This window comes from Lissotriton helveticus, chromosome 12 (assembly GCF_964261635.1).
Source record: "Lissotriton helveticus chromosome 12, aLisHel1.1, whole genome shotgun sequence".
In the NCBI taxonomy this organism is placed as follows: domain Eukaryota; kingdom Metazoa; phylum Chordata; class Amphibia; order Caudata; family Salamandridae; genus Lissotriton; species Lissotriton helveticus.
The window spans coordinates 251,637,241-252,788,643 of NC_136073.1; the positions used below are offsets into that span (position 1 = coordinate 251,637,241).

Genomic DNA, 1,151,403 nt, shown 5'->3' on the forward strand with positions numbered 1-1,151,403 from the left:
GAAGCGACCAGCCCATTCAGGAGCAAGGAGTTTACGGTCCTCCGCCGTCTTCTTCACCATCTCATCCAAAGGTGAACCAAAAAGCTTAACCCCAGAAAAAGGGATCTTCATCAGGAGACTTTTCTGCGCAGCATCCGCCTTCCCGGAGCGAAGCCACAACTGACGTCTCGCAGCGACAGAAGACCCAGCCGCAGAAGCCGCCGCCCCCAATGAATCAAAGGAGACATCAGAAAGAAGGCGAACCTGCTGCTCCATCATATCCAGAGTAGAAGAGACATCTTCCCCCTGGTCCAACAATTCCGACAGAGATTGAAAATCCCTAAGCAAGGATTGGATCGTGGAAGATGAATAGGCCGCTGCCCGTATGGAAAAGTTAGCAGCCGCAAAAGTGCGTTTCACCCCACCATCCTGTGGTAAATAAAATATTACCCTGGCAGAATTTCTAGGCATTAACAAAGTATCATGCATCAAATGAGAGACAGGATCCGTGGTGTCCAAGTTAAATGGGCTTTATTCCAATAACTCGAGTCAAAGGGAGAATATGTTCCATCGCCACTGAGGTTCAGGAAGAGTCTTCTAACAATTTAATAACAATGAACAGAATATATACATTTTACTCCTTGTACATAGGGCGGAGCGCTCCAGGCAGAGCAAGAAAGAAAGAGATAAGAGCATGTGGGCGTACATGAGGGTGTGTACTTCGATGAGTCATAGGTAGGTGATAGGTAGGTGTCATAGGTGGGTGGATACTTAGAGGAGGAGTTTGGATAGCTAGCTGGAACTATGCCCTAATTGTGCAACTTTGAGCATGACGTGCAATTGACGTGTAACTGGGAGGAAGCTGACTTTCAACCTAGTAGAGAGATCTCTTGTGTCAAGGCGACCAGCACATCTAGTACAACTGATATCTAGAGTCAGGGGATGTATTATCTGATTATTCGTTCATTGCATGAGCTTTCTATGGATGCAAGCACTGTAATCCACTTAAACAGAGACAGAATGGCTGGGCCCTATCTATGCAGATGGGTTCTGTGTACCTTCTTCACCAGACTGTAATGTGATTCTGTAAAGCAACAGATAACTGTTATTCATAATACTGTCTTGGCAGGCCTTACTGGGCTTCTTGCGGCTTTCAGTGTGTCAGGAGTCATGAAATGCAAATACATGGGCCTTATGCTACCTTAACGTTTGGGAGACTTTGATGACTGGCATTTCTAATGCAGGACATGAATGCAGAGGCCTAGTGATTCAGGCCACTACAAGGAAATATGCATGGATGACATGCACACACATGTAACATAGGGTATACGTAGGGGGCATCTTGGTCAGGCAAAATTTCATTTTCCTCATTCCCTCCTTGTCCCCTACGTAACCCTTTAGGATACATCTATATTCATGAGACCGTATAGTTCATCATACAGAATCATTTGTTCATCTTTAACTCTTTGTTTACGTGGATGGGGAATACAGGCAGTAGCACACAGGCCGCAAATGGCCGGGCCACACTGAAGACAGAGACAGCAACCAAATACCATAAGTAGGGCCATTCCTAGGAAGGACATGACCTTCCATCCCCAAGCTGATATTATACCCCAGAACCAACTGGACCAAGTCCATGTGCCTGGGTCTTGATGTATGGCATGAGCAATTTTGTGGAGCCTTGTTATTGCTTCGTACACAGATGGTGCATTATCTGGGATGAAAATGCAACAACTAGATCGGATGACTCTACAAGCTCCGCCCCTATCCGCCAAGATGACGTCTAGAACGAGGCGGTTTTGAAGAACGACAAGTCTAATAGCAGACTGTTCCTGGGTCAAGTTCGCCAGGGCAGATGCAGTTATATTCACTACTGCTTCCAGGGTTCTTGTTAATTTGCGTATCAGCTTACTATTTTGGACGGGGCCAACGAAGAAAAAGAAACCTTTGTTGAAGTCTGTATATTGCTCCCAAGCTGTTTCAGTCTGATCGATCCCTGCGGAATCTGTCTCTCTCTTTTGTCTAACATGTTCTAGTCGTGAATCTCTATGATAATTGGATGGGGCTAGAAAAACGGGTGGCAATAAGAATGCTATATAACAAGTCCCACCCCAGTCTAAGGGCAGATGTACATAGGCTGTCTGACCACAAATGAAATAGGTATGGCGTGATGTTTTGAAAGAAGAAAGTCCTTTATCATTAAACTCCACTACAGTGTTACACTCGCTGTGTCCCATAAGTACTGAGCCTTTCTTACTAACACATAAATCACCTTTTGCCGGTAGAACTGAAATAAACGGTGGACCTGTATTTTGCTTGGGCTGAACGTTTAACATTATAAAATTAACAGATGCATTTCCCTGTTCGTACTCTTCATTCTCTAAATCGGTTCCCTTTCTTTGGGGGAATCCGTCTTTGTCTGGAAAGCATGCTTCATTCATTACTTTATTCAGGTTTCCATATATCCAGCCACCTGGATAAGCTATGTACCTTCTATCTATTGAGGTCATTAAAGCAAACCATGCTCCACATGAACCATTGTGTGAGAAAGGTAGAGGATAGAATGGCAAAACTCCCTCCGTTTTCTGATAAGGGGGCAGTTGGCCACATACCCAGCAGTCAGTTGCATTGCTGGTCTGGTGAGAATGGTGTAACATACGAATGAAAGTATTGTTACGTAGTGCTAGTCGATATGACAATTCATGAGGTGGCAGTTCACTAAATGTATGCTCTGCGGTGCTATTACTGGAAGAATGTATATGTGAGGAAACGGGAAAGAAAACATGTAGCAATAAACTGATACCAATTATAACAATGCACAGAATAAAAAGAATGATCAAGGTAACTATACATCTACTGCGTAATATCTTGCAGTATTTTTCCTTCTTATCTCTCTTCTTGCTATTCTCATATGTGATCTTATACATGTCAGAAATCAAGTCTAACCGATTCACCACCGGGTGGGCTTAAACAATTAAACTACGTCTGACTTACTAGATCGCAACTTAAACCTATACTCCTGCTGTGGAGTCTTTTCTAGCAAAGGTCAGTGTTCTTTATAAAAGTTCCAAAGTTCCAAATAGTCCAAAGTATCTTTTGTAGTGATGAAGGTGAGTTCGGCCTTTACGTCCTTCCACCAACTTCGGCGTCTTCCAACGTGGCTCAAGGGGACTTGAACGATCAAAATTCCGGATGCATACAAAATTCTCGGGGACAATGGCGTGTTCCTTGACCTGGGTGTTGTCGGGGAAGGCAGCAGCAACCTGTGAACAATAAGAGAGTAGTGCAGAAATCAAGGAAGCCAGGTAATCTGTCAGCATGTTACTGTCAACATCAGTTATTTACTTAAGCATAGGTGTACCCCACATATTTGGCGGTCTACCGAAAACTACTTCATAAGGAGATAGGCCTGTTCTGGAATGAGCTACCATTCGCATGTAAAAGAGGGCAACCGGCAAGGCAACCCAATCCACGCCTTTTTCTGTACAGATCTCAGCAACTTTTGTCTTAATTGTCTGATTATGCTTCTGGGTGTCTTACACAATGGAACTTCTATCCTAACAGAAGTGACACTTGTTTCATTAATTCAGAGGAGAATGGCTGACCGTTATCTGAATAGATCACACGAGGTAATCCATACCTAGGGAAGTACTCACGCACTAACTGTCTGGCTGTTGTCACAGCAGTATAATCTGGAACTGGATATGCTTCTGTCCATCTAGATAGTGCACACATAACTACTAAGACATATTTGTAACCTCTACATCTGTCCATTTGGATATAATCCATCTGGAGAACTTCAAAAGGGTGGTCAGGAGGATGAAATCCGCCTTGATCCACCGGAATGCCTTTACCTGGATTGAACTGACAACAGATCATACATGTTCGCATATTCTGTAAGCTGTCTAACATTGCTTTTTCTCCTAAGTGTGCTGGACTATGAGCTGTGTTTATGATTATTTGTACCATAGAATCTGAAAGAGACCATGTACTTTTTCCCTTAGTCATCCAACCTTGGTCAGTCTGGACCCCTCCTTGTTCAGTCCATTTCTTTATCTCATCTGCAGTGGCATGTGTCTGTATGTCGAGTACATCTTGTGTAGGGTCCCTGACTGTCATACTTTATGTCAGTAATGGTACCTCTGTCCTTGTCGTGTCTGTTGGTGTCTGGGCTGTCAGTTTAGCTGTTCGGTCTGCCAGGTCATTACCCTGGGAAATGATGTCTGTAACTTTGGTGTGAGCTTTGCACTTCAGGATAGAAATGGCTGTAGGTAAATGTATGGCTTCTAACAGGGCTTGGATAAGCTGGCCGTGCTGAATCTTGGCACCATGAGAGGTCAAAAAAAACCTCTCTCTTGCCACAGGACCCCAAAATCATGAACTACGCCATAGGCATATTGTGAGTCAGTATAAATGTTCACTTTCAAGTGCTTAGCTCTTATGCAGGCTTGCGTCAGAGCGATGAGCTCTGCTGCTCGTGCTGACAGTGTGTCTATTTTTTCTTGCAGGATTCAGAATGTTACAACGTCTGATCTCTATGTGTGGCTGAAATAATGTCAGATCATATCCTGTCAGTCTCGCTACAGTCAAATGTAAAAATAAATAAAAATATGGCGCGTGATATAATGCTCTTATTAACATGCTCAGCAGGAGAGGAATCCTCAGAAACAACAGCCCCATGAGAGGACATACTGGCCATCAAGGAATCCACCTTGACCGAGGAAGGAAACTTCACTGAAAAATCCTGCAGAGGATACCGCTTATTTAGAAAATGAGGAAAAGACCCCTTGTTCACATCTTTCCATTCCATTTCCAAAACCTTCAACACTGAAGAATGAATGGGCAAAGACTCAGGCTCAGGACGTTGATACTGAGAGAACAAATCATCATCAAGAGGGGCCGCAGAATCAGGAAACACAACATTTCTGCGAATGTGTCCAAGGACCAACTTAAGATGGGCCCCTTGCACAAAGCGCCCCTTCACGTCAACATCCTCTTCAGCCCCTGAATCAACAGCAGGATCCTCATCACACCGGGCCCTTTTCACACAAGGAACCGGCCCCTGACCCAGCAATGCAGCAGCTCCAGCAGAATCAATCATCTTCTGCAACAACTCCATAGAAGGAATTGACACCCCAGAAGTAGAAGACTCTGATAAGGAACCAGGATCAGGGATGTCAGAAGTACAACGCTCCATGCTCACTCAAATGAGTAACAAACACAGGCAAAGGAGAAGCCACACGGCAGTTTAAAAAGGACCCGAGGTCGCCAGGCAACCAATGAAACCACCGAACACACGCCCCCAAAGAGCATATGAGAGCCGCCAGACTCGCGCTCACACCGTAAAAAACGGCCCGAAAACCGACTCTCGTGGAAGCCTCCACCACCACAGAGGGAAACACCCGAATGGCGCCTACCACAACTCACGAGCCCCCATACGCTGTACCAGGTAAGCGGGAGGGAAAGGCGTCGGTCTCAAGAAAAAGCGTCCGGAAACAAAGGAGCAAACCCATAACGGCCCGCACAGCAGGTCCCCAGGCACCCCCACACAGAGTGAGGTCCAAAGCGACCGAAGCTCAATGAATCAAACGCCTCCCAGGTCTGCTAGAGCAGGACACGGAACGCGGAAGCAAACAAAATGGGGGGGAAAAAAATTAATACAAATGAACACATCGAGGGATAATAAAAACAGTAACAAAAACACAACTACTTCCCCCAATACGAAATGCCATAAAAAAGGCCAAAAGGGGCTGCTCAAGCAAGACCCCGGCCCCACTCACCTGATCACCAGGGAGACAGCAGTAGTGCAGAAAAAAAGAACAGGTCGTGTGGTGTTTCTGTATCCCTTTATGGGATAGGCTGGAGCCACTGGGGGCCATCTTGGAGGAGGGAGAGGCAGACTACAGCGATTTCTTTATGCTTGGAGTTTCTGTAGGAGCCGGAGGCTCTTGGGTAATTACTGTGGCGAGGAAGACGGACGAGGAGGTAATGCAAGATCAAGCGCAGTTACGTAATCCAGTCTGGGTTTTCTTTGCCTTCAGAGGTTTATCGTCTTACTCGTCCAATTATTGTAATAAAAATAAAGAATAGATACAAAATACTACAAGTCCCAGAATGCAAAGAAAAATCTGGGCTATATGTGATACATATGCGTTGACCTGGTCAGTTTGAGGGGATTCAGGTAAAATAGGTTTGGCCGCTTTAATGGCAGGTGTCTTCCCGCTGTTCTCCCACAAAGACATCTTTAGAAATACGAGTCAATAAGTCATAAGCTTCCATAGATAGCAGAGTCTTCAACCTAATAATTACGGGAAAGCTCAGATAGGGTGGCTAACTCGCTCTACGTCATCATGGTCACTGTCTTTCGTTGTGGCTGTTTATTTGAGTGCCTAATGCGTTTTGGGTATGGTAGTCTGGGCTTTAAGTGGGGTGTTAAAAAAACTGTGGGTGCTCTGAAAGGGGCGTGACAAACCTCTTAAAGAGGTGTGGCCAGTCCAATGAGGGGCATGGACTAAATCATGAGAACTAGCATTGTGTGCCGCCTCAATATAATGGTGCAGTTGTTGATGCACAGTTTGGCTAGCCCTAAAGGGTACGGGTTCAGACTGTATTGTTTACAGCTAGGTAACATAGGAACTTTTTTCATCTTGGCATCGACTACAACCAATTAAAGTAACAACAAATCAAATAGGCTATAATATGTTACTGACAATAATAAACAATGCACACAACAGGAATGCAGAGTTTAACAATATTTACTCAGTTTGACAGGTAGGTTGCATTGTCGTATCGGCAGAGCCCTTGTCCCTGGCTGCTGCCTGGACCGCGCCCTGGTTCCGATAATTCAGAAATCTCACCACCACTCACTTTGCCATTGGAATCAAGCTACTCTGGCTGATGAGGGGTGTTACCTTACCCGGAAACCGATCCCAGGATGCTTGTTTCCGGTTCAAGGAAGACCTGGCTTGGCAGTTCGGGCTGGACTGTTCTCATGAGCAACAGAGTCAAGACTGATTTGCATGTGGCTGGGTCAGAACTGGGGTGGCGAAGTGTGCTAAAGAATGATGATAGATTCACCCCAGATCTGTGAGTGGGGGTGCGTGTCTTAAATGTTTCTGTGCTCTGTCCATCATCTCCTTGTGTTTGCATATGGTGATGGGCTCCCATTTGAGACTTCCCGATCCTCAACTTGGCGCACTGTATAGACACTGACATTTGTTCCGGTTCATTTGTAAGCTAGACAGGTCGCCAAATCTATTTAGAGCCTTCACTACTTTCTTCAAGTCATTTTGTTGATCCTTCTAAATCTGCAACATGCTGTCGGTGTAAATGAATATGTGATGCACTTTATATGACATCATTATCTCTCTGTATTGATCCCCGACTCTGACTGCAGGTTAGAGGTTGAATAGCAATGGTGCATAGGAGAGCAGAGAGGTGACATGCCTGCTTGGTCCATAATATAAGAATCTGATATTACTCATGCCATGCAGACCCTGACTCATGACTCTGTAAAAAGGCTGTCAGCACTTTCCGTGAATACTGAAGTGGATAGGCTGTCTCAATTGACTTTCTACACAATGACAACAATTAGACGCATCTTTCTACATCTTAGATTTCCTCAAAAAGAAGCAGTAACAACTTCGCTTGTCCGCTCCAAACTAAATTATGCTAATGGATTATGACACAGCATTCCACCCTCAACTATCAGGAGGCTACAAAGAATCTAAAACTTAGCAACATAACTTCTTCTACATATAAATATATCAACCCACATCTCTGCAGTTCTGAAGTCTCTGCACTGGTTCCAGATTGTAAGAAGATCCTCTTTCAAACAACTGTGTATCACACGCAGAGATATAAATTAGCAAGAACCAAAATTAATTCAAGCTAAAATTACAAATTACTCCAATCCCAGTAATTTACGGTCCAGATTGGCATTACATTTAATAATTACTGCTTACAAGAAGAAAACTATTGGAGGCACTATTTTCGCTATTCAAGCTGCAAAATTATGGAATTCTCTACCTGCAAAGATCAGCGCGACTAACAATCACTTAGAGTTTATAAGGATGGTTAAAGGCCTAGTTATCCCCAATGTGATCCATTAAAGAATCTACATGAGTCCAATTTGTGCATACAGATTAATACTTTCCAGGACTCTCTAGGAGCAAGTAAAAGCTATATCAGTAGAATCCTTTCACAAACAGCAGATGCTAATCATCATCATCATCATCTTTATTTCGGCAGCATCTGCCATAAAAGGTAGAAATAACATTGAATCTAAAACATAAATGTTAAAATATAAAAAAGATTAAAACATATGAAATCGGTGCACAGATATAAGGGCCAGCCATTAAACATACTAAAAATATCAATGTCATGATTTATAATTTTAGCAGTTTGTCATAAATCCCCAACTAGAAGATGTCTCCTCTTATGCCAAACTATCCCCAAATATTTAGCTAAAGCAAAAACTATATGCCCAGATAAATCAGTCTTAAGGACCCTGTAAGCATGCAGACAGTGAGAGAACCCCAGGTTTTTACATACTGGGACAATCCATTTCCTCCGCGCCTGTACATAAGCATTACAAAAAAACAGTATGTGCAAATCTGTTTCCTGTTCAAATTTACACCCTGGGCAGTGGGACGGGGAAGATTCGGCCCATTTACTGGTATAAGCCCGTAATGGTAAGCTGCCGTACCTCCATTGGAGATACTGTTTCCTGATGGATGTTGGGGATATATCATCTAAAACGGTCTCGAACCTATAATTGTCCTTAAATGTTAAAAATGATGACGTTAAGGCGCCTAGGCCTGTTCCTTGTTAATGAGTAGCAAGTTTGTTTTCTTGGTACTAGGTGAGGAGATGCCTCCGTGTTACCCGGGAACATGATGATAGTGGGTCAGACTATAGGGTGGGTAGCCCTAAATTCCCTAGTTCTTTCTTTATATAATTTAACCAGGGAATTGTTCCCAGCATTTAGGAGAGTGAGAATTTCCTGGAGTTCTAGCCTGTAATTAGCTAGCTCTGGCACAGACCAAATCCTACGCCAAAATATTAAGGGTCGTAGGCCCATATCTTCATCAAGGGGTCTCAAACCCAAGTCGAGTCTCATAGGCAAAAGGGGAGTGCTAGGGGGAAGTGATAGAAGCTGTCTGAAAAATTTATTCTCATTTGCTACTAGATCACGATTGGACATGTAGCCCCAGAGTTCGCTTCCATACATAACCGCTCCCCTAGCCTGTGCTCTGTAGATCTCTAGTGGGGAACCAACCGGCTCGGAAGAAGATTTGTTTCTAGAGACCAGTTTAATAATTCCACCTGCTATTTGGGCCAACTTTAATTGTGATTTCTCCCGTTGGTGTGTCCACGACATTTTTTCATTTAGGGTAATTCCTAAGTACTCGAAGGTTCGAACCCTCTCTAGCCTGTTAACTCCAATGTACGGATTGGGGCGAGTTCTAGATGGAGGGTTGAAGACCATGTATTTTGTCTTCAATGCATTGATTTCGAGGCCATGATCTTTACAAAATGCCTCGAAGCCATTGAGGACTCGCTGAATCCCCATTGGAGACTTGGAGAGCAGCAGGGTGTCATCTGCGAACATAATCGCCGGCACCCTGCTACCTCCAAGTTTGAGGGCGTCACTATTCTCAACCCCGTTCAGGTGGGCAATTACCCCGTTGACGTAGAGGCAAAACAGGGTCTGTGCGAGCACACAACCCTGCCTAACCCCCCTGCCAACTGGGATTTTTTTGGACAATGTTCACTCCCTGCCACATCTGACCTGGGCGGAGTTATCAGTATGTAATCTGACAATCATATTTAAGAGATGTTGCGGCACCCCCAAACCAGAGAGCACGGACCAGAGTTTCCTACGAGGTACCAAATCAAAAGCTGCTCGTAGGTCAACAAATACAGTATAGAGGCTGCCACCCTCCAACTGTACCGTTTTCCAAAATATGATGGCAAGACGAAAGACGTGATCTATAGTGGACACCTTGTTCCTAAAGCCCGCTTGATATGGGCTCAGGACTGAGTGATCTAGCATCCATTCTGATAGGCGGTCCAAGATCAGCCAGGCAAAGATCTTTTGGGGGACGTCTATTAGACTGATAGGCCTGTAGTTGGCTGGGAGCAGGGGTGACCCCTTCTTGAATATGGGAACAATCTCTGCCCCCAGCCAAGTAGTAGGCACCGGCATCCCCTCTAAGATTGCATTGAATAGGACCTGTAGGTGAGGTTCTGTGAATTCTGAACCTGTGCATTCCATTTTGTGTATGGCAGTCATTTTGTGGTTGCCCTCACATAGGCCGATGATTGTGGGTGAACTAGTCTTTTAAGGACATGTACACCTTAGCTCGAGTTCATGCTGACTCCTGTTTGACCTAAGTGAACTGACCCTGTTGCCTGAAGCTGACCTTGTTAAACCAGTTCCTGCCCTTTAGCTGATCAAGATTGAGGATCAAAGCACAGGACATTGTAGAGTTTGGTATGCACACACACACCCCTTATCCTGCTTCTTATCTGTTTTCTGTTCCTTCTTTTATGGTCTGTTTATGATATGGGTTGTGGTCCTTTTATTATTTATTTATTTATTTGTGGGTTTATACCGCGCTGGACTCGACTCCCACAGGAGTATCTCCGCGCCTTTTGACAGCTACAGCATAGGAGAGGGGACAAACCGCCGAATGGCGTAGGGATTGTTAATTCTAAAATAGGAAAGTTTTAAGGAGTTTTCTAAACGGGAGGTGGTCTCTGCATTGTCTAAGAGATTTAGGGAGACTATTCCATAAGGTAGGGCCTGCCACAGATAAGGCTCTTGCACCATGTCTGGCTTTCTTGGCCCTAGGTACGCAAAGCAAGCTTTGCTCGCTTGACCTAAGAGAGCGAGTAGGGACATAGGGGATGAACTTGTTAGCCAGATATACTGGCCCTAGTCCATTAATGCTCTTGTGGATGATGCAACATATTTTAAATTTGGCTCTCTGTTTGACTGATAGCCAGTGTAGTTTTACCAGCAAGGGTTTGGATGGAGTTCGTGGAGGGGCGTTCAGTACCAGGCGGGCGGCGGTGTTTTGGACCACCTGAAGTCTAGCCGTCACCCCTTCATTTACAGACAATAGTAAGCCGTTGCAATAATCTAGTCGGCTTAGGACCAATGCCTGTACTAGTGTCCTTCTGGTGGAATCTGGAAGCAATGGGAACACTTTCCGTAGCAGGCCAATGATGTGAAAGCAGGAACCCACCACCTGACTGCCGTGTTGTTTCAGGGAGAGTTCTTGGTCCAGTCGTATTCCCAGGTTTTTCACTACCTGTTTGGGCTCAGGAACTGGGCCAAGATCTAAAGGCCACCAGTTGGGAGTCCACAGAAGTTTGGCCTCACCGAATAGCATGACTTCCGTCTTTCCAACATTGCATTGCAAATAGTTGGACGACATCCAGTATGCCACCGCTTTCATACCCTGGGAGAAGGAGTTCCTGACCTCAGTGGTGAGAGATTTAAAAGGAAAGAGGAGTTGGGTATCATCCGCGTATGATACCGGGATGAAACCATATGTTCTCATGATGTTAGCCAGGGGTGCCACATAGATGTTAAAGAGGGTTGGGCTCAGACAGGAGCCCTGTGGCACCCCTTTAGAGATCTCCACCTCCTTTGACCGATATCCTCCCATAGTCACACACTGGGTGCGATTGGACAAGAAACTCCTTAACCATGCTAATGCCTTGTGTTCCAGGCCGATGTTAATAAGCCGGGTAGTCAAGATGTCATGTGACACGGTATCAAACGCCGCGGACAGATCTAGTAGCACCAGGATCACAGAGAAACCTCTATCCTGGTACATATGTAGATCGTCCGCGACTGAGAGCAGAGCGGTCTCAGTGCTGTGTCTTGGCCTGAAACCTGACTGAGAATGGTCCAACCCTCCTGCTGATTCGATATAATTGGACAGATGTTGGTTAACAAACTTCTCAGTGAGTTTGCTTAAAAAAGGGAGCAGGGAGATGGGCCTAAGGTTGGACAGTTCAGTCCAGGGGATGGCTGCATTTTTCCTCAAAGGCCTGACCAGTGCCCTTTTCCACCTTAAAGGAACCTCTCCTGTACCAAGAGAGAGGTTTACTACTTTCTGGATCCCAGGACCCAGATCGGCAGCGAGTATTGGCATGATACGTGCAGGGATGATGTCTGTTGGACATCCACTCTTAATCTGATAGATGGATGATATCACCTCCTCAACGGAGATAGGAGGGAATGTTGTAAGAGAGTGAGTGGAATGAGGTTGTTCTTCCATACTTTTAGGGCGAGCGATGGTTTCCTCATGCGATTGATTGGCCCTGATAATTTTATCATATATACCATCTATCTTTTCCAAGAAAAATTGGGAGATGTCATCACATAATTTCTGCGACGCCACTTCTGCAGTTTCACAAGCTGTGGGTTTGGTGAATGATTGCAGGATTTGGTATAGTGTTTTCGGGTTGTTCCCAGCCGCACATAATTGTGATGCAATGTGCTCTTTACGTGCGGCGCGAATGGCTTTGTGATAGGCCGACAGGGAGTCCTTATAATTTTTCTTGTTTTCGGCCGAGCGAGATGCTCGCCATCTCTTTTCTAGTTTTCTAGTGATTTGCTTGAGGGATCTTAAGTGCTCCGAAAACCAGATTTCTTGTTTGTAGGCTGGGCGTGGTTTATAAGTTTTTAGAGGAATTGTATCATTAATGGAGTCAGCAACTGCACCTTCGAGTCTGGTCAGGGCAGTTTCTACATCCTCCATGGGGCCAGATATAGGTTCCTTGTAGCTTTTTTAAAAAACCTCTGTGGTCAATTTGTGCCACGGTCTCCTTTTTATAGGAAGGGCGATAGGCCCTGTATGGGGTAAGTTGGTATTGGGGATGTAGAATTCCATGACAAAATGATCCGTCCATTCCACCTGGTATGGGGGCATACACTTGATAGCGGGGGAGTTAGAAAAAATTAAATTGAGAGTGTGCCCTGCCTTGTGTGTGGGGCCACTGTTGATTTGTTTTAGGCCCAATGAGTCGAGATCCGTGAGTAAAGTCTGTGCCTCATAGCAGTCCTTTTGCTCACTGTGGACATTAAAATCTCCCAAGAGTAGGAAATCATTGTTATCAAGCACATAAGGTGCTAAAGCCTCCAAGAGTGAGACAGAGAAGTTGGTACACAGGCCGGGTGGGCGATAAACCAAGGCTCCTCTCCGGCTCTCTTTGGGCATGGAGTCGATTTTAAATATGAATAGTTCTAATTCGGGGGTACATATCTGATCAATCACAGTGACATTGATTTCCTGTTTATGTACTACTGCTATCCCCCCACCTATCTTAATAGGCCGATCTAGTCGGATTATTTTATAACCTACTGGAATGCCCAGAGTTATCACTGGAACTGAGTGGGGCTTTAACCAAGTTTCTGTGAGGTAACATAGGTCCGGTTTTTCTGATGAGATAAGATCCCATACTTCAGAGGCATGTTTTGGCAAAGACCTGATATTGCAGAGCAGATTTTTACTCCCTGGGGGTCTGCAAACGATCGTCCTCTTATTAGGGGCTGGGTGGCATTCTCCTAATGCCCTATCAGGTGGTTTAAGAGCCGAGCCCTTATTTTCTGATAATACGTGGAATTGTGCTTTACAATAGCAGCAAGCAAACGGGCCCTCAAAGCTAGTTCCAACCCTATTACCGCAGGTCATTTGGGAATGAATTTGGATGTATCTTAGTACCTGCGAGGAGTAAAATCTCCGTATAGTAGTGGGGGTCCCGGAGGTGTCAGTAGATCCCGCCATATCCCTCGCCCCTCGCCACGTCCTGTCGCGGACGGGCGCAGACGGGCAGGTCTTTGGCTTGTCTTAGGCGCCGTCTAGGGCGCCCCGCTGCGCGCAACCGCTGCGCGCTAGTTCCGACGAGGGGCTAAATAGCCCTCAGAAGTGGACAGCTAGAGCGCTAACCGCTCGACTTCCTGTGGGCGTCTGGCTTGTCTAAAGAAGAATGTTGGGTTTGTTCAATGATTGATTATGGGCCGGACAACTGTAAAATGGGTTTGTCGTTTGGCAGACCTTGCATGTCCATGTTAGGCATTTTTTGCATGCTTGCAAAAGCAAGGACTGCCCCTTACTTTTATGCTGAGTTTTGTAACCCTGAGCATATATATGGCCTCTGTTCTCTGTACTCCTCAGACTACCTCATTCAGTTGCTACGGCTTCTGTGTGACGTGGCCTCACGTATTAAATTTAATAAAGATGTCTTTTCATATTTTCAGCTTCCGTGCCAAGTTCTTTTTTTCTATTAGTAAGTATTCCCTGAGATTGAAGACTACATTTCTTCATAGGTATGGAGCCCAAATCGTGGGTTCGTTTTTAAATAAGTCACCAGGGAGTTTATCCAACCCTGGAGCTTTTTCTGAGGCAAGTCTGACGATGGCTGCCCCTACTTCTGCCAAGGTAAATGTATCTGTTTCCAAGAATGGCGTGGGGGTCAAATCTACCATCAAGTCTTCTTGGTCCTCAGAAAGATCTACATTAGCCTGGGTATACAAGGGTCTAAAATGACCCTCCCATACACTGGGTGCGATATTGGCCTCAACTGCAGGAATGGGATCGGCCGAGCCATTTTTGACGATCTGCCAGAATTTCCTGGCATCTCGAAACTTGAGAGCAGCCGTCATATCTATCCAGTTCGCGTTATCCCATTCAGTCTTGGCATTAGAAATAAGATGTTTATACTCCTTCCTCTTGGTTCTAACCAGAGAGGTGTTGTCCTGTTGCTTCATAGCCGCTAGTAGGTCGGCTTTAGCCTTTCTACAACCGGCATTGTACCATGGGGCACGCGTCCCCCTGCCTTTGCCTTTCCTTGGCTGCTGCTCAGGGTTCAGCACATCAGCTAAGGTACTACACAACTCCAAATGAAGGTCACCAAGTTCTCTATGGGTCTCCTCCGACGGAATTTGGTGGATGAGGTTATCAACTTTTTGCAGGACTAGGGCAGTCTTTGCATACAGCCTCTGGATATCCTTGGGGTTTCCTACAATTTTAAGCCAATGGACTCTCCGCCGGTTAGTGGATAAGATAATTTTCGAGTCCGTAGAATCATCACCGCCCTGCATATGGAAGGTGACACCCGGAACCGAAAATTTTAAAATCAGCGCATTGTGATCGCTGTCAACAACAAAAACAGTGCTAGTTCCTCAATAGTACTAGAAACATTTGCTATGCCCACCGGTCTTGAGTAAACATTGATCAGTGCCAATTTTACTGCATTAGGCCATTCCAGAAGTACGATTTGAATATCTGGAGAATTGGTTGCTAGGGCCCTCGCCTTGCAACCTAGATGGGAGGCCACCCAAATGAATAGTCCGCCAGACGGGCGTCCCTTCCCCTTCCAATTCGCCCAGATTGAAAATGTATCAAACCCTGCGCGCCGATGGTCCTCTCTAGCCCATGTCTCCTCAAAGAGGCAAACGTCCTGTAGATCTATAAATGCCCCCCTATCTGGGGAATCAAGTTTGTTAACGAGACCCACCAAATTCCAGGATACAATGGAGATGGAGCCCCTATCGTGCAGATCTACATTGGAACAGTTGATTAGCCCGTTTACTGCTGGATCCACCAAATCCTGCATAAGCTGCAGATGATTCCGGTTACACAGGATAGGGCTCCTCTTGTCGGTATGGTAGGAGGATTTCTTACTTGCCCTGGGTGCTATAAGTTCACAGTACCCCTTTACTCCCTCCCTTAGGGCTTCAAGGTCCGTCCTCACACCCTCCGTTAGGCTAGTAAAATTTGGCTGTCAGTCAACCATCTCTAGGCCACTAAATCTGTTGGCAGTCGAGAGGCCACCCCAATTGTCCCTATATGCTTGTTCTCTAAAGCCCTGTACCCCCCAGGTCCCCCAATTTCCATTCCTTACGCGACGCCCTACAGTGTGCCAGTCACTGCCATTATTCCAGTCATGTATCAGTCCACTCCTAGAGGGGTAAAAGAAGGAGAGACGTCGTGTTGCGATCCCCTCATATCTGTCCTGTGTATTCCAGGTACATATGTAGTCATCTGTATGAGGGTCCGCAAAATTAACCAATATACAGTCGCCCTGGACTGTTTTCTTTTCGTGACCCACCCATGTTACCCTGCGTACTGTCAAGATCTTACTAGTTAGGTTAGGTGGTAGAGGCCGATTTATGTTGAGCCAATGTTGGACTTTATTTTTTAGGGACCAATTGGCTTCCTCATCAGCCTCACCCAATTCAGGGACCCCCGTCATGACCACCACATAGGGACTTGCCTCAGGGGGCAGATTCACCGGTCATCTCCTATGTGGTCCTCCATCATTATTGAGGGATAGCACAGGTTTTAGTTTTAAGTGCAGTTAACTTCACAGAGGACAAGTCAGACTTAGGTTTTGGGTTAGTCGCTATTGCTGGTGGTTTTTTAATGAGATAACAGCGGGTTTATCTGGATTTGTGTTTGAATTAGTTCCCCCTACTTTGTGAATCCCCCGTGGATTTGTTTTTTTTGGGGCAGCGCGCAAGTCAGCTATCTGTTTTTCGATACAGGCTAATCTTGTCTCAATAGGGATGAGGTAAAGTTTAAAAAGTTCAGCAATCCTAGGTAGGAGTGAAATGTTTACCTCATCATCTCTAACAATGATCCTGTCTAAAGAGTCCGGGGCCTCTGCATTCACACTGGAGGATACCTCATTTGTGAGTGCATTACTAGGAGGATCAGGAGCTGTAGACAAGTGTAGAACAGGAGCCCCAGGAGCCTTTCTCGATTGTTGTTTACCCCTCTCCCTTTCGTTTTTTGACTTGGGTTTTTTGGGGATGGCTCCCTCCCTCCTGCCCTTCAGCTGGGTGGTGCTCAGGACAATGGGTGAGGGTGAGATGTTAACAACTAGGTCCGTTTTTTTCTTCTAAGTCTACACTTGATTGTAGATCAGATGACAGGTGGGATACAGATAGGTCTACCGTACCAGGTAGACTCTGTCTGTGGACATGTATGTCCGCGTAGTTGTTACAAGAGTTTCTAGGGGGACCAGAGCCTTTAATTGTTCGGGGGTTTTGGCTGTAGCAAAGTGACCCATAGAAGATCTTTTTGCAAGGGCAAGGTCTTGGGATACCCTGCGTTCCATCGATATAATTTCTTGGTCAATGAAAGAATTAGCCATTATAAGAAAGTTATCGAGTGTGCCTGTTTGTGGTAAACACCCCGCTGCCGTTTTACTTCTAGACCCTCTCGTGCACATAATTATCAAAGATAAATAACTAACAGTAGTCTATACAAGATATGCCTAGTTGGTAATCGAAAAAATATGATTATAATATTAAACGTGCACCTACATGTGGGTCCAGTCCCAAAATCAAAGGTTAGAGGGGTGGCCCGGCCCGGCCTTACACGGACTCTAACGGGCTACAACGGGCCCGCCCTTGGCCCGGGCTTAGCCCCGCGCTTAGTCCCGCGCGCGTCCCGCATGCGCGTTGTGGTTGCTCCTAATAAGGGAGGAGACACAGGAGGGGCCGGGAAGAGGACCAGCTGCGGCCGATCAGCGCCGCTGAGCAGGCTGGTCCTCGCAGTCTCGCCTCTGTCCGTGTGTGGGGCAGATGAATCCGGGCAAGTCCTCTGAGTCCCAGCAAGTAGCAGCAGCAAAGTTCGTGGACCAGCGAGCGGCTCCCGCGAAGCGGGGGCCGCGAGAAGTGGCGAAGTGGCCTGACGAGGCAGAACAAGGCAAAGCAAACACAGGGGCCGGAACAGCAACAACCCTCCGACGTGACACAAGGAGGCTAATATCAGAGACAACCACGCCTCCATACAAACGTACCACTCATGCATCTGTCTCAAATAAATGCATAATGGAGTGATTAGTGCAAATCTTGGGGATTTTCCACTCATCTAAATCTTTCCAGATGAACCCAAAGGTCCACCTATCCAGACATATCCCATAACTCAATACCTCCATAACAAAACAAGTACAAAGTCAAACAATCTCAATAATTTTCAACAGCTATGTGAAATACAGACAGACTGCATCAACACTATCAACAGCCAAACAGAACAACCAAAGATGTAATAACATATTATCTGCCCAATGGTAATTAACTTTAATTCTTTCTGATTGAAGCCAATATCCTGTCCCACCACATACCTTGAAGATGGTGCATGAAAATATACCTTATCTATAGGTAACAACTATTTTCTCTCCATTTCTATTTGAAGGATTCACTTCTTACACACCCCTTTCTGCCTGCCTTAATGCCTCTGATTGTACTCTACTCTGTCCCATGCCTGTCTGCCTTACTGTCTAACCATCCCTCCAGTATTTAACTTTTTCCAGCCTTTCAACTCATCCCAGTCTCATAAATCACATCTTGTCTTTCTCTGTAACATCTTCCTGCAACCTTACAATACATAACCTCCTCTACCCTATTTATTTATCCAATGTTTTGCACTTGCATGAACTAATTCTAATAATCACATCTAACCCCTATTAACTTAAAGCACCACTAGAAACTGGAGGAAATGCTTCAAACAGTTCCCTTAGAGCACAAGGCTTACCCAATCCATATCCATACTACTATTATAAAGAGAGAGCCCAAACCTTTGAGGCGGGTAAGCTCAAGAAGTACAGCACCAATCACAACACCCAATACAGCATTGGAAAGGACAGTTGCAGCAGATGGACATAGTCTATACAAGTGGCCACCATATACATTCCAAAGGTCAAAGAACCTTAGGGGTAAAGTAGTCCCTTGTTGGCGTAGGCATTGTGCTGCCAGCGATGGGCGCGGCAAACAAACTTTCACAGGACTCCCTTGTGGGCGTGGGCGTTGTGAGAGGGGCGTGGACAAACAGCAAACACAAATAGGTGCGGCATTCACGGGGCGCGGGATGCGCCATTCCCCGTCTATACTGGTAAAAGCGAAAACGGCATTGTAAACAAAAACCTTCATATTACTCCGTTGTGGGCCTGGCTGTTGTCAGAGGTGCGTGGCAAAACCTGAATGGGCGCCGCATTCACGGGGCGCGCCTCGTGGACGTTGTCAGAGGGGCGTGGCCAAACACCAATGGGCAAGGCTTCATGGGCCGCGGCATTGCTACGGTGCTCACGCGGGGGCTCAAGCCACTCAGCCTAACAGCGGAGATCACAAAGCTTTGCATACTGCTCTGGTGCTCAGGCGGGGGCTCAAGCCACTCACACTAACAGCGGGGAGCACAAGCTTCGCTTATTGCACGCCAGGCCTCGCAAGCACGCTGCCGCGGCATTGCTACGGTGCTCAAGCGGGGTCTCAAGCCACTCAGCCTAACAGCGGGGATCACATAGCTTTGCATACTGCTCCGGTGCTCAGGCGGGGGCTCAAACCACTCACACTAACAGCGGGGAGCACAAGCTTTGCTTATTGCACGCGCAGGCCTCGCAAGCACGCTGTCATGCACTGCAGTCTCAGCGTACACAGATTTACAACAGGCAGCCTTCGCATTTACCACTGCCAAGATTTCTACGGTCTGGCAATGTCGAAAACCAATTTATTCTCCGTCCCGATTCAACCGAAACTACAAATGTGGTATACCATGAGATCTTACAATACATTTTGCTTGACTATTACAACCCTTTGCACACATTCTATTTCAGCCCCGGACAACGTCGGGACGGGCTGCTAGTAACTAATACTATACTACAATAACTAGTAACCACTGGTCTACCTGTCCACCTTTGGTGTCTGGAGCAGCGAGGTACACACCGTAAAGTGCTTCAATGTCTTGTCAGGGGTAGTAGGCACCATATAAATGCAATTACAAGACAATTAAAATCAATGTCCAGTCAGAGGTATATCTTATGAAAACAGTAGGTGTTTATTTACAGTAGTGAACGGGATGTAGTTAAAACTAACACTACAAAGACATTTCAAAGGTCCTAGCACATTATGGGGCTCAGATGTAAACTCACATGTTGTTCTAGGCTAGGCACTGTGTTCTGCGTCTTTCAGCCATGTTATCCTAAGAGGGAGGGCCTCATAGACTCTGGATCCCCTTGGGGATATTCACTTTACTCTAAGATTAATTTTGCATTCTCCAAAGTGGGGGTGTTACAATGCATCTCTAATCATCGCAACGATCTACCGGCTTTTAAACTACTTTTCAACAAGCCAGGATTCAAGAAGGAGAAATTAGTGTGGTCACACACAAAGCCCAACTAATCCACAAGTAAAAAGTGTGCTGGCCATCTAAAACCAGTTAATGGCTGTCAATGAGGAAATTGTCAGAAGCATTACCAACCACACCGAGAGTAATATGTGGTTAGCAGTAGGCCACCGGAAATGGGGATGGGACAACAGAGAATACGGAGACACTGGATAGCGCCATTCACACATGACGTTCAGCTAGGCGCTGCCTCCAGCAGGAGGAGCCTTCATATCTAAAGATAAGAAGACACCTTTCATGTCTCATTACATCTTGCTCCAGTGGCTCCTTCTTTCTGTTGCATATGATATACCTCCAAAATATCCCTGCATTCCCTACTCTAAACTTGATGAAACTCTGAGCCTTCCTCGGTCTGAAACACAATTGTTATCCATGAAATAAATGTCAGTATTGAGACTAAGCATTTCTTTTAAAACAGGCTATATGCAACCTGTTTGAAAGGGGAAGTTTTATAGAACCGGGATAGGAGGCTATGAATCGAAGTGGTGAGATCACAGGTAAGTGACCAGGACAGTAATGCATTTGTAAATAATTTGTGAGGTAGCACACCTCAAGGTGTCTTGAAGAGCTGGCCTCTATTTAGCTGTGCAATAAGCTACAACCATTTTTCAGTAACAATATGAGTAGCATCAGAGACCCCCATCTGTGCCCAGCAGAATTATACATTAAGAGGGAAGCTGGACTAGAGTTTATGGAGAATTGTATCATGTTGATAGAAGATAATAGCAACATTATAAAAGCATTGTGTTTCACCAAATGCAAGTGAGTTCTTTACCCTTTTATTCCTTCTAAATGAATGTTTGAGATACTTACTGCCTACATCTGCAGATTTCTATAATGTCTCATTCAGAACAGGCTCGATTCCAGACTCATTAAAACAAGCCTGGATCACTTATCCCATAAAAAAGCCATTACTCTGTCCATGTTCGCGTATCAGCTAACAGATCTATTTCTAATATCCTCTTTCCGCATACTGTTCCGGAGAACATGGTCAACCTTCAGCTGCAAGATCCCAGTCCATCTTGGGGCACTGCCAATTAGTTGTCAGACCCTGTAGAGGATTTCAAAAACACCTTGCTGGATGCCCTAATCTTTTATTATGACTTTCTGCGCGAGTCTACATCGGCTTTGCTGATGCAGTCTGCAGTTGGTTAGATTTTTTTCTCCAAAATAGAGCAACAAGAATGAAACTGAGATCCTATTCATCAGATCAGTTCCCGGTGCTCTACGGGCTAACAGATGGGTCCTGTCTGTTCCCTTTTTGGCAGCAGTTGCCCTATCCTAAATCGCTTGCATAATAGGTCGCAGGTGCTACCACTGTACACAGGATCCTAGTGGCTACTAATGCTCATGGCCTGTCCATTTGTCATAAATAAACAGCTCATCTAAGATAACTAAAGTCAAATAGAAAGCACCACACATTTCCCCCTATTTTTAACCTCACACCTTCACACCTCAACACCAATCTACTCCTTAAGTCCCCACACCCGCACTTCACCAAACGGCGAACAAGAAGATCTCCGCCAAAGAGCCCCCATTGAGGGTTCCCGTCGGGCATTGCAGCGCCATCCCAATGAGGAGCGTCACACCCACTGTGTAGCCTACAGAATAGTCGTTGACCCACATAGACACTCATTCTTCTTTAGGAACTGCAAACCCCACATGCATTTTTACTAATGCTCATGGCCTTTCCATTTGTCATAAATAAACAGCTCATCATTCTGTCCTTTTTTGAAGCGTTGACTACCAACTCCTTGCGTTTTGCAGTGGTAACAGGAGAGGGGGGTCTCATCCTCTGAGTTTCTTGAGACTAAGGCAACCAGAATTCTTTAACTTTGCTGATCTCAAATGAACCACAGGGTTCCCTGGTACTTTATACTGTTCTCTTCTGAGTAGATCGTGTCACATCAGACCTAGTGCCTCCATTTTGTCTTCTAAGTACTTTAATCAGTGGTATTCTGTGTGTGCCTGATAGCCAACAATCATTTTTCCATGCCAAATGCAAATAGTTCCAAGAAACACTGTCCACACCAGACCACCTGGATGTGGATCATTCTGATCAAGCATATTCACACCTAACTGCAGTGGTAAATAAGAGAGTACTAAGACATTGAGCTTGTAGGAGCAAACCCTCTTCTGAAATGCCTTCTCTCCATTATTGAACCCAAGGGAGATTTCCATATGTATGTATTTCCAGGAGAGGAGACACAGGGGTGTCATCTTCCCTTTCCTATTCATGTGCTGGTCTCTTCAGAGTATGCTGACGGTGTAGAAGGAGCTCACCGGGCTATGGAGGAATAGCAGCTGAAAATGAGAGGACTCCTGCCCAGTGCCTGAATCTGAAGGGTACTAAAGGGGAGGTATAATCTGCTCCACAATGTTGTGTACCCTGAATATCAACCCCAGAATATCAACGGGACACAATATTATGGACAAAATCTAGAACCAAATATCAACGGGTAAGTGTAGATTCCGTGGCTGAGTCGGGAGGTGGACGTGCTCTGGAGTGCAAACTATGGTCTATTAATGGAGTGGCTGTAGAGTAGGGTACCTTGCTGGGCATGCCTTCCTCTCTCTATGGTGGGGAGGATGGCCATTGCAAAAATGGTTATTTTACCCACGTTCCTTTATTTATTTATCAACCTCCCCCTCCCGCTCACACGCAACTTCCGGGGACAACTGCGGTCGAGCCTGATATCTTTGGTATGGGCTAGACGGCAGCCTAGGATCACATGGAAGATTCTTACTCTCCCCTTCGAAGAGGGAGGACTAGGGGAGCCGGATATGGACCTGTATCATAACTGTGCCCAGGTGCGATTTCATACAATTGACTATATCCCACACAGTTCATGGCACACACTGCGCCTGAGCATGATCATGATCATGCAGCTCCTCATCCTCTGCACATGGTTTTGTACAGGGCACAACACTGGCCGCGGGCACTCATAGACACGATAGGCAGCATAGTCTGGGCGTGGAATGAGCAGAGATGGCGAGAGCGCCTGCACATCCTCCACGCCCCTTTAGTCCCATTACTAAGACACCCTGCCCTGCCCTTCTCCCGAGATGCAGGGTCATGTGAGAGATTAAGGCGGCTTCACCTCACTACTATGGGGCGGTGTTCCCAGATGGCTTGTTTATTGAGACACAGCAGGCACTGGGAGAGGTAGGATGAAATATACTTGAGAGATTCACTTGCTATCAGCTATGTGCAGCCCTGCGAGCCAACTTTGCCTCTTACCCAGGGGCGCCCCCACGCTGCAGGCTCTTGAGATCCTTGTAGGAAATCCCTCCCCGGGCAAGCTGATAACCAGGCTATACTCTGTAATGCAGCGCATGGCCCCTGTGCGCAAGGCGCCTGCGCGTCTGGGGTGGAAGGAAATATTCAAGGAACCCATTTCGGAGGAGTGGTGGAAGTACTGCTGAGCGCAGACAAGAGTGTTGTCACCCAACTACAGGCTGTGCCAGTGGCGTAACGAAACTTGAGGGGGCCCCCCTGCAAACTACATGGAGCCCCCACCCCCCATTCTCCGTGCCAGTCTAGAGCTCTCAGGCCAGCGACCCGCCATACTGCAGGGGATGCGGGCTATTGTTATGCCACTGTCACCAATACAGCCGTTATAAGTAACACAGAATGGTGGAGTTAATGGTTGGGCTTAGTCTGCCAGCAGGCTATCATAGGTGGTGGTCCATTCATTACAGGGTCCCTGCCATCAGTAGGCCGGGGAAGTTTGCCCAATTTTAGGTGGGTTTCCTGATGCAGACTCCTGTCATGATATACAACATTGGGCCCATTCATCGTTCAGTTTTGACAAAAGTGCATCCACTGCTCCTTCTCGTTTCCGTTTTAAAACATTAGACAATGCGACAATGCAGTATTTCAAAACCAGATGTAACCACAAAGAGCACATTTTGATAATACATTTTTATTAGTAGACAATAGCAATCTTAAGAGGCATTGCATAGCTTCATACACACTTTGACCCCAATTCTATCACAGTCTCTCTCTCTCTGTCAGTCAGTCTCTGTCCTTCAGTCAGCCAGTCTCTCTCTCTATCTCTCTCTCTCTCTGTCAGTCAGTCAGTCCATCTCTCTCTGTCATTCAGTCTCTCTGTAGTCAGTCTCTCTCTGTCAGTCAGTCTGTTAGTGAGTCTCTCTCTCTCTGTCAGTCTCTCTCTGTCAGTCGCTCTCTCAGTCAGTCTCTCTCTCTCAGTTTTTCAGTCTCTCTCTCGGTCAGTCAGTCCCTCTCAGTCAGTCAGTCTCTCTCTCTAAGTCAGTCTCTCTCTTTCTGTCAGTCAGTCTCTCCCTTTCTGTCAGTCAGTCTCTCAGACAGTGTCTCTCTCTGTCAGTTTCTCTCAGTCAGTCAGTCTCTCTCTCTCAGTCAGCCAGTCTCTCTTTCGCTCTCTCTGTCAGTCAGTCTCTCTCTCTGTTAGTAAGTCTCTCTCTGTCAGTCAGTCTCTGTCAGTCTCTCTCTCTCTCTCTTATTCTCTCTCTCTCAGTCAGTCTTTCTCTTCAGAGTCTCAGTCTCTCTCTCAGTCAGTCTCTCTCTGTCAGTCTCTCCCTCTGTTGATAAGTCTCTCTCTCTCTCTGTCAGTGTCTCAGTCTCTCTCTCTCTCAGTCAGTGTCTCTCTCAGTCAGTCTCTGTCAGTCAGTCTCTCTCTCTCTGGCAGTCTCTCTCTTAGTCTGCCAGTCTCTCTCTTAGTCAATCAGTCTCTCTCTCTCTGTCAGTCTCTCTGTCAGTCCCTCTGTCAGTCTCTCTGTCAGTCTCTCTCTCAGTCTCTCTCACTGTCAGTCCCTCTCTCTGTCAGTCTCTCTCTCTGTTTCTCTCTCAGTCAGTCAGTCTTCCAGACAGTCTCTCTCTCTCTCTCTCCCTCTGTCAGTCTCTCTCAGTCAGTCATTGTCTCTCTCTCGCAGTCAGCCAGTCTCTCTGAGTCAGTCTCTCTCTCTCAGTCAGTGACTCTCTCTGTCAGTCTCTCTCTCTGTGAGTCAGTCTCTCTCTCTGTCGGGCAGTCTCTCTGTCGGGCAGTCTCTCTCTCTGTCAGTCTCTCTCTCTCTAAGTCAGTCTCTCTCTCTGTCGGGCAGTCTCCCTCTCAGTCAGTCTCTCTCTCTCTCTGTCAGTCTCTCTCTCCCAGTCAGTCAGACTTTCTCAGTCAGTCATTCTCTCTCTACCTCAGTCAGTCAGTTTCTCTCCCTCTGTCAGTCAGTCTCTGTCAGCCAGTCAGCCTCTCTCAGTCAGTCTCTCGCTCTCTGTCAGTCTCTCTCTCAGTCAGTCTCTCTGAGCCAGCCAGTCTCTCTCGCAGTCAATTAGTCTCTCTCAGTCAGTTAGTCTCTGCCTCTCTCCCTCTCAGTCTCTCTCTCAGTCAGTCAGTCTCTCTCTCTCTCTCTCAGTCAGTCAGTATCTCACTACCTCAGTCAGTCAGTCAGACTCTGTCAGTCAGTCAGTCTCTGTCAGTCAGTCAGTCTCTCTCTCTGTCAGTCAGTCTCACTCTATCAGTCTCTCTCTGTCAGTCAGTCAGTCTCTCTCTCAGTCAGCCAGTCTCTCTCTCTCTCTCAGTCAGTCTCTCAGCCAGTCAGTCAGTCTCTCTCTCTCAGTCAGTCAGTATCTCACTACCTCAGTCAGTCAGTCAGACTCTGTCACTCTCTCTCCACTCTCTCAACTCTGTCCACTCTATCTCCACTGTCTCACTCTCTCTCCACACTCTCTCCGCTGTCTCTCCACTCTCTTTCTCTCCACTCTCTCTCTCCTCTTTCTCTCCACTCTCTCTCCACCCTCTCTCTACTCTCTCCTCTCTCTCCACCCTCTCTCTCTCTCCACTCTCTCTCCACACTCTCTCTACACTCTCTCCACTCTCTCTCTCTCTCTACTCTCTCTCCACTCTCTTTCCACTCTCTCCACTCTCTCTCTCTCTCTCTCCACAGTCTCCCTCCACTCTCTCTCTACTCTCTCTCCACTCTCTCTCCACTCTCTCCAATCTCTCTCTTCTCTCTAGCTCTCTCTACTCTCTCTCCCCTCACTGTCTCTCTCTGCTCTCTCTCTCTCTCTCCACTCTCTCTCCATCGTCTTGTGGAAAAGTAAATTTTGCCATGTTATATGTGCCTACGTGTTCCCCATCCTATGTTATATGTGCATGATCGATATGCATGTATCCCCCTATGATCGATTAAAGACGCAATTATAGTTGTGTCCAACGCTAGTATGCCAGTCTCCAGTTCTCGTGAAAGCAACAAGTATTAGGCCCATGTTACCACGATTTACAGTGTACACGTTAATTCATTGAATTGTCCCCGTTTCTAGGCCTCAAAAGGGCCCGGACACCAGATTCAAGCTCCAGTCTCCTGAACTCACTCCGAGGAGCGATACAGCCCCCACCTGCATCCCTGACCCTTCACTTACTTCCACGCAGCGCGGTGCCCGGCCCGGCCTGGCTCTGCCTGCCTGTCTGCCAAGAGTATGTTATGCTTCTAGTTATCAGTCCAGCCTCTCGTCTTTGCATTCCTAAGCTACTGAACTGCATCAACAGTTCCAGCCATGGTCTAGTCTTTCTGTCTCCATGTAAGAGAAATACTGTATTAATATTCGTAGAATATTCCTAGCTCATGCAATACATGTAGAATAATGCATGCACCAGTCTTAGAGTCAAGTAGCCTCTGCCCTGATAACTTTTAGTTTCTATCAACATGTACTCCAAACACCAGATACCAGATATGCCATAGGTACATGTCGTCCTGACACCGTAGACTTTAGTCTCCTCTTCTAGTGCAGAAGTCATAGCCCCCAGTTCTCCCTGGTAACACGTCATTGCCCGTTTGCGCGCACCACTAGGTTAAAGGTCCCAGCTGCTCTCAGGCAGCCCCCTCCATGTTTCCGCCCACTCATGACATTTCTGTGACGTTTCATACCACATGTCTATGTATACGCCCTGTACACGCCTTCTTGTTACACCCATTTTTGTTCTTATCTTTCGCGACTGCTACGAGTTACGCCTACTGCTACGCCTATTGTATGCAATGTAATGTAATGTATTATACTATATATATGCTGCACTGTCGATGAGGCATTGCAGCTGCCATCCATTCTATTTCCGTGCAGGCTATCCCGTTCCTGTCCCTTCCCTTATGCCTGATTAAAGCCTGTTAGACTCAGATACCTCGAATCCTGTCTCTTATTTATTGAGCTATCTGTTTTATTCAATGTATTCAAAAATAGTACCGGTAATTAATTATTTATTTACCACATAATGGCGCCCGAATAGGGACTTGCCCTTTCCCCACGCGCCGGCGAAGCCACGCAGGCCCCCTGACCCTCTGCAGCCGTGACGGAACCATACCGTGCACGTGCAGATATTTCTGCTTCAAGTATCCCTCAGGCCCACGGAGGAGACGGAGACTGCGGTCCAGCATCCAGACGAGGCGGTGAGGAATGCGGCGAGTCCCGACCAGAGCCCAAGCCGAGAGTACAAGGTCCGAGGTATCCGGAGGTCCACCTGTAACTGAAGTCCGAAGTTTGTAGTCCGACGTCGTAGCAGTCCAGTCCAGTCCGAGGCTTTCCGTTCTTGCTGCCCGGTGAGTACCGTTGCTGGGGTAGTATCTAGACAGGGTCAATTAATTTGTCTCTGGTCCGATGGGTTTGGGTACACAGATCCAGTCCGAAGTATTCACCTAGGTGGATACGGGTCCGACGTGTCTCTTTATGGGACCGGTATGTTCTGTACTGTTTTAGCAGTGCATCCAGTAATTCTAGTAAGTCTGTTCTCGAGAAATTCATGTGTTCTGTTTTAAAATGTACCAGGTAATATTCTGTTCGAACTGTTATTAATGTTATTAATGTATTTTAATGTCGTGGTATGAGTGATTTGTTTTGCTATTCATTACTGTGTTTATCGTGTATTGTATTGTGTTTGGATTCAAGTCTAGAATGCCTCTGTTTTCCAAGTTACGTCAGATAGGAACCCGGAAAGGGTTACTCGAAGAATCAGTTCCTGTCCCGCCTAGGGACAGTCCAGGACATTTTATGTATCATAAGCATGGCTTAAGTGCCATATTGTATTTAGATTTATGGGTCGACTATACCAAGGATCTAGAAGAGAAATATAGATGGCCTGTATCAGGTACATGGGATGCCGAGTGCATCATGCGAGTAGAAGAGGCATTATGGAAAAAGAAAGCCCGACAGTCCCAGAAAGATGCCATCGAGTTATGGCGCAAAGAATCTCATAGAAGAACCGAAAAAGAAATCAGAAAAGCAGAATTAAGTAGGGAATCCTCAGAGAGAGCCCAAGAAAGGGAACTTCTAGAAGAAGGTGAACGAGTTAGAGCAGAACAGTCAGACAGACAGAGAAATGCTCTTATAAGGGGCATGTATCCTCTTCTTGCCGAGGGCTTGCCGAAGGCAACCCCGGAAGCATCCAGTAATTTTCCGCCACCATTAGTCCCGACTAAGCTACGTCATAAACCGACCGCAGCTGAAATTTTTCTTTCGTCCTACTTGGACGATACAGTCCCAGAATATGCAAATCATATTCCGCCTGTTCAACCTCAGCACCCTGTTAATAATATAATCCCTGTTCCTCCAGCCACTGGTCCCGGGGACCAAGTTAATGTACCCCCGGCCCAGCCTACAGTAAATGCACCCGTTTTACCAGTCACGTTATCAGCACCCGCACGTCCGGTATTACCTGACGACTCTAGCCCAGGAGGGGCGGCGGGAGGCGCTCCTACCACCCCGCCTCAAACGAAACGAATGACGCTGAGAGAAGCAGCGTTACAACGTACACCGAAAGTCTCTACTTACGCAGCCCTCAAGAAATACCTTACTGATTGCGTATATGATTCAGTACCAGGTGAAGATTACATGATACTGTATTCAGTACGTTTACGACGAGTTACCACCTTTTTGGTTACTCTGCCAGACATGAAGGACCATCTAGATAGAATATATCGTTTTATCCGTACAGGGGAGGATCCAGAAAGTATTCACGAAGCTATGGCACACAGAAAAGTCGAGACTCAACATCTGATTTTACAGTTTTTGATTAACTGTTTAATAAGAGAACAAGACTATCCTGAGAAAGATAAAGATAAGATGAAAGTCCTGACAAAGTGGAGTGATAATATAGCCGAGGGAAAACACAAGACACAGAATTGTATAGACGCTATGTACAGGAAAATCCGTAAGGAAATTCTAGACATACACGAAAAAGAGAAAGCAAGGAAAATAGCCGAGAAAGAGAATGACTCTTCAAGTGAAGAGGTAGACAGCGAGAATCCCGACAGAATAGCATATGTAGGTAGAACTAGACTTTCCGACAGACATTCACGTCCAGATTACAAGAAAAGTTTTCCTCCTCCAGTGCCAGAACAATGTTCTCTTGAGCAAGTATTCCAAGCTACCGATAAAATTCTGAAATCACGAATAGGTTATAGTGAACTTAATACCATGCATGAACAAGAACTAGCCCGATCAGCAGTCCGATGGACTAGTGATTCTACCACGTTTCCAGATGAAATCGTGGCACAAATGTTCCTGAAACTGCCCCCAGCCGAGCAGCGTCTGGTGGGTATGTATATGATTCAGCACCTCATCACATTGTATGAGGTTCAGCATTCTGATCCAGGTCCTTTACATGATGTATTGAACGAGTTACTCCAGTACAGATGGAAAGGTCTAGGTACCGACTTAATTAATGTCATTTTAGAACAGCGCCACAAATACAGTACGTTCCTGACTCCGCATTTTGTTCCCGTTCCACCCCCAGTAAGGAAGTCATTCTACATAGATAGACAGAATCCGTTACGAGAAGTACATCCAGTTAGGACAACGGGGGGTGCTCTAGAACGAGTATTTGTTTACACCCCCATCACGAAAATAGAACTCTTGGAAATGAAAAAGTTAATTCCCTGTCATGACAAAGATCCAGCAGGGTTCCACCGTGAACTAAAAGACATGCTCCGTATGGGAGAATACACGTATCCTGATATCATTAAAATGTTAAAGGTCTTGTTGCCTGCGGGCATATATGAAAAACTTAAAGAAAAAGAATGGGAGGTGGGAGAGAATAAGATAGATTGGTCCGCATTAGAAGCCGAAGATAACACATGAGTACCAGGTACCGGTCTTGGGGATAAAGCTAAGGCTTTGCCCGAACTGTTAATACAAGTCTTGCCAAGATTACTAGCCACGAAAAAGGAAGACTGGGATGCCATCTCAGCCTGTAAACAGAAACAAGATGAAGATACTAGTGACTTTTATTCTAGATTTGAGAAATGTTTTATTATTAATAGTGGTCTGAAAACAAGTAGTGAATCGTACCCCCATCTTTTTGTTACCAAACTAGTCGAGAATTCAAGTCCACAAGTTAAAAATCGAGTATTGAAAGTCGAAAGTTCTTGGCAAGCTAATACTCCGTCACAGATGCTCCAGTATCACCAGAACAGAATCAGGGAAGAGCAGGAACATGAAAGAAGACGTATGAAAGACACGAAAATGAAAGTATTAGTTGCACAATCTGTTCCACAAGACAGTCAAAAGAGGGGTCCGAATCGAGCCAGTCATCCTACAGCTCCCGTTAAAGGGACATGCAATTACTGTAAACAGCCAGGTCATTTTATAAACGAATGTGCAGTTCTGAAACACAACATAGCTACTGGTAAGACTAAAGAGAGACCGCGTCCGCCTAGACAAGAACAAGTTTTACAGACTTCCCAGCCACCGCAGAACGCACAACAGTCAGTTACCGCACCGCAGCCTATAGCTGCAACACAGCATGTTACACAGCAAATGTACCAGTATGCACAGACAGAGTATCCAGATTATCAGCCATATTCATGAAACAGCCTAGAGAGGGAGGTTGGCTTGCCTCTCATCGAGATTCCTGTAGATCAAGAGGGTCCCTATGTACATAGTCAAGTATTAGGGAAAGACAGAAAGTTTCTGATTGATACAGGGGCAAGTAGGACTACCATCAGTCATGACGAGGTTCCAGGGGCTCCGCTCTCAGGCTCAAGAAATGTTTCCCTTGGATTTTCAGGAAAGCCTATTGTTAATGAAATATCGAAACCAGTTACTCTAGAAGTTGGTCCACTGTCCCGAACTACTGATTTGTTACTCACGAAGTCTTGTCCAGAAAATTTATTAGGCATTAAGACATTGAAAGAATTAGGTGCCATAATTTGTTGCTCCCCAGAGGGAGTAAGACTGTTCCTGCGAGATTTTAAAGGTCATTATGTATTACGTGATTTTGATCCAAGATTATTGAATGTACCACAGCATTTATGGGCGCAAGGTCCAACTGATGTAGGTTGTATGCATATTACACCCTATCGTGTCACTCTGAAGCAAGGTGTTGTATTACCACGAATCAGACAGTACAAATTGCCACCTGAGGCTGTAGCAGCCTTATCCAAAATTATTGACGAGCTTATTGTTCAAGGAGTGGTTTTAGAAACTGACTCCAATGTATGTAATTCTCCTATCATTCCGATTCTGAAACGTACTGATCCTAATGCACCTCCAGTTTATCGATTAGTGATCGACCTTCGAGAACTTAATAAGTGTATCATACCCCAGTACCCAGTAGTCCCTGATATTTCATCACTCTTGACAGCCATTGATTCTGAAGCCACATTCTTTACAGTTATCGATCTCAAGAACGCATTCTTTAGTGTCCCTATTCATCCAGACAGCCAGTTCCTTTTCGGTTTCTGTTTAAATGGAAGAAGCTATAAATTCACACGAGCACCTCAAGGTTTCACAGAAAGTCCTAGCATTTACAGTCAAGCACTTAAAAGACAACTAGACAATATTCACATGCCAACTGACACTGCCCTACTCCAGTATGTCGATGATCTGTTAATTACAGCCCGTTCTGAACGTGACTGCGAACGTGCGTCACTGACAGTCTTGTATTTCCTGGCCGAGATGGGGCACAAGGTGTCCCCTTCCAAATTGCAATTCTGTGTCCAGCAAGTGGTCTACTTGGGACACTTACTGTCCAAGAGGGGTAGGCAGTTGACACCAGACCGTATCCAGTTAATAGCGCATCTTCCACAGCCCAAGACTCAGAAGGAGGTACGAGCTTTTATCGGCCTCACTTCTTACTGTAGACAATGGATTCCTCAGTATGCATTTCTAGCCAAACCACTGATACAGTTAACGACACAGGAGGCAGCCGTATCGACTGTCCTCCCTTGGACCCAGGAACATACACTTGTTTTTAATGAGTTAAAGAAAGCTTTATGCCAAGCACCTGTTCTAGCAACACCGAACTACAGTAAGCCTTTTACACTTTTTGTTACTGAACGTGATGGTACTGCATTATCTGTTCTCACACAAGATCAAGCAGGACAATACAAGCCCTGTGCTTATTTTTCTAGCACATTAGATCCAGTGGCCCAGGCTCTGCCTGCGTGCCTCAAGTCAGTTGCAGCCACAGCTCTAGCTATCAGACAAAGTGATTCCATAGTGTTAGGACACTCCCTGACAGTACAAGTTCCACACTCCGTGGAAGTTCTTTTAAACCGAACTCAGACTCAGCACTTGACAATTGCACGTTTAACAGGTTATGAACTGACACTGTTTCAGCCACACATAGAAATCAGACGCTGCAACGTTTTAAATCCCGCTACACTGTTACCGTCAGTTACTTCAAATCCTGCCACACATGACTGTGTGGAAATTGTTAACACCATGACAAAGCCAAGACAAGACTTGACAGATATTGCATTACCAGATCCCGACCTGACACTTTATGTGGATGGTTCATGTATGAGAACAAGTACAGGAGAACTAGTAGCCGCGTATGCAGTGACTACTGACACCAAAGTTATAGAAACACATCGTATAGACACCCTGTCCGCCCAAGCAGCAGAGCTTGTCGCTCTGACCCAAGCCTGCATACGTGCCAAGAACCTGAAAGTTAACATATACACAGATTCACGTTATGCATTCGGAGTCGTACACGACTTTGGAGTGCTCTGGCAAGAGAGAGGTTTCATGACTTCTCATGGAACCAAGATTCAGCATGGTCTCCTCATTCAAGCTCTGTTAAATACAATACATTTACCGACAGCTATCGCCATCATGAAGTGCAAAGCACATACGAAAGTCACTGACATCATTTCCCAGGGTAACGACCTGGCAGATCGTACAGCCAAGCTTACAGCTCAGACTCCAGACATTCCAGTTAACAAGACACCGACACACATTCCAGAACAGACTACTTGTATGACAGTTAAGGACCCTACACAAGATGTAATAGATATACAGTCACATGCCACTCCAGATGAAATCAAGAAATGGTCCGAACAAGGAGGGGTCCAGACAGATCAAGGATGGTTGACGAAGGGAAAAGCCACATGGTTTCTCCCCGACTCTATGGTTCAAGTCATTATTAATACCGCACATAGTCCAGCACATTTAGGAGAAAAAGCTATGTTAGACAGTATCCAGAACATTTGGTTCAACAAACATTTACGAGCAGCCGCCAAACAGAAAGTACGTACCTGTATGATATGTTGTCAGTTCAATCCAGGTAAAAGTGTCCCGGTGGAACAAGGTGGATTCCAACCTCCTGACCACCCTTTTGAAGTCCTCCAGATGGATTATATTCAGATGGAGCGATGTCGAGGTTTCAAGTATGTCCTCGTAGTTGTATGTGCTTTGTCCAGATGGACAGAAGCATATCCGGTTCCAGATTACACTGCCGCGACCACTGCCAGGCAGTTGGTTCGTGAGTTTTTCCCCCGCTATGGTTTACCAATTGTCGTGTATTCAGACAACGGCCAGCCATTCTCATCTGAACTCATGAAACAAGTTTCCCTTCTGTTAGGGTACCAGTGGAAGTTCCATTGTGTACGCCATCCTGAAGCAGCCGGTCTCGTAGAGAGACATAATCAGACATTGAAAATCCGCATTGCCAAAGTATGTACAGAAAAAGGCGTAGATTGGTTGGTAGCACTGCCAGTTGCCCTTTTTTATATGAGAATGGTTGCACACTCTAGATCAGGTCTGTCCCCGTACGAGGTCGTATTCGGCCGACCTCCAAACATGTGGGGTACACCTATGCCCCGAAAGATTACAGACGTTTCCAGTAATATGTTGACAGATTACCTAGCTTCCTTGATGTCTGCCCTACACTCTTGTCGTTCACAGGTTGCCGCTGCATTTCCAGACAACACTGAGGTGAAACCGCATGAAGTCGTTCCGGGAGAATTCGTCCTGGTGCGCAATTTCGATCGTTCAAGTCCGTTGGAGCCCCGTTGGAAGGAGCCCCAGCTGGTGTTATTAACAACAAGGACCGCCGTCAAGCTCGAAGGACGCAAAGGCTGGGTGCATACCAGCCACATCAAGAAATTCCATGGATTGCGGCCAAAGACATTTATCAAAGACTGCCCCGTTCTTAAGGACTGTCCAGACACAGACTCTAAACTTCCCCTGTTAGAGAAAACTCCGCAGCAGGAGTATAAAGCAAAACTCCGGTCTAGTAAAATAAGTCAGACAGTTTAATTGTTTAAGTCCCTCTCGGGTGAAGCGGTTAGACAGGTTCCTGACATGTATGAGATAGACCCACATAGTGAGAGAGTTAGTCAAAACTCTAAAAGATGTATTATCGTTCTATTCTTTTTATTGTTTTTGAGTCTTATGGTTACCTGCATAAGTTATGCTTTTCATTTATGTTTTCCTATTTCACATGTACATATGTTTCCTAATGTTACAGTAGAGCACACATTTAGTGACCTGCCTCCTCACGAGTTATCCTATCGTCTTGCTATGCGTAATAACACATTTATCAGAATGTTACACTATTCACACCAGACCAGTAATGCCACTAATTGTTGGGTGTGTGGTCGACTTCCCCCTTTTCAGACACCGAAGGGAGTTCTGCCACTCTTTCCTTATCCGTTTTCACACAATGGTTCGTGTGGAGCATGGTCCACATTAACGTCATCCCTAACCGATATGTCCCTTCTGAATCGAACATGTTTCCCAGACAAGCAAGGTCTTTCCCATAGAACAGGGTTAGATCTAGAAAATGAAGTGTATGATTTAGGTAATTATTCCTCGAATTTCATGGTTCTGAATGTTCAGTCCGATACTACTCCAGATTTGTCCGCTATTTCAGTACTACCAGTTAAAGGCGAATTATGTGTCAGAAAGAATGGTTCCGCACATGTAGGACATAGTGATTGTACTACTATTGTCGAGTATAGTGACAGTGGGAAATCTATTTTCAAAGCCTCACGTCATTCTTATTTTGTTTGTGGTCAGACCGCATATGTTCGTCTGCCCCTCGATTGGGATGGAACTTGTTACATTGCCTTCCTACTGCCACCAGTTTTTCTAGCCCCATCCGATTATCACAGAAACACACATCTAGTACACGTTAGACATAGAAGGGAGACTGAGTCCCCAATTGTCGATCAAACTGAAACTACTCTAGAACAATATCAAGACTTCAATAAAGGTTTCTTTTTCTTCATAGGCCCTGTCCAGAATAGTAAGTTAATACGTAGGCTAACCAGAACCCTTGAAGCAGTAGTGAATGAGACTACTTCCGCTCTAGGTAATTTAACCGAAGAGCAATCTGCCATTAGATTTGTCGTGCTCCAAAATCGTCTCGTCCTTGACGTCATACTGGCCGATAGGGGAGGAGCATGTAGAGTCATCGGATCTAGTTGCTGCATTTTCATTCCTAATAACGCACCGTCTGTATATTCAGCTATAACCAGACTTCATAAAATTGCCCATCAGTTACACCAAGATCCAGGCACCTGGACATGGTCCGGTTGGCTCTGGAGTATCATATCTGCATGGGGATGGAAAGTATTGTCATTCCTAGGTATAGCAGTAATGATCATATTCAGTTGCTGCCTCTGTTTACAATGTGGCCCTGCGATTTGCGGCTTGTGCGCTACATCCTGTATTCCTAGTCCTAAGTCCCGTTCCAAGACAATTCGAGACGAGCAAATGATGCTATATGAACAGATAGATGGTATCATGAATATTGATGTTTCCTGATGGAAACGTAGGGCACAAGGAGGGAATGTGGAAAAGTAAATTTTGCCATGTTATATGTGCCTACGTGTTCCCCATCCTATGTTATATGTGCATGATCGATATGCATGTATCCCCCTATGATCGATTAAAGACGCAATTATAGTTGTGTCCAACGCTAGTATGCCAGTTTCCAGTTCTCGTGAAAGCAACAAGTATTAGGCCCATGTTACCACGATTTACAGTGTACACGTTAATTCATTGAATTGTCCCCGTTTCTAGGCCTCAAAAGGGCCCGGACACCAGATTCAAGCTCCAGTCTCCTGAACTCACTCCGAGGAGCGATACAGCCCCCACCTGCATCCCTGACCCTTCACTTACTTCCACGCAGCGCGGTGCCCGGCCCGGCCTGGCTCTGCCTGCCTGTCTGCCAAGAGTATGTTATGCTTCTAGTTATCAGTCCAGCCTCTCGTCTTTGCATTCCTAAGCTACTGAACTGCATCAACAGTTCCAGCCATGGTCTAGTCTTTCTGTCTCCATGTAAGAGAAATACTGTATTAATATTCGTAGAATATTCCTAGCTCATGCAATACATGTAGAATAATGCATGCACCAGTCTTAGAGTCAAGTAGCCTCTGCCCTGATAACTTTTAGTTTCTATCAACATGTACTCCAAACACCAGATACCAGATATGCCATAGGTACATGTCGTCCTGACACCGTAGACTTTAGTCTCCTCTTCTAGTGCAGAAGTCATAGCCCCCAGTTCTCCCTGGTAACACGTCATTGCCCGTTTGCGCGCACCACTAGGTTAAAGGTCCCAGCTGCTCTCAGGCAGCCCCCTCCATGTTTCCGCCCACTCATGACATTTCTGTGACGTTTCATACCACATGTCTATGTATACGCCCTGTACACGCCTTCTTGTTACACCCATTTTTAGGTCTCGCCTGTCGATGCGCATGCGCATCGAGCTTGCGAGCCTATTGCGGCTTATACAAGCTTTAACTAAGAAGCAAGGAATCGTGGCGATTCCTTGCAGTGCCCGTGACTTTTAAGCTCAATGCGCATGTGCATTGAGCTTAAAAGCGCGTGCACAGCCGCCCGCATTCCTCCGACACCTTTGAAGTGAAGCTTAGCTTCACTTCAAAGGCCCGGCTTCTTCACACCCACATGCCGCTCTCGCTCTCCCCGCTCCGCCCCCTCCCCTGCCCGCCGTGTGTTCAGCCGTCCAGCCAACCCGCAGTGCACACCGGCAGAAAGTCTGAGTTAATTGTGTGTGCCGCCTCCCTCACCCTCCCAGCTGCGGATACTTTGTTGCAGCTTTTTCCTTTCCCCACTTCCCCTGAACCCAACCCCCCCCCCAATGGTTACAGAGTACATAGTTCTTTTTTTCAGTCTCCGTTGCCTCAAACTTTTTTTTATCGGAGGAGTCCGACAGGCTCAAGTACCCCTTTTACGTACAACCTGTTACCCCCCTCCCCCCAAACACACTTTTGAAGCTCGGGGTACTGCCATCTCCCGATCTGCTGAACCCCAATGCCCTGCAGAGCCACATTTACCCTCTCGCAGCATGCCTACCTGGCCCAGAGAAGCTGCCCCCCAACTCTACTATTCCAGAAAGAAACATGTTAGCTGCAAGAATCATGTTTTTTTCTTGCGAGTCTCTGTATCTGTACCCTGCCTTCCGCGTCACGCTGCCTACGGGACCAGTCTCCTACAAGCTTCCTTTCGCGTGTTAGCATTAACTAGGGCGCTCCTACCTTGCACGCTCCTTAGTGAATATTCGCACCTGCGAGCTCCCCTTCTCCTGCACTCTATATGCAAACACGTTGCTATTGCAAGCTTCCTTTTGCTGGCACTCGCTGGTTGAAAGCTTTCCTGTTGCAAGCGTCATATTGCTTACACTCTGGTTGGCTGTTGCAAGTTTCACTTTGCTTGCCATCGCTGATTAAAAGCCTGGCTGCTGCAAGCTTGCATGCACCCTCTGGTCGAAAGCTTATGTGGGGCAGGTTTGCTTGCACTCTCCGATTGAAAGCATGTCTGGTGCAAGCACTCTTGTTGAAAGCTTAGCTACTGGAAACTTCATTACTCCTGCGCTCTACCACTCACGTCCCTAATCTCGCTGCACAGTGGTGCCAGACTACTGCAAGCTTCCATCCACACGCAGGCTCTCCTGCACACCACTGTCCACCCCAACCCCTTGGTCGCAACACCCGATACTCCACTCGGGAGGATGGTGCTTTAAACGGACTCGGGGCGGCGACGAGCGCCTGCTCTGCCAGAGCCCTAGGACGCAGGCTGGCTGATGCTGAAGGTGGTGGGGGAAGAGCGGCGGGGAGGTGCCCCAGCCCCCACTAGTTTGAATGTGCACTGATATCGCCCTGGTTACTGCAGGCATCCAGAGAAGGGGGGTGTCACTCACAGCTCAGATTGCATCTGAGCTCGGAGGGCTGGCAGCCAGCCAGGGCCAGTGTATTTAAGAAAGACAGCCCAGGCTCTGCAGCCAGCAGTCTCTGCAGGAACTTTTCCAGGGGGAAGAGCGCCTCCGAGCACCTCGCTCCGCACTAGACACGTCCTGCTCTTATTTTCACAACAGCGATTTTTGCAAAGACGAGTGAATTTTTTTTCAACGACAAATTTTCATTTTCGACTTATTTTTATTGGCCATTAACTCTGTGGTTTGCGCACTCTGTCAATTTCTTATATTCTCCCATTAGGCAAAGTAACATGTGCTGTGGGCTTACTTTTTTTTATCACTTGTGTTTTTTGTTTCTCTCTCTCTCTCTCTCTCTCTCTCCTTCCCTTCCCTTCCCTTCCCTTCATTTACTCTCTCTCTCTCTCTCTCTCTCTCTCTCTCTCCTTCCCTTCCCTTCCCTTCCCTTCCCTTCCCTTCATTTACTCTATCTCCCCTTATTTCTCTCTCTCTTTTACTCCCCTTCATTCACTCTCTATCACCTTTATTCTTTTTCCTCTTGCTCTCTTTTCTCTCACTCATTCCCACACTTGACAGGACCAACAGTGGGCGCTTCTTACATACAGGTACAACAGAGCGCGCATCTCACACAGACAGGAACAGGGGCCACATCTCACACAGACAGGAACAGAGGATGCTTCTCACACAGACAGGAGCAACAGAGGGAGCATCTCACAGACAGGAACAACAGGGGGCGCATCTCACACAGGCAGGAACAGGGGGCACACACGCAACGCCACTCTCACACGCCACTCATCCACGCAACGCCACTCATCCACGCAACGCCACTCATCCACGCAACGCCACTCATCCATTTGCAAAACGAAAAAAGTTAAACTCTTCTATTGCGAGACCTATTGCATTTTCAATGCTTGTTGTTCTTATCTTTCGCGACTGCTACGAGTTACGCCTACTGCTACGCCTATTGTATGCAATGTAATGTAATGTATTATACTATATATATGCTGCACTGTCGATGAGGCATTGCAGCTGCCATCCATTCTATTTCCGTGCAGGCTATCCCGTTCCTGTCCCTTCCCTTATGCCTGATTAAAGCCTGTTAGACTCAGATACCTCGAATCCTGTCTCTTATTTATTGAGCTATCTGTTTTATTCAATGTATTCAAAAATAGTACAGGTAATTAATTATTTATTTACCACAGTCTCTTTCTCTACTGTCTCTCTCTCCACTCTCTCTCTATCCACTCTCTCTCTCTACTCTCTCTACACTCTCTCTGTCAGTCTCTCTCTCTCTCTCTCTCTTAGTCTCTCTCTCTCTCTCTCTCTCAGTCAGTCTCTTTGAGTCAGCCCATCTCTCTCGCAGTCAATTGGTCTCTCTCAGTCAGTCAGTCTCTGCCTCTCTCTCTCAGTTAGTCAGTCTCTCTCTCAGTCAGTCAGTATCTCACTACCTCAGTCAGTCTCTCTCTCTGTCAGTCATTCTCACTCTCTCTCAATCAGTCTCTCTCTGTCTGTCAGTCAGTCAGTCTCTCTCTCAGTCAGTCTCTCGCTCTCAGTCAGTCAGTATCTCACTACCTCACTCAGTCAGTCACACTCTCTCTCCACTCTCTCTCTCCACTCTCTCTCTTCACTCTCTCTCCATTCTCTCTCTTCACTCTCTCTCCACTCTCTCTCCACTCTCTCTCCACTCTCTCCCCACTGTCTCCCTCCACTCTCTCTCTCTACTCTCTCCCCACTCTCTCTCCCCTCTCTCTCTCCACTCTCTCTTTTCTCTATATCTCTCTCTACACTCATTGTCTCTCTCCACTCTCTCTCCACTCTCTCTCCACTGTCTCTCTCTCTCTCCACTCTCTCTCTCTCTCTATCTCTCTACTCTCTCTCCACTCTCTCTGTCAGTCTCTCTCTCCCTCTCTCTTAGTCTCTCTCTCTCTCAGTCAGTCTCTCTCTCTGTCGGTCATTCTCGCTCTCTCTGTGTCCCAGTCTCTCTCTCTCAGGCAGTCTCTCTCTCTGTCAGTCTCTCTCTCTTTCAGTCTCGGTCAGTCAGTCAGTCTCCCAGTCAGTCATTCTCTCTCTCTCGCAGTCAGCCAGTCTCTCTTAGTCAGTCTCTCTCTCTCTCTCTCTGTCAGTGACTCTCTCTGTCAGTCGCTCTCTCTGTCAGTCAGTCTCTCTCTCTCTCTGTCAGTCAGTCTCTCTCTCTGTCAGTCAGTCTCTCTCTCTGTCAGTCAGTCTCTCTCTGTCAGTCAGTCTCTCTCTCTCTCTCTGCCGGTCAGTCTCTCTTTCTCTGCCAGTCTCTCAGTCTACCTCTCTCTGTCAGTCTCTCTGTCAGTCAGTCACTCTCTCTCTTAGTCTCTCTCTATGTCAGTCAGTCTCTCTCCCCCAGTCAGTCAGTCTCTCTAAGTCAGTCATTCTCTCTCTACCACAGTCAGGCAGTCTCTCTCCCTCTCTCTGTCAGTCAGTCTCTGTCAGTCAGTCAGTCTCTCTCAGTCAGTCAGTCAGTCTCCCTCTCTGTCAGTCTCTCTCTCAGTCAGTCTCTCTCAGTCAGTCAGTCTCTCTCGCAGTCAGTCTCTCTTTCTCAGTCAGTCAGTCTCTGCCTCTCTCTGTCAGTCTCTCTCTCTGTCAGTCAGTCAGTCTCTCTCTCAGTCAGTCAGTCAATCTCTCTCTCTCAGTCAATATCTCTCTACCTCAGTCAGTCAGTCAGTCTCTGTCAGTCAGTCTCTCTCTCTCTGTCAGTCAGTCAGTCTCACTATCTCTCAGTCAGCCAGTCTGTCTCTCTCTTTCAGTCAGTCTCTCAGCCAGTCAGTCTCTCAGTCAGTCAGTATTCAGTCTCTGAGTCAGCCAGGCAGTCTCTCTACTCTCTTTCCTCTCTCTCTCTCTCTCTCTCTCTCTATCTCTCCACTCTCTCTCGTTCTCTCTATTCTCTCTCCACTCTCTCTCTCTCTCTACTCTGTCCACTCTATCTCCACTGTCTCACTCTCTTGCCACTGTATCTCTCTCCACTCTCTCGCCACTCTTGCCACTCTCTATCCACTCTCTCTCTCCACTCTCTCTCTCTCCACTCTCTCTCTCTCTCTCTCTCTCTCTCTCTCTCTCTCGTCTCTCTCTCCACTCTCTCTCTCCACTCTCTCTCCACTCTCTCCACTCTCTCCCCTCTCTCTCTCTCTCTCCACTCTCTCTCTCTCCACTCGACTCTCTCTCTCTCTTTACTCTCTCTGCACCCTCTCTCTACTCTTTCTCCACTCTCTCTCTCTCCACTAATTCTCCGCTCTCTCTCCACTGTCTCCCTACACACTCTCTCTCTCTCCACTGTCATTCTCTCCACTCTCTCTCTCAACTCTCTCTCTACTCTCTTCTCTCTCTCTCTCCTCTCCCTCCACTCTCTCTCTCCACTCTCTATCTCTCCACTCTCTCTCCACTCTCTCTCCCTCCACTCTCTCTCCACTCTCTCTCTCTACTCTCTCTCCACTCGCTCTCCACTGTCTCTCTCCACTCTCTCTCCTCTCTCTCTCCCTCCACTCACTCTCTCCACTCTCTCTCTCTACTCTCTCTCCACTCTCTCTCCACACTCTCTCTCCACTCTCTCTCTCCACTCTCTCTCCACTGTCTCCCTCCACTCTCTCTCCACCCTCTCTCCACTGTCTCTCTCTCCACTCTCTCTCCACTCTCTCCCTCCACTCTCTCTCTCTACTCTCTCTCCACTCTCTCTCCACTGTCTCTCTCCACTCTCTCTCCTCTCTCCTCTCTCCCTCCACTCTCTCTCTCTCTCCACTCTCTCTCTCTACTCTCTCTCCACTCTCTCTCCACACTCTCTCTCCACTCTTTCTCCACTGTCTCCCTCCACTCTCTCTCTCTACTGTCTCTCTCCACTCTCTCTCAACCGTCTCTCTCTCCACTGTCTCTCTCTCCACTCTCTCTCTCCACTCTCTCCACTCTCTCCACTCCCTCTCCACTGTCTCTCTCTCCACTCTCTCTCTCCACTCTCTCCACTCTCTCTCTACTCTCTCTCCACTGTCTCCCCCACTCTCTCTCTCTCTACACTCTCTCCACTCCCTCTCCACTCTCTCTCTCCAATCTCTCTCACTCTCTCCACTGTCTCTCTCCACTGTCTCTCCACTGTCTCTCACCACTCTCTCTCCACTTTCTCTCTCCACTCTCTCTCCACTCTCTCTCTCCACTCTCCTCTCTCTTCACTCTCTCTCGCTCTCTCCCCCACTCTCTCTGCACTCTCTATCTCTCCCCACTGTCTCTCTCCACTCTCTCTCCACTCTCTATCTCTCCACTCTCTCTCTCCACTCTATCTCTGCACCCTCTCTCTACTCTCTCTCCACTCTCTCTCTCTCCACTAATTCTCTGCTCTCTCTCCACTGTCTCCCTACACTCTCTCTCTCTCTTCACTCTCTCCACTGTCTCTCTCTCCACTCTCTCTCTCAACTCTCTCTCTACTCTCTCTACTCTCTCTTCTCTCTCTCTCCACTCTCTCTCTCCACTCTCTATCTCTCCACTCTCTATCTCTCCACTCTCTCTCCACTCTCTCTCCCTCCACTCTCTCTACTCTCTCTCTCCACTCTCTCTCTATACTCTCTCTCCACTCTCTCTCCACTGTCTCTCTCCACTCTCTCTCCTCTCTCCCTCCACTCTCTCTCTACTCTCTCTCTCTCTACTCTCTCTCCACTCTCTCTCCACTGTCTCTCTCCACTCTCTCTCCTCTCTCCTCTCTCCTCTCTCCCTCCACTCTCTCTCTCCACTCTCTCTCTACTCTCTCTCCACTCTCTCTCCACACTCTCTCTCCACTGTCTCCCTCCACTCTCTCTCTCTCTACTCTCTCTCACCCTCTCTCCACTGTCTCTCCCTCCACTCTCTCTCTCTCCACTCTCTCTCTCTCTACTCTCTCTCCACACTCTCTCTCCACTCTCTCTCCACTGTCTCCCTCCACTCTCTCTCTACTCTCTCTCCACCCTCTCTCCACTGTCTCTCTCTCCACTCTCTCTCTCCTCTCTCTCTCTCCTCTCTCTCTCTCTACTCTCTCTCTACTCCCTCTCTCCCCACTCCCTCTCTACTCTCTCTCCACTCTCTCTCTCTCTCTCTCCACTGTCTCTCTCCACTCTCTCTCTCTCCACTCTCTCTCTCTACTCTCTCTCCACTCTCTCGCTCTCCTCTCTCCCTCCACGTGCTCTCTCCACTCTCTCTCCACTGTCTCCCTCCACTCTCTCTCTACCGTCTCTCTCTCCACTCTCTCCACTCTCTCTCCACTCTCCACTCTCTCTCTCCACTCTCTCTCTCTCACTCTCTCCACTGTCTCTCTCCACTCTCTCTCCACTGTCTCTCGCCACTCTCCACTCTTTCTCTCCATTCTCTCTCTCTCTCTTCACTCTCTCTCTCTCCACTGTCTCTCTCCACTCTCTCTCTCTCCCCACTGTCTCTCTCCACTCTCTCTCTCCACTTTCTCTCTCTCCACTCTCCCTCTCTACTCTCTCTCCACCCTCTCTCTACTCACTCTCCACTCTCTCTCTCCACTAATTCTCCGCTCTCTCTCCACTGTCTCCCTACACTCTCTCTCTCTACTCTCTCTCCACTCTCTCTCCACTGTCTCTCACCACTCTCTCCACTCTCTCTCTCCACTCTCTCTCCACTCTCTCTCCACTCTCCCTCTCCACTCTCTCTCTCTCTTCACTCTCTCTCGCTCTCTCCACTGTCTCTCTCCACTCTCTCTGCACTCTCTCTCTCCCCCACTGTCTCCCTACACTCTCTCTCTCCACTCTCTATCTCTCCACTCTCTCTCTCCACTCTCTCTCTCTTTACTCTCTCTGCACCCTCTCTCTACTCTCTCTCTCTCTCTCTCCACTAATTCTCCGCTCTCTCTCCACTGTCTCCCTACACTCTCTCTCTCTCTCCACTCTCTCCACTGTCTCTCTCTCCACTGTCTCTTTCAACTCTCTCTCTGCTCTCTCTTCTCTCTCTCTCCACTCTCTCTCTCCACTCTCTATCTCTCCACTCTCTATCTCTCCACTCTCTCTCCCTCCACTCTCTCTACTCTCTCTCTCCACTCTCTCTCTATACTCTCTCTCCACTCTCTCTCCACTGTCTCTCTCCACTCTATCTCCTCTCTCCCTCCACTCTCTCTCTCTCCACTCTCTCTCTCTCTACTCTCTCTCCACTCTCTCTCCACTGTCTCTCTCCACTCTCTCTCCTCTCTCCCTCCACTCTCTCTCTCTCCACTCTCTCTCTCTACTCTCTCTCCATTCTCTCTCCACACTCTCTCTCCACTCTCTCTCCACTGTCTCCCTCCACTCTCTCTCTCTCCACCCTCTCTCCACTGTCTCTCCCTCCACTCTCTCTCTCTCCACTCTCTCTCTCTCTACTCTCTCTCCACTCTCTCTCTCCACACTCTCTCTCCACTGTCTCCCTCCACTCTCTCTCTACTCTCTCTCCACTCTCTCTCCACTCTCCCTCTCCACTCTCTCTCTCTTCACTCTCTCTCGCTCTCTCCACTGTCTCTCTCCACTCTCTCTGCACTCTCTCTCTCTCCCCCACTGTCTCTCTCCACTCTCTCTCTCCACTCTCTATCTCTCCACTCTCTCTCTCCTCTCTCTCTCTCTTACTCTCTCTGCACCTCTCTCTACTCTCTCTCCACTCTCTCTCTCTCCACTAATTCTCCGCTCTCTCTCCACTGTCTCCCTACACACTCTCTCTCTCTCTCCACTCTCTCCACTGTCTCTCTCTCCACTGTCTCTTTCAACTCTCTCTCTGCTCTCTCTTCTCTCTCTCTCCACTCTCTCTCTCCACTCTCTATCTATCCACTCTCTATCTCTCCACTCTCTCTCCCTCCACTCTCTCTCCACTCTCTCTCCACTCTCTCTCCACTGTCTCTCTCCACTCTCTCTCCTCTCTCCCTCCACTCTCTCTCTCTCCACTCTCTCTCTCTACTCTCTCTCCACTGTCTCTCTCCACTCTCTCTCCTCTCTCCTCTCTCCCTCCACTCTCTCTCTCTCTCTCCACTCTCTCTCTCTACTCTCTCTCCTTTCTCTCTCCACACTCTCTCTCCACTCTCTCTCCACTGTCTCCCTCCACTCTCTCTCTCTCCACCCTCTCTCCACTGTCTCTCCCTCCACTCTCTCTCTCTCTCTCCACTCTCTCTCTCTCTACTCTCTCTCCACTCTCTCTCCACACTCTGTCTCCACTCTCTCTCCACTGTCTCCCTCCACTCTCTCTCTACTCTCTCTCCACTCTCTCTCCACTGTCTCCCTCCACTCTCTCTCTCTCCACCCTCTCTCCACTGTCTCTCCCTCCACTCTCTCTCCACTCTCTCTCCACTCTCTCTCTCTACTCTCTCTCCACTCTCTCCACACTCTCTCTCCACTCTCTCTCCACTCTCTCTCTCTACTCTCTCTCCACTCTCTCGCCACACTCTCTCTCCACTCTCTCTCCACTGTCTCCCTCCACCTCCTCTCTCTACTCTCTCTCCACTCTCTCTCCACTGTCTCCCTCCACTCTCTCTCTCTCCACCCTCTCTCCACTGTCTCTCCCTCCACTCTCTCTACTCTCTCTCCACTCTCTCTCCACTGTCTCTCTCCTCTCTCCCTCCACTCTCTCCACTCTCTCTCTCTACTCTCTCTCCACTCTCTCTCCTCTCTCTCTCTACTCTCTCTCCACTCTCTCTCTCTACTCTCTCTCTCTCTACTCCCTCTCTCCCCACTCCCTCTCTACTCTCTCTCCACCCTCTCTCCACTGTCTCTCTCCACTCTCTCTCCACTCTCTCTCCACTCTCTCTCTCTCCTCTCTCTCTCCACGCGCTCTCTCCACTCTCTCTCCACTGTCTCCCTCCACTCTCTCTCCACTCTCCACTGTCTCCCTCCACTCTCTCTCTACACTCTCTCCACTCCCTCTCCACTCTCTCTCTCCACTCTCTCTCTCACTCTCTCCACTGTCTCTCTCCACTCTCGCTCCACTGTCTCTCGCCACTCTCTCTCCACTCTCTCTCTCCATTCTCTCTCTCTCTCTTCACTCTCTCTCTCTCCACTGTCTCTCTCTCCCCACTGTCTCTCTCCACTCTCTCTCTCCACTCTCTCTCTCCACTCTCCCTCTCTACTCTCTCTCCACCCTCTCTCTACTCACTCTCCACTCTCTCTCTCTCCACTAATTCTTCGCTCTCTCTCCACTGTCTCCCTACACACTCTCTCTCTCTACTCTCTCTCCACTCTCTCTCCACTGTCTCTCTCTCTCCACTCTCTCTCTCCACTCTCTCTCTCTACTCTCTTCTCTCTCCACTCTCTCTCTCTCCACTCTCTCTCCACTCTCTCTCTCCACTGTCTCTCCACTGTCTCCCTCCACTCTCTCTCTACTCTCTCTGCACTCTCTCTCTCTCTCCACTCTCTCTCCACTCACTCTCTTTCTCCTCTCTCTCTCTACTCTCTCCCTCCACTCTCTCTCTCTCTCCACTGTCTCCATCCACTCTCTCTCTACTCTCTCCACTGTCTCTCCACTCTCGCTCTCCACTGTTTCTCTCCACTCTCTCTCTCTCCACTCTCTCTCTCCACTTTCTCTCTCTCTACTCTCTCTCCAATCTCTCCACTCTCTCTCTCCACTGTCTCCCACTCTCTCTCACAAAGCAGTGTGCGTTCTAACAAGAGTGCTTACCTGAGGGCACCATTTTGCTGCCTCGTCCCTTCTCATATGAGCATTGCCCTGGAGAATGCTGTCCCTAGGGCCCTCACCCCCATCCTTGTCCTTGTCCCTTCTCTGAGGATCAGAGCCCTGTGGGGAATGCTGTCTCTGGGGTCCCCACCCCCATCCTTTTTCCGGGTCTGGCGCGCTCTGTCTGAAGAGAAACAATGTAACTTGTTACATTGTTTCTCTTCAGTCCTGGGTCAGCAAGGAGCTCAGGGCAGGCTGCAGACTGCAGCTGCCTGAGAGAAATCCACTCACAGCTCTCTACCGATGAGCTGAGGGGCCCCCCCTTCAAGTACTGAAGACTGGGGCCCCCCCCCCCGCACCGGGGGGGGGGGGGGGGGGGGGGACTGCAGGGGTGTTTGTTACGCCCCTCGGCAGTACTTAATACATTTTAAATTTCTTCATAGATTATACCAAATCTTGGAGTGGCTGTGTAAGATGGTGCTCAGCAAACTACAGGCTGTGCTTAATACATTTTAAATTTCTTCATAGATTATTCCGAATCCTGGAGTGGCTGTGTAAATTGGGGCTCAGCCAACTACAGGCTGTGCTTAATACATTTTAAATTTCTTCATAGATTATACCGAATCCTGAAGTGGCTGTGTAAAATGGGGCTCAGGGAGGACACGCGGTGTGCCCGCTGCTCGATCCCATGACCGACTTTGCTCTAGTTGGCAGGGGATTGCCCAGGGTAAGAGAGTTCTAGGACTCCATTGTGAATGCCATTGATGAGATGATTGATCTTCATTTAAAGGGCTCCCCCTTGACTGTACTGCTGGGATACGTTAAGGATGTCACCTCTGAATCGCGGACACTGGTCGCCTTACAGCTCCTATTAGGCGAGCGGCGGGTGGCAATGAACTGGGGCCGTCGTCTAGTCCCTCAAATTGAGGATTGGCTTAAGAAAGCTGTTTACTGTTAAAGTCAACTAGTGGAGTATTGGAATCTGATGCCTGCCCGATCCTGACCCAAGGATATTTGGGGACCCTTTCAGACCTATATGCGGGTACGTGAGTCTGCTATGAATGATGCCTCCCTGAAAGCGTGAGGTGTGAGAGGAGTTAGGGCCCTTTCTGGTGAAGGGCGATGCATATCAGTCCATCGTGAAGCAGAAACTGTCAGTGCCACAGAGTAATTTGGAGATTTGTTGTTCACTGATGCCTGTATAAATCAGACTTATTTGACCCTGTATGAAGCAGCCTTCCTTCCCTTCTTTCACCTTTTCTCTCTTCTGTCCTTTTGGTTTTACTCTTCTTTAGTTTGAGATTTGTTATAATCAGGATCTGTACATTACAGGCTGGGTCAAAAATGTACAAGTTGGTGGTGTTATTTGCTCATGTCTCCACTTGTGCTGAACAGAAGATGTGTGTAGAGTAACAGACATCATTGCTTTGGCTTTGTATGATCCATTTGAAATTTAATAAAAATATATATTTTTTAAAGTGTAGATTCCACGTACATATACTTATGCAGTACATATATCTTCGAGGTATGTAGATGTGAAGCTAGGAATAGTAAATCTATACTACCCTATATCCGTATACCTTTTCGATATTTTGCCCCTCAATATTCTGACCTCGATATTCTTGTATCATGATATTCTGTGGGTCGATATTCAGTAGTACATCCTCAATGACTAGATTTTGACCCTGAATCTTCAAAACCTATTGGACGTGAAATTAATCTCTATCATGATGTAATCTAATGAGACATGGTTCCATAATCATTCTTACATCTGGGATGGAGCGCTATCCTCCGATACTGCACCAAATACGAGGAACCTACTTTGGATTTGCAATAGCGATAATCAGAAGACTGTTTTTCCTCTGGGCAAATATAATATTGCCTGGTCATGGTAATTTCTGTATTCTTACCAATAGCACTTTCAATCTCCAACTGGGGATATCGAGCACCAAAATTCTAATGACGACTGGCACAGGGAAGAGCGGTGAGGCAGGGTGGGGGAAATTGACAGAAAACGGGATAAGTAAAATTAAATAAATGAAACCACTTACCTTGCGCTCGCCGCATCGCCGACGGTGTGTTCAAGGTTGAGTGTAACCTAAAGGGAGATGCTTTTTTTTGTTTTCCATTAGGTTCTCAATTTTTAAATATTGAGCTCCAAAAATGTCATGACAAGAATATTGACTACCAAAACATTCTGAGGCTAAGTATATATAGGTAAGTATAGGTTTACTATATTTAACTCAACACATATCTTCCTTTAAATATATATCGAGGCACGTCGTTGTGGAATTAAGTATAATAAATCTGTACTTACCAACTTATATGTACCGTCACTCTATTTTGTAGTTCAATATCTTTGTACTCATGTTCCGGCATATAATCATTTATCGTATGTTTAACTAAATATCTGTATTTGCTCCAGGCCTAAACTCTCCCTTTCCGTCATAGATGTATGTATAGATGCTGGACAAAGGTTACCCCTAGCTCATAGAATGTGCCTGAAATTATAGAGTGACACACTTAGTTGTGGCGGAGGAGGAGCGTTGCCCCACTGCCTGGCACAGAGCAATCAAACTAAAAATAAAACGATCAACTTCCCTCACGTCTGGTAGGCAATGTAGGCAAGCTGTCTTAGCCTGCATGAATTCGCAGTGCTGGGTCATCTATGAAACAAAAATCCTTTTTTTCTCGACCTAAGGGTAGAGGAACTCTTAAGAGAAGTGTCTGTATTTATTTCTTGGATGAGCCAGGTCACCTGATTCGTATAGGCTGTCCAAGCATAGCTGCTAAGAGGCCTAACTTATGCGGCACAAGATCAACAAATCCCGCTTTTGTAGCCTGCATCAGGTTGCATTATGGGACATTTATTTTTGTTTCAATATTTACAATCCTAACATGTTAAATGCATTGGGCTATAAAGGGAGCACCAGCAGACAAAACGCATGGCCACTTGTTGGCTCTGCAAAGTGGAGGGTGCAAAACACCACCTATTATGTGAGATACAATCCCCCTTACTTTATACTATTAAGGATATTCCTAGTCACTGAGGACTTCTGTAACCATTTAGAGGCCTCGGGAGTCATGCCTCTATATGGTTACAGGACTTTTCAAAGTAGAGAAGAGGTACTTTATCCCATACATATTGGGACCACATTCACCCTCAACCACTCCCTCACATGTAACAATTTTACCTGCTGCTGTCCTGTGAACATACAGTGGGGTTAAACCTTCTGGCTGTTCCACTAAAGTTGGTTCCTAATATTTTGCACACTGACCTGAAATTTGTGGTGTTCTCCCTTCACACCAAGCACCACATAGAATTAAGCAGGTGGCACACCGGAATCAGGTCAATAATGAGCCTCCCCCTTAATAAGCATGGAGAAAGCCTGGGTTAAGTAAACTAACTCTCTCTCTCTCTCTTTCACTATCTTTCTCCCTCTCCCCGCCTCCCTTCTCTGACTCTAAGTGCCAACTGCTTCACACAGCTTCCAGTCATCACCAGCCTCGACTTCCAGAAGGACATCACAGGATCTCTGCTTCCAGTCATCACCAGCCTCGACTTCCAGAAGGACATCACAGGATCTCTGCTTCCAGTCATCACCAGCCTCGACTTCCAGAAGGACATCACAGGATCTCTGCTTCCAGTCATCACCAGCCTCGACTTCCAGAAGGACATCACAGGATCTCTGCTTCCAGTCATCACCAGCCTCAACTTCCATAAGGACATCACAGGATCTCTGCTTCCAGTCATCACCAGCCTCAACTTCCATAAGGACATCACAGGATCTCTGCTTCCAGTCATCACCAGCCTCAACTTCCATAAGGACATCACAGGATCTCTGCTTCCAGTCATCACCAGCCTCAACTTCCATAAGGACATCACAGGATCTCTGCTTCCAGTCATCACCGGTCTCAACTTTCCATGATGACATCACAGGATCTCTGCCTCTAGTCATCATCAGCCTCAACTTTCCATGATGTCATCACAGGATCTCTGCTTCCAGTCAGCACCAGCCTCAACTTTCCATGATGGCATCACAGGATCTCTGCTTCCAGTCATCACCAGCCTCAACATTCCATGATGACATCACAGGATCTCTGCTTCTAGTCAGCACCGGTCCCAACGTTCCACAATGACCTCACAGGCTCTCTGCAGTGCTGGCTATAAAGAGTTAAAGCACACATCACAGTCACACAAAAGACCCCAGTCCACATGTACACACCGACACGTAGCAATCAGGAAGCTGCCCTGTAAATACTCCCAGAAGAAAAGGCACTGGCCAGTGTGTCTCAGGCTCCCCTCTGCTAAGCACCTCCCAGGCCCAGCCCGTACCCTTCAGTGCACTGCACTAGTTAGTATGCTCTGTTACTCAATTCTGCTGATTAGATCCCATGGAGAAGGAAGCACATTAATTAGGTTCGCAGGCCGTTCCATGCCAGGAGGGAAAAGGCGAAATCACTAGAATTAATTTTTCATTCCCCGTGCATGGGCCTTCAGCTTAAGTGTTTAGTCAGCCAGCTATGATGCAGCACTTTAGTTATGCTATTTTCCAGAGATTTGCATAGTGCTGTATTGCTGTATGAGGATGCAATCCTGGTCGCAAAAATTGCACCACAGACTGAAAATGGTTTTCTGATTAAAATAGCTTTTCTGGCTCGTCTTAATTTGCCGAATTAAAAACAGTTCTCTGTGGAAGTCAAACTTTGATGAAAGCGTGGGAGGAACGGAAGTGCAGAAACAGCCCCCGGCCCATGCACACACAATCTTTTTTTAAACCCTGCACAACCTTCCCTTCTGCCTGGGGGAGTGGATATATTAATACATTTCAGATTTGAGAGGGAGACGACTCGTGATTTGCACAGGGGTTATGTATTTTTTGCATCTCCCTGGGTTATAATTGAATGACGTTCCCTAATAATAAATGCAGTGTTGGGTAGGGAAAAAACCACACTCTTGTCATATTTTTTGAGCTTGCAGTAAATAAAATCGTTTTTGTTGCTAACAGCAGTCCAGAACTGCCCGCTTAAGGGACTCGCTCTTCTGTGACCCACGTTCCACCGAGTCACTGGAGAAAGGAAGGCAGCTCACAGGGTTCGGGGTCACAGAGAGCGAAGGCTGTGGGAACCAAGCGCCTTCCCAAAATAAGCCCCGTCCCACGCGAGTTGGGAGATTGTAGGGTGGGGCTTGAAACACTACACTGGGTCTATTTGTGAGTGTAATTTATATTTGTACGTTTTAATACCTTCATTTAAGAGTGTAAAACCACTTTCCAATTCAGAAAAGCTGGTTTCGCGACTGTGAATTGATTTACACGGGTTTCTGTACGCGAGAAGAGAGCCTTGCTTTCCGTAGCAGGAATACTCTTTCAGACCTGCAAATGACTGGAGATTTACCCCAACTATGATGGGCAGAAGTACATTACTTTTTCCGGATGTGACGGGACCACCCCGCACAACTGATGGGGGTTTAGGTCACTGGGTTTCTCCTCTTACAAAAATATTTTCCCTGTTGAGAATGAAAAAAAAAGTTAACACGTGCATTTGCAGAAGTGCTGCTGATTTCCTCATATGAAAACAGACGGATGTTTATTTTTGAAAATGGAATTTAAAAATCTGTTTTCCAGGATTTCGCTTGGAAGGTTGCGACTTGCAATGATTTCCAGGCCTAACCTCCAGTGTATTGTATCACGTTGGTATTTACAGCTTTCCTACCCAAGTGAGGCTTAGGGGGTCATTAGGATGGCGGGCGGACTTTGCCCGCCCGCCATCCTCGTGGTAATAGGGACCGGCCGCCATAAGGGCGGGGGTCCCGTGGGGGGTATTAGGATGTGCCCGCCACATGCGAAGGGTGAAGGGCACATCCTGTATTTATAGCATTGTGGCGGGCGGTGCTCTCTGCACCGCCCGCCACAATGCTAAAAATGCATTTCAGCATTTGCATTTAAATGCAAATAATATGGCTGGCGGTGTCTGATAGACACCGCCACCATATTATTCCTTTTCTGCCCCGGCCGCAAGGCGACCGGGGCGGAAAAGTAGCGGACGGTCTTTCCGTCCGCCGAGGTCCCCCCGCCATACTAATATGGCGGGGGAAAACTAGTGTGGATGTCGGGTGGATTGCCTCCGCCAGGCCGGCGGTGGCTACCGCTAGCCTGGCGGAGGCAATCCGCCGACATCGTAATGGGCCCTTTAGTGTTGTCGAGTCAGGCGGTACTCATGGCAGATTTTTTTTTTAAGTCCTGGATTGAGTAACTATACACTTTTGCAAAGTCAGATATTTCCAGGTGCAGAGTTACTCATTTGTTTAAAGACCTGTAAAAAATAACAAGCATTGGTAACGCCAATTGGTCTTGCCTATGTGAGAGCTATTGAATTTGCCAGCGTCTTTTAGCTATGTTCAGCATGGCTAAAAGATAGTGGCATGTGTAGAGAAGAATGGAGTAGAGTGGAGAAGCGTGGCAAGAAGTGAAGTGGAGTTGCGTAGAGTAGCATAGAATGCAGTAGAATGCCTCAGAGTAGAGTGTAATGGTGTAGAGTGGAGTGGCATAGAGTTGAGTGTTGTGAAGTGTTATAGAGTAAACTGCATAGAGTGGAGTGTCGTAGACTAGAGTGTCATAGAGTACTGTGAGATATTGTGGGGTAGAGTGGCGTGAAGTTGAGTGGTGTGGAGTGGAGTGGAGTAGAGTAGTGTGGAGCTGCATATAGTGGAATGGCATAGAGTAGGGTACATAAAGCGGCATAGACTAGAATGGCATACAGTAGAGGGCGTGGAATGACATATAGTGGAGTAGAGTGGTATGGAGTGGCATAAAGTGGAGTGGTGTAGAGTGGAGTGGAGTGGCTTATAGTGCTGTAGAGTGGCATTGTGTGGAGTAGAGTGGCATGAAGTGGCACAGACTGGAGTGACATAAACTAGGATGGCATAGATTGAGGTGGAGTGGCATAGAGTAGAGGGGCATAGGCTGGAGTGGAGTGGCATAGAGTGGTGTAGCGTAAATAGAGTGGAGTGACATATAGTGAGTAGAGTGGCGTAGAGGGGCATAGAGTGGTGTGGAGTGGCATCGAGTAGAGTGGAATGGTGTAGGGTAGAGTGGTGTAGAGGTAAGTGGTGTAGGGTGGCATACAGCGGTGTGGCATACACAAGAGTGGCGTAGAGTAGAATGCAGTAAAGTAAAATGGTGTAGATTAGCGTGGCATAGAGTGAGTGGGATTATGTAAAGTGGCACAGAGGGGGGTGGAGTGACTTAGTGTAGAGTGGAATAGCGTAGAGTAGAGTGTAGTGGCGTAGAGTGCTGTAGAATGGCACTGTGTGGAGTGGACTGGCATAGAGTGAAGTGGTGTGAGTGGCATGGCATTAACTGGCATAAAGTAGATTAGTGTAGATTACAGTGGCATAAAGTGGAGTGGCATATGGTGAGTGGAGTGGTGTAGAGTACAGCAGCATACAGTAGAATGGCATAGAGTGGAGTGGGGTGGCGTAGAGTAGAGTGGCATTGGGTGGAGTAAGATAGCCTTGTGTGGAGTGGCATAGAGTGGAGTGGCGTAGACTAGGATGGCATAGATTGAGGTGGAGTGGCGTAGAGTGGCATAGAGTGGAGGGACATAGGCTGGGCTGGAGTTGCATAGAGTGGCATGGCATATTGTAGAGGCATAGAGTGCAGTGGCATATAGTGAGTGGAGTGGTGTAGAGTGGCATAGAGTAGGGTGAAGTGGCGTAGAGTGGAATGGCTTGGGGAGAGTGTTGTAATGGGGAGTGGTGTAGAATGACATACAGTGGTGAGGCGTACACTAGAGTGATGTATAGTAGAGTGGCCTACGATGTTCAATCTTTATATGCGCCCCCTTGCTGTATTGTATGCCGATGACACGCAACTTATTATCACCCTCATTCAGAATGAGGGAGCCTCTGCAGCTCGGCTGAGTTCTTGTCTGGCCGATTCAACTGAGTGGATAGACTACAGTTGCCTAAAGCTAAAAGCCGGAAAATATGAGGTTCTTTTAGTAGGGAAACAAACATCTATCTGGTCCTCTGCTTGGTGGCCAGTTGTACTCAGACCAGTGCTGACTCCCAAGCCGAAAGTGAAGAATCTCGGTGTCTGGTTTGATGCTGATCTATTATTTGAAAGTCAGATCTCCTGCTTGGTGGGAAAGTGTTTTGGAGTTTTGAAAATTCTGATTAAAATTCTGGGCTTTCTCCCTGAGGCGACCAGGAAATCAGTAGTCCAAGCACTGTTTATGTCCTTGGCTGGACTACTGTAATGGATTATACCTAGGAACGTCACAGGGTAGATTGGCAAAACTCCAGAAAGTACAGAATGCAGCAGCACTGTTGCTGCTTAGTATCCTGAGGCCGGTACCCATTGGGTCAGCCCTTGTTACGCTACACTGGCTTCCTGTGAGGAAGACAGTGTCTTTTAAATGGATGTGTATTTGAATGGTAAGGGACCTCGATACTTACGTCTCCTGATAAAGTCTTACCAACCTAGTAGAAGCTTGAGATCTGCTGGGACCTCGCTTAATGTTATGCTTAGGGTGAAAAAAGCCTGTATGGGTGGATGTTCCTTGGCTTGCTGGCCTCTAAATTGTGGAATTACATGCCTTTAGATATGAGACGGGAAGAGTCTGAATCAGTTTTTCGTAAGAAACTTAAGACACAGTTCTTTGCACAACCATAAGGCTGGGCCGGCCTTTTACTTAAGGGTCAGTATTGTTTATAGCATGATTAGCGTGGGTACAATCTAATGGAGTAACCGGGCACGTTAAAAATTATTTTATTATTATTAAAGTAGCATAAAGTAGAGTTGTGCAGATTAGAGTAGCATAGAGTGGAGTAGCATGGATTGGCACAGAGTAGCATGGCATGAAGTAGAGTGGTAGGGAGTGGAGCAGCATATAGTGGAATGGCATAGAGTAGAGTACAATAGAGTGGCGTAGGATACAGTGGCATAAAGTTGAGGGCGTGGAGTAGTGTAGAGTGGTATGGAGTGGCATACAGTGGAGTGGAGTGGCGATGAGTGGAATGGCGTAGAGTAGAGTGGAGTGGAGTGGCATTGAATGAATGGTGTGGAGTGGTGTAGAGTAGAGGGGCATAGGCTGGGGAGGAGTGGCGTAGAGTGGCATGGTATACAGTAGAGCGGAGTGGCATAAATTAGAGTGGCATAAAGTGGAGTAGAGTCAGTGGAGTGGGGTAAAGTGGCATAGAGTGGCATAGGGTAGAGTGGAATGGTGTAGGCTAGAGTGATGTAGCATACTGTAGAGTGACGTACCGTAGAATGGCAAAGAGTAGAGTGGAGCGGCATAGAGTGGACTGGCATAAAGCAGAATTGCATAGAGTGGGGAAGAGAGTGGCATGGAGTACAGTGGAGCGGCATATATGCTTAGGTGACCGTCCTGACCTCATCAGAACCGGTCGCTCCACCTCGCTCCTGAGCCGCCTGGTGTTCGTGGCTGCCTGGTGTCCACATTGCTCCCTCCTGGGCTGCCGGTATTGCTGTGCTCACTGCTGCGCCTGACATTGATATTAAGCTGCCTTGATTTGCCTATTTCGTAATCTAATATTGTAATATTGTGCTCATTGCCGCGCCTGCCAATTGCTTTTAACTTGTTTCGATCTGCCCATTTGATTTAATAATTATGCTCCGCATTGCCTGGTATCGCCGCTTTTGCCAGATAGTGCCCCCCGACCCCGTCCTGCACTGTTATCGTGCCATTTGTTGTGCCTGCTGACCCACGGCCCCTCCCCCGCAGCCCTCCGGCATCCCCAGACCTCGCAACCCCGCTCCCACCTCCCAGCTGCTCCTCCCTCCCTCCACCCCCTCCACGATCCATTTATGACGGACACTCTTGCGCGCAGCGTTCACGCGCAGCGGACGCGCCCTATGTGCGCCAAAGGTAAGCCCGTCTACGCCCGTCCGCGCCTGGACCGCGCCCTGCGCCAGACCCCCTGGACCCTGCAAAATCTACTCCTCCCGCATAACGTACGACGCCGCAACCCTCTCAGCACTTAACCCCGGCCGACTCCCAAATTGCTACCAAGCCGCCCCAGGACTCACCCATGGACCCTTCACCTGCCACTCCTGCAAGTTCGACTGCGTCAGGACTAAGCATGGGCGGATTTTGCGGATCCACGATTCACGAATTTGCGGATTCACGGATCGTGGATCCGCAAAATCCGCGGATTTTGCGGATCGGCGGATTTGGGGGCGGGGCTTCCTCGAGTGTGTGGGCGGGGCCAAACGGACGGGGCTTCCATGCGAGCGCACATGCCTCTTGTGTATACAAAAGGTCAGAGACCGATCAGAGCAGCAGATTAAGAGACAGAAGCCCCTGGTCACAGGAACAGCACGGGGATTGCGCTCGTGAAAGTCAAAGATGCAAATGCCTCTGGCCAGCATCACAGCGGATTTTCAATGGTATATTTGGGAAGAAGGCACATCTGCCCAGCCTCCCAACGCTCACGATTTTTTTTGGGCTGATGAATGAGTCACTGCATTTGCGCTTCAACTAGTTCCAGCGACCAAGTGTGTGTTACTATGCAATCGCGCCGAAGTGCGCAGGGGTCCCTTGAGTGAAATGTCCATCATAGTGGGTAAATGGCGGGAAGACGGTGCACACCTCGAGTGTGTGGGCGGGGCCAAACGGACGGGGCTTCCATGCGAGCGCACATGCCTCTTGTGTGTATAAAAGGTCAGAGACCAGCATCACAGCGGATTTTCGATGGTATATTTGGGAACAAGGCACACCTGCCCAGCCTCCACAACGCTCACGATTATTTTTTGGCTGATGAATGAGTCATTGAATTTAAGCTGCAACTAGGGCACATGCGTTATTGATATCTGCAAGTGTTTCCTGTTCAGGTTTATTTTTTGTGCCAGGACCGTCGTGCCAGAATGAACCCTGCCCTTCAGACACCATGTAAATAATTTACGATGGCGCCGGCAAGCTGCCAGCGCCATCCTGCAAAAGTTACTTAATTAGCTTCAACAGGAAGCTCCAACTGATAAAATAAAGCAGGCGCTCGAGCCCCTGCTTTATCTTATCTGTTAGAGCTTCCTGTCGAAGCTAATTAAGTAACCATTTGAGGATGGCGCTGGCAGCTTGCCGGCGCCATCGTAAATTATGCAGGCTTGAACTTTTGACCGCAAAATCCGCTCCGATCGCGGATTGCGGATTCTCGGTAAATCCGCGAGAGTTCGCGGATCGCGGATTTACCGAAAATCCGCAAAATCCGCGATCGGAGCGGATTTTGCGCTCATGCTTAGTCAGGACCCGCACCAAATCCTCAAACTCCAAACAGAGCTCCGCACTAACCACCTGAAGTGCATCCTGCTCAACACCCGCTCGGTCCACAGACACACCACTGAACTTCGGAACCTACTCGACACCACTTCGCCGGACGTCGCCTTTCTTACAGAAACCTGGATGAACGCCTCATCAGCACCCGACATCGCCATAGCCATCCCGGTCGGCTACAAGATCATCAGAAAGGACCGCATCAACCAAACAGGAGGAGGCATCGCCATCGTCCATAAGAACACCATCCGCATCACAACCAGCTCCGACGATAAATGTAGGTGTACTTGTAAAGCGCACTGCGACTCCATGGAGTATCCTGGCGCTGAAGACCGCTGGGAAACCCGTCCTGGTCTTCCCTGTGAGATGGTCCCTCCCTCGCAGCCACCGAACACCTCCACTTCCAGATCCACACCGACCCCAAGACCACACTCAGAGGCACTCTCATCTACAGGCCACCAGGACCCCGCACACAATTCAGCGAAGACATCACTGAATTCATCAGCCCACACGCCTTCCCCTCCGAGGACTACATTCTACTGGGAGACCTCAACTTCCACCTGGAAAAGAACAACGACAGCAACACCACCACCCTTCTGGACAACCTCGCCAATCTCGGACTCAAACAACTTGTTGACACCCCCACCCACTATGCCGGACACACGCTTGACCCAATCTTCACCTCCAGCAAACACATCTCCTTCAATCACACCACAGCTCTCCATTGGACGGACCACAGCTGCGTTCACTTCAACTACAAAAAGACTACGACCAACAACCACCCACAACCAATTCCCCGCAGAAACTGGAACAAAATTACCACCGACCAGCTCTTCACATCGCTTCACCAAAATCCTCCTGCCAAATCATCGGACCCAAACCAAGCAGCCACCAACCTCACACAATGGATCACCCACAGCGCGGACGAATTAGCACCCTTGAAAAACCACCAAATGAAGCAAGGCAGCAAAAAAGTCCCCTGGTTCAAGGATGACCTTAAGAAATCCAAGAAGATCTGTCGCACCCTCGAAAAGGCCTGGCGTAAAAACCCTACCACTGACAACCTGGCCACCTTCAAGAACGCCACCCGCAAACACCACCAACTGATCCGATCCACCAAGAAATCAGCATTCAAGGACCGACTCGACAACAACGCCCACAACAGCAAGGAACTATTCAACATCGTCAAAGAGTTTACCAACCCCACCGCCGGCACCAACGACATCACTCCCTCCCAAGACCTCTGCGACTCTCTAGCCTCGTTCTTCCACAACAAAATCGCTGACATACATAACAGCTTTGGAGACCAGTCCACCCCACCCACCTCCGAACTAAAACCCCCCTCCAACAACCTTTACGCCTGGAACCCAATCACCACTGAAGACACCATCCGCCTGATGAACACCATCCACTCAGGATCGCCAACCGACCCATGTCCCCACCACATTTTCAACAAAGCAGACTCCATTATCGCACCCCATCTCTGAGAAGTCATCAACTGCTCCCTCAACTCCGCTACCTTCCCGGAAAGTTGGAAACATGCCGAACTCAGCGCCCTCCTGAAGAAACCCACAGCAGACCCCACTGAACTTAAGAACTACCGCCCCATTTCGCTCCTCCCATTCCCTGCCAAAGTCATTGAGAAAGCCGTCAACAGTCAGCTCGCCGCCTTCCTCGAATCCAACAAATCCCTCGACCCTTCACAGTCTGGCTTTCGAGCCAAACACAGCACCGAGACCGCCCTCATCGCAGCAACAGACGACATTCGAACCCTACTGGACAACGGAGAAACAACTGCCCTCATCCTACTTGACCTCTCCACAGCCTTCGACACAGTCTGTCATAGCACCCTTATACAACGCCTCAGCAACATCGGAATACAAGGAAAAGCACTGGACTGGATCATCTCGTTCCTCGCCGGAAGAACCCAGAGAGTCCGCCTCCCCCTTTTAGATCAGAGACCACCGAAGTCATCTGCGGCGTACCACAAGTATCATCTCTCAGCGCCACCCTCTTCAACGTATACATGAGTCCCCTCGCATCCATCGCGCGCCAACACAACCTCAACATCATCTCCTACGCAGATGACACCCAGCTGATCCTCTCCCTCACCAAAGACCCAAACACCGCCAAAACCAACCTACACGAAGGGATGAAAGAAGTTGCCGAGTGGATGAAGAACAGCCGTTTAAAACTGAACTCGGACAAAACAGAAGTCCTCATTTTAGGATCATCCCCCTCCGCCTGGGATGACTCATGGTGGCCACCGGCCCTGGGAACCGCACCCATACCAACGGATCACGCAGGTAACCTGGGCTTCATCCTGGACTCCTCCCTCTAGATGACCAGACAAGTCAACGCCGTATCATCATCATGCTTCAACATCCTACGTATGCTCAAAAAAATCTTCCGTTGGATCCCCACCGAAACAAGAAAGACGGTCACCCATGCACTGGTCACAAGCCGACTGGACTACGGAAACACCCTTTACGCCGGAACCACAGCCAAACTACAGAAAAAACTTCTACGCATCCAAAACGCCTCAGCCAGACTCATCCTAGACGTCCCCCGCCAAGCTCACATTTCCGGTCACCTGAAAGACCTCCACTGGCTCCCCGTCAACAAGAGAATAACGTTCCGTCTCCTCACCCACGCACACAAAGCCCTCTACAACCTAGGACCTGAATACCTCAACACACGCTTGTCCTTCCACACCCCCACCCACCAACTTCGATCGTCCAATCAAGCCCTCGCCGCAGTTCCACGCATCCAAAGATCCATCATGGGGGGGAAGATCCTTCTCCTACTTAGCGGCCAAGACCTGGAATTCCTTCCTCCCCCCCCCAGCTCCGCCTTACACAGAACCACCTCTCCTTCAGAAAACAACTAAAAACTTGGATATTCGATAAGTAAAGTACCCCCCCTCCCTCAAGTGCCTTGAGACCCTCTGGGTGAGTAGTGCGCTATACAAATTTTAAACTTGAACTTTTTTAAACTAGAGTATGGGACAGTGGAATGGTGAAAAATAGAGTGACATAGAGTATAGGGCATGGAGTGGCATAAATTGGAGGGACATAGCCTGGAATGCCGTAGACTGGCGTAGAGTGCTGTAGAGTAGCATTGTGTGGTGTAGAGTGACATGGACTAGTGCAGAGTAGAATGGAGTGGCATAGAGTGGCATAGATTAGAGTGGCATAGAATAGCATAGGCTAGAGTGGAGTTGCGTAGAATGGAGTGGTGTACAGTAGAGTTGAGTGGCATAGAGTAGAACAGTTTAAAGTATAGGGATGTAGGTTAGAGTGGCGTGGAGTTGAGTGGCGTAGAGTAGAGTAGTGTGGCATAGAGTGGTGTGGCCTAGAGTGCTGTAGAGTGGCATTGTGTGGAGTGGATTGGCACAGAGGGCCGTAGAGTGGAGTGTCTTAAAATAGAATGGCTTAGAGTGGAGTGGCTTAGAGTGGAGTGGCATAGAGTGAAGTGGTATAGAGTGGAGTGGCATAGAGTGGAATAGAGTGGCATAGAGTAGAGTGGCATAGAGTGAGTGGAATGATGGAGAGTACAGAGTCGTACATTAGAGTGGCATAGAGTGGCACAGAGTGGGGTGGAGTGGCATAGAGTGGAGTGGCTTAGAGTAGAGTGGTGTTGAGTAGAGTAAAGTGGAGTGGCGCATCATAGAGTAGAGAGGCCTATAGTGGAGAGGCGTAGCGTTGAGTGGGGTGGTGTAAAGTTGAGTGGACTGGCATGGAGTGGTGTAGAGTGGAGTGGTGTTAAGTAAAGTGGAGTGGCATAGAGTAGAATAGCGTGAAGTGGTGAAAGCAACATAAAGAAGAAGCTGTATGTTGGTGTTAAAAGCAGGAAAGCATATTTCATGTCCAGGAAGAATACCGACATACTTATGAAAAAATTAATGGGGCGTTGCAAAAAGACAAGGAATACCAAGATGAGATTGAACAGTTGTACGTTATTCGTGCTCCAGGTAGGAGCTAACAAAAAAGTGATGGGAAGCCTACGGGAGCTAAGCAATCTAAATATTGCAAATAAGAGCGACAACTAAAACAACCAATGGTATGCTGTGGGTGGGTTGTAAACCCACTGAATAGTAAACAATACATGTGGGTGATCCAAAAGCCTGGCTCTGGCTCAGGTCAACGTCTTGTTGGAACCTCAGGCCCATTATGAGCCAAGTTTTCATGTGCCTTGTTCCTGTTTTCCTCCTTCTACCTAGGGTGTAGTGTTACAGCCAGAGCTGCAGACTGTGGATCTGGGGACTCAGGTTTGAGTCTCGGCATCAGATCAACATCCTTTGATTCTCTACAAGTCATTAAATCTCCCCATGCCACAATGCATGTGATCTTGTGTAATGCAACTGGTGCTCATGTAAAGCGCTGCATTACTGTTGGGTCGCGTTCATGCTAAAACCTGGATCAATCACAGCTTCCCAGCTTAAATTATGTGCTCTTAGACAAATATTTTATCTCACCAAAACTCTTTTTTCTTTATTAGCGCTTGTGAAAGCACTTTGAATTATTTGAGTTCAGAATACCAGTTGTACAAAATTATCACATTTAGGGGCCGATTATGATTGCGGTTTCTCCGCATCCTCCGGCCTGGCGGAAGTGTCCGCCGGGCCCGGAGGATGCGGAAAAACCGCTGAAGAGCCTTCAAAGACCCCCCGCCAGATTAGGATGGCTGGGGGTCAGGAAGACCATCCGCAGTTTTTCTGCCGCGGTCGCCTTCCGACCGCGCCAGAAAAGCTCTAACATGGCTGGCGGCACCCGCCGCAATGTTAAAAATACAGGATGTGACCGCCAGGGTGGCGGTGACATCCTAATTTGCACGGAGGGACTGCCGCTGCCCCTGCGGATGGTCCCTCCTACTCTGGGATGGCGGACGGACGCAGGTCCGTCCGCCATCCTAATCGGCCCCTTAATTAGTACTTCTCAGTGCAGTGCTATAATGTGGCCTATTAATGTCAAAGCTCCCACATGTTAAAGAATGCACTTTTTAAAATTTTGAAATGACTTTTCTGATTTTTTATATGATGTTTCCTGTATGATTTACATAACAAATAATTTCAGGGCTCGGCTTGTGCACGGGCTTAAACCGACTAGAAACAGGGCTCAGTTCTCCCTGTAACGTTGTTGGCTCGCCCACCTCTAGTAAAAAATACGTTATGTTATTTATTTCGTAGAGTGTGACAAGTACACCAAAGGGTGTTCTGGCACTAAAACAAAAGATTCCCAGTAAATACATGGCTACAGGCAGAGCCTAGAGTCACTAAGAGGTGTTGTCACAACAGAGAGACTACTTCCCAAAAAATACATAATGCAAATTACTAAATGCTGAAGAACCAAGATTTTAGAGTTTTCCTGAATTGAAATAGAGAGGGGATTTTCAGTAGATGAACAAGATGCTCATTCCACAGTTTTGTTGAGCAGCGGCTGAGCTTTGCTTCCTGTACGACATAGTGACTCGCAGTAGAACCAGCAGGAGTGTGTCAGAGGAGCACAGCATACCTCTTGAATTTATTCGCCAGATAGACTAGCCCTGGTCCTATTCCATGAAGCGCTTTGTATAAGAGGCAGAGTGATTTAAACTTCACTCACTTTTAAACTGGAAGCCAGTGCAGATGTTTTAGGGTCTCTGAAGAGGATGGCAATCAAGGAAGGTCCAATATCATATTGGATACCACAGTCTGAATGCCTTAGCAGTTTTTTAAGCAGTCCATTATCTGCCTGATGGACCTACTTGGGAAAGAAGAGAACGATCCTCTTCAAGACCGTAAATCAAAAAATGACAAGTTGAAACTCTGTGATAGACCTGAGCCTTCAATGAGAGGTTGGGTTCAAGGTAGATCCCTAGAGTTTTTACTACAGGAGCAGGGTGTAATAGAACCTGGGTATGCCAATGTTGTAGTAAAAAAACACTGTTTTTTCAGAGTTAAATTTTAGGACATTCAGTTGCAGCCAGCTGGAGACCGCTGACACACATCTGTGAAAAGGACCGAAAGGATCATTGCTAGCCCTATCTGCAGTGATAATAAGCTGAGTTTTATCAGAGTAATTCATACATCGTATTCCAAATGGTTTAATAAGTTTCCGAAAAGGGCAGATCTACAAAGTAAACAGAGTAAGGCTAAGCGCAGAGCCCTGTCGCACTCCTTGATTCTGGGGGCTTAAAGTCACAGAGGAAAGGAGGTGAATAGTCCTACTCCTCAGGTAGGATCTACACCTATCAAGGGCAACGTCTTTAATCCTGGCTTCCTATGACCTGTTCAGCAGAATGCTGTTGGAGACAGTAACAAGTGCTGCTGACAGATCTAAGAGAACCAGCGCAGATTGTTTAGCCTGATTAACAGCATTCGGCGGTCATCCGAGACAGCCAGCACAGCTGTTTCAGTGCTGTGTAGCGGATGAAAACAATGCCTTGTAGCACATGTTCATGCTACAGGGTGGAGCTAACACAAGAAAGGAAGGGAAGCTCCTATGGGAGCTAAGCAATCGAAATATAGCAAATGTAAGTGACAGCAAAAACAACCAATGGCATGCATGTTGGCAGGTTTTAACACGTTGCGTGCGCGCGTCGGCCAACGGCCGTCGTGAGCACTACCTCGGTAGTGCTGCACACATCCGTTGGCCAAGCCGGCCCGTCCACTCAATAGAACTCCTGCACCGCAGCGGAATTTGCGCTGTGGTTAAGGAGTTAAGCCCACTGAATAGTAAACAATATATCTTGCAGCACAGTGCATGCACTGTGTAGGCGAGACCTAAAATGACAGTTCCCACACTGTGCAGGGAGCTGTGCAAAAATTCCCTTTTTAGGTAAAGTCTGCTTTCTGTATGCAAAATAACTCTTGAAGACATACTAAAACCTTACAGGGGCTTACAGTGCACCCATTACTTACTTATTAAATAGTTTTCCTTGTTCCAGCTTGTCCAGCTTATGTTTGTCCTTTCCCTAGTGCGTAGCCTCTATGCCATTTCTCTGACTGTCTGGCTTCTATCCTTTCACTTCTCACTTTTAGGGAACACTTTTTTCTATTTGCTCAAGCCCAACATGAGAGTGCATGTGTTTTCCTGCTCTCTCCCCCATGTGCTTCTATCTCCCCTGTGCTCTCACTTGTGTGGCAAGCTATATCGCATGTGCTTCTCCCTTCACCAAACTCCCTCCATCCTCTATACTGCGTTGTTTCTTTCTTGCCCTCTGCTCATGTGTTGCTCTCCTTTATGTGCTGCTTTTCTCTTCCCCCAACCATTTATTTAAACAAAATCCCTCTTTGGTATTTTGTTTGTGGAAATAAACAAAAAGTAACTTTGCCATACAAGTCTGTCATGTTTGATGGAGTTGTACGGCAAAGTTAACAATGCACTGATAAGAACCAGCTTGACAGACGTTCCTGTACCTGCATTAAATGTCCGTGAACCCGACAGATATTTATGGGGAGCCGGGACCTCCCCAGGGCGTTAGAGTAAAATACTACGTTGCCCTGGTGGGGGACAGCGTGACTGCTCGGAAATATATCTGGCCCTAAAATTCTGTATCTCAAAGATCCATTGTATACAGACAGCAATTATTATTTTCTGGTGCCTTTTTCACTGCGGCAAGATTTTCTAAAATATTTAGACAGGACTCCAAATGCAAACTAGACAATTGGATTTGCCACTGCTTGTTCTTCTTGCCATTGAAGCTTCTCTAAGTCACACAGTGTAGAAGTACCAGGTGAAAACCTAATTACAGCATCAAAGATGGCGCTGCGTAAGATCTCTGACGCAACAGACATTGTAATAACCGAGGCTCGAGCCGCAGCCACTTTATTAGAGCTGGCAAGGGGCAAAGTCCACCAAAGGTAAACATTCCTTATGGGCAAAGCTGTTCAGCGGGTGTGTGTCCTTGAAGCACCGGCTGTAATTACTGCAAGGTACAGGAATACCCACAATGCATCCGGGCCATAGAGTGTGCGAAGTGTGCGTGCATTAAGCATAGCTAATGATATGTAGGTTTTCACTGTTTCTCCTTGCATTTTCCCTAGTTTTTGAGTGCCTTTTCCTTGCTTTCCCTACGTTTTCATTGCTGTCTCCTTGTTAGGTCGAGCATTCGAGACCTATTGTAATTTATCTTGTGGCTTAAAACCATCCCCTTGCTCTTGATTTGTTTGTTTCAGTGCCCTTTAAAAATCCTTGCTTGTTTTTCCCTCATTGCCACTCCCGCTTGCCGCCCGTTTTCCTGTCTCCCGTCTAGCCCATCCTCCCAGGGCCCTTCCTTCCAGGACCTACATAGTGGAGGCTACATACAGCACGGTCCCATTGAGCAGGTCCCAGGCCCAGCTCTCCATGAGCAGCTGCATCGCTCTTGCTCCCATGCTTCTTCCCCGTTTTTTTAGTGCTTTCTCCTACTTTTTGTCCGTTTTCTGAGTGCTTTTTTCTTACTTTCCCCCATTCTTTCTGCTTTCTCTTTGCTTTTTCCCCAGTTTTTGTGTGCCTTCTCCTTGCTTTTCCCTAGTTTTCACTGTTTCTTCTTGCTTTTTCCCCAGTTTTTGAGTGCCTTCTCCGTGCTTTGCCTACGTTTTCATTGCTGTCTCCTTGTTTTTCCCTCATTGCCACTCCCGCCTGCCGCCCGTTTTCCGGTATCCCATCTAGCCCTGCCTCCCAGGGCCCCTCCTTCCAGGACCTACTTAGTGGAGGCTACAGCAAGGTCCCATTGAGCAGGTCCCTGGCCTGGCTCTCCATGAGCTGCTGCATCGCTCTTGCTCCCTTTCTTCTTCCCCGTTTTCTGAGTGCTTTCTCCTTCTTTTTCCCCCTGTTTTCTGAGTGCTTTTTTCTTGCTTTTACACCATTCTTTCTGCTTTCTCCTTGCTTTTCACCCCATTTTTGAGTGCGCCTTCTCCTTGATTTTCCCTTGTTTTCACTGTTTTCTCCTTGTTTTTCCCTCATTGCCGCTCTTGCCTGCTGCCTGTTTCCCCGCCACCCATCTAGCCCCGCCCATCGATTCCCAGGACCAGCGCTCCCTATGCTGCTGCATAGCTCTTGCTCCTGTTTCATCCATGCTTCATCCCTGTTTTCTGTGTGCTTTCTTCTTGCGTTTCCTTTATTTTTCACTCCTCTCTCCTTCCTTTAACTCGTTCTTTGAATGCTTTCCCCTTACTTTCCCCTCCTTTTTCACTGATTTCTTATTCCTTTTTCCATGTTTTCTTTGATCTTTCTCCTTGCTTTTCCCTCGTTGTCATGCTTTTCCCCCTGTTTTTGAGTGCCTTTTCCTTGCTTTCCCAGCGTTTTCACTGTTTTCTCCTTGCTTGTTCCCCAGTTTTTGAGAGCCTTCTCCTTGCTTTCCCAGCGTTTTCACTGATTGCACAGATCACCTCGAAGCAGTTAGCAACTCCAGTGCCATGAGACCCTCACGGATGATTTGCAGCGCTTTATAAATCCTTGATTGATTGATTGATAACATATTTTATTGAGTTTATGACATATCAACACAATCAATACAAACACCAACCCCAAGTCATGAGAGCCACAGTTAAATCATTGAGCAGTACAGAAAAAATTGCGAGTCATTTACGGTAACAAAGATGACAGCCGTCACTGACACCACAGCATGAATACACATTACAACAGAGAATAACCACAGTCTCAATTAACTGACATGTAGTTTTCAGCCCACATCCCCCATATACTGTTGAATTTCTGTGGGACACCTTGCGCTTGTTATGCCATATTTTCAAGTGCGGTACAAAAGGGGGTGGTGATGGACGGAGCATCTGAACCAATCAAACACTCACACCCAGTCAAAAGATCTGGGTTTGATCCATCACCGTTCTTTAGCCCACTCTGCCACCCCAGTTCAGACATGGCTATATGCAAATCAGTCTGACCCTGTGCCTCATGGGAACAGTCCAGCCCGAACTGCCAAGCCATGCCTTCCCTGGACTGGAAACAAGCTTCCGAGGACCGATTTCTGCCAATTACAGCCGTCTTCAGCCCGGCTTGCTTGAATCCAGTGGCAAAGTGAGCAAGGGACTCACGTCTGAGCATACCCTGCCACACTTATGGCGGCCAAAAGCGGTACAAAAGGGGGTGGTGATGGACGGAGCATCTGAACCAATCAAACACTCACACCCAGTCAAAAGATCTGGGTTTGATCCATCACCGTTCTTTAGCCCACTCTACCACCCCAGTTCAGACATGGCTATATGCAAAGCAGTCTGACCCTGTGCCTCATGGGAACAGTCCAGCCCAAACTGCCAAGCCATGCCTTCCCTATACCGGAAACAAGCTTCCGAGGACCGGTTTCTGGCATTACAGCCGTCTTTTGCCCTGCTTGCTTGAATCCAGTGGCAAAGTGAGCAAGGGACTCACGTCTGAGCATACCCTGCCACACTTGTGGCGGCCAAAAGCGGTACAAAAGGGGCTGGTAATGGACGGAGCATCAGAGCCAATCAAACACTCACACCCAGTCAAAAGATCTGGGTTTAATCCATCACCGTTCTTTAGCCCACTCTGCCACCCCAGTTCTGACAGGCTATATGCAAATCAGTCTGACCCTGTGCCTCATGGGAACAGTCCAGCCCGAACTGAAAAGCCATGCCTTCCCTGGACCGGAAACAAGCTTCCGAGGACCGGTTTCTGGCATTCCAGCCGTCTTCAGCCCGGCTTGCTTGAATCCAGTGGCAAAGTGAGCAAGGGACTCACGTCTGAGCATACCCTGCCACACTTATGGCGGCCAAAAGCGGTAGAAGAGGTGTGGCGCCGCGGCCAGGGCGACTGACGCTGGAATCTGGGGACCATGGTTCGATCCCCGGCTCCGGCGGCAGGTTAGCCCAGCACCATGTGACTCTGGGCAATAGCTTGCTTAATCTTCCCGACGGCCCCCAGCGCCTCGAGACCCTTACGGGTGATTGTGCGCTTTACAAATGTGGACTTTACTTTACTTTACAAAAGGGGGTGGTGATGGACGGAGCATCTGAACCAATCGGTGGTATGGCACAGGGGTAGTGTTGCAGCACATAAATGAAGTGGGGGAGAGCCACCATCTTAAACAGGGTCCCACGACTCACGATCGACAGTGGCACCTTGGCCCACTCAGTCATGTCTCTCCGCGTCCGGGCTACCTCCTATAAAACCTGTGTATGAAATAAACCATCACTGGAATGTGTTCTGCCTTTGTAATTATACCCTTGTTAGAAGAGTTTGGTGGACCCAGTCTCTTTACACACAGCCTAAACTGCTAGGCATAGTCTCTTTCCATACATTACAAATGCAGATTTTTTATCTGTAGCCCACACAGGCCCGGCCCAGCCTTGCCCTTTCCCAGCCTCATACTTTACCGCCTACATTACTGGGCCAGTCCTCATTCTCCATGGCCTACATCTCCAGGCCGGCCTCACCCTTTAGGGCCTACACTGCCAGGCTCGGGCGCTTATTCAGCTTCTTAGAAAGGGGGACTTGTTTCACCATCTGCATTGCCATGCTAAATCTTTCTCATTGGCCTACCCTGCTAGGCTTGGTCTCTTTCTTTGAGGCCTACAAGGACAGGCATGGGCGCCTTATAGGCATCTTAGAACCACCTCACCTACAGTGCCAGGCCTCGACTCACTCTTTGGGCCTTCGCTTCCAGGCCCAGTCTCTCCCCAGAGGGCCTAGGCTGCCAAGGATGTGGACCGTCGGCTAGACTGCCGACTTAGGTGCTGGAGACCAGAGTTCGAGCCTCGGGGTTGCACCCACATCCTGTGATTCTGGGCAAATCTCTTAATTTCCCCGTGCCTGAATTTGTAACGTAACCGGTGCTCATGTAAAGCGCTCCAATACCTTCGGGTCGATTTAGCGCTATATAAAATCTGCAGAAAAAAAAAAAGCTCACTCACTCTCTTTACACTTAGCCGGTGCCACTGTCGGCCACTTCACCCGCAGTGCACAACGTGTGGCTTTATCTCTGCAACGGCAGGGGCTTTCTTTGTGTCACAACATACAACTGTTTTCCATGCCTTCAAAGCTAGACCGGCTCGCAGCCTGTGGGCAGTAGTACGTTTCTTGGGCTCTAGTGCAAGAGGAATTGGGGCCTCATCCTAGGGCCTGATAGGTAAAAAACAGATTACTTTGAGTGAAATAAAACCCTGACACGCCTGGGACTTGGTGCCACTGCACCTTCTGCACTATCGATAACTACGCCATTGTTTGTGGGAAAGCGCTTCGAGGCCCGAGCAGGGTTGTCTACACTCTCTCCAAGGACACGTTTCCCGCAATCTTCTCCAGCCTGTCTCTTTTGCTGCTCTGGTGTTGGGCCGCTGGCTGTGTGTACCCTCTCTCCCGTCTCGCTCCCTTCCCACTGTCTCTATTTACCTCTGAAAGAGCACACTTCCCTGGAGAGCCGCTTCTTTCCCACAGGCGGAAGTGGCTGTCCCACGCTCTCCGTTTCCTGTTTCCACCCCAGAACTCACAGTGACTAGACTGGGGGAGTGTGGAGCGGCGCAGGGGCTTGAAAGAGGAGTCGGGCGAGATGGACCAGAGACGCAATCAAGTAAAGAGCAAAAGCCCGCTTTATTAGGAGAGGTTTCAGTTTAACTTTATGTAAAATACAATAACAACAACTCCACCTCACTAATACAATGAGTCCACCTAACCCTCCACCCTTAAACCTCCCCTTAACGTATACAAAATATCCCCCATGATCCCGGCATTCACCCTGTTCCCCCTTCCATTCCATCCATGGTCCTTTCACTCCTGACCACAGCTTCACTCTGCTGTCCTCCGTCGGCCAAGGACCTCGGGTCAAGGCCCTCCCCTATCCAGCCTAGAGTGTGAGCCCTCTGCTTGACTCTGTTCCCAAAAAGGGAGTGCTATACGGAGTAACCAAGCGGAGAAAGCAGCAAGGAGGGAATCCCCCTTTTGGAACTGAAACCCTCACACACCCAGCAAGCTAGGTGTCATGCTTCATCATATGCCCTCACACCCACATGCACCAACTGGCAGGAACAAAAGATCTCCGACGAAGAGCCCCTTTATGGGTGCCCGTCAGACATTGCAGCGCCTGGCTGACGAGGAGCAAAACCCATATGATAAAGCATGACACCTAGCTTGCTGGGTATGTGAGGGTTTCAGCTCCGAAAGGGGGATTCCCCCCTTGCTGCTTTCTCCGCTTCGTTACTCCGTATAGCACTCCCTTCTGGGGAACAGTGTATTTCTTTTTGTTGCTATAGCTCATGGGCGTATGCACTGGACCCCTTAAAAATTGCCCTTCAAGTTCCCTTCATTGTTGACACCCTCCGATTGACTGCCACCTGCCCTAAGCCACAAACCAAAGCCAATCTTAAGCTGGACCCCAATAAAGCGAGCCTAAATAAAATTGCCGTATTGGCCATAACTGGAATGAAGGGAGGGGAACAAATTACACCTACCCTCCCTGCCTCAGAACTACAGCCTGGCTAACTGCTGCGGGAATGCCCTAGAAGTGCCCCAACTGTCCCTAAAGCTCCCCTCACCGCTCCCCCACTGCTCCAAACCCATCAGTCCCCGCCTAGTTACTATGGCCTGTTCCAACCGCCCGAATAACTCCATGGGTGAACCTCCTTTTTTTTTTTTTCTTTTTTTTAAGCGCAAACAGCTGCCCCAGCAACGGAGCGTCCCAGCGCTGACCTAACCAGTACCTGAGGGGAGAGGGGGATGGCCACAGAGAACTAGATGAGGGAAAAGAGATGAGTTTTTAGTGATTTCCGAAAGGCAGTCAAGTTGGTTAAAGTGCGGATATGTAGGGGTAATGAGTTCCAGAGTCTAGCCCCCAAGACTTTGAAGGAACGCCCACCCATTCTACAGAGCTTGAATCGTGGGATCGACACGAGGTGTTGTCCCAGTGAGCGTAAGTTACGCTGAGGGGTGTAGGGTACAAGGAGCGGGCGTAGGAGTTCAGGGCAGTCAGAATTCAGAATTTTAAATGCGGTGGTAAGAGTTTTAAAGTGAATTCGAGATTCAATTGGCAGCCAATGCAGGTTACGGATGGTAGCTCTGGCAGAGCACCTTCGTGGGAGGCCAACCACCGCTCTGGCGGCCGAGTTCTGAATGCGTTGCAGCCGCGCTAATTCTGCTTTATTTGCCCCCAGGAATAGCACATTGGCATAGTCCAGCCGGGCAAGTATCATGGCTTGGATAATGAGTTGGCGGGTACTGGGGTCGAAGAACCCGAGTATCGGGTTAAGACTCCTCATTAGACCCACACACGTTGCTGCCAATTTCTTTGTGTGGGACTGATAGTTGAGAGAAGAGTCAAGCCAGACACCTAGGTTCTTCACGACCTCTTTTGGCACAGGGGTAGGGCCAAGCGAGGAGGGCCACCAGTGATCGCTCCAGTAGCTGGGATTCTTGCCAAGGAAAAGCACCTCCGTTTTCCCGGCGTTCAGCTGCAGGCAGTTGCGTGTCATCCACTGTGCAACTGCCGCTAGCCCATTCCTGAATTTGGTGGCCGAGGTAGAAGGGCCTTCAGTGAGTGAGATGACCAGCTGTGTGTCGTCGGCGTACGACACAAGCGTAAGGTCCCACTCTCTAGCCACTGCAGCAAGAGGCTGGACGTACAGATTAAAAAGAGATGGGCTAAGCGCCGATCCCTGAGGGACTCCTTGGTCGATGGGATGGGGTTGGGAGATGTGGGGAGGGGCTGAAACTTGAAAGGATCTGTCCTTAAGAAAGGACCGGAACCAGTCAAGGGCGAGTTCGTTAATCCCTATGGCCTCAAGTCGATTCAGCAAGATGTTGTGTGAGACCGTGTCAAAGGCCGCGCTGAGAACCAGCAGGATCAGCGCGGCACTTTGACCAGCGTCCAGGATGCCTCGAAGGTGTTCCGTGGTGGTCAGCAGGGCTGACTCAGTGCTGTGTCCTGGCCTGAAGCCATTTTGAGAGGGGTCCAGGACGTGATTTAGCAACATGTGGTGGGATAGCACTTTGTTAACGTGGGCTTCGGCCAATTTGGACGTCCAGGGGAGCAGCGAGATGGGTCTGTAATTTTCTGGTTTAGTGGGATCTAGTGTGGGTTTTTTAATAATGGGGGAAACCCAAGCTGATTTCCAGCAGGTGGGGACCACAGCTGTGGAAAAGGAGAGATTGAGTAGGTTAGAAAGCGAGGGAAGGAAAAAGTCCAGTGCATCCAAGAATTTAGCTGGTCTCATGGGGTCAATGGGGGAACCAGACTTAACCTGCCTGCAAAGTTTAGCAAGGTCGTCGAGGGGTATGTCAGGTATTTTTGACAGTTTCGACGTGTACGTCACAGATTTGGAAGTGTTAATGGGCACAGGCTCATCTTGGGGGAAGGACGTATACATTTTCCTCACTTTCTCAGTGAAAAAGGTGGCAAGGTCTTCACACTGTTTCGAGGAGGTAATACAGGAGACCGGGTTGGAGGCCTTTTGTAGGTTTTGAACTAATTTAAAGATCGTTTTGGTGGTGTTGGTGCTTAGTTTAATTTCCTTTGCATAAAAGGAGGCACGGGTGGTACGTATTGCCCTGTGATATGTGCGGAGTTTAGACAAGTAAAGGGCTTTATCACTGTCTAGGTAGTTTTTTCTCCATTTGCGCTCAGCTTTCTTGCAATCCTTCCGTAAGGTTTTGAGCGTTTCATTGTACCACTGATTGTTGGGGGAGCTGCGAGTTTTAGTCCACTTGGCCGGGATTAAGGCATCAAGCCCTGTAACAATCCAGTCCTGAAAAGCAGCGTAAGCTGTATTAATGTCTCTGTTGTCGTCAGGGGGATGGAAATCTCCTAGCTTTTTAATGAGGTCTACAGAAGAAAGTTTGTGCCATGGTCGTTTGTGGCAGGGATTAGCTGCAACTTTGGTGGGCAGTTTTTTTGCCATAATGATAAGTTTGACGAGAAAATGGTTGGTCCAACCCATAGGTTCAGGGGACTCAGCACTAGCTTCCAAAATGTTGGAAAAAATGGGATCTAGTATGTGCCCAGCAGTGTGAGTGGGGGAGTGGACCAGGGAGTTTAGTTGCAGGGCCGTAAGGTCGGCCAACAGATTTTTAATGGTCGTTTCAGTCACGGAGTCAAAGTGGAGATTAAGATCTCCCAATATGGTGAAGTTGGGGGAGGAGACTGCCAACGTGTGGGATGTATCAAGAAGTTCGTCAATGAATCTGGCAGATGGGCCAGGTGGTCGGTAGATGTACAGACCAGAGAGGGAGAATTGGGGGCAAATGGAGATCTTAAATCGAGCACATTCGCAGCCCCATATGTCTTCCTTCGTGAAGGAGCAGTTATATATAGTTCGGTATATAACGGCTATACCCCCGCCCCTAGAGTCTCTGTTAACCAGTTTAATGGAAAACCCGTTAGGCAATGTGAGGTTTAAAATGCTAGTCTGGTCGTCATGAAGCCAGGTTTCGCATATAAACAGGATGTCAGGGTTTTCGTCGAGTATAAGGGTGTGGACCTCCGCATGGTGCTTCACGAGAGACCTGACATTTAATTGAAGAACCCGGAGGGGGGAAAGTTGAGATGTCGTCACTAGGTCGTTAGCTAGGCTAGGTTTAGGTGTCGTAAATTTACAGGGCTCACAGTGAAGTGCTGTTTGTCCGATACAACCTCCAAGCCTGTCGCATCTGATGCTGGTATTTAGTGCGAAAAGATGGTCTCTGTCATAACAGACTCTAGGCTGGGGATTTTGTGCAGGGGGTCTGGCGAGAGGCGATGTCTTGGCGATGACGGGCGCAGATGGGCTTGCCTTAGGCGCTCCGGCTGCGCTCGTCCGCTGCGCTTCCTCCAGATGCACATTTATGGTAGAGTAAGGGGGTGTGGCCTGAACGGGGGCGTGGTCAACGCGCACGCCTGCTCTGATGGCGGCCGCTTTAGGGGAGTGAAGAAAGCGCGACAGCTTGTCAATCTGCTGTGCACTACAGGTGAGAGTTTCCGAGGAGATGCCAGCCGTGTTTAAAAACACAGTACGTGACACCACACAAGAGAAAATGCAATATAAAAAATCGTGCCCAAATAGTTAAAAGTACCGCCAGCCCCGGCTTCCGCCTCAGGACTGGGTTAAGTTAAGTTTTTAGAACACCACCCCCATCGGGTGATATGGAACAGAGACACAATTAAGTATTGAGTAAAAGGTAGCTTTATTAGGACAGGTTGTAGTTGAACTTTACATAAAATACAAAAACAACAACTCCTTCTCACTAATACCATGAGTCAACTTACCCCCCCACCCTTCAGGAAGCACCTCAAGACCTGGCTATTCGAGCAGTAACAGCACCCCCCTCCCTTCAGCGCCTTGAGACCCTCACGGGTGAGTAGCGCGCTCTATAAATGCATTGATTGATTGACTGATTGATTGATTAATCCGCCCCCTCCCCATCGTATCCAAAAAGTCCCCCATGACCCCGGGATTCACCTTGTTTGCCCTTCCATTCCATTCCATTCACTGTCCTTTCACACCTGACCCCAGCTTTACTCTCCTGTCCTCCTCTTGCCATGGACCTCCCATCTAGGCCCCAAGCCGTCTGTCCTAGAGTGTGAGCCCTCCGCTTGACTGCCACCCAGGAAAAACCCTGAGCAGGTGTTATTTCCTGTTCCCCCTTTAGTTAGGTCAAACAACTCACCATAAGCCAGAGGGTTATCGCTCCAACAGCTGTGTGTTCAACTCTTAACATAGAGTCTGTACAGGCTGTTGCTAAACAGCCATTCTAGATGTGGCGCGCTCTGATAACTTCTGCGACTAAGCTTAGCACCATCTCCTTACTGCTCTCAGATCGCCAGTAAGTACAATTTGTTTCCCACAAAGAACAGATATACCCATTTTGATGAAGCAGTGCAGTCTTCTCACCGTGATCTAATACGTCTATTCCGCTACTCCTACAAAAGCGATGCATTTCTTTGGTATTTTTACGCTGTGCCTTTTCAACTGCATTATATTTAACAGCTCCACGCCAAACTCTTCTCACTACTATCGCAGTCCAAAAACCAAACGTGCCAGCGATGACCTTCCAATCACATCTAAATCGTTCTTCGCAGCTTTCATAAGGCCTAAACCTGACGGTTGCACCAAATCATTATAACTAAAATGGCTAATCAAGACGTCTGGGCAAGGTCCCACTCTCACTAGGTCAGATAACCAGGGCAACAACTGTGTCTACCTCATGCCCCCTTATCCCCACCATCCAATCTGAAGTCAGCGCTTTGAAATCCCAAATTTCTTCCAAAAGGACCACTTTCTGCCTGCTTCACTGTCCACTTAACAGATGAATGCCCCACGATCCAGATGGAGAGGTGCGGTGTACTGGGGCCCGCCTCACAACCTGTAACCAGGACAGCATCATATTAATGCAAGTTAGTAAAACATTTCCATCGGCCTAATGTAACGTAAGCAGCAATTCGACGACCAACATCCTAGTTGCCTGATCTGTTTGAGAGAAAAACACAATTTATTAGCCTCAGACGCCCCACCTATTCTAAGTGAGTGTGTGCCAAAACATTCGTCTTTTTCCCTTGCTGTGTCAGAATTTTCCTCTGAACTCCCAATACCTGTCTTGCCTTCAGAGGTGAGCCATCCTGATGACAAAATAGTCTTCCCATGAATCTTCTCTTGCCAATATTTAACCATCCTAAGCCGCCACTGGGCACAAATCACTGCCTATGGCAATCATCACAAGTTGACACCCTTACCTTTCTGGTCCGTCTTAGATGTACGCAATGGCACCAGCAAAATATTGCCCTGCTTTTTAACCTCTTTGGTATTCATTACAGTTTGGTTAGCAACCCCTAGCATCTCCGAAATCCTAAAAACCCTAAAAAACAACAATGTGGCCAATCTGAGTAACAAAAACTCAAATTCAATACAACACAGAGGTATGAAATAGGTTGCCTTCTCTTCTGCTGCTTCTGCTGTTCTTTAGACCAGCCTTGTAACATTCTCCTACCCATTTCAGTAGCACTGGGCTCGTATCCCCAAAAGAACTTGCCATAAAATGCAATGCCTGACAACTTACCGGCTATGGTATTTGCTGGCTTTCCTCTTTCTATCTTAAGCTGAATAAAACGTGTAACATCTTCTCTTCTCTCTTCCTCACTCTTCTCATCTGTACCACTCCTTATCGCACCACAATCTAGAAATTCTACCCAAGCTTGCCAGTTTACTGCCCTTGTGTTCTGGGCAATGGAATTCTCTACCAGACTAAACATTCGTAGCCTCCCAGCCCCCAAATGTTTGCTTTTTTCTGTCCCTCATTTCCAGGTTTTACCAAAGGGGACAGAACATGTAGGGTCTTCCCGCCTCTAAATGAGGTGGGCAGACCAAGAGTTTGGAAGACAAGGGTACTCTGTCACATTTGTGATTGAGTACCCTGTCCACAAAACTCTAAATCTGGCCCGACACCACTGCAGAGCAGTCTGTGATTGGCACACCGGGGACAGCTAACCTCCTGGCCCTACAGCAATGGACAAGGGGGAAGTAGCAGTTACACTTTGGAGTGGCAAAAAGTCTTAGGTGAGCTGTGGCCATCCTACCAAGAGGCAGTCACATCATATTCCTGCAAAATGTGTGAAAACATCCACTCTATATTTGGCTGCTACACTGGGTCAATAGAAATTCCATATAACACTGACACTGAACCAACTCTGAAAGGGAGGAAAAACAAAGTTAAACGTTTCAATAAAAAATAAAATATGAGGAAGTGGAGGAAGGGCTAGGGTTCAAGGATGGTATTGTTTCAAACATGCACTGCGACAGGGTCTCCCAGGGACCCATACCAATCACCTTTCTGCCACCTCATGGGTCATGAAATGCAATATAAAGGGGTGAGGAGATGTGGCCTAACGGATAGAGTGGTGGACCTCGAAGCTGGGGGTCCGGGTTCGAAGCAGTGGACCTCGAAGCTGGGGAACCGGGTTCGAGTCTCGGCAGGGACTCTCAACATCCTGTGATTCAGGGCAAATCACTTAATCTCCCCACGCATAACAAAATGAATGTGTCCATCTGTAACACAACCAGTGCTCATGTAAAGCGCTCTGATAGCTTCAGGTCAAGTCCACATCCTGTGATTCTGGGCAAATCACTTAATCTCCCCGTGCCTACCAAAAAATGAATGTAGCTCTGCTGTGCTGTGTGGGATTTAAGCCTGCCCTTTTGTATATTTTGTATATTTTGAAGGATAACTTTCGTGTCTTAAGTCAGAGCCCATAAGGTGTCTCTTTTGCTTTGTATTGTAGAGCCACATTTATATACCGCTACTACCCCTATGCGGGGCACTGAAGTGCTTGCCTCCTTTGGCAGGAAGCTAAGCTGTGCAAGGTGAGGGGTTGGAATGGGGAAGTGTTGTGAGTGATGACCACCGAGGTATGGTTATCGTATTATGGGACGCAGCGCTTAGCAGTGTGTGGATGAAGAGGTGTGAGAGATAGGCACGCAGTTTATGGTTATCAGTAAGGTGGCAGCTTACAGCAGCTCAGCACTTCCCTTTATGGTATTTCATATGATCGCAGTCCACTTAGCTGGTTACTGCACTGGGTTGTACAATCAGAGATGTTTTGTTTAAATGTTTATGGTCCTGAGCAATGTGAGGGATAATTCTGCTGAGGTCTGATCCTGTAAGGTTTATTGTTACTAAAGTATAGGTCTGCTCCGTGCACTTGTAAAATAACTTAAGACATAATTCAGCTGTCTGAAGCCTGATCCCCTAAAACCTGTTTAGGGTGAGGACAGGCATGTCGCCTGAGCCTGTTAGAACTGTTTATCTCGCACAATAGTCGTCCCGAGGGCAGGACTTGTAAACTAACTCTGTGTAGGATCTGTGTACTGCGAGTGATGACATCATTATACAGTCTTGTAATGTGTCATTTGGTCACTTGATAAATCTAATCTCTCAATATCCTTGCCTGTACTAACATTTCATCCTATTTTGGCTCCAGCTCTGTCTTTTCTCCAACTTAATGATGTGCCTACTTCCTGTATCTGGCCCACGCCTTTTAGAATCCTGTGTTTGTATGGCTTAGGCAACATGGTCTGTAACTACCCTCCACAATACACCTCATCTTTTGGCCGCTTAAACTCCAAACACAAGCGACGAGATTCAGGGTTTACTATATGAGTGAGTACTGCGCACAATGGCTTTCCAAGGAGCAGTGCTTAATTTGAGCCAGTGACTGTTGGTGGAGCCCACCGATACTCATTTTTGGGGATTTTTCCTCATCAGATATTGACTACAGGCAAGAGAGAGAAAAACACACAAATGGGAAATAAGGAGGAAGAGAAAGACGGAAAAAACGTCACCAAGGGAGAAAGAAGGGACCGGCAAGAGTCAGATAAAGGGGCAGCGGTGTCTGTGGAATAAAGATCCCGAGGTGAATTCAACACTACACAACCTTGGTATTCGACATGCGGATTTTTAAAAGCACCACCGGAGTAGAGCTTTGGGCGCCAGCACAAATTAAGCACTGCCATGAAGTTCGCAAAGCACCACCTTTAGAGTGTCCTAGCTCTCCCTGTTCCCTACTGATCTGCAAATTCCCGCCATTGATGGCAGTAGTGGTATTTGAACGCACGCCACCATAAGGCTGCTGGGTGCAGAGCTCTGTGCCCATCTTAGTATCTCGTGGCATCAGTCTTAGATCATTTTGCTCTTCAATAAATTCTATGTCTTGCATTGTCAAAACCCTCCCTTTTACTCCTAGTCCTTGGCGCCTTTTATTCACTGAAAAGCGCCCTGCCATGAATGTATATCTTACCCAGTTACCAAATTTTAATTTCTTGTGTTTGGTGCACTGAAATATTGCTTTTAAGCATTTGTTTGTTTCAAATAATTATACTACATTTTCTGGACCGACAAAAAACATTTAATCTTACTTGAACGCTGATTACGATTTTTGCTTTTTCAAAGATAATTCTATGTCAAATTTGTCAGTGAGGGTGTTTGAGACCCTTCAAAGAACCAAAAGGATTGTGTGATGTTCAGAAAGAAGAGGTGAGAGGCAGCCAGACTGCACCCGTTTGGGAGGGGAAGTAACCTAAGTTTAGGCTGAAGAGAAGAGATGAAGGAGCTGTCCAGACTGTAACTGGTGAACAGGGTGTACAGGGTGTGAACCTGTGCCCTACTGGTTACAAAGACACACATTCAAACACACCTCTGCAAAAGGTTCACTAACCTATTGAGATACTGTTGAACATGAATCTTGACATATAGTGCATCGTTTATTTCCATGCTGGTATGTCACGGTTGACAGCCAATGCGGTCAGGGCTATATAAGTGACGTCACCACTGTCACACGATCATCTGTCATCTGTCATTTGTTCATGCAGTTTGTTTCTTCTCTGGCTCCCCGTGGGCCTTTACTCCTAATAAACATATTGTATTATTATCTTGTATTGGCCATCCTTATATCCCCACAACAGATACATTACTTGGCTCCAAATCACTTACTTGGATGTCACACACGAATCTCTACAGCATGAACCTACAGCATGTGCAGCCTCTGAGTAAGACACAGATCTCTACAGCAGGCACATTATCCTCTGGAAAGTTATTTTTACTTATGTTACGTCCTGTCACTGTAAGAGCAAAAAATTGCATCACCTTCCTGAGCGGTCATTAGGGTGAAAGGTCAAGTGATGTCACTTCCTGTCAAGTTTCGAAAGGGGGTGCAGATGACGTCACATGAGGCACAAGATGTCACTTCTGATACCCGGGATTCGATTAGGTGAATCGACGTCCATGTTCTGCAGTCTCCGAGATAAGTCCCAGCTCGTATTACCATTGAAGGGAGGGGGGTCGGGATGGCCTAGACACTTCTAGGAGCTGAGAACCTTCAGTCGTGCTTTAGCTCATGCGGCCATGTCTTCTGAAAAGCACCACTCTTGTGGAAGAGCTACAAAACACTTGCGTTAATGCAAATATTCCTTCCTGTTAGTGGTGGTTTATAATCTACCATCAGTCTGGAGGAGTCTAATTATACTCAGCAAGAGGTCAGGCATATTTTCATTTCATTTTCAAAAAACAATGTAAGTTGTTCTTCAGCACTAGAGCTCATTAGGGGCCAGCGCCTCGCCTCCAAGAGCTGCTCTTAAACACCATTAGTAGGCTGGGCTGAAGATAGTGGCTGGGCCTTTTAAAGGTGTTTGTGGTCAGTTTCCTGAGAAAAGAGCTCATAGACACTCTTGTACTTTACTGATAGAGGCGGTCGGTTGCACAATTAGCTGAGTTGCATTTGGCATTAGTGCCCCATCTCTCTCTTCTGTGGGGAACTGCACACCATCTTGTAGAATGTGGCACAGCAACTAAGATTCACCTCAGTGTGACTGCTAGAATTGTTTGTATTAGGTCTCGCCTGTCGATGCGCATGCGCATCGAGCAAGCGAGACTATAGGGGCTCATCCAGACTTTATCTAACTTGCAAGGAATCGTGGCGATTCCTTGCAGTGCCCGTGACTTTTAAGCTCAATGCGCATGTGCATTGAGCTTAAAAGCGCGTGCACATGCACCCAGCCGCCTACTCTCTCTCTCAGCCTTCCCACAACTCCGCCCCCTCACTACTTGATTGCACGGCCGCTAGGCCGTGCCTCCCCTACTCTCCTCCCCCCTCCTCCTCTCCTCCCATGCCTGCCTGCCTCAACTCTCCGCCTCCCGCCCCCTCCCCCTGCACGGCCGCTAGGCCGTGCCTCCCCTACTCTCCTCCCCCCTCCTCCTCTCCTCCCATGCCTGCCTGCCTCAACTCTCCGCCTCCCGCCCCCTCCCCCTGCACGGCCGCTAGGCCGTGCCTCCCCTACTCTCCTCCCCCCTCCTCCTCTCCTCCCATGCCTGCCTGCCTCAACTCTCCGCCTCCCGCCCCCTCCCCCTAGTTGAGCCTTGTGACGCTTACTCACATCGGAGTCGAATGTCCAGTAAAAACGAAGGAAAGACTGATTGAGGAAGCGATGAAGAAATACTGGGTGAAAAAATCAGGCCCCCCGAGCTTTGTCCTTTTATAATGACAGGTCTAATATGTGCTGAAATTGGAAAAAAAGCCATAAGATGTGATTTGTGTTCGATCAGCAGTATAACTAATCAAAGTTAAATCGCACGGAGGCACACTTGCTAACGAGAAAAATTCATTAACAAATACGTATGAGTAAGCATTGCATAGCAAATAAACAATTACTCAGGCATAATCAAGAGCAGGCGTTTTCCCCCAAAGAACTGAAACACCAGAAATCGATATCTTGCCGTTCAGGGACTTCGAGAGATAAATTGTGGTGGTTCCAATATGGCCGCTCGGCTGTAGCAATCGGAGACTTGAGTAGCACAGTCCACTCTCTATGTTTACTAGAGGCGCCAATTTCAGTTTTTTTTAAAACCGTACTGGAACCTCTGCAGCTGTTATATTAAGGGAGCAGAAAACGTCTATTCAGGTAACATGGGGAGAGGTGTGCAGCCGATGGGTTGGGTTGAGTTGACACCAGGGAATGCAGGCACAGGAGTCGCCTCGATCGTACTGCAAACATACACGAATTTAGGGATTCTTAGTCATCCAGTGGTATAAAGCTGTCATTTGCCAATAACAGTTTTGTCAGTGGCAACTTCGTTTTTGCAATCGCTTGGACATAGAAAACCGGCCCCATGTCACAACGGTTTCCGGTAGTTCTACGGTGACCAGATGTTCGCAACTAAATCATCGGCAATGTTAATCGTTTTGGCTTGAGTTGTACATGAAAATACAAACTTGCTCTATTGCCTCTGACTGTTCGTGTCTCTATTCTGGGCTGCTACTGTCGCGTGATTTAGGGAGACCTGCCAGACCAACTTGCATTCATTCCTACCGATCCCTCTTAGGTCTTTGCTAGAGACCTGGTATTTGAGAGATGCCGAGTGCGTCAGTAGTATGTGAATGCTACTCAGTGTGGGATTGTTGTCTGCTAGTATGTGATGAGCGTAAGAATCGTTTCAGTGTGAGAGCTAGTCAGTAAGGCGGCTCACCCACGCAACGCACGCAACGCAACGCACGCAACGCCACTCACCCACGCAACGCCACTCACCCACGCAACGCCACTCACCCACGCAACGCCACTCACCCACGCAACGCCACTCACCCACGCAACGCCACTCACCCACGCAACGCCACTCACCCACCGCCACTCACTCAATGCCACTCACCCACGCAACGCCACTCATCCACGCAACGCCACTCATCCACGCAACGCCACTCATCCACGCAACGCCACTCATCCACGCAACGCCACACACCCACGCAACGCCACTCACCCACGCAACGCCACTCACCCACGCAACGCCACTCACCCACGCAACGCCAAGTAACCAAAAACATTTCCATGACAAAAAGGAGTCTCTGGCCCTTAATCCACCCACCATATGCAAGCGTTTTCATCAGCATAGCATATAGCATATCTACTAGTGATTTTTAGTTAAAGCTTTTACAAATGTTTATTGCTTTTTTGATTTGTAATTCTTTAGCATTGGCTACAAAAAATAAAAATGCAAAAGATTTACAACAAAAAACCCATAAACAATTCTAAATGCACTAACTCTAACGCTGCGAGACCTATTGCATTTCCAATGCTTGTTCATTTGGTTGGAAATGTGCCCTTTCTCAGGGTCACCCTGATTTGTTTTGCATTTTTGCTGAACCCTATTTTTTATCTGGCCATAAAACTCGTTGCACTTTACTCCTAACCAGTGGTAAAGCGCTTGTGCGCCTCCTTTCAACATGGCAAACTTGGTATACTCTTGATTGGTATATTTACATAACCTATAAGTCCCTTGTATATGGTTCCAAGGTGTACCCAGGACCTGTAAGTTAAATGTCACAAGTGGACTGCAGCACCCATTGTGCCAACCACTAGATTGACTATGTAGACATGACTGCATGCCTGCCACCAGTGCCTCACTGTGCAAGGTTTTAAACAGCCAATTCGACCTGTCTAAATAAACCCTACAGACAGGCCTAAATCTTCTTTTTAAATATTAATAAGTCACTCTTAAGGCCTTATTGCCCTTGAGGCAGGATGCATGGTATTTAAAAGTATACTATGTAAAAGTTTAATGTTCCACATGTCCTTACAGTGAAAAAGCCTAAACGCTATTTTTATTGTGGCAAGCCCTGCTACTTCCAAAGAAATAATTATTTACAACAAGGGGTGGTGATGGACAGAGTCTCTGAATTAAGCAGAGTACTCTCACCCAGTCAAGAGATCAGGGCTAGATCCAACACCGTTTTTTAGCTCATTGCACCATCCCAGTTTCAGAACCTGGCTGTATGCAAATTAGTCTGTCCCTGGCCCAGTGCATCGTGGGAACAGGGCAGACCAGACTACAAAAGCCAATTCTTACACTGGGAAGGAAACAAGCTTCCGGGGACCGGTTTCTGCCATTTCAGGCGTCTTCGGCCCGGCTTCCTTGAATCCTGATGGTGCAATGAGCAAGGGACTCACATCTGAGTATACCCTTCCACGCTTAGGGTGGACAAAATTATTTACAACAAGGGGTGGTGATGGACAGAGTCTCTGAATTAAGCAGAGTACTCTCACCCAGTCAAGAGATCAGGGCTAAATCCAACACCGTTTTTTAGCTCATTGCACCATCCCAGTTTCAGAACCTGGCTGTATGCAAATTAGTCTGTCCCTGGCCCAGTGCATCGTGGGAACAGGGCAGACCAGGCTACAAAAGCCAATTCTTACACTGGGAAGGAAACAAGCTTCCGGGGACCGGTTTCTGCCATTTCAGGCGTCTTCGGCCCGGCTTGCTTGAATCCTGATGGTGCAATGAGCAAGGGACTCACATCTGAGTATACCCTTCCACGCTTAGGGTGGACAAAATTATTTACAACAAGGGGTGGTGATGGACAGAGTCTCTGAATTAAGCAGAGTACTCTCACCCAGTCAAGAGATCAGGGCTAGATCCAACACCGTTTTTTAGCTCATTGCACCATCCCAGTTTCAGAACCTGGCTGTATGCAAATTAGTCTGTCCCTGGCCCAGTGCATCGTGGGAACAGGGCAGACCAGACTACAAAAGTCAATTCTTACACTGGGAAGGAAACAAGCTTCCGGGGACCGGTTTCTGCCATTTCAGGCGTCTTCGGCCCGGCTTGCTTGAATCCTGATGGTGCAATGAGCAAGGGACTCACATCTGAGTATACCCTTCCACGCTTAGGGTGGACAAAATTATTTACAACAAGGGGTGGTGATGGACAGAGTCTCTGAATTAAGCAGAGTACTCTCACCCAGTCAAGAGATCAGGGCTAGATCCAACACCGTTTTTTAGCTCATTGCACCATCCCAGTTTCAGAACCTGGCTGTATGCAAATTAGTCTGTCCCTGGCCCAGTGCATCGTGGGAACAGGGCAGACCAGACTACAAAAGCCAATTCTTACACTGGGAAGGAAACAAGCTTCCGGGGACCGGTTTCTGCCATTTCAGGCGTCTTCGGCCCGGCTTGCTTGAATCCTGATGGTGCAATGAGCAAGGGACTCACATCTGAGTATACCCTTCCACGCTTAGGGTGGACAAAATTATTTACAACAAGGGGTGGTGATGGACAGAGTCTCTGAATTAAGCAGAGTACTCTCACCCAGTCAAGAGATCAGGGCTAGATCCAACACCGTTTTTTAGCTCATTGCACCATCCCAGTTTCAGAACCTGGCTGTATGCAAATTAGTCTGTCCCTGGCCCAGTGCATCGTGGGAACAGTGCAGACCAGACTACAAAAGCCAATTCTTACACTGGGAAGGAAACAAGCTTCCGGGGACCGGTTTCTGCCATTTCAGGCGTCTTCGGCCCGGCTTGCTTGAATCCTGATGGTGCAATGAGCAAGGGACTCACATCTGAGTATACCCTTCCACGCTTAGGGTGGACAAAATTATTTACAACAAGGGGTGGTGATGGACAGAGTCTCTGAATTAAGCAGAGTACTCTCACCCAGTCAAGAGATCAGGGCTAGATCCAACACCGTTTTTTAGCTCATTGCACCATCCCAGTTTCAGAACCTGGCTGTATGCAAATTAGTCTGTCCCTGGCCCAGTGCATCGTGGGAACAGGGCAGACCAGACTACAAAAGCCAATTCTTACACAGGGAAGGAAACAAGCTTCCGGGGACCGGTTTCTGCCATTTCAGGCGTCTTCGGCCCGGCTTGCTTGAATCCTGATGGTGCAATGAGCAAGGGACTCACATCTGAGTATACCCTTCCACGCTTAGGGTGGACAAAATTATTTACAACAAGGGGTGGTGATGGACAGAGTCTCTGAATTAAGCAGAGTACTCTCACCCAGTCAAGAGATCAGGGCTAGATCCAACACCGTTTTTTAGCTCATTGCACCATCCCAGTTTCAGAACCTGGCTGTATGCAAATTAGTCTGTCCCTGGCCCAGTGCATCGTGGGAACAGGGCAGACCAGACTACAAAAGCCAATTCTTACACTGGGAAGGAAACAAGCTTCCGGGGACCGGTTTCTGCCATTTCAGGCGTCTTCGGCCCGGCTTGCTTGAATCCTGATGGTGCAATGAGCAAGGGACTCACATCTGAGTATACCCTTCCACGCTTAGGGTGGACAACATTATTTACAACAAGGGGTGGTGATGCACAGAGTCTCTGAATTAAGCAGAGTACTCTCACCCAGTCAAGAGATCAGGGCTAGATCCAACACCGTTTTTTAGCTCATTGCACCATCCCAGTTTCAGAACCTGGCTGTATGCAAATTAGTCTGTCCCTGGCCCAGTGCATCGTGGGAACAGGGCAGACCAGACTACAAAAGCCAATTCTTACACTGGGAAGGAAACAAGCTTCCGGGGACCGGTTTCTGCCATTTCAGGCGTCTTCGGCCCGGCTTGCTTGAATCCTGATGGTGCAATGAGCAAGGGACTCACATCTGAGTATACCCTTCCACGCTTAGGGTGGACAAAATTATTTACAACAAGGGGTGGTGATGGACAGAGTCTCTGAATTAAGCAGAGTACTCTCACCCAGTCAAGAGATCAGGGCTGGATCCAACACCGTTTTTTAGCTCATTGCACCATCCCAGTTTCAGAACCTGGCTGTATGCAAATTAGTCTGTCCCTGGCCCAGTGCATCGTGGGAACAGGGCAGACCAGACTACAAAAGCCAATTCTTACACTGGGAAGGAAACAAGCTTCCGGGGACCGGTTTCTGCCATTTCAGGCGTCTTCGGCCCGGCTTGCTTGAATCCTGATGGTGCAATGAGCAAGGGACTCACATCTGAGTATACCCTTCCACGCTTAGGGTGGACAAAATTATTTACAACAAGGGGTGGTGATGGACAGAGTCTCTGAATTAAGCAGAGTACTCTCACCCAGTAAAGAGATCAGGGCTGGATCCAACACCGTTTTTTAGCTCACTGCACCATCCCAGTTTCAGAACCTGGCTGTATGCAAATTAGTCTGTCCCTGGCCAAGTGCATCGTGGGAACGGGGCAGACCAGACTACAAAAGCCAATTCTTACACTGGGAAGGAAACAAGCTTCCGGGGACCGGTTTCTGCCATTTCAGGCGTCTTCGGCCCGGCTTGCTTGAATCCTGATGGTGCAATGAGCAAGGGACTCACATCTGAGTATACCCTTCCACGCTTAGGGTGGACAAAATTATTTACAACAAGGGGTGGTGATGGACAGAGTCTCTGAATTAAGCAGAGTACTCTCACCCAGTCAAGAGATCAGGGCTAGATCCAACACCGTTTTTTAGCTCATTGCACCATCCCAGTTTCCGAACCTGGCTGTATGCAAATTAGTCTGTCCCTGGCCCAGTGCATCATGGGAACAGGGCAGACCAGACTACAAAAGCCAATTCTTACACTGGGAAGGAAACAAGCTTCCGGGGACCGGTTTCTGCCATTTCAGGCGTCTTCGGCCCGGCTTGCTTGAATCCTGATGGTGCAATGAGCAAGGGACTCACATCTGAGTATACCCTTCCACGCTTAGGGTGGACAAAATTATTTACAACAAGGGGTGGTGATGGACAGAGTCTCTGAATTAAGCAGAGTACTCTCACCCAGTCAAGAGATCAGGGCTAGATCCAACAACGTTTTTTAGCTCATTGCACCATCCCAGTTTCAGAACCTGGCTGTATGCAAATTAGTCTGTCCCTGGCCCAGTGCATCGTGGGAACAGGGCAGACCAGACTACAAAAGCCAATTCTTACACTGGGAAGGAAACAAGCTTCCGGGGACCGGTTTCTGCCATTTCAGGCGTCTTCGGCCCGGCTTGCTTGAATCCTGATGGTGCAATGAGCAAGGGACCATCAGGATTCAAGCAAGCCGGGCCGAAGACGGCTGTAATGCCAGAAACCGGTCCCCGGAAGCTTGTTTCCTTCCCAGTGTAAGAATTGGCTTTTGTAGTTTGGTTTGCCCTGTTCCCATCATGCACTGGGACAGGAACAGACTAATTTGCATACAGCCAGGTTCTGAAACTGGGATGGTGCAGTGAGCTAAAAAACGGTGTTGGATCTAGCCCTGATCTCTTGACTGGGTGAGAGTATTCTGCTTAATTCAGAGACTCTGTCCCTCACCACCCCTTGTTGTAAATATTTTTGTCCACCCTAAGCGTGGAAGGGTATACTCAGACATGAGTCCCTTGCTCATTGCACCATCAGGATTCAAGCAAGCCGGGCCGAAGACGGCTGTAATGCCAGAAACCGGTCCCCGGAAGCTTGTTTCCTTCCCAGTGTAAGAATTGGCTTTTGTAGTTTGGTTTGCCCTGTTCCCATCATGCACTGGGACAGGAACAGACTAATTTACATACAGCCAGGTTCTGAAACTGGGATGGTGCAGTGAGCTAAAAAACGGTGTTGGATCTAGCCCTGATCTCTTGACTGGGTGAGAGTATTCTGCTTAATTCAGAGACTCTGTCCCTCACCACCCCTTTTTATTTTTTTTTAATTTTTTTTTAAAGACCAATGGTCTCAAACTTTATTTAATTTCACAGAGAAGTCAATAGTTATTCATACAGTGTCATAACAGCGGATTATTGCCACAAACAGTACCCAGCAGATAGCACATGTCGACACAGCAATTACACGAGTGAAAATAAACAGTTGCTGGTAGGGGTGCATTAGTACATAAGTGATTGTGTCAGGAAGTGACTCATGGTGCAGTGCCCGCAGTTCGCAGCACTGCAAAAAGGGACCAGCGTGTTCAAAAAGAAAAGTCAACAGTTATTGTGTGAAATGGAGTCCCCTGGGCCAAGTAGCTGAGGATAGAGGCAACAGGATACCCTCCGACGTCGCATGGATCGCTGGGTGTCCGCTTCCTGGTCCTGGGCGCATCGAAGCAGCCGCACGTGAGATGTAGACGAGGAAGTGTGGCTGGGTATGATCAAGGGCACAGTATGCTGTCCCTCACCACCCCTTGTTGTAAATATTTTTGTCCATCCTAAGCGTGGAAGGGTATACTCAGACATGAGTCCCTTGCTCATTGCACCATCAGGATTCAAGCAAGCCGGGCCGAAGACGGCTGTAATGCCAGAAACCGGTCCCCGGAAGCTTGTTTCCTTCCCAGTGTAAGAATTGGCTTTTGTAGTTTGGTTTGCCCTGTTCCCATCATGCACTGGGACAGGAACAGACTAATTTGCATACAGCCAGGTTCTGAAACTGGGATGGTGCAGTGAGCTAAAAAACGGTGTTGGATCTAGCCCTGATCTCTTGACTGGGTGAGAGTATTCTGCTTAATTCAGAGACTCTGTCCCTCACCACCCCTTGTTGTAAATATTTTTGTCCACCCTAAGCGTGGAAGGGTATACTCAGACATGAGTCCCTTGCTCATTGCACCATCAGGATTCAAGCAAGCCGGGCCGAAGACGGCTGTAATGCCAGAAACCGGTCCCCGGAAGCTTGTTTCCTTCCCAGTGTAAGAATTGGCTTTTGTAGTTTGGTTTGCCCTGTTCCCATCATGCACTGGGACAGGAACAGACTAATTTGCATACAGCCAGGTTCTGAAACAGGGATGGTGCAGTGAGCTAAAAAACGGTGTTGGATCTAGCCCTGATCTCTTGACTGGGTGAGAGTATTCTGCTTAATTCAGAGACTCTGTCCCTCACCACCCCTTGTTGTAAATATTTTTGTCCACCCTAAGCGTGGAAGGGTATACTCAGACATGAGTCCCTTGCTCATTGCACCATCAGGATTCAAGCAAGCCGGGCCGAAGACGGCTGTAATGCCAGAAACCGGTCCCCGGAAGCTTGTTTCCTTCCCAGTGTAAGAATTGGCTTTTGTAGTTTGGTTTGCCCTGTTCCCATCATGCACTGGGACAGGAACAGACTAATTTGCATACAGCCAGGTTCTGAAACTGGGATGGTGCAGTGAGCTAAAAAACGGTGTTGGATCTAGCCCTGATCTCTTGACTCGGTGAGAGTATTCTGCTTAATTCAGAGACTCTGTCCCTCACCACCCCTTGTTGTAAATATTTTTGTCCACCCTAAGCGTGGAAGGGTATACTCAGACATGAGTCCCTTGCTCATTACACCATCAGGATTCAAGCAAGCCGGGCCGAAGACGGCTGTAATGCCAGAAACCGGTCCCCGGAAGCTTGTTTCCTTCCCAGTGTAAGAATTGGCTTTTGTAGTTTGGTTTGCCCTGTTCCCATCATGCACTGGGACAGGAACAGACTAATTTGCATACAGCCAGGTTCTGAAACTGGGATGGTGCAGTGAGCTAAAAAACGGTGTTGGATCTAGCCCTGATCTCTTGACTGGGTGAGAGTATTCTGCTTAATTCAGAGACTCTGTCCCTCCCCCACCCCTTGTTGTAAATATTTTTGTCCACCCTAAGCGTGGAAGGGTATACTCAGACATGAGTCCCTTGCTCATTGCACCATCAGGATTCAAGCAAGCCGGGCCGAAGACGGCTGTAATGCCAGAAACTGGTCCCCGGAAGCTTGTTTCCTTCCCAGTGTGAGAATTGGCTTTTGTAGTTTGGTTTGCCCTGTTCCCATCATGCACTGGGACAGGAACAGACTAATTTGCATACAGCCAGGTTCTGAAACTGGGATGGTGCAGTGAGCTAAAAAACGGTGTTGGATCTAGCCCTGATCTCTTGACTGGGTGAGAGTATTCTGCTTAATTCAGAGACTCTGTCCCTCACCACCCCTTGTTGTAAACATTTTTGTCCACCCTAAGCGTGGAAGGGTATACTCAGACATGAGTCCCTTGCTCATTGCACCATCAGGATTCAAGCAAGCCGGGCCGAAGACGGCTGTAATGCAAGAAACCGGTCCCCGGAAGCTTGTTTCCTTCCCAGTGTAAGAATTGGCTTTTGTGGTTTGGTTTGCCCTGTTCCCATCATGCACTGGGACAGGAACAGCCTAATTTGCATACAGCCAGGTTCTGAAACTGGGATGGTGCAGTGAGCTAAAAAACGGTGTTGGATCTAGCCCTGATCTCTTGACTGGGTGAGAGTATTCTGCTTAATTCAGAGACTCTGTCCCTCACCACCCCTTGTTGTAAATATTTTTGTCCACCCTAAGCGTGGAAGGGTATACTCAGACATGAGTCCCTTGCTCATTGCACCATCAGGATTCAAGCAAGCCGGGCCGAAGACGGCTGTAATGCCAGAAACCGGTCCCCGGAAGCTTGTTTCCTTCCCAGTGTAAGAATTGGCTTTTGTAGTTTGGTTTGCCCTGTTCCCATCATGCACTGGGACAGGAATAGACTAATTTGCATACAGCCAGGTTCTGAAACTGGGATGGTGCAGTGAGCTAAAAAACGGTGTTGGATCTAGCCCTGATCTCTTGACTGGGTGAGAGTATTCTGCTTAATTCAGAGACTCTGTCCCTCACCACCCCTTGTTGTAAATATTTTTGTCCACCCTAAGCGTGGAAGTGTATACTCAGACATGAGTCCCTTGCTCATTGCACCATCAGGATTCAAGCAAGCCGGGCCGAAGACGGCTGTAATGCCAGAAACCGGTCCCTGGAAGCTTGTTTCCTTCCCAGTGTAAGAATTGGCTTTTGTAGTTTGGTTTGCCCTGTTCCCATCATGCACTGGGACAGGAACAGACTAATTTGCATACAGCCAGGTTCTGAAACTGGGATGGTGCAGTGAGCTAAAAAACGGTGTTGGATCTAGCCCTGATCTCTTGACTGGGTGAGAGTATTCTGCTTAATTCAGAGACTCTGTCCCTCACCACCCCTTGTTGTAAATATTTTTGTCCACCCTAAGCGTGGAAGGGTATACTCAGACATGAGTCCCTTGCTCATTGCACCATCAGGATTCAAGCAAGCCGGGCCGAAGACGGCTGTAATGCCAGAAACCGGTCCCCGGAAGCTTGTTTCCTTCCCAGTGTAAGAATTGGCTTTTGTAGTTTGGTTTGCCCTGTTCCCATCATGCACTGGGACAGGAACAGACTAATTTGCATACAGCCAGGTTCTGAAACTGGGATGGTGCAGTGAGCTAAAAAACGGTGTTGGATCTAGCCCTGATCTCTTGACTGGGTGAGAGTATTCTGCTTAATTCAGAGACTCTGTCCCTCACCACCCCTTGTTGTAAATATTTTTGTCCACCCTAAGCGTGGAAGGGTATACTCAGACATGAGTCCCTTGCTCATTGCACCATCAGGATTCAAGCAAGCCGGGCCGAAGACGGCTGTAATGCCAGAAACCGGTCCCCGGAAGCTTGTTTCCTTCCCAGTGTAAGAATTGGCTTTTGTAGTTTGGTTTGCCCTGTTCCCATCATGCACTGGGACAGGAACAGACTAATTTGCATACAGCCAGGTTCTGAAACTGGGATGGTGCAGTGAGCTAAAAAACGGTGTTGGATCTAGCCCTGATCTCTAGACTGGGTGAGAGTATTCTGCTTAATTCAGAGACTCTGTCCCTCACCACCCCTTGTTGTAAATATTTTTGTCCACCCTAAGCGTGGAAGGGTATACTCAGACATGAGTCCCTTGCTCATTGCACCATCGGGATTCAAGCAAGCCGGGCCGAAGACGGCTGTAATGCCAGAAACCGGTCCCCGGAAGCTTGTTTCCTTCCCAGTGTAAGAATTGGCTTTTGTAGTTTGGTTTGCCCTGTTCCCATCATGCACTGGGACAGGAACAGACTAATATGCATACAGCCAGGTTCTGAAACTGGGATGGTGCAGTGAGCTAAAAAACGGTGTTGGATCTAGCCCTGATCTCTTGACTGGGTGAGAGTATTCTGCTTAATTCAGAGACTCTGTCCCTCACCACCCCTTGTTGTAAATATTTTTGTCCACCCTAAGCGTGGAAGGGTATACTCAGACATGAGTCCCTTGCTCATTGCACCATCAGGATTCAAGCAAGCCGGGCCGAAGACGGCTGTAATGCCAGAAACCGGTCCCCGGAAGCTTGTTTCCTTCCCAGTGTAAGAATTGGCTTTTGTAGTTTGGTTTGCCCTGTTCCCATCATGCACTGGGACAGGAACAGACTAATTTGCATACAGCCAGGTTCTGAAACTGGGATGGTGCAGTGAGCTAAAAAACGGTGTTGGATCTAGCCCTGATCTCTTGACTGGGTGAGAGTATTCTGCTTAATTCAGAGACTCTGTCCCTCACCACCCCTTGTTGTAAATATTTTTGTCCACCCTAAGCGTGGAAGGGTATACTCAGACATGAGTCCCTTGCTCATTGCACCATCAGGATTCAAGCAAGCCGGGCCGAAGACGGCTGTAATGCCAGAAACCGGTCCCCGGAAGCTTGTTTCCTTCCCAGTGTAAGAATTGGCTTTTGTAGTTTGGTTTGCCCTGTTCCCATCATGCACTGGGACAGGAACAAACTAATTTGCATACAGCCAGGTTCTGAAACTGGGATGGTGCAGTGAGCTAAAAAACGGTGTTGGATCTAACCCTGATCTCTTGACTGGGTGAGAGTATTCTGCTTAATTCAGAGACTCTGTCCCTCACCACCCCTTGTTGTAAATATTTTTGTCCACCCTAAGCGTGGAAGGGTATACTCAGACATGAGTCCCTTGCTCATTGCACCATCAGGATTCAAGCAAGCCGGGCCGAAGACGGCTGTAATGCCAGAAACCGGTCCCCGGAAGCTTGTTTCCTTCCCAGTGTAAGAATTGGCTTTAGTAGTTTGGTTTGCCCTGTTCCCATCATGCACTGGGACAGGAACAGACTAATTTGCATACAGCCAGGTTCTGAAACTGGGATGGTGCAGTGAGCTAAAAAACGGTGTTGGATCTAGCCCTGATCTCTTGACTGGGTGAGAGTATTCTGCTTAATTCAGAGACTCTGTCCCTCACCACCCCTTGTTGTAAATATTTTTGTCCACCCTAAGCGTGGAAGGGTATACTCAGACATGAGTCCCTTGCTCATTGCACCATCAGGATTCAAGCAAGCCGGCCCGAAGACGGCTGTAATGCCAGAAACCGGTCCCCGGAAGCTTGTTTCCTTCCCAGTGTAAGAATTGGCTTTTGTAGTTTGGTTTGCCCTGTTCCCATCATGCACTGGGACAGGAACAGACTAATTTGCATACAGCCAGGTTCTGAAACTGGGATGGTGCAGTGAGCTAAAAAACGGTGTTGGATCTAGCCCTGATCTCTTGACTGGGTGAGAGTATTCTGCTTAATTCAGAGACTCTGTACCTCACCACCCCTTGTTGTAAATATTTTTGTCCACCCTAAGCGTGGAAGGGTATACTCAGACATGAGTCCCTTGCTCATTGCACCATCAGGATTCAAGCAAGCCGGGCCGAAGACGGCTGTAATGCCAGAAACCGGTCCCTGGAAGCTTGTTTCCTTCCCAGTGTAAGAATTGGCTTTTGTAGTTTGGTTTGCCCTGTTCCCATCATGCACTGGGACAGGAACAGACTAATTTGCATACAGCCAGGTTCTGAAACTGGGATGGTGCAGTGAGCTAAAAAACGGTGTTGGATCTAGCCCTGATCTCTTGACTGGGTGAGAGTATTCTGCTTAATTCAGAGACTCTGTCCTTCACCACCCCTTGTTGTAAATATTTTTGTCCACCCTAAGCGTGGAAGGGTATACTCAGACATGAGTCCCTTGCTCATTGCACCATCAGGATTCAAGCAAGCCGGGCCGAAGACGGCTGTAATGCCAGAAACCGGTCCCCGGAAGCTTGTTTCCTTCCCAGTGTAAGAATTGGCTTTTGTAGTTTGGTTTGCCCTGTTCCCATCATGCACTGGGACAGGAACAGACTAATTTGCATACAGCCAGGTTCTGAAACTGGGATGGTGCAGTGAGCTAAAAAACGGTGTTGGATCTAGCCCTGATCTCTAGACTGGGTGAGAGTATTCTGCTTAATTCAGAGACTCTGTCCCTCACCACCCCTTGTTGTAAATATTTTTGTCCACCCTAAGCGTGGAAGGGTATACTCAGACATGAGTCCCTTGCTCATTGCACCATCGGGATTCAAGCAAGCCGGGCCGAAGACGGCTGTAATGCCAGAAACCGGTCCCCGGAAGCTTGTTTCCTTCCCAGTGTAAGAATTGGCTTTTGTAGTTTGGTTTGCCCTGTTCCCATCATGCACTGGGACAGGAACAGACTAATTTGCATACAGCCAGGTTCTGAAACTGGGATGGTGCAGTGAGCTAAAAAACGGTGTTGGATCTAGCCCTGATCTCTTGACTGGGTGAGAGTATTCTGCTTAATTCAGAGACTCTGTCCCTCACCACCCCTTGTTGTAAATATTTTTGTCCACCCTAAGCGTGGAAGGGTATACTCAGACATGAGTCCCTTGCTCATTGCACCATCAGGATTCAAGCAAGCCGGGCCGAAGACGGCTGTAATGCCAGAAACCGGTCCCCGGAAGCTTGTTTCCTTCCCAGTGTAAGAATTGGCTTTTGTAGTTTGGTTTGCCCTGTTCCCATCATGCACTGGGACAGGAACAGACTAATTTGCATACAGCCAGGTTCTGAAACTGGGATGGTGCAGTGAGCTAAAAAACGGTGTTGGATCTAGCCCTGATCTCTTGACTGGGTGAGAGTATTCTGCTTAATTCAGAGACTCTGTCCCTCACCACCCCTTGTTGTAAATATTTTTGTCCACCCTAAGCGTGGAAGGGTATACTCAGACATGAGTCCCTTGCTCATTGCACCATCAGGATTCAAGCAAGCCGGGCCGAAGACGGCTGTAATGCCAGAAACCGGTCCCCGGAAGCTTGTTTCCTTCCCAGTGTAAGAATTGGCTTTTGTAGTTTGGTTTGCCCTGTTCCCATCATGCACTGGGACAGGAACAAACTAATTTGCATACAGCCAGGTTCTGAAACTGGGATGGTGCAGTGAGCTAAAAAACGGTGTTGGATCTAACCCTGATCTCTTGACTGGGTGAGAGTATTCTGCTTAATTCAGAGACTCTGTCCCTCACCACCCCTTGTTGTAAATATTTTTGTCCACCCTAAGCGTGGAAGGGTATACTCAGACATGAGTCCCTTGCTCATTGCACCATCAGGATTCAAGCAAGCCGGGCCGAAGACGGCTGTAATGCCAGAAACCGGTCCCCGGAAGCTTGTTTCCTTCCCAGTGTAAGAATTGGCTTTAGTAGTTTGGTTTGCCCTGTTCCCATCATGCACTGGGACAGGAACAGCCTAATTTGCATACAGCCAGGTTCTGAAACTGGGATGGTGCAGTGAGCTAAAAAACGGTGTTGGATCTAGCCCTGATCTCTTGACTGGGTGAGAGTATTCTGCTTAATTCAGAGACTCTGTCCCTCACCACCCCTTGTTGTAAATATTTTTGTCCACCCTAAGCGTGGAAGGGTATACTCAGACATGAGTCCCTTGCTCATTGCACCATCAGGATTCAAGCAAGCCGGTCCGAAGACGGCTGTAATGCCAGAAACCGGTCCCCGGAAGCTTGTTTCCTTCCCAGTGTAAGAATTGGCTTTTGTAGTTTGGTTTGCCCTGTTCCCATCATGCACTGGGACAGGAATAGACTAATTTGCATACAGCCAGGTTCTGAAACTGGGATGGTGCAGTGAGCTAAAAAACGGTGTTGGATCTAGCCCTGATCTCTTGACTGGGTGAGAGTATTCTGCTTAATTCAGAGACTCTGTCCCTCACCACCCCTTGTTGTAAATATTTTTGTCCACCCTAAGCGTGGAAGTGTATACTCAGACATGAGTCCCTTGCTCATTGCACCATCAGGATTCAAGCAAGCCGGGCCGAAGACGGCTGTAATGCCAGAAACCGGTCCCTGGAAGCTTGTTTCCTTCCCAGTGTAAGAATTGGCTTTTGTAGTTTGGTTTGCCCTGTTCCCATCATGCACTGGGACAGGAACAGACTAATTTGCATACAGCCAGGTTCTGAAACTGGGATGGTGCAGTGAGCTAAAAAACGGTGTTGGATCTAGCCCTGATCTCTTGACTGGGTGAGAGTATTCTGCTTAATTCAGAGACTCTGTCCCTCACCACCCCTTGTTGTAAATATTTTTGTCCACCCTAAGCGTGGAAGGGTATACTCAGACATGAGTCCCTTGCTCATTGCACCATCAGGATTCAAGCAAGCCGGGCCGAAGACGGCTGTAATGCCAGAAACCGGTCCCCGGAAGCTTGTTTCCTTCCCAGTGTAAGAATTGGCTTTTGTAGTTTGGTTTGCCCTGTTCCCATCATGCACTGGGACAGGAACAGACTAATTTGCATACAGCCAGGTTCTGAAACTGGGATGGTGCAGTGAGCTAAAAAACGGTGTTGGATCTAGCCCTGATCTCTTGACTGGGTGAGAGTATTCTGCTTAATTCAGAGACTCTGTCCCTCACCACCCCTTGTTGTAAATATTTTTGTCCACCCTAAGCGTGGAAGGGTATACTCAGACATGAGTCCCTTGCTCATTGCACCATCAGGATTCAAGCAAGCCGGGCCGAAGACGGCTGTAATGCCAGAAACCGGTCCCCGGAAGCTTGTTTCCTTCCCAGTGTAAGAATTGGCTTTTGTAGTTTGGTTTGCCCTGTTCCCATCATGCACTGGGACAGGAACAGACTAATTTGCATACAGCCAGGTTCTGAAACTGGGATGGTGCAGTGAGCTAAAAAACGGTGTTGGATCTAGCCCTGATCTCTAGACTGGGTGAGAGTATTCTGCTTAATTCAGAGACTCTGTCCCTCACCACCCCTTGTTGTAAATATTTTTGTCCACCCTAAGCGTGGAAGGGTATACTCAGACATGAGTCCCTTGCTCATTGCACCATCAGGATTCAAGCAAGCCGGGCCGAAGACGGCTGTAATGCCAGAAACCGGTCCCCGGAAGCTTGTTTCCTTCCCAGTGTAAGAATTGGCTTTTGTAGTTTGGTTTGCCCTGTTCCCATCATGCACTGGGACAGGAACAGACTAATTTGCATACAGCCAGGTTCTGAAACTGGGATGGTGCAGTGAGCTAAAAAACGGTGTTGGATCTAGCCCTGATCTCTAGACTGGGTGAGAGTATTCTGCTTAATTCAGAGACTCTGTCCCTCACCACCCCTTGTTGTAAATATTTTTGTCCACCCTAAGCGTGGAAGGGTATACTCAGACATGAGTCCCTTGCTCATTGCACCATCGGGATTCAAGCAAGCCGGGCCGAAGACGGCTGTAATGCCAGAAACCGGTCCCCGGAAGCTTGTTTCCTTCCCAGTGTAAGAATTGGCTTTTGTAGTTTGGTTTGCCCTGTTCCCATCATGCACTGGGACAGGAACAGACTAATTTGCATACAGCCAGGTTCTGAAACTGGGATGGTGCAGTGAGCTAAAAAACGGTGTTGGATCTAGCCCTGATCTCTTGACTGGGTGAGAGTATTCTGCTTAATTCAGAGACTCTGTCCCTCACCACCCCTTGTTGTAAATATTTTTGTCCACCCTAAGCGTGGAAGGGTATACTCAGACATGAGTCCCTTGCTCATTGCACCATCAGGATTCAAGCAAGCCGGGCCGAAGACGGCTGTAATGCCAGAAACCGGTCCCCGGAAGCTTGTTTCCTTCCCAGTGTAAGAATTGGCTTTTGTAGTTTGGTTTGCCCTGTTCCCATCATGCACTGGGACAGGAACAGACTAATTTGCATACAGCCAGGTTCTGAAACTGGGATGGTGCAGTGAGCTAAAAAACGGTGTTGGATCTAGCCCTGATCTCTTGACTGGGTGAGAGTATTCTGCTTAATTCAGAGACTCTGTCCCTCACCACCCCTTGTTGTAAATATTTTTGTCCACCCTAAGCGTGGAAGGGTATACTCAGACATGAGTCCCTTGCTCATTGCACCATCAGGATTCAAGCAGGCCGGGCCGAAGACGGCTGTAATGCCAGAAACCGGTCCCCGGAAGCTTGTTTCCTTCCCAGTGTAAGAATTGGCTTTTGTAGTTTGGTTTGCCCTGTTCCCATCATGCACTGGGACAGGAACAAACTAATTTGCATACAGCCAGGTTCTGAAACTGGGATGGTGCAGTGAGCTAAAAAACGGTGTTGGATCTAACCCTGATCTCTTGACTGGGTGAGAGTATTCTGCTTAATTCAGAGACTCTGTCCCTCACCACCCCTTGTTGTAAATATTTTTGTCCACCCTAAGCGTGGAAGGGTATACTCAGACATGAGTCCCTTGCTCATTGCACCATCAGGATTCAAGCAAGCCGGGCCGAAGACGGCTGTAATGCCAGAAACCGGTCCCCGGAAGCTTGTTTCCTTCCCAGTGTAAGAATTGGCTTTAGTAGTTTGGTTGGCCCTGTTCCCATCATGCACTGGGACAGGAACAGACTAATTTGCATACAGCCAGGTTCTGAAACTGGGATGGTGCAGTGAGCTAAAAAACGGTGTTGGATCTAGCCCTGATCTCTTGACTGGGTGAGAGTATTCTGCTTAATTCAGAGACTCTGTCCCTCACCACCCCTTGTTGTAAATATTTTTGTCCACCCTAAGCGTGGAAGGGTATACTCAGACATGAGTCCCTTGCTCATTGCACCATCAGGATTCAAGCAAGCCGGGCCGAAGACGGCTGTAATGCCAGAAACCGGTCCCCGGAAGCTTGTTTCCTTCCCAGTGTAAGAATTGGCTTTTGTAGTTTGGTTTGCCCTGCTCCCATCATGCACTGGGACAGGAACAGACTAATTTGCATACAGCCAGGTTCTGAAACTGGGATGGTGCAGTGAGCTAAAAAACGGTGTTGGATCTAGCCCTGATCTCTTGACTGGGTGAGAGTATTCTGCTTAATTCAGAGACTCTGTCCCTCACCACCCCTTGTTGTAAATACTTCCAAAGAAAAGCACTGGATTATATTATTACACCTTATAATGATGACTTCAGTTTGGTACCAGCTGGAAGAATATTTTAAGGGCTCATTTTAATAGTGAAACAAATCCAATTTCATGGTAAAATTGAGTTTTGTCTAACTACTAAATACATGGTACTTTATAAAAGCTACCCGTTATCTGCCTAAAGCCTTTAAGGCCTTTCTGAGACTGTTGCCTGTGACCTGGCTGCTGAGGGGTGGCTCACCGAAAGGTGTGCACTCCTGTAAGGACAGGGACAAAGGGCCTTGGATGTGGGGAGGTGTTGTCCTCTCCTTGATAGGATGGCCTGAAGGCTGTGCCAAGGCCATTGGTGAACTTCAAAAAGGCCTACTTGTCACAAGCAGACATAGTTAACACCCACATCTGCTCCCTTCTTTTGTCCATGCAACTCACTAAATGTATGTTTGTTGATAAAATATAAAACAGAAGAACCCCATATTTATATAGTTTCTTATATATGACTGTATGTGTGTGTGAGAGAGAGCTGTCAGGGGAGAATTCAAGGGGGTAACAAAGGACCCCAGCCCCTACTGATTTGTGTGCGGGCCCCTTCAGCATATTTTGCAGAGTGCTCCCTCATGTCTTTTTACGCCACTGGGAGAATTCAAGAACCCTCACTGTCCTGAAGGCGATATGCTTCATCATTGGATTCCCTCCTCACACCTGGACTGCAAGGTCCTAGGTGTGGGCTACAACTCCCTTGCAGGAGGTGCTCAGGTGTTTTAAAGATGAGCGATGTTATAGGGTGCGTGAGGGGCAGAGTGCAAAAGGAGTGTTGGATAAAGCTATCTCCTGAGGGACTAATCCATTTTATTCAGTGGTTCACTAAGATAGGATTAAAAAGGAGAGGCTCCGGGGTTTTAATCAAATAGATCTCTGTAGATGGTCAACATGTTTCTGCCCATGATTGACCCCAGTGGGGATCAGCGGCATTCATCGGGACCTGGTAAATTAGCCACTCTGCTCAAAGCTGTGATAGTAAATTAAAAGTATATTGGCCACAAATATATCAGAACGGGCAGACTGGCGATAGCCCATGTATTGCAGGGTCCACCGTCTTTCTAATATGGGGGAATAGTGTCCACTCTAAAACCATTGGGTACATCTTTACTGCCAAACTCTTTAGTCTGTGCAGCAACTAACAAACGTCCCAGCAAGATTACCTTCTTTTGGCCCCACAGCTAGACTGGCACCCATCAATGTGGGCCTCTTATTGACATTGTCAGATCCTGCCGGAGTGTCAAGACTTGTTTGATAAGTCTGCTAGAGTTTTACATATAAGTAGAGATACAGAATGCCAGAACATTTTGTGTGTATCTACTGTCTGGATGAGTAGAACTCAGCTTTTGTTATACCAGACTTTTGTCTCTGAGTTTGTTGGGGGTACAAGGACTGCCTAAAACTGTATTTTAGTGTTAGATTTTGGTGGTGCTAGGATAACATAGTACTCTCTCCACACACACACAGCCATCAGAGCCGCATTATTGTGAATTAAATTGCTTTCTTGAAAATGCCCAAAGTGAGTAGGGTTAGCCCCAGGAAATTTTAACCCATTGGTTAGGGTGGCCTCATGGGACAGTCGCACCCACTAGCTGGTGCCAGGCATAAATGGCACCTCCAAGCAGAACACTCCTGGACTTGTGGAAGATCAGAAGAGGACTGGACCTGATGTCTGAGACCTGAGATAAGCCCCACAGGACTGAACCTGCACTCCCTATTGTACCCAGAACAACTAAGTGGACTCTAAGGGTCATAAGGCTTACCTCTTAAAGCTACTGGGAAACAACAAGCTACAAGATGCCTTTTCTTGCAATTGCCCAACTGACCAGTAGCAATAGGACCTGGACTGGACCCTCCTGTTGGCCTCTGCCTACCACTCTGTATGTCTCAGTGCCTCCTCTGAAGAAGTATACTCCTGACGTGGACTGGGACTTAAAGAACTGAAGTCAGAAGGTACAACCCTTGATAAGGATGAATCTGGTTAGTGCATTGTTTTGCATTTTAACTTTATTCCTGTTTTAGTACTGTATAAATACTTTATGCATTGCCTCTAACTTAAGCCGGTCTGCTCTGCACCATAGCTGCCAGAGGGTTGAACTTAGGTTTTATTAGTGCCTTTAGTGGTTGAACCTGGCATGGACTGTGGTTGGTACCTGAGATGGGCACCTAAACCCCTCATCTAATAAAGCAATTTTATACACACTCTCTTCCCAAACGTGGGTATGTTACGTAGCACAAATCTAACTGTGGAGCAGTGTAGTGCTGTCTGTAGGTGAGAGCCCATGGATAAGATTCATGATGGCTTACAAGAGATGGGGAAAATGTGTAACTACATTTCTGGGTAGTAGTGCTCTTTGGGGAGGGAGGGGATTCCATTTTAGAATTTGCTCTCCTTCCACTCAATCTTGTGTTCCAATCGTATTCTTAAAAGAGGTCCGGATAGGCACATTTTGAATATGGGAAGCGTTCAAAACGCAAGAGACAAACTATGTATGTGGAATACTAAAAGAACATTTAGAAAATATAACTGATAAACCTGGATTAAAAATGGAGTAAATTGGAGGAAATTACACATGGATTCTAGAAGTAGGATGAATCATCTAAAGCAGTGCGACTGGGAGTGGAGAATATGTATGTTCCCCACTTACTTGTTCAAACTTTGATGCCAAAGAGGGCAAGGCATACGCCCAGTTCACGCATGCAACTTATCGATGAATGTTTAAACGCAGGATTAAAGTAAAAAATGAACGGTGTGCACACCACCTCTTTGATGACTCCTTCCACTCAATGGCATCCTTCCCCTTAAGTGGCATTAGCTCCCTCTCCCTAACCTGGCATGCATTTTTCCTGCCACAGATCTTTTTTCTCTGACTAGCATCTCTATGTTTCCTGTGTTAAGTCTTCACTCCACACTCCATGTGCCCATCATGGACCGGTACTGTCACAAATGGGGCAATAACAGGTTTCCAAGCAGATAGACCCAGGTCTCTTTGAAGCTTAAGATCCTTTGTACCTCTTAAAATAACCACCAAGCTCTGGAGCAAACGGGGAGAGAAGGATGGTAAGTAAGTAAAACTGAAGCGTCGGTTTGGATTAAGCCCCTTTCGCCACCTATAAACAAAAAGGTATATGCATTTGCAGGAAGCAGGTTTTTTATGTAGTAGTGCCAATGTAAGGGCACACCATGCAAAAAGTACAGACAGCCCTTATTTGTATGTTAGGGTTTAAATTAATAATCTAAAGTGCTCTCTCTGTGGTAGTGTGGTCGAACACCTTAGGCTTATCAGAGGGTAGTGCTAAGGATTTGTTGTACACACAGTCAATAAACGTGACACACACTCAGAAGAAAATCCGAGACCAATTTAGAAAAGTAAAACAGATTTTTATATATTTTTAGACACCAAGATCAATCGAATCAGGTAAGTACCTTAGGAGTTATAGATTTTTGTAGAAAAAGAAAATACAGTCAAATAACGGTTTTGAGGTATGAGCCTCGAATGCGGTAATGTTATCCTATGGGAGAAACATACAGTGCACAGATATACTTGCAAACGTTTTTGAAGGATACCTTCTAGGACTTAAGGTGCTTAGGAGTCAAGGTCCACGAAACTACCAGAAATTTGGTTTTACCTACCCTGATGAATTTGGGTGCAGAGGTGCTGGTCACATTGGTAGCCTCGAGTGCTACGTGTTAAAGACTATGGAAGAAGGACCTGTAAAAGAAATGCTACAAGTAGGCCCAGAGGGGGCTCGGCTCTTGAGGGTCTCTGTAGCACAAGGGCACAGTTGGTTTATGTGAACCCGGGCTGGGGGGTTCTGGTACAGAGGTGTTTTGTTCGGCGGGTCACTGTAATTAGAGGTTCTCACCTGACTTTGGTGACCTGGAGAGGGAGAGAAAACAGGGCAGCAGGGCCACTCTTGACAAAATAATTTACAACAAGGGGTGGTGATGGACAGAGTCTCTGAATTAAGCAGAGTACTCTCACCCAGTCAAGAGATCAGGGCTAGATCCAACACCGTTTTTTAGCTCATTGCACCATCCCAGTTTCAGAACCTGGCTGTATGCAAATTAGTCTGTCCCTGGCCCAGTGCATCATGGGAACAGGGCAGACCAGACTACAAAAGCCAATTCTTACACTGGGAAGGAAACAAGCTTCCGGGGACCGGTTTCTGCCATTTCAGGCGTCTTCGGCCCGGCTTGCTTGAATCCTGATGGTGCAATGAGCAAGGGACTCACATCTGAGTATACCCTTCCACGCTTAGGGTGGACAAAATAATTTACAACAAGGGGTGGTGATGACTCTTGACAAAGGCATCATGGATCCTTAAGTCACTCAATGGCAGGTCGGTGGTGTCCGGACTGGACACACAACAAGCCTTGGTCGATGGAAGGCTTCCAGTAGCCATGGTATTGGTGCTGAGAGGCTCCAGGAAGGGTCAGCATCTTGAGTCTTGGTGAAAAATATGGGACTGGCCTTCTGGACTCGCAACAACCTCTTCCTGGCAAGTTTCTCCCTCTGTGAGCCTGTTGGCCAGAAAGACGAGGTACCGGGTCGATGCAGTCGTGCCTGTAGATGCAGGGGGTGGCTCCGCCACCCCAATGGAGATGCTGCTTGGTTGTTGAAGGGGGGAACAGTCCTCCAAAGGTTTGGGGAGGCTGCTCAGCTTCTGGACGAGTCAGTCTTTGTGATTATCACGGTGCAAGAAGCCAGGCAGGGTTTGGCAGCAATCTCAGTGCAGAACTTCTGTTATCACAACTTCCGCTCTTCTTTGTCCTTCCTTTTGTTCTTAGAAGACAACTCTGATTTGCTGGTGTCAGGGGGACCCCTTAATATTGAATTTAGAGGCATTTAGGGGAGTGTAGGGTAGTAGCCAATAGGCCACTTACCCTGGGGTGACTACGTCCCCTATATGACTACTTCCTGTGGAGAGTGTGCATATTCCTACCCAGAATTTCTAGTTTCACCAAATCCAAAATGGTGGAATCCTTTTTCAGGTCCACTTCAGGTGGCCCACCGTAGGGGTGTCCCTAGCCTGAAAGTGAAACACCCCTACTGACTATCTTATTTTCCCATATGCTCTGATGCCAAAGGGGCCTCAGGGCAGGCATTCCCCAGGACTGGGGGAAGCCAGGATTGCGTTTCAAAGGCACTAGAGGCTTTGTAAGCCTCTGTCCTTGATTTGCTAAATCACTAGCCATCCTGCTGGAGGAGGTGTAAACACCATCCTCCGGAGCAGGCATTGTTTCTGGCCTCTGAGAGCATGGGCTCTCACCTACAGGGGGTCAGAAACGTTTCTGTGGTGGCAGGCAGGATGATAGCAGTCAGCCAGCACACTAGAGGACTAGTTGGTTTTCAGGGGGCACCTCTCAGGTACCCTCTGGGTGCATGTCACAATAAATCTGAGACTGGCATCAGTATAGATTTATTGAGATGAGGTGCTTGATACCAAACACCATTATTTTCAGTGCAGCCATTATGCTGGGTAACTCGTAATGACTAGTGCCCAGTACATACCTTTAACATGGCTGCCTGATCACTTGCAATTCTCTAGCAATGACACGAGGTGTCCCAGGAGCATATCTGCTTATGCAGATATGCTCGCACATGTATTATAATGCACCCTAACTTAGGGCTCTTAAGGCCTTCTGTAGGGGTGACTTACATATAATACATGCAGTGTGTGAGCATTGCACACAGGGAGTGTGCAGTGTTGTGTTCTCGGAAGGGCTTGTGCCCTTTCATGCATCCTGCAGTGGCAGTCTGCATGCAGTATCGTGAGGGTCCCTTTGGGTGGCATAATACATGCTGCAGTCCATAGGGACCCTCTTTAATAGCCATGCCCTTGGTACCATAGGTACCATTTAGCAGGGACTTACAAGGGTGCTAAAGTCCTTGTCAATTGAGTTACAAATGAGCATGTGTTTTGTTGTAGGGAACGAACACTGGCACTGGAGCCTGGCTAGCCGGCTTCAGTGCACTGTCAAGAGTCGAAAACCAGGCTCTATTAGTTCAAATGAGGCAACAATTGGGGGGGGGGGCATCTGCAAAGAAGTCCAGCTTGCTTCAGCATTCAAGTTCTGTACAGTTTTGAAATTGACAAGTTGTCGACTCAAATACACATATTCAGCAATGTGCACTCACCACCCAATGGTTAATGGGAAGCCAACAGGCTACATTTGAAGACTCCAGAGTTGCAATAGAAGCTGAAAGAGGGAGATCATACGGTCTGTATCAATAGCAGGAGTACAATGAGTGTTACCTAAGGAAGCTACCCACAGGAAAACTAGAAAACAATAAAGATGCAAACAAGAGGGGAGTCGATTACGATCTGGAATGAGGATTGAAGAACCCAACAATACGCACAGTTGCCAGGCGGAGACTGATTGAGAATGACGTTGTTAACTATTGGTCTGCTGGTTGAGAATAAAGTCATTAAATGGGACCACTGCCTACCTAAAAAAAAAATTCTCAACATCCAAAAGCTGGAATAGTTCTCTTGGAGACCCCTTCCCATTTATGAATGGTTTACCATTACATTTGTATTGTTGGTAAAATATTAATGTTTTGCGGCTGGTATTTGTTTCAAAACAATAACACATCGCATTCCAAATTGATATTTGGAAGGGGCGCCCTACACACACCCCTTCCAAATATCAATTCAGTGTTTGGCCACAAACCCAAATTGCGATTCAGTAATGTGTTATTAAATCGAAATTTTGGTTTCATACAGAACAAAAAGACTTTGTGGTTGCAGATGTCCAGATTCTGTGAATCAGACCTTTTGCGACTGCAAAAAGGCATCATACAACTGTCCAAGAGTGTTTTGTAAGCAGCCACTTGTGAGCTTAGGGCTGTTCAGAGCACTTGCATCTACAGAGCGGATCAGAGTAAGTTCCTGCTTACCATTAGAATCCAATCGGGTGCAAGACAAATTTCTTATTCAGGGTTTTTCTTTCAGAGATTCAAGGCTGTTTTGTTAGTCAGATGAGGGGCTGAGGAGTTCTGTGTTTGTGAGTTTCCTTAATGATAGAAAGTCTGACTCAGGCTGCAGGCATTTGTCAAGGGTGTTTCAGAGTTTGTAGCTTGGCTAGCAGAGAACGACTGACATGCATTTGTTCTTTGAGGGGCATTTGTGAGTCTAGGGTGAAATATGGCTGATCACATGCTCCTGCTAGGAATGTTATGGATACCAGCTTTCCTGCTATGCAGAACCTTTCATGTAGGTGGTGTCTTCGAACGATGCACGATATTTGTAACTTCATCCTGAATTTCACTGGCAGCCAGCAGAGGGTTTTCAGGGCTAAGTTCACGTGTTCGTGTTTCCAAAGGTGTGTATGCCTCTTGGTGACCGAGCTTTGGATTTTTGTAGACTTTGTGTAAACTTTAATAGCAGGTCTGGTGTACACAGCAAATTACAAAAACAGGAGTCTTCTCAGCCCAATCCAAAAGGTAGTCTGCATGGGGAAGAATTTTCCAGACCACAGAAAGTGACATGTTAATATCCTTGACATTGATTTGAGAATTAAATGAAAGAATTCTATCGAAAATAATTCACAGGTTTTGGTTTTCTTTGATGTCGCTGGTACCAGGAGGGCTCAGGTGGGAATCTCATGATTAAGATCTTAGACATGGCTCCAGTCAGGCACAAGCTGCTTTATCTCATCTAGTTCTGCACATGATCTAGGCATAGTTGTCCATCCCATTTTCAAAGGTAACAGTGCTGTCTATACTTGAGATCCATAACTGAAGGAATAAGAACCATCATCAGGCTGGTTATCATGCCACACTGATTTGCTGCGCAGCCTTTAATTAATTTTAATACACAAGCATTGAAAATTGAGAAGGAAATATGCTAGTAATCGAAGCGATGTTAGCGTTTTAAAAATGTTAATGTTTAAAATGGCTCTATCTAAGCACTATTCTCAACAGGGGGATATAGCGCTTTAAAAAAAAAATTATTGCCTGAAAGTGATGTGGATGAACTGTAATAAGATGCTTTCATTTGTTTTACTGCAATGTTAATGGATGTACTGTCATAAGATATTTTTAATTTGTTCACTGTGATTTCCTAATGCTTTTATGGTCGCGTGACCGAATAAAGCCGTTGAACTTGGATGCCACACGCATTACGATGAAGTGGACTTCCTATGTGTAGAATAACAAGTTTCTCACTTCTGCACAAATGCTGAAATGGCAGAGACTTGCACTGTTGTTCCCAACTGTTGCAATACACATGCCTACTGTATAAGTGATAAAACCTAGTAAGGGAACCATTCACCTGCTGCAGATGTTCACTACCCAGTGATGCTGTTCTGTTTTTGGTTGGTTATGTGTGATTTAAAAAATTACCAGTTCTCCCCAAACAAAAAGGAAACTTTGGCTAATGAACAGTAAAATGCATTTGCCCCCTTGGCAGCTACTTCACTAATAAATCTAACCTAGCCTAAAACCGGAGACAATGTGCTTGGATTCCAAGGAGTCACAAAGACGATTCAAAAGGACCTCCTTAGGAAGATAAAAGATAAAAAATGGAAAATATTTTGATTGATCAGAACCTCTAATATTGCTTAAAAATGAAGTCATCATATATCATTGTCCATCCGAATGCATCAGGATTACCACTAGGTTACACATCATTTATTTACCTGCCTACCCTAAAAAGGAAAATACCCGATTTTTTTTAAAGGCATACAGCCTAGTGCATGCCTTTTACACTTCCAAAGTGGCCCCATCACAGAATTTCTAAAGATGCGATTCAGGTAGAGAGGGTCGTGGACTTTGTATCGACTAGAAGCGTAGATGTTCCTTGGCGGTACTTGAGTATCACTTTATATATATAAGAAGAAGAAGGTGCGGTCTTTGACGGCCTAGACGGTTCTAGGATGGACAAACGCCTCTTGGGGACAGCTGTGTCGGTGGCCAAGAGGGACATAGCACTGCACTGGTCACGGGCCAGGGCGCCTACTGTAGAGGGGTGGAGGAGGGGAGTGGACTGGTGCGGGATCCAGGAAGAGGCCCTATTTCAAGCCTGTGGTTGCCCGGAATTATTTCACAGAGTGTGGGGTAAATGGTTTAATATGATGCCACCATGATTTTCAGTTTTTTCTGAATTCTACGTCATACTGCAACTGCTATACAAAATGCTGTGTTGGATTGTAACGGACTGACTCTACCTATATCATTCATCATCTTTGACCTGTTACCTGTGCTACTTAATGAACTGCAACCAATGAATTTTCTTTGTCTATGCAAAACCAATAAAGTTGATTATCAAAAAAAAAAAGAAGAAGAAGGTAAATGCCCAGCTACTGATTTTGGCAGAACCGATCCAATCATAACAAGAAGGGCATGTCTAAAATGAAGTAAGGAAATACAACCTTGTGTTTCATTGATTCTGAGGAGGCCAACATTAATTATGCCAAAACGTGTCGACCTTCATAGTTTGGAGGAGTCTATGTGGTTAAAATAGACTATGGATTGATAAACTCTTGAATACAAGGAGTAAGTTAATGAACAACAGGGAATTCTTGGTCTCCCTCCCTGCTCCATTGGCCAACCTCCTGGTGGATTATGAACTAAATATCAAAAAACACCCATAACCTTTAAAACAAGTATTGAGGGACAAGGATAAAAGATTGTTGTGTAATAACTTGTCTGTAATAATTTTTGTACTGTTTTTGTATAGTGTGTCGGTGTGTGTGAGTATATATATATATATATATATATATATATATATATATATATATATATATATATATATTTAAATATATATATATATATATATATTTATATATATATATATCTATACTACTATTATAAAGAGAGAACACAAACCTTTGAGCCAGGTAAACTCGAAAAGTACACCACCAATCAAAACACCCAAGACATCTTTGAAAACCTCAGGGCAAGCAGAAGGACATAGGCTATTAAAACTAAAAAATATACGTTGTTTAAAAAATGTTGAAATAAAAATAAAGTAGTCCCTTGCAAGTAGCGCCAGCCGCGACGTCTGCTTGATGACATCATTTGCGTTTGCGCTCCCTGGCAACACTTCCGGAAATGGTGCCGAGGATCGCGACCTGCTGGGAGGACTGCCGCGGCCCTGCTTGCTGCTGGGCGAAGTGGCGGCCTGTGCGGGCGGGGCGCCTGGATAATGGCGGCCTGTGCGGGCAGAGCGCCTGGAGAGTGGCGGCCTGTGCGGGCGGGGCGCCTGGAGAGTGGCGGCCTGTGCGGGCGGGGCGCCTGGAGCGGGACCGGCGGCTGAGGTAAGGATCAGGCTCTCCGGGACACGGGCGGGAGGGGGCCGGGGGCGGGAGTGCACGCAAGGCTCAAATGCTGCCCCCAGCCCCTTTCTGCCCCAGGCAACGCTGGGGCGGGCTGCTAGTATATATATATATATATATGTGACTAGTATTTAGAAAATACAGCATGTACCTTTTTAGGTTAGGCAGTTACATAAAGGATTTTAACCTGGTGGCACTCATGATGCGTTCAGATGGACAATGATAAATGATAATTTCATTGATAAGGAATTTATTATCTTTAATCCTTATTGAAGCCCAGGATCTATGGGTTTATTTGGGCAGACTCCTTTTCTGCTGGAGGAGGATAGTCTGCTGCTAGGACATTGCAAGATCACTCCATCGCTGACTATATGAAACGTAGTGCCATGAAAACAGCAGTGAATCAACACATCCAAGGAGACTAAGGGAGTACAGAGAGGACCCACTAATGGTCTGCTGAGCATGTTAGCACATGGCTGGAGACTGCCATTTCAGCCAAGGAGAGTAATCACAAGGAAGCCTGGGACAAATCCAAAAACATCAAAATGGGGCCTTCTGAGTAGGATAGCCAATGACTGGAGCATCACAAAACTGCTTCTTCCTAAGCCAGTATATGAAAATATATATATATATATATATATATATATATATATATATATATATATATATATATATATATATATATATATATATATATATATGCATATATATACATATATATATACATACATACATATTATACATACAGTTTTATTTGCAAAGCATAGTTTCGGGCCTACAATAGTCCATAATGATGCAAATGTTTATGGATTCAAACTTTCACTCCTCTGCAAAACAGAGGCCAGTTGTCATCAAAAGCTATTTGAATGTTTCAACAACCAGCTGTTCAGAGGGTTTAGCTAGTTGTTATACTTTAAAAGTTACCTATTCCGAAAAGGGGAGACTAGCTTGGTGCTACAATGCCCCAACATACTGACTTTCTGATGGATACTTAGAACTGCAGATTCCTCACCTTGTGAATACTCCCCAGGCATCAGACTAGATCTGGAAAACTCATGAACAGTACTCCTACACACCGATAGGTGGCGTAGAGCTACTCCATTTGTACATCCTTTTGCTCTGGAATTGGCACAGAGCCGCATATAGGTGCTGCCCATACTCACTGATTTCGGGGCTTGATGTACAAACATTTTGTGTTGCAAGTCTCTAATTGCAATTCTTTGCGACTCGCAATTAGAGACTCGCAAAATTAAATGTACTAATGTGTCTCTGACACATTAGCAAATCCTAATGGGGTTGAAATTGACCTGCCTCATCAATATTCATTAGGCAGGTCGCAATTTGCAACCAACACAGGGATGGTGGCCTGCTGGGGGAAGCAGGCCACCTCCAACCCTTTATGCAGAAAAAAATTTCCCACCTTTTCTACATAAAGGGTTGAAGTCGAAAGGGTTATAGCGCTAACAAAAACGTTTGTTTTGAACTGTGGCACAATAGGAGGACTTAATGTTTATAAATCAGGGAATGTAAATACCATATGTTGACAAAGATAATCGAAGGATAGAGCAAAGGGCATGTGATTTAACTGTGGGGTAATGCAGTGATTAGGTACAAAGGTGATGAATGGTTTTAATGTACTTGTGACCCTTCGTTGAGGAATATCCATTGATTATTGCTTTGTCATTTTTCTAGTGACCCCTGACGAAGGGCAATTTCAGCCCGAAATGCATTGGTTTTCAATTTGAATAAACGCTGCTTTTTATGAATAGCGCTTCAGTCTTGTTCCTCATTGAAGTCCGGATGGGCACTTGGTGAACCAAAGAAACTTGGGAAAATGGCGCGCAGTTCCACGTGTGGACAGGAACTGCAGTTTGAGTTGAAGAATAGAGAAAAAGCAAAAGGATAAAAATTGTTAATTACTAAAAAAATGAATAAGGAGTAAAATACGCCGAATGGCAGAAATGGCTGTTCACTGGTTTGGCGAGAATGGTCTCCCCGTATATTGTGTCTTTGTCTTAAATCGTGTCATTTGGGCATGACAAGGGGCCAAGTTGCACGCACATTGGAGTACAGTGGATGAAATTGGTGAAAAAAGAGGACGACGGTGTGCATCCCACACTACTGAGAGAAGAGCCATATCTTCAGCCCCTTCCTAAAGGAGAGGAGATCCAGGGCATTCCTGAGAAGGAAGGGAAGATCGTTCCATGCCCTGGAAGCACGATTGATGAAGCTCCTGCCTTCCCAGTTGACTCTTTTAGATGGGGGGACTTGAACATATTTAGCTCCTGTGGAGTGTAACATTCTTCGCGGGACATACCATTGGAATTTACGCCTAAGGAAGTCGGGTCCTGTTCCATTAATAGCGTTACAAACGGCGCAAAGTGCCATAAAGCGAACCCTTTGTTTCATTGGGAGCCAATGAAGTTGCCTCAGTTTCTTTTTTACAGAGACGCATTTTAGAGTTCCTGACAACAATCTGGCTGCTGTGTTTTGGGCTAGTTGGAGCCGATTGATGTGCTGCTTTTGAGCATTAAGATATAGGCTGTTGCAATAGTCCACGCGTGACATTATGAGGGCCATTATCACTGTCTTGAGGCTGTTATCAGACAGGAAGAATTACATTTTTCTTATAATTCTTAGGGCCAAAAAGCAGGCCGAGATAATCATGCTTATTTGGTCACCCATAGTGAGCTTATTGTCCAGCAGTACCCCAAGGTTTTTTGCTTTCCTAGTGGGTAGGGGGTAGACACCAAGATCTTCTGGTCACCAGTCGGGTGTCCACACACGTGGATTGTTACCAAACTTTATGACCTCGGTCTTGCTGGAATTTAATTTTAGGCAGTTGGAGGACATCCAGTTTGAGATGGCCCCCATACAATCATGCAAACGTGCCCCGGTATCCTTTTCCATCCCTTAGGTCAATGACAACACTATTTGAGTGTTGTCAGCATAGGAGGTAAGTTGGAAGCCAAATAATCTAATGACTCCTGCCAGGGGTGCCACATAGATATTAAAAAGTGTCGGGCTTAGTGACGAGCCCGGTGGCACCCCACATGGAAGGGTAAAGGGTTTAGACCTGTTGCCATCCAGGTCCACAGTTTGTGATCTGTCAGATAAAGATGAGTCCAAGAGTCTCCATGCTCGTCCTTCTACACCTATATCAGATAATCGGTCCATTAACACTTCATGATGGACTGTGTCGAAGGCCGCCGACAGGTCCAGCAGGATCAGCACAGCATTGCCTCCCTTGTTTAAGGCCTCTCTAATTTCCTCCGTGGATTTAAGTAAAGCAGACTCCGTGCTGTGATTCGCTCTGAACCCATATTGGGATGGGTCAAGAGAGTTGTTGGGCTGAAGAAACACACTAAGTTGGGTGTTCATGGCCTTTTCCAATATTTTGGCAGGGAATGGGAGCCATGAGATAGGCCTATAGTTGTTAGGATCTTTTGGATCCAGGGTCTTTTATTTCAACAAACGAAGGACAGGGGCCTTTTTCCAAATTTTGGGGAATATGCCTGATGTGAATATAGCATTCAGCAGTGGTGTGAGTGCTGTTCCAATGACTTCTGGACTTTGCTTAATAATCACCACTGGGCAGGGCTCCAGAGCGGATAGAATTCATCATTTTAATAGTTTCCGGTGTCCCTAGGAGTTTAAATTGTTGGAAGGCAGGAACTGTCCAATGCATCCGTAAATGGGCGGGCATGTCCCTTTTTGTGTGAACAAATTAAAAATGATTTCAACTTTTTAACACCTTGGCTGCTAGAGGTTTTCCCCTCCTGTGCTGCATGCCCAGATTTACCATTGTTCATGACAAGGTCAGCTCGTCATAAGCACACGACCAGTGTACTGCATGACGAGCTGAGCTCTTCATGAGCATGGAAGGGGTTAAAGTCGGCTAATTTCTCGCAAAGCTCAGGATTGCTCTGACTTTTTGGGACGTTCGGGGTGGCAAGTTTTTTGATAGTTTTAAAAAGTTCCTTTTAATTCAATATAGATGCAGCGAAGAGGGTTTTTTAGAAAAACTCAGTGAGAATAAGGCGCTCTACCTGGTGTGTACGTCTGGGTATATTGGAAGCTAAGTGGTAGTGAGGTGCGTAAAGAGCGAGCGGAGAAGCCCGTAACCACTCAAATATGAAAATCAAAAGAATTTCACAAGACTAAATAACAGCATTGCTCTCGCACACAAAACACATAGAGTTTGCAAAAGGTGAGCAGTTAAATTGAAAGCACCACAACAGTATCACAAAAAGGAACAGATGCAGATTCTTGAGTGTGTGTTTCAAGAAGAGTTGTTTAATCGGTCCACAATCAGCCACAATCAGCCGACACGTGTTTCGTCATGTGAATAGGGTTCACAACGACTCTTCAGGGCTGGTGACAGAAGATACAATGTGTGTATAGATTATGTTGATAATTACAGCACATTTCCAATTCAGATTGGTGACTGTGTGTGTCTCTTCATACCCCCATGCTGTGCCAGTTACCTCCAAGAGTCTAGAATGTGAGGGGGTATTATATGTGACTATGGTGATTTATTCACAAAAAAACATTAAAATTATATTTGCACCTACACGACAAAATCTTAATTTTATATCATATTTCTATTAAATCATGTATTAACACATAAAAGGTTTGGTAAGTGCTGTATTAACAACCAGCAGTACAAAACAGGTTTATCTAGTCGAGAAAGTCTCAGAGTGAATGTGTCACAATCATCGCTGCGTGATTTGCATGCAAGACATGTCGGTGCATGCAGGGAAAAAAGGAGGGTAATTACCCAAAGTAGAGTTTAAGTATTAGCGGGAGCCTACCTTGTGACCAGTCTGTATATATACAGGTCTAGAAGGGTAAATGTTTAATGTGGACATCAATCTAAAAAGGGCAGAGGGACATCGAATAAAGGGCATAAAATTACCTAGGTGAAGAACATCGTCCTGGAAGAAGGGATTGCGAGACTCCACTTACCAGAAATGGACAGGTTTTGTTAGGTCAAACGAGGGGTGTGTCGAAAGACAATGCCAGAAAGCAAGTGTGTATGCTTCCGTTCCAAACCAAGTCGTCGAGTTGTCGATTTTAAAAAAAGGGCGTATACTGTGTAAAGGAAACCAAATGTGTGGTATAAGTATACTGCGATTGTAATTTGTTTTACAAGAATTACATCTCTATCAAATTTTCCAATGGCCATAAAAAAGGTTGTCACATCAAGCACACTGTACCTTAATACGTGTGCGTATTAATCAGTAACCGGGAGGGGATCCTTAATAGTTTGTTTGAATGCCGAACAGTCACGGCGTTTCTTTCTGTGAAAGATAAATAAAAGGAAGGGATCACTATGGTGATCAAGTCGGTATTATTAGTGCTGTCTATTTGACAAGGTAGGCAAACGTGAAAAGCGTCCTTTGCTTTTTAGATTAGAACAACGGGAGGAAAGCGTTCTTACCCGATGTGTGCTATCCCTCCTCTTTAGTTTCCTGGTCGCCGTTTGCCAAGAACGGACACGTGACCGGGAAACAGGAAGTGTATTTCAGTCTTTGTATGAGGGAGCACTAGAACGCGAAGTTCACCTCGGGCCACCATATTGGATTGGTTCCTAGTATCGTGTGTGCTAGCGTAAGTAGCCAATAAAGTATTAATCTCTATACACGCTCGGTTGGTGAAAATTGAATCTAAAGAATTGAGGATGCGTAAATATAGGGCTATAATGTAAAGTAAAAGTAGAAGAAAACCGAAAGGGAAAAGGTGGTATCCAAAGCATTAAAACCCTATTAGTTGGAGACAAGGCGATGTATGCTAAACGTTCATCTCCCAGTAAGTCAACCTGTGTAAATGCTATCTTCTAAAAGACTTGTGATCTCATTAAGGAAGACGTTTTAAAAGGATTCCCTCTCTATGTACTGATACCAAATATTCTCGTTGTAGAGATTACTGAAAAGATAGTTTGCTTCAGTAAGATGCATGGAAGCGAAAGATGGATAGGAAGATCAATGAAATTATTAGTAGATGGTACGTGCAGATAGTGTTAGTTTCGTCCCCATAGTGTAGCGTGTCGCTTTGTCATGAAGTGTCTAGCATCTTTGTGAAGGTGTGATTACATGCACCGTAACTGTGTATGGTCGTATCAATCATTAAATGGTGACATTTATTGGTGGACTGTGACTTCGCGCACGATCTGTGTATACGGATAAACAGTACAGTAAAAATATACATGTAAACAATGCATCAACGTTACAATTTCAACTTCCATATACATTTTCCGCTAATTCCTATCAAGGATCTCTGAATATTAAATTTCATGATTCAATCGCCCAAGAAAAATTGCATCTCAGGGTCATAATTAAGCCCGTGTTCCACGCACTGTAGACGCATGATCCACAGAAGAAGGGAAGCCATGTGGATCATGCGTCTACAGTGCGTGGAACACGGGCTTAATTATGACCCTGAGATGCAATTTTTCTTGGGCGATTGAATCATGAAATTTAATATTCAGAGATCCTTGATAGGAATTAGCGGAAAATGTATATGGAAGTTGAAATTGTAACGTTGATGCATTGTTTACATGTATATTTTTACTGTACTGTTTATCCGTATACACAGATCGTGTGCGAAGTCACAGTCCACCAATAAATGTCACCATTTAATGATTGATACGACCATACACAGTTACGGTGCATGTAATCACACCTTCACAAAGATGCTAGACACTTCATGACAAAGCGACACGCTACACTATGGGGACGAAACTAACACTATCTGCACGTACCATCTACTAATAATTTCATTGATCTTCCTATCCATCTTTCGCTTCCATGCATCTTACTGAAGCAAACTATCTTTTCAGTAATCTCTACAACGAGAATATTTGGTATCAGTACATAGAGAGGGAATCCTTTTAAAACGTCTTTCTTAATGAGATCACAAGTCTTTTAGAAGATAGCATTTACACAGGTTGACTTACTGGGAGATGAACGTTTAGCATACATCGCCTTGTCTCCAACTAATAGGGTTTTAATGCTTTGGATACCACCTTTTCCCATTTGGTTTTCTTTTACTTTTACTTTACATTATAGCCCTATATTTACGCATCCTCAATTCTTTAGATTCAATTTTCACCAACCGAGCGTGTATAGAGATTAATACTTTATTGGCTACTTACGCTAGCACACACGATACTAGGAACCAATCCAATATGGTGGCCCGAGGTGAACTTCGCGTTCTAGTGCTCCCTCATACAAAGACTGAAATACACTTCCTGTTTCCCGGTCACGTGTCCGTTCTTGGCAAACGGCGACCGGGAAACTAAAGAGGAGGGATAGCACACATCGGGTAAGAACGCTTTCCTCCCGTTGTTCTAATCTAAAAAGCAAAGGACGCTTTTCACGTTCGCCTACCTTGTCAAATAGACAGCACTAATAATACCGACTTGATCACCATAGTGATCCCTTCCTTTTATTTATCTTTCACAGAAAGAAACGCCGAGACTGTTCGGCATTCGAACAAACTATTAAGGATCCCCTCCCGGTTACTGATTAATACGCACACGTATTAAGGTACAGTGTGCTTGATGTGACAACCTTTTTTATGGCCATTGGAAAATTTGATAGAGATGTAATTCTTGTAAAACAAATTACAATCGCAGTATACTTATACCACACATTTGGTTTCCTTTACACAGTATACGCCCTTTTTTTAAAATCGACAACTCGACGACTTGGTTTGGAACGGAAGCATACACACTTGCTTTCTGGCATTGTCTTTCGACACACCCCTCGTTTGACCTAACAAAACCTGTCCATTTCTGGTAAGTGGAGTCTCGCAATCCCTTCTTCCAGGACGATGTTCTTCACCTAGGTAATTTTATGCCCTTTATTCGATGTCTCTCTGCCGTTTTTAGATTGATGTCCACATTGAACATTTACCCTTCTAGACCTGTATATATACAGGCTGGTCACAAGGTAGGCTCCCGCTAATACTTAAACTCTACTTTGGGTAATTACCCTCCTTTTTTCCTTGCATGCGCCGACATGTCTTGCATGCAAATCACGCAGCGATGATTGTGACACATTCACTCTGAGACTTTCTCGACTAGATAAACCTGTTTTGTACTGCTGGTTGTTAATACAGCACTTACCAAACCTTTTATGTGTTAATACATGATTTAATAGAAATATGATGTAAAATTAAGATTTTGTCGTGTAGGTGCAAATATAATTTTAATGTTTTTTTGTGAATAAATCACCATAGTCACATATAATACCCCCTCACATTCTAGACTCTTGGAGGTAACTGGCACAGCATGGGGGTATGAAGAGACACACACAGTCACCAATCTGAATTGGAAATGTGCTGTAATTATCAACATAATCTATACACACATTGTATCTTCTGTCACCAGCCCTGAAGAGTCGTTGTGAACCATATTCACACGACGAAACACGTGTCGGCTGATTGTGGCTGATTGTGGACCGATTAAACAACTCTTCTTGAAACACACACTCAAGAATCTGCATCTGTTCCTTTTTAGGTTTTGCCTCGCCAAAAAGATGCGCTCTGCGCATCTTTTTCGCGCAGGCGAAAACCTGATGAGAATTGTAGTGTGCTTTGGGTCGGCCCTCCTCATTCATTGGCTGGCTCCGTAAATGGAGCCTTGCCATTGGACGAGGGGCCTGTCCGTCAATGCCGGACCAGACACGGGGGCGTTCCCGACATTCTTTGGCTTTTGCCGACGTCACGCGACGCCGGGAACGCCCCCGAGTCTGGTCCGGCATTGCCGGCACCTCCCTTGCTCCCCCTCCCGCTTGTTTCCTGGTGCCCGCCTTCGTGCTCCGGCCGGCCGTCGTCAGCGTCTCTCCTCCCCCTTTCCCGCCCCCTCCCGCTTGTTTTGGTGCCCGTCTTCTGCTCCGGCCGTCGTCAGCTCTCTCCTCCCCCTTTCCCGCCCCCTCCCGCTTCTCTCTGATGCCCGCCTTCCGGTGAGACACTGTGATGAATGCCACTGAAAGCCCTGGATGGACTGGGCTGGGTCCGGGTCAGTCTGCTCGGTAGTGGGCTGACTAGTGACTTGAAACATTGAAAGAACATATTTGAACCAGCCTTTGACAATAAATTATGACGTAATGCAGCTAACACAAATGTAACGTGTGAAACTGCAGACTGTTATGTTCAGCCAGAGTGGAGCTTCAGAGTGGAGCTTCAGAGTGCAGAGTGGAGCTTCAGAGTGGAGCTTCAGAGTTCAGAGTGGAGCTTCAGAGTGCAGAGTGGAGCTTCAGAGTGCAGAGTGGAGCTTCAGAGTGCAGAGTGGAGCTTCAGAGTGGAGCTTCAGAGTGGAGCTTCAGAGTGGAGCTTCAGAGTGCAGAGTGGAGCTTCAGAGTGCAGAGTGGAGCTTCAGAGTGCAGAGTGGAGCTTCAGAGTGCAGAGTGGAGCTTCAGAGTGCAGCTTCAGAGTGCAGAGTGGAGCTTCAGAGTGGAGCTTCAGAGTGCAGAGTGGAGCTTCAGAGTGGAGCTTCAGAGTGCAGAGTGGAGCTTCAGAGTGGAGCTTCAGAGTGCAGAGTGGAGCTTCAGAGTGCAGAGTGGAGCTTCAGAGTGGAGCTTCAGAGTGCAGAGTGGAGCTTCAGAGTGGAGCTTCAGAGTGCAGAGTGGAGCTTCAGAGTGCAGAGTGGAGCTTCAGAGTGCAGAGTGGAGCTTCAGAGTGCAGAGTGGAGCTTCAGAGTGCAGAGTGGAGCTTCAGAGTGGAGCTTCAGAGTGGAGCTTCAGAGTGGAGCTTCAGAGTGGAGCTTCAGAGTGGAGCTTCAGAGTGCAGAGTGGAGCTGCAGATTCAGAGTGGAGCTGCAGATTCAGAGTGGAGCTGCAGATTCAGAGTGGAGCTGCAGATTCAGAGTGGAGCTTCAGAGTGGAGCTTCAGAGTGGAGCTTCAGAGTGGCGCTTCAGAGTGGAGCTTCAGAGTGGAGCTTCAGAGTGGAGCTTCAGAGTGGAGCTTCAGAGTGGAGCTTCAGAGTGGAGCTTCAGAGTGCAGAGTGGAGCTTCAGAGTGGAGCTTCAGAGTGCAGAGTGGAGCTTCAGAGTGGAGCTTCAGAGTGCAGAGTGGAGCTTCAGAGTGGAGCTTCAGAGTGCAGAGTGGAGCTTCAGAGTGCAGAGTGGAGCTTCAGAGTGCAGAGTGGAGCTTCAGAGTGGAGCTTCAGAGTGGAGCTTCAGAGTGGAGCTTCAGAGTGGAGCTTCAGAGTGGAGCTTCAGAGTGGAGCTTCAGAGTGCAGAGTGGAGCTGCAGATTCAGAGTGGAGCTGCAGATTCAGAGTGGAGCTGCAGATTCAGAGTGGAGCTGCAGAGTGGAGCTGCAGAGTGGAGCTGCAGAGTGGAGCTGCAGAGTGGCGCTTCAGAGTGGCGCTTCAGAGTGGAGCTTCAGAGTGGAGCTTCAGAGTGGAGCTTCAGAGTGGAGCTTCAGAGTGGAGCTTCAGAGTGCAGAGTGGAGCTTCAGAGTGGAGCTTCAGAGTGCAGAGTGGAGCTTCAGAGTGGAGCTTCAGAGTGGAGCTTCAGAGTGGAGCTTCAGAGTGGAGCTTCAGAGTGGAGCTTCAGAGTGCAGAGTGGAGCTTCAGAGTGCAGAGTGGAGCTTCAGAGTGCAGCTTCAGAGTGCAGAGTGGAGCTTCAGAGTGGAGCTTCAGAGTGCAGAGTGGAGCTTCAGAGTGGAGCTTCAGAGTGCAGAGTGGAGCTTCAGAGTGGAGCTTCAGAGTGCAGAGTGGAGCTTCAGAGTGGAGCTTCAGAGTGCAGAGTGGAGCTTCAGAGTGGAGCTTCAGAGTGCAGAGTGGAGCTTCAGAGTGGAGCTTCAGAGTGCAGAGTGGAGCTTCAGAGTGCAGAGTGGAGCTTCAGAGTGCAGAGTGGAGCTTCAGAGTGCAGAGTGGAGCTTCAGAGTGCAGAGTGGAGCTTCAGAGTGGAGCTTCAGAGTGGAGCTTCAGAGTGGAGCTTCAGAGTGGAGCTTCAGAGTGCAGAGTGGAGCTTCAGAGTGGAGCTTCAGAGTGCAGAGTGGAGCTTCAGAGTGGAGCTTCAGAGTGCAGAGTGGAGCTTCAGAGTGCAGAGTGGAGCTTCAGAGTGCAGAGTGGAGCTTCAGAGTGCAGAGTGGAGCTTCAGAGTGGAGCTTCAGAGTGGAGCTTCAGAGTGGAGCTTCAGAGTGGAGCTTCAGAGTGGAGCTTCAGAGTGGAGCTTCAGAGTGCAGAGTGGAGCTGCAGATTCAGAGTGGAGCTGCAGATTCAGAGTGGAGCTGCAGAGTGGAGCTTCAGAGTGGAGCTTCAGAGTGGAGCTTCAGAGTGGAGCTTCAGAGTGGCGCTTCAGAGTGGAGCTTCAGAGTGGAGCTTCAGAGTGGAGCTTCAGAGTGGAGCTTCAGAGTGGAGCTTCAGAGTGGAGCTTCAGAGTGGAGCTTCAGAGTGCAGAGTGGAGCTTCAGAGTGGAGCTTCAGAGTGCAGAGTGGAGCTTCAGAGTGGAGCTTCAGAGTGCAGAGTGGAGCTTCAGAGTGGAGCTTCAGAGTGCAGAGTGGAGCTTCAGAGTGGAGCTTCAGAGTGCAGAGTGGAGCTTCAGAGTGCAGAGTGGAGCTTCAGAGTGGAGCTTCAGAGTGGAGCTTCAGAGTGGAGCTTCAGAGTGGAGCTTCAGAGTGGAGCTTCAGAGTGGAGCTTCAGAGTGCAGAGTGGAGCTTCAGAGTGCAGCTTCAGAGTGGAGCTTCAGAGTGCAGAGTGGAGCTTCAGAGTGGAGCTTCAGAGTGCAGAGTGGAGCTTCAGAGTGGAGCTTCAGAGTGCAGAGTGGAGCTTCAGAGTGGAGCTTCAGAGTGCAGAGTGGAGCTTCAGAGTGGAGCTTCAGAGTGCAGAGTGGAGCTTCAGAGTGGAGCTTCAGAGTGCAGAGTGGAGCTTCAGAGTGCAGAGTGGAGCTTCAGAGTGCAGAGTGGAGCTTCAGAGTGGAGCTTCAGAGTGGAGCTTCAGAGTGGAGCTTCAGAGTGGAGCTTCAGAGTGGAGCTTCAGAGTGCAGAGTGGAGCTGCAGATTCAGAGTGGAGCTGCAGATTCAGAGTGGAGCTGCAGATTCAGAGTGGAGCTGCAGAGTGGAGCTGCAGAGTGGAGCTTCAGAGTGGAGCTTCAGAGTGGAGCTTCAGAGTGGCGCTTCAGAGTGGCGCTTCAGAGTGGAGCTTCAGAGTGCAGAGTGGAGCTTCAGAGTGCAGAGTGGAGCTTCAGAGTGGAGCTTCAGAGTGCAGAGTGGAGCTTCAGAGTGGAGCTTCAGAGTGCAGAGTGGAGCTTCAGAGTGGAGCTTCAGAGTGCAGAGTGGAGCTTCAGAGTGGAGCTTCAGAGTGCAGAGTGGAGCTTCAGAGTGCAGAGTGGAGCTTCAGAGTGCAGAGTGGAGCTTCAGAGTGCAGAGTGGAGCTTCAGAGTGCAGAGTGGAGCTTCAGAGTGCAGATTCAGAGTGCAGAGTGGAGCTTCAGAGTGCAGAGTGGAGCTTCAGAGTGCAGAGTGGAGCTTCAGAGTGGAGCTTCAGAGTGGAGCTTCAGAGTGGAGCTTCAGAGTGGAGCTTCAGAGTGGAGCTTCAGAGTGGAGAGTGGAGCTTCAGAGTGGAGCTTCAGAGTGGAGAGTGGAGCTTCAGAGTGGAGCTTCAGAGTGGAGCTTCAGAGTGGAGCTTCAGAGTGGAGCTTCAGAGTGGAGCTTCAGAGTGTCAAGAGCAATGCCAATAGCTCTAACTTTAACAAAGGCAAAACCATTGCATTGTAAATGCTTGTTGTGATACTGTTGTGGTGCTTTCAATTTAACTGCTCACCTTTTGCAAACTATGTGTTTTGCTGTTATTTTTCCTTTGAATTCAATTTGTCAAATACTATTTGTGTTGTGAAAAACTTTTTTTTTACTTCTAATAGTAACTGTTTATAGGTGGTAACACTGTGTTTATACCTTTCCTTATCCGTATCTGTGTACCTTTTACGCCAAGCCTGTTCCAATAGCTTACAGGCCCGTTTTTTAGCGCGGAGTTCCTCAGAGTACCATGGTGCTGAGGGTCGACCCCGTTTGGGAGTCCACTTTTTTACAGGAGCTAATTAGTTGCAAGTTGTACCTAGCTATTGTGTATAGGCTAGTGTGGCCTCTTCCACTTCCAGTGGGCTAGGACATATTGAGCACCTCAGAGTATCTCCAAGTTTTTTAATGTCCACTCTTCCCCAGGCCCTGGTTGCAATCTCCGGGGTAACCTTTGTACTGAACAAATGGCCTTCGTGACTGTTCAGTTCAAATTGGATGGCACAGTGATCAGACCACGAGAGAGGGAGAACTGATGTGCACACTAAATTGCGGTTGTTGGAATATATCCCATCCAGAGTGTGCCCTTTATCATGGTTTCGGACCTTCACCAATTGCTTGAAATCTCCAGCCCCCATATTTTGCTCCAGTCGGGCGGTATCTGGATCCTGGAGGGCCTCCAGATACAAATTTAAGCCTCCCAACACCGTGTAGGAGTCTAGGCATAACTCTTCTTCAAGCAACCTGTTTGGTGACATGCTTCATCATCACCAGACGAACGCCTGATATACCATTATCACTGAGGCAGAAACATGTTGACCACACATAGGATAAATCTGGATTTTTAATTTTGGTCCTTTATCCCACATTATTGTTTTTATCTATGTCCAATTGGCAAAACTATTAAAATTCCTTTTTTTTATACAATTGGTATATTTCTAAATAACTCAAAAATCACACTTCACTCAAAAAAAAGCTCCGCAGTAATCTGGCATTGCAGCACACTAGGGTGGCATTCGGCCACTCCTGGTGGGGCCCAATGATGAAGCATGTCACCAACCAGGTTGGTGAGTGAGTGCTTTCCGAACAACCCAAAGAGGTCCCCCTCACAGTTGATTGAGACTGTGAGAGTTGCTACATGCTTGTTCTTTTTCAAAGTTTTTTGTTATGATGCTCCTCTGTTGTTTCTTCGGTAGAGTAATATACCTTTAACGGTCGTATAGTGCGTTGTGTGAATACTAAAAGCTGAGGCCTCACAGCCGGTATTGGAGGCAGTGTGAAAGATAGGTTCCACTGAATCATGGTAGATAACTGCCAACCCTTCCCCTTTTTTGTGTGGTCTATCCAGTGTGTAGCAGTTGAAACCTAGAGGAGTTGCCTTCACCAGATCTGGTCCAGAAGCACTATCTGTCCATGACTCAGTGACAAAACAAACTTTATCTCAAGTTCCTACAGTAATAACGCACATTCTGAGCTATGTTTGATTAGTGATCTGGCATTAAATAAAATGCATTTTAAAGGTCCTGCATTGGCTGCATTAGACTTTTTGATTGGTCTAACAACTGGGCCATTGGCTGGCAAGTCAAGGACATGGGGGAGGTGTACCCGGCAACTGGGGCAAGTGCTTTCCATGCCTTTGTCATCGGCTTTTAGGGAGATAGGGGGTCAGCTTTGCATTCCCTTACCAGGATTCAGCCTGCATAGCTCTTCTTTAGTATAGCTCATTATGTCTGCGGATAAAAGGCCAGGGGGAGTGGCCCTGAGCCCGGTCCGAGCGTGGACGGGCGCACAAGGACTTGCCTTAGGCGGACTTCTGCGCGCCAGCGGCGCGCCCGCCCGCTGTGCATCCGCGTCAGCATGCAGCTTAAATAACCTGGCGTCCGGCCACTAGAGCGCTAACCATCAGGATGGCGGCCCTCCGGTTTGATCCTCCTCCCTCCCTTCACTTTCCCTTGTGCAAAATGGCAAAATGGGCAGCAAGTTTTAGCAGAAGCAGACAGTGATAAAATAATAGTAACATTTCTTAAAATCACTCGTGTAGCATTAAAGTGGTCTTCCCTGGCGAGCATTAAACATAGCTTCGCTCAGGCAACCAGCGCTGCGCGTCCGTGTCAGCATGCCACTGAAATAACCTGGCGTCCGGCCACAAGACCGTTAACCGTCAAGATGGCGGCCCGCCGGTTCGATCCTTCTCCCTCCCTTCACTTTCCCTTGTACAAAATAGCAAAATCAGCAGCAAGTTTTAGCAGCAGCAAACAGTGATAAAATAACAGTAACATTTGTTAAAATCACTTGTGTAGCATTAAAGTGGTCTTCTCCTGGCGAGCATTAAACACAGCTTTGCCCAGGCAACCAGCTTGGGCGAAAAGGAGAAGTGCTCACTTCAAAAGAAGCAGAACCCCAACATAAAACTTCAAAGACCCGGACCCTAAATCACATTTGGTGTCTAGAAAAGGACTATAAGAAGGGGACATTGAGTCCTTAAAATGGTGTCATCTGCCAAGCGGCCAGACAGGCTTTGCGAAAAGGCTCTACAAGACTTCTGCCTGTGACCAGGATTGTGGGCCCCTGCCTGCTAGTCTCACTGCTGGGTAAGGGGACATCACATAGGGAAACCAATACCATCTGCTTTGCGGCCTGGTGCACTACAGCCTGCCTGCTTGCCAAGACCAATGTACTCTGTGAGGAAGGGGAGAGCATTGGAGGGAGTGAGGTCCAGCAGCGAGCCCTACCATAATGATAAAGACTCCCTGTGCGAGGTGTGAGGATTCGGCTGTGCACCCAACGGGCCGTAGCCCATGTGCAATATTAGTTTTGACTACCTGTGTATGCCAGGAGAGAGCCGCCATTGACTTGGCCAAATATCGAGCACTATGCGGAGTGCACCCAGTCCACGTACGCCAGAGAGGGCCACTGGTGATGAACTTGTATGACCAGCGTGCCAGGACTCAAGAACATCTGAGTGGCAACCTAAATACCAGGTGTGGCCTCTTGGTGTGAGTGATAGCACCCGAGGAGTCTGTATTACATCCGGAAGGTACTGCAGCAACCCCGTATGCTGAGAGGGGCTGCCGGGAACAATCATTGAAAACTTCAGGCCATTGCCCAGGCTGTGACCGGTGGGTCTAGCCTCACCAAAGGCTCAGCCCTGACTTACCCCTGTGGACTAGGAAGAGTGAGCCTGCTCCCGCCCTACGCTGTTGTGTGTACTGCTAGCAGCCTGACTTCTCAGAGCAGGATTTGAGCTTGTGAGTGCCTGCATTGATGGTACCCACTGTAAAGCCAAATGCTTTCATTCTGCAGGAGTGGTTAATACTTGAATTAGGGCCTTTGTTGCCCAGGGGGGTTTACTGCTTAAGGTGCTGTGGCGCCATCAACACTTTTGACTGTAATCCTGAAGAGTCATTAGTGATCTCTTGAGTATGGCCTAATAGTCTGCATTCCCTGATGTGGCCACCAGTGAATGGGGAATAACGCCAAACATGTTACATGAAGGAGGGTGGGTCAAGGATTTGCCTGACAACTGCTAAAGCCCCGACCCCAACGTTCTTAATGTCGTATTCCTTTGCCTGCATAGAATAAGAAATAAAATACTACTTTTCCTATAAAAGCAAGTATTTGGGGGAGACTTGACTGCTTGATCACAGCTACCACCGAGAGTCAAGTGCTGAAGGGGTACTTGGCCCAGTTGAGCAGGATCCATAGAACGTTAGAGCCCAGGACTTCAAGAGTAAAAGGCCTCAACCACCATGGTTGGACCCAGTAGTCCCTGCATGCCCAGTGGCCCTCTGAAGGGGGATCTGACATAATAATGGTGCAATAACTTATAGTAACCTCTCAACCCCTCAAACATAATGCCATAAAACCCGGTGACCCTACTATCCTGTCACAATCAAAATAGTTTGGCCACAACCAAAAGGACCAATGACAATGGGTACATTTATTCACCTTTCATATGCATCTGATGGACGTTTTTTTATTTCAGGAATTATGAAAAAGAAACCTAAAATCCCAGGGGAACTGAAGCAAATGGACCCTAATTTTACCATGAGACTTTTCTCTGTGAATTGGGACTGCCGCACCGATGGTACACCTAAAAACACTTCCAAGTTAAAAACTGTTAGCACCAAGGACAGGTCCGGATTGTATCCATGATCTTGAACTGTGAAAGGTCCACTAAAGTCAATGAGAGTTATCTTGCTTCACACATGATGCAAAATTAAGATGAACGGTTGAAAGGACTCTTTTAAGCTCCTGCTTTTCTGCACTGCTTTCCCATCAGCTACTTTATGTATTTGTGGTGACAGAGGGTCACAGTGGGGACTGGTCATAAAGAAATTAGTGTTTTTAATAGAATTTAGGCATGATTGCAGAAGCCCATTATTGCCCGGGTTCCTCCTCAGACTATATGTATATTAAATAGACTTTAGAATTAATTTTAAAATGTATTCTGAAGGCTATTTTTATCAAATTTGAGAGTTCCGTCTTTGGGCTGATTCTGCTCTGCGTTGGGCTGCATTTGGGCTTGTACTTGGGCAGCTTTGGGCTTGGGATGGGTCTCAAACTCCCAAAATCTGGTAACACTGGGGTCAAACAAGATGGCTGGCAGTGGCAGCATGTCTTGAGTGGAGGCTCGCTAGATCACTGAAATCCGAATCCTGTATCTTCCTCAGTCTGAAAATGGGATTTTTTTTATAGCAACATCGCAAGGCGGTTCCACCGAATAAGTCAGAGCCCCGGACAGATGAGATGGCTGAGCAGTCGGGCGCCGAGGCCTAGATGCGTGCTTTCCGCCAAGATGGAGATGGCTCCAGCAGGAAGTGAGCGGGGGACGGGTGCCGGGAAACTGAGCAGAGATTGTGGACGTCGTCGTAGGCCCTGCTTGTGGAGGAGGCCGTCGCATCCTGCTCATCATCAGAGAGGACGGATGATTAGTGTACCAGAGGGCTCGTCCATTCGAGTACAACTGTGAGTGGGCGGAGCCCGAGAGAATCGTGCTTGTACCTGACGGAACGCACAGTGTCCGTCTGTCTCCTGCAGCTTGGCAGTCTGAGAAGATTGACGCACCCTTGAAGCCTCTGGTGGGACCTTGGCGGCAGTTCGTGGGGCGTCATTCGACCGTGGGGTGACGGCATGCCACACATCATGCCAACATTTTAGAACAGGTAAGTGAGAGATTTTGAAAAATAAATCGGGAGAATTAATTTTTACCTTTGATTATTGAATCAGACTGTTTCAGACAGGAGACAGCTAAAATAAAGCCACATTGGACCTCAAATATCGGCCGTCTTCTGCCTGAATCAGGTCTATTGGCATGACTACTATAGACTTTGGGTGTGTTTGAGGACAATGTGAAAGCTGTGGAATCTCCTGCCCCTGCTGCTATGCTTAAAACAAGCATTTACAATGCAACGGTTTCGCCTTTTGAAAAGTTAGAGCTATTGGCATTGTAAATGACAACATTTTGATTTATGTGTTGGTTTTGAATACAGATAAATAAATGGCATTGTCACTTACATTGGCAATAGCTTAATCTCTCGCAAATGTGAGACCTATGGTACCCTACTGGACGAGCTCAGCAGGCAGCAATTACTTGCAGACGAGTTCTATAACACAACAGCGCTGTAAATGACAAGCGTTATTATCGCGGGCGGTTGTGGTACGCATTTTATCCAGTCAAGAACGGTTTGCTTTTGTATAAATAAAACAAACAAAGCCGTTGTAATTGTGTAGCAGATCTAAGCTACCAGACAGGACGTACTGGGAGAATAAACTTTCAAATAGTTTGAAACTTTAGTATGCCGTTGGCGCAAAGACAGCCAGCCCATCTGCAGATATGTTGTGTCTGTCGCATTGTGTGCAACTGGAAATGACATGGCATGGATGTAACTTCTGCAGCAAGTATTCAAATCTCAATATATGTATGGATTATTCAGACATACAGAGAGGGGAGGCTGAGACTTACACCGAGTATATATAGCTATATAGGCACATACACCTATAGATCTGAGTGGTAACCTATGTGCCCCATTAGCTAGTCAAACATCTCATTTATTTCCTGACTCGCGTCTCTCTATGATAATCGAGTCAATTTTACAGGTTCTGGCACGACAAAGACATTAGCGTTAAATACTTTGCGGCTACATTCGCCCCCTTGCCATGCAACCTGCTCGATCGAGATTAAGGAAAGGGAATTTCTAATGTTTTCCCCATGGAGGAAAAAAGCACAGGAGAAGTTACACGATTTATACTCTGGCAGAGAATTCTTCCACTAGGGAGAAATTCTGCGTGTGCCCGTTGTACACGTGTTGTCACACCTGGGAATATGAAACCAAGATATATTTTAGAAAATACTCCTTGAATAGCCTTAAAAAAAATCGGAAACAGGCTGAAAATATGAGAATCGTTCTCCGTTGTTACATTTCCATCTTGTTTCCCAAATCAATCAAATGAATAAAATCGAATATCAGAATAATCTATATGGCAAGAAACTGAGCGATGTAATGGAAATAAAAAAACTGTGGAGCTACTGAGGTCAGCTTTTGCGGGCTCACATCAGATGAAAGAAGCCACATTGAGACATTGAAAAGATGTAATACTGAGAAACTATTATGCCAGGGGATTTTACCACTATTGTCACATACCGGTTGTAGGCCAACTACCTTTTATCCAAGAAACAGAACAGAAAACAATTACGAGGAAAGAGCACAAAGCACACACAAAACACTTTCACGACGCTACAAAATGCAATCTAAATCAATGTAAGGGAAACAAATGGACAAAAAGAACAGACTGCTGCTCCTGGGAAGCAAAATAAAGCCGGTGTTCAAACGTTTCTGTATTTATTTAAAACACTGACCAGATGAAAAAATAACTTGCGGTTCCTACTGACAGCTGAAAATGTTTCCTTCAATCAAACTATTGCCTATATAAGCTGATTGAAAGGAGATGGTGTTTCTGGGTGAAGCAGAAGGAAAAGGCATCGAGGCAACACCAGAGTAGTGTAAAGTGTACACATCATTTTTGCTCAGCACACGCACCCTGTCCTGTAATCGGCCGTCTTTTCTTCCAGGTGCCCCTGACAGACACTTTCATGGGCACAGTGAGAATTGCATTTACCTTTTTTTGGGCCGAGTGTTGGGCTTACTGCTCTGTGAACTGAGGGTTGTAACAACCCGTGTGTGAGCTAATGGTTGTACAATCCCTATAGTCATTACTTTTGCCCCCCCACACACACAGACTCGTTGTCTGACACTTCATGAAACAGGCATTCTTAGTTCTGCAGAAAACGGAGCCTTGCTGGAGGTTCTGTAAACGCCCCAAGAGTCAGTAATGCTTCTGTGTGTGAAGAGCTCATATTGTGCTTGTAGTGCCCATGAAACATCGTCTTTAATATGGCACATAAAACGGAGAGTAATTGTATTATAATCCTTGGAAGGCCCTGTAGTCTTGCGGCATGAGACCATCTCTCACGGGGTTGTGTTGTCTCCTGGCAGGTATTTTTATTTGAGAGTGGGCAAGCTTATAAGCAAATATAGAAAAGAAAAACTCTTAAAAAGGAAATACTGGTGCAAAACGGTTCAGTAGGGGGGTCTCGTAAATGTATACTGAATCAAACAGTCAGAGCCCAACCCTAAAGGTGAAGATTATGCTGTGAGAGAGTTAACTGTGCCACTAACTATTCTGCTTCACGGAAACTAACACTTACTGAAGGTGATGTCCCTCTAGAGCCATTCTGAAATCTTTGACGGCACACCCACGCCTAAAAAAACTCTCCCAAGGTGCCCCCTCGGCCCTCCCCCCACCTCGCAGCTGGGACCTGCTGTCTCATTCTCCCTGCAGTCCCAGCAGCATGGGGTACATAGTAATTACACTAGTAACACACAACAGCAAAGTATGGGTGAAAGTGACAGCCACGCGAGCAGCAAAACAGACAGTTTAAGGGCAATAGAGACATCCAAGTACAGAGTAAAAGAAATACCTTCGCTGCCGCACCTCACAACACCCGAGTAGTGTACACATTATCATCGCTGCCGCTCATCCAGTGAGGCGCCGGACCGGGGTGTGACGTCCCCTCCCCCCACCTAAATCTGCAGGCCATGAGGCCCTCACTTCAGAGGCCGTGCAAATTGGTTTGTCCGGGGCGGGAGGCAGAGTTCACCCCTTTGGGCAGGCCAGATTCGCACAGAGGCGGAAAGCGACATATCGGCCAGTGGCTCCTGCCTGCAGGGGGGAGGGGGGCTGATTGAGACAGCACGGGGGCCTTCCGGGCTGTGGAGAGGCCCTATGGACATCACCTTTGGTGCACTGTTCAGAGCCTCGGCAATCACCCATCTCACCCGCACTTGCATCTGCTGTTAGTCTACCGGATGGGCCCACCTTGGTGACTCTCCCCCTCAGACCCAGGGAACGGGTAGCAGTATGGGCCTGCAGGGCCCAGTTTGATTCGCAGGATCTTCTTTCTACCTGATGCAGTTGAGTGAGCCCGTGTGGTCAGGGATACCCGTTGGAGGCCCTGGAGATCGAGTGCGCCCTCCCTGAACAGACCTAGATTGCATGAAGGGGCACCGCTCCCTATTGAATAGAGAGACACGCTGGCTGGGGGTGGCTTGCTTGCTCCACAGGGCAGGCGCCCCAGGCTGTGGTGAGGCCCTGCAGGAGTCGTCTTACTGCAAGGTGAATATCACCAGCTACCGCTTGTAGCACCCGCACCCACGTCTGTTGTTGACCCGCTGGGGAGTGTGCCTTTGAGACTCTTCTGAGCCACCACCTCGCTCTGCCCCTGCTCTCAAATACACTGCGCTGCGGAACCGGGCCTTAACTTTTGCTGTTATTTCCGGCTCAATCGCGACGCGCCCCCAGACACTGCCATGAATAAGGTATTGCATTGCATACAATTTAAACGGCTGGAGGAAGGACCCTGACTAGACTCACCGGTGGCTCTCTCTGGCCTCTAAAATGCCTGCCCTGCCTGTTCGCCTCACCAACAGGTCCAGTCACGCGCACTTTTTTTGCGCGTGCCGCCAATGAGCACGATCATCCTGACCAGACCCCACCCCACTGAACTGTAACCGCAGCGCGCACACGTGTGGTGGAGACATCTGCGCGCTGCGTGCAGGGGATTGTATGTATTTATTTAAATTCTTCATGAATCATTCTTATGTAGCCTAAATGAAATCGGACACAGTTATGGTCACACGGACCACCAGGCCTGACACACGGACACTGTGCATGCAGTGCAGCACCAGCAGCATTATGCTTTGCAGATTGTTGTGCTACTGACTCACGTCAGTCACGTACCAGGTCCAAATCGGCCCAACCACCGAAACCAGCCCCCTGTCACAAAACCGGCCCATGGACAGCGGGAGGGGGGGGGGGGGCGGGAACGGCGCATGGACAGCGGGAGGGGGGGGCGGGAAAGGAACGCACTCACCTGGACTTCTTCCGGCGGCCGTGGTCGGCATAATGACGGACACAAACACCCAAAAAAAAAACGAAACTCCGCCCACCGCCCGATGACTACACAGAGGGAACACCCAGGGAAAAAATCTCGGGAACGCCCCCGAATCTGGTCCGTGAATGACGGACAGATCTCTGTTCCAATGGCTAGCCTCCATTTATGGAGCTAGCCAATGGAACAGAGGGCGTATTCAAGTGTCCCTTACTGAAGACTACAGATTTCTTCTGGAGGCGGAGCTAAAGCTCCGTGCTCCAGTCGAAACCTAAAAAGCACAAGACGATTTAAAAGCATACTGGGCCCAAATTGCACTGCCAGTTAGAGCATTGCCTATTGGTGTACCACCGGAGAGGGTACTGGAATCACGAAAAATCAAGAGGGTCTGTGTATGCTGCAGCTTGAGGGAGTCCAAACATGGAGCTGTGTTCTGAAAGGTTGCCAGAAACTGCCTGGAAAGGCCAGGGCCTACTTGGAACCCGTTACACGAGATAATGCGTCTGGTGTGCGATCTTTGTGGCTACACCCATAATTAAGATAAGGACATTCATTAATACCTCGAGCCGGTGCATGTGGATAGAGCTGGGTCGCTTTCTGCCCTCATGTGTATTGGCCAGGATTACGCTGACCGAATGTCACCACCCCTTCCTAGTCGCTTGAACTGGGCAGAAGCTGAGGTGAAAATCTGTGGATAATACCGGACGGGACAAGTATAGCAAACACGCGTGGATCAAGATGCTGGAATGGTATCTAAGTGGCGGATGTTAGTGATAAATAATCTCTATTGGAATCTCCAAAAAACTATCACGGACACAAATCCTAGCTGCCATTGAATATTTCAAAGAGGCCTTGGAACAAAAGATGGAACTATATCCGTAGTGTAAAACTTCTGGAAAAAAGAGATCCTAGGTTTGAAGGAAAAAACATCGGAATTTTCTTGGATTAAACACGGAAACCTCAGTCCCAGAGAAAATACTTCTTAGTTATAAAATGGAGGCTACTTTTGATGTACATTAAATGTACATCATGTACATTGATGTACTGTTTTCACCAAAGTAGAGAGAGGTCCAAGGAAGAAGGACACACTTTTTCACACATCCAGCGGATGTATTGGGCTGGTTGGAGAAAGGGCGTGAAACTGGTACACATTGGGATTCAGGTGGCAAGGACTGAGGAAGGATAGGCCGGACCAGGCCAAATGGATCAACTGAACAACGGATGTGTGGTATGACAACGATCTCGGACACCCTCTGCACTTTAGTACAGCAAGACACAGTGGAACCAAGCGGCTCAGTTTCAACAAATACCACAAGAGAGCCCACTCAAAATGAGATACTGAATGACACATGCATGTGGATTATGCCTGGACCCAATATGAGGATCAGTTAAACAGCCATTATTATCTGTCTAAAAGGATAAACTGCAAACTGTGCAGGTGGACCATGGACTCAGCCCTATTGACACAGTCATTGTACATGCTATGGCTGGAGGGTCGTTGAAGGGTGTGTAGTGTTCTTACCTTTCCTATGTCATTCTCCCTTGTTACCATGGATCTGTGTTCTCTATTAGAATACTCCGCATAGAATGTTTCTACTTGAACTGGGAGTCAGTTGGATTTGTTTGCTGAAGGATGAGGTCTCTTTACAAGAAGCTACATTAAAGATCCTCAACCAAGACCACAGTTTCCTGTCTTTACTTCTGTGGGTCCACTACTTCATTTTGGCGACGATTGGAAACCTACCCACCAACATTAAGAGACCTGAACTCAACATTCTTGTACATTTAAACTCAAGAGTGGCAAGACTACCTTACTTCTCGGAGTTCACTGCGCTCTCGCTGACCTCTGCTTCATTCGACTTAATCAGCTGGATCACAGTGCGAACTCTTTGTCATCACTTCAGTTCGCACATCTTCTTTGTTCATGTTATTTGCTTCCAGGTAGTACAGCCAGTGCTGCAAGGCGGTACCACTGCACTGTTCCTGTCGGCTCCGCTGTATTTTAGCGCAACGTCTGGACTGTCTACTGGGTCCGCTGTGCTTTCTGCGGTTTCTACGTTGGAGCCTATCAGCATACCGAGTTCTTCAAAGCAGAAGCCTATCAACGTACCGAGTGCTGTTGCTTAGCAACCCAAGATGCCTGTCCATGCCTGATCCCAGTGCTGTCTTCTCAACCTCACCTTGACAACCGTGACGTCATCTTCCTGCCAAGACTTCACTTCACGGCTTCTTCATCGCGACATCTCCTTCGCATTCTTCAAGTCAGCGTGACACTTGCCACTTGACCTACGCCATCTTGGATTGGTTCCAGTTTTTTCGGGTGCATTAAGAAAAACTTTATCACTTCATCGTCTGGGACAAGGCTTATTCCTTTGTTGGATCGGCACTCAAAAGGTACTACTTTTATTGTATTATTTATTTCCACGCTGATCTGCTCAGCATTATTTTTCGTAAAACCACAGGACAGCAGATCAACACTAGCCTCCTGCTGTTATTTTATTTTATATTTCCACGCTGATCTGCACAGCATTATTTTATTGTAAAACTTCAGGACTGCAGATCAACGCTAGCGCGCTTAAAAGGTACTACTTTTATTTTATTATTTATTTATAATGCTGATCTGCACAGCTTCTTCTCTTTGTTATATTTATATGTACTGCACATCCTATGCTGATCAGCACAGCAAACTGAATAAAACTTGTGTGCTGTTAACTCAGTGTTTGAGCCTCATCTGCGCAATTCGTCTCTATTGTATGTTAACATGTACTGCAGATTCCTCGCTGATCAGCACAGCTGACTATCTTTATGCCACTATCTGTGTACTCTTCTTGTTACAACCTTAGTTTTCATTTACTTGCTTCGACAAATTACTCTTAATTACCCTTACAAACTCAGTCTTATTATCCTTGTAATACCGTTTAGGTGTGACCTTTACGCTTTTACTCACTCCTCTTTCTGATTATAAATATTCTCATTGTGCCTCTTACTGCTCACCTTTTTGCTGTCATGAATAACGTCACCCCTCCTCCTTTCTTTCTGCTCCTGGAGAACCTTCCATACCCTGGTTGAAATGGAAAAAAGTATTTGTCAATTACGCTAGGGTTTGTGGCATGTCTCTAAGTGCAGAAAGAAAGTCATCTCTGTTCCTGCATTGTCTAGGTTTGGAGGTACAGGAGGTATTTGAGCACCTACCTGATCTACCTGATGGTGAGGCTGACTCACTCAATGAAAACGAGATTTGCATAAAGAAAATGGACTTACATTATCTTCCAAAAATGAGCATGCTATTAGAACAATATCACTTTGGAAAGAGAGTACAAAGGCATGATGAATCGGTTGAACAATATGTCACAGCCTTACGCAAGCTTGCCTCAACTTGCTCATTTGCCGGAAGCTTGGACGAGAGACTTAGGGATCAACTCATGTTGGGTTCATCCATAGATAAAGCTAAAGATACCCTTTGGCAAAAGGACAATCCGTCGCTTCAAGATGTTATCACCACCTTAAAAATGCACGAGCACTCCAAAGCATGTGCTGAACCTATACGCAAAGATGCAGACAATCAAGAGTTCTACCACTGATGTGAAGGAGATAAAAGCTACCACTTCTGATAAGTCACCCAAACCTTCTCAACAGAGTGCCTCTTTTTCCTTAATATCGACATGTTCAAATTTAATACTAAGTCTTTTCCGGTAAAGTGTTTCCGTTGTGGTAATACAGGACATGTAGCTAATTTTAAAGACTGCCCTGGGTGGAAAACTACTTGCTCGATTTGTAAAAGGAAAGGACACTTTTCTAAGTGTTGTAGATCCAACAGGGACCAAAAGAAAGTAAGGGAGGTAGTCATTTATGACCAATATGACGAAGATCTTGTTGTCTGTCAAGTCAGTGATCAAGTGGTTGATGGGCCCATGGAAAAAGGTCCAGTTAATGATAACTACGTCGAAATGTTGTTCGACTCAGGGGCGAAAATTACTTTAGTGCCCAAAGTATTCTACGACAAACATTTATTTAGAAAAGTCAAGCTGTTTAAACCGGACATAGTACCGAGAGGTTATGGTGGCCAGATTATAAATCTGCTGGGTTATTTTCGGTATTTCAAAGAGTAATGGAGAACATGTTGGCTGGCATTGATGGTGTCAAAATGTACCAGGACGATGTCCTTGTTCATGGTGTGAGTCTACAAGAACATGATATGAGAGTAAATGAAGTGTTGTCCAAATTACAAGAATCAGGTCTCACTCTCAGGCTAGATAAGTGCAAATTTGATGTCAAGGAAATTGAGTATCTTGGCCATTTGATTTCAGGGTCAGGCATCAAGCCAAAACCATCCTTGGTTGAGGCCATCTCCAATCTCAACTATCCAGTGAACAAAGATGAACTCATCAAGTTTTTAGGGATGGCGGACTTTTATAATAAATTTGTTCCCAGTTTTGCACATAAAACAGAAAATATCAGGGCTTGGCTAAAAAAGGGACGTGAATTCATTTGGGATAAGTCCTGTAATGATGAGTTTGACCTAATCAAAGATTGTTTGAATAAAGCACCTAATCTTTCTAGCTTTGACTCCACTAAAGAATCTTATATCAGTTAGTCAGTCAAAATACTTTATTCGGTTCATAACAAAAACCACAAAAGTATACATGGGTCCAAAAAGGGAAAGAACATTCAGATGCAATATGGTTAACAAGGATAACAACACGTCAAATAAACACAGAAATATAACACAGACATTGTAATCTAAATAACAATTTCATGAATAAGTTTAAAAACCTGGACATTTCATCTCAATTTAAAAATTCAGAAATTGGTACTATAAAAAAAATGTTATCTGAGACTAACTAAATTTTTCCTCAGTCTCATTACTATATTTAAAAAAGTAGCAACATTAAAAATTTCCCACGTATTTGTCAACAGTTGGAGATATAATAGCGCAGGTTTCACTTGTTTAAACCCTTTATCCTTCAAAAGGGGTACAATAAATTTTGTCCGTATAACCTTAAAAAAGCCACAAAAGAACATGAAGTGGGCAGTGTCCATTATAGAAAAACCATCGCAAGTGCATATTTTCAGATCTGTGGCCTTAGTCCAACTCGGGCAGCCTGAAATAAGTAGATGAATTTTATTTAATCTGAACTTGGTTAGCAAGTATCTGTGGTTTGGGTTGTTAACAATCTTCAGATATAACTCTAGGTCATTGTCTGATGTTACAATCAACTGGTGGGTTCTCACAGTGGGCTTATTCAATTCAAAGCCCTCTCTGTCCATCTCTCTGCGCCGTTTAAAGGCTGACTTAACCCATTTTATATCACCTTTGACCAGTTTAGATGGTTCCTCAAATATTTCTGGCCGCCCCAGTAAAACTGCAACCTTTCTAACATTGCTTAACCATGGAATGGAGTGCCAATGTTCTAGTTTAAGACAATCTGCCAGAATCTCATGGTTCACATCCACTTCTGGATTTAGCCAAACCGTAATCCACTTTAATAGAGGGGCGATGGCAATCCGATCCTCTAAATATCCCACCCCACATTCTTGGTGAACTATAAAGCCTGCAGTCGATTGAGGTACAGCCAGAATAGACTTTACAAATTTGTCCTCAGCGACCTGTAACTGCTTAACATTTTTAAAACCCCATAGATCTGCACCATACATAGCTATGGACACGCAATCTTATATCATGACAGATGCTGGTTGCAAGGTTCTAGGTGCCGTACTTTTACAACCTGGTGAAAAGGTAGATAACACCGTTTTATTCATCTTCAGACTGCTTAGAGCTGCCAAGTGCAATTATTCAGTAGTTGAGAAGTAAGCTTTGGCTGTATATTGGGCTGTTCGAAAGCTTAAGAAATTTTTGAGGGGCAAACACTTTTCTGTGGTCTCTGACCACAAGCCTTTAAAAGAAGTGTTTGAAAAGAAAGTAATTGATTGTGCCTCGCATAGAATAAGAAAATGGGTGGTTGCACTGCAGGACTTCAAATTTCTTGTTTCTTATTTACCAGGAGCTAACAACATCCTAGCGGATTGTTTGTCTAGGCTCGGTGGTGCAGCTGTTTCTGATGGTAGTGACTCTTTTGTTGGTGAAGACTCTGGAGAGGACTTAAACGTTTGTGTGGTCACTGAAGGCGTAGTCACTGAGGAAGAATGGAATACAAGTTTGAGAGATGATTCAGTTCTACAGCAAGTTATATGTTTTGTACGTGACGGGTGGTGTGAAAAACGTGAGTGTGACGAGCAGGTTAGAGGATTCTGGTGTGCCAAAGAAGGATTGTCCTTTTCTAATGGACTTCTTATCAGAGGATGTAGGCTTGTTGTTCCATTGATGCTACGTCACAAGTTGATATAGAATGCACACGCTAGTCATATGGGTATAGCAAAAACAAAAGAAAGGCTTAGGGAAGCCTATTGGTGGCCTGCAATGGACACCCAGATTGAAAGGTTAGTGTGTTGTTGTTCTCAATGTGCTAATAGTGACAAGGTTCTTAAGTGTAGAACTCAACCTATGGTTGTCAGAAAAAAAGCCACTGGTCCTTGGGTGGATATTGCTCTGGATATCCTGGGTCCAGTTAAGGTCCGGTCTCAAGATCGATACATTCTTGTTTGTGTTGATATGTTTGCTAGGTGGCCAGTTATAAAAATTGTCAATTCAGTGGATTTATCATCTGTGATTAGTTTTCTAGACGATCTCTTTGCAAATGAGGGTTTACCAAGGTCCATTTTGACGTACAATGGTGTACAATTTACCTCTTGAGTAGTATAAAAGTTCTTGAATGAAAGATGGATTACACACGGGGGGGGCGTGGCCAAGATGGCGGTGTGAGCGGACGTGTCTCACTGAGCTCCCGCCGCCGACCGCCGTTACATAGCCTCTAAAGCATACCTCTGGGCACCGAGGGACCGTGCTGGGTCTCTGGTGCAGTTTCCGACTTGCAGCGGGCATTGCTGAAGCGAGCCGAGACCTTGGAGTGCGAGATTTAGGCCGGCGCGGGGTCTGTACGGTGCGGCCAGTGAGGCCCTGCGGCACACGGAGAAGCGGGAGTGAGGCCGAGGGGGGCGGAGCCACCAGGCCGCCGCGGAGACCTCCCTGACGGGCTAAGCTCAGCCTGACCAGCGGGACTGGGGGTGAAGCTGCCTGCGGCTCTCTGGAGGAGGCGTCTGCGGACCTGCCGAGTGAACGCACCGACTCAACGGAGGTCCCCGATCGGCGGAGTGGGACAGGAGAGGACAGCGGAAACGATCGAGGCTGCGACGGCGGGGCCTGGGACGTGGCCGGAGGTGAGGAGGAGGGGGAGGCTGTGAGGAGCCCTAGCGGCCACGGACTGCGGCCCTGGTGGGCAACGAGTGCTGACCGCTGCGCTCCCCCCCCCCCTGCAACGAGCAGCCGCCTCAGCGGTCCCCCCTGGAGCTGGGGGTGCTCCACTGGCAGAGCGCCGCCATTTTGAAACAGTGAGGTCGGGCGTAGAGATCTGCACCAGCGGGGAGCACCCTTCGCGGCGCCGGACCTCAGACTACTCGCCTCCGCCAGCAACACACATCTGCCCCCCCTGCACAGTGGAGGGCCCGAGTGGGAATCCCCAAATACTGCTGCTCTTGCCACTGACGGGGAGTAGAGGTCCCACCCCAGGCTGCGCAGCAGAGCCAGGACCGCGACAGGGTGTGGGGTCCTCAATGTGACGCTCTTATTTAAGTGGCCCCTGGTGTGAGCAGCGGCGACCGGGCCCAGGAGTGGCGACTGCGGTGTGGTGCCCTGGGAACTGGCATATCGTGATTCGACCCGACCCAGCAATTGCTTCCCCGTGCGGCCTACTTCGCCTGGGGTAGCGCCCAACGCACTCTCTGGGAGGGACACACAGACGATCAGATCCAGCCAGCGAGAGTACTTGGAGCCGCGGAATTCGGCGGCGGAGCAAGGAAGGTGGCCGTTTAGTGCTGGACGGTCTGGTCCTGGACTACAGGTGCTGGGGCGAGCTTCTGGACTAGAGCACACCGGGAGCTGCAGACTGTCTGGGGCAGTATGGCGAATGGAAGGGTGAGGAAGGACAGGACCATAAAGGACTTACTTTCGCCCGTCTCCACGGGAGGGGGGGGGGAAAAACGGACCCTCGCGGCGCTGACAACACTGCGGCGTCTGCCAAGTCAGCGGGCGGCACTCCGAGCCCCGGCTCCCGAAGCAATGACGAGCCGGTCACAAGATCGTTCTTGGAATCGCTATTTGGAGGTCTGCGGGAGGATCTCCAGCTTCTTAGGACTGAACTGAAGGGGGAGATTCGGGAGCTGAGACGAGACACGGACGCCATTGGGGAGCGAGTTGCGGATCTGGAGTCGAAGACTGACGCCCGGGATGTCGAGATGGAAGCGCTCCAGCAGGAAATTATCCGCATTCATGACCAGCAAGTTGATCTACAATCACACGTGGAAGACTTGGAGAACAGGTCCCGAAGGCATAACATTCGAATCAGAGGAGTGAAACCCACCCCGGACACAGCGGATCTCTTCAAGTTTACGCAGGGCCTTTTCAACCACGTCTTGGGACGCTCTGCTGACTCCATTATCGCCCTGGATAGAGCACATCGGGCTGGGCCGCCTAGAGCTTCGGGCGCCCTGCCGGCGGACATTCTGGTCTGCGTACAGGACTATCGCACAAAGGAGGAGATTCTCACCAAGGCGCGACAGATGGGCTCCGTCACCTATGGCGATCATTCGCCGGCACTTTATCAGGACCTGGCAGCCATCACCCTGGAAAAGCGCAGGTCGTTCCGACCGGTTACTGCGGAACTGCGACGCCTCGGAATCACATACAGCTGGGGTCACCCGTTCAGGATTGTCTTCAAAATGAACAATAAAGTACACCAGATTCGATCTCTTGCTGACGCCTGCCGGCTGTTAGACATTGAGGAACCTGAACCCCCGGGGGACACCCGAACGGAGAACGACTCAGAGATAGGCGCCGCGGGGCAATGGCGTCAGCAGAAACGGCGGCGTAGACCGCGTCGCCCTCCCCAAGAGGAGATACAGGTAGGCCAGCGTGCTGCGGTCGAGGCAGCGACAAAGGAACTAGCGGAATCGGCTGCTGAGTGACTGCTGTGCTGCCCTTAATTGGCTTTGGCGGTCGGCGGCGGGGGGCGGCTTGAAGAAACTGGACCCGTACCCCTCTCTTCTTCACGACCCTACTACTTTTGAGCGTTGTGCACATGGGAAAATTCTACTGGTTGCTGAGGGTGGGTTGGGTGGGATGGTATTCTGCATGACCAAATTGGGGTGGGTCTGCTGTGGGAGGTGGGGGGACTGTTGGGGTTTGTTCTTAAAGGGGAGTTGATTTTGGGTTTAACTACCGAGTGGTTGCTCTCTGGAAATTGGGGTGGGGCCATATGGGCTGAACTAGGCCAGTGTTTATTGTGTCGCCGGACGGTCAGTGCCCCTGGGGTCCGACTGTCACCGCTACAGGGCAGCCTTGTCGCGCATTCTATTCACAATGGCGGGACCTGAGAAACACACATTACGAGCCGAAGAGGCGAGAGCCCCGCTGCGCGCTTTGACATGGAACGTCAGGGGCCTTAATGACTATAGGAAGCTGAGAAAGGTCCTTAGCTACTTGCGCAGGCATAATATAGACCTCGCTCTCCTCCAGGAGACTCACTTGCCTCTTGCTAGCAGAATGTTACAACATAAGGGGTTGATTGGGAATAGTATAGCTGCGGGCTTCACCACACACTCGAGAGGGACGCTGATATGGGTGAACCCTCGCTCCAAACTCACATTAAAGCCACTGGAGTCGGACCCGGTGGGGAGGTATGTAATTTGCAGGTGCAAGGGGCGAGGACACGACATGCTGCTTGTGAATCTCTACGGGCCCAATTACGATTCGCCTGAGTTCTACACTGAATTGGCCAGGAAATGCAAAATGTATGACTGTGAGAGTGTGCTCTGGGGTGGGGACTTTAACCTGGTTTTCAATCCAGACCTGGACAGGTCTGATGGACCGAGCAGGAGTCCGTCGGCGGCTGCCACGGCGCTCCGCACTGAGATGGTGCATCTAGATCTCTTGGATGTGTGGCGTAGTAGGCATCACTCCAAAGGGGGGTACACACACTATTCAGCATATCACGCACTGCACACTAGAATTGATTACTGGCTTGTCTCGCAGCGGCTATCCAATAACATTAGGGACTGTCTCATACTGCCACGCACCCTGTCTGATCACTCTCCCCTCCTCCTGCTCCTGGAATCCCCGGTACGCGGAATCCCCCCCTTTACGTGGCGTTTCCCCCCGTACTCGTTACTGGACGAGGTGTTCCTTGGGGAGCTGGCGGTGGAAATTGAAAACTTTTTTGTGGCAAATACGGGCTCCGTGGACAGTTTTCAGACGCTGTGGGAAGCCTTTAAGGTCTTCATACGCGGGGTAGCCATGGCCAAACACTCCGGTGTATTGAAATCTATTAGGCAGCGGCTCACACTTTTGGAAGGTCAGCTGAAGGACCTTGAAGAGAGACACCAGGCGGAGCCGGAGGGTGACGCACTGGACCAGATAAAACAATTGTTGAAGGAGTATCACTCGGAGGCGGATCGGGAGGTACAGCATATGGGTAAATATGCCACAGCCCGTGTGTATGGCGAGGGTGAACGCCCAGGCTCACTCCTGGCGAAAATGATCAAACATGAGCGCCGGCCCCTGCTGATTGGTGAGTTGGTGTCGAGCGCGGGAGAGACTCTCACTGATGAGGAACAGATAGTGGGGGAATTCAAGCGGTACTACTCCGCTTTGTATGCATCCAAATCGACGGGGTTGGACGGGGCGATAGACGATTACCTGAGTTATATTCAAATGCCACATCTGTCTGACGCACAGAGAGAATTCCTGATGATGCCCATCCAGAGGGAGGAAATAGTTGAGGCATTAGATAGTATGAAGGCGGGCAGCGCGCCGGGCGCAGACGGACTCACTGTCGGTTTTTACAAATCATTTAAAGACCTACTGGTCCCCTACCTCTCAGCATTATACGATGACATATGTGTAGAAGGGTCCATGCCCCCGACGATGCGCGAGGCACTCATCGTGACGATACTCAAGCCGGAGAAACCCCCCACGGACTGCGGATCGTATAGGCCCCTCTCTTTGATTAATGTGGACGCTAAGCTGTATGCGAAGGTGCTAGCTACGCGTCTTGCTCTCCTTGCCCCTGCACTGGTGGCCCCGGAACAGGCAGGTTTTATTCCATCTAGGAACCTCACATACAACATTCGCACAGTCCTGGGGACGATGCAGCACGTGAAGCCGGAGAACAAGGCATTGGCTATATTCCTGGACATGGAGAAAGCCTTCGATTCAGTGGAGTGGCCTTTCATGTCCAGGGTACTCAGGAAACTGGGACTAGGCGAGCCTTTTTTACAAATGATAGGCGCTCTGTACTACAAGCCGAGGGCCAGACTACGGATTGGTGATATAGTCACTGAGGCGTTTGGGATTGGCAGGGGCACGAGACAAGGCTGCCCGCTCTCCCCATTGTTATACGCTCTAGTGGCGGAGCCCCTAGCGTGCGCACTCCGGGAGTACCACAGTCATGAAGGTATTAACTTTCCCACGTACAGGATATGCATATCCACGTACGCCGACGACACGCTTTTGTATATTAGGGACCCGGAGATTAACCTCGCGCCGGTGCTACGGGAGGTAGTGCAATTTGGAGCACTATCTGGACTCAGGGTCAACTGGTCGAAGTCGGTGGCGTTCCCGCTGACACCGGTGACAAAGGAGTTCGTCATGGACTATCCACTGCAGTGGTCGGACGACCCGGTCAGGTATTTAGGCATCAGACTACACCCGGACCCGGAGGTATTGATCAGAGAAAATTATGGAGTGGCTTACATGAAACTAGTTGACGACGTGGACAGGTGGTGCAGGCTACCGCTGTCTCTGGCGGGTCGCATTGCACTAATGAAAATGCTGGTGCTTCCGCGGTTCCTGTTTCTCTTTTGCAACCTCCCGGTGGTGCTCTCAAAGGCGTTCTTTACTACGCTGATCCAGACCCTCACGAGGCTGGCATGGGGCGGGAAGCAGCCGAGGGTTAAGTGGCAGATCCTGACCCTCCCATATGATCAGGGCGGCCTAGGGGCCCCAGACGTGGAACATTACTACAGGGTCGCACAGGCAATGCACCTGCACACTTGGATTCATGGCGATGGTAACATCCCACATGTGAAACTGGAGACGCTCTTCACGAGTCCCCTCCACCCAGCGTCTACGGTGTTCGAACCTGCCGCGCGACGGACTGGCACCCTGGACTCTATAGCAAGTACGAATCACGCATGGCACTCTCTGGTGAGACGCAGTGGCTGTGCGCTCCTGTATTCACCCTTGGTCCCGATTGAGTGGGCCTTGTGGCTCCCACCCCTGAGAGAACGAGGGGTTGCGCGCGCCCTCAATCAGCTAGGTATAATCAAGCTGGGGGACATGTTCAGAGACGGGAAGGTGGCCACCTGGGAGCAGGTGGATTCACCCCAGATCACTACGACACTGCTTCATCGTTTCAGCCTACATAGAGTCCGGGCAGCGCTGCAGGTGCAGCTAGGGCCGGCTATGGAGGAGCCAGCAGAATTGCCAGAACTAACGTATGTCATCAAAACACAGTCGAGTGGCAAGATGATATCACGCCTGTACAGAACTGGGCAGTGTCACAGGAAGCAGGAACCCTCGAAGGCCCGCCAGGCGTGGCAGCGTGACTTACAGGTAGATATCAGCGACGAAATGTGGCAATACTGCTGTCAGAATACGAAACGAGTGTCGCTGAATGCACGACATAGGCTCGTCCAGTTTAAATTTTTACAAAGAGTGTATTACACCCCGGAACGCTTGCACAGGTATGGGCTCCGGCAGTCGCCGGAATGTGAGCGCTGCGGGACGCCAGTGGCTGACTTCGTGCACTTGGCCTGGAACTGCCCTGGGATAAATGCCTTCTGGGAGGACGTCTTCCTGGAGTTGGGGCGGATACTAGAGGTGGAGCTCCCGGTAGATCCGGCAATAGCTCTGCTGGGGCACACCAGACCTTTGCCCCCAGCTACGCGTCGTCTGGCGGGCATGGGGCTACTTCTGGCAAGACGAACGATAGCGATGCATTGGATGCGCGGCCCACTTCCGACCAAACAAGAATAGGAAAGGGCTCTGTTGTATAGTTGTACGCAATCCCAACTGTATTGCGAGTTGCTGCCGCCGATGAGCAGGCCGCGGAGCTTCTGGGACCAGTACCTGACGTACGTTTCATATAGGAACGCCACAAGGGACGATTTGGAGGAGATGGAGGAGCAGCAGGATCGGGGGGGGGACACCGGAGACTAGGCTAACTCGGGTCTGTGGGTGGCTTAGTGAGGATGGAACGCAAGGGGAACACAGATTTCTGAGCACTGGGACACATAGGACCATACATTTGGGATCCATCGGGCCGAGAGCATCGAGTGACTGATTGAGTGATGGTGTGAGGCGGAGGTGTGAGGACTAGGCTGAGGTGAGAGACACGTACACTTGGAAAGGTGGTAACGCATGGGGAGTGGCACATAGGTAGTTGGGTGGGGGGGGAGGGACGTTCTGGACAAGTTGGGTTAGGGAAGTTTGACACTGACCAAGTTGCTGGGAGCATGCACTGAAAGAATATACCAAGGCAGCATTATAGACAATGTACGCTGTACCACTACAGTACTGGAGGGTGTTGTTATGGGACTCTAGCTTCACAGCACTAACCTGCCGACCTGATCTGCACCCCGGGTGCCTGGAATAGGCGACGCCGGCACCAATATTAGCGTAATTTTTGGAACACTGGTGTAGAACAGGATGTAGATGTGTTGCTGGATTGCTGCCGGCCCCAGGGTTGTAGGCGAAAGCTGTGTGCATGTATGAAAAGTGAATAAAGTTTAAAAAAAAAAAAAAAAAAAAAAAAACTGTAGATCCCACAATGTGATCTACGCTATACGTTGTCCCTGCGATCTCCTATATATAGGGCAGACTACACAAATGATCAAGGACAGAATCATCCAATACCGGAGTCGAATTAAATGCGGTGTGGTGACAGCCCAACTGGTCACACACTTCCAAGAACACACCCACAATGACAATGATTTCACCTGGATGGTGATTGACCAACCCACCTCACACACCAGGGGTGGGGATATAAAAAGAGTCCTTAACAGATGTGAATGCCGCTGGATTGCTCGCTGTAACACCATTGAACATGACCTGAACACCTTAGATGAATGGAATACTACACTCACAAGAGGCATCCAGTACATTCTCTGTATTTGACTTTAATCAGACTCATCATCTAGTCCAACTTTAGCCCACTGGCTATGACACATGCTTTCCTACACATCATCATGCCTTCTATTGTGAACCCCTTTTTGCCAGTATACATGCCTCATACATATCATTCAGGTTGGCCTACATAGCACTTATCAAGTTGTTCTTCATTTTACACACCACCTGTAACTAATTTGTGTATAAATGTATTTAGTGTTTTCTATACTGTACACATTTCTACTGTTGCAATGGAACATGTAACTATTATGTATCCCTGATACCTGAGCCAAGCACATACCAATTGTAACTTCGATCTTTATTATCATATTTCCAATACAAAAAACAACAAAAAAAAGATGGATTACACACAAACGTGCAGCTTTGTATCATCCAGAATGCAATGGCGTAGTTGAGAGGTTCGTAAGGGTTCACAAAGAAGCTATGCAACTAGCCCTAGTGTCTAGTTGTAACTGGGAAGAGGCGATCAAGAAAAAAGTGTGTGAATACAGGTTCACGCCTCATTCCTCTACAGGTGTCACACCCTTTACTTTGTTTAAAGGAAGGGTGCCTAGTACGCAGGTCAATCCCCTTTGGGTGACTTCAAGAAGGATGGAAGTAGGTGGTGTGGTTGACCAAACGGTGGGTTGGAAAGATTGTGAGTTAGAGAAAATAGTAAAGAGGAAAAGTATGTTTGATGCAAGAAAAGCTGTGAAAAGAACTGTTGTTTGGGTTGGTGACTGGGTCAGGGTTAAACTTGCTGAAAGAAGATTCGGTAAGTCCAAGTTTGGTCAACCAATCAAAGTAATTACATTCTTGGGAAATGTAGTGAGAACCCAAGATCATAGAGTGTGGAACCTCAACAGAATTGCCAAATGTCCTTCAAAATGTGCTGAAGAGAATTCCTCTTGTATTCCTATCGCTCCTTCACAGTCTGACGAAAGGAGACCGTGCAGGTTGAGGAGGCTTCCTCATCGTTTTCAAGATTGTGTCTAGTGTTTTTATATTTATTCTTCTCTTCTCGTTATATCTTTATTTAGTTGCTGTTAGTGAAAAAGGGGAGGTGATGTAGTGTTCTTACCTTTCCTATGTCATTCTCCCTTGTTACCATGGATCTGTGTTCTCTATTAGAATACTCTTTGCTTAGAATGTTTCTACTTGAACTGAGAGTCAGTTGGATTTGTTTGCTGAAGGATAATGTCTCTTTACAAGAAGCTACTTTAAAGATCCTCAACCAAGACCACAGTTTTCTGTCTTTACTTCTGTGGGTCCACTACTTCAGGGTGCCACTCAATTTATATACTGATGGGAGAGAACACAGCAAGATCGACTTCAGAGTGGCCTGTGATAGGTACTAGGTACTGGGGGGATATGTTCTAGTGATATACACAATACAAGGGAAAATCGTTGACATTTAAAACACATTTGCTGACTGTCGGAGAGGCCTGATAGACATTAAGACCGCTACCCTGAATCCAGGTTAGGGAGAGAGAGTAGCCCTTAGATAGGAAGGCCGGGGAGGTTAACACTTCACTACTAGCTTGGGGCCTAATCGGGCACAGAGGACAAAGGACATGGAGATTTGGTGACCCCTTCCCCTGCAATTGGGGATTCGAACGTTTAGGGTTCAGTGGTTCTGTAGAACCAGAGTTTGTGTTATGCTACGCTGAGAGGGAGGCTGCATGTACCAGCAACAGTTCACATGGAGCAGTTCACATGGAGAAACATCAAAGTGACATGGTTTGGGGTGCTTCTGTTGGGGCAGAAGTGTGTGGGCGGGGTGCAGTTTCTGGATGTTGATGTTAACTCTTAATTTTCTTATAGTGGAACCTCAGTGAAAGGGTTTTTTCATTTAACCAAGATATTAACCGCAAGACAACTTTTAAATGGCACTAAGGTGCGGACGGAATCTCTAATGAACCTTCCAGGGACCCTGTACGGTATTGACAGGCAGACATGATGGGAAACGTTAAGGTACTATCTTATTTCCAGGGCCTACATGATTACATTAAGAGATACAGGGCAGCATTACATGTCTTTTGTTTTTTTTCCAACCCATTCGTATACCCTGGTTTACGCCCGGATCAGAATTACAATTTTAGTGTTAGTTAACACATCCAATAATTATCGGATGCATTAAATCTCCCAACCTTCATTACATTTTGGCAGGTCAAACCTGACAAATTTTAATAGGGGAAAACCATACAGTAATTACCATATCATGTAGATTTTGGAGCGTAAAACACCAATATCTGCATGTTATTCTTCAGAAAGTCTTAACAGGTGCTATTTATTGCACCCGATAAATAACACACTCTGTGGTATAGTTATTTACCAGGTGCAGTAAACGGCACCTATACTTGTAATCATGCCTACAGAGTACACACCTGCCTGAGCTTTATAAAGGGGGAGTGCCGCTTCTCCAGGAAACTCAGTAGGTAGACACAGAGGCAGATAAACTGAAGAAAAAATGTAGAGGACGGTTATACTCCTTCACATATTCATCGTATGCTCTGGGGTTTCCATTTGGATAGCTCCAGGGATACCATTCTGTTGTGATCATAGTCCATGCAGGTTCAGGGGATTCAAAAAGGTTTTTTTGAAGATGTCATGTCAAAGGTTCTTATATAGTGCCTTATCACCGCAAGGTCTCAAGGCGCTTGCTTTGAGAACCCGTCCTAGCTTTTTCCCTGTGAGATAACCCCTACTGGGCATCCCCAAGGTGAAAGCCAGGCATCCTGCCGTGGGGGGGCCGTAGTGGAGATTAAGCAAGCTATTGCCCAGAGTTGCAGAGTGTGAACCCGTGATTCGAGTAGGCACCGAAGCGAGAATTATCGAGTCCGTGGACATTTGGCCTCAAGACCCTGCCGCGTCGGGAATTGAACCCTGGTCCCGGGTCTGACCTCTGCTTCAGGGTCTGCCTCCTCTAACCAGTGGGCCAGACTTCTCCACAAGATAGTACAAGATCACAGGGAGACCCCACCAGGAGCAGCTATCAAGATGCTCAGCCCACTCAATTGTGTCTTCTCTGACTGAATCATAACATTCTAAACAGCATCATCAAAGTAACGTTCCATTGGTGGTAAATAGCATTGCATTTACTAAAGTCAGGATATAACATATCTCCCTTTCTTATACGGAAAAACAAAATGGAAAGAAAACAAAAGAACTGGAGATTGAGAGAGAATTGAAAATACCAAAGTAATGAAAAGAATAAAGTGAAGAAACAACGAGAAGATAGGAAAAGAAAACTGATAGAAGATCAAGTGAACAAGAAAGATGGAAAAACAACTGATAGGAACAACCCATCCTCCCTTCTACAAAGATAAAGGAAAGACACGAAGAAGCCAATGACAAACTCCCAAACACACCTGCTGGCCAAGCAAGTACGCGAAGAAGTGGGAAATAGAAAAGAAACAACGCTGAGATGAACTCAGACACGGACAAGATGAGGCAAGCTAAAGAAACGGGAAACAAACACGCAAGACAAAAAAATGAAGAGGCACTGGAAATGACAAAAAGTAAAGATATAAGTGGAATACTAAATACATGACAGAGAGAGAGCAGATGAGAAAATACAATAAAATTTAACATCTAAAACTCTCTAAGATATTAATAAAGTGAGATAATAAAGACATTACGTTGCAAAACGTAATATGAAGTTGACATTTGTAGCATAGCTGTAATGGGACATTGACCCATACAACACACCTGTAAAGGAACAAGTGACTATAACTAAGAGCAAGTTAGTCAATGTCAACAACAGTATATGGGTCAGAACCCATAGAATTTCCGAACAACATGTGGAGATTAGAGAATGTTAACCAGATAATATAGGCGTGAATCCATGACTAAACCTTGGGAAAGAAATGGTTAACAAATGCAAAAATGTAGTAATTTATGCATAAGTGTGCTAAAGGGATTAAAACCCATTGCAAACGTACAATGTAGAACAACTGAACTCATCGTACAATCATATGAAGGATAAAATGGAGAAAACAAACTGTAATATGAATATGACAAATGAAACAATGGACTCCTAAAAGTGAGAACTAAGGATCCTTGAACGCACAATGTAAATCCAACTAAAATCATTGTACAACTGAAACCCATTGCAGTCCCAGAGTAGGGAAGCATACATCATGCAAAATGGACTCTTGACAGCGAACCCTTGCATAGATCCACTGTGAGAGGGAAAATAGATTAATGTAATGGACTCTTGATGGCGTTTACCAACTTGGCGTATACCTAGGGTCCATAGACAATAGTGTTGAAGGCAGACCGGTGATCCATGCCGGGGAGTGAACACTCACCCGAGTACTCCCTCCTTGGACGTCACCTACCCAGTCAGTCTTTAGACAGACTTCCTTTCGTCTCACCTGTCGTCTCTTTCCTCATCCTCCCTTTCTCACCTCCCCTGCCCCAGCCACTACTTTTCTCTCTCCTTTCTCTCCTCTTCTACTTATATTGCCTATGTTTTGATGTATTATGTAATTGTTGATCTTTTTCTGTTACATTGTTGATTCTCATGTAAAGTGCTCTGATACCTTCGGGTCTAGCCAGCGCTACTCTTCTCCACTTTCCTGCTACTGACCTTTGCCCTCACCTGTCCTGGCCCTTAGTCCCCACCCTGTTTATCTGTGAACTTTCCCTCATAAATTGAGACCTAGCTATTTTGTCTGATGCCCGATGGAGCTACCTGGTTTGGCTATAGGGGAGACAGGTCGAGGATTCCCTCCTTGGACGTCACCTACCCAGTCAGTCTTTAGACAGCCTTCCTTTCGTCTCTTCCCTCATCCTCCCTTTCTCACCTCCCCTGACCCATTCACTACTTTTCTCTCTCCTTTCTCTCCTCTCCTAATTGTATTGCCTATTTCTTGATGTATTATGTAATTTTTTATCTTTTTCTGTTACATTGTTGATTCTTTTGTAAAGCGCTCTGATACCTTCGGGTCTAGCCAGCGCTATATAAAACTCTTTAAATAAATAAAATAAATACTCCCCTTAAAATGTAAAGGTACAATAGTAATGGAAGAATAAAACAATGCACATAATGAAAACACTGCAACAAATAATCAAAAGATCAATACAAACACGTTAGCATAAGAGGTGTGCCTGTTACCAAAGAATGTATAGGCAGGCAGGTGTAACACAAGGAGAAAAAAAAAACCAAAAAACAAAACTACAGGCAGGAGGCAGTAAATATGGTCACCGTAAAATTTTCCAGAATACACAGTTCCAGGAGACTTGAGGCAAACCGATGCAAGAAGGCAGGAGGTCCATTGTACCAATGAGAGGCCTTGAAGAAATACGTTAAACTGGAGAGGCACTACACACGTCGAGTGCAATAAAGTTCATTTATGAGGGGAAAAAATTGTGACTAGTGATCCAGCGCTCCTAATGAAAATCTGTCTCACCAACACTACCTAGCTCCACAATACTCACCATTAATCATGAATCACTTACCAAGGCCCATAAACCAACGAGACAAATTCTGAGCGTCTGAATCATGTGACCTAATTAATCAAAACTATTCACAGAACTATTTACATATTAATATACAACTGCAGTTTATCATTTCTTACCATGGTTTTTAAACATTTATCAATTAATTAAGTCACTAAGGCAAACGGATCAACTAATGGTAACAAGACCATGAATAAACAAGTCCAGCTTGTCGTTTCAAAATCTTATTTTATTTACTTTATTATTCAAAGAAAGAGCATTTTCAAATAAGAATCTTTCTTTTATTAGCAAGAAAGCAGCATTTTATTGAGGAAAGGACTTATTAGACTGACATTTAAAGGCAAATCATTCAGCATGAACAAAAGTAAATAAGAGTTTTCATTCCCTAAATTCTATTTCCCTGTCTAAAACTCGCTCCACCTAAAAAGAAAAGTCATTAAAGACTGCTGTCCTTACGTGCGCCAAAGAGTCCAACAGCACGTCACGCCCTTCAGGAATCGGAAAGCGAGAAGCGCCCTCCTGCCCATGGGGCTAGGTTTTATACCTTTCTAACTAGCTAATCTCCCCTAAATTGTAAAGTTTTCCTTGCCATCCAGAATCCTCATTGGCTGACTGATGTCAGCTCATGTCAGGTCATCACATTTCCATTTCAAAATCGAGCCTTTTTCTTTGACTCCATTGTCCTTTAACATCATGACTTTTAGCTTCCTCGAAAATGAAACATTCTACGAGTAACCGTCCGTTACTTCCTTAGCTTGGCAAATTTGCCCCTTCCTGTCCTTGAATCTGTCTCTCCCAGAGCACGTTTAGCACAGTTCATTTTATTTATTTTTCTGACAATCGTCAATGTGGTAAAACTTTCCACTTCTTGTGCATTGGCTCTTCACGAAGGATTCCAAACGCCAACTAAACAGGCCTTAAACCTCTTTCTCGAAAACTGTCATTTAAACAAACACAAAACATTAATTAATTAGAGAATTGAGACCCATTCTGTTACCCACCCCCTTTGCTAATTATTAACCCATTAAATGATGTTACCTAGCTTTAGCACACAAAGCAGCGTTTATATCTACCATCTTCATTTAGGCCGCAAAGAATTCTCCACGAGCTTTTGCCACAGAAAAGACATAACATAAGCACATAAATAAGCACATGCCATTAGTTATTCAGCCGCATTTAATACTGACAAAGACAATAGACAAGGTTAGTTTATTATTTTCCAGGCACTTGCAGTTTGCAACATAGAGCACGTAAATTAGTCCCTCATGTTGTGTAAATGCATTTTAAACTAAGTTGATTAGTACTTTTCATCTCGTGCTTGTTAGTACGGTTACATGTTTTATGGAAGTTTAACTTTGCGAGTCAGAACAAAATTTTATTCTGTATCTCGCTCCATCAACTCCCTCATCTGGCGATTTCAAAATCACCAAACTACACCCAAAAATTTTTAACTAAATTTTTAACCCTTGAACATGTTTTGGACATTCACAATATTAGTATTTCTAAACTCTTGACTCAGCTGTTTGTCTGCAACTTTCATATTGGGTTCTACGAAACTCTTCTAATTCTATTTCTTTCTCCTGTTCCTTTCTGAGTTTGTAAATTCTTTTCTTTTCCCTTAGTTATTTCTTTCTCTTGTGTAACATGCAACTAATTTTTAACAAAAGTATCACAACGACTATGACTAATAAAGGAGTCAGTATTTTGCCTAAAATTGAACTACCAATCTCTTGAAACCAGGTTTTGATTGCTGCAAATCTTTTGCTCAAACGTTCTGAAAAATCTTCATCTTCTAAAGGTTCTATCTCAGCATGTAACTCAGTTATATTTTTGATGTACAACTCAATGTTCTGGCTCTTGTCTGGGATATATGTGCAGCAATGCTGGACATGTAATATTCCACAGACTCCTCCTTCTTTAGCTAGCAGAATGTCAAGGGCAAGACGGTTTTGCATTACCATTGATCTCATTTTTTTTAATTTTTTTTTTAAGACCAACGGTCCCAAACTTTATTTAGTTTCACAGATGAGGTAAGCAGTAATCATACAGTGTCATACCAATGAAACATTACTACAAACGGTACTTGGCTATCAGCACAAAATGACATGTCAATTATATACAAGTGAAAATAAACAGTAGCCAGTGGAGAGGCATTAGTTCACAAGTGGCAGTGCTAGGAAATGTCTCATGTCGCAGTGCTCGCGACTCGTAGCACTGCGCAAAGGCCAGGGTGTCCAAGAAGTCCAACAGTCATTGTATGAAGTTGCGTTCCCTGGTTATCAACAATCTCTGCGTCAACCAAAAGATATAACTGGGAAATAAAAGAAGAGGGAGAGGGAAAAATATTTCAACAACTGTTGGACTAGTATATGTGCGTGTGGTAGTGTGTATCTAGGTCCCTAGCTGTGTGTGGTGCACCCTATGTGGGCTGCGCGGGGGCGGGTGTAAATGAGGATGTGGGGCCGCTGCTGCCGCAGGGCGGAGGGAGGGGGGAGGCGGGGGGGGGGGGAAGGGCAGCGGCGGGGAGCGGCAGGGGACATCCCACGCTGTGTAAAATCTCAGCAGTCAGGGCAGGCGGCGGGTGGGAGGAGGGGGGGAGGGGGGGGGCGCGGCAGCGGGGGGGGGGGTAAATTCCGTGCCCTACATGGACAGCAATGAACTGGGTCCTGTCTAGTCTGCGTCGAGGCGGCATTCTATACCGGCCTGGGCGCACGCCCGATGGTACACGATCAGGGTAGCGTCCCAGTCTTGGGCGATCGGGTATTTCCGTAGGCCAGCGGTCTCCTCCCTGTGCAGTGACACACTCTCCGCATAGGCCCAGTTGCCAAAAGAGCGACGCCAGTCCGCAGGGCGCGGTGGAGTGGCGCTTTTCCACCGTTTCGTGATGAGGCGCTTGGCCGTGATGAGGCCTAAGTCCCAAAAACTTGCCCGCAGCTTGGTCTGCTTGGATCTCTTGTAGAGTCCCAATAGGCATACTTCCCACGTCCTGGGGAGAGTTTCGCCTGTGGCCGCCGACAGCGTGTTGGTGACCGCTGACCAGTACGAGGCGAGGTGGGCACAATTCCAGAGTGCGTGTAGGAAATCTGAGTCCAGGAGGCCGCACCGGGGACACGCCGACGAAGTGAGTCCAAAATAGCGATTCAGTTTGTCAGGAGACAAATACGCTCGGTGAACGATATAATACTGGATGGTTTGAAATCGCGCGTTGCGGGGAACATTTCTAGCGCCCGCTAGTATCGCGACCCATTGTTTGTCCGTCCAGCCGGAGCCCCGGTCGGCCGTCCACTTCTCCCTCAATCTTTGGGAGGAGAATTGGGTATGGGTGTGTAGAGCCTGTGCCAGCCAGTGCACTATGTGAGACCCATTGCCCATCACGTGTAGGTACTGGATGAGCAGATGAGTGGGCGGTTCTTGGCTCATGTCACCCCATGCCTTCGTCAGCTCATGGAGGAGTCTGGCATGTGTCAGGAATTGACCCACCGGTAGCTCGGTATCTGCGGCCAGGGTCTCGAAGGGCAGCAGCTCTCCGTCGCTATACAGGCCGCTCAGGTCGTCTAGGTCTGCCGCAGTCCAGCTGCGTAGCTCAGTCGAGGACAGTATGCCCGTGCCTAAGGGAGTCCCTAGTAGAGGTAGGTTCGGGGCATAGGGTATGGTACCTTTGGTGAGTCTGAGGACCCGCGCAAAGCACCGCCTTGCAAGCGCCACATGGACTTGTGTGAGGTGCCGTCCCTGCGTTAGGGGGTGGAAGAGTGTTAGCACCCGCACGGGGGACAGGATGGTGTCGGCCGTGGCCGTGTCCATCAGGTTCTTGCCGCTCAGCCAGTAAGCGACCCATTGTAGCTGGGCCGCTAAGTAATATAGCTCTTGATTGGGGACTGCCAAGCCTCCAGCGTCCGTGGCAGCATATAAGGTCCTTAACGCTACCCGGGGCCTCCCTTTGTTCCAAATGAGGCGCCTGGTTAGAGTTTCCAGTCCTCTGAAGATGTGCGTTGGCACATACACTGGCAGGTTAGCATAATAATAAAGGAGCCGGGGGAGCATTATCATTTTGGTCAGCGCCACTCTGGCCGGCACATTCAGTGGGAGGGAGTTCCAGAACGTGACCTGGGCCGTGAGCGAGGATATAGCTCTCACCAGGTTACCCTCCAGGAGATCCACGGGGTCTCGATATATCAAGATCCCTAGGTACCTGAATACCGTCGGGTGCCACCGGAGCGTCTCCCCCATCATGCGCACCTCACATTGCGGCAGCTCGCTACTGAATGCATAAGTTCCCGATTTGGCCCAGTTAACGTGGAGGCCCGACATATCCCCGAATGTACGGAAGATGTCCGCGATTGCTTCGGGTACATGCGTGAGGTCCCTGACATACAGTAGTAGATCGTCGGCATACAGAGACACCGAGTGTACGCCGTCCGCTAGCGGGATGCCCCATGCGGCGCCGGAGGTGCGGAGCAGCTCCGCCAATGGCTCCATCGCCAGGGCGAATATCATAGGGGAGAGGGGGCAGCCCTGCCTGGTACCCCGCCCTATGCGGATCCTGTCAGAGAACAACCGTCCAGTCCGGACGCGTACCTCGGGCGCCTGATAAAGGAGCCCCACCATCTGGATATAGGCCTCGCCTAGTTCGTATTTCTCGAGGACTCGGAGGAGATACGGCCATTCCACCGAATCAAACGCTTTTTCCAGATCGAGCACGAATTACCATTGATCTCATAGCAATAAGTTCTGTGTTAACTAATTGAAAACCACTAGCAGTATCAGTAGACAACCTATCAACAATTGTGGACATTTTTCCGATTTTAATTGCATTCAGGGTTATACCCACCATAGGTATTACTGCACCAAATACGTCACCCAAAATTTCTGAAAAAATTTCCCTCTTGAACCTATTCAAATGTTTGCCAATTTCAAATGAACCTTTTGCATTTCTATCTACATGAAAAATGTTGGGAAAAACTAAACCAACAAAACAAGTCCCATACCAGTGGTCTGGGAGATTGTAGTATGCTTTGTCCCCACATACAAAATAAATTCCAGGAAATATTGGATCCTTGCCACCTTTGAATCCCCATCCACCTAAGATTTGATAAGTATCTTCACATTGACTAGCACCTACAAAGTAATTGTCAAAAAGCGTGTTATCTCTCCTAATACAAAGCTTTCCACTAACAGGTTTATCTATGTGAATAGCAACGTTCTCAGTTCTACCATTGAGCTTTTCATCCTCAATCTGCCAAAACCTAGATTTGGTAAGTTTCAACATCTCGTTCCGTTTATAAATTGCCCTTCTCTCTTCGACCATATTTAAGAAAGATTTCTCTTCCGAACTCAACTTGCATGTTAGATTGTTTCTAAAAGCATACTCATAAGTAAGTTCATTAGTTACTATGAAAAATTCCCTCATCTGTTTAACATGTTTCAGTTTATTCAGGCTGTTGTCAACTTTTAGATTAGCAAAAATTTCGTCATAATTAGAGTAGTAAAACTCTAAACGACCTGTTCGATAAAACAAACTAGCTATTACGCTACAAGTGATGCCATAAGTAAGAGGAAGCATATTATAGGTGACCCCTTCCGAAACAGAAGTAGGTAATTTCACACACATGTAACAATCTTTCACATCCATTACTTTAACATATTCAGATAAAAGTCTTGAAAAGGTATTACTAGAAAAATCACCAACAGATCTATCTTGGTGAATCTCTGGTTTGTGATCAATGACTCTGTTAGTTGTACCAACAACATCATGGTTATCTTGTTTAATCACTACTTTACTTGTCATATTAGCTTTGTACATCTCTTTGTCAAATCCAAAAGGGAAAATGACAGCTAAAATTAACCAGACCAAAATTAATAAAATCACACAAATAGAAGATATTTTACAACATCTTCTCAAAATAGAACATCTTGAATTGCTATTAGTAGGAGGCATCTTTACTTTGAAACAATAGCCTCTCAGAAAAAACAAAAATTTAAATTGACTAAATATATATACACACACCCCTATTTTAATTTTTTTGTTTTTTAAAGAAAATCCTTTCTTTGACCTTACGTCTTACATCAATGTGTTTTTCCAGCTAACACAATTTCTTCGACCTTGTGTCACCTAACACAATTTCTTCAGCCTTGTGCCAAATACAAATTTTACCTAGTGCAGACACAAAATCAATCATTGTCACTTGTATCATCTAAATCTTCTTGGCTACTGCTATTGACTTCCACTACTGGTGGGATTATAATGTAAGTCCACTCAGGGACTTGTACTTCTGATTAGGCTTTATCACTCTTTTTGCTCTACTGCTAATCACTTCTATTTTCTTTCCTGCTTGATCTTTCTTATCAGAGTCTCCTTTCTGACTTGAGACTTCGTTAACCTGCTCTTTTGATCTGTTCACTATTTTAAATTTTAAGCATTCGTTTTCATCAGGCCAATTGTCTCCTTTTCTTGATAATTTCTTCTTTGGCTCAGTTAGATTACACTCAACTCTCCAAGCTCTTTTCCTTGATCTTTTCACTCTTGATTCATCATCACTTTCATCTGTTTCGCTGTCTGTGATATCAATTCTAGATTCAGGTACTTCTTTACTTGGCAGCTTCACTCTGTTAGGCACATCATCCTTATAGCTGGTACTTGGTAATTCGTCTTCTTCTTCTTCAATTACTTCCAATCCACCAGTTTCAGAATTTTCGTTCCTTTTCCTTTGTAATCACATCAGTTCCCACCTGATGGAACACAGAAGTCACCACATCAGATAGTTTCTTGCAATATTCCAATATGACGCTATCATTAATGCTTAATAGTTTGTCAACTGGAACAAATGCTTGTCTCATGACTCTGCCCATAAGTATCTCATGGGGGCTCAAACCTGTTTTTCTATCTGGGGTACTTCTCAGAGACATCAAAACAAGTGGAAGTGCATCTGTCCACTTCATTCCTGTAGCTAGACACATTTTAGCTAACCTATTCTTGATTGTGCCATTCACTTGTTCAGCAACACCTGATGCTTCTGGTCTGTAGGCACAGTGTAACTTTTGCTTTATACCCAATGCTTCACAAATCATTTGTAATAATCTGTTTTCAAAATGTGTGCCACGATCAGTCTCGACCGTCACCGGAAATCCATACCTAGGTATGATTTCTCTTAAAAGCAATTTTACCACAGTAACTGAATCATTGTGACGTGTTGGGAACGCTTCCACCCATCTTGAAAACAGACAGATTATTACCAGTACATATCTTAGCTTGTTATGGGGTGGCATGTCAATGATATCCATCTGCAATCTGGTAAAAGGACCACACTCCCGTCCTATGGTTCCCATGCTCACAACTGTTTTTCTGTTTGGATTGATCTGTTGGCAGATCAAACATCTCTGACAAAAAGATTCTGCAATTATTCTGAATTTTGGATTGTACCATGTCTGCCTAAACAACCTGATCATTGAATCTCTGCCTAAATGTCCTGGACCATGATACATTGGAGCCATGTCAGCAATCATGCAATCTGGCATTACTGGTCTGTCATCTTTGTAAACCCAAATCTCATCTTCTTCTCGCTGTCTGCAACCTGCTTTTAACCATGTGTCTTTTTCTTCATCGTCTGCCTCATTTTGTAAATCTTTTACTCCTTGCCATGTCTCAACTACAGATGTTAGCATAAGTGAGTTCAAAACATGTTCATTGTCTTTTTCCTGATTGATGGACATATTATTCTTCGCGCAGAATTTTGCGATTTCATCTGCATAAGCATTTCCCTTAGTCATACAGGGCCCGATGTAGGTCGGTCGGTAACGGCCGAAAATCGGTATTTTCGGCCGTTACCGATCGGTAAATAAGTGATTGGCATGTAGGGGGCTTTATTTTACCGAATCAGTAAAATTACCGATTCGGTAATTTTACCGATTCGGTAAAATAGAAAATCGGTAAATTTACCGAATCTGAGCCACCCATATGTAGGTGGGACTCTTCAGAGTCCCAGGAGCCTTACCAAATCGGTATTTTACCATCAAATAAATTTGATGGTAAAATACCGATTCCGGTGTGCATGCACATGTGTGCATGCACACCTATGCCATGTGACAGGCAGACCTGCCCTTAGGGCATGTATGCCTGCCACATGGCACCCGAGCCTGTTTTGGGGGGTGCCAGAGGGTGTCAAAGTGACACCCCCTGCACCCTTGTGGAAATCGGTATTTACCGAATCGGTAAATACCGAAATCATCCGATTTGGTATTCCAGCACATCTGGAATACCTACATGTCGACCCCATAGATTTACCGATTTTTAATTACCGAATCGGTAAAATTCGGTAATTTAAAATCGGTAAATCTATTTCACCTACATCTGGCCCACAGTCCTCTCCTTTTTTGTGCGCTGTACATTTCACGACAGCGATTTTCTCTGGCAATTGAATACCATCGATCAATCTCTTGATCAATTTTGCATTCCTAATTGGAGTTCCCGCAGAAGTTAGATAACCTCTTTGAGACCAGAGCTGACCATAGTCATGAACTACGCCATATCCATACTGACTATCAGTCACTATGGTAATTTTTAACTCTTTTGCTCTTTCACATGCATGAATCAAAGCAATTAATTCTGCCACTTGAGCTGAACGAATTCCTTTGAGACAAGAGGCTTCGACTACATCTGCAACTGTGCAGACAGAATATGCTGCGCTCAGAACACCTTCATCTGATCTTAAGCATGAACCATCAACAAAATAAACAAAATCTGATTCAGCTAATGGGACATCTTTAATGTCCTGCCTAGGTTTGGTGCAATATTCTAAAACATCCAAGCATTCGTGATCAATATCATTTTCATTTCTGATTTCTGTTACAGTACCATCAGGCAACAATGTGGAAGGATTTAAATTCACACATCTCGCAATTGAAACATTATCTGATCCCAGAATAACTTTTTCATATTTCGTTAGCCTGTTACTTGTCAAATGCTGTGTTTTGCTTCTGGTAAGGAGAATTTCAACTGAATGGGGTACATATACTTTTACAGGAAATCCCATTATAATTCCTTCGCTTTGTTCTAGACTTACACTTGTTGCAGCCACTGCTTTTAAGCAACCTGGTAATGCTTTTGCAACAGGATCAAGAACTGCTGAGAAATAAGCTATTGGCTTTCTCAGTTTTCCATGTCTCTGAATCAAAACTGACAATGCACATCCTTCCCTTTCACTGCAATACAGCTCAAATTCCTTTTCGTAGTCCGGCATTCCCAATGCTGGAGCTTCACACAAACTTCTTTTTAGTTTTTCAAAAGCTTCTAACTCAGTTTCTGATAGGGTAATCGGATCTTTTATGTCTGCTTTTGTCAATCTCTGCAAAGGCTTTGCAATTACTGAAAATCCACTAATCCATTGACGACAATAACCAACCATTCCTAGAAACATTCTGACCTGTCTCTGTGTTTTTGGAGGTTGCATTCCCTGAATCATTTTTATTCTTTCAATTGTCACTTGCCTGATTCCTTTTGCGATTCTGTGACCAAGATATATATATATATATTTTTTTTTGGTGTTCAAACTACTTTTATTGACAAATATAGACAGTACACAGCTTCTTACGCCTACAACCTCGGAGGCCGGCAGCACAGTGCGTATCCAGTAATTTAGTTGTAGGAGGCTTAACACAGCTACTACACCGGTATCCCGGGGGCCCGGCAGCGTCAAGTAACACAATGTCGCGAGAGTTCAAAAAGCTAGTACCAGAGGCAGAAGCATCAGGATTTAACATAGCAGAACAGGGTTGTTTTGGTTATTCGTTATATGTGTAACCTTAATGAACAGTCCCCAACGTGAAACAAAAACAGTGAGGTCGTACGGATACATGTAGAAGTAAATTGCTAGGTCAACGTAAATAGCAGTACACATTTAGGGTCTTTCAGGGCGATACAGTGGCGGATGAAAATCACAGTGGTGCTCGTCAGACTGAAGGATAGAAGCGTAGGGGAATGCCATAGAGCAGAGCCGGGCCTGATAATGAAAGTGTGATGGACTGACAGGTCGGAGGAAAGCGCGTATCCGACAAGGGTCTAGCGATAATGTCTGCGTATGTCATGTCGATGGATAATGTGCGGGAAGGAGCCATGCATATGTACGAACCGTGGAACAACCTGCGGGGTGGTATGTCAAGGTAATACGCTGGAAGTGGCGTATGCCCCTACAGGGTAGCTATCTGTGTCCCCAAGTGCTTATAAATCAGTCAGTCATTATCATTCCCTCCCTCAGGGACATCGTCGTCATCCGCCTGGGCAAGCAAATAGTCAACCAACGGGCTCCAGATGTCTTTGGGTCGACTAGGAAGTGGTAGCAGTTCAGCAAAGGTAAGGTGCTGCTCCTGACAGTGAACTATGTCTGCCAGCCACTCTTTGAATTTAGGGGCTCTACCTCTGCCCCAGCGACATGCAACACGGCGTTTCGCCAAAAGCAATGCCATGTCCACAAATTTTCTGTTGGTTTTTGAGATATGGGGCGTGTGTCCAAGTATGGCAAGAAGCGGCTCCGCCGCTATGGTTTCTTTAGTCATTGCAGTGAGGGCGTCTGTCACCTGTTGCCAGTATAGACGGACAGGGGGACAATCCCAGGACAGGTGAAGGAAGCCCGCGTGTTCGGCGTGACATCGTTCACATCTGTCATCATCGGCTAGGCGAAATCTAAGCTTTTTGACTGGGGTATAATACAGTTGGTGCAGGAATTTGTAATGTATCATCTTAAATCTGCTACTGGCTGATATTCGAGCCGTCAAGGTACAGCAGTATTGCCAGTGGTCGTCGGTGAATTCAGTAGCTAGATCCGAACTCCAGCGAGCTCGAGCCCTCGCTTCGGGTAAAGTAGCGATAGATCTGAGTTGGCGATAAAGCCCAGCAACAAGGTGCTTCCCGTCCTGCGAGCACAATAGGAAGTGGAGGGGGAGAAAAATCTCATGTTCCTCGGGGAACCCAGGCAGGATGTCCTTCATGCCCCGGCGGAGGCGCAGGTAGTAGAAGACATCCAGTGGGGTGCGGTCGTGAGTGGCGAAGAAAAGTTCTGCGGTCTTGAACTTACCGCCGAGAAGAGTTCACCCCACAAAGTGATCCGCAGTCGTTCGCAAAGCAGTCGGAACCCTCGCTCTTGTAATAGGGCAAGGTTAGGATGATATGTCAAAGGCATTCTGGGGGAGTATGGCAGGCTGCAGGGCATCCTCTTTGCTATGCGACGCCAGGCATCCAGAGTGCAGGAGACCGAGGTGTTTGGTGTCCGTATTAGCGACTCCGGGCAGAGAAGCAGGCCAGTAAGCGGGATGGGATGCACGATCCAATCCTCCACCGCCAGCTGTGGCATGAAGGGTGTCGGGGCCAGCCAGTGATATGCGTAATGCGCTTGGGCGCATAGGTAATAGGCCTCGAAATCAGGGACGTCGAAGCCTCCAACTTCACACGGCATGATCAATGTGGACCATTTTAATCGCGGGTTTTTACCTCCCCAGAACAACCTACAGAGTTCTGTCTTCAAAGATTTAAAGACGGTCGACAGTCGCGGCAAGTTTCGTGATCGCTACTCCATAATTGGCACGGAGCGTTTCATCCTTGTCGCGTGAGATCATTATACCGAGGTAACGGAGATCAGTCCGACACCATTCAAGTGGGTAGTCAAGGGGGAAGTCAGGCACTGCGTCAGTTAGAGGAAAGAATTGCGATTTGGACCAATTTATGTGTATCCCCGACATCCTACGGAAGACTACAAATTCACGTAACAAGGGATTGAGGTGAAGGTCCGGGTGTTTTACATAAAGGGTAATGTCATCAGCGTATAGGGACACATCTATTTGTCGCTGGAGACACTGGACCGCCCCGGCTCGATGCAGCTGGCGCAGTCTACAGGCCAGTGGCTCAACCACTATTGCGAAGAGGAGGAGAGAAAGAGGGAATCCCTGACGCGTATCCCTAGTGATGGCTATGGAAGGCGATAGATGACCGTTGATGAGGACCTTAGCGGTGGGTTGTGTGTAGAGTAATTGGACCCAGGAGATAAATAGTCTAGGAAACCCCATGCTTGCAAGGACGGAGAACAGATAGGGCCATTCGACAGAGTCAAATGCCTTGGTGGCGTCCAGAAAGACTGCTGCCACCGGCAAGTCGGGGTGGACCGTGCGAAGCAAGGAGAACAGGGTTCGAAGGTTATGGGAGGTGGAGCGACCCGAGACAAATCCGGCCTGATCAGGTAAAACAATCCTAGTCATAAGGAGGGACAGTCGGGTGGCTAAGACCTTCGCTAGAATTTTCACATCGCAGTTGAGGAGTGAAAGCGGGCGGTCGAACCATGAGAGCTAGGGTCCTTGCCTGGCTTCAAGAGCGAGGTGATGACTACTTCCCGCATGGAGCAGGGGAGGATACCATCGGCTAGTGACTCCTCGTACACTTCTCGGAGGACGGGGGCCATGATATCAATGTAGGGTTTGTAAAACTCGGCAGGAATGCCATCCAGTCCTGGGGCCTTACCGTTCCCCAGGGACATTATGGCATCGCGAATCTCATCTATTTCGAAAGGGGCAGCAAGGAAGGCCCTATCACCGTCACTGAGCCAGCAAAGCGCCACATCACCCAGGAAGTCAGCATTTGGCACCTCAGCCGAAGTATCAGTGGTGTATAGCGTGCGATAGTGATTTGTAAAGGCATCGAGTATAGCATCCGAGTCTCTAATGACTTGGTCTTGGTCATCAGAGATTTCAAGTATAGTATTACGGTCCCGAGGGACGCGCGTAAGGACCGCGAGTGTTCTCCCCGGCCTGTCTCCCTCGCAGTATTGTCTGGCTTGCCAATGTTTCCCCCGAAATTTTGCCTCTCTGTTAGCCTCTTCCTCATACTGCAATAGCTTGTCTCTAAAATCTGCGTGGATTTCGGGATTATCCTCGTCAACCATACGGAGCTCCAAGGCTCTCAGTTCCTCATGCAATGACCGGATAGTGTTTTGTATGTCCCGCAAGACCCCGAAGATTTTGGAAATATAGTACCCCCTCACAGTGACTTTGAAAGCTTCCCAGATGCATTCAACTGAATCCACTGACCCCTTGTTTCTGGGAAAGAAGGCGGCAATTTCCTCCCCTAGTTCAGCTCTGAACAGGCTATCAAGCAGTGCCGCCGGTTGCAATCTCCAGCGTGGCCTAGGGTTGTCCCACCCGGGGATACGTGTGCGCAGCAGGACAGGGCTGTGGTCAGAGTATGTCCTCGGTAAATGCGTAACTCCCAGGATCCCCGAGGTAATCCCCTTAGTGAGAAGAAAGTAGTCTAACCGTGCCCATGTACCCGTGTGTGATACAAAGTGTGTGCCTTCTCTGCGGAGCGAGTGTAGGTGTCTCCATGCGTCCACCAGTGCGCCCTCCGTTATGATGCCCTCTAGTGCCTCCCTGGCCCTCGGTTTGTAATGATGTGCTCCATCCGAGCGATCTAAGTGAGGTACTAGTGCTAGATTAAAGTCCCCCCCCAGATAACATGGCGAGAGCCCACATCCATGACCTTACCCCAGAGTGCGGTAAAAAAGGAAGGTATGTCTGAATTGTGGGCATAGCAATTGATGAGAGTAATTGTATCTTGGCCCATACGTCCCCACAGTATTGCATAGCGCCCCTTTCTGTCCAGTGAGTGTCCGAATTCGTGAAAGGGTACTGCACGTTTAATCAGGATAGTTACCCCTCTAGCATAAGTGGAGTAGGAGGAAAATGTACGAAGTCCAGCCCATTTGCTTGCAAAAGTGGCACTAGCCAATGGTGAGAGGTGAGTTTCCTGTAGCATGGCAATGTGAACATTATGTCTATTTTGATAAGCAATTACATCACGACATTTACGAGCATTGTTCAGCCCCCTGACATTCCACGAAATGCAGTTCAATTGTGCACCAGACCCTAGGCCCTCCATAAGCATCTACTTAGTAGTGCGCCCCATAGTAATAATGACGAGACAGAAGGTATTGTACCATGTGCAGTAGATAGTCGACCACAGTTTTGCGTGACTTGAATGTCCTCTTCATGTGCAATCTGTTTCACCTCAAACAAACCCACCCCCCTCCCACTACTGCATCCCAATCATGCCAGCAGCCACCTATCCCCACCCTCTTCCCCCCATCCCCCCCCCTTTTCTGCAACTTGAACCCCCTGAAAATGTGCATGGGGAATACCCGAAAGGGAAACAACAACAGGGGCGCACAGCCACTGCTCCCGCCGGTCGACCTCCCAATCTGTACCGCACTCGGTAGAGGTCGAGGCAGGGAGAGTGGTCCTTGGGATACGTTACCATCGACGATTGGAAGTAGTCCAGGTCAGTAGCATTGCGTCTGCATCTCCCGCCTTTCCGAGGCAAGGGACACTGGGTACAGCGCTGGCACGTATACGGTCAGGGCAGGCCTCGTTCAAATGTTCACTGCTCCTCCGCTGCCAATGATGGATCGTTGTCCTCTAGATCTTCCTCGGCATTGCGGCCATTCCGCCGAGTCTTGTTGACTGATTGCAGAAAATCTTCAGCTTTCTGGGGATTGGTGGAAAAACGGTGTTTCCCCCGATGGGTGACTCGCAGTCTCGCTGGGTAGAGAAGGGCGTATTCCAACTGGGCCTCTCGTAACTTCTTCTTAACAGGAAGGAACTTTCGCCTCTCCTCTTGCACTAAGGGGGTGAAGTGGAGAACGCCACTCCATTATATTGCAAAGTCTGTTGAGTCCGGGCCGCTCGGAGCGCGACGTCTCGGTCGCGATAGTTCAGCAATTTGGCAATGATTGGTCTAGGCGGCAATCCGGGCTTGGGGACAGGTGCCAGCGACCTGTGCGCTCTTTCAACTATAAATTGCGGCGAAAACGCTTCTTCCCCTATCGAGCTTTTAAGGAGCTTTTCAATATATATCTCCATTCTGCCAGTGTCTGTGTACTCCGGTATGCCTGTGACGCTTTTGTTGTTGCGTCGGCTGCGGGCTTCTAAGTCCTCATTCTTAGCCGCTATAAGTCGGAGCAGATTATCCATGCGGGCTAATTGTGTGGAGTGGGACGATGTGATATCATCGTTATCAGAGATCCGCTGCTCCGTGACCGCGAGTCGCTCTTCATGTCGATCAACTTTATGGACAAGGGCGTCCAGTCTAGAAGTCATGCCATCCACCTTTTTAACCACAGTGGCAAACCCCTGCCGCATCTCCTGGAACAGGTTGTGCAGATCAATGTCTCTGGTGGGGGAGGCAGCGGCCGATGATGGAGCGCCGAGAGGCCTCGAATAGGTGGGTACCGACTTGGTACTTTTCTTGGCGCTATCAAAGCTGAGTTTAGGTTGGCGATGTTCTGGGCGCCCCATTTTGGCCAACGAACGGGTCCACGCCGCCACCTTGTGCGTCTTCGCACCAGCTCTTGGAGGGACGATGCCGCTGATTATGTCGTTGATTGGAGACAGGTAGTCTCAAGAGCCGCTATCAGTACGTCCACTCACCCAGCACTGTTAGGAGGCGATGTCTCACGGGGCAGATGCTCCCAGTCCACACCCGCTCCGAAGCGGCGGGGAAGATTCATGCAGGGGAGGAGCACCAGTGTTCCGCAATGGAGGCCTGGCAGGCGCGAGAGCGCGAAGTGTGAGTCGCGCGTATGGCCGCGGCAGGCACCGGATAGGGCTTTCTGGTGTATGCACCAGCTCACCAACCCCGCGATGCGCGGTGGCAGCAGGCCTCAGTTTGCTCTCTGTTAGTGTGGTGCCCGCAGTGCCACGTACGATGCGGGTTGAGTGCCGGAGTGGGGCCGCAGCAGGAAAGTAGTCCCAGAGTCACACTGACGTACCCCGCCGCTCGCCCGATGTCAGTGGCCCAGCGGCGCGGCTGGCAGCGGGGGGGTGCGCAGCGAGTCCAAATGTCGATGCTCCTTACCCTATGTGCAGTGTAGACAGGTGCAATGGGCGTCCGACACCCTCCGGAGTCCAATGGGACAGCGACCGCAGTCACGGCACTCCCTCCGCGGCACTCTCAGTCCTCCAGGCCGCACAGTGAGCGCGGCGGCGCCCGCCTAAAATAGCGATCCCAAGTGCCGGTTTGTGCAGGCAGGGTGCAGTCGGCAGGTCGGGCAGCCGGCAGCGAGCAGGATCAGTCAGTAGCGCTGTCCCCGAGGTCCGAAGTCACTCGCGTCTCAGGCGCTGAATCCAAGGGCACCGGTGCGGCCCACCTCCTCGTGGCGAGCCCCGGCCTTGCGTGATCTCCTGTGGCCGGCTCCCTCGAGGAGCACGTTCCGGGGGTGAGCGCCGGCTAATTTTCGGACGCCGATCGCGGCGATCTCGTAGCCCCGAGAGGGCTGAGTTTCAGGTCGATTGTCAGGGGCCGGCCACTGCAGCGAATGGTAGTCGACTGTGCCAAGTTACTTGTCGTTGGTAGCAGATATTTGCAGGATTATGCACCAAGGAGCGGGAGCTGCTCAGCTAGGCAGCCATTCCGCTTGCGCGCCCTCTAGCGCCCTCCTGTGACCAAGATATTTCACTTCTTGTTTGCAAAACTGTAATTTTGCAGGAGACACTTTATGTCCCTCATCTGCCAGATGATTCAATAAAGTAATGGTATCTGTCACACAGTTATCGCGTGTTTTTGCAGCCACAAGGAGGTCATCTATGTACTGCACTAATGTTGATTTTCCAGGCAAATCTAGATTCTCCAAGGATTTCTTTAGCAACTTATTAAAAATAGATGGACTCTCTGTATACCCTTGAGGGATACGCCACCATGATAGGATACGCTCTCGGAACCTGAACGAAACATTTGTTGGCTATCTGGATGTAGTGGAACAGTAAAGAATGCATTACAAAGGTCTATAACTGTATACCATTCTGCATCATGTGGAATCTGATAAAGAATTACCGCTGGGTTTGGTACGACTGGGCAACATGGAACAACTATTTGATTAACCTTTCTCAGGTCTTGAACAATCCTGAAAGTTCCGTTTGGCTTTTTAATCCGCATAATCGGTGAATTACATGGACTGCTTTCAATTTCTTTAAGAACCCCTTGTTTTATGAATTTATCAATTACAGGTATGACACCTTCAATAACTTCTGCTTTCATTTTATACTGAGGAATGTTTGGAAAATCTACTCCTTGTTTTACTGTTATTTTTACTGGGTCAACATTTTTCATCAAGCCCATTTAATCTCCTGCCAGATCCCAAATTTTAGCATTGACTGTCTCTTTTAGTTCCTCAGGTAAATTATTTTTATCAAATGCAGGAAATAATTTACTTTCCTCTGCTTCAACCATTAACATTGTTGACTTGTAAAGCCCATCTTCCTCTTGAGTTTGAAGCTCAATACCATCCGGTGAGCAATATATTTTACAATTCATCTTACAGAGTATGTCCCTTCCTAACAAGTTTACAGGACTGCTGTTACAAACTACAAATCTGTGTTTGTCTTTAAATTTGCCAATTTCAACTTCGACTGGTTCTGTTAAATCTTTTTTAATTTGTTGATTAGCTACACCAACTACTTGGATAGTGTCACCAGAGAGAGGCAGGTTTTGTATTTCCACTGATCTAACAGTAGAACGGGTAGCACCTGTGTCCACTAGAAAAGTGATTTCTACATCATTCACTTTACCATTTACAAATGGACCGGATTGGTCTACCTCAAGAGTGGCTCCAAGCACACACTCTTCCTCCTCTCTCAGGCACCGTCATAAGTAATCCTCAAAATCACTCCCTCCATTTTCTTTTAACCAATATTGTTGAGAAACATTTGACACATTCACTCTTGGCGGTCTGTTTACCTGTTCACCTCCGCAGAATCATGTTTCTGTACTGTATCTCTGCACATTCACACAGTTTGGAAGTGGCGGTTGTGGATTTTTTTTTTTAATTCTTTTTTTATTAGAGTTTTAAAACAAACACGGCCAGTAAGTTACATCATCCTTGAGTCTGTCACGGCATCCATAATACAACGACATTTTAGTACATTCCTCACATTCAGAGCTATAGAAAAATCAGTTTTAGTCTATGTCTTCCGAGCCAGTCTGTGGGGCATGCGGAGGCTCGCAGATGTTTCCTCTAAAGTCATTCCAGCATGACCATACTTCCCCCCATTTTCGAGGGCACCCTCTTGCTGCGTACACAGTCTTTTCTTGCAGCATACACCAATCCATGTTGCGTTGCCAGTCCGCTAGTTTAGGTGAGCGGTTGTGGAATTTGACTTTGCTGATTCACTACCTGTCGCTGTAGCTGTTGCTGCAGATTTATCTCATTCTGCATCTGTGGATTACATTTTTTTTTAAACAAATTTTATTGGGTTTTTGACACAAAACACACAGCAATTATAGCAATTCCCCTATCCCCCAGTCGTGGGTAAGTAGCCTTTACAATAAAGTCATACATTGTAGCCCCCGGTGTGGACGGGATCAAGGATATAAAATCACCAAGGGGCCAATCTTACATAACTTGTCCTTGGAATAGCAGGAGACGCTAAAATGAAAGCCCCCCGCCCCCCTCCCCGGTTCCCGCCATCGGAGCACGGTTAACATTGTAATCATTGTGGTTCTGGAGCACAGGAGCTGTCAGGTAAGGGAACATGCAATGAACCTGTCGCGTTACAGGGGTATAGTTCAGTCATAGTGTTAGTCCTCCGGGTCGAGTCGTGTGTCATAGTCGCGTAGTGCTTGTACCATGGCCTCCCACGCCTGTGCCATCTCCAAGGCCTTGTCATTCTGCTGTCGTCGTGCCAATTGAAATCTCAGTGTGCTTTCCCCACTTGCCCATTTAAGGAACTCGTTGCGCCATCTAGCACCTGCTGGGCTCGTTTGTGCCTTCCAGTGGCGCGTGATTTCGTGCTTTGCAAGGATCAGCCCCATGTCTATGAACTTGCTGGTAACCTCATTTTTTGGAGTATGTGAAAACCAATGGAGGACCTCAACAGCCATGTCAAACCTCAGGTCACGTTCCGTTATCTCGTTAAGAGTATCACCCACTGTTTTCCAATAGGCGGTCAAGCTGGAGCAAGTCCATAACATGTGGTCAATTTCTACCCCAATTATCTTACACGTGGGGCAACTCGCCGAATCTACATCAAAATATTTCCTTATCTTACCCGAGGTCAGGTATGCCCTATGAAGGATGTAAAAGTGGACTAGTTGGAATCGCGCGTTGCGCGTGCTCTTCCAAGCGCGTCGCAGCAGTTGTGCCCAGACTGTCTCGGGAATTTCTCGTCCTAGGTCAGCCTCCCATTTATTCTTTAGCGTCATTAGAGGCGGCAACCCCTCGTTAATCATTCTAGAGTAAAGACACGTGACTGCTTTGACCGTGCCTGCTGCCATCATGGTATATTGGCAGGCCATCGTCGTTTTTGGTTCGGCGAGCCCCCCTTTCCAGTGTGTTTGTATTGCACGTGTGAGTGCCGAATGTAGTAGGAAGTCTCCCCTAGATAGGTCATAACGATCTAAGAGCGTCAGAAAAGACAATAATGTTCCGTCTTCGTAAAGGTCTCCCAGGATTTGGATCCCCGCCTCTTCCCAGTGCTGCAGCTGCGACCAGTCTCCGCCATGCGGCAGTGCCGTTTGCATTCCCAGAGGGATTTCGAGGGCATATGGGTGAGCCACGCCCGCCCTGCGTTGGGTCCGATTCCAGCACAGAGTGAGTGTTCGCTCTTCCTGCGTGAGGTCACGAAGGTCTAATCTTTGTTGCAGTGCTATGAAGGAGAGCTCATGTCTAGGTATTCCCAAGCCCCTCCTATCCCCTGGTCTTCTGAACTCGCGTGCTATCTCCTGGGTGTATATTTGTAATTGGGCCGCTAAGTAATATACTTCAAAGTCGGGGACAGCTAATCCCCGTTCTAATTTAGGTCTCATCAGCGTCGTTAGAGCCACCCTGCGTCGGCCCAATCCCCAAAGAAAGGACACTATCATGGATTTCAGGAGCCGAAAGGTGGCAGGAGGGATCCAAACGGGAAGCGTCTTAAAATAATATAGTAGCCGTGGAAGCGCCACCATTTTGAGCAGCGCTATTCGGCCCGCTACTGATAGCGGGAGCGTGGCCCAAAAGGACATGCTACCCTTCAGTGCTCTGATACTGCGGGAGATGTTGCCCTCCAATATATCAGTTGGGGTGTGGTAGATATAAACTCCTAGATACTTCAGGCAGCTGGGTTCCCACCTGATCTCTCTGATTGTGGCGGGCTGGGTCTCTCCTTTACGCACTGGGAATAAGCATGTCTTAGACCAGTTCACTTTGAGACCGGAAATGTCCCCAAAGGTGGTCAGCAGGCTGTCAGCCTTCACCAGGGCTCCGTCAGCATCTTCCAGGAAGAGCAAAAGGTCATCAGCGTATAACAAGATGAACTGTTGACCTGTCAAGGTCTGCAACCCCCTATAATGGGCTCCCGTGCGTATTGACATTACAATGGGCTCCACAGCCAGCGCAAACAACAATGGGGACAGTGAGCAGCCCTGTCTCGTGCCCCTTTCTGCTGAGTATTGTGGGGATATCAGTGCGCCCGATTTGACTCTAGCCTTCACCGAGGTATACAGCACTGCTGTCCACTGCAGGTACCCCTCGCCTACTCCATAGCGCTTAAGTACCTTGTAGAGGTATTCCCACTCGAGGCTATCGAATGCCTTTTCCAGGTCTACTGATAGTATCATGGGGTGGGGGGACCCAACATGGTCCTCCTCCAGGAGTCGTAATAGTCGGCATATGTTCATAGTGGTGTTGCGCTTTGGTATGAAGCCCGCTTGGTCCTCGTGGATCAGGGTGGTCATGTGCCCCAAGAGACGGGTTGCTAGAATGCTACTCAGAATTTTGTAATCCGTAGTGAGCATCGACAGCGGTCTGTAGGACGTCGTGTCGTTGCTCTCTCTTCCGGGTTTAAGAAGGGGGATGACCAATGCTTCGTGCATAGTTCGCGGTAGACACCCCAAGTGCTTTGCTTCCTTGTAGACCACCTGCAGGCGCGGAGCCAATATATCTATGTATTTGGCGTAAAATTCAATGGGTAAGCCGGTTTTATTATGTGCCATCTGTTTTATGGCACAACGGATTTCTCCGAGCTCGACATCCTTACCCAGGGTTTTCGCTTGTTCAGGGTCCAGCACCGGAAAGGGGAGCCCCCCAAGGAACCCGTCTATAGCCAAAGTGTCGGCCGACAATCTGCTCTGGTATAGAGTTTTATAGTAGTTTGTGAAGCTACTCAGGATTTCAGGTTGGGTGTACACTTCGTCACCCTCGGCCGTGCGCATGGATACTATGGGGGAGCTTCGCCTCATGGGGTTGGCGAGCCAGGCCAATAGGGCTCCTGACTTGTCACCTTCAGCATGGGATCTGACTGTGTAAGTCCTGTGGTCAAAGCTACGCAGCCTTTCAACTTCGACTGCTACTGCTTCTTTTGCCTCAGTGCACTGTTCTTGCAGCTCGGGGTGGCCAGGTCTCAAGAGCTCTATGTCTCGGAGTTTCTTATCTGCCTTATCAAGGTCGTCTAAGAGTTCCCTCCGTATACCCACTTTTTTGCCTATACAAAACCCTCTGACAAACACCTTAAAGGCATCCCACTCCGTCGCTCTCTCTTCTGTCGTGCCATCATTCTCTTCAAAGTAATGGGTTATCCGTTCCTCCAAGTCCTTATGGAAGAGTGGATCTTCTAGCATTTCCGGGTATAATCTCCAGGTAGGAACGCAGGAGGCGCCCAGGAACCACTGCATAGTGAGCAAGAGAGGATTGTGATCAGACAGCGTTCTCGTCAGATATTCCGTAATCGTGCATTCCCGAGAAAAAGGAATAATCCCGGGTGTGCGGGTGTTGAGCGCGCCAGATGTTGGTTAGGCCCTATCTTGATTGCCAATCAAGTCTGCCCTTAGCTATACGGAGTGTTGGAGAGTCAGCTAGCGGAGGGTGTGATCTGTCGAGGGCGACGTCCAACACTGAGATGAAGTCTCCTCCTAAAAGCAGTGGTCCTGCCAGGAAGTGGGCAAGGGAACCCGACAGCGTCGCCAGGAAGGTCAACTGGTCTACATTGGGCGCGTATATGCTGCAAATGTTGATGTCCCTACCTCCCAACTTCCCCGCTATGGCCACAAACCTCCCATCAGGGTCCACAAACTGCCTAGCAACCTGAAAAGGGACACCAGCCCTGATCCAACTAGTGCGCCTCTGGCGTATGCTGAGTATGAAGTGTGGTATACCTGCCCTCTCCACCTGCGCTGTAATGCTATACCCTCTTTCTTCGTTAAGTGTGTTTCTTGCAATAACGCTATTTGGACTCCCCCGCGCATCAAATAGGCATGTATTTTGTGTCGTCTCATCATAGTATGTAGTCCCCTCACATTCCAGGTGATGCATTTAAAGGTAGATAAGTCACCCATTGTCCCGCAATGTCCCGTGTCCGCTTCTCCACCCAACTTTTACTTGGTCAGTGCATGAAAAACCCCTAGCACCGATGGCGTGTCCTCCCCCAACAGAATAACAATCCCCAACCCCCCCCCCCCAGAACAGTACCCAAAGATCGCAATCTAGTTCCCATCCAAACACTCCCACAAAAAACTGTTAAAGAAACCCAACGGTAGTCACCGCAGGTATGCCTTAAGGGCCAATAGGGGGGGGTCAAGCGCCATGGAGAAGCCACCCTCTTACCGGGCCTCCTATGAGCGATCGAGCCTTAAATGAATACGTGTAGCTGGGAGCTTCGCCCGCCTTCCCTCCATAAGGTAGCCATCGTCCCTCCCTCCCAATGTGTAGGAAGCAGTTCACCACAGTCTATATCCCAGCCTCAACAGCTCACCATACGTTCTCATTGTTCGTCTAGTATTCCTTCAGCCGTCTCTGGGGTGACCACAGGCAGCGGCACACTGTCAGCTTCCGAACATTCAGAGTCTGTGTGATCGTTGTCCCTGCCGGACTCCGTCCTCTCCGTCGTCCTGCGAGCCTGAAATGCTGGACACCACCTCTAGGACACCTCGCCGTTCCGCCGCCGTCTCCTTCAATGAGGGCCGTCTCAGCCCTCTGCGCCTATTGCGTATCCGCCTGAATTTTCGTCGCGGAAGCCCCTCAGACGCCACCTCAAGATGGGAGCCAAAGCTGTCTTTGCCGGCTCTATACAGTTTCCAGCCAGTTACATGCGTCCTCTGGTGTGTCGAAGAATTTGGTAGTTTCATCAATGATTATTCGGAGTCTAGCCGGGAATAGGGGAATATTGGATGCTTTCGCTTCTCAGCTCCCGTAAGGAGGACCGTTTACGTTGTGTTTCGTAAGTGTAATCTGGGAAGATGTTGACTTTACTGTTCTCTAATTGGAAAGGCCCGTTCAACTGAGCCTTGTGAAGTAGCTGGTCCCTGTCCCGGTAGTGCAGCAGTCGTGCGACCACTGGGCGCGGAATTCTGGGTCTGATGTGGATTGCGTGGCGCCCTTGGTCCCCTTCAGTTTCCCCATGGCAGCAGTGACGTCCAACGGTGTCCGCAACGATCAGAAGGGAGCCGCTCAGCAGAAGGTCAAACTCGCCGAGGCCCTCCTCCGCCAGCGGCCACCCCAGCGGGTAGGAGGGACCACACCTAGGACAGGGGCCAGTCTCAACCGCACAAGGAGTGAACACAATGAAGGGCCTCCTCGGCGTTGCTCGCGGACCAGGCGCAGCCAGCCAGTAGTCCCCCGGCCGTTCCGCAGCAGTACCAGGCACAGGAGATCCTCAACTCACGCCGTCCCGTTCTCTCCGCCACTCACTACCAGCAGTGTGCTCCCCAGAGCTCAGCAAGCTGTGCATAGGCGTCTTCAACGGCGTCCTCGGCAGGTGGCGGCAGGTATCCCGCCCGCGCAGAGCAATTCCACCACAGGAAGATCTTCGTCAGCGTCCCTGTCACCACTTATGTACAGGAGGGGACTCAGGGGCCCCTAGGGGCTCGAGGGGGCGCAACGCCGATCCAAAATGGCTTCCCAGCAAGTCTCAAAGTTCCTCGCCGGCCCGTGGCACCTGGCCCGGCAGAGCGCCCATCTCAGTATCTCTCTGGGGGTTGTTCAGCACCCCGCTGGGGCTTCTGGACAGCTCCTCCGGGTCTCCGCTCGCCACCGCGGCCAGGGCCCTGCCCAAGCACATTACACCTTTAGTTCGCTCCAGGAGCCTCCCAGCACACCCCCTTGATGGTCGTAGAGAGGGGGGGGGAGCGGGAAGCGGTCCGCTACTACTCACAATGACGTCACAAGCGGGTCGCCGCTGTCGTCCGTGATCTGGTCCGAGGTGAGGTCGCGGGAAGGCCAGTTGCCGTTCCGCGGATCGAGGAAGGCCGATATCCAGGCCGGCCTCGGCAGCGGAAGGCCTCTCTCAGCTCGGGGGCGCGTCACTCACCAGCGCTGCTCCCAGTCCGGCCAGGCGGGACCCGCCGCCACCGTTGTTCCGCTCCGCCGCGCGGTGGTCACCCGGCAGGATGTGGCGCCCGGAGTCCCGTCGTAGGTAACAGTCCGATGGGGTCCAAGGGGCGGCCGCGGATCTCGGCGGCCACAGAGCTAGGAAGTCACCGCGGGCGCCATCTTGTCCATTGATCTCGACGCCCGAGTCGGCTGCAAGGCTCGTCCCTCACGATTGTGGAGTCAGGGAGGGGATATTCCGCTGTCGCAGTGTGGGGGATCGTCTCCGCCGTCCTCAGGAGGGGAAACGGGGGATCCCGCTTTCCGCTGTCAGGATAACAGAGGGCTCGATCACGGAGTCCAGCGTTCAGGCAACCTCCACCATCGGCGCTCAAGCCACGCCAAGCCACTAATGGGCTTCCAATGATTCGAGGGAGCGGTTCACACTTCTTGAAAATATCACAGGGTCAAGAATTGTTGATTCCCAAGTTTTATTCATGTTGGAACCGGAGGTCTCTGGTTGGCACAGGTATGCACTTGCGACAAGCAGGGACCCTCAAGCTCCACGTCAGGGCAAGGGAACTACTCCTTCGAATAACCCCTGCTCACCCTCTAGGTAGTGTGGCGCGAGCAGACAAGGCTAATCCTCAGGGCGATAGTAAGTTAAGCCTTTATGATAACACACAGTAAACCCACTGACCCACCACAAATGGACACCAGTCGTGTAGTTGTATCAAAAATACGTAGACTTTATATAAAAGGTAGATTCAAGCAGGATTATCACAAGACCATGTACATGTAACGATTCGAGGCCAACAGATGATACTTAGGCAAGCTTTTAGTCTTTAAATGTTCGTTGTTCAACAAGGTACGATGACAGGGAAATAAGAACGTTGCGGATCCTGGATCCGATGTGAACTCGGGACGGAGTTCAAGTGTACCTTGCTTGTCGAAGTCCGAAGCGTTTCAGGCGCGGCTGGTGAGGGCGGACTCCGAACGAGGCCGACGGTTCTCCAGAGGATCTCTCCGGCTCAGATCCCCCTCGAGGTGCGAGGTGGAGGAGCAGGACTGTGGAGGGTTGCGGCGATCCGGGGTCGATGCAGCTCACGGGGCGAGGCGCCGTTCAGTCCTGCGGGGCGTACTACTTCTTAGCACGCTGGGTCGTACTCGTGGATCTGAGAGGGGCGTCACGTTCTACGGCAGATGGGTGCAACACCAGGCTTCCGGTACCACTGTACGGGGAAGCCTTTCTTGAGGTGCAACACGGGTCCTGGTATGCAGCAGGGCAAAGCGAGACAGTCGGGTACGTTACGACGTACAGACCGTCCGAGGCTATGGAATGCGCTCCGTGCAGATTCCGGCGGGAGAAGATGAGAGGTGCACAACGCGCTCCGTTAGCGGCGAGGTGACAGGAGAGCAGGCGGCCCGGCACGGAAGCGGAGAGCGACTCAGGGATGAGCGGGCTCTCTACGGCGGGGCGACCAGGCTCCGAGCTGTCACGACCTGGGAGGGGGCAAAGGCACCCGAGTCACAACTCCGGCGAGGGATTAAGAACTAAGTCCCAACAGCAGACGGGCACAAGCAGATAGAACCCAATGGTCCTGGGGTTCCGTTCAGGGGGCAAGCTCTCGATCAAGCCCTTGGAGATCGTTTCAGGCACAAGTCTACAAAGTCCTTTCTGGTCCTTTCTTCTCCATTCTCAGCAAGGCACCACTGCAGGCCAGTCTTACAGGATTCAGACCGGTTTCCGTCCTTCAGCTTCTCTTGGTCCTTCTAGTCAGGCAGAGGTTCGTCGTGGTCAAAACTGGATCTGATTTGTAAGGAGCGGAGCTCCTATATTTATACTGAGATTCTTTTGTCTTTGCAGGCCAGGGGGCCTGAGCCTAGTTCAGCCCGGTTCTGAAGTACTCTGTTTACAGGAAGCTGCCGTCTTCTTTCAGAGTGCGGGCAGGGACATCAGACGCTCCACAGGGGGGTGGAGCCAGCATTGTGGTGGTGGAGCACAACCCTACTCAGAGTCAAGGACTACTCCGCCCATCCATCCTGGTGCAAGCACCCTATTCACCACATGGGGGTCCCAACGGTCCCCGGGAATCTCCCAGCCCTGTCACTCACACAAACCCAGACAACAGATACACATCCTGGCAGAGGCGGGCTAAATAGTTAGGCGCGCAAAGGCTATCTTTCTAAAAGTAGCATTTGCAAACACAGGATATTAAAATAAACCTTACTAAAGGAAGTATTTTATTATTCTGAGTTCAGGCATACTAAACTCGACATGCTACCGTGTTCCCTGAGTCTACCGGGACTATAACGTGTAATAGTTCCGACAGCTCATCTTGGCCTAAGAGAACCGGAAGCCCTTCCATAGTGAAGAACGAAAAGGGCGGTAATTCACTATGAGGACATGCCACACTCTAGGCTTGTCCTACCTTACGCTTCAATGCACCCTGCCCGTGGGCCTACCATAGGGGTGACTGATATGGAGGTTAGGGAAGGTTCAGGGACTGGCAAGTGTGGGCACTTGCACAGTCAGCGTGACAATACGGGACTGCACGCGGGGTCTGCAATGGCGGACCCGAGTCATGTCTTACGAGGCCGCTTCTGTGGGTGGCGCAACCAGCGCTGCAGGCCCACTAGCAGCATTTGTATCTACAAGCCCCGGCACTCCTCGTGCACAATACTGGGGACTGATAGTAAACCAAATAAGCCAATCGTGGAAATCAATTGTACATACACTTTACATTGGGAGCACTTGCACTGCGGCACGGATTGGCCGTGGCGCAGTGCCCTGAGCATCGAACACCAGCAAAACATCTGAGGCACATCAGCAAAAAGTGGAAGGGAGACTCACGCCAAGGTGCCAGGTCTAACAATTCACGTTTCAGTCACAAAATAACGACAGCTTCCATAATAAATCTCAATATCTCAAATGAATCCAAATTAATCAAAACATCAGACAGCCGACGCGTTTCGTCCAATGACGGACATCATCAGGGCTGTTGAAATATAAATAAAAAAAAAAGAAAAGTACATTATACTCTTGTGCTTACAATAAACCAGATTACAATATTTCCATAACAGTAAACATTTGTTTATACTGTATACCACACCTCCTGCCTTATTTACAGTCTGAGATTTGTAAATAGTACATTGAAATAAACATCATAAATACATTTTCCAAACTCACAGAGTTAACAAACATTATATTGCGCCCAATTACTTCAAAAGCTATTTATAAATGCAGTTACCTTTCCTAGTGCAATACAACAAGAGTTCTGAAACGCCTACCTTTCAATAGCTATTTGACAGATAAACTTTTCCTATCTCAGTGTAAAGCAGATAGTAACCAAATTCGAAATCTGTAACGAAAACATCAAATTGATATACATGGTACATGTCACATTTTCTTTACATTATTAGAGGGAGCCTACTAATGCTGAATATTATTAACATGTCCATCTATTCCTTGCTGCTCTGTAGGAAAAACCAAGCAAGTTCCTATCATTAGTCAGATTTAGTCTCACCTCTTTAATTAATAAGATCCAAAGTAGGACCTCAACTTCCCTTTCCTTCTTCTACGCCTCCTATTCAATTCTCTGTAAAAATACAATCTAACCATTCACTATCCATGTATGCTCCACATTACCATGTACCATAATACCTCCAAATATTCACCACAAATGGCTGCTTACCACTGGACTATCCAAAGTTTCATTCATAGGTTAGCGTTTCTCCAAGCACCTTATCATACTCTTCATTCCTACTGAATCTGAAAAAATATATGTATAAACATATATATCAAAGTCTTAAGGACATGCTAATGGTTTCGCTATTACCATTATATCTCAGCAATTCCCATCACCTCACCTCGTTGCCACTCTTCCAATTAGGTTCTAATGCACACAAAGAAAGACAAAAAATATACACAAAATCTTAATCACTATCCTTTAACTAATGAAGCTATCCAATAAATTGCGCAAAATTCAATTCCTCTCCTTTTACCTTAATCAAATATCTCGTAGTTCAAATGCGGGAAGTCTCAGTCGGCGGCGACAAGCATATCCTCGGTCCTCCGTGCAATTCACCCTCTCCCGTTTCTATTATTTAAATCATATTATGACCAATCACCATCTTTCCCTTTCGCGCTAAAAACCAATGCGGTTCCCTCTCAGGTCCGCTTCGAGTCACTTCCGCTCAAAATCGTATCAAAGTCACCTTTTCTCCTCAATTATTTCCGGTTCCTGTAACCATCGTATTTCCACCAATCACTGCCGTGCTCTTCCCTCCATTCAATTCTCTCTCTTTGCCAAAGTCGATCTTTCCCCTGAATTATTTCCGGCTCCTGTAGCCATCGTATTTCAGCCAATCACAACTGCGCTCATTCTTACATTCAGTTCTCTCTTTGGTCCGAGTCAGTGACTTCCGCCAAACTCGAGTTCACTCTCCCTACTCTAGTCTTTCCGGTTTTTAACCACCAATCAAAAATCAAAGGCACGATTTTAGTCAAAATTACAGACTGGCCGCCTCCTGGAATTACCGCTTTCAGTTCTCGATGTTTACATACGCTACCATGTAAAAAACTGTTTTATTTGTCATGATCACACTCACCTAAAAGTATATCCACAAAACCCATTATATTTCCTGCTTGCACAATACGAGTCTGTCATGTGGTATTGAAACACCAACATTTTTCACAATCCCGCATGCCTCAATTAAATCAATTATACTGTTAAACAATATAATAAGAATGAATATAACATACCTGTTCTTATACTATTACAATTCCTAACTGTTCATCCCAATTTAAAAGTGAAAAGTGAAATAAACACTTACTGAAACTCTTCAAGCATGTCCTATATAAGAAAAACTCTCTAGATAGAGACTATGCAGCATCATGTTGATCACTGAAAACTCAGAGAAAATAATGTAACTCATGCTCAGTATTAAGTCCATATCGTACTGTCCTACAGCGCCAGACCCATCTTGACTCCTGCTGTCGCAGTCGCAACACCCAATCACCCCCTCTTTTCGATGGCATTACTTTCTGTAACCCATGAAATCTGATCTGATTCTTAAAGCAATGGTGTGTTCTGATATGTTGGAAAATAGGTGATTTTTCATCATGATTCAGAATTGATCTGACATGTTCCTGTATTCTCAACTTTAGTTTTCTCTTAGTGCTCCCAATGTACACTAGATTACATTCACATAATATGGCGTATACACCACCATCACTGTTACAATTTATGAATTCCTTGACTGTGTACACTTGGTTAGTATTAAAGCTGAATTTCTTGGTCTTGTTCATTCCTATTCCACATATATTACACGAGCCACAAGTATAAAAACCCGCAGGAGTTTGAGAGCCAATCCGCCTGTCTCTTCTTGATGGGTTCTAAATAATTACTGCTGACCATTTGTTTCACCGTGGGGCATCTCCTAAAAATTACCTCAGGACGATCCCCTAGTGACGTTGCCAGTTGTGGAACACTTCTAAGAAGATTCCAATTTTTCTTCAGGGCCTTGTAAATATCTGCTCTATTCTCGCAGTACTTAGTAACATAGGCTACACGATTCATAGATATTTTATGCCTCGTTTTCTGAGTTAGTGTCAGTTTTCTATTTACTCCCATAATTCTGTTTCTTGCTTTTTTAAGATCCGATACTTTATACCCTCTCTGAGTTAACCTGTTTTTTAGGGCATCAAGTTCCAATAAAAAATCGGTGTCCTTACTACAATTTCTCCTAGTTCTTACCATCTTCCCATAGGGGATTCCTCGATTCACTGATTTCGAATGATAACTATCAGCTCTGAGAATTGAGTTAGTAGCAGTAGGTTTTCTATATAGCTTGCTGGTAATCTTATCCTTCTCCACACTTAGCTCCACGTCCAAAAACACTATATGTGTTTGGCTGTGTTCTAACGTCAAAGCCACATTGAACTCATTATGGTTCAAATATTGAAAATATTCTTGTAAATCATTGGCCGTTCCTCTCCATATCACAAGGACATCATCAATAAATCGAGTCCAAAATAAAATATTGTCAATCCATTTGTGCGCTCCTCTACTCCAGGCATGCTCCCTCTCAAACCAACCCATGAAAAGGTTAGCGTAAGAGGGAGCGAACCTGGAGCCCATAGCTGTCCCTCTGATCTGGTGATACCATGAGTCTTCAAACAAAATGTAATTGTTTGTCAAAATCAGTCTGGCCATCTCGACCAACATATTAGAATGCTCCCTTAAGCTCACATTCCTACTGCCTAAGAAATGCTTCAACCCTGTCAAACCATTATCCATGTGTATACAAGTATACAACCCTACTACGTCCATCGTAACCAGGGTATATCCTTCCTCCCATGTCACATCCTCCAGTTTGTTCAGGACGTCCATGGTATCCCTGATATACGAGGGGAGATTGGTAACCAAGGGCTTTAGGAAAGAATCTACAAATTCCGATAAATGTTCTGTCATGCTGCCGATTCCTGATACTATGGGCCTGCCCGGTGGATTGGTGCTCGATTTATGCACCTTGGGTAGAATGTAAATAAACGGATGGGAGGGTTTACTAATGCTGAGATACTTATATTCTGCTTCATCAAGCATCCCTTCCTCTTTCCAAGTGAATAATCTCTCATTGATCTCCTGTGCCGCCCCTACAATGGGATTCGTGGGCAATTTAACATAACAGATCCCATCTTCAAGTTGTCTTTTAATTTCTCCGCTGTAATCTAGCCTGTTAATAATAACAATGTTCCCCCCTTTATCAGAGGGCTGTATAACTATGTTACTGTCTGATCTTAAACTCCTAAGGGCCAAACGTTCCCCCGGTGTCAGATTATCTTTAGTCTTTTTCCTTTTTCTCCAATTCAAATCCTGCATCCTATGCAACTCTTCCAAGGTTTTCTTTACATATAAATCAATTGCCATGAACTGTCCCCCTTGCGGAATGAACTTGGATCTAGGTTTGAGTCCGCTAGAACAACTATAATCAGTTTGTACATTTAACATTTCAGCCACATCATCCTCTCCCAAATCTTCACCCTCAGTAATAGACAGTAACAAGTGAGTATTTCATAAATCATTGATGGTCATTTCACAACTTTTATTTGATGTTACATTAACATTCACAGGCCTGTCATGTTCAGCAAAAAAACATTTCAATTTCAATTTTCGTGAAAAATGTAATAAATCAATTTCCAAATCTGTATAATCACATTTGTATTTTGGGCAGAAAGACAATCCCCTCTTCAAGACTGACAATTCATCCTTATTTAAACATCTATTGGACAAATTCAGAACCTGTAGTTCACCGTGCTGATCACCAATAGGGCCCCTGTCTACTTCTTCAAAACATTTTGGCTCCTTGTGCCCATCCTCATATTTCCTGTGCTTCCTGCCCCTCCTGGTAGCCCTGGGCTTTTCTTTCTCCCTTTCCTGATGCGAGTAATCTCGTCCAAAAAAGACGAACTCGCTGGCTGGGCCGCAGCCGCTGCCCTCCAACAGTCAAATCTTCAGTGGACGAGATACTTGAACTGCTACAGTTCACTGAACTCAAATCACTTTGCCCCCCTGCATTGGTTGGGCCTTTTGATTTAACTAATTCATCGTACCCTCTCGCAAAAGTAAAAATCCTCCCTTGAGCATAGTCTCTTTCGTCTCGTTTAATTTTGATCATTTTCTTTTCCTTGATTTGTAATTGATATTTATTAATAACTTCTTTCAGGATTCCATAGTTCTTTTCTGTGAGTTCTGGCACATTCATATTCTTAATCTCTAATTCTAAATCTGAGATTTGCTTCTTCAATTTTTCTACTTTCCTGTCCGCATTCTTAATCAAAATATTCATCATGATGAAAGGTGAATTATAAAGATTATCCTCCCAATCTTCAATAAATCATCATCGAGGTCATCGAACATCGGGAATATTAAAATCCGAAGACCTCTGGGTACCCTTTTAAGATCTAAATAGTTTTTCAAGGTGACCCCGTCCCACCATTTCGAAAGCTCAGCTTTCCTCAACCTCTCCAGTTTCAAAAACCTATCCCTCAGACTGTTGACAGGTGTATCTTTTTTGCCTGAGTTCCCAGGACCCTTAGTGCTACAGAACAGTTCTGCCGCCAATTTCTCCCTGTCATCCTCCATAGTTTAATCTCAATTGTACCCACTGATAACCACAATTATTTTCGTGCTGACCACCCCTGAAATACAGTATTCAATAGAAGCAACGGTGAGGGTAACACACACTGTAGCACAGAAAACAACCCAAATTTATAAACAGAAATAACTCAATTGTCTTTTCTGGTCTAATGTCCGCTCAAAACCCCAAAAGGATCCACCGTCCTAAGATCCCAAAAATGTCCAATACAAATCCAATGATTCGAGGGAGCGGTTCACACTTCTTGAAAATATCAGAGGGTCAAGAATTGTTGATTCCCAAGTTTTATTCACGTTTCAGTCACAAAATTACGACAGCTTCCATAATAAATCTCAATATCTCAGATGAATCCAAATTAATCAAAACATCAGACAGCCGACGCGTTTCGTCCAATGACGGACATCATCAGGGCTGTTGAAATATAAATCAAAATAAAAGAAAAGTACATTATACTCTTGTGATTACAATAAACCAGATTACAATATTTCCATAATAGTAAACATTTGTTTATACTGTATACCCCACCTCCTGCCTAATTTACAGTCTGAGATTTGTAAATAGTACATTGAAATAAACATCATAAATACATTTTCCAAACTCACAGAGTTAACAAATATTATAATGCGCCCAATTACTTCAAAAGCTATTTATAAATGCAGTTACCTTTCCTAGTGCAATACAACAAGAGTTCTGAAACGCCTACCTTTCAATAGCTATTTGACAGATAACATTTTCCTATCCCAGTGTAAAGCAGATAGTAACCAAATTCGAAATCTGTAACGAAAACATCAAATTCATTGGACGAAACGCGTCGGCTGTCTGATGTTTTGATTAATTTGGATTCATTTGAGATATTGAGATTTATTATGGAAGCTGTCGTCATTTTGTGACTGAAACGTGAATAAAACTTGGGAATCAACAATTCTTGACCCTGTGATATTTTCAAGAAGTGTGAACCGCTCCCTCGAATCATTGGATTTGTATTGGACATTTTTTGGATCTTAGGACGGTGGATCCTTTTGGGGTTTTGAGGGACATTAGACCAGAAAAGACAATTGAGTTATTTCTGTTTATAAATTTGGGTTGTTTTCTGTGCTACAGTGTGTGTTACCCTCACCGTTGCTTCTTTTGAATACTAATGGGCTTCCATCGAAATTTTTTTAGGCATACATTGATCTCTAACCGCCTATTTGAAGCCTTTAAGGAGGTAAAGAGCATCAGTAAACTCCTGCAAATTATGTGAGAGTCAATCATGTTGATGTTCTAGCTGGATAGATATCAGACACGACCGTGTTTCTAGCGACCACTTTCTATGATTAATGTAAACGTAAGGTGTTATCAAAAGTAATTGCCAATAGGCAGTAGAGGGTGATTGGTTTCTTAATACATGAGGATCAACGCTGTTATATACTGGTGAGAAGTATGCTCATGAACATTCAAGGGCTGACACATGCATTACATTTGGTACAAGAGTCACATATGGAAGGAGTAATAGTAGCCTTAATATTGAAAAAGCTTTTGACACCATAGATTGGGATTATATGCGGACAGAATTTAAGAAGATGGGGGTTGGCACCAAATTCTAGAGCTGGGTTTCCTTATTATATTCTGGGCTTACAACCAGGATCACATTGGGATCGCGAGTCAGTATGATGCTGACAAGGGAACCAGCCAGGGATGCCATTCTTACCTCTCTTATTTACTCTAGCAAAGGTGCCGCTGGCTCTACATTTGCAAACTATATTGCAAGAAAGTAGCATCCGGATGGGGACACAGAGCATGTGGAATCATTATATGCTGATGGTGTGCTTAGCTGCCTGTGACAACAATCTGTGTCTATACCTTGATTGTTTGTTAACAGAACTGTGGAGCTATATATCCACAATGAGAAGTCATTGGTATTCCAACTGGTGAGGTTAGAGGAACACTCTCTAGAAATGCACCCCAAAGTGGGTTTGAGATGAGAATTGGAATGATTCCGGTATCTAGGGATACAAGCGGGGCACACTAGTTACAACGTGGGCAGAGTGTTAGAAGGCATGAGAGTAGCTGTCATATTTTGAAATAAGCTCCTGTTGTCAGTTGCAGGTAGGATTTCAGTAGCAACAGTGGTGGTACTGCCCTGTTGCTTATATGTTTTACAGAATTTACAATGCCAGAAATGTAGAAATATGTTTAGGGAGATAGACAATCTCTTGATTTCTTTGATCTTGGCAGACAAGGAAATGTTTGAGAGCCTTGAAACTAGACACTAGGAAGGGTGGCCTCAGACTTCCTCACTCTGAGTTGTATTTCCTAGTGAAACAGCTTCTACACACATCCAGATGGTGTGCAGAGGAGAATAATTGGGGAAAAAAGACTGTTAGAAGGAATCCTGGGGGCAACAGAGTTACCTGTCTACCTGATGGTAGGAGCCTGCTAAGACAACCTCTGCCCTTACATAGTAAAGCGGTTGGTCCAGGCGTGGGAAACAACTATCAAAGTTGTGATGCGTAGACCCCCTTTTACCAAACAGCTGGCAATTTGGTGGCTACAACCCTTCCTAAAGATCAGTAACTATATGTCCACAATATGGTTGGTGAAAGGAAGCTGTGAAACTTTGTGGCACCTGCACAAGGGAGATACTTGTATTACATTTGCAAAGATGCAGAATACGTTTGCTTGAGGCCCAGGTCAAATATATATTATTTTTTTTTCCAACACATTTTATTAAAGATTGCATACAATACACAGAGCTCTGTACCCCAGAGGCGTCTGCAGGTCAATTAGGCCACAACAAGAAGATTGCAATCCAGTTTACGTAAAGGAGAAAAACAAATAGCATATACAGTATAATGCCAAGAGAACAACCCCCCCCCCGAACTCCCCCCCACCGCTCCCCTCAAACCCCCCCCCCCCGAACCTCCCCCACCCCGTTGCACGGTCACCATCCCACGTCTCCAGTTCTTCACAAATATACTGAACAAAAAGCATGCACCTGCCATCGTAGCCCCATCAGATTTCGCTCGCCAGGTCCTGACCCACCGGGGGCTCAAGCCACAGGCCCCTAAAGTCAGCCCAGCGCTTCCAAATTTTATAATGTTTTCGTGGACATCCCCGGGCAACAAATATCGGCTGTTCCAAAAATCGAGCCCTCTTTTCCATGCTACAACAAAGGGGGCGCGTGTATCCTTCCAAGCCCTGGCCACGTCCCTTTTGGCCAGTGTGAGGCCCAGCAGAGAAGTAAGTGTCTTTTATAAATGTTGCCCCCCACTCCATCCATTACATGTAGGAGACCAGGTCAATTTTTAAACTTTGCTAAATTGAACCAGATAGCCAAAAAAATCTGGACATGCTTTCCAAATAGACCTAGGCAAATACACCTGGGGGGATGGGAGCTGGATTACTGCACATGATTTGGAGATGTACTAAGTGTAGCAGCCTCCCCAGCCTGGGTACCCGCACTGGACTGCACCACGTACGGAGCTTAGTGTTGCACGTCTTTATTTGTCTGCATGTAACTGCAAACTCAACATTCTAAACCAACCTTCATGCCAATCCGCTCTAACACTTAGATCACAGTTCTACGGAATCCATCCGGAGCCAAAAGGGTTCCATCATTTCTAACTCGCATGACACTACATCTCCCCCTCTGTTAAATAAAAAATTAGAATGTTTTACAAAATGTATATAGACAGACAAATACAATCAAATCTCTTCAATCAATCTTCTTGGCGCTTTTAATTGTTTGACTTGATCTTGTTCTGGTAAAAAGGGAAGTGTCGTTACCAATGTACAGGATCTCCATCAACGGTGTAGAAACAACTGCAGTTGCTGATGCTTCAGACTCAGTCTGTCCTTCAACAATTAGATCTGATGAATGATTAGTTAAATGCCTAAAATAAGAAGAGTCTTTGATAATACACTTCCAAAGGTGCTGGGTAGTCACCATGTGTCCCTTAGTAGACACCACTTGAAAAGGTTCTGCATCAGAAGCAGCATCAGATTTTCTTTTCTGCATTTATCGTATGACCACTAGATCTCCTTTCTTAAAAACAATGGCCCTGATAATGATGGCGGTGAACCTGCCACTGGCAGGCTGCCGGTGGCGGGTTCACTGCCATCGTAAGGCCATTTTCAGCCCGCCAGTGTGCCTGGCAGGCGGAAAACCCGTCCGCCACTAGTCTGACAGAGGCAATCGTTACGATTGACTGTCGGACGCACCCCGTATCCACAAAATGGTGGCAGGCCTAGCAGGCACCACCCGTCAGATTTGGATGCTGCATTCCCGCCTATGGCAGTTCAACCGCCATTGAAAGGCTGGCGGGGATGCACTTTGGGGGCCCGTAGCAGGCCCCCCTTGTGCAGGGGCATGTGGTATTTGCACTTGGGGGGGACCTATGATGCCTCCCTACAGTTCCCTGCACCAGGTGGCAGCCACCCCGTGGTGCCTGCCACGTAGTGCAGGGAAATGCACAACATGCATTTTTACCATTGCGGCGGGTGCTTCAGCCAGCAGCACCCGCCGCAATGGTAAACATGCACAATGCAACCGCCACAGTTGCGGTCGCATTGTAATGTCTTGTGCTGGACCACCGCCATAAAGGCAGCTGGTACCAATCCCCGGGACGATAGCGGACAGGCTTCCGTTATCAGGCCCAATGTTTTTCGCGTGTCGTCTTTTGTCAGCATACGCTTTCCTCTTTTGTTTGTTAACCAAGTCCTTCTCGTAAGTTGTTGTCTCATCTTTCTTTCTCGGATTGGTCCATTGAGGTAACTTGGTGTTCATTGATCTCCTGAACATCAATGTTGCAGGACTCACCTGTGATCGAGTCGGGTGTTGAACGATAAGCTCTCATGGTAGACTTTAACACAGTTTTCAAATTGAGCTTCTCAAGAATAACACACTGCACTGCTTTCTTTTGCTTACTCATAAAACCCTCAACAAGTCAGTTGGCCTGTGGTCACAGATGTGCTCTTCTGATGCTTTTTAGTCAGATGCTGCAAGAAATCTTTGAACTCTCTCTATTGAAAGGCAGGCCATTGTCAAACTTCACTATGGCTGGAACACTCCAATGTCGCAAAGATCCCAACTAGTCTTTTAATTACTCGTTCTTGAGAAGTAGATGAAAGATCTTCGATTAATGGAAATCATGTGTATTCATCCATAATCACCAGTAGGTGATGTTCATTGTCGAGTGGACCAAAAAAGTCAATGGTTATTCTCTCCAATGCATGCTTTGAGAGTTCTGACATGTTCAAGGTGTGGTGAGTAGTTTTTGTAGAAAGACAGTTGCTGAGATGACCGACCTTTAATTTCTTTCAAACCCTGTCATCAATGTAAGGAAACCAGACTCGTTTTGTGCAACAATTCCACAATGTCCTTCTTAGGCCACTTCAATTATTTTCTGTCTCAGGCACTCCGGAAGTATAACTCCTTCCTGAGTTACGGACATTTCATCATTAACATTTTTATATTATTGATATTCACCATCACCGGTGAGCAGTTGAGATTGTTAGTTCCATGGCTGATGTTTAATTATGTCCTTCAACTTTAACATGTCACTATCATGGCTTGTGGCATTGATAATCTGGATTAGCGAAATGGCAGCTGGTGTGTTTAATGTTACATTGAAGTTGATTGACGCCTCGGCTGTCTTGGATGGAGTACCTTGACCTTGTAAAGGCACTCTGGAAAAGTAGTCAGCAGGGCTTTGATCCTTCCTAGAACAATGCACAATGGTATAGTTATACTCTTGGAAGCCATAATGCCCGTTGTTCAATGCGTGGAGGCATTTTAGCCTTTGGATTTCCAAATATAGGCAGTAAAGCTTGATGATCAGTTACCATTTTAAAAGGTTTCCCGTACAGGAACACATGGAAATGTTCAAAAGCCCATACCACAGCTAAGCTTTCATTTTCAGATTGTGAGAAAGTATGTTCTGTTTGGGAGAAACTTCTACATGCATATGTCTCAATATGTCCACGAGCATTCGGGTGTCTGCTGATTTGTGCAAGGATAGCGCCTAACCCAACAACAACGACCTCTGTATGAAGCTTCGGATTGAAATACGCCATTTAAGTAGCATTCTCAATGGCTTGTTTAATTTTCTTAAAACTTTTCTCACATTCGTGAAACCAATGAAATTAAAACATTTTTTTGTCAAGTCTCTCAACTGAGCACTTACAGTGACTAAGTATTTTATGTATCTGGCAGCGACAGCTCCTCTGCTGAGGCAGAGGAACGTCTCCCCACTGAATTTTGATCAGTGGATAAAGGAAAAGGAAAATTATAATAACAATATGGTATTATAATTTTATTTTTCCGGCTTACAGGGTGGAGCAGGGCTTGGCAGTGTCACAGCCAGCAAGGGGAGGCCAGTGTGCACCCTTAAGTGCGCATGACTGTTTGGCCGGCCGTATTGGGCGCACTTTGCATGTTCCCCACCAGACTGTAATACACAGACTGGTGGGGAACATGCACAGACTTCCACTGCCTGTCTGAGCTCCGAACCACTGCATTTTAGCATTGTGGTTGGCTAGTGGAGCCTGTTTGTGTTTCCTGCTTCAAGCAGGTTTAGAAGAGGACGCCACAAGGTGGTGGTCCGGCAGCAACGCAAGAGATTTGTTTTATTTATTTTTCTACCCCACGCCCACCCATGCTACGGTGCAGAGACAGAATATTGACTTGCAAATATTGAGAAGCCTGAATATCGAGGTAAGAATATCATTGGTGTTAAATATCGAGGTAAGTGATATTGATGTTATAAATATCAATTATTTTTTTGTATTTATATCGCTTTTAAAAATATCGATGTAAAAAATATCGAAGTTAGTAATATCGATGTTATTATTTTCTTATGTTATTTTTTTACTGTGTAATTTTTTTAATGTTCTTTTTTGTACATTTATAATGATTCAATGATAAATTTTGTTCAAATAACTTATTTTGATTAATTTTCATTTTTTTCTAGGAGCGGGATATTGGGTTTATAGGGGATAAGGGTTGGTAGTAATTTTAAAATGTTTTAAAATGTACTATATTTTAATAATTTGTATATATTTTAGGAGCGGGATGTTGGGTTTATAGGGGATAAGGGTGGGTAGTAATTTAAAAATGTTGTTTACATTTTAAAATATTTTAATAATTTGTATATGTTTTGGGAGCGGGATGTTGGGTTTATAGGGGATAAGGGTGTGTAATAATTAAAAAATGTTGTGGGTGGTGATTTATATTTAGTAATACGAAATCAATTTTGGTGAGGTAAATAGAGATTTTATGGTATTTAGTAATGTTTTAATTGAAGGTTTATTTAAAATAAAAATGTCATTTTATATATTTAAATATTTTAAAAAAAATTCAAAATGAAAATTTCAGGAAATTATAATTGTACATTTAGCTAATTGAAAATTATTATTAATAATTTTAAAATTGTGTACTTGAAAAAAAAAAATGAAGGGGCCCATTACGATGCCAGACGGAAAAGGCTTCGGTCTGCCGTGCTCGCGGCAAAAATCCACCCGCATTACCATCGCCATCTCCGTCTGTCAAATCATGATGCAATGCAGAAAAATCCTACCACGGCGGACGGAACTCACAAATGACCGTCCGCCATGCTCGGAAAAGTTGCAAATCTGACCGTGGCGGACGGGGAAAGCAGTTCAAGAGACTAAAAAGGCAGCTCCTGCCGCAGAATGACCGCATGGCCAATTATGATGAAACCGCAGAGCTGGAGGACGGAGCATTGCGTACCGATTTCCTTGCTCGTGCATAGACCAAATGAATGGCGGTAGTAACAAACTGAACAGCGATGCACAAAGTGTGCCTGCACTTAACGCTGCCCATAATCACATCACACATGTCACAATGATACACCCCAAATGTCCATTGGCAATGTAAGCCATGCCCAGCATGGAAGAAACACCTGGAGGACATCACATGTGGACACACCCACGTACCACAGCATAAAACCAATCCCTTCCTGGACCAGCATCCTTTGCACACCAGAAGCTGACACAGAGAGACAGGACACAAGTTACGCACGCAGCACAACATCACATACACCCATCTCCACACAACACCGCTTCCCACCCATACACCTGACACACTTCACATAACTCCACCACCCCCTGCACCCTGCACTTTTCTCACCTTTGCACCATGGCCAAAAGGAAAATGCCCAAATTCACCGACATTGAGTTGAAAGTGATTGTAGACGAGATAATAAGGGTAGAACCACATTTGTATGGAAGCCTGGTCCAACACAACCCACTTTTGCCCAAAACCCAGATGTGGACAATGATCTAAAACAAAGTCAATGCTGTAGGCACCACCCTACACACACTGCGTGACATAAAAAAGTGGTGGGTCAACCTCAAGGCCTGGGTCAAGCATCGGGTCCACAGGAACCACGAGGCGGGCCATAGAACTGGCGCCGGCCCTACCATACCACCAGTAACCTTCACTGAATGGGAGGAGAAGGTGCTTACCATACTGCATCCCAAGAGTCTCACAGGAATCGAGGGTGGATGATCACATCCCACTGTAATGTACTGTTGTGCACAACAAGTCAGCCTCAATTTCTAGATAAAATCAAACTCATGTACAATGCACTCTGTCAACATGAATGTCTCATAAGGCTAGCATCTCATTCCTCTGCTTCCCCTAACAGGTAGGTAGCCATCTTACTCGGGAGGGGGTTGTCGGGACCTGACAGCAAGACCACAACTCACACAAGGCCCTCTGTTTTCCCTCCCAAACAACAGGGAGCTATCTGACTACCACATCCTGCACTTGTGCGCCAACTCTGTCAGGCCGCATAGGTTGGAGTCAGTGCACACACAGAAACTACCATTAAGAGTTCACATGAATCACAGTGTCATTGATGAAGTCACATGTAACTGCAAAGCAAAACCCAAGAACGCAGTGGCCAAAACCCAATGTGCAAGTTCCATTATCCCAAGGCATAAAGGCTCACATCAACACAACACATGCATGTAGACTTAGCGAAACCTCACAAACCACACGGGACAGCACAAAAAACACAACAGAAATCAGGAAGTAGCGGCTTAGTAGACAAACAGTCATAGCAAAGGCACAAATATCCTAGCATGAACAGAACTGGATGATCAACAAGTTGGTACCAGAGTACACTTGCTTGGAAATACAATATCTGTACATATGAATTTGTTGCTGAAGCCATGTTACATCGCTGACGAGCAATATATTTACCTCCACATCATGTCCCATCACTGACAAACTGTCATGAATTCATACTAAGCTCACTCAATTGAGAGAGAGAGCACCTCTGAGCACAACAATGAGGACCCGTAGGTCTAGTTCAATAATCCGGACTGTAAATCAAAGGGTAATGGCAAAAAGCGACAAATTGTTCTTTCAGCATTCACCATTTATTCAACAGGTGTTGAGGTTGCTGTTTCATAATTCAATAAACGAAAGATATCCAATAATATGTCTCCATCATTAGATAAGTCTTTTCAAACAAATAATCACACATCCCGATGCATTTCGGGCCACGCCCTTCTTCAGGGGATTACTATCAGCGCGATGTTGTTCAAACTACGCGGGGTACACTGCCAGGCCAGACAGTGTTTTCCTCTTGCAGCACACTATACCTCTTTAAAACGTTTACCTTGTGAGTAATCAGCTGTGCGAGTTCCTTTCAACTATAGTTCAAACTGTCATGAATGACAAGACATGCCAAGATGAAAAGTCATGTTGTCTCAATCAAAATGTGCCAAATATGAACATCAAAGTTGTGCCATATACTGAACATGCTGACAATCCAACCTCTGTTTAACAGGTGACTCGCCATCAACAGCAGGTGCCCGTGCCATGGACAAGCCCAGCCAGTCTCCCACCCAAGAAGCTGAACCCTCGGATGCAGACTCCCTGGTTTTTACAGATAAGGAGGACCAACCTGGCCCCTCCGGCGTGGCCAGGCAATCACAGTCTCCGGCCCTCATGGTCCCCACCACACCACCATGACTCCCACAAGTGCTGCAACAACAACGCTGACCCCTGCAACACTGACCTGTGTGGCAGTCAACTCCACCATCACCATCGCTGCCTCCAACACTGTCCCAGGGGCGTAACAAAGGCCCCCGCAGCCCCCGCGTTGCGGGGGGTCCCAACGCTCCAGGGGGCCCCTCTGTGGTCGAGCAGCCAGTAATCACTACACACGTCCGTCTGGGATGTGTATTTTGGTTACATTGCGCTCGCTGTCGTTGCTTCTGACCCTGCTGAACTAGCCTCATTACTCATCATAAATTAAATTTGGCGGGGTGCGCAGATGCGTCAGCGTTTGCGTGGTGGCCTTCACGCTTAGGGTGGGGCTGCGCTCAGTGGGATTGGGATGCGCAATGAAAACAGCGCACGTGATGTGAGGCATCCGAGGTGGCAGAGAGGGACTGTGCAGCCATAATTTCATAATTGGTAGCGAGCCTCAGCCAATCTTCTGCCAGCCCTGCCACCAAAGTTGCAGTGCAGGCCTCTGGTGAGTCCGTCGGAGTTTCAATCAGAGGGTGGGGTCACAGTTACATTATGGGCGGCAGCGTAAAACAGAAACATAGGCCCTGCAGCCCCCGTGCTCCAACCTCCAGAGGCCCCCTCAGCCATTCTGCGCGCAATAGCTTTAGCTGTCTCGCCAGCGTTGCCCAGTTCCGTAGTTAACTCATAAATTAAATCGTGTGTGCATCCGTGTTGTGGATGCAGGTGTCCTGAGCTCCCAGCAGCATTGACCCAGGCAATGAGCACAGTAACTTTCACCATAGTCCCTTAGACCGGCCCAGAGCTGACTCCTGATTGGTTGAGCGGTGACGAGCCCCCGGACAGTATCTAGCGGCTGCACCTCGAGGCGGCTCACATACTGACTCGGAGCCGATCGGATGATATGTCTTCAAATGCAGCTTGGTGCTGAATAGGTAAGGAGACACTTCTGACCCTCTTAACCCACTTGAAGCCTGCAGCGGCTCAATTTATCCCCGTAGCTCTGCCTTTGATGCGATGGCAATATTGCTTATGCCTTTTACGAGGGTGACCCGCGTGGCGCCTTTTTGATTAACTTCCAGTCTAGTACATGTAATTCCTGGGCCTAATAGTGCCTATATTTTCCTGCTGAGGCCCTTAATGTGATCAACAATACGGTAGATAGTACCACATGCATCTAACTGGACCATGGGGTGAATTTAATAATCCTCTAGTAGCACGCCTATTACGTCATAGGTGTGTCACCCTAGGCACAAGTGTAGCGTGCTGGAACATCCAGCTAATTTTCCACTATGTCAAATGTTAAATGGTACTCTTCAAACCAACGTTCAATTAGCAAGTTTCTGTTTATTCTTATGACAACATGTTCATTCACATTTATCCTTTGTCAATTCACATTAGGCGTTATTTAGAATCCTTCCTTATTCCAATGCATTTCGGTGCATTATGCACCTTCATCAGGGAACGCCTGGAAATTAAACAAATGAAACACTCTGAAATTATAACATTCTACACTCACTCATATCTTATCTAATTACATTTACTCGCCATTTAGGTTCTTTACGCGCCATTTCTATGTACGATCTGGATTTCTATCAAATGTTCGCCGTGTGCATATATCTAGGCTTCTATGACACTTCCTCTAAATTGTTTTTAAAGAGCTGCCTGGTACCTTCGTGTGTTTTTCACTAACCGCTGTTACTGTTAGTTACTATGCCTTTCGTTGCTGCCTACCCCCGCTTGCTTAAAATTATAAACACTTCTTGTGTTCGCGCTCGGCTGATAGTATTGAGTGGCTACGCCCGGCATTAGCGTCTCACCTTAATTTCAAAACATAGACTATCCGTTTCTCTGCTACGCGAAGCCTTTCTCTGCTCCGCTCGCTTCGGGAATGTTAATTCAAACGCGTCTCTTCGCGCATGCGTGTTATGGGTGGATCACAGCTTTTTTTTATATGTGCTACTTAAAGCTAGCTTTATTGACGCTTTAAGCTTGAACAGATGCCCCAGGTTCAAAGGGTCAGTTCAAGCGCTAATTACGAATCAATCTGGCGATTTCTGCGCTATGGAGAGCACTACGTGCTCGTGCATTATACTATAATGAATTCACAATTTTACCAATTCTGTTTGACAGCTATCGTTCAACAGTTAAACATACACAGTAATAGTTACTCAATACATTAAAGATAGCAAGTAAATTCAGTCTTTTCATTTAGTCCGTTCGGTTTAAGGCTACACAAATAATAAATCCAATGAGTCTCCCTTTTTAAAAGGTTTTTCTTATTCAAGGGTCCTTCTTTTTTAGGAACAATTTCCAAAACGCAAGCTCTCAGTTGGCTCACATTGTGCTGTTTATCCAAAAAGTGCGCTGCCACTGTCGATTTCAAAGAACCCGTTCTGATGTTGCTTTTGTGTTCATTCAAGCGCGTTTTAAGTTTCCTTTCTGTGTGTCCTACATATGCATATCCGCATGGGCATTTCAATAGATATACAATGTTAGTGGTGTCGCATGTGGCATTGAGGTTTAAGGGAATTTTATATCCTTTCATCGGGTGGTTAACATTTGCCCCCTTCATGATGTTATGACAATTGCCACAATTTAAGCAAGGCGCTGTACCTTTGAAAGTCTGTTTGTTGGTCGGATGTTTCGGAGTTTTTAGCAGTTCACCCACATTTTTCCCTCTTGTAAATGCGAACATCGGTTCCTTATTGAATATGCCTTTAAAATCGGGCTCCAATTTGACCATCTGCCAATTTTTGCGGATTATCCTTTTGAAATTAGCACTTACATTTGAATATTTACTGACACAGGTAATCCGTTGTTCCTTGGGTTTTGGTTTGACAGTTAATAATTCAGTTCTCATTTTTCTTTGTGCTCTCTCCCTTGATTCTTTAATGATATCTTCTGGGTAACCTCGAGATTCAAACCTTTTGGCCATTATGTTTAACTGTTGTTGACAAGTTTCATCTTCAGATACCAACCTTTTTACCCTAAGAAATTGAGAGTAAGGTAAATGTGTCTTTAATGATTGAGGATGGTGACTTTTATACAGTAAGAGGTTGTTTCTATCGGTTGGTTTGCGATATAGATTGGTGTTGAATCCTTTACCAGCTCTTGTTGCCTCTACATCCAGAAATTGTATGACGTTGCTATTCATGTTCCATGTGAATCCTATCCTGTCGTTTTTAGTATCCAAAATTTCCAACTGTTGTTTTAAAGACTCCTCTGAGCCCTTCCATATTAGGAAAATGTCATCTATAAACCTCACATACATGAGGAGGTGAGTTGCCCATACTTGATTGTGGTAAATATGTTGTTCTTCGAAAGCTGTCATAAACAGATTGGCATATGCCGGTGCGCCGCAATTACCCATTGAGGTACCATTTAATTGAATAAACCATCTGTCATTATAAGAAAAATAGCTATTCAATAATGTAAACTGCATCAGTTCCATCAAGAAAACCTGTAGGTCTTGGGGATATGTACTTTGCAACAGAGCGCTTTCTATGGCTTCTAGGCCTTCCTTGTGTGGTATCGAAGTATACAACGCTTTTACGTCGACCGTAGCCATCACTATGTCCTTTTCCACAACCACATGTTGTAATTTTACCAAAAAATCTGTAGTGTCTTTGATGTGTGACAAGCTCTTATATACCAAAGGCTGCAAATTTTTATCTATGTATTTCCCCACTGGCTCGTGGATGCTCATTTTTGTTGAAACGATTGGACAACAAGGTGGTTTATACAAGTCTTTGTGTACCTTTGGTACCATATACATTGTTGGACTCTTTGGATTGCCCTGCATAAGGTATTTTTTTAGATTTTTCACTAATTGTGCCTTTTTCCACTGCTTTCCTGAGTATACCTTGTAGATGCTTTCTGATTTCTTCTGTGGGGTTAGCTGGGATCTCCATGTATAGGTTTGAATCCTCTAAGTGTTCTTTGACTGTATTTTCATAAAATTCTGTGTTGAGTATCACCATCGCTCCTCCCTAATCTGCTTTTTGGCATATTATGTTTTCATTCCTTGCAATGCTTTCTATTACTCCAAACTCTTTGTTGGACATGTTCCATTGTTTGCTTCGCTTATTGGTGTTGATTTTACTTATCTCCTGTTTACATACGTTTTCAAACAGATCTTTGGTTTTGTGCGAGATTGGTGGCATATAAGTACTCGTTGTTTTCAATCCTCGCAATTCATCTTCCTGTTTAGGTTGGGGATCTGTGACCACATTCTCAAAAAAATGTCGAAGTTTCATTTTCCGAGTCAACTTGAAAAGGCTCACCTCTAGTTCCAGTTGGTTAGTACGCGCTGTAGGTACAAATGACAAGCCTCGTTGTAGTGTTTCTATCTGAATTGTATTCAAATGTGGGTCTGAAATGTTTATGACCAGGTTCTCTTGGTCTGTCAATGATGTTTCTTTTTGTCCTTCTTTGAAGTCACGTTTCTCGTTTGAGGAAGAGATTTTTCTTTTGTTTTTGTTGCGTCCCCTCCGGGGTCTTCTGTTTCTTCTGAGCCTTCGACTAAAAAAGTCTCCGATGTAGGTTGTCCTTCTTTGTTCTGGGGTTTATGTGTTCTCAAAGTGCTTCGTGTTATATGCACACGGCGAAGATTTTATAGAAATCCAGATCGTACATAGAAATGGCGCGTAAAGAACCTAAATGGCGAGTAAATGTAATTAGATAAGATATGAGTGAGTGTAGAATGTTAGTGTTTCATTTGTTTAATTTCCAGGCGTTCCCTGACACTACAACGAGGCTTGTCATTTGTACCTACAGCGCGTACTAACCAACTGGAACTAGAGGTGAGCCTTTTCAAGTTGACTCGGAAAATGAAACTTCGAAATTTTTTTGAGAATGTGGTCACAGATCCCCAACCTAAACAGGAGGATGAATTGCGAGGATTGAAAACAACGAGTACTTATATGCCACCAATCTCGCACAAAACCATAGATCTGTTTGAAAACGTATGTAAACAGGAGATAACTAAAATCAACACCAATAAGCGAAGCAAACAACGGAACATGTCCAACAAAGAGTTTGGAGTCATAGAAAGCATTGCAAGGAATGAAAACATAATATGCCAAAAAGCAGATAAGGGAGGAGCGATGGTGATACTCAACACAGAATTTTATGAAAATACAGTCAAAGAACACTTAGAGGATTCAAACCTATACATGGAGATCCCAGCTAACCCCACAGAAGAAATCAGAAAGCATCTACAAGTTATACTCAGGAAAGCAGTGGAAAAAGGCACAATTAGTGAAAAATCTAAAAAATACCTTACGCAGGACAATCCAAAGAGTCCAACAATGTATATGGTACCGAAGGTACACAAAGACTTGTATAAACCACCTTGTCGTCCAATCGTTTCAACAAAAATGAGCATCCACGAGCCAGTGGGGAAATACATAGATAAACATTTGCAGCCTTTGGTATATAAGAGCTTGTCATACATCAAAGACACTACAGATTTTTTGGTAAAATTACAACATGTGGTTGTGGAAAAGGACATAGTGATGGCTACGGTCGACGTAAAAGCGTTGTATACTTCGATACCACACAAGGAAGGCCTAGAAGCCATAGAAAGCACTCTGTTGCAAAGTACATATCCCCAAGACCTACAGGTTTTCTTGATGGAACTGATGCAGTTTACATTATTGAATAGCTATTTTTCTTATAATGACAGATGGTTTATTCAATTAAATGGTACCTCGATCGGTAATTGCGCCGCACCGGCGTATGCCAATCTGTTTATGACAGCTTTCGAAGAACAACATATTTACCACAATCAAGTATGGGCAACTCACCTCCTCATGTATGTGAGGTTTATAGATGACATTTTCCTAATATGGAAGGGCTCAGAGGAGTCTTTAAAACAACAGTTGGAAATTTTGGATACTAAAAACGACAGGATAGGATTCACATGGAACATGAACAGCAACGTCATACAATTTCTGGATGTAGAGGTAACAAGAGCTGGTAAAGGATTCAACACCAATCTATATCGCAAACCAACCGATAGAAACAACCTCTTACTGTATAAAAGTCACCATCCTCAATCATTAAAGACACATTTACCTTACTCTCAATTTCTTAGGGTAAAAAGGTTGGTATCTGAAGATAAAACTTGTCAACAACAGTTAAACATAATGGCCAAAAGGTTTGAATCTCGAGGTTACCCAGAAGATATCATTAAAGAATCAAGGGAGAGAGCACAAAGAAAAACGAGAACTGAATTATTAACTGTCAAACCAAAACCCAAGGAACAACGGATTACCTGTGTCAGTAAATATTCAAATGTAAGTGCTAATTTCAAAAGGATAATCCGCAAAAATTGGCAGATGGTCAAATTGGAGCCCGATTTTAAAGGCATATTCAATAAGGAACCGATGTTCGCATTTACAAGAGGGAAAAATGTGGGTGAACTGCTAAAAACTCCGAAACATCCGACCAACAAACAGACTTTCAAAGGTACAGCGCCTTGCTTAAATTGTGGCAATTGTCATAACATCATGAAGGGGGCAAATGTTAACCACCCGATGAAAGGATATAAAATTCCCTTAAACCTCAATGCCACATGCGACACTACTAACATTGTATATCTATTGAAATGCCCATGCGGATATGCATATGTAGGACACACAGAAAGGAAACTTAAAACGCGCTTGAATGAACACAAAAGCAACATCAGAACGGGTTCTTTGAAATCGACAGTGGCAGCTCACTTTTTGGATAAACAGCACAATGTGAGCCAACTGAGAGCTTGCGTTTTGGAAATTGTTCCTAAAAAAGAAGGACCCTTGAATAAGAAAAACCTTTTAAAAAGGGAGACTCATTGGATTTATTATTTGTGTAGCCTTAAACCGAACGGACTAAATGAAAGGACTGAATTTACTTGCTATCTTTAATGTATTGAGTAACTATTACTGTGTCTGTTTAACTGTTGAACGACAGCTGTCAAACAGAATTGGTAAAATTGTGAATTCATTATAGTATAATGCACGAGCACGTTGTGCTCTCCATAGCGCAGGAATCGCCAGATTGATTCGTAATTAGCGCTTGAACGGACCCTTTGAACCTGGGGCATCTGTTCAAGCTTAAAGCGTCAATAAAGCTAGCTTTAAGTAGCACATATAAAAAAAGCCGTGATCCATCCATAACACGCATGCGCGAAGAGACGCGTTTGAATTAACATTCCCGAAGCGAGCGGAGCAGAGAAAGGCTTCGCGTAGCAGAGAAACGGATAGTCTATGTTTTGAAATTAAGGTGAGACGCTAATGCCGGGCGTAGCCACTCAATACTATCAGCCGAGCGCGAACACAAGAAGTGTTTATAATTTTAAGCAAGCGGGGGTAGGCAGCAACGAAAGGCATAGTAACTAACAGTAACAGCGGTTAGCGAAAAACACACGAAGGAACCAGGCAGCTCTTTAAAAACAATTTAGAGGCAGCGTCATAGAAGCCTAGATATATGCACACGGCGAACATTTTATAGAAATCCAGATCATACATAGAAATGGCGCGTAAAGAACCTAAATGGCGAGTAAATGTAATTAGATAAGATATGTGTGAGTGTAGAATGTTATAATTTCAGAGTGTTTCATTTGTTTAATTTCCAGGCGTTCCCTGATGAAGGTGCATAATGCACCGAAATGCATTGGAATAAGGAAGGATTCTAAATAACGCCTAATGTGAATTGACAAAGGATAAATGTGAATGAACATGTTGTCATAAGAATACACAGAAACTTGCTAATTGAACGTTGGTTTGAAGAGTACCATTTAACATTTGACATAGTGGAAAATTAGCTGGATGTTCCAGCACGCTACACTTGTGCCTAGGGTGACACACCTATGACGTAATAGGCGTGCTACTAGAGGATTTATACATACACTCCAGGAGGGGAGTGATACCCCAGAGCACAGTTTGAAACGAATAAAAAGAAAAGGGTGGTGCACAACCCATTTCCCAGAAGGTGAATTTAATAATCCCATATCGATGTAAGATTTATGATTTGGCTCAGATGGGATACATTTCCCTCCTGGACATAGCGACAGATATGGTCCTTATTTAATTCCAACCTCGATCCTTACATTTCTTAATTCAATTATCTATCCCCCATTGATCTAGAACCACCGGGGCATTGAGACCGCCTGCACACCCCTAAAGCTGTTTCTATATACTTGGAAAGGAATCGGAAACAACTACAAATCTCGACTGGATGATTGCCATATCCCAGTAAGTGTCCCCCGCACTAACTCTTATCAACCGAATATTAGACAGGGGATCCCTCTCCGGGTACCCTTCTGTAACATAAGTTCTTCTAATTAATTGCAGGTTATATCCTTCACAATAGGAACCCATGATGGTCCTACCTCAATGGTCACTGGATGGCCAAATGTAAAGTATGTATTTAATTTTTGTCCAGTCCTTGTGTATTGTAGACCTTTCATAGTGGACCGATACATTCATTCTAATTGTATTATTTTTAGGCGTTCCTGTCTCATCTATGTCCTGATGAAGACCCCAGAATGAGGTTTCTACTAACCCTTACATCATGCGGGGTCGAAACGTAGACCAGCCTACACCATTCCTCTAAACATAGGAGAAAATAAATGGAATAAAACACATCCTATGTATAAGAGATATATGGAACTACTGATCTAAATTCGACTGTAAAGGTCTTACTGAATCTTACTGTGATTGTGTTATGGTCACAACACCTTTACCCAGTCCCCACACTTATCCCATCACACCTATCCCACCTAACTACCTCCTTCTCTTTATCACTGAGAGCGCGTTGATATATAACTATGTAAATACTATGTTATAATTTTGATGGACACAAGTTATATATATGATTCGTTTCCAAGGAATTTTTCTATGTTTTTCGTCACAAGTTTTTCTGAATTAATAATCTCCGGAACTTATTGATTGATGCTAAGTTTCCGCTCACCTATGTGCTAAAATAAAATATGCATTGAATCATTGGACTGGTTATAATTTGAGATACGCAATGTTTATATTTGACATTTGATGCTTTAAAAAGAAATATACTCTGACCCCTTCGTATGTACCTGATTATTGACCCAGGTCAGATAGTTTTAGGGCTAACCCCGTTAAAACTTTTCACATTATGGGCGGCAGCGTAAAACAAAAACATAGGCCCTGCAGCCCCCGTGCTCCAACCTCCAGGGGCCCCCTCAGCCATTCTGCGCGCAATAGCTTTAGCTATCTCGCCAGCGTTGCCCAGTTCCGTAGTTAACTCATAAATTAAATCGTGTGTGCATCCGTGTTGTGGATGCAGGTGTCCTGAGCTCCCAGCAGCAAGGGGGCTGAATGCAACTGCCTCGAGGCCAGCCAGAGATCTCCTGAAAGAGGTTGGTGTAAATATGGCAAATCCGGTTTAAAGTGAAGGTGTCCTCTGCTGTACTGTTTTTGTGAACGGTGGCCCGGCATGGTAATAATGGAAATAGAGACATATATTTGTATGTTTGTCAGTCATAAAGTCGCTCCGTCTAATGCATTTCCATTTGATTTTTTTATGGTGTTTCCAGTGCAAGGAAAACTTTTACAGTACTTTGTATATACCTTTTTCCATTGCCCTTCAGCTATTTTGTAAAATGAAGCAACTACTTTTTTCCTTAAGCAAGGTTTTGTAGCTCATGAATTGCATACGAATGTGTGATCCCAAATGCACTGCATCTATAGTTCATAATGGATACTTCTAGTAATCTTAACCCTCGTCAGAATAATTTGTAATTGTTTTATTAGTCTAATAACTAGATAACGCAGATGAGTTACGCTCCTGCTGCTGAAATCTGATTGCACCCTGAACCACTCAGGCAACTACTTTTCGTTAAGAACCAGAAGGAACTACTATATCAACAGCAATGAACCTAAATAGATTCAAACCCCAACAATCATATAATGACAAGTCACTACGATTCACCCTGTGTAACAGCCAACCTAACTCTTGGAAAACATGTTCTCTACTGTCTCTCCTATAAACAGGAAAATCATTCTTCCTAGGAAACAACTTCAGAACAGTTTTCCTTGTTCTTATATTCTAGCATCTTGATGGTGACAATATTGCGCTCCCTGCAGAACACATAAAACACTTGCAACAACGGGACATTAATCTTCAGTTTCAATAACACATGGGTACAGGGACCATAATTTAATAATTGCTAGCCCGACCTTCTGCCACCCGCCTGTGCCTGCCAGTTCCACCTAAGCTGAAGGACTCAGCCGTCAGGTGAGTCTGAGTCTCGGACAGAGACAGATTGGCTGGCCCAGGCCAGGGTAGCAAGGGGGCAAGCAAGCGGTATCAGGTGCTACCCTGAAATGATTCTAATGCTGGTCGCATACCCTGGCTTAAACATCTGAAGCTGCAGAAGTCTTCCATATGCCATTTCTTGGAGAAGAGTGGCCCGCAGGGTGGTTTTCGGTTGGGAGTGCCCTGTCACTGCGTGTTCATGTTCATTTAAATGGCCCGACCGATTCAGCAGCCCTATTCAATATCGGGAAGCCTGCCAGCACGTCATCACTGTAATGATGTGTAATGAGCAGAGTGGGAGAGCGTCTCCTGGCCGAGCCGAGGAGTATCTGAAGGTATCAGGAGAAGAGTAGGATACATGCACATGGGCATCAATGCTCCCAGCTCAATGTTGGAGGGCCGGGGTGCACAGCTGGCCACAAATGATAGCATAAGAGAGTCAAGAAACATGGTCCTAACACATTGCCACTAGAGGAAGTGATGGGGCAGGTGCTGCAAATCCCCAGAGACGATGAGACGAATAGTATTAGTCCCATGCCCATACTGACTATTTTGCGTAGTGTTGACTTGAGTACTAGTTGGAATGTTCTCTACTTCACTGCAGTGGGGGCTGCTTTTATTTAGGGCCCCCGGCCTGTTTGCATTGCTGGACTCAGGCCTCTCAGCAACAGCCATATTTAATTAAACTTGTCCTTACCACATGATATTGGATATGCATTTTGTGAGCCTTCCTTCCTGCAGCCCTGTGAGCGAGGGCATTCAATTGATTGATTCATTCTTTAATGGAGAGTCCGGTGACTCCAGTAGCTTCAAGGGAGAGAGCAGGGTTGGGGCGCAGTTCCTATTGGGGTTGTGATGGCACCGCTTGTGTTTTTTGGGGTTACTGGCTGCTTGCTCCATCGGAGGACCCCCGCCTCATTATGTCTTTTGTGCAATCGTGTGTGTCGGGGGAGAGTGGTTGTTGGTCACACGTGCTTATTACATGGAAATGGATTGTTTTGGAAAAATAACATGTTTGCACATATTTTAAAAGCAAACTTGCAACTAGCTACTATTTGTTCAAAATCATGTGCTACTTGAACAGATTTGGATGCTTCTTATTAAAATGTACACGCCTTTGGTTTTCCAAGTGCGAACCAATGCGAGGGGCTGCTAGACATCTTTTCAAATTATTTTTGTGTGTGGGCTTTGGAGCCCCTCTGCCTACAGGACTGTCTCTGGCCACCTTGCTACTTCCATTTACATGCCCACCATTTTGTGATGGGCTGTTATATTCCCTCACACTTCTTTTCACACATAGTTAATTATCAGTTCCTGTTTCATGCCAGGGCCCAGGCCTGATTCTAAGTGCTATGCCACATATCATGTTTATCGACCCATATCCTTGGGCGCCTTTTGCCAGGGCCTCCTTTACTTTTCACAGTTCACAATTGCTGCCTCTTAAGCTTCCATTACTGGATGGGAGATTGTTGTATCGATTAAAGGCAGATACCATCCAGAGACGTCTTAAGGCATGGGAAAAGTGGGCTCTGGCTCAGGGTCCGAGACTTTCAGGGGCCCCCTGATAAAACCAGTGGTGGGCCGGGCCTTTGGGGGCGGGATGGCGGGGCCCCCTCCATGTGTTTTGCAAGGGGGCCCCCTCAAGTATCGTTACGCCACTGCACTGTCCCTGTGCCAGTTGTAGTCAACATCACCAGGCAGCCTCGGGATGCTGGGGACAGTGTGCGGCTGCAGCTCCAGGCGCTGCCACAGGTCCATGGCAGCAGGGCATGTGGCAGGACAACTGGGGGACAGTCACAGGAGGACAATGAGACAGAGGCCAAGGCCACCGTGCAAACTGTCCTTGATGCATACGAGCAGAACCAGGGACAGATGGCCCAGGACCTTGATGAACTGCGTGAACTCCGCCTGCTGCAGAGGTCCATGGACACTCGTTTGGGACAAAATGCCGAGTACATGGGCCAGCTTGTGGGTGTCCTGAGGGACATGCATGCAGCATTAACAGCTGGCCACCCCCATGGCCAGCCGGATGATAGTCACAACATCTCAGCAGCGGCCACAGAAAAGGGGTAAATCACATCGCAGCGAATCCTCAGACACCTCCGAGCATGCAGCAGGTTCCCCCTAAGCCAAACGGTATAGGGGGCATCTGCAAAAGTCCCACGGAGGATCACGTGTCAAAGCACAGTGCCATACCAGTTCTCTGAGCCAACGTTGAAGTCACCAGTGTCACACCGAGCATTGACCTTGTTGTAAAATCCAACCCCACATTGCCACAAGGATGGGAGTGTACTATTGGACTGTGGGATCCCACCATTGTGTGTTCCACCCGAACTATCCATGTACCATCACTTTCAACTTCAACCCTCACCTTTCACTCATTGACAAATAAAACACAAATCACACCTGTATGCCTTTGTGTCAAGATGAAATTTTTATCATAGTAAGTAGCATGTGAACTCACATTGCAATGTATCATGAGACGTGAATGCGACAATCCATTGACAATGTGCCTACCTGTGGCATTTGGGCCCTAGCACAGCCGGCACATAGGGAAACCTAGCAAACCTGTACCTTTTTGAAAATTAGACACCAAGTGGGCAGTAGCCCCCAATCTGCCCCCCTGGGGGGCAGAAAGCCCACTAGAAACCAGTTTATTTTTTTTATAATGTAGGGGTGGGTGCTGCCTACAATGGGCATGATAAAATCCCCCACCCCAAAAACAATTACCACAATCTTTCTGCCCCTCCCCGGAGGGATATTGGGGCAATAGCCCCTTATCTGCCCCACAGGAGGGGGGTCAGATAGCCCACTGGGCCTCAGGATCTTTTTTTTTTATTCAGGGGTGAGGTCAGCCCAAAATCTGCTTGCCAATGCCCACATCTCCCCCAACAAATGCCACAGTCTTTCTGCCCCCTGGGGGACGGATGGGGGTAGTGGCCCTTGATCTGCCCCCGAAGGGGCCGAAAGCCCAATAGGTGCCAGCGATTATGCTGGCTTTTTTTATGGGTGGAGTTGGGGGCTACCCAGAATGGGCATAACAATCCCCCCTCCACCAAACAAATAGCCACAGTCATTCTTCCCCCCTTGGGGACATATCTGGGCAATACTCCTCCCCCCCTGATTTCCCCCCAGGGTGGCAGAAAGCCCACTAGGCACAGACTTGTTTTTAGCAATGTGCCTACCTATGGAATTTGGGCCCTAGCACAGCCGGCACATAGGGAAACCTAGCAAACCTGTACATTTTTTAAAACTAGACACCAAGGGGAATCCAGGGTAACAGAACCTATTGAGAGCCAGTTAAGTCACCCCATCCTGGATTCCCCTGGGTGTCTAGTTTAAAAAAATGTATAGGTTTGCTAGGTTTCCCTAGGTGCCGGCAGAGCTAGGGTTAAAAAACTACAGCTAGGCACTTTGCGACAAAAGGGTCATTTTTCACAGTGAAAATGTGGTGTGTCCACGTTGCGTTTTGCGCCCCCTCCTGTCACGGGCACTATGCCTACCCACTCAATATTTCTCGGAAGACTTTGGGGATCTCGGGGTGGGTGGAATTTTGTGGATCCACGTTGATTCCAGAACTTTCCACCACAGAAATGTGAGGAAAATGTGTTTTTTTGGATAATTATTTAGGTTTGTAAGGGATTCTGGGTAACAGAACCTGGTGAGAGCCAGTCACGTCACCCCATCCTGGATTTCCCAAGGTGTCTAGCTTTAAAAAATGTATAGGTTTGCTAGGTTTCCTAAGGTGCTGGGAGAGCTAGGGTAAAATAAACTACAGCTAGGCACTTTGCAAAAAAAGGGTTATTTTTCACTGTTAAATTGTGGTGTGTCAACGTTGTGTTTTGCACCATTTCCTGTCGCAGGCACTAGGCCTACCCACACAAGTGAGATACTATTGGAAGACTTGGGGGAACGCGGGGTGGGTGGGAATTTGTGGATCCACACAAATTCCAGATCTTTCCACCACAGAAATGTCAGGAAAATGTGTTTCTTTGGACAATTTTTTAGGTTTGCAAGGGATTTTGAGTAACAGAACTTAGTGAAAGACAGTCAAGTCACCCTATCCTGGATTCCGCTGGGTGTCTAGTTTTCACAAATGTATAGGTTTACTAGGTTTCCCTAGGTGCCGGCAGAGCTAGGGTAAAAAACTACTGCTAGGCACTTTGCCGGGTGATGGCCTGGAATGCTATATCTCGAAGGAGGAGTGGGAATTACACTTTAAGCAATTGTACTGTAGCCCGGTGGATGAAAGGCCCACTTATGTCCAGAGTGACAATGGCCAGATGATTAGCTTCTCTAGGGGGAGGTTATGGAGGGCCTTGAGGGTCTAACAGCTGGGAAAGCTCCTGGTCTGGATGGGATCCCCCGGATCTATTTAAATCTGAGCCAAGCTTTTGGGCACCTATCTTAGAGCCTGTCTTTAATGCAGCAGTAAAATATGGTTGCCCACAATCTTGGGGGGGTCTCCACGATTGTCCCGGTCTTCAAGAAAGAGGACAAAAGCAGCACAAATTGTTATAGGCCCATTTCATTAATAGACTCCATGGTCAAAATCATAGGACAAATCCTATTGCAGAGACTTTCTGACTGGACGCTGGAAAATAATATTATGTCCATTGTGCAGTATGGATTTTGTAGTGGCCGATCAACAGTGACGCAGTGTCTCAACCTTTTTTTAATACTTAGCAAGTACACTGTGGTTAACATGGGCACAATCCACCTCGCCTTCATGGACTTGTCCTCTGCCTTCGATTGTGTAAACAGGGGAAGGCTTTGGCAGACCATGAGGGCAAAGGGTGTAGATAGTGGAATTGTCAATTTCCTGGCTGATCTACATAGCAATACTAGAGCTAATGTGAGATACTCCCAAGATCTGAGCACAACAGATAATTTTGACAATATAAAGGGTGTTCGTCAAGGTTGCATCTTGGCCCCCTTCCTTTTTAATTTTTACATTAACGACCTTGATAGTGTGTTGCAGAATGTACAGGCCGACTGCCCTAGAGTTGGCAGGCGGGGGATTCCTGTACTTTTATATGCAGATGATGCGGTTTTAATTTCCAGAACTGAGAGGGGCCTTCAAGCATTATTAAATGCTTTTAAAATGTTCATGAAGGATAGAGACCTTATGGTCAATAATTCAAAATCATTTGTCATGCATGGTGGCCAACAACCAAAAAGGAATTTTTCATTCAAACTGGATGATGTAGTGATTCCTATAACAAAAACATTTTCGTATCTTGGTGTCCTTTTTGACTCTAAGCTTAATTGGGGTCCTCATCTTGTAAAAAAGAAAGGGGAACTGGTCAGGGTTAATGCCTCCATCTTCAATTTCGCATCGAAATTAGGTAAAAAACCCACTAATGCCATGTTGAAACTTTACAATGCAAAATCTGTAGCAACTGCTACTTATGGCAGTGAAATCTGGGGGTACACTGACGGTGAGCAGTTGCAGATTGCTGAGAATTTTTTTCTCAAGCGCTTTTTGTGTGTTCCGGCAGGCACTCCTAACCTCACGGTTCATGAAGAGTTAGGGACACAATATTTAAGTGACATTTTTTCCCTACGCCCATTAACCTGTTGGCTTAAACTGTGGTTAAATCAGGATATACCATTGACACATCTGATTGTGAGCGACTATATGACCAAGGACAAGGCAATGGGCTCCCCCTGGATAAAATATGTGAAATGTTGCTTTGCTAAGCTTGGTCGTTTGGAATTGTTCGAACACCCTAGTAAGATTGTAAAGGGCGACCTGGAGGTAATTAAACGGGACTTCCTCTTGGATAGGAAGATCCAGCGGAAAGAAATTGAACTCCAGAAACAGAGTGGGAGAAAATTTGTCATGTTGAAAACATGTGATACTGCAGAGCCTTATTTGTTGGGCTCATTGACCTCTCTTGAAAAGTTCCTGTTAACAAGGTTCAGGTTAAATCTTTTTCATCATCTGCTGACCAGACCAAAAACTGATGCTTTTAACAAATTTGCAGCACCCTGTGGCTGCGACAGTGAGTCTCCACAGGATATGCTGCATTTTATTTTTTTATGTAGATTTTATGAATACCCACGCAGGCGCTACCTGGTCACTCTTTTAAAAAAACTTAATTTTATTCAGATCAGACCGGCCCTAATGTATCTACAACTTTTGCATAATGACAGTATTCTCCATATTACTGAATTTTTAAAACTGACCGTTAGGCTAAGAAATTGTTTGGATATGTAATGGTTCTTTGAGATGATTGCACTAGTCACTTTTTTCCCCACTGTAAAGTTGATATTGTACTTTTTTTGCCTTGGCACTTTACCTGATATGTGTCTACAATGAACGAGTTTCTTTTTAACTGTTTTTATTGTATATGTACTTTTATGGTTTGTGTAAAACCGAAATAAAGTCTTTTGAATTGAATTGAATTGAATTGATACTGCTAGGCACTTTGCACAAAAAGGGTCATTTTTCACTCTGAAATTGTGGTGTGTCCACGTTGCCTTTTGCGCCATTTCCTGTCGTGTGCACCAGGCCTACCCACACAAGTGAGATACCATTTGTCTCGGACGACTTTGGGAAACGCGGGGTAGGTGGAAATTTGTGGTCCACGCAGATTCCAGAACTGTATTTTTTTGGACAATTTTTTATGTTGGCAAGGGATTCTGGGTAACAGAACCTGGTGAGAGTCAGTAAAGTCACCCCATCCTGGATTCCCCTGGGTGTTTAGTTTTCAAAAATGCCCCAGGTATAGGTTTGCTAGGTTTCCCTAGGTGCCGTCACAGCTAGGGTTAAAAAACTACAGCTAGGCACTTTGCAAAAAAAGGGTCATTTTTCACTCTGAAATTGTGGTGTGTCCACGTTGCGTTTTGCGCCATTTCCTTTTGCGGGCACTAGGCATACCCACACAAGTTAGGTGCCATTTCTCTCGGAAGACTTTGGGGAACGCGGGGTGGGTGGAAATTTGTGGATCTACACAGATTCCAGATCTTTCCACCACAGAAATGTGAGGAAAATGTGTATTTTTGGACAATTTTTTAGGTTTGCAAGGGATTTTGAGTAACAGAACCTGGTGGCACTAGGTCTACCCACACAAGTGAGGTATCATGTTTCTCGGAAGACATTGGGGAACGCAGGGTGGGTGGAAGTTTGCGGATCCACGCAGATTCAAGAACTTTCCACCACAGAAAGGTGACTAAAATGTGTTTTTTTGGACAATTTTTTTGGATTTGCAAGGTATTCTGGGTAACAGAACCTGGTGAGAGCCAGTCAAGTCACCCATCCTGGATTCCCCTGGGTGTCTAGTTTTCAGAAATGTATAGGTTTGCTAGGTTTCCCTAGGTGCCAGCAGAGCTAGGGTTAAACATCTACAGCTAGGCACTTTGCAAAAAAAAGGGTTATTTTTCACTGTGCAATTGTGATGTGTCCACGTTGTGTTTTGCTCCATTTCCTGTCCTGGGCACTAGTCCTACCCACACAAGTGAGGTACCATTTTTCTCGGAAGACTTTGGGGAACGCGGGGTGGGTGGACATTTGTGGATCCACACAGATTCCTGATCTTTCCACCACAGAAATGTGAGGAAAATATGTTTTTTGGACAATGTTTTAGGTTTACAAGGAATTTTGAGTAACAGAACCTGGTGAAAGCCAGTCAAGTCACCCTATCCTGGATTGCTCTGGGTGTCTAGTTTTCAAAAATGTATAGGGTTGCTAGGTTTCCCTAGGTGCCAGCAGAGCTGGGGTTCAAAATCTACAGCTAGGCATTTTGCAAAAAAGGGTAATTTTTCACTGTGAATTTGTGGTGTGTCCACGTTGCCTTTTGTGCCATTTCCTGTCGCGGGAACTAGGCCTACCCACACAAGTGAGGTACCATTCTTCTCGGAAGACATTGGGAAACGCGGGGTGGGTGGAAATTTGTGGATCCAAGCAGATGCCAGATCTTTCCACCACATAAATGTAAGGAACATTTGTTTTTGTTTTGCAATTCTTTAGGTTTGCAAGAGATTCTGGGTAACAGAACCTGGTGAGAGCCATTCAAGTCACCCCATCCTGGATTCCCCTGGGTGTCTAGTTTTCAGAAATGTATAGGTTTGCTTGGTTTCCCTAGGTGCCGGCAGAGCTAGGGTTAAACAACTACAGCTAGGCACTTTGCAAAAAAAGGGTTATTTTTCACTGTGAAATTGTGGTGTGTCCACATTGTGTTTTGCGCCGTTTCCTGTCGCAGGCACTAGGCCTACCCACAGAAGTGAGGTACCATTGTTCTCGGACGACTTTGGGGAACGCAGGGTGAGTGGAAATTTGTGGTCCATGCAGATTTCAGAACTTTTCACCACAGAAATGTGAGGAAAATGTGTTTTTTGGACAATTTTGTATGTTGGCAAGGGATTCTGGGTAACAGAACCTGGTGAGAGTCAGTCAAGTCACCCCATCCTGGATTTCCCTGGGTATCTAGTTTTAAAAAATGTATAGGTTTGCTAGGTTTCCCTACGTGCCGGCACAGCTAGGGTTCAAAAACTACAGCTAGGTACTTTGAAAAAAAGGGTACTTTTTCACTCTGAAATTGTGGTGTGTCCACGTTGCGTTTTGCGCCATTTCCTTTCACGGGCACTAGGCATACCCACACAAGTTAGGTGACATTTCTCTCTGAAGACTTTGGGGAACGCGGGGTGGGTGGAAATTTGTGGATCCACACAGATTCCAGATCTTTCCACCACAGAAATGTGAGGAAAATGTGTATTTTTGGACAATTATTTAGGTTTGCAAGGGATTTTGAGTAACAGAACCTGGTGAAAGCCAGTCAAGTCACCCCATCCCGGATTGCTCTGGGTGTCTAGTTTCCAAAAATGTATAGGTTTACTAGGTTTTCCTAGGTTCCGGCAGAGCTAGGGTTAAGAAAATACAGCTAGGCCTATTGCAAAAAAAGGGTAATTTTTTATTGTGAAAATGTGGTGTGTATACGCTGCGTTTTGATCAGTTTTCTGACGTGGGCTCTAGGCCTACCCACACAAGTGAGATACCATTTTTATCGGTAATTCAAAATTGTACATCAATTGTTTTTACCTATTGACTTCCGATGCATTTCTGCCTTCCAAATGAAAGACAATGTGTTAAAAAGAAGTCATTTTGAAAAATGACCGATAATTCACCTGCTAGTGTGAGTATTCCCAACTTCGGAAATGTGCAAATATCTACTGTTTCTAAACTCTATATTTTGTTCCATTTCATAAATACATAGGTGTCTTTCATACCGATTTTTCCATGTATACATTTTCCCAGAATAATTGCTATATACCTGATACATAATAAAAAGCCATTGCTAGTCGCTGCTCAGTTTGTGGCTCTGGGTTCGTCGGGTTCTTGGTGAACCTACAAGTACTATATATCCCCAGAATCAGTAAGGTCCACCAAATGTAACAGTATATTGCTTTCAAAGTTCTTTCAAAGATCTGTCATAATGAGAAGAAGTTACAGGTGAAAACGTTGACACAAATGACTGTTTTTTTCAACTAATTTTCAATTTGTTTTATATTTAACTGTTAGGGGTCCATTAGAATGGCGGGCGGATTGCCCCCGCAAGGCTGGCGGTAGCCACCGCCAGCCTGAGGGGGGAAATCCGCCCGCCATCCTTCCCTGTATTCCCCCCCCGCCATATTCGAATGGCGGGGAGGACCACGGCGGAGCAAAACGCCGCCCGCCACTTTTCCGCCCGGTCGCATTGCGGCCGGGGCGGAAAATGATTAATATGGTGGCGGTGTCAAGCAGACACCGCCAGCCATATTATGATGGGCTGAGGGTGATGCCTTTCCGGAAAGGCATGCGGTCTTCACTCTGGGGGCCCCCTGTGGGCCCCCAGAGTGAAGGAGGGGGGTATTGCACATGGGGGGGTACCTGTGGTACCCCCCTTCATTTGCATTAACAAAGCGACAGGCACCGCGCGGTGCCTGCTGCTTTGTTAATGCAAATGCAGAAATGCATTTCTAGCATTGTGGCGGGTGGTGCTGAGAGCACCGCCCGCCACAATGCTAGAAATGCAGGATATGCCCGCCACTGTGGCGGGCACATCCTAATGCTGGCATCGGGACCCCCGCCCTTAAGGCGGGCGGTCCCGTTTACCGATAGGGTGGCGGGCGGGCAAAGCCCGCACGCCATCCTAATCACCCCCTTCGTTTCTATAAAAAAACCTTGAAAGATCTACACACATGACCCCTTGCTGAATTCAGAATGTGTCTACTTTTCTAAAATGTATAGCTTTTCAGGATCCATTATTGCTTTCATACCCATTACTACCATTAACTACAAGGAGGTTGAAAGCACAAATATAGCACAAATAGGTAATGTCCCAGAAAAATGCCAAAATTGTGTAAAAAATGTTTGTTTTCTGACAAAAGTCTGTCATTCCCTAAAAGCTGGGTAAATGGTTATTTCAGCCCCACATACCCTTTTTTGATACCATTTGCAGGGGAAAAAACAGACCCTTTCATTTTTAGCAGTTTTTTCCCATCTTTCCCCCAAAAAAACAAAAAGTTGCTGTATTTTGTCTAATTTCTGGGTCCCCTCCAGGGAAATCCACAAACCCTGTGCACCTTTAGAATCCCCATGATGTTGAAAGAAACCGACGCAAATTTGGCGTGGATACCTTATGTGGTCAAAAAGTTACAGGGGCTTAAGCGCGAACTACCCCAAGTAGCCAAATAAAGGCTTAGCATGGAGGACGGGGGAGGGGTTAAAAATGCAATGAACCTCACCATCTATACCAACAAAAAGGGCACTTAAGATATATCAGGTCAAAGAGCAAAAACACCCAGCTATAGGTCAGCGAGACCTAAAAAGTTGATTTGTGTCTTGCAGATGTGCACATTGTGATCTTAGGACATACACTGAAGGGGTGCGTGCACATATAAAGAAGACGTTGGACATAAACAAAAGCGACATATATAACTACATGCACATTGCTGCATAATTTCCTTACTGAAGGGGTGTAGGAGTGGAGGGGGGGTGCAAAGCTTTACAATGGCGTGGCCGCGATGGCCTTGCTGACAAAGACCCCATTCACCAAACACAAGCGGCATCTGCTGTGACATCCTGCATGCAGAGACATGCATTGCTGCCCAAGTGACTGCTGTCAGTGTCATCACTGATGCAACCAGTGAAAACACTTGAAGCAACGCTGCGCCGTAAGTTACAGGAACCCGGCGGGAGCATGTCAATGGCGTCTAGGCGCTGCACCTTACGATATTTGCAGCCTCCAACCCTTTCTGTTCATATGTCACTCCCGACACAGCCATCATTTTGAGCAGGAGACTAGTTGCCTTCATGCCTTCTCCTGTGAAAGCCTCTAGTCCCAAGGAGGCGAGCATGTGAATCTAGCACCCATCTGTAGTGGCTCAACCCTTCACTGGTAGTTTAAGGTTACCAGGTGGCTCCTTGTAATCAGGGCTACCCCTTTTAACCCTCATTTTGAATAAAGCGGCTGAAAAAGCTTTGTAACAGCAAAGCCGGGGCTGGCGTGGCCTCACCTTAGTATCCTTAATGCAATATGAATACGCGGATAGATTTCTAACCAGTGAGCTGTGCTGGAGAGCGATACTGCGAAAGTGAAAGCTTCTAGGAGCCACCTCAAGGTGAATCACTGACAGAATATCGACTGACATAATATCAACCTACAGAAACATCGACGCTGGAATATCGAAGGCAAGTATATCGACATCCTATCTACAACAAGGTAAGTACAAAAATATCGAAACCAAAATATCGATGTTAAAAATATCGTAATTAAAAATATCGTTTTTTTCTGTTAAAAATAAATGTGTACAATAAATTAAATAATACTAATAAATAAAATAAACATAGTTAAAAATATTTAATAATGTTTAAAATTAATAAATAATACATATATAATAATAAAACATTAATTAAACATATACATAAAATATATAATATATACTTAATAATAAATTATTTATAAATACTATAACTTACTAATACATCTACACACATAAAATAATAACATAAATAAAAAGTAAATAATTATGTTTAATAAATAAAAAAATTAGATATACTTTCAATATTTTTTAAATTAATTAAATACTACATTATCTAAAATAATACAAAAAATATTAAATAGATAAATAAATAAAACTACTATTTAAATTCCCCAAAAAACTACAGTAATGAAAACATTGGATAGCGTAGAACGTAAAATTACTATTCCCACCCCAGAAAATGCAACAGTAGGAAAAGCGTTGAATAGCGTAGGGGTAAAAATTACTATTCCCACTCCAGAGAGTGCAACAGTAGGGAAAACGTTGGATAGCGTAGGGGTAAAAATTACTATTCCAACTCTAGAAAGTGCAACAGTAGGGAAAGTGTTTGATAGCATAGGGGTAAAAATTACTATTCCCACTCCAAAGAGTGCAACAGTAGAGAAAGCTTTGGATAGCGGGTGGGTAAAAATTACTATTCCCACTCCAGAGAGTGCAACAGTAGGGAAAGCATTGGATAGCGGGTGGGCAAAAATTACTATTCCCACTCCAGTGAGTGCAACAGTAGGGAAAGCGTTGGATAGCGTAGGAGTAACAATTACTATTCCCACTCCAGTAAGTGCAAAAGTAGGAAAAGCGTTGGATAGCGGGTGGGTGCAAACAAATTACTATTCCCACTCCAGGGAGTGCAACAGTAGGGAAAGCGTTGGATAGCGTAGGGGTAACAATGACTATTCCCACTCCAGTGAGTGCAACAGGAGAAAAAGCGTTGGATAGCGGGTGGGTACAAATTACTATTCCCACTCCAGAGAGTGCAACAGTAGGGAAAGCGTTGGATAGCGGGTGGGTAAAAATTACTATTCCCACTCCAGTGAGTGCAACAGTATGGAAAGCGTTGGATAGCGTAGGGGTAAAAATTACTATTCCCACTCCAAAGAGTGCAACAGTAGGGAAAGCGGTGGATAGCGGGGAGGTAAAAATTACTATTCTCACTCCAGAGAGTGCAACAGTAGGGAAAGCGTTGGATAGCGTAGGGGTAAAAATTACTATTCCCACTCCAGTGAGTGCAACAGTAGGGAAAGCGTTGGATAGCAGGTGGGTAAAAATTACTATTCCAACTCCAGAGAGTGAAACAGTAGGGAAAATGTTGGATAGCGTAGGGGTAAAAATTACTATTCCCACTCCAGAGAGTGCAACAGTAGGGAAAGTAGGGAAAGTGCTGGATAGCATAGAAATTAAATATAACATACTTATAAATAATGTTTGTATTTAAAAAAATTAATAATTTAAATTTAAATATGTCAACATTATTTACAAATCCCCATTAATAATTATTAAAAACCTATTTACAATTGAATAATGAATTAACAATAAAGTAACAATAAATACCAATAAATATTAATTAATTAATTAATATTACTTACCAAATAATAAATATAGAATAATAAAAAATATATATTTTTTAAAACAAAATATTAATTATAAAAAATGGATTAGCAATTAAAAAACTTTCAACAATAAAATTATTTTTTATACCAACATTTTTTTTATAAAACATTAATTACCAAATATTAAAAAATAATTTCCAATAAAAAAATACTTACCAATTAAAAAAATTAATTACCAATTAAAAAAATGAATGACCAGTTACAAACATTAATTACCAATTAAAAAAATACATTAACAATTGAAATAATTAATTGCCAATTAATAATTAATTAAAAATAAATTCATTATCAATACCAATAAATAAAAATAAATCATTACTTAATTACAATTAAAATACTTCCCACCCAATTCCCCTATAAACCCACTACCCGCTACAAAACTTAAACGCAAAAATCTATTACAATTAATGTGTAATTCCTAAAAATTAATATTTAATTTAATATAATTAAATTACTTCCCTCCCTATTCTATAAACCCACAACCCGCTTTGGTACTAAAACATAAAATTAACTTAAAAATAACATTATTAATATATAAAAATAGTACACATATAATTTAAAACAAGTAAAATACTTAACCAAAAACATATAACACATACATATTAAATAGATAATAGAATACATAACAATAATACAAATATCGATATTAGTAACATCGAAATTAGTAACAATCGATATTCTGTCAAACAATATTCTTGACCTCGATATTCTATACCTTCGATATTTCCAACTCGATATTTCTGTAGGTCTATATTGAAAACTCGATATTTAGACTGTGTACCCCTCAAGGTAACTGACGTAGAGGGAGATAACCACTGTGCCCAGGATCACACAATTTCTAAGTAAAACGAGATTAGACCTCGGACCTCCTAGTGCAACTGAAGTTTAACCCCTTTTCATGCTTCTGGGAATTAGCAAGAGCCAAATAAACTGTAAATGTTTAGAGAATTCTCAGAGAGCGCTGGAATAATGTTAGTGTACAAAGCGAATGAGTTGCGTCGATAGGGATCTTCATAATACAAAATAATTAAACACCATGTTGTTTTGCATGTTCTGCTCTTTACCATTTCAACAAGTACAAAAGAAAGTAAAATAAAATATCTGGATAAATATTACTAGAAATCAGGGTTTGTTTTCATCCATTTATTTATTTAGTTATTTATTTATACACAGTTTTCTATAGCGCAAACTAGACCCATGGGTATCAGAGCGCTTTACATCACATGGCATAGGATAAAAAACAGCAATGTATATAACAAGCAATGAGATTGAGAACCATAGTTGGTAATATTTCCAACCTAGTCTGTAGTTAGATAATATCAAGAAAAGACCGCTACAAAATTACAAGACACGAATAATATTGTTCTGAGGTAGTAGCTGATTGTTTTCTGTTCTCTCCTGGATTGTCTTTTGACTTCCGCAAGGCTTCCTATTTCCCATTTTGTTATCTAAAGATCCTCACAGCTAAGTCACGGAAGGCGAATTGCCTACCTATGGGAGGAATTTGCTCATGAGGAAGGTCTTAGTTTCCTTCTTAAATGATGCAGTGTTCGAAATGTTTCTGATGTTCGCAGGCAGAGAGTTCCAGATTCTAGGGGCTGCGCCAGAGAACGCTCTCTCATAAGTTTTTTTCTTCCTGAAGATAGGTGGTCTCAGCAGTAGCAAATTGGCACTCCGGGCAGGTCTGTTTCCTCCTGAAATTTCTATTTTCTGGGCAAGATATCTGGGTGTGTTGTGATGAATCGCTTTATGGGCGATACATGCCATTTTTAGTTGTATTCTAGCTTCGAAGGGTAGCCAGTTTAGCGCTTTGAGGCATGCTTTTAGGGGGGCTATGGAAATTTTTGGAAGGCCTGCTAGTGTTGTGCATCCATATTCAATTCTTGAGATAACCAGTGATTGCACAGCTAGTTTTAGGTCATTCTCCGATAAAAATGGCTTAATTTTTCTTAAGTAGTTCAGATGAAAGCGTGCGTTTTTTGCCATTACTTTAATGTGGGTTTTCATATCAAGGTGTTCATCCAGTGTGATTCCGAGAGACTTCGCAGGCTCAACTAGAGTCGGGGTGCAGTTTAGTGCTGTGATCATTTTCGACCATTCTTTCACTTCTGCTTGATTCTTTTGTGGTGCGATGAGTAAGAATTCCGTTTTTTTTGCGTTTAGCTTGAGATGATTGCTAGTTAGCCATTTTAGTGTCATTTTGAGGACCTCATTCATAATGGTTGTGTCTTCCAGTGATGCAATCTTGATGTAAAGTTGCTTGTCGTCCGCATACATATGGTAAGATATTTTAGAATCTCGCAGGATTTCTGTAAGTGGTTTGATGTATAAGTTAAACAGTGAAGGAGATAGAGTCGATCCTTGGGGTACTCCAATTGTGTTTGGGCAAGAAGGAGAAAGAGATTGGTTTACTAGGAATCTCTGAGTTCTATTCTGTAAGAATGATTCGAACCAATCCAATACAGTGCTGGAAATTCCCATCCTGTCGTGAAGTCTGTTTAGAAGTTTTTCGTGGTTAACTGTATCAAACACTGAACAGGTCTAGGAGGATGAGTAGATAAGAGTGGTTTTGATCTATAGCTGGAAGTGCATCATCGACTATGTGAAGGATTGCCGTTTCCGTGCTGTGGCCAGTTCTGAATCCCGATTGGCAGTCACCTAATAGAGAGAAGTTATCGATGTGTCGGCTTAACTGATTTTGTACACATCTCTCTATTAATTTGGCAAGAAGAGGGATGTTGGTCACTGGGCGATAGTTATTTGGGTCTGCCGGGTCTGCTGTGGGTTTTTTGATGATTGGGACTACTTGTCCTGTCTTGAGGCATTCTGGGAGGACCCCCTGGGAAAGTGAGGCGTTTATAATTTCAGTCCATATTGGAATCATAATATGTCTGATTTCTTTCAGGCATTTTGATGGTAGCGGGTCGTTAAAGTGATTGTTTGGTTTAGTGGCCGCTAGCGTCTTAGTAATCTCAGTCTGGTCTAGTAATTTGAAAGTGTCCCAGTGTGCCTTGTTTTTTGTAGCTTTGTTCTCATCGTTCGGTGCAGATTGTGGTGATGGTTTTTTGTAGTTAGGGTTATCTGCAGCAATCCTATGTTCTTTTTCCAATTCGTTGGCTTTGTTATTGAAAAAGGTTGAGAATTCTTCGCAACTTGGTTGTGTTTTAGAGACTTCTTGGGCAGATTTTGCCATCTTATTAGATTGTAGTTTTATAATCTCGAACAGTTTCCGTGGTCTATTTTTGGCGTTATCCAGTTCAGATCTGATAAATTCCTTTTTAGAATTGAGGATCTTTTTATTATATTCCTTCCTGATCTTTCTGAGGGATTTCAGCTCAGGGGACGACGGGTGTTGTCTCCATTTTCTTTCTGCACGTCTCAATTTTCGCCTATCTTCATTCAATATTCCATTGAACCATGGGTTTTTAATCTTTTCTGTGACTCTTTTTAATTTGAGTGGTAAGTTGGAGTCGACTATTTGCGATATTGTGGTCGTGTAATGGTTCGTAAGATCTGTCACATTCTGCGTGTTGTCAGGTAGGATTAGGTCTCTTTTGCAGCTTTCCCTTAGAAGATCCATATTCGAGTCTCTGGTTTCTCGTATCCATCTTTTCATTTTGCTAGATTGAGTGGTTTTTAACTTCTCCCGTGATGGTATTAGGAAGGTTATGGCGTGGTGATCTGACCAATCGCACGGTTCTATTGAGAGGCTTGTGATGACATTAATCTTTGAAATAATCCAGTCTAATGTTGCTCCTTTCTCGTGTGTAGGTTGTAGACAAGCTTGTGATAATTCTAGCTCAGTTAGAAAGTCTTTAAATGCGTTGACCTGTTTGTCTTTATTGTTGTTCCAGTGTAGATTAAAATCACCTAGAAATATATTATTAATGTCTTTGCTGGAGTTGGCAGTGATGATCTCCATTAGTTGGTTAATAAAGTTCATGTTATTTCCCAGTGGGTGATATAAGGCATGTAGGTTGCAAATCTGTTTGTTCTCTGAACTAATATGGAGCCCTAGGTATTCGCATGTTTCGAGAGGGTCTGATTGAAACTGGCCAATTTCTAAGTTTGATCTGTGGATACAGGCAATACCACCTCCTGTCTTTTTTTGTCTGTCAAGTCTCATTATGTTATAGTGCGGGGGCACCAACAGGTCTAAGACTGGGGACGAAGAATCAGATAGCCAAGTTTCGGTAAGGATTGTGACGTCTATTTCCTGATTGATAATGATATTGGCTATGTCAGAAGCATGTTTCGCTGCCGATCGGCAGTTAAGCAATAGGCATTGTAATGATTTTTCCGGTCTATCTGTGATCCTGTTTGACGTATCGGTGTTTAGTTGGATTTGTTGTATAAGTTGTTGAAATTGGGTTTCCTTCCATATTTCGTGGATGTTCTGTTTGCGTCTATCGGTACTCTTTTAATAACCTGGACCCTAGTGGGGTCCGTTTGCTCGTACTCCCTGAGTAGTGCTAGAATCTCTACTTCCGATAAAGAATTTTGATTCCTATCTGGTCTGTTTTGTCTGTTTGACAATGGCATCGTTCTTTTCTTGTTATTGTCTTTGGTTGTATTTAATAGCTGTTTGATGTGTTCTACTTCCGTGTGGGTGTTTTCTGAAATATCATGTAGTTTTTCTATCCCTTTCAACGTGTTTAGTAATTCTTGCGACAGTATATTGATTTGTGTTTGGATCTCGAGAATTTTTCTCATGACCTTAGGTGACGTAGTGCGATTATTCATCCGTCTGTTTCGATCTTCACGTTTTCTGTTCCTGAGTTTCCGTTCGGACCCATGTCTCCTTGACTTTTTATTTCTTTCCTTTGATCGGTTTTCTCCTCGGACCTTAATTTCTGAGTTGGACGTTTTGTCTAAGCTTGGTGATTCACAGTTGTTGTTGATGTTATTTGTATTACGCATTCTCTCAGCTTTGTTTCTGGTCAACGTCCTTTCTGTTCCGCATAAGGCTCCTGGTTGAGTAGCCTGCTCCTGGAGGTCTCTAGCTGGAGTGCTAATATATTCAGGTTGCTGTCGGTCCCTGGTTGGGTTACCAATAGTGGCGATAGTGTCGGATGAGACTGTGTTGTCTTCTGACGGACTCTGGAGTTGTAAAGGCCTAGTGATTCTTGATTGCATGAATTGATCAGGTTCCAGGTGGGCACTGGTTGTTGTGCTTATTATATTGGTGTTGTAGGGTGGGACAAGGTTGTCTTCTATGTTTCTCTGATGAATTAGTGGCTTCGAGGTCTCTACGTTTCTTTTTAAGGATGGGAAAAATTTGTCAAATTTTTCCAGGTCGTTGTTAGAGGCTTGGACCATCACTATCCCATTCTTGAAGATAGTAATGCAGAGGTCTGCTCTCAGGTTGGGTGATGTCTTGTCATATATTTTGTACCATGAGTGATGTTAGTTGTGGATTTTATATGGAGCAACATTGTAATGGCATTGCGCCATTTTGCCCTTCTTCTGGTGAAGAATATAATATCTTTCGTGATGACTCCTTTAGCCATGCATACCGAAATGTCCGAGATCAATGTGTCAGGGTTTTTCCTCATAATGTTATGCTTACATTTTTTGGCTGCATTCTTAGAAAGATGGGTTGGGTATTTTATGGTGTAGGCGTTCCCATTTGTTGTTTCCAGGTAGTTTTCTTCCATTTTTGGGAAAGAGTACTAAAATGTGTTTCCCTCTTCCTGATTAATATGAGTACTCTCTTAATTAAATGCAAGATTATAATTATAGAAGTATCTGGCAGTATAGATGATCTCTATTGCATGTGCTACTTACTTATGTTTTCTATATTAGTTTCTCTTCCAGGAATATTCTTTTGGTGGGGAAGTAATTACTCTCTCCAGTATCTGACACTATGTAAAATAATTTATTATGCTTTATATTTAATGGTGATGACTTTTCAAGATGTCCGCCGTGATTGTTAATACTTTTGAGCTGATGCCTTTCTCTGTTTCTGTAGTTTTAGTCCTCTTTCACTTTCCATGTATAGATTCAGCCTTTGGGCTAGGCTCCTTTCTTCTTGTCACTGTTTGGGAGTCCTTTTTTTACTTTCTCCTGTTGTAGAATGACGTACGAACGTATGAACAGCGTTAGATTTCTGGACACAAGTAACCCGTTTACAATATGCAGCACATAAAAATATGTGAGAAAGCAATACATGGAACTTATTAAAAAGCGCCGCACTGGGTAGCCCAGAGAAGTAGGAAGGGCGGTTCCCCAGCTGCCCTCCATCCAGCCTCACTCACCTTCAGCTTGGCCTCGCAGGCTGGGTTCCGCGCCTCGTCGATGGCGCAGAGCTGGTCCCAGCTCCTCCACGTTAAAAGTCTGATGAACACCGTTTCCGGCTTTTGTTTCATGTTGGCTTTGGACGCCCGATTCAAACAGAAAATCTATAATAATTCAGAAACGCTCTACCGCCGCTCAATAGTATTGTTGTCAGTTTTGGGGTGCACCCGTCTGTCCCATAGTAGCCCTGGAGCGCGTGGCCCTCTCTTTGCAAGTGGAGAGCTGCTAGTGGTAGTCCGAACGGTCCAGCTGCTGCTGCTACATCTGCTGGGATGAGGCCGGAGTGCTTCCCTTAAACTGATGCGACTCGGGGGAGGGAAGTCTTGTGTATGAGTAGCAGTATCCACTCAAAGAGCCCTCACCTCCCTCCCCTCACAGTGGGGATAAACAGATTCCATCAGTTTGCCATCCTTAAAGGGGATCAATGCGGAGCAGGGCAGGTCTCCCCGCGCACACCTCATGGCCGTTGAGCTGTTTGCTTGTACTGCGGGCACCATATGGCCAGCCCCAGACACACTGATGACCAGGTGCAAAGAGCCAGTCCACTCATTATGCAAATCAGCTCGAGACATGTAGCACGCTGCGTCTCATCTCACCCAGCCAGGGAGAGCGAGGTAAATGAGAGGACACGGACGCCGTGAATCACCCGTCAGAGCATCACCTTTAAGTGCATCTGCTATCCACACTCGGACAACCGCATAACAAAGTCAAGGAGAGAAGAACACTGGATCTACACACAATTCTATTTAATCAAAAGCCACTGATTGCTGAAAAACAGGATTGGGTGTAGGGAGCTGTACGAGAACCATCATTTTTTTTTTAAAGCTGAAAAAACAAGACTTTGGAAACAAGATCCGTCGCTACACGCCTCCTAAAGATAAGAAATACCCTCACGACAGCCGTCAAGCAAATGATCCAGTCCGGATGGGCCGTCCCAAAAAGAGACAAGGCGGAAACAAAGAATCCTCATTTTCAATTGGAGGCCACCGTTTAACATAAACGATGATGCCAGCCAATGAAAATAATGTGCGGGGCTTCAAGTTCCCTTCTGAAATCTCGCGAGTAGCGCATGTGCCATGAAACGCTAGGCGAGACCTAAAAAGCACTGCACTAGGCAACACTGTGCAAGATGCATACCAGTTAACACAGGCCAACACCATCAACATGGGCAGAAGGGGGATGGGAGAACACAACTTCACCTCCTAGCACAGTTTACCCCTCAGCATCCTGGTAAATGCACTGCAGTTGAAATGCTTACTTGTCTTTCCGTGGAAGTGAGTCACTACGGCTGGAAGCAGGTCAGTGCTGTCAATCCCTAGACACATGTGTGTCGTGGTATAATCCTACATCAGTAGAGGTTAGATACATTGTGATCAGTGTCTGCTGAGGGAGCGGCCACAATCCACTCAGGTTTCTGTACCTCTCCCTGCCCCACTCAGGTGAAACACTTCAGTCCAATGACAAGTAAGCATTATGACTGAACTGCATTTACCCGAATGGTAAGGGATGAACTGTGTTGGGAGGTGAAGCAGTGTGCTCCCATCCCCCTTACAACATCAACATGGACATGGCAGAAGTTGTCACAGATCACATAGCGCAGAACAATTAAATCCTTAGCAGTGTGCCCACAAGAGCCAGCATCATAACACATCCTCCCATGTGGACGATGGTGTCATTGTCGCATTCACACACTCAAGTACTGTTGCACAGCGCTTTTCATGTGACGTGCGATTTGTGCATGTTTAACCACATGAACACCAGTCCCTGACAACATACCCAGGCTGAATCTATGTAACAACCGAAGTTATCTTCTCCTGAATAAGCACAACTGCTGTGGTCACAGGGCAGGCATCACATATATAGGAACTGTTGCACAACGTGTTCCTTGCTGTAGCAATGTTATCCTCACTCCCCCATATGTGATTGTGGAAATTTGTTTGTGGCCTCACATGCCCACAGCGAAAGCATACTTCAATAAGTGTTTGGCACAATGGGCTTTTGTTTGGACAAGTAGTCGCTCCCACATCAGCCCGGAGACCTTCGAATTCCAGGTGTCCTGACCATCCCGTGGGATTCAGTCACTGCTGAATACGGCACTCCCTCTTTTTCTCGGGGAACTGACACACAAATTATTGACAGCGTCTGACACTGAAGGCCATTGCACACTTTTTTCGAACTTGTGGGCTCTGGCCTTGTCCCTTCATTTCATGCTATTTCAGTAGTCTACCGGGTGTCATTCCTCCAATTTTCATACTGCATGTAGCGGTTTCGAATCATTTCTTTAGCTGAAATTGCTCTCACGCCATGTCTGACAATCCAGTGTTCCAGAGCAACCCCGGTCAGTTACAACTGTATCATGACCGCAAGCAACTTCTCTTTGGATGTGTCCCATTAGCTGTGCCATGCATCAGTTATAGGCTAACCTTCCGCTATGTCTATTTCACCTGCGTGCAACCTGTGTTCTCCTGTAACAGATGCCCCTTTCACTGGGCCATGGATGTCTGCCTTTCCAACACATCCCTTGCTGCCCTGGATCATGAGCTGTGGGTGAGTCCTTTGTTGGTCCTCGACCAGGACTCCTTCGGTGATACATGTTTATGGGATGCTTTTCAATGTGTGTGTTTTCACAGTTAAAAGGAATCAATATTTACAAAGCTCGATGGATCGCAAAGTCTTGGTTGGAAGGAATAGGGAAGCGGGACAGTCTCAGTAGTAGGCCAGTACGTCACGTACCCTGCGCACAGCTCTCAATCCTCGAGCCGGGGGGATACGGAAGTTGGAGGTGGTACTGCCTGTTCTACTCCCTTCGGTTCGGGTCAGGTCTTGATGATAGTGTCAATGGTCCAGCCGGACCAGAGTACTCTTCAAGCCGCGACGAGGTCAGCAGGGCTCGATCCGGAGTGCACAGAGGTGCTGTTAGTTTGTGGGGAGCCGCGACAGCGTCAGCAGGGCTCAGGATGTTTAGCGAGGGCCTTAGAGTTCCAAGGAGGAGCCGCGAGAAGGTCAGCAGGGCTTCGGATCTTAGTTCCTTGTTTCGAGGGTGAGCCGCGACAGCGTCAGCAGGGCTCCGTGATCTTAGTTCCTTCTTTTCGAGGGTGAGCCGCGACAGCGTCAGCAGGGCTCGTAGGGTACAGAGTTCGGTCTCTCCTCAAGGTCAGCCGTGATCAGATCAGCAGGGCTTTCTTGTCCAGGATACAACTGCCCGCTAGTTCTGAGGCGGGCCTTCATATAGTCCAGTGGCCCTTTGATGTCCGGACCCTCGCAGGAGGAGATCTCGTGGTCCGGGGGCGGGTCGGCCGAGTGTTCCTTCAGCTGGCTCTTTGATGCTTTAGAAGATGCGTCCGGGGATTCCCAGACGCCCATCAAGGTCTGGAGCCAGCTCTCGGGGAGGCCAAAGGTGTGATCGAAGCCAGCCCCCAGGGGCAGGCTAGAGGTGTGAGAGAAACCAGTCTCTCTGGAGGAGGTCGGAGGTGCCATTGAAGTCTTTGGTCCAAGGTACTTGTAGGGTCCTTTACCCCCCAGCCGGGTCTGGCGCGTCTGCCGCCTAAGCTTCTCCGGGGCCGGGGTCGGCCAGGGGTTGCAGAGCCAGGGACGACGAAAAGGGAAAAATGGCAGCCGGTGGGCCTGTGTGGCAATAATGGTGTCCGGTGGCCACGTGTAGGGATGCAAGAACGGGTCACCCAGCACTGGGTCAGGGCATGCGGGGAGTGTTGTGTAAGGCGCTGGGCGGACCAGGGACAGGCCGACCAGGGGTTCTCGGGGTGCAGGGCTGCGCGCACAGGGTGCTGAGGATCGGGGGGAACCATGCCACAAGGCCAGGTCCAACATGCGTCTCCCCCAGCTGAAAGGCGGAGAGAACTACCCATCCTCTTGGGCGTTCTCTTTACTGAGGCGGAAGAACCGGGACAGGCCACCGGAGAGGTCGGTGGTCGGTTTGGACCAGGAAGTGAGTACCGAACAGGTAGGGCTTCAGCTTCTTCAGGGCCCAAACCACTGCGAAGGCCTCCCGCTCGATGGTGCTCCACCTTTGTTCACGAGGGAGAAGCCTCCGGCTAATGAATGCCACGAATGAATGCCACGGGGTGATCGATACCCTTGTCGTCTACTTGGGAGAGGACTGCTCCGATGCCGTGCTCGGATGCGAACTCTCGGGAGTAATACGGGGCCTGCAGTACTGGGGCGGTGCACATGGCAAGCTTCAAATCTTCAAACGCCTTCTGGCAGGCGGGGGTCCAACTAACTTTCTTTGGGTTCTTTTTAGTGGTCAATTCTGTGAGGGGGCCTACATGCTCCCATACCCCTTTATGAACCTACGGTAGTACCCCGTGAGTCCCAGGAAAGCCCGCACTTCAGTTTGCGTCGTGGGGGCCTCCCAGGCATTGATTGCATCGATCTTGGGTTGGAGGGGGGCTACGAGGCCGCTTCCGACCTGGTGTCCTAGGTAGATCACTGATCCCTGTCCTATTTGGCATTTGCAGGCTTTAATAGTGAGGTTCGCACGGTGCAGGGCCTCCAACACCTCCCAGAGGTGTTGTAGGTGTTTGGGCCAGTGGGCACTGAACACCGCGATATCATCGAGGTAGGCTGCACTGAACCCCTCCAACCCGGCCAGTACCTGGTTAACCAGCCTCTGGAAGGTGGCGGGGGCATTTTTCATACCGAAGGGCATCACTCTGAAGTGGTAGTGACCATCCGGAGTGGAGAAAGCGGATCTTTCCTTGGCTCCTTCCGTGAGGGCGATCTGCCAGTACCCACTGGTCAGATCAAAGGTACTGAGATATCGAGCCGACCCTAGGCGGCCAATGAGCTCGTCGGCCCGGGGAATGGGGTGTGCTTCGGTCCTGGTGACTGCGTTCAGCCCGCGGTAGTCTATGCAGAACCTCAGCTCGGGAGTAGCGCCGGGGGCGGCCGCCTTCGGAACCAGGACCACGGGGCTAGCCCATGGGCTGTCAGAGGCCTCGACCACTCCCAAGGCTAACATTTTGGAAACTTCGGCCTTGATGCAGGCTCGGACGCGGTCAGGGACACGGTAGGCTCGGTGCCGTACCGGAGGGCTGTCCCCGGTGTCTACGTCGTGGACGCACCAGTTGGTGACACCGGGGGTGAGAGAAAAGAGGTCAGAGAACTGTTCCAGCAACCGGTGACAGTCTTCACGTTGCTCGGGGGTGAGGGAGGGGGAGAGACCTACTCCCTCTACGGAGCCATCTTTTTCCTTTGCACACAGGAGATCGGGGAGAGGCTCCGTGTCCTCTTCCGGTCCGTCGTCGGTGGCGAGGAGCAAACCCAACTCGGACCGTACGAAGTGGGGTTTGAGGCGGTTCACGTGGAGAACCCTTAGGGGGTTTCTGGCTGACTGCATATCGATGAGATATGTGACCTGACTTTTGCATTCCACCACTTTGAAGGGTCCGGTCCACTTGTCCTGAAGGGCACAAGGTTCCACCAGGGCCATTACCCAAACCAGTTGGCCAGGTTGAAAGTCGACCAGAGTGGCATTCTGGTCGTACCAGCGTTTCATTTCTTCTCGGCTGGCCTTGAGGTTTGCCTCGGCCAGCTCCCGGAACTTTCGAGTCTGGTTCTGGAGGGCCAGAATGTAGGAGAATACATCTGGGGGTGGATTCAGGGGGGCCGCTTCCCAACCTTCTTTGACCAGGCTGAGGGGTCCCCGGACGGGGTTCCCGTAGAGCAGCTCGAAGGGGCTGAACCCTAGGGACTTTTGGGGGACTTCTCGGTAGGCGAACAGGAGGCAGGGTAGGAGGATGTCCCACTTGCGCCTCAGGGGCTCCTCGAAGAGGGTGCGGTTGAATCGCTCAACCAGGCCGTTACCTTGAGGGTGATATGGGGTGGTGAACTTGTACGTCACCCCACATTGTTGCCACAGAGACTTCATGTACCTCGAGATGTAGTTTGTACCTCGGTCGCTCACCACTTCTCGTGGGAATCCCACCAGGGAGAAGATCCCCATGAGGGCCCGCCCCACTACGGGGGCTGTCACCGTCCGGAGGGGAATGGCCTCGGGGTACCGAGTGGCGTGATCTACCAAGACAAGGATGAACCGGTGGCCTAAGGAGGTCCGGGGGTCCAGGGGTCCCACGATGTCGATCCCCACCCGCTCGAAGGGGGTACTGACCATGTGGAAGGGTTGGAGAGGAGCCTTGCGCTTCCCCCCGCTCTTTCCGCTGGCTTGGCACGTGGGGCAGGACTTGCAGTGAGTCTCCACATCGGTGCGCATACGGGGCCAATATAAATGGGTCACTAGGCGCTGATAGGTCTTGTCTTGGCCCAGTGTCACGCCAGGGGCACATCATGGGCCAGGTTCAGGAGGAAGCCACGGAAACGTAGGGGTACCACCAGCACCCGGGCTGACCCTAGTTCGGTAGTTTTCTGCTCGCTATATAATAGGCCATTTTCCCAATAGATGAAATGGAAGCCGGACTGGTCTCCGGCAGCCTGGGCGGCGGCCTGTTGCCGCGGCCCAACCAAGGAAGGACAGGAGGTCTGTTCAAGGCAGAACTCTTCTCGGGAAGGTCCCCCTTCCTGTCGCCACTGGGCTAACTCAGAAGGTCGTTCAGGGTTTGGATCGGTTCGACGGGAGGTCCTAGGGGACCGTCGACGGGGTCAATTTCTTCGCCTGGTGGAAGGTCGAGGACCTCGGGTTGCTCGTCGCCCTCCAAGGCGTCAGAGGCGGGGCTAGGGATCTCTGGTTCCACTTCCCCAGGGGTGGCCATCCGGGCCGTCATGGCTCGTGTGCTCACGCAGGCCCAGTCGGGCAGGCCCATCATCTCGAGATGAGACTTTCGTTCTACCTGCTTCCACAGGGAGCTCTCCAGGTCATTCCCAGTAGACAGTCCACTGGCATGTCAGTGCGGACCGTTACCCGTAAGACACCGGAGACTCCCAACCACTCGAACGGGACCTGGGCTATTCGGCAGGTGCGGATGGAGTTGTCGGCTGCGATCACCCTGCAGGAGGCGTGGGGGATGATCTGGGGCTCCGTGACCAGGGTGTACTGTACAGAAGTGATGCTGGCCCCCGTGTCGTGGAGGGCCCCTACGCTGTGACCGTTGATCATGACTTGTTGACTGTATTTCTCAGTGTTGTCGGGCAAGGGGTCTCCTGGGACCATCTCTCTATTCCCTAGGGAGACTAATACCATGGCTTCGGGCTCCCACCCCTCGGGGTCCTCCATCCCTTCTTCTTCTATCGCTACGGAGGCTAGATGGCGCGTGGGGGGACTCGCAGCGGCGGGTCTCTTGTTCATGGGGCATTGGGGGTCAGTGGCATAATGCCCTGTCTGCTGGCATCTGTAGCAGACTATGCTGGCGCGGGGGCCCTGTCTACTTGCGGGAGGAGCTGCCCTATTCAAGGGAGGGGAGTTGGGAGGCTGGTTTCGGGGGGGACTACGCTGGAGCCATGACTGGGACCATTGCTGCCTACCTCGCCCCCCCCCTCTCTGGCGGGGAGAACCTTGGTCGTTCCGGTTGTAGTCCCCCACGGGCCCCCTCTAGACCCGGGTGTTCACCCAACGATCGGCCTCGACAGCCAGTTTCCGGGGGTCGGCTAGTTTACTGTCCCGGAGGTGTTGTCTGAGTTCCACAAAGCAGTTGGCGGAAAGGTGTACATAGGCGATGAGGTCGACCAGGCCTTCGAAGGTGGTCACTTTGCTGCCTTTGATCCACCCTTCTAAGGCCCGGCTGTAGAAATTCACATACTCCACCCAGGTGGTGCCGGGGATTTTCTTGCAGTCTCTAAACCGCTGGCGATACATCTCGGGAGTGAGCCCGTAGCGGGCAAGTAGGGCGCCCTTCATGCGCGGGTAGGAATTTAGTTCGGCTGCGGGCTGGTCCAGCAAGGTGTCTCTTCCCTCGCTGAGGAAGCGTCCTCACAAGCCAGCCCCCCAATCCTTCTCTGGGATCCGGTGGGAGGACATGGCGACTTCGTACGCTTTAAACCATTGCTGAATGTCGTCCCCTTTGTAATATTCTTTTACGACATCTTTGGGGATGTGTACTTTGGCCTCCACCGGGGGAAGCGTTTCTCTGTTTCCCAGGGGTCGTGTTTCTTCGGTTCTGGCTTTCAGCTCTATTTCTTTCAGGCCGCGCTCGTGCTTGAGTTGGAGTTTTCTCCCTTCGTGCTCCCTCTGTAGCTTCTTTTCTTCTAGCTCTCCTTGCAACCTTAATTGTTTGACGGCCAATTTCTTCTCGGCCAGCTTGAGCTCTCCTTCTATTTTGAGGCGCGCTAGCTCTAGTTCGTGGCTTCTGTTTCGTTCTCGGTCAGTCATTTCCTCTGATGACAGACCCCTCTCTGTGCTGGGACTGCGGCCCAGGGGGTCGGTAATTTCACCTCCCGTGGCGCTGGGTTCGGTCCGTTGTTCCCTCTCTCCGCTGTCTCCTTCTGGTAGGGAAAGGGGGGCCCCGGACTCTACCCAGGCTGATAGAGCTTGCTGGAAGTCTTCCTTGGTGCTCAGACCTGTACTAGCGATGCTGACTTCTTTGAAGAACTGTTTTAGTTGTTTGTGGGTGTAATCTCCCAAAAGATTTTTGTAGAAAGTGGTCTTCTCGCTAATTTCTGCGGAGATCATGGTTGCTTCTTTTCTCTCGCTGCTGTTGCGCGTTCGTTCAGGTAGTGTGCCAGTGGTACGATCTCTTAGACGTAGGTTCGTATCGCGTCGCTGCCACCAATGTTAGAAGGGGCGACCCCAGGGGACAGTATGTACCCTCCTGACCACCCCGGAATCTTCCTCTCCCACAATTAATGCCGAGTCTTATCGTGCGGTCCCCGTTGGGGAGGACTCTAGGATCGTACACACTGAACTCACACCACACTTATGAACGGTCACCACACCGTGGATCTTGAGTAAGCACGTTCTTTATCACAGTTAAAAGGAATCAATATTTACAAAGCTCGATGGATCGCAAAGTCTTGGTTGGAAGGAATAGGGAAGCGGGACAGTCTCAGTAGTAGGCCAGTACGTCACGTACCCTGCGCACAGCTCTCAATCCTCGAGCCGGGGGGATATGGAAGTTGGAGGTGGTTCTGCCTGTTCTACTCCCTTCGGTTCGGGTCAGGTCTTGATGATAAGGTCGATGGTCCAGCCGGACCAGAGTACTCTTCAAGCCGCGACGAGGTCAGCAGGGCTCGATCCGGAGTGCACAGAGGTGCTGTTAATTTGTGGGGAGCCGCGACAGCGTCAGCAGGGCTCAGGATGTTTAGCGAGGTCCTTAGAGTTCCAAGGAGGAGCCGCGACGAGGTCAGTAGGGCTTCGGATCTTAGTTCCTTCGTTTCCAGGGTGAGCCGCGACAGCGTCAGCAGGGCTCCGTGATCTTAGTTCCTTCTTTTCGAGGGTGAGCCGCGACAGCGTCAGCAGGGCTCGTAGGGTACAGAGTTCGGTCTCTCCTCAAGGTCAGCCGCAATCAGATCAGCAGGGCTTTCTTGTCCAGGATACAACTGCCCGCTAGTTCTGAGGCGGGCCTTCATATAGTCCAGTGGGCCTTTGATGTCCGGACCCTCGCAGGAGGAGATCTCGTGGTTCGGGGGTGGGTCGGCCGAGTGTTCCGTTGGCTGGCTCTTTGATGCTTTAGAAGATGCGTCCGGGGATTCCCAGACGCCCCTCAAGGTCTGGAGCCAGCTCTCGGGGAGCCCAAAGGTGTGATCGAAACCAGCTCCCAGGGGCAGGCTAGAGGTGTGAGAGAAACCAGTCTCTCGGGAGGAGGTCTGAGGTGCCATTGAAGTCTTTGGTTCAGGGTAATGGGAGGGTCCTCTACCCCCCAGCCGGGTCAGGCGCGTCTGCCGCCTAAGCTTCTCCGGGGCCGTGGTCGGCATGGGGTTGCAGAGCCAGGGACGGCGGAAAGGGAAAAATGGCAGCCGGTGGGCCTGTGTGGCAATAATGGTGTCCGGTGGCCACGTGTAGGGATGCAGGAACGGGTCACCCGGCACTGGGTCAGGGCATGCGGGGAGTGTTGTGTAAGACGCTGGGCGGACCGGGGACAGGCCGACCAGGGGTTCTCGGGGTGCAGGGCTGCGCGCACAGGGTGCTGAGGATCGGGAGGAACCACGCCACGAGGCCAGGTCCAACAATGTGTCAGACAGGCTGACAGCTATGCCTGTGCATTTGCGCAATGGCTCCTGTGCCATACCTAAATCGAACCTCTCCCAGGTTGCCATGGTATGCTCCTTTCAACCTCATGGTGCAAGGAGCACATCTGTTCTTTCATACTGCTGGATTGGATGGCGGACCTTTTTTACTGAAGATGATATGGATCGTCTTTTGGAACTGATTGCCTTCGAAGCTGCCTGTGCCTTCTTGAATTCGTAACTACTTAACAGCAACAGGAAGTGTTGGTGAGTAATTCAATATTCGTTAGCCTTTTTCACACCTCCTGACATGAATTGTCATTCAGCTCTCTGACTTTAGCCCTGTCTGCATTGGCTTTGACTATGCTGACCTCTGCGGTCTGTTTCGCTTGGTACCATAGACCTAAGAAAGGGGAGGCTGTCATCTGACTGTCGTGGACATTGTCGACTGGCATGAGCCCAGCTTACATTATGCAGCTGTAGCACACGAATGTTACATGGCGTAGTTGTTTTGCAAGTACCTTAGTATATGTCTGTCACATGAGAAGTGTCCCCAGAGCTTGTTTTCTGCATGGTCTAGGAGTACTGTCTAAAAATTAGTCCCGTGGTCGGAGAACATTGTCCCTTGTCATTCTGTTCTGGTCTGGCCCTAGCACCCCGATTCAACAAAGTCTCACAGCTGCTAGAGGACACGGATGCCTTTTAGATGTCATGGGAAGGCGGGCTAGATGCCCCACACTTGGAAAGTGATCCATCCAGTGATGAGAGCGACACCACATATGTGATGTACATTTCACCATGTATAGGCTGAGGAATGGTGTCTGCTGACAAAGCCCAGATACCAGGAACATCCCATTAAACTCCTGCTTGCAAGGGGTGGGGGGATATTCTCATGGGTCCGGAGGGATTAATTGATGTAACATCTTGCTTCATGTGTTATGGATGAGTCACTATGGTAACTGTTTTTGTACTCATGCAGTCTCAACTTGTTATGGCACGTACGTTGCATGTTTTTACACTGTAGTTAAAAATGCACATTTCACAGCGTTTCACAGCGTTTCTTGTCTTCAAATTATCTACTTGTGTACAGGCGCTTGAATACCTCTGAGTGAGTAGGATAGCTAGTGTGGCACTATAGCAATTGGGGCCTGTGCTTCTGGGTGCTCAGTACCTGCCTGCCCAGATTATCTAATCCTGCGCATAGTCCTGTATGTGTACAAAATGCCAGCAACAATTCACAAATTTGTGAGATAACAGCAAGGCACGCAGACACAGTCATAGTCGCTCATTGTTCACTTACACTCAAAGAAAGTAGTTGACAATGAGCTGTTGATGCTGGTTAAGGCCTTCTTCCTTACCACTGTCATTGTCACGGGGTATGTGTGGGTTGGGAGCGGGGAGCTGGTGCTGTTCATCGTCGTCCAAAATCAGGGGGATCCTTCTGCGCAAGACCAGGTTGTGTCGCATGTAGCAGGCGACTACCATCTGGCATGCCTTCTGTGGTGAGTACATAAGTGCACCACCAGTCTAGTCCAGGCACCTAAATCTTGACTTCAGCAGTCCATAAGTGCGCTCCTCCACACAACGTGTCAACCCATGTGCATCATTGTATTGGACTTCCCCTGGCGCTGTTGGATTCCGCAGTGTGGACAGCAACCACGGACGATTGGGATACCCAGAGTCACCTAGTTGTGACACCAACAGGCAAACAGTGTGATCTGAATATGTGAGGAGAGCAGCATGTCATACATACATAAAGTCATTGACACAGCCCACTCACCAACAAGCCAAGCCTACTCGGGGTGTAGATTGGCCATCAATTGGGGTATGGTGCTGTTCTGCAAGATATGGGAGTCATGTGCCGACCCAGGATACTTTGCACACACATACATGTGAGATGATCTGAGCAGCCTGGCATAATACTTGCATGTTGATGGAGTGGTAGTGTTTGCAGTCCCTATAGATGTGTTCACTTGCCTGTGGCGGAACAAGGGCAACTTGGGTACCATCAATGGCATCCACCACATTTGGAATGCCTCCCAGGTCATGGAACTCCCCCTTCACAGCCGCCAATTTATCCCTCCTCGTGAAGTGGACATGTCTGTCCTTGTAAAGCATCAATGCTGACAGGACGTCACGCAACTCTATGCTGAACATGGGCTGTGACATCCCACCGGCGCTGGGCACAGTGTACTGGTAAGACCCAGTAGCGTAGACATGCAGTGCAGCCATACCCTTCACTGAAGCAGACAATGCAACTGGACATATTTTTTTGGGCTTCAAATGGGGCTCCAACTGGGCACATAGGTTTCGCAGTGTGCTGCGATCCAAACTGCATTTCCGGATGATTTTGATGTCCTCCATCGTCGTCGGGTCGGGGACAGGTTGAAAGATGGATGGTCTCCTCCTTCGTATGTCAGGGTATACAAGCATGGGCTGAGTTATAGATGAGATGCGGTGAACAGCTTACCCAGAGACTCACACAACCACAACATTTACAGGACTCATGGTCACGTGAACGGCACAAGTGACCTTTATTCAGACGTTGTTTTTCTTCACTCACTCGACATACTGACACTATGTTATCTAAAGAAGTCGATGTGTATGGCATATAGTACACTGCTACATCAAGGATGAGCTGCACTGCGGTTAGATGGCACAGCACTTGTGTTTCCCAGCATCAGTGCTGAGTTGCATGTCGCTGCTATCACTGCACGACCGCAAGCCTTAGTCCCACAATACACAACAACATTACGGGATGAGGGCAGTGAGTGTCATCTGGATAACGCAACATGGAGATACAGCACGGTGGACAGACACGTGGACATTATGGGGTCAGTCCTGCATGGGGTATTTGCGTAACAGACATTGCAATGTTCACTTGAATGAGGGACAAATGCACATGCATTGTGTATACATGCCCACATGGCTGACAATGACCGATGATGTCAGTCAGAGCTATGTTTGTTTGTTCCACATATGCACTCCTATGACGTGTGTGGGAACATTTACAGGCAATTGCAGCGAGGCACACTGCACGACACAGCAGTACGTATGTTGGGGGTGCTAGGGATTACAGGTATGTCTGATTTGCAGACAATGGACACCTCTGATTGTCTGTCTACATCACTGGTCCTTCACAAGATGCCTCTGGCCAAGAGACGACAGTCAGTTGTCAAGGGATGTTCAAGTGATGTTCACAGGTTGGATGTTTCATTACACAATATTGGTACAGTGCGAGAGACCTTTGTCCTTTTTGACTGCTTCCCTCATTTCAGTCCATGCTGGCACAAGGCATGACTATGTATGTAATTTCACTCTCCTTTTCTTGGACATACCATGTGTGTGAAGACTTAACTCAAAGGTCACAGTCTCCCATACCTTCACAGTGTAGTGACCAGCTAGTCACTGTTCTAGTTGTTCTGATGTACCAGCCACTCCCATAGGGCTGGCTTACCCCCCACCCCACCCCACAGCCACCCAGGCCAGCCGTCACTGGACATGTGACCCTGCCAACAAACTGGGCCGGACGTACGTGCCCTGGGCCAGTTCTCCCATACAAGTACAGTGTCTGTGTGGTTACTTTTTATGCATAGGGCCTCGCTCCCCACAACATTACACATGGGGTGCAACAATCTCTTAAGGCGAATGAGTTGTGATGTGTGATGCAATTCGCATGGCGACAATTCAAATGCAGAATGTGTTTGCGTGCGCGTTAGCTGGCATCCGCAACAATGATACGCATTCGGCGGCGTACATTTTTTGATAATGCGATGTGCGCACTCTGCAACTCCAGGCCCCGGCATTTGCCCCATTTGCCTTCAGGGTCACCGAGGATTACTCGTGGGGATTGGGTGGGCCTCGCACTTTGCATTGGGCAGGTTGCCACATTTATCGTGGTCACACCTTGCTTGCTGGGAGTTGTAGTTGTTCAGGGGTTGCATGCGTGGAGATGATTCGTACGTACCTCTGCTGTTGAACGTGGCGGTGTCTTGTCTGCCGGAGGTGCATCAGGTAGAGCTGCGGGAAGGCCTGTAGTGCAGGATCCATGGCGGTTCTGGTGCTTTAGATGGGTACTGCATTGGTTTTTCCTCTCCGTTGTTGTGTGTCCGCCATCCGTGACGTGGTTGTTTTTACGCAGCGGTGGGATGGGCTGTTTGCAGCATTGTAATCTGGTTGGTGGACGGAACGTTTTTCCGCATGCCAGTCTTGCTCTGTTGGTTCCGTCCGCCACCCTTGCTTGCGCAAAAAAGCCTGCGGAGCCTGAAAGACCGCTGTGGATGCCTCAAACCGTGATATAGCTATCTCTTACTATAGCTCTTGGCTAAATGAGGCTTCTTCCTCTCTCACCCCTCTAAAAAAGACCAAGATTAAGAGACACCACACTTTCGCACCTTGATTTTCTGAAGACCTTAGGTAATTAAATCAAACCTGCAGAAGGCAGGGGAAGCAATGGAGAACCTGCTATGATGTACTAGAAAAAACAGAATATAAGGGATGCCTGACACATTATAAATTCTCACCTCGGAAACCCAAAATTGCTTTCTGCACCTTAAAAATAGAATCATCATCTAACTCGTCAAAAGAACTGTATTACATTATAGCCCAGCTCACCGCTTTCAGCCCTGCTATTTCCATAGATCCATCTCAATCCTTTTGGAACTTGCTAGCAGACACCTTTTTGTGGAAAGTGTCTATAACATCCTTGCTTCTACAACCCCCGTAGTAACACCACAGCAATTTTCCAGTTCAGCACCCACGTCTCAATCTATTCTTAATTGCTTCATGCCTCCCGTTATGAAAGAGGTTGTACGAATGCTACAGCTCGCCTACTCAGGCTCACTACTAGACCTGTGCCCGCCTAAAATTGTCCGCCATGTTGCACCTTCATTAGGTCCCCATCTGACAGACAGCTATCAGCAGATATGCATTTCAGGTATCTTTCCTTCCCAGTGGAAGGAAGTTTCTATCCGCCCATTACTAAAAAAAGCCCTCACTAAATCGAACAGAACCTATTAATTATCGACCCATAGCCGGTCTACCATTTTATGGCCTAAGTCATTGACAACGTCCTCAATGCACAATTGATGGAACATATTTTAAACAACAACCCCCTGGATGACACCCAGTTCGAATTTTGGTCAGTTCATAGTACCGAAACCTCTCTTTTCAAGGCCACCGAGGAGATCAGAGCATCCCTTGGACAGGTTAACAGGGCAGCCCTGATTTTTTAAAATCTCTTGGCTGCATTTGATATGGTTCACCATTGTCTCCTACTCGATCACCTGAGTTCAGGAGTGGTATCCGGAAAGCCTTGGGATTGCTCAAATCATTCCTGACTGATAGAAAGCAATCAGTGTGTCTTGGAGATTTTACATCACCCTCCTTTTCCTTTCCAGGAGGTGTTCCATAGGGATCATCACTGAGCCCTACGCTTGTCAATCTTTACGTTAGGCCACTAGCAGATGTGATCCATTTTGTCGGCTTTACCCTAACATCCTACGCAGACGACACACAAATTGTTGTTTCACTTTAACAAGAAATACAAAACACTGCCTCCAATCTTTGTGATTGATTGAGAGCAGTCACCAGTTGGATGTCACCGAACTGCCTCAAACTAAATTCCACCAAAACGGAGGTGCTACTCTTCGAAGTCAACCACCCCTTTGGTCCCATAATTGGTGGCCACTCGAATTAGACTCCCTGCCTCTCCCAGTAAAATCAGTAAAAAAATCTTGGAGTCAAAATTAACACAGATCTATCTTGCACAACTCAGGCTAATTCTGTCTCATCAACTGCCTTCTTTAACTTAAAGTTAATCAAGAAGTTCTTGCCCTATATTCTGGCTGGCCTACAAAAATCAGTAACACCTCTAGTGCTGTAAAAATTCGACTACTGTAATAGTCTGTATTTAAACCCACACAAACATGTGCTAAACAAACTTCAGACAGTACAAAATGCTGCAGCAAGGGCTCTCTTCAAGTTTCCCAAATATTACTCTACTTCCACGGTTGTCCAAAAGCTTCACTGGCTCCCAGTCAGGGTCAGAATCATTTTGAAATCGCTATAGTCTATAAAGCCTTACGTGTTTGAGGTCCTGCCTTCCTGAGATTGCCCTCTCGATTTACCTTCCATCAAGACCTCTAAGATCAGCGTCATCTATACTTTTGCCAATTCCTCATTTCAGACGAGTTAAATAGGGCGGCCGCAGATTTGTATTGACCTCATCCAAGGCCTGGAACTCTCTTCCCTTTGTTACCAAATCTCAACCTAATCTGTTAGCCTTGAGGAAGGCTCTCAAGACATGGCTTATTACTTTACATTCATTTCTAGCCACCACAGTTTCCTCAGGTTTCTCACTCAGCTAGCGCCAAGATGCCATATTGGTATTCAAGCGGTTGATAAAACTACTTAACATAGCAAAACTCTTTAAGGACAATTTTATGAGAGAATCTATTGACTTTTCATATGTCTTGGTGAAACATGGGTGTAAAATGAAACGTACACTTTGAAAAGCCTAAACCTCTAGCATGTGTTTAATGCAAAAAAAAGAAACAGTATGCCAGAAAAATAAGATGACTATAGTCGTTTCAACAGACTAGGCAGGGCAGTCGCTCAAAATTCAGATGGAGCATTATATGCTAAAATCCAGACAATTTAGATTTGCCTCTCAATACAAGTCAATGGAAATGTAAACACGTGATAGAAACTGTTACTTCAACATAACTAATGAGCAGGAGGCAGACTGTTCTCTCAATAAGGAATGTAAGAAGACCTTGGAGGAGAGGTATAGCTACATAAACAAGTGCCGACTTCACTATTTCTAATATTCAGGCTTCTTGCTAACCCTCATCACGACGCTATGCTTACTACCAGGTGCAGTACATGTGCAGTTGTACGACACGGGATCAAATGGATTCTAGGCCTCGGAAATATATGAAACTTTGCAGATGTACACTTCAGATTAATATAAAAAAACATTTAAATTTGGTTATATAATATATCAGTGCATGTTGACGCCTAATATGCGTAATGATGTGTTCATTTTTAAGCAATTATATTAGGTCAAGGAATAGGATTCTGCTTTCTCAAATGTTTGTGTTTTTCTAGTAGCATTTCTAGCTTCTCATCTTATGCATTGGGTGTTTTTTTTTTTAATCAACACAAAACATAGGATTTTTTACGTTACAGTTCAAAGATATACCCATCCTCCCGTGATGGTGCCATCCCAGTAAATGTAGTTCATTACCAGCAGCATAACTTTAACCTACAATTTTCTTGTCATGAAATTTGAAAGTGGTGTCGAAGAAACCCCGCCTTTTTTCCATACCCATACACCTTATGTCATTACATTCCAGGGTCTTGCCTTTCAAGTGCTTTCAGAAATAATTAGCTGAAATTGTTGTGAATGGTGACCATGAATCCGCCATCATTTTCTCGTCTTTACCTTCAATTATTACAGAGCAATTGGGAGAACTGAAAATTTCTTGTTTACACCTAAATGACAACACAATCTTCCACAGCAGAAGCAACTTCATAATTTTGGGTTTGTGACTTCTTGACATCCCACTCAAGCTTTTACACTTGGTGAATATTTCACTTGTGTTGTGACAAGCCTCATGTTTGAGGAACATGCAATGTAATGTATGTAATGTAATGTAAATTGCATTTATATAGCGCGTAAATCACCCGAAGGTCTCAGAGCGCTAGCATGTCCGCCAGACAGAGAGCATAGGGCAGGAGAATTAGAAAAGCCAGGTTTTAAGGTCTTTACGGAATCTCAGATAGTTGGGTTGTGTCCTGATGAGTAGGGGCAGGGTGTTCCAGGTTTCAGGAGCTGTTTTACTGAAGGCCCTATCACCGTTTCTGACAGTGCGGGCTTTGGGGACCGTTAGGAACTGCTTGCTCGAGGATCTGAGAGTTCTAGCCGAATTGTGGGGTTTAAGCTTTTTTTCCAGATAAGCCGGCCCTTTCCCATGGATGGTTCTATGCACTAAGCAACATAGTTTGAATTTTTAAGCGTTTCTTTATGGGGAGCCAATGCAGGGTCCTAAGGGAGGGCACTGATGGGGAGCGGGGAGGAAGGTCAAGCACCAATCTGGCAGCGGTGTTCTGTAATACCTGAAGTTTCGCCAGGTGGTTTTCATTCATGGAGGTTAGTAGGGCATTCCCGTAATCTATACGGCTGATGATGAGGTCTTGGACTAGGGGCATGCGGAACGGGAGGGGGATCCATTTGAAAATTTTCTTCAGACTGCCCATCAGGCCAAAGCTAGTATGCACTACTTTGTTGACATGTTCAGTCATTGCTAACCTGTTGTCAACAATCACCCCTAAGTTCCTGACCGAGAACTTGGGGAAGGGACAGAGTCCAAGTGTAGTAGGCCACCAATCGTCAGTCCAGATATTGTCTGCTGTTCCGAATAGCACTATCTCTGTTTTGCTGGTGTTTAGTTTTAAAAAGTTGTTGGTCATCCAGATGTCAATTTCGACCATACATTTTTGAAATCTCAATTTGGTTTCAACGGGATCTGGGCCGACGGTGATCAGCAGCTGAGTGTCGTCAGCATAAGATACGGTTCCAAAGCCGTGGGATCTGATCACTTTAGCCAAGGGGGATACATATAGATTGAAAAGTGTGGGGCTCAGTATTGATCCCTGGGGAATACCTTTATCATTTTCCTGGTAACTGGAGGAGTACATTCCAACTTGAACCTTTGAGCGTCTTTTGGACAGATAGCTTTTGATCCAAAGTAACGCTGAGCCCTCGACACCAATCTCTGGAAGCCGATCCAGGAGAATGTTATGCGAGATGGTGTCGAAGGCGGCAGACAAGTCGAGCAGGACCAGTATGGCAGATTGTCCTGCGTCGAGAGTCATCCTGACATTGTCTACTATTTCAAGCACGGCAGTCTCAGTGCTGTGGAATGCCCTAGAGCCTGATTGGAAAGAATCTAGGAATTTGTTCCTCTCCAAGTAAGTTCCTAGTTGTTTATTAATCAAGGGATCCATGACCTTTCCAAACAATGGCAGAAGAGAAATAGGCCGATAGTTGGAAAGTTGTTTAGGGTCGGCCGAAGTTTTCTTTAGGATTGGTCTAATTGTTGCCTCCTTCCATTGCAGGGGGACAGAAGCATGAGATAAGGAGAGATTAAATGTAAATGTAAATGTCATGGTACTTATAGAGCACACTGTCACCAGACGTCACCTTGCGGTGTCGCCTATGCGGTTTCCTGGCACTGATACTCATACCGCTGTGGAACCCCTCCTGGCTTTCCCTGTGAAGTGTCCACTCCTGGGCACCCCCAGGGTGAAGCCAGGCATCCTTAGCGCTGTTGGGGCCGGTGTGGAGGCTAAGCAAGCTATTGCCCAGAGTTGCAGCGTGGGGCCCGTGATTAGAATAGGCACCGAGGCGAGAATTAACAGGTCCGAGGAAATTGAGCCCGAGACCCCGCCGAGGTGGGAATCGAACCCTGGTCCCTGGCCAGAACTCTGCATCAGGGTCTGCCGCTCTAACCATTGAGCCACACTCCTCCACACATTAAGGGTCTTGGTTAGGTCAGAGATCAAGGCGGATGAGATTTTTGCGAGGATCTGAGAGGAGGCAGGGTCGCCAGGGGATCCTGAATTGATTTTACGGAGGGTAGAATCTACATCTGTTTCTGAGAAAGGAATAAATTCTTTAAGGGCTGTGTCTGGGAGATCCGGGTCTATGTTGGCTTTATTGGATAGACAGAGTTGGTTGGGGAAAGAGATGGTGTATAGCATTGATTTTTTCATGGAAATAGGAGGATGCAGAGTTGACCCAATCTTGGGATGTAGCGAGAGCGGACTGACAGGCGGGGGGTTTGTGAATTCTTTAGCTATTTTGTATAGCTCTTTATGAGAATTGGTGGCCTGAGTTATTCTGTTCCCAAGATAGACTTTTTTTGCCGTTTCGATTTCTTTCATATATAGTCTGTGCGTTGTTTTATATTGTTGCCTGTCAAGAAGGGTTTTAGTTTGTCGCCATTTCCTTTCTGCTGCCCTAACAGAAAGTTTTGTTTTTTCGAGGTTCGGAGTAAACCAAGGGGAGATTTTAGTAGGAGGCCTGGAGGCCTTTAGTGGCGCAATTATATCTAAGGCCGAAGATATAGCACGTTCAAGGTCGACGGCTGCTTTATTAGGGTCAGTGGTCTTGGTGATAAGGGGGGGGATTGAAATGGGTGATGAAGGAATCCAAATTGATCTTGTTCCATGTTCTACTCAGTTTAGCTTGGTTACTGATCTGAGGCTTTGTGGGGGCGCCTGTGATGTGAAATTTAATAACATAATGATCGGACCATAGGACTGGGAGTATTTCCCTGATTTCTACCATTGGGGAATTAGTGCATAGCAGATCTAATGTGTGTCCGGCAATGTGAGTGGGGTCCGTGGTTAGTACTCTTAGTCCTAAGGAGTAGATACTAGAAATAAGGTCACTGGTGTGGGGGTCAAGGGTTTATTCAGCGTGATAATTGAAGTCCCCTAATAGGAGAAATTGACCAGAAGCCAAAGCATGTGGGGCTAGTGCTTCCATCAATTTGTTTACAAAATGGGTTTTGGCGCCTGGGGGGCTGTAAATAAGGGCAGCCTTCCATGACTCCTTGTGACCAGTTGTTATGGTGGCGACGCACATTTCGCCCCAGTTTTCTAAGTGGGAGTCACTTACATGGAGTTTAATATAGGATTTATAGATGATTGCGGATACCCCCCCTCTTTTGCCTGGTTGATCAAGTCTATGTAGCTTATAGTTGTGTGGTAGGGCTATGGAGACATCAGGCATAGAAGACTCATGAAGCCAGGTTTCTGTGACGAAGAATAGGTCTGGCCTTTCCGTATCAAGTAGCGCTCATATTTCTAGGGCGTGTTTAGAGAGGGACCGGGCATTGCAATATAGACAGATTAGTTTTGTCGGGGGGGGCGCAGGCTCACGTTTGCTATGGTTGGTGACACTGGAGGCCATAGAGCCATCGCGGGTGCGGGTATTAAGCTGTGGGGGTGGGAGTTTTTCCCATGGCCAGCGAGGGGCAGCATCTAAGGAGCGAAGCTCCTGGCTGGTATTCTGAATTCTGGCCATCAGCTGTCAGGATATCCCAGAGGGTAAAACAAATAAAATGAACAGGGTACCTGGCGTCTGGCGTCTGGCGTCGGACAGGCGTGGACGGGCACAGACGGGCTTGCCTTAGGCGCGCCGCTACGCGCGTCCGCTCGGCGCACTTGCTGATAAGCAGCAGGTGGGCGGGACCGCAGCAGGGCTCCTGTAACGTGTGGAGCGCTAACCCTATGAGGCAGGAAGTGGGTCGCTCCTGATGAGGATGATGGTGTTTAGCCCCTCCGCACAATCGGCACACGCCGTGGTGGACCAGGGGGACACCCAAAAGAAGGTAAATGCGAGCAAATGGTTTTAGAAAACAAATGTGCAAAATACAATTTTAAAATCACTGGCAGTAGGCTGCCCGACCTGATACTGCTGTCGTGACGGAAGATCTGAGTACTGCCCTTAGAATGAAGATTCAGTTACCAATTGGCACAAAAGTTGAATAAGTTCTGTCCCGCAAGCTCATTAAATATGAAAATAGCAATATTTATTAAATCACATAACAAAAAAAGATGGATACTCAATTGAAGTGGGAAACATGAGACAACAGAGGAGGCTAAAAGTAAGACTCAGAGATTTAAGAGAAAGTGACGAGTAAATAATACACAGATTGCGTCACAATTTGTGGTACCACTGCTAGTAAATCTATAAATCAATAATATATGCAATATTCATGGTACTGTGTGTCGATGACGTTTCGATCCCCTTCATTATTGTAGAGATCATCATCAGGACTTAGATTATGCCTGAGATTGGACAATTTAGTCTGTGAAGAGCAGTGTTAGAAGTGGGCGGGGACGGAAGGGCACGGCGTGCCCTTACTTTTAAAAATTATGTCAGTCCGTACCCCTACTTCTTTGTTTTAAAAAAGCGTCCCGGGACTGTAGGAATAGCCCTACTTTTAAAAGTGCAACTTCATCTTTCAGACTGTGTCGTTCACTTTGAAAAATGCCTCTGGAGTGCGCCCGACCTCCTCCCCCTTCGCCTCTGTGTCTGGGGGCCTGCAAAACAACACCAAAAGGCCATCAGTCTTAGGTTAGCATGTAAACTGCTTCCTCTGATAGCCCTGCTGCTGCCGTGATTCACACCTAATTTAGTGGGGCCGCTACTTGCCTGCACCCACTGTGACCAATGCAATGATCACATCAGGATACTTTGGCTTCCCCGCCCTTGACCTGCTCTGCCCTTTATTTTCTGCTCACACAGACTGCCGGTCGCCACCAGGAAAAAACAAGCATTTGAAATGTAGCAGGGTTCGCATTTACGCGAGTTTTAGCTGTTGGCATTGTAAATGACTGCCTTTTATTTTATGTTTTTTTTTTTTATAAAATTTTTATTTTGCAGTATATCAAATGAAATAGAGAGGGGAGGGAAAACTGTAAGAGGGGGGACAGGAAAGAAAAGAAGAAAGACAGGCGACATATCGCCACAAAACCCCACACAGGGGGAGCAAAGACAGGGAGGGAATCCGTCAAGGATAAGGGGCGACAAGGCTCCAGAGTCCACAAGAAGCTAGAGATATCTCGATAAGAAAGTCCGTTCAGTTCAGCTCCCGTGCAGGGCAAATAACCCAACATTGGACACGGCTTCCTCAGACATAAGAAATAGCCCGAACATCATTCAAGGTCAAACGGTCATCCCTAAACAGAGCCAGTCGCAACTGGAGAAGGAACATAAAACAATTACCCCAACTAACCCCCCTCCCTCGTCCCTCCCCAACTACTCCCTCCCCCCAGTGGCGGCGGCCAGCAAGCATACAGAGCAAAATAGACCTTCAGGTAATCAAATCTGGAAGAGATGCAGGGACCGCACCGCTGAGGGACATACTGCCGAGGGCAGGCCTCGGGATAGAAATCTCACAAGTGGGCCCCAGTTATACATAAAATTCTTGAAGTTCCCCAGGAAAATGTCAGAGAGACGTTCCATGCTTAACAGACGCCACAATCGGGCATGCCACAAGGAAATAGCGGGAGCAGATGGGGACTTCCACGCAGCTGCAAGCGTCATCTTAGCCGCACCTAGACACAACCACATAACACGCTTATCCGCCCTAGTCTGGTGCTCAAGCAGCGGGTCCCTAAGCCCTAATAAGACAAAAGCCATGGAGTCCGGGATCGGGTAACCCAAAATATCCTTTATGTGAGATAGAATCTCATTCCAGAATGGCTTGATGGTGGGGCACTCCCACCATATATGGCTAAAGTCTCCCAACAGCCCACAGCCCCGCCAACACCTATCTGAAGCAGTGGGAAATATGTGGTGCAATTTAGAAGGATATAGGTACCAATCAAAGATAAGTTTCATGTGAGCCTCCCTGAGATCAGTAGAGTGATTATGCGCCGTCACGTCCCTCCATAAGCCCTGCCACTCACTAGTAGAAATATCCCTTCCCAGGGTGGACTCCCAATGGTCTTGATATCGCGGCCGCGGTGCCACGGCAGAGTCTAACAACAATTTGTACAGGAATGAAATTGCTCCTTTCATGGCAGACGTGCGGAGAAGGAAGGATTCAAATTTCGACAAGGGTCTAGTAGCAGCGTCCACTACCGCAGGCGACGTCGCCCAATGCAGGAGTTGGAGATGTCTGAAGCGTTCTGTCGGGAGAACGCCATAATCCCTCATACAGTTGTGGAAAGTGAGGGGTTCGGTGCCATGAAACAAGTGGGTGAGAGCTCTACAGCCACCCTCCTTCCAAGCCCCAAAGGGACCTTCCGTTAGAGCCGGGGGGAAGGCCGGGTTGAAATGAATCGGGGTAAACGGGGACGGGAATGTGGTCCAGCGGTCGTCGCCGCTTAGCGTGTCCCAGATCTTCAACACTGTGCTCGTGGGAGTGCTAATGTAAGCGTTTTTGGGCCGGTCTGCTTTAGGCAACCAGGCCAGATCCCAGATGGAGCGGCCTGCAACGCTCCGGTCCATGTGGAGCCAATGTTTCTCCGACAACTGTTGGGACCACTCCACGATGACCCTCAGCTGGGCGGCCTTGTAGTACAGATGCATGTCCGGAAAGCCAACCCCCCCCTCCAACCGCGGACGTCGCAGAACCGAAAACGGAAGCCGCGCTCGGCCACCCTGCCAGATATATCTCAGCATCATAGTCTTCAAACGGCGGAAGTAGTCTAGCCCTATCGGAATAGGCAAAGCCTGAAACAAGTACAACAGTTTAGGAAGGAGCACCATCTTAAGGGCGTGTATCCTGCCCAGCCACGAAATGAATTTGGGCTTCCATCGTTCCAATTCAGTTTTAATGGAAGACAACATCGGGGGGAAGTTAGCGTGGAACAGGGCACCCACTGTGGAGGTCAACCTTACGCCCAGATAAAGCAAGGATGCCGACGCCCAGGCGAGTGGAGTAAGCAGCTGGGTCTGTTGCACCGCCCCCGTCGATAAGGTTAGATTTAGAATGTAGGATTTATCGAAATTAACTTTAAAGCCCGCCACCCTCTCGTAGGTAGAGAGCACCGCGTGAACATGAGGTAGCGACAGTGCTGGGTCCCTGATGGATAACAAGACGTCGTCAGCAAAAAGTGAGATCTTATGCTGCTCGCCAGTAAAGGGAAGCCCCAGAATCCGCTCGTCCTCTCGCACCGCCAGTGCCAACGGTTCTATACTAAGGGCGAAAAGCAGAGGCGAGAGGGGGCACCCCTGGCGCGTCCCTCGGGAATGACGAAATCTCGCCGATCTATGGCCGTTGATTAACACCCGAGAGGTAGGGCCACTATAGTTGGCCTCGATCATTCTAATGAAACTGGGCGAGAATCCGAAGGCTACTAACGTCCGGTTCAGAAACCCCCAGTCGACACGGTCGAAAGCTTTCTCCGCATCGAGCCCGACCAGCACTGCAGGTATGCAAAACCGTTCCGCCTTTTCAATGAGATGGACGACGCGACGTAGGTTATCGTGAGTCTGCCTGCCCTTAATAAACCCAGATTGATCAGGATGGATCAAGGCAGGCATCAGGTCCTGTAGTCTACCCGCCAGAATGGAGGAGTACAGCTTGGCGTCTAGATTGAGAAGCGCTATCGGGCGGTAAGAGGCACAAGAGGTAGGATCCTTCCCCGGCTTGGGGATAACAGTGATCAATGCTTCGGCCATAGAATCCGCGGTCCTACCATCAATCGCCATTGCGTTGAAGAGGGAGACTAAGTAGTCGCAAATGTCAGAGGCGAACGTTTTGTAGAAGAGTGCCGTGTAGCCGTCAGGCCCAGGTGCCTTGTGCAGCTTCAGGGCCTTAATGGCATCCAAGACCTCTTCTCGGGTGATGGGGGAGGATAGTAACTCGTTCCATTCTTCAGAGACTTTCGGGAGAGGCAGGCCCTCCAGGAAGGTGGATTGAGCCCCCGGATCGAGCGAGTCACTCGAATAGAGCGCCTCATAGAAGCGTCCGAATATGGTTGCTTTGTCTGCATCTCTATGCTGAACTGAGCCCGCATGGTCGCGAATTCCCCCTATATACTCTTTCTCGCGTTTGTCCCGAAGTTGCCGGGCAAGATGGTGCCCTATCTTATTGCCCTGGGAGTAGGAGGCGCGCCGAAGACGCAGAAGGGTAAACTCCGCCCTATTATTATAATGGGCCCTCAGTTTCCCACGCACCGCCGTCAGGGGGCGTAGGGTCACCCTGGAAGGGTTCGCCTTGTGAGCCTGGTCCAGAGAGGCCAGCTCGGATTCAAGAGCCTCCCTCTCCTCCCGCCTCAGCTTGTTCAAGTTCGCGTTGAGAGCGAGGCATGTGCCCCTCAAAGAGGCCTTGCATGCGTCCCAAGTGGTATACACCGATGTGTCCATAGGGGGATTGAGGAGAAAAAATTCGCCAACAGCCTTGCGCAAAGCCCTACAGGACACCTCGTCTCGCACTAGAGCTGCTGGGAAATACCACTTACGCCAACCATCCCCCCCGGTGGCCCAATGTAGACCCAGAATCACGAGGCTATGGTCCGAAAGTGAGAGTGGAAAGACTTCAGCTAATTGTATGTCCCCCCGAAGAGCCTGACTCACCAAGATGTAATCAATGCGGGAGTACGATTGGTGTACGTTGGAAAAAAATGTGTAATCCCTGGTCTGGGCATGAAGAAAGCGCCAACTGTCAATCAGTCCCATATCACCTAACTGACGTTTAGTTTCGTCTGAGAAGACGCCAGCGTCCGCCCTGCGGGCCCCAGAGCTATCCAATCCCCTGTCCCATACCATATTGAAATCACCCAGCAAGAGTAAGTGACCCTCCACAAAGGACCCCATCTTGTCCAGCAGACCTTGCAAGAAGCCATTCTGACCCGCATTAGGAGCATACATTACAGCAAAAGTACACAGACGGCCATACAACAGACCCTTCACCAGGAGCCACCGGCCTTCTTTATCCCCACTCACCCCCGTGGGCTGAAAATGCAGGGAAGCCCGGAAGACCAGGGCCACCCCTCTATGCTTCGTGGTCGCAGACGCCCTGTAAATAAGAGGGAACTGCCTATGACGAAGCCTCAACTCATCCTTCCTAGCCAGGTGGGTTTCCTGTAGGGCAACCACATCTAAATGGTGATCCACAATGTACTTCCAGAGTTTCTGCCGTTTCTGCGGGGAGTTAAGGCCCTTTACGTTCCAAGTTCCTACGCTGACAGGCATAAGGGAAAGTAATAACTCCACGCCATGCACACATCCGAACAGCCCCGGGCCTCGTACTGGACCTGCAGACGCGCCAGAACCCACGCCCAAGAAAGAGAAGCAAGCGCAGGAACTCGAGGAAGAGATCTCAGCCACAACCACCCCAAAGGGCCCACACGGTCAACCCCCAAGTCACGCGAGACCCCCATGATTCCAGAACATGCAGGGCCCAAAGGAGTTACACTACAGAGCAACATAGGAAATACAGGTGGGAATAGCAACAAAGCACCCAACCACCCAACATACCCCCCTCCCGCCCGCCAGGTCGTCCTCCATCGGGAACCGAAAGCCAAATAAGACCTCCAACCCCAGCAAATCAAGGATAGGCAGTAAATCCCACATCTCGTCCCACGCTCAGCAATCCAGACATACCGCACAGAGCCGCCACCACTGGCCTCCCAACCCCCCCCCCCCAGTCCCAACCCCCCCAACATCCCTCCCCATCCTCATTCTCCCCCCCGCCCCCCCCAAAAACAAGAGCGCAAGTAACAAGAAACAACAAAACGCCAGTTAAGGCACTGAACCTGAACCTCATAGTCTTCAGTTCCAGCAGGTCAAGGTTCGGGAGTCCCCCACTGGACTGGAATCGGGGCAGGGGTGTCAACTCGGTGACCCCCAGGTCCAAGGTCCGGTGTGTCTTCTCTAAAAGTACCTTTATACCCCGGGGACCTCAGGCCAAGAGCCCCTCCGACGCCATGCCATGATGTCGGGGTCATGCTGCTCCAGAGCTCGTCTGGGAATCCGTCATGGTGGCGGAGGCCACCGATGCCACTGCGGCCCCTCTCTCCTGCTCTCTAGTCGCTGGGTCCGGTCGTTGTCGTTCTGGGGACGGGCCCACCCTGTGCCAGGAAGAGGAGCGACGCCTCCGCCGGAACGGTGAGCTACGAGCCTCTCGAGATGGTTCCTCCTCTACGATGCCCAGAAGATCCATTGCCTCCCGCAGGGAAGTGATCTGCCGTAGCCTGTTCTCCCATCGAAAGATAATCCGGAAAGGATGACCCCAGGAGTAGGACACCCCGCGCCCCCGGAGGAAGGCGGTTACAGGCCGGAAGTCCCTCCGCTTCTGCAAGGTTGTCGCTGCCAGGTCCTGGTAAAGCTGGGGGTGATGGCCCCTAAACTGCAAAGAGGTGATGGTCCTAGCTTTCCTCAGAATCCTTTCTTTGACCTGAAAGTCGTGCACACAGACGAGGATATCTGGTGGCGGGCCCCCTCCCCTTCTAGGCAGCCCCACTCTGTGCACTCTGTCCATCTGGATGTCCCGCAGTTCCTCATCCTCCAGGACTTGAAGAAACAAGGCTTGGACGTAGCCACGCAGGTCCCCCGATTCACCATCCCACGGTACCGCCTTGATGCGAATGTTATTCCTCCTGGAGCGGTTCTCCAAGTCTTCTGCGTGGGTTTGCAAGTCCAGGTTCTGCTCCGTAAGTCGTATGATATCCTGTTGGAGTTGGTGCACGTCATGAGCCATGCTAAGGTCATGGTCCTCCAGCGTCGCCACCCTTTCGCCAATCCCATCTACGTCCCTCCGCACCTCCCGGAGGTCTGATGCCAACTGTGTTCTGAGTTCGGAGATGTCCTCTTTTATAGTTGCGAAAAGCTCCTTCATGAACGCTTTAGTCGCTGGCGCCTCATCATCCGATTGTCTGGAGGACCCGCTGGCTCCAGGCGACGCTGGTTGCTGCGATGACTTGGAGGCCACCTCCTTCACCGTCTTCCCCCCCTTGCGCTGCGAGCCAGACATGACCGCGAAATGCCGCCACACTCCTACCACCAGGCCCAAGGTAGTCGCAGCCGGGAGGATGAAGCTCAGAACAGCGACCTTCGAGTTCGGGACACCCTGTTAGCAGTGCTGCGTCACTCCCCTAGGAGCGGCCGCCGATCCACCAGAGCCGCGGGCACCGAGAGTTCCCTTCAATCCAGGCAGCAGTTAGTGGTCGACAGAACCCCTCCTCGATGCCGGCGTCCGGCAGAGAGCTCTTGGGACTCCTCCGTTTGCGCTCTTGTCTGAATCCAGGCCTAGGGACCCACAGAATCGGCCTCCAGAGGTCGCTACTCAAGGCCCCCTCCGCAACAGAGTCTCGTGCTAGCCCAGGGATCCTCGGGATCGGCCCTCCAAAGGCCGCTATGTAAGGCCCGCCGCAGCAGGGGGTCGTGTGCCCTCGCACGAGGGGACCCTCAATCCGGTCTCCTTGGTCTCCAGCGGCGGCCCCTCCGCTAAAACTGGGCAAGATATTCACCACTACGGGCCAACTGAGCAGCCAGCTAAAGGCGCGTTAAGGCCGCGTCGCGCTCCGTCCAGTCCGGGAGGCAGCCAAGAGATGGCAGTGCCGAGCGTCCTCCAGGCCTCTCTCCACTGGCGCCGCAGGAGTGCCCCCCGAGTCCGCCTGTCCGGGGCAGCAAAGCGTCCCGGTCGCTCGGACCGCTCAAAATGCCCCCTTCGATGAAGCAGCAACGGCACAGGCAGCCTATCCGGGTCACAAACTGCAGGGAGGCCGAGAGAGCGCCCCCGGCGTCACAGCCAGCAATGTCTCCTCTCCCCCAGTCCAGGACGCCTCTCCTGACCTCCCCCCGGGCCAAGCTCTCCACTGCAGCGGCGCACCTCACTCCCTCCTCCGGCTCGGCTCACCCCTCTGTCGCGCCAGCTCTCCTCCGATGCGTCCCGGTGGTGGGAACAGCCAATCACGCGCCCAGCCGGGCTGAATCCGCCGGCGCTCGCCCAGCCGGTCCACGTCTTCACCCTGCCGGAGTCGCTGTGCACTCTGTCCACGTCGCACTGAGCTCTACGACCCCGCGGGCGTGATGCGTCCCGCTCTCAGTCAGGCCCCAGCCGGGATCGGCTGCATTGGACGGCCCCCCAAGGCCAGGCTCCGGTCAGGCCGAGGCTGAGCCTCCAGCACCCGAGGCCGCTGCTTCACAGGCCGCAGCCCGGTTCCGCGCTAAAAAGCGCCGTAGGCACCAAATCGCCTCTCCGGCGGCACCGGAGCGCTCCGCCAGCCTTCACCTTCCTGTCAGTACCGAACAGCACACCAAGGACCCCGCTGTTCGAAGCTATGTCGGTGCGGCGTCGGAGAGGCTCAGGGATGCGTCCTACTCCGACGCCATCTTGGCCACGCCCCCCTTATTTTATGTTTTTGAAACATAAATAAAAAGCTTTGCCATTTACAATGCCAATAGCTTAAACTCGCGTAAATGCGAGACCTATTGCATTGCAAATTTTTGTTTAAGCTTGGTGTGAGTAATTTATTTGTAATTTTTCTATTTTGGTACATATGTTTATATGGTGGTGAAGCCATTAGTATTCCAAGCCATACGTTTTCAGATGTGTGTTTAACCAGGAGGGTAGGCCAACAACCATTGCATTCTCTGACAGGACTGTCCAACGCAAATGATGTGTACTTTATGTCAGATTTGATGGAGCAGTTATGAGGCCCCTGTCTATTTTTTTGCAGCCTGGAGCCAAGGAAATCTATTGGGGTCCATGAAATTTCAGCTTACAGCAAAGCCTTCTATCACGCTGTGCTAGGGATGTCTACTATAAGAGGCCAAGGACGGAATGGGCAATTATATTTTACTCATTCTCGGCAAATGGGCTCAGTTGAGTATTAAATGTACCAGCACCCCAGTGCAGGAATGAAAGTCTGTATTACCCCCAAGTCTTCTTTGTCCCAATCTTTGGATTCCATCCCTCTTGCTCAAGGACCAGTTTCAGACTTTCCCAGATTACATATTGCTTGGTAGTGAGTCCTTACTGAAAAAGGGATGACAAGGGCAACATTTTGAAAAACAACTGAGTTATTTTCTTTTTCTAACGTTCACATCACTCAGTAATCCTTTGGACACTCCGATTCGCCACACCTAACAAAGTAATCTTAAACGGGAGTTCAGATTTGCCAGTAAGCATGTGGGAAGCCCTAAAAAAATCAGAGAGTATCGAGTAAGAATCAAACAGGACCAGGTGATAGAAACACAAACTACAAGATAGCCCAAGGCTAGCACCTGCTGTTCATGGTGACTGTTTTTTCCCCAAGTTCTAAAAAAAAATTCCTCCACTTTATGGCCTTTGACTACTAGATGTGAAAGGACATACCAAGGAGAGGCCAATGACTATATGAGCACCAGCATTCTGCTCTGTTCTCTACTTCGAATTCTATTTCCGATGCATAAAGTGTACATGAAGCCTACATCTATTCACCCATACAGCCTTCTGTCCATCTTAAAATCATCTCTCGAATACCCCTTAAGCTTTATCTGATACTGTACGTATACGTGAATTCTCTTCCTATGAGACACTCCGGGGGTGGACTGTATGCGCCTACGCCTCCGTTCAGCTATGTACATGGGTGACAAATGCTGGCGTTCTACATGCAGTGGTGCATGTAGGTTTCTATGCAGAAATACATTAGGGTTTCGTGTTACTCTGCGTCAGTCATAAGGGGGGTGTTGCTAAACGTGAGGGGACACCCAAACTACAATATACGAGTCATCTAAAGCAACGTCGGCGTCATGCGTCACTGTGGGAATGCACGCGCTGTAAATCGACAACCTGCTTCGTGGTTGCTCTAATATTCAACAGTTTTGTTCCACACCTTTCTGTGTTCAAAGAGGCAGCAAAATATATATTTTACCTTTTTATTTCGCTACTGTAATCCATTGTCTCTATGAAGTTTGCACGTGTCTCTGTTGTGCTGGGAAGTATCAAAACTATAACCGGTTTCGATGGAACCCATCTCCCCCTCACCCAGCGGGTCCCTGACATTTCAGCTTGCAGTAAAGCCTTCTATCACGCTGTGCAAGGGATTTCTACTATAAGAGGCCAAGAACAGAATGGGCATTGATATTCTACTCATTCTCCGCTTTGAATGCAAGTTCCTCAGCAAATGGGCTTAGTTGAGTATTAAATGTACCAGGGTCCAAATGCAGGAATGAAAATCTGCATTACCCCAAGTCTCCCTTGTCCCAATCTTTGGATGGTGACTGTTTTTCCCCCCAGTTCTAAAAACATTTCCCTCCACTTTATGGCCTTTGACTACTAGTTGTGAAAGGATGTACCAAGGAGAGGCCAATGACTGTATGGGTGCCAGCATTTTGCTCTGTTCTCTACTTCGAATTCTATTTCATGTGCATAAAGTGTACATGAAACTTACATCTATTCATCCATACAGCCTTCTGCCCATCTTAAAATCATCTCTCGAATACCCCTTGAGTTTTATCTGGTACTGGACACATACGTGAATTCTCTTCATATGAGACACTCGGGGTTGGACTGTATGTGCCTGCGCCTCCGTTCAGCTGTGTACATGGGTGACAAATGCTGGTGTTCTGCACGCAAAGTGCATGTAAGGTTCTGTGCAGAAATACATTAGGGTTTCGTGTTAGTCTGCGTAGGTCATAAGGGGGGTTTTGCTAAACGGGAGGGGACTCCTAAACTACAACATACGAGTCATCTAAAGCAACCTCGGCATCATGCATCACTGTGGGAATGCACGCACTGTAAAACGACAACCTGCTTCGTGGTTTCTTTAATATTCAACAGTTTTGTTCAGTGTTACAAGTTAGTTACAACGCACGGCCTCTTATCTTCCCAAGTAACGACCTATCATCACCTTCCAGCTGATTACTCCAGACCACCATGGTTAAGAAAACAAGCATTGATCTCTTCTCTTTATGGGGCCATGTGTTTCTATTTCGAAACACATGGCCCCATAAAGATAAGAAAGTGCTTTGCAACAACAGCAAAGCAGGCGACCCAGTACAGATCGGAGGCCAAAGGTCGTCAACAAAAACTCCTCATTTCCAATGGCAGGCCACCGATGCCAGCCAATGAAAATGAGGGACGGGCATTTAAGTCCCCATCTCAAATCTACTCTCCTACAAAATCTCACACCTAGCGACAGAGCTTTGCGCTGCAATGCCACGCGAGATCTAAAGAAAAGGGCTTCACTGAGGCCTGCATGGCTTGCTGTAAATCAGCTCTCCACCCAGCCAGAACTGAAAAATAGGAGGAGGGAGGCTGCTGTACAAGAGACCCTCAGCTGACCCAGCCCCTTCAGCCTCTCCTGGAAGTTGTTCTCCATGCCTGCCCAGAGATCCCCAGCCCCTCCTTAACAGCTCTGCTCATGAGGCCTGGTCCATAGAGTTTCGCACCTGAGCCTCTGCGCTTAAGACAGCCAGTAAAGTGACTGTGCTGTCCCTACTCAGTTCATGATGAAGCCTGAAGCCAGTGCTTAATTTAAGCAGGTGGTTGCAAGTGCAGATATTCAGAAGGTTGGTTCCATGAGTTAAACACTCACCGTGGAGATCTGCGGGCCATTAGTCGAGGAACATAATGACTCACTTTTAAAAACACACAAATCACTGCAGAGTCATTTTTCTGCAACAATAAAAGTCTTAAGATTGTTTATATTCCTGCTGGAGAGAGATTGGAGTTTTGTTTGTTGGCAGTTTTTAGTTTTGACTTATCTAATGTAGCGCACAGGGTTAATACGCCTGCTGCGAAGAACGTGTACCATGCATATCAAAGAGCAATATGTTATGTTCATAGCTCAGTGGGTTACTGCTTTTTTTTCACTTCCTGAATGAAAATATAATTTTGCCTTTTACTGTCAATATCGCTCTCGTTTTTTGTGAGTAGAAGAGTTGGCCAAGCAGGGCAATTCAAAAGGTATCCTTTGTAGGACACTTGAATACATATGTACTATACTATGTTTGAGCAGCTATTTGGCTGACATGAATATGAAGGAGCCCTTGTGGGTTTCTGTGAGTCAGATCAAATTCTCTTGAAGGGGCCGTTTCTCTTCTGAGCCCTGCTTAACACATGTGTACAGGAGGAGCCCTGTATTCATGTCCTCAATGTTTAAGACAAAAAAATACTCATTTATTTCTGACCAATGAGAGTAAAAGTGTTAAGGTAACATGTCATTCTTGCTTATATTTCTCATGCTTTACATAATCCTGCATTTCCTATGAGTGTTTGCCTTTTCCAGAATGTTGTTACTTTTTATAGGCAGTGCATAATTTGAATTGAGTCACATCCAGGTGTTTATATTGGGGCAGAATTGGGTTGTAGCTGAAGACAGTGCCAGTTTCACTCAGTGGAGCAAAAGGGTGTTCGGGGGAGAGGATGTGGCACTATGGCCAGAGCTACAGAATTTGGAACTGGGAAACCTGATTCAACCTTCATGACTAGTCCATCAGACCACTCTCCCGAGGGAGCACATACCCCTGCTACACATTAGAAGACCCACTAGACCTTAGAAGCCCTGGTCTCTTAGTACCAGCAGGTGGACCTTACCGGTGCCCAGTATTGGTTAACCTTGAAGCCTTGTCCACCACAATCCATAAAGAAAGTCACCTCCAGTCTTGGGGCAGGCCTACAAAGCAGCACACCCTAGCGCAGCAGTGACTTTGCCACTGAGGTCACAGGACCCTTGAGGCCAGTCCGCCTCACCTACTGGTGCCTCCATTTGCCTTGTTCCAGCAGCACTAATGCAACTCACCAGGGATTGGCAATGCTGGATTTGCATGCACACCAGAGTAAGGGGAATGTTTACAAGGGCCTTGCATCATGCTTCTTGCACCTTGCAATGTGGTACATGCACAACGCAAAGTTCCAGCTGGGGGACCTATCTAGAATGCTGCTGCGGCATGATATGATCATATATGAGGCGGATCGTTCAATACAGATGCAGGTTTTAGTGCTTGCATCAATGGCTGATTCACCTGGGCCCTTTGCTACAACTGCATTAAATGCTGCAGAACGGATGTAGTTTACTTGTGTAGGACTGCAACAGAACAAAGGCTGTGTTAGCATCAATAGGGCACAGTTCTTTAGAAGCTTAGCAAATAACCTGTGAAAAAGGATGACAATGACTAATGCATCAAATGTTTCTACATGCTCAACCACAAACATTGACGAAATGGAAAAAAAAGAGTTGGTACATAGAATGAAACTCCTACAACCAGTTTATTAGCCAGATCCAGTAGACAACTTATATGGTGAGGGAGAATTACAAAACCTTTGTAGCAGGTTGCATGTATTTGATACTAGGCAGTACATCCTTGGTTTCAGAGAGTACAAAGAAAATAAAAATTGCATCCCTGGAAGCCTGAAACCATTAGTGCACATTATAAACACCTTTAGTACTTCCACTGCTGAATGTGAACGGGGCTTTAGTGTAATGAATGAGGTGCTCAAACCACTGCAGAACGGAATATCAATAAATTGTTTGTCTTATATAATGTTCAGAAAAATTGTGGGGCCTCCTGTCATAGAATTTAAACCTGAATTTTATGTTCAGAAATGGTTCGAAAAAGGGAGGAGAAGTGCAGATGAAAGAAACTGCATGGCTCGGACACAAATGGCTTATGATTCCACTTATAAGTGTATTTGGAACATTCTGTGATTGGAAACGAGTCCCAGATTGTAAATGTTTTAAATGTAAATAACGTATATAATAAACCTCAAATAAACATGTTTATCCATTGTTTGAATTAAATAACATTATAAGCTGTAACTGGTCAGTGAAATGTCAAACATACTAAAAATTGATATGTTTTGCTATTTCTAGCCACACCTCCGACTCCGCCCACTGATCCAATCTTCAGTTTATGCCGCCCTCTGATTCTCCGCCCACAGTTCCCCTACTTTTTTTCCCCACTTCGACCACTGGTGAAGAGTACGGTGGCGTTGGAAGGAAAGGGGAAAAGGACGTGTATATCCTGAACTGCTGCGTTAGGTGACCTGGATCAAACCACAATGCAATGATCCGGCGTGAAACAACGTTAGTTGGGTGACACATCATCCTCAGTGTGCTGGGCAGATAAAACAACCCTTAATCATGAAAAATACAGTGCAATGTGATTGTTGTAGTACCATCTCAGTATGTCAGCAGTACAGTTGGAGTGCTGTTAGCCCTTATTGCAGCACATACATGGAGCAGCGTAAATGTGACTAATTTCATTGGTTGTCTCTCTTTACTGTGATGATGACTCTCAGCCAAGTCAACCTTTTAACAACCAGATGTGCTTCCATTACAGCTGTCATGCCTCTTACCTACGATTCCTCCTCCCTATATTATGCCGTGGTACATTGATTTACGACTGCTGTTTGACCTTTTTATGAACTACTAACAAATATAAAACCTGTGATCTCACTTTTACAACCAAAATAACTTTGTGAACCGGGCCAATGGTTGTAGGTAGATAGTTGTGTAATGTTGGGGGGGGGTGTCAAGTGGTGCGTTATGCGAAATGAAGGGCAATATTGCATGGCTGTAGGTGGCAGTGAGCTACAGAAGGGGGGGTGTGATGATGAGTTGTGTGTGGGCAGTGTATTTATGTGGAGGGCTGGTTAACCAAGCAAAGGGGGGGTGCGGTGAGGTTCGTGTAGTATTTGGAAAGCTGCAGTCCGTGTTTGTGTGTTGTGAGCTGCGCTGTGAAGGTGCTTGTGTAGCGCCAGGGACAGCATGTTTAGTTGTCCTGAGACCTGCACACGTCACGAGCCGTGCCACGGGTGCGATGCGCGTGCAGGGTTGTCTTGGCGTTGGAGACCTGCCGCGGCGCTGGAGGTGACAGGGGTGTGCGGTCACGAGGCGGCTGTGCTGATTGGGGTTGCTGATAGCGGTTAGATGCCCAGCTGCCCACTTCCGCACAGCACAGGCCTCGCTTCCTGCCTCCTCCGCTCAATCAGGAGGGGGCGTCCTCACCTGGGCCTGGCGCGGGGAAGGGGACAGGATGAGCTGCAAACCAGCGGCCTCAGTGTCGTTATCTACTGTGGAGGTGGAGCCCGAATGTATGTGGGGGGCGCATATACCCCCGCATAAGGGAACTCAGAGGACCAAAGCGGCAAGGTGCAGAGAGGCGAGCGCTGTCCGGTCAGCACCACCTGGGAGGAAGGAGTTGAGTGGAGGAGGCGTGTGGAGCGCTAGGGCCTAGATCCAGCGAGGGCTCGCAGTGACGCAGTCACTCACCACGGGATCTGCCGGACTGACTGACGCATCTGGACGGAGCCTCCATGGCCGGGCAGCATCGAGTCCGACTCCTCCTCTTTCTCCTGCTTCAGGTAACTGAGGGATGACTGACCAGGGTCCTTCCCGCCACACAATCACTCGCCTGTCACGCTTCGAGCTTTCCCAACCTCACTATTGTCATCTCAAATTCTGGTGAGCACCCCACTTCCAGAAATTACTCTCCCTCTGCAGCTATCCGCCTCCCCCTCTATCTCCTCGGTGCGGTGTCGCCCTCGACCCCTCAATTACTCTTCTTTGCCGAGGGGCTCAACCACACCCTCTGCACACTAGTTAGAGGGACTTGCACTTCTCTGCACACACAACGACTAACCCAGCTTGCTCACAAGCTCTGCAAACTTTTCACGGGGGCACTCGCTAGGGTGACCACCTCGCATGGAAGCAAATTCAGGACAGGACTGTAAAAAGTTAGGACGAAGCGTCAATATTCAGGACAGAAATTTAGGACAAAAAGTCAGTTTTATGGACACACGTGACACGTCCAAGGAGCATCCATATCCCACTACTTTTATCAAGGCATGTATTTACTATTTCTTATATTGCCCTGTTTATTCACCGTGCTCTGTATGAGATTGCCTCAAGGCGCTACACAAGTCCTTAAAAATAAGTGGGGGAAGGACTCTAACCAAGTTAGGCAGCATGCAAGTGACATCACAGCCTGTCATCACAGAAAGTGGCAATACATCTCAAGACCTCGCAGAAAGTGACATCAGATCTTAACAATTTATGTATATCAGGCCTATCATGAGTACAATTTGAGAGCATCACAAGATTTTACAATTGAGATTTTGAGTCTGGGTTGTGACAAAAAACTGATACAACTCAACCAAAAATCTGGGGCTTGGAGCCCTTTTGATGTATTTGGAGTGGACGCAACCATTTAGAGTCCCTCAGGCTCTACTCATTTAGTCTTTCAGTCACTTGTACATTAAAAAAAAAGAAATGTTTGCCACAAAAAAAATGTCACCAAGGAGAAACATGGCAGTAATCTGTTTTGCTTAGTTGGTTGCAAAGTCTACATTTTAAAATACTTTATGGGGTTAAGGCACGAGCTGCAGAGATGTGTGGGTGCCCAGTAAATCTCAGATAATAATAGTAATGGTATGATAACTCTGAAGGTTAACACATTTGCTGGAGAGGTCTGTGTTTTGTCTTGTCCCAGTTTTTAATCAAAGGAGCATTTAAGGGTTATTGTGTCTCCTGCAAAGCACATCATGTAACATACAGATAACAGGTTTTTATTATGTATACCCAAGTAAGTGGCTTACTGCTTTTAACACAGAGATCCTTTTGTTACTTTGCAGTTCATAAATTGTATTCCTTCTATTTGTGTAAATACTGGGACTGACCAACACATCTGACATTCTTACAGTGTATTCCTTAGGAAGGTATTCGTTAAGTCAAAATCTATGAACATGATACACATAGAACTCAAGCTGCATCATAAGTGTACCCCAGTAGTTTCTCAATTCAATTAAGTATATCCTCAAAATGAAACACAAGCACCATAGATAGCTTCAATAGTGACTGTTCAATCTCACAGTTCTTATCACAGATCACTGTAGAGAACGTTTAAGGACAGAAAAGAAGGTTGCTCCAAGGGGAGTGTGGAAAAAGGATTGGGCTCATGAGAATAGAACAGATATATACGGAGAGGAATCAGACAGTAGTTAAAACAATCAAATACACATAGTAATGTCTTTAGTAAACTGGTCGTGGTTTGCAGTAGAACCAGTTTTACAGTGGCGCCTGTCTCACATGAATTTGAAAGTACTTTTCTGGCTCTTGATGTTGTACAGGGTGTGATCATCTGTAAAGAGGCTGGGATGGGGTGAAGTGGGTACAGGCCCACTAGGGGAAGATGTCGACGTTTCAACCCTGACGCATAGAGGGTGCTTTGTATCCTCTGCGGGCGGGTCTTCCTCAGAACGGGGAGAGAGGGGGGAACAACCTGTATCAAGGCGAAGTCAGGATTACAGCCCCTCAGGTGGCGGTCTGCATAACTGCAGCGGTGAAAGGGTATTGAAAAATCCAATGTGCATAAATCAGGGCAGCAGTGTCGAATGAATCCTAATACTGGTGGATTAAGGCATCTCAGTAAAGCCTCGGTGGCGCAGTCCCGGTGATCAGCGCTGTACTCCTCGAGTCAACGTTATCTACAGTGATCTGTGATAATAACTGTGATTTTAAACAGTCACTATTGAAGCTATCTATGGTGCTTGTGTGTCATTTTGAGGATATACTTAATTGAATTGAGAAACTACTGGGGTACACTTCTGAAGCAACTTGAGTTCTATGTGTACCATGTTCATAGATTTTGACTTAACGAATACCTTCTGAAGGAAATCAGTCTAGGACCATTGTTTTCTATACCGAGCATTACCCAGGTCCATGGACTAGTATGGGTCACCCCATTATATTGTAATGATTCTTACAGTGCTTGCATATCTCTTAAATATATGGAATGCACAACGTTAAAACCATGCCTTTCTTAAGTACTTGTGAAGTAACAATAAGTTGTGTGCCTTAACCGCCTGCATATTCCTGCTCAGAACTAAAGCAGACAGCTTACAGGCACTGCTGAATGTGTCCCGGTGTTTACACTGGTTCAAGTTCAGCATAGTTTAGTTGGGCCCAACTTCTTGGCAGGCTGTACGGCGTCCACCCTGTGAAAATAGTGTGTGGACGCCGCCTACCTGCATCTACCCCCGATTTATGCCCTATTTCTAGGTATGCTACATTCAGATAGAGTATAATGTCCTTCAATCGTAAATTGGTGCCTTTGAGCACAGTGTCAAGACCTTTCCCCTACCTAAATCTTCCCAATCTTTCTTGGAGAATAAGCAACAGCAACATGTTGGTTGTTTCTAAACATTTTAAAACCCATAGATAACAGTTTCAGAAACATTAAGGTAAATTACTTTTTCATCTTCTACGGGTTTGGACAAGTTGAACGAAAACATCTGACTCATCTCACCCTCCTCTAGACATGAAACTTAAAAAATATAATCATGCAGACCTGAAGGCGTGGGCAACAGTTTCACACCTAATGCTAGGGTGTGAAGTACCCACAACCTGTCTGTAGTCTCACAGTGCAAAGATGGCCTGACTGCTGCATTAGAGTCTGCGTCAGGGAGACAAAGAATTAAAAACTATAATAATAACTTTATTCGATTCAATACAAAACCTTTAATGTGCAATATCATGAAATAAGGGGGAGGGCGCCCTAAAAGTGGATGGCATATATAAAACCAGTGGACAGAAACCTCAAAAGATTCCGCCAAGTTCACTGACAACAATAGCAACTATCCATTTTCAATTAAACGTTGGATAAATCAGCTGTGCTCTATAGGTTTTTCTCCATGACCAGCTACAAATTTGCACAACATATTGTAAACAGCTTAACTTTGTATGTTCCTGTACCTCAAGATCACTGTTTCCTGGAATAAGCAATTGGGTTACCATTTGAGGGTGGTGGGAATCCTCCTCAAGCAGTAACCACAGTCCCGCTCAAGGTGAAGTCACAAGCAAACTCTATATTAACGTGTGCTCAACCCTCGGGTAGCTTGGCATAGAGTAGTCAGGTTTAACTCAGAGGCATTGTGTAAAATATTTGTGCAGCACTCCAAACAGTAACACAGCGAAACTCATCACAAAAGGATCCCACACCAGGTTAGAAAAATAGAGTAAGTTGTAATAAATAAAATAAGACCAAAACAACAAAAATCCAATCTTTAAATCCAGAGGTATACGGTATTAAAGATTTCAGCGGAAATAGCATAAAAAAGCCCAAAGCGCCACTTGGGGCTATCTGGTCATGTGAGACGAGGAGAAAGTCACAACCTCACACCGTCCACAATGGAACACGGCCAAATACAGGGACAAGCTTAGTCCAGCTGAAACGTTACCTTCTCAGTCTAGCGCAAAGAGTCTTGGTATCGCAGTCGGACATTGCTGTTGCGTGAAGATCCTGATGTTGAGAGCCATTGGGCCAGTTCTTCGGGGTGGCATCTCAGCGAGCAGCTGATGCAGTAGCACCAAGGGTCGGGCTGACAGAACTTTGCGGTCCCGAAGAGTCCAACAACTTCAATTCATCCTCTCTGAGGCCACACCAAGGGTCCTGGTCCTGAAGAGCACCACTTGGGGTCAGAGGCCTGCTCCAGCTAGTTCTGGGTGCTGGTTCAGTTGATTGTGAGCCTGTTATGTCTCTGTGACACTGAACAGGAGGCTAGCAGACCAGCCCTTGGAGTCCTTCTCAGAGTCCTGGATTCATGTGCAGTTCCAATACCTCTGACTTAGGCTGGAGGGCAGCAAGGCAGCAGTCCAGTAAGGCAGTAGTGTAGCAAGGCAGCAGTCCCTTCAGCAGCACAGCATTCCTTTTTCCTGACAGAGTTTGTGTCTGAGGTCCAGTATTTATATGTAGTTGTGCCTTTGAAGTGAGGTTTAAGCTTCGACAGGTTTCCCTTTGAAGTCCCAAGGCATCCTATCTTCCCTGTCCTGGCTCTAGACTAACTGCAGGGGGTATGCAGCCATTTGTGAGGAGAAAGGAAATGGCAGATTCAAGTGTAAGTAGGACTGGGCCCAGCTCCGCCCCGCTATCCTGCCAGTGATGGCCCATTATGGCACACAGGAGCTCTCCATTATGTGTAGCTGTCTAAGAGGAATACACAAAGCTCGACTGTCAGCTACACCCAGTTATGTGACCCAGAGGCAGGCCACAAGCACTAAATTACTAAGGCAGAAAAATGCCAACTTTCTAAAAGTATTTCAAAAACACAAGAGCGACCCATATGTCCACGTAAACTGGGTATTAACCTCATCGCTGCGGCGCAAATTCTGCCGCAGTGCTGAGATTCCAATCACGGGCGTGGTCATGACGGCTCCCGGCCGTCATCAGCACACACCCACCGTGACTCATGACGGCCGGGAGCCGTCATGAGCATGGAAGAGGTTAACTGTGTAGCTAGCAACAATTGTTCACAAGGAACTAATTTTCATGCACAATATTTTAATTTCTGCAAGTTTTGAGCAATTGCAAAGATTTAATCACGAGCCAAAATTTCTGAGTTTTATCTGGAATATGACATAGTATCTACACCTAATTTAATCACAATATGCTTGATATTATAAAGGAAGTAGCACAAAAGTATATTGGTAACCACTCACTTCAGCCAAAGTGAGTCATTTATTCATCATCATAAAGGGATTATTCATGAAAAAACACTCATCGAAATGTATTTACAGTGCATTTAGCAGTAGTAGAAAATCAGTGACATTTGTGACCCCAGTGAAGTGACCATAACCCAAAAACATAGAGTGAATATGTTCCATTTTTAAAAAAGATTTATTGGAAGGAAAAGATGTCTTGATGATGCTGATTTTAATATTCCAGATCAAGGACCGGATTCCTTTCTAGTCCTTAACAGATTGTCCTTAATGGTTGTCGATGACGTTTCGACCCATTTAAGGAATAGGGGTCTCTTCAGGACTGGGAATTCATGGGGACTAGGGGTACTTAAAGCTCCTGTAGGAAGCACTGAGTTGGTTATGATTAGTTCTTCCTATTCGTCTTATCTTTCCTTGGTTCAGGCAACTCAGGGTAATTTCGTGCCATGTATTATTTATCCATATCAAGCCCAGTTCGTCACAAGGTGAGGGCCGAGTCTGGGGTTCTGAGTACAGAGTCGTTCAAGAGGAATCAATTTAGAGAACTGATTGTGCCGTGATAGACAACTAACCGCCGTCGAGTGATGTACCGGCTCGCGATCTGACGTTATTTGGATAAAGACGCTATGGGAAGGGTCCAATCAGCGGAACCACGGGAGAAGCAATGCTCCATCTGTGTGGACACATTGATCAAAACTTCATTGTGAACAATTGTTGCTAGCTACATAAGTTTCTATAAGTAGCATTTTCAGAATTGTAATTTTCCGTCAAGTCTGTTTTATTATTATTATGATAGAACACAAACACATACCACTGTTCAAGCCATATAATAGGCAGATGCTAGTAGATCGAGAGCAACTGGCAGTTTGGCGCACATGTCTAGCATCTTAAAGACTGAGCATGGAGTTATAATTCGATTAGGAAATTATATCTGTGGCAGTAGGAGCCAACAAACACTTTACTCAACTTAACATAATAACTGGACAAGGGAGGAAAAGGAAGAGGAGCCATAGGTGCCGTAGGGTGAGCCCGGACGGGCTACCAAGGGACCTGAGGAAAGGGAAACAAAGACAAAGTGAGTGGAAAAGAGAAGAGAGAGAGAAAAAAGAGAAAGAGGATGGTGGGAAGGGACAGGGGTGGGGGGAGTGGAGGGAGGGGAGGTGGGAAGGAGAATAGGGAGCAGGGCTTCCTGGGAAGGGTCCTCCAGGGCCCCTATTGTGGGCTAGAGGGAGAATAGCGAATTTCTCATATGGTGTGATTGGGCATCTCACAATGAGTGTTAGCTCTATGGTCCAGGAGAACATCTTCGAAGAGCTGGAGGGCGCGGAGTCAGGGAGGAGTGAAATGGGAGTGTTCCAGTTTGGAAAAGTGATTGATCAGTGGTTGCCAAGTATGAGTTCATTTGGGTTCTGTGTATGTAATCCGGCATGTTAAGAGTTCCATCGCCATGACGTGCCAGAGTCCGGTGAACCACAAGGAAATGGGTGGGGCAGAAGGATTCTTCCAGTGGAGGGCAAGGACGTGTTTAGCCTCCCCAGCATATGCGTGATGAGGAGCCAATTGGAGTGGGTCGTGGCTCATAGCTGTTAGGACCGGATACACAGGAGGGCCGCTGTGGGTAAGCTCGGTATAGGGAAACCTACAGTGTCTTTGATGTGGCTCAGGATTTCCTTATATGGTGAGTTATGGGCAGGACCACCAAATATGAATGAAATCACCAGTCGCTGATTGGCAGCGCCAGGAGAGGGGGGATGAGGCGGGTAACATTTTGTGTAAACGTGTCGGGTGTAATACCAACGGGTCATGAGTTTATAGGTGGTTACGTGTTGGGAGATGCTCCTGTATATCCTGAGGAGGTCGTGCCATAATTGTTCCCAGTGTTTTGGGGAAATTTCCTCTGTAGAGTCTGTGCGCCATTGCGTTTGGTAGGTATGAAGGTGGATGGGGGTGGAGTGTTGTAACACCTGCTATGAATGGGAGATCAAGCCCCACGTGCAGTCGAAAGAGCACACCATCGTCTCAAAAGGAGTGAGTGGCCATGTTGCTCCCTGTGCGTTTATTGGTGTGAGTAGCCAGTGCCGGAGTTGGTAATATTGCAGTGTAGATGCATCCTTAAGGTGAAAATCTCTCATGCATTGGTCAAAGGTTTTGAATATACCCGCCTCAAAGAGATCTTGGAATGTGCGGCATTCGCCCTCACCCCAGGCTGGAATTATTGCAACTGCACGGCTGGAGGGAAGCTTGGGTTACGAGCCAGTAGGGTGTTGGGTGAAGGGAAGGAAGTGAGACCCCTAGAGATTGTGATCTAATCTCAGACGTAGAGAGTCTTTTTTGTTAGGTTGGTTATGTACGCACTTCGGGCTGAGTATGTCTCAAGTGCCAAGACAGGTCCAGTCCCAAAGGGGTCTACAAGTCACAGCACGATCCATATGAAACCAATGTTTTTCGCGTTCACCAACAACGCATTCCGATATGTAGCGGAGGTGTGACGCCCAGTAATACTCCAAGAGGTTGGGGCAAGCGAGGCCACCCTGGTTCCTGGGCAACATGAGAAGTTTGTTGGAGAATCTCAGGGGTCCCCTCCCCAGATAAAGGAGTTCACAACATTGAAGGTGTAGGATAGCCGGCTGCGGAATAGGCGTGGGCAGGGTTTGGAATAAGTATAAAACTGTCTGTAAAATGGATATCTTGGCCGCATTGAGACGGCCTTGCCAGGACATAGGAAGCGGTCTCCTAAGTCTCAGGTCTTCCAGAACGGATCGTCTACATTCCGACCAGTTGGCCTTAGACCATGAGGACAGGGAGGAGGCCTCGTTCAGACCTAAATACTAGAGCGAGTGATTTAAAAAAAAAATGTTTTTATTAACATCTTTCAAAAGTGCTCACATTACAGCATGATAGACTTGGTAGTTGCACAGTAGGACATATACGCCATGAAAGAAATGAAAGACAGGCTAACTGCTTCCATATGGCTGGAACGATGAGGATGGTAGTCCAACTGCCATTGTACGGATGTGAGTTCAAGGAAAAAACTGGGAGAGATAAACTATGGGCTTTGTAAGGGAAAGAAGAGGGGGGGGAGAAGGACGGAGACAGGGTCTGGGGTGCAGCATCAAGGATGATGTCCGGATAGCAGCCGTTACTTGCCAGGAGGGGGGGTGCATAGAGCATGCAGAGGTCTACTGTGAGAGTGTGTCTCCCGTCAGGGTGGAGCGGGTGGCGTATGCTGGAGTGTGCAGGTTACCGCTGTAAGGCGTGGACAAGGGGGGGAGGGGGCATGTACGGGGATCACCGCATCTGAGCCCTATTGCGGTTTAGGAGTCGTCGGGAGCGCAGGGGTGGATTGGGAGCATTCAGGGGCAGGGCGCGCATGCGCTTGTTTAAACTGGTGAGAGAGCATGGCCCACTCCATGGATATGGGGTGCTTGCGTTGGCCTTTGGCTTCCTCCTCCCGTAGGAGTTTCTCCTCCGCAAGTGCCCATTTCTGTACCGCCCCCACCCATGCCTCCAAAGGGGGTCCCGATGTTGCCCGCCATTGCATGGCAATGTTTCTTTTAGCTAGTAGCAGGGACAATGCCACGAAGCGGACCTGTACTTTGTGTGTTTTCGGTCTACGAAATATTCCCAGGGCAACCGCTTCCCAGGAGTCTAAGTCTGTGAGTCCCGTGAGGGTGCGGACAGAGGCGAGTATGTTGGACCAATACAACTGTAAAGCTGGGCAGCTCCAAAACATGTGTAGGAAGTGTGCGTCTGATGAATGACACCTAGGACAAAGGAACTGCGTATCGGGGTAAAAGCTCTGTAATCTCGCCGGTGTCTGATACGCTCTATGTAAAATGTAGAACTGTATGTTCTTGAATATCGCGTTTCTAGACACCTTCTTAGGAAATTCAAGCACCTTGACCCACTCCCCGTCATGTAACTGTCGCCCGAATTCGTCCTCCCAGGTGGCCCTCAGAGGGAGTAAGGGCTGGTGCGCAAGCTCACGGATTGACTTATACAGCCAGGTAACAAGATGTCGGCCTATGCCCATGTATAGGATGGTGTGAACGACTGGGTGTATCGCGGGTTCGCCAAGTCGAAGATCATAATATGGGCGAAAAGTGGTGATGAGTTGTCGGTGGGTTAGAAATTGTCCTGGGGAAGGTCATAGTCCTCCATGAGCTGTTTGAATGGGCGAAGCTGCCCCTCCGCGAATAACTCCTCTGCCTCTGTAATCTCGGATTCCGTCCACGCACGGAGAATTGTGTGCTTGAAGTAAGTGTCTCCGTCCGGCCAACCGACCAGCGGCAGCCGCGGTGAGTAGCGTGGGGTCCCTGCCGCGATGCGATGGATCCGTTGCATACACCGGCGAGCCACCGACACCTGCAAGGGATAGGTCCGGCGGGGTTGGTGACCAGGAGCAGCAGCCGACGGAGCTCGGGGACAGGAATAGCACCCGTCATGGTGTAGGTCTCCCCGGTAAGTCGTCCTGCCGTCCAGTACGACAGCCACTGAAGCTGTGCAGCAAGGAAATATGACTCAAAGACGGGGGCGCCTAGACCCCCCTGGGTGGTGGGCAGTTGCAGTTTAGTGAGCGCAATACGGTGCCGGCACCACTCCCAAACCAACGGACCACGCACGCAACTTGGTCTTCATCCTGGACGTCTCCCTCTCGATGAACAGACAAGTCAACGCAGTCTCATCATTGTGCTTCAACACCCTGCGCCTGCTCCGTAAGATCTTCCGATGGATCCCCACCGAAACCAGGAAGACGGTCACCCAGGCGCTCGTCACCAGCCGACTGGACTACGGAAACACCCTCTACGCCGCAACCACAGCCAAACTACAGAAAAGACTCCAGCGCATACAGAACGCCTCCGCACGACTCGTCCTGGACATTCCCCGACACAGCCACATCTCCAGCCACCTGAGAGACCTGCACTGGCTCCCCGTCAGCAAGAGGATCACGTTCAGACTCCTCACCCACGCACACAAGGCTCTCCACGACCTGGGCCCCAAGTACCTCAACAACCGCCTGACTTTCTACACGCCCACCTGCCAGCTACGATCGACCAGCCTCGCCTTCGCCACCGTACCACGCATCCGTAAAGCCACCACCGGAGGAAGATCCTTCTCCTACCAGGCGGCTAAGACATGGAACTCCCTCCCCATCCACCTTCGGCTGACCGAGGACCATCTCTCCTTCAGGAAGCAACTCAAGACCTGGCTTTTCGAGCAGTAACGGACCCCTCCCCCCCAGCGCCTTGAGACCCTCCCGGGTGAGTAGTGCGCTATACAAATTCTGTGATTGATTGATTGATATGAGCGCACGGAGGAGCACGTCTAGTTCACGGAAAAAACTACCGGGTGGGACAACGGGCAGATTGGTAAAGTAATATATTAGTCGAGGAATGATGATAATCTTGGCTATAGCCACCCTACCGATCGGTGCCATCGGAAGGTGTCTCCAGAAAGCCACTGATGACCGAATGCCGGCTAATAACTTACGGTGATTGCCCTCGTAGATGTCAGTGGGAGAGTGGTATAATTGGACCCTGTGATAACGGGGAGCGCCCGCGCTCCAGTGCAGAGTTTGTGTACCGATGCGTATCTCTCGTGGGGCTAGAGATCGATGGAGGGGATATATTGTGGATTTATCCCAGTTCACCTGGAGGCCAGACGCCTCCGCGAACTCCGCCAGGACCATCCAAATGAGCGTCAGGTCCGCAGTGATATCCTTAATATATAGCAGAAGGTCGTTCGCGTACATGGAAACGCAGTGGACCATGTCCGCTATAGGGATACCCCAGGAGATTCCCTCTTCTTCTAGGCAGCTCGCTAGGGGTTCTACCGCCAGGGTAAAGATCAGAGGTGACGGGGGCAGCCCTGCCTAGTACCCCTCCTGACCGGTAGCGGGGATGAAATGTATCAACCTAGCCGGACCCGAGATGTGAGGTTCGTATATAGCAGGTTGGTGTATCGCAGAAGGGTGGGACCTATCCCCGCCCGTCGCAGGACAGCGAATAGGTATGGCCAGGTCAAGGTGTCAAAGGCCTTTTCTAGGTCGAGGATAATACAGGGCGCCCTGGGGAAGGTGTCCCCTACCTGATCCTGAACATTGAACAATCGTCTTATGTTCTGGGACGTGTTCCTGCCGGGGACGAATCCGCATTGGTCCGGATGGACCAAGGGACGTAGTATTTGTTTGTATCTAGTCGCTAGGATTCTGCCCAAGACTTTGCAGTCAGCAGAGAGGAGTGTGATGGGGCGGTAGGAGGACAATTGTCGGGGATCACGGTGCGGTTTAAGGAACGTCCCTATGACGGACTCTCGAAGAGATCCCGGAAGTTCTCCCCTCTCAAATGCGTCCAGAAACAAAGTGGTCAGAAGGGGGACTAAAAGGGCAGAAAAAGTGCTGTAGTACTCAAGGGGCAGGCCATCTAGACCCGGTGCCTTGTTCCGTGCCAGCGCACGTATCGCGACAGAAACGTCTGCCGCCGATATTTTAGCATCCAGGGTGTCCCTATTTGCATCTGTGATATGCGGGATCGGAAGGGGGTCCAAGAAATGGCTTATCGCGCCCTGCCGAAGATTCGTCGGGGTGTCGTAAACCGCAGCATAATGTTGCTGAAATGCATTTAAAATGTCCAATTGGGAGCGCACTAGGACTCCTGTGGGTGTCAAGATCTCCGTAATGGGTTTGGCATCGGCGTCTTGCTTCGCTAGCCATGCTAAAAGCGTACCCGTTTTGTCTCGTTCCTTATGCACCTGGGTGGCATATGCTCGAAAGTTAAACTTGCGCAGATCCGTGAGAGCAGTGGAGTATTGCGCTTTGGCTTCCGCTACCTTGGCCGCCGTTGCGTCATCCGCATCCTCTTTTTTCGTGAGTGTTGCCAACTTGTGTTCAGTGTCGACCGGTGTGCGTTCTATTGTGCGGCGGACCGCTACCACTTGTTTGATGCACGTCCCTCGAGTCACTACTTTAAACGCATCCCATTCTACTAGTCTGGATGTGGCGGACCCTGTGTTGTGAGTGACGTATTCCCCGATCCTTTGTGCATGATCGTGCCGAAATGTCTGGTCGGTGAGGCAGTCCCGGGGGAGACTCCATGTGGGTACTGGTGGGTGAGGAGGTCGCCATTGGACGCGTAATATGTGTGCATCGTGGTGTGAGACTATCCGGCCCAAGGAAGAATCCTTCTGCCCCACACTCTCACAGTTGCACCGTAGGTATCAGGGATGAAGTGCATAAAAACCTGTCTAACCGAACACGTAAGTTATGGGGGATGGAATGAAACGAGTAAAGCTTTGTATGAGGGTGATGGGCTCTCCACGCGTCTACCAGTGCCCAGTGACTAACCCAGCGGCGGAAGCGCTCTGACCGTATATGGGCGGGGGAGTGTGGTGGGGGCAGGTGGGATCTGTCAAGCACAACATCAAGTTCACAATTGTAGTCGCCCCCCAGAATCCATGGGAGAGATGTAAACGGGGCCAGCACAACCGTGAGGGAGTCCCAGAACCTATCCTGTTCAGTATTTGGGGCATATATGCTGCCTAGCAGAACGGGTTGTCCGTCCAGTAACCCTTCTAACAGGGCATACCTACCCTCCCTGTCCACCACCCTGCGGTTTTCCTGAAAGGGGATGCCCGGGCGGACCCAAATCAGTGCGCCTCGTGCAAACGCTGAGTAGGAGGTGGCGCATATAGTGCCCTGCCAGCGGGACCGCAGTTTGTCTACTTCTGGCGCTGTAAGGTGCGTCTCTTGGAGGAACGCAATTTGTGCATGTTGGCGCTTGATATAAGCATAAGCGGTGTATCTCTTGCGTGGTGTATGAAGGCCCGAGCGTTTAGGATGAGAAGACTAACATCTGCGCACTGCATTGAGAAGTTTGATATGCTTGACCCGCGCCTGGAAGCGCGATCGTGATGGTGAAGGGCAAGGACTCTAAGGATGGCCGGGCCGCGCTGTTCCAACAGGGAGACCCCGCCAGTTCCCACCCAGGCGTGTTGGCTGTCCTGTTGTACATGTCTCCTGTGGGGTGCATGGGGTATGAAAATAGGGTAAATAGGACTTGTAACTGGGTGGGAAAACTAACCCAATACTTGGGACGTATCTGAGAACCTGATACGTCCAAACTAGCGCTCATAGACTGTGAGAGCGAACAAACGATACATGGGGTTGGCAGTGCGTGTCTGCGAGGCAGGATCCCGCAGGGGCGTTGGTAGGATTAATGTTTGTCGTTGGAGAGTGTCGTATGGTTAGTTTGCCGCGATATCAGGCGCCAGCATCATTCTGTCGATAGCACCCTCGTCCAGGCCCCCTTCGATGGCCTTCAAAGAACATCGCTCAGTTTCCTCAGCTTAGGGTATTGGTAAGTTGTGGGGTGGCCGGAGGTAGGGTAATAGAGTCAGCTGTGGGATGGGCGCCGTTACTGTCATCCTCGCTTCCCGATGAGAAGAGGTGGGGAACCCTCTCAACGTCTTCCTCAGAGTAAATCAGTGACAGCTTGGAGGGCCTGGCGACGTTCTCGCATAATCTGTTCGAGGTCCGGGGAGTGAACCACATGGCGTCCCAGGGGTTCCCTTCAGCTCTGTTGTCCTTGTGATTGCGGCTGTTGCGAGGCGCGTTTCCTGTTGCGCGGTGCCCTTTGTGTGCGCCTTTGTGGCACCTCGTCAGCGGTTTCTCGTGTACAGTGGTGATCCGCCCATTCACAAGCGTCTCCTGCAGTGGAAAAGAAGTGCGTGGTCCCAGTGGAAATGACTTTCAGGCGGGCCGGGAATAACAAGGAGTATTGTATGTCATTCGCCCGCAGGCGGCGTTTCACCTCCAGAAAGGAGGCTCTGAGCTTTTGCACTGCCTTGGCGTAGTCTGGGAATATCATAATGTGCTGGTTTTCGACTTGTAGCGGACCTGCACACCTGGCAGCCCAAAGCACTGCGTCACGGTCTAGAAAGTGAAGGAACTTCGCAAGCAAGGGGCGGGGGCGGAGCCGGGTGGCGGCTTGCCCGATGGGACCCGGTGAGCTCGCTCTATGGAGAAAATAGCTGTGCGGTCCTTCGGTGGGGTGAAGGATTTGACCCAAGCCTCCATGTATTCGATGTGATGTGTCCCCTCAACACCCTCCGGAAGGCCTAGCATGCGTATGTTACAGCGTCGGGATCGCCCTTCCAAATCATCCAGATGATCCTCTACGTTAGCCAGACGTCCCAGGGTCGTTTGAAGGGTCTGCCGCTGCGTGCTGAGGGTGGGTTGTATGTCTGCGAGCGTTCTCTCTCCCTCTCTCACCTTATCAGCCAGCTTTACGATGGTCATCACGTATAAGGTTGATGTCCGTGGTGAGGGTGCCCAGGCCTTCCTCCATGGAGGCCCTAGAGAGTTCAATGGCTGCCAGGACTCGGTCCAGTTTGTCCAAAATAGTCGAGTCTGTCTGGGCCGTGGATGCTTTAGGGAGCATGCTAGTTTTGGGCTGGTTCTCCGGTGCCGTCTCCGGGACCGATGACTGTTGAGTGGCCCTGGGTTTCCCCAAGTTCCTGGCCGCCGGTACCTTACTCGCTTCCTGAAGGGCTAGAGGCACCGGCACGGTTGTGTCAGCGTGTCCCCGGGAGGATGCTGCCCTGTTGGTAGACTTCTTGGTATAGGGGGCGTAGTGCACCCGTAGATCGCCACCCCCCTAACGGGGTCCGTTCCGTCGTACCGCCAGCCGTGTTTCGTGGGAGGGCACCACGCAGACCACTGGATCAGAGACGACACTGTGGCCCCGTGGCGTGCACCCTGGGTGGAAAACGTCCAGACATCCACCTGTCGAGTCTTGTGAGGAGGGTGGCTGGCACCGGCCTGGTCACTGCGTCTGATCCATCCCCAGGAGGTCTAGCAGGGAGTCGGTTGCTGGCTAGCCCCTCTAGTGGCGTGGCCGGGCAGGGAGGGGGGGCTGCGAGGGCAGTGGAGAGTTAGTGGCGTGCTGCTCACCCTCTGAGGCTCCTCACGTTGTGTCTCCCGGAAGGCACGGCTATTGAGCGTATGGAGCGTCGCCTTACCGGCGCAATCAAGGAGTCAGGTGGTCTTTGAGCGCCAAACTGAGTAGCCAGTAGCTGAGGTGCGGGTCTCCAGGGCACCCTGCGCCGAGATACTGTTGGCTCCTTGGGACACTCTCCCAATATGGGGGGCCCACTGGCCGAGGCCCATGAGAAGGGTGGCCGGCTCCGGTATGTTCAGTGTGCAGGAGCCGCCATTTTAAAGTCAGGCAAGGGGCGGCTGTAGTTTGCCCCCCCCGGCGGCATGGCCGGACAGGAGGGGGGGACAGCAAAGGTGGCGAAGAGTCTATGCCGCGCTGCACACCCACTGTACCTTCATATGTTGGGGCCCCTGGAAGATATGGCTGCTGGTCACAGGGAGCGTCATCTCATGGGCGCCATCCATCTTGACGTCAGGCGGCCTGCAGTTTGGAGCAGCACAGAGAGCGGTGGGGAGGGTGGGGTCCCTGAGGCACCCGGTGTCGAGCCCGTCCCTCGCAAACAGTTGGTTGTGGCCCCCGGGTCTGGTAGGCGAAAACAGTCTCGCGGCGGCGCCGCCGGCAGACATTCGGTGCCGCCGTCTGTCACTGACCTCCTCCGGTGCGCCCTTGGCGTGAATCAGGGTCGCGGCAGATGACAGCTGGGGGTGCGGGAGCAGCCCCCCGCACCGCTCGGGTATCAGGCGCTTATTAATTCCACCCGCAGCAGTAGATCGCCAGGCTCAGTTCTTCAGTCCGGACCAGTCCGGGCTAGAGGCAGGCGCCCGTCATTTTGTGTCCGGGCCCGGGATCGGACTTCGCTGGCCGTATCTCCGCGGAAAGTGCGGAATGTCGCCATTCATCCGCATCCACTGGAGCAGCTGTGGTTCCGCCGTCAGGGTAAGGTTTGGTGTCCCCCGAACGACGAGGTGGCACGAACTTCTGAGCCGCCCGATCGCGGAGCCCTAGCAGACCGCGGCCGCCATCGTGGCTTGCTTAGACACGCCCCCCATACCGGAGCGAGTGATGAGCCCTTTGGAAAGGGGCGAGTGATTGTTGTTCGAGTACTTGCTGTGGAGGGAGCGATAGATTCAGCGCCTGGGATTTGACCATATTGATTTTGAATCCCGAGAGCTTCTCAAAGGATTGAAGGATAGATGCTAGTGTGGGCAAGGAGGTTCTAGGAGTGGTCAATGTAAGTAAAAGGTCATCCACAAATAGAGAAATCTTGTGTTCAATGCCACCAAAGGGGATGCCCTTGATATCCGCCGTCTGGCGTATTGGCTATCGCCAGTGGCTCCACCACCATGGTGCAGCGCAAAGGGGAAAGGACGCAGCCTTGCCTGGTGCCCATTTATATGTGTTTTGATGGGAAGAGATGCCCATTAAGTTGAATCTGTGCTTTGGAGGCAGTGTAAGATGCCATAATCCAGGATGTCATAGTCGGGCCTAAGTCGATTTTCTGCAGGACTGCGCGCAAGAAAACCCAGCCAACCCTGTTGAAGGCTTTTTCAGCATCCAGGAATAGTAGGCAGACAGGAATGTCCAGGTGGTGGACCTTATTCCCTAACTGTGCTACTTGATGAATGTTATCAGCGCCCTGGGGCTGGCTCATGAACACAATCTGATCTGGATCCAACAGGCCGGGTAGATACAGCTCCATGCGATTCGCCAGGATTTTGGTATAGATCTTGGCATCGGTGTTTAGCAGAGCTATGGGGCGGTAGGATGCGCACAAGGAGGGATCCTTTCCCGGTTTAAGGATGAGAACTATTTCCGCCATAGACATCGTAGGGGTGAGGCCTGTGGTTTCAGAGAACAAGTTAAAGAGGCGTAGTAGGTGGTCCTGTAGTTGGGGCAAGAACATGCGATAGATTGAGACTGGAAGGTCATCTGGGCCAGGGGATTTGCCCATTGGCAGATCTTTTAGTGGCTGCTGCAGTTCAGCTAGTGTAATCGGGCCTCTAGGAATTGTGTATGGTAAGGGTCAAGGGGCATCCACGGGCAAGAGTTAAGAAAAGGGCTAATGTCATCTTTGGTGTGGCTTTCCTTTCTATAGAAGGTAGTGTAAAAAGAGTGGAACGCCTGTTGTTTATCGCGCTCGGAGGTAGCCCATGTACCATCTATTGTTTTAATCTTTGAAATGTTGGCCCGAGTTGCCCAGGTGCCAAGTCAGCAAAACCAAAGGGGTTGATGTATGCAGTGTTGAACATTGCAAGCACTCACCCCCAGTCAACTGATCTGGGTTTAATCCATCAGGGTAGACATGGCTTGGCAGTTCGGGCTAGTCTGTTCCCATGAGGCACAGGGTCAGACTGATTTGCATATGGCCATGTCTGAACTGGGGTGGCGGAATGAGCTAAAGAATGATGATGGATTAAACCCAGATCAGTTGACTGTGGGTGAGTGCTTGCAATGTTCAACACTCCGTCCATCATCCACTTTGATTTTGCTAAACAGACATACTCATCATCACTGGGGCGACAGCAAGCATTTGCAATGCAATAGGTCCACATTTGTTAAAAGTTAGAGCTGTTGGCATTGAAAATGACAACGTTTTTTACTTTTTTTTTGCAGTGTAGTAATTATATTTGCATAGTGCTATTGCCATTGGTATAAAAAACAAAAGTCCTTTTTAAAAGCACTGCAGGTTATCTCACATGCACAGTATGTCATCTAGCGCCATCGACTAAATAGCCAGGCACATGTGCAACCATAGGAACACATCCATCGCCTTTTTTGCTTTTGGATAAGGAGGTCAGGGGTGGGGGGGGAGTAAGTCATCTGCACATGTATGTTAATACATTCATTCACACTCACTTAAGTCAGGCACAGTGTAACATGCAAATAAACTTCAATCAACAGCAGCAACAATGAAGCACCCTACCAAGGACCATGAGGGAAGGGAGAACAAAACAAGCAATAATGCCCGAAGTTGGAAGGGGGCAGGGAGGAGATGGAAGCAAGGACGCAGGGGCAAACGACAACTATGGGAGGGCGATGGGTGCAATCAGCAGGTAATAAACAAAGCGGAAGCAACAACAAGCGACAAAAAAAGCTTTATATAGGGAATAGAAGCAGCGGGGGAGGACAGGGAGAAATAGTACCACATTCATGTCGGGAGCAGCTGACGGGCATGGATTAAGTTGAACCAATCTATGCTTGGTCCCAGCTCCGCAGAAATGCCCAGAAATTACTTTTCACCGGCACTGTCCAATTAATGAGCCTGTAAACAAGAGGGACCCAGAAGTGCACAAATTGTAAGCATGGGTGGGCTCCAAGCCCTTTTCTGTATACAATAGTGTTTCACAAGCGAGACGCATGCTCTAGCACATGCTCTCACAAGCTCGACCATACAAATAAGAATAACAGCATGTATTTTGCCCAACCAGTAAACAAATCAACAGGTATCTAGCTAGGGCGTAAATGATCCGAGAAAGGCAGGTGCTGGCACTACAAATACATAGCAGAATAAACAGCTTAGTGTGTACTACATTGTGAGAAGTTGGCCTGATGTGCAGTGCTCACTATTCTAGTGATCACTATATATCAGTCCAAACAACCCTTATTGATGATTGGTTGTAAGTCAACCTTATAGACCAGCTATCCTAGTAGCATGGATACGAGCAGTCTAAGGCTAAGACTCTAGAGGGCGTGTTAAGCCAGCTGTTTTACCATCACATTACCCCTTGAACACCCAGTGAAAGGACACCACACAAGTTGTTATGAAAATAAAACAGTGTATTTATTAGAATCACAACAACCCGGTACTCTTTATGAGGACAGGGTGCTAAGCACACAACAAAACTCTTACGAAAATACTTAAGTTAGCACGTTATACACAAATGCCCGAGGGGCACGAAAAACCATATACTTTAAAAGTGGAATGCGAATTACTAGCAGGTAAGTAACAGTTCTAATAGGCTTTGGAATCGCTAGGACTGGACTAGGGAATCGTTAGATTACTACTAGGAGGCCTAGGGGACTCGGGTGCAGAGTGTGCACTCTCACGCGGGATGCGGGACAAAGTCTATGGAAGCTAGAATTCACAAAGTTAGTGTTCACGGGCGAACCCGACCTGGTAGGGAGAAAACGACAGTGGATCCTGACCCTAGGATAGTGAGGCTATGCTGGGACACCGAAGTGCCGAAGTTACCTAGCCCAGGGGCTGCAGCTGCATAGGTCTGAAAAGACGTCGGGGATCTCGTTGCCGGACCAGGAGCCTGGAAGGAAGAAGTTGCTGGCAGGCGACCAGTGAAGGAAAGTTCGATGGATCCAAGCCTGGATCAAGGAAGAAGAAAACCTGAAAGCAGAGGGGACCAAGTTCTTGAATCACTAGCCAGTGATTAAGTGGGCACCAGGATGGCACCGGGCGAAGTCACCGCAGTCAGGTGAGTGGGCACTGCTGGGCTCTGCAGTCTCTCGGACCAGGAGGCGTTGTCGGCGACCAGGATGGAGGTGCGAGCTGTCCCACGAAGGATGAAGTCGTTGGCGTCGAAGTTACCCAGGATTGGGCAACAAACCTTGGCTAATTCAAGCCCACGCGGTGGACTCAAAATGGCGTCTTGAGTGGACCAGGAGGGTCCAGGGTGCTCCTCTTCTGGAAGGGAGCAAGGGCCAGTCTGGAGCAACCAGACCAGCAGCAGAAATGTCGTCGGGCGTCGTCAGGAAGGCCACAAGCCAACGGGCTAGTAGCCAAACAACGCGGTGAGCAGCGGAAAGCAGAAGGGCCCCACGCAGATCGTGGAGATGCTGGGGGGCTGCACTTCGGAGCTGGAGCTGCTCAGAGTCGGGGCTTCTCGGACCCCAAAGCACTCACCAGTAGATTACTCGGCGGGCTTGCTGGAAAGAAGTCGTGCAGTCTTGCAGATGGCCGGTCCCTTGAGGTCTCGTCGCACCCACGGTTCTCAGCTGGGCTGTAGAGGTGGGTAGAGGTCAGAGGTGCCAGGGAAGCCGGTTCTCGTCGAGCTGGGCAGTCGGATTCCGGAGGAAGGACTTACAGCAGACCGCAGTGTTCTTGGATGGTGCCTGCGGATGCAGGGTGACTACTCCTTAGTCACAAGGGAGAAATCTTAGGAAGAAGTCTTGAGTTCCTTTCGCAGAAAGTAGTTTCAGGATTCAAAGATGATCTGATTTGGAAGGGGGCCAGTCTCTACCTTTATCCTGTAAAAAGGGGCTGGCACGCGACTAAGTCCTGCCCTATGGGTGGGACTAGGAGGGGGGTGGTTACACCCACTTCCTTGGCGGGCTTTTCCCCAGCACAGGGTCTGGAGTGACCCTGGAACTGGTTCCAGCCAGCCTATGCACAGTGAGCACCGGGGTGCCACGTGCAGTCACCTTCCTCTAAAGCCCTGCCTACCTACAATACACAAAACCCTGTCTGGGACGGTGCTGGCACCGCCCCTGGCAGGAAACCCTTTGTCCTTATCTCCTGCTCTGGGAGGACTCCCAGCAGCAGGAGGGCAGACTTGTGTCTCGGTGGCAGCATCCATTTTGTGGATGCTAAGGCTCTGTCTGACTTTTAACCGGGTTATAGGTTACAGGCATGTCGTGTCCCTCTAGAAGGGTGGAATGCTAACCCCGTCGCCAGAATTGGCGAGGGGTTAGTATTCCAATTCGTATGACACCTTACTCGACATGTTTTGATAAAGCGATACCAGAGTTGGCACATAACCGCGAGGATTATAATGCACTTAAGAGTATATGGTATGCGATATCATGGAAACGGCTAAGGGATGGATCCCGAAAGCCGCAGACAGGCTCAGCTCATGCTAGAGCACCATCTCACACGATTCCAAGCACTCTGCCTTCAGGATTGTTAAGGCCTGCTATAGGAGTGACTGATAGGAGATCTGTGTGTCCATTTTTAGGGTTAGATATAGGTATACTATATCTAAAGCAAAGGGTGAGTACACCACCTTGCCCCAGCTGTCGTGCAGCCAGTTGTGTCAGTTTTAGTTAGTCAATCCAGGGGTGGCATAATACATGCTTCAGCCCCTGGGAGACTTCTGGGTGCACCTCAGCCCTGGGTACAGGGACTTGGAGAGGGCCCAGTGCCAATTCAGTACCTGAGTACAATTTGGATAGAGAGAACAGCTAGGCTGTGGGTCTGATTAGCAGGCCCACAGCCAGGGAAAGTCGTAAACCAGTGCAGCAAAAAGCAAAAATCTGGGTGATCATAGGATTGCAGACCCTACTCTCCTACATGACCCCCCCCCAAACTTTGGGACAATAAGCTAACCTTGACCAGGTGAGTCTTCTTGCTCTAAGTGGAAATACCTGGAGAGCCCATCAGCATTGCTGTGATCAGTCCCAGGTCTATGCTCCACTGTAAAATCCATCCCCTGTAGGGAAATGGACCACCTAAGCAGTTTGGGGTTTTCACCCTTCATCTGATTTAGCCACAAGAGGGGCTTATGGTCTGTCTGAATGGTGAAGTGAGTGCCAAACAAGTAGGCCCTCAGCTTCTTCAGGGCCCAGACCACAGCAAAGGCCTCCCTCTCAATAGCTGACCAATTTTTCTCTCTGGGTGTCAACCTCCTACTAATGAAAGCAATAGGCTGATCATTACCATCAAAATTCAGTTGAGACAGAACAGCTCCCACACCCAACTCAGAAGCATCTGTTTGGACAATGAATGGCTTGGAGTAATCTGGACTCTTGAGGATAGGTGCTGTGCACATGGCCTGCTTTAGGTCATTGAATGCTTTCTGACAGCTTGCTGTCCACTGAACTTTCTTTGGCATCTTTTTGCTTGTCAGGTCATTAAGGGGGGTCACTATGGACCCATAATTTCTGACAAACTTCCTATAGTACCCAGTCAGGCCCAAGAAAGCTCGAACCTGAGTCTGGGTGATGGGAGGAGTCCAGTCCTTGATGGCCTGTATCTTACTCTCCAGTGGCTGAACCTGGCCTCCACCTACAAGGTGGCCCAGGTATACAACCTGTGACTGCCCTATCTGGCACTTTGTGGCCTTGATAGTGAGGCCTGCCTTTTGCAGGGCCTCTAACACTTTCCTCAGGTGGACCAGGTGATCCTCCCAGGTGGAGCTAAAGACAGCAATATCGTCAAGATAAGCTGCACAGAAGTCATCCAGCCCAGTGAGGACTTGATTCACCAACCTTTGGAAGGTGGCAGGTGCATTTTTCAGTCCAAAGGGCATTACCACAAATTGATAATGCCCTCCAGGGGTAGAAAATGCTGTCTTGGGTTTGGCTTCCTCAGCTAACCTGATTTGCCAATACCCAGCTGTCAAATCAAATGTGCTTAAGAAGTTGCCAGAAGCCAATCTATCTATAAGCTCATCTGCTCTTGGTATTGGGTGGGCATCAGTCTTAGTGACTGCATTGAGGCCTCTGTAGTCTACGCAAAACCTCATCTCTCTCTTACCACCCTGGGTGTGAGGCTTTGGCACTAGAACTACTGGGCTAGCCCAAGGGCTATCTGAGGGCTCAATGACTCCCAGTTCCAACATTTTCTGCACTTCAGTTTTGATGCAGTCTCTAACATGATCAGGCTGTCTGTAGATTTTACTCTTGACAGGCAGACTGTCTCCAGTGTCAACATCATGGGTACACCAATCAGTTTGGCTGGGTGTCAGAGAGAACATATGTCGAAAGGATTGCAGAACTTGCCTGCAATCCTGTTGCTGATGGTCAGTGAGGCTGCCACAAAAGACAACACCATCAACTGACCCATCATCAGGATTCTGAGTGAGCAGGTCTGGGAGAGGGTCACTCTCTTCCTCCTGTCCCTCATCTGTGGCCATGAGCAAGCTCATGTCCTTCCTGTCAACATATGCCTTGAGCCTGTTAACATGGAGCACTCTGAGAGGGCTCCTGGGAGTTCCAAGGTCCACCAAGTAGGTAACCTCTCCCTTTTGCTCAATGATGGTGTGGGGCCCAGACCATTTGTCTTTCAGAGCTGCTGGGGCCACTGGCTCCAGCACCCACACCTTCTGTCCCGGCTGGTACACAGTCAGTACAGCCTTTTGGTCATGCCAAGCTTTTTGAAGTTCCTGGCTGGCCTCAAGGTTTTTAGATGCCTTTTCCATATACTCAGCCATCCTGGAGCGGAAACCAAGTACATAGTCCACTATGTTGGTTGCAGGCTTTTTGAGAGGTCTCTCCCATCCTTCCTTCACCAAACACAGGGGTCCCCTTACAGGATGCCCATACAGAAGCTCAAAAGGGCTGTAGCCAACCCCCTTCTGTGGGACCTCTCTGTAAGCAAACAAGAGGCAGGGGATCAGGACATCCCATCTTCTCCTAAGAGGTTCAGGTAGTCCATGAATCATCCCTTTCAGGGTCCTGTTGAATCTCTCAACAAGCCCATTGCATTGTGGATGATAGGGTGTGGTGAACTTGTAGTTCACACCACACTCTTTCCACATGGCAGTCAGATAACCTGACATGAAGTTTGTACCTCTGTCAGAAACGACCTCCTTAGGGAAACCCACTCTGGAGAACACTCCAACTAGGGCTCTTGCCACTACAGGGGCTGTAGTGGTCCTAAGGGGAATAGCCTCAGGATACCTGGTGGCATGGTCCACCACCACCAGTATAAACTTGTGTCCTGATGCTGTCTGGGGTTCCATTGGACCAACAATGTCAATCCCCACTCTTTCAAAGGGAACCCCCACCACAGGTAGTGGTATGAGGGGGGCCTTTGTTGTGCCACCTGACTTACCACTGGCTTGGCAAGTGACACATGAGCGACAAAACTCCTTGGTATTCTCATTCATATGGGGCCAGTGAAAGTGTGAGACAAGCCTGTCCCAAGTCTTTGTCTGACCTAAATGACCTGCAAGGGGAATCTCATGGGCCAAGGTGAGAAGGAAACCTCTCAGAGACAAGGGGATGACCAGCCTCCTGGTTGCACCAGGCTTGGGGTCTCTTGACTCAGAGTACAGGAGTCCATCTTCCCAGTATACCCTGTGGGCACCTGTGGCATTCCCTGCAGCCTCAGCAGCAGCCTGCTGTCTGAGGGGTTCAAGGGAAGGGCAGCTCAACTGTTCCTTCCCCAGGTCTGCTCTGGAGGGTCCCCCTGAGCCCAGAAACTCAACTTGATCAAGTTCAAGCTCTTTAGGCTCAGTTTCCCTCAGCTCTTCTAGATCAGCCTCCTCAGAGACTTGATCCTCAACCTGGGGCAAGGGGGAAGGCAAAGCCTTACCCTTACTGCTCTTCTTCTTGGAAGGTGTCTGGTCCATAATTTCAGGATCCAGCACCTGTTCAGTGGGGCATCTTCTGGCCTGTGACCTAGTCACAGCAAGCACATGTGCTGGCAAGCCTAACATCTCCATGTGAGTCCTCTGCTCCACTTCTGACCATTGTGATGACTCCAAATCATTGCCCAACAAACAATCAACTGGGAGGTCTGAACTGACTACAACTTTCTTTTGTCCCTTCACTCCACCCCAGGAGAAAGCTACAATTGCCACACTATGACTAGTAGTGACATTGCTGGCATTGGTCACCAGGAAATCAGTACCTGGCATGATCTGTCCAGGGTCCACAAAGTTAGGTGTCACCATGGTGACACTGGCACAAGTGTCCCTATAGGCCTGAGCCATCTTGCCATTAATCAAAGGTGTCTGCCTGTATTTGCCCAAAGTATTGGGACTTATTTCAGGGGACATATCCATATCCCCTGTACAGACAAGGACAGCCTGAGTGAGTGTGCCAACTAAGTTGTCAGACCCCTCAGTACACAAGGTTAACCCAACTAATGCCTTGGGAGTGACACTACCACTACTGACTGTACTAGGGGGTGCAGTTGCTTTAGGAGCTGTAGTGGCAGGAGTTTGTCCTCCTCTTTTGGTGCACTCACTAAACCAGTGAGATTTACTTTTGCAGTACTGGCACCACCTTTTTGACTGGCCTTCTTGAGTCTTCTTCTTCTGGGAAGCCTGACCCCCACCCTCTTTGGTTTGTTGGGGACCTGGTGAAGACTTCTGGTCATTTTGCTCATTCTTAACATTACCCTTCTGGTCTGCTTTCTTCTGACCACCCTGGTTCTGGTTCTGGTTCTGCTTGATCCTTGTCCTGACCCATTTGTCTGCCTTCTTTCCCAATTCTTGGGGAGAGGTCAGATCTGAATCAACAAGGTGCTGGTGCAGCAACTGGTTCTGACAATTGTTCAAAATGTGTTCTCTCATCATTAGATTATACAATCCTGTGTAATCTGTAACCTTGCTACCCAGCAACCAGCCCTCCAAAGCCTTAGTGGCACAATCCACAAAATCAGACCAGTCCTGAGACTGAGTTTTCTGGGTGTCTCTGAACAGCAACCTGTACTGCTCAGTGGTTAAACCAAACCCATCAACCAGTGTATTCTTCAGGACCTGGTAATTGTTAGCATCCTCCACTCTTGTAGTGAGGAGCTTATCTCTACCTTTACCATCAAAGGAGAGCCACAGTATAGCTGCCCACTGACTCTGGGGAATGTTCTGCACAGTGCAGGCCCTCTCCAGAGCAGCCATCCATTTCTGGATGTCATCCCCTTGCTTAAAGGGGGGCACTATTTTAGTCAGGTGTTTAGTATCTAAACCCTTCTCTCTATCTCTTGGGAGATTGCTGCCACCAGTGGGAGCTAGCCCACTCATCTGCTGCTCTCTTGCCAGGGCAAGCTTCTCTTTGGCCAGGGCAATTTCTTCCCTTTCAATCCTCAGTTCAGCTTGTCTCATCCTAGCCTCATGCTCCTTTCTCTGAGGGGAAGTAAATCTCCTCTGTGGAGGATTCCTTCTCCCCTGAGAAGAGGCATTAGAGTGCAGAGATCTATTGGAGTCCCTAGAAAGAGATCTATCTCTCCTAACTCCAAGGTTAGGCCCACTTCGGGTTAGTACTGGGGGGCCCCCAGATCCTAGCCCAAGTAAGTCTAAGTTGGTCCTAGTTAGCCTTCTGACTACCTCAAGACCCTTGTCTACCTCATCCCCAGAGAGTACCTCCTGATCCTCCTCCTCAACTGCTGAATCAGTGTTGTGGAGATCTGGATCCCCAGAGGTTCCCTCTAAGGCTGGCATGTTCTCATGTAACTGAGAAAGCTTTCTGGCATCATATGTCTCTAAGAGACCTATCAGAAAGGAAGTGGTGGGGTTAGACCCCTGCTTCAGTTTCCTGGAGACACAGATCTGTCTCATCTCATGGAAACTGAGAGCTGCATATCTTGAAGTGACCTGTGGAGGGTCAACACTGACCAGGGGAGTCTCAGTAGAGTCCTCCTGAGTCGACATGCTTTTCTAGTGAGGTGTAAGTGGTGCACTTACCTACACTATATGTTTGCCTACTGATCCCTTGCTAGAGTTGTAGTTTAGGGTGTGCTAGGCCCTAGGAGCTACAACAGCTGGTTCAGTAGAACTCAGAGTATTCTAAGCTAAGTTATATGTACCTTTAGTACTTATGTGATCTTTCACAAGATATTCTTAGGATATGTGTGGTAAAACAACAGCAAGCTCAAATCCCAACCGCTGCTCACCAATGTGAGAAGTTGGCCTGATGTGCAGTGCTCACTATTCTAGTGATCACTATATATCAGTCCAAACAACCCTTATTGATGATTGGTTGTAAGTCAACCTTATAGACCAGCTATCCTAGTAGCATGGATACGAGCAGTCTAAGGCTAAGACTCTAGAGGGCGTGTTAAGCCAGCTGTTTTACCATCACATTACCCCTTGAACACCCAGTGAAAGGACACCACACAAGTTGTTATGAAAATAAAACAGTGTATTTATTAGAATCACAACAACCCGGTACTCTTTATGAGGACAGGGTGCTAAGCACACAACAAAACTCTTACGAAAATACTTAAGTTAGCACGTTATACACAAATGCCCGAGGGGCACGAAAAACCATATACTTTAAAAGTGGAATGCGAATTACTAGCAGGTAAGTAACAGTTCTAATAGGCTTTGGAATCGCTAGGACTGGACTAGGGAATCGTTAGATTACTACTAGGAGGCCTAGGGGACTCGGGTGCAGAGTGTGCACTCTCACGCGGGATGCGGGACAAAGTCTATGGAAGCTAGAATTCACAAAGTTAGTGTTCACGGGCGAACCCGACCTGGTAGGGAGAAAACGACAGTGGATCCTGACCCTAGGATAGTGAGGCTATGCTGGGACACCGAAGTGCCGAAGTTACCTAGCCCAGGGGCTGCAGCTGCATAGGTCTGAAAAGACGTCGGGGATCTCGTTGCCGGACCAGGAGCCTGGAAGGAAGAAGTTGCTGGCAGGCGACCAGTGAAGGAAAGTTCGATGGATCCAAGCCTGGATCAAGGAAGAAGAAAACCTGAAAGCAGAGGGGACCAAGTTCTTGAATCACTAGCCAGTGATTAAGTGGGCACCAGGATGGCACCGGGCGAAGTCACCGCAGTCAGGTGAGTGGGCACTGCTGGGCTCTGCAGTCTCTCGGACCAGGAGGCGTTGTCGGCGACCAGGATGGAGGTGCGAGCTGTCCCACGAAGGATGAAGTCGTTGGCGTCGAAGTTACCCAGGATTGGGCAACAAACCTTGGCTAATTCAAGCCCACGCGGTGGACTCAAAATGGCGTCTTGAGTGGACCAGGAGGGTCCAGGGTGCTCCTCTTCTGGAAGGGAGCAAGGGCCAGTCTGGAGCAACCAGACCAGCAGCAGAAATGTCGTCGGGCGTCGTCAGGAAGGCAACAAGCCAACGGGCTAGTAGCCAAACAACGCGGTGAGCAGCGGAAAGCAGAAGGGCCCCACGCAGATCGTGGAGATGCTGGGGGGCTGCACTTCGGAGCTGGAGCTGCTCAGAGTCGGGGCTTCTCGGACCCCAAAGCACTCACCAGTAGATTACTCGGCGGGCTTGCTGGAAAGAAGTCGTGCAGTCTTGCAGATGGCCGGTCCCTTGAGGTCTCGTCGCACCCACGGTTCTCAGCTGGGCTGTAGAGGTGGGTAGAGGTCAGAGGTGCCAGGGAAGCCGGTTCTCGTCGAGCTGGGCAGTCGGATTCCGGAGGAAGGACTTACAGCAGACCGCAGTGTTCTTGGATGGTGCCTGCGGATGCAGGGTGACTACTCCTTAGTCACAAGGGAGAAATCTTAGGAAGAAGTCTTGAGTTCCTTTCGCAGAAAGTAGTTTCAGGATTCAAAGATGATCTGATTTGGAAGGGGGCCAGTCTCTACCTTTATCCTGTAAAAAGGGGCTGGCACGCGACTAAGTCCTGCCCTATGGGTGGGACTAGGAGGGGGGTGGTTACACCCACTTCCTTGGCGGGCTTTTCCCCAGCACAGGGTCTGGAGTGACCCTGGAACTGGTTCCAGCCAGCCTATGCACAGTGAGCACCGGGGTGCCACGTGCAGTCACCTTCCTCTAAAGCCCTGCCTACCTACAATACACAAAACCCTGTCTGGGACGGTGCTGGCACCGCCCCTGGCAGGAAACCCTTTGTCCTTATCTCCTGCTCTGGGAGGACTCCCAGCAGCAGGAGGGCAGACTTGTGTCTCGGTGGCAGCATCCATTTTGTGGATGCTAAGGCTCTGTCTGACTTTTAACCGGGTTATAGGTTACAGGCATGTCGTGTCCCTCTAGAAGGGTGGAATGCTAACCCCGTCGCCAGAATTGGCGAGGGGTTAGTATTCCAATTCGTATGACACCTTACTCGACATGTTTTGATAAAGCGATACCAGAGTTGGCACATAACCGCGAGGATTATAATGCACTTAAGAGTATATGGTATGCGATATCATGGAAACGGCTAAGGGATGGATCCCGAAAGCCGCAGACAGGCTCAGCTCATGCTAGAGCACCATCTCACACGATTCCAAGCACTCTGCCTTCAGGATTGTTAAGGCCTGCTATAGGAGTGACTGATAGGAGATCTGTGTGTCCATTTTTAGGGTTAGATATAGGTATACTATATCTAAAGCAAAGGGTGAGTACACCACCTTGCCCCAGCTGTCGTGCAGCCAGTTGTGTCAGTTTTAGTTAGTCAATCCAGGGGTGGCATAATACATGCTTCAGCCCCTGGGAGACTTCTGGGTGCACCTCAGCCCTGGGTACAGGGACTTGGAGAGGGCCCAGTGCCAATTCAGTACCTGAGTACAATTTGGATAGAGAGAACAGCTAGGCTGTGGGTCTGATTAGCAGGCCCACAGCCAGGGAAAGTCGTAAACCAGTGCAGCAAAAAGCAAAAATCTGGGTGATCATAGGATTGCAGACCCTACTCTCCTACATACATCAATAAAATACACCAATCAGTGCAAATTATTGTTTTGCAGCTTCAATAGACCCATCACCATTTACACCGGGATCTCCAACCTTTTGTGTGATAAGAGCTACTTCCGTGCAATGAAAATCACTGCAACCTACTATTATTAATAGTGCTTTAACAGAGACCAAATCAGACAAGGATGCATTAGTGCCCACCATATTCAAGATTACCAGCAAGAATCACTTCAGCACCTCAAGAAGGTTGCCAGCAGTAATGTAAAAACAGCTTTGTAAATTTGTTTTGCCTATATGTAGGTAATACATGCTGGCCACAGCACCAGTGCCCATGACACAAAAGCAATCATATTAGTAATACGTCTCCCCACAAATGTATCACAAAAAATGGGCTTAAACTCAGCCACTTTTCTTCAACGGTCAGCTGATGAGTTGTGAAAATTCACACATTTATATCTTAGAACACAAATCTGTCCTTACAAACATTCATTCATCCAAGCAAAAGGCTACAATTTAGAAGGGTGGGATGCACACAGGAGAGCTACTGGCAAATAGATAGAGCAGTATCAGGAGCTCACGAGCTACTGGTTGAAGCCCAGTTGCACATTTTCACTTGGGTTACACCTAAGCTGCCACAGTCTTCCATTAAACAGAAAGGTTTTCTTCTAAATCTCCCCTCGGCCAATGGCATGGGAAAAAATACAACGCTTTTTAAAAAAAAGAAACGTTATTAATTAATAAGCACTTGGAAGTGGACAAAGAGCCTAGTTTCTCTGTTTCAACCAGAGTGAATGACGGAAAACGGAGTTACTGACTACTATACCTTGCACGTTGCACCAGTGTGCCTGAGAGGCGTCCAGTAACGCTTTAAAGTATGGCGAGTGAGAACGGTCTACTCTGCTCAATAAGCTGAAACGACTCTCGATTCTTCTCTCGCTAAAGCCCCCAGCTCATCCCCCTCTGGAAAAAGAGCTATAGCTGGGAAAGGACGAGGCCTCTAATGTTTTCCTTTCGTACCCCACATCCGTTCAGGGAAACTATGGTCACGGTTTCTATGGTCCGTTCTTCCTTAATGTCCCATTCCCTGAATTTTTGCCCTGATACTTACCGCATATAGACCACTTCGGCAGCCCCGGGACAGAGAGGAAAGTCGCCGCACGCCTGAACAGCACGTCACACATTCCGACTTACGGCGCAACGACTACACAACTTTTCAGAGAAAAACGGTTCGTCACTTCTGGATTGCTAGGGCAATGAGATTTCAAGCGATTTAGGCAATGTTTGATTCTCACTTCCGGACTTCGGACAACCGGTTGAAAACGTGAGGCATCTAAGCAAATGAATATACCTCGATGCAATATATGATTGGGCGTTTCCGGTTATTGTAGGTAGCTGATGAGCGCACCATGTTTATGTTTTAAAAATAAGAGACACAACAACCACCTGGATATACTAAAATGATGATGGGAGGATGCGCAGCGTTCTCTTATTATAGGTCAGGCAGTGGAGTTTGATGCTTACGTGTACACAGTGAATGTTCACTATTTTTTTACTGTTTGCTATTCTTTAACAGGATTCTAAAATTGTTTTAAACAACAACCATCTATGAAAAACACATGCTGTAACAACTGAATTGCTGGTGTCAAAGTCACACAGTGCAGCATTTGGTATTTTTTTACCAATACAGAAATAAAGAAATCACAGTAAAATAGTTATTTATATGCTTATATGACATATCAGAATGGTCTCACACACACATACTCATATCTGCAAAGTTTTCCATGCCTCATAAGCTGCGATAGGTCAGTTTTTTCTGGTACTTGGAGCTGCAGAGTTACTTCCCTGTGAAATGGATCCAAAAAAGGACAAGCCCACGAGTGGTGCGCGCGAGCGCCACAGCGAGCCATGTAGTTTCAATTATCGCGCCCGTGTCTGGGCACAATAATTGAAACCACATGGCAGCGTTGCGGGTAACAAACACCAATAGGCCATGGGTGGAGCAATGCGCCCGCCTTTGGCCAATTGCGTGCTGTCTTTGATAAAAAAAAAACGCACGCAAAGGCCAATAGCGTGGGCCAAAAGGAAAAGCACACGCATAAGCTTTTGCGATTCCTAGGTCTGTTTTTAAACCCCCTACAAGAGGTCTCTCGCTGCGCGTGCAGGGCTGCACACTGCAACACTAGGGCGCGAGACCTAAAAAGGGTAAAGAGTTTACTTGAGGGGGGGGGAACATAATCAACTCTTGCCTAAAGTCATCAAATGATGCTGCAGATTTGGGGAGCAGACAACTGGCAACGGGCACAGTACTGAGGAGGTATGCATATTTAGGCATCTCAGGATTTAAACCTGATGTATACTCCAATATCATAGACATGCCCCTGCCAGATAATCAGTTATTTGGCTCAGGAGTGGGCCAAACTCTGGGGGATGAAAAAATGGCAACAAAACTGCAACAGCCATAGGAGCCCTCCAAGTGCCACGGTGGCAACAACAACAAGCAAAGCCCTTTTTTCGAGGCTAAGGGAAAGTAAGAAGGAGAAAGTAATGTGACACCCCCACACACACGCCCATACACCTGCAGTGGGAGAATAAAGGACTTCATAAACAACTGTAATTCCATTACCACAGACAATTGGGTTGTAAATATTATACACTATTGCTTAGTGTTGGGAGGAAAAAAGGCAGATTGTTGTCAGGTGTATCCAGTTCCTCAAATGCTTTCAGACACTCTGCAGTCCATATCACTTTCCTGGCCTGCTTCCTAAAAGTAAAAAAAAAGTCAGTGAGGCAACTATACTCCCATAGTTTGCCACAAAGTTCCTGTAATTCCCGGTGATTACTAAAAAAGCCCTCACTTCATTCTGGGCAGCTACTGAGGAGTGCTTTGCTGTAGTGTGGGCCTTGCAAAAGTTACACTGTTATTTATTTGGCACTATGTGCCCGATGTAGGTAATCCCAGATTACCGATTCTTAAATACCGAATCATACCGATTTGGTATGTAAGAACTGGCAATCGGGATGTAGGTAATTTTACCGATTTAATTACCGAATCGGTATGATTCGGTAATTACCGAATCGGTAAATACTGAATCGGTAATTGGGGGAAACATAGAAGGGTGGCAGGGTGTCACTTTGACACCCTGTTGCACCCCTCAATTGTGCATGGCTGCACATGTTGCAGACATACATGCCCTTAGGGCATGTATGTCTGCAACAGGGCACTGTTTTAAAAGCAAAAAAAATGATTTTTAAAGGGTTTTCATTATTTACCACCAACTTCTAGTTGGTGGTAAATAACTTATTCTTAAACCCCTGTAGCACTGATTACAGTGCTACCTAGATGTCAAGATACAGATTCGGTAATTTTACCGAATCGGTATTTTACAGAATCGGTAAAATTACCGATTCGGTAAAATTACCGAATCTGTATTTTAACATGCCCCTACATCCCAAACTCCAAATACCGGTCGGTAACGGCCGAAATCGGCCGTTACCGACCGGTATTTGCCTTCCTACATCTGGCCCTAAGTTTTCAGTGCAAACGGATCATAAGCCACTCATATGTTTGGTGGCTATGAAAGTAGAGTATCCCAAGTTAAGATGGTCTACATCTTGGCAAGGGTTAGACTTTGTGATGACGCTGCAATGCTGGTGGACTTTCCCACCGATGTTATCGATCTGACCACCCAACCTCTCCAGGTTAGTATTAGGTTCGGAGTGTTCTGATCTGGGAAGTGCATCTGTTGGGGCGGAAAAGTACTCTACAAGGTAATAGACGTGCAGCCCTTCCCTGAGTGCCCAACTCAACTGATGTCTGTATCCCTAATGCTGATTTTTGTTGTTATAGGCAAACACAAATCTTGGGTGTGTGCAGTGACATAAGCCTGTCTCACGGCCTGCAGTCTTGTTGGACTGGTGTGAGGAGCCCAAAGTTCTACCCTGAGAGTGGCAGTGGCAGCAGCATACCGTGTAATAATCAGCAGTAGAGAAAAGGTCCTTTTAATACCTTTGTCACTGGAGTTAGGCCTACAGTCTACCTCACTTTTAAAAGTTCTGCTGCTCTGTGCTTAACTCACCCGTAGCTGCATCAAGTTGTTATGAAGTGCTGCGCAGCACAAGTGGTGTATGTGCACCGGGGTGTATGTGTGCCTGGGAAGAGTGCTGAAAAATTCAGTACTGAGTAGTGCATGCACGAAGTATGCATGTGCTGGAGGTGAATGTGCCTATGTGTGCTACAGTATCTGAAGGGTGTAGTGCTGTTCAGTGCGAGCAGGGTAAATGCATGTCCTGAATGTATATGTGCCCCTTGGTGGTACAGTGCATGAAGGATACAGTGCTGAGCAGTGCGTATATTTTAAACGCGTATGCTGGAAGCATGTGTGTGCGTGCCTGTAAGTGGTACAGTACATGGAGGATTAAGTACTGTGCTGTATACATGCATTGGATGTATGTGTGCAGGTGGATGGTACAATACATGGAAGCTCTGAGTTCTATTTTGGGAGGCGCAGGTCAGAACAGTGAGACATGGAGAGGAAGTAAAGAGATCCCCTCAAACAGATTTGTGTATTGCTTCATTCCTGTAACTGAGGTGGGACACACACACTGCGGAGGGAAGGACCAGGCCTCCTCTGTACACTTCAAAGGGTGCTCTTTGATTCAGTGAGAGGTCACAAGTAAGGGTCCTGGTCATAACTCATGAAGGAGATGGGGCGGATAAGAGAATCATAGAAAATAGGGCTAGAGGTCCTGGGCTAATGTTTTGAGGCACTTATCACTGTGACATCAAGGTGTGAACTGTAATCACTCCCATGGCCTGTGTTGTTGGACTATCTGTTTTGGAGACACTCCTGCTGTGACAGACACCTTTTTTCAGAGAAATGTTATGTTACGTTAATTTTGTTTATATACCGCATGGCTGCCCCAGCAACAGGGCGTCCCAGCGCTTGCAGACATACCAGCCGGTGGAGCGCAGCAGGGTGAACGGCGGAGTAAGAACATTATAAGGCAGCCGGTGTGCTGACCTCCCTAAACGGAGGCAAACAGCCAGGTTTTAATTTGTTTTCAAAAGAGCCAGTGGTCTTGTGTGGCGCGTGCCTCAAGGGGGAATAGAAGGGTAATCACTTCAAAGAAAGCAGAATCCCAACAAACAACTTCAAAGACTTAGACCTTAAGTAACATTTGGTGTCTGGAAAAGGGCCATAAGAAGAGGAGTTTAAAGACCCCAAAAGTTGTCATCTGCAAGCAGCCAGACTGGATGTGTGAGGGGCTCTGCAAGCCTTCTGCCTGTAACCAGGACTGAGGGCCAAGGCCTGCTAGCCTTCCTAGTAGCTGAGAGGACATTCAGGAAGTCCAAGACTATCTTGCCTGAAGCCTAGAGCACCAGCTCCTGCCTGCTTTTCAAGACTAGTGTGCCCTGTGAGGAAGAGGAGAACGTTGGAGGGAGCGAGGTTCAGTGCGGAAGCCCTGTCAGGTTTACTCCCTGTGTAAGGTGTGCAAACACGGCTGCAGCGTAGATCATGTTGCCCATGTGCAGGGCTGAGTCACAACCCCTGTATACAGGAGAGGGCCACCATGAAGATAGCCTTCTAAAAGACTGCCATGAGGTAAGAGCCAAAGCCTTGTGGGACAGAGGTGTGGCGACCCCATATGCCAGGAGGGAACGTCTTGTGAAAGACTGCTGTGCGGTTTGAGAAGAAGCCTTGTGCTGTGTGGTGAACACTTACTGAACAGGAGAATCTGCAGGAAACCTACAGTCGCTCCAAGAGCGGGACCACAAGTGCAGCCGCCAGGTCCACTTGTGGCCCACTTACCTGATCTTGCCTCATGCCGATGAGAGCGCCTGCGGCCAGTGTGCACTCGAGAACTCTGAATGCCCCCCTCTTTCAAGTGTGGGTAAGGCTAGTTTCGGGCCTGTCGGCCCCAGGAAATCTTACTGCTAACTTACTGCTAATAGTGATGCAGCGCTAGAACATGGCTAGTAGGGCATACCCTGGATGTTACCAGTATCGAATGGGGAATAACCATTATAGCAAATGCTAGGAGGGAGTGGGATAGGGAATTACCATTGAAGTACTAGAACCCGGACCTCAAGGGGGATTGTGAATTTGTTCTGCATGCTGTATTTTTGCTTCATGTTAAATAGCGGTATAATATAAAATGCTTCTATTTTTTCATTAAAGTATGTACTTGGCTGGATAATTCTTGAATTGCTGCTGCTGTGTGCATTGTGAGTTGTGAGCCCGTGTTCAGTATTCTGTATCCACATCCCCCCCCAACCCTCCCACCCCCAAGGGAGCCTTGGACTGCTCGTGCCACGAAACCCTGAGTTAAGTGCAGAAGGGGTACTTGGCCCAGTTACTCAGACTCCATAGTAAGTCAGGCCCGGGACATTGGGAGTAAAAGGCCTCAACCCCCACGGTTGGGCCCAATATGTCCTATGTGCCCTGTGACCCTCTGAAAGGGGTTCTGACACATAGACCTCCTGGAAAAGTCACCAACAAAATCTCCAAAGCTCCAGAGCTACAAAAAAGACAAGTTATAAGTCCTGGAACCAGAAGTGCAAGAACTGCTGCTACAAAATGCTACTGAGAAGTTTTCTTGTGAGAAAAGAAATACAGGGGTGTGTAGTCGGTTTACTTTCTAGTCCCAATGCATAACCTAAGTATGCAACCTTTCCCAGATCTACACTTTGTAAATAAGTACATTAACACACATACGGTCTAGCCTTACAATATGTTATCCTTCTGAAAGGTAAGTGATTAGTTTTGGCAACAGTGGATCACAAGGATGCTTACTTCCACATTTCTATACACCTGACACACAAGCAATATCTAAGATTTGTAATGAAGGGAGAAAATGATTAGTTTAAAATCATATCCTTCAGAATAGAGTCCACTCGAAGAGTCTTCACAAAGACACTGGCAGTGGTTGCAGCACACCTCAGGAGACAGGCTATATGTGTGTCTACCCTTATTTGGATGATTTGCTGGTAAAATCCAACACATTCAAACAGTCTCAAGACCTGACAAGTTTGGTATTTTTACTACACACACTACATTATACAATCAGTGGAGGAACATTATTCCCCACTCCAGAAGGAATGAACACTTTCCTGGTGGCGCGAATGGCCACAGTTGTACCGATGGCATACCAGACTGCACAGAGGGACGAAGCCATACTAGCATAGGTTTGCCTTTACCAGAAATCACAGTCTCTGTTAGTGAAGACAGTAATGAAACTAATAAGGAGGATGGCTTCTTGCATCTATCTCATCCCAAACGCAAGGCTACACATTAGACCAATATAAGAGTGGTTGAACAATCAATAGTCTCAGGTCACATGAAATTGCGAACATCTAGGGCCCGATGTAGGTAAATCTTTTTTTACCACTTCTTAAATACCGATTCATACCGAATCGGTATTTAAGAAGTGGTAAAAAAGAGGAGGGGAGATGTAGGTATTTCAGATTCGGTAAATACCGAATCGTTAAGATTCGGTATTTACCGATTCTGTAAATACCGATTTCAGCAAGGGTGCAGGGGGTGTCACTTTGACACCCTCTGGCACCCCAAAAATAGGCATGTGCGCCATGTGGCACACAGACATGCCCTAAGGGCATGTCTGTGTGTCACATGGCACAGGTGTGCATGAACACATGTGCATGCACACCTGGATTCGGTATTTTACCACCCAATTGGATTGGGTGGTAAAATACCGATTCTTAAAGCCCTGTGGCACTCTGACATGTGCCAGCTACATCTGCATTTACAGAATCGGTATTTTACCGAGTCTGTATTTACAGATTCTGTAATTTTAACGAATCGGTAAATACAGAATCGGTAAAATACCGATTCTGTAAATGCATGCCCTACATCTGAAAACTCTAATACCGGTCGGAAACGGCCAAAATCGGCCGTTTCCGACCGGTATTAGGGCTCCTACATCTGGCCCCTAGTGATTGTAACAACCAAAGTCAGCAACTGAATACAGTGAACCTGCTAAAAGGTAGGTCTTCCACAATCCAACTACCCAAGCCGAGATCACCACAGACGCCTCACATAGGTTGATGGGAAGGCACAAATGTCCACTCCTTATTAGGGATTGTCGTAAACACCGGAAACAAACTAGACGCATCAACTTTGTAGGACTGAAAACAACTTTTTCTGGCACTAAACACTTTCCAGAGCCAAGTACAGGGTAAGACAATACAAATACTAACGGACAGCACAACCATGATGGTTTATGTCAACAAGCAAGGGGGGACGCTATCATACCCACTCTCTCAATTGGTGCAAGCCATTTGGAAATGGGTCATCGCAAAATACATTTCACTGATAGTTGCAGTCATGGCTGTGAAGTAAAATAATCTGTAGAAGAAATACATTTTCCAACAGGGGAGGAGGCGAGAGGAGACCTCTACGCAACATCTAAGAATACAAAATTCCTATACTTCGCATGCAGGAACTAGCATCATCAGTGACTGGGGGATGCCCTGTCAATAAGCTGGAACTGAATATTTGGCTATGCCTTCTCCCACCATACCGTTAATTTCAACAGTTCTGAAGAAATAAAAAATATCCAGCATACCAATGTTCCTCATTGCTCCCAACTGGTCTTTTCAACCATTGTTCTCGCACTTACGACAAATGTTGAGACACCAATATGTCAAAATCCCCCTGCACAAGGGCACTCTTCCATGCAACAGAGGAAAGTATGCCACCCAAATCCAAGGAAACTGCAGTTGAGAGCATGGTTCCTTAAAGTCGAAATCAATAACGTCGCTCCTCTCCAAAGCAAAAGGAAAAGGCCCATTCCCTCAGCACCTTGGTTCAACAAATCCCTCTATGAAGAAAGGAAGCACCTAAGACTCCTGGAGAAACAATGGAGGCAAGCGCCCTCCACTGATAATCTGGCCACGCTTCGTTCAGCAAGATCCAAGTACCACAAGCACATCTTCCTTGGGAAAGCATCACACTACAGAACCCTCCATGACTCAGCCAAAAATAGACCCCAAAAACATTTTGATCTCATCAATAATACTAACTGCTCTCCCCCAACCTCCAAGTTGGAGGATTCCACAAAGAAAGCTGCGGATTTCGCTGTATTCTTTGACGAAAAAGTGAAATCACTTGTGGATCAGGTCGCTCATCCTACCCCTCCAGAGGAGCGCAAATCACTAACTATTTGGCAGAACTTCGACCCCATCTCTGAAGATGTCCTCCTCAAGTGCATCCTCGAAACAAAGCCCTCCAACCATTCTCTTGACCCCATCCCTAGTGCCATTGCCATTGACTTCTATACCCTTTCTCTTCCCTATTGGACCACTCTGGTCAACCTCTCTCTCTGTCAAGGCTTCCTTCCTGTTCCCTTCAAAACTGGGCAGGTCACCCCTCTGCTTAAAAAACCAACTGCTGATGCGAATGACCTCAACAACTTCCGCCCCATCACTAACCTGCCCTTTCTTGCGAAGATCACAGAAAGATGTGTTGCAAAACAGCTCTCTCATCATATCAAGGACAATGATATTCTTGACAATTTTCAGTCGAGCTTCATCCAAAACTGCAGCACTGATACAGCTCTGCTGCAAGTGATTGATGATGCGCTGCGGATACTTGATTCGGGGGGAGGGTCTTGTCTTCTAATTCTCCTTGACCTTTCTGCAGCCTTTGACACTGCCAATCACAACACCCTCCTCAACACTCTTCAACAGAGAATGGGCATGGAGGGAACTGTGCTTAAATGGTTTGCTTCCTTCCTCTCTGATAGATCCCAAATGATCAAAATAGCGGACAGTCTTTCATCTCTCTTGGCGGTGGGTCAAGGTGTTCCTCAAGCCTCTATACTTGCACCCACATTGTTCAATCTCTATTTGGAACCACTGGGAAATCTCCTAAGTAAATCTGGGGTCCACTATCATCTCTACGCAGACGATACTCAAATCTACTTCAAGGTTGCCTCCACTCACGATCTCTCCGTCCTAAGCTCTACTCTGGACTCCATTCAAAACTGGATGTCAACACATCAACTGATTCTGAATCCCTCCAAAACTGAATTCCTCCTCCTCACTTTCTCCTCCCCGGTTCAATCATGGATGGACCAGATGAATCTACTGAACAATACACCCATCATTGTCGACAGCGCAAAATCCCTTGGTGTCATACTCGACATTAAACTCAATCTACTCTCCCACATTAATTCAATTGCAAAGTCTGCTCGATACCAACTGCGCCTTCTTTGGGGAATTCGTCGCTTCTTCCCGGAACATGACCTTAAAACCCTGGTCCAATCGCTGGTCCTCTCCAGACTGGACTACTGCAACTCTCTTCTTACTGGCCTCCCTAAATCCCACCTGTCCCCCCTTAAGTCTGTTCTCCATTCAGCAGCTAGTTTCATTTATCGGACCAAAAGAAGAAACCACATCACACCCATGTTATCCACCCTCCGCTGGCTTCCCATCGAGGCAAGATCTATCTACAAGACTGCCTGAATCACCCACAAAGCCTTGCACTCCTCCTCTCCTCGCTATCTGGCCAATAAACTGAAACACTCTCTGGAGGCTCTAGACCATCATGAAATTCGGAAAATCTACTGCTTGAACCTCCCACTTTCAAGAAGGAAAGATCGATGGCCCAATCCTTTTCAGGCAACGCGGTGAGAATCTGGAACTCACTTCTGCCTCAGCTCCAGACCACCACCTCCGCCTTCAAAATTGACCTCAAAGTTCTCTTCCTTCAAAGACACTTCCAAAGTTAATTCATGCCCTCTATTATCTGAAGGAAGACCTTTTAGTATAGAAAATTTCTATTCTCCATGACTATGGAAGTGGCTTCCCAGTGTGTTCTTGTAGTTTGAGAGACTGCCATTTATTGCAGTACTACCCTTTTACCTGTGTTTGGTACTCTTTTGTAACATGCACACGTCACTTTTCTCTTGTAACACACTGTTTGCTACCGCTTACTTTTTGTTTGCTTTCGATACTTGCACAAGTAACACCATTGCCTACGTAACGTTTGTTCTTGAGTTTGAGTGTCCTCCATTTATTGCAGTATTATACCTCTACTTGTACTTTGTACGCTTTTGTAACCTGCACACATGTCACTTTTCGTCCTGTAATGCACCGTTTGCTACCTCTTGTACTTTGTTCGCTCACGATTGTCACTTTTGCCTCATGTAATGTAACTTTTGCTTTTGTAATTTGTTCACTTGTAATGTTCTCTTGTATCAGTTCTGTTCCTTTTGTGAAGTGTTCTGACACCTTCGGGTAAAGTCCGCGCTATATAAAAACACATAAATAAATAAATAAATAAATAAATAAATAAAAAATAGGCTAATTCCAACACCTACATTTGCCAAAGGCAACATTAATGATGATTAAATAGGCATGAAGACTATCCTCTAGGAAATGCTACACTTTCAAGTGGAAATGATCTATAAGATGGTGTCAGGCAAACAAGTTTTATCAGCCATAGCAGCTTACCTAAAAAGGTTATACGTCAAGCAGGTTTTTTCTGTTCCATCGATCAGAATATTCATGGAAGGAGCAAAAACTCTTCCCTGCTCGAGAGATGACCCCGACAGTGGAACCTTAGCCTGTGTTAGCCGGATTAATGAAGGCATCATTTCAAGCCATGCATAAAGACAGGCTGTGGGACCTTACACTGAAAATGTCTTCTTGGTTGGTGGTCACCACGTCACTAAGAAGGGTGAGCGAAGTAGAGCCACTAATGGTAAAAGAGCTATACATATCCATACATAATGAGAAAGTGGTAATGAGAACACTCCCAGAATTGTTTACAAAGGTCATTTTACTCTTCCACATTAGCCAGAGAGTCACCCTATCAGGTTTTTCCCTAAAACCATCCAGTGTTTCAGAAAGGACCTTGCACACTTTAGATCTGAGGATGGCTGTCATGTATTACATACAGTTCATCCAGGACATCAGGAAAACATAGCAATTCTTTGTAGGGTATTCACCACACTCCCTAGGTACAGCTGTAACAAAACTTAGTATCTTTGGATGGATTGTACTGACAACTCAAATGTGCTACTCGCTAGTGAACAAGCCTTTGCTTACTAAACCAAAGGCACACTCTACCAGAAAGAAGAGAGCTGCTGTAGACCTTCTGACCGATGTTTGTATGTCGAGCAGCCATATGGTCCTCAGAGCACACATTCACAAGGTAATAATGTATGGATTTCCAATTGCAGAAAGAGTTTGCATTGGGGCAAACTCTTTCAGCGATTGCAAATTAATACAGTACTTAGGAACATTGTTGCTTCCACTCCCACTTTTACCCAACTCTACAAGGCAGTTAGCACTGCTACATACTGTGTAAAATATTCAAAAAATTATAGGGGTTTACCCAAATTACCCTCCTATACCTGGGTAAGGAACAATGCAACAAGAAAATAGAAAGAATGGCAAGGAGGAAAGAATATATATGAATCTCACTCTTTACATAGGGAACTTATATTCCCATATTACCAGTACATAGTCCTGTCTTTAGTTCAAATTCCTTTTTAACAACAAAACAATCACATACCAAAGACACACGATTACATAATTTAATTATCATTACCTTGATTCAGGTCATCATAATTGTTTTGAAATTCTTTTCATAAGACTACATACATATATATACACACAGCGATTATATACAAATCACAAAGAATTCACAACAATTCATAGGTTCCTTCCACCCGCTTAGTCGAAAAGAAAGTGTTCACCCATTCCATACGGGGAATACACTTAGAGTTTGTCTTGTCTGCACACCAGGTTCTAATTCCTCCAGAACCTTAATTTAACCTTTTCAGCGCGACCGCGATTCCCCCTCCGGTGCTGGGCCCTAATAAAAACGGGCGTGGTCATGACGGAACGGTTCCGTCATGAGCACAGCTCAACCGTAGCTCATGACGGAACCGTTCCGTCATGAGCATCGAAGGGGTTAATAGTTGTGCATATAATCATTAAAGGATTAATCAAAATATCCTCAGACTCCTCTTATCGTAACCTGTCCAGGTAATTGTTGTGAATTATTTGTATATAATCCTTTTGTGTAAATATATGTATGTAGTCTGATGAAAAGGATTTTAAAAAATTATAATGAACTGAATCAAGATTACGATAATTGAAATATGTAATCGTGTGTTTTTGGTATGTGATTGTTTTGTTGTTAAAAAGGAATTTGAACTAATGACAGGACTATGTACTGGTAATAGGGGAATATACATTCCCTATGTAAAGAGTGAGATTTATATATATTCTTTCCTCCTTGCCATTCTTTCTATTTTCTTGTTACATACTTGTACAAAGCATGTAAATCTAGAAGAGACTTGCTGCAAAAGAAACTAGTTACTTGTAATTATGGTCTTGCAGCTTGAAACAATTCTAAATCCACATGCGACCCTCCCACCAGTCCATTGAAGGAGGTTTGTAGAAGATTAAAACATAATCTAAGAAGGTAGGCACACACATGGGCATTGTGGGATCATGGTAGATGTCACACAAGGGCTCCGCCTATGTCGACTCCATCTCATAAGCTAAGATAAAGCTTAGGAAAACATAGACACTTCCAGACCTAACCAGTGGAAAGCAGAATTGTGAAAAGCATGTGAATCTGGAAGAGCTTCACGCCGCAAAACGTTAATTACAGGTGTAACTGGTGTTGTGTTGATTGGTGAACCTTTTTTTAACATCAACTGGGTTTCCTGCAGGGAGCAGTTTCTGAGTTTTTAACTTCATTCTGCTGTCGGCAGCAACTTCACAAACAAATTCTGCAGCTTGCATGGATTGAGCTCTTGTGTCGTAGCTGAAAAGGATTAACTTTGTTTTATACCCCTGTTTAGGTGTCAAGAGGCTTGTGTGATGAAGCTGCCCTTTGCCGACCTGGCTATGAATCGGAGACTTACATCTTCTCTGTAACCAGTGGAGACCTGGAACCTGAAAGAAAGATAGGAAAAGGTAACCTATCTGTTTTTGCTTTTGTTGTGCCTAGGTCGGCTGCTGTCACTAATAGCTTGGGTGTTGTACTTGGGAATGAATTTCATTTTTAAGAGGTTGCATCAATGCTAACATTTTATTAGTATATTGAAGAAGTTTTCTGCATCTGCTAATGCAAGGACAGTCATAGAGAGTGCTTGTATGTGATCCAGCGATCTGACTGAAAAACTGTCTCACCAACGCTACCTAACACCACAATACTCACCATTAATCATAAATCATTAACATAGGCCCATAAACCAACAAGACAATTTTTGAGCGACTGAATCATGTGACCTAATTAATCGGAGCTATTCTCATTCTATTTACATATTTATATACAACTGCAGTTTATCATTTCTTACCATGGTATTTTAAACATATATCATTTTAATTAAGTCACTAAGGCGAATGGATCAACTGATGGCAACTAGACCATGAATAAACAAGACCAGCTTGTCTTTTCAAATCTAATTTTTATTTAACTTTATTTTCAAAGAAAGAGCATTTTTAATTAATAAATCTTTATTTTATTAGCAAAGGAAAGCAGGATTTTAATAGGAATGATCAATTAGACTGACACTTTAAAGCAAATCAGAATGCATGAATATTAGTTAAAAACAGTTTCCATTCCCTAAATCTATTTCCCTGACTATTCTCACTCCACCTAGAAAGGAATAAATCAATTATATCTGCTGTCCTTACGTGCGCCAAAGAGTCCAACAGCACGTCACGCCCTTCAGGAATCGGAAAGCGAGAAGCGCCCTCCTGCCCATGAGGCCAGGTTTTATACCTTTCTAACTAGCTAAACTTTCTATAAATGTATACTTTTCTTTGCCATCCAGGATTCCCATTGGCTGTCTTATGTCAGTCCACATTAGGTCATCACCGTTTCCAAACCAAAATCAGGCTTTTCTTTAGCCCTATTGTCCTTTGCTTTCGTGACATTTGGCTTCCTCGAAAGTGTTACATTTCACTCGGGTTACTGTTCACAACTTCCTTGTCTTGGCAAACTTGCCGCTTCCTGTCCTTGAGCCTTCTTCTTTCAAGAGCACGTTTAGCACAACTTATTAAACTGCATTCTCTGACAAAACTGTCAACGTGGTCAAAATTTCCACTTCTCGTGCAAGGCTCCTCTCTGGACAAGATTCGAAACGCCATCTTTTTTGCAGGCCTTAGGCCTCTCTCAGAAACTATTATTCAAACAAACACAAGACAATAATTAATTAAAGAATTGAGACCCATTCTGTTTCCCACCCCCTTTGCTAAATAGAAACCCATTAATTTATCTTACCTAGCTAAGCACACAAAGCAGCATTTATATCTACCTTCTTCTTTTAGAAAATTCACGAACTCTTTTGCATAAATCACAAAAAGGACATAACATAAGCACATAAATATGCACATGCCATTAGTTAAACAGCCGCATTTAATACTGACAAAGACAATAGACAAGGTTAATTTATTATTCTCTACACACTTGCAACAAAGAGCACATAAGTTAGTCCTGCGTGTTTTCTGACAAATGCATTTTAAAACTAAGTTGATTAATAATTTCACCACATGCTTGTTAGTACAGTTACAGTTTTATGGAAGTTTAACTTTGCGAGTTTGAACAAAATGTCATTCAGCACCTCGCTCCATCAACTCCCTCATCTGGTGATTTCAAAATCACCAAACAATACCCCAAAATTTTGAAAATGTTCAACCCTTGAACATGTTTTGGACTTTCTCACTATTAGTATTTCTAAACCCTTGATTCAGCTGTTTGTCTGCAACTCTCATATTGAGTTCTACGAAACTCTTCTAATTCTATTTCTTTTTCCTGTTTCTTTCTGAGTTTGTAAATCCTTTTCTTTTCCCTTACATATTTCTTTCTCTTGTGTATCATGCAACTAATTTTTAACAAAAGTATCACTATAACTATGACTATTAAAGGATAAAGTATTTTGCCTATAATTGAACTACCAATCTTTTGAAACCAGTTTCTGATTGCTGCAAATCTTTTGCTCAAACGTTCTGAAAAATCTTCACCTTCCAAAGGTTCAATTTCAGCATGTAATTCTGTTATATTTTTAATATACAACTCTATATTCTGACTCTTGTCTGGAATATATGTACAGCAATGCTGGACATGCAAAATTCCACAAACTCCTCCTTCTTTTGCGAGCAGAATGTCTAATGTAAGACGATTCTGCATTACCATCGATCTCATAGCAATGAGCTCTGTGTTTACTAATTGAAAACCACTAGCAGTATCAGTTGACAACCTATCAACAATTGTTGACATTCTTCTGATTTTGTTTGCATTCAGGGTTATTCCTACCATAGGAATTAGTGCACCAAATATGTCACCCAATATTTCTGAAAAGCTTTCCCTTCTGAATCTACTCAGATGATTGCTAATTTCAAATGAGCCTTTTGCATTTCTGTCTACATGAAAAATCTTTGGAAATACTAATCCAATCCAATATAGCAAGTCCCATACCAGTGGTCAGGGAGATTGAAATAAGCTTTGTTCCCACACACAAAATAAATTCCAGGAAAAATTGGATCTTTACCACCTTTAAATCCCTATCCCCGTAGGATTCGATAAGTATCTTCACATTGACTAGCACCAACAAAGTAATTATCAAACTGAGTATTATCTCGTCTTATACAAAGTTTACCACTAACAGGTTTATCTATGTGAATAGCAACATTCTCGTTTCTACCATTGAGTTTTTCATCTTCAATCTGCCAAAACTTTGATTTTGTTTGTTTCAACATTTCATTTCGCTTGTAAATTGCCCTTCTCTCTTCGACCATGTTTAAGAAAGTTTTTTCTTCCCTTCTCAATTTACATGTTAGATTATTTCTAAAAGCATACTCATAAGTAAGTTCATTAGTTACTATGAAAAATTCCCTCATCTGTTTAGCATGTTTCAATTTATTCAGGCTGTTATCAACTTTTAGATTTTCAAAAATTTCATCAAAATTAGAGTGATAATACTCTAAACGACCTGTTTTATAGAACAATCTAGCTATTACACTACAAGTGATGCCATAAGTAAGAGGATCAAGAACAAAAGGGGGTTTGGCTTAAGCGCAGTAAGGCTACGCCACGTTAGCAAACAACAAAACAAGTGCCAATACTGCTCGCAACTTTACTCTAACTCAACTTAGGATGAGTTCCATGTCCTCATCGTAATGGACCACTCTTTCAGTCCTGAGATATATCACAAAAAATGTTTATTTTCAAATGTTTTTGCAATTTGATTATTTCTTTTTTTGTCTTTTTATAAGTAAGAGGAAGCATATTATAGGTGACGCCTTCAGAAACAGAAGTAGGTAATTTCACACAAATGTAGCAATCTTTTACATCCATCACCGTAACATATTCAGATAAAAGTCTTGAGAAAGTATTACTAGAAAAATCTCCTACAGATCTATCTTGGTGAACCACTGGTTTGTGCTCAATTATTTTACTAGACTTGCCCACTATATCATGGTTATCTTGTTTAACCACAACTTTACTAGTCATGTTAGTTTTATACATTTCTTTATCTAATCCAAAAGGGAAAACGACAGCTAAAATTAGCCAAATCAGACAAAAAGAAGACAATTTGCAGCATCTTCTAAGAATAGAACATCTGGAATTGCTATTAGTAGAAGGCATCTTTACCTTGAAACAAGAGCCTTTCAAAAAAAATCAAAAATTTAACAATTACCAAATATACACCCCTCTTATTTATTTTTATTTTTTTAACAGGAAACTTTAATTCCTAACAGCTTTTCTTCGACCTTATGTCTTACATCAATGTGTTTATTCCAGCTAACACAATTTCTTCGACCTTGTGTCACCTAACACAGTTTCTTCAACCTTGTGTCAGAACAAAATCAATCATTGTCACTTGTATCATCTAAATCTTCTTGATTGCTACTATTCACCTCCACAACTGGTGAGATGATAATGTAGGTCCACTCAGGGGACTTATATTTCTGATTTGGTTTTACTACTCTTTTTGCTCTACTGCTAATCACTTTTATTTTATTTCCTGCTTGATTTTTCTTTTCTGAGTCTCCTCCCCTTTGACTCGAGACCTCATTAACCTGTTCTTTTGCTAATTTGAATTCAGGCCTTCATTAACAACTGGCCAATTATCTCCTTTTCTTGATAGTTTCTTCTTTGGTTCAGTTAGATTACATTCCACTCTCCAAGCTCTTTTTCTTGAACCTCTCACTCTGGATTCATTATCACTTTCATCTGATTCGCTTTCTGTGATATCAGCTCTAGATCCAGGTACTTCTTTACTCGGCAGTTTCACTCTGTTAGGAACATCATCCTTATAGCTGGTACTTGGAATTTCGTCTTCGTTTTCTTCTTCAATTACTTCCAATCCACCAGTTTCAGAATTTTCGTTCCTTCTTCCAGAGCTTCCAATCTGCTTTTCAATACCGTCCTGATCTTGAATCACTTCTTGCTCAGACTCCTTGTCTGCTTCTTGATCTAGCAGATCTTCATCATTTTCAGAGTCTTGTATCACAATCTCTTCATTTTCTTCATTCAATGCCTCATTCGCATTTGAATTTGAATCTTCCAGATGTCGACTTCCTTGTCGATATTCAGGATCTGGATTTCTTTCAGGTTCCTCTTCAGAATCTGAATCATCTGTTGTATCACCTTCGTCAGGATTTTCAGGAACTGGCACACGAATAGTGTGACTAGCATGAATCCATCTTTTCAATCCTCTACACTTTACTGCATTTGTTGTGACAAGTATCACCTGTCTTGCCTTCTGCCACCTGGGTACTAGGCAATTTCTTCTTCGGTGTACTTTTTTTCTCACCCAGTCTCCTGGTAACAAATCATGAGCCTGTTCCTTTTCTTTGGTTATCACTTCAGTTCCCACCTGATGGAACACAGAAGTTACCACGTCAGATAGATTCTTGCAGTATTCCATTATGACGCTATCTTTAATGCTTATTAGTTTATTAACTGGGAAAAATGCTTGTCTCATGACTCTACCCATGAGGATTTCGTGGGGGCTCAAACCTGTTTTTCTATCTGGAGTACTTCTCAAAGACATTAAAACAAGTGGTAGTGCATCAGTTCACTTCATTCCTGTAGCTAAACACATTTTGGCAATTCTGTTTTTTATTGTGCCATTCACTTGCTTAACAACTCCTGATGCTTCTGGTCTGTAAGCACAATGCAGCTTTTGTTTTATGTCCAGTGCTTCACAAATCAATTGTAACAATCTGTTTCCAAAATATGTGCCACGATCAGTCTCGACCGTCACTGGAAATCCATACCTTGGTATGATTTCTCTCAAAAGCAATTTTGCCACAGTAACTGAATCATTGTAACGTGTTGGGAATGCTTCCACCCATCTTGAAAACAGACAGATTATTACCAAGACATATCTTAACTTGTTATGGGGTGGCATGTCAATGAAATCCATCTGTAATCTAGTAAAAGGACCACCCTCCCGTCCTATAGTTCCCATACTCACAACTGTTTTTCTGTTTGGATTGATCTGCTGGCAGACTAAGCATCTCTGACAAAAAGATTCTGCAATTATTCTAAATTTTGGATTGTACCATGTCTGTCTGAACAACCTGATCATTGAATCTCTACCTAAATGTCCTGGACCATGATACATTCGAGCCATATCAGCAATCATGCTATCTGGCATTACTGGTCTGTCATCTTTGTAAACCCAAATCTCATCTTCTTCTCTCTGTCTGCAACCTGCTTTTAACCATGTGTCTTTTTCTTCATCATCTACCTCATCTTGTAGATCTTTTACTCCTTGCCATGTCTCAACTACAGATGTTAGCATAAGTGAGTTCAAAACATGTTCATCATCTTTTTCCCGATTGATTGACATATTATTCTTTGCACAGAATTTAGCGATTGTGTCAGCATATGCATTTCCTTTTGTTATATAATCATCCCCTTTCCTGTGAGCTGTACACTTTACGACAGCAATTTTCTCTGGAAGCTGAATTCCATCTATCAACCTCTTGATCAATTTTGCGTTCCTGATTTGAGTTCCCGCAGAAGTTTTTCTTTCTTTGAGACCAGAGCTTGCCATAGTCATGGACTACACCATATCCATACTGACTATCAGTCACTATGGTAATTTTCTGTTATTTTCCTCTTTCACATGCACGAATCAAAGCAATCAATTCTGCTACTTGAGCTGAACAAATTCCTTTGAGACAAGAGGCTTCAATTACATCTGCAACTGTGCACACAGAGTATGCTGCACTCAGAAAACCTTCATATGTTCTTAAGCATGAACCATCAACAAACAAAACATAATCTGATTCAGGTAAAGGAACATCTTTTATATCTTGCCTAGGCTTTGTGCAATATTCTAATACGTCCAGGCATTCATGATCAATGTCAATTTCATCTCTGACTTCTGTTACAGTACCATCAGGCAATAGTGTAGAAGGATTTAAATTCACACATCTCGCAATTGAGACGTTATCTGAGCCAAGAATAACTTTTTCATATTTTGTTAGCCTATTATTTGTCAAATGCTGTGTTTTGCTTCTGGTAAGAAGAATTTCAACTGAATGTGGTACATATACTTTTACAGGGAATCCCATAATTATCCCTTCACTTTGTTCCAAACTTACACTTGTTGTTGCCACTGCTTTTAAGCAACCTGGTAATGCTTTTGCAACAGGATCAAGAACTGCTGAGAAATATGCTATTGGCTTTCTCAGTCTTCCATGTCTTTGAATCAAAACTGATAATGCACATCCTTCTCTTTCACTGCAATACAGCTCAAATTCCTTTTCATAGTCTGGCATTCCTAATACTGGGGCGTCACACAAACTTTTCTTTAACTGCTCAAAAGCTTCTAACTCAGTTTCTGTTAGAATAATCGGGTCTTTTATGTCTGCTTTTGTCAGTCTCTGTAATGGCTTTGTAATTACTGAAAATCCACTAATCCATTGACGACAATAACCTACCATTCCTAAAAACATTCTAACCTGTTTTTGTGTCTTTGGAGGTTGCATTGCCTGAATCATTTTTATTCTCTCAGTGGTCACTTGTCTAATTCCTTTTGCAATTCTATGACCAAGATATTTTACTTCTTGTTTGCAAAACTGTAATTTTGCAGGAGACACTTTATGTCCCTCATCTGCCAAATGATTTAAAAGGGTAATGGTATCTGTTACACAGTTATCTCTTGTTTTTGCAGCTACAAGGAGATCATCAATGTACTGCACTAACGTTGATTTTCCAGGTAAATCTAGGTCTTCCAAGGATTTCTTTAGCAACTGACTAAAAATGGATGGACTTTCAGTATACCCTTGAGGGATACGACACCATGCTAATATGCGCTCTTTGAACCATAACGCAAACATTTGTTGGTTTTCTGGATGCAATGGAACAGTAAAGAATGAATTACATAAGTCTATAACTGTATACCATTCTGCATCATGTGGAATCTGATATAGAATTACCGCTGGGTTTGGTACAACAGGACAACATGGAACAACTATTTGATTAACCTTTCTCAGGTCTTGAACAATCCTTAAAGTTCCGTTTGGCTTTTTAATTCCCATAATCTTTGAATTACATGGACTGCTTTCAATTTCTTTTAGAACGCCTTGTTTTATTAATTTGTCAATTACAGGTGTGACACCTTCAATAACTTCTGCTTTCATTTTATACTGAGGAATGTTTGGATAATCTGCTCCTTGTTTTACTGATATTTTTACTGGATCCACATTTTTCATCAAACCCATTTCATCTCCAGTGAAATCCCAAATTTTAACATTGACTGTCTCTTTTAATTCTTCAGGTAGATTATTTTTTATCAAAAACAGGGAATAATGTATTCTCTTCTGCTTCAACCATTAACATTGTTAGCTTGTAAAGCCCATCTTCCTCTTGAGTTTGGAGCTCAATACCATCCGGTGAGCAATATATTTTCCAGTTCATCTTGCAAAGGATGTCCCTTCCTAACAGGTTTACAGGACTGCTGTCACAAACTACAAATCTATGCTTGTCCTTAAATTTACCAATTTCAATTTCAACTTTAACTGGTTCTGTTAAATCTGTTTTAATTTGTTGGTTAGCTACACCTACTACTTGGATAGTGTCCCCAGAGAGAGGCAGGTTTTCTATTTCCACTGATCTAACAGTAGAACGGGTAGCACCTGTATCCACTAGAAAAGTGATTTCTACATCATTCACTTTACCATTTACAAATGAACCAGACTCCAAGCACACACTCTTCCTCCTCTCTCAGGCACCGTCATAAGTAATCCTCAGAATCACTCCCTCCATTTTCTTTCAACCAATATTGTTGAGAAACATTTGACACTATCACTCTTGGCGGTCTGTTTACCAGTTCACCTCCGCAGAATCCTGTTTCTGTATTCTATCTCTGCACATTTACACAGTTTGGAAGTGGCGGTTGTGGAATCTGACTTTGCTGATTCACTACCTGTCGCTGTAGCTGTTGCTGCAGATTTATCTCATTCTGCATCTGTGGATTTAATGATGCATTTTTAAAATTTCTGGGCGGATTCTTACATTCGCGCTTCCAGTGTCCAATTTCGCCGCAATTAAAATATGGGAGTTTCTGCTTTAACTCTTCAATATTACCCATCAATCTTGGCTTATTATAATTACCTTTAAATTTCCCTTGATTCTGATTAACATTTTTGTTTTCTAACGTTGCTATTTGTCGTTCAGCCACTTTTACCTGTGCCCACATAGCTTTTTCTTTTAACTTCTTTTGTTCAGCATCTAATTCATCACTACAGTATTTTGCTTTTCTCAAAATATCATCCACTGTAAGAGATTGCCAGCCAACTATTCCAGATCTAATCATTTCGCCAATTTCAGTTCTTAAGCCATAAACAAACCTGTAAATAAAATGGCTCATATCCTTTTCACTCAATTGTTCATAACCCCTGTATTGTTTAAATACCAGCAGTAATCTTTCATAGAATGAATGTACTGATTCTTTTGGCTCTTGATTTGTTCTGTCTATTTTAACCCAATCTACTTCTTTTGGAGGAATCTTGTTCTTCAACCACACAATTACCTTTTCGTACAGATTCATAACATCTTGTGAAGGAGCACCTGTTACTTTATCTCGAGCAGGTTCTTCTTTGGGCCAATCTATAGAAATTTTACATTCTGTCCATAGATCTGATGGGACAACTATGTCAAAGAATCCATTGAGATCAACCCACAGAACTTTTGAGACTTTTACAAACCTGTCTACCTGACTATACCATTCTACAGGTTTTTCTCTCAGTCGAGGAAAATCATTTGTGAACAGCAAAATGTCTTGCCTTGTCCCTGGGACATGCACATACCCTCCTCCCGGTATTTCTCTCATTGGAAATTCATTTGCTACTTCACCTCTTTCTCTCATGTCTTCCTCTCTTTTCTTTGTCCATTTTACTCTCCATTTACTTAATTCACCCAGTTTTTTAATAAACACAATTATTTCTTTTATATGAATGATTCTTTCTGTGGTAGTCATATTTTCAATGTCTTTTTCAGAGAAATCCACTCTATAATGTTTCTGCAAATGTTTCTGTCTACTCAAATCTATCTCTAATTCAGTAGCCATTTCCTCCAATTGATCATACTTAGTTTTTGTTTTCCATTGAATACTTTTACAAATAAACAATAATTCATCATCCGGATATAGTTTCAAATTGTCAGTTCCAATTGTACCAATAATTTTTTTTTTTTTTTTTTTTTTTTTTTTGTTCCAAGACCTTTATTGTTGTTGCACTTCAAAGAAAATACAGCTTAGTGCTTACACCCCGAATTGGGCTGGTAGCGCGTCTTTACGTACAGTGCTCAACTTATATTTTTACAAACAATAATCAATGAAGTACACAGCAAGTCGCCTACAACCACCGTGGGCCGGCCGCGTTCACAATATCAGTTGGTCTTAGCTTTTTCAATTTTTATATTAATAACATACATGTAACTTAACCGGATCAGTCCACTACTGCACTCCACATCCATACCATTGGAATAATGCGCTGCTATACGTAGCACCTCTGCATATCCATTAAACACGCAAACTTCCCTTTTGTTTTTTTTTCTATTTTATTTTCCTTTGCATTTCTTTAACGCCACCTCTATAGTGTGTCTCTTAATCTTCTGCTTGTGTATTTAAATAATTCGTGAAGTATGTCCAATAGTCCCTGGGTCTAGATCTAGGGGGAAGTGATTCTTCATACGTCCCGAGTGTGTCTTGGCAATACGACATGTCAGCCAGCCAGTGTTTGATTAGGGGTGTATTAGGGCTGTCCCAGCACATAGAAACTCTACGTTTAGCTAATAATAACGCTATAGCGCAGAATTTCCGTTTCGCCGCCCTCACATTACCCAGTAGTCCCAGAAGGCAACATTGAATCGTGCACCCAAGTTGTACCCCCACCATTTCGGTTAGCCTGTTCACTACTTCTGACCAGTAGGCCTGTATCCTCGCACAGTACCAGGCTAGGTGTACAAAATCTGCCTGGTCGTGTCCACATCTTTTACATCGCGCCTCCTCTCGTAAACCATATCTATGCAATTGGGTTGGCGTGTAATATATCTGATGTAAGTATTTGAAGTGGATTATGCGCAGATTCCCATTTGGCGTGAGCAGTTTCGTGAGCGTGCAGGTCATTTCCCATTCCTTGTCTGTAAGAGGGGCTTCTAGTATTTCGTTCCACCTGTCTAGTGCCTTAGTCGCCCTATAGTCTAATTCAATCTGTGCCTGAGTATATAGCCGTGATACTAGATGCGCTGTGTTTGGGGAGGTAATCACCAATTGTAGGGTATCCATAGTAGGTGGTTCTTCTGGGAAGGTCGGGTAATGTTGTCTCAACGCCCCCTTAAGTCTATGGAACGTAAAGCGAAAAAGCAGTGTTGGGTTTTGTATGAAGTCCAAGTCCTGCTCAGTGATGATGGCTCCGTCCTTATAAACGTCTCCCATAGTACCTAGTCCCACCTGTTTTAGAATGTTCATGCCTACCTCCTCACTAGTGACAGTTAAGTTCGGATGGTGGTGAAGGGGTAGGGCCGGGGCATAGAGTGGTAGTTTGTGCATCATTCGGCCCAGGTGTCTCCAAGCTGAGTTTGTAGCGTCTATTGTGTTGATGTCGTTACTATGAAGTGGAGGTCTGACATGTGTAATGATGGCATCTAATGGTACCGGTGCAGCGTCTCCTTCTTCCACCGCTACATGAGTTAGGTACGGAGTTTTGTGGTACCAGTGTGCGGCAAATTGGGCCTGAGCGCATAGGTAATATAACCAGAAGTCTGGTACGCCCCAGCCTCCTTTGTGAATGGGTAGAGTGAGTGTATCCAGTTTTATGCGCGCCTTTTTGCCTGCCCATATCAATTTTAGTACCATAGCGGTTATGCGCTTGAATATCTCTCTTGGGGGCTGGATTGGAATATTATTGAAAAGATATAGGAGCTTAGGGAGCACAACCATCTTCACGATCGCCATCCTATCCGCTAGGGACAGTGGGAGTTGGATCCACCTATTAACTTTGTCCTCGAGTGCATTTATCGTCCTGCCATAGTTAGTTCTGATAACCACCTCAGGGTCGCGGTGAAACCATATGCCCAGGTATCTGACAGGGTCCGTCTGCCATTCTAGCGGATATTCAGTCGTGTGTTGTCGTGTGGAATCTGTCAGTGGGAATATTGATGATTTGTCCCAGTTAATTTGTAATCCTGAGTATCCCCCAAATTTAATGTATGCTCTTAAGAGAGGGTCTAAGTTTATGGCTGGGTTCTTAACATATAGGAGCATGTCATCTGCGTATAAAGAGATATGCAATGGCCTGCCTGGGAACTGAAGTGCCAGATGATGATGTTTTTGTCTTACTATGCAGGCCAGGGGTTCCAGTGCCAGAGCGAATAGCAGTGGGGATAGAGGACAGCCTTGCCTCGTCCCTCTTTCTATGTCAATGGCCTTTGATATATACCCATTAATCTTAATCCTAGCTGTAGGTCTGGTGTATAATAACTGTACCCATTGGACAAATATGCGAGGAAAGCCCATTCTGTGAAGAATTGTAATTAGATAGGGCCATTCAATAGAATCGAACGCTTTTGCAGCGTCCAGCATGATTGCTGCTGCTTTCGTGTCCGGTGTGAGGTAATGTGCTGTGGCAAAGAGTGTTCTCGTATTATGCGTGGTGTTTCTAGAGGGTATAAATCCCGATTGGTCTGGGAGGACCAATGCAGGCATAAGCGGCTGCAGCCGCGTGGCAAGGACCTTAGCCAATATTTTTGAATCTACATTTATCAGAGATAAGGGGCGATAAGAGTTGGTATCCTCGGGATCTTTACCCGGTTTTAATAATGCTATTATCATTGCTTCACGCAGCGTGGGTGGAAGTATCTGGGCTTCGTGCGCCTCCCCAAACATGTCTACCATATGCGGTGCCAGTGAGTCGCAGAAAGTTTTATAGAATTCACACGTGAACCCATCTGGTCCCGGTGCCTTTCCGTTTGGTAGTGAGTGTATTACTTCTGTTACTTCCTCTACGGTTAAGGGCTGGGCAAGATATTGTCTCTGATTGTCAGACAGCCAGGCGATAGCGATATCATCTAGGTATTTTAGTGTCTCTTGTTGTGTGGCAACTGGGTGTGATTTGTATAAGTCCTGGTATGTGTGCACGAAGCTTTGTAAAATGCCCGCGTGATCCGTGCGTGGTACGCCGTCTAACCCGGTAGTCTGTGTGATTAAGTGTTGCTTGTGTCCAGTGCATATTTTAGATGCTAGTGCTCTGCCAGGTCGACCACCCTCACCATATGATCTAGCCACATGTCGTTTACTTAAATACTTTATTTCATCCGCTGCAAAGTTTTGATGCTCCGTCAGTGTGTTTCTGATGTCGCGCAGTATGGAGGGAACTGGCGTCAGTTCATATTGATGTTCCAGTGCCCGTAGTGACGATTCGCAACGTGATATTTGTGTTCTGATGTCTTTTAAAATCCCCGCTGTTGTGCTTATACATACCCCCCGTATGGTTGCTTTAAACGCTTCCCATAATAGGCCAGCGTCTTCCGTGGCACCTGCGTTTATGTGGAAGTATTCCTTAATCGCTTTCCCGACGGTATCTACATATAGGGGTTCAGTAAGTGCTCCATTATTGAAGCGCCAATTGTATGGTGGGAGTACATAGTCTGGGATGTTCAATGTTAGTTTTACGGGGTTGTGATCTGATAAAGTTTTGGGCATGTGTGTTATTTCGCGTGTCCATAGTAATATGTTCTCCGACCCCAACCAGTAGTCTAATCGCGACCAGCTTCCATGCGCCGCTGACGTGTGTGTCGCTTCACTAACCTCGGGATAGCGTTCCCTCCAGATGTCTCTTATGGATAGGTCGTCCATGATATCCAGTAATTTGGTTCTGGCGCGTGTGTGGTGTTCTGCCGTGTTACCCGATCGGTCTAGCTCGTCATCTAGTGCAATATTGAGGTCGCCCCCCCATAGTATTAGTTGGTCCGTACCCGTATTTAGGTGTTGCCAGATTTCTTGGAAAAACTCTGGTGCGTCTGTGTTCGGCCCATATGTGTTTATCAGCGTTATTTGCCTGCCTCGCAACCTGCCTCTGACTATCACATAGCGTCCGCTTGCATCTAGTGTAGTTTTGTCCACTTTGAAGTTTGTGCCTTTCTTGACTAAGATAGAGACACCTCTAGCGTAAGATGAGTATTTGGAGCAGTGCAGTGATTCAGCCCAGCGTCTTCCCACCTGTGCATGTGAATGTGGAGCCTCATGCGTTTCTTGAAACATGACAATGTCAATTTTCCATCTATCTAAACAAGCAAATAGTTGACGAATTTTTTTGGGATTCGTATACCCTCTAATATTCCATGACAGGAAATTTAACGCTTGATTTGGTGATTCAGGTCTGGTCATAGCGGTTGCCGCAGACATACACATTCATCCCCCCTTTCAGGCCAGGGAATATCCCACGATGTATCATAATAATATAGCAGTAGGTTCTTATATATACAGTAGTTGTCTTTCCACAGCTGGACGTAGGCAATGCATCTCAAGCAGTCTGATCCATAAATAACAGTAACAATCCCTTCTCCCCCCCCCCACCCCACAACAGCAGCCCAATCCTGCCGATGCCACACCCTCAATGAACATCCCAATTGCATTTAACTGTGTCGGGGAACACCCATTCGGGGGTCCGCCTGGACAACACATCTACATCCGATCTAGCGGACGTGGACGGACATATTAACTTATGCTGCCACTAAACCATTGTTGCGCTTCCTTCACCGGTATGTGTCATAAACATATCAGTATATGTCCAATTATATCGGACAGCAAAAAGGCCTATATTTGTTCTTCTACTAAGACAGCATCAATGTATATGAGCAGGCAACATAGCGATAGGAGCGTGTGGTACATATCTTCAAAATGCATCATATCATGTCCTGTTTATAACCATAAGATGAGATACTGTTTAACATAGCCAGACGTTCGGGCAAACATGTCTGACCGCATGCAATGCCTGGCTGATATATAATACATTGAACTAACGCCAGACCTTCCCACCCTTTACACAACCAAAGTGCAACCTGTTGTAGCAGTGGTTAAACCTGGGGCAATTGCTGCTCATCTTTCTTGACATTTTCTATTGGCATTGCACAGTATAGCAGTTCTGTTGTCGAACAACATTGTCCTGCATTGTATAGGTTCTGACGCTGCTGGTATGTCTCAATGTGTGTCTTGGTTATACAATGATGTATGTGCTGATTAGTTCAACCATCTCATGTGTTACATCAGTAGGGTTTACACATTGTCTGGTAATCAACAGTTAGGTATTGCCAGGACTTACCCATAGACATGTCGACATTTACAGTTTTCTCATCAGTGTGATGTCCAATAGGGCGACAGTGCCTTTCAAGCAAGCCATTCTTACCACACTTGACATCAGAGTCAACACATCCACACCAACTGCGGTCAGTCTTCGTCTGCGGCCTGCTGCTGTCGCTGATTGTCTTTGCGGTGGTTAAGAATTTTCTTTATGAGATCGTTCGCTGCTTTTGGAGTGGTGAGTAGTGTGGATTTGCCTTCCCAGGTCACTTTGAGACGTGCTGGATAGAGCATGGCATATTCTACTTGTAGTTCGCGCAGTTTCGCCTTGGCTCCGTTGAATTCTCTCCGAGCTTGTTGTACTGCTTGCGTGTAGTCAGGGTAAAACTCGAGTTTGTTGTTCTGGAATTGAAGTTCTCGCTGCTCTCGTGCCAACCGCAATATAGCGTCTCTGTCGCGGTAGTTCAGGATGCGAGCTACTATCGGTCTCGGTGTCGCACCTGGTGGTGGCCGTGGTGCCAATGTTCTATGCGCTCTTTCAACTATAAATACTTGAGATAATTTCTCTTTGCCAAATAGGGTTAGGCACATGTCTTCCACATATGTCTCCATATTGCCTATGTTTGTCGACTCTGGTACGCCCGCTATGCGTACGTTATTGCGGCGCGATCTCGCTTCCAAGTCCTCAGACTTAGAGCGAATCACCTCCAGAATCTTTTCGAAGCCTGTGCATTTAGAGGTGCTGGTCCGCGATGCATCTTCCACCGCAGATATCCGCGTCTCCGCTTCTTCCAGTCGTTCGCCATGTCGATCTACCTTTGCTGCCATGGTGTCCATGCGTGTCGTTAGGTGATCCATTTTGCCGTGCATATCTTGCAGGCTATCCTGTATCGCTTTCAGCATGGCCTCCATGCCCTTGGGAGTCGCTTGTTCTGTGTCTACTTCAGTATCTGAGTGTGGGTGTTGTCCCCTGGTAGGACGGCGTTGCTCAAAGTTAATTTTGGTTTGCTGCTTGTCAGGTTTCCCCATTTCAATGATATGCCACCAGTTGATGTGATGACGTGGTGGCGCTCTTGGATATTTCCAATGTCCGGTCGTGGTGTAGAGACTGCGTCCCACAGAGCGGCACCGAGATGGAAAACAGTGACTGATGTAGTGTCAACCACAGGGTCCGTGGTACTTGTAGCTACGTTTGTCTTGCTTGGTGAACTCCTTGGCGTCGTTTTGGAAGTGTGCTCAGTGACTCGCGCCCTTTGTGAGTCGGACGTGTGAAGATGGCGATTGGGTGACGGCTACGCGAATTCTTGTTGCAGTGTGCGCTGTTCTAGTGACCAGGGCGCCTAATCAGCATACAACGGCAGTCGCAAATTTCGCATCTTCATCCCAGCATAGTTTCGACACATGTATTTAGGAATAGTCGCCACTTCGCCCCTGCCGTGTGGATCTGGAACCTCTATAATGCCTTGTGCGCTACTGGCATACTGTCTCTTCATCAATTATCGTGCGATTTAATGCAGTGGCGTTATTACATTTACAGTATGTGTTTAGGCAAAGTTAGGACGCAATACATGTTATTTGTGACAAGCAGGCATTGTCGCCATGTTTCTGCGTGGGAACATCGCATCTGCTGCGTGGGTCAATACTGAACTGATGGTATAGCCGAGGTTGTGTAGCAAGTCGTGTCCTGTGCTGATATCGGTAGAGGTGTGGTCAGCGTTGCCACCTTGCAGAGCCGTTTGCAGCGCGAGTATTGAGAGGTGTCGGCATCTATATTCTACACACCTCCTGCAGCGCAAACATTTCACGGTCTTCCATCCATCCCATAGCACACCGATAGCGCCGATTGTTAGCACTGCAGCAGGCAAGCCTCGGTCGTAAGGGATACAGCGGACGCTTGACTTACTTTCGCACCACACAGAAATCTTGCTAGTCCACGTTGTTGTGCAGCGAATATGACCACAGCAGTAGATGCAGTCCTGGCGCCGGTAGTCCGTTATATAGCCCTGGGCGCCGCCATCTTTGCTATCGTTTTTCGCGCCTTTACTGGTTCCCGGTTATAGTAAAGCGCCGCTGTGTTTAGCAATGTCGCTCCTTGCAGCGCTTACATTAATCATTAGCGCTTAGCTTACCCCAGTTGTTCAATGCCTACTTACATGTGGGCGAAGCGTGTATATGAAGCTTGGTCGGGCACTTCAAACCGTCTGACAATCGCAATTTCAGGCAGTGTCCATAGCCTGTATCTCTACGTCGTTACTCAGTCAGATCGGTAGCATGCATATTACATCCACATGTCGCGGTGCCGTGTAGCAGTGCAAATAGGTGTTCCGGCATCAAGTTTTTATTTTGCACTAGCCTGTGCGGGGGTTCCAGCCGTTGGCCGCAGTGTCAGTTCCTCGGCAGCCGCCATCTTACCCGTTCTGGTCTCGGCGCACAGTACCCTTTGCAGCTTGATTTTCTTCGGATTCACTTGGAGTACAGGGTTGAACTGCACACCATTGTGTGCCTCTGTCTTTCCGCCGTTCAGTTTTCAGCCTTAGTCCTTTGATCCGTGGCAGTAATAGCGCGAATTTTAGTAGATCATGGTCCGTCCGGCGGAGCTGGTTTGTTATCCAGCCATCCCGCAGTGCGCCCTCTAGCGCCCCCAATTGTACCAATAATTAATTCTTCCAAATCCGCTTTCAACTTTGCAACATCAAGCAATTTAATTTCTGGGGTTTGTGGGAGTGCGTTAAATCAATTTTATTTATGCTCTTTTCTGGAGTTCCAGAATCAGATTCTGCACCAAATGGAGTTTTACATGGTGAACCTTGATTAAAAGTTAGGTCGGGCATCATTTTCTCTCGGTGAATCTCTGATAAATCTGAATAAAATTTTTCAGCCACTTTCTGAATTTCTGCATTTAATGGAACAGTCAAAGCTGAATGTCTAACTTCCCTTTGATCAAATACTGGAAGAACAGGTCCAATCGTTACTGGTACTGTTACTGCTTCCATGCTTTTAGTTAACTGCTGTATTAATTCATCTTTTGATCGGAAATATTCTGAGGAATTTGGTAATTCATCACATCTTTCTGTTCTCATTACATTTCTTGAGGCTTCATTTCTCTGAACTGGGGTTTCAAAATTATTTCTGGGAGTTTCAATAAAATTTCTATTTTCTCCTGATATGCTAGAATTAGATCTTATCTCTACTCTTTCAGGTGTTTTTCCATAGTTTTGATTTGATATGGGAGATGTCTCATCAATAATTTCTCTTGGAGGAGGAGGAGCACTTGGGGAAACTCTTGGTGTGACTGGGATTCTTGGGGAAGACCATGAACAAACTGGTTGATAAGGTGGCGGTTTCGGTTTTGTAATATAAATCTCTTCTAAAACCGGATCTTCTAATTCATTTTCTTCTTTTGAGCACTCTTTTGACCTGGCGCCTCAGTAATCATCATTCTTACTGGGTACAAACCATCACACATGTCTGCACGTCTCCAACAACGCATTCTATCTTCATGCGTTTAACATCCAATCTAGTACCTCTTGTTACACCTCTGCTTTCTCGTTCTAATTCAAACATTTCGTCCTCCCATTCAGCTAAAGCCTCAAATTGAGTAGGTCTAGGCTTTGGTACAAGAGTCATCATCTTTTCTCTTAAGTTTTTCAGAACCTTAATGTTAAATGATCCGTCTTCCGGCCAAGCTAATACACCATCATCTTTGGTATATTCCATCCAATTCTCAATCTAAAGACAAGTATGATAACCATATTCACCAGACATAAAGGCTGCAGGTGTTTTGTACTTATGAAGTAATCGTCCACCTCGCGTTTCAATTTTCTTGTCAGGTTTAATTTTATTTTTCAATTTCTGAAACCATGAAAGCTTCTTTTTCTCTTTCATGTAATAATAATCCATGTTTTAAAACAAATCCGCTTACTTCGGAATAGATCGTAACTATTTCACAACAAGGAAATTGTTATTCCGCAACACTAACCAATCCGTGCACGAAACTCACCAACAAGCCAATCAGGTTAAGCTTCGTCACTATTCTGCTCAACCACTAGAATTACTGCTTTTCAGGAAGAGCCAATCAGCTGCAAGCCTACCTAGTCACATGAGCCAATCAGTGCGCGAATACTGTGACATATGTTAGCCAATCACAGCGCGAACCTAATGACGTACACTGCTGTTGCAGCTTCGGACAGAGAAACTCCACTCCGTTAACTCACCCCTCCTTGACAAAATATTTTCACAGCGCCATATTTTACAAATCTTTCAATTGAAATTCAGTTAGTAACTCCACAAAAACAAACCATTTGTTTGTTTCACTAAAATAAAGTGATAGCTTTTACAGTCATTCAAGTATTCTTTTATGTGAAATAGACGACGCTATTTTCACAGAATATTTAGATTAGTTGATAAAGTAAGGCTACTCTACCCTTCTAACAAGTAATAACGAACTCGTTTCTCTCTGATTGCACATATGGTGATAACTCAAAGTTAAACTCGATCATATATTACAAAGTCATTTACGCACATTCAAACAGAAAAATCCCTAACCATTCATACATGAATCTTAGTAGGACTTTAACCCACCAGGAGAAACCTTTACTCGCCAGTAAGATAGACGACGCTTCCTTACCCTTCACTCAAGCTTGGATAAATTCTACTACTCTTTTCACAGTGAGTTTTAAAACAGGACAGATGTCCCTATACCCAAAAGCTACAATTTCATAGACAATCCTCACTATACATTCAACCATGCACACCTATGATCCCTAAACTTGTGCTGTACGTTCACAACACTAGTGATATATAATAATACCACTATTTTGAAACAGAACAAATGCACTGTGCAACTTCACCTGTTACACTACACTTTTGCCGGCATACCGGGAATTTTCACACTGCTGGAAAAAAACTTTCGACTACATAAAACAACTTAACAAACTTAACATGTTTTAGACATGTATCCTATGTAATTACCATGTAGCATGTCAGTTACCATAGTAACCATCTTCTGCTACCAAGTTATTGATCCAGCGCTCTGACTGAAAAACTGTCTCACCAACGCTACCTAACACCACAATACTCACCATTAATCATAAATCATTAACATAGCCCATAAACCAACGAGACAATTTTTGAGCGACTGAATCATGTGACCTAATTAATCAGAGCTATTCTCATTCTATTTACATATTTATATACAACTGCAGTTTATCATTTCTTACCATGGTATTTCAAACATATATCATTTTAATTAAGTCACTAAGGCGAATGGATCAACTGATGGCAACTAGACCATGAATAAACAAGACCAGCTTGTCTTTTCAAATCTAATTTTTATCTAACTTTATTTTCAAAGAAAGTGCATTTTTAATTAATAAATCTTTATTTTATTAGCAAAGGAAAGCAGCATTTTAATAGGAATGATCAATTAGACTGACACTTTAAAGCAAATCAGAATGCATGAATATTAGTTAAAAACAGTTTCCATTCCCTAAATCTATTTCCCTGACTATTCTCACTCCACCTGGAAAGGAATAAATCAATTATATCTGCTGTCCTTACGTGCGCCAAAGAGTCCAACAGCACGTCACGCCCTTCAGGAATCGGAAAGCGAGAAGCGCCCTCCTGCCCATGAGGCCAGGTTTTATACCTTTCTAACTAGCTAAACTTTCTACAAATGTATACTTTTCTTTGCCATCCAGGATTCCCATTGGCTGTCTTATGTCAGTCCACATTAGGTCATCACCGTTTCCAAACCAAAATCAGGCTTTTCTTTAGCCCTATTGTCCTTTGCTTTCGTGACATTTGGCTTCCTCGAAAGTGTTACATTTCACTCGAGTTATAGTTTACAACTTCCTTGTCTTGGCAAACTTGCCGCTTCCTGTCCTTGAGCCTTCTTCTTCCAAGAGCACGTTTAGCACAACTTATTAAACTGCATTCTCTGACAAAACTGTCAACGTGGTAAAAATGTCCACTTCTCGTGCAAGGCTCCTCTCTGGACAAGATTCGAAACGCCATCTTTTTTGCAGGCCTTAGGCCTCTCTCAGAAACTATTATTTAAGCAAACACAAGACAATAATTAATTAAAGAATTGAGACCCATTCTGTTTCCCACCCCCTTTGCTAAATAGAAACCCATTAATTTATGTTACCTAGCTAAGCACACAAAGCAGCATTTATATCTACCTTCTTCTTTTAGAAAATTCACGAACTCTTTTGCATAAATCACAAAAAGGACATAACATAGGCACATAAATATGCACATGCCATTAGTTAAACAGCCGCATTTAATACTGACAAAGACAATAGACAAGGCTAATTTATTATTCTCTACACACTTGCAACAAAGAGCACATAAGTTAGTCCCGCGTGTTTTCTGAGAAATGCATTTTAAAACTAAGTTGATTAATAATTTCACCACATGCTTGTTAGTACAGTTACAGTTTTATGGAAGTTTAACTTTGCGAGTTTGAACAAAATGTCATTCAGCACCTCGCTCCATCATATGTCAGAAGGAATGAAGCCTAGCAGGCCAGGACTCCTAGGAGTAGTACGGCTAGGTGGATATAGTTTGGGTCTCATGTCATCAGTTGGCATGTCCAAGTTAGCAGAACTTCTATTGAAATGTAGAGCACCCAGGATGATCTGGAGATGGTGACAATAGTGGTGTGTGGAGAAGGGCATTTATGTCATTGAACTTGCATTACTTGGATAAATACTAATTGCACCGCCGTGACTTTGAATGATAGCTGTGTGATGTAACCCAGGCAGTCTGGTTTAAGTCTTGTACTCCTGTTGGACCTATCCTCAAGTATCTAACGTGGTCATGGGGTAGCAAGGGGGCCCCTTCACTGCTGTCACGGCTTCGCAGTTTAGCATTTTGCAACATAAATTGCGAGGAATATGCTATGTTGTCCCTAGCTCCTCGCGACCGGTGGATATTTGGGGATCATACAAAACTTACATTGCTAAGAAACAAACTGAACATGACTCACAGACGGCTAGTGGTATCGTTCCCGAGGGGATTGGCTAGGAGCATGGACGGGTACGGGCACCCATTGGGTTGAAATGTCTTTATTAACTGTCACTCGCACTTAAGTTCTGTTTGTATTAAGGGGGGGCTGAGGGAAGCAGATATTTCCTTGTATTGCAAATACCCTGTTGAATAACTTATTGTATGTCTTCGATTCTTCCCCACGTTCCATTGTCCACTTACACCAGGGCTTGTATCACGTCATGCATATCACAATGCATATATATTTGTTGATGCCGATACTATATGCCGCAGTGTGCTATATACCTTGTTCATGTATGTGTAAAACTGAAAACTAAAGCTTTTTAAAATGTTTTTTTTTAAAGTATCTAACGTGGTCTGGCAGACACCTAACCAGAGTAGTTTTCATGAAAAAATTTAAAACAAAAAAGTGGGGTTGTTGAGTTACCTTTTTTAACTTGCCATTTTTACTCTTACACGGAAGAGGACTGGAACAAGGACTATTCGAACTCTGATAATCAAAACTACCACTAGGTCATCAAAACTTTACCTTCTTGTTCATCTTTCTTGCACTAGTCCTTTCATGTTCCTAAGGACTTTGTTGAGGAAGACAAGGGCTTTAAATACTGAAGATTCCTGGGACTTGATCTGTAAATGGCTTGTGCAGTGTGCACCAGGGATGACCGGTCTATTCGTTCATCGGTGAATAGTGTTAATTGTCCAGATCTCTAGGCTAAGCCAGCAGATGACTGCATGGTGCTTACAGGCTAGAATTACAGCTGGTGGATGTACTTCTGCAGCTAAGATTGGCTTAAAATAAGGGGTTATTTAAAGTCCCAGTACTGACAATTATGGTTTAAATCTTTTTGGTGTATCAGAAGCTGCCATAGCCAGTGAGTGAATGTACTATCTGAAGCCTAGATGTTTTACATATATAATTTGTCAACTGGCATAGGAGGTGAGAACCTAGGCTAGGATGGTGCACATTGTATGCATGAATGGCAAGCATCAGCATGATCGATATGTACATTGTAACATAGGGTAAATAGACCTGCAGTGAGGGGGGAGGATGATTCTTGTTGCCAGTGGTCTTCCCAGAAGGCTGGTGTCCCACCTTATCAAGCAATAGTGCATTGTGGGTAGTTCACTCTAGGTGATTGTCTATCAGGCAGTGATGAGTGGAGCAACAAAGGGAAGGAGGTAGAAGCCATGGGTGTGTAGTGACCGTATGTGAACTTGATAGAATTCATGACATGGTCTCTGAGAGACACTGGGATGTTCCTCACTTTTAATCCGCATCTTCTATTTTTCAAGCACGGTGCTTGCAGATTGATCCATCAGTGCGTCTCAGTCCTAATCTGCACACAGTGGCACAGTTCGGCTATACAACTGATAAACAGAACTGAAGATCCACCTGTAGCACAACAACACTTTTCATGTTACAAAAGACACAAATATTGCCTTAATCAAAGGTTATCTTCCGTGGAACACTTAGTTCTGATTTGAGAGCTCTTACTGGTAGTTCTGTAAGTGGGCCGGTGCTGTTGGCTACAAAGTGCCTTAGACCCTTTAATTTGCAAGCGGGAGTATCAGCACTCCTCTGTAGCAAACAGATACAGATATTTCTCTCCTATGATTTTTTACCAAAAGAAATACTGCTTGCTACCTCTTCACTATACACAGGAGGGTAGAGCTAGGGGAATGGCTGGAATTCCCAAAGGCCCTTCAGGTTGCTGAAGAATTACATGCCAAGCAGGCTACTGACTCTCCCGCAGCCTGCTTGCCTGGGAGAGGCAATACGCCGGTAACAGGAGGAATTGAAGTAAGATGACATTTTCTTTTCTTTCCAGTGTACTAATTTACCTTAAGGACCAACCTGCTAATCGAAGTCTCTGAGATCGGGGTAGCAGATGTTCTTTTGTTAGAATTCACTAAATATTTTTCATAGGAAATGGATATAACTCCTCTTGTCTACCTACCCCAGGCACTTATGGAAATTGTGCATGTTGGGGCGGGAGGTATTTTACACTGCTCTGCCAATAGCCTACACTAATATTTTCTGTGTTATTTCCTGCTTTCATAATTAATGTTTCTTCTGATATTTTTTTAATAACTGCTCAGTTTCACCTTGCTTCACTGAGATCGTAGAAGCGGCCCCCATCCTGTACTCACCAGGGCTTAGAAATAATTATATTTACAGTGTTATTACTTACCCGGGTGGGGGAAAACACTTGTGCTGTTCAGACCGTGGTAGCTCCCGTTTAATAAAAAAAAAAAAAATCATAATCTTTTTTATTGGTTTTCTTGCAAGGTGTATAACAATCATGTTGAAACATTTATTTTTCGTCTTTGCATGACTTTTATTATTCACATTAACATTACTAGTAAATTCCAGTCCATCTAGGCCTAGACTATCTTGACGTTTATGGTGTGTTGTGACGTGTGCCTATCCGGGGATAGTGGATGTCATATTGAGATGTCTGGTACTCAAGTGTTGTGAATGCACCCTCGCTATCTCCATCTGGTAGCTCCCATTTAATACAATACCAGTGTTTTGGGGCAGACTTCCCTGGGGACAGTTGTTCATGTGGCAGGGAGATGGAGACTATGCAACATGTATCATTCTCCTGCTCAGGATGGGATTTGGTGACACACTTGACTAAATTGCTTAATTTTCAAAAAGCTAAGTGCTAGGGCTCAATTTATATCATGGGAGGCCATTGCAACTTGCACACCCTCCCAGCGCTGCCAAATGGCAGTGCCACTGTTACCTAATAATCATCCCACTCCAATAAATGTGAGTTTGGATGTCACCTACACCAATAAGGAGTGGGACACTGTGCTGGAGAGCCCTGTTGTGATCCCCGAATTGCCAGATTCCACCTGATTCAACTTTATGCAGTACACAGAAAAATACATTGCTATTTTGGACGAACTGACGCCGCCTTCCCCCGATGTCAACCGATAAACGCAGACCTGCTGCATATGCTGTGGGCATGTCCTCGTCTTGTGCATTACTTGAGGGCTGCCACAGACAGGCTGCTACACTGTATGGAAAGAAATCTTGTGCACACACGGTAGGTCTGTATACTGGGCAGGTACAGAAGAGGCAAGAAATCAAGGTTACATCTCCCTTCATTGATTTGGGACTGATCTTGGCCAAGCGCCGGATCACCTGCAGATGGAAATTCCCTGATCCTCTGCATATTACAGCCTGGCTGAGCTCAATCACCAACTGACCACGAGCTGAGAGCACAGCCCTGCACAGGGAAGACAGTCTAGTCTTGATCTCAGAAAGTACCCTATTGCCACATATTGAGATGCGCTCATGGTGGACTTAACCACAGACACACCATCCTGCTCAGGCTGGTTTGACCCTTGCACGGAGGAGGAGGATGAGAAGAAGGGTCTGCCAACGCCTCTCGCGTCCAGAGGCGTCTTCAGCAATTTTTCTTCTTAACTGAGTGAGTGCTAGCTGGTAGTCGCGCATATGGGGGCTATTGTCAGGAATGCCTATCCTCACCTACATGCACATGTATGCTGCACATAACGACAGAGTAATGTCACTAGCTGCTTGGACAATGTCAATGATTAGGCATCTTCTTGTGTGTTTTAGAGAGCCCTTTCTTCTTCAGTTTTTCTGTCCTTTATGCAGATTGAGAGTTAAATGAAATTTAAAAAGTAAATTGTTTGATAGTGTCTGGAACCAAAGGTGGGTTATTGTCAAAATGTAGTCTTTTTAAAGGAGAGGTCCAGGAAGATCCATCCAGTGCAGCAGTGCTCCAGCTGAGTTATGTGGTCTGTAGCTTGAAATGTGGATGCTCTAGGTGACATAGGGCCAGTACTGTGGTAAATGCAAGAATTTATCGTCTTAAGAAAAGGTGGCAGTGGGAATCTTAGTAACCTAATCATAAATGGCTGCTAGGGCATAGTGTTGGAGAAAACACAAAGCTGGAGATTAAAAGGCGTGCAGACACACATAAGGACAGCCTGAAGTACATATGTGTTGTGTATACATCTGTGTATGCCACCTCTCCAGAAGTTGCCTCTTGGGTCTTTGATCTCGCTCCGTGTGAGGATGTGACGATATGCATAATTGTGTTTCTCCACAGTGCAGAGTCAAACGCCCTAGTTTTCCAGATATGAAAGATTGGCCTTTAAAATAGTGAAACCTTCTTTGGAGTATATTAAAGTGAACACTGCCTCATTGTTTGGGAAACAGCACTAGCCTTCCTCTTCCTCATCTTGATAAGATGCTGCCAGGGGGTCTTAGAGTCGTAGTATCTCGTTCCCCAATAACTGAGCGTTTGACTCTACGTTGGATCATAATTGTCATTAAATAGCCAGTCGTACATAATCACCCAGTAATAATATTGAATAACAGTTGCCCGCATTCCACCGTCCTTTGTGCCTATGGTACACTTTGTCAGTGAGATCCTAGGATGCCTTTGGAATCAGATGAAGGACTTCTTTGAAGCCCTCATTTTCTGAAATGCTACGGTTGGAATCTCTATTTGCATGTTTTGTAGAATATAAATAGGCCATCCTGTTGTAGTTTTAAAGCTATATTAACTGATAAAACCTCACAGAAAGGGAAATAGACCTCACCAGTGTATACATATAAACACTGGAAAAAAACACCTGCACAAATCACAAACTAAGTGCCATTCAAAGAAAGGAAAAGAAGAATGAAAGAGTCATATTTATTCCTTCCTGAAGGTGCCAATTAAGCATGGGCGTAAAATCCGTTCCGCTTGCGGAATTTGCGGATTTTCGGCAAATTCGCGATCCGCGAATTCTCGCGAATTTGCCGAAAATTTGCAAGTTTGCACGCAGCGAATTTTTTTGCTTGGTCGCGCTTGACAAATACAATATTGCGGCGCACGGCGTTCACTTACCGTCATTCAGCGTTTGAAGAGTTGTTTTTCTCCATGTTTGCGTGTGCTGCGCCATTTTGGATCTTGCTGCGTGATCCCGCGGGAGTTTGTCGACCGCGATTACGTCATCGCGCCCGCCACCTTGCACAGCGAGAGTTTGTCAACGCGAGTACGTCATAAAGGCTCGTGATCAAGCATCGTGGGAGTAAACAATTGCGAACACGTAGATGCGGCGGGCAGCAACAATCTCGCACTCGCGAAATTGCAAAATTTGCAATTCTGCACAAGAAATCCACCAGCAAGCAGCATAAACCTTCTGAAAATGATGTTTTTTATCAGAATAACTCCTAAGGTTGACATTTGCCTGCACTTTTTTTTGCAAGGAGTCCATTTTGGGGGTGGGGGGGGTGGGAGGAAGGAAGTGCCCCACAGTCTCCAACTTCCTGTTCCTGTCCAGCAGGCTCCTCCCAGTGCTTTCTTCATGTGCTGGTCACTTTCATTTGGATCTTGACCTGGAAGGATTACTTTTTGTGGATGCTGCTGGATATTTGGATTTGAGGCCTTTTTGACTTTCTTTGGATCACTTTTGGATTAGAAATCAACTTTCACAAGTAAGTTTGTTTGGGGCATTACAGTTGCTGCAACTACAATTTTGGAACTTTTTCAGAACATTAAATAAAATATATTGTGGGTAGCCACAGTATCCAGTAGGACCAGGGTTAGTTATGGGTGCATGATACAACTGTTTTGTTGAATTTAAACATCATTGAGGGCATGGATGGCATGGGATTGTGCTGATTTTTGTGTGTTTTTCGATTTTTGGGGCTGCTGTTGGGGCCTTTTGCCCAGGGGTAGTGAGTGGTGCATGGACTGAGTCTTTCTGTGGGGTCATGGGATTGTGCTGATTTTTATGTGTTCTTCGACTTTTTGGGGTGTATAACTGATGTTCCTCTGTCTTCCATTGCTTTTAGGTGCACAAGAGAACCACCAGTGCCAGGAAGAAGTCCTGCAGCGGTGTGTGTGCAGCATAACGTCACGCGACGTCACGTGTGGCCACAGACAAGACAACTCTGCAACTCGTGCAACTGCGGCCTGCTGTTCTGACCTCTGAAGAAGATGGCCCCAAAAAAAGTTCCCCGTAGCTCCTCTAGCAAGAAAGTTGCCAGTAAGGAGCAGAAGAAGCAAGTGGCGCCACTTACCAAGGAGACTGGTGTGCCGACCGCCACATTTTTTGGGAAAAAAATAAGTACGCCTGCAGCAGCAGCGGGGTCTGCTGGGGACCAAGCTGCCGGGAGCAGCACCCCCGCTCCATTGGGCTCAGTGCCACCACCACCACGCCAACTTAAGTCCAAGCCCTTGAGTGCTTTGAGGCCGCCAGTATAGTTTTTCAATCACCATCGACCAGTGATGTTGGCTAATCGCAAGAAAGTAGCAGCAATGTCCCTCAATCAACACAGGTTGTTGTAACTCATCTAACGAGTGTTCAACAACCACAGCCGCAACAACAACCACATGTGCATGTACAAGCCCAGGTACATGTGGAAGGAGAGGCAGCGCAAGGAGATGCGCAAGCAGAGGTGCATGGAGCGGCACAAGTGCCCACAATAGTTGTTCCTCCCGAAGTAGGGGCACATCAGGAAATCGACATTCAAGCCGAGGTATCATTTGAGGAAGCCACTCCTCCTGATCATTAATTGTCTTCCACATCCCTAGCAAGGAAAAGATCAAGGATGCTGTCTACATCTTCTTCAAGCCCCCTTCCTTCTGATGATATGGATCCAACTTGGGAACCACCACTGCCGTCTGAGAGTGAGGCACACCATGATCTGACAAAGGTAGCTAAGCGTAAAAGGAAGGTCCCCGAAACTCTTGTACTTATGGAGTGTGGTGCTGAAGAAGAAGTGGCGTATACTACTCCTGCTGATGAAGACTCTCACGACGACGACGCAGTCATCATACACGTCACTCCAGCCTCAGCGGGCATGCAGCAAACAGACATTTTGACCCTAGCCCGAAAAGCTGCTGAGCGTCATGTTGTTGACGAGGAGGCAATGGGAACACCATCATTGGAGTTAACTATTACACCACCACCTACCGCTTCTATATTTTTTTCTCGCCAGAAGGGACCTCCATCCACCTCCACCTCAATTAGTGGTGGTGCAAGTGCACAACGTAGTAAAGTTCGGCAACACACATCCTCCACTTCATCTGCCATTAGCAGCATGACCAGCAGTATCGCCTCCTCCGCCCCCCACAGAAATTTGAAGTCCGCAGTTTGGGACTTCTTTAGTGTTTGCCCAAAAAGGGAAAACATAGCCATTTGTAGCATTTGTAAGCTTGCAGTTAGTCGTGGTAAGCTTGGTACCAACTATGGTACCGGAGGCCAGAGAGGTCATCTTAAGAGACAGCACACTGTCCAATGGCTTGCGCACCTAAAGGAGATCAAGGAAGCCCGAATTGGAAGTCAAAAAACTGCATCCGTTGATGTTTCATCTGATGATGACGAGGATGAAGAAGCGTCAAACATTTCTTCACCTACACCCAGTACCCCGGTCAGCAGCACACCCCCTGTGCGCCACACTAAGAGTGTGGGAGAGATTGAGACACCAATGCGAAAAAGTTCATCATCACCAAGCGTAACTGGGTCGAAGAAGTCATCATCTTCCCATAAAAAAATGGTCCAGCCCACCATTAGAAGCATGTTGTTTTTAGATGCACCATTTGAACGCAACCACCCAATGGTGCGTCTGTATAACACTAAGCTGGCTAAAATGCTAGCGCTGGACCTTCTCCCTTTTTCTTTTGTGGAAGGGGTTGGTTTTCTTGAATTAGTGGCAACGCTCTGCCCTAAATGGAAGGTTCCTAGCCGGTTCTATTTTGCCAGAGTTGCGGTTCCAGCACTACATGCAGATGTGCTGGAGGCGATTGGGGCAGCTTTGAAGAAGAGTGCTGTTCACACTATACATCTGACAACAGACATGTGGACCAGTGGGGCAGGCACTGATTACATGTGCATCACTGCACACTGGGTCTCTTTTTCAGGAGTTACAGCAAAGCTAAGGGCAGGTATTGACACAGACAACGTTTTTAAAGCTGCTCGGAAACATACAACACTAGCCATGTTTGGCATGGAGTCAAGTCATACAGCAGAAAACATTTTGCAGGAGTTTAACACAAAGGTCTTTCAATGGCTGTCCCCCAAAAAACGCATGATTGGTTATGTTTCCACGGATAATGGCGCCAATGTAGTTAAGGCCATGGATAAGGGTAACTATTTCAGAGTGCCATGTTTGGCACTCTGTATAAACCTGGTTGTTAAAAAATTCTTGAGTGAAGAAAGTCCAGCGTGCGAGTTACTGACCACCTGCCGAAGAATGTGCACACATTTCAGCCATTCTTCTAAGGCCCGGAAGCATCTGAGGGGCCTGCTACATGAACGTCGACTGCCAGTGAAAGCACTCATCCAGGAGGTGGCAACACGTTGGAACTCAACCTTCTACATGCTTGAGCAGTTTACGGTACTCGATCAGTATTTCCTTACACTGGGTACAGCTGTGAAGGACCTGAGGTTACATGCGGAGCAATGGGAGCTAGTTAAAAGCCTGACAGACATGCTTCGTCCTTTTGAGGTCTTCACGCGTGCAGTCAGCAGGGAGGACTGTAGTTTGGGAAAAGCTATCCCATTGTTGCGCATGCTAGAGCACCAACTGAAGGCGGTGTCTTCTACGTTTCAAAAAGATGAAGAAAAGCAAGAAGCTTTTGATTTGGCGGAGAAATTATTACAGCGCCTACTTTGCGATGAACGTCTTCAAAAGATCCACACAGAACAGCATTATATTTGTGCTACTATTCTGTATGCACGCTACAAAAAGGCACTGGCAGGCAGAGCATTGTTTGCTTTTGGTGACGCAGAAGTTTCAAAGTACAAACGTTGGCTAGCTCTGTCAGCCATGAGGTTTGAAAGAGAACGGCAGGAAATTGAAGGAAAAGGCAGTACATCAGCATCAGCAGGCCATCCGGAGTCCAAAGAATCCACTTCTGCACCTGTGGCTGTGGCAGAAGTGACCTCTCAGCCGTTAAAGGCCCCAGCAACCGGATCATCTGCACCAGACACAACAGTAACATTGTGTGAAGAAGACAGCTTGGGTTTGCTTCTGAAAAGGTCCCAGCAAAAAGTAAGCAAAGTGGAGGAACCCTGCAGAACCTTGAGTCGATGGTGCAGGACTATCTGAATGACTCAACAGAGGTCTATATTCATGATGAATGACCCATTGGCGTATTGGCATGGGAAAAGAGAATTGTGGCCAGAGATCACCAACCTGGCTATAAATTACTTGTCTTGCCCACTCTCAAGTGTGTCTTCTGAACGTGTTTTCAGTGCTGCTGTTGGCATTGTAACTTGCAAAAGGACCCGCCTCTCGCCCAAAAATGTGGAGAGGTTAACAATGATCAAGATGAATCAGCACCTCATACCACCAGATTACGAAGTACGAGAATACACGCCGGAAGAAGACGAGGAGGACACCAACTTAGATGAGGGAATTTCTTCTCTGTTAGGTGACCTACTCCCGCCTGAATTGGCAGAGTATGAGGACGAACTCTGCTTCCCTGACACCGAGCCCTGAAAATGAGCCAATGAATCAATACCTTTCTTTTTCGTCCTTATTCACTTTTATTCCTGTGTGTATGTCTTTCTTTGTTTTGCAAAGTCAATATAAATAAAAAAATTAATCACCTAATCACAAAAACAAGCCCATCAGCAGAACTGTCTTCACTTATTTGCTTATTGATTTGAAGGTGCCGCAGTCTGCATTCCTCAGGTTCACAAGTTCACAAGAACATGCTCCTCTATCCTCCTCCTCCAGACTCCTATTTCCCTCAAAGCAGAGGGCTGGATTACGCCCAATGAAGAAAGACTCTGCACTTGTGGGGGTGTTCTACTTCTTTGCGGGTGAGTTGACGGCTCTGGGGCCTTTGCTGGGAAGGTCTAATACCGGATAAAAGTGGTTTGGACAAAATCGGAGGCAAAATTTTCTTTGCGTTTTTGCTGACTTGCTTGTCTTTGAGGTGCTGTTTGGGGGGGTTCCGGGTGTTTGTGGGTGGGTTTTGTGGTCTGGGAGCACTGCTGGCACAGTCTAATTTTGATTGCATTTGTTTTTCAGGAAATCCATGGTGGAAAATGGGAGTTATGACCTAGCTGCACAGCGCGTTTGGACAGAAGGCCAAAAATATTGTAAGTATGAGATTTTCCATTTTTGCTTTTTGCCTGTTTGGGGGTGTTGTGCTTTTTTGCGGGTGGGTTGGCGGGTCTTGGGGCATTGCTGGGAAGGTCTAATACCGGATAAAACTGGTTTGGACCAAATCCATGAGGAAAACGTTTTTGCTTTTTCTGACATTTCGGTCAATTTAGCATTTTCGGGGGCCTGTTTGGGGGACTTCCTGGTGTTTGTGGGTGGGTTTCGGGGTCTGGGAGCACTGCTGGGTATGGATAGTTTTGATAGCAAGAGGTTTGAAGAAAATCCATGGTGGCAGAGGGGAGTTAGGGCCTAGCTGCAGAGCGCGCGCGGAGTGATTTTGGAAATTGCCCAGAAAATGACTAAGTGCCCATTTTTGTACTTTTGCTTTTTGGCTGTTTGGGGGTCTTCTACTTGTTTTCGCCTGGGTTGACGGCTCTGGGGCCATTGCTGGGAAGCTCTAATACCGGATAAAACTGGTTTGGACCAAATCCATGAGGAAAAAGTTTTTGCTTTTTCTGACATTTCGGTCAATTTAGCGTTTTCGGGGGCCTGTTTGGGGGGCTTCCTGGTGTTTGTGGGTGGGTTCCGGGGTCTGGGAGCACTGCTGGGTATGGATAGTTTTGATAGCAAGAGGTTTGAAGAAAATCCATGGTGGCAGAGGGGAGTTAGGGCCTAGCTGCAGAGCGCGCGCGGAGTGATTTTGGAAATTTCCCAGAAAATGACTAAGTGCCCATTTTTGTACTTTTGCTTTTTGGCTGTTTGGGGGTCTTCTGCTTGTTTTCGCCTGGGTTGACGGCTCTGGGGCCATTGCTGGGAAGCTCTAATACCGGATAAAACTGGTTTGGACCAAATCCACGAGGAAAAAGTTTTTGCTTTTTCTGACATTTCGGTCAATTTAGCGTTTTCGGGGGCCTGTTTGGGGGGCTTCCTGGTGTTTGTGGGTGGGTTTCGGGTCTGGGAGCACTGCTGGGTATGGATAGTTTTGATAGCAAGAGGTTTGAAGAAAATCCATGGTGGCAGAGGGGAGTTAGGGCCTAGCTGCAGAGCACGCGCGGAGTGATTTTGGAAATTGCCCAGAAAATGACTGTGCCCATTTTTGTACTTTTGCTTTTTGGCTGTTTGGGGGTCTTCTACTTGTTTTCGCCTGGGTTGACGGCTCTGGGGCCATTGCTGGGAAGCTCTAATACCGGATAAAACTGGTTTGGACCAAATCGGAGGCGAAAACTTTTTTGCGTTTTTGCTGACTTGCTTGTCTTTGAGGTGCTCTTTGGGGGGGTTCCGGGTGTTTGTGGGTGGGTTTTGGGGTCTGGGAGCACTGCTGGCACAGTCTAATTTTGATTGCATTTGTTTTTCAGGAAATCCATGGTGGAAAACGGGAGTTATGGCCTAGCTGCACAGCGCGTTTGGACAGAATTGAAAGAAGGCCGAAAAATATTAGGAGATTTTCCATTTTTGCTTTTTGCTTGTTTGGGGGTGTTGTGCTTTTTTGCGGGTGGGTTGGCGGGTCTTGGGGCATTGCTGGGAAGGTCTAATACCGGATAAAAGTGGTTTGGACAAAATCCATGCTGAAAAGCCTTTTGGCATTTTTTTATACTTAGGGTTCGTTAGGGTTAGCACTAGCAGCAGTATTCCATGTGTTTTGGGGTGTTCTAGATTGTTGCAACTGGGTTCTGGGGTCTTACAGCACTCGTGGGAATGTGTAATCTTGGTTGCAACTAGTGGTTTGAAGAAAATTCATGGTGGGAAAGGGTGGATTTTGCCTAGTTAAAGAAAGCGTTTGCCACTATTCTTAACTTAGGGCTCGTTAGGGTTAGCAGTATTGTATTGCATGTGTTTGGGCGGGGGTTATAGATTTTTACGACTGGGTGGGGTCTTGGAAAACTTGTTGTAATGTCTAATTTTGATTGCAAGTCGTTTGAACATAATCCATGGTGGGAAAGGGGGGTTTTGGGCATACTTTCTGAGTGTGTTTTGACACGATTTAAAATTAGGCCTCTGTGAGCTAGCAGCAATATTCTGCACGTTTTTGGGAGGGTAATGTGGGGTGTTCTAGATTTTGGGGATTGTCATCTCTGAAAGTGACAGTATAATTTTTGCACTACACAGCGTGCCTTACATATTTTTTTCTCAGAGTTGTCTTTAACACTTACTGTTGTATTTTTCCATCATCAATTACAGGCAGGCTTTTACCCTGTGCCATCGATGTACTACTCAGGCGTACAATTAGCGATCCACAAATCCACATCAGGCAGGCAGTGGACAGTGTGTCTGGTCACCAAGATTGATCGACGGAGCATCCGATGGAATGAAGGAGTACCGCGAGTAAGAGGAATGGCTGGATGCATCGACTTCACAAATTCAACGGGACAACTACATAAACAGGAACAGTATCCAACATTCTCCTTATCTTTTCAATGATATTCTTGTGAACTTGAACTTACTTCTACGAGTGTGACTCTGTGAGTTTGTTTGATCTCTGCTTCAAATTCATCCCTCCAGCTATTTGATACGTCTTTGCTATGTTTAACACTAATTTAATGTTCTAAGTGTTTATTGTCTGAGGGCAGAGAGGCAAGTGAAATTGCGTAATGACTGCAGCCTTGTACTGCCAAGTTTGTCAACTTGTTCCTTCGTAGTTACTAGTAAGTTGCAGTAAGTAGTAGTACTACTTTTCAGTAAGCTAACCATCCATTTACCAAACAACTTCTCGCATGCAGTAGTGCACTTTCTTTATGTCCCTTTAAAGGTTTATCGATATCTTCAAATCCAAAGATTTGTTTCTCTTCATTTGTTGTTTTACTGACCATGTTGTGTTTTTTTTCCTCTCTACCAAACTTTCCCAAAAAAAAAAAACATTCCCATCCAATTTTCAAACCCTAACCCTCTTCCCCTGGGCTGTGTGGTATTTCATTGATGTGTGACTGACAACAACAATAAATTACACACACTTGCTGGGGAGGATAAGGTCAAAGCAACCAAAGGTTCATGTGCGCCATCGTGGATTGATAATAAGAACATCCTCCTCCAACACGACGTGAACAATCTAATGCTTAATGCATACCTTACGTTGGCACTGCTTAGGCTACAATTTAGGGCACTGCTCTGTACCGTACTATCTATTGTAATATTTATAATGCTACGCTCAGGCCACTCAATGTTTAATTTTCTCTTTTTTTCATATGGCGATACTGCCAGTGTGTACCACTACTGCTACCAGCACAACAATGATATTGCATCCGTCGAGGATTCAAGTCAACAACCAACCTTATTCACCAACCGTGATTCGCAAATCACAGGTAAGATAAGCATATTGGGGAGGTAGTAGAATAATGGGCTAGGACTAAGTTTGGAGGAGAGCAGACACTAACATTACTACTAGTAAAGTACAGTAGTAGGGCTACTGAATTGACTAACTCGGTTACTTGCATTTTGGTACATTTAGGACAAGATGTTTCATTCATGCTGGTAAGTTTGAAAAACCAAACGTCCAGTAACCACCGCCAACCCCCACACAAAATAATATGAGCGCGTATACTGTGTTTTTGAATGAAAAATATAATTATTGAGAAATATAAATTATGGATGTTGTTGTCGTCCCAAAAATAGAATTACCCCAACTCACCCCCCTCCCTAACCAAACCAATGTCCAAAAATCAAAAAGTACCCTTTCCCAAAAACCCAATTCCCACCCTCCCCCCCCAACAGTCTTTAAAAAAGGGACAAGGGACAGTCACTTCCTCCGGTGGCGTTTAGAGAGCTGGTGCTGCACGTCCCGCAGCTCTTTGCGGAGGTCCCGGACCTGGCGCTCCAGGTAGTCCGCTCGCTTTCGGAAGCGGCGCTGGCGTACCATCCAGGCTCTGGGGGGGGGGGGCAGCTGTTGTTTTTGCTGCTGTGCGGCGGCGGCGGGAGGCTGTCGGGCCACGGCTCCGTTTGGCTGTAGGCTTGTGGCTGGTGGACCCGGGGGCAGTGGAGGAGGATGTGGAAGTTGTTGTAGTTTCCTCCTCATGCTCCCGAGCCCACAACCGTCGATACTCGACACAAATAGCCTCCAGCTTACGGGCCCTGGCCCGGACAGCCATCTCCTTACGGGTGAGCTTTTTGGGAGTAGCATCTATGAAAAAAGAAAGAAAAATACTGTAGCCAATAGTCTTTAACATAAAGTCAAAATAATTCAACAGAAAGTTGACACTCAGTAACACGAGCATCAGTAACACCAGCAAGTAGCAAACACAGTATAACATTTTTAAGATAACGGACCAGGTTTTTTTTGATTGTCGATCCACAACTGGCGCCTCCCGTATGTGACGTTATTTATAATTTCTAACCACTATTTTGAGGGTGCCCCAGATAGGAGGAAGAACCTAAACCTCCAATTAGGACCAAGATCCAAACATAATTGATATAGCAGGTATCTGTGCACACGTCGCCTTTTACAGAGTAAATGTTGTTGGTAATCAAACAACACAACCAGACAAACAATGTGGAAGTAGTCTTGATAGACGTTTTTCTTCAATTCAGATTTTATCCACCACGCCCAGCCAACACGTGTTTCGTCAGGGCTAGTAGCCTGCGACTTCATCAGGGCTTCCGTGGGCAGCGGTTCCAAAGCTATTGCCACAAAGGCTAGGTGCTCTCAGCCGGTTCTAATTCCGACCCGGCTACCGGGTACTGTCGAGGTTCTAGCTGATTCGTCTCAGCCGTCCGTATGATGGTTAATACCAAAGATGCGACACACCATAGGAGTATCCGTGTGAGCGGCAGGTTAAGACGTACTGCTTTCCAGCGTCTCCGCGTGTAAATGCGGAAGTCATTTACAGTTTACACGCGGAGACGCTGTAAAGCTGAGACGGCTGAGACGAATCAGCGAGAACCTCCACAGTACCCGGTAGCCGGGTCGGAATTGGAAGCGGTTGAGAGCACCTAGCCATTGTGGCAATAGCTTTGGAACCGCTGCCCGCGAGAGCCCTGATGAAGTCGCGGGCTACTAGCCCTGACGAAACACGTGTTGGCTGGGCGTGGTAGATAAAATCTGAATTGAAGAAAAACTTCTATCAAGACTACTTCCACATTGTTTGTCTATTGGTTGTGTTGTTTGATTACCTACAACATTTACTCTGTAAAAGGCGACGTGTGCACAGATACCTGTTGTAACAGTATAACATTTTGGCATGTATCTTTCCGCCGTCTTTGTAAGCCTGTGACATTACTGGGAGTTTCAGGAATTCCACTAGCAGCACTATGGGTGGACTCACTACTACATACATAGTCAGAGTACTAAAAAAAGGCCTTTTTTAACTTTTTTTCTCTTGGGTTACAAAAGAAATCACTGGTACGTGAACTTGTGCTCGCCGCCATAATGGCAGCTCACTCTGCTTTCACCCAAGAAATACAGACACAGGCCATGATGATGCAGACTCGCAGTACTTTAAGCAGTACATGCAAGTGGGGATCTGAATGTCTTACTTTTCTATAGGGGTGGCACTGCCACTGGCCATACTTTTTCCACTCAGCGTCTGCTCTACTACATCATACACCTCTGCTATCGACGAGGAGGATAAAGAAGATAACATCCAGGCTTCGAAAGTACGTCTATGATTCTTCTTGATGTCTCAAATGTACCAACATTAATTTTTGTCAAAAACCAACTAACACCCTTTTCATTATATTTTGGAAAGCGCTGTCTTTTTATGTTGAATTGCATTCAACAAAACCATTCTTTACAGTCATAAATATTAAGACTCGCTCGTCCTTCGTTTCACCCTTTTTTAACTTTTCGTTCTTCCCATCCCTAAACTTCATCTGATATGACTTGGCTTCACAAATCACAATAAAAATTTGCCAGCTGAGTTGAAGTGAAATAGAGGGGGCCATTGGTTACCAGAGAAGTACCGCAGCTAATGCTATTAAAAGTCAAGGTTGACTGTCTTCTACGTGATAGTCCAAAAAGTAGTTCTAAATTAGTAAATGTTCTTGACAGTACAGTGTACTTATACTAGTGTACTGTATACTACTGTATCATACACTCCTTTGCGAGGCTACTCAAAAAAATTGTCAATAAGTAAGGAGTATAATAACTTACCACCGTCTGCCGCCGCTGAGTCTTCCCCCCAGCTCCTCCTGTTGGCGCCGCCCCATCCTGAGTGGACCCCTCCGCACTGCTGGCTCCGGCACTGGTTGTCATCTGTGCCGCGTCAGATGTTGTGACGTCTAGGAAAAACAAGTCATATTTTCAGATGCCATACACAACCCCCTATTTTGCCTCGTAACGGAAGAAAATGTTACATAACACATTTTTTTTATTACTGGGATTGAAAAAAAGTATCGGTTTTGGGGAGGGTGTTAACCTTTTATATGCTTATTCCATTAAATGCTACACTTGTTCTTATGACAGCTGATGAATGCTTGCTTAACGGGAATCATTTTTCTCATTACAGAAAGAAGATTCCATTGCCCTTCTCTCAGACAATTCTCCAACTACTAGTAAGTCATCACCAGCAGTACTGTGTTTTCATTTCTTAATTGAAAATAAAACTTTAAAACTAACAAACACTGTGTGGTTTTTGTTTACGAGTGAGTGAGCGGAAAGGTTTGAACTACTGCACTTGGCAGTCATGTTTCAGTGAATCAGATAGGCCGGGACTCGGAGGTAGTCTTCTTCTGTTCTTCTGGGTCGTAAAAATCATTGGTCAGACATTCTAGATAGTCGGTCAGGGGATTGGGGGTTCAACTTCTGTTCGGACTGAGGTATGTCGGAAGACGAACTGCACCTATCATCTTGTCCATACATCTTTGTGTGCAAAATAGTCCCTGAAACACTAGCGGTATGGGATGTGCTCCTCTCAAATCAAAAAGGACACTGCTACCTTTTACTTGGTGTAAACAATTACATTTTGTTGTTGCAAATTGTCAAAGCACTTACATTAAGAAGACTGGAATAGAGAGCAAGGGCAACCCAGAGGACTACACTCAGTGCCTAGAGCTATTGCTGTATCAGAGTTTTGTTTCACACCGTTTGCCGAATGGGCAAGCTTAGCTACCTACACAGACCGACTCATAATTGTAAATAGTAGTAGCACAGAGAGTGATGGTAGAGGCAGGATAAGAATGTAGAAAGTAGTCTACATTAGAAGAAGATCCAAGACTATTTTGTAAAACATAGAATTATTAGGAACCCGTTTATAATAAATAGGGGCTGTAAAAGTTAGGGAAGTATAAGTATTAAGATAACAATAAGACAACTTACTGGGGCCAGCAGAAGAGCCTGGAAGGGACTGCTCCTGTCCAACTTCTGCCACCGGAGTCTCTGTCGCCGCCGCCGCCTTGCCCCTGGGAGTTGCTGCTGGTGATCATGAAATAAAGAAACACAACATGGATGATTGTTTTTTGGGAAATATTTGATTTCTTTGTACTCAATCTAAAATTATGTCTGGGAAACAAATTAACATCAATTGCATCTGATCTGGTCAACTAAGAGGATAGTAGTACAGTATTGCAGGATTCGCAGACCGTCTAATAGGAAAGTTATGTAATTCACTAACTACATCAACCACAAAAAGGTTCTACTACGACTGCCATCACTCAGCAGCACGAGACGTCGCGTGACAGACACAGTCCGTCATCATGATTGCAGACCACTAACAAATGTCCTAGAACAAGTAATAAATAGTATACTCAACGTGTCAATCCACCACTATCTCTTCAAAGTGGCAGCAGCAGGAGTACAAAGAAGGACTAGACTTGAGTCTACTGTCTCTAGCATAAATGACTAAAAAGTTGCAAACAAGTAAGCATAGTAGCAACGCCAATAACCAGGCGAGCACCTGCAATAACAGAAGCTATTTAAACATTAATTTACCTGCAATGTAATCTTATCAGCAGCATTCGTACTCTTCAGGAAAAAAATAGATTAGCAATATAACAGAGCAGAAGGAAAAAAAGTAGTTATTAAATAGCTACTTACCAAGCCCAGGGATCTCCACACCAAGCAGGTCGAGCATGTCATGCTCCCGGTCCAAGATGTCACTCCACTGGTGCGTCACTTGGTGGTAGGTGCGCCGGACCCCAGACTCCTTAGGCATGCGCCGGCACACCTTGTCCCACAGCTGGGGACGCTCCCGGAGGCCGTAACCGGAAGCAATCCGCCCACCTGCTGCCAATATCTCAGGGAGGTGGACCTGGACAAAAACCAGCAAGGCGGCCACCTCCACCGCAGAAAAGATCTCCCTGGGCTGCACTTCCTCCCCCCTCCAACGCCCGCAAGGGAGCCGGGTACGTGGGACTGGGCCCTTTCCCTTGCCCTTGTCGCCTCCCTTAGCCATGGTCCTGGGCACAAGAAGAAGGAAAGAAGAATAGGTGTGAAAAAAAATAAGAGAGAGAGCAAAAGAAATAAAGTAGGTAATAAAGTAACAAAAAGTTAAAAAAACCACAAATATAGATGTAGGAAATTGAAGAGAGAGATAATAATAAAAAAATAAATAAAAAAAAGTTCAGAAAAACGTGGGTTGCAATGATGTAAGGTGGATAGAAAGGTAGCATGCCCAAAACCATAGCAGTGAATGAAAAACAAGATGGCCGCGCCCATAGAGGACCGCGTGGGTAAGTTTGCGCGATATTTCCCCCGCGATCAGGCAAAAACGCCCACGAATACGTAATTGCGCGCCGCATACGACGCGAACTTGCAACGAGCGGCCGGAAACGGAAACACGTCACGCAAACAAGATGGCCACGCCCGTACATGACCTCATGGGCAACCTCAAAGTCGGTGCGCTGCAAGCGGCCCGCGAATAAGAAAAAAAAACGCCCGAACACGCAAAAAAAAAAAAAACGCCAGAATATGCAAAAAAAAGAGAAATCAGCAAATTCGCACGAATCTGCGGATTGCAAGTTCGATTTCGCGTCCCGCAAATCTCGCGAAATGGAAGAAAAACAAATTTTGGAAAACTGAAAGCACTTAGCAGGTGCAAAAGTTCAAACTAAATTGTAACCATTCCCTGTAGTGCTTCCTGAGGGGCCCCTCCAGAGTTCAGTTGCCTACTTTCAACTATTCTCTGACCCTGCTCTGACCCTCAAAGCAGGGTCAGAGAATAGTTACAAGTATGGCACATTGCTCCTGTAAAAAAAATAACTGCAACAGGAAGGTCTTACAGCTAAGGAAGCAGGTGCCAGACTTCAAGCACAAATTCAGTGACACATTAACCAGCCCCAAATTAATTCATCTCAGTTGAGGCTGGGAAGGTGTGCTTTGCTTTCCCCCCATAATCTACAGTGGTGAACAAGAGGATGGTAGTGGTGAACCAGAGGGTGCTGTGATAAACCAGAGGGGGACAGTGAGGATCCAGAGGGTGGCAGTGGCAAACCAGAGGTGGCAGGGATGAACCAGAGGATGGCAGTGGCAAACCAGAGGGTGAGAGTGATGAACCAGAGGGAGGCAGTGATGAACCAGAGGGTGGCAGCCTTGAACCAGAGGGGGACAGTGATGATCCAGAGCGTGGCAGTGGCAAACAAGAGAGTGGCAGTGATGATCCAGAGGGTGGCAGTGATGAACCAGAGGGTGGCAGGGATGAACCAGAGGGTGCTGTGATAAACCAGAGGGGGACAGTGATGATCCAGAGGGTGGCAGTGATGAACCAGAGGGTGGCAGGGATGAACCAGAGGGTGCTGTGATAAACCAGAGGGGGACAGTGATGATCCAGAGGGTGGCAGTGGCAAACGAGAGGGTGGCAGTGATGAACCAGAGGGTGGCAGGGATGAACCAGAGGGTGGCAGGGATGAACCAGAGGATGGCAGTGATGAACCAGAGGGTGGCAGTGATCAACCAGAGGGTGGCAGTGATGAACGAGAGGGTGCTGTGATAAACCAGAGGGGGACAGTGATGATCCAGAGGGTGGCAGTGATGAACCAGAGGGTGGCAGGGATGAACCAGAGGGTGCTGTGATAAACCAGAGGGGGACAGTGATGATACAGAGGGTGGCAGTGGCAAACGAGAGGGTGGCAGTGATGAACCAGAGGGTGGCAGGGATGAACCAGAGGGTGGCAGGGATGAACCAGAGGATGGCAGTGATGAACCAGAGGGTGGCAGCCTTGAACCAGAGGGGGACAGTGATGATCCAGAGGGTGGCAGTGGCAAACCAGAGGGTGGCAGTGATGAACCAGAGGGTGGCAGGGATGAACCAGAGGGTGCTGTGATAAACCAGAGGGGACAGTGATGATCCGGAGGGTGGCAGTGGCAAACGAGAGGGTGGCAGTGATGAACCAGAGGGTGGCAGGGATGAACCAGAGGATGGCAGTGATCAACCAGAGGGTGGCAGTGATGAACCAGATGGTGCTGTGATAAACCAGAGGGGGACAGTGATGATCCAGAGGGTGGCATTGGAGAACCAGAGGGTGGCAGTGATGAACCAGAGGGTGGCCGCGATGAACCACAGGGTCGCTAACAGGCTGGACACGTAGAAACAACATGGTCGCGACCACTGCGACCACACAAGTAAGTTTGCGTTCCCGGACTTGTACAAAACCCTCGCGAACTGGCAAAAACAGCAAATTCGCACAAATTCGCGAATTTTGCGAGTCGCGAGTTCGCAAATCCGCAAATTCGCGTACCGCGAATTCGCAAAATTCGCCCATGCTTAGTGCCAATATAATGTAACTTTGTTATACAAGGTAGCAGCAAGGAAGAATGGGCTAATAATCTGCTTGCGTTTCGTTGTTTAGGGATGTCACTGAAATAATTTTTCCTCTTCCTTTTGCTTTTTCAGTTTAGTGGTCTTTGGTCTAAAGGTGCAGGTTTAAGAAGCATGTTCTAGGTCTTATTTAATTATTTTATAAACTGTAGAGAATCAGAAAATATCAAAATCATATTTGATATTTTGGCTAGGTTTGATTCTTTCACTGATAGGTAAAATGGCTGGTTTCATGAGAATCTTACCCAATGTGTACCATCACTTTTACCCACAGACAGAGAATGGGTGAAACCCTTTGATACATCAGCCACATTTTTAGTGAGTCAGCATTGAAAGTAGGTGAATTGCCAAACAACCCAGGCTTCAAACATTCACTGCAAGGTGTAGTGACAGTTATATGTGAAATAAGTGCGGTCATCAAGCATCTGGGATTGTGGTGAAACCATGGCACCAGACGTTTGGAAAACCTGGAACGCAGTCTTACCAAGTTCAACAAAGATTTGAGTCATATTGTTTGTATTAGCAGTGATTTAGCTAGCTAAGTATATGAAAAATTTGTGTGATGACCCATGAAAATTGATACCTGAGCGGAAGTGCTTCCATGTAAGAGATCCTTGCCCCTTGCCAGATGGCATGCTGAAAGCACCTTAACAATCTTCGGCGTTAATGAAGAATGCTATTGACTTTGTAGTTCATTCTGGTGCACTGTTTTGTTGTGCGCTGGAGCTAAAGCACAAATATTTCTCATTTTGTGCTTTGTGTGGCATCAAAGAAAGAGTCATCTCAACTGTCATTTAGCTGGTGGTTCTCAGTCCTAGAGGCCGTGAATGCTATATTAACCAAATGGCGACCGTTTACAGAATTTTTGTTTAGTGATGATGCCAAAGGCAAGAAAGGTGAGGATCTTCAGTCGCATATTGATAGTGATGTGAAAAAAAAGTACAATCTACTGCATTCTTAGATTTTTACAGGAAAACATGACTGCTGTCGTGGACATAATAAATAAGCTACAGTCTGAAAACACCCTTGTCTACCAAGTGTCCTTGAGAGTAGGCTGGGCGACACTTTTAGTGACTTTGGCACTGCAACATGTTCCATGTTAGAATGCTTGCCACTTGGTAAGCAAAGAAATGTTGAGGAGCAATTCAGGAAATATTATTTTACAATGCATGAGAAATGGCTAGCAATGAAGCAAAGAAATATCCCTTCACCAACTATTGCATTTGAAGTCAATGAAGCCTCACTGTGGTAGTTTGCACAAGTTCTAGATCCCTTCCATGAAGAAGAATTTTCTCTGGTCTTTGAAAGTACTGCTTCATTTTTAACCACTTCAATAACTCTGAGGGCATATGTGCCCAGTTCAACGCATATGTTGCAGAACCTGTCGCAGAGAACCGCAGTCTTCAGGTGCACCAGTATTGGCATGGAAAGCTAGAACAGTGGCCAGAGTTAACATATTGTGTACTGGGTGTTTTGGTGTTGCCTGTCTCAAGTGCCAATGTTGAGAGGGCTTTTTCACAGCTAAAGTTTTACATGGGAAGGAAAAAGTGAGAGTTCATGACCAAAGACTTACTGAAGAAGTATTGTATGGTGTCTTATAATAAGTTTAATTTGCAAGACATTATTTGGACCTCATGTACACTGTACGTACACTGTCTATATATCATGCTCGATCAGTGCAGAAAACAAGCAATAATAAAGGCAAAATGTTCCATAAACACCGGAAAAACAAAAACACTGCTTCTGTCGTTTTTTAATGATGCCAAAATGTGAAACCACTGTTTTTTAAGGTATTGAAATCATTGAAAAAAATCCTACCAGAATTTATCAAAAATAGAAACTGAAAACAGGAAAGCCTAAATATATTGCATTTTTGGCACATGCTTTTTTATGCTGCAGGGTTAGCCACTGTGGTTATCAGCACAGCCTGCAACAGCACTACTGAGCAAACAATGGTTATTGCACATTCCAGGTAGAAACCTTGCCAATGGCAGATTTTGGGCCAGGCCTATAAGCTACGTGTAAGGTAGGAGGCCTGCACCACTCCTGCTATAGTATGACTCTCTGTGATGGAGGAAATCTTGAACCGTTGATGCTCAGCTTTGCCTGTTCTGGTGAGGAGGGAATCTTACACTCCTGTGCTGAATATGTACCCGTTTTGTGATTGAGAGAAGCTTGCCAAAGCACTGCTGATGTTTGAGTTGTACATGTTGTTAGAGGGAGATAACCTTGCACTCTTTATGTCTTGTTCTGGTCTGTGTGTGAAGGAATCTTGTGCTACTAAGTACTCTTGCAGCCAACACTTGTTGCATATCTATCTTCTGCATTCAGGAAACTTGCAATATTGGCCAATTACACTTTGCATGTCAATTTTTGGGAGGCTGCAGTATTATTGTTAATATCTAAACTACAAGCCCCATAGTGCAACAGTCTAGTGTGTGAAAGCTCAGGAGTGGCGTGCGATATCACACCCCACTGCAGTTGAACAAAAAGCAAAGTGCAATGACATTTGTAATTGTTACCCTTTTTTGTAATCTACCCCTCCACTGTAAATCGTACATTTTATTTTGGTGAAACAAATCTTTTTTTTTTTTTATACATTGGTTTCAAACGTGAACATTTTTCATGATAACCATACCAAGTGACGCACTACAAATTTCTCTTCCCCTTTACTGGTGTGCTAAAAGTACAATCTGGCTACTGCCCAAATGACACAAATCGTTATCCAGGCATGGCAGCAAATATTTGAGGCAAAGGGCAGCCAGATGTAAAAAACTGGAACGCCTGTGGCGCAAAGACTGCGATGATGTTCTGAAAGAGTTATACAAGAACAGTCTGAAGGAGTACCAGGGGTGGATTAATAAGGCGAAAAGACTATTCTTCAAAGAGAGGATTGAATCTGCTGAAAACTCCTTTAAGGAGCTCTTTTCCATCTATAAGGAGCTCACGGCACTCTCCAGGATAGAGACCAAAGACCTCGTCTCCACTGAAATATGCGAATCTATCGCTGATCACTTTGTAAACAAGGTAGAGCGGATATACGTGTCTTTTCAGCAGAGGACAGCTGAAGAAGTACTGGCTCGGGACATCGACCAAGGACCTACTATGAATGCATTTTTTAAAGAATTCATGGTGCCTTCGAGGGAGGAGCTGATAAAGATAATCATGAGCATCCAGTCAGGCTCCCCTATGGACGTTGCTCCTCCTAAAATTCTTAGGAACCATGTTCACCTCCTATGGAACTATATAGGCAATCTGGCTTTTCTCTCCTTCCAAGAAAGACAAGTGCCTGATGAATGGAAACTTGCACAGGTAGTCCCGATTAAAAAGAAGGCTAACCTGAGTATCTCTCACCTGGACAATCTTAGGCCCATCTCTCTTTTACCGCTCTGTGCCAAAGTGGTGGAAAAATTGGTCACTAATCAGTTGGTTAAATTTGTGGAAGATAACCATCTTTTACACCCCTCCCAATCTGGTTTTAGGGCAAAGCATTCGACCGAAACTGCCCTTCTTTTCTCTACAGAATTTCTCCGCCAGAAAGTGGATGAAGGACAGACTGCCGCCCTGATATTGCTGGACTTAAGTGCGGCATTTGATACCGTATCGCACCCTAGACTGCTTGCCCGTCTGAGCGAGATGGGAGTTGTCGGTCCGGCGCATGAATGGATGGTCTCCTTCCTGGCGGGTAGAAAATTTCAAATACACTGTCCCCCCTTTAGATCCACGCCGCGAACTTTAAATCAAGGGGTCCCGCAGGGTTCCATTCTCAGCCCTGTGCTGTTTAACCTATATATGGAACCCCTGGCCAGGATGGTGGAATCTTATGGGGTGGATATCGTATCATATGCGGATGATACGCAATTGGTGGTTACTCTATCCCACAACCCAGTTTAGACGGCAGAGAATTTTTCTGCATGTCTTGTGGCACTGGCAAATTGGATGAAGTGTAACTGCCTTCGCCTAAACGGTAATAAAACCGAACTTCTTGTGATTGGCTCCTCTCCTTCAATCTCTACATCAGCCGGGTGGCCCACTGACTTGGGTCCTACACCCACCCCCTCTGATACTGTGAAGAATTTGGGTGTTCTTTTGGATTCCAATCTCACATACTCCCAACACATAGGCAAGATGGCGGGGAAATGCTATGGCATATTGAAAGTCCTGCGTAAAATCTTGGATCTCCTACCTATTAGAGATAGGAAAACTTTGGTCTATGCACTGGTTACGTCCCATCTTGATTATGGGAATGCCTTGCTCTTTGGCCTCAGTAAAAAGGGACTGAACCAGTTGCAATGTGTCCAAAATGCGGCGGCCAGGCTTGTTCTAAAGTTGCCGAGGAGGTCTCCAGGAAAATGTGCGCTACAGATCTTGCACTGGCTCCCCATGCGGGAACGCATTCGGTTCAAGACCATGTGCATTAGTCACCGTATTGCACATGGCAGGGGCCCGGCCTACCTTCACAGGATGCTAACTATTTACCGTCCTAGGCGTCTTTTGAGATCCATGGGCAGTATGCAGTTTTCGATACCCCGCATTTATAAAGCACGGATGGAAGGACGATCTTTCAGGTTCCTGGCCAGCAAACAATGGAATGAACTTCCTGTTGAGCTGCGGATGGAGCCGTCAGAAACCTGGATCCGGCAGAAACTGAAGACCTATCTATTTCCTGAAGAATAGTATAAACTTAGGGTTTCTCTTCTCCTGTCCCCTCTCCTCTCCGTGGATTGATTTTGATTTGTAGCTGTGTTGGAACGCATCCTAGCGCGGAGACGCACTGTCTTTAGTGTATTCAGGCGCTTAATAAATGTTTTTATTATTATTATTATGTGTAACTGCTGGCATCTCACTCATAGACGCACATTAACGCTTTATGACAAGACAAGCAAATGTTTAAGAATCCCTGTTTCCTGGTGTGGAGTCGGGGTGTGGGCGGACCGGAATAACAGGCGGGTAGGCCGGATATAGTGTGCTATGGTCAGCGGCTTTTATTGAAAGTTCAGGACAAAGTCTGTTTGGATTGAAGGGGTTGGTGGATGGGTTCCGGCTGGATGTGCAGGGCGGGGTAGCTGGGATGACGGTCTGGCGCGGTGGGGTCGTCAGGATGGGGTCTTCTTCTTCTGGGCCGATGTAGTTTTCTCCGCTGTAGGGTACTGGTACTCCTCGGAGGCATGCAAGGGAGAGAAGAGTACAGGGCTATTAGTCCTGGGCTAAAGGACGTCTGAGTACTTCCACCTACACCGGGGAGTGAGGGAATCGGAAACCGAATGAGAGGAAGGGACGGCGGGGTGGGATGGAAAAATGCAAGCAAGAGAGGGAAGGGGAAGAGGGTGTGGCGTGTGGCGGGGACGGTGCTCGGGTCTTCTTTACAGTGCCAGTGATAGGAGTCAATATACAGTGCTTTCGTGCTCGTGAAGCTCTAATTACAGTATTTACAACTAATTACAGGGGGGAACACGGAGAAAGGATAGAATGTACTCACGTGCCCCGCCGCAACTCTCCTGCGAGTTGCGGCCGCTTTCCAGCCACCTCCTGAGGACGCCACCAGTCTTCGGTCCAGACGTCCTCCTCCTCGTCCTCGCCTCGGCTTTCCTGCTCCGCTCTGCTCACTGTCAGTGGTTCTTCGCTTGCCGTTGCCTCCTGCCATGAGTCCGCCGCTTGGAACCCCTCTCCTTCCTTCCCGAAGGCTTTTCTGTGTTCCGGGCAGGTTTCCGGGAAAGCACTTCCGGGGTCAGAGGCGGTCGTTTCCGGTTCCTCAAAGGGTGCCTCACTTCCGGGGTCGAGGGAGATCGCTTCCGTTCCTTCGGGCTCGGCTGTTGTTGCCGGTTCCTGTAGGGGAAGAGAGAGAGGAGGAGTCCTGTGTGATAGGGTCGTTGCATGACCGGGCGCGGGGGACAGGGACCCCAGGCTCGGACGTCTCCCCGGGGAGGTAAGGGCTGCTTCTTCTCCACACCTGGATAGCGAGAGACTACAGGGGTCCCAGTGGCATTGTTGCAGCTTGTCCGGATACGCACAAGACGTGAAAATAATTTTGCTTGTGCCAAACAGCTGCTACCAGTGTTAATTTTCCCAATAAATGTAACTTCTCCCGACCTTCTTCTTCCATCTCTAACATTAGTAGGGTGACTCTGTTCACCCGACCCTTTAGTTCCATCAAGGTAGACCCCAGATGGCCTGGCAGCGCACCTCATTGTGTTCTTTTTAATTCCCTTGAGACAAGTCTGTATTGTTGGCTGGAGGCAGCCTCCATAAACAGGTATCTGGAGGCCAGTGGCTCTCACTGCAGGCAAATAGAGCCAAGTTGGTCCCGCATTGGTGTACTTGCAATTACTGAAAGATGACTGTCTATTTTTTATACTGGGATTTTTAAAAGCTTCTGTTAATTATAGGAACTATATGGATCGATAATGTATGTTTTCCTCAGGTTTAAATTATTTATTACCTTCATATTGTAACTATGGCGCTCTTCTTTGCACAACCACTGTTTTTTCAAATTGTGTTAATGTCGTGTAACTTTTATGGTTTTGAACAAAAAAACAAATAAAGTTTATGAACTGAACTGAACTGAGCCAAGTTGGAACCGGGCACATGTGCATGACTACACCCCAACCCTACCAATCGTAAGACTCCTCAGTGCTACCGTCATATAATGACAAAGAACACTTGCTGCTGTTAACACTTTATTGGACGGTTTCATTAGCAGTTCTTGCATACCAGACTCTTTTGATGATATTTTTCAGTTTTTTTGTTGATCTCTGAGTTTTCTGTTCTCACCAGTCACAATTTCCGTCTTGTCTTTCACCCTCCGGCTTGTGGTAAACTTGTTAATAGTGGGCACTGTTTCTATCAAAACATCAAACGTGGCTGCCCCGTTCTTTCAGATACCAGGCCTCCTGTGGTCAGTGCTTGGAACTGCTGGTGTTTGTAGAAAAAAAAACAAAGCAGACATGAAAATTGATTTCCTCCGCCTGCTTCCATTTGCAGGGCTATGTTCTTCTGAATGCCTTATCAGCATGTGTATCCATTTTGATGTTACCGGTTTTGGACACACACAAAAAAAAACACGTTTGACAACGCCACACCTGTTGGCTTTGCCAATGCTTATTATATATGCATCACCCATGGTCGAAGTGCATAATAAAAAGTATGGGAAATGTGATGCTGTGCGCACAGGGGGTAGGGTCAGTGAGCGTGGGTGCTGTATCAAATGCATGACTAAAAAAACAAAATATTCTATAACTTTTGTTTTTAGCCTTTCACCATCAGGTAACTAAACATAATATAACACACAGCTTAAATGAAAAAAAAATGTACGCTGACTTAGTGGAAAATGCAAAAAAACAGAGGAAAGGAGGGAGAGTATCAAGGATGGATTCGTACTCCCTAGCACCATCGTACATCATGAAAACTCTATTAGTTAGAGCACTGCAGAGGTCTGTGTGTGTAACCAGAGAACCATAGAATTGAATCGTGGTTGGTGCAGTGGAGAATAGTAACGTGTGTATGTTTAGTGCTACGAGGCCCCAGACTGTGACGACGCACTGTGAACATGTAAGTCCTTCTTTAAAACTTGCAGTACAGACAGCATAATATACAGAAGCGCAAGAGACACTAAGGGGTCTATTAGGATGGCGGGCGGAAAACCAGTCCAACCGCCTTGGAAGCGGAAATGAACCGTCCGCATGTACCACAGCAAAACAGGCGGCCAGAAAAAACGACCGCAGCGGAACAATGCCACGAAAGATTGCCGGTAGCGGGCTGTGCAAATCCGTCCGCAGCGGTCGGATTCGCGTCAGAAAGACCCCAAACCGCCGTACAGCCAGCGGATTGACCGCACATCCAATTAGTAATACCATTGAGGAGACAGCAGAACGTTCCGCTGTTTTCAACTGCAGCGATCACAAACAGTGATGAATGGGAGAGCCGGCAGAAGGGCGGTTGCATACCCACTGCCATTCCGGAACAATTATGGTGGTCGGAAAAAAAACACACAACAAGGCTACCAAGTGTACACATCAAACTAATTCAGCACCCAAAAACACCTAACACACCTCAATGACACATCTCCATGGCAACTAAAAAATTACAAATCGCAGGATAACCCACAAAACACACCTGACAGCAATTCTCCATTTTGACAGACCCACATAGCTGAGTATAAAACCAGCCCCTTCCCTGACCAGAATCCTTAGCAGTACTCCACCCCTGAAGGAACCAACCCTACAGCACAAAGGAGAGGCAAACCACCACACTTCTTACCAGCACAACAACAGACACACATCACTTACATCTCCACTACCACTCTCACACCTGCACATTTTACACATTTGCACATCACACACCATACCACAGAAGAAAATGCCCAAATTCACTACAAGGAGTTGTCAGTCATGGTAGATGAGTAATAAGAGTAGAACCACAATTGTTTGGTAACCTTGTCCAACAGACACCATTAGCCACCAGAGCACAAATGTGGGGAAGGATAGTCAGCAAAGTCAATTCAGTATGGACTGTCCCGCACACCAAGAAGGAGGTGGTGAAGCGGTGGCAAGATCTCAAGAGCAAGGTGAATGAGAGGAACAACAAGAACCTCAAGCTGGCTCAGATTATTGGAGGTGGCCCTCCCATTCCACCAAGAACATTCACGGCATGGGAGGAGAAGGTGCTTGCCATATTGCATCCAGAGAGTCTCACAGGAATAGCCAGGGGAGTGGAGGCTGGTAAGTACAAACAAATGTCTACCATCAAACTGCTATGTACTGTCTTGCACAACTACAGAGCTACACCTCCTAGGCCCAAATGCATTCATGTGCACTACACGCTCCCCAACACATGTCTCACAGATCCAACATTCACTCCCTCTGAATAACCCCAAAGGTAGCCAGCATCATTCCCTGGGTTGCATGTGTACAGGGAGCCAGCACTACAACTCCCACCAGGCACCCTTGTCCCAAAGCACACCAGGATGGAGCACTCCCCCACCCAGAAGCATGTTACAGCCATTGTATTTCACCAACCAACCTTACAGGTAGGTAGCCATCTTCACAGGGAGGGGGGGGTTGTGGTTAGGAAGCCAGCACTTCAACTCCTACCAGGCACCCTTGTCCTACAGCTCAGCAAGATGGAGCACTCTCACCACCCCACCCAGAAGCATGTGGCAGCCATTGTATTTCACCAACAAAACTTACAGCAGGATGGAACACTCCCCACACCGAAACCATGTGACAGCCATTACATTGCCCACCTTCACCTAACAGGTAGATACCCATCTTAACAGGGAGGGGTGGTTGTGTTTCGGAAGCCTGGCCTGCACTACAACTTCCACTGGGCACCCTTGTCCCGAAGCTGAGCAGGATGGAGCACTTCACCACACACTCAGAAAGATGTGTCTGAAATTCCCCACAAATATGACACAGAACAGGTGAGTAGACAGTGCATGCACCACGCTTATTCTCTCAAAAAGCATGATGCCATATGACCACACCAGCCCTCACATCCCACCAAACTTGGCATAGATCCAATAGCCACTTGCAGTGTGCAGACAGCTAAGCGTATGTAACTGTCACAGAAACCAAAGTGTGACTCACCAAATCACATGTTCAAGAAATTCAGGTCACAATAATGCACAGCACTGAATGCTATCTGTAAGGGCCTTGGGGGCAGAGCATCAAGGCCCATATGAAAACAAAACAAGCATGGTCAGCAGTAAAAAGAAAGCAAAGCATATGATATGACAAAGGTATGCATAAGATTACAATGGCTGGTTCATGCTCAGATGCAATGTCTTCCATGCAGAGTAACGACAAAGATACGTCACACAAAGTTGTTGTGCTGCTAGTCGTTAGATGACGACATGTCCTTGTAATCACACACTCTGTGCGTGCCGCATGATATCTATTGACATGTCACACCGTGGACAAGTAATGTATGTACCTACACAAAATGTCATAATGCTCAGTACCGTGCAGCCATACAAAGTGATGTCAATGTAAAGTGAGTGGTGTATAGCATGTAACATCCAAACATCTAACACCAAGCATGTGGGGTGTACTTCAATAACCATTTCTCCTTTGTTCCACAGGTGACGAAGATCCGACTGCTGCAGATGACAACACCAACCTACAGAGCCAGTCTCTCCCCTCCCCCCTGGAACATGGACTCTCTGATGCAGAGTCCCTAGATTCCTTGAATGCGATACCAGAAGCCGGCCCATCAGGCCTTCCAGGGCGCACCAGGTCCCAGGCCCCCACTGTCCCCCCGCCACCACCTCAGCAACAACAACTGCTTTGACCCCTGCTGGAACGACCTGTGCGGCCTCCACCATCACCACCACCACCACCAGTGCTGCCTGCAACACTGTCCCTGCCTCAGAGGATGCCCCCACCACCCCACAATCTGAGGAGGGCAAGGGGAGTATGCTGGTGCGTCGAGTGGTGACGCCACAGGTCTGGGACAGCAGGGCAGGTGGTAGGGCAACTGGGCCACAAAATCAACCGGATACTGGGACCGAAGCCCTGGCCATCATTGCCAGAGTCCTTGGGGCATATGAACAAGCCCAGGGATACACGGGCCATGCGCTGGAAGAATCACGTGAGCTCCGCCTGCTGCTGAGGTCCATAGACACACGTATGGGCCAAATCGTGGACCTCTTAGGCCAGCTTGTGGGTGTCCTGAGAGACTGGCATGCGGCCCACAGTACAGCTCAACTTTCCTCCAGTGGCCCGCAGGATGACAGTCACACCACCTCCCCTGTGGCCACAGAGAGGGGTGAGTTCTCAGACACCGCTGAGCCCGCAGCAGAGGCCCCACCCTGCCAAAAGCTCAAGGGGCCGTCCAGGGAAAACCAATGGAGGATCACGTGGCAAAGCACCAGCCAAACCCCAGTCAACGAGCCTGCCATGATGGCACCTTCCTTCACCTTGCCATTTACTTTGTTGACTGTCCTTACCCACCCTGACATGTTGATGGCAGGCGTCTGTTGGACTGTGTCACCAAATCAATGTGGTGAATATTCAATTGTCTCATCTACCATCACTGACAACTCATTGGTTCCCTTTTCACCTTTTTGTCAATATTCACTTTCCTGTCACAAAGAAATAAAAGATATTTAACGAAAGAAAATACATTGTTGTTCCTGTGCTAAATGAAAGGTTAATTGTCAAATTTTGAGAGCAAAGCAAGAAAAGAAACTATGATTTGACCATGGGGGAATCTTGTTATTTTTTTATATAAAGTGTAGTCCCCTCTTTTCCCTGGTCATAGAAGTATCTGTAGAGGGGGTCGGTCCCAAACTTTATGTTATTACAATGTTGAGAACTGGCCATTGCCATTGCTACAGCATGATGTGTCAATAGGTGCCGTAAACGTGCTTCGCCACCACAAGCACAGCCATAGGCACCAATTTCATGCTGTCAAATCGTGGTAGCGACCGCCTGGCCCCCGCGGTGTGTCACCGCCAAAGCCCATGCTCATTCAACCAATGGGAACCGCAATTGCGCTAGTGATATACACATTGCAAAATGGCAGTTGGCGTGCTCCACCACCACAATCACGGCCATAGGCACCAATTTCATGCTGTCAATTCGCGGTAGCAACCACCTGGCCCCTGTGGTGTGTCATCGCCAATGCCCATGCCCGTTCAACCAATGGGAACCGCAATCGCGGTAGTGATATACACATTGGAAATTGGAAGTTGCCGTGCTCCGCCACCACAATCCCTTCCATAGGCACCAATTTCATGCTGTCAAATGGCGGTAGCGACCGCCTGGCCCTCGCGGTGTGTCACCGCCAATGCCCATGCCCTTGCAGCCAATGGGAACCACAATCGCGGTAGACAAATGCACTTCTGAAAATCGCAGTAGGCGTGCTCCGTTACCGCGGGGCTGGTCATTGGAAGCAATTGAAAGATGCAGGATCGCGGTAGCGACAGCCTGGCCCCTGCGGTGTGTCACCGCCAATGCCCATGCAGCCAATGGGAACCGCAATCGTGGTAGGCAAAAACACTTTGAAAAACACGGTAGGCGCGCTCCGCTACAGCGGTCCGGTCATTGGTCGCATTTGGAAAAAGCTGACCTGGAACACCAATTGCAGCAGCTTGGTACCGCTGAAACTAATCCAGGGGGCTATATATGTGTGGGAGAGAGCCACACATTTCCACTGCTTCCAGGCACTGCTGACTGACACTCTTCACCACCAACTGCTGCTGTTCCTGGCTCATGGACCCAAGGATGGCGAGGACTGAGAACATCAGGGGTCGTCCCTTCATCACAGAGGAGCTGGAGGTCCTGGTGGAGGAACTCTCACAGTATGGGAGACTGTATGGTGCTCCTAATGTCATGGTAAGTATTTCAGAAAAGTAGGGGAGTGCAGAGAATGCACACATGAAGTTGATCTGCTGCAGTATGTGCCTGAGAGTGTGGGTTTGTGTGATACACTGCCTAGCATGCTGACTTCAGGAAAATTGGGTTTCGTGCCTATTTCACATATTTCCTGTGCTGCATTTCAGGATGGGAGGGACATGCAGTGTTTTTGCATTCATACAGTGACACTGCTAGTTTGGAAAGTGGAAGTCAGAACAGACATTGCCTGTGCTAATGAATGTTTGAGTCCATGAGGTTTCCTCATGCTCATTTGTGACATTAAAAAGACTTTTCATCTGGAGGGTACTGATGGAAGTGTATTCCCACCATGGATCTGTGAGCAGTATGCTCAAGAGTGAAATGACTGAGGGTGACACTCTTGGTGGAAATTCATATATGACACAGCATATTGTTGTACTTCAGGAACATACCCCTTCCATTCTTTTCCTTATGTGTACAGACTCGCATGTGTAGGCACTGTTTGCCCTCTCATTTTGTACATTCATGTGACTGTTCTGATGGCCCACATTTAACATCAGTGTGAGCCCCCCCTGGCCAGCACAGGTACTGCCCAATTTGACAGGGACCCATCACTGAATGGACAGAGTGAGACATATGTGTTGCCTGATACCCTATTCCTCAATGAGCTATCTTAGGCCTGTGGATTGCACAAAACAGACCTCGTGAGTAGGGTGTGGGAATGTAAGATCCTGTCCCTAAATGTGACCTCCGTGACACAGTAAGCCTATTCACAGGCCAAGGACATTGAAGGGTGTGCATTATTGGACTCATTGAGTCTCCCCTGAAACATAATTTCCAATGTAATGCATGTCTTGCTCACTCACAAACTATATTGCAGATGAGGGCCTTCTTCACATTGCTTTCTGTGCTGGCATTCTGCATGTGCATGAGATGGCCAGGTACTGTGTCCATCCTCACACCTGCATGCATTTAGGTCAGATTGTCTTATGCTAATGTACTATGTGTCATGCTGCATGGCCTCTGCTGGACATATCTGAATAGCTGTGCTACATTGATGCATGCTCCTGTACTGAGACACAGTGGGACATAACCCAGTGTTACTGATATTTCCTCCTCTTGTCTCCCATGCCTGCAGCCTAAAGTCCACCAGCGTAAGGCCTTATGGAGGGCAATTGCATGCAAGGTGCGGGCTCTGGGTGTCTCCAACCTATGGCACACACACTGTCACAAGAGGTGGGATGACATCTGCCGGCAAAAACGTGTCAGAGATGATGCTGGGGCTGCTCCCTCGGACTGGCAGGTTAGCGTGCAGGGACATGACACCACTAATGGCCCGCATCTTGGCTGTGACACAGCCAGAGCTGGATGGACATTTGAGGGCCCATCAGCAGTAAGTTGGGGCTGAGTATTCTGAGAAGGGTGACTTTTGGTGTGAATGACTGCATGTATCCCCACCCTGAGCCAGTGTGCAGCACTGTGATGTTTCTAGTGTGATGCAAAGGCTTGTAAGTGGCCTCTGTACTTCCTCATGTGTTTAAAGTAATGGCACTTGACGTTGCATGCTGAGATGTGGCCTTATGGCATCTGCTGCATTAGGGGAGTCATGGACATCACTGGCAGTGAACGGCAGTGCGTCTCATTTTAGTGTGCTGTCGTCTATGTGTGATGTGCCTGACCTCAAAATTGTCTGAACTACACATCTGACACCACTGTGCAACTGTAGTTGTGCTTCAGAGCACGGCATGGTGGATAGCAGGAGCTTATGGCTATTGCAAAAGGACATTTGGGAGTCTGTATCTGTGTTGTCCCCTTAAAGTGACTCCATATATGACTGTGGCAACATATTGAGATGCACATCTTTGGCACCCACAGGCACGTAGGTATACTTACAGAAATCTGTATGTCAGGCTACATGGAGGCACGGGCAAGCTATTTAGATGTGTGAACATCCCATGGGTCATTAATGCCAAGTATGCATGTTACCATGCATCATTTGATTTTTGCATTAAGGTTGCACATGCAGACTGCACAGGGTGGTGTGCAGCATGGGGGTATCATCATTTTGTTTTGTGCTTTGTTTGCATAAGATTATTGTGAGTATGGCACTAATCTGTACCAACGTCTCTGTCTATTGTAGCATCTACGAACCAAGGGCACAGAAGGACAGGGGACAGACACCAGTGGAGAGGCATCTTGCACGACTGCTACACATGATCTCACTGACACTGATGTGACCAGCGAGGGGGACAGAAGTGCCCTTGAAGTATCACGCCCAGAAACACCAACCTCAACGTCATCTAACGCCAGCAGTGACTCCTCAATGTTGGCGGGCACAGGGAGTGGGAAATCTGCCTCCTCTTGCACCACTCATCGTCCAGTGCCCACCCTCCCAGCTACTTCCACTAGTGCTGCATTGCCCGCGGCCCTAGGAAGGGAAGAGTGTCCTTCCCCCAGGCACTTATGTCCCTGCCCCTGTCTCCCCTGCTGTCCTCAGTGTTGAGGCTGTGGACCTTTTGCACCAGCTGTGTGTGGGTCAGACAACTCTCCTGAATGCCTTCCAAGACCATGACAAGAAATTGGCACAGGTAGTTGCCTTCATGGAGGGCATTCATTCTGACATGGGTGGGCTACACAGAACTGGCCAGTCTTTGTTCTCCACAGTGAAGGCAGCCATTCAGCTGTCACAGGCTCAGAGTCCTGCTCCAGTCCTTTGTCAACCCGCCTGCCAGTGGCAACATCTGACGAGAGTGACCACACACCACAGCCCTCAAGCTCCAGGTAATACACACGCAGCACACAACAGCGGCACAGAGTGCAGGCACCATCCGCCAAACAAACAAAATCCACACAGGAGCTCAAAGGCAAAAGCCCTTCAGTTGACACTCAGGGGCATCAATCCAAGAAGCAGGCCTCAGGCTCACATGCCTCAAAATAAGCCCCACCCAAGGACACTCCTGTCCCAGAAGTGGCTACCAAAGATAGGCAAGCAGTTGCCATGCCTGCTGTGAAGCTGGTGCCTGCAAAGACTCCGCAGAAAAAGCACTCTAAGGCAGATTCACCCACAACCTCAATTCCCACCCACACCCCTGTGAAGCTGGGACTGGAGGGTACTGTGGGGGGTTCACCTGGTCAACAGGAGATGGAGGGAAAAAGGCAAGGCCAGGCCAAGTGTACCGGCAGATCCAGCAGATCCCCAGAGGGAGCGCACCACCTGCACCTGATGCACCTTTTGTGGAGAGTGTGCCTGTTGTGCCCGCCCCACTTCCCACTCCGCCCAAGACGGTTCTGGGCTATCAAATCCCCAAGAAGTGGAGAGGCAGCCCTCTACATTCACCCTCACACACTGTGTCTCACGGCAGCATGTCTCCACCTCCCCATGCCACCATGCCACCCGGTCCAAGAAGCCCTCTGACTCCCAAAGCCACTGATGCCTCTACCTCAGCTGGGCCTCTCTCTCCCAGGTCCAGTCCTCCAACTGGCCCCGACAATCAGCCACCTCCCAGTTCAACTGGTAGCCAATTCTGAGGCAAAGTCCCCTTCTCTAACCTGTCCCTTCCACAGCGGTGCCTGGACTGCCCATTGTTATCACCCTAGCTGTGTTGCTTCCCATGCTAGTGTATGGTGTCACCCATTCCCTGTGCAGGTTCTCATGCACACATGTGCCTCCTGTGAATTATGGACTGGCCACAGGCCTAGCTGTTTGTAACTTTGGGTGCCCATTCCTTGTGCAGGATCTCATGCACACATGTGCCTCCTTTGAACTATGTCATTAAATATAATGGGGTGACCCTCTAACCCTCAGAACCTGGGTGGGTAGTGAAACAATCAATAATGGTTCTGTCGGACAGAAATACCTAGTGATACAGTATTCCAGTTATATTACTTTATCAGTATGTCCCTGTAGGGGTACATATACAGTGGTACGTATACCTAAAGCAAATACAAACAACACTATAATGGGGTGACCCTGCAACCCTCAGAACCTGGGTGGGTAGTGAAACAATCAATAATGGTTCTGTCGGACAGAAATACCTAGTGATACAGTATTCCAATTATATTACTTTATCAGTATGTCCCTGTAGGGGTACATATACAGTGGTACGTATACCTAAAGCAAATACAAACAACACTGACCACAATGAAGTTAAGGAAGTAAAGTTTTAGTCATATACTTTCTTGCTTTTTGAATTGTTTTCAAATATTAGTTTTGCTGTCCAAACGACAAATGAACACATACATTTAACAACATGAAGTTTTGTGCAAGACTGATACGCATTAAAACATACATACATAAAAACGCAATGAAATGATTATTCAAGAATATCAACTGTGTGCAAAAATAGTCAAATAGGTCAATCAATCAGTTCTTGGTCCTAGTAGACTTTCTACAGTTGAATTTCAAATATATAGTGCGTCGACATTTCGACCCTAGGGGCGATGCGCTGATTTGTGCGCATCAAGGACGTGTCTTCATCAGGACTGGATAGGTGTAGGACAGCCTTCTGAGGTACATGATTCCTCTTAAATGTCTCAATCAGGTGCTAGTCAGCCGACTCGACACCTGTTGCAGTGATGCTGTCTTGTCTCTGATTCAATCAATAGTGAACTCCCGGGGAAAATTCCTGGCAGGGGTGCTTCACGAATTTGATTAACGAAGATAGCTTGCGTCTCTCCTCATCGGCTCCTTGTTAGGGAATGCCCAATGTACCTCCTTTGCACTATGGCCTGGCCACTGGCCTAACTGTTTGTAACTTTTGATCCAATTCCCTGTGCAGGTTCTTATGCACACATGTACCTCCTTTGAACTATGTACTGGCCACTGGCCTTACTGTTTGTAACTTTTGATGCCCATTCCCTGTGCAGGTTCTTATGTACCTCCTTTGAACTATGGACTGGCCACTGGTCTTGCTGTTTGTACCTTTGGGTGCCCATTCCCTGTGCAGGTTCTCATGCACACATGTACATCCTTTGAACTATGGACTGGCCACTGGCCTTGCTGTTTGTAACTTTGGGTGCCCATTCCCTGTGCAGGTTCTCATGCACTTCCTTTGAACTATGGACTGGCCACTGGCCTTACTGTTTGTAACTTTTGATGCCCATTCCCTGAGCAGGTTCTCACGCTCACATGCACCTCCTTTGCACTCCTTTGCACTATTGACTGGCCACTGCCCATGCTCTTGTCTACTTTTAATGCTTATCTTGGTGATATGTAATAAAGACAGTTACTCCTGTTGTCTACTTTGTCCATGTCCTTGCTAAATAAAAAGTTTTATGTATGTGTATGGTTTCATGTGACACATGCTCTGTATGCCAGTTTAACATTGCCAATTGCTTGTTTACTTTTTTCAGAGTTTGCCAGAGGTGACAGGCACTTTAGTTCTTCTGGACTCTGAGGCTTGATGGTGCAATGATTGTTGTTTGTGATGATCTACTGTTATCCTAATCATTCTATGGTCAGGTTTGCTAAATTGTACACATGTCATGTTAGGATGCAATACCAGAACAGAGGAAAATTCTATACACAGGATTACTTGCGGCTGGCCAGGGTCCATCATATCTGTATGATCTTTCTTGATGTGTGAACAGCAGTGTTGATGTGTGGTCATCTTGTGATGGCCTGTCTTCCTAGTCACATGGGTACATTTGTATGGGTGCACTTGAGTGGTCATGAAGAGCGAAGGGGTGACTTTGTCAGTAGTGTTGATGTGTGTGTGTGTCTGCAATGCCAACTGCACAAATGTATAACCCAGAAGCTGAGTGCCTGCTATGTTTGAATAGTCTGCCATGTGCTTCTGATTGTGGGCACATGTAGGAGTTGTAGGTTGAGCACTGTGCAGTGTGTTGGTGTGTCCTTGTACTCCTGGAGGACACCTACTTGTTGTTGCTGCCAGTTGTGAGTATGCAGAGTGTGTGACTGCCAAATCTGTGTTGTGTTTTGTTGATCAGCCAATTGTTTTGTTACAGTTTGTGCTCACTGTGTAGACCTGCTCAGCCACACTGACATTATTTGTGAGTTTTCTCAGGCATTGCTGTCACTTGACCCATTGTTGGATCCAGTATGGTATGTGGGATGTGGAGCCATACCATTCCCTATCTGTGCTTCTTATGCCTACCCATTGTGAGTGACTCCTCTATGTGTTTGTGTATAATAGTCTTCACCTATCCACTACTGACGCACATACCACTTAAATCTCATGTCACCTACCCCATGGCATGCCTGGGTGTAAGCCTCCCCACCACTTCATTTGTTACACTATGCTTTGTGGTGCTGATTAGTGCACTGGACCAGTGCGCTACTCAGGACAGTTTCCCAATTAGTTATGTGTCAATTTTTTGTGCTGGCTTGCAGTCATGGTTGCTCATGTGCAGTGCAAAGGTTTGTGCGGCACAGTCCTCTGGTCATGTTGTTTGCACCTGGGTGTCCCTGAGTTGTGCATCCCGTGGGTGATGGTTAAGCTGCATGTGTGTTTGATGAGGTACTGCTACCCTTCCTGAGTGTGATGTTCTCTGTGTGCTGTGATGATTTATGTTGTGGGAGTACATGGTGTGGGACTCAGATGTGTGTGCTACTGGTTTTGTTGGTGTGCACTCACTGCTTGTTGTGCATTCAGTGTTGCCAGTGTATGTTGCCTTGTACTTGCTTGTTGTGCATACCCCTGATGTCCAGCTAAGTTTTCAATGTGATGGATTGGTCTGTGCATTGGTTGTGTTTTTGTTGTGGATGTATGCAGTATTTGGCCTGTGTTGGCTCTTTCTACTGACAGATGCTCTGTGTGTGTGTGATGTTCTATTTGCATGACATTGTGTGTGAGTAGTTTGTGCATTGTGATACATTCTGATGTGTGTTGCAAGTGTAGTGTGCATTACTTGTGTGCCTGCCACATGCAGCAAGGTGGATTCTTGTGCTTGATCTTGTTTTGAGTGTATATTGGTGGTTTGGTCTCTTATTTTTTATGACCTGTCACTTGTCAAGATTGTGCATGTGCATGCTTGTGGTACATTATGACACCATGTTGACTTGATGGGTGGTGTGGTGTCTCTGTCTGTGTTAGCTGATTGTCCCATTGATCCCAGCCAGTGTTCATGATTGATTTTCGATTTTGCAATTCTTGTTTGTGTTGGGGTATGGTGCCTGTGCATTGGTCCTGAGTGACAATTATGTATACTCCTGTTCTGTCTGGGGTCCCATTGCCTTTCCATTGTTTGGCTGGCCAAATGTGGGCTTGTTGGACTTATGTGTATGTTGTTTGTGAGCTTTGTGTTTGGTTGTTGTTTTTTTGTCAGCATTGGTTCAGGCATCCCTGAGTGTGGATGTGATGTTTGTGGATGCACCCCAGGGAGTGTGATTGGTTTATCAGTGAACTCACAGGACATCATTTGCACCATTCGGTGTGTTTAACACTGGTGTTGGGTGTTGCATGTCCTATTTGTGTGTGACAGTCATGTAGTGTGACATTGAGCCATATGTGTTGTGCAGATGACATACACTTATCAAGTAAGTTGGCACTGATGTGTGGATGGTCACTGTTTGACTTCAGATACTTTTATCACCCCTATGCCTATGCATGGCTTGCTTTGCGGTCTCCCTGAGTTGTTGCACAGAGGACACTTTGGTTTAATTTCACTCACTGTGCAACCCATGTCTGATTTGATGTCCTAAGGGTGGTGTGATATGTTCCGTCTCTTGCATGAGATGTACAGATGCTATGTGGCTTGCTCCATGGTTTTCTAGCACTGTCCACTTCACTTTTGGCTGGCCCATTCATTATCCTCCTTTGCTGCTGACCTATGGTATGAGTATGTGGCAGAGTGTCAGTGTGGGGTGTCTGTGGGTGACTTGACAGGCAGTGTGAACAGTTCATTGGATGTTCATGTGTAGTATGAGTCTCCATTTTGTGATTATACTTAGTTTGCTTCACATGAGAGGGAGGTAGGTGTGAGGTGGAGGGTAATCCAGCCCCTGAGCTTCTGTGCAGGGTGTTCTTCTTCACCCCTACCTTCCAAAACAGGCTCCCTTGTCCTTTGGTGTGTGAGATGCAGGGTATGAGTACACCTGGCAGAGGAATTATGCAGGGGGGGGCACAGGAGGAGCACACAGCATGTTCCAAATGGGTGTGGGAAGCGTAGTGTGTGCAGGGTGGAGGTGAAACCCTGTGAATCTTTGTGGACTGCCCAGGCCTGGCGCCGGCCCTGCCTACTGCATTGTGCACAGGTTTTCCCACGCCTTCACCGCTGCGGTGACGTGACCGGGACATTGCAGTCATTTAGCGGTTGATGTGTGACTAGGGTGCGGAGGGGTGATTTTCTGACAGGTGGGACATGTTTGTGTACACTGGAGGATATGTTCCTGTCTCCACCAGAGTGTCTGATGAGGACAGGAACCGTATATCAACCCAGGAGTTGTGTGTTGTGGTTGTGTGCAGAGTTGTGTGATTGCTTACCTGGGGCGTTGTCCGCAATGGCGCATTATTTGCTGGTAGTGGATGAAGTACAGCAGCGGAAAGGCTTGAAGAGCTGGATCCATTGCGTTCCGGACCGGGTGGAGGGGACCGGTGTGTCTGGTTTCGCGCTCCGCTGTCGTGCTTCCGCCAACTCAGGGTGGGTGGTTTCTCCACAGCGGTGTGAAGGACTGTTTGGGACATTGTGTTTTCTACGGCAGATGGGACGTCATTTTGTACGGCAGTGAGTCTCTATTGGTTCCCTCCGCCGTGGTGGCGAGCACAAATATCTGGTGGTTCACGTCGCTCCGCGGCGGAGGGAAAGTGGGCTATGTTTGCCCATTGTAATATGGCGGGCGCGAAGACCTCTGCTGGCGTGCGGAAAAGGTCATTTTCCGCCAGCAACGCGGTTGTCCCTCCGTCCGCCATTATAATGAGCCCCTAAGTTGTAACACATCGGCATGTTAAAGAAATACACAATTTTTTAATTTGAAGAGGCGTAATCATGATTTTGCATGATTTACATGCAAACTATTTTCAAGGCTCTGCTTGTGCACGGACTCTGAGAGCTAAGTCAGACCTTTGGCTCGGTTATGTCTTGGCTCTCCTTGTGGATATGTTTTCTCACCCACCTTTACTCAGTTTGCAGGAACAGTGACTAGATGTCATTGCAGCTGCAGACGGCTGACCCGACTGATACTGCCAGGCCAAGACACGACTAAGAATTATCCCACCCCATACACGCTCCCTGAACCTACGTTCCTGCCGGTGGATGAGGAAGTAACCCCAGGGACAATGAATCAGCTGCAAGCCATCCAATTTGTTTGGTGTTTGTTCGATCAGTAGTGCATCCACCCACACTAACAGCCGACAGCAACGGTACACGTTAGACACAAGCCCCATTACCATCATATGCACACTACATCTAAAAGTCATACAGTTAGTGGTTGATTCTTCGGTGGTATATCCTTTCAAGTTATACTGTCAAATGACAACCTACCATTAATCAGCATATCTATTGTGAAAAAGCTACATTAACGAGCAATATCCATAAACTATTTCAATGTCATCAAAGCCACAAAATTAGGAAAGGTAGCTAAAAAACGAACAACTACTTAAAGCAAAGCAGTCGACAATTGTGCAACCAGTAGAACAAAACGAATTGCAATGTCCTTCAGCACACAAATCCATGCACATATTCTTCACATTTGTGATACCATTTGTATATTTTGTATTAAAAGTGAGAAAGAAAAAGGGATCTCAAGTTACTTGCTGTGTAGAGCACACTTTACAATGGATTTATGGACCAAGTAGTTTCACACTTTCCTTTCCTGGAGTTTTAGGTGTCTTATTTCATTAGACACTGCTAGGTATTCTCCAGCATTTTCTACTATTTTGCAATTTTTACCTAGCCTGCTCTTCCCGATTACTCTTTTCTTCAAAGCGTGGTCTGCGGGTGGGCCTGGGCTACCAAAAGGCCCGCTCTCGCTGACCATCCAATGTCTAGCTTACTGATGTTAGGTATGGGCTTATGCTAGCCTGCTCCCCTCAGCTTCTCTGCATGACATTGCTATGAGGAGGAACGGAACTGGGAGGACAACGTACCTTGACCGTACTTTTCTAAATAACTTAAAACAAATGCCCCTAACGATGTCCATTATTACAGTCCAGTGGCCTCAGCCCTTCCGAACCTTTTAATTGTGTACACCTTGTTGCTTGTTGGTAAACCTCAAACTCACACCCCCTACCAATATTGACTTAGTTTTACCACGCCCCTCTCAATAGCAAATCTGGTGATAATTTAATTTGTGTTTGAGTTGTTTATCCCCATCCAAGCTACAATCATAACAACCAACCACTTGTATATGACCACGTAGTCCTGACCATTCACCAACATTTGACCCATGAGTGTTGGAGCGTATTGTGAGAGAGCAATCAGGACCCTCCTTGTTTATTACTTCCCATGCACATACGCTTTTGTCCCAACCTTTCCCATGTTTTTGGATTTCCTGCAGCTATCCTCCTCTCTCACTCCCCCCTTCCATGGTCTTGGCACTGTGCATCAGCCAGAGTTGTTCCCATATGGCGAGCCTCCATCTTTCTGTTTTGATTTTTAGAGTATGTTTAGTTTTTGTTTGGCATCAGTGGCAGATCATGTTTCACAGTCCCTATTGTAAGCATGGAAAATGGACCCCTGATTGCTGTTTGGATTGCAAAATATATTAATAATTGTGTTCATTAGGCCCCCTTTTGCACCATTGATACCTACACCCCAATGGTGGTAACTTGCTGAGTTCAAAAACATGTTCCAGATTTTAGAAGGTGTGTTTCATAGCTCTCCTTACATGGTTAGGTGAGCAAACCCGGGCACAGCATTGCATCAAACTCTTTGGATAAAATGAGATTAGACTCTTCCTCTGGTTCCAAAGTGGATACCTTGGTATAAATCACATTTGCCTCTTAGCAGTCATGAGGACTATTTTTTGGAAAGTTCATAGGTTCGAAAAAAGTGGTTTGGCTTAGACTAGGTACCCCCTTTCTGTTCATCTGCAACCTTGAAAGCTTTTTTTTTTAATAGTTATTTATTAGGTTTTTAGTAAAGTTTAAGGCACAAACAAAAGTCATTTAATCTCCTAATTAGAACAAATAAGTCCTATAATCTCCTAACTGGAAACGGATAGCAAATTCATGCCTCAAGCACAGCAAAGAGGTCACAAGCGATGGTCATCACTCATTTCTATAAACGAGAATGCATTTCCCAGCAAATACAATGTATCAAAGGGGAACACCCATCTCAGCATGATCTCTGAGCTACCCCTCCCCAAAAGACACCATCATTGGTCAGGTTGGGTCCCCAAATACAGTTCAAGTGGACCCGGATATCTCTCTGTCTGCTTGCAGCGGGCATTATTGACCAGTATTCCACCAGTTGCCCTGGCAGAAACATAGCATACCATTACGATGTCCGCCCGCCACCGTAACGGTATGCGGGACCGTCTGCCAGGGGTGCGGCGGCCCCACACCTGCAATTAGATTGCCACCGCCGCCGTGGCAGTGGCATGCCTTATTCCCAGGATTGTGGCGGGTGGCGCTCACAGCACCGCCCGCCACAATGCGGATGGAAGGATGGCGGGCGATCGCCGGCCCAGCGGGGTCGATCCGCCCACCATCCTAATAGGCCCCTAAGTAACACAAGCTGTCAAGCAGTGGGCAAGGCGCATGGAGGTGCACCCCCCCCATGTATGCAATTCGTCTCTTTGCCAGAAACAAGATGGCAGTGAGTTTACCATCACAGGACGCTCCATCGTTTACGCTACCAAGAAGGGCCACGGAACTTGAAAGCTAGAGGTTTGACTTTCGGGTGTACGTTTTTTTACTAGCACAAAGGTCTTCAATACACGTGTTGACTTTGTACATTGCAGGAGGTAGTAGAGCATGGTTCTACCAAAGGATGTGGCAATGGAAAGGTAAGTCTGGGTTCTGCACCTGCTTGCTCCAGTCTTCTTTCTCGTGGCACTCACACCCTTCACCCACCCTGGTCTTGTTGTATGAGAGGGTGAAGGATCTCTCCCTCTGAATGAATTCCAAAGACCAGAGAGTTAAAACATTTCAAGTGCCTCAACTTTTGTATTCCTTGTTGACACCTCTATAAGTATTCTAGGAAAAATGAACCTTTGTACTATATAATTTCCCTTTGTACTTTTAATGCCCCCAAAATGATTCTAGTTTGCATTGTTTTTTAATCTCTTGCATTAAACCGATCCTTGTTTCTCTTGTTACACAGTGAGCTTCATAGACTGCCCTGAACGGAGCCTTGGTCTATTCAGTGCTGGAGACTCTCGCTTCCACGTGCGGAAGGATGGAACAATCACGGTAAAGCGCCGGGTGCGATTACATGGACACGAGCTGCGATTTACTGTACATGGCTGGGATGTGAAAAGAATGAATTACTCTACGTCGGTCATCGTAAAGCACAGGCATCCACACAGACGGGTAAGATCATAAGAAGTGTAAATCCGGGGTTTACCCCCCTTTCCTCCTCTCATCTTGATGTCTCTAGTATGGCTTCAGCCATCTTTACCTCCACGCGTATTCGTTCTTTATAAAGCACGTGAATTTTTTGATATTCTGCTACAATAAGTGTTTTATGTGAGCACCCTGTCACACATTGGAGTTAGATATAGGCGCTGAGGGTCCAGTGATATTTGGAACCCCTTGAATCAGGATTTTACGTATTTATTTTTTTAAACTAAGATCATTTAACGCAGGTCTTTTCCTTTTTCTTTTTTTAACAACTCTATTTTAATTTTTTTTTTAAGTTTGAAAAGCTTTATTAAGTTGAAGCAACAATGTAAAACATCAGTACAATAGCACAAATTAAGAGCAGTAGGAATAAAATAATTGTGGAGAATAATGTGCCAAGAAACAAGAAAGACCCCCAAAAGGGGAAAGCGCTATACAAAGGAAAAAATGCTTTTATAACTTTTCATTTTGTGGGGAGGAAAAAGAGAAAGAAAGGGGAAAGAAAGGGAACAAGCATTTACAATGCAATGGTTTTGCCTTTGTTAAAGTTAGAGCTATTGGCATTGCTCTTGACATTATTATTATTATTTTTTTTTAACATAAATGAATGGCATTGTCATTTACAATAGCAGGGTAGGGCACAGGGAAGGGGGGCAAGGAGAGACGAAGGAGAGCTGCGGGCTCAGGGAAAAGGGGCGAGGAGAGACGAAGGAGAGCTGCGGGCTCTTGTAATGCTTGCATGGATGAGTTGGTGGATGCATGCATGGGTGCATGCATGGATGGGTGTATGGTCACCGGTGAGGGGCACAGGGCACAGGTGTCAGAGCTGAGGGCACGGGTGAGGGCAGAGGGGTGTGAGCTGAGGGCAGAGGGGTGTGAGCTGAGGGCAGAGAGCTGTGAGCTGAGGGCAGAGAGCTGTGAGCTGAGGGCAAAGGGGTGTGAGTTGAGGGCAGAAGGGTGAGAGCTGAGGGCAGAGGGGTGAGAGCTGAGGGCAGAGGGGTGAGAGCTGAGGGCACAGGGGTAAAGAGCTGAGGGCACAGGGGTAAAGAGCTGAGGGCACAGGGGTAAAGAGCTGAGGGCACAGGGGTAAAGAGCTGAGGGAACAGGATGCTCCTGTTCAGAACCGGTGAGACCTGGCCCACTTAAAGACCTGCTTACCCCCCTATGTTCATGGGATATGTAGTCTGTGTTATTTTTTCTTTATTATGTTCTTTAAAGGCTGGTGATTTAATAAAGCGAAGAAAGTAATGCATATTCCACACCTCGTACTGGCTGAAACAACATAAATTGCAGTATAAGAGAGGGAGGCGGTATGCAACCTGGTCGGGAGTAGATCATGGGCACCCAAAGTGGCGAAAGTGAGCAAAGAGAGCGCTCACTTTCCTGCCAGTAAAGGAAGCTATGCCACTTGGCGAAATTATCCCAATTGGCCAGCCAGGAGGGAGAATGTGATGCACTGAAGCTGCGCCGAATTCGAGCACAACCAGACAGCTGAACGGAAACATAGACAACCACTTGCACTCACCCCAACGGAGCGGCTGCAGGAAGTGAGTGAATCTTTTTGTAAAATGGAGACTTCTGCTCAGTGCTACATGGGTGTGATCAGCCTTAGTGGCCAATTTGTTAGCAGAGAGTACAGCCAGGTTTATTAAACATAAAAGCACTGGGCTTCTGTTGCTGCATAGGGGCACCAGTGAACTATCTTTGCAAGCACCACAGCGACCGATGGGCCACAGTTGTTCAAATACAAGTCCAGGAATGAACATGTTTGTGACTAATTGCTTTACATCCTGGCACTCGCTGAATTTAATTAAACAATCAACCTTGAATTTAGGCACAAATTAAATCAACGGAAAATAGGGGTATCTCTTAGAATAGTGTACGTATTACGGGTCAGTGTTACGATTGTCACCCAGCAACATTAGTCTTAGCATACCCATTGTGTCAAGACAAGCGATTCACGGAATAAATTCCCCAGGAAAAAACAAATATAAATCAACGGAGTACCTCAAAATTAAACCACTATTGTACATTCTCGTCACTCAGAGGAACTACAACAAGCTGTCTGTGCTTCAGCTGATGTGCCAATCCTATGTAGTGCTGCGCTGCCTCGGAGCGCTATACGGCGGCAGCGCTGTGATGAGCATCAAGTGTCGGCGCTAATGCTGCAGCTGTGACTGAGGCTCCCCGGCCGGCGCTGGAGTTTATCCACAGTCCAGCTTGCCTCTGACTGGCTGCCGACAGAACCCCTGTATTGTGACGTCACGCGGAGCTTTCCCGGCTAATGTGCCGCTCAGTGGCACTTGCCGTGGCAGCCTGCCGGGCAGGTCCCGCCTCCCCAGCGAGAGTGTCGACATGCCAGTTACTGGGTATTATTACAGTTTTAAACAAATATAGTTAAGGCGGGCTGAGGCGGTTATATACGATGCGGGTCATCTGTCTGTGACTGGATGAACTACGATGCTTAAATCCGCCCAGCTTTCTCTCGTTATTCAGTTACCCCCGATAGTGAAGTCGGCTTAATAACTACTAAGTGGAGCCCTGCAACGTGCTATTGTTACTTAGTACTTGTAACTGTGCAATGGCACCATCACCATGCTTTAAGAACAGGAGATTGCCTAGCGAGATGTATATGGCCTTATTTGTAATAGTAAAACCTGAAACTACTAGTCCCAGACTGCAAAGCGTCCTCTCCTAAAACATTAGAATCATTTAAAGGTGGAAAACAAAACTGCATGGTCCAGTATGCACATTAGTTCCCCGGACTCATCACAGCTTTCCCCGCCATGCATTCAAGAAGCTAGGGCAAGGTCTTTATTCCCACAGGGTCAGGTGAATCGTACAGTATGTGAATGTACTCCACCAAAAAGCTCACCTGAATTTGCTTGCGCAATTGTTCAGTTGGTGGCGAGCAATACCTCCGCCTGCAGTGCAGCCAAGTGTGCAAAAGTAAAAGCCCCACTTTTGCGCCCAGCAGCAACATCGCGTGGCCTGGGATTAGCGCCCCCATACACACGCATCAGTGTAGCCCACACTCACCGTGGTTGACCACTGCCTCCCTGCGCTCCCCGGAGGCCTGGCTAATGCGGGCTGTGGGTCGGCCAGACCACTGTAACGTGCAGCGATTTGCTCAACCGATGCGCCGGGAACTTACTCTGAGAAATGGAAAGGTAAGGAAAGTGCAGGAAGGAAATGAGAGGCTGTTGTGAAACCAGGAAGAGAGCACGTCATCGCGTGCACAATATCTGAGGGCTTGAAAAATGTACCAAAGCTGACGAAAAAAGTAACCCAGTCTGGGACAGCAAACAATAGTGATGCAGGGAGAGGCAAGTGTCGACCACGGGAGAGAACTGGAGTGCGCCAGGGTGGGGGGAGTGGGGGACACACAGCAGTAAACCGCGGTCCGGACCCCACCACAACGAGAGAAGAATGAGGGAGTGTATATGGCAATCTCCGCGCATAGGCTCTCACCAAAATCTGAACGTGTATTGTTCAACCGCTAATTTTTACTGTTAGAGTGTAAGGGGAAGCAGGACAACGTGAACAGCCAGGACAGGGGCTTTGGCAATGGCGGCGGTATTATCTCACAAATGAACAAGCAACGAGGCACTGGCTACTTCAGAGTAGGGTCGATTCCTTTTCCAGCTGGGCACCTGAAAACACTCAACGGAGAGTGAAAGGGGAGGGGGGACGGGAACGGGCACACTGGGAGGGGGGCAGAACGGACACATGGGGAGGGGGCGGAACAGACACGGACATGGGGAGGGGGGGGCGGGAAACAGAGCTCACGAGCCAACGAGCACACGACACGGCGGAACCAACAAATTAAACAAAAAAAAGAAATTATATAAAAGAAAATGCTCCTTACCTGATCGCCTCGTGGGAACTCGAATCTTGCAGCCAACTCCAACAACAAACACTTGTAAAAAGACGAAAACGGGCCGACTGAAAAAAAAAAATAACACACACCCACCGCCGCGATGACGATCCGAAGTGGGTGGAGAGGGAAAAAATGTCGGGAACGCCCCCGAATCTGGTCCGAGATTGACGGACAGAGCCTTCTCCCAATGGCTAGCCTCCATTTATGGAGCTAGCCAATGGGAGGAGGGGGCGGGAGGGGGCGGATACCCGACCCCACAGAGAAATTACATAAGATTTTGCTAGCGCATGCGTACTTCGTACGCATTTTGCTAGGCAAAACCTAATAATGACTTTTAGATCTCAGGAAGTATCAGTGGAGAGTATTAGCGGAGTTCTGGTTTCTTCAGATTTATACGGAAAGATGGGGGAGTAGTGTTGATTTTTTCAGAGGTTCTGTTAAGAGTTTGGAATGTAATTTATTATATGGTAGATATGTTGAAGAGTCATTTGTTTAATATTGATGGCCTGAATAATAGGAGGAAGGTGCAGGCTAGCAAAACTTGTTTTTCCACATTATCCATCTATTTTTATGCTTCTAGAAACCCGTATTCCATCTTAAAAAACAACTCCTTTTAGGATATTCAAGATATGGACAGGATTTAAGTGTTTTTCCAATATAGGGGCAGTCCATAAGGGCATTGCAATTCTTATCACTAAGAAGCTCAAAACTCCGATATATACTTGGCACCATGATAAGTAAAGCCATTGATGGTATTAGGTTCATTGTACCATCGGGTCCATCTGTTTGACTCTAGTTAGCTTTTATGCCCTGACTGAAGATAACCCTGATCCACCGATTACACTTTTCATTTTCTACAATATGCACCTCAAAATGTAATGATATTAACTAAGAAGCAGCTCAAGCTAAAACTACAAGGATTATGGGCGCTCCAGCTGTATGGTGCCCTTTTTGAAGGAGCACGTGGACCTCTTCTTGCCAGAGAGTGAGGGGATCATGGCTAATGGTGTGTCACAAGGTGATATTCTTAGCAGCAGCTCTGTTGAACCACTAAGCACTGATCTGAGGGGATATCCATCCGAAGAGAGTGGAAATTACATAATCTCTTTCAGACAGGTGTCTTGTGAACAGGGCACAGTGGGTTACTCAATGCATGTGAGCTAAGCTCCTTTGCCAGAGCCACCTCTATCCCTGCCCTTGCAGGCCTGTTGTTGGTGCGGATAGGATAGCCCCTGGCCGGAGGGTGCGATCTTGGCCTTGGGTGTAGCAAACTGCAAAGAGCCTATGGACATCTGACCCACTTCGGGAGCATAGAAGTGTCACCCATCAAATCGGATGCTAAGAAGGAGCTGCTGAACCTCTGGTTTAAATCCAGAGATGCAAAGCCTTGCATGTCGGCAGAGCACGAGTCTGGTGTTGCTACTGCGAGAAGCAGTATCGCTGCATCCAGTGTGCAACAGATATTTCCATTTGAATTTATCTTTCCTTCGGCGATTAGCTCCTTCCGTCATTTCCTCTAAGTCTCAGGCAGGTGCTGTACTGGGGCCTCCATTTCTTAGCAGTAGTACTGATCTTATCCTGACAGTAACTCCACCGAATTGGTGATTCGCCACTGCATGGTTGCACCAACCACTACACACTCCGTGTTGAGACACTTCCTTCCCTTATACAAAGGGGGGCATACACCACTGCCTTGGCGGAGGCCTGCTTACATTTTAGAATGGGCCCCTAAGGAGTCAGACTTATCCTCTAAGTAAATACAACTACTTGGAGTGGCCCTAAACATTTTTCTCTACCTGCTCTGAACAGGTCCCTAAAGTTGTCAGGGGCTGACTTAAGCACGGTGTTGAGCACTGTAAGGAACTTAATAGCACACTCTGTCTTTGAGACGGATACTAGAAAAAGTCGTCCTCATCATTTAGGATATGCATGTCGGTTTTATAGTGGTGAGCCGCCCTCTAAATAACTGTATAATACACAGTTGTATAATCAGGGAGCTAGTGTGACTGAATATGGCTCGAGATCTGGATCTTCTCCAGGTCGACAACGTAGTCATCCCAAGGGGTCATACCCATCCCCTGCCCCAGCAGGTTGGTCATGAGGGTCTCCCTCCCCATAGGCACTAGCTGGGTCAGTATAGTGAATTGGGTAATACTCATGGCCAATGTTCCCTCTAATTATTTTTGTCTCTGTGCGGCAGTGACCTGTTTGTCTGCACACATTTCTTGTTTTTGTGCGCAACGGAGTGATATTAGCAAAAATTATACAACTTTCTAGTCAGATTAGAAAGGACACCTCCACAAACATTTAAAAGTTGAATAATTCCTTCAAAGTACATTTCCCTGATAAATTGTCTAACAAGCATTGCCAATGTGCTGCAACCTGTACTTGCACAGACATTCCCCTCACCCGGTAGACTTACATGGGTGCAGAAGATTTAAATTGAAGAGTCAAAATAAAATCCTCTGTAAATGAATGAAACTATAGAGCATCTTTAATATTATAGGCAGTAATGGAGGACAACATCAGTGAGTCAAGCAGGGAATTAAAAGCAAACCTAGCACACAATGGGAAGATATTGTGCAGGGAGGGGCATTCCCTGGTGAGACACTGGTAAATAAGGGAATTGGGGCTAAGAGAGCTGTGCAAAAAAGAAAAGAGCCTGTCCAGGGGTTATAGCTGTCACAGTAGGCTGCAGTGATGGGGGAACTGAAGATGAGAGAGCCTTAATTGAGAGAAACTCTTGCACAAAGTAAATGATATTGAACCTCACTCATTTCTTTTCCAGCTGAGCATTTCTCTACCTCCCTAATTAAATCAAGTTGAACATCATACTATTATAAGCTGGGGCTTTTGCAGTCCCAACATCTTTTAAATACAAGCATGTAAATAACACAGCTGTGCTTTGAACATAAAAATTGTGGTACCACACATACACTTGCAGGGTGTATAATTCTTGTGTCTGCTATGGAAGCTGTCAAAAACAGTTTGACACTATTTTTTCTTCTTTGAATGGTGATAGTGGGCCGGGGGAGTCGCACCTGTTCTAGGCTTGTTTAAATCCAGAGCCAAGAAGAAAAATATCGCCCTTACTCTACGCTCATTAGCAAGCCATCAAGAGCGCTTCTCCTGTCAGCAGGGGATTCCTTTGTTTTTGGCGCTCCTTAAGGCCCCCTGCGCGGAGTAAATGACATTGTGCGTGGCCGCCCAGGTGCGCAACTTAGAGGGAACATAGCTCATGGCCGTCTCTGTCTTCCTCATCTGTGACCCCAATGATGGCAATGCCAACACTGTAGCCTCCTGATCTCCCCCTTACAGGTTATCGGGGATGGGCACTGGTTGGGCCTCGGTGTTGCCGGGAGGGTCTGACACCTCATCCTTGATGCTGAGCAGGTTTTGTTTACCAAAGACATCAGGCATCTCAGACTATTGCTGCATCTTCAGGTGTACTCAACGCCTTTTTATTTGGTGCCTCAATGTTCTTTTGTAGCAAAAGATGAGACAGAAGTCAAAGAAAGACTAATTTGGTCAGGGAGAGACAGAGGTTACACAATCCATGCTGGACTGCCCAAGGATAGTTGGTGTTGCACTGTAGGCAAAATTGGAAGGGTGTACATTCCATCATCCCCTACCTGTCTGCATTCTCAGATATGAGCTCCTGGAGATCAATGAAGACTGAACAGAGCTGGGTCAGGGCGTAGAGGCAATTGGTTGTGAGTGGCCCAGGAAAAGAGTGGTGTACCAGTTGGGAGAACAGTAAACGGGATGAAATTAATTAGTAGTACTTTGCTAACATAGTTAACAGAATAGCTAAAAGTAGTCCTACGTCCTCCTCACTTCATTGTCTAGCTCACCTCCCACCTGCCACCACAGTCATGCAGGTAATAAATACACCACTACAGTGTAGGAAGCCCCCCCCCCCCATATCTTGTGAGATGCCACAACCAGTCATCCAAAATGGACACCACTTTGCTTATGTAATTAATACTTTAAGCCAAAGTTAAAGGGTGAATATCAGAAGGTGTCCATTCTAGCATTTGTAGCATCTCCTTTTGATGTTAGCATAATTTAATGCATTTTTGCCCTAATCCTAAATGTCATAACCAACGATAATCACTGGGCAAAAAAGCTAACTATGGGTTCAGGAGCAGCGTGCTGTCTAGCATAAAGTGCTTTAATGCCTTGTCAAGGGCAGTAAGTGCTGTATAATGCAACTACAATACAATACATAACCCTTGTGGCCAACACTGGAGCTAATTCCATAACTCTAAACAAAAAGAGAGTGAGGGAGAAAGACACTCTTAGTCCCCCAGGGGAATATATCTAACAACAACGAAAGAGTGACTGTATAAAAATACACTGAAAGAAACACTCTTATGTTATTAAAAGGACCCTCACTCACCAACCTGGTTGGTGACATGCTTCATCATTGGGTCCCCACCGGATCAGCCGAATGCCGTTCCGGTGTGCTACGACGCCTGCAATTGCAGCGGAGCGGGTTGTGATTTCGTGCAAGTGAATTAGTGCAAGTTAAAAAGTAGCCAAATACTCCCTGAAAAAAGCTTTATTTTAGGGGATTTGGGTACTATTAAAAACAAGTGACGGATCAATACCAACTGAACAATGGAGCTGGGAGAACCGATGAAATATAAAAATTGGTCGACATGAACATGTTTCTGCTTGTATTAGCAAGTTCCGTTAAGCATTCATCAGGACCTTTGTGAATAGTGAGACCATGGCGGTATACTTGCACTAATTCACTTGCACGAAATCACAACCCGCTCTGCTGCAATTGCAGGCGTCGTAGCACACCGGAACGGCATTCGGCTGATCCGGTGGGGACCCAATGATGAAGCATGTCACCAACCAGGTTGGTGAGTGACGGTCCTTTTAATAACATATGAGTGTTTCTTTCAGTGTATTTTTATACAGTCACTCTTTCGTTGTGGCTAATTCCATAACACTCAGCAGTCTGGCAGTCAATTGCAGTTCATGCAGGCTTATACTGTATGACAGTTTTACACTTACAGAAGACACAGTTGCTATAAATCACGTCTCTCACCCAGTACTCTACCAGTCCACAGCAATAACCCACCCATTACCGACTAAACAGATCAGAATAACTGAAGAGATCTGCCACATGCCGCTGGGCAAAGGAGGACTTTAATTTAGTCCACCACTGCAGGTCCTGACTAGCTATACACTAAACTGCTTCTTGACATCTCACAATGACAATTAGATATGGGATGATATTAACAAAATCCATATCTGCATATCTCTCCTTCATTTCTCCCTCTAACCTATGCCTGCTCAGGACAATACATTTTACACAAAATATCTCAGAATGGGCAGCTTAGTTAAGAAAACAGCTAAATGAACTGTGATCATAAGAAATACCATTAAGGGACCTCCATAGCTCCTACAATCTGTCAGCTTATTGAAAATCATACACTGCCCACCTCTCACACCTCTTCATTCACCACACTGCATCCTATAACACGATAACACAGCTCGGCGGTTGTCATCATCACAACATGGATACACTTCCCACATAGGATCAAAACAAAGACAACACACTTTCAACCAAACACCCTACATGGTGTAGTGTGTAACCCATAAAGGCAAGTGTTCAAGTTCCCCACATAGGGATAGTAAGCACAAGAAAATACAGTTAAGACCTGAGAAAACCACAAATAATGCATTAATCTTGGGGACGTTGATGAACACGTCTAATCCTGATGACTGGAGTTCATGCACATTGTAAACTAAGGGAGAAGTCACAGAACATCCAGTGACTCGAAGCTTCATTGAGGAAAAAACAAGAGAATCTGTGCCGGGCCAGATCGTAACAGACATAATCTGTGGTAGCAGGAACTTCTATCTAAGTATACGCTGGGGCAGACTGTGCCTGTGATGCACTAGTAGGCAGGATTTCATCCCAGATGGAAGGTTCTGCTGGATTTTACTGTGCTGGAAGGAAGGGCATGCTAGAACAGACAGAAAGAAAGATCCTGGTCTACCACGTCAGACAGACTCCCTAGATCTGAAAAGGAAGGCTCTGCTGGTTAACAGAGTATCACCTGGGCAGAAGGTCACTCGGTATGGCTGTTATTAGGAGGAAAGTATCTCCTGAGTGAGAGCATGCATGCACTTGAGATGGAGGTATCCGTCAATTCAAACAGAGACATGGTCTTAGTCTCTACTGCATTAGGCTGTGTCAATATCTAAAAGGAAAGATAGCCCTGTGTTATGATGTGCCTGTGAAAGCAGGATATGTTTGTTCAAAAGGGGAAGGAATGCTATGCCGAGTGAGAGTGTGCTGGAGTGGGAGAGTGCCGTTCGGTGTGGCTTTATCGGAGATGCAGATGTCTGCTGGGTCAACCTGCGACTGACTTTATGAGGAAGGCCCTAATGGATCAGGCTTTTACCCGAGAGAAAAGTCCCAGCTGGATCGGACTCTTTGATCTGAAAGGGACTGCATGGTAGGGTTATATTAGATCCAGAAGAGGGAAACCTGTGTTGGGTTTAAAAGTATCTAAATCAGAGAGAAAAGGCAGACTAGGACTTGGATGTAAAGCCTTCCTATTTCAGACGTTGCCTAAATTGAACAAAAAAAGACTTTGGTGTAAGATATTTCCTGTTTCAATGAGTGTCTGAGAGCGCAAGCACAGTTGAGTTAGTCTTTGGTGGGTCTGAATGACTGCACCAAGATATGAGGGAGAATGTCAAGAAAAGCCCGATTGGTCTTGGCAGATAAAGAATGCACCAGAAAGAGTGGGCCAAGGTTCTGCTGGGAGGGGAAAGTGTCAGAAAGGGTAGCTGCTTTCCTTCATAATGGGTAACAGACTGCACCTGAAGGGGAAGGCTCTGTTAGGTTAGAATTTACATGAGATGGAAGGCTCTGCTGGGAGCGTGTGCTGGAGTCTGATGGCTCAGTATGGACAGAAAAAAAGTGAAAGGCTAAGTTCTGCTGGGCTAGACCAAGACAAAGGTATGTTAGGTCAAAATACATCTAAAAGGGAAGGTTATGCTGGGTCAAAATAGGCCTATATCGGGCAACAAATGTTTTACTGTCATAGACAATACCCGAGAAGGAAAGGCTGATCTGTTGTCTTACACTGCGCCAAAAAAGGATGGTTCTACTGGGTGTAGCTGAGCCTGAGAGAGTGGTAAGGCTCTGTTGGGACAGATGGTGTCTGAGAGAGAAGGATCATTTGGAATAAACAAACTGAGAGGAAATTCTTAGCTGAACTAACCGTGCCTAAGATGGAAGTGCTCAGCTGAGAGAGAACTGATAATCAAGTATTTGCTATGAAAGACAACATTGGAGAGGAAAGGATGTGCTGAATCCCAGAAGCAAGGCTATACTGGTTCAGACTATGAGACTGGGAGAGACGGTTCTGCTAGGTCAGAATGTGGCTTGGAGGAAGGATCCATTGGGTCATACTGTACCTGAGAGGTGAAGCAATCAAGAAGAAACAGTGTCCACCAAGCTAATGCTTCAGTCAAAGTTATATGTCAATCATTCTATTGTAACAAGTGAAGAAAAATCACAAAAACGTTATATTTGCATTTTTGGTGTTTATTCAACAAAATATAAACACATACAGGAACGAGCTGTCAAAGTAGGCTTGTCATTAGCAAAAAATAAATATCATCATTGCCTTAATATTGGCACGAATATGCTAGTGCAATGAAGTAAACCGGGATAGCAAAAAAAATGGAACTGCTTCATTATACAAGTCATTCTTATGCCAAGAGTTTTCTGTTAACTGCATACACAGTTCATTAGGGAGCCCAGTCCAATATTCAGTCAATCACGTGGGAATTAAACAGTTCAAGTATGTTTATACTTTGCTGAAAACACCCCAAACAACATATTTGTTTTGAAGTATTTGTGAATGTTGTTTACTTGTTACAATGGAACGATAGATATTGTACTTTGACTGAAGTGTTTGCTTGGGAGGAATGTTACTTATTGATTACTTTATTGGAGGGTCCAGCCCCTCCGGCTTTACATGGATCTAACCCTAAGGGAGGAGTGAGCACACTGCCTCTCATCCCAGGACAGTTAACCCCACTGCATTCTGGTAAATGCATTAAGCTTATTTCAAAGTTGTCGTTTTCACCAACGGTGGCGCAGCTAGTGCGGTTATCTCTAGACACAGGTTTCTGGGATGCACTTGAGGGCCTGCAGAGTGGTACTGTGACCTATGAAGACTTGGGCAGCATTTCATCAACCCCAGACGACTTTTCTCTGCTCTCTACTACTTCTGCTCTGTAAGGAAGAAGGGCTAAACCCAGAAACACGTGTCTAGAGATAACCGCACTACCTGTACCGACCTTGGTGAAAAGGTACAGCAACTTTGAAGTAAGCGTACTTCATGTATCAGAATGCAATGGGGTGAACTGTGCTGGGATGGCAGGCTGTGTGCTTACTTCAGCCAACGAGCTGATGAGCTCTAGGATGCACCTCTATGCGCTGTGAAGTGGTACTGTAACCTATGAAGAACTGGGCAGCATTTTAGCAACCCAGATGACTTTTCTGTGCTCTCTACTGACGAAGGGCTGAACCCAGAAAGATGTGTCTAGAGAGAACAGTACCATTTGTACAGACTTTGGTGAAAAACTAGAGCAACTTTGAAGTAAGCATACTGCATTTACCAGAATGCAATTGGGTGAAGTGTGCTAGGATGAGAGGCAGTATGCTCCCTCCCCCTTATATGGATCTAACCCCAATCTTGACATTGTGTCTGAGAGGTGAGGCTCTGGTGGGTCAGTCAGACTGTACCTGGATCTAAAAGTGAAGACTAGAATCAAAGTTAAGGGGATGTTGGGATGAAAGTCTGCATGGACCTGGAGACCCTGCTTCCTTGCCCTATGTTGACCTCCTCTGAAGACACTGAAAAACTTCTGTAGGTTTATGATTTTTGCCTATATTGACATGACAGTCAAGCATGGGTGTCCACTGAGAGCCTCCCTGTTTACAAAGATAGTGACCCTAGAGATTGGCTTGGAGGTTGAGGAGGCATGCAAAATGCATCCTTCTTTTGAAAGAGTGGCTACTGCCATCTTTATCCAGGTTGGGGCAGACTAACAGTGTTGGCAGCATTAATGTATAGTCAAGGATATCTATACTCAGTCTGGTAACGTCTTTGCAGTCTCCCTTACTTGGGTTCTTTTTGCCTCTATCACGTCTGAGGTGTGTGTTGAAATCCAGTGCGTTCTAAAGGGTGAGGATGGATCGGTTGTGGTTCTGAAAATTCTGGATTTGTGTAATCGTTCTGGACTCGAGAATAAAAACTTCGTCGAAACATGACGAATTTGGTATCAAAAGACCGAGAATGACGAGCACATCATGTACATATATTTTCAGCATATTTGAGTGACGATTTCACCTCGAAATCGTAATTTTCGTTCTGAATCCTTGGCTCCCATTTATGTGTTGCCCTTTACATAGGCCTTAATCCAGCTGAATTCAATTCCACAAGGACACATACTCCTTAATCGACTTTTCCATGACCTGTGCAAGTTGGAACCATTGCCCCAGGCCGAACTCGTTAGGTCAGTTCCCCTCCCAGTGGCCGAGAAAGATAGCATCAAGGCTCAACAAACCATAAAACCATTTCAGCGCGCACACCTGCCGTATCTTGCTCACATCTGTCTCTACTCTTTTGCTTCACTTACTTTATGATGGGGAGGTGCCTGATATCTGATGAAATGTTGGGCCTTGCCGGGTGATTTGTTATGGGCAGCACAACGTGAAATATGTACCTGTCATCATGACTCCGCTTTTTCTTTGTAACCAGTAACTGTAAATGACATACTACAAATTCGAAGAATGTTTGCCTGAAGCTGAATATTCTGTATAAAGAGAGAAGCCTGACTTTGTAAATTCGAGCAGTCTCCTGAGAATATACTTCCCCGTGTGTTGTATTCTAGGACACTTGTTACCTTGGTTGCAGCCAATAAAATCGATCCTTGACTTCACCTAGAAGACTCTGAGTTTCTGTGGTCTAAATCAGGAAGAACTCGAGGTCTCTGGGTGTACCCTGACACCGCTGGGTTACCGGTTCTGTGCCGGTTCTTAAAAACCCAGTACCTCAGCTGGCGCCCAACGTTTGGGGCGATTCCAATGGTACCAGCCCAGCCAGAGGTTCGTGAGGAGCTTCGTGTGAAAATTCCAGAGGACGGCCAACCACCTCATCGACTCCTGCATGTCGACGTGGTCAGAAGGTCTTTGCTGCGAGGTTCCCCGCTTCCCAACGACTACAGAGGACTGCTGCCCTGGCTATCGCCCTGATTTGGACCCTTGAAGTTTGGTAGAGCGAAACACTAAGACGAGTCTTGTTGTTATTGTTATTGTTAAAAGCATTTTTACTGCGCACGTTCACCAAGCGGTTTCATGGCGCTCCTGACAAAGACGAAGAGCTTGGGCGGAGGTTTTACTCAAATGCTGACTGAAACAGGAGGGTTTTTAACAGCCTGCGAAAACAATCATAGCTGGGACAGTGACGAAGTGCAGTTGGGAGGGAGTTCCAAGTGGTAGGGGCCATAACAGAGAAGCTTAGACCTCCATGCTTTTTCCGTCTGGCTTTGGGGACAACAAGTAGATTAAGTGATGCTGAGCGGAGATCTCTGTGGGGAACATAACGTGTCAGATAAGAGGAAATAAAGACAGGGGCTCGATCTGATAAGGCTTTGAAGATAGTGCATCCAAGCTTGAAGGTGCAGCGTTTGGCAACAGGGAGCCAATGGAGGCTGCGCAGAAGGGGAGTGACATGCTGATGTTTCGGCTGGTGGAAGATCAGGCGAGCTGCCTGATTCTGCACCAGTTGTAGCCTGTGTAGATGGAATGCTGGAATCCCGACATACAGAGTGTTAGCATAATCGAGTCTGGAGGTGATAAGAGCTAGTATGACAAGAATTAGGGCATCTCTGGTGAGAAACCTGCTGATCTTACGGATCCTCCTTAGATGAAAAAAGCAGGATGAGGTGACTGCGTTGATTTGTGGCCTCATAGAGAGGTCACCAGAGATGACCACCCCCAAACTCTTCACAGTGCTAACAGGACTAGGTGGCGCCCCCAGTGATGAAGGCCAGAAAGTGGAATTCCACGGATTAGTAGGACCCCCCCACCAGTACAAGCTCTGTTTTTGTGGGGTTCAGTTTCAGTTGGCTATGGAACATCCACTCTGCAATGCCAAGCATGGTAGACTGAAAGTTAGAGCGGGAGGAGGGAAGTGAATCAATGGGAAAAATTAACTGAAGGTCATCCGCGTAGTTAAAAATAGTGACCGGGGTATTGCGGAGAGAAGCTAAAAGGGGCTGTAAATACAAGTTAAACAATAAAGGTGATAGCGCGGAGCCCTGAGGTACCCCGCAGGATAAAGACGAGTAGGGTGCAGAGAAAGTAGACAGGTGCACCGCCTGAGTCCGGTGGTCCAGGAAGGATCTGAGCCAATCGAGGGCCACCCCCTGGATGCCGGCATTGTTGACACGGTCGATCAAAATTGTATGATCGACCGTGTCAAAGGCCGCCGACAGGTCCAAAAGGACAAGGGCCTGTGAGATGTTATTATCGGCACCCTTCCTAAGGGCATCCATGACGGCCACAATGACCGCCTCGGTGAAGTGGAGGGGTCTAAAGCCAGCTGGTGACGTCATCGATATCTCAGTTAAGTATAAGTGGAGCGTCTCCCAGTCCTTAGTTGGTCTTAGTCTTGGGTATCCTTTGGGATAATTTGTTGGTACTTGCAAGCACCAAAACCGAAGGACTCCTGTATTCACGAGAAATATCGTAATCGATAATCCTTTGAAGTTTGGAACTAGACTAGAGAGCGAAGATGCCTAGTCTTAGACTTGGAAATTTGTTTTGTCTTGGTTATAATAATAGGGACTCCCGATTGGAGGACTCATGTCCGGTTCCTCCGGTTGGAACTCCAACTTACGAGCTATATGTGAAACATGGGGTAGGCCCCATCACATACAACGAAGTGTGGATTAAATACACCAGGAAGGATGGTGTTTTAAAATGGCCCCAATACGGTAGTTTTGATTCCGAAATCTTAGACAACCTTGAAGTTAAACTCTTTAAAAAGAAAGCCCGGCCGGCGATGTTTGACTCTTTCCGCTTATGGCGTAAAGAAACCAAACAAAAGGAAATCAAATTAGCTAAGAAAAATAAAAGAGAAGAGGAACTTTCAGTAATGCAAGCTGCTATACAGTTTAAAGACAATGAAGAAGAGCAGATGAGTGAGCAGTTGCACAGGCAACGTAAAATGGCAATGGACAAATGTTATCCAGTTTTGCCGTCTCTTCAGCAAGAGCAAGGCTGAGTGAACTAAAGAATGGTGATGGATTAAACCCAGATCAGTTGACTGGGGGTGAGTGTTTGATTTGTTCAAACGCTCCGTCCATCATTCTCTTTTGTATCGCTTTGTTCGCCCTAAGTGTGGCAGGGTATGTAAATGAGACGTAAATGTAAAATGTAAATGTATGTGTCTTGTAAAGCGCACTGCTGCCCTGAGGCGTCGTGGCGCTGTAGACCGCTGGGGAACCCGTCCTGGCTATCCCTGTGAGATGGTCCCTACTGGGTATCTCCAAGGTGAAACCAGGCATCCCCGGCGAATGTGGGAGGCCGTTGTAGAGATGAGGCAAGCTAATGCCCAGAGTTGCCGAGTGTGATCCCTGGTTAGAGTAGGCACCGAGGTGAGAATTATCGAGTCCGCTGACCCTGGTCCACGACCCTGCCGCGTCGGGAATTGAACCCTGTCCCGGGCCGTTCTCTGCTTCTGGGTCTGCCGCCTCTAACCAGTGAGCCACACCACTCCACCGTGAGTCCCTTGTTCACTTGGCCACTGGATTCAAGATAGCCTGGCTGATGAGGATTATGAATCCGAAACCGGTCCCAGGATGCTTGTTTCCGGTCCAGGGAAGACATGGCTTGGCAGTTCGGGCTGGACTGTTCCCACAAGGCACAGGGTCAGACTTATTTGCATATAGCCATGTCTGAACTGGGGTGGCTGAGTGAACTAAAGAATGGTGATGGATTAAACCCAGATCAGTTGACTGGGGGTGAGTGTTTGATTTGTTCAAACGCTCCGTCCATCATTCTCTTTTGTATCGCTTTGTTCGCCCTAAGTGTGGCAGGGTATGCTCAGACGTGAGTCCCTTGTTCACTTGGCCACTGGATTCAAGATAGCCTGGCTGATGAGGATTATGAATCCGAAACCGGTCCCAGGATGCTTGTTTCCGGTCCAGGGAAGACATGGCTTGGCAGTTCGGGCTGGACTGTTCCCATAAGGCACAGGGTCAGACTTATTTGCATATAGCCATGTCTGAACTGGGGTGGCTGAGTGAACTAAAGAATGGTGATGGATTAAACCCAGATCAGTTGACTGGGGGTGAGTGTTTGATTTGTTCAAACGCTCCGTCCATCATTCTCTTTTGTTTCTCTTTTGTATCGCTTTGTTCGCCCTAAGTGTGGCAGGGTATGCTCAGACGTGAGTCCCTTGTTCACTTGGCCACTGGATTCAAGATAGCCTGGCTGATGAGGATTATGAATCCGAAACCGGTCCCAGGATGCTTGTTTCTGGTCCAGGGAAGACATGGCTTGGCAGTTCGGGCTGGACTGTTCCCACAAGGCACAGGGTCAGACTTATTTGCATATAGCCATGTCTGAACTGGGGTGGCTGAGTGAACTAAAGAATGGTGATGGATTAAACCCAGATCAGTTGACTGTGGGTGAGTGTTTGATTTGTTCAAACGCTCCGTCCATCATTCTCTTTTGTATCGCTTTGTTCGCCCTAAGTGTGGCAGGGTATGCTCAGACGTGAGTCCCTTGTTCACTTGGCCACTGGATTCAAGATAGCCTGGCTGATGAGGATTATGAATCCAAAACCAGTCCCAGGATGCTTGTTTCCGGTCCAGGGAAGACATGACTTGGCAGTTCGGGCTGGACTGTTCCCACAAGGCACAGGGTCAGACTTATTTGCATATAGCCATGTCTGAACTGGGGTGGCTGAGTGAACTAAAGAATGGTGATGGATTAAACCCAGATCAGTTGACTGGGGGTGAGTGTTTGATTTGTTCAAACGCTCCGTCCATCATTCTCTTTTGTATCGCTTTGTTCGCCCTAAGTGTGGCAGGGTATGCTCAGACGCGAGTCCCTTGTTCACTTGGCCACTGGATTCAAGATAGCCTGGCTGATGAGGATTATGAATCCGAAACCGGTCCCAGGATGCTTGTTTCCGGTCCAGGGAAGACATGGCTTGGCAGTTCGGGCTGGACTGTTCCCATAAGGCACAGGGTCAGACTCCCGATTGGAGGACTCATGTCCGGTTCCTCCGGTTGGAACTCCAACTTACGAGCCATATGTGAAACATGGGGTAGGCCCCATCACATACAACGAAGTGTGGATTAAATACACCAGGAAGGATGGTGTTTTAAAATGGCCCCAATACGGTAGTTTTGATTCCGAAATCTTAGACAACCTTGAAGTTAAACTCTTTAAAAAGAAAGCCCGGCCGGCGATGTTTGACTCTTTCCGCTTATGGCGTAAAGAAGCCAAACAAAAGGAAATCAAATTAGCTAAGAAAAATAAAAGAGAAGAGGGACTTTCAGTAATGCAAGCTGCTATACAGTTTAAAGACAATGAAGAAGAGCAGATGAGTGAGCAGATGCACAGGCAACGTAAAATGGCAATGGACAAATGTTATCCAGTTTTGCCGTCTCTTCAGCAAGAGCAAGGCTGAGTGAACTAAAGAATGGTGATGGATTAAACCCAGATCAGTTGACTGGGGGTGAGTGTTTGATTTGTTCAAACGCTCCGTCCATCATTCTCTTTTGTATCGCTTTGTTCGCCCTAAGTGTGGCAGGGTATGCTCAGACGTAAATGTAAATGTATGTGTCTTGTAAAGCGCACTGCTGCCCTGAGGCGTCGTGGCGCTGTAGACCGCTGGGGAACCCGTCCTGGCTATCCCTGTGAGATGGTCCCTACTGGGTATCTCCAAGGTGAAACCAGGCATCCCCGGCGAATGTGGGAGGCCGTTGTAGAGATGAGGCAAGCTAATGCCCAGAGTTGCCGAGTGTGATCCCTGGTTAGAGTAGGCACCGAGGCGAGAATTATCGAGTCCGCTGACCCTGGTCCACGACCCTGCCGCGTCGGGAATTGAACCCTGTCCCGGGCCGTTCTCTGCTTCCGGGTCTGCCGCCTCTAACCAGTGAGCCACACCACTCCACCGTGAGTCCCTTGTTCACTTGGCCACTGGATTCAAGATAGCCTGGCTGATGAGGATTATGAATCCGAAACCGGTCCCAGGATGCTTGTTTCCGGTCCAGGGAAGACATGGCTTGGCAGTTCGGGCTGGACTGTTCCCACAAGGCACAGGGTCAGACTTATTTGCATATAGCCATGTCTGAACTGGGGTGGCTGAGTGAACTAAAGAATGGTGATGGATTAAACCCAGATCAGTTGACTGGGGGTGAGTGTTTGATTTGTTCAAACGCTCCGTCCATCATTCTCTTTTGTATCGCTAGGTCTCTTCAGCAAGAGGCAGCAAAAGAGCGTGAAAAAGACCCATTAATGTCACATTTACTAAATTCGCCACCCCCCTATGCACAAAATGCCACGGCACCCCCGCAACCTTTAGTTGCGCAACCTGTTCCTCCACAGCACCCACCAGCTGTTCTTCAGCTGGCTCCTACTCCTTCGGTGCAGCCTCCTCCAGGCTCACCGACCACCTCTGCTTCACCTGTGCTTTCTACGATTTTTCCTACCATACTTTCTACTTCTTCTAATGCTCCCTCTACGATTTTGCCTAGTGCTCCTTCTATTTCCCCTGATGCCTCCTCTGCTATTATCTCTGCCCCTGCATTATCTCACCCCGTTTTTCCACCCGTTCTTCCTTCAGTTTCACCTTCCATTCGGCAGAAAATGGCCAGCACTGTTACTAACCTTCTTTTACCTCTTTTCGGGTCGCCTACTACGACCCCTAACATGGGACGAAGACAGTTGCGAAGTCGACTGCCTGACTATCAAGAGAGAAACTCACTGAATAGTTTAGCACGGAAATGGGTCATGGACACTGTAAAATATGATGTAGAGTCTGTCATGGAAGTCTTCCATCAATGGGAAGCACCGACACAGAGATATGTTTTCGAACAGATGTGTGTTTTTCTTTGTGAGGATTTGGAAGACAATGATCTGGAAAGCAACCCGCAAGAGTTGTGTCGTGTACGGTTTAAATTTGGAGAAGGCATGATTGTAGGTCCTGATGTAGAGAAAGCGGTTGAAATATTGTTATCATATCGGAGTAAGGGGAGTAGTTCTGGGTCACAATCTGAGCCTGGTACATCTAGTAGGAAAAAGGCGCGACAATACCCTATGAGAGAAGTTCCCCCACAATGGAGAGAGGGTGACACAACTGCTGTCCCACCTATTCTGCCACATTTTCAGCGTGTATGGGTACATGTCCCATGGAAGCGAGCTGAAGTTTTAGCACTCAAACAAACATTACCTGATCCGCGTAAAAATCCTGCAGGGTATTACAAAGAGTTGTCGCAAACTGCTGGGTCATGTATAATGAATTTAGCCGATATTGATATGCTATTTGGGAATGTTGTTCCACAGCCATTATGGGGTAAAATTTGTCACATAGATCATGATCAGGAATTAGGTGACTCGTGGGCTAATATTGCCGCTGCAGACGCCCGACATGTTGGTGGTGCTAAGCCTGAGCCTTTGATAGCAGAACTCCCTGGTAAAATAGTAGATTACATGAAAACGATAATGCCTGCAATACGTGTAAATTGGGATAAGTTGTCCGCATGCAAGCAGAAGAAAGAAGAAACTGTTTCAGATTTCTTCACCAGGTTCGAAGAAACATTTGTCGACCACAGCGGTCAAGATATGACCACAGAAGGTGGTCAGAGATTGTTTGTCGACAAATTCGTGCACAATCTGCTTCCAGAATTGTGTAAAATGTTAAAGGATTCAGAAAGTTCTTGGGCAGTCTCATCTTCAGCCCAGATATTGGCTACTGCACAATATTACGAAAATAGAGACAAGGACGAGAAAGATAGAGTAGAAAAGAAAACTAAAGAACTGAAAACGAAGGTTTTGCTACAGCAAGCCTATCCGTCACGTAGTGGTGGTAATCAGAATAATGGTAGCCAGAATCACTACCAGAATAATTTCCAGCAGCCTCAACAGCCTCAACAATATCAGAGGAACTTGCAAAGAGTCGAGTACACTCAGCCACGTGTCTATGTAGGCCCCAACCAGTGTTCATATTGCAAAGAAGAGGGTCATTTCAAGTATAGTTGTCCTATTTTATTACAGCGTGCAAATGGTGCTTCTGGTGTAAGAGGTCGTGGTGTTCAGCAAGCGCCTAGAGGTAGAGGACGTGGAAGCGTCCCCCAGAACGCACGCCCCCTTCCACCACAAAATTCTATGAATAGGTTCGATCAACAGAACAACGCATCTGACAGGACAGCTCAATACTCTGTTGATGATTACTATACAGAGGATGAGTATTTGGAGGGTAATCATTGCTAGGACAGCCATAGACAAAGAGAGGGAGTTGTTTCAGTTCCAGTAGATCAGAGTGGACCATACGTTGAGGTGATTACATCAGGTGTGTCAGAACCTTTTCTGTTGGATACTGGTGCTACAAAGAGTTCTATTATGCACTCCAAACTCCCTGGCGCACCTTTGTCTGGCGAAATGAACGTTTCTGTAGGTTTTTCTGGCGCCCCAGTTAGGAATCCGATTTCTGACCCTTTGTCCCTTTCTGTTGGTCCTTGTGAATTAGAAGCACCCCTTATTCTGACAACAGGTTGTGGCGAAAACTTGCTAGGATTGGATTTGTTAAAAAGATTGTATGCGACTTTGTACTGTTCTCCTTCAGGAGTACAACTTACTTTAGGTAGGAAAGTGGTCTCTCCCATGTATTTGTCGAGGGATAAACTTCCAGCAGAATTGTCGCTATATATTCTTTGGGCTACTGGTCCTAATGATGTGGGCCTTTTAGAAATACCACCATATGTTGTAACATTGAAAGCCAATGTTCAAATGCCACGAATTCCACAATATAAGATATCTAGTGAGGGTGAAAAAGCTTTGCTAGCGATCGTTTACGAATTGATTAAAAAGGATGTCATTGAAGAAACACGAGGCAATGTTTGCAATAGTCCTGTTCTGCCTGTTTTAAAACGAACTGACCCTTCTCAGCCACCTGTGTACAGATTCGTGATTGACCTTAGAGAGGTGAATAAAATAGTTGTGCCACAATTCCCAGTTGTCCCCGACATTACCACATTATTGACTATGATTCCAGCCTCTGCCTCCTGGTTTTCAGTGATTGACCTGAAGAATGCTTTCTTCAGTATCCCGATTGCTGAGGAAAGCAGGGATATTTTTTCCTTCAGTTTAGGAGGTCGCAGCTTCCGCTTTAAACGCGCTCCTCAGGGCTACTGTGAAAGTCCATCAATATACAGTCAAGCTGTAAAAACACAGCTTGATAAGATTGTTTTACCTAAGGGTGCTACTCTTGTACAGTATGTGGATGATTTGCTCATTGCTGCAGATACTGAGGAAATTTGTAAAAAGGCCACGTTGTCATTATTGAGTCATCTGTGTGAGTTACATCACAAGGTGTCACTTTCCAAACTACAATATTGCCGACAAGAAGTGACCTACCTAGGTCACCTCTTATCGAAGGAGGGAAGGAAACTGACCCCAGAAAGAATTCAGGCAATAGCGAAATTGAGTGTTCCAAGAACTCAGAGAGAAGTACGTGTTTTCCTGGGCATTACATCGTACTGTAGACAGTGGATTCCAAATTTTTCGTTATTGGCCAAACCCTTGGTGGCATTAACGTGTAAAAATACACCCAATCCCATTCCTTGGTCTGAAGAGTGTCAGAAAAGTTTTCTCGAATTGCGCACAGCATTATGTTCGGCTCCTGTGTTAGGTACCCCCAACTACAGTAAGCCTTTCACATTGTATGTCCACGAGAAGGAGGGCTGTGCATTGTCTGTGTTGACTCAGTTATTTGGAGGTAGACAGCGCCCATGCGCCTACTTTTCCTCGACTTTGGATCTGGTAGCTAAAGCATTGCCAAGTTGTTTAAGAGCCGCAGCAGCAGCTGTTTCTATTCGACAAGCTGCTGGACTAGTAATGAATAATACACTGGTCGTGATGGTCCCACATGCAGTAGACACGTTGTTAAATAGAACTAAGACACAGCACTTAACTAGTGCTCGGTTGTCAAGCTACGAATTAACGCTGTTAGCAAGTCATGTGCACATAAAAAGGTGCAGTACCTTAAATCTAGCTACATTGTTGCCGATTGCAGAGGAATCAGATGCTTCAGAACAACACGATTGTTTTCTCAGAACAGAGGAAGAGACAAAAGGGAGAGTAGATCTATCTGACACTCCTCTTGCTGAATGTGATGGTACATTGTGGGTGGATGGTTCATGCTTCAAGCTCCCAAATGGTAACGTGACTGCAGCATATGCTGTCCCGACTTTGCACACAGTTGTTGAAACCGCACGAGTGCCACATGGTTCAGCCCAAGCAGCAGAATTAATTGCACTCACTAGAAGCATGTGTGTTGTCTAAAGGAATGAGAGTGACTATCTACACTGATAGTCAGTATGCGTTCGGAGTGGCTCACAGTTTTGGACGATTGTGGAGAGAACGTGGGTTCCTGACTTCGCATGGAGCTAAGATTCAGCATGGTCAGTTGGTGAATGAGCTTCTTGAATCACTGACCTTGCCTCTGCAAATGGCGATTGTGAAATGCAGTGCTCACAAGAAGGTGACTGACGATATTGGTCGTGGAAATGCATTTGCTGATGAGATCGCGAAAGAAACGGCGAAGAATGTAATGAGCCGAATGTATGTTGCAGGCCCTGAAAGATGGACTGGTGATGTTGGAATATGTGAGGACACGATAGAGAGTGTGAAGTCCATCCAAGCTGAGGCCACAGAGAAAGAGTTGAGCACGTGGAGAGAGAGTACAGGTAGAATGGATGCAAATGGTTGTTGGATTGAATTAACAGAGCATCAGAGATGGTTGTTACCCGATGCATATGTGCTTGCAGTGGTTACAATGGCTCATGGAATGGCTCATATCAGCGTGAAAGGGATTTGCGAGTTGTTGGCCCCAGTGTGGAAGAATTCAGGGATTCCCAAGTGTGCAGGGAATGTTGTCAAGAATTGCATGGTATGTCTGAAGCACAATCCTGGTAGGGGAACCCCAACTCCAGCTGGTCATTTTGCGCCTCCTATGTATCCGTTCGAGGTTTTGCAGCTAGAATTCATCCACATAGAGAGGTGCAACAACTTAAAATACGTACTCGTTGTGGTTTGTGCTTTATCAAGATGGGTAGAAGCCTATCCCCTAAAAGATAATACTGCCTTGTCCAAAGCAAAAGCCTTTGTGAAAGAGTACTTCCCCAGGTTTGGAATGCCTAGAATGGTCTGGTCTGATAACGGAAGTGAATTTGTGGGTCGTGTGATGAAGAGAGTGTGTGAAGGGCTAGGTATACGGCAGAAGTTTCACGCTGCAAATCACCCCCAATCAGCTGGATTAGTAGAATGCTACAACGGCACTTTAAAACTTAAACTGGCCAAAATCCAAGCGAGCACAGGTCTTAAATGGCCTGACGCTCTACCCTTAGCACTCCTGTCCACCAGAATGACTGTGCATTCACGAGTGAAACTGAGTCCATACGAGATAGTTTTTGGCCGGCCAGCCAACATATGGGGAGTGCCTAGACCCACCAAGTTCAGCGAGCTTGAACACCCTATTTTGCTTAATTATCTGTATGAATTGACGGCTAAATTGCGTGTTTTGCATCAACAGGTCCACAACACCCTGCCTCCGGTCTCTGAGAATCCGGGTCACGCCATTGACCCTGGTTCCTGGATTCTCATCAAGAATTTCCAAAGGACGAAAAACGACCAGCCCAGGTGGACCGGGCCTCACCTCGTCCTTCTTTCTACAAGATCCGCCGTTCGGGTGGAGGGGAAGGTCAACTGGGTCCACGGGACCCATTGTAAAAGGATCCCTTTTCCTCTGCCTTATGACCAGGGGGTCCAGAAGGGTGTCGCTGACCCAGAACTTGATGCGGTGCCAAATACCGTCCCTTTTAATGATTTGCATGTAAAAGGAACTGACTCTGAACAAGAAAACAAAAACATTTTGCACAAAGCTGTGCCACCATCCAAGCGAGTGAACACTACAGAGCCTGACCTCTTGTTCCAGGATCAGACAATACCAGGAAAACAACGGTATAATTTGAGACCGAGAAAAACGAACTAATAAATAATTTCTTTTGCAATTTGAGACTAAGATCCATGGACAAATAAAAAGATATTTCTTTTTTCCCCCCAAGTACTATTTTTGAAAGTGCAGCTCTCCCATCTAAGAAACTTGCTCATTTTTGTTTTTCGAACCGCCTTCCGGGTTCCGCTGCTAGGGCCGCGGTTGATTAAAGTCTTTGGGGTGCAGCTAACGACGTTAGGTCGGTAGTTCTGGTTGGTCCAAGGGAGCTGCCCTAGACTGACAGAAGCATCCTTTAGCAGAGGCAACCTACCACCGCGGGCAGCACTTTAGAGAGGATGGAGTTTCCCGATGTGGAGAGACCTGCCAAACAAACTAACTTAAAGCATAGACTGAGTAACACGATGACAAAGAAAAGTTTTATAATATTGTGTATTTTTATGCTTTTCAGCGTAATGATATTTTTGATAAGTTATGTTTTATTCTCTTTCCGTGTAACATTTGCACCCACTGCATCACCCATACCTCCTCCTACTGTTTCCTCTCATTCTTTCCACCCTCGGCCTGACCACGAATCAAATAGGAGATTGGAATTCGTCAATAACTCTTTTGTTCAGTTATTACACCAACACCAACTTGTAATGAACACGACTAACTGTTGGGTGTGTGGTCTTATGCCTCACACAACGGATAAAGGTATCCCTTATCTGGTCTTGCCATTCAGTCACAATGGTTCTGTATGGGCATATAGGACCATGTTCATATATGCACACGAAATCTACCCCCTACGTTCTGTAACAGATAATCCTAGGAAAAGTGCTCTAGTCAAGGGAATAGTCGATATGATTAAGGAAGGTATTTCTTATGAGACTATCCCTAGAGATGAGACACTAGTCTACATGGGATGGAACATGACTGGATATGGAGCTACTCTGAGTGAGAAACAGCAAGCTAAAAGATCGTCCCCGATTTGGATTGTACCCCATCAGGGTCATCTGTGTCTGCAAGGTAATGGCACGAATCCCAGGGCTCAGTTAGGGAAGAGTGTCTGTACTGAAACGTATGTGTTTGGATCTCAGACTTCCCCAGCGTTTTTAGCAGCTAAGGGTACCTATTTCATCTGCCATGATAGAGCCTATACATGGTTGCCCCCTGACTTTTCGGGCTCCTGTTTTGTTTCCTTCCTGTTGCCTCCCACCTACACAGCAGCGGCAGACTACCACAGGACAAGGATAGTTAGAGGTGTCTTGAGTGAAGAGGACACTGCAGGTCAAGAATTTGGGGACTTTGCAAAGGGTTTTCTGCCGTTCTGGGGATCCATGGCTAACAGCAGGAACATAAGGCAATTGACAAGGGTAGTTGAGTCCACCGTGATTGAAACTGCTGGTGCCCTTAGTAACTTGACTGCTGAGCTCCAGTCGGATCGACTTATGACCCTTCAAAACAGGGCCGCCTTAGATGTCATACTTGCAGACCGAGGTGGGGTATGCAGATTGATCCAATCTAGTTGCTGTATCTTCATCCCTGATAACGCTCCAACAGTGTACCAGGCCATCTCCAAACTACATAAGATTTCCGAATCTATTCATGTGGATAAAGGAGATTGGTCCCTAATGGGATGGTTCTGGGAACTGATATCCGCCTGGGGATGGAAAATTCTAATGGTCATTGGGATGGCCATTCTTTTCCTGTTCTGTCTATGCATACAGTGTGCTCCTGCAATATGTGGCCTCTGTGTTACATCATGTGTAAGGAAGCCTGTGTCAAGAGATGAACTGAGTACTAGAATGATGTTACAGCAACATCTCAATGACTTTAGGAATATAGATCTGGACTAAAATTAACATAAGTATAGATTAATTGCCTATGTAAGGGCAAAAGGAGGGTTTGTGGTTCTGAAAATTCTGGATTCGTGTAATCGTTCTGGACTCGAGAATAAAAACTTCGTCGAAACATGACGAATTTGGTATCAAAAGACCGAGAATGACGAGCACATCATGTACATATATTTTCAGCATATTTGAGTGACGATTTCACCTCGAAATCGTCATTTTCGTTCTGAATCCTTGGCTCCCATTTATGTGTTGCCCTTTACATAGGCCTTAATCCAGCTGAATTCAATTCCACAAGGACACATACTCCTTAATCGACTTTTCCATGACCTCTGCAAGTTGGAACCATTGCCCCAGGCCGAACTCGTTAGGTCAGTTCCCCTCCCAGTGGCCGAGCAAGATAGCATCAAGGCTCAACAAACCATAAAACCATTTCAGCGCGCACACCTGCCGTATCTTGCTCACATCTGTCTCTACTCTTTTGCTTCACTTACTTTATGATGGGGAGGTGCCTGTTTTATTGGGGGTCCACCGATATCTGATGAAATGTTGGGCCTTGCCGGGTGATTTGTTATGGGCAGCACGACGTGAAATATGTACATGTCATCATGACTCCGCTTTTTCTTTGTAACCAGTAACTGTAAATGACATACTACAAATTCGAAGAATGTTTGCCTGAAGCTGAATATTCTGTATAAAGAGAGAAGCCTGACTTTGTAAATTCGAGCAGTCTCCTGAGAATATACTTCCCGTGTGTTGTATTCTAGGACACTTGTTACCTTGGTTGCAGCCAATAAAATCGATCCTTGACTTCACCTAGAAGACTGAGTTTCTGTGGTCTAAATCAGGAAGAACTCGAGGTCTCTGGGTGTACCCTGACACCGCTGGGTTACCGGTTCTGTGCCGGTTCTTAACCCAGTACCTCACGGTGAGCTATGGTGTTTAATCTAAACCTAGCTGGTAACTGTTCTGCTGGACATGCCAGCTTCCCTGCGTCCCTTCCTAGTTCTTGAAGCAGCTTGGTAGGTTAGAGAAGGAACAAGCACTTATCACTGTTAAAATCAGGCATACCTTCTGTTGTTTGATGGTCATGGCTCTTGGCCTGGAGTTAATTAACATACCTTCCTGCTGATAGCATAAACAGGTACCAGGAAACAGAGCAGGAGGAAAGCAAGCTTCCCCCATTTAGTGATCACGCAGTAAACATGCAGTCAATATGCCCCCAGGATAGAAAATGCAATCAGGATTCAAAAGAAGCCCATCTCCTGATAGGATCAGTTTGTTCCCCAGGGAATGTTAAAAAATGGACTCAGTGGTTGGTTCAATGCTTTACTTGTTTCCTGATAAGCCACACACCGGTGTGGTGGAGTAAGCAGAGATCGAGGAGTGGAATCCCCGTGGGATTGAGACAGTCTTTTTATGATAGATTGTGTGCGTAAGGAATTTGTCAGTCTGACGAAAGTAGCTGGGTTTCAGCTCGGCAGGCAAATTACTTTACAGAGTACCCGCTATCTTCGAGAACTGTGGGAGGCGGCTGGGGAAGGGCAGCTGCTTTAAAGCCCAAGGAGACTCTAGGCAGCTGCTCCATATAAATAAACATGCTGCTTTATTGTCATTTAATGTGAGGTTGCTTCATCCCTGGCCCTACTTTTGTGCTGTGGGAGTCTAGGGGTGCTTCAATTTAACAACTGTAGCCGGAGAAGTTGCGCTGCGGAAGATTTTACTATTTGAACCCTTGGTCCCCACCCCAGGACTTGCATGATCTGCAGCATTGCTTTGCTTGTCCTACACCAGTAGCAAGCAGCATCATCTCCGTGGATGCACTGCTATTATTGACTCTAGATCAAGGGCACTCAAAAGTATGGCCAATAGCCACTTGTGGCCCTCCTGACCTTGCCCTTAGGAAATAGCATAACTGCGCTGCTGTTTACTTGACTGAGCACTAACATTAAGAAACCTGTTGAACAGGCAAGTGTTTGTTTAGGAAAAGCGGCAAAGAAGCACCAGGGTTATCTCCTTACCTTGTGCCTTTTCCATGGTTTGAGATACAATGCGCCTGAATGCCTGATCCGCCTGGTGAACCAAGCTTGATGCAGCTATAGCACGGTCTACATCCTGCATCATAAGAGGAAAGGGTCTGGTTAAGGAGGAGAAAATACTCAACCTACCCAAAAATTCAGGCACTTCTACAGCTATTAAAAACAACACCAGGGTTCAAACATATAACCAGCTTCCGATATCAACATTAAGGTTCCATAGGATTTACAGCTCTTTACAGCAACACTGAGGTTTAGACTTTTCTTCGCCTCTTTACATTAACAACTAGAGCCAGCCACTTCAAATGCTTTCCAAAATGCAGATGCTTAACAACTGCAGTTCTTTACATCACCCCTTAGGTTCAACCACTTCTACAACTCCCTAAATCAACACTCAACAATCAAGAGATGTTTAAAACGTCTTAGATCTACACAGCAGTTGGAACTGTGAGCAGTCACATCTGCTCACATAAATATTAACATCACCCGCTATCTTCACAGTAACACCACTCTTAGGAAACACCTGTTTATATGAGGACACCACCAGCCATCACTTTTTTCCAGATTGGATTAAAACCACTCCCTAGCTGTCTGATTTGGAGGAACTCAACCATTGCCTATTCAGCTAAGAGCAACACTTCCCGCCTAGGAGTAAAAACACCCTCAACCCAGTCACAAAAAAGAAACACCACCCTCTACCTTTTCACCAAACAGTAACATCACCATCCCGAATAACAGGAACTCCTCCCCACTAACGCCTGTTCAGCTTAGAGTAATGGCATCCTGAATCTGATCATATAAAAGGTGCACCACCTGATTAAATGAGTCACTAACCCACTCAACCGTTTCACATATGAGTAATACAAAAGCTCCAAAGTGCCCTTGTATAAGTTTCTATTAGTCCCGGCTTTTTGGCAATGGGCCACTTGGCAGCCATGTAGCACTACCCTATGCCTGATCACATTGGAGGAACACCTCATTCTTATAGGTTATCCAAAGGGAACCAATGGCCTTCAAACCTACGTGTTACATTGTTCAAGTGACATTAGCCTGCACCAGTTTACAGAATATTACCTCCACCCTCGTCCTGTTCATATAAGATTAACTTCCGCCCCAATTGGTTTACCTATATGTAAAAAGACACTCCACATACTTTTAAACCACTCTCTGCCTGTTCACGAGTAATACGGCCTGAACTTGTTTACAAACGTACAACTATACCCTTTCATTGGTTTGAGAGTAACCCCATTCTTCAACTGTTCAAATAAAACACCACTCTCCAGTTATTTATATAGGCGGATTCCATCAAACACCATTGTATAGGACATTTCATTTGTTCATGTAAGAGGAACTCCACCCAACTACTCCTCGCCTACTCCTCATCGAATAGTAGCACGACAAAAAGCCTGTTTACATGTGTGGCTAAACCTGAAAAACACTATACCTACCCCTTCACTTCTCATTTCACCTTTTGATAAAGTAAAAGCTGGCTGTGCAATTATTCCTTCTTCACTGTAAACTCCGAAAACAAACAGAAGGCTGTCATACAACTGCTGGTGTCCCAGGTTGCTCTGTATCATTCTCTCACCTTTTGTTCTGTGTCTTCGGGGAGATATTTCACTGGACTCTCCAAAGCAATCTGCATTAGGTCCATCACTCTCGGTCTGCAACTTAGAGGAAAGTTTATGCAATTATTTTACACAGTCACAAAAACATGTTCTGATTTCAGCTCATTTCTTCCCAGTCAGCGCAATCACATGACGATTCAAACTCTGTTTCTCAGACACACCAAGTGCCACCTGAGTCATGCTGCCTCTGCCCCTTCTCCTTCAGTCTAACTTGACTGAAGTTAATACCTGCACAACTGACACATGCACCGGGCTGTGCTCTTCTCCATAAGTCCAAGCACCATATCTTCCCCAGCTCTTTCAAACCCTACACATTTGCAATCTGGCCCATTGTTTATGCCGCCAAGATTAAGGTTGAAATTAGTAACCTCCAATCCAGGACAACAGACTGTGACATGCCTAGGCAACAGAGAGAGGGGGTTGGGGGCTACACACCCTTGTTGCACAAGATATTGAACAGGTAAGTCTGATAGCAGTAAAGCTCAAACAACCTCAATTCCAGACACACACATACATGAAAAAATAGGTAATTGTCCTGAGATACCAAATGTTATCTCTGACCCAAGTGCGACACTGAAGCACACAAAAATGTCCATACCTATCCCAAGTGCACTCAGACATGTCCAGAATCAGGCTCTTCTGCTCCCATGGGTTTTTTTCTGGGTTAGGTCTCTCCAGTTTCCTACTCATAACATGTATGATTTCATCAGGTAGGGATATATTTCTTTGGTGATTCCGCTGCAGTCAGAGCTCCACTGTACAGTCCAAAAACAACTGGCAAAAACCTGCAGAGTCTAGAAGAATTAAAGAAAACCTAAGATAAATAGAGCAGCTCTGAGTTAAAAAACACAGCACTCAGTCAGTAAGATGAACTGAGCGCACATTTCTAGGCGAGGCATCGCTTTCCCAGGGTGTCCATGCACAGGAAAGCCAGAGATTACTGCATTCCAACGCAGTAAGTGAAATGGTCCTCCCCACTGCATACGAATGTAACAAAAGCACTCTGACAAACCCAGCCCGTAACACAAACACAAACTTTTAAAAATGTTTTTCTGTATCTTGTCACTATGATTATCGTGTTTCTCCTGAAGAGGAGCAGCTATTCTGAGTGAATGGGTACGTTTATACAGCCCCTTTGTGAAGCGACTTAACTCTTGGTGTCTTTTTTAAGGGTATTGGTAAAAGCAATCTATAAAGCTCATTATAGCAACCATCTCACTTTCAAATGTTGCTCATATTTTGCTTTTGTACGGTGTTGATATATGGTATACGATCACTTTTCTTCTAAATTAAATACAGATGATGTGGTATCCAGGACACTGGACAGGTGCGAGTGCCAGTGAATGTCTACGTATTTGGGGTAGAAAGAAAACCGAACCTTTCAAAAATGTTTTCTAACCCTGGAAGGTCTGTTAGTGCCCACCTGGCAAAATTTGCTTCAAGGAGGCTTCACAGCTGGGTTGTGTGTACCGTGTCCAATTCCATTGGCCCCTCTTATTCAGTGTGTATGTGTCCCAATGGGAACTAACCATTCTCTACAACCTGTTCTGAATACTACTTGATCCTAAGGGGCAGTGTGTGATCATTCCTTAACTTTCTGTAAAAAATGTTACTTGATCATCAATGAATCAGACATGTAGCATGAAAAACATGTGAAAATGAGATGAGGAAAAATATATATTATATTTAAAAGTTATTTTAAACATGAGAGGGAAACAAACAATGGCACTCGTTCAATCCAGTCTCTATTAAGTCCCAGAAAGGCTTGTTCTTTCAATCGCCTGAAACAGTCAACATATAATACATTTCTTAAAGCTTCTGCATATGGAAATAAATGTGCCATTCTTTTATCATTTGCACTCAAAAAATAGTACATGAGCCACCTATGTCCACATAATAAAACGTTATTGACTTGCATTAACAATCTTTCTGGCTGATACTCCATCTACCTGCTTATTCCTCTCCTGTAGAAGTATCCCAGGCATCAGACTGGATTAGGACACTTCAAAGCTCCTAAGTCGTGGGCAGTAGGCTCTGGCTTTGTTGGACACTGGAGTTGGCGTCAGAGGACATCGCCAAAGCCATATAGTGCCTACCCCTACGCAACATCAGTTTCCATCGAGTCTTCCAAGCATTTGAGGCAAGCGGATGGACTGGCATCACCATTAAGTAGTACAGTACCAAACTTGAATTGGGACCTTATTGTCTCTATAACACATCCATCAAATGGGGAGGCGGGCGGGAATACTGAGGAATTCCCAAGTAAAAAGAGTATTCACCAGAAAGACTGTTCCCTCAAGTAAGTAACTTTTTCTTCTGATGGATACTTCTACATGGGAATTCCTAAGCTATAGAATAGATACCAAAGCAGTAGCCTTTCCAGGAGTAGGGTTGATTGATGGTTAAATGCAAAAGATTTGCTGCATCGATCTGTCGAAATGGCTATCCTTACACACTTCAGAATCCAGGTAGTAATGCTTAGTGAAACTGTGTGGGGATGCCCCTTGCAGATCTCACCATCCACACCAAGAACCTCAGGATGGTCATTCACTGCAAGCTTAACATGGACATTCAAATCAACGCTTTCAATGCCTCAAGCTTCCATACCCTGAAAATTCTGATACAGGTTACCAATCAACACTCGGAAAGCTGTCACCCAATTCCTCAGCCACAAGCAAGATGGACTATGGGAACACTGTTGTCCACAACTCAACAGAAGGCGACAGATCTCTCTATCTGCACTCTGCACTCTCAATCTGCACTCTGCACTCTCAATCTGCACTCTGCACTCTCAATCTGCACTCTGCACTCTCAATCTGCACTCTGCACTCTCAATCTGCACTCTGCACTCTCAATCTGCACTCTCAATCTGCACTCTCAATCTGCACTCTCAATCTGCACTCTCAATCTGCACTCTCAGTCTGCACTCTCAATCTGCACTCTCAGTCTGCACTCTCAGTCTGCACTATCAGTCTGCACTATCAGTCTGCACTATCAGTCTGCACTATCAGTATGCACTATCAGTATGCACTATCAGTCTGCACTCTGCACTCGCACTCTGCACTCGCACTCTGCACTCGCACTCTGCACTCGCACTCTGAATCTGCACTCTGACTCTGAATCTGCACTCTGACTCTGAATCTGCACTCTGACTCTGAATCTGCACGCCTTAAAATCCACTCTCGGTTCCTTTGTTTGCCTGATGTTCGTTACGAAATTTTATTAAAAGGTGAGCAGGAAGTTTCAAAGTGCGACAGCATAAACATTTTTTTTAACTATCAGCTTACGATTCCTACCTTATTTGGAAGTTTATCTACTTGAAATATTCCCTTTGTTCTGTAGTAAGCAGACCTTTTTATTCCTCGTGTTAATACTCTGAATCTGCACTCTGAATCTGCACTCTGAATCTGCACTCTGAATCTGCACTCTTGTCGTGTATTTCTATAGGTTCTGAATCAGTCCCCCTATTCCTGACCCTATTCTGGTTAAACTAACTATCAAGTTAACTAACAGTCAGCCCATGAGGCAAGAAAACCCCCATGATGCAGATACCGTTATCTGACGCAGTCACACTCCGGCACAGGAACGTGTTATCTGATTAGGTCATAACGCTTGAGATCTAATTAGACAAGCGACATTCCTCCAGCCCCTGATAAGGCATACGACGTTCTCATAACAAATCAAACCTATGACAACCTGGAAAATCCGTGCGGCCATTGTTTTGATTTCACAGAGAACTTTAGTAAAGAATGTGCTAACGAGCAAGTCGTATGACATCTTTATTGACGTATCTATGTCCATCCTTACGTCAATCTCGGCACCTTTAAGGTATAAATATTGCCGACCTTGCCCTATGCAAACACACGCGTGGTGACAAGACGGAGCAGCCATACTTGCCGAAGCCGAGAGCAGAAGCAGACCCCGCTGGCAGCAGCCCCGCCTTCCTGACGCGCTGCTATCTCAAGCCGAGAGACCCAGCACCGGCGCTTCTGGGCAGCCCTCGCAGGCAGCCTGGAATATCGAGAGCAGAGAAAGAGATACCATTCCTCATTCATCCTAACTTCCAGGTACAGAACTGAATAACCCCTCACAGAGAATTCTTTAGTTATTCACTTGGCAAAAACAAACTTAACTTAACCTGTAACTTTCTATTCCCGCCCACGCATTAGACTTAGGTCAGGTACACGGGGTAGGCGTATTTAGAAACACCAGTTGAGTACGTTTAGTCAAATGTATATGTGTATGTAAATATATTTTAATCATTTTAAACATCATATGGCTCAGAAACCATATCAATGTTTTTACAGTATTATTTTATACTATTGCTTTTAATGTATGCACTTTACTTAACTATAAGTATTGCAATAATATCGATCCATTTCTCTTGTACGAGAAAAGAGACTGATCAATAAATAACACCTTTTTATTGAACACGCCCGTCTCTTCCTTTTCTCTACATTCTGATGAGACTAAGAATGCACGTACTGACTGAGTAAAATAATTGCCTTGTGCTCACACGACTCTCGAGATTGACTCTTGATTAGGGGAGAGCAAAGTTGTCATGTTCTATGGTTGTCAGAAACTAAATCCCTTCTTGTCTAATCAGGGAAGTTAATCCTTCCTTGAACATTCGAGAAAGTTTCTAGCGAACTCTGAGCTTAGCTGGCAAACCCAAAAATTAAGTCTAGTATCGACAGTAGTAGACCTAGTTAACGTCTGGCCTAGGCCTTTACTGCTGTAGGTACTATTCCAATGCGCAGAGCCTATTGGGAAAATAGGAGCTACACTACATGGCGCCCAACGTGTTTGGAAAGGGCGATAAAACTAACGTAAGACATTTAGAGTAACTCAGTCGTGCTTTCTCACTCAGACCCCTTTTCCCAAATACTCCAAAGACGTCTGGAGTGGGTGAAAGGTTATATCCTCCAAAACCTCGCAGGAGGGAACTCCTATGTATGGTTCTTGGTATAGTCAACGTTGAAGGATACACCGTTCCAAAATATTGTGCATCTAATCTTTGTTCCATAAGAAACCTGATCTGCAAACAAAAGACATAAGCTTCCTGTCGGTAAAATGGCAGAGAGTGATGATGAAAGAGAGGCAGTTAGATTAGCAACTGAACTCGCAGATGCTGATGCTACCATGCAAGCAGCAGACGCGGATATAATACTCATTCCGGTCATCAAAAGGAGATCTATAACCTTAAAACTTATAGAAAATGGACTGACACCTAGAGGTGGCACAGTCATATTCGTAATTGAGGCACACGAATATCGGCAGACAGAGGTATACTATACATGGATACATTTTCCAGCAGCAAATGCTGTAACAAAGTACTTCCACTATTACAAAGTAGAGGAACCTCCTGAAACGTACACTCCTTTCGAGGAGGTGGAAGTACCACTCAAATTCCAAGAGCATTTGCTCTTATTTGATGGCGCCCTAAAACATAACAATCACATTACAAGGCTCGGTCCTTTAGGAAGACCAGGAGCAACGTGGCCGGTCTTAGCCGGATACACACCACATCCAGACATCGAAAGAATGCCTGCAGCAGAGCTGTTAATACAGCTAAAACAACTACTAAAAATTCATAGACAATTAGTTCAGTATGTAATGCGGACTTCAACAATTCAGCCAGCGATTAAACTTCCACAGCTGACCCCTCACCAGGGGAACACAAATAAAATTACACCACAGAACATCCAATCCTGCCTAGGTAAAGTTCCAGCTAAACGGGAACAAATACCATTCTGGTTGGCACAGAAAATCACCCAAATAGAGGCAGTGTTTCCTGACACCACCCCGCTGGAAAAACACAGGATTCTGACTATATGTCTCCCAATGGGAATCGCACCACACATTGAGGACTGTGACACTTGGGGTACAGTCTTTGCTTCCATCTACACAAAAACGCACGGTGTTCCATCCATTTCGGTAATACCAGATGTGCTAAAACAAATTCAAGATGAATACGGTCCAGAACCTGCTTTAACTCTTGGTATGAAATTACTAAAAGACTTCAAGCAGGTCTCGGCTATATTATTAGCCAACATAAAAGGTGAAGCAGCAAACGTGGCGATCCGCCAGAGGTTAAAAGAGACAGATATAGCAGACCAACCAGCTGAAATTGCCAGAATCATAGAAAAATCCTATGAAGAACTAGGCAGAGATAGTCTAGGTGGAATACCAGTAAAACCGCTACTGACTACAAGTCCAGAAAAAATATTTTTTAATAATAATAATTCACCAAAAAAGAACTGGGATGGAAATAAACAATCCAATCCTAAAGAAAAGAAATTCCAGTCCAGAGGAAGGTCTCCGAGGCGAAGAGAGAAATCTCCAAACCAAAGACAGAGGTCACCACAGAGTGACCCCTCTGGGAATAGATATAACCTTAGAAATAGGGATAATATTAAAAAACCTGATAGATATCAAGACATTGATACACGTCCCTCTCAATCTTTTCAGAATTCCTCGCAGAAATCGGAAAGAAGAGGACGATCAGAAGAGCACGCCAAGTCCAAAGACAAGGAACCTGCTCAGCTAAAAAAGAAATTACAATTTCCAAAAAAGAAGGTAGCCAGTATCAAGGTAGTTAACAATGCCGAGAATACTGAGGACACAACTGAAAAACGGAGAGTGGGCTCAGACAATGCTAGACAGCGCAGCAGAGGTGAGCATAGCTCGCAAAGTCCTTATGAATCATCTGGAGACAGTGGACACAAATGAATACCTTCAAGTGGAAACTGCAGACACCAGAGTTAGCAAGCCCCACAAGATATACGAGATAACATTACGTATAGAGGGAGATAAGACTAGGAAAATAAGGGGACTATTTTGGGATAACCTCTCCAAAGGCTATGACATCCTTCTAGCTGAAAAAGACTGGCCACCAGAGTTTGTCAGGGAGTGCCCTCATGGCGAAGAAGTAATTATGCCTGCCTTCTCGAATCAAATACCGATTCATAAAAAATACACACTTGCTAGAAAGTGGGCAGTGGCCTTAGCACCTGCTTTATATAAAAATCATGTAGGATGGGATGAGGATTCTCCTCCTCACAAAATCCAGTTAAAATCACAACCAACTGCACAAAGGCAGTACCCAATTAAGCAAGAAGCTAAAAAACAAGTAAATGAAATACTAGATCAGCTAGAATACCAGGGGGTGATTGAAACTTGCACCTCACAAATGAACAATCCTTTGTTTCCGGTCTCCAAACCAGACAATTCATATCGTCTAGTTTTGGATTACCGACACCTTAACACATGTTGCAAAACCTTTGCAGTGCAAAACTCACACAGTGCTGCACTAATGAATAACATAGTGCGCAAAAAATACAAAACTACCTTGGACATTTCCAATGGATTCTTTTGTCAAAACATAGCACCGGAGAGCAGATATTTAACTGCATTCTCAGTAAATGGCACTCAAAAACAATTCTGTCGGTTAGCCCAGGGGTACAAGAACAGCCCGGGGGTATTCTCAGCGAGAGTAACAGAATTACTACAACTATATGATGATGAAGCATTATCTTATGTTGATGACATTTACCTAACAGATGATGACTTGGAGACTCACTTGAAAAGAGTGAACACCATAATACTTGGGTTCGCTGCAGAGGGTTACAAATTCAACTTCAAAAAATCCAGAATTGCCCATCTGACGGTCCTATTCTTAGGATATGAGTTATCAAGTGAAGGTAAAAGCCTGGCAGACAATTTCCTAGAGAAATGTGCCGTAATCCAAGCTCCTAAAACACTAAAAAACCTACAGTCAATTCTAGGCTTCCTAAATTTCGGAAGAACATACATTGCAAATTACGCAGAAAGGGTCAAACCCCTTTATGATCTAATTAAACCAGACTTTAAAAGATCCAGTTGGACTCAAACACACACAGAAATTTTGAGATCCTTACAAACAGACATGCTAATTAAAACAAAATTAGAAACACGTGATAACACACGCAACCTTGTGATCCGAGTCATCCCAGGGAGATGCGGATTCACATACCTGACTTCTAATGAAGGAGAAAAGGTACCAATTGCATTCAAATCACACTTGTACACAGAAGCTGAACAGAAATTCAGTAATACAGAAAAAATCATTCGTGCAGTTCAAACCGCAATAGCTAGAGAAAAAGACATAGCTGACGGTAGACATATCACAGTCAGAACAGCAGAATCAGCCTTTGAGGCACTAACAGCACCGTGTAATTTACCAACAACAACATTGAATCCGGAATGGATACAATGGGTGAATTCAATCACAACGGACAAAGTATACTACTACTTTGATCCAGAACTAGAAGAATTAAAAAATCTAAAATATGAAAAGACGTATCCTCTGCCAATCGACATTCTTCCTCTACGACATTACGCCTGTGTAATCTATACAGACGGACTTGCTCAACCCTCCGTTTGGGGAGAACATGCATACAACCCCACATGTGAGATTACAAAAGAAGTGTGGCGCGGAGGTGAACTAAGACCTCTATTAACAAAATCACACTCAGTAGAAACTAATTCAGAACTACAAACTGAAATAATAGCTTTGAAAATGGCGCTAGATAATGCGGATCGCGAATTCCCGACGCTTATAGTGTCAGATTCATATTACTGCGTCAAAGCATATAACAAGGATTTGCAGACATGGATTCAGAACGGTTACAAAGATGACACAGATGCACCAATAAAGCAGAGACTGCTCTGGGAACAAGTAGCTCTTTTGAAAAAAGAACTACCAAAGACTCACGTGACTCACTCACTGAGTCATCAACGTGATGGCGTTCACGTTGTAGGGAATTCATTGGCTGAAACAGCCGCAGCGGCAGCCACTAAATCGGCTCCCGTAGATCGAAAAAAGCGTACATTAAAATACATTGACGGTGAAACAATGCTGGCGGTGAAAACGTCATCAAAAGGCGACTGCTCAGCGTTACCGATCAACTATCCACTCAATTATACATACATAATCGATGCAAACTCCGTCCCTTTTGCTCGAATCCCTGGAGTGGGGGATAGAGTGATTCCAAACATGGACAGGAGAAACTTGTTAATCGCAGACGCACACATGGGCGAGGGTCACAGACACCTTAAATTAAAAGATTCTCTGGAAGAATTACAATCACGGTACTGGTGGCCAGGCATGAGCCTGCACTACACCATGTTTGTAAAAAACTGCCCAAACTGCAACAGAGATCGCAGTGGGGAGAGAAGCAGTTTAATACCTCGTCGTATCAAGGCAGATAATATTACCAGCAAAAAGAATGGCTTGCGATTAACATATACAGGCTAGTTTCCACTTATAATGTAGATCACCAGCACTCGGCTGACGTCCGGACTATTATACAAGATTTGCGAGTCTAAATGGCATATACGCTAGGAGCATGCTACGTTCGACCATTGTTTTCACTCAGGCAATCCAGCCTGGGGGGGAAACATGGCCAAATGAGCACAGCCCAGCGGGAATCTTCTCACTTCCTTCCTGAGGGTACGGGATGGTGTAAAGAAAAAACCAAGGCAGAAAGCAATCTATAATGGAAAGGATATTAGGTTCGGGAGCTGGGGGGGTCAAACATCTAATAAGTGTCCAACGTAGTCTAAATAACTTGCCAAGAAATTCTCTGAAGGGATTCAGTCCGTACGAATTATTATTCGGAACTAGGATGTTGATCTCTGACCTTGATAGTCAGACTTCAGTGGTAATAGAAAAAAGCTTTGATGTCAAAGACCGTTTGGCTATTTTGCAGGACTTAAACAAAACAAGAAAAGACCTGAGCAACATACAGTTGAAACAACAGCCAACAACCACTGAAGAATCACCACCTGTCCCAGCAAGACCTGTCTGGATTCCAAAAGTCGGGGATCTAGTCAGGGAGAAGATCGCGGTAAAGAAGGAATTTGGGCCTTCTTACAGAAAAGCAGTTCCTGTCTTGTCTGTCAACGGGACAAGATCAGTTGTACTACCGCCACTTGCTGGAAAAAAGGAGAACCGAGTTGTATCCATCGACCTGGTAAAACCACAACATGTGGCCGATAACAAACAGTAGGCCAAGTGGACTCCCAATAAGTAGCAAAACACCAAGGTTTGCTACCAGCACAGAGGTCCTATCAAAAAGGCTCATCACATTCGAAACGCCTGCAGAAGAACAAGAAGGACTATGCAACAATGCAATAGAACTAAGACCTCTGAAAACCCAAATAAAGACATTTAGCAGAGACACACCAATCTATACTGAAGTACCAAGTGAAAATGCAAGGAACAAAAATCCTGAAGCAATTGGAACAATTGACAGAACTGCATCCGGGTACTTCATCAACTTCGATGATTCCTCTGACGGCTTCAGTGAATCAAAGACACAGCCATCATCAAAATCCTTTAAAGACAAAGCTAAGGAACTTTTGAAACATCTGAAAGAAACATATCTGGTTTCTCCATGGATTGAATTTTGGGTGGGTTTTGGTGCATTTATCCTCATACTTTGGCTCATCATGGTATTTACTTTGGGACGCTTCATTGAGGGAAAATATGCTAAAATGGACACAGCAAGTCAGAATATCAACTTGGTCCTCAAACCACACACATCTTCACACGTCGAGAAAAGAGAACTTTCTTCAGAACTTTCTTCAGCCAACTTCACAGCCAATCCTATACCTGGTGGGGTAGCCTGGGACAACACTGACTATGAAATTTATGGTCCGGTCGAGATCCTGAAATATCCACACCAAATCAAGATCTCTTTGAGTGACTTTGCAAAACCAAACTCATTTGCTGATGATTGGGACTTCGAGAGTATTAACAACATGATGTCTGACTTAGTAATGTCTGCTAAATTTACAAAACATGATTATTTGCAAGGTTCTACAAATTATGATAGTATGTATTGCTATAACCATTATGGTAACCATTTTTTGCATAAATCTGCACAACCTAGAAATGTTTTAAATTATAATCAATGGGAACATTGCGCTACACCTCCAAAAGGGAGCTCTAGAACCGTGTATGACAAATATTCATATTTTTCAGGTTTTAACATAAGTAATGCTGAAACATTTTATTTTAAATTGTCAAACAAGACAGGGATGAAAACCATGATAACCAACACAAAATTGATATATTCAGATTCATTCTTTGAAAAAATGAATACATTTGGATTTGATTATTGGGACAAAAATGTTGATTTGAAAAGTGTTTGGGGTACAAAAGAATGGCAAGTACAGGGTTTAGAAGCTTTGTTTAGAGCCTGCATGATCCCAGAACAAATGATATTTTTAAATGACACTGTTCAACAAACCACCTGTCTTGGCTTAGCCAAAATCAAAGATTTAAATAATCCGTCTATTCCAAAGCCAACAATGTTTAGCAATAACTCTGATACAGATGAAGAGATAGACGTAAACCATATATTAAACCAAAACAGAACACATCCTGATTGGAAACAATGGTTGATCTGGCCCACAGATACAAATAACTGTCAAGATAGATTCCTGAATAAAACACAGGGTTTTAAAATGACCAGGCCAGACCCTAGATATCCCCAAAGACATCACCCAGGGATAATAACAACCTACAGTGTGGGCAAATTATGCCTTCAATGGCTACAGACTTCCACACTGCCTGAAATTAAGCAACACCTAACTTTACTTACTGATGGTGCTGACTTGCGTGATTTCATACTGGGACCACGCAAACAGCGTCAAAAGCGTTTCATAGCAGCCTCTGTATATGCAGCATACAATGAGGCCTGGAAGGTTACTCAAATTGAGACAGCAGAAAGAATACGGGAAATTGACCGTATTAATTTGGAAAAATCACTTTCTGTAGTGGACAATGGGTTAATGACTCTGTCCTCCAGAATTTTTTCATTGGACAGCATTGTGTCTTCAGCAATCGATATATTATCGCAAGACTTACTGTTATTACAACATGGTCAGTCACAATTGCGTTCCATTGTACAGCTTGGCTGGACGTTACAAAATCTGCGTTCAGGCTATGTGCCTTGGCGTTTAATCAACACAACGTCACTATTCCAAATCTTTAACCTTACTGATAGACAAATCGGTATGGCGCAAAAGGGTGCTGATTATACAATCTTGAGCATTGAAAAACTAGAAAGATTACCAATGACAATGTCAGAACGACCTGTCAGTGAATGGATAATACACGGAATCATAAATATTCCAATCTCAACCTTCAGGTTTCAATACTGCCAAAAATATATACAGGCTGGCATGTACGAGAAATTGGGAAAGGGGTACCTTAAAACAACTTGGAACCTGCCCTATTCACATGCATGTGTCAGTAATAAAGGACAGAAAGTGTTTCTTAGTGGCAACAATTGTGCTATGTCACTAAGCGGCACGCTTCTGTGTAACGGAATTAGTTTGCATGGAGCCTGTGAAGGGAATTCATACAACCTTTCATGTCACCAGCAAGGCGCACCTGCAACTGAAATAGAACCATTCTTTCAAAGACTCTATAATGGGAGTTACATTCTTATTGTAGACCGCAGATGCTGCAGTCTTATGCCCGGGACTCCTTATCTAGTAACTACAACGGCGAAGGTCAAGTGCTGTGGACGCTCTTTATTCCCCAGCTCCTTTCCAGACAGGGAGGCAAGGGCATGGCCCAGTTTGAAAATTACTTCTATTCGAATAGACACTTTAAGCAGAATGAAAACAGTGCTTCTTCAGACGCCTACAAGGCTCACGTCATCAAAAGAAACGTATGATCTACAAGTCGCAAGGACGACTGCAGAGATACATACATTATTATCAACTAATTCCCCCGTACATTTCGCGGAAATCCTAAGCGAAATCTTAAATATTTCTGATACCACTGGGGTCTCAAAGGTATTTAAGACAGTATTTTCGATGGCATTAACACCATTCAAAGCCATACTAGGTATTTTTCCAGATTTCGTCCATTCGATTTTTGGCGGACTTCCCCTGATCCTGGGACTAATTGCAGGAATCCTATTCCTAGTCCTTATTTTTCGTTATGGCAACCCATGTCACAGATCAAACTCTCGCGACAATGGAAGATACGATCCTAGCCATTGGATACCGGGACCGGATATCAAAAATCCTGGGACTCTCCCGGCTTAGAGACCTGAACATGACTTGGTTTCTATCATTTCGACCAATGTGGCAAAGGTGTGTTTTACCTGTACTAAGGTGTCTGCTATGCGGAGAAGAATGCGTGTTAGACACCTGTCTGACGCTACAATCGGATGCGCCGGTGGATGCAGATACACTGTTGGTTCCTACCAAGGTTCACGCTTTGTGCTGCCCTCAAAGGCTGCCAATCCTGATGACGGCATTCCTGGAATCTTCACCACTGCGATTGAAGAGTAGTGAAGTTCAAGATGAAAGCAGCATCGAACAGGTACGACCTTCTGTCAGCAATGCGAATCAGAATGTCAATGGAGACAATCATGCGCACGAATGCATGGTTACACCTATTTCCGACTTAGTGGAACTTTCCCATGAAGCTGTTGACAGTTTTTTCGGAAGCCTGAATGATATGATGTTCTCTCCAGAACAGAAATAGAGACTTTTGAGTAAACTCGCACACGGCGTTCCCTGAATTCGGCCTTCAACTTTAAAAATAAAGTCACATGAACAATTTCACTCCAGTTCACGGACAGCAATTTTTTCAGCATGCCCCTTAAAATAATTTTCTACATATTTTTTCCCGGGACACTGATCTTCTGCTTAAAGTAAGAAACTATTCCTAGAGAACTAAAATTTCTATTTTTAGATACTTTATAGACTTTAGCTGCCCGCTGGTAGGTTCACAGATATTTTATTATGTGATGAAATGGTCTCGGACTTCCTTTCTGTATAGCCATATTAAGAGCCATTTCATGTGTATTTCTCATATACCGATAAGCAATAATGCATAAAAATGCGTGTTTACTTTTGCATTTGATTCATAGCTTAAGTGCATACAATATATATGACTGCAATTTTTCAGTATATTTGAAAATTTCGAAATGCATTTATGTATTTTGGGGTGGTAAGGTATACACTATACTCTATAGTATGTTGTACTATGTTATACTATGCATAGATTAGTAGATATGACCATAGTTAGCGTGGAGTGGGTGTCGTGTACTTCTATAGGTTCTGAATCAGTCCCCCTATTCCTGACCCTATTCTGGTTAAACTAACTATCAAGTTAACTAACAGTCAGCCCATGAGGCAAGAAAACCCCCATGATGCAGATACCGTTATCTGACGCAGTCACACTCCGGCACAGGAACGTGTTATCTGATTAGGTCATAACGCTTGAGATCTAATTAGACAAGCGACATTCCTCCAGCCCCTGATAAGGCATACGACGTTCTCATAACAAATCAAACCTATGACAACCTGGAAAATCCGTGCGGCCATTGTTTTGATTTCACAGAGAACTTTAGTAAAGAATGTGCTAACGAGCAAGTCGTATGACATCTTTATTGACGTATCTATGTCCATCCTTACGTCAATCTCGGCACCTTTAAGGTATAAATATTGCCGACCTTGCCCTATGCAAACACACGCGTGGTGACAAGACGGAGCAGCCATACTTGCCGAAGCCGAGAGCAGAAGCAGACCCCGCTGGCAGCAGCCCCGCCTTCCTGACGCGCTGAGAGACGCGCTGCTATCTCAAGCCGAGAGACCCAGCACCGGCGCTTCTGGGCAGCCCTCGCAGGCAGCCTGGAATATCGAGAGCAGAGAAAGAGATACCATTCCTCATTCATCCTAACTTCCAGGTACAGAACTGAATAACCCCTCACAGAGAATTCTTTAGTTATTCACTTGGCAAAAACAAACTTAACTTAACCTGTAACTTTCTATTCCCGCCCACGCATTAGACTTAGGTCAGGTACACGGGGTAGGCGTATTTAGAAACACCAGTTGAGTACGTTTAGTCAAATGTATATGTGTATGTAAATATATGTTAATCATTTTAAACATCATATGGCTCAGAAACCATATCAATGTTTTTACAGTATTATTTTATACTATTGCTTTTAATGTATGCACTTTACTTAACTATAAGTATTGCAATAATATCGATCCATTTCTCTTGTACGAGAAAAGAGACTGATCAATAAATAACACCTTTTTATTGAACACGCCCGTCTCTTCCTTTTCTCTACATTCTGATGAGACTAAGAATGCACGTACTGACTGAGTAAAATAATTGCCTTGTGCTCACACGACTCTCGAGATTGACTCTTGATTAGGGGAGAGCAAAGTTGTCATGTTCTATGGTTGTCAGAAACTAAATCCCTTCTTGTCTAATCAGGGAAGTTAATCCTTCCTTGAACATTCGAGAAAGTTTCTAGCGAACTCTGAGCTTAGCTGGCAAACCCAAAAATTAAGTCTAGTATCGACAGTAGTAGACCTAGTTAACGTCTGGCCTAGGCCTTTACTGCTGTAGGTACTATTCCAATGCGCAGAGCCTATTGGGAAAATAGGAGCTACACTACACTCTGAATCTGCACTCTGCACTCTGAATCTGCACTCTGAATCTGCACTCTGAATCTGCACTCTGAATCTGCACTCTGAATCTGCACTCTGAATCTGCACTCTTCACTCTGAATCTGCACTCTGAATCTGCACTCTACACTCTCAATCTGCACTCTCAATCTGCACTCTACACTCTCAATCTGCACTCTCAATCTGCACTCTCAATCTGCACTCTCAATCTGCACTCTCAATCTGCACTCTCAATCTGCACTCTGCACTCTCAATCTGCACTCTGCACTCTCAATCTGCACTCTGCACTCTCACTCTGCACTCTCAATCTGCACTCTGCACTCTCAATCTGCACTCTGCACTCTGAATCTGCACTCTGAATCTGCACTCGGAATCTACACTCTACACTCTGAATCTGCACTCTGAATCTGCACTCTGAATCTGCACTCTGCATCTGCACTCTGCATCTGCACTCTACACTCTGAATCTGCACTCTGAATCTGCACTCTGCACTCTGAATCTGCACTCTGCACTCTGAATCTCCACTCTGCACTCTGAATCTGCACTCTGAATCTGCACTCTGCATCTGCACTCTGCATCTGCACTCTGCATCTGCACTCTGCATCTGCACTCTGCACTCTGAATCTGCACTCTGAATCTGCACTCTGAATCTGCACTCTACACTCTGAATCTGCACTCTGAATCTGCACTCTGAATCTGCACTCTGAATCTGCACTCTGAATCTGCACTCTGAATCTGCACTCTGAATCTGCACTCTGCACTCTGCATCTGCACTCTACACTCTGAATCTGCACTCTGAATCTGCACTCTGCACTCTGAATCTGCACTCTGCACTCTGAATCTGCACTCTGCACTCTGAATCTGCACTCTGAATCTCCACTCTGCACTCTGAATCTGCACTCTGCACTCTGAATCTGCACTCTGCATCTGCACTCTGCATCTGCACTCTGCACTCTGAATCTGCACTCTGAATCTGCACTCTGAATCTGCACTCTACACTCTGAATCTGCACTCTGAATCTGCACTCTGAATCTGCACTCTGAATCTGCACTCTGAATCTGCACTCTGAATCTGCACTCTGAATCTGCACTCTGAATCTGCACTCTGCACTCTGAATCTGCAATCTGCACTCTGCACTCTGAATCTGCACTCTGCACTCTGAATCTCCACTCTGCACTCTGAATCTGCACTCTGCACTCTGAATCTGCACTCTGCATCTGCACTCTGCATCTGCACTCTGCATCTGCACTCTGCACTCTGAATCTGCACTCTGAATCTGCACTCTGAATCTGCACTCTACACTCTGAATCTGCACTCTGAATCTGCACTCTGAATCTGCACTCTGAATCTGCACTCTGAATCTGCACTCTGCACTCTGCATCTGCACTCTACACTCTGAATCTGCACTCTGAATCTGCACTCTGCACTCTGAATCTGCACTCTGCACTCTGAATCTGCACTCTGCACTCTGAATCTGCACTCTGAATCTCCACTCTGCACTCTGAATCTGCACTCTGCACTCTGAATATGCACTCTGCATCTGCACTCTGCATCTGCACTCTGCACTCTGAATCTGCACTCTGAATCTGCACTCTGAATCTGCACTCTACACTCTGAATCTGCACTCTGAATCTGCACTCTGAATCTGCACTCTGAATCTACACTCTGAATCTGCACTCTGCACTCTGAATCTGCACTCTGCACTCTGAATCTGCACTCTGCACTCTGAATCTGCACTCTGAATCTCCACTCTGCACTCTGAATCTGCACTCTGCACTCTGAATCTGCACTCTGAATCTGCACTCTGCATCTGCACTCTGCATCTGCACTCTGCATCTGCACTCTGCACTCTGAATCTGCACTCTGAATCTGCACTCTGAATCTGCACTCTACACTCTGAATCTGCACTCTGAATCTGCACTCTGAATCTGCACTCTGAATCTGCACTCTGAATCTGCACTCTGAATCTGCACTCTGAATCTGCACTCTGCACTCTGCATCTGCACTCTACACTCTGAATCTGCACTCTGAATCTGCACTCTGCACTCTGAATCTGCACTCTGCACTCTGAATCTCCACTCTGCACTCTGAATCTGCACTCTGCATCTGCACTCTGCATCTGCACTCTGCATCTGCACTCTGCATCTGCACTCTGCACTCTGAATCTGCACTCTGAATCTGCACTCTGAATCTGCACTCTACACTCTGAATCTGCACTCTGAATCTGCACTCTGAATCTGCACTCTGAATCTGCACTCTACACTCTGAATCTGCACTCTGAATCTGCACTCTGAATCTGCACTCTGAATCTGCACTCTGAATCTGCACTCTACACTCTGAATCTGCACTCTGAATCTGCACTCTGCACTCTGAATCTGCACTCTGCACTCTGAATCTCCACTCTGCACTCTGAATCTGCACTCTGAATCTGCACTCTGCATCTGCACTCTGCATCTGCACTCTGCATCTGCACTCTGCATCTGCACTCTGCACTCTGCATCTGCACTCTGCACTCTGAATCTGCACTCTGAATCTGCACTCTGAATCTGCACTCTACACTCTGAATCTGCACTCTACACTCTGAATCTGCACTCTGAATCTGCACTCTGAATCTGCACTCTGAATCTGCACTCTGAATCTGCACTCTGAATCTGCACTCTGCACTCTCAATCTGCACTCTCAATCTGCACTCTCAATCTGCACTCTCAATCTGCACTCTGCACTCTCAATCTGCACTCTGCACTCTCAATCTGCACTCTGAATCTGCACTCTGAATCTGCACTCTACACTCTGAATCTGCACTCTGAATCTGCACTCTGAATCTGCACTCTGAATCTGCACTCTGAATCTGCACTCTGAATCTGCACTCTGAATCTGCACTCTGCACTCTCAATCTGCACTCTCAATCTGCACTCTCAATCTGCACTCTGCACTCTCAATCTGCACTCTCAATCTGCACTCTGCACTCTCAATCTGCACTCTGCACTCTGAATCTGCACTCTGAATCTGCACTCTGAATCTGCACTCTGAATCTGCACTCTCAATCTGCACTCTGCACTCTCAATCTGCACTCTCAATCTGCACTCTGCACTCTCAATCTGCACTCTCAATCTGCACTCTGCACTCGCACTCTGCACTCTGCACTCGCACTCTGCACTCGCACTCTGAATCTGCACTCTGACTCTGAATCTGCACTCTGACTCTGAATCTGCACTCTGACTCTGAATCTGCACTCTGACTCTGAATCTGCACGCCTTAAAATCCACTCTCGGTTCCTTTGTTTGCCTGATGTTCGTTACGAAATTTTATTAAAAGGTGAGCAGGAAGTTTCAAAGTGCGACATCATAAACATTTTTTTTAACTATCAGCTTACGATTCCTACCTTATTTGGAAGTTTATCTACTTGAAATATTCCCTTTGTTCTGTAGTAAGCAGACCTTTTTATTCCTCGTGTTAATACGCATGCAATGTTTGTCAATGCCCAGCGGGTCAGGCAGTGTTCAGTAGCACAATATTGCTGCCTCGTGGCCTTTCGCTGCCGCGGGAAGTGCACAATTAGGCGATGCTGTGATCCCGGGTGCACTTTTCTGGTCGGAAAGTGGAAAGTTAGTGGTTTCACAGTGGGGGTCGGTGCCCTATAATAGGTAACACATGGGAAGCTCTAAATAAATAACTTCATCTAATGAGGCTGTCATTAAATAAAAAAAAGTAGCATGCTCGCCGCTGGGACATTTATCACCGCACAAATTAGTCTGTTTTCGCCTCATTAAAATAAAGAGAAACCAGCGTGAATTCGGTATACTTTACTCCCATGAAATAAAACACATCCAGCAAAGGACCTAACTCTAAAACAGATATTCACATATATGTACATCATTTCAGTCCTTTTTAATGTCCACAACGCTAAAACGTATAAAATAAACAAGCTTATAGTAACAATGAAAATGCTGCATCGGAAGGCGGGTGCCGGCTCAATGCCGGGACAGATTCGGGGGCGTTCCCGGCTTTTGGCTGACGTCGCGTGACGTCGGCAAAAGCCAAAGAATCTCGGGAACGCCCCCGAATCTGGTCCGGCATTGACGGACAGGCCCCTCGTCCAATGGCTAGCCTCCATTTATGGAGCTAGCCAATCGGAGGAGGGGGCGTATCCCGACCCACACACACAACTCAAGAGGTTTTTTTGGCACATGCGCAAAGCGCATGGCCAGTCAAAACCTAAAAAGGAGGGAATAGAAGGGGAACAGCAATAGAAAAAGTTATGATAAGAGAAGTAAAGAGGTATGAAATATGGAGAAGTTCACAGTAATAATAATAACAGTAATACTAAATGTAACAATAACTTGTGATCAAGAGGCACTTTTAGATATAAAATCTGTTAGAGGGGACCAGAGTAAATCACGTTTTATCAACAATGGAATAGAAGAAGAACATGCACGATCTAGTCTATGATGATGGCAGAGCAAATTCCACCAAGCATTATAAACCACATTTGTAGTGTCTTTCCAATTAGTTGTTATAATTTGAAAAGCAATAGCAATGCAAAGATCAATAAACTTACGAGTATGGAGTGGGACATCCCAAACTGGGGCCAAACCACCCAGGAATACAGAAGAAATAAAAAAGGGAACATTAGTAGATAAAATCTTATTAAGTGTAGACCAAATATGGGACCACATGCGTTGGACCTTGGGACAGAGAAAAAACATGTGAACAAGGTCACCAGGAGTGCTTGAACAGGACCAACACTTCTTGGTGTCTAACAATTTAAATTTAAACAAATCATAGGGAGTATAGAATAATCTATTGTAGAAAAAATAAAGGGTTTGTGTGGTACTAGCGGAACGAGAGGTGGAGTGAAGTTTGGACCAAATAGAATCCCAAGTAAGTGAGGGGAAAGTTTGATTGAGGTCCGATTCCCAGATAAGTTCAAGATTAGTTTTAGGCCTATCACTAAGTGAGGGAGAGAGTAATTTGTAAATAGCAGAGGCCTTAAGAGGAACCTGAAAGTTAGGTGGAGAGGTAAGGAGGGGAGGTGAAGAGGATGAAGGGATATTGTGTAGGATAATAGTGGATAGTTTGGGCAGAAGTTCATGACAGCGAGTACAGAATTTGTTAGATATACCGAAAGTATCGCGAAGTGCTGGAAAGGTTAATAAGGAATTATCAGAAAGAAGATGTTGGTAAGTGAGAATTCCTTTGTCAATCCATTCCTTCCAAAAGAGCGCGCGATTGCGTAATTTAAGAGACTTATTATACCAAAGTGGGGTATTCATATGAAGAATAGATGGTGCAGAGAATGAACGAAAAAGGGCGAGTGTTAAAGCTTTGGAGTGTTTAAAAATAGGAGAAAGTAGCTTAGGAGGTGGTTGAGTGAGATTGGAGGCAATGAGGAAGGTGAAGGGGTGAAGTTGAGCCAATTCCAGAGAGCTCCAAGCCGTAGTAGGGGGAGACGAGGTTTCAAGAAGAAAAGGCCAAATTTGCTTGAGAGTAAAAGCAGAATGAAAGCGTGAGACGTTGGGGAAGTTGACACCACCAAGATGTTTGGGTTGTTGAAGACGGAGGAGAGAGACTCTGGCCTTACGCTTATTCCACAGGAATTTGGAAAAGAGACTATTGATAGACTTAAAAAAGAAATGGGGTAGAGAAATAGGAAGCATGGAGAGACAGAAGTTCACAATAGGAAGGAGCATCATTTTAATGGTAGAGAGACGACCCCACCAGGAAAGAAAAAGAGGGGACCAACGTTCTATAAGAGAAGAGAGCTTGTTAAGGATATCGGAGTGATTAATTTTGATAGTTTCTCTAATAGTGTTAGTATATAAAACGCCAAGACATTTGATAGAACCAGAGTTCCATTGGAAACCAGAACCCTGAAACATGTGAGGAAGACAACATTTATTGAGGGGAAGGATTTCAGTTTTGTCAATATTTAATTTGTATCCAGAAACAGAATAATAATCATGTAATAAAGAAAAGAAAGCGGGAAGGGCAACAACAGGGTTGGAAATGTAAAGCAAAATATCATCCGCATAAGCAGTAAACTTAATCTCAACATCTTTATAAAGAAAGCCAGAATAGGAAGGGGATTGTCTAATTTTCTCAAGGAAAGGTTCGAGTGCCAAAACAAAGAGAAGGGGGGAAAGTGGACAGCCTTGTCTGGTACCTCTATGAAGGGGAAAGTAGTCAGATTGCATACCATTAATCCATATAGAAGTAGAAGGGGCAGAATAAAGCAACTTAACAAATTTAAGAAAAGTGGGACTGAAACCGTGCCAGCGAAGGGCGCCAAACATAAAATCCCAGTTGACACGGTCAAATGCCTTCTCGGCGTCTAGAGTAATGGCAGCCAAGGGGACATCCATTTTAGCTGAAAGATGAATAATATTCAGAAGGGTTCTAGAATTGTCTGTAATGGATCTTCCCTTAACAAAGCCGGATTGATGAATGTTAACCAAATTGGGGACAATAGAATTAATCCGCAAGGCCAGAATTTTCGCATACAATTTACAATCAGTATTAATGAGGGAGATGGGTCGATAATTTTTACATAGGGAAGGGTCTTTGTCTTTCTTGGGGAGAAGAACTAGCATAGCCTGCGAAAAAGAACCTTTAGATTCACCAGAGGAGAGAAAGTGATTAATTAACTGAAGAAAATGAGGAATCAAGATAGATTTAAAGTGGAAAAAGAAACGAACTGTAAAGCCATCGGGGCCAGGTGTCTTATCTTTGGGGAGAAGAGAGAGAGCAGCAAGAATTTCCTTTCCTGAAATCGGGGCATCAAGAGAAGAGAGATCCAACAAAGGATTGGGAGATTTGGGGACAGAGGCAAAGAAAGAGTCTAACTGCTCTGCAGTGGGGGAAGACTCAGGAGTATAAAGAGAAGAATAAAATTGAACAAAGCAATCCAGAATGTTAGCATCAGAAGACTGAAGCAAGCCTTGTGAATCTTTAACCGAGACTATTTTCGATTTCTGTTTTTTAATTTTGAGATAATTTGCCAGAGCCCTACCAGCTTTATTGCGACCACCATATACCTTTGCATTAAATTGAAGAAGGTGATTGGAGGCCGATTCCCAAGAATGTTTATTAAATTGCAGTTTAGCGGAAATGAGAGAGGAAAGGGAATCAGGAGAGTTAGAAGTATAGTAAAGATGCTCTAGTTCTTTAATGCGTTTTAAATAGGAGGAAGCTTGGGATAGCGCTTTCTTTTTTTTACGTGAAACAAAGTCAATAATCCAACCCCGAGCAGTGGCCTTGAAAGCATCCCAAAGAAAATGAAAGTCAGAGGTGGAGTGTAAGTTAGTGATGAAAAAATCATCCATGAAATGAGTAAAGTGTTCAATGAAAGCGGGGTCAAGTAAAAGGGAGTTGTTAAAGCGCCATCTGCGGGTCTGAGGCGTGGGAGAGGGATAGTCCATATCTAAAATAACTGGAGCATGATCAGAGATGAGGATAGAGCCTATTTCTGAGTTGGTCATAAATTGGAAAGCATGGTGGGAGAGAAAAATATAATCAATACGGGAGAGGGAATTATGCACAGGAGAAAAAAAGGAAAATTCTAGAGAGTCAGGATGGGACAACCTCCATGAGTCTATGAGGCCTCTGGAGGAGATAGCTTTGTGGAAGGACTTTTGCATTTTATTGGGAATGTAGCGAGCTTGAGATTTGCGGTCCAAAAAAGGGTCCATCAATTGGTTACAATCTCCCCCAACAATCAAATCATCATTTGCATTAGAAGAGAGGAGGGAGGAGAAATCATTCCAAAAGGAAGAATCAATGCCATTCGGACCATAGACATTACAGAGAGAGAGATGAACATCATTAACAATGCAGTCAAGGAACAGCCACCTGCCATTAGAGTCAATAGTTTCATTTAAAATTTGAACAGACAACGCTTTATGAAATAAAATAACAACACCATTTTTGTGATTAATAGCAGGAGAGCAAAATACATCCCCAACCCATTGTCTGCGTAACATCGATAACTCTTGAGTAGAAAGGTGTGTTTCTTGTAAAAAGGCAATTTGACATTTTAAACGAGCAAGATGAGATAAAACACGTTGCTTCTTGATAGGGTTACGAAGACCCTTAACATTCCAAGAAATGAGTCGGAAACCTTTCATATGAGGAGATTAAGGGAAACGTAAAAAGAGAGAATAAGACAGGTAAAAGGGGAAAATATATAGAAAGAGTGGCAAGGAGAGGTAAAAACAAGCCAGATATAGTAAAAAGAGGAACAGTGGAGGTAGTAAAGAACCCCAAGTAAAAAGAGCAAAAGAAATAGGAGGGAAGCCATCATAGGGAGGTGAAATAAGGAGAAGTGAAGAAATATAAATGGAGGAGAAAGAGAAGAAGTGAGTAATAACGTAGTGCCAAAAGGAAGAGGAAAAAAGAGGGAGATTAAGGTAGGTAGAGTAGAAAAAAAACACCATTGCGTCTGAGAAGAGGAAAGAATAATAATAGAGGAAAGATGAGTGAAGTAAAGGATGCTGAGAGAGACCAAAAAGGAGAAGGAAACCAAAAAGGAAAAGAAAGGGAAAGGAGAGGATAATAAGGAAAAGGAAGTGGGTGCAGAACGCTACCCAAAAAAAGACATAAAGAAGAAGGATGGCAAGGGAAACCAAAAAGGTTCCAGCCATACAGAACAATTAACGGAGAAAAGAGACAATAAAGTGAGAGCGGGAGCAGCAGGGAAAGACGATCGCACAAAAGGGAAAATGTCAAGGAGCCCGGTCCGAGGAACATGAAAGAGAAAGACAAGAATAAGAACAAGGAATAAAGGAAATAGAACCCAAGACCGAGCACGACAATATAAACAAATGGAGAAGACTTACCGAACAGTTAGGCAAGAACAACAGCGAATTGAAATATTGAAGACGAAGACGGAACAGTACGATGAGGGGGCAAACAACCAGAACATAGGACGTCGAACCTAGAAGACAACGGAAGACAAGAAACCAATTAGACCATACGAAATAAAACACAAAAAAACGGAAAAAAAACCAACACCAATATGAACGATATGCGAAGCACAGAGAGGAAGACATAAAGAAATCAAGGGACGCCTTGTTCCATGGAGTCTTCTCTGCGAAAGTGGATGAATCTGCGGAGATCTGCCGGGTCCTCGAAGCTATAAGACCTTTCTTTGTATGTGACCTTGAAGAAACAGGGATGAATAAGTCCGTATCTAGCATTCATGGAGCGTAGTGTAGGCCGCATATCCAGAAATTCCTTTCGACGCGTAGCAGTCTGTTTGGAGACATCCTGAGAGAAAAAAAGTTTATGTCCTGACCAAAGTAATTGCTTGTGTTGCTTGGCTGAATGCAAAACGGACATGAGGTCAGAATAAAGAACAAAATAAGCAATAATGTCTCTAGGTTTTGAAGAATGAGAGGAATTTTTTGGTCCAAGACGATGTGCCCTTTGAATATTCAGGTCAGCATGTTTAGGCAAGCCAACTATTGGTAGGACTTGTGACTTCAAAAAGAGGATGATGTCGGACCCCTCTGAATTCTCCGGAACGCCGTAAATACGCAGGTTATTGCGTCTATTCCTATTTTCCAAATCCTCTGTCGTTTTCTTGAGGACTTGAACTTCTTTGGTGAGGGTATCCACCTTAGCGACGACATCCTGAGCGTCACTGATTGTTTGTTCAACATTGGTGACCCTTTGATCTAGGCTGGACCATTTGTCGTCTAACCTCTGCAGAGTAGTAGTAGTATCCGCAATAAAGGGACGAATTAGACGAAGCTCATCCATGAGGTCTTCAAGGGTAACTGGAGACGGAGATTTAGAAGGGGACGGGGGATCCGTCTTAAGACGCTTGCCTGTGGTTGTAGGATCCTTGCGCGTAGAAGAAGCTGCAGTAGAGGCTTTAGTGTTGTGTGCCTGCTGCATGGTGACTGAGGCGGAAAAGCAGCGTGGGGTAAAGAGCAAAGCAGCCTACCAGGCAGTGGGGGGAATAAAAGCAAGGCGAACTGCAGAAATGGAGACAGGAACACCCCCAATAAAGAACAATGTATCTTCATGGCAGAGAATAGCGCACAGAGCTGAAGTAGTGGAGCACCAGGCAGGCAGGCACAATGTAAATTCAAGGGCAGGAGCAAACGCCAAAAATAGTGCCAGAATACCACAAGACGCCTCAGAGAAAGTCAAATGCCTCCTGGAACAGTAAAGTAAAGTTCATTAAAAAGTCACAGGCAGCTGAAAAGGCAGTGGAAGGATAGTTGAGGAAAAACGAAAATAAAAAAAAATAAAATGGCGGCCGGAACCGAGGCGCCGACATTTATGCATAATTCGGACACCAGGGATGCATTTTCGCAGTCAGGAACATACCCATGTGTTGGGGGGCAGTTCCGACATCGAATTCCTCCGTTTCCGAACTGAAACGCTGTCTGAAAGCGGGACCTCCGTAAATGCAGCGCCGCCGAAATCGCGGAGCTCAGGGAGGGGCGGCCATCTTGTCCGCCGCGTCGCGCGCTCACTCTATTTTAATTTTGACGGTAACATTAAAGGGGAAGAACATTCCAGGGGGAGGACGGGGATGGACATAGTGGTTGGATTCTGTCAACCTCTGGAACCTGTGAACACATCTACTACACTGTACTGTCGATTGCTGGCTAGTTATTAACAGTTATGTTTTTCACTGGATTTTGAATCACACATATAGCCTGATCAGGGATGTACAAATATATTACGTTTATTGATTGCATTCTATGGTGGGGTTTCTTTATTGCCCCCTCGCTTTGATATGTTTGCATACATTAAAATTGGGGCCAATTACGATGTCGGGCGGACCAGCATTTGGCCGACACCGTCTTGTAAACGGAACTGACCGACCTCCGGTCCAAAACACCTGATTAGGATGCGACCAAACACTGTTCGGTCACATTCCGACATTTTTCTATGGAAGCATGTGTTACGGCTGTAAACCCACCATAGTACATGCTCCCATAGGGAAATGGTAGGTTGGGTTAATCCCTGATACACTGTGGCAGGCACCTCAAGGTGCCTGCCACAGGGTACAGGGATTAACAGCGGGGCACCTTAGGTGCCCCCTCGGCCCCCAGTTGGGGGCCGCGCAGACAAGGGGCCCAGCTATGGGGCCTCAAACATGCTTTCCGATAGGGTTTCTATGTCAGAAAGGCCTGTATGGAAACAGTGCATTGTAATCCCAAGGGCGGAAAAGCCGCCCTTTGGGATTATGGGCCGGCCTCAGACTGGCCGACGGGCTCCTCGAGCCCATCGGAAGCCAGCCTGAATGACCGGCCGGTTTCAATTCCGACCGGCTGATTCATAATCAGCCGTTGGAATTGAAACCGACGATGGCGGTCGGAAGCTGTCCGACCGCCATCGTAATAAGCCCCTTAGTGTCTGTCTTCCTCTGTGTTCTTGTCGTCGTCCGCTTGGGACATTTCACAATGCCGGAGCAGCTCGGGAATTGAGACATCATCATTATGGCACCTCCCACCCTGTTCTATCACTTTATATATGCCTTAAAGGGACTTTATCTCCTTACCCGCTGCGCAAATTCATCCCCGGTGCAGGAGTTTTATTGAGTGGGCGGGGCCGCGTCGGCCAACGGACGTGCGCAGCACTACCGAGGTAGTGCTTGCGACGTCCGTTGGCCGACGCGCGCATGTAACGGGTTAAACCTTATCAAATGTATTCATTCCGTCGTGGATCAAGGAGGAAAGGTTCTCCATTGCATATATAGAACATACCTTCACCCACCACATGTTGAGTGTTGGAGAATTTGGTGATTTCCACATTTGGGCTATACTCAGGTGGGCTAGTAAAAGATGAGTTATCCATTTTCTCAGAGGAGTGGTCGTAGGGTAGAAGCTGTGGCTGCCAGAGTATCCCAGCAGTATTAATAAGGGGTCTTGTAGAGGAAAACATTTGTGATTGCACCGAGGAGAGAGAGTATGTCTCGCCAATAAGTTTGAATCGGGACATACCCACCATGTGTGAAGTAGTGTGCAGCGTTCTCTGCAGCCTTTCTAGCATGTGCCCGGACTATCCAATATCCTGTGTAATCTTGTGTTTGAAAGCGTTCTGTTTATATTGAGTGCATATAGAAGATTTTTCAGCTCTCTACCGGATGGACTTCCAGGTATCGGCAGACTTTTCTATCTCCATATTTCTCTCTCATTTGGTGGCGTAGGCATGATTTTTATGGGGACAGAGTTCTACTATGTACCTATAAAGCCAAGAAATACTCCTGCGTTGCACGTTGTTAGAAAAAAAAGGATTCCAGGTGTATCTCTTCTCTACACAAATGGCCTTGTATTTGCCTACTTCCCACCCAGTGTAAGGCTTGTGTAAGCCTAAAAGTATCTCTTCCTTGTAGTTGGAATTTTTCAATTAGGATGTCTCTAGGCTGGAGCACGCAATCAACAAAGAATTATTTAAGACATGGAGGATTTCCCCTATACTAGGTCCGAAATACAGAGTCTGTGCCTCCAGGGAGGAAATCCGGATTATTAATCAATGGGGTAAGGGAGAACAAAATAGTTAGGCAATGCTTTCTTATGGAGAAACGATTGATAATATTCTAATAAAGACATCTTCATGGGGAGAAGGGTCTGGGATTTCTCCCATGTCGAGGGCGGCAACCATAATGGATCCTTAAGTTGAAAATGCTTGTTCAACTTGTATTCGGGGTTTTCAATCTGGATTGTAGTTCCAGTCAAAAGTCGGACGGATTTGAGCTGCCCAGGTGTACTCTGTGACATCAAGGAAACAGAGGCCTCCTACAGGTGGGGGCTGTGTTAGAGTCGAGAGCGTGATACTTGCGGATTTGCCCTGCAACACAAACTCCAACATTTTTGTCTAATGTGTTCCGGGGTGCGTCTCGCTAATGTAAGGAGTGTCTGTAATGTATAAAGTAGGCAGGGGAGAAAGTTCATCTTAAAGCTATTCAGCCTATCCATCCATCGGTACAGATTTTTGAAGAGCATAGTGAGGAGCGGAGGAATTTTACTCTTGTAAAAGGACTAGGTATCTTATAGAAGTCCCAGACCATGAAAAACCCTTACAGTGGAGAGGTAGCCACATTAATGCAAGTGTTTCTGCCACCCCATGCTCAGTGATTTAGAGTAGTTGATTGTGAACTCTGAGACTTGTGCAAAGCGATCAAGCTCTGCCTGGAGTGCTGGGATAGTTTGGTCTGGATTAGTCACAGAGTATGTCTTCGGCAAATACAGCTATCTTATGCTCTCTGTCACCCGCCTACAGGCCATGGATATTGAGATTACGTTAAACTTTGGCTACTAGGGGCTCCATTGCTAAAGCAAAGATTAGCGGCGAGATAGGGCATCTCTGTGTTGTGCCCCTGGTCAAGGGAATCTCTGCTGTGTATTCCCAATTGATCTTGAGCCTTGTAGTGGTTTGCTGCTAGTTGGCCTGAATGAATGTCGTCATTTTTGGCCCCATACAAATCTTGGTAAGAAGCTTCGACAGGAAGGACCAATCCACCCTGTCTTTTGACTGTCTCCATCAGTGCGACTGGCAGCCTAGTATCTTTAGATTGACGATGTTTAATAAAACAAGATTGTTGTGGGGATATGAGGTGAGGCCATATATGATGGAGTCGTTGTACCAGTATGGAAGTAAAGATTTTTACATTGCAGTCGTGAAGGGCTGTGCAGGACTGTGGGTCTTTGCCTGTCTTGAGGAGGTGTGTAATGTAGGAACCCATCATTGTATTCATAATCCTCCCAGTCATCAAAAAGTAATTAAATACCTTTGCTAGGAGTGCGACAAGAAGGGAGGCATACACTTTATAAAAGTGGCCGTAAAGCCATTGGGACCTGGGGATTTACAGGTGGGCAAATGTTTTATTGCTTCACATACCTCTGTAATAATAATATCTTCTAACAGGGAGAGGAGGTAGCTTTTGAGGTCTGGGGGAGAGTAACTCTGGAGATATTCATCTTGGGCTGTCTCATCAAGATCTTGGCTACAAATAGTATAGAATAGCAGCGGTGGAAGACAGTTTGGATCTCCGTCGTAGTTGTAACTAAAGGACCTTAATTTGTTCTAAGTGCTTTTATGTGGTTTTGAGTGGAACCTGCCGTAGTTTATATGCTAAATATCTGTCTGCTTCATTAGCATTTTTGTTATAGGTTTGATCAATTAATCAATATAGTGCAGTTTGTCACCCCTTGGGGTATCCAGGTGCTGAAATCTTGTAGGCCTTTTAGTCGGGTATTGAGTCCCTTCCTGAGGTCTGCGAGTCCCTGGGACAGTGAGGTTGGTGGCGAACTGTTGGCGTGTCAAGCTTGTGAACGGTCGACTGTCGTGTTATAGTGTCCCCCTATTATTATTTCTCCCGTGGCACATTGAGCTACCTTTAGGAATAGGACTAAGTAGAATTTCTCTTTGCCTTAATTTGGGCCATAGTAAGAGATGATGGGAGGCAGGATCGAGCCTATTTTGCCTCGAATGCCTACTTTTTAGCCCTCACAATCCCGATATGAGTCCTCAATATGGAAAGTGAGATCCCTGCGTATGAGTATGGCAACTCATCTAGTTTGCGAGTGTAAGATGAATAGCATTTGGAGGTACTGGAAATCTGTTTTCAGCTGATGGGTTTCTGGTAGTAGCGCTACATCAGCCTCTTAGGGGTAGATGTATGAAGCGTATTTCTTGTCGCAAACGCTGCGATTCGCAAAATAGCAGCGTTTGTGACAAGAAAAACGGGAAATGAGATGTATCATGCAAAAAGCTTGCAATATTAAGGAATCGCAAATTTTGCGATTCCTTAACATTGCGCAAGCATTTAAGAAATCGCAAATTGCGATTTCTTAAATGCTATGTATGAAACATTTCATTTTAGCGAATTTTGGCTAAGAAATCGCAAATTACCACCAACTTGTAGTTGGTGGTAATTTGCTAATTCTTTTACAAATGTACTTTATGCAATTTGTAAAGGTGCCATGTGACGCTCATACATGCCCTTAGGGCATGTATGTGCGCCATATGCGCACACATGTCATTTTCAGGGGTGCAGCAGGGTGTCCTTGAGACACCCCTGCACCCTTGAAATTATTCTCAATTAGCGATTAGCAAATTGCGAATCGCAAATTGAGAATAATTTCACATTCATTCCTATGGGCCTCCTGGCCCATAGAAATGAATGGGAAATTATTCCTTATTTGCGATTAGCAATTTGCTAATCGCAAATAAGGAATTTTAAGAAATTGCTAAAAAATAGAGAATTTCTACATACATACCATTTTGAAATTCCCAAATAGCGATTCCTTAAAAATCGCAATTTGGAAATCGCAAAAGGGTATGTTGATACATCTACCCTACGTGTTTGAGCCAATGGAGTAGTGACTGGCGTTTTATTGGGGAGTTGAGGCCTTGTACATTTAAAGATACTGTTTTCAGGGGTGTCATTATTGCTTTATGGGAATGGCCTGAATTAAATGGATCCTTCTAGTCCAATACATCGATAAAGGTGAGGTTGCTAGAGTGGTCTCACAAGGTACCTGAGAGAATGTAGGTCACAAGGTAGGTGACTCATGTTTGTTGTGCATCTTGCCATGGTGGGATTTGCGTGTGTCCAAATGGGGGTTGGGTGAACCTGTTGGGGGGGGGTACTGGGAAATCAAAAGGGTATTGAACAAGGCCCATTGTAGGACTACAATTTGCAGGTGTAGCATGGCACAGATTAGGTTGTAAGTTGGTGACTAACAGAGTATTGTCGGGTGGGGCTCAACTATCAACATTGGCAACCCTCCCGTATCCATAGGAACATTTGCATTTTTACCAGCATGAATTGCCTGTTGATTACAACCACATATTTTCTTTGAGGTAATGGGACCCGAGACATCTCAGGTCAGGGCAGTCCATCGTCTTCAGACAAGGAAGGTCGGCCTTACTTGTCCCTCTGCTATCTCTATTTTCGAGTTGCTTTACGATCGTTGAGCTTGAAAACGTCATCCGCCACCTTGGTCAAGCGGATTTTGGAGGGTTTGGTATAGGTCCAGGGGCTGTAGGTGCTGCCAGGAAGGTAAGTTCACGATCTCTCTCTCTTCTTATAAGACTCTTTTCATGTGGCGTGTGTCCTTGTATGGGAAGGAGAAACGGAAGGGAAAGATCCTGCAATATCTTTTCCTTTTGTGGATATTGAATGACTTCTCAGAAGTCTTTTCGTTTTGCCAACATTTGAGCTGACGTCCTGAAATAGTGAGATTGCATTGCCTCAGAATGTTAGAGAGTCTTTTTGGCGGGCCGCTGTTAAGCTTTTCTCCTTCACAGGGAAGTAGTGAACTCACGTGAGCAGATCGGTGACCAGGTTCATTAGCTACTGGTAAGTAGAATGGACCCTGTGTGTACGGTCAAGGAGAACGGATGCATCATTTGGAAGCTGGAGCAAATGGGCAAATAGGGCTTGGACATGGGCGTTGAGGTGTGGAGCTGCTACTGTTGCTGCTATGCCACAAATGCAGATATTATGCCAGCTAGAACTGCTCCCCAGGTCATCAATCTTATTTTGTAGTAAGCATTGTTGGTGTTTCAGTATGTGTAACCTTGTTGAGCGGTTGCGGTTCTCTGGTGCCTGTTCAGCCACAGTGGTCTCTATTGTCTCTTTTGCATGTAATGCAAGGATTGATCAAAATCGGATAGTGCTCTAGGAAAGTCCTGTCTAAGTGATGTTATATCCTTGCAGAACTCCATCAACAATTTTTTAATGTCCTCTTTTGTACCTGGAGCCTGAGGGTCAGGGCCCATTTGTGATCTCGGTGAAGAGGCTTGGGGACAGTAGCGGCTGCTACCAAATGGGTGGGGGGTAGCTGAGGGAGGGAATTAAAAATAAATGTAATAAAACCCACTTATCTGGATGCGGCCAGCCGCCGTCTTTCCTCTGTCCTTTCATCCTCTCCCTGGCCGTGCTTCCGCACTCAGACAGGTAATGGGACCCTGGGCATGTTCTCCACCCAGGCTGTAATGCAGCCTGTGTGTTGGCAGGGCCAGACTGGAATCGCAAACCAGCCCTGGTAATCATATCTGACCGACTCCGGAGGGTGGGGGGAGGGGAGCTGGAGGGAACACACTCACTATGAAAGCATTCCACTGAATTATGGGACCTCATTGTCACCCTTGCACCCAACATAGTCTTCCTCACTGATACCTGAGCAAACATCAAATCCACCCCAGACATTGCCACAGCGATCCCTGACGGATATAAAATTACTGTCCATGACCGCACCAACAATCCGGGAGGAGGAACAGCTTTCATCCTCAAAGAGACCCTACAGTGTACAACCACCACCACCAACAACACCACCACCCTCATGGAACATCTCAACTTCAAGCTCCACACGGATGACAAGACAACCATCAGAGGCACTATCGCATACTGACCCCCCGGCGCTCACTCCAGCTTCTGCAACACCATTGCAGACTTAATTGCGCCCCTAGCCTTGGACTCCAAGGACTACATCTTCCTAGGCAACCTACATTTCCAGATTGATGACCTCAATGACAAAAACACCGCATACCTTCTCGACAGTATGACCAGCCTCGGATTGACTCAGATCGTCCACGACCCTACACACATCGCAGGACAAACGCTGGACCCAATTTTCACCTCCAGCAACCGCGTCAAATGTAGCCATGTTACAGAACTCTCATGGAATGATCATTCCATCCACTTCAGCATCTCCAGCCTCCGCATCACCACTCCCAAGATGACAACCCCCCTCCCCACCGGAGGTGGAATAAAATCTCAGAGACCAGATGGGCGAACGCCCCAACACCTTCAACCCTGCTATGCCACTAACCTCAAACAGGGAGTGAAAACCTTCAACACCTGGATCACCAATTGCGCAGACAGCATCGTCCCCATTCAATAGAAGCTTCCAGAGAAAATCATCTAAAAAGGCCAGCTAGTACACCTTCAGTCAGCCTTCAAGACCTACCACCAGATGCTGAGGGCCACAAAGAAGACAGCCATTGCCGCAAGCATCAAAACCAGCCCCAGCAACACCAAGGAACTTTTCAACATCCTTAAGGAATTCTCCAACCTGGCTGCCAGCAAAAACAGCATCACACCATCACAGGAGCAGTGTGACAACTTCCCCCACTTCTGCCACGACAAGATTGCAACCAAATACAGATACTTTGAACCCCAACTCACTACTACAAACGTTCTTGGCAGATACGCACCTCTGTAAACGACACGAACCACACACTGACCACCTGGAACATCCTCTCCACACGGGACACCACGTCCTCCATGAAATCCACCCACTCAGGAGCGCCCACACACCCATGCCCACACCACATCTTCAACTTTGGAAACCATAGGATCAGCCAGGAACTTACAACCCTACTCAACACCTTTATCACCACTGCAACATTTCCCAATGTCTGGACACACCCAAAGTCAGACCACTACTCAAAAAAACCCTCTGCCAACCCGATCGAAATCAAAACCTATCGGCCAATCTCCCTGCCTTTGACATCGTATCCCACCATACACTGATCGAAAGACTCCACCACATTGGCATCTAAGGACACGTGCTCAGATGGATCACCTCCTTCCTCACTGGAAGAACCCAGAGGATCCACCTCCCATCTTTTACCTCTGAAGCCAAGGAGATCCCCTGCCCCATGCTCTTCAACACACATATGACCCTCCTGGCCAACATCGTCAGATCCTACAGTCTCAACATAATTTTCAATGCAGATGACACCCAACTCACCCTCTCACTCACCGACGACCCCACCACCAACAGAACCAACTTCCACAGATGCATGACAAATGTCGCAGACTGAATGATGAACAGCTGCCTACAGCTGAACACGGAGAAGACGTAATAACTAATCTTTGGCAACAGCAGCAACCCATGGAACAACGCCTGCTGGCCATCAGATCCAGGACACGCCCCCACTCCCTCCAACCATGCCAGAAACCTCGTAATCATCATTGACAACAAGCTCACCATAAAATCACATATAAACGCCGTCTCCGCCACCTGCTTCCTTACTCTGCACATGTTACGTAATATCTTCAAGTGGCTACCCCTACACATGAGACGCACCGTGACACAAACACTCATCACCAGCCGACTGAACTGCGGCAATGCCCTCTACGTAAGAATTGCCGCAAACCTTCTATAGAGACTTCAGACCTTACAGAATGCCACAGCCAGACTCATCCTCTACCTTCCCCGGTGAACCCACATCACACCCCACCTCAGGAAAATCCACTTTCTCCCTGTACAGAAGAGATGCCAATTCAAGCTGCTGACCCACATACACAAGCCTGTTCACAGTTAAGCAGACCCTCCAGGATTTCGCGATTTCGCGGTTTGCCGCGAAAGCGGCACTTTTGTAAAAACGCCGCGATTTTTACAAAAGTGCCCGCGAAATCGGCACTTTTGTAGAAATCGGGCGGCATTTTTACAAAAGCCACTATATCCTGAGCGGTCTGACTATGCATCGCGCCGAAGGGCAGGGGTCACTTGAGTGAGCTTTCCACATTAGTGGGTAAATGGCGGGAAGACGGTGCACACCGCGAGTGTGTGGGTGGGGCCAAACGGGCAGGGCTTCCATGCGAGTTCACATGCCCGTGTGTGTATAAAAGGTCAGAGACCGCTCACAGCAGCAGATGAGGAGAAGGAAGCTCCTGGTCACAGGAACAGCACGGGGGGGTTGCGCTCGTGATAGCCAAGGATGCAAAGGCCTCTATCCAGCATCACAGTTCGACGGTAGATTTGGGAAGAAAGCACACCTGCCCAGCCTCAACAACGCTCACGATTGTTTTTGGGTTGATGAATGCGTCACTGAATTTAATAGGATCTGTCAACACTTCTCTCCTTCTCTCACTGCCGCCCCCCGGCTTCCCCCTCTTAAAACATCAGAGGGCCACAAACAGAGTAAAAACACTATATGGCCTGCTGTTTGATTCCCTTCAAGAAGAAAAGAAACCCCTTATCAGCAGAAGCCGAGAGAAGGGAGAGTTAATATGAAACATGCATCCCAGTGAGCCCCCACTAAAAGGCAAAGAGCTGGGGGCGTGGCGCCCCTGACCCTTATCACTGCTCTTGTGCTTAGCAGTCAAACCGAGCGCTTCCTGGCACCCCCCAGGGAGCCCCTGCCAGAGGATATATTGCCTCTGAAGAGGGGCGCCGGGGGGCATTTTACATGTGTGTTAAGCAGGCTTGACCGCTTAGGCATGCAGTGGCTTCTACGGTCACGGAGTATGACGTTCAAACACACCTTTCTGATTGAGTCACCTACTACCACACACAACGTTTGTGACAAGCCATGCAGGAGTCGCAGGGGGGGTTGCTTCAATGATCACCAAGTCTACAGAGATATTGGGCAGTGCAGGCACGGTATTTTAGTGCTCTCCATTGCGTTTCTGAAATAGTTGAATCAACTAAACTCATTTTCCTGTGAGAGTTCACGAAACCATTTTGGCTGCCTCTAATGGACGCCTACATTGTCAGTCTCAACAGATTTGTGTTGTGTTTGAACTGCCTGCTCGCCTTCTAGTGCATAGTGGAGGCCTGTGTGCAATGCTTACCCTTCTCTGAGGGATTTCACCATCCAGTGAGTTCCATCCTATGTGGGTGACACAACTAACACTATTGACCAGGGCTGATGAAGGCGCATTGTTTAGTCCTTGGAAATTCGCTTTGCATCTGTAGTCCAACCAGAACATAGATGTCTGGGGGAGTGCTCTTAGGTGCCTTTGCCCCGGGAGACAACACCGTATCAGCACCAGTGAGGGAAACCCTGGAGCCTCAGGATGCTGGTCGGGCGCTCCTCTGGCTCTGCGTGCTTCGCCATCTCCGCCCCCGGCTGGGCCTCGCTGCGGCACTGCTCTCCTGCCGCTTGCACCCCTCGTGGAGCTTGGGGAGAGATCCTACCACCCACTATACGGCGCCATGAGTCGAGGATGACCCCCAGGTTGCGTGCGTGGTCGGTGGGTGTTGGAGCTGTTCCCAGTGCGGTTGGCTACCAGGAGTCGTCCCAGGCCGACGGGGTGGATCCGAGGATGAGGACCTCCGTCTTGTCCGAGTTCAGCTTCAGTCGGCTGTTCCTCATCCATTCGGCGACGGCCTTCATTCCTTCGTGTAGGTTGGTTTTGGCAGTGTGGGGGTCTTTGGCGAGGGAGAGGATCAGTTGGGTGTCATCGACGTAGGAGATGATGTTGAGGTCGTGCAGTCGGGTGACGTGGGCGAGTGGTGCCATGTAGATGTTAACCCCTTCCATGCTGATGACGAGCTCAGCTCGTCATCAGCGTTACCAGCCGTGTGCTGATGACGAGCTGAGCTCGTCATGAATCGCGGTAATTTTAAAAATGGCGCATACAGCGGTAAAAACGGCCGCACGCATGCGGTTAAACAGCATAGGGCTGAGGAATGAGCCATGGGGTATGTCGCAGATGATCTTGGTGGCTTCGGAGCGGAAGGGGGAAAGCGGACGTTCTGTGTTCTGCCGGCAAGGAAGGAGGAGGTCCACGCCAGGGCCTTCTCTAGGGTCCTGGCGTCATGGAGGCGTGTTCGTAGTGTGCGGTGGCAGACAGTGTCGAAGGTGGCTGACAGGTCCAGGAGGATGAGGGCCGCTGTTTCTCCGTTGTCTAGTAGGGTCCTGATGTCATCGGTGGCAGCGATGAGGGCAGTTTCGGTGCTGTGGTTGCTGCCGAACCCAGACTGGGAAGGGTACAGGATGCTGTTCTCCTCGAGGTAGTAGGTCAGTTATTTGTTGACGGTCTTCTCGATGACCTTCACCGGGAACGGGAGCAGGGAGATGGGCCGGAAATTCTTGAGGTCCGTGGGGTCCGCCTTGGGTTTCTTGAGTAAGGCGTTGATCTCGGCGTGCTTCCAGCTCTCCGGGAAGGTTGCTGTCTCGAAGGAGATGTTGATGACTTTCCGGAGATGGGGTGTGATGGTTGTGCTGGCTTTCTTGAAGATGTGGTGTGGGCATGGGTCTGACGGAGATCCGGTGTGGATGGTGTTCATGATCGTGATGGTGTCGTTTTCGTTGATGTTGGTCCAGGAGAGTATGCGGTTGGTGCTGGTGGTGGTCGTGGGGGCAGAGGTCTCTGTGTTTGTTGGGGCGGTCGTGGCGTTGGAGCTGTTGTGGATGTCTGCTATCTTGCGGGCAGTCTTGCTTTTCGAGGGAAACAAAGTGTCTACATTGTAAATAAACCAAATATACATAGCTTCATGTTGTTAAATAACTAAAAAATCGAAGATATCTGTGTTTGTTGTAGGAAAAATGGCCAAATAAAATGCCGCAAAATGGCCGCTAAATTTCCATATTTGTGCCGCTAAATTTCCATTTTTGAGCCGCTAAATTTGCTAATCCATGCCGCTATATCCTGGGGGTCTGGTTAAGGACCCGCCTACATTAACTAGCACCTGAACTACCCCCCATCAAGAAGACTGTGCTCTGCCTCCATTTCACCTGCCCATACTCCACTCTTCTACCGAAGCAGAAGTGGTGCACACTCCTTCTCCCACATCACAGTAAAGACCTGAAACAATGTCCTCCTGCACCTCAGGACATCACCTCACTTCTGGAATTCTGAACGGTCCTCAAGACCTGGCTGTTCGAATAAGCCTCTAGGTCCTTCAAGCGCCTGGATATCCTATTGGGTGATTAGACGTGCTTTATAAATCCATATTGATTGATTGATTGAAGCTTCACAGACCCATTGATTGGTATATTGAGAGACCTGTTAGTCTGTAAATCATTGTGGCACGTTTGTAAAGGTTTGCTAATATGAAGATATCTAATTGATCACTGCTGGCACAGTTGTAGTTCAGCATGCACATAGTGGACTATACCACAGCAAGACTATCCAGTGCAGTGTGATTTTGCTACCTTCTGTGTTCCTGTCCCACCCACCCGTACCCTTTCCTTATTTTGTTAAGACAAAGCATTCTTCCCAACACAAAAATCAAAAGGTTCTGGCCTGCTAAGATGCCATTACTTGGGTTGATTGAACCCAGTTAAATAGAGAAGTAACCCCAAATGTTTGAAACGGCCTCAGTGCCCAAGTGAGCATATTTCTTGAGACACCCCAGTATTTGTGACCACTCTTGGATTGTCCTGCTGTGATATCAGAGATGCTAGCATAACAACATTAGGATTTTTTTGGCTAAGCATTCGACTCTGATGAAGTGTCTCCCTGCCTACAAGAAGTAAGGTGGGCTTCGTGCTGGTATGGAGGAGAGCAACTTTGTGTCTAGACTGTACCACATGATTGACCAGCTGTGGCCCACTCCTTATTCTCCAAAACCGATATGTGAACGGTTCTTCTTTCTGCTGTGTGTCTGGTTCTGCTATGGAAACAGTTGATGGGTAAGATGAAGATGGTGTGGATAGCATAAGCTTAGCAGAATTCTATGTCAGGACCGGAGGCATGGATTAGACTTTACTTTCTCCACTTTAATATAAACCAGCCATCAAACATTATATATCAATATTAAACTACATTTCCCCTGAGAACATGGGAAAAGAAAGTTCATCCAATCAGAACAGTGCATGTCCTTTCAACATTCTTCGGAGACGCTCTATTCTTCTCTTTCTTCGCTGTTCCAGCAGCTTCAGATAAGTGTATTTTTCACTCCTTGTTATTATGATAAATTCTCCGCTTTTAAACATTGTTTGACAATGTTTTATTCACTAATTATGCTGGGAAGGATTTTTAATACCATTGATTTTTCCTTTACAGTGTGTACGCAGCAGGAAAGCTCTCGCTCCTTCGCGGCCGCCGCCTCCCTCCCCCCCCGAAAGCCCCCCTCTTTCCGAGCAGCCAGGTGGCCACTTTCACCCGAATCTTTTGAAAGGTTAAGCGTGTCCGGCCGTGGGTGTTGTAAATGGGGGCTGAATTCACTGTTTCAATGGTCTTTTGGCACCGGAAAACCGCTGCCTGGAGCTGAACACCCACTCTGCGGGTTATGAACAGGTCTCGTTTGAGCCATAGTTTTGGGACACGTGTGAGCTGGTATACAACAGGACCCTGTGAAATAAAGGGAGTACTGGTCCCTCGACCTGTTTGGGCCTTGTGATTAATCCCTCCTGGGATTAGTCGTGACTCCTGGGTTTCCTTGGCTAAAAGCCCTATCTCACTCCTTATTGAAACTGTGAACGAATATGAGGATTACATGGAGGAGGAAGATATTACTTACCTTCCTTTTGACGACCACTTCTGCCAGGTCATTGATGCCTCTATTTTTTAAGGCCATGGCCCAGGTCGTGGCGCCCTTGGAGTAGAAAATGCTCCAGCTTCAGGCTCAGTGCCAAAAACCCCTTGAACCGAGGGAAGATCTCTCTGGGCCACAGGCGCCTATACCTCCAGGGCAGCCCTCGACATCCATCCCAGATAGCAAGCGTAGGCGCGCAGTCGATCCGAGGGTCAGTCTAGTTGCCTGCACTTGCCTTCTGACTCCCAAAGCCCAGGTACTTCGGGAGGTCCTCCATCCCTCCATCCCTCCATCCCTTCCCCTCCCCAGACCCAGGGGACGGAGATGATTTTTCCAATGACTCAGACGGGGACATGGATTCCGGCAGACCCTGATAGGCGTCTGGTGAACCTCTGCCATCGGAGAATGGTGCCATGGTAATTGCGACTCCCCACCAAAGACCCAGGTTCAGACATGTTGGACCCAGATGATCTTTTAAATCTTCCCTCTGCGGAATGGTCCCCATCTCCTAAAGTAGCTTCTTATATAGCGGGTAGGTTGTGCAAGCCACTGGACAAGGAGGTCAGAAGTTGTCTCCGAGCTGAATGTCCCAGACCTGCTTTGGAGGGCAAAGTAGCCCTCCCTCCTGAAATTGATGCCAAAATGGCTACTTTTCTGGCAAAGTTTGTGCGAGACCCCAAAAATTGAATAAATCTCTCTTGGCGCTCGTGCCAAAACAAACTACTAGATGTAGCAGCACCCTTGTCCAAGATCCTGGACATGGCAGAAGATGCCAAAGCATCCAGCTCTTTGGACTCTCCCGAAACTCTTTCCAGGTGGGCTCAAAGTGGCATAATTTGTTGGGGAAATGCAAATTGTGCGATATCTACAAACATTGTAGATCCCTCTTAATTAAAATCGACCCAAAGTTTGGGGAGCTCTCGACATCATAGGCGGGGCCTAAAGCAGTGGGAAATCTCTTTGAAGACCCATTCAACCGGGAGTTAGGCAAATTTGTGAATACTTTAGACTCTCTGGATAAGGCCCAGACTTCTAGCAAAAGAATATTCATGCCATGTGTTTTTGCCGGAGCCGATCGTGGTAGGGGGCGCTCCTCTAAAGGTGCAGATTCTCGCCAATGGCAGGATTCTTCCAAGTTTGGAAATTTCTACCCAACTAGGAACTACCCCCATCGGCGTGGCACGTGTGGAAGACGAAATGGCAACTACAATACCCCCTAAGATGAAAATTCAGAAGGGGGCAAACTTAGGGGCAGGTTGGTGATTTTCTTACACAATTGGGTGGCTCTTACCTCAGATGCTTGGGTCCTTCAAAAGATCAGAGGTTTCCAAATAGAAGTTTACGGCTATATAAGCCAACCACTCCATCCGAAACCCCTGTCCTTTTCTCCTGGCTGTGAGAAGTTGGCCTGATATATGATGTTCACTAGTTCTAGTGACCACCTTGTATCAGTCCAAACAACCCTTATGGTGATTGGTTGTAAGTCAACCTTATAGACCAGCTATCCTAATGGTAGCATGGACAAAGCAGTCTTAGGCTAAACTCTTTTGGCATGTGAAGCCAGCTGTTTTACCACAATATAACCCCTTGAATACCAAGTGAAAGGACACCACACAGGTTGTTGTGAAAATAAACAGTATATTTATTAATAACAACACCTCTGAACTCTTTATGAGGTCAGAGGGCTAAGCACATGACAATCTCTTACGAAAAATACTACAAGTCGCACAAAATTACAATGGTGCCCTAGGGGCACGACAAACCATATACTAAGTAAGTGGAATGTGAAAGTCGATAATCGGAATGGAGCTGTCCAGAGGCTGTAGGATCGATGGGACCACGCTACACTAACTTCAGGTAAGTAATAGGAGGCCCACGGAACGCGTGTGCAGAGTGTGAACTCACACGCGAGATGCGTAACAACGTCTATGTACAGTACAGTTCAAGTTAAAGGTGAGTACGGACAATCCTGACTAGGTAGGACTAAAACGACTGTGGAACTGGACACTAGGACAGTTAAACTACCCTTGAGCACCGAAATGCTCTTGTTACCTCACCCACGGGCCGCGGGTGTATAGGGTTCAAAGTGCGTCGGGTTCTCGCCTTGAAGTCAATGGAGCCTGAAAGAAAAGATGCTGCAGGCGACCAGGAGGAAGATGTCCGGTGCAATCCAAGGTTGGATTGTTGAAGAAGGAGACCTGAAAGCAGAGGGGACAATGTTCACAGTCACTAGCCAGTGACTGGAGTGGAACCAGGAAGGAACCAGATGTCGTTGTCGCGATCAGGTGAAGAGTGGACGCTTGACTCTGCAGCCACGTGGACCAGGAGGTGTCTTCGACAACCAGGATGGAGGCACGAGCTGTCCCACGCAGGCTCCCGCTGTCGGCAGTGTCGAATCCGGGCTAGGACTCAACAGGCCTTGGCAAAGTCAACCAACGCGGTGAGTGAAGAAAGCGTCTGGTGCGGACTAGGAGAGTCCGGGGTGCCCCTCTTTTGGAAGGGAGCAAGGGCCAGTCTGGAGCAACCAGACCAGCAGTGAAGATTTCAAAGTTCGTTGTCTAGGAGGCCACTAGCCAGCCGGCAAGTGACCAGACAACGCGTCAAGCAGGAACCAAGCAGAAGGGCCCCACGCAGATCTCGTGGATGCTGGAGGGCTGATCTTCGGTGCAGGGGCTGCTCGGGGTTGGGGCTTCTCAGTCCCCAAAGCACTTGGTCGAGTTTACCTCGGGAGTCGTGCTGGAAGCGAAGTGCAGGTTCGTTCAAGATGGCCGGTCCCACGTGTCTCGTCGCACCCACGGGTCTCAGCTTTGCTGTAGATGCAGGTTGAGGTCAGAAAGGTCTGGGAATCCGGGTCTCGTTGGGCTCTGAAGTCTGGATCCTCGAGGGAAGACGACAAAGTGAAGCCGCTGGACGCTTGATGGTGCCTGCCGTTGCAGGGTGGACACTCCTTGTCCACAAGGGAGATTCTTCAGTCTTCTGTGGAGCAGAACGTCGAAGGCCAGAGTTTCTTCTTGTTGAATAGTTCAGGATAATCTAAATTGGAATGGGACCAGCTCCTACCTTTATTCTCCTAAAGGGGGCTGCACTACTGATTAGGTCCCTCCCCTGGGTGGGACCAGGAAGGGGGGTGGCTACCCCCCCTATCCTTTGTCCAGTTTCTCGCCAGAGCTGGGGCTGGGATGCCCCAGCAACTGTTTTGAACCGGTGTATGCACAGGGCACCTTGTGTGCCCCAGGCATGTCTCATTCCTTTCAGGCCTCCCTACCTCAATACACAAAATCCTGTCTGGGGTGGTGCTAGCACCTCCCAAGGCAGGAAACCCTTTGTCCAAGCCATCCTCGCTGGAAGGACTCCCAGCAGCAGGAGGTCAGACTTGTGTCTGTGGTGGCAGCATCCATTTTGTGATGCTGAGGCTCGAGTTAACTTTAACCGGGGTTCACAGTTACATACATGTCGTGTCCCTCTAGAAGGGTGGAATGCTGCCCCTGTCGCCAGAATTGGCGAGGGGGTAGTATTCCAAATCGTATGACACCTTACTCGACATGTTTTGATAATATTATACCAGAGTTGGCATTTAACCGCAAGGTTGATAATGCACTTAAGAGTATATGGTATAGCGTTATCATGGAACAGCTATTAGGACTTGGTTCCGCAAGCTGCAAACGGGCTCAGCTCATGCCAGAGCACCATCTCACATAATTCCAAGCACTCTGCCTTCAGGATTGATAACTGTATAGGAGAGGGTCCCCGTAAAGGTAGTGTATGCCAATGGGCCACACTGAAAAGTGATTAATTACAATTTAGAAAAAAATATATACAACAAAATTTCCATTGGTAATAAGGTTTTATTACCAAGGAATAGAAGACAAAAATTATCTGTTACAATACAAAATTTCATATATTGACAAGCCCCAAAAGGGGGGGGGGGACAGAGGGAGAGAAAGGAAAAGAAACTAGAGGAGGAGATGATGAAACAAATAGACACAGTATAAATAGTGACCTGATTATTACAAGGTTAGTGACACTGTACGAAAAATTGACAATACAGAGGCCAAAGTACGGCCAAAATCAAACAATTAACAAATAGTCCAAAACATCCGGCACATATGATGATTCAAATTAATAAGGGTTGTGCCCGGTGTATCAACAAAAAACAACAAGTCGACGTTTCGACCCCTAATAACAGGCTGGGTAAAGTCCTTTCACGGGGTCTTCATCAGGACGTCATACGGGAAGGGGGAGGGGGCCACACTGTGGGGAAAAACATTTTGACTTTAATACATGGTAAAGACGGCAGTTTATCCAATAGTCTAAACCAAGCAGTTAATTTAAAGCTATTACAGCAAAATTGAATTACCATGGGGTACGGCCTGGGGGGGGCTCTGTACACAGGGTTGGCGCCACGCAATTAAGTCGCGGTCAGTCACTAATGGTGGAAAAATCCACAGGAGAGGAGAAAGTCAACAGTTAAATCTATACATGCGCTATGTCAAATTACATCTTATGATAGATAAAAGAAGGCACTAAGGGCCTTTTTTTTAAAGGCAGCCACAAGAGCAGAACAACAGGTCTTGTTACCACTCTTAGAGTCATAATCATGAGATTAATAATTAAATACTTAAATACCTCGGAACACTGGCGAAATTGTTGCACCAGGAAACAGCGAGTGGAGCACTCTTAGTGGAATGTAAGCATGCGGACAAGCTGGAATTAAGTAAGTGGAAGCACTCGTGTTACTGAATACAAAAATGATGACCCAAGAAATTCAAAAATTAATTAAAGGCCAATATTGACGAACTTACAAGAGATTGTTTTGCGAACAAGGTAATCAGAGGCCTCCGTCACCGTGGTAATGTGAGGAGCCGTCTGTTTGGAGAGACTGCTAACACGGGGGCGGGTAGGCGTGTGTTGTCAAATCCAACCTGCCACTGAAAAAATTAATTAAAGAAAAGAGCTGGAATATATACTTGAAAAATGCGTCGGACAAAACCGTACAAGATCGTACTAAGGCTATTACTCACAAGAAATTGTGGTACGTGAGCTTTCCGTCTAGGTGCAAAGCCGATGTGTTACTGCAAGGCTCCACAGAAGGTAGAGATTAATTCGCGGGGCTCGTAGTCCCTTAGTTCCTAAAAAAGGGCGGGATAACGATTAATTTCGAAGCTCTAAGGAGCCGATAGGAGACGCCCGCCAAATATTCACTTACATTAGATCGACTGGAAAGCGTCTACAAAGATCAGGCCTGAGAGGTGTCTGCAAGAATCCGGACAGCAACTCCGCAAGACCGCAATGCGGAGTTTGTGGGCGGGGCCAGCTAAAGTTGGTTCCATCAAAATGGAAAAAATACTCAAGGCTACCGCGGTGAGGGGGGATAATTTTAAGGCAGCGATATTAAATTTGTAGAGAGTGTCTAAACCAGCATAAAAAATATATATATTATCACAAGATAAATCGGTGCAGCTCTCATCTAAGAAGATATCGACCACAACTGCAAATTACAACACCTAGATTGTCGTTTGTTACAAATGGTGCTTCTCTCACACAGGAGGAAGTAGACCCATTCCTTAACCCCTTCCACACTCATGACGAGCTGGGCTCGTCATGCAGTAGCCTCCCAGCACGCTCATGACGAGCCCAGCTCGTCATGAATAATGGGTTTTTGCATATTCCAGCACAGGGCTGGAACTCATCGAGCATCGATGTGGTTAATTAAATACCAAACTACACATTAAGTAGCATCACATATTTTAAGAAAAATATTGTGGAAATTGGGTGCATCTCTCACACAGGAGGATGAAAAACCCGTTCAAAACAATATTCCAAACGACTTAATTAAATACCAGGCTAGAAAGGGAAAGCAACACATAATTTAAGACAGATCCTGAACCATGGGTGCATCTCACACGCAGGAGGATGAAAACCCATTTGGCCAAAATTCAAAAAAAGTGTGTGCCCAAGCATTACAAAGGTAGACTTCAGAGTCTCAGTTACTGGAGTCAAGGTGTTCCAAAAAGGGACATGTTAGATGGTTCAGCCTAACGCTGCCAGTTGTGATAGACTGCTATCCTGTTCATTCAGTCCGTTTTTTATGGAGTCCAGAAGTGACATCCATTTGGACTCCCGTGTGTTCAGGATAGATAGGAGGTTACCACCCCTTCTCCCGAGAGTCACCTTTTCAACAGCAAACCACCGCAGGTCGGTGACCAAATGGCCAGCTGTGAGCCAATGGTCCACAAGGGGGGCGCCTGCCACTTTGCATCTCAGTCTACTACAGTGGGAAGAAATTCTAGCCTTGATTTTTTGTTGTGTCTGACCTACATACAATTGACTACATGGGCAACGGATGATGTATATCACTCCAGTGGAATTACAATTGGTGTAGTGTTTGAGGGTATACGTACGTCCACGGTGGTCAAATGTTTTGGTCTGGATTGTGGTGTCACAGGCAGTACATCCACCACATCTATAGTGGCCGATCACAGGGGGCAAATTCCAGAGGGATGTTAGAGTGGGTTGGCTCTCGCCTTCAAGGAAGGAGTGAACAACCATGTCCCTTATGTTTTTAGCTCTCTTGAAAGAGTGAAGGGGCAACTCTGTTTGGTTGATGACATCAGCCACCAATGGCCAGTTATGGTTGATGATCTTCTTGATGTCGTTACTGCGAGTTGAAAAGGTCGTAACGCAAATCACGCGATCAGTTGTGGCACGTGAAGCGTCACTTGGATTAAGTAGGGAATCCCGGGGGTTATACCAAGCACGCTTTCTTGCTCTCTTGACCAACCTAATTGGGTGAAAGGACTTTACCCAGCCTGTTATTAGGGGTCGAAAGGTCGACTTGTTGTTTTTTGTTGATACACCGGGCACAACCCTTATTAATTTGAATCATCATATGTGCCGGATGTTTTGGACTATTTGTTAATTGTTTGATTTTGGCCGTACTTTGGCCTCTGTATTGTCAATTTTTCGTACAGTGTCACTAACCTTGTAATAATCAGGTCACTATTTATACTGTGTCTATTTGTTTCATCATCTCCTCCTCTAGTTTCTTTTCCTTTCTCTCCCTCTGTCCCCCCCCCCTTTTGGGGCTTGTCAATATATGACATTTTGTATTGTAACAGATAATTTTTGTCTTCTATTCCTTGGTAATAAAACCTTATTACCAATGGAAATTTTGTTGTATATATTTTTTTCTAAATTGTAATTAATCACTTTTCAGTGTGGCCCATTGGCATACACTACCTTTACGGGGACCCTCTCCTATACATGTATCACATAGCACCCAGGTCCCCGTGACTATATGGGTTTAACCCCCCTTTTTTGTAACAAAATTCAGGATTGATAAGGCCTTCCATAGGAGTGACTGATAGGAATATATGTGTCCATTTTAGGGTTAGATATAGGTATACTATATCTACAGCAAAGGGTGATTACACCACCTTGCCCCAGCTGTCGTGCAGCCAGTTGTGTCAGTTTTGGATGGCCAGCGAGGGGTGGCATCATACATGCTTCAGCCCCTGGTAGGCCCTGGGTACACCTATGCCCTGGATACCTAAGGTATACTATACAAGGACTGATAAGGTGACTCAGTATCCAATTAGATATGTACCTAGGGTACATGGAGTCCATTTTAACAGAGAGAGCAGAGAGCCTGGGGTCCTCAATAGCAGGATCCCAGGCCAACTAAGTCAAAAACCAGCAAAACACCAGGCAAAAAGTTGGGGGTAACCATAGTCAGATATCCACCTTCCTACACTGGCCAGTTGGAACTAGTAGACATTGAGATTGGCCAGCTCTTGGAGAAGGATGCGATTGTCCTAACAATCTTTCATCGCCACAGTTTTCTCAGCAATCTTTTTCTGGTGGAGAAAAGGGATGGAAGCCAATGCCCCATCATCAACCTGAGGTAATTCAACGAGTGTCTGGTTTACCGCGACTTCAAGATGAAAGTCATCCATCTTTTCAGGGATTTATTGCAGGCAAATGAATGGATGGTCCTATTTGACCTCAAGGACGCCTATTTACGATCTCCATATTCCCTCCCAACAGATGGTTTCTACAGTTTCAATGGAGGTCTCAGACGTTAGTCTCAGATATTTCTTTCGGTCTCTCTTCCGTTCCGTGGTGTTTTACCAAGGTCCTAAATCCGCTGGTAGAACATTTGAAAGCTCAAGGCATCAGGCTGTCTACCTCGACGATATCCTAATTCTGAATCAATGCCTGAGACAACTATCACAGCACTTGCATATGACTATAGATCTGTTGGAATCCCCTGGTTTTGTGGTCAAGGATAAATCATCCCTAATTTCTTCCCAAAACCTACAATTTCTGGGGTTCATTGTGGAATCTCTCAAGCCACTCTGAGTCTTTCCTCTTGCACACCTATCACGATAAAGCATAAGCTCAGAGGGACTTTGGACAGACCTATGATCTTCCTGCGTCATCCGGCCGGCAGAGTTGGGCCTTCTCTCATTGACCATACAGGCCATTTTTCCAGGACCTCTGCACTACCGGGCGTTGCAATGCTTAAAGATCTCCCACCTACAGCGAGGTCTCGCTTAATTCCAGTCTTTTCCCCTCTCAGAGGAGGTGAGGGAGGAACTATACTGGTGGGTCTCATATATGGAGGCATGGAACGGCCGGGCCATTTTTGCCTCCCAACCCGACCTTGTGATGGAGTCGAATGCCAGTGGCTCGGGTTGAGGAGCACGCTGTAGGGAATTCTTCACAGGAAGAACATATTAATTCGCAAAACAGTCTCTTCAAACTGTCTGGAAATAATGATAGGCTCCTTTGTGGTGAAGTGTTGGACCAAGGACAGGGCCCAATGTTGTGTCCTTCTGAAGATGGACAATGTAGCAGCAGTCTGGTACATTAACCATCTAGGGGGAACGTAATTGAAGACTCTTTCAGATCTAGCTCTCACCTTTTGCAACTACTGCCTGACCAGTCTACAATTGAGGCGTTTTGCTGGCGGAGCTCTGGGACACCTAAAGAACGTCGCCACTCGATGAACACAATATAAAAGTCCACCAGAGTTATCGCACATGAAGAAGAGGATTTATTAAATTTAGGATCTGTGTAGACCTACATAAAATACAACATTCAGAAATAAAGAAGGAAGTAGGGAGTGGTTTTTATAGAGATGACTCTGGATCAACAAGCAAGAGCACACTGTTATAATCTTCCCTTGACGACTTATGAAGGAAGTTGCTCACCTCTCTAATTGACTTCGCCATTGACGGTGGATAGAATCCTTTATCCCAGGCTACCAAGACTATAATCCTTGGCAGCCAGCTGAGTTGTTAAGGAGGCTTGTACTGGCAGGTTGATACAGAATATTTTTACAAAGAGACACTAATTCCAGGTTACGAGACACACTGTTGAAATTGCCTCTGGCTGGTCCTGATGGAGGTGGTCTTCATTGCAGTTCTTTCCACCGAAACGCGCCGGCCATTTCCATATTTAGATCCAACCTTTTGTGGTCGTTTAGTGGACAACTAGTGCAAAACAACAGGATGTCTTTTGATTACAGTGGAGTTATGTATGATTAGGGTGTGTGAGTGAGTGTATGTGTTTGTGTTTCTCGACCTGGTCTATAATAACTATCTCGTTTAAAAAAAAAAAAAAGATGTGTATAATTGTTTTTCATGCAATGGAATTGTAAAATGTATTTTTGTATATGTATTTAAAGAAAACAATATGAAACACAGTGAATAAGTACCTGTTTTCACAAAAAGAGAAAAAGACTTTAAAAATAAAAAACGTAGAAAACAAACAAAAAAGTATGGATATGTGATTTATGTATGCCTTTTATAATTGAGGTTGTTCCCAATAGCAAAGTGATTTAGGTCAAGAGGGAGTTCTTTTGTCTGTTTTCAACTACTGCCTGACCAACCAGATATCTGTCTTGGCAGAACACCTTTCGAGGCAGTCCAGTCAGGTGGCCGATTGGCATGCCTGTCACTGACAGGATGTCAGTCTTTGGAAACTTCATCCAGAAGTATTCCAGGACCTTCAAGACCAGAGGGGCTCTTTCACGATCAACCTTTTTTCCTCTTGAGTAAACCATCAGTTAGAGAGTTACTGCCTTTGGCACCCGGATCCCAATGTGGTAGCGACCAGTGCATTTCTGCAGTATTGGAGGGAGGATAGGGGCTACGCCTTCCCCCCATTCGTGATGATCATGAGGTTGTCCAGTCCGATTCAGCGACAGCGGGCGAACCTAGAGGTAATTACCCCATTTTGGAGATCTCAAGTCATCATCTAGTACTGGCGCGTTCACTCTGTCTTATGGCATGACGAATTATAGCGAATGTTGGAAGGTCCCAGGAATTTCTCAGGTGGCCTCTGCATTACTCGCCAGAGCCTGGGTTGATAGCACAAATAAGAGATATCGCTCCACCTGGTCACAATGGCTGGGTTGGTGTCATCAACGGCAACTTAATCCTGTGGGGGCAGAAATTGTCCCCATTGTGAACTTCCTGGCGCCCTTGGCCTCAGAGGGTGGTGTATAGATCCATTAAGACCTTTAGATAGGGCATCTTGGCTGGCCATGTACCTATAGATGGGCACCCGGTTGGGGAGCATCCTCTGGTCTGTAAACTTCTCTGGGGCATTAGACAGTCCTTCCCTCCTGAACCCTGTTAATCAAGGATGTCAGACGTTAATAAGGTCCTTCATTTGTTTAAGTCATGGCCCTCTAATAAATACATGTTCGAGGCATGTATGCTTTAGACACACATGCTTTGCATACTCCTGCCATCTAGTGTTGGGTCTGCATGTTTTGCAAGTTGTTTTTCTTCGAAGAAGTCTTTCCCAGCCACAAGGTAAGGTAACTCCTCCTTTCGGTAATTGAGCGCATGGACATCGGCTCCATTGTTAGATTGTTTTCTTTCCGCCATCGGGTTTGGAGGTGTATTGCTGCGCTCCGATTGTAAACCGACCTTCGGGTTCCCCTTGGTGCGCAATCCACTGTAACCTTGACAGTATTGTTACTGTACACGTTTCCCTCTCTCCGCGCATCAATTCGATCGCGAAAGTTTCTGTCTTTGGTCAAAAACATTGTGGGCAGCCTTCGAGCCTAGCAACGTCAGTCCAGCCTTCTGCTGATGAAACGGACTCTGTTTCAATTCTGTCCTCAGTGCCACTCGAAGTTCCCTCGCACCGATCTACACCAAATCTGCAACGTGTGCCTCTCACCGGAGCACAAGGAAGATCATTGTGAGGCTTGTCGGTCGTTTCAATCGATAAAGACCCTTCGGGATCGTCGGGCTCGACAATGTGAAATGCAGTACCAAATCACTCAACATACTACAGATGTCTTCGAAGAAGAATCTGAACAGGAAGAAGGGACAGCTGCGGAAGAAGAGGGGGCCTTTTCTGTTCCAGAATCAGATTCTGACTTAGAAATTAAATTGGAGTCAGACGACATTCCAGCAGGACAAGGTGCTGTGAGTACTAAAGCCCCCTTACCACATAAACTCTCTTCTACTAAACATAAGGCTTTGGCGCCACCTCTGCCTTCGGACCTTGGTCGGCACCAAGACGACGTTTCCGAGGCCCCGCTCTCGGGCCTGGCCCCAAAACAAATAGTCAAGCCGTCCGACTCGGTATCGAGTCGAGACAAATCGTTTTCGGATCCGAAACATTCCACTCCAAAAGACAAATCAGGTTAGGAGCTGAAATCTTCCGCTTCGAAGCACAAGTCTGCTTCGCACCCAAAACCTTCCACTTCGAAGGATAAAAGGGACAAGTCCGGTTCAACACCGAAAACTTCGGAGACAAAATCAAAACAAGATCTCCCAGATCCCCCGGAACCAATCTTGGATGTCATGAAGGACATATTAGACCCTAACAGAAAAAGCTATACATTAACCCAAATACTGGACACATTTTAGCTAATACTCTTTCAAAAAGGAAAGTTAGTTCAGAGGACATTGGGTAAAAGATTCCTCTTAAGAACAAGAAGTGCATTGCTACAAGTCCTATATACCCTACTTTACCATCCCCTTCACCTTCACCATCTTCACCATTACTAAATCTGCCAGCCTCAGATCCACTGCACATAACACCACAGGGGTCTCCTCATACACAGCCTGATTTAAGAGATAAAGATGATGACGATGACAATTTTCCTTTACCAACAGATCCATGGGATGATTATAATATTGATCCACCCATGGATAATGATCCAGATTATACCATGCGAAACCATCACCTCCAGATGAAATTTTTAAAGACCCTGTTTGTGCCTGTATTTTAACACTTAGGGTTGATAAGAAATACAAACCATCACCATCGGATCCTGTTTTTATTAAAGGTCAGCTGCCCTCAGGCTCACTGGTAGTTTCTAATGTTCGTAAAATAGTAAACTCACTGGCCTCTGGAGATGCACCTCCCCCAGATAAAGAGTCTAAATTAATTGATGCATCTGTTAAAAGAGTAGCTGCTCAAGCTGCTAACCACTGGCGTATTGCGAACACGCAGGACCTACTACCTAGATATCACAGGGCACACTAGGATGAGATGGAAGGCCTACTTCAAGAAGAGCACAAGAAAAAGGCACAAGTGCTAGTCCAAGAAGGGAACATATATCTAATTCTTCTATTAGATGTGCTTTAGATGCTGCTGACATTTCAGCGAGAGCAGTCAACACCAGCATTCTTTTACATCGAAATGCCTGGCTTAGGAGTTCAGGTTTTAAACCAGAAGTCCAGCAATCTATTTTAAACACCTCCTTTGACAAACATCATCTTTTTAGGCCTCAAGTTTATGAGGCTTTAGAAAAGAAAAAAGATTACACAGACGTGGCAAAATTCATTGGGAGCACTTCAGTCTCCATCAAGCAGAGACTCCTTTCGCTGCTAATTTTATTGGGGAGGGTCCAAAACCACATCCTCAGACCCGAACGCTTCCTCATATAAGTCCAACACGCAACCCTCTTCCTCTAGAGACTTCTACAGAGGAGGGTACAGAGGAAACAATTTCATAGGTAGGGGTAAGATCACGCCAACGCATAACACCCCTTCCCCCAATAAACAGTGCCTTGCCTACACTTCCTCCCGATCATTTAACACCTGTCGGGGACGACTTCATCAATTTCTCCCCATTTGGGAATCCATAACATCAGACAAATGGGTGCTAGATATTATCTGATATATTTATTGCCTGGAGCTCACCAGCAATCCTCTCAGTATTCTACCTCTCAGTCACAAACTCTCATAATAGCACCTGCTGCTTCTCAAATAAGAGGTACTAGCTCTTTTAGCAAAAGGAGCCATAGAACCAGTTCCGCTACATTGCCAAGGTTCAGAGGTTTACTCTCTGTACTTTCTAATCCCCATAAATGACGGCTCCTTAAGACCAATTTTGGATCTAAGGAGGGTAAATCTGTACAAACTATCAGAAGATTTCCACATGGTCTTGCTTCAACAAGTACTTCCCCTTCTACAGTAAGGTGATTTTATGTCCACACTGGATTTAAAAGACACATACTTTCACATTCCAATTCACCTAGCACATCACAAGTATCTCAGATTTGTGATAGCAGGGAAACATTAACAGTTCAAAGTACTCTCATTTGGAGTAACTACTGCTCCCAAAGTATTGACAAAATGTCTAGCAGTAGTGGCAGCACATCTCAGAAGACAACACATTCATGCCTTCCCATACCTAGACAATTGGCTCAGCAAAGCCAGCCATACCAACAGTGTTTACAACACTCTCAGACTACATTAGACCTACTCTACCAATTGGGTTTCACTGTCGATGCGCAGAAGTCTCATCTTCAGTCTTCACAGATACAGTCCTATCTGGGAGCGACTCTAAACACTTGCACAGGTCTGGCCTCTCCCAATGCAGTCAGAATTTGAAATATTCAAACTATGTTGCTATAGTTTCATACCCACCAATACTTGGCAGCCAGGACGTTCATGCAACTGCTAGGAATTATGGTATCATGCATTGCAATAGTGTCTCATGCAAGGTTACACATGCGTCCCCTACAAGAATGCTTAACATGTCAGTGGAATCAGTCTCAGGGGCAATTAACAGTTTTAGTGTTGGTAGACAGCCGCACCCATCGCTCTCTGTAGTGGTGGAACGCACAAAACTTATCAAAAGGGTGGCCCTTCATCGACCCTGTTCCACAAAATGTGCTAACAGCAGACACATTTCTCACAGGTTGGGGTGCCCACCTCCACAATTTGACAGTTCAGGGACTATGGGACAACAAGCACAACAAGTCTTCACATTAACTATCTAGAGCTTCTAACTGTCTATCTAGTACTGGAAGCTTTTCAGTCTCACCTCATTGGGAAAGCTGTCTTACACGGACAATAGGACAGCTATGTACAAAAACGGGGGGGGGCACACTCTCAGCTGTCACGCCTCTCTCAGACCATTTGGCTTTGGGCAATCCATCACAGAATTCATCTTCTGGCACAGCACCTCCCAGGAGTGAGCAATCAAATTGCCGACCTCCTCAGCAGGATGTGGCAACAAATACACAAGTGTGAACTTCATCCCCAAGTTCTCCTTCCATACTTTCAACAATGTGGATTTCCACGAATAGATCTCTTCGCCACAGTGGACAACTCAAAATGGCCAAACTTCGCCTCCAGGTTCTCACGCCCTCTATCCAAAGGCAATGCCCTATGGATGAATTGGTCAGGGATATTTACCTACGCTTTTCCGCCTCTCCCTTTCCTTGCATTTCTGGTTCGGAGGCTCAGGCAAACAACCCTCACACTGATTTTAGTGGCTCCCAAATGGGCCAGTCAACAGTGGTTCACCACACTCTTGGAACTATCAGTGGTTTCACATCAAAAGCTGCATCTCAATTCCACACTTCTCACTCAGAACCGTGGAGAAATCAGACACCCAAACCCCAAGGAGGTCAATCTAGCGATTTGGCTCCTGAAGTCATAGAGGTCTGATACCTAAATTTGCCACCAGATTGTATGACTATTCTTAAGGAAGCAAGAAAGCCTACCACCAGAACAGTTATGCATCAAAATGGCAAAGATTTGTTGTATATTGTAACAACAACAATATTGATCCGCTAGATGCCTCTCTCCAAAATATTATTTGTTACCTTTTGCATCTACAGCGTGCTGCTCTAGCCTGAACATCCATTCGATAGCACCTTGCGGCAGTAGCTGCATATTTGCAAAACAGACATCTTTTATCTTTGGTTAAGGTTCCAGTAAGCCTTTATGGAGAGCCTTAAAAGAGTAATATCACTCAATTTACCTCCTGCACCAATTTGGAATCTGAACATTGTGCTCACAAGACTCATGGGTCCACCTTTTGAGCCATTACACAATTGCCCATTGCAATTTCTATCTTGGAAGGTTGCATTCCTCATTGCTATCACTTCATTAAGGAGAGTTGGTGAGTTACAAGCATTAACCTTAGAAGAACCCTTCTTTCAGCTTCATAAAGATAGAATAGTTCTTTGCACTAACCCAAAATTCCTTCCAAAAGCCAAGAACAGATGCTTACTGGGTAAGTAGCATAATCCTTCTAGGAAATAGATGTCGGTGAAACTAGCTACTCTGTTGTGCTTAATCTCCTGCCGGAGGATCTCGGATGTGAGAGCTCTTGATTTAACAGGTAGGTTATACACTCTGGATTGAGTAACTTTCTATATTTCCAGATGAACAAAATGTAATTCCAGAACTGTCATACCAAGCATTTCCAAATTTTCCAAAGCTCTTTTACCCTGAGACTTACACTCTCAGGGTGAAAGACAATTACTCATTGTTCTCACTAAACCTCACAAAGAGGTGTCTTCCCCACCATTACTAGATGGATCCAATGGGCCATGCAGGAAGCAGGGATCAACACCTCCCAGTTTGAAGCTCACTCCATGAGGGGGGCCTTAGTTTCAAAATCTTTCTCATTGGGAGCTTATCTGGGGCATTTTCAATGCAGTGGATTGGTCTTCAGATTCTACTTTAAAAATCTGGCCTCTTTTACACTACCTATTCAGCATATGCACGGGGGATCTAATATGGATCCAAGCGGGGTACCATTTCAACTGACGGACTCGCTGGTAGACCCAGAGGGCCGATATGTAGCTTTAATGGGGTGGCTAGAAGGCCAGGTGGTCAGTATGATTGGTGTCTATGCTCCCAACGCAGAATAACCAGCATTCTTTGCGAGACTGAGCAACTGATGTGACGCAATACTTGATGGGCACCACTTTAGTGGGGGGTGACTTTAATAGTGTCGACGACACACTTCTAGATAGATCACACCCGCCATTGCGTAATTCCCAAGAAACGCGCGCCTCACTAGCATTTATGGCCTGGAGACAGGGGTGGGGACTGGTGGACACCTGGCAGACTTTGCATCCCCAAGATAGAGACTACTCCTACTTCTCGGCGGTCCACGAGGTTCATGCGCGACTAGATTCCTTCCTGTGCTCAGCAGACACGCAGCGTCAGGTCCATGCTACGAAATACTTAGCTCGCACAATATCAGACTATAATCCACTGGTCCTTTCCCTGGGATGGATGCACCCCGTATCAGCGATGCCAACGTAGAGGCTCAGTCCGGACACACTAGAAGACCAGGTCTTCCGCGAAGAGATCGGGGGGAAACAGCTGGCTACTTTGAGGCTAATTCGGGGACAGCCTCCTCGCCTAATGCCGAATGATACGCCTTCAAGGTGGTTCTGCGGGGCCAATGCATTACGCGCGCTACGGGGGTCAGGTGTGTCATCTCAAGAGAAGTGGAAGGAGCGGAGGCAACCTTTAGGGGGCTGGAACGCAGGTGACCATGACACCCAGAGCCCCAGCAGGCGCTAATAGAGGCTAAGTAGGATGTGGCGAGGCAGACAGAGAGGCTCAGATTCTTTGAATACATAAGTATCTAGAGCCCACCCAAGCTGAGCGAGACCATGTAGGAACGCTCCTAGCATGGCTAGCAAACCAGGTGAATTGGAGCTCGCCATTGGTGGAGATAGAGGACGAGACGGGGGTTAGACACTTGCGCAGGCAAAGGTCAACAAAGTCTTCGCCAGCTACTATGCACAACTGTATAGAAGGTCGAGATAGGGTGACCACGCAGACGCAAGGGAATACCTTGCGGACCTGATGATGGGGCAACTGGGTCCTGAAGAGGCGGAGGAGTTAGGTGCAAACATAACGCAGCAGGAGGTGCGGGTAGCCATCAAGGGAGTGGCAAGGAACAAAACCCTGGGCACAGATGGCCTACCGCCCGATATTTATGCAACGTATATGGAGGAGATGGACCCCAGACTGGTCACTATTTATTAGGAGGCCCTGGGAGCGGGAATAATGCTGGAGTGTACTAGAGAGGCCTTTATTGTCCCGGTGCCTAAGCCTGGGAAGGAATCGCACAACTACACAGCCTACAGGCCCTTAACCATGCTGAATATGGATTACAAAATCCTACGCAACATTCTAGCTATGCGCCTCCTCTCACATATGCCCAACGTGGTCCATGCAGACCAAGTGGGGTTTATCCCCGGACGGAACACAGCCATAAATATCAGGCAGCTCCTGGCAGTCATGGGCTCCAATGGGTATAATAAGCACAAGGCGGCGGTGCTCGCGGTGGACATTGAGAAGGCCTTTGACAGCCTCGAGTGGCCTTACCTCTAGGAGGTCTTGTCCAAGGTGGGACTGGGAGGAGAATTTTTGGCATGGGTACAGCTTTTGTATACGTCCCCCATGGCATGGGTGCGCACTGGACGAACCATTTCTGCCAGGCAGAAGACGGAGAGGGGTACGAGACAGGGGTGCCCCCTCTCCCTGCTCCTGTTTGCATTGGCCATGGAGCCGCTGGCGTGCAGGGCGCGTAGCGGACAGGATTACAAAGGTCTGAGGTTAGAGGAGATGCAACACTTCATAGCATTGTATGCGGACAACCTCCTACTGTTCCTCCGGGACACTGGGGGTGAGCTGTGAGGGGTGCAGAGAATGCTGGCCCGGTTCTGGCCGTATCTGGCCTCAAAGTCAACTGGAGGAAACCAGCTAATACCCCATGACAGCCAACGCCCTCTCGCCACCTGACCATGACCACCTGAAATGGGAGCCCAGCTGCCTGCAATATTTGGGAGTTAAAATATATCATGAACCGGTGGAGCTACTAGAGGGAAACGTGGGTAGAGCAATCAGGTCACTGAAGGCTGCAATGGAATTCTGGGATACACTGCCGTTGTCAGTGGCAGGACGGGTGGCAGCCGTGAAGATGGTTGCGCTCCTGCGCCTCCTGTACTACTTCGGGGCCCTGCCGGCGTGGATCCCGAGAGCAATGTTCAAAGATCTTGACTCACTACTCACATCATTTATTTGGGGAGCAGGGTGCAGACGAGTAGCGTTGACCTCCTTGCAGCATCCGATGGTGGCAGGAGGGCTAGCGGTCCCAGATCTGGAGGGTTATTATATTGCTGCCCCGTTGTCCTTGCTGATTCAGTGGCTGGCGGCAGGCCGTGACTCAGAACGGGAACAGTACCCAGCTGCAATGGATGCCACAACCCTAGCACAGATCCTCCTAAGGGCCCAACGGAGCACGTCCGCTGACACCATGGAAACCAGGGTGGTAGTGCGATGGTGGGCTAGATACTTGAGACCGGTTGGGGTCAGGATCCCCTACTCTCCAGACATATCGATCACAATGCTGCGATGGTTGCCACAGAGGGCTCATTGGGCGGGGTTAGAGGACTGGGAAGAGGCAGGACTTAAATCGATGGGCGACATGTACCAGGACTCCACCCTACTCCCTGTGAGAAGGAGGAAGACTCAGCCAAGCGGAAGTGGGACAAGACGGGCTGGGACGCCAGGGGAGAACGAAAGTAGCCAGCGGTCTAGTTGCTCTGGGGAAGCGTGACATCAGTATGTCCACGCAAACGGAGGACAATAAGGGCAGAGAGTTTGAAACAAGAGGGCGGAAAAGCGTGGATGTGGAGAGCAATGGAGAAGCCAAGAAAACGGAGCCCAGGAGTTGAGGAGAAAAAGACGAGGCACTCGAGGAGCAGAACGGAAGAGAACCCGAGGAGACCGGAGACAACAGAGGCAAGCGAGGAGCGGAACGGGAGGACCCCCTAAGACCCGAGGACACCGGAGATAACGTACAACGCAGACAAACCCAATGGCCCAAAGAAGGGAGAGGACACCCCGGGTCCCAACGCCACGGCGCTGCTTACCGGTCGTTTTGGTGGGGTTGGTGGGATGGCACAGGTAGATAGTCCACTGCTATTTCCTGCCGGCATTTCCCCAACACACCTCCTTTACTCCCTAAACAATCCCTTCACTGTATCCGCACAACGTTTGGTGATGGTAGCACGGCAAACCTATAGACGGACTGACATGAGCTAATCCCGGCATTTTCTTTGTTCTCCCTTTCCCCTTCTTTGGAGTATGCGGGAAGAAAACAAGCCCCAATGAGCCGGAAGTCCAGGACGCCCAGGAGTGAGAAGCGGGCCCATACCAGAGTTCAACTCTTAAAGATCCAGATACTTTTGTTTTCTTTCTGGAAGACCTGTCCAGATACTTTTGTTTTCTTTTTGAAGGCCTGTACAATATATGGAACTGTTCAATCTCACTTCACTGCAGAGGTTCCTGCAAAATAAAAGAATCCTTTTTGGTTAAATCCACTTACTGGCTACGTCCTGTTCATAACCCCTATACCTGGCCTTGAGCAACCTACACTCCCATTTGAAGAACTGCAGGTGGCATACGATTCACCAGGAGGCCACTTCCTTCAACACGGGCCCTCACCAGAAGGATTAGGCAACACTGGAGGGGGGGGAGGGAGGTACGGAACCGCAGGACCTGGCAGGATGTAGTTACAAATGGGGGTGGGGTCGCACACTACTCACACACCGGCGGTGTCGCCCCTAAGGACTCTGGTCAATGTAGAAAAGTGTTCGCGATGCATCATATTTCGATCTTTGCTGTCTTCGCCATCCCGAAAGATGATGCATCGCGAACACTTTACTACATTGACCAGAGTCCTTAGGGGCGACACCGCCGGTGTGTGAGTAGTGTGCGACCCCACCCCCATTTGTAACTTTAAAGCTCCCGTGAGCAGTGGGCTGACGAGCCTGGGATCCCGCACCTACGCGCCTGAGTGGTACTTGGTTTTGGCGTTTCGTGCTATCCATAATCAAGGCCCCCAGTACTTGAGAAAAAGATTTATTAGCTACGTCCCCACACGTACCCTGAGATCCTCCACTCTGTTTCAACTATCCCTTCCCCGTTTTAAACGTGCCAGACTTGGTGGTCAGTCGATCGCGGTGGTTGTGGCTCGCGCCTGGAATGCTCTTCCTTTTCACCTGCGCTCCACACCCACTGTAGCCGCATTCAAAAAACATCTGAAAACACATCTGTTTAATAGTGCTACTTAAGAGCCCTTTTTTATGTTCTGTTGTTTGCCTTTCTCTCTCCCGCGCCAGGATACTCCCCAGTAGCAGAGCGCGCTATAAAATGGTTTATAATAATACTATACCTGGCAGATATTGGCAGCCATCGGCAACCCCAGTACACGCCTATCCCTGCTGACGAGGGGTGATACCCCAAAACACGTGTCCAGGGATGGCGAAGACAGCGAAGATAGCAGAAGATCGAAAGATGATGCATCGCGAACACTTTACTGCATTGACCAGAGTCCTTAGGGGCGACACCGCCGGTGTGTGAGTAGTGTGCGACCCCACCCCCATTTGTAACTTTAAAGCTCCCGTGAGCAGTGGGCTGACGAGCCTGGGATCCCGCACCTACGCGCCTGAGTGGTACTATACCTGGCAGATATTGGCAGCCATCGGCAACCCCAGTACACGGCCTATCCCTGCTGACGAGGGGTGATACCCCGAAACACGTGTCCAGGGATGGCGAAGACAGCGAAGATAGCAGAAGATCGAAAGATGATGCATCGCGAACACTTTACTACATTGACCAGAGTCCTTAGGGGCGACACCGCCGGTGTGTGAGTAGTGTGCGACCCCACCCCCATTTGTAACCTGGCAGGATGTAGATAGGTAGCACTGTCATGAAGAAAAATCAAGACAGTTCCCTGCCTGTACAAGGCAATGAGAAAGGACATGCAGTAGCCACTAGAGCACTTGCGATTACAGTGGGAAGAGAAGTTGGGTAAACATATCCCAGAGGTGGGATGGGACAGGATCCTAGAGCGGACCCCGAAAGTATCTAGGAATGCGCGATTCAAATTGATTAATTTCTACATATTGCTCAGAGCGTACCTAACCCCGTCCCGCATTAGAAGTTACTTCGGCATTGACACAGCAGTGTGCCCGAGGTGCAGAGAGAGAGAAGCACATATCATCCACATATTCTGGAGCTACCCCACGCTGCAAGCCTTCTGCAGAGAGATTAGACAAGTGATAAGGGATCTCATAGATAGGGAGCTCCTGCACACCCCTGAGTATTTCTTACTAGGATGGTTCCCACACACGGCCAAAAACAAGGATTTGGCTTTTGTCCTGGCCAAAAGGGAAATAGCCAGAAACTGGAAGGCACTGGGAGGGCCTAGGATTGTTTCCTGGAGGAGGGCTCTAGAGAAATGGGCGGGCGGTAGGCAGATTGCTGCTCATGGAAGCTGGCTGAGGTATAGGGAAGATAGACGGGGCAAGGGCCTAGGAAAACTTAGTAAGTGAATTAGCAGCGTAGAGGCAAGATCACAGTGGAGCAGGCTCCCCACCACCAGCGGGTCCAGAAGGAAATGACGGACAAAGACACTAGGAACAGGGGCGACAGGCGCCGTAGTAAGCCAGAACCGGCGCTTTGCACACAAGAACCCAATAGTATTTGATGATTAGATTGTATCCACCTAAGCGCAACTCAAGGAGGGGGGTGGGGGTACTTATGTTCTGGGTAAGTTCTGAACAAATGCACCAGGAAATGATCACAGTGTGGTTTATGTTGTTTGAAGATGCACAATGCTTATGACTGTAGATGATGCAGTTGAAAACCAATAAAATCTGGTTGTAAAAACCTGTTACAATTTCTGGCATCTCTCATAGTGGAGAAGCTTTAAACCAGCCTAATCGTCGCCTCTGGTCCCGACATAGAAAGAAAAATTTCCTAGCTATTGTAGCGGAAAGGTTAAATTCTTTTAAGGACTTGGAGGCGAGGATTAGCCCACCCTTCTAAATTGGTTAATATACCCACCCTATATGATGTGCAAATACAATACTTGAAGTTGTCCAATTGTACAGTTATGAAGAACTGCTTCACAATTTATTGTCTTGATATGTTTGCTAGTATATTGTGTTGTTCCAAGCATAGTTTGATGACCTTGTGCTGACAAAGTTTGGGTAAAAAAATCCTTACGTCACTTATTTTTTTTCTCGGGGCAGATTAGAATAAGCAGGAGGGATCCTGGGGGATATTGAGTGAGTTTGCAGGAAGAAAGAGGAGGATAGAGCGTCTCCGACGAATCTTGAAAGTACATGCATTGTTGTGATTGCATGAACTGTTTCTTTCTTTTCTTTTCCCAAGGGATCATGGGAAATGTAGTTTAATGTTGATACATAATGTTTGATGGATGCTGTGTATTAAAGTGGATAAAGTAAAGCCTAATCCTCGCCTCCGAGTCCTTAATAGAATTTAAACTTTTCGTTACAATAGCTATCACATTTTTCATTGTGTGGTATGGTCTTGGCACTTGAATGGCTGCAAAACAGTTAGAGCAGGGGGGTCTGGTGAATTGTTGAGTGGTGTGTGTGTCCATGTACAGTGTGGCATTTGTCAGTAATATAGGAAAGTCAAAGCTTGTATATTCACTCATGCAAAGACTGAACATCACTAATGTGTCGCCAGTATGACCATATCATGACAGGAAATGCCTTAGATAGAAATAGTGCTGTAATGTGTTGGGAAGGCCCTGCTCGAGGATGAGAATTGCTTGAATAAATAACAGGCCCAGATATTAGAATTATGGAAACTGGTGAATCCACTAACAGAATTATGGAAGGCACCAATGCTGCAGTCTGTCATTGATAGAATGCTTAGTGCTAGCATGCAACCTATTTGTCAGTGCTCCTGTTTCTTTGATAGATTGTTTAAATGAGACACAGAGAGATGAAGCAGTTACCTAATATCGCATAGTCTTAGGAAGAGAGGAACAGATATTGGAACACAAGTATGCAGGTTCTGGAATCTCCAATTAGACCAATAGTTCACATCTTCTCCTGAGTACTAGTATTTGGGTGGGAGAAGGAGCTAAACGCTGAGGGTTGTGAACAGGTTGTTGAACTGCTAGCTTGTGAAGCCCTGGTACTGGAATGAGTTAAGGGGTCAGCAGTACCTGAATAATTGATTGGGAGCACAAGTCCTTAGTGCTGTAGGCACTTGGGATGCTGTATAGATATTAACCCTCTACATTTCTTGGGTGTTTTTGTAGCTACTGTATTAAGAGTAATTTGGGGGAAATGAGTAACATGAATTTTATGACTGCGTGTGATTGTTAAAATTGAATTAGAATCAGTTCTATTGTTAAATTTGAATTAGAATCATTTAATGTGGAGCTTAAACCCCAAGTCAAAGTGCTTTGGATGATGCATTTATCTGACTCCCTTAAGAGACACACACTTGGATTTGACCATCTGAACAGTCCCCTATTCTAAACCATAGAGCAGTTCTGTGACCATGTACTCTCTACCAACAACCCTACTTTAGAGAACCTTTTCTTGCCTGTAGTGTAGCTTGTAACCAATATAATTCTGGTCTGCAGAGTAGTGGCGAGCCCTTGACTTTCTTGTTTGCCAAGTAGTTCGTACTGAAGACACGTTTCATTTAATTTCATTTCAGAAATCTTTATTCAGCTATATTCCAAGCCATAAAAGAATACATTTTAAAAGACAAAGAATTTCTGATTTAGAAAAATAAGTGATATAATCGATATTTCTTAAAATAGGAAAAGAAAAAACAATTTACAAATGTCCAAGTGAAAACCTCATAAAATTCATATCACCGCCCTAGACACAACAATGATTAAATAAAATTTAAAAAATCTACATTCATGCTGCCACGTGGCATCATTTTTAGACATCTATAAATATTTAATGCAATGATAAGATGTAATACGAACTCATTTCCCAACAATATTCCTAAGTCGAACTGAAGAGGAGATATACCTAGAAACCATCAGACAAATAAATTCATCCTTTAATAGCTGGAGAGAGTGCAAAGCTGCCTGGCACCTTCTTATTTTTAAGTATTTTAAAAGTGGTATTAAAATGGAGTGCCTTGGGTTGATGTTAAAATTGCAAAAGAACATAAAGTGCAACGTTACCCTGCTTCGATTGTGAATCACATGGACATACATCCAATCCGGCATCTGTATATACATTTCGTGGATATGAAACCAGTAGATGTGAGGTTCCAAACCTAAACCTTATAAGGTAATATAATTTGACATGGCTAAAGTAAAAAGAAAGGTAAGGCTCAGTCCCTATTGAACAAACCAAAAGTGAGTGGTCAAAATCCTTTCTTTTTCCCATCTCCTGCGTATCTCTTTTCAGGTACGAGTACGCCATATATTCTTTCTTTAACTTGGCCCTTGGTATTTTAGCAATATTTACTGGGTTGTCAAAGCAATCTGACAAACCCAAGTTCCTCAATTGGGCTTTACCATAGGAAAGCCAAGGGATTTTCCTTGCCCACTCAAGTTTTAAACAATCTGTGATGATAGCATGGTTCAAAACTGTTTCTTCTTTTGCCCAGATATTATACCGCAGTAAAAAAGGCGCTAATTGTATTCGAAAGGATAGGGGAATCACGGCAAATTCACTATGACACATGGTGGCTGGGGTACTTTGTGGAAGGGTCAGCAAGCGTTTCAAAAACATATTTGCCGCTCGCTGAAGGCCTAAAATATTGCATGAGCCCCAGACTCGTGCGCCATATAGAGTGGCAGCGCACGTGCGAGCCTTATAAATCTCAATTATTACATTTAAGGGGTGTGAGCTTAGTTTTATAGCAAATCTAACAATGTCTTCCAGATTTTGATTAAAACCCCTAATCCTTGTCTCCATTAGCTGCAACCATGTGCTTTTTGAGTCAAAAATAACTCCTAAGTAAGAAAAAGTGGGCACATGAAGCAATTTCTCACGGTCTATAAAAAATGTCTTTACAGTGGTAGGATGTTAACCCAGCACCATGATCTGAGATTTTGCAACATTAGTCTTGAGGCCAAGGTCACTCATACAATTATTAAAACCAATTAAAAGTTGTTGGAACCCCAGCCCGGTTCAAGACATTAAAACACAGTTGCATATAATAAAGCCGGCAATAACCTTCAGCCTATCTGGGGTGCATCCACGTGCCCATTTATAATAGAAATTTCCAGATCATTTATATACAGACAAAAGAAAAATGGGGCAAGCACACAGCCCTGGCGGACTCGACAGTTCATTTTAATTGGGGCAGTAAGATGTTCCATATCGGACCCTCCCAGTGACCTCCCAATGCATAGCAGCTAGAAAATGCACAATTGATGGCTCTATGCTCATCACCTACATCTTTTCCCAGAGCTTTCCTCTCTGCACCCAATCAAAGGCAGATGGCAGGTTCATAAGCCCTAAATAAAGGGAACCTGGCTTAGCTAAAGTGTATTTGCCTGTGACCAGGTGCAGATTGAGGCACTGTTCAACCGTCCCCAGGCCTCTCCTAAAACCACATTGGATGTCAGAGAGCTTGCCCTTCTCTGTTACCCAAACCTCCAGTCTTTCTAAGATTACTCTGCCCATGATCTTGCAGGTGATATTGGCCGGTAACATTTCGGATCACCCCTATTGCCCTTTTTAAAAATGGGGACTATTGTCACAGTCCTCCAGGAGTTAGGAGATCCATGAGCTGCTGCATAGCAGCTTAAAATATTTGTTAGTAGCGGAAGCCACAGGGGTGTGTGTGAGGAAGAGCATTCTGGGAGCCCAGCAATGGAACACTTTCCCCATTACTTTTCCCTGTCTCCTCTCCTGTATTTGCAGAACTTGCCCGAGGAGTGCTGGTCCTTTAAGGCATCAGGCTTCCCAGGTCAGCTGACTGGGTCACCTGGTGCAGAGGGCTTCAAAGTGGAAGCCGCCAGAGAGAGCGGGCGTTCACTGGGACCAATGGACGGAGAACGCCAGGAGAAGACGCTTGCGAGGACGTACCTGGTGACCCCGTGGGATAAAGCAGGAAGCCTTCAAGGGGAGCAGGAAGACTCGCCAGCCGAGGGGAAGAACCGGAGCGGAACGGAGCCAGATGAGGAAACAGACGGGCAGCCAGACCCTACCTGGCAACGCGAAGACTCGAGCCACGGCCCTGGAGGGACGTGGCTACACAAGGTACGGGGACGGTTTTGCTCAGTGTGGGGCCGCGCACTAGAGGGACCTAGAGGGGGGAGTAAAAAGGGGAGATAAAGACCCTGGCCCGTCTTCTGCGTATTAACGCGCATTGCATGGCGTGAGACACTGGTGACGGTAGAGGTGGCAGTCCCCTACACTTTCCCTGATTCCCTGCGCCAATGTTGTGGATAGCAAACAACGCCCTTACAGTTTTTTTTGGTTTCTTTCCCTCCTTATGGTATCAACGGGCCACGGTCGCCAAGCATAGAGCCACCGGAACTCCCAACTTTCGCCAGAAATTCAAGAGGAGCGCCGGAGCCATACTACAACTCCCAGAATCCCTTGCACCAAAGACAGTGGTTTAACTTTCTGTTTTCAATTTTCTTTTGGACCAAAGACTCTATCACATAAAAGACTTTGTCTGGTACATCCTGTTGACAATAAAACCCTTAAATAGAAACCTTGGTATCCTGGTCTGCTTCTCCACCGCGCCACACGTGGTGTCAGAAGTGGGATCTTAGGTCGCCTCCAAAATGGAAAATCTTATCCAGCAGTTAATTCGCGGCCAGGAAAAGCTGGAATGGGCGGTGGAGAAACAAATGTCCTCTGCCAATGCAGACCGGGAACTTATAAAAGACGGCTTAGCAAACCATGCCGACCAGATGTTGAAAGTGGCTGATGATTTTAGGGATCTAACCACGCAACTGCAAATACGTGCGGGTACCGGTCCCAATGTCTCACTACAAAAGTACGCTACTGGATAACATCCCGATGCCTTTCTTCTTAATTTTGAAAGGGCAGCAAGGGCCTCTGGATGGCCCGAAGCTAAGTGGCCTTTTTTCCTAGCCCCTCTCCTTACTGGAGAAGCCCAAGCTGCTTACCAAGTAGCCAACCCCAATGGTAACACACCATACACTGAAATTAAAGAACCTATCCTAGACCACATGAGTATGGACGCTGAGGCCTATAGGGTAAAATTCCGAAAAGAAAGAGGCACCTCATCAGACAATCCGAAAACCTTGTACTTTGTTTATGTTTGTTTATGTTTATGTTTTTTGCAATTTTTATAGCGCACAACTACCCGGAGGTGTCTCGGCGCTTGGTTTACAGAACGTTAGCTGAGGCAGAAATTAATGTGAGAAAAACCAGGTTTTTAATTTCTTCCTAAAACTGATAAGTGTTGGAGCTAGTTTGATGTAAAGGGGAAGTGCGTTCCAAAGTTTGGCTGTGGAGATCGTAAAGCATCTATCACCCCAGTTAGCTTTCCTTGTTCGTTGAACTTTGAGCAAGTGAGCTGAGGAGGAGCGGAGCGTTCTTGAATTTTCGAGTGGGCAGAGAGCATCTTTAAGAAACTGTGGGCCTAAATTATTGGTGGCTTTGTAGGCAATACACAGTGCCTTAAACTTTGTACGGCTTCTGACTGGGAGCCAGTGCAGTTGTTTGATATAAGGGGAAATGGGAGTGAATCTAGGAATGCCCAGTAGGATTCTGGCTGAGGCATTCTGAACTAGCTGTAGCCTATTGAGGACTTTTTCCTGGGCGTTCAGAAGAAGGGCATTGCAATAATCTGTTTTGGCAAAAACCAAAGTGCTGATAAGGGTTTTACCGGCTGAAGTGGGAAGGTAGGGTAAGAGTTTTTTTATTTTTTTGAGGGTAAAGAAGGATGAGGAGACCACAGAGTTGACAGGATGATGGAAAGTCATTTTATTGTCAAACGTGACTCCAAGGTTACGAACCTTAGGTTCTGGTGGTGATCCCATCTCAATTGGCCACCATTGCGGGGACCAAGTGGGTTCTAGTTTCCCGAATGTCATCACCTCTGTCTTGTCAGAGTTTATTTAAGACAGTTTGACAGTTTGATGACATCCAGGAACTGATTGCCATTCCATTTTGGAAGTTTGCGGCAACTGTCGCTCCGTTGTTGTGTACGGATAGCACCAATTGGGTGTCATCAGCATAGGTCGTGAGGGCAATGCCGTAAGATTTAATCACCCTCGCTAAGTCCGAAACATAAATGTTAAACAGTGTCGGACTTAGCGAGGAGCCCTGTGGTACTCCGCAAGGAAGGGTGAAAGTATGGGAAGTGAAAGTGCCCATCTTTACTGTCTGTGAGCGATTGATTGGGAAGGAGGCAAGGAGTTCTTTGGCCTTGTTCTGAATGCCTATCGCTGAGACACGGTCGATCAAAGTGGCATGATCGACCGTGTCAAAGGCTGCAGAGAGATCCAGCAGTATTAACACTGCAGCTCCTCCTTTATCCAATGTCATCCTTATTTCGTCTGCCGCTTTTATTAGCGCAGTTTCAGTTCCATGGCCCTGTCTAAACCCAAATTGGGTGTCATCCAGTAAATTGTTGTTGTCTATGAATTTGGAAAGTTGTATATTCATAGTTTTTTCGAATACTTTTGCTGGAAAGGGAAGACAAGCTATGGGACGATAACTAACTGGGAGAAGAGGATCAAGAGTGTTTTTTTTAAAAGTGGCTTAATAATAGCCTCTTTCCAAACTGATGGGTATACGCCGGTGGTGAACATAGCATTGCAAATGTTCATCAAAGCGGGGGAAATGGCTTCTGGGATGAGATTGAGAATGGCAGGAGGGCACGGGTCTGAGGGCGATCCAGATTTTGTGTTGGAAATTAGACGTCGAATTTGCTCCTCCGTGGCTGCTTCGAAAACCGAAAAAATAGGAGCATTGGAAGGCAGAGATTGGTTGGTAGTGGTAGTGGGGGGTGATTTAGTGGTAAAGGCTGAAAAAATAGAGGTGACTTTATCTTGAAAAAAATTAGCAAGGGAATTGCAGAGGACTTGCGATACATCAGGACGAGGGGCAGGGGGATTAGAGAGTTGAGTAACAACTTGAAATAATTCTCTTGCGGAATTTTTTGCTTGATTGATTTGGGAGGTATAGTAGCTGGTTTTTTCAGAGGTGATGAGGTCTTTATATTTGGAGAGGGCGCATCTGTATGTGATTTTATCAGTGGGGTTGTAGTAGCGGCGCCAATGTCTCTCCAAGTTCCTGCAGTATTGTCTCTGAAGACGTAGGGATTCCGTAAACCAAGGGGCAGAAGGGAGCTTTCTGCTATGTAGGGAAGTTTTTAACGGTGCTAGTTTATGACAAGCCGTGTCTAGGCTGTTAAGGTAATTATTAGAGGCTAGTGACGGGTCTGGTTCAGTGGGGATGATAGTGTCAGACAGCATAGAAGCAAGATGAGAAGTGTTGATATTTTTCCAATCTCTAAAGGAGATGGGAGAGGATGATACATTAGATGATGACAGGGGTTTGAGTTTTATGGCGAAGCAGACTGCAGAGTGATCAGTCCAAATGAGAGGGATCACATCTGAAATCAAGATATACGGATTGCTAGTGAATATCCCATCTAAGGTATGGCCGGCTTTATGTGTAGGCTGATTAACAATTTGCTGAAGGTCCACTGCTAGAAGATCGTTGGTAATAGCGATGGTATCAGGGTCATAGATAGATTCAAGATGGAAATTGAAGTCTCCCAGTATGGTAAAATGTGGTGCTCCAGCCGTGACTTCAATTATGTTGTTAAGATTGATAAGGAATTTAGATCTGGGCCCAGGAGGGCGGTAGAGTAACATGCCTATGAATGATTGACTGCCGGAGAGGCTGATTGAAAAGGAGAAGGCTTCGCAATCTTTATAGTTAAGATTGGTGATTTTAACTTTGAGACGATTCCTGTAAAGGATGGCTATCCCTCCACCCTTTTTTTTGATTCTGTCCAATCTGTGCACGCAGTAATTTTCAGGGGAGGCTGCTTTAAAATCAGGGCCTGAAGAGTCATCACCCCAAGTCTCGGTGATAAATAATAGATCAAGGTTATATGATTCAATAAATTCTAAGATTTCAGTTTTGTGTTTAGGAACGGAGCGAACGTTAATAAGTGCTGCTATAACCTGAGGTGCATGCAGGACATTTAAGAGGACCTACCATAGGGTCGGAATGTAACAAGTAAGGTAAAGGATGTGGAAGGTTTACCGGAGTTTGTAGGTTTTGAAGTTGAGCTGAGGTGTATTTGAGCAGAGTCGAGGATTGAGCAAAGCAAGGCACTGCCGGGGCAGGGGGGGGTGACCCTGGGCCCGGCCTCGGCGCGGACGAGCTTGCCTTAAGCGCGCAATCGTCGTGCCCGCTGCGCTCGCCCGCTGCGCTCGCCCGCTGCGCTTCAGGTAGGTGTGCATGCTTTATGGCAGTGGGGGAGTTTAGACGGGGGCGTGACCAGCACACGTGGGCGTGTCCAATGGGACCCGAAAATGGCGGCAAGATTGAAAATATTCACCCGCTACAGCGCTAAAATCCGCTGTGCGGGAGTGAGCGTGGCTGAAGATCGGGTGCCAGGGGATCAGTAGCAATTAAGAACACAAGTAATCACAATCAATTTTAAAAACAAGCTATCTCTTCTCCCGGCTATTTCGCCTCAGGAGAGTGCTGTAAGTGCAGCGCTCGTTCTCAGCGCGCACTTATGTACCTGGTAGTGGGGGCGTGGCCAGCACACGTGGGCGTGTCCTATGGGACCCGAAAATGGCGGCAAGATTGAAAATATTCACCCGCTACAGCGCTAAAATCCGCTGTGCGGGAGTGAGCCTGGCTGAAGATCGGGTGCCAGGGGATCAGTAGCAATTAAGAACACAAGTAATCACAATCAATTTTAAAAACAAGCTATCTCTTCTCCCGGCTATTTCGCCTCAGGAGAGTGCTGTAAGTGCAGCGCTCGTTCTCAGCGCGCACTTATGTACCTGGTAGTGGGGGCGTGGCCAGCACACGTGGGCGTGTCCTATGGGACCTGAAAATGGCGGCAAGATTGAAAATATTCACCCGCTACAGCGCTAAAATCCGCTGTGCGGGAGTGAACGTGGCTGAAGATCGGGTGCCAGGGGATCAGTAGCAATTAAAAACACAAGTAATCACAATCAATTTTAAAAACAAGCTATCTCTTCTCCCGGCTATTTCACCTCAGGAGAGTGCTGTAAGTGCAGCGCTCGTTCTCAGCGTGCACTTATGTACCTGGTAGTGGGGGCGTGGCCAGCACACGTGGGCGTGTCCTATGGGACCCGAAAATGGCGGCAAGATTGAAAATATTCACCCGCTACAGCGCTAAAATCCGCTGTGCGGGAGTGAGCGTGGCTGAAGATCGGGTGCCAGGGGATCAGTAGCAATTAAGAACACAAGTAATCACAATCAATTTTAAAAACAAGCTATCTCTTCTCCCGGCTATTTCGCCTCAGGAGAGTGCTGTAAGTGCAGCGCTCGTTCTCAGCACGCACTTATGTACCTGGTAGTGGGGGCGTGGCCAGCACACGTGGGCGTGTCCTATGGGACCCGAAAATGGCGGCAAAATTGAAAATATTCACCCGCTACAGCGCTAAAATCCGCTGTGCGGGAGTGAGCGTGGCTGAAGATCGGGTGCCAGGGGATCAGTAGCAATTAAGAACACAAGTAATCACAATCAATTTTAAAAACAAGCTATCTCTTCTCCCGGCTATTTCGCCTCAGCAGAGTGCTGTAAGTGCAGCGCTCGTTCTCAGCGCGCACTTATGTACCTGGTAGTGGGGGCGTGGCCAGCACACGTGGGCGTGTCCTATGGGACCCGAAAATGGCGGCAAGATTTAAAATATTCACCCGCTACAGCGCTAAAATCCGCTGTGCGGGAGTGAGCGTGGCTGAAGATCGGGTGCCAGGGGATCAGTAGCAATTAAGAACACAAGTAATCACAATTAATTTTAAAAACAAGCTATCTCTTCTCCCGGCTATTTCGCCTCAGGAGAGTGCTGTAAGTGCAGCGCTCGTTCTCAGCGCGCACTTATGTACCTGGTAGTGGGGGCGTGGCCAGCACACGTGGGCGTGTCCTATGGGACCCGAAAATGGCGGCATGATTGAAAATATTCACCCGCTACAGCGCTAAAATCCGCTGTGCGGGAGTGAGCGTGGCTGAAGATCGGGTGCCAGGGGATCAGTAGCAATTAAGAACACAAGTAATCACAATCAATTTTAAAAACAAGCTATCTCTTCTCCCGGCTATTTCGCCTCAGGAGAGTGCTAAGTTAAAGGCTGCTGCTGATAAGTGGCTAAAACCCCAGCTACACTCCAAAGATGATATCATGGCAATGATATATTTGGAACAATTCCTCGAGGCTCTCCCATATCCTATTCAGAGGTGGCTTAAACAACATCACCACCTTAGCCCGGAACAAGCTGTAGAGATGGCCACAACGTTTCACAGAGCTCAACCTAGGGCGTTACCTTGGGACACTGACAAGACCTCAAAGCCCATGGGTGGTGTGGGTAAGCAGGAATAGAAACCAGTCAAACCTGCCATAGAAGGGGTGAAACCTAAACCATTCAAACTAGAACCTCCTCCACTTCGTAACCCACAATGTTTTGAATGCGGCGAGTGGGGTCATATCGCTAGGAATTGTCCCAGGAAGAAAACCCAAGAAGAGCCCATGGACATTGGCTGTATACCCCGTTCCATTCTATATTCTGCGGAAATGGGTCCTAGCTTTCGCGTAAGTGTACAGGTAGAGGGGACAACAGTTAAGGCTTTGCTTGACTCCGGATGTAAGCAGTCCGTGATTCTGCAGTCCTTGGTGACTGCTTCAAAAGGGGTAATCAAGGGAACAGTGCCTATAAGGTGTGTACATGGAGATGTGAGGGCCTATCCCTTGATAGGGATACCCGTAACACTTCCTACAGGGCAGACCTTAGACATTAGACTTGGGGTTGTTCCTACTCTACCAGAACATATGATAATAGGGCAGGACAACCCGTCCTTTTTGTTTCTTTTAGAGGAAAAACTACAGAGGCGCCTTTTGTCCACGTCAGCCCATTCATCCCTCCTAACTCAGGCCCCCTGGCTCATTGATACCAGTTTCAGGTATGCACAAAAAAATGACCCAACCCTCCGGCCAGCTTGGGAACAGGCAGAGCAAGCCTCTCAATCATCCTCTTTTACTTACCCGTCTTTTCAGATACAGAATGAACTGTTGTATAGGGTAGGAAACCAGGGAGATAACCCTCAATTGATAGTGCTTCAGGCATTTAGGGAGCAGGTTCTTTTCTTTGCTCACTCGCATCTATTGGCTGGATTCAGAGGGGCACAAAAGACCATTCAGATGTTGCTACAACATTTTTACTGGCCTGGAATATTTTCACATGTCACTAAGTTCTGTCAGGAATGCGAGGTCAGCCAGAAAAAGAATCCGTATAAACCCCCGGCGGTTCCTTTGCAACCTCTCCCGGTTGTAGGTAACCCATTTGAAATGGTTGGTATGGACCTTATAGGGCCCCTTCCATGCACCAAAAAGGGTCATGTGTATGCCTTGGTCGTGGTGGATTACGCCACGAGGTATCCGGAAGCCTTCCCTTTACGAACTCCTACAACCCAGAATATTTCAGAAAAGCTAATGGAACTGTTTCCCGGGTTGGGTTCCCCAGGGAAATTCTTACAGATCAGGGGACTCCTTTCGTTTCAAAGTTAATGGGCCAAATATGTAAAACACTGGATATCTCCCACATTAAGACATCTGTCTACCATCCCCAAACGGATGGTCTATGTGAGCGCTACAACGCCACTCTTAAACTGACCCTAAAGAAACTTTTATCTGTAGAGGGGAAAGAGTGGGACATGTTCCTTCCGTTGGCCTTATATGTGGTAAGGAGTCAGGTTCAGTCTAGCTTAGGCTGTTCCCCATTCCAACTACTATATGGAAGGGAACCAAGAAGTCTCCTAGAGATTACTAAGGAAGTTTGGGAGCAAGAAAAGGAGGAAGACACGAAATCCTTTCTTGAGTATACCAAAGGCCTGCGCTCAAAACTACACAAACTAAGGGAATTCGCTGATTCAAACCCAGAGAAAGCACAAACAAAACAACAAATACTGTACAACAAAGGAAGAAGTGGCGACAGTTATCTGTAGGAGACTGGGTTTTGGTCCTTCTGCCTGCTGCCATAGGAAAAACCAAGTCAGGGTGGCATGGGCCCTATAAAGTGACAGAAAAGGTCGGGCTAACCTCCTACAAGGTACAGGTCAACCCCAGAAAATGTCAACTATACCATATAAATCTTCTCAAGAAGTGGATAGGTCCCCCTCCCCAAGACGCACAACACGTCGAGGACCTCTCCCCTACCACGTCTACAGTGAGACGATTGGTTATTAATCCGGATTTAACCAAGGAACAGGAAGGGACCCTTCAGAAAACACTAACCCCTTTTGAACAGGTCTTCTCTGACTTGCCAGGGAGAACTTCTCTAGCAGAGCACGCTATCAACACTCAGCCAGGGAAAATAGTTAAACAAAAACCATATAGAATACCGGCTGCAAGGAGGCAGGCAATAGAAAAGGAAGTAGAAAGTATGCTGGATCTAGGGGTTATCAAACCATCAAAAAGCGAATGGTCTTCCCCTATAGTATTAGTGCCAAAACCGGATGGGCCAGTGCGCTTTTGCATTGATTTTCGCGCTGTGAATACCATCTCTAAGTGTGACTCATACCCCATCCCTAGGGTGGATGAACTTATAGAGAAATTAGGGGAGTCACAGTTCATCACTACTCTTGACCTTACCAAAGGTTATTGGCATGTACCACTCAAACCGGAGGACAAAGAAAAGACTGCCTTCGCTACCCTCAGTGGCTTATACGAATTCACGGTCCTACCCTTTGGGTTGCATGGGGCACCTGCCACTTTCCAACGACTAATGAACCAGGTATTGCAAAACCACCAGGAATATTCCTCAGCTTACCTGGATGACATAGTTATATTTAGCCCTGACTGGGACACCCATCTGCAGCATTGTACCCAAGTATTTACCGCCCTTCAAAAGGCTGGTTTGCATGTTAATACAAAGAAATCAAGAGCAGCTTTTAGAAAGGTAAAATACCTGGGTTATCTCTTGGGAAATTGAGTCTTTAGAGCCTCAGTCAGAGAAGGTGAAAGCGATAGTGGAGGCCCCTTTTCCCTCCACAAAAAAAGAAGTCCGAGCATTCCTGGGGCTCCTTGGTTATTATAGGCGCTTCATACCCCAATACTCTGAACTGGCGACGCCTTTGACTAATTTACTCCAGAAGAATGTCAAGAGCAGGGGCCTCCACCAACCCACACCAAGTGCTAGGAAGGCTTTTAAGGACTTAAAAACAGCCATAACAACTGACCCTGTTCTCCGCTCTCCCGATTTTTCAAAACCCTTCTTACTACATACAGATGCATCCAAACATGGTCTGGGTGCCGTATTGTCCCAAGCTTCACCAGAAGGCATTGAACATCCTGTCCTTTTTATAAGTCGGAAATTGTTTCCTAGGGAGCATAAATACCCTATAATCGAGAAGGAGTGCCTCGCCATTAAATGGGCAGTTGAGAAACTCCGATACTATTTAGAGGGTGCCCACTTCCTACTCTTTGCTGATCATGCCCCATTGCTATGGATGAGTTGCAATAAGGGGAACAATCCACGCATTCTCCGGTGGTTCCTCTCCTTACAGCCCTACTCTTTTGAGGTCATCCACCGGAAAGGTACAGAGAATGCGAATGTTGACTTTCTTTTGCGTTTTCCATTGTTCCCCGACCGTGAACAAACTGGGGTAGGGGTGTGTGAGGAAGAGCATTTTGGGACCCCAGCAATGGAACACTTTCCCCATTACCTTTCCCCGTCTCCTCTCCTGTATTTGCAGAACATGCCCGAGGAGTGCTGGTCCTTTAAGGCGTCAGGCTTCCCAGGTCAGCTGACTGGGTCACGTGGTGCAGAGGGCTTCAAAGTGGAAGCCGCTAGAGAGAGCGGGCGTTCACTGGGACCAACGGATGGAGAACGCCAGGAGAAGACGCTTGCGAGGAAGTACCTGTTGACCCCGTGGGATAAAGCAGGAAGACTCTCCAGCCGAGGGGAAGAACCGTAGCGGAACGGAGCCAGACGAGGAAACAGACGGGCAGCCAGACCCTACCTGGCAACGCAAAGACTCGAGCCACGGCCCTGGAGGGACGTGGCTACACAAGGTACAGGGACGGTTTTGCTCAGTGTGGGGCCGCGCACTAGAGGGACCTAGAGGGGGAGTAAAAAGGGGAGATAAAGACCCCGGCTCGTCTTCGGCGTATTAACGCGCATTGCATGGCGTGAGACACTGGTGACTGTAGAGGTGGCAGTCCCCTACACTTTCCCTGATTCCCTGCGCCAATGTTGTGGATAGCAAACAACGCCCTTACAGGGTTTTTTTTGTTTCTTTACCTCCTTATGTTATCAACGGGCCATGGTCGCCAAGCATGAGGCCACCGGAACTCCCAACTTTCGCCAGAAATTCAAGAGGAGCGCCGGAGCCATACTACAACTCCCAGAATCCCTTGCACCAAAGATAGTGGTTTAACTTTCTGTTTTCAATTTTCTTTTGGACCAAAAACTCTATCGCATAAAAGACTTTGTCTGGTACATCCTGTTGACAATAAAACCCTTATATAAAAACCTACGTATCCTGGTCTGCTTCTCCACCGCGCCACAGTGTGTTGGCCAGAAACAAATCTGAGGGGATGCCGTCGGGGCCAGAGGCCTTATTCCTCACAGTCTGACTTAAGACCCTTTCTACCTCGTCGAATGTCGGAGGTGCCACATTTAATGCCACAAAATTAATATTGATACTAAAAGCAGAATCACTAGTAGTTTTATACAAATTTGAGAAATGCTCGACCCAAGTCTCGGGCATAATTGCCACATCAATGTTGCCACTGTTATTCGCATTGAAATGATCTTGGTAAACAGTTTGTAAGAAAACTTTAGAGTATCTGTTCTGGCAGCAGGCTATGTGCAGTTGTTCCCAAGCTTCCTGTCTAATTTTTAGCTTGAGTTTCTGTAGTGCCTGCTTGTAATCATGGCGTAACTGTTTTACCTCTGTTAAATTTCGGGGTTTTATTTTGTTTAATTTGTTATGACAACAAGTACAGTCAGCATTAAACCATCTTTTGTTATTCCGTGAGCTGGGCATAGAGTTCTTAGTTAAAGTGGCATTTACAGTCTCAATTATTGCCATGAAAAATGTTACCATAACTGGTGGATTTATAGTATCTTCCAGGCAAGCTAAAACATGAGTCAAGTTTGTTGTTATGATTTGATGTAAGACCCGATCAGGATTGATAGTGGACCACTTCCTGAGTAGCCCTTTATTGTTATCATAAATTAATTGGTCTGATCTAATGAGTGCGGGTTGCACATCAGTTTCAGTCACCATCTCAAGAGAGATGGGATAGTGATCGCTATAAAACATTCTGTAAATAGTAAAAACCAGGGAGGGAGATTTAAAATACTCAGAAAAAGCAATAAAATCAATTAAAGTGCCATGGACTCTACCATTGTATGTTGATATATCAGTTTCTGAAGAATCCATGAGTTCCACAGTGAGAAAGAGGGAAAATGCGGATAATATTGAATTAAAGGTATTACCACATGGATTATGATTAAAGTGACAACTACCCTCAGTATTCCCAGGTACCAGGTGGCAAGCCCCCTGATTTAAAAGAGGGCATCATTTACAATTGAAATCACCTCCCCACATCACTATGAAATACGTTTTTACCTCCTCAATATAACTTGACAAAGCGTGTTCCAAATCTAAGGCAATGCCTGTGTTTCTAACGTTAAAGTTATTATGATAGAAATTTACAAGTATCAGTGTCAGATTTCGCCTGAGGGAAATATTGATAATCTGAAAATGTGATGAGTCGCACTTAATCTTACCCAGACTACCATTTATTGTTGTTGAGACCAGAGTTAATAAACCACCTTTTGCATGCCCGCCCAAGGAGACCGTGCCTGGGGTAAAAATCGAATAAAATCCATTCATGTGGGCAATGTCACGCGACCATGTCTCCTGAAAGCATACTATACTGTAGTTCTCAATAAAAGCAGCCCAATCCTTGATTTCTAGTTTATGCGACAAACCTGTGATATTCCAAAAAAGACTATCACAAGTTGCCAAAATATTCGGACCAGTGGGCCCCTCTGCTAAAGTGGACAAAAGTGAGACATTGCCCTCTTCGGGCCCAATGTAATGTAATGCCACATCAGATTCCAACTCTCGGCACGACAAAACATTAGATGATGATACATTGCTCTCTGGTAGTACATGGAGCATACAACTAACTAAATCAGAAATCTCGGGGGAAACAAAATCATCAGAACTACACATATAAACATTTGGCATTTCTTCTCTAGAAGTGACATTATGGGATACAAAAAATTCCCTACAAAGAGGTTATTATCTATCATGCTCGCAGCAGGTTGCAATGACTTAACCATCCTTGATTTCTCAGTATTAGGCAATATGTGTAGTGGACTAAAATTTACCCCGGACAAGACCCTGCCCTCACAAAATAGTCAATCTACATAATCTAATGAAGAAAAACGATTAAAAGTTGAGATAGCAAAGGCGGATGACATGTTAGCAGCTATATGTTCGGGGCCAGGACCTCTTTTTATTTCTGGCTTGTAAAAAACCCCAAGGGAACTGCCTCAATGGGACTTCTCCCGTTACCAACCAAGGAAAGCCTATCCATAAGCCAGTGGACCAGGGATCTGTCCCTAAAATTAACAACAATACAGTCCCCTGAATCTATTTTTGCCTGATAGCCTACCCATGACACCCGTTCAACATTATTTATGTTGTAGTACAGTGCACTACTACTAGTCCAATCCGCAGTTTTTGCCAACCAGTGAACAGTTTTATTCTTAAGCTGTTTCCAGCCTTCCTCTTTATCTGCTGGCAAAGGTGGAGCATTTTTCAGGACAATGACATATGGTGTAGTGTCTGGCGGGAGATGTAATGTTCTTTTGACGTTTTTCCGATTACCACTTAAAGATGTAATGTGTTGGCCATCTGCAGGGTTAAGTCCTCCAGACTCTCTCTGCCTAAGTGTTAGACTTGGCTGCCCCTCATCCCCTGTTTGCACTTCAACTGACTGTGGCAAAGCTGTGTGAGTCGTGATCTGAGGAAGTTTTGCGGGACAATTTTCAGCTAGGGATGCCAAGTAGGAAGACCTTTCTTGTGGCATACCCTGATTTAAATTAGAAGGGGCGGTCAAGAGCGATACCCGTGCCCAAGATTAGCTTGGAGGCAGTGGCACCAATTAATATTTTTAGAGATGTATCAATACTGTTCAGTGCTCCTATTAATGGCTTGGGAGCGACTTGATGGTGACCTCTAATGTACAAGTGAGATCTATCAATGGCACAGTCCCTCCTATAGACTAATTTTTATTTAAGCCCGAACTAGTGTTTGAGGCTGTCGCCTTATCCCCCTTACGTGCGAAGGGGGCCGGGGTTCTCTTTCTTATTACAGGTGGCATAGGTGGCAAAGCGTCTTTTTTGACCCTACCGCATGCCGAAGACACGTTTAAAGTTGGCTTTCTTAAACAAAGTAGCTGTGAACGCCGCAAGGTTCATACCTTTTTTTGGCAGAGCATTCTGTTCTCAAGGTTTTCGCTCTTTAGAACCTGCTTCTTCCAACCCTTTGTTCAGAATAATGCTTCCTTAACTTAAAGAGATTACTGAAAGAAAAAACATATCGTTCAACAGGCTTTTGCCCTGCTCCTCTGCTGAAATTCGGCTCTGTCCTTCTCATCCTATTTGCTTTTCGTCTCAGCACATTACACTTCTTCCTGCTTTTGCAACGTCATCCCTGAAGCTCTGAGTGATCATAGGGTTAACCGCACGCTATACAAAATTCAATTAGTAAAAAGGTAAATAAAAGACTGTATAAATGACAATCGCTGAGAAAACAGCATGCACAGTGTAATAAGGTACATACTAGTAATAATATAGTATAGTTAGGAGGTCTTTATTAAACAACCTCATCCAGCATCTAACAGGAATAACTGACAAAGCTGGAACCTTCCCAAGGTTCACATAGAAAACATTCCACTGACTTGGTTCCAAACAGGAACACTCCCATGGAACCAAGTCACGTCATCACACTCCTTCCTCTTTACATTTCACAAGATCAAACTTAAAGATAATATATATAAATTTCTTTATTCGGTTTTTCACAAAGGAAAACCATAAAAGCAACATTTTTGTATTTTTTATTTTTATTTTGTTAATTTTTTTTTAAATTTTTCAAAGCAAGGGTGTGCAACTTTAAGCTAGATACACCAAGACTGAGATCATCCTCCAAGGCAGCAATCTCAGATTCCACCCGCACCACCTCCTCTGTAGCAGCCTTCTTCGCAGCAGCAATCAGGGATAAGGACTGCCCACGGACCACAGTTTTAAAGGCCTCCCACAACGAGACAGACGATGAGACAGACCCCACATTTTCGTCAAAGTAATTCTCGATGGCTTTAACAAGGCCGGAACGAATCAGGGGGTCACGAAGATACCACGGGTTAATCGGAGCTACTCTGCCCTCGTTCCCCACACCAACCTCAAAGCGGAGCCACAATGGGGAATGATCTGAGATTCCCCTAGGAAGCAAACGAAGTTCCCTGATAGCAGTGGACTGAACTGCGGGCAGTAAAAAATAGTCAAGCCTAGACAAGCTACCATGGGCCCCAGAATGGAAAGTGTATTGTAACTGCGAGGGGTGCAGCAACCTCCAAGCATCGACAAGCCCAAAGGTCTCTAACAAGTCGCTAAGCCACATGTGCGCCCTAGGCAGGTCTCTAGGTGGATGTCGGTCCAAAGCGCCAGAGACAACAGAATTAAAGTCTCCCCCCATGATCAGGAGCCCTTCAGGAAGAGCCAAAAGGACACCACACAAGTCAGCGAAGGTTAAGGTCTGTAGGCCAGGGGGGACATAAACCGAAAGTATGGACAAGGTCTTCCCCTCCCACCTCCCCGTGAGCACGGCGTAGCGCCCCCTATCATCAAGCTTGATCTCATCAACAGCAAAAGGGAGGGAGGACCGAATCAATCAATCAATCAATCAGGTCATTTATAGAGCGCGCTACTCACCCGTAGGGTCTCAAGGCGCTGGGTTGGGGGGGGGGGGGTGCCGTTACTGCTCGAACAGCCAGGTCTTGAGCTTCTTCCTGAAGGAGAGGTGGTCTTGGGTCAGGCGCAGGTCGGTTGGGAGCGAGTTCCAGGTCTTGGCGGCCAGGTAGAAGAAGGACCTTCCTCCTGTTGTCGCTCTTCGGATGCGGGGGACGGCGGCGAGGGCGTGGCTGGTTGATCTGAGGAGGCGCTTGGGAGTGTAGAAGTTGATCCGGTTGTTGAGGTAGCTCGGGCCTTGGTCGTGTAGGGCTTTGTGCGCGTGGGTGAGGAGACGGAAGGTGATTCTCTTGTTGACCGGGAGCCAATGCAGATCTCTCAGGTGTCCGGAGATGTGGCTGCGTCTGGGGATGTCGAGGATGAGTCTGGCCGAGGCGTTCTGGATCCGCTGGAGTCTCTTCTGGAGCTTGGCGGTGGTTCCGGCGTAGAGGGCGTTGCCGTAGTCCAGTCGGCTGGTGACGAGGGCCTGGGTGACCGTCTTCCTCGTCTCGGTGGGGATCCACCGGAAGATCTTACGTAGCATGCGCAGGATGTTGAAGCAAGACGAGGAGACGGCGTTTACTTGTCTGGTCATGGAGAGGGAGGAGTCCAGGATGAAGCCCAGGTTGCGTGCGTGGTCCGTCGGTTTGGGTGCGGTGCCCAGGGCGGGGGGCCACCATTAGTCGTCCCAGGCGGAGGGCGAGGAGCCCAGGATGAGGACCTCCGTCTTGTCCGAGTTCAGTTTCAGGCGGCTGGTCGTCATCCATTCGGCTACCTCTCTCATCCCTTCGTGCAGGTTGGCTCTGGCGGTGGCGGGGTCGTTGGTCAGGGAGAGGATCAGCTGGGTGTCGTCGGCGTAGGAGATTATGTTGAGGTTGTGTTGGCGTGCGATGGCCGCGAGGGGGCTCATGTAGACGTTGAAGAGGGTGGGGCTCAGTGAGGATCCTTGAGGGACGCCGCAGATGACTTTGGTGGCCTCTGACTTGTACGGTGGTAGGCGGACTCTCTGTGTTCTTCCGCCGAGGAAGGAGGTGATCCATTCCAGTGCCTTGTCCTGGATTCCGATGTTGCCGAGGCGCTGTACTAGGGTGCGGTGGCAGACAGTGTCGAAAGCCGCGGAGAGGTCCAGGAGGATGAGGGCTGCTGTTTCTCCGTTGTCCATCAGAGTTCGTATGTCATCGGTGGCAGCGATGAGGGCGGTCTCGGTGCTGTAGAAGGATGCCAGCCCCCCTAGACCCAGAAGTAAACCCCGCGTGGGCCACTAGGCGGTAGCCACGTTGGTTAAGAGCCTGACAAGCGTTACCTATTAAATGGGTCTCTTGCAAGAGGACTATATCGGGGGAGTGCCGCCTAAGGTACCCCAAAACAATACCCCGTTTAATCCTATCTCCCAAACCATTGACGTTCCAGGATAAAAGTCTCAACGCACCGCCCCCCATCCCCCATGCGTGAAAGGAGCAAGACCCACATAGGACACAACAATCAATACGATGCCTTGTGAAGAAACAAAAACACACAAACACCCCCCCTCCACCCCCAAACTCACCCATGACAAACCCCCCACCCTGCACCCCTGCATAAGACTAAGAAGCCACCCCAACTTGCAGTGTGCCTGTCGCCCCATAGTTAAACTAAGCTACGCTAAGAACCCAGGAGGAGGAAGAGTCCCCGTTCGCCCCCCGCCACCCCCGGGCAGATCAAGGTCCAATAAGTTCCAAGGACAAACTCAGCTGATACAGTAGACAAAAGTCCAGAAGACGGGGTCCACCGACGAGGTCATCACTCGGCTGCACCTCCATCTGCGCCACCGGGGTGTCCGGAACGATCCCGACTCTCAGGCAGTGTATCAAGCCAGTCACTGACATCACCAGGGCGGTCAAAAAAGAAAGTACGTTCCTGGTACACAATCCTCAGCCTGGTAGGAAACAGTAGGGAGTACTTCAAGCCCAAGTCCCGCAACCGCCTCTTGACACCTTGAAATCCAAGTCTCTGCTTCTGGACAAGTGGCGAAAAGTCAGGGTAGAAAGAAATGGAGGCATTCTCAAATTTCACCGGTCCTTTGTCCCGGGAAGCTTGCAGCACTGCGTCCCGATCACGAAAGTGGAACAGCCGCGCCATGATGGGCCTCGGAGGGGCACCTAGCTTAGCCTTCCCGCCGGGAACACGAGGAGCACGTTCCACCGCAAAGAATTTACTAAGTCCCGCGGGGGCCAAGTGGTTGGATATCAGGTCTTCAACCAGGAGATCGACCCCGTCGGTCTCGGAATCCTCCGGAACACCAATAAGGCGTACATTGTTGTGGCGGGCCCTATTTTCGTAATCCTCAAGACGGCGCGCCATGAGGTCGTGTGAGGACCGAAGGTCGCCAAGTTCCGCTTGGGCATCCGAGACATCGGTGACCAAACTAGAGGTCTTCAGGCTCAACGATTCCACTCTTTCGTTAGTTTTCGAAAGATCCGCTCTAATCAGCGTGATGTCGATGGCCACTGTGTCGATCTTAGTCACCAGGGCTTCATATTGTTGTCCCATAGAGGCCTGCATGGCGGCAATGGCTCCCATAACATCCTTCAATGACGGATCCGAGGCCTCTGGGAAGAGGGTCATAGAAGTGTCCGAGACACGGCTAACAGCGCCGGGCGATCCCTTGGCATGTGCGTAGTGATCCATGGTGTTGGTCTGCTGTTGACCGCCCCGTAGAAGCGCCTTAGTCTTCCGCTTCTCGAGAGGCTGGCCAGTGGCCATCTTGGAAAAGGGACCCCGAAGGGGTCCCTGCGACCTGGTGAAAATGGCCGGGTGCAAATGTCCGAAGAATCAATAAGACCAAGTCCAGACTCCGCGGACAAAAGTAGACAGAGCCGTGGGCAGGCGGCCAGGGATCCCCACGCAAGAGAGAGAGCAACGGGCCAGTCGTGAAGAAGAAGAAGCCGTGCCCCTGCCAGTCGAGCCAGGAAACCAAAACCGAAACTCAGGAGGGGCCGACCCTTCAGGGACCCTTGTGGCCGTTGTTGATCAACTGATCCACGGCCCGTTCCAAATCCGAACCCCCGGTCCGCCACGGGGTGGGCCTCAGAAAGCAGAAACGGAGTAAAAGTGGACCCCGAAGTCCAATTTCGATTTTCCAAAGAGTTCGATGATCAGCAAGGATTAGCGAACAAAAGCCCGTCAATGAAATCAGGATGTAGCCAGGATAAACATGAGGGGCGGCACGGGTCCGGGGAGCTCTGTGCTCACGCGACCATCTTGGATGCCCGCGTAGCTCCTCCATAAAAGCAACATTTAAAGTACAGTTAGATGTTTAAACAAATGAACAATTTAAGAAAATACAGTAAAATTCATACATAGACAAGTTTATATGTTTTTAAAACAGAGTCTCAAGTTATTTCATTTGATCAGCTAGATCTAAATCCAGAGTACTTTTTACAGATTTTTCCTGTGCTTCATAACACATTTTAGGAAATTAAGGACAAAATAACAGACATGTTCAGATTCCAACATTGGGAGACGTAGCATTGCAGGGCGACACTGTCTAAATCCCCAACTCCTTAGTAATGGTAATAGCCAAATTTTCCTATGTGGATGATGGAATTTACAAAACATGATTGTGTGTAAGTTAGACTGTTTAGATTCCTCATCACAGTGACAAGGAGGGAGGATTAAGTCCCAACTGTTACTCACAGGGAATGCTACCAATCTATAGAAAATATCCAATCTGAATCTTGTCATTAACATTCTCTCGTGTGTACTAATCTGTAGTGTTAGGTACGGCTGGATAGAATGTGTAGCCTGAATTAGGTTCGCATGAAGGACCGAGGGTTTTGATGACTCAGAGGTCAATCTCAGTGTCTCTAAATGTCTGAGGGCCAGTTGTTTTAGGACTCCCTTGGGAAGGTCAATAATGGCTTCAGGTTGGAAGTAATATTTCTCAAGACCAAGGTCTTGGAGAAAGTTTCTGATATAGCAAAGCCACTTTACTTTTGAGGATTGATCAAGAGCCATTGTGTCTGCCACGATCGTCTGTGTTAGCGCGTTTTTGACCGAAGTCCAAACGCGCCGCCACAGCATCAATGGTTGGATCTTGAGCAAATCCTCTAGGTAAGGGATTCCAAGTTCCAAATGAGAGGCATAGATTGAGGTGCATCTCGGAGTAGCTAAAAGGAATCTGAGGAAGGTGTTTTCAGCTACCTGAAGGGCGCTAACATCTACGTGTCCCCAAACGCCCGCTCCATACAAAGCAATGGCCTGACCCTTAGCACTGTAGATTTTTAGTAGCTCCACTGGTGCCCTCCTCCCCAGTCTCTGGGAGAAGCTCATCAGGGCCGCTATAGATCTTCTAAACAAGTGGCATCTTGCCTCTACTGCTGGCCTCCAAGACAGTCTATCGTCTATCATGATTCCTAAATATGGATACTGGGCGGTTACCTCGAGTTTTTGATTATCGAGATAAATGTCCTTTACTCGTTTTTTCCTACTACCTTCTGTCATGACGAACGTTTTTTTAACGTTTACGTGTAGGTCCAAACCGCCCATGATGACCGTATATCTGTTCAGGGATTTCTGTAATTCTCGCGGAGTGCGCACGAGGATGACGGCATCGTCTGCATAGAGCAGAGCGGGAATCAGGCGCTGTTTTACTCGTGGGAGGTCCTGGCCCCCCCTCAACATCTCAAGCTCCAAGCCATTGGTGTACAGTGAGAAGAGAAAGGGGGCCAGGACACACCCCTGCCTGACTCCACGCTCTACTCCAAAAGGAGCCGTCAACTCTCCATTCATGCCAAAGCGCACCCTTGCCGATGCTTTAGAATAGAGCTCCCTCAAAAAGTCTAGAAGAGGGAGATCCACTCGCATTTGCCTTAAGACCGTCCAGAGTTTTGCGTGTGAAACGCAATCAAACGCAGCGGACAGGTCTACGTAGACCATATAAACCATGTCCTTATTTGCCTGGGTATATTTGCCCAATATCAGGCTAAGATTGAGGGCCTGCTCTACCGTTCCGAACCCCTCTCGAAATCCGAACTGGAGGTCGGAAATAATGCCTCCCTCCTCCGCCCATTGCTGGAGTCGCTCAAGTATTACTCTGCCAACAACTTTGCCCAGAGAGTCCAACAATGAGATGAGGCGGTAGCATTTCACATCCTGGCGGTCCCCTTTTTTAAAAATGGGGACCATGATGGACTTGGTCCAGGATTTTAGCAATCCCACATTTGCAGCTGCTGTACATACTCTAGTGAGGATGGGGGCCCAGAGATCCAAGTTATGTTTAAAGAGATCCACTGGGACCCCATCTGGGCCTGGAGCTTTCCCATTTTTGCTTGTTTCCAGTGCCACTAATAGATCGGGAATATCAAAGTGCAGCGGTATTGGATATTCGACTATTGGGTGTATGTTTTCTGTCCCACCTACTGTTGAGGAGTTTTTAAAAATATTAGAGAAGTGGGACACCCATGTGTCTTCGTCTATAGCCACTTCTATTTTAGGACTGTTATTATCTGTCAGGTAAGGTGATCTGACAGTTCGCCAGAAAGCCTCACTGTTTTTAGAAACGGCGCTCATATGCAAGTCTTCCCAAAGTTTCTGTTTTAATTCATGGATTCTTAATTTACGTTCCCTTCCATAGTGCCGCCTAAGGAGTTGAATCTGCCCCACGTCTCTGGGTGTGTTATGCAGGGCCAGCTTCAAGTTGGTTAGGGCCACGGTGCAACTATGATTAAACCACCCTTTACTATTTGGGTTCACGGTCCTCGGTTTTGCAGTGAGAAGACCCTTAATTTTCTCTAATATTTGCATGAAATTGTTTAGGACTACTTCATCAGTTTCCGATAGATCCAAACATGTAATTATATTAGGATATGCCACATTTACCAGTTTTTTTGTAATTTCATTTGGATTAATTTTTCCCCATTTTAGCGTATAGCCATTTTGTTTGCCTAGGTAAAATTTGTTGTGGGCAAGAGTTTTTGCTATAACTGTGTTTCGAGGATTGGAATCAGTCAAGTGAAGATCCATCCTCACAGCGGAATGATCACTAAGTGAGTTAACCATAACCTGAAAGGCTCTAGCTATATGTAGCAGTCCAGGTGACAGGAGGATGCAATCAACTGTCGTTTGGTGTTCCCTACCCACGTAAGTCGGTTGAAGGGAGTTTAGACCTGAACTTAGGCTATTGGCTATTACAAGATCCAAGTCAGATAGCAAGTTGTTCATAGCAATCCCCACTTTAGTATGAGCAAAATGCACTAGTGCATCGAGTTCATCCGCTATCCCACAGCAGTTTGTTTTAGCCTGTGGGCATGGGTGGAGGTTAAAGTGCCCTCCCCATAAAAGATGAATAGCCCCTTGTCCAGCCTTCGACCGGTAAAGCTGGGTTAGTCTCTCCTGAACATTACGTAGAAGAATCAGGAATTGGTCATCCTCTAAGTTGTTATAGATATTAATCAAGAGGATGGACTCCTTGTTCATAAAGGAAAGAGAGAGTATTTGAAAATTAGGGTCGGAGTGGACTATGGACGCTTTTAGGTGGTTCATTGTGTTTGCAATATACGTTATTAGCCCTCCGTTTAGGTCTACCTATTGTACTATGGAGGGCTGGGGTAAAGTATGTTTTATAGCCCAAGAGGTGAAGCTCTGTCGTAGACCATGTCTCTTGGAGGCAAATTATTTTACATGGCTCCAGGAAATGCAAGGCAGTCCGGTCCTCGATCTTGGGACGTAAACCCGCCACATTCCAAAAGAGGATTGGTATGGGCTGTGGCTCTACTTTTGACACTACAGCTTTGTTAATTGGAGAAATGTTTTTATTTTAGGAATTAGCTGGGATGAGTTAGAATTAATAGATTCGGTGACCGTTGATGGTCAATCGACCATTTCAAGGCCACTAAATCTATTCCTCGTCGGGATGCTAAACCAAGGGTCCCAGCGGGGCGGTTCTCTATGAGCCGTTCTCAGCGTATGTGGACCCCATTCTTCCCATCCTCCTCCCTGATAACGCGAACCCACTGTGTGCCAGGAACTATCATAGTCACGATGACGGGGGCCCCAAATTGCCTTGTATTGGCATATTCAAAATGACGAGGGGGTGGTGCAGCCCAAGGAAGGTCATGGTTAAAGAAAGGACTGTTAGATTGTCTTGAGGGGTAGAAAAAAGAAAGTGGTTTGGTACCTATACCTCCATTTACACTCGAATGGTCCCAAGAGCAGATATAATCTACTACTCGGGGGTCTTCGAATGTAATCACAATGCAATCTCCCGGGATCGTTTTTCTGCCATTTCCCACCCATGGGGTCCAAACGTACTGTCAGAATCCTACCTTGCCAAGTTGGCGGAATGGGACGATTGGAATTTAGCCAGTGTTGGGCCTTATTTTTCAGAGACCACATAGGTTCAGCATTGTGGTCCACTAGCTCAGGCACACCAGTCATTACCACTACGTAAGGGGATGCATCTGGTGGCATGTCAACAGGAAGTCTAACTTCGGTGGGTCCCCTGAAGCCATCACTGTTGAATACTGGGGCCGGGGATTTAGAGGCTAAAGTTTGAGTCACCGGAGTTTTAGCTGCCACTTTTTTTGGTACCACTGTCTTAGATGCGGGTGTTGTTGTTGACAGGGCATTTCCCTGTGACAGAGTACTGGCAACATTGGTGGATGGATTCACTGTGCTCTTGTTATTCGTTGATTTGGCTGTTGCAACTAGGGGTAAGGGTGCATTCTTTTGAGTATTTGCAGGTTTAGGGAGGGTATGTACAGGCTTAGGGAAGGTTTGTTTATTCTGTTTGTTTCCCCCTATTTTTTGAGCCCCTGACACTTGGTTAAATTGTGGAAGATTGACAAACTTGGATAGCTGAATCTCCAGTTGCGCTAACTTTGCTTCTACTGGTTGAAGAAAGGATTTTAATAGATCAGCGATCTTGTGTAGCAGCTGGGAGTTATTGCTATCAGATGATTCCTTACTGCTGGATAGAAGAATGGGCGATTCCAGATTGATAGGGGCAGGAATGCCATGTGCGGGATGATGGACCATTGCGGAAACTACCAGCTGTTCTGCTCTAGGGGGTGAATTCTGTGGGAAACTGGAGATATTCCCGGTCTCGTTGAGGATGGAATTTTTCGGATCGTTCTTTCTTTTCCTTATTGCACCCTCCCTCCTCCCTCTTGCTTGCCTTCTTTCATCTGATGTAATTTGGGGAGACGTTTGAGGTATTAGCTCAGGTGTTCTTTCTAAATCTGAGCTTATCTGGGAATCAGGGAGCTGGGAGGCCGACAGGTCCACATTGTTTGGTAGGCTACGCCTGTCCTCGCAAAGGGCCCTATGCCCTACATTGTTATCAGGGGCGGGGGTTCTAGCTTCGGCCAAATTACCCATGGAAGATCTCTTAGCAAACGCCAAGTCCAAGGAAACCCTTTCCTCCATCAAAGAAATACTTTGATCGATAAATGAGTTTGCCTTGGTAATAAAATCATCCATGGGGCCTACCAGTTTACCCACGCTCCCAGGGGCCTTGGTTTTATTTCCTCTGGTTAGCACCATTTTTCCTATTATACAAAGACAGGGGAAAAGGTTCTGACATAGGTATAAGAACTACAAGACAGAATATCACAAGGACCACGAGCGCAAAGTAAATGAAAAGACCATACATACGTTTCGAAATGGATAGCAGGAGGTGGAATTTAAAGGGGTGGCCCAGTCCAGTCTCTCGCGTCCTCGAACGGCCTCAAACGGCCCGCCCTTTGCCCGGGCTTCGCTCCGCGCTTTGCCCCACGCGCGTCCCGCGTGCACGTCAGACGCTATCTGATTATAACGGGAGGTGGGCGGGAAGAGGACCAGCTGCGGCGAGTCAACAGGCGCAGCGCCCGCTGGTCCTCGCAGTCCCGCAGGGGCGGAAAGCGTCTCCAAGTGGCTCCTCTCGCTGTCAGGGAGTCCCCGGTGATGTTGGCCTCGAGCGGCTCCCGCGCAGCGGGGGCCGCGAGGAGTGGGTTTGAAGGTGGGATTAAAAGCAGGAACAGAACACTTGGCCAGAAAGCAGGCAGGAAACCACGTCGTCCCTCTATCAGCGACGAGCACTGAACGCCCAACCCGCAGTTCTTTAGTCCAGGCGAGAGGTGGGCGGGAAGAGGACCAGCTGCGGCGAGTCAACAGGCGCAGCGCCCGCTGGTCCTCGCAGTCCCGCAGGGGCGGAATGCGTCTCCAGGCGGCTCCTCTCGCTGTCAGGGAGTCCCCGGTGATGTTGGCCTCGAACGGCTCCCGCGCAGCGGGGGCCGCGAGGAGTTGGTTTGAAGGTGGGATTAAAAGCAGGAACAGAACACTTGGCCAGAAAGCAGGCAGGAAACCACGTCGTCCCTCTATCAGCGACGAGCACTGAACACCCAACCCGCAGTTCTTTAGTCCAGGCGGGAGGTGGGCGGGAAGAGGACCAGCTGCGGCGAGTCAACAGGCGCAGCGCCCGCTGGTCCTCGCAGTCCCGCAGGGGCCGAAAGCGTCTCCAGGCGGCTCCTCTCGCTGTCAGGGAGTCCCCGGTGATGTTGGCCTCGAGCGGCTCCCGCGTAGCGGGGGCCGCGAGGAGTGGGTTTGAAGGTGGGATTAAAAGCAGGAACAGAACACTTGGCCAGAAAGCAGGCAGGAAACCACGTCGTCCCTCTATCAGCGACGAGCACTGAACGCCCAACCCGCAGTTCTTTAGTCCAGGCGGGAGGTGGGCGGGAAGAGGACCAGCTGCGGCGAGTCAACAGGCGCAGCGCCCGCTGGTCCTCGCAGTCCCGCAGGGGTGGAAAGCGTCTCCAGGCGGCTCCTCTCGCTGTCAGGGAGTCCCCGGTGATGTTGGCCTCGAGCGGCTCCCGCGCAGCGGGGGCCGCGAGGAGTGGGTTTGAAGGTGGGATTAAAAGCAGGAACAGAACACTTGGCCAGAAAGCAGGCAGGAAACCACGTCGTCCCTCTATCAGCGACGAGCACTGAACGCCCAACCCGCAGTTCTTTAGTCCAGGCGGGAGGTGGGCGGAAAGAGGACCAGCTGCGGCGAGTCAACAGGCGCAGCGCCCGCTGGTCCTCGCAGTCCCGCAGGGGCGGAAAGCGTCTCCAGCCGGCTCCTCTCGCTGTCAGGGAGTCCCCGGTGATGTTGGCCTCGAGCGGCACCCGCGCAGCGGGGGCCGCGAGGAGTGAGTTTGAAGGTGGGATTAAAAGCAGGAACAGAACACTTGGCCAGAAAGCAGGCAGGAAACCACGTCGTCCCTCTATCAGCGACGAGCACTGAACGCCCAACCCGCAGTTCTTTAGTCCAGGCGGGAGGTGGGCGGGAAGAGGACCAGCTGCGGCGAGTCAACAGGCGCAGCGCCCGCTGGTCCTCGCAGTCCCGCAGGGGCGGAAAGCGTCTCCAGCCGGCTCCTCTCGCTGTCAGGGAGTCCTCGGTGATGTTGGCCTCGAGCGGCACCCGCGCAGCGGGGGCCGCGAGGAGTGGGTTTGAAGGTGGGATTAAAAGCAGGAACAGAACACTTGGCCAGAAAGCAGGCAGGAAACCACGTCGTCCCTCTATCAGCGACGAGCACTGAACGCCCAACCCGCAGTTTTTTAGTCCAGGCGGGAGGTGGGCGGGAAGAGGACCAGCTGCAGCGAGTCAACAGGCGCAGCGCCCGCTGGTCCTCGCAGTCCCGCAGGGGCGGAAAGCGTCTCCAGGCGGCTCCTCTCGCTGTCAGGGAGTCCTCGGTGATGTTGGCCTCGAGCGGCTCCCGCGCAGCGGGGGCCGCGAGGAGTGGGTTTGAAGGTGGGATTAAAAGCAGGAACAGAACACTTGGCCAGAAAGCAGGCAGGAAACCACGTTGTCCCTCTATCAGTGACGAGCCTAAAGATAATGAAGAAGTACAGAGATAATAACTAAATAGAATAATGACACAAAACCAAACATAGTTCTAGCTGACATACAAGGCAATTCATTGTGAGAGGAAAGCGTTTTGAATGTGGAAGAAGAACAATAGTAAAAGAAGAAACAGTTCTTGGGAAAATAACGCTGATTTGAAAGTACAAGTGGAAAAGAGATTATCAATGGTGAAATATCTTTGGATCAATATTAAGAAAGAAAACAGTTGGAAATTAAAGAAAAGAAGAGGAGTTTGTGCTTACGGTGATGAGCACACCAATTAAAAAAAAACCAAAATGTTAATTTTTGTTTTTAACGTGTTTAATCTATGACAATCTGTTTCTTTTGGGAAAAGTAAAGTAATAGCGATACATTGTTAGCAACTGTGATAAGTGAAATCAGATAGAACATACTCTTGGTGGTTTACCTAGTTAAAGGAAAAAGGGAAATAATTACTTAGACTTCTAGAAAAGTAAAAAGAAGCGTGTGTGAAAATGCAGAATGTAACTTCGCCACCGTTTTTTCTTTCTGATCCAGGCAATCTACCTATTAGATGGAAAAAGTGAAAAAAAATGTTTGAAAATTACGCTAGGGTCTGTGGCGCAAATTTAAGTGCAGAAAGGAAACATGCTCTCTTGATGCATTGCATTGGTGGAGAAGGACAGGAGGTTTTAGAGAATGTACCTGCTTTAAGTTAAGCAGAACAAAGGGGACTTAATGAATATGAAATTTGTATAAAACAATTGGACTTACATTATCTGCCTAAAGTAAGTACCATAATGGAGAGATATTACTTTGGTTTGAGAGAGCAAGGAAATGATGAAACGGTAGAACAGTTTGTTACGATGTTAAGAAAATTAGCTTCAACCTGCAAATTTGGTGAGTTAACTGAAGAAAGGATACGAGATCAATTTGTATTGAGATGTACAAATGACAAAATAAGGGAGGAACTGTAGATGAAGGATGAACCACCTTTAGATGAAGTGATGGTTATTGCCAAGCGGGTAGAACACATGGTTAAGTGTGTGGGTGAGTTGAGCAAAACTGGAAAAAATACGTGCTCCAATGAAAAGATTGAGGAAGTACAAGTTCAGGAGGTGAAGTGTCAAGAAGAGAAAAAGAAAAAAGATCCAGTTGATGCTAAAAGTGGCGTTAGTGATAGCCAAGCTAGCAAAGCAACAGTAGAAAAGAGAACTGGGAGTAATTTTCAAGGAAATTGCTACAGATGTGGAAGATTGGGACATATGGCCAATGATAAAAACTGCCCAATCTTGAAAGTTGTATGCAATGTGTGTGGGAAGAAAGGCCATTTGGGAAAAAATTGTCGTCTAAGATTTAGAAGAGACACTAGAGTTGGAACTAAAGAAGTAACCTTCGAAATTAATGACGGCATCTTAGAACATCCTTCTGATTGGGTTAATGTAGGAGGAGTTAAGATTAAGATGAAGTTTGATTCTTGCTCACATTTAACTTTTATTTCAAAAGAAGATTATTTAAAACATTTTAAAGGGAAGTTTGTATTAAAAAGATCTGACGTGAGACCAACTGGTTATGGGAAAAAACCAATCAATATGTTAGGGTTCTTCACAGAAATGATTGAATATAATGAGAGATATGTTGTTGGGAAAATTTATGTTGCGGAAAAAGGTGATAGCTTAATAAGCTGGTCGCATCAAGCTAATTTGGGTGTGGTGCTCAATCCGAATGCAAATCCTTCAATTCAAATACAGTCTGTAAATGATGATAGTGAAGCGCCAATAGGAAACTTTAAAGAATTGTTCAGTGAGAAACTTGGATGTCTGAGAGGTTACAAACACAAAATCAAGTTGAAAACTGGTGCCATTCCTGTTGCTGCAAAAGTTAGACGTGTTCCAATCTGTATGCAGGATGCTGTGAAGGAAGAAATTGAGAGATTATTAAAAACTGGTGTGATTGAAGATGGCGGCGGCTCCCTAGACCGCTGTGAGACACCCTCTGTCCAGTGTCTCGAAAAATCAAAGGGCTATGATCTGTCTTTTGGAGAATGATATATATCCGTGTTGGGGATAGGAAGTTATAATCTAGGACCTCTACACGTCGGTGGAAATGAAGTAATATGCGTGGTGCTTACCCGGCAGCTGGTCCTCCATCAACAACAGAACGGCCCCGTCCACCTCTGCATCTGGTGGCCTCGGTTCTCGGCTATGCAGTGCTGAGACTTCTTTCCTGGCACCGCCTTCCAAATGCTCCGAGTGCTCTGAGCGAAGGCAGCAGGGTACAGAAGAACTTTCCCACTGGGCTGGGGACGGTCGTCGCCTGTCTTCCTGCGAAGATGGCCCCTAAAAATGCTGCATCGGTTGCTGCCGCTTCCAAAACCCGAGCGGCCAAACAGGCTATCCGCGAACAAAAGCTTGCGGCAAGGCGCGCTGGCGCTGGCGGATCTGTGTCGGAGGAAGGAGCCGGCCCTGACCAGCAACCACACAAGAGAGAGCGAGGGCATTCGAAGTTGGCAAAAACCCCTGTCACACCGGGGCCTGGTCCGGGGCCATCAGTGGTAGATCTACTGCGGAAAATACCTGTCGGAGCGGCTGTCTCTTCCTCCCCCGTTCACCACGCAACAAGCGGAGCGGTGATTGCAGCCGCTCACGCTGCTCCCGCGGTCCTCGCCGGTCCTGATTCGCTGCTCTCTCCTTCGGCAGAGTCAGCCTTGGAGTCCGGAGCAGTTGTTCCCATAGAAGTCCCTGAGGCTCCAGAATGTACTAAAGCGACTGAAGCAACAGAAGCTAGAAAAACAGCTGATCCGACCACCATTGAAGCGACTGAAGCTAGAGAAGCAGCTGATTCCACCACACAGCTACAGTGTGCTACGCATGTCCAGGTGGATGGGGGGCCAGTGGGCACACCTGGGGTGCCTGGCACAGAGGTAATACCCGCAAAACCAACAATACAATCAGCACCTACATCAGCGGGGCTGGGATTTCCACAGCAAGGTTTGGCACCGATCCAAAAGGAGGTAAGGCCTGCGTCTGTACCTACACCAGTATTACAACTAGTACAGGCTGCGCACACCCTCCATAGTGATGTATCTTCTGTGAAGCCCAACACTCTAGAATCAGCTCCAATGCATCCCCAGGCGTATACAATGCCCCCCGAGACTATTACTTCTAGCTTGATTAAGGAGATTGCCAGCGCTCGGCAGTATCTAAACGATGAGCAGGGTTCAGAAACTCCTACAACAGATTTCAAAATGGGGACGGGCTTAGCGTCAGACACAGACAAGGAACCATCAGAGTTTTTTACCATCTCTGAAGGTGCTGAGGATCCTATATTGCTTCAAGACCAAGACATTGATTCAGACTCTTATTCTCTTTCTTATTCCCAATCTGACTCAGATATCCGTACAGACTCTAACGCGTGCTCACAAGAAAGTGATCCTGACGCAGTCATGGGCAGACCCAGAGACAGGAGGCACACAGTGCTAAGAAAGAAAAAAGGCCACCACGGTGCTAGTGGTCACTCTTGGGTCCAATCTCCACCTACTAACGCGCAGGACCCTCCCTCCAGAGCCCCGATCGATAGTTCCCCTTTTTTTGAACAGCAAAATGCCACCTTGACATCTGTCATGGACACAGTGCTTCAGGCGATAGCCTCCCATAGGGAACAGACCTCAAAAGATGGGCGCAGGGCGCAACAAGCACTTCACAAAGTCCAGGGCGTAGTACGCAAACTTTCTAAATCAGTAGCTGCATCAAATGCAAGAATGACTGATATGGAGGACCGCATAGTAGTAAATGAAGCTGAAGCCACTGCCGTAAAAGAACAAGTAGACGTTCATGATGCAGAACTAAAAGACGTCAGGTGGAAACTGGAGGAAATGGAAAACCGTATGCGACGCAACAACCTCAGAATACTTGGTATTCCGGAAAAAATTGAGGGTGAAAATGTGCGTACGTTCGTAATCCAGCTCCTCAAGGATACGCTCCCCGAACTTTCCACCTGGAACTGGGAGCTAGAGGTTCAACGCGTCCACAGAACCCCATTTACATTAAGGGCCACAAAGTCGCAGGCTAAATATCCAAGGGCTATTTTAGTATACTTTGGAAATTTCCTCCTCCGTCAAGCTATTGCGGAGAAAGCAAGACCGGATGCTCATCGGACAAGAGGTGAAATTTCCTACTTTGTAAGACCCCACTTTTGCCACACCACGGTGGAGCGGAGGTGGCGGCTTCGACAACTGATTAAGCCTTTCCTTGAGAAAAAGGCCCAGGTGTACTTGAATAACCCGGCAACTCTTAAAGTCATCTATAAGGGCCAAGCTAAGTTTTTCACCTCAGAAATTAAAGCAAAGGACTTCCTTGACAGCATGAACTAGAGATATATTTTTTCACTATGACATTAGGTCCTATTGCTTTAAATGCGGGGGAACTAGATGGAAACTACATACAAACCTAGTTAAGGTTCTGAATTACATAGCGATTTGGGAAATAGCTACTAAATATCCTTAAAAAACTCCAACAAATTGATATTTCTAGCGAACCAGCTTTAGGGCTATATAGCTCTCCTAACCCAAAGATAACCAATATACATACAGAATTGATGTATACTGATCTTCCCAGATAGGGTCTCTTAGTTTTCTATATAAAGTCCTATAATGGGTCACACTTTTAGTTCTACTTTCCTCACTGTTTTTTTCTCTTCTCACCCTGTATTTTCTCCTATTTTAAGCCCATCAAAAGGACATTATAAGACATAAGGTTATATGTTTGGCACTGGGTAGGGATGTCTCTCCATCACAACGGACTCTAGTTGGAGTCTAAATGCCTCATTGGGTGGGTGGCGGCGGGGATGGGGGAGGGCAGGAAAGGGGTGGGAGGGGGGGGAGAGGGGGCTGGGAAAAATGTAAAAAAATGTACAAATTCATTCGAAAAGTAAAGTATATGCAAATATTATATGTGGATTACAACAAATATGGCAGAGAAACAAGAGGCATTATAAACTATAACGCTAGTTACTACTCATTTGATCGATATATTAAAACCGGGTTGAACGTATATTTTGTTAAATGGGGAGAGTGAGTCTATGTACATGGAATGTGGCAGGCCTAAACGATAAAAGTAAAAGGGCCCAACTATTGCAACTAACACGTCAGAACCCAGTAGACATACTTTGCCTGCAAGAAACTCACATTGTAACTGCTGACAGAGAACTACTTAAATTACCGGGATATAACCTGTTGGTAGCCACAACCCAATCTTCTAAAACTAGAGGAATAGCTATTTTAGCTAAACCTATTATAGGTCCCCCGACTCGTAGATCAGCGGATAAAAATGGCAGATGGGCCATAGTTCAACTAAAATGCGGTCTTACAATATGTGCAATCTATGGCTCAAACATGGATGATCCTACTATTTTCCAAGAGTTAGAGATAGAACTGGCCTCCTGGACAGGCTCACTAATTTTTTGTGGAGATTTCAACATTGATATAGGAGTACTCGTCAATAACTGTTTTTCTCTGAACTATAAAGGACGCAAACCAAAAGTATTTAGCGCACTTAGGCAACTAATGGAAAGTCATAACTTACTAGATATGTGGGTTTTGTCAGGCAAAAAGACAGACGGTTACACATTCTTTTCTCACCCTCACAATAAATATTCTCGAATCGACTATGTCATGTCATCTTTAGAGGGCTTGGTAATGATTGATATGATTAAGTCCCCTAAAACAATTTCGGACCACAATGCGCTTACCTTTGTCTTCGATATCCCCGAATTGGTAAAACCAAAGTCTAACTGGACCTTTGACAGAAGACTCTTGGTCAATCAGGAATACATAATGCATATGAAAAATTGGGCACAGGGCTTTTTTGATTGTAATCGTTTTAGTGCGTCACGAGTAATGGTTTGGGACTGTTTTAAAGCTGCAATAAGGGGAGAAACTATCTCATTTGTAGCCAATAAAAAGAAGAGGGAGGACAATATTAATACACAGCTCATGCAAGAACTTTCTGATCTTGAGACACACCATGCCACTCAGATAGGCCAGGGTGTTGCAACATCAGAAACCTCTAAAAAAATACTGATATTAAAAAATGAAATTAATAACATCTTGATCCAAAAAGCAGCCGAGACCTATCAAGCTAATAAAACTAAGCTATACGAATCAGGGGAGAATGTTGGTAAGCACCTAGCATTACGAACACGCCAAAAACAATCACAAAGTAGTATAAAGATGATTGAATATGAAGCCAAGGAATACACATCCAAGCAGGATATCCTAAACATATTTCAAAAATATTATAAGAAACTGTATCACAGTGATCTGACAAATTCTGATGTGGATATCACATCATTTCTGAATAACTGGCTCCCAGATCAAGACGTAAATACTAGGATAGATGACAGGATTAAAATAATTCTGGATAGAGAAATCACTTATACTGAGGTAGAGATTGCCTTATCTGAACTCTCCAACGGTAAGGCGGCAGGCCCCGACAAAATCCCCCTAGATCTATATAAAATCCTAGGTAAACAAATAATTCCGCTATTGTTAGATTTGTTTCTCGGAGTGCAGTATCACTCGGCTCCACCGGACTCCTGGAAACAGACGAATATTATAATTTTCCACAAGAAAGGAAAACCATCTCATCTTCCCTCATCATACAGACCGATATCCCTGATAAACTCTGACTCAAAGCTCTATTCCAAAATACTAGCCAACCGATTGAGTGGGGTTATCAAACATCTCGTATCCCCCTGGCAACATGGCTTTATACCCGGAAAGGGCACTACAGATCATACCCGGAGAGCCACTACCCTTTTTGATATCATGGGCACCACGGGGGGCGAGATGGCGATGATTCTCCTTGATGCCGAAAAGGCTTTTGATCGAGTATCATGGCAGTTTCTATGGAACATTTTGGAACGAAAGAACTTTGGAAACAACTTTATCAGAGCCATTAAAGCCCTATATATCGATCCTAGTGCAAAAATCTCTATATGTGGCAATGAGTCAGAGCTTATTGAGGTGCACAGAGGTACAAGACAGGGATGCCCATGCTCCCCGATTCTATTTGCACTATACATAGATCCCCTTATTCAGAAACTCCTTTCGACTCCTTTAATACAGCCAATCAAAGTAGGGCCATATTTCACCAAAGTCATGGCATATGCGGATGACGTTGCCGTTATAACTAACAATCCTACGGATGCAATCCTGGAAATCGAATCAATTACTCAGGCCTTTGGTACATATTCAGGATACTCTTTAAATAAGGAGAAAACCATGGTGTTAGCTACTGATAATATCCAATATGAAAGTGCTCTTAAAGTTAAAGAAGCTACATACTTAGGTATACGCCTCACTACTAAAGTGGAGAAAATTATCCATTTGAACTATACTCCCCTCATTGATAAAATCAAAAAAGACCTTAAAAGAATAGACAACTTACATCTATCTATAATTGGAAGGGCTAACTATATTAAAATGAATATTTTTCCAAGGGTTCTCTACCTTTTTAGAGCGATCCCGTTGTTAGCGAGAGATAACTTCATTAAGACCATTGAGTCTGCTATATCTAAATTTATATGGAGCTACGGAAAGATAAGAAGATCCTTCCGCTTAATGTCGCTTCCACAGGATAGAGGAGGACTAGCTATCCCTAATCTAAAATTATATCTATGGGCAACACTGATACAATCTATGGATCCCCTGCTTACTGATAAAAAAATCAATACCCCTACGCCCCCAGATCTATATATTCCTTCGATCTACGAACTTAGCCTTGGTGATAAGTGTAAAGGGCTTTTCTTAAGACAGGTAGAGCCTTCGTATTATAAAAAAATCAAATTGAAGACAGTTTTAGACGCATGGGTTGGGTGGAAAGCAATCTCTAAATACCTATCTATTCCCACTTTTACAAGATATACTCCTTTGTGGCATAGTAAGATCATCCCCTCATCTCTTAATGATACTACCTCGCAGAGGTGGGAACATCTAGGTATCAATACAGTTGGTGACATACTAGGACATAATATCCCTATATCTTTTGAATATTTTCAAGAAAAATACTGTGTTCCTACGCAAGATTTTCTTAAATATTTTCAAATACTGTCGTGTATCCGCAATGTTATACCAATAATAATACGAGACAAACTCCCACTTCTGGAAGCTATTGGTAAGAAAACGACAAGAATAGGGGCTCTGTATCAGATTTTAATGGGTAATTTTCCTGATGATATCGAACGAACAGAACAATCTTGGGCTGTAAAATTGGCAAATCCTAATGTCGATATTGATCTTTCACTAGCACTATCTGCAAAATACTTTATAGCCTCCAATTTAAGAGCACAATATTATAGAATAATATACAATCTATACTATACACCTGCAAAATTATTTGCTTGGGGTCTTCGGGCCGACGACAACTGCCCAAGATGCAAACAACCACTTGCCAATCTGCTACATATGTTCTCAGAATGCTCTGAACTGATAAGGTTAAAGACCATGATACTGGAGTTTTGGGCCCAGGTCTTTGGACATCAGATAAGAGATTCATTAACTCTGTATATACTAGGCCATGATGACTCACTGGGTCATAATAAAGAGGAACAAGCGGTAGTCTTCCTGGGGTATGCCGTACTTCGTATCATTTTGGCAGCTCGCTGGAAAGACCCGGACCCCCCTACTTTTCGTATGTGGCTAAGTCGATTTCTTTCAATCTATAAACAAGAAATTGCAATATATGCTACTAGGGGTAGAAAAATGAAAGTAATAGGAGCACAGATTTGGGACCCCATTACTAGATGGTATACAAATGAGGTGCGCCAATTAGATTCTGCCAATGATTAATGTACATTTCTTTTCAGATTCCGGATCGTTTTATCTGGCTATATTTATTCTTTAGTATGTTGTAATTATGCCATCTGATACTGTATAAATTGTTTTGTTAATTAAGCTACGCTATCAACTGCTATACTTATATCTTGTTTCTTTTTGAATTTCTGTATTAATTATGAATTTGTCAATAAAAAATAAATAAATAAATAAATAAAATAAAAAAACTGGTGTGATTGAAGCTGTGAAAGCGACAGAATGGTTGGCCCCCATTGTCGTTGCGAGAAAACCCAATAACGAGATTCGTCTATGTGTAGATCTTCGTGCTTTAAACAAAGAGGTGAGGGTAGATAAATTTCCTCTTCCCAACATTGAAGAACTTGTTGCAACATTGGATGGTGCGTGCTATTTTACGACCTTAGATATGGCTTCGGCTTATCATCAAGTTCTTCTGTCCTCTGAATCACAAGAGTTGACGGCTTTCATAACCCCTTTCGGATCCTACAAATTTAAAAGAATGCCGTTTGGTCTAATTTCGGCAGCGTCAGTGTTTCCACGGATAATGAATGATTTGTTAAAGGATGTTTGTGGCGTGAAATGTTATCAGGATGATGTGTTGATATGTGGAAGTACTAAGGAAGAACATGATTGTAGATTAAGGTGTGTACTTGGGAAGATGTTAAAAGCTGGTCTTTCTCTTAGACGTGACAAATGTAAGATTGGTGTGACAGAACTAGATTATTTAGGTCATCATATTTCTGGTTTTGGTGTGAGGCCAAAAGAAGATTTGGTAAAAACGATTGAAGAGCTTAAGGAACCTTGTTCAAAGGAGGAGCTTTCGTTGTTTTTGGGAATGGCGGAATTTTACAATAAATTCATTAAGAATTTTGCAGACAAAACAGTGAATTTAAGAAGTATGATGTGTAGGAAATGTGAGTTTGTCTGGACTGATGAGTGTAATAAGGTACCTACTAGTAATAATATAGTATAGTTAGGAGGTCTTTATTAAACAACCTCATTCAGCATCTAACAGGAATAACTGACAAAGCTGGAACCTTCCCAAGGTTCACATATAAAACATTCCACTGACTTGGTTCCAAACAGGAACACTCCCATGGAACCAAGTCACGTCATCACACACAGCTTTTTGAATACATTTCCATGGATTGTAATGTGTTACTTGGCAGTACATTATCAAAGCCTTGAACAATTGACAATTCTCTCTTGCACAGCTGGGCGTGTAAGTTGTCCTCAGACCAATTCGCATCCAATGTGAATTTTGTAGGAGACCTAACTCCTCCTCTTCCTATACAGAACACAAAGGATATCCTCTTCCGCCAGAGGGCTTCAAACACAATGGGGCATATTATCAAGCATGGCGTTATAATTATCGGAAAACTGCTACTAAAGCGGCGATAATGGGCTTGATAATATGCCGTAGAAAATTCCCATAGAAGCCCATGTTCACACCAGAACATGGGCTGCCGCTAAAGCGGCGAAAATCATAACGCCGTTCCTTGATAATATGCCCCTTCATTTGGTAGAAGTGCTTGCGACTCAGCTCGGCTAACTTGGAAATGATCACCTGATTTACTGCTGGAGACTGGACTGAAGAGAGAGGAGAGAGAGAGAGAGAGAGATATGGTGTGTTTGCCGTACACATAACCAGTGTTTTTTCTTTTAGACACACTCTGATCTTAACAAGCGAGGGGTAACAAGCCTTGCATTCACGGTGGCTCAACCCGGATTAAGGCGAAAGAAACGAGACTGGGTCATCCCTTCTATCAAAGTCACCGTCACTGAAAACGGAAGGGAACCATTTCCAAAAAGTATTGTATCGGTAAGCAAAGTATTCACAGCAGAGCCCCTCATAACTAGCACTTAAATGGGGATACTGTATTACAGCTTTTCCATGGAAGTTGTCCAAACTAGTTTCATCCCTTCATTTTATGCAGCAGGGTAAAGCATTACGATCAATAGATTACTAAGGGGAGAGAGCAGTGGATGGCGTAATCAAGATATCTACCACAAGTAGTTTCTTTGTTTCCTCCCCAGTTTGTCATGGATTTAATGAAGACTGATGCGAAATGGTATTTAAACCAGCCTTTTTTTAAATATTGTTTATTTTAAAGTGAATTTCTGAGTTCCCCAGTCACATGCCTGCAGTACCTCCATTTCCACATTGTGAATACTTTTATTTTTTTACTTTTTTGTGAACAATGCCCTCTCATTTTAGTAGTACCTAAGGCTGGTTATTTCAAGGGATTGGTTTTAGGTCTCATCCTACAGACAGATTTAGCTGGCTTTTGTCGATAGACCTATTGTGTGCAATGTTGTGTGTGTGTATGTGTGTGTATATGTATATGTATTTATATATATATATATATATATATATATATATATATGTATTTTCCACCAACTCTAGTTCACCTCCTCAGCACACATGTATGACCACCAACATTGAAGAGAAGACACAGTGGCTCCAGTTAATAAAGCGTGTTTATTTAAAAAGGTGGAGCAATCTTTCATGACGCGTTTCGGAGCCTGAAGCTTCTTGATCATGGGTCAGATTCCATTTCATTTCTGAACATTATATTGTGTTACCGAATGTGATCTATTGTGTCATAAAAATAAAAAATAGACTCTCCGATGGTGCACGGATAGAGAATTACATTTCGGCCATTTTGACCTCATCATGTTTAAATTCACAAAGGGCCCGATTCACAGAACTAACTTAAAACAAAATCCTAAACATACTGCCATTTTGGTATTCAAAGAAGGCACTTATGCTAGAGATCGCGGGTCACCCGACCAATAATTTCGCCACTTCCGGCTTCGGGCCCATATATTTCAAATCACCATATACATTGATCGGATGACGTCACAATCTTCTACCAATAATTGTGAGTTCCTTTTCTATTTTCTAGTGTACCCGACTTACCATCCACTGTTACGGGTACCTATGACCACAATGGATCAGGGAGCTAGCTGTAAAAGGAAAGGCAGCGAAATACAAACCCAACATGTGAACCTGGGATTTATTTTCATGAAATGACCACGGACAACTGAGAAGTTTTAAAAGCTTTATCTCAGAATTAAATTTCTTCAGAACATACACTCCACTACGAGGAGACAGTCTAAAATCAATTTTGCAAAGAGTACATAGCTGTATAGAAGAACTCTAAGGGCAATCATTTATGTTTAAAATGCTAATGTGACAGGAAACAAACTAAGAGAGCTACGGGGCTAAATTCAGAGTTTCTTTAGTGATATTTATGGGAGAAAATTAGAGACCATAACAGGAAGTTGCAAACTGCAATGGCGAAAATGATTTCTAAAAGGTAAGGTAACATAGGAACACGCTATGAAAATAAATGCAAGTGACTTTTATGAAATGCAATGGCTTGCGGAAAGCATGGAAAACTTATCATATGCAAAGATATGTCTTTATTGAAGCAAAGACAGAAAAATAGAAAGATGCAGTTTCAAGAGATTCAGAGCGATATTTACCTAGACTGGTGTGAAAACCAACCCTGGCCACGGGTCAGTTAAGGACAGGAAAACCCTCAAGGAAGGATACCCCTCAATGGACAGCAGGTGCAGAATGGACACCCAGGACAGGACAGGAAACCTTCAGATTAGGATCAGGACAGGACCACCAGGACACGACCAGCACCCGCAGTTCGGAAGCAACGCCTGCGCTCCACCCTCTCTGCAGCTATCGATCAGAACCCCGATTGGGTTAGCGAACTCCCAGCAAAGTGCTCCGCCAGCACTTTTAAGGTTTAGTAAAACCTTAGTCTATGGTCAAATTTCGGACAGAGTGCTCCGCAGCGCTCTGTATCTTCAAATCACCTATTGAGTGCGTTGGGTCAGTGACAGGTCAGCTATTCGGACAAGTCGGACAATTTCCCTAGGTGAACCTAGGCTAAATATACTGTTTTGGGACAGGGTACCACCCCCCAAATGTTGCAAAGTGTCAGAATCCCCAATTTCGATTGGTCCTAAGGTAGGATTTGGTTAACACACCAATCAGAACAGACTATTCTAAGGCCTATTTTACATTCTAAGGTGCCGCCTAGCAAGATTGAGGTTCCCACGAGAAGTCGCAGGGAATAAAATGGAAAGAAATACAATGTGTTACAATATGGTACAATCTAGATGCTCTTGCTGGGTGAAGGTGCATGTTCCCATGCAGGCTCTGGCAGCAACCTTCTTTGGCTTGGTTTCAATGCCACCGTGCCACGACTGATTCTGCGCAGTGGTGCCCTCCAAGATGGACTCCCCAGCCCCATCACCCCTCAGTGCAGAGGATACATGAAAAGTAAGCGAAAACAAATTAGCACATAGAAATAAATGAACGTATTACATGTCATAATTTCGTACTTTAGTTTCATCATTATAAAAATATACTATGCATTAGTGAATGAGGGCAACGGACAAGGTCACAGGAGCAAGCAGCGCAAAGCTTCACCACGTTATCTAGAGCACAGCCATCTTATTGCTATTACGCATGCGCACCCTTTCCCTCTCAAACTCTAACTGCGTCATACCTCGTGACTATGTCTCACGCATGCGCAGAAACAGAAATGCAAGCAGCGGCCATTTTACGGACAAGGGTTATTTGTATTAGTAAAACACATAGGCAAGCTTCTCTACTTTCATGCATATCCAAAAATAACGAGATTAGTAGAACGTACATTTGTTATGATGTTACAACAGGTTCGAGGTTCATGAATTGAGCAAGTCGCGATGCGAAATCTTGCTCTATCAATCCCCTCTTTGATGATATTTACTATCATCACACATAAATGGAACCAGATGCCAACTTTCTTTCACACTTTGTACAACTCTATCTCTTCCAACATGCGATTCAATTTTTCCTTCTCATTTTTGGTAGGGTGAGAATTTTTCACCCTTTTGTAAATCTGATTATTTATTTCCTCCAATTCAAGCTCATCCGCATTCCGTTTCACTTCTCCTGCATTCACCTGATACTTCTTAGTATGCCTTCGGCATTTGCAACGGACGAATATGAAAAATAGGATAAGACCTATAATTCCAATTGGCATCAGTACTTTGAACAATAAGCTTCTACCTAATTTAGCAAACCAGTGACCTACATTTGAGAGACCATCAACTAGTCTCTTCCAGGCACTGTCAACCTCGAGTGGTTTGAGTTCCCTTTCCAAATTAGTAATGTTTTTCACATATCTTTTGAGCTGCACGCTTTTGGCCGGAATGTAAGTGCAACAATGTTGCACCTTCAACATCCGGAAGACTCCGCCCTCCTTTGCTAATAAGGTGTCAAGAGCAAGTCTGTCCTGCAAAACCATTGATCTGATCGCAACCATTTCGGTGTTGACCAGCAGAAATCCATGAGCTGTGTCAGTAGACAGCACATCCACTATTGTGGACAATTTGCAAATTCTGTGAGTGTTCAGAACCACTCCCACTCCAGGTATCAGTGCACTAAAAATACTACCCATTATTTCACCTACACTTTCTCTTTTACTACGCACTAAGCCATTAGTGTTTTCATTGCTTCCAGCAATTTCATTCACATGGTATATTTTCGGGAAGACAATGCCAAAGTAGCAGCTTCCATACCAGTGATCCGGCAATTTGAAATAAGCCTTGTCTCCACATATATAATAAATTCCAGGAAACACAGGCTCTGACCCATTTTTGAAACCCCAACCTCCAATTACCTTGTAATTGTGTTCACATTGACTGGAACCAATGAAAATGTTATTATAATAATCAGTCTTCTCGCGGTGAAGACAGAGTTTCCCTTTCTTTTCGAAATCCAGCAACAGAGCAGGTCCCGCCCCGCCAGTTGAGGTGCTTTCCATGTTCTCAGCCCATTTAGGCGTTTTCTGCCCTTTGTCATTTGCCTTTCTTTGGAAACTCTCCCTTCTTTTCTCCGCCATGTTTAAAAATACCTTTTCTTGTTCATGTAATGAACAGGTCAAGTTGTCTCTGTGTGCTTCATTTAAGTCTATAGTACCTATAGTCAAGAAGTATTCCCCCATATAACGGGTAACGTCACTTTTGGTATGTACAGGATTCAAGTTTCCCCGTATAGGAAGTTCAGAAAAAATCACGTCACTGTTAGAGTAATAATACTGTAACGGTCCTCTTTTGTAAAATAAGCTTGCTAAAACACTACAGGAAATTCCATATGTCAAGGGCAAGTGATGGTATGTCACGCCTTCAGCTACAGAAGTAGGTAGCTTCATGCAGACATAGCAATCCTCTATTTCCATAGTCTTTACATAGTGTACCAACAAGTTTGCGAAAACATTTAAGTGTGTCTGATTCCTAATTCCGTGGTAATGTAGTCCTTCCTCATCTGATGCGTCTAAGTCTCGTTTTGTTTGTCTGAGTGCTTTCTCACGTCTTTCTACACTTCGTGTTGTCAGTTCTTCAGTGTGAGTGATCTGTGTACGGTCAATATTAGTATTTTTACTAACCATAAAGGGAATGAAAACTGTTAGTCCTATCCAAACTAATATGACTATAACTATACTACATATACATACTTTACAGCATGTTTTGCAACAACTGCGACTAGGCCTTCCATTCGTTCTTGACTCAGACATTTTGGCTCAGAAGAAATTTCACTCTGTGCAACTTCAGGTGAGCTCGTCTTCCTCTTCTGTAGAGTACTCAGCAACCTGTTCTCCGTCGCTTTCGTCAGTGATATCAAGTTCCTCAAAATTTTCCAAGATTAAGTAGGTCCACTCCGGATCCTGATATTTTTCGTTTTGTCTTTTTATTCGCCCACTCCTTCTCTTGGAGCTATCTTCAGGTATTTCTGCAATTCGGGGACTTCTTCTTATATCTGCAAGTTTCTCTTGGACTGTTTTTAGTCTTAATTTTAGTCTTTTAACATACCTTGGCTCAATGTTTTTCTTTTTCTTTAGTCTTTTAGCTGGCACTGAGATTTGGCTTTCTTCTAATGCTCTTTTATTTTCACTTGTCTGTGGCGCTTCGGTTTCTGTTTCTTCCCTTCCTGTCTGACTAGTCCCAGGTCTTGTATCTATTTCTTCTGCCTGGTTACTAAGCTGGCCTTGTTCAGGTATATTTTGCGTTTGGCTTTCAAATGTCTCTGTTTCTACGTCCTGAACACGTTCTCCTAGTTCTAACTGATCCTGTTCAAGCACTTCGATCCCTTGATTTTTTTTCTGCTCGAACTATTACACTATTTCTAGTCTGTCCCTTTTCGATTTCAGGAGTCAGTGGAGGTGTGTCAATCACCTGATCTGTCCCTGTCTGACCTTCTTCTTCGTCCTCAGACTTGATGTGAACCTCAATGATCTGAGGGTCTTCGCCTGTGCCTTGCTCGTCCTCTCTATTCCACCCTCTGTCTTCTCTTATTCGCTCTCTTGTTCTGAGTGGGTCTCCAGGGAGATCGACTATGGGTATCCAATCATCCGGCCAGATTCTCGGCAGCTCGTCATCAGCTACTTCTGGACCAACATCCGTAGGATTTTCAGCAGTACTGGTACTTGGCCATGCGTCATCAGCTACCTCCGGGCCAATGCCAGTGGAACCCTTAGCTGGGCTGGTGCTCGGTCGTCTGTCGTCAGCTACTTCAGGACCAACGTCTGTAGACCCCTCAGCTGGACAACCTTCTGCTCCAGGCTCCTCGTCAGGTATTACCTTCTGGGTATGGCTGGCATGGATCCACTTGGGAACGCCGGCGCACTTCACAGCGGTCGTCGTTACCAGGATTACTTGCCGCTTTTTCCCCCACCTCGGTGCTAGGCAACTCGACCGAGTGTGCTTCTTTATTTTAACCCAGTCACCAGGAACCAATTTGTGAACTGGGGTTGTCGGGTTGGCGACGGCGTCTGCCCCAATCTGGCGAGAGATAGAACGCACTTGGTCACCCAGTTGCTTGCAGTATTCAAGTACCAAATCATCAGAAATGCTTAACAGTTTGTATCCTGGTACCCATGCTTGTCTCATCACTCTTCCCATCAATATCTCATGGGGGCTCAGGCCTGTTCTTCGATCTGGAATGCTTCTGAGTCCCATCAGAACAAGAGGCAAGGCATTTATCCAGTTCATTCCAGTAGAATCACATATTTTTGCCAATCTATTCTTTATGGTGCCATTTATTTGTTCTACCACTCCAGAAGCCTCTGGATGATATGCACAGTGTAGATTTTGTGTGATCCCAAATGCTTGACAGAGTTGAGCCAATATTTAATTCTGAAAATGTCCGCCTCTATCTGAGTCAATAAAGACTGGAACCCCGAACCTCGGTATCAATTCTCTTAGCAACATTTTAGCTACTGATATGGCATCACATTGAGAGGTCGGGTAAGCTTCCACCCATTTTGAAAACAGGCAGACGATGACAAGGACATATCGTTTTCCCTCACAACGAGGCATGGTAATGAAATCAATTTGTATTCTCACAAAGGGACCTCCTGATCTCCCAATTTTCCCCAGTTCAACTACTGTTTTCTTGCCAGCGTTGAACTGCTGACATGTCAAGCACCTCTGGCAAAGGGACTCTGCTACCTTCCTGAACTTCTTGTTGTACCAAGTCTGTTAAAACACCAGAACCATGGCGTCCCTGCCAATGTGTGATCCCTCATGTATCAATCTGGCCATTGGGGCAAGCAGGTGTCGGGGTAACACAGGCATACCATTCGGACCCACAATGACACCGTCCTCACGTCTCGGTCTACAACCTTGTTCCTTCCACTTCTCTTTCTCCTCCCAGGGCGTCACATGCTGCCATTCTCTCACTTCATCCCATGTAGGCACTTCTTCAAACATTCTAAGTTGGCAGCTGTTTCCAGCCCCACCCCGCTTCGGATTTATTCGCATCTGATCCATGGCGCATTGTTTTGCCACCCGGTCAGCAAAATCATTTCCCAAAGATACAGGGTCAAGGCCCCTTTTATGAGCAATACACTTGACCACTGCCAATTCTTTTGGTAACTGGATTGCCTCTAAAAGGTCTTGAACAACTTTTCCATTTCGAATGGGGGTACCTGATGAAGTCAGGAATTCTCTTTGTAGCCATAACTGGCCAAAGTCATGCACCACCCCATAACAGTACTGACTGTCAGTATACACTGTTATTCTCTTGTCTTTTCCCAATTTGCAAGCTCTTATCAGGGCGATCAATTCGGCTACTTGTGCAGACTTTACTCCAAATAAATAAGATGCTTCCTCAATTTTGTTTAATGTGACCACAGCATAGGCAGCACTTAGACCTCCGAGCTCATGCCTCAGGCATGAACCGTCTACGAACCATTCCTCATCATGTACAGGCAAAGGAGTTTCTTTAATGTCTGGCTGAGGTTTTGTACTGAATTCAGTTAGATCAATGCAGTCATGCTCATTATCTCCCTTATCTTCCATCACCATTGAGTCAGGGAGTAGAGTGGCAGGGTTTAAAATATTACATCGGGTGATAACTATATTTGCAGCACCCATGAGAATTCTCTCATATTTAGTCAGCCGACTAGGGGTGAGATACTGAGTTTTGGTACGAGTCAATAGGATCACAACTGCATGTGGAACATACACAGTTACGGGATGTCCCATGATAATGGACTCACTTTGTTCCAAACTGGTGCAAGTTGCAGCTACTGCTTTCAAACACCCAGGTAATCCAGCAGCCACTGGATCCAAAGTGGCAGAGAAATATGCCACAGGCCTTCTGGTCAATCCATGCTCTTCAGTCAGGACTGACAGTGCACAATTGTCACGAGTGTCACAGAATAGGCCAAACTCCTTGGAGTAGTCAGGCATCCCCAAAGCAGGGGCTGTACACAGACAATTACGCAATTTTGTGAAAGCGGTCAAGCTCTCGTCATTCCATTCCACTGGGTCTTTCGCTCCTTTCTTTGTCATTTGAATCAAAGGTTTTGCAAGGACTGCGAATCCCACAATCCATTGCCTGCAGTAACCTACAACTCCCAGGAACATTCTTATTTCTTTCTGAGTACGGGGTAACTGCATATTTTGAATTATTCTGACTCTCTCTAAGGTGACTTTTCTGATGCCTTTCTCTATCTGGTGTCCCAGATATTTCACTGATTTCGAACAGAACTGTAATTTCTCAGGGGCCACTTTATGTCCCTTTTCACTCAGGTGATTCAGTAGGGCAATGGTGTCAACCACGCAGTCCCTATGACTTTTAGACGCCACCAATAGGTCGTCAATGTACTGGACCAAAACGGACTTTCCAGGTAAGACTAAAGATTCAAGGCATTTTTTCAAGATCTGATTAAAGATAGAGGGGCTTTCTGTGTACCCCTGGGGGACCCTATTCCAGACATACACGTGACTGTTGAAAGCAAATGAGAAAAGAAATTTGCTGTCTGGATGCAATGGAATCGAAAAGAATGCATGACATAGGTCTATCACAGTGAACCATTCAGCATCCCAGGGGATCTGATACAGAATCACTGCTGGGTTCGGAACAATAGGGCAGCAAGGAACCACTATCTTGTTTACCTTTCTCAGGTCCTGAACTACTCTGTACTTACCATTAGGCTTTTTGATGCCCATAATGGGTGAGTTACACGGGCTACTCATCACTTCCTGTATTATGTTTGCTTCTAGCAATTTCTGTATTTCAATGGCAACACCTGCTCTCACTTCTGCACTCATTCTGTAAGGCTTGGTATTGGGGTATACTGCATTCTCTCTCATGGCTATTTGTGTGGGGTCTACGTTTTTCATTAATCCTACATCCTTTCCTGTAAAGTCCCACACTTCTGGTTTCACTGTCTGTTGGAGTTCTTCAGGTAAGTCCTGTATAGTCATTAGTTTTATTTCTGAGTCAGGTCTAATTAACATTAGCTTGTAGATACCGTCTTCATCTGGGGTTTGAATTTCGACGCCCTTTGGTGTGCAAAAGATGGTACAATTCATTTTGCACAGCAAATCACGTCCCAGTAAGTTTACCGGACTAGTATCACAGACGACAAATCTGTGCATTTCTTTAAAGTTTCCAATTGAGATCTCCATGGGCTCGGTAACAGGTGTACTAATCAGTTGATTAGATACACCCACTACTTGGATTGCTTCTCCCGAGAGGGGTAGGTTTGGAACGTCCACTGTTCTTACAGTAGAACGGGTAGCACCAGTGTCCAACAGAAAGGTGACATCATTTCCATCAACCTTTCCTTCAATGTATGGTCCCGACTGGTCCACCGGCAAGGAGGCGCCAAGTACGCACTCCTCGTCCTCCCCTCTCAGGCCCCATCAGTACTGGTCGTCACAGAAGAAAGTGTCATTCAGTAGATACTGCGAAGTTGCTGTATTTCTATTTTCATTGCCTCCCCAGATTTCTACGTCATCACCCTGTGGTGATTTTCCTTTAAAAATAGGTTTTGGCGCTCTGGGCACTTGGATCGTTTTTACCTGCTGCTGGGTTTTTCTTTGTTTCTCATTCTGCGTCTGTGGAATTAAATCAGGGGTTTCGGCATTATCAGTTTGTAAATAGGGACACTCGTCTCTCCAGTGTCCAATTTCCCCGCGCTGATGGCAAGGAAATTTCTTTTTGGCTTCCTCTCTACTCATTTTCGCTCTAGGCTTTCCTCCACCCCCACCCCCAGGGCTTTGGTTCGGGGTAGTTTTGTTCATCTTGCTCAACTGCTTCTCCTGCTGTTCTGCGAGCTTTACTTGAGCCCACATCACCTTCTCCTTGAGAGCCTTTTTCTTTTCTGCCATCTCGTCCTCACAGTACTTTGCGTACCGTAGGACCTCATCCATCTTTTTAGTATGCCAACAGATTTTATTATCTTTTATCCATTGACAAATTTCGGGCCTTAAACCGTTTACAAACCTGTAAATGAAGTGTGTCATGTCCTTCATCTCGATGTTATCTATACCACTGTATGTTTTGAACCCCTGCAACAGCCTTTCATAAAAGGAGTGCACAGTCTCATCCCTTTCTTGCGTGGTCCTATCTATCTTTGTCCAATCAGTTTCCTTTGCGGGCACTTTTAGCTTCAGATGCTGAATTACCTGATCATATTTTCTCATTACTTCCTTCGATGGTTCCCCTGTTTTTTCATCTCTCGCGTATTCCTCACTGGGCCAAGCTATGGCTATTTTACACTCGGTCCACAGATCTACAGGGACCACTATGTCGAAGCACCCATCCAGTTCCTTCCACAGGCATTTTTGCACTTTTACAAACCTTTCTACCTGTCGGTACCAATCCACGGGCTTCTCGCGTAATTTTGGGAAGTCATTAGTAAAGGACACAATATCCTGTCTGGACCATGGAACGTGTACATATTTTCCACCTGGCACTTCGCGCATAGGGCATAACTGTCTGGCTTGTCAGCTTCCTTTAGAACAAATTCGGGAGTTGCCTGCCTAGACCTGGCCTCATCCTTTTTCCTAGCCCATCTGGCTTTCCATCTTTCTATATCTCCCCATTTCTGCAATACCGTCAATAATTCTTTGACCTGTGCCTTTTTCCCTGACATGTTCAGGTTTTCTAAATCTTTGTCAGAGAAATCTGCTCTGTACGGTTTCTGCAACGGTTTCGATTTAGAAATATCTATTCCCATGCTAGCAGCAGTGTCTGTCAATTTCTCATGAAGTACTCGGGCATTTCGGGTAAGACTTTTGCAAATGAACAACAGCTCTTCTTCAGAGTAAGTACTTAATCGGTCTAATCCTACGTTTCCTGCCATTAGTTCTTCTATTTCTACTCTCAATTTGTAGAGATTTAAAGGTTTCGTCTGCGGAATTTGTTTTTCTAATTCTTGACTCCATCTTTCGATTTCCGCCGGAGTAACCAACGTGACACTTTTAGTACCCGAAGTTGATTCCATTTGAATTTCCCTCGTGTTGAAAGGATTATGTCTTTTCTGCATCCTTCTCCCTGTATTTCTAATGGGCAGATCCAATAGTGAGACTTCAGATTCGCCCTCACTTGTCTGTTCATCTACAATTAAGGGTTCTGGTCTTGGCTGTGCTATGACGGGAGTAATGACTGGAGTTTTCGGACTCCCTTGACGGTCCCCATACAACGGAACCACCGGTCCGATAGTTACTGGGATTGTCAAGGCTTCAGGACTGGTATTCAACTGGGAGATTTTCTGAATGATCTCAGCTCTCTGTTTTGCTAGAACCTCCTGCTCCTTTTCTTCCAATATTCTCTCTAAGGTTTTGTCATGTAACACCTGCGGGGTCAGAGTGGGAGCATAACTTGGGGCAGTGGGATGTGTTTCACTTGGTCCTTCGTCATAATTAGGTCTTGGGGACAAACTTGCTGTACCTAGGGATCTTGATTCCTTTTCATATAGAGGCTGTAATAACGGCATTCCTGAACTTAAGGATCTCACCTCGCCTTCGTAGGGAGATCGAGGAAATAAATCTAGCTCACGTGAATATCCTGTCTCCCCACCAGCTGACATTCTGGGATAAATATTTCTTGTCTCTATGGGTCCTAGACTCTCAGTATAGGGAGGGATCAGATAACCCCCTCCTACACTGGCGGACCTGAACTCTTCCTGGGGTGGAGGTCTTTGGGAAATGTCTCCTGCACTCGAAGGTCGGTGTCCTTCATTATAAGGAGGCGGACTTCTCATACACATGTCATCTATCAACTCATCATCCGACTCTCCGGGGGGCCCCCAGTGTTTGGATTTCTCTGTCCTTCCCCCCCCCCCAGGAGAACCATCTGCCGGCATCATTGGAAACAGTCCCTCAACAATCATATTCTGTCTCCATTGTTTCATCTTTTTGGCTCGGGTTTCCTGCTTCAATTTTGGATAAAATTTTGTTAACCCTTTATCCATCCGTGGCTTATCCCTCTCGAAAGCCTCGATTTCCCATTCCTCTAGTGCTTCGTACTGCGTTAATCTAGGTCTGGGATGTAAATCATTCATTCGGGTTCTCAGATTAAATAGAATCCTGCTTTTAAATGTTCCGTCTAACGGAAACGCCAGTACTCCGTCATCTTTCGTGTATTCCGCCCAATTTTCCAACCATACACAGGTATTGTACCCTTTATCGAACATCATGAAAGATGCGGGAGTATTCGGTGGTGGAATGACAACACCTTCTCTAGTTTTAATCGGTTTGTCTTTTTTGAAGTAATTCTTTACTTTATTTACAAGGGACAATTTTCTCTTATTTCCGTACATAATGTCGTTTTTAACCCCTTTCCACTGATCGTTCTCAAATCCCATATGCCGTGGATCAGGTCTGGTATGCGGTCTATACGAATGCCACATACGATTTCTACGAGTGACTTTTGTTTACAAAATCACTTCCAATCAAAATGCGTCTTTTATTTTCGTGCGGCCAATGAAATGCACGAGTTCAAATATTTTCGACCAATGGGTGCGCGGCCCTTTCGCGAGACAGTTCTCACGCTTCGGCGCTCACCCCTCCTTTACAATTCCAGCCCCGCTACCCGCCCGCTGCGTCTACCAATCCCAGCGCGGCACGGAGTGACGTCGGAGCAGCTTCGCGACTGACTCCCTCCTTCACAAGGTAACGGAAACTTTCTTACTTTCTAAAGTACTTAGTGCTTGGTTATTTTACAACAAATACACATTCGCCACTGTGCTCAAATGTCTAGACAGGAAAGAAATTTTCACTGCAAGTAAACTACTTCCATTTACTTTTCATACACTACGGGTAGATCTTCTCTGCCTACCCTTCACTCAAGCATTGAAGAACCTGCTACTCCCCCAGACTCATCCACTTTTTCGGGATATATCCGAGTCTAAGGTTTCTCCAGCGGACCCCTTTGCCTTCACCCAAGCTCCGATGAACCTGCTACTCTTCCGATGTGACCCTTACTAGGTTACGCCACAATAGGAATTTTGCCAATGAACCTCGTTGCTAACATTTATTCAAACATGCATTCAGAAAAGTCCCTAGTCAGTGATTCCAGTTCTGCCTAACCTGCACCAACTTTCCTTAGAGCAAATGACCTCCAACGAATGGATTCTATTCACCACTCGCTATTCAATTCCCCGGGGATTCCCAACAAACATTAAACAGTAACTAACGAATGGGTTAATACATATATCAATACAATAATAAGAAAAACAGTTTAAAACATTTCATAATTTTTCAAAGCAAACATTTCAAGTGAGTGATCAGATCTCCTGAAGTGCCTACTTTTGTAGCAGCATCAATATACTAGCAGCTTCCGACTTGGCTAGACTAATTAGTCCTACCTAACCTTTAACTATTCCCTAACCATCCTCGATGCTACCAGAAAATTACTGCTAGAGATCGCGGGTCACCCGACCAATAATTTCGCCACTTCCGGCTTCGGGCCCATATATTTCAAATCACCATATACATTGATCGGATGACGTCACAATCTTCTACCAATAATTGTGAGTTCCTTTTCTATTTTCTAGTGTACCCGACTTACCATCCACTGTTACGGGTAACTATGACCACAATGGATCAGGGAGCTAGCTGTAAAAGGAAAGGCAGCGAAATACAAACCCAACATGTGAACCTGGGATTTATTTTCATGAAATGACCACGGACAACTGAGAAGTTTTAAAAGCTTTATCTCAGAATTAAATTTCTTCAGAACATACACTCCACTACGAGGAGACAGTCTAAAATCAATTTTGCAAAGAGTACATAGCTGTATAGAAGAACTCTAAGGGCAATCATTTATGTTTAAAATGCTAATGTGACAGGAAACAAACTAAGAGAGCTACGGGGCTAAATTCAGAGTTTCTTTAGTGATATTTATGGGAGAAAATTAGAGACCATAACAGGAAGTTGCAAACTGCAATGGCGAAAATGATTTCTAAAAGGTAAGGTAACATAGGAACACGCTATGAAAATAAATGCAAGTGACTTTTATGAAATGCAATGGCTTGCGGAAAGCATGGAAAACTTATCATATGCAAAGATATGTCTTTATTGAAGCAAAGACAGAAAAATAGAAAGATGCAGTTTCAAGAGATTCAGAGCGATATTTACCTAGACTGGTGTGAAAACCAACCCTGGCCATGGGTCAGTTAAGGACAGGAAAACCCTCAAGGAAGGATACCCCTCAATGGACAGCAGGTGCAGAATGGACACCCAGGACAGGACAGGAAACCTTCAGATTAGGATCAGGACAGGACCACCAGGACACGACCAGCACCCGCAGTTCGGGAGCAACGCCTGCGCTCCACCCTCTCTGCCGCTATCGATCAGAACCCCGGTTGGGTTAGCGAACTCCCAGCAAAGTGCTCCGCCAGCACTTTTAAGGTTTAGTAAAACCTTAGTGTATGGTCAAATTTCGGACAGAGTGCTCCGCAGCGCTCTGTATCTTCAAATCACCTATTAAGTGCGTTGGGTCAGTGACAGGTCAGCTATTCGGACAAGTCGGACAATTTCCCTAGGTGAACCTAGGCTAAATATACTGTTTTGGGACAGGGTACCACCCCCCAAATGTTGCAAAGTGTCAGAATCCCCAATTTCGATTGGTCCTAAGGTAGGATTTGGTTAACACACCAATCAGAACAGACTATTCTAAGGCCTATTTTACATTCTAAGGTGCCGCCTAGCAAGATTGAGGTTCCCACGAGAAGTCGCAGGGAATACAATGGAAAGAAATACAATGTGTTACAATATGGTACAATCTAGATGCTCTTGCTGGGTGAAGGTGCATGTTCCTATGCAAGCTCTGGCAGCAACCTTCTTTGGCTTGGTTTCAATGCCACCGTGCCACGACTGATTCTGCGCAGTGGTGCCCTCCAAGATGGACTCCCCAGCCCCATCACCCCTCAGTGCCGAGGATACATGAAAAGTAAGCGAAAACAAATTAGCACATAGAAATAAATGAACGTATTACATGTCATAATTTCGTACTTTAGTTTCATCATTATAAAAATATACTATGCATTAGTGAATGAGGGCAACGAACAAGGTCACAGGAGCAAGCAGCGCAAAGCTTCACCACGTTATCTAGAGCACAGCCATCTTATTGCTATTACGCATGCGCACCCTTTCCCTCTCAAACTCTAACTGCGTCATACCTCGTGACTATGTCTCACGCATGCGCAGAAACAGAAATGCAAGCAGCGGCCATTTTACGGACAAGGGTTATTTATATTAGTAAAACACATAGGCAAGCTTCTCTACTTTCATGCATATCCAAAAATAACGAGATTAGTAGAACGTACATTTGTTATGATGTTACAACAGGTTCGAGGTTCATGAATTGAGCAAGTCGCAATGCGAAATCTTGCTCTATCACTTACTCATTTTGGTATTCACAGAAGGCACTTACTCATTTAGGTATTCACAGAAGGCACTTACTCATCAATAATCAAGTGCCTTTTGTGAATACCAAAATGAGTAAACAAGACCCGGCTGGGTTGAAACGCGTAGGTGGTGGTTGCGGGTTATTTTGCATGTTTAAAATAAAACCTTATTGAAGAGTTCTTTGGTGTGCGGTGAAATCCTCAACGGATATTTGGTGATACATAATTACGAGGAGCAGTTCACCCTTGACACCGGCTCCCACTGTGGGAGAGAGCACGTCATCACAAACGAATTGGGGAAAATATATATATATCATGTGTAACTGTAGATACACATTCTTAGCATACTCCCGCCATCTAGTGTTGGGCTCAAACATGTGCACGTTGTTTTTCTTCAAAGAAAGTTCTAGAGGTCACAAGATGCAGATTGCCTCTCCTTTATATACATTGTGCCTGGGACTGACTCATTTTGGGTTCTTTTTCCCCCATCGATGTCGGCTGTACACTAAATAGGCTCAGAGTTTCTGCGTGGTCCTCCTGTTTGTCAGAAAATGTTGGTAGCCTTATTTAGAATTTGTTCCCAAATTATCATACCTCATCATCAAAAGACCATCCAACTTTTGTTACAATGTCGCTGTTAAGCGACATTGTGGGGCGTAGACTCTTCCACATGCATGTCCCTCCTAGAATGAGGCCAGCTGATGGAACGAGCACTGTTCCAATACTGCTAAATATCCATGGCTGGACCACCATGTGTTATTTCTAAGAACTATCCTGATGATGGTCTCACATAATGAAATAATTAGAGAACTAAACGTTGACATCTATTCAACACTTGCTTCTGCATAATCAAAGTAATTTTCTATCAATAAAGAAGTAACTTTTTCATCAATGGATTGGCTTCCTGTTTATTTCATGTCTTCTAAGGATGGATAAATACTGTCAGTGACCTTGTTCATGGATTAGTATACTTCAGATTGCTTTTGGTTACTTAAGTGTTGGATGCTAGAACCTGTGTATCTTTTTTTAAAAACATCCATTTTGTGGTTCTATCCATGTAATTTCATTGTCTACCTAACTATTTTCTGTTTGCATATGCCCAGGTATCAAAATTTACTTTTCGTTCTATGTTATATTTAATTAATATTGATCACGCTTCAGAATAAGATTTGGAATAATACCCTTGTTGGCTCCTTTGTTATTTTGATGGATCACTGACACAATATCGTGCTAAACAATATCGTTGACAAAAATATTGTGTCAAAAATATTATTTACTACAATATCATGCTCCTATACTTACAATGGTAAGTACCAAAATATCAGGAGAACATAATGTTGACACTAATATTGTCCAAAACTATAAAAAAATAGAGTTTATAATATAAATAGAGGTTAAAGTGGTAAATGGTAAATATTTTAATATTTAACTTTTATATAATGTAAATTAAATACATTAAACTAATATTTAATACTATATTTAAATGTATATTACATAAAAACACAAACATGTGTTTGCATGAATATAGATTGTGTAACATAATTATTAAAAAATAATTACATTATTTGATTTTTTAAATACAAAAACATTTATTTCCATAAAAACATACATACACAGTAAAATCATACAAATATAAACAATTCAATAACAAAAATAGGTTGATCAATTTAGGCATTAGATACAATATTACAATTTAAAAACACTAAAAACACATTTACTAAAAATACTATAAACATTCAAATACATGTAAAGATAAAAACAAATAGTATAAATTATAACAAAGACAAACAAGTAATGCTATATAATCTTTTAAACCAATACGATGTAACCTATTGAAGTTTAAGAATATTAAATATTTTATTCCCACTCTAGTTATGCAGCAGTAGGGAAAGTGTTGATCTTCGGGGGGCTTAGATTTACTATTCCTGCTCAAGTTAAGGCAACAGTAGGGAATGGGCTGGACTTCGGAGGGGTTAAATTTACTGTTCCCACTCCAGTCTAAACAACAATAAAATGTGTAGGACTTTAAAAGGGGTGAAATCTACTATTCCCACTCCAGACAATGCAACAGTAGGGAAAGCGTTGGATTCTGGAGGGGTAAAACGTAATATTCCCACTACAGTCTGGGCAACAGAAGAAAAATGCTAGATTTCGGAAGGGTTGAATTTACTATTCACACCCCAAACAGTGCAACAATAGGTAAAGTCGGAGTGGGAAAATGTACTATTCCCACTCTAATCTGTGCAACAGTAGGGATTGCGTTGGACTTCGGAGGGGTTACATTTACCTTTCCCTCCCCAGTCTGTGCAACAGTAGGGAATGCGCTGTATTTCAGAGGAGTGAAATGTACTTTTCCCAGTCCAAACAGCGCAACAGTAGGAAATCTGCAAAGATGTTAATTTTACTATTCCTACTGCAGTCTAAGCAAAAGTAAGGAAAATACTTCACTTCAAACAAATTAGATATATGAGTAACCCCATAAATGTAGAAAACATATTAAAATCTTAATATAAAAATTATTAATTGGCATAGACAATATGTATAAAAAAAGAAAACAAATTAATCACTTCACATAATTACTATTCAATAAGATAATTGTCAATTAATAAACAAATGTTAGTTATTAAAGTATTAATTAGTTAACTACCCACCCTATACGCCTACAAAACTATCAGCCCACATCTTAAATATAAGTTTAAAAAAATTAGTGTTCACTAATTTACATATTGACAATCAATTAAATCATTTACAATTAATAAATAAATGTTCATTATTAACTTTCCAGCCTAGACCTCTCTAAACCTACCAGCCTGCAACTAAAATATCTTTAAAATGAATGAATATTATCAATGGGGAGATAATCCAGCAAAATGCTCCATAGGCTGTGCCAAGCGGCAAAGTCCCTGGCCAGTGTTCCGGTGCTTCGCGATGATGTTGGCGACTTTTGTTCGTCTCCCCAGGCAGTGGCTGCAGAGTTTGCACACTATTTCTCACTCCTGTATACAAGCCTAGAGCAGCTATCGGAGGCCTCTATAGATGATTTTTTACAAGATATTCCCCCTCGCAGGCTCACAGATATTGTGCACGACCAGCTTGACACCCCCATAACTATTGACGAACTCAGTGCAGCACTGACGGCCATACATCCAGGCTGCGCCCCGGACCCAACGGTTTTCTTAGGGAATTCCTTATAACGCACATGAACGCACTGGGTCCTCACCTGCTTGATGCCTTACATGAAGCTATCGACCACTCCCAACTCCCTCTAGATTGGCGACACACAGAGGTTGTCCTCTTTTTGAAGCCAGGCTGCCTGCCGGAAGATCCCGCTTCATACAGTTCTATTTCGCTCATCAACATCAAGCCTAAACTTCTAGACAAAGTTCTAGCTGACCACCTCAGATTCTGTATACAAGACCTGATCCACCAGGACCAGTCAGGGTTTATGCCCAACCGCTCTATACCCCATAACATCAGACGGGTGCATACAGCCATGGAAAGAGCCCCGGAACTAGGGGCGGCCTACAGCTATATTGCTCGCAGATATCGACAAGGCGTTCGCTTCCCTCAGCTGGTCATATCTTTTTCGACTTCTAGACGCCATTAACTTTGGTCCACACTTCATAGCATATGTACGCCTATTATATAGAGGGCTAACAGCCTCAGCCAGATTCGCAGGACATCACTCGCCCCATTCCCCAGAAGCCGCGGTACAAGAAAGGGCTGCCCCCTGTTGCCATTATTGTTTGACCTTGCCATAGAACCTCTGCGGGGTGAGTGCGAAGCGACCCGGTGCTCAGAGGCTTTGAATGGGCCCCGTCTGTATCTGATCGCATAGTGCTGTACGCGGATGACGTCCTCTTTTGTATGACCGACCCATTGGTTTTCGGGGCCTGGCATCTTCCAGATCCTACGTGTATTTAGCCAGACCACCGGGCTGCACGCTAACCCCTCCAAATCTGTACTATTCCCGGTCTGCGGGCATCAGGGCAGTGAGACGTGGGCTGAGCGATTGTCTCGTGCTACGGGATTTAAATATCTAGGCATCTTTGTCACCCTGTCCAAAGACCTCGTGAGCTCACAATATTAATTCACTCCTCAAAAGCCTCAAAGATGAGGCTGCAGTTTGGTCTCCTCTTCCGCTTTCATTATACGGGCGCTGGGCGATTTTTAAAAAGGTCTCACTGCCCAAAATACTCTATAGGTTGCAGAATTTCCCGTATGCCATACCATGGGCTTGGTTCGCACAAGTAATGCCATACATAATAAAAATCCTCTGGCATGATGGGGCAATACAGGTGGCATTGAGTACGTGTACACAGTCAACGTACTGTCGTGGCATTGCAGCAGCAGATGTTTATGCTTATTAAGCGGCTTCCCATCTTCTAATTGTCAATGAGTGGTGGTATAACTCACCCTTGGACCCAGCGTTCGCTCTGGACCATATGGCAATCGGGAATGTTCCCCTTCTTCACCTCCTATATAGTTCACAGAATCTAGATTTCCTATCCCCTGCCAGTAGCACAGTGATTTGACTCTGGCCGGCTACGGTTAAGCTGATGGGATGGCACAGCTGCCTGACTCAGGTGGCCCGCTGTGGTATGGAACCCCCCTGCGCTCGGTGGCGGTACTAGTGGGTTTTCACGAGTGGGACCTTGTGGGCATATCCACCTTGGGAGATGTGGTACTGGGCACAGTATTAAAATCATTTCAGCATCTCCAGGCAGAATTTCAACTCTATAAGACTCAATTTTATAAATATCTCCAACTCAGGCATGCACTCACTCCCCTATTGCGGCCGGTTGAGACTCTGCTGGAATTTCACCCTTTGGCAGGGGGTTTATTAATGGGCGACATGGGTGCCCACAAGACCCGCCAGATCTACCAAACTCTGACTACGCACAACCGCACAACACTACATAAGACCAGACAGGCATGGTTAGAAGATATACCAGACTCAACAGATGATGATTGGATGGAAGCCTTGGCTAGCCCCCGCGGTGCGGCGGATTCAACGCGCTACCGGCTTATACAGTTTAAATATATACATCGTATAAACTACACTCGATTTAGCCTATGGAAGATGGGCGCCATTTAGTCCCCTATATGTTTGAGATGTGGGGTGGAAGACTGGACCTTCATACATACTGTCTGGGGCTGTACAGCACTGCAACCCATTTGGGGGAGGATTGTGGCATGCCTGAGTGAGGTGTTGTGATGGGATCTCCCATTTGAGCCGAAACTACTGTTACTGCATAGTACTGACGCTATAGGTGGGAACCAATATAAGCAGCACTTATTGTTTTTAGCCATCACCATTGCAAAACGGGACTTTGCCCAGCAGTGGAAAAGTGTGTCCCCCCCCTATGATCGGCAGGAGGAAAAAGGCCATTGATGGCTGTATGAATGCAGAGAGTGCTGTGTTTCAAGCTCAGGCTGCCCCCAAAAGCGTATGAAAATATGGCTGCGTTGGGCAGATTACCGGGTTATAGAACTACCCCCCATATTAGTTAATACTGTAGACCCCTAATGAGCATTGTACCCACGATGTGTATGGTCATTGTACAACCAGAAACAGCATTCAAAACCTCCAGATCGTATATTCATTTGTTCAAGTATAACTTGGTGGGATCTGAGATGAACTGCGTGCGCAATGTTGTTTTTGTTTTATTTGTATATTTTCTGAAATTGCGATTAGAAGTATGCATTGTCACATTTATTTATCAAAATGTATCCTCTAGGCCAATTCCCCGTATATATTGTGTAAACTTGATAAAATATATTGTAAAAAAAATGAATGAATATTCCATAACTTACATAATTAAAATCAATTAAGTTATTAACTAGCAATTCATATTAATTTTTAAATGATTATTATTTAATGAACTTGCCACCATATACCCCCAAAAACCTAACAGTCCACAAAGAATATATAACATGAATAACTCTGTATTACATAATTTTCATAATAACTATCAATCATAATTAGATAAAGTGTATTAAATAATTCATAATTATTACCAAATTAACTTTCCACCCTATCCCCTACAAACCCAAAAACCTGATACAACACTATAAATTACTATTAATAATTAAATTTAAAAAATCAAAACCACTTGACAATGACAAGCTATATTTAAAAAAAATATTTGTATAAACAATTTTAACACATAAAACAATATATAAACTAAAATATGTTAAATAATTTAAAAACAATATTTTAAGAACTATATTGATGAAGATTATATTAAAAGTATCGATATTCTTTAAAATGATATTACTTACATCAAAAAACGGGATGTATGACGTTACAACGCATACTTTTACCACGCATACCTTTACAACGCGGTTATTACATCGCATACCATTACAACGCATAGCGCTTTTGGGTGTTGGATAGTGAATAGTTTAATTTACTATTCCAACTCCAGTCCCCGTGGACACTAGGGAAGGTTATTGGATAGTAAATTAACCTATTCCCTATCCTAGAGCGCCCCCCAGAGCAATGCGTTGTAATAGTTTGCGTTGTAAAAGTTGCGTTGTAATGGTAGTTCGTTGTAAAAGTTTCGTTGTAAAGGTTGTATACCCAAAAAACGATATTCTTTTCAACGATATTTGCGCATCGCAATATTTGTGTGTCACGATACTTAATTTCTGATTTTTATGTCTCCAGATATTTCAGGTTCAAATTTGTTTTTATTGTTGCAACAGTATACATACACAAGACTTCACCAAGGTAAACCGCGTATCACTCATGTTGATATCAATGCTTAGTAGGGCAAGTATTTTAACCCAGCCTAACAAACCCCCCACCCTACCACCCTCCAGGGGTACTCACAGCGATGTCTGACTACAAAGAGCATGAATGAAAAGGGAATGAATTACAGGGTTAGGTCCTCCTTCTGTGGTGGATGAATCGATTCGGACAAGCGGGGCAATCTCAGGTAGCGGGACAGGTTATCTCTCGAAATTCCTGGGAGAGGAGGTATAAATATGGATGCCACAAGTTTCTGTATGTATCCCCTTGTGCCATCAGTGTCTGTCTCTCCATTTCTAGTGTATGCCAAATGCGATGGAGCCACCCTAAATGAGACAGTAATCTTTCTGTCCTCCAATGCGCCAGTATTGTCTGGTGGGCCGCCCAAGTGCCAAGCTAATGTGACGGCCCTGCATGATGTGAGTGGATGTGTAATGGCATTGGGGAGTCTCAGAATAGTGTAAACTGTATAGTGGAGAATTTGGGTCTGGAGGTGTGTATCAATATCAGTTAAAACGTCGTCACAGAAACGATCTAGCTTGGGACAATCCACAGTATGTGGATGAGCGTGCCTTTGGCTCCGCAGCGCCGCCAGCAGTTGTCACTGTGGGACAGGTTTCTCCTGTGTTACCTAGCGGGTCAGATGCCAATATGTTACTATTTTGGTGGCTGTCTCTATGCTTGATATGTTATGTGCTGAATGTCGTGCCCTGTAATATATATTTTGCCACTCCTTGAGGGTCAACTGTCTACCCAGCTCCGCTTCCGAGAATAACTGCACTGGGGACTTCAGTCGAGGTGCAGCCGGGCGGATTATTGAGTATAAGTCCCTGATAATGTGTTTATCAGTTTGTTTGAGGAGAAGCCATTTTTGGACTTCCGGCAAGTGTCTCTGCGCGCCCACTCCAAATAAGGGGTGAATAATCCAATGTCTGATTTGGCGATAATGCAGCCTTTCACTTTCAGGTAACGCAAAGTCTTCCTTTAGCCTATCCAATGGTATGGGGCCTTCCTCATTGGAAAAAAATGCCTGCTAGAGCAGCAGCCAGCCTCCTGCCAAGCCCTGAATATCGCCAAGACAAGTCCTGGTGTGAAAGCCAGGTTCCCCACCACTAGGGTCAAGGGGGAGGGGATTGTTGAAAGAGTCCCACGTGTCATTTGCCCATCCCATGTCCTCGGAATCGAGCGGTTCTCGGAGACAGTTAAAGCGTGACACTCGGTGGGCTCATGGTAGAAACAGAATCTTCCTTAGTGGGGTCCCGGCAATTGCCCAGTCTATAAATGACAATGGGCACCCCCTGTCGTGTGCCCCTTTGTATTGGGATTGGATGTAACCGTCCGTTAACTCTAACAGTTGCACTTGGTTCCCCATAGTTGCTTAAAACCCAGGCCCAGAACCATTCCCCGAAACAAAAATAGGCCAACATCTCCACCAAGTAAGGGCAGTGAACCCAATCAAAGGCCTTCTTGGCATCGATGGAGAGGAGCATTATCTCCCCTTTGGAAACGGTTTACCTTATCTATGAGCTGAAGGATCTTCTTCATGCTATCCGCACATTGTCTCTGAGGGATAAAGCCAGCCTGGTCCAGAGGCTCCAGTCCCGGCATCAAGGGGTTGAGTTGAGTCACAGAATGCCAGTAAATAGCTTGGCATCTACATTTAGCAGTGAAATGGGACGCTATGACCAACACTAGCAGCTGTCCTGGCAGGGTTTAGGGGTGACCAGAAGCAATGCTTCCATCATCGAGGGTGGGAGTGAGGCCGAGGTTGTGATAGACTTGAAGAGTTTTGTGAGGAGGGGAGCTAATATGTTGCAGAAGGTCTTGTAGAAAAGTGTTGAGAATCCATCCAGGACCGGGGATTTCAGAGGCGTTTGTCTGGAAATGGCTGTTATAACCTCCACAATACGTATCAGGTGATAAAGCGCTGTTGCCTGCTCTTTAATCAGGTGGGTCTTCGTTGCACATTGGAGGTAAAGGGCTGGGTTGTTAGCGGGCAAGGATTGCTTTGAGTAGAGATTTTTATAAAAGTCTCTGAACTTAAAAGTGATGGGACCATCCCCTTCAACAACTACCCCCTCCTCGGTCACCAGGGACTCGACTCTTGCAGCTTGGCGTTGTGCTCTTAGTTTATTTACCAGTAACCTCCAGCATCTATTCCCTCCCACGTAGGAGTGCTTCTGACAAAGTAAGGAATGCTCAGCCCTGTCAAGGTCTAATCCTGCCAATTGTTTCCAGTTGGCGCCAGATCCTGGGGGGTCCCAGTACGGTGGTGAATACAATCTAGCTCACGTACCTGCTGTTGTAATTGCTCTCTTTTTACCTTCCTCAGTTGTTATTTGCCGCTAAGATTGCAAGAAACGCACCCCTAATGACTCCCTTTAGAGCATCCCATGCCAGAGACGCAGAAACATCGGGATTATCATTGATAATAAGGTAATCAATTATGGCTTTCCTTATTTGTTGACCCACGGTTGGGTGCTGCAGGAGGGTTTCCCTCAAGCTCCAAGGCCTAGAGGTAACATCGCTCTGCGGTAACTGTATCTCTATAGAAATGGCAGGCTGGTCCGAACGGGGCCATGGCTCTATTACTACTGATTGAACCCCAGCTGTAGCTTCCAGGATCCCAAAAAGCGGTCAAGACGGGCGTAAGATTTATATGCATGGGAATAAAAAGTGTAATCCCTCATGTGTGGATGGCGCTCTCTCCACAAATTTCTTAGACCCATCTCTTGTAACCATCAAACACTCTCCGATTTTCAGGGCTGATGGGCCTCGGCAGCCACCAACTTGTCTTCTCTTCGGTGTGAGCCACGATGCTTAAAGTGGCGTCCAGCAATGAATCGGGGAGACTCCTGTAAAAATGTGAAGTAGTCAAAACGTATATAAAAAAATATACTTGTTTATTTAAGTGCCAAGTAAGGACCAACTGGTGCAAGAGCTAAAGCTTCTATCCAAGGCAAACTCCAACTGCTTCTCCTGGCATTCAAACCAAAGCTCTTGCATCAGTGACTTCCATATTACACGTTAAAGTTCCATATGACAATCACAATACTGAGAATACAGAACCAACTCTAAATTCTATAATGAATATGAAAGAAATACACAATTACCACATGTATCCTTTCACAACCAAAATAAACAAAATTATTCCAAAATATAATCATCAAACTTCTTTGGTACCTTGGTACTTCTTTCTGTAACACAAAATGATCCTCAACAGAAGAGTCAGCACACTCTTCCACAGTAGACTCCAATTGACGTGCATCAGGAATAGTGATACCTCCATTTCCAGTACATATTGCCGAAGATAACCAACCTTTATTACTGATAAAGCCTAAGAAACTATCCTCTTGTGTGGTGTCCATTTGTGGTGGTGTGATTGCTCGACTGTTACGATTATAGGAGAGGAACCTCACCCAGGAGGCCTCTCGACGGCGCTTCCAGAAGGAGGGGGGACCTAAGGGTGGTCAGTCAGACATCTTCTGCCTCCCCGGGATCGCCTTTCTAACATTGGTGGCAGGCGGTGGGATCCGAGCCAACGCAAATCGTACAGAGAGTAACTCACCCACTACTGACAGAAACACACCGCGACCATGACTACCAAAGAAACCAGACCGACCGCAGAGTTCCGGAAAGAACAGTTGGAAGATTACAGTCATAAAGAATTGAAACAATTCTGCAAAGACCTGGGCATCGCTACCACTGGGCTAAGCACCAAAGAAGATTTCAAGTCAGCCCTACAAACATGGGTAGAGGCAGGAGCGACGCCACCCCAGAGCGAAGACAACACGGTCCCGAACGTACGCCCGGAGACCGACGCAACCCCAGCGGGGGAAAGACCTGCAAACATAGACACGGGCCTCTCCCACGAAGACGCCCGAGAGCGAGAAAGGAACTGGCTCCATGAATTGGAGCTCGCCCGACTCCGTCTGGACGGAGAACTGCAGCTAGCTGAAAGAAAGATAGCCCTTGAGCAACTACGGCTGGAAGGAGACCTCGAGGAGAAACGGAGGCAGAGAGACTTAGAGGAGAAGAAGCTCATGTTCGAGCACAAACGTGGCCTTAAAGAACTTGAGATCAAGGCCAAAACGAGTGAGGCCAGCGCCTCCAGGAACAGGAACCCGCCTCCACCTGTGGACACAAAAGTTCACATCCCCAAGGATGTCGTCAAGGAGTACTATAAAAACGACGACATCCAACAGTGGTTCAAAGCTTACGAAGTAGCCATGGCCGCCCATCGAGTACCCCTCAAGGACTGGGGTGCCGGCTTGTGGGGGAAGTTCGTCAACGATGGGAGAGACGCCCTGCTGGAGCTCCCCGATGCCGAGATGACCTCGTATGAACACATGAAAGCTGCCCTCCTCACTCGCTACGGACTCACCCCCGAAATGTACCAACAGCGATTCCAAGACTGTAAAAAACTCCCCGGTACCACATGGGTGGAGTACGTAAACTTTTATAGTAGAGCCCTAGAGGGGTGGATCAAAGGCAGCCAGGTCACCACCTACGAGCAGTTGTTCAACCTCATTGTATGGGAGCACCTCTCCAACAACTGTTTCATCGAACTCCGGCAGCATCTCCTCGACAGCAAACTGACCGAGCCACGGAAACTCGCCGTCGAGGCCGATCGATGTGTGAGCACCCGGGTCCCCCGGAGCCCGATGGGAGACTACGGCCGAGGATCCCCGGGGAGCCACCGGCCGCGCGGCGGCGGAGGAGGCCAGAACAGGGGCCGAGACTCCCCCACGGGGCCACCCCGGCCTCCACTTTGCCCTCCCTGGCCAGAAAGGGCCCCCCCCCCTGCACGACCGGGGCCTCGCCCGAACGTTACCTGCCACAGATGCCAGCGGCCCGGTCACTATGCTAATGACCCCCTCTGCCCGATGAACACACGGCCCGGCCCCACCGGTCCGCCCAACTGCCAGATCGCGGCCGCCGCCCTGGGCGAAGAAAGAGGCGAAGAAGAAGACGACGACCCCAACCAGGCTGAGTGGGAGCCCGCTGCTATGTCTTTGGTGTGCCTAGGTGAAAGAGACATGATCCCCCGGGCCCCGATACCAGGCAACATGCAAAAGTACCGCCAATGGGTCACCATTAATGGACACCGGGCCGAAGCCCTCCGTGACACTGGAGCCAGCGTGACCGCTGTCCGCTGCCATTTGGTGGCCCCCGACCAGATCTTGCCCAATGTACTGTGCCCAGTACGGTCGGCGGACAACTCCGAGAGCCTGTGCCAGATGGCCCGTATTCCCTTCGAGTGGGGAGGGGTGTCGGGCATGCTGAAAGTGACTGTACGGGACGATGCCCCCGTGGACTGCCTCCTCAGGAACGACCTGGAAAGTTCCCCCTGGGCCCACGTCGAGCGGAGAGAGCATCTGGGGATGCTAGGCCTTTCCGAGTGGGTCTGTGCGACCACCCGATCCATGGCCGCCCGGGCCACCGCCCCGACCGAAGTCACCCCGCCCAGCCATGAGGACATCGCCGAGCTCGGCAACCTCCCCGAACTAGCACAATGGCGCCAAGAAGGTGGCCCCACACGAGAACAGTTCCGGCAAGAACAGAAAACCTGTCCCTCCCTCGAGGGAATCCGACAGCAAGCCCCCACTCAAGCCGCCGGAGACCCATCGGGGTCCCATTGGGTCTATTGGGACCACGATCTCCTCTACAGTGAACAGAAGATTGCCGAACTAGGGGCCAGCCGGGTACTGGTGGTCCCCCTCCGATTCAGAGACTTCCTCCTGAACTTGGCACATGATGTGCCTCTCGCCGGGCACCTGGGGCACGACAAGACATACAGCCGCCTGGTGACCCATTTCTATTGGCCAAAAATGAGGAACGATGTGAACAATCACTGCCGGACTTGCCCCACATGCCAGGCCAGCGGGAAGAATGGAGGGAAGCACAAGGCCCCCCTCCAGCCCTTCCCAGTCGTCAGCACCCCCTTCGAACGGGTAGGAATCGATATTGTGGGGCCTCTGGAGCCCCGAACCTCTCAAGGTCACCGCTTCATTCTCGTCCATGCCACCCGCAATCCCGAAGCCATCCCTCTCCGGACCGTGATGGCCCCCGTAGTGGGCCGGGCACTGATGGGGATCTTCTCCCGGGTGGGCTTCCCTCGAGAAGTCGTCAGTGACCGGGGTACGAACTTCATCTCCCGGTACATGAAGTCCCTGTGGCAACAGTGCGGGGTCACATACAAATTTACAACCCCTTACCACCCCCAAGGGAATGGCTTGGTGGAACGCTTCAACCGCACCCTCAAGGGGATGATCATGGGCCCCTGCGACGCCAATGTGACGTGCTGCTGCCCTGCCTCCTCTTCGCCTATCGAGAAGTCCCCCAGAAGTCCCTGGGGTTTAGCCCTTTCGAACTGTTATATGGTCACCCCGTCCGGGGTCCCCTCAGCCTGGTCAAAGAGGGCTGGGAGGTCACAGTCCGCGATGCTCCTCTCGACGTCTACCGGTACCTCCTGACCCTCCGAAACCAGACTCGGAAGTTCCGGGAACTAGCAGAAGCCAACCTCGAGGCCAGCCAGGAGGAGATGAAACGCTGGTATGATCAAAACGCCTCGTCCATCGAGTTTGAGCCAGGCCAACAGGTCTGGGTCATGTCCCCGGTCGAACCCTGTGCCCTCCAGGACAAATGGACGGGGCCCTTCAAGGTGGTGGAGCGCAAGAGCCCTGTCACCTACCTGGTGGACATGGAGTCCCCCAGGAACCCCCTCCGGGTCCTCCACACCAACCGGCTCAAGCCCCACTGTATCCAAACAGAGCTTAGCCTGCTGATGGCTACCGATAGCGGGGCCGAAGACGACTCTGAGCCCCTACCGGACCTCCTGAGCACTTCCGAGAAAGACGGCTCCGTCGAGGGGGTCACCCTCTCCTCCACCCTGAGCCCAGAACAGCGCCAAGACTGCCGCAACTTGTTGGGACAATTTGCAGACTTATTTTCCCTCACCCCCGGAGTCACCCAATGGTGCGTCCACGATGTCGACACCGGGGACAGCCCGCCTGTGCGACACCGGGCCTACCGAGTTCCCGACCGAGTTCGAACCTGCATCCAGGCGGAGGTATCCAAGATGCTGGCCCTGGGGGTAGTCGAGCCCTCTGACAGTCCGTGGGCTAGCCCTGTCGTACTGGTCCCAAAAGCCGCCGGCCCGGGCGCCACTCCCGAACTGCGGTTCTGTGTCGACTACCGGGGGGTTAAACGCAGTCACCCGAACCGACGCACACCCCATCCCCCGGGCTGATGAACTGATCGACTGCCTAGGGGCAGCCCGCTACCTGAGCACATTCGACCTAACCTCCGGCTACTGGCAGATCGGACTCACCCCGGGCGCCCAAGAGCGCTCCGCTTTCTCAACCCCCGATGGCCACTACCACTTCAAAGTGATGCCCTTCGGGATGAAGAACGCCCCCGCAACGTTCCAGAGGCTGGTGAATAAAGTGCTCGCGGGGCTAGAAGAGTTCAGCGCCGCATACCTGGACGATATTGCGGTGTACAGCCTCCACTGGGCCGAGCACCTCGGGTAGGTCCTGACGGCCCTCCGACGGGCCGGGCTGACAATAAAAACCAGTAAGTGCCAGATAGGCCAAGGCTCCATGACCTATCTGGGACACCAAGTGGGGAGCAGCCATGTGGCTCCCCTGCAACCCAAGATCGACGCCATCATGGCCTGGGAGCCCCCGGTCACCCAGACAGCAGTGTAGTGTAGTTCCTATTATCCCAATAGGCTCTGCGCATTGGAATAATACCTTCAATAGTATAGGCCTAGACCAGACGTTAACTAGGTCTACTACTGTCGATATTAGACTTAAAGTTTTGGGTTTGCCAGATAGCTCAGAGTTCACTAGAAACTTTCTCGAATAGGCAAGGAGGAGTTGAACCTCCCTGGATAGACAAGAAGGGATTTAGTTTCTGACAACCATAGAACATGACAACTTTGCTCTCCCCTAATCAAGAGTGTATCTCGAGAGTCGTGTGAACAAAAGGCAATTTATTTTACTCAGTCAGTACGTGCATTCTTAGTCTCATCAGATTGTAGAGAAAAGGAAGAGACGGGCGTGTTCAATAAAAGATGTTATTTATTGATCAGTCTCTTTTCTCATACAAGAGAAATGGATCGATATTATTGCAATACTTATGGTTAAGTAAAGTGCATACATTAAAAGCAGAAGTATAAAATAATACTGTAAAAACATTGATATGGTTTCTAAGCCATATGAAGGTTTAAAATGAATAAGATATATTACATACACATATACATTTGACTACTCGTACTCAACTGGTGTTTCTAACTACGCCTACCCCGTGTACCTGACCTAAGTCTAATGCGTGGGCGGGAATAGAAAGTTACAGTTTAAGTTAAGTTTGTTTTGCCAAGTGACTGACTAAAGAATTCTCTGTGAGGGGTTATTCAGTTCCGTACCTGGAGTCTAGGATGGATGAGGGATGGTATCTCTCGTATCTGGCCTCGATATTCCAGGCTGCCTGCGAGGGCTACCCGGAAGCGCCGGAGCTGGATTTCTCGGCAGGAGAATAGACACCTTCTCGTTCTCAGCGCGTCAGGAAGGCGGGGCTGCGCCAGCGGGGTCTGCTCTGCTCTGGGCTTCGGCAAGTCTGGCTGCTCCGATCTCGTCACCACCGCGTGTGTTTGCATAGGGCAATATCGGTAATATTTATACCTTTAAGGTGCCGAGATTGACGTAAGGATGGACATAGATACGTCAATAAGGATGTCATACGACCAGGTCGTTAGCACATTCTTTTGCTGAAGTTCTCGGTGAAATCAAAACAATGGCCGCAGGGTTTTTCCCAGGTTGTCATAGGTTTGATTTGTTTTGAGAACTCCGTATGCCTTATCAGGGGCTGGAGGAATATCGCTTGTCTAATTAGATGGCAAGCGTTATGACCTAATCAGATAACACGTTCCTGTGCCGTAGTGTGGCTTTATCAGATAACGGTTCCTGCATCATGGGGGTTTTCTGCCTCATGGGATGGCTGCTAGTTAACTTGTTAGTTTGTTAACCAGAATAGGGTCAGGAATAGGGGGATCGATACAGAACCTATAGGAATACATCACACCCACTCCACGCTAACTATGGACATATTTACTAATCTATGCATAGTAAAACATACCGTAGAGTATCGTGTATACCTTACCACCCCAAAATACATAAATGCATTTTGAAATTATCAAATATACGGAAAAAAAGCATTTACATGTATTGTATGCCCTCAAGCTGTGAAATAATGCTAAAGTAATCACGCATTTGTATACATTATTGCTAAATGGTATATGAGAATTTACACATGAAATGGCTCTTAATACAGAAAAAAGTTCGAGACCATTCCATCTCAGAATAAAATAATTATGAACATACCAGCGGGCAGCTAATGTCTATAAGCTATCTAAAAAGTAGAAATCTTAGTTCTCTAAGAATAGTTCTTACTTTAAGCAGAAGATAGTGTCCCGAAAAATATGCAAAAATATTTTGGGGCTGCTGAAAAAATTGCTGTCCGTGAACTGGAGGGAAAAATGTTCATGGTATTTTGCTTTTTTAGTTGAAGGCCAAATTCAGGGAACGCCGTGTACGAGCTTGCTCAAAAGTCTCTATTTCTGCTCTGGTGAGAACATCATATCATTTAGACTCTCGAAAAAGTTGTCAACAGCTTCCTGGGAGAGTTCCACTAACTCGGAAATAGGTGTAACCATGCATTCGTGCGCATGATTGTCTCCATTGACATTCTGATTTGGATTGCTGACAGAAGGTCGTACCTGATCGATGCTGCTTTCATTTTGAACTTCACTACCCCTTAATCGTAGTGGTGAAGCTTCCACGAATGTCGTCATCAGGATTGGTAGCCGTTGAGGGCAGCACAAAGCATGAGCCTTTGTTGGACTCAACAATGTTTCTGCATCCATTGGCGCATCCGATTGTAGCGTCAGACAGGTGTCTAACACGCATTCTTCTCCGCATAGCAGGCACCTTAATACAGGTAAAACACATCGATGCCACATTGGTCGAAATGAAAGAAACCAAGTCATGTTCAGGTCTCTAAGCCGGGATAGTCCCAGGATTTTTGATATCCGGTCCCGGTATCCAATGGCTAGGATTGTTTCTTTCCTTGTCGCAGGTGTTTTGTCTGTGACATGGTTTGCCATAACGAAATATAAGGACCAAGAATAGGATTCCTGCAATTAGTCCTAAAATGAGGGGAAGTCCGCCAAAAATCGAATGGACGAAATCTGGAAAAATACCCAGTATGGCTTTGAATGGTGTTAATGCCATCGAAAATACTGTCTTAAATACATTTGAGACTCCACTGGTATCAGAAATATTTAAGATTTCATTCAGGATTTCTGCGAAATGTATGGGGGAATTAGTCGATAACAATGAATGTATCTCTGCAGTCGTCCTTGCGACTAGGAGATCATACGTTTCTTTTGATGACGTGAGCCTTGTCGGTGTCTGAAGAAGCACTGTTTTCATTCTGCTTAAAGTATCTATTCGAATAGAAGTAATTTTCAAGTTGGGCCATGCCCTTGCCTCCCTGTCTGGAAAGGAGCTGGGGAACAATAAGCGTCCACAGCACTTGACCTTCGCAGTCGTAGTTACGAGATAAGGAGTCCCGGGCATAAGACTACAGCATCTGCGGTCCACAATTAGAATGTAACTCCCATTATAGAGTCTTTGAAAGAATGGTTCTATCTCTGTAGCAGGTGTGCCTAGCTGGTGACATGAAAGGTTATTTGAGTTCCCTTCACAGGCTCCATGCAAACTAATTCCATTACACAGAAGTGTACCGCTTAGTGACATCGCACAATTATTGCCACTAAGAAACACTTTCTGTCCTTTATTACTGACACATGCATGTGAATAGGGCAGGTTCCATGTTGTTTTAATGTACCTTTTTCCCAATTTTTCGTACATGCCAGCCTGTATATATTTTTGGCAGTATTGAAACCTGAAGGTTGATATTGGAATATTAATTATCCCATGTATTATCCATTCACTGACAGGTCGTTCTGACATTGTCACTGGTAATCTTTCGAGTTTCTCAATGCTCAGAATTGTATAATCAGCACCCTTCTGGGCCATACTGATTTGTTTATCAGTAAGGTTAAAGATATTGAAAAGTGACGTTGTGTTGATTAAACGCCAAGGCACATAGCCTGAACGCAGATTTTGTAACGTCCAGCCAAGCTGTACAATAGAACGCAATTGAGACTGACCGTGTTGTAACAACAGTAAGTCTTGTGATATTATGTCGATTGCTGAAGACACAATGCTGTCCAGAGAAAAAATTCTGGAGGACAGAGTCATTAACCCATTGTCCACTACAGAAAGTGATTTTTCCAAATTAATACGGTCAATTTCCCGTATCCTTTCTGCTGTCTCAATTTGAGTAACCTTCCAGGCCTCGTTGTATGCTGCATATACAGAGGCTGCTATGAAACGCTTTTGACGCTGTTTGCGTGGTCCCATAAGGAAATCACGCAAGTCAGCACCATCAGTAAGTAAAGTTAGGTGTTGCTTAATTTCTGCCAGTGTGGAAGTTTGTAGCCATTGAAGGCATAATTTGCCCACACTGTAGGTGGTTATTATCCCTGGGTGATGTCTTTGGGGATATCTAGGGTCTGGCCTGGTCATTTTGAACCCCTGTGTTTTGTTCAGGAATCTGTCTTGACAGTTATTAGTATCTGTGGGCCAGATCAACCACTGTTTCCAATCTGGATGTGTTCTGTTTTGGTTTAATACATAGTTTATGTCTATTTCCTCATCTGTAGAGCTATTGCTGTTCATTGTTGGTTTTGGAATAGACGGTTTATTTAAGTCTTTGATTTTGGCTATGCCAAGACAGGTAGTTTGTTGAACAGTGTCATTTAAAAATATAATTTGTTCCGGGATCATGCAGGCTCTAAACAAAGATTCTATACCCTGTACTTGCCATTCTTTTGTGCCCCAAACACTTTTCAATTCAACATTTTTGTCCCAATAATCAAAACCAAAAGTATTCATTTGTTCAAAGAATGAGTCTGAATATATCAATTTTGTGTTGGTTATCATGGTCTTTGTCCCTGTCTTATTTGACAATTTGAAATAAAATGTTTCAGCATTACTTATGTTAAAACCTGAAAAGTATGAATATTTGTCATAAACGGTTCTTGAGCTTCCTTTTGGAGGGGTTGCACAATGTTCCCATTGATTATAATTTAAAACATTTCTAGGTTGTGCAGATCTATGTAAAAAATGATTACCATAGTGTTTGTAGCAATACATACTATCATAATTTGTAGAACCCTGCAAATAATCATGTTTGGTAAATTTAGCAGACATCACTAAGTCAGACATCATATTGTTTATACTTTCAAAGTCCCAATCATCAGCAAATGTGCTTGGTTTTACGAAGTCACTCAATGAGATTTTAATTTGGTGTGGATATTTCAGGATTTCAACCGGACCATAGATTTCGTAGTCAGTGTTGTCCCATGCTACTCCACCCGGTATAGGATTGGCTGTGAAGTTGACTGAAGAAAGTTCTCTTTTCTCGACGTGTGAGGATGTGTGTGGTTTGAGGATCAAGTTGATTTTCTGACTTGCTGTGTCCATTTTAGCATATTTTCCCTCAATGAAGCGTCCCAAAGTTAGTATCATGGTGAGCCAAAGTATGAGGATAAATGCACCAAAACCCACCCAAAATTCAATCCATGGAGAAATCAGATATGTTTCTTTCAGTTGTTTCAAAAGTTCTTTAGCTTTATCTTTAAAGGTTTTTGATGATGGCTGTGTTTTTGATTCAGTGAAGCCTTCAGAGGAATCATCGAAGTTTATGAAGTAGCCGGATGCGGTTCTGTCAATTGTTCCAATTGCTTCAGGATTACTGTTTCTTGCATAGTCGTTTGTTACTTCATTATAGGTTGGTGTGTCTCTGCTAAATGTTTTTATTTGGGTGTTCAGAGGTCTAAGTTCCATTGCATTGTTGCATAGTCCTTGTTGTAGTTCTGTAGGCGTTTCGAATGTGATTAGCCTCTTAGATTGAACCTCTGTGTTAGTAGCAAATCTTGGTGTTCTACTACTTCTCGGGAGTCCACTTGGCCTACTATTTGTTATCGGCCACATGTTGTGGTTTTACCAGGTCGATGGATACAACTCGGTTCTCCTTTTTACCAGCAAGCGGCGGTAGTACTACTGATCTTGTCCCGTTGACAGACAAGACAGGAACTGCTTTTCTGTAAGAAGGCCCAAATTCCTTCTTTACCGCGATCTTTTCTCTGACTAGATCCCCGACTTTTGGAATCCAGACAGGTCTTGCTGGGACAGGTGGTGGTTCTTCAGTGGTTGTTGGCTGCTGTTTCAATTTTATGTTGCTCAGGTCTTTTCTTGTTTCGTTTAAGTCCTGTAAAATAGCCAAACGATCTTTGATATCAAAGCTTTTTTCCTTTACCACTGAAGTCTGACTGTCAAGGTCAGAGATTAACATCCTAGTTCCAAATAATAATTCGTACGGACTGAATCCCTTCAGAGAATTTCTTGGCAGGTTATTTAGACTACGTTGGACACTTATTAGATGTTTGACCCACCCAGCTCCCGAACCTAATACCTTTGCCGTTATAGATTGCTTTATGTCACGGTTTTTTCTTTCAACAATTCCGTTCCCCTCAGGGTGAAATGGACAAGAGTACCGCAATGTCACGCCCATGCTGACCATGGCCTCCTTATAAGCTCTAGAGCTAAAAGCAGGACCATGGAGGAGGAGCTTGGCGGGCATCCGTGATGGCCGCGTGAGCACAGCGCTCTCCGGACCCCCGCCACTCCCGGCATGATATCCTGAACATATCCTGATTCTTCCCGAGGATTTATGTAGAGGACGCTGGGCTGATCTTCCTGGGATTTTTGGAATTTGATTTGGACCCGGGGCGCCGAAGAGACGGCGATTCGAACTTTCGGGGTCCGCCCTTGAGGTGCGCCCGGGACTGGGTGAGGCTCTCTGGCCGTCTCGGAGTTGAACAACAGCGGCAGGGGGATTGGACTTGTGGGTCCCCCTCTTAAGTTTCGGTTTCGATTCTGCCTTAGACTGAGACATCTGGCAGGGGAGTCTGGCCTGGGTTGGGTCCGGCGCACGGGACGGCTGTCGGGCCTTTGGCTGGCTTATTCTCCTTTCAGGCTGGTCCTCTCCTAGTGGTACCCTTGCAGCGGCCTTTTGGTCCCGACGCCCTACTTTCCTGTGGCCATTTCCATCGGGTCGAGTGAGTCTCCTGGTGACGCGGTTTCCGACATGGCGGGCAGAGGGGACCGAGAGACACGAAAGACCAAGACGCCCCTGCGTGGGGGCCCGGTCCAGTCTAACGTTATGGACCGTTACACCCATGCGAAGGGGTCCCCCGGAGCCGCCCTGCCTGGCCCAAGTGCGGTTGACCACATTGTGGACGCGTCAACGGAACCGTCCTTGCAGGACATCATGGGCGCCATTTCTGGCATGAAGGAAACGATAGGTCAGCAATATGAAGCTTTGGCCCACAAAATCGACACCGTGGCCATTGATGTGAACTTGATTCGGGCCGACCTATCTAAAACCAATGAGAAGGTGAAGTCATTGGATATCAAGTCATCCAGCCTCACGGCAGACGTCTCGGAGATGCAGACGGAGATTGGCAATCTCCGTAGGGTGAACGATTTCATGACCCGGCGCTTGGAGGACTTTGAGAACAGGGCACGTCGCTGTAATGTGCGTGTGGTTGGCGTTCCGGAGAATCCAGAACCGCACTCTGTTGATCTCCTGGTCGAGGACCTGATCCAGAACTACCTCTCTCCGTCTGGGCTGAGTAAATTCTTCGCAGTGGAGCGTGCCCATCGTGTTCCGGGAGGCCAGGGTAAGCCTGGCGCCCCGCCGAGGCCTATTGTTGCAAAACTCTTCCACTATAGGGATCGGGACGCTATCCTGCAGGCATCACGTGTGAAGGGCCCGGTGGCCTTTGAGAATGCCACGGTGAACTTTTATCCGGACTTTTCTCAACAGGTGCAGAAACAGCGTATGGGCTTCCGTGGAGTCAAGAAGCGTCTCCGGGACATGGGATTGCGCTACGCTATGCTTTTTCCGACCAGGCTGCGAGTTGAGTACAATGACCGAACCTTTTTCTTTGATCGGCCTGATTCAGTGAATGACTGGCTGGACTCTCTGCCGGACCGACCTCCTGCGGCTGAGTCCGCCGCCCACCCGGGTGGTGCTGAGGGTGGTGTAGAGAGCTGAACTATTTGTCTTTGCCCGGGTCCTCGTGTAAAGTAACTTCTTCTGGGATTCTATGCCTAAGTGCCTCTACTGTCTGTGTGTTTTCCTTGTTATTTGTCTTGTTGGGGTGGCGGGTGGGCCAGAGCCTTTCCTCCTCCGGGGTCTTTTTGTAGAATGGGGGTTCTTGGGCGACAGGCACACTGCATGTTGGGGTGGCTTTTTAGCTTCTTGCAGGGGTGCAGGGTGGGGGGTGTTTCCTTGATTGTTGGGGGGTGGGTGGGTGGGAAGTTTGATGTTTGTGTGTTGTGTTCTCAAGGCGATTCTATCTTGCTAATGATGTTTTTGATGTCATGCTCATTGGAGGGGGGTTGCGGCGTTGCTGTGTGGGATGGGGGTAGCGGGTTGAGGTTTATTTCATGGAATGTTAATGGTCTGGGGGATCGTATTAAGCGGGGTGTGGTGTTGCGATGTATACGACGTTTGTCTCCAGATATTGTTTTTCTACAGGAGACTCATTTGGTGGGCAATACATGTCGTGCAATGAATAGGTGGGGCTATCGCCTCGCCGCACATTCGGGGTTTACCACGGGTTCCAGGGGGGTGGGTATCCTTGTTCGGGCTTCCCTCCCCCTAGCTATTGATGATGTGATCCTTGATGATCGGGGGCGTTATGCCGTCCTCGTGGGTCGCTATGAGGGTCGGACCCTTTCCTTGTTTGCCGTTTATGTGCCCCCCGGTCTACAGACATCTACCTTTTCCGATTTGGGCCGTGTGTTGTTGAACCTCCCTGATAGTACTCTCTTCATAGCAGGTGACTTTAATTCTGTGTTCTCCGGTCTACATGATCGTCACCCCCCTAGGGACACCCCTTTGGCCCAACAGTGGCTGGGTGGGTTTCTGGATACGTTCGGCTTGGTGGATTGCTGGAGACTTATGCATCCTACTCAGCTTCAATACACTTTCCACTCTGGGGCCCATGGGAGTCTGTTTAGACTGGATTATTTCCTGATGCCTGCGGCGCAGTCGCTAGCGGTTCGTGAGATTAGACACCTCCCCCGGGGCATCTCTGATCATTCTCCGCTCTGGCTCTGTTTTGAGGTGGGGGTGGAGGCGGCGGGCCGGGTGGCTCCTATCAACCCATGGTACCTCACCTCCCCCGAGAACCGTAATCTCTTAATTAAGTCTTTGGACAATTATTTTTTAGACAACGAGGGTTCCGTATCCTCTGCGGTATCCCTGTGGGAGGCCTTTAAGACAGTGATTCGCGGGCAGGCCCTTTCCCTTATTGCTGAATCCAAAAAGGCGAGGAATCGGGAGGTGGTAGACCTTGAGAGGGAGATTGCGGAGATAGAGGCTGACCTAGAATCGGATGTTACATCTGATAAACTCCACGCCCTGGGTCTGAAACAACTTGCTTATAAGTCTTTGGTCACAGATGCGGCTAAACTGATGTTTCGGGAGCAACAGGGTCGTTTGTATGATGTGGGGGACAAAGCGGGTAAATTACTGGCATGGTTGGATAAGAAGGAGAGGGAGAATCGTGTGGTGCCTGTGATTCAGACTTCGAATGGTGTGGGAGTGACAGACCCGGTTGGAATAGTTGAATGTTTTGCGGATTATTTTCGTGTGGTTTATACCCCTGTGTCTGAACGGGATGTTGATGACTCTCGCCTTTTGTTGCGTGATATAGCTCTGCCCAGTGTTTCCGATTTAGACCAAGTCTCTTTGGAGTCCCCTTTTACTACGGACGAGATAGCGACGGCCATTCGCTCACTCCGTTCGGGCAAAGCTTTGGGCCTGAATGGATTGCCAATTGAATTGTACAAGTTACGTCCTGACAGGGTGGCGCCCTATCTTCGTACCATGTTTTTGGAATCCCGCGAACGGGGTATTCTCCCATATGATCAGCGTCTGGCTACGATAGTTGTTATTCCCAAAGAAGGTAAACCTCGGGACCTTTGTTCGTCTTACAGGCCCATTTCCCTGTTGAATGTTGAACCCAAGGTCCTGGCTAAGCTCCTGGCTACCCGCCTCTTGACGGTCATTAGTGGCTTGGTTCATCCGGATCAGTCCGGATTTATCCCGCATCGCAATACGGCTCTTAACCTACGTCGTCTCCACGGAGCTGTTGCGAGGGCGGGGCTTCTGACGGAGCCGGCCATTTTGGCTTCGCTGGACGCCTCGATGGCCTTTGACACGGTAGAGTGGCCCTATCTTTGGGCAGCTCTTGAGAAATTTGGTTTTGGACCTGAGTTTATTGGTTGGGTGAAGTTGTTATACGCCGAACCCTTGGCACAGGTAGTGGTAAACGGTCGGGTTTCTGTCCCCTTCTGTCTTGGTAGGGGGACCCGTCAGGGGTGCCCCCTGTCTCCGTTGCTTTTCGCGCTTGCTCTGGAACCGTTGGCTGCGTGGCTTCGATGGGAACCTTCACTCAAAGGGATCCGTTGGTCACCGGATTTTGAAGACCGCGTCTCGCTTTACGCGGATGACATTCTTCTGTATCTTACTTCCCCGCGTAAATCTTTAAATGTCTTATTTGACGTTCTTACTTCGTTTGGTGCTAACTCGGGTCTGGTTATTAATTGGGCTAAGTCCTGTGTGTATGTTCTCTCGGGTGTTTTGCCCCCATTACCGGACAGGTTTCCTATCCAGGTTGTCCAATCTGGCTTCAAGTATTTGGGGATCTTTATTACGCTGGACTCCTCACTCCGGTTCGAGCGTAACCTCCTCCCCCCGCTTCTTCGACTGCGACTGGATGTGGCCCGTTGGCGTAAGCTACCCATGTCTCCTCTGGGCAGGGCTGCCCTTTTTAAAATGATGTCTTTGCCGCGATTCCTATACGCGCTTCAAAATTCTTATGACGACATTCCCGCTACCTATTTCCGGGAGATCGAGAGTCTTCAGAGGCAACTGATCTGGGACGGGCGTCCACGTATCGCCCTTGCGAAACTTACCATCCCTTGGTATGACGGGGGCATGGCGCTCCCCGATATCAAGAGATATTATTGGGCTGCCCAGCTGTCTGCCATTAACCACGCAATGTATTCCCCGGGTCGAGATCCGGCCTTTGAGATGGATAGACTCCAGCTGCCGGGAGGGGATTTTAATAGAGCGCTTTATTCCAGATCGGCCGGGCGCCATCTTGTGGGCCCATCCAGGATCGCAGTCAATGTGTGGCGCGCCGCAAATGTGAGTTTGGGATGGGAGAATCGACTGACAATGGCGACTCCGCTTTATGCTTCTGAACGTTTGGGGTGTCTCTGGTCTACTAAGGGCTTTGACCGCTGGGATATGATTGGGATATGTAAAGTGGGTGATGTCTGTGTGAAGGGTAGAGTGAAGTCTTTCCAGGCCCTTAAGGCAGAATATGACTTGAGTGATAGAGAGTTTTTTCGGTATTTGCAGGTCCGGCATGCCCTGGCCTCAGTTCTGACTCCTGATGTGACCCTGCCCGAGTCCTCCCCCCTTGAGGATCGTATACTGGATGGACACCTGCCCGATAGCACTATCTCCCTTATTTACAAGAAACTGATTAATAATCGCGCTGACTTATTGGTCCGACTTAGGGAGGTTTGGGTCGGTGACGGATTGGACTTGGATGACGAGGATTGGCAGTCGGCACTCTCTTCTCCGAAAGAGGTCGCCATCCCCGCCCGTCTCCGTTTGGTTCAACTTAAGATCCTCCACCGGGTGTATGTAACTGGTCCGCGTCTGGTTGTGATGGGTTTTTCCCCAGATGGCTTATGCAAGCGTGGTTGTGGGATGAGTGCTACATTTCTGCATATTCTTTGGGAGTGCCCGGTGGTAGCAGCCTACTGGATTGATGTGCTTGCGGTGATGACTGTTGTGACTGGTATTACCCTGCGGCCTGAGGCCCGACGATGCCTGTTGAACGTATGGGAACCCACCGACTATTCTGTGGCCCAGACCAGATGGGCGACCTTGGGATACATAGTCGCGAAGCAGGACATTGCGCAACTCTGGGGCGCATCCAGACCTCCCGAAGTCTCGGTGTGGGAGGATAACATGGACTGGTCCATGTTCCGAGAGAAGACCGTCTATGTGGCTAGGGGCAGACCCAGGGCGTGGACGAAGATTTGGGGTCAGTGGAATGCGTATCGTGGAGATATTTGTACCCCTCCCTTGGTTGACACTCCCGATGTTACCCTATCTCCCTAGGCTGACGTTCCCGAAAATTTTTCATGTTGTTTTAGGATTTTCCTGCCCTCCCCGCTGGCCCCCACCCCCCGGCCTTGCCGAGTCCCATTGATTTGCTTTTGTCTTCCTGATTAGTGGCTTTCCCCTCCGCCTTCTGGGCTGACTTGATTAATGTGCATTCGCCTTGTTTAGAGTTTGTTGTTTTTATGACTAATACAGAAAATTGTTATGTCCTGTCCTATGCTTTGAGCAATAATTGGTATATGCTTTGTGCCTGGCCACGGTAGTGATCGTTTGCTTCTATGTTGTGCATTGCTATTAGCGGCCAGCCCGTGTGGTTGTGGGCCCATCTCTGTAATTCTTATTTTCTTGCTCAATAAAAGTCTTTAACAAAAAAAAAGAAAAAAAAAAAAAAGCAGGACCATGGTCCGAATGCAGCATGCCAATTGCGTATGTGCCGATAAAGACTCGCAAATCTTTTATAACAGTTCTGGCGTCAGCCGATCACTGGGGCCACATCCATATGAATCTCGTACATGAGTCCACTGCAACCAAGATATATTTATAGTTACCATCCCTTTGTAAGGGACCACAGTGGTCTAGGTAAACACAGGCTAATGGTTTATCCGAGATTAGAAGGGGCGTCTGCGCTGGGCGTCTCACCGTTGATACTTTCATTCTTTGACATATTTCACATTCTAAAACATAGTTCCTTGTTTGTCTTCTCATTTGTGGCCACCAGTATCTCTGTTTTAATAATGATACTGTGGCTGAGACGCCAGCATGTACAGAAGCAAGTCCTTCGTGTGCCGCTATTATTAGTCCTAACCTATGTTCCATGTTTGGAATTGCCCTATCCCCCACTCCAGGGATTCGAGCAAAAGGAACATTGTTTGCATCAGTTATGTATGAGTATTTTACTGGAAAGCCTTTCGGGAGTGTTTCAATCGAATCCTTTTCTGTAGCGCTGACAGCCTGTAATATTTCGCTGTCTATTTTTGTTTTTGACCGTGTGATGGCAGCTACGGAAGCCGTTTGCACAGCTGCCTTCGCTGCCTCATCAGCCAATGAATTCCCTGCAACGTGAACGCCATCACGCTGATGACTCAGCGTATGTATCACGTGAGTCTTTGGTAGTTCTTTCTGTAAAAGAACTACTTGTTCCCAGAGCATTTTATGCTTGATTGTGCCACCTTTCGCATCCTTGAAACCATTCTGAAGCCAGATCTGCAAGTATTCATTGTAAGATTGAACGCAATAATACGAATCGCACACTATGAGTGTGAGGAATTCTCGATCGGTATTTTCAAGCGCCATCTTGAACGCCAGTAGTTCAGCTCGCTGAGCTGTACAATCTCCTAGAGATTGTGTTTTAGTGATAGCTGGTTTAAATTTCCCTTCGTGCCAGCGACCTTTAACGATCGCGCACGCAGCACTGTAGGCTTGTTTACCCCCTACTGCGGGTTGTGCTGATCCGTCTGTGTATATTATACAGTTGTAATGTTCTAGAGGCAGAATTTCGGTCGGCGGAGGACATTCAAATTCATATTGGAGAAATTCTTGTGTTTTTAAGTTAGGATCAAATTCGTATGTCACGTCTGTTGCAGCAAGAGAATTAGCCCATCGTATCCATCTCGGATGGAGCGCTTTAGCATTTGGAATGCTTGCCTTTGTTACCGCCTCTAGGGCTGGTATCGGTGTCACGATTATTATTCGTTTACCTTGTGCCAGGGCTCGTTCTTTTGCTATAGCTGTCTGTGTTGCAGTTAGAATTTTTTCCGTTGGGCTGAATTTCATTTCAGCCTTAGTGTACAAGTGTGATTTGAATGCAATTGGTACCTTTTCTCCCTCATTAGAGGTCAGGTATGTGAATCCGCATCTTCCTGGGATGACTCGAATCACAAGATTGCGTGTGTTATCACGTGTTTCTAATTTTGTTTTAATTAGCATGTCTGTTTGTAAGGATCTCAGAATTTCTGTGTGTATTTGAGTCCAATTGGTTCTTTTAAAATCTGGTGTTATCAGATCATAAAGGGGTTTGACCCTTTCTGTGTAATTTGCAATGTATGTTCTTCCGAAATTTAGGAAGCCTAGAATTGACTGTAGGTTTTTTAGTGTTCTAGGTGCTTGGAGTACGGCACATTTCTCTAGAAAATTGTCAGCCAGGCTTTTGCCTTCACTTGATAATTCATATCCTAAGAACAGGACTGTCAGATGGGCAATTCTGGATTTTTTAAAGTTGAATTTGTAACCCTCTGCTGCGAACCCAAGTATTATGGTGTTCACTCTCTTCAAGTGAGTCTCCAAGTCATCATCTGTTAAGTATATGTCGTCAACATACGATAATGCTTCGTCGTCATATGTTTGTAGTAATTCTGTTACTCTCGCTGAGAATACTCCCGGGCTGTTCTTGTACCCCTGGGCTAACCGACAGAATTGTTTTTGAGTGCCATTTATTGAGAATGCAGACAAATATCTGCTCTCTGGTGCTATGTTTTGACAAAAGAATCCATTAGAGATGTCTAATGTTGTTTTGTATTTTTTGCGCACTATGTTATTCATTAGTGCAGCACTATGCGAGTTTTGCACTGCAAAAGTTTTGCAACATGAGTTAAGGTGTCGGTAATCCAAAACTAGACGATATGAATTGTCTGGTTTGGAGACCGGAAACAAAGGGTTGTTCATTTGTGAGGTGCAAGTTTCAATCACCCCCTGGTATTCTAGCTGATCTCGGATTTCTTTTACCTGTTTTTTTTGCTTCTTGCTTAATTGGGTACTGTCTCTGTGCAGTAGGTTGTGATTTTAACTGGATTTTGTGAGGAGGAGAGTCCTCATCCCATCCTACGTGATTTTTATATAAAGCAGGAGCTAGGGCTACTGCCCACTTCCTAGCAAGTGTGTATTTTTTATGAATTGGGATGTGATTTGAGAAGGCAGGCATAATTATTTCTTCGCCATGAGGGCAATCCCTGACAAACTCTGGTGGCCAGTCTTTTTCAGCTAGAAGGATGTCATAGCCCTTGGAGAGATTATCCCAAAATAGTCCCCTTATTTTTCTAGTCTTATCCCCCTCTATACGTAAAGTTATTTCATATATTTTGTGAGGTTTGCTAACTCTGGTGTCTGCAGTTTCCACTTGAAGATATTCATTCGTGTCCACTGTCTCCAGATGATTCATAAGGACTTTGCGAGCTATGCTCACTTCTGCTGCGCTGTCTAGCATTGTCTGAGCCCATTCTCCGTTTTTCAGTTGTGTCCTCAGTATTCTCGGCATTGTTAACTACCTTGATACTCGCTACCTTCTTTTATGGAAATTGTAATTTCTTTTTTAGCTGAGCAGGTTCCTTGTCTTTGGACTTGGCGTGCTCTTCTCTTTGTTCTGATCGTCCTCTTCTTTCCGATTTCTGCGAGGAAGTCTGAAAAGATTGAGAGGGACGTGTATCAATGTCTTGATATCTATCAGGCTTCTTTATATTATCCCTATTTCTAAGGTTATATCTTTTCCCAGAGGGGTTACTCTGGGGTGACCTGTGTCTTTGGTTCGGAGATTTTTCTCTTCGCCTAGGAGACCTTCCTCTGGACTGGAATTTCTTTTCTTTAGGATTGGATTGTTTGTTTCCATCCCAGCTCTTTTTTTGTGATGTTGAGTTATTATTAAAAAATATTTTTTCAGGACTTTCAATCAGTTGTGGTTTTACTGGTATTCCACCTAAACTATCTCTACCTAGTTCCTCATAGGATTTTTCTATGATTCTAGCAATTTCAGCTGGTTGGTCTGCTATATCTGTCTCTTTTAGCCTCTGGCGGATCGCCACGTTCGCTGCTTCTCCCTTTATGTTGGCTAATAATATAGCCGAGACCTGCTTGAAGTCTTTTAGTAATTTCATACCAAGAGTTAAAGCGGGTTCTGGACCATATTCGTCTTGAATTTGTTTTAGCACATCTGGTATTACCGAAATGGATGGAACACCGTGCGTTTTTGTGTAGATGGAAGCAAAGACTGTACCCCAAGTGTCACAGTCCTCAATGTGTGGTGCGATTCCCATTGGAAGACAGATAGTCAGAATCCTGTGTTTTTCTAACGGGGTCGTGTCTGGAAACACAGCCTCTATTTGGGTGATTTTTTGTGCTAACCAGAATGGTATTTGTTCCCGTTTAGCTGGTACTTTACCTAGGCAGGATTGTATGTTCTGTGGTGTAATTTTATTTGTGTTCCCCTGGTGAGGGGTCAGCTGTGGAATTTTAATTGCTGGCTGAATTGTTGAAGTCCGCATCACATATTGGACTAATTGTCTATGTAATTTTATTAATTGTTTTAGCTGTGTTAAAAGCTCTGCTGCAGACATCCCATCGATGTCTGGATGTGGTGTGTATCCAGCTAGGACCGGCCACGTTGCTCCTGGTCTACCTAAAGGACCGAGCCTGGTGATGTGATTATTATGTTTTAGGGCGCCATTAAATAAGAGCAGATGCTCTTGAAATTTAAGTGGTACTTCCACCTCCTCGAAAGGAGTGTACTCATTTGGAGGATCCTCTGTTTTGTAATAGTGGAAGTATTTTGTTACAGCATTTGCTGCTGGAAAATGTATCCATGAATAGTATACCTCTGTCTGCCGATATTCGTGTGCCTCAATCACGAATATGACTGTGCCACCTCTAGGTGTCAGTCCATTTTCTATAAGTTTTAAGGTTATAGATTTCCTTTTGATGACCGGGATGAGTATTATATCCGGGTCTGTGCCTTGCAGTGCATTATCAGCTGCTGCGAGTTCAGTTGCTATCCTAACTGTCTCTCTTTCATCATCACTGTCTACCATTTTACCGACAGGATGGTTACTTTGTTTGTTTGCAGATCAGGTTTCTTATGGAAACAAAGATTAGATGCACAATATTTTGGAACGGTTTATCCTTCAACGTTGACTAAACCAACTACCATACATAGGAGTTTCCTCCTGCGAGGTTTGACGGATATTACCTTTCACCCACTCCAGACGTCTTTGGAGTATTATGGGAAAAGGGGTCTGAGTGAGAAAGCACGACTGAGTTTCTCTAAATGTCTTACGTTAGTTTTATCGCCCTTCCAAACGCGTTGGGCGCCATGTAGTGTAGTTCCTATTATCCCAATAGGCTCTGCGCATTGGAATAATACCTTCAATAGTATAGGCCTAGACCAGACGTTAACTAGGTCTACTACTGTCGATATTAGACTTAAAGTTTTGGGTTTGCCAGCTAGCTCAGAGTTCACTAGAAACTTTCTCGAATAGGCAAGGAGGAGTTGAACCTCCCTGGATAGACAAGAAGGGATTTAGTTTCTGACAACCATAGAACATGACAACTTTGCTCTCCCCTAATCAAGAGTGTATCTCGAGAGTCGTGTGAACAAAAGGCAATTTATTTTACTCAGTCAGTACGTGCATTCTTAGTCTCATCAGATTGTAGAGAAAAGGAAGAGACGGGCGTGTTCAATAAAAGATGTTATTTATTGATCAGTCTCTTTTCTCATACAAGAGAAATGGATCGATATTATTGCAATACTTATGGTTAAGTAAAGTGCATACATTAAAAGCAGAAGTATAAAATAATACTGTAAAAACATTGATATGGTTTCTAAGCCATATGAAGGTTTAAAATGAATAAGATATATTACATACACATATACATTTGACTACTCGTACTCAACTGGTGTTTCTAACTACGCCTACCCCGTGTACCTGACCTAAGTCTAATGCGTGGGCGGGAATAGAAAGTTACAGTTTAAGTTAAGTTTGTTTTGCCAAGTGACTGACTAAAGAATTCTCTGTGAGGGGTTATTCAGTTCCGTACCTGGAGTCTAGGATGGATGAGGGATGGTATCTCTCGTATCTGGCCTCGATATTCCAGGCTGCCTGCGAGGGCTACCCGGAAGCGCCGGAGCTGGATTTCTCGGCAGGAGAATAGACAGCTTCTCGTTCTCAGCGCGTCAGGAAGGCGGGGCTGCGCCAGCGGGGTCTGCTCTGCTCTGGGCTTCGGCAAGTCTGGCTGCTCCGATCTCGTCACCACCGCGTGTGTTTGCATAGGGCAATATCGGTAATATTTATACCTTTAAGGTGCCGAGATTGGCGTAAGGATGGACATAGATACGTCAATAAGGATGTCATACGACCAGGTCGTTAGCACATTCTTTTGCTGAAGTTCTCGGTGAAATCAAAACAATGGCCGCAGGGTTTTTCCCAGGTTGTCATAGGTTTGATTTGTTTTGAGAACTCCGTATGCCTTATCAGGGGCTGGAGGAATATCGCTTGTCTAATTAGATGGCAAGCGTTATGACCTAATCAGATAACACGTTCCTGTGCCGTAGTGTGGCTTTATCAGATAACGGTTCCTGCATCATGGGGGTTTTCTGCCTCATGGGATGGCTGCTAGTTAACTTGTTAGTTTGTTAACCAGAATAGGGTCAGGAATAGGGGGATCGATACAGAACCTATAGGAATTCATCACAGCAGTCAGAGCCTTCCTGGGGCTCACTGGGTATTACCGGCACTTCGTAAAAGACTATGGGAGCATTGTTGGCCCCTTCACCGAACTCACTTCCAAGAGACAGCCACAGAAGGTGCACTGGACACCCGAGTGTCAGGCCGCCTTCGAAACCTTAAAGACAGAAATGTGTACCGCCCCAGTGCTCCAAGCCCCCGACTACAGCCAGGAATTCATAGTCCAGACAGATGCCTCGGAGCACGGGGTCGGGGCGGTCCTCTCCCAAGTCAACTCAGAAGGAATCGATCAGCCGGTGGCCTTCATCGGCAGACGGCTGCTAGCTCGAGAACAACGCTGGAGCACCATCGAACGAGAGGCCTTCGCCGTGGTGTGAGCCCTCAAGAAGCTCCGACCCTATCTCTTCGGCACCCACTTCCGGGTGCAAACTGACCACCGGCTCTTGCGGTGGCTGATGCAGATGCGAGGAGAGAACCCCAAGTTGCTGCGATGGTCCATCTCCCTCCAAGGGAAGGACTTCACTGTAGAACATCTCCCCGGCAACGACCACGCCAACGCCGACGGCCTGTCCCGCTTCTTCCGCCTCGACGAGGAGAACCCCCAAGAAGATGGGTGACTCTCCCCGCCTTCAGCTGGGGGGGACGTGTGTTGGACCCGGCCTCGTGGCGTGGTCCCTCTCCTCCCACATGGCAGGCACTGGACAGCAGCGACCCCTGAAGGTGTAATACAACCACTTGGAAAAATTGTCAATGAGAACAATCAAAAACCTCTTCTCCCTGCCCAAACACTCATACGGACCTGCAAAAATCAATAGAAACATTCTCTCAAGGTCCCATACGAGCATCCTGAATAGACAGAGGTTCAGTAGAAACTTTCCAGTGTTTGTCAGATTTAACACATACAGAACAGTTGTCCACAAACCGCTCAACACAAGCATCCATACCTGGCCACCAGTAGTGAACTTTGAGCAATATTTTTTGTTCCAGATACTCCAGGGTGCCCAGAATGAACTAACTGGATAAGTTTATTCCTGACACCAGCGGTGGCACAAACAAATCCTGCCTCAATAAGATGTCATTTTCAATGCTAAGTTCATTGGCAACCTGTGCAAAACTTCCAAGAGGGGTTTCTAAATCTTGCAAGAGGGCCAACCATTAGTAACAAAATGCCTAACTTTGGACAAAATAGTATCAACAGCTACAAAGTCATTCCATTCTTTTTCAGTAATGGCAGAATTACAAGAATCAATGGCATCTACCAAAGCCACGACACACTCATGCTGGTCAATGACCTCACCGTCACATTCGTCAACCGGCGGAATTCTAGAGAGACAATCCGCAGTGAAATTTTTTCCAGCGGAAATATGTTGAATCTCAAAATTAAACTCGTGCAATCTAGCAATCAGTCTTACAAGCCTGGACGAAGCCTTACCATTCCTAACACCATCCATCATATAAACAAGAGGCTTGTGATCAGTAACAAGAACAAAAGGTCGTCCCCACAAGACATTTTTAAGTTTTTCTACTGCCCATACACAGGTCAAAGCCTCTTTTTCGATGGTACTATAATGTTTCTCTGCACGGCAACAAATTGTTCCCAAAAAACAGGAGAGATGCACATGAACAGTACGCTAATAAGTAAGGCAGCTCTGTGTGAAATTGAAGCAGTTCACTGGAAATCCAATATGGCCATCACGCAACATGGAAGAAGTGGAGAATACGTAGTGCTCACAACAGCGTGAGGTCAAGAATTATGTAGTGCTCGCAGCAACGTGATGTCTCCTAGTAACCAGGCCGACGTCAAATGGAAGAAGTGGAGAATACATAGTGCTCACAACAGCGTGAGGTCAAGAATTATGTAGTGCTCGCAGCAACGTGATGTCTCCTAGTAACCAGGCCGACATCAAATGATGCCCTCAGAACATTCAGTGATATGCACATCTTCCTTAGGAAATCCCATCCTCGTCGCCATTGTAAAAGTGCGAAGTAGTCAAGATATAGATAAAAAAATATACTTGTTTATTTAAGTGCCAAGTAAGGACCCACTGGTGCAAGAGCTAAAGCATCCAGCCAAGGCAAACTCCCACCGCTTCTCCTGGCATTCAAACCAAAGCTCTTGCATCAGTGAATTCCATATTACACATTACAGTTCCATATGACAAGCACAATACTGAGAGTACATAGCCAACTTAAAATTCTATAATGAATATGAAACAAAGACACAATTACCACAACTCCCTTGCTCGAGCAGGCCCCACTTCTTGCAACCTGGTACGGGGAGCCCCCAGGGCCAGCACACTCTGCCAGCCCCGCCCTGCTCAGCATGCTGCAGCCGCAGACCTCTGCATGGCCAGCTCCTGCTCTTGTCGCCTCTCCCGAATGGCGCTGGGCGAGACTCACTGGTGGTCGCAACGGGTCTGCTGAGTTCCCACCAATTGCTGGATCCTGCCCTGACAGCTGCGGGTCCAGACTCCGCGATTGCTAGCGGGAACACCAGGGCTGAGTCGGAGGGACCGCAAGATGCGTCTTACCGGCCTGCCATCTTAACCACGCCCTTCTCTTGATATTTTAAACTTGTGCCAGCAAACACCTATTCAGCTCCAAAAGTCACATCAGCTATGAAACAACTGTTGATGCCCAAACAGCCATCCAAGAATCACTCTAAAGTGAAGTGATTTTGTACCGATGCAGCAGCATCCACAAGTTCTCACTGTCAAAGCAAGCTTCCAACTACCCACTCAGAAGTGGATTTCATGGCACCCATACTTCAGCATTCTCCACAACAAATGAACGCTAGGCATCGGAGCCTTTTCTTGATTAGCTCACTGGGAAAATTTCAACCAGGGTTCCTCTACCATCAGTCCCCATGCCTTGCAAGATGCACCGGCTTTTGATGAAGAGACTGCTCATATACCTCCCACATGAGCCTTCACCTAAGAACCACAGGCAGTGCAACTAGCCCTATACCTCTGTGATGCACTCCTCCACCACTACCTCCGCACACATCTCCCAGCAGCTACACCTTCACTCTTGCCCGTCGGATTCTCCACGAGAGTTCCCATACTCCACCTCATCACAGAGCAACCCAGAGGCGCAACTAGAGTCAAATTTTGGGGGGGCCTACTAAAGATTTTGGGGGGCTGATTCTTCCAGCAATATGCAGAGTAGAGATGCAGGGGCTCTAAGAAGGGGTGAAAGCACAACATAGCCTCATTAGCAAGTAAATGGTCTTTTAAAGACCTGTGAAGTACTCGGGTGCGACTATTTGTATGCCCAGGAAGCTGTCTCAGCCCGGGCTGACACACACAACAGGGCGGGGGGGAGAGGCTGAAGCACTTTGAGCCCAATGGGCGTTGCGAGCCTATGGACCATTCAACCTTAATGATCAACAAGTAAGGGGGGGCCTACTGATGATCTGTGGGCGGAATATAAGGTACCCCGATCTGGACAACTAACTTGTTGTGGCCTCCCCTGCAGATGATACGTCCTCTATCATGAGGTCGTTCTTCGAACTGCCACCCTACCACAAGATAAACATGCTTGTTGTCCAAGAGGAAGAAAACTTTCTTGTGAAGACACTCTCCAGATCAAAGTGGTCTATCCAGTTCCTCCAAGTGTTAAGGATAATGCCGAAGGTTTCCTCAGAAATCTTTAAAGATCACATTAGAGCCAGATTGGTCACCCTGAGGGGAGAAAAAAAAGTTTAAATCCTTCCCTAATGTACATCAGGGGACACGTTCATTCCTCTGGACTATCTGGTGGTCCATGGCACTGATGTTGCTCCTCCTTCAAATAAGGAGAGTAAGAGGATAGATAGATGCTGCTGGTAAGATGGGGGCAGTTGGAGCTGCTACCCATTGGTGAATAGCAAACCCAGTAGATCTCCTACTGTATTAAGATGCAGAATCTCCTCAAACATCTTCAAGAACAATATTGCAGAAATGGGGGAGGAACTCGTGTCTGAAGGCGAAATATTTTCCATTGCTAATATATGCTTTGTGTTGTATGTCGCTGAAACTGCCTCTAGGGGTGTAATTGCTCGGGTGATATTAAGCCATCCTGTCTGACTTCATACCTCAGATTTAAAACAGCATCTTATCAACCTGTATTCAACAGAGAACACCTCTTTGGCCCGTAGGTAGATGGGATGTTGGAAAAAATAGAAAAAAAGAGACAGAGACGGCCTAATCCTGTGGGCGCTCTACAGGGCACCACTTTCAGGGAGTTTTTTCATAGCCAGCAGAGCCAGGGCTGGGTCAAAGCCTACGTCTCCTGTACAAGGCCAGTATTACTAAACACAACAGCAGGCCTACCATCACCAAGCCAGCGAAGGATAATGTAGGGGAACCTACAAAGTTAGCGTCAGGGGAGGCTCCAGCAAGGGTCCTACCCCTACAATACACTGATTACCCACAAATCACGCCTTTCACATTTCACCTGGTGGGGGTAGGCTGTGCCATCTCCTTCATCAATTGCAGCGAATCATGTCAGACATGTGGGTGCTAGGCATTGTACAGAACAGTTATTGCCTTGAAGTACATGCCCGCCCAGCATCCCACCATGCACTACAACTTACTGAACATCCCTTCCTTCTACAGGATGAGCTGTGTGCAATTCTACAAAAGGGGGTCATATACTCTGTACACCCACAACTTCAGGCAAGTGGTATACTCACTTTATTTCCAATTCTCAGGAAGGATGGCTTCCTTAAACCCGTCCTCAGTCTCAGGCCTCTCAACCATTACATTCTATCAGAGCAGTTCCGAGGGGCAACACTGCAAGAGGTCATTCCCCTCCTTCAACAAGAATGGCACACTATCTCAAAGAAGCCTATTTCCAATTTCCTATCCTCTGTGCTCATCCCAAGTATCTGCCCTTTGTGGTAAGTGGTCATCACTAACAATTCATGGTATTAACTTTTGTGGTCACCATGGCTCCAAGGGCATTCAGAAAATGTTTAGTTGTGGTAGTGGGACAACTTTGCCGCAAGGAAATTCACGTATTCCCATACCAAGGCAATTGGTTGATCAAGAGCAGCGGCAAGATACAGGGTCTAGTACAATCAGATTCAGCTGTCTCCTTATGTCACGGATTGTGATTTACCATAGATGCCACAAAAATTCTATCTTCTGCCCACCCACTTTCAGCTTTTCCTGTACACTATACTCAATTCCCTCACCACCAAGGTTTACACCAACCAACAAAGAGTTACATCCCACCATCAAATGCTGCCTCTTTCAACCAGACCATCATATTCTAATGCACACAGTCTGGATGATGGCATCGTGCATCGCAAAAGTACCACATGAAAGGTTGCACATAAGGCCCTTGCAAAAGGGTCCGGCATACCAATAGTCACAAGCTCTGGGTCAATGGGAAGATCTAGTGTTGGTTCAGGCCACATCATGTCGCTTTCTGCAGACCCAGTTCCGCATGTGCCCATTACCACTGACGCCTCTCTCGATGGTTGGGGTGCTCATTTATCTCACCACTCTTTACAGGTGCAGTCGTCGCCTCAGTATCAAGGTCGCCACATCAGTTTTCTTAAAACTCTTAGCTATTCAACTCACCTGGAAGCCTTTCTCCAAATCATTCAGTGGATGTTCTAGTCAGAACAAACAACATGACAATGATGTAATACATACAGAAGCAAGGGGGCACGCATTCGCTGTAGTTCTCCCACCATCCTCTGGCATTGGGCGATTCCCCACGAAGTTCAACTACAGACAGAACATCTCCTAGGGCTAGCCAGCAAGTTTGCAAATCTACTCAGCAGGATGCATCAAAAAGTCCTTGAGTGGGAACTCCATCCTCAAGTCCTTCAAAAATATACTTCCAGCAGTGGGCGCTCCACTGGTAGACCTATTTGCCACTGTCAAACACAAAATCCCCAAGATTTGCCACCCGATACCCCCACCCAAAGTCCATGAGCAATGCATCATGGACAAACCAGTGTGGGATATTTGCCTACACTTTTCCACCTCTCCTCACTTCCATTTGTGATCAGCAAGCTCAGACAGACGTCTCTAACTCTCATTCAGGTGGCACCAACCTGGGCCAGGCAGTTCTGGTTCTCTAGTCTCCTCGAACTCACTTTCAGATCCCACAAGGGGCTTCCATTCAGACCAGATCATCCAGAGACACAGACAGATCTGACAGCCAGACTGAGCACAGCTCAGTCTTGTCATTTGGTACCTGAGGTCCTAGAACTTGAGTACCTGCACCTAGACCAGGAATGCATTTCTATCGTTGAAGAGGCTAGGTGCCCTACAACTTGCGCTTGTTATGCAGCAAAGTGGAAAAGGTTTGTCCACTACAGCATTTTAAAATAGATCTGATCCTTTGAACCGTACAGTACACAAAATCATTACCCATCTTCTCTTCCTACAAATGGCAGGATTAGCATACACATCTTTCTGTCTCTACCTGCAGTCACAGATTATGTGCAGAACAGACAACATACAAATTTGTTAGTAATGTAATGTAATGTAAAAGTTATTTGTAAAGCGCGACATTCACCGGACGGTTTCTTGGCGCTGGTCAATTTGTTCAATGAGAGGTGGAGGACGGGGACGGGAAGGCTTACGTGTAGATGCAGCGGAAGAGGTGGGTTTTAAGGAGAGACCTGAAGTGAGGGTAGGAGGGAGAATGTCTTAGTTCCAACGGGAGAGAGTTCCAGAATGAAGGTGCCAAGAAGGAGAATCTAAGACCACCGTGTTTTTTGCGTCTGAACCGGGGGGTCTGAAGGAGCGCAAGATGAGAGGATCGAAGGTGCCTAGAGGGAGCATAAGGAAGTAGAAGAGAGGAGATAAAAGAGGGACCGGTACCGGCCAGAGATTTATGGGTCAGGCAGCCCAATTTAAACTTACAGCGCTCTGAGACTGGAAGCCAATGGAGGGCTTTAAGGAGGGGACGGACGTGGTGATGTTTAGGTTGGTGATAAATCAGGCGAGCGGCCTGATTCTGTATCAGCTGCAGTCTGTTAGGAATACCAGAGGTCAAAATATTTATAGAGGAACTAACGAGGATACTAACCCCACAAGCCTGTCTGTTCTCATCTGGAATCTCAACATAGTCCTTACCAGACTTATGGGGCCACGTTTTGACCTTTGCTCTCAGACCCTCTCCAATTCCATTTTGGAAAGTAGCCTCACTAGCCATCATTATGTTCCTTAGGCACATTAGCGAGTTACAGTCCCTGACCATCCTAGAATCCTTTATCTGATTCCACAAGGATAGGCTAGTTTTCATAAATAACCTTAAATTCCTTCTTATGGTAGTATCGCTTTTCTTCTCAAACTACTGAACTTCCATTCTTCTTCCCACAGCCTGCCTTTGTGGCTGAAAGTGCATTGCAGACTTTAAATGTTAAAAGCCCACTTATGTTCTACATAGATAGGACCAAACCATTCCGCAAATCAGACCAACTACTTGTCTCATTCCATAAACCTCACAAAGGAAAAGCCATTTCCAACGTTGGCAGAACCAGATGGATTTTCAAATATATTCAAACTTGTTACCTCAAGGACAAAGGGGTACTTCAAACTCCCTCTAGGGCACTTTCTACTCATAAAAAGAGGCAGCTATTGCCTTCCACTACAGCATTCCTTTATATGTCATCTGTAAGACCGGTGCATGGTCAAAATCACACATGTTTACTCTGCATTACTGTGTGGACATATTGTTAAATATTTTTATTTACTTTCAAGATTCATAAGTAAACACACAGTTTTCAGAACTATAACTGCAACAGGTCATTGGTATAGCCAAAGCAGTACAGTCTCGGTGGTCACATTTAGCATTCAGTAATATCAAGTATTACAGAAGGTTAACAGAAGCAAAGACTTTTACAGCACAGTTAGATCTTCCCTTTGTTAGATTAGGTGAATGCGTCCACTACCGGTCCCCCTTATCTATTATCTATAGAACCCCATCCAGGAGAGCCAGCCTATACTGATCTACCCAGTTACACCAGATCCTGTGGAATGTTTTTGGGCACCCTCTGCCCTTGTACGTAACCCTTTCAGCTGCCATGTAGAGGTCCATCCCCCTTTTCCACTCTTTTTTTTAAAATAAAATTTTATTAGCTTTTTGCAATATTAGGTATACATAACATTGCTTGTGTTTCACAATTACATATATGGTAGTAAGATTAATCGTACATTTCACGTTCACATTCTTACATTGTTTATCAGTCTTGTGCTCTATATCCAGTCTTTGACAAATCCTCAGGAAATTATCATCAATAACGCTGTGCCCCGACCCGGATCTCTTATTCACTAACATCCGACACTGAATCAACATGTGGAGGTTCACAGATGTTGCCCCGATAAATGTTCCATTTTCCCCATACCCGTGTCCATTTCTGGGGGCATCCCCTGTGTACATAGACCGCTTTCTCTGCTATCATTGTGCAGTTCATATCACAGCACCATTGACAATAGGTGGGAATCAACCCCGTTCCCCAGTGTTGAGCAGTATTTCGCTTCGCAATCATCATACCTAATGTCGCCCAGTCCTGATCCCTATTGTTCAGATCCGTTGGCTCCCAGATATCTAGGAGACATCTCCTCGGTTCCGGCAGCACACTAGCTCCACTGACCTGCGAAATCGCTCGCATGATTGCCCTCCAATATGTTATAATCCCTGCACAGTCCCATAATATGTGGTAGAATGTACCTGGCTGTCCACAGTGTCGCAAGCAAAGTGGTGTATCTGTCCGGCCGAGTCAGTGCAGCAGTGTACGTGTGTTAATATATTCGATGGAGGATTTTTAGTTGCACTAATTTTAATTTAGAGGATATTGCTACCTCTCGAGGGGACGCAAGGACGTCTTGCCAGTCTGTTTCATCGGTATCTCCCTTGTCGACCTGCCAATGTTCCCTTAGGGTTCCCGTGGGGTCTGGTTGGTTATTTATAATTTTTTGATAGGTTTAGGAGATTGCTTTTTTAGTCATGTGATCTTTGAAGCGCCTATCCTCTAACGGCGAGGCTTCTGGTAATTGCGTTCCTGGTGGGAGTACCCCCATAAGTGCATGCTTGATCTGTAGGTATCGAAATGTTTCCGATTCTGCCAGCCCATATGTTTCTTGGAGTTGTGAGAAAGGTAAGACGTCTCCCTTATTCCATAGTTCCTCTATCTTTGAGATACCTATTAGATCCCACTGCCTGAATCCCTTTGTGTTACGTAGTCTGCCTAGTCGTTGGGTTGCCCAAAGTGGTGTGGCCGGTGTTAAGACCCTCTTCCATCCGAGTACACGAAGTGCAGTGATCCGAATTCGGATAGTATGTGCTGTGGGAACCGTAAGAGTGTTCCCCTTCGATTTATTGTAAAGTACTCCTATGACATCCTCGGTACCAAGGACATACCTGTCCATGCGGAATGCAGGGACCTCCTGGGGGGCATGTAACCATTGATTTATTACTGTGAGCTTTGAAGCCCAATAGTACACTTTTATGTTTGGAAGGGCGATTCCACCATAATACCAGCCCTTCACCAGTTTATGCAAGGCTATATGGGCGGGCTTTCCATCCCAGAGGAGATTGCTCACCTCGGTGTCAATCGCTTTAAAATACGTGGGGGGAACCGGGAATGGAGTATTTTGTAGGGCGCACAAGAATCTGGGGAGCGCCATCATTTTAAAGAGAGAAGCCCTCCCCAGCAGTGTCAGTGGTAGCGAGCGCCAATGCTTTACATCACAGCGAAGTCGACGCAAAGGCTCCATGAGGTTTCCCATAATTGTCAGGGTTGGGGTGTGATATATAGGCCTAGATATTTTAACCCCTCTTCCTCGATCAACATTTCACAGCCCCGTGGGAGCTGCAGAGGGGAACTATGAAGCCATATGCAGCGCAGATGTCCAGAAGACAGTAGATAGATCAAGCAGGGGATGCCATGTATAGTAACACAACGTCCGCGCATATCGAGATGCGATCTTCCCAATCCACTGTCCATTTTAGTCCACGAATGAACGGGTCCTGACGTATCCATGCCGCAAGCGGCTCAAGCACCAGCACAAACAGGAGCGGTGATAAGGGGCAGCCCTGTCGTGTCCCTCTTCCCAAGCGGAAGTCGGCCGAAATGCGTCCATTCACCCAGGGCCGGCTTTAGCTCTGGTGGCGCCCTGTGCGACAATGTTTGTTGGCGCCCCCCGGTGCCCCACACAAACTCCCTCACTACTATTCTTTAACAGTGCCCTCTTTAAGTCCCCATAATCACCATGTCTCTCTCTCTCAGATGTATTTAATTATTTATATAGCGCCACTTATACCAGTGTAGGGTGTATAGGAAATGTTTCATAAGCCAGAAGACTACAAGGTGAGTCACATGTCATCCATACTGGTAAACATTATAGTTTTATGAAGTCTTGGTGTGTAGTGCACCTATTGCTAATGTCAGTTCATCTGGTGTCAGTTCTGTCTCTAGTGCCTGAGTAGCAGTAGGGGACAGTGTAGGCATATGGATATCTTTGAGGAAAGCGAGATTGTCGGCTGCTGTGGTTGTGGCTGCAGGTATATCTTCTCATAGTGAGACGCTAATGCGTCAGCTATCCGTTTTGGGTCTGTGGTGAGAGTTCCATCATCTAGCCTTACTTGTGCCACCCACCGGCCAGCCTTTTCTCCTCTATCTAGCCAGGCTAAGAGTTTGCACGTCTTATCCCAGAGCTCATAAATAGTATGCTGTGTCTCATTGAGTTACGTCTATGTCTCCTAAAATGCATAGGCCTTGTATTCCGGTTGGGCCAGGTTTAGCTTATGGGCCGGGTATTAGTGGTGTCAGATGTATGTATAGTCTTTGCTTTGCTTACCCCCTTAGTGGTGTCAGATGTATGTATAGTCTTTGCTTTGCTTACCCCCGTTCTAGGATCTCTAATTGTTGTCGCTGGTCTCGTTTATGACAAGTAACTAATGAGATTGCGTGGCCCCGTATTACTGTTTTATATGCCTCCCACAAAGTCGTCGAGGACGGAACTGATTGTGCGTTTTCTGTAAAGTATTGCCCCGTGGCAGTGTGTAGTCCTTTTCCAATCCTGGTGTTTTTGAACTGTGTTGACATATTGGCTTGCTAACAAGCCTTAGTTGGTCAGGCAGTACTAAGAACATTATTTCACTCACCTGCATTACCCACGTGCAAGCTACCCAGCTGGGAGGGTGCTGCTATTCAGTCTATGTTAAGCATGTGTATCTACTGCCACACAAAAGGAAAATGGTATTTACAATGTAAACATCTCTATTTAGCATGTAGTGCTGTAGATGTACACCCCTCCTTCTCCTCAGATACATGTGGCAATAGTGCAGCTCTTTCTAATGCAGCTGACTTAATTATACATTGCCACAATGCACAGTATCTTTCGTTCACACTTCATACAGCCGTAGACTGGATGTGCAGAGAACAATCTAAAATGGAGTTGGTGCTCATGCGCAATGTACATCGAGAGGCGAGAGGAGGAGTCACAATGCATCTCGTGAACCTTCTTTAAAGAAACACAGCTTGCAGATGTCTCAGCCCACACTTAATGCCAGGAGTATGCTAAGCATTTGAGTCTGTAGCGCTATACCCTACGAACTGGTGCTTACAGGGTAAGTAGCATTATCTACAGATACACACACCCACTGCACTCCACTCCTGGGTCTCTCCTTTCTCTCTGGTGTGTTTATGTGTACCTCTTAATTTACCGCTCCAAGATGGGCACCCGTTGTCTTAATAAATAAAAGTAGAGGAAGGTTGTCAAGATGAGGCAGTCACTTTTACCGTTTCTTTTTTTTCCCCTGGATGTTGTTCAGCGCAGTCGGAGCCAATAGGTTGGCTACCATTTTTCGAAGGAGAGACCTTTTTGGTTCACAGGATAGACAATGCATAATACTGCTGGTGGAGGATGTTGGAGTGATTGTATTTGTGCAGGCAGCAAGAATACAAGTTGTCAAGTCTTTCTGAATGTTTCATTTCTGGTGTAAAATTATTTTCTACGTTAATTATTTCAAATCAAATCAAATTGACTTTATTTCGGATATATTGCAATCCATAAAAGTACACAACGTTAAACAATTCATATTAAAAACATCACAATAATTACAAAGTCAATCTAGGTTACATACAACACATATGTTTCTTAAAAGAGTGCGTAGACAAAATCAGTACAAGAAAAAGTGCAAGTAGTGCCCACATACAGAAAAAGTGCATTAGTGCATTGGGCTGCAGATGATTCACAATTACTCATCTAAACATTTTCTTAGTCTCATGGTTAATTTTAAAAATTCTAGCACCTGGAGGACACTATCAGAGTGCAGCAGCTGTAAGTACATAAGGGCGGGTCTGATTTGATTAAAATTTAATTTCTTTAAAAGAGTAACAAGATACCGCCTACGGGGATATTCATAAAATGTACATAAAAATATAAAATGCAGCATATCCTGTGGAGACTTCCCGTCGCAGCCACAGGGAGCTGCAGGTTTCTTAAAAATGTCCGACTTGGGTCTAATTAAAAGATGATGAAAGATGTTAAACCTGAACCGGGTCAGCAAAAATGTCTCATGGGAGGTAAAGGAGCATGTTAGGTACATTTCCATAGAATCACAAGTTCTCAACATGATATACTTTCTAACATTGGGTTTCGAGAGCTCAACTTCATCTCTTAGGGCATTACAATCCAAGAAAAAAGCTCTGTTAATTGCTGCAACATCACCCTTAACTATATCCCTCGGGTTATCAAACAAGTTCAGGCGGCCAAGCTTAAAAAATTGGGACTTCAAATATTTAAGCCAAGGTACACACATTGCATGATCGAGTGATACAAGATCTTCCACTATCTGGTGGGTTAAAGGAATTTCATCACTTAACCATAATTTTACCCAGCATAACAGTGGTTTCAATCCAACAATGACGGATAAATGCAGGCAACCAAGTTCTCCATGTACAGCTAAATTCGGTGTGCTACCTGGGACACATAACAGACGCTTTAAGAAATTATTTTCAACTATTTGTAGTTGTTCGCCATTTGTGTAGCCCCATATCTCGCTTCCGTATACTGCGGTGGCTATGGATTTAGCGTTGTATAATTTCATCATAGCCACATTTAGCTTTTTCCCCAATTTAGAGGCAAAGTTGAAGATGGAGGCATTTACTCTAGTCATTTCCCCCTTCTTCTTGGCCAAATGTGGGGCCCAACAAAGCTTCGTATCAAATAAAACACCCAAATATGAGAACGTCTGAGTGATGGGGATCAGAACATCATTCAGTTTAAAATTGAACTTCTTTTTAGGTTGACGGCCAACATGCATTATATAAGATTTAGAATTGTTGACCATAAGGTCCCTGTCAGACATAAAAATTATTAAAAGCATTCAAGAGTGCCTGGAGACCTAATTCTGTTCGTGAAATTAAAACCGCATCGTCGGCATATAAAAGTAAAGGAATACCCCTCGCACCAGCTCTAGGACAATCTGATTTTACCTCTTGTAGTTCAGCCTCTAAATCATTTATATAAAAATTAAAAAGAAAAGGGGCCAGGATACACCCCTGACGTACTCCTTTATTAATGCTAAAACTTCCTGTGGTTTCCCCAGTCGATGAGAACCTCACGTTGGCTCTTGTGTCATTATGCAGATCCGCTAGGAACTCCACGATCCCCCCATCAATACCTTTATCCTTCATGGTCTGCCACAGCCTCCCTCTGTTAACACAGTCGAAGGCTGAGGACAGATCCATGAAGGCAAGGTGAATTACTCCTTTCTGTACCACAGTATATTTATTCAGAATAAGAAACAGGTTGAGACACTGAGTTATGGTAGAGCGCCCTTCACAAAAGCTATATTGAGAAATCGACATGGTGTTATTTTCATTCGACCAGCTTGTTAGGCGTTGAAGTATAACTCTCCCCATAATCTTAACCATTGAATCAATTAGGGATATTGGTCGTAACAAAGAGCACTTCCCCTATCTCCCTTCTTGAAGACAGGAACTATAGTTTGCCGTCCCCACGTTCCCGGACAACCCACTATGGCCGCAGCATTAAATACAGCAACCAGAATGGGAGCCCAGAAAACTGGATCAGATTTGTAAAGATCCGGTGGTATTCCGTCAGGACCTGGCGCTTTATTTGCAGTGAGACCCATTATGGCAGCCAAGACCTCACTTTTGTCAAAAATAATGGTGCTGTCCCTATCATAGGGGGCAGCAGCCATGGTTCCAGAACCCTCAGAATAGTACAGACTTTTAAAATGACTTTCCCATTCCTCTTTGGTTATGCAACAGACAAGTCCATCTCCAGGGTCCTCGGTCAAAAAAGGTTTTTTAACCAGGGCCCAGAATTTGGTGCTGCTATTCAGGGTAGATGGGTCAAGCAGTTCCTCCCAGGCCTCTTTCCTCAGAAACTCCTTGCGGGCGACAGTAATAGCCTTATATTCCTTTCTACAGAGTTTTACAACCTCCCGATTCCTCGGGGAAGCTGACAGTGCAAGCCTCAGTTTGCGAGAAGCTATAGTGCAGTCGTGGCTAAACCATCTCGGGCCTATATTAACCTGAATTTTATTAGGGACCGATAGAAACGCTGACACCTTCTCCGAAATATTTTGATAAGCCTCTAGAACCAGCCTAGGTTCACCCCCCCCCCCATTGGTACAGACTTTAATATCCTCTGCACACCCTTCAGAGATGTTCTTATAAAGGATATCCGCAGAGACCATAGACCATTTTAACCGCCTCCTCCCATCTGTTGTGCCCAATCTACCTTGATTGATGATCTTATTACCTTTTTTTACCCAGGGACATTTTAAACAGATTGTTAGAGGGTTATGGTGGCTGAATTCGCTAGGAACAATGCAAAAAGAATCTAAAAAAGTTTGCATCGTCCGCGAGACAAGTATATGGTCTATAAAGGTACCCCTTCCATGCCCCTCAAAGGTAGGGGTATCAAAGCAATATAGCGGGTCCTTTAATGACATAGCCAGAGAGAGGTCAAAGTCATTCAGTAGGTCATTGCACATTTCCCCCTCCTTAGTGTGCTCCATATGGAGACAGTCCGCACGTTCACAAGTCATTTCTGGTAAGCACTTGTGCAATGGATCTATACAAGGATGCAGATTAAAGTCCCCCATAATCATGAGGTTATGGCCCACATTTTTCATAAAATTAGAGACAAAAGAATTTAATATATGAATGTGATTCCTGCCTGCACTGTCATAAGCAGCATTGTAAAAATTCACCAGGCCCACAAGGACATTATCTCCAGTTAGAGTTAAGCCCATTACACCTGTATGTTGTGCTTCAATTCTTCGTACTTCACAGGGTATTAGTATGGAAACAAAAATTACAAGACCCCCTTGGGCCTACCCCGCAATGATGGCAAGGCTGGCACAAAGAAGGCCTTATACCCTTCTAAGAAGAGGTTACAGCCCAGCTCCCAGGTCTCTTGTAAACAGATAATCGAAAATTGCTTAATGTAAGTCACCCAATTTGCATCAGAGATTTTGGCCGCAAGACCAGCAATATTCCAAGAGACAGCAAAACATCCTGGCATTTTGCCCACCGGGTTATCTGAGTTTATAGATTCACCTGAAGCCCTAGTATCCTGAGCCGCAGGTGCCCCCGTCAATCACACAGCTCAAGACCGGATAACACTTCATACCTGTTCTGTGTGTTTAAGTTCGACCCATATTGATAGTGTCCAGCACTGGGGCTCCTGTTATAAGTTCCAATGGGTCCGCCTGACCCACAGGGATTAGTGATGTTATAAAGGAATTGAGTCTCTTGCACAGGAGTATAAGGTTCAAGCCCCCGCCTGGTTAAACTCTGTTGTGGTAGAGGTTTGCACAAATGCGCATAAAAGTAACCCAGGGGCGTACACAGATACTGTTCATATTATATACCAGTGCAGAAGCTCTCAAAAGAACAGTTGCCACATGCTGGGGGTGTTTGAAATTTACAACTATACAATACGTCTAAAAAGACCCAGTCTTTTTAGACGGCCCCACCCAGTTTACACGCCTTACTGTCATTATCTGGTCAGAATATGAGATGGGAAAACCACAGTTTTTGTTGAGCCATGACACTGTCTTATTTTTCAAAGAGGTTTGATATTCATCAAAAGGAGATGTGGGATGGGTGCCACAGGGGGGCACATTAGTCAGTACTGCCACAAACGGAGCACAGTCTGGTTGTAAATTAAGATAGCGGTTGTACCTCGGGGGTCTGGGAGCTCTACTGCTTTGGGGGTTTGTAGATGGTTGTTGCTGCGAGGCAGTTGCCACAGGGATATCCGGTCGAATAGGTGTTTCAGACCCTGAAGCCACTGCGACAACAATATTCCCCCTCCCCTTATTTCGTATATCATTAACTTCAGCAATTTCTCTCCCTTTCCCCCCAGAGTGTACATTTCCACTAGATGTTACAATCTTCTGTGACGATAACAGACCACCCAGCCTTGTCACTTCCTTGACTAGGTTATCTATCTTATTGGTTAATGGTTTAATAAGCTCCTCCATTTTTGCTGTTAAAGAAACTTCTAAGTTTTTTATAAGTGAAGCAAGGAAATCAGGAGTTAAATTTACACCATTACCATTACCATTACCATTAGTGCCCGTGAATACAAAAGGGGTTGTTATAGCAGGGCTGATAATTGCCTTACCATCCTTTTGTTTTAGACTTAGAGTTGTTAAGTTTCCCATTCTCCCTTTGAGACAGTGTTCTACAAGTTCTCAGGGGCCTGGTTTCAGGTTGGGTCTCATTCAGCACACCAATATCTGAACTTGACAGCGCCCGTGGGTCAGGATGAACCTCCACATTCACTAAAATGGGCGCTGGAGGTCAGTAGAGATGACATCACTCGTGTTAATTTCACAGTCTTGGGTCAGACTAATAGGGGAATTTTCAGATAGTGTTTCCCCTATCACAGTGCCTTTCCCCAGAGATACACGTCTATCATTATTAATCTGATTTACTTTCCTAACCAGGAAATTGTCTAGAGTAGCAGGGCCCACCATCACTTTGTCAGTTTTGGATTTAGACATTATGAGCAGTGATGATGTTAAACTTCCACGCAAGTACCCTTAAGTCTAAACACTCACAAAAAAAACAAAACGAAAATAACATAATAATAATGAGTAAAATGTCTTACATGCTCATAGCACGTTAGAGGTCCAGAAGAGGCAATATAAAGTTCCTGGCCCAGACCAGTCTCCTCAGGCCTCTGAGGGCCACAGAGGGCCCGCCCTTTGCCCGGGCTTAGCCCCGGTCGCTCCCGCGCGTGTCTCGCGTTGCGAGAGGTGTTCCCTGCTTTTCAGGCGCCTCCAGGCGTGAAGGTAGCGTCAGGGACGCGACTCGGCCGCCGGGGCACCTGGGGGTTGTAGTTCTGTGACCCCGATGGAAGAGATCAGCTACGCCGGTCAGCCGTTCCCCTCACGGCGCTGGACGATGCTGGATAAGCTGTTGCCCTCACGGCAGGTAAGTTCTGCACACAACGCCCCCCCTGAGCGCCCGGCGCTCCCTGCTTTTCAGGCGCCTCCAGGCGCGAAGGTAGCGTCAGGGACGCGACGGGGCCGCCGGGGCACCTGGGGGTTGTAGTTCTGTGATCCCGGTGGAAGAGATCAGCTATGCCGGTCAGCCGTTCCCCTCACGGCGCTGGACGATGCTGGATAAGCCGTTGCCCTCACGGCAGGTAAGTTCTGCACACAACGCCCCCCTGAGCGCTCGGCGCTCCCTGCTTTTCAGGCGCCTCCAGGCACGAAGGTAGCGTCAGGGAGGCGACTCGGCCGCCGGGGCACCTGGGGGTTGTAGTTCTGTGACCCCGGTGGAAGAGATCAGCTATGCCGGTCAGCCGTTCCCCTCACGGCGCTGGACGATGCTGGATAAGCCGTTGCCCTCACGGCAGGTAAGTTCTGCACACAACGCCCCCCTGAGCGCTCGGCGCTCCCTGCTTTTCAGGCGCCTCCAGGCGCGAAGGTAGCGTCAGGGACGCGACTCGGCCGCCGGGGCACCTGGGAGTTGTAGTTCTGTGACCCCGGTGGAAGAGATCAGCTATGCCGGTCAGCCGTTCCCCTCACGGCGCTGGACGATGCTGGATAAGCCGTTGCCCTCATGGCAGGTAAGTTCTGCACACAACGCCCCCCTGAGCGCTCGGCGCTCCCTGCTTTTCAGGCGCCTCCAGGCGCGAAGGTAGCGTCAGGGATGCGACTCGGCCGCTGGGGCACCTGGGGGTTGTAGTTCTGTGACCCCGGTGGAAGAGATCAGCTATGCCGGTCAGCCGTTCCCCTCACGGCGCTGGACGATGCTGGATAAGCCGTTGCCCTCACGGCAGGTAAGTTCTGCACACAACGCCCCTCTACGTTAATTATTTATGCTGTAATATATGGAGTTTATTGAACGCTTCCGTTCCAAATGCTTTTTCCACTTTTCTGTTGCGTCCTTTGCCACAGTACTTGTTGGTGCTAGTCTCCCATTTTGAATATATGACAATACAATGCGTTGCATTACAACGCGGTATGTTGCATCGCAGTTTTTACTTCGCAAGTCGTTGTAATGTTGTGCAGTCTAGTAGTTGGGATGGGAGGAGTATCGGGGCTGGGGGAAGAGGCGGAGCAAGAACAGGAAAGGGGCAGATAGAGTAGGGACAGGCACGCAGAAGGAGGCACATAATAAAGCTCCTCAAAAGATAATCATTTGTCTGTCATTATTCATGTCACGACATGACAACTGGCGACGAGGGTGGGATAGGAAAGTAATTATCCCCAGAACCCAAAGAGAAGCGTCCTGTCCCTGGGCACACCGAAGAAAGAAAAGTTCCTGTGCAGGACTCTTGTGCCCCGAGGAAGCCGCCGCCTGCAGTCCTAGGCCAGCGGTACGTGAGCTGCTGCCCTCAGTGAACCAGCGCAAGTGCAGAGCTGCCTTGCTGGCGACCAACGCGTTAATTCGCGCCAAAAGAAGTCGCGAGTGCGCCCTGTGGACTGGGCCCCGGAGAAGGTACTGAGAGCCCACCTCAGCCCTCCTGAAGTGTCCTGAGGGAGTGGGAAGCGCCAGACGAAGCCAGCGACCCCCGCAGAGGTGCCGGAAGAAAATACCGACATCGGGTCTCACCCCCGATGCGTGAGGAACGGCAAGCGGCAGACAAACGTGAACGGAGCTCGCTCCTGGCCTACCTGGACGGTGAAAGTGGCCTGAAAGTCGAAGCTGAGCTGCAAATACCTGCTGTGTGAGTGAGAGACTCTCGGTGAGTGCCCCATGAGACCGAGTGAGCTGCAGGATGCATGAGAAGTGAAGCCTCGTGGGTGATATGTGGCGGCCATCTTAGAGTCAGGCAGCTGTGTAGGACATCCCTGTGAAGTGCTTGAGCGGCCATTTTGAAGTCAGGCGGCTAACGTTTGAAGCTAGAACAAGCATCTCAAAATCCAAACAAGCATTGATAAATACAAAACAAGCACTGGTGAGTGCAAGGACAAGCAATAATTGCCAGATAAGCATTGGCGAGTGCAAGTGAAGAAAAAAAAGGGTGAACACCTTTAAAGAACACGTGTGTGTTGCTACCACGTCAGTCCAGCCATGTCAACGTCACCCGCTAGAAACGGAGGTGGTGCAGCCGCGGCCGTGGCTGCCCCTGTCGCGCCCATCATCTCACACTTACGCCCCCCTGAACCGTTGATTCTGGTGGCGGGCCGAAGCATGGGCCCTCGGTGGCAGGAGTGGCTGGAAGACTTTGAAGACTACCTAGAAGGGTCGAAAGTCGCAGGAGACAGAGACAAACTAATTGCACTCCGCAATCTTGTTGGCAAAGAAATTGGGAAAGTGATCAAAGAACTACCGACAGATGATAAAGGGACCTATGATAAAGTACGTGATGCACTCAACAGAAAGTTTGTACACAAAAGAAATGTGGACTAAGAGAGGTATGTGTTTCATCAGGCTCGCCAAGACAAAGAGGAAATGATGAGCACCTTCATCTCACGACTGCGTCGACTATCACAGTATTGCAATTTTGACTCCTTTTCCACTGACGATGCCATCCGATTGAAAGTCATCGATGGCTGTCATTCAGAGACCCTTCGCAGCCGGCTGCTGAGAAAGAGTCATAACCTCGACGAGATTGAGGAGATGACGAGAGTGCATGACCAGGCAGAGGAGCATGCGAAAGTCATGGAGACAGGACGGAGTGAGAAAAAGGAGCAGGCGTACTGGACTCAAAGCTCTGGCCCTCAGAGAAGGTCCGGTGATCATCAGAGAAAGTCTCGTCCAGCGTCTAGACACTAGACACACACATCGGAGTCATCAACGCCACGACTCGAGAAGGAGAGGAAAGAGATCGAGCTACACCAGGAAACCAGAACGCCCAAGGAAATGTTATCGATGTGGGTACGATTTTCCACATACAGACACGTGTCCAGCGATGGGACAACAGTGCCGGAAATGCGGGCGCATGAACCATTTCGAAGTCATGTGTGGAGTGTACAACACAGAGAGGAAGAATGAGAAAACTAGATCTCGGACGGATGAAAGGCGACACCACGCAAAGGCCGTGCAAGACAGGGCAGTGTCGTCCTCTGGCTCGTCACATTCCAGCAGAGGGTCTCACAGCTCTCATTGGACCAGAAGGTCTGTGTCCAGGGAATCGAGGTCGAGTTCTCGAGAGACGAAATACACCGACGAATACGTCTGCATGGTGGCTGACCCGGATCAACTAAAAAAGTATCCTCCGTTGGACATTGAAGTGGGGACTCATGCCACTAAATTTGTACTTGATAGTGGGGCATCGCTAAATTACATGCCAGTGACTGAATACAACAAGATGAGACCGCAGCCTACGTTAAGCCCTGCGCACGTCAGAGTGTTCACCTGGATGTCGAAAAAACCACTTCACTGTCTGGGCAAGTTCGCAACGACACTTAAACATGAGTCCACGGCAATTCAAGCCTACATTCACGTCATTCATGGACCGGAGGCTGATTGTCTCCTTAGTTTGCCCACGGCTGAGAGACTTAGACTGGTCAAAATTTTATACCGAGTACATGACAATCCAGATATTGTCCGGAAGTTCCCCAAGCTCTTCCATGGACTTGGCAAAATGAACAAGTGCCTGATTCGCCTACACATAAACAACCAGGTGCGACCTATTGCTCAACATCCACGGCGAGTACCTTTTCACCTACAGCAAGCAGTGGAGGACGAGATTCAGGAACTGCTTCAAGCGGACATTATTGAGAAAACAGACAGTCCCACACCATGGGTGTCCCCAGTTGTGATCGTCCCCAAAAAGGGTACCCCTGAGAAAGTGAGACTATGTGTGGACATGAGGCTTCCCAACACAGCGATAGAACGGGAACGACATCCAGGGCCTCACCTGAGCGACATGATAGCGGCGTTAAATGGAGCCAGGGTATTCTCCAAATTAGATCTCAATAAGGGATATCATCAATTGGAGTTACATGAAAAATCGAGATACATCACAACTTTCGCAACTCATCTGCGCCTATTTCGCTACAAAAGACTAAGTTTCGGAATCTCTTCCGCAGCGGAAATCTTTCAAGAGGTGATACGTCAAACCATCAGGCATATCCCGAATTCCCTAAATTACAGTGACGATATACTGGTGTATGGATCAAATACCCAAGAACATGATCAAGCCCTGGATCGCGTGTGTCATGCTCTCCTGGAAGCGAACTTAACGTTGAACAAAGACAAGTGCGAGTTCCACCAGTCAACACTCAAGTTCTTTGGTCACGTCTTTTCAGGAGCTGGGATGAAGCCTGACCCCGAGAAGGTGACTGCGCTCAACACCACCAAGAGCCCTCAAGATGTCAGCGATGTCAGATCATTCCTGGGCATGGCCAGCTACTGCTCCAGATACATTAAGGACTATGCAACGATTAGTCACCCCCTTCGTGCTCTCACGAAACAGGGGCAACCGTTTGTGTGGAGCCCCTCGTGTTAGAGGGCCTTCCAAGAAATCAAGCAAGCAGTGGAGTCTGCGGATAATCTGGCCTATTTCAACACCAAAAGGAAGGCGGAAATAACCGTGGATGCCAGTCCGGTCGGTCTGGGCGCCATTTTGGCTCAATATGACAACGACACGGAGCGACGCCACATCGTGGCACACGCCAGCCGCAGCCTCTCAGATACAGAGAAAGCCTACTTGCAGCCCGAGAAGGAGAGCCTAGCGGTTGTGTGGGCATGTGAACATTTCCACGTGTTCATCTTTGGCAAACATTTTACCATGATCACGGATCACCAGACCCTTGTCACCATTTTTGGTAACCCCAAGGCCAAGATGCCACCCCGCATTGAAAGATGGGGTCTGAGATTGCAGGAGTACACCTTCACAATCATTCACAAACCCGGGAAGGGTGAGAATCCTGCGGAATACATGTCCAGACACCCACAGGCATCCCATGAATCACGCTCATCGATGGCTGAAGAGTACATACATTTCGTGGTAGGTGTAGCCCGACCGCCCGCAGTTCCCCTAGAAGCAATCAAGGATGCTACGGCCCAAGACAACATCCTCCAGAAAGTAATGCGCCGATTGCGCACACATCGATGGAGACATGAGAGCGTGGACGAAATGAAAGACTCACAGATACGTCACGAGATGCAGGCCTTCCATCATGTCAGGGACAAGCTGTCAACCACCTCAGAAGGGCTCTTGCTGAGGGACCATCGGATCGTCATCCCGAGACAGCTACGTCAAGGAGTGGTTAACCTGGCACATGAAGGTCATAGAGGAGTGGTTGCCACTAAAAGAACATTAAGAGAGAGAGTCTGGTTCCCACAACTAGATCGAATAGTTGAGTCCACTTTAAAAGACTGTCCACAGTGCCAGCTGGTAAAATCAGGCGAGCCTCTAGCTCCTCTTCAGATGACTCCATTGCCGGGAGGAGTATGGCAGGAACTTCTATGGCCCACTCCAATCTGGCCGATATGTGGTGGCAATCATGGATGAATATTCGCGATTCCCAATAGCTCAATTTGTGTCGTCCACCAATGCTTCCAGCACAATAGTGGTACTGGATGAAGTGTTCACTGCATGGGGCGTTCCCAAAGAATGCAACAGACAGACAATGGCCCCCCTTTCAATAGCCATGAATTCAGTGACTTTGCGAAGCATCTAAACGTTTGACATAGAAAGGTTACCCCGTTGTGGCCCCAAGCCAATGGCACCATTGAAAGATTCATGGCCACCCTGAAGAAGACTTTTCAACAGGCCACGCTAAAAAAGAAAGACCTACAGGTGGCTCTGAATGAAGTATTGAGGGCGTATCGAACCACTCCACACGCCACCACCGGGAAATGCCCTGCTACACTCATGCTAGGTCGACCCATCAGGACAAGGATCCCTACATGGGAAGGAGCTCTGGCACCGGTGTCCCCGACACGCACTCATCAAGAAACGGCCATGGCTGACTGTGCGGAGAAGAACAGAAGGAAAATATATGCCGACGCCCGACGGCATGCCAAATCTCCCTCCTTGCAAACAGGAGATTGTGTGGTAGTCAAACAAGAGCAGACCAAGAAAATGGATTGTAGGTTCAAAGATGAACCCCTCACTGTTACCCAGCACAAAGGCACCATGATCACTGCTGAGTCTGAGCAGAGAAGAATTACCCGCAATGCATCTCATTTTCAGAAATGCACACCAGGTATGAAAGAAATACTTGAGAGAGACACAGTGCAACCAGAAGTTGGCGAATCAAGTCAACCAAGCCCATTCCTGAGGTTTGACCGGTCACAGGAAAATGCGCTGACCGACACCGAAGCACGTCTAAGGCCACGAAGAGACATAATCAAGCCAAAGAGACTGATTGAGGAAATGGACTAGAAGCTGTTCAAGTTATTTGTTAACAAAGGGGGAGATGTAATGTTGTGCAGTCTAGTAGTTGGGATGGGAGGAGTATCGGGCTGGGGGAAGAGGCGGAGCAAGAACAGGAAAGGGGCAGATAGAGTAGGGACAGGCACGCAGAAGGAGGCACATAATAAAGCTCCTCAAAAGATAATCATTTGTCTGTCATTATTCATGTCACGACATGACAGTCGTTACAATGACTTGCGCTGGGGGCGCTGGTCTTTGTAATAGTATGATTTACTATTTCAACTCCAGTCTGTGCAGACAGTAGGGAAGGTGTTGGAATAGTTTATCATACTATTCCCTAGTGTACAGCGCCATCCAGGTAAGTCGTAACGACTTGCGTTGTGAAAACCGCAATGTAAAAGTATCGAGTTGTTAAGGTTGCGTAGTAAAGGATGTCTCCCATTTTGAATGCATTATTGCAAACTGTTTTTTCAGAATTCAAGTGATTGCTATACTATGTGTAATCTTTAGACAAAATCCATTCTGAAGGAAACCTACAAGACCTTCTACTCCATCACTGGGGAAGGAGCAGACAAGCCGCCTAAGGGTCTTTTCACTTGCGAGAGGAACACCGGGCTGTTGTTTGTAAACAACCCTCTGGACCGCGAAAAGAAGGATCGATATGTGGTGAGATATAATTTGCTCTGCTTCTCTCTTGCATATGACATGGTGCTCATTGATGACGTCTCAGGTTGCTGGGTACTTGAAATCTTGTCTTGTTGATCTGCGTCCACTTTGTCACTTTATGGATTGTATGGCCTGTTTGAATCCTGTAGATGAGATACAATATAAAAGCTCAATCTGTGGGTGGATTCTTCGCTTAGGTGGCAGAATTCGGCAGTATTGTGTTCGGCTCTGTTAAGCCAATTCCTTCATTTCCAAATGGTTTTACCTTTTGAGCTACTTATTTCCCCAACTGGGTTTGTATTTTTTGGTGGTGCCCCAATGAAGTGTAAAGGACAGGGTTACGAATATAGTAACTACGTTCTTTGCAAATCAATGATCCTGCTTGTTTTAGCTTGGCCAACAAGATGTATATTGGGTTTGTTGCACCATCTGTTACATTGATCACCATGTGTGCGATGAAAGGACTCGACAGGAGAGCAGCACTGGTTCCTCCTTGGTGTGCTGGAAAAATGTCCTGGTGTCATGAGCATCGTCATTAGTCTAATGCTGTTGAACCACATTCAGGGAAAGTAACTAGCATAAGAATCTAAGCTACCTTAGTCTGTTTGGATTCTATAGAGCAGCAGGAGAACTATAGATAGTAACTTCGTTTGAGGTGCAATAAATATCATCTTGCCCCTCCCTTTGTGATATGTGAGTGATGAAAACAAAGTTTTTAGCGTGTTAATACCAAGCTCTACATTTTTGTCTGCAACTTAAATGCATGTGTGCAATTTCTCTTTTTAGGTCCAGCTGTCTTGACAATTATGTAGTCCCAAAAAATCAGGATAAAAAAAATATACATATGGATGGAGATAGAGGAGTTATCAGTTAACCATCTTAAATAAGTTGTTTGTTCACATGTCATTCACATTTTTCTGCTGCCCAACGCAGCCAATAGCATGAGGCAGTTGGTCAACCTGCTTTAGCAGTTGGCTCTCTTCACGGTGAGTAATGCCATTTTGCCAGCTAGAAATTAGTCCACTTCAGGGCCAGGACTGGTAGACCAATATTATTTATTTAGGCTTTCCTTTATTCTTTCTTACTTTTTTTTTGCGAATAGTCATTTTGACTTAGCTTTTTTTGCCAACATATGCACTTCACCTTTAGAATCAATCATTTTTATTATTCGGGAAGGAACACAGCCCAGCTGCCTACATCAACTTGCCGGCAGGGCGGATTCGTACAGGAAATACACAGCGTCTGGGTCTACACCCCGGAGGTCGACCCCGCGCAACTGAAGGAACTCCGCCGCCCCACCTGCGTTAGAGCCTCCGCTTTTTTTTTTTTTAAAAAGGGAAAGATTCAAAAGAAAACAGGAAAAACAAGACCTCCCCCTCCCTAGCCCAAAGCCCATCCAAAACCTCCCTCCCCCCAACCTCCCAAACCCACTCCGCTCCGCATCAGCTTCCTTAGACACCAATTGCCCCTAGGGTTCTATCCGCTCCCTCTGCCTGCATGCAACGGTTCTTCAAGTGACTGGTGTGGCACCTACAGCTTCCAAAGGTATAAGTTGTCGGACTTGCAAATACTTTGGGCACGTCACTTCCCGAAAGTCTTTGGACAATAGCTGTAAAAATGGACCCCAGAGTCTAGCATACTCCGAGCCCTTCCCATCTATACTCAAAGAGAGGCGCTTCATAGCAAGGGTGTGCCACAACCGTTGGATCCAATCTCTAGAATCAGGTATTACCGGAGAACCCCACTGAGCCAAAAGAACAAAGCCAATGCAATTTGTCTGCCCCCAAGTGAGCGCAAAGGGAAAAATTTAGGATGGGGTAGCCCTAGCAGCGTGTGCTCAGGCAGCCGAGGAAGTGTAATCTGAAAAGCAGCATCTAGCTCGTCAAGGACTGTGGCCCAACAGCGTTCCAGCTTCATACAGCGCCATAGCAAATGTATCAGGTTCCCAGTCATCCCACAACCGCTCCAGCAGAGGCCAGACTTCGCCTTGTCCCACATCTTGATGCGTGCAGGGGTATAGTACCAATAGGTCGCTGTCTTGTCGGCCGATTCAGTCCCTGCAGTGTTAGAGGTCGTGTGGTGCGCCCTATATAACACTGGCTCCCATTCTTTGGCCGAGAGAGGATGCCCTAACTCCACTTCCCAGCGGACCTGCGCTTTTGTACGTTGCTTCCGCGAGCAGCGCAGAATCATCGCGTAAAGCTCCAAGATGAGGCTCCGATCATCTTTTTTGCAGACTAGCCAACATTCAAAGATCGTTAGCGGCCGAGACATGAGGGCCACATTGGCTGGGTGGGTCCTCCAATGTGCTACTTGTGCGTGGTAGAACACATCCTCCTTGCGCAGTTGAAAGTATTCCGAACGCAATGTGGGAAACGGGATCAGCCCGTCAAGATCAAAGAGTGAGCCCACTCGTTTGCAGCCTTCCTCTCACCAGCGATGGAAGACCGGTGATGCACAGCCCTGTGGGAAGTCAGGGTTATCTACTATGGGTGTCATTGGGGAGGGGAAGAAAGTCCAGCCTTTACGCAGCTCCATCTGATCCCAAGCTTTTAGCGTCGGAGATGTCACAGGGGAGGAATACAATCCCCATGCCTTACGCTTACGCGGCAGCCATAGCTCTCGTCAAATATTACATCCAGCAACTTTCTGGTCCATAAAGTTCCAGTGTTTACTGGACATAGGCCTATTCCATTCTACTATGTACCTAAGGCAGGATGCCTGTAAGTATGCAGCGAGCAGAGGGAAACCCAGTCCCCCAGCCGCTTTCGGGGTAGTAGTCACTGCAAACGCGAAGCGCGGTCTCTTGGAGTTCCATAAGAACTTGTTGAGGAGACCCTGAAGTCTCCGGAGCATGCCTGGCGGTGGACTCAGGGGCAACATCTGAAAAAGATAGAGTATGCGGGGAAGCACCGTCATCTTGATTGCGGCCAGTCTCTGGAACCAAGCCAATTTAAGGCGGGACCAGTGGGAGAGGGTCTTAGTAACTTGTTCAGCTAATAGGGTATAATTTAAAGTAAGGGTTCTGGCTAGGGTCGGAGCTAGTCGTATACCCAAGTACGTGATGTCCGATTGTACCCATTCTAAGGGAAAGTCCCTCTGCAGGTCTACTACACCAGCGTCCGACATCGCAGAGAAGAGTGGGGGTTAGTCAGAGTAAAGATGACGTTGTCCGCATATAGAGCGATTTTATGGACATCGGCCGCGAAACGGATCCCTGAAATAGCAGCGTGAGAGCGCACGCGCTGGGCAAAAGGCTCCATGTAGAGCGCAAAAAGTAACGGGGAGAGGGGGCACCCCTGCCGCGTCCCCCTAGTGATGGGAAAGGAGGCATATCGACACCCATTCACCCGCACCACCGCTGTAGGAACTGCATAGAGGCACTGAATCCACCTCAGGAAGTTATCGCCTATACCAAAAGCCCGCAGTACCTCGAACATATAGCCCCAGTCGACACGATCGAACGCTTTCTCCGCATCAATGGAAAGTAGGAAGGCCTGCGTCCTAGAGCGGTTCACCAGGTCCAGAAGATGGAGCAGTCTCTTAGTGTTATCACCCCCTTGCCTAGTTGGTATAAACCCCGCTTGATCGGGATCGATCACTCCATCCATCAGAGGGCTAAGCCTCACAGCCAACACCCCAGCAAACAATTTAGCATCAATGTTGAGAAGTGAAATTGGCCAATAGGAGCCACATTCCGTAGGGTCTTTATCTGGCTTGAGAATGACCGTTATGGCTGCTTCAGTCATGGAGGGAGTTACCACCCCGGTGTCGAGGAAGGAATTGAAGAGGCGAGTCAGAAGAGGAGCCAGCTCCCTACAGTACGTTTTATAAAACCCTTCTGGCCCAGGTGATTTAGCTAACTTCAGCCGCGCGATGGCTGAGATAACCTCCTCCACACGTATCTCCGCGTCTAGCGTGTCGGCCAAGTCCCGATATAGAGGCGTGATACCAGACGATGCAAGATACTCCTGTATGCTCCCAGGTGCTGTGTCCTCTTTCTGATAGAGCGATTGATAAAAGCGGCGGAAGGCGCTAACAATGGCAGCATCAGCAGTGTGGGTCTGCGCTTGATGATCTTTGATTGCTTGGATAGAGTGTGACTGCGCATGAGCGCGTAAACGATGCGCAAGCATCCTACTCCCTTTATCCCCGCATAAGTAGAATTTATGTTGCAAGCGCAATAAGGCATGAGCCGCTCTATCGAGATCCAGGTGTTTGAGCATACGTCTTTTCGTCTCCAGTTCTCTCCACTCCCTTGGAGCCCCCGTTCTCTTGTGTATCGCCTGCAGGCCACGCACGTCTCCCTCCAGCTCCGCACGTTTCTCCCTGCGCAGCCTAGCATACGTAGCCGAAAGAGCTATAAAGTCTCCCCTAACCACTAGCTTCAGAGCTTCCCAAATCGAGGCTAGCGGAGTGTCCTCCACCATATTTTCCGCCAGGTAAAGAGTGATAGTGTCACAAATCTTCGACACCACAGAGTCAGAGTGCAACATGGAGTCCCGAAGGCGCCAACCGGCCGAAGGTGGTCGGACGCCACTGAACGAAACCTCTACAGATATGAGTGCGTGATCAGAAAGGGAGCGTGGCGTGATATCCGCAGCAGATAAATGGGGCAGCAAGGAGGATGAAGCCAAAAAGTGATCGAGGCGCGCAAATATCTTATGAGCAGCTGAATAGTAGGCGTAATCGCGCTCTTGGGAATGTTGGACGCGCCACACGTCATGCAAGCCCCCCTCTGAAAGCCACTGTTTCCCTTCTTGTGACCAAGCGCCAGTTTGGTGTGATCGCTGCTCCGACCTATCTATCCCCCCTCCATCACAAGATTTAGGTCTCGACCCACCAAGATCTGTGTATTTTGGGGATGCCAATACCTGCGCAAGGGCTGCACGCAGACAGGATTCTTGCTGAACAGTGGGAGCGTAAATAGACCCTATCGTGAACATCGACACGCCACACTGAACTCTCACAGCTAGAAACCTTCCTCTAATGTCAACTTCCTGGGAGAGCACCTTACAATGCATGCGGGCACTAAATAGCAGCGCAACCCCATTCTTCTTATTCGGGCCAGAGGACCAAAGCTGTAGTGGAAAACGCTTATCCTTCATGCGCCGGACATCTTTAGAAAGGAGATGCGTTTCTTGTAGGAGGCACACATCACTGTCAGCATTTTCCAAGAAGGACAGAATCGCAGCACGTTTCACTGGGCTGTTGAGTCCTCGGGCATTGAGGCTCACCACTTTCAAATCCCTGGTCATTCTACGTTAAACAGAGGAACAGAGCTATCACCCATTACTGCGCCTAGGCCCACAACGCATAGTAGGGACAACACAAGCCTCCGGGGAACCTCCCCTAATACCCCTGAGCGTGGATGCTGAGCCCTCCAGACCCTACTCATAACCCCCCTTAGCTGATGCGGAGCACCCAAACCCACCCCTACCTCCCCCGCCCACCTCTCCCTCCCTCCCCCAAACAAGGAAAACCCCAAAGCCCCAGGACCCAACAATACGAGAAAAAGGAACAAACAATAGTCCGTTAAACAGGCCCCATAAGCAGGGGAACATGGCTCCAACTAACCCTGTACCCAGTTCCTGATACAGGACATCTCCCCAGACAAGGACACATGCATGTCACTCATCTGTTCTTCGTGGACAGTCTCCTCCGGCGCCAGCTACAGGCCCTGGAAGGCCCCAGCAAAAGATCTGAGTCTCATGTGCCCCCTGGAGCGCCCGCCACCAATGCCACGGAAGCCACCGCGGCTCCCCTCTCTCTCAAGCTCACCGACAGGTCAGGTTTCGTCGCTGGCGCCGGCTTGCCGACCCTCTGCCACTCCGTGGAGCGCCGCCGTCGTCTGTTGGGAAAGCCGCCGCTTTCAGTCGGGGTAGTGGGCCTTTCCAAGCCCAGAATATCAAGGGCCGCTTCCAGCGACCGGACCTGGATCAGCTTGGATTTCCATTTGAAGATAAGCCTGAACGGATGCCCCCACGAGTAGGGAACACCCTGCTCCCTCAGATAGTTAGTGACAGGCTTAAAGTCTCTCCGTTTAATCAAGGTAGAGGCCGCTAGGTCTTGAAACAGGGCGGTGGTCTCAAAATTGAAGGGGAGTAAGGTCGCGTGCCTTTCTCAGAATCCTTTCCTTAAGCTGAAAGTAATCCGAATGTTATTTCGCCGAGATCTGTTCTCCAAATCCTCGGTGTGGGCTTGTAGGTTCAGGTTCTGCTCCGTGAGGCGGATTACATCTGCTGAAGCCGATGAACATCCTCCGCCGTCCCCAGATTGTGCTCCTCCAATGTCGCGACTCGCTCCCCCACACCATCCACGTCCCGCCGCAACTCTCTCAGGTCAGACGCAAGCTGGGAGCGTAGTTCCGTGATGTCCTCTTTAATGGCAGTAAACAACTCCAGCATGAAGGCCTTGGTTGCTGGCGCATCGTTGTCATCTCGTCTCGGGGACTTGTCAGCAGCCGGCGAGACAGGCTGCAGAGAGGCCTTCTGGTTGCTGTCCTTCGTCGGCTTGTCTTTCTTGAGCCTGGCTGCCGCCATTTTATCTCCTTCGGGGCCCACAGCCAGGGCAGCAATGGAGGGAGTGCTAGTCAAAGATCAGTCTCCCCCTACAAACTCGCCGTCACTGCAGGCCCGCACTCTCAGGCTCTAGTGCAGGCCGGGATGTCACGCCCTGAGGGCCCAGGTGGCAGCGGCCCGCAAACGTTCTCGCGCCACACAAGGCCAACTGGGGATTCCTGTACTCTTGTGGCCCCGGATTCACAAAGTCCAGCTGGGGGGGAAGAGGCTCACTCCCGCAGGTGTCCCACTGTCTGCCAGATGGTTGATTAAGGCCACTAGGGCCGGCCCAGAGCTACTTCCACAGCCACGACCTCAAGCCCCAGCGAGCAAGGGCCACCACGATCTCCACTGGGCTCCACTCGGGATAGGCCTCCACTTCAGGCGGGAAGCGTCTCTCTCCAGGCGTTTCGCGCCGCCGCGGACCGTGCCAGGGACAGGTGAAGGGACCCGCCTCCACCCCTAGGCCCACTGGGATTCTCGGCGCCAAAATCACCGCCTCACAACTCCTCTCGGGGTCAGAAGGAGCACTTCGCCATATACTGCTGCCTGTAGCCGTCCGCCGGTCGCGGACCGTATAGCAGGTGACTCATGAGGTCTCTCCCCCATTCCTCACCTCTGGGGGCCGTGCTGGCGTAAGAAAGAGGGACTCCGCACCTCCGGCGGGTGGCGGGCAGCTCCGGAACCCGCGTCTGCCACTGAGCTGTCCCGCTCACCGCTGCTCCCTCCGCTTCGGCGTCCCAGCGGGGCTCCTCCGCCACACCGGTCACCGCTGCCACTCTCCCCACTCTGGGCTAAGGACTCCCAGATGGCAGCTTCAATGCCCAGCGACCGCCGCTCCAATCACACCAGCGGTGCAGAGCAGGCCGTTCCGATCCTGGGCTTACCGGCCGCCCCCTTCCGCTGGCCACGCGACTCTCCTGGCTCGCCGCTCGCCTGGGCCGCACCGTGGCTTGACTCCGCTCCCCAACTTCGATTCGGGAAATAAAGTAACACAGCTCTGCCAGACAGCCTCAGGGTACGGAGTACCGCTATTCCTCGCGTGGATGGGCACCTTTCAGGGCGATACACAAGGCTGTAAAACGTGCGGCGCCGGAGGGACTGGAAGACACGTCCTACTCCGCCGCCATCTTGGCCACGCCCCCTGCATTTCACCTTTAGACAGCAGCATTTTTATTTTTTATTAATTTTACACTTTTAATGTTTATTGTATGTGTGCAGAAACAAACGCAAGCTTGCCAATGCCAGAACTATTGGTTTGCCAACGTTTGTTTTAAAATGCAGCAATTTGTTGGTGTAATTAAAAAAAATCCCCATAGGTGGTGCTCTGCTTTTGCTTAAGCAAAGGCAACCGTTGTGTGTTTATTTCAAAGTATGTTACAAATATGTTATATTTTAAGCTCTTGTCTTCTGGCTTGGTACCATAAATGACAGCAGTCCTTGGTGCTTTCATCGAAATTCCAATCTTAAATTTATGGTTCACCCTTGGATTAAGAAACCTTGCGCATGGGTGCATGTTCAGTTCCATTTGAGCACTTTGGGTGTGTTTAACACTTTTTTCTTCACTTAGACCAGCCTCTTGCTTCAGTCGGTTAAAAAAGCATAGATTACTTCACAATCCAAGCTCTTCCCTTAGCGTGGTATTTGCATGCAATGGTTTACTCTCGGTGTGTTCTCTACAGCTGACCGTTCACGTTGACTCTGAGAATGGGATGCCTGCAAAGGAGCCTGTGGAAATCATGATCGATGTTTTGGATCAGAACGACAACCCCCCAGTGTTCACAGAATCAGTCTTGAGGGGTTCTGTAGCCGAGATGGCAATGCCAGGTAATGATGTGTTTATAAACTACAGTTTATATAATTGTCTTTTCTATTGCACATCCGGCAATAGCGGTTTTGTCAGTTTTTTAGGTCGAAGCCTACCCTGCAGCGCAGCTGTCTGGTTGCGAAAGTCATCTTGTGCACAATCTGAAAGCTTCCCTGGGAATGCATTCCTCTGATTGCTTACCATTGGCATTGTAACTTACATTTTCTTTCTTTTTATTTGCTGGCTTTATTTATTTTAGGTTGTCCAGCATGTGTTTTCCATTCTCATGGAGCATAGCCTGTTTTCCACCTCTCCTTCTAATCTTCCACAAGTGCTCATTTTCTGTAAACAAGCCTTCACATTTATTTTCTTGACACATTTGCTGTGCTTTCAAAGACAGAGGTCAAATGTTAGGCTCTGTCTTCAGAGGGAGCTTGGTGTTAACTTTTATTTCTCTGACTTCAAAGTTAGAGGATTTATGTAACAGTCCTGTTTGGTACTGGGGGTGGGAAAGAAAACGCTTTTTCTAGCACACAACAAAATATAAATGTCTATAAATGAACTGCAAATATTTCAGAATACATCAGAATTCGAAAAGCACAAATGAAGCATATTATTGGGGTAATTCTGAAGTGTGGTGGAAACAAATATTTGAATGCGATCAAAACAAATAAATTCAATCGGTGATGCTATTTCAACATATTATAGTTTGTGCGCTGAATAGTTAATCAGTAAAACTATATGTCTGTGCAATTGTAATGTTCATTTCAATTGTAAATGTGTTGTTTGTAATGGCAGTTTGCTAACGCACTATTCATGTTTCACTCTTCGCTAGTCCACTCTACACCACTCTACTCCAATCTGTGCCCCTCATCTCCACAGTACTCTACTTGATCCTGCGCCACTCCACGCCAGTCTACACCAATTCACTCCACTTCATTCCACTCTACGCCACTCCATTCGACCCTACGCCACTCCATTCTATCCCACTCTACGGCGCTCACTTCTCTCTATGACACTACCCTCTGACACTCAACTCTGACACTACTCCACAACACTCTACACCACTCCACTCCATGCCCCTTCACTCTAGGCCATTCTCTGAAACTTCACTCTAGGTCACTCTATGCCACCTCACTCTAGGCCACTGTACTCCACTCTTCGTCACTCCACTCTGACCCTTCAGGCTACAAAACTCTGTGCCACTCTACCTCACTCTACTTTACTCCACCTTATGCCACTCCAGGCTACCCCACTCCACTCTATGCATCACCTCTCTGATACTCCCCTCCAAGCCACTCTACTCCTGTCTGTGACAGACCGCTTCACTCTACGCCACTCCACAACACTGCACAAAACTCCACTCTGACATTCTACCCACCTCCACTATGACAATCTACCCTGTTCTGCTCAAATATATGCACTCCACTCAGTGCCATTCCACACCCCTCCAGTTTACAACACTCTACTATAGCCTACACCACTTAAGTCAAGTCTGTGCCATTCCACGCTACACCACTCCACTCTACCCCACTTCACTCTAGGCCTCACCATTCTACGCCACTCCACTCTAAGCCACTTTGCTTCTCTCTATGCCACCACACTTCACTCAACGACACACTACTCCACACTATGACACTCTACACCCCTCCATTTTGACACTACTCTGCTCTACGCCATCCTACTCCATGCCACTCTACTCTACTACACTCAACTGTGTGCCACGCCATGCCACTCCACTCTGCGCCTCTCCACTCTGCTCGCCACTCTACTCAGTGCCAATCTTCTCTAGGCCACTAACGTTTAGAACATGCTGAGCAGCAGTCATGCTGCTTTAGAACATGGCGAAAACACTTTGGCAAAGCCAATAGCTCATGCATAAGCGGGACCTATTGGCTTTGCCAATGCTTGTTTTCTCTAGATAACTACTAGTGTCCGTCTTCTGTATTAAGCCTCAGGTGTGCTAAATAATGGTTGCAATCTGGAATACCGAAAATGTTTTCATTGGCCCAACAAGAGGTTTTTGAACGTAAATCCTTTGCCTACCATTTACAAGTTTGTTTGAAAATACTTTCTTAATGTATACAAAAAAAGCACTGCAACAGAACGAGACATTAGTTTCAGATCTTCCATAATACATAATTAGATTGTTAATAAATTTTTTCTGTGGGATATTTGTGATATTTTTTTTGGTCTCCCAAAACTGATTGTGGTATACCGTTCTTGGATTGCGGGAAGAATCGCCTTCTGGTGATATTTGTCAGCATTTCATGCAACTAATAAGCCACTCTGAACTGGGAGGTGTTCATTTCTGTCGCTCATCTAGGATATTGGAACTCTTTCCCTCAATGTGTTTAACATCTATATAGAACATGCGAGTGAGCCAACCCTACCCATTTAGATTTTTATTACTTTCGTAGTCTGAGCTCTTACTTTTTAGGTCTCGCCTAAGCCATCGCGTTAACGATGCTTTGGCGAGATATTAAGTAGGGACTTTCAAAAGTACTCCCAAAGGCTTTTCCAGGCGGATTGCCAACAGTGCATGTGTGCGGGCTTGTGCACATCGCACACCATTTTGCAGCCCATGAGCCTCTCTCCGCACTCATGCTGGTTTGCTTGCAGCCGGCATCAGACTTCAAACACTTCAAAGGAATCCGCTCCCCCGCCCTGCCAATTCTGCCTTTGCTCGCTGAAGGCCGTCATGCCCAAGATCACATCCGATTAAACAGCCGAGGTAATGCGCCCATAAATTATATTGTTGCTTCCTGCTACTTTGGTGTCACCTCCGATTTCATCATTGGATCCCAGTCTTTTGCTAGCTAGATGTTGTAAAATAGACATGAAAGGTTTTGTTATGTCCTGATTTGGGTCACGTTCGGAAAGGCTTACAGAAACTACACTGTACGCATTCCTACCTGTTCTGGTCTCATTTCTTAGAGGTTTATGGTGCTGTTCATTCACACTTGCCAGAGATGCGGAAAAAGCTCTTTTGAGCTTCTAATTTAATTATGTGCTAAAAAATGTTTTATTGTGTACTATACTATTTTATTGATTCCTTTGGCCGTCCTGAGAGTTTGAACGTGATGCCAAATTCTGTGTGAAGTCCTTGCATTGCAACAAACGCCTAGAGGCGCTGCTGAATTTTGCACAGCCCACTGGCAGTCTCCTGCAGGATTGTCATCATACTGTCTGTCTACCCCATACCCTTCTAAAGACTTCTTAGAGCTTCTTGTAGGTGCAAACAAATCCAGCCCCCAAATAATGCTCGTTCATTCAACTGAGGAGATGAGGCTGAGAATGAAAGATGTGCATGTAAGAGACCACGAGACACCGAACTACAGATTGTAAATGTGCAAAGAACGAGAACAGCACAACTCTAATGTACATTGCATATATCTGAAGGGCTTGAAACCTGTGTAGAATGTAAAAAGAAAGCACTGCCTAGGAACAATGGGAACGAGGGGTGTTCATTCAATTTATTTTGAGTAAAGGAAGCGAAATTGGCAGGATGTGGATGGACCTGGCTTTCTTCATCTACCATCAAGACAGTGTGCTTTTTATGGGTTTGCAAAATCTACCAGTGTTGATTGCTACGCTTCCACAGACAGACGTCTTTTCATAAATGTAAATTTTAGCAATGTCTCTCTAAATAAACAATTCAGTAGAAAGAAAAATTTGCACTGAAAAATAAGGGTCTTAAAAGTACTTTTGGTGTTTTAAGGCCCACGATTTATGGCAGCACAATGTTCAAATTACCCTCGCTCCGCCTCCACGTTTGGTATTTGCTTATAGCTGAATTTTGCGACTGATTGAGAAGGCGCTGCCTGTCCCTACCCCACCGCCTTACCTCTTGGCTCGGCCATTTCTGACCCACCAACCTCCCGCCTGCTTCTCCCCTTCACTTCTTTTGCTCTCATCTCTTGGTCCCTTTGCACGTTTCTTTATTTTTTGCCTCCTTTCACTTTCTACCTTTCTCTGCCCATTTTTAGGTCTCGCTGAGCCAATGCGCTTGCGCACTGCTCCGGCGAGAATTATGTAGGGGCTCCAGGAAAGCCTGCCAGAAGTCTTTGGAATGCGGATTATGGCCAGTGCATGTGCGCCTGGCGCGCGCTCACCATTTGCTCCCCCGCCTCCCCATCAGACTTGAAAGGAAGCCGCTCGCACACCACCATTTGTCTGAGCCTCGGCATCAGACTTCAAAGGAAGCCGCTCCCCCGCTCCCCCCCATTAGACTTCAAAGGAATGCGTTCCCAAACTTGCTGTCCTCGCTCTGAGCCTTTATTTACTTGTTATACAGCGCTTGTTATCACATTGATTCTGCTTCTTAACGCTTGGTATGAGTCGTAATAGAATGCCTCCCGTTAGCCGTGGGCCTTGCATTGAGGCTCGGAGGGTATGTGGTCTATAGGACATGTTGGGTTTGAATCTGTCACCTAAAGGCTGCGCGCAGTGTAGATGCATTAACTCACCATGCTACCACCCTGACCCGCTTCCTTGAAAGTCTAGTATATTTCTCTAATTTCACACGTTGCATTCCTTATTTTTCTCGCTGGATGTCATCACTTTTTGTTTAACCTTTGTAACACCCCCCCCCCCACCCACCCAATACATTTCTTGTCATTAGTGCTCTCAGTGCTTTACCCTTTTTGGGCACCACCTTATCCTGTCACATAAGCTTTTATGCACACCCCCCATGCACTCTTTCTGTCCCCGTCATTGGTGTTTTAATGTCACAGTTTTTGTAGCTGTAAGACGCATTGTTTACAGCGCTTGATAACATAAGAGAAAGTCCAGCGCAACAAAAAGATCAAGTTAACGCCTGTGTACCCATTGCGATGTTTCATTACCAGCTCCCTTTGTTTCCTCTACTCCGGTTTTAGCTCCTTCAATTGTTCTATTTTACGCATTTTTCAACTGTATCTAGTCCGTCCCGTTATCTGATTGGACCATCAGCATGTAACACTGTGTCTTCTTCCTCATTTATTCACATCACCTACACCCCTTCAACCTCAGATGATACTGCACGTTTCTAGTATATGGCCAGAGTGTTGTTATGGGCCCTAGTGAAAGGAAGGAAATGCACACCCCCAAGCTGCTGCTTCAGTAATAAAATACAACAAAAGGATACAGCATATTCCAGCCAACGTCGCCCTAAGCACACAGATCATAATATCGCAGCATATGTTGGACCCTGCTTGACAACGGAGAAACCGCCGCCCTCATCCTCCTCGACCTTTCAGCTGCATTCGACACGGTCTGCCACCGCACCCTGACAACCCGCCTCCACCACGCCGGGATCCAAGGAAAGGCCCTGGAATGGATCACCTCCTTCCTCTCCGACAGAACCCAAAGAGACGGTCTCCCACCCTTCCTCGCAGAAGCCACCAAGATCATCTGCGGCGTGCCTCAGGGCAACCCCACCCTCTTCAATGTCTACATGAGCCCCCTCGCAGCCATCACACGCAGGCACAACCTCAACATCATCTCCTATGCCGACGATACCCAGCTGATCCTCTCCCTCACCAATGACCCCGCCACCGCCAAAGCCAGCTTCCAGGACGGAATGAAAGACGTCGCGGACTGGATGAGGCTCAGACAAGACGGAAGTCCTCATCTTCGGCCCATCCATCTCCGCCTGGGACGACTCCTGGTGGCCCCCTGCACTGGGCACTCCCCCCCCCAAGCCCACGGACCACCCACGCAACCTGGGCTTCATCCTTGACTCCTCCCTCACGATGACCAGGCAAGTCAACGCCGTACTTCCTCCTGCTTCAACACCCTCCGCATGCTCCGTAAGATCTTCCGCTGGATCCCCACTGAAACCAGGAAGACGGTCACCCAGGCCCTCATCACCAGCCGTCTGGACTACAGGAACGCCCTCTATGCTGGGACCACTGCCAAACTACAGAAAAGACCCAAGCGCATCCAGAACGCATCAGCACGACACGTCCTGGACATCCCCAGACATAGCCACATCTCCGCCCACCTGAGGGACCAGCACTGGCTCCCAATCAGAAAAAGGATCACGTTCAGACTCCTCATCCACTCACACAAGGCTCTCCACGACTTAGGCCCCGAATACCTCAACAACCGCCTCATGTTCTACACGCCGACCCGCCAGCTCCGCTCCGCCAGCCTCGCCCTCGCCACCGTCCCATGGATCCGCAGAACCACCACCGGAGGAAGATCCTTCACCTACTTGGCGGCCAAGACATGGAACACCCTCCCCGCCCACCTTCGACTTACCCAGGACCATCTATCCTTCAGGAAGCACCTCAAGACCTGGCTTTTCGAGCAGTGGCGCCCCCCCCCCTTTCTCCCAGCGCCTTGAGACCCTCGCGGATGAGTAGCGCGCTCTATAAATGTTTTGATTGATTGATTGATTGGTATCAAGCAGGCATCTGGCACAGTGCGGACCTCTTAAACTCACGTTGGACATCCTGCGCTATGGAGACAACACTTCTAATAGCACCATTTAGGTGTTTCTAGTCATACCCTACATCATTCAACCATCCATTCAAACCATGGCTCCCCCTTGCTCAACACTACAAACAATCCCCCCCACCCCAAACACTCCTCCAAATCCTTCAGAGCGCGGCCCCCACCCTGCACTCGCCCCAACTCAATGGCACCACCTCCCATTCAATCCATCCCCACTTTCCAACCCAGGCCACCAGGCCTTCACCTCCCTCGTAAAACCAAAGCCTCATGACACTATCTGCAAATCTCTACACACCCTGCCTCCCCCCATCGCCTACTAAAGTTCAGGCTTCAGAAACTGGTGTGTATGTTGCTACGGCTAAAAAGAAACACAGGATTTACATAAAAGTGCAAATTTTGCATTTTTTTAAAACTTATTTTTCTACATATCACAACATCATTGGGGGGTCTCGCTGCTGATGCATTAGGAGCCCTTGTTTAACATGACACACATACACAACTTTTTCATATTTTCATTAAAAAGCACGGAAGCCCATCCTTGGGTGTGTGGTCGTTAACCAATGCACCTGAAGTAACAGTAGATGGTGTAGCACCCAGGATAATGTGCTGCATGGCTAAATACTTCAGAAGGTCCAAATGGCATCATCACCAGTCAGTGCATGCTTCCATCATGCACACACACTACTAGCTGTCTGTGCACGCTTCCATCAGACACACACCACCAGCCGTCAGTGCACGCTTTCCCCAGGCAGACACACACCGCCAGCTGCCAGTGCACGTTTTAGCAGGCACACTCCTCCAGCTGTCAGTGCACACTTTCACCAGGCATACACAACACCAGCTATATTTGCATGCTTCCACCAGGCACACACACCACTGTTTGTCAGTGCACGCTTCCACCAGGCACACACACCACCAGCCATCAGTGCACACTTCTAGCAGGCAGACAGACCACCATCCGACCCACCTAATTGTCTTTTACACATTTTTGTTAGGCTGATATATTTTAGTACACATTATGATGCAATCCGGCGTTTATGAGTTTTTTTCTGGCACACCTCTACCCCAAAGCCTGTCACTGAAAGGTGTGAACTCTAGAACTGCCACGCTCGTGAATGCCTTCCAGTGCAACCACACACACAACCACACATACAACACCACACAGCCACAACACCACACACACCACACACACAACACCACACACACAACTCCACACACACAACCACACACACAATACACAAACACAACCACACACACACCCACAACCACATTCAACCACACACACAACCACACATACAAACACACACAAAACAAACACACACACAATTACACTGAAAACTAAACCGCCAGTGCACACTTTCACCACGCACGGACACCATCACTCATCAGTACACGCTTTCACCACACACAAACACCACCAGCCATCAGTGCACACTTTCACCGGACACAGACACCACCAGCCGTCAGTGCACACTTCCACCAGGCACACACCAACAGACATAGTACACACTTTCACCAGGCACACACACACCATCAGCCATCAGTGCACACTTTCACCAGGCACGCACAAACCACCAGCCATCACTGCACGCTTTCACCAGGCATACACACCACCAGACGTCAGTGCACGCTTCCAACTATCGCCCTCACTCTATCTATCTATTGCCCTAACTCTATCTATCGCCCTCACTCTATCTATCGTCCTCACTCTATCTAACGCCCTCCCTCTAACTATCTATCGCCCTGCCTCTATCTATCTATCACCCTCACTCTATCTATCGCATCACCACAGCATCACTCAGCACCACCACAGCATCACTCAGGGGAACCACAACATCACTATGCTCTACCACAGCATCACTGAACACCACAGCATCACTCGTCGCCACCACAACATCACTCAGCGCCACCACAGCATCAATCTGTACAACCATTCAACAACAACTGGTTCAAATATGTTCTCTCAATGTTTCAAGCTTTATTACAAATGTCACAAAAAGATGTTAATATTTCACTTCTGTTCTTGTATTTTCGTCACAATAAAATACACTGAACATAATCTTCACAAAAGTTATTTACAAAAGTTTAAGCTATTGCCATTATAAATTACATAAATTACGTAAATACAACACATATTGCATTACAAATGCTATAGGTGTCACATTTGCGAAAGTTAAAACTATTGGCATTGTAAATGACAAAGCTATTAATTTTGCTATTTTAAAAACCAACACATAAATAAAAAACTTGTCATTTACAATACCAATAGCTCAAACTTTACTAATGCGAGACCTACTGCATTGCAAATGCTTGTTGTATTTGTCTTTCTTTTGCCCTTTTACCTCCTTTTTTTGCACCTTTTGTCTCTTTTTTTCTCTCACTCTGCACACAAACTACTTTCATTCACACTCACTGCCTCTTATTGTTTTGCACCCTGCCTCCTTTTTTTGTCTTTTTTTACAGCTTCTTTTGCACCATTCTTTCTCTGTTTTTGCCTCTTCTAATCTATGGCTGCCTTTTGCTGCTTTTTTTTGCCCACAAGACTATGCCGCAGTTAAACTGCTCCCTCCCACCACACAAACACACACACACACAACCACACACACACACTCAAACACACATACAACCACACACACAACCACACACAACCACAACCACACACACAACCACACATACAACCACACACACAACCACAATGACACCAACACACACAACAACCACACACACAACCACACACAACCACAAACACACACACAACCACACATACAACCACACACACACAACCACACACATCCACACACACAACCACACACACACACACAACCACAAACACAACACACACAACACACACCCAGCCACACACACACAACTACACACAACCACACACACAACTACACACACAATCACACACACACAACCACACACACACACATCCACACACACTTAACCACACACACAACCACACCCAACCACACACACACTTAACCACACACACAATCACACACCACCACACACACACACACACACAACCACACACAAACACACACAACCACACACACACACACTTGCACACACCCACACACACAATCACAAACACAACACACACAACCACACACACAACCGCACACCTCCAACCACACACACAACCACACACAACCACACCCAACCACACATACGACCACACACACACACACAACCACACACACACAACTACACACACACATGCGTAAGCACACACACCCACACACAAAACCACAAACACAACCACACCCAACCACACACCCAACCATGCACACCCAACCACACAACCACACACACACAACTACACACACACAACCACACACACAACCACACACACACAATCACACACAACCAAATACACACAACCACACACACAACCACAGACCCAACCACACACATACAACCACAAGCACACACACAACCAACCACACACAACCACACATGCAACCACAAACACAACACACACAACCCCACACATACAACCCCACACACACACACACACACACAGCCACAACCACACACACAACCACACACACACACATCCACACACATCCACACACAACCACAACCACGCACACAAACACACACAACCACACATACAACCACACACACAACCACCCAACCACAGACACACACAACCACCCAACCACAGACACACACAACCACCCAACTAAACACACACAACTACACACACAGCCACACACACAACCACACCCACAAACACACACAAACAACCACACACACACAACCACAAGCACACACACAACCATACGCACTCACACAACCACACACAACCACACACACACAACCACACACACAACCACAAACAAAACCACACACACAACCAAACACACAAAACCACACACACACAACCACACACACAACCATACACACAACCACACACACACAAGCACACACACACAACTACACACACACGCACAACCATACACACACATAACCACAACCACACACACACAACCATACACACACACAAACACACACACAACCACACACACAACCACACACACAGCCACACACACAACCACACACACACAACCACACACACACACAACCACAACCACACACACACAACCACACATACAACCACACACACACACAACCACACACACACACAACCACACACACAACCACACACAACCATACATACAATCACACACACAACCACACACACAACCTCAACCTCAACCACACACACAACCACAACCACACACACAATCACACACAACCGCACATACAACCACACATAGAACCACACACACAACCACAATGTCAGTGCACACTTTCACCAGGCACAGACACCATCAGTCGTCAGTGCACGCTTTCACCGGGCACACACACCACCAGACGTCAGTGCGCGCTTCCACCGGGCACAACCACCACTAGCCGTCAGTGCACGCTTCCACCAGGCACACACCACCAGCCATCAGTGCACGCTTTCACCAGGCACACACCACCAGCTCTCAGTGCACACTTTCACCAGGCACACACACCAACAGCCATCAGTGCACGCTTCCAACAGGCACACACACCACCAGACGGCAGTGCACACTTCCACCAGGCACACACACCATCAGCCATCAGTACACATCAATTGTTAATGCATCCACAATTAACTATTGTAGCAATCGCAGTATGGCGCACTATACTTTGAAACACATTCATCTAAAGTGCAGCATGCCACCATTGCTACAAAAATAAATACACATTTTTTTGGCCTACAATTTATAGACTTTTGTTGCAATTGGTGTTGCAATATTTAGCAATGCCAATAGCTCAAACTTAATTAATGCGAGACCTATTGCATTGCAAATGCTTGTTTTTATGTACTGTTAAGAAATTTGTTTTTGTATTTTGTTTTCGCCCACTGCCCTTCTGCTTCTTTGCCTGGACTTCCACCTGAGGTTAACTGTTTCATGAATACTGTGCTTATTAATAGCAGTGTTGGCACAAGTCGCAGAATCGGTTGTAGCCTTCAAACAATTCCTTTAGCATGCCCTGTCTGTTGTGTTTGAGGTTGTTTAAAGCAGAGTCCCTTTAATCTTGTCATGCTGTAAATGATGTATTTGATTCTTTGCATTCACCTCTCTTATCCATAGGTACCTCTGTAATGGTGATATCTGCCACCGATCTGGATGACTCCATAAATACAAACAATGGAATACTAGGTTATTCCATCCTCAACCAGGAACCCAAGGAGCCGACTGACCATATGTTCACCGTCAACAAAGAAACTGGTGTCATCAGTGTGATTGCGAGTGGCCTAGACAGAGAGGTCAGTAAAGACCTTTATTGAGCGGGTCTCTTTGGTTCAGTGGGCCAGTCTTCTTTGTCCTTTTTTTGTTGCTATGAGCAGTCCATGTTTACCCAAGTTTCGTGCTCACCCCTTGTCTTTACAGAGGGTCAGGATGTATACACTGACTGTTCAGGCTGCTGACATGGAAGGAGAAGGCTTAACGACTACTGCAACTGCAGAAATTGAAATAAAGGACATCAATGACCATGCGCCCATGTTTGACCCAAAAACGGTAACTTTATTACTTTTTTCTTGTGTAACCAAAATCTTAAATTCTTTCCAGTTCTCTTTCCAGTCCTTCCTAACGATACAAATCAAGAACACAATTCACTCCTGTTCTCACTATGGTCTAGGATAATCCTGCTTGGTAAGTTGTGATGAACTTACACAGGAAACCATGGGGTTATATGTGCACTGAAGGCTTAAAGCAGTGCCTTTATATCCAACATATTTACATATCTAGATCCCCATGCTTACTTATTTATCTCCAGAGTGTAGGTCTCAAAATGCAGTTCACGTTCTAAATGCACGTTTTTGCTGTACAGAAATACCTAAAGGGTTTCCATAATGCCATCTGGGGGGTGGGGAGAAGAATTTCCAGTAATGGGTCAGAGCTATTTGTCCGGCATTTATACTACAATTTTCGACAATAGATTGTTGAGCATTATGCATTGTAATTTCACTCTCAGCTCCCCAATTCTGTAATAAGGTATTAGTAACAAACATTTCTAAGAAATGTTTTTGTAAAAAGAGATTGTTAAAATGTGCAGGACTTCTTAGGATTCCCAGTCTCATTTTCTGAGATCATCTACCCCTCCTAATTTCCCTTATCCTGAGTAATACCGAAGATTGCATCATGAACTAGGCAAAGCCAATTGGAACTCTGTAATTTGCATCAGTGATTGGCATAACAGAACCTAGCTATTTGTTACAAGTGTGCTGTTACACCAGCATCCCCTCTAACCTTCCTACCTGAAACTGATTTGTGTTTCTACAGTACTTCATATATGCTCATTATCATAGAAGACTTACAGGCTGTAACCTCCATCCCACTTACCTTTGGCTAAATTCTCTAGAAGTTACTTGAGTAGCTTTTATCATGTTTCCCCTTTAGTCCTGGGAATCTGGCACTCTTGCTTCTTCTGAGGATGGAGTCACTAAGCATTCACTCCATCTTATTTGTGTCCTTGTTTTTGTTGATTATTGCAGAGTAGACACAAAAATCCTTACCAACACTCTACAGGCCTGACAAGTTCTCAAGTCTAGTGTTTATGCCATTCCTCTAAGGCTTCTGTAGTGTGTAAAATTCTTGAACACAGGTGATACCCCAGCAGGCTTTATAGTATTTTAATGTGTTGAGACGTGTAACATGAGATTAATAGGTGACTGTTTCTGGGGGCTTTAGACCACAAGGAGCCGAGAGATTAATGTATTTTGGTAAATGGAAGGTGATGCACTTAACATTGGTATAGTCATGTGTGAGACTATTTTATATATAGACTAGGTGTAGTTAAGAGGTGTATTTTGAGTTTGTCCAAATCAATAGGTGTCAGGGGTTGTCTGTAGGTACGGAGCATCTCTTGAAAGTAACTGGCTTCAAGTCTTGCGTTTGTGAAGGCCATCAGCTTTTTGATACTTTTAGCTTTGCTGTCTGGTTTAGGGGATACTGGAAAAAAAGAGCTAGTGGATGGGTAACTGTTATGCAGGTAGGGAAACATCCTTTACCACGCAGTGCCTTTACAACGCAGGTTTTACAACGAAAACCATTACAACGAATTGCACTGGGGGGCGCTCTATGCTAGGGAATAGTTTTAATTTACTATCCAACACCTTCCCTACTATCCATGGGGACTGGAGTTGGAATAGTAAATTAAACTATTCACTATCCAGCACCCCCCAAAGCAATGCGTTGTAATGGCTTGCATTGTAAAACTTGCGTTGTAACAGCTTGCGTGGTAAAAGCATGCGTTGTAACAATGTACATCCTGCAGGTAGGATGTCAGTGAGTTGGTGTACTGCTGCATTTAAGTTGGTCCTGAGCAACTGTTGTCTAATTTCCATAGTCTTAACTGGGGGGCTCTTTTCAAGCCTAGTGTGTTCAAGAAATAGTAGACATCTGTTCTTCAGCGAGAGAATGATCTGTGCTTTTTTTTGCTTTGTATTTATCACGGTGGACGTTTTCAGGCAGCTGCTATTGGCTCAACCCAATTCAGGCCTATCAGAAAAGGGAAGCAGATATTCACGGTCTATCAGTTTCAGAGAAGTGCAGACTTCAGCTGCCTTGACATCAGCTGTTCCTCTGTACCCTCTTACGGGTTATCTCCAGTCAAACTGTATAGTTCATGTCTGTCAGAGGCTTTAAACAATTGCGTGCAAGCACTGCATTTGTCAATGTTTCTTTGTAGCAGTTTCTCTTTGGTGGTGTCTCATTATTCATCCAACTTATGCCAAATGGGCTTCATCTTGGGCCATTTCCAATGTTCTTCTTATCTGCTAGTAGCAGCCACTTTCCCATGTCTTGGCTTCAGCATGCGGGTGCACATAGGAGTGGTTTGCTTTTCTTTTTTAGCCTAAGAAGGATGATGCCACCTCTACTGTGTGTTAGCTCTGTTTTATGCAAGCAAATGAAGACAGTCCTTCCTTTTAGTTAGTCCCTATTGGACGTAAAGCATTGTATCAAATTGTAATATCAAATTTTCTAGATGTGATAGTTTCATCAAAAAAGGGTAGTAGCCGCTCCCTATGCTGTCTTAGGTACTCGTAGTCTTCGGTTCATGGGGGTACTAACAAGAATCAAAAGTAAGCTCCACTGGTCACTCCCGAGCAAATAGGAGGTTGTTGATAGGGATCAACTCTGTGAAGATATCTTGCTGGGCAGGGGAAGTCATAACGCTAATCCTAATGCAACAACGTCCATGTATAGCAGCCTTTATATATCCTTCATATTTTGAATATTTGTATTTACAGCAGGCCACTTATTGAGGGAGAATACTGTGGTCCAGTTAACACATTTATCATGTATTTGTTTTCTAGAAACACAACCTATTTTAACGCTCCGCCAGACCTATCTCTGCAATGGGGCCTTTGCCTATATGTAGCTTGTGATGCTCAGGTTCTACTCTTTAATGACCATTCTCTAACACTGTGTAATATCAGCGTGGTTTGAGAATTTGTTCTGAAAACATTTCGTATTTCTCATCAGTGATAAATACTGCAGAACTGCATAGGGGTCTGCTATTGAAATCTGTCTATGCAGCAAAGGTCTTAGGCCTTGCCTGAGTTCCATGTACAATGGTAGGTTCATTCCTGAACGTTTAATGATCTGTTAAACCATGTTTATTGCAGTACATAGTGATTGTTCCAGAGAATGAAAAGGAGCATGAGGTTCAGAGGTTCACAGTGAGTGACAGCGATGAAAACAACACTGGAACATCAAACGCAGTCTATAAAATAGTAAAAGGAAATGAGGATGGAATCTTTGAAGTCACAACTGACCCAGAAACCAGCGATGGAATCTTGACAAGGGCAAAGGTATTGCTTGTAGAAAAGCAGAAACATCCGTGATTGTTAGAGAGAATGTGACTTAATTTGTGGACCTTCCAGTTGCTAATAGCTTGAGGTTCTTTTAAGCAAATCAACAACTGTGCATAGTTGTGGACTGGATGTTGTGTAAAGAATAGTCTATCTGCCCACAATTATAGGATAGTTTAAGGGATATTAGCTTTGTGCGTACTGTAATTGAAGTCTGTTAAGATTAAATAGGCAAAGCATAACCTGCCTGCAGTTGATGTATTTTATGTTCACACATGTGCTTAGCTCCTTTTGTTTTTTGACGTTTTCGTGAGTGCAACCAAGCTGTAGGTGAGCACTCAGATCTGCGATGAGACATACAAACTTGGCCTCCTACCCAACAGATGTGGTTTGAAGTCAATTAAGTTTTAACCATAGCTTTATATTGGATGATATGCAATTGGGGTTATTATGGGGCACGTTTTTAGCATAACTAAGACCTGCAAATTATTTACTTCTCCAGTATCGGATCTGTCATAGATTCACATACTTGAATCATTCCCCGCCGTCGAAATGAGAGCCCCACAGTAAAATTATAAAGCAGTACAATGTTAAACATGGACTTGAAAGGCTAGAGAACCTTCACTTTAGTAACCTATCCCTATCTATTAAAGAATCAAACCCCGAACAGACTGCAGCACCTTCTAGAACACTCCCCTCAGAGGCTTCCTTCCCTAAGGTTTTCCACTGCACTTTGTGTGAAGGGAGTCTCCCCTGAGCTCTGCTCAGTTGAACTCTATTTTTGCTAAAATACAGAAGGATTACCAGTAGAATAGTCTGTGCTATTAACCATTTCCGTGCTCATGATGGAACAGTATCATCATGAGCACCAGTGTTCTTGTGCTCTTGACGGAACCAGTCCCTCATGAGTACAGGGGCACTAAATCCCTCTGCTGCAGACAGCAGAGGGATTTCCTTTCTTTGTTAGCCTCGGGAGGTGGGGAAGAGTCCCCAACCTCCCGAGGTCCTTTTTTATTTTCAATGCAATGAGGATAGCACGCATGGCTCAATGACATCATTGCATTGAAAATGAAACTGAAACCTATTTCAGTTTCATTGTTTCCGTACTCATGGGGTGTCTTAGCCCCCCGAGTACCGAAACACTTGGGAGAGGTATTGTTGGAAAGGGGAGAATCTCTCCTTTCCAATGGTACACTTCGCTAGTGGATCCCTGCTTGGGGATCGCCCCAGGAGGGCGATTCCCAAGGAGGGATCCACCCACTAGCCTTCAGGGAGGGGGGAGCGGTCTCTTTGGGCAAGGACCTTTGCTCCCTCCATTAAATTTTGCTACAGCCAAACTTTCTGCTCCCCTGCTGGGGGGCAGATTGGGCAGAAAGCACCCTAGATGCCAGAGTTGATTTTTTTATAGGCCCCACCCCCCCTTAAAAATGCCAGAAAGACTGTGGACATGATAGATAGGGGGCATCTGCTTTTTTGGTCCCAGGGTCGGCAGCTTGCGATGTCAGACTGGACTAAAAATAGGACTTTTCAGGCCATGTGGAGCCTGTGGTAAAAAGCAACTGCCTTCTGAAGACCAGCTTAAGGACTTCATATACTGTCTGTACCCATTTCACAAGGTAAAGGATTGTAAAATATGCCGTACATTTTCATCCAAGACCTTAAAAGACAGAGGAGGGAGATTGTTATTATGGCTTCAAAAGTTAAAAGGCAAAGACAATTCGGTTTCTGTGGAAGGTAGTGATCATTCTTCTACATCTACTAAAAAGGTTCAGACGGGAGAGAGGTCAGAAGGCCTCAAGAGCCTCCAAAAAAGGCTTTAAAAAAGACCCTCCATGGGTCTTCAGACGAGTGAAATCCATCTGAGAAATGGTCTCATAATCATAAGAAACATGAATTTTCCTTGGAAAACTTAAAAATGTCAAACTCTAAACCCACTACACCATCTACTGTGGTAGTGTTGAAATTCAAAAAATCTTCTTCAGTGCCGACAACGGAGAAATCGTAGACGAGCACATCGTCAATAGAAAAAATCATCCTCAACAATCTCGTCTCGTTGCCAGTGAGAGCCATAATTACCATCAGTTTGCCGACAACAAAAGCCACATCATCAACAGTGACAATGCCATCAATGGTTGAAATGGAGACTATGATGATAAGTGTAATGTTGTCGATGAAGAAACCAACAGTATCATCGACAACAAAACCTATGAGGATGACATTGTTGAAGACACTGTCAATAAGAGAAAAAAAGAGGGGTAGAAATGGGAAAACCCTCTATTTTGTTAATTCCAAAACATACATCTCCAAGTAAAGTATCATCACTACTCCCTAGTCATCTTCTTGATGAGGATGAGTGACGATGAATGGCCGTTTGGTGTAGCACATAGTTTATCAGAACTGCACATCAAATACCAACAAGATGATGAGGAAGGAGATGATCACTATTGAGAGGAATATAACTTATCTCAACCAGAGGTACAAGGAGTACAATATGCAGGTGAGTAGTTGACGACACGCTAAAAATGCTAGATCAGAATTAATCTTGCCTCCTAATCCTCCTTAACCTCTCCTCAGCTTTTGATTTGATCAGCCTCCGTGACTTACTTGAACGCAGTATGGGGTTATCAGCAGTGTTCCCTGGAGGGTGCGCGCCTGCGCGCACACAACAGTGCTAACACAAGCACTCAGTGTCTCCCGTGAAGATCACACACTTTACTGTACATCGCATCACACAGAGACCGTTTTGCGCCGCAGTTTTAAAAACGCGAGCAGCGCGAAAAAAAAACCTGTTGTTTACTTTTTGTGGCATATGATAAAGTAGTAGTGGCAGCGATCCTGGGCAAAGGGTCACAACACTGAACGCTGCAAGTGGCTCCGGCACATGCCACTTGCTGCATTCTATTCAGTAATTGCGTGGCTGCGGGACTTGTGAAAAAAATGATTGCATAGCCGTGTAAATATGTTAGTGATCATGAAAGTGCACGTCATGCTTTGAGACAGCGCTGCTTTCTCACTTTCATGAACCCTGATATATTTAAAAAGTCACTCAATGGCAGTGCTATCTCGAAACATTACGCGCTTTCACAATATCTAAGTATATTTAAAAGGCCACACAATCTGCATTGCTCCGCATTTGACTTGCAGAGCACGTCTTTTTTAAAAAAAAATTATAAGCTTTCTTTTTTTTAAAGATTTATTGATTGATTTTAGTCAGTTATAGCATACATTACAGTCTTTGAAGCTTGTAAGTACAGGCGTAAAAAGGTTACAGATTCTACATTCTTGTCTCACATAGGCAAAGGGGAGAAATGTAGGGAGATAATCTTTGATACTGCAATATCATGGTATAACACATCAACTCCTCCTTAGCACAGTCACATGAAGTACGGCACATTATACTTGATTGATGAGTAAATAAGCTACGCTTCAGTACACATGACAGCTATCTCGAAATTAATGGAGAATAACATAATAATATGTTAGAGGCATGTGGGCTGCTGAATTTATATCTATGCATAGATCGCCGCCTAGTGTTGGGTCCGGATGATTGCACATTGTTGTCCTGGAAGAGTCTTCGAAGTATCACGAGATAGGTGGCTCCTCCCCTGGACTACAGTGCGCATGGGCATCCCCTCCATGCCCAGATTGGTTTTTTCCGCCATTGGGTTCGGATGTACTTTAGTAACTCCAGTTCGGAATTGATATAAAACACTTTTTCCAGGCCAAAAGGCCTTAGGGGCGTCGGTATTGTCTTCGTTCGGTGCCTTTACTGTTCCAGTTCTTTGATACGGACGTCGAAAGCCGCTTGCTTTCGACACCGAAGGCCCCGTCGACGGTCGACGATAGAACGAAGCCCGTTCAAACTGTGCCCCGTTTGTAACTCCAAATACCCGCACATAGATGTGCATCCGGTGTGCAATAAATGTCTCTCACCGGACCACGACGAGGCCAGCTGCATGGCCTGTTCCCGCTTCCGATCGAAGAAAACTCATCGCCTTCGACGCGCTGCACGACAGTCGGCGCGGGAGTCAGCGCCCGATCCAGAAAACATCTTCGGAGCTGACGACGAGGAAGGTGTCGAAGAGGAGGATCCTGATCGACAATCGGATCCCGCGTCGGGGCGAGACTCCAACTACGATGAGGACGAAGAAGAATTCTACGTCCTTGATGAAGACATCGTCGAGGTAGGAGACGACGCGCAACCCATCGGAGCCGTCGATGATGACTCAGGCGATGAACAAGGTCCAACCGCAGTAGCGGGTCCCAATAAAACCACTTCCACGGCTCAGGTCGAGGCATCGCCGGAAGGCCTTGGCCAAGATCTTCCTACAAGTTCTATAGCCCCGCTTCCGAGCCAGGCTACGAACATTTCCAAAGAGCAATCGGTCGATAGGCCGCACACAGTGGAGAAATCGAAACCAAAACCTAAGGACAATAAATCGAAACCGAAACTGGTGAAGACAGTTACCGGCTCGATGACTTCGGAACATACCAAGTCAAAACATGGGATCGGCCCCTCGGGGTCGAAAAGGGGTGTCGACCCGAAAATCGGGGCGCCGAAGCCCGTGTCTACTGTTACGCACGTCACGCACACGACGACGTCGACGTCGGGGTCCAAGGATGGCGATTCTTCCAAGGGACGCGAAGCCCAAAAAAGCATCGATCCGAAGCCTTGAAAGCCACTGATGCTAAAGGCCTTCGAGTCGAAAACAAAACTCGGCACACAAGAACAGAGCAAGTCGAAGCAAACGGCCGTGCCTACTGCGCCACAACAACTCGAGTCGACGCATACCATAAGAAACAGGCTGAACAGTCGAAGTCGGTCAGATTGAAAACGACGTCTACCTCGAAACAGGTCAGTCCGTCGCCGATGCCGGCAGCGCCAATAAAATACGGACTGCCACCGACAGCGCGGCCTAAAACGGTCCAGCTCCCAAAGGGCGCCGACGCATCCAAGTCTTCCTCGGCGACCGCAATGGCTCCGCACATGCAAGACGACGTTCTGTTCCAGCCACCATACTATGATAACCAGTCGAAACTATTCATCGACTCCGAATCAGGGAGACTCAACGTTTATAAACGGAAAATCGTTCCTGAAACTCCTATGGAATCCTACAAAATACCACTCAAGAGGAAAAGGGACTCTGCCACCTCACCTACTCTTTTTGAACTCATACAATCCTATGGACAAAACTATTCTTACTCTCCCACACCTGCCACCGAGGATGTGGAGGAGGAGTACAATGAGGACCAGTTTAATTATCCAGTTGATACAAGCCAAGAGGAATCCCAACCATGGGCTGACCCTATTGACCCTGACGAACCGCACACCAACCCTGATACTGTTATCTTATGTTATGTTACTTGGGGTTTTGTAAAGCGCTCAGCTGCTCAAAGAGCGTCCCGGCGCTATAGATCCTAACACAAACACCAGCAACTAACAACAAACAGCCATGTGGCACCAAACACCACAGACAGCCTACAGAGCAAAAAGATAGGTTTTAAGTCCCTTTCTAAAAGAAAACAAGTTAGAGCACGTTCGCAGCGTCAGGGGCAGAGTGTTCCAGAGACGGGGGGCAAGGTAGCTAAAAGAGCGGCCTCCACAGCGCACACGTCTCACTGACGGCACGATGGCATTGGCCTGGGCAGCCGACCTCAAGGGTCTAGATGGTAGGTAGAAGTTGAGCCTTTTCTGCAAATAGCCAGCGCTGAAATTGTGAAGCGCCTTAAAGGCTATGGTTAAAGCCTTAAAAGCGATGCGCTTTCGAATCAGCAGCCAGTGCAGAGTCACAAGGAGGTTGCTCGCCCTGGCTCTTCTGGTAAGGCCAAAGATTGCCCTGGCCGCCGAATTTTGGACTATCTGCAGACGGGTCAACAGATATTCAGGAAGACCCAGGTAAAGGATGTTAGCATAGTCCAGGCGTGATCCTATCAGGGCCTGCACCGTGATCTTCTTGTGCTCCAAAGATAGATACGGCAAAAACTTTCTTAACATCCTTAATATGGCAAAACACTTCCCCGTCAGGCCAGCAACCTGGGCCGTGAAGGAAAGAGTGTTATCAACCAACATGCCCAGGTTCTCAGCTGTGGCAGAATCGCTGGCCGGGGGGAACATGTTTGCAGGCCACCAGTGCCTCCATCTTAAGTCTGCAGGACAGCCAAAAAACAATATCTCGGATTTGTCCGAGTTGCATTTGAGGCCGCTTTTCCCAAACCAATCAAACCCAAACTCCAGACATTTCCGGATGGCTGCTCCGTCGAAATCACAGCCCCTGTCACAAGCTGCGTATCGTCCTCATAGGACACGATCTGAGCCCCTAACTCTTCCACCCGAGCCGCCAAAGGTGACATAAAGATGTTAAAAAGGGGGGGGCTGAGTATGGAGCCCTGCTGGACTCCAACCTCAAGCTGCGGCATAGGGGCGGCAAATGGGGGGCCAAGATCGTTTGTCTGCGGTCGGCCAGAAAGGATTGGAACCATTCGAACACCGTTCCCCTCAGGCCAATCTCCCAGAGTCTTGTCAGGAGAAGGTTGTGGGGAACGGTGTCGAAAGCTGCCGACAGATCAAGCATGATGAACAAGGCCTTTCCACCCCTGTCAAGGGTTTCCTTTACAGCCTCCGTCACCTCGAGTAACGCTGTTTCAGTACTCAGGTTAGATCTAAACCCCGACTGAGACTGATGTAATAAGGAATTAACCTCTAGAAAGCTGGTTAAGGTGGAATGTGCGTGCTTTTTTCCGCAATTTTGGCCAGGGCGGGCAACAAGGAGATTGGCCTGTAGTTGGAGTGCAATTTGGCATCTGCATTCGGCTTTTTAATAAGGGGGAGAACAAGGGCCTGCTTCCAAGCTGAGGGGACTTTACCCGAGCTCAAAGACATATTAATCATAGGATTGATAATAGAGTTCAGGGCAGGCGCCAAGGTCGCAAGACACTTGGCAGGGCAAGGGTCAAGTGGAGAGCCAGATTTCAGGTTGGACAATAGGTCAAGCGAGGCCTGAAGCTCTAAAACAGGGAAGCAGTCAAGAATAGGAATATTTGTGTCTGATATAGATGAATATAACCATGGATTAAAAGAGCCGTCAGCCCCAGAGCCACGATCTGAGAGATGTTATGGGCTCCTTGCAAGGCCGACTGGATGGTACGAATTGTATTAGAAAAAAATGCCGCAAGCTCCGAAATCCATGGTTCAGAAAAGACAGACGTCGAAGCACAACAGGAGGGAGAGATAAATTCTTTTACAATCTTAAAGATCTCTTTGCAGGAATTGTCAGCTTCCTCAATCCTTTTAGCTAAAAAGGATTTTTTCACTGCCGTAATCTCCCTATGATATTCCTTCACTGCTTCTCTATAGGACTGCTTAGCAGATGTGTCATACTGCCTCCGCCAGACTCTCTCCAACTTCTTGCAGTGCCTTCTCTTGCCAGCCAGTGTGATTGAAAACCACGGAGCAGATGCTCTTGCCCGTTCTGACCTGACCTGGCGAGGTGGTGCCAGAGCTTCTAGACGTGCGGTGAGACAGTTCTGAAAACACACTACATCGTCCTCCAACCTGCCTGTGAGAATACAAGGATAAATTTCTAAGTCCCGGGTAATCATAGCTGGAGTCACTTTGTGAAAGGCTCTAGACATACATGCTGTTTGCCGCTGCATGTTACGATCGGCCACTCGGTGATGTACTATCACAAAGTTCGCTAGGAAATGGTCCGACCAGAGGACTGGGGCAAGGGAGGAGAGGGACACTGGCACGGTCGAAAAAATTTGATCTAAAGTGTGCCCTTTCTCATGTGTTGGAGCTTGCAAGTGCATATGAAAACCCATCGAAGATGTCATATCCAGGAATTTTTGCACTTCAGGATCCTCTCCCTTATCCATGTGGATGTTAAAGTCTCCTAGGATTAGGCAGTGTTTTGTCCTGAGACTGAGTGTGGAAATGATTGAAAACAAATCCTCAGTAAAAGAGCCAAGAGGGCCCGGGGGTCTATACAGCAAGATCCCCAAGCAAGATTGATGAGGGGAAAGGGCCAAGGAAAAGGCAAGGGTCTCGCAGCTCAATAGGTTTTCCACGGGCAAGATAGTGCAAGGAATGTGCCTCTTAATAACGAGCGCCACTCCACCTCCCCTTCCCTTACTTCTGTCACATCGGAAAATAGCGTACGAGGTAGGGATGGCAATGGCCAGATCAGGTTCCGATCCCTCACCAAGCCATGTCTCCGTGAGAAAGAGACAGTCCGTATCATCATATGTTAAAAGATTATGAATATCAAGAGCGTGTTGGGGGAGGGACCTAGTGTTTAACAGTGCGCATTTGCTGCCTGAGGAGGGGAGCTTGCACTGAGGAGTTTCAGTGAGATCAGGAGTCCACCCGCACGTGAAACACTTAGTAATAGCCCCTGCATAGTAGGGGATGACTCGCTGACAAAGGGCCGTGTGTACATTATAGGACAAAAGTTCATCTCTATTGTACATCATACCAGGAGCTCTAAGAAGAAACCGCCAGGCTCGCGTCCTGAGCGCCTCCGGGACGCTGACGGGCGCAGACGGGCTGACTCAGGCGAGACTCCGGCGCAGGGACGGCGCTCCCGCAAACGCGGCCGCTAGCGCGGGAGGTCGCCTTTTCCTTTAATAGGTAACACTAGAGTGCTCTCACCACTCTAGCCCACCCTAAAATGGCCGCCGTAGGCAGAAAATCCTGGCCCCGGTTTAAAGCCCAAACGGCAGTAAGAGCCGTGACAGAGTGGCGAAAATGCGTCTAGATGGGCTAGAAGTATGCTGTATGCATTACAGTGTGGAAATATACAACCTTACACAATTTTAAAAAATTCTATAAAAACGAACCGTTTTAATCATACAATTCGTAAATTAAGGAAAGCGTGCTCAGCGCTACAGAAATGACAGTGCTAGCTGGTCTGCGTTAAAGGTCTCGCGAGCGCAGTCCTATGCAGTCGCGATACTCAGTCCTATGCAGTCAAAACATCGCCTACTGAGGACACAGCTGCGTTTAACGCATTGATTGAGAGGGCAGCCCTTACCCATGATGTGGACATGCACGCTGACCCAGTGGAGGAAGACTTTCTGTTTGATACCTTTTCCACCTCAGAAAGATCTGTGAAAACTCTGCCTATGCTTAAAGGTGTGCTCAAACATGCTAGTGACATTTTTAAGGAGCCAACAAAATCAAGGGTAATAAACCCCAGGATTGAGAGGAAGTACCGCCCTGCACCTGTGGACCCTACGTATATCAAGGGCCAGCTCCCGTTGGACTCCTTGGTGGTGGCTAATGCTCGCAAGAGAGCAAACTCACAAGCAAGTGGTGATGCTCCTCCTCCAGACAAAGAATCCAAGATCTTGGAGGCTTCTGGCAAACGTGTAGCAGCTCAAGCAGCTAATATTTGGAGGATCTCAAATACACAGGCCCTATTAGAAAGATACGATAGGGCTCACTATGACACGTTAGAGCAGCTCATGCAACACCTGCCTGATACTTATAAAGAGGGGGCGGAAATGCTCATACAAGAAGGGAAGCTAATCTCAAACGCATCTATTAAATGTGCGTTAGATGCAGCTGACACAGCGGCTAGGGTCATCAACACTAGCGTAATGCTCAAGAGGCATGCCTGGCTCCGCATCTCTGGGTTCAAGTCAGAGATCCAAACAACTCTGCTTAATCAGCCAGTTAACCCGGACTTTCTATTTGGTCCAGAAGTAGACACCACCCTTGAAAAAATTAAAAAAGACACAGAGACTGCCAAGTCCATGGGAGCTCTACAGTCACAACAGTTCAGGGGCGGTTCCTTTCGTCGCTCCAGTAACAGGGGAGCGTCTAGAGGACAAGCGTCACAGCAAACCCAATACAACAAAGGAGGCACACAAACCACCTATAACAAGAACAATAGAGGTGGATACCGTGGAAACAGTACCAAAGGCAGAGGACGAGGGAATAACAATGCCAGATCCTCTGCCACTAATAAACAGCGACGTCTTGTCACTGCCCGCAGACCATATAACACCGGTCGGGGAAAGACTTCAGCAGTTCCTGCCAGTCTGGGAAAGCATTACCACGGACAGGTGGGTGAGGCAACTTATACAACACGGTTATTGTCTAGAACTAACCTCCACTCCACCCAACATACCCCCAAGGCACCGTCGTATGTCCGCAGAGCACATGCTCTTATTGCAGCAAGAAGTCATATCCATGCTGCAAAAAGGGGCCATAGAACTCGTGCCTTTAGAACAACAGGGTACAGGGGTGTACTCACTGTACTTCTTAATCCCAAAAAAAGACGGGTCTCTCAGGCCCATTCTAGACCTCAGACCCTTAAACGAGTACATCCTGTCAGAACACTTTCACATGCTCAGTTTGCAGCAAGTTCTACCATTGCTCAGTCAGGGACATTTCCTAGCGACACTAGATCTGAAGGATGCATATTTCCACATTCCCGCTCACCCCAGTTACAGGAAATATCTCAGGTTCACCGTCAACAACCAGCACTACCAGTTCAAAGTCTTGCCTTTCGGGGTCACGACTGCCCCCAGAGTGTTCACCAAGTGCTTGGAGACAGTAGCTGCACACCTTCGGAGACAACACATCCATGTCTATCCATATCTGGACGACTGGCTTGTCCAAGCAAAGTCGGCCCAGCAATGTGCCAGCCACATGTCCCGCACAATTCACCTTCTACACAGTCTATGGTTCTCACTGAATTGCCCAAAATCTCATCTTCAACCCGCACATGTACAACAGTACCTAGGCGCGGAAATCAACACCCTGGCAGCAACAGCACAGCCAAACTCAGCAAGAGTCACCAGCATGCAGGTGCTCATTCAGACGTTCAGGCCCCAACACTCGCTCCCAGCGCAAGTGTTCATGCAATTAATAGGCATGATGGCCTCCTGTATCTTTATAGTCCCACATGCAAGGCTGCACATGCGTCCGCTTCAGGAGTGCTTGGCACAACAGTGGAACCAGGCTCGGGGACAGTTGAAAGACCTAGTGTTGGTGACCGGTTGTGCATACAACTCTCTGCATTGGTGGAACCCACAAAACCTTTGCAGGGGACGACCGTTCCAAGAGCCTGTACCACAAATAGTGCTGACAGCGGACGCATCTCTCCAGGGCTGGGGGGCGCATGTCCTCAATTACACAGTGCAGGGACTGTGGACGACACAGCAGCAAAAGATGCACATCAACCTACTAGAACTGATGGCATTCTTCATGGCAATGAAGGCATTCAAGTTGCATTTGTGCAACAAAGTCGTGTTGATCCGGACGGACAACATGACTGCAATGTATTACATCCAGAAACAGGGGGGCACACACTCTCCACAATTGTCACACCTAGCACAGTGCATGTGGAAGTGGGCCATTCAAAGGAACATGTTCCTCATGGCGGAACACCTCCCAGGCAAGGACAACCAGATGGCGGACTTGCTCAGCAGACACAGCCATCAAATGCACGAGTGGGAGATACATCCCTCAGTGCTATAACCGTACTTCTGCAAGTGGGGTCATCCAGAGATAGACCTATTCGCAACACAAGAAAACACAAAATGCCGCACCTTCGCCGCCAGGTTCCCACACCCGCAGTCTCAGGGCAATGCGATATGGATGAACTGGTCGAACAGATTTGCGTACGCCTTTCCACCAGCACCGCTCATACCGCTAGTGGTGCGCAAACTGAGGCAGCACTCCATGACCTTCATCCTGGTTGCTCCAACGTGGGCGAGACAAGCATGGTACACCACATTCCTCGAACTTTCAGTGGTGCCCCACCAGCGACTAAGACTCACACCCAGTCTCCTCACGCAGAGCCATGGAGACATTCAGCACCCAGATCCGCAACAGTTGAGCCTTGCAATATGACTCCTGAGGTCATAGAGTTTGGCTACCTAGACCTGCCTCCTGACTGTATGGCCATCATCAAGGAGGCTAGGCGGCCTACAACCAGGGCGTGCTATGCGGCAAAATGGAAGCGTTTTGTCATCTATTGTTCCCATAATGACATAAATCCGCTAGATGCATCAACGCAAAACATCATATGTTATTTGTTGCACCTATACAAATGCACTCTGGTGTATAGTTCTATCAGGATACATTTAGCTGCAATGGCAGCTTATCTTCAGAACAGACAGACGGCTTTTATGGAGGGACTCAAAAGGGTGATTCCTCCGAGACACCCGCCTTCGCCTGTCTGGAATCTCAACATAGTTCTCACCAGGCTCATGGGTCCACCATTTGAACCTCTTCACTCTTGTGAGATACAATTTCTCACATGGAAAGTCGGGTTAGTGAGCTGCAAGCCCTCACTATTCAGGAACCTTTCATTCAAATTCATGCTAATAGGGTGGTGCTGCGATATGTTAGTGTATCGGCGGTGTAGTTTGGGGATCTGCTCGGTATAACCCAACAGAGTAATGAGAGATCTACACTCCAGTGAGACAGATGTCATTCTCTCCAAGGCGTCAAAGACCTGCACCCAGTATTCTTGGACCCATGAAAATTCCCAGGCTAAATGTAGGAAACCAGCCCCCGGTCTGTTACATCTCTCGCGGCGATCTGTGTCTTTCAGTTTATACCAAAACATTTTTACAGGGGTGTAGTATAAACGCTGCAGGAACTTATAATGCGTAAGGCGTAGTCTACAACTGTCGGAAATTTGTGCAGTTTGTGCACAACAATATTTCCATTGTTGTCCACTATTTCAGTCCCTAGGTCTGTGTTCCAATGTGCACAAGAGGTGTTAGGGGACTGTGGCTGTTGTGTGCGTATAGTGTGATATAGCATGGAGACCAAATGTCCCAGCTTTTCAGCTCCCAGCATCTGGTGTAGGGGTGCAAGGCTTGTGGGTTCCTGGGGGAATTCCGGAACAATAGAGCGTATTCCCTGTCGGAGACTGACATATAGAAAGATATCGAGGGAGGAGGGTTGCATCTTGTGAAACAAATTATCTGAGGAGCGAAATGTACCATTGTGAAAGGGATCTCACCATTTGGTGATGTTGGTGCGCTCACATATTCTGATAAAACCCTTTTCTTGGAGTAGGGGCATTCGGGAATGATAGGATAGGGGGAGTAGTGGCGAGTACAACATGGGAGATCCGAGGAGACAGGAGATGCGATGCCATGCATCATCCGTGCCCATGATTGTGGTGGGTGCTATGTCACGTGTGCGAGTGGGTGCGTGCAGCATGTCGTCCAGGGGGATAGGATCAGATAGCCAATGCTCCGCCGCCACGTGTGGCATATACTTGGGAGGTTTAGCCCAATGATGGGCATAATGAGCTTGTGCACATGTAAAGTATATTTCGAAATCCGGAATATCAAATCCTCCCTGAGTGTAGGGTCTCGTGAGTATCGACCACTGTATTTGCAGCTGTTTAACACCCCAGAACAACCTTATCATTCCTGTGCAAATTGTCTTGAAAAAATAGCGGCCAGGATGATAAGGTATATTCATGAATAAATACAAAAGCTGTGGGAGCACCACCATTTTTATTACGGAAGCACGACCTGCGAGAGAGAGAGGCAGGGAAATCCAGCAGGGGACACTACTTGTGAGGCGATCCATAGTTGTACCATAATTGAGGCGTATCAGTTCTTCCCTGTTTCCAGAGATTTGGATCCCTAGATAACGCAGGTCCGTTTCGCACCATTCCAATGGGAAGTCCAGGGGAATCTAGTGACCGCTGGTGTTAAGGGGAATATTTGTGATTTCCCCCAATTGATATGGATTCCGGAGAGTTTCCCAACAGAATGAATTCCAGCAGCAGAGGATTAATATTTTGCTGAGGGTCTCTTACATAAAGGGTAATATCATCTGCATAGAGGGAGATCAGGATTTGGTGTAGATTACATTGGAGTTCTTTATCCTGGTGGTGCTGTCTCAAGTTAGACGCCAGGGGTTCGATCACAAGGGCGAATAATAGGGGGGATAACGGTCACCCTTGTCGGGTGCCTCTAGAGATGGGGAATGCGGATGATAAATGATCATTTATTAGCACCTTGGCCTTGGGTCCTGATACAGTAATAGTACCCAGGACACAAAGAGGGGGGAAAGCCCATGCGTTGTAAAACGCCGAAGAGGTAGTCCCATTCCACAGAATCAAATGCCTTGGTGGCATCTACGAATACTGCAGCCAGTGGTAAATCGGAGCAACATTCTGTAGAATGGAGAATAGGGTGCAGTGATTGTGGGTAGTGGCACGACCTGGAACGAAACCCGATTGATCAAGGAGGGCATGTTTGTCCATTAGGAGGGCCAGACAATTAGCAATGACTTTAGCCAAGATTTTAGTGTCACAGTTTATGAGCGATAGCAATCTATATGAATCACGCAAATCAGGGGTTTTGCCAGGCTTCAAAAGGGAAGTGATAAGCGCCTCTCTCATAGACGGGGGGAGCATGCAAACTTCCAGGGATTCTTCATAAAGCTCCTTCAAAATAGGGGCCATTAAGTCTATATAGTTTTTATAAAATTCGGCAGGGAGGCCGTCCAGACCTGGTGCTTTGACGGATTTCATCTTCATTATCGCCTCACGGATTTCATCATTCTCAAACGGGGCGCATTAGAACTCCTGCTGGGAATCACCCAACCACCCGAACGCTACATCACCTAGAAAGCTGTCGAGCTCAAAAACGTCTCTCCGTTGCAAAGTTTATAGTGTGGAGTAGTGTGTGGTAAAAGTCGCAAGTATGTCAACCATATCCCGGTACCTCACTTCTCCAGGTTCCTCAACTTCCAATATGTAGTTAGAGAATCGTGGCCGCTTTATCATCTCAGCCAGTGCTTTCCCAGGTCGGTCGCCTTCTCCATACCTACGGGCTATCCAATATTTGCCCCTGAATTTAGTCTCACACGCTGCGGTATCAGCATAATCTGATCGTTTCTCTCGGAATTCCTGTTGTGTCTGTCCCTCTCCCCCTACAGCAAGTTGGGTCTCTAACTCTCTGAGTTCTCTTTCCAGCTTCCGCAATGTGCCCTGTATATTTCTAAGCACTCCAAAGCATTTGGAGATGCAAAACCCTGTAATCGTGACCTTAAAGGCCTCCTATATAGTTTCCACGCTGTCCACAGACCCCCTATTTCTCTGAAAGAAGTCTTTGATATCCTCACCCAGCTCGCTATGGAAAGCCGCATCCAATAATGCTGTAGGCTGTAGTCTCCAGTTACATCTGGGCACATCATAGCCCGGCGATGTGAGCACAAGACTCACGGGAGAATGGTCATAGAAGGTCCTAGCTAGATGTGTGACGTTCCTTATAGGTGATCCTAGGCCACGTGAAAGCAGGCAATAATCTATCCGAGCCCAGGTAGCAGGCTGTGCGGTAAAGTGTGTACCTTCCCTTAGACTAGGGTGAAAGTGGCGCCAGGCATCAATTAAGCCTCCCTCCTCTAGTATCCCCTGTAAGACTGCCTGAGATTTATTGTAATGATGTGATGCAGTGTTGAATCTATCTGCTGCCGGGTTAAGGGCCACAATAATGTCTCCCCCCCAGATTATATGGGTAGACCTTATGCCCACAATCTTTCCCCAGAGATTGGTGAAAAAATCAGGAGTATCGACATTAGGGCCATAACAACATACCAAAGTGACTGAGTCCGTACCTAGTCACCTCCATGCAATTGTGGCTCCCAGCATCTGGTGTAGGGGTGCAAGGCTTGTGGGTTCCTGGGGGAATTCCGGAACAATAGAGCGTATTCCCTGTCGGAGACTGACATATAGAAAGATATCGAGGGAGGAGGGTTGCATCTTGTGAAACAAATTATCTGAGGAGCGAAATGTACCATTGTGAAAGGGATCTCACCATTTGGTGATGTTGGTGCGCTCACATATTCTGATAAAACCCTTTTCTTGGAGTAGGGGCATTCGGGAATGATAGGATAGGGGGAGTAGTGGCGAGTACAACATGGGAGATCCGAGGAGACAGGAGATGCGATGCCATGCATCATCCGTGCCCATGATTGTGGTGGGTGCTATGTCACGTGTGCGAGTGGGTGCGTGCAGCATGTCGTCCAGGGGGATAGGATCAGATAGCCAGTGCTCCGCCGCCACGTGTGGCATATACTTGGGAGGTTTAGCCCAATGATGGGCATAATGAGCTTGTGCACATGTAAAGTATATTTCGAAATCCGGAATATCAAATCCTCCCTGAGTGTAGGGTCTCGTGAGTATCGACCACTGTATTTGCAGCTGTTTAACACCCCAGAACAACCTTATCATTCCTGTGCAAATTGTCTTGAAAAAATAGCGGCCAGGATGATAAGGTATATTCATGAATAAATGCAAAAGCTGTGGGAGCACCACCATTTTTATTACGGAAGCACGACCTGCGAGAGAGAGAGGCAGGGAAATCCAGCAGGTGACACTACTTGTGAGGCGATCCATATTTGTACCATAATTGAGGCGTATCAGTTCTTCCCTATTTCCAGAGATTTGGATCCCTAGATAACGCAGGTCCGTTTCGCACCATTCCAATGGGAAGTCCAGGGGAATCTAGTGACCGCTGGTGTTAAGGGGAATATTTGTGATTTCCCCCAATTGATATGGATTCCGGAGAGTTTCCCAACAGAATGAATTCCAGCAGCAGAGGATTAATATTTTGCTGAGGGTCTCTTACATAAAGGGTAATATCATCTGCATAGAAGGAGATCAGGATTTGGTGTAGATTACATTGGAGTTCTTTATCCTGGTGGTGCTGTCTCAAGTTAGACGCCAGGGGTTCGATCACAAGGGCGAATAATAGGGGGGATAACGGTCACCCTTGTCGGGTGCCTCTAGAGATGGGGAATGCGGATGATAAATGATCAGTTATTAGCACCTTGGCCTTGGGTCTCTGATACAGTAATCGTATCCAGGACACAAAGAGGGGGGAAAGCCCATGCGTTGTAAAACGCCGAAGAGGTAGTACCATTCCACAGAATCAAATGCCTTGGTGGCATCTACGAATACTGCAGCCAGTGGTAAATCGGAGCAACATTCTGTAGAATGGAGAATAGGGTGCAGTGATTGTGGGTAGTGGCACGACCTGGAACGAAACCCGATTGATCAGGGAGGGCATGTTTGTCCATTAGGAGGGCCAGACAATTAGCAATGACTTTAGCCAAGATTTTAGTGTCACAGTTTATGAGCGATAGCAATCTATATGAATCACGCAAATCAGGGGGTTTGCCAGGCTTCAAAAGGGAAGTGATAAGCGCCTCTCTCATAGACGGGGGGAGCATGCAAACTTCCAGGGATTCTTCATAAAGCTCCTTCAAAATAGGGGCCATTAAGTCTATATAGTTTTTATAAAATTCGGCAGGGAGGCCGTCCAGACCTGGTGCTTTGACGGATTTCATCTTCATTATCGCCTCACGGATTTCATCATTCTCAAAAGGGGCGCATTAGAACTCCTGCTGGGAATCACCCAACCACCCGAACGCTACATCACCTAGAAAGCTGTCGAGCTCAAAAACGTCTCTCCGTTGCAAAGTTTATAGTGTGGAGTAGTGTGTGGTAAAAGTCGCAAGTATGTCAACCATATCCCGGTACCTCACTTCTCCAGGTTCCTCAACTTCCAATATGTAGTTAGAGAATCATGGCCGCTTTATCATCTCAGCCAGTGCTTTCCCAGGTCGGTCGCCTTCTCCATACGTACGGGCTATCCAATATTTGCCCCTGAATTTAGTCTCACACGCGGCGGTATCAGCATAATCTGATCGTTTCTCTCGGAATTCCTGTTGTGTCTGTCCCTCTCCCCCTACAGCAAGTTGGGTCTCTAACTCTCTGAGTTCTCTTTCCAGCTTCCGCAATGTGCCCTGTATATTTCTAAGCACTCCAAAGCATTTGGAGATGCAAAACCCTGTAATCGTGACCTTAAAGGCCTCCTATATAGTTTCCACGCTGTCCACAGACCCCCTATTTCTCTGAAAGAAGTCTTTGATATCCTCACCCAGCTCGCTATGGAAAGCCGCATCCAATAATGCTGTAGGCTGTAGTCTCCAGTTACATCTGGGCACATCATAGCCCGGCGATGTGAGCACAAGACTCACGGGAGAATGGTCATAGAAGGTCCTAGCTAGATGTGTGACGTTCCTTATAGGTGATCCTAGGCCACGTGAAAGCAGGCAATAATCTATCCGAGCCCAGGTAGCAGGCTGTGCGGTAAAGTGTGTACCTTCCCTTAGACTAGGGTGAAAGTGGCGCCAGGCATCAATTAAGCCTCCCTCCTCTAGTATCCCCTGTAAGACTGCCTGAGATTTATTGTAATGATGTGATGCAGTGTTGAATCTATCTGCTGCCGGGTTAAGGGCCACAATAATGTCTCCCCCCCAGATTATATGGGTAGACCTTATGCCCACAATCTTTCCCCAGAGATTGGTGAAAAAATCAGGAGTATCGACATTAGGGCTATAACAACATACCAAAGTGACTGAGTCCGTACCTAGTCACCTCCATGCAATTGTGTACCTCCCAGATTGATCTGTGATCGTGCCCATTGATGTAAAAAGTGTCCGTTTTTTTGCGAGAATTGCGGTGCCCCAAGCATAAGAGGAACATGAAGAGAATATTCTAAAATCTGCCCATTTGCTGGCGAATGTGGTGGTCTGCTGTGGGTTAATGTGGGTTTCCTGAAGCATGGCAATATTTATCTGATGATGATCTAAGTACGCTAGTATCTGTCGACACTTCCGCGGGTCACCTAACCCTCGTACATTCCAAGATAGTAGCCGTAGCTGTTGGTTGGCTAATGAATCAGCCGCACTCCCCAATGGTGGAATAATGAAGACAGTGCCTATCTATATGGTCGAGGCATATGAGCTGCAGATTGTACACTTGGCATTAGATCGCCACCTGGTGTTGGGCTCAGATGATTGCAGGTTGTTGTCTTCTTGGAAGAAGTCTTTGTAGTCACGAGATAGGTGACTCCTCCCTTGGACAATACTGCGCATGGGCATCGACTCCATCCTTAGATTGTTTTTTTCCGCCACTGGGTTCGGATGAAAGTTTCTCTGCTCCGGCTAGAAAAACACTTTTCAGCAACTTCGAAGCGCAGAACTTCCTCAAACTTCTAAAAACTACCTTCGACATCGACTACAATACTTTCGACCCCATCAGTTTCATTTCGGTCATCGACGCGGGCCGTTGGGCCTATCGACGCCGTGCGGCCTACACCACATGGAAAGAACTCAGTTCAAACAATACCCAGTATGTCAAGCAAAGTTCATACATAGCGATCACCACGAGGTCTGCAACCTCTGTCTATCGCCGGAACACGACGAGTCGACCTGCACAGCTTGTGCATCCTTCCGATCGAAGAAAAACATCCGGGATCAGAGGGCCCATCAGTATGAAATGAGGAGATCAGCTCCAGCACCTGAAGATATCTTTGACGAAGAGGTTCCCCTCGTTCCCGAAGAATACTCACCTGATCTCCAGATCGTATCAGAGACAGACAACTCGGATGACTCCATTCCACTGGTCAGCGCGTGAGTACTACTGCCCCTGCACCACATATTCTGCCCAAACTGAAGGCAAAGGTCAGCACTCCGCCCAAAGGGCCCAGTCGAGACCGAATACCTGCTTCAAAAGCCCCGCCTTCCAGCCCGGCTCCGAAGAAACCAACTAAGCCTTCTAGTGCCTCGACACCGAGCAAGCCTCTTCCATCAGCACCGAAAAATAAAGATGCCTCGCGCCGAAGCCAAAAGACCCTTCGGCACCAAGCCTACAATAGTACCAGCACCGAAACATAAAAACGTACCGGTACCGAAACCGAAAGAAGCACCGGCTCCGAAGCCGTCCCCTTCTACATTTTCGGTGCCGAAGAACACAAAGCCTGATTCCGAGGTGCCCAAATCCTCGAACATGCCTACAAAGCCGTAAACAACACCTTCGGCACCGAAAACTATGCTACAGGACTTTATAACACCTCCCAAGGCTAAGGAGACACAACAACTTCCCCTGGAACCAAAGAAATCGACGCCAAGAAGGTTGTAGAGGAGGAGGAACTTTTTCGACCAGATCCTCGACAAAAGAAGATCTACATAGACCCACAGACAGGTCATGTAGGTGCTACACCTCACAAAAAGAGACCAGCAGATGCACCACCCACACCTGTGGTTCCTGCCAAGAAAAAGGACTTTGCAACATCTCCAATGCACCCTTCCTCTCCTATACCTCCTCTTCCTGCTTCTCCTGTTCCCCCTCACATATCACCTCAAATCTCTCCTGTACATTTTCCATTATCATCACATTCCCCACAGCAGAATGATGATGAATACAATTTGGGTGGAGGGGAGGACACTGAAGAACCTGGTTCATACCATGTAGATGAGGGTATATGGGACTTTCCAAACCCAAAAAATGTGCCTATATGGGACTTTACAAACCCACAAAACGTGCCTGACATTCCTGAACCGCAGTCATACCCATCAAAACCTTCCCCTACAAAAGATACCATTGGTTTTGGTCATCTGTTAAACAGAGCTGCTCTTTACCATGGAGTCCGGATGTATGACGTTACAACGCATACTTTTACAACGCATACCGTTACAACGAAATTTTTACAACGCAAATACTATTACAACGCATGTATTTACAACGCATGTTTTTACAACGCAGGTACCTTTACAACGCATACCATTACAACGTAAGTATTGGTAAGTATATATTAATTTTTTAATTGTAAATTAATTGAAATTAATATAATTTAATGTAATGTAATGTAATTTAATTTAATTTCATTTAATTAATTTAATTTAAATTTAATTTTACTTTATTTTTACCTTGTACCCCTGTACCCCAAAAACCCAAAACTGACCCTGAACCCTAAAAATACCCCTTTACCCAAAAACCCAAAACTGACCCTGAACCCTAAAAATACCCCTTTACCCCAAAACTCAAAACTGACCCTGAACCCTAAAAATACCCCTTTACCCCAAAACCCAAAACTGACCCTGAAACCCTAAAAATACCCCTTTACCCAAAAACCCAAAACTGACCCTGAACCCTAAAAATACCCCTTTACCCAAAAACCCAAAACTGACCCTGAACCCTAAAAATACCCCTTTACCCAAAAACCCAAAACTGACCCTGAACCCTAAAAATACCCCTTTACCCCAAAACTCAAAACTGACCCTGAACCCTAAAAATACCCCTTTACCCAAAAACCCAAAACTGACCCTGAACCCTAAAAATACCCCTTTACCCAAAGACCCAAAACTGACCCTGAACCCTAAAAATACCCCTTTACCCAAAAACCCAAAACTGACCCTGAACCCTAAAAATACCCCTTTACCCAAAAACCCAAAACTGACCCTGAACCCTAAAAATACCCCTTTACCCAAAAACCTAAAACTGACCCTGAACCCTAAAAATACCCCTTTACCCAAAAACCCAAAACTGACCATGAACCCTAAAAATACCCCTTTACCCAAAAACCTAAAACTGACCCTGAACCCTAAAAATACCCCTTTAAAAAAAACATATAACATTTTAAATATAATTATATACTTACCAATACTTACGTTGTAATGGTATGCGTTGTAAAGGTACCTGCGTTGTAAAAACATGCATTGTAAATATATGCGTTGTAATAGTATTTGCGTTGTAAATGTTTCGTTGTAATGGTAGTGCGTTGTAAAAGTTGCGTTCTAAAGGTTGTATACCTGGAGTCCCTATGCATTCCGATGACATTGAGGAGGATTTTCTCGTAGATACCTTTGAGCAGTCTCAGCGGTCTGCTCAAATTCTTCCCATGATTAAAGGTCATCAAACACGCTCCAGGGGTATTTAAAGACCCTGTACGCACTAGAATATTAAACCCTAGAATTGAGAAAAAATATAGACCGGCACCCACAGATCCAGTCTACATTAAAGGACACCTACCACTGGACTCATTAGTTGTGTCCAATGCTAGAAAAAGGGCAAATTCTCAAACTTCTGGTGAAGCACCCCCACCTGACAAAGAATCAAAAGTAATTGATGCGTCAGGTAAAAGAAAAGCTGCACAAGCTACAAACATTTGGCGTATAGCAAATACACAAGCCCTCCTCTCTCGTTACGATAGGGCTCATTATGATTGGCCTGGATTAGACCCTTTCTTACGGGACGTACCCAGAAGGTCCTTCTTCGACCTTTTGAATCAGAAGAAAAACCTCTGCTCTGTGGTGTTCCGCAGGGCTCCGCACTGAGCCCACTGTTTTTTAATGTATATCTTGCACCACTGGCAAAAGTGGTGGAATCCTGGGGGGGTCAGAGTGATCTCTTATGCTGACGATACTCAGCTTGTATTTTCTTTTAGAGATCACTCTGACAACAACTTGGCTAATTTTCGCCACTGCCTCAGCAACATCTCCTCCTGGATGACCTCCAATCATCTTAGACTTAACACTGACAAGACAGAGGTCTTATTTTTCAATCAGAAAACTCCACTGCCATCCATCCAGTGGTGGCCGACAGAGCTAAATCCCCCCCCCTGTCCCAGTCCAAGCAGTCCGAAATTTGGGTTTTCAATTCGATAACTCTTTATCTTGCAAAACCCAAATTAATAAGGTAACGGCAGCTTGCTTCGGCAAGCTGCGTATGATCAGGAAAAAATTTCCTTACCTCCCGCTGGACTCTCGCAGGACCATTGTACATGCCCTGATCACCTCACTTCTAGATTACTCTAACAGCTTATATGTTGGCGCCCCTGCTTACCAAATCGAACGCCTGCAGATCGTACAAAATGCGGCAGGCAGACTGATTGGCAATATCCCTTATCGCCACTCGGTGTCATCTTACCTGAGGAAGCTGCATTGGTTGCCAGTTTCCCGGCGTATCCAGTTTAAGGCATTGACTTTTGCTTTCAGGGCCCTTAATGGACTTGGCCCGGGCTACCTGAGAAAAAGGCTCAAACTTGTCTATTCCATCAGATCCCTTAGATCCAACAGTCTCCGCCTCCTGGTCACCCCGCGCTTTCGCCGGTCCAGAATGGGGGGGTCGAGCGTTTGGGGTTGTGACCGCTAAACTTTGGAACAGCCTTCCATTAGACCTTAGGTTCACTTCTTCGGAATCACTGTTCCGGATTAGATTGAAAACCTGGCTGTTCGTTAGCCCCTAGTGGCCACCACCCTATATCTTAGCCTGCTGTCTGCAGCGCCGGGACACCCCCGTTGGGGGTAGCTGTGCGCTTTACAAGCTTCAAAATAAAATAAATGATCAATTAGAAAAACTACTTGAGCACCTACCAGATCAGCACAAAGATTAAGCAAATGACCTTATAAAAGAAGGCAAACTAATATCCAATGCCTCAATAAAATGCGCACTAGATGTCGCAGACACAGCATCTAGAGCTGTAAATACCAGTGTCATACTTAGGAGACATGCGTGGTTACGCATTTCAGGGTTTAAACAAGAAGTGCAAACCACCATTTTAAACCAACCATTTAATCAGAACCAATTATTTGGCCCAGAAGTAGACACTACACTGGAAAAAATGAAGAAAGATACTGGCACCGCAAAGTCTATGGGAGCTTTACAGTCCACACCAGCTAGAAGCTCCTTTCGTCGCTCCTTCTACAGGGGCGGCTCCAAACAAACTGGAGCAGACACTACAACATCTTTCAAATCACAAACATCCTCTAACAAGGGATACTTTAGAGGAGGATACAGAGGCAATAATAAAAAGGGAAGAGGTCGCGGTAACAACAGCAATCGATCCTCTTCCGCACAAAACAGTGACTTCCCTCGCTCCACCCACAGCATTCCACTCCTGTAGGGGGAAGATTAACACAGTTCCTGCCTGTCTGGAACTCCATTACAACAGACAAGTGGGTAAGGCAGATTATCCAACATGGCTACTGCCTGGAACTTACAGCAACCTCTCCAACCATACCTCCCAGGCAGCGTCCAATGTCTACAGACCATCTGACTCTACTTCAACAGGAAGTTCTATCACTTCTACAAAAAGATGCTATTCAAATAGTTCCTTTAGAAGAACAAGGAACGGGGGTTTACTCGCTGTACTTTCTAATTCCCAAGAAGGACGGAACACTAAGGCCAATTCTCGACCTCAGGCCCCTCAACCATTACATACAATCAGATCATTTTCATATGATCACTCTACAACAAGTGCTTCCAATGCTGCAACAAGGCGACTTCCTTACAACACTAGATTTAAAGGACGCCTACTTCCATATCCCCATACATCCTGCTCACAGAAAGTATCTAAGGTTTGTACTGGAAGGACAACACTATCAGTTCAAATTCCTTCCATTCAGAGTGACAACGGCACCACGAGTATTCACAAAGTGCCTAGCAGTGGTAGCAGCACATCTCAGAAGACAACAGATACATGTCTTCCCTTATCTAGATGACTGGCTCATAAAAGCCAAGTCATTCAATCAGTGTGTCCAACACACACATCAGACAATTCAAACGTTGCACGACTTAGGGTTTACAATAAACTACACCAAGCCGCACCTGCAGCCTTCGCATGTACATCAGTATCTAGGAGTTACGTTAGACATGTCTACAGCCCTCGCGTATCCCAGTCCAGCCAGGATACAAAGCATTCAAGCCTTAGTCGCCACTTTTCAACACCAACAGTCTCTGCAAGCCAGGGTGTTCATGAGACTAATAGGCATGATGGCATCTTGCATCTTCATAGTACCACATGCAAGATTGCAAATGCGTCCATTACAAGAGTGCCTAGCACAACAGTGGAACCAAGCTCAAGGTCAACTAAAAGACCTTGTGTTGGTCGACAGCCGCACGCATCGCTCTCTGCAGTGGTGGAACACCAAAAACTTGACAAAGGGGCGGACGTTCCTCGAGCCTGTTCCACAAGTAGTGCTCACAACAGACGCATCCCTCACAGGATGGGGAGCCCATCTCTTACATCACACAACTCAGGGTCAATGGAACAATCAAAAAACTGTTCCATATCAACCATCTAGAGCTGCTGGCAATATTCTTAGCACTCAAGACCTTTCAACTTCAAGTACAAAACAAAGCTGTACTAATCCGGACGGACAATATGACAGCCATGTACTTTATACAAAGACAGGGGGGACACACTCTCTGCAACTGTCCCAGCTTGCACAGAACATTTGGAGATGGGCCATTCCTCAAAATATACATCTGTTAGCGGAACACCTTCCAGGAGTTCACAATCAGATAGCAGATCTGTTAAGTCAGCAGTCACAACAGATTCACGAATGGGAACTACATCCACAAGTTCTTCAACCATTCTTCCAAAGGTGGGGGCACCCACACTTAGATCTGTTTGCCACCCACGAAAATGCAAAATGCCCAGCCTTCGCCGCCAGGCGATGCGATATGGATGAACTGGTCAGGCAGATTTGCGTACGCTTTTCCGCCTCTCCCACTAATTCCATTAGTAGTGCGCAAGCTCAGACAACAGTCTCTCACATTGATCCTAGTAGCTCCCACATGGGCACGCCAACCGTGGTTCACCACACTACTAGATCTCTCTCTAGTTCCACATCAAAAGCTACAGCTCACACCCACTCTGTTAACACAGAACCATGGAGAAATCAGACACCTAGACCCAAACCAACTGAATTTGGCGATCTGGCTACTGAAGTTTGGTTATCTAAACCTACCACCAGACTGTATGAACATCATTAAAGAGGCTAGGAAACCCACTACTAGAGCGTGTTATGCCGCTAAATGGAAAATATTCGCAATATATTGCAAAAATAATCACATCGATCCCCTGGATGCTTCCATCCAAAATATCATTTGTTACCTTTTACATCTACAAAGGTCTAATCTGGCATATTTTTCCATACGCCTGCACCTTGCAGCAATTGCAGCCTATTTACAAAACAGGCAACATCTGTGTCTCTTCAGAGTACCTGCAATCAAAGCATTCATGGAAGGATTAAAAAGAATAATCCCACCCAGGTCGCCCCCTTCTCCTGTGTAGAACCTGAATATTGTCCTTACAAGACTCATGGGGCCCCCTTTCGAGCCTCTACATAAATGTGAACTGCAATTCCTAACATGGAAAACAGCTTTCCTTGTTGCCATTACCTCTCTCAGAAGAGTAAGTTAGATACAAGCTTTCACTATACAAGAACCATTTTTTCAAATACACCCTAACAAAGTGGTTCTTAGATCTAATCCAAAATTTCTTCCAAAGGTCATCACTCCTTTTCACCTAAATCAATCCGTAGAGTTACCTATGTTTTTCCAAAACCCAGACTCTGTAGCGGAAAGGGCTTTACACACATTAGATGTTAAAAGGGCTCTTCTATACTATATAGATAGAACTAAATCCTTTAGAAAGACAAAACAACTGTTTGTATCTTTCTCTCCTCCACACAAAGGCAACCCCATCTCTAAAGGCGGTATTGCAAGGTGGATTGTAAAGTGTACACAAATATGCTATATTAAAGCTAAACGTACATTAACAGTGACTCCTAGAGCGCACTCCACTCGCAAACTAGGAGCCACCGCTAGGTGAGACACTGCTGCACAATCAATGCTAAGTGTACAATCTGCAGCTCATATGCCTCGAACGGAAAATGCTACTTACCAGTATGCATCTGTTCTTAGCTTGTAGAGCGCCAGACTTGTACACGCCCTCCCGCCTCCCCGGGACTTGTATTCGTTCCAGTTTTTCATCTTACTTAGATGCACACGCATGGAAATCCTTTTTTTCTTTACTTCCACTAACTCCATCATTTCTCATCATGGCGAAAAACAATCTAAGGATGGAGCCGATGCCCATGCGCAGTATTGTGCAAGGGAGGAGTCACCTATCTCGTGACTACAAAGACTTTTTCCAAGAAGACAACAACCTGCAATCATCCGAGCCCAACACCAGGTGGCGATCTAATGCTAAGTGTACAACTCTGCAGCTCTACATGCCAAGAACAGATGCATACTGGTAAGTAGCATTTTCCTTATTGCAGTGAGAACAAGAAGATAAGCATCATTCTGTGGTATATGCGCAGTGAAGTACGTACCAACTAACCCTCCAACCACCCCCTCCCACTGAAGCATCCCAATCATGCCAGACCTGTCTATCCCTCCCCCCACCCTATTCCCAAACAACAAATATCCAACATCAAACAGTGCAAACTATTCGAGTCATTCAAAGTTACGAAAAAGAAAGGGGGTTCTCCCATAGGGGGGAACCTCCTGGGTGGCACACGAATACCTCTCTCCCTCCAGGGCTATCGAGATAGAACCTCTTCTCCCACTAGGGTATGAGGGTGCCTGGTGGCAGTAATTTCGCTTTACACATCATGTGACACAACTAGCCAAAGTACGCAAGTATTCCACTGTAATGGGATCATGTTACAGTAGGGTCCGTGGCTTCACATCGGTTGAGTGTCTCTGGTCTTTAGTAATGAGTGTACATCTTCTTCTTGTTCAAATGGTCATTCCATATTTGGTGAGGACGATCTTGGCGAGGCATCCGGGGTGGCTTTAGCAGCGTTTTGGTGCTTGAGTTTTTTCAAGAATTCTTCAACTTGTTGTGGTTTTGTGTAGAACATTTGTTTACCTTGATGAGTAACTCGAAGACGGGCTGGATACATTAAGGCATAGTCTATTTGGGCTTGTCGTAGCTTCTGTTTCACGAGAAGAAACTTGCGCCTCTCCTCCTGCAAGGCTGCCGTGAAGTCAGGATATATGGTGCTTTTATTGTCTATGACCGCAATAAAGTTATCTTGTCCCATATGGTGAATGGTACTCCCTCGAAATGTAGTTGTTTCTTTGCCTGCGCCACTTTGAGGGCGACATCGCTGTCCCTATAATTCAGGAGGTGTGCGATGATGGGCCGAGGTGTGCTTCCGGGTGGAGGTCTCGGTCCCAAGAACGATGGGCCCTTTCGACTATGAAGTGAGGGGAATGAGACTCCACCCCCACTGCTGTCAGTAGCAACTTCTTTATGTATTCTTCCATTTTGCCCATATTTGTACTTTCTGGAATTCCTAGGCTACGAATGTTGTTCTGTCTGCTTCTCGCTTCAATGTCCTCATTCTTTGCGGCAATTATTTTCAGTAGTTTGTCCATTTGCAACACAGAGTTTTGAATGTGAGAAGTGGCATCCTCAGCATCAGAAATGCGGCACTCTATTTCCTTGATGCGCTCTTCGTGACCATCTATTTTATGTACAATAGCATCCATTCGCGTAGTCATGGCATCCATTTTGTCAGCGATAGCTGCAAGGCCTTGCCTGACCTCCAGTAGGTTTACTTTCATGTCCTCACTCTGAGAAGGAGGTAGGTGTTGCACTAGCAGTTTGGCGCCACCTTCTACCTCTGTCTGCTGCAGACGAGCACTTTTCTTAGCATCAAAAGTAAGTCTTGGCTGTCTCGCGTCCGTTTTCCCCATGATTAGTGCACGACTAAGTGTCCCTGGGTGGGATATATTCGAGCGCCAAACACCAGTGGATTCACTATTTATTATCTGCCCCACTGAAAAGGATGCTGCAGGCAACAGTTGGATAGTAAGAGCAACTGAGGAATAACCAGTGAACACCACGATTGCTCTGCAAGTCTCTCCAATTTTCGGGAGTGTCCAGTGGGAACCACATGCGTCTACATGCCTTTCAAACAATGAATATGCTCTTGCGCTGAAAATTGAATTTGCCCTGTGTCTCTGTGCCCCCAGATTATTTCAAACACCCTGATTTGTAGTGTCTATCACAGGGCACCAGCCATTATGGTATATTTTTGGTGAAATGTGCAGCTTGCTCTTATGACGCACAACCAGGTTCAGGATGGCTAAGGACGTAACAGTCTTTGATAGGGGCTATCCGCGTATGTTAAATGCGTCCACTTTATGTTCTTCACCCCCATGCAGGATGTGTGTATCGAGCATCGCTGCTTATGGCCGATCCGCCACCCGCGCGCCCTAATTTGAGATGGCGCCGTACCCTGTGAGTTTATCTGGACACCCGCCTCACGGGGATGAAGCAGCCGCCTCCACCCGCTCCAATCACTCTCCCCGTGCGGCAATTACCAGCGCGGCAGGGCAGCACTCACCGCACCTCAGCTTCGGAGACAGGCAGGACGCGGGCCCACCCGCCACGTGGGGAACACAGTCCTTGCGTAGCAGTCTATGACCGGAGGAGGGTTCCGGCAGTGCGGGATCTCGTAGCGGCGAATGCAGCAACTGCAGAGTGCAGCATCAAACGGCGTCGGAAATGCACTAAACTCGTGTCGCTTGTTCCCAACACTTCGGGCACCACCAATCACTGGTTAATTGGCAGTTATTATCATCTGGGCAGGATCATTGATAGGATTACGGCACCAGGCTACGGGAGCCTCACTTCAGGGTGGCCATTCCGTTTGTGCGTCACCTAGCGCCCCCAAAAATTTTAAACTTTCGACTCGTGGCGTGATGTAAGAGTGGCCTTCCTTAGTTCCACTTACTACTTCTGGCAAGATAAAGATCACTCTGCAAATGTTCATGAAAATGTTGTATTGGCATTTTGGAATGTTGAACGTACCAATAGGCTGCAATCCCCTTGGAAGTTTAGATATGCTGATATCGGACATTCTAGCCCAATTCGCCCATTTCATGTGCTGAAAGCATTGGGAGTTCAGCAACCTGTGGAGGGGTAGTTGTTATACCTGACCTACTTGTAATGTGGTCAGCAGTCTAGTAGTTGGGGGGGGCGGAGCTAGCGAGGGTGAAAGGAAGAGGAGGAGCAGATACAGGATGGGGTTAGATAGAGTAGGGACAGGGACATGATAAGAAGTGTGTAATAAAGGCTCGTGAATAGATACCCTAGTGTCCTTCATTATTGGTCCTAAGACACTACAACTGGCGACGAGGGTGGGATGGGCATGACCACAGCCCACCGAACCTTACGAGAGTGCCCTGTCCCGTGCAGCGCAGAAAAGATGAAAACGCTGCCGTGTGGAGCTGCCGCCTGAAGAGAGAGGCTAGCAGCAGGTGACCCTGCACCTCCAGCGAAGGCCGAGGAGTAGAGAGGGAGCCACAGTGACGAGCGCTGAAACGCTCGAGGCGAGAAAGCCGTTCGCGCCAAAACGCGACTCACGCTGGAAGCGTGCAAGTCTGGTGCGCGCCGAAAGAACAGAAGTCGGGAGCCCACTCTGACTCTGCCTAGCACCCCAGACCGAAGAAAAAGTACCCTGGTGTGGAGGACGCTGTCCCCGAAGGTCCGCTGGCAAAGCGCCATTGAGCGCGGGGAAATCGGAGCTCGAGTGGCCTCCGACGTCGGAAACCTCACGCCCGATGCGTGAGCTTCAGCACGCTGTCGCCGAAGAAACGCGGGACCTGGCAAAGTGAGGCGGGAGCCCACCCCAACCTCACCTGACTGCGGCTGATGCTGGAGAGAGCCAAACCCGAAGTGTGCTGCCCCCGTGGTCGACTGCCGGTGAGTCCTGAGTGAAGGAGCTGGGGTCGAGTGAACAGAGAAAAGTAGTGCATGCTGATAGCTACGGCGGCCATCTTATAGTCAGGCAGCTGGGACGGACATCCCTGTATAATTTTGAAGCGGCCATTTTGAAGTCAGGCACACTGCAATATCAACAAGCATTGACAAGGACAAATAAACAAGCATTGGCGAGAACGCGTAAACAAGCATTGATAAAATCAAATAAACAAGCAGCAATAAATGTAAGTGAACTACAAGAACAAGCATTGACAAACGCAAGCGGTGGAATAAGAAAAACAAGCACATGCAAAGGAAAAGGTGAGAAGCAAGTAAGGACACAATGGTGACCCCCGACAACTCACCACAACGTAATGAAGCCAAGCCCACCATCGCGGGAGGATCACACCTGCGAGCTCCAGAACCTCTGACCCTGACCACTGGAGGGAGCATGGGCCCCAAGTGGCAAGAATGGCTAGAAGAATTCGAAGATTACATCGAGGGATCCAAAGTAACAGTAGACAAAGAAAAGTTGATTGCCCTCCGCAACCTAGCGGGTCGAGAAATAAGCAAAATAATCAAAGACCTCCCACCTGCAGATGCTGGAACTTATGACAAAGTACGTGAGGCACTAAACAAGAAATTCCTCCATAAAAGGAATGTGGACTATGAACGTCATGCATTTCATCAAGCGCGTCTAGGAAAAGCGAAGGCAATGAGCGCGTTCATCACCCGACTACGGCGGCTGTTGAGACACTGTGAATTTGAAACTTTCTCGCCTGACGCTGTCATCAAATCACAAATCATAACCGGTTGTCACTCAGAAACACTCAGGAGGCGGCTGCTGAGAAAACCCCATGGATTAGACGAGATTGAAGAAATGACTCGTGTCTATGATCAGGCTGAAGAGCACGCCACCACCATTGAAACAGGACACAGCGTAAGTCATGAGCAGGCACACCGCGTCCAGGAAAAAAGCAGCAGACGAAAGTACTCGCAGGAGAAGCAATGGCGACCGAGGCCGTCATCTCGCCAACGACGCCCGGACTACAGGAAGAGAGAACCTGGGCGAAGGGACCGAAAGCCGGAAAGGACAAAGCGATGTTACCGGTGTGGATATGACTATCCTCATGTAGACACATGTCCTGCCATGGGTCAGCGATGCAGGAAATGTGGGCGGTCGAACCACTTTGAAGCAATGTGTGGAGACTATCACAAAGAGAGACGAAGCGAGACAGCGTCCTTGCCCGTTATTGCCAGGAAGAGTCAGGGCAGGACCACCCCTCTTTCATTTGATTCCTGGATCGTGTTGCTGACTGTCAGCAGCTCACTGAGGTACTATGTGAACTATTTGTGATATATGCGGAGGCCCTGTGTAGAGCAAAGATGTTAAAAACTCTATGGACTGCAATCTCCTGTCTGGGTGTACGTTGTTTTAACCTATTATCGTAACTAGGAACGTAGATTTAATATTTGATTGTGCCCTGGATATTAGATATTTTTGGGCTACTGCTAGTGATTAGCTACAAACACCCTCCCCAGGATAAAACATGGGTAAAAGGAAAACTATGGAGGGAATAGGGGGAAGAAATGGTGCTAATGGCGGGGTAGGCAAGGGGAAAAAGGCAAGGAAATCAAACAAACACCCAGGTAGCAACTGCGTGTTGGATAGAATAGATACTCTTATTAGCGAATGTGAAGGCATCTTAGAAGCGTAACCAATAGTGCCCCACACCAATGGCCAATCCCCTCCCAAAGTTACCAGCCCTTCCCGTCCAACCACCATCCCAGCAATGTTCCACAAGCCCTCCCGAAAGGGGGTCCCTACACTTAGCAAAGATACACCATAGGAGTCAATCGCAGCATAGGTAAGGGACTCCACTCTTAAACCCCTCCACTTGCACTGATGAGTGTCAACCTGGCCCTTCTATCCCCTGTATAAATAGGTTTTTACCATTGGCGGACATGCCTGATATCTATAGGGACGGTACGTCCCAATTATCTTGCACGCCATCCACAGAGCTTAACGAAGAGCAAGTTCCATTATCACAGGATACATTCCAGCTTGTCAATACGCTCAGGTCCAAGATAGGCACCATGAGGCACATAATTTATTTATTTATGTCATTTGTAAAGCGCCTGAATCACCCCAAATGGGGTATCTCCGCGCTATGGGCGAGAAGAAGTAAAGAGACAGTGATTAGAAGAGCAATAAGACTGTGATTAGAAGAGCAGGGATTTAAATTTTTTCCTGAAGCCCAGGTAGTTAGTAGAGATGCGAATATCCAGGAGAAGTTGGTTCCATAATTTAGGAGCCAGGTAAGAGAATATTCTGCCTCCCATTCTGGTTTGTTTGATGCGAGGTATGACAAGAAGGCCTTTTCCCTCTGAACGGAGAGTGCGAGACGGTGTGTATTTAGACAGTTTATTGGCCAGTGAGACCGGCCCCATATGGTTTAGGCTTTTGAATACTATACAACAGATTTTGAAGTGTATTCTTTTACGGATGGGTAGCCAGTGGAGTTTGATTGAAGAACTTACTGCTCTGGTTAAATCTTTACTCCCCAAGGTCCTATCTTGTCAGCAGCATGCAAACCCCTTGTCTGAACGCTGCCCACAACCGTATTTGGCACGTATGCCGATTACTAAGGAAAGGGGCACATCAGGCTGTGGGTCCTCTTCACCCCTCTTATCAACCCTCAAGCATACACCATCAATCTCTAAGCTCAATTACCCAGACAATTCCAAAACCAACATATCATTATCATTTAGCTGCGGCCCAGGTCCCTACAAACCATGCCAGATCTTTCAGCCTACCATTGGCAACGCGCCCCCCTGTGAAAGCCCAACAACAGCGGAACCATCTAGTTACCCCCCCACCCCTGCCTCATGCATTACCATTCTTTATGGTTAATGTCCCCAGGCTTGTCCCTAAGAGTAGCCCTGAAAACGAAGACTCTTTAACCAACAAAGCCATCCACTGGATCCGTCATATCAGGGGCTGCCACACAGTAATACGAGACAACATCACCAGGGCCCGGAGATGTACGTCCCTCGTCCAACCCCTTGACTGTATTGAGCTTACCATGACTAGGGCTGAATTGGCTGAAAACTTTCTTGCACTGGAGTATTGTACCTGCTCCCCGGATACTTCATCCATACAGTTCAGGCGGTTTCCAACAGTCACTGGGGGCAGGTCACCTGCCATGCAATCATCTGCCATTTCAATGGGAGGGGCCTCCTTGGAAGCCATTGATTGACTACAGTGCGAACTCCAACCGCACTAGGAACAACACCCTGTCCCTCTAAATACTAAATATGGCTCCCATAACATCATAGCCCCTCGCACTGATCTTGAGCCACTGGCAGACATCCTGGGGGAAAGGGTCCAAGTAGCCCCCCCTTATCAATACTCAGAGGGCCCAGGAGGTGGAACCCCCTACACCCATATACCCCCTGGTACCGCCTTATGCCCCAGCTCCGCTTAGCCAACACACCCCAAGCAGAAATAACGCCTCTGCCTCAGTCTCACACCATCAGCTGAAGATAATATCTTGGAATGTGCAAGGGTTAAGTAGCAAATTGCCAATCCCTCATTGGAACGAACTGATAGAGGGCTTTGATATCTGTATGTTCCAGGAAACCTGGAGTTTGGTTCTATTATATAAATCAGGCTCTACTTGTTTTTGTTCGCCAGCTATTACCACGGGGAGAGCGTGCCCTTCAGGGGGTCTGATCATCTGAGTGAACATCGCCTTGGGCTGTCCTACTTTGCAACCAAGTTCGAGCCCTGACATCTTGAGGCTCACCATCAAGGGACCTGGGGGGGAGGACGGGGGGCACTCTTGATTTGTTTAATGTCTTTATTAGTGGGACCAAGGGAGGCAGATCATCGCCTATTGTCACATCTCTGAAAGAAACCCTAGCTAGCTGCTCGCCCTATTCTAGAGTCGTGGTTGCAGGAGACTTTAACTGCACTTTTGAGCCCCTGAGTACAGAGGATATGCTGGGGGTCGAGGAAGACAACAGGAAATGGGCTGTCCCCCCACTCAAGGTACCACCCGTCAAATGATGGACTTCACAAGCAATCCAACTCAATGCACTTACCATGGAGTTCGGTTTGAGGGCAGCCAACGGCAGAACTCTATCAGATACCCAGGGGGCAAATACCTATAACAGAGTTAGTTGCCAGTCACACCTTGATTACATTTTATTAGACGTAAGGCTCTGGGGAAATATGATAGATATGTTTGTGGCACTACCACTGATAGTGATCACAACCACCTTATGCTAATATGAAGACCCCATGGGTTGTCACCTGCCATTTTGAGAGCACTCAAACGTTAACCTTTACTAAAGAGTTTTCCTTCAAACTGCAAAGGGTTCTTAAAATGGTGCAAGGTCTCTTTACAAGAATCAAAAATAGCTGGTATCTGGCAAGTCTTGACCACAAATCCATTAGAGCTCCAGGCCACAGCCATAGATTTCGGGGGGCTGGCAGATGTCCCTACTACTCATTCACACACAATGGAACAACTGAGTTCATACTTCCAAGCACCCAGTAAGAGTAGCAAACCAGGTGTGCCTTCTAAAAGTTTGCATTCGTGGTATACGAAAGATTGCAGGCACAAAAGGCAGGTCCAAGCTTCAGCAATTAGAAATAAAAACTGTCATCTGATTACGACAGCTAGAAACGACTACAGAGCAGCTTTGCATCAAGCAAAGATGAAGTGGTACGAATCGCACTGGCAGATCTGAAGGTTGCTAGTATAGCTAGGGATACCAATTTATTTTGGACCCTAGTTAGCCGGGGCGATAAGAAGGATTCAGGCCTACTTCTTAACCACATCCCAAGCCAAGACTGGCATGAACACTTTGGGAAGCTCAACGGTGCGACCCCTTAGATTCCTTTTGTGCTGGCAATGTTAGTGAGCCCTATTCTTTGGCCGAAATAGAAGCTGCGTTACGGAAGATAGTTTCCGCCAAAGCTCCTGGACCAGACGGTTTGCCTGGAGATTTATTTCTCGCAGGCATTACAAATTGGGTATGTTATATTTGACTACTCATCAATGCCTTTGCCAGTGGTTGCCCAGTACCAGAATCTTGGATGGGCGCAGAGGTGGTACCGATCTATAAAAAGGGCGCCAGAAACGACAACTCAAATTACAGACCAATTAGTTTGATTGATGCAATGCAGAAGGTATTTGTCAGAGTGCTGCTACAGAGCATCCAATCCTGGGCAGAGGATGAAGATGTACTTTCCCAATACCAGGAGGGCTTTAGGGCCAGAACTGGTACGGTCGACCAAGTATTCAGGCTGCTCCTCCTCCTATATTGGAAAGTTGTGTTGATTGGCAAGGGTAGCCTTTATCTCACATTTATCGATTCAAAGACTGGCTTTGACCTAGTACCCAGGAATAAGCTGTGGTAGGTACTTGGAGACATGGGCATCCGTCCTCTAATCTTTAATTTACTTGTCCGGCTTCATGAGGGCAATTATGCACAGGTGAGAACAGGTGAGATGGGGATTACAAGGCCAGCTGACGGAACAGATCCCTGTCAATAGGGGAGTCCACCAGGGCTGTGTTATGGCACCCACCTTGTTCTCTTTACACATGAACAGGGTTGCCAGCTTCTTGCAAGAAGGCCCAGTTGACGCTCCAGCCCTGGTGGGTGACAAGGTACCGACTCTCCTGTTTGCTGACGATACCCTGCTGGTGTCTAAGACCCCAGCAGGGCTACAAAAACTATTGAACATATTCCAAGCTTTCTGTGACTCTCGGGGGTTGGTCATCAATACCTCAAAAACTAAGTTCATGACATTCAATGCCCATAAATCATTTAGAAACAACCTCATGCTGGAAGGGACCCATTTGGAGAGAGTCAGTACATTTGACCACCTTGGTATTCAAAATGTTATGGAGGCCTCCTTTAGCTAAGATGCTTATCAGCCATAAACGTGTGGTCTGGGTACTAGGTAAAGAACATCGTTCTTCTCAAAGCAGGCCAGTTGCCTCATGGTTTATGATGCCAAAGCAGTCAGCTCAGCCCTTTATGGAGCTGAGCTATGGGGATTTAATAATCTAGATGATATCTGCAGATCTGAGCACAAGTTTTTGAGGGACCTGGTGATGCTTTCTCATAACGTCCCATTAACATCTTTAATGTACGACATGGGCAGGCGGTTATTCAGAGACATAGCTAAGTTGCGCCCATTGCTCTTCTGGACCCGCATAAGGCGGACTCCTGAACTTTCTAAATATGCCATAGCACTAATTGAGATGAGGAGCTTAGACATTGACCATAGAGTCAGCTGGATATCAAGTGTCAGGAAAACACTGACAGCCCTGGGCCTCGAAGAATCCTGGGACATTCAAAATCTCCCTAGCAAAGCGGACCTAAAACGAGTATACTGGGACTAGATAGATAGCCAGGAACTCAGCAAGCCAAATTTGGGAAGACTAACGGAAGAATTCTATCACCATAAGCAGGGCAGAAGCCTTGAGCCATATCTGGATATAATCCAGGTACCACGAGATAGGGCGCTGTATATTCAATTTAGGCTTGGTACGCTTCCTGTTCATGCTTTAACCACAAAATGGCATCCTCCCAAACAGACAACAGAAGACTGTCCTTGCTGCAAAGCCCCATTGGAGTGCGTTGCCCATGTTATGTGTGCTTGCCCAGCGTATACAGTAGCGAGGTCTAAATGGCTAAAACCAATCTGCAGACATCTGGGCACGCTTGACCACTGGGTTGCTCTGTGCCTTCTGAAGTCTGATGCAAGATCCCTCTTTGTTTGTGGGGTGGCAAAAAGTTGTGCGTACGGTGGTCTCACATCATATTTTAGGTGTCAAAGAGAAATTACTTCAGCCCAATATGATTGCCCATCCATTGTAAAAACCCCACTTTATGCACTGGCACTTTATACAAGCTTATCTGCCCCCCCCCCCGAATGAGGGCCCAAATAAGTCTATCTACCGGGTGTGCACGGCAGGCTCTACGCTTTTCTTTTCTTGTGAGATCCCCATTGGGTTGAACAGTTATGATTGTAATTTGTAACTGTTTTTATTGAAATTATTCATGATCTTACCAATGAACTTTTAGAAATTCTAATCATACAGTTTTTTGATAACTGTTTTATCTTCTGGGGTGCAACAATGTACTCATATGTTCCGGCCGAGCACATTCTTCGGACTATCTCTATATTGCTTGTTAATTTGCATTCTTTTAACTTCTTTGTAAAATGTTGCTTGATGCTTTTATGATACCAGTTATAGAAATTAAGCGAATGATGATATATATATATACATATTTCCTCCCAAATGCCCTGAGCTTTACAGAGGTCACACGATGCAGCTCCTACCATCCGGTCTAAAAGCGAGGCTGCTTGCAGTTTTTTGCATCCATTTCATTTTAAGGATTCCCCGACGCGTTTCGAGGCCAACGCCTCTTCTTCATGGGCTGCTACACAGTGAAAATGACTCACCAGTGTTGTCTCTTATTAGTTGCTTTATTGAGAACACCACCCACTTTGGGCGTTACACACAAGAGTTGCACAATAGCATGCTGGTTCACGTAGTCTCTGAGGTGAGTCGAAAAATTCATTGTCTCTGTGAAGTTTGTTAAAAAGCTTGTTTTAGTCCTTGAGTAGGTTTGGTTGCCAAACTGCAGGCTTCGTTTTGCTATGGGGCTGCATGCTTACACGGAGAGAAAAAGTTCCTTTCCAAGCCTTCCCTTTCAATTGTAGGAATTGGTGCTCCTCTGCCACGGCCAAGGCTGCCGTGTTTTTAACATTTCCTCCCAAATGCCCTGAGCTTTACAGAGGTCACACGATGCAGCTCCTACCATCCGGTCTAAAAGCGAGGCTGCTTGCAGTTTTTTGCATCCATTTCATTTTAAGGATTCCCCGACGCGTTTCGAGGCCAACGCCTCTTCTTCATGGGCTGCTACACAGTGAAAATGACTGACTCACCAGTGTTGTCTCTTATTAGTTGCTTTATTGAGAACACCACCCACTTTGGGCGTTACACACAAGAGTTGCACAATAGCATGCTGGTTCACGTAGTCTCTGAGGTGAGTCGAAAAATTCATTGTCTCTGTGAAGGAAATGTTAAAAACACGGCAGCCTTGGCCGTGGCAGAGGAGCACCAATTCCAATTAATCGCGAAGCAATCCTTAGAGCCCTTGAAACCAGGTATATAATTGACCTAGATTGTAAGTCACCTTTAGGTCTCAACACTAGTGTAGATTTCCACACATATGTATAGCCTCCTAATTTAGAACATCAGAATTAGTTAAATAAGGGATAACACACCTCATCACCACTTATAAATCATAAGAGTTGAAAAGGGTTTAAAACTAACTCATTGATGAGATAATGAAATTTGGTGTGTTGCTCTCTCAATATTCCGTATGCACAGTCCAATAATCCCGGTTAGAATGGTCTTGTAGGTTGCTAAACATCAATTTTAAATCATGAAACTGTTCTTTTTTGTTTATAAACTAGTAATTCACATTGTAATGGTTTCTTTTGCACCTTTCTCTCTTTTTTTCATAAAATGTTGCATGTTTAGGTAATTGTGTAGCTATATAGCTTAGAAATATGAGCATTAAGCACTTTACTGGTAGTTTCGTAATGACATAAAGGAGGACTTTCCAACATTGTATTGGCACTGATTTTACCCACTAGGGTTATATTGTCGTATGCGAGCTCCATGGTGGGCATACAGAGATCAAGGAAAATAATGCATACTTTTACAGAGTTATGTAGTGAAAGGTGTTGCATTGCATTTGCCCCATGCTTTTTTCCTTATGTCTTGTTTAAATGCTATCTTACATAGATTGTATTTTAAATAGTGTCATTTTAGTGTAAAGGTTGTTATGAAACACTTTTGTGCATTTATGTTATGCAGAGACAATGTTTATTTCATCTAGTATGTCTTCTATGTCTACACGTACTCCCTTGTAAATCTACCAATCATGTTACAATTGCACTCGCACTTGCACTTTAAAAATGAAATGCCCCTCCTATGGTGTCATGTGATCAAGGCCTCTGGGCAGGCTGAACCGTTATGCTGGTGGCGATATAAAAAATTAAATGAATATTTATTCACCACAAGCCTGGGTCGGCTCTAGTTTCCTGTGCTGGCAGTATCCTGGTGGAGCAAGGATTGCTAGTGCTGTTGGTGCAAGTGGTTGCTGCATATATATATATATATATATATATTTGATCAAGACCGTGGTAATACGGTCGAAACGCGTCATGCTGGGCACTTGCCGTCACACTACTCTGATGCTGAAATCTCTGCAGTAAAGCACTTTAACTGAAAACATCACACAGTGGTCCGTACCTGCTTTCTGCCGCAATCATGGTGAACAAGAATTGTTTCTGTTTATATATATTCGCTGCTGCGGCGGCTGTTCGTGTTTCTAAGGTATTAGAAGGTCAGGGCCCGCCATGGACTGTGGGGAAATTGGAAGGCGGTTGTGAGGTTGCTTAACCGCATGCTGGGCAGCAGGCACCCTCTTCGCTGCCCCCGCCGGATACTGCACCCTGGGTCTGAGGCTGAAGCGGTTTGGGGACCCGAGGAGGCACTTTGCTCCATCACAAGCAGGATAATTGGCTTTTAACGAAGAACCGTCTGAATCCATAATTCCCTATGCAGCACCTACCTGGACTCATCACGATGTATTCTGGGTGTTGCAGTTCTTATCTACTATGCGAATTGACAACAGGTGAGCAGCATTCTTCAGGGGGCGGAGTGTGCTCTCATTGATTAAGAGGGCGGCAGAACTTTAGTTTGTTGGTTGGAAGCCTCCTGGATACTTGGGCGCTGAAGAAGGCTGATTTTATTGCCGAAATGCATTCGCCACACAAGGAATAAAGCGTGCTTCCAAAGTGTTCCCCTGTGTGGTCTCTACTCATTCGCAAGAAGGAGATTTTTTATATATATATATTTACACACACAATTACAATATACAGGGGCTGAGCAAACTAAAAAGCATTTCTCCCTTAAGTACCTGGGAAGTGATAAGATCTGAGCCTTTGTTTCCCCTCCATTGCATCTAGGTATGAGGCTCCCAACCAGGATACTCCAACAAAAAGAGGGCTTATTGCCCCTTGACTTAAGCTTTTGTTATGGGCAACACTGGATTCTGATAAACCCCTTCCCCGCCTACACGTTGCTGCTCGGAATAAAACCAGGCAACATCCTACTCACAATTTCGTCCAGAGAGGGCTCTCTCTGTTGACATGTGTAAAGTTGGGAGCTTTACATTCAAGTTTAGACTTAACGACCACCTCAGGACCACTGTGGTCCGGCACATGGGTGAGCTCATCCCTTTGAGCATCCCATCACTACCATCACCAGGATAACAGTTTCCCCGACTCCCTCAAAGGCACGCCTTACTTCACAATTTTATTTGCACAATCACATCCCAATTGACTGTTGTCACATGCCTGGCTAGACAAACAACAGTCAGTATAGGGTTCACGTTTTTATAGCTCACGGTGCCGGAAGACGTATTTTGGCACCTTGTCACCCTGTAATTCTTCTTTTTATAATTTTGCTACCTCTCCTGAGGGGCTTTTTCTATGCAAGAATACCCCTTCACTCCCCCTGTGAAGGACCCCCCGCCATGGGACACGTATTTCTGATTAGACTACTCTATAGCGAATGTAGTTTAACAGACAGATTGATTGGCCACATGGCCGAGAGTCAATATTAACCTCGTACTTTACCACCTGATTACTTTATCTGTGATTTATAATCATGAGTAGGATGAACGTGGTGTGGTGCTAATATATGGACTCCAACGACATTCTGGGAATCGCAGGCCACTTGGCCTTAATTAAATTGGTTTAATTTAATTTAATTGAATTTAATTTGGTTTCTTTAGATCAGATGCTTAAATCTAATCTGATCAATATAAATTGCAACATGATATTACGTAATGTACATGAATAATGTTTATTTATTTTAACCATTCCCGTTACTTCTTTGGTTTGATTCCTGTAATTTTGAAAATGTGTAAAATGTTTAAAATGTTTAAACTGTGAAACTGTGCACCATCAAGTCTTTCTTCCACTACGTTTGTAGTTTTATGATTTGTAGTCCTTGATGCATCTGTGGTCCTTTCTCAGTTTCCACCTTTATCCCTGTGCACTTTTTATAAATATGGTGATTGTGCGTTTGTGTGGCTGGCTAACGAAGAAGACCGCCTGGTCGAAACGTGTCGCCAATAAACGCAATTTCTTACACGGACCCTAGAGTGCGAGTCTTTTTGTGGTTCCTGGGAACGTATCTGCTATGGGAGCCCTTTCACACACACATATATACATATATATATATATATATATATATATATATCAATCAAACAGGTTGCCACGAAGTGAGGAGGCCGCTTCGGAGTTCACATCATCATAACGAGGGCCCCAGTAGAGTCAGCTTTCATAATTTCATTAAAAACGCGGCTCGACGCGTTTCGGGCCACCGCCCTTGTTCACGAGCCTCTTGCAATAAGGAAACAGCCTGTTTATTAAAGAACAAAAATAGATTTTTAAACTGAAGTGCGACACAGCAGGGCTGAATGACGAAATTCCATGGATTCAGATTTAATAGTCACTATTACTCTCTGAGATCCATGATAAAAGCGCCATATGGTCATTCAAAGTTCCTTTCTTATAGCTTATAGGTTTTTGTCATTGACGATCAATTTGAGTATAGCTCCAGCTTTAACACCACTATATTCATAATGTAGTACTGTCGATGATGATATTGTACAATCCTACTGTATGGGCACCTGAGTCTGCAACTTACGCCCTCTACGGCATGAACAAGCCAGAAAATTCTTCTGCACAAATTCTTTTTTTCTGTAATTGTGTGGCACTGTTTACATGGATTTGCTGCCTCGCCTTTCTTCATAATGCATCTAGGCCTCCTGGTTGGCCTGGCTGCTACATGCCTCAGTCGCAAATAGGGCGCCCCATCTTTCAATCACAAATGTACAGTTAGTGCAGGTTTTACAGAGTCAGACACATACTACAATTGACCCGATGTAATTCTATGCAGTATATTCGTGATCGTAGTGTTTTTTACAGTGGTTATACTCTTCGACATTGCATGGCTCTTTTGACACATTGTTAAGAACTAATATAGTCCCCTTATTGGCTCTTCGCCTTTTGTTTTCATCTTAATCAGCCAATCGCAAGGCAGATTTGGCGTGATGATTAACTGATTATTAGACAGCCCACAGTTCTCATCGCTGTCCCCTTCCTAGTCTGCGCCGATTTTATTTCATTTTAACAGGTCGAAGAACATTCGACACAGGATTGGGCGCTTTCTAGCCTGGCGTGAACAGACAGCCAATCAATGGAGGGAGTCCGTGAAACGCTAATGCTAGTTCATACAGCTTTTAGAACTTAATATTTCCGCTTTCCGGTCCTTCCAATTAATCTTTGACAAGAGCTTTGTTTACACCTTAAAACAGCCAATCGCACTACAATTACGGCGCTATGAGTATGAGACAGCCCAAAGTTCCCTTCGCTGTCTCCTTTTCGGTCCGCGCCGACTTTAAACTCAGCAGGCGGAGGTACAAGAGACACGGGATTGGGCGTTCTCTAGCAAGGAGTGCTAAGACGGCCTATCCATGGAGAGAGCCCAGGAAGGCTAACGCTAGTCATACAGCTTTCAGGACTAAACATTTCCGGTTCCGGTTCTCACAACTAACCGGCTCCGGTTCTAACAACTAACCAATCATCTGACGAGAGGAATTGTTTCCTTTTTGATCCGCATACACTGCATTTAGCTGGCCGAGCCGTACTGCCCGTTACCTTCCCCTCGGCTCAGATGGTAGCCTGAGGCACCGACTGATGGGGAAATACTGGCACCCTCCCAGGAGCATACCAATGAATGAAACTCACCAGACACAGCAGGTTGCTCAGAAACAGAGTAAAGTTTATTTATTGGTACCAAAAGCATGCATCATTGCTAATTAGCAAGGAAGAAGTCAGATCTGCCACCTTAGGGGCTCTCAGACCGCTTCTTCCCAGAGTGACAAGTTTCTAGGTCTTATATACTGTATGAAGTGCCATTTCAGCTGAACTACAATAAGGCACCAAGCCAAATATGGCTGACATGGATGTGCAATGTCTGCACCATGCAAAACAGCCAGATATGGGCAGACCAGAAAGGCAGGCTCTGCACTGTGTAACATTTGCATATCATGTAGTCAAGACAAGCAAGGTGACCTGTAAGGGTGTACAGAATAGCTTGCTGAAGCTTGTCCAGTCAAGGTCAGATAGGAAGCCATTTTGAGCTCCAGGCCTCATGTTTATGTGATCTTATATAATCATGAACTCTTTGGAAGTACATGCAAATGAATGTATATGGATATTCATATATATTTTGTAACAATCCCCCCTTTTGGATATACCTATCCAACATTAGTGTAAAACCAAAATATATATATATGTCTATATATGTAGGAAACATTGGTTACATATCTTTGGATGGCATTACACAGTATTTGCATAAAATGCATATATTGTCACATTGATACATCTTGATGATATCAATATTATATCAGCAGGCTGTTGTGATACCAGCAGTAAGTGTCCAACAAATATTGCCTCTGTGCAATGCATAGTGCTACAGTGACACTTCTAACTCAGTTCCTGGGCACCTTTTGCAAGTGTCAGTAGTTTAAAGGCACGCAGTAAGCGGTCATCTGCTTCTCCTCCTGGTCCGCAGTCGTCTTGTTCAGGGGCAGTGTCTCAGACCTGCCCTGCGTTGTCCTCTTCAGTCTATATTTCTGCAGGTGCAGGTGCAGGTGCAGACGATCATGTGTACTTCCCTCAACAGCATCAGTAGATGTAGATGTCGTGTCCCTCTGACACTTTATGATGGGCCCTCATGGATCGTGGAAATAGTCTGGTCTGTCCTCTTTTTGACTGCTGTGTTGCTCAGGTCCTCTGGTGACAGATGGTCATCTATTTCTGGTACCGTCCTCTCAGGCGTTGGGGCGCTGCCTTGCATCTTCTCCCCTCAATCCATTCAGGCGTTTGTTCACCGTCTGTGGTCCAGTCCACCTAGAACAAAAGAAACAGCTTTTATTTTTCTCGCAATGACCATGGATCCATAATCACTTTAGAAGTTCTTGCCACATTGCAGGCAGTCCTAAATTCAGAGCACCAGGCCCTTTCAGGAATGTTCCATCAGTTGCTTTTACTAATAATTTATTTCTTTATTTTTATTTTTATTTTGGAGTTAATTTACTCCTCCTGGCCTCAAGTTGGAGGGTGGTATGGGGTATGCATGTTATACTTTATTCCCAGATATAACCTCTTCAGCATAAATGTAGTCACTAAGTGATCCCCTTTTATCGCTATTTATGTCTAGTGGGTCCTAACCTTGGAGAGATGGCTTTACTGAAGTTCTGCGCCCCAGTTGCTGCATTATTCTTCCCTGTTGGATACACCTCCATTCATTTTGAAAACATATCCACCCACACCAGCAAATATTTAAATCCCTTCACTGGGAAGCAACATGCATCTGCGCATTCATCCTCCCTTGTGCAATATCAGAGGTTCCCTTTCACTGGGAAGCAACTTGCATCTGCACATTCATCCTCCCTTGTGCAATATCAGAGGGTCCCTGCTCCAGTCTTGTAAGGGAAAGTAACATACTGCGTGGGGACACAGGCATCTATCTCATCCTGGTAGGGCCATACTCTCTTCATTATTCAGCTCACATCCATCATCAATCCTCCCTCTATGTTCATCTGTTGTTGCAGACCATTGTGCTTCCTTTACATTAGCTTACAACAATTGTCCCTGAATGAGCTGTATTTTTGGAATGTTTGTTCATTAGTCCCATCTGCACTGGCTGTAACATGCTTTCATTTAATGCTGGTTCAGCAGTGGCATCATCTTTGGCTAACTTAGTATTAGCTCCTGTGCATGCTTCACATTTTATTACCGCTATCCTAGTGTACAATAGTATTTCCTTTAACAAGATCCTTAATAAAGGACCATTTTTAATAAGGCGCCCTGTTTCTGTTATGAATCTGTGATACTTCCACAGCTGGCCACAAATAAGAACTGCAAAGCATAATGTGAGTCAGTTTAAATGTTAACAGTTTTACCCTTGACTAGTATTCATGCTTTTGTCACAGTAAACAGCTCATCTTATTGGGTAGATGTTCCAAGTGGCAGAGCTGCACCTCAGCTATTGCTATGGCATACCCTGCTCTGAAATCAGTGTCTACCAGGAAATCAGTGTCTATCAGTCTGCTGGAGGAACCATCAGTGTACCGCTCCTATAGTCTACCTTTTTTAATGGTGTCTAATCTTGGCGTGGTGCCCTTTTCTACAATCTCAACACCGACTTACTTGGGGGTCTTATCTGTTTCTAAGAGAATGGATCTAATCAGAATAACCTATTACAGGTAATACTTTTGACAAATTAACAGGTGGGCATTTTACATGGTGCCATTATAACCTGTGTGCCTGCTAGCAGAAAAATGTTGTGTCGATCCAGACAGCAACCACTGCACCAAATATGGCACCTAGACAATACAGGTATAGTCCAACACAATGAGAGCCATCTTCTCCACCATCACAGCTGCTGACCGCTAGTCACTGCAGAAAGCAAAGTCACATAGTTGTGTCCCACAGGACTTTCTTTTCCGGCTGTGTCAGCACATCATTGGCAGCATCACTTCATTTGCAATGTTATTTTGCTCTGAAACAGAGATGGAAAGGCAGTTTGTAGTCAGGCAGTCCAGCAGTCCCCATGAAGTTGCAGTACACAATGTCTCTTTCAATTTCTTGAAACAGTTTGCAAGTTCATTTTGTAACAGTCATAGTATCTGCATTCATTATCCATTGGTGGCAGTAGTTCATTATCCCCAGGAAGGACATCATTCCTTTCTTGGTGGGCAGGAGCTGAATGCCCTGAATTTAATTCTGTCAGGTGATATGCTGTGGGTACCTTGGAATATCACAAAACCCAGGTAAGTCATCTCATTTGGGCAGCACTGGCATTTTGACAATGAGGCTTCTCTTCTCTCCTGGAGGTAGTTCAGCAGAGCTACAGTGTCTTTTGTCACAGTCTTTCACAGGCCTCAAGTGATGGAGATGTCACAAGGAGCTTATCAACTTACTGCAAGACAATCTACCGCCTTCCAGGCATAGGTGGACCAAGTCTCTCTTTACTGCCTGTGCATTGACATTGGGACTCACAGTGAACATAGTGGATTTGGTATCTCAGTATGATGGCAAAGATTTTTCCACCCAGTGGATGGACATTCATGCTAAAACCCACTGAGGAGAGAAAAATACTCTGCCTCTACAGGTCTAAATAATAATATTGTACTGGTGTCAGGCACAACAGGCTCTAAGGGGACCACAAGTTCAAGGTAATCACTTTATGGGGACTTTAAATATCACTTTGTTGTGAGGGCATTATATCCTTCGGTATCTAGTTTGCGCTATAAAAAACTTTATATTAAATACATTTATCCAAAACCTCGCCGTTCCCTATATCTATAAACTTCTTGTTAGTTATGTGTACATCCATCCATTTCATTTCATTTCATAAAGCTTTATTCGGAGCAAGAAACAAGTCCATAAAAGCACAACATACAAAAATACAGTTAAGAAAAGCGGTGGCCATACTAACGCAGATTTTACAGATCAGTTAATGGTGATTAAAAATGCATACTTTTCCTGGCATTGATTGATTTTAAAAGGAAGGTAGCTGTATAAAAACACACATCAGGGTGACGAAGATTAAAAAGCAGTCTCATGGAGTCTTTTACAGTCCTAACTCCAAACTTTACAAACACTGGTTTAAGATAAGCAATCCGCAAGTATTTATACAGTTGACAAAACAAAAGAAAGTGCTTAGTGCTTTGTAAACAAATGTTGTCACAAGGGCAGGGTCCAATAGGGGGTGAACGCTGTTGTGGGAAGGCCACTAGATTGTGGACTATCCCAGTTCTCAATCTAGTCAACACAAACTGGTGGGCCTTCCAAGTCACCTGCGATAAATACGGTTGGAAGCCCAAAAAATCATTTAGATCATGATATAAAATACAAGAGGAAAGTTCAACATTGTCCTGGTGCCGTCTGTTAGCTTGGTGGTTTAAAAAGGAGTTCTTGATTTCATGTTTGGCTAAATCAGAGGCACCACAATGATTAGTAAAAACATCCAGGCCAAAGTGCTCCTGAAAACTGTCCACATTATACTTTAGCCAAGGAATCCTTCGATAGTTATCCAGGGACAAACAGTCAGATATAATCGATCTACACAAAGACGTCTCTTCTTTCATCCATATTGAGCGCCAGAGCATAAGTGGTCTCAGGAGAACCAAATCGGAAAGATGGAAAATACACAATTCTTTGTGCACTAGAACGTTGGAAACTGAGCTGGGCAGACACAAGAGTCTCTTTAAAAAAGTGTTCTCCTCTACCTGGAGCGGTCCCGCCGGGGCATAGCCCCAGACACATGCTCCATACAGGGCCGTAGAGAGGCATCGAGACTGGAATACTTTAAGCATATCATAGACACGCCTATCCCCCAGCTTCATAGCCAACGTAAATATGCCATTAGAACTCCTGGCCATCTTGGACCTTACATTATTGTGTTCGCTAGACCATTTGTTATGTTTATTGTTTGAGAAAGTAACCCCTAGATAAGAAAATTTGTCAACAAGTTGAACCTTGTGCCCATCAATGAAATATGAAAAGGGCTTCTTTCCATTCCTCCTCCCACATTCCATTACAAAGGTTTTGGATTTGTTGATTACTAGCTTTCTTCCTTTGATGAATAGGGAAAAACCATCCATCAACCGTTGGAGGCCTATGGGGGTGCGTGAGATTAGAACCGCGTCGTCCGCATATAATAAAACTGGGACGTGGTCACCGTGTATTGTGGGGGCGTCCACTGCCATGGATTTTAAGATGGGAACAATCTCATTAATAGAAAGGGTAAAAAGCAGTGGAGCCAACACACATCCCTGTCTAATTCCACGCCCAATTTTAAACTTGGTGGTACATTCCCCTAGGATACCGTAACGTACACAAGCACGTAATTTGGTGTACAATCGTGCCAGAAAAAATACGATACCCTCGGGGGCCCCCATTTCAATAAGCTTGGCCCACAGGATGGCGTGATCCACTAGATCAAAGGCACTGCTTAAATCTGCAAAGCAGAGATAAATAGTGCCTGATTTTGCTAGAGTATATTTATCGATAAGCAAGTCTAAGTTAAGACATTGCTCTATCGTGCCTCGACCTTTCCTGAAACCAAATTGACTGTCAGCCAGTATACCATTCTCCTCCACCCATTCTTCTAATCTTACCATGAGGACTCGGCTCATGACTTTTACGGAGGAATCCAGCAAGGAAATCGGGCGATAGTTCTTAGCATCCCCACGATTACCTTTCTTGAATATTGGAACAATTATGGATTGTTCCCATGTCGGAGGTACCTCATTGCAGACTGCAGCATTAAAAATGTTAGTTAAAAGAGGGCCCCATACCTCGGGTACTAATTTATAAACGTCGATTGGGACCCCGTCTGGACCCTGTGCTTTCCCTCCTTTACTAGCCCTGATACTGTCTAAGACCTCTGCAACAGAGATGTTAAGTGGCAGATGGGGCCATCTAACCGCCGTATCCTCCTTGACACTATCGGAGTCAAAGATTTTAGAGAAATGAGAAATCCACTCTTCCCTAAGAACGGCGGTTGTTAGTTCAGGGTTTTTTTCATCTTTAAGAAAAGGGGAATTAATTGTTTTCCAAAACAGGGTACAATCGTTCAGTTCAGCAGCCCGAGCCAGGTTGTCCCACGCGTCCTGCTGGAGCTCCGCTTTCCTGCGTTTTAAGGTTTCCTTGTAACTGCCTCTGAGACTTAAAACCAAGCTCTTGTCTCTGGGTTTAGTTGCTAATGCCTTTTTTAATTCTTTGAGGGCTAATGTACAGGCTTGGTTAAACCATCCCCGCAAGCGACCTTCCTTACGCTTAGCGGTAATGGTAAGTTTAGAGTCAATAATAGAATTAATATAGATAAAACGTTTAATAGAGTTAGCAGTGGCATCACCGTCATCTAAAATCCCTACTATATCTGTCAGACAACTTTTAATAATAGAACCAGACGCAATCTCAGCCTTGTCCCCGTTCCATCTGATTCTCACACCATTGGGGCGGTGGGGTTCGATGTTATGAATACTCCCCGTGTTAGGAGTCCCTTTGTTTTCCCATAACAGGGCCTCAACGGTCAAACAGTTATGGTCACTAATCTGCATATCTACAACTTTGGGTGCCATAATCCAGGGTTCTAGGCTCGAGGAGATACAGATGTAGTCAATCACAGAGGAGGCTCCACGGCCTGTGAAGGTCGGGGTATGTCCTTCACAGCCATTTTTGTCGTTAACCATAATATTCATATTATGTCCATGGAGAAAGAAATTTAATGATTTCCCCATAGTGATTATGTTGAAAGTGTAATGCACCCTCTCCTTGACAGTTTTCCACCCCGCATAAGTTTAGGTCAGAGAGTGGGCAGGTAGCAGCATTGAAATCCCCTGCCATAAACAAATCAAAGACGACATTAGAGGTAGTGATAATATCGTCAAGGGCACTAGATAATGCTTTTACCGCCTGATCCCTGGTGTTGTCGAAAGTATTGTTATAGAAATTAATTAAAAGAATGTTCCTACCATCTGCATAATACAACCACAAGATCTGAGAATGCACCCCCACTTTTACATATTTTTTAACCAACAAAGGAGTTTCAACAGATATCAGAACCAGGAGACCCCCCTTAGCTCTCCCTGACAAAGATCCAATTGCGGGCAGCTGATATGAAACGAATCCGTCATAGCCCTTGAAATCCAGGCACCAAGTTTCCTGGAAACATATAATTTCAAATAAGGCTAAAAATTCTGTACATCCATCCATTTCCTTTTCAAATGTAACAAACAGCAGTCTAACAGCATCATTCATCATCTCTCAACACATCCATACGTGCACTACAGAGGTTGTATACAACAGAGAATCCTTACTGAAGCTCTAAGCAGTACTTGCCCTGTTCTAACCTATCATTAGGTATTTGTGAATAAATTCAATTTATTAAAAAACAAATATATATATATATACTGTTGCAAAATTATATTTATTTATGTTAAAGTTGTGAAATGTATCCCTTTATCTCCCACATTAGTGGAAACACCTTCCACTTTAGTGGAACCATGATATTCTCCTTGGGCATGTCTGATATCTTCATTCTGATACACTGTGCAACAATAAAACTGATACCATACTCTTATCTACTCTCTGGTATTTATGCTGCACCCCTTGATAATGTCATTCAGTGGAATAAACCCACCCTGTATATCTCCTGCAAAGTTATTATTTCACAAAAAACTGTTATATCCCCGTCTGCTACTAAAACAATGCAATTTACCCTTTAGCTAATGGTACCTGAACAGATCTTTGGTGTCCAATGTGGTTCCAGGAAGGCTAATGTGATATGCCTAATATCATTACCATGAATTGAGACTTAATTTGGACCCTAATGTCCCTAGGCACATTATACATTTAAACATCATTAGAGCAAAATGTACATTTATCTGTAGTGTTGTAACCTACAATGGTAGAATCAGGATATTTAATTAATATAAAGTAATTTAAGTTGTTTAAACTACTCTTCAACATTACAAGCTTTCATAGTGTAATGTAGAAATCACATACTGTCACAGTGGCTTAACCTCAGATACAAAATGCTCAAAACTCCCTGCATGGACAGACTTTACACTACTTGTACAGGACTGCAGACACTTATAAAATTATTTCTCTTAATAAAAGCACCTGCTTAGGACCATGCACTTATGTTTTGCTAAGGAACACATGGGCTTTTTCCTCCGTTCTACTTTTCATGATCCAAACTATGCAACATCAGCTCTAATAAGCACGGTCAGCTTATTGACACAGACTAGCTAATAAAGCAATGTAGACTACTCATCCTCTCATTAAAACATCAGACAGGATGGGCAGTAACATAGCATATACATATATATATTCATTTTATTAATGCTAATACTTCTTAAAACAGTATTACTGAATAGCCAATTAAATGTCTCATAGCTATTTCATAGACAGTTTAGACAGGCTCAAAAGAAATTCAGAAAAGGAGAGAGAAACCACTTTTTTTTTTCTTACCCTTAACTTGTACAGGAGCTAACCCTCCTTCGCCCATTTTGAAAGTTGGAAACCTGAAATAGTTTTCACTTCTGTAAACACTAACCCCCTATATGTAGAAACTGGGCATAAACAAACTCTGAGGAAGTAAATAGCATATTTAAGCAGCATTTCCCTTAGCATGAGTGCAAATAGTTCTTCTTTAGAGCAAACTTCTCGTTTTCTCTCCCTGTGCTGCCATCTCCTCTTTAAAAAATTTCAGAGGTCAAAATGTCAAAGACAAACCTTGTTCTTGAGCCCTGTTAGTCTTCTAAATGTGGAACTCGACCTTTTAACCTATTAGCAGCTGCCAGTCCCAAGGCTTTCCGCATGTGGCCATCACTGTTCAAGTAACTGTCGAGAAGCATGGCTGAAAAATATTTCTGCTCCGCGCCAGCACGCTTTTAAGGTAGGATCTTTATTATTGTTTTATTCTTGAGCACCTCGCCCCTCTAGCACCCCAAAAAGTGGCTCAAAACATCTCAGTTTTCAGAATGCCATAATTTTCTCCCAGTATTCTTGTGCATGAAAGCAAAAGATTGCAAAAAGGCTTGCAATGTAATTCAGGTCTCCAGAGCTACTCTTTGCATTTCTTTTGAAAGCCTTTGTATTTGACACTGCAGCCATTAGGCCATATTACATTTTAAGTTTGTCACTAAGAGACTGTAATATTGGTGTTGTTAGATAACTTAATATCCACACTTTTCATGTGGTGCAACAACATAGTTTAACCATTTGGAGATACATTTTAATGTGCACATTAAAAATCTGGATATATACTTTGATATACTTTGCACAGAATAATTTTCAACAGTGCTAAATATTCCAAACCAGTCTAAATCTATTAGCATTTTTTATTTTACAGCAGTTCATCCTCTGCGCAGCCACCCTGAGCAGCCACCAATTAATGTGAATGCCTTTTAATATGTAATATCATGTATCTAAGGATAGTCAAATCTATTCCACATCATTGTCTATTTTTTATATTTGTTATGTCCTAGTTTTGTAGAAACACACAAATTTGTTTCTCCGTGAGGCCTACTTTTTTTTCTATTTATTGCCTTTTTCCATGGCACAGCAATGGTGCAGCAAAAGCACCCACTCAATCTCCGTACTTAGAATTCTACCTCCTACAGAGCGGTAGCTAGCCTACAAATATCTCCAAACACAATAGGATGTAGAGAAAGCACGCAAAGAAACACTTCAATTAACTGCCATAGATATACAATACAACAATGGTATTGATATTGCTATCAAAAAGGAGGGATATTGTGGGGAAAAATATATCTATATGTTTGCATCAGCTAATATTCTCCTCCACACTATCTTGCTCCGTGCTCCTAAACACCCCTTTCTTCACAAATCTATTAAAGCTTGACCCCAGGCCCTGCACTGCCCTTTCTGTCACGTCCTGGGCCAACAGCTGCTGCCAAAATCTTCTTATTCTACTTAAGGTTATTCCAGTGAGGCTATGTATAATGCTCATAGTAACATGAGGATGTATGCTAGTATTTCCCAAAATACTTATATTGGAAAATCAGTTTAACTAGTCTAAATACATTTATAAAAAACTATATTAATAAGCATTGCCAAAGCCAGTTTGTCTGAAATTGGAGGTCTTTTTATTTATTTATTTATTTTCAATGCATGACTTTTTCTAAGCATGGTTTTTCTAAACCCATATCAGTGTTGGAGCTATTGGCATCTCACCATTTTAACAAGCATTGGCAAAAGCAAAAATCGTTTTTGGTCTCAAAAAGTACTCATTGCAACAGGAATTCTGTGCACTGTACAAAACTACTTTGTGGGTCTATATGCTCCTTGTGCAAGAGCAGAATACAGTCACTCACAGTGATGCCAGCTGAGAGAGAGAGTGACAGGCATACTTTTAATATACACAAAAAGTCATGGCTAACGCCAGGCCTAATTAAAAGCCCACTTATTAAACGAAGTCTCAAAAAGTGCATGCATGGTGTTTCTCCTTGCATATATAGGCCAAGAAACAGTACTCGTAGAAATGTGTAGATTTGCTCATGTGAAAATCTAAACGTTTCCAAGTTCACTTTTCCTCCAACCACTTTTTCCTAACACTGGAAGAACTTTTATGTCTGCCACTGTCAAGAGTACATTTCCAACCCCTCTCATTATGAGAATATTTTAGAAGAATTGGTGCAAACTCTTAAACACGCAAGTCACTAGGTTTGCACAGACTCAAAAGGGCATTCCAACCCAACTTTGTACTTGCTTCACTGTCCATATTACTTTACTTCATATTCTTACCTTCATTTAAATTTTTCTCTCCTGACGGTTTTTTAAACAGCTTTCTAGTGCGCTTACCATTATTTTCATCTGAGATCCTGTCTTGTGGTGTCTGCTTTGTACTTACAATGTGTGCTTACCCTGAAAGATAAATTCAAAATATCTCCTGCAAAGGAAAAAGTGTTAGGGCAATTTCTCTCTCTCAAGCACTAATGCACCTAATTTTTTTTTATATAAATCATGAAACATAGATATTCAGTACTGAAGATCAATAACCTATTCAAAGGCAGTGATTCATCCATGACATAACTATGCATATTTCAAAATTATTCACTGTGTTCCGGTGCAACCAGCAAATCATAAGCTCCACTCACTATATTCTGGGAGTGTTTCTTTTTGTGGGTAAAATTAATACCCCCTCCTAGCAGAGCTCTCCTGAAATGGATTTTATAAAACTCCCAAAGAGTCTAGCCATTTGTCAATATTTATTGACATAAAGTAACTTAGTTACTTATCAGTCACCTGCTTCACTACTTCTTATATGTGTAGGTGCACATACATTATTCTCTAACCCAGGCTCTCCTGCAGTGTATCATACCAATTAGTTTATTGATACAGAGAATATTTTAAAAAACATTCTCTACAGTCCCCTGTCTATTTTAAATGCCAGTCAATGTCCCTTTTTATTAATACTATGAGTTAAATACATATTTGAAAGACTGAAAGGTCACTTGCAGCAAGGCAAGTTAGTTATTTAACTTACATCTCACTTATCAACTGGTGACATCACAGTCCTCTAATATGTCCCACTTCTGACACCATTCTGATGGGGAAATACTGGCACCCTCCCAGGAGCATACCAATGAATGAAACTCACCAGACACAGCAGGTTGCTCAGAAACAGAGTAAAGTTTATTTATTGGTACCAAAAGCATGCATCATTGCTAATTAGCAAGGAAGAAGTCAGATCTGCCACCTTAGGGGCTCTCAGACCGCTTCTTCCCAGAGTGACAAGTTTCTAGGTCTCATATGCTGTATGAAGTGCCATTTCAGCTGAACTACAATAAGGCACCAAGCCAAATATGGCTGACATGGATGTGCAATGTCTGCAGCATGCAAAACAGCCAGATATGGGCAGACCAGAAAGGCAGGCTCTGCACTGTGTAACATTTGCATATCATGTAGTCAAGACAAGCAAGGTGACCTGTAAGGGTGTACAGAATAGCTTGCTGAAGCTTGTCCAGCCAAGGTCAGATAGGAAGCCATTTTGAGCTCCAGGCCTCATGTTTATGTGATCTTATATAATCATGAACTCTTTGGAAGTACATGCAAATGAATGTATATGGATATTCATATATATTTTGTAACACCGACGGACAGGTGGGCGGCAGCTTTCTTCGAACAAGGCTTTTCCCTTTCTTACGATCGAGGCGGTTTCCACATCCACATACAAGGGTTATGGATCATTAGCGGCCGTACTTTGGGTTTAAGTTGGTCTCTGTCAGTGAGATTTACTTTACTTTACCCTTTCTAATCTAGCCCACCTATATTTGTAATCGCCCGGGGAGCTATCTTAATACTTTGCAATTTGGGAGTATTTGTCTTGCTTTGAAGTGAACAGCACCCTGTGACTGTTGATATATAGTTACAACGGCGAATGTAATGGAGGCATAAAATCGTTGCTTCTGATATATTTTTGAAAATAAGGATGTTGTGTTTTTAAACGTCATACTAACATAACCTTCAGGGTCTCATTTTTCTATAGGAGACCACTGAATATTTGACTGTTAGAAGTTTCCATCTTCCCTACCTACACCAGAGTGATCTCCAAGAATTGGTAGAAGTTAAGGAATTACGACATACGCACACTGTTTGTCATTATACTATAAAAAAAAATTCCTCCCTATTTTCTTAGAGCGGGGCCTCTTAAAACCTGAGCGAGTGCCAGGCGAGGTGAGGCTTCCTCCCTACAACTTTTTGGGTGAGTTGATTTTTGCAAAATGCTATGTTATTACACGTCTACACATACATTTTTGTATTGTTGTCTTTGTCATCTACTATATTTGCTTCGATGTATTTTCCTTGTGTTACAGGAGAGAAATTTTAACCATGACTTTATACTACCATTCAGTATTCTACTCTCGGTAGGTTCTGATTTATGCATGGTTCCAATTTATTTACTTTTCCACTGTTGCAGTAGTGTTATAATTACGGGTCCTGAAGAAAGCCTTTTCAGGCTGAAACATGTTGACCATATAGTTCCATCTACCGATAGTTGTATTTGTTGTCACACTATCGTCACTCTGATTTTAATCTTGCCGTTATGATGACCCCTCTAATAAAGTCTCACTTTTGGCACCATAACAGGCAATCTTAAGCATCACTTTTTCACAATTTTTTTCACACACTTTTAGAGCACTGCAACCCTTTTCCCTCCAGCATTACCAACATATCCTGTTGGCTTTCTCTCACTGGTGGATCTTATACTAGAACTCCTCACTACACATTCAGTGAGGTATCTAGTTGATACCAGTTCATACAAAAAAAAAACAGATGACGAGATTCCGCCAATGGGTGGGCTGATGGGTATATATATATATATATATTCTTTTTTCTAAACACTTTCTCAACATTCTTATTCTCTCTCATAACACTTTGATTACCTCTCCACACACTACTTTTTGAGTGTTCAGATATGTATAGCTCCATTTAGACCCTTGGCATCCTTTGTGTGTTTTTGCTAGTTAGATTGGGGGATAGGATGCAAGTAGGTCTTTAAAAGTCTTCCCCTTAGACCCTTCTTTACGGTTAGTTTTTTGTGCTGCTTAAAGTGTCCCGGGATGAGTTCATCATATTTCTGTTAATTTTGGGATTAGTAGGAAAGGAATGTGGCACTCTGCTGAAAGCGGACAGTTTTGAAGCAGAGTAGATGTCGCGATCCTCTGAATATAGTGGGTAGACGTCTACCTGCCCATTTTAAGCGCTTGAAAACATGTAAGGTTAGTTGTTAATTTTGTTACCACCATTATCTTTGAATGCTTCAGGAATATATTTTCACACATCACTCATTGTAGCACTTCATTTAGACACCTACCCTAACTGTTTTTCATGCACTATGCAAGAAATGATGCAGTATGTTCATTACCACTCTCCAACCTGGCAGCCTTTACAAAAAGTTGCATTAACTTGAGTTAAGTGTCACTGTTGGCAGCGGAAAGAGCACGGGGACCCCGGTGTGGGAAGTGTGAGAGGGGGCGGTTGAGACGGTGAGGCCTACATACCTGCCAAAAGGCCCTGAGCTGCTGTAAAGACTGCTGCCAGAGGAGCGATTGCTGGGACTGGGCTGCCTGGGGGCAATTTTCCCCCTCCTACACCCTGGTTGTAGTCCACGTGGATTGCTGGCGCTCCTGCTGTAGGGAAGACCGGCGGAGCCACGAGGTGGACCTGCGGTGCGGGCTGGGCCCCCCCCTTCCCTGGCTGAGGGGGTGTGAAGGTTTGCGGTTGTGGCCAGTCGGCGCGCGGTGACCTGCAGGCTGGACAATTGTCGCGGGGCCTCGCCCTTCCCCCCCGCCTTGCTCTTTGGCGGTGCGAGGGCTCGGGTGACCCTGCGGTGGTACCAGAGTGCCCGGTGACCAACGGGAACGGGACCGACTTGGAGCCTGACCTTCGGTGTTAGGGTCTGGGGCTAGTCCTCTCTCAGTGACCATGTACTGACATCACATGACCTGGGAAAGTGGGATAAATGTTGGTCCTACCTTTGTCTCATTGCTTGATATTGCCTTTGTATGGATTCTGGTATCCTGCTCTCCTGGTTGCTGATTGCTGTTGCTGAAAGATTCCTGTTGTCCTGGATTCTTTTTTGCTTTTCTCTCACGGGCTCGTGAGAGACATTCTTGTCCCCTGTTTGGCTGTCCTTCCCTCTCCGTAGTTAGTTAGCTCCTTGTCCCTGGGTTTGCTATTCCCTCCCCACTTCATCGTGTTATTTTTGTCCCAGCGTTTGTATTTGTTACTAGTGTGCGGGGGCTCCCGTTCACTGTGTTCGCTTTTTCTGTTGTGCCCTTGTTTGTAGGTAACCCGAGAAAACGCAACGAGTAAACGAAGCGTTTAGCCTCGTTCCAGCGCGTCTTTTTTAGACGCCTCTTTTCATCGTTGTGAGGCGGAAGTGACGTTTCGTGTCATTCCGCGAAGGGCCGAGTAAACAAACGCTGGGATTCTCGGTGTTCCCGAGTGTCTCATACCAGTCCCTTTATCCTTGCCCTTTATTAATGAAACGAAGGGGGTTTTTTCTGGCATAGGCTACACCCTGTTGTAAGACATTTTTTCCCCTCGTGGCACACATGGTCACAAAACGAAGAACACTGTCAATAAGTACTCCTGATTGGCTATCCGATACAAAAGCCTTTTTTATTCTGGATTGCCCAGTGCCTTCACGAAGCAGAGCCTGCGCTGACCACGGGTAAGAGGGGTTGTGCATGTTGAAGTAGGACATGGCCACTGGAGTTGGGATACAGCAGTGTGGAGCATATATATGAAGGGTATGTCTTTTTTCTGTTTGCCATAGGTGCAGAAGCGTGAAGGAGGGAGCTGTGTCCTATCGTTCTTTAAGGGTGGAAGACTTGGTGTCTCTTCAACATACCACCCTCTTTTCAGGTTCATTGGCGCACTCATAGTTTTTCTCTTGTGAGTGGCCAGTGGGCAGGGGAAGGGGACTGGTGCATGCTACGTTCCTGCAGTGCTCGGGCTGGGCGGAATCCAACAGAATATCAAGCCCACTTACATTAGCACTGCCCGGACTAGCATGGATGAGGATGGGAATACATTAGGTTGGAGTACGGGAGGTCCCTCAATGCAAGACATTATGGGGGCTGTGCATACTTTACAGGCACAGGTCCAGGAGCTACAACAAGAGAATATAGGTCTTAAACAAGAATTGGTGGCTGTTAGGGCCAGAGAGCAGTTGCAACACAGGGGGACGTCTCCTGTTATACAGCCTGCTACCTTTCAGTATGGTGGAGGGGTGGGACAAGGTGCGGTTGGTGGCAGCAATCCCATTGCTGTGACTGTGACATCTCCTGTTGCGGTTCCTTTAGCCCCCCCGGAGAGATTTACTGGGGATAGTGCCAAGTTTGGGATGTTCATGAACCAGTGTCAGCTGCATTTTATGTGTAGACCGAGTGCCTTCCCTGACGACTCTGCTAAAGTCGCCTTCACGATATTCTATTTGGCTGGAAACGCTGCCCAGTGGGCTATTCCTTTGGTGGACAGTGACGATCGTGTGCTGTATAATTATACAGCGTTTAAGGAATTGATGCGGGGTTTGTTTGCCAAGCATGCGTTCATGCAGGCGAGCGATGCAGAACTTATGAAACTACGGCAGGGTAGGCAGGATTTGTTGTCATATATAGCCTCCTTTAATCGGTTGATATCTGAGACTCATTGGCCAACTGAAAAGAGGACGTCCATTTTCTATCAGGGTCTTTGTGAAGAGCTCAAGGACATAGTGTCACAGGTGGTGGATCCACCAGAGGACTGTGCGGCATTCATAGACCTTGTGGTCAAATTGAATCATCGGGTATTAGAACGGCGTGGAGAACGCAGTCGGTTCCAGGCATCCAGGAGTAGTTATGTGAAAGTTGAGACGAAGGTAGTAGGGGGAGAGTAAGACGTCGCCCGAACCCATGGAAATAGGAGGGGTGAGGGGACCTCTGACCCCGGAGGAGAAAAAGAGAAGGAGAGAGAATAATCTGTGTTTGTACTGTGGCCAGGGAGGTCATTTTGCACGGGAATGTTCTGTAAAGCCATCCGGTGCAGGTTTTGGTAAAAAGGTAGCCTGTATACAGGTAGACCGTGGGACGGATGTGGAACGAAACAAACAGTATGAGGTTGTTGGCTCTGTAGACCAAGCCCCAAGACATTTCGTTATCAATGCCCATTTACTGCTTTCAGTACAGAACCATGTCCCTGTATCAGTGTTGCTAGATTCTGGTGCTACCGGAAACTTTATAGATATCTCAATGGCGAGAGAAATTGATGATTCCTTGTCAGCTGAAAGAACAACCTGAGCCTGTGAGGGCTATTGATGGGACTGAGCTGACATCTGGTTGTATTACCCGCCAGACTGCTCCTTTGCGCTTGGTATGTGAGAATGGGCATTCTGAAATGGTGAATTTTGATCTGATCGACGCCCCTTCTTTTGGTTTGGTGTTGGGGGTTCCGTGGCTGCAGAAGCATAACCCCAAGATCGATTGGGTACAGAGATTGGTGACGTTAGATTCAGGGCATTTTCTGAGGAATTGTTACACCGTGGCACGTGAGCAGGTTAACCCTTTGTTCTGTGCCGTGGCTGATGTAGGATCCGTCCCGCCACAGTATTCAGCCTTTAAGGATGTGTTCGATAAAGGATGTGCTCAAGATCTACCACCAAATAGATCTTACGATTGCAGGATCGATTTGGTGCCAGGGGTTTCGCTGCCTTGCAGCCGAGTATATGCACTGTCGGAACCCGAAGAGATTCATTTGAAAGGATACATCGATGAGATGTTACGGTTGGGATTTATTCGTCCCTCCTCCTCCCCTGTGTCATCGGCGATATTTTTCATTCCTAAGAAGGAAGGGACGTTGAGGGCTTGTGTGGATTACAGAATCTTGAACACGGCTACGGTAAAGAACAGGTACCCTCTTCCACTCATCTCCGTGTTATTGGACCAGATCCGCAAAGCAACGGTATTCACCAAACTAGATTTGCGGGGCGCTTACCATCTTATACGGGTCCGACCCGGAGATGAGTGGAAGACGGCATTTAAAACCAAGTATGGCCTGTTTGAGTACACTGTTATGCCGTTTGGCTTATGTAATGCGCCAGCGGCATTTCAGTTTTTTATCAACGAGGTCCTCAGCAAATACCTAGACCGAACAGTTATCGTCTATTTGGACGATATCCTTGTCTTTTCTGAAATCAGGGCAGAGCATACAGAACACGTGTTGCAAGTGTTACAGACATTACAGGAACATCAACTGTACGCCAAGTTGGAGAAGTGTCAGTTTAGTACCCCTGAGGTGGAGTTCTTGGGATTCATCATTTCGGCGGAAGGGATCCGGATGGATCCAAAGAAAATACAGGCCATTGTGACCTGGCCTGTGCCGACCTCAGTGAAGCAGATTCAGGTGCTCCTAGGCTTCGCCAATTTTTATCGGCGGTTTATCTCACATTTCTCCGATATTGTGGCGCCCATGACCCGCCTTTTGAGGAAGGGTATCCCCTTTGATTGGACCAGTGAGACTCAGGAGGCTTTCCGATTATTACTGGAGCAGTTTACCTCGGCACCTGTGTTGGTGCATCCTGATCCTGCCCTGCCGTTTTTTGTTGAAACTGACGCTTCAATGTGTGCCGTGGGTGGGGTATTATCCCAACGTGACGAAGCTACTGGTCATATGCATCCCATCGCCTTTTTCTCTAAGACATTGTTGCCGGCGGAACGTAACTATACTGTGGCTGAACGGGAATTGTTGGCTGTAAAATTGGCTTTTGAGGAGTGGCGCCACTATTTATGGGGCGCTAGGCATGTTATTACCATCTACACTGACCACAAAAATCTAGAATTCTTTCGTTCTGCTAGGGCGTTAACACCTCGACAGATGCGATGGGTTTTATTTTTTAATGAGTATGACTTCATCATTACCTATAGACCTGCGGCTCAGCAGATTAAATCGGATGCTCTTTCTCGGATCCATGGAGATCCCAAGGAAGAAGGTTCCTTGAGTGAAGACAGGGCTATGATTGAAGGAGAAAGGATTATAGGGGCCATGGTTATGGATGACTTCCCTGCATTAGTGAAAGAGCGACTGAACCAGTTGGATCTGGCTCCTTGGTTATCGTTGCCCCAGATTACAGTAAAAGAGGGGTTGTTATATCATGAGAGCAAACTGTTTATTCCCCCTGTGTTGAGGAATGTGGTTTTGGAGGGGTGTCATTCCTCCGCCTTGGTGGTGCATCCGGGGATAAGGAAAACGAAGGACTTGTGCATGAGGTGGTTTTGGTGGGACTCCATGACTAGTGACATTCAGGGATATGTGCGTGCCTGTCCTATATGTGCCATCAGCAAGTCTTCGCACTGTAAGCCCTCTGGGCTCCTACACCCCTTGGAGGTACCTCCTGCCCTTGGCACACCATTAGTATGGATTTTGTGACCGAATTGCCTTTAGTCTCTGGTTATACCGCCATAATGGTGGTGGTGGATTTATTCACCAAAATGGCGCATTTTATTCCGCTTTCCAAAATCCCTACGGCAAGAGAGATGGCTGTGGTTTTTATGTCCTCAGTCGTACGATTACATGGGTTGCCGGCGGTGATCATATCTGACCGGGGAGCACAGTTTGTGTCTCATTTCTGGACTGAACTTTGTTTGGTACTCAAGACGGAGATACGTTTGTCTTCCGCATATCATCCTCAGTCTGATGGTCAGACTGAGCGAACCAATCAGACAATGGAGCAGTATTCGAGATGTCTGGTTTCGTCTTTGTCATGCGATTGGGTGACTGCTCTACCCATTGCGGAGTTTGCTTATAATAACAGTCTGCATTCCGCTCTGGGTATGACCCCCTTCTATTGTTCCCTTGGATACCATCCTAGAGCCGTAGCTATTCAACCTACGGGACGCGTACCAGCCATTGATGATGTGTGTGGGCGATTGAGAGACATCTGGGGTTTGGCCAGGGAAAGCTTAGTTGATGCCAAGGCTGCTATGAAGGTACAGGCGGACAAACATCGGGCCCCGGCTCCCTCATATAAGGTGGGGGATCTAGTGTGGCTGGCGTCTCGTAATCTGAGATTGCAGGGATCACGCAAATTGCAGCCTCGGTTTGTGGGTCCTTTTCCAGCCACTCAGGTTATCAATTCGGTAGCTATGAAGGTTAGGTTACCACAAGACTATGGGGTGCATCCCGTGTTTCACACATCATTACTGAAGCCTTATGTACCCTCGGTTCAGGTGTTGTCCCCTCCTCCGCCGGTGGTGATAGATGGCCAGGAGGAATTCGAGGTGCAGGCTATCCTAAATTCCAAGGGTCGTCTTTTCTATCTGGTGGATTGGAAGGGATACAAACAGGAGGACAGGACTTGGGAGCCAGCTGGGGGGGTGCATGCACCACAGTTGGTTTGAATGTTTCATAGACAACATCCCTTGAAACCCCGTCTGGTGGGGAGGATCATCGGGGGGGGGGTACTGTTAGGGTCTGGGGCTAGTCCTCTCTCAGTGACCATGTACTGACATCACATGACCTGGGACAGTGGGATAAATGTTGGTCCTACCTTTGTCTCATTGCTTGATATTGCCATTGTATGGATTCTGGTATCCTGCTCTCCTGGTTGCTGATTGCTGTTGCTGAAAGATTCCTGTTGTCCTGGATTCTTTTTTTCTTTTCTCTCACGGGCTCGTGAGAGACATTCTTGTCCCCTGTTTGGCTGTCCTTCCCTCTCCGTAGTTAGTTAGCTCCTTGTCCCTGGGTTTGCTATTCCCTCCCCACTTCATCGTGTTATTTTTGTCCCAGCGTTTGTATTTGTTACTAGTGTGCGGGGGCTCCCGTTCACTGTGTTCGCTTTTTCTGTTGTGCCCTTGTTTGTAGGTAACCCGAGAAAACGCAACGAGTAAACGAAGCGTTTAGCCTCGTTCCAGCGCGTCTTTTTTAGACGCCTCTTTTCATCGTTGTGAGGCGGAAGTGACGTTTCGGGTCATTCCGCGAAGGGCCGAGTAAACAAACGCTGGGATTCTCGGTGTTCCCGAGTGTCTCATACCAGTCCCTTTTTCCTTGCCCTTTATTAATGAAACGAAGGGGTTTTTTTCTGGCATAGGCTACACCCTGTTGTAAGACCTTTTTTCCCCTCGTGGCACACATGGTCAAAAACGAAGAACACTGTCAATAAGTACTCCTGATTGGCTATCCGATACAAAAGCCTTTTTTATTCTGGATTGCCCAGTGCCTCACGAAGCAGAGCCTGCACTGACCACGGGTAAGAGGGGTTGTGCATGTTGAAGTAGGACATGGTCACTGGAGTTGGGATACAGCAGTGTGGAGCATATATATGAAGGGTATGTCTTTTTTCTGTTTGCCATAGGTGCAGAAGCGTGAAGGAGGGACCTGTGTCCTATCGTTCTTTAAGGGTGGAAGACTTGGTGTCTCTTCAACATACCACCCTCTTTTCAGGTTCATTGGCGCACTCATAGTTTTTCTCTTGTGAGTGGCCAGTGGGCAGGGGAAGGGGACTGGTGCATGCTACGTTCCTGCAGTGCTCGGGCTGGGCGGAATCCAACATTCGGGTGCCCTGAGGCTAGACCGGCCGGACCCTGGGTTGCTGCGGTCGGGACCACACTACAGCTTGTAGGGCGACAACATCTGGTGCGACCGACCAACAACGAGGGGTGCTCAGGCAAACAAGATAGTACAGTATACAGTCCCGGGCCCTACAGCGGCGGAGCGCCCTGGAATGGATCGGAGGATGGAAGCCCATACAGAAGTGGCGGCCCGAGATAAAGCAGATATCCTGGCGGCGATCCGTGACTCCAGGTTAGCGCTGGAAAATAAGATGGATGGAATGGTCATGGACATCAACCACTTGCGCCTTGACCTTAGAAAGGTGGCGGACAGGGTCACCACCACGGAGGGCGGATATGACTCTGTTACAAACCGAGGTCCGGCAGATGAAGGAAACGATTGCTGCCCTCCAGGATCATACGCCCCGACTGGAGGAGCGGGCCGAGGATGCAGAAGGGCGGTCCCAGAGGAACAATTTCCGCTTTTTAGGTTTCCCGGAGCGCACAGAAGGGCTGGCGGCGGACCTGTTTCTTGAGGATTGGATCGGCAAAGTCTTCCAGAACCTGCGTCTTTCTAAACTATTCGCAATCGAGAGGGCCCATAGGACCCTGGGACTGCCTCCGAAACCGGGGTCTCCACCTAGGGCCATAATAGCCCGGTTCTTCAATTTCAGGGACCGGGACCTGATCCTACAACATATCCGCAGGACCGGCCTACCCAGGTTTGATAACCACGACATACACATCTTCCCGGACTACACTAGGAAGGTGCAGGACCTCTGGAACGACTTTCTACAGGTCAAACGACGAATGCGGACAACTACAGCCTGCTGTTCCCAGCCAGGCTCCGAGTGCAACACGGTGATAGGACACACTTCTTCGACCGCCCGTCAAAAGCGGAGGACTGGATGGACGCGCTGGGCCTGGCGTGCCACGATCACACACAGGGATGGCAAGAACAGTGACGGCGAAGTGCACGGCGGCGGAGCCAACGACGCGATGAGGAGAGTCAACCCCAGGGATAACACACCGTCGCAAAAAGTGGACGCATCACAGTGGGCCCGGATGGCACCCTACAGCCGGAACTGGCGGCGATCCCAACCCAAAACCAATTTTCCCCACTATGCTTGGTGCAGGAAACCCAATCGGACTCAGGGGGAGCAGCCAGTCCAGTAGCTGATCCTGCGCAGGACAATTGACTGGTAATTCGGGTGGTCCAAATGTAACGCAGGGGGTCTTGGACACTGTGAGTATCTTACTACCTTAAGCTTGGGGGATTGCTGCAGCCTGTCGAATTAGAGATCGGGCTGTTCTCCGGAGTAATAGGAGTATCATGATGGGGGGGATGGGGGGGGCTGTAAACCTGTTTATCACAGTGACTGTACTATTGTGTCAATTTCAATTTAAGTGGCCGATTGTAGTGTGCTGCTGTAGCCGGCTAGGCCTCGGCCGGACAGGGCTGCACGGTACCTGTCAGTCGGCTGAAGATCCAACTACGAGGGGAAGGGAGTCTTCTGGACTATTAAGTACTCTATTGTTGTGTTTAGCTTGTTAATTCACTAATTCCGAGTTGAAGGGGGGTATTAGGGGGGGTGTCACATTGGGGCGGGGTTCGAGGTCTCCCGACCGGTTTCGGATTGGGAGATGCGGTGCTACCGGCTGTGGGTGGGTGATGTTGAGGTTCCTTGTTTTGGTTTTGGGGGGGGTCCTGCCGGGTCCTTTTATAATTTTGTTTTGAAATGTCTGGGTTGTTTACCTTGTGGGGGGTCATGTGCTCTGGAATGTCCAAATGGTTTACCTATTGAGGGGTCATGTCGCACTGTGGAGGGGTTCCAAAGGCCTTCAGCTGGGGGCTGCAAAGTCGGAAACAGCTATATCATGACAGGGGATGCATGTAAATATAAATTGATAACATGGAATGTTAGAGGGCTCAGTAATAGGATCAAGCGGATCAGGGTGGCCACCTATCTCCGCCGGTATGGTGTCAGCTTTGCTTTCCTCCAGGAAACGCACCTCTGGGGGGACTGCCTTAAATATGTCCAGCGTAGATGGCGTGGACAGTTTTTTGCCACATCTTACTCTGGGTTTGCCAGGGGGGCCCTAATTTGGGTAGCTCCAGGGGTTCCTTTTAAAGCTGTTCGCTCAAAGTTGGACCCAGAGGGCAGGTTCGTTATAGTGGTGGGCACTTTGGATGGCCGTAATGTATGCTTGGTGAATGTGTACGCCCCAAATGTGGACGATGGAGAGTTCTTGGGTCAAGTGTTGGGACAACTAGATATAGACCCTGACATGGAGCTCCTTATAGCAGGGGATTTCAACTGGGATGTATGACGGTACAACGCATACCGTTTCAACGCGTGCCTTTACAACGCATCTTTAACAACGCAAGTCGTTACAACGACTTGCATTGGGGGGCGCGGATAGTGAATAGTATAATTTACTATTCTACTACCAGTCCCCGTGGATAGTAGGGAAGGTGTTGGAATAGTAAATATACTATTCTTTATCCTTTAGCGCCCTCCAGAGCAAGTCGTGGTTACGACTTGCGTTGTAAAGGACGCATCGTAAAAGCACTGCGGGGTAACATCCGCGTTGAAAAGGATGTTCCCCTTTCAACTGTGCACTTGATGGAGATCTAGACCGGAGTCCCCCAAAGTTAGATGCGAAGCCCAAAATGAGAGAAGCGCTGACCCAGATGCTCCTTAGCTATGACCTGGTAGATGTTTGGAGGCATCGTAACTCTGTTAGCCGGGTATACTCGTGCTGCACGCCTGCTGCCAACACTCACAGTAGACTGGATTATTTCTTTCGCCAGAGCATGGTCACCGACCGGGTGGAAGAGATCCACTATTTGGCGCGCTACCTGTCTGATCACTCTCCGCTCCTGCTTACATACTTGGTGGGTGGACCTCGGCCCAAGATTCCGCTCTGGAGACTCAATATAGAGGCTTTTGGTGATCCCACATATAAGGAGGCTATTTTGCAAGGGCTCGAGGCATATCTCGAAGTAAATTGGGGGTCGGCTAGTACAAGGGCGACTGAATGGGACGCCATGAAGGTGGTTATTCGGGGAACTTGCCTGTCCGCGGAAGTAGGGGTCAAACGGGTACTGGAAAGGGAGCTTCGACAACACGAGGACCGTTTGGCAGAACTGGAGAGAGACTTTCCCACAGACAAAGAGCAACGGCCGGAATGGACGGCCACACGACAACACCTAGGGGACACCTGGGCCACCCCTGACAAATTTAATAGGACAGCCAGTAGGAGGAGATGGTACGCAGAGGGCGACAAGGCTGGAAGATTACTGGCGCGTTTGATTCGAGCCGAAACCCAACCCCACCCGATTTTGGTGCTGCAAAACGAAACAGGCCAGGTGGTGTATACCCAGCGGGCGATTAACGAAGTGTTCTGATCCCATCTATGTAAAACGTACTCGGAAGCGCAGCCCTTAGCGGGCGCCGAGGACATGGAACGGTACCTGGAAGGGATACGACTGCCCAGCATCGATGCGGAGAGTCAAGAGGAATTGGGTGGACCACTTCGAGAGGAAGAACTGAGTGCTGCAATAGCCCATCTGCAGACGACTAAGTCCCCGGGGATGGACAGACTCGCGGCCGAACTCTATAAAGCGTTCAAAGGCGTTCTGGTCCCGAAACTCCTTGAAGTGGCAATGGAGGCCTATGATCAGGGCTTGCTCCCGGACTCCATGCGGGCAGCGACAATAGTTATGATCCCCAAGCCGGGGAAGGATCCCCTCCTCCAAGGATCCTATAGACCCATTTCCATGTTGAATGTGGATTTGAGGGGGGCGGAGCTTGCCAGCAGCTAAGATGGCCGCTTAAACCCGAAGCTCCGCCGTGCACCGCTAATTATCCTGAATTATCCTCACTCAGAGCAACTATTTGGGTCTCACACTCCCTTCCCTAACGGCAGACGTTGCTGGGGCTCCGGCGATCCTAAATGTGCGGGGGTCAGACTCCCTGGGGTGCGAACGCGAAGCAGCGTAGATCTACACGCTGAAAGACCTCTAGCCGCGGTCCCCAGCAAAACACTGTCCAGAGCGAGTTGACCAGATGTGCGGCTGAGTGGAGTGCGGTCGCCTCGGAGACCCGAGGGGAATCACACCGGAGCACGGATCCGAACCTTCCCAGCAGGGTCGGAGGGTGAGACGCTGGTGCAGTTCCTCCGTGTGGAAGAATACCCCTCCAACGGCATCCGTGAGGCTCAGTAAGGCAGAAGAGGCGCAGCGTGGCTGGAGGACGCCATTGGAGGCGGCGGTGGCTCCGGTACCGGAGTGGCTGGGGGCCGGAGTGAGGACACGAGTAGAGACCGACAGGAGGGGAGACACGGGGGCGCTGGGAGTGCTACCCCCCCCCGGAGTAGTTAGCGACTGCGTGGCCTGGAAGACATCGGTGAAGGCTGCGTCAGACGAGCGGCACCTCCCGGCGGCGGATCCCACGTGGCGATCAGATCCGCGATAACAGAAGCGGGACCGCGGCGACCAGTGCTTGGCACATGTACACTTGCTGAGTCCCCACTGCCGCGTGCGCGCAACGGTTGTCCATATAGACAGGCGGAGGTGGGGAGTGCTGGACGTAGCCGCTGCTGGGCGGCCGGCTGTTCCCATGGCAGCGAGGCCCTTGTGAAATTCGGAGTTCGACCGCCACGGGGGGACACATAGAGCCGGGCCGGTCTGGACCTTTACTGCTACGTTGGGAACGGCAGGTCTCGAAGAAGCCGCCCAACGCCGGGTTGACGGTGCTATTTGAGGCCCTGCGACTGGGAGTGGTGTAGCAGCCGGATAAGCGGTGGGTCACCCTGACACGGAACGGACTCCCCTGGAGGGGCAGCTACACTCCCCTGGAGGGGCAAGCTACGAGAGCACCTGCAGTCGAGTGACGGACCGGTCACAGCGATGGGCAAAGGAGACAAGACGCAAAGTAAACTACCCTTCACGCAGAGAAGATTGCAGCTACAAAGCCCTCCCGTGGAGCACAGAGAAGTTATGCAGCCGGAGGTGGACCAGGTGGCTGGTTCTGATATCAAGAGCTTGCTGCGCTCCATGGAACAGAGTCTTCAATCCAGCATCTCAGCACTAGGTACCCAAATGGACGCCATGACGTACAGGATGGACCGCATGGCTGAACGCCTAGATAAACATGCTGAGAAACACGACATGGCTGAGAGGAGAATAACGGAAGTCGAAGAGGCGCAGACAGAGTTAGACACGGCGCACAAGAAGGTGGAGTATCTGATGCGGTCCCTCCAAGACAAGGCAGAGGATTTAGAAGCACGCTCACAACGAAGTAACATTCGTATAACAGGCCTGCCGGAGAATACGCAAACTGGCACAATGGAACTATTCGTAGAGAAGCTTCTCACCACCCTCCTGGGGGAGGGGGTGTTCTCGGCAATGTTTGTTGTAGAACGAGCGCATCGTGCTCCGGCCCGCGGCCGCGTCCGGGAGTGCCCCCCCACCCAATCATTGCTAAATTGCTCAACTACCGGGACAGGGACACTGCCCTCAGGCTGGCTAGAGCCAAATCTGCACTCCAATACGAAGGGTCGGCGATATCAATTTACCCGGACTTCACTGCTAAAGTGCAAGAAGCGCGCAAACACTTCATCCCGCATAAGAAGCGACTCAGAGAACTGGGACTGGACTACGCGATGCTGTACCCCGCCAAATTGCGTGTCAATAGACAGGGACACTCGCATATATTCACAGACCCAAAAGAGCTGCAGCAGGCCATGAAGAGATGGTCAAGAGAGCAGAGAAATGGCACTGCGGACACGCCGAAGGATTGTGAAAATAGTCATTTAGACGACCAGGAATGATCAGGAACCCTGAACTATACAATAGACCGGTCTGGGTGCGAAAATCCACGGCTCCCTGAATATTCTGCCAGGCGGAGAGGACATGATTGGCTGCTTGGTCCGCTTTTCCGATGGAAGACTTCTGGCAGATAAGTAGAGACACGAATACAGGGAGGTAACAATAGTCCTACTATATGTCTGGCACCCGCGAAAAAACTGAGGCGGTCTTGTCTGCACAATGTTAATCTAAGTGGTCTACAGGAGGTGAACAGAGACAGTGGAGGAGGGAGGGGGAAAGGGAGACCTTATTGGGTTGAATGCAAAAATGCGAAGTTGCTCTGGACATACCGAAGTCGGTGCATGGCGGGGAGGTGGGGGCCTGACAAAGTACTTTGAGTACATTGAGGGTTATAGGCTGTCAGGCGACCGTGGTCCCCGAGCGCAATGCACTGTTGGAGTTCTAGACACCGAGTTGGATGATTTGTTTTTGGGACAGGGCGGGTTGGATGGAATCTGCAAGGCCAAGTTGGGGGGGGTCTGCTGTGGGAGGGGGGTAGAGGGACTGGGAAGGGTTTGGGTAAGATGTTATACGTTCTGCCTGCTCATGCTGCCTATGCTAGCCTTGCATTGTCTACTGACATTGACCGATTTACCTCACTGCTAAGATGTCTAGTACAAACGGAGTAGCCCCGGTCGGGGAGGCGGAGACACTCAGAGCTCTGACATGGAATGTGAGGGGTCTTAATGATCATCGCAAACTCAGAAAGGCCATGAACTATTTACAGCGACACAATGTGGATTTGGCACTCATACAGGAAACGCACCTCCCGCTCACAAGTAAAATGCTTAATAGTAGAGGTCTGGCGGGCAACATCACGGTAGCAGGGTTCACGACTCATTCCAGGGGAGTATTGACATGGGTGAATCCTAAATCAAAATTAATTTTGTCTTCACTGAGGGCGGACCCGGAGGGCCGATATTTAATATCAAGATGCACGGGGAAGGGATACGATCTCATTGTGGTTAATATGTATGGCCCTAACTACGACTCCCCGGACTTTTATGACACCTTGGCTCAGTGTTGCCGAGCATATTCCACCGCACAAATGATTTGGGGAGGAGACTTGAACCTGGTGCTAGACCCAGAGTTAGATAGGTCTTCAGGCCCACTGCGTAAACCCTCAGCAGCTGCACTGAAAATACAAACGGAGCTCATTAAACTAGACCTAGTGGATGTGTGGAGAAGCAGGCATACAATGCGGGGGGGGGTACACTCATTATTCTGCATAGCACAATATACACACCAGAATTGACTACTGGTTGGCGTCATCCTCAGTTACGAGATGCGTCAAGTCCTGCGCGGTACTAGCGCGCACCCTCTCTGATCACTCACCGCTTCTTATGGTTCTGGAGACGCCAACGAAAAGAATTCCACCCTTCACGTGGCGCTTTCCCCCGTACTCCTTGCTAGATGATCAATTTAGAGGTGAATTAGCTGAAGAGATAGAGAGGTACTTCGACACTAACATAGGGTCGGTTGAGAGCTTCCAAACTGTATGGGAGGCGTTCAAGGTGTACATCCGAGGCATAGCCATGTCAAAACACTCGAGTGTACTCAAGTCTATACGCCAGAGGTTACAACACTTAGAGAAACAACTAGCTGAGTTGGAAAAGCGACAGATGGGCGGCTTCGACGCCAAAGTAATAGAGGACATTAAGTCGCTCGTAGTTGAATACAATGAGGAAGCAGATAGAGAAGTCAGGCACATGGGGAAGTATGCGACCGCCAGGACCTATGGGGAGGGAGAGCGTCCAGGCTCCCTTCTGGCCCGGATGCTGAAAAACACTAGACGCACTCAGGTGATATCGGAGCTGGAGACGGCATCCGGTATGCTCCTTACGGAGGAATCTGAGATAGTTGACGAATTCAGGAAGTATTATTCAGGGCTTTATGCCTCTAGAACTGAGAATGTTGAGGATGAGATAGACGACTATTTGGGTCATATACAGTTGCCCTTTTTAAAGGACTCCGACCGGGAATTCTTGATGCAACCTATACACAGGGATGAGATTGCGGAGGCGCTGGCGGGTATGCGCTCGGACAGTGCCCCGTGGGCAGATGGGCTCACTGTGGGCTTTTATAAAGCATTCAAAGACCAGCTGATTCCTCACTTATCCACACTGTTCGATGACGTCTGTGTTGAGGGCAGAATGCCGCGATCCATGAGGGAAGCACTTATCGTGACTATTCTTAAACCAGGCAAAACCCTGAACGCGTGTGGCTCGTACAGGCCCCTGTCCTTACTGAATGTGGATGCCAAGCTGTACACTAAGGTATTGGCGACACGTCTGGCGTTGCTGGCCCCTGAGTTGGTAGCTCCGGAACGAGCGGGTTTTATTCCCAGCAGGAATCTCACTTACAATATCAGAACCGTATTGGGAACTATGCAACATGTCAGGCAGGACACGAAGGCCATTGCTATCTTCCTTGACATGGAAAAGGCCTTCGACTCAATGGAGTGGCCCTTTATGCTGCGAGTTCTGCGAAGGCTAGGACTGGGCGAGCCGTTCTTGCAAATGATAGGGGCGCTATATTATCACCCTACGGCCAGACTTCGCATAAGCGATTGAGTCTCGGACCCCTTTGTGATTAGCAGGGGCACTAGGCAGGGCTGCCCGCTCTTGCCACTGCTCTACGCGCTGGTGGCTGAACCGCTGGCATGCGCCCTTAGGGAGTATCACAGCCACGAAGGGATACATTTCCCCATGTACAAAATCGTCATCTCGACATACGCGGATGACACATTACTGTATGTCCGAGACCCAGAGACAAACCTACCTTCAGTACTGCGGGAGGTGGTGCGCTATGGTGCGCTTTCCGGTCTCAGGATAAACTGGTCTAAATCTGTGGCATTCCCATTGACCCCAAAGACAACACAATTTGAAATGGATTATCTGCTACAATGGTCGACGGAACCAGTCGGGTATCTCGGTGTTATGATCCATACTGACCCCGAAATTCTGGTACGCGAAAACTATGGGGTCGTGTACAGCAAGCTAGAGGATGAAGTGGAGGCGTGGTGCAAGCTCCCATTGTCCTTGATGGGATGTATTGCAATTATGAAAATGGTGGTTCTACCCAGATTCTTATTTCTATTTAATAACATTCCAATTGTGCTCTCGAAGGCCTTCTTCAAAAACCTGACACAATTACTGACTAAACTAGCTTGGGGGGAAAACAGCCCAGAGTGAAATGGACGACTCTCACTCTCCCATACGAGTTGGGGGGCCTGGGCGCTCCAGACATGGAACGGTACTACAGAGTAGCACAGGCGGCCCACTTGCATACGTGGATTTACGGACATGCGATGATACCACATGTCCATTTGGAACGACTATTTGCGGACCCGACTCCGCTTCCTGCTACGGTCTTTCAGCCGGTAGACCGCAGAATTGGCATTTTGGACTCGATCACCACTACCAACCACGCATGGTATACGCTGCTACAGGCGCAGAACAGAGTGTTACTGTATTCCCCTCTAATGCCTATCGAGTGGGCTTTGTGGCTATCCCCAATGGCTGAGAAGGGAGTGACCCAGGCATTGCGTACGGTGGGCATCCACATGGCAGGAGATTTATTCTCCGAGGGCATAGTGAAAACCTGGGAGTAGGCTGTGCCAGACCCGGATAAGGCCTCACTACTGCTTCGATTTCAATATCATAGAGTTCGCAGCACTTTCCTGGACCTCTTGGGCCCGGAACTGGCGGAACCGCCGGAGGTGCCGGAACTCACATATGTTATCAAAACTCCCTCCACCCATAAATTGGTCTCAAACCTATACAGAATGAACAGAGCGCATGGGGAGCAGCTGCATTCGAAAACAAGGATGGCCTGGCAGAGTGATCTACAGATCACAATAGATGATGGCATGTGGGCATACTGTTGTGCCAGCACCAGAAAACTGTCCCTAAATGGCAGGCACAGACTGATTCATTTCAAATATCTCCAACGTGTGTATTATACCCCGGAGAGGCTGCATAGATACCGCCTTAGACAGACGGCTGAATGCGAGCGATGCCGTGAACCGATTGCAGATTTCATGCACCTATCGTGGTGGTGCCCCGGAATCCGCAAATTTTGGGACGGGATATTCACTGAAATGAGCTCGATTCTAGACATAGAGCTTACTCCCGATCCCGCCCTAGCACTTCTAGGCCACTCCAGGGGCCTGCCGGTCGCGGTGAGGCGACTAACAGATTTGGGCATGCTTATGGCCAGAAGGGTTGTTGCATTGTGTTGGATGAGAGGGCCACTCCCAACCACGAAGAGATGGGCGCATGACATGCTGTACTGCTGTACGCAGTCGGAGTGCTATAGCGAATTACTTCCTCCGATGAGTCGCCCCAAGAACTTCTGGAGCCTATATCAGGAGCACCTGTGAATACAAGACACAGAGCAGGACGTTCAGGTAGAGGAATATGAGGAACAGACACTCTTAGACGAAGCTGAGCTGGGAAGAGGGAATCACGCGACTAATACTGAGTAGGGGGCCTCCATGGGGAGTCAATGGCAAAGGGATGAGCGTAGAATAGAGCAGGCGTTTAATCAGAATGAGAGTTGGGGTGGAAACGGGGTGGGGAGAGGGACTGTTTGGGGTTTGTTTAGATAAGAGACTTCATAGAGTACACATGATTGCACACACTAGCGAGTAGCCCTAGGAGCCAGCGCAGCGCGAAGAAGGTTTTCTTCCTCAATCCGGAATCAAGCGTACAGGCGGTAATAGTGAAGACAGACATTCCTGATTGTGTGTGCATTGCTCCTGTTAATGTGCCGCCAGACCTCCAGGTTGTCGGCTATTTGGCTGTGTATAACAGAACAATAGGGCAATATTGCTGCTATGTTTGCTGCCGCCCCCCGGGTTGTGGCTACAAGCTGTGTGAGACAATATACAGATTAATAAAGCTAAAACAAAAAAAAATTTAAAAAAAGAATGTGGATTTGAAAATTATCAGCCAGGTGTTGGCCTCTAGACTCCTTCCCTATCTTCATCGCCTGGTCAATGACAACCAATCGGGGTTTATTCCGGGCCGAAACACCCTGCGGAATATCCGCCGCTTGGCCCACGTCATGCAAACCTTGGAGGGTCAGGCTGGGCAAAACAGGCTGGTATTTCTGGATATCGAACAAGCGTTCGACTCGATCCGCTGGCCCTACCTCTGGAAGGTGCTTTTAAAACTAGGACTGGGGGAAGGATTTGTACGGTGGGTTCGGCTGCTATATGCTAGACCGGTGGCCAGAGTCCGCACGGGTAGATGCTTCTCGGATGAGATATCTATATCGAGGGGAACTCGTCAGGGGTGCCCTCTTTACCCCCTGCTCTTTGCCCTGGCGATGGAGCCATTGGCCTGCCATCACCGTACGGTGCTTAAGTACCGGGTTATTCGAGTGGGGGCGGTGGAGCATGTGGTGTCCCTGTATGCGGACGATGCTCTGATCTATCTAAGACAGCCGACGCAGTCATTGCCGATCTTGATGGCCGCACTAACACAGTTTACAGCCGCCTCTGGCCTGGCGGTAAACAAAGCAAAATCCCAGTTGTATACGCTTGGAGAGCAGGTAGAATGGGAGGGGGCCCAGCGCCCAGAGATGGGACTCCCGTGGGTGGATGACACACTTCGCTACCTAGGGATCTGGATTGGTGGAAACTCGGCCACTTTCTTCCAACACAACATGGGACGGATAATCCGGGGTCTGAAGGGAATTATCGCCTTCTGGAACACCCTTAAGCTTTCCCTGATGGGGAAGATTGCCCTAATTAAGATGGTGATCCTCCCACCCTGTCTATACACTATGCAGGGGTCCTTCTATGAGATACCGCACCGGGTTTTTCGAGAACTGGATTCTCTCCTAGTCCTTTTATTATGGAATGGGAAGAGATGCAGGGTGAGTCTGGAGGTCCTAAAACGCAGGTGGGGCGCTGTATGTTTGAGGTCTGGAGCTGTATTATTTTGCTTCACAACTGCAATACGCGATCGCGTGGCTGGATACGGACCCCTCTTGGGAACGGTCCTTAATGGAAGGGACTTATGGGAACGGGCAAATGGGAGCACTGCTTTGGCAGGTAGGGGGGCGACGAGATCACACACCCCCACTGGCATGGTTGGCGGCCGCAGTCTGGGATCGGGTGGTGGGACGCCTTATCCATAACAAGCCCTTCGCTCCTGACTTGGATTTATGGCTGTTGCCATCCTTTGCCAGGATTGCACGGGTCATGTCTATAGACAAATGGACAGAGGGAGGGTGCCTAATGCTGGCTGATTTGTACCCAAACGATAAATGTATCGCCTATCAGGAGGCGGTTACCGCTTTTGAGCTTGGTCCAGGGCAATTTCTTCAATACGCTAAAATAGCGGCGACTGCTCGGCAACTTTGGCCCACATTCCCGGTTGCCCCGGCGCACACTCGCACTCTGGTCACAATGCTGCCAATGGCGGGGGGTCGGAAGTTCGTGACTCATCTATATAGGGCCCTGAGAGAGGATAAAAAGTTGCGGCCCTTAGCGATAGAGGGTATATGGCAGCAGGCGTGTCCACAAGAGATCACTCCCCGTGAATGGGAAAAAATACATGAAAGTGTGAGGAAGGTGTCAGTGAGCAACCGATTCAAACAAATCCAATATAATATTATACGTATGACCTACCTCTCCCCCAAGCGTCTCCAGACCATGGACAATACCAGGGATGCCCATTGTCCGAGATGCCGCAGCCCCCTGGCGGACTTTGTGCATATGGTATGGACGTGCCCAGTCCTCCAATCATATTGGGCGTCGATACTGGAGGTCTTGGTGAGAGTGTCGGGATGGGTAATAGATTTGGACCCGCGTCCCTGCCTCCTAGGCTTAATCCCACGGGACCCCAAACAAAGGGTGGTCAGACATTTTTTGATACTAGGCCTGGTTACGGCTCGACGCCGTATTGCAATTCATTGGTTGTCCCCACAGGGTCCGACGCTGCAGAAATGGAAGGCAGATCTGAAGGAATGGGCGCTGGCAGAAGAAGAGCACATAAGGCGCACAAGGAGGGATGGGAAGCTACCTGAGGTCCTACAGGCCTGGGGGGAGCTGGTGGGACTGGATACCCCTTTGACGCAAAATAACTCAGAACTGGTAGACTCGGGACAGGGAGAGGCGCAGCCTCAAGGCGGTGCGACGCATGATGACCCATTATGAGGAACAAATGGCAGAGACCCTATGTTAATGTTTCTAATTTTCCTTTTGAACATAAAATAGGAAAACAGACCACACAGGGGGGGGGGTTTCAGACTCGGCAGCGGAAGGGGGGTATGGACGGGGAGAATTGAGGGAAGGGTGTGGGGTGGGGGCAGGGGGGTGGAGGGAGTTTTCATTGAGTTCAACAAAATTTAAGCGACATGTAACTACACAGTGACTACACAAGGGGCAGATGGGGACTACAATATCCTCGTTACTGTTATGCAACTGACCGATTGCTGGAATTGTTAAGAGGATTTTTCCATGACTAGAGTGATTACAATGTAACTTTGTACCTTGCTGGATTTACTGTATTGGAGATGAAAACTGAAAAACATAATAAATAAAGTTTGAAAAAAAAGAAAAAAGTGTCACTGTTGGCATTAATGCTTCCTTTATAAACCTAGCAGTAATAGTAGACTTGAGGAGAGGGCACGTTTACTGAAATTAGGTCAAGGATCTTTTGCATTTTAAAAGAGACCTTAACATTATCAGTCTTCAAGCTGCAGTGGATGGGTTAGCTGTTGAGCTAATGCACTAAGGGCCCGATGTAGGTAGGATTGATTTACTGATTCTTAATTACCGAATTTTACCGATTCGGTAATTAAGAATCGGTAAATCTGAGGGGTGGGTATGTAGGTATTCCAGATGTGCTGGAATACCAAATCGGAGAAATTCGGTATTTACCGATTCGGTAAATACCGATCGGTAATGCCCATTCATTCCTATGGGCTTTGAAGCCCATAGGAATGAATGGGCATTACCGATTCGGTATTTACCGAATCGGTAAATACCGAATTTCACATGGGTGCAGGGGGTGTCACTTTGATACCCTCTGGCCCCCCCAAAACAGGCTCGGGTGCCATGTGGCAGGCAGACATGCCCCAAGGGCAGGTCTGCCTGTCATATGGCAGAGGTGTGCATGCACACATGTGCATGCACACCGGAATCGGTATTCTACCATCAAATTGGATTTGATGGTAAAATACCAATTTTGTAAGGCTTGTGGGACTCAGAAGAGTCCCACCTACATCTCAAATTTACCGAATCGGTAAAAATACCGATTCGGTATTTTACTGAATCGGTAAATATACCGATCGGTAAATTTACCGATTCTGTAAAATTAAGAGCCCTACATACCATTTCTGAAATACCGGTCGGTAACGGCCGAAAATACCGATTTTCGGCCTTTACCGACCGACCTACATCGGGCCCTAAGCTACTAAGGCACAAGGTATGTGTATAATTTTTAACTGAGAATCACCATTTGTTTTTTGTTTTGGTTTAATAGCTCCAAGCGTTTGTTTTCTTGAGCACTGTGCATTTTTTGCTCATTATGTTGCGGTTCGCCATAGAAAATAACTGGTTTGTGCGCTTCTTCATGGCTTCTGTCACCCCATTACCAGTCCATTTAAGACAAAATACATTGAGGTATATGGATGCTTCACATTTTATTTCATCATGAGTTTCCTAAGAGGATTTGCTTTTCCAGATTTGCATTCATGTGTCTTGAAAAGAAGATGTGGGACTTGATTGAGAGCTCTGGAGTGCTAGTTTCGCACAGTGCCTGTCAATGGGTCCTAGAGGTGTCAAGAATACATGCACCTCCAAACTTTGGCCTCTCCACATACCACAGAGAGTGATGGTGTGAGGCCAATAACACAAGCTCTATCCAGGTGAATAAGCACTATTAGGCAGTTTCTGTGATCTACCAGAAGTAAAACAGAGAGAGGGTTTTGGGTCGGCTCACTTCAACCAGTGCTTTTTGTGGAACTTTCATGGCTTGCCATTTCTTCGATGGACTCTCCATCAAGACCATGGCATGCATATCTAAATTGCAAATCCGACTTAAGAGCCCTCACATGGTGCTGTAAGTGTGAAAATGCACCTTCTTTTCACGTTAAGTAAAAGTTTGGAGTACTATTTGCACTGATATTTATCGCTGCACTCGCAAGCATGGTCGGGTACTTAGCGCACATAGCCTTGGCTGCAGCACGCAGAGACAATACACTGCCACACACAGAGGAAAGAAAATAGAGGGAACATTGGTTATCAGGGTAAGTTCTAAACTGGTTCACCTAGTTTCTACAAAACACAGAACTCAAAGAATCAAGGTTAACCAGTTCCTGTCCAATACCACTCCGATCACATTAGGGGTCCCACAGGGGACCACCCTGTCACCTACTCTTTTTAGCCTGTACACAAAGCCTATTACTGAGATTTCCCAGCCATCCAATACCACATGTATGCAGATGACACCCAACTGTCCATAAAATCTCTTCCCCCGCAGATATACGATCTCTCAACACAACTTTGCAAAAAAATCAAAACTGGCTGACCCGAAATCACCTCAAACTTAAATTACTCAAAACCAAATTCCTCTTAATTGCCACGCCAAAACAATCCCTAGATATCAAAGAATGGATGAAGCATCTGACAGCTTTCAATTGCCATCAACACGTTATAGATTCCACAAGATCACTGGGAATAACCCTAGACCAGAATCTTAACATGCAGGAACACATCGACTCAGGCACCAAAAGAGCAAACCTTCAAATGAACGTTTTAAGAAAAATAAAACCCTTCCTTCCCCTCAACGACTTTAAATCAGCAGTGCAAGCTCTAGTGATCCCCAGGTTAGACTATGGTAGTGCAACCCTATGTAGTCTGTCTAGATCCAGCCTGGCTCTGCTAAGGGCATCCCTTAACTTTGCTGCAAGGCTCATCACTGGATCCCAAAAAAATAACTACATCACTCCCGATCTGAAGGCACTAAACTGGCTCCCATATGTGGCAAGGATACAGCTGAAAATTGCTTGCATGGCCCATAAAGCCCTACACTTCAACACACCGAACTACCTAGCTAATAAACTGGAGCTGTCTTGCGGCTACAGATCCTCTAGAAGCACCAGCACCTTATTGTTGAAGCCTCAGAAATATTGGGGAAAAAACCCTACAACTGAGCTTTCTCCGGAATGGCCCAGAGAATCAGGAACTCCCTGCACCCTGAAATCAGATTGAACCCTTCAACTACATCATTCGAAAAAGAAGTCAAATTGCTTTTGATGAACAAAACTCTACGCTAGAATCCACCGACTCATCTATCTGGGCATTGATGAAGCAGTGTCTTCAACCACGGTTATCACTCTCCAGCTATGTCCTTGTTTATCAACTCACTGACCTTTTCATGATTTACATGAGATATGGTCAGTGTTTATCTTTGTTGGTTGTTCTACCTGTTTCTTCTTGCCTAACCATTTGTAAAGCTCTCTGATACCCTTCTAGGGTCAAGTTCATGCTATGTCAAACTTTATATATAAATAAATAAACATAAGGCTAATACTTACTGATTATTACAAAAGATTCCCAACCCCTTTGGCAACAACATCAGTTAGACAAGCTTGAGTACCTGCTCAATCTCAGCAAGCACAACCACCCACTCTGCAAACACCCATCATTTACCGTCAGCTACTTTCTGAAGGCACATGCCACAATCTAAAGTTATTCCACAAGATGATAGCATGTCTACAGATGGAGAGAGAGGAAGAGGAAGTAATGGAAAGACATGATGTTGCCACTGAATGGGATGGTTTTTTAATTGCTTTTCCATCATCACCAGTGTCACAACCTGTTGATTCCCCACCAGGAAGAAGAGGGTAATAAAAACGAGATATGAACATCCTAATCAAGTATAATACATAGAAATATCCAATATTAAACATTGTAGAGTGTTAAATAACAAGGTAATAGCAATCAAATATGAACATAATGAACAAATGTTTAACATTATACTCATGGCGGTTGAAAAACAAAGGTACTGTCATTATTGCTTAATGCAGTAGAAGATAAATACTTGGTATGTGGAGACCAGAAGGCTTCTTTTCGGAGAAGTTGCTGAGAGGTGGTAACAGAAGCTCTATCAAGCCTATAATGCGAACAAAGAAAATTCCTTCAAGCAGAAAATGTAAATTTAGAAGCATCTTTCCAATTAGAAGTGATAACCTGAAAAGCGATGGCAAATAGCAGATCTACAAAAGAGCACATCCTACGAGCACAAGACCAGTGTGTGGAAATCCTACTCAGAAATATGGAATATATATCAAAAGGAAATATAATAGAGCAAATAGAGGTAATTAAATTAGATATCGTTATCCAGAAAAGAAAAATGTTACGGCAAAGGAAAAAGGAGTGCAAGTATGTGCCAGGGGTATTTATACAAGTCCAGCAGTTAGGGGAGAGGTCAGAACTGAACTTGGAGATAGACAATGGGGTTAAAAACAATTTTTGATAAAAATAATAAAGTGTTTGAGAGGTACCATCATTACAGGAAGTGTGATGTATTCATGTCCAAATCAAGTGGGTATAGGGAGAGTGTGTTGCAAATCAGATTCACATAAAATTTAAATTTTACTCTTGGGGCGGGAGGGAAGAGAGAAATGGAGAAATGTATATATGTGAAATGCCCGAACGGAGAGAGAAGTAGGTAATGGTTCAAATATATGATCAGAGGGGGAGGAGGGTGTTCCAAAGAGAAGGGAGAGTTGCTGACTTAATAGCAATCTTAAAGCATCATATTGAAGAAGATAGGTGACAGGTAAATGGTATTTAGTTTGAACTTCCTGAGAGAATAGAAAAATCATATCCTGTAGTAAGTTTTTAACTTGGATAATACCTTTATTCACCCAAATCCTCCAAAACAAGGTACGATTAGAAAGTTTAATGGACTTGTGGTGCCATAAGGAGGAATCTAGGAATGCTTGCAAAGGAGAAATAGATTTTTTAAGGACCGGATTAAAGGTTGATATAAATTGTGAAATGGTAGGGGACTTAAAAGGACGAGGAGAATGGGTAAAATTAGCTAGCGAGGAAAAGGAAAACGGGTGAACCACAGATTCATCAAGTATATACCATACTGGTACGGAGGGTTCAACAGAGGGAGATAGGTAGGGTAAAACCTGACAGATTAAGAAGGAAGATTGGTATTGATAAAAATTGGGAAAATTAACACCTCCCCTGTCCTTAGGAGCAGATAAGGATATACAAGCTTTCCGGCCATTCCAGAGAAATTTGCTTAACACACCATTAAGAGATTTTTTGGGGGGATAACCAACTGTATTGATTTTTGTAAGAAGCATACGTAAAAGGACAAAAGACCAACAGAAAGTGCAGACCTCAGCGCACATCAGAAACATGGTCTCATTAAGGAGTTGTACATGATCATGATGGACAAAAGAGAAGCAGAGTAACACCCACCACCTCCCACGATTGCCCTAAGAGAGCGTCAATCTTCTATCACTCCCACCCATTTACCCCCTATTTTGCGATATTTCTTTGGGCATCTCCTGGCCTCGTACAAGGGCTGCTCCTGTGCTGCGCACCAGTTCACCCCCCTGCGCCACTGTGTCATGGTGGGGGCTGTCGAGTTCAGCCAGTTTGCCGCAATGTCCCTCTTAGCCATCATCATGGCTGTATTCAGAAAAAGTTTGTCGGCTCTAGAGCCATCCAGCCCTTCGGTGATTCCCAAGAGCACATTCAATGGGTTAAGAGGCACTTCCCAGCCTAGGACCCCAGTAAGTTCCCCTATCACTGACTCCCAAAAGCGTGTGACTACAGAGCAAAGCCATACCATATGGTAAAAAGCAGCCGGTGGGTGGTTGCAGCGGGGACATGATGCCTCAGGTCTGAGCCCGGCGCGGTGGAGGCACAGCGGTGTAAGATAAGCGGCACCAAGGCTGTGATTGTTTTGGGGGCCATTAACGCATCTCTCCAGTCGTCATCATCTAGGGACCCAAGCCATCCCTCCCATCTGTCTCTGAGCCGGGGTAGTGTGTTGGGGGTGATATTCGTGAGGGAGCGGTAGATACGAGAAATCCCTCTTTCCCCAGGTTGCCAGTCATAATTTGGGCTTTGGGCATACGGACTATATTCAAGCAAAGATGTGCCTTCTGAAATGTGAGAGCGGAGAGCGTGGCGCAACTGCAGCTAGCGGTAAAACTGTGAGGGGTGATGGGAATACAGGTTTTGAAGGTCCTGAAAGGTACGTATATGGTCCCCTTTCCAGACGTCCCTCAACTGCGAAATCCCAATTAGATCTGACCCTCTAAAGCCAGGTAGGCTGGCGATCTCCCGGAGCCATGCGCCCTGCCATAGTGGGGTATATTGAGTCAATTTGCCACTATTAAGAGTGTTAAAGAATTTTAAGGGGAGCTTCACTCGTAACATGGACAAATACAAATGAATAACAGGGAGCATCATAATTTTGGAGGTGTCCAAACTGCTCCACCATGACAAAAATAGGGGAGACCATTTCTCTGCCATACCAGATATTCTTAGTATGACATTCTCCAAATTAAGCTGAACCGTTCGAGCAATAGAAGAGTCGTATTTTACTCCCAAACATGTAATGTAATTAGAGTTCCATTTAAAATCCGTCCCTTCGAACATACTTCTTAAACAATATTTATTTGGTGGAAGCACTTCTGATTTAGAGCAGTTTAATTTATAACCGGACAAAGCAGCATAAGAGGATAAAAGATCAGTGGAAGCAGGCAAAGAGACATAAGGATCGGAGAGATATAGTAGAATATCATCTGCGTAGGCAGTGAATTTAATTTCAATCAGTGGTGGCTGGTGACATTTGAAAGTGGTGAGGCGTAACATTATTATCGTACTGCACTGACTCAAAAGAAATGGGGCTTAAGCTTACCAAAGTGATACCCCTGGCAACATGGCAGTTGAAATATGTGAAGGTAAAGTGATAACGGCCTGTAAGAACTTCTACCAAGCCAAAAGCCCTTTACCCATCGATTATACAGCAATTATACATTTACAGCCCCTTTAGACATCTCAACTGACACATTCTAAGAATTAAAATCAATATTCTTCCACTGCCGCCTACGAGTCACCTAGAAGGCCAAAGGACGCCCGCAGTGCTTCTGTGCAGGCGGTGGGAAAGAAGCCGCCATTGTAGGACAAACCTGTAAATGTGGGGCGGTTGGCACCATACTACCCCCTGTGGACCCTGCTCACTTCGCTCAGAGCCCACCCTGCCTGCTCCCCAACTCTCTGCTCATGCACTGCCTTACCATCTCCAAGCCCATTATGCTCTCACGTTGTGCCCTCTGCATCCTGCCCTGAAGTTTACACTCTACCCCGCCTTTTACCCTCAGTACTGCCTTCAAACTTTGCACTCACGCTGGTCCTTCTGCACGAACACTGCCCCTTTGAACACGGGTCACTCGGCTGCTACACTGCTCTCCACTTCTCTGCTCCCTGCCCCATTAGCTCACACACTCTCCCTACAAATGTAGGGCCCCTTCGCCGAAATACTCCTGCCGCCCAAGGCCCATTGAATTTGGTGCCTATGGAAACAGATCTCAGTAGCAGGAACATTTACCTACTGGGTTGTCTTACAGCATGGTTGCAACATCACACCAGGCTCGGCACAGAGTACAAAGGTGATTTCCGATTGTTTGCTATAGAGGTAGAACATTCTTTTCTTTAATTGGCAGGTTTATGGTCACAATGCTCCTTTCGGTTTATAATCATTTTACCTTCATTTTAGCAGTCGCGGCCGGCATTACGGGCGGGGAGGTTGGAAATGGGGTCGTGACGACCGGAGTGGATAAGGGGGGAGGCGGGAGGGGTTTAATGGAAACAAATATAAAATAAAGTAAACTTACCGTCCCGTCCCGAGACTCCCGACTCCTGCCGTCCTGGTTTTCGATTCCTGCAGCACTGTGCACGTCATCAGGAAGGCGGCAGGCAGCTCCCCTCCCCTCCACTGCAGCGTTGATTGGTTAGGCCGCTGCCCCACCCGCATCATTTTCTCTCTGTATGCTGCAGCATACAGAGAGAACAGGGAGAGTGGGCGGTGTTGCTCGAGCGCAGGGGGGAGTGACTTGCCCACTGTACTTCATACTGACTGTTTGGGCGGCCTCAGGCTGCCCAAACAGACAGTATTAACAACAGTGGGCAAACCACTCTCCCCTGCCCTCGAGCAACTCCGCCCACCCCCAACCAGGAACTTCTGCTTTCTCACCGTGCGAGAAGGCAGAAACAAATGGTAGTTATTATGGCAATAACTACCATTTGTTTCTGCCTTCTTGCACGGCGAGAAAGCAGGGGGGCGGCGCCCAAACGCCCCCATAGAGGAGCCGCCACTGATTTCAATAGACTTGTGTGTAAAACCGCGAAATACAGAAGAGTGTCTTAGAGAATGAAGGAAAGGTGCAAGAGATAAAATAAAGAGCAAAAGTGAAAGGGGGCAGCCTTGACGGGTGCCTCGTTGAAGGGTTAAGTAAGAAGATTGGAACCCATTAACAAAAAGTGAGGTAGTAGGAGAGGAATACAGCAGGTTGATAAAAGATAGAATGACGGACCAAAATCATGCCACTTCTGTGCGCGCATCATAAAAAGCCAATGAATGCGCTCAAAAGCTTTCTCCACATCCAAGGTGATGGTAGCAACAGGGGAGGAACTCTTTTTTTTAAGTTCAGAAAAATCTTATTAAAAGAATTGTAAACAAAGGAAGCACAATAGGTCAGTGAAGATGATACAGAAGCTTAGATACTGATACAAGTGAAATATGCAATAATGGCAAAAACAACAATAGTCATAATGTCGGTTAAAAGTTATAAAGAAAAGGGGAAAGGGGAGGGCAGGGGGGAACATAGGTATCACAACTGAAATTGGGCAGTAGTTATAAGCATGGCTAATGAATTATAAAATGGAGAACAATATGCCATCAAGAATTAAAACAGTACTATGAGATATATAATTTGAAACATGCGCGAGAATATTAGAAGTAAAAAGCATATGGAACAAACAAGAGGAAATCATGGTGGTTTAGGAACTTCCTGCTGCAGAGGAGAGAGAGGCATAGAACGTCTGGCACTATCATCAAAGAAAAACGTAACTGGCTCCCACAATGCCTTTCTTTTTGCAGCCAAAGTCAATGGATAAACAAAAGTCGTGTCTAGTCTGTGATTATAACAAACAGCATACCACCAAGCCTGATATGATAATTTGGTGAAGTCTTTCCAATTTTTGGTGATTTGTTGGAAAGCTACTGCTAGCAGTAAATCGATTATCTTCGTGCGAGATGTGCAATGACTCCAAATCGGAGAAGCACTTCCCAAGAAAATGTGTGAGGCAGAGAAAGGATGAGTGGAAAAGAAAGTCCTGTTTATCTGGGACCATACCTGCATTCAAACAGCATATGGACAAGGCCTGCATGAGGTGACGAACATGACCAACATAAATCTGTGGAGTCTGGAAACTGTTTGCTGAGAGTGAGTGGTGTAAGTAATAGACGGTTGTAAATAAAAAATAATGTCTGAGTCGTATTTGCAGCTCTAGATGATTTGCGCACCTTCTGCCAAACATTATTCCAAGTTTCAATGGACCAGGAAGTATGTAGATCCTCTTCCCACTGCTCCTCCGTTTTAGTTTTAATACGGGAAGGGGATGGGGTTAAAAGAGAAGCATAGATTTTTGAAGCTGTGACTCCTTTAAGGAGTAGGGAATATAGAAGAGGTTTGTTAGAAGGCTCCAGATAAACTGGAGAGGGAGAAGTAAAGAATGCATTGTAAGCGTCTTGAAGCGCATTGGTTAACAAAGCATATTTAGTACGGAAAGATGAAGGAAGATGGAATAGAGAGACCGCTGACTGGAAAGAAAGGAGTTGACCGTGATGATATAATTGATGAACCCATATAAGACCTCGAGATCTCCATGTCTTCCAAAAGAAGGGTTTGTTATTAATGAGGATAGACGAATTATGCCAGATAGGTTGCTCAAAAAAGGATGGGATAGGTAAACTTGGGAGAATTTTGGACGTATATTTTAGAATGGGGGTAGAGAGAAATTGTGGTTTACGGGAAAACATAAGATATTCTTTAAATGAGAAGGGGAAAATGAAGGAGCTCTCCAGATCTAACCAAAGAGGGGACGAGGAGGGAGAGTCCAATAGCCATTTGGACACTTGATGTAATAGGAAAGATTTGTGGTAAAAAGAAAAATTAGGGAACTTCACCCCACCTTCCGACTTGGGGCGCATCAGTTTGAGCAGAGACATACGGGGCTTTTTATGTCCCCACAAAAAGGTAGAAAGAATAGAGTTCATTTTCTTAAAATATTTTAAAGGGATAGAAAATGGGATATTGGAAATGGTAAAGAGGATAATAGGAGAGAGCATCATCTTAATGGTATCTAATCTTCCCCACCAGGACAGATAGAGAGGATGCCATTTGGATGTAAGGGTATTTAATTTGTGAATACAGTCGTCCAAACAACGAGCAACTGTACCTGCGAGAGAAGCTGTAAAATGAAGGACTAAGTACTTAATAGACTCAGTATTCCACGTAAATCCCGAAGCCGTGAAATCGTTTTTAAGAGTATATTTTGTAAGGGGTAAAATCTCGCATTTGTCCCTATTTAATTTGTATCCGGAGACACGAGCAAAGGAATCCACCTCATTTAAAAATGCAGGAATTGAAGTACTGGGTTGAGTTAAGAACAGCAGGACATCATCAGCATATGCGGCCATTTTAATGTTAGATTGCACAGAGGTAAAACCATGAATGTCATTATTCTGGCAAATTCGTAGTAAGAAAGGTTCTAGGGCAAGATTAAACAAGAAGGGAGAAAGAGGACAGCCTTGTCTGACTCCTCTAGTAAGGGAGAAGTAAGAGGATAAGCCACCATTTGCCGATATGGCCGCCCTTGGATGAGAGTATAAAAGTGAAATTAATGTAGATATTTTTGGGGAGGAACTCTTAGAAGCAAGATGTATGATATATAAAAAAGTTCTAGAATTGTCTGCTAGCATTCTGCCTTTGACAAACCCAGTTTGTTCATATCCAATCAAATCAGGGATAACCTGATTAATACGGAGGGCCAGCAACTTAGCAAAATTCTTGCAATCCAAGTTGATTAAAGAGATAGGACGGTAATTAGCACAGGAAGAGGGATCTTTATCACGGTTGGATTACGGTAACGCACTGTACCTGGGCGCACCTCGGAAAGTTACCACTAAATTACAAGTAGTTCAAAACGCCGCCGCCAGAATTTTGACCAACACCAAGAGTCGCTGTTCGGCCAAACCAGCCGTTCGAGCGCTGCATTGGCTACCTGTCATGGAAAGAGTGCAGTTTAAGGCGCTCTGCCTTACGCACAAAATTCTTAACGGAAAAGCCCCCCCATACTTAAAGATCTGGTTACTCCCCATACCACCTCCAGACCCCTTCGATCATCCAATGCCCACCTTACTAGACCACCCAAGATCAATAGAGCACAATCAGGGGGTCGACGCTTTTCGTACAACGCGTCCAAGCTGTGCAATTCCCTCCCCTCTGATCTCCGTGCACAACCCAACCTTCTGACATTTCGAAAATCCCTAAAGACATGGCTGTTCCCGTGAGATTCCCTCCCTCTTCTTTCTATCTGTACTTGTTCAGCGCTGGGACGCTCACGGGCAGCTATGCGCTTTAGAAATCCGGTAACATTAACATTAACATCTTTCTTTGGAATTAAACAGATCATGGCTTCAAGAAATGAGTCACGAGCTTCCTTATACGAGATAAAATGTTGAAAAAGAGAGAGAAGGTAAGGGACTAGAATTCAGTGGTAACCCCATCAGGGCCAGGGGCCTTATCTTTAGGTAACTGAGCTAGGGCTGACTTAAGTTCAGAAACGGACAAATCTTTCTCTAGTAAAGAGCAATCCAGAGAAGAAGAGGGCGAGGTGGTAATGATTAAAAGAATGACTCAAATTCAGTGTCAGAAGGAGAAGATTCGGGGGTATACAGGGTCTTATAAAAATCCGTAAAACAATTTAATATCTCCTTGTCTTTAAAATGATTAACGCCTTTATCATCAATAATAGAAATTATTTTGGATCTTTAGACTTGACCTTCAAATAGTTAGCAAGCAGTTTGCCAGCTCTATTACGGCCACCATAAAATGTAGAATTAATTTTAAGTAACACCCCAGAGGCTACTTCCGTCGATTTCCTGTTAAAATTCTATTTAGCTTGGACTAATTTCCTGAAAGTATCATCATTCTTAGAAGAAAATAGGAATGCTCAAGCTGCTTAATGAAGGATAGTAAGGAAGCTGATTCCTTTAAAAGGTTTTTTTTTTACGGCAATGTAGTCAGTGATGAAACCTCTGGCAGTAACCTTGAAAGCTTTCCCAGATGCTGTGGAAGGGGATATCAGGATTGGCATTAATAAGGACAAATTCTGACAAGAAATCTTTAAAGTGCCCAATAAAAGTGGAGTCTTTGAGTAAGTAGTTATTGAATCGCTATCTGCGGGCTCATAAGGGAGAGCCTAATGAATAAAAACTGGGGTATGATCAGAAATAAATATGGACCCAATTTCATCGTGAATTAAATAAGATGAGGACTTAAGAAAATGTAATCAATTCTAGACGTAGAATTGTGAGTGGGAGAATAGAAAATAAATTCTAAACTTTGCGGATTATATATTCTCCAGACATCTACCAAACCTCTGGAATGAATAGTGTTGGTAAACGTTTTTTGCTTTTTATTGGGAATGTATTTTGCAGTAGATTTCCTGTCAATGAAGGCATCATGACCTGATTGCAATCACCACCCGCCAGGAGGTTAGAACCATGACAGGATTGAAGAGTGTGGGACATGGACAGCCAAACCTGTGAGTCAACCCCGCTGGAACAATAAATGTTAAGAAGAGAAATAGGGGAACCCTTAAAAGTGAGATGTAAAAGAAGCCATCTGCCATTAGCATCCTTCTCTTCCTTCTCTATAATCAGAGAGAGAGATTTATGAAATAGTGTCACCACACCATTCTTTCTGTCTTTAGCTGGGGAGCAATAAACGTGACCGAACCATTGTTTTTTAAGAGAGTTAATATCCTTTTCAGTAAGGTGAGTCTCTTAAAGCATCGCAATTTTGCAGTGCAATCTGGATAGATGGGTAAGTACCCTTTGTTTCTTGACAGGGTTAAGCAGACCCTTCACATTCCGGGATATTATGCGAACATTATCAGTCATAATCGTGGAGGGAAAACATTAAGTAACACCATGAGTATTGTAAAATTGATAAAACAGAATATTGAACAATTGGAAATTTTGGAACCAAGAAGTAGGATATTCTGCAATAAATCAAATGAAAAAAGGGAACAGTAAAACAGCAAAGAACAGGAGAAAAGAAAAAAGATATGGAAATTATCAGAGATTAAATATTTGAGGAATTCAGAAAATAAAGAGAAAAACAGAAAAAAGAAAGGAAAGAAGAGGAGAGTAGAAGAAAAAAACAAAAAAAAGAGAGAAGTGATAGAGAAATAAAGGTTGACAAGAAGTCGGAAGACTCCAGTCAAAATAACCAGAATATGTTGCCAGATTGAAAAGATTAGTGTTGTTGTAATACTTTATTCGAAAAAAAATCATAAAAGTACAGACATTCGAACATACACAAATACATAAACAGTATTACAAGTATTATAAATCCCATTACATTGGGATAACATTTACTTAAAACAGATAATAAATGAAATGGAACATATATGAACGGAATTTTCCTTAATAAAACTAATCAAGCATTGGGTAGCAATTTAGACCTAGTATACCAAGCACTTGCCAAGTATTTAGCGACCCCACAAACAATATACATAGAAATTGTATTTGTTGAAATAATGCGCAAAGCTGTTCTGTAGTCCCTAACTCCTAGCTCTCTACAAACTGGCTTCAGCCATTTTGCTCTAGCCTGCTTGTAAGCAATACATGCAAACAAAAAATGGCTAAGGGATTCTTTGGGACATGAACAACCTGGGGATTTTAGGTCAGATTCCCTCCTGTCCTTCCACCCACCCTTCCAAGAACGTGTTAAGAGGAAGGGTGCCATATCTTAATTTCAGGAACAAAGTTCTATCACGGGGAGTCTGAATAAAGTCCAAAAATGACTCTAACTTCCTGGAGGGCTTGTGTTCAAGGAAGTTATTCGTTAGTGTACCCCAATTTGAGTTAGTTAGTTCCTTTGCCTCAACCCAATCCCAATATAGTTTTTTAACAACTTGTTTCGGGGGGGGGGGGGGGGGTGTTGAGAGCTCCAAGAGTCGCCCAGGCCTATAGATACCACCAGGGTCTTTAATTTGTTCAGCCATTTTATTTTATTGGCTATATTCAATCTAATTAGTTCATCCAGCACTAGAGCATAATTAACTAGTTCGGTGATCCTTCTGAGGCGCACCCAAAATAACAAGGGGCGAATTTGGACTAAATCAGAAATCGATCTTTGGCCCATGTCAAAGAATAATGGTTTCAAAGGGGTCGATTGGGGCAGCGAGACTATGTCTCTCATAAACTTGTTCTCAGCCACAGCCAGTGCTTTGGTGTTCTCCAGGCCCCAAAGTTCAGAACCGTAAACTGCCGATGCTCGAGCTTTCCCCTCATAGACTGCCAAAGCCGGGGCTATAGGTCTACTAATAGAGAGGCGCTGATACTTTAATATCGCCCCAGAAGCCCTTTTAAGATTTAAAACCATTTTAGATATATGGGAATTCCATCTCATTTTATTACAAAGCCTCACTCCGAGGTAATCGAATTCATCCACTACCTAGAGAGGGGTGCCACTCAGGGAGAGATTAGCCTTCCTATGCTTTTTATTAGCGGATAATACCATCAGCTTGGTTTTTAAGGTGTTAATTGTTAACCCTCGATCTTTACAGAAATTACTGAAACGATCGAGTAATTTCTGCAAGCCCATAGGGGTTTTGAACATCAAGAGGGTATCGTCAGCAAAGAGGAGTGTAGGTGTTTTCTCCCCGGCAAGGACGGGGGCATCCGTAGGGTCCTCCCTCAGATGGTCCACCACCCCGTTTATAAAGAAGGAGAACAGAGTCGGAGCCATCACACATCCCTGCCTCACTCCTCTGTTGACCGGTACCCTCCCTGTCAGTTGGCCCTGACTTCCCCAGCGAATCCTTGCATAATTTCCTTCGTGGAGTTTAATAATAAACTGCAGCAGGTAGCCGGGGAAACCCATATCAGATAAGACTGTCCAGAGCTTAGTACGTGGTATAACATCGAATGCTGTTTTCAAGACTATGAAAGCCAGGTATAAGCTACCCTTGGCAATTGTTACTGACTTCCAATAGACTGCACAGAATCGAAAAACCTGGTCCATTGCACCGATATTACGCCTAAACCCTGCCTGGAAATGGGACAGAATGTCTTTATCCAAGAGCCAGGCTTCAGTTCGATTTATGATGACCCTGCCAACTACCTTTTGGATGGTATCTATTAGACTTATTGGTCTGTAGTTGGCAGGGTCCTCTCTATCGCCTTTTTTATATATGGTAATGACCTCTGCACCCTTCCAGGATTCTGGGACCGGGTGACCAAGCTGTATTAAATTCGTTAGACATGCTATGAAATCTGCCCATAATTTAGGATCATGCAGTAACAAATCCCCCGGGAGGCCATCTGGGCCAGCCGCCTTCCCAGGTAATATTTTTGAGATGGCATCCTGTACCTCACGCTGAGAAAATGAATGGTCCTTGGGGTCTGACTTCGTACAGGTCTTACTTTGAAATTCAACGATTAAAAGATTAAGAAAATTGACATGGGAAGGTGGGGAACCATGAATGAAAGACCGACGAGAATCAACAAAATCAGTGATAAACGACAAAGACCAATAAGTAAGTAGAGGAAAAAGAATATAGTAGAATATAGAGCGGCAGCCGTGGATATAAGATAAGTAGAGTAACTCAACGAGAGAAGTGTAATGAGAACAAATATAATAAACATATAAGCACTTAGGAAGGAGGCACACTTACCAATACATGAACTACTATAAACAATAGGAGTAGGAGGGGAGGCACAATGAGGAGAGAACAGCAAGGAGGGGAGTCCGTACTAGATAAGATGTATCTGCAGGGGAAAACCAAACAAATGTTAGGGGATGACATTATATGGGAATTAACATAGAAGAAACAGGCGAATAAAAACTTAAGAGAACATCTGAACCTGTAAATTGAAAATAGTTAAGCAAAATGAGAAACAAAACCATGTTAGAAGAGTCAATAGTCAGGTTTTCCCAAAGTCTATTTCTTCTCCCTTGTGATGAGAAATGAACTGTCTTAAATCTTCAGGGCGGTCAAAAAAACGGGTCCGTTCCTTATAGGTGACTTTATAAAAATAGGGATGAACAAGGCCATATCTGGCATTCATGGAACGGAGAGCAGGGCGAAAGGCAATAAATTCCTTATTACGAGTGGCGGTGGCACGAGCCACACCTTGTAAGAGAAAAACTCTGTGACCGGCCCATAACATCTGCTGCCTCTGTTTTGCTGCAGATAGGACCATAAACAATTCTGTGTATGCCAGTAAAAGAACAATAATCCCTCTGGGACGGCTGACTGACGAGGAGGAGGGGGAGCCCCCGAGTCTAGGATCAATACGATGTGCTCGTTGTAAGTTGGGAAAAGTACCCTCATTAAGGCCAGCTAGCTTAGGAATGTGTAGTTTAGGAAAGGCGATCATCTCCGAGCCCTCCTCTCCTTCAGGAATGCCATAAAGCCTAAGGTTGGTCCGCCTATTGCAATTTTCCAAGTCCTCAGTTTGGTGTTGAAGAAGAACTATTTCTTTAGATATAGCATCCACCTTAGGGATCACATCCTGAGTATCACTAATCCTCTGCTCCACCACCGCAACCCATGACTCTATATTCAACCATTTCTCCTCTAGTTTCGGAAGGGTGGCATTGGTGTCCACTACAAAGGGCTTTAAATGCTTGTGCTCCTCCATGAAATCCTCTAGTGTTATAGCCAGTGGGGATTTTGAGGGAGAACTATGCTTTTCTTTTGGCGCTTAGACGCAGCAGTGGTGGAGTCTTTATGAATTAAAGACATACTGGCAGAGGCGACTCTTTGGTTGGAGGAAGATGGAGGCTCCATAAACGTAGTTAAAAAGAAAAGACTCCAATGTTGGCAGGTTAGAAGAGTCAATGAAAAGCAACAAAAGAGATCCCAGAGGGAGGCACATATAATGCTTTAATTATTCTCTGTATCACCCTCCTGTGCTGATACTTAAGATACAGGAAATAAGGGTATAGAAAGTCAGCAAATATATCCACAGTACTCCTAATGTCATTTTCAGCATTAATGTTGGCACTGAGAGGAGTAAGGTGCCCAGTATATCATTCCCAGGGAGTGTATAGTTACCACTCCTTTAACAGTGCATCAGAAAAATGGCCAGGTACGTCAAGGCACCCCAAAACACTTTGACACATTTCAAAACGACAACCAATTACTACTGCGGCTTGCAGCAGCCAAAATGGCGGCCACAACGGAATCTTCTGAAGTAATCAAGACGCGGGAGTAGCAGGGCGAAAAACGACAGAAAAATGTAAAAAAAAGTCAGCTACCTGCTCTCCCGCGTCCGTACAGCAAGGTGCGCCTATCCATATCCCCCACATAAAAGCCGTTGCCGCTCCGCAGCGAAACGGGTCTCGGACGGGGTGCGGAGCTTCAGGGACTTGTGGCCATCTTCTTCAACGTCCAAGCATGTCCCCGCTTAGATAATATTGGAACATATTTTTCCACTATATAAGCGATCATAATGAGAGCTGCAGATTCGTTAGCAATTCTTGGTTGCTATTACCGGCAGATGCAGTCAGATATAGGACCATTATTAACCGTCTGCCAAATTAGATTAGAGGCAAAGAAATCCTGCAAGGAGGAGAACGAACTTCATTGGAAGTAATCGATTGTGCTATGGACATTGCATCCACGGGTTTCAGGCAACTAGAAGAAGCAGCCGTTTTATGGAGGCAAGGGTGCCTAAAAACCTCCTCTTTCAGACTTGAGGTATAAAGTAAGTTCCTAGGTCTACCCTTTGATGGTGAAGCTCTTTTCAAAAAGCATGTTAAAGACACTTTACAATCAATAAAAACTGATACTGATACCCTGAAATCTTTAGGTACTCTGCAATGCAGAAGATTGCTCTTTCATGGATCAAGAGGAAGATGGCAATTCTCTTCTAGGGGAAGTTTCTGCCTCAATACTTGCAGAGACAACCTCACCAACAGCTTACACAAGGCAAACTCAGAGAAGTAAACAAGGCCGACAGGGTAAAGACTCAGGAAGATGACAGTGACCAAGTAAAGGCACCAGCTACAAAACAGTCTTCTCTGTCACTGCTCAGATGACAGAATTCACATTACCTACAGAATGGAGATCATCAATAACAACAGATTGTTGGGTTTTAGACCTAATTACCTACGGTCATACATTGGAATTCATTCAAAAACTGCCCAAATTCACCTCAAAAGGCATCTGAAAGGCCTTGCCACCCTTTGAAATTAGAATTCCTAGCCATGTGCAGCAAAGAAGCTATAGAACAAGTCCCTTGCAACCAGAAAGGAAGGGTTTCTACTCCGGTTTGTTCTGATAAGAGAAAAGACAGGGGAATGGAGACCCCCCATTCTAGACTTATAAAACCCAAACAAATAGTTAAGGAAACAGATATTTAGCATGGTTATGATTCAAGACATTCTATGAATTCTAAATCATGGAGATTATATGGCGAAATTAGATCTCCAGAATGCCTATTTCCATATTCCAATTCACCCAAACCATCACAAATTCCTAGGCTCCTTAGTAGCCGGCAGCCATTATCAGTTCAAAGTTCTTCCATTAGGACAAAAATGAGCTCCCCGTATATTCACGGAATGCCTCACTTTAGTAACTGCATTTCTAAGACCGAGAGAACACCCAAGTCTTTCCATACCTTGACGATTGGGTAGTAAAGGCGCCTTCTCACCAGACTGCAAAAAGTCAAACTAGGCATGTCTAAGTCTTGTGAGCAAATTAGTACTTAGTCTGAACCCACAAAAATCAGTCCTTTGGGCATCCTGAAAAATAACATTCTTGGATGCTACCGTAGAAGACCTGATACAAACAACAGTGGTCCTGGACCAATCATTCAAAGAAATCTTGTGTTGAAACATTAATCATTTCATCATTTTTGGAGCTTGCAATAATCAGCTCATTCAAAGAAATCTTGTGTTGAAACATTAATCATTTCATCATTTTTGGAGCTTGCAATAATCAGCTCACGATTGTATTTAAAACAATAGAAATTTTAACAAATATATATGAATTATGATGTGCAACAAACAATATTTATAGTACAAAATATATTTATTCAATATGTAAAAAGGTTCAGAGACCTTAGAGGGTCAGAAAAGGAAAGGACAGTTGTTCCAAAGAACGTGTAAGAAGGTGCTCAATAGTGTAAGTGTTAGATCTGGGGGTCTCTAGTTGGCAGGGGTAGGTACCACTGTCCAAATAGGGACCCTTGCTTCTAGTCAGGACAAGGAGATAACTCTCTGAGATAACCCCTGCTCGCCCTCTAGGTAGCTTGGCCTGAGCAGTCTAGGCTAATCAGAGGCAATGCGTAAAGTATTTGTACCAACACTCACAGTAACACAGTGAAAACACCACAAACTGATTCCACAACAGTTTAGAAAAATAAAGGTATTTATTCTAAAACTACACAAGACCAAAACGATAAAAATCCAACATACACGGTTCAAGAATATGGTTTCAAAGAGTTCTTCAAGTTGCGGTAAAAATAAACCACGGTTGCGTGAAAAGTTCACAGTTGCGTCACGTTTACTCACAGTACCTTTAGTTGCAACAAAGTTCCAAAAGCAGAAGCTGGTGCGGTGGAAAACAAGCGATGCGTTGCTCCTGAGACCCTGGGGAGGCGATGCGACAGCCCCGCTGCAGCAGCGGGCGTGTTGCGACGAATCCGGTCTGTATGGGGAGGAAGGCCACTTGTATGGATTCCGGTGCGTAGGTTCCGTAGGAAGTCTGTTCTCGCAAAGGCACGATGCGACGATCTCGTAGGTGCTGCGACGATCTCCGGGGCGACGATGCGCGGTCCAGCGGTGATCCTTTCTCTCGCAGCTCCTCGATGCGATGATTCTGCGACGACACTCGCAGCGACGTGATGCTGTCCGCAAGCAAGCGGTGCGGCGTTCTCACCCAGCGACGACAGGCTCTGCGACGATACTCGCAGCGATGTTCGATTCTCCCGCACCGGTCTGGTGCGTCCCGCAAACGGAGGATGCGACGTCTCTGGCAGCGGCGTCAGGCGCTGCGACGATCTCGACCTCCGTAGCGGCGGGAAACTTCTCGCACTGTCGGGGATGCGCTCCGCAAGCGAGCGATGCGACACTTTTCAATTTCAAAAGTCTCTCAAGCTTTAGTCTCAAGCTTCCCAGCACAGGTCCAACCTCCAGAGGCCCCACAACTGGATCAAGCACTCTAGGAGGGACAGAACTCACTCAGCAGAGTTCAGGGAAGCTGGGGGTGAAGTCCTTTTGTTCCTGGGACTTCAAAACAGGGAGCCAGCTCTTCTCAGGCCCTTGGAGATTCCTTTCAAGACAGGGGACACAGCTCACAGCAAAGTCCTTCCCCTCTCCTTGGCAGCAAAGCAACAGCAGGTCAGTCCAGCAGAGCAACAGCAAGACAATCTTCCTTCTTCAGAGTCAGCTTTCTCCTTGGCAGAGGTTCCTTCTTGATTTCCAGGATGATCTAATTTTCTGTTGTCAGGGGTCCTGTACTTATACCCCTAAAGTCTTTGTTCTCTTGGTGCATGTGGGCCCTGTGCCCGGTCTGAACCAGTTCTGGGTGGATCCTGAGCACTTTGTTTTGGTGGCTGCATCTTTCCTTTCAGAGTGAGGGGCAGGGTCCTCAGCCGCCCAGCAGGGGGGTGGAGCCAGCATTGTGGAAGGCAGGCACAGCCCTATTCAGCCCAGGTGCTAACTCCTCCCACCACTCAAGTCATTCAGCCTAGTGCTGACTCATCCATCCTGCCGGGGAGTTCCCCAGCCCCTGTCACTCACAAACCAGACAGTCAATACACAAACAGGCCCAGGCACACAGAAGGTTCAGACAAGAGAACAGCAACTTTCTAAAAGTGCTGTTCTCAAACACAGGATTTAAAAACAACCTTTCCTAAAAGATGTGTTATTAAATTCTGAGTTCAGGGATACTAGATACTTATGTCCTATCTTGTTCCTATGGGAAGAAATGCTGTTAACCACTGTAGCCAGCATCCCCCATGTTAATCTATGGAGCAAGATAGCCTTACAATAGTGAAAAACGAAAATGGCTGTAATTCACTACCAGAACATGTTACCTGCACCAGTACATGCTCTACCTTTTACATACACTGCACCCTGCCCAGGGGGGTACCTTGGGCCTTCCATAGGGGTGACTGATGTGCACAAAAAGGGAAGGGTTAGGCCTGGTCAGTGGGGACACTGACCAGGAGGACATGGCAGTTCTAAACTGCCCATAGGCACTGCAGTGGCAGGCCTGAGACACCATTTTAGAGCTACTCATGTAGGTGGCACAATCAGTGCTGCAGGCCCACTAGTAGCATTTGTCATCACCAGCCCTGGCACACCCAGTGCACTTTACTAGGGACTTCATGGTGATACAAATATGCCAAACATGTATATTCAATCAGAATAACAATTTACACAGGGAGCACTTACACTCTGGCACTGGTCAGCAGTGGCAGAGTGTCCAAAGCATCTAAACCAGCAAAAACGAAATCCAGCACAGCATCAAAAATACAGGAGGTAGAGGCAAAAAGATAGGGGAAACCACGCCAAAGATGCCAGGTCTAACACGTGTCCCCTCCAGCTGAAAATGGGGAGAACTACCCACCCTCTTGGGAGTTCTCTTCACTAAGGCGGAAAAACCTGGACAGACCATCAGCGTTGGCGTGTTCCGTACCAGGGCGGTGTTCCACCGTAAAGTCCATTCCCTGTAGGGAGATGGACCACCTCAACAGCTTTGGGTTCTCACCCCTCATATGCATTAACCATCTGAGGGGCCTGTGGTCGGTCTGAACACGGAAGTGAGTCCCAAACAGGTAGGGCCTCAACTTTTTCAGAGCCCAGACCACAGCAAATGCTTCTCTCTCAATCGCACTCCACCTCTGTTCCCTGGGGAGTAGTCTCCTGCTAATGAAGGCTACCGGCTGGTCTCCTCCCTCCTCAGTGATCTGTGAGAGTACTGCTCCCACACCATGCTCTGAAGCGTCTGTCTGAACTACGAACTCACGAGAAAAGTCAGGTGCCTTGAGCACCGGCGCTGTGCACATAGCAGTTTTCAGGGTTTCAAAAGCAGTTTGGCAGGCGTCAGTCCAGTCAACTCTTTTGGGCAACTTCTTGGAAGTGAGTTCTGTCAAAGGGGCGACAATGGTGCCGTAGCCCTTGACAAAACGCCTGTAATACCCGGTGAGTCCTAAAAAGGCTCTCACCTCTGTCTGGGTCTTGGGGGGCTCCCAAGCCAGAATGGTATCAATCTTGGCCTGTAGGGGCGCCACCTGGCCGCTCCCCACCTGGTGTCCCAAATACACCACAGATCCTTGCCCTATCTGGCACTTGCTGGCCTTGATAGTGAGGCCTGCCCTTTGCAGAGCCTTCAACACTTCGCAGAGGTGTTGCAGATGTTCCTCCCACGTGGAGCTGAACACAGCAATGTCATCCAGGTATGCGGCGCTGAATTCCTCCAGCCCGGTCAGTACCTGGTTAACCAGCCTCTGGAATGTGGCAGGGGCATTCTTCAACCCAAAGGGCATGACACGGAACTGGAAGTGCCCCTCTGGCGTTGAAAATGCAGACCTCTCTTTGGCCCCATCAGTTAAGGCAATCTGCCAGTACCCCGAAGTCAAATCAAATGTACTGAGGTAGCGGGCAGCTCCTAACCGATCCACGAGCTCATCAGCTCTGGGGATGGGGTGTGCGTCAGTCTTCGTGACCGCATTGAGCCCACGGTAGTCCACGCAAAACCGGAGTTCTGTGGGGCCACCGGGGGTAGCAGCTTTCTTGGGGACCAAGACCACTGGGCTAGCCCAGGGGCTGCTGGAGGGCTCAATCACCCCTAGCGCCAACATCTTGGAAACCTCTTCCTTGATGCTGGCCCTGACCTTGTCAGCTACCCTGTAAAATTTCTGTTTCACAGGCAGACTATCTCCAGTGTCCACATCATGGACGCACCAGTTGGTGACTCCTGGGGTCAGGGAGAACAGGGAGGAGAACTGACCCAACACTTGGCAACAGTCACTCTGCTGTTCTGGGGTCAGGGTGGGCGAGAGGACCACACCATCCACTGACCCATCTTGCTCCTTAACTGCCAGGAGGTCAGGGAGAGGATCACTGTCCTCTTCCATTCCTGCATCTGTAGCCAGGAGCATGGTTACTTCAGACCTCTTAAAGTGGGGTTTGAGGCGGTTCACGTGCAAGACTCTCAGGGGCTGCCTGGGAGTCTTCATGTCAACCAGGTAGGTTACCTCGCTCTTCCTTTCCACCACCTCATATGGCCCAGTCCACTTGTCTTGGAGCGCACAAGGCTCCACTGGTGCCATCACCCACACTTCCTGCCCAGGTTGAAATTCGACCAGAGTGGTATTCTGGTCATACCATCTCTTCATTTCTTCCTGGCTTGCTTCCAGGTTCGCCTGAGCGAGCTTCCTGAAGCGTTGTGTCTGGTTGCGGATGGCCAGCACATAGCTGAACACATCCTGGGGGGTTTTCCCACGGGACTTTTCCCAACCCTCCTTCACCAGTGAGAGAGGTCCTCTAACAGGGTGGCCATACAGGAGTTCGAAGGGACTGAACCCTAAGGACTTCTGAGGCACCTCCCTGTAGGCAAACAACAGGCATGGTAACAAGACGTCCCACTTACGTCTCATGGGCTCCGCTAGGCCCATAATCATACCTTTCAGGGTCCGGTTGAACCTTTCAACCAACCCATTTCCTTGCGGGTGGTAAGGAGTGGTGAACTTATAAGTTACCCCACACTCCTCCCACAGAGACTTCATATACCTAGAGATGAAGGTGGTACCCCGGTCGGAGACCACCTCTCTGGGGAACCCCACACGGGAAAAGATCCCCATCAATGCACGGCCCACCACGGGTGCTGTGATTGTCCGGAGAGGGACTGCTTCCGGGTACCGAGTGGCATGGTCCACCAAGACCAGGATGAACCTGTTGCCTAAGGCTGTCTTGGGATCCAGGGGCCCTACGATGTCTATGCCCACCCGCTCGAAAGGGGTGCTCACCACTGGGAAGGGCTGAAGGGGGGCCTTCAGCTTCATTCCAGTCTTGCCACTGGCTTGACAGGTTTGGCAAGATCTGCAAAAGGAACCAACGTGCTTTCTCATCTGGGGCCAGTGAAAGTGGGTGACAAGCCGGTTTAGGGTCTTGTCTTGCCCCAGATGTCCTGCAAGAGGCACGTCATGAGCCAGACCCATTAGGAAGTTTCTGAAGCGCTCGGGTACCACCAGCACACGGGCTGCACCGGGCTCAGCAAACTTAGGCTCACTATACAACAAGTCATCTTCCCAGTAGATAAAGTGATCTCTGGCTGCTCCACCTGCTGCCTGGTCTACCGCCTGTTGCCGCAGACCCTCGAGGGAAGGGCATTCTTTCTGCGCCTGGCAGAATTCCTCCCTGGAGGGACCACCTTCTTGCTGCCAATGGGTCAGCTCAGGCAATTCTCCCAGTTCGGCTACCTGTTCCCCTGTAGGTTCCAGGGCATCCCCCTCAGGTTCTGCTCCTTCCTGGACCGTGGGAACGGCTGGGGCTGGTTTCCCGCGCCCTCGGCCTCTTCCTCTCCTGGCAGGTCTCTGGGCCACTGTTTCAGGCTCCAGTTCTGCTGAATCACCCTTACTGGCTGCCATAGCACGCGTGGTCACACAGATCCACGCAGGCAGACCCAACATCTCCAAGTGAGTTCTGTGTTCTACATCCTTCCATGGAGAACTCTCCAGGTCGTTACCTAACAGACAGTCTACAGGCAAGGCATCACTGACAACTACCTCCAAAAGACCAGAGACTCCTCCCCATGCAAAGGGAACTTTCGCCAGCTTGCAGAGGCGCACTGAACTGTCAGCTGCCACTACAGGGCGGAGTACACCAGGGATGATTTGCTCTTCAGACACCCACTGACACCTCACGGATGTCACGCTGGCTCCTGTGTCTCTCAAAGCCTCAACCTCCCTCCCATTGATGGTCACCTTCTGCCCATATTTCTTAGTGTTAGAGGGCAGTAAGGTTTCCTGGGCCATCTCTTGGTCTCCTAGAGAGACAAGGGTCATAACCGCTAACTCCCCCCAATCACTAGAAACCAAATCCCCTCCCAAAGCTACACTAGCTAACGCTGGGGTGGGGGCCCCAGTGGGTGCTTGCTTCTTCTTGGGACATTTTGGAGCTATGTGGCCCACCTCATTGCAGTGATAGCAGGTAGGTGGGCCCCTGTTGTCTTTATTGTCCCGCCTGCCCTTAGAGGGCCATGGCTGCTTAGGTTTGGGGGTTTGGGATTCCTTTCCCTGGGAACTATTTTGGGGCCCTTCTGAGAACTCCTTTTGGTTACCCTTGTCCCCCCCACTCTTCTGCTGGGGACCCTGCCCACCTTTGGCTGTGGTACCCACAATTCCTCTGTGGACCCTGGTACTGGTCCAGCGGTCCGCCTCCTTAGCAAGCTCAATGGGGTCTGTCAGCTTGCTGTCTAAAAGATGCTGGCGCAGCTCTGGAACACAAAGACTACTCAAGTGCTCCCAACTGATTAAATGCAACAACCCCTTAAAATCAGTTACTTTACTGCCCTTCATCCAACCTTCCAGTGCACGCGAGTACAAATTCACACACTCCATCCAAGTCTCAGACTCTTTCTTCTTGGAGTTCCTAAACTGCAGTCTGTACTGCTCTGGGGTAAGGCCATACCTGAGACATAAGGCCTCCTTCATATTGGGGTAGGTCATGGCACCTGCTAATTCTAAGGGCTCTAGAGCACTCCTCCCAGATGCCTCAAAATGTTTCCACAGGCCCGCCCCCCAATGCTGATCAGGCACACCATTCATCTTCAATGCAATTTCATACGAAGTGAACCAGGCATAAATATCCTCACCCCTATGGTAATTCTGTACCAGGTCCTTGGGAATATATACTTTACCCCCATGCACTGGCTGCGCGCTGCCACCATTAGAACTGGCATCCACCTCCTTGGCTTTAAGATCCAGTTCTCTCATGCTCAACTCATGAGCCAAAAGCAATTTCTTCTCTTCTAAGGCGCGGGCACTTTTGCTCTCCTCCGCCGCCTTTTCTCTCTCTTTATCCATTTCAAATTGCTTCATTTGCATTCTCATTTTCATGACTTCCAATTCATATTCTCTTACTCTCTGATTTTCTTGTAACTCTTCTGGGGTGAGGCCCCTACCGGAGTGGTTGCTGCCAGCTCCTGAGCCTACTCTGCCCACTGGCAGATCTTTGATTTGAAAACCATTTTCTACATCCACATCATCTTCTCCCTCTTGTGCCTCCCAATGGGCCATCAAGATTTTCTGCAGCTCCTCCTTTCTGTAGGCGCTTTTTATGGGGCACTCAAACTCAAGGCAGAATTTCCTAAGTTGCTCAACTTTGTATGAATACAAATCTCCAATGGCAAACTCCATCTCTACTTCTGCCTCTTTACTGGGTGCCTTCCCATGCACAGACATGATGTGTTGAAGAGTTACTCAAAAATAGAAAAATCAAAACCAAAAACCAGTAGTATGCGGTGGCGTAGTGGTCTGCACTCACTAGTGATGTACACCAATTACTGTGGGTCAAGTACAAATACAAGTTCAAATCCCACCGCCTGACCACCAATGTTAGATCTGGGGGTCTCTAGTTGGCAGGGGTAGGTACCACTGTCCAAATAGGGACCCTTGCTTCTAGTCAGGACAAGGAGATAACTCTCTGAGATAACCCCTGCTCGCCCTCTAGGTAGCTTGGCCTGAGCAGTCTAGGCTAATCAGAGGCAATGCGTAAAGTATTTGTACCAACACTCACAGTAACACAGTGAAAACACCACAAACTGATTCCACAACAGTTTAGAAAAATAAAGGTATTTATTCTAAAACTACACAAGACCAAAACGATAAAAATCCAACATACACGGTTCAAGAATATGGTTTCAAAGAGTTCTTCAAGTTGCGGTAAAAATAAACCACGGTTGCGTGAAAAGTTCACAGTTGCGTCACGTTTACTCACAGTACCTTTAGTTGCAACAAAGTTCCAAAAGCAGAAGCTGGTGCGGTGGAAAACAAGCGATGCGTTGCTCCTGAGACCCTGGGGAGGCGATGCGACAGCCCCGCTGCAGCAGCGGGCGTGTTGCGACGAATCCGGTCTGTATGGGGAGGAAGGCCACTTGTATGGATTCCGGTGCGTAGGTTCCGTAGGAAGTCTGTTCTCGCAAAGGCACGATGCGACGATCTCGTAGGTGCTGCGACGATCTCCTGGGCGACGATGCGCGGTCCAGCGGTGATCCTTTCTCTCGCAGCTCCTCGATGCGATGATTCTGCGACGACACTCGCAGCGACGTGATGCTGTCCGCAAGCAAGCGGTGCGGCGTTCTCACCCAGCGACGACAGGCTCTGCGACGATACTCGCAGCGATGTTCGATTCTCCCGCACCGGTCTGGTGCGTCCCGCAAACGGAGGATGCGACGTCTCTGGCAGCGGCGTCAGGCGCTGCGACGATCTCGACCTCCGTAGCGGCGGGAAACTTCTCGCACTGTCGGGGATGCGCTCCGCAAGCGAGCGATGCGACACTTTTCAATTTCAAAAGTCTCTCAAGCTTTAGTCTCAAGCTTCCCAGCACAGGTCCAACCTCCAGAGGCCCCACAACTGGATCAAGCACTCTAGGAGGGACAGAACTCACTCAGCAGAGTTCAGGGAAGCTGGGGGTGAAGTCCTTTTGTTCCTGGGACTTCAAAACAGGGAGCCAGCTCTTCTCAGGCCCTTGGAGATTCCTTTCAAGACAGGGGACACAGCTCACAGCAAAGTCCTTCCCCTCTCCTTGGCAGCAAAGCAACAGCAGGTCAGTCCAGCAGAGCAACAGCAAGACAATCTTCCTTCTTCAGAGTCAGCTTTCTCCTTGGCAGAGGTTCCTTCTTGATTTCCAGGATGATCTAATTTTCTGTTGTCAGGGGTCCTGTACTTATACCCCTAAAGTCTTTGTTCTCTTGGTGCATGTGGGCCCTGTGCCCGGTCTGAACCAGTTCTGGGTGGATCCTGAGCACTTTGTTTTGGTGGCTGCATCTTTCCTTTCAGAGTGAGGGGCAGGGTCCTCAGCCGCCCAGCAGGGGGGTGGAGCCAGCATTGTGGAAGGCAGGCACAGCCCTATTCAGCCCAGGTGCTAACTCCTCCCACCACTCAAGTCATTCAGCCTAGTGCTGACTCATCCATCCTGCCGGGGAGTTCCCCAGCCCCTGTCACTCACAAACCAGACAGTCAATACACAAACAGGCCCAGGCACACAGAAGGTTCAGACAAGAGAACAGCAACTTTCTAAAAGTGCTGTTCTCAAACACAGGATTTAAAAACAACCTTTCCTAAAAGATGTGTTATTAAATTCTGAGTTCAGGGATACTAGATACTTATGTCCTATCTTGTTCCTATGGGAAGAAATGCTGTTAACCACTGTAGCCAGCATCCCCCATGTTAATCTATGGAGCAAGATAGCCTTACAATAGTGAAAAACGAAAATGGCTGTAATTCACTACCAGAACATGTTACCTGCACCAGTACATGCTCTACCTTTTACATACACTGCACCCTGCCCAGGGGGGTACCTTGGGCCTTCCATAGGGGTGACTGATGTGCACAAAAAGGGAAGGGTTAGGCCTGGTCAGTGGGGACACTGACCAGGAGGACATGGCAGTTCTAAACTGCCCATAGGCACTGCAGTGGCAGGCCTGAGACACCATTTTAGAGCTACTCATGTAGGTGGCACAATCAGTGCTGCAGGCCCACTAGTAGCATTTGTCATCACCAGCCCTGGCACACCCAGTGCACTTTACTAGGGACTTCATGGTGATACAAATATGCCAAACATGTATATTCAATCAGAATAACAATTTACACAGGGAGCACTTACACTCTGGCACTGGTCAGCAGTGGCAGAGTGTCCAAAGCATCTAAACCAGCAAAAACGAAATCCAGCACAGCATCAAAAATACAGGAGGTAGAGGCAAAAAGATAGGGGAAACCACGCCAAAGATGCCAGGTCTAACAGTAAGGAACTGAAGAAATTCAAAAAGTTTTCAAAAGAGATTCAAGGGCATATTTTTTACAAGGCTATACAGAGAACTGATATCAAATAAACAGTTTATCGTGACCTAGCCAAACACAAAAGTAATCATTTGAATCTATAATTTTCATAAGAGAACAGGGAATGTTCCCTTAGCTGGAACAGGGATGGCAGGGAAAAATAATTGCTCCAGGTGCAAAGGGGGGTATAGCGCCGACATTTCAATCCGACTTAACGGCAAGCGAGGGATACTTAAAACCTCAGCCACGTGGATCTTCCTCAGGCCAAGGGATGGGGTGGGGCGACCCTCATCAATCATTTGGCGCCCAAGGGGTCCAGTAGATATAACATCAATACCCGAAAAAGAAGCGTGAAAAATCCTAATCAAAGTTAAAATCTAGTAATATTTTCAGAGCCTGAATCATCAGCATCGACCACAGTTAGATTGTGTTGTGCTCAAGAATTCCAATGGATGTGGCCTCAATACCCACAAAAGTTGCGCGAGTCTCGTAACTTATAGAAAAATCCTGGCCGCAGCGTAATCAATAAAGTTTGTGGCGCTTCAATCGACTTCTTGACTCCAACGCGGTAGCAGCATGAAAACAATACTAGATTGAACTCTGATTAGAATTTTTCATGCTACTTTTTCTGGTATTGATGTTATATCCACTGGCTCCCTTGTGAGCCACATGATTGATGAGGGTCGCCACACCCCATCCCTTGTCCTGAGGAAGATCCGCGTGGCTGAGGTTTAAGTATCCCTCGCTTGCCGTCAAGTCGGATCGAAACGTCAACACTATCCCCCCTTTTGCACCTGGACCAATTTTTTCCCTACCATCCCCATTCCAGCTAAGGGAAAATTCCCTCTACTATTATGAAGATTATAGATTCAAATGATTCTTTTGTGTTTGGCCAGGTCACGATAAAGTGTTTATTTGATATCAGTGCTATATATAGCCTTGTAAAAAATATGCCTTAGAATCTCTTTTGAAAACCTTTTGGATTTCTTCAACTCCTTACACTATTGAGCACCTTCTTACACCTTGTTTGGAACAACTTTCCCTTCCTTTTCTTTTTTTTTTTAAATTCTTTTTATTGCAGATGCCCAGAGAAAAGAGGGGTCAACTTTGACACAGTTATTCACGGAGCCACACTTGTCCATTCGATATTCATCTCAAGTATCAATCTGCCAATAAAGATGGTGCGAAATCCAGACATGGTCAACCTAACATAGTGGGCATCCGTTTGAGCCATCTGGGCATCCGCTTTTCTCTTATATACCCCCCCCCAGAACAAACAATGCTTTAATGGAAAAATCAGCGTGTTAACATTTTGTTCATAACTCAACAGTACAGTCATGTCAGTGGCCTTATACAGTCCCCTAGGTCCCATCCCTCCCCCCACACCTGGCATCCAGTTGATGCATATAATGTTCGTCTACCCGCAAGTCCTAATACAGGAGGATCCACTCAGTACATGTGTCTCCACCCCATCTCATCTCTCCCCGCCAGCGTGTAATGCATTCATGTGCCACCCTCACCCAGCCCTCCAGCTAGCCCGTGATAGTGTCTCCATTTAGACCAGACCTTTCTGAACTTTCTCGGGCATCCTCTTGATTTATATGTCACCCGCTCTGCTGCCATATAAAGGTCCAACCCTCGTCTCCACTCCTCCACAGTAGGGGCGGTCGCTGCCCCCCAATATTTTGCAATATCCCTTTTTGCCACCACTAAAGCCAAGGCCAGGAACACCAACAGGGGACGGGGGAGATCGACATCATTAGTCATTCCCAGAATAGCTAATATGGGCTCTTGCTCCAGCGGTACAGACAGAACTTCCCTCAGTTCAGTAAAGATGAGGGTCCAATAGGATTGTATCGTGGGACAGGTCCATATTATGTGAAAGAAATCCCCTCCCTCACTGTGGCAACGGAGACACTTATCATCCGCCGTTTTCCCCATTGTGTGTAGTCTCACCTTATCAAAATACGTCCTATGCAACACGTTGTACTGAATAAGGCGGAGCCGGGATTTGATCGCCACCTCCCTTGGATGCATTAGAACCATGTCCCAGTCTATGTCTTCCAGTGTTCCCACCTCCTTCTCCCAGGCGTCCCTGAGTTTCGCCAAATCTCCCAGCATATTGTTGGTAAGTGTTTTATATGTGAGTGAAACTGCCTTGTTAGGCATCTGTTCCTGTAGCAGCCTGCCTTCTAACGGAGCATACTCAGGGAGACCCCCCAAGGATAAATTCTGTGCCCTCCATGCATGGCGCAGCTGAATGTATTTAAAAAGTTGCGAATGATGGAGCCCAAACTCTGTCTTCAAGGTCGCAAAAGGTTTCAGCTCTCCCTTGGCGATTACATCCCCTATCATAGAAATTCCAATATCGTCCCACCGCCGATGAGCTTATGTAGTTCGGGGAGCCACTTGCAATGCCAGAGTGGTGTCTGCCGGGTGGGCTTCCTATCCCAACCTGTGCGTTTTGTGGCCAGTCTCCAAGCCCGGAGTGTGATGCTCGTGGCCGGAAGTAATGACTTCTGTGCCGGTCTACCATATAGATAGGACAACAGATTATGTGGAGACAGTTTGCTACGCTCAAGTGCGTAAGTAGGGTGGTCCACCGGGGCATGAAACCAGTCGTTAATGGGGGTCAAGTGCTCCGCCCAATAGTAGGCTTCGAGGTTTGGGAGCGAGAGGCCTCCACAATATTGGTGTCGTTGGAGGGTGGTCAGTGCAATTCTCGGCTGCTTACCTAGCCATATGAACGCCCGCAGATCAGAATGAATCTTACCGAGCAGGCTATCTGGGATTAAATAGTATTCATTTTGTAGGGCGTATAGATATTTGGGAAGTACTATCATCTTATACATAGCCGCCCTACCCAGGAGTGTCAAAGGGAGTTGTCGCCACCGGTCCATGTCCGATGAGGAGTTCTCGAGTATTCTCTCTACATTTTTGCGTCGCGATAGGTGCCTGTCCCGTGTGATATATACTCCCAGGTATTGGAAACCCTCTGCGGTGACCACCAGCCGGTCTGGAAGAGCCTCCCCACGTGCACCTCCACCGGGGTCAAAAAGGACGGACTTGTGCCAGTTTATGGCATAGCCAGAGTAACTGCCATAGTGTTCCAATTCCCGGAACAGTTCCGGAACCATGACATTTGGGTTTGTGATGTAAAGGAGGACATAGTCCGCATACAGAGATAATTTCTCCTGCGATCCGTCTGAGTCCGCTACCCGGGAGCCAGATATCCTCTGGTTCTGTCTAATCCTGGCCGCCAGTACTTCGATCGTTAAGGTGAAGAGAAGCGGGGATAGAGGACAGCCCTGGCGAGTGCCTCTTTGAATCGGAATTTCGCGAGAAAGCCTCCCGTTCACTCTTACTCTAGGACGTGGGTTAGTATAGAGGAGGCGAACCCAGGTCCGGAAGTTGGGGCCAAAACCGAACTTTTGTAAGGCAGCTTCTAGGAACGGCCAATGCACTGAATCAAAGGCCTTTTCGGCATCTAAGGAGAGGAACCAATGTGGTGATTCCCTGTCCCCAACCTCCTGCAACCAATTATGGGTGCGCCTGAGGTTAAGTTTGGTGGCCCTGTCAGGCAGAAAGCCGGTTTGATCCATATGGATTGAGTCTGGTATTACCGTTCTCAGCCGTCTCACCAGAATCGTGGCAAGGAGGTTCACTTCCGTATTTAGCAGGGAAATGGGTCGATGGGAGGCACAGTCCTCCTGTGGCTTGCCCTCCTTGTGGATAGGGATGATGATCGCCAGGGAGAGGTCAGCGGGTAAACCCCCCTCTTGATACGCTTCAAGAAAAAGATTTCTCAGATGGGGATCCAGGATGTCCGCCGTGCCCTTAAAGAATTCCGGTGGGAAACCATTAGGCCCAGGCGTTTTCCCCGGCTTTAGCCCGGCGATGGCGGTTTTGACCTCCTCCAGGGAGATGTCAGCCTCTAATGTATTTAGCATCTCCGCGTCCAACACGGGCAAATCCACGCGGGCCATATACCGGAGAGAATCCTTCCACGTGCCCAATTGTCTGGCCTTGTAGAAGCGTTCGTAATAGGCCGCAAACGCATTGGCGATGTGAGGGTCTGAGCACACGGTTTTCCCCTCCTCATCTCTGACTTTATCTATCCATCTCGCCGCCCTTTCCCTACGGCTGAGCCAGGCCAGTAGTTTACCCGATTTATCCCCTACGTCATAGAGACGGTGGAGTGTGGCCAAGTTTTGCGTTTTAGCTTCCCGGACACCAGCTCTCTATAATGTCTCTGATTGTCCAGCAGTTTTCGCAAGGTGTCAGTGCTATTTGTGGATAAGTGCTCCTTCTCCAGTGTCAGTATGTCTCACTCCACAGTCCCTACCTCGCCTTGTAACCTTCTCTTCTCCTCCCTCAATCTGCCATTAATTCTGTCTCCCATCACTGGCTTCATAGCTTCCCACAGGGTCACCGTCGAGTCCACCGTCCCTTCATTGTCGGCTAGGTATACCCGGGTGTCCGCTCTAATACCTTTAAGTATCGTCTTATTGGTCAGGTCCCAAGCGGTAAGACGCCACGAGGCCTCTCCTCTGTTCCCAGTCCGGCCCAGCGACAACAGTAGCGGCGAGTGGTCGGAGAGACCTCTTGCCAGATATTCCACCGTGGCGCCCCTAGCTAGTTCCTGTCTGGGCATGAATATGTAGTCTAATCTGGAGAACACCTTGTGCGCAGCCGAGTAAAATGAGTACGTAGCAGCATCCGGGTGCAGCAGCCTCCAGACATCAGTTAGACCTATCGTAGAGACCATCTGGGCAAGGGGGGTATGGTTCTCTCGGGCAATTGGCACTCCTGTTCTATCTAAGCCCTTATCCATTACATCATTAAAATCGCCTCCCACTATTTGTAGGGTGTCATCCACCCGCCACAGCAGCTGTCTGTGTGATGCCTGCAGCTCCAGCATGTCTTTTTTGAGGGAAGTAAGTGAGTCCTCTGCTTCCGAGATCCTGGTCTCCGCCGTGCCCACTCGGTCAGATAAATTCCTGAAGTCCTGGCGCAGTAGGAGGACCTCTGACCCCACCTCCCCTATTTTGGTCTCCAGCGCCGCTCTCGAGTTCTGGATGTCCGTTCTCGATGCCTGTATGGCCTCAAGGAGCATGGCAGTGTCGTTGTGGGTCTCCCGGGCCCCAGTGGCTGTTTCCTTCTGAGCCTTTGTGATTGCATAATTGTCTATAGTTTCTTGCCTGGCCGGCCTCGGGCCGGATTTCTTTTGCCCATGATGTCCCCCAAAGACTCGTCCTCGGGCGTGCCCCTCCGCAGCCGATGTGATGGCGGGGGGAGGGGGGAAGAGAGCAGCAGCACCGGTGCCCCGCAGAGCGACTGAAACGGCAGCACCCAGGGGCCCAGGGAGGGCCTCTCCGATGTAGCGGAGTGCGTAGGGTGAAGGCCCTCACCTCACCCCCGGCCCTCTCCACCTCAGTGCCAGTTCTCGGATTTTAGGACCCACCGTCACCCGCGACCCCCCACAGCGGGATGACCGGGACCAGCTTGGTGTCTCAGGGACCCCTCCGGGGCTCAGCCAGGTCCGCCTCCCAATCCGCTCACCAGAGTCTCCCCCCGCGTGTATCCGCCGGGGGCCGGGGGCCGGGGGCCACCGAACAATCGCCGGTATTTGCAGAGGGGGGGGGCGAGAGGGAAAAGCCCGTCAAGCCCTCCCTTGGTCCTTGGTCCTTGGTCGAGCACGGGCCCGCAGCAGTCGGGCTCAATCCACCCGCCTCAGGAAGCTTGTACTTCGGGTCCCACCGGCCCCGGCAGACCCCGCGGGCGAGGGGGGGCAAGGATGGGCACCCACCGCTCACAGGTCGGACGGCCCGTCACTGGATCCCCAGCGTCTCCGCACCGTCACCGGAGCACCGACAGTTACCGGGGCCACACCTCAGGGGCCGCACTCTCCGGACAGCCCATCCGGGAAACAGGAAGCCAAGGGTCGCGGTCCCAGAATCTCCGGATCTCGTCCGATCCCGCGTCAGCGTCCCTCAATGTCGTCCGGGGGGGGCCAATCTCAGCCGGGGGCAGGAGCGAGTCGCGGAGTCCTGCGCATGCACACGGGGGGAGCCAGCACCACCCGCCACTCTCACCGCCACGCCGATGTCTTAGATTTAGGCCTCGGGAGCCCCGGGCGCCGCCATCTTGTATACGGAGAATACCATCTCTCGGGAGGTATTAGAAAAGCAAAATCCTTCCTCTGCGAGCATGCAGGACGGGTCCGATGCTCTCCTCGGGTGCCCCAGACCTTCCGCCGTCTCCCCCGCCGCAGATTTCAGGCTTGTCAGAGTTACTGGATGCATAAACGACGGATTAGGAGCAGTCTTACAGGGAGCTGCGCCGAGGCACGTCTTACCCGGCCATGCAGTTGGCCACGCCCCCTTTCCCTTCCTTTTCTGACCCTCTAAGGTCTCTGAACCTTTTTTATTATTGAATAAATATATTTTGTACTATGCATATTGTTGTTGCACATCATAATTTATATATATTTGTTACAATTTCTATTGTTTTAAATACAATTGTGAGCTGATTATTGCAAGCTCCAAAAATGATGAAATGATTAAGGTTTAAACACAATATTTCTTTAAATGAGTGGTCCAGGATCACTGTTTTTTGTATTAATCGACACCTAGGTCCAAGGACTAGTTTGGGTTACCCCATTGTTTATAATGGTTACCCTAGAAGACATGGCTTATCCAATGAGGGAAAGGCAAGTCAACTGAATACAATTGGCAAGCACATTATAAAGGAAAAAGTCAGTTTCAGTTCGCCTAGTCAGATACCTATTAGTGGGAATGATGTCTTCATGGATTCCTTTAGTACTATTTCCCTGCCTTCAAATGCAACAATTTCAAGGGGAACCCCAGACAGGCAATGGATCAAAACTCAAGGGTCTTTCAATGATACAATTCACATCACTTCAAAGATGAGAAAAGGACTTTCATAGTGGACACAAGAGACAAACCTATCGACAGGCTTTACTTTCATGCCTCAGGTCCAGCATTTTGTAATTACAGTAGATGCCTCCCTAGAAGGTTGGGGATGAAAAGCTCATGAGGACCCATTTCTTATACAGAAATTAAATTAATCTGCAAGATTTGGAAATTAGCAGTAAATGGGAGTCAACTAAGTTTGCATATCAATCTCCTGGAACTCAAAGCTATAACGCTATGTTTTCAAGCGTTCCTCCGGAGAATAAAAGGGTCTGCAGCCCTCTTATGCACAGACAACACCACAACTATGCATTACATCAACAAACAGGATGGCACCAAGTCTCTAGCACTGTCACAAGAGGTCCAAAAATATGGGAATGGCCTATACAACAGCAGATAACACTCGAAGCAGAACATATACCTGGAGGACACAATGGTATGGCAGACAAATTAAGTAGACTGAGGAACAGTTGCCAAGTCAGCACTGGCTCACATAGCTACTTCTCCTATCAGAAAAACATCACATCCAATTACAACCAATTCCTCATCTACTAATTATGAACCAAGGCCAAATACGTCATTTGGATCAAAAATCCTTATACTTGTCAGCTTATTTCCTGAATACATAAATTTGCACATTTAAAGATCCCGAAGGGATGTAAAGAAATGTTAGCCAGAGTTGATAGTACAAACAGAACTTATAGTTTCAAAAGAAAGCATTTTTGTCTCTGTTGTCATAGGTCAATAATACATCTCATAACGTCTACCCCAAAAGAGTACTACCATACATGTTAAATCGGGCGCAGACATGTCTCGCTCATGCTTCTATTAAAATACATTTGGCGGCCATATCCCGTTTCAGATGATCTTCTATGACATACTGACTTATGGTCTAACAGACTCATCATTGGACTTTTTAGAGTTTATCCTCCAATAAATCATTCTCCTCCTCTCTGGCATTGAATACAGTACTCTCACTGTTATGAAAAGCCCGTTTGAACACACTTATTTTTTTTTTTAAATCTGTTTATTGAGTAACATTTTCCTGTTTTTCAACATATTTTTTTTCTTTAAGTTTACATTTTCTTTCGTTGTTGGTTGTTTGTTCGCCATACAGTACAAACAGTTTGCAATCATACAATACAGTGAATATCATTGTGTCGGGCTATATGACACAACATTACATAAAGTTTAAAGTAGCCCAACTGCAGTACAAAAGAGAGAAATCAGTGTACAGTATGTTTCCAACATGTACCAACTTACACAGAGGTGTGTCCTTTAGCTAGAAAATAGGGTAATACACATTGAGGAATCAAAACATTTATGCTTTGGGCACGTATAATTATTACTGTTGGTCCTTCCACAGGCAGCTCCTAATGCGAGTATTGCTCATTTAAAACAGTACACAGAAATCAGCTTTTCTTTAAACATTGAACCCTAAACCTATTAAATCCTAAATTTTATATAGACATCGACGTCTAGTTACTCCAGTGCAATTGGGGGTGCCTCACACACTTCTACGGGCTGTACGTAGTGGTGGTGTGTCAGCAAGAGAGGAAGGGTCTAGCGGGGGACAGGGGGCAGCATGCTAATGAGTAGCGAACTAAAGAGGGCGGTCCCAGTCCCTCTCAGTGATTATCACACCTGGTCTGTAGACCAGGCGTCAGCCGTCCCTGTTGCTTCTTCTGTGTGGGCACCATGTAAGGCAAGGAGGGTAGTGTCCCAATATGTGGCGATGGGATATTTCTACAGCTCATGAGTGCCCTCCCCACGTAAATCCACACTTTCCGCTTGCGCCCAGTTGTTTATTGAGCGCTGCTATGTCACAAGTGTTGGGGGCTTGGGGGATTTCCATCTTCTAGTTACAAGATGCTTCACAACAATGAACCCCAAGTCTAGAAAATGGGAGGTGACTCTATGTTTTTTGCTTCTGCGACATAAGCCAAGCAGGCATGTTTCCCAATGATGTAGGTCTGGGCACTCAGTGCAATCAGATAAAGCTGTTGTGACGCCGCTCCAGTATGTGTGTAGCAACGGGCAAGCCCATACCATGTGTAATAAAGTTTGCATCAGCACATAGGCAACATGGGCATGTAGCATCTGTTCTGTGATAGTACCTATTGATATTATTAGGAGTAAGATAAGCCCTATGTATTATGTAAAAATTTATATGTTTGAAGCAAGCATTGCGTGGGACATACCGTGGGCCCCCAGAAGTGAAGTCAATTCCCTGTGAGTGCAGGGGAAGGATAGATCTGCTTCCCATTGCTGTTGCAACTGGTGGAGATCAGGGGCGGTGTGTAAGCACAGAGAGTCAGTGAACCAGTGTGTGAGGTGTCTGCCACTCCCCATCACCTGTAAATATTGTTCTATGAGGTGTATTGGTTGTTCCAGGCTCGTTTTCCCCCAGTGATGTCGTAGCATGACTATCAATGACTGGTGAAGTAGGAAATGACTCAGATGTAATCCATCGTCAGTCATCGGTGTCTCATTTGTTGCCAATGTACCATCCCTATAGAGTTCGCCTAGGGTATCTATGCCTGCTGTGTGCCATACCGCTGATTCTGTTGATATTGTTTGACACGCATCCCTGGGAGTGCCCAGTAGTCCCAGTCCTGGAGCCTAAGGGATGACATGTCTAGTGACGCGTAAGCACCTGCAGTATAGAATCTACGTCCCACCTGTAATAATAGGGGCTCCGTCGGCTGTGCTTTCTAGCAAGGGTGGAATCGTTGCGTTATTTCAAACAAGGACCATCCAGGTCTGGTCCTGGCTGAGTTAAATGATTATCGCCCCTATAGCCAACGCACAATCCTCTGCATTTGAGCTGCTAAATAATAGAGACATCACTGTCTCGTGCCTCTATGTATGGGGATATCTGCAGAAGTAAGGGATCCGATTTTGACTCTAATCAGCGGGTTAGCGTATAACAGCCTTAGCAGTCCAAAGAATTGAGTGCCAAAACCGTTTTGGGTTAATGCAGCGAATAGATAATCCCACTCTAAGGAGTAAAAGGCCTTGTCGAGGTCCAACACCAGGCATCCAGCTCGAGGCCAGGCAGTGGAGGTGTATTTCAGGATTCTAAAAAAAAGGCGCAAATTCAACAAAGTGTTGCGGGTGGGCACAAATCCATTCTGATTGGGATGGAACAAGTGAGCCAATCGTTCGGCAAGAATTTTTGCTAATACCTTATAGTCCGTATTGAGCAACGCTAGCAGGTGATCAGAACCAGCAAGTTCAGGGTTCTTGTTGGGTTTGGGTATTACAGTAGCTGCTCTCTGGGAATCCGAGAGCGTGCCCAAGGAAAAGGCATCGTCATATATACTTAACAGGTGTGGGTAAAGTTGTGCACTATATGTCTTGTCAAATTCAGATGGCAGTCTGTCAGGTCCTGGAGTTTTACCATGGACTAATGCTTTGATGGCGTTACGGACTTCAGTCAAAGTGATAGGCTCATCTGGTTCCAGTTGCACAGCTTCAGGGGAACTGGGTAAGTTAATGTCAGCGAAAAATGATCTGTATTTGTCAGGGTGTCAGTCAGTGTTCGATTGATAAACTTTAGTGTAGTGGTTGGTCAGTTCACCATGTATGTCGATTTGGATATAAAGTAGGTAACCCCTACTTGAGCGTAGTGCTGGGATGGGTCGGTGTGGCTGGTCTTGACGGATCAGCCATACCAGCAAACTCCCTGCTTTATCTGACGTAGCAAGTGTGCGTGCTGAGTGTACAACATAATTGAGGGAGGATCACTGCAACAATTGCTGATCGATTGTGCTTGCTTAGCGTACCAAGCCAGTGGCGAGCTCACCGGTCCATGAGCGACCCGCGGAGTAAGCGCCTCGCGGCAGCCCATGTTGAGCGCCGTTTATTGGCTAATTCACTTCTCGCCTACCTCGCCTCAAACAGCCCAATTCGGAGCAAAACAGCCCCAGTGCTGCTTCACGTGCTGTAGTATTGCAGCATCACCTCTCTGTGAGCGTCCCCCTTAGTCTAACCCCCTAGAAACCACAGTTGTGCGCGGTGAATGTCTTCAGATCCCCAATTCACCCAAGGAGGAGAGGCATATTTCTCAGTGCTTTATGGTATTTGGAATATGGGCTCAGGTCCAGTACATTCGTAGCACTTCATACAAATGTAAATGCCTCCCAGTCTTCTGGGGGCCGATGTGCCTGTTTCCCGCTGCGTCGCAGTACACTTCCCTGTTGTGTGGCATGTCGTCTCCGTTGTTCTTGTCACGGAGGCACTCAGTCCCGAGTCCCTCCCAGTCCTTCTCCAGCCTGACCCCGATGGCTCATCATCCACAACCGTTTCTTCGTGCCTCGGGTTCACAAACTCTGGACGACCATGATGGCGTCCAGGCGCTTGTTTCTGCTCACCTAAAAGGGGCCTTCATGATCATCAGCTGCCCCTCTATGATCTTAGGTCAACCTTCTCCCTACCAAGAAGTCCACCGCTATTCTGAAGTTGGGATTGTTGGTCTGGTCTGAAGTTGGGGTTGTACCAAAGCCTGACTTGGCCCAGCCTGACCCTAAAATGGCATCCATGCATGAGGTGTCTCGATCAGTGCTCTTGACTGTCCCTGCCTGACCCTATAATAGTGTCCATGAAAGAGGTGACTCGATCAGTGCACTTGACTGTCTCGGCCTGCCCCACCGTTACCATCCAAAGCCATCCATTTTCTGGGTCCCTGCTCACATCATAGGAGCTTTAATTTTCTCCCCTGAACAACGGCCGACCCAATCACTGCCGATCGAGTACTGCGGCCCTGCTCTCCTACTCGGAGCTTCTGCTGTCTGTTCTCCGGAGTCTTGGAGTCCCCGGGATATGTGCCCTCTCCTTCTAGTACTTCTACTTGCTACCCTAGTGGCGCCATCCCCCTAACCCCCTCTCACTCTCCAACTATGGCTACCATTCGAGCTAAGTCTGGTGTCAATTGTTTCACGATCATCTATCCTCCTAATTTGTCCATTGCTTCAGTTAAACGCTTCAAACATAGCACCCTTGTACAATTTCCTGATTCCCTCTTTGTTGACCAATTCCATAGTGGTTGTCATGGGAGGCTCAAAACTGACCTCATTTTCTTCACTCACGACATCCCGTCCTGGTCCACCAGCTTCTTTAACTCCCTCAGCGCCACTGCCTCCTCCTCTATCCCGCATGGACAACAGCTAAAAATCTCCCCTCCTCTGTTTTAATGGCTCACTCACTATCTCACTCTAGAACAATGGTACTGTCCTGATTCAAGGAAAAGACACCTATCTCTCTCTCTTTGACCTTCTCTTCTCCCCACCCCTGCGTCCGTGATCTCCCTAGATTCTTCCCCTAACTACTCCTTTCACTCCCTATCTCCTCCCCAGCCCCACTTTTCTCCAAAAGGCGCTCTATCGGGAGGCCTCCCCACTAGCCGTCCCTCTGCCCTGCATCTCCCCTGCCCCCTCTTCTCACAATATTCCCCCTTCTAATTGGGACTCTACCCTCAATACATCAGCCCAACCTATGACTAACACTCTCCATTTCCACTCTGCACCATCTTTGAATGCCGTAATAACCTTTATCCCCGCCACCTGTCCACCACCCCCTTTTTAAATCCTTTTTTTCAAAAGCTTGATTTCCCAGTCTACTCGTTGTACCTTCCCCCTTTGGCCCTCCCTATTCCTCTTCCCATTCCGCTCTCCCCCTCTCCTTGTATCCTGAATCCTGCCCAAACCCCATTCTTCTCACCACACCCTCCCTTCTCTCCATCTTTGCTGTTCAACCCTGTACCCTCCTCTGTCAATCTCTTCCTTGTCCCTCCCGCAGGCCTTGTAGAACCTTCCGCTCCCTGCAATTACCCACTAAGTCATTCCCCCGCCAGCCCCATACATTCACCCCACTTAGTCCACTGGACCTCTCCAGCTCCTTCTCCTTTCTTTTTCCCAAACCTCTTTCCATTCCAGGTCTCCCCTCCTTCACCTTTCCGCGTACCACCCTCCCTCCATCGTTCACACCTGTCTCCTTCGAAAAGTTAACTCTACTCCTCTCCTCAGTTCAACAACTACAATGATAACTCTCCTTCTACATTAGTTACACCGACTACTTCCTGCAACCTCCATCTAGCTCAGCCTTTCTCTCAGGACTCCCCTCTTTCCCCTCCCCGCAGTCCACCCTCCCTCCACTTTCCACACCCATCTCCTCCTAAATTTGAACTCAGTTCTTCCCCTCTTCTCAACAGCTTCAAAGATAACTCTCTTTCCACCTCTGTGGCACCGAGTACTTCTTTCAACCACCATCTACCTCTACCTTTCAGTCCCTCACCCCATTTCTCCTTCCTTACACCCACCTCTCTCTACCCACCCTTGCCAACTGCACTTCCTCCGGAACCCATCGATCCTCCCAACTTTCCGTGCTCAGCCCTATTCTCTTTAGAAAATAAACTAGGATTCCTCATCTCCTCTATCTCCCAGCTTGAATCCTCCATCTCTCTACTTAGTACTAAAATGTCCACCCTTCCCAACTACCTCTTTCCCCTAGCTTCCCCAAACTCCAGAGGAATACCTTGCTCCCTCGCCCCAAAAAAGCTACCCTTAATCTATCATCTGCAGACATTACTAATTTAATAGCTAGTTACAAGACGTCTAACGCCAGCCCTCGTCCCCTCACCGCTCCTACTTCGTCTACTCTGCACAACATCCCAACTATATCCTCTGCCAGAACTAAACATCTGCCTTATTCTATCCGGGCACCCTCATTCAGTAACATTATCCCTATTACCCCTATTAGCCCAGTTGCCCCCTCCACCACACAGTCCTGTCAGAGTTGCGCTGCCTGCTACACAACTGCAGATCTGCAGTCAAACACAAGCTCGAAATTTCTGACACCATCACTCATCACAATCTTGAAATTCTTTTCCTCACTGAAACCTGGTTTAACGACATCTCTCATACTATCTTTGATCTTCTACTACCCACTGACTACTCCATCTTCAGAAATGATAGAACAGATAAAGTAGGGGGAGAAATTGCAGTCATCTTCAGAAACTCCCTTCAATTCAAGGTTCTTCCCAACAGTTCATCACATACATTTGAATCCCTCACTCTGGAGCTTCAAGTGCAACATTGCCCCCTTTTCAGATTTCATGCCATCTACCACCCGCCCGGTGACTGCTCCTCTTTCTTGGAGGAACTCACTAACTTCGCTAGCGACCAATACGCCCAAAGTGACAAACAGATTTTTCTGGGAGACTTTAATCTCCACTGGGACTCACTGGAAGACTCAGCTACCAATAGGCTTGCCACTTTTCTCTCAGCTAATGATCTTATCCAACAATGCATGGATTCAACACATTTGAAGGGATCAATTCTTGACCTTATTATCTCCAAAGCTGATATGCTAACTATTGATGTCCCTATTCCAGTAGACTGGTCCAACCACTTCCTCATCCCCTTATCTCTTCACTTTTCTCCTTCTGTAACTCTTGGCCAACCTAAAAGGACTACTTCCTGGTTCCGTAACACCAAAAATATTGACCTTGACATTCTGTGCGATTCTGCCATGATATCACCTCCAACACTAGACTCTAATCTGGATGTCAACGTTCTTTACCTCCCAATTCCTTTCCAGCCTCTCAGCCGAAATTGATATGGTTGCTTCCCTTCAAAGCAAAAAGAAAAGGCCTATTCCCTCTGCTCCATAGTTCAGTAAATCTCTTTATGCAGAAAGGAAGAACCTGAGACTCCTGGAGAAACACTGGAGACAAGCACCATTCCACCACTAATCTCTCTATTCTGCGCTCAGCAAGATCAAAATACCACAAGCACCTCTTCCAGGAAAAAGCCTCTCACTTCAGAAACCTCCTCGACTCAGCTAAAAAGAGACCGAAAACACTACTTGCCCTCCTCAAAAATTCAAATGAGTCTCCCTCAACCTTCAAGCCTGACGATCCTCCAAAGAAAGCACAGAGTCCCCTTTATTCTTTGATGCCAAAGTGAAATCACTGGTGGATCAGGTTACTCATCCTACCCCCCTAGGAGAGCTCAAATCCTTAGTCACTTGGCAGCACTTTGACGTAATCTCTGAAGATGCCCTCCTTAAATGCATTCTTGAAACAAAACCCTCTAATCATTCTTCCGACCCCGTCCCGAGTAACATCGCCATTGACTTCTGCACCCATACTCTTTCCTATTGGCCAATCTGATTAACCTCTTCCTCAGCCAAGGCTCCCTTCCAGTGGCCTTTAAAACAGGACATGTTACCCCTCTTTTAAAAAAACACTCTGCTGATGCGAATGACCTCAACAACTTCTGCCCCCTCACCAACCTCCCCTTTCTTGCGAAAATCACGGAAAGATGTGTAGCGAAACAACTATCCTTACATATTAAGAACAACCTTCTCGATGAATTCCAATCTGGTTTCATGCAAGACTGCAGCACCGAAACAGCCGTGCTGCAAGTGATCGATGATGCCCTGCGTGTACTGAACTCAGGGGAGTCTTGTCTTCTGATTCTTCTTGACCTTTTTGCAGCCTTTGATACTGTTAATCACAAAACTCTTCTAAACACTTCAAAACAGAGAATGGGCTTGGAAGGCACAGTGCTTAAATGGTTTGCTTTATTCCTCTCAGACAGATCCCAAGTGATTTAAAATTGCGACCAGCCTCTCGTCTTCAATGGCGGTAGGTCAAGGCATCCCTCAAGGATCTATCCTCGCACCCACTCTTTTCAATCTTTACTTGGAACCATTAAGCAATCTCCTAAAAAAATCTGGGATACTCTATCACCTCTATACCGAAGACACCCAAATCTACCTTAAGGTGTCTTACTCACACGACATCTCAATCCTCACCTCTACTCTCTACTCTTTTCAAAACTGGATGTTAGCTCATCAACTCATTCTGAATCCTTCCAAAACGGAATTCCTCCTCCTCTCTACCTCTTTCTCCCCGCCTCCTGTTCAATCTTGGATGAATAACCTGAACTTACTGAATAACAAACCTATCGTTTTTGACAGCGCTAAATCCCTTGGTGGCATTCTCGACAAAAAGCTCAATCTGCACTCTCACATCAATTCCATTGCAAAGAATGCACGCTACCAACTGCGCCTTCTCTGGGGGACGTTTCCTTCCTGAACAAGACCTAAAAACCTTGGTCCAGTCTCTGGTCCTCTCTAGATTGGACTATTACAACTCTCTGCTTACTGGCCTCCCCAAATCTCACCTTTCCCCTCTCAAATCGATACTCCACTCAGCGGCTCGTTTTGTATTGAGGCCAAAAGAAGGGACCACATCACACCGATCCTTTTCTCTCTTTGATGGCTTCCCTTTGAAGCAAGATCAATATACAAACTTGCCTGCATCACCCACAAAGCCCCGCACACTTCCTCCCCTCGATACCTGGCAAATAAACTTAAAATCTCTGGAGGCTCTAGACCTTTTCGTAATGCCGAAAAATGTCTGTTTGTGCCCCCCATATTCAAAAAGGAAAGATCAATGGCTCAATCCTTCTCAGACAGTGCGGTCAGAATCTGGAACTCGCTTCCTCCACTACTCCATACCACCACCTCTATCTGGACTTTCAAAACCAACCTCAAATCCCTTCTCTTCCAAAGACACTTCCAAAATTAATGATTCCCTGTTCATGCCCCTCAAGGAAGTTCTTACAATGTTGTAAATTTGTAATCTATGCCTGTACGTTCCGAATCCTAGTGTGCCTTTTGACCTTTGTGTGACTGCCATCTACTGTCTACTGTTATTTTACTTTTTCTTCTTCCTTGTTGTATTTTGTAACTTCTAAGTATGTAAATTTCCTCATGTAATGGTCTTGGTTCTAATGTAAAGCGCTCTGACACCTTTGGGTAAAGTCTGCGCCATATAAAAATGCATTAAATAAATGTAGTCGTCCAGAGGTTGCAGCCCCAGGCTGGCGCTAATGCCTGCATTCTCCGCCCTCCACTGGTGAAAGGGCTTCCTCCGCGGCGTCTCTTTCACAAGGGCGACTAGTCTGGGCCCACACCTCCGGTCTCTGGTTTACGTCTCTGCAGGTTTCTCCAAAGCCTGCAGAGAAGGTCCGGAGTATGTGAAAGGCAGCAATGGGCTACGAAGGCTCATTTATGAGCGCTTACATCGGGTTCCCGACAGAAGAAATGTTAATTAAGCCAGGCGATCTGCAGAGCTCGCTTAGATTGCGTCCACCATACTGGCTGCCTTAGCCATGCCCCCATTGAACCTATTCATAAGGCAGAAACATTTCTTTCTTGGAAAATAGCGCTTTTATTAGGACTAACAGCGGCAAGGAGAGTAAGGGAAATACAAGCGTTCACCATTCAAGAACCTTTTATGCGGATGTATGACGTTACGACGCATACTTTTACAACAACTTCCTTTACAATGCAATTTTTACAACGCAGGATCTTTTACAACAAATACTTTTACAACGCATGATATTACATCGCAGATGCCTTTACAACTCACACCATTACAACGTAAGTATAGGTAAGTATATAATTTAAAAAAAAAATGTAAATAATTAAAATAAATAAAATTTTATTTAATATAATTTTTACTTTACTTTACGTTTCTTTTTTTTATAAATATATATATTTTTGTATTTAATAATTTTGGTGTTTTATAATAATGGGTGTAATAGTAGGGTAAGTGTTGGATAGTGTAGGGGTAAAAATTGCTATTCTAACTCCAGGGGGGTGAAATAGTAGGGTAAGTGCTGGATAGTGTAGGGGTAAAAATTACTATTCTAACTCCAGGGGGTGAAATAGTAGGGTAAGTGTTGGATAGTGTAGGGGTAAACATTACTATTCTAACTCCAGGGGGGTGAAATAGTAGGGTAAGTGTTGGATAGTGTAGGGGTAAAAATTACTATTCTAACTCCAGGGGTGTGAAATAGTAGAGTAAGTGCTGGATAGTGTAGGGGTAAAAATTACTATTCTAACTCCAGGGGGGTGAAATAGTAGGGTAAGTGTTGGATAGTGTAGGGGTAAAAATTACTATTCTAACTCCAGGGGGGGTGAAATAGTAGGGTAAGTGTTGGATAGTGTAGGGGTAAAAATTACTATTCTAACTCCAGGGGGGTGAAATAGTAGGGTAAGTGCTGGATAGTGTAGGGGTAAAAATGACTATTCTAACTCCAGGGGGGTGAAATAGTAGGGTAAGTGTTGGATAGTGTAGGGGTAAAAATTACTATTCTAACTCCAGGGGGTTGAAATAGTAGGGTAAGTGCTGGATAGTGTAGGGGTAAAAATAATAATTAATAATAGAATTATTTAAATATTTTTTTAAATAAATAATATTTTATTTCTAAATATATTAATTAATTAATATATATATTTTTTTAAATAAAATGTTTAATATAATTATATACTTACCAATACTTACGTTGTAATGGCATGCGTTGTAAAGGCATCTGCGATGTAAAAACATGCGTTGTAAAGGTAGTTCGTTGTAATGGATCCTGCGTTGTAAAAATTGCGTTGTAAAGGAAGTCGTTGTAAAAGTTGCGTTGAAACGGTTGTATACCCTTTTATGCATTTCAGGAGTGATTGAGTAAAAGAACAAATCCAAAATTCCTTCCAAAGGTGCCATCAGAATTAAATTTAAATGAACCGATCGTTTTGAATCCATTCTTCCCAAACGATGTAGTGGAAAGGACAGTGCTCTGCGGTTACTTGTCCTGTAAGTATGACGGACCCAGATTTCATCAGTAATTCTGTCTTGAAGCTTCGATTGCACTTATTAGCACTTAATGCGGACACCATGCACTACGGTCACCTGTCCCGTAAGCGTGGCGAACCCAGATTGCATCCGAAATGTTGTCTTTCTGCCACCAGTGCGCTTTTAGATCTCGCGCTGGGAGCTTGTGTAACAGTCTCGTCAACCCATTTCATGGCTTGGCCCATAACGCCCCACGTAGCTCTAGCCTACACAATAGCCTTATGGGAGGTACCCTGCTTAAACACACAGCAGGCACCCCTAATGACAGTCTTGCTCCAGCATCTGATTCTACCCCATAAGGTCAGCTGCATATCTGTAGACCTTTTGGGCCGTGTGTTAGTTTCACTGCAGGTCTCTGAACTGCACATGGTTCAACTTTTCAGAACCACGTGAGACACACTGGTTTGTAAGGTGTCCTTGTGTTCAGATGTGGACCTGGTTGGGTGGCCACGCAACTGGCATGCGGTTTGACGTTGGACCAGAGATGTGTAGGACTCATAAGTCCCCGATGGTGGGGACAGATATACACACAGACAAAATCCCACATAAAAAGGATTGCACAGTAAAAGGTGTTTAACACAATCCCACCGGTCTCATGTAGACCAAACCCTAAATCATGTTTTTTCTAAAAAGGAGAGGCCAGAATTCTTTTTTTCCTCCAAATATTTATTGGTTTTGATGATATAAAAATTCATTATATTGTATGCACGTTAGTAGACACTGTGCTCTAAGTTCTCTACAGTTGGGCACATTGAGACGGTTCAAAAGCATGGAGAGTTTGTTTGGTATATCGCATTTTAGGTAAGCGTAACTTATACCAAGTAAATTGAGCACAGCCTGTGTAATGTCTTTGCATTTTTTTGAATGATGTTTAATTTTTACACAGTAGATGAAACCCTTTGAAGTGAATTGGGTCGTTGAACACCTGACTGCCCAGTTCCTGTGGTGGCCAGTATATTTACATTATTTTCACGTATGCAGAGTGACTAGCAATCAATCAATCAAGGAATTTGTAGAGCGCGCTACTCACCCGTTAGGGTCTCAAGGCGCTGGGGGTGGGGGTGGTTGCTACTGCTCGAACGGCCAGGTCTTGAGTTGTTTCCTGAGGCGAGGTGGTCCTGTGTCAGCCGGAGGTGGGTGGGGAGGGAGTTCCAGGTCTTGGCTGCCAGGTAGGAGAAGGATCTTCCACCGGCGGTGGCTTTGCGGATGCGTGGGACGGTGGCTGGGACGGTGGTAGGGCGAGGCTGGCGGAGCTGGCGGGTTGGTGTGTGAAAGGCGAGGCGGTTGTTGAGGTTCATGGGGCCCGCGTCGTGGAGAGACTTGTGTGCGTGGGTGAGGAGTCGGAATGTGATTCTCTTGCTGACAGGGAGCCAGTGCAGATTCTTCAGATGGGAAGAAAGGTGTGGCTGTGGCGGGGGATGTCCAGGATGAGTCTTGCCGAGGCGTTCTGTATGCGCTGTAGTCGTTTCTGGAGCTTGTCTGTGGTTCCGGCGTAGAGGGTGTTTCCGTAGTCTAGACGGCTGGTGACGAGGGCCTGGGTGACCGTCTTCCTGGTTGCGGTGGGGATCCATCGGAAGATTTTTCGGAGCATGCGCAGGGTGTTGAAGCAGGACAAAGAGACGGCGTTGACTTGCTTGGTCATCGTGAGGGAGGAGTCCAGGATGAATCCCAGGTTGCGAGCGTGGTCTGTGGGTTTGGGGGCGGTGCCCAGGGCAGGAGGCCACCAGGAGTCATTTCAGGCCGAGGGGGACGGTCCCAGGATGAGGACTTCCGTCTTGTCTGAGTTCAGTTTAGGGTCCTGATGAATGCCCTGACCTTTCTCTAGGGATGTATTGGCCTAATCCCTAATCCTCTTGCTTTTTAACTGTATCCCTGTGACCTCCCAATAAAGATTTAGTGGATGCAGAAAGACACTTTTTAATCACTCGCAAACTTTATGCACTCAGCTCCTCCCCTCGGGGAATTGTAGCTCACACCTTGGTGTGAGGAGGGAAACCCATATGATGAAGCATGTCACCCAACGGTGAGTGAGGGTTCTTGTCCTAAAGGGATTTTCTCCCCTTCTTCTGACATTACACGATTCCTACCGTCTTTCCTCCTGTCTCTCACATACAGCCGGATGTACTCTGTGTGATAACTAGAGTTCTATTGAGGGATTAGTACTCCCTGGCTTTTTCTATGATCCCATCTGATCCTAAGTGTGCTTACGGAAATTTTAAAAAGCACATTGACTGACTTACAAACATTTAACATTTTGTCAGCACCACTGAAGCAGACTAATAAAAATAAACCGCAAAGTACAGTATAAAAGATAGCAACAACTTTATTAAGCTACCAAAACTGGAGAACCAAGGTTACAGGCAAGTAACTTATTTCCTTCTTGGTTTTACAAAGCTGATATAGTGCACATTGTTTTATAGTGCATTTGGTTGTCTCCATTGAATCAGACTAGATAAAGCAGGTGAAAGAAACTATTCCTGTAAGATAAACCTGCTTCCAGGGACTGATCAAAACAAAAATAAATAAAATATAGAATCTGACTTCTACAAATGGAATGTACCTTTCCTTAAATCTAAGGATTTACATACTTAGTTCATGCTTATATAAATATGTGTATTGAAGGTAGAGTATTGACCTATCCCTTGCCAAGTTATGTTATTACTCACCAATCCTACTTGGTTGATAATCTTTGATAAATTGTGTAACATTCATTTGATTAAATATCTGAACCTCTCACAACTTCTTACACCACAAGCCACCATATTGTGTTCTTCCCCCATTTCCAAGCTGTCCTGCAGAAGCAGGCCAAATAATCTCATGCAAACTTGACCCCTTTACGTTTGCAGGGTCTGGATTTCGAGGGGAAGAAACAGCATGTGCTTTACATCATAGCCCAGAACGAGGTCCCCTTTGTTCCTGGTTTGCAGACCTCCACTGCCACGGTCACTGTGAATGTACATGACTCTAACGAGGCACCAGTCTTTGACCTATCTATCTTAAATGTGGAAGTCTATGAAGATTTGAAATTTGGCCAGAAGATAGCCACTATTAAAGCACAGGACCCGGACACAAAGCAAAACCAGAAAATACGGTAAGACACCCATAAAGTAACTTTGTCTCCTGGTGCAATGAATTGCACAATAGAAACATTCTAAAATGTGTTTATTGTCCCTTGTGAACAATCATTTGTTTTCTGGGAGTTGATCAGTTCTAAGGATAATGAGATTTCTTCTTCCTGTGGTAGTACAGCACTTCATGAAGGTAAGCAAAGTGTCTGTCTGGTTTATGGATATCACTTGTCAACAGATATATTATTTGGTTAAAATGTTTACATTCTTATTCAATAAGGATGATGTTATACCACTATATCAAGGTCAAAATATCAAGCTGCAAAAAAATCACATCCACTATATCATCAAGATAGGTTGATGTTGAGTTAAGAATAGTAAATCCATACATTTCTGTTTATACTTAACAAGATAGTTGAGGAGTAGTTTCCTCTGGCTACCATACTCCACTCAGTGAGTGACATTGGTATTGCAGGAGGCTCTGGTCCTGCACCCTTGCTCTACTCCTTCCCACACACACCCTTTAGGAGCTAGAATATGCCCAGAAATGTAACAAAACGCGCAAGCGTGGTAACATCCTTGGCTGAAATTATGGGCAACCTAGCCTCTGTTGATATATGATGAGTAATGGAGCTCACTGACCGAGTACCCCTGACACTCAATTATACATAACACATATTGTAGACTGGACCACTACAAGAAAGGGGCAGAGGGTCACCTCCCGATTAATTGACCAAGGGCTACTGACAGCTAAACGTCTAATCACCAGGCGATGGAAGTCGACTGAGCTCCCCCTTCATTAGCATGAAGGGCTAGTGCCACGGAGGTGAAGGTTGAGTGCCAAGGGGGCGAGTAGTGAATGCCAGGTGGGACATGGGTGAGTGTCAGGGAGGTGAAGGATATGTGCCAGGGAGAGGAAGTATGAGTACCAAGAGGGTCGAGGGTGAGTGTCACAGAGAGTCAATGCTGAGTTCCAGAGAGGGAGAAGGGTGAGTGCCGGGTGCGTGGGGTGACTGCCAGGCCTAAGGTGTGAAGGATGAGTGCCAGGGAGATGAGGGGTGAGTGACAGACTGCAAACAGTAGTGAGCTGGGGTCTAGAAGCAGGTGCAGAGATCATCACCCGGTGTGTGCCAGGCTGGGAAGCACCAGTGCCAGGCCAGACTTGGGTGGATGCAAGAACCTCAAGTTCAAGTTCAAGAATTTGTATAGCGCACTACTCACCCAGAGGGTCTCAAGGCGCTTGAGGGAGGGTGGGTGCATTACTTATCGAATAGCCAGGTTTTAAGCTGCTTTCTGAAGGAGAAGTGGTTCTGTGTAAGGCGGAGGTGATTGGGGAGGGAATTCCAGGTTTTGGCCGCTAAGTAAGAGAAGGATCTTCCTCCCATGGTGGATCTGTGGATGCGCGGAATTGCGGCGAGGGCTTGATTGGATGATCGTAGTTGGCGGGTGGGTGTGTAGAAGGACAGTCTTGTGTTGAGGCATTTGGGTCCTAGGTCGTAGAGGGCCTTGTGTGCGTGGGTGAGGAGACGGAACGTTATTCTCTTGTTGACGGGGAGCCAGTGGAGGTCTTTCAGATGATCGGAAATGTGAGCTTGACGGGGGATGTCCAGTATGAGTCTGGCTGAGGCATTTTGGATGCGTTGCAGTTTTTTCTGTAGTTTGGCTGTGGTTCCGTCGTAAAGGGTATTTCCATAATCCAATCGGCTAGTGACCAGTGCGTGGGTGACTGTCTTTCTTGTTTCAGTGGGGATACAACGGAATTTTTTTTTGAGCAAGCGTAGGATGTTGAAGCATGAAGATGAGACGGCGTTGACTTGTCTGGTCATCGAGAGGGAGGAGTCTAGGATGAAACCTAGTTACGTGCGTGGTCTGTAGGTATGGGTGCTGTACCCAGGGCCGGTGGCCACCATGAGTCGTCCCAGGAAGAGGGGGATGGTCCTAAAATGAGGACTTCCGTTTTGTCCGAGTTTAGTTTTAAACAGCTGTTCTTCATCCATTCAGCTACTTCTTTCATTCCTTCGTGTAGATTGGTTTTGGCGGTGTTTGGGTCTTTTGTGAGGGAGAGGATCAGCTGGGTGTCGTCTGCGTAGGAGATGATGTTGAGGTTGTGTTGTCGCGCGATGGATGCGAGGGGACTCATGTAAACGTTGAAGAGGGTGGGACTGAGAGATGATCCTTGTGGTACGCCGCAGATGACTTCGGTGGCCTCTGCTCTGAAAGGGGGGAGGCGGACTCTCTGGGTTCTTCCGGCGAGGAACGAGATGATCCAGTCCAGAGCTTTACCTTGTATTCCAGTGTCGTTGAGGCGTTGTATGAGGGTGCTATGACAGACTGTGTCGAAGGCGGCGAGAGGTCAAGTAGGATGAGGGCAACTGTTTCTCCGTTGTCCAGTAGCATTCGGATGTCATCTGTAGCTGCGATGAGGGCGGTTTCGGTGCTGTGTTTGGCTCGGAATCCGGACTGTGATGGGTCGAGGGAGTTGTTGGATTCAAGGAAGGCGGCGAGTTGACTATTGACGGCTTTCTCGATTACTTTGGCCGGGAAGGGGAGGAGTGAGATGGGGCGGTAGTTCTCAGAGGGGTCTGCTGTGGGTTTCTTCAGAAGGGCGCTGAGTTCGGCATGTTTCCAGCTTTCCGGGAAGGTAGCGGAGTTGAAGGAACAGTTGATGACGTCGCGGAGATGGGGTGCGATGATGGAGTCAGCTTTGTTGAAGATGTGATGGGGACATGGGTCGGTTGGTGAGCCTGAGTGGATGGAGTTCATCAGGCGGATGGTGTCTTCAGTGGTGATTGCGTTCCAGGCGCAAAGGTTGTTAGAATGCTGTTTTGGTTCGGAGGTGAGTGGAGTGGATTGATCTTCGGACTGGTTTTCAAAGCTGTTATGTATTTCGGCGATTTTGTTGTGGAAGAAAGAGGATAAAGAGTCGCAGAGGAATTGGGAGGGAGTGATGTCGTTGGTGCCGGCGGTGGGGTTGGTAAATTCTTTGACGATGTTGAATAGTTCTTTGCTGTTGTGGGCGTTGTTGTCGAGTCGATCCTTGAATGCTGATTTCTTGGTGGATCGGATCAATTGGTGAAAGGCGGGTGCCAGGTCACTCGTAACCTTAGTACAGGAGTGGGGTGCGCAGGAGAGAGTAACATCTTCAAACAAGAAACTATTCAAAATCCTGAAAATTCCACCTTATGGTCTTGCAACCTTATGTGGAAAGTAATTTGCAAATGAATGGGCTTCCATAGCGGACTTGCAGCTTGTTACAGCAACTTATTGAGTGGCATTGCAAATAAGCCAAAGCTAACATAATTTGAATTAGTAATGGTAAGATTCGCAATGATTTAGAGACAAGTTAAAAAAGCCCGCCAGTATTGAACCGAGGATACAGAATAATAAAAATGGGAGCAATATTGGTCTCTTTTTCACAGCTAACAGCCAAAAAAACAGGGTGTTGTGGAGGACTCGGATTCTGGTGGAATAAGAATTTTCAATACAGTAAATTTTTCATCAAACTTTTTTTTTAAACAACTCTTTTGGACACACTAGCGTATAGTGCCATTCGAGTGCCACTGCCCTTCTCCTAAAACACAACCTCTGTGAAACAAACCGATTAGAATAACTGTTTGCTGTTTAAAGCTAAGTGGGGCACGAATGCAGTTTAGCATTCTGGTTATTGCTTGAAGGAAGGATAAGAAACCTGGTTACCTTTGTCTGTACCACTGATATCTATGTGGATCGGAGAAAATGCATGGAGTGGTATGGCTGACAGGAGACGTGCAGGCTGCTTAAATATTGTAGAGATTGGATTGTCAAGCACTAGGAAACAAGAGTGAATGCTGAATAAAACTAGAAACGCGAACACTTTCATGGCGAACACAGCAGTTTTGAAAGTGAAACTGATCGGTTGAAAGTAAAACTGATCGCAATCGCGCTACCTGGCTGAGAGGAGGCTGATAGGCAGTAAGTGGGCGGGGGTGGGTGTGTGTGGTTGTGTGTGTGTGGTTGTGTGTGAGTGGTTGGTTGTGTGTGTGTGGTTGGGTGGGGTTGTGTGTGTGGTTGTAGTTGTGTGTGTGGTTGTGGGAGTGGTTGTGTGTGTGGTTGTGGTTGTGTGTGTGGTTGTGTGTGTGTGGTTGTGTGTGGTTGTAGTTGGGTGTGGTTGTGGTTGTGTGTGTGTTTGTGTGTGGTTGTGTGTGTGGTTGTGTGTGGTTGTGTGTGGTTGTGTGCATGTGTGGTTGTGGGTGTGCTTGGGTGTGGTTGTGTATGTGTGTGTGGTTGTGGGTGTGTGTGTGTGTGGTGTGGATGTGGTTGTGTGTGTGGGTGTGTGTGGTTGTGTGTAGTTGTGGTTGTGTGTGTGTGTGGTTGTGTGTGGTTGTGTGTAGTTGTGGGTGTGGTGTGTATGTGTGGTTGTGTGCGTGGTTGTGTGTTTGTGGTTGTGTGTGCAGTTGTGGTTGTGTGTGGTTGTGTGTGTGGTTGTGTGTGTATGGTTGTCATTGTGTGTGATTATGTATGGAGTTGTGGCTGTGTGTGTTTGTGTGTGTGTGTGGTTGTGTGTGTGTGGCTGTGTGTGATTTGTGGTTGTGTGTGTGGTTGTGTGTGGATGTGTGTAGTTGTGGTTGTGTGTGGTTGTGTGTGGTGTGTGTGTTTGTGGTTGGGTGTGGTTGTGTGTGTGGTTGTGGTTGTGTGTGTGGTTGTGTGTGGCTGTGTGTGGTTGTGTGTGTAGTTTGTGTGGTGGTTGTGGGTGTGGGTGTGGGCGTGGTGTGTGTATGGTTGTGTGCGTGGTTGTGTGTGTGGTTGTGTGTGTGGTTGTGTGTGGTTGTATGTGTGGTTGTGTGTGTGGTTGTGGTTGTGGGTGGTTGTGGGTGTGGTTGTGTGTGTGTGGTGTGTGTGTGGTTGTGTGGTTGTGTGTGTGCCTGTGTGTGTGGTTGTGTGTGTGGTTGTGTGGTTGTGTGGTTGTGATTGTGTGTGTGGTTGTGCGGTTGTGGGTGTGGGTGTGGTTGTATGTATGTGGTGTGTGTGGTGTGGTTGTGTGCATGGCTGTGTGTGTGTAGTTGTATGTGGTTGTGTGTGTTGTGTGTGTTGCATGTGGTTGTGTGTGGTTGTGTGGTGTGTGTGGTTGTGTGTGTGTGTGTGATTTTGTGTGTGTGTGGTTGTAGTTGGGTGTGCAGTTGTGTGTGGTTGTGTGTGGTGTGTATGTGTGGTTGTGTGTGTGGTTGTGTTTGTGTGTGTGTGTGGTTGTGTGTGTCGTGGTTTTGTGTGTGGTTGTGTGTGTAGTTGTGGTTGTCTGTGGTTGTGTGTGTGGTTGTATCTGTGTGTGGTTGTGTGTGTGGGGTTGTGTGCGTGTGTGGTTGGTTGTGTGGTTGTGGTTATGTGTGTGGTTGTGTGTGTGGTGTGTGGTTGTGTGTGTGGTGTGTGGTTGTGTGATTCTGTGTGGCTGTGGTTGTGTGTGTGAGGTTGCGTGCGGTTGTGTGAGGTTGTGGGTGTGTGGTTGTGTGTGTGGTTGTGGTTGTGTGTGTGTGTGTGTGGTTGTGTGTGGGGGTGTGGATTTGTGTGTGTGGTTGTTTGTGTGGTGCGTGGTTGTGTGTGTGGTAGTGTGGTTGTGTGTGGTTGTGGTTGTGTGTGGTTGTTTGTGGGTGTGCTTGTGTGTGAGGTTGTGTGTGGTTGTGGGTGTGTGGTTGTGGGTGTGGTTGTGTGTGTTTGGTTGTGTGTGTGTGTGGTGTGTGTGTGTGTGGTTGTGGGTGTGTGTGTGGTTGTGTGTGGTGTGTGATTGTGTGTGTGGTTGGGAGTGGTTGTGGTTGAGTGTGGTTGTGTGTGGGTGTGGTTGTGTGTGGTTGTGGTTGTGTGTGTGGTTGTGGGTGTTTGTGGGTGTGTGGTGTGTGTGTGTGTGTGGTTGTGTGTGGTGCGTGGTTGTGTGTGTGGTTGTGTGTGTGTGGTTAGGTGTGGTTGTGTGTGGTGTGTGTGTGTGGTTGTGTGTGGTTGTGTTTGTGTGTGGTTGTGTGTGTGTGGTTGTGTGTGTGGTTGTGTGTGTGGTGTGTGTGGTTGTGGGTGTGTGTGTGGTTGTGTGTGGTTGTGTGGTGCGTAGTTGTGTGTGTGGTTGAGTGTGGTTGTGGTTGTGTGTGGTTGTGTGTGTGTGTGGTTTTGTGTGTGTGTGGTTGTGGTTGTGTGTGTAGTTGTGTGTGGTTGTGTGTGGTGTGTATGTGTGGTTGTGTGTGTGGCTGTGTTTGTGTGTGTCATGGTTGTGTGTGGTTGTGTGTGTAGTTGTGGTGGTGTGTGGTTGTGTATGTGGTTGTGTGTGGTTGTATATGTGTGTGGTTGTGTGTGGGGTTGTGTGCGTGTGTGGTTGGTTGTGTGGTTGTGGTTATGTGTGTGGTTGTGTGTGTGGTTGTGTGATTCTGTGTGGGTGTGGTTGTGTGGGTGTGGTTGTGTGTGGTTGTGGGTGTGTGGTTGTGTGTGTGGTTGTGTGTGTGTGGTTGTGTGTGTGTGGGTGTTGATGTGTGTGTGGTTGTGTGTGTGTGTGGGTTGTATGTGTGTGTGTGGTTGTTTGTGTGGTGCGTGGTTGTGTGTGTGGTAGTGTGGTTGTGGTTGTGTGTGGTTGTTAGTGAGTGTGGTTGTGTGTTAGGTTGTGTGTGGTTGTGGGTGTGTGGTTGTGGTTGTGGGTGTGGTTGTGTGTTTGGTTGTGTGTGGTTGTGTGTGTGGTGTGTGTGTGGTTGTGGGTGTGGTTGTGTGTGGTGTGTGAGTGTGTGTGTGGTTGTGTGTGGTTGTGGTTGAGTGTGTGGTTGTGTGTTTGGTTGTGTGTGGTTGTGTGTGTGGTGTGTGTGTGGTTGTGGGTGTGTGTGTGGTTGTGTGTGGTGTGTGATTGTGTGTGTGGTTGGGTGTGGTTGTGGTTGAGTGTGGTTGTGAGTGGGTGTGGTTGTGTGTGTGTGTGGTTGTGGGTGTGTTTGTGGGTGTGGTTGTGGGTGTGGTTGTAGGTGTGTATATGTGGTGTGTGTGTGTGTGTGTGGTTGTGTGTGGTGTGTGATTGTGTGTGTGGTTGTGTGTGTGTGGTTAGGTGTGTGTTGGACACGGCCTCGTGGCGTGGTCCGACCCCTTCCGCATGGAGGGCCCAGGACGACATCGGCCCTCCATTTACCTACTATCGACCCCCCTGACACGCACATTCACGAACCATCGGCGAGAGCAGCCTCCCCGGCCACCTACAACTCGCCCCCTCCCTGGTACCCCGGCGGAACCTGCTCGCCAACGCTGCCAGCCTGGCAACCTGACCAGGCCACCCTTTCCGGCCCGACTCCATCTTGGGGCCATCACGACCCGAACACGTGGCCGCAGCCGTCCCGGGCCCCGGCCCCAGCGAAGCCCCGACATTGAGGCACCAAGATCCTCCTAGGTGGTAAAGTGGCCACTCGACAAGATCCCGAAGGAGGAGAGTTTCGATGGGCCTCCAGCCGCCCCCGGACGCCTGGTATCGATCGCTCTCCAGACTCCCTGGGCGCTGGCTCCGCCCCCCTGCTGGGTGTCTGGACACCTTCATCCCGGCACCTCTGACCCCCAGGCGCGAGGGTCCGGACATCAAAGCCCTCCAGTCCTATATCTGGGCCAGCCCTGGATTAGGACGGCAGTTGTATCTGGAGTCGAAGCCCTGCTGACCTCGTCGCGGCTGATCCTGATCCGAACTCTTGAACCACCTTCGAGGCCCTGCTGACGCTGTCGCGGCCTGACCAAGCTGAACTATCTTCGAGGCCCTGCTGACGCTGTCGCGGCCTGACCAAGCTGAACTATCTTCGAGGCCCTGCTGACGCTGTCGCGGCCTGACCAAGCTGAACTATCTTCGAGGCCCTGCTGACGCTGTCGCGGCCTGACCAAGCTCAACCACCTTCGAGGCCCTGCTGACGCTGTCGCGGCCTGACCAAGCTGAACTACCTTCGAGGCCCTGCTGACGCTGTCGCGGCCTGACCAAGCTGAACGATCTTCGAGGCCCTGCTGACGCTGTCGCGGCCTGACCCTTGAACTATCCACGCACCAGTGGGTGCCAAGACTGTCCTGCTACCCCCTCTCCCCGAGACCACGACTTTACGGATCCCTCGATCCTTGCCCGCTATCCTGCCGAGAACTTGCTTTGATTACTTATATAAAGATTCTTGTGAATATCCTTCCTGTGTGGTGTCTATCTGTAGGTAGTGTGATTGCTCTGCTGTTACGATTGTAGGAGAGAAGCCTCGCCAAGGAGGCCTCCCTACGGCGCTCGGCCTATTCCCAAAAGAGAGGTGGGTCTCGGGGCGGACAGTCAGACACCTTCTGTCTCCCCTGGGGTCGCCTTTCCAACATTGGTGGCAAGCGACGGGATCCGAGCCCGCGCAAATCGTACAGCGAGTAACACGTCACTACTGACAGAGACCCACAGCCACGATGACTACTAAGGAAGCCGGAACTACCGCAGAATTCCAGAAAGATCTGTTAGAGGAGTATACCCATAAAGAACTTAAACAATTTTGCAAAGACTTGGGTATCGCTACCACCGGACTAAGCACAAAGGACGATTTCAAAGAAGCGCTGCAAACCTGGGTGGAGACCAGAGAGACCCCACCCCAAACGAACGATGACATTGTCCGAGAAGTACCCGTGAGTACCGTCATAGCCCCCATAGAGGAAAGAACCGCCAACAGGGACCCGGGCCTCTCCCACGAAGACGCCCGGGAGCGAGAGAGGAGTCGGCTCCATGAACTAGAGCTCGCCCGACTCCGGCTGGACGGAGAACTCCAATTAGCAGAAAAGAAAATGGCCCTTGAACAACTGCGATTAGAGGGAGATCTGGAAGAAAGGCGGAGGCAAAGAGAATTGGAAGAGAAAAAACTCGCATACGAACACGAGCGTGGCCTCAAAGAACTAGAGATCAAAGCCAAAATCGAAGAGGCTGGCGCCGCGGTAGCCCGGAACCCTCCACCTCCTGCCGACCCAAAGGTCCACATCCCGAAGGATATCGTCAAGGAGTACTACAAGAATGACGATATCCAGCAATGGTTCAAGGCGTACGAAGTTGCCATGACCGCGCACCGCATTCCGCGAAAAGACTGGGGTGCCGGCTTATGGGGGAGATTTGTCAGCGAAGGAAGAGACACCCTGCTGGAGCTGGCCGACGAAGTAATGTCCGCCTATGACCACATGAAGGACGCCCTGCTCGTCCGGTATGGCCTCACCCCCGAGATGTACCGGCAGAGATTCAGAGACTGCAAGAAAATCCCCGGTACCACGTGGGTCGAGTACGTGAACTTTTATAGCAGGGCCCTGGAAGGATGGATAAAGGGCAGCAAAGTGTCCACCTACGAGCAGCTGTTCGACCTCATCGTTTGGGAGCACCTCTCCAACAACTGCTTTGTCGAGCTCAGACAGCATCTACTCGACAGCAAGCTAACCGAGCCCCGGAAACTCGCCGTCGAAGCGGATCGATGGGTAAGCACCCGGGTCCCCCAGACACCGATAGGAGAAACAGGGCAGAGCGGCCGGGGGCACCCCCGCCAGCGTGGAGGCGGAGGAGGACAGACCCAGAGCCGAAGCTTCCCGCCGGCCCCGGGCCGGGGCCCCCCTCAGGGGTCCCCCCCGAATAACCCTTCGCCATCCCTGATCAGAGGAGGGACCCCCCCAGCACGGCCGGGGCCCCACCCGAACATTACTTGCCACAGATGCCAGCGGACCGGTCACTATGCCAGTGACCCCCTCTGCCCCATGAACCAGCGTCCCGGCACCACTGGGCCGCCGACCCGCCAGTTCGCTGCTGCAGCCCTGGGAGAGGAGGGAGAAGAAGACGTAGAGGTCTACGAGGACGATCAAACCGAGTATGAACCGGCCGCCATGGCCCTAGCCTGCCTGGGCAATAGAGACCAGGTCCCCCAGGCCCCGCTACCGAGCAACACTCGAAAATACCGTCAGTGGGTACACATCAATGGACGACGGACCGAAGCCCTCCGAGACACAGGAGCCAGTGTGACGGCCGTCCGCTGCCACTTGGTGACCCCCGAACAGATCATCCCGAACGTACGATGCCCCGTGAGGGCCGCCGACAACTCCGAAACTCTATGCCAGCTGGCCCGAATTCCCTTCGAATGGGGGGGAGTATCGGGCACCCTCAAGGTGACCGTCCAGGACGACGCCCCCGTGGACTGCCTCCTTGGGAACGACCTCGAGAGCTCTCCCTGGGCCCAAGTCGAGCGGAGAGAGCACCTAGGAATGATGGGACTACCAGAGTGGGTCTGTGCGACGACCCGATCTATGGCGGCCCGAGCCCCGGCAGCGACCGAGGCCGCCCCGACGGAAGAGCCGGAGTGGCCCGAACCACCACCCCCTGCCATCCATGAAGAATGCGACTCCGAGACCAGGCCATCGGAGCCCGGAACCCCCACGAGCTCAGCGACATCCCCGAACTCGCCCAATGGCGCCAAGAGGGTGGTCCCACCCGAGAACAGTTTCGGCAGGAACAGAAGACCTGCCCTTCCCTCGAGGGGACCCGCCAACAAGCCGCTGCCCAAGCTACCGGGGACACCTCAGGGTCCCACTGGGTCTACTGGGACCACGACCTCCTATACAGTGAACAGAAAATTGCCGAGCTGGGGGCCAGCCGAGTGCTAGTGGTTCCCATGCGATTCAGAGACTTCCTTTTGAACCTGGCGCACGATGTGCCCCTCGCCGGGCACCTGGGGCAGGACAAAACTTACAGGCGCCTGGTGATCCATTTTTACTGGCCCAAAATGCGCAACGATGTACATAACCACTGTCGCACCTGCCCGACATGCCAAGCCAGCGGAAAGAGCAGGGGGAAGGTGAAGGCCCCGCTCCAACCTTTTCCAGTAGTGACCACCCCCTTCGAGCGGGTGGGAATAGACATTGCGGTGCCCCTGGACCCTCAAACCTCGCAAGGGCATCACTTCATACTTGTCCTGGTGGACCACGCCACCCGCTATCCTGAGGCCGTCCCCCTCAGAACCATCACCGCTCCCGTGGTGGGGCGAGCTCTGATGGGGATCTTCTCCCGAGTAGGATTCCCCCGAGAGGTCGTGAGCGATCGGGGCACAAACTTTATATCAAAGTATATGCGGTCCCTGTGGCAACAGTGCGGGGTCACATATAAGTTCACCACCCCGTATCACCCCCAAGGGAATGGACTTGTGGAGCGGTTCAACCGGACACTCAAGGGGATGATCCAGGGCCTAGAAGAGCCACTACGACGCAAATGGGATGTCCTGCTGCCCTGCCTCCTGTTTGCCTATCGGGAGGTACCACAGAAATCCCTGGGGTTCAGCCCCTTTGAACTCTTGTACGGAGACCCTGTCCGAGGTCCGCTCAGCCTGGTCAAAGAAGGCTGGGAACTACAGTCCAAGACGCACCACCGGATGTCTACCGGTACCTCCTGACCCTCCGAAACCAGACTCGGAAGTTCCGGGCCCTTGCGGAGGCCAACCTGGAGGCCAGTCAGGAGGACATGAAACGCTGGTATGACCAGAACTCCTCCTCCATCGAGTTCGAGCCGGGCCAGCGGGTCTGGGTCATGTCCCCGGTCGAACCATGTGCCCTCCAGGACAAATGGTCGGGGCCCTTCAAGGTGATCGAGCGCAAGAGCCCCGTCACGTACCTCGTGGACCTGGAGTCTCCTCGGAACCCCCTCCGGGTTATGCACTCCAACCGGCTCAAACCTCATTTCGCCCGCACAGAACTGAGCCTGCTGCTAGCTACCGACGATGGGACCGAAGACGACTCCGAGCCCTTGCCCGACCTCCTAAAGTGCACTGAGAAGGACGGCTCCGTCGAAGGGATCTCTCTCTCCCCCGACCTGACCCCCGCACAGCGCCGAGACTGCCAAGAACTGTTGGGACAATTCACAGATCTGTTCTCCCTCACCCCCGGGGTTACCCAATGGTGTGTCCACGATGTCGACACCGGGGACAGTCAGCCAGTACGACACCGGGCCTACCGGGTCCCCGACCGAGTTCGGGCCTGCATCCAGACGGAAGTTACCAAGATGCTGGCCCTGGGGGTGGTCGAACCCTCCGACAGTCCCTAGGCCAGCCCAGTTGTCCTGGTCCCCAAGGCCGCCGCACCTGGCACCCCGCCAGAACTCCGGTTCTGCGTCGACTACCGGGGACTGAATGCTGTTACCAGAACCGACGCACATCCCATCCCCCGGGCCGACGAACTAATCGACCGCCTGGGAGCCGCCAAGTACCTCAGTACCTTCGACCTCACCGCCGGGTATTGGCAGATCGGCCTCACCCCTGGCACCCAGGAGCGATCAGCCTTCTCCACACCCGACGGCCACTTCCAGTTCAAAGTGATGCCCTTCGGCATGAAAAACGCCCCGGCCACCTTCCAGAGACTAGTAAACAAAGTACTGGCGGGGCTAGAAGAATTCAGTGCCGCCTACCTAGACGACATTGCGATCTACAGCCTCCACTGGGCCGAGCACCTGAAACACCTCTGGGAAGTCCTGACAGCCCTCCGCCGGGCCGGGCTAACTGTGAAGGCCAGCAAATGCCAGGTCGGCCAAGGGTCCGTGACCTATCTGGGACACCAAGTGGGGAGCGGCCAAGTGGCTCCCCTCCAACCCAAGATCGACGCCATCGTAGCCTGGGAGCCCCCGGTCAACCAGACCGCCGTCCGAGCCTTCCTGGGGCTCACTGGGTACTATCGGCGTTTTATCAAGAACTATGGGAGCATTGTGGGGCCCCTCACGGAACTGACCTCGAAGAACCGGCCACAGAAAGTGCAGTGGACACCCGCGTGTCAGGTGGCCTTCGAGACCTTGAAAGCAGCCATGTGTACCGCCCCCGTGCTCCAGGCCCCCGACTACAGCCGAGAGTTTGTAGTCCAGACCGACGCCTCGGAACACGGCATCGGGGCGGTCTTGTCGCAACTTGACTCCGAGGGAACTGACCATCCTGTGGCCTTCATCAGCCGGCGGCTGCTGGCCCGAGAACAGCGATGGAGCACCATCGAGAGAGAGGCCTTCGCTGTCGTGTGGGCCCTCAAGAAACTCAGGCCCTACCTCTTCGGCACCCACTTCCGGGTGCAGACTGACCACCGGCCCCTAAGGTGGCTGATGCACATGCGTGGCGAAAATCCGAAACTGTTGCGATGGTCCATCTCCCTCCAAGGCATGGATTTCACCGTGGAGCATCGCCCTGGCAGCGACCACGCCAACGCTGATGGCCTGTCCCGGTTTTTCCGCCTCGACGAAGAGAGCCCCCAGGAAGATGGGTGACTCTCCCCACCTTCAGCTGGAGGGGACGTGTGTTGGACACGGCCTCGTGGCGTGGTCCGACCCCTTCCGCATGGAGGGCCCAGGACGACATCGGCCCTCCATTTACCTACTATCGACCCCCCTGACACGCACATTCACGAACCATCGGCGAAAGCAGCCTCCCCGGCCACCTACAACTCGCCCCCTCCCTGGTACCCCGGCGGAACCTGCTCGCCAACGCTGCCAGCCTGGCAACCTGACCAGGCCACCCTTTCCGGCCCGACTCCATCTTGGGGCCATCACGACCCGAACACGTGGCCGCAGCCGTCCCGGGCCCCGGCCCCAGCGAAGCCCCGACATTGAGGCACCAAGATCCTCCTAGGTGGTAAAGTGGCCACTCGACAAGATCCCGGAGGAGGAGAGTTTCGATGGGCCTCCAGCCGCCCCCGGACGCCTGGTATCGATCGCTCTCCAGACTCCCTGGGCGCTGGCTCCGCCCCCCTGCTGGGTGTCTGGACACCTTCATCCCGGCACCTCTGACCCCCAGGCGCGAGGGTCCGGACATCAAAGCCCTCCAGTCCTATATCTGGGCCAGCCCTGGATTAGGACGGCAGTTGTATCTGGAGTCGAAGCCCTGCTGACCTCGTCGCGGCTGATCCTGATCCGAACGCTTGAACCACCTTCGAGGCCCTGCTGACGCTGTCGCGGCCTGACCAAGCTGAACTATCTTCGAGGCCCTGCTGACGCTGTCGCGGCCTGACCAAGCTGAACTATCTTCGAGGCCCTGCTGACGCTGTCGCGGCCTGACCAAGCTGAACCACCTTCGAGGCCCTGCTGACGCTGTCACGGCCTGACCAAGGTGAACTACCTTCGAGGCCCTGCTGACGCTGTCGCGGCCTGACCAAGCTGAACGATCTTCGAGGCCCTGCTGACGCTGTCGCGGCCTGACCCTTGAACTATCCACGCACCAGTGGGTGCCAAGACTGTCCCGCTAAACCCTCTCCCCGAGACCACGACTTTACGGATCCCTCGATCCTTGCCCGCTATCCTGCCGAGAACTTGCTTTGATTACTTATATAAAGATTCTTGTGAATATCCTTCCTGTGTGGTGTCTATCTGTAAGTAGTGTGATTGCTCTGCTGTTACGATTGTAGGAGAGAAGCCTCGCCAAGGAGGCCTCCCTACGGCGCTCGGCCTATTCCCAAAAGAGAGGTGGGTCTCGGGCGGACAGTCAGACACCTTCTGTCTCCCCTGGGGTCGCCTTTCCAACAGTGTGGTTGTGTGGGTGTGGTGTGTGTGTGTGGTTGTGTGGGTGTGGTTGTGTGTGTGGTTGGGTGTGGGTGTGGTTGTGTTTCTATGTGGTTGTGTATGTGTGGTTATGTGCGTGGTTGTGTGTGGTGTGTGTGTGGTTGTGGGTGTGTGTGTGGTTGTGTGTGTGGTTGTGTGTGGTGCATAGTTGTGTGTGTGGTTGAGTGGTTGTGTGTGGTTGTGTGTGGGTGTGGTTGTGCGTGTGTGTGTGGTGTGTGGTTGTGGTTGTGTGTGTGGTTGTGTGTGATGCGTGATTGTGTGTGTGGTTGTGGTTGTGTGTGGTGTGGGTGTGGTTGGGTGTGTGTGTGTGCTTGTGGGTGTGGTTGTGTGTGTGGTTGGATGTGGTTGTGGGTGTGATTGTGTGTGGTTGTGTGTGTGGTTGTGTGGGTGTGGTTGTGTGTGTGAGTTTGGTTGTGTGTGTGGTTGTAGGTGTGGTTGTGTGTATGGGTGTGGTTGTGGGTGTGGTTGGGTGTGGTTGTGGTTGAGTGTGGTTGTGGTTGTGGTTGAGTGTGACTGTGGTTGTGTGTGGGTGTGGTTGTGTGTGTGGGGGTTTGTGTGTGGCTGTGTGTGGGGTTGTAAGTGGCTGTGTGTGAGGTTGTGGTTGTCTGTGAGGGTGTGGGTGTGTTTGTGGGTGTGTGTGTGGTGTGTGGGTGTGGTTGTGTGTGGTGCATGGTTGTGTGTCTGTGGTTGTGTGTGGTTGTGTGTGTGGTTGTGTGGGTGTGGTTGGGTGTGGTTGTGTGTGTGGTTGTGTGGGTGTGGTTGTGGGTGTGGTTGTGTGTGTTGGTGTGTGGTTGTGGTTGTGGGTGTGGTTGTGTGTGTTTGGTTGTGTGTGTGTGAGGTGTGTGTGTGGTTGTGGGTGTGTGTGTGGTTGTGTGTGGTGTGTGATTGTGTGTGTGGTTGGGAGTGGTTGTGGTTGAGTGTGGTTGTGTGTGGGTGTGGTTGTGTGTGGTTGTGGTTGTGTGTGTGGTTGTGGGTGTGGGTGTTTGTGGGTGTGTGGTGTGTGTGTGTGGTTGTGTGTGGTGTGTGGTTGTGTGTGTGGTTGTGTGTGTGTGGTTAGGTGTGGTTGTGTGTGGTGTGTGTGTATGGTTGTGTGGGTGTGGTTGTGTGTGTGGTTGTGTGTGGTTGTGTTTGTGTGTGTGGGTGTGTGTGTGTGGTTGTGTGTGTGTGGTTGTGTGTGTGGTGTGTGTGGTTGTGGGTGTGTGTGTGGTTGTGTGTGGTTGTGTGGTGCGTAGTTGTGTGTGTGGTTGAGTGTGGTTGTGGTTGTGTGTGTGGTTTTGTGTGGTTGTGGTTGTGTGTGTAGTTGTGTGTGGTTGTGTGTGGTGTGTATGTGTGGTTGTGTGTGTGGTTGTGTTTGTGTGTGTCATGGTTGTGTGTGGTTGTGTGTGTGGTTGTGTGTATTTGTGGTGGTGTGTGGTTGTGTATGTGGTTGTATATGTGTGTGATTGTGTGTGGGGTTGTGTGCGTGTGTGGTTGGTTGTGTGGTTGTGGTTATGTGTATGGTTGTGTGTGTGGTGTGTGTGGTTGTGTGATTCTGTGTGGGTGTGGTGTGTGTGTGGTTGTGTGTGGTTGTGTGTGGTTGTGGGTATGTGGTTGTGTGTGTGGTTGTGTGTGTCTTGGTGTGTGTGTGTGGGTGTTGATGTGTGTGTGTGGGTTGTATGTGTGTGTGTGATTGTTTGTGTGGTGCGTGGTTGTGTGTGTGGTAGTGTGGTTGTGGTTGTGTGTGGTTGTTAGTGGGTGTGGTTGTGTGTTAGGTTGTGTGTGGTTGTGGGTGTGTGGTTGTGGTTGTGGGTGTGGTTGTGTGTTTGGTTGTGTGTGGTTGTGTATGTGGTGTATGTGTGGTTGTAGGTGTGTGTGTGGTTGTGTGTGGTGTGTGATTGTGTGTGTGGGTGGGTGTGGTTGTGGTTGAGTGTGGTTGTGTGTGGTTGTGTGTGGGTGTGGTTGTGTGTGTGTGTGGTTGTGGGTGTGTTTGTGGGTGTGGTTGTGGGTGTGGTTGTGGGTATGTGTATGTGGTGTGTGTGTGTGGTTGTGTGTGGTGTGTGATTGTGTGTGTGGTTGTGTGTGTGTGGTTAGGTGTGGTTGTGTGGGTGTGGTGTGTGTGTGTGGTTGTGTGGGTGTGGTTGTGTGTGTGGTTGGGTGTGGGTGTGGTTGTGTTTCTATGTGGTTGTGTGTGTGTGCTTATGTGCCTGGTTGTGTGTGTGGTGTGTGTGTGTGTGTGTGGTTGAGTGTGGTTGTGTGTGTGGTTGTGTGTGGTGCATGGTTGTGTGTGTGGTTGAGTGTGGTTGTGTGTGGTTGTGTGTGGGTGTGGTTGTGGGTGGGTGGGTGTGTGTGTGTGGTGTGGTTGTGGTTGTGTGTGTGATGCGTGATTGTGTGTGTGGTTGTGGTTGTGTGTGGTGTGGGTGTGGTTGGGTGTGTGTGTGTGGTTGTGGGTGTGGTTGTGTGTGTGGTTGGATGTGGTTGTGGGTGTGATTGTGTGTGGTTGTGGGTGTGGTTGTGTGTGGGTGGGTGTGGTTGTGTGTGTGAGTTTGGTTGTGTGTGTGGTTGTAGGTGTGGTTGTGTGTATGGGTGTGGTTGTGGGTGTGGTTGGGTGTGGTTGTGGTTGAGTGTGGTTGTGGTTGAGTGTGATTGTGGTTGTGTGTGGGTGTGGTTGTGTGTGTGGGGGTTTGTGTGTGGCTGTGTGTGGGGTTGTTAGTGGCTGTGTGTGAGGTTGTGGTTGTCTGTGAGGGTGTGGGTGTGTTTGTGTGTGTGGTGTGTGGGTGTGGTTGTGTGTGGTGCATGGTTGTGTGTCTGTGGTTGGGTGTGGTTGTGGTTGTGTGTGGTTGTGGGTGGGTGTGATTGTGTGTGGTTGTGTGTGTGGTTTTGTGGGTGTGGTTGGGTGTGGTTGTGGGTGTGGTTGTGTGTGTTGGTGTGTGTGTGGTTGTGGGTGTGGTTGTGGGTGTGGTGTGGTTGTGGTTATGTGTGGTGTGGTTGTGTGTGTGGGTTTGGTTGTCTGTGTGTGTGTGTGGTTATGTGTGTGTGTGGTTGGGTGTGGGTGTGGTTGTGTTTCTATGTGGTTGTGTGTGTGTGGTTATGTGTGTGGTTGTGTGTGTGTGGTGTGTGTGTGTGTGTTTGTGGGTGTTTGTGTGGTTGTGTGTGTGGTTGTGTGTGGTGCATGGTTGTGTGTGGTTGAGTGTGGTTGTGTGTGGTTGTGTGTGGGTGTGGTTGTGGGTGTGGGTGTGGTGTGTGGTTGTGGTTGTGTGTGTGGTTGTGTGTGATGCATGAATGTGTGTGTGGTTGTGGTTGTGTGTGGTGTGGGTGTGGTTGTGTGTGTGTGTGTGTGTGTGTGTGTGGTTGTGGGTGTGGTTGTGTGTGTGGTTGGGTGTGGTTATGGGTGTGATTGTGTGTGGTTGTGGGTGTGGTTGTGTGTATGTGGGTGTGGTTGTGTGTGTGGTTGTGGGTGTGGTTGTGTGTATGGGTGTGGTTGTGGTTGAGTGTGGTTGTGGTTGAGTGTGACTGTGGTTGTGTGTGGGTGTGGTTGTGTGTGGGGGGTTGTGTGTGGCTGTGTGTGGGGTTGTAAGTGGCTGTGTGTGAGGTTGTGGTTATCTGTGAGGGTGTGGGTGTGTTTGTGGGTGTGTGTGTGGTGTGTGGGTGTGGTTGTGTGTGGTGCATGGTTGTGTGTCTGTGGTTGGGTGTGGTTGTGGTTGTGTGTGGTTGGATGTGGTTGTGGTTGAGTGTGGTTGTGTGTGGTTGTGTGTGGGTGTGGTTGTGTGTGTGTGGTTGTGAGTGATGCATGATTGTGTGTGTGGTTGTGGTTGTGGTTGTGTGTGGTGTGGGTGTGGTTGTGTGGGTGTGTGGGTGTGGTTGTGGGTGTGGTTTTGTGTGTGGTTGGGTGTGGTTGTGGGTGTGATTGTGTGTGGTTGTGGGTGTGGTTGTGTGTGTGTGGGTGTGGTTGTGTGTGTGAGTTTGGTTGTGTGTGTGGTTGTGGGTGTGGTTGGGTGTGGTTGTGGTTGAGTGTGGTTGTGGTTGAGTGTGATTGTGGTTGTGTGTGGGTGTGGTTGTGTATGTGGGGGGTTGTGTGTGGCTGTGTGTGGGGTTGTAAGTGGCTGTGTGTGAGGTTGTGATTGTCTGTGAGGGTGTGGGTGTGTTTGTGGGTGTGTGTGTGGTGTGTGGGTGTGGTTGTGTGTGGTGCATGGTTGTGTGTCTGTGGTTGTGGTTGTGTGTGGTTGTGGGTGGGTGTGGTTGTGTGTGGTTGTGTGTGTGGTTGTGTGGGTGTGGTTGGGTGTGGTTGTGGGTATGGCTGTGTGTGTTGGTGTGTGTGTGGTTGTGGGTGTGGTTGTGGGTGTGGTGTGGTTGTGGTTATGTGTGGTTGTGTGTGTGTGGTTGTGTGTGTGGGTTTGGTTGTGTGTGTGTGTGTGGTTATGTGTGTGTGTGTGTTTGTGTGTGGTTGTGGGTGTGGTTGTTTGTATGGGTGTGGTTGTGGTGTGTGTGTGGTTGTGTGTGTGGGTCTGGTTGTGGGTGTGGTTGTGTGTGGTTGTGGTTGGGGGTGTGGTTGTTTTTGTGTGTGGTTGTGTGTGTTTGGTTGTGTGTGAGTAGTTGTGTGTGGTTGTGTGTGTGTTGTGTGTTTATGTGTTGGTCGTGAGGAAAGGCTAGGCAGGGAAGGGGGCTGCTACAGATGAGGAGGGCTGCGTGGGAGGGGGTAGGGAGGACTGCGTGGGAGGGGTAGTGAGGGCAGAGAGCAAGGGGGTGGAAGAGCATGCTGTAAGTCTTAATGAGCCATGAAAGAAAGGAACAAGCAACTTAATGACCCGTGACTGAGGAGACAGATGGCGGCTGCTCGTGCACGCTCGCATGAACGCAAGCGCTAGGCCAGCCTGTAGCACTTTAAAAATTCACCTACTAAATGTCTCTCCGGGCAGCGCATGCGCTATACCAGCGAGACCTAAAAATTGGGATATTTTGCTCTTTCTGCCACACCTCTGACTCCCCCCAATGACCCAATCCTGGGTTATTCCCGCCCTCTGATTCTTTGCCCACGGTTCCCCTATTTTTTTCCACCCACTTCGACCACTGCCAGTTGCTCACTGCTAGTGCCTCGAACTCATTTCAGGGTTGATGTGTAATTGACTAAATCAGAACGTTTAACTTCCCCGAGTGCACGTTTCGGTTCTGAAATCCTGCTCATGTAGAGCTTAGCTGCCAGTTAACACAGAACTGGGAGAAACGTCACAGCCTGCTACCTTAGTCCTTGGCTTGGCGGGAAAATTTGCATGTGTCAGCCTCTATGGAAGTCAGGAGACCGTAGAATGGCACTCATGCGTATTAAGGTCGCTTCCATTAGCAAGACTTTGCATGCCAGGACTCAGCACACATGCCTTGGCCAGCTAGTTTCAGTCAGGATGGAAGCGCTATGGCCGGACAGTTGATGCAGGCACTATGCCTATAATGTGTGATTTCCCATTTCAGTGCAGTGATGCGGATCACCACACTGAAATGCGTTAGCCTAACGCCTGATACGTGGCACCTGGCAGGGCTGGAGATCCGGCTTCATAGTCACCAAAAGTGATGCAGCTGGGGCTCATGCAGGTGAGAAAACCCCCAGGATGTTGCAGGATTTCAATCTCCATGCCGGGAGCTACAGAAAGCACTTCTACCTAGCCATCTTGCCAGACCACACCCTCCCTTTCATAGTTTGCAGAACATGACTGGTTGAAGGTCTGCCATTGGTACATTTGAAGTCCTCCTGTTATGATTCACAAATAAGCTTTGGGTCTACGTCTTGGTTCACATGATACTTGAGTCCTTTAGGTGATACTTTGTCAAAACACGCAAATTTGTGAGAGTACTTCTGGCAAATAAGATCCTGGTTACTGCACCAGCTGTAAAAATAAATAAGGTTAAATGTGCCTTTCACTATTTGTTGGAAGGAAACTTTTAAATATGTTTCTGTAGGAGGCCAATTCACACAAAGACTTGAGTTTTCTAAAGCCCAGAAGTCTGGAATCTTCCTACAGAAACACTCAACCGCTTAAAAAAACATTAAACAGTTTAAGGTCACCCTAGTGATATGATACTTAAATATGTGGCATCCAATATTGCCAATTATTGCCAAATGCACAAAACTAGAGACTTTTACAACTATATTCACCTCATACTTTACAATGGGATAGCAATGTTAAATTGATTTTAGGTAAATCTTTTCTTTTGTTACCTGGACTACTGTCAAACGGTTCAATCAGTCTATTTTCTGTTTAGGTACATCATGGGTAAGGACCCTGCCAAATGGTTGACCATTGATTCGGAAACTGGCATCCTGACAGGAAAAGGTAACCTGGATCGCGAGGACACAAGATTTGTTATGAATGACACTTACACAATTGGAATTCTGGCAGTGGATAACGGTATGGTTTTGCTGGAGCGGGTGAGGGGGCTTTGCATGAAAACTTTTTAAAGACCACAGTCTTAAGTTAGCGTATAGGCCGTGAAATAAAATCATGCGGGAAGGTTATTTATTTTCAAACCTAGTTTTCCATCACAAGCAAATTAGTTAATTTCATTACCATTGACTATCTTTTGCCTTGTGCCCGACCCCAGAAGTTGTAAAAGGAGATATGCTGTTAAATCTGTCATAATTTATTAATCTCTTTAGGCCTGGCGACTAAGGTTTGACATACTGTTATTCCTTCAGGGTGAAAAGTGATTTTGCTGGATTATTATGGATTGGAAAACAAACCATTAAAATGAATTTGTCATATAGACAAAAGAGTCTGAAATAAAGCTATCCAGTAAAGAATGCAACATTCAGAAGGATACGGCTTTCCTTGTGAATGCCGTATGAGTGGTAAGAGAATGTGGGAAGACTGCATATAATCACAGCCAAGAATGTATTCTTTAACAAAAGTTATTTTACCAGTAAAATAGTTACAAAATATATTCAAGTAGAGGCTGAAATTAAAGCATTCTCTTTATAAAGACCATGCATGGAAGAACAAGCCGCTTCATTGGGGCTAGGTGGGTAAAACACTACAGCTGGATGGAAGTTGTTAATATTTTGTATTGGCTTGCTACGTGGAATATTTGTAGCTCCCGCACCCCGTCAGATACGTGTTAAAGCATGGCATCTCTACTTATCATTTTTTTGGGAAACCAATTGATAATTATATAGCTCTATGTTTATAAATATTTTCTAAATATTGATGATAATATAAATGTTCCCCCTCCCTTATTATATATTAATGCTCATGCTAAAGATAATTCTATGAGTACTTCACTTGGTGCTATTTTTTGTATTGTCTTTGCCTTGTTATAAAATTCAATAACATATTTTGAACACAGATGGTCACTGTGGCTGGAGTGCACATGGCTTTAGGATGTCTCCTCACAACAAGTCAACATGGGCTGTCACTAAATGTGTGTCATGGTCACTGTGGCTAAGGTGCACATGGCTTTGTGAGGTTTCCCTCACAACAAGTCACTGTTTGCTGCCACTGAATGTTTGTCATGGTCACTGTGGCTAGGGTGTACATGGCTTTATGAGGTCTCCCTCACAAGTCACTGTGGGCTGTCACTGCATGTGTGTCATGGTCAATATAGCTAGAGTGCACGAACATCTTTAAAAAACATTGACAACACCAAGAAGTGTTGCATAGGCGAAACCTATTGGCTTTGCGAATGCTTGTTACCAATACGTGTTATTTTTTTTATATTGTACTCTTTTTTTGGCGTACCATGAAGCAAATTTATTGATTCATCTTGGATCAGTAAATACAAAAAGGGCACCCTGTCATTTCATAGGCACGTGGATCCCTTTGTTTCCCATATCTGGCCATTGCTACACAGGGTCAGAAAACAGCATTGGCAGAGCCAATAGGTCCTAAATATGAGCCCTGTTAGCTTTGCCATTGCTTGTCTCCCTTCTTGACAAAACCCACTCAACCACTTCTAGGAGTTTATAATGTGTTTCCTCCATACATGTCTAGAGGTAGATGGGGAGCTGTCGAACAGACCTTACTATGTAAAACTTTTTTCTCATTCATCATTCTGACATGCAACAGTGTGAAGGTATTTGGGGTGGGGTGTCAGGGAAATGGAGGTGGGATTTAAAATGTGGGATTTTACATGGACAGGAGTTGACATTATTAATTGGCATCTCATTGTATGGGCAACGTATTGGACCAACAAATACTTGTATTGACAAGGAGGTGACCCTGTATTATATTACTTTGACAGCTGTGCAGTGCCTGTACATGTAAACCTGAAGCATTGTGGGCGGTTGATGACTTTGCCTTTTGTGTCAGTGGTATGCTTTGTTTCCTGCAGGGTCTCCACCTGAAACAGGCACGGTCACTGTTGTCCTGCGCCTTCTGGACGTGAACGACAATGAACCAGTGCCCGATCCTCGCATGATCACAGTCTGTACTGATAATTCAGAGGCTCAGATTTTGACTATCATTGACCTGGACCAACCCCCAAACACCTATCCATTTCGAGCTGAATTAACTAACGAGTCTGCAGCAACCTGGGACGTGCACATGAATGAGAAAGGTATTTGTGGACTGTCTAGGAAGTGGGTTGGCAAGGTATGACAAAGGCAGGAAAGTCAATGAAACAAGATAACTAGTATTGTTCATTATCTTTTATTGAAGGGGAACGGTTTTATGACCTCCCTTTCTCTCCTTGGACCTTTATACTTTGCAAAGTATATTATTAAACTTCAGGTTATTGGAGTAGCGCACAGTCTCAGCGCTGTCCTTGGTTACATTCTAACCCTCATGCAGTGTTTTGGTGCATCCATGTGATGAGTGTAACCTAGTGGACCATGCTAATGAATATACTGATGCTTCCCTCTTAAAGCAGACTGTAGACCCATTGCTGTTATATTGCCAAACTGATCAGTACTCCACGATGTTTGCTCAAGTCCCTTCTACAATAGGCTATTCTACCACAAAATTAACATTGCAGTTTTTTACGCACTCTCATCTGCCTCATTTGTTTGTCATCATCATCAAATTTCTTTATTCGGCTTATAAAGCCATTATAGTATACATTAACAAATATACACAATAAAACACACAAAACATAATAAAACATCGAATCGATTCAAAAGTGCATCATATATCAAGTAAATTATCATATAAGATTACAAAAACTCTCCCATACCATGACTTTTCATAGCAGTTATTGGGCTTCTCAACACTATTAGTCACTAGATAATGAAATGTGTCCCATATATGAACTTGTAAGGGCCCTAAAAAGTAACGTAAATCATGCCTACATATACTATAGGTCCGTGGTTCTTAGCCTGTGGTCCGAGGACCCCATAAGGCCCACAAGTCCTGCTCACAGGGTCTGCGACTGTTTCACAAAAATAAATAGTAAAATTAATCAATTAAAATAATAAAGTATAAACAAATAAGCAAGCAACATTGATATTCTTAAACCTTTTCTATATTTGATTGTTAATTACACAAACTATTCAAATATTTGAGCAGGTGTTTGGTGTATACTACTTTTTGTACTTTTGTGTAGTGTTTTGAATTTCAAGTCATAGAAATTGCTTCCGCCGGGGGTCCCCAGCTTCCAATAATGATTCCAGTACTGATTCAGTGGGGATCCAAAGAAGTCAAAAGGTTAAGAACCGATGCTATAAGTTAAAATGACTCCCACAACATCAATACCAGAAAGCACCTGCCACCGGTTAGCTAAAAGTGACTAGTGTAATAGGAAGCAAAGTTATTGCAAATCATTATAAAATATACAATTTTAAAATTCATTAACCAAATTTTAGCCCTCGTACATAGTAAAGCAAGATAAAATCAGCATTTAATCAAAATAAAATATAAATTCCGGTTTTGAATGCAATTACTTAAAAATAGATACTCCATATGTTTTCCTAATTAATAGAGCAATTCTAATGTAATTAATAACTACATACCAACTTTGAGGAGACCGTAATTGCTGTAGACATATTATACCAGTTTAGTGTTAGCTGCCCAGAAGATGGGGGACAAAAATTGTTTTCGCAGTGGACTGTACAAAGAACAAAACAGCATGAAGTGTGTGGTGCTTTGATATGACTAATTATCTCATGGGCAGTTCGGGAGAGCTCGAAAACCACGTGCCCTGCAGGGGAAACACTACCAAAAAATTCAATGCACTAAGATGCAATCAAATAAGGTAAAATCTATATTGCGGATTACTCCCTAAAATAAAATAAGGTTCCAAAGTCAAAGAAAGGGACAATTTGGAGTACTTAGCGACCGATTGCATGGTTGTGCCGTCTTATTAAGGGCAATGGTGCAAAAATTAAAGAACAGAGTTTTTACAAGCTCTTTAAGAGTAACATCTACAAGGTCTGGGTTAGAAATAAGCTCTGCTACACTCAGCCTTGTTAATGTATGTTTCAAGTAATTGAGCCACGGAATCTAGGACATATTATCTAGTTATAGGCACTCCTTAAAAATTAACTTTGAGAAACCGGGGGCGTGGCCAAGCTGCCGACCGTAATGGCCATGTAGGCTTGGAGCTCCGCCGTCATTCCCTATATTCCTGCTGTCAGGGTGGCGTTCACTGCAGCATCGCGGTCAACAACGATGTGGGAGTGGTTACGGAGGTGATTGGAGCTGCATCGGATCCCCCTGAGGCCCGCTATCGATGCCTTCCCCGACCTCGTAAGCCCAAGAGTGGTGGGGCCTACACTCGCATGCTAAGCCGCGGGCTGTAGTGGTGCGGTGCCGGCAGGCGCCACGACAAACACGCATGGACACTGGGGGAGAGATCGGTGAGCCGCAGCTGTGAGGGGCGCAGTGACCACCAACAAGTGCTAGAGACGTTGCGAGTGACCAGTTGATTTCCTCTTCGGGCCGTCACCATCGTTCCCTTAACCCTCTCAACAGTCCAGACCTCAGGTTCGTAGGGCGTTCTAAATTTCCGCCCGAGGTGTCGGTCTTTGATCACCACCGAGTCCCCTAAGGCAAGCGTTCGTTCTTGGGCACGACACGCCTCACTCGCTTTCCGATTGGTTGTTTCTCTTCTTGCCTGAATCGCTTCATCATTTCTCGGTTCCGGAGCCCATTCTGGGCCCACCGGTATGCTGTCCCTTGGTGCTCTTTTGAACAATAGATGGGCTGGAGCACACTTCGTAGTGCTATGAGGTGTTTGGCGATATGCCCCCAGAAACTGGTCAAGTGCGGTTTCCGGACTTTCCCCATTGTCTACGGCGATGCGCAATGCGCGATTAAGAGTCCTCATTAGTCTTTCAACCTCCCCGTTGGCTTGGGGCCACAGTGGGGTGATCTTTCGGTGTCGAATGGCGAGGTTCTCTAGATATCCCTGGAAGTCTTGTCCCTGGAAGGGGGGTCCGATGCCAGATTTGATCTCAGCTGGGATGCCCATCAGTGCGAAGATCCGGTCCAGGGCTGTTTTCACTTGTGGAAAAGCTGTTGACGATAGGACTTCCACAATCGGGAACTTTGGAAACGAGTCAACGACTACCATCATGTGGCGGCCATCGGGAAAACTACCGAAGTCCACACTCAGGTGCGTCCACGGAGTTGTGCATGGCTCCTCCGTGATCACGGGTGCGGTGCAGGATCTCCACCGGTGATAGTGCAGGCATGGCATGACCTCACCATCTCGTCCACCATTGTGTCCATGGCTGGAAACCAGACCTTGTTTCTCAGCCTCGATTTTGTCTTGGCCGTGCCTTGATGTCCCACGTGGGCCAAAGCGAGAATCCTCTTCTGCAGACTCTCTGGTACCACGATTAGGTGACCCCTCAGGACGACGCCGTCTTCCCCCACGCTCAGCTCATGCCTCACTTGCCATAGTTGCTGTCAAGCGTGGTGGACCTCCAGCTGGAGGGTTCGGGCTCCATCCATGAAGTGCGCCCAACTGTTGCCTTCCAGCGCTTCCTTGACCCTGGACAGAGTGTCGTCTTCTGATGTGGCTCGACCTATTTCGGCCAATGTCATTGCTCTGGGACAGGCAGACTGCGAGACCATATGGATGAAAGCCTCAATACCTTGAGCAGCGTCTGGTGTGTGTCCAGCGCCACCTGCTTCAGGGTGTCGGGAGAGGTAGTCCGCAGGATTGTGAGCCCAAGGGCGGAACACGACTTTGAAGTTATATCCTTGGAATTGCACAGCCCATCGCTTAATACGCGGGGGAGCCAGCCGGGTCGAACCTGCAAACAGTGGTATCAGTGGCTTGTGGTCGGTGACCACTGTGAACACTTGACCGCATAGATACAGGTGGAAATGCTGGCACGCCCACTTAATGGCCAGCGCTTCACGTTCGATCTGCGCATAGCGCGTCTCAGTGTCGGTTAGTGCCTTGCTGGCGTAGGCAACAGGCTTCCATACCTCAGCACCATGTTCTTCCATGAGCACCGCCCCAAGTCCGACCGGACTCGCGTCGACGACCAGTTCTGTCTTGCGTTGGGGCTGGAAGTACGCCATCACTGTTTTGTCGAGCAAACTGGTATGATCTCATTGAACGCTTTGTTTGCTGCCTCGGACCATTCCCATTTCCAGTCTTGGCACGTGAGTGTCCGCAGGGGCTCCGACATTGCTGCCAAATTTGGGATGAATCGGCCGCAGTAAGTGGCCATGCCCAGAAAGCTCCTCACCTCAGTGGGGTTCCGTGGGGTGCTCGCCGCTCTGATCGCTTCAGCTTTCTTTGGATCTACCTGGAGTCCTTCTCGTGTGAAGGTGTACCCGGAGAAGTCTATGCTTTCCTGGTAGAAGGAGCACTTAGACTTGTGCAGGGTCAGTCCGCTGTCTGCCAGCCGCTGCAGCGTCGCCCTCAAGTGTGCGTGATGTTCTTCGAGCGTGTCCGAATATACCAGAATATCGTCACTGAGGTTTATGATACCACGTAGTCCCGACAGCACCTCACGAATTGCGTTCTGGAAAACCTCGGCGGCAGAGGATACCCCAAAGCTGAGTCTTCGGTAGCGGCGTAGCCCCACATGAGTCGAGAAAGTGGTTATGTATCGACTTTCCGGCTCCAGCTCTAGTTGATGGTAGCCCGCATTCAGGTCGAGTTTGGAGAACCACTTTGCGCCATTCAGGTCAGCCACTATGTCGTCCATTGTTGGGGTGATGTGCCGCTCCCTCTTCACCGCCGTATTGGGCAGCCTCATGTCGACACTCAGTCCAATCGCTCCGGGTTGGTTAGGTTTGGGGGCCACGACCAGGGGAGACACCCATGGGGTGGGCCCGGATACTTTTTCTATTACTCCCAATTCCTCCAATTTTCTGAGCTCTTCCTCTACCTGCGGCCTGAGATTGAAAGGCACGCGCCGGTGCCGGAGGGCTATCGGTCGTACGGATGTATCGATGTGCAGTCGGAATTTCTTTCCTTTGAGCTTCCCCAATCCCTGGAAGAGCTCCGGAAACTCTCCGAGTAGAGCCTCCGCGTGGGACTCGTGTACTTGATTTGCAAAGAAGACGAGCACTAGATCCTCTGCCGTGTGACAGCTGAGCAGGGTCCCTTTCTTGCCTTCTGTCACGTGGAATTTCGCCTTTGTGGAGAGCTTCCCGCTCACAATGGTGGTTTGGATGACCCCTCGCAGCGGCAGGGGGTCAGTGCCTCCGTAGGTATAGATTCTTGCGCTCAAGGGTGCAAGTGCCGGTTTTGGCGAAAGCTTCTCGTACTGGTCCGAGTCCATCACATTTACAGAGGCTCCTGTGTCTATTAGAGCCTGTATGTCGGTGCCGTCTATGGTGATCGAGCACATTGGTGGGGGCCGTCTCTTGGTACCCGCCCGGTTGACATACGAGATGACAAACACCTCCTCGTCATCGTCGTCTTCATACATGGGACGTCTCCCTTGAGCTTGATCGTCAGGTGGTGGCGCCTGTTCGTCCAGTGACACTTGACGGACCAGCTGTGACATGCTTCTGGCCCTGGGCGCTGTTGCTCAAAAACGTCCTCCTCGGCACACTTTGGCGTAATGGTTTGGCCGCCCACAGCAGGAGCATGTCTTCCCCCTGGCCCTGCACGTGGCCTCCGTGGGGTGGTCTTCTCCACAGTATCCGCACTGGTTCTTATGCGCGGGCTTTGGTGCTTGGCTCGCTTGGGTGGGCCTTCTCTGGATGGCGTCCACCTTTTCTTCCTTGATCGGCAGGAGCCTGGTTGTTGACGGAGTGGCCACCGGGTTATGCAGGGCTGCTTCCATCACTTCCGCCCGAGCGTCGGACAGTTCGTGGGACCGAGCCAGGACTAGGATTTTGTCGAGGGAGATGCCCGGTTGACGTAGTATCAGTTTTCTCAGTAGCTTGGAGCGGCATCCTACGATGATCTGGTCTCTGATCTCTTCTCTTGGCTCTGTGAAGGGGCACGTGCTGGCCAGCCGGCGGAGTCTTGCATAGAACATGTCGACGGATTCTGATTCGGTTTGCCAAGCCCTCTTGAATTTGAACTTTGCAAAGTCATTGTTGAGCTGTGGATTAAAGTGTGCGTTCAGCGCATTGACTGCCGCGTCATAGTCGTCCTCTTCTCCAGGGTTTGGGAGGGTTTCAAACAAGTCGTAGATCTCCTCTCCCCCGTAGTAGATGAGGAGCGACCTCTTGACTGTTCCGTCGGTTTCACGAGTCCCTTTAAAGTAGTGGTTGAGCCTCCCTACCCATGCCTTCCATCAGGGGGCTGCAGTCGCCGGGTCAGCAGATTCGCTAAATGGGGGCAGTGGTGCTACCGCGGTGTGGGTGTTCGTCGGTGGTGGGGGTCTCATCGCTGGCCCAGGATTGTCTCCCGCTCCCTGCTGTGCGGCTGCTGCCGCCACCGCTGCTGGCGCTGTTGCTGTTGGCGCCTGAACGCTCATGGCGGCGCTGTGACCTGCTTGAACGTCGCTCTGTGATAGCCTGCGTCAACGGTTCCTTCTGGCCGCAAATGTGGGTGTGCGTGGTCTCACGCTGCGCCACTGGCCGCCTGCTGGGGTGTGAGGCCCTCTTTCCCTCCTGCGTGTTTCTACAGGGTCTCAAGGCTGTGCGGGGCAACGTGTTTGCCGGTGAGTGACTGTGCCAGTGTTCTCACTTCTTGTCCCTTTTTCAGTTCGGCGTGGCCAATGTTTGCTTTAGTGTCTGTATTTTCTTCCTGTTGGTGTGGCCAATGCTTGTTTGGATTGGCTTGTCCTTGCATTGTGTGCTTCCGCCCTGCCCTAGCTGCTCGCCAGTCTGTCCCACGCTTGCGGGGTGGTTCTGACACTTCGAGTGTCTCCAGCGCTGTTGGCGTGCACGTGTGTGCTGTGCTTGGCGTTGACGTGAAGGGCGCAGGCACTGTGGTAGTCAGCCTCGGCTGGGGCCTTCGACGTGTGGCTCGTCTTCCCCTTCAGCAGCTCGTGGCCTGACAGGCTGCTACGGGCCGTCGAAATTGGCAGGAGGCGCCAGGAATGCAGGTGGGCCGCAGCGGGGAAGCACTCGGCGTTCCCGGGGCGGGGAGGGACGCTCGTCGCACTCACCCTTGTGCTGTGTCTTCGCCGGGAGCCCGCCAGCTGAAAGCGCTCCCTCGGGCGGGATACGCATGGGCAGGCTCGGACCGGCCGGCGGATAGTAGCGGGCCGTGTAGGGGTGCACAGCAGGCCCACGCTCCTTCTCCACACAAAGTTCGCACCGGAGCGTGACCGCCGCGGGTGGGCACCGTGCGCTTCGGAGCAGGCGGGCACACGTGGTCCGGTACCGGCCTCGTCGCCAGTGTAGGGACTGCCGTATTGCAGGTAGGCCTTAACTTCGCTAAGTAAATGACACACTAGACTAGTGGTACAGTGCACAGGCGGGAAGACCACGAGCGGTCTCCCGCAGGTTTATTTATCCCCTCGGCGCGGACCCGCCCTGAGGGGTGTGGGGATGCGTGGTCAGTGAATACAATGTATGGGAGCGCCCGAGTGGCACTCTACACACGGGTGAGCCTGGGGGCTGGCCATCAGGCCGAGAGTCACAACCTCTAATGGGAGTCCCCCTGCCGCACCACCACAAACAAGCCGAGGTGGGGAATCCCCGTTGCAGTGAGCCAGGTACAGTGATAGAAAGCGACGCAAATATACAGGAGACAAGGCGAACCTTTGCAAATTAGGCCTGCGTTTTGGGATGCTATACCCCGCCGTCTTTAAGGTTGATGTGGATGGCCGCTCACGTGTCTTTGACTACCCACGATGATCAGGAGTCTTTATTTTACAGGCCGGTGTGGCGGGGACTGCCGCACATGGCGACCACATTTACCCTCACAGGTATTGATCCAACAATACCGGGGAACCGGCGTGGCGTTGCCACCTCCCTTGTGAAGATGCACTTCCTAGGTTTACTACCGTATTGTAGAATGCTTATTTTCTTTTTATGTTTGAATTTCTCAGTAGCGGGTTGGGTTTTTCGCCCGAAGGTTGATGCAGGCGATGGGTGGGAGGTGGGCAGGAGATGGGTTGATTCAAAATGTTTTGGAAGAAATGCTCATTCAAGTGTCTCAATCGCAGTACAGTAAGAGTTATTCAGGTCCTTACAGTTCATATACTTTTGGTATAGTTAATGGTTAAAAGAGTGCAACCAGAAGCTTATATTACGATGATGTCATGGAACGTAAGGGGCCTTAATAACATGTGTAAATGTAAACAAGTATCTATTTACAAAAGCATCAGGTGGATGTTGCTTTCTTACAAGAGACTCATTTGGCACCCTCAGTCCAGACTACGTTGGCCGCCATACAGTTCCAATGCCAGAGGAGTTGCCATACTGATTCAAAAACGTGTTCCTTTTTGGGAGGTGGAGGTTTACAGAGATGCTGAGGGGCAATTCCAGTTGGTTAAGGGATGTTTGTTGGAGCACTCCATGCTTTTAGACAATGTCTATGCTCAAAATGTTTACGATCCCGACTTTTTTGGTGCGATTCATACACAAATCGAAAACATGGGGGCAGATCAGATTTGTTTGGGTAGGAATTTAAACATGCTGCTCGACCCGATAGGGTCAGCACAGTCACCACCACAGACACTAAGCCTAGAGCCAGGCGCTCCTTGTCCGACATTAGAGAAGCATATGGTCTGATTGATGCATGGAGGCATCTCAGCTCTGACCAGAATGAATACACCCACTAATCTGCTCCACACAATACATGGACACTGAGTGGCACTGTGGGTTGGTGCTGTCCGACATGTCCGACATGTACCATGCACACTTTCAGACCACTTCCCGGTTCTGCTGCAGCTGCAGGTCCCGCGTGCTGGAGGCACTGAAAGGCCATGGAGATTCCCTGATATGGCCCTACAGGATTCAGTGTTCGAATCAGAGCTTCGGAACGCAATAGTGGAATATTTTGTACTCAACACCGGCCCCGTGACCACTAAAGCTACCCTATGGGAGGCTTTTAAAGCTTACACCAGGGGAGTTTGCATCTCAAAGAGCGCCGGGGTGCTCAGGGACCTACGTCGCACATTGTCACAGCTGGAGTCGCAGTTGGCGGAGATTGACTGCAGCGATGCTGCCCTATCCCCACCACCCCCTCCCCATTACAGCGTTCTGCATCTCTTATGGCCGAGTTTACTGAGGCTGCAGAATGTGAGGCACATTATCTGGACAAATATGCCGTAGCTGGGCGGTACAGGGAGGGGGAGAGTCCAGGCAGGACCCTAGCCAGGTCAATGAGACAATCCCGCAAACAAACATACATAGCCGAATTAAGTGGACAGGGTGGCACGCGAATCACAGGCAACATAGGCATACTTGAGGAGATGCTCGCTTACTACGCAGATTTATATAAATCCAGAGCCACAGTGGACACAACAACATATATTGACTATTTAGATGAGATCTCCTTGGTTTGGCTTGAAAAAGCACATTGTGAATTCTTGGCTGAACCATTTACGGAAGATGAGGTGACGCAATGGACTTCTCCAGGGCACAGGGTCTAGATGGGTTCTCTGGCAGCTTTTATTAAATAAATTAAGAGATCCTGGCCCCACACCTCATAGATGTGTATCAGGAGGCGGTGGAGTTGGGAGAGCTCCCGCCCACGCTGCGGGAGGCGGTTATAATACTCCTCCCTAAGCCTGGAAAAGACCCACGAGTCATAAAGGCCGCTCTCCCTCTTAAATTTTTAAAACAAACTATTAGACAAGATACTGGCAACACGGCTTGCTCTAATCGTCGACCATTCTGATCTCGCCCGCCCAGTCGGGATTCATCCCGCACAAGTCGACTGCCCTGAACCGCTGCACATTGTTTGGCACTTTGCACAGAATTTCTCCTTCAGTCCCCACAGTGGCCATGCTGTTCGATGCGGAGAAGGATTTCGACTCGCTCGAGTGGCCATTTTTATATGCCACGCTGGGCCGACTCAGGATACCGGAACGATCCCTGACAGTCATTAAGTTATTGTATACACAACCCATAGCTCGCACCCGCCTGAATGGCACACTAACATCCCCATTCCCACTCACAAGGGGGAACACAGCAGGGGTGTCCGCTTTCCCCATTATTGTTCGTCGTGGAACTGGATCCTTTGGTACGGCACTTACAGGAGGAGCATCTTCATCGCGGCTTGCAGTTTAACACCGGTCCCCTACTCATCACTCTATATGCCTATGACATTAAACTGTATGTGCGGCATCCTGATGACAATTTTGCCCCACTCCTTCAAGAAGTCACCAGGTATGACGCCCTGTCAGGCCTCTGCATTAATTGGGGAAAGTCGGAGGTCTTTCCATTGACACTGGCGCCCTGTAATAGGACAGCGGAATATCCCCTTGCATGGTGTGAGGACTCTGTCAAATACCTTGGCATGCATAACCACAGGAATGCCCACCACATACTACAGCTCAACTACGGCCCGGTGGTTGAGAGACTGGAGCATAACGTTGAACGGTGGTTAAAATTGCCACTACCTCAAAGAGACAATTAGTTATGGATTCCTCACCATAGAATTACTCCTAGGCGTCAGACTGGATCTGGAGAATTTTTCTTCAGCAGCATCCATACATGTCGGTAGGTGGCATTGTGGTCGCCGGAATGACGGTGCGGTATCTACTTAGACGCCAACCCTGCGCGGTGACATCAGTTCTTTCTTTTCCGCACCAGCCAGCGATGATCTGGAAAGAGCGGTACCTTGAGTCACTTTTTTACTCTATTTTTGCAACTTTTTGTTGACGTCTTTGAGTTGTTTTGACTCCTGGTGCACAGGGATGTCATCTCGGTGGACCGGCTTCAAGCCTTGTGACTCCTGTCACAAGCTGATGTCAGTTACGGACCCCCATCTTGTTTGCCTCTATTGCCTGGAGCACGACCACGTCCCAAAGTTGTGCTCCGGCAGCCGGGCCATGGCCCAAAGCCTTTGTTGGAGTGGTCCCGAAAGCTTCTGGAGGCCCGGCAGTTGGCTCCCCACTGCTTGAGTGCCCGGCCGACAGGGAGGTCGCAGGACCGGTCGCGGAGCCATCACCACCACTCCTCGATGAAGTCTTCGTCTTCGGGTAAGTCGAAGCACAAAAAGAAGGTGAAGAAGCACCATCGCTCTTCGCGTTCTCCCTGTCCGTCAGCTGAAGTGACGCGGGATGCGGTGGTAGTCGCCCAGCTCTGCTCGCAGAGCCTATTGGGTCGTCCCCGAGCCTCCCTCCCTTTCGGGGAGCTGGGGCGACTCCTGCCCAATGTTGTCATTTTTACGAAGCCCTCCATTCTATTTTTGGGCAGCTCGACTCCGCCGGTGTGCGGCAGGGCCCATGGACTCGGCTGGGGGCTCTAGGCCTTCGATGCTGGTGGCTTCGGCTCCAGCACCGCAGGGTCTCTAGGGATCCAGGCCTGGATCCGGACCGGCACCAGTCGACCTCGTGACACCTCCTCTGGCGCTGAATCCATCGGTGACACCTCCACCCCCTCCGACACCGTTTGTGTCCCCAGCCGACGTCGACCGCAGCCTCCCCCTCAGTGTGTACACGGAGCCGGACCGACATCACTCGACATCGGGACAGGCGCCGACTAGTACTTTTGTACCCCTGTTCCTCCTTGGTTTTCCCTACCGCCCTCAGTGGCTACCAGAGGAGGGCGAGGAGGACTGTCAGGGGTCTGACTGGAGAGAGGAGTTTGGTGAGGCCAGTGGTCTGGAAACTTCCCCAGATCTTGGCCTGCTTTCTTTCCCTACAGTGGCTACGGAGGAGGGTGCGTCATATGCAGTGATGTTGCGTAGTGCGGCCGAGGCATTAAACCTCGAGCTTTTAGGGCCACCAATCACCAGTGGGCAGCAGCATTCGACATCACCTCCTCCACTGCCTCAACATCACATCGGACAGGTGGGTTTTGCAGATAGTCCAAAGGAGCTACTTCCTCCCCTTCGAGACTATCCCTCCATCCATGCCACCTCAATTCCATCGCATGTCGGAGGATCACCTGGGCCTTCTCCAACAGGAAGTTATGCCTCTCTTGGCCACAGGAGCCATCAAAGCTAGTTCCTGCCCTATAAGTAGGTCGTGGTTCTTATTCCCACTACTTTCTGGTGCCCAAGAAGGAAAAAGGCCTGCGTCCTATCTTGGATCTCAGGAACGTCAACCGCTCCGGAAGGAGAAGTTCAAAATGTTGATACTGACTCAGGTCCTGTCTGCCCTCGACCCTGGAGACTGGATGGTAGTGTTGGACTTGCAGGACGCTTATTTTCCCATCTCCGTCCTGCCGGCACATCGGCGTTACCTACGGTTGACGGTTGGCCATGAGCACTTTCAGTTTACCATGCTCCCCATTGGCCTTACCAGTGCCCCTCTGGTGTTCACGAAGATGATGGCGGTGGTCGCAGCTCATCTGCGCAGATCATGGGTTCCAGTCTTCTCCTATCTCGACGACTGGCTGTTGAAGTAGAGCTCACCCCAGGCTGTCGTTTCCCACCTCCAGACTACGGCCGACCTCCTGTATTTACTGGGGTTCACCATCAATGTGCCAAAGTCACACCTGATTCCCTCTTAGAAGCTCCTTTTCATCGGAGCGGTTCTGGACACAGAGCAGTTTCGGGATTATGCTCCCGAGCAGTGAGTCCGGGATATTCGGGCTATGATTCCGATCTTTCAGCCTCTATCCCGGGTTTTGGTCAGAATGACCCTGAGGCTACTGGGCCTCATGGCCTCCTGCAAGCTGCTGCTGGACTATGCCAAGTGCATATGCGGGCTCTGTAGTGAGACCTGAAGTTCCAGTGGGCACCGCATCAGGGGAATCTTTCAGATTGCATCCAGGTCTCGGAGGGCACTGCACATCAACTGTAGTGGTGGCTAACAAACCAGGATTGGGTCAACGGCAGGTCCCTTTCCCTTCCCCAGCCAGAGTTTACAGTGGTGACAGATGCATCCCTTCTAGGGTGGGGCGGCCACATGGGAGAGGCGGAGATCAGAGGCCTCTGGTTTCTGGCGTAGTCCGGGCTCCACATCAGCCATCTGGAGCTTGCGGGCGATCAGTCTTGCACTGAAGGCATTCCTTCCTTCTGTCAAAGGGAGAGTAGTGCAGGTGTTCACTGACAACACCACCGCCTTGTGGTACTGCAACAAACAGGGCGGGGGGTTAGTGGACCCTATATCAGGAGGCACATTGTTTCTGGAAGTGGCTGTAACATCAGGGCATGTCCCTGGTGGTTCAACACCTAGCAGGTTCTCTGAACGCCAGGACGGACAAACTCAGCTGCCGGTGCATGATGGATCACGAATGGTGTCGTCACTCGGATGTGGGGTAAGGTCTCTTTCAGTGGTGGGGAGAGCCTTGGTTTGATCTATTCGCCACCGAAGAGAACGCGCAATGTCAGCAATTCTGCGCCTCGGAATTTCCAAGGCGGCACTCGCTCAGCGACGCTTTTCATTGCAAGAGGAGTTGCAGTCTTCTGTATGCCTTTCACTTATACCACTTTTACCCAGAGTGCTGTAGAAGATCAAGCGCGACAGAGTCCAAATAATTCTTTTGGCTTCGGACTGGGCTCGAAGAGTATGATATCCTAAGCTCTTACACATGGCCATTGATCCTCCGATCAGATTGCCCCCTCGGGAGGATCTTCTTTCGCAGCAGCAGGGGACGGTCCTCCGCCTGAACCTGTCCAGCCTCCACCTCCTTGCTTGGAGATTGAGCGGTGACAGCTTTCGACCTTCCTCCCCGAAGGCTGTGATGTAATCTTGGCAGCCAGTCGTCCCTCCACTAAAACGGTATAGACCAGTAGATGGAACAAATTTGTAGCATGGTGTGCAGGAAAGGCTATGGATCCTCTTTCTGCACCCCTTTCAGATGTTCTCCTCTTCATTGGCCCAGCAGGGCTCTGCTCTGGGCACTCTAAAAGGCTATCTTTCGGCCATTTCAGCCTTCCTTCGGCTCCCTGACCAGCCTTCTCTTTTCAAGTCCCCTATTGTAAATCGCTTCCTTAAGGACATTACTCGCTTCTTTCCTCCAATTCTTTTTGTAATGCCCCAGTGGGACTTGAGCCTGGTCCTGACCTATCTTAAGTGCCCTCCTTTCAAGCTGCTACATAACTGTCCTCTTAGACTTCTGACACTTAAAACTGCCTTTCTGGTTGCCATCACCTCTGCACGCAGGGTGAGTGATCTTCAGGCTCTTTCTTCCAAACCTCCTCTTCTGGCTGTTCATCCGGACAAAGTTGTCCGTCGCACTAAGCCTTCTTTCCTTCCAAAAGTGGTTATCTCTTTCCACATAGGACAGACTATCACTTTGCCCACCTTCTTCCCGCATCCTTCTAAAGAGGAGAGGCTTGACCGTCTGGATCCAAAACGTGCGCTTTCATTCTATCTGGATCGCACAAAACAATTCTGGGTGGATGACCAGCTCTTTGTTGGCGCCAAGAAAGGTTGGGCCGTGCAAAAACGAACCATCTCTCGATGGGTCATTCTTTGCATCAAAATCTTCTATTCTTTAGCGAAAAAGGAATCTCTTTGGGGTTGTGTTCCCATTCCACCAGGGCGACGGCAGCTACTTCTGCTTTGGGACGTGGAGTTCCTCTTCATGACATCTGCCAGACAACTACGTGAGCTTCATTGCACTTGTTTACCAAACACTACTGCCTGGACAGCCAAGTCCGGAGAAACGGCTTCTTTGGCCGTTCAGTTCTCCAGGACTTTCTGGTGTGAACTTGGTTTGCAGACACACCAACGGGTTTGGTATTGCTGGGGTATCTATTCTAAGGTGAGGAATCCATAACTAATTGTCTCTTTCAGATGAACAAGTTACTTACCTTTGGTAACGATATATCTGTAAGAGACATAGAATAGTTATGAATTCCTCACTGACCCACCCTTCCTCCCCGTTCTGTGAACTGACTTCTAGGGTAAGGGACTTCCCTTTAGGGAACTAGTTTTGTGCACCAGTGGTCTGTGCCTTGCATGGCTCTGCGCTTCTGGCGTGGAATTTCGTATAAAGAACTGACGTCAGCACGCAGGTGCGGCATCTAAGTAGATACTTCAACATCATTCCGGCAACCACGACGCTACCTACCGACACGCAGGGGTACTGCTGAAGAAAAATTCTCCAGATCCAGTCTGACGCCTGGGGGTAGTTCTAAGGTGAGAAATCCATAACTAATCTATGTCTCTTACAGATATATCGTTACCGAAGCTAAGTAACTTGTTGGTCAATGGCGAGACTGATCGCCATTGTTAAAATGGTTGTTCTCCCCCAATTCTTGTACTTATTTCAAAATTATCCCATCCCACTATATAATAGTTTTTTCCTTACTCTTCATTCGCACCTGATCAGGCTAGTATGGGGCGGCAAACAACCCCGGATAAGTTGGGACACTTTGATGTTGCCATATGAGCGGGGTGGATTTGGGTTCCAAATTTCCATGTATACTATCTGGTTGCACAGGCAAGTTTTGCGCGACACTGGTACCACGCGGACCGGGTGTCAACTTTTATACTCCTCCTTATTACCAGTGACGGCAAACGGCTGAATTCCCATCCTGCAGGAGACCCTAGTGAAATGCACGTTAGCCAAATTTCACCTGGTTACGTTTAGAGACTTGTTACCCAATGGTGACGTTTTGTCACGTACCACGGACCCCCGTTTTAGAGAGGCAACAGTGATGGACCACTTTATATTGCAAAGACTTCAGAGGGCCCTTAGGGCCAGCATCCCCAGTTACCCACTCAAACCTTCTGACTTTCCTCTTCTATCAGAAATCATTAAAGACATGAGTGGGCACCACCTTATGTCCCGGCTGTACAGAGCAGCCATGTCCCTACTCCCTAGTCGGGATGCTGGGGTGCGTGCGGCCTGGGAGCGGGACCTGGTCCACCCCATCTCTGATTTGCAGTGGACCGCTGCTGCACACAAATACGCCGCGTCTCCCCTAATCATAGGCATAAACTGCTACACTTCAAATTCCTTTGGCGGGCATATATGACACCAATTACATCGCATTGACCCAATCCGTCCACACACGTCCTCCAGATGTCACTCCCCAGAGGCAGATTTCCCCAGAGGCAGATTTCGCACACATGGCTTGGACATGCGAGAAACTAGCTAGGTATTGGAGGGTGGTTTTTGTAGATGGAGCTTGCACCCTCCTGCTGTTGGCGCTTATGGGGTATGCGCATGATCTCCCCTAATCCAAAAGACGATTTGTTGCAATTGCACTCATCGCCAAAAGGGTGGTAGCCTTAAATTGGGGTAGCAAATTCGCACCCACATTGAAAATGTGGTTACGCAGCATGACATACTGCAACACCAACAGTGACACATATGCACTGCTACAGCTACTGGCCTCCAGGCCCCTTGATATATGGCAGCCACTCCACTCATATTTATTAACTGTGCAGGACACAGGAGACATACCACCTTCACAGCGGCACACCTCTTCAAATACTGGGACAGAGAAGGGAGAGCATGCACCCATTGGGGAATTCACGATGCGACAGTGATGTGTATGTACGCTGTTGTTCCTTTGTTACTCAGGATTGTCGTGAATAAAGCTTGTTTTGATGACTTCTTTGTGTAAAGGGACCTGATATCAAATCAACCACAGTCAATATTAAGCTGTACCGTATATTTGTTACATTGATATGCTGAAAATCGATAAATAAAAGTTTTTTTAAAAAACACACAAAAAACTTTGAGAAATCAGGCTCATACTTTAGTCAAATGTTAAGCCATTACATCAGAAGAGCCACTTTAATCATATCTTCCAAATAATTAATTCCCGTCTCCACAAAACAGATGAAGGCCGCTGTGTCCCGGGGAACAGATAATAACCTATGAACAAAACAGTTTTCTACCTTTTGAAGGGTTTCATCATTAGTATATTCCCCGACTCCTACCCCATAAAGCCCCACTAGGATGTATGTAGCCTTGTATATCCACGTTAGTTCTTTCAGTGGTTTATGGCCTAAAATGTAGATAAATCTGAAGACTGCTTCAATTGCTCTATGAAGCTGTAAAGATCTTTTAGTCGGTGGCCCCTATTTAAGGTGGGAGCGAAAGGTATACCTAGGTAGTTAAAAAGTTTAACCTTTGCATCAGATACTCCCTCAATTACAACAGGCTTAGATTTTGTGATTTTGTTTTGAGTCACTGGTCTTAATTAATGACTTAAAAAAAAATGCTTTCAAATCTTCGTCACTAATATAGGAAGTAAAGTACTCGCCCAACATTTGCAGGCCATTGGCAATTCTCACAATAAGGACTGCATCGTCCACATATAGCCAAATGTGGCTAGGAGGTTTCCCAGTTAGTGGCATGTCCCATTATTAGAAAGGTCACTAACCAACCCATTGATATAAATCAACAACAAGAAAGGGGCTAAAATACAACCCTACCTCACTCCTTGATTTGAATTTATTAGTGAGGTGCATTCCCCATTTGGGCAATAACGCACTTTAGGACGTTCTTTAATGTAACCGTCTCATATGATAGACACTTTTAAATGCAGATTCCCCACCAGAGAATATTCCCCAGGCATCACACTTGATCCAGAAACTTTTCAAGGAGTATATGTGTGCACGAGAAGGTGGCAATGTTCAGCTCTGCATCAGCGTCTTCTGTGCCAGTTGTGACGTGTAGTGGAGCATGTTCCTTTTCAATTCCTTTTTAATGGTAGGGGGTGCCTTAGATAGAGACCGTTCTAGCATTAAAAACAATAATAGGATTCTGTAATTGGATCATAGAACCCTCTTAAAGTTTAACTGTTGCTTCGAATATTGAGGCACCCACCACCTCCTCCATTGGGCCTATCCCCTCACAAGTATCAATCTGTGACACAGTTAACAATTGTCCAGATTGCAGCTGCACTGCATTAATCCTTTGCCCTACCATACCGATTTCAGTACTTATGACATCCATAACTGAGGTTAGATAGTTTTTATTGAAGTAGTGGCACTAACACTGGTTTGTCCACCTTTTAGAATAATGGCTCTCCTCTTGCCCATAATCAAAAGGAGGTAAGAGTCTGCCCTCAGCAAATGTCCCAAAGGCCTTTAACACAGAACCAAAGACAACTGAGAAGTGGGATCCTTCTCCTTTACAGTAGAGGTCCTGGATGATTCCATGTTTAATGACTAACAGTATACTTTTTCCTTTAAAGGTCTCGCCTAGGCAGCACATGCGCGCTGTCTCTTCGAGATAAGCTGTATCTACAATATGGGCTACAAGCACTGCCCATCTTTTTCATTGGGTCTTCTTACTGTCATTTGTAAGTGCAGGCTTTTGTTTAGTGAATATTCTTAGTAGTCCCACCTTTTGGACTTAGGTATCCTCCCATGAGGACTGCCCCGTTACATGTGCTCTTACTCTTCAGGTTATTTAGTATTCCTTGAGAGCACTCTATTTTTTTTTGTTGGTCTGCCTCTGCTCGTGTTAAGTGTTCAGTTTTGTTTACTTCGTGCACTGGTTTGAGGAAACGTTCGCAGCTTCTTGCCACTTCATTGGCCCGTCTTTGGGGTTTCAGCTTCGCCCGTCACTCACTCTCGCCGTCCCCACCTCTCCCACAACACTGCTTGCCCGCCCCCACCACCACCCATCCGAGGTCACTGCTTGTTTTTAAATTCAGAACAGCTCGATCTATTGTGTTTTGAGCGGCTACTTTTGTGCCTTTATCTTGTCTTTGAATAGTCCGGAGACACCCAATCCTATAAGCATTCAACAAGGTTATTCAACCACTGCCGTAGCACTCATTGGCATCTGTAATTTTGTTTTCCTTCCATATTTTTCTTGGGTTTGCCATTGTTACATTTTATTTGAACGATAGGCATATTTTTGTAGGCATGGGAGAGCCATCGCCGAGACTTGAACCTAGTTTCCCCAGTCCCAAAGTTGGTAGCCTTGTATGTTACGCCGCACCCTCTCAGACCGCTATACACGGTGACGCATGAAGTTACCCTCCAAACATATTAAATAGGATCACGCCATTATTAACTCACCGATATTGAAAACCAATATTGTTATAACAATAGCAAATATGTGTATACATGTCTATTTTTATATTTGCGAAAGCTGAAAATAGAACACATTAATGGTGGCATTATTACCAGTCACTCTTAGTTTATTCAAACCTTGCTGGTACTTTCACTTTAACATCAGGAACGCTAGGTATTTTAGCCTCTTTCTATGTCCATGCCTCTTCTGGTCAGTGTTCTGTTCATTCTACTAGGGATAGCAGAGAAAGGGAGGGCTTAACGCGTGCGCAGTGGACGTCACCCGTGGAATGCCCTGAATCGGTGCGCTTTGCAGGTCAGGGGAGCAGCTGTAGCTGGATGTTTTGTCTGACTTAGTCTTACCCCCAGCGACTGCAGCCCTCCTTTCCTATTGTCTAATTCTTTTGTGGCCTATGTCTGACCTAACTCTCCTGGAACATGAATCACTTTAGGTAGCACTTTTTCTAATCCCATCCTGCTTCTTGATCTCTTTGCGGATCCTTAGCATATCACTGACAATTTAGAAAAAAGGTTGCCAAGTGAGACAAAATTGCATATGATCACATTTGGTAAAGTGGGGAAGCAGTGATTGATACCAGGTTTTCTCCTTTCACGTTCCATTTTCCAATTCAATAGAAAGTTGTGTCATATGCAGTGCAAAACCCACACATATGCTAAAGGTGCAAAAGTCAGTACATCTCTAATGTAGGCACCATGCAGAGGCTGGTGGAGCAACTCAAAATGGAGGCAGGCGTGGAGCATATCAAGGTGAGCGGGCCTGGGCTTACCCACCGCACTTCACCAGTGGCAATGAAGGAAATCAAAAATCCCATCTCAGGGGTTTGCACTAACACCTGATCCTTTAAAGCAGCATGAAAAAATTGGCACAGAATCTGTAATCAAGAGAAACATATTTATTAAATTACAACAAGTGAGGCCATGTCACACAGAAGCCGCAGCACTCTGTATGAGATGGTCTGAGGACTGAAGGCCACAGTATCTCTTATATACCCTCACAGGGGCTAAAAAAGGGCAGTACAAGTGCACATAAGAAGAGTTACACACATAGATGGTCATACAGAAAATGCACAGTCGACAAGTAGGAGGAGCTAACAGTTTTGCCAATGCTAGCAAGCACAACCTGACAGTTACAGAATATTAGCAGCTGCAAGCACAACTGAGCATGTGCAAAGTAGGAGGAAGAGGCTAAATATACCGAGCAGAGAACAGCAAGATAGGACTGAGTACATGGTGAGCACATGGCCATCTAAAATGGCTGCCAAATACAAAATGGATTCCATAGAAAGACAAGATAGTCTCTAAATACAGGATGTCTTCTGCTAATGCTTAATCTAATCGCTGCTAAATTACGACAGACGACCCTTTCAGCATTAGGTGAAGACATTCCCATGATCCAGTAAGAACATAGAAAATATTTGTACATTCAATTTCACAATTTATCAATATCCTAATTTATTGCTAGGGGAGCATTTTCCAGTCTAAACATTTCACTAAGGGTATCAGCAGGAATCCAAGAAAAACGGGCATTGGATCATAATAAACATAGACAGTAGGGGAAAGCAATGGCCACTATTATAAACAGAATTATCATTTTTCTTGGCCTAAGCTAAAGCAAATCCTAAAATCATCTAGTAGACATTTTCAGGGCTCCTATGCATTTCAGTGACTATTCATTTTAAATTTCAGAATAGCTAACAGCTCATATCTAATAAAAACATTTTCCAATTGACTGTTACATTTTCCTTTTATGATGGCTAGAACATCAAGCATATCTGGGACCAGGAGGACCACACAGGGCCATAGGAATTAGGACCAAGAACTGCAAAGGGCTGCTCTTCAAAAATGGGACAACTAAAAGGGATACATTATTAACAAAAAGAGGAAGTCCTTGGGGAAATTGAAGCCGTTGTACAACCAACCAGAGGGGGAGTCTTCTCCCTGTGTCCGTTTGAGCCTCACAGGCAGGCTCTTGTTGTTTCCACGGTGGAGCTGCACAACTCGCAACTCAAGAATCACAGTCCAGTTTCAAGGAAAAAAGTCTCTTCTTTCAGGATAGGGCAGTCACCCAACAGGCAAATGCTCTTAGCGATCCTGTCCAGTGTCTCAAACAGTGCACCACTTTTCTTCACTTCAATCTAACAGGCACCAGAGACACAGCACTTGAACCCTAATCTCAAGTCCTTCCCTATCTCCTATATTGCTCTGCTGGCGCACTGCTCATTCGTTGGGGCTACACATTTCCATCCAGTGTACCCAGGTATCTCTTGACCAACAAACAAAGGTGCAAACTTGTATTCACTTTAGGACCAGAAATCAGAGGCCTTATTCTAGGATCTCTGAAGCAACCCTTGTTTCAGAAGGGGTCACCTCAAGCAAAACCTCCTTGCCATTCTGGTCGGTCTGTGACTCTCAGCTGGGCATGATCCACGATTTCTCCTTTCTGATTTGTGACCCCGTCTTTCGCTCAAAACAGTGGCAGGGGTACACACTTAATCACAGGGCTTCCGCCTTCACTGAGGTCCTAGTTGCCAGCAATACCTGTGCTGGTTACCTTCACTTTGGTTTCAAGCTGCACTGGTGCTGACGCTGACTCCCCAGGCTGAATCTGATGTCCGGGCCCCTCTGGTAGTGGTTTGTACAGCAGCAAATATCTATTGGTGGACAGAACAAATTGTCTTTAGACAAGGCACAGAAACAGTCTATCAACAGAGTGTTAGAAAATACTTCCTAGTCTTGGGATGCCCCATATATTAGCAAGGCACCCAGGAAACACTTCCATCTATCTATGTGAGAGTAAAGAAAAACACAGGCTGGACCTATTGGCAAGTATACAAAAAACAATTCATTGCAGGGGATTTGCAAGCAGGTGGCCTGCAATCTTCAAAGGAGTGGCCATACACCATGGGACTATAGTGATCTAAAACAAAATACTGTCATTGTCATAGAGTACAAAGACAAAAGGTAGTAGGTAAAACAGCACCTCTAGCCTCTTCAATTGGGTTTCCATGTGAGAGCATACCCTCATCCATCTAAAGGTAGACAACTACATAATGGATGTCTTCACACATAGTGGCATTGTCTAAGGGGGTAAGCAAACTTTCCTCAATTATTAAGTGCAGGTGTTCCTAAATTCCTTATCTAGAACACCTCAAAAAGAGAAATCACATAATACAGATTATCAGGGACATGTAGACTAATTGTGCGTCAGGTGGACTATACAATACAAAAGCTAATAGCAATGTAGAAACAACAGACAAGAACTAGAGTCCTGGTATTTCTATGATTAGGACACATCTGATCCCACCAAAAATTAAAGCAGCAGGGAAAAAGAACTAAAAACCAAATTAGAATAGGCATTTGAATTTGTCATACTAAATACTCGTGAAAGTATCTCCTATTGAGGTGGACAACTGATCTTACTATAATCTATCACTACCCTAACAGTCCGACTAGAAAACATCAGAGTAGGCCTAAAGAAAAATTTTGAAAACCAGTTTGGTCATACAAAAGGGAATTACACATATTATAGAGGAACCTGATACATCACTGTAGTCTGGAAATGTAAACCTCTAAATGGTGAAAGAAAAACGAAAAAGAAAATAGGACTAGAACACAGCTAAAATCCCCAAAAACTAGGCACAATGTGACATCAATCAGGGGAGAAGCAGCAAAAGAAAAATCTATAGGAAGGACAAAAAGTACTTGGGTGATAGTCAAGTTTGTGACATAATGCCAAGAGCATGGGTGATACAAAAAAGTCAAAAATAGTACACATATTATAACTCTACCGCTGGCCACTACACCATCTACGGTAATCTCAGCTAGTGATCCCATTCCTTCCTTTCTCTGGGAAAATGAAACCTGGTTTCCTTTTAAGACAGAACGTTATTTAACTAATACTATATAGAAATTAGGTCACCTTGCATAAGAGTCACAGATCTATAATTGCTTCCTTAGTTCCAATCAAGGAAATATAAATGTGAGGCTGCCTTTTCCTTAAGGGAAAAGAGCAGTAACGTCTAAAGGTGACACACTTTGCTGTATATATTATAACCACACAGGCATGCACTTGGTGAAGTGCTGTCTGTTCTTGCTCACAATATAACAATATCATATATCATAATTTAGTATCAGCAAGTTTTACCACTTAACAAGTTTTAACCACTGTTGCTCAAAGGATATACATAGTCATGTCATCCCTTCACAACACAGCAAAACTTACAAAAGCACCAACATGGATCACAAACATACATAATATAGGACATGTCATGCCAAGCCATCAGATATACTTTGCTGTATACCTAAGCACAGAAAAACACAATAGCATGCAACACCATTTCATGCACTTTCTGCACAATAAACACTCCAATAACATTAAAAAAAAACATTTGGGCCCATTTTAATTTTGTCAGACTTATACCTAAATAACACCTTCTTTTAATCCATCCTCACCCTTTTGACAGCAGATCAAGCAGTCAGTGAAGATCAGCTTGTCAAATATAACTTACTGTGTCGCGTCAGACACACAGGAAAAGCAGGGAAAATTCATGGAAGAAATGCAAAAAACATGAAAATGCACAAATAATTCATTTCAAAGAAGTCATAAAAACACATCTTTGTTTCATCATACAGCCAATACTTCACATAACACGCAAAATCTCAAGTGGAACCACCCAGTTTTTGTAACTGTACAAAATATCTTAAGCAAAAACTCTTTCACAGCCTCTGCGTGTCCCTTACACCAACCCCCCAGTTTAGGCCCTGCTGTTTATAAAAAGCCGTGTCAGGAATGCACTCTTCAAATGTCGACGTGAATGGCTCCTTTGCGTGACGCTTTTCCAAGCAATCATTTCACCATTTGTTGTCACATACTCCTAAGCCCCCACCACACTGACGTAAAGGTCAAAATCTGGCTGGAGCACCAAGCTTTCTTGTAACCTCCCTGTGAAACTGACAAAGACAATAAGTCTCTGCAAGTCTGTGCAATAATCAACCCTATTTAAAAAAGACATTTTAAATATATTACTTCTTTTAGAGAACTACAATTTATTTATTCTCAGAGCCTGTGAATAATTTATGGAACATAACAACACACCATACCAGCTTCATAATAAATGTGTGTCACTATCCCATGCAATATTGTATCAACCTTAAATAAATAAATGGCTCAGTAGGCCCCGCTGAAGTCAAAAACTTTCAACCCTGATATTAAACATAAGCCTCTGCGCTGGGCACATTAACTCACTAAGCTATGAAAAAGCAAACGTGCACATTTGTATTATACTTGAATGTATGCATTCACTGAAGCCTAAGGCAATATAAAACTAGTTTAAATGGCAAGAAAGCCTTTTAAAATGGTCTATTTAACTCAATATCGTTTTTGCAATTTGAGGTACTTAAAAATAAATAACCTATAATTGTGTTACATATTAATCATCCTCAAAATGTTCTTTAGAGATTGCAGAAATCGGACTTAGACATATCTCATGTAAATCTTTAAAGAAAATGACTTCTTACGCCTGCGCCAAGTGAAGGTCCCATACATAAATGTCCTCATTATGCAGTACTGCACAACTTAAATTAAATTATAATGCTAGGAGGTCACAGTATGAGTATTAAGCTTTATGAATATCAAAAAACGATTTTAAAAAGCACTTATTTTTTTTTCAAAATATTTTTTTTAAGTCATAATAAAAAAATTACTCTCCATATTTCGTTTTTGTAATAATCCTATATTTAAAACCAAGCTGCATCCCTATTCTAAATCTGCCCCTTGCTTATGTTTTTAGAGCACCTATTCACAAGCCTAAGTACATAAGCTCGTCAACTTCGTGCTACTTTTGTTTGAAAAGGACAATGATTTTAGCAACAGAGCCAGACATGTGCTGACGAGAAAAATGCTAAAAGAGAAGGAAAACCGAAATTGAAATGTCTGTCTGTGATACAAATAATTAACCTTATTTTTGTAAACCTTGCTTCCAAAATAACACTCTGAAATGCAAAGTTGCACGTTTAACTAAGGAAGAAGTCCTGGCTAAATAAACGAGGCCTGCGAAAATAACAGCTGTGCCCTTGACGGCAGGCCCTACCCAGTGTTAAATTTCCTGGAGGCAGCCTTACTAAAAACAGACATTCCAAGCTTTGAAATGCGTGTTTAAGAATACACATTTTAAGTTCAGAAAAACTCACTCCAGCTAAACTGTTTTGCCTGTAAGCATCTTAATGCAATGTATATTAAGTAAACACGCTATGAGTGTGTTGTCTACAAAAACACACAATTTCCTTTTTCTGCTGTAGGCCTTTAATATTCCTAGTGAATAAGAATTTTAAGTTTATCCCTTAAACATTTAACAATTGTACATGTGCGCTATTCCTTACCCTATAACTTTAAGGAGAAACATATAGTTATGTTTAGCACATCACATAGGTCATTCCTGAATTTCTATCGAATTTTTCCCTAATATTAATTAATCTAACATTATGTTTAACAGACTGAAAACATCAAAAATACCCACAAAAATACATTTGAGCTCAGTACAGACATAAACAGAAAAGGGGTAAAACACAAAAGACACACAATACAGCGCGCTTTAGCCATGTTTCGTAAATAGCGACGACGCAATGTACAAGCAAAAGTTACATGAATGGAAAAAAACCACAAACCAGCTAGACATTTAAACACACCTTTTAAACCATGGGTCAACACTAAAGCCAGAAACAAAAGACAGCCCGCAGACTGCATCCAAACCACCTATGTAAATTCCAGTTGTAAGTCATATTTACAAGGAAAAACCCTATTCTCAACAGTATTCTAAAAACTGAAGTAGAAATACTCTCAATTCACTAATTCAGGCTGGCAGAACACCAAAAACCGCTCTGCATATCTTCATACATAAAATTGCACAGAACAAAAGGATCCTCATGTGTATTATGGGCATATTTAAATTCTCTGGGGAAAAATTTCACCAAGGAAGAAATATGTTTTCATACCTAAAACCTATTTTAAGTTTTCCCTCTAGGGGAAGCCGGCTAATTCAATTCATATCTCACTATGGTACCTCTCATAAAACTACACATTTTACATGTGAGTTTGGAACAGGCATGCAAACAAACATAATGCAAAATATGCATTATCATAATCTAAAATGGCACTTAATCATTGCGCCGCTCATAACCATAAATGGAGAAACATCTATCTCCACATTACCTGCCTACATGTGTTGCAACGCATATATCACATAATCCATATCATAAATATGATCGATCATCCATACATATCCATATCCATATCCATAAGCCACAGCAAGCGTATCCTAAAACTGCCTTGCGAGTCACTGGCTACCATAAGCTCACAGTAATTACCATACAATGGTTCTTACCAAGCACGAGCGTCCAGGTTCTATCTGCCAAGTTTTGAATGACCTAACAGTCTTTTCTTTTAAAATATTCACGCCAGAAATGTTCTCAGTCAGGGGTGCCATCATGTGGAGGATCAAAAATCAGTAAAATCAGAAATAGACTGGGCTACAGAGACTAAGAACCCCCAGAATTGGTACCTCCTTTAGTAGAATCCTGCCTTGTCTTCCTCAGTAAATGTCTGACTCCTGATAAGTTCACTCCTTCAGATAGTCACCGCTCTGATGAGCCCCAAGTTGGCGCGCCAAATGAAGGAAATCAAAAATCCCATCTCAGGGGTTTGCACTAACACCTGATCCTTTAAAGCAGCATGAAAAAATTGGCACAGAATCTGTAATCAAGAGAAACATATTTATTAAATTACAACAAGTGAGGCCATGTCACACAGAAGCCGCAGCACTCTGTATGAGATGGTCTGAGGACTGAAGGCCACAGTATCTCTTATATACCCTCACAGGGGCTAAAAAAGGGCAGTACAAGTGCACATAAGAAGAGTTACACACATAGATGGTCATACAGAAAATGCACAGTCGACAAGTAGGAGGAGCTAACAGTTTTGCCAATGCTAGCAAGCACATCCTGACAGTTACAGAATATTAGCAGCTGCAAGCACAACTGAGCATGTGCAAAGTAGGAGGAAGAGGCTAAATATACCGAGCAGAGAACAGCAAGATAGGACTGAGTACATGGTGAGCACATGGCCATCTAAAATGGCTGCCAAATACAAAATGGATTCCATAGAAAGACAAGATAGTCTCTAAATACAGGATGTCTTCTGCTAATGCTTAATCTAATCGCTGCTAAATTACGACAGCACGTGAAGTAACAGTTGATGTTATAGCAATCAGGATATTGTGCTGCATGGCTAAAGACTTATAAGGTCCCAAAGGTGAGACTTATTGGCTATACCAATGCTTTTTCTTATAGGACACTTGCCTAGAGGATTGGTGGGGATGGGACTGAGGGCTGGATCCTTTGGACAACTACGAATGGGATTTTTATGCAAACCGAGCACATGCACCTTTTGTTGATTTCCTATGTTTCCTTTTGTTGGTTATGCAAATGTGTAATGTAGTTATATCACCATATACACCCATGGAGGTAAGTTGCATTAAATAGTTGACCAATAAAAAGATTTCTTTTTTTTAAAAACACACACACTAGCAAGAGGGGTGGCGCAGCCTCATCCGGGCTTTTACAGGCCCAGAAGGCACGCTCTTGGATTGGTCCTCACCTGGGCGTGTCCTGCGTTCCAGGACCACTGTAGGCACTTTGAAGCGCTCATTCTCCTCCTCCCAGCAGAGCAGCACCATGGGGATTGGAGTCCACCTCAAACGTAGGGTTCCAGGCAGTGCTTTAAAAGGGCCGGTACTCACTGGTACTAAGTACCGGAATATTTTTATTTTCTCCACTTGAGTATCTGAACGTTGCCACTGGCAAGGAGAGTACTGGTACTCATAACGGCTAGGCATTGAAGCAGGTGGTGCTCCGCTCATTATCTTCTACCTTGGCAGCACATCCAACACATCCCACACTGATTCACGGCAGAAATTTGGGGAGAGCTGGTACAAGAGCACCTGAAAAGCAGCGCTTGTCACCAGGACACAGCACTCTGCAAGTGCTACTCTCAGTCATCAGAGCAGGGGTGTGGCTGCAGAGTGTTTAGTTTATCCTTCGATTTTGCACAATGGGTTTAGAGAGGTGACTCTAAAGCCCAATGGATGGGGGTGTGAGATGCACTATTCAGGGCATTTTATAATGCTCCTTGTTTTAAATGACTGAAATCTTCGCCCATCAGCAATTTAAATTAAAGGTATTTACTTGATTTACTTGAAAATAAACCTCTGCCCTCTCCACCAATTTTCTTATTAACCTCAAAGACAAAAACACCTACAGGCAAAATAAATTTTTATTTGTTTATTTAAAACTTTTTTGCAGAATGGTTTGCTGCATTTAAAACCTGCAAATTCTTGTTTCTCATAGGAAACTTTTATGTACCCATGTTGCGAAGCTGCTAATTTTCTTATATTGTCCTCTTTTTGAACAATAATATTACTGCTGTGACCTTTTGCACATATTCATGTGCGGGACAATGTTGGATTTGTTTCTCTGAAACTACTTCTGTTTACACATCTGGCTTAGCATAACATTATCACACTGCCTCGAACACCAGATACAAGGACTATGCACGAAAGTACAAATGGCGTTCTCTCTTCATCCACGGGGCGGCAAGGCTATCTACATACCCATAATATTGTTAGTCTATACTTACATCGAAAGTATGCTTTTTATTATAAATAATCAGTATCTCATATGATTAGCAGAGGAGGCATTTCAGCCGGCACCAAGGGTCTCTGCATGCTGAGACTTCACTACGCAGCGGTCTGACATCTCCATGAGGGTTGTCCAGTTTATGACCAGGACGGGTCCTACGTTCTCTCCTGCCAGGTCATGGGGTTGGATCATCCCTTGTCACACACAGAATAGGGTTTACATGGTAGGAGTACTCCTGATTCATACCTTGTTTTATAAGCCTGCGTATGTGTATTGTTTTAGCACCATGGTAGAACTATTTACTCTTTTGGTGTCTGTAATCACTTTCATCTGATTCTGTCTACTGATTATCTCAGCACATGTATTTTATGCAAGAATAACATTGGTTTAATAAATATATTGAAAACATCCCAGTGTGTATTCTCTATATGTTTCTCTGAGCACAAGTAAGCACAAGTGACTAAGCGAAAGGTTTTAGGGCCAGATGTAGGACACCAAATACCGGTCGGCAATTTCGGCAGTTACCGACTGGTATTTGGTGTTTGACATGTAGGGGGCCTAAATTTTACAGAATCCGTAAATTTACCGAATCAGTAAAATACCGAATCGGTACATTTACTGATTCTGTAAATCAAGATGTAGGTGGCACTTAAAACAGTCCCACAGGCCCTTAAGAATTCGTTATTTACCACCAAATACTACTTGGTGGTAAATAACGAATTCCTGTGTACATGCACATCTGTGCCATGTGGCACACATACATGCCCTAAGGGCATGTATGTGTGTCACATGGCACACAAGCCAGAATCAGGGCTGCAACAGGGTGTCAAAGTGACACCCTGTCCCCCTTGACAATTCGGTAATTTTACCGAATCAGTATTTAGCGATTCAGTAATTGTCATTGTTCCCTATGGACCTCAAGGCCCATAGGAATCAATGGCAATTACCGATTTGGTAATTCCGATTCGGTAAAAATTACCGAATAATTACTAACATCTTATTTACCGAATCTAAAATACGGAATCGGTAAAATTCGGTATTTTAGAGTCGGTAAATAAGATTTACCTACATCTGGCCCTTGATCTGTTACCACAATCCCTGAGGGGTCAGGGTTGTCATGTTCAGTGGTTGTCAGACACACTTTGCTCCCTGGTAGGGGTTTGGGGGGCTTATTGTGGCACTGCGAGCTAGCTGGTCTCTACGCCAACATACCCTACGGGGGTGCTCAGAATAAGTTTAGGCACCTCACCCAAAGTTTTTGTTGTCCAACAAAATGCCCAGATCCTACGGATTAGTAGGAACTACACAACATTGTGCTGCCAACATTGGTTGGTTTCTTATTTTAGTGTCTACCTGAGTAGTTCGGTACAAAAGGGGGTGGTGATGGACGGAGCATCTGAACCAATCAAACACTCACACACAGTCAACAGATCTGGGTTTAATCCATCACCGTTCTTTAGCCCACTCTGCCACCCCAGTTCAGACATGGCCATATGCAAATCAGTCTGACCCTGTGCCTCATGGGAACAGTCCAGCCCAAACAAAAAGGGGGTGGTGATGAACGGAGCATCTGAACCAATCAAACACTCACACCCAGTCAACGGATCTGGGTTTGATCCATCACCGTTCTTTAGCCCACTCTGCCACCCCAGTTCAGACATGGCTATATGCAAATCAGTCTGACCCTGTGCCTCATGGGAACAGTCCAGCCCGAACTGCCAAGCCATGCCTTTACAAGCCATGCCTTCCCTGGACCAGAAACAAGCTTCCTAGGACCGGTTTCTGGCATTCCAGCCGTCTTCAGCCAGGCTTGCTTTAATCCAGGGGCAAAGTGAGCTAGGGACTCACATCTGAGCATACCCTGCCAACTAATGGCGAACAAAGTGGTACAAAAGGGGGTGTTGATGGTCGGAGCATCTGAACCAATCAAACACTCACACCCAGAAAAACAGATCTGGGTTTGATCCATCACCGTTGTTTAGCCCACTCTGCCACCCCAGTTCAGACATGACCATATGCAAATCAGTCTGACCCTGTGTCTCATGGGAACAGTCCAGCCCGAACTGCCAAGCCATGCCTTCCCTAGACGGGAAACAAGCTTCCTAGGACCGGTTTCTGGCATTCCAGCCGTCTTCAGCCAGGCTTGCTTGAATCCAGTGGCAAAGTGAGCAAGGGACTCACGTCTGAGCATACCCTGCCAACTTATGGCGAACAAAGCGGTACAAAAGGAGGTGGTGATGGACAGAGCATCTGAACCAATCAAACACTCACACCCAGTAAACAGATCTGGGTTTGATCCATCACCGTTCTTTAGCCCACTCTGCCACCCCAGTTCAGACATGACCATATGCAAATCAGTCTGACCCTGTGTCTCATGGGAACAGTCCAGCCCGAACTGCCAAGCCATGCCTTCCCTAGACGGGAAACAAGCTTCCTAGGACCGGTTTCTGGCATTCCAGCCGTCTTCAGCCAGGCTTGCTTGAATCCAGTGGCAAAGTGAGCAAGGGACTCACGTCTGAGCATACCCTGCCAACTTATGGCGAACAAAGCGGTACAAAAGGGGGTGGTGATGGACAGAGCATCTGAACCAATCAAACACTCACACCCAGTCAACAGATCTGGGTTTGATCCATCACTTTTCTTTAGCCCACTCTGCCACCCCAGTTCAGACATGGCCATATGCAAATCAGACTGACCCTGTGCCTCATGGGAACAGTCCAGCCTGAACTGCCAAGCCATGCCTTCCCTGGACCGGAAACAAGCTTCCTAGGAAATCCGTCTCAGCTGAGTAGGTATACCCTATGTATTAGCTGTAGGTTATTCAAGCTTGTAGGATACAAACATCCCACATTGTGTAAACCCTATCTCCATAAATTAATTTACTAATTTCCTTCCTCTCTAAAAACAATGTCAGAAAACGGATATAACGGAGAAAACATTGGAGAAGTAGCTCTAAATATTACAGAAAATTGCAGACATGCAGTTACTATGAAATTACTGCAATATCGTCTCCCTGCAATGGGTGGAGACATTATCTTTGTTGTTGAGGCACCCGAAACATTTAGAACAGAGGTATTCTATTCTTGGGTTAAATTCCCTGCTGCAGATACTTGCACATAATTGTTTCACACTTACATTGAAGATGAAACACCAGATGAATACATTCCATATGTGGACATAGAAATTCCATTATCTTACCAAGAACATATCACTTGGTTTAAAGGGTCCCTTCCCTACACTACAGAAAATGTGAGACACGGTCCACTCAGTAAAGAAGGAGTGACATGGCCAGTCGTAGCTGCTTATACACCTAACTTTGCTAATTTAGATGCAGCAGCATGAAGAACACTATATGAAGATCTGGTAAAGATTTGCAGAAATCTCACACAGTTCATAATGCGACTACTACAGATATCAGACCAGAAACTCTGAATGCCATTATGGGAAAGATTCCCACCAGTTAGGAGAAATTACATTCTGGATAGCACAAAAAACAAGACAGCTTGATGCGATATTTCTCTATACGGGCCTGCAGGAAAAACACAGAATATTGACTATTTGCTTCCAAATGGGGATGACTCCCCTAGTGGAAGATTGTGCCACTTGGGGTACAGTCTTTGCTGCTGTTTACACCGGAACTCATGGTACCCTTTCACTGGCTGTCTTGCCCGAAGAATTGAAACAGGTACAAAATGAGTACAAGGCAGCACCTGCCCTGTACTTTTGAATGAAAAGGATGGCCAATTTTGCCTCTGTATCAGCCATTATGTTAAGTAACATAAAGGGGGAAGCAGCAGCATTAGCTATACACCAACACCTGAGGGAGTTCACTCCTGCACAGCAGGAGCGGGAATTGCCTAAAATGATCAAAGAAACCTATGGTGGAAACACCTGATTCAAGGGAAAGTGTTCCCCATCGGCTATACAAAATTACACTTCAATTGTAGGGGGCATACCCAGGAACATCAAGGCTCTTTTTCGGGAGAATCTAACATATGGTTACGATATTGTTTTGGCTGAAAAGGATTGGACACCTGAGTTCCTAATGTGGTGCCCAAATGTAGAAACGGTTATTTTACCTACTTTTTCTGACCTTGTCCAGAATCTATTAAACATTCTTACACCAAGGAGTGGGCGTTAGCACTAGCTTCTGCACTATACCGCACTATACCGCAATCATGTTGGGTGGGATGATGAGTCAGCTCAACATGAGATCTCATTAAAATCGACTCCTCAACCCAGAGACAGTACCCAATATAACATGAAGCTAAAAAACAAGTTAGGGAAATCCTAGAGCAACTTAAATACCAGGGTGTGATAGAAAATTGCACCTCGTCCATGGATAATCCTTTGTTTCCTGTAATGAAACCAGACAATTCATACCGCCTAGGATTGGACTACAGTTACTTAAATATATCTACTCGCACATTCGCAGTACAAAATGCACACAGTGCCGCACTAATGAATAACATTATGCAGAAGAAATACAAAACCACACTAGATATCTCAATCTAATTTTTTTGCCAGAATATAGCACCTGAAAGCAGATATTTGATAGCATTTTCAGCGCTAGGTTCACAGAGGCAATTTTGCCGTTTACCTCAATGGTATAAGAAAAGCCCTGGGCTGTTTTAAGCCAGAGTGACTTCAAAATTTTGATCAGGAGGCATTGTCCAATATAGATGATATTTATCTGACGGACTATGAATTAATGGAACACTTGGACAGAGTAGAACGTATAATTCTAGGGTTTGCTCACCTGGGATACTAATTTAATTTTAAAAAATCTAAAATTGTCCACCTCACTGTCCTATTCTTAGGACATGAGTTGTCAAGTGCAGGCAAAAGCCTGGCGACCTATTTTTTTTTTAACCTGGCGGCACTTTTTTAAAAAAACGCGCATTCCTCCAACCTCCAATGACTGAAAAGAGTGCAATCCATTTTAGGATTTTTACATTTTGGCGGAACATAAATTTTGGATTACGGAGAACAAGTAAAACCATTCTACGATTTAAGTAGAACTGATTTTTCACTTAACTATTGGACACAGGAACATGCAAACGTTTTACGTTCCATACAAGTTGATATGATAGCTTCCAAACATTTACTCACACATGTAAACATAACCAACTTGGTGATCCGCGTAGTCGATGTAACAACCGGGTACAAATATATCATTCAACAAATGTGAGACAGTGCCTATTGCATACAAATTACATTTGCACACAAACACTGAAATGCGTTTTGCACCTACTAAAAGAATTCTCACAGCAGTACAGACTGCTGCAGTGAGAGAAATAGCTTTAGCACAGGGTACATGCATAACTGTGGTTACCCCGGTACTGACCTTAGAGGCCATTACCAAAGCAAGCCTTCCAAATGCCAAAGCATTACATCCACGATGGATAAAAGGGGCCAACTCTCTCACTGCAACGGAGGTAGATTACAGATTTGATTCTATATTGCAAACACAAGAATTCCTGTAATATGAACAAGAATATCCTCTGCTGAATGAAATAATTCCTTTAGATCAATATGATTACATTATCTACACTGATGGGTCTGCTCAGCCTTCCATAGGGACAAGACACCAATATTCCGCTGCATGCACAGTTGTAAGGGGGCGCATGCATGATGGAAAGTTCTGTTCTGAAAAAACACACACAGTCCCTAGGGGACTGTACAGTGCAGTTTGCAGAACTTAAAGCCCTGATACTGGCTCTACAAAATACAGATCATGGATTCCCCACACTTATAGTGTGCGTTTCATATTACTGTGTCCAGTCCTATAATAGATACCTTCATTATTGGGGCCAAAATGGATTTCGAGATTCTAAGGGTTGTACAATCAAGCACTAGCTGCTTTGGGACAGCTGGCAAAGCTGAAAGAATACTTTCCACAGGCTCATGTTTAAGATGGCGAACTCCGCTCCACCAGTGGAGTTTGCAGAGTTTTGCCAACTCCCCGCTCCGTTGGGAACGTGGAGTTCAGGCAAAAACTCAGACTCCGCGGCGTAGCCGAGTTAGCCCCTGCGCCCATGAGAACAGAAAAAAAATCACTTACCTGCTCTGACATCTCTGGGCTGCCCTCCTTTTCGTTGTGGTCTCTCCTCCTCGCTCTGACTCCTTGCCTGTCATAAACCCCTACTTTGTATGTCTTGGGAGGACTGCGCATACGCAGTCCTTGCAAGACGTACAACGTAGGGGTTTGCAACCGGCGAGGACGCAAAGAGTCCGGACGGCGAACAGGAGAGACTGCGGCGAGGAGGAGGGCAGCCCGGAGACGCCAGAGCAAGTAAGTGATTTTTCCCATTTTTTTAATTATGGTGGAGTGGAGCGGAATTCCACAGAGTTTCTTATCAACTGCGTGGAACTCCACGTAGTGGCACTCTGCCAACTCCGCCCACCCTTACTCATGTTAGCCACACATTGAGTCATCAACGTGTTGGCGTTCACTTTGCTGAAAAGTCCTTGGCTGATGAAGCCACCAAGCCAACAGTCCGCACTGCTGCCGTTGCTGCAATCACTTGTTCTAGCACAAGATTAGACAGAGACATCATGGTGGCTGTGAGTGCTGCTCGGAATGACACACACCTGCCGAAAGGTTTTCCACTCAAGTTCTCTTACAAGTTAGATGCACAAAACATTCTTTATGCTCAGATTCCAGGAGTGGGGAATAGAGTTATACCAAACACTAATCGCAGATTGGGTTTGATACTAGCTGCACATGAGGGTCTGGGTTCAGCACACACCGGAGTTACTGCTACAATTTCATTATTGAAGCAGCACTATTAGTGGCCTGGTCAAACTAAACCGACCAAGGACTTTGTCCTCAAATGTGACATCTGCCAGCAGAGGAAGGGTTCCACCATAGAACGTCTTCCACAGACACCTCTATTGATTTCAGACAAGCCTTTAGCAGTTGTTTATTTGGATCACTGATGCCCCTTAAACTCAGATGGGGCTTACAAGTACATCTTGGTGGCAGTGGATTCATGCTCCAGATTCCTGTGGGTCTGGCCACAGCGGTCGGCTGACGCACAAACTGTTAAGTATTTGTGAGTCTTCATCGGGACATACGCATACGCAATTGGCACACTACATTCTGACCAGGGTCCGGTGTTTAGCTCTAGGGCTTATAAAGAAGCCATGGGAAGTTTGGATGTGGCCTTGCGGTACTCTTCCCCTATCATCCAGAGGGAAATTCGATTATTGAGAGGAATAAACGTGACTTAAAGCCATCCTCAACAACAAGGGTATTAGGCTCACGTGGCATTTGAGTCAATCACCTATATGGGGTCCAGAGGGCACTCGTTAGCATGCCAAGAAAACCCCTGGGTGGTCGTACTCCATATGAAATCCTGTTTGGCTTGAGAATTTGGGTACCAGACCTCGATAATGTCAGCACAGTGGTGGCAGACACATCGTTTGACATCAATGAACGTTTGGCTGTTTTAAAGGAACTCAATGAATTCTGGGGTGCCCTAAGAAACATTCAAGTAAGCTGCACCGCCACTGAGGAAGTGAAGGTTGTTAGAGCAAGACCTGTCTGGGTCCCGAAGATTGGGGTTATGGCCTGGGAAACAATTGTGGACACGAAAGAATTTGGGCCGTCTTACCTGTACCTGTCCTGCCTGTCGAAGTTACCAGAACTGTACTTCTTCCGCCTCTTGCCAGCCAGCGAGACAAAAGGTTTGTTTCTATTGATCTGAATAAACCACACTATGTAGCTGATTTTCAACAATAGGCTGCATGGGCTCCTAGGTAACCGTTGCACTCTCGCTACCGTTCAGGAAATTTCGATGGACGCTTTAATAACTAAAGAAGATTCGCCTATCCGATGAGAAACTGGAAACAACAATGAAGTATTTCTTCTTCCTGTTGAAACAACTACAACTGTACAGTCAACGAGTACAGAAACACAAATTTCAATTAGGAAAATTGACAACGTCAATGTGAATATGCAACAGATTGAGTCATCTCCCAGTTTTACAAAACCTGCCAAGCTGCCAAAAATTGACCAGACGGCGTCTGGCTACTTCATGGACTATGACGACTTCTGATCGTATTCAATTGAACCTGAGATGCCATCGCTACCGCCTCTTCCCTTCAAGCTACAAATGCATGCTCTCTATCTCTTACACCTCTGGATTACTATAGGATTACTATTCCTGGTGCTTTGGATTGGTTTAGTGACTGTCTTTTTCTAGCTTTTGAACGGACACTTTCTCCCAGAACGCTCTGCAGTACAACTTGTCAACTTGCTATTGAAACCACATGCATCATCACACCGTCAACAATGGGACTTGTCCCTAGTGACCATTACAGCAGTTCCAGTTCCGGAAGGAATAGTGCAGGACAGGGTATCATATGATGTATATGATCCTACTGAACTTTTACAAATACCATATTTGTTTAAAATGTACTTAAATGATATCATCACCTCTAGTACTTTCTGTTGATTGGAACATTAAAACAGTCCACAATTTGCTTGCAGATTTAGGTTTAGGGTTTATTTTCTTTCAATGAATTGTATGATGGTACATCTAATTATGATGATATGTTCTGTTATCAACATTATGGACACCATTTTTTACACAAAGCTAGTATCCCACGTTCTGTTTATAATTGCACTCAATGGGAACACTGTCCAACACCACCGAAAGGTAGTTCAAAAACATTTGCACAAACGTTTTGACAAGTCAGAGACAGCCTCTTACTACAAAAGGCTTGCACCTACACCGCAAAGAAAATTATGCTTTCAAACACCAAGCTGTTCTTTCCCAACTGTCTGTACAAGGGTTCGACTTTTTGGAAAGATACCATAGACACAAAATCTGTCTGGGGACAAAAGACTGGCAGGTTCAGGGTACTAAGGCCATGTTTAGAGCCTGCCTAACACCACATACAATCATTTTCCTGAATAAAACAGTGCAACAGACTTCCTGTCTTGGAATAGGCAAGATGAAGAATTTAAACACACCTCGTATTCTCACGTTTTGAGAACTTGCATCATTTCATATAATAAAGTGAGGATACACTAGATGCCATGATACAAAATGGTTCTTTCAATACATCAGACCCCTATTTGAGGGGATGGTTGGTTTGATCTGTGGACATTGTGTGTCAGTCTAGATTCCTGGGAAGTGCCGAGGGGTTTCAAATAAATAGGCCTGACCAGTGATATGTACAATGAGAACACTCGGGTGGTGACATCATATAGTGTTGGGAAGTTGTGCCTAGATTGGCTTAAAACCTCAACACTTTCTCAGGTGAAACAACACTTGTCCCTTCTTTCTAGTGACAGGGATCTCAGGGATTCCGCATCAAAAACGCACTTGTATGCAATATACAATGAGCTGTGGAACATTTTTCAACAGGAAGCTGCTGAGAGACTGCGCAAGATTGATAGGGTTAATTTAGAAAAGGCTTTGACTGTGGTTGACAGCGGTATAACCACATTAACTAACATCCAGGATATATTCACTGGGCAACATAGTATCTTCTGCAATTAATATAATATAGCAGGATATCTTTATTTTACAGCACGGACAATCACAACTATGGTCCATTGTATTATTGAGCTGGACGCGTCAAACATTACATTCTGGCCACGTGCCTTGCTGTTATATCAATAGCATCAATCTGTTTTCTGCATATGATCTAACAGAAAAGCAATTACCTTTCACTGTGGCTCAAACAACATCCACAGACTGGATAAACCATGCTTACATCACTGTACCGGTCACGACTTTCCAATTCCAATATTGTCTGCAGTACCACCAAGTAGGCAGATATGAAGCTCTAGGTGAAGGTTATGTGCATGAATACAGGGAATTACCATAGAGGTTTAGATGCAGGATTGGGGACACAGACATTTTCCTTAGTGGGTCCGAATGTGAGAATGCTTTGAGCAGGTCCTTAGTATGCAAAGACATTTCACTTCATGGGGCATGCAATGTTTCAGTTGCAAACTTGTGCTATTCAAAATTCAAGATTTCTGTTTAATTTGATTTAGACCTCTACTGAGGTCAATAAATAAAAATGCATCTTACTTTTTCTTTATAAATCCAGTTATAGTGTATCTTCTTTAAAATATTTTTAAGAAACACTTTAAAAATGTAAACAAATTATGGCAGACATAGTCATTAGGTGGCAATTTAAAAAATATTAAACCTTGTACAGTGGATATATTGTATCTGAGACAGATGGGTTTTAAATAACGACGTCTGGTCTCTACCAAGGTTAAGTTTGGGCAAACAAACAATGCATGTGGTACATCTTGTACACCTCCATTACACAGATCGCAAAAACCTGTGGTGTTGTCAGAATTGTTTCAGTTCTTCGTAAAAGCTTTTAATGGTAAAATCTCCACCTGCGTTAAGATAATACTGCATCTCACCTTGTGAACTAATTAAATCGTAGATATCCTTGCTCAGTTTTATATTCTACTGGATCTGCGTACTGTGCATACTGTTTTAATTGGGAACAATGCTTGACATCGAGATCATAGCTTATTCTCAGGGTCAAGTTTTTTTTTAAATAACCTCAGGTATGCTGGAGTCCAAGATTTTAAAAGTGTTATTGTACAGTGTGAAAGATTTAATGCTATGCTAAGATTCCTATTAAAAGGATATTGCAACAACTCGTTTTGAAAGTCTCCAGCTTTTGATGCTCCTTAGGGATCCTGGTTCAGCATCTAATAAATTATACGCCCATCTTATTATATTTTCAGTGGCTCTAGCAAAGGACCTAACTAGAGACAGCTCGAGACTTAATGCTTGGACTGAAACCGTTTGATTAACTTTTATCATTATGCGTAGCAGGTTCCCTTCTCTTGTATTTGATGCTTGCCATTTATTAATTGGAATATATTCTAGAGCATAATATAAAATAGGAGGTATTTTCATATAGATAACCTCTAATAAAGAGTGAAAATGTCTGTACCCAGAGGAAGAATATAGTCTCTTAAGGGCGCCAAGATGGGCGTCCACTTTAAGGCATATATTGAATTGTATTGTATTGTAATTGCATTTATATAGCGCTTACTACTCCTGACGAAGCGTTGAAGCGCTTTTTCCGCGAGTAGCACGCTATTCCGGGACCCATAGAGGATTAGTGTTGAATTAGTTTAGTGAAACATGCAAGTAAATTTTAAATGGTGGGTAGGTTAGTCAGTTATTTGGATTCGGAAGGATAGCAGAAGGATAGAAGAGTGAAAAAAAAGGTTTGTATGTATATAACGCTTGTTACCCCTGATGGCGCGCTACTTTGGAAACCCATAAAGGATTAGTGATGAATTAGTATGGTGAACTATGAAAGTAATTTGAGTGTTGGATATTAGTCAGTTAATTGGAGTCAGAAGGGTAGCAGTGGGATAAAAGGAAAGAAAGGTTTGCATTCATGTAGCACATGTTACCCCTGATGGGTGTTGAAGTGCTTTTCTCGCAAGTAGGACGCTACTCCGGAACCCATAAAGGATTAGTGTTAAAAATTAGTATAGTGAAGCATGAAGTAGTTTGAGTGGTGGATATATTATTCAGTTATTTGGATAGAGAAGGGTAGGTTGCGGGATAGAAGTGGGAAAGAGGTTTGTATTTATATAGCGCTTGCTACCCCTTGATGGGGTTTTGAAGCTCTTCATTGGCGAGTAGCACGCTACTCTGGAACCCATAAGGATTACTGTTAAATTAGTATGTCAAAACATGAAAGTAATTTGAGTGGTGGATATGTTAGTCAGTTATTTGGATTGAGAAGGGTTGGGGAGGGGTAGAAAGGGAAAAAGATTTGCGTTTATATAGCGCTGATAACCTTGATGGGGTGTTGAAACGCTACTCTGGAACCCATAAAGGATTAGTGGTGAATTAGTATAGTGGAATATGGAAATTGAGAAGTGAACATGTTAGTCTGTTATTTTGAAAAGGGTAGTGGAGGGACAGAAGAGTGAGATTTTTTTTCTTTTCTTTTTTGAGGTCATTGGTGGAAATGGGAAGAATTTTGTGAAAATATTCTCCCCAGATAGGTATATTCGTTAACTACCTCTATTGGCTCCCCCCCCCCCCTGATTGTCCAATAAAAATAAGATTAAAAAAAATTTCCTCTACAAGGTAGTACTTTTGTTTAAAAAATATTTGCCTTTAAGGAGTTTTCTTCTGTATAGCTAAATAGAGCATTTATATTTAGTTGTAGGCCATATGGTGTAAGAACTTATATAACAACATCGTCGGCATACATCAAAATGTGCACATTGCTGGATGCTATTTTTGGAGGAAAGTCATATATTTTTGTAAACTTGTCCTGTTATCTGAAGGGTTCTCCATCTGCTGTGATTTATCCAGTTTTCAAGCTGCTCTCTACTGGAAGCTATTTGATGTTAAATGATCAAGGTTGTTGCGGAATAGAACCAGGCATCGCTTATTTGGTAATGGTTAATTCCATAGTTACTTGTTGCACACAACTACTGTTTCCACCTGCTCGCACAGTTAGGGAGCAAACACTATGGCCTTCGATAAATGTTTCCAACAGATGCTTTGATTCTCTAAGCAAACTGAAAGCTATGCTTTTTCAAAAAGATGCTGCTTGAACGTCAGCCAGAGAGACTTTTGATCTCCAGTTTGCAAGGTCCTCGTCTGAGATACAGACGCTCCTCTATACTAACTTCCAACTGCATTTTGGGTAGCTGGTCCACCTTATCCTAAATTTGTCTGATCCAAAGGGAATAGCACACTTTTTAAAATGTTTTGGCTCTGAACTAGTTAGCACCTTTCAGACAATTTTCAAAGTTATACCATCTTTCATACACTCCGTGTTGGGAAGTGTTTTTGGAGGTCTCCCGCTTGTCCTGCTATTTGTGGCGTGAATTCTGATTTAAAATTGTCGGCTCCACAATGTATGTCCTAGTTCAACCCGAAATGGAGACAGCACTGGCTGTGCTGCAATGTCATGAGCGCCTGATACACTACTTTGGCACACCTCAACTTCAAAGACAGAATGAGCACTTGTTCTTGTCATTCAGACCTGATGGACTTCACTGCATGCAACCTGTATTCCACTGCATACTTTGCAGCCATGAATGCATATTGGATTTATGTTTCTGATCACAATCGGTTGCGCCACTGGACATTGAATTACTGATGGACCCCTTAGAGGCCCATGGGTATTGTTGTCCCCAGCGTATTCTATTGCTGATGAATGCATTATTCGAGCCACCCTCGGATTCCTTGGTTTCTAGTGAAATGGATACTGGCTCTGCGTAACACTTACAGGCTGCAGTCCCTCCCTCAGCGGCTGCTGTGGGAACTGGATGGAATCACCTTTGCTCCATAAACCTGCTACGAGATGCGCCTCTGGGAACGTCGTCTGTGGTTGCCAGCGACAGCAATGTTGCGACAAACCACTAGGAACATATAAACAATTGGATTTTCCGTTTGGTGGGAACTATTTGGCCTGTTCTTTTAACAAAATGATCCAAACAATATTTTTCTGCTTTTTCTAGGCACCATGACTTTCTGTGAGCTTGGAGTTTTAAACAGTATAATGACCTTTTATGAATTTCTTACAGGGAAGCTTGCTTTTAGATGATTTTAAAAGTGGTTTTAGACATTTTTAGTTTAACTGTAATTGTAGCATGCTGCCTTTTTTAGATAGCTTTTATATGAACCCTTAGTATGAGGAGTGGGTGTTATGTGCCTGGATTTGGCCCATGTAGCGAAGCTTCTTGTTTTCTTACATTTTCCTGTTGTACATTGTTACTGCTGTGACCTTTTGTACATATTTGCATGTGTGACAATGTCGGATTAGTTTCTCTGAAACAACTTCTGATTACACATCTGGCTTTGCATAACATTATCACAATGCCTCGAACACCAAGTACAAGGACTTTATGCACGAATGTACAAATGTTGTTCTATCTTCATCCATGTGGCGACAGGGCTATCTACATATGCATAATATTGGTAATCTATACATACATCGCAAGGATGCTTTTTAATATAAATAATCTGCATCTATAAGATTAGCAGAGGAGGCACTTCATTCAGCTGGCACCGATGGTCCCTGCATGCTGAGACTTCACCACGCAGCAGTCTGACATCTCCATGAGTGGTGTCCAGTTTGTGACCAGGATGGTGTCCTGCCAGGTAATGGAGTCGGATCGTCCCTTGAGGGGATTCTTGGCGTTACATCTGCACACACTCCAGGCACACACAGAGTAGGGTTTGCATAGTAGGAGTAGACCTGATTACTACCTTGTTTTATATGCCTGCATATATGCATTTAGCACCATGGTAGAACTATATCTACTATTTACTCTTTTGGTGCTTGTAATCACTTTCATCTGCTTCTGTCTACTGATTATTGCAGCATATTCATTTAATACAAGAATAACGTTGGTTCAATAAATATATTGAATACGTCGCAGTGTGTATTCTCTGTATATTTCTCTGAGCCTAAGTAAGCACGAGTGACTGAATGAACGGTTCTGATGTGTTACCACGATCCCTGAGGCGTCAGGGTTGTCATGTTCAGTGGTTGCCAAAATCTATTTGCTCCCAGGTAAGAATTCGGGGTGCTTATGGTGTCGCTGTGAGTTAGCTGCTCTCTAGAACAACATATCTTGCGGGGCCTCAGAATCAGTCTAGGCACCTCACCCAAAGTTTATATAGTCCAACAAAAGTGCAGATCCTACGGATTAGCGAGAACTACACGACAAACCAGACGTTAACCTAATGTGGCTCGAGGCTACATGGAATGTGTGGCACTTTCAGACCGTTCTGGATTTTAGCTGGCAAAGCTTTTGCATTCTGGGGCTTGTAGTATCCAGCATGCAAAACTTTGATGGCAAAAATTAGAAACTGGTTAAATATACATGTCATGTAACATGGAGCCACTTTGGCGCTACCAAGACCCAGTCCATATTTTTGTAGGGTGTACAAACACATCATCCATATAAACAAATATTAGCAATGACCAAAGTTTGGGCTTTTTTTCATACAGAGTACAGAATCCTTTCAGGGCACTGCTTCATGCATTGGCTCGATCATTTAATCTAGGCTGTCGCTGAATCCTTTTATCTATTGGCATCTATTTAGAATAGGGATAAGATCCATCCTGGCAGAGTATACATCCTACACAATATAGGCACTTCTGATGCCTGAAGTGAGAATATTATTAGGCCTGTGCGTAAAACTTTTCTCACAGAGTTTGCGGAATTCAGGCACTCTGCGCCCTATGGAGGAGTGCGGAGTTCCTGAATTCTGCCTTTTGGACGGGAAGCACTTAAGATTAGTTTTGGCAATCACTAGTGAGCGCCACAATACTCTTGGGCTGCTTGCGAGTGCACGCAAGACTTCGCACTTGCTCGCACTGCTAGCAAGCTCTTGCGAGACTTCGCAGTCACTCGTACGGCTTCCGGCCGCGAAGGTGCCAATGTAGTACTGATAGCGATTCCAAATGGAGCTCTCAAGCAGCTTTTGTGCTCCAGAAGCAGCTGAGAGACTTTTTGAGTGGATTTTCTTCTCGAACTGGCAGTTAGAGATGGGGGTTTTTTGTGCGAAAAGCCTTTTTTTTTAAACTTCTTTCTCCAAGAGGAAGGAAATGCCCCTGAAACTCCAACTTCCTGTTCCTGTCCAGGAGGCTCCTCCCAGTACCTTTTCAATCCCCTGGTCACTTTTCATTGGAATTAGGAGCTGGAAGGATTACTCTCCTTGTCTGCTGCATACATACCATAGGATTTAAGGATTTTGTATTTTAGATTTGACAAGTAAGTTGATAAACTGGTGTATAAGGGTGTTTTTTGGGGGCATGCACCAGGATTTATTTGTACCTTTATTCAATTTTTAAAATGTATTGTGGTGGGTGGTGTGCAGTTTCAGTAGGGCCCTAGTTATTTTTTTGTATTTCAATTTCTTCTTTTAAAAAGGAAGCATTTTGCACAGGTCACTACATTCTCTTGATGTTTTTTAATACATTTGCAATATTCATTTAATTCACTATGTGGTCTAGTCTGCCAATGGGCCTTCTAGCCAGAAAGCCCAGTAGTCGTTATGGGTGCATGAAACAACTGTTTCTGTGGTGTCTGTTGAAATGAAACATCATTTAGGCCATGGATGCATTGGATTAAATTACAAAATGTGTTTTTTGGAGGTATTTAAAAAAAAATTCTGCAAACTGTGTATTGGTTGAGTAGTTGTAATTGTACCTTTGGAGGATGGGTGCTGTACAATTTCTTGGCTCAGTTAAGTTTTTATTTTGACATTGCTGAATTAATGCTTTTTCTATGTTACCCTGCCTCCTTTGTCTGGCCAGTGAGTGTGTTTGCCACAAGCCACCATTTGTCTTTCCTCCTCCATGACATGTGGCCGGGATCCATTTTTTGGTATAGTCAGTGTCCATAGGCCTGTATGTGTTTTTTGTTTTCCTTGCCTCTTGTTCGTTGTTGTGACCATGTGGCTGGCGGCCATTTTGTGTAGGCAGCCAATGTGTTTTTGCCATAGGCCTGCATGCATTCTTTGTTATGGCCATGCCTCCTTGATGGTTATTGTTGTTGTGACCATGCCGCTCGTGGCCAGTTTGTGTGGGCAGCCAGTGTGTTTTTGCCATAGGCCTGGATGTGTTCTTTGTTGTGGCCTTGCCTCCTAGCTAGTTGTTGTGACCATTTCTCTGGTGGCCATTTTGTGTGGCACCCAGTGTGCTTTTGTCAAAGGCCTGCATGTGTTCTTTGTTTCCCAGGCCGCCTGCTTGTTGTTGTAAGCATGTGGCTGGTGGCCATTTTGTGTAGGCAGCCAGTGTGCTTTTTCCATAGTCCTGCATGTGTTCTTTGTAGTGGCCATGCCTCCTTGCTGGTTATTGGTGTGACCATGTGGCTGGCAGCCATTTTGTGTATCCAGCCAGTGTGCTTTTGCCATAGACATGCATGTCTTATTTGTTCCCCATGCTTTGTTGCACAGTGTTGTTGTTGATCATGTGGCACTGGATGGGATTTTGTGCGTCCAGCCAGTGTGCCTTTGCCATAGGCTTGCATGGAAGGATGTGATATCAGTTTAATAATATGCTTGAGGATAATTTCATTAAAAGTATAATTTTTCCTATTTACATTTTTTTATTTCATTTTTAAATTTTTTACTTTCAAATTTTTTTATTTTATTTTTTTATTTAAATGTTTGTTATTTTTTTTATTTCAAATATTTATATTTTTTTCAAATATTTTTATTTTTTTGTAATCTTTTGCAATTTTCTTTTTTTAAAATTGTAAATAATTTTTTTCCTGTTTTGCCTTGGTCGATCCATCATCCATCGATCCATCCATCCACCATAGGCGTGCAGCCGCGCAACAGAATTCAGTTTTTTAGGTATATAATTCAATTTCATCCTGGTGGACACCCAGGCTACGGTGCACTTCCCACCCTCTCAACCCAGCCACAAGAAACAAGTCCCTCCCACTAAAACAAAAAATTTAAAAAGGGCTAGAAGAGGGCATTCTGGATGCCGGTCTGGAGTTGGTCCTGGTCTTCTCCATCATGGTGAGCCAGCTCTCGGTGTCCAGCTGCTGCTGGGTGTGGTGTTGTCAATGTCGGAGGGGGTGGCAGAAGTTGATGATGTCAGGTGGCAGCAGGAAGGCCGAGAGGCTGGAGGCTGAGGGGGACCGGCTGCACTGGGGCCCGGCTGAGAGGCATTTGTTTCCTCCTCTTCCAGGACCACCAGCCGCAGGTATTGTAGCTTGAACGCTTCAGCCTCTGCCAATGCAGACAGGCTGCTATCTCCTGCCTGTTGGGCCCTACGTCTGGACCAACAGAAGTATCTATATTGAGAAAAAGAAAAAGAAAAAAGATAAATCGTAAATAATGCTCTGTGCAAACAATTGTTTTAAATTACTGGGAGGCACAGTAGCAGTACGTTGCTGATTCCCTTGGCCTTTGAAATTTTTTTGTGAATATGATTAGGAGCGTCACAAGGCGAATTTTGTTTTACCCACATTTGCCCTGCATAAAAAGCACTGACTGGGTGGCAGAAGCGTACTAAGGCAGAATAACACCGGATTAAAAAACACAGTGATTTAATTTCTTTTTCTTTTAAAAGCTTTTCACCTAACTATAAACGGACACTTTGAGTGGAAAAATAAATTCCCTCCTATTATTGAGTATGGCATTATGCACTTTGCAGTACCAGGTTGTGTTGTGCTAAAATAATGGAGCCATGCTCATTGCTAACCAGCGTGTTGGGTATTTTGCCACTGTCTGCAGCTGGGGCAGCTGTAGTTGACAATTATCTGTTTTCAATTCAATGTCCCTGCTCTTCTCCAAATGCATGTATCTTTCTACCCTGACTCCAAAGTGGCAGGTGAATAATAAATAATACACTACTGCACACACCTCACGTATGCAATGCAAAAATTATTCTGTCTGCCATAAGTAGACGGTGGGAAAAATTTTGAACTGTGCTACAGGGAAAGGAAGGGGTTATCTAGATTGTATTTGGCATGTTCATCACAGTGTATCCCATATGCCAAACTTGACATCAAATCATGCACTTACTCCCACTTTAATCACTGGCCTCGCCCACCACCACATATTATTTCCAACAAATTAAATCGCTGGGCAGTAAGCAAGGAAATTAAACGACTTACTCTACTGAAGGGTAGCGTTGGAAAATAAGGCAGGCAGGATAAAGCTTTTTTTTATATAGAATAAAGGGGCCCCTACACTGATCGTCGATTTGTCATCTTTGGCTTATCTGTCAATGTACTAGTCAACAGAAGTCAACAGGGAAAAATCTGAACACATGTACAATAAACCTGTTATGGGAAACAATGAACTATATTTCAGAATCACTTCATTTCACATGGTTATAAAATCAAATGTAGCACATGCCAAGAATGGATTTTTCAATTTTTTGATAAGCTGGGATGGAAAAACGTTGGAAAAATTAAAGAAGTGAAGTACTCAGAGGTGACTGAGTGGGTGATGGGAAACAACACACCTTGTGTGTTTGGTTTGCAATGCATTGAAAACATTGTTAATGCTGCATTAACTGAAGCAGACGCACATTGCACACCCAACACTGCAATCATGAATTGAATTTAACCATTCTGCACTTCGGTCATAGGTGACAAAATGTCATGGGTGGGAAGGAGGAGTGATGAATGATGGGTGGGATACATCTGTCTCACTTAACAAATACAGCAAGTCAAGGGAATAGAACAAAAAATAAAAAAATACCCACTCACTTTGAACCATAGCTTTGCTAACCCTACATAAACAAAGTAAGTGAAGTAGGTGAGCAGTACGCTCCTCATAAGAAGAGCTGCCTTGCTTATTCATTCAAACAATCCAAATATTCTTTCATCCTTTCATTCTAATTCACCCATAGCCACCATGATTAAGCTTTGCTTTCTTTTATCCAGTCTTTCACCAAAATTTCCAATCCATTATCCATCCATTCAATATCCATCCTGTCGCCCATCCATCCCTTTACCCAGCCACTCACCCGTTCACCCACCCACACACCCGTTCACCCACCCACACGTTCACATATACCATTTTCCTTTCTTTTAACCTTCCGTTCTTTCACGTTTCCCTCAATTCATCAACACTCATAATGCGAGCTTTTGTGAGGTACAAATAAAAGCGGCCATAATAACTCAACCACCACTGGAACTGGTAAAGCTAGGGGGTTCCCAGTCATGTGGTGAAGACGCGCTGGTACTAGCTAGTGAGTATAATAGTAATGGCAAGACATTGTGACTTCAATGCAATGTGACAAATTCCTAGGCAGTTAGGCTACAATTAACATGCTGGCTGGTCAGACATTAAAGAAAACGGGTGATAACCCTGGCTCCGTGCAAAACATAACACAATTTAAAACATGGATATTTCTTTTATTCTATTTTTTATTTTTTTTTTAAGAGTGAAAAAGGTTGAATGTAATACATATTTAACACATATATCTCTGAAGTTAAAAAAAGTACATAACACATTTGATACAGTGATTAGACCCTATGTAACGATGGGTGTAAGCTGTATCACAAAGTAAATCAATACAATAAAAACATATTTTTTTACATTTATATAATACACCATTTATACAGAACGATTCATGTAATGTGGCTGAAAGCTGTAAGTAGTCTCAACGCGCGTTTCGGCACATCGGTGCCTTCATCAGGAGTGCCACAAGGGAACGAAGAGTTTCCTATTAAAAAGAATGTGTATATATATATGCAACCGTTATTTAAAATCTGATATATGTATACATGTAATAAATGTTAAAATACATTTTTTCTATTGTCTAAAAAGTCTAACTAGCAAATAACATTGCACAGAGCCAAACGTGTTACACTAGATCAGTAGTTCATTCCAGGTGTGCCATGACTAATTGAATTGGGGAAACAGAGAGATAGAATGGAAAGGAACATAAGAACAAGGATAGATTAGATTGTGAAAAGGTGACAGGAACCTTCATGGGAAAACTGTGGTGTGTCTAACTAAATTGCGTCATGCTCTAATAGTCCATATAACTACAAATGATGGAATAAACAACGTCGTACACTTATAATGATGTTTGTGAAAAGAGGGCACTACATTAATCTAGATGGATGCTTTCTCTAATAGGTGACTCTATATGTTAGTATTACTAAGAGTGCTGAGAGCAGGTCTTTAAAGTTGATGGTAGGAGCAAGCACTACTAGGTCAAAAGGTGCCTAATTTGATGGACCTGTTGCCAAATGGAAAAATACCTTTTGAAGGGTTGTTCAGGCTTTTTTGACGGTGGGTTCCAACAGTTAAGGAAGGATATGTAGAGCAGTCCCCACAGCAAACAAGGATAATCTATGTTTAAATGTATATATGAAAGCATATGATTTTTTGCAACAAAAATTAGAAACTAATGTGATTTGTGAAGAATATGAATATAGGGTAATATTACCTGTATAGAAGTTTTTTCTGGGGCCCTGTGACTTGGATTTAACTTCGCAGTGGTCTTTGAATATAGAGAATCTGTGTATCTAGATTACTCTGGAAAATACATATGGGGGCTACGTTAATATATGTAACCATCTCGTGATTGATGGTAGCTAGAATTCGTGAGAAATACTCATGTTGTTATAATCACAAAGCTCACCTATTTTATTTGGGGAAGCATGAAAGCGAGGTGGATAAAAAGAACCGTTGTTGATGCTTGGCCGATCGAATGTGGCGGACCAATGTCGGCGCTTCATGCTGAATAGACAAGAAAAATATACAAGACGTCGTATTTAATGTGTGGTCTTCGTAATGTATTGACGAAGGGTCTTTTAGCAGCGGAAATCAATTTACTCACCACTTTGGGAGCTCAGTGATGCTGTAAGTTAAATACGTCTGGGCCAAATACAGAGGTCGGATGAAAGGTGATGTCTTTTCTCCTGAAGCAGCTGCTCGGCTAGGGTAGACTGCAACGGGGAACAGAGCAGAGATACATATGGATAGCTGTCTCGGCGGGATAATAGTGAGGCAGATCGACTAGGGTAGTTTATAACGTGGGGTCTAACTCCTAAGAGTTTAAATAAAGCAGCGCTCCGATATTCTTACCTTCAGGGTGCGTAATGGTAGAATGATGGTAAAGCCCGCCAAGAACGAGCAACGGCTCGCCAAAGTGGCGTTTTTAGTCCTACCTCTCAAGTCACGTGGATTTTTACACGGTGGACATAGAAGACATACTATTGTGTGTCTCGATTGACGTGAAAAAGTGATAAATATATAATTGACAGTTTTCAAGCTATCGATATATGATCACAGGTACTAAGAATTATGTATGAATTAAAGATTTGCATGGTTTTCCTTATTAGAACGATATAATTGGCAAACTCATGTGAAACGATAATCAAGATAACTTGACAGTATATTGATTTTCAAACCCGGGTTTTTTTTTTGGTTGCAGAGATAGGTATGTCATTTGTTCGTAATTTTGGACAAATGTCAAGGGGACACAGATTACAGATTAGAGTATGTCCTTGTTCACTAGTACGACTGCAAGTTCATATATTGCCTATACTTCTTTGGCTGTTATATAAGATGGCATTTTCCCAGGGTAGGTCTAAATTTAGCCCATTTTTATAGGTGTCTAAATTAAAGATCCAGAATACTTCGCGTTTTTTCCTGATGTTTTCACCTGTGGTTTCATTACTGTTGCGAATTTTTTCTAGAATATACCATTTCATATCAGTGGGAGAATGTTTAAGATCAACATAATGTTTTACCATAGGTGCCTGAAGTTTAGCGGTGCGAATTGCTGATCGATGTTCAGTGAGTCTAGTTGATATTGCTCTGGACGTTTCTCCAACATATCCTTGATTACAGGGGCATATTATGAGATAAATCACATTGTTTGTTTTGCAATTGCACATAACATGAGACTGGATAATCGTCTTATTGTGAGTGAAGGATTCTCCTTCAATTGCCCCCATACACGCTTTACATTGAGCATGTAAGCATTTGTATGTGTCCACAATGGGCGCATGGCCATCTATGGTTTTCTGTATGTAGGGTGTTTTTTTAGTGAACCTGGAATGGACAATGAGATCTTTTATATTTTTATTTCGCCTATGGGCGAAAAGTGGTTTCTGTAATTTCTTTTCAACTTGTTGTCCACTATTCAGAATATGCCAATTGGCATTAATTATCTGTCTCACCTGATTATTAAGGGTTGAGTGCTTGGTAACACATATCAATTGGTTTGGATTATTAGGAGAGACTTTCGGACGGAGAAGAGCATCTCTATCATAAAATCTCGCTCTTTTAAAAGCTTCTCGTATTAATCTGTGTGGATATCCTCTGGTTAAGAATTTCTGCTTCATGGTGGCTGCTTGTATATCGTAAGCAATTAGATTTGTGCAGTTACGTCGGAGTCGGAGAAATTGTCCAAAGGGAATACTCTGTTTCTGCGCTCTAGGGTGGTAACTGTCAAAGTGTAGCAACGTATTCCGACTGGTAGGTTTAGTGTATAAATCTACCTCTAGATGGTTATCTGTGATTCTAATGATTATGTCTAAAAATTCAACTTTGTGTTTATTGATATGGCTGGTAAATTTTAGATTTATATCAATGGCATTTAGCCATAACAGGAATTCCTCCAGTTTTTCATTGGTATCTGACCAAATGAAAAAAATGTCGTCGATGTAACGCGACCAGTGTTTCACAGATTCAAAGAAGGGGGCTAGTTCATTGTGAATGTGTTTTTGTTCAAATGGCATTGTGACTTACCAGTGTCCACCCCTGCCACCGCTTCTCCCCCTCCAACTGCCTCTCCTCCTCCTGCAGCGACACTGGAGCCGGCATCACTGGTGGTCTGTTTGACTAGAATAAAACATTATAATTATTTTAGATGCTAGATACGCCACCACTTAAATACAACTGCAATACATTACTACAGTTCAGTCAGCACTGTAATATTTTCTAACAAAAATATCACTCTGGCATTTGATTGTTTCACAAAGTTAGACATGCCAGGGGTTGAATAACGTCAATAATGGTCAATGAAAGACATATGGTGTTGGTTGGCAAATGCAAATCAGAGTGGGTCCTCATACTTTTTTCCAGCCATGCTGCACTGTCATGGAAAACTGCTGGTATACTCTATAGATGAATGAGATGGCACACAATATTGGGGGGAAGGAGGGGGACCATGGGGGGGTCCATGATGACCATGGCCACTCTCTCGTGAACTCAAATGTTAGAACATGAGCTGGAAAAAGAAAAGCCTTCTGAACAAACATACATGGTGAATATTATTTAGAATACTAGCTGACTTGGGCCTGCAATCTTCACGTCAGACAGTAGTGTACCAAAATGTGTTATTCTTATTCTTACTCTTACAGTAACACAATATATTTAGAAGAGAGGGAAAGATAACCAACAAAGCAGAAAATAAGTGCACTAGCGACTAGAGTAGAGACCGGAAAAATCAGCTACCGAAAAAGAAAACCACGTAATAAAAAAAGATAATGCAGGGATAACAGGAATTAAACAAAAATTGAATCCATTGGGCTTTGCATGAGTGGGTTCGTATCCCGTCCTGTTCATCACGTGCAAGGAAGACGGCAGGTAAGGGTGTCAGAGAACAGGGGCAGCTCCTCTGCTAAGGCTGAGGAGTGTTGCCTTACTGCTCTTTGAGCGGGGACAAATTAAATGATAATAACATAGTTATTATCATTTTACTTTTTGCAGGTTTGGGGCTGAGCTAGAGGCACAGGGGGAGGAGGGGTTGGCACACTCCAAGTGGGCATGACTGCTTGGCCAGCCATCCTGTCGGGGAACATGCTCAAGCCCTCAGTCCCCATTTCCCATTGGAGCACCGATCCACGGAGCTTAGACCATTGCAGCATTGTGATTGGCTATGGGGAGCCTGAGTACTTCCTGAGAAGTGGAGCAGGGATGAGACTGGCGTACGAGGTAAGTGTTATTTTTTTTGTTTTATTACTATTTTGTCCCCCCCCCGTCACTCCCCTGCCCCCGCCAACCCCACCCGGCACAACACCCTCCTTCCCTGCCAGCCGCTACTGCAGAGAAACTTTATTTCTCACCAGCCTCCAGGCAGCAACTCTCATCCTGGAACCCAGCACCAACATTCCAATACCTCAAGATTCTACCCTAAGCCCACAAGAACCATAACACCCATCATTAGGGAAATTATAGTAATAAATAATTTGACTTACTGATGTTAGCAGAACCCTCTGCAGCGGCGCTGGTGGTCGGCGCCTCCTGCTGACCAGCTTCTCCTGAACCCTCAATGTGGAAGGCTTGCTTAGTATATGGTGCACACTTATTAAAGTGGTGCACATCGCACTAATCCAGGCAGCACTTATGGTGATTTTAGTGGTCAGTGATAACCATAGAAAGCTCTCAAAGTGATAGTTGTGGGGAGCAGCCTTTAGGCTTATCTTGAAGGAGTGTTAAACAGCTTGTTTTACTAATTTAATCTGTAGTGTAAGTTAAATGAAAAAGAACCACACAGTGTTTATATAAAAATACTTCTATATATTACACCACACTTACTAATAGATCCTGCCTGGAGATATCAACACAATACACAAGAATACTTCAAATGCAATGTTATGTTATGTTATGGGGCATTTGTATAACGCATTATCACCGAAGAGGTCTCTAAGCGCTGTCCGAGAGGGCCCAATAAAGAGAGGCAGAGGGTGAGGAGTGCTTTACATAGAGCTCCAAGCTTCCAGGAAGAGAACAGTTTTTAATCTCTTTCTGAAGGTGAGCAGGTTGGTCTCTTTGCGCAGGCTTTCCGGGAGTCTGGTCCATAGTGGAGGCATCATATTTGAAAAGGCTTTCCCCCCTAACGTCGAACGCTTGAACCGTGGACATAACAGGAGACAAGCTTCTGAAGATCGCAGCCTCATGCAGGGAGCGTAAAGGATCAATTTATCCTTGATAAAGTTCGGGCCGAGCCATAAATGGCTTTGTGAGTGATACAGAGACTTTTGAACTTCACTCGCTGGGATGTTGGTAGCCAGTGTAGGTCCTGCAACAGTGAGGTGACATGTGTCCTCCTGGGTTTTTTGAAGATCAGCCTGGCTGCATCGTTCATAACGCCTTGAAGCCTGGCCAGAGATTTTTTTGGTAGCCTAGCTTAGAGGGAGTTACCATAATCTAGGCGGGCCAGGATCAGAGCTGAAACCGCCGTCCGGATAGTAGAGAAGGATAACAGCAATGATAGTTTCCGGAGTTGTCGCAGCAGTCTTACACAAGTCCCTACCACTGCTGCGACTTGTTGGGACATTGATAGCATAACATCAATTTTTATCCCTGGGCTTTTTACTACGGAAGCTGGTTTTGGAGGCTGTCCTAGTTCATTAGGCCAGACCAGCTCATTCCAGGGGTTTGCTACTGTAGTGATCGCCAGCACCTCCGTTTTATCCGGGTTTAGTTTGAGAGAATTTGCCGACATCGGATCACTGAAACAATATCAATGTGAAGAATATCGAGTTACAAAAATATCGAGGTAAAAATATAGAATACCAAAATATCGACCTCCCATCTCCAAACAGGTAAGTACAAAAATATCATATCAAAAATATCGATGTAAAAAATATAGTTAGTCAAAATATCGAATTTTTTAAAATGCTTTAAATTAATTAATAATTAATGAAATAATAGATATAATTAACTTAAACATACTTAAACTACTTAAATAACCTGAAAATTAATAAATAATTAATGTAAGTTAAAAAAACATTTTTTACATATTATTTTGTTAATACATATATATATATATAAACGTAATATTAATAAAATAGGTACAATATCTTTACCGTAGTATAGCGGAAAGTGTAAAATTTACTATAATCACTCCATTAATTGCAACAGTAGAGAAAGCGTTGGATAGCGTAGGGGTAAAAATTACTATTCCAACTCCAGGGAGTGCAACAGTAGGGAAAGCGTTGGATAGCGTAGGGGTAAAAATTACTATTCCCACTCCACAGAGGGCAACAGTAGGGAAAAGCATTGGATAGCATAGGGCTAAAAATTACTATTCCGACTCCAAAGAGTGCAACAGTAAGGAAAGCGTTAGATAGCGTAGCGGTAAAAATTATTATTCCCACTCCAGAAAGTGCAACAGTAGGGAAAGCGTTGGATAGCGGGAGGGTTAAAATTACTATTCCCACTCCAGAGAGTGCAACAGTAGGGAAAGCGTTGGATAGTGTAGGGGTAAAAATTACTATTCCCACTCCAGAGAGTGCAACAGTATAGAAAGCGTTGGATAGCGTAGGGGTAAAAATTACTATTCCCACTCCAGAAAGTGCAAGAGTAGGGAAAGGGTTGGATAGCGGAAGGGTAAAAATTACTATTCCCACTCCAGTGAGTGCAACAGTAGAGAAAGCGTTGGATAGCGTAGGGGTAAAAATTACTATTCCCACTCCAGTCAGACCCCCCAGGATATAGCGGCATGGATTAGCAAATTTAGCGGCACAAAAATGGAAATTTTGCGGCACAAATATGGAAATTTAGCGGCAATTTTGCGGCATTTTATTTGGCCCTGGACCTTGATAAAACGGCCTCCAGTGACCCCATCCGTCACCCGCCCTCCCTTACACTCTTTCTGCCTCCCAATTTTCCCTCTCTTAGTTGTGTTTTGCCGCTTTTAGCTCCTCTATCTTCCTTCCTGTTTCACTCTTTCCACTGTCCCATTCAGCTTTCTGTTTCTCATGCCCCCTCCTTTCTGTGCCTCATTCACTCATCCTCTCTCTCACACACACACACACACACACACATCTTTCTCTCCTTATCGATATCTCTCTCATCAGCCCAGTCTCTTCTCCCTCGTCACTCTCTCTTTCCATCTTCGGATCTCTCTAGCACCCTGCCTCTCTAATTCTCTCTTGTCGCCCTCTCTCCCTTCCTCGCCCTCCCTCCTCTCTCTAACTCTCATACTTTCGTTCTTCCAGACACTGTCTTTCTTCCCCTTCCTCTCTCGCCCTCTTTCTCTCGCATTCATCCTCCCTCTTTCTCTCCTGCTCACTCCTCTCTAGTTTTCTCCACCTTTCACTTTCATTCGCCCAGTTTCTCTCACCCCCTACTACCCTTTCTTTCTTTCCCACCTCTATGACTTCCTTGCTCACTCCCCCTCTTTCACCCCTTCTTTCTCGTCTCACCTGCCCCATACCCTCAGTTTTCATTCTTGCTCCCCCTCTTTACCTTTGCGCTCCCCCTTTCACCTTTATCCTCCCATTTTCTTTCACCCTTACCCTTTCCTTCTAAACGCACCACTCTCCCTTTCTTTCACCCCTTTCTTCTCCTCACAAGTGCCTCCACCCCCTCTTTCTCTCTTCCTCCGGTCTGTGGTCCTCGTGCAGGAAGCCGATGGTAACTGCATCCTCCGGAGAGAAACCCCGGGGTCTCGCAGAACTAGAGCACGAAAAAAGAAAAGCCCGAAATAAACCAGCTCTAGAAATGAACCGAAGGAGGAGGGGGGGCGCTTCTCCCCAAATGAAGGGCTGAAACCATCAGCACGTGAGGGGGCCTGGCTGCCCCCTGCCTCCGTGCCCTGTTTGTACGTCTGACGTATGTTTGTGCCGAGGCTCACACAGCGTGAAATTGGATGAGCTGCGACATTCTTTATAGAAAACAAAGTGGGCTGGGCAATGCCAACAGGAAGTTATTGGCTGTTAGCCATGACCGGCCCACTGCTACTGGATCGGGCAAAAGTAGGCACAGGCTGCTATAGGCTGTCTTCCATTGGCTGGACCATATAATTAATTATGAGTTGTTAAGTAGCGCATACTCTACACAGAGGTGTCAGTCAGAGCGCTTTACAAAAAAGCGAAGTAACTTACATAAGAAACTCCAATTAACATGGGAGAGGTGATACAAAGTAATACTACAGTAATTCATACAAGTTACATGTTCAGCAAAAAAAAAACTAGTTTAGGCAACGGCGTGCTGCTGCAGTACCTGGCTACTCTTGGGAGTAATTCAGTGGTCCCTGAGGGTGTCCCAGCCAATAAGCAGACCCCCCAGCCCCCAGGATATAGCGGCTTTTGTAAAAATGACGCGCGATTTCTACAAAAGTGCCGATTTCGCGGGCACTTTCGTAAAAATCGCGGCATTTTTATAAAAGTGCCGATTTCGCAGCAAACCGCGAAATCGCGATATCCTGGAGGGTCTGTCCAGTGAGTGCAACAGTAGGGAAAGCGTTGGATAGCGTAGGGGTAAAAATTACTTTTCCCACTCCAAAGAGTGCAACAGTAGAGAAAGCAATGGATAGCGTAGGGGTAAAAATTACTATTCCCACTCCAGAAAGTGCAACAGTAGGGAAGGCGTTGGATAGCGGGAGGGTTAAAATTACTATTCCCACTCCAGAGAGTGAAACAGTATGGAAAGCATTGGATAGCGTAGGGGTAAAAATTACTATTCCCACTCCAGTGAGTGCAACAGTATGGAAAGCGTTGGATAGCGTAGGGGTAAAAATTACTATTCCCACTCCAGAAAGTGCAACAGTAGGGAAAGCGTTGGATAGCGGGAGGGTTAAAATTACTATTCCCACTCCAGAGAGTGCAACAGTAGGGAAAGCGTTGGATGGCATAGGGGTAAATATTACTATTCCCACTCCAGAGAGTGCAACAATATAGAAAGCGTTGGATAGCGTAGGGGTAAAAATGACTATTCCCACTCCAGAGAGTGCAACAGTAGGGAAAGCGTTGGATAGCGTAGGGGTAAAATGTACTATTCCCACTCCACAAAGTACAACAGTAGGGAAAGCGTTGGATAGCGTAGGGGTAAAAATTACTATTCCCACTCCAAAGAATGCGACAGTAGGGAAAGCGTTGGATAGCGGGAGGGTTAAAATTACTATTCCCACTCCAGGGAGTGCAACAGTAGGGAAAGCGTTGGATAGCGTAAGGGTAAACATTACTATTCCCACTCCAGAAAGTGCAACAGTAGGGAAAGCGTTGGATAGCGTAGGGGTAAAAATTACTATTCCCACTCCAAAGAGTGCAACAGTAGAGAAAGTAAATACTTCATATATGAATAAAAATAAAATAAATATTAATAGCAAATACAAATTAATTAAAAGTAATGAAAAATGTTATATAATATAATAATTAATCAAAATAAATACTAAAAACATATTTATTACAAATATTTACCTATTAATACAAATTATTTACCAATTAACAATTAATTAATTAACAATTAAATATGTATTAAAAATTACAACAAAACAAAACCAATAAATAAATAACAATATGTATTTATTCACAATTAAATTACTTCCCACCCTATTCCCCTATAAACCCACAACCCACTACAGAAAATACTTTAATCAAAATGTACATAATTATCAATTAATCAATTTATTAAAATGAATGACCAATTATACTTTAATTAATTACCAATTAAAAATGTAAATATCAATTAATTCAAAATAAATACCAATAAATACATTCAAACATTTAAATAATTATATTTAAATTACTTCCCACCCTATTCCCCTATAAACCCACAACCCGCTACAGAAAATACATTAATACAATTTACATAATTATCAATTAATCAATTAATTAAAATGATTTACCAATTATATTTTAATTAATTAACAATTACTATTTTAAATATCAATTAATTCAAAATAAATACCAATAAATACATTTAAACATTTAAATAATTATATTTAAATTACTTCCCACCCTATTCCCCTATAAACCCACAACCCGCTACAGAAAATACATTAATAAAATTAACAGAATTATTGTAATTAATTGATTAATTGATAATTAACAATTACATTTTAATTAATTACCAATTAATTATCAATTAACAATTAATTCTAAATAAATACCAATAAATAAATTAGCATATTTAATTATTTATAATTAAATTACTTCCCACCCTATTCCCCTATAAACCCACAACCCGCTACAGAAAATACATTAATAAAATTAACATAACTGTCAATTAATCAATTAATTAAAATAATTATCAATTATATTTTATTTAATTACCAATTAATTATCAATTAACAATTAATTCTAAATAAATACCAATAAATAAATAAACATATTTAATTAATTATAATTAAATTACTTCCCACCCTATTCCCCTATAAACCCACAACCTGCTACAGAATTATATTACGCAAAAATAAAATACCATAAAATTAATTAATTAAAATAAATTATAAAATAAATATACACTTTTCACACATATACTAACATAAAAAAACTTTAAAAAATTAATATTAACTTACCTCAAATTCGATATTTTTGTTGTCTATATTCTGTCATTCTATATTTTTGTTGTCTATATTCTGTCATTCTATATTTTTGTTGTCTATATTCTGTCCATTCGATATTTTGTCCATTCTATATTTTTTGATTCGATATTTATGCTATTCTGTTCGATATTTTTGTAGTCTATATTCTGTCCATTCGATATTGTGTCCATTCTATATTTTTTACTCGATATTAATTTAACTCGATATTAAAAACTCGATATTTTGACTGTATACCGCCGACATCTAGTTCACCGTGAATTTCAGAATGTCTTGCATATTCACCTGCGATGTGGGCGACTGATCTATTTGAAACAGAATTTGGGTGTCGTCTGCATAGTTATATACCATGCAGTCTAGCTGATTTAGCGCAGCAATTAAAGGCTGCAAGTAAACATTAAAGAGCAAAGGGGACAGGGCTGACCCTTGCGCTACTCCACATGTCAAGGTCCCGCGATGAGATGCCAGGTCTGTCAGTTGGACTCTTTGGGTGCGGTCTCCAAGGAAGGAAGCTAGCCAAGCGCTGGCAGTGCCCTGGATCCCCAGGTCAGCAATCCGCGACATACGTTGACTATGATTCACCGTATCAAAAGCTGCGGGTAGGTCCAACAGGACCAGAGCACATGGCGCCTTCCTATCCGCTTTTGGAAAAGGGGGGTGGTGATGGACAGAGTTTCTGAATGATGCAGAATACTCTTACCAAGTCAAGAGATCATGGTTTTAATCCATCACCGTTTTTTAGCTCAATGCACCATCCCAGCTCAGAACCTGGCTATATGCAAATTAGTCTGTTCCTGTCCCAGTGCATGATGGGAACAGGGCAAACCAAACTACCAAGCCAATTCTTATACTGGTAAGGAAACAAGCTTCCGGGGACCGGTTTCTGGCATCACAGCCTTCTTCGGCCCGGCTTGCTTGAATCCTGATGGTGCAATGAGCAAGGGACTCACGTCTGAGCATACCCTCCCACACATAGTGTGGATAAACCGATTTTGGAAAAGGGGGGTGGTGATGGACAGAGTTTCTGAATGATGCAGAATACTCTTACCAAGTCAAGAGATCATGGTTTTAATCCATCACCGTGTTTTAGCTCAATGCACCATCCCAGCTCAGAACCTGGCTATATGCAAATTAGTCTGTTCCTGTCCCAGTGCATGATGGGAACAGGGCAAACCAAACTACCAAGCCAATTCTTATACTGGTAAGGAAACAAGCTTCCGGGGACCGGTTTCTGGCATCACAGCCTTCTTTGGCCCGGCTTGCTTGAATCCTGATGGTGCAATGAGCAAGGGACTCACGTCTGAGCATACCCTCCCACACATAGTGTGGATAAACCGATTTTGGAAAAGGGGGGTGGTGATGGACAGAGTTTCTGAATGATGCAGAATACTCTTACCAAGTCAAGAGATCATGGTTTTAATCCAGCACCGTTTTTTAGCTCAATGCACCATCCCAGCTCAGAACCTGGTTATATGCAAATTAGTCTGTTCCTGTCCCAGTGCATGATGGGAACAGGGCAAACCAAACTACCAAGCCAATTCTTATACTGGTAAGGAAACAAGCTTCCGGGGACCGGTTTCTGGCATCACAGCCTTCTTCGGCCCGGCTTGCTTGAATCCTGATGGTGCAATGAGCAAGGGACTCACGTCTGAGCATACCCTCCCACACATAGTGTGGATAAACCGATTTTGGAAAAGGGGGGTGGTGATGGACAGAGTTTCTGAATGATGCAGAATACTCTTACCAAGTCAAGAGATCATGGTTTTAATCCAGCACCGTTTTTTAGCTCAATGCACCATCCCAGCTCAGAACCTGGCTATATGCAAATTAGTCTGTTCCTGTCCCAGTGCATGATGGGAACAGGGCAAACCAAACTACTAAGCCAATTCTTATACTGGTAAGGAAACAAGCTTCCGGGGACCGGTTTCTGGCATCACAGCCTTCCTATCCGCTCTCATTCTCATCTCGTCCAATACGGAAAGCATGACTAATTCCGTACTATAGTGTGGCCTGAAACCCGCCTGGTTGGGTTCAGGAAGATGGTTGGTCTCCAAGTAACAAGCAAGGGACTGCAGCACATGTTGTTCTAATATTTTTGCTAGAAATGGCAATTGCGAGATAGGTCTGAAATTCTTCAGATCCTTCTCGTCCGCGCCTGGTTTTTTTAACAGCGGGATCACCCGCGCCTCCTTGAAATTACTCGGGACCTGTCCGATAGCCAAAGAATGGTTAAGGAGCAGGAGCACCCAGTCCTTTATACTGGGTAAAGCCAGTCTAAAAATCCTAGGGGGCAGGGATCAGAGGGGGAGCCTGATTTCACCCTCCCCGCTAGCACAGTCAGTTGGTCATCTGTAAGAGCAGGGAAAGAGGACAGAGTAGCGTCCACCGCAGGAAGGAGGAATGTTGGCTCGATTGTGCAAGGGAAAGTTGGAGTGTTCTGGATAGTCACCAGCAAATCGCTGATCTTTCCCATAAAATACGTCTGGAATTTTTGACAGTCAATTTGCGTGAAAACCGTTTTTTTTTCTCTCTCTTTCCTCAGTTCATTTAGAATCTTTAAGACCTCCTTCTGTGGATTGGCCGCTTCAGTAATCCTACTCTCATAGAAAGCAGCTTTCCGAATTAAAATAGCTTTTTTATAGGCGGCAAATTTTGTTGTGTAAGCTGCGTGTGTAGTAGAGTCGTAGGTTTTTTGCCATGCTCTTTCATATTGGCGGAGTGATTGTTTATGCTGCCGCAGCGCCTCGTTAAACCAGGGGGCCGCCTTGTTCTTGTCAGCCACTCTAACCTTGTGCGCGGGCGCTACAGTCTCCACCGCCTCCTTAAGTTTTTGCATGACGGCGGCACTTTCCATATCGATAGTGCTACTCTTGGGTGGGGCCAGGTAGGAAAAGAAGGTCAACAGATCACTGGCATTGACTGTGTTCCAGCGACGCTGCATATTTCACTTCGAAGGGCCCTGTGTAGTTTGTGAAATGAAAGAGAAATGGCATTGCAACAGGAAATGATCCGACCATGAGCAAGGGGAGATGGTTAGGGGATGACAACGTAGGTGATGCCCATATTAGGTCCAGAGTGTGCCCTTTCTCATGAGTGGGGCCGACCGCCAGTTGGTTCAGACCTAATGCAATTAGGGTATCCTCTAATTGTTGCGCCTGGCCTTCCTTGGGGATAATTTCCCAATGGAAGTTGAAATCTCCGAGTACTAGCATTTCCTTGTACCGAGCACGCAGGTCCTGGACCAGCTCCAGCAATGGTTCCATGAAGCCAACTGGCGTGTGTGGGGGGCGGTACACTATCAATACAACTAGGCAGTCCCGCGAGGAGCAGAGCTTAACCCCTAAGACCTCAGCCCCCGCAATGTGTTCTAGGCATAGTGTTTCCGTTTTCAATGCTTGATTAGACAGAAAGGCGACCCCCCCCACCCCTAGTGTTACTTGTTCTGTTACAGTAGATAGCAGTGTAATCCGGCGGCAACGCAGCTACCAGGTCAGGTGTAGAGTACTCATCCAGCCATGTTTCTGTGACACACAGGAAATCCAGGCTGTCCTTTTGCAGGAGTGAAAAGACCTCGAAACTGTGTTTGTTCAATGAACGAGTATTTAACAGTGCAAACCTACAGTTCGTGTAGCCGGTAGGCTTCTCCTGCTTCCCACTAGGGGGCTTTACCGGTCACGCCGGCTGGTTACAACTGAGGTGTGGTCTCAACAGCCCATGTTGTTTGAGTTTCAAAAGGGTAGGAGGCTGCAATACATGGCTGTCTTTGTTCACGGAGTACAGCTCTTGCTTAGAATAGCGAAGGACGGGTCTAGGGGTCCTGGCCCCTGGTCCCGGCCTGGTGCGGACGGGCGCAGACTGGCTTTCCCCAGCGGCGCGCCCGCTGCGCATTTGCACCATCCGGGGATTAAGAACCCGTGACTCCTCCCCACCTACCACACGGCCCTTCTGTGCAGCGGCCGAAACAACTAGACCGCCGACTGCTGCTAATGCAGTAGGCGGAAGCCGGGACTCTCAGGTACTGTGGGGCAAAGGCGGCGAAAATGGCACCAACAACACAAGTAGAAAAATCTTTAAAACAATAGCAGCAAATTCAGGTATTTTTTTTAAGTTCATAAGTTTTTTATTAGGAGTTTAAGAGATGAACAGCTGTATACACAATCATAAAGACAAATGAAAGGGGGTGCAGAAGGGTAAAGGAACATATGAAAGTAAACATGTGAAAATATACACATAAAGGAATATACATAAGTAAATAAATATACATAGCAACAATTTACATATGAAATATACATAGGAGAGTTGCATCAGTCCACTGACATGAAGGCAGGTGTGCGAAAACATACCTCAACATAATTGACATATTAACATACTGACTAGCATTATCGTATCAAGATTAACCCTGAGACGGTGTTGGGAGGATGGTTATATAAGAGGCGCGCAGTTCCATCGGGCAATCATGGTGGTTTGTGTAAGTCGAAGTAGTCATCTAGTGAGGACCAGAGTTTTCTATGTGGGGGACGCCAAGGGGTAGAGGCAAGGGCTATATTATCGGCTCCTCTGAGGTTGGTGATCCAGTTAAGCCAATGAGGGAAAGATGCCTTACTCGTGTCTTTCCAATTATTCAGTATGATTTTAACCGCCGCCGTCAACAGTAGGTCAAGTAGGGCTTTGTCATTATCATTGAGAGTGACGGCTTTGGTAAATCCCAGTACGAGGGTTGAGAACTCTCTCGGGAGTGAGATATGTAAGGCTTTGGAAATGAGATCGAAGATTCTGTCCCAATAGGGAGTAACACATGGGCATTTAAATATTAAGTGTTCGAGGTCTCCGCCTTCTTCTTTGCAATTTCAGCAGGCGTCGTCGTCCCTAATATTGTGTAAGAATAGTCTCTTAGGTGTCCAAAAGGCTTTATGGAGTAGCTAGAACTTAGTTTGGGAGAGAGTGGGGCTTATTTTGTGGCGTGTGGTGGATTCCCAAGTCCTGGCCCACTCTGTTTCTGAAGTTGGTGTGGACGAGTAAGATTCCCAAAAGAGTTGCAGAGATTTGGTTAAGGTGGATGTTTGTGGTCGAAGTAGTTTGTAAATTCTCGAGACTTGATGGCCAAGTTTGTTTAGTGTAGTCAGGAGTAATTGGATAGAAACAAGTAACAGTCCCAATATAGTAAACAGTTGGGCATGGATAAGTCCCGCTGTAAGAACCTGACTAACATATGTATAGACATATGTGTATGTCGTTAAATAACAGTAGCATAATGGTAGCATAACAGTATCACAGCAATTGAGGCTAAGATACCATAAATTGAACATTAGTATGACTCTATAGCAAACCATGAGTCCTAGAGACTCAGGAGTGGCACAGTTTTTTAGATTATAAACTCACGATACAGGAGAGTGCTCAGGTAGAATGATGGGCTTCGAAGCTGAATGGTTGACATCAAAATAGAGTTTTTGACGATGGACATATTTCGAGCCCGCGTACAACAATCATAGTCTGGATAGTGTGGAGTTCAGTTAGTCCGATATGTTGTCGCATGAGGAGCTGGAGATCACGTTTTCCTTTTGTTGGAGAGACCGGTCGATTGATCCATTTCTTGTTCGTGACGATCTTCGAGTAGATCCGCAAGGGCTCTGGGGTCCGTGAAGAATCTTGGGCGGCCATTTACTATGATTTTGAATTTAGCAGGGCCTGCGAAGGAGAAGGGAATGTTCTTGGATCTGAGTTTGTCCCTGAGGTCTAGGAAACCCTTACGGACTTCTACCGTGTCCTTGGAAAAGTCCTGTGTGAAAATGATTCTTTGGCCTTCCCATATGATGGAGTGGTTTTTCCTTGCGTATTGGAGAATCATCTTGATGTGTTGAAATCTGAGCGGTTTGCATTTCAGCGGTCTGGGGCCTTTAGTGTTTTTAGTAACGAAGGCGGGGATCCAGTGCGCCCTATCCAGCTCGAGACCATGCGGAAATTCTATTTTGGTGATCATGGGGATCCATGATTCTAGGAAGGCCACGCATAAATCCGCGTCCTTTTCGGAGTTCTCTGGAACGCCAAAAATTCTAATGTTCCCCCTTCTGTTCCGATCTTCCAACTCAGCGTTGTGGCATTTGAGGGTGTCCGTGGTGTTCTCTAGGCGTTGGATCTTTGTCGCTGATTGCCGAGCTAGGTCTTCCACGTCGCTAATACGTTGCTCGGCCACCCCCAAAACCTGTATTCATTGCGTTCATGTCGGCTCTGATCGCTGTGAGCTCCAGTTGCATGGAGTCAGTGTTAGCTTTGGTCGATTTAGAGAGGTCATGGAGGTCTGCTAGTTTTTTAAGAATCATTTCCATCGTGGCCGCCATGTCCGATTTGTTCTTAATGGGGGAGTCCGAAATCAGTGAGTCTGGCTTCACTTTCTTGGTAGAGTTTCTATCTTCTCTGCCCGACATCGTGATGTATTGAAGTGGCGGTGTCGATTATACCCAGGTGGACTTGGAGATGGTTGTAGTTGATGTGCAAGAGTCCAATCTTGTAGTGGTTCACTGTTTGGCGTCTGAGTGAATTTGTTCGCCGTGGGATGCAGGACGGCCCTGTACAGGTCAGGCAGGAGGACACGGCAGGTGAGTGCTGCTTATCTGTCAGTATCTAGAGACTAGCGATTGATATCCAGCAGTGGACAGGGTTGAGTGGCTGGGGTTGATGGGATTGAAAATAACGCTCAGCTCTCACAGCCCTCAGGACAAGGGATTATCTTCTGCACATGGAAGCCTCGTGGAGGGCAGAGGCACAACTTGTATGGCGGCGATCACGAGGCGCAGGTAGATCAGCAGCTTCCTGGTGTGTGCAAACGCAGTGCCTGTGACCTCTCACGCCGCAATGTGGATCCAGCAGCGCGTTTTTGGCGGGCGGTGACTCTGACCATGTGTAGAAGGAAAGAGAGCTCAAAAAATGCGGGCGGATCTTGAGGCTCGTATGCCTTATAGCGCTGAGCGTAGGGTAGCTACCCTTGCGTTGGGCGGATCAAGGTGGGAGTGCTCTGGAGAAGGGAGTACTCTGTAATGTGGAGAAACTGGGCACTTTGTTGGGGGCAGGAGCTCATATCGTAGAGTTGCGGTGAAACCGCCGCCATTTTAGGGTCAGGCCCGTCGGGCCGAGATCGGGCTGAAGCGTCGGGTACATGGGCACACCTCACCTCTCAGTAGAGCCATATGCCGATTCAGGTGGTCCGCTCCTCCAGCCGGGCAAGTGGTGGGTTAATGCTTACTGTGGGGATCTTTCCCAGCGCTCGGTGTCAGGCGCAGGTTTCGCGACTGGGCGCCGCCATATTGACCGCTTCCGATGTCGGAGCGTGGTCCGCCAACAAACTTGGAAATTGAGCGCAGATAGGTAGCGTAGGTCGCTGCTCAAGTTACCGGAGGACGCCTCATGCCTTCAGGTGTCAGAAACCTTGGTTTACGGTCGAGTCCTCGCGGGGGATCACAGGGATCGAGGTAGTAGTCGCTCTCCTGGACTACGGAGCTCCCGGTTAGGCGGCCATTACCACTGCCGTCCAAGCCACGCCCCCCAAATTCAGGTATTTTTAAAATAGTTTCAGTGCAAAGATGTGCAGCGCATCCTTTCAAGCAGCCCTCGGTTAATGGGCTTACCTCTCAGGACGCGCGCCACACCATCTGGGGATTAAGAACCCGTGACTCCTACCCACCCACCACACGGCCCTGCTGTGCAGTGGCCGAAACAACTAGACCGCCGACTGCCGCTAATGCAGTAGGCGGAAGCCACGACTTTCATGTACTGTGGGGCAAAGGCGACGAAAATGACACCAGCAACACGGAGTAGAAAAATTAAAAAACAGTAGCAGCAAATTCAGGTATTTTTTAAATAGTTGCAGTGCAAAGATGTGCAGCGCATCCTTTCAAGTAGCCCTCGGTTAATGGGCTTACCTCAGGTAAGTAGCACAAAATACAGTGGTCTCCAGGGGGAGACCAAACCATATACTTAAAAAGTGGAACGTGAACTGCATGGTAGAACGGGACTTGGGCCAGACCACCCAGAGGAGCCGGGGACACAAGGAACCACCCAAGGTAAGTACCCAGAAACCCCACGGAGGCTGTGTGCACAATAGGAACACAACTGCATGCCCAATGGAAGTCAATGGAGAAGTCATGGTTGTAGTTTTGCAGAAGGACACTTCCCAGAGGACCCTGAAGAATTCCCTTGAAGCACGGAAGGTTGGAGAGCCAGGTTACCTTCACCAGGGAAGCCAGGTGCATAGGGGTGAAAAGACATCGAAAAACCTCCATAGACGATAATGGAAGACTGAGAAGAAAAGGGCTCTGGAGAGGATGATGAAGATGTCCGGCGGAATCCAAGAGTGGTTTCTGGAAGTGAAGAACCAGCAAGCAGAGGGGACAGAGTCTATGCCACTTGGAAGTAACCAGGAGGCACGAAGACACAATGCCCAGCGATGTCGGGAGGTTCAGAAGAGTCGATGGTAACCTTGTTTCTGCAGCTGTGAGACTAGGCGATGCTGAGGAAGACCAGGAGCTTTGCATGAGCTGTCCCACGTCTGATGTCGGTGACTAGGTGGTCGGTGTCCGGCAGGAGCATCAACAAGCCTTTGTAGCGCAACTGATGTGGAAGACGACGAAGGAGCAACGTTGAGACCAGCAAGGTCCAAGGGACTCGCCAACAGCAGGAGAGTTAGAGCATGCCCGAGCAAGCAAGCAGGGGAGCCCACTGAAGCAGCTGAAGACCCTCAGGAGGAACCGCAGGCCGAAGACATAGGAGTTGCAAGAGGACCTCGAGCAGCTCACTAAAGATTAAGGCCCAGAGTGTAAGAGGATGCTGATCTTGGAGGGAAGAGATGCTGGAGGCTGGAGCTTCTTGTAGACCGAAGATCGCTGGAGTGCAGAGCCACCAAACCTTGGCCATAGCAAGTTGACGCGGTACACAGAGGTTTGGTCCCAGCGGTTCTTACGAGGGATACTGTCCTCAAAATTGCAGAGCGGACAGGTCAGGCCTCAAAGTAGTTGCAGAACCAACACCTGTGTTGCTGAGCCTCTGGAAGTCCGTCGGATGGGATCGTACTTTCACAAGGTGTTGGGGTATGATCCCATCATGTTGGATCACAAACATGACCAGGTTTGGTGCAGCCACTATGTAGTTAGACATCTCATAATGACTGATGTCAACTACATGTAATAAAATGGCTGACCACAAAGCCTGGAGAATCAACTCCAGGGTTTGTAGGAGTGTCCTGCTCATGCAGAGGCACCCTCATACTTATAACCATGCACCCAGCCCTCAGTACTGAAGAGCCTGCCATAGGGGTGACCTATAGATTTTAAGTTCAGTGACCTCAGATATAAGGAAACTGATATCTGTTGTGAGAGGTGCAAGCACCAACTCACACTGGCTGCAATGGTAGGCCTGCAGTCAATTCAATTAAATTCAAAACTTTATTAGGTTTGTTAGAACAACCATAAAAGTGTTTACATGAGTTAAAAAAGAAATACGCATCTAAAATCAATTATATGATTATTCACTAATTACATAACCATAGAGGATAGTAATGGTAACATAACTTCGTAGATTAATACCACAGCATAAAACCAAGTTTCATAATCATACAGGACAATAGTTGATCTTATCAACATTATTAGATCTCACATGTTTCTTTTCTTGGTCAATTAATAGTGACAATACCTTTCCTCACATTAATTGCTTTTAAAATGTAATGAGCTACATAATAGCAAGTTCCCGGATCATTCAGTGCAAAAAACAAATTCATAGCAGCATGATGTGATCTTACCTTATTTTTTTATTAAAAGCGGTTTCAAATAAAAACATGTAACATGCAAGTAAAATTCACAAAAGAGCATAAAGTGCACAGTGCTTTGTTTAGAAGATTCATCGAAAGGGCAAGGGGTAGAATCCAAAGGACATGATTTCATAGTTGGAAATGCAACTAGGTGATGTACTATGCCAAGTCTCAATCTAGTCAGCACATAACGATGCGAGGATGTATTCACTATAATCAAATAACCTCTTTTGGATTCAATTGACTGATATAATTTAAAACTTGATTGTTTCTCTATAATGCTCTTACGTTTTATCTTTTGCTTGACAAAAATGAATGCTTACACGCTACACGGCCCGGGAAGAGGACACGCTGCATGCAGCTCTTAGAAACACTAAGGGGTCCATTATGATGTCGGGCGGATTTCCACCGCCAGGCTGGCGGTGGCTACCGCCAGCCTGGCGGAGTAAATCCACCCGACATCATCAGCACAATTCCCCTCCTCCATATTAGGATGGCGGAGGGGACCGTGGCGGTGCGAAACACCGCCCGCCTGTTTTCTGCCCCGGTCGCCTAGCGGCCGGGGCGGAAAACCTGTAACATGGTGGCGGTGTCTTGTAGACACCGCCCGCCATATTACAATGTGCTTTTCACTATGCATTTCCGTGGCGGCAATGCCGCCACGGAAAGGCATGCGGAGACTACCTGCGGGGCCCGTTGCGGGCCCCCTGGGAGTCCGTGGCTTGGGGGGTTGCACATGGGGGTACCTATGGTACCCCCCCCCGCATTTCAAAGTGCAACATGGCAGGCACCGCGCAGTGCCTGTCATGTTGCACTTTGAAAAGCAAAACGTGCACTTTTCACATAGCAGCGGGTGGAGATTTCTGCTCCGCCCGCCGCAATTGCAACCATACAGGATGCGCCCGCCTGTGTGGCGGGCGCATCCTAATGCCCTGATCGGGACCCCCGCCCTTATGGTGGGCGGGCCCGGGTCCCGATGTGATGGCGGGCGGACTAAGTCCGCCCGTCATCATAATGGACCCCTAAGACTCTGGCGTCCTCTCGACAAGAACTGAAGTCGTACCCGACTCCAGGCTGGGGTGTTGTGACAATAATACCCCTTGAGACCGCTACCTCCTGCAAATAGTTTACATCAACACTTAATCAGTAAACTACTCAGTCTATCGACGTGACACCCAAAACTGGACGATTTTGCCTACAGCCTCCTTACACTGTTTGGAGACCAGTTCCCTGTTTTCTCTCTTCATCTCTACACCGATGGTCACGGGCCCGGCTGGGTCGGAATTATCACCAGCTGCGCGACCTTCTGGTTTTGACACAGCCTCTATAGCCCTGAGGATTAGCAATAGCGATGAAACACGTGTCGGCTGGCTGTTTGACTTATTAAAGGACTCCAACGGACTACTCTCCCTCTGGAGTTTCTGAGAATCTTCTGTCGCTTTGTTTTATGTACCAAACGTTTGCATGTTACATAACATATGTTCTACTGTTGCTTGAGTGCATTGGGTAACCCCGTAATTGGTAATTGGGATATACTCTGGTCATATTGCCTGGACGAGCCTACTCTATCTAGAGTAATTCTTGTCCACCTAGGGTTTTTAAAATGAATGATGATACAATCCCCTTGGTAGGTCTTACGTAAGGGCCCTATCCAACTCACTATCTGGGTTAGCAATATTTGATTGGCTAAAAATCCACCGTTCTTATTTAACCAATGCTCTACTCTGTTCTTTAGGCTATCATGAGGCTCCTTTTGTCCTGGCTCCAGTGGGGAGATATTGATTAACGCTGCCACATAGGGGCAGCATTCAGGTGGAAGATGTGGAGATACATTTGCTCTATTATTATTGGTCCTGTTATACTCCATTTCAGGGTTCATAGTGATTGGTCTATCCGGGTCAGATCTGTAAACATGATCTTGCTCCGCTTGATTTACTTCTACCTGCTGTCTTTTGTTGATGTTATTTACTAATGTTGATCTCCCAGTTATTTCATTTGAGGTTGATGGATCATTTATACCCCTTGAAACATTCCTTTTTTTGTCATTACGCGATCCCTTTTTTAAAGGGTCAGTTATTTGCGATAATGAACCAGTTCCATCTTCCATTGTTATATCTATCTCTTATTTATTATAAAGACTTGTATGCTTAAGAATACCACTAACCTTAGAAACTTCTGAGGATAATTCATTAAGTTTAACATTAATCGGCATTAACATTTCTTCTATTTTGCCTAGAATGATATCAATAATTTTTGTCATTAGTGCATTTAAAAGCAAGTTTTGCTCAGTTGCACTTTTACAGGCTACGGTGTTTAGTCTTGTGCAAGGTCTCACAGTACGACCCTTTACATTCTCACTAGCGCCCATTGTTACTTTCCTACCCCCTTTCTTTCTCTGTGGAGTAGGTCTACCATTTAGCGTTTGGGCACAGCAGGTATCAGCTTGTACTCTAGGCTCATGATCTAGCACAATTACCGGGGTTTCGGGGGCTCCTTGTCCTTGAGTAAGGGTTACATTTTCCAAAATTGTTCCACTTTCCAAAACTAACCCAGTATCATCTACTGGGGACCCTCCCACTTTTCTACCTAGCTCAATAGAGAGACTGCGCTCAGTTCTATGTATTTCATCTGTTATTGCACTAACTGCATGTACCAGGAAAGAATCAATGGTTACACAGGGGTATTAGTTACAGGATTTTTTGTCAATGTCTTCTTCTTTACCATTCTGTGGCCTTGGAGTAATTATATTCTAATAATAACGTGTAAGTGCAATATTGTTCCTCGAGTTGATTTAGAAAAGTGCAAGTGCAATATGGGGCTTTAAAATGGTTATATTCCACTACTAAAATGCCAATACAGGTACAATATGGGCTTTATATTAGAGTATTAAAGTGCCTATGCAAGTGCAATATAAAGGTCTATTCTATTCTAATCACAATCAAAGAATAAAATGCAATAAGATCCAATTAAAACATCTATCAAGATCACCATAAAAGGAGAACAATAGTTTTAATACAGTATTAATATAAATCACATTAATGCAGGTAAATACAAGTTAAGAACACAATATACCTTGTATACTTTACTTCACATGAAGGATAGTGATTTCTGCTCTTCCAGAGTGCTTAAATAGTAACCAAAATCAACCCCTATCCAGCATTTAATCAATGTAGACAGCAAGGGGCTAATAAATCCTCCAAATAAATTCACTTTATTGTCGTGGTGCAAACATGCTTAATGGCAGATGGTAACGTAAAATCGTCAGGTAGTTTTCTAAATACTGCCTCCGTTGTCTTACCCACACAGCGTCAGACTGGATAAGGACCAAGAGTGGTGGCCTTGCCGTGCCTCTGTCTGACGCTAACGGGCGCAGACGGGTCTGCCCTTGGCCCGGGCTTTGCCCAGGCATGCCCCCCGCTACCTGCGCTGCGGGAGCTCAACAGCTCAAGGGACTCGCGTTGGCTCCTTCCTGGCGCTTGGGCTGCTGGGAAGTGTAGTGTCCGGTCTCCGTAGAACTGCATGCCAGCAAGAAGAGGCTTGTAGTCACAGTTTAAGTGGACTCCCATGGGTGGCACAATACATGCTGCAGCCCATGGTAGACCCCTGGTTTACTTAGGCCCCTGTGTACCATAGTAACATACACTAGGGACGGGACAGGGGTACACCAGTAGCCAATTGTAGAGGTACAAAAGTACTTACCATGGTCAATTTAGGGGAGAAAGCATAGTGACTGGGTCCTGATTAGCAGGATCCCAGTCAAACTAGGTAAAAAACACACTGACACCAAGCAAAAAGTGGGGGTAACCATGCTAGAAGGATCCTACCTTCCTACACTCAACTTCCCTTTTGCCCGGGGAAGAAGATAAAAAAACTGATTAGTCATTCAGTTAATCTCCACAAAATTATTATGACAGGCAAACGCAGTCAAATAATTGTACTTGTCTAAAACAAGTCACCTATAGTACTAGGTTCAACTCTGTCGACTATCGTGAGTTGGCCATACTAATCCTAAAATCCCTATTCCAAATTTCCTTAACAAAAACTACATTTGCAACTAATGCATTGCACTGAATGATCTTTGATTCTATTCCCATTTCTCTACCCCCTTGATGGACTAACTCAGTTTCCCTTTTTTGCAGTGCATCGATACATAGTACACATTGCTGTGAAACAGCTTGGAACTGTACGAACTACAAAAACAAAGTCACACAGAGAGCGCACTACTCACTGATAGCACTGATTCACTATGGTGGCAGGAGGACAGTCTGAAATGGCTTCTTAATTAACCAGCCAAAGCAAGCACCAATGATGAGTACGATTAGTTAGCACTGAGCACCTGCCTAGTAGAAACTAGAAACTGGATGACATAATATTCCAACTTAAACTAAATGTAACTTACCTCTGAGTGTGAGCAGTATACTATTCAGATTTTTTCTTTTTAGCATTGTAGAACACAAACAGAACAAATAATTAATACTCATCGAGCCTTGGAATCTTGACGCCTAGCAGTTCAAGTAGGTCCTGTTCTTGGTCCAAGATATCCGCCCAGCACCTGCGCACTCTCCCCCCAGTGCAGCCGACGCTTTCACAGGGGGTATCCGCTGCCGCCTGCTACGAGCATGAAGGGGCGGTGGTGCTGCACAAAAAATAAGAAGTGCTGCCACCTCCTCCTGGCTAAACATCGCCTGGGGCTGCACAGCTGGAGGCAGCACCACTTGCAAAGAAGCCGTCCCTCTTCCATGGGTGGGGTATAAAAGAAAGGGAAAGGAAAGAAAAGAGAAGGAATAAGGAAGTAAAGGGAAAAAAACAAAATAGAAAAGTCATGAAAAACACAAACAAATTTCCAAAAAACATAAAATACACAAACACACAGAGACACACTAATATAATAAATAAAAATATGGGGTAGATAAGTTTAAAGAAAGGATTAAAGAGATTAGGAGGGATTCTAAAAATAGGCCCAGCACCATAACAGAGAGTAGAAAAACAAGATGGTCGCGCCCATGCGAACTGTTTGGTGCTGATCGTGCGTGATTTCCAACTTGAGGACGCACTCCGCGATGTGCATGGCAACTCGTGCCCAACAAACTCCGCCCGCACGCGGAACTCTGCGTCCGAAGCAGAGTTTTTTAGCCACTTCTCGGAGTTCCACATAGCAGAACTCCACGAACCCTGCCCAGGCTTAAATATTATGCAGGAGGTGGTTAATCCACTTGCTGGAAAGATCTGAGCCATTCAAATCAAAGCTTCAACTTACCTTAAAATTGCATAGGGGGTCAGTGTGTCTAGAAAGCCCAGTATGCAAGAGATCTATGTTTTTTATGTACTTAGCTCACTTGGTTACTGTTTTTATTGCAGAGATCCTTGAATTACCTGCATCTCACAAGTTAAAATCCTTGTGATATTGCTTAGTGAGTTATGACCTTGCATCAAGGAGCTGACTAAAATGACACGGCATATATTTGTAATTTCCTCAATCTTTTGTTATCTTAAGCTTGCTAAAAAATAGTGTTACTTTGGGTAGAAACAAACATTTATTAGTAGATGCTACATAAACGGCTATTAGTGTACTAACTCATGGACAGATACTTCCGACATTCTTACAGTGCATTCAGATTTCTTGCATACAAAGCTTGGAAATGTTAAAAAAAAAAAAACTAACCCCGCCCCTTGTCCCGTCCTTATGCCTTCCCCACACTCCATCCCCAGCCAACCGCTCCTTTTGATGAATACCTGCACTTGTTTCCACTTCAAGCACTGGTTCCAGGCAAATAGTACTTCAAACAAAGTACATGCTTTGAATCGCTCGTGCTTCTCCTCCCAGCAGAGCAGCACTATGGGGTTCAGAGTACTCCCCCCGTCGAAATGGCCCAGACAAAGAGTCCCACAAACAAATCCACAATCTTCCCATTTGTTAATGTGTTTTGCTGCAGCTGTGAGAGATGCTAGGTGAACAACCATCCCGTTGGCTTGCTTCATCATTGCTTAGCGCGTGCAATTGCAAGTTACAGTTCTGCGCCCACTCTGTAGATTGCATTATAGCGTTTGCACAGCATTTCTCACCCCCACCCCACCCAAGAGGTCTCTGAGTGCTTTGTGGGTGATCGAATAGCTACTATTTGTTTTGTATACTGGATGAGTGTGTTCTGTAGACGTCTGTGTAGGGGGTATTTGTGTGGTTGGGAGGTGTGTTCCATTAAGGTTGCAAATTGCAATAATACATGTTGTAACTGGCATTCCTCCATAACGTACTACATTTGGAAGGTATACAGCCTTTACAACGAAACTTTTACAACGAACTACCATTACAACGCAACTTTTACAACGCAAACCATTACAACGCATATCGCTGGGGGGCGCTCTAGGATAGGGAATAGGTTTAATGTACTATCCAACACCTTCCCTACTATCCACAGGGACTGGAGTTGGAATAGTAAATTAAACTATTCACTATCCAGCGCCCAAAAGCATTATGCGTTGTAATGGTATGCATTGTAAAACTTGCAATGTAAAGGTAGGCGTTGTAAAAGTATGCGTTGTAACGTCATACATCCCATTTGGAAAGTAGTGAAGCAAAACATTTTATGGTTTTGGTTATTCAGAATTTAATGAAATTCCGTAAGGCATGTTTCAACCCACCTTCCCTTATTTGTGAAAGGATGGACAACAGTTGGGCTCTGTGTATAATTAACATAAATGAAAAATAAGAGTGTTCGCGGTTGAGATTTTTTTGTGAAATGGTAAGTCATGCATTCTGATGCATCAAGGTATGAAGCTTTATGTTCTTTCTTTTCCACCTTGAACTCTCGCCGTCTAATCATCACAGGAACTGCTGTAGTGCTGAAACCAACTATCGGTTTAAACGAAGGATACTACCCCATTTATCTCCGTCTGTTTGACAACCAGAACAAGGACCAGCTGACGGTGGTGAACGCAACGGCCTGTGTCTGTAGTGGGAGCACCAGGAAGTGTGCTGGGAAGAGAGAAGCTGCATTTGGCCTGCCCATCGTTCTCATCATCTTGGGGTCTGTTAAAGGAGCACTGAGTAAGTAATAATTAGTTTGAAAAAATCCTTTACTCCCCTCTTAAACTGCATACATATGTAATAGTCTGTCTGGAAGCCCAGTCAACAAAAGCCAAAGCAATACCTTGGTTTGATGTGCAACTTTCAGCAGCATTGTTGTTGCTAAGATGCTCAGCCATGTGACAATTATCTTGAGGTGTGAGGTATGGTGGGAAATGGGCTCGATGTGGAGAAGCCAAGGTAAAAAAAGGGGTCTCCATTGGGATGATCATTATCTTCAGACCAGACCGGAAACATCTCATGTCCAAAGGCACCAAGGCTGAAGGAGAGTTCTCAAGCTGTTCCGCGTTGCTGCCCTAACTAGTTAAGACACTTGCTAGAATTGTAAATTTACAGAAATGTCTCAAAAGCAGAGTTCATTTCCATGCTTTGCGCCTAGCCATGGGGCTCTGGTCATTATGGGTAGTGCCAAGAGACCATCTACAAGATTGTGTAGATAAAGTAAGGATACAATAAATTTGACACGTATTTAGGCAGAGAGAGATAATGTGGTTTGCCCAGAATCACATGATGTTGAATGTGTAGCTCAGAGTCGGGTATTCAAACCTGGGTCCTCTGATTCCAAAGGCAGCAAGCAGCTCAAACCGTTAGGCCACATCTCCTTCTGTAGTCCCGCTGATCCCTTTTTTAAATCAACACTGCATGTCCCGGGATGCAAAGGGAGATAACTAAAATAGCTGGTCTCGATGAGCCACTCGTGCATGGGCATTAGAAACCTGAGAACTCTGTGAGTCGGAATGTGGTCCTAGAGCCACTCTGCCTAGTAACATGCTCTGAAGGATGTACTTTGAATAATGGACCTGTTCTGGACCACATGACACCTGCTTGTCATTTGTAGTATAGCCTGAAGATTCTGACACACTAATAAAGAATCCGTGGCGTCTCTATGGCTTCGTATTAAAGAAGCTGGGACAAACTGCACTTGGATGTTCTTTGTTTGGCATTTTTCCCAATAAATTAAATGCAGAGGGGGCCTTGTAAAGCTAAGTACATTTTGATGTTGTTAATACCTGCGACCAAGTGAACAGCTCAAATAATGTTGAACTCTTATTTTGATAGAGATTATATCAGAGTACACGGTACGGTGCATGTAGATGAATCTGTTTCCTGCATTCAGCCCAGCTTACTATGACTTGCTTCTCTGAAGGGCAGATAGCATGCTCACTACACACTGGTCTCTCTCCCTGCAGTTCTTCTGCTCCTCTTCCTGTTCCAGAGTCTGGTGAAGAAGCCGCTTTTATTGCCAGTAGATGGTACAAAGGACAATAAGTTCAATAATAAGGGTCGTGGAGAGTATGACCAGGTGAGCCACAGCTTGGTGCATGAAGTTAGCACTCCTAAATGGTATTTTAATGTTTTTTGAGTGGATAGAGGAGATTAATAATGTCGTCCTTTTCATCTTCGACCAGGTAGTTTTTCAAAGCGTTAGAACCCTCAATATTTTATTTTATTGTTAATACCTTATGTGGCTTCCAGCTTGCTTTAAGCTTGCCGTGCCTTTTGCTGGTTCACCTATGCCAGATTGTCAGGATATTCACAACAAATACATTTGTGTATACACAATCTACAAGGGGATCTCTCTGGCAGTGGTTATCCTTAAAGTCACACATGGACCCAGCTGGTAGACTAAAATTGCTCTGTCATCTGTAAATCCCTGCAAACACTTTGAGTTGCTGCAATGTTTTAGTTTGTACTGCATCATTTAAAACTGCTTACTGGCTATGCCTCTGAAGCCCCTGAATGCACATTGAAACCAGTACTTAGTTCTTGCTTCAGTTCCATTGCTGTAATGTCAGAAAGATTGGAGCATAGAGTCTGGTTGCACCAGAGGATTGGAAGAGTGCAGTGTAGCTCAGTGGATGCCCTTGTGGAAAGGTGCGAAAGAGTGCTCCTTTTGCTAAACTTCCATACGGGTACTGAAGCCACTGTTAAATAGTTTTCTTGACTTGGAGGCAGGCAGTCCTGCTCCTAAGTGAGTGTTTGTGATGGGGTATGTGACTACTGTAAACTGTGCTGGTGACTGATATGTATTATGTATACATGGATATCTGGAGCCTGGCAAAAACTCAACTCACTTCCTCTATTCAATTCATTCCAATTGCAAACGTTATTTTGCATTACAAATGCATAAAAGTACAAAAAAATTCATTTCTTAAACATACTTTTAGCTGCAGTGCTGCCTATCCACATAAAGTTTATATAAAACAATTAATTAGTTTAAAATAACATGCAATAGTACGGTAGAACCTGCACTGCATCAAACGATTGATGATACATAGAGAATTTCATTTTACGACAATTATTTAAAATCAGACTATGCTAAAATTCTTTAAAATTGTTATACTGAGATACAAAGCCTATGTAATCTGAGATGTCTTGAAGAAAATAATTAACATTTGAACTTAAGATAGTGACCTAAATTCTCCTTTTTAACTTCAACTATCGATAGTCTCATAACATTTGGCAATAGTCAATATAAGTAAGCAAGTTCCCTCCATCAGATGATATATCCCAAAGTTCAATGGGGAGCTAGGCTATACATTTACCCTTAATGTGCTGTCTTGCTGTGTGTGCACATTTCCTGGGTTATGCTATTCATAAAGTGGAAGCGCCTCTGGTTTTTATTGCTGCCTTTAAAAAATGAGGCAGTCACAAAACATACATATGGGGTTTGTAATTGTTGAAGGACTAACAGTGCTGCAGTGGAGTTTCACAGGCTGAATTTCCTCAGTAATGGGACGATAAACTTCTTCCTCTCTGCCACATATAGCGAACAATATAATAGGATAGGTAAAGTCGATTGTTTTGATTTACGATCACAAGTACACAAAGAAAGATGGTTTAATGAATATGAGTTTGGCTGATAACCCAACATTAAAGGAATGTAATGTAGGCAAAATCTTGTCAGAATATAACAGTGCTGGGGGTTCTCTACAAAGGAAATGTAGGAAAGAGAACCATACAACACAGAGGGTAGGGCATGATATGTCATTATTGTGCCTTTTCCTTTATTCCTTTCCCATCTGTCTTTTGTGCTTTTAGCCATAAACAGTTCTTTCAATCTCGATTTAGGGAAGCTTTTGTAGAGGTTTAGAGTGTCATAAGGTCCACGAAACCGAGAGAAATAAAAGTCTGTCTAACATAGGATAGCCAAGGAATTTTGAGGGTGTGATCTAAGTTCATAATGTCTTATTGGGACCTCCATATTAAGTTGACTTTGTTGGGCAGTTTTCCTTTTCCAGATGATAGCCACAGTAAAAAAGGGGCAATTTGAATGGTGTCACTGGTTATAGGGCAAACCTATTTCTTTGTGAGTAAGAAAGTTGGAGCATGGCCTTTTGGCAAACTTATCTGCCGTAAATTGTAGTGTCTCAAGTTGTTCCGTACCCCAAAATGATGCCCCATGTGTAGCTACAGTTGTAGTTTTCGCTAGATAGACTTTAACCAGTTCCTGTATTGGTTTTCAACCAAAATGTTTTGAGAATCTAAAAACTGCAGCTTTACTTTTACACATATGGTTTGCTCTATCCGTCACCATCTCCTTCCACCTTAATTTAGAATCAAAGAGAACGCCTAGGTTTGTGAAACTTTCCCCACATTCAATTTTTCTTTCACCTAGATAGAATCTCATTGGTCTCCTCTTATCTCCGCCGACCGCCATGGCGAAAGACTTCTTTTTATTAACATAAAGACTCAAATCAGCCATAAAGGCTGAATAATTCAATAGAGAATTTTGCAAAGCCATAGGAGTTCTGACCAACAACACAGCATCTTCTGCATTTAGAAGAAAAGGAATAGGAGTTGAATCAGCATAAGGGATGTCTTTACTGTTTTCTATTAGAGCCTCATTTTGCTTATTGGTGTGAAGAGCAAATAAAAAAGGCACAAGGACACAATCCTGTCTTACACCTTTTTCGATTTAAAAAGGTTTAGTGCATTCTCCTTGCTTCCCGTAGCGAACCATAGCCGATACGTCGGTGTATAGTTGCCTTATGAACATGATTATTGGGACCTCCACACCCAGAGCCTCCATGAGGGGCCACCGTTTACTCTGGGCCACGCAGTCAAAAGCAGCAGATAAATCCATGAAGGCCATGTAAAGTTGGCCTTTCTCTGCTATGGAATATTTTGCTGCTACTGAGGGTCAGTAAAGACACTGATCCAGCATACCCCGGCCTTTCCTGAAGCCATACTGAACTTCTGCTAGGATCTTCTTTTCAACCACCCATTCCTCCAACCTGTTTAGTAATAGTCGGCCCATTCATTTGGCAGTACTGTGTTTTAGGACAATAACTAGCTGGATTTGAGCCATCTCCTTTTTTATAGACAGGAATTATAAATGATTGCTTCCAAGAGGGCAACTGACATGTTTTAGCTATTGTGTTGAAAGCAATTGTCAGCAGAGGTGCCCATAGTGGTTTGTTTGAGATACATATATCCACTGGGACCCCATCTGGGCTGGCAACCTTCAAAGTAGAGGACTGTGAGAGGGAAAGCTCTATTTCTTCAATTTCAAAAGACATAGGAAGGATATCCTTTGGAACTACATAGATAGCATCTTAAGTAATGTTTTCCGTCTTTTTGGAAAATGCTCTGAAAATGGGTTACCCATGGTTCACTTCCTCTAAATGGGGAGCAAGAGTGGTGATATAGAAGCACCCCGTCATTTGAATATAGTGCAGGTGGTGAGTGTGTGCCTTCAGTACATGATTGTAGAAGAAAGGGTCAAGCACGAAGAGTTGTCAGAAGTGCCCTGGATTTGCATTAAGGTCCACAGAGAGAAGCTGGTGAATATCTGGAGTTATCTAGTAGCTGGAGGAGGTGGTGTTTAAAACCCCATCACATTTAAATATAACTAAAAACACTTTATTTGGGCTTTTGCCTTTACACATCACGCAGATTTTGGAAGTCAATTTTAAACACGAAGACTGGTGCTGAGAAGCAAGGATAAAAGGGGTGGGCCAGGCAAGAGCTGATGATTCTAGTTAGAGTGTTAATTCATCTCTTTTGAATTTCTGAGATTTTGAAGGAACGATTCCTTGTACCATACTCCACTCTTGTTGCATGCCTCTGTAGTAGTACCGTTATTACATAGGCCTTGATTATTGTTTCACAAATGCCATTTAACCCACAGCCTTTTAAAGCCTCTTGCTTGTAATTGTGAAGGTGCTTCATGTACATGCAACCAGCTCCTAACTTGTATTAAGAATGAATTGTGTTATATTTCCTTGAATACTTTACTCTTTTGAAGGGCTGTGACCTCCGCCAACTCCACCGATGCCTTGACGCACGATCTGAAATCCTGTATATGAATGTCCCTATTCCTATGCCTGCTCCTCCTCCTGATGAGATTGGTGATTTCATTTATGAGGTGAGTAGACAACTCAAGAGTGTAGCCGCATTGACCAGTTTTGAGCCAGTGTAATCATGTAGGAAAACACTGGTCTTGCTTCAGGCATGTCTTGTCTGGAGAATCTTATTAGAAAATTGATGTGAATCCTATCCTTTTCAGAAAACTTTACCAGGTCACCGAGCTAGTAAGGTGTTATTACAGTAACGTGTGAGTGCATGCCTCCCAAACATGCACAATATTTTCCAGGCATCCTGGTGAGGGGCTGTCTGGATGTCCATGCACCAGAACAGGATTGATGCCCCTAGACCACCTATCTGGACTGAGGTCAGAAAGACCAAGAGTAATCACAAGATGGGGCATGCAAAACATAAAGGGGGGACAGAGTTCAGACAGTAGATTGCTAGCCATCTTTTGTGTGAGTGGCGTGGTGAACGTTGTCTGGCGAGTTAACCAGTTCTTAAGGATATTTAGTATTTCATCCCGTCAAAGCCGAGCTCTACTTTAACACTATTTTGTTTATTAAAGAGACTCAGGTTCTAAGGTGGCATGGCCTGCTTGAGCCTGCATGGCCTCCTTTGGGGGTGGCAAGACAAGGCATTGTCTAATAGTTATCATTTGAATTGAAACCAGTCTATCTCAGTTTAAAACTTGTTTGCTACATATACTTAATTTACATGATTTTGCAAGCCTCGCTAGTCCTATTTTTCTGCCACCTGACATATTTTATGGGGCTGAGGATGAGGGTAGTATAGAGATGCCTACTACTGGAGTATTTCCACCACTATTGCTTGCACCAGGTAAATAACATATGTGCTCTAACTAGCTAGTGCAGTGACCTAAATGCTTATGTGAGTTCAGTAATACGTTGAGGTTCAACGCTCTCATAGGGCTAGACTTCAGTTATGCAGACAAACTGTTTTTTTAATGGGGTTGGGCCTTTATCTTCCCTGCCATTATATAGGTTTCCCCTAGTGGCATTGCCCCCTTCCCAGAGGATGATCTTCTGTAAAGTTGACGCTACCCAGCACACACTTCTATCCTTGACAGATTGGGTGAAGTGCAACTTCACACATCAGATTCAGGATTCGGAACACCTCTGCTTTGTGACTGCGTCCATCGTTTTTTCTCTTCCCGACAAAGTGCCTCTAGCCTGGCTTTGAAGTAGAGAACAAAACATGCACAGTTGGTGGTTTTCTCTTGTCTCAGATTGTTATGGTAGTAGTATTTCTTTATTGGTTGAATCAATAACTCAAAATCATTACAGCCATGTACAAACTGAAATGGTAAGAAAGAGTAAGACTTTCTTAAAATGCTGGTTAAAAATTCTGAGCACAGTATTATTAATTGGCACCATGTATAGCATCACAGTGCCTTCAAGAATTCAGGGATATAACTTTCAAAAACATTCCATCACACATCACGGTCTCATAAGGGATTTTGCAGAGAAGTGTGTTCAGTAAGGTGAATATGTAAGTTTTCTTGAGATTTGCGGTTTCTTGCGGGAAGGCGGGCGGGAAAAGTACTGTACCAAATTGATCACTTATTTCTTCAGTTGGCAGGGATGTCTATTGCTTGGCAAATGTGTGTGTGTGTGGCAAGTAGGTGATGGTAGCCAGTGTGGTTGGATGCCTTCATATGTATGCTTGTGATTCTTTCTTACTGTGTGCTGTTGGTGGGTAGCTATGTAGAGATCTTATTTACTCCCAGCTGTATGCCTTGTCTGTGCCGTGATTGTACAGAGTCGTGTAAAGCCTTCTGTAAAGGATTGTGTTCTACTTTAGTGCATTAGAGGCTCTGAAAACCTTTTTTAGGCACATCTGGGATGCTTTGTTGGTTTGCTATTTCCTGACAAAAATTACTTTTATACTAATCTCTGGCACATGTGAAGGATAGATAGTTTCCATATTCAAATAAAAAAATAGGAACTACAACTGCAAGATTCCGCTGTGAAGGTTATAACACTGACTCCTGTTATTTTGTTTTTACCTGTCCAGAACGAGCAAGAAGGCTGCATACAATGACTTCAGAGCCCCACCATACAACTGCATGTCGGCAATTTGACTATGAGGACAGTGGCATGGAGGCTACTTCCCTCGGCTCTCTGACCTTTTCCAATTCCCTCAATGACCTGGACTGCACCTGTTGATTGGGGTTCACACTTCTGGAAACTGACTGCTATTTACAGAGAAGAGGACTAGTTGGAGGGTTCAAACCTGGGCACTTTGCTTTGTCCCCCAACTTTCAGCAGGTGCCTTTATGTCCACTGCAGACAATGCTGAATGATTGACAACTGAGCAATGATATCCTGATGAGACACCAAGATCTGTATCATGCATTACAACCGTGGCTTCTCTTTGGCTCCAGTTTTAGTTAATGTTAGTTCTGGCATGCAGGCCATCAGAGTCAGTTTTATGCATCTCCCTTAGAACAGCTTAGTCTTTAATTTCTTTTAGCCACATGTTTTTCATTCTCCTGGGCCTCAGATATAAAAGACAAGGATCCATCATCTAACCATCAATTAATACATTCTCATGGTCTCTGACCCAACTGACTTCTTGCGTTTCATGTATAAAAGCTTGACTACTCCTGGTTTGAGAAGTTGCTCTTAATGTTTGTAATATGACCACTGACTGACCTTCAGCAAAGGAGTTTTCCTAGCTCTTGCATGCAGGACATTTTAATCTGGTGACCGTCATATGTCTGCATAAAGCTGCTTTGATGACTTTTCTGTTATATTGTCCAGGCCATCTGATGGCTTTTCTGACTGTTCATGACATGAAATTCCCTTACATTAGATGCAATGACCAAAGCCATGAATTAGAGTTCTGCCGGCAAGACCCCTGGGCCAGATGGGAATGCCCTTGACTCAATAAAATGCAGTGGTGAATTGTGGGCACCTCTTTTGACCAATGTTTTCAATAACCTTGATAATACCCAGCTGCCTAATTCATGGTCCACATCAGTCATACTTTCTCTATTAAAAAAGGGAATCGGAACATATCCCAGATGTTACAGGCCAATCTCTCTCTTCAACTCTTGGGTTGAGTGAGTTATGCGAAAATGTAAGATTGGGCCAATATTAATAATATTCTCAGTCTGAGTCAGTATGACTTTAGAGAAAGGCTGGGCAAGGTGGATCAATCTCCATCTTCTTATATTATTATTGCTATACTGTAGCAAAGCACTGACCACTGTACCTTGCCTTCATGGATCTGTTGACAGCATTCAACAATGTCAACTGCTGTAAACTGGGATTGTTATTGCTGGAACTGTCTTTAGATGCAGTATTGGTGCACTTTATAGCTGATCTCCATGAGGGCTCATCTGCCTGGGTCATGTTCTGCCCAGACGGGGAATGACAAATTTCCGAGCTATCGTAAGAAAGTTTCAAATCTATTAAGGACACAGAGGCTAGGATTAGGCATCAACTTTCTTCACTTTAGTATATGAAAACAGTTCATTTAAACCGAATGCCACAGTTCCTCTCAACATTCCCTGCAGATGCTATATCATCCTCTTTCCTCCTGCGAACACAGCCGACTTCTCCAAGGATCACTCTTGCTTATTCTAATCTGTCCGTCCCTGAGAAAACAACAATCACATAAGACTTCTGTTCCCAAAATGCATTATCCCAAAGGTTCAGCAAATAATGCATCAAAGCACAATGACCTAGACATTTCTAGCAAGACAAGACATCTAAACAGGAAAGCCTAACCAGTGTTTCATGGTGACAACATTTTTTTAAATAACCTTACTACCTGGACCACGCTGACTATATTTCTGGGTCCAAGAACTGTGTAGATGCATTTAATATTTAGTTTTCCCTTTTGGTCCTGAAGAATTGCCATAGATCATTTATTGACAAGAAAAGGCAAGAAACATGTTGACCTCATGATATTAAAAAGCCGCCAGAGATCATTACCTCTGCTGGTGGCACCAACGCTTTCAACCAGTCAGGTAAACTCACAGAATAAAAAGTCTTCGAGTGGTGAAGCACGTCTGGGTGCATTTATGTACGGGGCCATTTTCCATTGGCAATAAAGTATTATAACAGAGCCACCCTCTGGAGCTGAACACCTGCACAGCGGGTAAGGACAGCCTTGAAAAACTCATTCTTTGGGACACGTTCCACACGGCTATCAAAATATTTTGCCCTATATATTCAAGGTAGTACTAGTCCCAGGGCCTAATAATGCATGATTCTTGGTTCCTTTTGGGATTTGCACATAATTTCCTGGCTTGCCCCAGAATTCTATATTTCCCCCTACCTTATATGATCTACTACCATCCTTCTTATTACTTATGGAAGACTCTGAGGAGTATATGGAGGAGGAAGACATCACTTATCTCCCTACTGATGACCATGTCTGCTATGTTATGGATGCCTTCATTATTAAGGCAGTATCCCAGGTTGTGGCGCCCCTTGGACAAGGAAATTCTTCAAATAAAGGGTCAGTGCCAAAAAACCCTTGAACCGAGGGAAGAACCTTCTGGGCCTCTGGCCCCCACACCTTCAGGAAATCCTTTGGCACTAATATCAGAAAATAAGCGCAAGCACGCAGATGACTCATGGGTGGAGCTTGACGCCTTTGCGCGCCTTACAAATGCCTTTATGGACTCACTACCTCGCCATATGAACTCTCAGTCCCTAGCACCTCGGGAGGTTGCTCTTTCTCCCCACCTCCCCAAATACTGGAAACAGAGATGACTCTCCCAATATCTATGATGGGGACGATGACCCCAGCAGACCATGGTGTCCTTCTGGAATACCTTTCCCTCAGAAAGCAACCCCACTGCAGATGCAGCTCCCCAAGTCCCAGATTCTGACAAGTTGGACACGGAGGACCTCTTACACCCGCATACTGGGGAACAGTCCCAAGCACCTAAGGTGCCCTCCTATATGGCCGGCCAGTTGTGAAAATCACTGGGCATGAAAGTATGGCGTTGTCTCCGTGCTGAGTGTCCTAGACCTTCCTTGGAGGGCTAAATGGCCCTCACACTCGAAATAGATGCCAAGGTGGCTACTCTTCTGGAGAAGTTTCTCCGGGATCCCAAGAAAGGAACAGATTGCTCCTGGCGTTCATGCCAGGATAAGTTACTGGATGTAGCAGTACCCCTATCCAAGATACTGGAAATGGTCGAAGATGCTAAGTCATCTGGCTCCCTGGTCTCCCCAGAGGCCCTATCAAGTTGGGCTCAGAGACCCATAATTATTCTGGGAAATGCCAACTGTGCAATTTCTACAGAAAGGCATGGATCCCTCTTGATTAAAATAGACCCAAAACTGGGGGAGTTATCAACATCAGAGGCAGGCCCCATAGCACAGGGGAGTCTATTAAGGGATCCATTTATCCATGAATTGAGCAAATTTGTAAATACCTTTAATTACCTAGACAAAGCTCAAACATCCATTAAAAGAATTTTTACGCCCCCATGTTTTTGACGGAGCTTGTCATGGTAGGGGGGGCTCGACCAGCCGCTCCTTCTACCAAGCCTCCACTAGGGGTTCCAACTCCCACCGAGGACAATGGCAAGACTCATCAAAGCTCAGTCATTTCTATCCAACCAGGAGCTAACCTAGTCGTCCGGGTGCGAGAGGCGGTTCCAGAGGCAATCGCACCTACAATAACTCTCAAGGTAAGTGTACAGACTTCAGAGAAAATCAAACTTGGGGGCCGGTTGGTGGAATTGTGAGGCTCTTAACTCAGATGCTTTGGTTTTTCAAACTGTAAGGGGCTTTGAAATAGAATTCTAATGTTCTCCCTCTCAACTGCAAGACCAACCCCCCTTTTTTTTTTTTGCGCACAAATAAAAGTTGGTAGACCTAGAGGTTGCTCAGCTCTTGGAGAAGGGCAAGATTGTCCCAAAATGTTTACATCTCCATGATTTTCTCAACAACCTTTTCCTGGTAGAAAAGATGGATAGAGGTCAACACCCTATCATCAATCTCACAGAATTCAGCAAGTGGTTGGTTTACCGCCACTTCGAGTTGGAGGGTATTCATCTTCTCAAAGATTTATTGCAGGCAAACGACTGGATGCTCCACTTGGACTTGAAAGACGTCTATCTCACAATTTCCATCTTTCCCCCTTACAGGAGTTTCCTGCAGTTTCAATGGCAGTCACAGATATTCAAATTCACTTCCCTTCCTTTCGGTCTATCATCCACTCCATCGTGCTTTGCCAACACGTTGAAACCTATGATTGAGTACTTAAGAGCTCAGGGTGTCAGACTGATCTTTTACCTAGACGATATTCTCATTATGAATCAATGCCTGGCACATCTGTCAACCCATTTACAGATGACTATCGATCTGTTGGAGTATCTTGGTTTTGTGGTCAACAAGAAGTCTTCTCTGACTCCAAACTAAACCTTGCAATATCTGGGGTTTGTGGTGGACTCTGTCAAAGCCACACTGAGTCTTTCATCTTACCAAAATAAAGCACGAGCTCAGGAAAACTCTGTCCAGACCTTTGATCTCTCTGCGCCAACTGGCCCGTTTATTAGGTCTTCTCTCATCGTCCATACGTAATTTTCAGGGTTTCCGCCACTACTGGGTGTTGCAACGACTAAAGACCTTCCATCTTCACCAGGGTCTCACCTCTTCCCAATCCATTCCCTTCTCAGAAGATGCAGAGGAGGAACTGAAATCCTGGAATGGCTGTGTAACGTTTGGTTCCTTACCCATTACAACAAGGAGGGGACAGAGAGCACATTAAGGTCCAGCATACATGCTCCAATCTGATACTAGTAATCTGATTGGTATGCAGTTCCTGTGGGAAAAGGGGAGATAGTGTGGAAAGGAGTTCTAACAGGTCCGGTTGTTTGTGAAACCATAGGGGTGGTTCCTTTTTGGAATTAGAGCCCTTACACACTCTTTATGAGTTTCATGCTTTATCATAGGGCTTTTGCTCCTCATCGAGGCAGCGATGCAATGCTCAACGGGCATCCTCTAGGGGGCTCTTTGGCAGAGATCTTTTTTCCAAAGCTGTGTATGTAGTACCTGTGTAGGGCTCTAAGTGTAGTTGTGTGTAAAAAGTATATGTTAGGAATGGTTATGGTAAGTGACTAAAAACAATCGGTCAAACTGGAGACTGAAGACTTTTTATTATTAAATAGAACAGGTGAAATTGACGTGCCATTCACCGGGAGATAGAGCGCGGACCTCGCGGACTAAAGACCTTCCATCTTCACCAGGGTCTCACCTCTTCCCAATCCATTCCCTTCTCAGAAGATGCAGAGGAGGAACTGAAATCCTGGAATGGCTGTGTAACGTTTGGTTCCTTACCGATTACAACAAGGAGGGGACAGAGAGCACATTAAGGTCCAGCATACATGCTCCAATCTGATACTAGTAATCTGATTGGTATGCAGTTCCTGTGGGAAAAGGGGAGATAGTGTGGAAAGGAGTTCTAACAGGTCCGGTTGTTTGTGAAACCATAGGGGTGGTTCCTTTTTGGAATTAGAGCCCTCACACACTCTTTATGAGTGTCATGCTTTATCATAGGGCTTTTGCTCTGTATGTATGTAGTACCTGTGTAGGGCTCTAAGTGTAGTTGTGTGTAAAAAGTATATGTTAGGAATGGTTATGGTAAGTGACTAAAAACAATCGGTCAAACTGGAGACTGAAGACTTTTTATTATTAAATAGAACAGGTGAAATTGACGTGCCATTCACCGGGAGATAGAGCGCGGCGCGTGATTATAGAGATGCATTGGCCCTCTTGCAGCTGGATGACCGCACTGCATACTCAAAGCCTGGTAATTAGTGAAGCAGCCAAATAGGAGCCAGAATGTGGCCATTCTGTGACAATAAAACATAATGAAATTAAAATAATCAACAACATTAATAGTTGCAAGCTTCCCAGCGGGAATATTGATAATCAACACTTATTTTAACTGCTAAATACCATACTAAATGACTTTATAGGCGCAGAAGTAAAAAAAACATAGCTTAGGCTGCTGGAGCAGTAAAGAAAGAGGGGTATAGAGCATCTGCATTGAATGTTGAGAGGAATTGCAGCATTTGGATTGGATGGACCGTGTTCTGTTTTCATATGTAATGTGTATACTTGTAAAGCGCACTGTTGCCAGCCAGCGTCCTGGCGCTGTATACCGCTGTGGAACCCGTCCTGGCTTTCCCTGTGGGATGGTCCCTGCTGGGAATCCCCAAGGTGGAGCCAGGCATCCCCGGCGTTGATGGGGCCGTTGTGGAGATTAGGCAAGCTAATGCCCAGAGGGACCCCTGGTTAGAGTAGGCACCGAGGTGGGAATTATCGAGTCCGCTGCCGCTGGTCCATGACCCTGCCGCGTCGGGAATCGAACCCTGGTCCCGGGCCGACTTCTGCTTTCGGGTCTGCCGCCTCTAACCAGTGAGCCACACCACTCCACGAATAAAGTGGATAAAGTTGATGCCTCCGGCCCTTACAAAGAATTATCGTAAAAGGTCTACCTACAGCATGGACTACATCACGATGCATTGTCGCTCCCCTTCTCTTTATTCTATGTATTATTAAGCTTTATCCAAATTTAGTTCATTCATGTTTAGACGCACCAGTACGATTAGTAGCACCCTGATTCCTGCACTCTGGTACACAGACAATGTGATCCAAGACTTTGCGCTGTTTAGTCAGCACCTTTTCACAGTTCAGACTAGTGAAAGATCTAGACTTAGATCTTTCCCTGCAAGCGCAATGGATTAAGTTACTCAGTTCGCCTGATGAAGATGCTACCTGCCATGACACTAAACTTGCGGTCATTTCTCAAGGATTGCCAGGAACTGCTGTCACTGCGGTTCCTGACAATGCTTTTCGCAGTTTGGTGCAGGGCTTCGTCAACATAACCGACCCTTGCACCAAACTGGTTTCTTTTTTTATTTTCAAAAAGAAAATCCAAAAACAAGATTTTCTTTCTGAAAATAAAAAATAAAATTTGCCCCTCTGCATAATTTTTTCTTTTTCATTGTCCCTTACCATCAGGGTTGCCTGGCAGTGACAGATAGTAAAGAAGCAGCTATTAGTTTCTAACTTTCCCTATTTAGGGGTACTCTTTATTCCTTCTGAGTCCTTGGCATGCAACATCACTAACCGCTGTTTCAAGTTAACTAAAGCTGTGGGTGCTATTTTTAATCTGCTGCTCCCTCTAGGCTGTAAACTGATTGTTCCCCTTCTGGAAATGTATAAAAGATAGTGTGTACCAACGGCCACATAGGGGGCAAGGGTGTGCAATATTTGAAACTGGTCAACTTTGCAAGTAGAGGAGGACCGTTTTTGTAGACAACTACTTTTTGTTCCTCTCTTTACATCCCATTATATCTACCACGAGGAGTTTGGGCTCTGCTGTTTAGAAGATTTTGTAAAGCTGAGCCCATTGTCTCTGTGGCTATCCATTTGGCTTAACCCGCTTTGGATCTTAAGTCAACAGATCATTAGAGACTGTTTGTCCTGCGACAAAGAGCTAGAAATACCATGGTTAGCTTATGTGAAACAAAATTTCATGGTGCTGGGGCAGCCATCACTTTTTGATGACCTGTTAAATATACGCCCCGCGACAAACTCTAGATTAAACTCTTCTTCCTAGAGAGAAGGTGCTTATTTAGGGAGGAGGAACAACTTAACTAACCAACAGTGAGGCTGTATGCCACTCTAATGTCTTACACATCTATGGAGCTCTACTTTGGCATTGTTAAAGGATGTTGGGAGAGAACTTTATTGCTTAGATGTAGAGCAGGCACTGTTTGATAACTTCTTTGTTTTCCCCTAGGTCAGTACAGTAGGAACAGTGTCTGTGTTCGTCTCTGTGATGGAGTCTCAGCCCAGTCTCTCTCTCATTTGTACTTTTTTTTGTAAATTTTATGTCACTTTTACCAAACAATTTTTATTACCTTTTTAAAGAAAATTTTAAATGTATTAAGTGGTGAGTGGCACTCTGCTTCTTACAACAGTTAACTAACAAGAAAGCATGCATTAGGGTTGGCACATTTCTTAAATGTGCAGCGCATTTTCTAAATTCTATGCTTTTTTAACTTTGTATTGATATTGCAATGATATATTTTGTGTACTGTATTAAATTCTGCACTTTTATGAGTATCTTCAGCACCCAAATAAAGTTTGTTTTGACGTCCAAGTATAGTTAACTATTAAGTAACACATTTTTAGTTCTAGAACATTTATTGTGTTAACAAAGAGGGGTGTAAAGTTGTTACTTTGTTTGGCCCAAAAAATGGATTTAACAAGGCATCAACAAAAGGCCTCTTCCCCGCCTCTTTCAGCTCACACTGTACATGGTGAATGGCATAGGTGTTGTCAGATCTCATAGGACTTTAAGTGTGCTTTGAAAACCTCTACATATGTTATCCCCCTGGAAACCTGAGCAGTGTGCTGGCCAGCATTATAATACTGTCATACTATTATATGGGAAGTCGGCCATTCTGTTTTCATGATTGGCACTGTCCTACAGAAAAGCGGTGTCAACCTGGCCACACTCAAGGACTTTCCAACCCTTCCCGTGTATGTGAAGTTGCCCAGTTCTTGTGACAGTGCATTGGCTTGCAGGATGCAAAGGCCGGGGTGTAAGAGGCCTAATATTTCATGTAAGAAGTAGAGCAAAGGGTATCAGTTTTCTGTGACCATGCCAGTATCACAATAGAGGTATGTGGAGGGCCTCAAGGAACAATGAGATAGCCATAATATTATCAGCTGTTCATGTCAATCTTGAAATTTGATCATCTTGCTAGACAGTCCAAAAATTAACATTTGAAGTATCCTGCTTTTCTCCATGATTTGGTTTAGGGAATATTGTGTTTTATTGCCTGTATTGAGATAATAAAAAAGTTAACTATGTACAGTGCCTAACAGAACTTTTTAAAGAACCAGAATGCAATTTGTAACAGAACTTGCACACATTTACACCTCAATTGAGCTTCAGTTTATGCCTTCACCACCATCCACAGTTCTAGAATGTAGCCCACACAGCTTGTCCCTGCACTGCTTTGTACTCTACCAGTCTACGAGAGATGGCAAACTTTAATAAAGTAGCCTCCCCATGCTCCAGGATTTTTGCATGGAAGAAAACCAAGTATAAAAACGTATAGGTGTAAATCTATTATTTTTACAATTCTCTTTTCCTAGTCCCCGCCTTTTGAGTATAAGATTTATTCCTGAACATATTGTTTTGAAAAATCTAGGAGTAATTACAGAGTCATGGCCGTTTTGGTAAATATCTTGAACACTGGTACCCATTCACGAGGCACCATCAATGACTAAATACAGAGGGCCCCCCTATTCAGTGTGTGTTTTTTCACAACTTAATTTTGAACTGTTCCTCCTGGGTTCTTTAAGCTCAACTCCTTCAAATGTAAATGTAAATGTAGTTGAGCTTATATAGCGCACAGCTACCCGCAGTGGGTTTCCCGGCGCTTGCTTAGGGAACCCTTCCTGGTATTCCCCTGTGAGATAGCAGGGTATCCACAAGGTGAAAGTCAGGCATCCCGCCGCGAGGGGCCGTTGTGGAGATTAAGCAAGCTATTGCCCAGAGTCGCAGAGTGTGAACCCGTGAGTCAAGGAGGCACCGGAGCAAGAATTATCGAGTCCGTGGAATTTTTAGCCCAAGACCCGCCGAGGCGGGGAATTGAACCCTGGTCCAGGACCGATCTCAGCTTCCGGGTCTGCTGCCTCTAACCCCTGAGCCACACTTCTCCACTTGCTGCCTCTAACCCCTGAGCCACACTTCTCCACTTCTTCAAGTGGTCCTATTGAATGGAAGTGTATAATTCTATGGATTTTATTGAGGTACTTACCAAGCTAGGTTTACCTAGTATTCACCAGCTCCATAAACCCCTACATCCATCATGGACCCCAGTAATCTCTACTGACCTGACAAGACTCACAGATATCCTGTTCAGGGTTGCTATTATATCTGTAATTTGTGAAACCCCACAGAAAGGTGGCACAGCTCTCTTATTCTCCAGTAGGATTTTGAGAAGAGTCAGGGTATCTATCTCTATACTGCCCATTTCTGCACGTTCTGGAGTTCAGGTGACCACAGACCAGGTTAAGGTTTGATGTTTTCAGCTGTCCTCTCCCTATAAACGAGTATTTCAACCTCTATTATGACTAAAACATAGCTTATTGGAAAGTTGCCTGTTTTTTGGGTGAGAGTAGTAGGGTTTAATTCATGAAATCCTTCCCCATATTATACAATTCTCAATATACTTTTTAAAGACCCTATTAGGCTGAAATAGCCATGGGCACCAGTCTATTACATCTGTTCAGGTCAACCTCCACTCCTTAACCCCTTTAGTGCTAAGGCAATTTCCCCTGAGTGCAGGTACTCATGATTTGCCATTGTTCATGACGAGCTCAGCTCGTCATGAGCACACGAGCAGTGTACTGCATGACGAGCTGAGCTCGTCATGAGCATCGAAGGGGTTAAGACTTTGATTTCTTTCCATGAAAAGTGACTCAACCAGATGTTCTCTGCCTCATTTCTTTCTGCAGCCTTTGGATGGCAAATTATTGGCTACACCTGAATTCTGTTACCACCTTGCTTATGGCCAGATTCCTTGCAGCTGTCATTTATTTATTTTATTTATTTATTTTGAAGGTTTTATAGAGGGCGAACAAGATCCTTGCGGTTATCAGAGCGCTTTACAAGGATAAAATTGGTTATACAAAATGAATAAAATGACACAATATAAATGCAGTAGATTGGGGGTAGGAACAAATATGGGCTACATATAAGAAGACACAGGCAAAGTCGTAAACTACAGAAGCATGGGAAACATAATACAAAAAAACACAGAAAGTCATCGAAGAACGAATCAGTCGCTTCTCGGTTGGCAAAGATTCAGGCCGGGTGGCGTTGTCAAGTAAATTTTCCCATGAGAATCGCTTTTACTTACTTTTTGAAAGATACTATGGAGGGATTCAGTCTGGTTTCAGGGGGGAAAGTATTCCAAATCCTAGGAGCCATCCCAGAGAAAGATCGTTTATATGTTTTTTTTAATGAATCTTTGAGGGTTCAGTAGAAGGTTATCTGCTCCCCTAGAGGACCTTGAGCCACCGGAGATTGTCAATTTCTGCGCAAGGTACTTTGGGGTCTTGTGGTGCAAGGCCTTATGTGTCATGCAAGCTATTTTTAGCTGAATTCTTGCTTCAAACGGGAGCCAATTCAAGGATTTTAGGTCAGGGGAGATGTGGGAGCTTCTTTTCGAGCAGGTGATGAGTCTTACTGCAGAGTTTAGAGAGGCTCTGAGGGGGGCTGTAGTCGCATTTGGAAGGCCGCATAAAGAGACACTACCATAATCCACACGAGGGATAACTAGCGCTTGTACAGCTTGTTTGAAGTCGTTGACTGGCAAGAATGGCTTCAACTTCCTTAGAATGTTTATCTGGCAGTTAGCTCCTTTTGTTGCGTTGCTAATGTGTTTCTGCATAGTGAGATTGCTGTCCAGAGTTATTCCCAAGGATTTTGCAGAGTCCACAATAGTTGGTCGAGCGTTAAGTGCAGTGAGATGTTGGATTAAGTTTTGCATCAAGGGGATTTTAGCTGGGGGGGGGGCTATAAGGAGGAATTCGGTCTTAAGCGCGTTCAGTTTGAGATGATTTTCTGCCAACCAAGTTTGGGAGGTCATAAGTGTGGAATTAAGCTGTTTAATGTCTTCTAAGGTATTAATCTTTAGATACAGTTGTGTATCATCCGCGTACATATGATATTGCACGTTAGCCGCTTGTAGAATTACAGTGAGTGGCTCCATGAACAGGTTAAATAGTGTCGGGGATAATGAGGATCCTTGCGGTATGGCCAGACTTACTGATACTTGGTTGGAAAAAGTGTTGTTGATCTTGAATTGCTGTGTGCGGTTATGTAGAAAGGAGGTGAACCAACTTAAAACTGAACCTGAAAGACCCATCCTAAGTCTTAGAAGGTCAAGCAGACTCTCGTGTTTGACCGTATCAAAAGCTGAAGATAGGTCCAGCAGGATGAGAAGGCATGATCCATTCTGGTCCAGGATTTGAAGCGCATCATCAATAATGTGGGTCATGGCAGATTCCGTGCTGTGCCCTGCTCTGAAGCCTGATTGATAGTTGTTAAGGAGGTCAAAGTGAACGATATGTTTAGATAGTTGGTGGTTGTTGGAACTGGGGTCACCAGTCCCCTAGGGTAGCATGGCACGAGCGGGTAGGCATCCGAAAGCACATGTGTTAAGCGATCATGCAGCACACACTCACACTGAGACAGAAACCTGGGCACGCAATAAACGACTCCACTCCAGAGCTTGTATAAAAACAAGTGATTTGTATTAAGATAAATAATCAGATAGATAGAGCAGGATCAGGGAAATCATAAATTCATTTAAAATACATGTGTCTCAAGACTTGCAATCAATATTGGATGAATAAATATCCGTTCTGCAATAAATATTAAATATTGGATCAATAAATAGTTAAATACATTTTTAGTGGGACACAGGCCCGACCTACGCCTTGCTTCTTGGTCAGTACCTGAAAGGAATACATCTCAAAGTCATAAGAACAACACTGCATTAAGCATCAATATCCATTTCCTCAGGTAAACAAAGGGACAGTTCCATAACAGAAACATCTCCCCGCTGTAGGAATAAACAATTCGTTAAGTGTAGTTCAAACATTTCCTTAAATATGAAACATTTCATTTGCCACAAAAGTATGTGGACGTAACTCTTCTCCTGTAATAGGAATTAAACATTTCATTAAGAATAATTATTCCATATAACAAGGTTGGGCATCCCTTTGGGAGAACTTCTCATTGGGCCCAGCTAACCATTGCATTAGCCAGCACTAACTAGGAGAAAACATTGCAATCTAGGTAACCATCCCCTTGTGCAGGTTTAACTGTATCAGGGCTACACCAACATTCCATCAGGGAAGTAGAAATCCCTACATTGAGCAGGTGTAAGTAGATCTCTGTTATAGCAGGGGTATGAGACCCTTCCCTGGGCAGGAGTAAACATTGCCTCAAATGAGGTCAACACCTTTCATTAGGCATAAAGTATTTCTTTAGGCATCACACACCATCCTATTACCTGATGCCTGAACAGGGAGGGCCTTCCCCCTATTAATCAGGAGCTTACAGGTAAAACATTTCCTGCAATAGAGATAATCAGTTTAGCAGAAGTAAAACACTTCACTGAGGGTAAAAGATTTCATTAACCATTTCCTTAGGCAGGAATGAAACTCCTATGGCAGGAATAAAAACACGCCACTGCGGATAAAACATCTCATTAGGCAGTGTAACTATATCCTTATAGCATTAACGTTCCCCTACTCAGCAATCAACAGTTAACAACTCTTCAAGGCAGAGATAACCATTTTTAACAGGCAAGCCTGAGCTTAGAAGACTTGGTTTATGCATGTAAAACCTTTTAGTAAATGTAAACATTTCTTTAAAGCAAGGAGCACCTCACTCCATAACTGTGGGCATGTGCTCCACCTTTCAACCAACATGAATAAATGTTTCATTAGTCAGCAGACACAGTTCATTATGCAGCTGTTGGCGTTTCCACCCCCAGGCCAGGATCAACATTCTAATTCCTACATTAAGCAGGCATAAACCTTTCAGCACCCAAGAGTAATCCTGTAAATAAGTAGAGGTTATAACACTGGGGCAGGGGTGTAATAAAACTTATATAGTTCAGAATAATCCTGGTTCCAAGCAGGAATAACCACTTCAAAACTCTTCCCCAATCATAGGTAACATCCCCCTAATCAGGAGTAAACATTACAGGGAAGGAATCAGGCATAGGCATTTCATTAAGTAACTTATAAATAGAACATTACTCATTGCTAGAGAGCAACATCTCATTAAGCAAGCACTGGCCTTGCTTTAGACTAGTAAAACATTTCTGTTAATTAAGGTGAACATTTCAATAAGCAATTCAGTAAAGCATTCTCAATGAGCATTTTACTATGCCTTGGACTCCCCTATGCAGGGCTAAGCCATCGCAGGTGAACTCAGTATGTCTTTAGGCCTACGCCGGAACCAGGGCCCAAACAGTTAATGAATGGCAAGCCTGTCCTCAGGCATAAACAGTAACTTAATGGCCTCCACGTCACTAGAGGCACATAGGGGCCAACAGGTGGGCACTTAAGGTCAAAAATACAGCGTTTCTCTGGGGCCTACATGAGAGCGCTTGGAGGCACAATTACAGCGCTTCTATGGGACATTCAAGAAAGCACTTGGAGTGAAATTACAGCGCTTCCCTGGGCACTACCTCAGTTCCTCACATGACAGCGCTTGGCCACAGGCAATGCTGGGGACAGCGCTTCAGCAGGCAATCAGGTTTAGATAATAGCACCCTGCAGGTACAGCACTTCACAAGGCAGCAACCCCCTTCAGTACCCTCAGCACTCTTCACATGGACAGCAAAGGAGCGTTGGGGGAGCAGGGAGTCAGCGCTTCAGAAGGCAGCAACTTCTAGAGCCACAGAAGTTCTTGGTGACACAGCACTTCAGGGGGATAGCGCTTTTCAGGATTCACAGCGCTACGATATAGCAGGCAATTCACAGCAGAGGTAGCGCTCGGCAGACAGTTCATTCCAGGTAGCGCTGCTGAAGGGCACCACAGAATATAGCGCTTCAGGCAGGAATCACGCCCAGGATTCTAGCGCTTCACAGACAGCAGGGTGCAGGGCTATAGCGCTTTGGCCCACACGAGGTGGGGGCAAGACCAGCAGGTCTAATAACATTCAGTTCAGGGTGCTGCAGTTCAGGCAAATATAGCGCTTCAGAAGGCAGCAACCCCCTCCATTACTTCAGCGCTCTTCACAGGGTCAGCAAGGGCAGCGCTAGATATACAGGACAGGTGACACCCCAGTAGCAGGTTAGCAAGGGAGACCCCAGGTGACATCAGGAAACGCAGGGTCAGTACCGCGCCAATACCTGTTTGCTTCTTCAAAAGTCCTGTGATGATTTAATTTCTTCTTAGCGCTTTAGGTTTCTTGCGCCCTTGTAAATAGAGGCTTAGTTTCTTCTTGGCGTGATGTTTCTTGCGCCCTTTAAATAGAAGCTTAGTTTCTTGTTGGCGTGATGTTTCTTGCGCCCTTTGGTTTCTTGTTTCCTTGAAGGGGGTTAAGTTGGTGGCTGGTGTTAGATCTCCTCAGCCAATCCCCTCAAGTGGTCCCTGGGGGTTCCCTGCCGCGGGGCTAGGTCAGAGGGGGGGGGGGTACAGGATACCTCAACACTTGAAAGGCAGCTCCTAGGCCCTGTCTCTTCCAGTATCATAAGTCCCTGTCCTGACCCTCACTGCCTATCCTCCTGCGTAGGTTCTTCCCCAGGTCTTCCCCTCAGTCACTCTGACAGGAAAGTTTTCCTTCCTTTCCTCATATAGTGCCAGTTGACAGTTGGCAGTGGCAGTTGGTGTCACCTCACCTGTTCCAGAAGGTTCCAGGGGGTTCTAGGAGGTTCCACCATTCTACCTGTGGGCAGGCTGGCAGGCTAAGTTGATACATTGTTTGGAGGGTTCCAGCCAGGCCCTAGCCACTAGAATGCGCCCACTAACCCCGCTGCAGCAGCAGTGGTCAGTGGCAGTCATGTTAGGGCTATAAGACACCTGCATCTTAACATCAGTTTCACAGTACACAGGGCTTTCCTCACTACACAAGGCCTATACATTGTTGTTACAATAGGGGCATTCTAAATTAAAAGGGGTAAAAAACGAACAATTTCTGGGGAAAGGGCCAAGTCCCACAGTGGTGCACACATTTTTCAAGTAGTTTGGCCAGAGTAGGGATATTGGATATAGGGCGATAGTTGTTGAGATCAGTGGGGTCAGCTGTTGGTTTCTTTAGGATGGGTGAGACCTGACCGACTTTGAGGGTGTCTGGAATACAACCTTGTTGGAGTGAGCTGTTGATGATTTTGGTCCATAGAGGAAGCAGCCTTGGGGTTAGGTCTTGAACAGCGTTAGCAGTGAGCGGATCGATGAGGTGGTTTGAAGGTTTCAAGGTATTTAGAATCTTGCCCAAAGCCTCTTCCGAATAGGTGTCAAAGGACGACCAGGCGGCTTCGTTCTTAAGGTTACACTTTGAAAGGATTTGGTGTGACGTATTTGGTAGTGACGGGGAAGTTTGTGAATGTGGCCTAGAATAAAGTAATCGGTCCTGTGAGAGATTCTTCTGTCTTATCTCCAGCTTTGCATGACGTTAAGAATCAAACTTTTGTTACTTTTCATCTGAATAAGGAAGCCAAGTTCTGACAGACTATCTACTCTCAAGGTGCAAACAGTACAGTGTCCAATGCATTGTATTCGTCTGGGAATGTGATCAAGTCTTTCAGAGCACATAAAAGACTGAAAAGAGGCCTGATGGCAACAGAGTGCACAATGTCTAACTCTTCTGAAGAGCAACTGTTGCAGATCTACACGCTGCCAGGACCTATTGTGTGAATTAAATCCACAAACTGTGGACATGGATTTGGGCTGAATCTTTAAAACTCATAAAAAGTTTTTAGATGTTCTTTACATTGATGAATTTAGTGCAAGCCTGGTCGTAAGACTGTGATATTCCATTTGGGACATTGATGTGTTTGGCTGAAATGCAATTTTTGAAGCATTAATGGTAATAGATGCACCTGCACTATGTAATTCAGTTATGTAATGGTTGTGCAAAACAGTGAATACTGTTGCATTTAAAAGGTTGTCACTATGGTTGTCGACGATGGGGGTCTGTAATGAAACCCCAATTATGACGTCAAACAGTGACCCTTGCGCCCACATGAACTTTGGATTTTTATGTGTTCTTCTGTGCAGAGGATGTGTACCGGACATCATTGGAGTGTTTCTGGAGGGAATTAGCGGACAAAGACAAGAAAGTTTAGTTTTGAAAATTCATGGATTCTAAAAGTTTAAATGCTTTTGGTAGAGAAACACTGCATATAGGTTTTGTCACAGCTGCCATACAGGTAAACTGCTAAGGCTTCTCTTCCTTTGTCTGCACCTACATGAGTGATGTCCGTATTGCAAATGGTGTGATACATGTAATGGATGGTGTGCCTATGTTTTATTGCTTGGCTGAGATAAAGGAGTACATTCCTCTCTCATGCTTTTAAATGCACAACCCACACGTTCTGTTCTAGCAAGGCTGTTTTGCTCTGTACTGTGAAGAAATTAAAACATCCCACTCTGAAGCTGCAAGAAGGCACGAAAAATACCATGCAATAGCACAAAACGATGTTGTTCATTCAAAATGGACTCAACGGTCAATACACGATCTCACACTGTATAATTGCATGTAGCAATACACCTGGGCGGCCCAGCATTTTTTATTCCTGCACCTCTCTCCCAGGCATCTGTAAGCAACACATTCTTCACTACTCACCCCCAATAGGGAGCCAAAATAGGTGGTGTTATATTCCCGGGTTGGGCCTGTGTAGCGAAGTAGCTTATTTCTTACATTGTCCTCACAATAACATTTAAGCTGTGAACTTTTGCACATATTTGCATGCACTACAATGTTGGATTAGTTACTCTGAAACTACTTTGTTTACACATCAACTTTATCAAGGTGCCTCAAACATCATGTACAAGGCCTCGTTACGTACTATGTACAAAAGTTGTTCTGGGCACCATCTTGAAAAGGGAGTAATTCTCCTGTTTTTAATCATTTTATGCTTTTCTTTCACACTGTTTATTTGTATTTTGCTTTTTGTTACCAGTAGTCAGCTCTTGCAGGGGAGCCTGTAATCAGCTGTGGCGGATGCTGGACCCCGGTTCTAAGCCCCGTTTGTTTTACCCACCTGTTCTTCTTGGTCTCTGCCCCCTATAAGGGCCACCTACTTAATGAAGCACTTGACGCTTCCGCACAGCGGATGCGCGCAGCAGTCGCGCTACGCCAAAGGCAAGCCCGTCTGCACCCGGATCGCACCAAGCGCCGGGGATGCAGCCCCTTTTTACTAGCCAGGTGGTGTCGCATCAGTCCTATACAGGTAAGAAACTGCGTGACTTGAAAATTATAACTCCCACTAGAATTAACAAGTGTGCATGTCTCGACCTTGGCAAACTCTTTTTAAAGAAACCTGCTAGTTGCGCTAACTGCCTCTTCATCCTTTCTAGCAGCGCAACACCCCGTGCGATTTACTCTTTTAACTCATCATCTTCGGGGATCACCACTAAACCCCCTCAAACGACGCACAGAGCACTTTTAAATGCCCTGTCTCTGCCTAAGCACAAATTGGACATTGCTGAGCTGATTGACGGTCAGGGTTTAGACATGCTTTTCATCACAGAAACATGGGCAGAGCAGGCATCAGGCCCAGATTTCTGTATTGCTATCCACTGGGCTTCACAGTATTTAGACATGATAGAACACATTAAAGGAGGGGGACTCGCTCTGATATCTACAAAGCCACCTTTGTGCCTTGTTCATCTCAAGATTGTGAAGCTTTTCTTTTCAAAATAGCGAAACGATTCTCTTTTAAAGGGTTGTCACTGTATCGCCCACCAGGGGCAAAAAGTGGGTTTCTCACCACTCTCGACCCACTTTTAGAATCCTGAGCCCTTGAAAACACCTTTCACATTCTGGGTGATTTTAACTTTCATCTTGAGGCCGTTACTGATAATAACACTACCTCCCTATAAGACATCATGAACACTGCAGGCCTAAGTCAAAAGGTTATGGGCCCTACGCACAGAACCAGCCATAACCTACACAGAATTTTCACTTATAGTGAGACAACTAATATTAAAGAGATCCTACCATTAACCTGGCCCGACCATTTTGTAGTTCTCTTTGAGCTCAACAGCCCACTCACTACTCAGGCAAGCACCTCCAATATGTGTAACAGATCTTACCGCAACTGGAAGCAGTTTGACAAAAACATGCTCAGTTTCCATCTTTCTCGTTCCCAGACTAAACTGCCTGAGAAAGTGGAACATGCAAGAATGTAGAAGGCAGGAAAGCGTTGGAGAGCAAAGTACAATGAAAATGAGGTCTCCCGGTATAAAACTTTATTATCCAAATATAAAGATCTTATTATTTATTGTGATCCTGTTTCTTATTATTTAAGTATAGCCCAGTTTCTTGTTATTTATTGTGATGTGGTTTCTTATTATTTAACTATTGCCCAGTTTCTTATTATTTAATATGATACGGTTTCTTATTATTTAACTGTAGTCCGGTTTCTTATTATTTAATGTGATCCTGTTTCTTAATATTTAACTATAGCCCAGTTTATTAGTTAATGTGATCCTGTTTCTTATTATTTAACTCTGGTCCAGTTTCATATTTAATGTGATCCTGTTTCATATTATTAAATGTGGTCCAGTTTATTTTTTTGTGATCCTGTTTCTTTTATTTAACTATAGTCCAGTTTCTTTTGTTTATTGTGATCCTGTTGCTTATTATTTAACTATGGCCCAGTTTCTTTTATTTATTGTGATCCGGTTTCTTATTATTTAATTACGGTCCAGTTTCTTATTATTTATTGTGATCCTGTTGGTTATTATTGAAATATGTTCCAGTTTCTTATTATTTAATGTGATCCTGTTTCGTACTTTTATTATTTAATGTGATCCTGTTTCGTACTATTTAACTATGATCCAGTTTCTTAATATTTCGGGCCTAATACAAAATTTTCTAGCTATCGCGACAAGAATTTTAGATTCTATTAATGACACGGAGGTGAGGATTATGCTTTCTCTATTTCTTTACTGCAAACACAGCAGCCAATTAGAGTAAAACTACAACAATAAAAAACATCAATACCCATGAGGCTTTGAACCACGCCTCCTTTGTAACAGGCAATCACTGCAATATCAAGTATACAAAGTAGAGAGATACTAATCTGTCTTCCTCTTTCTTTGCACGAACTCAGTCCAATAAGAGCAAATCAAAGTCTTAAACTCTCAACGGAGAGATGAACAGTTCCAAAGTATTTCTCAACGGAGAATAATCCACCGGAAATTAAGAGTTCCTCTTCTGTCATGAAGGCAAGACGGCTTGATCCAGAGTAGGCAATCAACTCTTGTTGGAATCATGTCCTAAAACAGAAAAACAAGGTTGAGAAAGGGAGCCCACTACTTCATTTCTCATCGGGTGGGCATCAAAGTTGTTAAAACATTTAAAACATCAAAAACAACTTTACAGTTGCATAAACTGTCCCAACGGGTGGGATAATCCTCGCCTCCGTGTCCTTAATAGAATCTAAAATTCTTGTTGCGATAGCTAGAAAATTTTGTATTCTATGGCAGGACCGGAGGCTTCTGATTATGCTGGTTCAAAGCTCATCAATCACAGCATCAGAAACATAAGGAATTGATTTAAAATAAAACACTTTAAACATTGAATCAGAAGACCAGTCAGCTGCTTTGAGGATATCTTCCAACCTGGAACCTAACAAGAAGGTTTCGGAGGCCATAGCCCCTCTGGCAGGGTGGGCACCATAAACAGGAATGTCAACACCTGCCTCCGACATCACCCATCTAACCCATCTGGCTAAGGTGGCAGCAGAGACTGGTGTGAACGGATTCCGGACAGAAATCAGTAATTGACCCAAAGGATCAGACCCGTGACCCAAAGAACATTTTTCATAACGCTTTAAACATTGTAAAACATATAACTTGTTGGTATGAGGAAAGGAAGGATACTCCACTGAACGAGACATAGTCGTAGTCCGTCGTGTGATCACAAAAGAGACACCTTGAGGAGAAAACATCTTACCAGCCAGGTCCAAGCCTGGACATCAGACACTCTTCTTCATGAAATGAGGCAAAGCAACATAGTAAGCTTAGCAGAAAGCTGTTTTAAAGATAAATCAATATCATCCGGCCAGGATTCCAACAGGGAGAAAACTTTAGAAACATACCATAACGTAGAATACCTAGGCCGAGGAGTTTCGGCCACTTGGACACACTTAACAAACTTACAAACGAAGGGATGCATCCCCACAGGCTTACCATCAAGTTGATCATGTCCAGCAGAGATGGCAGACCCAAAATTATTAACTGATCTGTACGCAAGGCCTGACTCTGCACATTCAGCCAGGAAATTCAAAATCTCAGATAAATGTGATCTACGGGATCCTCCTGTCTTTGAAGGCACCAACCCACCTATCTCTTTCATGAGGCAGAATATCGTTTTCTGGTGGAAGGAGCGCACGGTTGGTGCATAAAGCTGGCAGCCGCCTGTGAAAGTCCTACAATGCTCTCACGTCGCCTGAGAGCGTCCATACCATCAGTACTAACTGATTCTGGAGGACCAGAGGGTGGCATGACCCCGCTGGGTCCTGGATTAGAGTCGGGAAACCTGGAAGCTGGGACGGAAGATCCGCAGAAAACTCCAATAGTGTGGGAAACCACGACTGAGTCTTCCACAAAGGTGTCATCAACACTAATGAAGCTCTCTGTCGGCGGACAAAGGACGCCATTCTCGGGATTAGAGCAAATGGAGGAAAGGCATAACTCCTCTGATGCCCCCAATGGTAGAGGAACGCGTCTGTTCCCATAGCCATCGGATATGGTCTCCCACTGAAGAAAAGGTGAAGCTGGGCATTGAGGCGAGAGGCAAACAGATCTATCTGGCAAGGGGCTCGCATATCCATGGTCTGAGCAAACAGCGAGGGATGAAGACTCCAATCGCTGAAATCTCGGAGAAAACTGGAGTTCCAGTCCACCACCTGGTTGAGCTTCCCCGGAAGGTACTCTGCAACAACCGAAAACTTGCGGTCCATGCAAAATTGCCAGAATTCCTTCACTATGTTCAAGCAATGTCCCCCCTAACCGACTGATGTATCTACCACTGATACATGTCCATTCGAAGGAGGGGTGAGATAGACTTGATGGCAAAGAGCTGGCCAACAGTTCTAGGCAGTTTATGTGTAATTCCAATTCTTCGGCTGACCATCTTCCTCCTGTGGTAAAATTCCCACAGCGAGCATCCCAGCCCCATTGACTAGCATCTGATTCGACAACCACGTCAGGGGCTGCGCCAAAAATTTCCCGGCCGTTCCAGGCCGTCATGTGCTCCAACCACCATTGAAGCTCCTCCCGGACTTCTAGGGACAAGGGAATGAAGTGGTCGTAGTGAAACCTCTTTTAAATATAGTAAATCTTGAGTCTTGTAAGGCTCTGTAGTGAAGGGGATCTGGAAAAAGGGCTTGAACCGATGACGCAAGAAGACCCGCTATTCTTGCAAGAACTCTCAGAGAAATCAACTGTTTGGACAAGGTGACTCTGATCACACTCTTTATGGGTCTGAACTTGGTTACTGGAAGGAGGAGTTGGGCCGAGATGAAATCTATCAGGAAGCCCAGGAGCTCCATCTGTTGACTGGGAGTCAGCACAGATTTCTTGGAATTGATAACAAAAGGGAGAGTTTGATATCGGTACCAACGCCCTTACCATTAAAATTGTCAGAAATTTCTTAGGAGAGGGGAAAACTGGGACAGTGAGGTATGCATCCTTCAGGTCCAGCTGGACCATCCAATCTCTTCCCAATAGGAGATCTCTCAAAAGATGGCTGCCCTCCATCTTGAAGTGGCGGTAAACTACATAGGGGGAGAAATCTCTCAAGATTAACACCAGACGCCGGCCACCACCTTTCTTTTGTACCAAAAGGATGTTGTTGCCAAAAAACCTTCGGGGAAGAAGGGTCCTACGGCAATGGCTTGCTTGGCCAAAAGCTGTTTCAGTTCTGAGTCTATAAACTCTATTTGTGGAGGGAAAAGGAGAGGGCGGGGAGGAAAAACTTGACGGGGACAATCTAACAGTTCTATCTGGTAACCCTGTACAGTTTGAAGAACCCATACATCTGAGGAGAGACTCGTCCAATGGACTACAAAATGTAACCATCTGCCCTCGAGGGAGATCGACGGACACACAGGACTTACCAGAGCATTGGTTTGTCAAAAATTCTTATATCCTCGGTTAACACCTCCCTTGAAACGGCCTCTGTGGCCGCGCGACCGGGAGGGATAGAAGCTAGATTGCTCGGGCTCTTGGGTGTAACCTCTGCCACGTCTTGGGGCACATCCTCGTTGAGGACACGTGTTCGAGTAGCGGCCGGTCGAGCGTTCTCTACCACGTCCGGCCCTACCAGAGACCTGGTGTAGCACTCTTTTCAACGAAGCCTGAGATTTATCGAGAGAATCGAAAGTGCTAACTAACCTGGCGATATCTTTTACAAATTTGTCACCAAAGAGTTGGCCCTTTGCCAACAGGCCCGGTTCCGACGAAGCCAATTCCACTAACTGTGGATCAATCCTGAGAAGTACGGATTTGTTTCTCTCCGAAGCCAGAGCGCAGTTAGCGTTTCCAAACATGCAAACTGTCTTTTGCGCTCAGCCAGCCAGGCCCTCAAGGTGGATAGTGTCACCCGTCTCTTGCGCCTGGAGGGCTAATTCCAGAATCTTAGCTAATGGGCCCGAAAGGTCAAGGACCTTATCTTGGCATGCCCAGAGGGCGCGGTCAATCCCCTTCTTGGGATTCTTTTTATATGTCTTAAAAAGGTAGTCATTGCGTTATCTATCTCGGGATAAGGGCAACCTTGTGGGCAAGGTCTGAACCTGGACATTCTGACTTCAAACAAGCCCTAACCTCCGTGTCAAAAACCTTTGCGCAGAGGAGGAGCTACGCTGCTAAGCAAGATGGCCGCATAAGCTCCCGGCTCCGCCGACCTCCGCCGGCAGCTCGGATATCCTGTTCTCTATCCTTTCCTCACGCCGGACTCCCGTGCGCATGAAGCGCTCCTGACTCCTGCGGTGCAATCCCGGACTTTTCAACTTATCGGGTGACGAAGATATGTCGTGTTCTATTCTCGGCCTACTTCAGGGCTGAAGCCGGGGCCTCGATTTCTAGCCCATCCGGGTTAGAATTGATCAACATCGGCTGTGGGACCAGGGTTGCGTCCGGTCCTCCGAACTCGGACCATACTTTGCATTTACGATTGGCTAATCGGTAACCGGCTTCCACTAAGGACACGGTACAGTGACGCAAGTGCACATCGGTAGCCGCGGTCGGGGGTCTGATGCCCGGAGACCCTGCTGGGGGGGACGGGGTTGACGGGCTTGGCCCCCGCGGGCGGCGAAGGTGTCGATATTGCCAGTTTTGAGAGCGCCCACTGTTGTCATTAGCTCTGTGTGTGCCTGGTGCCTCGGAGTAGTCCCTCTCCGGGGTTCGAGACCTGCTTCGTCACTTCGCGAGAGGAGATGGAGGGGACGGACGGCACACCATTGTTGAGGTCCGTAATGGCCGCCATTGGGACGCTCCACTCACACATCACCGTCATGTACACTCAGTTGTCTGTAGCGCTGGACAACGTCTGTCTGAGACCGGATGACGACGCTCCGACATGCATTCAGCAAACTGTGGTTCCCGTGGAGTTTTCTGCCTACCATTTTGAGGTCCCCGTGCGGAAGCCTGATTTAGCCCGCTTTGATGACTTAGACTTAATAGATAGCGCACCCATGGTCATCGTCAGCTTTTCCTGCTCAAACCCTGCCCGCCGGAACATCGTTGCTAAAGGTTTTGATCGCCACAAACAGTTCTTCAGTGACTATCGGAGAGGTTCGCCATTCCTCTTCACTTTTCCTTGCCGGCTTTGTGGATGTCGCGAACTTGTATCCTGTCTTCGATCCGATTTCATTGACTTGAACTTTTATGAACGCTTCAATTTCCTCATGGCGACTGTGGCCTGGGCGACAAGGGCTCTCGTAAAGAACCGTACTGGCCAGGGTTGACTTTGACTTTTAGAGTTTGCTAAATTACGTGCTATGTGCCGGGATTGTACCTTATAGCGTAACGGGAGTCAGGTGGTTTTGTTGATGTCCTCCCCAGGTTGGGGTTTGATATTTTGCTTCAAACAGTGGATAATACAGCTTGGGGAGGTCGCTGCTGGCGGGGGGTATGGGAAACCGGGAGTGTGTTTTTTGTTCTCCTCCTCCGCTTTTCTTTTCCTTCTTTTAGGGCAAGTTCCGGGGCGACAGGCACGCTGTTAGTGGGGTAGGCCGTAGCCATTACAGGGGTGCAGGGTGGGGGAATACGGGGGGGTTTGTTATTTTAGTTTGTTTTGTTCTATGGTCCCTTTCTTTTCCTTTCTTCCTTCTCAGGGTTTTTGGCTGTTTATCCTTCTGCTACTGCTTACTCTATTGGGCGTCTATACTGGCTTTTACTTTACTGTCTCCTAAGAGTGGGTTTTCTGGATGGTACTCGCACTAGATCGCTTGCTAATAGATTATCCTTTACTCCTTGTCTGCCTCTGCTAGGCGATGCGTACCTATGGCGATATTATTCGTTACCTCTTATTGACTGCAGTGCGAGGTGCATCCCCCCCATCTCTTATTGCTCCTTATTGTATGGTGTGACGCCTCTTATAGTATTGCCACTACTACTTCTTCAAAAGAAAAAACAAAACCTCTGTTTTATCCTGTTGGTCGATGGCGCATTCTATCATACGCTGTAACTTGCATCGCAGCTGGTGCCCAGGGTTGTTGGCTGATAAGTGATGTCCAATTTGATCTGCTGAGTTTAAGGCCGGCCCCTGTGGTTGTAGGCCTGTGCTTGTACTACCTTTGAATGCTTCAATAAAGGTTTAAAAAAAAAAAAAAAAAAAAAGTTATATTTGCAGAATAAAAAACAAAACAAAAACAAAAACCTTTGCGCAGGTGGGGCTGCAATTACTCAGTCACCGCAGGAGGGGAAACCCAATCGGAAGATCCAGGATGGATAATTTCTGAGGGGTCGAACAGGAAGGGAGAAGGTTAACAGGGATGGAAGCGTGCATACGCTTTGTGCCCTTACGCGTCTTGGAATTTTGAGAGGAATCAGTGTTGGTAACTGTATCAGTGGTGGTGTCCTGCATCGGGATAGGATATAACAGAGGAAGGGCAGAGGACTCACCCTGGGACACTTCTCTAGATTTGTATAGTTGAGCATAGGAGGAACCTATGGGAACATTCACCAGAGGGGGGGAGGGGCCGGGTCAGGGACAGTGGAAAAACGTGGCTTGGGCTTATAAGGGACAAACAATTCTAACTTCTTAGCGAGGGATAGCAGGGCTGAAGAAAAAGGCCTTATCAAATATTGCGTCTAATTATTTGACAATGAGGTCCTCCATGGACTCCTCTTCATATTACTCTTCATCACCCTGGTCAACGCACGCAGCAACCTCCTCTTGATAGCAGTCTTAGTCTGCCATTCTCATCCACAGATTTGAAAAATCTACTCAAAATCCCCAGAGGGAAGCTTAATTGTCAGCCCAGGAATAAGGGCGTCGGTTGGGAGCAGTGCCAGGCGCAGGAGCCAGCCAGAGAAACAATACCAAAGTCACCAAAGTCACTCAAAGAGTAAAACAGTCCCTTTCTAGGACTAATGGAGGTATAAACCCCTATCTGGAGACCAGATGTGGGGTCCCAAAATTGTGTGGCTTGGAAAGCCCCGTTCAATCAGGGGTTAAAATCTGCCACATGCATAAATTAGGAGAAATCACAAAAACAACTTTAATGCTGCCTCAGTCATGTCGAGTAAAACGGCCCAAATCGGCTCCTGGCCTGCTGCGTGGCAAACCCCTCTTCAGCTCGGGGCAGAGCGTCTTTGCCGGCACTGAACTGGGCTGCGCGCGTATTGAAACGCGCGCGAGTCCCGGAGACGCACGCTGGAAGCCCGTGAAGGCCTTAGCGTGCGCCTCTCTCCCTGCGGGGGGGGGGGCCAAGTCCCTCCTGATCGCGTCCAGCGATCGGAAGCAGCCGGAGCTGCAGGCAGCACACAAACGGGCACGGGAGCTGCTAAAGCGCAGCACGCGCTTGAAAGGGGGCTAATTAAGGAACGGAGCGGGCGGGGAAGCCGCACGTCCGAGAGGGAAAGGAATGTGGGACAGGGCTACACAAACAGCGCGCACCAAATATGAAAGCCCCAAGTAAGCAAAGCGCAACAAAGCGATATCAAGTTAAAACATGCCCATAAATAAGTATAAATGTATACAAATATGGAACACAGAACAGTGCAAGTATACAGAGTAGAGAGGCACTTATCTGGGCTGCGGAGCAACAAAGAAAGAGGAAGACAGATTAGTGTCTCTCTACTTTGTATACTTGATATTGCAGTGATTGGCTGTTACAAAGGAGGCGTGGTTCAAAGCCTCATGGGTATTGATGTTTTTTATTGTTGTAGTTTTACTCTAATTGGCTGCTGTGCTTGCAGTAAAGAAATAGAGAAAGCATAATCAGAAGCCTCCGGTCCTGCCATAGAATTACGATGTCAGGCGAACTTGTGTCTGCCCGAAACCATTGCGGTCTGTAACCGACCGACCATAGGTCAGCGGTTCTGACAGCCGGATTTGGATGCGACCGCCCTACGGGTGGCCGAAAACATCCATTTACCCAATGGCAGCTTGTGGGGCGGGCGGAAAAGGCCTGCATCACAAGCTGTCATTGGCAAATGGATGTTTTCAAACATCCTTGCAGCATGTGTCAGGCGCCAAACACAGTGCAGGGGTGTTTAGGGGGACACCATTTGTGCCTCCTGGACACAATAGCGGAGGGTCAGGGGTGCCCTGTGAGGGCCCCTCCAAGTCACGTTCCGCCTGCCTTTTTATGGCAGGCGGATTGCCATGAAAGGGCAGGCAGAAAGTGCTATCATAATCTCGATGGCGGAGCCGAGTCTGTCTCCGGCGTCATTAGGGGATTATGGTGGCTTCCGATGCTCCAACAGACTCTTTGACCCCGTCGGAAGCATATCAGAATCCCCCTGCAGGTTTCACTCAACTGCCGTCATCCTAATACGGCGGTCGGACTGAAACCTACGATGTCTGGCAGGAAGCTTCAGACAGCTGGTTGGAGGCTTTCCTCTTGACAATCAGGCCCTTAATGTGATCCTGTTTCTTACTATTTAACTATAGTCCAGTTTCTAATTATTTAATGTGATCCTGTTTTGTATTATTTAACTATTGCTCAGTTTCATATTATTTAATGAGATCCTGTTTCTTCTTATTTAACTATAACCCGTTTTCTTATTATTTAATGTGACCCTGTTTCTTAATATTCAGCTATAGTCCAGTCTCTTAGCACTGCACCGATTTGTGATGCTCAATCTTGCAATGGAACTCATCTGGACATGGGTTCCTCAATACCCTCTGTCCACTGAAAGGTACAGAGTCTCACTCCCGAAATACACTAAACCAGCCTTTCTTTCCACTCATGAGTGCTTGTGGAGATGTATGGATTGATAACCAGTATTGTTTCTGGACAAAGGGATAGTTCTAGATAATCTACTTCAAAGTGTTCATAATCCATTGTCTCGGTCAAAGAGAACATTATATGTGTGAGTGTGCTAAAAATAGGCATATACACTGTACAGGATTAATTACACTGGAGAATGTGGTTAGATGGATGCAAGTTGTATGTGAACATTGTAAGAATAAGTCTAAGCAATTTGAAATGGATAACATTTTAGGTAGGGCTGTAAATAATCATGCACTGGCAACCATTTAAAAAGGTTGCAGCAGTGTTAAATAAAATGACTGTTTTCAGTATGCAGTGGCAATAGAGGTAAATAATTGAAGGTGTGATGATTATATTTATTTTTGAGAAGAAAAATTAACCCCTTGTGCAGGGCAATTGAAGCGCTCCTTAGGAGTGCGTGCATGTCCGTGACCCCCAAGGCTCCCCCTGCCCCCCCCGATTGCCTCGAGACCGTTATGAGTGAGTAGTTGCACTTTACAAGCCACTTGATTGATTGTAATGGTGCATCTAACTGCCAATATTATGAGGTGAGAGAGTATTACTGTGCTGGGTGGAACCAAAGCCCACTCTATGTGTATTTTAAACAATTGGTAAAAATAGATGTTGTGGATTGCAAACAGATCCACTCTAAACCCACACCTAAAAGGAATAATGCACTCTTTATTTGTAATAATGTTTCTGCTTAGATATTTTTTCATCATTTATTTTACCTCTGTCTTTTGCCAGTACTGACCTTACAATTTTTGGGATCACATAGACTCTCTACATTTACAAAGTGTCCAATGTTTGTGGCATTGGTGTCTCAGGTTTAAACCTTGCATCAGATAGGGGCTGATGCATCAATGTTCAGTCTCTTTATCAGGTACCCCGGTCACAAAAGGATGATACAGGACATCATTTCCCAGAAAATTCGAGACCTGGAGGATTTCTCGCGTGGTGCATTCCCAGCATAACTCAAACTGATGAGCATTATATAATTAAGTTCCTTAGTTCGATCAAGATCACCTTTAAGAACATCTCGCTGTATAGGCAAAGGTGCATTAGTCTTTGCCACTCATACTACAGAAAATAAAGCAGGTGACAGCATCTTTTGGGGGTATGCCAATTTCAAATGTACTTTTTGCTGGAGGTTGGAATTGTGCAAGGCTGTGAAAAAAACAAATTTCTTGACCAATTGAGGAGTTCATTCAAAAGATAGTCAGAGGGCCAGTAGCTTTAATTGCTTACCACTTAGCAAGGAACAGATATCTGAGAGTGAACAAGAACAGAGGGCAGAAGAAAAGGTGTCTTTAGCCCTTGCATTTTTTGACTTGGACATGCCAGGCAGAGCTTCTTCTATTTATTCCAAGAACTGTTCTGAACAACCCATGCCCTAAGGCAGGAGGGAAAACTAGCCCTGGTACCTATCACACCTCCAGAGCTGAGATAGGCATCTCTGACTTGGCAGGTTAACAGCTCTGGCTCAGAGAACAGTGGCTTTCTTCTAGGTCCAGGAAAGGCCAATAGTTTTTAACTGTGGATAACTTAGCTGGGATTAACTATCTGGGAGTGGACAGAAGTAGTTAGCAGAAGAAAATGCATCTTTAGAACTACTCCTTTTGACTTGGACATGCCAAGGAGGGTTTCTTCTTTTCACCCTCGGGAACCTCCTAGACAGTCAGTCTCCATCCTCAGTAGGAGAGAGAAAATATTTTGATCCTGTCAGGTAGGGGAGTTGCCAAGACCTGGTGGCAGCTGGTGTTGCCATATTGAAACTGTAGCTTCTGGGTAATTTAACAGTAAGGCAAAGAGGAAGTGCAGCAAAAAGAGGCGGGGGTACTGTGAGAAAATTGTTAGGCCTGGGCGGTAGAATTTCTACAATCATTGGCTAGTGCACAGGATCATTTTGGCACCTCCACCACCACATAAGAACAGTACTGGACCTGGGAATGCTTCATCTGAGGAAGAATGCGGTTCTGCTGGGGGAATAATCCTTACCTCTAGCTGAAAGAAGAGGACACACACAAAGACTCAAGGACTCCTGAATCCTGCAGGCTTCCTTGGACTGGATCTGCTCTCCAAGGTTCAAGTGGTTTCCTTCCTATTTACCAACTTCAGGGACACAAAAAGCAGAAGGCTTCATATCTCCCAAGAAAGCACAGCTGACGATCAAGAGCAGACCTGGCTGGAGAAAGTTCTGATGCCCAGACACTTACCCTGGGAAGCTATGGGTTGCAGGAATGACCGAAAGAAGCCTTTCCAGCATTTGAAGACTACATCTGAAGGTAAAACCTTTGACCGGGACAAAATTGCTCGGTGTATATGACCTCCTCTCCACTGTTGTTACTTGCCGTTCTCTAGGCACACTTTTGCCTAAAAACTTAAAAAAGAATATCTCCATTCCTCTTAACGTATTTTGATAATCTTGGTGTCTATTTGCTCATTAAAGTTTTCTCTCTTTCTAAGTTATTTTGAAAATGTTATTGAGTTGTTTTCTATAACATTTTTGCAACTGCTTGTACTTAGCGTACACTTTTCTCGGGAATACCTGCTGCATGTGCCATAGCAAGTCAGTTTCCTTATCTGTTAGGGTGGAAAAGTCCCTCGCATGGTGACAGACGTGGACCCCAGCCCTAAGTGCCGCAGGTGCAAAATCTCTGGCTCCCTAGTTTTTTTTGTTGTGGTGGATCATGGATTATGCATGTGCGCCATGATAGGACTGTCTCGCAGATTGTGGTCTTGCTTAGATCGGGAGGTGCACCCAAAACAAATCCCTCATAAGTGGTAGAGGGCTATTACCCTTCCCAATGGTTAAAAGCATGAGCGTAGTAGTGGCAGGATACTGTGCTTTAGTAAATGATGATCAGTAGTTTGTCTTTTTACTTGTGTCACGGCAGTGGGGCCTACCAGTCCACTCTTGTAACGTTCCACTGCTGTGTGCTTAACTCACCCTTGGCCTACATGGTGTTATCATGCTGCACTGTGCAGAGAATGTGCATGTGTGCATGAGTGATGTATTTATGTCTGTGAGAGGCACTGTAAATGGAGGCATGTGGGGTCTATATGGGAAGTCCAGAATATTGATGATAGCATGTGGAGAAGCCCCCAAACAGATTTATGGATTGCTACCTTCCTAAGAGCTGGGTGGGCCACACTGCAGAAGAAGTGAGTTCCAGGCTCTGTTGTGCACTTCAAAGGGGCTCTTTGATTATTTAATGGTCACTGGTCAGTGGAGCTTGGGCGCATCTCAGGAGAAGGGGCCTGATAAGGGAATCCTAAGGAGTAGGGCTTGTGGCCTTTGTAACCTTTTGTTATCCATATATCAGTGAGGCTAACATTCAGGTGTGAACCACAAGTAACTCCCATGGCCTGCATTGTGGGGCTATCTGGGTTGGAGTCACTACTGCTGTGACAGATGGCTTCCTGGGTATGTCTCTGCAACACAAACTTCAAAGCATGAGACACTAAATCATATTTGTGTCTGGAAATGGACTTCAAAGCATGAGACACTAAAACACATATGTGTCTGGAAATGCTCAACCCATAAGCAGCCAGCCTGAGCTGTATTTCGCGTTGAGAAGCTGTACTTTGGTGATCGAGTGGTCAGGGAACATGGGGCAGGCAAAGTCCCTGCTGCGGGCCACTACCCTCTTAGATTCATGACCAGTACTGCAACACAGTATTCCCTCAATTTTTCTGGACAATGCCATGGCCTTGTTGATGACACCAGGACCTGTTACTGTCTTGATGGAGATGTGCCTCCAATAGGGTGCAGTGGAGGGTGCCATGATGTCTGGATGTATGAATGACCTGCATGATCAAACGGAGACCACTGTGAGCTGAACATGCGTAGCAGAAGCTTTTGCTAGGGAATGAGCAGGCAGTATGGAAGCTTCTGTTCCAAGGTGATAGTGATCACGTCCACACTGGGCCTTACTCAGTGCAGGTGAGAGAAAGCAATGTTCCTTTGCCCCTTGAAGCAGCAGACTTTTATCTAGTTGGAGAAGCACCAGTCAGTTCAGGAATGTCAACAGAGAAGAGGAGTAAACCAGAAGAATCACATTTCTTGGATATCGCTCAGAGTTCCTCTGGCAACCTCAAAAAGAAAATTGCAGTTGTTGATCCTGCACAGTAAGTAAGTTGTATGTTACTCCCGGAAACAGAGAGTACAGTACAAAAAAAAGGACAACCCTACTAGTTGAGATCCAGTGTCCTGGCTACACAATCCCTTAGTAAAACACAGGAGCCAAATTTAGTAAATGGGAGTGCTAGGCACACCCATACAATTAAGGCATCTACTCGCAGAACAGGAAAAGTAAGTAGTGGGCCTAGGAAGATCCTGGATTCCAGAGGACAAAACAAGGCTGGGCTTTTGAGGTCCCAGAAGCCTACATTCTTTCTAAGGTCCATCTTAAGGAGAGCAAAGGATTCACAATGATTATTAGATAGAAATAGGGTACAAGGAACACAGAATATTAGTCCACCAATACGAAACTCAGAAGGCGGTCCAGACATAGTATGGCTGGCTGGCATAGCAGAGGCAGAAGAGGGCGGGTAAATCTCCAATAAGGAGAAAGTGCATTTGAGTACTGCTGCAGACAAAACGCAGGACAACAATAAACAAATAGTACCCACTGTATCTTATGGCAAACGGCCCGCCTCAAAATTCATTACAAGAATCCCATTACACAATAAATATGATATCATGGCAGAGTAACCCTCCCCTCCCCAAACCAATTTCCGATATCGACAGGTCTCCAAACTCTCATGAGACCAGTGGTTCAGAACAGAGGCACAACTAATGAAGACCTCAAGAAGACTGGGGACCCCAGTTAGGAAAGGGTAGAAAACCTATTGAGAAGAATTTCAGACTAGATTAGGGTTAGATTTGCAACTGAGGCCATGCCAAGCACTCAGGAAGAAACTACTATACTAGAACAAGCAATAGCAAAATATCCCTTGAGGTCAAAAAGAATGCTCAAGACTTTACAGCATTAAAGGCCTAGGATAGGGCCACACAGGAGACTCTAGAAAGATTCGAAAATCAGGCTAGAAGGAACAATATAAAGATAATGAACGTTTCTGAAAGGATGGAAGGGATCGAAATAAGGTCGTATTTAATAAGTCTTATACAGGGAGGACCGCTGAACTTCAAGGGGATCTGCTGCAGCAGATTCAAAGGGTACATAGAAACCCCATCAGGCTTAACCCATTTTCTTAACTTTCTGGTAAAAAAACATAGTTTGCCTACGGCCCTAAAAGCGAAAATAATAGCTTTCAATTATTTCTTCTGTAGAATTAGATCCGACCACTGTCATACCACAGAGGAATGACAGTGGTAAATTGGAAGGAAAATGACCATATTGGAAGAACTATGCACCAAAGTCCAATTGAGATTCCCTGCATCGCAGAAGGTAATTTGGAAGAATAAGATGCATTTGCTCAAGGCTAAGGAGGAAGTGGACGAAGTAATTTGGGGTATTAAATGTGCAAAATCGCTATGAGGTCTTATTCAGCAAGTATTTTCATGATTTGTGAGGTTTTTCTTGTTCTTTTTCATTTTTATTTTCGAGGCTGTTATGACAAGAGGTGATAATAAGGAGCGGTAAGAACACTAAAATATAAACATAGGATTTAGCATAAGGACTTGAGTGTGATGGAGCCCCATATGGCTCAGATGAAGCCAGAAAGAATTATGGACGCCCCCCCAGATGGGAGTGCAATGGGTGGGGAGCAAGTTGGGGTTAAATAAAATACATTCCTCATCTCTTCAAGCTATAGGTAGGGACGGGCGATGAGGACTAGGACGTGGATCAGTGTACTCAGGGTAATGACAATTGCAAGTAAATAATGGGCTTAATATTCTGTACGATTAGCTAAAGCAGATGGTTAGTGTCATGCTGCATCTTTGAACTCTGGTGACCAAGTGCTGCCCTTTGTGACTATTGTCCTTGCATTTTATTTTTTTGTATCGAAAATCAAAGATAATTATTAATTTTACATTATTTAGAAATGTTTATGCATTCAGTGATGTGATTTCGTCTTGGTCAAAGGCTCTGACATCACTTCCAGTATAATCAAGTTCAAAGGTCATGTGAAGTCGCTTCTGGTTACATCAAGGACATGTGAAATTACTTCTGCCACCGATATGATATTGGTGATATGAAACCCACGTTTGTGAGGAGTTGTTGCGCTTGCACGAGCAGCTATTGTGGATGTTAAATTGGGAGGAAATCAGTTCTATTCAAGGTTTGTCATTCTTGAAGGCTCCTAGAACTTTCGTATGAGTAGTTCATCCATCCAAGCTGTAACTTGAGATGGATATAGTCACATTTGGTTGTAGGAGACAAATTTAGCCTTCTTCGATTTGATAAGATTGTGCTAAACCTGGGTCTGGCTACTTAGTGACACATTTTGGTCGGCAGCCTGCGCTTCGCTCACGAGGATAAGGTCAGCGCTGCTTGATATCCTCAATCCTCCTTCCATAGCCATGACAGTGTTTGAGCAGAAATGAATGACGTGGCGCCGCCGTTTTCAGGCCTCACACCCACCACACAGGAAGTGTGGGGTTGTGGTGGAGGCTGCTTTCAGCCTTTTGTTGCCTTAAAATGACTTTACTTCATTTTCGAGAGATAGGCAGAGATGTTTTTTATTTAAATATCAGAAATGAGGGTCCATGTGGCATCGTGTGGTCACCGTGTTGGAATTTCTGGATGTGTGGAATGTGTGGACATAAGGAGAGTCTATGAGATATGAGAATTCTAAGGGGGCAGTTGGTGGACGTTGAATGATCCATCGCGTGTTGCTGGTGCCGCCCTGTATCCTGTATCCATCTTCATAAATTAAAGAGTATATAAACTTACCATGCGGACCTTCCTTCTTCACAATGGTGACGAGGATGGGATGGATCTGAACCGGCGGGGTCTTGTTGGTCGTACCTATGCTATGAAGGTCAACGCTACGCTTGATGGTTTTGTTTTCCCTCTGTACCTCAAGATGGATGTGTAGTGAACTCCTGACTCGCTCAGAAGCGGTCGCTCCCCACGCTCCCTGGCTCTTGGTATCGTAGCGCTATTCCGCTCATTGTGCTCACTGCTGCTAATAATTAATTTGCGCATTGCTGGCATTATTATTTGTGGTATTGTAGCGCTATATTGTTTTGCATTGCTCTCATTGCCTGCATTATCATTTGGAGCTGACTGGTATCGTAGAGCTACATTGTATTGCACTGCTCGCATTGCTTGATAAATCATTTGTGCCCGATTGTGCCGGTGCCTCTGCCCATATCTTAGCGACATCACAGACTGTGCCCCACCCTCGCCCTGTTTCACTTTTGTTTTTGCTGCCATTTTGTTGTTGTTGTGCCTCATAGCCCGTCTCTCCACCCTGCTCCCGCCTCCCAGCTGCTCCTCCCTCCCACAGATAGCTATAGATCGTCACGTCAGTTTCTGCGCTGGGACCGTCCTGACTCGCTCAGAAGCGGTCGCTCCCCACGCTCCCTGGCTCTTGGTATCGTAGCGCTATTCCGCTCATTGTGCTCACTGCTGCTAATAATTAATTTGCGCATCGCTCGCATTGCTGGCATTATTATTTGTGGTATTGTAGCGCTATATTGTTTTGCATTGCTCTCATTGCCTGCATTACCATTTGGAGCTGACTGGTATCGTAGAGCTACATTGTATTGCACTGCTCGCATTGCTTGATAAATCATTTGTGCCCAATTGTGCCGGTGCCTCTGCCCATATCTTAGCGACATCACAGACTGTGCCCCAACCTCGCCCTGTTTCACTTTTGTTTTTTCTGCCATTTTGTTGTTGTTGTGCCTCATAGCCCGTCTCTCCACCCCGCACCCGCCTCCCAGCAGCTCCTCCCTCGCTCCGCCCCCCTTCACTATCTACATATGTCAGAGCAACAGACGCGCAGCGATCGCGCCCTATGCGCGCTGAACTAATCAAACAAAACAAATGCCAATCCTGGGGTTTTGGTTCCAAAGACACTAGAGTTTCTAAAACAAGCTGTTTTGATTCAAGCAAAAACAACCTTGTGAATATTTTAGATGCATTTATTCTTTTTTATGACAATCTCATTTTTCTTGTAAGCACCTTGTTTTACGTGCATGGAAAATGCAAAATACAAAAAAACATACAGTTATATATACATTATATACAAGCAATTAGGTCAGGAATTTCAAACACACTTGGCCACTCATTCATACACCATCCATTCTGAACAATAAAACAAACAATATTGAATAACAAAGCGTCCAAGCAACGGAAAGCAATTCAGTCCAAAATATTTCTTTTCATATTTTTGCAAACTAGTTTGAAGTAGGAGTTCTCACAAGATCCCTTGTGTACTCAAATAAATGCAAAAAAAGGATTGGCCAGATGCTGGACGACAAAATGGTCGACGCGTTTCAAACCCCTATGATTAGGGTGGGGTTCTCCTCAGGACCGTGTAGGTTCTGAAACAAAAAAAGTGCTCAGCTTTAGCGCAAATGTATAGAGCATAGACAAAAGAGAAACAGGGATCGACTCCCTGGGTTCAACTGGGGCTTCCTACCTTAATCCCATGCAAGATGCGGGGTCAGTGGTGAGTGGTAAAGACGTCAATCAAGTCGTATTATCCCAGACAGGTGTAATATCATAGACTGTACAGGGGACAAAACAACAGACACAACTGCATTTACTCGTGTGTACCCCTTCGCATTCAAACCATACAATAATGTGCAGATGAGAGCGAATGCGGGCAGCCTTTGTGCTTACCCGCTCGAGCTCAATTCCTCGTCTGCCGCTTAAACGTCAGTGTTGCAGTCGTCAACTCCTATTCTGTGAAAACGGAACGGAGTGTTTGTTAGCTAAAAGGCTCACCAAGGGAGTTCTAATCAGTGAGCTGCAGCGCGGTCAAGACATACCGATGCGCGGCGGAAAGCGCAGTCCTTCCCTTCAGGCGGTATCCATGCTCGGCAAGACAGTGCTCCTCGGGATGGGGCGTGTCCGCACTACATCCTGGTTATACACCACTCGCTGGTGTTTCTGGGACTTGTAGTTTCTTATGCAGATAGTGCCAAGTGGTGGCGGGTGAAGGGTGCCCCGGGTCTGGATAGAGGCGTGTCTTCATTGTTTTGCCAGTAAAGCCCGCAGTGGAGAAATGCAGTGTCAAAAGGGAGTTACAACACAATGGTGAAGTAAAACCCGTAGTGGACTCGGCAGTATGTTGTTCGGTCATGCTTTATGCAGAGGGCTTATAAATCTCCGAAATCTCGTTAAGTCCCCTCGTTGCGGTGTTGAATTTCATGATAAGCATCGCTTCTCGTCGGGACAGTTGGGCATCAATGTCCCCTCCTCTGGGATCTTTTTCAATTTTGGACAGTACTGTCCAACGCAAATCTGTGTTTTCGTGCTTGCATTTCGCCCAATGGTTGACTAGTGGGGCATTTTCCACTTTCCTGCGGATGCGCGATTTATGTTGCGAGATCCTATTCCTGATTTCCTGTGATGTTTTGCCGATATAGACTAAAGGGCAGGGGCACACAATTGCATACACCACATTCTTTGATTTACAATTAGTGAAGGTGTCGTGCTTCCAATGGATATTCTCAAATGAAAACACTGAGTCCTCGATAGTCTCCACACAGCAAGTGCAGGTGCCGCACTTGTGGTGTCCTTTGGCGGGAGGTAATCCAAACAGGCTTTGTAGCGTGGGGGCCTTTTTAGTTGGTAAAGCCGCCCTTACAACATAATTGGCCACACTCTTGTCTTTTTTGTATGCGAAGAGAGGAGGCACGGAAAAATCTTCATGCAGGTTTTTTAGCAAATGCCAGTTGGATGTGATGAGCTTCCTATGTAAGTTAGTTGCAGGACAGAACGTGGTGACACATACCATCCTTTTGACATCTGGCTTGATTCTTTTTTCAAGCAAAGTCTCACGGGGGGTCCACCAGGCTCGTTTGAGTGAGTTTTTTAATAGTTTTTTGGGGTAGCCTCTCTGCATAAGTCGATACTTCAATTGTTCTGCGTGTCTGAAATATTCTTCCTTGTTGGAACAATTTCTGTGAATTCTCAGAAATTGCCCAAATGGCAAATTTTGTTTCAGGCTGCGAGGGTGGTTACTGGAGAAGTGTAAGGCTTTGTTCCTATCGGAGGGTTTTCGGAACAGCGTAGTACTTAGGCCTCCCTCGAAGGGTTCTATCTTCACGTCCAGGAAGTGGATGGATTCATTTGATGACGAGACCGAGAACTGGATATCAATCGTCCTTGAATTCAACCAATTCACGAATAGTCCAAGGTCTTCTTGCATTCCTGTCCACACCATGAATACGTCATCAATGTATCTCATGTAATGGGAAATGTTGCTGCAGAATGGATTAGCATTGTAAATGAATTTATCTTCAAAGAGCCCCATAAACATGACTGCCAGCTCTGGGGCAAAGGGGCAACCCATCGCCACCCCCTTGGTTTGATAGAAGAATTCAGCGTCAAATGTGAAAAAGTTTTTTTGCAGGGCAAACCGTGCAAGGTCAAGTATAAAGTTAGTTGGGACTCTGACTGGTCTCTCCCTTTTCTCAAGAAAAATGGTTAATGTTTCGAGTGCTTGGTCTTGAGGGATCTGGGTGTAAAGGGACACCACATCTAGTGTGACTAGAAATTGTCTATTCTTATCGAATTTGATGTTGGAAATACGATTGAGGAAAGCGGTGGTATCTTGGAGATGAGCCGGAATGGTCTGTATAAAGGGTTTCAGAAAATGGTCAATATATTTAGCAATGGGTTCAAACAGAGACTCACACCCTGAAATTATGGGTCGTCCTGGGGGATTTAGATTAAAATTAGGATTTGGAGTGGCCAAGTGTGTTTGAAATTCCTGACCTAATTGCTTGTATATAATGTATATATAACTGTATGTTTTTTTGTATTTTGCATTTTCCATGCACGTAAAACAAGGTGCTTACAAGAAAAATGAGATTGTCATAAAAAAGAATAAATGCATCTAAAATATTCACAAGGTTGTTTTTGCTTGAATCAAAACAGCTTGTTTTAGAAACTCTAGTGTCTTTGGAACCAAAACCCCAGGATTGGCATTTGTTTTGTTTGATTAGTATAGCTGGACTCAGCCTTCCAGAGTAAGGAGTCAAGGCCCTCTTTGATTTTCGTACGTTTGAGCGGGCGATAGCTCGCGAGGTCCTGCCAGGTGGAACCTTCCACCACAGGGTATTAGTTTAGTGTTGATTTTGTGGTCTGCCCACCACGAGGGCAGTCGTGCTTGGGGACTCAGCTAGGTCATCACCTATTCTCACGGGGTGACTTTCACTCTTTTTCATTTACGTTATTCACAGTGTTTATGTTTTTGTTGTCTGACTGTTGTACTTATGTGACATGGCTGAAAGGGACACACTAGCTTTTAGTGAAGAGCACATTCAGAATTTAATCAGGGATCCTCCGGTGTTCGCCTCTGCGGCTCTCAGCCTTACAGCTAACACTCAGAACGAGTCCGATAAATTGATGCGGTTACGCAAAAAACAGATCCGGACTGACCTACACGGGCATTTTCTACTTCAGCATCTACGATCGGGCACTATTCCAGCAGGTCTTGTGATTCGTAACATACCAGTGGTTTTCACTGATGACCCAGTATACAAAAAAGGTTTCAGTGGCATCGAGACGAAGTGCAGCAGGGATCTCATGGTCCTCACCATTGAGACGGCGCACAGGATATCACTCAAGGAACTAGAGGAAATAGAGTCTTTAAAAAGGGAAATTGAGACGAACTAGTTGATAACAGATTCCAAAACTTTGTTGGAGAAGATTGATAAAGAGATCCTGGAATTCAAGGACTTCACAGTTACCCAAAAAAACAATAAATTTGAACTGGACAAAAAAACGTTTTCACTAGAATCAATCTATCCATATCTCAACAAGGACTTTTACACACACTCCGACTCCCGACGCTTCCTACAGGACAACCAAGGACGTTCACGACGAAAATTTCTAACCTTCTCGGATACGACTTCTTCATCAGGGAGCGAAACTGACAACAGCAGCCGACCAAATCAAAATAGGGCAGGAAATAGGCCCAATCAATATCAACAACAAGCGCAGACGCAACAGCCTTTTTTAGGCCGGGGCCAACAGAAATCCAGAGGCAGAGTACGCTTTACACAACCATGGCAAATGAGGACACGCCAGAAATCTTACAACAACTAGAAGTTTCCCCCATTTACAACCTATCCAATAGGACACTCTCAGAAGCGGAAACATCAATCCTGACAAAAGGACTTAACTTTGTTCCCACAAGACCAACGGACTTCACCAGAATGAAATTAGAAACATTGGAATTCTGTCGGAAAATCCGTTTAAAAGCATTTTTTCAAGACTCTTCAGAGAGTGTACAGGAAGAAACTACTGGCCTCAAGAGAAAGTCGACATTTTGCCCTAAAGGCCCAAAAATCCCAAAGGAAGTCTCAACGTTTGAAACAACTGTATTATCAGGGATCACATCGATAGAGAAAAAGAAATCGTTTGTGAAATTCAATCTCTCTAGAGCAGAAAAAGATGCCCTAGAGGCAGTTAAGAATGATAATACCATTGTAGTTAAACAGGCCGATAAAGGCGGAGCAGTTGTGATTTGGGATATTAATAAATACAAGTCTGAAGTGAACCGCCAGCTCAATGACCCGAACTGCTACAGACGAATCGGGAAGGATCCAACATTGGAACTAAAAAATCAACTTTTTGACATTATCCAAAGAGGCTTCGATGATGGAATTATAGGACCAAAGGAGTTAGCATTCTTACAGAACAAAAGTCCCAGGACACCGCTGTTCTATGTGCTTCCTAAATTGCACAAGGACGAGTTAAATCCCCCAGGACGACCCATAATTTCAGGGTGTGAGTCTCTGTTTGAACCCATTGCTAAATATATTGACCATTTTCTGAAACCCTTTATACAGACCATTCCGGCTCATCTCCAAGATACCACCGCTTTCCTCAATCGTATTTCCAACATCAAATTCGATAAGAATAGACAATTTCTAGTCACACTAGATGTGGTGTCCCTTTACACCCAGATCCCTCAAGACCAAGCACTCGAAACATTAACCATTTTTCTTGAGAAAAGGGAGAGACCAGTCAGAGTCCCAACTAACTTTATACTTGACCTTGCACGGTTTGCCCTGCAAAAAAACTTTTTCACATTTGACGCTGAATTCTTCTATCAAACCAAGGGGGTGGCGATGGGTTGCCCCTTTGCCCCAGAGCTGGCAGTCATGTTTATGGGGCTCTTTGAAGATAAATTCATTTACAATGCTAATCCATTCTGCAGCAACATTTCCCATTACATGAGATACATTGATGACGTATTCATGGTGTGGACAGGAATGCAAGAAGACCTTGGACTATTCGTGAATTGGTTGAATTCAAGGACGATTGATATCCAGTTCTCGGTCTCGTCATCAAATGAATCCATCCACTTCCTGGACGTGAAGATAGAACCCTTCGAGGGAGGCCTAAGTACTACGCTGTTCCGAAAACCCTCCGATAGGAACAAAGCCTTACACTTCTCCAGTAACCACCCTCGCAGCCTGAAACAAAATTTGCCATTTGGGCAATTTCTGAGAATTCACAGAAATTGTTCCAACAAGGAAGAATATTTCAGACACGCAGAACAATTGAAGTATCGACTTATGCAGAGAGGCTACCCCAAAAAACTATTAAAAAACTCACTCAAACGAGCCTGGTGGACCCCCCGTGAGACTTTGCTTGAAAAAAGAATCAAGCCAGATGTCAAAAGGATGGTATGTGTCACCACGTTCTGTCCTGCAACTAACTTACATAGGAAGCTCATCACATCCAACTGGCATTTGCTAAAAAACCTGCATGAAGATTTTTCCGTGCCTCCTCTCTTCGCATACAAAAAAGACAAGAGTGTGGCCAATTATGTTGTAAGGGCGGCTTTACCAACTAAAAAGGCCCCCACGCTACAAAGCCTGTTTGGATTACCTCCCGCCAAAGGACACCACAAGTGCGGCACCTGCACTTGCTGTGTGGAGACTATCGAGGACTCAGTGTTTTCATTTGAGAATATCCATTGGAAGCACGACACCTTCACTAATTGTAAATCAAAGAATGTGGTGTATGCAATTGTGTGCCCTTGCCCTTTAGTCTATATCGGCAAAACATCACAGGAAATCAGGAATAGGATCTCGCAACATAAATCGCGCATCCGCAGGAAAGTGGAAAATGCCCCACTAGTCAACCATTGGGCGAAATGCAAGCACGAAAACACAGATTTGCGTTGGACAGTACTGTCCAAAATTGAAAAAGATCCCAGAGGAGGGGACATTGATGCCCAACTGTCCCGACGAGAAGCGATGCTTATCATGAAATTCAACACCGCAACGAGGGGACTTAACGAGATTTCGGAGATTTATAAGCCCTCTGCATAAAGCATGACCGAACAACATACTGCCGAGTCCACTACGGGTTTTACTTCACCATTGTGTTGTAGCTCCCTTTTGACACTGCATTTCTCCACTGCGGGCTTTACTGGCAAAACAATGAAGACACGCCTCTATCCAGACCCGGGGCACCCTTCACCCGCCACCACTTGGCACTATCTGCATAAGAAACTACAAGTCCCAGAAACACCAGCGAGTGGTGTATAACCAGGATGTAGTGCGGACACGCCCCATCCCGAGGAGCACTGTCTTGCCGAGCATGGATACCGCCTGAAGGGAAGGACTGCGCTTTCCGCCGCGCATCGGTATGTCTTGTCCGCGCTGCAGCTCACTGATTAGAACTCCCTTGGTGAGCCTTTTAGCTAACAAACACTCCGTTCCGTTTTCACAGAATAGGAGTTGACGACTGCAACACTGACGTTTAAGCGGCAGACGAGGAATTGAGCTCGAGCGGGTAAGCACAAAGGCTGCCCGCATTCGCTCTCATCTGCACATTATTGTATGGTTTGAATGCGAAGGGGTACACACGAGTAAATGCAGTTGTGTCTGTTGTTTTGTCCCCTGTACAGTCTATGATATTACACCTGTCTGGGATAATACGACTTGATTGACGTCTTTACCACTCACCACTGACCCCGCATCTTGCATGGGATTAAGGTAGGAAGCCCCAGTTGAACCCAGGGAGTCGATCCCTGTTTCTCTTTTGTCTATGCTCTATACATTTGCGCTAAAGCTGAGCACTTTTTTTGTTTCAGAACCTACACGGTCCTGAGGAGAACCCCACCCTAATCATAGGGGTTTGAAACGCGTCGACCATTTTGTCGTCCAGCATCTGGCCAATCCTTTTTTTGCATTTATTTGAGTACACAAGGGATCTTGTGAGAACTCCTACTTCAAACTAGTTTGCAAAAATATGAAAAGAAATATTTTGGACTGAATTGCTTTCCATTGCTTGGACGCTTTGTTATTCAATATTGTTTGTTTTATTGTTCAGAATGGATGGTGTATGAATGAGTGGCCAAGTGTGTTTGAAATTCCTGACCTAATTGCTTGTATATAATGTATATATAACTGTATGTTTTTTTGTATTTTGCATTTTCCATGCACGTAAAACAAGGTGCTTACAAGAAAAATGAGATTGTCATAAAAAAGAATAAATGCATCTAAAATATTCACAAGGTTGTTTTTGCTTGAATCAAAACAGCTTGTTTTAGAAATTTTAGAAACTCTAGTGTCTTTGGAACCAAAACCCCAGGATTGGCATTTGTTTTGTTTGATTAGTATAGCTGGACTCAGCCTTCCAGAGTAAGGAGTCAAGGCCCTCTTTGATTTTCGTGCGCGCTGAAGGCACGCCAAAGGTGAGCCCGTCTACGCCCGTCCGCGCCTGGACCGCGCCCAGCGCTAGACCCCCTGGTCCTCGCAAAATCCACTCCTCCCGCATTACGTACGACACCGCTACCCTCTCAGCACTCAACTCCGGTCGTCTCCCAGACTGCTACCAAGCCGCCCCAGGACACACCCATGGACCCTTCACCTGCCACTCCTGCAAGTACGACTGCATCAGGACCCTCGCCAAACCCACAAACTCCAAACAGAGCTCCGACACTAACCACCTGAAGTGTATCCTGCTCCATACCCGCTCGATCCACAAACACACCACTGAACTATGGAACCTACTAGACACCACAACGCCGGACGTCGCCTTTCTTACAGAAACCTGGATGAACGCTTCATCAGCGCCCGACATCGCCATAGCCATCCCGGATGACTGCAAGATCATCCGAAAGGACCGCATCAACCAAACAGGAGGAGGCATCGCCATCGTTCATAAGAACACCATCCGCATCACGACCAGTTCCGACGACAACCTCGCAACCGCCGAACACCTTCACTTCCAGATCCACACCGACTCTAAGACCACACTCAGAGGTACCCTCATTTACAGACCCCCGGGACCCCGCACACCATTCAGCCAAGACATCGCCGACTTCATCAGCCCACACGCCCTCCCCTCCGAGGACTACATTCTACTAGGAAACCTCAAATTCCACCTGGAAAAGAACAACGACAACAACACCACCTCCCTTCTGGACAACCTCGCCAATCTAGGACTCAAACAACTTGTAGACACCCCCACCCACTACGCCGGGCACACGCTCGACCCAATCTTCTCCTCCAGCAAGCACATCTCCTTCAATCACGCTACAAAACTCCATTGGACGGACCACAGCTGCGTTCACTTCAACTACAAAAAGACCACAACCCACAACCACCCACAACCAATCCCCTGCAGAAACTGGAACAAAATTACCACCGACCAGCTCTTCACATCGCTTTACCAAAACCCTCCTGCCAAATCATTGGACCCAAATCAAGCAGCCATCAACCTCACACAATGGATCACCCATAGCGCTAACGAATTAGCACCCTTGAAAAACCATCAAATCAAGCAAGGTAGCAAAAAAGCCCCCTGGTTCAATGACGACCTTAAGAAATCCAAGAAGATCTGTCGCACCCTCGAGAAAACCTGGCGAAAAAACCCAACCACGGACAACTTGGCCACCTTCACGAACGCCACCCGCAAACACCACCAGCTGATCCAATCCACCAAGAAATCAGCTTTCAAGGACCGACTCGACAACAACGCCCACAACAGCAAGGAATTATTCAACATCGTCAAAGAATTTACCAACCCCACCGCCGGCACCAACGACATCACTCCCTCTCAAGACCTCTGCGACTCTCTAGCCTCGTTCTTCCACAACAAAATCGCTGACATACATAACAGCTTTGACGACCAGTCCACCCCACCCACCTCCGAACCAAAACCCCCCTCCAACAACCTTTGCGCCTGGAACCCAATCACCACTGAAGACACCATCCGCCTGATGAACTCCATCCACTCCGGATCACCAACCGACCCATGTCCCCACCACATTTTTAACAAAGCAGACTCCATTATCGCACCCCATCTCCGTGATGTTATCAACTGCTCCCTCAACTCTGCTACCTTCCCGGAAACCTGGAAACATGCCGAACTCAGTGCCCTCCTGAAGAAACCCACAGCAGACCCCACCGAACTAAAAAACTACCGCCCCATTTCACTCCTCCCATTCCCTGCCAAAGTCATCGAGAAAACCGTCAACAGTCAACTCGCCCCCTTCCTCGAATCCAATGGCTCCCTCAACCCATCACAGTCCGGCTTCCGAGCCAAACACAGCACCGAGACCGCCCTCATCGCAGCAACAGTCGACATTTGTACTCTACTAGACAACGGAGAAACAGCTGCCCTCATCCTACTGGACCTCTCCGCAGCCTTCGACACAGTCTGTCATAGCACCCTTATACAACGCCTCAGCAACGTCGGAATACAAGGAAAAGCATTAAACTGGATCATCTCGTTCCTCGCCGGAAGAACCCAGAGAGTCCGCCTCCCCCCTTTCAAATCGGAAGCCACTGAAGTCATTTGCGGCGCACCACAAGGATCATCACTCAGTCCCACCCTCTTCAACGTATACATGAGTCCCCTAGCATCCATCGCGCGCCAACACAACCTCAACATCATCTCCTACGCTGACGACACCCAGCTGATCCTCTCCCTCACCAAAGACCCAAACACCGCCAAAACCAACCTACACGAAGGGATGAAAGAAGTAGCCGAATGGATGAGGAACAGCCGTTTAAAACTGAACTCGGACAAAACGGAAGTCCTCATCTTAGGATCATCCCCCTCCGCTTGGGACGACTCTTGGTGGCCACCGGCCTTGGGCAACGCACCCAAACCAACGGACCACGCACGTAACCTGGGCTTCATCCTGGACTCCTCCCTCTCGATGACCAGACAAGTCAACGCCATCTCATCATCATGCTTCAACATCCTACGTATGCTCAAAAAAATCTTCCGTTGGATCCCCACCGAAACAAGAAAGTCGGTCACCCATGCACTGGTCACAAGCCGACTGGACTACGGAAACACCCTTTACGCCGGAACCACAGCCAAATTACAGAAAAAACTCCAACGCATCCAGAACGCCTCAGCCAGACTCATCCTTGACATTCCCCGCCAAGCTCACATTTCCGGTCACCTGAGAAACCTCCATTGGCTCCCCGTCAACAAGAGAATAACGTTCCGTCTCCTCACCCACGCACACAAAGCCCTCTACGACCTAGGACCCAAATACGTCAACACGCGCCTGACCTTCTACACCCCCACCCGCCAACTACGATCGTCCAATCAAGCCCTCGCCGCAATTCCACGCATCCAAAGATCCACCATGGGGGGAAGATCCTTCTCCTACTTAGCGGCCAAAACCTGGAACTCTCTCCCCACCCACCTCCGCCTTACACAGAACCACCTCTCCTTCAGAAAACAACTCAAAACTTGGATATTCGATAAGTAACGCACCCCCCTCCCTCAAGCGCCTTGAGACCCTCTGGGTGAGTAGTGCGCTATACAAATTTTAACTTAACTTAACTTAACTTAACTCCTGACAGTAATCCGGATGTCTGTGAATTGCCGAGGTTTATGCTGCTTCGCTTGATGACATCACCTCCGTCTGAGTACTTTGGGGTCCATGTTTGCCGGCCATCTTGGCAGTGTTCCAATCATTGTTAATGTGCGTGGAGTAGTGTGGTGTGAAGAGTGCTGCCGTCAGTTCCCAGCGTTTGCCAGCCATATTTGAAGCATCCAAGTTTCCGGGCTAGTCTTCAGCGACGTCAAGGCGCTTTGTGCATGGACATCTCAGCCATATAGCATGTGCTTGATTTCTATTCTGGTATATCTGATCTATACAGCGTTGCTTTTTGTGTTTGTGATCCTTCGGTGACGGGCACACCAGATTTGTGATTGTCGTCCTTCATGGTGATGGGCACACTTTGGGTTAATTATAGCTACTGTGTTCCTTTGTGCTTGTCTTCCTTCACTGTGACGGGCTCACCTTGGGATAAATATAGGTATAGTGTTCTGTTGTGTTTGGACTGTGCTCTACCGACGAAGTCTCTGCTTGTCATGTTTTGCGGTGGAGGCACTAATTTAGAATTCCAATTTTGTTTACTAGATACCAAAATCTAGGATACTAGCCCTGACACCTGAATACTATAATAATCCTGGTACTGTTCCTTTGCCTAGTATGTGTTCAAGACTGGCAAGAGTATTGTTATTATTAGGAATTTGTCACAGTGACAGGAATTTTTAGGTCAATTATTGGCACTGTTTTACCTTACCGTAGCACACAAGATTGGGAACTGTTTAAGGCATTTTAGTAAAGTTTGTTGTGTGTTTAGCTGGCAGTATGTCAAACATCCATCCACCACCATTTTCTTTTAGCTGATTTAGGTGAACCTCCGATTCCGTGGGATTTATGGATAGATTTGTCTGGACTTACATGGAAGTACTAGAAGAGGGTGAGTGTTCAGAGGAAAGGCGATTGTCCTTACTCAAGCATAGGTTGGGTGCAGCAGGATTTAAAGAGATCAAAAATGTACCTGCAATTGAGAATGCTGGGGAGTTAGGAGTCTATCAGTATGTGATTAAACAGATGCGAGAAAAGTTCTGTAGGAAAATAAATTTAGTTATGGAAAGATTTAAATTTTATTCTAGGACGCAGAAAGAAGATGAAGGTATTGATAACTTTGTGTCTGACCAAAGAGGTTTAGCGGTGACATGTGATTTTGATCACATGAGGTATGACCAAGTTCTTTAAGACCTAATCCTCATGAAGACCAAATCGGAAAAAATCCAAGAAATATTATGGTCTTGTGGGGAAATTTCTTTGAAAGCTGCTAGGAGCTAGGAGTATAGAGGTCTCTGATGAGTGCATTCACAAAGTAAGGAACGAAGGTGGTGTGAGTAACCAAGTGAGTGCGGTGGCTAAGGATGCAAGGGCTAGGAGTAAAAGTAGTAGGTGAAATTGGGCGAGAGGTTAACGAGGAATAGAACAGGTGATGGGCGGGGGTTATCTTGTTTTAGATGTTGTTCAGGTAACTATTTGGGCAATTCTAAATGGTTTCCTGCGTTAAACAAAGTGTGCACTACATGCAAGAAAAAAGGACATTTGAGTAGAGTATGCAAGAATATAGGGAGGGACGTGAATCACATTACAGATGACAGTTTAAAGGATGCTCTGAGTTTAAGTCGAGTAGTGTTGAGTGTGCAAGATGATCAGGTAGATGAAGTTGGCAGTCATGATTTTGCCCACTTGTAAGATATATATTGATGAGGTCGAAGTAAAAACCTGGGTGGATTCATGTGCATGGTATACTGTCATGGGTAAAAGCACATTTGAGAAGTTGTGGCCAGGAAGGACACTATTGAAACTGGATGTTATTCCTGGCAGTTATTCTGGACATAAAATTCCCATGGAGGGCTTTGTGAGGGCTGAGGTTGGGTTTGGTGGTAGGAAGTGCCATGGTAAAGTGTATGTGGCTATGAAAGGAGACACTATTTTGGGGTGGCCGCATATTACGGGGTTGGGAATGAGAATTGATGCCAGTATGGATCCCTCGTTATATGTGGTACAACAAGAATGCGAGGAAGGAGAAACGGAGAATGGTACAAAGATAGGGTATACTGATATTAAGAGGATGAAACCGGATGTCTTTTCTGACAAAGTGGGCAAAATGCTTGATTTTAGACACAAGATTATTTTGACAGACACTTAGGATTGTGCCAGTAAATTATCAGGAAAAATTGAAAATCATGCTTCAAGAATTGTGTATGGAAGGGATAATCGAACCAGTAAAAAGCTCAGATTGGGTTTCTCCGGTTGTAATTTCCCTTAAGTCCAGTGGAGATTTACAGTTGTGTGTGGATTTGAGGTGTTTAAATGATGCAATATGGGTGGATACTTTTCCTTTGCCATATTTGGCAAGAATTAACGTCATCTATAGGTGATGCTGCTGGGTTCTCAAAAATTGATTTAGCAAGTGCATATCACCGAATTGAATTGAGTTGAATGATGATTCAAAACATTGTACAGCGTTTATCACTCCTAAAGGCATGTTCCAGTATTGTAGAATGCCTTTTGGATTGGCAAGTGCTTTAGCGGTATTCCAAAGAGAAATGACGAGGATTCTTCAAGGGATACGTGATGCAAAAGTGTTTCAAGATGGCATTTTAATCTTTGATCAGGACAAAAATACTCATGATGAAAACCTTCATGCTGCGTTGTCGGATCTTAGAAGGCATGGTTTGACTGTCAGAAATGAGAAATCTGTATTTGGTAAATAGGAAGTAGAATATCTGGGCCACGTAATATCCAAGGAAGGAATTCAACCAAAAATCAGCCATGTTGAAGCAATTATGGCTGCACCAGAACCTCGTAATAAGGAGCAGTTGATGTAATTCTAAGGCGTCACAGAATTTTATTCACAGTTCGTGGAGAACTACACATCTAAAGTGGAACCTTTAAGAGTGTTACTTAAAATACATTTATCATTTGTGTGGTCAGAAGAACAGGATACATGTTTTAGGGCTGTGAAAAAAGAGATTTCTGTAGCCCCATGTTTGAGATCATTTATGACTCACCCCGAATGTGTGTTGTCTGTAGATGCAATGGCATCGGGGCTGTGTTTTTGCAGAGAATGAAGAAGGAGATGTGGATTGTGGCCTACGCTTCTCGAACTTTGACTACATCAGAGCGCAATTACTCCGTAATTGAGAAGGAGTTACGTGCAGGAACTTGGGCAGCTAAATGATTCTAGATGTATGTGTGGGGAAGGAAGGGGGGCGTGCTTTGGACACATGGCGGGCTAGACCTGAACTAGAGCAGCTCCTGCCCGAGAAATGAAATCCTCCCTGTATCCTGGCGGCATAGCGCCCATCCCCACACAAAAGGGGTCGGAACCCCCCCTGGTCCCATGCCTCTGCACCGGGTGCAAGTCGGCTGGCTGGCAGACTGAAAACCGGTCTTTTTTCCATGGTGTGGCAGCGACCGCACCTTTAGCAAAATGGCGGCGCAGACGGAGTCGGCCTGATCGTCTGCCTCTGGAACCAGGTGGCGGGTCAGCTCGGCCACGCAGACCTCTGTCGGGAGGCCTCTGGCAGCCCGGAGATCCTGCCGCATCGAGGAGAGCCCATGAGGGTCGCGGACCAGGAAGGTGAGGTCCCGCTGACGCCTGCTTGTTGCTGCCTGGGGAGGTGCCCGGGGGCAGCTCCTATGCGACCCCGGGGCTCCGGAGGGCTGAAGTAGGCCCATTTTGGCGAAGCGGCGCGACCCACAGAGCGGGCCACCATGCACGCTGAAAACCCACGGGGGACCCCTAAGGGAGCTACCGGGGCCTTGCGCCTCAAGATTGGCGGAGACAGGCCCTTGTTGGGGCTACTGGCACAGCGGGCTGGCGAAGGCCCGAGACCCAGAGTGAAGGGCCTGACGGGGTCGGCTAGTAAGGGGAGTGAACCGGGACAACTTGCTGGCCTGGTGCTGTGGACGGTGCCCGAGGGCACGCTGCTGCGGAGGTGGGACCGGGAAGGGCCGGTTCTAGACTGCTCCGACAGTGTGCAGAGGACGGCCCATAAGTGACACATGGACAGGCCGATGGCTGCAGGGGATCGGACCTCTGAGTGTGGATGAGATACCGAGGGGGGCAGAATCCTATGCTCCTGAGATGGCCTGTGCTGGGGGAAGCCGCCCTAGTGACTGGTGAGAGGCTCGCCCTAGGTGCAAGATAAGAAGACGTACGGGGCCGCAGCTGGACCCTTCCTGGGCAGTGGCTCTTGAGATGGCCCTGGGTGGCCTTGGGGCCTGACATGGAGGGCTTGGCGGACTACTTCTCCGGGTGACGCCCGACTGACCGGCGGCTGGGAGTAATAGGTGGCCCACACACAAGCCTCTCGGGCCCAAACAGATCGGAAACAGATTTCTGTGCCTGGGATAGCAGAGTGGAAAGCCCTAGAGACAACCTTTGGTGGACCCACACTGGAGATGGGGAAGGACAGGCCCCTTCAAGGAGCACAAGCAAACAAAATTATGCAGTATACGGTACCGGGGCCGACATCGTTGGAGCGCTCCAGACCGAATCCTGAGCAGGGACCGCCGTAGGGATCAGCGGCCAAAGATAAGGCGGACATCCTAGAGACTATTAGGGACTCACGAGCGGCACTGGAATCAAAGATGGATGGCCTGCGTCTGGACTTACGGAAGGTGGCAGATCATGTCACTACCACGGAGGGGGACCTGACCTCCTTGCGGATGGAGGTCCAACATTTGCAAGCGACGGTGTCCGCACAAAAAGGAGCACACCTCGCCTCGAGGACAGGGCAGAAGACGCTGAGGGATGCTCCAGGAGGAACAACCACACTTTTTGGGCTTTCCGGAGAAGGCGGAGGGACCGGCGGCGGACTTATTTCTGGAAGAATGGATCGGTTCCGCCCTCCCCGGTCTTCGACTATCCAAGATGTCTGCGGGCCCACCGCTCCCTTGGCCCCCCCCACGAAACCAGGGGCGCCGCCTAGGACTCTGATCGCTCGCTTGTTTAATTTTAGGGACCGTGACATGATCCTGCAGTTCATCCGTAAGAATGGTCCCCCCAGGTTCGAAAACCATGAGATCCACATTTACCCGGACTACACCAAAAAAGTGCAAGACCTTCGGAACGACTTTCTGAGGGTCAAGCGGAGGTTGCGAGATCTGGATATAAAATACAGGCTAATGTTTCCTGCCCGGCTCAGAGTACAATACACAGACAGGGTCCACTTCTTCAATACTCCACAAGAAGCTGCGGAATGGATGGATTCCTTGGGCCTAGCAGGGCAGGATATTCAGCATGGATGGCAAGAGCAGAGGAGACGAGGCGGTCAACAGCAGGATCAGTGCCGCTGCACTGGAGGACGGCGCTCCGAGTCGCAGGGGAAGCCAGATGGAGGTCGCATCCTGGTGGGGCCAGATGGCACCCTGAGGGAGGAGTTAGGGGGCATAATGACCCAAAATCAGTTCTCCCCACTGTGCCTCGTCCACCGGAACCGGAAGGCACGGTCGACCCGATTGCGGGCAGTTCCTGAGCCGCCTAACTGTGAGTAAGAGGTCTCCTAAGTGTGGGATTGGTGGCTGACGGGACTACATGAGACACCGTCAAGGCGGTGGCCTGACGTTGCTGTGAAATGCCGGAGAGGGATCCTCCTTTAAAGAGACCATGGGGGTGGTGGGAACGTAGCTGATGGGGTGGGATGCTGTTCCGCCACTCTGCAGTCTAGACATTCCGACTGTAGTGTGCTGTGTTGGCCTGGCTAGGCCGTTGGTTGGACGGGGCCGCACGGCGCCAGGCAGTTTGGTTGTACAACGAGGACTAGATAGAGTACTTGATTGATTGATATTGTTGCTTATACTGTTGCGGGGGGGTTGCAGGGGAGGGTGGCAGCTATGGGGCGGAGTCCTGCATTCTCAGACCACGGATGGGCTGTGAGAAGGAGGTTCTACTGCCTAGGGGAGGGGGGAATGTTCACACTGTTTTGTATTATTGTTCTTTGTTGGGGATGTTTTTATACCGGGTCACCAGAAGTCGTGAGAGCTCTCGGGGGAAATGGAGGGCCCCCGACACTACGCCTTACAGTTTATCCCCCGTCTATGCCAGGGGTCGGGGCACCCAATAATCACTACTCATGGCAGTTGATCAGCAGACCTATAAGCATATAACATGGACTGTTAGGGTGCTTAACAATAGAATAAAACGGATTAGGATAGTTACATATCTTAAGCGGTACAAGATAAGCCTGGCCTTTTTACAGGTGACACATCTCTGGGGGGATTGCTTGAAATATGTCCAAAGGTGGAGGAGGGGCCAGTTTTTTGCGACCTCCTACTCGGGGTTTGCCAGGGGGACACTTCTGTGGATGGCACCTGGGGTCCCCTTTAAGGTTTTGAAAAGCAGTCCGGACCTTGAGGGGCGCTATGTGGTAGTAGAGGGGACATTAGATGGGAGGCACATGTGTTTAGGGAATGTTTATGCCCCAAACACTGATGATGGGAAATTTTTGGGTACGGTCCTGGGGAACCTGGATTTGGCACCTGATGTGGAACTGATCATTGCTGGGGACTTCAATTGTGCCTTTGATGGGGAACGCGATAGGCACCCTCCAAAAGTAGACGCTAAGCCCAAGACTCGCGAGGCCCTGAGGCAAATTCTCAGTAACTACCACTTTCTGGATATCTGGTGGCACCGCAACCCGGATAGCTGGGTGTACTCCTGTTATACTCCGATGGCTAATACGTACAGCAGGCTGGATTAGTGTTTTGTGCAGGAATCGGTGGCCGGTCGGGTTCTAGAGACCCAGTACCTAGCCCACTATCTGTCCGATCATTCTCCCCTGCTGGTGACCTACACTATGGGCCGCCCGCGCTCCAAAATACCATTGTGGAGACTTAACACCGAGGCGTTGACGGACCCGGTTTATAAGGAAACGATCACGGCAGGGTTGGAGGGTTATTTTGAGGAGAACTGGAACACGGCTAGTCCGAGGGCGTTTGAATGGGACGCAATGAAAGTGGCGATGAGGGGAATATGTATGTCCACAGAGGTTGGGGTGAGGAGAGTGCTGGAACGGGACCTAACACATCAGGAGGACCGCTTGAAAGTTATGGAGGCCGCCCTTCCCACAGACCCAGAGGGACCGACCAAATGGACAGAACAACGACAAAAGATAGGGGATCTCTGGGAGTCACTGGGCAAATACAATAGATCCATGAGCAGACGCCGCTGGTACACTGAGGGTAACAAAGCCGGGCGCTTACTGGCACACCTGATTAGGGAAGAGACTCAGCCTACCCCGATACTAGCCCTTCAATCCGTTCAGGGTTGGTTGGTATATATCCAGCATGAGATAAACACAATATTTGCCACACATCTCCAATGCATATATTCCGAGCCCAGGCCCAATGCTGACCCACAGACTCTGGAGACCCACCTTGCTGAGGTGGACCTGCCTTGCCTGGACCCGGAAAATCCAGGAGTCCCTGGGAGCGCCCTTTAGGGAAGAGGAGGTGAGAGCGGCAATCACCCATTTGAAAACAGCTAAATCCCCTGGCGCGGATGGTCTGGCGGCGCAGCTCTACAAAGAATTTGGGGGAATCCTGGTTCCTCGGCTCCTGGATATTGTTGTGGAAGCTGGGGAGACGGGCATATTACCTGCTTCCATGCGGGAGGGGCTGATTTAATGATTCCCAAACTTGGGAAGGATCCCCTGCTCCCGGCCTCCTATAGGCCGATCTCAATGCTCAATGTTGACCTTAAGATCATTAGTCAGGTACTGGCTAACAGACTGCTTCCATATCTTAGACGGCTGGTGCACGATGACCAGTCTGTTTTTATTCCAGGAAGAAACACGCTTCGGAATATACGTCATCTGGCCCATGTCATGCAATCGCTAGAGGGTGGAGCCGAGCAGAATACCCTGGTATTCCTGGACATCCAACAGGCGTTCGATTCGCTCAGGTGGGAATATCTATGGCAGGTGCAGTTGAAAATGGGGATTGGTGAGGGGTTTGTGAATTGGGTAAATCTCCTTTATACTCGGCCGGTGGCCAGGGGGATGCGACAGGGGTGTCAGTGGGGTCAGAGGCTGACCGGGGGGGAGCACGACTTCCGGAGCACGGGATCCCATGGGTGCCCGATGTGTTACGTTATCTTGAGATCTGGATAAGTAGGTACATAGAGGTTTTTTTATCAGCATAATATGGGGAGGGTCCTTAGAGGTCTCCAAGGCAGTGTTGATTTTTGGAACGGATGTATGACGTTACAACGCATACTTTTACAACGCCTACTTTTACATCGTAAGTTTTACAACGCATACCATTACAATGCATAATGCTTTTGGGCGCTGGATAGTGAATAGTTTAATTTACTATTCCAACTCCAGTCCCCGTGGATAGTAGGGAAGGTGTTGGATAGTACATTAAACCTATTCCCTATCCTAGAGCGCCCCCCAGCGCTATGCGTTGTAATGGTTTACGTTGTAAAAGTTGCGTTGTAATGGTAGTTCGTTGTAAAAGTTTCGTTGGAAAGGCTGTTTACCTTTTGGAACACGCTTAAGCTCTCACTCATGGGGAAGATCGCCCTGATTAAAATGGTGGTGCTACCCTGATGTCTGTACACAATGCAGGGCTCCTTCTTTGAGCTCCCACACCAGGTCTTCAAGGACCTCGATTCACTGCTCCTGCAATTACTTTGTAATGGCAAACGTTGTCGGGTGAGTCTGGAAGTCATGAAACGTACCTGGGGTAGGGGTGGTTTGGAAACCCTGATCTAGAACTTTATTATTTTGCGTCCCAATTACCGCATGCAGTGGCTTGGCTCGACTCGGACCCTTCATGGGAACGTTCGCTCCTGGCTGACACATATAGGGACCGTCAGTTGGGCGCGCTCCTATGGCACATAAAGGGACTCCAGAAGCATTGTCCCCCATTGGGCGACTTGTTGGCTGCCATCTGGGCCAGGGTGGTTAAGCGAATTCTCCAGGTGCGACCATTCTCCCCGGAGGCAGGCTTTTGGCTGATGCCGCCTTTCGCGGTCATCGAGTGCGACATGTTTACTGACAAGTGGAAGGCGGGAGGCTGTCTTATGCTATCGGACCTATACCCAGAACAGCGGTTTATAACATACCAGGAAGCAGTGGACTCTTTTGAGTTGGGATCAGGGCAATTTTTGCACTATGCCAAAATAGCGGCAACAGCACGACAGCTATGGCCTACATTCTCCGAAGCCCCGGAACCTACACGTACCCTGGTCACGATGATTTCCATGGCTGGAGGGCGGAATCTGGTCACACAGTTGTATAGGGCTTTAAGGGAAGATAGAAAAGGTACACTTCTCAGAGTGGAGGGTAAATGGCAGGAGGTGAGCCCGCAGGAGATTACATCACGGGAGTGGGAGAAAATTCATGAGGGAGTACTCAAGGTGGTGGTCTCCAATAGATTTAAACAGATACAATATGGTTCATATGACATACCTGTCCCCCAAGCGCCTACACACTATTGATAGTTCAAGAGACCCGAGGTGCCCCAGATGCCACTATGAACGGGCAGATTTCCCACACATTGTTTGGTCATGTCCGACAATCCAGGTATTTTGGACAGCAATCCTAGAGAACCTGCATAGAATCACAGGATGGAGGGTTGCCATGGAGGTACGTACTTGTATCCTGGGATTGATTCCCCGAGACACTAAACACAAAACCAGTAGGAAGTTCCTGGTATTAGTGCTGGTGACTGCTGGGTGGCGAATAGCAATCCACTGGCTGGCACCACATGGGCCGCAAATAGCGAGATGGAAGAAGGACTTGAAGGAATGGGCATTGGCAGAGGAGGGGCACATACATTGTACTAGAAGGGATGCCAAACTCCTGGAGGTATTGCAGGCATGGGGGTTAATGGTTCAGGAGATAGGAGGAAGCTCCCCTAGTTCTACACAGACGGAGGCGATGGGGAATGGACATGAGGGAATAGAATCCCCCAGACGAGAGGAGAGACGGAAGGATACCCCTGATGGAGCCGTTGTTAGCTAGACCTCTAGGTGGGTGGGCCCGGTGGGGGGGCGAGGGGGTTGGAGGGGAGGTGATGGAGGGGGGGGTTTGGTTACAAGTTAAAATGATTAATAACAACAATGTTCTTGCTGATTGTTGGTTTGGTAACTACTTCAGTGGAAACCCACACTGGTTTAATAGCCTCTGATCGGGGATTGTATTGCTTATTGTTCAGGGTGGTCCATGAGCTGTAACTGTTGTCCTTTGTGAAGTATACCAGAAAAACTGCAATAAAAGAAAGTTTTTAAAAAAAAGTGTGGGGAAGGGAATGCCAAATTTGAACAAACCATAAGTCAGAGGTCTTCAAACTTGTTGATGCTGAGACTCCTTTGTCAAACTTTTTTAGGCATAAGGGCCCCTTCTGATCAAAATTTCTAGAACCTAGTATTCCTCATCATCGCCATCTATCGACAACCATAAAAGCCCAACATTCTGACAGCAAATACTTTTTACGGTGGGGAAATAATATTAAACAGTGTTTAGCAAACCAATGGTCAGTGAGCATGGGGGTATAGTCTAAGGTGTAGCTACAAACAAGCATTGGCATAGCCAATAGGTCTCGCCTTTGGGACCTTATAAGTGTTTATCTATGCAACAGTTGTTGTTGCACTAAGGATATTGTGCTGCATAACTAAATACTTTGAAGGTCCCAAAAGTGAGACCTATTGAATGGTAGAAGATCTTGCTCCAAACTAAGTCCATCTTGATTAAGTCTAGGGAAAGTGAGAGTGGAGGTAAAAAATTCTAAGGAAGAAAATTCTGCTCGATAGAAGAATCATCAGCAGAATTATAAGTCTAGATATGACAAAAGAAATGCTATGCAGGTTGGGCAATAGAAAGTAGGTAGATGCTGTACTGGTGAAAAAATGGTTTTCTCAGGAAGGGGTTATTTTTGTTTATTGGGCCTCTTTGCAACCAGTAAAGTGAGGAGAAATGCTGTCATTTTAGATTCAGGAGAAGTATGGAATATTTCCAGGCTTGTGAAATTCCAGCTCAACTCATATGAGACTTATCTGGAGACTTCAGGTGTTAATATTTCTGATTCTGGGTTGCATATGATGTTCAAAATATGGAAATGTGGTATGTTCTTCATCAGTTCAATGTGATGATGGGCGTGAGAGGGCGGGGGGAGGGGGTTGTTATGATTTGTATTCTGCCTGCCCTCAGATGTTGCTGACAGGGTCTCGAATGATGAATGTTTAATGGACTTCAGACTCCTTTGGCATGGGGAAAGGCAGTTAGGAAATAAAGACTTGCTCCTTAATTCCTATCTGGTGTGCATGACTGTTACTTCATTGCTTAACATGTAATCTGTTTTTAGACAACGTGAATGCGCCTTTTTCCCGGCAGCTTTCATAATGCCAATATTTAATTTTTAAAAATCTTTTTACAACGTTGCAGGCCTAAACGTTCATCTACTTTACCTCAGTTAAATTCACTAGTGAAAATAGCAACGTTCCTTGACAGGTTAAAGTTTGCCAGTAAGCACTTAAACCAAATCAGGCTCATTCATTTAGCCTTAAACTAAGTCTGTAAGAAATTCAGCTCAAGTCTACTCACGTACATTAAACCACAAGATGGCGCCAGAGGCAGATTTATACGGGTAGACTGTCCTACTAAAATAAGAATGTCAGTAGTGGTTGGATACCTTTGTGGAATCAGGCGCTTTCTGCTCAGAACTGTGTTTAAACTCGGCTCAAGAGTAGAGACTTCTTCCGAGGTCTGTAAATGAAACACGGATACTTAACCTTTAGGTACCAAAACACTCTTCCACGCAGTCATTAGCGAGATAAGGGAGCACGACCTCGACCTTCCCTGTGCGGGGGAGGGTTTGACAGCCTGTGCACAAGAGCAGATAAAAGCACTTGAACTGTTCTGCTGTGTCAAACGGAACAAGCATTGGCCGCGTGGCTGGGCCGCGAAATAAAATAATTTTTTTAAAAAGCAAGTTGTGCGCACACAACGAAGAAAGTGCTGTGCACGTTGTGTGCAGGTAAGATGGTCGCCGCTTTGGAAGCACTTCCAAAAGCGGCTTACTAAATGTCTCGCTGACAGCGCATGCGCGCTGGATCAGCGAGACCTACCAAAGGGCCTCATTTATGAGGAATTTGCGTAGGGCAGCGCTGCAAGTCTTCTTGCTGCGCTGCCCTATGCCAACGTGAAAGAGCTGGAATGCACTGCATTTATGAAATATGGTGCATTCCTGTCCTTTTCCCTTGCATAGGAAGGTGAAGGGTGGTGCTGTGGAGTTGGAGGTTGAAGGATCTATCACCTGTTCCATCTGTAGCCTGTATCCATCTTCATAAATTAAAGAGTATATCTACTTGCCGTGCGGACCTTCCTTCTTCACAGTCCATTTGAGGAAGTTCACCTCCATCTGTGATGCATTGCAAGCACTTACGTATAGGCTGCACATTATTGCACTAAAATAATTAGAATTGTTACATAACAGGATGAAAAAGTCCCTGCTAGAGAAATGCCCTGTGGATGTTAAATTAGGACAAAATCACTTATATCCAAGGTTTCTCATTCATGAAGGCTCCTAGAACTTTCATAGGAGATGTTCATTCACTTAAGTTGTGACTTGAGATGGATTTAGTCACATTTGGTTATAGGAGACAAATTCAGCCTTCTTCTATTTGATAATATTGTGCTAAACCTGGGCCTGGCTATTCAGGGACAGATTTTGGTCAGCAGCCTGCTCTTCTCTCACGAGGATACGGTCAGCGCTGCATGATATCTTCAATCCTCAATCCATAGCCATGGCAGTGTTTGAGCAGAAATTAATGAAGTGGTGCCGCCATCATTTTCAGGCCTCACACCCTCTGCACAGGAACTGTGCTGTTGTGGCGGAGGCTGCTTTCAGCCTTTTCTTGCCTTAAAATGACTTTAGTTCAAGTGATCTGATAGAGACATCTAGCCGCAGATTCCTTAACTTAGAATATCCCCTGGCGTGAGACTGGATCCCGAATTTTTTTACAGCAGCACCTCTGCGTGCCGGGGGATGGCGCCACACGACCCCGCCTTGACGTCGTCCTCGTACGTGACATCAGCGAGGTCATATAAGTCCCTCCTGGCGCGCTGATGTCAGTTTCCTTCTTTTCTGCGTGCAACGCGGATCCGGAGTGAGCTCCTCTGGCCTGCTTCCAGGAAGTGTGTGATGCCTTTGGGCTTTAAATCTTATCATTCTTGTTTGCAGCAGACCCTTGCTCTTCCTCTCCTCTTCATGGGGCGACCTCAGAACTTCCGCTTCTTGTGGAGTCTCCGATGGACTCGCCGGTGGGTTCGCCCCCAGCGCCAATTGAGCCCTTGCCTCCCAGGAACGTCGGAGATGTGGTGTCATTAGGGCGCGGCCCGGCTGGGTCCCCCTCTACGCTCCACGTGGGGTTGTTAGGGTACGGCCCTCCTGTGTCCTCCTCTTTGACCCACGGCGCCTCTGCCGTGCTGCATAGCCCCGCGGGGCTCCCTGTAGCGCCGCAGGTGGTTGCCTGTGCTCATAGCCCTGACTTGAGCACACCCGAGCCTTCCGGGCGGGCGGCCGCCTGTCCGGAGCTGGGGTCAGCGCCGGAGGCTCAGCTCCGCCTCTGCTCCTTTCTCTGGAATCGGAGCCTGCTTTGGATGAGGCAAATCTGGTGCCGGAAGATTGCCTCGCCGGCCCCGGCGACCTCTTCTTATTCAGATGGGGAGCTTGCCATAGTTTCGGTGCCGACTCGACGCCGGGGGCTGCCAAGTCGGCATCTGACAAGGCACAATTGGCACCGACACGTGTCGTTTCAACGCCGTGTCAATGCCGTGTTCTGGATTCTTCTATAGAAGCCTCTGGAGAGGGTTCCGCATCTCCAGCATGTTCAGGATTTCTCTAGTGGGCAGGCAGACAACAGTGGCAATGAACTAGTCAGCAGAAATAAATAAGCCACAAATGTAGGTCTGCTTGCATAGGTCTCCAGTCTAGGTTCTTGCCCATAACAAGGTGCCAACAGGTGGTACACCACTCTGACTTTGCTCTACTACCCTCACAGGTGGCAGTGTCCGTCCCCCACACGTCTTTCTGAACCAGAGGCCAACTTTCCTCCTCTGAATTTGAACTCAGCTGCTCTTGGGGGTGGGTAGGACAGGTGTCTGCGATCACGTGAGGATTTGTAAAGGTCCTTCTTCAGGTAGCTGGTAATGGAAGCCATGGTACTGCCTTGATAACTTCGCTGTCCACTTATGAGATTGACATCAGTCTAGCGTGGCATTGAGACTGGCTCTTATGGTCTCCACTGCTCAAAACTAGTTTACCACAGCATACGTCTATGGTGGTTCTGATCTAACAGAGGATTGGCAATAACGTTCACCTTCCTCTTCATCCGCTGTTGCAGCATCAAAGGGTACAAGTTCACAGTTATGCTGATGGTATCCATGTAACCTAGGTTAATAAAGTTTTTTGAGCAACGTTAGTCAAGTAGAGCAATGCAAGAGAGTCCACGAGGGACTGGTTACGCAATATATGCTGGGACACAAGGTTTGTAATGACATCACATTTATTAACAGCATAAATGGAGTATCATAGTATATTTCTAGGGTATACACTCAAAATATCGAGTTTTTAATATCGAGTTACATAAATATCGAGTTAAAAATATAGAATGGACACAATATCGAATGGACAGAATATAAACTACAAAAATATCAAATAGAATAGCATTAATATCGAATCAAAAATATAGAATGGACAAAATATCGAATGGACAAAATATAGACAACACAAATATAGAATGACAGAATATAAACAACAAAAATATAGAATAGACAGAATATAGACAACAAAAATATCGAATTTGAGGTAAGTAAGTTAATATTAATTTTTTAAAGTATTTTTTATGTTAGTATATGTGTGAAAAGTGTATATTTAGTTTATAATTTATTTTAATTATTTAATTTTATGGTATTTAATTTTTGCGTAATATAATTCTGTAGCGGGTTGTGGGTTTATAGGGGAATAGGGTGGGAAGTAATTTAATTAAAATTAATTAAATATGTTAATTTATTTATTGGTATTTATTTTGAATTAATCGTTAATTAATAATTAATTGATAATTAATTAAAATATAATTGGTAATTGTTTTAATTAATTGATTAATTGATAATTATGTTAATTTTATTAATGTATTTTCTGTAGCAGGTTTTATAGGGGAATAGGGTGGGAAGTAATTTATATATAATTATTTTAATTTTTTAATGTATTTATTGGTATTTATTTTGAATTATTTGATATTTAAATTTTTTATTTGTAATTAAACAAAATATAATTGGTAATTAATTTTAATTAATTGATTAATTGATAATTATGTACATTTTATTAATGTATTCTCTGTAGCAGGTTGTGGGTTTATATGGGAATAGGGTGGGAAGTAATTTAATTATAATTAATTACATTTTTAAATGTATTTATTGGTATTTATTTGGAATTAATTGATATTTAAATGTTTAATTGGTAATTAATTAAAATAAAATGTGTAATTAATTTTAATTAATTGATTAATTGATAATTATGTAAATGTTATTAATGTATTTTCTGTAGCGGGGTTTGGGTTTATAGGGGAATAGGGTGGGAACTAATTTAATTGTAAATAATTAAATATTGTTATTTATTTATTGGTTTTGTAATTTAAAAAAAAATGTTAATTAATTAATTGTTAAATGGTAAATACTTTGTATTAATTAGTAATTATTTGTAATAATTATTTTTTTGTATTTTTAATTGATTCATTATTATATTACATAAAATTGTTAATTACTTTTAATTATTTGTATTTGGGATTAATATTTAATTGATTTTTATTCATATATGAAGTATTTACTTTCCCTACTGTTGCACTTTCTGGAGTGTGAATATTAATTTTTACCCCTACGCTATCCAACGCTTTCCCTACTGTTGCACTCACAGGAGTCGGAATAGTAATTTTTACCTCTACGCTATCCAATGCTTTCCCTACTGTTGCACTCTTTGGAGTGGGAATAGTAATTTTTACCTCTACGCTATCCAACACTTTCCCTACTGTTGCACTCTTTGGAGTGGGAATAGTAATTTTTACCCCTACGCTATCCAACGCTTTCCCTACTGTTGCACTCACTGGAGTGGGAATAGTAATTTTTACCCCTACGTTTTCCAACGCTTTCCCTACTGTTGCACTCTTTAGAGTGGGAATAGTAATTTTAACTCTCCCGCTATCCAACGCTTCCCCTACTGTTGCACTCTTTGGAGTGGGAATAGTCATTTTTACCCTTACGCTATCCAACGCTTTCCCTACTATTGCACTCACTGGAGTGGGAATAGTAATTTTTACCCCTACGCTATCCAACGATTTCCCTACTGTTGCACACTTTGGAGTGGGAATAGTAATTTTAACTCTCCCGCTATCCAACGCTTTCCCTACTGTTGCACTCTCTGGAGTGGGAATAGTAATTTTTACCCCTAAGCTATCCAACGCTTTCTCTACTGTTGCACTCACTGGAGTGGGAATAGTAATTTTTACCCTCCCGCTATCCAACGCTTTCTCTACTGTTGCACTCACTGGAGTGGGAATAGTAATTTTTACTCCTATGCTATCCAACACTTTCCCTACTGTTGCACTCTTTGGAGTGGGAATAGTAATTTTTACCCCTAACCTATCCAACGCTTTCCCTACTGTTGCACTCACTGGAGTGGGAATAGTAATTTTTACCCCTACGCTATCCAACGCTTTCCCTACTGTGACCACCTGGACCAGCTTCAGTACGGTCGCTCCACCACGCTCCTCCTGTGCTTCAGCTGCAAAACTCCCTGGTATCGTTTTCAGCGCGCTGATCACTGAACTGCTGCTACCTTAGTATTTTAGCGCCTCACTCGCATAGCGCCTATGTTAATTTCCTGCCTCTCTCAGCGCGACCTCGCTCAGGCTATTGGGTTCACTATTGGCTTGTCTGCGCATGTGATATCCAGACTACTGCTCACTTGATAGTCTGTAATTGTGTTTATTTCATCAGCGCTTGTGTTCAGATTGTGCTTATTGTTAACTCGCTGTATTTTTTGTATGTGATACCCCTGCCTGCCTTTCCCTCGGACCCTCCATTTTGTTGTTGTTGATCTCCCCTGACCCGCCCCTCAGCCACACTACCGCCTCCCTGCTGCCCCTCCCACCCACGTTCATCGAGCCTTCCTCTCTCCCAGCCTAACTGTGACCACCTGGACCAGCTTCAGTACGGTCGCTCCACCACGCTCCTCCTGTGCTTCAGCTGCAAAACTCCCTGGTATCGTTTTCAGCGCGCTGATCACTGAACTGCTGCTACCTTAGTATTTTAGCGCCTCACTCGCATAGCGCCTCTGTTAATTTCCTGCCTCTCTCAGCGCGACCTCGCTCAGGCTATTGGGTTCACTATTGGCTTGTCTGCGCATGTGATATCCAGACTACTGCTCACTTGATAGTCTGTAATTGTGTTTATTTCATCAGCGCTTGTGTTCAGATTGTGCTTATTGTTAACTCGCTGTATTTTTTGTATGTGATACCCCTGCCTGCCTTTCCCTCGGACCCTCCATTTTGTTGTTGTTGATCTCCCCTGACCCGCCCCTCAGCCACACTACCGCCTCCCTGCTGCCCCTCCCACGCTCCGCCCCCTCCACTGTCCATTAATGTCAGATGGTCCCACGCGCAGCGTCCACGCGCTACGGCCGCGCCGAAGGTGCACCAAAGGTAAGCCCGTCTACGCCCGTCCGCGCCTGGACCGCGCCCAGCGCCACACCCCCTGGCCCTCGCATTACCCAACCCTCCCGCATCACTTACGACGCCTCCACCCTCCTAGCCCTTAACCCCGGCCGCTCCCCCATCTGCGTCCAAGCCGCTCCTGGACTCACCCATGGACCCTTCTCTTGCAACTCCTGCAAGTTCGACGGCACCAAATCCAGCTCATCATCCACCAACACCACTCAGAGACCTGACACCAACCACCTAAAATGCATCCTGCTCAACACCCGCTCGGTCCACAGACACGCCATCGACCTCTGGAATCTACTTGACACCATCTCACCAGACGTCGCCTTCCTAACAGAAACATGGATGAACGCCTCCTCAGCCCCAGACATCACCATTGCCATCCCGGACTACTACAAGATCATCCGTAAGGACCGCACCGACCAAACAGGAGGAGGCATCGCTATCGTCCATAAGAACTCCATCCGCATCTCAACCAGCTCTGACGCCAACCTCGTCAACGCCGAACACCTCCACTTCCAGATCCACATTGACCCCAAAACCACACTCAGAGGCACCCTCCTCTACCGACCTCCAGGACCCCGCGCACAATTCAGTGACGACATCACTGACTTTATCACCCCACACGCCCTCCCCTCCGAGGAATACATTCTATTGGGAGACCTCAATTTCCACCTGGAAAAGAGCAACGACAGCAGCACTACCACCCTTCTGGACAATTTTGCCAACCTCGGACTCAAACAACTGGTCACTACCCCCACCCACATTGCTGGCCACACACTAGAACCTATCTTCACTTCCAGCAAACATGTCTCCTTCAGTCACACCACAGCTCTTCACTGGACGGACCACAGCTGCGTTCACTTCACATACAATAAGTCCACAATCTACAACCACCCTCAACCCACCATGCGAAGAAACTGGAACAAAATCACCATCAACCAAATCTCCTCATCGCTTCTTCAAAACCCTCCGGCCCACTCCTCAAACCCCGACCAAGCAGCCACTAACCTCACCCAATGGATATCCAACAGCGCCGACATCCTAGCCCCACTGAAAAAACGTCAAAGCAAACAAGGCAGCAAAAACGCCTCCTGGTTCAACGATGATCTTAAGAAATCAAAGAAACTCTGTCGCTCCCTCGAGAAGGCCTGGAAAAAAGACCCAAACTCCAGCACCAGGGACGCCTTCAAAAACGCTATCCGCATACACCACCAACTAATCCGATCTGCCAAGAAAGCCGCATTCAAAGACCGACTAAACAACAACGCCCACAACAGCAAGGAACTATTTAACATCGTCAAAGAATTCACCAACCCATCAGCCAACTCCAACGACATCACCCCTTCCCAAGCCCTTTGCGACTCCCTAGCTGCTTTCTTCCACAACAAAATCGCGGACATCCACAACAGCTTCGACAACCGACCCGGAGACCAACCCACCCAACCTTCTGCAGGACCTTCACCCCCCCTGAACATTCTCAACGACTGGAACCCAATCTCCACTGAGGACACCATCCGCCTGATGAACTCCATCCACTCAGGATCCCCAACTGACCCATGCCCTCATCACATCTTCAACAAAGCAGACTCCACCATAGCACCACACCTCCGAGATGTCATCAACTGCTCCCTCAACTCCGCCACCTTCCCAGAAAGCTGGAAACACGCAGAACTCAGCGCCCTTCTGAAAAAACCCACAGCTGACCCCACCGAACTCAAAAACTACCGCCCCATCTCGCTTCTTCCATTCCCGGCCAAAGTCATAGAGAAAGCTGTCAACAACCAACTCGCCGCCTTCCTCGAAAGCAACAAATCCCTTGACTCCTCACAGTCCGGCTTCCGAGCCAAACACAGCACTGAAACCGCACTCATCGCTGCAACTGACGACATTCGAACTCTACTGGACAACGGAGACACAGTCGCCCTCATCCTCCTCGATCTCTCCGCTGCCTTCGACACAGTCTGCCACAGCACCCTTCTACATCGCCTCAGTAACGTCGGAATCCAAGGAAAAGCACTGGAATGGATCACCTCGTTCCTCACCGGAAGAACCCAGAGAGTCCGCCTCCCACCATTCAAGTCAGAGGCCACTGAAGTCATTTGTGGCGTGCCACAAGGATCTTCTCTCAGCCCCACCCTCTTCAACGTTTACATGAGCCCCCTTGCGACCATCGTTCGCCAACACAACCTCAACATCATCTCCTACGCTGACGACACTCAACTGATCCTCTCACTCACCAAAGACCCTAACACCGCCAAAACCAACTTACACGAACGAATGAAAGAAGTAGCCGAGTGGATGAAGCACAGCCGTCTGAAACTGAACTCCGACAAAACAGAAGTCCTCATCTTAGGCACCTCCCCCTCCGCCTGGGACGACTCTTGGTGGCCAGAGGCCCTTGGAAAAGCACCCATCCCGACAGACCACGCACGGAACCTGGGTGTCATCCTGGACTCCTCACTCTCGATGACCAGACAAGTCAACGCCGTTTCATCATCTTGTTTCAACATTCTTCGCATGCTCAAAAAAACATTCCGCTGGATCCCCACCGAAACTAGAAAAACGGTCACCCACGCACTGGTCACTAGCCGCCTGGACTACGGAAACACCCTCTACGCCGGTACCACCGCAAAACTCCAGAAAAAACTCCAACGCATCCAGAACGCTTCAGCCAGGCTCATACTAGACATCCCGCGTAAAGAACACATCTCTGATCACCTGAAAAACCTCCACTGGCTCCCCGTAAATAAGAGGATTACTTTCCGCCTCCTAACACACGCACACAAAGCACTTTACGAACTTGGACCTGAATGCCTCAACACACGACTATCCTTCTACACCCCCTCCCGTCAGCTACGATCCTCCAACCAAGCTTTTGCCACTGTACCTCGCATCAACAGAACCACCATGGGAGGCAGATCCTTCTCCTACCTGGCAGCTAAAACCTGGAACTCTCTCCCTACTCACCTTCGCCTCACTCAGAACCACCTAGCATTCAGAAAGCAACTTAAAACTTGGATATTCGACAAGTAATTCCCCACCCCCCCTCAAGCGCCTTGAGACCCTATGGGTATGTAGCGCGCTATATAAATCTCTTGACTTGACTTGACTTGACTTGCACTCTCTGGAGTGGGAATAGTAACTTTAACCCTCCCGCTATCCAACGCTTTCCCTACTGTTGCACTTTCTGGAGTGGGAATAGTAATTTTTACCCCTAAGCTATCCAATGCTTTCCCTACTGTTGCACTCTTTGGAGTGGGAATAGTAATTTTTACCCCTACGCTATCCAACGCTTTCCCTATTGTTGCACTCACTGGAGTGGGAATAGTAATCTTTACCCCTACGTTATCCAACGCTTTCCCTACTGTTGCACTCTTTAGAGTGGGAATAGTAATTTTAACTCTCCCGCTATCCAACGCTTCCCCTACTGTTGCACTCTTTGGAGTGGGAATAGTAATTTTTACCCTTACGCTATCCAACGCTTTCCCTACTATTGCACTCACTGGAGTGGGAATAGTAATTTTTACCCCTACGCTATCCAACGCTTTCCCTCCTGTTGCACTCTTTGGAGTGGGAATAGTAATTTTAACTCTCCCGCTATCCAACGCTTTCCCTACTGTTGCAGTCTCTGGAGTGGGAATAGTAATTTTTACCCCTAATCTATCCAACGCTTTCTCTACTGTTGCACTCACTGGAGTGGGAATAGTAATTTTTACCCCTACGTTATCCAACGCTTTCCCTACTGTTGCACTCTTTAGAGTGGGAATAGTAATTTTAACTCTCCCGCTATCCAACGCTTCCCCTACTGTTGCACTCTTTGGAGTGGGAATAGTAATTTTTACCCTTACGCTATCCAACGCTTTCCCTACTTTTGCACTCACTGGAGTGGGAATAGTAATTTTTACCCCTACGCTATCCAACGCTTTCCCTACTGTTGCACTCTTTGGAGTGGGAATAGTAATTTTAACTCTCCCGCTATCCAACGCTTTCCCTACTGTTGCACTCTCTGGAGTGGGAATAGTAATTTTTACCCCTAAGCTATCCAACGCTTTCTCTACTGTTGCACTCACTGGAGTGGGAATAGTAATTTTTACTCCTACGCTATCCAACACTTTCTCTACTGTTGCACTCTCTGGAGTGGGAATGGTAATTTTAATTCTCCCGCTATCCAACGCTTTCCCTACTGTTGCACTCTCTGGAGTGGGAATAGTAATTTTTACCCTCCCGCTATCCAACGCTTTCTCTACTGTTGCACTCACTGGAGTGGGAATAGTAATTTTTAATCCTATGCTATCCAACACTTTCCCTACTGTTGCACTCTTTGGAGTGGGAATAGTAATTTTTACCCCTAAGCTATCCAACGCTTTCCCTACTGTTGCACTCTCTGGAGTGGGAATAGTAAATTTAACGCTCCCGCTATCCAACGCTTTCCCTACTGTTGCACTTTCTGGAGTGGGAATAGTAATTTTTACCCCTAAGCTATCCAATGCTTTCCCTACTGTTGCACTCTTTGGAGTGGGAATAGTAATTTTAACTCTCCTGCTATCCAACGCTTTCCCTAATGTTGCACTCTCTGGAGTGGGAATAGTAATTTTTACCCCTACGCTATCCAACGCTTTCTCTACTCTTGCACTCACTGGAGTGGGAATAGTAATTTTTACCCCTGCGCTATCCAACGCTTTCCCTACTGTTGCATTCTCTGGAGTCAGAATAGTAATTTTTACCCCTGCGCTATCCAATGCTTTCCCTACTGTTGCACTCTTTGGAGTGGGAATAGTAAATTTTACCCTGCCGCTATCCAACGTTTTCCCTACTCTTGCACTCTCTAGAGTTGGAATCGTAATTTTTACCCCTACACTATCCAACGCTTTCTCTACTGTTGCACTCTCTGGAGTGGGAATAGTAATTTTTACCCCTACGCTAACTAACGCTTTCCCTACTGTTGCACTCCCTGGAGTTGGAATAGTAATTTTTATCCCTACGCTATCCAACGCTTTCCCTACTGTTGCACTCACTGGAGTGGTAATAGTAAATTTTACTCTTTCCGCTATTCTACGGTAAAAATATTGTAAATGTTTTATTAATATTACGTTTATATATATATATGTATTAACAAATCAATTTGTATTATTTTATTTTTTTACTTACATTAATTATTTATTATTTTAAGGTTATTTAAGTATGTTTAAGTTAATTATATTTATTATTTCATTAATTTTTAATTAATTTAATGCATTTTAAAAAAATTCGATATTTTGATTTACTATATTTTTTACATCGATATTTTTGATTCGATATTTTTGTACTTACCTGTTTGTAGATAGGAGGTCGATATTTTGGAATTCTATATTTTTACCTCGATATTTTTGGAACTCGATATTCTTGACGTCGATAATGTTTCAGTGATCCTATTTCTAGTAATAGTTCTGGTGCTCACATAAAAAGTGAAAGTGCGTGAAGTGAGGGGTGCTAGTGACATTTCGAATTTACATTGCATGGACAACAACAGTGGACAATACTCCAAATAAATTAAATGTAGTAATGGAGTTTTGGTTGTAACGGTTGACGGCATTTCGATCTCAAGAAAGTGAGATCATCATCAGGACGAGACAAATGTGAGCAGGTAGAATTAGCTGGAATTAGCTAGGAAACAGCCACACAGCCTGGACACTAGTGATAGGTTGTTTTTCAGGGGGTATCTCTAAGTTGCCCTCTGTGTTCATTTTTCATTACATTACATTACATTAATGTGCTGAGAAGTTAGATACCAAGCGTCTCAGTTTTCAGTGCAGCCACAATGGTATTGTGGAGTTCGTAATGACAAACTCCCAGCACTATATACTCTTAATGGCAACACTGCACTTACAATGCCTAGAAATGGACTTAGACACTGTAGGGTACAGAGCTCATGCACCTGTACCCTCACCACTGATATAGTGCACCCAGCTAGAGGGGTGATTGCTCTATGCCAGGGCAGTGGGTTGTAGGCATGGCACACAGGAATGTGTTCCATGTCGACTCTTCACTTTGTTCTGCACCAAAACACGCAGCCTGCAAAGGCAGTGTGTGAGTGTAAAGGTACAGGACCTCTAAGGGTGGCACAATCAGTGCTGCAGCCCTTAGAGGCCTTCCCTGGTCACAGTGCCGTGTGTACCTGTGGTACCATTTACCAGGGACTGACCTGTGGCTAGAGAGTGCCAATTGGATTTGATCTTCAATGCAGTTTTAGGGAAAGGACATATGCCCTGGGCACCTCTTTAGCAGGAGCCCAGGGCACACTCAGTCAAAGCACATCAGCAGTTCAGCAAAAAATGGGGGCATACCATGCAAGAAAGAGGGCACTTTCTCACAGAAGTGGAGAAAATATTTCAACCCACGATTAAAGGTAGGTCCAAATAGTGTATTTTTTTATCTTTCTATGAGGATGGAGTAGTGCTTCGTCTGGGTCCTTCTTTTGTCCAAAAGTGCTTCAGCTTTTTACAGGAGGTTGTTCTGCCAGTGCTTTTAATAGTATCTGAGGCCTCTCAGGATTTGGGTTGCATCTGCTGGATGTTAAGAGAGCATTGTAGGTGTATGTCTCCTAGTTATTTCACAATATATGAAGATTATCCAATAACAGCAGCAGTTGAACATCACAAACAAGCAAAAAGTTCAAATTTGTGAAATAACTAGGAGACCTATTAGTCTGCTCGTGTATATATGTGTGTTAGGATTGTGCTCGATTTGACCCTTTTGTTTCAATTGTATTTTGCCAATCACAGATTGTCATTAATCTCTCTTGGTAGTGGGGGATAGTGGTCTATGTAGCACTCCGTTTTCGAAACTGAAGATCTATTACTATCCCAGTACTTGTTACACATCCAACTATCATTAGTGAACGTGCGGTCTTTTCCTTTTGGATACACCACTACCGATTTTCCTTTTCTAGCATTGTAGGTGTATTAAGCTAAGGCTGCATCCTTTCAGAGATCTGACTCCCTTTTCGTTTGCTTTGGTCCGTCTTGTAAGGGTGAGAACGTTTTCTTGGTTTCCATTGGTAGATGGATCAAGCAGGCCGTTCTCCTGGCTTACTCAGTGACCTGAGTTCCTTCCCTGGATGGTGTTCAGGGGTGTTAAATTAGACGTCTTTCCTTCCCTTGTGCTGAGGCAAGGGGTGTGTCCATTGCTGACATTTGTAGAGCAGCTCATAAGAATTTTGGGCTTGGGGTTTTAGACTCCACTTTTCTCTAATTTTTCTTCTGTTCGATTACATTTATTAATTTAAAACCTTTTGTGTTAGCAGCATTTTAGTTTAGTTGTGTCCAGTATATTTTGGGCTATAGAAGTCTGAAGGTGTTGTTAGGACCGCTTTGGAATTCCTCATGAGTAATGAAGGGGATGGAGACATAAGGATGTAGAGGTAATGGTCCAATGACTTACTTACCAGTAATCTTCATTACTCCTAGCCCTAGTTTAAAACCTTGAGACATTGGAGAAAGCTGGGTATACCAGGAGTAATGCTGGGTAAAGGGTACCCATGTTGGCTATTGCCTATGGGGAGTGTGGGGGGGACGACGACACTATTTTCAAGCATTTCCTGAATGATGAATGGGACGGGGACAAACAGGGCTTGGAGTAACCATGCTCTAGACATCTACACAGTTGTCAACCTAGCTCTTCGAAAGGTTTTTGGAATGCATGTGCACTAGGTGTCCGATAATCTCAGATTTTGGGCTCAGTGCTTAATTTGAGCAGGGGCTTTCATGTTCTAAGTACCGGCACTTCTTTCACAGGGCCGGAGCTACGATTTCTGGTCTTGCAGGTGGTGGTCTCAATATTATTTACCCAATTTAAAATAAAAAGAACCACATACCTTGCATGGTGACAGGCTGGTATGTTTTCATAGGCAGGCATACATCTGTTCAGGCAGGCATGATTGTGTATCATCATTTTAGTGATAATGTCGTCACGCCTGTCATGAATCCAAGAAGTCATCATTAACGAATAGCTTGCATTCTATTCCCGGAGTCTGCTGCACCCTGCCACTGCCTGAGCCTAAGCCTCCCATTGGATAAATGTAGTGGGGGCCTGCAGCCCTGCATTGCTACTATCCTCAACATGCTTGATGTGGCGGTGGCCCACCGCAACTTTTGTGCACTATGGAGTCACCTGTAGTTTCCGATTCAGAAAAGGGGGTGGTGATGAACAGAGTGTCTGAATTAAGCAGACCACTCTTACCCAGTCCAAAGATCAGGGCTTGATCCATCCCCGTTATTTAGCTCACTGCCCCATCCCAGCTCAGAACCTGGCTATATGCAAATTAGTCTGTCCCTGGCCCAGTGCATCATGGGAACAGGGCAGACCAAACTACCAAGCCAATTCTTCACCAGAAAGGAGACAAGCTTCCGGGGACCGGTTTCTGCCATTTCAGGCGTCGTCGGCCCGGCTTGCTTGAATCCTGATGGAGCAGTGAGCAAGGGACTCATGTCTGAGTATACCCTGCCACACCTATAGTGGCCAAAAACGATTCAGAAAAGGGGGTGGTGATGAACAGAGTGTCTGAATTAAGCAGACCACTCTTACCCAGTCCAAAGATCAGGGCTTGATCCATCACCGTTATTTAGCTCACTGCCCCATCCCAGCTCAGAACCTGGCTATATGCAAATTAGTCTGTCCCTGGCCCAGTGCATCATGGGAACAGAGCAGACCAAACTACCAAGCCAATTCTTCACCAGAAAGGAGACAAGCTTCCGGGAACCGGTTTCTGCCATTTCAGGCGTCGTCGGCCCGGCTTGCTTGAATCCTGATGGAGCAGTGAGCAAGGGACTCATGTCTGAGTATACCCTGCCACACCTATAGTGGTCAAAAACGATTCAGAAAAGGGGGTGGTGATGAACAGAGTGTCTGAATTAAGCAGACCACTCTTACCCAGTCCAAAGATCAGGGCTTGATCCATCACTGTTATTTAGCTCACTGCCCCATCCCAGCTCAGAACCTGGCTATATGCAAATTAGTCTGTCCCTGGCCCAGTGCATCATGGGAACAGGGCAGACCAAACTACCAAGCCAATTCTTCACCAGAAAGGAGACAAGCTTCCGGGGACCGGTTTCTGCCATTTCAGGCGTCGTCGGCCCGGCTTGCTTGAATCCTGATGGAGCAGTGAGCAAGGGACTCATGTCTGAGTATACCCTGCCACACCTATAGTGGCCAAAAACGATTCAGAAAGGGGGTGGTGATGAACAGAGTGTCTGAATTAAGCAGACCACTCTTACCCAGTCCAAAGATCAGGGCTTGATCCATCACCGTTATTTAGCTCACTGCCCCATCCCAGCTCAGAACCTGGCTATATGCAAATTAGTCTGTCCCTGGCCCAGTGCATCATGGGAACAGGGCAGACCAAACTACCAAGCCAATTCTTCACCAGAAAGGAGACAAGCTTCCGGGGACCGGTTTCTGCCATTTCAGGCGTCGTCGGCCCGGCTTGCTTGAATCCGGATGGAGCAGTGAGCAAGGGACTCATGTCTGAGTATACCCTGCCACACCTGTAGTGGCCAAAAACGATTCAGAAATCCCCGGAAGCTTGTTTCCTTCCCAGTGTAAGAATTGGCTTGGTAGTTTGGTTTGCCCTGTTCCCATCATGCACTGGGACAGGAACAGACTAATTTGCATATCGCCAGGTTCTGAACTGGGATGGTGCAGTGAGCTAAAAAACGGTGTTGGATCTAACCCTGATCGCTTGACTGGGTGAGAGTATTCTGCTTAATTCAGAAACTCTGTCCATCACCACCCCTTGTTGTTAAATATTTTGTCCACCCTAAGCGTGGAAGGGTATACTCAGATGTGAGTCCCTTGCTCATTGCACCATCAGGATTCAAGCAAGCCGGGCCGACGACGGCTGAAATGCCAGAAACCGGTCCCCGGAAGCTTGTTTCCTTCCCAGTGTAAGAATTGGCTTGGTAGTTTGGTTTGCCCTGTTCCCATCATGCACTGGGACAGGAACAGACTAATTTGCATATAGCCAGGTTCTGAACTGGGATGGTGCAGTGAGCTAAAAAACTGTGTTGGATCTAACCCTGATCGCTTGACTGGGTGAGAGTATTCTGCTTAATTCAGAAACTCTGTCCATCACCACCCCTTGTTGTTAAATACCTGTAGTTTCCGTGCGCTGCCTCCAAGCATTCTAATTCCTGAGTGTGCTTGAGCCCAGTAGGTGCAACAGCCATACTCACATCTCACAGGCATTGCAGCATGTCTCACAGGCATTGCAGTGGATGCCTATGCCATCGTCATAACTGGACCAAACTAATTCAGCCCTGCCAAGTATCACGCCTCAGGTGTGACACTAACGCATTTTAGTGCGGCGGTCCGCATCACCGCACAAAAATGCAAGGTCACGCATTTGTAACACATCCTTGAAATCATCACTTTTGCAGAGGAAGAGATAAGCGGGACCGAAATTGCCACCCCGGCCAACTCCGAATGAGCTGAGCACGCAGCGTAGACCATGTGCTGTTCTGGCAGTGTGTATGTAATAGTCTAAGTGTGAAATGTCGGTTTTCATTCATTATTAGCAAACATACTGCAGGGCACGGCATTCACGTGACCACAACAGTGTATCCCTAACTCTCTTTGCATAGGCGGCAAGGCGAGTGGCAGTTTGAATTATGCTTTTTTTGGCCTGCTAGCTCATGCGCGCAAACACCGGCTTTGACTAGGCGCCGGTTAGATGGGTCGCACAGTCGTGGCTGGCAGAGGCAGGATCTAAGATAATGAAAAGGTCAGGGGTTAGGTAGCTGAGCCGATGGGCACGCCACCGCCGCTCGCACCACCGCAGGCTTGCCTCGGTCTCTCCAAGGGTCACCCAGCCCTAAAAGCATTGGCGGCTGCTGTGCCTGCTGCCGCCCTGTAACAGAGATAGCTGCTGCTGCACGCCACTTTCAGCCCGCTATAATGTGCTCTGTGCGAGGTGGTATGATACCGTGTACTAAGGGTCAACCGACCCCACCGCGCCACCGGCGGGGCCGGACTGCTGCATGCAGTTGTGAGAGTGTGTACCAGCCCAGGGGGAAGGTGCCTGTCTCCACGGCGCCGTCTCCGCTCGTCGCCTGCCTTTATTCAAAGTAAGTGCAAGTTTAAACATGATCACTTAACCTCTGAACAAGGAAAACTATTAATTCTCTTATATACAATTATAATCCCTTGCTCATTTGATTGAGATTTTTAGCGGTTCAGCTGTCAAGAAAGTGCTTAGTTAAAGCTTTTTATTTTCGGTTTGTCAGAGCAGAAGTAATTAAAGCAGCTGCTCAAAATGTTGGTACTGGAAAGTCTGGACCTCGGATACATTCTATTCAGTAAATACCCCAACGAACAATGTTGATGTGCGTTTTTCAAGTGAGGAGACCCAATCTTGAAAATAGTCCTCATCCGCCTCCTTAAATCCCCCGCACTCCCACTATAGCAGTTATGTTATTCTCTATATTCCGTGGGCCTCATTAATGAAAAGTGACGCATCGCTGCGTGAAAACAGCGATGCGTCACTTTTCACTGCGCCCTCCTTGCGAGACCAATGATGCGTCATATTTACAGTATGACGCATCATGGCGCAAGGAGTTACAGATACGTTAGTATTTCTGACGTATCTGTAAGCGCAAAAGTCACGCATTGCTGGAATGTGTCACAAAAGTGACGCAACTCCAGCAATGCGTCCTTTCACATGGGGGAAGCCCCATGTGAAAGGGCTTGCGCCAGTCTTACGCCTGCTGTGAGGCAGGCGCAAGATTTTGACGCAACAGAGTCCTAAAAGTGACGCAGTGAAATCTCATAGATTTCTTTGCGTCACTATTACGAGGCTTTTTGCGGGGGAACGCCCCCTCTGCATACATTATACCTGATGCAGGTATAATGTAGCGCAGGGGTTTACAAAGTGACGCATCTGCGTCACTTTGTAAATAGTGCGCAACAGGAGGCATGTTTTACGCCGCTGATGCGTCACAAAAAGTGACGCATCAGAAGCGCAAAACTGACGCAAGGCCTCATAAATGAGGCCCCAGGTGAGCAAGTGGCAGGCACACTGCGCCGGTTTTCGCAACAGATAATCTGACCCTGCTACAATAACTGACTTTGCTGAAATATACAGAAACGTCCTTTTGTTTGTAGTGGCACGGCGCGCACTGTCAATGAGAGTGGTGCAGATCTGAGTCCTCGTTTTGGTTAATAGTACGATCAGCTTATAAGGGCACTAGATGCTTCAGTTTCTGGTGCTTTCCAGCAGTTTTAACATCTTCTTGTTGCTCAAATAGGTGTAATTGCTGATATTTATATGTTCTACTAGTCTTCATTGCTTGATTTTGCTTGCGAAAAAGTGTCACTCATAGTCATTGGAATGTCACTCATAATTACACTGAAATTATGAAAATGTCACACTTAGCAATCTCTAACCTTGGGAGCTTAGCTATGCTAATTACAGGCAGCACTAGCAGTGACATGACCTGCTGTGCTCAAGCAGCCACCTGACCTGCAACAAACCCAGTCAGACTGTGCTGATTAATGTGTTCAAAAAAAGCATTTTAATTTGGTATGCATATTGTTTTCGCACTCATCTGTCGTTGTAGGTAAAGAAGTAAAACGCATGTTTTAGGGGACCGAGCAGCAGAGCATGGTTACAGCCTGTACAGAATAGAAACTGAGGCAGTGCGGGTGTTGAAAGTTGGGCTCACCGGAGGCAGTAGAGGGCTGCAGCCTCCTTGGCAGCATTTTCAGCCCCGGCACTTCATTTTTTTTTTTACAAATTAAGCACTGTTTGGGCTGCGCCTGTTTACAATGTTAAGGGCCACCACTGACAACGCCTCCTTTCAGGGATTTTATCTTCTCCGGCTTTCTCATAAGGAGGATCGCTCGCAGCTGCAATTACACTGAAAGACTGTTTGCCCTGCCTCGGGTAGGTTTCGGTGAAGGCGGGGCGTCTGGAATTAATGTTCCTTCAAACAGCCAGTGTGTTAAAAGTAACATCAGCGCCTCACCCTGCTAGTCCGGTTTTAGTTTCTTGATAAGTAAAAAACGTCCGGTCCCAAACAGCTGAAAAGGGAAACGTACATGGGTGATGTCACATCCTGTGTGTGACTCAATCAAGTCTACTTCCATTTGTCTGCAGCCTGAGGCAATTACTACCAGCACCTGTCCACAAGGGGGCAGGAGAAGCCATGAGGCCACCCACTTTCATGAGTTACAGCTGCTGTAGTTTCACTTTCCTCCGTCCTCAATCTCGCGCCCTCTCTCACCTGGGTTATTCACGCTCCGAGAAGCAGCAGCCGGTAGCTGCACGTTTAATATATTTCATCTAAACTGTAACCTCCCGATGAGTCAGCGGCGCTGGGAGCGTCCGGCGGAGGAGGCCTCAGATAAAGGGCTCATTAAGTCCGCAACAGACCTTGAAACTGTAGCTTCTGTGCCGGCTGGCTCGTTAGTTCTATGGACAGGAAAGTGCAGAGATAACCTTCTTGAGCAGTGGTTCTTAACTTTTTGACTGAAGTTCTCTGGACCCCACTTAATCGTACCGCCATTACTGGAAGCCAGGGAACCTTAAAACAATACACAGGCATTCAATTGACAAATACACAAATTAAATGTTTTTAATTCACAAACTTTTTTAAATCTAGATTTTCTTTTCATGGGGAGGTTGGGGCTTTTCTAAATTCAGCTGAGGCCGCTCTTTGTTCATACTATATTTTGTTTGATGCAGTTGCGTTGCTCCCACAAATAGATCTAAGAACACCAAGCTGATATTCAGGCTCCAATGATAATTTCCTTCACATTCACTTGTTTGAAAATGTTTCATTTTCCATTTGCTCATTTATTTATCTACACTTTATTCATCTGTTGATATTATTCAATCTTCTAAGCAGTCGCCGTCACCATGACTAGGCGTGGTGGCCCCCAGCGGACCCCAGACCACAGATTAAGAATCATTGATCTAGAGCTCTCATTTCTCCCACATTCATGCAGGGTTATCGAATCTAGTCAACGTTTTCTTTATATTTCTGGGTTTATAGTCCTGCTTGTCCCATTATAAAACAAGCATTGGCAGACCAATAGATCTCACCTACGCACGGTATTGGCTTTGCTCATGTTTTAGTCATATTGTTTAGTCATGCCGTACAGCAGGTCGGCTTCTGTGCAGCATGGCTGAAATAAAAAAGAATGCTATGATGCAGCCAGTGGTGGCCTCAACATAACACTTTTCTTTAATTATTGCAGGGTGGCAGCAGGAGACCACACATAGGGAGGGGGTGAGGGACAGTAACAACACCGACAGTGGGTAGGGTTTCAACAACACAGACAGCGAGTGGGGGCAAGCAACAACATGGACAGTAGGAGAGAGCAAGCGACAACAGGGACAGCAGGAGAGAGCAAGCGACAGCACAGACAGTGGGAGCAAGCAAAAAGACAGAGCTGGTGGGGGCAAGCAACAAGCATGGGCAGCTGGAGGGGGCAAGCAAGAAACACGGACAGCGGGGTGGTGCAAGCAACAACTCAGACACCGGCAGGGGCAAGCAACTCGGAGGAGGGAGAATGCTTGGGGGCAAGCTACATTGTCGATAGAAGGAGGGAGAGCAGGAGCAACATGGAGGGGGATAAGTACACGAGAGAACTTTCTGAAAAAAAACACAACATGGTAGAATGCTTAAACACAAAGAAAAAGGTAGCCTCTAACAAAAAAGCAGAGGAAGGGCGCAAGTAATACATCCATGCTCCTGGTTAGGGATAAACACACAAAGAGGAAGGAGCCCTATGTAGCTCACCACAAAGGTGCAAGCAAATGAGAGTGACAATGTAGCCAACTAAAATCTCACAAGCAACAGCATGTACTGTCTCAGGGGAGAACTTAAAAAGACTACAAGTCCCAGAATGCAATATCTGGACTGGATGAGCTACTCATGCATGGACCTGAGATGTTCAAGGGAGGAGTTCATGCACACACAAAGCTTTAGTTACGAAATATGTCAACATTCTAGTGCCAGATGTTATCACATTGTGCACCCACAAAAGACAACTTTAGAAATAGGCGGCAGTAAGTCATACGTGTCTATAGATTGCAGTGTTTTAACATAATCCTTGTAGAAAACTCAGCTATGGTGGCCACCTCGTTCCACATCATCACAGACAGTGTCTGCCATTGTAGGTGTTTATTCGAGTGTCTGGTGCATTCTGGGTATTAAAGTCTCGGTCGGCATCCAATGAACCAATTTGGCAACAACTCCTAGCAGTTATTTGTAGGTTAAAGCTTAAGGCTGTAATGTGTCCTTATTGATGTGCTGTGGGATGACCACACAAGAATCCCGTCTGGAGACAGAAAGTGTTCCCTCCAAATGGCTCTCCTAGCCCCTCACTTGACTCCTTGTGCCCAGATTCTGAATAGCAGAAATCTTCTTCGCTGCACTGCCATCAATTTTTTAATTCAGATGTGTGTAACTTAGAATGTGTGTCTCTGAGGCATGTGATCGTCTCAGTTCCAGGCCCCAGGGCCTTTCAGAAAGACAGGACAGTCAAGAACGTTCTCAATCGACCATTTCCCCCTTCCATCCCCTTTTAGTTCTGGCATATAATATACTTGCTTATAGGAGTTTTCAACCAGCCCACTTCACCTATTGGTCGGTTGTTGTGTCATTTACATTTTTCTTCTGCCACTACAACATACAGCAGGAGGCAATGGGTAAGCCCACTTCAGCCATTGGCTGTTTTCACTATAAAGTCATTGTTCTCTTTCACAAAGACCACATCCACATAAAGATATTCCCTTCACTACAGGGGCTGCTGTGGCAAAATGTGCTTTGCAAGGCTAAAAAATATGTTTGCTTTAAGCCATTTTTTTGTATATGGGCAAGGGCCTTGGGGCTCCTTAAAAATAAATGTTTACAAAACCTATGACAAAACAAGCCTAGGCAAAGGCAAAAGGCTGACAACCGACGCCAGACCGTTGGCTTTGTCAATGGTTTATGGTTTGCTGTGTAGTGGCACTTGCACTATCCATTGTGCACATATTGTATTTTTACCTACTCTAATAGGCTGTATTTCTACATTCTTCAGCCAGTGGCTTCATTGGCACAGGACCCGTCAGCACTTTTCTTGAGATATTTTCATTCTGATCTTGGTTCAACCCTCAGGAGAATTTTAGTCTCACCTCTTTCCCATGGCTGCTTTTTTCTATCCTTCTGCGTCCACTGAAATGATTGGGAGATTATTTTTCATCTTAAAAGTACACCCTGTCAGCACACTTTCTTCATCTCATCCTTGCAACGTGTATATGCCTATTTTTAATTGTTTTGAATTGCATTTGGCATTTGTATTTCTTAGTTCAGTGCTCAAGCATAACGGTCAAACATATTGGCTTTTCCAGTGCTTGTTACTTTCGTGAACTATATTTGTAACGTGAATGCTAGCTGACAGTAGTGCTCTTCCGGTTTTATGATTTGTCTTTTTATACTGCCCTACTGCCCTCTGAATCACTACTCAGACACAGTTTAGCCAGAAACATATCAGTAAAAAGTCTTTAGAAACTTTTCTCTATAAATACATGTGATAGCATCCAGATCAAGTTACATCTTAAGCCAGAGGTCTTCAAACTTTTTTACTCTGAGCCCCCCCTAAGCAAAATATTTTGAGGTCGGGCCCCCCCTCCAAAACCTTATGGGAAGGATTGGGGAGCGGGAGGGACACGGCTGCGTGTAGGGAGCAGGGCTTATGAGATGATTTCAGGAATACTTTTTCTATAGCTTATGAACCGCACCAAATATGAGACTTATAAAACAGCAAATGCATCAAATAAAAACTGATATCCCAAACAAACTACTCCCCATAATTGGGGTGTTGTGAGCCCCTCACACTCTTTGACCCCAATGCAACAATACCTGCTGCACTAATGATAACTGCAGTCCTGAGTAGCAGGCTATCTCCCCTGCCACTTTTACCTCGTCCCCGCCATGATGGATCATCACCTCTGTCCTAATGCTTAAAAGGACAATAGGCTCTGATGCCCCTTTTTTTTAAAGGTAGACAGGCATACTTGTGATGCAGTGGGCCCCTCAAATTCTTGGCCCCCAGTCCTGCTGCATCTGCTCCTTTATGATAACCAGCAGTGGCCACTTACACACTTGGCAGCAGTACCAGCTTCACTAATGAATGACCCTTTTAATAAAACAAAAACACTTATATTGTCACCTTCTTTGGGGTATCTCTCTGAAAAAGCGGTCTCTGGCCATTTGTAAACATAAAAATGAGTCTGCATACAGTGCTCCTTATTCTGGACCTTCTCTTTGACAATATCTTTGAACCTCGCTCCTTTCCTAGACCATTTCTGTGAGGCTCCAAGGATCGAGAAGATTAGGGCTTTGCATCTGAATGCAACCCTGCTGGCCTTCTACCTGCCACCCCATGGACTCAGCTTTCACAAAAAAACTTCCCCGGAATGGTTAATACTGACTTTGAGATGCCTGTGCCTGAAATCGAAGTGTGTGGCGGTAGTGCAGAAAGTTAAAAAAGAAACCGGCCTTCTTACCAGCCATTAATTGATTGAGTCACTTAAAGCCAGGGCCACTGGAATTATGAGTTTCTGCAGCAGCAGCTTTTTCCACATAATTATCAGTTTAGTGCATTTGCAACATGTTCCGGAGCAGTGGAAGGCCCTTTGCAAAGATTGACTGGTAATCTTGTAGTTGTTTTCTGCTGTATTTGGGTGTTAAACTGGTACTAATGAGGTGAAATATTTCCCCTGACAGCATTACCGTGAGTTAAAATGAAAAAATAATGAAGTAATGCTAACCACACAATGTGGCGCATTGTGCCATATGCATTGTGCCACATAATTTACCTTTTCTTGCCGCATAATTTAGTCAAACCTGCCACATAATGTTGTCCTCTTCTGCGGAATAATTCCAGTGGATCTGCTTAAAGCTTTATGGTGGCAAATATCTATTCTTTTTAAGATGTAATGTAAAGGAGTTATCAGCTGAGATCTGAAAATAGTGGAGACACTTACAAAAATGTCTGCATTAGATACAGTTTGATTACTTATTACTAAAAGTATATTTTGTAAGAACTTGTTTTATCTCAATCACTGCATCATTTTGCACCAGCCTAGCTTAAAGTATGTAAATACTGTTTTAAAATAATGACTTACATATTCACAGTGCTTTCTGCTACCGTCTGGGACCTCATAGCACTATAAACAGGGCCATTGGAATTATGCGGCTGGAGAAGGCCAAATTATGCAGCATGTTTGACAATTCTACAGCAAGTAAAGGCGAATTATGCTGCATATTTTGTGATAGTATTACTGCACTCTTTTTACACTTGTTAACATTGTCCCGGCCTTTATTGCCCCTCATAAGTACCAAATTAACACCTACATATAGCAATAAGCAACAGAAAGGTGACCAGTCTACCTTTAGAAAGGGCCTTCCACTGCGAGGTAACATGTGTTGCTGCATTTTTTAATCTGCAAATTATGCTGCAGATGATGGATTATGTGGCTAATGCAGGAAAACCCTAACTATGTGCTGAGAGTGCAGGGTGGGTGTGAAAGTGAAGGGTGAGAATGAGTAGTGAGTTGTCTGAATGCAGGGTGAATTCCCAGACACTTGAAGTTAATCAGCATGTTATTGATGTGGTGTAGGGTTTCAGATATAAGTTAAACTATTGCAATTATGGAATTAGTCAGGGAATCGAGGGTGAAATAAATAATGTGCTGATCCCACAACAAACTTCCACTCTTATGATTAGGGTTGCCAGCTCATTATTTTGTTGTTGCAGACATTACAAAAATAAACATTCACCTAAAGCCCTATTTTCAGCACTTACCTGTGCGTACTTTTAAAAGCAAATATGAAGCACTTTTAAATGTGTTCTATGGCTGCCTGAATGATTCATGACTGAAAATAAAAGGAACAGACCGAAAGTCACTTTACAAATGAATACATACTTTTTTATTTAAGACCATATTTAGTGTCAAATCAAGGTCTTTGCAGGCTCTTTAAACATACAAGGCTAGCAACCCTTTTTTGTACTCCTTTTCATGAAATGCATTTTCTCCCTACAGCAATAAGTGTATAATACAATTGTAAGGAATAGGCAGAGTCGGGGCCCAGGAAAAAGAAAAAAAAACTAAGCTTCGTAACCAGTTCCTGAAGGTATTCAAATGGTCTTTAAAGACCTGTGAAATACTCGGTTGTGCTGGAGTCTTAATAAGACTCCAGACACTGCCCAGCCGAGCCCCCACTGACATCTGGCCCCACGACAACTCTGAGGGCTTCTGAGTAAATGAAGACAGCCTGGAAATACAGCAAATAAGCATTGCTGCACTTCCAGGCGTCTTCATTTACATGTGCTTGCCGAGGCGTTTGCGCCCCCCCGGGAACCCATCCACGCCCCCTCAGTGGGGGGCGGCCCACAGTTTGAAGAACTGTGTCTTAAGCCGATGCACTTCCTTGATATAAGTGCTAGGATGGCCTGAAAAATTAGAGAATAAACTACTTGAAATGGCAAGAAAACATCCCAATTGGACAAATAGCAGTCGCTAGTACAAGCGCAGGTACTTCTGTCAGTAAAGGACGCCATTTCACCAAGGGTAGAAGTGTCACTTGCCCTTGGCCCTTCCCCGCCCCCACCAGAGAAAGTGAAACCTCACTCTTCTATGTGAATTCATTCTATAAAAGTTATGCAAATCACATTTCGTTGACTTCATTTCAACGTTTGTGATTTCCTTTATAAGTCTGCTTATGATTACTTTTCTCTTTTTATCCGGATTTGATTGAGTGTTGTAGCAGTCAACAATCACCAAGTCAAACAACGTCTGTTCATACCTCTTGCTTTTAACCCATCCCTGTACATTCCTCATGGCAAGTCTTGTTCATTCCATTCCTGAGTATATGATATGTTAAATTCTGGAGCATATACAACATTGTTATACCTCTTCAACCTCTAGTTGTTACTCATCAATATATGACCTATATCCAGGCCACAAGTCCGAAAAAAGAAGTGTGGGGATCTATTTAAGTTGGACAGTATGCAAGTGACATCACGACGTGTGACATCACAGCGCGTAACATTGCATGTGGCATCACAAGAAGTGACATCACAGGAAGTGGCTTCTATAAAATAATTTGGCTATTCGTGTAAATACTCACACACTCCAATACAGCTGAAATTCTTACAGTGCACACTCTTTTATATAAGGATTGAACAAAGTCAAAAGCTTGCTTCCAAACCGTAGTTTCTCGTGAATGCTTGTGAAGTGATAAAAAGCGGTGTTCCTTTGTGTCCCCTTCACTGCTCTGGCACCTAGGAGCAGATAGTTCTGAAGTCAAAATTGTACACCCACAAAAGGTGAGCTGATGGCCTTTAAATCATCCCTTTTTCTTGGTCCCAGCTTGAGGGAAAAATAAACAAGCATTTGCAATGCAAAAGGTCTCGCATTGGGAAAGTTTGAGTTATTTGCCCTGTACATGCCAGATTTGTTATTTATGTGTTATTTTTGAAAATTGTGAAATTAATAGCTTTGTCATTTACAATGGTAATATTTTTTTTGACAATGTGACACCTATAGCATTTTTAATGCAACATGTTTTGTATTTACGTGACTTAGAAGTATTGATTTAAACATTTTTTTTATTTATTTTAAAATAATTAATACTTATATAAAAGTTATTGTAATTTATCATGGCAAAAGCTTAAACTTTGGTAAATAACTTTTGTGAAGATTATGTTCAGTGTATTTTATCGTGACTAAAATATAAGAACAGAAGTGAAATATCAACTTTTTTTGTGACATTTGTAATAAAGCTTGAAACATTGAGAGAACATATTTGAACCAGTTGTTGTTGAATGTTTGCACAGATTGATACTGTGGTGGCGCTGAGTGATGTTGTGGTGGTGACAAGTGTTGCTGTGGCGTTCAGTGATGCTGTGGTAGCGCATAGTGATGTTGTGGTGCCCCTGAGTGATGCTGAGCGCGATACATAGATAGAGTGAGGCGATAGATAGATGGAGTGAGGGCGATAGATAGATGGAGTGAGTGCGATAGATAGATGGAGTGTGGGTGATAGATAGATGGAGTGAGGGCGATAGATAGATGGAGTGAGGGCGATAGATAGATAGAGTGAGGGCGATAGGTAGAGTGAGGGCGATAGATAGATAGAGTGAGGGCGATAGATGGATAGAGTGAGGGCGATAGATAGATAGAGTGAGGGCGATTGGTAGACCCGGCTTCCTGGGCACCAGGGCACTCAGGGGTAACTGCGCTCCAATCGCATCAACTGGAGTGTTCCCTCACTGATGTCCTGGGGCCTCAGTACTAAGGGACCCAAAACTGGATAACCAAGTACTCCTCTCCAGCACTTGACTCTCTCAGAGTAGCGAGACAGAGCAGTCCAAGGCTTACTCAAGGAGGTGAGGTGGGGTTAGACCTTCAGAATACAGTGTAAACCGTACCACCAGCTGATAAACTCAATGTCCAGTCAGTGTTTTACTTTTTATAAAAGAAAAGTACTTTAATACACATAAGATAATTATTCTACACATAAAACTAGGATAAACAGTGAAAACCAGAAGTCTCTACAACCCTCTGGGGCCGAGTTCTGACCCCAAACAGTATTATAGCGCCTAGACGCCAAGCACTATAAAAACACAGTTAACATGAAAACACACAGTAAGCATTGCATATTACAGATCATGTTACACAGGGCTGTTCTCATTCACTAGAGCCTTAATACCAAACTTGTATTGAAAGGATATAGTTTCAGCATATGATGTGAAGTCAAATGTTCATGATCAGCCCCATTACCCCCCACCCAAAGCAACAGAAGTGCCCTCCCATTGTGAGTGAGGACACCGCTCTAGTGGTGTCAGGGATCTGATCACAGGCGCCGGATGTCTTGGCACAGTTTTTGCTGGAGTCCAACTAGTCCAGTAGCCACTGGCTAGCTGTAGGAGGGTAGTGGCTGGACAGAGTGCCAATTCACCCTGATGCCCTCAGAGATCACAAAAAGAAAGGTGGGGGTCTGCTTCACTGGTCTCTCTTCCCAGTTACTGCTTGAACAGGCTACCACAGCGCAAGGGAGGAGCCTAGAGGGGATTTGATCTCACCTTCAAAGACTAGAATCAAGCATCCTCCTCTCTGGCTCTCGTCATGTGCTGCAAGCTTCTTTCCACCAGCCTCTGTGATGTGCTGTAAGCTTCCTTTCCACACTGGGTGATGTGCCACAAGCTTCCTTTCCAACCTTGGGCAGCTGTCTGTAATTTCCTTGGTCCAAAGCGAACGCTCCTCCAAGCCTCACAAAAACAGCTGGTCCTTAAAGAGCGCAGTGAACAGAGTCTTATCTTCTGCCTTCACACCGTGGGGTCGCAGCTGGTTACCGTCAGAGGGCTCTGGTGTGGCCGCTCGTCAGTCATAGACCAGTCTTTGAACAACAGCTGACCACTCAGGCCAGACTTTTATCACCTCTGATTGATAAGCTCATCCAATCAGAGGGTCTGCTACTTTTTGCATCCTGAATACACCTCCAATCACAGACCATTCACCGCGTGTTCAATGCATGGGTAAAGCATGTAGCAGGTCCTGTTCTGGTATCAGGCCTCTAGAGAGGAATTTTAATTAACTCCAGCCCAGGAGGCCCTGACCAGTGGGGGAGGGTCCTCTCCACACAGTTAGTGCAGCTAAACCCAGATAAGAGCTGAGTGTCTCCCCCAGCCCACCAGGCCTTTCCAAGGAAATAGGGAGGGGGACGGGGGAGCTGGGATGTCCAGCAGAACAGCTCGCATTCCTCACACTGGCTCAAATCACCTTTCTTCCCCTGTACACCCACGGGCTCTCAAACACACATCAGTCAGACAAAGGCAGCAGGCCCACAGGCATGGCAAACTGCACAGACTTGGTCAGGAGGGTGCCTAGGGACTCACCCCTCCGGACTATAGATGTATTGCCACTCTCCGAAAAATAGGGGTGCACTAGGCATGCCCCCCTCGACCTCAGAGCCAAGCTCTAGGGTCTCAATCCATGTAAACAGGGAGACCCTCAGTGGACGTGTATCATTGTCATGCTCACTGAGGTAGGGATCTAGAAACTATACAGTAGCTTTGGAGCAACTTGCCTGGGGATTAGCATAAGGCAGGGGAAGCACTCTCTCCAGAGACATGCAGGAGACTTCCTGTCTCAACAGCGATAGAGTGAGTGCGATAGATAGAGTGAGGGCGATAGATAGAGTGAGGGCGATAGATAGAGTGAGGGCGATAGAGTGAATGCGATAGATAGAGTGAGGGCGATAGATAGAGTTTGTGAGATGGATAGAGTGAGGACGATAGATATATATGTGTGCGGTTACAGAAGGATGTATGTGGAAGAGAGCAACAGATCAGCATATTATAAGAGAACAGGGAGTTAAAGAAGCATGCGTGTTGAAGAGATCAGCAGTTCAGCACAGGAGAAGAGAACAGGGAGTTAGAGAAGTAGGCGGTGGAAGGGAACAGTAGATCAGCACGAGAGAAGAGAACAGGGTTTTGGAGAAGGGGGCGGGGTGGAAGAGAGCAGCAGATCAGGATGGGAGAACAGAACAGGGAGTTAAAGAAGGAGGCGGGTGGAAGAGAGCAGCAGATCAGCACAGGAGAAGAGAAGAGAACAGGGAGTTAGAGAAGTAGGCGGTGGAAGGGAACAGCAGATCAGCACGGGAGAAGAGAACAGTGTTTTGGAGAAGGGAGCGGGGTGGGAGAGAGCAGCAGATCAGGATGGGAGAACAGAACAGGGAGTTAAAGAAGGAGGCGGGTGGAAGAGAACTGCAGATTAGCACAGGAGAAAATAACAGAGTTAAAGAAGGAGGCAGGGTGTTTGAGAGCAGCAGATCAGCTTAGGTGAAGAGAACATAGAGTTAAATAAGGAAGCGGGTGGAAGAGAGCAGCAGATCAGCACAGGAGAAGAGAACATGGAGTTAAAGAAGGAGGCGGGTTTTAGAGAACAGCAGATCAGCACAGGAGAAGTGAACATGGAGTTAAAGAGGGAGGCGGTGTGGAAGAGAGCAGCAGATCAGCACAGGAGAAGAGAACATGGAGTTAAAGAAGGAGGCGGGTGGAAGAGAGCAGCAGATCAGCACAGGAGAAGAGAGCATGGAGTTACATAAGGAGGTGGGTGGAAAAGAGGAGCAGATCAGCACATGAGAAGAGAACAGGGAGTTAAGTAAGGAAGCGGGTGGAAGAGAACAACATATTAGCACAGGAGAAGAGAACAGTGAGTTAGAGAAGGGGGCGGGGTGAAAGAGAACAGCAGTTTAGCACAGGAGAAGAGAAAAGGGAGTTAGAGAAGGATGCGGGTGAAAGAGAACAGCAAGTCAGCACAGGAGAAGAGAAAAGGGAGTTAGAGAAGAAAGCGGGTGAAAGAGAACAGCAGATCAGCACAGGAGAAGAGAACAGGTAGTTAGAGAAGTAGGCGGATGGAAGATAGCTTAAAGATTATCACAGGAGAAGAGAACATAGAGTTAAAGAAGGATGCGGGTGGAAGAGAGTAGCAGAACAGCACAGGAGAAGAGAACAAGGAGTTAAAGAAGGAGGTGGGGTGGAAGAGAGCAGCAGATCAGCACAGGAGAAGAGAACAGGTAGTTAAAGAAGGAGGCGGGGGAAGAGAACAGCAGTTCGGCACAGGAGAATAGAAGAGAACAGGGAGTTAGAGAAGGAGGTGATGTGGAAGAGAGCAGCAGATCAGCACAGCAAAAGAGAACGGGGAGTTAGAGAATGAGGCAGTGTAATAGAGCAGTAGATTTAGTATGGGAGAATAGAAGAGAACAGGGAATTAGAGAAGGAGATGGGTGGAAGAGAGCATCAGATCAGCACAGCAAAAGAGAACAGGGAGTTAAAGAAGGATGTGGGGTGGAAGAGAGCAGCAGATTAGCACAGGAGAAGAGAACAGTGAGTTAGAGAAGGATGCAATGTGGAAGAGAGCAGCAGATCAGCATAAGAGAACAGGGAGTTAAAGAAGGAGGCGGGGTGAGAGAGAGCAGCAGGTCAGCAGAGGGCTAAAAGAAAAGAGCAGGGAGTTAGAGAATGAGGCGGTGTAATAGAGCAGTAGATCAGTACCGGAGAATAGAAGAGAACATGGAATTAGGGAAGGAGGTGGGTGGAAGAGAGCATCTGATCAGCACAGCTAAAGAGAACAGGGAGTTAAAGAAGGAGGTGGGTTGGAAGAGAGCAGCAGATTAGCACAGGAGAAGAGAACAGTGAGTTAGAGATGGATGCGATGTGTAAGAGAGCAGCAGATCAGCATAAGAGAACAGGGAGTTAAAGAAGGAGGTGGGGTGGAAGAGAGCAGCAGGTCAGCAGAGGGCTAAAAGAGCAGAACAGGGAGTTAGAGAAGGAGGTGGGTGGAAGAAAGCAGCCGATCAGCACAGCAGAAGAGAACAGGGATTTACAGAAGGAGGTGGGCGGAAGAGAGCATCAGATCAGCACAGCAATAGAGAACAGGGAGTTAGAGAAGGAGTTTGTTGGAAGAGAGGAACAGATCAGCACAGCAGAAGAGAACAGGGAGTTAAAGAAGGAGGTGGGATGGAAGAGAGCAGCAGATCAGCACAGGAGAAGATAATAGAATAGGGAGTTAGAGAAGGAGGTGTGTTGAAAGTGAGCATCAGATCAGCAGAAGTTAACAGGGATTTAAAATGCAATGCAATATTTTTTTCATTTGTAAAGTTTGAGCTATTGCTATTGTAAATGACCAATTTTATTTTAATGTTTTGTTGTGGAAAATAGTGATAATAATTGCTTTGTCATTTACAACGCTAATATTTATAACTTTTGCAAATGTGACACCTTTAGCATTTGTAATGCAATATGTGTTGTATTTATGTGACTTACATGTATTGATATTACAAACACTTGTTTGGATTTGGAGGGTGGAGTTGGATTTGGACGGTGGAGTTGGAGGGTGGATTTGGAGAGTGGATTTGGAGGATGGATTTGGAGGGTGGAGTTGGAGGGTGGAGTTGGAGGGTGGAGTTGGAGGGTGGAGTTGGAGGGTGGAGTTTGCTTTTGATTTGGAGGGTGTAGTTGGAGGGTGTAGTTGGAGGGTGGAGTTGGCTTTTGATTTGGAGGGTGGAGTTGACTTTTGATTTGGAGGGTGGAGTTGGAGGGTGGAGTTGGAGGGTAGAGTTGGATGGTGGATTTGGATTTGGATGTAGGATTTTGATTTGGAGGGTGGAGTTGGAGGGTGGAGTTGGTGGGTGGATTTGGAGGGTGGAGTTGCATTCTGAGTTTGAGGGTGGAGTTGGATTTGGAGGGTGGAGTTGGATGGTGGAGTTGGAGTTGGAGTGTGGATTTGGAGGGTGGAGTTGGAGGGTGGATTTGGAGGGTGAAGTTGGAGGGTGGAGTTGGAGGGTTGTTTTTGCCATTGGACTTGAAGGGTGGAGTTGGAGGGTGGACTTGGATGGTGGAGTTCGAGGGTGGACTTGGAGTTGAAGGGTGGATTTGGATTTGGAGGGTGGAGTTGGAGGGTGGAGTTGGAGGATGGATTTGGATTTGGAGGTTGGAGTTGGAGGTTGATGTTGGAGGGTGGAGTTGGAGGGTGGAGTTTGAGGATGAGTTGGAGGGTGGTGTTGGAGAGTGGAGTTGGAGGGTTGCTTTTGCAGGCGGAGTTGGAGTTGGAGGGTGGAGTTGGAGGGTGGAGGATGGAGTTGGAGGGTGGAGTTGGAGGGTGGAGGGTGGAGTTGGAGGGTGGAGTTGGAGGGTGGAGGTTGGAGTTGGAGGGTGGAGTTGGAGTTGGAGGGTGGAGTTGGAGCTGGAGGGTGGAGGTGGAGGGTGGAGTTGGATGGTGGAGTTGGAGGGTGGATTTGGAGGGGGGAGTTTGAGGGTGGATTTGGAGGTTGGAGTTGGAGTGTGGAGTTGGAGGGTGGAGTTAGAGGGTGGAGTTGGCGGGTTGTTTTGGAGTTGGAGGGTTGTTTTAGAGGGTGGAGTTGCAGGCTAGTTTTGGAGTTGGAGACTGGATTTGGAGTTGGGCGGTGGAGTTGGTGTTGGAGGTTGTCTTTGGATTTGGAGTGTGGAGTTGGAGGGTGGTTTTGGAGGGTGTGGTTGGAGTGTTGATTTGGAGGTTGGATTTTAAGGGTTGAGTTGGAGGGTGGGTTTGGAGGGTGGATTTGTAGTGTGGATTTGGAGGGTGGAGTTGGATTTGGAATTTGGAATTTGGAGTTGGAGTTGGAGTGTGTAGTTTGAGTGTGTAGTTGTAGTGTGGATTTGGAGTTGGTGTGTTGTTTTTGATTTGGAGGGTGGATTTGGAGAGTGGATTTGGAGTTGGAGGGTCGATTTGGAGGGTGGATTTGGAGTTTGAGGGTGGAGTTGGAGGGCAGAGTTGCTGGGTGTAGTTGCTGGTTGGAGTTGCTGTGCTGCTATTTTTGTTTTTTAGTGTGAGGCATGCAGCCGTGTTTGTTGTGCAGTTGCTTGAGGCATGATTTGAGGGTGTGTTTTTTTGAGAGTGTGTGTGATTGGGAGAGTGTGTGTGAGTGTGTGTGATGGTGAGATGCAGTGTGAGGGTGAGAGGGTGTTTGAGTGTTGGTGTGTGAGTTTGTGGGTGTTATGATGTGAATGTGAGAGAGTGTGAGTGTGATTGTGTTTGAAAAGGATGATTGATTGTGATATGATGTGTGATGCTGATAGCGTTTGTGAGTGTGTTCGTGCCTGTGTTTTTTGTGAATGTTATTGAGGGTGTGTTAGGGTCTTTGAGTGTAATTGTGTGTGAGGGTGAGCGAGTGTGAGGTGGTGTGAGTGTGCGGTTGTGTGTATTCTGATGGTGTGTGGTGCTGTGATGGGGGAGGTGTGTTTGTGTGCCTTTGTATGATGTCTAGGGTGTTATGGTGACGGTGTGTGCGTGTGAGGTGGTATGAGGCTGAGGGTGTGTGAAGGTGAGTGTGTGTGAGTGTCAGTGTTGGTGCACCTGTGTGATGGTATGTGTGAGTGTGAGATGGTGTATGAGATATAAAGTGTGTGTGATGTTAACATTCTTTGTGAGTGTGATGTGTTTGTGAGCTTTGGTGATTGTGTGATGTTGATGGAGTGTGTGAAGCTGAGGATTATTTGAGTGTGTTGTTGTTTGTGGGCTTGTAAGAGGCTGAGTGTGTGACGTTGTGTGATGTTAAGGATGTGAGGGGGTGTGAGTGTGATGGTGTTGTGAGTGTGTGTTGGTGTGTGTGGGTGAGTTTGTGTGTGTGTGTGTGTGTGTATGTTAATACATTTTTGTTGTGTGTTTTGACTTTCACATGCACATACCACTTTGCTGATACTGACCGAGACATGCGCTTTATAAGCAGGAAATAGAATTCTACAGGAAACAATACTACCGAAGACCATTCGAGGGTGTGAGCTCAATGCCACCGTACGTACAATTATTATACTTAAAGTTCAGTCAACTACCCTTGATGCACGGACAACCTTTGAAGAAAGTGAAAAGCATGTACCCTCACCCTCACTCACCCTCAACCCCTCACCCTCACTCACCCTCAACCCCTCACCCTCACTCACCCTCACCCTCACTCACCCTCAACCCCTCACCCTCAACCCCTCACCCTCACTCACCCTCACTCACCCTCAACCCCTCACCCTGAACCCCTCACCCTCACTCACCCTCACCCTCACTCACCCTCACCCTCACTCACCCTCAACCCCTCACCCTCACTCAGCCTCACTCACCCTCACCCTCACTCACCCTCACCCTCACTCACCCTCACTCACCCTCACCCTCACTCACCCTCACCCTCACCCTCACTCACCCTCACTCACCCTCACCCTCACTCACCCTCACCCTCACTCACCCCCAACCCCTCACCCTCACTCACCCTCACCCTCACTCACCCTCACCCTCACTCATCCTCAACCCCTCACCCTCACTCACCCTCAACCCCTCACCCTCACCCTCACTCACCCTCAACCCCTCACTCACCCTCACTCACCCTCAACCCCTCACCATCACCCTCACTCACCCTCACTCACCCTCACCCTCACTCACCCTCAACCCCTCACCCTCACCCTCACTCACCCTCAACCCCTCACCCTCACCCTCACTCACCCTCAACCCCTCACCCTGACTCATTCTCAACCCCTCACCCTCACTCACCCTCACTCACCCTCACTCACCCTCACCCTCACTCACCCTCACCCTCACTCACCCTCACCCTCACTCACCCTCACCCTCACTCACCCTCAATCCCTCACCCTCACTCACCCTCAACCCCTCACCCTCACCCTCACTCACCCTCAACCCCTCACCCTCACTCACCCTCAACCCCTCACCCTCACCCTCTACCCCTCACCCTCACTCACCCTCTACCCCTCACCCTCAACCCCTCACTCACCCTCACTCTCACTCACCCTCACTCACCCTCAACCCCTCACCCTCACCCTCACCCTCACTCACCCTCACCCTCACTCACCCTCACCCTCACTCACCCTCAACCCCTCACCCTCACTCACCCTCACCCTCACTCACCCTCAACCCCTCACCCTCACCCTCACTCACCCTCACCCTCACCCTCACCCTCACTCACCCTCACTCACCCTCAACCCCTCACCCTCACTCACCCTCAACCCCTCACCCTCACTCACCCTCAACCCCTCACCCTCACTCACCCTCACTCACCCTCACTCACCCTCACCCTCACCCTCACTCACCCTCACCCTCACTCACCCTCACCCTCACTCACCCTCACCCTCACTCACCCTCACTCACCCTCACCCTCACTCACCCTCACCCTCACTCACCCTCACCCTCACTCACCCTCACCCACCCTCACTCACCCTCACCCTCACTCACCCTCAACCCCTCACCCTCACTCACCCTCACTCACCCTCAACCCCTCACCCACCCTCACCCTCACTCACCCTCAACCCCTCACCCTCACTCACCCTCAACCCCTCACCCTCACTCACCCTCAACCCCTCACCCTCACTCACCCTCACTCACCCTCACTCACCCTCACCCTCACCCTCACTCACCCTCACCCTCACTCACCCTCACCCTCACTCACCCTCACCCTCACTCACCCTCACTCACCCTCACTCACCCTCACCCTCACTCACCCTCACCCTCACTCACCCTCACCCACCCTCACTCACCCTCACCCTCACTCACCCTCAACCCCTCACCCTCACTCACCCTCACTCACCCTCAACCCCTCACCCTCACTCACCCTCACCCACCCTCACCCTCACTCACCCTCAACCCCTCACCCTCACTCACCCTCACTCACCTTCAACCCCTCACCCTCAACCCCTCACTCACCCTCACTCTCACTCACCCTCACTCACCCTCAACCCCTCACCCTCACCCTCACTCACCCTCACTCACCCTCACCCTCACTCACCCTCACCCTCACTCACCCTCACCCTCACTCACCCTCAACCCCTCACCCTCACTCACCCTCACCCTCACTCACCCTCACCCTCACTCACCCTCAACCCCTCACCCTCACTCACCCTCACCCACCCTCACCCTCACTCACCCTCAACCCCTCACCCTCACTCACCCTCACTCACCTTCAACCCCTCACCCTCAACCCCTCACTCACCCTCACTCACCCTCAACCCCTCACCCTCACTCACCCTCACCCTCACTCACCCTCACCCTCACTCACCCTCACCCTCACTCACCCTCACCCTCACTCACCCTCAACCCCTCACCCTCACTCACCCTCACCCTCACTCACCCTCACCCTCACTCACCCTCAACCCCTCACCCTCACCCTCACCCTCACTCACCCTCACCCTCACCCTCACTCACCCTCAACCCCTCACCCTCACTCACCCTCACTCACCCTCACCCTCACTCACCCTCACTCACCCTCACCCTCACTCACCCTCACCCTCACTCACCCTCACCCTCACTCACCCTCACCCTCACTCACCCTCACCCTCACTCACCCTCACCCACCCTCAACCCCTCACCCTCACTCACCCTCACCCTCACTCACCCTCACCCTCACTCACCCTCAACCCCTCACCCTCACTCACCCTCAACCCCTCACCCTCACTCACCCTCAACCCCTCACCCTCACTCACCCTCACCCTCACTCACCCTCAACCCCTCACCCTCACTCACCCTCAACCCCTCACCCTCACCCTCACTCACCCTCAACCCCTCACCCTCAACCCCTCACCCTCACTCACCCTCACCCTCACTCACCCTCAACCCCTCACCCTCACTCACCCTCAACCCCTCACCCTCACTCACCCTCAACCCCTCACCCTCAACCCCTCACCCTCACTCACCCTCACAACACATATTGTGTTACAATAGGTGTCACATTTGCGAAAGATAAAACTATTGGCATTGTAAATAACAAAGCTATTAATTCGCTATTTTCAAAACAAGCACATAAATAAAAAATGTGTCCTTTACAATACCAATAGCTCAAACTTTCCTAATGCGAGACCTATTGCATTGCTGTGCTTCTCTCCCCTGCTGCACTCTCCTGCTCTCTAGAGATGTGGCCTAACGACCAGAGCTGCCATCTAAGTCACGTAAATACAAAACATGTTGCATTCCAAATGCTATAGGTGTCACATTCGCGAAAGTTATAACTATTGGCATTGTAAATGACAAAGCCATCAATTTAGCAATTTTAAAAACCAACAAATAAATAAAATATGTCATTTACAAGACCAATAACTCCAACTTTTCTAATGCGAGACCTATTGCATTTCCAATGCTTGTTCCTTTTTGTTGACTAGTGTTTTTTTCTTCAAAATGGCGGACGCGATCCTGTCCCCTAATGCTACCTACGTTTGTTAGGTTAGCGGTCTAGTTTTTTTTGTTTTTCAGCTTTTTTTTTATTGACGTTTATTTCCTCCAATCGCATTGCTACATTGTGTTACGTAGCGTTGCAATTGCTGTTTGTCATTTGGGAAATTCCCAGATCCTCGTGACCGGCGTTTGTGGAAGGCGTGTCGTGTTTCCTGTGTTGTTGCTGCGTCGGTTGACAGGTAAGTTGTAAATTTTTTATGATTTTTTTGTTTTGGGTTATGTAGTCTTTCTCCTGTAGATATATTTTGTACGTTTGTTTATTTTTTGTAATGTATTTGTACGTTTGCTTATACCTATTGAACTCGACGTGCGTATGTACCTAATGTATACCTGTCTAATGTTTATAATATAATATTGAATATCTATTTGTGATGTATTTTTATTAATATAATCTAATGTTTTTATTATATTTGATGTACTCTTCCCACATGTTGTTATAGTGTGTTTTTTGACAATGTATTGGTTTGATGGTACTGTTTTGTATTATTCACTGTGTATTTATGTTGCTTTAATCTTTTTTCTCCTGTTTCATCTTCTTGTTTCATACGTATAGTTTGTGATTTCTTCTCATCCTTAATAATTAATAGTCATTGTAATGGTATCACGAACCTAATCTTTTTTTTTTTTAAAACATACATGTTTTGATGCGTATGAGCTTAAACTCCATATTTGTCTCTTGTGAATTTTTTGTTTTTGGAGGCCTGGCAATTGTCGCTTGTTTTGCGTTGTGTTTGAGCTAAATACACATTTGTAGGTCTCGAATAATATCAGTTAGGCTGTGAAGTCTCTTGCCCTTTTGATTACGCACTTGTTTAGACTTTCTTTGTTTTGGGGTTAATTTCCGCTAGTGTTTTAGCGTATTTGTTTGGTGAAATATTGGATGTACTATATCGCCTAATTATATTGGTTTTATTTTTCAACTGCTCCATGTTGTGATTCCGTGTTTCTTACATGGCTAGGGTTTCCTGTAAAAATTTTTATTAATCTCCGTGTCTTTGTATTGTTTTTCTTTTGGTTTGGAGTTTTTGAGTTGTTGTTCCAAATGTATTATTTGAGATTTCCTCTCAGCATCATAATTTAGTAATTGGTTTACTGTTTTTGCGATGATTTTTTTTGTCTTTTGGGAAGACATACATGTGTGTAATTGGATGATTTTTATTCGTACTCCGGACTTTTAACTGTTTTTGCAGCGTGTGAGCTTGTGTGTGTGTGTGTGTATATTTTGTATAGTGTTATTTTATTTTTTTATTTTATCTTTCTGTGTTTTGTATATGTGTGTGTGTTTTTTTTGCAAGGTGATCATAAATTTGTTTTGTGTGTGTATGTAGTATATGTGTTTTTTTTTAAGTATGTGAAAATGGTGCCTCTGTTAATGTCCCCTAACGGTAATCACGTTTTTTAATGTAGCGGTCTATTCTTTATTTGTATATTATGTATTTTGTTTTGATTGACGTATTTCCCCGCCAATGCGATTGATACGTTGTTTGACGTAGCGTCGTAATTGTTGCGCGTCAATTCGGAACTTTCTAGATTGTCGATCGCGTTGTTTTCGGAAGGCTTACAGTGTTTGCTGTCTGTTTCCTGCGTCATGTGACAGGTAAGGATTGTTTTTCCCCTTAATTCTTTTTTGTTTACTTGAGTATTTGTGTACTACTTGTATTCGTTTTGGTAGTTTGGTGTTTTGTATGCTCAAAAAGTTTTCCTTCGTTATAGTTTTTTGAATCCGCCTCTGTATGTACGCAATGTATTATTTGCTAAAGTTCATAATATTTGTTATTTATTTATTGTCAAATATGTTTGAAAATATTTTTAATTTTCTTTTTTGTTATCTGTAATATTTAGACATGTTACATAATTTCTTTGATTATATGTATATGTTGAAATTTTTGGCCCGCTTTTTCATTTATTATTTAAATGCAATGTGTCATTGTATGTGCCGTATTAAATTCGCTAGGATTGTGTTGTTGTTGTAAATTGCTATTTCCATGTTTCAAAGCTGTTCTGCCTATATTTGTAGTGCGTATAGTGGTATTGAAAAGGGTTTATTTTGTGGTTATTATAAGAGACATCTTTTGAGGCGTATGACAGACATTGCTATGCTGGACCCCACACTCTATCTCTCTGCTTTTTTTTAATTACTTTTGTTTGAGCGATTTTTTAGTGGCTGTGTGTGTGTGTGATTGGCTGTGTGTGTGGGGGTGAGTTGGTGTGTGTGTGTGTGAGTGAGTTGATGATTGTGTGTGTGTGAGAGATAGAGAGAGAAGATTTGTGGTTGACAGATCTATAGAGAGAGAGATGTGTTGAGCTCTTTTTTTTTGAGAGAGAGAGAGATAGAGGTGTTGAGCTAAAGATAATTTTGGAAGATACCTAGGTGTTGCGTTTGAGATACATTTGTGAGATAGAGAGATGTAGAGTTAGAGAGATAGATAGGTTGTGAGGGATAGAGATGAATATAGAGATAGAGGTGGTGAATGATTGAGATTGAGAGACAGAGTTTGTGTGGTATATGACTATAGAGCGTTAGAGTGTGAGAGGTAAATATTTAGAGTTATGTATGTTTTGAGAAAAACACAGTGGTATGGAGTTACAGCGATAGAGTGCGGTATGTTTGTTGTTTAAGAGTGAGGTATGTAGGGTGAGCATGAGTGAGGTATGGAGTGAGAGCTAGAGTGAGGTATGGAGTGAGAGCAAGAGTGAGGGATGTAGTGTGTGCATGAGTGAGTTCCCCAATCCGAGTGAGTGATTTTGCGACTGAGAGATGGTGAGGTGGCGATTTTGAGAGAGTGAGTTGGTGATTGAGATAGAGAGTGAGAGATTGAAGTTGTTCGTGGTATAGAGAGAGAGAGAGTGAGAGAGTGAGTAATGTGGTGACTGAGTGACATAGAAAGTGAGGTGGTGATGGACATACTGAAAGTGTGGTGTTTATGGAGAGAGAGAGTGATGTATGGAGTGATAGAGAGAGCGATTTATGGAGTGAGAGAATGAGTGAGTTTTGGAGTGAGAGAGAGTGATGTATGGATGGGTTGAGAATGATACTGATGGATGGAGTGAGAGATCGAATGATGTTCTGAGTGAGACAGAGAGATAGAGTGCTGTATGTGTGTCCCTGAGAGCTGTGGTAGTGTCGATGATTTCTGTGGTGGTGTCCCATAGTGGTGTAGTGTAGTCCTTCTCTGCTGTTGTGATCTCCTTGAGTGCTGTGGTGGTGTCTCTGAGTGCTGTGGTGGTGGATCCCTTAAGTGCTGCGGTGGTGTCCCTGACTGCTGTAGTGCTGTCCATGAGTAGTGTGCTGCTGCCTCTAAGTGGTGTGGTGCTGTCCCTGAGTGGTGTGGTGATGTGTCTGAGTGGTGTGGTGGTGTACATGAGTGGTGTGATGGTGCTTATAAGTGATGTGGTGGTGTTCAGTAATATTGCACACATCAAATGTAATAATGGTGTGGAGCAGTGCTCTAGAGGCTAAAAGAAAAATATTTATTCTATTTTTATCATTTGAATACTTGCTTTTTGACAGCTGATTTTCCAGGACGTAATATGTATTGTTAGTGTTGTAGGGTATGTTAGTAAGTTGTTACTAATAATATTCAAACAGATCCTATTAACAGCATGTGCATATTTGCCAATGGCGAATTACATGTATGCATTAATGGTGCATCAGGCGGAGTTACACTCGGACTTATAGGGTCAAGCTTCCTGGCCTCCAGTATTGTAAATAAAGCGAATGTTTTAATGTCCCTGGGTGATGTATTTGACGGTTATTAAATGTGTTCCCTGGGTCGCTTCAATTTGTAAAATATAGTCAAGTAACTTTTTAAGCAAAAAAAGAATTGTCTTTACGCCGAAAAAATAATCCCATTTTCCGTGCATGTGAACGTTTGCGAAGGGGGATTTGTGTTTTACCCCTTAGTTCAGCAGTTGGTTCCCTTGGTTTTTTTTAACCCGAGAATAGCTTCCTGCTGCTTTAATTTGCATTTCACAGATGCTGGCAGACAACAGATTACAATTTTTACGACGCAGTTTAAAGCACTCAAGTATCCTGTTCTAGTTTCGTTTCGAAACGGTGAAAACATGTGATGTTTCACACAATTGCAGACTTCCGGTCGGTGTTTTTTTTTTGGTTTGATATAAATGAGGCTTCTCAATAACTTTGGGCCGTTACAAAATGAACGTTTGTAAAAAGTTGGTTTACATTTAAGTACAACTCAATAATGTCTTTGTTCCATTTTTTTTATTGTGCTTAATTTGTAGCTATAGTGGCACTAGGGATAATGTAATAAAAAGACAATTGTTGAAAATGTATTTACATCCATACATTTATTGACCAGTGTGCATATAAAATGTGCAAATGTGTGGGTGAATGTGTTTTTAAACTTGCACTGAAAATGCTTATGTTGCATTGCCCATGGTTCATCCTATGTATAAAAGTAGTTGTTTTTTCTAAAATTGTTGATTTTTTTTTCAAGTTTCACAGCTCGGTACTTTTTGCTAAATTTTTTCACTTTTAATAAATGCACAAAAAGGGTGTAATTAGCTGTGCACACACTGTACTGATTAGGTAAGGGGGCACCTGTGGTCATTTTCGAAACATTTTACAAATTTTTTTATTTTATCTATATCCACAATTGTTAAGGTAACTTTTGATTTAGTACAATGCTTGTTTGTTTATCGTCCTTATGACGTAGTCAAAAATCCTAATAAAAATGTGTTGTAGAATATTGAGGGTGTCTGAGAGTACTGTGAGGGTGTCCCTAAGTCCTGTGAGGGTGTCCATAACTGATGTTAAGGTGCCCCTGAATGATGTTTTAGTGCCCCTGAGTAATGTAGTGATGTCACAGAATTATGTTGTGGTGTCCCTGAGTAATGTTGTGCTGTCCCGGAGTGACGTTGTGGTGTCCCTGAGTGATGTGATGGTGTGCCACAGTGGGGTGGTCGTGTACCTGAGTGTCGTGGTTGTGTACCTGAGTTTCGTGGTTGTGTACCTAAGTGATGTGGTCTTATCCCTGAGTGATGTTTCGGTGTCTCTGAGTGATGTGGTGTCCATGAGTGATGTGTTGTCCCTGAGTGATGTGGTAGTGGCCCTGAGTGATGTTAAGGTGTCCCTGAGTGATGTAGTAGTGTCCCTGAGTGATGTTGTGGTGTACTTGACTGATGTAGTTGTGTGCCCCATTGGCGTGGTGGTGTCCCTGGGTGATAGGGTGGTATCCCTGAGTGATGTGGGGATATCGGTGATTGATGTGGTGGTGTCCCTGAGTGCTCTGGTGTCCCTGAGTAATGTTGTGTTGCCCCTGAGTGATGATGTGTTGCTCCGGAGGGATGTGGTGGTGCCCCCAAGTGATGTGATGGTGTCACTGTGTGCTGTGGTTGTGGCCCAGAGTAATGTCTTTGTATCCCTGATTGATGTGTTGCTGTCCATGAGTGATGTGGTGTCCCTGAGTGATGTGTTGGTGTCCCTGAGTGATGTGTTGGTGCCCCAGAGTGATATGATGGTGCCCCTGAGTGATGTGGTTGTGTCCCGGAGTGATGTGTGTGTATCCCTGAATGAGGTGTTGGTGTCCCTGAATTAGAGTGGTGTTGACCCTTAAGTCGAAACGATTTTTGGCGTATAAACGTGTGATAAAATGTATTAAATAGTATATAGGCCGGCCTAAAAGTACGTGGAAACTAAAGAATGCGTGTTCTGAAAAGAGCCAGTGAACACGCACTTAAAATCCGAAAATCTACGCGAGCAACCATATAGATAATGGAGGGAGGAGCCAAGATGGCGATCGGAACGGTCGCATAAACGCCTCGCTCCGTGATCCTTTCCTCCCCGCCATCTATCCTGTCTTTAATCCTGTTCGGGGCGTTCCGAATTTGGTTACCGAGGAAGAGCCTTCACTTACCGTCTGTTTCCGGGGCTCCGGCGTGCAGTGGTTTCTGCGTTCTGCCCTTGTCGTCCTGCCGGCCTTCCCGGCCCTGACGCCGGGGCCTCGAGTGCGGTGTCTGCCCGGAGGTGTTCGGAGTGCCGGCGGTCCGGAACCGGTGGAGAGACCCGATGGTGGGAGCCTGAGAGCCGCGGGCCGGAGAGACTGGAGCGGACCCACCCCCGATAGTGGGCCGCCCCACATGCCCGATTTCCTGCCGGACCGGGGAGAGAAGCCGCGTTGTCCGGCCCCCCTTGGGTGAGACGCCCACTCCTGTTGATTGTCCCGCCTGGGATCCGGTGCAGGGCACCCCGAGAGTTGTGGGGAGCACACCCGTTCTTCTGGTGACTCTCCTTTCTCCGCCGAGCGCCATCCGCGCGGATCTACTGTGTGTCTTGGGGCCTCCGGCACTCATGGTGGACTTGGAGGCGGACGAGATAATGGCGGCGGGCGATGTGCTCAAGATGGCGGATGGCCCCTCGGAGTGTCTTCCTCCTGGAGACAGGGGCGTCGCTGCATTTGCTCTCCCCGGCCCTTGTTTGCTTTGGGCGACCCCTACACGGAGTGCTGTCTTGCTTGCCCTGGCTGCCCTACGGATCGACCTGTCCTTGCAATGCCGGGACTTGGAGTTGCGGATCGCCGCCATGGTTGCTCCGCCATTTTGTGACGCTGTGTCTTCTCCCCGAGTTGGTATCGTTGAGTCTCCTCCAGCTGCTGTGCTGGGATCTCCTGATGGTTGCTCGATTCTATGGGATCAAGTGGACTTGATGCCGATGCTGCAGTGTTTCCTACGTCCTGATTTCTTTGCTTCGTGCTGGACGGCCCGGATTCTGTACTGGACCATGTGGATATTTTGTGTACTTTTGCATTCTGACTGCAGCCGAGTTTTCCTGGTTGCTTCTTGGTGGCCGAGACGCTGTTCCGCGAAGATTCCACTTGTTTTCCCTGATTGGTATGAGCCCACTATATCGTACTGTTTCTTGGCCATGCCGGGGTCTGGCAGTTCTGCTCTTCGTAGAAGTGGACAGGGGTGATCGTGCCTGGGTGCCTGCGGGACTTTCGTTTTGTTAATGGCATCTCCGGGCCTCATTATTTGGACAGTTTCTGTCTCCATCCTCTGTGTAGGCTTTTCTCTGTATCCTCTCTGACCTCGATTGTTGATCCTTTGTTGCGGGTGGGGAGGTGTTCTGTATGCCGGCTCCTCTCCTCTCTCTCTCCTTTTTCCTCCTCTTTTCTCTTTTTCTTCTTTTCTTTCTCCGTTATTTCTCCCTTTCTCTTTTCTTCTATTTTTCGGGTGCTTCTGGGGCGACAGGCACGCTGTTTAGTGGGGTAGGCCATAGCCATTACAGTGATGTAGGGTGGGGGGGTGTTTGTTATTTTAGTTTGTTTTGTTCTATGGTCCCTTTTTGCTTCCTTTCTGGGGGGTGGGCTATGTCCCTTTTTCTTTCTCCTTTGTTTTGCTAGTGTCTGCACTTTCTCCTTTTCGGGGCGGGTGGGCTGTCTCTGTGGCGTCCTATTCAATTGTTTGCTACGATTTGTCCTTGATTTTTGACCCCTTTGAGGGGCATAGGGTGTCTTTGGGATTTGTCCTATTATGGTTACCTGATTGCGTGGGGGGCTATATCCCTCCCGTCCCTCCCCCCTTTTCTTCTGATTATGTTGCATGACACACTGGTAGATATGGCTGCTGCCTCCTCTATAAATGTAAAATGGAACCTTTCGTATCCTGGCGCCTACTGTGTAGCGACCTTATTTCACGTCTGTACTGTATTCAGTTTGCCATACGCATTGTTGTTGCTCCTTTTTGCCTCTCCTGCTTTTGCGGCCGGCCCCTGTGGTTGTAGGCCTGCGCTTGTACTGATACGCATATTTAAATAAAGGTTTTAAAAAAAAAAATAAAAAAAAAAATAAACATATAGATAATGAGTGTACGACAAGAGCGAACATAGGGAGAGGGAGGAGGTGGCCTGCCTGCAACTCGAACGAAGAACACAGCATGTGTAGCAACAGAGAATGGCGCACGAGAGTGGGGGTGGGATGCCTGTTTGCGTTTGTCAACAAATGGAGAGCGAGGCGCGCGCTGGAGAGGAGGGAGGGGGTGGCCTGCCTGCAACTCTAACCATGAACATAGGGAGGAGGGGTTGTGTGGCAACAGAGAATGGCGTGCGAGAGGGGGTGGGCTGCCTGTTTGCGTTTGGCAACAAATGGATTGCGAGGCGCGCGCTGGATAGGAGGGAGGGGGTGGCCTGCCTGCAACTCTAACGATAAACATAAGGAGGAGGGGTTGTGTGGCAACTGAGAATGGCGTGCAAGAGGGGGTGGGCTGCCTGTTTGCGTTTGTCAACAAATTGAGTGCGAGGTGCGCGCTGGAGAGGGAGGGGTTGGGATGCATGGGCAGCTGAATGCTGCGTGCACAAAGTGTGTAAGAGCCAATGAAAGCTCTTTAAAAAAATGGGCGTGGTGAGAATGTGCTTGATTGTGTTCACATGAACTGTACTAAATCCGCACTTGGTCAACAGTTTGTTTTGCCTACTATACTCTCGTCTATTTATCCCTGCAGGATAGAATAGTCGAGACCTAAAAAGCCCCTCCACCGCGTGCACTTTGTGGCTCAGTGGAAAGCAGTCAACAGTGCTGGCGCTGCTGAATGTGTCCTGGGGATAAGTTCAGCTTACTTCACTGGGGCTCAGCTTCTTATCAGGGAGTGGGGGTGGGCTGCCTGTTTGCGTTTGTCAACAAATGGAGAGCGAGGCGCACGCTGGAGAGGAGGGAGGGGAGTGCCTGCCTGCAACTCTAACGATGAACTTAGGGAGGAGGGGTTGTGTGGCAACAGAGAATGGCGTGCGAGAGAGGGTGGGCTGCTTGTTTGTGTTTGTCAACAAACTGAAACATTTTACATAAATAGTTTTTTATCCATATCCACAATTGTTAAGGTAACTTTTGATTTAGTACAATGCTTGTTTCTTTATCGTCCTTATGACGTAGTCAAAAATCCTAACAAAAATATGTTGTAGAATATTGAGGGTGTCCGAGAGTACTGTGAGGGTGTCCCTAAGTCCTGTGAGGGTGTCCATAACTGATGTTAAGGTGCCCCTGAGTGATGTTTTAGTGCCCCTGAGTAATGTAGTGATGTCACAGAATTATGTTGTGGTGTCGCTGAGTCATGTTGTGCTGTCCCGGAGTAAGGTTGTGGTGTCCCTGAGTGATGTGATGGTGTGCCACAGTGGGGTGGTCGTGTACCTGAGTGTCGTGGTTGTGTACCTGAGTTTCGTGGTTGTGTCCCTAAGTGATGTGGTGTTATCCCTGAGTGATGTGTTGGTTTCTCTGAGTGATGTGATGTCCATGAGTGATGTGTTGTCCCTGAGTGATGTTGTAGTGGCCCTGAGTGATGTTAAGGTGCCCCAGAGTGATGTGATGGTGTGCCTCAGTGGCGTGGTTGTGTCCCTGACCCCTGAGTGATGTGGTGTCCCTGAGTGATGTAGTAGTGTCCCTGAGTGATGTTGTGATGTACTTGAGTGATGTAGTAGTGTACCCCATTGGCGTGGTGGTGTCCCTGAGTGATAGGGTGGTGTCCCTGAATGATGTGGGGATATCCGTGATTGATGTGGTGGTGTCCCTGAGTAATGTTGTGTTGCCCCTGAGTGATGTTATGTTGCCCCTGAGTGATGTTGTGTTGCCCCTGAGTGATGTTGTGTTGCCCCTGAGTGATGTGGTGGTGCCCCCAAGTGATGTGATGGTGTCACTGTGTGCTGTGGTTGTGTCCCAGAGCAATGTATTTGTATCCCTGATTGATGTGTTGGTGTCAATGAGTGATGTGGTATCCCTGAGTGATGTGTTGGTGTCCCTGAGTGATGTGTTAGGGCCCCAGAGTGATATGATGGTGCCCCTGAGTGATGTGGTTGTGTCCCGGAGTGATGTGTTAGTATCCCTGAATGAGGTGTTGGTGTCCCTGAATTAGAGTGGTGTTAACCCTTAAGTCGAAACGATTTTTGGCGTTTAAACGTGCGATAAAATGTATTAAATAGTAAATAGGCCGGCCTAAAAGTACGTAGAAACTAAAGAATGCGTGTTCTGAAAAGAGCCAGTGAACACGCACTTAAAATCCGAAAATGTACGCGAGCAACCATATAGAGAATGAGTGTACGACAAGAGCGAACATAGGGAGAGGGAGGAGGTGGCCTGCCTGCAACTCGAACGAAGAACACAGCATGTGTAGCAACAGAGAATGGTGCGCGAGAGTAGGGGTGGGCTGCCTGTTTGCGTTTGTCAACAAATGGAGAGCGAGGCGCGCGCTGGAGAGGAGGAGGGGTGGCCTGCCTGCAACTCTAACAATGAACATAGGGAGGAGGGGTTGTGTGGCAACAGAGAATGGCATGCGAGAGGGGGTGGGCTGCCTGTTTGCGTTTGTCAACAAATTGAGAGCGAGGTGCGCGCTGGAGAGGGAGGGGATGGGATGCATGGGCAGCTGAATGCCGCGCGCACAAAGTGTGTAAGAGCCAATGAAAGCTCTTAAAAAAATGGGCGTGGTGAGAATGTGCGTTATTGTGTTTACATGAACTGTACTAAATCCGCACTTGGTCAAGAGTTTGTTTTGCCTACTATACTCTCGTCTATTTATCCCTGCAGAATAGAATAGTCGAGACCTAAAAAGCCCCTCCACCGCGTGCACTTTGTTGCTCAGTGGAAGCAGTCAACAGTGCTGGCGCTGCTGAATGGGTCCTGGGGATAAGTTCAGCTTACTTCACTGGGTCTCAGCTTCTTATCAGGGAGTGGGGGTGGGCTGCCTGTTTGCGTTTGTCAACAAATGGAGAGCGAGGCGCACGCTGGAGAGGAGGGAGGGGAGTGCCTGCCTGCAACTCTAACGATGAACTTAGGGAGGAGGGGTTGTGTGGCAACAGAGAATGGCGTGCGAGATGGGGTGGGCTGCCTCTTTGTGTTTGTCAACAAATTGAAACATTTTACATCAAATTGTTTTTTTATCTATATCCACAATTGTTAAGGTAACTTTTGATTTAGTACAATGCTTGTTTGTTTATCGTCCTTATGACGTAGTCAAAAATCCTAATAAAAATGTGTTGTAGAATATTGAGGGTGTCCGAGAGTACTGTGAGGGTGTCCCAAGGTCCTGTGAGGATGTCCATAACTGATGGTAATGTGCCCCTGAGTGATGTTTTAGTGCCCATGAGTAATGTAGTGATGTCACAGAATTATGTTGTGGTGTCCCTAAGTCATGTTGTGCTGTCCCGGAGTGAGGTTGTAGTGTCCATGAGTGATGTGATGGTGTGCCGCAGTGGGGTGGTCGTGTACCTGAGTGTCGTGGTTGTGTACCTGAGTTTCGTGGTTGTGTCCCTAAGTGATGTGGTGTTATCCCTGAGTGATGTGTTGGTGTCTCTGAGTGATGTGGTGTCCATGAATGATGTGTTGTCCCTGAGTGATGTTGTAGTGGCCCTGAGTGATGTTAATGTGTCCCAGAGTGATGTGATGGTGTGCCTCAGTGGCGTGGTTGTGTCCCTAACCCCTGAGTGATGTGGTGTCCCTGAGTGATGTAGTAGTGTCCCTGAGTGATGTTGTGGTGTACTTGAGTGATGTAGTAGTGTGCCCCATTGGCGTGGTGGTGTCCCTGAGTGATAGGCTGGTGTCCCTGAGTGATGTGGGGATATCCGTTATTGATGTGGTCGTGTACGTGAGTAATGTTGTGTTGCCCCTGAGTGATGTTGTGTTGCCCCTGAGTGATGTTGTGTTGCCCCTGAGTGATGTGGTGGTGCCCCCAAGTGATGTGATGGTGTTACTGTGTGCTGTGGTTGTGTCCCAGAGTAATGTCTTTGTATCCCTGATTGATGTGTTGGTGTCCATGAGTGATGTGGTGTCCCTGAGTGATGTGTTGGTGTCCCTGAGTGATGTGTTGGTGCCCCAGAGTGATATGATGGTGCCCCTGAGTGATGTGGTTGTGTCCCGGAGTGATGTGTTAGTATTCCTTAATGAGGTGTTGGTGTCCCTGAATTAGAGTGGTATTGACCCTTAAGTCGAAACGATTTTTGGCGTTTAAACGTACGATAAAATGTATTAAATAGTAACTAGGCCGGCCTAAAAGTACGTAGAAACTAAAGAATGCATGTTCTGAAAAGAGCCAGTGAACACGCACTTAAAATCCGAAAATGTACGCGAGCAACCATATAGAGAATGAGTGTACGACAAGAGCGAACATAGGGAGAGGGAGGAGGTGGCCTGCCTGCAACTCGAACGAAGAACACAGCATGTGTAGCAACAGAGAATGGTGCGGGAGTTTAGGGGTGGGCTGCCTGTTCGTGTTTGTCAACAAATAGAGAGCGAGGCGCGCGCTGGAGAGGAGGGAGGGGGTGGCCTGCCTGCAACTCTAACAATGAACATAGGGAGGAGGGGTTGTGTGGCAACAGAGAATGGCGCGCGAGAGGGGGTGGGCTGCCTGTTTGCGTTTGTCAACAAATTGAGAGTGAGGTGCGCGCTGGAGAGGGAGGAGATGGGATGCATGGGCAGCTGAATGCCGCACACACAAAGTGTGTAAGAGCCAATGAAAGCTCTTAAAAAAATAGGCGTGGTGAGAATGCGCGTGATTGTGTTCACATGAACTGTACTTGGTCAAGAGTTTGTTTTGCCTACTATACTCTCGTCTATTTATCCCTGCGGGATAGAATAGTCGAGACCTAAAAAGCCCCTCCACCGCGTGCACTTTGTTGCTCAGTGGAAAGCAGTCAACAGTGCTGGCGCTGCTGAATGTGTCCTGGGGATAAGTTCAGCTTACTTCACTGAGTCTCAGCTTCTTATCAGGGAACGGCGTCCACCCTGTAAAGATAGTGGATGGATGCCGCCTACCTGGGTGTAACCCCGACTTCTACCCTGACCGTATCCATTAACCAGCCTGCCTCCACGTAACCGACAAACTCTGAGTATAACATTACAGATAAGTAATATTTCATTATCCCTTTGTCTGTCCTCCTCATCCCAGTCCTTGCGATCTGAGTCATGACTCTTAGCATCGTAAGGACTGGGACGAGGAGGACTATTACTTAGGGAACTGAAGATTATATTTTCATTATTCGATCACAAGCACCTGCTTTGTCTACATTCCTACATCCCCTCTTTACGCTCCTGTTGGAGTCCTGTGCTCTGTTACTCAGGCCACATCTGCCCGTCGCATATCCAGGAGTTAATATTGGGCTCCTCTTCTCCTTTCCATTTTTATGGTCACCTGTCTATTGGCCGGTACTAAGGCCAAGTCTATACATTTACTGGTCACTTTCTTTCCTTTGGGCCCTAGTTACAACCCCAGTATGCAGGTCTCTATTATTGCTCTGATACTCCTCTCTGTTACTATATTAGTAGTGCAAATGATCTCCCCCATAACCTTGTCAGGCTGGGGCAGAACCCGTGCAGCGGGGACCCTGAGGCCGTGACCCGCAACACGGATTGGAGCGACGCGGAGGGGGGCGCCTGCTCCAGAGTGCCGACTGCGTGTGTCCTGTTGAATAGAGCCTTGGTACACAGGCAAAGCGAAGGAGTGTGAGCCTGCACCTGATACTTCCGACCGGAGCAGTCCAGAGAGCTGAAGTGCCGTACCTGAGAGGCCGGTGAGGACCTGGGCACCCTAGGTGAACCAAAGTAGCCCTTGGAGTGAGCGCTGATCTCCCCTTGAAGTGAGAGCTGATCCCAACACCGAGACCAAGGTAGTGACCAAGGTAGGATCTATCCCGTCAGAGAAGAGCTGTGGGAGCCGCGAGCATTGGAGGGTCCGACGGCTGTGAATATAAGTGACCCCAGTAGGGGTGAGGTGGCTTCTGCGGCCCCCGGTACTCACCAGTGCTGGGCATATTCCGCCAGAGTGCAGGGGATACAACCACACAGCCACAGTAAAGGAGGTTTTAGCATTCATCTCAGCCCGCCTGACCCCAAAATGGCGAGCGTCATCCTTCACTCAGGAGGAGTTCAGGAGGCTTCCCTGTTGTCCCATGGGGATAAGGAGGACAGAAGTAAGGCTCCCTGTAATGTCTTGGCCAGATATCAGTTGAAGGCACAGGATCAGCGATACTCGAGATCACATAGCCATTGCCTGACCTTAAGATGGCCACCATGTTACACTATTACCTCAAGAGATCCTCCATTCAGGCACTAATCGTACCAGATAGGCGCAAATTGTTTATCCTCAGCCCTTATCTGCCATATAGCCCTGGGCTGACTCAGACGGGATGGCGCCGATGCACGGGGCCTGATGCTCCAGGGCTGCTGCAAGTCATAAGTGGACATACTCTACCCACAATCACCCTAAGGTATGTCTCCTGGCCACCACATCTTAAGGATTTCCCCCTGGGACAAATTTCAAACAATCTCAAATAAGACGGGACTCATTTCAAACAATCTCAAATAAGACGCCGAGATGACCCAGCGCGGTTTGAAATTGGCAATGGACCAAGTGACTATATGATCCCACCTGGGTTATGGTCCCGATTACACTAACCTTTAGGCCCCCGTGAGGTACTTTTCTTCCACTGCCAGTCTACCAGAATCTGATCTGCTTCACATCCCCCTGTTTCTAATCTCCTCCCATATTTCCTCTATCCGCTATTGGGGACCTGTTCCTCTATGTTTGATCATGCAACTGTAACTAACTTAACTATGCAAAAAAGTTATTCTTGTCATTCATGACCGCGGAAACCTGAGCAACATGGCTGATGCATGGTGGAGCTGCTAGTTAGCTATTGAGGAGTTCGGCCCTGGTTGAACCCCTCGGCCTTCACCTACCCAGCCGGACATTGGGCAAAGTTCTCCTCGTCTCCCCACTTTGGATCCTTTCTCCCCCTCCCTCCGACGACCTAACATAACATTGTTTTCTTTGTCATGTGTGTTACTATGCTCTTGTAACGGATGTAATTTGTAACTTGTAACTCAACGATCCTCATGTAAAGCACTCTGATACCTCTGAGTCTAGCTAGCGCTATAAAAAACTCGTCAAATAAATAAACAAATAAATAAAATTAATCTACCCCTCCTCTCTACACATGATACTTCCTTTGAGCTACTGGGCAATATTTATGAGTTCTGCTTTGGGTTATGTATGGTCTTTCTTTAATGTTATTTTTAGTCTATAAATACAGAGGTGAGCAGGAGTCTCTGTTGGTGTTTCAACAATTGGGATTGTTAACTCTAGTGACTTCAAGAAAATGTGTGTGAACCCTAAAATATAATTTCATTTCCTTTTGTTCTCCCAGTTCCTCATCTGAATATTGTAATTCCCAATTCCGAGTCACGTGGAGCATTTATTCTAGCTATTTATTCCAGAAATTGCCCATTTGCTGATATTTGAATGAGACCTTACCTTGTAGGTGGGGAGTCCATTGTCCCTTCCTCGCTCATGTGGAAGCATTTTCTCTTTGTCCTGGGCCATGTATGTGGTGGGGACTGTCATGTGTGATGGGTACTACTCAAAGCCCTGGTGTCCCAGGTCAACAAGTGTGTTTTATGTCAGAATATTGTGAGCAAAAATATCACCTGACACATATCTTGTCATAAATAGTGTGTACAAATGCAGTGAAGCTGTTCAGTGATACTGTAATAAATGTAAAATGCGCTTCCACTGAACAATAGTTTTGGTACTAATAAATATGTTCATTGTTGTTTATGTATTGCATTATAAAATATCAATAAACAGACCTTTGAAAAAAATATATCGTTTACAAAAATATTATCCTTTGGTTGTAGAATTTGTATTATTAACTTAAGTGGGGGTATATTTGTAAACGATACTCAGGGCATGACATAGCTGTCAAATTATATTTTAGTTAAGCTGTTTGGGCTCTATATACCTTGGGTACTACTGAACACTAATAGTACTAATAGGATTGACCAAGTTCTCCTGTAATGCTCGTGGATCTTCAAATGTATCTTGGATGAGTAGCCAAGTACTACCCCATGAGTTGGTTCTACGTTGAGGGTACAGTATGGCCCTAATCAAGCACATTACATTTATGCCCTTAACTAGTGTGAGGAAACAATTTTATAGGTTTACCATGACCAACCCCCTCCCCATTTTGTCTACAAGGTTCTGGTGTAATGACTCTGAAATGTCCTGGGCCCTGCTAAACAGGACTCAGTGCATTTGGTCTGACCTTTAAATGGTGTATGTTTGATTGGCTTGCCCCAATTAGCATAGCCTAACTTACTTGTATGTTTCTAGTATATGGTAATTGGGGTACCCAAGGCCTGTAATTTAGAGTGACCCACAGGGACTTCAGCACTTGTTGTGCCACCCTGAGTGGAACAAGTTAAAACATAGCTCCAGGGCAGTTTAAGCTGCTAACGCGACTTTGCCATTTAAAGTAATGGAAAAGCCCAAATCTCCCTTCTTAATACATGTAAGTCACTCCTATGGCAGGCTAAACAAGTCCTAAGGCAGGGTGCTGTATGTTAGAAAGTGGAACATGTACTCTTACCTGTTCCAGCAGTAAAGTCCCTAAATTGTTTTTATGTTGAAAGGCTAGTAACCCCATCGGTAAGTGCAGAGTTACAGGCTGGCACTCCAGCCCTCCTAACTTCTGAATGGGACCACTAAGGTTGGTACTGTTTAGTATGAAAATAATCAGTGCATTACATCCGATTTAATGGTTAAATCAAATTTAATGTAACTGGTGGGCAAAGGGCAACTTTGGAAGTTGCCACTTTATTTACCAAGGTCTCCAGTGCTTGTTTACTGATGAACATGGCGCCTGTCCTGCAGATAGCTTTCTGCCCTTCAGGGGGATGTGCTAATGACTCCCAGGAAAGGACATAAGGCCCTGTATGGGTGAGAGGTGTTATCTCCCTCCTGCATGGAGCCACACGATGTAAGCCCAAAAGGCGAGCTTCAAAGCTGCCTTTGAAGGGCAAATTGGAACACTTGGGAGAGGGGCTCCTCTATTGTTTAGGTAGACAGGATAGCACTAGTGACAGGAGAGGAGAAGACAGTTGTCAAATCACTTTTTCCAGGGGCTGGTAAACCCTTGGAAGCCACACCTCTGGGGGTGGGTTAAGGAGCTCTGAGTGTTGAGAGAGAAGTCTCGCCATCTTGAGAACGGGCAGAATAGTGAAACCTGGGATAGCCAGATAACACCCTGTCCAAGGAAGTGGTCATCAGGGGGGAGAGAACCTGGTAGTCTATTGGCTATCAACTGCATCTTAGCCTGAGGGCATTTTCTGAAGATAAATAGGGCACCCCTGGCATCCAGACTTTAGATCTCAATCGACTAGGAGAAAGGACAGCCCTACTGCACGAGGGACCAGCAAAGACAGGTTGTATCGACGAGGACTGCACCTGCTACACCTGGTGGCTAGCGAAGAAAAGGACTGTGCCTGCGGTGTCCTGCTCAAGGAGAAGCTGTCTCCAGAGCCCAAAGCCGGACTGGCCATACCGGGCATCAGGCGTTTCCCCCAGGAGGCTAGAAGTGGGGTGGGGGCGCTTTTGTTACTGGGGACCCATATTGTAGCAGTGCAGCAGTTTTAAAAGCACTGCAGATTTCCTTGTATGTACAACATTATTCAGGCAACAATAAAGAGCCAAGATAACTCTGGTGATTAAAATAATTGCTGGAGAGAGATCGGAGTTTTGACTAGTGGCACTTTTGACTCATCTAAGGTAGAGCAGAGGATTAATTTGTTTGCTGCAAATATAGATCACAGAACAGTATTGTAAGTGCATAGCTGAGTGGTTTACTGCTTTTGTCACAGAGATCCTTTCGTTACTGTGCAGTTCATAAAATCGTAATCTAGTTAGAAAGTTCGCGTTTTCCCCAGTCTTTTATTATACTGAATCTGCTAAAAAGGGTTTGTTTGGGTAGAAATAAATTCTTATTAGTAAAATCAATCCTAATCACTGTGTTACAATCTGAATCCTAAGTGTGTGCCTCCACAGACAAAGTACTCTTAAAAAATGCCTACCAGTATGTGAATCCTACCCCTTGTACTCTCCTTTGTCTTGTGTAACGTTTTCTATACACTGATATACACATGCACAATTCCTTATCTCTGTATATGTGTGTGATGTAAAATGCTCCAATCCCCTACACTGATATGAGAGACACTACAAAACAGTGAAATACATGTGAGAGAGGAGACAAGGAGAGATGAGAGGCACTGTTGGAGGGTGATAGTGAGGGAATCATTGAAGAGCCCCAATAAATATTGCTGTATCCTGGTGCACTGTAAGGTCATAATTTACTATGCTTTAAAAACGAATACGATTTAATATATAATGAAAAATGTGTTGTGGAGTGCACCATTTGTGACATTTTCCCCAAATTCTCTTGGGGGCATAACCCCTCAAGCCTCCTTATAGTGGTCAGGCTTATTTGCTGTGTTCCCTCAATATGCACTGTATGGGAGCTGGTCTGACACAATTTGCCAGGGTTGCTTTGGGTTCCCTATCCGGCTTTGCCAGAGTCCAGTCAAGCCAAGAGAACTCCAGGGGCCAGCTGAAGAAGCCTGCCGGTACAAGTTGCTGGTCCAAAGTCTTCAAGCCACATCGATTGCTGCTGTGCAACACCGAGGCCCAAGCCCTGATGCATAGAGTTGCACCTGAGTTTGGCAAGTCCAGGATTGCTGTCGGAGAGTTGCTGGGACCCTCAGAAGGAAAGTTATCAACCTAGGAAGGATTGGCATGTGACTGCAACAACGGGCGACTGGTAGTCCAGTGGTGATTGGACTTTGACCAGACCGGAGAGGACTTCGTAGGATGTCGACCCTGCAAACAGGACCCCCTCACCATCTTCGTGGACCTAAGAATCCCTGAAGAGAGGCCCCATTCCTTGCATCCAGACCACTCCATAAGAATCCATATCGACGCGGATAAATTGCCTGGAATTGTTGAAGCACTGCTTCTCCAGGAAAAGGGAATGGGACAACAGAGAATACAGAGACACTGGATGTTGTTCCTCAAACTTGATATTCAACTGGGCGCTGCCTTCAGCTGGAGGAGCATTTGTATCTAAAGATAAGAATACACATTTAGGGGCTCATTAGGATGGCGGACGGAAGGACGACCGCCGTCCTGGAGTAGGCGGAAAAAGCCTTTTTCCGTCCGCCTGCCGCGGACAGTCCGACCGCCATATTAGGAGGGGAAACACTGTCAAAACTCTGTACGCGGCGGAAGAGAACGCACCGCCGCGGAATTACACCCGACCCCGCGGCGGACGTAACCAATCCAGAGACACCGCCGTACGGAATGGCGTCTCCGACCGTGTCCCAAATCACGATGGCGGAAAACACACATAAAACCGCTGCGGAAAAACAACCTGCCTGAACACGGCGGATTACCCACAGCTAACAAACCACACATTGCTAAGATACCCACCACAAGCAGCTCGCCCACATGGACCCAGCGCTACACGCTTTTCCGATACTCTTCGCAATCCTCCACCAGCAAGTCATGGACCATCATCGACGACGACGCAGGTACGCTACACACCATTTACTGTCGGAAGGGGAGTACCTGGCAGGGCTGTGACGTTGGTAGGGGGAGTGTCATGTCACAGGGAATACATTGACGAACGCACAAAAATATACACAATTGAAGTACACAACCAGGAATGACAGCGACAAACTATTAAAACATGATTTATTAGCTTTATTCAACATAATAGGTGCATAATATCAGAATATCCAAGACCATGGCCATTGGGTACAACAGATCATGTACATCACTGGCATCAAATGAGAGGGGGTAAGTGCATCAACAGTCCATTGCACTGAACAGGTCCATCAGAGGCAGCACATTAGAGGGGCTAAGTGCATCAACAGTCCATTGCACTGAACAGGTCCATCAGAAGCAGCACATGAGAGGAGCTAAGTGCATCATACAGTCCATTGCACTGAACAGCTACATCAGAGGCAGCACATGAGAGGGGCTAAGTGCATCAACAGTCCATTGCACTGAACAGGTCCATCAGAGGCAGCAAATGAGAGGGGCTAAGTGCATCATACAGTCCATTGCACTGAACAGCTACATCAGAGGCAGCACATGAGAGGAGCTAAGTGCATCAACAGTCCATTGCACTGAACAGCTACATCAGAGGCAGCACATGAGAGGGGCTAAGTGCATCAACAGTCCATTGCACTGAACAGCTACATCAGAGGCAGCACATGAGAGGGGCTAAGTGCATCAACAGTCCATTGCCCTGAACAGCTACATCAGAGGCAGCACATGAGAGGGGCTAAGTGCATCAACAGTCCATTGCACTGAACAGCTACATCAGAGGCAGCATATGAGAGGGCACAATGCAGTATCAGAACAGCAACAGGGCATTGTGAACAACAGAGCAGGTACATCAGAGGCAGCACGTGAGAGGGGCTAAGTGCATCAACAGTCCATTGCACTGAACAGCTACATCAGAGGCAGCATATGAGAGGGCAGAATGCAGTATCAGAACAGCAACAGGGCATTGTGGACAACAGAGCAGGTACATCAGAGGCAGCACGTTAGAGGGCAGAATGCAGTATCAGAACAGCAACAGGGCATTGTGGACAACAGAGCAGGTACATCAGAGGCAGCACGTGAGAGGGCACAATGCAGTATCAGAACAGCAACAGGGCATTGTGGCCAACAGAGCATGTACATCAGAGGCAGCACGTGAGAGGGCAGAATGCAGTATCAGAACAGCAACAGGGCATTGTGGCCAACAGAGCAGGTACATCAGAGGCAGCACGTGAGAGGACACAATGCAGTATCAGAACAGCAACAGGGCATTGTGGCCAACAGAGCAGGTACATCAGAGGCAGCACGTGAGAGGGCACAATGCAGTATCAGAACATCAACAGGGCATTGTGGACAACAGAGCAGGTACATCAGAGGCAGCACGTGAGAGGGCACAATGCAGTATCAGAACAGCAACAGGGCATTGTGGCCAACAGAGCAGGTACATCAGAGGCAGCACGTGAGAGGGCACAATGCAGTATCAGAACAGCAACAGGGCATTGTGGACAACAGAGCAGGTACATCAGAGGCAGCACGTGAGAGGGCACAATGCAGTATCAGAACAGCAACAGGGCATTGTGGCCAACAGAGCATGTACATCAGAGGCAGCACGTGAGAGGGCAGAATGCAGTATCAGAACAGCAACAGGGCATTGTGGCCAACAGAGCAGGTACATCAGAGGCAGCACGTGAGAGGGCACAATGCAGTATCAGAACAGCAACAGGGCATTGTGGACAACAGAACAGGTACATCACTAGCAACACAAGTAGGTGTTTCAAGCCACCCGTCCCAAGGACAACAACAGTGCAAGGCTGGTTACAATGGACAATGTACACACCATGTGAAATGACATGTGAGTGAAGTGAACAGCACCTCACATCACAGAATCAGGTGGACTGCTTGAACTACCTCCCTCGGACAAACTGCCAGCACCAGTAACAGGAGTGTGAGACACAGCCACAGCTCGAGTGACTGACACATGAGCCACAGACCCAGACACACTGCCAGCACCAGAAACCGGAGTGTGAGACACAGCCACAGCTCGAGTGACTGACACATGGGCCACAGACCCAGACACACTGCCAGCACCAGAAATAGGAGTGTGAGACACAGCCACAGCTCGAGTGACTGACACATGAGCCACAGACCCAGGCACACTGCCAGCACCAGAACCGGAGTGTGAGACACAGCCACAGCTCGAGTGACTGACACATGAGCCACAGACCCAGACACACTGCCAGCACCAGAAACAGGAATGTGAGACACAGCCACAGCTCGAGTGACTGACACATGAGCCACAGACCCAGACACACTGCCAGCACCAGAAACAGGAGAGGGTACAACTGAGACAGTGCTACTACATGATGCATGACAGCAAACAACAGACACAGTGCCACTATCTGACACATGAGAGTCAACTGCATCTGCGCCACTGGTACCACTGAAATGATGAGCCACAGGGCTGAATGGGCCAGGAGGCAGGGTGGCTCTGGGAGCTGGGGATAGCTGTACTGGAGCGACATCGGTGTGTTCAGGTGTCAATGGTGTGTGTCTACGTTTCTTAGGGATATGTGAGGGCACCCTGGACATGACAGGACTGGCAAGTGGTGCGGACTCAAATGAAATATCACCCACCAAAGGTGGAGCATCTGCTGCTGGGGTCTGCTCTCTGGGGACGTGCTGGAGCCTGCTTGTCGTTTGCTGTGTGCCTGCCTTCTGGCCTCTGCATCATGTTTAATGGGGGATGCAACAACAGGGTACTCCTTCCTCTGCTTCTGACGGGCCTGGATGGGAGTGGAGGTATGGGGGGACTCCACCGCGGACACATCTTTACTACGTTCCTTCAACAACATCAGCCTCAGTGCAGCCAGGGGGGATTTATGCCTGTCCTTGATGGAGCTAGTGTCTATGGGAGAAGCCCTGTCCCTTGGATGTGCCTTGGCCGTAGGAGGTGTCCTGTCCCTGGAAGTTCCCTGATCCCTGGGCGGTGCCCTGTCCCTGGGTGCAGACTTTTCCCTTGTAGTGTACTGTCTCTAGAAGCAACCTTGTCCCTGGGAGTGTCCCTGCTCTTGGGAGTTGCCCCTTCCTTTGTAGTGTCCTTGTCCTTGGGAGTGTCTCTTCTCTTGGGAGTTGCCCCTTCCTTTGTGGTGTCCTTGTCCTTGGGAGTGTCCCTGCTCTTGGTAGTTGCCCCTTCCTTTGTAGTGTCCTTGTCCTTGGGAGTGTCTCTTCTCTTGGGAGTTGCCCCTTCCTTTGTGGTGTCCTTGTCCTTGGGAGTGTCCCTGCTCTTGGGAGTTGCCCCTTCCTTTGTAGTGTCCTTGGGAGTGTCTCTTCTCTTGGGAGTTGCCCCTTCCTTTGTAGTGTCCTTGTCCTTGGGAGTGTCTCTACTCTTGGGAGTTGCCCCTACCTTTGTAGTGTCCTTGTCCTTGGGAGTGTCACTGCTCTTTTGAGGTGGCCTTGCCTTTGTAGTGTTCTTGTCCCTGGGAGTGTCCCTGCTCTTAGGAGTTGAACCTTCCTTCGTGGTGTCCTTGGTAGTGTCCCTGGACTTGGGAGTTGCCCTTCCCTTGGGACTACCTTTTGTGGGGGATGCCTGTGTAGCATGTAAAGCCATTTCCACCCACACCTCTTGAGGATCCTGTGTGTCAACTCCAGTGGAGCTCACGTCGTCTTTGGTGCCAGATTTACCAGTCCTAGGGGATGGGGTCTGTGCTCTCCGTGCCCTGCCCTGCTGCCTGTGGCTGCTCCTAGTGCAATAACCTGTAAAAGAGTCCTGCTCTGAGAAGTCACTCCCCACTGAGACATCAAATGGTGTGGATGGGGGAACAGAAGTAGCACCCTGTCTTTGCGACTGTACAATGGCAGAAGACACAGTGTTTGCCAATGACTGAACTGTTTTGTGTAGACCAGCAACATCGCCATGCATACCCTCCATGAATGCCGCCACCTGCCCCAACTTCCTATCATGGTGGAATGCATTGATCATGTTGGTCTGCCCTACACACAGCTGTCGCAGCAGATCAACAGCCTCTGCACAAAGTGCACTTTGTGTCACTGGGGCAGGGGTGGCGGTTCCTGCACCGAAGGCAACTCTGCTCCCCCTCCTCTGGCGAGCATGAGCAGTACATGTTGCAGTGGGTGGCAGTGTGGGCCCTGTGTGCTGTGTCCCGACTGAAGGTGTCGATTGCCCACTCCGTGTCTGTGCCACCAGTGCGGACTCACCAACACTTTCTGAGGATGAGGGCGATGGTGTTTCCACATGTGAGTCCTCAGGGACTGTCCTGTCCCCCTCTCCGGGGCTGCCCTCTTCAGTGTCAGTCTGCGTGTGTGTGACCTCTGATCCGGAAGCATTGCCACCACTCATCTCCGTCGTCTGTGGGTCAGTGCCCTCTGCCAAAGCTGAAATAGAGAGAAAGGAGGTGTGAGTAAGTGCCACACTCACGTACTGAAGGACAACAGATCTAGAATTCCATTACATACATAGTACATGTAGCACACATCCTGCACACGTCCCACCCCTACCAGTCATCCTCACATCAAAGAACCAGCGTTGGCTGTCAAACATGTACATCACACGAACATGGCAAGTGCCTGTAGATCTGCACACATGTCATGCCATGGGACCACAGACCTCAACGGCATGTCCTGGAACCCTCAACTACTAAGCAAGTGGGCTGTCCACCTGGCGGACATGGATGCCAACGCTCACTCCGCTAATGGCACCAGCATGGTATTTCAGCTAAACATACGCACTACGGAAGCCACTTCTGTGTCTGAGCACCAATACATGCATTGCAGGCCCAAGTAACATACACATACATTCTGCTTACCGCTAGTTTGCTGTGGATCCCCACTCAGCCGGGCGGACAGGTCAGGATGCGTCACAGCAATGATACGGTGCATAAGAGGGGTCATGGTGCGGCGGGCCAGACGTGTAGATCTTGGAATCATCCCCAGTGTCATCTCCGCCACATTCTTGCTAAGCCTGGAAATGTCGTCCCAGCGCTTGTGGCAGTGTGTGTGTCGTCTATTGCACCCCCCCCCACTGCCCGTACATCACGTGCTATGGTCCTCCACACGGCCTTGCGAAGGTGCAGCTTTACCTACCATGATGGGAGACAAGAGGGTAACGTAAGTGGACAGTATGACATGCACAAACATCGTAGTAACACGTTTCTACATGCAGCCATGCTCAGCACTACACATGTGAAGGTCCCACAGCACACCGCCAGGCTTGCAGAAGACAGGAGCCACTGAACACCTCATGGCCAACAACATGTACACCACTGAACTTACCACCTGTCCGCGTGCACCGTAGAGCCGTTGGTAGTGGCTGAGCACACCGTCCACAAGGACATCCAGCTCCGCTGCGGTGAAGGGACGAGACCGGGTCTCTCGCACTCACTGCATGGCAAGGTCCTGGACTGTGGCACAGCAGCAGCAGCCGTTGGTCAGCTCAGCAGCAGCAGGTCGAGGTGATGGTCACAGGCAGCAGCCGTTGGTCAGCTCAGCAGCAGCAGGTCGAGGTGATGGTCACAGGCAGCAGCCGTTGGTCAGCTCAGCAGCAGCAGGTCGAGGTGATGGTCACAGGCAGCAGCCGTTGGTCAGCTCAGCAGCAGCAGGTCGAGGTGATGGTCACAGGCAGCACTGGATCAAAGCAGTGAATGTGTGCTTGTGAAAGTCACACATATATAGGGCCCAGAGCCCATGTCAGTGGCACACGCCGCCAGCTATTGGTTCCCCCTGGATGCCTCATTTGAAAAGGGCCAATGACAGGCCCTGGTGTGGCGGTGCACTGTTTCCGCCATTGTCGATGGCGCATACGCGCCCCGCGGTACCTCTTCCCATTGGCTGCCTGTGCACGTGCCGTCACGGACACACATCGGCAACCGCAAGTGCGCACTTCCGCGACGGTTGCATCTTTTGCAACAATGTTCAATCAGTGGCGCCACCATGGCGGTGCACGCCTTCCGTGGGGGTGGTGCAGGCCAACACATACTTGTGATTATGGAAATCAAAATGGCAGTTCATGACCCCCCTTACAGTCACATTGCATCATCCACCGTAGACCGACCGTCCCAGCCCGGTCACCCACCGCCGTGCCAGCCCGGTCACCCACCGCCATCCCAGCCCGGTCACCCACCGCCGGGCCAGGCCGGTCACCCACCACCGGGCCAGGCCAGTCACCCACTGCCGTCCCAGCCCGGTCACCCACCGCCGTCCCAGCCCGATCACCCACCGCCGGGCCAGGCCGGTCACCCACCGCTGGGTGTTGACTGGCCTGGCCCGGCGGTGGGTGACCGGGCTGGCACGGGGGTGGGTCACCTAGCTGGCCCGGCGGTGGGTGACCGGGCTGGCCCGGCGGTGGGTGACTGGCCTGGCACGGCGGTGGGTGACCGGCCTGGCACGGTGGTGGGTGACCGGGCTGGCACGGCGACGGGTGACTGGCCTGGCCCGGCGGTGGGTGACCGGGCTGGCACGGCGGTGGGTGACCGGGCTGGCACGGCGGTGGGTAACCGGCCTGGCCCGGCGGTGGATGACCGGGCTGGCCCGGTGGTGGGTGACCGGGCTGGGACGGCGGTGGGTGACCGGGCTGGGACGGCGGTGGGTGACCGGGCTGGGATGGCGGTGGGTGACCGAGCTGGGACGGCGGTGGGTGACCGGGCTGGGACGGTCGGTCTACGGTGGATGATGCAATGTGACTGTAAGGGGGGTCATGAACTGCCATTTTGATTTCCATAATCACAAGTAAGTGTTGGCCTGCACCACCCCCACGGAAGGCGTGCACCGCCATGGTGGCGCCACTGATTAAACATTGTTGCAAAAGATGCAACCGTCGCGGAAGTGCGCACTTGCGGTTGCCGATGTGTGTCCGTGACGGCACGTGCACAGGCAGCCAATGGGAAGAGGTACCGCGGGGCGCGTATGCGCCATCGACAATGGCGGAAGCCGTGCACCGCCATGTCGACGCCACTGATTGTATATTTACAAATGCAGCACCGTCGTGGTAGTCCGCACATGCGTTATGAGGGGTGTGAACGTGATGGCTAAACAGCATATGTCATGCACTATATCATGTGTGTTCACACTATGGCCATTGATGTGCACCCAATTTGCTACACATGTGCATGTCTACGTGTCGACCTCTTGTTTTTCCGTACACACGTTTCAACTCATACACATCTACACACTACATCAAGGCTGTCTGGCCACATTCAGGATCTGTTATGAGTGTGTGGTTTGTGCGTGCAAGTAACAATGGTGGGGGTACACATGGATTCAGTGTATGCGTATGTGTGTTGCCTCTTGTGTGACCATGCATGTAATGTGAGGATGCTCATCATTGTAGGAGTGGTAATTGGTGCATGAAGATATGGAGTGTGTGTAGCATTATTGTATTGTGTGTGCACGTGCATGTGTGTCTGTGATGATGCTTGTCCACATTAGGGTCATTAGGCATGTCTTGTTGGCAGTTCTTTTGACGTGTGAGTACGTTACATTGTACATGTTGGCACACATCATGTTGTTAGTGGCTGCACATTGTTTGCATGCTACTCTGTATTGTAGGTAATTGCAGACATGTCACACATATGATAATTGTCGACGACATTACTCATTTTGATTGTGTTGTCCTACATGTGATAGAGTTGCACAGCTATGCGTTGTTGGTAAATTGACATCTACTACATCTACTCCCACACAGGAGGGCTCCAAATGGGCATCGCCCATACACTGTGCTGGAGGACATGGTTGACGAGGAGGTGATCAGGAAATTCCGGCTTGATCGACGTAGATTGCTGGAGCTTGTAGACCAATTGTCTCCTCATCTGCAGCCACGAAGAACATATCCTGGTTCCATTACACCCACAGCAAAGGTGATGGCGGCACTTCACTTCTTTGCAACTGCCACAGTTGGACATGCCGGGGGGATGTCACAGTCCATGTTCAGCATGGTACTGCGGGATGTTCTCAGGGCCATGATGATTTACAAGGATGATTACATCCATTTTCCACGGGCGGCAGAGTTGGCAGCAGTCAAAGCAGACTTCTATGCACTGGGCCAGATACCACACGTAGTGGGTTCCATTGATGGCACCCATATCGGTCTCATTCCACCCCGGGCACGTGAGCCTGTATATCGCAATCGGAAACACTTTCATTCGCTGAACGTGCAGGTGGTGTGCCTGGCCGACAACATCATATCCCATGTGTGTGCCAGATTTCCAGGGTCCGCACATGACTCCCACATCATGCGGAGCAGCATTGTCCCCCAACTGATGGCAAATCTGCGACCAGAACGTGCGTGGCTTGTTGGTGAGTATTTACAAAAAGGGGGTGGTGATGGACAGAGTATCTGAGTTAATCAGAACACTCCTACCCAGTCAACAGATCAGGGCTTGATCCATCACCGTTTTTTAGCTCACTGCACCATCCCAGTTCAGAACCTGGCTATATGCAAATTAGTCTGTCCCTGGCCCAGTGCATCATGGGAACAGGGCAGACCAAACTACCAAGCCAATTCTTCACTGGAAAGGAAACAAGCTTCCGGGGACCGGTTTCTGGCATTACAGCCGTCTTCGGCCCGGCTTGCTTGAATCCTGATGGTGCAATGAGCAAGGGACTCATGTCTGAGCATACCCTTCCACACTCATGGTGGCCAAAATAATTACAAAAAGGGGGTGGTGATGGACAGAGTATCTGAGTTAATCAGAACACTCCTACCCAGTCAACAGATCAGGGCTTGATCCATCACCGTTTTTTAGCTCACTGCACCATCCCAGTTCAGAACCTGGCTATATGCAAATTAGTCTGTCCCTGGCCCAGTGCATCATGGGAACAGGGCAGACCAAACTACCAAGCCAATTCTTCACTGGAAAGGAAACAAGCTTCCGGGGACCGGTTTCTGGCATTACAGCCGTCTTCGGCCCGGCTTGCTTGAATCCTGATGGTGCAATGAGCAAGGGACTCATGTCTGAGCATACCCTTCCACACTCATGGTGGCCAAAATAATTACAAAAAGGGGGTGGTGATGGACAGAGTATCTGAGTTAATCAGAACACTCCTACCCAGTCAACAGATCAGGGCTTGATCCATCACCGTTTTTTAGCTCACTGCACCATCCCAGTTCAGAACCTGGCTATATGCAAATTAGTCTGTCCCTGGCCCAGTGCATCATGGGAACAGGGCAGACCAAACTACCAAGCCAATTCTTCACTGGAAAGGAAACAAGCTTCCGGGGACCGGTTTCTGGCATTACAGCCGTCTTCGGCCCGGCTTGCTTGAATCCTGATGGTGCAATGAGCAAGGGACTCATGTCTGAGCATACCCTTCCACACTCATGGTGGCCAAAATAATTACAAAAAGGGGGTGGTGATGGACAGAGTATCTGAGTTAATCAGAACACTCCTACCCAGTCAACAGATCAGGGCTTGATCCATCACCGTTTTTTAGCTCACTGCACCATCCCAATTCAGAACCTGGCTATATGCAAATTAGTCTGTCCCTGGCCCAGTGCATCATGGGAACAGGGCAGACCAAACTACCAAGCCAATTCTTCACTGGAAAGGAAACAAGCTTCCGGAGACCGGTTTCTGGCATTACAGCCGTCTTCGGCCCGGCTTGCTTGAATCCTGATGGTGCAATGAGCAAGGGACTCATGTCTGAGCATACCCTTCCACACTCATGGTGGCCAAAATAATTACAAAAAGGGGGTGGTGATGGACAGAGTATCTGAGTTAATCAGAACACTCCTACCCAGTCAACAGATCAGGGCTTGATCCATCACCGTTTTTTAGCTCACTGCACCATCCCAGTTCAGAACCTGGCTATATGCAAATTAGTCTGTCCCTGGCCCAGTGCATCATGGGAACAGGGCAGACCAAACTACCAAGCCAATTCTTCACTGGAAAGGAAACAAGCTTCCGGGGACCGGTTTCTGGCATTACAGCCGTCTTCGGCCCGGCTTGCTTGAATCCTGATGGTGCAATGAGCAAGGGACTCATGTCTGAGCATACCCTTCCACACTCATGGTGGCCAAAATAATTACAAAAAGGGGGTGGTGATGGACAGAGTATCTGAGTTAATCAGAACACTCCTACCCAGTCAACAGATCAGGGCTTGATCCATCACCGTTTTTTAGCTCACTGCACCATCCCAGTTCAGAACCTGGCTATATGCAAATTAGTCTGTCCCTGGCCCAGTGCATCATGGGAACAGGGCAGACCAAACTACCAAGCCAATTCTTCACTGGAAAGGAAACAAGCTTCCGGGGACCGGTTTCTGGCATTACAGCCGTCTTCGGCCCGGCTTGCTTGAATCCTGATGGTGCAATGAGCAAGGGACTCATGTCTGAGCATACCCTTCCACACTCATGGTGGCCAAAATAATTACAAAAAGGGGGTGGTGATGGACAGAGTATCTGAGTTAATCAGAACACTCCTACCCAGTCAACAGATCAGGGCTTGATCCATCACCGTTTTTTAGCTCACTGCACCATCCCAGTTCAGAACCTGGCTATATGCAAATTAGTCTGTCCCTGGCCCAGTGCATCATGGGAACAGGGCAGACCAAACTACCAAGCCAATTCTTCACTGGAAAGGAAACAAGCTTCCGGGGACCGGTTTCTGGCATTACAGCCGTCTTCGGCCCGGTGAGTATGCCTTGGGGACAGTTGTGTATTCTGTGTGGCATGGGGTACCCACCATTCCTGTTAGTGATATCTGTGTCTGTCATCCCCCCACATAGGCGATTCAGCGTACCCAAACAGGCTGTGACTGCTGAGTCCCATACGTAATCCAACTACAGCTGGTGAAATGCGATACAATGATGCCCATGGAAGGACACGTAGAGTGGTGGAACGTACTTTTGGACTGCTAAAGTCTAGGTTTCGCTGCCTGGATAAAACCGGAGGAGCCCTGCCTTACTCACCAGGCAAAGTATGCAGGATCGTGATTGCCTGCTGCATGCTCCACAACCTGGCCGTGCGCAATGACATTGAACTGATCTTGGACCCTGAAGACCAACAAGTCCCTCGGCCTCCCATCCCACCCATGTTGACTGATGAGGATAGTGGTGAGGAAGAAGGTGTGGACCAGAGGCGTCAGCTCATTGATCGCTATTTTCCTTGAATGTGAGTGACTACCTCTTGTGCAGGTTGACAATGCGTGATGTATGTTTGCTGGTGGTGTGTGGATGTGGTGTTTGAAAGCTGGCTGTTCTGGTATGTTATGTTTGCATGTGTGTGTTGTATTTATTGTGGACATGCAAGGCTCCATGATGTGTGTCCTCTCATCCACAGATTTGGTGGTGAGTGTGGTTTGTGGTATGTTGCAGTACAGTGTGTTGTGATGGGTGTGAATCAGTTTCCTGACGTGTGTTTGTTGTCTCTCATTTTCCCTAGGTCACTCCCACTGAGGCATAATTCTCACCGACATAGTTCCCTGCGCCTGGTGACGTCTGATTCTGATACAATCATGTGATTAAAACATGGAGGCAACACATAATTGAGTGTGTAAGTGAAATTTATTTACAGGTTGTGAATTGATGCTGGTGGATATTTACAAGTAAGTGTTAGGTGGGGGAGTGTGAGTTGAAGGTCATGGTAGATGAAAAGACCGTGGTGACACCACATTGGGTGATGTCCAGCTAGTCCAGCAGACCGGTGCCAATACTTGGCGTTGTAGGACAGGATAGTTGGCGGGTGAATGGCAGGGTCAGGCAAGGTTAATGTCATTTGCGGCCCCTCTTTGGGCGGGTGGATGGTGCATCCCCGCTGCTCTCACCTTCTTCCAGCCTCGGACGGCCCCTCCGTCTTGTAGCCGGAGCGGAGACAGCTGGGGGGGGCAGGTTGGTCAGGGACCACATCCGTGTCCATGGGCTCAGGTGGCGGTGGTGTTGGCGACCGTGGTGGCTGGGCACTTGGCTGAGGGGGGGGTGTTGCGGGATGGTGGTGGAGGTGGTGGTGGTGGTGGCTGCACAGGTCACTATGGCAGGTGTTGGTGGGGTGACACAGGCCAAGGTTGTGGAGGCAGGGATGTCCTGTGAGCCAGATGACCCTGGGAGTCGGCTTGGGCCCCCTTCGTCTTCCGCACCGGAGTGGACAGTGGGATCGTCCCCAGAGAGTCCGTGCTGTGAGTGTGGCGACTGTTGCAGGCGGTTGCTGGTTTCGCCAGTCAGGTTGCGATCACCTGAGGGACAAGATTTTAATGATCAATGCAGTGGACATGACATGTTTTAATCTTTCCAACATTACATATCACTGACCTCTCTACACACCCCACCCACCTCCCAACACACCCCGCCCACCTCCCAACACACCCCACCCACCTCCCAACACACACCACCCACCACCCAACACACACCACCACCCTCCCTGTGGACATGGGGGCCTGTTGGGAGTCGTAGTGCTGGTCTCTCACACACCCCACACACCTCCCAGCACACCCCACCCACCTCCCAACACACACCACCACCCTCCCTGTGGACATGGGGGCCTGTTGGGAGTCGTAGTGCTGGTCTCTCACACACCCCACACACCTCCCAACACACCCCATCCACCTCCCAACACACACCGCCACCCTCCCTGTGGACTTGGGGGCCTGTTGGGAGTCGTAGTGCTGGTCTCTCACACACCCAACCCACCTCCCAACACACACCACCACCCTCCCTGTGGACATGGGGGCCTGTTGGGAGTCGTAGTGCTGGTCTCTCACACACCCCACCCACCTCCCAACACACACCACCCACCTCCCAACACACACCACCACCCTCCCTGTGGACATGGGGGCCTGTTGGGAGTCGTAGTGCTGGTCTCTCACACACCCAACCCACCTCCCAACACACACCACCACCCTCCCTGTGGACATGGGGGCCTGTTGGGAGTCGTAGTGCTGGTCTCTCACACACCCCACCCACCTCCCAACACACACCACCCACCTCCCAACACACACCACCACCCTCCCTGTGGACATGGGGGCCTGTTGGGAGTCGTAGTGCTGGTCTCTCACACACCCCACACACCTCCCAACACACACCACCCACCTCCCCCCACACACCACCACCCTCCCTGTGGACATGGGGGCCTGTTGGGAGTCGTTCACATTTTGGTGAGTATGTGGCCCACATGCATGGTGTGGGGCCTGGGGGATGTGTCCTCTCAGTTGTGTGAGGCAGACCATGTCGGTGTGAAAGTGGTGCTTGGTTTGTACTTACCAGCCTCTTCTCCCTCGTGGATTCCTTCAAGGCTCTCTGGGTGCAGTATGCCCAGCACCTTTTCCTCCCAATCTGCATAGGGTATGGGCTCCGGGGGTGTGCCGCCGCCAGTGTGGTGTGCCCGCAGGTGATTTTTTGCACGGATGCCTTTGACCCTTGTTTTGAGGTCGTGCCACCGCCTCTGGATGTCGTGCTTTGTTCGTGGCACGGTCCCTGACGCATTCACCCGACTGACTATCCTGTCCCACATGTGGTTTTTGGTTGCCACGGTGGTCTGCTGGACTAGTGTGCCGAATAGGTGGGGTTCGACACGGATGATTTCATCCACCAGGACCTTCAACTCTGTGTCAGTGAATTTAGGATTTTTCGTTGGTGCCATGGTGTGTGATGTGCAAGGTGTGGGTGGAGTGGGTTGGGATGTGCAGGTGTGTGGTGTGTAGGAATGGTGTGGTGGGTGTCTGTGTGGTGGGTGTGTTTGTGTGCAGGTTGTATGTGTGGACTTTAGTGTCTGCTGTTAGTTGTATTGAGCCTCTTGCTTGCAGCTATGCTGTGGTGCAAAGGATTGTGGTAGTGGGTGGGAATCTTTTTATACTCGGTGTCGTGGTAGTGTCCCAATGGTTGTTGCCAGTCAGGTGCTAGGTGGGTGTGTTGACTTCAGTGGATTTTTAGGTGCTTGGGGGGGTGTCATTATGGCTTGTGATTGGTGTGGGTGTTTCAGGTGGGTGGGTGTCCTGTTTAGTGTGTTTTGTATTTACTTCCGTCAGCCATTTGGAAATTGGTTTGACGGTAGGGATGGTGTTCGTGTTGTCCTTCCGCTGGGATGCTGGGTTTATCGTTGCATTGTTTCCGCAGCGGTCGTGGATGGAGGTGAGTTCCGTGGGACTGGCGGCGTTATCCTGATCGCGGGCACGGAGCCTCCGCAGGTATTGCGGTGGCTGTGCCTGTTCCCGCGGTCATGTTCGTCCGCGGCGGACGGTGTTTCTTAGGTTCCGTCCGCTTGCGGCGGTCTCAGGTATACTCCGTCCGCCGCGGACGGGGTTTGATGTACTCCGTCCGCCGCGGATGGAGTTTCATGACATTATTATCCTAATCGCAACGGCGGTTTATCTGCGGAGCGGTCGGGAGTATCTTGGCCGCGTCCTTGGCGGACGGAACCCGTTTCCGTCTGCCATCCTAATCGACCCCTTAATGTCTTGTTAATCTTGCTGCAGCATCTTCTTTCCTTTGCATGTGATATACTTTCAAACTATCTCTGCATTTCCAACTGTCTACACCTGATGAAACTCTGGATCTTCCTTGGGCTGAAAAACTCTTGTTATCTATTAAATAAATGTTAGAGTTGAGGGCTATTGTACTGTTTTCACTACTGATCACTACCTTCTGTTCTATAAGAGAAGGTCCTGTAATTCAATTTTCAGTGACAGGTTGGTAAACTGTACAATAAATAACACATTAGAATTATAACATTAACATGGCGGGGCGTGGCTAAGGCGCCGATGGCGGAGGTCGCCTGATCGCTCGGCTCCGCGATCGAGCCGCAATTAATCCTGCCTTAGAAGCTCCAAGGGCTCCCCGATCCTCCACCGGTTGACAGAGTGGGGGCGCTGGGCTGAGGGCTGTGAAAGGAAGGCTGCGACGACGCGGGAAGGGGGAGAGCGGAGACTGCTCGGGCGGTCGCGGAGTGAACGGCGCTGAATCCAACATGGCGCCCGCTCCGGCCCGGAGTTGCTAGAGTGCCCGGCAGCCCTCGTAGGTCGGAGATCCTGAGACGACCTGCTCTCCGCTCCCCATCCCTGGCAGTGCACAGCGGGAGCCGGCCGCCTGAGTTACCGGCGGCCCCGTTCACTTCCAGGGCGATACCGATCGAGGCGGCAGGCCGGCGGGACCCCCGGGGCACTGTGAGGCGGAGGAGCTAGAAGAGTGCTGCTACGGCCCCCGTCGAACCTGAGATAGCTCCGGCCCAGTCGCCCGGGACCCTGTACCCGCTGAGGTACTAAGGGCCGGGCCTAGGTTGGAGGACCATGGAGGAGAGCGTGGAGTGATCGAGCTGGTCGTCAGGTGAACGTGGGCCGGCGTGGCTGGGGAAGGAGGTCTGCGGCCTAGGATGGCGGCGGAAGTAGCTTGAGGGGGCTGTAGTACCTGACGGCGTATGGAGACCTGAGAGAGGCCTGTCTCCCCTTCTCAGCTTTATCTTACCTCGGTGGGAGCGGGATTCTGCCCCCCGCCTGGCCAGCTGCGGCGGAATCCGATTAATGAACGGATACGGAGAGCCCTGCGCCACGTGGCCAGCGTGGCTCAGTGGTTAGAGGCGGCAGACCCGGAAGCTGAGATCGACCGTGGACCAGGGTTCGATTCCCCGCCTCGGCGGGTCTCGGCTCAAAAATTCCACCGACTCGACAATTCTCGCTCTGGTGCCTACTCAACTCACGGGGTCACACTCTGCGACTCTGGGCAATAGCTTGCTTAATCTCCACTATGGCCCCTCGCGGCGGGATGCCTGGCTTTCACCTTGTGGACACCCTGCCGGGGTTTCTCACAGGGGAATACCAGGACGGGTTCCCTAAGCAAGCGCCGGGACGCTCACGGGCAGCCGTGCGCTTTACAAATCCAGCACATTTACAAATCCAGCACACATTTAGCGGTGGATTCATTCTTGGCGCTCCTGCAGAGGCCGGTTGCTGGTGGGTCACCTACCCCGGACACTGAGACCCGAACAGGACACCCACTGATTATACGACCTGAGATAGAGAACGACCATACCACTCTTCACTGTTGCGCTGAGCGCTGGTTGGCGGTTTGCGCCGGTGTCGGTCCTGAGACGGGAGCCGGCGGGGTGCCGGACGACGCCCCTCATCGAGGTACTTGTCTGTCTCACAGCTGGTGTCCGCGGCCGCCATGGGAAAATCGAGAGGCGCTAAGGGGAATGCGCAGGCCACCTCAGACACGGAACTATCGGACAAGGGGGACCAGCCTGACCCGGAGATACCAACAGACCCACACCTACAGCGACAATTGGACAAGATCTTGGCAGCAATAACGGATACGAGGTCAGCTCTCCAACAGGACATTGCCCAGGTGGTGACGGGCCTGGGCTTTCTCAGGGCTGACCATGGCAAGCTCTCGGACAGGGTCAAGGAAGTGGAGAACTCGGTTGGAACCCTGGAACCGGCGCAAAAGACATTGGCCGTCGTCATGAAGGATGCCTTGACTCGGATAGACGCACTGGAGAGGAGGGCAGAGGACGCAGAAGGGCGCAACAGAAGGAACAACATCCGCGTAGTGGGCCTACCGGAGAAAGTTGAGGATGGCGACATGGTGACTTATCTAGAAAACTGGCTCAAGATGGAAGTGGCGCCCGAGGGGCTCTCCTCCTTCTACACTTTGGAGCGGGCGCACAGGGTCCTGTCCAGACCGCCGCAGCAGGGCCGCCCTCCGCGCCCGGTAGTGGCGAGATTATTGCACTTCTGTGACAGGGACCTGCTCCTCAATAATGCCAGAAGGAACGGGCCATATCAGGTGGACAACAGCAAGGTGAATATTTTCCCGGACTACACTATGAGACTCAGTGCCAGCGGACCTCTTTCTTGGCAATTAAACGCGAACTGCGAAACGAGAGTATTCAATATTCATTGCTCTTCCCAGCGAGGCTCCGCATCATCCTTGATGGCAAGACTACATTCTTTGACACCCCTGACGATGCGTGTATCTGGCTGGAACTATATAGAGCTGGCAAAGATGGATCCGGCTCTTCTTTCCCGGCTGTCTCGGAGGTTGGACTACAGCGGAGGTCTAAGAGGATCCGCAATCGCCGGGGCGGATTTGGCCGACCCTCGAATGTGGTGACTACGGCGGAGCGGCGTGGTGTGTTGGAAATGCTATCCAGTATATCGGGTTCTCAGGGTGGACTAGTGACCGAAGAATCAGAGCCTGGAGGTGGTGGAGGACATACAGACACGGAGGACTCTGAGGCTGATAGTGTGACCCTCCCTGTGGTCACCCCAAATACGGCGGAAGAACTGCTTGATGGCCGAGGGTGATTTTGGGTGAGTCATTCCCGACGGGGATGGGAGCGCTGTGTAGGGTAAAGACCCCTGCTGAGACTGTTGGACAATTGGATGATCCATGGGTTGGGGACAAGCCCGGGGTTTGCTCATGTAACTTGTGGCTCGATCACTACTAGGCGGCCTGAGTGAGGGAAGGCCCTCCTGTCGGTGCTTGGCCTCTCCTTTGCCCCTAAGGCATTCCTGCGTTGGCTACCGTCAGGATAGTTTTCTAGTTTTTGGGCACGGTTTGGATGGGAACTGGGTGGCAATCTCTGGGTCCTGTTCTGGGGGGAGGGAGGGGAAGTCACGGTTGGGGGTTCAATTGTTATGGTTAGAGGGGAGGGACGCCATCGGTGCAGAGCGATTACTGCTTATCATCCTATTTGAGCGAGCTGGGGAGGGACATACCGAAACGCGATGGGACAATGGTTGAACTGTCTAATTTGAAATGCATTACTTGAAACGTGCGCGGGCTGCACACTATGTCCAGGCGTCACAAAGTACATGCTTACCTGAAGCGTAGGGGAATACAGATTGCGTTGTTACAGGAAACGCATCTCACGAAGGCGGAGGGTTTGGCCCTACAGCGTAGATGGAGAGGACAGATCTATAACACCACATATTCGGCTTATGCTAGGGGCGCGCTAATTTGGGTGCGGGCCGGGGTTCCCCTGCAGGTGACGAAACACACGGTGGACCCTGAAGGAAGGTTTGTTGCTATTGCAGGTAAATTAGGGGGGAGAGAGCTGAACATTTGTAGCATTTATGCGCCCAATGTGGACCAACTAGCCTTCTTCGCGGCGCTCTCGGGATCACTGGCCCATTACCTGGTGGGGCCGCTTTTGATCGGGGGTGACTTCAATTCGGTGGTGGACGTGGACCTCGATAGATCTCATCCTCCCCTAGTGAATTCACCAACGTGCCGAGTAGCTAAGGGTAGACTGGACTAGCAGACTAAGTGGGGGCTGACGGATATATGGCGGGCCCAACACCCATACGCCCGGGACTATTCCCACTTCTCTGGAATGCATGAGCTGCACGTGCGGCTGGATGCTCTGTTAGGGTCGGTGGATTTGATGTCTGCGGCTGTGAGATCCGAGTATTTGGCAAGAACTATCTCCGACCACAACCCTCTACTGGCTGACCTCAGGTGGTTCCCGGGTACCCCCTGCGTCCCAACGTGGAGGTTGCGGCCCGAGCTGCTGGAGGACCAGGTGTTTCGGACTGAACTGGAGGACAGGGTCACTACCTATTTTGCGGAAAATGAGGGCACGGCTGGAGCTAGGGCCACCGAATGGGACGCCTTCAAGGTAGTTATGAGGGGCTACTGCATAGCTAAGAAAGTGGGGATACGACGAGTCCTTTTAGAAGACCTAGGCAAAGCAGATCAGAAACTTCGCGAGCTGGAACTGCGGCGCCCTGGCCCGGCAGCGGACAGCAGCCGCGAGGGAAGCGGTAGCTGTGGAGGTTGAAAGGTTGCGCAGTTTTGATTACAAAGCCTATCTCACTAGATCGCTCGTGGAGGGGGACAAATCAGGGGCGCTCTTGGCCTGGCTGTCTAACCCCACGAGACGTACCTCTCCCACGGTAGCCATGCGCGACGCAATGGGAGTGGAGGTCTATACCCAGCCAGAAATCCTGGAATGCTTCACAACCTACTATGAGGATTTATATCAGAGTAGGGCGGATGGGGATGCTACTCCCATTGACACCTTCCTACAGGACTTGCCAATCCCTACCCTAGAGCCCGAGCACGCCAAAGAGCTGGGGAGAGAGGTGGAGCTGGGGGAGATCCGCAGCGCCATCAAGCGCTTGGCACGCAACAAAACTCCGGGTCTCGATGGACTCCCGGTAGAGTTTTACGCCACCTATGTGGACCTCCTGGCTCCGTGCCTGTTGCTGATCTACAGAGAGGCACGGCACCTGGGATACCTCCCGGGCTCGATGCGCGAGGCCCTAGTGGTCCCCCTGCTCAAACCGGATAGAGAGGCTAGTGATCCGGCGTCCTATAGGCCGCTTTCGATGCTCACGGTAGATTATAAGATATTGAGCAGCATTCTAGCGTTGAGATTGTTGGGGCACATAGGCTCCTTGGTGCATGGAGACCAAGCGGGGTTTATTCCAAGCGTAACACCACAATGAACATCCGTCGCCTGCTTCGCCTGCTAGAGGATAGCCATGAGGAGGCTTCCCAACCCATGATTCTATCGATCGACCTGGAGAAGGCTTTTGATAGCTTGGAGTGGGAATACCTCTATAGAGTGCTTGGTTCGTTTGGGTTGGGGGAAGGTTTCTTGCACTGGACCGCGGTGCTTTATGCCTCGGCGGTAGCGAGAGTAAGATCGGGTCCATTGATCTCCCGGCAATACTCTGTGGAGCGCGGCACGAGACAGGGTTGCTCGCTGTCTCCTCTACTATTTGCGCTGGCAGTGGAACCCCTGGCACTGTCGGTTCGCACCGGGGCCCACTACAGAGGATTGCGGACCTTATTGGGGCAACAGTTCCTCTCCCTCTATGCTGATGACCTGCTGTTGTTCCTGGAGGATGCTGGGGAGGCACTGGCCGCTGCTGATGCAGTACTCACGTCTTTTGGTGCGATATCAGGCCTTAAAGTGAACTGGTCGAAGACTTGTTTGTTCCCGGTTCGCAGTGGGGAACCCCAGCCTGATACGACTAGGGCGATTCGTTGGGCGCCCAGTTGCTTTAAATACCTGGGGGTCTATATTTACCACTCCCCCACCACTGTCCTGGAGGGCAACATATCTCGTTGCGTCCGGGCATTAAAGGGTAGCATGTCATTCTGGGCTACTTTGCCGCTGTCTGTAGCGGGACGAATAGCGCTGCTCAAGATGGTGGCGCTTCCCCGACTCCTTTATTATTTCAGAACGTTACCGATATGGATTCCACCGGCTGATTTTAGAAACTTGAAATCGCTCATAGTTGCATTCCTCTGGGGATCAGGCCGCCGCAGGGTGGCGCTTCAGACCCTTATGAGACCAAAGGCGGAGGGTGGGTTGGCAGTTCCAGATTTCGAGACGTACTATCTAGCTGCCTGTAGGAAGGTAGATCCCTGACTATGGTTGCCCCCAACTTTTTGCCTGGTGTTTTGCTGGTTTTCTGACTTAGTTGACCTGGGGCCCTGCTATTCAGGACCCCAGGCCTACTGCTCTCTCTGTAAAATGGATTCCATGTACCCTAGGTACATATCTAATTGGATACTGAGTCACCTTATCAGTCCCTGTACAGTGTACCTTAGGTACCCAGGGAATAGGTGTACCCAGGGCCTACCAGGGGCTGCAGCATGTATTATGCCACCCCTGGCTGGCCATCCAAATCTGACACAACTGGCTGCTTGACAGCTGGGGGCAAGGTGGTGTAATCACCCTTTGCTTTAGATATAGTATTCCTATATCTAACCCTAAAATGGACACACAGATCTCCTATCAGTCACTCCTATGGCAGGCCTTGACAATCCTGAAGGCAGAGTGCTTGGAATCGTGTGAGATGGTGCTCTGGCATGAGCTGAGCCTGTCTGCGGCTTTCGGGATCTATCCCTTAGCCGTTTCCATGATATCGCATACCATATACTCTTAAGTGCATTATAATCCTCGCGGTTATATGCCAACTCTGGTATCGCTTTATCAAAACATGTCGAGTAAGGTGTCATACGAATTGGAATACTAACCCCTCGCCAATTCTGGCGACGGGGTTAGCATTCCACCCTTCTAGAGGGACACGACATGTATGTAACCTGTAACCCCGGTTAAAGTCAGACAGAGCCTTAGCATCCACAAAATGGATGCTGCCACCGAGACACAAGTCTGCCCTCCTGCTGCTGGGAGTCCTCCCAGAGCAGGAGGCAAGGACAAAGGGTTTCCTGCCAGGGGCGGTGCCAGCACCGTCCCAGACAGGGTTTTGTGTATTCCAGGTAGGCAGGGCTACAGAGGAAGGTGACTGCAAGTGGCACCCCGGTGCTCACTGTGCATAGGCCGGCTGAAACCAGTTCCAGGGGCACTCCAGCCCCTGGCCTGGGGAAAGCCCGCCAAAGGAGAGGGGTGTAACCACCCCCCTCCTGGTCCCACCCATAGGGCAGGACTTAGTCGCGTGCCAGCCCCCTTTTCCCAGATAAAGGTAGGAGCAGGCCCCCTTCCAAATTAGATCATCTTTGGAATCAAGACACGACTTTCTACGAAAGGACATCAAGATTTCTTCTTCAAGATTCTCCCTTGTGACTAAGGAGTAGTCACCCTGTATCCGCAGGCACCATCTGAAGAACACTGCGGTCTGCTGTAAGTCCTTCCTCCGGAATCCGACTGCCCAGCTCGACAAGAACCGGCTTCCCTGGCACCTCCGACCTCTACTCACCTCTACAGCCAAGCTGAGAACCGTGAGTGCGACGAGACCTCAAGGGACCGACTATTGCCAAGACTGCACGACTTCTGCACAGCAAGCCCGCCGAGTAATCTCCTGGCAAGTGCTTTGGGGTCCGAGAAGCCCCAACCCTGAGCAGCTCCAGCACCGAAGAGCAGCCCCCCAGCATCTCCACGATCGGCGTGGGGCCCTTCTGCTTTTTGCTGCTCACCGCGTTGTTTGGCTACTAGCCCGCTGGCTTGTGGCCTTCTGAACGACGCCCGACGACATCACTGCTGCTAGTCTGGTTGCTCCGGACTGGCCCTTGCTCCCTTCCAGAAGAGGAGCACCCCGGACCCTCCTGGTCCACTCAAGACGCCATTTTGAGTCCACCTAGTGGGCTTGAATTAGCCAAGGCTTTGTTGCCCAATCCTGGGTTCTTCGACGCCGACAGCTTCATCCATCGTGGGACAGCTCGCCTCTCCATCCTGGTCGCCGACAACGCCTCCTGGTCCGTGAGATCTGCAGAGTACAGCGTCGCCCACTCACCTAGTCGAGGTGACTACCATCCGGTGCCCTCCTGGTGCCCACTGACTACTGGCTAGTAGTCACGAACTTGGTCCCCTCTGCTTTCAGGTGTCATCCATCTTCAAGATCCAGGCTTGGATCAACTCGAACTCTCTTCACTGGTCGCCTGCCAGCATCTTTCTTCCAGGCTCCTGGTTCGTCTACGAGGATTCCCGACGTCTTTTGAGACCTATGCAGCTGCAGCCCCTGGGCTAGGTAACTTCGGCATTTCGGTGACCCAGCATAGCCTCACTATCCAAGGGTCAGGATCCCCTGTCGTTTTCTCCCTACCAGGTCGGGTTCGCCTGTGAACACTAACTTTAACTTTACTAGCTATCATAGACTTTGTCCCGCATCCCGCGTGAGAGTGCACACTCTGCACCCGAGTCCCCTGGGCTTCCTAGAAGTAGTCTAACGATTCCATAGTCAAGTCCTAGCGATTCCAAAGCCTATTAGTACTGTACTTACCTGCTAGTAATTTCGCATTCCACTTTCAGAGTATATGGTTTTTCGTGCCCCTCGGGCATTTGTATATACTGTGCTAACTTAAGTATTTTCGTAAGAGTTTTGTTGTGTGCCTAGCACCCTGTCCTCATAAAGAGTACAGGGCTGTTGTGATTCTAATAAATACACTGTTTATTTTCATAACACTTGTGTGGTGTCCTTTCACTGGGTGTTCAAGGGGTAATGTGATGGTAAAACAGCTGGCTTAACACGCCCTCTAGAGTCTTAGCCTTAGACTGCTCGTATCCATGCTACTAGGATAGCTGGTCTATAAGGTTGACTTACAACCAATCATCAATAAGGGTTGTTTGGACTGATATATAGTGATCACTAGAACAGTGAGCACTGCACATCAGGCCAACTTCTCACACTGCCCAACTACAGATTTACACTCAGGAGGTGGCACGGGAATTCCGGGGACCGGAGGAGGAGAGGGGGCTGGGTATTCCCCGGCACGTTCTCTCTTATATCGCGTTACGGCAGAGGATAGCAGTGAGGGACCTCACGCAGGAGGAACGCACCATTAGATCGTGCTGGAATCGTGCTCAGCGCAAGCTGGGAATAGGCCACCCATACGCCCCCGAGATCCCATTGGGAATGCTCACTGCTCTCCCCCATAGTAGAGATTGGTCCCAATTGCATACCTGGGAAGAAGCGGGTATACAGGTCATAGGAGACCTGTATGAGGATGGAGTGCTCTTGCCCTTCCAGACAATATTGGATCGCTTTGACATCTCCCGAGGCGACTTCCTGCTGCACGCGGCGGTCACGAGGGCGCTGCAGACGCATTGGCGGACTGGTCTTGAGGAACCGCCGTTGTCCTTGACGTGCCAATATGTGATGATGGCAGCCGGAACGGTTAAAGCCGTAACGTGCTTATACAATAGGATGACTCAGTAGCAGTTAACCCCACTGGAGACACTTACGGTCAAATGGGAGACGGACATAGGGAGGATCATCCCGGGGACCACATGGGCCCAGCTGATGCGCCGGGCCTGGAAGAGCACGCGCAATGCTCGGTTCCAATTGGTCCACTTTTATATTCCGCACCGAGCATATCTAACCCCGGAAAAGATATGGAAGTACTTTGCCTCTGCCACCGCGGCTTGCCCGAGGTGCCGGACAATCGGAGCGGACCTGGCCCACATGCTATGGTCCTGCTCCACCCTGTCCTCTTTTTGGACAATGGTGGGGGACACCCTTAACGAGGTAACGGAGCGAGCCCTCCAGTTTGACATCGCAGTGGAGCTTCTGCACTGGTTCCCACACACCCCCAAGACACGGGTGACTAGCAAATTTATCGACATGGGACTACTTTTGGCGAAACGGGAAATAACGCGGCGCTGGAAGGCACGAGTTGGTCCAACGGGCACTAAATGGCGCACTGAATTCCTCAAATGGGCTGAGGGGGAGAGCACCCTGCGCTACCAACTAGCGAGGCGGCAGCAAAATGAAAAAGCACTGGACTCTGCACAGACGTGGGAAACATTAGTACAAGCCCTGCACGATCACAACTCCCCTAGCGACACGGACAGCAATGCTGCTGAACTACCTGCGTCCCTGTAATGCGATAGATTTCTTACATACTCCTACACACTATGGATAGTTTCCTCCTACACGCTCACAGATGAACTGCTACTGCACTGATGGCGGGGGGGGAGGGGAGGTTGGTGGGCGGACAACACATACAAATTACCCCACGAACGTTCGATCCTATGTCTAAGTTGTCTAGCCTCCAGATCGATGGGTGAGTTTTGCTGCAATGGGGGAGGGGGGAGTAGGTGGCTGTTTCTTGGTTTTTCCTTCTTTATCAGGTTTTCTTTATTTACAACGAAAGCAAAAGCAGAGCTGAGATGTAGCATGATGATTGTCTGTGTCGGGCTTCTTGCTGAGCCCGTGTACATACGTCGTTTGCAATTTGCCGCCCGACCTCTGGGTTGTGGGCTGAATGGCCGTGTATCAGTACTGCAATAAAAATACATTTAAAAAAAAAACTAAAAAAAAACATTAACATGGCAACAAGCAATCACTTCCTTAATCTATATTGATAACTTTATGCAATATGTGTGTCAAGAAAAAATACTTAAAATCTGTGAAGCTATGAGGATCCCTTTCCAATCATCACTTTGTGAAACAAAGTATGCAAATGCACATTCTAGTTCTTTAGGAATAGTTCTTGAAGCAGTACTTTACTATTGATGGTATCCAGTTCAGTCTTTAGAATCTACAATAATGGTTACAGACAGTTTCCAAGGTTTATATTTAACTCTGGCAACGAAGTCCACGCTGCATCTACAAATATATCTCAATTGTCTAGCAAAGATGTTCTGGACCACAAGGAATGTGGTGACATATTATCAAGGACCGGTGTTAAAATTATTGCTGTTTTATCGGCAGGAAACTGCTGATAAAACAGCGATAATGTGCTTGATAATACGCCCTTGTTAATTCCCATAGAAGCCTATGTTAACACCACAACATGGGCTTCTATGGGAATTAACAAAGGCGTATTATCAAGCCCATTATCGCCGTTTTATTGGCAGTTTCCTGCCGATAAAACGACGATAATTTTAACACCGGTCCTTGATAATATGCCCCTTACACTCTGTAATTTCAAAATGGCCACAACCACGTGGAACTCCCGTGAGAGCCCTGTGGCTTCATGAGACATGTAATTCCCTTTCTCGGGCGTCACGTGTAGTGTGTCCAGCGGATAAGCAAAGCCTCATTCCACTCAAAGCTGACAGCCACCATTCCTGGCTTCTGTATGTTCGGATTGTACACAAAAAGTTTGGAGAATGGCACTTCTGCACTGGACAAGCACAAAGAGGTAAATGTTGCCCACTGATCATGACACTAATAGACCAAATCTGTATTTCATTCGTTTCTGGTTGCAGCAAAGATTTCCTTGATTGATAAACCACAGCCATGAATGTGGCCATTAAATATAAATGCACTCACAGGAAGCCAATGTGTAATTCCACAAAATAAGGCACTAGAAGAATGTTTCAAGTGGATACGAAGTTAGCGACACCAGGGTCACAGAAGAAGGAACGCTGTGTGAGTAGAAAATCCCAGTATTTCTCTTGGGCACAAATTAAGGACACAGTGACTCCCCAAACAGCCAAAGAGTTGTAGTAACCTTTATAATGCTGCACTTCCTGTTTACCACTATGTCACTGGCCCAGGCACTCACACCTGCACTGTATGGCAGATGTAAAGGAGCTCAGGGCATTCTATCAAAAGTAGACATTGTGGCATCATGGAACAGCCTAATTTTACTCCAGATACGAAAGGACCAAAGCAACAACTACAACCTTGAATCATTGAGTCTGTTTGCTGATGTTAATGGACTATTCATACATAACGCAGCAGGCGTGGTAGGACCACATGTGGAATTGCTGCCTCTTGGGCAGATGTTGGAGCGGCTTCTCTTGTAAATATCTGCAGGGTAGCCAAATGGACTAGCTTTTGTAGATCATAATCATCTTTATCCAACAGATTCTTAGTGTTTTGGGCTCAGTGTTCCATCAGTGGTATCTCATATGTAATCCTCATGTACCTAGGTAAAGCTTCTCCGAGTAACAGTCATGTATTTCAGGAAGTCAAAGTTACTTGTTCTCGTGGTGAAATCTAAACTGTTGCTTGTGCCCTCATTTAGGAGGAGAGATCTTAAAAAGGAAGATTAGAGGCTAACGTCCTGATTACTTACTGGTAGTCTCTTTGCTTTGATTTATCGCTTCCCGTTCCTGCGCAAATGGCATATCCCCCCTCTCGATAAGGCTTCACCTTTCTGAGTGTCTCAGTAGTTACTCAGTACTTCCAGAAGGCATGAAATTATGGTCATGAGACAGAGGAGGGGCCTGACAGGCTGATCATTTCTTTTAAAACAGGCAATGCGGTACCTGTTTGAGAAGAGAAGGTTTATAGAACTGGGACAGGAAACTATGACTTGGAGTAATGAGATCACCGGTAATTAATCGGGACAGTACTGCATTCGTGATAGTTTGTAAGGAAGCCCCCTCAAGCCGTCTTGAATATCTTGCCTCTATTTAGTAGAGCAGTTAAGTACAACCATTTTTCACTAATAATGTGAGTAACATCAGAGGCCCATCTGTGCCCTGGAGAATCATATATTGAGAGATAAGGTGGACCAGTTACTTTATAGAGAAATGTATAATTTTAAGCATGTGTTGATAGATGATATTGGCATAATTATAAAAGAATTATGTATCACCAAATGCTAGTGAGTTCTGTTCCCTTTATTCCTTCTCACTGAATGTTAGAACAACTTACTGCCTAAGTCTGCAGGCTTCTTTGATATCTATTCCAGAACAGGCTTTATTCCAGACTCGTTAAAACAAGCCTGGATCACTTATCTCATAAAAAAGCCATTACTCTGCCCATATTCGCTTATTAACTTCAGACCTTTTTAAATATCCCATTCATACATACGGTTTCTGAGAAAACGACCATCCTTCAAGTACATGATCTGGGCCTATCTCGGGGGACTTCCAGTTAGTTGTCGGGCCCTGCCAAGGCCTTTAAAAAGCTTTGCCTGATGATCTAACCTTTATGTATAAAATGTTGCTTGTGTACATCTTCTTCGCTAAAGCAGTCTCCAGTAGGTTAGAGATTTTCTCCAAAATAGAGCAACAAAAATGAAATTGAGTTCCTATTCATCAGATCAGTTGCCATTGCTCTTTGGAGTCCCAGAGGAGTTATGTCTGTTCCCAGTATTACAGCAGGTCCCCTCTGCTCGATCGCTTTCAGCATATGTTGTGAGTTCTACAACTGTACACTGGATTCTAGTAGCTACTAATGATCCTGGCCTACCCATTTGTGATAAACAGCTATTAATTCTTACCTCTTCCGAAGTGCAAATACCAACTTACTTTACTTATTTTCTGCAAGAGTAACAGGAGAGGGCGTGTAGGAAATGACCACCTTTTGCGTGATATCGCCCCAGATTTTTGCCATGACAGTTTTTGCTAGCTGTAGAACTCTGTGCAATTTATCCTTGCTAACCTGGAATAAAATGCCTGTGATCTTGCATTCTACATGATGAAATTGGCATACTCCTTATTGGTATATTTCACTTGCGTACAAGACCCTGAAATGTGGTACAAGCTGTCCACAGGGCCTGGACGTTAAATGCCATTAGTGGACGTCAGGACCTATTGTGTCATCCACTACAGTTACAGTGAAAAAAGTGCTTCAGGCCTACCCTGTGTAGCCTGATTGCAATTCGACCTGTCAAAATAAACACTTTTGACAGGTCAAAACCTCCCATTTAACCGCATGCGCGGGGCGGCTTTTCCCGCTGTATGCGGCGTTTTTTTAAAACGCGCGTTACATGACGAGCTCAGCTCGTCATCAGCGTGCGAGCGGCGCAACTCATGACGAGCTGAGCTCGTCATCAGCGCCGAAGTGGTTAAATAATAATAAGTGACTCCTATGTAGTCCCTGTGGCCCACAAGGCAGGGTTCATAGTATTTAAAAGTAGGACATGTAGATGTTTAATGTTAACATTTCCTTACAGTGACTAGCATCCAAAATCAATGTTTCACTGTGGCAGGCGAAACTGTCCTATGTAGAAAACCAGAGTTAAGGTTAAAATCCTAATACTGTATCTCAAGAAAAGCCTAGCTAGAAAATAATTTTAAAACTATTTTTAATAGGTATTAAAACACAAATCAATGGTTAAATTGTTTTTTTAATAAATATTACAGAAAAGTACGTTTTAAAATGTAACTCTTTCTCCGCCTGATGTTCTTTGACACTAATTTGCATTTGCTATTCAACTTCTCCCAGCCAGTGATTAGCATTTTGGATCAGTATGAAAAATGTGTGAAATACTTTCCAGGACCTACACAGTGGGTCACTGTGATTGATAGGTCAAGCTGAATGGACAGGGATGATCTCAGGGGATTTCCTGGCTGGGACAGGCAGTAAAAACTGACCTGTATGCCCGCCTGTCTAAATTAGGTGGGTGGGCTTAGAGGTCAACCTTCGATGGCTGTTACTCCGTCGACCTGTTAGAAGGATGTAACCATGGCAGAGACGAAGTAGGCTCCATTTTAAATACACCAATGGTCTGCCTGCTTCTGAATCTGGTGAGCAGACCATTATCTTATTGGTAAAGATACTGTGTCGCCATTGTGATGTAGTATCCTTACCGCCAAGATATAAATCTGCCCTAAGTCGAAAGGTAAAATCTATGACTGGGATGAACCTGGTTGGTATCCAACCTGTGCTCCGCTGCAGCCAGCCTAAAATTGCGCCTAGGTCCCAGTCTACTGCAACCATTGACTATTATTGGCACTTTGTACTTCTTGGCGCTATTCCTACTAAAAACTTTTAAAATTCATATATCTGGTTCCTTCTGACTGGCTTTTTGTCAATTTAGTGTCATTTTAATAAATGTTACCTTATTTTTCTCAATCAGTTAGGGATTTTTATTGTTTTGCTTTTTAACTTTATTACTTTTATGCTAAATATTGTCCTACGTTAAGCCTGTCTTTTTGGTACCTTAGCTACCAGGGGGTTGATCTCAGGTTAATTTGGTAACCTCAAGGGTTCACCTTGACAACGGTTGTGATTATTCCTTGAGGTGGGTAGTCACCCACCCAAAATAGGAATCCAATTTCTTACAGAGGTCTCATTCTCTGAGTTTCTTGAGGTACACCAGGAGGTTATTGTAAATCCTGCGCTTGCTTTTTTTTAAAAGTGCTGCAAATTTGCGATTTTTTATTTTAATTTTTTTAATGGTTTAATGCCGTAGCGGGTTCCCAGGGGATCCCAAGACAATGGCTTACGGATCAGGGTATTCCTACGCTGCCCCCTTTCCTTTATTTTCACTTTTTTGGGGGACTTGGCTTGAAGCCGAGTCCTAAGATGGCTGCCGATACTTCCGGGTGGAAGTGTTGGAAGTCAATCAGAGCAGTGCATTTCCCTGCACGAGCTCTCTTTGTTCGTGTAGACTTCACGGCCAGAGATATCACTATACATTTAAACTTAAATTTCTCAAAAACTCCTGAACAGATTTGCACCAAATAAGCAAAAGGCACTTCCTTGAACCAACATCTACCTCCCTTCCAAATGTGGTGTAAGTCCGTTCAGCGGCTCAGGCTGAAGGTTGGCAAAAGGTTCCTATGGGAATTAACATTACAAACCCAACCTTACTTTGCGCCCCAAATTCCCAGTCCCCACTGCACAGATCACTTCCAAACTTTCCATAACAATTGAACCCACCTTGACACTTTTTTGTGAAAATTTCATGAAGATTGGTCAAACTACGCCAAAGTTATAGCCAAGTCAAAAAATGGTTTTCCTATGGAAACTTGGTCCTAACTGACTAATATATGTAACTAATATATAGATATATGTATTCTCTGGAAAAAACAAAGATTAAAGTGAAGTTATAGTTAGTTGAAAATGTCACTTGAAGCATTTAGTTTTAAATGAACAAAATCGCTGAAATTCAACAGTTACATCAATTTAGGTAGGTGCTTTCCTACCCCGTGCGAGGCCCAAAGAGCTGTCGCTTTTGTCAAGTCAATAGCTACTGTATGGCAGAATGTTTTTAATTCCTGGATTCAGAAAATATACAGAAACTTCCAGATGCAGAGTTGCTCATCTCTTTAAAGAAGCGTGAAACAATAAAAATGACTCTCCTTACACTGTGCAGGCAACTGTGCAAAAACTCCCTTTTTAGGTCGAGCTTTCCAGAGAGCAGAAGCTGTCTGGTTAGTAAAGACCGGTTGTGGGCTTCCTGCCTTACCAAGAACTTCAGTGATTTATAGATCGCCAATCGCTTACTTATTCAATGGCTTTCCTTGTCCATCTTATGTTTGTTCCTCCCCCGGAGCATAGCCTCTTAGCCATCTCTCTGAATGGCTGACTTCTATTCTTCCACTGCTCGCTTTAAGGGATCCACGTTTTTCTTTTTCCTCACCATGAGAGTTCATGTGTTTTCCAGCTCACTCCCTTGTGTGCTTTTTGTTGTCACCACCCATGCTCCATGGTGCTGTCTCCCTTGTGTGGCAAGCTTTCTCTTGTGTGCTTCTGAGACTCACAAGAAAGCCTAAAGAATGAAAGCCAGGTTGCTGAATGATCAATAATAGACAATCTATAAAATGAATTCATGACGTACACCTCATGTTGATAACCTGACAGCAGGATGTTTTGCTTTTCAGAATTACCAGAGCCATGGGGGCATGACGTCTTCTCTCAGCTGCCCACAGCCTATAAGTGATTGCAGGTTCACCTGATGCAGCAGTGGTATGATCAGAACTCAATTTGTGCTGTTGGTTTCCTGGTTCGGCAGTTCGGGCTGGACTGTTCCCATGAGGCACAGGTTCAAGACTGATTAGCATATGGCCAGGTCTAAACTGGGGTAGCATGGTGAGAAAAAGAATGATGGATTTAATCCAGATCTCTTGACTGGGGGTAAATGTTTTGATTTGTTCTGCATTCCGTTCATCAATTGTGTGTCTTTTGCTTTCTCGCCCTAAGTGCACCAGGTATACCCAGGCGTGGGTACTGGGCTCACTGTGCCCTGGAATCAAGCTATCTGGGCTGAAGAGGGGTGAAACCCTGAAACCGGTCCTAGGATGCTTGTTTCCGGTCCAGGGAGGCCCTGGCCTGGCAGTTCGGGCTGGACTGTTCCCATGAGGCACAGGGCCAAGACTGATTTGCATATAGCCAAGTCTAAACTAGGGTGGCATGGTGAGCAAAAGAATGATGGATTTAACACAGATCTCTTGACTGGGGGTGAATGTTTTGATTTGTTCTGCATTCCGTCCATCAATTGTGTGTGTGTTGCTTTCTCACCCTAAGTGCGCCAGGTATGCCCTGACGTGGGTCCTGGGCTCACTGTGCCACTGGAATCAAGCTATCCTGGCTGAAGAGGGGTGAAACCCCGAAACCGATCCTAGGATGCTGGTTTCCGGTCCGGGGAGGGCCTGGCTTGGCAGTTTGGGCTGGACTTTTCCCATGAGGCACAGGGTCTAGACTGATTTGCATATGGCCAGGTCTAAACTGGGGTGGCATGGTGAGCAAAAGAATGATGGATTTAACCCAGATCTCTTGACCGGGGGTGAATGTTTTGATTTGTTCTGCATTCCGTCCATCAATTGTGTGTCTGTTGGTTGCCTGTGGGCACAATCATCACTTACTTTACGGGGCTGGGAGAGTTTATAATAGTCCAGAGGACCCCATTATCAAACACTGCTTAAAGAGAACTGTGACGTGTGGTTTCTTCATTTTTCTGTCCATCATTTCCACTTCCAAGCTACACCTTTTGGTTGCTTTCAATTTCTGTCTTACAGGTTTGTTGCCTTAATTTGTTTTGGAATTTAGCTCTTTCATTTACAGCACCAAACAAAGAGCACTGACTATTAAAGCAGTATGTGACTTTGTTTTTCAGTTCAGTTCTTTGTTTTATATCACCAAGCAAATGGCACGGATTTTTAAAGTGCCTCAATTTTGGGCACTGCTGCAGTTAATCCATTTCTACTTAAAAACCTGTGCCTCAGTCTCATATGTATTCTACCTCTTTTCTGTGCATACAAAGTATGCGTCTGTATAAAGCGCTTCAGTTTTGTGCAGAGCAGCATCTTCTCCATTTTTCCTTAAAACCTATGCCTAATCCTAATTCTCATATGTATTCCACCGAAAGCGCGTTCAGGGACCCTGTATTCATATGCACTTCAGTGCAAGAAATGTAGGCTAACGGCTACAGTCCATTGCAATCTACACCACTCCAATCAACTCCAATCTATGCCACTCCACTCCAATCTAGCTCAATCTAACCCAATTGACTGCTCCACCAAACTACCCCAGTCCACTCTAATCAACCCCAATCTACCTCACTCAAGTGTACCTCAATCTATCCCACATCACTCCAGTTTACCCCACCCCACTCCACTCCAATATACCCCAATCTGCCTTACTCCACTGCAATCTACCTCACTCTACTCCAGTCTACCCCACTCCACTCCACTCCAATCTACCCCACTCCAATCAACTCTCTCCTAGTCTACCCGACTCCACTCTACTGTTCTGCACTCTACCCAATGCACCCCAATCCACTCCAATGCACTCCATTCTACCCCATTCCAAGCTACCCCACCTCACTCCAACTCACTCCACTCTACCACACTCCACCCCAATCTACCCTTCTCCACTCCAGTCTACCCCAGTCTATGCCACTCCACTCTAATCCACTCCATTCTTCCCAAATCTACCCCACTCCAATCTACCCCACCCCAATCTACCCCACTCCACCACAATGTACCTCTAAACCACCCTAATCCACCCACATCAATCTACTCCACCCCACTCCACTTTACTCCAATCTACCCAACTCCGCTCCAATCTACCCAACTCCTTTCTACTCCACTCCACTCGAATCTAACCCAACCCAGTCTACCCCACTCAACCCAAAACCACCCTAATCCACCCCCACTCTAAATTACCCCACCCCACTCGGCCCACCCCACTCCAATTTACATCACTCCAATCTACCCCACTCCGATCTAGCCATTATCCAGTCTACCCAATCCACTCCAATCTACCACAGTCCACTCCAGCCCACCCCAATGTACCCTACTGCACTCCAAACTACCCGAGTCCACCTCAGTCTACCTCAATCTACCACAATCGAACCCATTCCGCTCAAATCTACCTCACCCCACTCCAGTCTACCCACTCCACTCCACCCCAATCTACTCACCTCCACTTCAATCTACCCCACTTCGCTCCAATCTACCTCACTCCACTCTTCGTCAATCCACCCACTCCACTACAATTTATCCCAACCTACGCCACTACAATATACCCCACTCCACTCCAATATACCCTCCTCCAATCTACCCCACTTCAATCTGTCTCACTCCAATCTACCCTTCTCCACTCCAACCCACCCCAATTTATTTCACTCCACTCGACTCCACTCTACTCCACACTGGTTTACCCCACTCCAATTTATTCCACTCCACTGTATCCCAATCCACCCCACTCCACCCAAACCTACCACAATCTACCCCAGTCAAATCGATCCCTCTCCACTTCAGTCTACCCCACTACAATCTTCCCAACCCCAATCCATCCCACTACACACTAATCTACCAGACCACTCCAAACTACCCCGATCCACCCCAATATATTGCACTCTACCTGAATCTACCCCACCCTTCTCTATTTCAACCTACCCCACTCCACTTCAGTCTACGCATCTCCAGTTGAATCTGCCCCAGTCTACCTCACTCTTCTCCCATCTCCCCACTCCACTTCAATATACCCCAATCTACCCCACTCCAATCTATCCCACTCCACTCTACCTCAGTCCATATCAATCTACCCCACTCCACTCCAATCTACAGCGCTCTACCCTAAACCACCCCACTTCACTCCAAACTATCCCACCCCACTCTACTCCAATCTACCTCACTCCAATATACTCCACTCCAATGTACCCTAATCTACCTCACTCCTCTCCAATCTACCCCACACCACTTCAGTATACCCCAATCTACCGCTCTTCAATCTACCCCTCTCTAATCTATCCCACTCCAAACTAGTCTACTCTACTCCAATCTACCCCACTCCACTCCACTCCACCCTACTCCACTCCACTCTAATCCACCCCACTCCCTACTGCACTCCACTCTAATCTACCCCAATCAACCCTGCTCAACCCCCAATCTACCATACTCCTCTCCAGTCTATCCCAATCCAATCTTATGTACTCCAAGCTACCCCAGTCCATTCCACCCCAATCTATGCCACTCTATTCCACCCCAATCTAATCTACCCCACTCTGCTCTATACCAATCTACTATTCCCATTCCCGTCTACCCACTCCATTCCAATCTACCCCATTCTGCTCTACTCCAATCTACTATTCCCCATTCCGGTCTACCCACTCCACTCCACTCCACTCCATTCTATCCCAATCTACCACACTCTACCCCAGTCAATCCCACTCACCCCAATCTACCCCACTCCAGTCTACCATACTCCTCTCCAATGTTCCGCAATCCACTCCAATCTACCCCACTGCACTCTTATCTACTCCAATATACCCCACTCCAATCCACCCCTCTACTGAACCCCACCCCTATCTGCCTCACTCTACTTTGTTCCAATCTACTCCACTCCACTCCACTCCACTATTCCCTACTCCAATCTACCCACTCCACTCTACCCCAATTCATGCCACCTCACTCCAGTCTACCCCATCCCACTCCAAGCTACCCCACTCCACTCTACTCCACTCCAATCTCCCCACTCCACATCAATCTACCCCACACCACCTCAATCCATCCCACTCCAACCTACCTCACTCCAATCTACACCACTCTAATGTACACCACTCTAATATATCTCATTCCAGTCTACCCTAATCTCACCCAGTCCACTCCAGTCTACTCCACTCTACTCAAATCTAGCCCAATCTACCTCACTCCCATATACCCCAATCTATTTCACTCCAATCTACCCCACTCCACCCTAATCTGCCCCATTCCACCCCAGAGTGCCCTACTTCACTCCAATCTACCCCATTCCACCCCAGTCTAACCCACTTCACTCCAATCTACCCCAATCCATCCCATTTTACCCCACTCTTCCCCAATTTATGCCCACAGTACTCCACTCCAGTCCACCCCACTGCACTCCAATCTTCCCCACTCCATCGAACCCCAATCTAATCTACTCCACTCCAATCTACCCCACTCCACTCCATTCTACCCCACTTCACCCCAATCAATCCCACTACACAGTAATCTACCAAACTACCCCGATCCACCCCAATCTACTGCACTCCACCTCAATCTACCCCACTCCAATCTATCCCACCCTTCTCTACTCCAATCCACCCCATTCCTCTCCAATCTACCCATCTCCAGTCCAATCTACCCCACTCCACTCTACCCAAATCCACCCCAATCCACTCTACCCCAATCCACCCCACTTCACTCCAATCTGTCCCAGTCTCCCCCACTCTTCTCCAATCTCCCCCACTCCACTTCAATATACCCGAATCTACCCCACTCCAATCTATCCCACTCCACTCTACCCCATTCCATATCAATCTACCCACTCCACTCCAATCTACAGCACTCTACCCTACTCCACTCCAAACTGCCCCATCCCACTCGACTCCAATCTACCCCACTCCTCTCCAGTGTACCCCGATCTACCTCACTCCTCTTCAATCTACCCCACTCTAATCTATCCCACTCCAAACCAGTCTACCCCACTCCAATGTACCTCACTCCACTCTACCCTACTCCACTCCACACCAATCCACCCCATTCCCTACTCCACCCCAATCTAATATACCCAGACCAACCTGCTCACCCCAATCTACCATAATCCTCTCGAGTGTATCCCAATCCACTCCTATGTACTCCAAGCTAGCCCACTCCAATCCACCCCAATCTATGTCACTCTACTCCACCCCAATCTAATCTACCACAATATACCCCGCTCTTCTCTACTCCAATCTACTGTTCCTCATTCCAGTCTACCCACACCACTCCAATATATCCCAAACTACCGCACTCTACCCCAGTCAATCCCACTCACCCTAATCTACCCCACTCCAGTCTACCATACTCCTCTCCAATCTACCGCAATCCACTCCTATCTACTCCAGTATACCCCACTCCAATCCGCCCCAATCCACCCACTCTACTCCACCCCTCCCCTATCTACCCCACTCTACTTTGTTCCAATCTAATCCACTCTACTATTCCCTACTCCAATTTACCCACTCCACTCTACCCCAATCCACTCTACCCCACTCCAGTCTACCCCATCCCTCTCCAACCTAACCCATTCCACTCCACTCTACTCCAATCTACCCCACACCACCTCAATCCACCCCTCTCCAATCTGCACCACTCTAATGTACACCACTCAAATCTATCCCATTCCAGTCTACCCTAATCTCACCCAGTCCAGTCTACCCCACTCCACTCAAATATAGCCCAATCGTCCCCACTCCCAGCTACCCCAATCTATGTCTCTCCAACCTACCCCACTCCACCCCAATTTACTCCGTTCCACCCCAGTGTGCCCTAACTCCCTCCAGTGTACCCCATTCCACCCAGTCTACACCAATCCACCCCATTCTACCCCAATCTACGCCCACAGTACTTCACTCCACTCTATTCTACCACACTCCTCTCTACACCACTCCACTCTACTCCACTCCAATATACTCCACTCCAATATACTCCACTCCAATATACCCCACTCCAATATACCCCAGCCTACCCCAATCCACCCCACTCCCCTCCAGCCTACCTCACCCCAATTTACCCCACTCCACTCCAGTCTACCCCAATCTATGACAAGCTATCCCACTCCATTCCACTTCCCTCGACTCCAACCTCCCTACTTCACTGTACTTCTTTCCATCCCACTTCAGTCTACCCCACTCACCTCCAAACTACCTACTCCACTTCACTTTACCCCACTCCACTCAAATATAGCCCAATCGTCCCCACTCCCAGCTACCCCAATCTATGTCTCTCCAACCTACCCCACTCCACCCCAATTTACTCCGTTCCACCCCAGTGTGCCCTAACTCCCTCCAGTGTACCCCATTCCACCCAGTCTACACCAATCCACCCCATTCTACCCCAATCTACGCCCACAGTACTTCACTCCACTCTATTCTACCACACTCCTCTCTACACCACTCCACTCTACTCCACTCCAATATACTCCACTCCAATATACTCCACTCCAATATACCCCACTCCAATATACCCCAACCTACCCCAATCCACCCCACTCCCCTCCAGTCTACCTCACCCCAATTTACCCCACTCCACTCCAGTCTACCCCAATCTATGACAAGCTATCCCACTCCATTCCACTTCCCTCGACTCCAACCTCCCTACTTCACTGTACTTCTTTCCATCCCACTTCAGTCTACCCCACTCACCTCCAAACTACCTACTCCACTTCACTTTACCCCACTCCCACTATACCCCACTCCAATCGAAACCACTCCACTATAATCTACTCCAATCTACCCCACACCCAATGTAGCCCACTCTATCCCCAATCTATCGCACTTTACACCCACTTTAACACACTCTTCCCCACTCCACCCCTATCTACCCCACTCAACTCTATCCAAATCTACCTTACGGCAATCTACCCCACCCCAATCTTCCCCATTCCAATCTACTCCGCTCCACCCCACCCCTCTCCACACCACCAACTTTTAGCCATGCTGAACAGCAGCTACACTTGTGTACAACGTGGCTAACACACATTGTCAAAGCCAACAGCTCTTGCTTAGGCAAGACCTGTTGGCTTTGCCAATGCTTGTTTACAAATGAAGCTCTGCACGTGGTAGCAGCCACCAGTGGTAGTCTGTGGTATAGGGATCCTACTGAGGGAATTCCATACACTGCGCTTCGTGGTGGATTCTGATGTAGCTGTGCCGCAGACCAGGTAGAGATGCAGCACATATCTAGCTACAGAAATGGTGTCACCCATTGGGAGGTGAAAGTCTTGAGTGCAGGGCTGCATTGCTGTAACTCTTGTGGACAACTTGTATTTAGACGTGATGATCACCTATTTGGGCCTTGTTTCTTCTTCAGCTAATAAAAACACTCACATCTAACAATAAAGGACGTATGTCAGAATTTCAATCATAAAAATATTGTGCTTGAGAAATATTGTAAAAGAGACAAATGATGGACAGAATGTTGAACAATGCAAACATTCACCCCCAGTCCTGGCCTGGCAGTTCGGTTGGACTGTTCCCATGAGGCACAGGGTCAAGACTGTTTGCATATGGTTGGGTCCAAACTGGGGTGGCAAAGTGAGCGAAAGAACGATGATGGATACAACCCAGATCTGTGACTGAGGGTGAGTGTCTGCAAAGTTTCAGCACTCTGTCCATCATCTCCTTGTCTTTGCTTTGTTCCCCCTAAGTTTGCAGGGTATGCCCAGACGTGGTCCCTTGCTCACTTTGCCACTGGATTGAAGCTAGCCTGGCTGATGAGGGCTGTTAGCCCAAAACCAGTTCCAGGATGCTTGTTTCCAGTCCAGGGAAGACATGGCTTGGCAGTTCGGGCTGGACTATTCCCATCAGGCACAGGGTCAAGACTGATTTGCCTATAGCTGTATCTGAACTGGGGTGGCGAAGTGAGATAAAGAACGATGATGGATTCAACCCAGATCTGTGACTGGGGGTGAGTGTCTGAAAAGTTTCAGCACTCCGTCCATCATCTCCTAGTGTTGCTTTGTTCGCCCTAAGTTGGCAGGGTATGCCCAGACATGGATTCCTCGCTCACTTTGCCAATGAATTCAAGCTAGCCTGGCTGATGAGGGGTGATACCCTGAAACCGGTCCCAGGATGCTTGTTTCTGGTCCAGGGAGGACCTGGCCTGGCTGTTCGTGCTGAACTGTTGCCATGAGGCACAGGGTCAAGACTGATTTGCATATGGCTGGGTCCAAACTGGGGTGGCAAAGTGAGCTAAAAAACGATGATGGATTGAATCCAGATCTGTGACTGGGGGTAAGTGTCTGAAAAGTTTCAGCACTCCGTCCATCATCTCCTTGTGTTTGCTTTGGTCACCCTAAGTTGGCAGGTTATGCCCAGACGTGGGTCCCTTGCTCACTTTGCCACTGGATTAAAGCTAGCCTGGCTGATGAGGGGTGTTACTCTGAAACCGGTCCCAGGAGGCTTGTTTCCGGTCCAGGGAGGATCTGGCCTGGCAGTTTGGGCTGGACTGTTCCCATGAGGTACAGGGTTAAGACTGATTTGCATATGGCTGGGTCCAAACTGGAATGGTGAAGTGAGCTAAAGAACGATGATGAATTTTTAACTCAGATCTGTGACTGGGTGTGAGTCTGGAAAGTTTCAGCACTCCATCCATCATTTCCTTTTGTTTGCTTTGAGAAATATTGTTGTCACAATATGTTCTAACAAAATATCATGGATGTAACTGTGGAACTAAAAGTATGTGCTTGGTATAACTGTAATAGAGGGCAGATGTTTTCTTCCGCAGTGCTAAACCAATGCTACCAAGTTGTGCCCATATATGGCATGTAAAGCCTCACTGTGCCTGGCATCGCAGATGAGGAATGACTTGCTCACCTCTAGAAGTTTACTTTTTTTGTATCACTTTGAAGGTTGACTTTGTACTATTCCACAATTTCAGTTTCTGCACCTTCGTAGCTCCTGTGTTTCAGTTTCATCACATGACCTCCATTTGAGCCCTTTGTATGAAAATATATAAATTCACATTCTGCACTTATATATGCTTATATAGGTGTATTATTCCTAACTCCACATCTACATACCCTTAAGGTGTATATAATTATATATGTGGAGTGAAGCATTGTAAATAATCCTATACATACCTATCCATACTTATTTTTAAACTACTTTTTTAGTCGATATCCTTGATAAGATATTTTTGGACCACAACTTTTAAAATTCAATATTCTGATGGTATACGCAATGAAATGTTTATCAACACCAAAAGTAGCATTCTACCTTCATTTCCTGATTTCTCGTTGCTTATTCACTTCCAATTTGCCAGTACTTGGTCTGTTTCCTCCCATGGTCCCTGCCTTGTTCTCAGATATTTTGCTGACAAATGTTTCACAAATTCTGCCCTGTTACCTGCCTGGTGGGTGTATCCCACATCGAAAGCCCTATTAGCGCAGTCTTACCTCTTAAGTATCATCAGTCACAGTGCCTTTTGCCTCATATGGAAATCTGCTGTTGCTCTTAGAGGGACAGATCTTCTGTATTCTGTCTTTCTGCAAGACTTTTTAGGTGTGTGTGCCTAGCCCTACCTCTGGTAGGTTGGTTCATTGAAAAACCAGGTCCTCCGCTTCTTGTGGAATGTAAAAAGAGAGGCGGAGGCTCTTAGGAGCGATGTAGGAGCACGCTCTTCCTCCCTCTCTGGTAGTGATCATGCATGGGATGTGTGCGAGTAGGAGTGCTGCGGAGCGGAGATGTCTTGGTAACTGTTGGAAGGAGATGTGGCTGTTCAAATAATTTGAGGCTAAGTTATGTAGTGCCTTGAATGTGTGTGTGAGGAGTTTTAAATTAGCGTGTTTATGTATCAGGAGTTAGTAGAACTCCCTGAGGTGTGGTGTGATGTGCATTCTGTGCGGGAGGTTGAGGATGAGTCTGAATGCTGAGTTGTGGACGGTTTGTAGTCTTTTAGTTAATTGCTTGGTGATCCTGGCATAGGGGGACTTGCTGGTGACTAGGGCGTTAGTGACAGTTTTTCTAGTGCTGTTTGGCTGCAGTGACAGCATTGACTTGTGCGTTCATGTCCAGTTTTCTGTCAATGGTTGTTCTGAGGTTCCTTGAGAGGATGTTGGGTGTCGGTTGGGGCCGAGTCTCGCTGGCCACAATTTGGAGTGCCTTGGTATTTTTATTAAAATGATTTTATTAGCTTTTTATACATATAAAGCACGCACAGTACCATATTATTCGAGCAAAGATGTTACAATGATTCGAATATGCCATCAGGAAACAATCTATATGCACATATAGAGTGGGGTAGTGGCATGTGTTGGCTGGTGGTGGACGCCATGTGCGCGCGGGGGATAACTAGGGGAGGAGGAACCCGGGAGTGAGTGTACTGGGAAAGGGACTGTTGGAAGCAACTAGGGGGGGGAGAGGAGGAGGTAATGGGGTGAAGACTGGGTGAGAAGGGCGGAATCAGACTGATTGTTCAGAGCTCATCTGTGGGGAGGTTAATATGAGGGGGGGGGCTGAAGGACCGAGGAGGGAGGAGCCGAGAGGGGGGGGTCTGGTGAGAAACACTTTATTGAGATGGTGAAGCTGTAGGGGGAGCAGCGGCGTCTTTGGACGTGTGCAGGGGGGCACGTGTGTGGGCTAGCTTAAATTGGTGAGATAGCATGGCCCATTCTAGGGAGATAGGGTGTTTACGCTGACCTTTCACCTCTTCCTCCCTCAGGGTGTCTTCCTCAGCTGTAGCCCACTTTTTCACTGCTCCCACCCATGCCTCGAATGGGGGACCTGTGGTCGTGCGCCAGTGCATGGCAATATTTCTTTTGGCCAATAGCAGGGTCAAGGAAGCGTATCTAACCTGCACCTTGTGTGTTTTTGGTTTACGGAAAATGCCCAGGGCGACCGCCTCCCAAGTGTGCAGTCCCGTGAGGCCTGTGAGGGCACTAATGGAGTCGAGTATGGCCGTCCAGTATGTCCGAAGGGACGGGCAGCTCCAAAACATGTGATGAAAGTGTGCGGCTGTGGAGTGACATCTAGGGCAAGCGAATTGCGTGTTGGGGAAAAACCGCTGGAGACGTGCCGGGGTCTGATAGGCTCTATGTAAGATGTAGTACTGTATGTTTTTAAATTGTCCGTTTCTCGACACTTTCTTTGGGGATTCTAGCGCTCTATTCCATTCCGGGTCGTGAAGTTGTCGCCCGATCTCGTCCTCCCAGGTAGCCCGCAGTGTGTGCAGGGGTTTGTTTGTTAGCTCTCTGATTGACTTGTACAACCAAGTGACTAAGTGTCTGCCTCTGCCCATATAGAGGATGGTGTGCACTACGGGGTGTGTTGCGGGTTCGCCGGCTGTAAGTTCACTGTGCGGGTGATAGCAGTCAATGAGTCGGCGGTGTGTCAAGAACTGCCCTGGGGGGAGGCCGTAATCTTCCATGAGGCAATCATATGGGCGAAGCTGGTCGTCTGCGAAGAGTGCCTCCGCTTCGGTGATTTCCAATTCCACCCACACGCGCAGCATGGTGTTCGTGAAGTATGTAGGCCCGTAGGGCCACCCCACGAGCGGAAGCCGTGGGGAGTAACAGGGAGTCGTCACTGCCATACGATGTATCCATTGCATGCATTGGCATGCCACCGACACTTGTAGGGGGTAGGTCCGACGGGGTTTGCCGCCGGGGAGTAACAAGCGGCAGAGCTCTGGCGTGGGGATGGGACCTTGTGTAGTAAGGGTCTCTCCGGAGTGTCTGCCTGCCGTCCAGTATGACAGCCGCTGGAGTTGGGCTGCGAGAAGTACGACTCGAGGTCCGGGGCACCCAGACCTCCTTGTGTGGTGGGTAGGTGGAGCTTGGTGTCGGCCACTACCCCACACCAGTGATCGAAGGAGCATATCTAGCTCACAAAAGAAATGTCTGGGTGGGACGACCGGAAGGTTAGCGAAGTAATACAACAGTCTAGGAACTATGATAATTTTTGCCAGAGCCACCCAGCCGATAGGGGCAAGTGGGAGATTCTTCAAGAAGCCCACCGAGGCGCGGATACTGGCGAGTACTCTACAGTGGTTGCCCTCATATATGTCGGGTGAGTGATAAAGGCGGATTCCGAGATAACGGGGGGCGCCCATGCTCCAAGAGAGGCTCTGTGTGGCGATCCTGATCTCTCGTGGCCCAAGGTACTGATGCAGAGGATATAACACGGATTTCTCCCAATTCACTCGAAGGCTGGAGGCCTCCGCGAATTCGGATAGGGCTGTCCATATGGGGTGAGGTCCGCGGTTATGTCCCGAACGAACAATAATAGATCGTCCGCGTACATAGAGACGCAGTGGAGTGTGTCCGCTATGGGGATGCCCCAGGATGCGCCCTCCCGACGTAGACGGATCACTAATGGCTCTACCGCCAAGGCGAATATCAGAGGTGAAAGGGGGCAGCCTTGCCTGGTACCCCTCTCGATTCGTAGCGGGGGCGATATGGAACTGCCAAGTCTGACCCGAGATGTAAGGTTAGTGTATTGGAGCTTAGTGTACTGTAATAGGGTTGGACCTATACCTGTCCGACGAATGACTGCGAAAATATACTGCCAGGTCACTGAATCGAATGCTTTTTCGAGGTCCAGGATTAAGCAGGCCGCTTGGGGGAAAATATCTCTCACTTTGTCTTGGACGTGGAAGACTCGTCTGATATTCTGTGACGTGCACCTACCGGGGACGAAGATGTTTTGATGCGGGTGGACCAAAGGGCGTAATATCTGTTCGTATCTGACGGCCAGTATTTTGCCCAGGATTTTACAGTCCGCTGACAGGAGCGTGATAGGTCGGTATGACGACAGCTGTTGAGGATCTCTGTGTGGTTTAGGAAAGGACACGATGACCGATTCTCGCAGGGACGCTGGGAGTTCCCTACGATCGAGGGCGTCCGCGAACATGGCAGTCAGTCGGGGGTCAGCTGAGCGGCAAAGGTGTTATAATACTCGAGAGGAAGCCCGTCGAGGCCAGGGGCCTTGTTGCGTGCCAGGGCGTGTATCGCACTGGAGACATCAGTTGTTATTTTCACATCCAGGGCGTCTCTGGTCGCCACTGCGATATGGAGGAGCGGCAGCGGGTCCAGGAACTGAGCCACCGCCTCCTGTTGGCAGTGTGCCTGGGCACTGTATACGGTGGCGTAATAGTGTCTGAATTCATTAAGTATATCCTGTTGGGAGCGTACGAGTGTGCCTGCGGGCGTCCTGATCTCCGTGATGGGTGCCGCCTCAGTGTCTTGGCGTGCTAGCCACGCCAATAGTGTTCCTGTTTTGTCACGCTCTTTATGTACACGGGCAGCGTATGCACGTAAATTCAATTTCCGCAGGTCCGCCATGGCAGCTGCATATTTCGTTTTTGCCTCGGCTACCTGTGCTGTTGTGGCCGACTGCGCGTCTTCTTTTTTGGTGAGAGTCGCTAGTGTGTGTTCTGAGTCGGTGAGCGCACGTTCGAGTGGCCCCCACTATCTGTTTGATACAGACGCCCCTCATAGCTACTTTGAACGCATCCCATTCAATTAGCTTGGTGGTGGTGGTCCCGGCCTTGTGGGTGAAGTAATCTTCCACCTTCTGAGCGTGTTCGTGTTTGAATACCTGGTCCGTGAGGCAGTCCCTCGGGAGGCGCCATGTAGATACCGGAGCATGGGGTGGTCTCCAGCGTATACTTAGGATATGTGCGTCGTGGTCTGAGACTACGCGACCGAGATAGTCTGCGTGTTGGACTTTGGGTATTAGTGACGGGGTGCATAAAAATCTGTCCAGTCTGGTGCGTAAGTTGTGTGGGATGGAGTAGAAAGAGTATAACAGTGTGTGGGGATGGTGGGCCCTCCATGCATCTATGAGCGTCCAGTGGCCTACCCAACGACGAAATCTCTCAGTTCGTGCCGTGGCCGGGGAGTGTCGTGGAGGTGGGTGGGACCTGTCTAGTGTAATGTCTAGTTCACATCTAGTTCACAGTTGTAGTCGCCCCCAAGGACCCAGGGGAGGGAGGCGAATTGGGCCAATACACCCGAGAGAGTGTCCCAAAATTTTTCTTAGTCAGTGTTGGGTGCGTAGATGCTGCCTAATTGGATTGGTTGTCCGTCTAAGAGACCCTCCATCAGGGTGTACCTCCCCTCTCTATCCACCACCCTACGTGTTTCTTTAAATGGAGTCCCAGGGCGAATCCAGATGAGCGCACCGCGTGCGAACGCCGAATATGATGTGGCGCATAGAATACCCCGCCAACGAGATCTTAGCTTGTCCGCTTTCGGCGCTGTGAGATGGGTCTCTTGCAGGAACGCGATGTGGGCCCATTGGCGTTTGATATATGCATATGTTGTGTATCGCTTGCGCGGTGTATGCAGGCCCCGCACGTTTAGGGTAAGTATGCTAATGTCTGCGAAGTGCATTGATAGATGGGTAGACGATTGTGCATGCCCCCGCCTTTGCTCTCGGGCGTGGTGTATGTCGATGTGATATGCAGAGAAGTGACGCTGCGTGTGGGAAGAGCCCTCATGTGCCTCCCTCTGTGCGCGCTGTCCGCCGTGGTGCTCATGTCTTCAGTCAGGGAGAGGGGGTGGAGAAACAGTGGAAATCGAACATACAACTGGGTGGGAGAACGGTCCCAATACATGGGATGCATCGGTGTACTTGATACGTCCAAACCAACGCTCCAGTAAACAAGGAGCAAACAGTCAATACGTAGGGGTGGCGAGCTGAGTCTGTGAGGCGGTTCCATTCGGGACGTTAGTAGCGGAAATGGTCGTCAGATCGGGGCGAAGTGTGTCCATTGTGTTCTGGCTTGATGAATGGGTGGCCCCCTGTCGGGATACCCACCCATGTAGAACCTGTTGCGGAGCTTGCCGGTAAGCGGCATTCAAAAGTGTCTCTACTGGGTAAAGTCCGCTATCTCCGGAGTAATCGGGGGCATAGTAATAGAGTCTGCTGCGGGACGAGCTGGATTACTGTCTTCCTCACCGCTGGAGGAGAAGAGGTGGGGGACCCCCTTGATGTCCTCTTCTGGTGATGATGGGGGAGCTCCTAGTTCAACCACCGCCTGGAGGGCACGTCGACGTTCCTGCATAAGTTGTTCCAAGTCCCGGGATTCGACTTCCTGACGTCCGGCAGGGTCCCTTCAGTTCTGGTGCTCCTGCTGTCGTGCCGGTTGCGAGGCATGTTTTTTCTTGCGAGGTGTCCGACCGTTCCGCATCTGTGGCGGCGGGGCCGCCGCCGGTCCATGTGTACAGTGGCGATCTGCCCAGTCACAGGCCTCCTCCGCCGTGAGAAAAAAGTGTGTGGAGCCAGCATGGATGACTTTTAGGCGGGCAGGGAATAACAGTGAGTATTTGATGTCGTTGGCCCGCAGACGTCGTTTCACCTCTAGCAAGGTCGCCCTTCGTTTCTGTACCGCTTTGGCATAGTCCGGGAAAATCATAACATGCTGGTTTTCAACTTACAGGGGGCCGGCTTGTCTGGCTGCCCTCAACACCGTGTCCCTGTCTTGAAAGTGAAGAAATTTCGCAAGTAGTGGGCGAGGGTCGCCGCCGGGCGATGGTCTCCCGGTCGGGACTTGATGGGCCCGCTCCAATGAGAAAAAGGCAGTGCGATCCTTGGCGGGGGTGAAGGACTTCACCCAGGCCTCCACGTACTCAATGGGGTGTGCTCCCTCAATCCCTTCCGGCAGGCCCAGCACGCATATGTTACAACGTTAAGAGCGTCCTTCCAAATCGTCCACTCTGTCCTCCATCTCCGCCAAGCGGGCTACGGTCGTCCGGAGCGTTTGTTGCTGGGTCTTCAGGGTTGGCTGCATATCGGCGAGTGTTCTCTCTCCCTCACGGACCCTATCAGTTAGCTTCCGCTGATCATCCCTGATAAGGTTAATGTCTTTTGTGAGGGTGCCCAAATGCTCCTCCATGGAAACCCTAGAGAGTTCTATGGCGGCCAGGACGCGGTCCAGCTTGTCGGATATGGTGGGGTCCGGCTGCGATGGTGGCACCTTGGGAAGAGCGCTGGTGCGGGGCTGATTCTCCGGCGCTGTTTCGGGGACCGTCGCTGGTTGTGTGTCCCTCGGCTTTCCCATGGTGGCGACTCCGGGGGCCGCTCCCGTGTCGGCGTCCCTCGGGTGTGGGGGTGAGGTCCAAGAGTTACACCCCGGAGTATCGTGCGTGTTGCTCTCCGTCTTCCTGCGGTAGGGGGCAAAATGTGCCCTGAGGTCTCCGGCTCCCCAGCGGGGCCTACCTCGTTGTGTCGCCAGCCGTGCCAGTCTGGTGGGACCCCTACAGCGTGTGCCACCAGTCTTTCATTTGGTCGCCCAGCAATTTATGGCTCAGATCTCTGGGTGGCTGAAAGAGGCCAGTATTCGGTCCAGAGGGGAGCTGGTCTCTCCGTGAAGCGTGCTTGGGGGTAGGCCTGTATTCAGTCCTGGGTTGTGAGTGCCATCTTAAGGTCAGGCAATGTCCAAGTGACGGTCAGCCCATTTGCAGCTGGCGCGAATCCCCGGGGAGTCACGTGGGGGGGGTGTGGTGGGGTCAATATTGTGAGGCACTCAACCCTCGACACCGCCCTCTGGGCTCCTCAGGTTCGCTGGGGGCGTCTGCTGCACTGGTGTCGTCGCGCTATGGGCGCCATCTTGGGCAAGGCTGCTGGGGCTCCCGTTGTATGTCTGGCCCCAAATCTTGAGCACCGGTGCTCCCCGGGGTCGGCGCGCACACCTGCGCAGGGGGCGGGCTCTGCCCCAGTCTCTGCTGTGTCCCGCAATTTCATGGCGGTGCCCCCAGTCCGTCTGCCGCTCCCGCCATCCCAGAAGCGGCCCGGCAAGCACCAGCAGCGTCACGGTCCCTCGCAGCAGGGGGGAGCTCCCGCAGGCCGGATCCGGGCCCCCGGGTCTAGTGGGCACTCTCCGGGTGTGTGGCTGGGCGGGCTGGTCGCGTCTCCTTCCCCCGGCTCGATCAGAGGCCCGCAGCTGCCATCTTGTTAGCGGGTCCGCGGGCCGAGAATAAAGCCGGTTCCTTCCCTCACGCCGTGGAGTGCTGCAGGTCTTTGGGTCTCCCCCAGTGCCGTATGTGCTCCGCTGCCAGGGTAGGTGCTTTCGCCTCGGGAAGACGAAGGTTACGGGGCTTTGTGGCCGCCCGCTCCCGGAGCCTCAGCAAAGCACAGCCACCATCGTGGCTCGCCAGGCCAAGCCCATTTGGAGTGCCTTGGTGAGGTGTTCTTATTGAAGATCACTACTGTCTTGTCAGTGGTGCTCTTGAGATAGTTGGCTTTCATCTAGGGAGCGACTCCAGTCATGCATGCAGTGAACTTGTTTCTTGTCCTGGGTTTCTTGTCAGAGAGGGAGAGTATGAGTTACGTGTTGTCAGCATAAGAGAGGCTGTTGTTGTCATGTGCTCGGATCACGTTGGCCAGAGGGATCATGTATGCGTTGAAGAGGGTGAGACTGAGCGATGAACCTTGAGGCCTTCTGCAGATGAGTTTGCGGGCTTCCGAGGAGTAAGGTGTCATGCTTACAGCTTGTGTTCTATCCATTAAGAAGAAGCAGATCTAGCGGAGAGGGGCTCCTTAGATGCCCATCTCGTGCAGGCACCTGATGAGAATGGGATGTGAGACCGTGTCAAATGCAGCAGAGAGGTCAAGGAGAATGAGGGCTGCCGTGTCTCCTCTGTCAAGGATGATACGGATGTTATCTGTGATGGCGATTGGCAAGGTTTCTGTACTGTGTTTGGGCCTGTATCCGTACTGCGTGGTCTCATGGAGCTGGTGGTTGCTGAGGTTATAGGTGAGGCATTGCTTGATTAGTTTCTCTTAGACCTTTACCGGGTATGGTAGTAGGGAGATGGGTCTGTAGTTGGAAAGCGTGGCTGGGTCAGCAGATGGTTTCTTGAGCAGGTCTTTGAAGGCGGCTATCTTTCCAGGTATCTGGGAATGTGGCTGAGTCGATGGAGGTGCTGAAGATGGGTGTTAGTGCTTTGCGGATCGGTAGGAGTCCTTTGGTAAAGGCGTGGTGGGGCAAGGGTCAGATGTGGCCCCTGAGTGGATGATCTTCATAGTAGCAAAAATGTTGACAGCGGTTATGGTGGGCCACAAGGTCAGTGTTCATTCTTCAGCTGTGATGGGAAGTTGAGTTGCAACGGTGACAGGGTCTGATAAGTTGCCATATATGGAGGTGATTTCAATGATGAAGAATTCTGGGGGTTTGTTATAAAGGTCTTTTTAGGAGGTGATGTTCCTTGAGGCGGCAGGAGGTGCAGTGAAATCTTTGATGATGGGCAAATATTTCTTTGATACTGGTAGTGCCAGCGTCAATGCGATCTGCGAGAGCTTTGCACTTGGTGTTCCATATCTGCTGGAGGTCATATTGTATGACTTTGGCTCTATGGTACAGGAAAATCACCTGCTCACCTCAAATTATTGGCTGTTTCGTGTCTTAGTCCGCCTCCTATTCAGTGCTTGCATTGTAATGCATGAGGACTATTTTAAATCTCAAAATAACAGCCGGTCCTTACACACTAAATTCTTTATCTCAAGGATTCATCGTATACAGGCAGCAATCATTTTTTGTTTTGTTTATTCACTGCAGCTGGATTAAAAAAAATATTTTAGTTAGGATACCAAATGTAAACTTGCCCTGTTGGCTTTGACAGTGTTTGTTTTTACCCTAGAACCATTATTTAACAATAGAGACACGATATATGCAACTTTGAAGCTGCAAAACACCCAGGCGCAGCTCTAAGGCACACAGTGTAAAAGTACCAGGTGAAAACGATCAAAGGACATAATTACAGCATCAAAGATGGCGCTGCCTAAGATCTCTGACGCAACAGACATTGTAATAACCGAGTCTCGAGCCGCAGCCACTTTATTAGAGCTGGCAAGGGGCAAAGTCCACCAAAGGTAAACATTCCTTATGGGCAAAGCTGTTCAGCGGGTGTGTGTCCTTGAAGCACCGGCTGTAATTACTGCAAGGTACAGGAATACCCACAATGCATCCGGGCCATAGAGTGTGCGAAGTGTGCGTGCATTAAGCATAGCTATTAATATGTACAAGGCATTGCAGTATAGGGGGTTGCACCATGTGTGCCTTGTTCGGGAAAAACATTATGTATATGTGATCCCATCAATGTGGTCCATGGTCCTGTGTAAGTAAATATATATATATTTTTTAACAAAGACTTAAAATGAAAACTCATAAACGATGAATTATTAAACTAAATATTAACATATATATGAGTAAGTCGACGTATTAAAAAAAATATTCGTTTGTAAGAATCAGCATTAATGCAATTGACGTTTGAAGACAGAGTGAAATTATAAAAGTTATTTTGATGTTGTTTATTTCAGTTCATAGAGAAGCTTGTAAATCGCACATTCACTTCTTGGCGCTGAATTACATGTTTAGCGTTACCCAGCTGAAAAAGAACTCATGTTATCGACCTCGGAAGGATGGAAGACTGAGTGGACCTGTGAGTGGGTGCATATGGGGTTACCAGACATTTTAAGAAAACGCTATTGTAAAATCCTTCATCTTTACTTGCATACACGCAAAAAACCTTCCTTAAATAAAAGGCTGAAAAGGGGGCCCTTCTCTTCACTGACAGTGGCCCATCCTGACTTCGCCCACCCAGAACGATGCCGGAAGGGCGACCAGATTCCAAATCCATGCAAGCTATACAGATGCTGACATCTTAAAAAACAAACTTATGGTGCGTACATTTTAAAGGCTGAATCACACACAGTGCATAGAAGCTATGCACACGTTCACGAGGAGGGTGTGTACACACAACTAGCTAATATATGGTAATTTCAGATTCCCTGCTGAACATTTTTCACTGCTCATAAAAATTAAGATTCGGTGCATTTGTTTCCTGCGGGGAAACTTGCAGATTTCAAAACTCAATCCCCCAGGGACTTGGGAACAATGTCGGAGTCGAAATACAAATATAAAGATTAACACGTGTCACCTAAGCAATTTAACAATTCGTGGGTGGATGTCTATGCAGGTTTCTTCTGACTCCTGTGTAAAGCTACTCGGGAACTTCCCACGTCCATGATTGAGTAGCTGATCCAGTCCAGGTTCTTTTAATTACATGTTGGTACTTGATCCTGATTTATAATAGGATATGCAGTTTACTAATCCAGAATGCAAATGAAAAACCAGGACTGGATGAGTTCCTGGCACATGGACTTTGAAAATATGAGAGCTGTTGCACAAAACAAAGCACATGTTGTGATGCATTTGTGTAGCTAGAGGGTGGCCATGGAATTTGTCAGTTCACACTTATATACTTAACCCTATGTTTGTGGAGTGTGGCTATCCGCACAGTGCGTACATCAAAAATTGGGCACAATCAGTAATATTCAGACTATCTCCTGTAACAAAAAATAATTATTTCTATTGGAATAGTTTTACCAGACATCCATTCACCCCTTCCTTTCCTACACAGAAACACACAAGAAAATGAACAGGACTACAAGTACCTGCAGGTAAAGAAAGAAACCCTGGCTTGGAGAAGCTACTCGTGCATGGAGTTTGGAAATTCGGGAGCTGTGTAGCTTCGATTGCTGCATGTTATTTCCTGAGTACCTGAAGCCAAACATGTTTGGTGCATGTTAGATGCTCAGGTAAGAGTGGTAATTGCAGGTTCAGGCGCGTTTTCTAAAATGTCCTTGGTCAATTCTTTGACATGATCAGCACGTGGACTCATGTCGTCTGTGACACCTAAAGCTTTAGCCGCCAAGTTTCCCAGGTCCATGCATGAGGTGCTACTCCAGTCCAGGTTTTTTTTCTGTCAATTCTGGCACATGTCGTCCTGTTGTATAATGGATTAAATAAAACTGCAAGTACCAGAATTAAAAGGAAACCGGTTTGACTGGCACAACACATCATGCCTCGACCTGGGGCATTTCTGGCCTCTTAGCCAGCAGCCCTGTGACTTGTTCATGTTTCTTGCAACGTCATAGGCCTGGCCTTAAAATCTCAGCTTTCAAACAGATGCTGACAATGAAGCCAGAACTGGAATATCTTGCCCCACGTGACATCTTGGCACTTGTCAGTTTTGGTCTTTGCTACTTCCTTGGGAATGCCCCCTGTTGCACACCACTTTAAAATACAAGTGCCTAAGGAACGCATATGTTTAGTGTAGAATATCCCCACGGAGTATACTATTACATGTACCTTTTGAAATCTCATAGACTGTATGAAAGTTCTGCCTGGCAGAAACTTACTGAATTGAACTGGTAGGAGATTTTTAGGAATAATTAAAAAATAGGGACAGTTTGGTTTACCGTATTTCTCTGGAGGGGGCTGGGAGGACAACGCTTTTGGAACTGCGAAGGGGGTAATTATACGCCCTGCCCTCTGGGAACTTCCATAATATGTAGAAAGAAACGCAGGGGGTGGGAGGGGTCGCCAGTGCCGCACCCACCCTGCTCCTCCAGCAGGGGGTAATTCAAAGCAGTCCCGGGGACAAGAAGCGCCCTCGGGGCTGGTTTCGATCGGCGGTATTTGTCACCTCGTGTAGACGCACAGTTGGGGGCTACCCGGGCCCCCGCTGCTGCCCCACCTTCTCCAGAGCAGTTTCTAGATGAACAGACTCCAAGGGCCGTCACCGCTCCATGACCTCTAATAACCTTATATCCACGGACCCTCCCCTGAGTGAAGCCCCCGCTATAAACCCCTGGATGAAATAAGCCACGCAGAGCGTCCATGGTGTTCTGCCTCCGTAATGACACAACTCGTGTGTGTTTGTTTGCCAAAGGCGTCTCATTCCACACATCACAACCACACATCGGTGTGTTCCGGCTTTGGGGACAGGCAGGTATGCTTCTCGTCAAATCTTCAAGATGCAGCACTTTAAGACTCCAGCAGGCCCCTGCTCAGCAACTTTACAGCTTTTCATGTTTTTAAAAATACTTTGGCAGCTTTCTACTTTGCAAAGCACTGAAGTTTAAAAATATGATGCAATAAGCTCGGATTCATAATCAGTTTTCAGGACACCCATGCTGGTCATTTGTGCATCATGCAAGCTAATAAACTCTGCTGACTGCACACCTCCCACAAACCTGAACGACTGCAATGTGAATGGCTGTAAATCATTAAAATAAACCATAAGGGAGAGCCCACGGGGCTGCACATCCCTGTTCACCTACACTGACTACAGCCACCCATCTACAATGCCAGGTTTTCTCAACCATCTACAGTGCCCGCCCCCTGCCAGGCCCAGCTTCTTCCCAGGGGGCCTCGGCTGCCCCGATCCCTCTCTTTACACTTAGCCAGTGTCACACTCAGTCACTTTACACGCAGTACACAAAGTATGACTTTTTCTCTGTGGTCTACAAAGATAGGGACTTTCTTTGTGGCACAGCGCCCTACAACATTCACAGTTTTTCTTTGCCTCCAAAGTCAGTCTGAAGGCAGATGCATATTAGGGTAAGGGTTCTTGACCCCTTTGGGCCTCCATTCATGGCTTGATAATAAATAAAACCTAATTACTTCGAGTAAAATAGAGTCCTTACACTCCCGGGTATCGGTGCTACTGCACCTTCTGCACTATTGAAATCCAAGACACTGCTTGTGGGGATGCACTCGGATGTCAGTCCCAATCACTCCTATGTACTACCGTCTCTCTCTCTCTCTCTCTCTCTCTCTCTCTCTCCACGAGCCGACCCCTGAACATCTTTGCTATGTAAATCATAATACAAACATAAAGTAAAGTATGGTAAAGCCTCTCCCAATAGCATGTAGAAGCTCTCACATTAATACGTCACATTATAGCACTACACCGAGAAGTACTTATTAACAGTGCTAGTTTTTAAACATGGACCATTAGTGAACTAAGATGCAAGACAATTGTCATTTAAACGCTGAACATGGCCCAGATTATTATAGAGCAACATTATAGTCTATTAAAGTCACACACAATGGGTTTTTGTACATCTGGGATTCTGAACTTGCATATTGGAAAGTGCTTTTTCATACATGATAATGAAGAAAAAGAGTTTTATTGAAATACAATATTTGCCTAAGATCACACAATTCAAGCGGAGATGGCGCGGTTTATCCAGGATTTTGGTTTCACCTTGTACAAATCATCAACCAGTAATTGGGTATCTATTTGTCTTTCCTTATGTTAAGACTTCGTTCTTGTCTCTTTGTGCATTTTTCTGCAGTTCTTATGCTGCGCGAGGTCGACCAGAAGGTTTGGAGCGCTTTACACGATCACACATTACAGAAGAGTACCATTAGGGTACCAATAAATGGCACTGGGCGATTAAGTGATTTGACCAGAATCACAGGATGTTGAGCCGATGCCGAGACTCGAACCTGCTTCACTAATTCAGAAGTCTGCAGATGTAGCCCTAACACCACATCCTAGGTAGAGGCAAAGTGGCAGGCAGAAGCCACATGAAAGCTCGTCTCAAGGTTAGAATATGACCTTGAGCTGAGCCAGAGCCAGGGCCAAGCTCAGCCAGCCTTCAGGCTTGTGCCTGGCTCCAGCTTTGAGTGGCTCGCACACCTCTCGCTCTCTCTCCAAGGACATGTTTCCCACTATCTTCTCCAGCCTGCGCCTCTTTGCTGCTCTCATGTTGGACCGCTGGCTGTGTTTGCCCTCCCTCGTGTCTCTCTCCCTACACGCTTTCAATATTTACTTCTGAAAGACCACACTTCCCTGGAGAGCCCTTTCTTTCCCACAGGCGGAAGTGCCTGTCCCACACTCTCCATTTCCTGTTCCCACCTCGAGGACACACAGTGACTAGACTGGGAGAGTGAGGAAGGGTCAGGGACTTGAATGAGGAGTCTTTGTCACCCATGTGTTTGCATTCAGTGGACAGCCAGCTGCTAAGCTGTGTAGGGGAGTAGAGTAGAGTGTCGTAATGTAGAGTAGCATAGAGTGGAGTGCTGAAGAGTGTAGTGTAGTAGAGTGTCGCTACTTGAATGAAGCAGAATGTTATAAACTGGAGTGAAATAGATTGATGTAGAGTGGAGAAGAGTGGAGTAGAGTGTCCTCAAGTGGAGTAGAGTAAAGTGTCATAGAGTGGAATGTCGCAGAGTGTGGTAGCGCAAAGTGCAGTTTAGTAGAATGGTGTGGACTGAAGTGACGTCATTGGAATTGGAATTAAATATGCTTACTACCCCTGTCGAATAGAGTGGCGTAGAGGGCTGCAAAGTGGAGCGGCATAGCATGACGCAAAGCAGAGTAGAGAGTCATAGAGTAGAGTGTAGTAGTGTGGCGTAAAGTGGCGTTTAGTTGGGTGGAGGAGTAGCACAGAGTGGAGTGGAGTGGCGTGAAGTGGAGTAGAGTGTTGTAGACTGTAGTTTCGTAGAGTGTAGCTGAATAGAGTAGAGGGTCATAGAGTGGAGCATGGTACTCGCAAACATTTGCCCAGGGGCCACAAAGTACTGTCTGTGGTGTGACCGAGGGCTGCACTGATGCCAGCTGGGTGGTGGTAGGGGTCTGGGTGGATCAGAGATTGTGTCAGAAGGTCTAAAAAATATGTTAAATAAATGGGCAAGCATTTATTTGCAGGTTAGTAAATGCTTACTTCTTTATTTAAAAAAAAAATCAGAATATGAGTGCTCAGCAACTAAACAGCAGCTTGTGCTGCTGTTCACTAGGGGGGCGCATGTAAATTTCAAGAAGGCCGCAAGTGGGTCCCGGGACGTACTTTGAGTATCAGTGGAGTGGAGTGTTGTTGAGTGGAGTCGTGTGTCATAGTGTGGAGTAGAGCATCCTAAGGTGGAGTGGAGTGGTGTAGATTGGAGCAGAGTGTCATAGATTGGAGTGTCGCAGAGTGGAAGTGGTGTAAAGTGAAGTTGGGTTGAGTGGAGTGTCATAGAGTTGAGTGAAGTGGCTTAGAGTGTAGTAAAGTGGTGTGGAGCGGCATGGTGTGGAAGGCCATAGAGTGGAGTGGCACTGAGTGGAGTGGTGTGGAATGCCATAGAGTGGACTGACACTGATTGGAGTGGCAACGAGTGACATAGAGAGGAGTGTTGTTGAGTGTTGTGGATTAGAGTGGAATATGGTAGAGTAGAGTGTCAGAGTGGAGTAGAGTGTGGAAGAGTGGAGTAGAGTGTTGTAGACTGAAGTGGCTTAGAGTGGATTGGCGTAGAGTGGAGTTCAGTGGAGTGTCATTGAGTGGCGTAGAGTGACATAGAGTGGAGTGGCCTAGAGTGTTGTAGAGAGTCGTGGATTAGAGTTGAGTACAGTAGAGTGGAGTTTCATGGAGTGTCAGAGTGGAGTAGATTGTGGAAGAGTGGAGTAGAGTGTTCTAAACAGAAGTGGCATTGAATGGAGTACAGTGAATTGTCGTAAAGTGGATTGAAATGGAGTGGCATAGAGTGGAGTATTGTCATTAAGTGGAGTACAGTGCAGTGGTGTAGAGTGTCGTAGAGTGGAGGGCACAGAGAGGCATGGAGATGAGTGCCATAGAGTGGAGTGTCATAAAGTGGCATAAAGTGGAGTAGAGTGTCCTCAAGTGCAGTAGAGTAAAGTGTAATTTTAACAGAGTTTTATATAGCGCGACTTGACCCGAATCGGGTATCAGAGCTCTTTACATAGCACCAGTTACATTACATGAGGACACATTCATTTTTGTTAGGCACGGGGAGATTAAGTGATTTGCCCAGAATCACAGAATGTTCAGTGTCATTGCCGAGACTCAAACCCGGTTCCCCAGATTCGAGGTCGACCTCCCTAGCCATTAGGCCAACTCCTCTCCTATTGAGTCATTGAGTGGAGTGTGGCAAAGTGGAGTGGCGTAAAGTAAAGTCGTCTGGAATGGTGTAGAGTGAAGTGGCTTAGAGTGATGTAGAGTGTCGCAGAGTGTAGGGGTACAGAGTGGCGTAAAGCAAAGTAGAGCATAGTAGAGTGGAGTGTTGCAGTGTGTTATGAAGCAGAGTAAAGTGTTCTGAAGTGGAATGGCGTAGAGTGGAACAGAGTTTAGTAGAGTGGAGTGGCGTGGAGTGGCGTGGCGTAGAGTGGGGTTGATTGTCCTAGATTAGAGTGGTGTAGAGTGGAGTGCAGTGGCGGTGCGTCCATTGGGGCGTTCGGGCGTTGCCCCACCAACCAATGCGCACCGCCATCAGAAACTTCACCGGCCGCAATAGGGGAAAATGGGGGTGGGGCTGTATCTGATTGGGTAACTGGTAACTGGGCGCATGTTTGCTTTTGGGCTGGTCATTTTTCTGACCAGCCCGAACATGCGCAGTAGCCTCCCCCTTGGGAGACCGAGGGTTGCCTCATGCCGCAGCCCCCGGTCTCCGAATGGGGCAGGGAGTTACGCTGCTCCACAGCCAATCCTGGCGCTGCTGGAGCAGTGTCACGTCACTGCATCAGTATGGCTGAGAGAGTGATGTCGGACTCGTGGCTGAACGGACCTGAAGGGCGCAAACAGGACCTCGGGTACCTGCTCGTTGCGTGGTCAGGAGAGCCAGCCTTCTTGCTGATCGGAGGAAGGGGCTACTACCTGCAGTCACTGGCCTCACTGACATGGGACGGGGTACACAGCAGATGTCGGCTGCGAGTGTTTAGCTCGCTGCAAAGGCACTTGAAAACAGCCCGAGGAGCGTCCTTGGAAAGACAAGTGTAGATGTGCAGTGTTTTAAAAAAAAAAGCGTTTGCGATCTGAAGAGTATCTCTGGCCCATCATGTGGCTGCTGTCTGCTTGCAGCATGTTTCTAAAAAAGAATCGGCAGTCCTAAAAGGTATTCATGGACAATGTCAAAAGTGGAAGCAAGCCGGTATTTCAAGAGCTGTATTTTTGGCACCACTAAGACAGAGCAGACGTTATTTATGTTCCTGGATAGGCCCTGTCGGAGCAGCTTTAAAATATGGCACGCTCTGTTTCATGGGAGAGCGCCACGCAGAGCAGGTTTGTTTCTTTTGTTTCTTTTATTGAATGGCACCTTCTTCAACTGAGGCGGGTCCTGAGGCGGGGAAGGCACGACCCTGGGGTCAGGTAAGTTTACATTTTCTGTGTTAGCCTAGTGGGAGTTGATTGGTCAGGATTTTTTATATTAGTAGTGAAGTGATAAAAGGGTTGAACGGCACATTTTATGTGAATGTATGTTATGAGTGAATTAACGCACTTTTAAAGCATGGAATACAACATCATGAATGACTATAGGGTGGAAATAAATGCAATTGTTTTTTATATGTACTTTCTTCCCGGTTACAGTGCTGTGGTAGGAATTGAAAGTATTAGGGAGGGAGGGGTTGGCATGCAGTGTTGTGCAAATTATGTATTTATGTGCATTTGTTTTATTATGACCTGGATAAAAAATATGTAAATTACTTTATGCAAGGGTTAGTTTAAGACGTAATGCATAAAATTGGACGGCAAGTCAAACTCATGTCATTTTTAATCTCTGTGTGTGGATGCATGAATGAATGATGTATGGATGCAGGGTGGGTGGATAGATGGGTGGATGCATGAATGAATGATGTATGGATGCAGGGTGGGTGGGTGGATGGATGGGTGGATGCATGAATGATGTATGGATGGATGCATGGATGCATGCATGATGGGTGGATGCATGATGGATGGATGGATGGATGCATGAATTATGTATGGATGGATGCATGCATGATGGGTGGATGCATGATGGATGGATGGATGGGTGGATGCATGAATGAATGATGTATGGATGCAGGATGGGTGGGTGGATGTATGGGTGGATGTATGAATGATGTATGGATGCATGCATGCATGATGAGTGGATGCATGATGGATGGATGGGTGGATGCATGAATGAATGATGTATGGATGCAGGGTGGGTGGGTGGATAGATGGGTGGATGCATGAATGAATGATGTATGGATGCAGGGTGGGTGGGTGGGTGGATGGATGGGTGGATGCATGAATGATGTATGGATGGATGCATGCATGATGGGTGGATGCATGATGGATGGATGGATGGATGGATGGATGCATGGATGCATGCATGATGGGTGGATGCATGATGGATGCATGAATGATGTATGGATGGATGCATGCATGATGGGTGGATGCATGATGGATGGATGGGTGGATGGATGGGTGGATGCATGAATGAATGATGTATGGATGCAGGATGGGTGGGTGGATGTATGGGTGGATGTATGAATGATGTATGGATGCATGCATGCATGATGGGTGGATGCATGATGGATGGATGGGTGGATGCATGAATGAATGATGTATGGATGCAGGGTGGGTTGGTGGATAGATGGGTGGATGCATGAATGAATGATGTATGGATGCAGGGTGGGTGGGTGGATGGATGGGTGGATGCATGAATGATGTATGGATGGATGCATGCATGATGGGTGGATGCATGATGGATGGATGGATGGATGGATGCATGGATGCATGCATGATGGGTGGATGCGTGATGGATGGATGGATGGATGCATGAATGATGTATGGATGGATGCATGCATGATGGGTGGATGCATGATGGATGGATGGGTGGATGGATGGGTGGATGCATGAATGAATGATGTATGGATGCAGGATGGGTGAGTGGATGTATGGGTGGATGTATGAATGATGTATGGATGCATGCATGCATGATGGGTGGATGCATGATGGATGGATGGGTGGATGCATGAATGAATGATGTATGGATGCAGGGTGGGTGGGTGGATGGATGGGTGGATGCATGAATGATGTATGGATGGATGCAAGGTGGTTCGGGCTCGCTCGCTGCGCTCGATCGCTGCGGTGCAATATGCAAATTAGTTTACGCCCCACCACTTTCAAATGTCACCAGCCGCCCCTGGTGGAGTGGTGTAGAGTGTCGCAGAGTGGAGTGATATAAAGTGGAGTGGCATTGAGCGTAGTGTCATAGAATGGAGTGGAGTGTTGTAGAGTGGAGTAGCGTAAAGTCTAGTAAAGTGGTGTGTAGCGCCATAGAGTGGAGTGACGTAAAGTGGAGTGGCACAGATTGTTGTAGAGTGGAGTGGAGTAGAGTATCGTGGAGTATGGTAGAGTGGAGTAGAGTGGAGTGCCATGGAGTGTCAGAGTGGAGTTGAGTGTGGAAACGTGTAGGAGAGTTTTGTAGAGTGGAGTGGTGCAGAGTTGAGTACAGTGGAGTGGCCTAGAGCGGAGGGGTGTCGTTAAATGAAGTACAGCGGAGTGGTGTAGAGTGAAGTAGCGTAGAGTGGTGTACAGTGCCATAGAGTAGAAGGGCATTGATTTGCGTGAAGTATTGTGTCGTAGAGTGGAGCGGCGAAGAGTGAAGTAGAGTGGGGTGGTGTAGAGTGTCAGAGTAGAGAGTGCTCAAGAGTGGAGCAGACTGGAGTAGTGTGTTGTGGAGTGGCTTAGGGTGGAGTAAAGTGGCATTGAGTGGATTTGAGTGTCGTAGAGTAGGAGGGGCATAGAAGGAGTAGGGTCATAGAGTGGACTTGTGTCATAGAGGGGAGTGGCGTACAGTAGAGTAGAGTGTCGTGGAGTGGCATGCAGTAGAGTAGAGTGTTGTGGAGTGGCATCTAGTGGAATGGCGTAGAGTGTCATAGAGCAAAGTGTTAGGGCATTGAGTAGAGTGGAGTAGCACAGAGTGGAATGGGGTAGAGTAGTGTGCCCTAGAGTGGAGAATGCATGGTGTGGTAGTGCACTGCCCTTACTGCCCACATTGTCAATTGAAGAGGCCAATATATTTGCAGTCATACAGTTTTACTGATAAAACTATAAAGCGCGCAAACCATAATGTGTGGAAATCAGCAACACCTAGTGTGTTGTTTTGTTTTGATCCTATTCAAATATTTGTTTCCACCACACTTCAGAATCAGAAAATAATGTGCTTTATTTGCATTTTCCTAATTCTGATATATTCTGAAATATCTGTACAGTTAATTTGCCGGTATTTAATTTTTTTTCTGTGCTACAAAAAATAACATCCTACTGCCTTTTTAAATTCCCATATCCAACAAGATTGTCACATACATTCCCCCCCTTTGCAGTTAGAGAAAGAAAAGTAAACACCAAGCTTCCCAGGAGACAGAACCTAACATATGACCTCTGTCTTTGAATGCACAGCAAATGTGACAAGATAAAAACAAAATTTTAAGGTCTGTTTATTGCTCATTCACTTCTGACCTCCAGCATGGTTATTTTAGGGGATGTTTCGGCATCCCCCACTCCCCTACTCCCAGTGCCTATGGCATGTGCCCGAAATTGAGGAAGAGGATTGTTCAAGTTATGATATTAGAAAAGAGTTCTGACCAAAATAAGTTAGTAGACAGAACATTGCTCCTCACAGGCATGCATGATTGATGAACTGGAGTAGCAGAGACATGTAGAATCAGTTAAGCAAAGAGATAGGAGCCATGAAACCTTTTAAAGAAATACAGCCTGTTTATGGCTTGCTTCAACTGGTATACATGGGAGACAGCTGAAACGACATCCACTCTCCTGGCCTCATGAAAAATAATACAAGCATTGGCATAGCCAATAGGTTTCACTTTTGGTACCTTATAAGTATTTAGTTATGCAGCACAATATCCTTGGTGCAACAACATCAACTGTTGTGTGGCTAAACAATTATAAGGTCCCAAAGGTGAGACCTATTGACTATGCCAATGCTTGTTATTTTTTGTTCTTGGGGGAAACCGGGCTAGTGCCAGGAGGGTCAAGGGTTGAGTGCCAGAGAGGTGAGGAGTGAGTGCCAGGGAGATGAGACGTAAGAGTCAGGAGGGTCAAGGGTGAGTGCCAGGGAGGGGAAGGGTGAGTGCCGAGAAGGGGAAGTATGAGTGCCAGGGGTGAGGGGTAGCTGCCAGGACAGGGAGGTGAAGGGCTAGTGCCACAGAGGTGAAGATTGAGCCCCAGGTCAGGGGGATGAAGGGTGAGTGCCATGGAGGTGAGACGTAAGAGTCAGGAGGGTCAGGGGTGAGTGCTAGGGAGAGGGAAGGGTGAGTACAAGGGGCGAAGAGTAGCTGCCAGGCCAGGGGGTGAAGGGCTAGTGCCATGGAGGTGAAGGGTAAGTGCTAAGGGGGCGAGTAGGTAATGCCAGGAGTGACATGGGTGAGTGTCAGGGAGGTGAAGAATATGTGGCAGGGAGGGGAAGTATGAGTACCAGGAGGGTCGAGGATGAGTGTCAGGGAGGTGACAGTTGAGTGTCACGGTGAGTTAATGCTGAGTGCCAGAGAGGGAGAAGGGTGAGTGCCAGGGCGAGGAGTGACTGCGAGGCCTGAGGAGTGAAGGGTGAGTGCCAGGGAGGTGAGGGGTGAGTGACAGACTGCAAACAGTAGTGAGCTGGGGTCTAGAAGGAGGTGCGGAGATCATCACCCGGTGTGTGCCAGCTGGGACGCACCAGTACCAGGCCAGACTTGGGTGGATGCAAGAACCAGGTCACTCGTAACCTTAGTACAGGAGTGGGGTGCGCAGGAGAGAGTGAGGGTGTGTCGTTTATGAACTCAATCTGTTTGTTTTGTAAAGTGCCAATTTACGACAAGAATAATCTTGACGTTGAAGCGCTGCAAAGTAAAGGTGCCTGGCTGCTTAGTGTGTGGTGGGTGGGTGGGTGGAATGAACGCGATGATGCAATGATTACGTGTCACTGCTAATGTCCCATATAATGCTGCGTTTCATTGTAAAGCGCTCTAGCACTTTTGGATAAAATGTGCGCTATATCAGACTACATGAATAACAGTATAACTATAGACCTAAAACTACAGGTGCTCCAGAAAGCAGGTGAAAACCAAACTTTTTAAACTCACTCACAAGTGAGTACTGCTTAGAAAAGACCCATGGGAGCCACCCTGCAGACCTTCCCCCTGTCGAGAACTCCAGCGCAGCCAACGAAAGCATACGAGCAGTGTATGCTGTAAATATACTACAAATAGAAATACAATATGGATCCGAGGAGAAAGATGAAAGAGAGAGAAAGGGGGGCTAGCTATCTATATATATACACACATACATACATACATACAGAGAGAGAGAGAGATACAGAGAGAAGTGTAAAGGATGGGAGAGTAGAAAGACAATACATAGACACACATATACATACAAACATACATGCAGGGAGAGGCTAGATAAAACGCGATTGTTTCCAAGTCCACGAGAGAGGAATACACTTCCTCTCTCGTGCACTTGGAAACAATCGCCTTTTATCAAGCCTCTTTAACTTAAAGGGCGACCTTGAAATAGCAGAGTAAGAGGGCAGCTCCCAAGCTCCTTGAAGGGCGCGTAGACCGGTCTGTGTTTGGCTGTATGTGATAATCCCTCCTGAATTATGAAACCATATACAGCGCCCTGATGCCATCGAGCGTCTGATTTTTGTAGGCGCTGCACTGCGTAACCTCACAGCTGGTGCAGGAAATCAAAGCAGTGAATGGGTTTAAAGAGAGCCGGGCAGACACGGGGCTCAGAAGAGAGCAGGGCCGAGGGGCAAGTAATGCTGCCTGGGGGGTACCAGTGAGTGAGATGACAGGAGGGAGGGAGGGTTGGTGGGTGGGTGGACACAGGGATGAGAGCAGAGGCGGCTAAAGCTGCGACTGACATTGTGTCAGGGGCAAGAGGGTGGGCATAAACCGGAGGAGAGAAGGGTGTAAAGCTGGGACTGTGGTGCCAGTGACTCAGTGAGCACAGGGGATGCAAAAGAGCTGCAAGGGGTAAGGCTTTGACGGGAAATAATGGTTAAATCTGGCACGGGTCTGTGCCTGCGAGTTGGTAGGCAGAGGGAGCATCGGGCAGCACAGACCCCAGATTCCTCACATACTGCGAAGGGGAAACTGAGATTCAGCGTCTGAGGGCAGTGCTGCTCCATGAAAGAGGCACGCTGAGCCTCCAGTGCATGATCAAACCTGGCTGGCAGGGGGAGGGGTCCTCTCAAGTGGGAAACGCATAAGCTCATCGAAAAGCAGGGAGGTGACTGCTGAAGGGAGATGTATATGGGCACAGAGAGGCGCAGCGAGGCGTGTGCACTTGGGAGAGCGAGAGGAAAGCCAGATGGCGCCTCCGCTCGTGCATGTGCTCGTAACAGTACGTTCCATGCCATCGAAAAAGTTGTGGTTGGACTTTTAAAAGCCCACTCACTGAATGTCTCGCCAGAGCAGTGCACGCGCTAGCTCAGGCGAGACCTAAAAAGGACTTCCCACAAAGCGAGCACCTGTGGAAGAATAGAGCCAGTCAGAGAGGTGGGAAAGAGGATATGTTCCTTGAGGCTCCTTATGTTTTTAAAGTGAGTGAACTTTCTGGTGTGCTTTTAAATTAATTATTTTCTGATTGTGTCACATCTTATCTGACTACCAGGAACCTCCTGCTTCTGCCGCTCACCCAGGTCCACCGCGTTCTATACCGTTGCGTGGAGGGTGAAGGCGGCTCCATTGCTCCTCGGCCGGCTGGCAAAGGGGCGGAGACAGGGGGATTAGCGCTCTAGTGCGCTGAACCTGTCTCCTCATATAAACAGCATGCCCTGTCCCCCAAAGGCGCGCCAAAGGCAAGCCCGTCTGCACCCGTCCGCGCCAGAGATGCTGCCTCTCTGCCATAAGTCAAGGTATTCAAGGGGGGTTCTTTTAGATCGGGGTAGAAGGAATCCGCCTCTCTGTGATCAAATTTCAAATATTGAAACGTTGATTAGAAAAGGGCCCTCCGCTTGTATGCAGTGTGGCCTTTGCTTCATGGGCGGTGAAGTGAACAGCCATTCTAATATGAGACCTAGAGCAATCCTCACGGGAAGGAGGAAGACTCTATAGGGATTTCTTATCAACTCTAGGTCCTTGATTAAAAACAATGTGGTTTCAGCATTCTCCTGATTGGGTATTTGTAACCGAAACCTGGGCAAATGAGTTTTCCGGTCCTGAGCTTGTAGAAGCTATTCCATCTGGATATCGCCTCACTAGACTGGACAGGGAGGGCCGATGTGGGGGGGGTAAAGGGGGGGTGTAGGTATCTTGGTCAGGGATACCTTCACCTGTAGGTCAGAACCGCTCACCTCGACGCCCGATCCATACCAGGCACTATACTTTTCGATAAATTCAACCCCTACGGAAAGCTTTTCAGGGGTCCTTTGCTATAGGCAACCTGGCCCTAGGGCCACGTTTAGCCAGGACCTTTCCAACCGGTTAGAGCCCTATTTAGAAAGAATGAATTTTTACTCTTCTTGGGGATTTTAACTTTCATTTAGAAAACAAAATGAATCACGACACTCAAACACTTCTGGAATGCATGAATGGTTGCTGCCTTTCACAAATAGTTGAATCTTCCACACACGTGGCTGGCCACACCCTAGACGGAATTTTTTACTAATGACCATCGGATTGTGGTGGGTGTGCCCCTCCCGTTAGCGGGGTCTGATCACTATGCTATTCCTTTTCAACTAAGGGTTACAATATCAGGCAACTCTCAAGTTGCTATTGTGAAAGCGGTCGATAAACGAAACCTTAATCTGATTCCTAATGAAGAGATCACCATTGCTTTCGTTGATTTTCAGCACCTGGAACATCTAAGTGCCAATTTGCCTGCTGCTAACCTTTCTAAAAAGATATTAGCAGTGATGGATACTCTCGCCCCTAAAAAACCTCACTACTCGGCTAGGAAGAAGCCCTCTGCACCCTGGTTCTCTGATCGTTTGCGTAAGATGAGACAAGAGTGCCGAAGGAAGGAAAGACTCTGGCGGAGGGATCTGGATCCTCTGGGCAGAGAGCTACACAAACAATCCCTGAAGGCAAACAGAGCAGCTATCATTGAGGAAAAGGGATGTTACTACTCAAAGATTTCAGAGGACCTCACGTCATCTAAGGAGCTTTTTAATATCTTTAACTCTCTTGTTGCGCCCATGGTCTCGGATTCGGTGGTGCCATCTCATCCGCTTTATGATAGTCTTTCCTCCTTCTTCTGCTCAAAGATATCTGATATTTATGCTCAGTTGGAGACCTTAAACGCTAATCAGATATCCGTTGTCCTGTCGGAAAACTATCCTAGTGATAGCCCGAGCGATATGGCATCGACAAGTTTCTCTGCCTTTCCAAAGCTTACTCCTGAAACAGTTGAGAATTTACTTGATGGAGTTAAGTCGGGTTGGACCTGATCAGAACCAGCCTGACGAAACACTGGAAGCTGTTAAGAGATGATTCTACATTAAAGGAAATGATCCCGGCCACCCCTCAAATCACATTTCGCAAAGGGAGGACCCTGAGAAACAGGCTCAGTCCCACAGTGCCACGGGTAGATAGAAATCCGACATGGCTTACCCAACGAGGTAATGGTTTCTTCAAATGTGGATTATGCCCGATGTGTAAATGGGCCAAGCACAAGACCAAACACTTCACGGGCCCCTCAGAAGAATCATACGAGATCAGAACCAACATAAATTGCACCACCAAATATGTAATTTACATCATTGAATGCCATTGTGGTAAGAAGTACGTTGGTAGTACAATACGAGCGTTGAAAGAAAGAATCTCAGAACATATGAGAGCAATCTTGAAGCATGATCCTAAATACCCCGTGGCCCTTCATGTAGCCAAGTGTCAACCTAACACAGACGACTTTCAGGTTTCTTTCTATGGAATAGAAACCGTACCCATCCATGTGAGAGGTGGTAACCGTGAACTACTTCTAAGACGCAAGGAAGCGACTTGGATTATGCGCCTTCGGAGCATTGAATGCGGTTTAAATTATGACCCCGAATTGCAATTTTTCCTGGGCGACTGAAATTAACTACCTGTTTCTAACTGTATTTATGTCGCTGTATTTCTCTTTCCCCCTTAAGAATTCCAAATTGAATATGTATTGATATTTCCTACTGTATTTCACTTATACTATGTTGTTGTTCTCATTTTGCGTTCTGAACCAGTATGTATACTAACTTGTTCATAGGAGTAACTAGTTGCTCCATCTTACTACAATCACGTAGTCAGAACCAATTCCTGATCCTCTGTGCGATGGAATAGTTCGCAAATCGCAATCTATCGTTATAAATGACCTTACCCCTACCCGGGTAGTCTAATGCTATGTATCTTGCTCACGTCTCCACATTGAGACGTTGGTTAATATCAACAATTATATTATCTCATTTTGACATGTAGACACACCTACATGTTGATGCCCTTATTGACCTTGCTGGGTGTTTAGTCACATATTCTATTATCCCATCATATCCCTGATGGGCTATGAATGAGGTCCTAGTTGGGCCTCGCAGCAGTTATACACATCACCTCCCTTTGGTGATTGACATTGTACAAGGTATTTAGTTAAAATACGCCATGTATTTTAACGTTGTCAACACTAAACTAGTAACGTAAAATAGAAATCATATCTTTCTCGCATGAGGAATAATGTTTTTCAACGTCTCATTTCCGAGCAAGACACATGCGCGCAAGCCGGATATTTACACATTATTCGTTGAGCCAAATTTTAATTTTTATTCTACCCTTTAACTCGGGGTAGTAACTCTTCTTTCTGTGGCCATGCACATCCACATTAGAGCTCTAGGACTACGTTCTAGTCTCTGGAACTCACCAACACGTAATCATTATTTAAATGAGCCCCACTTCCGGTCACGTGTCCGTTCACGAAACACGGCGCCGGGAAACTCGAAGAGGGGGAATTACGTCCGCCAGGTAAGCGCATTCAGACCCGTAACTATTGTGTCCCCATGGAAATCAACGTTTGAGTTTCAAAACGATCTGGTTTCTCTACATTACTTAGAGTCTTACACCCGCCTTTTTACTCTCTCCTAAGGACAAGGCACTTTGTGGTTCACGAGCGCACCCGCCCTGCAACCACAAGGACCTCGCTCCTCCCGGTTTCTACTCAACCTGCCTATTACTAAGGTAGGATTTCTCTCACTACCATGCGCCTTTGTTACCGGGTTGTATTGTCGATTTTGAAATTCAATCTTTGTAAATGCGCTGTAAATCTTGCTTTCTTTGCAGATGTGTTTATCCACACATCAGATACTGTTGACAAAATAACGCGATACTTGGTTTTCTGCCGTTACCGTGGCAGACACCCCTTTTGCATTGAAGCCAAATAGACAAAAATTTTTGGTTAGCCGGGTGAGTTCCTATATTTACAATAATAATAATTTTGTACTTTTCTAATTTTTTAACGTGTCTCCAAAGCGCCCCATCACAAAGCTAGTGGCCTGCAATCGCATTTAGCTCCGTGTTGTTTACCCTACTAATATTTTGGTTGATTGGTTTTTAGTTCTTGGATTTTGTCACACCGGAGTACGGCATTAATCCATATCCCTTTATCTTTCCCATATAAAATTCTTTTCAATGGACTCTACCCTCCTGTCTTCCATAGTTCAAATCTAACGCCCAGCGTGTTTTTCACTGTGCTTCAATTCAGATAAGCTTTCTATAAATTGACATTTACAATTTTTCCTCCGCTTCTCTTCCATTTGTCTCCCCCTTTGTTTAAATCCTCTCACTGACGATCAACACAGTCCACGCCCTGACCGGTCCTTTCGCGCCCTTTCTTGTGTCCACTCCATATCAGCACATCCTGTCCATAAAGCCATTCTCCAGGTATGTCTGGTATGTCGTAACTGTAGTCCACCTTCACAGAATTAATTTGATCAAAGTGCGCACTTTAGAATATAAATAATTTTTGATACCATACTCTATACGCACCAAGCAATTGACAACCACAATTATGTAACATTGTCATTCCTAATGCGATTCAATTACGTTCACTTATGTCACTCATGAGAAATCTTGGGAAACCGTCCTTTCTATACCACACACCACCTGTCTTACCACTTCACTCGTCTAACCGGCCAGGTTTTTGTTCAAGCAATGATCAACAAGTCACACCAGTCACCTTGTTCCTGACAGATATTGTTTGGCACGACACACACCACCATGTCACTTATGTCACCTTAGCCATGACTGTTCTCCACATACATTACCACCTTCTGCGCATGCCTTTGTCTACCAGGGTGACACCATGAGTCACCCGTTGTCTACATAGATATTATAATCAAAACATGTGTAGTAAAAACAGACTCTGTATTTTTTGTTTAGCCCTGAAGATTCGCATTTGTTCCTTGCGATGAAACACGTGTTGGCTTTTTTGAAACGGAACAATAAACAGAAAATGGACACACCCAATACAGACTATTGATTGACTTACCCGTCTCAATAGATGAACTTTCATTGAATTACGTATCTCCACCAACTGTTTAGATTGATGCGCTATATGTCACTATTGTATGTTACAATCATATACAAATTTTGGTATTGTACGCTTTTGTGTTAGTGCAGGGGCACAGTTGTTCATATTCATTGTTGACCAGTTTCTGGCCTTTCTGAGTGGTTGTGAGGTATTACCACTCGCCCTATTGCCTACACCTGTTTTACTCTTGCTTGTCACTGTTTAGCGGTTAACAAGGCGTGCGCCCTGAAGTTCTGGTATTCCCAAAAATACCTCAGCAGGTGCTCACGGACCTGGATCCCTGCCCCCTAAAAGTTCTTAAAGTTGGTAAGTCGGCGTTGATCCTGCATTTCACCACAGTTCTTAATTTAGCCATCTCACAGAGCCAGTATCCTCTGAGTTGGAAGGCGGCAGTGGTTAGGCCACTTTTAAAAAAGCCCTCATTAGACCCGTCAAATTTGAAGAATTTCCGTCCTATCCCCCCCCCTTCTGCCAGTACCAGCGAAAATCTTAGAATCCCACCTGAACTTTCACTTGAGTGCTTACCTGAGGGAGCTACGATTCTGGATGGCTCTCAACATGGATTCAGAAGGTCTCATAGCACGGAGACTGCCCTCACTGCGGTTTTGGATAACATATGAGTCCAGGTGGATGCGGGTCATACCACCCTCCGGATCTTACTTGCTCTCACCGCAGCATTCGATACCCTGTCTTCCCAGAGATTGGTGGAGCGTCTCAGGTAGATAGGGGTTGGGGGCTTGGCCTTGGACTTACTGGCTTCCTTTGTGGATGAGCGGTCTCAAACAGCCAAACAGGGAAGCTTCTATTCGAAGTCTACCCCCCTTGTCTGCGGAGTGCCTCAGGGCTCCTCCCTGAACCCTACTTTATTTAATATCTATGTGGCCGCGCTTGCAAGGGTGGTTGTCATTTGGGATGGAGGTGCTGTCCTATGCGGACGACACCCAAATTATGGTGTCAATCACGCAAAACGCCACGGACTCCGCGCAGAATTTTGAGAACTGCATGTTAGCAGTCTCGTCATGGATGGTACAAAACTATCTAAAACTGAACGGCGAGAAGACGGAAGTCCTGATTTTTGGGGACTGGTCTGACATTTGGTCTAAGGAGTGGTGGCCTGACTCCCTGGGCACCTGTCCAACTCCCGTGTCCCATGGTAAAAATCTGGGAGTGGTGGTGGATGTTACCTTATCCATGAATTTACAGGTCTCTAGGACAGTGGCCACCTGCTTTGGGCTTATTCGGATTATAAGGAAAATCTCTCAGTTCCTTTCATTCGAAGCACGCAAAAGAGTGGTGTTAGCAATAATACTGTCTAGATTGGACTACTGCAACGCCCTCTATTTACACATCAACAAAGGCCAGCTGCGCCGCCTGCAGTTGGTGCAAAATGCAGCTGCAAGGCTGGTGATGGATCTTACCAAACATCATTCGGTCTCGTCTTCTCTTGGTTCGTTGCACTGGCTCCCGGTGGATCGCAGCATTGTGTTTAAGACCCTCTGCCTCACTCACAACGCATACTATGGCCTGGGCCTTCGGGCATTAAGACCGTTTTCCAACAGTATGTGCCCTCTAGGAACCTGAGGTCAGCAAAAAAGAACCTCCTTGTGGTTCCTAGCGTAAAAAAAATGAGATGGGGCGGGAGGGCCTTTTCATATGCGGCGGCCAACATTTGGAACTCTCTCCCGGATTTTCTTTCGGGGCAACGAGTACACTCAATCTTTCAAAAGACTCTGAAGACGTGGCTGTTTCCTGAGAGACGGGTTTGAGTAAGAAATTGGTTTTGCGTGCATGTTGGTCTGTATTGTAGCGCCTTGATGCCCTTGGGCTAAGTCCGCGCTTTAAAAGTTTCATATTCATTCATTAATTCATTCTTTGAGAGGGACAAAGACATGCTGGACAGCCTAAAACAAATAAAGGCAGCACATAGAAAGCAAGCAAATGTGGGCTACAGAGTTACAAACTACAAATCCAATGATAAGCAATGGTGGGAATGCATTCTCAGCAAAGCTTTCAGAATGTCCCCAAGAAGTCTTTCGCAACCAAACAGCTGCACTGTCTGGTAGGTTTTGGCCTAAAACATACTTTTCCTCAAATGAGTGTGTCGGTGCCCACCATCTGCAACCACCGGTACAAATTAAGCAGTGCTGCGTGGGCTGCCACCTTTAACAACATAGCTGATATTTTTATCTTAAGGCCAGGAAAATAAAAAATAGAAAAAAATAGTATGACCTTCTTACCTCATGGAAACATAAAGTTAGAAATGTTTTATTTGACTTTGAAAACTAAACAGCAAAAAGAAATAAGTTCAGACATATTTTACAGTTTTATAAAACTCCAGAGTCATCATTAAAGCAAAAAGATGTAGAATTGTTGTATAACACAGAATACAGGCAATTTCACATAAAATTCTATTCCAGGGCCAGATCCTGGCCATTTACGATAGTAGCTCATGGCCAGTATTTTTCTCAGAGAAAAGCAGCAGTGCTCCTGAATGGGAACACCAATGAAAGCACCACTGCTGTTGGAAACAGGCTGCTTGTTTTGAATAATTTACAACAACAACATTGAGGGAGGCGGTCTTTGGCCGGATGTTGCAGACTGTTTGCTGCAGGTGTTAGCATCCAGAAAGAGATAATGTTCAGCTTGTTGCTGCGCACTTCTGAGAAAATGTACTCATTTTTTAAGCTACGCATTGTAGCAACTAAAGGCGCAGCTTTGCTTCAAAGAGAAAGGGGAAAAACAGTGCCATATGTATTAAAATATCCCAGTTCTGGAGCAATTTAGGCAAACACGAGTTCAGATACGTTTCCCACTTTGTATCTATGCTGTACAGTGCAACACGCATGCAAAGTTGGAACATTATGGGAACGTTTTGAACTTGCTCCAGTGTCACCTGCCTCGAGGAAGTGTCATTTTTTGGCGCAAATTCATGTCTATAAATGTTGGCAGATATGAATTGGCATCAAACCCCGTAGGTGGATGCACAGGAATCCCCCATTGATGCAAATTTGCACATAGCACAGCCTGGCGTTACTTTAGGCAACTTAACAATGCAGATCGTGGTTTGTGTTGGAAAGTAAATCTCAACACAACACTTTGCTCCGGGTTAATAAAGTTTCCCCTTACACCCTGTGCACATCTCCGTTTCTAATACAGAGCGTGGTATCGTTGTGTCTATGGGCTGTGCTGCTGCTCCGATGTTCTTGTGTCTGGCACAGACAGTGACATTGCAGAATTTTTACTATATGAGGGTAAGATTTCCAGATTTTGGCTGTGACTTTGCATGGACTTCAGGCACGATTCGTCAGAGTTGAATACTGAAAGCTTGTGATATTTGGACAAAGTAAAAGCATTGGATTGGACAAACTCAGCAGCGGTTATAAGTATGAGCTAGGGGTGGCTAGCAGAGGCCTAGGCTGATGGGTAATATCACAGGCAAGTTAACCTATGATGACATTTTACGAGCACATGACAGCCGCAGGCAGTTTCTTGGCCAAGAGACGACCTTGAGTGTTATTTTATGCAGGTTTTCTCTGAGCGATACGTTCTACAAAGTTTGAAGGGCGCGTGCTGGAACACAAGTTGAGTTGCACTTCTATTTTTTCTTTTTCCAAGCCTAACTGACCTTCGCCTGGCAACCAAATGCGTCCAGACACTTACCTGAGCATACTTTGGTGTTGTTAGTAACGCAGGGGGGAGACCGAAGCAGCCTACCATCTGTCATGGGACACTTTTTTGCAGTTCTTCATGTGGAGTCAGGAGTGTGAGCTTCTTGTCATGTTTGATGGCTTAGCATGCACCCACACTTTGTTCATTTGATTTCGAGAACTAAAATAGCAAACAAAAAATTCAGATGAAAGGTTACAATCTTTAGGAAGTACTCCCAAGCGACACTAGAGCAGAGGTGAAATTGTAATATAAAACAGAATATAGACAATGTTCCATAAGACTGTTTTCAGGTGCCAGATGACAGATCCTGGCCGTTCTCGATGCTAACACACGGCTGGTATTTGTCTCAGAGAAAAGGCACTATTAAGGCAGTGCTGCCCTGCGATGGATTTGGAGAAATGAAATAATTAATTATAAGGCTTATCTTATATAATAATGGTGACAATTGATCTTAAATTACTAAAGAAGGATGGACTAGTGGCATAATGCAAAATGATGCCCCTCCTGCAGAATGTGATGAGGGGCCTTCGAGTATCCCATGCCTCACAGAAATTCTATTGGCTTTGGGGTGAGTGGGGACACTCTTGAAGGGTTAGGTGTCCCATGAAGGGTTGGGGCCTCCCCTCCATCACTGGGGTGCTGGGCCCTGAGTTACACCCCTGGTATGGGCATCACATGAACTGTAGTCCAGAAAGAGTCAGGGTGTCGCTCCCCTATCAGCATTACATATAATCAGAGCCCCACACCACTTAGGACACACAGTAATTTGCACAGGGACAAGCAAAACATGCATGCTTCCAGTACAACCTTTGCAACCATTATTACACGCAATCTCAAATTATGCATCATCTTTACAAATTCCAACCATTTGACAATGTGTTAGGGGTGAGGAGGTATACAGAACACACTGCATGACAACCTGTATGTGAGTGTGACAGCACACCCTGCATGTCCAGAAACGCACATTGCTTAATTTGTGCCATTGGTTGAAAGTCATGGGCACCGGCAGTCATTTTTGGGGACTGGGACTTATTTTTAGGTTTCACTTGAAACAGCGCATGCGCTGGCGGCAACATCTTTTGTTAGCAAAAAAAGAAGATAAAAATGGGCTTAGAGAGTGCTCATTACTTATTATTACTTACCATTGGTTGGCTTCCATGTCACTTTCATTTCCTTGCTTATTGGTCTGCTCCCCTGCTTCCTCCCAGTGCTCCAATGTGCATCCCTGCCATGTGGCATGCACCTGGTACAGCCTCTTGCTTTGCGGCCAGTGTCCTTCCACTGGCTGCAAGCTCCAGCAGTTACTTTAAAAAACACTTTTTGCCATGTACTCTATAAGAGTGCATGTGTCTGCAGTCCGTCTCCTTCCCTTATACCTCCCTCATGTTGATTGTCCCCATCCCTCCTCCTGCTGTCCATTGTTGGTGCTCCCTCTCTCCTGCACTTACCTCCCTTGTGTTGCTTCCTCCCTGCCCTCCTCCAGCTGTCCGTTATTGCTGCTCCCTCCCTCCTCCCCTGCACCTCCCTCGTTTTATTCCCACCCCGCTGTCCGTGCTGCTTTGCAACATGGCTTTGAGTAAAGAAAAACAAGCATCGGCCTAGCCCGTAGGTCTCGCCTTTGGGACCTTATAAGTGTTTAGCAATGCAGTACATTATCCCCCACTGGCATGCCCACACACGGAAGAGCACTGAGAAGTATGTTTTGCCTCCCTCTGCTCCAATTATACAACTGGCAACATCGGAGGACTCAGGATGCAAAATAAGTAACTATAAAATGTATGTAGAAAGAAAAGCACATGTTCCGCAGAGAAGCACCTAGAAGTGAGTCGAGAGGCATCCAAGTGTCGAAAGCATACCCTATGGACTGCTGTGGTAGTACTGGGCCCTTCAGAGGAGTACTGTAACTGCGATACTACGTTGCATAGCAGGCGCAAAGCGATATTGAAATAAGCCTGGGTAAAAAAATGTGTATTAAGAACCTGCGTTGGTAAAACGAACTGCCGGTGACCCACTCCCTCCCCCAACAAAGTCCTCATAAACAATCCAAGAGCCCCCTCCAAAGACGTGTCCAACCAGCAGTCCGGTTCAGATCCTGTTGAGCCCACTCGGCAACAGTGAACTGGACAATGAACAGATAGTTTGTGACTTGGTTTTCATGCTAAGTCTAGTTGGGTTTTGAGGCGGGGACTCAAGGCGTCAGACGGTGATGGAGCAAGGTGGCAAAACTACATTTTGTGTACCCCTTGTGAAATCAATGTTCCATAACATTAACATTTACTAATGGTGTGTTGTGTTGTGGTAAAATAATCAACCATAGAACAAAATGCAAAGTACACGAACATTGGGAAATACAAATTTTGCAAGCATGGACAAAATAATTAACTAATTTGTGTTGTTATCGTATTATGAACTAATGCACAGCTTAAAGATAAGTAAACGCAAAATGAATGTGCTTATTGTACACGTTATTTTGCTAAAAATCATCAGATATGTGAGTATGAAATGCATTTATGTGGCTTACCTGCTAGGTAATAACTAATAGGGAAACAGTAGTACGGTGGGAAGTAAACAGAAGGGTTTCATTACCAAAATTAACATGAATTTGTGTTTGTTTCTATGATAGTTCCAAAAGTGGCCTCTGAGGCCTATAAAATCCGGTTACTCTGGCTAACTGAGAGCAAATGCTGGACTGGGCATGCGTGCCCAAAGCCTGCCAGCAAGAGTGAGCTGCCTGTACTCGGATGGGAAGTTCAAGGCTGCATTGCCCTGAAGTTAGGATAATTGCCAAAATATGAATGGTCAAGTGTTCTGAACGTGAGAGAATTACTTGACGTTGAGAGTGAAGGAAGTGACCAGGCCAGAGACTGTTTAAAACAAAAGACTTATATTTCTGCTGATTCACCGTGAGTTCGGTGTTGGAATGGTGAGAAGATGCTCACCCACCCCAAATTGTCCAATCAGAACCCGAATTGGTGATGTTAGATACTTTTTAGATAGATTAAGTTAGGAAATTAGTGTATAAAAACCCCTGGTTTTACTTAGAGGGGGTCGCTCTTTCGATTTCCTCTCGAAGTGCTGCTGGACTGAAGATCGATTCTTGGATGTAAGAAGACTCCTAATTTTTCCCCATGGTTGCTTTTCAGGATATAAGGATAAGATGAGGTTGTTAGTTTGGGATGTTAGGAGAGAATGAATTTGGAACTATCTGTTCTTTGCTAAACTTTTAACTGATTTCTAAATGAACGACTTTTTCTGAGCTCTAAATAAAATGATCATTTTGAAATAAAGATTAAGATTTACTTAATAAAGAATTTATTAATGCCTAAATGACAGACATATTAAAGTTTTGCTTTTAATAAAATTGGGAAAATGGAATATTAAAGCTGGTCTTGTGATTTTCCTACGCCTAATTTTGTTTCTAGCAGATCCATTGCCTCTATGGTGGTGCGTCTGAATAAAACTGAAATGTTTTGAATAAACCATGGGAAAATGTATAAAACTGCAGGTGTAAATAATAATTGATTGAATAGGTTTAGACACTCCACCAAATGTTACAGCATTTCTCCATTGCTTTTCACCAAATTCCTTGAAGCCAAGTTAAGAAGTGAATAGAGTAAAAGTGTAGTGTTGTGGGCCCCACTGATGAATGATTGTGTATTCAAAGGGTTCAGGGAAATGGTGAGTGTTGATTAGAAATGATTTTTGGAGTCCCGCTGTAATAGTTATTACTTGGTAGCAGAGTAGTGGTTGCTAAGGAAATTATCTAGGGTTATGTATAAAGTACTATATACAATTTGATGTATAGAATTGTGACTAACATCTGTTGAATCTGTATTACGTTATATGTAGTTCTGAAAAGGCTTCCAAGTGTTGCGTGAAGCTAGTGCCTCTGTCTGCAGGCAGAGGAAGTGTGGCAAGTAAAGTCGCACAGTGCATTGGTCTGTTTAAAAAAAACAAAAAAAACAGGAGTATCGTCGAATACTGCGGTGGTATTGTCGCATATCACTGTTTAGGGACATTAGGTGTGAAAGGATAAATGTATAGTGACAACAGTCTATGAAATCTTAGCCTTCAAGCACAGGGATCATTGAGTATCCTGATTAAAACTTACTGCTGGGAGAGTAATAGAACTCAACCCGAGCTTGAAAGAAGGGTAAAGGAGCGGCGTCTACTTTACTAATGAAAGAGGAATTCTGTGGTGGGCTAGAGCTAGGTGCTGCCTACTGGTGATACAGAGTTCATGTGTATATGAATAGGGTTTTCTGGGGGGGGGCGTGGCTAGGCGCCGAGAATGGCGGCTGACTAGTGAGTGAGCTCCGGGCCAGGGCCGTCAATTATCCTGAAAAAACCGAGCATACAGAGTCAATAAACGGACCAGTGGAGGGCTATTGCAGCCGGAGGTGACAAGGAGCTGTGGGGACCAAAAACGCCGACTATAGATCCAGCTCCATTACCGGACAGCCGGAGTGGTATTCCCAAGGCAGGAGAACTTGCAGGGTGCCATTTTGAGGCTGCGGGGAGGCGACTGGCGAAAGGCTGCTGTGGACTATTGCTGAGCGGCGAGTGGCTGTACGAGCAGCGGTGCAGAGTGACTTGCCCCGGATACTGGCGGCTACCCACAGATCATGACACCTGGAGATCCTGTGTGAGGAACGGGAGCAGACAGCGAGACCGAGCGGGAGCACCGGAGCGAGCTGGTGAGGGCGGGTGCTGACACTGCTTGTGTAACTGACTTCCCTTTCCCCCCCGCCTCGCTGGACCGGCGGCTCTGGACAATGGAGGGGAGATTCTGCTGCGGTGGAGTGCCCCCTCCTGGGCTGGGGTAGAACGGAGGAGAGGAGTGAAGCGGCGGAAGTATACTGCGGCGCCCAGGATTGAAAAATCAGCCGTCCCGCATAAGTGGATCTTCATGGGGCTGAGGCTCAGCAAGTAAAGGCAGGCTGTGGGGCGCATCGGGTTGTGGCGGGAGACACCGGGGGAACGGACGCCTGCAGGGTGAGGTGAGCGCCCCCCTCCCCTCCCAGACACCGAGAGGAGAGACTGCGGGCAATAACAGAGAGCGCATCCTCCCGCTCCCCCAGCCGCACCCTGACGGTCCTGACATTGCCTTGCCTTCATTTTGGAGAGACGACCTGGGCTTAGGAGACCCTCCTCGGGAGACCGTTCTCTCTCACTTTCAGAATGTGAGCCTGACAGCCGGGGAGTGGAGGGGCCCCTCGCCAGCGCATGAGGCACTGAACTGAGCAGACAATTTGAAGGGGTACATGGATGGTTTTTGAGGAGCTGCCACTGGGTGAAAACGAATATACTGCTCGCCACACGTGCTCATGTAACAGTGGCTCAGTGCCTATTGCGGTGCACACTATCGCCTGATCGGACGCCCAGTGCCCAGCTTGTGCGCAGGGAGTGGTAAGGTGCATAGCACCTGCTTGGAGGGGGCGAGGGACTTGCGGCTATAATTGAAGTCCGGTACACCACGAGTTATTGGGCGCACATACAACGAAGGCGGTGCTTGGTGGCTGGAACCACACCACACAACAACAACAAACAAAAGGCGAAAGATATACAATGGGCCGGAACAGAACAAAACAGCAGGAGCAGGGCGACACAGACCCGGCGCAAGTCCTGGTGCATAGTGGAGACAGCATGACAGCAACTAACTGTGTCTCCTCCACAATGCCTGGCGGGCAAGAGGACAAGCTGGACCTCATACTACGCGAAGTGAGGGACTCCAGAAAAGCGATGGAAGAACAATTGGGGTCGCTAACTATGGGGCTGAACTTGCTTAGGGTGGACCACGCAAAAACGGCAGACAAAGTAAAGGAGAATGCGGCGACTTTGGCGGTAGTGCTACCCAGACAGAAGCAGACGGAGACGGAAGTGGAGCAGCTGAAAGCGCAAGTAGGCACACTCTTGGACCGGGTGGAGGACGCTGAAGGGAGGGCGAGACGGAATAACATCAGAGTGGTTGGCCTGCCGGAGAAATGTGAGGGAGCGAACACCACCGGCTATATGGAACAATGGTTTCGAGACCACGTTACAAAAGAGGATCTCTCCATGCAATACTGTGTCGAGCGGGCGCACAGAATACTCACGGGGAGGCCAAAACCGGGTGCCCCGCCAAGACCGATGATAGTCAGATTATTAAATTTCTGGGACCGGGACACGCTTTTACAGAAGGCAAGGGAGGCCACACCCATAAACTTTGAAAATACCAGAGTCTTGCTGTACCCGGACTACACGATGCTGGTTCAGAAGCAAAGATCTTCATTCATGGCAGTGAAGCGCCGTCTCCGCGACCTACAGCTGCAACATGCTCTGCTCTTCCCGGCCAGGCTCAAGGTATTGCATGAACAGAAGGCCTATTTCTTTGAGAGCCACGGCGATGTGGAGGACTGGCTGGAAGTGATGGAGCTGACCGCAGCCGATCAGCATACCTCGCGTGGAGTGACAGGAGGCAGATCTCAGAATGGATTTACAACAGGGCGAAGAGGCAGAAAACCAAGAAGAACACCGGCACGCACGCGGATCACCCCGCAGCTGTTACAACAGAACAAAACTCAGGCGATCATTGCTACGGCCACTTTCACGAATGCCCCCAGAGTGGTGGATGTTAAAACCTCGTCGGAAGATGATGAGACGCAAGGCTCGGAAACAGAGGGCAGTGTGGCCCTGTTTCCGTCGGCTACTCCGCAGCTGATTACTGACCTATTTGGTTGATGGTCTCATGCAAGTATAGTCTCGCTTTGATTGCTGTTTAAAAGTCTCACTTGCTTTAATATTACAGAGTGACTGTAACGAGTAATAACACTGGGTCCTACTTAACTACTGTTAGATTCCTACACTGTATGCAACTTCAATATGGGGCCCTGGCACCGTAAGAGCTTGAGAGTAACGACTAGTAGTGGCGTAACACCACATGCAGAGCGCAGAAGCAGCCCCCGCATGGCGACGGCCCTCTTCGTGTTCCTAATGCTTATGTTTGTTTGGTTTAATGTTATGGTCTGGTATAGTTCACGGATCAGACCGGTGTATTACAGAAGTAGGGGGTGGGAATGACTGCAGAGAACAAAACGATACAGGCTTACTTGTGCCGGTGAGTGGTATGCTGATACGAAAGTGGATTATAAGTCAGATAAAATGCAAGCACAGGGTAAATACACAGTGATAACCTGGAATATTAGAGGTATGGGCACAATATACAAACGTCACAGAATACACGCGCACTTGCAGCGCCGCAAATCTCAGATAGTATTCCTTCAGGTGTCGCACATGGTGGACAGTGAACTGGTGAAACTTAGGAGGAAATGGCAGTGACAAGTTTTTTCGACCTCATATTCTAACTATGCAAGGGGCGCCACGATTTGGATAAGACATGGAGTGCCGTTTGTAGTGCATGAGAGAAGAATAGATAAGCAGGGCAGATATGTGTTTGTAAGGGGTGCACTGGATGGGCAATTGGTAGTGCTGGGTACAATCTACGCCCCCAACTTTGACCAAGATACATACTGGGATACAGTGAGTGGCGCACTGGCGGGATGGGAATCCTGCCCGTGGATACTGGGAGGTGATTGCAACACAGTGCTGGATGTGTGCCTAGACAGGTCGCACCCCCCGTTACACGGGGCTGGGGTTCATAAACAGGCAGAGGCACTACAAAGATGGGTGGCGGGGTGGGAATTGTGTGATGTGTGGAGAATGAGGCATCAGGAACACAGGGAATACTCCTATTACTCTGCGGTGCATGACCTGCACACTAAGATAGATCGCATTTTCTGCTCCAACAGGATAGCTATGCAAGCACTGAACACTACTTATCTGCCCAAGACCTTCTCGGACCACAACCCATTGGAGATGGTCCTTAGCTGGGGCAGGGTACCCACACCGGTCCCCACATGGAGGTTGTGGCCGCAGCTGCTGGAGGATTCTGTATTCCGCAATGACCTACTCTGTACTATAGAGCGTTACTTCACATAAAATAGTAACACGGCGTCCAATAGGTTGATAGAGTGGGACGCCTTTAAGGCAGTTATCTGTGGTAAAGCAATCAGATCAACGGTGGGTGCGTGCCAGGAAATCCATAGATCACTGGTAGAAGTGGAGGAATTAATGGGTAGGCTGGAGCAAGAAGCCGCATCGGATGTCGAAAAGAAGGACTTATTACAGGAAGCGCGAATTAAACTTGCTGAGCTCTTAGAGACGCTCCGGATCATAGACTACCAGGCATATACCAGAAGCGTGCATGCGAAAGCGGATAAGGCAGGTGTACTATTGGCTAGATTGATCCGAGATACCCCTACTGCAGTAGTTATCAGTGAAGTCTCCACGGAGAATGGATAAAGAGTTTCCAGTCAAGGGGAGATAAATGAGGCCTTTAGGAAATATTATGAGACACTATATGGGAAGGGGGCAGATGTGGCACAGGATCAACTGGAGGCCTTTTTGTCCTCTATAACTTTTCCAAAGTTATCGGACGCAGCTCAGAAGGAATTACAGGGGCCCATTACAGCACATGAAATTAAGGTTGCCTTGAAGGGACTACCGCGTAATAAGACCCCGGGTATGGATGGGCTCCTCACGGAATTTTATGCAACATTTGCGGATGTCTTGGTACCCCAACTGCTGGCGCTGTACGCAGAAGCCTGGGATAGGGGCTCCTTTCCCCTCACCACTGCGCAGGCACTGGTGATATCGCTGCCAAAACCGGGTAGGGACCATACAGATATGGCCAACTACCGTCCTCTCTCGTTATTGTCCACAGAATATAAAATCTTAAGTAAACTACTGGCTAATAGGCTAATACCTTACCTGTCGCGACTGATCCATATAGAGCAGACTGGGTTCCTACCAGCACGAAGCACATCCTTAAATATTAGAAAAATACACTATCTGCTGTCGGAGGCACCTAAGCCGTTTCCGCATGTAGGTTGTCTCTCCTTGGACCTTAAACAGGCATTCGATTCCATAAGCTGGGAATATATGTTCAGGGTGCTATTGCAATTCGGTATTCCACACGGATATGTAGACTGGCTGCGCCTGCTGTATGCGGCTCCAACGGCACGGACCAGAATGGGTGGACACATATCGGATGAGTATGGGATCTATAAAGGAACTAGACAGGGCTGCCCGTTATCGCCGCTCATTTTTATTCTGGCATTAGAACCATTGGCGATTAAAATGAGACAGGATATTCTAGAATGGGGTATCCCGATAGGAAATTTGACACATCTTTTCTCGGCATATGCCGATGATATTATCATATACATGAATGATCTCCGATTGCCTCTCACCCCCATAGCTGATTTGTATACCCAGTTCAAAACACTGTCTGGATTGGCACTCAATGTTGCAAAATCGCATGCTTTTTTCTTTATAGACCATGTAGATGTGATGGACATAGATTTTGGTGTAGCCAAACTCCAGGTAGCACAGTCAACTTTTAAATATTTGGGAATCCAAATCTATAGGACTAATGTGGGTATGCTAGAGGGCAACCTTAACAGAGCGATTAGGGCCCTAAGATCTAGCGTTGCGTTCTGGACTGCATTGCCATTATCTAATGGGGAGAATAGCGATAGCAAAAATGGTGGTGTTGCCCCGCTTACTGTATTATTTTACCAACCTGCCTACAATGGTCCCGCTGACTACGTTCAGCTTGCTAAATACTCTATTAATAGATCTGGTATGGGGTATGGGTAGGAAGCGCATTAGTTTAAAGAAACTGCAAGTGAGTACCCGGGCAGGAGGGCTGGGAGTTCCGGACCTCCGCGCTTATTATTATGCCTGTCAACTGCAGTGGTTGTCATACTGGGGGGCGGGACGAAACCTGCAAGAAATAGGGTATACCCCGGCGGATATAGATGCAGGGAGGCTGCATGCATGGCTAACACCTAGGCATAATATACCAAGAGACCTACCCCCATTATTGGATATGGCCCTCAGATGTTGGAAGGCGGCCCTGCGCTACACGCGTACACCAGTTCCATATTCCAGTAACATACCACTACTGGGAATACCGTTCGCTAGCGGTACACTCACTAAACGCAGAATAGCGCCATGGGAAGAAGTAGGGATAAGCACGGTGGGTGACCTATTTAAAAATGAGACATTACTAGACCATGAGGCATTCATACATGAAACGGGAGCACCAGCTCACTTGTATTTGCTATACGCTGCACTGGTGTAATATGTGAAAACACACTGGGCGCCACAGAGGATGGAACCTCCCAGCAGTGAACTGATTAAGATGGTGCATTATATGGGGAAAGGTAGACACCTGATCTGATGGTTGTATACGGGTATCTGCGCTCACACAAGGGACCCTTTGGATAAATTACAAAAGGCTTGGATGGGAGATATTGATCGGGACCTTACAGACAGGGAATGGAAGACCATAATAGAGTGTCCCAGAAAGGTGTCGAGAAACTCCAAATTTAAGTTTATCCAAACAATGGTGCTGCACCGTGCTTACTTGTCCCCGAAGCGGCTGGACAAGATGTTTCCGCAAACGCAGCATGCCTGTCCACGATGTAAGAGGGCGGGAGCTGACCTGTTACACATGATATGGGCATGTCCGATTATACGCGGATACTGGAATGTGGTGAGGGAAGTAGTTGGGGTGGTAACACACCGGGAGATACAGGATACCGTGGAAGAATGCATACTGGGGCTGCACAAGCATGCATCTAAACATAAGGTCCAATATCGCTTCATAGACCTTGCACTGATATTAGCTATTAGAACGCTGACCATGCGGTGGAAGTCGACTAAACCCCCAGCCCTTTGCATTGGAGTACGGAGTTGATAAGATGGGGCAGTGCAGAGGGTGCTATGTTGCGCAGAGAAGAGATGAGAGGGTTGCGTAAGATACCGATTTCGTTGGAATGGGAAGTCATGCTGGTTGCACTGAGGGACTCTGAAATAGTAAACTACTACAAAGCTCCCCCCACTGGAGGAAGACTCCCCGGTGCACAGCAATGAAAAGACTGTCACGTCTGTAGTTATATATTCAGTTCATCCAAAAGTTGAATCAAAAAACGATAATGGAATTCCTCAGTTTTTTAATCCATGTTCATAGATTTCAAAAGTTAATTCATCAATGCTTCACGGTGCATGAAACCAACATAATCCAGAAACGATATCATCCAATCATCAATAATCCCAATGCATTTCGGGCAGATGTAAAGCCCTTCCTCAGGGGTTCGCTCTACAAACATAAAGGAAAACATCATAATATCATTACCATTGCCACAAAGTCCTTACACCACTACCAAACCCTCAATATGGTGCTATATACATCACGAGGTGTTAACAGAAACAAGAAATTTACCAACATCACCCGATGTGCTGATAAATAAAACAGGAAAGTTGATCAAACAGCAGAAGTGACGTTAGAAAGACTGAAAGCAACGTGCTGCATAAAAAACTATGAGTAACCGTGCTCAGTTACCCGAAGTGCTCGAAAATAACACGCCAGTGCTATAGTGTGCCACACGTACCAAACATATTGAATAGACATGCTATATACTCACTGATAAGATACCATCAGTGGGCAACCGTGTTTACAGCCTGAAAAATTCAAAGTGCGCGTTAGAGAACCACACGCGGTGAAATAGCCAACAAGTTATAGCGGTTATGATCGTCCTCACTTCTAACACTGCGGTTCATTTTTTAGAGCAGGGTCAAAACCAATCCACCGACCCAGGCAGGGCAAGACCCGCAGAGGTAGAAAAAGAAAAGGCCAAAGGCACCAGGAGCAATCGTCGGAAATAATGACGCAGGATAACTTGGTGATTAATATTTCATCCACACAATTGGATGATGAGGAAACACGCATTTTACAGAAAGGTCAATCTTTCGGGCCAACCACCAAAACTAACACCCTTGAATTAGAGGTGAGCACCTTCAAGCTTCTTCGTAATATCCGTTTAAGGCATTACTTTGACAATGTGGTAACCGCACCCATGCAGGAGGATGATATGTTGCGTGGACTACGGCCACACAGCACTTTCATGGCTCCTGTGAGTCACAAGATTATCGACATGTTTGAAAATTTAGTTAAGAGAGACATTGCACGACTTCCCTTTCAATCCAGGATCAAACACGACAACTTAACCAAAAGGGAGAAGAACATCTTGCAAAAAATTGCCAACAATGCTTCTATTGTATGTCAAACTGCCGATAAGGGTGGTGCACTTGTGATCATGGATGCCACCTATTACACTGAACAAGTTCAGGCCCACACTTCGGATTTGAACACTTATGCACCTTTAGCTATGGATCCCACCAACGAGTTTGCCTCTATCCTCACTGACATCATCAGTCAGGCTTTTGAAAATGGAACCAATAATGATCGAGTAAGACGTTATCTTACACCTATGAATCCCAGACCTCCAACACTTTACATGTTGCCGAAGGTGCACAAGCACCCCACGAGACCACCTTTGAGACCCATAGTCTCGACTAAAGGAAGCATTCATGAAACCACTGGCAAGTTTTTGGACAGATATCTCCAACCATTTGTTCAAAACACGAGATCACATGTCAGGGACACCACTGACTTTCTTATCAAACTACAACAAACTGTTGAACCGCTGGAAGATCAAGAGTTGATATTGTGCACAGTGGATGTTTGTTCACTGTACACTTCTGTACCTCATGACCTTGGAATAACAGCTGTGGAACACGAATTAGCCAGTTCTGATCTGGATGCTGACTTGAAGGTATTACTCTTGGAACTGATGGTATTCACCTTATACCACAATTACTTTACAGTATTTGACGAATGGTTTCACCAGTTATGCGGGACCGCCATGGGCAATTGTGCGGCGCCGTCGTACGCAAACATCTTCATGAAATCCTTTGAAGAATCTCACATATAGAATCAACCAGCTTGGCAAAACAATGGGAAGCTCTATTTGAGATTTATAGACGACATTTTCATTCTATGGGCAGGAAGAGAAAAAGGGCTCTTGGATTTCCTGAAATCCTGCAATCTAGTCAATGATCGAGTACAATTCACTTGGAACTTCGACAGAGAGTGCATTCATTTTTTGGATGTAAAAGTAGAACGACATGCTGGCAAAGTGACCACCACCATCTTTCGCAAACCCACTGATCGCAACTCCATTTTACATCACCAAAGTTTTCACCGACCTGGGTTGAAACAAAATCTACCTCTCTCTCAACTCATGCGTGTCAAACGCATTGTTTCTTCTGAGAACGCGTGTCAACAAGAAATGCTTAACATGGTAGACAGGTTCAAAATTCGGGGGTACCCCCAACAGACACTGGATAAGGCTATTACCCGATGCGGTAACATGAATCGTGATGACCTTCTACAGGTCCGGCCTAAAACTGAGAACTCCCGGATGGTAGTTGTTTCCAAGTACCCTGTCATGAGCAACCAGTTTAGAAAAATCATCTCCAACCATTGGTCCTTACTCAGTTTGGAACCTGACTTCCAGGGAGCCTTCGCACAGCCACCATTATTTGCGTACACCAGGGGACGCAACCTCAAGGAGATTTTGTCTAAACCGAGGGAGCAGAATCAGTTGGTAACTTTTAAGGGACTCAGACCCTGCTACAACTGTAGCAATTGTAATAACTGCATTCAAGGGAATGTCACCAACCATCCCATGAAGGGTCATCCTATCAAATTACGAGTGAATGCTACCTGCAATTCTGCTAACGTGATTTACATGTTAAAATGTCCCTGTGTGAAGTGTTATATCGGTCACACTGAAAGGAAAATCAGAGTACGGTTGCTGGAACACAAGAGCAATATCAGAACTGGCAACATTAAGTCCTCAATTGCAGCACATTTCACTGAACAAAAACATACTGTAGCCCAGTTGAAATTTCTCATATTGGAGCAAGTAAGACTCACACACAACAACAAAAACACTTTACTCAAAAGAGAGAACTTTTGGATCCGCTTCATGGCTACGATGCAGCCACACGGATTGAACGACAGGATGGAATTCCTGTGTTACCTTTGAACTGTACATTTTTTTGTGTAACATTATGGTCTCATTCATGCCTTGACACCACATGTTTCTTTATTATTGTTCTCTTTATTGTTGTTTTGCATATCGAATTTACTGCAACGTATTTGTAGGATTATTTTCATAAAGCATGTTATGATTTGGGTCTTAAGTTTCAGCGCACTTTACTTTGTTTGGTTCTGTGCACTTTCGTTTTTTTACACCTCTCAAAGATGGCGTCGATTAACACGTCCTCTTTCTATGACTAACATATCCACCACGCGTTTACTAACCTCCACGGACACTTCTATCTTTCGAGGCTGCGTGCTGGGTGCATACTGAGGGAGTCCGCGGACTTCTTGCCATGTGAGTACCTCTCGTGAGGACGATCATAACCGCTATAACTTGTTGGCTATTTTACCGCGTGTGGTTCTCTAACGCGCACTTTGAATTTTTCAGGCTGTAAACACGGTTGCCCACTGATGGTATCTTATCAGTGAGTATATAGCATGTCTATTCGATATGTTTGGTGCGTGTGGCACACTATAGCACTGGCATGTTATTTTCGAGCACTTCGGATAACTGAGCACGGTTACGCATAGTTTTTTATGCAGCACGTTGCTTTCAGTCTTTCTAACGTCACTTCTGCTGTTTGATCAACTTTCACGTTTTATTTATCAGCACATCGGGTGATGTTGGTCAATTTCTTGTTCCTGTTAACACCTCGTGATGTATATAGCACCATATTGAGGGTTTGGTAGTGGTGTAAGGACTTTGTGGCAATGGTAATGATATTATGATGTTTTCCTTTATGTTTGTAGAGCGATCCCCTGAGGAAGGGCTTTACATCTGCCCGAAATGCATTGGGATTATTGATGATTGGATGATATCGTTTCTGGATTATGTTGGTTTCATGCACCGTGAAGCATTGATGAATTAACTTTTGAAATCTATGAACATAGATTAAAAAACTGAGGAATTTCATTATCGTTTTTTGATTCAACTTTTGGATGAACTGAATATATAACTACAGACGTGACAGTCTTTTCATTGCTGTGCACTGGGGAGTCTTCCTCCAGTGGGGGGAGCTTTGTAGTAGTCTTCCATTGTTTACGCTGACTGGCCAGGCAGCGTTATCCCTGGCAGCACGCTACAGACACTAACTTTGGTTTATAGCGGATTCACTCAGCTGTGCAAGTCTTCCCTTCATTCTTTGTCTGGACTCTGAAATAGACCAGGATACCTAAGGAACATCCTCTGTGGTGTACTGTTCTGCTAATGCCTTGTATTTGTAATTGTCTTTGAATGTGCACGATGTACATGCATGATGCTATATGAATGCATAATATAATAATCGGCTATGTAACTATTGACAATGACCCTGCCACTGTACCACAGCATGTACCTGCAGTCAGAAGTTGGGGGTAGGGGGGTTTCAGTTGGGGTAAAAATGGGTTCATGCTATTGCCAATAAGTATGCTCAAATATATGTGTTGTAACATGCGAGATGGCTGTGTTGGGAGCTAGTCACACGCAGGTATCAAACCTGTACAAGATACATTATTAAGAGCAGCGTCTCAACTGTACAATATGCAAGATTTGATGCTAAAATTATGTATGAGTACATGTGATATATGTTCTATAATTTGAAAACAAAACAAAAAACCCAATAAACTTTGTTTAAAAAAACAAAAAATAAAAAAAAGGCATAGGGTTTTCTGTATGAACGTGTGTAAATGAAATTGCAATACGCGTTCTGGTGAAACTCTGGGATTGTCTCTAAGGAGGTGAAAAGGATCTCTGTATGTGCTTTCCTGGAGAAACGAGTTCGTTATTGCCTGATAGATGGGTAAAATAGGGTAGTGCTACTTTATCAACGAGTCTAAAAATTCTGAGGAGATAAGCGTTGTCTACTCCGGTTACAGAATACTTGAGTGATTGAGAGATTCTATCACTTTATTAGCGAAACAGGCAAATGGTATTGTTTTGTGTAAGTTACTAATGGATTTTGTAAAATACCTTGTAAATACGGCTTCTTGAAAAAACCCTGTAAAGGAGGGGTCAGTCTGCGCTGCAGGAGCCGGAGCGCTGGTGACGTCAAAAGTGTCGCGCTGGGATTGGTCCTCGTGACCAATACAGAGTAGGAGCTGATTGGTTCATCACAAGAAGCAGCAAAAGATATTGGTTAAGCACTATAGTGACGTATCGTGTTCTAATTGGTACATTAGTGCAAACCGCGCTGTGATAGGTTGGTGTTACGGAAACAGCAATAGAATAGTACGCGATCTTTTGAAAGTAGGAAAATGTACTGAAAATGTCGTACTACTATTATGATGATGACAAGAAGAAACCTTCATGTTTTAAAAAGCTGAAGAACATGTTTGTAAAAGACAAAGAGGTAGTTACGAGAGAGGGAAAAATACTTCCTTCACCGAAAACACCTGCTTCTTATATGATATCGAAATATGGTTACCATACGTGTGTTTGGTTGGAGAATTGGGTACGGTATACCAAGGATGATGGTGTGTTAGCCTTTCCAGAAGGAGGATCTTTTGATTTGGCAATTTTGAGAAATTTGAGAGACAAAATGATGAAACTTGAACCGAGACCTAGACCAACTCAATTTGAGGCACTGGTTGAGTGGGAAGATGAGATGCATGAACTGGAAAGTGAGAGGTTGAGCAGGCATATCAGACCAAGAGATAAAGATCGAGATTTATGAGGAGAAACACATGAGACTAGAATGCAGAGATGGAGGAATGGTAATATGTGCGATGGTATGTATCCAGTCAGATTGGTAGAAGAATATGAGGGACAGAAGTGCACAGAAAAGAAAAAGAATGTTGAGTCAGGGAATCAAATTTATGATGAAAGCGAATCAGAAGATGCTGATATGAACGTTCTGCACATGAACTGATTCAAAAACTTACTAAAAATATGGAAGCTGTAACTGTCCCAGTAACAATAGGACCTGTGATACCTGTATTCGAAAATAAAAGAGCCATGTTTAACAATTCCATTACAACAGAGTCTGCAGAAAGTAAAAGATAATATTTATCCTGATTTGTCATAAATAAGGCAGAATGTAAATGTAAATCCACCAGAATTGACTTTTAATCAAAGTTCATTATGCAGATACCCGACAGGAGCTGAATCTGACTCTGAATCTGACTCTGCAACTCCAGAGAGAAGTGTAGACAAATTAGATTTAACGCAAACGCCTGTAGGACCATCAGATAAAGAATTAAGTGAATGGATTAAAACCTTAAAATTAAAAGAGCAAGAATTAAAAGTGTTGGATGTAGCTAAATTAAAAGTAGATATGGAAGAGTTAATAATTGGGACTATTGGAACAGACAGACTAAAACATACCAGGATGATGAGCTCATGTTTTTATGTAAAAGCATAACATGGAAGGCCAAAACAATGTATGATAAGCTAGAAGAGGTGGCAAGTGAATGTGGAATAGACTTTTCAAAAATAAAATCATTGCAGAAGACCTATCGAGTAGATTTTGCAGAAAGAGACATTGAAAACATAAATACTGCTGGAAGATTAGCCCAGATAAAAGATTTGATTGTGCTGTTGCGAAAATGGGGTGATGTAAGTAAATGGAGAGTTAAGTGGGCAAAGAAGAAAGAGGAAACTAGTGATAAATCCACATTAGTTTTTCCAATCAGAGAAAAAGAGACAGTGGCAACTGAATTCCCTATGAGAGAGATACCTGGAGGAGGATATGTACATGTTCCTTGGAGCAGACAAGACATACTGTCATTCACAAATGATTTTCCTAGGTTGAGAGAGAAACCAGTTGAATGATACAGACAGGTAGACAGATTTGTAAAAGTGTCAAAAGTTTTATGGATTGATTTGGATGGACTATTTGACATAGTGGTGCCAGCAGACTTATGGACAGAATGTAAAATATCTGTAGATTGTCCAAGAGAAGAGTTTCCCAGAAATAAAGTAACAGGAGCTCCATCACCAGATGTAAGATGGTCCTTAGCTGGGGCAGGGTACCCACACCGGTCCCCACATGGAGGTTGTGGCCGCAGCTGCTGGAGGATTCTGTATTCCGCAATGACCTACTCTGTACTATAGAGCGTTACTTCACATAAAATAGTAACACGGCGTCCAATAGGTTGATAGAGTGGGACGTCTTTAAGGCAGTTATCTGTGGTAAAGCAATCAGATCAACGGTGGGTGCGTGCCAGGAAATCCATAGATCACTGGTAGAAGTGGAGGAATTAATGGGTAGGCTGGAGCAAGAAGCCGCATCGGATGTCGAAAAGAAGGACTTATTACAGGAAGCGCGAATTAAACTTGCTGAGCTCTTAGAGACGCTCCGGATCATAGACTACCAGGCATATACTAGAAGCGCGCATGCGGAAGCGGATAAGGCAGGTGTACTATTGGCTAGATTGATCCGAGATACCCCTACTGCAGTAGTTATCAGTGAAGTCTCCACGGAGAATGGATAAAGAGTTTCCAGTCAAGGGGAGATAAATGAGGCCTTTAGGAAATATTATGAGACACTCACAGGGGAATACCAGGACGGGTTCCCTAAGCAAGCGCCTTGAGACCCCTGGGTGAAACGTGCGCTATATAAATCGAAATACATTACATTACATTACATTACATATGGGAAGGGGGCAGATGTGGCACAGGATCAACTGGAGGCCTTTTTGTCCTCTATAACTTTTCCAAAGTTATCGGACGCAGCTCAGAAGGAATTACAGGGGCCCATTACAGCACATGAAATTAAGGTTGCCTTGAAGGGACTACCGCGTAATAAGACCCCGGGTATGGATGGGCTCCTCACGGAATTTTATGCAACATTTGCGGATGTCTTGGTACCCCAACTGCTGGCGCTGTACGCAGAAGCCTGGGATAGGGGCTCCTTTCCCCTCACCACTGCGCAGGCACTGGTGATATCGCTGCCAAAACCGGGTAGGGACCATACAGATATGGCCAACTACCGTCCTCTCTCGTTATTGTCCACAGAATATAAAATCTTAAGTAAAATACTGGCTAATAGGCTGCTACCTTACCTGTCGCGACTGATCCATATAGAGCAGACTGGGTTCCTACCAGCACGAAGCACATCCTTAAATATTAGAAAAATACACTATCTGCTGTCGGAGGCACCTAAGCGGTTTCCGCATGTAGGTTGTCTCTCCTTGGACCTTAAACAGGCATTCGATTCCATAAGCTGGGAATATATGTTCAGGGTGCTATTGCAATTCGGTATTCCACACGGATATGTAGACTGGCTGCGCCTGCTGTATGCGGCTCCAACGGCACGGACCAGAATGGGTGGACACATATCGGATGAGTATGGGATCTATAAAGGAACTAGACAGGGCTGCCCGTTATCGCCGCTCATTTTTATTCTGGCATTAGAACCATTGGCGATTAAAATGAGACAGGATTTTCTAGAATGGGGTATCCCGATAGGAAATTTGACACATCTTTTATCGGCATATGCCGATGATATTATCATATACATGAATGATCTCCGATTGCCTCTCACCCCCATAGCTGATTTGTATACCCAGTTCAAAACACTGTCTGGATTGGCACTCAATGTTGCAAAATCGCATGCTTTTTTCTTTATAGACCATGTAGATGTGATGGACATAGATTTTGGTGTAGCCAAACTCCAGGTAGCACAGTCAACTTTTAAATATTTGGGAATCCAAATCTATAGGACTAATGTGGGTATGCTAGAGGGCAACCTTAACAGAGCGATTAGGGCCCTAAGATCTAGCGTTGCGTTCTGGACTGCATTGCCATTATCTGTAATGGGGAGAATAGCGATAGCAAAAATGGTGGTGTTGCCCAGCTTACTGTATTATTTTACCAACCTGCCTACAATGGTCCCGCTGACTACGTTCAGCTTGCTAAATACTCTATTAATAGATCTGGTATGGGGTACGGGTAGGAAGCGCATTAGTTTAAAGAAACTGCAAGTGAGTACCCGGGCAGGAGGGCTGGGAGTTCCGGACCTCCGCGCTTATTATTATGCCTGTCAACTGCAGTGGTTGTCATACTGGGGGGCGGGACGAAACCTGCAAGAAATAGGGTATACCCCGGCGGATATAGATGCAGGGAGGCTGCATGCATGGCTAACACCTAGGCATAATATACCAAGAGACCTACCCCCATTATTGGATATGGCCCTCAGATGTTGGAAGGCGGCCCTGCGCTACACGCGTACACCAGTTCCATATTCCAGTAACATACCACTACTGGGAATACCGTTGGCTAGCGGTACACTCACTAAACGCAGAATAGCGCCATGGGAAGAGGTAGGGATAAGCACGGTGGGTGACCTATTTAAAAATGAGACATTACTAGACCATGACGCATTCATACATGAAACGGGAGCACCAGCTCACTTGTATTTGCTATACGCTGCACTGGTGTAATATGTGAAAACACACTGGGCGCCACAGAGGATGGAACCTCCCTGCAATGAACTGATTAAGATGGTGCATTATATGGGGAAAGGTAGACACCTGATCTGATGGTTGTATACGGGTATCTGCGCTCACACAAGGGACCCTTTGGATAAATTACAAAAGGCTTGGGTGGGAGATATTGATCGGGACCTTACAGACAGGGAATGGAAGACCATAATAGAGTGTCCCAGAAAGGTGTCGAGAAACTCCAAATTTAAGTTTATCCAAACAATGGTGCTGCACCGTGCTTACTTGTCCCCGAAGCGGCTGGACAAGATGTTTCCGCAAAGCAGCATGCCTGTCCACGATGTAAGAAGGCGGGAGCTGACCTGTTACACATGATATGGGCATGTCCGATTATACGCGGATACTGGAATGTGGTGAGGGAAGTAGTTGGGGTGGTAACACACCGGGAGATACAGGATACCGTGGAAGAATGCATACTGGGGCTGCACAAGCATGCATCTAAACATAAGGTCCAATATCGCTTCATAGACCTTGCACTGATATTAGCTATTAGAACGCTGACCATGCGGTGGAAATCGACTAAACCCCCAGCCCTTTGCATTGGAGTACGGAGTTGATAAGATGGGGCAGTGCAGAGGGTGCTATGTTGCGCAGAGAAGAGATGAGAGGGTTGCGTAAGATACCGATTTCGTTGGAATGGGAAGTCATGCTGGTTGCACTGAGGGTCTCTGAAATAGTAGACTACTACAAAGCTCCCCCCACTGGAGGAAGACTCCCCGGTGCACAGCAATGAAAAGACTGTCACGTCTGTAGTTATATATTCAGTTCATCCAAAAGTTGAATCAAAAAACGATAATGAAATTCCTCAGTTTTTTAATCCATGTTCATAGATTTCAAAAGTTAATTCATCAATGCTTCACGGTGCATGAAACCAACATAATCCAGAAACGATATCATCCAATCATCAATAATCCCAATGCATTTCGGGCAGATGTAAAACCCTTGCTCAGGGGATCGCTCTACAAACATAAAGGAAAACATCATAATATCATTACCATTGCCACAAAGTCCTTACACCACTACCAAACCCTCAATATGGTGCTATATACATCACGAGGTGTTAACAGAAACAAGAAATTGACCAACATCACCCGATGTGCTGATAAATAAAACGTGAAAGTTGATCAAACAGCAGAAGTGACGTTAGAAAGACTGAAAGCAACGTGCTGCATAAAAAACTATGCGTAACCGTGCTCAGTTACCCGAAGTGCTCGAAAATAACACGCCAGTGCTATAGTGTGCCACACGCACCAAACATATTGAATAGACATGCTATATACTCACTGATAAGATACCATCAGTGGGCAACCGTGTTTACAGCCTGAAAAATTCAAAGTGCGCGTTAGAGAACCACACGCGGTGAAATAGCCAACAAGTTATAGCGGTTGTGATCGTCCTCACTTCTAACACTGCGGTTCATTTTTTAGAGCAGGGTCAAAACCAATCCACCGACCCAGGCAGGGCAAGACCCGCAGAGGTAGAAAAAGAAAAGGCCAAAGGCACCAGGAGCAATCGTCGGAAATAATGACGCAGGATAACTTGGTGATTAATATTTCATCCACACAATTGGATGATGAGGAAACACGCATTTTACAGAAAGGTCAATCTTTCGGGCCAACCACCAAAACTAACACCCTTGAATTAGAGGTGAGCACCTTCAAGCTTCTTCGTAATATCCGTTTAAGGCATTACTTTGACAATGTGGTAACCGCACCCATGCAGGAGGATGATATGTTGCGTGGACTACGGCCACACAGCACTTTCATGGCTCCTGTGAGTCACAAGATTATCGACATGTTTGAAAATTTAGTTAAGAGAGACATTGCACGACTTCCCTTTCAATCCAGGATCAAACACGACAACTTAACCAAAAGGGAAAAGAACATCTTGCAAAAAATTGCCAACAATGCTTCTATTGTATGTCAAACTGCCGATAAGGGTGGTGCACTTGTGATCATGGATGCCACCTATTACACTGAACAAGTTCAGGCCCACACTTCGGATTTGAACACTTATGCACCTTTAGCTATGGATCCCACCAACGAGTTTGCCTCTATCCTCACTGACATCATCAGTCAGGCTTTTGAAAATGGAACCAATAATGATCGAGTAAGACGTTATCTTACACCTATGAATCCCAGACCTCCAACACTTTACATGTTGCCGAAGGTGCACAAGCACCCCACGAGACCACCTTTGAGACCCATAGTCTCGACTAAAGGAAGCATTCATGAAACCACTGGCAAGTTTTTGGACAGATATCTCCAACCATTTGTTCAAAACACGAGATCACATGTCAGGGACACCACTGACTTTCTTATCAAACTACAACAAACTGTTGAACCGCTGGAAGATCAAGAGTTGATTTTGTGCACAGTGGATGTTTGTTCACTGTACACTTCTGTACCTCATGACCTTGGAATAACAGCTGTGGAACACGAATTAGCCAGTTCTGATCTGGATGCTGACTTGAAGGTATTACTCTTGGAACTGATGGTATTCACCTTATACCACAATTACTTTACAGTATTTGACGAATGGTTTCACCAGTTATGCGGGACCGCCATGGGCAATTGTGCGGCGCCGTCGTACGCAAACATCTTCATGAAATCCTTTGAAGAATCTCACATATAGAATCAACCAGCTTGGTAAAACAATGGGAAGCTCTATTTGAGATTTATAGACGACATTTTCATTCTATGGGCAGGAAGAGAAAAAGGGCTCTTGGATTTCCTGAAATCCTGGAATCTAGTCAATGATCGAGTACAGTTCACTTGGAACTTCGACAGAGAGTGCATTCATTTTTTGGATGTAAAAGTAGAACGACATGCTGGCAAAGTGACCACCACCATCTTTCGCAAACCCACTGATCGCAACTCCATTTTACATCACCAAAGTTTTCACCGACCTGGGTTGAAACAAAATCTACCTCTCTCTCAACTCATGCGTGTCAAACGCATTGTTTCTTCTGAGAACGCGTGTCAACAAGAAATGCTTAACATGGTAGACAGGTTCAAAATTCGGGGGTACCCCCAACAGACACTGGATAAGGCTATTACCCGATGCGGTAACATGAATCGTGATGACCTTCTACAGGTCCGGCCTAAAACTGAGAACTCCCGGATGGTAGTTGTTTCCAAGTACCCTGTCATGAGCAACCAGTTTAGAAAAATCATCTCCAACCATTGGTCCTTACTCAGTTTGGAACCTGACTTCCAGGGAGCCTTCGCACAGCCACCATTATTTGCGTACACCAGGGGACGCAACCTCAAGGAGATTTTGTCTAAACCGAGGGAGCAGAATCAGTTGGTAACTTTTAAGGGACTCAGACCCTGCTACAACTGTAGCAATTGTAATAACTGCATTCAAGGGAATGTCACCAACCATCCCATGAAGGGTCATCCTATCAAATTACGAGTGAATGCTACCTGCAATTCTGCTAACGTGATTTACATGTTAAAATGTCCCTGTGTGAAGTGTTATGTCGGTCACACTGAAAGGAAAATCAGAGTACGGTTGCTGGAACACAAGAGCAATATCAGAACTGGCAACATTAAGTCCTCAATTGCAGCACATTTCACTGAACAAAAACATACTGTAGCCCAGTTGAAATTTCTCATATTGGAGCAAGTAAGACTCACACACAACAACAAAAACACTTTACTCAAAAGAGAGAACTTTTGGATCCGCTTCATGGCTACGATGCAGCCACACGGATTGAACGACAGGATGGAATTCCTGTGTTACCTTTGAACTGTACATTTTTTTGTGTAACATTATGGTCTCATTCATGCCTTGACACCACATGTTTCTTTATTATTGTTCTCTTTATTGTTGTTTTGCATATCGAATTTACTGCAACGTATTTGTAGGATTATTTTCATAGAGCATGTTATGATTTGGGTCTTAAGTTTCAGCGCACTTTACTTTGTTTGGTTCAGTGCACTTTCGTTTTTTTACACCTCTCAAAGATGGCGTCGATTAACACGTCCTCTTTCTATGACTAACATATCCACCACGCGTTTACTAACCTCCACGGACACTTCTATCTTTCGAGGCTGCGTGCTGGGTGCATACTGAGGGAGTCCGCGAACTTCTTGCCATGTGAGTACCTCTCGTGAGGACGATCATAACCGCTATAACTTGTTGGCTATTTCACCGCGTGTGGTTCTCTAACGCGCACTTTGAATTTTTCAGGCTGTAAACACGGTTGCCCACTGATGGTATCTTATCAGTGAGTATATAGCATGTCTATTCGATATGTTTGGTGCGTGTGGCACACTATAGCACTGGCGTGTTATTTTCGAGCACTTCGGATAACTGAGCACGGTTACGCATAGTTTTTTATGCAGCACGTTGCTTTCAGTCTTTCTAACGTCACTTCTGCTGTTTGATCAACTTTCACGTTTTATTTATCAGCACATCGGGTGATGTTGGTCAATTTCTTGTTTCTGTTAACACCTCGTGATGTATATAGCACCATATTGAGGGTTTGGTAGTGGTGTAAGGACTTTGTGGCAATGGTAATGATATTATGATGTTTTCCTTTATGTTTGTAGAGCGATCCCCTGAGGAAGGGCTTTACATCTGCCCGAAATGCATTGGGATTATTGATGATTGGATGATATCGTTTCTGGATTATGTTGGTTTCATGCGCCGTGAAGCATTGATGAATTAACTTTTGAAATCTATGAACATAGATTAAAAAACTGAGGAATTTCATTATCGTTTTTTGATTCAACTTTTGGATGAACTGAATATATAACTACAGACGTGACAGTCTTTTCATTGCTGTGCACCGGGGAGTCTTCCTCCAGTGGGGGGAGCTTTGTAGTAGTCTTCCATTGTTTACGCTGACTGGCCAGGCAGCGTTATCCCTGGCAGCACGCTACAGACACTAACTTTGGTTTATAGCGGATTCACTCAGCTGTGCAAGTCTTCCCTTCATTCTTTGTCTGGACTCTGAAATAGACCAGGATACCTAAAGAACATCCTCTGTGGTGTACTGTTCTGCTAATGCCTTGTATTTGTAATTGTCTTTGAATGTGCACGATGTACATGCATGATGCTATATGAATGCATAATATAATAATCGGCTATGTAACTATTGACAATGACCCTGCCACTGTACCACAGAATGTACCTGCAGTCAGAAGTTGGGGGTGGGGGGGTTTCAGTTGGGGTAAAAATGGGTTCATGCTATTGCCGATAAGTATGCTCAAATATATGTGTTGTAACATGCGAGATGGCTGTGTTGGGAGCTAGTCACACGCAGGTATCAAACCTGTACAAGATACATTATTAAGAGCAGCGTCTCAACTGTACAATATGCAAGATTTGATGCTAAAATTATGTATGAGTACATGTGATATATGTTCTATAATTTGAAAACAAAACATAAAACCCAATAAACTTTGTTTAAAAAAACAAAAAATAAAAAAAAGGCATAGGGTTTTCTGTATGAACGTGTGTAAATGAAATTGCAATACGCGTTCTGGTGAAACTCTGGGATTGTCTCTAAGGAGGTGAAAAGGAACTCTGTATGTGCTTTCCTGGAGAAATGAGTTCGTTATTGCCTGAAAGATGGGTAAAATAGGGTAGTGCTACTTTATCAACGAGTCTAAAAATTCTGAGGAGATAAGCGTTGTCTACTCCGGTTACAGAATACTTGAGTGATTGAGAGATTCTATCACTTTATTAGCGAAACAGGCAAATGGTATTGTTTTGTGTAAGTTACTAATGGATTTTGTAAAATACCTTGTAAATACGGCTTCTTGAAAAAACCCTGTAAAGGAGGGGTCAGTCTGCGCTGCAGGAGCCGGAGCGCTGGTGACGTCAAAAGTGTCGCGCTGGGATTGGTCCTCGTGACCAATACAGAGTAGGAGCTGATTGGTTCATCACAAGAAGCAGCAAAAGATATTGGTTAAGCACTATAGTGACGTATCGTGTTCTAATTGGTACATTAGTGCAAACCGCGCTGTGATAGGTTGGTGTTACGGAAACAGCAATAGAATAGTACGCGATCTTTTGAAAGTAGGAAAATGTACTGAAAATGTCGTGCTACTATTATGATGATGACAAGAAGAAACCTTCATGTTTTAAAAAGCTGAAGAACATGTTTGTAAAAGACAAAGAGGTAGTTACGAGAGAGGGAAAAATACTTCCTTCACCGAAAACACCTGCTTCTTATATGATATCGAAATATGGTTACCATACATGTGTTTGATTGGAGAATTGGGTACGGTATACCAAGGATGATGGTGTGTTAGCCTTTCCAGAAGGAGGATCTTTTGATTTGGCAATTTTGAGAAATTTGAGAGACAAAATGATGAAACTTGAACCGAGACCTAGACCAACTCAATTTGAGGCACTGGTTGAGTGGGAAGATGAGATGCATGAACTGGAAAGTGAGAGGTTGAGCAGGCATATCAGACCAAGAGATAAAGATCGAGATTTATGAGGAGAAACACATGAGACTAGAATGCGGAGATGGAGGAATGGTAATATGTGCGATGGTATGTATCCAGTCAGATTGGTAGAAGAATATGAGGGACAGAAGTGCACAGAAAAGAAAAAGAATGTTGAGTCAGGGAATCAAATTTATGGTGAAAGCGAATCAGAAGATGCTGATATGAACGTTCTGCACATGAACTGATTCAAAAACTTACTAAAAATATGGAAGCTGTAACTGTCCCAGTAACAATAGGACCTGTGATACCTGTATTCGAAAATAAAAGAGCCATGTTTAACAATTCCATTACAACAGAGTCTGCAGAAAGTAAAAGATAATATTTATCCTGATTTGTCATAAATAAGGCGGAATGTAAATGTAAATCCACCAGAATTGACTTTTAATCAAAGTTCATTATGCAGATACCCGACAGGAGCTGAATCTGACTCTGAATCTGACTCTGCAACTCCAGAGAGAAGTGTAGACAAATTAGATTTAACGCAAACGCCTGTAGGACCATCAGATAAAGAATTAAGTGAATGGATTAAAACCTTAAAATTAAAAGAGCAAGAATCAAAAGTGTTGGATGTAGCTAAATTAAAAGTAGATATGGAAGAGTTAATAATTGGGACTATTGGAACAGACAGACTAAAACATACCAGGATGATGAGCTCATGTTTTTATGTAAAAGCATAACATGGAAGGCCAAAACAATGTATGATAAGCTAGAAGAGGTGGCAAGTGAATGTGGAATAGACTTTTCAAAAATAAAATCATTGCAGAAGACCTATCGAGTAGATTTTGCAGAAAGAGACATTGAAAACATGAATACTGCTGGAAGATTAGCCCAGATAAAATATTTGATTGTGCTGTTGCGAAAATGGGGTGATGTAAGTAAATGGAGAGTTAAATGGGCAAAGAAGAAAGAGGAAACTAGTGATAAATCCACATTAGCTTTTCCAATCAGAGAAAAAGAGACAGTGGCAACTGAATTCCCTATGAGAGAGATACCTGGAGGAGGATATGTACATGTTCCTTGGAGCAGACAAGACATACTGTCATTCACAAATGATTTTCCTAGGTTGAGAGAGAAACCAGTTGAATGGTACAGACAGGTAGACAGATTTGTAAAAGTGTCAAAAGTTTTATGGATTGATTTGGATGGACTATTTGACATAGTGGTGCCAGCAGACTTATGGACAGAATGTAAAATATCTGTAGATTGTCCAAGAGAAGAGTTTCCCAGAAATAAAGTAACAGGAGCTCCATCACCAGATGTAATGAGAAAGTACGAACAAGTGATAGTGTGGCTGAAAAATAAAATACCACCAAAGGAAACTGATTGGGTGAAAATAGACAGGACCACACAAGAGCCGAAAGAAACTGTACATTCATTTTATGAAAGATTACTGTTAGTTTTCAAACAGTATAGTGGTTATGAGGAACTGAATGAGAAGGATATGAGTCATTTCATATATAGAATTGTATATGGTTTGAGACCAGAAATTTCAGACATGATTAGACACAGTATGATAGGATGGCAATCGAGCTCAGTAGATAAAATACTGATTCAGGCAAAATACTGCAGTAAAGAAATTGATGCGAAACATAAAAAGCTGAAGGAGAAAGCCATGTGGGCACAAGTGAAGTTAGCGGAACAACAAGAAGCGCAAATGGAGAATAGGATTACAGGGAATCAAGGTAGCTTTAAAGGTAAACACAAATTGGTAGGGAATATTGATGAATTGAAACAGAAATTGCCATGTTTTAATTGCGGCAAGTTAGGGCATTGGAAACAAGAGTGTAAATGTCCTCCTAGATTAAATGAAGAAAATACATCATTGAATTCGCAGGTGCAGTTTGAGGTAAATCAGCAGCAACCGCAACAACAGCAGATAGCAAATCAACAAAGTCAGGTGTCACAACCGCCACTGCCCTACAGTGTAAACCAGCAGACATACAGTGCAGAGACAGGATTCAGCGGAGGTGAACAGGTAAAAAGACCGCAAAGAGTGAATGCGTGTCCTCAGTATTGGTTACAAGAGGAGGATGGCAGTGAGACTGATGAAAGCTTATGACGGTGCCTGAGAGAGGAAGAAGAGTGTGTACTTGGAGCCACTCTTGAGGTAGATCAGTCAGGTCCATATGTGAGTGGAAAGGTGAATGATGTGGAAATAACTTTCCTAGTGGACACTGGTGCTACCCGTTCTACTGTTAGATCAGTGGAAGTTCCAAATCTTCCTCTCTCGGGAGAGACCATGCAAGTTGGAGGTGTAGCTAATAGACAAATAAAAACTCCTTTAACAAAAGCAGTTGAAATAGAAATTGGAACTTTCAAAGAAATGCATCGATTTGTGGTGTGCGATAGCAGTCCTGTTAATTTGCTAGGCAGAGATATACTGTGCAAGAGGAACTGAGCCATATATTGTTCACCGGACGGCATAGAATTGCAAACTCCAGATGAAGAGAGTTTGTATAAAATGACAATGCTCATGATTGAGGCAGAGCAGGATAAACTATTTCCTGTTTTTGACAAAGAGAAAATTCCTATTGAATTGAAAGAGGCAGTGAAAGAAAAAGTGTGGGATTTCACTGGAAAAGATATAGGTTTGATTAAAGGGGTTGATCCTGTGAAAGTTACAGTAAAAGAAGGTGCAAGTTACCCAAATATACCTCAGTATAAAATGACTACAGAAGTAATTGAAGGAATAACTCCAGTGATTGACAAAATGATTGAGCAGGGAATTCTGAGAGAAATAGAGAGCAGTCCTTGCAATTCACCAATTATAGGATTGAAAAAGCCAAATGGAACTTCTAGAATTGTGTAAGACCTGAGAAAAGTTAATAAAATTGTTGTCCCATGTTGTCCAATTGTTACGAATCCAGCAGTAATTTTGTACCAAATTCCTCATGATGCAGAATGGTACACTGTGATTGATCTGTGCAATGCGTTCTTTACTGTTCCATTGCATCCAGAAAGCCAACCAATTTTTGCGTTCCGTTTTCAGAATCGTATCCTAGCATGGTGTAGAATTCCGCAAGGGTACACTGAGAGTCCATCGATTTTCAACCAGCTATTAAAGAAATCGCTAGAGAATCTTAGCATGCCTGGAGAGTCTGTGTTAGTGCAGTACATTGATGATCTTTTGGTTGCGTCAAAAACAAAGGATGCATGTATAACTGATACTGTAGCGTTGTTAAATCATTTGGCTGAGAAGGGACATAAAGTGTCTCCATCAAAATTGCAGTTTTGTCAAAATGAAGTACAATACTTAGGTCACAAGATTACTAAGGGAATCAGACAGGTCACAATTAAAAGAATTAAAATGATACAAGGAATGCAGCCACCAGACATTAGAGATGAACCTTTACCTGAATCAGATTTTGTAATGTTTGTGGATGGATCATGCTTGAGAACGGAGAGTGGTGTTCTAAGTGCTGCATATGCCGTCTGTACAGTGGCAGAAGTGTTGGAAGCATCTTGTTTGAAAGGAATTAATTCTGCTCAAGTAGCGGAGTTGATTGCTTTGATACGAGCATGTGAACTGGGAAAAGAGGTGAAAGTAACTATAGTGACTGACAGTCAATATGGTTACGGAGTTGTTCATGATTATGGGCAGCTCTGGTCCCAAAGAGGTTATTTGACCTCTGCAGAATTACCTATTCGAAATGCTGAATTTGTGAAGACACTAATAGATGTGATACAGCTACCTGAGAAAATAGCAGTGGTGAAGTGTTCAGCTCATAAAAAGAGTGAGGATTACATTACTCGTGGAAACAATTACGCAGATGCAATTGCAAAGCATTGTGCTCAAAGTCAAATTTCAATCAATCGAGAGAAGTTAAAAGAACATGTTCCGAGTCCTTTAATGCTAACCACTGTAGTTGAGACTTGGCAGGAAGTGCAACAGATGCAGGAAGAGGCAGAAGCAGAGGAAAAGGATAAGTTGCTAAAATCAGGATGCAGACAAAGGGAGTAAGATGAAATCTGGGTTTACAAAGATGAAAGACCAGTAATGCCCGATAGCATGATCTCAGACATGGCCCGAATGTACCATGGTCAGGCCCACATTGGTAGAGATGCTATGATTCGTCTCTTTAGACAGACTTGGTATAATCCCAAGTTCAGGATGATTGCTGAGAGCTTGTGCCAAAGGTGTTTGGTATGTCAGCAATTTAATCCTAACAGGAGACCTGTTGTAAGTTTGGGAGCCATAGGACGGGAGGGTGGCCCATTTACAAAGGTTCAGATGGATTTTTTTGAACTGCCTCTATGCAACAGACTCAGATATATTCTTGTGATAATCTGTTTGTTCTCTCGATGGGTGGAAGCTTTTCCCACGCGAAGAAACGATGGGTTGACTGTTGCTAAACTGTTCTTGTGTGAGATAATACCACGTTTCGGGTTCCCGGTGACGATTAAGTCAGACCGAGGCCCTCATTTTCTTTTTTTTTTTTTTAAAACCTTTATTGTGCGTCAGAAGCATACAGGTACGGGCCCACAACCATTCCGGCCGGCCCCGAAATCGATTAGTGCACGAACAAAACAGGAGTAAAACAGCCCAGCAGTCACAGAGATGAAAAACAGCAACCAAAGCATGACGTATGAGAAAAGGGACCGCTGGGTTCAGGACAAATTAGGTTAATTTTAAAAAGTTTTTAGATGAAGAGGATCAGGCGCTTTCAATCCAACAGAAGCACATGGCGGGCTAGGATCACAGCAAATTATCAACAAAACGAAGGGTGACAATCGAAAAATCAGCATAAAAAGATATAGGTATCAGGATGCGAGCACTTATTCACAGTATCTATCGGTCATCGCCCGCCCCATGGACGTGGAACATCCTAACCAATGGTAGTAATAAGACTAACAACAGAAACAAGTAGCAACGCTACACCTAGCACCATATTGACCCAAGAGAAGAAGGAGAAAATAAAAAGAACCAAGAAAGAGAGGAGAAAAATAAGGCCCATAGAAACGTAAATGAAACAAAAAGCCCCACCCCCCAACCCCCCACCCTACACGCATGCTGAGGCTACGGCCTACCCCCCCCCTAGCAGTGTGTCTGTCGCCCAATAAACCAAAACCCGAAATTTAGAGTAAGAAAAGGGAAAAAAAGGAAAGAAAAAGAGTTAATATAACACCGGAGGAGGGCAAACCCAACAGGCTCCCGGACTCCGCTGCCATTAGTGTAATCGCCACCCCAAAAGAAACAATTAACTACTACAGTCTCTTAGTACATGAATAATGGGGGCGAAGCATCACGTAGTATGCCATTAAGCAGGTCGTAGGGAATCGCCAGTCCGCAACCCCTCCAGCCCCACAGACACTAAACATTAGCGGAACATACTTAGCCCTGGCCCTTTTTTGTAAGTCCCCCGCGCCATGCCCTCAAAGGAGATGCCATCTCCGCAGACATAGGAAGACAAAATGTCCACGCCCGGCCAGGGCGTAACTCGCCATCACAAAATGGACGCCGCCGGCCACGGACCGAGACTCCTCCATTGTAGCCGATTACTACCAGTTCCAAGTCCGAACAAGCATACCACCGCAAAGATACAGGGGCGAGGGAAGAGGCGGTAGTCACAGGAGGCAACAGTAGCTGAACCAGAGTCTGAGTCATCTGCGGTGTTGTAGCGGACGGGGCCACCGTCAAATGTTGGGAAAGGCGTCCTCCATAACAATGGAGACATGTAGGCAATCCGTCCCAGACACCCACACTATCCGGGATCGTCCATTCCCCTCCGCACCTAGGCAAAACCACAGGATCCTCCTCAAACATAGGCGGGGGCAATTCCTCGCGAATCTGGGGAGCATCCGAACACAGTTGTCCCAGTGTGATCGAAATATCGTCAAGCCTTCCACCAAGCGCCCGGTAGCCATCTCTCCAAGCAGACTGAAAGTCATTCAGAGCGGCAAGGACGTCGCGGCCAGACAGCACAGGCTGGGGCCCCCACATCAAAGAGCCACTCAGCGCCTCAGACTCGCCCTTACCCATCACTTCAGCGGACAAGGTGCAATGCCCCATCTCACACAGGCACCCGTCGGGCGTTACCAGCTGAACAGGAGAACAAAGGCTGGGCTGGGAGAAGACCGGTCCGGGCAGACTGTTGCAGGAGTATCAAGGGCTTACAAAATGTGGACCCAAAAAGCAATCAGTGGCAGTGGCCATCTCCTTTCTATCGCAACCACCGGCTTAAGTACGGGGGCGGCCAAGGATAACCGGGCAGGGCAGTAAGCAAAGCCAAAAGGCTCACCCATCGAACTCCGCAGCCGGGATCAGTGCCACCGAGCCACCCCGCCGAGGACGTACTCCAGCCGCCCCATGCGACAGCCGGGCACCCACAGAGAGGACCGCTCCGGAGTTGCTGCTTCCCGGTGGGCCGACTCCGCCCAGGTCCTGCCGGCCGCCGCCGATGAGTCAGTGCCCGGCCATGTTTAGCCGTCTAGGGCTCGGCTCAGGGTCGTACAAGGTAATCGGTGAACTCCACCAAAATGTCAGTCTGCGAGGCCGGAGGAGACACCGGAACCGCGCATTCAGCCTCTGCGCGCATTCACCTTCACCCCGCTGCCATTCAATGCCGAAATCGTGCTCAGGATCATCGTGCGGGGCTCAAAGGTACACGGAGCCGGGAGCTTACACGTCCGTGCTGATCGCCATCTTGGCTCCTCCTCGAGGCCCTCATTTTCAAAATGAACTTATGCAAATGATCTGTGAAGCTCTGAACATTCGCCAGAAGCTGCATTGTGCTTACAGACCTGAGGCTTCAGGAGTAGTTGAACAGGTGAATGGAACGATTAAGAACAGAATTGCAAAGATGTGTTTGGCAACAGGACTTAAGCGGCCCGATGTCTTGCCACTTGTCTTAATGACATTAAGAAGCATACCTGACAGGAAAACTGGATTGAGTCCACATGAGATTTTGATGGGCAGGGTGATGAGACAGGTCTATGTACCAGTTGATAAGTTGTTGACAATTAATGATGACATCATACTGGATTACTGCAAAAATCTGTCTGATGTGGTAACTTCTGTGCTCCACCAGGTGGGAACTGAGTCAAATTCCAAAGAGAAAAATCCAGCTCATGATCTAGTCCCTGGAGACTGGGTTCGAGTGAAAGTGCATCGCAGGAGAAATTGCTTGGTACCTCAGTGGCAGAGGCCACGTCAAGTTATCTTGGTCAGTACTACTGCAGTTAAGTGTGCTGGACTGAAAAGGTGGGTTAATGCTAGTCACACCATTCGTGTGCATGAACCTGAATACCCATACAATGGTGAAAGTACAACTGACTCTGATTCTGAAGCTGAACCAGAAAAAACTCCAGATACTGAAGATCGACAGGAACGTCGACATCTGGAAGTATCAGAAGCCAGTTCTGCGTCTGAAGGTGAAGGTGAAAGGGAGATTGTGGAAATACCAGATTCAGAAGATAAATCTGAAGATCAAGAATCGGTAAAGACAGACACCAGTAAAGACGCAAAAGAAAGTGAAGAGAAAGCTGTTGAAAAGGAGAAAACTAAAAAGCCAGCTGAAAACTCTGAAAGCAGGAACGGAAATCCTGAGACTGGGGAAGAGGAAGTAACTCACGATAAGGATGAGATTCCAAGTACCAGTTATGAAGGTGTTCCTAACAGAGTAACAGAAGAGAATGCTGAGTCTGATGAAGACAAAGATATTGTGAAAATAATAATCAATGATACAGTTGAAGATACTGAAAGTGAAACTGATGACAGTGCAGACGAAACTCTATTAAGAAAAAGCCCAAGAAAAAGAGCTTGGAGAATGGAGCATAACACAGTAGAGCCAAAGACTAAGAAAGTCTGCAAAGGAGACAACTGGCCTAAGGAAACAGGTGGATTGGAATTTAAAATAGTGAACAAAACAAAAGAACCAGAAGAGCAAGTGAATGAGATTGCTAGCCAGAAGGAAACACTGGGAAAGAAAATAGAGATTATTCAAAGGCCAAAAAGAGTAAGACGTCCGAATCAGAGGTATAAATCGCCTGAGTGGACATACATTGTCCTACCACCAATTGTTGAGGTTAATAGCAGTCAAGAAAATCTGTACAACCCAAAGACGATTGGAAAAAGTGAGTAAAGAAGTCAACTTTAGAGAAAGAGATAGGTGCTCAAAGTATATGATATTAAAGTAAAAAGTCTGAAGTCCTGTGAGACGGATATTGTAAATATAGAAGAGATCGGAGTTGACATAAGGTTGAAGAAAAACTTGTTAGAAAAATGTAACTATAGTATATTTTAGAATAAGATTGACACAAGGTCGAAGAAAACTTGTTAGTGAACTGAGTAGTGTGCAACTTGTAAGTGACATAAGGTCGAAGAAAAACTGTGTTAGAGAAAAATGGCAATGAATAATCATAAAACGAAATGTTCTATGTTTAGAAAATGGTGCAGATGTTGTTCAATATGTATGGGATTGTTGATAGTATTGTGGGTCATTTTAGCTATTGTAATTCCTTTCCAAGACAATTTAACGAAATTAAAACCAAATGTGAGTTCAAATAAGCTAAGTGAGAAAGAAGAAATTCATAAGACCCATGTGTACAAACCAGAGTTGCATCAAGATAAGTCAATTAGTGACTTTACGAAAAACACTTTTTCAAAGTTGTTACTTGAGTACATTAAAACTATGAATGTTGATGATTGTTATGTTTGTGTAAAATTGCCAGCATCATTGTCAGAAGGGGTGACCTATCCCCACCTTCCTCTTACATATGGAGTAACTTGTAGTGTAATTGCAAGTTTGTTTTATCAGACAGGGAAATTGGAATATCATTATTCCAATGTAGATGAAATATTTGCAAAATTAAAAATTGATGGTACGTTGAATAAAAGAAAACCTGCAAAAGAAATGGGAGAATATTTCTTAGAATTAGATGAGTTGACACATGAGTATGCTTTTAACAATAACTTGACATGCAAAATGAGAATTGAAGAGAAGGCATTTTTAAATATGGTTGAGGAAAGAAGGATTGTATCAGGCTCGGCTCCCAACTTCCTCGGGGCTGTGATGAGAGTCCTAATCCCGGCCCAACCGAACAACCTCAGTGTTCCGATACTAAGAAACGAACAACTAAGGTAATACAGCGAGGCGCGGGAAAGGAAGGGAACAGCAGGGAGGGAGATCTGTAACGACAAAGAACATGATATTAGAACACCCTACCTCCCTGACCTACAACAGTGTGTTCTACTTTCCTCAACCCAAAACCCCCTCCACTGCCCCCACTCGTTACCTGTAAAGAAAAATACACAACGACTTAATCCAATGGAGACAGGGGTAGGGTGAGGTTTGCAGAACTGTGCCCAACTGTGAAAACAAAATATGAACACGATTCAATTCCCTCTGTTCAGAGTGCTAGGTACAGACGTGTGCTGTGCGCTATAGTGGGTACACACATACCCTGAACAATGCTTGATAGTCTTTATATGGGTGATACCACAGTTCCCTTATTGGCGTCCACTACCCCTCCTGTCTCCTGTTAGAGCGGGATAAAGAAAACAAGTATGAATACTGCAATCCTCAGATTCTCCTCATTAAGACCCAATGGTAGAAAAATCTTCGCAGATGGTTCTCAGAGTTAATCTCACTCTGTAACGCTATCTTCTTTAGTTAGAGCCCTCGAAATGAATGAAGTACAGTACTATGAGGGGGCTTACAGTAACGAGGCTCAATAAGGTTCAGGTGAGTCCTATCGCCACTGTGCCTGCATGCACGTATTTACAATATGTACAAAGTTACCAGGTCGGCTTAGTACGGCTCAAACAAGCCGCTGGACTTATTCCCAAAGCGACCATACGTAAAGCCACCTAGTAGAAAACACTGTCATGAAGTCCACGAACTTCCGAGTACCACTCCTCCGAGTGAAACTCCCAAGAAACCAAACAGGCTGTGGGTGTGTTGTTGGGATCGGAACTACCAACGCCACACACCCCCACGACTTCTGGCTACTCACGGTTCTGGCGTACTTGGGTACTTCAGCCGCCTCTTACCGCTACCAACCTCGAATTCCAGGAAACGCCACCGCAAAAGACGGAATTATCGGCGTCTCACCGCCGTCCGACTCAGCCCTTTATTTCCTGGCATGCGCGCGCCGCTCACGTTGGTGCGTGACGTACGCACTGCATGCCGGGAATTGTAGTTTATGGCGGCCCGTGATCGTCCTGCGCCTTGGAACCTGACAGTACACCCCCCCTCACAAAGGGGCCAACACCCCCCCGACTTTCCAGGAAACAAGCGGTGAAACCGGGCCACCAACCGGGGGGCCCTAACAGCTGTCGCCGGTTCCCAAGAATCCTCCTCCGGACCAAACCCCTTCCAGGAGAGAAGGTATTGCAAGCGACCCCTCACCCTTCTAGAGTCTCGAATGCACCTCACCTCATACTCCTGATCCTGATGCACCCAGAGAGGCACAGGGGACCTACGAACCGGACACCTGGAGGGTTTCAGGAGGGAAACGTGGAACACAGGATGAATGCGAAGCTGCGCAGGCAATCGCAGGCGCACAGCCACCGGATTCACATGCTCAACCACCCGATAGGGTCCTATGAACCGCGGGTTAAACACGCTGTGTTTCTTGAATCTAATGTGGTTGGTAGATAACCAGACTAGATCACCCTTCCGATACACCGGATTTGGTCTACGGTGCTTGTCAGCCTGGCGTTTGTAACTGGCTTTGGCCTTCACAAGGTTCTTGCGTGCGTTCAAAAGGATTTTGCGCACCCGCAACATCCGTTCCCTCACCTCAGGCAGCTTCACATTATCAGAAGGCAACAACATGGGGGTGAACCTGGGATGGTGCCCATAGGAACAAAAGAAAGGTGTGTGTTGAGTGGATGCGTGTTGAGTGTTGTTATAGGCTATTTCCGCCACCCACAACCAATCAACCCAGGAATCGCTGCTTTCTTGCACATAACATCGGAGATACTGTTTTAAGGATTGGTTCAGTCTCTCCGTCTGTCCGTCCGTTTGTGGATGGAAACTGGTGGACACAGACGAGGTTATGTGTAAAGCTGAACACCAAGTTTTCCAAAATCTCGCAGTGAACTGTGCCCCTCGATCGGACACGATGTCTCGGGGAAGGCCATGCAGTCGTACTATGTTCACCAGGAGTAGATGTGCCAATTGTCCTGCTGTGGGTACCTGGGCACAGGCAATGAAATGGCCCATTTTTGTCAAAAAATCCACTACCACTATAATGGCCGTCTTGCCCTGGTCTTTCGGAAGCCCCACAATGAAGTCGACTGAGAACCTCTCCCACGGATTCTCTGGAGTGGGCAGAGGTTGTAGCAATCCCTGAGGTTTCTGTCTGTCCGTTTTCATTTGACTACAAGTGGCACACTCCGTCACCCATCTGCGCAAATCCAATCTGATGGAAGGCCACCAGAATTGCCGCTGGGTTTTTTCCAACGTCTTGACGAACCCCATGTGACCGGCACACGGAACCTCATGACACCAAGAGAACACTGTTTTTCGTAGAACGTTTGTGGGTACCAGGACCTGTTTTCCTCTCATCGGCACGCCATGTCTTGGTTTCCATTCCGGGTGATGCCTGAGCCAAGTGCGCCACACACATGTTTGTACACCCCTCCTAACACGGGACAAAAAGTCATCTGTATGGGTTACTCCTATGACTTTTGCAGGTTCTATGATGGACCGCACGGGTTTCTCCGATGGTATCAAGAGGTTCTCTCTTCGTGTTAAAGCATCCGCCTTCCTGTTGTTGGTACCAGGCCGGAACGTAACCACAAAACGAAACTCTTCAAAAAACATCATCCATCTTAATTGCCTGGGAGAAAGGTGTCTAGCGGCCCGTAAAAACTGAAGGTTTCGATGATCAGTATAAACCGTAATCTGGTGTCGAGCCCCCATTAACCAGTGTCGCCATTCCATAAAGGCATCTCGAATGGCAAGTAGCTCTTTCTCCGCGATGGTATAGTTGATTTCCGCAGAGCTGAGCTTCCTAGACATGTATGCAATCGGGTGCAGGGTGCCGGTTGCTTCTTCTTTTTGTGACAACACTGCCCCCAGTGCTATTTCAGAGGCATCCGCCTCTACAATGAACGGGAGGTCCGGATCGGCATGTGTCAATACAGGCGCGGATGAGAACGCTGTTTTGAGGTTGTCAAATGCTTGTTGGGCTTCATCATCCCACACGAACGGGGTGTTCTTTTTCGTAAGCCTCGTGAGTGATGATACCATTCCGGAGAAGCCAGATATGAATCGCCTGTAGAAGTTGGCGAACCCCAACAGGCTCTGAATGTCTTTGACGTTGGAGGGGCGGGGCCACTCTACAATCGCTTGGACCTTCCTCTCTGCCATCACCTGTCCTGAAGGAGTAAGCATAACACCTAGGAACTCCACTGTGGTGACGTGAAATTCACATTTGGTGATTTTGCAAAAGAGGTGATGTTCTTGGAGCGCTCGTAACACTGTTTTTACGTGCGTGATGTGTTCCTCTGTTGAATTCGAATAAATGAGGATGTCATCTATATAAACGACCACATGTCGATCCAGGTATTCGCGAAGAACTTCGTTTAGGAAAAACTGAAATGCGGCCGGGGCATTGCAGAGCCCAAAGGGCATCACCAAGTACTCATAGAGTCCGTACCGCGTTTTAAAGGCTGTCTTCCACTCGTCACCCCGTCTGATGCGAACAAGGTGATAGGCTCCGCGCAAATCCAGCTTCGTGTAGATATGTGCCGCCCGGACCTGTTCCAGCAGCACCGGGATCAAAGGCAACGGATACTGGTTCTTCACGGTGATGGCGTTTAACGCTCTGTAGTCTATGCAGCATCTTTTTTCACCATTTGCCTTGGGAATAAAAAACAAAGGAGATGCTGCAGGGGATCTGGATGGTCGGATATAACCTAATGCCAGGTATTTGTCGAGATAGTCTCGTAGCGTATCTGTTTCAGGTAGTGTTAGAGCATAAATCCTCCCGTTGGGGATTTCAGAACCGGGGATGAGGTCAATGCGGCAGTCATATGTTCGGTGTGGTGGCAGCACCTCAGCCTCTTTATCACTGAACACCGCCCTGTACTCAGCGTAACACGAAGGCAGAGTTACGTCTTTTTCTGCAGCTGTGGCTATCGAGTACGTAGGCTCTTCAGTCTGTGCCGGATTCCTTATCCTTGAGAAACAGTGGTCGCGGCAATAATGGGAAAGGAACCGGATCGTTTTGGTAGTCCACCTTATGTCAGGGTCATGTTTTTGCAACCATGGGAGACCCAAGATGATTCCATATTGTGGGGCTTCAATGATGTTGAAGACCAGACGTTCATGATGGGATGGAGAACAAACGGCTTCATACTCCCTCGTTTGGTAGGTTATTGGGCCTGCTTGTAGTTCGTTGCCATCAACAGCGTAGACTGTTTCGGGTCTGTCCTTAGAGACCAGTTTCACTCCCAAACGACGAGCCATAGAACAGTCCATAAAACATCCTGTAGCCCCAGAATCAACCATCACTTGCACTTCATGGTGTTTGTTGTTTATGTGCAAGGTCATTTTCAAAAAAAGGTGGTTCCGCTCGTCCAACGTATTCGGGGTAAGTGAAGGGATGATGTGGATGCCTGAGGGTTTCCCTTCGTTCACCTTCAAGCCGTGTAGTTTTCCGACTCCTTTGCTGCCGCTCCTGCAAGGCTCTGTCCTCCCCGAACCCGGTTGAGTTTTGGCTTAACCGGGCACTCACGTAGGAAATGGCCTTTCTTCCCACAATAGAGACACAGTCCTTGTTTGCGTCTGTGTTCTCTTTCGCTGGCGGTTAAGGAGGCTCGCACCGCCCCTATCTCCATTGCATCAGAAGCAGGAGCCGGCTTGTCACTACTACTGGCTTGTTCATAAGGCATCACTGCTTTATCCTTTTTCTTATGCTCTCCTTTCCTTTCCTTCATGCGATGGTCTAAGCGCAAGGTAAGGTCAATTAAAGCAGAACAAGTACGGGGCTGGGGGTCTATCTGGGCTAATACGTCCTTCATGTCTTCGCTAAGGCCTTGATAAAATAAGGCTGTTCTTTTTGCTTCTGGCCAATCGGTTTCGGCCACGAGTCTCCGGAAGTTGTTGAGATATGTGACAAGATCTGCATCTCCCTGTTTTAGCTTCAACAACTCTCTGTCTGCCGTGAGGGTCTCTGCCCTCCTATCAAAGGTTTTTTCGAACTCTTCCTTGAAATCGTCCCAGTGGTACAGGAGTGGGTCATCCCTTTTGACTATGGGAACAGCCCACTGTGCAGCTTCCCCCCCTAGATAAGAGATAAGGAAAGCTACCCTCGCTTGGTGTGTGGAAAACATCTTGGGTTTGCACATAAAGTGCATCTGTACCTGTGTCATAAACACTTGAATCTTTTTTATGTCCCCATAGTATCGTTCTGGTGGTGCGAGGGGGATTTGTGCGGGCATTTCCACCACCACGGACGTGGTAGGGGAAGTGCTACTAGAAGCCCCGGTTGATGTGGTAGTAGTGGGCAATCTGTCAAACCTGGCTCGTAACTGTGCGTTTTCAGCCCTTGCAGCCGCTACCTCTCTATTGGAAGCTGCCAGCTCTACCTGCACTAAGGCCAAAGCAGCCATGACGTCCTCTAAAGTAGTCATGGTTGACTCCCAGCACAGCCAAGAGGAGGTAAAATCCGTGGGCCGATAATTCTATTAGGCTCGGCTCCCAACTTCCTCGGGGCTGTGATGAGAGTCCTAATCCTGGCCCAACCGAACAACCTCAGTGTTCCGATACTAAGAAACGAACAACTAAGGTAATACAGCGGGGCGCGGGAAAGGAAGGGAACAGCAGGGAGGGAGATCTGTAACGACAAAGAACACGATATTAGAACACCCTACCTCCCTGACCTACAACAGTGTGTTCTACTTTCCTCAACCCAAAACCCCCTCCACTGCCCCCACTCGTTACCTGTAAAGAAAAATACACAACGACTTAATCCAATGGAGACAGGGGTAGGGTGAGGTTTGCAGAACTGTGCCCAACTGTGAAAACAAAATATGAACACGATTCAATTCCCTCTGTTCAGAGTGCTAGGTACAGACGTGTGCTGTGCGCTATAGTGGGTGCACACATACCCTGAACAATGCTTGATAGTCTTTATATGGGTGATACCACAGTTCCCTTGTTGGCGTCCACTACCCCTCCTGTCTCCTGTTAGAGCGGGATAAAGAAAACAAGTATGAATACTGCAATCCTCAGATTCTCCTCATTAAGACCCAATGGTAGAAAAATCTTCGCAGATGGTTCTCAGAGTTAATCTCACTCTGTAACGCTATCTTCTTTAGTTAGAGCCCTCGAAATGAATGAAGTACAGTACTATGAGGGGGCTTACAGTAACGAGGCTCAATAAGGTTCAGGTGAGTCCTATCGCCACTGTGCCTGCATGCACGTATTTACAATATGTACAAAGTTACCAGGTCGGCTTAGTACGGCTCAAACAAGCCGCTGGACTTATTCCTAAAGCGACCATACGTAAAGCCACCTAGTAGAAAACACTGTCATGAAGTCCACGAACTTCCGAGTACCACTCCTCCGAGTGAAACTCCCAAGAAACCAAACAGGCTGTAGGTGTGTTGTTGGGATCGGAACTACCAACGCCACACACCCCCACGACTTCTGGCTACTCACGGTTCTGGCGTACTTGGGTACTTCAGCCGCCTCTTACCGCTACCAACCTCGAATTCCAGGAAACGCCACCGCAAAAGACGGAATTATCGGCGTCTCACCGCCGTCCGACTCAGCCCTTTATTTCCTGGCATGCGCGCGCCGCTCACGTTGGTGCGTGACGTACGCACTGCATACCGGGAATTGTAGTTTATGGCGGCCCGTGATCGTCCTGCGCCTTGGAACCTGACAGATTGCTTACAAACGAAATGAGAAAATGAAACATGCGAAATCTAAATACTTTACATTTGATGATGAGAATATTGAGGCTAAAAATGTGAATGTAGCAATTAATATAGATGCTCCAATGTTAGAGAAGTTTTGTATTAGAATAGACAATTCAATGTATGACAATTATTTTGTGGGTGCAAGTCAATGCAAAGACACCTATAGAATTATAGTGGGTTGGGGATTTAAAGGAGGAGATGATCCTGTTTTTCCTGGAATTTATTTTATTTGTGGGAATAAAGCTTACTATAGGTTACCAGACCATTGGTATGGGACATGTTATGTGGGTTTGGTCTTTCCAAAATCTTTTCATGTAGATAGAGGTACTAATGGAAAGAATGAGATAGGTAAAGTTCTAAGTCGAAAAAGAAGAGAGAGTGTGTTAGAAATAATAGGTGATGTATTTGGAGCACTGATACCAGCAGTGGGAATTAGTGCAAATAGAATCAGAAAATTGTCCACAATAGTTGATCGATTATCAACAGACACAGCAGGAGGATTACTGATGGTTAATACTGAAATAGTTGCTATGAGAGCTATGGTTATGCAAAATCGACTTGCCCTTGATATAATTTTAGCAAAAGAGGGAGGAGTCTGTGAGATTTTAAAAGTGCAACATTGTTGTACTTATATCCCAGATAAAAGTCAGAATATTGAAAATTCTATTATAAATATGACAGATTTGCATAAAGAAATTGAACCACTGGAGGTTGAAGGTGTCCTTGAAAAGCTAGGTAAAAGTTTCTCAGCAATTAAGCATTGGTTCCAAGAAATAGGTAATTCAATTATAGGTAAAATATTGATACCGATAACAATTTTAGTGATAGTGATTTTCCTGATAAGATTATGTTGTATATATAAAGGAAGAAGAGATTTTAGAAAGTCAATAAGGAAAAGAAATGAAGAACAACAGGCAAGGATAAGAGAAAGGAATGAGATAGAAATAGAAGAAATAAGAGAGAAAATGTTCTAAGACTCAAAGGAGAAAGATACTAAAGTGTAGATGATACTAAACCGAAGAATTCGAAACATGTTCTGCTAAATTTTCCAAAATTTTGAGAGATGTTTGGTGATAAAATCACGAGATGAGGGAATTGATGGAGCAAGGTGGCAAAACAAAATTCTGTGTACCCCTTGTGAAATCAATGTTCCATAACGTTAACATTTACTAATGGTGTGTTGTGGTAAAATAATCAACCATAGAATAAAATGCAAAGTACACGAACATTGGGAAATACTAATTTTGCAAGCATGGACAAAATAATTAACTAATTTGTGTTGTTATCGTATTATGAACTAATGCACAGCTTAAAGATAAGTAAACGCCAAATGAATGTGCTTATTGTACACGTTATTGTGCTAAAAATCATCGAATATGTGGGTAGGAAATGCATTTATGTGGCTTACCTGCTAGGTAATAACTAATAGGGAAACATTAGTACGGTGGGAGGTAAACAGAAGGGTTTCATTACCAAAATTAACATGAATTTGTGTTTGTTTCTTTGATAGTTCCAAAAGTGGCCTCTGAGGCCTATAAAATCTATTTACTCTAGCTAACTGAGAGCAAATGCTGGACTGCGCATGCGTGCCCAAGCTGCAAGCAAGAGTGAGCTGCCTGTACTCGGATGGGAAGTTCAAGGCTGCATTGCCCTGAAGTTAGGATGATTGCCAAAATATGGATGGTCAAGTGTTCAGAACGTGAGAGAATTACTCGACGTTGAGAGTGAAGGAAGTGACCAGGCCAGAGACTGTTTAAAACAAAAGACTATTATATTTCTGCTGATTCACCGTGAGTTTGATGTTGTAATGGTGAGAAGATGCTCACCCACCCCAAATTGTCCAATCAGAACCCAAATTGGTTACGTTAGATACTTTTTAGATAGATTAAGTTAGAAAATTAGTGTATAAAAAACCCTGGTTTTACTTAGAGGGGGTCGCTCTTTCGATTTCCTCTCGAAGTGCTGCTGGACTGAAGATCGATTCTTGGGTGTAAGAAAACTCCTAATTTTTCACCTTGTTTGCTTTTCAGGATATAAGGATAAGATGAGGGCGTTAGTTAGGGATGTTAGGAGAGAATGAATTTGGAATTATCTGTTCTTTGCTAAACTTTTAACTGATTTCTAAATAAACGACTTTTTCTGAGCTCTAAATAAAATGACCATTTTGAAATAAAGATTAAGATTTACTTAATAAAGAATTTATTAATGCCTAAATGACAGACATATTAAAGTTTTGCTTTTAATAAAATTGGGAAAATGGAATATTAAGCCCTTCCATGCTCATGACGAGCTCAGCACGTCATGCAGTACAGTGCTCCTGTGCTCATGATGAGCTGCGCTGAGTCTCCAATGTGGAAAATTGCTAAAAAAAATTGCCAGTTAGTACTGTTCTGTTGGAAAAGATTTGTCTACAAGTCTCCCCGATTGAACGTAGAAAATTACAATTCTAGACTTGGCCACGATCATGCTGTTTTTTTTTGACCGGGGTTGGAGTGGACTGAAAATACGCACCAGCGTGTCTGGCTCTCGGCGGGGAATCCAATCTTGAAAGCAGAGTGCCCCTCACAATGCATAATCACTTACACCTTCCAACAAGCGGTCTTCACTTTTCAAGCACTCTCACTTGTGCTTATGGCGGCATCCATGTTGCGGTAGCAAGCAGCGGCGCGGCCACGCTAATCACAAAAAAAGTCCCCTACGTGCTGCTGCTTGCTCCCTCAAGGTGGATGCTGCCACAAGCATGAGTGCAATATTGTTTCATCAGGCTTTAACCTAGACAAAGAGAGAATAGCAGCAAAGAGAGAAAGGAGGAGGAAGAGACAGGTAGGCCAACTGTGACAAAGAGAGAAAGCAGGGATGAGAAAGAACCTGCAAGATGGAGATCAATAGAAAGTATAGGGCGCTCGAAGGTAGAGGTTTGATGTAGGCGGAATGAATACCTGACACCCTTGGTGTTTCACCACCTCAGGATTCAGCTGCCCTTGATAACATTTGTCAGGGGTTGGACTGGACTGAAAATACGCACCAGCGTGTCTGGCTCTCGGCGGGGAATCCAATCTTGAAAGCAGAGTGCCCCTCACAATGCATAATCACTTACACCTTCCAACAAGCGGTCTTCACTTTTCAAGCACTCTCACTCGTGCTTATGGCGGCATCCATGTTGCGGTAGCAAGCAGCGGCACGGCCACGCTAATCACAAAAAAAGGCCCCTGCGCACTGCTGCTTGCTCCCGCAAGGTGGATGCTGCCACAAGGAGGAGGAAGAGACAGGTAGGCCAAGTGTGACAAAGAGAGAAAGCAGGGATGAGAAAGAACCTGCAAGATGGAGATCAATAGAAAGTATAGGGCGCTCGAACGTAGAGGTTTGATGTAGGCGGAATGAATACCTGACACCCTTGGTGTTTCACCACCTCAGGATTCAGCTGCCCTTGATAACATTTGTCTCAGCAGCAAGAACAAAACATAATCAGGGTCCAAAGATTCCTTGTTACTGTCTATAGTTTCCTCTTGTTGCCTGTTGTTCTTCAGAAGTCAGCAGAGGATTGTCAGGAAACTAAGTGTGGGCAGTCCTGTGGCATCTTTGGGGTTTACTGGGTGCATGACATCACTTTCCCTACCCTGGGCCCTCTGGTGAATGAATGGCCATGAGTCTATAACAAACCAACACCACATAGAATATTTGTAATACAACATAATATAAATATTAGAAAACCCGTGAGACAGAGTTTTAGTCTCTTTGACATATAGTATGTCAATACTGAATTAAAAGTGCTTCTTTACTGGCATCCAATAAAACTTGCACTTGCCAGTCAATCGAGACACTGTATGTTTTTCACAGGCAGTCGATTGCCAGATGAGCACTCTGTGCTAAGCAATGGTTGGCCTTGCGAGTCAACATGCGCCAATAGTGTGTCTACCACTGTCACCTTACTGCTCATCCTTTATCTTTGGTGGCTTGTATACTGGGTGGTCCACACCCTCAGACAATGCTTAATTTGTAAAACAAAAACAAACAGTACGTGCCAGGGCCCTTCTTGAGAGGGCCCTACAGCTTGCACTACACATCTCCCCTGCCAGCGCAGATGATGACAGTACCAACATAACTAATTACAATCTCACTTCTACTAGTGTGACACTTCTGAGTACTCCGGGCCACCTGAAGCTATAAGAATGTCATTTATTGAAGATATTATTGATTTTTAATGCATACAGAATTATTAAATACTGTTTGTCTTCTCATCTCAAAATTTGATAGACAGTGCCACCATGCTGTAGTCTGTAATTAGAACTGGTGTTGAGAATAAAGTGCTGGTGCCAAGCACCGGAAACCACCTGCCCAAATTAACACTGCCCTCAGTGTGCCTAGTTGCCCGCATACTCTCAGTAGCTGAGTTTAGGTGCTGTTGATCTTCTTGAGTTGCAGGTTCTTGTACTTTTCCAGTTTTGAGAGGGAGTGGCCCTGCTAATTGTGTATATTACTACCAGTGCTTCAGGCACAAATAAAAACAGTCCTTGCTTGGGTGGTGCCTAGTGATGATGGGCAGAAGGTAGGGTCGGACTAGCATATAGGGCAATCAGGAAGTGCCCAATGGGCTGGTCCTACATATCAGTGTGTGGGCTGTTTTTCTTAGCAGTTCTGGGATGGTTTTATGGCTAGGTGGGCTGGTTTTTACTGTTGATTTCCCTGATATTGCCACTTTCTTTTTTTTGCTATATGCTTTGCTAATGAGGCCACCACTTTTATTTTGGTGCCCAGGACTACTTTTTGTCCTAGTCCAACCTTGTCAGATGGTGTGTTTCTGACTAATCCAAGATGGATCCCATAATCTTTGCAAAAGAGACAAGAGAAGAGCCCAGTCCAAGATGGCAGGAGAACACTTCTGTGTGATTCCAGTTAGTGCCACCACAGAGCTCCTTCTTTAAGGTTAATCAAGTTACATACAGTGTTTCAAAGCACTTCATGAGGTCTGTCCCAGTTTGACTTGAGAGCCTCCCCACTACATTTCTTTGTTTCTTTGAGGTTTGTACATTCTTGGCGCTCCAGTCTTGTATTTTTTTTTAATGACTTACGATTGAGCTGAACATTTTTCTAGCTTTATTGTTTCCTCCCTAGGTGCTGTGGTTGTGTTATTGTTTATCCATCTCTGGATGATTACTCAGTCATCTGTCTTTTTTGGCACCTGATCTAAGATTACTGTAACTACCCTTTTGTTCTTTAAGGCATGTGGCAGAGTGGTGTCAGGAAATGGTTGTCGTTGTTACCCATCCATCCTTTGAAGTAGCTAGGTAAGATAAGGGAGGACTTTTCCTCTGCCATCCCAACCCAACGAGCTTCTCTGTACCTTGAAAGGAATTGCCATCACAGAAGTTTGCTTCAAATTGTAAAAGGTTTGGTGGACGGCTGCCATCAGTTTTGATGGCTGTCTATCAAACCTTTAAAGTTTTTTTGTTTTTCAGAAACAAACTCCCAAAGTGGGAGTTGTTTGTGAAAAATAAAAAAATGATGATCCACTCATCTGCCACTCCCATGGAGCATAGCCTGTTTACCACCTCTCCTATTTTTCCATGAGTGCTCGCTTTCTGTAAACAAGCCTTTAAATGTTGTTCTTATCTTGTCACATTTGCTGTGCATACAAAGACACAGCAAATGTGACAAGCGCCGGGTGATAAAGTGCAAGGTAAGCCTAAATACGAACTTCTTGAACAGACTGAAGTTTTTAATTATTTAGGAGTCACTCTAGCTAAGAAATTGACTTGGAAACCCCTGATCTAAACCTTAGCTTTAAAACATCACCAACTTGCAGGTGCATTAGTAAAAGAACACAAAACCTCACTTACAAAGCCAATCAACCCCACCGTGCAGATTTTTAACACCAAAGTCATGGCTTTTGTTCTATATGGCTCTGAACTATGGGGTTTCGAAAATTTGACTCCACTAGTTTTAGCAGGAATTTTTTTTTAAGAGGCATTACAACCCTCACACAAAACACCCCATTAAAGCCACTACACTATGATTTAGGCTGTAACCCCCTGAATGAGGTAGCACCATTCAGCCCAATAGCATACTGGCGTAGATTATGGAGTACCCCTTAATTAACACACTAGTCCGCCAGACTCAAGGATGTTCAGGAGGCTGACACCCAGGGCCGGACTGGGGACCAAAACCGGCCCTGGCAAAGTGCTCGGCCGGCCCCCTCCTCCGGGAGGGAGGGTGGGGGTTGGAGGTGCTGCTGAGCTCTTTGCCTGGCCGGTTTTCGGCCGATTTTGTTACAGGGCCGATTTAGCAGCTATGCTGCAAAAACTGCCCTGTAACAAAAACGTCCCCCAGTGGCTCAAAACCAGCCCCCACCCGTGCAGCGCACCAGGGGATTGCCTGGTGCCCGCTACGGCCAGTCCGGCCCTGCTGACACCACACAAAAGATCAATTGGCTGCATAAAGTAAAATGCACACTGATAGCAATGGGCCATTTATGGGAGGACCGCACAGGTCAATGGTTTCCCTTGAGAGCTTGACGTTGACAGGGAGATTCCTATAGCTTAAACCCAGCCTCTTGTATCAGCCATTTTGGGGATTTTATAACTAAGCCCTTATATAGAAGACTACATTTTGGGTGGGCACCCTCCCATTAAAACCTTTTACAAGTAAATGACACAACACAGATGACACCAATTACCAGCAATGTGCAAATCAAGTGGCGACATATTCCCACATCCTTTTTGTGTCTATGAGACCCCTCGAAATAAATGGCTATGGCCAATATGCAAAAACATGGGCACTAGGAGTAGCAGCACAGCAGTAACAATATTGAACACAAAAACATCGGAGCCGTGTGCAATATCAATTGATAAATTCCTGGGCTGTATGTGGGTAATACACATTAAAATGCAAATCTCGTCTGGGACCTCACAACGTAGTATTCAATGAAACACTTACGATGTTGTTCAACAAATTATATATACAGCACTTTATTACGAACAGGGGCGGCTCTAGGCTCATGGCGGCCCTGGGCAGGGAGCGTAGGTAGGGGGCCCCAGAAGAGGGGGTCCGGGCGGGGCGCTGGGGGGTCAGTGTGTTTGGAAGTGGAACAGAACCGGAGGCCGCCAAATCCCTGCCAGGGTCCGCGTTTGGCGGTCCTGTGCAGGTGCACAGCTTGCACATGCCTAAGGCCGCCCCTGTTAAGAATTTGCACTAAAATGACGTTTTTGGGTATGTTCCCCATAGGAACACGAACTATCTTAATTGGTTATTAATCCTTTTGTAAAATATAGAGATTTTAAATTAGGACCTAGGTACACTAAAGTAGAACATTTGATGATTTTAATTGGATTTTAATCTTTTTGCACAATGTTTATTTCGACCCAGAATGTATAGTGAAATTGAATTACCTGTAATTATATATATACACTGGCTTTTACTTAAAGATGAAAATGATATTCATATTAAGTAAATGATCTGTCCACGTTTTTATGGTGATATACTTTTATGATTTTGAAGGTCGAAATAAAGTTATAATGATGATGATTATCATTTGTGTGCTGGATAGTTTTATCAGTAAAACTGTATGTCTGTGCAAATGTAATGGTAATTTCAGTTGAAAATATGTCTGTTATGGCAGAGTGCTACCAAACTACGCATACTCAATTCAATGCCATTCCGCGCCACTCTAATCCACTCTACGCCACTCTATGACACTCCACAAACTCCACTCTATGACACTCTTCTCCACTTAATGCCACTATACTCCATAACACTCAATACTATTCCACTCTATGCCACTTCACCCCACTCCACTCTATGACACTCCACTGTACGACACTCCATACCACTCTATGCCACTCTAAGACACTCCACTCCATTCCACTCTACACCACTCCACTCCATTCCACTCTACAATACTCCACTAAATGCCACTCTACGCCACTTTATTCTATACTCTATACTCTACGCCACTCTACTCCACCATCCTCCACTCTATGACACTTAACACCACTCGTCAATCCACTCCACTCTAGGCCAATCAACTTTATGTCACTGTACTTCACTCTACCCCACTCCACTCTACTTCACTCTATAACACGCCACTCTATTTCTACGCCAATCCACCCTCTGACACTCTTCTCCCCTCTATGCTTCTCTAATCTGAACCACTCTACTTCCACGCCAATCCACCCTGACACTCTTCTCCTCTCTATGCTACACTCTACACCACTATAAGACACTTTAAGCCATTCCACTCTGACACTCTACTCCACTCTATGCTACTCTACTCTATACCACTCCATTCTACGCAACTCCCTCTACAACACAGTTTTGAAAGCTCTTTAAAGTATAAGACCAGACTATTTAAAACGGCAGTTCCAGTGGTACACACCAAAAAGGACACTTCGCTCACTGGGTGCCAAGTTGGTCTCAGTGCCACACACAAAAAAAGTTTTGTGGGGTGGTAGAAGCTTTGCCTTTTGTGTGGCGAAAGCCTGGAATTACCTTCTGTTTCTTTTAAGAAAGGCCACGGATCTTTTAACTTTTAGGAAGGGTTTAAAAACCTGGATTGTTGCTAAATTAAACTCTTTCCCTCTGCTGTTTGTCTATAGGATAAGTAACTAGCGCCAGGACACCCTTGGGTAATTGCTGCCCCTTAAAAATATTATTAACATACCATAACACTCTACTCCATCACTCCACACAACTCCCCTCCACTTTAATGGCCCTCCACTCTATGACACTCCACTATGATGAAACTCTGTGCCCCTGTACGTCCCTCTACTCTACAACATACTACTCCACTCTGTGCCACTCCATTCCACGCCACTCCACAACACTCCACACCACTCTTCTCCACTCTATACCACCTTACTCCACTCAACGCTCTTCCGCTCTACACCCCTCCACTATTCTCCACTCCACGCCACAGCACTCCACTTAACAGCACTCTACTTTAGGACACTCTCCTCTATCCCACTAACTTTTAGCTATGCTGAACCATAGCCATGCTAGTGTACAAAATGGCTAAAAATGGCAAAAACACATTGGCAGATCCAATAGCTCTTGCATAGGTGTGACCTATTGGTTTTGCCAATGCTTGTTTCAATTCACGGTGGAGGTCTCAGAGAAAGAGAATTTTCTTACCTCAGTAAAAACAATTGTAAATTAATGGAAGAGACCCTTGATCTCCTCTCTCTTAGGTCGTCATCCTATAATATGTCTAAAACTGAACTGGACCCAACCTTCCACCGTTTCACCATGCTAGTAGAAAACCTTTCTGCCCTTTTTAAGTCTCCTAGACTGCCTTTCAATGTCTTTGGATTACCGATACCCAGCGACTTTCTATTTAGCACCCTTTACAAAATTTCCAACCTCATCACCTATTTATCATGTTTGTTATTAGAGTTCATTTAAGATTTTTAGGTTTTGCCTGCACAGCGCTTGCCCTGTGCTGGCAAAATCTCTTGTAAATAATAAAACCTAAAAATGGGTTCAGACCCCGCTCATTTATTACCTTTACTTTCCATTGGTTGAATCTGATGTCACTCTATTTTCCTTGTGTTTCAATGGTCAGCACCTCATTTTTCCCCTCTTTTCTTCAGTTCTTTCGATCTTCCATGGAGCTTGGACTAAGTACAGTTTCCTACCTGCAACTAGTGTCCTTCCACTGGCCGCTCACATCAACAAGTACTTAAAAAATGTTTTACACAAGCACTCTCTGTTCCTTCCACCCTCTTTGCTTGCCCCATCCATTCCACCCCTTCCCTCCTCTTCGTTGCTTCCCTTGTTACCCCACCCTCTCCTACTTGGTTTTCGTTGCTTCTCCCGTTCCACTCCCCACTGTCTCTTGTTTCCATATTGGCCCTGCCCTCCTACCCACTGTATCTTGTTTTGATAGTCCCCCCACCACCCTACACAAGAACTCTGCAACAACCTCTCTGAGTTGTTCCACCAAAAAATCACCAATATCTACAACAACCTTGAGCCCTAGCCACCCCATAGACCTTACCCACCTGCTAACCTCATTAACCAAAGACTACCAACTGACAGCATGGAACCCTCTATCTATCAAGGACACTGCAGAAATAATGAAGGCAGTCGACTTAGGGGCTCCTACAGACGCTTACCTCACCATAATTACAACCTGGGAAGAGCCACGATCAGCGCTGCACTCACTTTCATCTTCAACACTTCTCTCAAAATAGACCCCTTCCCAGATAGCTGGAAGCATGCCGAAATCGCAGCCCTCCTCCAAAAAAAACCCAGCTGACCCTGAAGTATTCAACAACTACTGATGCATCTCGCTGCTCCCCTTCCACTTCAAAGTAATTGAGAGGACCATCAACAGACCACTCTCAGACCACCATCTAGAACCCCACAATCAGGAATCTGAAACAACCACAGCATCAAAACCGCCCTCACCGTTGCCACAAACAACATACGCACTATTCTTGGCTGTGGACAGATGGATGCCCTCATCCTCCTCCACCTCTCCGCGCTTTCAACACTGTCTCTCACCACACAATCATCACCAGACTACACACAGTAGGAATACAAGGACCAACACTCAAGTGGATAGCTTCCTCCCTCTCCTTAAGAACACGAGTCTGGCTCTTGCCGTTCACATCAGGACCCAAGGACCTCATCTGCGGAGTCCCACAGGGATCATCATTCAGCCCCACACTTTTCAACATATACATGACTCATGTGACAAACATCTTCAATCCCAGGGAATCCACATCATTTCCTATGTCGACAACACCCAGCTATTTTTTTCCCTCTCAGATGACACAGTTACCACTAAGACTAACTTCAAACAATGGATGATCAGTGTGGCAAATTGGATGAAAGAAAACTGCCTCAAGCTCAATACCGACAAAACTGAAAAGCTGATCCTCTGGAATAAGAGGTCACCTTGGGGCTGCCCCAGGTGGACCGCCGAACTAGGACCCATACCCACCCCAACTGACCTAGGCTTCATCCTGAACACCAACCTTACCATGAAGTCCCAGGTCAATGCTGTCTTCTCTTCGAAACAGGGAACTGCCAATCTGTAGGTTTCTATGTAATTTGCTGACAACGGCAGCTAGAGGTTAAGAGTAGGGATTGCGAAATTCATGTAATTTGCTTTCCCGTAATTATTCAACATTATCGCCAAATTATTCAAAATTATGGCAAAATTATGCGTAATTACATGATATGCATATCCAAAATTTTAGTGCGAAATTAGTTCTTACGTCAATTGGGTTCTGTGGTTTCAGTTACCAGCTGAGCAGCAGTGAACATCAGCTATAGGTGTCTGTTTTCTCATAATGCCCAGTTATGTCCTGCAGTGAGGATGCTTGTGGTGCGTGCTGCATCAATCACTCCTGCAGTCCTCTCTACGAAAGGACCTAAAGTTAACCAATGCTACAAACGTCCGAAGTGTGACTAATAAATCACAAGACCTAGTTAATGAATATTTTTGGTGATGAAAGGCTTAAGTGCACTAACTGTGAACTGCTGAAATGAGACTAAAGAAATTCAGCCAGTAAAATCATTTAACCTGAGGGATGGCTCTCCTACTCCCTGGGTCTATAATACCTGTGTAACCCTTAGTATAGCTCCCTTGTTTTATAGTTTTAGATATATGATCCATGTAACTTCAAAGACAGCTGTACTTTTGTATATTTTGAGGGACAACTTTGCTGCCTAAATCAGAGCCCATACGGTCTCTATATTGTATTGCATTGGAACATTTATATACCACTTACTGGGGCGTGGCCAGCAGCATGGCCGGTTAGGAAGTGCTTTGCCGGAGCTCCCGGCGTGCTGCCATCAAATCCGACGTTTATGGGACCCCAGGGCACCCGAAATCCAGTCAAACTTGAGCCTAATATACACAGATGCTGAGGAGCTGACTTACTGGTGTGGGAACTGCCTCCAGCCAGAAGAAATCGTCCTGCGAGGGGAGCCGGCGGGGGTGCCCCTGGCAAGCAAGACGGCGGACGCGACATCGGGGCTCTGCCGTTGAGCCGGAGCCTGGGCGGAGTGCCGCTGTGGACCAGTGGAAGCGGGCAGCGATCCAGATCGGCATAGCAGGGGGCCCAGTGACGTGACCGGGAGCTCTGCTGAGGGGAGTGAGAGGCTCCGAAGCCCGGCTGCCCGGCGCCGGATCGGCAGACCGGCAGAGTGGTCCCGGTGGCCCGACCGGTGAGTGACCCTCTGAGTTCGGCCGCGGACCCGTGGGAGCGGCTGACGGCAGAGAGAGGCGGCCCAGGGGATCCGGCGATCTGCGAGGGAGCCCAGCTGGGAGGCTGGTGGGGGTCCGAACTCCGTCTGCCTACACCAAGATGGCGGACGGAGTAGAGGAGGCCTCGTGAGATATCCCGTGAGAGCAGAAGGGTTGATCCGGTGGCACCCAGGAGCAACTGAGGAGGGGTCGGGCCGCAGCTGGAGGTGGGAAGCGAGAATAAGAAGGAGACGCTGGGTCACCGTTAGAGCGCCCCCCCTCGTGACTTCTGCCCGCAAGGACTTCGCCAACTTGGCCGACCCGACTCGAGCCTGATCTGGCGCTACTGACTCGCGCCCACTCGGGCCGGAGACCCTGTTCCCCCGCCCGGTCCCATTGTTGTCTGCGCTCTGGGGCGGACCTGCCCTGCCTGGGTCTGGGTGGCTACTGACAAAGAGAGCTGGTCATCAGGCGCCACTGAAGAGGTGGCCCATCGCCTGGGTGGCGGCCGGGGAGGTGGGGGCCCAATGTACACTCCTGGTGGGCGCCACATCTGAGCCCCAGTAATTGCTCAGGAGAGAAGCGGAAGAGCTCTGGACTGTGGCCTGTGTGGGGGTCTGAGCCGGGGAGAACACACTGCTGGACTGCTGTGGTGCCGCCCCCCTCCCCCCCCCCACCCCCGTGCGGCTGATCATCGCCTGGTCCCTGACGCTCTTGGCGGCTGTGGCGGGGAGCTTACGACGAGGACGACAGACGCCGTGCAGGAGGGTTGCCCGGAGCTCTTGGAGCAACAACTAGGAGGAGCGGCCGTACCCGGTGGCTCGAACGGGGCGGTGGACTCACACCCAGCCAACTGAACGAGGTTTGGTTGCCCGCAGGCCGTTGCGGTGGCGCAGGTGGGAGCATAGCCGGGCGGACACCGGATCCACGGTCCATCGTAATACGAAGGGACGCACATCACGGGGCCATTGGCACTGGGCAGGTGAGCTGAAGAGGTCTGGGACACCGGGCAGCGGCGGGTGTGGGACCCCGGGACGCGACTGGCAATGGGGAAGAAGGATCCGCTTCCCAGGCCGCCGAAGCAGGGGCCCATGGACAACTTTGCGGCGCCCAAACAACTGATAGAGGCACTTCCTGCGCCCTCGGGGGTGCGGACTGACACCAACCTCCTGCTGGAGGCCATTCAGGCGTCCAGGGCGGACATCCAGGAGTCACGGGCGGCGTTGGAGGTGAAAATCGGGGAAGTTGGATCTGAGGTGACGCTGCTCCGACAGGACTTCCGAAAACTGTCAGATAGGGTGACGGCGACCGAAACCAGGATTGGCGAAAATGACGACGCCATAACCACCCTGAAGAAAGACATGGCGGAGCTGCAGGCGTCACACCGACAACTGATGTGGAAGGTGGACGATGCCGAAAACAGGGCGAGACGTAACAACCTGCGCTTCGTAGGTTTTAGAGAAGGAATCGAAGAAGGGAGCATGACCGCGTTCCTACGCACCTGGCTGAAGGAGACCTTCCCCACTGCCCAGTTCTCTCCGTGCTTCATCATCGAGAGGGCGCATAGGGCCCTCCTGGCAAAACCACCCGAAGGAGCAAGACCGAGACCGGTTATTGCGCGTTTTCTAAATTTTGCGGACAGAGACTTAATCCTGCGGGAGGCGAGAAAAAAGGGTGAGATTCGCCTGGAGAACACGACGATAATGATCTTCCCGGACTACAGCCAGGAGGTTCAGAGACAACGCCACTCCTTCGACGCTGTGAAAGCAAAGCTGAGGACACTGAATATTTACTACATGCTCCTCTTCCCGGCGAAGCTCAAAGTGCTCTATAAGGACAAGTCTATCTTTTTCACTCACCCAGAGGACGCCTTGCAATGGCTCGAAGAAAGCCCTATCCTTAACAGTATGGAGGCCGCGGGGCGAGAGGAATTGGACAAAGAAATACGGCAAAGATCTCAGTGGGAACTGCCGAAACCACGAAGGCGGAGGTCGAGTAGGGTGAAGAAGCACACACCGGCGACGCCATACAGAGGTCGTGACTTGGGTCGGGTGCCGAGAGGACACTCGGAGTCGCCAGGATCACCCTCAGGAGCAGGATCCAGGTTCAGCTGCCTCCGGAACAACATCAGGTCGGAGGGCGACGACGAAGAGGAGCTGGGGAGTCGTGCATCTGGGGGGGAGGAGGAGGAGAGAACACAGGACTCTGCCCATCCGCTGGCAGTGGCAATCCGCCATTTGGAGCAGGATGCTCCGGAGATGAACAATGCTCCAGTGACTGATACACAAGACTCGCATTCATGATCGGGGGTGCACCTGGTCTTTAGTGATGGCAGCCCGACACGGCGAAGCACGCAAGTTGACACGCCCTCTTGTTTTAGCACGTTCTATTGCGTGTTTTCCCCGTTAGTTCCCTGAAGGGAGGGATGGGTGGGTGGGCGACAGGCCTACTCCTGCGGACAGTTCTGTCCTGTGTCAGGATGCGACTGGATGGGGAGGGAGGTGGGGAGGGGTGCGGGGCACGGGGTTACCACGTTGATTCAAGTTGGGGAATGGGGGGGGAAAGTTGGGGGGGAACACTAGTTGGGGAGAGGCAGCAAAACACTTTGAACCTCCACACCTCACAAGCATGTCAGAGATTCAATGCAGTTGGTTACCGCTTTGTCGAATGGCGAGTACCGTAGGCACTCCACAGGAGGGGGGTAGGTGAATAAACATCCTGACATGGAACGTTAATGGTCTGGGCTCCAAAGTTAAGAGGGGTTTAGTAAATGCCTACATTAAAAGGGTAGACCCAGATGTCACCTTCCTGCAGGAAACCCATCTCAGGGGAACCCAGTGTGCCTTCATTGCTAGGGGCAGACATAGAGTTCTGGCTCATGCGGGATACACCTCCGACTCCAGAGGGGTGGCGGTCATCATCAAAAAGACCTCCCCATTCTGCGTTACGCGTACCTGGTTAGATCCACAGGGGACATATGCTGGGGTGCAGGGGACCTGGAATAGGAACACATACACGCTGCTTTCGATATATGCACCGCCCAAGTTACAGGCACGAATGCTTACAGCGTTGGCTACTATCCTATTCAATGATGTTATGAGTGTAGCTCAGGATCGTTCAGGGGAGTCAGATAGGGAGGGGCATCAGACCGCACTATCCCGTCAGATGGCTACTTTGGGCCTCACTGATGTCTGGAGATGGCTACACCCAACACAACAGGTCTTCTCATACTATTCTGGGGCACACAGGGTGTTCTCCCGCCTAGACTATATTTTCATGTCCCGACAATACCTGAAGGTGGATGACACCGCGGAATATAAGGCCTGGGGTATATCTGACCACTCGCCGTTCCTTGCCAAGGTAGGGCGTACACGGGGCACTACGGGAGGCTCCTGGCGCCTAGCAGCCTGGGACCTGCAAACGCAGCCATACTACGAGGTATTAGGTCGGACATCAAGGTCTATGTTGCCGAAAACGAAGGTTCGGTGGAGTCTAGTGTCACCTTCTGGGAAGCCATGAAGCCGGTTCTGCGCGATTGAATACAGGGTAGACTGGGAGACGAAAGGCGTAGACTCCAGGCTGAGGTCTCGGCCTTGGAGCGGACGGTCCTAGGGTGGGAGAGCGAGTATCAGGCCTCTAAACAGGTCGGGACACTCAGAAAACTCCTTGACGCCCAGAGGCAATACCGAGAGTTGGTAACTAATGAGGCGAATACCCAAGCCCTTGCCACACTCCATCGTCTTTATGACGTGGGAGACAAGTCCGGCAAACTCTTAGCGTGGCTCAGTAAAAAGGAGCGTGCGGCTCGGTGGGTAGATAGTGTACACGGAGCGGACGGGACACTAACCACTACGGACACAGGAATAGCTGAAGCGTTTGCGACCCATTATGAGCAGTTCTACACAGCTAGAGACCTGGCATCCTGCAAGGAAGCGATACAGTACATGGAACAGATAGACCTGCCGGTGCTGTCCTCGGAGGCTCGGGCGGACTTGGAGGCGATCATAACGACCGACGACATAGGGGAGGCCATTGCCAAGCTGAGGCCGGGCAAAACATCAGGCCCGAATGGTTTCCCGGACGAGTTTTTTAAGCGCTCTTCAGACCTCTTAACGCGACACCTTAAGGCCCTCTTTATCGGTGCGTACCAAGAGGGGGAACTCCCCCCGGACCTCGTCCAGGCGACAATTGTCCCGATCTATAAGGAGGGCAAGCCGAGGGACGACTGTGCCTCCTACCGCCCAATTTCCCTCCTTAACACTGAGGTGAAGTTGTTAGCAACCATCTTGGCGGCCCGCCTCAGGGCGGTTATTCCAGATCTCATACATTCAGACCAATCTGGTTTCTTGCCGGATAGGGCGACTAAATTGAATCTCAGACACACTCATAATTGGCTACAGGAAGTTTGGGGGTGAGATGAACCTCACTGGTTCCTTTCCTTGGACGCCGAAAAAGCTTTCGACGCGGTGCATTGGCCATTCCTTACTGCAGTCCTCCACAGGTTTGGTTTTGGACCGAACTTTGTGAAATGGGTCCAACTCCTATACTCCGCCCCGAAAGCTAGGGTGCGGGTGAACTAGACGCTCTCCCGCGAGTTTCAGATCCAGAGAGGCACCCGTCAGGGTTGCCCCCTGTCCCCCCTCCTGTTTACACTCACTATAGAAATACTAGCAGCACGGATCCGACAGACCACGAACATCTCTGGTTTTACAAGCACTGACACCAATCCGACACAAGAAAAGATCTCACTCTACGCAGACGATGTCTTGCTATATATCACAAAACCAGACACCACCATCCCGGCGCTATTCCGGGAGCTAGAGCATTATGGGCGACAGGTGGGCCATAGCATTAACTGGCACAAATCAATTCTTTTTGACCCGGGGGGACAGGACCGGTGGGGGAGACTACCGGACAGGCTGTTGACGACGGCTGATGGTTTCCAATACCTAGGGATTTACATAACCCTGGATAAGACCGTATCCTGGAACCTGGAACGGATCATGCGGAATGCAGTGGCGGATATGGACCGCTGGAGACAGCTCCCACTCACACTGCTTGGCCGAGCGGCCATGTATAAAATGATAACTCTACCAAAATTTCTCTACGCTTTACAGAACGAATACTACCCACTCCCGACGGGGACCTTCGCGAGGATCCATGCCGACTTACGCTCCTTTCTGTGGATAGGCAAACATCCCAGGGTGGCCTTGGCTACACTCCAGAGACACCAGTACAGCGGGGGGATTTCAATACCTAATCTGGAGGCCTATTATTGGGCGGAACACCTGATACCCATTAACGAATGGCTGCACGCCCCGGCGGACCACCCGACGTACGCCCTGGAGAGAGTCAAACTGTCATCAAAGCACTTAATGTGCTACCTTTATGGTGGAGCTAGAGGAGCCCCACTCCTCCCAGCGACGTCCCTCATGCTCGCCGCATGAAGTAAGGCCACTAAACGTATGGGGTGGGACAAGAAGCCCACGCGACAGACCCCGTTGTGGAACTGCCGATGGCTGACTGAACTGAACAAATTACGCGGCTTTCAAAGGTGGGACGACATCGGCATCTCCACCATAGGGGATGTGATAGCCAAGGGAGAGATGAAGTCCTTTCAGGCTCTTAAAACTGAGTTTGGTCTCCACAGCACACAGCATTTCAAGTACATTCAACTGAGACATGCATGGCGAGCCCAAAATATCACGCTTGTCGATATCCCAGAATATGCCCCGTTAGAGGGACGCCTTCTCCAGGAGCAGATACCGGGGCAGGCGGTTTGCTTAACATACAAAACCTTGACGAACAATATGCTGGGGGACCTGGCGACACTTAGAGAGAGGTGGGAGGCGGAGGTGGGTGAGATGGAGGATCTGGATTGGGAAATTGTACTGACGCATCCCAGGGAGGTGGCGATTAAATCGAGATTGCGTCTTATTCAATTTAACGTGCTCCATAGAACCTACTATGATAGACTGAGACTTAGTAAAATGGGGAAGGTAGATGACCCGTGGTGTCTCAGATGCCGCCAAGGGGATGGGGATTTTTTCCACACGATCTGGGCATGTGACGTAATCCAAACCTATTGGACACAGGTCTTCAGGGAGTTGGAAGACGTTTTGGGGGAACCGATCCCCCGGGACCCCAAGCTGGCACTGCTAGGCATGACCACGGAGGTGGATCTGACACGCACACTCACCATTTTCCTTGTCCTAGCCCTGGTGGTCGCGAAAAGGGACATCGCTAAGTATTGGGGGGCTCCGGAACCCCCGGGTCTAGAGGAATGGCGAAGGGGATTGGACTTGTATATGGCAGCCGAGAGGGTGACTTACAAGGCGAGGGGGTGCCCCAAGAAGTTTCGAAAAGTTTGGTCCAAGTGGCGACACCATCACGGGTTGGAGGGAGGGGTGTAGGGGAAAGGGATCTAGGTACGGGTCACGGCGCAAATTTTGGCTCTAATGGTATGGATGAGATGCAATAAGATGGACAAGATGGGTGCCACCGGGCACGGGGTATTCGAATCTCTGCATTATGAAGTAATCTTTGGACTTTAGGGGGGTGGGGGGGGAAGAAGTGAAATTGCTGCTGTCTTCTTGCCTGTAATGTTGAGTTTGAAAAATGCAAATACATTTTTTTTAAAAATAGTTTTATATACCACTTACTACCCCTGCATGGGTCACTAATGCGCTTGCCTAGTTGGTCAGTACCGCCGGGACGCTTACGGGCAGCTGTGCGCTTTACAAGTCCAACACATTTACATTTACATTTACATTTACAATAAGCTATGCTATGCAGGGTGTGGGCTGGAATGTTGTCTTGGTTTGGGAAGTGTTTCCATGTCATGTGGGATAATCAACGAGGTGCAGTTATTGTTATGGGGTGCAGCACTTAGCAGTGTGGCAGATGAAGATATGTGAGAGACAGGCACGCAGTTTATGATCAGTAAGGTGGAAGCTTTGAGCAGCTCCGCAGGTCCCTTTATGGTATTTCTTATGATCAAAGTCCACTTGGCTGGTTACTGCACTGAGTTGTACAATCAGAGATGTTTTGTGTAACTGCTTATGATCCTTGAGCAGTGCGAGGGATCATTCTGCTTAGGTCTGACCCTGTAAGGTTTATTGTTTCTAAAGGATATATCTGCTCTGTACCCATGTAAGATAACTAAAGAGGTAATTTAGCTGTCTGAGGCCTTAGCCATTAAGAAGTGTTTAAGATGAGGGACGTCCATGCTGCCCAAGCCCGAAAGAACTCTGTATCGTGCGCTGTAGTCCTCCTCCCTGGGGCAACAACTTGTAAACAAGCATTTACAATGCAACGGTTTCGCCTTTGGAGAAGTTAGAGCTATTGGCATTGTAAATGACAAAATTTGTATTTATGTGTTGGTTTTGAAAACAGATAAATAAATGGCATTGTCATTTACATTGCCAATAGCTTAATCTCTCGCAAATGTGAGAACTATTGTACCCTACGGACGAGCTCAGCAGACAGCAATTACTACCACACACACACACACCCAGAGGCACACACACACACACCCAGAGCCAGCCCCACACACCCAGAGCCAGCCACACCCAGAGCCACACACACACACCCAGAGCCCCACACACACACACACACAACCAGAGCAGTCACATACACACACACACACACTGGAGCAGTCACACACACACACACTGGAGCAGTCACATACACACACACACACACACTGGAGCAGTTACATACACACACACACACACACACACTCTGGAGCAGTCACATACACACACACACACACACACACTCTGGAGCAGTCACATACACACACACTCTGGAGCAGTCACATACACACACACCCTGGAACAGTCACACACACACCCAGGAGCAGTCACACACACACACACTCTGGAGCAGTCACATGCACACACACACTGGAGCAGTCACATGCACGCACACACTCTGGAGCAGTCACATGCACGCACACACACACACACTGGAGCAGTCACATACACACACACACACACACACACTCTGGAGCAGTCACATACACACACACACACACTCTGGAGCAGTCACATACACACACACACACTCTGGAGCAGTCACATACACACACACCCTGGAACAGTCACACACACACACCCAGGAGCAGTCACACACACACACTCTGGAGCAGTCACATGCACGCACACACTGGAGCAGTCACATGCACGCACACACTCTGGAGCAGTGCGCACATGCGCGGCTCTTAACCATATGTCAGACAGCAGGCGGCAGCTTGTCATGCACCCTCCTACCCCGCACAGCGCGCCCCTCCAGTAACCCACCGAGCTAATGAAGGTCAGTGGAGTGACGCTGACCGCCCCTCGTTACCACATTGTAAAGTTGTATCCGGCCTCATTGACGCCGGGGCGTCTTCAGTACAGTGTGAAAAACAATCTACTGACTGACACAGAAGACAAAGGATGTTAGGTGAGAAAATTCGGGATCACCGCAGATGGGGTTTCCCCTCCAACCCACAGGGTCAGCAGACAGAAGGGAACAAAGGTGACGACTGACTCCTGCACCGCCGGAGAGGTCGGCTATGGTGTCTGTTAGTAGCTGCAGCACACTAGGTGCTGCATGCATTGTCTCAAGTCGTTTGTGCGTGCAAGCACATTATATGGGACACTTAAGTTAAGCATTAGCCCGTCAGCAACTGAATGAAGCCCCTCATTCCAAGACTAGGCACACTTACTTTTTTGCAGCAGCGACCGAGTGCAGCTGCAATTATTATTTCGTACAACCCAGCTTCCTGGCTTGCCTCTATCTCTGTGCCTTATCTCCGCCGGCCATCAGGCTCGCTTGGGCCGGCTCAGCTAGCTGCACAGTAAGGGGTACCGGCGGTGTTCTGGGCAGGTGAACTGGGAATGAACCACCATGACAGCCACTGCAGTGAGTCCAGACCATGTTCAGTCACTGTCTTGCCTGCCGCCCGATGCATTGGTTCGGTGTCGGTCACGGGATTCATTGCAGTGCGAACTCATTGCAGGTGAGGCAGCAGCCAATAATCTAAATTCAACTACCTCTTGCTCGCATCACGGGCGGCAGCCTACGTAATGGCTCCACTCGCTGCTAACTACGAGTCTGACAGAAGCTCAGACCTCACTTGTTGAATATGTCGGTAGTATCCATTGACAGGCACTACTGACATGATTGTGACGTCAGTTAAATGTATGCCGTGTGGTGTAAGATTGAATCCAAATCACAGTGAGCGCTCTGCCTCTCTCAGTGAGCACTCTGTGCAGAGCTCAGTGACCACTCTGCAGCTCTCAGTGACCACTGCGAGCTGTTTACTGGCCATGCTGCATAAATCCCTGTGAGCATTCTGGGCAACATTCGGTGACCAGTTTCAATTTGTCTGGAGATCCCATCCTGGGGACATGTCAGCGGCTATTCTGAATAAATAACCCCCAGTGACTAGTCTAAAGAACTCTCAGTGACCGGCCCGGGAAGTTCTCAGTTCGATTTCGCATCCTAGTAATCCTCAATGATGCTGTCAGAGCGCACCCTTCATGCCTATGAACAGTCTCACTGCGAGTAACCCTCCGTTGCCACTTACTCTTGGCGCACCCCGACACCTCTCATAGTGAGCAACAGCGGTGTTACTCACCCCACTGTACAGTGTGAATAACGCTCACTGCACACAGAGTACCTTTAAACATGATCACAGTGATTACATCTCAGGGGCCGGTCTGAGTACGTTTCGGAGACTATGCAATCTTACAATGCTGCGCTCAGAGTGCCCGTCTCTCAGCGACCGGACTCCCTGCACAGCCTGGAGAACTGAAGGTGCCCTGCCCGTATGTCTGGAGTAGAAACCGGCCACGTTCCTTGGGCGGGCCCAGCACAGCGGATACATTAATGAACATGCGTGCATGGTCTGTAGTGCGTTCACCCCCATTCCTCACAGCCCCCTCCCAGTGGGGGCAGCGGCACGTGGCACTGGTTCTTACCGGAGATGTACTGCCGCCTGCCCTCGTCCAGGTGAGTGGAAATTACGTCCCCCATGTTGATACCTGAGCCGGCAGCAGCTACCAGAGAGCGGCCCGGATCCGAGGCGCGGGTTCAAGTCCTCCGGCGGGCAGGAGACGCAGCGACGCCGGTGACCCTCCTGCGGGCAGATCTGCGAGGGTAGAGGCGGTGGCACCTCACAGGGAGAGGACCCTCCGGATGAGCTGTGGGCAGGAGCCCTGGGAGCGCAGACCCTCTGAAGACACAAGCGCCGCCTCGAAGGCTCCCTCGCACTGCTGCAGCGCTCACTCCACGTGCTCCCTCCCAGCTGCGAGCGAGACTCCTGCAAACAAATGAGAACAGCACCTACGAGCACACGGAGAGCGGGAGGGGGGCGGGAAAGGAACGAACAGCGGGAGGGGGGGCGGGCTCACGGACAGCGGGAGGGGGGGCGGGAAACATGAGTAAAATATGCCGCTTACCTGATAGCCGATGCCAGGCAGACGTCCCTCGTTGCGTGCCTTCCAGGAGAAATGAACAAAACAAACCTCCCCCCCCCAAAAAAAAAGCACCGCCCACAGCCGCATGACGTGGGCCAAAAGCGAAAAATTCTCGGGAACGCCCCCGAATCTGGTCCGGCCTTGACAGACAGATCCGGCTCCCAATGGCTAGCCTCCATTTATGGAGCTAGCCAATGGAAGCCGGGGGACGTTCCTGAAGCCCATATTGTAAACAATAGATTTCGCCTGCGCCGAAAAGCTGCGCAGAGCGCAGCCTTCGGCAGGCGAAACCTAAAAAGACTGTGTAGGATTGTGTACCGCGAGTGATGATGACATTATATCCAACTGTAAAGTAACATTTGGTCGCTTGATAAATAACCAATAACCAAAGGTCTGACAATAGCCAGGTCTAGAAGTGTGCACTTCACCAAATCTGTTTCTTCTCTGGGTCTTTTTGAACAATATTACTGTGTTAATGATGTTTCCCCCACAGCGATTCCTGGATGATGGATAAACATATTTGTACATAAATATAGTAATTACCAGGTTAATCTAATATAACCATATCCTTGCCTGAGCTAAAATTGCAAATCCTATTTAGGCTTCAGCTCGGTCTTTTCTCCAACTTCATGATGTGACTATTTCCGGTTTCAGTCCCACACCTTTTAGAATCCTGTTTGTATGGCTTACACACAATGGTCTGTGATTTCCCCCACAACACACCTAGTCACTTGTCCACTTAAGCGCCAAACTCCAGGGGCGAGAGTCAATGTTTACTGTATGAGAGAGCACTACGCGTGCTGCTTGCCAAGGAATGCAGGGAGCGCCACCTTTAAAGAGTCCTAGCTCGCCCTGTTCCTTGTGGAACGTATACAATGCATTTACACTGGACAGGAGCCCTAATGTAAATATTCCTGACTGTTCCTGGTGGTTTATACTCTGGCAGCAGTCTGGAGAAGTCTAATTATGCTGAGTAAGAGTTCACGCATATTTTCTTTTCATTAAAAAAACAACAATGTAAATTGTTCTTCAGCACATTAGGGGCCATCTCCTGGCTTCCAAGAGCGGCGGTATACAACCTTTACAACGCAACTTTTACCACGACCTACCATTACCACGCATTTTTTACAACGCAGGATCCATTACAACGCATACCATTACCACGCATGTATTTACAACGCAGGTACTTTTACAACGCATACCATTACAACGTAAGTATTGGTAAGTATATTATTTTATTAAAAATATTATTTGGGTTTTTTGGTAAAGGGGTATTTTTAGGGTTCAGGGTCAGTTTTGGGTTTTTGGGTAAAGGGGTATTTTTAGGGTTCAGGGTCAGTTTTCAGTTTTTGGGTAAAGGGGTATTTTTAGGGTTTAGGGTCAGTTTTCAGTTTTTGGGTAAAGGGGTATTTTTAGGGTTTAGGGTCAGTTTTCAGTTTTTGGGTAAAGGGGTATTTTTAGGGTTTAGGGTCAGTTTTCAGTTTTTGGGTAAAGGGATATTTTTAGGGTTTAGGGTCAGTTTTCAGTTTTTGGGTAAAGGGGTATTTTTAGGGTTCAGGGTCAGTTTTCAGTTTTTGGGTAAAGGGGTATTTTTAGGGTTCAGGGTCAGTTTTCAGTTTTTGGGTAAAGGGGTATTTTTAGGGTTCAGGGTCAGTTTTCAGTTTTTGGGTAAAGGGGTATTTTTAGGGTTCAGGGTCAGTTTTCAGTTTTTGGGTAAAGGGGTATTTTTAGGGTTCAGGGTCAGTTTTTAGTTTTTGGGTAAAGGGGTATTTTTAGGGTTCAGAGTCAGTTTTGGGTTTTTGGGTAAAGGGGTATTTTTAGGGTTCAGGGTTAGTTTTGGGTTTTTGGGTAAAGGGGTATTTTTAGGGTTCAGGGTCAGTTTGGGGTTTTTGGGTAAAAGGGGTATTTTTTGGGTTCAGGGTCAGTTTTGGGTTTTTGGGTAAAAGGGTACAGGGTAAAAATTAAATATAATTAAATTTAAATTACATTAAATTAAATTGATTAAATTAAATTAAATTAATTAAATTAAATTAAATTAAATTAAATTAAATTAATTAAATTAAATTAAATTAAATTACATTATATTAATTTTAATTAAATTAAATATTAAAAAATATTATATACTTACCAATACTTACGTTGTAATTGTATGCGTTGTAAAGGTATATGCGTTGTAAATACATGCGTGGTAATGGTATGCGTTGTAATGGATCCTGCGTTGTAAAAAATGCGTGGTAATGGTAGGCGTGGTAAAAGTATGCGTTGTAACGTCATACATCCAAGAGCGGCTCTTAAACGCCATTAGCAGGCTGGGATGAAAATGGCCGCTTGGCCTTTTAATTGTGATTGTGGCCAGCCTTCTGAGAGAAGAGCTCCTAGACGCTCCTGCTTATAAACCTGAGCGCGTTTCTGATTGGCGCAGGAGAGGCTCTTACTGTACTTCAATGATAGAGGTGCGTAACACATGCATGATTATCGACCCGACTGAGGCGGAAGACTGGTTCTTCCAGCAATATGCGGAGTGGAGATGCAGAGGCTCTAAGAAGGTGTGAAAACACAACAACGCCTCGTTAGAGAGTAAATGGTCTTTTAAAGACCTGTGAAGTACTCGGGTGCGGCTGTGTTTGTGTGTGTGTGTGTGTGCACCCCTCTCCCCAAGCTGACTCAGCCCAATGGGCGTTGCTCACCTGCTTTCTTTTACCTGTCTCTTGCTTGAAATTTCCTCTGCTCCCATAGAAGTCAAAGAAGAAAATACATTCCACCTTTTTTGTTTTGTTTTAAATCTCCCACATGCCTGTTCTAACCAACTGGCATGTATGGAATTAGCTGAGCTGCATTTTGCATTGGTGCCCCATCTCTGCTTTCAGTGAGGAGTTGCCCGCTATCTTTTAGAATGATCCTTCGGGCTCAGCAACTCAGATTTGTGTCCACGGGACCGACAGAATTATTTTTATTCACTCTCTTCCCAGATGTGTGTGTTATCAAGCACATATCTACCTGGGGAGCAGGGGAGTGCTGCCTATAGGCGAGAGTCAAAGGAAAGGTCCATGATGGCTTACAAGAGATAGGGGGGGGGGAGTGCTCATTGGGGAGAAGGTACCAATGCAAGAGCTGCTCGCCTTCCACTCAAAAGTCCCCCCCTCTTTCCCCGCCTAGGATTAGCTCCTTCTCACCTGGTATGTGTGTCTATTCTATTCTATCTAGTTGAAATTGCTGTCTTTAGCTCTACCTGGAAAGATCACCTGATCCACCTGAAAAATGTTTTGGAGGCCCTGCAGAAGGCAGGCCTAACTATCAAGTCTTGTAGGTGGAGGCCAGGTTCAACCATTGCAGAGCAAAATCCAGACCATAATGGACTGGGTTGCTCCAACCACCCAGACTCAGGTCAGAGCTTTCTTGAGCCTGACTGGGTACTATAGAAGATTTGTGAAGGGCTATGGACCCATTGTGACCCTGAATGACCTAACTTCTAAAAGAATGCCTAAGAAAGTTCAGCGGACAGTCAGCTGTCAAAAGGCATTTTATGACCTGAAGCAGGCCATGTGCACTGCACCAATTCTGCAAAGTCCTAACTACTCCAAAGAAATAATTGTCCAAACAGATGCATTTGAGTTGGGAGTAGGAGCTGTGCTGTCACAATTGAATGAAGAAGGTCAGGACCAGCCAGTAGCTTTTATTAGCAGAAGGCTGGCCCCTAGAGAGAAACGTTGGTCAGCTATTGAAAGGGAGGCCTTTGCTGTGGTTTGGGCTCTGAAGAAGCTGAGGCCATACTTGTTTGGCACTCACTTCACAGTTCAGACAGACCATAAGCCCATCTTATGGCTAAAATAGATGAAGGTTGAAAACCCCAAACTTTTTAGATGGTCCATTTCCCTACAGGGGATGGACTATACAGCGGAACGTAGACCTGGGAGTAACCATGCCAATGCAGATGGACTCTCTAGATATTTCCACTTAGAACATGAAGACTCAACTGGTCAAGGTTAGTTTAATGTCCCTGTAATTCGGGGGGAGGGGGGTTGTGTAGGAGAGTATGATCTGCTTCCTGTGGTTTTTGCTGTGTTTCACTGGTTGATCAACTTTAGTCTAGCTGTGGCCCTGCTAATCAGTACCACAGCCTAGCTGTTCTCTCTCTAAATTGGTTACCTGTACATTAGGTACACTCCAGATTGGTTACTGGGTTACCATTGTGAGTCCCTAGTATATGGTACCTCAGGTACCAAGGGCATAGGTACCCCAGAGGTCTACCAGGGGCTGAAGCATGTATTATGCCACCCCTGGGAAGCCTTCCAAAATGGCACCACATGTCTGCACTGGCAGCCTGGGTAAGGTGGTGTAAACACCCCTTACTTAGATATAGTATACCTATATCTACCTATATATATAGACACATATAAACCAATAAGTCACTCCTATGGCAGGCCTTGACAATCCTGAAGGCAGAGTGTTTGGTTTTGTGTGAGAGGGTGCCCAAGCATGAGCTGAGCCCCTCTGCAGCTTTCGGAATCCCTTCCTTATAGCTGTTCTATGATACAGCCATACCATATACTCTTAAGTGCATTATAACCTCGCTGTAAATGCTAACTTTGGAATGGCTGCATCAAAACATGTCGTGTTTGGTGTAAAACACTTTGGAATCCTACACCCCTGCCAGTTCTGGCAGCGTGGGTAGAATTTCACCCTTCTAGAGGGAGAAGACATGTACACACTTACTTACCCGGTAAATGTTTAAAAGAACCCCAGCATCACAAAATGGATGCTGTTGCCACAGACACAAGTCTGACCTCCTGCTGCTGGATGCAACTCCGGCAGAGGAGGCCTGGACAATAGGTTTCCTGTCCAGGGAGGTGCCAGCACCTCCCCAGACAGGCTTTAGTGAATTAGGGTAGGGTGGGTTGCATTCAGTGAATGCTTTTCAGACAGTGCCTGGAGCACACAAGGTGTTCCCGTGCATTTCCCAGTTCAAACCGGTTGCTGGGGCACTCAACCCCAGCTCTGGAGCGAAACTGGACAAAGGCGAAGGGGTGTAACCACCCCCTCCCCAGGTCCTCCCATAGGTTGGACCCTAGATTTAATCCAACCCCTAAACTTGGTATAAGCATAGGGACCCAGTCACTAAGACTTTAGATTACCCTGGGTAAAACTCTGAAACAGAAATCTTGGACCTTCGACATTCCATATTGACTGGAAGATGGAAGAAATCTCCCTTGGGGTCAAGGAGTGACTCCCCTGTTCAAACAGGCACCAAAGAAGCATCTTGCCAGTCTGCATTTTCAAGGCTCCAGCCGGATCCCGAAGAATCTGCAACACAGGACACAGACTTCCAGACATCTCCGAGGCTGACACGAGTCCCCAGCAAAGCTGAGACCTCTAGCTATCACGAGAACCGTGGGACCGGAACTCCTGGACAGCCTGCACATTTGCTAGTGCATCAACTTCCCGAGCTTTCCTGAAGTTGTGCATTGGGCTACTTGTAGTCCAAGCCCTGAGCACCTTTTGCATTGAAGATTGTGGGCCTACACTCCACGAGTGTTCCGTGGGCCCGCTTTCAGCATTTCAGCTTGAGGCTCCTTCGCGATCCCTAGTCTGTTGACTGGTGGGTCCCCACGAAGGTAAATCCTTTGCTTCTTGGACTTTCCTGGTTGCTCCAGACGTACCCTGACTCCTCTCCGAAGGGTGAGTCCCTTAGACCTTGCTGGTCTGCTCCAAAGCCAATCTTTCTATCTTGCATGGGCTGCTGTTGCCAAGGCTTGTTGGGTCCAATCTGGATACCGACGCTGCAGCACTCGACATCCAACATGGGAAAGCTCGAATCCAGCTCCTGGTTGTCATCGACGCCTCTTGGACCTCATGGCTGAAGAGTCAAGCTTCACCTACATCATTTGAAAGCACCCAACATCGGCTGGCATCTTCTTGTCGCCTTCCTGGTCACTGGCTAGTGACCCAGACTCTGTCCCCTTTGCTTTCAGGTTCTTTAGATCTCTGATCCACTCTTGGATCCATCTGGACACTTTTCTCCTGGTCGCCTGCAGCACTTCTTTGCAGCTCTCCGTTGGAAATGACGACGAAACCCGACACGAAAAGACACCTATGCACCCGGCTTCTCTGGGTGAGGTAACACGAGTACTTCGGTGCTCCCGTGGGTCTTGACTCTCGAAATGTCCAGTACTGAAGGGGTTTTACAGTAGTCCACTCCTAAGTGTCCTTAAACTTTAAACTTGTAACTTTAACTTTCTCCATAGAAGTTAATGGTGATTCGCGGCTGTGTTTAGACACTGCACGTGTCCCCCATGGGTCTACCTGCGTCCCTACCTTGGGTGGTTCCTGGGTGCCCCAGCGGTTCTACAGGCCCTAGGCCTTGTCTCTATGCTTAGAGCGGTACTTATACCACTTTCTTAGTATATGGTTTGTGAGGCCCCTAGGGCAAAACGTATACTGTGCTAATTTAGTGTGTGCTATATAAATTCTTGTATTGTACTTTTACTTCTAGCCTCATAAGGACACTAGAGGGTTGTGTTTGGAATAAATACATATACATTTGATATATACCTGGTGTGGTTCTCTTCCATTTGATCATTCAAGGGTTATAGACTGGTAAAACAAGCTGCTTTACATTCCTTCAAGACTTAGACTGAAGGCTGCTCTCCACAGCTACCACTAGGATAGCTTTCTATAAAGGTTGTCTAAACCTACCATCAATAAGGGTCGTTTGGACTGGTGCAAGATGCCCACTAGAATAGTGGATTTCACATGCCAGGCCAACTTCTCACAAACACCTCCCCCTAGGGAGTGTTGGAGCGCAGCAGATAGACACTGGATTTGGCCCAGTTGCTGCGGAGTCCTGCAGAATGGGCAGATGCGACAGAAATGATTATAAGGTTTGAATGTGTGACACGAGGATAGAGTAGCAGATCATCCACGTACAGGGGCACAGCATGCACCTCATCGTCCAGAGGAGTTCCCCATTCCCGCCTCTCATGTGCATGGTGAGTAGTATGAATGCAGTGTGATCGCTGTGAGTGCAGAGTGAACGTGAAAGTGAAGGGTGAGCAGTGAGAATGAGGTGTGAATTGTCATAGGGTTTCAGAAACAAGCTAAACTGTTACTATTATGGCAGCAATTAGGGATGGAGGGTGGAGGAAATAAGTAATGTGCTGATCCTGCAACAAACTTTCAATCTCCTGATTTGGCTTGCAGACTGATCAGATTTCTACCAGCACCACTGGTTTGTTGATGTTGGCCAACTCTCATCTACATAATAAAGTCAAAGGAGCTACTCATGTCAAAGGCCATTTACTGGATCCAATCTTCTCAAACATATTGGATTTGAAAGTAGAAGAAGTGGTCCCGGTTCCGTGGTCAGACCATTCACTTTTGTCTTTTTATATCATGGTACTGGGGACACATAACCAAACCATTAGGACTTCTAAAATGATACGACAATGGGCGAAACTTCCTATTGAGTCCATTTCTAAAGTCTAAATAAGTACAACTACATCGCCCCACACCAATCCAACGCAGGCCTATGACAGTTTTAACAGCTGGATGGAGCAAGCTCTTAATGTGTCTCTTCCTAAAATTAAAATATCAGAAAGGACCAAAACAGAGAAAAACCCGTGGTTCTCAGTCAAGCTCCGTCAATTAAAACAACTGTGTAAAAGACACGAAAGATTGTGAAGGAAGGATTTCACTTTAGAACATAAAGTTGCATATCGTGCAGCCATAAGACATTATAAAAAAGAAATTAAGACTGCGCAGAGCTCTTATTTTCAAGAAAAAATTCTTGCTGCGAAATCTTCAGAAGTCTTTAAAATTGCTCATAAATTACTTACTGTGGTGGCCCCGCGAGTAAGCTCTAGCCCCCCGGAGGTTAGATGTGAGGCGACGGCACGCTATCTTGAAGATAAAATCCAAGCTATTTATAAATCACTCCCGATCTATACGCTGCCCCCCCAAGAAGTTGAAATAAATGGGCTTGACTCATTTAGTTCCGCTTACTTACTGGAGTCTTTTCCCACTTTGGAACGTACTGTACTAGAAACTCTTCTTAATGGTTTGAATTCAGGCTCCCCCGTAGATATTGCACCTCCAAAAATTCTGGGTACCCTCTTTGATGCAGTGGCTCCAGTCTTGCTTAACTGTATAAATTTGTCCCTGGAGTCAGGCATTGTCCCTCATCAATGGAAACAGGCAAGAGTTAGGGCACTGCTCAAAAAACCTAACCTCGATCCAGATGATTGGAGTAATTATCGCCCAATTTCTCTTTTACCAGGGTTTAGTAAAGTGGCGGAAAAATATGTGAACTCTGTTTTATCGGCACACCTGGAAGAGAATAATTTGTTACATGACTCCCAAACTGGTTTCAGACCTAAACAAAGTAAAGAGACAGCATTACTTGCCGCCCTGGAAGACATTAAAAGACCTGTGGACACTGGAGGCTGCGCTGTTCTAATTTTGTTAGATCTCAGCGCAGCCTTCGATACGGTGAACCACTAGCTTATGTTCTAAAGAATGAGGGAGCTCGGTATAAGAGGCTCTGCCCTCAAGTGGTTCCAGTCCTTCCTTCAGGATCGGTCATATAGGGTGATTGAGGGAGATTCGGTGTCTGAACCGATTATGTTGAACTGTGGAGTGCCTCAAGGATCTTCACTGAGCCCCACAATGTTCAACATATATATGAGCTCCCTAGCCCCGAAACTTATTCCGTTCGGTGTCCAGGTCGTGTCGCATGCTGACGACACCCAGTTGGTGGTGTCTCTTAATCAAGGCAGTCTTCCTGATCCAGATCTGCGCCCCTGTCTTCAGGAGGTCTTTCTCTGGATGAGCAGTTCGTTCCTAAAGCTTAATGGCTCTAAGACGGAGCTTATGATTTTTGGGACATCGGCCCCTACTAATATTGATTCATCGTGGCCCAACTGCCTTGGTCCTCCTCCTGTTTCGAAGAAGCAGGTAAAAAGTTTAGGAGTATGCATAGACACCAACCTGGATTTCAAAGCTCAATCTTGTAAAGTGGCAGGCATTTGCTTTGGATTACTCCGGAAATTTAGGAAGATGCTGTCCCTGCTTACTTTCTTAGCAAAACGCGTTTTGATACAGGCATTGGTCCTATCAAGACTTGATTATGCTAATGCCGTGTATCTCGGAGCTCCCATAGGTACTATGAGAAAACTGCAGACAATACAGAATTGTGCGGCTCGGATGTTGCTGAAGGTCCCCAGGCGGTCATCGGCTAAAGATGCTCTGATGAGGTTGCATTGGTTGCCGGTTCTGAAGAGAGTGCAATTCAAGGCCCTCTGTATTGTTCACAAATCGATATCAGGAAATGTTCACCCTTATGCGGTCTTGGAATCAACCGTATGTGCCCAATAGGACCCTTAGATCCTGTGGTAAGGGCCTAATGTTTAAACCGAGAATCAAACGGGAAGGAACAGGAGGACGTCTATTTTCTTATAATGCTCCTAGACTGTGGAACAGTATTCCTCAACACCTACGCTCCCAGCCCGATCACCTTAAATTTCGCAAGCTTCTTAAATCTTATCTCTTTTAATTCCTTTGTGTTTTTTAGGTTGCCCAGCGCTGGGATGCCTCTGGGTGACTATGCGCTTAAGAAATGCTACCCAATAGACAATAGACAATAGAATAAGCAAAATCAGCTAAAGCTGTTTTTTTAGCACTTATCTGTGCATACTTCAAAAAATAAATATAAGTAGAAATCACGTTTAAATGTGTTCTAGGGCAACATTAATGATCCATGACTAATAATTTAAAGGAAACAAAGATAGAAAAGCCATGTTACACAAATGAATACATAGCATTTTATTTACAACCCAATTTAGTGTCAAGGCGAGGCCTTTGCAGACTCTTTATACAACAAACGCCTGTATTTTTCTTTTGGAAAGATGGCATCTCTACTCCTGAGATGCCTTTTCACTAAATGCACTCTCCCACTGTGGAAATAAAAGTAAAATACAAATATAAGGAATATGCAGAGTGGGAACCCAGGGTGTACTGGAACGAATGAAAACAAAAGAAACAAAGCCTTGTTAACAAGTTCACAAAAGGCATGTAAATGGTCTTTTAAAGACCTGTGAAAAACTTGGATATGGCTTGGGGAGGGGATGAGAAAAGCCTATATATATCTATACTAATATAATAAAGAGAGAGCCCAAACCTTTGAGGCGGGTAATCTCAGGAACCACAGCACCAATCACAGCACCCAATACAGCATTGGAAAGGGCAGTTGCAGCAGAAGGACATAGGCTATGCAGACGCCTACCATATACATTTAAAAGGTAAACGAACCGTGCCAGAAAAGTAGTCCATTGTGGGCGTGTCTGCGTTGTGCTGTGGGTGTGTGCTGGGGGCGTGACAAACGCTGGGGGCGTGTGGTACGCTCCGCCCTTCATGCCATGTCTCATATAATGTGCTAATCGCACCCTGCTCCCTTTAAATACCCCTGCACCCCGTAATCATAACCCACCCTTACTCCTTAAAATACCCCAACACCCTTAAACACTAACCCATCTTAACCCTATAAATAAACCCTGTACCCCAAAACCCAAACCTATCCCTAAACCCTAAAAATACCCCTGTACCCCAAAACTCAAACCTAGCCCTGAACCCTATAAATACCCCTGTACCTCAAAACCCAAACCTACCCCTGAACACCCTTAAACACTAACCCATCTTAACCCTATGAATAAACCCTGTACCCCAAAACCCAAACCTATCCCTAAACCCTAAAAATACCCCTGTACCTCAAAACCCAAACCTACCCCTGAACCCTAAAAATACCCTCGCACCCCAAAACCCAAACTTAGCTCTGAACCCTAAAAACACCACTGTACCCCAAAACCACTCCTAAACGCTAAAATACCCCTGTACCCCAAAACCCAAACCTAGCCCTGAACCCTTAAAATACTGCTGTACCCCAAAACCCAAACCTACCCCTGAACCCTAAAAATACCACTGTACCCCAAAATCCAAACCTAGCCCTGAACCCTAAAAATAACCCTGTACCCCACAACCCAAACCTACCCCTGAACCCTAAAATACCCCTGTACCCTAAAACCCAAACCTAGCCCTGAACCCTAAAAATACCCCTGTACCCCAAAACCCAAACCTAGCCCTGAACCCTTAAAATACCCCTGTACCCCAAAACCCAAACCTACCCCTGAACCCTAAAAACACCCCTATACCCCAAAACCCAAACCTAGCCTTGAACCCTAAAAATAACCCTGTACCCCAAAACCCATACCTATCCCTAAAACTACCCCTGTACCCTTAAAATACCCAAACACCCCAAAACATATACCTCAGTACTCCACAACATATACCCCTACACCCATACTTACCTTATCCAAACATTTAAAAAACATACTTTTACCATTCATGCATTTACAACGAATTTCGTTGTAAATGTATGCGTGGTAAAAGCATATAAAATGTAATGCCATGCGTTATAATGGCATTGCGGAGTCATGGTACTTTCGTAATGAAAGTATGCGGAGTGATGGTATGCGGAAAGAAAGTTGCGGAATAATGGGTGTTTACCCTCCCCCGGTAAGTACATTGGTGGCACGGGGCCCACATCTCCAGCAACAGACTCATATTTTTTCACCACCCATTTGAAAAATGCACAGGTCTCTCTCATTGATGGCCAGCACCGACATACACTTTTAGAAACACCTCCCGCCACAAGTTCTAGAATTGCGAACTTTAGAGCTGGGGAGCTACGTTCGAATCTCGGCATCAGCTCAACATCCTGTGATTTCAGGCAATCACTTTGTCTCCCCGTGCCTACCACAAATGAATGTGTTCTTCTGTAATGTAAATTGTGCTCATGCCATGTTGTCGAGTTCGCGCTATATAATTTTGCAAGGAAAAATAAAGTAGGGAAACTCGAGTTCAAACACTAATGAACGCGCACTCTTAAGTGCATCAGCAGTGCACTGTGAATCGGAGCGTTTCACAGGCCTGTCACAGATAAGAAATGCTATCAAAACGAAATCCTACAAAACAATATACTACTGGCCGGCAGCAATTCATACCCGGACAACGTCGGGACGGGCTGCTAGTATATATATATATATATATATATATATATATATATATATATATATATATATATATATTCACGCTCTCACTAAAACATTGACCAGAGTAAGAAAGATACCAAGGGCGAGCTTGTTGCAACCTAAAACAAACAAGAAATCAGATACAGGTGGGAAATTTAGAAGGATCACGCCCTACTGCACCGAGTCATGGAATCTTAGAAGAATATTTGCCAAGAATTGGCATGTTCTCCTAACAGATCCCGTGATCAAAGATGATATCACCCCGAAACCCCAAATAACTTTTCGCAAAGCGAGGTCCCTAAGAGACAGCCTGGTAAGAAGCCATTTCGAAAAAAAGAAATCTAAGACCAATACATTGGCAGAAATTAAGGGCTTCTTCCCATGCGGAAAATGCAAGGCCTCCGCAGGAAGCAAAATAACCCTGTCATATTGGGTGGCCGGGGCAGAGATGAGAAAGCCCATTAAGAAATTCCTGACATGCAGCACACCATTCGCAGTATAATGTCTTGTCTGCCCATGTGGTCTACGATACGTGGGCAGCACAATTCATCCATTAAAAATCAGGATACTAGAACATCAACGAGCGATTGAGCGAGTAGATCCCTCCTATCCAGTCGCAAAACATTTTGATGAAATACACAATAGGGATAGGAACAAACTGCAGTATTTTGGGCTTGATCATATTCCAGCGAGCGCTAGAGGGGGTGACAGGTTGAAACAACTTAGACGCCTGGAATCTAGATACATTATTGATCTCATGACAAAGGCACCACTGGGGCTCAATGGCGGAGAAGAACTGGCCGTACATCTGGGCAAATAAGTATGAGCACCCAGACCATGAATAGCTCGATAAATTGCTTGATGTAGTTGTCAGAGTTGAGCTCCGCAGGATTCGATTGATGCAATATGGGTTCCACTTCCAGACCGCACCAACACCCCCAGTACAACACAGGGTGTTTGAGTGATCAGGTAAGGAAAAATGTGAGAAAAAATAATAAACAGGAGGGGAAGAAAAGGGACAGCTGGGAAGGGACGGCTGAAATGAGAAAACACACAGGATTACAACACTTTCAATAATCCTACTCTCATTTCATTCTCGCTATCCTAACTAGTCAAAATATTCACCTGTGTCCTTTTGCATTCACCGCTCTCCTCTTATTCTAGTACCAAGTACTATCATGAGTTATCAGCTCCCTATTCAAAGCAAATACACAAGTTAGGGCAATAGAATTCATTCACTGAGTTATGAGTAATTGAAACCACTCTGATTAGAACATACCCTCCTGTTTTGTAATTATAACGTGTATTGTTTCCATGTTAAGATATCCACTTGGTAATAAGTTTTTCACCATCAGACAACAAAAGTTTCCCATGAACGAGTAGTTCCAACTAAAGAAAAACAATTCCACCACTGTGTATAATCCACAAATGTAAAGTTTCTGGCACGGTATAATGTAGCTTCCCACCACTAGTATCCGCGCTACACCTTGTTCATTGTTCATTAACATCAATTGAAATCCCAGACTCTTGACACGGTAGAATGTAGGGAGCTACCCCACTATCCTCCGCTCAGACACTGACTCCGATTTCCTTTTCCTCTTGTTGATGCTACTAAATATCACTCTCCTCCCATATGATTAGTTCGTAGAAGATAATAAGACTCAAATACAACTTTGAAGCCACCACTATCTTGGACCGAATCTATAATGGGTGCGATTCAAAAACACTCCAAAATGTTCCTGCACAGAGAATCTTCTCTGTTCAAGATTACAGTACACGCGACTAACGCGCTTACCAGGATCACCGGTGCGTGCAGTTTTATCTTCTTCACAACGAGCCCGCTGTAACACTTTCCCAAAAGGTTCCTCCCTTCTGCAGCACGAAAAAGGCAAGACGCCTACTTGAACAAACACGCACTGTCAGTATCAGGATTCCGCCCGTGATTAGATTTCTCACGCGGCGGCACTCACTTCCTGAAGAAACCCCGACTCGGTTTCTTCTACAAAGACATGACGGTCGCGCTGGAAACAGCGACCTGTTCTCTTCCTCGAACAAGAACGAAATAACAAATTACACACGATGTCTCTAGGCCACGCCCCCTCCTTTATGCTCCCTTAACCAGCAAGGAAGTCTGGGAGTTGTAGTCTGGTAACTAGGCAGGCGCAATATAGGTATCAAAGCCTGACAGTAGTGCTAAGAAAAACACTCGCTACAGAGTATGATAGTCGCGTGATGTAAGAAAATGATATGTGTATCTAACTTAATCAACATCCGATTAACTATGTTCTTGTCTATGGTCATCTGATCTTGTCAAATTGGGTTTGGTCAAAGAAAATGAAAACATGGGTATACATTATGGATGTATGGAAGATATATTGGACTATCGAAATTGAATCATGACATGTATTTTAGTTCTGTTTTCGTTTTGGTTTTGGTTTTGACGATTTGAATTGGAGATCTACGTGTGGACATCATGCGGGGTGGGGGGTATATGCATGACGAGATGTTATTTATAACATATAGTTAATGCTAAGACAATGCAGGTTAATGTAGCGAGATGGGACATAGGCCAAGGCAAAATGTGGCCGATAATGCATCCTGTATTAGCCATCAATGGATGACACTCAAACCCCTGTGAAAGGTTGAAAAATAAGGGGTTACCTGCCGATCCACGGCTGTATGTAGAACTATGAGTAAATTGATTATGATGATATAATAATCACTAAGAGTGCGATCCATTGTAAATAATTGTAAATTTTGAAGTATATTTTAATAGTTGGAGAGACACGCTAATAATCAGGATGCCAAGCCGATACACAGCTTAATGTTTAATGAACAGGGCAAAGTCGATAGGGACTGCAAGATGTGGAGAGATATCTGTACGTAAATCTATGTGTGTAAAACTGCACATTCCAAAATGGCGCGACTTTTGCCGACATACTCTAGTCCCTCCTCTATGCTATGTACTAATCACATGACATCCCTTTAAATGCCCTGCTGCTACGCGTGCGCAAACAACACTGACGAAGGCTTGTAGCCGAAACGCGTTTGTTGACTTTGTGGAATAAATACGGGAAAGATTAATACCAACGTGCCTACGAGTGCTGATTTTCCGAAATAACGGGAGGAACTTGAGCTTTATATATATATATATATATATATATATATATATATATATATCTACACACACACATTTGTATACATATCTACACACACACATTTGTATACAGCTACATTTACATAACATTAGGTATGTCTGGACCGCCACCCTGCCCCCCTCCTCCCCACTCTGTCTCTCAGTTGGAAGCAGGTAGGGATATCCCCCTGTGCTGCCTGGCAGCAAGCAACCTATAAATTCTTTCAATTATTTAAGATTTCCAAGGCGTCTATGAAAGGAGAGCATACCTTTAATTTCTGCTTCAGATGACCTGACCTTTGTCTACATTTAGGGGGTCACTACCACGACCCATGGATTGCCCCTTGTGACCCCCAGCACAGGCATTTCGACCCCTGGCAAAAGAGGCCGTTGGCCATGAGCAACAGTGCTCACCTTTGGATGACCGGAATAAACTCAGCAATGAAACAAAATGTTACCACCATTCTGACTGGGGGGGGGGGGGCCTGTTATGTGCTTTCTCTGCAGTGTGTTTTGAAGGACTGTCATCAAACCGAAAGTAACAATTGCAACAGGTTAAGCGTGCTGGCAAGAAAGGGAGTCTAAATATCTGTCACTCTCAAGTGAGAGAGAGGGAAAGGAAGCCTTAATATGTGGTCAGAGACAGTTGAGAGACTAGAAGAGAGGAAGAGCACACACCTCACAGACAGTTGAGAAATACCAGCAACAGGCATAAAGGAGACCACAGAGGCAAAGAGGAAAACACAGGTGAGAGATGTGAGAAGCAGAAAAATGAGAAAGACGCAGCTAAGAGAGAATAAAATAGAGGAAGAGGCCGCCGTGACAAAAAGTCTAGAAAGAGAGGAGGCAGATAGGGTGGATTCGTGAAAAGGATATATCTGAGAGAAAGGGCTGAAAGGTGAGACAAAAAGTTCAAAGAGAGCAGGAAAGAGCAGTAAGAGTAGTAATAAAGAGAGACTGGTGTGAGAGAACTCAGAAAGAGACATAGAGCAAGCGAGAGGGTAGTACACAGGCTCGAAAGAAGAGCAGAAATGTGGGGAAACATGGGAATGAACATCGATTAGAGGTTTACAGGTGTTGCACTTGTGACCGTGGCTTCCTCTTTGCAACCCCTGGCGCTGCTTTTGTGAGACCCCTGGCCTCGTTAATGGCATGATCAGTGCCAAGAACAGAGGAATAATCCCCCTCATGGATAGACCTTCGCTGACAGCCAGCACGGTAAGGTAAATGCTTTCAAATGTATGTTGTGTCCGTCTGTGCGTCTGAGAGTTTGTCTTCTTAGATAGAGCATGTTTATGTGTGAGGTATGTGTTAAAGAGAGAGTGAGTGAGTGACTGGTAGTGAGTGACAATGAGTGAGACAGAGTCACTAAGTGAGTTAGAACGAGTGAAAATTAGTGAGGGAATTACTGGAATTGAGGGTGAGTTATTGAGAATGAATTGGAAAGAGTGTGTAGACTATTGGAGAGTGTGAGACAGTTTTAATGGAAATAAATGTGAGTTCATGGCAGTAAATGAAAGTAACTGAGTGAGAACGAATGCTTCATAGTGAGTGGGAAAAGTGTGAATAAATGAATGAGATTAATAATGCATGCAAGTGAGTTTGTGGGAGTGAGAAAGTTTGAGTAAGACGGAGTGAGAATGAGTGCAAAAAATTAGAATGCTTGAGTTAGAGTGAGACTAAGTGAGACTGAGTGAGAAAGAATGAGTGAGTCCGAGAAAGTGTGTGATAATTTGAGTAAATCCAGTGTGTTAACACCTTGCGTGCTGCCGACGGCCGTTGAACGTCGCGCGCACTACCTTCCTAGTGCTGCGCACATTCAACGGCCGACGCGGCCCCGCCCACGCAAGGAAACGCCCGCATCGCGGCGGAATTACCGCCGCGGTTAACGGGTTAAATGGGAAAAAATAAGTGCAGATACTCATTAAAATGAGCTAGAGGTGTAGTGTTTGGGCGGGGCTAAGGGCAAGACATGATGATACTTAACGACTTCTATAATAGTTGCAACACACACCAAAACACATGATAAGTGTATTTATATCAACAAAGCAGGTTAACTCATTACATAATGGTAAATGCGCAACACAGTGGGGTAAATGCGCAACACAGTGGGGTAAATGCGCAACACAGTGGGGTAAATGCGCAACACAGTGGGGTAAATGCGCAACACAGTGGGGTAAATGCGCAACACAGTGGCACCCTTACCCTGCGATTTCTAGAATCCAAAAATTCATATATTTTTGAATCTTTTATGGATTTTATTTTTCCCATCCTGGCGAGAAAACTTTTTGTCCAATGGAGGCTTGGCACACTGCCTACTAAAACTTTCACATCCAAGTGGTCTAACACGGCCGATAAATCTTGTCCATGCTGTAAAACCCACTTGGAAGATGACCTTCACATCTTGTTTGTGTGCCTCGCCTACCAAAGGCCTAGGAAACGCTGGATAGCACCACTTTGTAGAAATCTAGGGTTCAGAGAGTATGCACAGGCATACAGGATTTTGAAAACCAGTACCTTGGGCCACATTGTGTTTGCTGTCTCGAAATTTCTTATGGCTATATGGTTGATCAGGAAAAAATATCTGCTGAACCCTCTTGAACTTTTAGTCTCTTAATTATTCCCACGCCGGGATGGAGTATTTTATAATATGTATTTCTCTTAAATATAATGTGTATTTTATTGTATGTGCTGTTTTTTACTGTCTCTTTTATGGTCTATATGACCGAAATAAAGAATTTTTGGATTGGATTGGCATTACATAAAATTATGTTAACATTTCCTTTTTAGGTCTCGGCCTGACGTCAGCAGCGCATGCGCTACCCTCGTCATACGAGCCTTCTTGGAATCAATACGATTCCAGAAGCCTCGTCCCAGCTTTGCCTTCAGCTTTCATTTGTGCGCGTCGTTTGGCGTCACAAATTATGCCTAAAACAGTGCAATAATTGCACTGAAGGCATGCCAATCATTCCTTGTTGCCACCCTGTCTCCTTTTAGGCACGCCCAATGGAACTGGATCGTTTACGGGAGAATTTACACTCTTCCGTTTAAAGGACTCGTCCCAGCTCTGTATTCAGCTTTCCATTGTGCGCGTCGTTTGGTGTCACAATTTATGCCTAAAGCAGTGCAATGATTTCACTGAAGGCATTCCAATCATTCCTTGTTGCCATCCTGTCTCATTTAAGGCACGCCCACTGGGAATGGATTGTTTACTGGCGGATTTACACTCTTTCCTTTAAAGGACTCGAAGCTCTTTTTTTCTTCTAATTTCCAGCGCCGTCCACACGCTTGTAATGGCCGCTAACAGCCTCTCCTGCTTTAGCCCCCCACCCTCGCAAAATGTGGAATTCTGCTGCATCATCAACGCACCTTATCTCTCTGATGTTAAGCTTTTTTTTTTTTATATATTTTTATTAGCAAAACAGAAAAAGGGAGCAGTAATACATACAGATGAAATAATATGCATTGTATGGATCATGGAAGCAAAGCAGGCTTATTCGTTATACAAGTTATTTACACAGAATATATGAATGGACACATCGGAAGTCATAATCTCTACACATCTGAACATTATCAGTCTGAGGTACTTTCATTATCCGCAATATTTGGGGGGTCACAGATATTACCACGAAACCTATTCCAAGCCCCCCAAATTTTCTCCCATTTCTTAGGGCACCCCCGGTGCAGGAATACCGATTTCTCCACCGCCATCATTTCGTCCATGTCCTTGCACCATTTACGGAGGGTAGGCAGTGTCTCTGAGCCCCACAGTAGGGCGATGTTACGTTTTGCCACCATCATGCCCAACATGACCCAATCCTGCTGGCGATGATTTAGGTCGTTTGGTTCCCACACATTCAGCAAACAACGACGGGGCTCAGGTACAAGGGAAACATCAATAGCCTGGGAAATTGTACGCATGACTGCCATCCAGTATGCTGCTATGTCTTTGCAGTCCCATATGGTATGATAAAATGTCCCCTCGTCCCCACAGTGACGTAGGCAATATTTATGTGAGGTTGATCTTATATTGAATAACATTGTTCTATTATAATATGTACGATGTAATATTTTGAGTTGGACTAGTTGTAACCTCGAGGGGATGGCTGTTTCCCGGGGGGACGATGGGGCCTCTTGCCGCTCAGACTCATCAAAGTCACCCACGTCTACGGCCCAATTCCGTCTTAATGTGTTCGTCAAATCAGGAAGGTTATTTATCAATTTCCGGTAGGTCAGGGAAGTGGCTCTATCTGGCATATGTTCCGTCAGAAGCCTATCTTCTAGAGGGGAGGATTCCTGTAACTCGGTATCAGCCGGTATGACTGACTGGAGTGCATGTCTGATTTGGAGATATCTGAATCTCTCGTTCTGGGACATTTCATACTGGTTTGGGGGGTGGGAGAAATCTACCATCTTACCTCTCTTCCAAAGGTCACCTACCACTGAAATGCCTATGGTATCCCATTTGCGGAACCCCGCACTGTTGCGGAGGGAGCCCAGCCTGTAGGAGTCCCATAGCGGGGTCATTAGTGTGATCGTCCCAGCGCAGCCAAGACGTCTATTCGCCTTGTACCAAAGTTGTACCGAGTGTCTCGTGGGCCCAATTAGGTCCCGGGGCATGTGGCGGCTAAAGAGGGTACCCAAGAATCCTCTGCTTTCCAAGCACTGTCTATCAGCTAGGTAAGCCGGTTCGGCCTGTGGGGCATGCAACCAATAATTTATCTGCTTAAGATGGGCCGCCCAGTAATATAGTTCCACATCGGGAAGCGCTATACCCCCATCATACCAGCTCTTTGTCAATTTAGCTTGTGCAATACGTGGCGGCCTTCCAACCCACAGCAAATCCGAAACAGCAGAGGCAATAGTCCTAAAATAAGAGTCAGGAAGTAGAAATGGAGTATTCTCAAGGACATATAGAAAGCGCGGTAGCGCCATCATTTTATATAGCGCCGCCCTACCCAGAAGTGTAAGAGGGAGAGTCCGCCATACTTTAACGTCACGCTTAAAGCGTTCTAACTGGGGACTAAGATTGAGAGCCAGAAATTCGGTTGGGTCTGATGTAATATAGATACCCAGGTATTTAAATGCCAGCGTGGTCGTGCGCAGGGGGCAACTCGCGGGTAGAACGGGAGGAGGGCCAGTCAGGACATGGAGAACGGACTTAGACCAATTAATACTATAACCAGACACTCTTCCAAACTTCTCACACACGTTCAGTAATTGTAGGATGGATTTTTTGGGGGAGGTGAAATAGAGCAAGATATCATCCGCATATAGGGATATGCGGTCTTCCCACGTGCTGGCCCAGGAAAAGCCCTTGATGGAGGGCTCCCATCTGATCCAGATTGCAAGCGGCTCCAGAATCAGCGCGAAGAGCAGTGGGGACAGCGGGCATCCCTGCCGCGTACCCCTGCCGAGTGGGAAGTCCCGGGAGACATGCCCATTGGCCGCTACATGTGCCAAGGGCTTATTGTAAAGGAGGCGAACCCAGGCACAAAATTTCAGCCCGAAGCCCATGTGGAGAAGCACGGCAAACAGGTAAGGCCATTCCACCGTATCAAACGCCATAGTGGCGTCCAAGGAGAGAATGACCGCAGGTTCCCGGATATACGACTGACGTTCCAGGACCGCGTAGAGCCTGCGCAAATTAAGTGCCGTGCTTCGGTGTGGCATAAAGCCAGACTGATCCGGGTGTACCGAAGAGGAGAGGTGAGGGGTCAGTCGCAGTGCAAGAAGTTTGGCCAGGATTTTTGGTTCTGCGTTTATGAGGGAGATGGGGCGGTAGGACGCACTGTCCGTCACTGGCCTGCCAGGTTTATGAATCGCGACAATTGTGGCGAGTCGCTGGTCCCTCGTCAGCTCCCCTGCTTCGAGACTGTCAAGAAGCATCTCTAGCAAGAAGGGAGCAGAGGTCTGTGCTGTCTTTTTATACAGTTCTACTGGGAATCCGTTAGGTCCCAGCGCCTTCCCAGACGCGAGTGAGTAGGTTGCAGTCTGTAACTCCTCTGTGGTGACGTCTGCCTCCAAAAGGAGCACTGCCTCAGGGGAAAGTCGGGGAATAGATAGATCTTTGATATAGTCATATGCCTCCTCAGACGTGAAGGACGCTCGTGGCATATAATTGCTCATAATGATCGGCCAGTATACTCACTATAACACCTGGCTCAGAGGTCGTGAAACCAGTGGGGGAGATCAGTTGCGCTATAACCCTGTTCGCCCTTTCTTCCTATCTAGCCAAGCCAACATCTTTCCCGCCTTATCTCCCAGTTCATATACCCTATGCCTAGTTGCTTGGAGGCGAGCCATCACATTCTCTCTGATACGCTACATACGCCGCCTGTTTAAGTTGGACCTCAAGGGTAGCTGCCAGGGACGGGTGCGTCTCCTGCTCTGTCATTGCAGCAGTTAATTCCTCCTCAAGATTGTCTAACTCTGCCCTCTGCACCCGCTTGTGACTCGTAATTGAGGCTATTGCTTGCCCACGCAAGACCACCTTATAGGCCTCCCAGAGCGTGCTAGGGGAGTCCACTGTGCCCGCGTTCTCTCGAAAGAACAGTTTGGTAGTGGCTGTGAGGTGCGTCATAATGGGGTGCACATGTAAAAATCCTGCGTAGATCAGGAACATATACGCTTTCTGGGAGCTTGATGATGTGTGTATTTGAGCAGCAGCGGATAGTGGTCCGATATACCCCTTGGGCGAACAAGTACCTCTTCTATACCCGGCAGGGCGTCTGCTGAAACCATGAAATAGTCAATGCGGGTGTGGGAGTTGTGACACTGGAGTAAAAAGTGTACTGCCACTCACCAGGGTGTTTGTATCGCCAACTATCTGTAAGTCCCATAGCTTCCGTGAAACAAAGGAGACGTCGTCTACCCGGTTTCCCTGATCTAGTGGGAAATCTGTCCATCGTATCATTCATTATATCATTGAAGTCGCCCCCTATGAGCAGTGTTGCAGCCGGTAGTGCTAGTAGGAATGTTGTGAGGGCAGAGTGGGCTTGTGCATGTAGGGCCGGAGGGATATAGACAGAGACCAAATTAAATAAACGTCCTTCCCATTGACATGTCGGAGCTGCGAAGCGTCCCTGGTCGTCAGTTCGCTTCTGTTGTATTATCAGCGGGAAGTTTTTCCTGATAAGTATCCCCGTACCTCTAGAACCCGAGGAAAACTCGGCGTGTGCCACCATTTGGTATCCCCATCTATCCATGGCCTTGATAGCTGAACCCATTAAGTGTGTTGCTTGTAGGAGTGCCACTGCGGGGCCACAATGCTTCAGATGCTGGAGCACCAAACCCCGCTTCACTTTGTCTCCTAACCCTTGGGCATTCCATGACATTATCATTAAGGCTGATTGGGGAGACTTAGACTCCTGTGAAGCATGTTCCGCCATCAGTCGTGTGAAAGTGTGTCAAGTATGTAAAGCCACATATGCTACACATAGATCCATCATGTAAGGAAAGTAATGCCCCAAAAACATTGCATGTAACCAAAAACAAAATATGTGTTCCTGTACCCAAACTCCCACCCCCCCTCCCTGCCTCCCTGCCTAGCAAATCTAGAACTGCCCGCCACCCCAACTCAGCAGAGTGCTTTGACCCACCCAAAATAGCAATACTTGCGTATCAGGGGTAATGAGTTCCGAAAGCTCCAGCCCTTCTAAGACTCCAAGGCCTGCCTCAGTCCATAGCCCTAGAGCGGAACAGTCCGGAAAAAGGTCATAGTGCCTCTCAATGTGACCTGGAACGCCAGTGTATCTACAGAGTCTATTCTTCCTCCATTAGTGTCACCTGGCTCAAACAACGGCTGTTGGGACCATGTTTCTCCGAATCTTCTCCTTCTTCCTTGTGGCGACGGGAGCCATTTCCCCGTTCAGCACGGCCCACCGGACGCCATCCCTCTATCCAGTCCATAGCCACCTCTGGCATATCAAAGAACCAGGTACGGTCTCCAGCCACCACTCTGAGTTTTGCAGGGAAAAGCATTGAATATGGTAGTTCCTTTTCACAAAGCAGTTTTTTGACGTCAAAGAAGCTTCTCCTACGCCTCGAAACAGCTGCAGTGTAATCAGGGAAGAAATTAACAGTAGAGTTCAAAATGCATATTGGGGATGAAATGCGTGCCGCCTGTAAAATTACATCCCTGTCTCTAAAGTTGAAGAGTCTAGCTAGTATCAACTGAGGGGGCGCCCCCAGTTTCGGTCTTCCTCCTGGTACCCTGTGGGCACTCTCCACTGAGAAGAAATGAGAGTCCCTTAGGTTGTAGTTTAGTTTTAATCAGCTCCTCCACGTATAAGTCCATCGCCTGGGCGCCTTCCGATTCTGGAACACCTACAATTCGGACGTTGTTCCGTCTTGCGCGTCCTTCTTGACCATCAAGCTTGTCAGCGAGCAGTTTGTTCTCCTTTTCAAGGTGAGCAACCGCAACCTGGAGCTCTGAAGTATCCACCACCAATGATTTAGCCACCACCTCTACCTCTTTCACCCTATCCGCCATTTTGTGGAGGTCCGCATGTAACAGGGATATATCGGTGGATATTGTGCCAACAGTAGTCTGGACGATTGATAGAGCTCGCATGATGTCCTCGAGCATGATTTTTGAGGCTCCCTCTGCGTCTGGCGTTTTATTTTGTGTAGTGCGTCCCTCAGGCGCGGTGGGGGAGTTCTTACCATACGCATATTTGTCCAATTTTTGTTGCGTGGTCTGGTTTCTGGGACCCTTTCCCGCCATGGCTCAATCGATGGGGGGTAGTTACTGGGATCCAAGACCGCCCGCAGTAGGAGGTGTAGGTGGGTCACCTCCAAGTGGACCAGAGGGAATGAAAGGAGGGCGGATAGTCCTGTAAAAGGAGGGCGATGTGGCCCAGCGCCCCTCCTCAGGGTACAAAGTTCGGTAAAGGTATGGCGCCGCTAGGGGACTGCACGCTGAAGATGGCGATGCGGTAGCAGTGCCCCGTCCCCTGCCAGTGCAGCTAAGACCGTCCTGGATATGTCTCAGGGCACCCACCCAGGCCCCAGTGCCAAAAGGGGGGCGCAAGTCCACCAGACCCGATCCTCGGAGGAAAGAGAGATTTAAATATTGCACCGCACCTCTCCAGGTCGTCTGGCCAAAGCTGTGGGGGCACAAGGCAAGGCGGAGCTGCTGGGAGGCAGCGTCGATCGAGTCCCCGGCCTTAGGCGGCGGTGTACCAGGAAGCGTGTGGCAGCCGCGGTCCGGCGAGGTCCTGAAAATGGCTCCGCTCCGGCCGATAGCTAAGTCGGGTGACCCCAGGCAACGGGGGCGTCGCGGATTGTAGGGCCGGCGTGGAGGACACAAAGACGGGAGGTCCTTAGGGGGAACCGGAGATGGTACCAGAGTCCATATCATGGAGGGTGTGCTCGGATCGCAGCCGCACACCGCAGCGCGGCGCGATGAACTTCGTGCCGGGTGCTCGTAACACTACAGTCCCCGGTCTGGCCGCCGCACTTAGGCCGCTCCTTTTCAAATGGCGATTTCAGCCGCTGGTGTGAACGGATTTTCACCGAGTGCTTCCGGGTGTCGCCGCTCAGGTTCGGACGTCGGCTCCTGCCGTCGGAGCCCTGCAATTGCCGGATATGTAGACGGATAGCTGTGTAGGGCAAGGAGAACCCCAGAGCTCAAAAACTAAGCGGCCATCTTACTCGGCCGTCAGCCATGCCCCGGATGTTAAGCTTTTTAAAGCAATCTATTCATGCATTCATTTGCGCATTATGATGAGCGGACGGGTATATTTCGTGTGAGGCGGGGTTGGACTACAGAGGTATGTTTCAATGGTCAGAGCCTTTAGAGACAGAGAACTAGGTCAGCAGAGCTGCTTTAGAGCCAGAGAACCGGGTCAGCAGAGCTGCTTTAGAGCCAGAGAACCAGGTCAGTAGATCTGCTTTAGAGGGAGAGAACCAGGTCAGGAGAGCTGCTTTGGAGCCAGAGAACCAGCCCAGCCGAGCTGCTTTAGAGGGAGAGTACCAGGTCAACAGAGCTGCTTTAGAGCCAGAGAACCATTTCAGCCGAGCTGCTTTAGAGGAAGAGAACCAGGTCAGCAGAGCTGCTCTAGAGCCAGAAAACCAGGTCAGCAGAGCTACTCTAGAGCCAGAGAACCAGGTCAGCAGAGCTGCTTTAGAGCCAGAGAACCAGGCCAGCAAAGCTGCTCTAGAACCAGAGAACCAGGTCAGCAGAGCTGCTCTAGAGCCTAAGTACCAGGTCAGCAGAGCTGCTCTAGAGGCAGAGAACCAGGTCAGTAGAGCTGCTTTAGAGCCAGAGAACCAGCAGAACCAGAGAACCAGGTCAGCAAAGCTGATTTAGAACCATAGAACCACCAGATCAGCAGAGCTGCTTCAGAGCCAGAGAACCAGGTCAGCAGAGCTGTTGTAGAGTCAGAGAACCAGGTCAGCAGAGCTGCTCTAGAGCCTAAGAAACAGGTCAGGAGAGCTGCTTTGGAGCCAGAGAACCAGGCCAGCCGAGCTGCTTTAGAGGGAGAGTACCAGGTCAACAGAGCTGCTTTAGAGCCAGAGAACCATTTCAGCCGAGCTGCTTTAGAGGGAGAGAACCAGGTCAGCAGAGCTGCTCTAGAGCCTAAGAAACAGGTCAGGAGAGCTGCTTTGGAGCCAGAGAACCAGCCCAGCCGAGCTGCTTTAGAGGGAGAGTACCAGGTCAACAGAGCTGCCTTAGAGCCAGAGAACCATTTCAGCCGAGCTGCTTTAGAGGGAGAGAACCAGGTCAGCAGAGCTGCTCTAGAGCCAGCGAACCAGGTCAGCCGAGCTACTCTAGAGCCAGAGAACCAGGTCAGCAGAGCTGCTTTAGAGCCAGAGAACCAGGCCAGCAGAGCTGCTCTAGAACCAGGTCAGCAGAGCTGCTCTATAGCCTAAGTACCAGGTCAGCAGAGCTGCTCTAGAGGCAGAGAACCAGGTCAGTAGAGCTGCTTTAGAGCCAGAGAACCAGGGCAGCAGATCTGCTTTAGAGCCATAAAACCAGGTCAGCAGAGCTGCTGTAAAGCCAGAGAAACCAGGTCAGCAGAGCTGCCTTAGAGCCACAGAACCAGGTCAGCAGAGCTTCTGTAAAGCCAGAGAAACCAGGTCAGTAGAGTTGCTTTAGGGCCAGAGAACCAGGGCAGCAGAGCTGCCCTAGAACCAGAGAACCAGGTCAGCAGAGCTGATTCAGAGCCATAGAACCACCAGGTCAGCAGAGCTGCTCTATAGCCAGAGAACCAGGTCCACAGAGCTGCTCTAGAGCCAGAGAACCAGGTCAGCAGAGCTGCTCTAGAGCCAGAGAACCAGGTCAGCAGAGCTGGTCTACAGCCAAAGAACCAGGTCAGCAGAGCTGCTTTAGAGCCATAGAACCAGGTCAGCAGAGTTGCTTTAGCGGGAGATAACCAGGTCAGCAGAGCTGTTTTAGAGCCAGAGAACCAGGTCAGCAGAGCCATTGTAGAGCCATAGAACCAGGTCAGCAGAGCTGCTTTAGATCAGGAGAACCAGGTCAGCAGAGCTACTGTGAGAGTCATAGAACCAGGTCAGTAGAGCTGCTCTAGAGCCACAGAACCAGGTCAGCAGAGCTGCTTTAGAGCCAAAGAACCAGGTCAGCAGAACTGCTTTAGAGCCAAAGAACCAGGTCAGCAGAGTTGCTTTAGAGGGAGAGAACCAGGTCAGCAGAGCTGTTTTAGAGCCAGAGAACCAGGTCAGCAAAGCTGCTTTAGAACCAGAGAACAAGGTCAGCAGGGCTGCTGTGAGAGCCATAGAACCAGGCCAGTAGAGCTGCTCTAGAGGCAGAGAGCCAGGTCAGCAGAGCTGCTTTAGAGCCATAGAACCAGGTCAGCAGAGCTGCTGTAGAGCCAGAGAAACCAGGTCAGCAGAGCTGCTTTAGAGGGAGAGAACCAGGTAAGCAGAGCTGCTTTAGAGGGAGAGAACCAGGTCAGCAGAGCTGCTTTAGAGCCATAGAACCAGGTCAGCAGATCTGCTCTAGAGCCAGAGAACCGGGTCAGCAGAACTGCTTTAGAGCCATAGAACCGGGTCAGGAGAGCTGCTTTAGAGCCAGAGAACCAGGTCAGCAGAGCTGTTGTAGAGCCAGAGAACTAGGTCAGCAGAGCTGCTCTAGAGCCAGAGAAACCAGGTCAGCAGAGCTGCTGTAGAGCCAGAGAAACCAGGTCAGCAGAGCTGCTTTAGAGCCAGAGAACCAGGTCAGCAGAGCTGCTTTAGAGCCAGAGAACCAAGTCAGCAGGGGGAACATCCTTTACAACGCAACTTTAACCACGCAGTGCCTTTACGACGCAACTATTACAACGCATGTTATTACAAAGCATAGCGCTGGGGGGCGCTCTAGGATAGGGAATAGATTTAATTTACTATCCAACACCTTCCCTACTATCCACGGGGACTGGAGTTGGAATAGTAAATTTAACTATTCACTATCCAGCACCCCTTTATGATATGCGTTGTAAAACCATGCGTTGTAATGTCATACATCCGGTCAGCAGAGCTGCTCTATCTGACACTGACTGACTGACACTGACTGACTGACACTGACTAACTGGCTGATACTGACTGACTGACACTTACTGACACTGATTGACTGACACTGACTGACTGACACTGACTGACTGACACTGACTGACTGACACCGATTGACTGACACTCACTGACTGACACAGACTGACTAACACTGACTGACTGACACCGACTGACACTAACACTGAACACTGACTGACTGACACTAATTGACTGACACTGACTGACTGACACCGATTGACTGACACTGACTGACTGACACTGACTGACAGTGACACTGACTGACTGACACTTACTGACACTGATTGACTGACATTGACTGACTGACACTGACTGACTGACACCGATTGACTGACACTCACTGACTGACACAGACTGACTAACACTGACTGACTGACACCGACTGACACTAACACTGACTGACTGACACTAATTGACTGACACTGACTGACTGACACCGATTGACTGACACTGACTGACTGACACTGACTGACAGTGACACTGACTGACTGACACTGACTGACACTGACTGACACTGACTGACTGACTGACACTGACTGACTGACTGACACTGACTGACTGACACTGACTGGCTGACACTGACTGGCTGACTGACACTGACTGACTGAGACTGACTAACTGACTGACACTGACTGGCACTGACTGACGGGCACTGACTGACTGACACTGACTTACACTGACTGACAATGACTAACACTGACTGACACTGACTGACAGACACTGACTGACTGACAGACAATGACTGACATTGACACTGACTGACTGACACTGACTGACTGACACTGGCTGACTGACACCGACTGACTGACACCGATTGGCTGACACTGACTGACTGACACTGACTGACAGTGACACTGACTGACTGACACTGACTGACTGACTGGCTGACTGACACTGACTAACTGACTGACACTGACAGACTGACACTGACTGACACTGACTGACGGGCACTGACTGACTGACACTTACTGACAATAACTGACACTGACTGACTGACTGACAATGACTGACACTGACTGACTGACACTGACTGTCACTGAGTGTCACTGACTGACTGACACTGACTAACACTGACTGACACTGACACACACTGACTGACAATGACTGACTGACAATGACTGACTGACACTGACACTGACTGACACTGACTGATACTGGCTGACTGACACTGACTGACGGGCACTGACTTACGGGCACTGACTGACACTGACTGACACTGACTGACTGACAATGACTGACACTGACTGACTGACAATGACTGCACTGACTGATTGACACTGACTGACTGCCACTGACTGCCACTGGCTGCCACTGACTGCCACTGACTGCCATTGACACACACTGACTGTGTCGGGCGATCAACAGGCTCCAGGCAGAAACCAGCTCCTCAGAAGTGTAGACAGTGCCCCCCTCTGTTCCTACGACACAACACCCCCTGCGGTTAGCAAGCACACACAGGACGGGCGGTGACGCCAGAAAAGAGAGAGACCTAAAACCCTTAGGTCTCCTTGTGTGAAGACAGGGTACTCAGACGAGGTGCACAAATAGGAAGCCGCAGCCTGCAGGGGAGAGAAGAAAACAAAACATACAACAGACTGCTTATTACACTACAATAAGAGAACAAGGAACTACTAATCTACGTTTTCTGTAATGAGTGTGCTGCAAGGCTCTTACCTGCCCAACGTGTATAACGCACCCAAAAGGTATCCACAAAAAATAATAAATATGAACCAAAAAAGGAGGGTGGATACTTAGGTCTCTCTTTCCAAAGGAATGATTCCACGGAAGAAATGAAGAATTCAAACACAGTCACGAACACTTCCCAAATAGAAGAGTCCAAAAGTAAATGTATATCAGGTTCGTGATACTCCTCACTGAGCCAGCAAGGTAAACAAAACAAAGTTCACTCCAGTAGAGCCGTTCCCGGGCGTTTCCCACCAAGAAACAGCTGACGGACGCTAACACTCGGCGTCCTTCGATCAAAAGAAAGGAAAAGCAAAATCCATCGGCAATAGTCCTGTCATATAACTGACACGCCGAGAAACCACTGCGGATACCCCAGTATCGGGTAAGAGTGAGCAGGGGCACAGCGGAGGCTCACAGGTCTGGGTGACGTCTAGGAACGCCACACCGGTGATCCGCGATCAGCGGGAAAGGAAGAGAGGCACAAAAATCTGGTGTTCACTGCGGCGAGGGGTGCAGGCACATTGCCGCGTAGAGAGTAGCTGAAGGGTAGGTCGCAAGAGCCAGCGCGGCCGCACGAGGCTTCTGCAGCAGAGACGAGGAAAAGAAACACGAACCAGTTCAATGGAGCAAGAACTGCAACAGTGATCCAAGGGTCGGGACTCAGGCAGGATTCCAATTGAAAACCAAGCACCGCCGATAGGGGAATGGAGACATAAGAACCTCCCAGTCGGCATCTGATTGGTGCATGCGGATCATAGTCTTCTGCATAGAGCCTCAAGGCATTCTGGGACTTGTAGTCCCTGTTAGGCAAAAATCACCGTACAACACACTCAGAACATGCCCTAAGAGCTCCGGGTCCTAACAGTACCCCCCCCTAAAGGTCTTCTCACGGGTCTAGGCTTGGAGGGATTGAGCGCATGGAATCTACGTACCAGTCTAGGGGCATGAATGTGTTCAGCAGGTTCCCAAGTTCTATCCTCTGGCGGATAACCCACCCAATCAATGAGATACTGGAGTCTGCCTCTGTGTCTACGTGAGTCTAACACCCGTTTCACTTCATATTCGCTTTCACCTTCAACCATAACAGGGGGAGGAGGGGGTTCAGGGAGTATTGGGGCCACATAGGGTTTCAGAAGGGAAGTATGAAAAACAGGATGTATTTGCATCTCGGGGGGCAGCACCAGTTTGAGGGCAACAGGAGAGATGACTTTCTGTACTTCAAAAGGCCCAAGATAGCGGGGTTGTAACTTGCGTGGCCCTTCTATTCTTAGGTTCTTTGACGATAACCAAACCCTGTCGCCCACTGCATAAACGGGAGCAGGTCTTCGATGTTTGTCCGCTTGGGCCTTCATTATCTCTTTAGCTTGCGTTAGTTCCTTTGTCGCCAACTCCCATATCTGTGACAGTGTTTGGTGATGGTCAAGAACCGCAGGATTCAGTGTGTCAGAAGGGAGTACTTCAAGTGGTATTATTTTGGGATGATAACCAGTGGTAAAAAAGAACGGAGAGATCTTGGAGGCTGTATGGGTAGAATTATTGTATGAGAATTCTGCAAGGGGCAGGGCTTGCACCCAATCCTGGCATGTAGTAGTTATCAGACACCTGAGGTGCTGCTCTAAGGTTTGGTTTGTCCTTTCGGTTTGACCATCGGTCTGGGGATGATAGGAGGAAGATAACCTGTGATCAATGTAGAGGGTTTTACACAACCCTTGCCAAAATCTGGAGATAAACTGGGGACCTCGATCTGATACTAAAACAGAAGGTAATCCATGTAACCGGACAATTTCTTTGATGAATATGTCTGCTAAATCCACAGCTGAGGGGATCTTTTTCAGGGGGACGAAATGGGCCATCTTGGATAACAGATCTACAACAACCAGGATTGTGGTGTACCCATGAACGTTAGGCAAGTCGGTGATGAAGTCCATACTAAGGGTAGTCCAGGGGCTGTTGGGCACGGGAAGAGGTTGCAATAACCCTGCAGGTACAGCATGGGAGGCCTTCTGACGGGCACAGGTAGAACAGGCCTTGACGTGTTGCTTAACATCATGAGATAGTTGCGGCCACCAAAACCATCGTTGGCAAAGACTTTTAGTCTTGTTTTCCCCGGGATGACCAGCTAAGGGCATGTTATGACACCATTGTAGAACAAGGCGGTGTAATTCTTCATTAGGCAAAAAGATTTTATTGTCATGATACCACAGATGGTCCACGATGGTGTTGTTTGGATCTTGTAACCAAGTGACCTGATCTAGAGGTGCATAAGCCTGTTCTAATAGGTCCATGAAGGTATGGGAATCAGGGATCTGGACTCCTAAAGCCACTATTCTACTCTCGGGAATAAGAGGCAAAAGTTTCTCCTGAACCCACTTGTTTTCCTCTCCTAGCCTGGATAGAGCATCTGCCTTACCCTGTCGTATTCCAGGTCTAAAGTGTATCAAAAAAGCATATTCCCCAAAAAAGGCGACCCACCGTAGTTGTCTGGGTGTAAGGGCTTTAGCAGTGCGAAAATATTGCAGGTTTTGATGATCAGAATAGACAGTGATCACATGGGAGGATCCTAACAGGTAGTGACGCCACTCCTGGAAGGCCCGTTTGATTGCAAGGAGTTCTCTTTCTCCGATGGTATAATTTTGCTCTGATTGGGTCAGGGTTTTGGAGAAGTACGCCACAGGATGGAGAGTGCCTTTTAGACGATCTCTTTGTGATAACACACCTCCCACCGCATATTGAGAAGCATCCACTTCTAGGACGTAGGGTTGTGTTTCGTCTGCATGTTTCATGATGGGTGCAGAAGTGAAACGTGCCTTAAGGGCCTGAAAGGCCTTTTCCGCTTCCTTGTCCCAGTGGAACTCAACCCCCTTCCTGAGCAAGCGAGTGATGGGTGCTACTAGGTCCGAAAAGTGGTCCACAAACCTCCTATAGAAGTTTGCAAATCCCAAGAAGGATTGAATGTCCTTCACCGACTTTGGACTTGCCCATTCTAGGATAGCAGATATTTTGGCCGGATCCATATGTATTCCTTTGGGAGAGATGATGAACCCTAAAAAGGCTACACTGTGAGTATGGAAGATGCACTTATCGAGTTTAGCAAATAGGTGATGTTCGTGTAGTTTACTCAATATGGCTTGTACATGAGACACATGGTCAGACTCATTAGAGGAGTATATCAGTATATCATCGATATACACGATGACAAAGAGATCCAAATATTCCCGCAGTATCTCATTGATAAAGAATTGAAATGCTGCGGGAGCATTACACAGCCCAAAGGGCATGACGTTATACTCATAAAGCCCAAATTTTGTCCTAAAGGCTGTTTTCCATTCGTCCCCTCTTTTGACTCTGATAAGGTGGTAGGCTCCTCTTAAATCAAGTTTGGTAAAAATGGTGGCCTTCCTAACCTGATCGAGCAGTGTGGAAATGAGGGGGAGCGGGTATTTGTTCTTGATAGTGGCTTTGTTTAACACCCTGTAGTCCAGGCAAGCCCGTAATCCCCCTTCCCGTTTGGGTATAAAAAAAATGGGGGAGGACACTGGAGAGGACCAATGACTGATAAATCCCTTTGCCAACATGTCTTGCAAATACTCTTGTAGGTATTTGGTCTCTGTCTCTGTAAGCGCATAAATGCGGCTAACAGGTAAATCCGCGCCAGGTATAAGATCTATCCTACAATCGTAGGGACGATGAGGCGGTAAAGCTACAGCTTTCACGTCGTCAAAAACATCAGAATATTGCAGATATTCAGAGGGTAACGTAGCCCCGTCGATCGTGGTAGCAGAACAATACACCGGAGTGTGCCAATGGTTGATGTCTCTGTAACAATTGTCGTGTTTTGGCAGCTCCTGAGTTAGCGTTTAGCACAGCTACACGGTCTTTTCTGTTAACTTGACCAAAACGAACGGGGGCCATTTTGAATCCCTCTGACTTCCGTTTCCTATGAACATGCTGCCTCGTGGTCAGTGTGCCCTTTTGTCCTTTCTCGATACCCATGGTCACTAGTCTGCTCGGCAACAGGCTATTTTTAGTACTGGTCAAGCGCACATGCGCATTACGCACCAATTGGTCACTCTTCAGGAATGTTCATGCTAACTGACCAGTGCTATTGAAACTCCTCCCACACGTTGGCTGTGTTCCAAAAATGACCTTATATGTACCTAAAATGTGTAACTTGTAACCGCCTATCTTTTTATTGCTATTAAACCATATAAAAGAGGTCGCGCACCGATGTTCGGTGTGCTACTTCTTACATTACCGAAGGGTGCTGTTGGAATGTATCACCACCCCATGGGGTCTTAATAAACTTGTCTTTTACCTTTTCCAGTGTCCGTGCCAACTTCTATACTAAGGTGTTCGAGAGTTTAGCAGAGTATGTAGGCCTGATTTGAACCCAACACCACAATTGGCGACCACGAAGGGACTCATCGGCGACTCGGAGGCCCGAAGGAGAGGTCGTGACGAAGGTTAGGAAACTCGCCATGGACGCGATCGCTGCCATTGAGTGACCCGAGTCTCGGCACCCACGGTGTGTTTTCCCTTCCTTCCGATCTGACCTTCCAGGTGGCGCCGGTCTTCGACTGAGATTCTGATCTTGGATTGTCGTGATGTGCCGTTTTGGCTGATTTGACCACAGAATTTGGCAGTTGGACGTTGGACGTTTGCAAATATTTGGTAAGCTTTTGAGCGGTGAGGTTGTCTACTGACACTTACTGTGTTTTTTTTTTTTTAACCTTTGAATTTGAATTTGAATTTGTTAGCTAACGTTTTGAATCTTTGAATTTGAATTTGAATATGTGAAGTGCACCTCACATAGGCAGGCATGTAGGGATATTTCTCTGATTTATTTGATTTGAACAGTGCACCGTGTTAGGTGGCATTTTTGTAGTATCACGTTTTCGTGGTACTTTTTGAAACATGCCTGTTTTTAGCACACTCCGTAGGATGTGCTGTTCTGAAAATGGTACCAATTATCGATTAAGTGAAAAACAGCCGGCTCCCCCAGAGGGGACTCCAAATCGTGAAATGTATATTAAATTCGGTATTCCACCTATAATGTATAGTACATTATGGCATAAGTATACTAAGACTGATCGTGAATTACAGTGGCCACTATATGGGTCGTTTGACCTTCGAAAGGTACAGTATGTAGAGCAGTGTTTGTTTCAGCGAAGGTCTAGACAAGATATGTTTGATTGTGTGCGTATGTGGGAGAAGGAGGTGCGTGAACGAGTGAAGCGTGAGGAAGCCTTGGCGGAGAAAGTGCAGCGGAAGGCTGCACATGACAAAGCTTTACAGCTACAGGAGAAGGAATTACAGGAAAAGAAAGAGAGGGAGAGACGAGAACGTAATTTACAGGTTAATGGTCAATTCCCTATCAGGCGTCCTCTCTATCCAGTCCTTACTAATGAAACGGATGATTTTTCATTACTAGATCGGTGTCCGCCTCCGTACGTCGTACCTACGGCTCCGAACGAGGACTCGGACGAGGATAGTGATCGAACACAGCGTACCAGGTTATATACGGAACGAGCTGCGGAATTGCGCTCAATTGCGCGAAAGCTAAATAATAATACTGTTACTGTTTCTGATGTTACTAAACAAATGGAACAGTGGTCTGATAAGGAACGACTGTATTTTTTAGATCATTTTGGAGATGAAGTTGTTGAGCGGTATAGAAAATATTCTCTCGAGTTAGAACCTAAGGAGATATCCAAGGATCGTGAGAATTTTCGTAAAGGTCTTTTTGTTCTTTCAGATGCGGACGACTTCTTCAAGCGTTTGCTTGACCTGCGTAATGAGACGACACGGCTACGGGAGTTGGAAAAGTCGAAGAATTCGTCTACGTCCGGAGCGACGGGGATATCCAAAGAATGCCCTATCTTTGAAACAGATAAGATCGCTGCGATTAATGTTAGACCTATGCGAGAAGCTGCGCCTTTATATGTCCCTCATAAAGGGGATGGCACAGATGATGATAAAAGCTCCAAAGACGCGAAAGGGTATTTTGTATATAATTGGGTTTATACGCCTTGGAATAGAGCAGATGTCATGGCGCTTAAGAATGCTTTACCTGATCCCCGTAAAAACCCTGCGGCTTTTTATGAAAATGTTGAAAGTGCAATTTCTTCATGTATCATGACGTTAGTTGATATTGATCTATTTTTCGGGTTGATATTGCCCCCTGATATGTGGAGAGCCATTCGTAGGTTTGATGACCTCACGACTCTCGGGGCCACTTGGAAAGATCTTGTTCAGGCTGATTTAGATAGAGAACCAGCATGTAAGCCGTGTCAATTAATATTAGACCTTCCAGGTGCCATACTAACAAAACTAAAGACTCTTGCTCCCGCTAAAAAGATTGATTGGACTATATTAGCCTCTTGTAAGCAGAAAGCGGATGAATCAGTTTCCGATTTTTTCTCTCGCTTCGAGGAAGCGTTCCATGATTACAGTGGTCAATTATTGATAGAAGATACTGGCAGGCATCTATTCGTTGATAAGTATGTAGCTAATCTCCTACCGGAGATTGCGAAACGATTAAAAGCGAGTGAAAGTTCATGGACCACAGCAACCCCTGCTTCTTTATTGACTATGGCTCAATATTATGAAAGACAGGAATTGGAGGCGAAAGAAAGTAGTGAAAAGAAGGCGAAGGAATTGAAAACGAAGGTAATGTTAGCTCAGGTTCAGGCTACGAGAGGGAACAATAGAGGGGGGCGAGGATCGTACAGTAATGCTCCTCCCCCTCGTTCTGACATTTCTGGGAATCAATGTGCATACTGCAAACAGTTTGGGCATTGGATTGCAGACTGTCCGGTGTTTCGAGAGCAGCGTAATTTGAGGGGACGAGGAAGTGGGAGATCTAGGAATTATTATGGAGGGTCAAGAGGAGGTTATGGCACGAACGATCGTGGAGGATATGGAGCAAGGGGTCGTGGTCAGTCAGATTATAATACGTTTGATAACCGCAATCAATATCAGATAAATGAGGGTGATCCTGCTGAACCACGGGATGAGCATTACGCATAGGATTGCGTAGGATGGGGTGTGGAATCGGTTGAGGTACCAGTTGATCAGAGGGGTCCATACATAGAAGCACATGTTTTGGGTTCTACTGATCAATTTCTGGTCGATACAGGAGCTACTCGTAGCGCTTTGTCCAAACACTTGGTTCCAAGGGCTCCCCTGTCTGGCGAGGTAATTACAGCAATAGGGTTCGATGGAACACCTACTTCTAGCCCACTGTCTCAACCAGTTGCATTTCATGTTGATAAATTTGCTGCCCCTTGTCCCTTTTTGTTGTCTCCAAATACACCCGATAATATTATTGGACTCGATATGTTAAAACACTTTCGAGCTACCATTCGCTGTGCCCCAGAAGGAGTGCGAGTTGTGCTGAATGAGAATTACCCAGACTTTGAGCGAGTGTGTTTTGTCCATGAATCAGAAGTTCTGGCCTCCTTACCAAAAACATTGTGGGCCACTTCTGACACGGATGTAGGACGAATGATAATTCCCCCAGTGCGTATTACTGTAAAGGAGGGAGTATCTCTGCCACGTGTCCCGCAATATAAGATTTCTAGAGAAGGTGAACTTGCTTTAATACACATTGTAAATGATTTGATTTCGGCAGGAGTAGTCGAGGAAGTTCCTTACAATGTTTGCAATAGTCCAATTTTACCGATCCTTAAGAGAGATACAGATACTAAAGTTTACCGTTTCATTATTGATTTGAGGGAAATAAACAAGATAGTAGTGCCTCAGTATCCAGTGGTATCTGACATCACCACATTGCTTACGCTGGTTCCACCGACGGCGACTACTTTTACAGTCATTGATTTGAAGAACGCCTTCTTTTCAATCCCTGTACATCCTGACAGTCGATATCTATTCGGCTTTACATTAAATAATAAATCGTACAGATTCTGTCGAATTCCTCAAGGCTATACTGAAAGTCCTAGCATTTATAGTCAGGCATTAAAAAGGCAGCTTGATTCCTTTGACTTACAAGAGGGAGTGGTTCTCATTCAATATGTAGACGATATCTTACTTGCTGCAGACACGCCAGAACAATGTGAGAAGAGTACCTTTTCCTTGCTTTCCTTCCTGGCCAAACATAATCATAAAGTTTCGAAGAAAAAGCTGCAATATTGTAGACCAAAGGTGACCTACCTCGGTCATCTTTTGTCTAAGGAGGGCCGTGCGTTGACACCAGATCGAATTCAAGCAATATTAGATACCCCAGTTCCTCGCACTCAGAAAGATGTTCGCGCCTTTATAGGTTTGACGTCTTTTTGTAGGCAATGGATATTGGGTTTTTCACATACCGTTAAACCATTGGTGGCATTGTTGTCTAAAGATACACCGATTCCCATTGAATGGACGGATGAATGTCAGAATGCTTTTGAACAATTGAGACAAGCTCTTTGTTCTGCACCAGTGTTGGGTACACCTGATTACACGAAGATCTTTACATTATATGTACACGAGAAGGATGGGTGCGCATTGTCAATGTTGGTGCAGACACACGGAGACAAACAGAGGCCTTGTGCATACTTCTCGGCGGTACTCGACCCTGTGGCTCGAGGATTGCCTGGATGTTTTCGAGCAGTGGCAGCAACAGCAGTTGCGATACGACAAAGTGAGGGAATAGTTTTGTCACACAAATTGTTGGTGCTAGTTCCCCATGCGGTAGATGCGTTACTGAATCAAACGAAAACACAGCATCTAACCAGTGCCCGTCTGACAGGATATGAGCTAACGTTGTTGGCACCGCACATCACACTAAAACGATGTGCAGCACTAAATCCTGCTACTTTATTGCCGGATCCTGTTACTGAGACCCAGAAGGTAGAACAACATGATTGTGTTTTTCTGACTGAGGAACAGACAAAGGGTCGTATCGATTTACAGGATACGCCATTTCCAGATGTAGATGGGGAACTGTGGGTTGATGGGTCATGTGTGAGGCTACCAGATGGTACGACTTCTGCAGCTTATGCGATCACGACACTTAAGACTGTGGTAGAAGCAGCACGGATACCCCAAAAATCGGCTCAAGCGGCTGAGTTAATAGCCTTAACGAAGGCATGTGAGTTAAGTGCTGGATTATGTGTGAACATTTACACGGATAGTCGTTACGCTTTTGGAGTAGTGCATGATTTTGGCCTACTTTGGAAGGAACGAGGATTCCTGACTTCACACGGAGTACACATCATGCATGGAGAGTTGGTGCGCGATCTCCTGAATGCACTGTTATGCCCAAAGAAAGTTGCAATAGTCAAGTGCAGTGCACATAAAAAGGTGACGGACAAAATAGGGCAAGGCAATGCCTTTGCAGACCGCATTGCGAGAGAGACCGCTATGCTGCAAAATAATTGCCCCATGTATGTGGTGAAGTCACAAGCTGAGCGGTGGCATGATGCTAGAGAAGAAATACTAGATATACAGAAGTCAGCATCAGAGGCAGAACTTGCGAAATGGGCCACTGAAGGAGTATTGGATGATGAGGGTTGCTGGCGTAGTAAAGATATGGAGAGATGGAAACTACCCATGGCCTATTTACAAACAATGGTGCAAATGACACATGGACTGGCACACATTGGAGCTCTCGCAATTACTAAATTGCTTACACGAGTTTGGGAAAATGCTGACATTGCTAGCACGGCTAAGAGAGTAGTGCAGACCTGTCTGATATGTTTGCAGCACAATCCTGGACAAGGGACTCATACTCCTAAAGGTGGGTTTGTTCCACCTACTGCACCATTCGAAGTACTACAAATGGATTACATCCAGCTGGAACGCTGTAATAATCTCAAGTATGTCCTAGTAGTGGTGTGTGCCTTCAGCAAATGGATTGAGGCTTACCCTACGAAAGACAATACAGCATTGACAACAGCTAAGGTGCTACTCAAGGAGTACTTCCCGCGCTATGGTGTTTGTAAACTTATGTGGAGTGATAATGGCCCTCATTTCATTGGAAAAGTAGTGGAATATGTCTTGAAAGGATTGGGAATCAAACAACGATTCCATGCTGTCTTTCATCCGCAATCAGCAGGTTTAGTGGAGAGATATAATGCAACTCTGAAGCTGAAGCTAGCAAAGATAGTGGCATCGACATCTCTGAAATGGCCGGACGCTTTGCCTCTGGCATTGCTGTCCATTCGATCAGTGCCCCATTCTCGGTCTGGCCTCACACCCTATGAAGTAGTGTTTGGAAGGCCTATGAATATCTGGGGAGTTCCAAAACCTCGTTTGATACATGATATGCCTTGTATAATGATGAACGATTATCTGGCACGATTAACAAATGATTTGCTTTCTATTCATCAACAGGTTCGAGAGGCGCTCCCTGATAACTCCGCTGGTGAGGCTCACGATCTCCGTCCCGGGGACCACGTGATGGTCAAAATCTTTGAGCGATCCAGCAGTTTGGAACCGAGATGGCATGGCCCTGAGCAAGTGCTGCTGGCTACGCGAACTGCTGTGAGAGTCACCAACAAGAAGCGGTGGATTCATTCAACGCATTGCCGACGTGTCTCTCCGGATCTGGTGAGCCCTGTGGTGCTATCCGACTACAGAAAGATTTTGGATACAGAAAAGAGCCCAGCTGTCACGCCTGATGAATTGGAGGGAGCCTTCCCGGACCACGTTGTTTCGGATAAAGTGAAGTACAATCTACGACCCAGGAAATAAGATTCCTTTTGTGTTTTTGAAACTGGTTGGTAACCGCTCTGAGGTTTGTGAAACGGAAGCCGGGAATATCAAGGGGGGGGGATCAGTTCTGCCCAGTGTAGCGACACCCGTCTTGAATCCCGGAGAACAAATCAACGGCAGCCTCGGTTCAGAACCATCGTTTTAATTTTTCTCGCTTAGTGTTGCTTTTGAAGAGTATTGTTTTGTGAACTATGGCATCTCCTTCGACACGAAGAGGGAGAATTCTTGGTGCTGTTTTGTTTGTCTTGACCGTAGTGGTGATCGCAGTATTAGCCTGGACTATAGAACTGTTGTTTCCTGTACGAGAACATTTACTGCCCACCACTCCAAGTCCGTCTGAACATTTTCATTTCACTCTGCCTTTTCACGAAGAAAGACATAGGCAGACTTATTTGAATAACAGTTTTATTAAGATTCTGCATCATACTCATAACATGACCAACACGTCCAATTGTTGGGTATGTGGGATGTTGCCCGGACATCAGAAGAAGGGAGGAACACCACTCATTCCTCTCCCGTTTTCTCATAATGGTTCTTGTCATGCTTGGTACACTCTTCTTTTTACTCTGCGATGGCCAACGAAAGGTGGATTACTTTTTCGGTTGAATAAAATATGCTATAACGATAAAGATGGCTATCCACATGCTGAAGGAACTAAATTCGAATGGGAAGAATATCGTCCGGACAATATTTCTACACCTCGTGTATATACGAATCAAAGACTCATAAATGTGACGAACATGCATATAATAACCGTGATCGATACAAAAGCAGATTTGTGTATTAGAAATAAAGGTACAATCCCCGTAGGTCGCAGTGAATGTAATATTACACTTACCTTTGATACACCAACTGGAATTGCATTTGTAGCTTCGCATAACACATATTTTATTTGTGGAAATAAGGGATATCACCGTCTACCTTTGGGATGGTTAGGAACGTGTTATGTAGCATTTGTATTACCACCTGTGTTTATTGCTCCTCCCATGTATCACAATGATTATGTTTTGTACCATGATTTCATATTGAATAGAGTGAAACGAACAATAGATCTTGATGAAATAGACCAGACTGATACCACTTTACAACAATATGTAGATTTCAATTTGGGGTTATTTTCATTCGTAGGAGCTGCATTAAATAGCAGAAAGATAAGGCGGCTTACACGTGTGGTGGAAGCCGTTGCCAACGAAACTGCCTCTGCTTTAGGGAATATTACTGAGGAATTGCAAATTACCAGAATTGTGGCGCTCCAGAATCGAATGGTTCTAGATGTGATACTAGCTGATAGGGGTGGAGCATGCCGCGTCATCGGAAGTAGTTGTTGCGTGTACGTACCAGATAACTCACCTTCTGTATATGATTCGATTACAAAATTACATAAGATAGCTGCTGAGATCCACCCAGAAAATGGAACATGGACTTTTTCTGGTTGGTTCTGGACCCTGCTTAGTACTTGGGGTTGGAAATTATTAACGATTCTCTGTGTTTTTATTGGAGTATTATTTTTCCTTTGTCTATGTATTCAATGTGGCCCTACATTATGTTCTGTATGTATCACAGCCTGTATTCCGTCCAAACGAGCTATTGTCAAACAAGAGAAACTGATCAGTGATGAGGTATTGAAAATAATGGCTATTGACATTGAGGATGAACATTCTGACTATGTCCACTATGAGGTAGCTTTTGCTAAACGCTAAAAGGGCCGTCTGTCGTGTTTTGGCAGCTCCTGAGTTAGCGTTTAGCACAGCTACACGGTCTTTTCTGTTAACTTGACCAAAACGAACGGGGGCCATTTTGAATCCCTCTGACTTCCGTTTCCTATGAACATGCTGCCTCGTGGTCAGTGTGCCCTTTTGTCCTTTCTCGATACCCATGGTCACTAGTCTGCTCGGCAACAGGCTATTTTTAGTACTGGTCAAGCGCACATGCGCATTACGCACCAATTGGTCACTCTTCAGGAATGTTCATGCTAACTGACCAGTGCTGTTGAAACTCCTCCCACACGTTGGCTGTGTTCCAAAAATGACCTTATATGTACCTAAAATGTGTAACTTGTAACCGCCTATCTTTTTATTGCTATTAAACCATATAAAAGAGGTCGCGCACCGATGTTCGGTGTGCTACTTCTTACATTACCGAAGGGTGCTGTTGGAATGTATCACCACCCCATGGGGTCTTAATAAACTTGTCTTTTACCTTTTCCAGTGTCCGTGCCAACTTCTATACTAAGGTGTTCGAGAGTTTAGCAGAGTATGTAGGCCTGATTTGAACCCAACACCACACAATGGGTAAGACAGTGAGCGGAGCGTAGGGTAACAGTTCTAGCGACCCAATCGATATGGGGGTTATGGGTCTGTAACCAGGGTACTCCTAGTATCGCACCGAAGTTGGGTGTATCAATCAGGTCGAATGATATACATTCGCTATGTCCATTATCACACAACACAATGATCTCAGGGGTGTGGTATTTTAGCATTCCCGAAGACAGGGCAGACCCATCCACAGCTCTGACATTTTCAGGGATATCTTTCTTAATAAACTGGATGCCCAAAGACTTAGCTAGGGTAATATCCAAGAAATTCCCCGTGGCTCCTGAATCCAAAAGAATAGCCATGGTATGTCTTCCTTGCGAAGGTAACACTAACACAACCGAGATGGTAAAGGGTTTGGGAATGGCGGAATAGACGTTTGCCACATGTTTGGAGGTCAGGGACAGCGAAGGACTTGGAAGAGCGACCTCAATACTCCCCAAGTCAACTAGTTTCCCGACGGCATAGGTTTAGTGAATTTAGGCATCCCTTCTCTCAAGGAGCCTTTTGGTTTCACCGGACATTCTCGGGCGAAATGGCCAGCCTTTCCACAGTATAAACAGAGATTCAACTTACGTCTTTTCTCTTTTTCTTCGGGTGTTAGGGGGCCACGTATTCCTCCTATCTGCATTGGTTCACTTGTGTCTTTGGGTTCTCGTTTTTCAGGTTTAGTTATCAAAAATTTGGGGAGATCACCGCGAGTTTTTTCTCCCTTTCTCTCAGCCAGTCGGTGGTCTAATTTGACCACTAGATCAATGAATTCAGAACAATTTTCAGGGGGATCCACTATTTGAGATAAGATATCTTTGAGTTCGTCTTTCAGCCCTCTGTAAAACAATGAAGTTCTTTTATCATCAGGCCAGTTTGTCTCTGTCACCAAGCGGTTGAAGGCGGTGATATAGGACAGCAAATCTTTTGAGCCCTGTCGCAGATTAAGGAGCTCATTATCAATTGCCTGCATATACGTATGCCTAGCAAAAAGGCTTCTCATACGCTCCTTAAATAGGGTGAGATTGTATAAGACAGGATCGTCATTTTCGACCAGTGCCACCGCCCATGAGGCGGCGTTCCCACTTAAATAGGAAATAATAAAAGCGATCTTCGCCGCGTCATCAGGGAATGAGGAGGCTTTACACAAAAACATCAGGTGACATTGGTTCATGAATACCTTGAATTTCTGACTATCTCCGCTAAATCTTTCTGGCATTGCTAACGGAGTTTGAGGTGGGGTGACTACTGTAACCTGAACAGGAGAGGTGGATGAGGCAGGTGTAGGAGAGACCTCAGGGGTACTACCACTAGGCACCTGAAAATGGGAAGGGTGTATATAACTTCTTCTATGTCTAGCTTGTACCTCATGTGTTTTACTTGCTTCTATCAGTCTAGTGTTTTCGGCCGTTAACCTCTGGTTTTCGTTCCTCATCAATTTCAGTTCGGTTTGTAGATTCACCACTGTGGTAGCTAGGTCTCTGAGGGTTATCTCATCTGTCTCTCCCTGCATGACCGCGTCGTCCATGACTGTCTACACTCGGGAGGAGAGATAAACGTGGGCTTGGTTTTTTCTGTCGGGCGATCAACAGGCTCCAGGCAGAAACCAGCTCCTCAGAAGTGTAGACAGTGCCCCCCTCTGTTCCTACGACACAACACCCCCTGCGGTTAGCAAGCACACACAGGACGGGCGGTGACGCCAGAAAAGAGAGAGACCTAAAACCCTTAGGTCTCCTTGTGTGAAGACAGGGTACTCAGACGAGGTGCACAAATAGGAAGCCGCAGCCTGCAGGGGAGAGAAGAAAACAAAACATACAACAGACTGCTTATTACACTACAATAAGAGAACAAGGAACTACTAATCTACGTTTTCTGTAATGAGTGTGCTGCAAGGCTCTTACCTGCCCAACGTGTATAACGCACCCAAAAGGTATCCACAAAAAATAATAAATATGAACCAAAAAAGGAGGGTGGATACTTAGGTCTCTCTTTCCAAAGGAATGATTCCACGGAAGAAATGAAGAATTCAAACACAGTCACGAACACTTCCCAAATAGAAGAGTCCAAAAGTAAATGTATATCAGGTTGGTGATACTCCTCACTGAGCCAGCAAGGTAAACAAAACAAAGTTCACTCCAGTAGAGCCGTTCCCGGGCGTTTCCCACCAAGAAACAGCTGACGGACGCTAACACTCGGCGTCCTTCGATCAAAAGAAAGGAAAAGCAAAATCCATCGGCAATAGTCCTGTCATATAACTGACACGCCGAGAAACCACTGCGGATACCCCAGTATCGGGTAAGAGTGAGCAGGGGCACAGCGGAGGCTCACAGGTCTGGGTGACGTCTAGGAACGCCACACCGGTGATCCGCGATCAGCGGGAAAGGAAGAGAGGCACAAAAATCCGGTGTTCACTGCGGCGAGGGGTGCAGGCACATTGCCGCGTAGAGAGTAGCTGAAGGGTAGGTCGCAAGAGCCAGCGCGGCCGCGCGAGGCTTCTGCAGCAGAGACGAGGAAAAGAAACACGAACCAGTTCAATGGAGCAAGAACTGCAACAGTGATCCAAGGGTCGGGACTCAGGCAGGATTCCAATTGAAAACCAAGCACCGCCGATAGGGGAATGGAGACATAAGAACCTCCCAGTCGGCATCTGATTGGTGCATGCGGATCATAGTCTTCTGCATAGCGCCTCAAGGCATTCTGGGACTTGTAGTCCCTGTTAGGCAAAAATCACCGTACAACACACTCAGAACATGCCCTAAGAGCTCCGGGTCCTAACAGACTGACAATGACTGACTGACACTGACTGACTGACACTGACTTACTGACTGACACTGACTGACTGACACTGACTGACATTGACTAACTGACTTTTACTGACTGACACTGACTGACTGACACTGACTGATACTGACACTGACTAACATATGGATGCTCCACTCTCGCAGGGCTTCCCAAGAACTCCCTGGCCCCACTGAAAGCCTGCCTCAACACCGCCGCCAGACTCCTAACTGGCTCAAACAAATTTGACCACATTTCTCCCCACCTCAAAACTCTGAACTGGCTTCCCCTAGAGGCCAGAATCCAACTAAAACTGGCCTGCATCACTCACCAAGCTCTCTACACCAATTCCCTGGCTTTTCTCGCCCATAAACTTGTGATATCAGGAGGAGTCAGAAACTCCAGATCTGCCAAAGACCTATTGCTGCAACCAGCCCGCTTCTGCAAGAACAAAACCTACAACCGGGCCTTGTCTGGAGCCGCTCCAAGAATCTGGAACTCCCTCCCACCCACCATTAGAAGACTTCCGTCCTTGGCACACTTTAAAAAGGAAACCAAAATCTTCTTAATGGGCAAATACCTCGTCTCATGACTACCTAGCAATCACCGGAGCGACTTGTTTCCACCCTCCTCCTTGACATCATCCGCTGCTCTGCAAAGGACTCCTAATACTGCACCCCCGTATATCCCACTTAAGAGTTGAGACTGCAGGCCTTCTGTCATAAGTTTCCTCTTATTACTATCTTTTTATCCTGCCTGTAGCCTGAACTTCAAACTGCCTTGCTTTTTTTTTGCACAGTGTATAATGTATCCCCTCTTACCTTAAACTGTGTTCTTTTATTTTTTAATGTATAATGTATCCCCCAACTTACCCTACTGTTTCCCCCCCTCCTAACGCTTTGTATGCCACCCTCAAACCTGTGAAGCGCTCTGATACCCTCACGGGTCTGGTTCGCGCTCTATAAAACCTTAAAAATAAAATAAATAAACAAATGACTTTAACTGAATCAAAGGGGAGACCTTTTGCATTTTCAATGCTTGTTTCGAAATATTTGCACCTTCTTGATGCCATACTGTTAATTGCTGCTGTTTTTGAGCATGTGAGTAGGAAGAAACTGAAATAACCCACTTCGAACCAAACCTCTAATGGCACCGAGCAAATGAAGCAAATCATCATGACCTTCCCCAGAAATTATCCCTTGTTTCTTCCATCAATCTATCCGTTCATCCTTTCATTCTACTATTTACCTGTTGATGTCCACCATTTACCTTTTACATTCTGTCGTGAATTCAGTTTTTCATCCATCATTCAGTTTTTCACCATTCCGTCTGTCCACCATTTATATCCAAACCTATCCATCCACCCATCCATCTTTAAACCTATCCATTCATCCTTTCACTCATCCATCTCTTTATCCACCCTTTCACTCATCCATTATTCCTTTCGCTCATCTATCCATCAACCCTTTCACTCTTTTATATCATCCACACTTTCATTCCATCCACCCTTTCACTCACTACCTCCTTTCACTCATCCATCATTCACCCTTTCATCCATCCTCCCTCCCTTTCATTCATCCATCCAATCTTTCACTTATCCGCCCATCATCCGTCCTTTTATCCAATCATCTACCCTCTTTCACCCATTCATCCATTCACTCATCCATCCATCCATTCATCCAGCTATACATCCACCCTTGCTCACTCATCCATGCACTCACTCACCCATCAACCCTCCACTATGTTATTTATGAACCTTTGTCGTCAGCAGACATGTACACACAAAGTGCCACCCATTTTCTTTAAAATACCTCCTGAGAGTGTCTTGATTCTCTTTCTCGCTTTTTTCTTACAAAAAACAGGCATACAAATGCAGGCAAGCACTTAAACAAAAGCAGACGCACAAAAGACTCTGGTATGTTATATGCCATGTTATACTCTTCACCATGGCTTTTTTAATTGCCATTGCCAGGGGACTGCCATGATTCCTGTGTTTGCGCAAATGCAGAGGATAGTGTGAATGTGGTTGACAGCACAGGGCCTGAATGGACCCTGCTCTGTCAAGCACAGTGTGATGGTGAGCACTGGACCTTATTCAAAGGAGCCCTGCTGAATAGCTCAGCTGGGGCTCAGATCGGGCTATAGAAGTGGCGCCTTAGCTGCAAGACTCCTGCTCATTAGCACTCTCAGCCAATGAGTCAACCTTTTCATGAGTACCGGTACTCTCCTCGGCAGTAGAGAGGTGCCGATACTCAGAGTGATACATTTAAGAAGTGACGGTACTCAGCACCGGTGAATACCGGCCCATTTAAAGCACTGGGTATATCTGAATGAGAGTGACAGTGAAAGAGTGAGACAATGTAAGTGAGTATGAGAGAGAATGTGTTGTTATGTTTGCAAGTCTGCAGATGGCCCATTCTTGATTTATAGAGGCACTCCTGTCAAAATGCTTGTGGTAGAATACTGGAGACAATTCTTAGCATGATACTGGGACAAACCTGCTAAACCCGGCATATAGGGACAGGCATGGAAAAATGCTGTCGCTGGCATACTGGATTCAATTCTTGGCATACGGTTCCAATTGTAAAATGCTGGCACTGGCTAATAGTAATTCCTGGCTTAAGAAAGGACATGATATACTATGGGGAGGGCAATCGTGACCAAATTCTGGTCCTAACATACAAGAGGTAATTTAGGGTCACCCGTGTATATGGACAGCACTAGTGGAAAAACTGTGGCACTGGCATATTGAATGTTTTTTTTTGTCTACAGGGGCACCAATGGCATATGGAAGGGAGGGGCACCCATGCTACCATGCTGGCTCACGCATAATGAAGGCACTTTTTGACACACTGAAGAACCGGGTTATTTAAGACCCGGCGGCGCCAGGGGCACGCCCAAAGTCTTCGGGTATCACCTGTCTTAGAACACAGAGACACGGAAATCTTCTTGGTGGCTTCAAAGATCGAATTTATTGGCTGCAGCCAGTAACAGAAGTCCTAGAAGTCATCACGGTATGAGTTCTCAGGAGACTGCTCAATTTTACAAAGCAAGTCATCCCTTTTTATGCCAAAAATCACATTCCAGACAAATACCTTACATTTACAAACTGTCCAATCACATGTATCCACACCAAAAGTATCGCATGACGGTAAAACCCACTTTTCAGTTACCCGGCCCATGATCAATCATTGGTCAAACCCAACATTCTTCTTAAGACAGGTCGAACGAACCCATAATAAAAAAAAGGCACATCCCCATCGTAAACAGACCATAAAGAAAGGGGCAGAAACAGGTGTGAGTAGGATAAGGCATATTTGTGTGCAATTAAAGTTTTACGATGTCCTGTGCTCTGATCCTTAATCTTGATCAGCTAAAGGGCAGGAACTGGTTTAACAAGGTCAGCTTCAGGCAACAGGGTCAGTTCACTCAGGTCAAACAGGAGTCAGCACGAACTGAACTTAAAGGGCTTGTTCAGCCACAGTCATCGGCCTATGTGAGGGAAACCACAAAATGGCTGCCATACACAAAATGGAACCCAAGGATTCAGAACGAAATCCCTAAATACGTAGTGAATCCATCAGTCTAACATGACGAAAACACTCATACTTGTCGTACTAACTAGTTACGGTTCGCTAATATCAAATTCGTAACAAAACCATGACCTTTATGAAACGGGTTCAGAATTCACGGAACCTCAGACCCTCCTTTTGCCCTTACATAGGCAATAACCTAAACTCATGTCAATCTGAATCCAGGTCTATATTCATCAGATCATCAACATGTTGCTGGAGCATAATCCTATTACTTAGTACCTCTCTTGGGACAAGTCTCCTTGCACATGTAGTAGCACAGAGGCCACATATAGCAGGAGCGCACTGCACACAAAGACAGAACAGGAAAAGAATCGCTAAAGCCATCCCAATGATCATCAAAATCTTCCATCCCCAGGTCGACAACAGTTCCCAAAACCATCCAATCAACGACCAATCTCCTTTGTCCACATGTATAGACTCGGAGATCTTATGTAACCTGGAAATGGCCTCGTAAACTGTCGGAGCATTATCTGGGATAAAAACGCAGCAACTCGATTGGATCACTGCGAGTATGACGTCTAAAACCATACGATTTTGTAACATCATAAGGCGATCTGCTTGAAGCTCAGCTGTCAGATTACTAAGGGCACCAGCAGTTTCGTTTATGGTGGATTCAACCACTCTCGTCAACTGTCGTAAACCTCTCCTGTTAGCCATAGGTCCCCAAAACGGTAAGAAACCCTTAAAGAAGTCTCCCACTTCTTGTCCAGCAGTATCTTCCTGATCGAAGACACCTCTAACAACTCTCGTCTTGTGGTAATCTGAAGCAACAGTATACGTAGGAGGCAACAAGTATCCAACATAACACGTTCCCGAAAAATCAGGGGGCAACCATGTATATGCTCTGTTGTAACAAACAAAATATGTGCCCTTAGCTGCCAAAAATGGCGGGGAAGATTGAGACGTAAAAACGTACGTCTGAGTACAAACACTCTTCCCCAGCTGAGCTTTCGGATTTTTGCCAATACCTTGCAGACAAAATTAACCTCGGTTTCGTTTCTGCCTTTCACTCAGACTAACACTGTAACTAGTTGTGTTCCATCCAACATAAGCCGCTAACTCTTCCTTAGGAATAGTCCTATACGTGTCGATATCTCTGCTCATATTCATAACTCCCTTAACCAAAGCTTGATTACTTAAGTTATCTCTCATGGAATGTAGAGGATAAACTTCCAGGGCGTAAATGAACATAGTCTGAAAAGCCCATATCGACCCATTCTGACTAAACGGTAAAATCAGATAAGGAACAACTCTACCTGTAGTATGTGGCATAAGACCACACACCCAGCCATTAGTAATGTTCACTACCAACTGATGCTGGTGTAGTAGCGGTATGAATGTGTTATGTACAAATTCTGACCTTCTAATCTGCTCGTGTTCAGGTAGGACATGAAAAGAATGCACAGAAGTAGCAGTAGAAAAAGACATAGGCTGGGAGGTGGGTGCAGAAGTCAATTGGGTAGCAAAAACAATCCCACCCGCCAATGCTAACGTCATGCTTAAGAACATCAGGACACATGTTATCAGAAAACATTTGCTGTACATTAATTTACACAGTTTCATTTTAGAGTTCTTTCTCTCAGCAGCTCTCTCTGTCCCAGGAAACTCCATCCTCTAACCGTGCTGTTCGCGGCAGTTGGTTCTTCTGTGCTAAGGAATGCGTCTGTCAGTCCAAGGAACGCCCTGAAACCAACCAGAACCGTCGACTTGTGTCTATGGCCTGCAATCCCAAGTCTTTATACCGCGACCCTACAGCTGAGCTCGGATGGCAGCTCGAAAAAGAAAAATAGGCCAAAACAGTTTCTTGGATGAGAGAGTGCAGTTCTCCAAAAGCAAAAGGAGGAAAAAAATTAAACTTTAATTGTCAATTGTTTCTCGGTCGTAAATTATAACGGCCTTTACCAGGCACTGTGTGATCACGAAACAAAAGTTCAGGCTCAGTAGTGTCTAATCTTTGAGACACGGGGCACAGCTTCTTGAAGGACATCGTCATTTTCTTTCTCGGAGCCTCTCCACACCAACTCAGCGTTGCTAAATGGTGCAAACTTCGGCACCCTTTCAGTCTCTGAATTTGCAATACCTTCACGGCGCCACTGGTCGTACGGCAGAGGCAACGGCGCCCTCTTACAATATACGCCGTGGATCCAGTTCTTTTTCCTGAAAACTTTCACTGAGGTCCTTGTGGACAGGAGCACTTGGTGGGGGCCGGTCCAGCGGGGCTACTCGTTTTTGGTCCGCTGAAAATTCCTCACTAGGACCCAGTCACCGGGATTGATGGTGTGACCTGGATCCATAGATGCTGGTGGCAAGTTATCATGAACCTGTTGATGCAAGACACGCAATTTAGCCGTCAAATCATACAAATAGTCCACTAACACAGGATATTCGATGTCACTAAACTTCACTGGCCTCGGTACTCCCCACACATTCGCCAGACGGCCAAAAACAATTTCATAGGGACTAAGGCCAATCCGGGAATGCACTGTAGTTCTAGTTGACAAAAGTGCCAACGGCAAAGCATCTGGCCATTGGAGACCAGAACTCGCCTGAATTTTGGCTAACTTTAGCTTCAAAGTGCCATTGTAACATTCCACTAGTCCAGCTGATTGGGGATGATTTGCCGCGTGAAATTTCTGTCGTATTCCCAACCCTTCACACACTCTCTTCATAACCTTCCCCACGAATTCACTCCCATTATCACTCCACACCATCCTTGGCAACCCAAACCTAGGGAAATATTCTATGACAAGGACTTTAGCAGTGGGCGAGGCAGTATTATCTTTTAGGGAGTATGCTTCTACCCATCTAGAAAAGGCGCAAACAACTACAAGGACATACTTTAAATTATTGCACCTTTCCATGTGGATGAAATCCAATTGCAAAACCTCGAACAGATACGTCGGAGGAGCAAAGTGACCAGCTGGAGTTGGGGTTCCCTTGCCAGGATTATACATTAAACACACCATGCAATTCTTGACCACATTCTCCGCACATTTGGGAATTCTAGCATTCTGCCATACTGGAGCCATCAACTTACAAATCCCTTTCACACTGATGTGAGACAAACCATGTGCCATCGTAACTACCGCAAGCACGTACGCATCTGGCAACATCCATCTTTGGTGTTCTGACAATTCAACCCAACAGCCAGTCGAATCCAATCTACCCGTAGTTTCTCTCCAAACATTCTTCTCACTTTCAGTAGCTTCAGCCTGTATCGATTTCACACTCTCAATCGTATCTTCGCACATTCCAACATCACCAATCCATCTCGCAGGGCCTGCCACATACATTCGACTCATCAGATTTCTTGCTGTGTCTTTCGCAACTTCATCCGCAAACGCATTACCACGGCCAACATCATCCGTAACCTTCCGATGAGCACTACACTTCACAATCGCAACTTGCTTCAGCAAAGTAAGTGATTCGAGAAGCTCATTCACCAACTGTCCATGTTGAATCTTAGTCCCATGGGATGTCAAGAATCCCCTTTCTTTCCACAAGCGTCCAAAACTATGAGCAACACCAAACGCATACTGACTATCGGTGTACACATTCACTCTCTTTCCCTCAGACAAAACACACGCTCTCGTTAATGCAATCAATTCCGCTGCTTGTGCTGAATTATGGCTCACTCGTGCAGTTTCAACAACTGTACTTAATGTCGTTATGGCATATGCTGCAGTCTTATCACCATTCGGGAGCTTGTAGCATGACCCATCAACCCATAGTGTACCATCAGGATCCAAAAGAGGAGTGTCTTTCAAGTCGACTCTCCCTTTTGTTTCCTCTTCCGTCCTCAAAAGACAATTATGCTGTTCCTGACCATCTGTATCCACAGAGATCGACAATAACGTAGCTGGATTCAACACGTTACATCTTCTGATGTGGACGAGGCTAGCCAACAGTGTCAACTCGTAGCCTGAAAGACGTGCACTAGTAAGGTGCTGTGTCTTAGTCCTGTTTAATAAGGTATCCACTGCATGCAGAACCATCACAATCAACGTATTATCCATCACCAGTCCAGCAGACTGTCGGATAGAAACAGCCGCTGCCGCTGTAGCTCTCAAGCAACTCGGCAACGCTCTAGCTACCGGATCTAACGTTGATGAAAAATACGCGCATGGACGCTGCTTGTCCCCAAAAGATTGCGTCAACACTGACAACGCACATCCCTCTCTCTCGTGTACATACAATGTGAAAGGCTTGTGTAGTCTGGAGTACCCAACACAGGAGCCGAACACAATGCATCACGCAACTCAGAAAAACTTTTCTGACAATCGTCAGACCACGGAAGAGGATTCGGTTTATCTTTACAAGTCAAAGCCAACAGAGGTTTCGCTAATAGAGAGAAATTTGGAATCCACTGTCTACAATACGACGTGATACCCAAGAAGGCACGCACTTCTCTCTGTGTGCTTGGTACAGTCATTTGCGCAATCGCTTGAATTCGTTCTAGGGTCAACCTTCTTCCCTCCTTTGACAAGAGATGACCTAAGTAGGTCACTTCTTGGCGACAATACTGCAACTTAGAAGGTGACACTTTATGATGCAAGTCCGACAAATGTCGCAACAAAGAGTAGCTTCTTTACAAGTTTTCTCATCATCAGCGGCCACTAACAGATCATCCACATACTGAATAAGAGCAGCACCAGTAGGCAACACAAGAGTATCAAGTTGAGTTTTCAAAGCCTGGCTATAAATAGGACTTTCGCAATAGCCCTGGGGAGCTCTCTTAAACCGGAAGCTTCGGCTTCCTAAAGAGAAGCCAAAAATATCTCTACTTTCCTCGGCAATTGGAATGCTGAAGAAAGCTTTCTTCAGATCTATAACCGAAAACCAGGCAGCTGAAGCAGGAATCAAAGTCAACAAAGCAGTAATATCCGGAACAATATATAGGGGAGAGGTGTGGCGCCGCGGCCAGGGCGACTGACGCTGGAATCTGGGGATCAGGGTTCGATCCCCGGCTCCGGCGGCAGGTTAGCCCAGCACCATGTGACTCTGGGCAATAGCTTGCTTAATCTTCCCGACGGCCCCCAGCGCCTAGAGACCCTTACGGGTGATTGTGCGCCTTACAAATGTGGATCATTATTATTATTATTATTAACAACTGGAAACTGTGGCACGACAATCTTGTTAACCTCTCTAAGATCGATCACAAACCTATAAACAGGTGGCTGAGTAGAGTCAGTGCGCTTCAAGACAGGCAAAACGGGACTGTTACACACATTACCTCTCGTTTCTTCAATCACATCTTTCTCAATCAAATCATAGATGATCGCTAAAAGCGCTCTATTACCATCGCTACAAATCCTATACTGGGGGATACGTGGCAATTTGACATTCGCTTTAAGCATTACAACGTAAGGTGGAATCTCCAAAAGACCCACATCATTAGGACCAGTAGCCCAAAGAGTATCAGGGAAAGAACGCAATTCCGGTGGAAGCCGATCTTTAGACAAATACATCGGAGAGATCACTTTCTTACCCAATGTAAGCTGTACTCCCGCAGGAGAACAACGTAATGTTGCATGCAACCTTTTCAACAAATCCAAGCCTAACAAATTCTCACCACAACCTGTTGTTAAAATGAGAGGTGCTTCCAATTCACAAGGCCCTATAGAAAGAGACAAAGGACTAGAAACTGGATTACGAACTGGGGCGCCAGAGAATCCTACCGAAACATTTGTTAAGCCAGACAAAGGTGCGCCAGGGAGTTTAGAGTGCATGATAGAACTCTTCGCTGCACCAGTATCCAAAAGAAAAGGCTCTACCACACCCGATGTGGCTACTGCAACATAAGGCCCACTCTGATCTACTGGAACCGACACTACTCCCTCTCTTTGTCCATGGCTGTCCTAGCAATCATTATAGTCAGCATTCTCACTTTCGACATAATAGTCATCAGCATAGTACTGAGGCGACCGACCAGATGTCATTTTCTGTTGATCAAAGCAATTCATAGAATTTTGTGGGGGAAAGGAACGTTCGTTCTGAGGAAACGCACTACGTCCTCTACCCCTTGACACTTGCTGAAAACCACCACGACCTCTCGGGGCCGGCATACCACTCGCACGTTGTCGCAACACAGGGCACTCATTTTTATAATGACCTTCCTCCTTACAATACGCACACTGATTCAAACCCAAGGGTGGTCTTGGAGGAAAATGCCCAATGTTCTGTTGCGGTCTCTGGAATGGCTGAGGTTGCTGAAACTGTGGGCGTTGCTGTGACTCTTGCTGATTCGAGCGAGGCGATACGCCTGCTGCAAAAAAACCTTCGTCTTTAAGTCTTTAGTCTTTTTCTCTACTCTATCTTTCTCGTCCTTATCCCTATTCTCATAGTACTGTGCAGTTGCCAATATCTGGGCCGACGAAGAAACAGCCCAAGAACTTTCAGAATCTTTCAACTTATTACATAGTTCAGGGAGCAAATTAAAGACAAATTTGTCCACAAATAATCTTTGCCCACCCTCCGTACTCATGTCCTGACCACTATGATCTATACATGTTTCTTCAAACCTAGTGAAGAAGTCAGACACACTCTCATCTTTCTTCTGCTTGCATGCTGCTAACTTATCCCAATTCACTCGTAAAGCAGGCATCATCGTCTTCATTAAATTAATAATTATACCTGGCAATTCCGTAACCAAAGGTTCAGGTTTAGCACCTCCCTGTTGTCTACCATCTGCAGCAATAATATTTGCCCAAGTATCTCCTAATTCTACCGCATGATTCTCATGATGAATCTTTGCCCATAGAGGTTGAGGTACTACATTACCCAACAGCATATCTATGTCTGCCAAATTCATGATGCATGCGTCAACTGTCTGGGACAATTCTTTGTAATAGCCAGCAGGATTCTTACGGGGATCAGGTAAGGTCTGCTTAAGAGCCAAGACCTCTGCTCTCTTCCAAGGGACATGTACCCATACTCGCTGAAAATGAGGCAGAATAGCTGGATTAGCGTTTGGGTCCCTTCCTTCCAAACTGGGGGAACTTCTCTCATGGGATACTGTCTCACTTTCCTCCTAACCTTGGAATCAGGTTCAAACAGTCGCTGAGAAGGGAAATCGCTCCTTAACGCAAGTCCCATCGCAACTGCATTCTCAATTCCGGGACCCACTATCGTCCCTTTCGCAAACTCAGACTGGATATTTAGCAATTCTACAGGGACTGAACCCAAATCATTATCTTCCCATTCCTCACGAAGGAAAGTACACATAACTTCAAAAACATACCTTTGTTTCGGTGCCTCCCACTGTTGGAAGACATCCATAACTGATTCTAAGTTATATCTCGAAACATTCGAAACCCATCTGCGAGCCAAGAGATCTAACACTGCCTGTTCTTCGGGACCAGGAAGCTGACTACGCATTTGTTTACGTGCAGAAACAGGGGTCATACTCAATGACCCAAAGAAAGGAGACAAAAGACCAGTAACAGTATCAGTCATTCGTTGTCAAGCAGAAGGGGGAGCGGTCATAAGGACAGGAGACAAAATATTTTGAGGTGATAGAAGCGTAGGGTTAGTAGCAAGAGAAGTTGAAGGTACAGGAGAATAAGGCAAAGTAGTTCCAGACAAAACCGATAGCAAAATCAGCGGCCCCAGAGGAGACTGCGCCGTAGGAGGAAGAACCAGCTGAGGAAGAGCCGGTGGTGGAACAGCAACAGGAGGTTGTGCAACTGGAGGTTGCGGAGGTGCCGTAGCACTCTGTGCATAAGGGGGTGGCAATCTCAACAAATGTGACATCAAAGGATCCTTCTCAGGGTACTTTGTTGCATTCTCAAGAAGAGATGGCCATGCTGGATAAGATTTATCAATAGCCATATTATGTTGCCTGTCTAACACCTCAATTGCTTTATCTTCTTCGTTTTCTTTAAACTGCCTAGCAGCTTGCATTATTGATACATCCTTTTCTCTTTTATCTCTTTTAGCTTCTTTAATTTCTCGTTGTCTGGCTTCTTTACGCCAAAGGCGAAAGGAGTCAAACATTGCCGGCCGGGCTTTCTTCTTAAATAGTTTAACTTCCAAATTATCTAGAATCTCTGTGTCATAGCTACCATGATGTGGCCATTTTAAAATACTGTCTTTCCTAGTGTATCGGACCCATACTTCATTAAACATAATGGGGCCCACGCCGTGTTTAGAGTAGAGCTCATAAGTCGGAGTTCCAACTGGAGGTATCGGACATGAATCCTCCAATCGGGAATCCCTGTTACAACCACAACCAAACCAAGTACCAAATTTGCTACGGTTAGGCATCTTCGCTCACTAATCGAGCTTCAAACTTCAAGGGATTATCTCTACCGATACACTCGTAAATATACAAGACCCTCGGCTTTGGAAATTGCAATTTTCAAATCAAAACTAAGGACCAAACAAACTAAGAACCAAAGGACCAAAGACTAAGGACTGGGAGCGACCCACTTATACTTAACTGAGGTATCAGTCACGCCACCAGAAGACCCGTCTATCGTCTCGCCGTACAAAGCATCACAAATGGGTCCAAGACAGGGCGACAGTCAGGGCAGCAGTCCTTCGTAGCCGTCAGGAAAGCGGGAAGCCTCGCAGAAAAGACCTGCAGTCCACATTCGACATGCCGAGGTCGATGAAGTGGTGGCCGTCCTCCAGAATTTCCTCACGAAGCTCCTCACGATCTTCAGGCTTCGACCGGTACCGCTGAAGTCGCCCCACGTCGGAAGCGCCAACTGAAGAACCGGGTTATTTAAGACCCGGCGGCACCAGGGGCACACCCAAAGTCTTCGGGTATCACCTGTCTTAGAACACAGAGACACGGAAATCTTCTTGGTGGTGTCAAAGATCGAATTTACTGGCTGCAGCCAGTAACAGAAGTACTAGAAGTCCTCACGGTATGATTTCCCCGGAGACTGCTCAATTTTACAAAGCAAGTCATCCCTTTTTATGCCAAAAATCACATTCCAGACAAATACCTTACATTTACAAACTGTCCAATCACATGTATCCACACCAAAAGTATCGCATGACGGTAAAACCCACTTTTCAGGTACCCGGCCTATGATCAATCATTGGTCAAACCCAACATTCTTCTTAAGACAGGTCGAACGGACCCATAATAAAAAAAAGGCACATCCCCATCGTAAACAGACCATAAAGAAAGGAGCAGAAACAGGTGTGAGTAGGATAAGGCATATTTCTGTGCAATAAAAGTTTTACGATGTCCTGTGCTCTGATCCTTAATCTTGATCAGCTAAAGGGCAGGAACTGGTTTAACAAGGTCAGCTTCAGGCAACAGGGTCAGTTCACTCAGGTCAAACAGGAGTCAGCACGAACTGGAGGTACATGTACTTAAAGGACTTGTTCAGCCCCAGTCATCGGCCTATGTGAGGGCAACCACAAAATGGCTGCCATACACAAAATGGAACCCAAGGGTTCAGAACGAAATCCCTAAATACGTAGTGAATCCATCAGTCTAACATGACGAAAACACTCATACTTGTCGTACTAACTAGTTACGGTTCGCTAATATCAAATTCGTAACGAAACCATGACCTTTATGAAACGGGTTCAGAATTCACGGAACCTCAACACAAAGGAACCTCATAGCACATTTTGAGGGGAAAATGTTGTCTAGTGTTTTTGGCCTTGCACATAATGAAAGGTCTTTAATATTTAATGAGTGCCCTTTCAGGGACAATGCCTGTTTAGAAAATGTATCTTGTAATTTTGGTTTGAAATGCACTATTTCACCCAATTATATTTCAGAATGTTCTAGGGCTGGGGATTACACCCCTTGTATTGCCCTTTGAAAAAGTCCAGCTCACGTACTTCATTCTCTTGCTAAAATTCAGGGCAAGTATTACGCCTCACCACTTTGAAAGATCACCAGCCGCCCCTGCAAGAACAGAAAGAAAACTGTGTCTTGTTGAGCACTGCTTACTTTCTGCGTCTTTCTCTGGGACCAGGGCATGATATTTAGGTTTTATAAAATATATCATTTCAGCGAAGCAATGCATACTCTTCTAATTAAATAAAACAAATTAATTAAAAATCAATCACATTTTGTAACAAATTGCTGCTTTGTTCTGTTATTGTTAATACGTGAACAATTATGTGTGTGAAAAAACCCTTGTGTCTGTGAATTGCACCCGTGACAGTGCTTTGCAAACGATCAGGAATCGGAATGTATTGCCAATAAGGATTAACATAGTTCATATTTAATAAAACATGTATATCAATTTATACATGAGAACTTAAATTCTCCCTATGATATATTAATACCTATCCCAGTGTGGTATACATTAGGGTGAACCATAAAAACACGGCCCTTTGTGTGCGGTATGAATAATTTTGGCTCCCTGGATTTTTCAGTAGCACTATATTCTCTTCAAACACAATTTTTATATAATAAAAAGATAAAGGAGTGTGGCTCCCTTGACATAGCTATACCCAAAAGGTCATGTGGCATCACTTCCAGTGAAGAGATAAAGGGCATGATGATGTCATTTCCTGTGATATTATATAAGTCAAGGGTGTGTGATGTCACTTCTGCCACCCCTGCCGTTTTGGTGAATTGACGTCCATGGTGGTGAGACTAGCCGCGGTGCGTCCATTAGGGCGAATAGGCGTTGCCCCACCGAGCGCTCCCGTCACTAATTCTGACTCTCTCTCTGACACCACAATGCAATCCCTGTATCCAGTCCCCGGCCGATGGAGGCAGTCGTCTAAGAAACGGGGCGGGGCGGGGCAGCTCTACACCAGTTCAGCTGCAAGTGTCTGATTGACGTGACATCCACCATAACAACACATAACAGGTGGTTGGGGAGCACACAGCAGGAGTGCGCATGGTCTGCTTAGGGCATAAACATTTTGCACCAGCCCTGAGCATGTGCACACTAGGCTGCTCATTAGAAGAGCGAGGGTTGTTTCATGCCACTCTTCTAATGAGCAGCCTAGTGCGCATGCTCGGGCTCGTCGCAAAAAATGTTAAACCCTAAACACAACATGCGCAATACTGCTCAACCTAATCCTGGCGCTGCTGCTGGAGCGATTCAGAAAAGGGGGTGGTGATGAACAGAGTGTCTGAATTAAGCAGACCACTCTTACCCAGTCCAAAGATCAGGGCTTGATCCATCACCGTTATTTAGCTCACTGCCCCATCCCAGCTCAGAACCTGGCTATATGCAAATTAGTCTGTCCCTGGCCCAGTGCATCATGGGAACAGGGCAGACCAAACTACCAAGCCAATTCTTCACCAGAAAGGAGACAAGCTTCCGGGGACCGGTTTCTGGCATTACAGCCGTCGTCTGGATTGGCAGAGAGGGTGGTATTTGCCAAGGCCCCAATGCGGGAGTCGGACCTCGGACCAGGACCAGGAGGACTAGCAGAGGCGGTGCGGATCCGGTATGTTTATTTTTGTTTATGATGGTGTTTTTTTAATCTACCCGCGCAATCCCCGACACCCCTTCCCCCCTTTTCCCCCTCCCCCGCGAGTACTGTAGCGTGAGCCATGGCCCGCCCGTGACTGCTGCTGCTAAAGCATATTTCTGCGCAGTTTGCTGTCAGGACACTGCTCTGGCCGACAATATATCTTGAATACG

At 46.6% G+C, this 1,151,403-nt stretch overlaps 1 protein-coding gene and 1 long non-coding RNA gene across 6 annotated transcripts; one reads left to right on the forward strand and one right to left on the reverse strand.

The window, feature by feature from the left end:
- The first annotated feature begins 128,274 nt into the window (after positions 1–128,274).
- On the forward strand, positions 128,275–845,628 carry LOC144799661 (blastomere cadherin-like). Of its 5 annotated transcripts, none has more exons than XM_078671124.1 (16): positions 261,942–262,211; positions 305,337–305,451; positions 372,644–372,852; positions 505,849–506,004; positions 578,317–578,472; positions 586,715–586,859; positions 598,419–598,594; positions 598,719–598,847; positions 601,961–602,146; positions 730,030–730,274; positions 750,998–751,068; positions 753,062–753,286; positions 829,178–829,396; positions 830,626–830,738; positions 834,687–834,806; positions 836,783–845,628. In XM_078671124.1, exons 1-16 carry the CDS (start codon positions 262,164–262,166, stop codon positions 836,807–836,809), a joined length of 2,340 nt encoding a protein of 779 aa, XP_078527250.1. In that variant the 5' UTR covers positions 261,942–262,163; the 3' UTR covers positions 836,810–845,628. The 5 variants fall into 5 exon arrangements, with proteins under 5 accessions (XP_078527253.1, XP_078527250.1, XP_078527252.1 ...); XM_078671123.1 differs by having other exon boundaries at positions 261,943–262,211; positions 750,998–751,143; XM_078671127.1 differs by lacking the exons at positions 261,942–262,211; positions 305,337–305,451 and adding an exon at positions 128,275–128,842 and having other exon boundaries at positions 750,998–751,143.
- On the reverse strand, positions 401,923–404,345 carry LOC144799662 (uncharacterized). Its single transcript, XR_013603855.1, has 3 exons — positions 404,156–404,345; positions 403,518–403,599; positions 401,923–402,008 (listed from the first exon to the last, which is right to left on the reverse strand). It is a non-coding gene; the product is annotated as an uncharacterized LOC144799662 (long non-coding RNA).
- Positions 845,629–1,151,403: the final 305,775 nt, after the last annotated feature.

Excerpts from the sequence above, each read along its gene's own strand:
- LOC144799661 (XM_078671123.1), top strand. The coding sequence starts at position 262,164 with ATGGCCGGGCAGCATCGAGTCCGACTCCTCCTCTTTCTCCTGCTTCAG. Across the intron at positions 598,595-598,718 it reads CGAGTGGCCTAGACAGAGAG|AGGGTCAGGATGTATACACT; the intron begins GTCAGTAAAGAC and ends TTGTCTTTACAG. Across the intron at positions 598,848-601,960 it reads CCATGTTTGACCCAAAAACG|TACATAGTGATTGTTCCAGA; the intron begins GTAACTTTATTA and ends TGTTTATTGCAG.